General features: G+C 38.7%; 8 protein-coding genes and 1 long non-coding RNA gene across 19 annotated transcripts; 4 read left to right on the forward strand and 5 right to left on the reverse strand.

Annotated features, from left to right (window-relative positions):
* Positions 1–2,402: 2,402 nt before the first annotated feature.
* pdxkb (pyridoxal (pyridoxine, vitamin B6) kinase b) lies at positions 2,403–38,994 on the reverse strand. The gene is made up of 11 exons (XM_038276754.1): positions 38,541–38,994; positions 25,452–25,506; positions 17,884–17,988; positions 13,095–13,178; positions 12,500–12,534; positions 7,766–7,851; positions 4,178–4,223; positions 3,986–4,097; positions 3,571–3,707; positions 3,396–3,462; positions 2,403–2,744 (listed from the first exon to the last, which is right to left on the reverse strand). Exons 1-11 carry the CDS (start codon positions 38,619–38,621, stop codon positions 2,629–2,631), a joined length of 924 nt encoding a protein of 307 aa, XP_038132682.1. The 5' UTR covers positions 38,622–38,994; the 3' UTR covers positions 2,403–2,628.
* A 5,819-nt stretch (positions 38,995–44,813) lies between these two features.
* On the reverse strand, positions 44,814–106,367 carry itsn1 (intersectin 1 (SH3 domain protein)). Of its 4 annotated transcripts, XM_038276755.1 has the most exons (47): positions 106,195–106,367; positions 97,866–97,925; positions 96,889–96,981; positions 96,679–96,742; positions 94,651–94,811; positions 94,319–94,516; positions 94,097–94,175; positions 91,807–91,907; positions 91,671–91,734; positions 91,443–91,580; positions 91,228–91,322; positions 89,906–90,045; positions 89,626–89,748; positions 89,212–89,361; positions 88,678–88,818; positions 88,405–88,492; positions 87,369–87,508; positions 85,421–85,504; positions 79,244–79,353; positions 78,892–79,166; positions 75,172–75,344; positions 75,039–75,053; positions 73,113–73,351; positions 72,846–73,020; positions 72,687–72,773; positions 72,453–72,601; positions 72,191–72,270; positions 71,935–72,107; positions 71,802–71,847; positions 71,478–71,599; positions 69,838–69,961; positions 69,505–69,699; positions 57,552–57,673; positions 55,928–56,034; positions 55,740–55,841; positions 55,576–55,657; positions 55,337–55,435; positions 55,167–55,250; positions 53,085–53,168; positions 51,835–51,966; positions 51,516–51,596; positions 51,308–51,429; positions 50,590–50,672; positions 50,433–50,516; positions 50,257–50,321; positions 47,041–47,149; positions 46,802–46,950 (listed from the first exon to the last, which is right to left on the reverse strand). In XM_038276755.1, exons 2-47 carry the CDS (start codon positions 97,891–97,893, stop codon positions 46,802–46,804), a joined length of 5,355 nt encoding a protein of 1,784 aa, XP_038132683.1. In that variant the 5' UTR covers positions 97,894–97,925; positions 106,195–106,367. The 4 variants fall into 4 exon arrangements, with proteins under 4 accessions (XP_038132686.1, XP_038132685.1, XP_038132683.1 ...); XM_038276758.1 differs by lacking the exon at positions 75,039–75,053 and having other exon boundaries at positions 44,814–46,950; XM_038276756.1 differs by lacking the exon at positions 85,421–85,504.
* Positions 106,368–110,440: 4,073 nt separating this feature from the next.
* On the forward strand, positions 110,441–125,872 carry cryzl1 (crystallin, zeta (quinone reductase)-like 1). Of its 4 annotated transcripts, none has more exons than XM_038276760.1 (13): positions 110,441–110,602; positions 111,716–111,793; positions 114,472–114,544; positions 114,674–114,718; positions 116,785–116,853; positions 118,648–118,781; positions 118,861–118,972; positions 119,102–119,122; positions 121,486–121,581; positions 121,674–121,792; positions 121,871–121,976; positions 124,887–124,932; positions 125,013–125,872. In XM_038276760.1, the coding sequence occupies exons 1-13, from the start codon at positions 110,537–110,539 to the stop codon at positions 125,107–125,109; spliced, it is 1,062 nt and encodes a 353-aa protein (XP_038132688.1). In that variant the 5' UTR covers positions 110,441–110,536; the 3' UTR covers positions 125,110–125,872. The 4 variants fall into 4 exon arrangements, with proteins under 4 accessions (XP_038132688.1, XP_038132689.1, XP_038132690.1 ...); XM_038276761.1 differs by having other exon boundaries at positions 114,475–114,544; XM_038276762.1 differs by lacking the exon at positions 119,102–119,122.
* A 1,522-nt stretch (positions 125,873–127,394) lies between these two features.
* setd4 (SET domain containing 4) lies at positions 127,395–134,764 on the reverse strand. The gene is made up of 14 exons (XM_038276764.1): positions 134,576–134,764; positions 134,365–134,442; positions 134,184–134,279; positions 133,510–133,547; positions 133,259–133,347; positions 132,937–133,173; positions 131,304–131,363; positions 131,094–131,223; positions 130,851–131,025; positions 130,688–130,766; positions 128,723–128,803; positions 128,501–128,624; positions 128,240–128,426; positions 127,395–128,206 (listed from the first exon to the last, which is right to left on the reverse strand). The coding sequence occupies exons 2-13, from the start codon at positions 134,438–134,440 to the stop codon at positions 128,247–128,249; spliced, it is 1,365 nt and encodes a 454-aa protein (XP_038132692.1). The 5' UTR covers positions 134,441–134,442; positions 134,576–134,764; the 3' UTR covers positions 127,395–128,206; positions 128,240–128,246.
* A 1,329-nt stretch (positions 134,765–136,093) lies between these two features.
* Positions 136,094–146,314, forward strand: cbr1 (carbonyl reductase 1). Of its 2 annotated transcripts, XM_038276766.1 has the most exons (7): positions 136,094–136,211; positions 140,236–140,350; positions 141,313–141,482; positions 141,594–141,701; positions 143,387–143,595; positions 145,646–145,699; positions 145,807–146,314. In XM_038276766.1, exons 2-7 carry the CDS (start codon positions 140,238–140,240, stop codon positions 145,978–145,980), a joined length of 828 nt encoding a protein of 275 aa, XP_038132694.1. In that variant the 5' UTR covers positions 136,094–136,211; positions 140,236–140,237; the 3' UTR covers positions 145,981–146,314. The 2 variants fall into 2 exon arrangements, with proteins under 2 accessions (XP_038132694.1, XP_038132693.1); XM_038276765.1 differs by lacking the exon at positions 136,094–136,211 and having other exon boundaries at positions 140,217–140,350.
* A 2,532-nt stretch (positions 146,315–148,846) lies between these two features.
* Positions 148,847–151,695, forward strand: LOC119777766. Its single transcript, XM_038276771.1, has 2 exons — positions 148,847–148,907; positions 150,776–151,695. The coding sequence occupies exons 1-2, from the start codon at positions 148,859–148,861 to the stop codon at positions 151,693–151,695; spliced, it is 969 nt and encodes a 322-aa protein (XP_038132699.1). The 5' UTR covers positions 148,847–148,858.
* Positions 151,696–153,299: 1,604 nt separating this feature from the next.
* On the forward strand, positions 153,300–156,582 carry LOC119777767. The gene is made up of 5 exons (XR_005279962.1): positions 153,300–153,420; positions 153,518–153,638; positions 153,813–153,890; positions 153,968–154,115; positions 156,155–156,582. It is a non-coding gene; the product is annotated as an uncharacterized LOC119777767 (long non-coding RNA).
* A 122,257-nt stretch (positions 156,583–278,839) lies between these two features.
* Positions 278,840–904,023, reverse strand: LOC119777761 (pro-neuregulin-3, membrane-bound isoform). 2 transcript variants are annotated; one of them, XM_038276767.1, is made up of 10 exons: positions 901,636–904,023; positions 546,154–546,283; positions 425,600–425,673; positions 413,866–413,868; positions 364,219–364,242; positions 351,414–351,516; positions 341,109–341,235; positions 304,997–305,112; positions 295,195–295,380; positions 278,840–280,589 (listed from the first exon to the last, which is right to left on the reverse strand). In XM_038276767.1, exons 1-10 carry the CDS (start codon positions 902,357–902,359, stop codon positions 279,959–279,961), a joined length of 2,118 nt encoding a protein of 705 aa, XP_038132695.1. In that variant the 5' UTR covers positions 902,360–904,023; the 3' UTR covers positions 278,840–279,958. The 2 variants fall into 2 exon arrangements, with proteins under 2 accessions (XP_038132695.1, XP_038132697.1); XM_038276769.1 differs by lacking the exon at positions 413,866–413,868 and having other exon boundaries at positions 901,636–904,022.
* Positions 904,024–1,094,079: 190,056 nt separating this feature from the next.
* Positions 1,094,080–1,095,293, reverse strand: LOC119777768 (zinc finger BED domain-containing protein 4-like). Of its 3 annotated transcripts, XM_038276773.1 has the most exons (5): positions 1,095,134–1,095,292; positions 1,094,896–1,094,942; positions 1,094,673–1,094,812; positions 1,094,421–1,094,578; positions 1,094,220–1,094,343 (listed from the first exon to the last, which is right to left on the reverse strand). In XM_038276773.1, exons 1-4 carry the CDS (start codon positions 1,095,151–1,095,153, stop codon positions 1,094,468–1,094,470), a joined length of 318 nt encoding a protein of 105 aa, XP_038132701.1. In that variant the 5' UTR covers positions 1,095,154–1,095,292; the 3' UTR covers positions 1,094,220–1,094,343; positions 1,094,421–1,094,467. The 3 variants fall into 3 exon arrangements, 2 of the variants coding, with proteins under 2 accessions (XP_038132700.1, XP_038132701.1); XR_005279963.1 differs by lacking the exon at positions 1,094,220–1,094,343 and having other exon boundaries at positions 1,094,422–1,094,578; positions 1,094,896–1,095,016; positions 1,095,134–1,095,293; XM_038276772.1 differs by lacking the exons at positions 1,094,896–1,094,942; positions 1,095,134–1,095,292 and having other exon boundaries at positions 1,094,080–1,094,343; positions 1,094,673–1,094,889.
* Between the last annotated feature and the right edge of the window lie 58,140 nt (positions 1,095,294–1,153,433).

Below are 1,153,433 nucleotides of genomic sequence, written 5' to 3' on the forward strand. Positions count from 1 at the left end.
TTATTTTTGAGCGTCATGGGAGATCTCGCAATCGCTAGTTTGTTGCCTCTGCGCTTGCCGTAGCGCAAAGATGTCAGCCTCCATGGCTGCGAGACCCGCTCCTATGTAATTATAAATAACGAATTCTAAGGCAACGCAAATATTATGGTTAAAAGGCTGAGCTCATAGGTGATGATAAATAACATAGTTATGTATAATATATTAAATTTCTGACTTTATATCCCTGTAATTATTACACACTGTAGCTTTAAGAAGAATGCAATTTTTCAAAAAAATTTGAAAATATAAAATCTGTAAAAACTGAAAACATAAGATAAAAAAACATTATATTTAATAATATGAGGAAAAAAAATCTACAAGAAAATTATAATTTCAAATAAAATAACGATGTATATAATTTTCTGTTTAAAAAAATTACACGTCAAAAAACAGCTAAATTTGTTTTTTTATTTGGAAATTTTTCAGTTTCATTTCTGGTTTACTTTTTTTTCAGCGGTCAATTTATAAAAGGTGTTATTTTCTTGCAGCAATAATGGAGCAAAATTCACTCCATAATAAGAAATGATCGATCGTTTTGGTGATAAACTGCGGGTATCAGCGAAGGCAGCATGTCTGAACCAGATCCAGGGGATTTCTGCTCGTCTTTGTTGCAGCAGAGGAGAAAACAAACCTGAGGATCCAGCAAACTCTCAGGCACATCCCTGGGAAATAAGGCTGTGGCTCGGGTTAATGTGGGGGGGTCATGGCACGGTGGAGGCAGATCCAGTTTTCTCTATATGAATAAGCTCAGATTTACACTATATGACTATCGGACGGTTACTAAGACGATACAATGACTGACGGGTCCGTTTGTGCCACAACCAGCCCAGACGTCTCTGCTTGGTGATGTCGTTGTGCATCGGGTCTATAGTACAACAGTGTTAACACAATGGTCCAGCAGACGGGTCAGATATTATACAGATGGTCTAATACAATTATAGTACAACATCTATACATCAACTATACATTGTGAGTTTTTTTCTCTTCTTTATTTATGTTTTTTAAAGGGTCTGTGGGGGCGGGGTTAGACTTAGTCACCATTACGTCACTGTGGTAAGACTGGGGGGTTAAAATAAGAGGAGGACAGAGCCATGGATGGAGAGGGTTGATCATGGTGCTCCAGCACTGAACCTACATGGTGTTTGCTTCAGTCAAACATGGCCGCCCCCTGCTGGCTGTTTTTGGAAACACTATCGAGCCGTAATTAAAAGGACGGGTTCTGAAGCATCTGAAAGAACCTTACAAAAGGTAAACAGACCCGTTTTATTTTTTTTTTCATATTTTGTCTCCACAAATCTCTTTGTGTCGTAACAGATAGATGGATAAACAGAAAGCACAGAGATCCACTAAATTCTCCATTTGCTTCCCAGAATTCCTCTGAAGGAGGTTCTGTCTGTTTAGTACCATGTCCCAGTGGGCGATGGGTTCTTCTGCTGTTAAAAACTTTTTTATGACCTAACTTTAAATCCCTCATGTCTTCGTTGGCCTTCATGAAGCTCTAACAGTGTTTTCTTATCTTTACCCAGAACAGCTAAGGTTAAATAATAAATCAGATGTTGCGAAATCTTCAGTCATTCACTTTATGAGCCTCAATTATTTATCAAATAGAAGACCAGGAATATAAACTGTAAAAAGGATTTAAAAAAAGATATTAGAAAAATAAAGATAAACCTACGACCAAACGTTTCAGAAACAAAAAGAAATCATCTGCAGCAAAAAAAAAAATATCACAAAATGAATTGTCATCAGATTGCAAAATGTAAATAGGTAACTTTTTCTTACATTAAGGTTCTTTCTCAGGATTTGAACAGGATGAAATAAGAGGATTTATATTTAAAATAAGTAAAAATAGCTCCTATTATCTTATGTTAAGGAAAGAAAATACTATATTTTTATATATTTTATTTACCATCTCAAATTAATATCACATATTTTAAGAAATTTTAACACATTTCTCGATTAGTTTTGGCTGTGTTTAAGTTTATGTAACAGAATTTGGTTACACTTTACAACAACCATCAAAACCATCATTTATAAATGATTAAGAGTCCATTTATTTTTGATTAACAGATAATTTATTCATGTTTGATTGTTTTAGAAACTGCATCTAATCCATTTATAAAAGGTAAATAGATCATTTATTAAGGTATTAAGTCCACAGATGTTATGCCTAAACTAACATGGATAGAATCTCTTATAAATGGATTAGATCCAGTTTAAAAATGACTATCAAATAATCGCAGGTCTGTGTATTTGTGCCCGTGTCAGGGTCCCACTTTCTGTAACCCAGATCAAAGCTTCTGTCCATCCATGGCTCCGGATCCAGAACAGGATCTGGGTAAAACAACGGTTAGGGGGGGTGGGGGGGGGGGGGGGGTTGGTTTAAGTAGTTACGACACTGAAGGCTTAAAGTGGTAAAAGGTTTCAGGATAACAGGAGGAAGGTGTTACGATACTAAAGTGTTAGAGAGGTCTGGATGATGACATGTTGAAGCTAACTGTACTGAGATGCAGTTTTTAGAGGTTGATGGGTAAAGAGGGACGGGTGGGGGGGTGGGGGGGTTAGTGCGAGTCTTATGGGATGTTAATGTTAGGATATGACGGTGGCCTCCGTTACTATAGCAGGATCTTCTATGTCAGCTTTACTTTGAATCATCCTCAGTTCCAGCTGTGGTGGACTGGGCCTCCGACCGGGACCTGCCAACTCTGAGAGCAGAACAAAACACATTTAACTCTTTAACCGTAACCATGGAAACAACTGATCTAACGCCTACTGCACAAAACCACTAAACAAACTAATGCTTTTCTATGTCCACTCAGAAAAACAATACTGTTGGCAATGTATAGATGGCTGAGGGTGTAAACGCAGTGCAAACACATTCATTCACAGCAAATTGAAACGGTAGAACTCACAGAAACACATGAGGGGGACAAATGCTCCAATTAGCAAAAACAACTAAAAGTTAGGAGAAGCTGCAAACTAGCAATGCATAACAGAAGCGCTCCAGACCACTAGGGGGAGACAATCACCAGCTGATATGACCCTGCATTCGTTTTGCATGTGTTCTCTTGTGGCTGTGTGTTAGCGTCATTGATGTGTCTGCAGCATGTTTGCACCTTACTGCTCTCTATTTTCTCTCATTGCTGCATTTCTGCTTCGTAACATTTTTTATCTGCAGGTTTTTTGTTTCCTACTGTGGTGTTTATGTTAGGGAGTCTCTTTTTAGGTTTTGCATGACGTTTGCACTCTTCATCTAGAGCAGATTTAATATTGGAAAAGCTTACAGTTTAACTTTTATATTCCCCCACATGCAGTTCTTCAAATGCAGGATTCTAAGAGGGAAGAGCATTTCTCACCATGAGCATAAGATATGGTCCTCTGGATGACATGGTGCATCACTGAAAAGGTCTTTTCACAGGCCGTCTGTGGGAAACAGCAAAGGGAGAGGGAGTAGAAGTGTCATCCTGCTTTAGGCTTTGACAGGAAACGGTCTGGCTCATGGTGTGATGGGTTGTGAATGTGCTGGTTCACCTTTAGGTCGTTGGGGTAATGATGCGTCCACGCCAGCAGCATAGCTGCAAACAGATCTCCGGTTCCAACGAAGACAGCATCCACTTTGGGAACCTCTATTCGGACTCTCTGCGTCACCCGGGTTCCATCTGGACGAACTGAGTGACAAAGCAGAGACGGCGCCTCGCAAAAGTAATTACACCCCTAAAAAAACTCCAGTTTCCATATAACAAGCCTTCCAGCGACAGGTGCAGCACTAGAACTTCTTATGACAAAAAAGCAATATGTAACCAAGGAATAAACATATTTTTAAAATCTATTTTTAGATTGTTCTATATTTCTTGAAGGTTATGATATCCTAAAAGGATCCAGGTGTGGTTTATGTTAGATCTAAATATGTCTGTCAGAGTCCAACATTCCAGCATGTTCCACCCACCATGACGCTGGCTGCCCAGTGACACCAGGAAGCGGTCTCCCAGTCTGGGGGGAAGATCAGAGGACGTAATAACGACTGTGTCTGGGCCCATGGCGTGCAGAAGGTCCATCACCTTACAGACAGTCAGGTAGAAAGAGTTCAGCTATGAAGCAGAAAGAAAATAAAATCTCTGAACAAGGTTTTGTCCGTTACCTCCACTGCATCTTTCTGTGAACTGATGTTCTTCCCTGTTAATAATCTGAAACAAAAAAAAAGTACATTCTATTTATTATAAGAAAACACAGAAATATATACTTGGATATTTTTGTTTTACTGGTGGCAACAACAAATAAGTTTTATAGAACTGTTCTACATTTCCACCAGTAGGGGGCGTGAGAGGATGAAAAGCTCCTTTTATCTGGGAGCCTTCAGCTAAACCCATAAGCATTACAAAGGCACAGATCTTTCCTTATCAGTCATTAAACAGGTCATTCATTTCTTATATTTCAATTATCTTTTTTCCCCTTTTTCTAACAGCATTTACATTTTTTCATTTCATATTTACGATACCAGGCAACGGATTATTAGCAATTTAGCTGCAGCTTGATAAGTGGTCCCTGAGTCTAAATGGTTTTACTTTTCCATTTAGCTTTACTTCTACCCTTAATAATAATCTCTTAATAAACAACTAATTACTAAACTACTAATAAGCTGTTACCAAACTGTTAGTAGGCTGTTGCTACACTCTATCTAAGTCTGTACTAAATAAGGTGTTATTAAATCAAATGTTTTTACTATTGTAACCAAACTGTTAATAGATTGTTACCTAACTGGTTATAAGATGCTACTACATTGTTAAAAGGCTGTCAATAAAATATATACATTTTTGGTATATTACAAAAATGCTCATAAGTTCTTACTAAACTGCATTTAATGGCTTGTTACCACACTATAAGCTTTCACTAAACCTTTAATAAGCTGTTATTAAATATTTGTTTTTAGTCTTGTAACCAATCTGTTAATAAGCCTTTATCAAACCAGGTATAAATTGTTACAGGGTTTATACAGGAAGGAGGAACTCTAATTTAATGCTTTTTAATGCTCTTAGAAATAATTTTAATTCCATCATGAAGTACCCATTACTCTTAAATATATATATATATATATATATATATATATATATATATATATATATATATATATATATATATATATATATTAGGGTTGTCACGATACTAAACTTTTCAACTCGATACCGATACTAAGTAAAATATTGGATACTCAATGTCATTTTCGATACCACAAAGATAAAAACAAAGACTCCAAAATTCAACAGAAATGTTTTCATTGATAAATGAAATACAATAAATAGATAAATAAATACAATTAACTATATTTTGAGGTTGTATGTTGTGCACAATATTAAGCAAGCTTGATAAAAAAAACTTACAAAATTCAAATTAAGTGTTCCTTCCTTGGCTATGCTTTGTACACATAACAATGACACTAGCCAAACCGGTTAAGAAACAAAAATAATTCTCAGCAGCTGCACCTGTTACAGAAAAAAGTCTGAAATGGAAAAGTGCACAGAATTATTCAATCACACAGTGTTCAGAAAGTGCATTTTCCTCTAATCTGCACATAAGATGGTGGTGGCACTGTATCGATACTTTTGAAAATGAGTATTGTATCCGGATACAACTTTTCAGTATTGATACTTTTTTGAGTATCGATACTTTTGACAACCCTGATATATAAATATATAAACAGGGCCAAATCTTTCGTAATCTTTACCATTGACAGGCTACAGCCATGTCCCGAATTTCTCGTTTTCCAGCCACTTATGTTAAAATTAGCATTTTTCCATTCTCTAGCTTTTTCTGTGCCTCGAGCTTCTGTTTCGAACATATGGCTTTAGGATCAACCAGGAGCAGTTCAACGCAAACACGTGGAACCAGTTAAATATATATATTTGACAAATATATATATAAAGCATTTTAAATGCCATGATAATCACATTTAATGAATTTTAATGCCAATTAAGGCCTTAATTAAAAAAATAATAATAATTTAATGACTTTTAATGATTTTTAATGACCCGCAGAAACCCTGTGTTACTACACAGTTAATAGGCTGTTTATAAACAGTTTATAAGCCATTAATAAACTAGTAGTTAGCAAACTGTAAGTATTTTTGCTAGAACTGTTAATAAGCTGTTATTAAACTGTTGAAGACGCGTTGTTCAGATACTAAATGGAGAGGAAGTATAAAAAATGAGTCAAGATTTGAAAACGCAAAGTGAAAAAGAAGGAAAAAGGAATGACCTTCTTAAATGTTTGATGAGGAAAGGTATTTCATGAATTGTGGTTTTTAAACTTCCATATAGAAAAAGGGTGTGAAAAAATATTCTTAAATTTCAGTATTTAATAATAGATTTATGAATACAATTTCCAATTCTTTAAATAATTTTATTTAAAATTTTCAATCATAAAAATGCTTTTCAAATAGGATTTCTAAAAGCTAAACTTGAAATTCTTCTGGTCCCCTCAGACTTGCAGCCTTCTAAACCGGTTCCAACCAGCGATCATCAGGTCAGAGATTCCCTTCAAATCTAACTCTGAAAAGCTTGCTTAACAGAGTTCATGGTCAACTGAATGAGGGCAAAGTACCATGGAAGCCCACATCACCACCCCTTCACCACCCTGCATGAGAGAAGCTCTGAGGCGTTTGTGCTGATGGTCAGTGTTTAGCTTCTACCAACTCTTAATAATAATCAAAGCACTTTATTCTCATCTGTTCAACGAAACATCCCTATTGTTGCTGTGACATTTATTAAGTGGGTGTAGATGTGGTCTTTTCAAATCTTCTGACATTCTTGTTCAGTCTTTAACTGACCCTCCGAAGTTAAACATCAAACATCCTGATTATGCTGACAGCAATGAGCAACCTTCATAAACATGAACACTGAGACACATCTTGATATTTACTCCTAAATATTAACAACCAACATATGGTGAAAACATTTTACTGCTGGGTGACAGAAAGTGGCTACGATCAATTTGGAAACAGCTGTTTTCTACTTCCTCATGTTGTAAACTTGTGGTTTGTGCTGGACACAGCCTAGACTGCACCACAGTCAGAATCAGGTAAATAAAATAATTACTTTGTCTTATACAACATAAATACCTGCAGCATCAGAATATAGATAGATTTAAATGTGTTATAGTTTGCTTTTAAACAACAAAGCCCCATGTCAATGTGTAACTCTGTGATTAAAGATCAAAGATTTATTAGAGTTCAAGGGTTTGATGAGTATAAACTGGTGGAAAATAACTAACAATAACAGACTGTGGTCAGTTAAAAACATACAGAGTATGAACAATTAAAACCAACAGGAGGACATTTTTTATCCTGCTCCAGATAGTGATAAATGATGTTCTTTTGGTGTCATTACTTCTCTGTTTGTCTTTGTTGTGGTATATTTTATTTTAGTTGTATTTGGTGGAAAACTCTTCAAAGGAAAAAAAAGGTTAGATGTTCAAGGAATGAAATTTCACAGAGAAGTTCAGACCAATTCATGCACACAAAACTCAAAACAATTTAATTTAAGATATGGAAACTTTTATGATCACTGCTCCTATAAGGAATAGGAAAGGATTTGCAGATTGTGTTATGGTGAGAATTAAAAAAATATATAGTACAGAATGAAATAAAGTCGTGGGAGTAATTGGTGAAGCGCTGCTTCATTTTAGATGAAAAATAAAAAGGTATCTATGGGTAACAATATTGTTAAACACTCACTCTGCCTCAAACTGGTTGGGAGTAATAATGTCTGCAACAGGAACCACCTTGTTCTTGTAGACTGGATAAAGATTCTGAGGAACGTACTGTGGAAAGAGATTTACACATTCAGATCATTTCAGACATACTAAATGCTGAATAAAAGAACCTTCATCCATGAACCAGCGCAGGCTGTTCAGACCGCACGCAGCAGAAGCAGCATTAGCAGCAGTAGCAGCAGGTTTACATGCAAAGTCAATGGTTGAAGCACGTCAAGGTGCAGCAAAAGGTCCTGTGAGCTTCTGAGCATCTAACGCGCATGAAGAGCTTCAGAAGCAGCAGCTGCTGGAGATGGAAAATTTTAACTTTAGCTGCTGGACTCGTCACATCAACCAATCAGAGAATCTGATCTGGGAGCTGGCAGGGAGACAGACGCAGCACTGCTGATGCAGAGCACTATGATCACTCCTCTCAAACAGTTTATTAACGCATAAATTAACTTAAATTGTAGAAACCTGCTGGAAAAATATGTTTGCTTTTATTATTCTAGTGCCTGCAGTTTGGATTACGGATGTGATAAACGCTAAGATCTACTTCCAGCTGCTGCCAGCAGTAGCAGAAAACCCAGAAGAGGCGACTGTGCTTGGGGCTGCCGATGAACGGGATTCCCAGTGACAGTGCACTGCTGCTGAATGGGGGTCTGAGCGGCTCCCACAGAGAAATAATGTCTGAAGGCAGGATGATAATCTGGATGAACTGACTATACAGATGAAGTTTTCAGGTGGACTTTCTCACTTAAAAACATATTAAAACTATGATTTACCGCTTATAAACACAAATATAGCAAAGCCGCTCTCTGGCACTGAACACAGGAGCAGCAGAAGCATCAGACACATCTGAACACACTCTACTGGACGTCTGACCTTAATGTGAACAAGCATCAGAAATGAAGCAGCAGAAGCTTCTTTGCTGCATCCAGTGCTTGCTCTCTGAACGTAGCATTATTCATTAAAATAAGCCTAGCGACTCTCTCGATTACATCCGCCATTGTTAAAGGCACAGAAAGGATAGGGTAGCTCCGCCCAACGCGCATCAGACCCACTTTTTAACCCTGCAGCTAGAGCACTAAAGATGCTTCAGCCGCGCGTCAGAACTAAACAGGTACAAGCATCAGAAATGAAGCAGCAGGTGCGTTTCTGCTGCTTCTGCTGCGTGATGTCTGAACGTAGCATTAAAGTACTCTATATAAACATCACACATTGGAGCGACTGAAGGGAGCAACTCGCCGTATTTACAAAAAAGGCTGCAAACATAAAATGAGTCTAGCAAACAAACGGATGCAAAGGACAAACAATACTCCAAAGACAAATGTTTCAATCACAAAAAAAAAATGTGAGAGTAGAAAGATGTGAATGTGCTGCAAACACATGAAACAGATGCAACTAGTAGCAAGAACACCTGCAAGTTAAAAAAAAAAAGCTCTATGTAATATAAATGCTCCAGACCACTAGGGGGAGATGATCATCAACTATATGGTAACAGATAACTTGCTTCGAATACCTGAAATTGATAAAGACACTTAAGCTACAACAGAAGTGCATTAGTGTTTGCCGTGCTAAGGCTATCTAAATAGTAAATACTACCTACCACTGCAGTTAGCATACAGGTGCTGGTCATAAAATTAGAATATCATGAAAAAGTAGATTGATTTCAGTAATTCCATTTAAAAAGTGAAACTTGTATATTATATTCATACATTACATACAAACTCATATATTTCAGATGTTTATTTTGTTTAATTTTGATGATTACAAATGACAACAAATGAAAATCTCAAATTCATCATATCAGAAAATTAGAATATTACTGAAGACCAATAAAAACAAAGGATTTATAGAAATGTTGGCCAACTGAAAAGTATGAACATGAAAAGTATGAGCATGTACAGCACTCAGTATTTAGTTGGGCCTCCTTTGGCCTGTATTCAGTGGCGGCTGGTGAAAAATATTTTTGGTGGGGCTGATTATAGCCTAGTGTATGTCTCCAACTAACCCGGAATAAGAATTCAAATAAACAATTGGACAATACATACAATTTAACAGTAATGATTTAATTTACTATATAATAACAGTAACAGTGATAATTTGGGTCACTGTGACGGGGTTCTTTGGCCTCCAAGAATCCAGTCTCAGTCGGGTTACCGGTGTTGGTGATTTATTGAGCTCAAAAACTCAAAACAGGGTGCAAAAGAAACTAAACATATACAAGATACTCTGGGCCTCAGCCTCCCTCCAGTTACCAGCAATGTAACAAAGAAACAGAAAACAAAAATTGCTGCTTTTCTTCCCACAGCCCTCATTAAATAGTTTAAGCCCCTCACATCAGGCTCTCTTATTTCTGATTTCTTCTCATTAATCAGTTTTGTCCATATATTACCTCCACAAACAATTGATGTACAAAAACAAATAATTTTTACAACTTAATTCTTTTACACAATTCTTTTACACAATTCTTTTTTCATTGACTTATTCAATTACACCAAACTGGGTTTGAACCCAGCAAAGACGCAGCCAGACTGAAGATGACAAGTCCCCGCATAAACACGTACACACCCACACACCCCACATACCCACCCACACACACACACACACACACACACACATGGCTAACCCCACTGAAATATTAAGTGTGCACCCTCAATACGCCAGCAGGTAACCAGGAACAGCTTGTGTGTTTTAAGTTCATGGAGCTACTGATCTCAGCGCGAGTGTATTGGTCCTCACAAACACAGTATAACAGGAATGTGTGTGTGGCGCGCAAAGTTAGAGAGGTTGTTTTAAGCGACGAGGTGGATTCGTCACAGTCACAATAACCATGAAATGAAATGTTCATATCATACAACAGGGATGTTCTTCTGGCAAACGGGTAGATAAATAAGGATCTCACCGAATTTGGTGGAAGCTGCATCTCGCTCGTTACTTTCGCCATCTTCCCTCTAATTGTCTGCACCTGCGCTTGGGTTCAGAAGCCTGTAAAAGCGCAGTATTTTCAGCGCCCCAATACCATAAAGTTCCGAGACGCTGATTGGCCATTAAATTCACCTAGCAATAGTACATGATTGACAGATTCTCTGCAAATGTGGGGCTGTCTGATCAGCGCCCCCAGAACAGAGACGGTAGGAGTCTGTCTGTGGAAATCCACAAATTAATGACAGTAGATAGGGAAATGTAGTTTATATAATTTGTTTTGCTTATAGTTACACAGTCTAGAGAGTAAAACTAACATTTATGAGTTAATTTCTAAAAATATATTTTACGTTTTTCTCTTCTTATCAGGGAGGGCGGTGCCCCAGCGCCCCCTATGGGCCGGCCGCCACTGCCTGTATTACTGCAGCAATGCGGCGTGGCATGGAGTCGATCAGTCTGTGGCACTGCTCAGGTGTTATGATAGCCCAGGTTGCTCTAATAGTGGCTTTTAGCTCTTCTGAATTGTTGGGTCTGGTGTATTGCATCTTCTTCTTCACAATACCCCATAGATTTTCTATGGGGTTAAGGTCAGGAGAGTTTGCTGGCCAATTAAGAACAGGGATACCATGGTCCTTCAACCAGGTACTGGTAGCTTTGGCACTGTGTGCAGGTGCCAAGTCCTGTTGGAAAATGAAATCTGCATCTCCAAAAAGTTGGTCAGCTGCAGGAAGCATGAAGTGCTCTAAAACTTCCTGGTATGTGGCTGCGTTGACCCTGGACCTCAGAAAACACAATGGACCAACACCAGCAGATGACATGGCACCCCAAACCATCACTGACTGTGGAAACTTTACACTGGACTTCAAGCAACGTGGATGAAGTGCCTCTCTTCTTTTCCTCCAGACTCTGGGACCTTGATTTCCAAAGGAAATGCAAAATTTACTTTCATCAGAGAACATGACTTTGGACCACTCACCAGCAGTCCAGTCCTGTTTCTCTTTAGCCCAGGCAAGACGCTTCTGACGCTGTCTGTGGTTCAAGAGTGGCTTGACACAAGGAATGCGACAGCAGAAACCCATGTCTTTCATACGTCTGTGTGTGGTGGTTCTTGAAGCACTCACTCCAGCTGCAGTCCACTCTTTGTGAATCTCCCCCACATTTTTGAATGGGTTTTGTTTCACAATCCTCTCCAGGGTGCGGTTATCTCTCTTGCTTGTACACTTTTTTCGACCACATCTTTTCCTTCCCTTCGCCTCTCTATTAATGTGCTTGGACACTGAGCTCTGTGAACAGCCAGCCTCTTTAGCGATGACCTTTTGTGTCTTGCCCTCCTTGTGCAAGGTGTCGATGGTCGTCTTTTGGACAACTGTCAAGTCAGCAGTCTTCCCCATGATTGTGCAGCCTATAGAACTAGACTGAAAGACCATTTAAAGGCTTTTGCAGGTGGTTTGAGTTAATTAGCTGATTAGAGTGTGGCACCAGGGGCCATCAATTTTGAACCTTTTCACAATATTCAAATTTTCTGATATGATGAATTTGAGATTTTCATTTGTTGTCATTTGTAATCATCAAAATTAAACAAAATAAACATCTGAAATATATGAGTTTGTATGTAATGTATGAATATAATATACAAGTTTCACTTTTTAAATGGAATTACTGAAATCAATCTACTTTTTCATGATATTCTAATTTTATGACCAGCACCTGTACATCATAAAAGATGATAAAAATAAAAAAATCAGCAGTCACTGCATTCAAAAATGAAAAGAGCCGTTTATAATCTCACCATTGATCCATGGTCACCAAGGACTGGGTCACACACTGAAAAGACAAACTTAGATTAGAGCAAACCCTGCAGTGATGACAGCAATAACGGTGCAGGATCTGGAGGTCTGAACTCATCCAGAAATATGGAGACCAACAAGGGGGGGGCGCTTAAGGCTTGGCTTTGCCTCCATCTGATCAATAACCTTTACAGAAAAAGGAGGAACAACATTTGCTGGAAACTATTTGGGTTGATGAAAGGCTTCATGAGTGAGGAGGATAAAGTTTCATTAGAATTTTGTTTTCCTTTAAACATCTGCTGTTGGTTAGAGTTGGATTCAGGACCAACTAACATAAGATATAAAAAGTAACTTTAAAGGAGGCTGTGATTTATGCTGAGAGGAGGGTAGAACTGAGAGGTCAATGTTCTATGAGAGCATTAATGGGCTGTAATGTGGAGCTCTAATGGACCAAACTCATAATCATAGTGAATAACACATTAAATCTACTGGTTAATCACCGCTCAGGCAGCACATTAACTTGCTTTATACACAAAGTGAGAACGTGTTGTTAAGATAGAAAAATCTGCTTCTAACATGAATACAAATGTTCCTCACCATAAACCAGGTTAGGATTGGCTCTCTTCAGCTCCTGAATTATGTCCACCACCATCTCTAAGAAGGATGTGTCTCTGGTGTACCCTGAACGCATCACCACAACAGCAAGGTCAGTTTTATTAGGAAAGGCTGTTCAAAGTGTGTTAGAAACAAACAGTGTTAGAGAAAACCACTAAATGGATCCAGGAATAGTGATTAATATACTTTATGGGATACATCAGATACAGTAAGAAGGTTCAGGAATTGATTCCCGGCCCAGGGTCTTTCTGAATGTAGTTAGCATGTTGTCCCTGAGCATGTTTGGGTTCTCTCCTGGTACTCCAGCTTCCTCCCACAGTCCAAAAACAAGACTGTTAGGTTAATTGGCTTCTCTAAATCCTCCCTAGGTGTGAGTGTGTGAATGATTGGTTGTTTGTCCTGTCTGTCTCTTACCCCATTTCCACTACCCTTGAAAAACCGTGCCGAGACCGGTCCGAGCTCAGTAACTGAGATAACTTATCGTGTGTAAATGGAAAGCAAACTGAACTGAACCAAGCGAGACACAACCGGACCGCACTAACTGCAGACCAGTTCCAGAGGTGGGCTCGGCTCGGTTCTCTGATAACAAGAGCGCATGAGCAGAACGCGTCATCTCCATCTGGCTGCACATCCCGATTCACACTCCATTCCAGTAGTTGGCTAGCCTGACGTAGTCCGACTCAATTCTAGTCAGAATATGAGTCTGATGCTGCTCCATAGAGCTGTGATTATGGGGCGTGTTTCGAACGAACCAGGAAAAAAAATGCCTCTGCACTCAATTGGATAGACCTACAACCAATAAGAGCAACGGAGTGCGTGACGTATGTTAAGCGAGGCATAGTTGTTGTCAACAAAAATCAAAGCGTGTAGTTTCACCCCTAGAATAAGAAGATGAGCCTTGATCGCGTTTCTCTGTTCCTCTTTTAAAATTCATTTGCTGTCGATATCTTCTAGAACAGAACTAATAGCAGAATCTACTCACCTCAACTCTCCAGCGGCAGCTATTGTCGTTGTCACCCATGCGCCCTTTGGTCACATGGTTGATTACGTTACTGTTGATCATCTGTCCATCATCGTATAAAGCCCGCCCTGACAATTTGATTGGATCGCCTGACAGTGGGCGATAATACTCGCGCTACTATGGAGCAGAGCCAGACCGAACTTCCCGACCTCAAACCTTGTGGGCGGGACTAAGTTCGGAATGGCACCCAGGCTAGTAGATGGCGGTAATGCCCCTCCAGAAACAGAAGAAGAACAACTTCTTCTTCAACTTTAAACAACGATTGAAATCTTTTCCACGCAACATTTTAAATAATGCCATTTTAAACAATAACACAGAAGTACAGCAATAATAATCAAGCATAACTTTCTGAATGTGACGGGCGCCGCCATTTTGATTTGCTTGATTCCCTCCTTCTTTGTCTTCTTCTTCTTGTGTTTTATGGCGGTTGGCAAACAACTCTTGGTGCATTACCGCCACCAACTGCTTGATTTCCTCCTTCAATACTGGCAGTAATACCGCAGATCGTCACTAGGAGGCGAGGAACCGAGATAGCGTGATGTGTTTTCTGGAGAGAAAATATCGCTCCACAGGCCTGCGAGAGTCCTTCCTAGTCTGGAAAAATGGTTTACTGCTGTATAAGAGGACCCTTTGTAAAGCAAGAGCAGCATACTTCTCCTCATTAATAGAGGAGAATAAGAATAATCCTAGATTTCTTTTTAATACAGTTGCCAAACTCACCCAGAGCCATAGCTCTGTTGAACCGTCCATTCCACCTGCTCTTAGCAGCAATGACTTTATGGGATTCTTTATAAATAAGATTGATCTTATTAAAAATAAGATCATAAGCACTCCTCTATCCGCGATTGTACCTGAGGTAGTCATGGAATCTGAACTGGGTTTAGACTGCTTTGATCCAGTTGAACTCTCTGAATTAGCAAAATTATTGTCTTCATCTAAGCCTTCAACTTGTATGTTAGATCCAGTTCCAACCAGGTTATTTAAGGAGGTATTCCCTTTGATCTCCTCCTCCATTTTAGATGTGATTAATCTATCTCTGTTACAGGGATATGTACCTAAAGCTTTTAAGGTTGCTGTAATTAAACCTCTGCTTAAGAAACCGTCTCTTGACCCAGATGACTTGGTCAATTATAGACCTATATCCAATCTTCCTTTCTTATCCAAAATTCTTGAGAAAGTAGTTGCCAAACAAGTTTGCGATCACTTCCACCATAATGAACTTTTTGAAGAGTTTCAGTCTGGCTTTAGAGCTCATCATAGCACTGAAACAGCTCTGGTGAAAGTCACTAATGATATTCTCATGGCCTCAGATAATGGACTTGTATCTGTGCTCGTCCTGTTGGATCTTAGTGCTGCATTTGATACAGTTGACCATAATATTCTTTTAGAAAGACTTGAATATTTTGTTGGAATTAAAGGAACAGCACTAGACTGGTTTAAATCTTATCTATCTGATCGAATTCAGTTTGTTCATGTTAATGATAGATCTTCAACACGCTCAAAGGTTACCTGTGGAGTACCACAGGGATCAGTGCTAGGACCAATTCTCTTTACTTTATACATGCTCCCAATTGGTAGAATTATTAGACAGCATGGGATTAATTTCCACTGTTATGCTGATGATACCCAGCTATATCTGTCTATAAATCCAGATGAAGCTAACCCATTACATAGATTACAGGCATGTCTTGAAGACATAAAAACCTGGATGACTCTTAACTTTCTGCTTCTGAATGCAGACAAAACAGAAGTTATAGTCTTTGGACCAGAGTCTCTGAAAAAGAAACTGATTAGCCAGTCACTTCATTTGGATGGGATTAAACTGATTTCAGATAATAAAGTAAAAAATCTTGGTGTTATTTTTGATCAGGACCTGTCATTTAAATCCCACATCAAAGAGGTTTCTAGAATTTCCTTCTTTCATCTGAGGAACATTGCAAAAATTAGAAATATCCTGTCCAGGGGTGATGCTGAGAAACTAGTCCATGCATTTGTTACTTCAAGGCTGGACTATTGTAATTCTTTACTATCAGGAAGTCCACAAACTGTAGTTAAAAGCCTTCAGCTGATCCAAAATGCTGCAGCCAGAGTTCTAATGAAAATTAAAAAGAGAGATCATATCTCGCCTGTCCTGGCTTCTCTTCATTGGCTTCCTGTTAAATCAAGAATAGAATTTAAAATCCTCCTTCTCACATATAAAGCCTTAAATGGCCAAGCTCCATCTTATATCAGAGATCTGATTGTTCCTTATGTTCCTAACAGAGCACTTCGCTCTCAATCTGCAGGTTTACTAGTGGTTCCTAGAATTTCTAAAAGTAGAATGGGAGGCAGATCTTTTAGTTATCAGGCTCCTCTCCTGTGGAACCAACTACCAGTTTTAGTCCGTGAGGCAGACACCCTGTCTACTTTTAAGGCTAGGCTTAAAACTTTCCTTTTTGATAAAGCTTATAGTTAGAGTGGCTCAGGTTATCCTGAGCTATCTCTATAGTTATGCTGCTATAGGCTTAGACTTTTGGAGGACATAGGGACCCCCATTTCATCATTCTGCTTCATTCTCTCTCTGTTCTCCTATTCTGCAGAATCTGTTAGTTCAATCTCTAACCTTCTGCTCTCTCTGCTTTTCCTCAGAGTAGCTTTGCCTCGTCTGTTCCTGTTTGGCTGTGACGTCATCCTGGAAAGAAACATCAGCTGTGCTGCTTCTATCAACACCCTTGTTTATAGATGTTGGAGATCGGCCTGTTTTCCAGTGTGGTCCTGTTTCTCTGACCGTGACTGAGTGGATGTGCTTTCTTCGTCCTCTGGCATGGGAGCTGCCTTGGAGCTCGTCTGCCTGGCTGTGTGTTTCCTGGACGGGGCCGCCTTTTACAGCTGCTTTTTGTATCTCTGCTTCTGTCTCCTTGAACCCCAGTCGGCCTCGGCAGATGGCCGCTCACACTGAGCCTGGTTCTGCTGGAGGTTTCTTCCTGTTAAAAGGGAGTTTTTCCTCTCCACTGTCGCTACAAGCATGCTTAGTGTGGGGGATTGTATTTGAGTCAATGAGTCAATGCAATCAACTGGTTTTCCTTAGATAGAAAACTTTGTATCAATTTGATCTGGTTGAACTGTAAAGTGCCTTGAGATGACATGTGTTGTGAATTTGGCGCTATATAAATAAACTGAATTGAATTAAACGGTCGTCAGAACCGAGCTCAGCCTGGTTAACTGATCCGAGCTCGGACCGGTCTCGGCATGGATCGGTTTTTCAAGGGTAGTGGAAATGGGGTATCTGTGTTGCCCTGTGATGGACTGGCGACCTGTCCAGTGTGGACCCCGCCTCTCACCCACTGACTGCAAGGTGTGCGAGGTCGTGTAGTGCTAGTTCCCTTCAGGTTAAACAGCAGTTACTAAAATGAAACCTTTTCAGTTTGAAATGCAGCGAGTTAAAATCAAAGAAAATGTATAAAAAATATTTCATGCATAACGGATCATTAAAACTTTGAGGCAGAGACACAGTATGCTTTGTCTAGCTTTACACCAGTCAAAACAAAACAAAAATCAGCTGAGGTAATATTAGCCTTCCTGTGTCTACTCTGTAGGTTCTAGTCCAGTCAAAATGAGAAGTTAACATTACATACACTCAACGGAAATCCAATGGCAGTGTTTACTCAAAATATAGATTTATTTTTGCAATATCTTTGCATTTTAAGTAAATAAAAAAAATCTTCTTAGTCCCTGCCTATAATGAAGCCAAGAGAAAATAAAAACACCCACCTGTTAAAACATAGTCATACTGGTGAACGTTGTTCAGTTTGATTCCCTCATATAGAACATGAAGCTCATCTGCTGTCAACACCTGGCCTTTCCAGTGAGAATAACCTGGAGTAAAAAACAGAAGGGGAGGTTAAATTATCTTGTTAAGACTTCCTTAATCAGCAGCACACTGCAAAAACGATCTCAAAATGAGTAACAATGTCTTAAATTAAGGGTATTCACCCTTAATTTGAGCCGGTAAATAAGATGAGTTGCCAATAGAATTAGTATTTTTACTCTTAAAATAAGTTATCTAGATATTATGCACTTGAAATAAGAAAATGCAATTGTTTTTTCTTATTTTAAGTGTAAATTGTCTTGTTCCATTGGCAAAGTGTCTCACTTAAATAATTAATTCAAGAAAAAATAGACTTATTTTAAGGAGGAAATGACTTATTTAGAAATCAAATTTTTTGCAGTGCATGAGAGGGGCATGAAACACATACAAACTAAGAAACTACTCTGGTCTCCCAGCAACCAGCATAACCAGATTTTGAGTGATACCTCTTGAAAAAATAATTATTTTTTACTAGGAGCCCAGCAAAAAATGATCTTTTATGGACAGAGGACTGGAAAGCTCAATGGTGATTATCACTCCATCTATTTGTATTTAAAATGTAGGACTTTTTGGGACTAACATGAAAGTGTCACAGTGAAGCTGCTGCCTCTGTTGCTGTAAACACATTATTATTTTTAAGCATTTAACTTCGCCATGCTGTGCATTTTACATCGCTGGAGCATCATAGAGAATTTTCTCAATAACATTCCCATAAACCTTCTGTTTAGGGATGTAAACAACTTACTGACTTAAGATGAATTGGTAAATAATGGATTACTAGATTACAACTGATTCCATCAGATTATTTGACAACATCTGTTTAAAAGGAATTTGTTCCAGTGTTGCAGTGTTAAAGCCACACACTAAGGGTCATCCTTCTCATTCTTTAGCTGAGCCTCATTTGTATTTGCAAGGAAGCTAATGCCAGAGTGAAGGCATGCTGGAGCTGAAAAAGGAATTCACCCCAAGTCCGATCCAGATAATTTATACTGTTGGATGCAGGATGAACTTTATGCACTTCTGTTTGAAAATAATTTAGCTTCCCATCATTGGCTTCCTCTTAAATCCAGAATATAATTTAAAATCCTACTCCTCATATAAAGCCCTAAATAATTAAGCTCCATCTTATATCAGAGACATTATTGTCCCTTAAAAATGTCTTTTTGATAAAGCTTATAGTGAGAGTGGCTCAGGTTATCTTGAGCAAACTCTCTAGTTATGCTGCTATAGGCTTAGGTGGGTGGAGGACATAAGGACCACTTTCCATCATTCTGTTTCATTTTATTTCGGTTTGTCAATTGTGGAAAATAGTTAATTTAACCTCTAACTTTATGCTGTCTCTGTTTTTTCCTCATATTTGTCATAGTAGCTTCACCTTCTAATGGTGTTTGGGTGTGACACCACCCTTTAGGGAATTAACAGTCTTCTAATGCCATCAATACCATTGATTATAGATTAAAGAGTTGAGCCTGTTTTTCATTGCTTAGTCCTGTTTCTATTCTATATAGTTTTTCTCATATGGGCTCAGCTTTCACTGTTTCTGCTTAAACTGTTTCTTTTCCAGACAGAGCCAACTATGGAGCTAGTTTACCGTTACTTTGTCCAACATAGAAATTATTTATGGATCAGTGCCTCTTATGTTCTTTTTCTATGCCTGCTTCTTTCTCCTACCCCAGTCAGCCTAAGAAGGTTGCTCACATTGAGCCTGGTTCTGTTGGAAGTTTTTCCTGCTAAAAGGCCATTTTTCCTCTCCACTGGCGCTGCAGTCATGTTCGGTGTGAGGGAGTGCTATACAGTCAACGACAAAATGCAAGTGAATATCTACAGTGACCACATGGTCATCCAGAAGGAGCAAATCCTTAAAAGTCAATGAGTGGATGCAATTAAGTGGTTTCTGTTATATTGAAAACTTTTAATAATTAACTTGTGAATTAAACAGACAATAGCATGGGAATTATAAACACTTGACAATCTCCTTAAGTTGTCCCCTGAATAGCGCTAATTTAGCTGTGCTGCATGGTGGAGCAGCACCAACATCTCTCAACATCATCAGTGCTCAGAAGGCGAGGAAGCAATAAAAGCATTAAGAAAAATGTTGTAACATGATAGAAAAAGACATGTAATCATTAAATATAGTATATGAGGAAAGCTTTTATCTCCTAAATATTTCTGATTTAATAATATTTAAGAAAAAAGTTATTTGTTTATTCAATGATAAACTGTTAAAATATAACAATGTACAAAAAACATCCCTTCATCCTCTTGATAAAAGAGAAAACTTGGATTTTTAAAAAAATGGATAGTTATCAATTAATCGTTAGTTAATGATAAGATAAACTTAGGATCAATTCATTAATCAATGATTTTCATTCCTTATTCTGTGAAACTTTCCAAGAAGCCATGCATGCCAAGCATGTTCTTTACTGAAACGCCAGCTGTGCTGGTTTCTATCCACTTCCTACTCATGCCTCATGAAATAACTGGTTATCTCCTCACCCAAAGCTAAATCTGAAAAATAAATATGCTTGTTTTTCCATATTAAATTTATTTGGGAAAAAAAAACCACATAAAATATCTTTTAAAAAATCTTCCAAAATACATTTTTTTTTTACACTGTTGGTTATAATTAAAAAAAAATGAATAAAACAGATAAATATCTATTATTGGTTGAAGTCAGAGCAGTGGCCAGAGATACTGTAATAAAACCTGGAGTGCTGCAGTAACTCAGAGCCCAGGTGATGTGATGTGTGATCCCAGAATGATCCCAGAATGATCATGTTTAGGTCATGAACTCTAAACTCTAATATGACAAAAACTGGAATCTAACAGACATTCTTTTAAATAAGCTTCTTAATTATCTTGCAAAGGAATAATTATGAAAGCAGTAACATCTTTAAACAAGATCTCTGCAGCTATTTATATATTTTAAATCTTGTGACTTTGGATCGGATCTGAGCAGAAGTCTGAACAAACAAACAAACAAAAAAAAAACATGATGCATGTGGCAACGTCTGGACACAGAGGATGATGGAGCAGGAATTGACGACCAACTGACACCAATCACAGACACCAACACTGTGTAGCTTCTGGCTGAACACCAGGTAATGAGATCATAAAGAAATGGATTTATGTGTCCGGCTTCCAAACACTAACGCCTGTGCAGGACGTGGTTGCTGCATGCCGACGATGATGTCGCAGCTCCAGGTGAGTCACAGTCAAGTCACATGATGCTGTAGGAGAATCTGGTTGCTAAGCAACAGGCCAAGAGAAAGCCAAAGGGGCTAAAAAGGAGAGATGAGCATTCAGAGCAGTCGTGTGAGTGAGGGAGAGAGTAGAAAAATGATGGAAGCCTAACAGATAAGGGCTGCTTCTGTCGTCATCATATGCCGCTGTGGCAAACCCAGCGCCCGCTGTTTTGCTGCTGCGCCGCGTCACTCCCTATGTCCTCATCTGGTGTCATCCCTTCTCTTTCTCCAGTTCATTGTCGCCCCATTAATCATCTTCATCTAGGTTTTTTTTTTTTTACATTTTATCCTAGCTGTCCCTAAGATTTACCATCTGCTTCAAAAAATAGTGAACCGTAGCTTTGAATACACAAGATCTGTTTCTCTGTCATTTGCATGTTAAGGTTACTCAAATAAATTCTCATCAATATACTGGCCTCTTTTGCTCCTTTTTTACACTTCAGAAAAATGAGCCGATTCATATCAATAGGGGGTCATTCCCCCATAGTGACAGCTTAAAGAGCTCTTTAACTAGATTATGAAATAACAAAAAAATAAATAAAATTTAATACTGAGGTTTTCTTACATATTATTTGAATTTATAAGCAGGAATGTGTGGCATTTTCCCCGTGCTACCGCTTTATAAAGTAGGACAAATGTGTTTGGAGAAAAGTGGGAAAATATGTTAGTATTGGTTTTTACAGAAAGATCATCGTCGTCTTCACTGATCAATTGCAAATGAGAGTAAAATGTTCTATAGGCAGTCAGTGGCTGCACCACAAAGTTCAGTTATTGAATGAGTTGCTCATAAATAGGAGGATGGGAAAAAATCTATTTGGTGATATATTGAAATGTTTAGCCAATCAATATAAAAAGTTTTAAAAATTCCAGAAGCAATGGGGAGAAATGTATTACTTAAGCGTTGCTGGAGGCACCACCATGAGACAGGCCAGTACACCAGGAGCCCTGGAGGAGGGCAGCAACCCAGCAGCAGGACAGCTACCTCCACCTTGGTGCAAGGAGGAACAGGAGGAGCACTGCCAGAGCTCTGTAAAATGACGCCAACAGGCCAAAAATGTACATGTGTCTGCACAATCAGTTAGAAGTCGACTCCATGAGGATGGTATGAGGGCCAAATATACATGAAGGCAATAAAACTATGGACTAGCCCGCCAGACCCGAACCCCACTAAGACATCATGTCTGAATCTATGATGTTATTTGAGTGTACATTATATGTATATATTTATATATGTATGTATATATATATAGTATATATGCATATATATATATATTTATGTGCAGAGATGGGAAGTAACGAAGTACAAATACTTCGTTACTGTACTCAAGTAGATTTTTCTGATATTTTTACTTTACTTTACTACTTATTTTTATGGCGACTTTTTACTTCTACTTACATTTTTACACAAATATCTGTACTTTCTACTCCTTACATTTTAAAAAATTGGCTCGTTACTTTAGTTTTGAATCATTTCAATGGAGTTACCGTTATTATTTTTCACGTCATCAATACCAAATTCAATCTAATTGGATGGGAATCTACGTTGCATTTGACGCACCACTACAAGATGAATCGACAGATTCGGTGGTATTCACTGGCGGCAAATCATTGCAGCTTGGTGGCGGTGGCGTTAGCATAGTAGCATGGACAACGAGATGATTGAAAATGAACACAACGGAGATCGAGTCCTATTGGCAGACATCCATTTAAAATGTAGGCAACGGCATGAAAAAAGTGGTTTCTACTTTTACTTTTATACTTTAAGTAAATTTACAAGCCTGTTCTTTGTTACTTTTACTTGAGTAAAGAAGTTTAATCAGTACTTCCACTTTTACCAGAGTATTTTTTAACACAAGTATCTGTACTTTTACTCAAGTATGGAAAGTGAGTACTTTTGCCATCTCTGTTTATGTGTGTGCTTATCTATGAATGTTTTGGGTTACTTAACAATAACTTTTTAAATGTTAAACTCTAGGAGTTACATAGACTTGGCATAAAAATCTTGAAAATCAGAAGATTGTACAGCATTCTATGGTAGGATTTTTTTTTTCACTAGTTTATATCGATTATGTATTATATCGTATCGACCGAAATAAGAAATATATAGTGATGTAAGTGTTGGCCATTATCCAGCACTAGTTCTGGGTGCTTTATATTGCAGATTTTTTATTTATTTATTTAAACAATAATGAAAACAGCTGACAACTGAAAATGTTAACCTTAAACTCCATCATTTATCTCTTCATCTGTTGCCGCTTCATTCCCAGACCTCACCCACACAGCAGCACTTACCCTTCACTAAAACTACAATTATGCTAGCGTTCAGCCTGCACCATAAAAACAGGTTACCTCACTCACATCTTCCCTCATGAACACAGAATTTAAAGCAACAAACTGACAATAAGCAGAGAGATTTGTGCCTCAGATGAATTTGATGCTCATGTTTGCTGTATATTGGTGTTTATTTGTTTCTTCCAATAATGATATTTCCTGTTAGTCTTCTATGTCAACGCCAATAAAATGGCAACAATTCAGTACATGCAAACTTTTTTTTAAATCCTGGACAAGAGTATTTCAATATGGAAGGGTAAAACCTCTCCAACCTTAATAAGGAGGGAAAACAGCTGAACAAACAACTTTTTTTCTCAGCCTACAGCTGATTCATTCCTTTAGTTTAGATTTAGCTGGATCCAGCCATTAGAGACAGAGCAGATTACCCAGGAAAGGACTAAAGAAAGGAGAAAAAAAGAGAGTTATCATTCTGTGGTGCAAAATGGACACACTGTATTTAAATCTAAACAAAGCCGTTAAAAATCTAGCACAGAAAATTGTCACGACCAGAAACACGAATGAGATTTAAAATATTTGACGACAAATGCAAACAGATATGACTCCTGTGAGCAGAAACTGTGAAATTGACACTGCAGGGAACAAATAACCCTCCAGCACCATAAGGGTACATTGTACAGAAAAAATAAATGGTATTTGTTTCACCAAAATATTTTTTTTCTTTCTTATAAATTTGATCTGAAAGCATTTTGGTGTCATGTAAGCTCAAATAGTAAATGCTTTTGCAACTTCTTAAGGTGTTTTCTGATTTCCTAGCTTTATTGTCCTTATTATTTACAGAGTGAATACAAAGTGAAAGTTCATTTTGTAGTTCTCATGACATTTCTCTCTCTTGAAGTGCAGCAGTGATCAAATGTAAACATGATGCAAGAAAAAATCATGGTGCAAACATGGTTGACAGACCTACCTGAACGATGAGGTGATCTGTTTTTCCTTATAGTAGGTTTCTATATAAAGTAATATGAATCTCAGGTTGTGATGATAGATGCTGCTGTGGCATCTTTCTATTTCTTACTGCTCCATCCAATAAAATACTTTAAAGTTTCTGTTTGCAAAGCATAAGGAGGGATTTTCTACAAGGCAAAGTTCATCTGCATGAAGTATGGAATATCTTTTGCTCCACTATTGTGACAAAAAAAGAATAAGTTTTTGTAAATGTTAATTTGAAAAAAAAAAAATTCATCAAGAAATTAAACGAACTAATCAAAAACGTTTTAAAAGAAACTTATTTTCTCAGATTTTATTTTCTCAAAAAGTATACTTTAGAGTTTGTTTCATTTTTTAAATACTGTTTCATTTGTTCTTTTCCTTTTTACAGATAATATATTTTCTAAAGAAAATGTCAGATTGAGTGTTACAAAAGATGGAAAAATAAGAAAACAAAAAGAGATTTGCAAAAAAATTTAAAAATTTGATCAAATAAAATAAAAAAAAATAGCAACAAATTTGAAAATATAACATTTGAAAAATTAAACTGAATACAAATAACATCTCAAATAAATTGTGGGAAAAAAGATTTATCAAATAAATTAAAAAAGCAAACAATAATATGAACTTTTTGGGATAAAAATTTAATTATTTGAATATTAAAATGTAAGTAATCAGCAAAGTTACTTATGTTTAAAGTCTCTGTTGGATTTTAATAAGAGTGTTTCTTTCACATTTCCATTTTAGAAAACACGTTCTGTGGTTGCAACAATCATGAATCAAAGTTGACTCCATAGTAAAGAAGCAGCTGTGTTTTCTCCACTTCCTCAGTCTGAGGGTGGCCTCTGCTTCAGCAGCTGTTAATGCTCCAAGCCCTCATCACGACACCAGCAGCTCTGACTGACTCATACACACCCACGCCATCCATCTATACCACACGCTCCACATACCTGTGTGGTTGGAGAACTGCACGGAGTTGATGGAGTCCACCTCAAACCCTAAAACCTGCACAAGAGGAGAATCAGAAGGTTAATTTCACAACATCACCAACAGGAAACACCTCATGTAGAGACATTTATCATTTCATTTATCCCCCTTTCATTTCTGAACATATTCACTCATCTCAGCAGCTCCCAGTGGCTGCAGTGGTTGCATCACGTAGGTTTGGGTATTTATAGCTCCATACAGATAGCGCTAACAGGCTGACGAATGAACCGACTCTGGGTGGAAAACAGATATTACTGCAGAGCTAATTGGATGCAACTTAAACTGAAGGATAAAACAATGAAAATCAGACTTTAACCTTCATGGAGCTGCTGCTCTAAACGACCAAGCAGATAACAGGGGAAACAGGAGAAAGAAAGGGCCTGACGGCTCATCCACAGGCCGTCACTCTCTATCTGAAGACTTCATTTAATTGGACTGAAGAAGCAGGATGATGATTGGGCTCTTTGTTCTTTTCAATTCACCCTGACTTTCAGATAGAAGCCCCCCTCCCAGCTGGAACAAGAGACTCCCTATCAGTGTGACCTTGCAGGGACGGCTGTTTGCTCCTGAGAGCTTGGTGCCTACTTCCTCCTGCTCCATGTGACCTTCAGCCAAAGAAGCTGTGGGGTTTTTAACGTGATGCTGCTTTTGTTTTGCCATCGTTCTGGTGATAGTTTGATATCTAACAGCACACTGGGGGTGGCTGCGCCTCAGGGGGTAAAGAAAACTTTGAAATCAGAAGGTTGTAGGTTTGATTTCAGCTAACACTGATTTGCTCCTGGACAAGGCAATATAAGAGAAATAAAATCTTCAAAAAAGGTTCTTTCTTCATCCATTAGATAATGACTCCTATAAAGAGTCAAAGTGCATTCTTATCCTCTCTGGTCTTTGCATGGGGGAAGCCATCTTTGCAATTTGCAACTAAATTAATGAGTAATTGTGGCGTAGCGGCTGCAGAGGAGCTAGAGGTGAACATGCCATCATTCTGTCAGACCAGCATACCTACAATCAATAAGCAAAATGTCAGATTTGCATTTATCCGTTTAGTTTTGTACGAAAAATAGACTTAACTTTCTCAACGGGATTCTTTCCCTTTAGTCATGTACAAAAAAACAATTTAAAGTCAGATCGCTATATGCATCAAAAAACACAGAAAAGTAATTAAATTGTTTTTGTTGTACATGACTAAATGGATACATGCCCATTGAGGTAGTTTAAAGTTTATTTTTCATACATAACTAAAGGGATAAATGGGAATTGACTATGTGTATGCTCATCTGACAGAACACTAACAGCCATTTGCTTTCTCATAATTGGCTGACATGAGAATATTGGAGGTGCACAGGATCCCAAATAAAACTTAACTTAAAATAACTTCACTTTAAAAATGAGGTAATTTTAGCAATCAAAGTAGATTGTAGTTTATTTTATATCAATACATATTTAACTTTTTGTTGCTAGACTGAAATGGTTTCAGCGAGGTTAGAGATTGAGGGGGAGTGAAAACTTTGTCATCGGCAAAAGGGAAACATCTGCAGCCATGCCTTGAGACGACATGAAGCACCTGCACTCCATCTGTTGTGGATGTGTAGTTTGATTTGTTGCTAAATGTTTGGATTTTTGCTTTTAATTAAGACATGAGTAACATTTGCTCTCATTTTCTTATCAGGGATCGATCAGACTGATGTCAAAATAACCTGTAAACGCCTCATGATAAAAAAAATAATCTCTAGATTTAGACAGTGATGTCATTAATGACTTTGGTTTGTTTCAGATGTATTTATTCAATAAATCAGGAGCAAAACAGTGTCAATTTTAGGTTATTTATCTTGTTATATGAGGGTTTTCTGACAGCCGAGTGGCCGGTTTACGACTATTAACCTGAAAACATCTATCCTTGATAAACGACAAATTCTTTAGTGACCACTTCAGGCTGAGATTAATGAATGTGAATACAGGTGCTGGTCATAAAATTAGAATATCATGAAAAAGTAGATTGATTTCAGTAATTCCATTTAAAAAGTGAAACTTGTATATTATATTCATACATTACATACAAACTCATATATTTCAGATGTTTATTTTGTTTAATTTTGATGATTACAAATGACAACAAATGAAAATCTCAAATTCATCATATCAGAAAATTAGAATATTGTGAAAAGGTTCAAAATTGATGGCCCCTGGTGCCACACTCTAATCAGCTAATTAACTCAAACCACCTGCAAAAGCCTTTAAATGGTCTTTCAGTCTAGTTCTATAGGCTACACAATCATGGGGAAGACTGCTGACTTGACAGTTGTCCAAAAGACGACCATCGACACCTTGCACAAGGAGGGCAAGACACAAAAGGTCATCGCTAAAGAGGCTGGCTGTTCACAGAGCTCAGTGTCCAAGCACATTAATAGAGAGGCGAAGGGAAGGAAAAGATGTGGTCGAAAAAAGTGTACAAGCAAGAGAGATAACCGCACCCTGGAGAGGATTGTGAAACAAAACCCCTTCAAAAATGTGGGGGAGATTCACAAAGAGTGGACTGCAGCTGGAGTGAGTGCTTCAAGAACCACCACACACAGACGTATGAAAGACATGGGTTTCTGCTGTCGCATTCCTTGTGTCAAGCCACTCTTGAACCACAGACAGCGTCAGAAGCGTCGAAAGAGAAACAGGACTGGACTGCTGGTGAGTGGTCCAAAGTCATGTTCTCTGATGAAAGTAAATTTTGCATTTCCTTTGGAAATCAAGGTCCCAGAGTCTGGAGGAAAAGAAGAGAGGCACTTCATCCACGTTGCTTGAAGTCCAGTGTAAAGTTTCCACAGTCAGTGATGGTTTGGGGTGCCATGTCATCTGCTGGTGTTGGTCCATTGTGTTTTCTGAGGTCCAGGGTCAACGCAGCCACATACCAGGAAGTTTTAGAGCACTTCATGCTTCCTGCAGCTGACCAACTTTTTGGAGATGCAGATTTCATTTTCCAACAGGACTTGGCACCTGCACACAGTGCCAAAGCTACCAGTACCTGGTTGAAGGACCATGGTATCCCTGTTCTTAATTGGCCAGCAAACTCTCCTGACCTTAACCCCATAGAAAATCTATGGGGTATTGTGAAGAAGAAGATGCAATACACCAGACCCAACAATTCAGAAGAGCTAAAAGCCACTATTAGAGCAACCTGGGCTATCATAGCACCTGAGCAGTGCCACAGACTGATCGACTCCATGCCACGCCGCATTGCTGCAGTAATACAGGCCAAAGGAGGCCCAACTAAATACTGAGTGCTGTACATGCTCATACTTTTCATGTTCATACTTTTCAGTTGGCCAACATTTCTATAAATCCTTTGTTTTTATTGGTCTTCAGTAATATTCTAATTTTCTGATATGATGAATTTGAGATTTTCATTTGTTGTCATTTGTAATCATCAAAATTAAACAAAATAAACATCTGAAATATGAGTTTGTATGTAATGTATGAATATAATATACAAGTTTCACTTTTTAAATGGAATTACTGAAATCAATCTACTTTTTCATGATATTCTAATTTTATGACCAGCACCTGTACATTTTTCCTGAGCTGAACTCTGCGACATGAGCAGAATCAACAGGAGGCACAGCCTACTTCAGTCTCAACATGTGACTGATTCCTGATAATGCATCTCATGTGGAGGATCTCCTGCTGAGAGCTTATCATGTGATCAGGCAGTCGCTATAAATTCTGATTTATAGGAAACGCCTCTGAAATAAGCAGCATTACATCATAGAAATCCCAGTTTACATTCACAGTAATGTTTAAACATGTTTTATTTTTAGAGAAAAACAATCATCTTTGGAGGGGAAAACCCCTAGAAGGATCTACTGCTGTACTTCTACCCAGAAAAGGTCCCTTTGAAGAAGAATCATGGTCAGCAGGGTTGTTTAGGAAGCTTTACTCTTGCATTGCAATCCGTTGCTTTATAGTTCCTGCATTTCTCTGAGTCTGTGATGAAAATAAAAGAATCAGAAAAGAAACTAAATGACTGACGCTGAGAAACGTCTCCACTTTCATTTTATAGGGTTTGTCGTCAGCAGGAGTAATCCCATGGCAGCCAATCAGAGCGCGCTGCCGTCTCCAACATGACAGAGCAGAGAGAGGGATGCCCAGCATGCTCGCGGACATCTTCGTCATCATCATCATCTACTCCCTCATTGCTCCCTGCAGCTGAAGCCCAGACATTCACTGAGAGGCAACTTTGCATCCAGTTCCCCTGCAGAGTCAGACTGGATCTCATTTCTTAACTGAACACCAGGTGGAAGAGAAGCAGCAGCGAGGAATGTTAACCTGACACTTCAATATTATTTCAGCTGCGACTCAAAAAAGCCAGAAGATCAGTTTAACAATCTTTTTATAAATCAAAACGTGTGTCTATTCCACAGGTTGCAAAAACCTACTATCAGCCATTAAGGTTGATCTAATAGGACAGAACACTGAAGGAAACCGTATGGAGGCAAATTTGCCTCATTATTTTTGCAACCAGAGAGCACATTTTGTAAATGGAAATTTGAAAAAAACAAAACAAAAACAATCTAGAAGCTTTGAACAATGTATTAATAAAAACAGGCTTTTAGAGTAAATTTGCTGTTTTTAATTTATTCGCAGGTTTTATTTTTTTATTACGATTATTTACTTTTTGTGCAGTTTCTATATTTTTAAATTTCGTTTTTGGACATTTCTTGTTTCAGATTTTTTGCATTGCATTCCTTTCCAATTGTGTTTTCCAGATCACATTCACTTCTAGTGGCGGGCAAAGGCTCACATCTCTCTGTAAGGATATCTGCAACAACATTGTGCTGAAATAAACTTAAAAAAATAGAAATTTGTAAAAGATTACATAAACAAACATGGAAATAATTTGAAAATAAAATGTGTAATAAACTTGAAAAAAATAAAACATGAAAATATAAAATCAATAAAAAAATGACAATTTAAAAAAATAATGTAGATAATAAATGGAAATTGTGAATTCTGAAAAAAAACATCAAATTTATTCTCAAACCCTTTTTGGTAAAATATGTTTTTTCATTTCCGATTATTACTTGCTACAATAATGTAACCAAATTCACTCCATATTGCTCCACTATCAACTGTCTTTTCACAATAAGACACTTGATAGCCATCTCTATAGATCTGCTGCTATAGTCTTAGACTACTGGAGGACATAGGGACCCCTATTTCATCATTCTATCTCTATTCTCCCACTCTGCAGAATCTGTTAGTTCAATCTCTAACATTCTGCTCTCTCTCTGCTTTTTCTCACAGTAGCTTCACCTGGTCTGTTCCTGTTTGGCTGTGACTCCATCCTGGAGAGAAATATCAGCTGTGCTGCTGCCATCAACACCTTTGTTTGATGTTGGAGATCGGCCTGTTTTTCAGTGTAGTCCTGTTTCTCTGAATGTTACTAACTGGATGTGCCCTCTTTATATTCTGACATGGGAGCTGGCTCAGAGCTCGTGTGCCTGGCCTGTGGAGCTGGTTGACAGTTGCCTTTTGTATCTATGCTTCTTTTTCTATGTCTGCTTCTGTCTCCTTGAACCCCAGTGGGCCTCAGCAGATGGCCGCTCACACTGAGCCTGGTTCTGCTGGAGGTTTCTTCCTGTTAAAAGGGAGTTTTCCTCTCCACTGGGGCTCTATGCACAGCTCCACTACTTCCTGAATTTAAAGCAGCTCTTTTGTTTCCTGTCTTTCATGATTGGATGCACTGATTAATCCAGGTGTGTATGACCTAAGTAACTGGCTAGACACACCTGGATTAATCAGTTCGTCCAGTAATGAAAGACAGGAAACAAAGGAGCTGCTTTAAATTCAGGAAGTAGTGGAGCTGTGCATAGAGCCCATTATCAGCTGGTTTTTCTAAGATAGAAAACTTTAAACCAGTATGATCTGGTTGAATTGTCTCAGTAAAGTGCCTTGAGATAAGATGTGTTGTGAAATGCTGCTATATAAATAAACTGAACTGAATTGAATAATAATAATAATAATACTTGTAAAAGTAGCCTAGATTCCTGCTTTCTAAGTTGAAGTGTAAATGTGACTGGGAGCTGCTGGGTCCAGCGGCCATGGATTCTAAGCTCCACTGCTCTGCTTTACTGTAACAGTAAGTTGGTTCTAAAAAGGAGCAGTATTTAAACGTTACTGACTAAACTGAACGCTAGTAACAAGCATCACAGCGGAACGGCTATTAGAAGAACCAGAGAAGAAATCCTGGAGCGCCGAAGGCTAAAAATAAACACTTCTCACAACGAGCGGGATGATGGCGCTTCTACTGCAAGCCCCAACCAAGCTCAATGAAGCTGGACCACCGTCCTGGAGGTAATCACTACCAACACAGGCCTCTAACTGCCATGCTACTGTCAGCTGCGGCCATCAGAGAGGAGCAATGATGGCAGCCTTCACCGCCAGCAGGAGCCATCACCCTTTAATGTCCTCTTACTGAGTGTTGGATCAATGGCTTCATTTTAGAGGCTCTGTTTGGCTCCTTCTGGGGCTTGTTTTGCTTCCTTGTTAAACATTTTTTCCAGAAATGCCTTAAGGTTCAGATTGTATTGCTGTTTATTCAGGTAATGACCCAACACAAAAGTTACAAGACTTTGTAAGATTTTTAAGTAGAACAAACACTCGTGGCTTGTTTTATTGAGCTGCTGCCATCTAGTCTAGATCTTCAAGTTGGTTAACAAAAGCCTAATAATCTATATGAAAACATTTAAAATTCAACTGTTCAGATGTAGGAAAAATAAACGTAAGAATTGAGAGTTATTACAGATTAGATGTGAAACTATTCTACAGGATTAATCTCCGACATTTTCCCAAGATGCGTTTAGGGTGACAGATATGAATGTATGAATGGATGATGTTCTAATAGCCCCGGATAAAGCATCAGTCTGACACAAGGAAGTGCATCGTAGAGAAGAAGATGGGGGAAAAACATGCTAGTTTTGACGAAAGTCTCTTTGCAGTCGGATTCGGTCCCCAAGACTATGGAGTGAGTTTGGTTCCATTATTGTTGCAAGCAAACAACACGATTTGTAAATAACCTAAAAAAGGCAATCTAGAAGTTAAACTTTGAACAGAATAGAAAATCCCTTTATTTTATAAAATCCTAATGAAAAGCATTAAGAGAGTATCTATGCTGTTTTCTCACACTTTGTTTTTAAGGTGTCCATTTCCAATTTATTGTTTTCATTTCTTTCTTCTAATTTTTGTTTTGAATATTTTTTTTAATAGATTTTGTATATTAAGAATTTTTTTTAAATGTCTGTTTTTTATTTTGAGTTTTACAGAAGACATTTTTTCAAATTGTGTTTTCCAGATCAAATTCTCTTCACTTCTGGGGGCGGGCTTTGCTCTGGAGTGAGGAGAAACGAGGCATTTTTACTGGTTAGCTGTTAGGGATGTAACCATATTGACATTATCGCGCTATATATACTTAAAGGGAATTCCCTATTGTTTACAATTGCTCTGGTTGCTTCTTAACTTGAACATTGCACAAAAGAATGAACAGAATATTGATGTTCCTGACTACAACTTGCACTTTAGAAGCACTATGTGACCAGAGCTTTATGTTGTCATGATCCATAAATACAACAATAAATTGCCTGTTGACTGGCAAAAGTAGAAAAAATGTCTGTATTTTTTTGCTATTATCGTCACAAACACTATCGTGAGCTATTTAACAGTACCGTGAGCTTTTCCACAATATCGCAATAAATATTGTACCGTGAGGTCAATATCGAATTTGTATCGTACCGTGAGATTTTGATATCGTTACATCCCTATTAGCTGTAGGTTAGCAACAACATTGTATTGGTCACAGGTGGTATTGAGCTTAAAAACTACAAAAAAATATTAAATCTGTAAACAATTTCTTAAAAAACTTTTTTTCTTATAAAATTAATTTACAATACAATTTTTTTAATACAATTTGAAAGAAAAATACTCTCAAAACGTACATTTCATTAAAACTTTTTTTAAATTTCCATATAAAAAAAAAACAAACTCTTTGCTTGCAACAATAATGAAGCAAAGTTCACTTCATAACAGATATATAATACAGATGGGAAACAGCCATTAATTGTGCTTCTTCTCCTAACAGCTCTCCTCTATTCCACTCATTAACTGTATTAATAGCGCCTGATTGATCTGGTTATCAGTATAAGGACAGCTGTCCATAGCCTCCAACAGTCAGTCACCAAACCAGCCACAGCCATGACCAAAGAGGAGTGAAAGGAAGAAAACCACAGACCTGCAGCAGGCTGGGAAGGAGGAATCTACAACAGGAAGCAGGTGGGTGAACGAACATGGAAAACCTGATAAGATCCCTCAATGTGGGGCTCATTCAATGGGTCACTCTGTTGGTTAAAAGCATCATGAGAACAATGAGCATAGATCCCAGAACTACACCCCATGAATGAGCTGCAGAGAGCTGGACCAAAGGCTGCCATCAGGAACACACTCCATCAGACAGACGTGTTCCTCTGCTTAAACCAGAATATGTCCCGACCCGTCTAAAGTTTGCCACAGAGCAGATGGATGATCCAGAAGAGGATGGGAGATCATTATGAGGTCTGAAGAAACCAAAATAGAACTTTCTGGTTTTGTTTAGAGGAAGAAGAACGCTGAGCTGCTTCCCAGGAACACCGTCCCTACTGTGAAGCATGGCGGTGGAAGCATCATGCTTTGGGGCTGTTTTTCTCCAAGGGGGATGGGATAACTGACCCGTGTAAGGAGAAGAATGAGCGGTTCCATTTATGGTGAGATTTTAATCACAAACCTCCTTCTATCAGTGAGAGCATTGCTGATGGAACATGGCTGGGGCTTCCAGCAGGACAATGATCCCAAACACATCGATCAGGCGGCGGGGGAGACCGCCTGTTAAAGCATTTCAAGGTTCTGGGAAGTCAAACCAGTCTCCAGATGTAAACCTCATAGAAAATATGTAGAGTTGAAAGTCCAACAGCTCTGAACGGCACTGCTCCAAGGGAGATGATGGAGGAAAGGACCAAAATAACAGCTACAGTGAGGAAGAAGCTGGTGAAGACTGATGGAAAACGTGTCAACAGTTTAATATTCAGCTCTGGACTTTGACTAGGCCGTGCAGTGACCCTGAGGTCCTGTCAGCAAACAGATTTTCTTGTGTTTAGGTTCGATCAGTCAGCTTTCCTTTCCCTGCAGAAGAAAATATTTCCCACACCCTGAGGCTGCCACCTCTGTGTTTCCCAATGGTAACATTAGGATTAGAGCATATTAATTCAATTCAGTTTATTTCTATAGCGCCAAATTCACAACACATTTCATCTCAAGGCACTTTACAGTTCAAAAGATCATACAGTCATATTGATTTAAAGTTTTCTATCTAATGAAAACCAGTTGATTGCATCGACTCATTGATTCAAATGCAGTCCCTCACACTAAGCATGCTTGTAGTGACAGTGGAGAGGAAAAACTCCCTTTGAACAGGAAGAAACCTCCAGCAGAACCAGGCTCAGTGTGAGCGGCCATCTGCTGAGGCTGACTGGGGTTCAAGGAGACAGAAGCAGACATAGAAATAGCAACCCCATCCAGGAAACACAAAAACAGGCTGATCTCCAACATCTATTAAACTTCTCAAAGCTTTATTGTTGCTGCTGCTCTGCTCCTGCCATGCAGATGTGCTAAATACATAACCAATAGCCATCATGTCAATGGATTCTCCCATCATTCACTCATCACTAGGGATGGGGATCGAAACCCGGTTCCATCAAGGACCCGGTTCCACTTTTTTCAAAACCCGAAAATCAATAACGTTTGGGCTTATCGGTACCACTATCGAGTCTGGTCGTTTTTTTTTTTTTCTCCCGGAGGTCCTGTAACATAATTGTGTGTCCCTCGAGTCGCGTCACAGCATTTAAATCTAATCAATCCAATCACTGCAGCATGTCCACCAATGTTTTGGAATGAAATTGTAAGAAAAGATATTAAAAGTAAAACTAGTGAAGTCTGGCAGTTAACTTTGCTCGCGACTCGAGGATGGCTGAACGGAAAAGACTCCTCCTCCTCCGGCTGCTGCCGCCGCACCATCATCATCCACTCAGAGTACCACTGGTTAGCGCGCACAGACTTTGTAGCTTGTCCGGTCAGTTAAAAATAGTAATTGTGAAATCCGTCTTGTAATCGGAAGCATGTAAGCTAGTTAGCTTGAAAAGTAAATAAAGTTTCAGACGTGCTGCGTGATGATGTGTTCAGATTGGCTCAGTAAAACGACAATTAGGTTAACATGATGCGTTCAAGTGTAACGTAAAGAAAACGGGAAATTTAGTTTTTGGCGAGAAACATGAGTAATACAGTTGTATACTGCTCTAAATATTTTAGAATATATAATTAAACTACTGATGCCAACATTTATTAAAAATTACATTTAATTTAAAATACAATTATTTATTTGTTAAATATTTTCCTAATCACTAAAAACATGATGAAAAGTGACAGTAGACAATACATTAACCAACAATTGTGAAAATATATTCTAGTTAGTTTTATGTCATTTCGAAGTGGCCTATTACATTAGCCATGTTTATTGAAGGCTAGAAACGTTTTTGTTTTGCTCACTTGTTAAGCAATAAAAGCAATACCAGTTCTGTTAAAAAAAATTTGTTTTTTCGTCTTTCCACCAAATAACAGAAAAGTATCGATAGTGGTATCGATAAAGACTCGGATCGATAAGGAGTATCGATAAAGGTATCGATATCAATAAATATTAACGATCCCCATCCCTACTCATCACAAGTGTCCATTGTTCTTGAGGTGTAAGTGGACACAAGCAAACGACCCAGGATAACACCAGGAAAACACCAGAAAAAAAACCCCGGAGAACACCAGGAAAACACCAGGAGAACACGAGGAGAACACTAGGAGAACACGAGGAGAACACCAGGATACCACCAGAAGAACACGAGGAGAACACGAGGAGAACACCAGGATACCACCAGGAAAACACCAGGATAACACCAGGAAAACACCAGAAAAAAAAACCCGGAGAACACCAGGAAAACACCAGGAGAACACGAGGAGAACACTAGGAGAACACGAGGAGAACACCAGGATAACACCAGGAAAACACAAAGAGAACACCAGGAGAACACCAGGAGAAACACCAGGAGAACACCAGGAGAAACACCAGGAGAACACCAGGGAACACCAGGAAAACACCAGGAGAACACCAGGATAACACCAGGAAAACCCAAGGGAACACCAGGAGAACACCAGGATAACACCAGGAAAACCCAAGGGAACACCAGGAAAACACCAGGAAAACACCAGGAAAACCCAAGGGAACACCAGGAAAACACCAGGAAAACACCAGGAAAACCCAAGGGAACACCAGGAAAACACCAGGAGAACACCAGGAGAACACCAGGAAAACCCAAGGGAACACCAGGAAAACACCAGGAGAACACCAGGAGAACACCAGGAGAACACCAGAAAGAACACGAGAAAAAACACCAGGATACCACCAGGAAAACACCAGGAGAGAGTTTGATTTGCATCCAACTTAGAATGTGACTATGTGTCTTATAAAGACGTATCTCCGTGCTTAAAAACATAAAACTCTAACTACAGTTTGCTGAAGAGCGAGTTAACAGAATGACAAAGATTCCTGGAAGAAGTCGTCTTCCAAAAACTGAGTGAAAGTCCAGTTTCCTCTAATTACAGCCTGTTTCGTTGTTCTTTGGGTAACAATGGGAAAGTACAGCAGTTTCCCTTTCAGCAATCTAGCTATGCTGAAGAAAAATGACAATTTGTGGACTTTATTCAAGCAGTGTTTAAAAGCAGGTTTAAAAGAAAATTTTTGTTTTTAATGTCTTAGTACACTTTGATAACGACAACCAGCAACATGCCTGCAGGAGATGACTAAGACAACTTTTGTGTTTACAAAACTAAATTTCGTTTTGCACAGCTTTCATTACATTTTCATTGCTTAAAGTGCAGCAGTGATCAAATGTAAACAGTGTGGGAGAAAAAACATGGTGAAATATGATCTGGAAGTTCAGAGCATTCATATATATGGTGCAAATGTTTTGAGTCTGTGACATGATGATTTAGAGATTTCTCAACAATTCAGCTGTTCAGTTTTGCTAATAGATCAGTGATTTCTATAATCATTGGGGATGTAAAAAAAGAACATGGCTCCAAATTGATTGGATAATTAACGACAAACGCAAAAATGAGGTAATTTATCTGCATAAACAGGTGATCAGATATTTTTTTGCTAAGTTGATATCAAAGTAAATAATAGTGTTGGCTGGACACATATATTACTATATGGATCACACATTTGTGAACTGAATGGACATTTGAGCGTAACAGACTCCTTTAAAATCTGCAAACAAAGCTGCTGATTTACACCCATAATAATTATTATGTAGCAGCAAAATCAGAGACAGCCACTGATCCTTACTTATGTAATCCAGATTAAATGTATAGACTGCCTTTATTTAAGAATAAATGTTTTATTACATTGACATGATACCAAATGTTAAACAGTTGCACCATGATTGTTTTAATAATGCAATGATTGGGTTTTATCATTTCAATTGCAGACACTTGTTACAAACAGCATATGGTTTATAAAGATAATCCGCATTTTATAGTCCTTAATTCCAACCCTCCAGTTGGCTGAATGGGAAACGTTGTTTTTGCGGAGATCGTGCGGGAGACCGCCTAGAAGCATCATGATGACTCAATTATCACGCATCCTCAGTGACAGGTGTCCAGCCTCGAACCCGCAATCCCATTTCTTCCCACTTTCACTAATCTGAGTTTAATTAGCGGGTTAGATCAGAGAGAACAGCAGAAAGCTTTATATTCTGTTCATTAGAATAGCGTTTATATGACATATCAACAGTATGTTTAATAAAAAGTATTGAGACACTTCTGTGCTTGTTGATAGAAGCTAGCTGGGAGGCAGGGGCGGTTTTTGGTCTTAATTGGGACCCCAGACAGGGTCGTGTTGTGTCCGATAATGGAAGCATGCAGTTTGCATTTACCTGTAATGGAAAAGAGGCGCTCTTGTTGCCCACGTATCCCCGGACTACATGGCTCTGAATGGACAGAACACGGCATTCCATGGCGGCTCCCGCTCAGCCGAGGGCGAATCTAGATAATCCGTCACTTAAAGGCAAAGTCCGCACATAACAACGCGAGAAAACGAGGCTTTTTTTCCACACTATCCTGTTAGCTAGCTTCCTTCCTAACCTCTCACAGATGTGACGGAGGGCGCGTGCGGTGACCGTAGTGATGTGTGCGTGTGAATGAGGGAGAGCGCGCGTGCGAATGGACGCAGCTTAACGTTGCTGTTAGCGCTAATGTCGCTGTTTGCGGCTCATGGTGGGAATCCTTAAACAGAGCAAACAGTAAGCCGACATTAAGGGGGTCGCCTCTAGCAAGGACACACGTTAAAATGCACGCGCGCCGGCTTTACGTACAGGCTGTCTCTACGACCGCCTAAACACGATGACGTCAACGCCGTGCTAGATTTAAAACCATTGTACATTTCAATCATCACTTTAGTTGCATTATTATTGTCTGTTTTTATTAAACCAGTCGTTCAAAACAATAATTTCCATCGTTTAATGATTGAAATGTTTCCGGAACACGTGACATTTTTGCCATTTTCCCCCTGATGTGTTTTCTGTGTGACTCACCATTTCACTGGCAGAGTCGTGACTGAGGAAAGATTTGATTTTTGGTTATGTCTCTACTGCACAGTACCACAGAAAAATTTTTCTACTGATATTTAGGACCCATAATGACATGTTTTCTGAAGATGCACACAGACAAAAAAAAAAAAAAAAAAAAACTTTCTTTAGGAAGTCCTTAAAAGAGAGAAGAAAACCCCACATTTAGAATATTATTAACACATCAGGAGGGAAGGTGGAGAACAAATCACAACAGAAACATCACCAAAAATATGAACTATCTTTATGGGAATGTAAACATGGAAGTATTTTCATATTACTTCATGGTCTAGAGGCCTGTCTACAGCTTCGGACACTTTTCTGAACTCGAGTAACATCTAAAGTGGATAAATAATTGACCAATTCCCATCATCATCTCACCTCCCTTTACAGAGACAATTCAACCCAATTCATCCCTCCCACTAAGCATGCTTGTAGCGACAGTGGAGAGGAAAAACTCCCTTTTAACAGGAAGAAACCTCCAGCAGAACCAGGCTCAGAGTGAGCGGCCATCTGCTGAGGCCGACTGGGGTTCAAGGAGACAGAAGCAGACATAGAAAAAGCAACTGTAAAAGGAGGCCCCACCCAGGAAACACACAGCCAGGCAGATGAGCTCTGAGCCAGCTCCCATGTTAGAGGATGCTGTGGCCGACTGGGGTTCAATCCACCGCATAGTAGGCTACAGCTTGTAGATGCAGGAAGTTCTAGTTGTTGAAATTCTATTGTGTTTTATAATTATCTGATAATGTTCAAGTAGAAAAACTACTAACTATGCTAGTAACGGGTTGGACCCCCTTTTGCCTTCAGAACTGCCTCAATTATTCGTGGCATAGATTCAACAAGGTGCTGGAAGCATTCCTCAGGGAGTTTGGTCCATATTGACATGATGGCATCACACAGTTGCCGCAGATTTGTCGTCTGCACATCCATGATGCGAATCTCCCGTTCCACCACATCCCAAAGATGCTCTATTGGATTGAGATCTGGTGACTGTGGAGGCCATTTGAGTACAGTGAACTCATTGTCATGTTCTCGAAACCAGTCTGAGATGATTCCAGCTTTATGACATGGCGCATTATCCTGCTGAAAGTAGCCATCAGAAGTTGGGTACATTGTGGTCATAAAGGGATGGACATGGTCAGCAACAATACTCAGGTAGGCTGTGGCGTTGCAACGATGCTCAATTGGTACCAAGGGGCCCAAAGAGTGCCAAGAAAATATTCCCCACACCATGACACCACCACCACCAGCCTGAACCGTTGATACAAGGCAGGATGGATCCATGCTTTCATGTTGTAGACGCCAAATTCTGACCCTACCATCCGAATGTCGCAGCAGAAATCGAGACTCATCAGACCAGGCAACGTTTTTCCAATCTTCTATTGTCCAATTTCGATGAGCTTGTGCAAATTGTAGCCTCAGTTTCCTGTTCTTAGCTGAAAGGAGTGGCACCCGGTGTGGTCTTCTGCTGCTGTAGCCCATCTGCCTCAAAGTTCGACGTACTGTGCGTTCAGAGATGCTCTTCTGCCCACCTTGGTTGTAACGGGTGGTTTTTTGAGTCACTGTTGCCCTTCTATCAGCTCCAACCAGTCTGGCCATTCTCCTCTGACCTCTGGCATCAACAAGGCATTTCCGCCCACAGAACTGCCGCTCACTGGATGTTTTTTCTTTTTCGGACCATTCTCTGTAAACCCTAGAGATGGTTGTGCGTGAAAATCCCAGTAGATCAGCAGTTTCTGAAATACTCAGACCAGCCCTTCTGGCACCAACAATCATGCCACGTTCAAAGTCACTCAAATCACCTTTCTTCCCCATACTGATGCTCGGTTTGAACTGCAGGACATTGTCTTGACCATGTCTACATGCCTAAATGCACTGAGTTGCCGCCAATTGATTGGCTGCTTAGAAATTAAGTGTTAACGAGCAGTTGGACAGGTGTACCTAATAAAGTGGCCGGTGAGTGTATATCCCCGTGTAGACGTACTTACTTCAGGTTTCCGGTCATATAGTCCGACCACCACCATATATTTAAGGTCATTTCTTACCTGAATTCCTGGCCTTAAATCAATGGTTCCCAAAGATTTTGTTCTGGGCCCCCCTTTGGATTACAATTAAATTTCCACGCCCCCCCACCCCCCCCATAACCCCCCGACCCCCCCAAAAAAAAAAAAAAAATCAACTGGGCACACACATCGTTCAACCACATATAATAAACCTATACACATATTTTGTTTTCAAACTCCACTGAAGTTTATTTCACACTTCAGGTTGCAACAAAACAAACTACACCATCTTTACAGTGGAACACGTTTGTGTAACTGTATTTTATTCATAGTTCTATAATGTAGATTAGAAGAGGATTCTTTGTTGTCTGTGTTATTTTAAACTTATTTCTTTTTTTTTTTTTTTGTAACAATATTTAACTTTGCTATAATCTATACATTAAAAAAGCCTCTGTGCAAAATGGAGTGAAAACATTGAACAGCTCCCTGAGAGTTTTTTCTTTGTACTTTAATCCTCCCATCTTTTCAGTGGCTGTAGTGAGCCTGCTTGTTGCTGCAGATCTTCTCAAATCTGGGTTGCAGTGTCACAACTGTCCATTATGCTCAGTCAAGCAAGCGCTGTTTTTTTTTTTTTTTTTTTTCTTCATTCATCCATACTGCTTCCCGCGCCCCCCCTGCAATAGCATTGCGCCCCCCCTAGGGGGCGCGCCCCACACTTTGGGAACCACTGCCTTAAATGGAGCCTTCTGGCACAGAGAAATCCATTATTATTGCTTGCTTTAGGTACATTTTGAATACCCCTTTTTTAACTGCAATCTAAAGTAATTGTCTAACCTCATACTAATTAATCATAACTAAAGCTGTATGAGACTACTTAGAAAACAAAGAAAACTATAACAGTGTATTACAAAATGGAAGAAGCCAGAAGGCGACATAAGGAACGAGACATTTTTGCCTCGTTTTAAATCCACCATACACACCAATAAAGATACACCAACATATTTGCATATATAAAACATTCTCAAAGCATAATAGAAAGACAGCAAATTTGACCTTTTTTATAAATAAAATAATCTTCAAAAACGGTAAATTTGCTTAAAGATTTTGAATTATATACCATCAATCGATATGCTGTTTTACAACATGGCAACTCCCAGGCTCTGTAGACTATAGGGGGTCATAGGGACAGGGAAAGCAAGACAAGAGGTAATAAAGCTAAACACAAGCCTGTTCCGCTGACAGCTCCATCTGCTGCTCAATGAGGTATTAACCTGAAAATAGTCAAGCTTTTTCTATTCTAAGCTCTGGTGACTTCCTAATGGCGAACAATAAGACAGCCAGGAATACATATTTCCAACAAATGACAATAACAGATGGCAGCACTCAGGAGAACATATCCATTGTTATGTTTTATACAATAGTTGAATTGGTTCCCTATTTTAAAAGCTTATCCTTTTAACAAAGCAACAGAGCTAAAGATATTGGCGGTAAAAATCAGGTTGTAATCTCCATGCAGGATTGGATTAAAAGAATGTACTGATTAAAAGAATATGCTGTACATGCAAATTGAACAATTTTTCCATCACCTAATACTTTTATAAAGTGTGTATTCCTCTTGTTTTGGTTTAATATGTTTTTTGATTATCTGTTTTAAAGGAAAAGTCCAGTCAGCAAGGAATAATCAATGGATCATTATTGACACCTAAAACTAATACGTTTGCGGTGATTTAATGAATTTAGCGTCAATCATTAAAATAATTTTCGTTGCGATCACTGAGTCCAGGAGCGGCCATTTTTACCAAGATATAGTAACCCCTCCCTCCTGCCATCTTCCAGCAGTGACGTCACGGTGCGGTAAGCCTAGCGCCATTCTCCCCGTTTTACAAGCTAAATCAATGGGAACTACTAGACACATCTGCAATCAACAATTATTGAAGATTTCCAGAGGACTTCACCATTGAAATTCACCAGAGCTATAGTGAAACTGACAATGCCCACGTGCATGGTTGCTGGATGTTAAAATACATCGGGTAAAAGTGGAAAAATTTGTTATTTCACCTTTCTGGTTCCTGATCCTCCACGGACGGGTTGGTCGTTGGATCGCCAACTTGAAGAGGGAGGATTTGCCATCGAACTTCTGGCCAGAGAAAAAACACGTAATATGTAGCCGACATTTGGAAGAAGAATGTTTTCAAGATGACTTGGATAATAGCGCGTTGTGACAAACACCAGATACAGCACTGGGACTTCATCAACAGCCGATACCGCACCGTGACGTCACAAACCAGCAGGTGGCAGTAGCACTGGGACTTGATCAACAGCTGATACCGCACCGTGACATCACAAACCAGCAGGTGGCAGTAGTGTTCTTTGACAAACATGGATGCCTCCAGTAAACACATTCAAATGGAAATTACTCTGAATTAAAAACACTTACAGTATCATTTATTGAACACTATATAATAATTTCATATTTAAAGTACTTTAAGAAGTTTGTATTCTGGATGTTACCGGACTTTTCTTTTAACACTGCTCTCCGCAGCGGCCAGCAGGGGGCCAAACGTTTCTGACAGCTGTGTATTTGCTGCATTTGCTTTAAATTAAAACTTCCCACACAAAACAATGAGCTCCAGTCTTGGTCCAAATGAATTTTATTCTGAACATTGAAAGACAAGTACGTACATAATCTTCTACAGTGATAGTTAACAACAGGCTTGTTGTTAAAGCTCCTCATATATTAACTCTCAGGTAACAGCAGTAATATACACAACCTGGAAGGTAAAGACAGTGAGAGCGGGCTCAAACTGGACTGGGTTAGCTTCAGTACGGTGTGAAGGGAAAGTTAAGAAGGGAAATCATTTATGCTCATCTTTACCGATTTCAGTCCGACAAAAACGCCAACATTCGTTCATATCTTTCGCAAACATTTAAGCTGCTGTTTAGACAGTGGCTGGTCACTAAGCTGTTTTGATATTGGTTATTTAGAATATACCTGTGATCTTGGTATTAAATGAAAAACAACTAAAGCAATAAGCTAAATACCACATCTAAAACTACACTGTTGTTAGCTGTCCTGCTAGCTAACTTAGCTGCCATTTTGAATATTCAGAGCATTTAACTTAGATGAAGATCTATTCCTGATTATTTTGAATGTAGTAATCATGTCAATGATATGCTAAAAAGTGAAGTGGTTTAAGAGCTAATACTTTCCAAGAGATGTTAGCATGTTCTCTGTAAATGAACGAGGACTAATCAGCTTTCAGTCTTGGCTTTTTTTCAAATTTTCATTTGACAACCATGAAAGCTTTATTAGATGATTCGAGAAATAATAAATTGCATAATTTTCCATCTGTTCATCTTACATGAACTTCATGTAGCTTTTTAGCCAAAAAACTTTCTCACAAATTTTAACCTTTAGCTGAGGATTTTTATCCGTCTCTCTGCGGCTTTTTCTAGTCAACTTTGTGGTGGAGAGACACACTACTTGTTAAAAAGTTTAAACCAAAACATCTTAGCAGTGATACTTAAACCACTTCTGCTTTGATATCGATATCCTTCATCATTCGGTGAATTATAAATCCGAACATAGCTCACATGTGGCGTTCCTCAAGGCACTATTCTGTGTCACCTTTTTTTTCTCAATAGCTGCCTTTTGCCTGGTTAAAATTTTAGATATCTGTGCTTGCACACAAAAAATGCCACTCACAATATGTCTGTTTTTCTACATCCCAGATATTATTTCTTCAATGTCTTTGTTGTATATGCAGATATTCTTATTTCAATAATTAAACAATCTTTTTTTGTAAGATTTTAATATTCAAATCGGATTCAGTGGTTGATCAACCAGTTGGTGTGTTTTGTTTATTTTCCACTTTTATCTGTCATTTTTAGGGTCTTACTTTTGGCTTGTTTTGTTCTGCAAAGCTTGTTGCTGGACAAAATGTTTTAATCTGTATTAAATATATGCAAACAGAAAAACGAATAATGAACGGCTTTTAACTGTTTTTATAATTGTACATAGCTATAATGATGGTTTTTAATTCCAGCATTAAAAGCTAAATGAAAAATCTTATTTAGCTTTGACCTTGTTGATGAACATATACGTTATACGTCCTGCCTGTAAAGGCTGGATTAGATTAAAATTGTCCATATCAAAGACCAATACATGTCTTTGTTAGGTTAATATGTTCATCTAAAGCTTCAGCAAGTCTTAAATATTTCAAACATTGCCACTGATCAGATCTATTAAAAAAAACATCTATTAAACCAGTCAATCAATTTTTGACCGAATGTTTTAACTTTCAGGATCCCTTTTGGACTCTGACTATTCAAAATGGCCGCCAATGGACAAAATCAACTTTGACAAATTTATGCTAAAATTCCCGGAGCAGTGTCTGCTTGTTTGACGTATATTAGTAGGATTTCTGTGCTGAGCTTCTTCAGCATTAAACTGGAAATAAATGTTTAACCGAGCTTCTCTGAAAACCCAAACCCATCGGCCCTCAATTTACCCCCCTGCATAGTAATGACAGCTTAACTCAGCAGCAACACGTCAGAGTTGAGATGTGTGACAAAAAAAAAAAAGTTAAGACATTCTTGTTCACAGTACCTTGATTGAAATGAGCTTTCGTACCTGTTCACTGCATTGACTGTCACTTCATCTGCTGCAAATGGAGACACGTGGTGGATCATTTCCATTGAACACTTATCATATACTTGGTTAAAATCTGATTTGTTTTCAGCTTATTATCGTGATTTTCAATACACCTGTACATATTAAGCACTTTCTGAGAAGACTGTTCAGTTAAAGTTAAAAGAAAAATGTCCAGATCCCTTTAGGTTCTGCAGCTCAGATTAAAATAATAAAAAAAGAGTTAAGAGTCTGAGAAGCTGGTTGGACTAATAAAAAAAAAACCTTTCTAATCAGTCACACACAACCGTTATGTTTGGAGGGAGACAAGAAAGGAGGGATTGTCATCTGGATAAAGCAGAGGAGGCAGAAACAGCAGTCCCAGGTTCAACCGACTAGATGAGCAGACTGGGATTAACTGGACCAGAAACAGGCCTTGGATCGTCTGCTGGAATGACTTCATCTTAGCTAAAACAGATAAAACTGTTTCTTTAAAATCTTGAAGCAGGAAAAGGACTGATTAGATGTGAGTGGAGCTCAGGTCTGCGTTTGTTAGCAGTAAATAGAGAACATCTAATCCTCTCTGGCTGCTTTTTATTAAATCTATACTTTATATTCATCCTAAATATTTGCAGTGAATGTAATAGAACTTAAGGACCCTAACTGTTAAAAAAAACTTTATCTTTTTTTAATCTACCTCGTTAAACCTCATATACTCCCATTTATTGCTACCGTCTTCCAAATAATAAAAAAGGTGATAATGGTGATATTTAGTTATGTTAGCACATTAGCCTCCCTAAGCTTTAACTGCATAATGAGTAACCTCAGCCTGTTCCTGGGTTCTGGTCCAGTCCATTCCAGTCTGGCTGCAGTTCCCAGTTCATTTCCCCCAGGTCAGCGCTTAGTCCAGTCCCTTCTGGTCCAACCCTTGGTGCGTTTCATGGTTCTTCAAACAGCTGGAGGTCCAGTCTAACCACGATCTCTCCTGTGGGAACTTCGTGTAGCAGCAGCCTCTTGGTGATTGGTCCCTTGGATCCCTGGTCCTTTTTAATTTCAGCCAATCGGATCTCAGTCCTGCCTAGGAAGTCTGCAGAGACACGATGGCGGTAAGAAAAATGGAAAATCCCTGATAACACTAACAACGGATGATCTGAAAGGGTGTGAAAGGTTTACGGACCGTCAGGTGAGAACTGGTCTCGCTCAAACACAGTGATGCAGAGGACGTCCTGTTCAAGGTCCTTAATGAAAAACTGACAGTTGGAATTCCACTTGGGATTCAAGGTGTCCTGCCAACAAAAATAGAAACAACCATGAGGCTGACATTGAATTCACATTCTCTACAGCAAGGCCCGTAGCAACAAGGCAAGCAATTGCCTAGGGCCCCCGGCTGCCGGGCCCCCAGACAATGACTGACCTGGATATAAATGGCATCTAAAGACTAACAGTGTGAGCACCAATGTCCCCTGTCGGTGCACAGTAAAATCTATAGTGTGTAAAATAAAATCCAACATAAACTGTAAATCAAATAGAACATAACATATTTTTCTAATTTGAATGCATCATTTTACAACCTGAAACCAGCAATGAAAACATAAGATTTGTCCCAACTGAATTTCGTTACATAATATGAAGAAAGTGAGCAAATAAATATAGTAATGATAAAAAAGTGAAAAAGGAATGCATTCATTATTTTTATATTTTGTTTGGGCGCTTATAGCATCTCAGCCTGCTGGATGCTGGATGTTCCAGTAGATTTCAGTGAGTAAACAAAATTTAACATTTTATTGATTAATCAAAATTCTACTGTTCTGGTGTATTAGGGGGAGCGTTGGCCTAATAGTTAGAGCAGTGCGCTTCTGCTCTGAGAAGGTTGCAAGTACCAAGTTCGATCCCCTCTGCCTGCACTCTGGGTCTCTGAACTAAGACCCTTAAGGTTCTCAGTCATCCAGGTCATAGTCCTTCCTTAAAAATTCAAAAAATATCCACTGGACTTGGTTTCCAAGATTTGAAGACGTTTCGCCACCTATCCAGGAAGCTTTCTCAATTCAATTTGAATTTTTACGGTAAGACCCTTAACCCCACATGCTCATCGGGCGCTGCACAATGGCAGCCCCCTGCTCCCCAAGGGGATGAGTCAAATGCAAAGAGGGAATTTCCTTGCGCTGTATGTGACAGTGGAATGACAATAAAAAGCTGGAAGTAAAGTAGGATCTAGCTGCTGCTGAATGCCAGGTATATCTCTATCAAATCAATTCTACAATAAAGATTAATACATTTAATAGTTGGATTTGGATGAATACATTTAATAGAACGTCGGTCCTTTAAAAATATTCAGCAATAAATAAATAAATAATCCCACAGAAGGAATACTATGTTGCGGCCCAAATTATTTAGCAGTCTAGGCTTCCACTACAATGAAACTCACAGGTTTGCAACAGCCCTGCTGACTTAGATTTATTTTATCATTTTGTATACACAAGTGTAGACAAAAAGAAATTTTGTTTAGAACAGAAATTTATTTTCTTAAAGTGCAGCCTTGGTAAGGTAAGCAGCAGTTGTTGTTGAGCTGCTGCTACTACCTCCAGCTCCTGAAGCACTTGCTTCTCCTGGTTCAGGGGAGGAAGAGGACGATGATGACGATGCTGTGAGAGTGGTAGCCCCCTGGGTAGAAGGGGCTGACGTGGTTGAAGCAGCAGTGGCGCCATCGGCATAATGGATGTCATTTTTTTTCAACATAATATAAGGGTTAATGATTCCAGGCAGCACCAGAGCCTAGTGCTGGGCAGCACGGCTTTCTTCACATTTTTTACACAAGTTACGCACACGGCATTCAGTAAGCAAGTATGACTTGACCAGGCGTAAGTCTAGAAAAGCAAAACAAAAAAAAAGGCGTCCCATCAGGGAAAAGCGATCGAAAGTTTGGCTTCATTTTTAGGAAGGGAAAGATGGCAACAAAGCGCTTTGAAATTATTACATCCACGGGAGGAAATACATCCAACATGCAGAAACACCTGCACACACAACATGGCATAGGTTTTAATGAATGCCGTTTTTTTGATGCTTCCAGACCGAAGCTAAAGTTACGACCAGCATGGAGGCAAACTGGTGGTAAGTAGCTAGTTTATATCACTGGCTGTGCTTAATGTGGTTCCTAGTGAATCATATGACATTTTTGGAAATAAATCAGTTTCCTACCTCTCTTTGGGGTTATTAAACATGCTATGAAGTGGCTCTGCAGTTCAGGGGGCGAGAAAAAGGTGACGCTCGTTTATTTAAATCAAGGGGAGATAAGTTTATTGTACAGTAATGCTTTTTCATTAAACGGATTCCTTCTCCATTAGATTTAGATGACTGTGATGAGCAGGGTCAGCTGGTTGGCTCAGACGCTGCAGCTCCCGTTCACTGTCTTGTTTTCGCTGACACAGAAATAGAATGCTCCAGGCGAAGGTAGACGAATGTCACCGTGAACTCACCAAGTTCATTGTTTTACTGAATCGATAATAGAATCGATAAGAGAATCGGAATCGTGAAAATCTTATCAATTTCCAACCCTATAGATAAGTAAGAAACTGAAAAATTGATCCCCAGTAGATCAGCAGCACCTAGAGGTAATCAGCTAAACTCGGCGTCTGACACCTTTAAAATCCAAAGTGCCATTTTGTTCTGAGTCCAGCTGAGAGAAGTGTTTTAGAGTCGCTAAAATTATATAACCTTTGAATAAAGCATGGATTGTCTACTATATTCAAAAACAATCCACTGGACTTTGTTTCCAAGTTTGAAGATGTTTCGCTTCCCATCCAGGAAGCTTTGAAATGAAAAAGCTTCCTGGATGGGAAGCAAAACGTGGATAAGAATCTTCACCAGCATTTTCTACTACAGATTTTTATGTAATGTAAAAAAACAACAACACACAAATAAAAACATGTCATTTTGCTGTGAAACTTCTATCAAATATTGTCTAGAAAAAAACAACAACCAGAGCTTCAACGCCGGTCCTTTTTGTTCTGAGAGCCATTGCAGAGGTTCCACAGGTTGAGGACCCCCAGGCTGGACGGATGTCAAAGTAATCCGGATTGGTACTGGCTTAGAAAAAATACTGTATGGGTGGATCTCTAGGATGTAACATTAGTTCTGTTTCATTTCGGTGTATCAGATAAAATGGTTCAGTAATGTTGCGTCTCACTCTTAAAGGGAACCTTTAATATTTGTTTGTAAACACATGAAAAGGTCTGCAGGCTTTAAACAACATCTTTGTTTCATTTTCGACTAAATCATCCTCAGATGAGATTTTCCTTCTTCTTGTTCCATTTTCACTTTCACCTCCAACCAGAATGAGTTGTTTTTCTCTCACTTTTATCCATGAAAAGCATAAGTTTAGGAATTGTTATCCTACCTGGACTGTTTTTGTGATATGGCACTGAGAACCCATGGTGACTTCACAGTAAGGGTTGCTTTTCCCTTCAAACAGAAAAACCAATGATTAATGAGCTAAAAGCAGATAAAGAAGCTACTGTGATGCTTCTTTCTGTTAGAGAGAGGCTTCCTGGCTCTCTGAATGTATTTACGAACCATGGGTGCGGCAGGGTTTGAGCTCGATCCCCTCCACGATGTTGACCATGAGTCTGCCGATCCCCGTGGCCCTCTGAGAACGGACTGAGACCAGGAGCACCACGTCAGCCACATTTGTTTATTAAAACCAGGAAAGCAGCTGAATGAGCTCACAAACCTAAATATGCCTTCTCCCTCTTCTTCTTCTCCGTTTCTATGAAGAGCTCTGAAGCAGCCTTAATCTTCTGAACCCAGGCCGTCCTGGATGGAGGTGAAGACAGAGGAAAGCATGTAATTATTAACAGGGTTTGTTCCTCGTGGCTGCACATAGATCCAGTCTCTGTCACTGAGTTTAAGGTGTAAAGTTGGACTTATTTAAAGATCAAATGAGCTCCTGGGACATAACATCTGTGGACTATACTGGGGAAGATTCTCAGTCAGTCATTCAAAAAAAAAAAAAAAAAATAACAATCTACTGGACTTTGTTTCCAAGTTTGAAGATGTTCCGCTTCCCATCCCTTGATCCCTTCCTGCCATTATCGCAACCCCAACCCCTTTACAGGGGAACAGACCTCGCCTCCTCAGCCAGGCCAACAATTCCGTTTAACAAACCCCCCTTTCAGACACTTATATGGGGCATTGCAGGCTAACAAAAAGCCAAATGCCCCCCATTCCAAAGTGGTGGACCCTTTTGTCTGTTCCAATTTGCATGTTTTCCAAACAAAAACAAGGTTTTGTTGGGCTACTGTATAAAGCATGGAACTCAACACTATTTCTGACTATTTGAACAGAAAAATCTTTCTGGATGGGAAGAGAAACGTCTTCAAACTAGGAAACAAAGTCCAGTGGATTGTTTTTGAACTTTTTTTGAACATCTGTGGCTGGTTTTTTGGTACCTTTCATTGATGCTTTCGGCCCTGAGGGTGTAAACTCTGTCTATGTGAGAGATGTGGAACAAAGGCTCGTCTCCTGAAGGATCCGTTGGCAGCTTTACTAACACTTCGTTCAGAAAGATCGGCTGACGGAAACAAGAAGGACAATTACTTCCTGCTTAGTCGGGAAACAGGCTCAAATCTGGACTTTTCACCCAATTAATGATCTCACCGTTTTGTACATGCGATACAGCAGGTGGGTTTTGGAGGAGAAGACTTTGTCTGAACCTGAGGAGCCCAGAGGTTTGGTGACCTGTTGACAATCAGTTACAGTTAGTTTCAAACAGATCCAAAGATTTCCTGCAGACTAAATGTCTTCAGCCAGCAGTCAGCTTCAGAGAAAACAGATAAAGGGAAGCTCACTGGGCTCTTCAATGTTCTTTTTTTGTCTGTTGAAATGGCTCCATCTACATGTTGCTCTATATCAGTAGCTCCAACCTTTTGTAAAGATGTTGACTCATAAAATAAGGGAAGTGAAAGTAAGGACTGGCCTGAGTGAGCAGGAGGAAGTCATTGAACAGGAAGCCGTAGAGCTCCTTGCTGCTCTTCGCTTTGAACAGCTTGCCGCTGTGGAGGAACTTCCTGGGACCCAGACAGTTGGTGACCGAGTTAAACACCAATTGCTAAAAGACATGAAGAGATTCCTTTGAGCTCTTTTACAAAAAAATATATTTTTTTTTAGTTACTAGTTACTAGTGAGATCAAAGCACAGCAACAACAAAATACTTGAAGTTTTACATTGTATTGATCTGACCAATGATCCATTTAAAACTGCTTTAACTACTAAACTACTAATAGATCTTAATGCTGCTACTCTGGTTCACATCTGACTCAACAGACCGGGAATGGGCTTTAACCAACTATCATTTTGCTAGTTGATGAATCCGTCTAATAATACAAATAAACGCATGCATGAAGCTGGTGCTGAACTGGAGATCTCCTTCAGTGACAGACTGCTGCACCTTAAATGCACCAGGGAGTGTTATCACAGATCCTTCCTCCCAGCAGCTGGAAGATTTTATAACCACCACTGATCCCAACAACCTCAATCAGTTCTTCCATTCATGCTGATTCTGCACAGTTTCTACCTCAGTCAGTTAAATAACCTGCTGCTGTCATTCTGCACATCTCTGATGTTGCTGCTATTTTCACATTTTCATTACTGTAAAAATGTTCATAGCTGCATATTGGTTATTTATTCTCCAGGTGAACAGTTTTATATTGTTCAAACACTTTACAGTAAAGCATGTCATTTGTAGATTTTTCAACTCTTCACTATTATGTTATTCTTATACATTTTTCTAAGGTCCATATCCATGTGACCATTTTTTTCTAGAATCTTTTTGCTGCTGTAAACACCAGAATTTCCCCATTGTGGGACAATAAAGGGATTTTCTATTCTATTTGACTTTCTTATACTGTATCTTTTAATCACTTTTAAGTATAAGAATAAAGTTTTAGAAATAACCTTTTCACAGTCACCCCACTGGTGTTTCCGTGGAAATGGGGCAGGACCGTAATTCATTAACCGTGATTTGACGTTTGAGCTTATTTTGCTGAAATCTCTAGTTACAGCATTCAAAGCTAACTGATGTTTTGGAAGAAGGAGAATTGATAAGTTAGGTTAGTTTTGGCTACAAAATGATAACGTGATCAAACTATGTAGGAATAGTGATGTAGAAGTTTTGGCCATATGGTCCAGCCCTGTGTGAAAATGAGGAGGTGTCTGCTGATGCCGTACCTCTGAGAGCCCCTCACACTGAACATGAGCCTGGATCCACTCCAGCCGGTCAGAGTTCTCCTTCTCTCTGACGCCTTCGTTCACCTTTAAACATAAACCATCAACACCTCACACACATCCTTCTACAGCACACAATTAAATAAATACATATTTGCAGATATTTCAATCAAAATGAGGGTATAAGTGAATGATTGTAGAAGATAATTAAATAGATAAATGATTTTAAAAAAGTGATAGAAAATACGTCTACTTTGCTCAAAGATTCTGCACCAAGTTAAAGTGGATGAGTTTTATAAAACAAGCCAGTTTATTTTGTGAATTTAAAGATGGTGTAAAATATTTTGAAAGCTACATTTTCCTCATTATTTAGGAGATTGATGTGCGCCTCCAGCTCACATCACTGGATGATCCATGGCTACGCTCACGCTGCGGCTTTTGATGCTTTTTTTTGGTCTGATCATTTTTAATGGAATATGAAAAAAAGGAAAAAAAATTAAGTGTGATTGTCATTTGAAGTGTTCAATAAAGCTTAATTGAAAAAAACTAACACAAAGCACTGGATGCTGCTGTCTGTGTTATTAAACCTTTGTAATCCAATTAAACAGAGGGAGCTGAAAACGTTTCTATGGAAACTCATTATTGCTACTAGAAAGTAAAAAAATGAAACATGACAGGCTTTAATTATGAGATTTACAAAATTATAGTGATACAATTTAAAGTCCTAATTACAGGATTTAAAGTCTTACAGGAAAAGTGCGCTCATGTTTAAAATTCAAACTTCGGAAAGTACTTTAAATATGAAATTCTTCCATCCTTTTCAATAAATGATCAGTGTTTTTAATTCAGAGTAATTTCCATCTGAATGTGCTTTACTGGAGGCATCCATGTTTGTCAAAGAACACTACTGCCACCTACTGGTTTGTGACGTCACGGTGCGGTATCGGCTGTTGATCAAGTCCCAGTGCTGTATCTGGTGTTTGTCACAACGCGCTATTATCCAAGTCATCTTGAAAACATTCTTCTTCCAAATGTTGGCTACATATTACGGGTTTTTTCTCTGGCCAGAAGTTCGATGGCAAATCCTCCCTCTTCAAGTTGGCGATCCAACGACCAACCCGTCCGTGGAGGATCAGGAATCAGAAAGGTGGAATAACTCTTTTTTTCACTTTTCCCCGATGTATTGCAGCATCCAGCTGCCATGCACGTGGGCATTGTCAGTTTCACTATAGCTCTGGTGAATTTCAATGGTGAAGTCCTCTGGAAATCTTCAATAATTTTTGTTGATTGCAGATGTGCCTAGTAGTTCCCATTGATTTAGTTTGTAAAGCGGGGAGAATGGCGCTAGGCTTACCGCACCGTGACGTCACTGCTGGAAGATGGCAGGAGGGAGGGGCTACTATATTTGGGCAAAAATGGCCGCTCCCAGACTCAGTGATCGCAACGAAAATTAATATTAATTTTTTTTCCTGATTAACGCTAAATTCATTAAATCTCCGCAAATGTGTTAGTTTTAGGTATAAATAATGATCCATTGATTATTGCTTGCTGATCAGACATTTCCTTTAAGGCAGTGGTTCCCAAAGATTTTCTTCTGGGCCCCCCTTTGGATTACAATAACATTTCCATCTTTTAACCTTTAAGTAGTGGAAATAAACTTTATTAACAAAGAAGGAAGGTGAGAACAAACAGCATAAGTTCTAAAAGCCCAGCGGCTGTGCTGCAGGGAGCTGTCTGTGTAGCTGCAGGACTGGTAATGATGTAAAAGTGAGATAAAATGACCGTTCAGACTGCAGCCGCATTGAAAAGCATCAGATCTGATTTAGTTTCACATACAGAAGTGGCTCAAATCCGAGTGCTTGGTGGATGAAATGATCAGAACTCGAGAGTTTGATCAAGGTCTTTTGGTTTGGGTCACATTCGTCTTCTGTGTGAACGTAGCCAAAGAGACGCAGCTGGGAGGGCGCATAGCAGAAAAAGACTAGATATTAAAATAAACATTGACCTGCAGCCAAAACCTATTATCAGCTAAAACAGTCCTCCAGCTGCAGGCGCCTGCCTCAGTGTGTGTTTCTGAAGGTCCACCTGTGAGCAGAGCTCCTCTGCTTTCTCCAGCGCAGCTTTCAGATGGCTGTGGTCTGGGTGAGACTCTGGAGTGTTTTCTAGGATCTGTCATCAAAACATCAAATAAAAACATTCATCTCACAGGGATTAGAGGGCCAAATGAATCTTCCATGTTTCTGTAGGATACCAACATTTTTGATGATGAGAGGGTAGCGTGTGACTCTCTGCATCGGTTTGAGGAGGAAACTGGACAGAGGCATTCCTTTGCACCTGGGATCCATGGCTAACCTCTGATGGAAGCAGAAAACAATCCAACCTCACTTTTCTTTTTCTATTCTCCTCCACACTGGAGTTTTGAAGCTATTTAAATGTTTTCTCAGGAGGTAAATCTGGCTTTAATTTAACAGCATAAACAGATTTAGAGTTTAACCTTGAGGAAGTCTTTGATCTCAGGATTGTCATCTGTTTTCTGTTGGATCAGCGTGGCCCCGTTCAGCTGACACGAGCAGAACCTGACAACACAAACAAAGATGGCTGCCTCACTACCGTGCACCTTAAGGCCTTCCTGAGACCGAGTCAGATCGCCTTCCTGACCTGATGTACGGCTGCATGTGGGGCAGCTGGTTGGTCAGGATGTCGCCGATCATCTTCACAGGCATCCGATCTCCAGACATCTTCTTCCTCACCCTGAGAGCCCTGCCAGGAAACGGCACCGTGTCACTGTCTCTAACCTCAGAACGCCTCACATCAGTGTGTCTGAGGAACTGAACCTTTTTCCTTACTTGAGGAGTTTGATGTTGCACATGATGAGCTCTTTCCAGTTGACAAAGATCATGGCCACTTCCTTCTCCGTCAGCAGCTCGCAGTCCAGCAGCGGCTTGTGGAAGATCTACGGAAACAGGAGAGAAACAACTAACGGCTGCCGTTAGAGCACCAAGGATTTCTTCCTCCTCCCTGGTGTAGGAGGGAATTTTGTTCCATTATTGTTGACCAAAAAGGATGCATTTTGTAACAGGTTTATACAGGAAGGAACAACTCTAATTTAATGTTTTTTTAATGCTCTTTTAATGCTCTTAGAAATCATTTTAATGCCATCAATAAGTACCCATTACTCTCATATATATATATATATATATATATATATATATATATATATATATATATATATATATATATATAAACACTGCAGCCATGTCCTGAATTTCTCGTTTTTCAGCCAATTATGTTAAAATTAGCATTTTTCCATTTTCTAGCTTTTTCTGTGCCTCGAGTTTCTGTTCCGAACATATGACTTTAGGTTCAACCAGGAGCAGTTCCACGCAAACATGTGGATCCAGTTAAATCTGATATATTTGACCACATTTTTATATATATATATATATATATATATATATATATATATATATATATATATATATATATATATATATATATAAAGCATTTTAAAAGCCATGATAATCACGTTTAATGAATTTTAATGCCAATTAAGGCCTTAATTTAAAAAATAATTAATTACTTTTAATGATTTTTAATGACCCGCAGAAATCCTGTGTAAATGGAAATTAAAAATCATTTAACAGACATTTTCTACATTAAGACTTAACAGCATGGAGCTGTTGTGATTTCGCCTAAAAGGTGGCCTTACTAGTATTAACTCAGGGGATGGAGTGAATTTTGGTCCACTATTGTTGTGAGAGAAAAATCTCTCAGAGAAAGTAATCCAGGAATGAAACTTTGAGAAATATCTAAAATAAAAGAATATATATATTTTTTCAAATGTAGTTTTTTCCCATTGAGTTTATGAATTGTGTTCTTCCCCTCTGAGGGCGGGCTTTCCTCTGGAGTGAGCAGTGAAGAAGTATTTCTATTGGTCTGCTGGAGATTAACAGCATGTTTATTGGTCAAGAGTGAGCGACAGTAATGGGCTTTAAGTGAGGAAAACATTTAAAGAAAAGAATGCAATATCTTAAATCCAATCTGAAAAAAAGATATGGCGATATAAGATATAGAAAAAAAAAAATCTGAGGAAACAGCTATGTTACTTTGAAAACTTTTTTTTCCTGAATTAGTTATTCAAAGTTTTCTTTCTATATTGCATTTATTCAAATGTTAAGGAACTAAATTTGTCCATAATGTTGATCTCCTACATAAAACAGAACGACAGAATCTGCACTGGGGGTTAAACCAACCCTAGATCCTTAAAAAGAGAAAATATCTGAAAACATCCTAGAATTGCCCCCATATAAAGTGATTATCAGCCATTCTTGTTAACAACCAATTCTAGAAATTATATATTTAAAAACAATTGTTTAAAAGCAGTTAAAGAAGTGTCAACCTGTAGCTTTATTCTAAAACAGCAAGATAAAGGCGCTCTGAAGAAATGGCGTCATAAACCCTGGTGTTTACCTCTGTGACGAGCTGCAGATCGTTGACGTAGTTCTCCTCTGTGACGATCAGCTCGTGGACGTAGCCCTGCCTCTTTCTCTCCATCGGACTCAGCATGTCCAGCAGGTGGAGGTCGGCGCACCCTGAGGTTTAAACACCACAGAAAAACACAGCTGCTGTCACCCTAGCTTTACGCCGCTAACCCGGCAAAGGAAAAAAATAAGCCATGTTTAGGCATACATACCTCAGATCAATATAAGGACACCTTCTACATTAAAATGATGGCAAAGTTGGAACTAAGGTCATTTTAAAAAACAATTGAAATTACTATTAAAAGTTGGTTGAATAATAAATTAGTTTTATTTGCTATGTCAGTAATAATTCTCCATTGCTTAGTGAGAGGAAAAGATCATTTTCAGCATAAAAAAAAAAAAAAAACTTTTTAGGGAAACGTGATTTAACTTTTTTCTCATCTTAAAAAACACAAGGATCTGCTACAAATATCTGGAGGTTTCCATAGGTGGAAAACTAACAGCATAAAAAAAAAGTTGAACTTTGATGATTGGGATTGATGTGTCTGCATAATGGATGTGACGTTTCAGTGAAGTATGGAGGGAATTCCTGTCATTGTTGGAACGAATAAACTAAAAAATGCCATCAATGACACTTTTATAAACTTCTTTATCAAAGTAAGCTTGAAAGTAACCACATTTGTCTTTTCTCATTTATTTTCATTATTTTTTTTTTCAAACACACACTTTGTTTTCAAATATATCTGGAACATTATTATTGTTGGGTTTGAAATGAACATTAGATCTGTAAAATTCTATTTGAAAAGATGCTAAACATAAAGCTCAAAATATAAAAGATATATTTGAAGAAATTAAATTAAAACATTTAAAATATTCTAAAAAAGCCCACTGAAAAAATTCTGTTTGAAAAAATATGGAAAAATAAAAAATCTGCAAAAATTGAAGAGAACAGCAAATTTCTATTGAATCCTTTCCGATCTTGACATGTTGAAAAAATGCATTTCTGGACTGTATTTTTTTTTACTTTTATTTGGATTTACAATAACCTTTAGTTTTTATTTCCATTTAGTGGTCATGATCATTGGAAATGGGAATAAAAAACTCAGTGAAAGTTGCTTGGAATGACATCCGAATACTGAATAAATTGAAATTTGAGACTTCTACCTAATTGCATGAAAAAAACCCATCTAGATTGAAAAAAGTGACTTCAAAACTCTGGAGTCAGAGCTGCTCATTCTGGTTTATTTCCCTCTAGAAGCAGGTGAGTGTTTGTTTGTGTGTGTTTGTAATAAAGCGAGTAACAAGGCTGGTTGTCTGCAATCCATCTTAGAGTTTAATCACCAGACATGATGAGTTATTGGATTCAATAAACATCAATCTGTACACTTTGTTCACTCATTCAAGTCTTCTATGATTTCATTCTTTATTGATTTTCATAAAAACTGCTCATTTTCCAACACTCACCCGCTCACACATTCATTCATTCACCTGCAGCCACATTTCAGGTTACATTTGGCTTCGTTTCCATTCATTCATTCATCAGTTCAGCTATATATATATCCACATGGAGGATCATGCATAACCAATATTCATGAGATTACTTATAAATCACAAAGTTGTATTTATTTATTTTTTCAACTAAGCACACTAAACCAGAGCCAGGCTTTAACTCAGAGTTTAGCAAAGTGTTTGGTTAAAACCCGAACAGTATTTCACAATAAAAGTTTCTCCTGCCAATAATGAAGCGTTAATAAAAACAGCATTTCAGCTTTGACCTTTGGATCACTGATAAAGGAGATCAAGCAGCTGCGTAGGGGGCGTGGCTCTGGTCCAGTTGGATCGCTCTCCCTCTCTGATCTGCCACGATCATCAATACTGGTTAAAACTGAATTAGGATCTGTTGTTTAAAAAAAAAATAAAAGCTCCCAAAACAACAAGTTTCAGTTTGGTAAAATCCCAAAGACCATGAACTCAGCAACCAATCAGAGCTTCACTTCCAATACTGACACAGTAAGGAGCCATAGAGACTCAAGCAGGCTCACAATGCTTTATGTTATTGCTTCTAGTAGAAAAATTATTTCATAATCAGTTCATTCGTGTTTTTCAGGGTAAACATAAAAAAACAATACTGTCATCTGAATAAACACAATATGGCAGTCCGTCTAATACTAGCCTGCTGCTCTGCTAAGAAAGCCCCGTATGTCTGGACTGTAACTAATACCATGCTGTACGTAATCAGTTAGAAGCTGCTTCGGCCGATTGGCTAAAATGACACTAAAACGTGACGTTTTCAGGATGGAATGAGGAGGAAAGAGCCTCAGCTTTATGGAGAAGCACCCAGAGATCCGCTCCTGGATGGAACCGGCTGATTTCAGCCCCATCAGCAACACCACTGGTTCAGAAAACTATAAGCTCCTTTGCTTTGTTCAGTTAGTGAGTTTATCACACCTGAAAGCCAGCAGGTGGCACTGGCTGCACTCTTCGGTGTGGAAGTTTGCAATGAGGGAGGAAGACTGTAAACCCCAGCATCTGTGAGGTGTTTGACAGTGAAGTCAAAGGAATAAGAAAGATCCTGCTTAGAGGAAACCGTTTAATTATGAAAACAGGGCGGCTGTTTAAATATGGAGCAAACAGCAGTAGCTTCCAATTGCTCCTCTCTTTTACCCTTTTCTACTGCTGTGGTTTCATGACACTTGTTTTCAAGTCGAGTCACTTCTAGAAGTTTCATGAAGGTTCTAACCTTTCTGTACAACATCTGTAAGACCGAAATCTGCTGTTCGAAGCTAGTAATGCTAACTGTGCTAATCATCAGCCAAAGGTGCAAAAAGTGAATTAAAAACGCATCAAATTTTCTTTGCGATTATTGTTTTTACTCTTGATTTAAGAAGGTAAGTAAAATGATCTAAAGTGGGAATAGGCAATCGAGAAATGTAACTTCATTAATAAAGCTTTTTATGGCTAACTTTGATGTTTTCAAACAAATTTTTTTTTTATTTCAGGTTGTTTTATTTTTTTACACATTTTATGTCTTCAATGTATCATTCTCTAATCTTTTTTCTTATTTTTCAAATTCCTCTTTTTGGCTGAAGGTCCATTAAAATATGAATTCTAACATTTAAAAAAATTATTTCAATTTTCATATCGAAAAAATAAAATCTGATAAATATTATTTGATAAAACGAAATCTGAGAAAATGACAAATAACTGTAAAAACTTGTTTTCATTAAGAAGTTTTTCAAAGTTTCATTCCTGGTTTGCATTTTTTTTCCCCATTAAGAAAAACTTGTTTTTTTCTTTCAACAATAATGGAACAAAATTGACTCCATAAATTTACAGTCAGCATTGGCCGCCTGGAGCTTCATGAGGGAATCAAACAATAAACCTCTGACCGGTGCTTCTCTGCTGATTTTAATTATGGGGGGTCGTAAGAAATAAAAGCTGCATTTTTCATTTCTGTCTCTAATCGATGTGTTAGTAAAACAATACTGTCATTGTGAAATCCCAGCGGGGTGAAACGATTGTGCATAGCTCTCACTAGTTAGCATTCAGTGCAAAAGGAGCTCAGAGTTTAAAAAAGGTGCCTTAGTGATCATAAAAAGCACCCGTGTGTTAAGGAAAGTAAAAATGCATTTTTGTATTTCAGAAAACAGAGCAAGAACTTTTTCTACCAGGTTCAAACTCTGTGCTTAAAATGAGTCGGTTTAAACCGGACGGAGAGGAAAATTCATCTAGTTTATTCCTCCAACTAACATAAAACCAGAACATCAAGCTGGGTTTTTATGTGCAACCTTAATGGTTGGTCTGATCGGAAACCAGCTTGAGATGGAAATGACAAGCAATCGTCAGACGACTTCTTCATCCGCTGGAATGATTCAGCAGCCGTTGCACAATCATTACACCCCGACGTGTTTTAGTACCAGCTCCATCTATGTCATCACAGCGTCCTCATCTTGGTCAAACTCATTACAGTCGTAGCAACAGACAAATTAATAATGATGTAAACAAAACAGTCCAAACAGAATGAAAAGGTTCAACACTAAAACATGATGTGTGTTAAAATCTGTGTGCCAGCGGGTTTTTTCTCATTTGGTTTTTCTCCTCCGCCTCGCCTTTTTTCAGCCAGGACACAGAAAGCAGCGGCAGATTTAAAGAGATAGTTACGTTTAGTTTTTTTAATAAAGGTTCTGCATTTGAAGCCAATAGCTAGCTCAAGAGGAGCCGGAGTTTTTTTTTTTATCTCACAAACATCTCATTGGTTTATTAAAAACCTTCATACCTGTCCCACAGAAAACGAGTGTGGAGGATGTGCGCCCCCAATTCCCTTCCTGAAGAAACACTAACAGCAACTGTTTGATATAAAGGTAAAACAGAGGGCTCGGTAAAAACTATTTTATTGACTTTTATGCTGCCTAACCTTTTATTTCTCCAACTTCCATCAGAGGATAGTCCACACAGCAAGATTATAGGTGGTGCACCACCTCCAACCTCCACTTCCTCTTTAAATAATCATCAGTTTGTTTGCAAATAAATACTCCATGCAAACATAATGTTTAGATGTTCTTAGAGTTTGTATTGAACTATTTTAGTAGGGAACTGCTTCCTTTAGCATCCAGGACCAACTAATTCATGCTAGAATGAGTTGTGAGATGTTAGACTATGGGGTGTATTTTGTTTTATTATTGTTGCAAGATTAAAAAAAAAAACTTTTTTTAAATAAAAATTTGAAATTATTATTTTTTTTACATATTTTAAAAATTATGTAAGAATTTCCGTTTAGAACAGGCGATCTTTGCTTGCATCAATAATGGAACAAAACTCACTCCATAGCAGAGCTGCGTTCTTAAAATTTCCAACTATCCCTTTAACCTTCTGCTGATATCAGTGCTTGTCCATCTGAGCAGAGCTGGGGGAGAGAAAGAGGAGGGAGGAGAAGGGAATCTTTGGCATTGAGAAGAGGAGACAGTTTCTGGTCCTCCAGCAGATAGTGGGTCTTTCTGTGAAGCTGTGGGAGGGGAAGGGTTAGTGAGAGAGGGGAGCCAGCACTATTCACTGACAGGTGACTAAAGCAATGAAAGCAAGGTTGAAACAAAACAAAACAAACAAAACAAAAAGAGAGAGATTGGAATGAGTTGAATGACTAAATCTCCCATAAAGCCACAAAATGACCCACTATCCACTTCACCCTGCTGGCACAAGGCAGGGTGAGTGTGTGTGTGTGTGTGTCTGTGTGTGTCTGTGTGCACCCAGTCACTGTGATCCGGTAAAAGATATTTATTAATCCAATCTTAGAGGGAGGAGCTCAGTAGTAATCCTTGATTTCCTTCCTTTTCTCCCTTCATTCCTCATGGAAACATCTAGAGATAGATGAAACGGAAGGATGAAAAGCAAGAAAGGAAGAGGAGGAGTACTGATCTCCCTCCTGCTGAACCGGGCTGTTTGGAGCCACGGCCTAACATAAACGCAGTCGGGGGCCCGGTCCAGTCCGGCCCGGTCCAGTCAGAGCCGTGCATAGACAGAGTTCAGGGTGAGTTCGTTTAACATTACAGTCTGTCTGTCTGCCTGTCTTTGGCTTCTACAGGCGGAGAGGCGCCATGTCCGAGTCATGTGACCTCTTGCTGCTGTCCCATTGGTAGAGTGGCCTAGAGGGCGTGGCCTAGTGGGTCTCTTTGAGGGCTTTGAGGAGAGGGGGGTTCTGGGTAATGATATGATCCTAGAGAGAGGACGACAACAACAACATCAACAAAAACTAAACAAAACACAAAACAAAAAAAATAAAAACTACAAACAAGAAACAACAACAACGTCCAGGTGGGTGCTAGGTGGGTGGAGCATGCAGGTGGGTGCTAGGTGGATGGAGCATGCAGGTGGGTGCTAGGTGGGTGGAGCATGCAGGTGGGTGCTAGGTGGGTGGAGCATGCAGGTGGGTGCTAGGTGGGTGGAGCGTGCAGGTGGGTGCTAGGTGGGTGGAGCGTGCAGGTGGGTGCTAGGTGGGTGGAGCGTGCAGGTGGGTGCTAGGTGGGCGGAGCGTGCAGGTGGGTGCTAGGTGGGCGGAGCGTGCAGGTGGGTGCTAGGTGGGCGGAGCGTGCAGGTGGGTGCTAGGTGGGCGGAGCGTGCAGGTGGGTGCTAGGTGGGTGGAGCGTGCAGGTGGGTGCTAGGTGGATGGAGCGTGCAGGTGGGTGCTAGGTGGGTGGAGCGTGCAGGTGGGTGCTAGGTGGGTGGAGCGTGCAGGTGGGTGCTAGGTGGATGGAGCGTGCAGGTGGGTGCTAGGTGGGTGGCGCGTGCAGGTGGGTGCTAGGTGGGTGGAGCGTGCAGGTGGGTGCTAGGTGGGTGGCGCGTGCAGGTGGGTGCTAGGTGGGTGGAGCGTGCAGGTGGGTGCTAGGTGGGTGGAGCGTGCAGGTGGGTGCTAGGTGGGTGGAGCGTGCAGGTAGGTGCTAGGTGGGTGGAGCGTGCAGGTGGGTGCTAGGTGGGTGGAGCGTGCAGGTGGGTGCTAGGTGGGTGGAGCGTGCAGGTGGGTGCTAGGTGGGTGGAGCGTGCAGGTGGGTGCTAGGTGGGTGGAGCGTGCAGGTGGGTGCTAGGTGGGTGGAGCGTGCAGGTGGGTGCTAGGTGGGTGGAGCGTGCAGGTGGGTGCTAGGTGGGTGGAGCGTGCAGGTGGGTGCTAGGTGGGTGGAGCGTGCAGGTGGGTGCTAGGTGGGTGGAGCGTGCAGGTGGGTGCTAGGTGGGTGGAGCGTGCAGGTGGGTGCTAGGTGGGTGGAGCGTGCAGGTGGGTGCTAGGTGGGTGCTAGGTGGGTGGAGCGTGCAGGTGGGTGCTAGGTGGGTGGAGCGTGCAGGTGGGTGCTAGGTGGGTGGAGCGTGCAGGTGGGTGCTAGGTGGGTGGAGCGTGCAGGTGGGTGCTAGGTGGGTGGGGCGTGCAGTAAGACGGAGAGTGTGGAGGTGGGCTGACATGGGACCAAAACCAGAGGATCTAAAGCGGCAGTGACAGATCAGACAGGATCTCTGGATTTACTCTCATTATTTAAGTCTTACTGAGACTAGGGATGGGGATCATTAATATTTATTGATATCGATACCTTTATCGATACTCCTTATCGATCCGAGTCTTTATCGATACCACTATCGATACTTTTCTGTTATTTGGTGGAAAGACGATGCAACAAAATTTTTTTAACAGAACTGGTATTGCTTCTATTGCTGAACAAGTGAGCATAACAAAAACGTTTCTAGCCTTCAATAAACATGGCTAATGTAATAGGCCACTTCGAAATGACATAAAACTAACTAGAACATATTTTCACAATTGTTGGTTAATTTATTGTCTACTGTCACTTTTCATCATGTTTTTAGTGATTAGGAAAATATTTAACAAATAAATAATTGTATTTTAAATTAAATGTAATTTTTAATAAATGTTGGCATCAGTAGTTTCATTATATATTCTAAAATATTTAGAGCAGTATACAACTGTATTACTCATGTTTCTCGCTAAAAACTCAATTTCCCGTTTTCTTTACGTTACACTTGAACGCATCATGATAACCTAATTGTCGTTTTACTGAGCCAATCTGAACACATCATCACGCAGCACGTCTGAAACTTTATTTACTTTTCAAGCTAACTAGCTTGTATGCTGCCGATTACAAGACGGATTTCACAATTAATATTTTTAACTGACCGGTCAAGCTACAAAGTCTGTGTGCGCTCACCAGTGGTACTCTGAGTGGATGATGAAGATGGGCCCGACTGTGGTGCGGCGGCAGGAGGAGGAGGAGGAGTCTTTTCTGTTCAGCCATCCTCGAGTCGCGAGCAAAGTTAAGTGCCAGACTTCACTAGTTTTACTTTTAATATCTGTTTGCTTACAATTTCATTCCAAAACATTGGTGGACATGCTGCAGTGATTGGATTGATTAGATTTAAATGCTATGACGCGACTCGAGGGACACACAATTATGTTACAGGACCTCCGGGAGAAAAAAAAAAACGACCAGACTCGATAATGGTATCGATAAGCACAAACGTTATTGATTTTCGGGTTTTGAAAAAAGTGGAACCGGGTTTCGATCCCCATCCCTAACTGAGACTCGAGGAAAAAGAAGAACACCCTGACTAATGCCTGTTTGTACTGTAGGGGGCGCTCTATAGTGTGAATTAAATTCCCTTCTTAGAGCTGTGGTTGATTCTGTCAGACACCAGGTTCCACTGGAATGGTTCCAGAGCAGAGCGCCTCTGCACACCTGGATCATTTAATGTGCTGCAAAAATTATGTTTTAAAGTTTTCCTATTCTACTTTAAGGCTAAATTTCTCAGCGACTTCTGCCCGTGCTTCATCTGCTCCGCTGTTGTTTTTTTAAACGAGACCCATTGATCGTGTAAACACAGGGTGATTTCCTGCCTCCAAGGTGAGCGTGTCATCGTCTCTGGGGCCAAGCATGAAGAAAGCTCATCTGGCAGTTTGGTGCAGGATCCACAGGTGATGACAGGGATATTATTAATGAATTCATCTAAAGTTGACTGATCTTTTTGATCGTCTTCTTTAAACCTTTTTAAACGTCTTCTTTAAACCTCAGTTTTCTCTTGAATCAAGAGGATCTTTCCATTAAGTTAGGACGCTAAATATACTGTCTATTAGGGCTGGGCGATATAGAAAAAAAGCTTATCTTTAAAAAAAAATGCATATTGATCGATATCGATAATTATTGAAAAGATTTGAAAACATATTTTATGTGCAGCTCTGCCTGGATTTTTTATAATATTGCTAAATGATTTAATTTTAATAAAGAACACAAACACAGACTTCCAATTAAATATTTATTTAACCAACTTTTTTAACCATAACAGAATTGTTTTAAAGAAAAATAACTTAAGAGACCCGAGTTATGTTATTAAATACTGATGAAGAATAAACTAAAGTGACCAGAAAAGTGACCAAAATAAATATAACAAATACATAAATAGAATACCCTATTTGGGTGGGAATAGTCCACCACCAGCTTGTGGTAATTAAAAGATTGTAGGACTAGGCTACCATGTAAACTCCACTCAACAAGAACAAAAACCCAAATCAACTCACCCTTTAGCCTAGCATTTCTATGGGGTATTTTATCTCACCCCTATTCTTCTAGAGGTGCTGCTGGAACCTCGTTATGGTTCAGCTTAGTTTCCTGCTTTAACCTGAGTTATTACTTTGAAGTTGCTGGCCCCTCAGCATTTTTCTCTCAATTGTTAGAACTACGTGGGAAACTGCCCAGAGTGAAAAAAAAAAATATATATATATATATATATATATATATATATATATATATATATATTAGGGATGGGACGATTTATGAAAACCGTCAGAAACGTTCGGTTCGACTGTCTCGGTTCGGTTCGCGTGTGTTTCGTTCGGTTCATGCGCTGCTCCTTTTTCTCATAGGCGAAGCGTTTACACTCCAGAGCAGAAGGTGGCGGTACTGCGACCAAAGCCAACCACCAGTAGTAAACAAGAAGAAGAAGAAGCGTAGCAGCTTAGCCGGGTGTAGCGGAAAAAATCAGTTGTGGAGAATTGTGTCGGACTGGTGAGTGGGAAAGAACAGGAGTTGGAAGACGCGCCAGCAGCACTTTATAGGTCTGCTGTATGGGACCACTTTGCATTTAGAGTGACCTACGATGACGGCGGAAAGAAAGTTGTGGATAAAAGTGCAACAGTGTGCAAGCATTGTGCAACAGCTTTTGTTTATGCTAACAGCAACATGACCAACATGTCATGCTAATCCCGAAATCCCTCATACTCCGTTAGCAACCCCCGCTGCGCTCCAGACCGGGTGCTCAAAGCAAAGCCTACAGCCCCCACTGTGGCTTCGTCTGCTCCCCTCTGAGTTCCTTGGAGATGGTAGAGAGCATGCGCCAGATGATTAAATTCAAAGCAGCAAAACATACGGAAATGATCCAGGGTTTCCGCGGATCATTTAAAATAATTACAATCCATTATTTTTAGGGGGATTTTTTCATTAATTTCATAATTTTTTATGGAATTTCGGTGTAACAATCAACATATACCGAATCGAACCGAAAACCGTGACCAGAAACCGTGAATCGAACCGAACCGTGGATTTTGTGAACCGTTCCACCCCTAATATATATATATATATATTTTCCCGAAATTTCCGAAGATTCCTTGGAGGAGAGCTGCGCCGGGGCCTACACAGCTCGTAGTCCTGCGGGTGTGAGCGGCTGAGATGATAAAAAAAAAAAAAAGTTGGCTATGTTATCAGACTTCGTTTTCACTGGTTCCCGACACATTTTACAGATGACTGTGGTTTGTTTTTGGTCCGACTTGCCATGACCGAAATACTGCCAAACTGGCGAACTACAAAAACCCTTCTTTGAAACAATTTCCTCCGCCTCTCCTTGCTGCGACATCTTCATGTGCTCTGTGTTGTGGATTGAGAGGGCGGCGCTTTGTGACGGCGTGCCTGGGTCCATGATTGTGATTGGTTGGGAGGAAGCAGTGACTAGCATAAACCTACATGCTAGGCTACAATGAGAAGGAAGGAAAACTGCGTTTCTTTATCGAACTTTTATCGACCCTCTTTTTTTCTATTGCTCCACACGTCTATCGATCGATATATATCGTTATTGAATTATCGCCCAGCCCTACTTTCTATAACATGCTATACTAAAAAAAGTACAGAAACTAAGATAAACCTATTAGGTTACTGAATGAAAAAGTGTGAAACATATTCCAATAAACAGAGAAGTAAAACTGTCATTAACAGTGAGTGTCAGAACTTTTTAACACTTTGATCCAATGAGGTGGCTGGTAGCTGTGATAATCAGCAGCTTCCAGTGATGGGAGACACTTTGTGCTGCTAGTAGCGTCTTTAAGCAGGTGGTCAATATTAAAAAAAACAGAACCACACAAAGTTCCTCCTAACTCCTGGTCTCCATTAAAAGAGTGAAAACAATCTGGGCCGGACTCTGGATGCATTCATGGTTCTGCTCCAGGATGCCCTCATTCTGGTGTTAATTCTCTTGGAAATACCAGCGCAAAATAATTAACAGCAGCGCCCTCTAGTGGACGTTACCAATTAACCAGATGGAGCCAAATTAAATCTAATGAACCAAGAACGGACATTTAACATTAAATAAGCACACTTCACCAGGTGGAAGCGCTCTGACGGACTAGAGTCTCTGGGATCAGCTGCACCGTAGCTCCTCCATGTTCAGTGGAGCCCAGGAGTTATAGGAAAGGTGTTGAGTTAAAGAAGCTGAGGTTTCACCGGATGTTCAGGGTACCTTACTCTATTTGTTCATATATTTGCTTTGCGGGGACGGAGGGTAAATGTATTAGACTTTGTGTTTGTTTTATTACACATAAAATCAGAGATCGTAAGTGCTGCAAAATTGTTCCCACTAACCCAAAAATCTTCATTTAGACCTAACAATTGTGAAGCTAAGTTTATTTCAGGTTTATTATGCAGCAAAAGGTAATGAAATAAATAAATAGCCATCAGTCTGTCCTTGGATGAAATGCGATGATTCCTGTGTTCTGTCATGTCTCTGCCACGCTGTAGAAACTCTGATATTATTGGTGAATCATGCTGAAGGTAAACATGCAGGAAGAAAGGAGGAGCTTGTGCACTGATCAATGCCGCTGAACACACACCTGCATGCAGTTACACAGGATACAAACACACACAGAGACCACCCAGAGGGGGTGCATGATGGGGTGGGGTTGTCAAAGAGGCCCAAAGGAGCAGGAAGGTGAAAGGTGAAACCAGCTGGGGGGGGTCAAAGACTGACAGAGGGACAGCATCTCCACACCTGGCTCTGGGTGTGTGTGTGTGTCCGGCTGTTTCTGGTGTGTGTGTGTGTTACACTGATTAGGTTCCCACTGAAGGCATGTTAGTTTCGTCATGTCAAAAACGCTCCACGCTACGAACTGAGGCGTGTGTGCGCGTACTCACACTGCGTGCTCGGGTCGGTGTCAGTTGTCAGTTTGACGTAGTTGCTAGGAAACAGGCCCTCCCTGCCATTCAGCTCTCCTTTCCACCAATCACAGTCGTCCTTGTTGAGCACGTTGATGACCTGACCCTTCAGGAAGGCCAGCTCGTCATCGTTCTGGGCCACGTAGTCATACATGCCGATCACCTGGCACAAAACTTCACAGAGACAGAAGAGATGGAGCCGACGTTTTCAGTTTGGACCAAACCAGCGATGGAAGACAGATTAGGTTAAAAACGTGTTTATCTGTACATAGAAGGTTGGATTTTATTAGAAAGCAGCCAGTGGCTGCATACCTGTGCTGGCAGGGGCCAGTTTAGGAGGGTTGGGCTCTGTGGGAGTGGTCTTATTGGTGCTGGGACTCAGGAGCTTCACGTAATTGGCTGGAAACCAACCAATCTGCCGCTTCTTCCCCCGAGCCTTCAGCAATAGGAACAGAGAAGTCAGATCTATTTAACAAGCGGCTCATTTCAAAGAAAAAAAGGACTTTAACTGGAACTAAAAACTGAAGGGATGTGAGGGTCCCTCAATACATTCTGAAAAAGTTTGGTATGGGGGTACGGAGTTAATTTGGTTCCATTATTGTTGCAGAGAACACAAAAAACTAATTTAATCCAGAAATGAAACTTTGAAAAATGTTTTTATCACATTTTCTTTACAGTTTTCATTTTCTCATTTTATTTTTACTATTAATTTCTTCAGGTTGAGTTTTAAGAATTTCACTTTTTTCAAATAACAAATTACACACTTCTGGTGGCGAACATTCCTCTGTAGGGGGGGGCAGAGACATGTCTATTGGTCTGCTGGACGTTTGAATTAGGCTTAGAGTGAAGAGGATGGGATGTGCGAAAAGAAATTTGTAAAGAAAGTAATTTGTAAAACACAATCTGAAAAATAAACAATAAAAAATATGAAATGTGTAAATAAACTTAAAAAAAAACTAAAAGAAAACCAAAAGAAAGCAACAAAAAAAAAAAATGCATTCTATGCTCGCAACAATTTCATTTAAATTATATCTAATCAATGATCTGATTAGGCTTTTATAAAGTGAATACCATGAAAAACTAAATTTATGTTTAGGAAAATATTTTATTACAATTTTGCAAATATAAACCTTTTTTTTGTTTTGTTTTTTTTGTTTTTTACATAATATGAGGCCCTTTCGTCTCACCATTTTTACTTTAATTTTTTATGTTATCTTGAAGTCAAACCTGTTCAAAGCTCAAAGTTTCAAACCGCGGGCAGCAAACATGCTGTTATTATTTACATTGGAAGGAGCAGCCATCTTTTTTTTTTACAAGCGCAGTTCACAGCTTTTACTTTGATTCCCTCACAGACTAAATGCTTGGCATAAAAAAAGTTTTTAAAATAATTTTTGATATTTGTTTTTGTGAAACAAAAAGAATGAAGAAAATCTATTATTTAGATTTGGTATAATAAACCAGATGTTTTATCTTTAAGCCATATTTCCCTTTAGTGGTGATGGAAACGCAGCCTTTTTTTAACCCAAACATGCAGGATGTTTATTTATAGAAGTGGGAAACGCTTCGCCACTCAACCTTAGAAAAGCTGCAAAACAACAAACCAGATGGACTCCAATGCAGGATATTTGGTTCTGTTAGCAAAGAGCATGTTTTGTTAATGGGAATTTGATAAAACCAACTGTAAAGTGCCTTGAGATGACATGTGTTGTGAATTTGGCGCTATATAAATAAACTGAATTGAAAATTGAATTGAATAAAAGTGAAATGAAATAAAAAAGTTTTAACAGGAAAAAAAAGATTCTCAGATTTCAGTTACTTCAAATAATTTCTTTTCAAATTTATTCTTCTTCTTAATATTAAACAGATTAATATTTTTTAAATGTGATCTTTTCAAACGTTACCGCGCTGCCACATGTTAATGATTTCCAGGTGACGAGAATCAGCTGGCGTACCTGCAGCTCGCCCTCCCACCAGCCCCCGGGGTTCTTTTTCCTGATGAGGATGAGCTGCCCCGGCGCTAACGTCAGCTGCTCCGCGCCCGTCGCAGTGTAAGCAGCGATCACCTGAGCGATCTCTAAGAGAGGGAAGGAAAGGCAGCAGGGAGACGGCATTCATTTCACTGAAACACAAAAGCTGGACTGAAAGCTGAATTTAATGAAAGTCAATCTATTAGAGCTTTAAATCCAGTGGCTAAAGACATTAATTAATAACATGGGCACCAGTGATTTATCTTTATTAGTCTACATTTAAAAAGAAGAAAAGTAAATAAATTTCACCTGGTTTCTTCCCCAGACTTCCGGTCTTTCCTGCTGGTCCCAGTGCCTGATAAAAGGAAAATGAAGGTTATTAAGAGGATTTCCTACAGATGGCCTGCTCCTCCAGACTGAATCGTCTCAGACTAAGACTCACCTCAGTGACTGAATCGCGCGGTTTGACGTAGTTGGACGGAAAAACGCCGGTCTTTCCTCCGACCATACCAGTCCACCAATCCCCTTCTTTCCTGGTCACCACGACGATATCTCCCTGCTGGAAGCTGAGGTCCCCCTGTTCGCTGCTCTCATAGGTGTACATGGCTACATACTCTGAAAAAAAGAAAACACCATGAAAATAAACACCAGTGCCTCTTTAGACTGCTGGGATGCTGTGTGTTGTTTTATCCGCTTACCTTCTCCAGAATCGGAGGGTTTTGCTGGAGAGGATGAAGGTCGTTTCCCATTGGGTGGACTCTCTGATATTCCAGGTTCACTAGGAAACAACAAAGAGCTTCCAAAATTAGCAACACAATTTATTAACATGCAATAATAAACAAAACAAAAAACTTAACAAAAACATTGACAGGCTGAACCGCACTGGCGTTTGGGTAGAGGCGTGTAACGTGACCATGTACATCTCAGAGCGTCATCCAGACAGCCGGCTCTAGGACTTACTTGGTGTTTTTGCTGCGGACCGCAGCGACGGCAGGAATGGCCATGTTGGCTGAGATGAGCTTGACGTAACTTTTGGGGAACCAGCCTCTCTGTCCGTTCTGAAGTTCACCCAGCCACCACATGTCCTGCTGCTCCAACACGGTTATGACCTGCATTGACAACAACATGGCCGCCTTCAGAACCTTTATTGCCATCCACCTGTTACCAGCGGAGCAGCGAAGGCTGGCTGCTCACCTCGTTCTTATTGAAGTTCAGGTGGTTGTCCTTCTTTGCTCTCCAGGGATACAAAGCCTGGGCCTGAAGTCCTTCCACCTTCTCCCCCTGCAGGAGGAACACGGGATTACACCTCCAGCTATTTGGGCAATAAACGCTTTATCTGTTCTGAATTGCTACCTGTCCAAGGACGGGAGATGGGGAGGAGCCTGTCGTCATGGTGGCAGGCGTAAAGGCGGAGCGCTGCCGCAGCTGTGCTGATGGAATGCTGAGAGAGGGATTCTGACTGGCTGAGGACGTGGGCCAGGCGTCCCATCCCTCGCTGTCGGACTGGCTGGCGTTGCTGGACGGCCAACTGGAAAAAGTTCCCGGAGACGATTCGATGAGGCGGAGAGGTGGAAACAAGCGTGTTTGGGAGTCCAAAATATGGCGTCATGTGAGACTCACGTGGTGCTGAAGTCGGCCCAGTTACTGTTGGCTGAAGACGTGGAGGTTGGTCCGGAGGCGGAAGGAGGCGTGGCCACTGGATGCTGGGTTGCTGGGGGCGTGGCCGAGGACGGGGCACGCAGGCTGATCGGTGCTTCGCTTTCAGGTATCCGCTCTGCGTAATTAGCTGGAAACCAGCCGGTCCTTCCTCGGAGCTCACCTCCTAGCCAGCCAGGCTCCCCAGTTTGGGACTCATCCACCTATCAGAGCAGAGAGACAGAATAAAAAACTAAATCTACGGAAGAATCGAGGAAGCTCAACATACTCTGATCCCCGGAACAGGAGAGGAGGTGGAGGTCTGGCACTGGGAGCATCTATCACCGCTTAACGATCACCTGTAGGTACAAGACTCACCAGGCCGAGCTGTGGACGGCTAAGGGGCCCTTGGTTACTTTACTGAAAGGAACAACTAAGAAGGAAAACTTAAGAATAACACGGGGTTGGAACGGCTTCAGATGGGGTTCTGTTCTGCTGGTTGAAGCTCGTCATCATAATCCAGGTTTGGGCTGAACAAATTTGTCAAAAGAAAAAATCCAAGTTGGGATTTTATTTGGATTCTCTTTTGCACTAAACAGGCCTGAAACATCTTCCTGTCTGTGTGGAATCAACCCCCCTTTAGAGGTATTACTGCCCCCTATAGGACTGGAAGGAGTCAGGGTCTTAACTGTAATGTGACCAAAATGAAGTGACTGAGATTGAGAAATTGTCCTAATCCGGATTATCGCCAACATCTAATGGCCTGTGGTAAAAAAAGATGTAGAGCAATGTATCCATGACTTTAACTAATAACGCCACTTTTGCCCTAAAGGTTCACATGTGTCGTTTGTAAGCGGTTAAAGGATGGGTCTGGAAGGACTGAGACAGATAAATTACTCCTTCCTGTGCTTTACTGAAGCCTTTAGACGTTTATATAGGCTCTTTGTATTCATCTGATTCTGACTTTCCTGGCATAGATGGTTCTAGCTAGCTCTCCTCATACAGGAACACAATAGGGGAGACTCTATGAAGTGAATTCTGTTCCAGTATGGTTTTGTAAAAGGAAATATGACAAAAAAATAACAATTCCAGAAATGAAACTGAAAAGAAAAATTCTTTAATGAAAAAAGTAATGAGTGTAACTTATTTAAAAATTTCTAGTTAGTTTTATCTTATTTCTTCAAATTTCATTTACATTTTTAAGATTTTTTATTTTATTTTTATTTGTTTTTCTGAAATTTTACAAATTGCATTACTTTCTCCAATGAATATATTGTTGCTAATGTCCAGCCGGCCAATAGAAATGTGTCTTCTCTGCTCACTCCAGAGGAAAGCCCACCTCTAGAATTGAAAAAAAGAAGGTGGTAAAAAAAAGAAATCCAATATTTTTTAGGCTCGGTCAAAAGAAAAACAAAAAAACAAATTAAAATACAAAATCTTTGAAATAAATATAAAAAAAATAAACAAATAAAAAGAATTAAAAAAGAAAAGGAAAAAGAATTCGAGAAGAGTTAATTTACACTAAAAAGCGTTTGGTTTTTTTTAACAAAACATTAATTTCTGGATTATTATTTTTTTAAATGTCCATTTACAAAATGTTTTCTTTGCTAATTATTGGATCAAACTTCACTCTATAGGGCAGGCGGTGGTGATGGATGGTGTTTAAATGATCTACAGGAAGCAGGCAGCCACCATGAGTGAGGAACACATGACTCTATGTCCGTCCATCCACAGCGAAAACGCCACAGGAGGGGCAGCGTCGACATGCATCGGTGACGACTTTGTTAGAAACAAAGTCCAGACATTCATCCACTGAAGAATGGAAATAAACATCTAGAGGACATGAGGTGAACCAATGGCGGCAGGTGCTGATTTTTTGGGGCTTGTGATTGGTTGGGGCCAACAACTTACCCATTCCCCCTTCACCTTCAGTATGCACAGCGGAGGAGAGAGGAAAGAGTTAATACAAGCAGCCCGTCTTTTCACGAGGCGCTACGTTCAACAGCTGCTGAGTTTATGACTGTAGATGGGTCACTTTACGCACCATGATGACATCACCAGGCTGGATGCTGATCTCATCGTGACTACGGGCATCGAACGGATACAGAGCCCTGTAGTAGACCACCTTCACTGGCTGCTGCTGCTGTTGCTTCTGCTGTTCAAAGCCGCCGGCCGAAGCTTTCTGGTCAAACAGATTGGCAGCGGGAGCCTTTTCAGCTGCAGAGAGACGGGATTAGAACAAAGACAGACTGTTCAGGATTGAAACCTCTGAACAGATGATGGAACATGGCTGATGGAAGATGGATCGCTCTCTGATTTTTTTTTTTTTTCAAACTTAAAAGAGAAAAATCCATAAACCACTGCTTATTTTACGTTTTTGCCATTTTAAAAATCAAATTAGAAAAATCTAAATGGTCTAAATACCGTATCTAAATCTAAATACCGTATTTTCACGACCATAAGGCGCACCGTTCTAAAAGGCGCAGTCTCAGTTATGTGTCCCATTTCTGTATTTAACACACACATAAGGCGCACCGGACTATAGGGCGCGTTTTTTATATACAGGTACAAGTCCTCTACTACCTTTAAATACCTCTACTGCGTATTTAAAAATACAGCGGGGGCAAAACTGTGTATGACTGTGCTTTATTCATGTATTTATTACAAAGTATTAATCAAACCTGGGAGCTGGCCGTGAGACAGACACATCGCAGATGACACAGCGCTGTGATCACTCCTAAATTAACTTAAAATCCTGAAACCTGCCGACGGAATATGTTCGCTTTTATTACCGGTATCCTGGTGCCTGCAGTTTAAATTATTTAGATGAAAAACACCTGCCAGCCACCGCGTGAACCCGGAGGCTGCCCGGCCTAGAGGCTGCTGTTGAAGGGATTTCTACTGTCGGTGCACCGCTGGTATGTGGGGGTCTGAGCGCCTCTGACAGAAATAGATAATCTGGATGAACTGACTGCAATTATTAAGTTTTCAGGTGGACTTTCTCACTTAAAAACATATTAAAACTACTTTATTTCCACTGATCACAGCAAATATAGCTGCAAGATTTAGATTATTTAGTTCTAAAGTCCTTCCACTGGCTCCCTGTATCTCAGAGAATAGACTTTAAAATACTTCTGTCAGTCTATAAATCTCTGAATGGCTTAGCACCTAAATACATCACAGACTTGCTATCAGTGTATCAACCCTCCAGACCACTCAGGTCTTCTGGCTCCAGCCTGCTCTGCATACCTAGAACCAGAACTAAACATTGAGAAGCAGCATTTAGTTCCTATGCTCCACTTATCTGGAACAAACTTCCAGAAAACTGTAAAAGTGCGGAAAGTCTGAGTTCCTTTAAATCAAGACTAAAAACACATTTGTTTTGGATTGCCTTCGACTGTTCTAGATAAACAGCTCAACTGAAACATGTTTTCTTTAATCCAACTGTTTTTAATATTCTTTTTTTGTTTCTGCATTTTTTATTTTATTTTATTTGTTTTTTATTTTTTCCTACTTGTTTTGATTCTGTCTTATCTTCCTGTATTTTAATCATGTAAAGCACTTTGCATTGTCTTTGTACTGAATTGTGCTATACAAATAAATTTGCCTTGCCTTGCCTTGCCTAGATGAAAAAACACCTGCCAGCCACCGCGGTGAAGAGGAGGAGACCCGGCCAGAGGCTGCTGTTGAATTAAGTGTTCAGGTAGAAAAATAGAGTGGGAGCAAAACTGAGTATGATTGTGCTTTATTCATGTATTTATTACAAAGTATTAATCAAACCCATCCAAGTCATCATCCTCTGTTTCTGAATTAAACAGCTGCGCTAAATCAGACATGCCAGTTTCCCCTTCTTCGCTGTCAGAGTCACTTTCCGTGCAGCGCAGCTCCTCAGAAATAATGCCGGCTTTTGCGAAAGCTTGAACAACAGAGCCAGCAACACGTTAGTCCAAGCATCAACAATCCATCCGCAAACGGTGGCGTAACTTGCCCGGCGCGGCCTTCCACTTATCGTGAAACTGTGGTCTCTGTCTGTCATCCACCGCTCCCACGCCGCTCGCAGCCTTACTTTGAACGGCCGCTTCACACCGATGTCGAGCGGTTGAAGTTCCTTTGTCAGACCCCCCGGGATAACGGCGAGCACAGCGTTCATTTGATTCACCTTTTTTTCCCCACATCGGCTGTGAGATGGGCACGCAGCGATGGTGATGCGTGGAAAAAACCACCTGGTCTCCTCACATACACCTGCCTCAGCCACGCTTTCATCATCTCCTCATCCATCCAGCCTTTTTCATTTAATATCATATGTCATCAGAGCGATGTGTCTGTCTCGCTGTCAGCTCCCAGATCAGCTTCTCTGATTGGTTGATGCGGCGCGTCCAGCAGCAAAACTTCAATTTTTCCATCTCGAGCAGCAGCAGCGCGTTGGCGGTGCGTCAGATGCTTAAACGCTCCCGACGCGCTGCGCCTGCTGCTCAAAACGCGCTGCGGGACCTTTTGCTGCACCTATACGCGCGTCAACCATTGACTTTGCATGTAAACTCGCTGCTTCTGCTGCACCTGCTGGGTCCGGTTCACACCGATGTCGAGCGGTTGAACAGCGAGCACAGCGTTAATTTGTTTCCCCATGTTTTTCTCATCAGCTGTGAGATGGGCACGCATGGAGTTACATATTAACAGCGATGGTGATGAGTGGAAAAAAAACACCTGGTCTCCTTACATTCAGCCACTCTTTCATCATCTCCTCAATGAGGTGGTCTCAAAAGACACAGTTACAACACACATAAGGCGCACCGCACCAAAGGGCGCACCGCAAATTTTTAGGGGAAAAAAAGACGTTTAAGTGCCCCTTATAGTCGTGAAAATACGGTAAATTAGTGTACCATTTGGACCTTCTCTTGTCTGACATGTAATATTTTCAACACGCCAAATGTTTCATGTTTGTGTTATTTACAGGATATTTTGACCAACAGTTCATTACATGCATCTAACAAATTCACTAATACGAAACCAGCGCCATCTCTGATTTCTAGTTGTTGTTACCCCAGTAACCTGTTTGCATTTCCTAACTTGACTTTGGCATTTAGACTTTAAAGGAAAAATATACATGGGGCATTTTAAACATTAGAGCGGGTTAATTCTTCGCTACATGTGCTTGATGCCAAACCCTGGAATCAAGCTTCTTTCCCACTGAAAATAGCAGATTAACACCAGTTTTTCAAACATGTGTCGACCCGCTAACAATTAGCATTTGGCAACCAGGCTAGTGGCATCCTTCCCATTGGCAGCTGCATGGCCTCTGTCCCCCTGCCACTGTGTGTCTGGTGACGCCTTCATGCTGGGTTAGCGTTGATGATGTCACCAGTGCGACAGAAATCAGGAAAGTAAACAATGGAGAGCAACATGTGAGGAAGCCAGGGCGTAGTCAGTGTGCTTTGCTGTTTCACTTTTCTCTGTACAAATCCCTCTTACCAGTGATTCGCCATGTTTATCAAACGTAAACAGAGTTGTTTCAGCTTATTAGATCAGACGGGACTGGCATGTTGTGTTGACGTCTGTACGTTGTGCTGGTGCTGGAGCCCAGCCATTTGAACCCGGGTCGCTAACCAAGTCATTTGACCCGGGACGACGCGGGTAAGCGAGCTGTTCCACTGTCACTAAAAGTCGATTGTTCCCAGGTTTAACACAGTTTTTCCACAAGTGGGAAAGGGATATAATGTTTGTCTCCATGACAATGCAGAGAACACCTTAAGCCGCGGGGACCCACCTGTGGAAACCCAGGGGTCGGCTGGCTGGATGAACAGCGTGTTGAGTTTTTCCTGGACATCCTTCTGGCTTTGACTCTCAGCCTCTTTCTCTTCCAGCGCGGCTCCCTTCCTGCCCTCCTCGTCCTCCTCCATCCCTCTCCTTTTTCTGTCCTCCTCCTCCTGAGTCACCCTGTTGAGCCAGGCGTGGGATGCAGACACAGAGGCTGGGCTGGGAGCTTTAGGGGCGGAGCTTCCAGCATCACCCCGCCAGGCCACGCCTTCCCTTGAGGATAACCTGCATGATGACATAAGTTCAGGTAAAGTCTGACAAACCTTCCTAAGTCCCTCTAATTCCATATCCAACAGTCCTACCGGCTCTCCTCCAGCTCGGCTGACTTCCTCTGGGAGGACAGCGGCTGAGCGCCTCCTTCCAGATCCTTCTGCTTCTGTCTCTGCTGCCGGCTGTGAATCTCCCGCAGCTCCTGCAAAGCACCATGGTATACAGGAAAGGAACAGCGATGAGGGCCAAGTGGGGTCAGAGGGTAGGTTGCTATGGGTTACCATCAACAACGACGCAGAGAACAAGACCACCAGTAGCAGCGACACTTTTTGCATTAGTCAGACGACTGATACAAGCTCCGCCCCTTTTGATGGAGTTACTGGGGTCCCATTGGACGGTCCTCTTCTGCGGTAATGTTCAAATTCATCAACTGAGGACTGTAGAAACTAAGACCAACAGAATCTGTCCAAAATGATTCAGACTGTAAAAAAACAAAATTATTTCCTCCAAACATTGACTGAGGTGTTTCTATAATAAAGAAAGCAAAAATCTACTAATAAAACTAATAATTCATCCTCTGATTGTTTGTTCTAATTGATAAACCTGGTGTTTAAGTGGAACTGTCAGTTTGAAACATTTCAACAGAACTGGTTTGACAGCTGAGACACGGCGACGGTTAGTGTGAGTCACTTTCAAAAGCAAATCCTGTCCTCTTTTTATCCAACTGGCCGACTGTTACTGGTTGAAGTGGTGCAACGTCTCCACATGTGTCAGTCAGCATGTGAGCAAAACTGAAGAGTGTGCAGAAAAACCAGGAAGCATGTGGCTCAGTCATCAGAGGACGTGACAGTTTGCTTCTAACTAAAGGAAACCATCATTAAAATGTGAGGCTGAGATGAAGCCAACGGAGTCAGAATATTAACGACTGTTGTGGTTATTATTGCAATTATGACACATTTAATGCAAAGCTGACTTTTTATGAAGCCTTTGTAAAGACAACTTTTCATAAATATGTCCTAACAGGCCTTATTTGAACCCTTTAAACAGTTATTCAACTTAGCATCACAGTGTCATAGTGACTGTTTTTTAAGCATTGGATGGTCCAATGACATTTAAGGACAAACATTAGGGACATAATTGAAAAGGTTTGATTATAGCCAAAGATTGGACTAATCACATGACAACATAATGTTATGTTATTACACACATCTAAACTTTTTAAGGTTTATAAAAGAACATATTTATGATGGGTTATGATTTATTGGTCGATACTAAGATGTCCGTTACAAAACCAAAAATGGTTTTCACAGACAGCAATAAAAGAAACCCACAATCCAAACATCCCAGATCTAAGAGCATTTTCCAGATACGGTAACGGGGAGCTTTTTCCACCCACTAAAACTTTCATGTAAAACCTGTTTTAATACAGGATTATTTTGGTCCAAACCTGTCAGATTGTTCCAAAAAAAGTAAAAAAACAGTCCACAGGACTTTGTTTCTACGCTTTGAAGACGTTTCTCTTCCCATCCAGGAAGCTTTATCAATTCAAAATGTCAGGAAAATCGTTGAGTTTGAGGCTTTAGCCCAACAAAGCCTCGTTTTTGTCTGGAAAACATTTAAATTGTTTTCAAAACAATTTCATGTTTTATACAGATGGGCTACTGTATAAAGCTTGGAACTCAATGCTATGTCTGACATTTTGAATTGAAAACTCTTCCTGGATGGGAAGAGAAACAACTTCAAACTTGGAAACAAAGTCTAGTGGTTTGATTTTTAACTTTTTTTGGGTTGACTATGACCTGGATGACTGAGAATCTTCACCAACACTGTCCGATTATTAGATACATCTTTATTTGGCTTGTTGATGTTTATGTAAATTTGTTTTAAAAGGGGAAACGAACTATGAAGAAAAAATTCTGACAAAACAAAGAAAAAAAACAAGGCATTATTAAATTAAAAAGTCCCCCCCAAGCTGGTCCTTAAAACATTACAGTCCTGTTTAACTCATACCTTTTCCTACAGTTGTTTAATTACCTTGAATTATTGTTGCTCTCAGGCTTAAAGATGAACTAATAGATGCAAAGGGGCGGAGCTTGCACCAGCAACTTTTCAGTGTCAACAAATGGTTATAAGGAGTCAACAAATACAGGGGTGCAGCAGGGAGAAGAAGGAGATGGATGTGGACGTTTCTGTGTATCCATGACAACCATCTGTGCCATTAGAAACCACTCTGGAATTAAAAAATGATGCAGTGCATATGCTGTGTTTCAGCCAACGTGAGGACGCTTTAAAGGACAATTAAACCAAAAAGGGAGACAGACAAGTCCGGATCAGCTGGAGCAGGAAGTGGGAGAGAGATATGAGACAAACACACACAGACACTCGTTCACATTAAGTCGGCTTTTTGTTATTTTTATATGGAGTAACCACCCTGCTTCGTATCCAGCTGAAACATCAGTAGGTCTACAATGAGTTGAAGTAGCCTAGCAACAGACCTGATTCACTCAAGTGTGATGAAGCAGAGACGCGTACAACAGGTTCAGGACATCGGTCCTATATAAGCTCAGAAAGTTAGCCCTTCTTTAGCAAAAGATAAATTCAAATGTTTTTATTTAAGCATGCCGGTCGATCAAACTGGGAAAATCGTACAAGAATATCAGACAGAACTATTTCCCCTTTTGGGGATGGATCAGCCTTTTAGGAGCCACAATACTGCTGAATTCACACCAAGGGCTTTTCGACCTTCAAGAAGCTGTCCAACACCTCCTCTCTGATGCTCGTCCAGATCATTGGAGTCAGACGAGCATCGAGAGAATTTTAGTTAAGACGTCGAGCTAATTGTTCGCCGACCCTTCGGAGGCCCTTTGCCAGACTCTGTGAACGATGACAAATACAATGGAGAGACTGGCTTTGCTGTATTTGCTGTGATGTTCCTCAGGATTATGATCCTAGCTTGAAATATTTTGTAGCTGTTCTGTGGTAGAACGCTGCATAGGGGCAGGGGAGCGGTCTCTGGAAATCCAGCAATAGATCAAGCTGACCAATCAATGTGGGATTTCCTGCTGCTGTCCATAGCAGCTGGAAGCAGATATATCATTTTTAGTGGTAAAAACTGCACACAGAACAAATAAAGATCCAAACTAATTTTGCCAGGAATTTTTAGTTGAGTGATCCGAGGATGCTCACTTTTTCTTTTCATATAAAAAAAAAAACTTCCTGGCCCATAAATAAATATTCTTGTTTGCATTTGATAGTTTAATGCTGATAGCACTTCAGGAGCAGAGATCACAGCTTGGAGGAAGTCTCTGTCTCCTTGTCAGTTCCCAGATCAGCTGCTCTGATTGTTTGATGTTCAGTAATGGTTCACATTTTTCTACCCCGCGTCTGATGCTGTAGATGCGCACCAACAAAAACGTGCCTCAAAACGCGCTGCGCTCCACCAGACACCCGAAAAGCTCTGCAGGATGCACCTCTACCATAGTAGGGACATGTTCGGTCTGGTGCTGTACGGTTCCGACAACAGAGAGTTTGTGTGACAAAGGTCTGCAGCCTACTGGACCTTTGTCCTTCCACAACCTATTTCAAGTTCAAGGATAATTTCTACAGACAGAGGCATAGCTGTGCCATGGGATCCCCTGTGTCACCAATTTTAGCCAATCTTTACATGGAAGAAATGTAAAAGAGAGACCAAGAGAAACACCAGCAAGACATTGGTTTAGATATGTGGATGAAACATTGGTCAAAGCCCAACTAAAAGAAGTGGAAGCTTTCACAAGACACATCAACTCCATGGACCACAACATCCAGTTAGCCAGAGAGGATGCCAACAACAAGCTACCTTTTCTGGACTGTCCTCCTCTGGACAAGACTGCAGTACATTCACACCTTATGGACAAAGGACTTTCTTTGTTCACATTTTGGACAAAGAAGACAGGTGGTTTGAGAGGGGCGTGAAGGATGCAATTTATGTTAAGAAAAATGGACCTTAAACAGAGGGGGTGGATTTCAAGTTTTAAAAAATCTACAATGCAGCGATAGAGTCGATTCCTTCAATGCTCGTGGCCAAGCAGGGAACCACGGTATCTGGCCTGGTCACCAACAATGACCCTAACGACTGCCCTTTCCAGAGGGATAGGCCAGCATCAAGTATTTTAGGCTAACAAAGACCTCAATGGCTCCCCATTAGTTCGGGGATGGACCTGTTCTTCCAGTTTAATTAGCATCTTTTCTACGCCAAAACAAGGCTTTGTTGGGCTACTCTATAAAACTCAACGTTAATCCAGACATTTGAACTAAAAAAGCTTCCTAGATGGGAAGCAAAACGTCTTCAAACTTGGAAAGCAAAGCCTAGTGGTTTATTTTTTAAACTTTTATTTTTAACTTTTTTGGAATACTGGTCATAATTTAGTCATTTAAAGATTCTGTCAGTTTTTAATCCAATCTGTTAATAATATTAATCCATGAATTAATCATAATCTTATAATATAACATCTCTAATATTATAGACATTAAAGGTTTAACATTCTTTGAACCAAAGATGTTTGGAATTTAGCCCAAACTGCAACATTTTTTTATGAAAAAGCTCTGATTGTGACTCATAAAAGGCGGCGGCTCTGTGATTCACTCTGCTGATTAATACATTTGAACAAAAGCAGGTTTAGTGAGTGTTATGCAAACAAGCTGATGCTGCCATCATTTCACTTTTTTCATTCAGCTCAACAATGCCCACCAGAAAACCAACCTAAGACCTATTACCGGTAATATGAGGAAAATGCTTAAAAAAAGATTGTTTTACAAAAATGGAAGAATGCAATTAGAATATATAATTGAATTCATCATAATGTCTGTAATTAATTTATTGCCTTTTAATAAAACAATATCTTGACAAATTAAAAAACTTTTTAATTTAAAAATGTATTTTTTCTCCTAAATTACTGAATAAATAAACATATGACCAAAGCAACACAAAACATTGTTTCTATATTGTTTTTAATCCATCGTTCAGGTTCTTCAACCACCAGACTGATCAAAGTTTTCTTTAAGAAAGCCCTGATATTTTATTACTCCTACTACAGAAGTGTGAACATTACATGAGTATTAAGATGAACATCTGTTCTAGACCAAAGTTAAAGTTGTATTTCTAAAACTGATAGCAGAGCGATGACAGCGGAGCTAAACATAAAGCATTGCTTAAGGAGCTGAATGTTTATTATTCAACATTTAGTCCAATTAAAACACAGATACCACTGAGGATACCTTTCTCCTTAAGCCATAAGACTAATAATCCATCTTGCTCCTTCTGTCATGGAGTTATTTTATCAGTCGTAGACCAACTTTACTGGCTCTAAGTTTGTCATCTGGTCCTTTGTTGCTTGGTTGGAGGATTTGTGCCTCTGCTGGACATTGGAGAACGTTCCAGAATGTTTGACAAATTTATCTGTTAGGAGTCTGAAAGTAAAATTTGCAATACTAGAGAGTTTTTGAAGAACCAGAGAGTGGTTTCCATGAAGACGTCACTGTTTGTGGCTCATGGCGTGCAGGACGGTTCTATGGCAGTTTCAGGGAAATGTAAAACTCCAACAAGCTGACGGAGAGAAAATTACTAAATAAAACGGTTTGCTTTTTAAAGCTAATTACGCTGAACTGAAATTCAGCTCCAGCTAAGTTCTTGTCTTCGGTGCGCCCTTTCGTTCTACGTCAAAACAATGGTTCATGTGACCCAAATGGACAGAAAAGTTCAGATTAGACTTCTGGAAATCAAATCAGATGTCAAAAATTGTTTGATACTATTTGTCCACTTTTATTTTGATCAAATGAAAGATTTGGTAAATATACCCTGTATTATAAAAAAACAAAAAAAACAATCTGTTAGTATTTTTAAAGTTTCAATGGATTAATGGATTACCTCAAGTAAAACTATTCCTTTAATAAACCAGTGCATGCTTCCTCCTTAGAGGTGTGATTATTTCTCACACCGGGGGTAAAAACGTTTACATCAATAGAATCAGGATAAACTGGGTGTTTTTGTTTTGCTTCCACTCAGTGTTATAAACTTGGATTAAATTCAACCATCACAACAAATCAAGCGTTTCAGGATTCTGGTTCCTGGTTGTTAAAAGTCAAAAGCAGGTTAGTCTCCTGGTAAGAATCCAATTTAAAACACAAAAACTGACCTTAGAGTTAGCCCACTGCTAACAGTGGACCTCTCATTACAATAGTGTATCCCAACTGCAGTACCACCCCATTCCAGCAGTGGCAGTGTGCTCTACCTGTCTCCCTTTCTCTTGGCGGTGAAGCTGGCGTCGCAGGGCTTCTATCCTGGCACAGTGGTTGGCATAGAACTCACACAGACACTGGCATGGGAGCAAAAGGCCAGTGTGGGGAGGTAAATGAGAAGGAGTAGAAAATATAGAAGGAGCGGTTTAATATTTGGATTGAACAAACAACAACAGGGAGAAACGAATGGGAGGAATGAAGGCCGAGGAAGCAGAAACAATAAATAGACAAAAACAGCCAGGAGCAAAAATAAACAGAGCCCCAGTTTTAGAGCATACAGAGAAGACAGACGAGATCCAGGTAGTTCAGCTGGTGTGTGTGTGTGGTGGTGGTGGGGGGGGGGGGGGGGGGGGGGGGGGGGGGGGGGGCTGTCAATCACAGGAAGCAGTGTTTTTATTTACTGGCTGCTTTCTTCAAGCCCTTCTGTTGTGTCGCAGAGGCCAAATAAATATGGAGCTGAATTTATTGCATTAGTTGTTAGGAAATCAGTTTAAAATGGTCTCCATAGTTACTGATCTACAGCCTTATTGCAGCTGTCTGTGTCTGGCTGACTGATCTGCTCTATCTGACCTGGTCTAGTCTCTTGTTTGTAATGTTTGTTGTTTTCACATGTTGCCAGAATATAACCACCAACGTCTTGACGTCTTTATTTGTGTGACCAACCATCATACAACAGCAACTATGTGTGAAATGGAAGAGAAATGATTGAGGTTTAAAAAGTGGAGCTGCTCTCCCTGACCAGACTGATGGGTTCTTCAGAACAGGAGGTCCAAAAGATTTCCGCCAGTGGAAAAAAAACAATCCAACAGACTAACATCTCTCATTTTTAATTTCTATAACAATAACATACAGTAAGTGGTCAAAGGCTTACATAGAGAAAAACAATCTGAAACTATGTATGATTTCCTTTAGTTGTTTTTTTTTTTACGTAAATCCCAATTAAGTGAAGTTTGTGGCTAACGTGGGTGCAAATGTGAAAAGGTCAAAGCTGCAAACCGAGCAGGAAGCTGCAGTCTGAAACCAGCAAACACAACCTGGTCCCCAAAACACAACAACTAGCAACGACAGCAGTGCTACAACACCAATATAAACAGAAACGCACCAATAAAGTACAGCAGGACCGGGCTTTGAAATGAATGCAGTGGGAATGGGACATGTCAGCATTGGATTCATCTAGCACAGGCGTCCCCAAAGTCGGTCCTCGAGAGCCGCTGTCCTGCAGGTTTTAGAGGTTTCTCTGCTTTAGTACAGCTGATTCTGATGATTGCAGTTCAGCAAAAGCCTGTTAATCAACTATCAATGTAAATCAGCTGGGCTGAAGCAGGGAGACCTCTAAAACCTGCAGGACAGCGGCCCTCGAGGACCGACTTTGGGGATGCCTGATCTAGCATTACAGTCAAAGTGTTTGATTGGTTAGATATCTCGTCTCGGCTGCTCATAGACTTTATAGGAAGAAAATCCTAACTTATATAAAAACTCACTATTGAAAAGGCAACAATCCCAACTTTATTGTCTGGTTTAGGTCTTAAGGTTATTGTTTGGACATTTAACTGATAACTGATTTGGGAAACAGAATGAATAACTTGTCATGTTATGATATAAATATTTGCTTTAAGTGAACAATATCAGCCTAATGCTTTGATTTATTTATTTTTATAATGCTGAATGATTGAGATCATTTAATATCAGGTGAAATAATATCTAAGGGACTGAATCTGATGTTAAAGGTTCTGGATTTCTTAAAAAAAAAAAAAAACAGAAATAGACCTAAGTGAGAATTTGAACAAACACTATAAATGTACAAGTGAGTTTTTTTTTATTTAAATTTAAAGTTTCTTTAACAAATCAAGCTTGGAGTGATGTTTCAGACTTTTATTTGCATAGTTTCTTTCTTTCTTTCTTTCTTTCATGATGCCTGGTATGAATGCAGTGAATAATTACCTTCAGTTGTGTGTTGAAGGCGTCTATTTCCAACAGCTTGGCTCTGGTCTCTCTTTCCACTGTATCCAGCTGCTCTCTGAGCTGCTGCCTGCTGCTCTCCTTTTGCTCGATGGCCTTCTGCAGTGATGACAGACTATCACCTGAAACAGGCAGAAAGCAGCAGGCATCAGGTTAGTCTGATTAATTCAGGCCGCTGATAAAGCCCCTGCCTCACTGGGAGTTTTCCTACTGTAGCTGTGATATTTAGAGTTTGACTGGGGGGACGTGGGGCCACAGTGGTGTCGGATGCAGGAGTTTGCCCTGCAAACGGAGGGGTTGTCGGTTCAAGCCCAAGCTTTCATAGTGGTTGTGTCCTTGGGCAAGACACTTCAGCTACATTACCTACTGACGATAGTCAGAGGGCCCGGTGGCGCCAGTGTACGGCAGCCTTACTTCTGTCAGTGAGCCCCAGGGCAGCTGTGGCTACAATGTAGTTTGCCATCATCAGTGTGTGAGTGAATGACTTTGTTTTGGTCAAGTCTCCTAACTTGTAAATAGTCAATTTTAAAAGCTATGAGAAGAATTTATGTTATTCTAACAGATTTTTCCTGTCAAAAGTCTAACTGTCTTTTTCAAGCAGATTTTGAAGCATAAATTTAAAGTCTAAGGTGAACAGTTTCACATTGGTCTGATTTGAAACATGAAATGGATGGTGTATGGACAGAGGAATAGAGGTTCCTAGAGTTTCTAAAAGTAGAGCTGGGTAGTAGAATGGGAACATCTCCATAATAAGCTATCTCCTGCTATAGGCTTATGCTGCTGGAGGACATAGGGCCCACTTTTCATCACTGTGCTTCGGTCTATTTTCCCATTCTGCAGTATTTCTTATTTTGACCTCTAACTTTATGCGCTCTCTACTTTAAGCTATCACTGGAAGAGAAACCCAGGCCCCACTCCATCATCTATAATTGAAGGTTCCTTCCTTTTCCAGCTTGAATGGGAACCCTTATATGTTTATGTTGCCATGTAGAATGTCTACCATGCACACAGGACTCACGGTGCAAACTGTTCTGCTGAACCTGTTTTAACTGGTCATTCAGATTCTGTTTGTCAGGAATCAGCCTCCCCAGCCACTGTTGGGAGTCCTGCATGAAACAGAAAAGCAGCAGCGTCAATTTAGCAGCAGAAATAATTGAAACCTATTAAACATTTTTTTGCTTAAATGCAATAAAATGTAAAGAAAACAAAAACAGCGTCTCCAAAGGTGTGCAAGATGAAGGCTTGGATAAATGTGAGAGAGGGAACAATGTGTAGGTTTGGTGAAGCGAACCTGAAGCTGCTGTTGAAGCTGGGTGATTTCAGCGATGCGCGTTTCTCTCGTCTGATTGGTCTGCTCCATCTCTCTCCGCTGGGTTGAAAGACGAAACCGAACATCCTTCAATTTACCTTCCAACTGGTTCTTCTTGTCATTCTGCAGAGCAGTAAATAGATATTGCATAATAGTTTTTACATGCCACAGTAAAAAGCTCAGATTATTCCTCTGTTTCCATCAGTTGTAACTAGATAGTTGAAACAACAATATCCATTTTTACATCTCAAACTTGGCATTTATCTCTCCTTTCCATCTCACCTGCAGAGAAAAACTTTTCTGTTACTAAACCCCACCTATTTACCTTGGACAGATAACTCTGAGCCATGTCTCCAATTTTGTTTCCACCAAAATATTAAAAGAATGGGGGCAGAATGTAGAAAACACAAGTTTCCACCCGCTTAGATAAAAGAATGTCGGCACAGTTTTGTAAACAGAGCTTAGAAGGCTTTAATAAATGAGGCCTGGTGTTTGCAGATCTTTTTTTATTATTACCAGTGCCTCCAACTCAAACTCCAGTGTCTTCTTCCTGGCTTTGAGCAGCACTATGCTTTCCTGCTCTCGGTTCCTTTGAGTTAGAAGCTCTTGGCGGCGCTGCCGTTCCCACTCCAGCTGACGCTGGCGCTCCAGCTCCCTCTTAGCAGCCTGGGACACAGACACACACATGCTGAGTTCAAATGAATCTGCATCAAGATCTTCAAACTTACACAACAGAGATTATAATGGGATGTGTTTCATCATAAACAGGCAAATCTTTCCGTTTCTTTACTGTAAACACAGATTCCACATGGGAGGTAAAAAAAAGCCATTAGAAGCTTTTTAATGGGTGATTACAGCTCAGATAATAACAGATCTGGAACTCCAACTTGTCTGAAAGGCAGAAAACTGCTAATCCTTCTTTCTCTCTACCTCTCTCCTTTCTATCTCCTTGCGTCTTTCTTCTTCTCTTTGCCTCTCCAGCTCTCGCTGCCTCTCCAGCTGCTTCTCCAGCTCCTGCTGTCGTCTTCTTTCTTGTTCCAAACGCTCGCGCTCCTGGATCACAAAGATTCAAATATAACCATACAAATAAAAATAAAAAGTCCGTTATTCATGGTCCCTCTGTTGGTGGAAATTACCGACTGATAGAGAACAGCACCATAAACTATATGACTAAGGCAAATGGAAATAAGAGAGCAGCAGGACAGTCCACCTTCCTCTCCTGTTCCTCCCTCTCCAGCGCTGCCAGCCTCTCCTGTTCTTTCCTCTGTTGCTCCTGAAGAGCCTGACGTCTTTTCTCCAACTCCAGGTTTCCTCTCTCAAAGTTCTCCCTCTTCTTATCCTCAAATGTCACTGTTTGAGGGGGCAGTGAGAAAAATAGTAAGCTTTAATGAAAACATCTAGAGAATAAAAACTTATTAATAAGGAAAAAAAACAAGCAACAGAGATGCAGACCAGGTTTCTCTCTTCATTAAGGAGACAGCTTTCAGGTTTCTATGGAGGGAATTTTGTTTCATTGTTGCAAGCAGAGAACATATTTTGTAAAATTGGAAAATTTTAATAAAAAATTTAAATCCAGAGAGAAAACCTTTTTTTTTTTTTAAAGAATTTGGGAGGATTTTTTCCTCCTTACATTATATATATTTTTTTCAAATTCTAATTTAATCCTTTTTTTTTTTATCCCTTTATTTTCCAAATATTATTTTTAACATTTTTTATATTTTCAATTTTTTTTTTCAAGTTTCCGTTATTCAGAATGAGTTTTACACATTTCACTCTATCAAACTCTCTTCACTTCAAGTCCCACACAAACGCTCGCTCCTGACCAATAAAAATGTTGCTAACCTCCAGCTGACCAATAGAAATGCATCTTCGTTCCTCACTCCAGAGGAAAGCCCACCCCAAACATATAGAGAATTAGATCTGGAAATCATAATTTGAATAACTTAATGTGAACAAACAAAAGAGGTTGAAAAATATATGAGAAAACTTAAAAGGAAAAAATTATAATTTTAAAATATAAAATATAGAATATACAACAGGAATTCAAAAAAAAAAAAAAAAATAAATTAGAAGAAAAGTTTTCCAAAGTCTCATTTCTGGATTTTATCTTTTACAAATTTCAATTTATACAATCGTTTTTTTCTTTTTAATTTTCGTGTTTTTTGCTTGCTACAATAATGGAACATCCAAAGAGGAATCTGTATGTATTTATCACAACAGCTGCGCCTAATTATGTCAGCTTGTTTGTACTGGATATTAATCAAAATGAGTGAAAGAAAGGCTTTAGACAGTTTAATTAATAGAGTATAGTAAACAGTAATGTGTTAAATAGATTATGATGCAATATTTTTTAACTACAGACAGTGAAAAAGGTGCATCTCTACTCAGAGCCATGACTGTGAACTTCTGGCAGCTGTGAAAACATCACAGCATCTACAGCCACACAAATCAAAAGAACTGTTGAACACTTTTGTGCAGGAAGGACACCATGGAGCAGGAATTCATGGAGGCAGAACAAACTCATCAAGTCACCTGGTAGCTTTTTCTCCTGGTTGCTCTCGTTCTCCTCCTCTGCCTCCTCATGGACACTCTTCTGGTCTGACTGAACACTGTCACTCCGCACCCGCCTGTAACACAGATACAATCCCAGCATGCTCATCTATTTAGCCGCTTAACCAAAGAATCAACAACACTTTGAAAAAAGTTAGTGGTTTCATTCCACAGATACGAGGAAAGGGTGTGAGTACCTGAAGGTAGGTGGTAGGTATTCTGCTGATAACACTGGAGGCAGCGGTAACCCTGACATTGCCATATCGATAAGGTGCATAGCCAAGATGAACTCCTCAGCTGTTAGCTTTCCATCCTGGTCGATGTCTGATAGACTCCTTAAGGAAAACAGAACCAAAACAAAAAGAGTTTCGCATTTTTATTATTGTTTTGTAAACCAAGAAACGGTTGACTGTAACTGTACTGACCAGATCGTAGCCAGCTGAGTCTGAGGAAGACTGGACTGCATCAGAATAGTGCGAGCCTGGGGTCCTACGATGGTTCAGATAAACACGTTAGCATGAGACGGGGAACAAAAAGCTGATCTTAAATGTGTCAACCCACCGGTGAGGTATCCACTCATCATCTTGTCATGGGAGTTAAAAAGCTGTCTGTACTTTAATCTGGAGGACTGGGGAACCGCCCAGTCAGAGGGAGGCTGAGCACTGGGAGGAGATCAAAAGAACATTAGAGGTTTACCATCTCTATGCTGTGTTCTTTCTTTATCATTTCTAGCAGATACAGGTGCATCTCAGAACATCAGAATATCAATGAATATCCCTGTGTCGCTTTATTCTGGAGAGCCTTAGGATAAATGGAGCCCTGGGCTCTTAATGTTAAAGAATGTAAAGTAAGGAAGACCAATGACAACAGTGAGAATCCTCTTCACAAGATTTTTCAAAGTGTCTTCATTCAAAGGCTTTTCCAGATCCAGTGCAAGACAGACAGACCGCTACAGAAGATCCTTCCTGCATACAGCTATCAACACCCGGATAAAAAACTGACTTATTTCAACATTTTATTTCCCTCTTCTTAATAATGAAGTCTTTTTATAAGATGAATTGAACTTGTATTGCATTAAAGAAGCATTTTAAACCTTTTGAAACAAACACACTCATGCATAAACACCACAGGTGTTTAGATCCACAGTTATGCTAAACACTAACCCTCCATATTACTTTATAACAATGTGTTTTATTTCTAGCCATATATCTTGGCTAACTCCTGATGGGTAAGATTTTAGAGTTGGAGGCAGAAAACCATACTAAAAAAAGCGTAATGATTGTAACGGTAAATGTTTGAATGTACTGTAGAACCACAATATAATTCCTACTATTCCCTTATTAATTGTCCAAATTGGTACCATATGAGAGTCTGTCTGCCAAACACTTTTGAAGATATGACACATTAAATATTTCCCAACCTTGTATTTTCCTAAAATTTCTGAAATAGAAGCCTAACTTTACACTTATTCCATTAAAACTATCCATATTTATAATAATATTCACTGTATTGAGTCTCCAGCATGTGTTCTTATTGAAAAAACATCCTCTGCCTGTTGGCAGACGTACCATTCGTATGGTCAAGGCTCAAAGGGACACTCTAAATAGCGTTTAAAGTCACGCACATTACACGTTGTTCAACCAAAAACACCAATCTCAAATTTTGGTCAAGAAATTAGTATCAAGAACATATGATGAATGACTATGCCATAAGTTGGGTGAGCTGTATATAACAGTGGAATATGGAGGTGGCTACTGCAGTCTAACCATCTTTTATATGGGAAAAGGAGGAACTGTAACGTGACAAAACTATTTTTGCCCCTTTACCATCTACATCTATACAGAACCAGCCAGTTTTGAGGTTAGAATAGTAAATAAGAGGCCCCATCAAATAAAAAGAAAAAATGCTGAAATTATAAATTGCCAATGCCATAGACAAATCTTTAAAAATATGCAATGTGTGACATTTATGACACAAACCGATATAAACAGGTACTGTGCTTATAATAACCACCCCAAAGCTTCTCAAACACAAATCTTAGAAAATAAATGCAGAAATTGTGTAAAACATTAAAAACCATGTTATAATGGCAAACGTTCGATTAAACTGCTTGGAATTACCCAGAAATAGGAGAAAAGTACCAAGTTATCAAGTGCCTTGATAACTGGCTTTGGTCACGCACATTACACACTGAGTGGTGTGCTCCATATATGACTCTATGGTGCCAAGGCGTAAGGGCCGAGGTCGAATTGTTGTTTGGTTAGATGCTCAATACCATTACTACATTTTTACACATTTTTCGGGGTGAAAAAAGTTCATCAATAAGTAAGAGCCACTAACTGCAGCGATACCATAAACCTAAAGTGCTGTTATGCAGATGTTAAGTTCTGAATGCCTTTTGAAGGCCGAAGCTACCTCATGGGTACTGAGTCAAAGGAAGGGCAAGCAATACTGACCCATGAACTGGAGGGACAGCATTCTCTTAAGCTTCATACGTAATAAACATACTTTTATTGTTTCTTTTCATTTCTGATTTACCTTTAGATGTCGCCATTTTGAAATCCCTATAAATACTTAAATGCTCTATTTGATTAAAATGATAAAATCTCTATAAATGATTAAAAAAAAAAGAGCAACAGAATAAAATACATTTCAAACTTAGCCCACTGGTGAGTTGTTCTGTTTTCAAAAGATGTTGAGGGCCCCCCTGTGATCCCTGAGGGCCCCTTGGTGCCCGCAGATACCAAGCTGGTGACCCCTGAACTAAAGGCATGTCTATTCTTTAAACAACGATATTCGTAGAGTTTGAGATGCGCCTGTATAAGAGAGAATAACCAGACTGTGATTCTACCCTGCAGCGTCAAACGACGAGACCTTCTGCAGCTTGGTGCTGGAACGATTGAACGAAGCGGCCTTGTTCACAGACGGAGCTGAGAGAGGAAGCACAGAATAGAAAACGGCTGAAATTACACACACAAAAACATTTTCTGATCTTTTAAACACCATGGTGTTTAGTTTTTTTCTTTTAGGCCAAACTTTCAGAAACATCAGAAGAGCTTTGCTCTGTTTTTACCTGGGTGGGGAAAACCTGGGATGGGGGGCATCATGGCTGTGGGAGGTGCTCCGTTTGCCATGGGTGGCGGCAGGGGAGGCGCTGAGGTGGAGACGAGAGGCGGAGACACCCCAACAGGGAGTGGGGGCAGTGGCAGTGGAGGTACGACTGGGAGGGGGGCTGGGATGGCGGTGGGAATCGGTGCCATAGGAGGCATACCTGGAGGGAAACAATGAAAACACAAAGTAAAACAAATACTGGTCACCATAGCAACAGAGACAGACTATTAGTAACTCTGTTTTCACAGGAAAAACAAACCCAACAAAAGGAAAAGCTTCCTATGCGTGTCTCACCAAAGCTGGGCTGTGGGGGTAAAGCGAGCGGCGGCTGTTTCATGCTGGGAGGGAGCGCCGGCGGCAGAGGGTGGCCCTGCAGTTTGAGTTTGATGAGCTTCATGGCGATGGAGAACTCCTGCATATCCATACGGCCGTCGCTGTTCATATCGGCCAAGGCCCTGAAAACACACACATTTAATCAGTAAACCATCAGGTTACGGCGTCCTGGGTGGCTCAGACAGCAGACCGACATCTGGCGCTTTTCTTTGTGGATCTGACCAGTTTGCAGCCATTGATAAAAACATTCCTCCTGATTGTCTGCTATGCTGTCAGGGAGGCTAACGACACGTAGCAGGAATCAGAACTGTTATGGATATTTAACGTGAACATGGAAACCCATCCCTTACCTAGTAAATAACGGCTTTAATCCCACTGCAGCGGTCCTGGTACATTAGCAGGTAGGATATCAGTCTTAAATCCGTTCAGGTGTTATGAATTATCAGTTAATTACTGGGTGCAGTTCTACATGTGAAAGAGGCTTAAAATTCCCTCTAGAACTCGGACAATTGATCTGATGAAATGCATTAATTAATCGCCAATAATGTGGTAATAAATCGTCAGTCAGACCAACATAATTACTAACATCAGTAATTATGAAAGAAAACGACAAAGATGAAAGCATTTCTAATCTAAGATGCAAAAAAATCTCAATATATGGAAACACATGACACTTTTTTTTTTTACAATTCACTTTTCTATTTTTTTGCAATTTTTTTTTTTTTACAATTTATTTCAGGTCACAGTGAAATAAAAAAATTTAATCATTAGTTCTAAACGTCTATTTATTTATCTAGAAATGCTAAATCCCTGAAAGTTTCTCTTTTTGATGAATCAAAATAATATTGGATAGATGAACAGATTGGTAAAGGATAACTGCAGCCATAATTCTCTCCATAGGGCAGTAAAACATTCTGCTCTGTTCACCTGTGAATGAAGACCAGAGAAGAGGGGTGCACAGACTGATTGGCATCGATAACCTTCATTTTGGGAGATTGGTGATCGGCCAATATTTACACATCAAACCAATCGTTAACACAAATCCGCGACATAGGTCTAAATTCAATGCTCTAAACTTTGATTTATTTTCGACGGCAGTAATTTCAGAGATATGTATTGTATCATGGGTACTAAATAATAATGCCTTTCAATAAAATAAAATTGAAATATTTAAGTGGGTTCTTATAACAGCTGACAGTGTCCAATAAAAAATCAGTATCAATGAAAAAGGGCATGTCAGCCTTTTAAAGATCCCGAATTGTTGATGGCTGGGAGCCTGCCATCGGTGCACCCCTACCAGAGAAGCTAACAATGCTCCTCCTGTAGCCATGCTAGCTGAACAATAAGCGTAAAAACTGTTTGTTAATTAGTATATATTAGGGATGGAACTAATTAGGGATTAGTATATATTAGGGTTCGCGTGTGTTGCGTTCGGTTCATGCGCTGCTCCTTTTTCTCAGAGGCACTCCAGAGCAGAAGGTGGCGGTACTGCGACCAAAGCCAACCACCAGTAGTAAACAAGAAGAAGAAGAAGCGAAGCAGCGTAGCTGGGTGTAGCAGGAAAAAAATCAGTTGTTGTGGAGAATTGTGTGGGTATGGCGAGTGGGAAAGAACAGGAGTTGGAAGACGCGCCAGCAGCACTTTATAGGTCTGCTGTATGGGACCACTTTGCATTTAGAGTGACCTACGATGACGGCGGAAAGAAAGATGTGGATAAAAACAGTGTGCAAGCATTGTGCAATACGTTTTGTTTATTCTAACAGCTACATGACCAACATGTCATGCTAACAATCAACATATACCGAACCGAAAACCATGACCACGAAACCGTGAACCGAACCGTGGATTTTGTGAACCGTTCCACCCCTAGTATATATGTGACAGCGCTGTTAGCGCCACTAGTCCTTAATGGTAAAGTGATCACTTCTTTATTCACGCAGCTATGCGCATGAAGAAAGCCCAGCGCTTCCTTTGGGCCTCAGGACTCACCATATTTGGGCCAGGATAGGGGGGGGCAGGCCTGACTGGAGGAAGAAGTTCCTGGCCTGGTCACCTAACAGGCAAACACAAACAATGGGTGAAGCAGAAGCAAAACAGAAAAATGAAACAGTGACTGCTGTAAATGGACTGGGATGTGGAGTGGAGGCTCTGACTCAGCCGGGCTGATAAATGTCTTATCTGTTAGGATGAGCTGGTTACCTGTTATGTAACCCCCAGCAGTCGGGGAGAGGCTGTGAAACTGCTGGTCGTGTTTGGCTCTTTCATCCGCAGTGATGAGAAACACATCTTGTCCTAACAGACACACATGGTTAGTATCTGGAAGGGAAGGCTGATGTCAGACGGCGAGCAGAGGCTGGATGAGAGAGCTGACCGAGTCACAAGTTTCAGTTCTGGGTGAAAGTCATCAGGACAAACAGAGTCTGACTGGTGAGTGGAGAAGGTGGAGATGATGAGGGAGCGGGTTGGGCTCTGTTAATGTGTTGCTGGTTTTCCTCTATAATAAGCCTGCCTATTAGTCTTGATGTTCTAGGCCATGCTAATAGGTTTGTTGATTCAAATGAGATGCTGCATTAGTTTTCCAGAGGGATTGAGGACTGCAAACTTCCTGTTTAGATTTTCATTAAGGAGCAACAGATTTAAAGACTCATTTGGCTCCGATTTAGATCCAAACCAACCCTCTGCAGTGCTGACACAACATTAATCCAATATGGAGTTAGACTGATGCCAAAAGGAGAATGCCTAATACTATAATATATAAAATAATGCTATTGATCATTTTTATGTGTGTTTTAAATAAACTGCTTCTATTGTTACTTATTATGCCTCTAATTTAAACCTTAGGTGATATATTATCTAAACAATAATATTTAGGTTGCTGTGGGTTTGTGTTTACATCCAGAGAGTAGAAGCTTTAGGTTTTACCAGCTTCTTTACATGTAAACATTATTCTGACATGTTTCAGAGACAAACATGGCCGACATGTAACCAGCAGAGGACAGCCAGACACATCTTCTGTCAATCAGCTACAGTTTTATTTTTCGTCTGACAAATTAAACTTAGAGCCAACACTCTAATTTAAGAAAAGAAAAAAAAAATACACTGTATTTTTTTAGGCTATTTGGTTGATAAAAGGTTTCTTCTGAGAACCACCCACCCTTTTGTGTACACACACTGACCTGTGAATGCAGTGGGGAACTGTGCCATGGTTCACTCAGTCTTCTGCAAAAGCACAACGCCTACAACAAAAAGGAGACAGTTTTATTCAGAGATGATGATAAGCTGTGACCATCAGAATCAGGGATAGGCACGTTAACGCCATCATCAGCGCCTCAGATGAAGGTGACACCAAGACCAACACCTAATATTTAGAAAACAGTTGCATCCCCTCAGCGGTGCCCAGCAGCAATAAAGACACTGTAGCTCACATGCTGAGCCCTTTGGTGGCATTTTGTTAAAAGGTGATTCTATTGTGAATCCAATGAATATCTGGGCCTTAGCTGTGAGTGTTTGTTTGTGCACCTGCTGTTTACAGATGTCATCAGACTAGAACTACTCAGCTTCACATTCCCAAAGTTAGAGGGGCTTTAATTTGATGAATGTCCAAGCAGACTAATTTCTACTCCTGGTCTGATGCAAAGAAAGAGCTGTAGAAACTTTCCCCTCTGCTCAACACTTCTTATCATGAAGTCTTTCTTTTCTGTCTGTCTTCTCTTGGTTAGTTTTAGAGAAACACATCTGGAAGTGTAAGAGCACAGGTTTGCTAATCGGATCCAGACCGCCTCCTCGGCTCCTGCAGCTCATTATGGGAAAAAAACATTTCAACAGGCAGCAGCTTAAGGAGGGCTGTTACCAAGCTGTGGCTTTTATGACCTCTTCACTACAAAACAACACTTGGCAAATGAGAGCGTTATCAGTTTACCCCAAATAGCATCTAACTGAACCGTCCAAAAATAATGAGTTTAGTCCCTGTTAGAGAGGAAGGCAACAGTTTCTTCTACTTCTCAGGCTGAATAGTGAGGCGTCTGTGGGCTTACTATTATCATCTGAGTGTGCACAGGAACTGGGTCAGAGGAATAAAGAGTAACCCCACACAAACACATTGAGCCCCGCTCCTTCTCAGGGGAAACCAGCAGAGCAACAGAGCACTGCCTGACCCGCTGGGTCCAACCTCTGCTCAGACTTTTCAACCACTTTGTTTTGCATTCAAAGGTTAGTGCTCCGTTACATTTCATCATTCTGAAACCATCTGGTTTTTACAGTCATGTCCGCACAACAACAAGAATGGGGCTACTAGGCAGCAGAGATATGGTGATTACAGAGTGACTACACTGAAAAAATAGAACGTACAGATGAGGGTTATTATAACCAAACCAGAATTTAAAACTCTGTATCAGAAAAATATGGGAATGAAAACTTAACACGAAAAGTTCACATTTTTTAATATCAACATGAAACTTGTTTTATCAACAGAATCGCAGATCTTATAAGTTAAATAAGTGTTCAAATAAAAGTCAAATAATCCAATTAAATCACAATTTGACAACATTTTTAGGTTGTGTGGGGTATAATTATTTTAATCTAAGAATAACCTAGAAATCTGAAGACCCTGTCACACCTTGATGATTTAGACGAGCGTAATCCTAACGTACCAAAAATCTGGCAAAAACACTGGCTTATGTTGCATAAGTTATGGGTACGTTTTGTATAAGTTAGGAGTATGCTTGAGTACGTCGACATACGTCGGGAAATTTTGAGAAAGATAAAAATTTCCAGACATATGCCAGCGCATGCTTCTACATGGGCCATCAGTTCCAGGTCAGTTATTGACGTACGTTCAGTGTCAGTTCCTTATAAGTCGTGGCGTCTAGCTTATCCTAAACCTCTGAGCAACGCATATCAACGTATCTGACGTGTTCCAGACGAGCGTTGAACGTGTTTCTAACTTCCAGCTACTGTATAATGGCGTATTAGCAGCGTTTTGGTATAAAGGGGGTTCACAGGAGGAAACCGTCAGTTCTCCTCCAGACTTCATCCCCATCATAGGGTGAGCCAGAAGGCGAGGGTGATGGATCAACCTCTGGGTGCATTGCGGCTCCCCTCAGGCGCATCCTGAGGGGAGCATCTTTAACTGATGCTTCGTAATGACCATAAAATGATGCACTGGGCATCACGCTGCCACGCGTTATGCAGAAGTTAGGCTGTTGTCGGACAGAAGCTCTGGACTTGTTATGAATACTCTATGTATACGCCCAAAATAGAAAAAATACATAAATTCAGCGTAAGACAGCGTTTTAGGAGATTCTGCGACGTAGGGCCCTAAAATTGATAATTTTTATAAAATTAACAATAGCAAAAAGATATGATTTTAGGCCAAATTAGTACTGGATACAAGTACAGCATTGGAGGATCAATACTTCTGATAATCCTACTAAAGTTGAAACGTTTAGCTGAAGCTGGAGGAGCTGTGATGGTTGCTGTCCTGCCAAACCAGTGGGTTGCCTGGTAACGCTGCCATGCCACAAATGAAGGCGGAAGAAGAAAAGGAGAGGCAGGATGTAAACAACACAGCAGGAATAAAAGAGCCATTTGTATGGGCAGAAATAAGAGGAGTAAAATGTTTAATAAATTAATTCACACCAGGTTTCATCTGGACCCCCCACCAAAACATATCAGTGAGCTGCAGCAGAGCCTTATACAAAGGGATGCTAATCTAAAAAAAATGGAAGGTGAAAAATAAAGACCACTACATTAACGCTGATAGTGAAACAGAGCTGTGGTAGTATCATGCTGTGGGGTTCCTTTCTCTTTACTAGGTACTATGAAACCGGTTAGAATTTCTGGAAGTCTGAACGGAGCTAAAAACCTGACAGACGCACCAAAAACTGGAGCCAAGGATCAAGATAAACTTTGGTTCTCAAACACAAGATCCATGCTGAACTGTGTTATCATTGCATCATCTCATTGATTATGGTTTCCAACCATGTTTCCCTTGCCCTATGGACATAGTAGTTTAGTTGAGTTTCACTAGTTGTTAGTCATTTTTAACTAAAAGATATTTGACTTGGAGCTGAATGATATTTTTTAATAAACTCTTATATTTTGAACAGTTGTTGTTGTGAAGTTGTTACATGTAAGTGCAGAGTTATCCATTTGACCATGATTTGAGCTCGATTCCCTCTTTTTTTGTGTATAATATAACAATATATGACAGTCCGAATAATATTTGATTAAATAAGATATTTACCACCCCTACCTGAGAGGGCAATTAGCATGTTAAAGTTGCACAACATCGACTCACCCTGAGGGAAGCAGGGGTTAAGAATGATTCCCAAACGGCTGGTCTGTCCAACTGACTGACCAATGGTCTGAGTGGTTTCATTTTCTATCCAGTAAAACTTGTGCATAGCCGCCTTACTGCTGCAGGTGGATCAGAGCAGCGTCTCTGGGTCAGTCTGATGGTTAGCATTTGCATAAGGGGAGATATGAAAATGGTTCCAATCATGGAGAAAGAGTAAAAGAGAAAGAGCGGGCTTCAATAGCAAAGAGACAAAAAAAATGAAATAGGGAGGCATAGAATAGAAAAACTCCCACTATACAGGTGCTGGTCATAAAATTAGAATATCATGAAAAAGTAGATTGATTTCAGTAATTCCATTTAAAAAGTGAAACTTGTATATTATATTCATACATTACATACAAACTCATATATTTCAGATGTTTATTTTGTTTAATTTTGATGATTACAAATGACAACAAATGAAAATCTCAAATTCATCATATCAGAAAATTAGAATATTGTGAAAAGGTTCAAAATTGATGGCCCCTGGTGCCACACTCTAATCAGCTAATTAACTCAAACCACCTGCAAAAGCCTTTAAATGGTCTTTCAGTCTAGTTCTATAGGCTACACAATCATGGGGAAGACTGCTGACTTGACAGTTGTCCAAAAGACGACCATCGACACCTTGCACAAGGAGGGCAAGACACAAAAGGTCATCGCTAAAGAGGCTGGCTGTTCACAGAGCTCAGTGTCCAAGCACATTAATAGAGAGGCGAAGGGAAGGAAAAGATGTGGTCGAAAAAAGTGTACAAGCAAGAGAGATAACCGCACCCTGGAGAGGATTGTGAAACAAAACCCCTTCAAAAATGTGGGGGAGATTCACAAAGAGTGGACTGCAGCTGGAGTGAGTGCTTCAAGAACCACCACACACAGACGTATGAAAGACATGGGTTTCTGCTGTCGCATTCCTTGTGTCAAGCCACTCTTGAACCACAGACAGCGTCAGAAGCGTCTTGCCTGGGCTAAAGAGAAACAGGACTGGACTGCTGGTGAGTGGTCCAAAGTCATGTTCTCTGATGAAAGTAAATTTTGCATTTCCTTTGGAAATCAAGGTCCCAGAGTCTGGAGGAAAAGAAGAGAGGCACTTCATCCACGTTGCTTGAAGTCCAGTGTAAAGTTTCCACAGTCAGTGATGGTTTGGGGTGCCATGTCATCTGCTGGTGTTGGTCCATTGTGTTTTCTGAGGTCCAGGGTCAACGCAGCCACATACCAGGAAGTTTTAGAGCACTTCATGCTTCCTGCAGCTGACCAACTTTTTGGAGATGCAGATTTCATTTTCCAACAGGACTTGGCACCTGCACACAGTGCCAAAGCTACCAGTACCTGGTTGAAGGACCATGGTATCCCTGTTCTTAATTGGCCAGCAAACTCTCCTGACCTTAACCCCATAAAAAATCTATGGGGTATTGTGAAGAAGAAGATGCAATACACCAGACCCAACAATTCAGAAGAGCTAAAAGCCACTATTAGAGCAACCTGGGCTATCATAACACCTGAGCAGTGCCACAGACTGATCGACTCCATGCCACGCCGCATTGCTGCAGTAATACAGGCCAAAGGAGGCCCAACTAAATACTGAGTGCTGTACATGCTCATACTTTTCATGTTCATACTTTTCAGTTGGCCAACATTTCTATAAATCCTTTGTTTTTATTGGTCTTCAGTAATATTCTAATTTTCTGATATGATGAATTTGAGATTTTCATTTGTTGTCATTTGTAATCATCAAAATTAAACAAAATAAACATCTGAAATATATGAGTTTGTATGTAATGTATGAATATAATATACAAGTTTCACTTTTTAAATGGAATTACTGAAATCAATCTACTTTTTCATGATATTCTAATTTTATGACCAGCACCTGTATATTACAGATGTTTGATTAACATAAAAGGTAAGATTAGGTTAGACCTCAAAGCCAAAAACCCAGGATGTATCCGTTGATTGTATCTTAAAAGATGCTTTGTTCATGATGTTGGTAATAATAGCTCATTTCTTTCACGCATAATTAATCCGGCGCACTGCCTACCTCCAACACCTTCCCACTGAGGGTGGCCTGTTTCACACCAACACATTACGGTGACAACCTCCAAGACCCTGACTTCCAGCTGTTCAGGCCCGACACTGCAACACGCTTTATTAAAGCCCCACAGGAACTTGTTGATATACTCAGGGTGTGACCGTTTTAACTCAGACATGCGCTGACAGGGCCTTTCAGCTGCGTTCAGCTCTCCTTAGACCAGCAGGGAACGTTCCAGATCAGCGACTGTAGAAACAGAACTTAAAGGAAGTGTTCAAGCTCAGATAAAGAATATGAACACACAGAGCACCGGAAGTGGGCGGACAAAGTCATGAATCATGCCTCTGGTATGACGGTGGCCATGACAGTCAGGATTGCTTCATCCCTGGAACTTACAGCAGACATCAACTTCCCCAGTAATTCTACATTTATAAATATTTAAGTGGAACATTTTATGACATCTGTGCACATTTTGAATGTTTCTTTAAGCTGCACTCTAAGAATACTCACAAAGCCTTTTCCAAAGTATTCACACCCTTTGTCTTTTGGCCAATATCAGGGTGTGTTGTTAAACTAACGCTGATATGTACCTAAAGAGGCCAGGCCCACAGGAAAACATGGTGGCAGCCTCATGCTGTGGGAGGATAAACAGAGCTAAGTATATGGGCCTGTGGTGAAACTCTACCGCTTCACAGACCTCGAAACATACAGTCTTCCACTAAATTGATACTTGTGGTTTTTATATGCTTTGTTTGGAGGTTCCCACACAGTAAAGTCTAACTACTCAATAAAGCATATCGCATTCAGCATTGCGATATGGCTGTCTGCAATATGGAAATCATAAGGGATTGTTTGCATGTAATATTTGACTGAGTAATTTATTTTAAGTGTCAGACATTAACACTTTGCGGTAGATTTGCACAATTTTTACATAAAATAATAATTAAACAGCATTGATGGGGGGTTCATCCAGCCAACCAATTCTTCATAATGTAGACAAAGTGAAATAAACGCATAGAAAAAAAAGGGACTCATCAGATTCAATATTGTTCCTGCAACTTTTATAATGAGCAAGTTATATCTTCTACAGATCATGCGGCTATAATTTAAAGCTCTATGCAGACTGTTTGTCAGTCAGGAATGAGCAGTTTAGGTTTATACTGCCAACATGGTTTAATAGAAAGGACAGAATTGATTAGAGGCTTCCTCTTTTACGTAAGTGATATTAAAGACTCTCTGGTTTTTTATCAGAAAATAACAGAGTCCCAAATCAAAAACTTTAGGAAATTAATAAAACTGCAAAATATTATTCGTTCTGTCGATTATTAAAAACTATAGTTTTACCTCTGATCTAAATGAATCCTGCTCAGAAAAATATTGTGAACAAACTCTGGTTATGGATTTATATTTATGAAAAACAAATAATTGTTATGTTTTAATGTGTTACAAACAGACATTTTGGTATACAAAAAATTATATTTTCCATTTCTTATGGCTTTGAAGAAATCAGGGAAGTTAGTTTAAGTTTGATGAAAACGCATAAATGTTGTTTAGCTACAGGCTAATTTCTCACCATCTTTGCTGCTTCATAAAGCCCAGAAGGAAAAACGTTAGACAACCAGAAGGAGTCACATAAAGCAGGGCTAGCAAACTGTTTGGATGTGTGAGCTGTGTCAGTTCATCAGAGCCATCAGATTCACTGGGTCCCACATCATGAACACACCAACACCAAGATAACTAAGCACTACAACCTTGGGACAGAAACGCTTCCACAGAGAACTTCATCCTTCGTTACACATGATAAGATGCCAACAAGCCGCTGAGCAGAACAACAGGCGAAAAAAAGGATGATTGAGGAGGTTTTATATGACGCCTTGTTTTCTATTTGCTTTTGCAAAACGGCATTTAGAGCCAGAGACGCACCAATCCATCATTTCTCATCCAATCTGGAACTGATACATTTGCTGAGCATATCGGCTGATATCTGATACAACTGACTGAGTCAAATGCATACCTAACCATGTGAGTAAATTCACATTTTTAAAACATTAGCATCATTGCAGTCATTGAATTAAATGTATCAGATACCTTATCCTAAGTATCGGATCACTGCATCTCTATTAAGGATCAGCTTTAAAGCACCTGGCCTTCATAAACATTGTGTGAGAAACTCTACTTTAAATATAAATAATTAATTTCTACTAATATATGGATGGAAATGTAACCATTTCATAAGATTTTTTGTATAATTTCTTAAAAGATTATTTTTTCTTTCAGAGGTGAAATAGGTTCAAATCTGTTTAAAGCTTTATAGAAAGGAAAGCAACCAGAAGTTTATCAACATCTGGAATGTTTGTGATCACTTCACCACTTGCAGATCAGAGGGTTTAGGAACCAGAAGAGACCCGGATAAAAGTGATCAATTTAAACAGATAAATAAATAACTCAGGTCGCACTCTATGTCTGGGCCTTGGTTGATTTGGACCACGCCACCCCCAAACCTCCATAAAACTGTCAGCATCCACGTTACCATGGAAACCAGCTCTGGCTGACTCCCTCCCTCAGTGAGCCCCATTAAAGCATGAATGATGGAGCTCAGAAAGCAAGAGGTTCACACTGACAGGACTGATCCGTTCTCACTTCAGCTCAGAGAGAATCTCAGACAGTATTTTGTTTGTTAAGAAGGTTTTCTAAGCATTTTTTGTTACATTTGACCACTGAGACAAACACCAGGATTAATGTTTGACAAGAAAAAAAACCCTTTCTTAAAAAAAAAAAAAAACACTCCTACATTATCCCAGGTTAGCAATGAAAGAAGGAGGGTCAGAAAGAGCCTCAGTGGGCCAGAGGGGAACCAGCACTAACGGCTTCATTAAGGAGATGCACTGATTTACCATTAGCATATTGGCTAGTTCCAACACTCCGAGCAGTTAGCCTATTTTCTGTCCTGTCGCTGAAATAAAAATATCAGAATAAACCGAAAACGTCAAATATAAAAGGTTAACGTTCACACCAATTAAACGGTCCCTGTTGAAAAGCAGAAACTAACCAACGGACCGTTACCAGAGGAGTTAGCATGATGCTAACCTCAGCCCGCTCAGGGACATTCTTCCACATAAGACACTCTACTGCCTCTTCTTACCTCATAGTTTAGCTTCCATCCTTAAAGCTGTATAAAGTAGCTCTCCGTGTGTTTATGTGACCATAAATTGTTGTCCTTTCTCCCAAAATGTGACGGTTTATCACCGAAAGCCCTTCCGGTGATTCTCCTGTGGTTCAGAAATCCCGATCGAGTGAGGGACAGCTGGAAAATGGGGTAACGCTGCACCAGTCTCGCGAGATGTTATCGATACGTTTCAACGACATGTAAGATCTCGCGAGAACATCATATTCACCTCAATCACATAAACACAAGGGGATTAGGAGCGCCTTTCGTCGTTTCTTTACATTAAAAAGAAATATACTCTTTCTGCTATTATGGCTAGGATATTCTATGTATTCTATTCTTTTATGGCTAATGAAGCAAATAAATTTTGTACAATACGTGTGTAATTTTCTTTGAAATATGGGATAATGTTATCAGGTCATGTTTGAGAAATACAAAAAATAAGAATCTGTGAAATCTAGCAACTTCTAAATTAATAGAGATAAAAAACGGGGTGGAATATTGAATTTAATAGTCAGAGTTAAGATTTTTTTTAAAAGAGAGAAGGAAATAAACTAGAAATCATATCCAAGTCTTTAATAAGTGGACTTCACACAAGTTGATTTCTGTTTAGTCATTATTACATCTGGATGGAGCTGCTGTGTTTTGCCATATCATCACCCTTTCACCATCATACTGCGCTGATACAGAGCTGTTTTTGCTGATGTGTGTGGGGAGTATTTCCTCAAATCTGTATTCTCATCACTCAGCTCCAATTTGCTCCCAACTGTCCAAAGGACATTAATGCAACATTTTTTTTAAATTCATTTCCGTCCTTTGAAAGTGCATAAAACAACCCTTCCCAGTTTGGTTGGCAGCAACAAGATAATTGCTAATGGCTTTTGGTTTTGGGGATGATTCACATCAGCAAAATGTCAGAACTTCATCTTTTACAGGATTTACTGGCTGACAGTCAGTATATCAAGGTCTTTGATCAGCAGCTCATGTGATACTAGCAGTGAAAGAGGAGGCTCTTGCTCACCATTAAGGCTTATGTTGATTAATCTGACACTATAGTTTGTTGCCTGCCATTAGTTTTGTAGTGTGATCAAGACTGATGAACAAAAACAAATACCGTACATGTTATTGTTCTTTAGCGTTGAGGTTAGTTTTTGATTGATTAAGGGTTGTTGTATTTCTTTTCTTCAAATTGATCAGTTTGATAGAATCCATCTTTCTTTAGTGGTCCAACCTTTTTTACAGATTGAGGAAAGAATTAGTTTCTGTTGAGCTTTTTTAGACCTACAATTGTGTTAGCAAACATGTGGAGTGAATTCTGATCCATTGTTTTTGCCAGTAAGTTTTGCAAATGGAAATTTGAAGAAATTGCAATCCCAGAAAGGAAACTTCAAAAGCCTTCTTAGTGAAAAACAACTTTTGAGAATATCTTTGCACTTTTGTCAGACATCTTTTCAACTTCGATTGTTTCAATTTTAATTTTTCATTTTTCAAATGTTTCATTTCCAGATTGCGTTCTATAAATAGAAGAATTTTAAGATATCATTTTATAGACCATATTGTCTTCATTTAAAGACCAGGTCTACTCTTAATGCACACATTGAACAAAATGTTGTTGCTAACATCTGTTCAGACCATTTGAAATATGGCTTTGCACCTGGCTCCATAGAAAGCCCGCCTCAAGAAGGGAAGAGAATGTGAGCTGTAAAAAAAAAACAACAATGCAATTTACTAAATTTACACCCAATCTTAAAAACCCTAAGATATGAACAAACATAGAATAATTATGAAATTAAATATTTAAATGTTTTTTTTCCCCAAAAAATATAATAATTTGAAAAATAAAATCCGAGGGGGAAAAAACATTTCTGATTAAGAACTTTTTCAAAGTTTGATTGGTGGACTGCTTTTTTTTTTTTTTTTTTTTAAAGAAAACTTTCCATTTCCAAAACTTTTTCTCTTTTTGAATCAGAATCAGAATAAGAAATACTTTAATAATCCCAGAGGGAAATTATTTAATTACTTATTACTTTTTGCAACAATAATCAAATAAAAAGTCACTTACTAACACTGCTGAATTACTCTTGCTAAGAAAACCAAACTCAAAACTGCCTCTATGGCAGAGATGCTTTTAAACTCACTGTGGATTAAATAACAAATGCATTTAATGACCATTGCCTGGGTATCTATGGCTCAATCCCAATTTAGATAGAGGCAGACACCGCCTCCTTCTAAACCTTAGCTGATTTTTGCAAATGCACGATGATCTGCTGTTATATCACATATATTCATGATGTTGGCAAGTGGCAGCCTATTGGTTAGGGCATAGAGCTTGGAATCCTGAGGTTCTGAGTTTAAGCCCCGCTCCCACAGACTGTCTCTCTGGCTCTCTGAGCAAAACCCTTAACCCCACACTATTCCCCGGGCACCGCATGATGGCAGCCCACTGCTCCCCAAGGCGATGGGTTAAATGCAGAGAGTGAATTTCTACATAGTGAGATCAATACAGTTCAATTACTATTATTGTTAAGACAGATGTTTATTTTTCCGACAATAGTATGAAGAAACTCAGCATTGAAAAATGCTTTTTAAATTTTTTTTCGCAACTGCTGCAATAAAATAGATAGTTCTACAGTTTTAATGTTGTTAAAGTTGAACGAAAAGCTTATCAAGGTTCCTGGCAGCTGAGAAAGCTCAGAGGTGTTTTGAAGCTGCTTATGGAGAAATGTCTTGGGCCGTGAGTAGTGAGGAAACAGGAAGCGATTCTTGTGGGATGGAAGAGGGAAATAGTGACAATGAAGGTTGGAAGATAGCAACATCAAAAAATGAGAAAAAGCGGAAAAAACAGAGATCAGTTCAAGGGGAATCTAGTTCAGAACAATCCAGTGATGATCATTCCATACATTCCACAGCACAACAGAATGAATTCAAAGTCATATTCAAAGTCGTTAATCAGGCAGACTCTTTTACAAATTGGAATCCGGTTCACTTAACAAAAACCATCAATAAACTTGTCGGAGAAGTCAAAGGTGCCAGAATTCTGTACAGTGGAGACCTGCTAATTAACTGCAGAGACAGCGCCCAGCAAGGCAAAGCAATACGTATCAACAAAATTGACGGGATAAGAGTTCAGTGCAGCTTAATGGAGAACAAAAAGATCAGCAGGGGAGTCATTGGAGGAGTTCCTCTAAAAATTTCTGAAAAAGAGATTCTGGAAAACATAAGCGGTGCAAAAGTAAAAGAAGTAAAACGGTTAAAAACAACAAGAAACGGAGAAAGATCTGACAGTTTATCTGTGCTAATTAAATTCGAAGTAGAGCAATTACCAAGCAAAGTATTCATCGGTTACATAAGCTATAATGTCAAAATCTACAATCCTCCACCATTGAGATGTTTCAAATGCCAAAAATTCGGTCACATTGCAGCAGTTTGTAAAGGGAAACAGAGGTGTGGAAGGTGTGCAGGAGAACATGAGTACGGAAAATGTGGAAAAGAAGCTAAAATAAAATGCTGTAATTGTGGTGGAGAACATACTGCTGCCTATCGCGGCTGTGAAGCAAGCAAAAGGTCTGAGGAAATAAAAAAAATGAAATTTGAGCTCGGAATAACCTACGCTGAAGCTGCAAAAAGGATCCCATCTCAGTCAGAAAAACCCAAACCTACAGTTCAACACACGGCAAATTCCAAACCTCTAGAGAAATCTCTAAAAATTGATGAAGACTCACTTATTGTTAAAAAGACAAATTTTGTTCTTTTCATGGTAGAAGTGATTAATTGTACTGCACAGACAACAACAAAAACGGAAAAAATCAAAATAATAGTGAAGGCTGCAGAAAAATATCTGGACATTAAAGATTTGAACTGGGAGATGGTTGGAAGTATGATGGGAGGACCGATGGGACCATCAGAAACTGTCAGAGTTAAGATGACCTAGAGTAAATTAAAATTATATGGGCAAATGTGATTTAGTATTATGTTGGTTTAAGTTACACAGGTTTTTTTTTTTTTTTTTTTTTTTTGGGGGGGGGGGGTGAATCGTTTCCTGTTTTCTTGCTTTACTCCATATCAGTTGGTGGCGGTAATGCACAATTCACAAGTCTGCCAACCGCCATAAAATCCCATAAGAAGAAGAAGAAGAAGAAGAGAAAGCTCAGAATGTGTAAATTGTTTCTAAACACTCCATCCAGCAGAGGGCGGTAGAGTTCCTTCATTTCCCTCCGCGGCAGAGGAAGAGGTCAGCTGATGCAGGCTGTCATCCACAGCGCTGTGTTTGCAGATTGCTTGTTTTTCTAAAATAAAAGCTGCAGCTCGTCGTTGCAGCATGAAAGGTTTATATTGCAGAGCTGCAGAGAGCGACGCTGAGCCCCGCTTTGTTATTCGGGAAACGGTGAGTTTGGCTTTAAAGTGTTCATCATCAGGTTAGAGGATAAACTGCAACACATTGAATCACATAAATGTGCAGGTGACTGTCTAGATGTTTCTTCCATCTATTTTGAACCTTATCTTTTACTGGAAGGATAATCTTACTATTATTTTGTTTGTTTTTGTAGTCTTGTTTTTAGGATAGAGCTGTTTTTTGTATCTTAATCTAATAGTTTTTGAGTTAACTAAGAAGCTTCCTTCTTTATACCAAACTGGGTTTAATTAGTGTTGAGGATCCCAGCTATCCATCACTGCAGATTTCATTCTGTCTGCAACCATCTGCAGATGTATGGCATGACGTTTGTCCCATTATTGTTGCAAGAAAACAGCAGGTTTTGCAAATAGAAAAAAAAATGCAACCAAGAAAATAAAATATTTTGTGTGTAACTTTGCTGTTTGATTTTATTTATTTATTAAATTAAATTTTTCATTTTTATTTATTAAAGATTTTACACTTTATTTATTTTTGTTGTTGTTCAGTTTGAGTTTTACAACTGGGACTCTATTTAAAATTCAAACTTCTGGCATAATGAGGCAAAGACGTATTTCTATTGCTCTGATGGATGTTAGGAACTAGATTTCTGTTGGTTAGAAGGCAGCTTTTCTATTGGGTTTGAAGTCAAGCCAAGGTTATATGTCAAATGTTATTTGAACAAAATACAATTCACAGTACTCGGTCTGAAAAAAGAAATTTTAAAGACAGAAAACTGTCAATTAAAAACAGGGGGAAAAAAGTCAATGATGTTCCCAACCTTTTTTTTTTTTTTTAAGACCTTCTTCAAAGTTTTCAGCTATTTCTGAATGGCATTTATTTTCTTCATGTTCTTCACCTGCAGCAAAAGTGGATCAAAGTTAACCCCATATCAGTTGGAATCGGCTAAACCAAGTTTTCAAAGATGCATGGTCAAAAAGCTACATTTCAAAATGCTGTAAATTTCAATTCTCTGCATTTTTTCAGTGGATTTAATTGCTATGATATTAATCCAACCAGAATTGGAAAAGTTCCAAGTAAACCATTAAATTCCCCAAACAGATGTCCTCTTTCTGTAAAAGTCATGTTTCTCTGTTTTTCCTCCAGACTCTCCCAGACGTTTTGGGCGACCATGAGGTCAGAGTTAAAGTCAAAGCATGTGGACTCAGCCCTCTGGACTTCAAGGTAAAATAAAGAGGAGATGAACCTCAACTAAACTCTAATTTACTAAAGGAGTGACGATCGCCTGCTAACATCCATATTTTTTTTGCCAGCCGGTGTTTCTAGGTCTGCAAAGGCTAATAAGAAACAGAAGGCCCAATCCCAAACCGGCCTCTTAGCACTAACCCTCCACATTAAGTGCTGTCCCAAACCATGTAGTGGGTAGGGCCAGTGGAACGTTCAGCCCTTAAACAGGGAGTCTGCATCAGTTGGCGGCTCGCTGGAATTCGGCAGCAGGTGTAACAGCAGTCTGATGGCGGAGGAAACGCGTTCCTCCAAATGTGAATTCTGCTGGTTTGTTGCATCTTCGTCACGCTGACGGAAAATCAAAAGTCAGTGTAATTCCCCTCAGGCACGACGAGCACAAATGGATTTCTTGAACTGATTTAATGAACCCTCCAAATCTTCATTAGCACCGTGAAAACTGTACAGAACAATACAGTTGATACAATTAACTAATTAGCTACCATCAAACCACACAGTGTACATTGTAGCTGGCTTACAACAGAATGAAACAATGTAACGTTATATACAAATAATAAAATACCTCGTTGGCTGCATGCCACAATGAGGGAATTATCCGTGAATTAAAAGGTGATTGTCCTTGATGCTGTCCTTGGTTTTTACTCAACAAACTTCAGCTTATAATGTTTGTGAGTAATGTGGAAAACCTCCGTTGATTTCCATGAAAGACGGGCGTTGGTGTTTGTTTCCATGGTAACCCAAGACGGACGTTGGTGAAATAACGTCTTCTCAAAACTGCGCAAGAACAAGCTTGTAGATATAATCATGAGAATAATCATAAATAAATCAAACCATGTGTCACGCAGTAAAACAATATAAAGATACAATCATATTTACAATAATTAATATGAAATGTAAATAACTATATATACATATATCAATATCAATGAATTATATCAATAAACTGTCTGCATCATCATGGATACATTTACAGTCAGTTTATGAAAAAAGCAAACATAATCAATTCTTAAAGGGAAGGTCCTCTTTCAAATAGTTATATTTTTACCCTACACATTTGTTTTAAGAAAGGGGCAAATGATTAATGTTCTGTTAACCTGCGGCACAGAGCTACAGCCACGCACGTGGGGCATCACTGTGTTGCCATAGCAACGACTACTTTCTTTTTCCGTTGGAGGGAAGAAGCCATCTCATTCTGGCTTATACACCCCCACCTTCAATGAAGGCGCCTTCAAGAGCTGTGAGTGAGACTTCATTTGGAGTGACACTGATAGCGAAGGGTTAGGGACCGGATTGGGCAACCGGCTGGATCCACATACCTCTAACTGTAGCTCCCACCTCCTGCTCCTTCATCTTTTGCAGGTTGCACAGTTTGACTTATATCCAGGGTAAGAAAGGAGCTCCGGACGGCTGTGCAGAATCCGGACAACCTTCAGCCTTATGGGCGTCATATGCAACAAACATGCACATGAATGACGCTTAAACCCAAAACTTATGAAGGTGTTTATATCAGCATGTATCACAGAGTAGATGTGAAGAAATAGTTTGTTCTTCTTAAATTCTATGCAGTGGGCTGTATCTGTATCGTCTGTCATGCAAAGGATTGTGGGAAACCATAGAGCTCTTAGCAGCGGCTAGTAACGACAGAAGTTCACTTTGCAAAATGGATAGGGTTATCCTGCTTTCTGCTCATAGCTCCTTCATAGCTCGCCAGAAAACCAGCCCTTATTATGCCGAACTGTAAGCACACTCCCACTGTGCTTTGGTGTCCCACCACCCTCCTTGGGAACAACAGTATACCTGCTGTAGCATCCTTCGTTTCCAATATGGCAGCCATGTGCACCCCTTTTTATGCCGACCATAATGTGTTTATTTCCTGTCTGAGAACTTTCAGCTCTCCTTTTTCTCCGGTTCCAATGGCTGAGATGACTGGAAGCCTGATGCAGTTCTTGAGTGGCTGTGTCCTTCATCTTGCTTCAACACACCTGATTCCAACACGAGCTGTTCAGCAGAACTCTGCAGAGCTGGACTGCTACTAGGAGGATTAGCCCTTTGATTCAGGTCTGCGGCGCAAGAGTCAGATGGAACGATACAGGACCCCCTGCCCTGGTGGATTTCAGTCTGACTTTAGGGTTGAGCGCCCATAAGTACCAAGGAGGTAGATGAGGAACCAGGTGGCTGACCTGTCGCAGCCTTCATTTGTAAGACTGTGCTTGGTAGCCCCTATCTGGGAAAGGCAACTGCTTCTGGCACAACTCCGAAGGCCTGGTTTTCCTCCCGCCGCAGTCTGTCGCGGTGAGCTTGGCGCAGATATTTATGATTTATGCCCAATATTGAAGCGTGTTTTCCCACACCACAACACCAGAGGGCCAATCAGGAACTAGATAAGGGTCTAGATACGGCCGAGGCGGTGAGGAAGTTGGGGCAAGTTTGTGCGACAACGGAGGGACATGAAAGCCATTTGCATTCACTGCGAGACACGCAGACGACCTGGTTTCTGAGCATAAATCAGCCTTAACCTCATTCTACAGGCTTGTTAGAAGTTAAGAACCAGCAGCTATGTGTAATCACAAATAAAATCAACATTCTACTTCTTTTTTTTATATTTTAATATTATTATCCTTATTATGTGATCAGGTTACTTATCTGTCCTTTTCCAGATGATCCAGGAGGTTGGGATCCAGAGGGATCTACTTCCTGTGGGCAGAGAGGTTGCTGGAGTCGTCCTCAAAGGTATCAAACACTGTATTTACTGCGCTTTATGGTAGAAGCAAATAAATGATTGAAATCGTGAAGGAGTGAACACCTTTATTGGGGATTTTCCCCCCCATTAATCTAAATAAAAATGTCTCTTTTCTGCAGTTGGATCCAAAGTGACCTTCTTTCAGCCGGAGGACGAGGTTGTTGGTGAGAAATGCTTTTAAATCAACCTGGGATTATAAATCTGAGGGAAGATCATTGAATATTCAGTTAAATCCTTTGTCTTTTATGTAGATGTACTTTCCAGACTCCTAATTCAATTAGATTTCAGGTTTCTTCTTAATGAAAACTAGCAAATTATTGAATTAAATACTTTTTTGGTTGCCATAGCAACTAGATAATATTAAAATAATAATACTGATAATAGTAATAAATAAGTTGTTATGGTGCGTTCACACTGAAGGCGGTGACTGTGGCAAAGGCAGCGGATTCTCATAGAATTCCTACAGAAACCGCGCTGTGAAGCGGCGAAGGGTGAACTCAGCGCGGCGAGAGCGTTCACTGCTCTGCTCTCACCGTTTGACGCTAGATAGAGCTGAGGTGTCAAACAGCAGCGCCGCATGGAGAGAGAGAGAAAGAGGAGGGTTGATGGCTGAAGTTTAAAGGAACTGAACTGTTCTATGACGTCGTGTCACGGCAGCCAATCAGGGAAGGTTGTAGGCAAAGCTTTTTTCACTTAAAATGGAATACAGAGATGGTATTAACACATTTAGAAATAAGGAATGCTCTCAAGAAGTCTTTATGTGGATTTAAAAAAAGCCGTATTAATTTAGTCCTAGAAACAGTGCTTAGCCTTACTTACCTCTAGCACAGAGCCCGGTCTGTCGCTGCCCTCTGCCCAGCATCGATGCTTTCTGTGGGGGCTGATTAACAAAGAATCTCGCTGAATCTGACCGAATCAGAGCTGCGTCTGGATGAACCAAAGTGGACTTTTTTTTTGGGATTATCCAAAAAAAAAAGATGGTCTCCCCAAGGCGATTGAAAAGTTGTTCATAGAAAACAAGTTAGGATTAGTCTGTAATGTTAAGTTTCACTTGTGCTTTTATTGTGAAATGCGGACAGCGAGACCGTGACAGGAAATGACATGGGGTTTCCCCCTATGCAGGTCCAAAGCAAAGGGTCTGATGATTTACTAAATATTAAACAATGATTAAAGCCTTTATATAAGCTAAACATGCCTACTGTTCAATACCAGCACAGGAATGACATGTGATGTTATGCAATAACTTTATATCAGGAAATGAATGGAGCAGTAACATCCGCTGTGTCCTAATTAAAATAATTCTAACTTAAAAACCAAATCATCACAAACTACAGTTTTACCTGCCAAAATAAAGTAGCACTGAAAAGGTAGGCTAGAACAGTTTGATTGAATTTGGAGCTGAATGAGGGGGCAGTTGACTTCTGGGTGACCTAAAAAAAAAATTTAATATCTCTGAAACAACAACAGCAGCACATATTCTCCTTTTTCACTTTTTTATTTCATTTTTACAAATGACCATTTTAGTGCAGCACAAACCTGCACTAAAGAAGCAATAACCATTCAGTGTATCTGATGAGGTTTTTTCAGGGCAGTGGGGGGTGAGCTTCACGCAGCTGAGGCTCCTCCTATGTGACGATGCAGTCCAGAGTGGAAACACTGCATCTGAAATGCAGAGCAGTGAACTACCTGCAGGGCTGAAGGAAATCATCACCTTCATCGCATCTGGTCTTAATGCACCATTAAGGTTTTCATTACTTGACTTAAAACCTTCTGTCTTTTCCAAAGACTGAAAGATTGGACTTAATTAGGTTCACCTTTTTAGTGTTGAGTGTGACACCATGCTGCAACAGCTAAATCTTTATGGAATGAGATCAGCAAGGTGTTTGGCAGAATCCTTATCGACATCATGGCAAACTTACAAGTGAGTCTGCTTCACATCCAGGATGTGAACCTCTCCTCCAGGCTGCTCCTCTATAATCACTTCTCCATTTTCATGAAGGAAAGCTTTATTATTTTCTGCTGGGTTTGGGAGCCCCTGCTTGGTCCCCCTCCCCTTTGATGGCTGCCTCGTCATCAGGCCTAATCTCCATGAGAGAGAGTCTTAGTACACCCTGTAAAAACAGTCAGTACAAAAAAAAAAAAACAAGATTCGTTTGGTTTGTGGGTAGTGGGTTTTTTGTTTAGTTTTTTTTAAACTCTTGTCGTAACCTTTCCTCCTTTCCTTCTACAGGAGTTCTTCCTCTAGACTCGCCCTGTTCTGGACTCTGTGAACTTGTTGACGTAGACGAATACTTTTTAGGTAAATCACACATACACACATTTGACTATGGAGTTAATTTAGATCCATTATTTTTGAAAGCAAGGCACACTTTTGGTCATTTGAAATTAAAAAAACAAAAGAACTGAATTGTAAGTGGAAAGTTACAAAAATGAATGCAATCTAGAAATAAACTCAATTTAAAACGTTTTCTGAAAGGATAATTTTTTCTCAGATTTCATTTTTCTTTTTTTTTCTTCAAATATTTCATTTTTTTCTGAAATGTTTTTTTAATTTCACATTTTCTTCTCTTGTGGAAGGGTTTTCCTCAAAACTGAGGAGAAAAGATTATTTTCTTTTGGTCTGTATGAATATTATCAATATTTTTATTTGGCAGTTAGTTTTTTTTATTGGCTTAAAAAGAAAAGAATTTGGTCTTAACCACTCAACGCTAAAAACATTTGAAAATATGAAATCTGTAAAATAAATAAAGTTATAAAAAAATAGTTGGAATAAAAATCTGAACAAAATGAAAACAATTTTTTTTTGAGAAAACGGCAATATCACTTTTGATTAAGAAATGTTATATTAAAAAAAACAAACTAACAAAAAAACATTTATGGTTCTTTAAAATTTCCATAAAAAAAAAATTCTTTGCTTGCACCAATAATGGGACATAATTCACTCCATACAGCACAATCAGCCTTTAATTCCTCATTTCGGGCTAAAAGATAATGTTTTTTTTACAAAAATTTTTGAGCCTTCACTTCAATAAGATAATAGTTTTACTTTGAGTCGGACATATTGAGTGCATTAAGCTCCCTCTGACCTTTAAAGGGCAGCAGGACAAACGGATGCTATTAAACTTTTCCTTATCCGTCTATCATCTGCACTCTATGCTCGTTAAACTCAGAGTAAAGCTCTGCTGGCTGTTTGACAGAAGCCTGAAAGCACCTTGAGTGCAGAGTCTCTGGGCAGCACTATCTAACAGATGACAAATGGAATAATCCAAACACTTATAGGTAGAGAAGCTGTGAAAGGTGTCGATAAATATAACGCATATCAGCACACACTGGCATCCTCGCCATATGTTGACGTGTGCCAGCGTGTTTCAGGGTACTTCAGCGTGCTCCTAACTTATACAGAACGTACTCATAACTTATTCAACATATGCCAGCGTTTTTGCAGATTTTTCATACGTCAGGCAAACTCTGGTCTAAATCATCAAGGTGTGACACAAGCTTTATGCTTTAAACTCCCCGAGTTTTCTTGAAGGGACCCACTTAGACCCCTCTGCCCTAAAAAAAACAGGAAGAAAAATGGGAAAAAAAGGGAAAACAAATTTGAAATCTTTATATATATATATATATATATATATATATATATATATATATATATAGTTGTTTGAAAAAGGGAAAAAATAATCAAATAAACAATGAAAAATAACTGAAAACAAATCTGAGAAAAGGGCAAAGTTGCTCTCAAAACCAGTTTTTTTATTAAAATGATTTTCAAGTTTCACTTTACAAAATATGTTCTTTGCTTGGAACACTATTGGAACCGAATTCACTCCATACAATCTTTGAAGACCACCCACAGCATGCACACTGTTGCACATTGAATCTGGCTTTAATCAGACCAGGCCCCAAGTCTTCTTCATTGTTTGCCACAAACTATTAAGCAGGACGCAGTAAAAAGAACTGTTTTCTATCATGTTCAGTTAGAGAGAATCTGAGTAAAAATGGTTTGACTTTGATTGAAGCGGGACAAACCGGAAAATGTCTCTGGGGTGTGATTACTTGTGAAAAAGCGAATGTTTCTCTTTGTTTGCTGCAGTTCAGAAGCCTGAGAAGCTCAGCTGGGTCAGCGTGGCGGCAGCGCTGCGTGATGGAGTGTGTGCTTACACCGCTCTGCACACACACGCTCGCATGGCAGCCGGACACACGCTCCTGGTCTTGGACGGGGCCAGTGTATGTAGAAACACTATAGAGGCTCTGGTTGGTTATGGGCTGTAGGGATTTATTAACGATCCAGTTTCTTCCCCTGAAGCCCTTCGGCCTCATGTGCATCCAGTTGGCTTGTTATCATGGATTGAAGGTTCTCGCCACCTCCCACTCTCCACAGCAGCAAACGTTCCTGGAGCAGCTTCGGCCCAGCGTAGGTTTGTACTCCTCAGTGCCTTGAAGTCTTCTCCTCATGTGCTGATTTCTGTGCCGCCTGCTGGATTTCCTCCTTCATTTTCTCCTGTCTGTTTTTCTTCCTTCTCTCCTCTCCATCATGTTCTCCTCAGGCATTCAGGATCCTTTAGTAGGTGAGATCCTTTTCCTTTCAGACGTTATTATTAAATCCGAAAAGGTTAGAAACCAGTGAAACTGTTTTTAGTAACTGCAGAGTTTCTGCTACATGGGGTTGCGAGGGGTGCTGGTGCTGGGCGAGAGGCAGTTGCCAGTCCATCACAGGGCAACACAGACACACACACTCACACCTAAGGAGAATTAGAGAAGCCAATTAACCTAACAGTCATGTTTTTGGACTGTGGGAGGAAGCCGGAGTACCCGGAGAGAACCCATGCATGCTCAGGGAGAACATGCAAACTCCATGCAGAAAGACCCTGGGCCGGGAATCAAACCCAGAACCTTCTTGCTGCAAGGCAGCAGTGCTACCCACTGCGACCACTGAACAGCCTATATCTATTATTTTTCTATTTATTTATTTACAATTGATTTAAATTAATTTTTTTCATGTTTGGTAGAGAATTTTTTCATATCACACAATATGAAAAAGGAATTTAAATTAATTGATTTTATCTAAAAAAAACACCACTAGCTCCAGTCTGTGTAGCTGTGGTAGCTGCAGAGCTCTGCTCTGGATGCTGAAGGAAATCTGAAGACGATAATCCAGTGTTGCCAAGTTAGCGACGTTGTTGCTGTATGTATAGAAAAAAAAAAAAGAAAAAAAGAGAGAGACAAATGTAATTACTTTTTTTATTTGTTTTTGGTGAGTTTCTGTTTTTTTGGTGCATGACTCATTTCTGCCACATGCAAAGGAAATATACATTTTACTAGGGCTGGGTACCGAACATCAGTTCCGACCGAAATGCTTCGGTTCTACAGGGTATCGAAACATGCCTCGTCTTTCGGTGCCAAGTTTCGGTGATTGGCTGTAACACTTAACGTGATTGCGTCATCCAGGAAAAATACACAGGTGGTCCCGCCTACAGCAGGGTTCATGTGTATCTGTTGTGAACTGGTTGTGAGCGTCATGGAACCCCTTTAAAATGCCCCCCAGGTCAAAAGTGTGGCTTCATTTTATTAAGACTGATGCCAATAGTGCGCAATGCAATACATCGTTCACTGAAACAATTTAAGAGCAGAAAGTCGCTCCGTGTTTGACTGCAAGAAGAGCGGACCGTAGCCGGCGCGACCATCCTCCTCTCAGCAGCCCGTGGGCAGAGCAAAGCCAGAGCGGAGTGAATAATGCTACGTTCACATCGGACGCAGCAGGAGCAGCAAAATCACGTCTGCTGCTTCATTTTTTGCTGCTTGTACCAGCTTCTGACGCGCGGCTGAAGAAGCTTTGCTGCTCTGGCTGCGCGGTCGAAAAGTGGCTCTGATGTGCGTTGGGCGGAGCTACTCTATCCTTTATTTGCCTTGCAGCTATATTTGCTGTAATCAGTGGGAATAAAGTAGTTTTATTGTGTTTTTAAGTGGGAAAATCCACCTGAAAACTTAATCAGTTCATCCAGATTATCATCCTGCCTTCCAATATTTCTGTGGGAGCCGCTCAGACCCCCCCATACCAGCGGTGCGCTGTCAGTAGGATCCCATTCAACGGACTTGTTTGTCAGACATGGTAATTTTTCTAAAGAAAAACTGCTAAGTAAAAAGGTCCTCACAATGTAACAGTGAATATCAGACACTGACTTGTTTGCAACTGTTCTTCTTCACTGAAAAAAAATGTTTTATGTAAGAGGAAAAATGTAAATGGAAAAATCAGAGCTTAAAATAAAACTCAAGATTTGTACTTTTTTATGTTGTGTAATTTTCTTTTTCTTCGAATTGATATTATAAAACTGGTATCGAAAAAAGTATCGTTCAGGAACCGGTATCGAAGTAAAGGTATCGGTAGTGGTACCGGAACCGAAAATTTTTGAACGATACCCAGCCCTACATTTTACAGTTTGCTTTATTTTCAGATTTTGTTTTTGAAATGTTCCTTTTTTGAGTAATTTATTTTACTGGCAGCTAATTTTTTATATCTTTAATGGATGGGTATGTAAACTTTCAAGCAACACTATGTATGTCTATATTGCTTTAACAATAATGGAATAAAATTGCTGCCATAAACCCAGAGGTTTGAAGGAGCCACAATAAAACTCTGCATCAGTCTTTTGCTCCCCTCGGTTCCTCTTTTAGAAGCTTTAGACCTATTGTATTTGTCTGGTTAATATTTGGGTGTTTTTTTTGTCACAGTTTCCTATAAATCTTCCCTATAATATGACAATAATTTAGAAAAAACTGATGCAAAGGTTTGCAGGTCAACATTTATGTTGATGCCAAAATGTTTATGTGGAACCGAAAAATGGAGAGATGTTTAAATTCAAGTACTAAGTTGAATTGTAAAATCAGGCACAGTGGTTTACTTAATGCTGTGGTTGTCTTTCTGTTCTTGAAGCCAGAGTTATCCCGGTGCATAGCGGATCTGACCCGCTATCCGTGGTCCTGGAGGAGACGGGGGGTCTGGGAGTGGATATAGTCGTGGATTCTGAAGGTAAAACAAATGAAAAGCATTGCAGGAGAAGCATGAATGGGTTTAACATCTAAGGATTTAATAGCTAAGCTCCGCCCCTTTTGCCTTTCAAGTCCGTCTGCATGAAGATGAGGAAGAGGGTGAGGAGAGGAAACTTCTCCCTCACAAGCATGACATCATCAGTGTGCTGGGGGTGGGCGGCCACTGGGTCACATCCCATAAGAACCTGCAGGTGAGGCCGGTTCCTGTTTAGGCTCTGTTCAGGTTCTAAGGACCAGTTCCAGTGATGTTCTGTTGCTTCTGTCTGCAGCTGGACCCTCCAGACTGCAGGTTACTGCATCTGAAATCAGCCTCCGTGTCTTTCCTCAACCCAGAGGTCTGGACTGCTTCAGCAGCGCAGCAAGGGCGATACCTCCGTATCCTTCACCTAATCTGAGCTGCAGGAAGTTCACATCCATCCTCAGCTGGTCATCTTGTAATTTCTGTGCTTTAATGATTCGTTTAAACCGACTTTTTAACTCTGCAGAGGCATGGACGTCATTTTTTTGGGGGGCGGACATGTCCCCATGCACTTTTTCAAGCGTCCGTTTGGTCCCCTGCACATTTTACTGTCCAAAGAACAATTTCACGCTACAGTACACACACTTTCTACGAGCACTAGGACCGAGCGGAAAACCGCAGCTCAAACTAAAGCGCGCTACCCTCAGTTTACACCGCCCATTAGCTCCTGATTGGCCCGCCGTCTTCTCTTGTGTGATTGGCTCTCACCGCTGTCACTCCTGAGAAGCTCACTTTACTAACATCTGATGCTGATGTCTTTTAATGGATGTTAGTTATATTAAAAAGTTAGTTCTATTAAAAAAGACTTGCGTCCCCTCCACTTCTGAAATCAAAACTTGGTCCATGGGCAGAGGGATTACACAACGACTGGCTTTAGTTCTCATTAAAAGATAAACCACGTGGAGTCAGCTGCATTGATGAGCTGTTTTCTAAGCCATAACCAGTGTGCTTTGTTGGTCCACTCTATAAAGCTTGGAACGCAACGCTAATTCAGACATTTTGAATTGAGAAAGTTTCCTGGATGGGAAGCAAAACATCTTTAAACTTAAAAACAATGTCTAATGGTTTGTTTTTAACTTCTTAAACTTTTGTGAATTCATCCAGAAGGTTAGCTGCTTTGCACAAAGTAGGTGGAAAAAGCCAAATATAGATTTTACTTCCTGTGATTATCTATACGAAGACAAAATCGGTTTTTCAAACAGGAAAATGATCCAAAAAAGAAAAACTTTTGGGCTTTTTTGGATTTTTTTAATACAGCTAATTAGTCACTTTTTAAAAGGCTTCAAACTTGATCCCACTGATAGTTTGTCTGCTAGACAGGTTCATGAAAGGGAAAAAATAGTTTAATCAGTCAAACTATTCATTCAGAATCAAACCGGTAGCATCCTGCAAAAGAGATTAGTTAAAATTAGTGTGTTTACCCTTAATTTTAAGCTGGTGAATAAGATTGTCTGTCAATGAAAGGAGTATTTTTACCTTTAAAGCTACAGTGTGTAATAATTACAGGGATATAAAGTCAGAAATTTAATATATTATACATAACTATGTTATTTATCATCACCTATGAGCTCAGCCTTTTAACCTTAATATTTGCGTTGCCTTAGAATTCGTTATTTATAATTACATAGGAGCGGGTCTCGCAGCCATGGAGGCTGACATCTTTGCGCTACGGCAGCGCAGAGCCAACAAACTAGCGATTGCGAGATCTCCCATGACGCTCAAAAATAACTACGGCAAGTTGAGAGAGATGAACTGAGACGGTACTGAACAGTAGATGGCAGTATTATGCCTGAGAAGCGTTTAGTCTGCCTGAAACCAAAGAAGAAGAAGAAGCAGGTATACTGCGCCTCAGTAACAAGAAAGGTGAACAAGGCGGCAGGCGTGAGTGACTTTGCAAACTGTTTGGCACTGTGTGGCCAAACATCAGACGAATGGAGGATCATGCCTACTCTGTATCACAACGAAAAGCGGCGGACACCGAACCCCCGTCATCTAAGAAGCGGAAACACGACGAGAATAAACGCAAGCGTGACAAGAAACGGCAAAAAACACGGATCAACATTGGCACGGCATTTACACGATGGAAGTCACTGATGGAGGAAAAAGGTTTTCAAAGTGACGCTCAAGTTGCCAGTTTTCTCTTGGACAGGTAATTAATCCTACACACACAATTGTCTAATATCACTGCAGTTTTTGGAGTACAGGATGCTCAGACCTGTCTAAAACAATAACATGCTGCGGCGTGATGATGCTGTTCCTCTCCAGTATACTTATTCAGCAACGTCCCTGACGTTTCACAGGTAATGATTCAGTAATTTTCTGTAAAATAATTTTCTGGATATATACCTCGGTTACTTCTCTCCGGCTCCTTTGGAGATCTTCAAGCCTTTCCTCCTCTGCTCTCACCCCGCTGGCTCCCCTCTCTCGCCTGGCCCTAGCTGCACGGCCTCCCTGCCCTCGCCCTCGTCCTCTCCCTCTTCCTCGCGTTGTAACCCCCGTGCCACCAAAATGACTTAGACTCTGTAAACGGGGAATATATATTCTTCCAGCGAACACAATCTCGCTGTTAAACTAATGACTACAATTACTTCGTCTGTTTATATCACCATGCAAAGCAGCTCACCAAAACGTCACAACGATGTAGAAAAAATAACGGGTATATTTATTATCTTAAGTCTACATGAAATCTATACCCTACTCAGACTAATGAAATACTATCTGTAAAATTATCTATGTAAACAAACCTCATCACTTGAGAAGGTAGGTGATGCGGACATCATGGAAGAAATTTTGTCCCGTAACGCTCGCCGTACTGTTGGGGGGGAGAAGCGGTGGGGGGGAGATGTTCATGTTGCTGCGGTCTGCAGTCTGACCGCTAGATGTCGCTGAAAATTACACACTGTAGCTTTAAAATAAGATGATTAGATACTACTCACTTAGAATAAGAGACTAGTTGTTTTTTCTTGTTTTAAATGTGACTTCTAAATGTCTTATTTCATTAGCAAAGTGTCTCAAGAAAAAAAAATGCTCTCAATTTAAGAAAAAATGACTCACTTGGATTTTAATTCTTTGCAGTGGAGCCAAATTTCAGAGGAGGTTTGCAAATATTTAACTCTGTCAGTGGAAGAAAAACCAACTCATTGCACTGATGAAACTTTTCTCCCCTGAAGAAAAAGAAAGGCTGTTTCATCTTAAAAAGGCCCCAAATGAAGGACTTTGATCAACGTAATAGTTTCTGCAGTTTTACTCTTTAACATGTTGGTCAGATATCCTGAAGGACATTGTGGAGAAGATGTCGGCTGGAGTTCTCAGGTGACTTTCAACACGTTTTTTTTATTATTAACTAAAAAAAGTCAGAGCAGGAAACTCATAATCATTCTTATTCTCTGCAGACCTCAGACAGAAGAAGCTGTTCCTCTCTATGAAGCCACAGTCGCCATGGAGACCGTCCAGCGCCATCACAGGAAAAAGGCTGTTGTTCAGCTTTAATAGATCGTAGATCTGTAGGACCAGATGTTTTCTGGAAGTCAAATGGAGTTGATTAAAAGCATTCCCATTTTTTCTCCAAATGGAATTAATGGCAGTTCTAATGTTAAACGTTCCTCATTAAATGTTTATTTAAAAAGTTGAGCACAGAATCCAGGAAGGATTAATCAGAATATCGGTTAGAAAAATAAGGCTGTTTGTGTTTCCATTATTTCTCCTTAGGAGCTGCAGTCAATCCAAACTATTAATTCTCATTAAACGAGATACAAAGTGTGTTTTTAAGGACCAAAAATCCCATGTTTTACACTTTGTTTACATTTTGTAATGCTTAGGAAGAGCGTTTAGTTGAGAACAATAAAGCTTCAAAGTTCAAAGAAGGGTTTAGCTGCTGCTAACATTTCTACCCCTGAAACAGAGAATTAACTTCATCCTAGAACAAAGTGCTGAGAAAAGACCAGCTCACTAAAGGAAGCTGCAACGCTGCGGTGCTGTGCTCCAGTGAAGGATTTATGGAAGACCTGCTGCTTCCACCAACTTCAGCACAAAGTTTCCAACCTGAGTGTGCAATAAGAAAAGTAGGCATGTTTAAATTTCCCACATGCTTGTTCAATACGTGTCAGCTTTGCCTTAGACTCTTCGCTGCCAGCCGTGCTCGTGCATCTCGCTCTGCCCTGGTGGTGCGTTCAGCAGCTCTCTGCTCTCTCAACATCTCCTGTGTGCTTCTGATTTAATAAAATATGTGGCTGAATAGCAGAGTATAAACAAGCTTTTGTCTCTCAGGATTTATTGCTTTCAGTTTGAGAGTTTATACAAAACTTTAATTTCTACCAACAGAAGCCTTATAATATATCCAGAATGAAAATGTCTTTATTTTATTTGCTTTTGGTTTTTGTATAAAGATTTTCCTCTTATAGCTCCATCAGTTATAAATGTATGTAATATAAATGTTTCTTTATATTGTCTTAAATATTTTCTTTATTTCCTTTTATGATTTGAACATTTTAGTTTACATTTTAATTAAGTTCTGATTGTCACAGTATTGTAAGGCAGTTTTAGAGGTTCTCTGTGTAATTTGTCTTATCAAGCCTTTATCAGATGACTAAAAGGTTTAAGTGGATGTCATAAAGGCAACTGTTGAAACTATAAGTTACTGTTTTGTTAATAGTTACAATAACTGTTAATCTTTTCCATATATTTTTTTAAACTACAGTTCTGTAGTCATTGCATCATTCTGAATATGTTTAAGGTAATAATAACCAGCCCTGGTAAGCTTCATTACCATGTCAGTAAAGGCTTTTCTATCCACTGATGGGTTTAAATAAATAATAATCCATCTGAGGATGTCAGTGGGCGAGAGGCGGGGTAAACCCTGGACAGGTCGCCAGTCCATCGCAGGGCAACACAGAGACAAACAACCATTCACACACACTCCTAAGGAGGATTTAGAGAAGCCAATCAACCTAACAGTCATGTTTTTGGACTGTGGGAGGAAGCCGGAGTACCCAGAGAGAACCCATGCATGCTCGGGGAGAACATGCAAACTCCATGCAGAAAGACCCCGGGCCAGGAGTTGATCCTGGAACCTTGCTGCAAGGCAGCAGCGCTACCCACCACTACACTGAGCAGCCTAGTGTGAATAAATACTTGGGGAAAAAAATGGATGGAAAACTGCTGCAGCTATAAAATGTTAAAGATAAATTATAATTGTTCATTTTCATTGTTATTAGTCACCTCTTTTATTTTCTTGAATAATCAGAAAATATTAATTCAATTTAATTCTTAATTGTTTCAGAAAACAATAAGTCTTATTTATACATTTTAAAAGTCAGAGCTACATTGTTTTTATTCACATTTATCAATTTTTCAAAAACAATGCATCCATAGAAAATGGAGCTGGAAAAAATTTAAAATGTTACCAGAAAAATAAACGACACGTATAGAAATGAATGTTTAAAAAATGTTAGCTAACAGGTAGCATTAGTGCTCCTGGATACTGCATGGCAAACGGTACATTTGAAGGAAACAGAATTCTGAAATGGTTCACTGTCTTAGTGATGCTTGGGGTTCATTCTTAGTTTTTTGCCCATATGAAAAATCCCTGGCCTCACCCGGGCCCTTCTAAGTTAGGTTTAGAGCCGCCACTGGTCAAAATATAATCAAACACTGTTGTATTAAAATAAAAGCATGTTAATCAGGTTTCATACTAAAACTATTCCTGTAAACATGCATTAAAACAGGATCTACAGATCTGTTCATGTCTGCCAGGAGGTTTTAGCTCAAACTCTGTGAATGTGGATTAGTCCAGCTTTGGATTCTCACTTCAGTTTAGTTCTGGACTTTAGGCCCCCGTACAGCCCTGGCTGCACGCTCACAGCTGGTCACCCATCTTAAAGTCTCCTGCAGCCTCTAACAGATATTGCTCTAGTACTGCTCTGTATTTGGCTCCATTTTCTCTTTCAGTTCTGAACAGCTTCTCTACACTCACAGTATTATGCTGCCACCACCGTGTCTCAGTGCTCAGATTGATCATTTTTTATTCATGCATGGAGACCAGAAAGAAGGTTATGTTTGGTTAGAGCGCCCCCTGTTGTTTACTGCAAAGGGCAACTGGACAGAGGATCGCTGCAGCCCCTCCAGAGCCACCACAGCCAAGTTAGACTGCTTCTCTTTGCTCTAAGCTTCGGTTTAAGTTGATGGTGGCATTAAGATGGCTCAGAAGCTGAGTTTTCTCTGTGATGCGTTCCTTTTCCTCTGAAGTCGTCCTAGACCAGCTGGATTTCTGCTGAGTTTCACTTACAGACAAATGAACTATAGTCACTCCATAGGTTGGCTTAATAGCTAGCCTTTAGAAGTATTTGGTTGCACCAGATTTTTTTTATATCTCTGTTTGGGGCATCAGAGGGAAAAGAAGTTGAATATAATGAAAAACATTAAAAAAATTTATTTTGCAAACATTTATAAAAAAAATTCTAAAACTCATCTAATTTCATCTTCATGGACACTGTTGCTAGATAAAACCCTGCTAAAACACAGTGAGTCTGATAAAAAATGTTCAAAGGGTGTGAATACTTTTGCAAGGCACTTTGAGAAAGTCTGTGAACTGCAGCTGGAGCAGGAAGCTCCCGCTGCAGGAAGTCTTCTCAGCAGCTCTCTGCTCCCATCTTTGCTTCGCTGGAGGACGTCTCATCTTCTGGACGTACAGAGTCCTTCAATGCCGTCAAACATTTCTCCAGGATCCACCTCTCCTCCTGCCGTAACGCTCTCACCACCTCCAGCTGCTCCCTGATTGGCTGCCCGCACTGAGCGAGAAGCTGGGCGATCTGAGCGTACGCAGAAATACAAACGTCTCAGACCCATTTTTATAGGAAACACTATCATCTATGTTTCTGTGCACCTTTTGCAGAGCCATTTGTGATTCGTTCAGCAGCTTCTGGCACACAGTCCTGGCCATCTGGTTGCTCCTCGCCTCCATCTTTTCATCCACCTCCTGACCGAGCAGGGCTGCCCTCCAGAGGTGGCTGTAAAAAACAAAACAAAAACCCATTTCACTAAAACATAACGTGGCAAAGATGACAAACGGAGTTCGGAGAGGATTAAGACTGGAAGTATGTCTTACTATAAGGTTTGTGGCAGAGATAACAGCCTGAGAGCCGCCATCAGCCTCCAACTGGGACCTTCGCTGGACACCGTCAGATTACTGCAGGGACGAGAAAAAAATGTATCTCTAAGTTTCTCTAAAAATTCTTCCAGCTCTGGTTTTCATACCTTTCTTTCTGAGCCAACCCACCCCTTGAAATCACTCCTCTTCAAAGAATCACAAACCTACCAAGTGTGTCTCTGTTTCTTACCTGTTTATTTTACTGTGGACCAGAATCTAACATTTAAATCAATACATTAAAAGAAGAAGAATTTGGAAAATGGGTCTTAAATTTCTATTAACACCCCTGCAGTTACAGTCCTCTCCTCCAGGGGGCGCATCTTGCTTTATGGGAACCACTGTCTTTAAATGGAAGTTTTTCAGACACAAATGGGCGATTAGGGCAAAGTGAGGCTTGGATGGAGGAAAGGGAAACTGAGAAAGGGACAAAAAAAAAAAACAACTAAACTTTTCTTTCAATTTGCATCAGCTTATCCAGTGAGGTACTGACTGGTTGGGATGTTAAGTATCGAGGCGAGAGATGGAGAGAGACATCATCTGGCCGTGTTTTTCCTTGTGTCAGTATGAGCTAATGTGTGCATGATTTGGCTGATTCATTAGTACTTTCAGCAGCAATGCATTGAGGTCCAGTCAGGCACATGCATTGCTGTTCCTTTTACTTGGCAATGATTTTTAAAATACAATATATATATATTAGAACTTTATTGATCACACACTGGAGAAATTTACCTCTGCATTTAACCCCTCCCCTTGGGGAGCAGTGGGCTGCCACTGTGCGGCGCCCGGGGAGCAGCGTGGGGTTAAGGGTCTTGCTCAGGAACCCAGGCTGTGGGGATCCAACCGGGTACTTGCAACCATCTCAGAGCAGAAGCGCACCGCTCTAACCTACTAGGCCATCAGTCCCCCTTGGTTTGTTTAAATTGAAGTTCTCATAATATTTTGTTAACATTGTGTCATTTGATAATGTAAATAAAGGAAGAGAATCCAACCTTCAAAAAGGTTGTGACTCCCCTGGGATGAATTCATCGTCCTGCTGTGATCCAGCAGATCCTGATGCTGGAAGTGATTCTGGCAGAACTGCTGGACCCAGTAACGCTGTTCAGCTTTTCACATTACAACACAAACAGGACCAGCCAAAAAGATACGTTCCACTGTATTCTGTGACCCACAGGGTGTGACGTGTATTTCACCATCCTGTGACCTTAGGGTTAGTACAGGATTAAGTCTGGGATTTAAGACCTTATGTTTTTTACAAGATTTATTTCGGACATTAGAACAGAGCGCTGTGGTGGACATTCTCCTCAGGTGAAGGATGTGGAGTCAAACCTGAATTGGACCTGAATTTAATCCATCTATTTTTTATAAAAAATTTGAATTCAGATTAAGAGGGTGCACCCAATATATCTAGAGATGAGAATTAGCACTTGGCCAAGTATTGCTATTTATATTTTACTTTATTTTTTATTTTATTGCATGTATTTTATTTTCATGATTGTGTGTTTCATACAACTGTTTTGTACAATTTTATGATTCATATCACTAAAGCCAGTCGTTCTTTAAAACCATCCAACTGCCTCTGTTAGACAGACTGGTGAGTTTAGGGCTAAACTTAATTCAGTTCAAATATATTTTTCTTATCCTGAAGGAAAACTAAATAAAAAGTCTAAGATTTATTTGTTTCTCTCAGTTAGAGCAGGCCCCGCGAAGTGGAGAAGGACATATGTGACCGAGGGAAAGCAAAAAGCCGTGATCATCTGTCTTATAAACACACACTTGCACGTGTTTAATAGGCGTTCCCTCTCTGGAGCGGGTACAGGGTCGTGCATGTGCGTTTTTTTTTTTAAAGTGGAGAAAACATTTGTGAAACTCCTCCACAATACCTTTGATTAAGAAGAGAAAGGAGAAACATGGCAACAAACGTACTGAAGGAACTGATTCTCCCTGAGAAACTTCATCTTCTGATCCAAACTCTTATTGCCTCTTAAAACGTCACACAGAAGATCTGAGGAATTATGGGAAAAGATCAAAGATGAAAATCAATTAAAGACTTAAAAAAAAAAACATTCCATCAGAGGCTTTGAGTTACCAGTTTCCACGTAGACGACGCTGTGAGGATTGTTTGCCGCCACGAATCCGTACTCCAACAGCAGGCGCTGGTTGTCATGGGAACCGTAGTTAATGAAGGCCTGCTGGTAGCGCGGTGTCCCGCACACGCTCCGGATCTCATAGCGCTTGGTCAGCTGGTTAAAACCTGCTGTGACCTGGTGGGAGAGGTTGAAGCTGGGAGCTGAAGCGGCAGCTACAGCTCAGACTGAACACTCCGCCTTACCTGCAGGTCCGGACGATGGTTCAGCAGGTCCAGAAAAGGGGCCAAAGCGTGATCGTCTGGTCCTGACAGGAAGCTGCTGGCCGGGCGGGACATGAAGACGGAGCGCGTGTTCACGCTGCACCACGCCCACCTGAGGAGGGGGAGGAGGGGGGCGTTATGTAGGGGCTGCAGCAAAAGGGAGGTTTGCTGAAGGTCTGCTCGTTTCTCTACCTGAGCGCCTCGTATGTGAACACGTCTTCTGTGGGACGGCGGAGAACCGGACGCAGAGTCCTGGACCCATCAAACAAACAGCTTCAGCTGGACTGATGCAAAAACACTTTTACTGTCTTTGGTTTGATGTGATAAAGAAACGTAATATTGCTTTGATTTTCTTGCCATAGGTCTCTCTCTACCACATTAGTTTCCCCCCTAATGCTACTTTCAAACGCCCCCCTAAGCATGATGCTGCCCCCACCATGCCTCACTGTGTGGCACTTTCTGTCTGAATGCAGCTCAGCTTCTTTGTCCTCCTATAGGGGGCAGAGCTTTAAACCTCATCTGATTCGTTCTATAAAACAGAACAGGCCGTTCAATTCTGCCTTTAACCCAGAATCAGCATTCTCATCACAGTCATAATCCTCTTAGCTATAATCATCCTAATGCTGCTTATTAGCTCATTACATTTAGTAAATATCAGTTTTTACGCAGGACTGATCAGGTGTTTACCTCATAAGATGGAGGTTTTTTAATGCAACAATAAAGACATACGATTATGAGAATGAAGTCATAATAATATTAGAGCCAAAAACATTATGAGAAAAAAAAAATTGTTTTCAATAAGCTGAAAGCTTGGATAGATTAAACCCAAACTGCAGCCGTTTCACTGAGGGGAAAGATGACTTTTTCTGAGGAGTTTACATTGAAGTAGGATTCTTCTTAATCTCTGAATATTTTGACTTTATTCTCGTTATATCACAACTTTATTCTTGTAAAGTTAAAATTTAATCCATTTAATGGCAGGACTTAATTTTGTTAATATTATACATTTATTATAATAGACATAATAGTATGACTTTAAGTTGGTAATATTATTAGCTTAATCTCATAATTTTAGGACTTGAATGCTAATTCCAATAATTGTTCTTTAATCTCGTCATGTCCGACTTTATTCTGGTTTTATTACAACTCATCTCATTATGTTACAATTTTATTCTCATAGACTTAATAGTATTCCTTTTCATTGACTTTATTCTGGTAATATTTCAACTATGATCTCACAATTTTATAACTTTAATCTCCTAGGACTAAAATTAGGACTATTAATTTTGTGATTAATCTCGTAATTGTCCGCCTTTAAAGCTCAGAACTTTAATCTAATATTTTTTACTATTTAAATCTTTTAGGCCTAAATCAAACCTTTATTTGAATAAATTATTATTTAAATAATAATAGACCTAACATTATGACTTTAATCTCATTATATTATTATTTGATTTTCTTAATTACCAGAACAAACATACCTCTTAGCATACCCCTAATACTTCATAATGCTTGTGTGATTTCTTTTAAGATATAAAAATAACTGAAACATCTTTAAATGAACACAAATTTCTCTGAGTACATTAAATTATAATCCCTGATGTTTAGGAAAAAAAAAACAATTATTTGATTGGATCATATTCAGATGCTCCACCTCCTGCAGGACTCTCTCAGTACTTTGGTTCCTTCTTTAAGTCCTTAAAGCTGATCCTTTTCGCAGCAGTTGCCTGTTTATTTGTTTGTTGAATCAATCAGTTTAAGGTATGAATTATACTGTCAATAATAGAGGCATCTTCATCTACTCATTCAAATAGGCTCAGCCAACCTGAAGAAATCCTGATTGGAGGAGTGCAGGTCCCGCACTGCCTCCCTCTGCTCTAAGGCCCGCCTCTTCAGGGCGGCTGGTAGGACATCCAGGACGTCATCATAGAAATAAACGGGGCAGGTGTAAGAGTGGGGTAACACGTCGATGTAGGGGAACCAATCAGAGGCCTCCCCACGATGGCGCTCGCACACCAGGAAGACGCAGAGCGCCAAAAGTGGAGAAAGGTGGGGCTTGGAGCTGCAGACGAGACACAGATTCAACATGCTGATGAAATCCTTCCCTCATAAAAAAAAGGCCATTTCAGAGAAATCTGTTCCTTTACCTCTTGATAAACGGCCCCAGGTAGCTGCTCAGAACGGTGGATGTTGTGAGGAGGCAGGATTCTGGGAGAGAAACAAGCAGCTGGCCTGGCTGGTCAACATGGAGACAGAAACGTTTCTGAATTTGTGCACATTATTTCTTCTCTGTGCAGTTTTTACATTTAGATTAAAAAACACAAAAACCTCCAGGAAAGTAAAGAAGTTTGATTCACAATTATTCTAAACAGATTTTTATCAACTAGCCAAAAGTTACCTTGATAGTCTGAAGCGTCTGCAGTCCTCTGCCTGTGTCTGGAGAATAAGACAGATTACAACACAGTTTATTTTACCTTATTGTGTGAATCTAAATGCTCCCATTAACATGCTGCTTAGATATGAACTTCTCCACTGGGGAACAATAAAGACTATTTCTACTTTCTTCTATTCCATCACAAGCTAAATACAAATATGCTGAATGATGCATCCTGAAATGGTGCAGAAATAATCTCTACAGATAACCTCATTGATGATAAAGCAGCTGAGCTCTGTAGATTTTAGGACATCATAGGACATTTCAGGAAAATATCCTTAGACATCAGACCATGAAGAAAAAGTGAATGGGTTAAAAAAAAAGTGGTTTCTAGAGTCCCTGAGTATTTATAAAGTGCACTGATTTCATAGATAGAATGGGCCAAAGACTCCTGGAGATGACAGTTAATAGGGAGGCAGGTGGGTGATGGTTTCTCAGCCTCCTTCCTGATGGAATCAGGCTGAAGAGCCTGACTGAAGTTTTAGAATATAATAAAATGCATTTTTCTATGTGTGACATCTGGGATCATTCGGTCTGATGTCTTCAGTATTTCTCCTGAGATCTGAGGACATCCTGGAAACAGCTGACCTGACTTTTCCTAATGCCAACATGTCAAAGGCAGCAGAGCAGAGTGGTACCAGAGAACAGGGCCGGCTGCAGGAGTGTTTGGGAGAATCCTCTCCGGTGAAGAAACCTCATCAGCCTCACGTACTGAGGCTGGTGGCCTAGAGAGACTGAGAGGTCAGAACAAAACGAAGAGTGTTAGTATGTCTGTGATGGATCAGTGTTGCGGAGGAACGAAGGAACATCTTTTTCTACCTGAGCAGACGCCACCTTGACGTTTCTGGCTCCTCTTTCTGGCAGCCCTTCCAGCTCTGCGGCTGCGACCTGTCATGGCTTCAACCAGGTCAGGGACGACATAGCAATTACATTTTAACTTCAAGTTCATTATAAACACTTCAATAATCTCTGACATTCTGTCTGGCAGATAAGAGGCTTCATCTAAAAAAAAAATAAAGGTAAAACCCACCGAGTTTCTCTCCTGAGTTGCTACTTTTCCAACGTGTCAGTCAGGCTTGATCTTAGTTGGTTTGCCGTCTAATCTAATTGCTTTTTAAGCTTCTCTTTTACTTCATTTCTGACCTGTTTGCCTTCATCAAACTCTTCTGATTCTAACTAACCTGTGAAGCCTTCCACAACAGCTGGATTAATACTGAGATTACATTAGATGATCCCTGGAGACAACTGCTCGCCCTAGATCTAATATTTCCACTTTAGTTAAAATAGATGTTAGATTTGTTCCAAACGAAATTTCTTTTTGTTTTACACTTGTGTAAACAAAATGACAAATAAATCTAAGTCTAGAGCTAAGTAGAAAAGGTAAATGATCAGATTTGTTTTATTTGGAAAACTTTATTTAGAGCACATACATACTATATTTGGTGTGGGAAAGACCCATTTAAGAACCATTTATAGACTTGAAAGACTTGAAATAAAAAACATCACAGATTGCGGTGTTTACAGAGAAATTGTCATTTCTAAGGGAAATTGTTGAAAAATAAAACCGAACCTGTTGAGTTTACGTGAATAAACGCACTAACCGATCGAGAAACGGGGCTTATCCTTCTATCCATGCTTTGCTGGATTTGCTTTTGTTTTTCCGGGTGTGCGCAGTACACCTGCGCAGTGCAACTAGCCTCCAGACCGCAGTCCACCAGTCAGCTGGGTCTCTGGGCGCTGACGAGATTTGGTGGCGCCATCTTGGAGCGGTCGACACTACTTTGGCGCAACACCGTCAGATGCCGATTGAGCCATGATGATGATTTCATTCTCGCAGTTCTACGCATTTATTCTCGTATTGTTATGACATTATTCTTAAAATAAAAAAATATATCTAGTTTTTATAGTTATAAAAATATGAGAATAAAGTCGGAAAATTATGAGAATAAAGTCGCAATGAGAATAGTCATAAAGTTATGAGAATAAAGTCGTAAAATTAAATGAATAAAGTCATAAAATTATGAGAACAAAGTCGTAAAATTAGGAGAATAAAGTTGTAAAATTATGAGAGTAAAGTCGCAATGTGGAGCATCATGTGAAGTTATACTGATCTTATTTTTTCAAGCAGTCTTGCATACAGGTCTAGCGTTTTCTTGCAATTCTCGATCGGTCACTAAGTTTAAAATAAAAATTATAAATACTCTCTTCTCCGGGAATGTATTATGTACAATTTATATTTAATAGGGAGGAAAAATAATGATAAATGTGAAGAATGTGGAGAAAAGGAAAATGTAGAACAGGTACTGATGAACTGTAAAACTTATGAACATGAAAGGGAGAAATTAAGAAGAATGGAGTCTTAAAGGAATATTGGGAAATATAAATATAAAAGATATTTAAAGATTGGGGAAATCATTATTTATTTATCTACAGAATACAAAATAAAAAAATAGATTTTTATTAATGTACGGTAATGTTGCTACACACTCATGTACAGTAGGTGGCGGTATGCTTGCGATCCGCCACAATAGCAAAGACGAAGAAGAAGAGGAATGTATTTCCTGTTTATAACTTCCGGTTCCTCCCACCTTGTTGATGTTTTCTGCTGCGCGGTGAAAACTGCTCCTTATCTTCCAGCTTCAGTCCAGCTCTGAGACAACACACAAGTAAGGTGCTTTATTGGTGATAGAAATGTAAATATCTATTGATTGTTTTAAGCAAACGTGTTTCCTGCTGACGTGCAAATTCCCGAGGAAGTGAGTGAAAGCAGGAAGCAGCTTCTGCTCCTTCTGGAATCATTAACCTGGTTTTAACCCCCAAACTTCTAATATTATCTTTACTGAGTTTACAGAAAGTAGAGCAGACATTCATGCAGATCGAGTTTATGCCCAGCTGCCTGTAACGAGGTTTATTTAAAAAGATCATGTTTTATTTTTGACGCTTGTGTTTTAACAACAAACTAGAAACCTAATTACAATGGAGGTCTTATAAAGTGATAGAAATACCAATCAGTGCTTTACTTGTTGATCTGAATAATACTTACTAATAATAAAATAGTTTTATGAGTAGATTAGATCATTTTGACATTAAAAAGGAGCTTTAATGAAGTCAGATACAGAAAAAGCTTTATTGGCAAGTAATGTTTAATTCAATTCAGTTTATTTCTATAGCTCCAAATCACATCATGTCATCTCAAGGTTCTTTTCAGTTCACCAGATCATCCAGTTAGATTGATTCAAAGTTTACTATCTAAGGAAAACCGGCTGATTGCATCACTCAGTGATGCTTCAGCAATCCCTCACACTAAGCATGCTTGTAGCGACAGTGGAGAGGAAAAACTCCCTTTGAACAGGAAGAAACCTCCAGCAGAACCAGACAAAACACTAGAGAGGAATTTTATTTTATGAGATTTTAGTCTCAAACACAAACAAACACGCAGTTTACACCTTGTATGGAAGGCAAACAAAGCTTGAAACAGTTTTAAATAAAACGAATCTTTAAAGGTCAGAGTCTGTGTGGGGAGTTACCGCTGCTAACCTCACTCTAATAACATTTTTAGCTGATTTCTTGGGGCTGAATGTTAAACATTGATCTAGTTTCAACATTGGAAACAACAGTGGGAGGACTTTAAAAACACACCATTGTTCAGGATTTATGTTCAGCAATATACCATAATGTATAACCAGCAGTGGACAAGCAGCTCGCTTATCATAACTTGAGTTAAATTCAAAGTGCAGGTCCTGCTGTTGAAATATTACTTTAGCTAAAGTACTGGAGTATGAGCTTACACACATAGTTGCTACTCTGTAAATTAGTTAATGCATTTAAGTTGAGTGTAGCTGAGAGAAATTGGGAAAATGCTCTGCTACATTGGATGAATAGAAGTGATGATGTAATTTTCTTAAAGCTTAAAGAGGCTTTTCAATTTCAGGCATTGACAGAAACACAGAGAAGTTTGCAATAGTTATGAAAGGTAAGAAACTGTGCAAAAAGTCACAACATAGGGAGTTTCCCTTAACGTCTGAAAAGAGTAGATTAAGGGGATTAGAAGAGCGAGAGTAAATTCTTGGCCAGATTAGAACCTGTGCAACCAGTAGCATATTCATTAACCTAACTGGGCCTGTAGGGGGCACCTATAGGGCACCATTCGCTGGTGGAAGAAACATGGCAGCACATTCCTTCATGGGGGGAGGGGGGGGATTTGATCCGACCACCGTCTGCTTTGATGGACAAACTTATAAAATGCTGTCAGTTTGCACTCTTTAATATTAACATTTAAAAATCAATTTTGTTGTGTTCTTGTGCTTAAGAACAATATTTTCATAAGAATGTTTGTAGATAAATTTGCCTCTTAACTATTTGTATCTTATGTCTGTTTCTGCCCATTTCTGTTTCCTTGTCATAAATGTAAATAAACCAATTTGTACAAAGTTATGGATAAATCCATGAATCTAAAATAGATTAATCTTATTGTCTTACTAACCACTTAATAGATAAGTGTCAATTTCCCTAAAAAAAAACAAAATTTCCTCTTGTATCAAGAGGAAATTGTTCTTACATTCAGAACATTTGTGATAATATGCTGAATTAAAACATTACATCATTATAATTGTACTATTTAACCTGCCAGCTGTATTAAATATTGACTGAATAAACAAAAAATATATTTTTAGTAAGTAAGTAGTAGAACCTTTAAACTGGTGGTTTAATGGGCCTATTTAGGTGAGAACTTGAGGAGTTTATTCAGTGTTTATATTCACAAACAGAACCACATACAGTTCATTTTGGATCTAGAATAACTAAATCTAGGACAGGGCTTCTCACAGTGGGATGATTTTCACAATCATGATGTGATTCCTGATGTTTGTGGAAGGCCAAAATATATCATACATGTAGGTGAAACGCTTCTGTTTATCTTATACAAGTTTCCTATTCACTTTACAAAGTAAAATGTCCACTTATAGAACTAAAACAATTAAATGTAATTTTAAAATAATAGTTATTTAAAATAGAATCTAACTAGTTAACAGTTTGTGTCAATAGAGAAATGTAATGACCAGTACTTTAGATCACACTGCAGTTGAGGGGTGGTGGCCTGGTAGGGCGTAGATCTTGGAATCCTGAGGTTCTCAGTTAGAGTCCCACTCCCACAGACTGCCACTCTGGGTCTCTGAGCAAAGACCCTTAACCCCACACTGCTCCCCAAGGGGATGGGTTAAACGCTGAGGTAAATTTCTCTATAGTGAGATCAATAAAGTTCAATTATTATTATTATAAGGCAGGCCCTGTCCAGTAGGCAGCAGTGAAATAACATCCAAGCTCTAGGTTTAGGGTTGGATGGTCAGCGCTCTGATCATTCAGTGGAACCGAGCGGTTAGAGGGAATATTAGGATGTTTTATGATTTCAATCCAGATGTTTGTTCAGGTTCCTGTTGCTCATTGCTGGACTAGGGGTGTAAATCTCATCCATCATGGCGATTCGATACAGTATCGATTTCCTGACCCAACGATTCGATTATTTTCGATACTTAAGAATACACCACGATTCGATTCGATTAATCGATTAATCGGTTAATTTTTTTTTATTATTATTATTTTTTTTTTTTTACACCTTACAGGCTAAACAAAGTTTCAAGTTTGAAATAAATCAATGAAAGCTGTAATATCATTATGCATTTTCTTTAGAAACAACAGCAAATAACAGAAGTAGAAAAGTTGCATCAAAAAATACTGCAAAAATACTGCACAATATCAGTGTAATGAGTTCAATGCAATACCTCGGCTCCAGAGAAACTGTCCAACATATTTTTTTAGAATGTAATAAATATATTCAGGAAAGAGAGATGTTGTGTAGAGAGTTAGACAGGAATAAAAATAAACTAGATATAAGGGAATTGTTTCAAAGGTCATCTGGGGATGTAGTTTTTGGGGGTATTTTTAATTTTCTAAGAAGAACGGGTATTTTAGGGAGAATATAATAGTTTGTCTGGTCCATACTCCATTCTGGAAGGTGGCGGTAATGCACCTATAAGTTGTTTGCCAACCGCCATTAAAAAAAAGAAGAAGAAAAAGGCTCCAGAGTGTTGACGTCACTGCCCCTTGAGAGACGCTCCGCTGCACCTCTCCCAGATTGTAGCTGACCGCAAACAGTGCACCAGACAGGAGGCCGGCTTGTTTTGTTTTTATGACCGAAATTGCGGAAAACAACTCGTGAAGTTTGACCCGCTAGAAGAGCGAGGTGCGCGAGAACGCTGGGACCCTTTTTCCAGCTGAATCTCCGCTCTTTCTGCCCCATTGTCCCTCCGTCGTCGGACTAAACTCGCCCCCACTTCCTCATCGCCTCGGCCGTATCTAGACCCACAGCGTGTAGCCCAGACCACGCTTCAATACTGAGCATAATTTAAAAATATCTGTGTGAAGCTTGCTGCAACAAACTGCTGTAAGAGTATAACCAGGAAGCGCGGTAGGAGGGCAAAATAGGTTTAGCGCCACCGCAGCACGGGAGGGAGAATTACGCCCAGGAGCAAATGGATAAAAATAGACCGGAGGGGGAAAAAAAAACATTAATCGATTATCTTGCGGACGTGTCGATGCATCGGATCGTCGGCTTTTGGATCGATGCATCGATACAAAACGATTGTTATTTACACCCCTATGCTGGACTTCATGCTCTCATGTCTCGCCCTGCAGTCATGTCCACCAAGGTCGCCGTCGTCACCGGAAGCAACAAAGGCATCGGGTTCGCCATCGTCAGAGCGCTTTGCAAGCAGTTCCAGGGGGACGTTTACCTCACCTCCAGAGATGTGTAGGTAGTTCACCTGATTGATACCCGTCTCTGCTTTAAAATGCACAAGTTCACTTTTTTCTCCTTCACAAATTAATAGATATCAGGAAAAGTTAGTTTTATGATTTTATTAAATTCAAGAAATTGATCAGAAAGAGGACAAAATTTGGTAAGAACAAACTTTCTCACAAATAATAAAAACCAATGTTTTTCAAGACTGAAGACAAAGTTTTGAGACAAAATATTTTGTCATGAACAAATAAAAGATAGACATTTGGAAAATGATTTAAAAGAGGAAAAAAAAACTCTCCCAAAAATATAGTTTTAACCTCAAATGAAAATATTTTCTGTCGAAAATGTATTTCTTTCTCACAAACATTTTGTTCTCTCTTAGAACCTAATTCTTGGCGTCACTCGAGGGGTTTTCTCTCGACGTGACGTCACTCAGCTGTCCACTCTGTCAGCCAATAGGAACACAGGCCCCCCATGACACATTTTCACGCCCAGAGAAAAATCCTGAATTGAAACCAAAGACTTAGGTTTTGAGAGAGAAGAAAAAGATTTGATGAGAAATGTTTCACTCTGAGTGCAAAAAAACCCTATATATATATATATATATATATATATATATATATATATATATATATATATATATATATATATATATATATATATATTTTTTTTTTTTTTTTTTTCCCCTTAGAACTAATTTTCCGAATGTTAGTTTATCTTTTGTTTATTCTAGGACAAAATATTCAGTCTCAAACTTTTTCTTTAGTCTCAAATAAAATCAGTCTTTGCTCTCACTGTGAAAATTTGTTTCAATATATTTATTTTAATTATTTCCCCTATCAGACTGCTTTTTCTCTTAAATGTAATAAAAACCAAGATAACTCTGGATTAAGCTGCTAGCATAGATTGTCAATGACGTTCATTCTCCTGAACCAAATAACTGACATTGCCATGAATGAACCCTCTGGCAGTGGGCGGGGTCAGGCGGCCGTGGAGTCTCTGGCCTCTGAGGGACTGAAGCCGTTGTTTCACCAGCTGGACATCAACGACCTGAACAGCATCGTCACAGCTGCCGCTTTCTTCAAGGAGAAGTACGGAGGAGTGGACGTCCTCATCAACAATGCTGCCATAGCTTTCAAAGGTCACTGTGGAACACAGATCAAAGTTTTCTCATTCATGTATCTAGTGTGGAATGAAATGGAGCAGAAACAGGAAGTGAACTGTGGTTGTTTCATGTTGACTCTCTCCTCAGTGGCCGACACGACTCCTTTTGCAACCCAGGCTGAGGTCACAATGAAAACCAATTTCTTTGCCACCAGAGACATGTTGACTCACTTCATGCCTCTCATCAAAGCTGGAGGTACAAGATCCAAACTTATTCTAGTTTATTCTCTTAAAGCCACCTTTAAAGCGTTTATAACTCAGACTGCATGAAAATTACACTGATAAAATGTTTTCACTATAGACATGTTAGACATCATTGGAAAGCTTAGATTCTCCACTATTCAACCACCTAGTTCATTATATGGACACAGGGAGCACCAAAACCCAGTTAACACAGATATAGCAGCATGTCAAGATGTAAAAATGACAAAGCAGCCCCAACAAGCAAGCAGGTCTTTAGTACTGCTGTTCAAAAAAGACCTCTGATTTTTGAGATAAAAACAGCTTTGAGTTTTGTTTGAACTGATGAGGCTTGGGTGTTTTACTCACCCAATTTTTGTTTATATATTCAGAAGTGTTAGCTTCAAATAATGTATCACATGTTTAATTTGGGCTTTCAGTGCCTCAGTTATTTACTTTTCCATTTTGGTTTGCAAAACAGGTGAGAATTTCCCAAAATGTGGTGGATGTTAAGTTAATAGAAAAATGGGCTTGTGCACGTACGTCTTTTAAAAACTCCTCCACAATACCTTTAAGTAAATTGCAGAGAAAGACGACAGACTAACAAGAACTAAGAAATATATTAAGATGCTATAAAACATACAAACATAGCATATTGGGTTCCTCAAGGTCCGTTAAGCGGCCTCTTACAATAATGAAAGTAAATGTAAAGCTTAAATGTTTGGGTTTTAGGGTCCCTATCCTGCCGACATTTTTAATGATTTATTTATGCTTTGTAAATACCACCGCAAGTGAATATAAACATTTAATGTTCTTTACTTGCAATGCAATACATTTACTCTGGTTTACGCTGCTAACAATAACTTTTTCATCTTTATCAACCTATGGTGAATCAGAATAAAAAGTATTATACAAGGTTTTTCAAAAACAGACACCTGTCCTCCCAATAGTACACATTGTAGTACTTCTGTTGATCGTTATCTTTTTCTTTTTTTAAATTCAAATAGGACAAAGCAGCAGCTGTTTCTTTTTCCTTTCTTAGATCTACCAGCGTTTAAAAAAAACAACAAAACAAAAAAAAAATTATATATATATAAGTATACACCTATTTTTTGATTAAGACATTTTTTCAAGTTTTATATCTGGATTAAATTTTCCATTTGGGTATTGTGTTTTCTTTCTTTATATTTTCATTTACAATATATGTTTTTTAAGTTTCACTTACCGAACAGATTATTTTTATATATTATTATTATTATTTTATATTATTTTTTACATAGAAAAAAACAACAACAGATTTTTGTTTTTTATTTCTATTTACAAAATGTAGATCTAAATGTAAATTTTCCAAATTTACATTTAGAAAACAGGAAGTTTCTCTTCATATTATTGGAGAAAACCAGGTGGAACAACAATGGGATTAAAAAACATCACTTTCCTGTTTGGTCATTCTGTAGACGAGATAACAGTGAAGTGTTTCTATACGTCATGGAAATGTGCACCTTAGTTACCGATGCTGCAAACAGAAGCCAGTGTTCAGATAAAAGGACCTTTGGTTACATTTTTTTCAAGACTGTATTGATGAAAGCTGTAAAATGATGTTTCAGGTGCCTTAAAGTTTTAAATAGAAGAAAAAAACATGTTTATTGGCGGCAGACATGTTGGTTCCCCTCCTGAGACGCCGTCTTCTCTGTTTCTCAGGCCGAGTGGTGAACGTTTCCAGCTTTGTCGGCTCTCGTACTTTGAACAACTGCAGCCCAGAGCTCCAGCAGCGTTTCCGCAGCGAGGACCTCACAGAGGACGAGCTGGTGGGACTCATGCAGCGATTCGTGGAGAAAGCCAAAAAAGACGAGCACAAGCAGGACGGCTGGCCTGAGACTGCATATGGCGTGTCCAAAACCGGACTGACGGTAGGATTTCCTGTTCAGCTGAATTCATCCCTCCTCACAGACAACTTTTCTTTTAATCCGTGTGTCATTAATGTTTTTTAATTTAAAACCAACAATAAAAATGCATTAAAATTCCATTTTAATAAAATAATATAAAAACAGAAAATAACCCTGTAAAAAATATATTTTTATTGTTAATTCAGTTTGAAGTGAAAAGATTTCTGCTGGTGAAGATTCTCAGTCATCCAGTTCATAGAAATAAAAAAAAAGTAAAAAAACAATCCACTGGACTTTGTTTCCAAGTTTGAAGACGTTTTGCTTCCCATCCAGGAAGCTTTTTCAATTCAAAATGTCAGAAATGGCGTTGAGTCCATGCTTTATAGAGTGGACCAAAAACGGAGCTTTATTTCTGTTTAGAAAACATGTAAATTGAACTTGACGAACGGGTCCACCCCTTAGGAATGGGGTTCGTTTGGCTTCTTTGTTAGCCTGTAATACCTGAAACCTGTCTATGTCTCTGAAAGGGGGGTCGTTAAAGGGAATTGTTGGCCGGGCTGAAGAGGCGGAGTCTTCTGTTCCCTTGTAAACGGGTTTGCACTGCCATAATAAAGTGAAGGGATCAAGTCAATTGTTGCATTGTAGGTTTTTCAAAGCTGGAATCTGAGTCCACTCCCTCTGTTTAGGGTTGTTTTTTCTTTCTTAACATAGACGGCTTCCCCCACGCCCCTCTCTAACCACCTGTCTTCTTGGTCCAAAATGTGAGCATTCTGCTCCTCACTGAATGTCTTTTGTCCATAAGGTGTAGATGTACAGTCCAGAGGAGGCCATTCCAAAGGGACGGACTTACCCGTCAGGTTCAATTTACACGTGTCTAAGCCATAACAAGGCTTTGTTTGTGGTCAACTGTATAAAGTCTGGCAATTTGAACTGAAAAAGCGTCCTGGATGGGAAGCAAAACTTCTTCAAACTTGGAAACAAAGTCCAGCAGATTGTTTTTGAACTGAAAAGATTAGGGATGCACGATATAATGGGCCCCCTATCGGTATCGGCCTGTATCGGCCTTAAAACTGAATATCGGACATCGGCCACCCCACCGATATTTAACCCGATATTTGATCAGCTTCTGAGTTTCTAAAGTCTAAAAAAAATATAAAAATACTACTTTTTCTTCCTTCTCAAAAACTTCTTTTTTACAGATTTAAAAACTTCTAAAGACGAGGGAAAAAATATTGATCCATTAAAATATCCCAATATCTTCATATGCTGATATATTGCCATTTAAAAACACCATATCAATCTCTTTTACTAATGAAATATTGCTATATGTCATCGTTATGCTACGAAATCCCCCGAAAATTCACAAAATTTTGCCATATTTTTATATGTTGATATATTGACGCGGTATCGATCTATTTTACTAACAAAATCTCACAAGAATTTGCAAAATATCACGAGAGTTTGTAACAGAACGATGAAATTTCACGAGATTTTGAAAGTAAAATAGATCGATACCGCGTTTTTAAAAATCTATTTGGTATCAGCATATGAAAATATATTTGAGTATATTATTTGTGTCAGAAATGGATAACAAAACTGCTATTTTCAATGACTACTTATTTTTGTCCAGCTTTAACATCGGTATCGATATCGGTTATCGGCTACATGAGTTTTAAAATATCGGCATATCGGATATCGGCCAAAATCCCAATATCGTGCATCCCTAGAAAAGATTAACGTTACTCTTTGCCGTTTAAGCTACGGGACCTAGCATATGTCATTTACCCAGAATACATTGATAATGTGTTGATTATATTTTTCTAATGTAGAAAAAATAAACATGTTATGTTCTTTTTACTGTATTAACCCTGACAATGAGTACTTCTCTCAGACTATTGTCACTAATCCAGGATCCCTTCAGTGTAAAAGAAAAACGTTTCAATTCTTTTACTCCATTAAAGAATCCATATTGTTTTGTGATATCTAAAAACTAGAGATGTTTATGAAGTTATATCCGTTGATCTAAGCTAAGATGTTTAAAGCATTTGCTGTGGTCTCTGTGTTTTGTCTGCAGACGCTGTCCATGATCCTGGCTCGTCGTCTGTCTAAGGAGCGACCAAATGACGGGGTATCTCAACTCTTTGAGATCATTCTATAAAAGAGCGTTTGCATTCTCTGTGTGATTCAACTGAACTGGTAACATTTTTTATTGTTTCTTTTTTAAACTTCTCTAAGATTTTGCTGAACGCCTGCTGTCCTGGATGGGTGCGCACAGATATGGCAGGTCAGAAAGCCCCTAAGTCACCAGACGAGGGCGCCGTCACGCCGGTGTACCTGGCTTTGCTCCCTGCAGGAGCCACAGAACCACACGGGAGGTTCGTCTCTGAGAAGGAGGTGCAGCTGTGGTGAAACCAACATACATGGAGCTGATGTTTCATTGCGTAAAGACGGGTCATTCCTTCCAGCTCATTCCATAGTCATCATGTATTTTATCTGTACAGTAAGCAAAGGTCCTCCCTGTTGAATAATGCTGATCCAAACACTACCTCAGGTAGCAGTTTGTCTGTGCCTGTCACTTTAAATGTGTCCTTATTTGAACAAATGTTTAAAGTGCTGACAAAGCTTACCTGAGCTTCCCGTTATGTGTCTTACTGCTATTAAAAAGGGTGAATATGATCAAATTAGCTGCCCTGACATGAGAAGGAAAATGTTTTTCTACAATAAAAAGATTTACACTAAGTGACTAATGACAGTTTGTTTCTAACAAAGCTTTTCAAACAGCTCTATTGTTTAGAAATGCTAATAAAGAAAAAAACTTTATGTCTATTTATTGTGGTTGAGCTTTTTTGGTTGGGTTGGTCTAATCCAGAAAACAAGCAAAGAATAAGTTAAAGCTTCTTAATATTTTGGGAAATTTCTGTTAATTTGAGCAGGAAAATAAGATCAAATGGGGGGGAATGTTGGCCGAGTGGGTTGGAGCAGTACGCTTGTGCTCTGAAAAGGTCACAAGTACCCGGTTCAAATCCCACTGCCTCCGCTCCGGGTCCCTGAGCATAGCTCCTGATTGCTCCCCGGGGGCCACACAATGGCAGCTCACTGCTCCCCAAAGAGAGACCAAATTCAGAGATACATTTCTCCAATCTGGGATCAATACAGTTAAATTATTATTAATGGGAGAATTTTTACTCTTAAAATTGATAATCAGAAATTCTTCACTTGAAATAAGATAACGGGGTTCCATCTGATTTAAATCAGTGTTTCTTGTTCTTCCTCTGCCTCCCAGTAAAATCCTTCAATAAGTGTTTTTACTGTAATCATCCTGATATGAAAACTGGCCCAGAGCTCATCCTCTGAACTGTTTCCCAGACAGAACCACACATGGAGCGAGTTACCTGTCTGAAAGTATTTTTAGATCAGTGCTTCTATGTTCATTTTCTAAGCCTGCTTCTGTGTCCTTGAACCTCCAGTCGGCCTTCAGAAAAAGCTGCTCACATTGAGCTGTGGGGGATTGCTTCCTGTTTAGGGTTTTTCCATCTTCACCGTCACTTCATGTTTACTGTAGTATTTCTATAGAGTCAATGAGAGGAGCTGCAGTCACTGAACGACTTGATGCAACCAGCTGCTTTTCCTTTAAACCATGTGATTGAATTGTCCCTGGAAAGTGACTTGACATGTCATGTTGGATCTCAGCACTATATAAATAAAGTGTATTGAAGTTTTATCATGAAACAAAAAAATAACCCTTCAGTTCCAAACTTGTGGATTTCTACAGCTCTTAACCCAACAAATTTATGGAGTGAATTTTGTTTTGTTATTGCTGCAAGCAAAGACTGTTTTACCAATGGAGATTAAAAAAAATGTGCAATCATAAATGTAAGTTATAAAAAACTTGGAACATACTGTATGTTTTCTGCTTTTTTTGGGCCCCCCCTCAGTCATGGGCCATTGGAATCTTCCTAACCAATTCCCCCCCACCCCCACCCCCCAATCCCCATACGGTGCCTCTGCCTGCATTAAAGGAATAGTACACCCAAAACATGATTAGCCTTCATTTTCTACTCACCCCCATGCTGAACAACACTCTGGAGTACTTTTTTGATATCTCAAATGCATCTGGAGATCTGGGAGGCTTCTTGCTGTCTGCTGGCATTCAAATAATGGAGGTCTATGGCGCCCGAGGCAGAAAGGTCCATAAAAGTCCACAAAAAACGTGTCAATATTCCTCCATATTGCTCGTCCAATGTATTCCAAGTGTCCTGAGTGGGTAGCGTCCATAATTTACTCGAAACAAAGTCATTTAGAATGTTTTTAGAGCATAAACAGTAGTGTATAGGATTTCCTGAAAGCGCGCGCCGGCGCGTTCACGAGTCTACGGAAACCGCGGCAGACCAAACCAGACGAAAGTGCGCATTCAGCTCGGCAAAGAACTCATGCTCTTCCTCAACACTGAAGTCCTCAGACATTTTTCTTTCGTTGTTTCTTTCTTTGCACAGGTAAACAGCACATTTCTTCTACGCTTGCATTATTGGCAGAGCAGACGCTGAATGCGCACTTTCATCTGGTTTGGTCTGCCGGCTTCCGTAGCGTCGTGAACGCGCTGGCGCGCGCTTTCAGGAAATCCTATACACTACTGTTCTCCAGAGTGTTGTTCAGCATGGGGGTGAGTAGAAAATGAAGGCTAATCATGTTTTGGGTGTACTATTCCTTTAATAAACACAACTCTTATTTGAATCCTGGATTCTCAGAGGTCCTCCTTAAGTAAGATTAGACAACGAGTATCAATACTTTACTCAAGTACTACTGTTGAGTACTTCGTCCCCCACTGGACATATACAGTGGAGATTATTTGACTCCGGAGGTCTGAATAGGTCTGTACATGGATGTAAAACTGAATAACGATTGGGAAAAAAAACACCTCTCTCATTCGGATTGAACTTTCTTTCTAAATTCAGAATTATTGCACAATATTTAAAGTAGAAACACTTAGAAAGCGGACAGTAAGCTTTAGAACTCGCTCCTTTGCCTCATTAAATGCAGCTTTGACTGAACTCACCTTTAGGTGAGCATGAAACTATTTTATTGCACAAAAAACGTGCTTTGTTTTTCGCGAATTAACTGCAATTAGCAAGTTTTCCAGTGGTTCTCACGCACGCGCGCGTGCGCACGATCACCCGCTGCTATGGAAACGGAGCACCAGTAAAAGTGGCAGCCATCTTTAACGGATCATTTCTGACCTGGACCTGGAAGCTTGAACTGCTGCAGTTTGTGATTTGCTAAACTGTTAAAGATGAGCACGCCACCAGAGGACAACAACTTGTGGGGAGATCATCTGGAAGGTTTGTTTCACTCTTTTACTATGTAAATATAAAAAATATATATATTGAAAAATTATTATTTTAATGTTTTTTCATGAAGTTGTGACAGCTAGCTTAGCATCTAGCATCCATGACATCTCAGAGATTAAATGTGTTTTTTTAATGAATTTGTCAGAAATGTTAACAGCGATTTAATTATTTGAAGAAAAAAAAAACATTTGTGTTTCAGAAAAACATCTTTGTTGAATTTTATGTGAACTGTTTGAAAACTAGATGGAGCTAGGTCTATTATTTTTAAAAAATGCCATGGAAATAAGTTTGCTCTGTATGGAAATGTTGGTAAAAATACATTAAATAAATATAGAAGGACATTTAACATAAAATATAATCAAGCCAAACTGTTTATTTTCCTATTTAATAAAAGAAAAAGAGTATTTTGGAAGTTAACTGAATTTTAACTAAAAAAAAAAAAAAGAAAAAAGAGATGAAGAATCTCAAGTTGTTTAGTTTAGTAAATGTGTTTAGGAAATGATATGTTTCTAACCAGTGTTTTTTAAAAAAAAGTTTTTTTTAAGGCGTACTAAGTATTCGATTACTTTTTATTGGTTGGAAATGGGAGGAATGCAATGTAAAACACAGACAAAGTTTGGTTTGAGAGAATAAACTTTGATTAATTTAATGTGAAAATGGTTGAAAAAATAACAACAAAATATTTCAGGATAAAATTGATTTTTTTTTAAATATATTTGAACCTGAAAAGGAAGGTCTTTTTTAAACCATGCTGTGGTAAACAAATTGGTCTCCATGGATACCTGAGTAGAATGCATTAAATAACTTTAGGAGTTTTTTTTTTTTACTTTAAAGGATGGTCAAAGGTGTTAAAGTATGGTTGATTTGAAAAGTTTTTTATTTTTACTCTAGGATGCACTGAAGAGGGGGTCTGATAAGCTGAGAATCTGGTTCTGAGAAATTATAGATCTGAAATTTAAACCTTGATGTTATCAAGCCTTTATTTCTGTCAATTAGGATAATTGTCTGCTTATAGTAAAATAACTTCAAAGATTGATGATTATGTTACCAAATCAGCCAATGACACTTTTTTTTTCTTATAAAGAAATGTATCTTATAGATCGAAACTATTTCTAATTTGGTAGTATGTGTTTAATGAAAACAGTTTTTAATGACAGCTTAAAATGTCCTCTAATCTTAATTTATCTTAATGTCTTAGTTCCCAATGTGGGGGTGTGTGCCCCCTAGTGGGAGCACAGTTTAATTGCAGGGGATGTTGTAGAAATAAACTAAATAAATGGCCCATTTAGAGCTAATTATTATTTTTGAATTTATAAATTTCTGAAATTAAAATTTTAAGCTCTATTTAACAGTGAAATGAACATTTACTGGTAGATATAAAATAAACTTACAATTTCATGGTAGTCTTGTGATTTAAAGGATATTGTAGTTTTTTTGTTCTAAACTTAGTTGTCAGCAAGATAGCATGTGAGGACCAGCAAAATGTCCCCCTTTACAACAATCAGTCCTCAATGTGATGGTGAAGCCAGAAAAATGGTCCTCAGGCTGGTGCAGAGACAGGAGAACACAATCATATACACATTTGTCTTATAAATAAACGTTTGTCTCAATGTATTTTTGTATGTATAGGATCTTTTACAGTATTATTTTTTATCTTAACACTAACCAAACCACTAGCATTGTGTATGTTTTTTTGTTGAGTTGTTTTAGCTCACAGATTGATGTTCTTATAGATTAAATCTACTTAACCCTGACAAACTAACACAGGCACATCCAGCAACCTAAAATAAAGCATTTATTTCTTTTCAATGAATGTTCCTTAATTAATGTTCCTGGTCCAACGATTTTTTTCCTAACAGTTCCAGACGCCGCGCTTCCAGTTGATCCTGACCCGGAGCCCCAGCTCTTGATAGAGGATGAGGGTAATTTAAATCAGTCTAATATCATTGACAATGCGGATGATAATGAGGAGGTGGAAGTCAGAGAACTAGTGGTGAATATAGGGTATGGTGGGGAAAACAGTCACCACGTAGCCATAGAGTTTGTGCTGGAGCATGGCGAGGAGGTAGACCTCGTAGTCGTAGAGTTGGGGCTAAGTCGTAGAGACGTAGAAGCAATACTGGAGGAGCAGAATGAGGAGGAGGAGGTTGATGCTGATAATGTTAGGGCAAGTTTTGGTGAGTCTCCTGACACAAGCTCTGAGGAAGAAGATCATGATGAAGACGATGGCCACCTTTCACCGCATCTTCAGTTCACCCAGAGCATTCCCCCGGACTTCAGCCTTCCACGGAACAACGAGGAGCCAGAGGAGTCCCTGGAGCGCCCAGAAGACCGCGTCTCCAGGAAGAGGAGAAGAGAGGAAGACGCTGAAGATGAAGATCACGATGAAGACGATGGCCACCTTTCACCGCATCTTCAGTTCACCCAGAGCATTCCCCCGGACTTCAGCCTTCCACGGAACAACGAGGAGCCAGAGGATCCCTGGAGCGCCCAGAAGACCGCGTCTCCAGGAAGAGGAGAAGAGAGGAAGACGCTGAAGATGAAGAAGATCACGATGAAGACGATGGCCACCTTTCACCGCATCTGCAGTTCACCCAGAGGATTCCCCCCGACTTCAGCCTTCCACGGACCCACGAGGAGCCAGAGGAGTCCCTGGAGCGCCCAGAAGACCGCGTCTCCAGGAGGAGAAGAAGAGAGGAAGACGATGAAGAGGAGCGCCCTGGGAAGAGGCCTCGTCGTGAGAGGGATATTTAAGAAGAGGAGTTTCAAATGGATATAATTTATTGTTTGTTTTCATATCTGGCAGGTCTAGGGATGCCTTAGGTAGCTTCTTGCACCGTGGCTTTTCTTTACCCCGCTGCTAGATTTAGGTTTTTTTAAGATGTTAGGGTGTCTGGCAGGTCTAGGGATGCCTTAGGTAGCTTCTTGCACCGTGGCTTTTCTTTACTCCGCTGCTAGATTTAGGTTTTTTTAAGATGTTAGGGTGTCTGGCAGGTCTAGGGATGCCTTAGGTAGCTTCTTGCACCGTGGCTTTTCTTTACTCCGCTGCTAGATTTAGGTTTTTTTAAGATGTTAGGGTGTCTGGCAGGTCTAGGGATGCCTTAGGTAGCTTCTTGCACCGTGGCTTTTCTTTACTCCGCTGCTAGATTTAGGTTTTTTTAAGATGTTAGGGTGTCTGGCAGGTCTAGGGATGCCATAAGTAACGTCTTGCACTGTGGCTTTTCTTTTCCCCGCTGCTAGATTTAGGGTTTTTTAAGATGTTAGGGTGTCTGACAGGTCTAGGGATGCCTTAGGTAGCTTCTTGCACCGTGGCTTTTCTTTTCCCCGCTGCTAGATTTAGGTTTTTTTAAGATGTTAGGGAGTCTGGCAGGTCTAGGGATGCCTTAGGTAGCGTCTTGCACCGTGGCTTTTCTTTCCCCCGCTGCTAGATAGTTTAGATGTTAAGAATTTTCTTTAGCACAGACATCTGAGGACATGACAACATAGTTTGGTACATGATAGCTGGTTAAGGCAGAAATAATCTAGAATGTTCTACATCTAATATCATAGCTGGACAGTCTGCCAGTTAACAGAAGACAACACAAACAAAGGATTGATAGAAGAACAAGAAGAATGTTCAACAAGGTGAAACACAGAGTGGAGGCAAGTTAACAAAAAACAAATAAAAACACCAGAAGACAAAGAATTAATCCTGGTTGAAAACCACAAGGAGGCAAACCAATCCAAGGAAACAGCTGGACATCGCTGCTGAGGACAACGTGGAGTTGAGTTGAGGCAGAGAGAAAAGGCTGTAGTGGAGGTTGATAGAAGCTGTCTAGAGCAGAGGTTTCTCACTCCAGTCCTCTACAGCAGTGTTTCTGCAGTTTTCAGATGCATCTCTCCTCCAACACACCAGGATCAAACAAACAGCCTTTTACCAGACCTCTGCAGAGCTGAATGACTGATGAGGGAATTCAGCCCTTTGATTCAGGTCTGATGGAGAAGAGATGTGTCTAAAAACTGCAGCATAGCAGCTCTGGTGGAGTGAAGTTTGAAAGCCTGATCTAGAGCAGGACGATGCTGCAGGGGACAAACTGGATACAATGGACAGAGACACAGCTTGTGGTGATCATCAGTTGAACTGGTCTCTGGGATGTTGGTGAAAAGGTAGAGAGATGACGCTTGATAATTGATTTTAGAGCAGTTTGAGGCAGAGGACAGGACTCATGTAGTGGTTTTGGTTGTGAGAGGAGTCGACTGTTAGAAACAGCTTTCCGATGTGACTTGGTCTAGTTCTAGATGTTCCTCTGGTCAGTTAGTTTTCAGGCCTAGTTGGAGGGGAAAGAACCCTCTGCAGAAATATTCGCCATATCATCTAGGCCTGTTCTGACCGCAGTGGATCTCTTCTGTGTTTTTTGAATGTTGGACCGAGCCTCTCCAAGCTTTGGGCCATCAGAAGATGCTGATGAGATCTGCAGCGACCAAACCAGAGGAGGATCATCTGGGCTGCCGACCTTCACAAAGAGTGAGAGCATATTCAGTAAGGAGCAACAATAATCCATCATTTAATTATAAAGTTAACATTTCAGGTGGCCTCACTTAGTTTTTCATGTTAATTTCAGACACTGTGGACGTCCTAAAGCAGAACTCCTGTGAGGAACCGGGACCTCCAGGATGGTGAGGAGCTTCCCAGTCCCCACCTGAGGACGGCACAGAGAAAGACTGGAACAGAAAACACACGGAGTAAGACTTTATTAACACCACAAACCCACAACTCAAGCTTCCCAGGCCTGATCAAAAGCTAACAGTCATTGAAACACAGACAGACCAAGATTATGATGAAAACAACATCCTGCCCCAGATTTCAACTTGGTGTCAAGGAATTTCTGTAGATTAATTTGTCTTATTTTTTTACAGGGAAAGCAGGTTGAACAGCTAGCAGTGTTCTAGCAGTCGGATCACATCGGAACAGAGACCATCCACACATGTTTGGAGGTATGTTGCTTGTTGTTTGACTAGAGAGGAATCACATGCAGACAGACACTGAGGACACTTTGCTTTCACTGATAAAGGAGCTGAAGAAGAGGATGAAGCACACAGACCGCTAAGGAGGAGAGACATGGCTCCTATATTTCTCTTTAACATTCTGGAGTCCTGGAGTAAAACAACGTTGACGACCCCGCAGCTAAACCACCAGTCTGCTCCACCCAGTAGAAGAAGGTAACGTACCTTTATGCTTCCAGATGTTCATCAGTATTGGTGAAGATATTAAAAACAGATCCAGAACAAACAGATACAAATGCTACAACCATCCCATTAGGAGTTGTAACCTTTAATCTTTATCTTTCCATCATGAATGGATGTTCACCTCTATTTGTCTCTTTGTAACCAAACCTTTACCAGAACCAGAAGTTCTGACTTTTCCATTAGACCACAGATAAACAGTTAAGAAGCAGCTTCTGATCCAATATGGAAGAATTTCCCCCTGGTTGATCTCTGAAGGTTTTTTTTAGAACGTATTAAAGCAGAGAAACGACCGACTGAAGACTTGTAGCATTTCCAAGCATCCATTGTCTTCAGTTATCACGTCTGTTAAAGGGGAACGGCGTGTTTTTCAAGTGGCTCCTTGATTTTCTGGTTCTGGTTCTGAGAAATTATAGATCTGAAATTTAAACCTTGATGTTATCAACCCTTTATTTCTGTTAATTAGGATAATTTTCTGCTTATAGTGAATAAACTTCAAAGATTGATGATTATGTTACCAAATCAGCCAATGAAACCTTATTTTTTCCGATAAAGAAATATATCTAATAGATTGAAACTATTTCTAATTTGGTTGTCAGTAATATTTTTACTGACAGCTTAAAATGTCTTTTAATCTGAACTAAACCTAATGTCATAGTTCCCAAAGTGGGGGTGTGTGCCCCCTAGTGGGAGCACAGTTTAATTGCAGGGGACCTGGTAGAATTAACTAAATAAAAGGACCATTATTTTTTGTATTGATAACTTTCTTAAAATAAAATTCTAAGCCCTATTTAACAGTGAAATAAACATTAAGATTTAAAATAAACTTTCAATTTCATGGTAGTGATTTAAAGGATATTTTAGTTTTTTTGTTCTAAACTTAGTTGTCAGCAAGATAGCATGTGAGGAGCAGCAAAATGTCCCCCTTTACAACAATCAGTCCTCAATGTGATGGTGAAGTCAGAAAAATGGTCCTCAGGCTGGTGCAGAGACAGGAGAACACAATCATATACACATTTGTCTTATATATAAACATTTGTCTTAATGTATTTTTGTATGTATAGGATCTTTTACAATAGTATTTTTTAATCTTAACACTAACCAAACCACTAGCATTGCTTATGTTTTTTTGTTGAGTTGTTTTAGCTCACAGATTAATGTTCTTATTGATTAAAGGGGAACGCCGTTTTTTTTACATTGGGCCCTTGATTTTACATTAGTACATCATGTTCTACTCACCCATATGAGTTTTGTGTCATTTGGAGCCGTTCTGAAGATATTCAGTTAGGTTATATCCAAGTAACGTCTTCCTATGGGCAACGAGTTGAAGGCACAAACTAAACTATTCTTAACTTATCATTTATGGTACGCCAGCATTAATAACATGTGGGTGAATCACTGTCCCCCAGACATCCGCGGTTATATTTTTTATATTTATCTCTTTTAAAAACAAAGCGGAGTGTGTATGACATCATCCGCGCGCGCTGGCTACATTCATTCTTCTTGTTCGCTGAACTGCTGCTAGTTTTACTCACATGTCTGGAGATGTCAAGTGCTGCTACCACAGATGATCTTGCTCTGGAAATGGAACTGAACGATTCAGATTAGCTAGAATGAATATAAGGGCTAGAGCGTAGCCGCCTGTGGCCCGGACTGCCTGTCACAACTCCAGTCCGACGCGCGGATGACGTCATACACGTACCGCTTTGTTTTTAAAAGATATAAATATAAAAAATATAACCGCGGATGTCTGGGGGAAAGTGATTAGCCTACATGTTATGAATGCTGGCGTACCATAAAGAATAAATTATGAACAGTTTAGTTTGTGCCTTCAAGTCGTTGCCCATAGGAAGACTTACTTGGATATAACCTAATGGAATATCTTCAGAACGGCTCAAATGACACAAAACTCATATGCGTGAGTAGAGCATGATGTAATAAAGTCAAATCAAGAGCCCAATATAAAAAAAAAAACAGCGTTCCCCTTTTCACTAACTCCTGTTCTTCTTTTCCAGATGAGGTCATCTGTTCCTTGGACGTCAGTAGATGGGCTCTGACATGGAGGTTCCTTCCTGTTTGAAGCTAGTTTTCCTCTCTACTGTCACCACTTCATTGCTCAGGAGGGACTGCTGCAAAATGAACGACTGGATGTGATTGGCTGAGCTTCCTTGGATTGAAGACATTTCTCTAAACGCCATAATAAGCTGAATTTATCTTCCCCATGTTGTAAATAGGATTGGACTGGATGTTTGTTTTTCAATTTGATTCTGTTTGTGTTGAATTCTGTTACATGTTTCTGTATTAAAGCTGTCATGTTAATTGCCTTTAGATGACATTTGTTGGGACTTGTTTCTATTTTATAAGACTGTATTATAATAAATCCCCCTACTGGGTCTGTTTCTGTTGAAGTATGTTTCCTGTCGTTCTATCTTCTCCTGTTATTTCTCACTATAATAAACGTTTGATTCAAGTCATGTGAACAGGATCTTTTTGTCTTTTTTTTTGTAAATTGTCTTGAAATAAGTGGTTGTAAATTTGTAAATGTTTTAAAACTGAAGTCAACTTGAGAAAGTATTCTAATATTACTATAGTACAGCGCTTTGGCAGATTGGTGGTTATTATTGTGTCTCTGTTGGGGGGTCTGACCTGACAGCTCATGTTAACAGAACAATTGTTCTTGTCACCTTGCAGTGTCAAAACAAATTAGCTCTAAAAAAGGACAGTGAGACGTTCCTCCTGCAGTTCTTCTGATTTTATTGACCTTATAGACAATCTGGGAGTTAAGCAGCAGAGCAGACAGTAAACATCAACACTAAGCCATACAAAGAAAAAAACAAACAAATATGGGAGGATAATTAAAGATGAATGTTAAAATAAAACTAGAGGAAGATAGTAGGCATGTTTAGTGAACCCAAAGGCAAACAGCTTTGCTTAATTTAAACAAAACTTTGTCCAAAGCTGATTTTTATCTTCTTTAAAAACGCGTCAAACGTGTGCGCCTCAAATGTGAAACAATATGAATACACATTGTGGATTAACCGATCTATCTATCTAGAGATTAGCATGACATTCCCCAAATGTGAGAAACTCGGGGCAGATGTTATTGAAAGTTTATTCATTTTATTAAGGCATTAGTTGTTGCCATGTGGCCAGGTTGTTCAGATACATTCTCAAATCAGAGTTGTAGTTTCTTTGTGGTAATAGATTCAACATTAAACATTTTACAGTTTGAGGAGAATCAAGGCTCTCCTGTTTTCTTTTTGGTTTGTTTTTGAATAATAAATAATAATCAAGATAGCTCTTTATTTTTGTGCTGTTTTTATGCTGAAGTTCTTTACAAGTGGTGTAGAATTGGTAGCAGGTGGTTCTAAGCATCAATAGATCAGGTTGTTTCTGAAAGTTACAAAGTTCTTTAAAAAGACTGAAAATTACACAGAAAAATACTGAAATTACAACAATTTGCTTGTATTTTTTAATACTAATACTTATTGAATCTTCACTTGAATATTTTAAAAATTCAATACTTGACTAACTTTTACAAAATACAATGTTTAATGTTGGGCAAAGAGCTGTAACCACACTGGGTGCAAAGCAAAGGAAAAGGCAGCTTGTATGAGATAAAGGCAGTAAATATTTCATTTATTTATTTTCTTTCCTGCTCTTTTTTCCCCAAACCTTTATATAGGTTTAAAATCACAATTCTAAAAAAAAAAAAATCATAGCAGTCATCGGGTCTCTTGCACAGTGATTTATATAAATAGACTGTATATAAAATAGAGAAGAAATAGTGTAATAAAAAACACAAGTTGTTTAAAAAGAAAATTGGAAAATACATTTTATTTACTGATTGCCAAATTACTACATTTGGTAATCTACAGAAAAAGGAGCGAACAGCTTTGAAGTCTCTGGATTTGGTTCTTTAGAGGTGAGATGGGGACATATGCTGGTAAAAACTTAGATCCACATATAACCAGCAGATTAAAGCAGCTGGCATGGTGTTTAAAGTTAACAGTGTGTGATGCCTTGAAAAAGTATATGTATGCATAAAACATAGCAGGCCTGCTGTGACCATGTACTTCTAATACATATAAATATCTATTTGGCTGCCTTCACAGTAAGCCTGCTCTTCTCTGTTTGCATATATCTCTAAAGCAACATTTCCTGCAAACACAAAAATGCAAAAAAAAACAAAAAACAAAAAAAAAGAGAGCCAAGGGCAAAAAAAGAATGGATATTGTTTAAAACTACATTTTGACTCAAACACTGTTTGTAATTAAAAGTTTAAAGGTCATAGCTACAACTTTTCAACAAAAAACGTTTCTTTTTTCAATAATACGTCCAAAAAACATGTAGTGGTGTAGAATTAAAGTATGAATTTATTGAAAAAATATATGCTTAGAATATATATATAGCTTTTATAGATTTTGACGAGTTGAGAATATATAAATATTTACTTCAGCAGATGAAAAACATGCCTGTTAGGTTAAACGGTCGTAGAGGAGTGAGTGTGTTCATGGCTGTCTGCTCTGGGCGTTCCTGTGTTCTGATGCAGTGGGTGGCTCTAATCCACCTTTGCCCAAAGACTGCTGAAGATATAAGCACCAGCTCCCCTGATCCTGAGGAACCTGCGGTAAAGAAGATGGATTGAAAACCTTTAACCCAAAGTCACAACAGTTACCCACACAATACAACAAGATGATCCAGGGTTCCCCTCATCTGCACAGTTTGATATTCTGCAGACAGAAGGTTTGGGAGAAAAGTTGTAGCATGTTGGACTCTGACATCCCGACGCTGTGTCTACATAGAAAAAACATTATTAAATAATGTCCCTGAGGTTTTGTCATTAGAGCAGTCATGTTCAGTGCAGTTTCTACTGCTCCTCTGTCGGTAAAGCATAGAAAACTGCAAGCTGGGGTTGTGTTTGGCCTTCCTATAGAATGGAATCCCAAATATCCTGTCTAAGCAAACTCAGTTTTGGATTTATATGATCCTAACATTTCTTTTAATTTTTGCAAAGTTCCCTACAGTGGTTGAGCTTGATAAGGCCCTGATAAAATCTATACTTTGAAGGATTTAAAGGACAAAAATTACAGAAAGAAACTGGGAATTGTATGGAGGACAGGAGAGTTAGGAGCATCTGTTGGTTTAACTGCTTTTCTCTGAGCTCAGGGACCAGGAGGGTGACTGAAATGATAAATGGAGAAGTTAAAGTAAAAAAAATAAGATTAGAAAATGCAAGGTGAGAGAGAAAATGGAATAAAGAATTACATTTCTAAATGTATGATTAGGAAGGTATTCATGAATTATGGTTTTTAAATATCAATTCAGAAGTAGCATTTCAGAAAAATACAAAATTGTTCTATTTAATAATGAAGTATTAAATATAATTTGTCTTGAATATTTCGATTTAAAATGTGCGATTAGAAAACTCTTTTTAAATAAGATTGGATTTTCAAATAAAATTTTTAATTGCATGATTTAAAAGCATAATATTTTAAATGCATGCAATTTTAGCATAATATGGGAACATTAAAACATTTGAAAAGGCTTTTTTTTCTCCCCTTTTCACTGACTCTTCTGGTCCTCCATAGTTAATAAAATGTCATGGAAACGTAAAATAGAAAAATGGAAATGCAAATTAAAAGTACTAGGTGAAAAAAAATATATAAACTTTTAAAATGATTACTAAAGAAAGGAATTTATAAACAAATTCATGACTTGTTTTAATATCTTTTCAAAAATTGTTTAAATATATAGATATTTTTAAATCATTTGGAATAATTTGACTTTAGAATAAGCAATTATAAGGTGATTTTTTTATTGTATGATTAAAGTTGAATATTTGAAACAGTTATATTTCTTTTTCATTGAATCTTCTGGTCCTCCATAGAAATTAGACCAAAATGAACTTTAGGAACTCGATCCTGAGTTTGTGTTTTAATCCAAACAGAACAATATCAGAAGGAGAATAAACTTTAGAGGAAGCTTTCTAATGTTTTCTAAACTCCTGCAAATCATGATTCCCTGCGCTATCGTTTCCATTTGAGTCCCCACTCCAGCAGACTGGGAGTCAGAGTGTTGCTGATGTACATTATGTGTGAATGTGGGAGTTGTAGTCCTGTCAGACAAGACTAAAGCCCTGATTACCTTGTAGATAAAACTAATCCATTGCGTGGGAGCAGCACTAAGATGGCCACAGACAGAGGGGAAGGATGATCCTCTAATCTCTGCAGTCTGCCAGAGGAATTCCCATCGCAGCCTGGCTTTGATGCCTATAATGACCGCCACTCTCATTGTTTATAAGCGCTGAGCAGGCATTATAATTACTTTATTGATCCTAGGGTGGGGAATTCCCTCAGTGGTGAACACAGACGTAATACAAATAACCCAGTCATCAATAACAACTTTGATTCTGTGCAGCTAACAATTAGGATGGACAGGAGGGCGTTTGATAACCAAACACATCCATCTGACCAAGTTTAATGCATATTGAACAGAAAACATCACACTTTATGACATGAGCACTGATTTTAAAACAACTAAACCAGTTTATTAAGTCAGACAGGGAAACTAAGAAATGATTCTTACAATTTAAACTTCAAGGAAAAGTGCGGCCATATTTAGAATTCAAACTTCTGAAAGTTCTTTAAATATGAAATTTTTCCATACTGTTCAATAAATGATCAGTGTTTTTAATTCAGAGTAATATTCATTTGAATGTGCTTTACTGGAGGCATCCATGTTTGTCTAAGAACACTACTGCCACCTACTGGTTAGTGACATTGTCACGGTGCAGTATCGGCTGTTGATCAAGTCCCAGTGCTGTATCTGGTGTTTGTCACAACGCGCTATTATCCAAGTCATCTTGAAAACATTCTTCTTCCAAATGTTGGCTACATATTACGGGTTTTTTCTCTGGCCAGAAGTTCGATGGCAAATCCTCCCTCTTCAAGTTGGCGATCCAACGACCAACCCGTCGGTGGAGGATCAGGAATCAGAAAGGTGAAATAATTCTTTTTATTTTTCACTTTTACCCGATGTATTCCAGCATCCAGCTGCCATGCACGTGGGCATTGTCAGTTTCACTATAGCTCTGGTGAATTTCAATGGTGAAGTCCTCTGGAAATCTTCAATAATTGTTGTTGATTGCAGATGTGTCTAGTAGTTCCCATTGATTTAGCTTGTAAAGCGGGGAGAATGGCGCTAGGCTTACCGCACCGTGACGTCACTGCAGGAAGATGGCAGGAGGGAGGGGTTACTATATTTAGGCAAAAATGGCCGCTCACAGACTCGGTGATCGCAGCGAAAATTATTGTTTTTATTTTTTACTGATTAACGCTAAATTCATTAAATCACAGCAAACGTATTATTTTTAGGTATAAATAATGATCCATTGATTATTCCTATTCCTTGCTGACTGGACTTTTCCTTTAAACCTGATATCTGGTAAAGCCAACAACTGGAAATGATCCACCTGATGATAAATGTCACTCCTGTGTTTAACAGTACAAATGGCAGCTCCTCACTGTATGGGCTCTTTAATGACGATTAAGCAAAAACTGAATCTGGAAGACTCGTTATCAGCCTCACCTGGAACACCTGCTGAAGCATCTTCCCCAAAGGTCAACCAATCGACGATGGAGCTCACCCCCTCCAAAGCCAATCATCATCCAAGATGCTCTTGGTTAAGGCGGAACACCGTTTTCATTTTACATTGGTCCCTTGATTTTAAGTTATTACATCATGTTCTACTCTCCCATATCAGTTTTGTGTCATTTGGAGCTCTTCTGAAGATATTCTGTTAGGTTATATCCAGTAACGTCTTCCTATGGGCAACGACTTGAAGGCACAAACTGAACTATTCATAATTTATTCTTTATGGTACGTCAGCATTCATAACATGTAGGCCAATCACTGTCCCCCAGACATCAGCCGTTATATTTTTAATATTTATATTTTTTTTAAAACAAAGCGGCGCGTGTATGACGTCATTTGGACCTAATCTGTGACCTCTGCTCTAGTAGTTAATAATTAGACTAGACTGGGATTTAGATATATTTATTTTGTCATGTTGTATACACAAGTGTAAACAAAAAGAAATTTCGTTTACAGCTCTCTAGACCAGAGGTCTTCAATAGGGGGTCCGTGACCCCTAGGGGATCCGTGGAGGTACTGCATGGAGGTTGTGAAAGTTTTGGTTGAATTTTGACTTTCTTTTATATTCCCTCCTGCAATTTTTTCCACTAATTGAAATGTCTTTAAATCCACATTAACATGAATTCAACAGACTGTAGTAAACAGATAAATGGAGGCAGAAGATGTCTTTCAGTCATCAATGCTCACATTCAGCGACACACAGGAGCTCTTTCACGCTGGACACTGTTTCATTCACAACACCTGTCCCATCAACCAGGAATCAGAAATACTTTAATAATCCCAGGGAGGAATTACTTTAGTTACATTACTCCATCTGTAATAGAGTGACTATAGGACCAGTTTGATAGAACACAATTTCATACAATATATATAATTAGGGGGTCCCCGCTCCATCTCACCATCAGTTTGGGGTCCTTGGCCTGGAAAACGTTGAACACCCCTGATCTAGACAGTTACATTATTTTTAAAGTGCAACCTTGAAAGCAGTAAAATTACATAATATAAACATATGACTGTATATTTACAGTTCTAACATTTTATTTCTTTTTGTTAATAATAAAATATTATAAAATACAATAAAATAACCCATTTTACATAACATTCAGCAGTCTAATGGCAGTGGGGAAGAAACTGTTGTAGAATCTGCTGGACCTGCATCCAATTCTTCGAAGTCTAATTATGACTTTTAATATCATAATTTTAAGTACCATGCGCCATTTTTCACTTTCAGTTGGTGGAATTGGGCTTTCATATTTCATATTGCTTGCTCTAAAAGACCTAAGGATATGTTTAATTTTATTCTAAAAGCTAAGCTGAAGTTTAAAGAACTTATTTAGTTTTAATCTATTAGGTAACACTGGTTCAAGAAAGTCATTTTTGGAAGCTGTCACTTCTTCTGAACTAATCAGAAAGTCTCACATGGTGAGAATGAAAAACTCAGCTGGAGATGCTCTTCACAATGTTTCCCATCCAGGAAATAAGACCAGAGATGCATGCCACTGAATTTATGTTATATTAGGTTTTTACACATATAAAGGCAATTTTTTTTTTATAAGCACTGCTAAGACCTGGCTTGTATAGACCACAGCATAAAACTGACATTCAAAGATTCAAGGATATAAAACTGATTTTTGTCTAGATAAGAAAAAAAAGAAACGCACCCAACATAAAGCAACCTGTCTTCATCATCACTCACTTTAAAGAGTTTTGAAAAGTTATTAAACACAATACAGGTGCTGCTCATAAAATTAGAATATCATGAAAAAGTAGATTGATTTCAGTAATTCCATTTAAAAAGTGAAACTTGTATATTATATTCATACATTACATACAAACTCATATATTTCAGATGTTTATTTTGTTTAATTTTGATGATTACAAATGACAACAAATGAAAATCTCAAATTCATCATATCAGAAAATTAGAATATTACTGAAGACCAATAAAAACAAAGGATTTATAGAAATGTTGGCCAACTGAAAAGTATGAACATGAAAAGTATGAGCATGTACAGCACTCAGTATTTAGTTGGGCCTCCTTTGGCCTGTATTACTGCAGCAATGCGGCGTGGCATGGAGTCGATCAGTCTGTGGCACTGCTCAGGTGTTATGATAGCCCAGGTTGCTCTAATAGTGGCTTTTAGCTCTTCTGAATTGTTGGGTCTGGTGTATTGCATCTTCTTCTTCACAATACCCCATAGATTTTCTATGGGGTTAAGGTCAGGAGAGTTTGCTGGCCAATTAAGAACAGGGATACCATGGTCCTTCAACCAGGTACTGGTAGCTTTGGCACTGTGTGCAGGTGCCAAGTCCTGTTGGAAAATGAAATCTGCATCTCCAAAAAGTTGGTCAGCTGCAGGAAGCATGAAGTGCTCTAAAACTTCCTGGTATGTGGCTGCGTTGACCCTGGACCTCAGAAAACACAATGGACCAACACCAGCAGATGACATGGCACCCCAAACCATCACTGACTGTGGAAACTTTACACTGGACTTCAAGCAACGTGGATGAAGTGCCTCTCTTCTTTTCCTCCAGACTCTGGGACCTTGATTTCCAAAGGAAATGCAAAATTTACTTTCATCAGAGAACATGACTTTGGACCACTCACCAGCAGTCCAGTCCTGTTTCTCTTTAGCCCAGGCAAGACGCTTCTGACGCTGTCTGTGGTTCAAGAGTGGCTTGACACAAGGAATGCGACAGCAGAAACCCATGTCTTTCATACGTCTGTGTGTGGTGGTTCTTGAAGCACTCACTCCAGCTGCAGTCCACTCTTTGTGAATCTCCCCCACATTTTTGAAGGGGTTTTGTTTCACAATCCTCTCCAGGGTGCGGTTATCTCTCTTGCTTGTACACTTTTTTCGACCACATCTTTTCCTTCCCTTCGCCTCTCTATTAATGTGCTTGGACACTGAGCTCTGTGAACAGCCAGCCTCTTTAGCGATGACCTTTTGTGTCTTGCCCTCCTTGTGCAAGGTGTCGATGGTCGTCTTTTGGACAACTGTCAAGTCAGCAGTCTTCCCCATGATTGTGTAGCCTATAGAACTAGACTGAAAGACCATTTAAAGGCTTTTGCAGGTGGTTTGAGTTAATTAGCTGATTAGAGTGTGGCACCAGGGGCCATCAATTTTGAACCTTTTCACAATATTCTAATTTTCTGATATGATGAATTTGAGATTTTCATTTGTTGTCATTTGTAATCATCAAAATTAAACAAAATAAACATCTGAAATATATGAGTTTGTATGTAATGTATGAATATAATATACAAGTTTCACTTTTTAAATGGAATTACTGAAATCAATCTACTTTTTCATGATATTCTAATTTTATGACCAGCACCTGTATATCTACAGTTTGATTGCAGCTTGTGAGATTGTTTTATTTTTTATAAAGAAATAAAAGCCAAAATGTTTCTATTTCTAGACATGCAAAGGTGATTAGGGTCATTTACAGTCCGGAATGACTTATATAAGATGGATCTACACTTTCCAGAATTATTTTGGATAAAAAAAAAAAACATGTTTCAAGCTTTGCATCTTTATCATTTCAATTGTCTAGTTGGAGACAATTTTCCAACAATATTATACAAAAATTCATGTTAATGATATATAATAAAATAGAGAAGAGTTTTTTGAACAGGAAATAAACAAAAAGCACCTTTCTGGCTGGGATATCAATACCTACAGCACTGTTTTTATTCTATAGAAATATAGACACAGAGTTTCCATAGTCTAACCATGTGAAGTGTCTAAACGTTTGGGTGATTTTTGTAATCAGAGAAACTCTTATGTTCTCTTCTTGTTTCTTAACAACTTAAAGTCCTTTTTCTCACAATCGAATGCTATTTTCCACGTCTAACTTTTGGAAATGAGGGTTGAATCAGTCTAAGACTCGTCTTACATGACAACCATCCTTTCCAGGTGCCTTATCTTCAAAGCTTTGAAGATCACGGTCTTCCTTGCCTTCCTTTCTGAGGCTAAACTTGGTGCTCCAGCTCCTCTCTTTGTTCCCTCTTTCTTCCTCATCCCGTTTAAAAGAATCTGAAAGCTTCTGTCTTAACCTCTGATATCCTCTCAAGAAAGGCTTCCTGCCAATTCAGACTGAAAACAAGATTATGGTTTAACAGATTGCAGCTTCATACATCCTTTTGTACACTTCAAAATGAATCTAGTGTGTAAATATGAGATCACTGACAATGTAGAGATAAGTGTTGCAGCTGTTGTTGTGTTGTGGCTTTTGTATTAGGATGACCCTTCAGGGCACCATATGTCATTGACTCTACTACAATCCCTCACACCATGCATGCATACAGCAACAGTGGAGAGGAAAACTCCCCTTTAACAGGAAAAAAATTCAAGCAGAACCAGGCTCAGTGTGAGCAGCATTCTACTTTATTCAAGCTTCATGTATTAAAAGCATGGATTCATCACAGCTTTCTATGTTACAAAGGCTAACAGTAAACTAGCTCCATAGGCGGCTAGGCAAGGCAAATTTATTTGTATAGCACAATTCAGTACAAAGACAATGCAAAGTGCTTTACATGATTAAAATATAGGAAATTAAAACAGAATCAAAGCAAGTAGGGAAAAAAAAAGAAAATAAATAAATAGAATGATGCAGACTCCAACAATGACATCTTTACCAACTTCTGTCAACAGGGTTGACAGAAGTCTAGAGAAGAAAGAGTTAAGCTAATGAACTCTAAGTTGGTTTTCATTGCAAAAGGGGTGAAAAAGGACGTATAGTTAGTCACAGTAAAAGCTGAACCCATAGCTATCTCTAGGAGAGATAAAAAGCTAAACACTAAAAAATGGTGTCACAGCCAAACAGAACCAGACCAGATGAAGCCAAAAGGATGAGAAAAAGCAGATAGAAGTTCGGGGTTGAACCTAAAAAAAAAAATACTGCAGAATTGAGAATAGTGATAGAGAATGAAGCAGAATGATGAAAAGTGGACCCTATGCCCTCCAGCAGTCTACGCCTATAGCAACATTACTATAGAGACAGCACAGGATAACCTAACTATAGCTTATATATACTTTCCTGTTTGGCTTCCTGCTTCCTGTTTGGACCTGTTCACTTCCTGTTTGGATTAACTGAGTGTGCAGCTGTTCAGAGGATCTCCATCTGAAGTTAAGTTATTTTCTCTGTGATATCTCTGTATCTAAGTAACTCTAACTGACTACTTTAAAACATAGCACCTTCTGCTGCACTTTTCTACTGAGCACTTGTCAGTTTCACACGGTTTTATTTCTGATAGCAAGAAGTAGCTAGCCTAGGCTAGCGCTAGCTTAGCATTGCTATGGCTTCTCTCTCTCCCTCCCTTGACTCTTTTCCAACTCTTCCTTCTTCCTCTCCTCTCTCCAGCTCTCTGTGTCAGATGTTCAGTTATTTCTCTGCCTCCTTTAGTGATAATGGGATGTGTAATAAGTGTAGTATTTTTGTAGCTTTGGAGGCGAGGGTGTCAGAGTTAGAATCCAGGCTTCAGGCTGTTGAAGTAGGCCCCCCACGTAGCTGTCCTCCAAAAGTGCCTGAGCAGCCAGGCGATTGGGTAACTGTACGCAGAAAGCGTAGTCGTGGATCTCTGCCCACTGGTCACCACCAACCCGTTCACGTTTCTAACCGGTTTTCCCCACTCAGTGACACACCCACTGAGAAGCCCACTCTGGTGATTGGCAGCTCCATAGTCAGAAACGTGGCATTAGAGACACCAGGGACCATAGTCAAATGTTTGCCGGGGGCCAGAACGGGCGACATCAAATCCTACCTGAAACTACTGGCTAAGGATAAGGTTAAATACAGTAAGATTGTTATTCACGCTGGTGGTAATGACACCCGGTTACGCCGATCGGAGGTCACTAAAATTAGTGTTGCTTCGGTGTGTAAGTTTGCCAAAAAAATGTCGGACTCCGTAATTTTCTCTGGTCCCCTCCCTGATCTGACCAGTGATGACATGTTTAGCCGCATGTCGTCATTCAACCGCTGGTTGTCTAGGTGGTGCCCTGAAAACAACGTGGGCTACATTAATAATTGGCAATCCTTTTGGGGAAAGCCTGGTCTGATTCGGAGAGACGGCATCCATCCCACTTTGGATGGTGCAGCTCTTCTTTCTAGGAATCTGGCCACATTTATTAGTCCTCCAAAACCCTGACCACCCAGGGTGCAGACCAGGAAGCAGAGTTGTAGTTTAACACACATCTCTGCAGCTTCTCTACTGTTACCCACTCTTTACTCCATCCAGACAGTGTCTTGCCCACGACCAAAATCTAATAAATTAGCAAAGATTTTCCAAAGGAGTAAATCATGATAATCTAATTAAAATCAAAATAACTCCAATTGGGGGAAAAGTTAAAACAATTAAATGCGGTCTGTTTAACATAAGATCGCTTTCCTCTAAAAGTCTACTAGTTAATGACTTGATTTGTGATAATCACATTGACTTGTTTTGCCTTACAGAAACCTGGCTGCAGCAAGAGGATTATGTGAGCATAAATGAGGCAACTCCTTCAAGCTATTTAAATTTTCACATACCCAGAAGTTCTGGGCAAGGAGGAGGAGTAGCAACAATCTTCCAGTCTGACTTACTGATTACTCCCAAAACAATTAATACCTACAACTCTTTTGAACATTTAACCCTTAATTTCCCTCATCCAAATTTCAAGGCAAGAAAACCTCTTCTTTTTGTAACTTTGTATCGTCCACCAGGTCCTTACTCTGAATTTTTAGATGAGTTTTCAGAGTTCCTTTCTGATTTGGTATTAAATACTGACAGGGTCATCATAGTGGGAGATTTTAACATCCATACTGACATTGAAGGCGATAGCTTAAGAGCAGCCTTTAATGCTATCTTAGACACTATTGGCTTTGTTCAAAATGTGAATAGTCCCACGCATTCTCATCTTCATACTTTGGATCTTGTGCTGACATACGGCATAGAATGTGAAGAAATAACAGTATTTCCTCACAACCCTGTCCTCTCTGACCACTTTCTAATAACCTTCAGGATTACTTTAACAGAGTTCTCCTCCCCCAAAAGAAGGTTCAATTTTAGTAGATCTTTATCAGATAGTGCAGTTATACATTTTAAAGAATCTGCTTCACTTTCTCTCTCCTCTGTGTCGCTGAGCAGTGCTGCAGAGTGCAAAAGCTTAGCTTATTCCCCTTCACAGGTTGATGATTTTGTTGATGGGGTTGCTAGTTCTCTGCGTATTGCCTTAGACAACGCAGCTCCTTTGAAAATGAAAACCGTTAAAAATAGAAAGCTTGCTCCTTGGTTTAATGCAGAGCTGCGTACTTTGAAGCAAAATGCTAGGAAGCTGGAGAGAAAATATCGCTCCACAGGCCTGCGAGAGTCCTTCCTAGTCTGGAAAAATGGTTTACTGCTGTATAAGAGGACCCTTTGTAAAGCAAGAGCAGCATACTTCTCCTCATTAATAGAGGAGAATAAGAATAATCCTAGATTTCTTTTTAATACAGTTGCCAAACTCACCCAGAGCCATAGCTCTGTGGAACCGTCCATTCCACCTGCTCTTAGCAGCAATGATTTTATGGGATTCTTTATAAATAAGATTGATCTTATTAAAAATAAGATCATAAGCACTCCTCTATCCGCGATTGTACCTGAGGTAGTCATGGAATCTGAACCGGGTTTAGACTGCTTTGATCCAGTTGAACTCTCTGAATTAGCAAAATTATTGTCTTCATCTAAGCCTTCAACTTGTATGTTAGATCCAGTTCCAACCAGGTTATTTAAGGAGGTATTCCCTTTGATCTCCTCCTCCATTTTAGATGTGATTAATCTATCTCTGTTACAGGGATATGTACCTAAAGCTTTTAAGGTTGCTGTAATTAAACCTCTGCTTAAGAAACCATCTCTTGACCCAGATGACTTGGTCAATTATAGACCTATATCCAATCTTCCTTTCTTATCCAAAATTCTTGAGAAAGTAGTTGCCAAACAAGTTTGCGATCACTTCCACCATAATGAACTTTTTGAAGAGTTTCAGTCTGGCTTTAGATCTCATCATAGCACTGAAACAGCTCTGGTGAAAGTCACTAATGATATTCTCATGGCCTCAGATAATGGACTTGTATCTGTGCTCGTCCTGTTGGATCTTAGTGCTGCATTTGATACAGTTGACCATAATATTCTTTTAGAAAGACTTGAATATTTTGTTGGAATTAAAGGAACAGCACTAGACTGGTTTAAATCTTATCTATCTGATCGAATTCAGTTTGTTCATGTTAATGATAGATCTTCAACACGCTCAAAGGTTACCTGTGGAGTACCACAGGGATCAGTGCTAGGACCAATTCTCTTTACTTTATACATGCTCCCAATTGGTAGAATTATTAGACAGCATGGGATTAATTTCCACTGTTATGCTGATGATACCCAGCTATATCTGTCTATAAATCCAGATGAAGCTCACCCATTACATAGATTACAGGCATGTCTTGAAGACATAAAAACCTGGATGACTCTTAACTTTCTGCTTCTGAATGCAGACAAAACAGAAGTTATAGTCTTTGGACCAGAGTCTCTGAAAAAGAAACTGATTAGCCAGTCACTTCATTTGGATGGGATTAAACTGATTTCAGATAATAAAGTAAAAAATCTTGGTGTTATTTTTGATCAGGACCTGTCATTTAAATCCCATATCAAAGAGGTTTCTAGAATTTCCTTCTTTCATCTGAGGAACATTGCAAAAATTAGAAATATCCTGTCCAGGGGTGATGCTGAGAAACTAGTCCATGCATTTGTTACTTCAAGGCTGGACTATTGTAATTCTTTACTATCAGGAAGTCCACAAACTGTAGTTAAAAGCCTTCAGCTGATCCAAAATGCTGCAGCCAGAGTTCTAATGAAAATTAAAAAGAGAGATCATATCTCTCCTATCCTGGCTTCTCTTCATTGGCTTCCTGTTAAATCAAGAATAGAATTTAAAATCCTCCTTCTCACATATAAAGCCTTAAATGGCCAAGCTCCATCTGATATCAGAGATCTGATTGTTCCTTATGTTCCTAACAGAGCACTTCGCTCTCAATCTGCAGGTTTACTAATCGTTCCTAGAATTTCTAAAAGTAGAATGGGAGGCAGATCTTTTAGTTATCAGGCTCCTCTCCTGTGGAACCAACTACCAGTTTTAGTCCGTGAGGCAGACACCCTGTCTACTTTTAAGGCTAGGCTTAAAACATTCCTTTTTGATAAAGCTTATAGTTAGAGTGGCTCAGGTTATCCTGAGCTATCTCTATAGTTATGCTGCTATAGGCTTAGACTTTTGGAGGACATAGGGACCCCCATTTCATCATTCTGCTTCATTCTCTCTCTGTTCTCCTATTCTGCAGAATCTGTTAGTTCAATCTCTAACCTTCTGCTCTCTCTGCTTTTCCTCAGAGTAGCTTTGCCTCGTCTGTTCCTGTTTGGCTGTGACGTCATCCTGGAAAGAAACATCAGCTGTGCTGCTTCTATCAACACCCTTGTTTATAGATGTTGGAGATCGGCCTGTTTTCCAGTGTGGTCCTGTTTCTCTGACCGTGACTGAGTGGATGTGCTCTCTTCGTCCTCTGGCATGGGAGCTGCCTTGGAGCTCGTCTGCCTGGCTGTGTGTTTCCTGAACGGGGCCGCCTTTTACAGCTGCTTTTTGTATCTCTGCTTCTGTCTCCTTGAACCCCAGTCGGCCTCGGCAGATGGCCGCTCACACTGAGCCTGGTTCTGCTGGAGGTTTCTTCCTGTTAAAAGGGAGTTTTTCCTCTCCACTGTCGCTACAAGCATGCTTAGTGTGGGGGATTGTATTTGAGTCAATGAGTCAATGCAATCAACTGGTTTTCCTTAGATAGAAAACTTTGTATCAATTTGACTGTATGATCTGGTTGAACTGTAAAGTGCCTTGAGATGACATGTGTTGTGAATTTGGCGCTATATAAATAAACTGAATTGAATTGAATTGAAGTTAGTCACAGTCAGAGAAACAGGACCACACTACAAAACAGGCCAAGCTCCAACTCAAAGGTGTTAATGGCAGCAGCACAGCTGAATCCCTAACCGGCTCCTAAACACTAACCCTGTCTTTGCACGTTACCATGGAGGAATTTGGCAGTGGGTGTAACAGCAAACTAGTGGCGAAGGAATCACATGCATTCAAATGTGAGTTCTGCTGGTTTGCTTAATCTTCATCCAACTGAGAAAAAAATCACAAGTTAGGAAAAAGAAAAAGTCTAAGGGCGTAAATGGGCCTAAATGGAAGACCCTCTTTGAACTCGTTTGATTTGACCGAATACATTCATTTGAAAGAAAAAGCCTCAGGTGTGGCTGTAGATTCTCAGGTGTGTAGGGCCTTGTCGTCTGCTGAAAGCAGTTGCTGAAAGGGAAAGCTGGAGGGTAGAGGCTGTCCCGTTCACGTTTCTACAACCCACGTACAATCTAGGTGTCTTCTACAGCTGTGAGTGTGACTTGAGTTACACTTAATAGGGTAGTGGTGGCCTAGAGGTTAGGGCATAGCACATGGAATTTAGTTTGTGAGTTCAAGCCCCACCCCCACAGACTGCTCCCCAGGTGCTGCTCAGTGGCAGCCCACTGCTCCCCAAGGGGATGGGTTAAATGCAGAGAGTAAATTTCGTTGCTCTGTACTTGTGAAAGTGTAATGAAAAAGGTGGAAAACAATGGTTGAGGGTTAAGGGTTGGTTATCTTCAGGCAGCAGTGAGCTCGTCGCAGATATATTTGGTTAATGCCCAATATTGAAGCGTGGTCTGGGTTATGTTATTCCATGCCACAACTCAAGAGGACCAATCAGGAACTAGCTGTGGGTCTAAATTCGTCTGAGGCGGTGAGGAAGTGGGGGCAAAGTTGTTTTGACCACGGAGGGACATGAGCGCCAAAAAGAGCAGGGATCCAGGTGGAAAAAGGGTCCCAGCGTTCTCACGCACCTCACTCTTCTAGCTGCTCCATCTTCACCAGTGGTTTTACTCAATGGTGGTTATACAAACAACACAAGCCGGTATGGTACAATACAGGAAATACACATAGTGTAGAGCGGATCTAGATTTGACCAATCAGAGGCCTCCTGTCTGCGGCACTGTCTGCAGTCACCTTCAATTTTGGAGAGGGGGTCACATTTGTATTCACTGCGACACAAACGCAGGTGACGTGGTTTCTGAGTATAAATCAGTCTTTAGGGATTAGGGAGTGGTTTGGGATTTAGCTAACATTTCTCTCCAGGATGGAGTCACAGCCAAACAGGAACAGACCAGATGAAGCTACTATGATGAGAAAATGCAGAAAGAGCAGAACGTTAGAGATTGAACTAATAAACATAGCAAAATGGGAGAATAGAGACAGAATGAAGCAGAATGATGAACCTGAGCCACTCTAACTATAAGCTTTATCAAAAAAGAAAGTTTTAAGCCTAGCTTTAATGGTAGACTCACTTCCTCACTCATTAAAACTGGTAGTTGGTTCCACAGGAGAGAAGCCTGATAACTAAAAGATCTGCTTCCAGTTTTACATTTAGAAATCCTAGGAACCACTAGTGAATTGAAAGTGAAATGCTCTGTTAGTACCATAAAGAACAAATATATCTCTGTTATAAGATGGATTTTGGCCATTCAAGGCTTTACTATATGAGAAGGAGGTTTTTAACTCCATTATCTTATTTCAGGAGCTAATTTTAATGGGAAAATGCTTAAGGACAAATACATTTTAAAAATGTGAATTTTTTTTTTTTAAATCTGTTTGTGCAGTTCTGAGCAAGCTTGGTTATGGATTCAGGTTAATCAATCAAAGAGAATTCCAAAAGTGAACAGATTCACCCAAGCTTCAGTTAGGGCCAAAATGAAAATACAACGGATTTAAGTGTCAACGACTTCAAACATTAGTGAATTAACAAATTGACACCTAATCTTCTGAGTCAGCAGTGTTTTTGTTCACTAGAGTTTCCATCTGATTTCACTGAATCACATGAATCTACTACATTTCATTTATTCTGCCAAACACGTCTTTTGTTTTTTAGATTAATTCTACAGTGCAGAGGTATAAATACTTCTATTTTCATCAATATACTTCTGACTGGAGTGAAGATGAAGCTGTCAAAACCATCTAAGAAGGAGATGGTACAAAGCTGACTGCATTTTGGTAAAGACTTAGCAGCAGGATGCTGCAGACGCTCTTTAAGATGCTTTGTGGAGAGAGCAGCCTGTGATGTAGACAACTGCTGGGGTAGCAGCATCAGTGACCTAAAAAAACTGATAAAGAAAACTGGTTCAGCTCTGGGGACTGCTCTGAAACCTCTGAGGGTGCGTTTGCAAAGGATGCTTCATAAAGACAAGACAATGGTGAGTATCAAAACAGCAGAGTAGGAACAAATCAATAAGAATGCCTTCTAATATCCCTTCTGGATTATCAAACTATTACTGAAATCAACTGAACTGAACATGTAGTGCTACTGATTTTTTCCCTCTTCTTATCTAACATCAGTAGAAAAAACCTAAAGCACTGTCCCAGTTGGGAGGTTATGTTGCAGTCTGGCAGTCCCTACTGCTCACCACTAGATGGCAGTAAAGCAGTACATTAATCCCCTTTGCTCCTGAGTACACCTGCCCAGAATTTTAACACCCCTCTCTGCTACATCTGGTCTCTCCACAGGACCCTCCTCCTTACTCTATTGCCTCTTGCTGTTAACTTAAGTAGAATTTGACAAACAAAACGTCCTTATTCAGCTGATGGCTCTGACTACAAGAGTCAACCTCACCTTGGTGTTCTTAAGTGACCTTTTCCAGGAATTGAAAGTCTTCATAAGGTGCAAAAATGTTGAATTTCAGTCATTTTAGTTCAGCTGCCATCTTAGAACCAGGCTTTCCTGTTTGGTTTTTGAATTTAGCTCATACCAAGCTAAGGTGAAGGGTTTAAAATTAAATGTCAGATTAAATGTCATGCGTAAATGTCAGAGAAGAAGTCAAAGTCCTCAAATGTATGACAACGCTGTTAAAAAATAAATAAAATCTTGTATTTCGCCCTATGTCGTCGAGGACGCTTTCAAACAAATGTGCACACATTGTTGGTTTTCTCTTTCCCTTGCTCCCCTTGAAGGGACACAAACATGACATCAAAGTCAGAAGTCACTGAATAAATGCTGAAGTGAAATGATCTGTCAGCCCCTCGGGAGGCCGGCTTGTCCACTACAGAGACTTGTACTAACAGGACTCACTTCTTATTCAGCTCTTTGTAGCAGAAGGGACACCATGCTGACATCAGATAGAGCTCAGCTTCTTTTGAGTCACAAAATGAATGGGGGGGATTACAACATCAGAAGGAGACACACTTCAGCCTAAAACACACAGCAGGGAGGAGACAATTGTTTAAACACAACTAAAGATATGTAAAATAGCAGCTCTTAGTGGGCAAACCAGGGAACTGCCCAGATATGTGGATGAATAATGACTATCAATGCTGGAAATACGCTCAACCTGCATCAAACCATCATACCAGATATTACCAGACTTTATTTGTTTATTAAGAAGATTTTATTTTAAACAAAAGCTAAATCATTCAATCAGATGGCAGAAACAGCAAATATTTAGGTATCTAGATGCAGAGAAGACAACAAGGGCGGAGTTAACCTTTGGGCAACACTAGGGCCCAAGTTCCTGAGGGCCCCATAAAACTCCTCTGACTCACTTTTAATGTAGTAGTTTTTTTTTTTTTAACAAAAATCTTTGGCTAAAATATAAACCAAATTAATTTCAAGCCACAGAGCACAGAATACAACACTGAATATTGGTTGCTGCGATTAAACCTTTACTTAAGAAACCGTCTCTTGACCCAGATGACTTGATCAATTATAGACCTATATCCAATCTTCCTTTCTTATCTAAAATTCTTGAGAAAATAGTTGCCAAACAAGTGTGCGATCACTTAAACTCTTAAAATGACCCGGCCGGCGACCTGGTGGGTTTTAAGTGGGGGTATTTTTCAGAATGCATAAAATTCCAGCAGTAACATTTTTACCAGCAGGTGGAGCCATTGCTCGCAGCTCCAAGCTGACACCAAAACTTCCAAGCCCCACAGCTCTGGAAGTGTTATAGCTAGAGGTCAAAACGTTTCTGCATTTGTGGTTGACATGTTGTAGAACAAATATGATACAATAAGACCTGCATTTTCTCAAGAATGTCTTCATTACTGCTGTTCAAAAAAGACCTATCATTTCCGAGAATAAAAAACAACACTTTGAGTCATGTTTGAACTGATGCAGGTTGGTCTGTGTTCTAGTCACCCAATTTTGATTTATTATATAAGAAACTAGAGGGTGTTAGCTTTCAAATAATGTTTTACACATGTAATTTGGGCTTACGGTTTCTAAATTATTTGCTTTTCCATTTTTGTTATGCAAAATAGGCAAGGATTACGCAAAATGAGGTGGATGTTAAGAGGTTAAACCATAATGAACTTTTTGAAGAGTTTCAGTCTGGCTTTAGAGCTCATCATAGCACTGAAACAGCTCTGGTGAAAGTCACTAATGATATTCTCATGGCCTCAGATAATGGACTTGTATCTGTACTTTTCCTGTTACATCTCAGTGCTGCATTTGATACAGTTGATCATAATATTCTTTTAGAAAGACATGATTATTTTGTAGGAATTAAAAGAACAGCACTAGACTGGTTTAATCGTATCTATCTGATCTATATTTCAGCTTGCCCACGTAAATGATAAATCTTCGTTATGTTCCAGGGTTACCTGTAGAGTACCACAGGGATCAGTGCTAGGACCAATACTTTTTACTATATATATGCTCCCTGTTGGTAGAATTATTTGACAGCATGGGATTAATTAGGCGCGAGCAGCGAAGTGCTGCGAAGGCCTATTGTAATTAAAATGTTTATTATTATTCTCCCCAGTGTCAAACTGGGTCATTTGGAAGTGAAACAAAAGATAAGCCCAAGGCCATGTTATGACTGAGAATTCTGAAACTTGGTCCACGTGTGCAACCACTAAGGATCTAAAAAAAAAAAAGCCTATGGGAGCAATGGTCGAAACCCCACAGGAAGTCGGCCAGTTAAAAGGGAGTTTTTCCACCCCACTGTCGCTACAAGCATGCTTAGTGTGAGGGATTGCCTTCGAATCAATGAGTCGATGCAATCAAACTGGTTTTCGTTAGATAGAAAACTTTGAATCAGTTTGACTGGATAATCTGGTTGAATTGTAAAGTAAATGAGATGACATGTGTTCAGAATTTATGAATAAACTTATTGAATTGTTTGAAGGTGTTAGCTTCAAGCATTAGCTTAAGACATTAAGCTAACAAGCCAACACCCCACTTAGAGACGTCAGACGTGCCTCATTATTAACTGGGCTCTAAGGATTCTGGTGTTCTATATACAGTTCCACACTGAGGGGCACAGTGTAAAAAAACGCACACCCTAGCTGAGGAATTAAAACCTCATTCACTATTTACTAGTTTTGTGCCGATGCCGAAGCAGGAAAAAGACTAATACAAAGTGAATCCAGTAGAACTTTTTATTGCCTACCTGGAATGGGTGACAATGGTTGATTAAACTTTTGGCTCTCAAAATGGTATCGGTGCCCTATTTGTTGGTACTCGCCGTTACCGATACAACCATTTTATTGCTGGATCGGGGCCCCACACGATACTGGTATCAGTATCGGTACAATACTACAATAAATATTCAGTCATGACTGACAAAGCAGCCAGCAAACTACTAGCTACTCCTCTATCTAATAATACGATCAGCAGGAGCACCTTAGCCATGTCAAAGAACGTAGAGGATCAGCTGTAGCAACTTCCTTGGAAAACTTGCACACCTGAGTGTCATGTGTATGATGCTAAAATATGCAGGCTACAAAGCATTCAACATAATTAGTGCAAAGGTTGTTAAAAAAATATAATAATTTCATGTCACATTTCCATCATGGAAACGTGCAGCAAACAATCATGATCGTCATAGTTGGTGGGTTTGGAGTGAATTTTGTTCTGTTATTGGTGGAAGTAAAAGGCACATTTTGTAAAAAAAAAAAAAAAAAAAAATTTCAATCCAGGAACTAAAGTTGAAAAACATTTGAATTAAAAAAAAGGAAAGGAGAGGATCTTTGCTCCTTTATCAAATTAGTTTTTTTTCAAACACAATTTTTTTAATGTAATTATTTTATCTTTAATCTCTACAGTATATTTATTTATTTTTTTTTCATTTTTGTCAGATTTTATTTTTCATTTTTTCAAATTGCGCTTTATAGACCACAGTCTCTTCACTTCTGAGTGCAGGCTTTTCTCTGGTGAGAAGAAACATTTCTATTGTTCTGTGTGAACATTGCAACAGCATCTTAAATGGACAAAGCAAGTGTTTGCATTTGGCTCAAAATAATCTGTAAAGCTACATTTGAACAGAATGCTATTGGTAAAACTCAGACTGTACAACATAAAAATAGAAACTAAATCGAAATATTAAATATGTCAAAGAAATTTGATAAAAATAAAATATAAAAACTAAATCTTAGAAAAAAATGATAGAAAACAGCGAGTTGGTTAGTTTCAAATTTTAATTCACAAAATATGTTTTTCTTTTTCAAATTTCTATTCACGGAACCTGTTTTTTATATGCAATAATAATGGAGCATATTTCCCTGCATAGCTTCACATCACAGCTGCTCATGCCCCCCTACCAACACCAAGTAAGCAGGGACAGTAGGACTGCATCACTTCTCGCACGCCTCAATGAGTATAAACTTTAGAAAAATTACCAGAGATGTATCTGCTGCAGTGGTATCCAGCTAAACAACCTACAATGTACTTATTTTATAATTTGCTTGAAGCAAAACGCAAATAATTTAGGTATTTAGTGTGTTTTTTTAACTTATACATTAAGATTTGAACACACAGAGAAAACCTTTTTTTTTTATTTAGCTCTAGCAGTTTCAGAAGGATTATTCAGGGTTTCTAGCCTCTGAAGATCCCTCAGCAGCACAACATGAGGCTGACATCTCATACTGTCAGCTCTTATCCTCATAGCCACTACGTCCCATTGGAAAAACATCTTGTGCTGCATTATGGCTGAGCAGACATATCTGGGCTCTCACTGTGGGATCTCTCCGCCACGGCCTTTCTCTCGCTGTGATACGGGATGAACAACATGTAAACTGCAAAACAGTGAGGAAAATAACAAACCACGTAGATTACATGAAGAGAGAGAGAGAGAAAAGGCAAAGTTAGAACAGCAAACCCAGACAGAAAAGGAAGAAAGCTTTAAACCACAAACCCTGCCTGCTTTGGTCCAGTCTGTTAAATAAAACAGGTTGTTTTTATGAATATAAATAAGTTGATTTTGTTCTTTTAATACATCATCCTTATTTTTTCTTCGAGATTTGTCTCACACTAATATTTCTTTTCAGATTAGTTTCATACTAATCAGCATTGTATCCTAAGGCTCTCAGCACTGTGAACCTCTTTCGATGAGTCTGGAAAGTTGGAAGATCTGAGGGCTGGAGATGATGTCACACCTGAACAATCTATTTTCTCAAATTTTCAATTCAAACAGCAGAGAGAGATGCTAAGAAATAAATAATATACAGCACTGTGAGTACCACATGAGATAAATGCTGCAGAGAATCTGTTTTCTCCACTGCCATGCAGAAAAGGTTCAGAAGATTAATAAAAAAACTCAGACAGACAAAAACATTTTTCAAGCCTAAATAATATCTTCATACATCTTTGTTTTGCACATTATTTAGCGTATTACACAGGGGTGAAGTTAACAATAGGCAAAGCTAGGCTGTATCCTGGGCCAAAGGGTTCCTAAATTGGGGATCAGGAGCCTCCAAATAGCAAGACATTTATGTCTTATGAAACATTAATCTCTTATGAAAGACATAAATATAATTCAAACTGGAGAGACTCACAGAGCAAAGCTGCAATAATTACATTTATTTACACAAGTTAACCAGACAAATTGGTCAAAATGTTAATATATGGAAAAAGAGCTGATTGCATCGACTCATTGACTCTTCAGCAATCCCTCACACTAAGCATACTTGTAGTGACAGTGGAGAGAAAAAACTCCCTTTTAACAAGAAGAAACCTCCAGCAGAACCAGGCTCAGTGTGAGCGGCCATCTGCTGAGGCTGACTGGGGTTCAAGGAGATGAAAGCAGATTTGAAGATATTGACATAAATTAAATAAGCTCCCTGGTGGTCGGGCCCCAGCAGAGGACTTTGATGCTTTGAATCAACATTCGCTTGGACCTATACCCCATTTACACTACCCTTGAAAATCCGATCCATGCCGAGACCGGTCCGAGCTCGGATCAGTTAACCAGGCTGAGCTCGGTTCTGACGACCGTTTACACATCATGCTATCTCGGTTCCTCGCCTCCTAGTGACGATCTGCGGTATTACTGCCAGTATTGAAGGAGGAAATGAAGCAGTTGGTGGCGGTAATGCACCAAAAGTTTTTTGCCAACTGCCATAAAACACAAGAAGAAGACGAAGAAGGAGGGAATCAAGCAAATCAAAATGGCGGCATCCGTCACATTCAGAAAGTTATGCTTGATTATTATTGCTGTACTTCGGTGTTATTATTTAAAATGTTGCGTGGAGAAGATTTCGATCGTTGTTTATAGTTGAAGAAGTTGTTCTTCTTCTGTTTCTGGAGGGGCATTACCGCCAACTACTGGAATGGAGTGTGAATCGGGATGTGCAGCCAGACGGAGATGACGCGTTCTGCTCATGCGCTCTTGTTATTAGAGAACCGTGCCAGAGAACAACCGAGCCGAGCCCACCTCTGGAACTGGTCTGCAGTTAGCTCGGTCTGGTTGTGTCTAGCTCGGTTCAGTTCAGTTTGCTTTCCATTTACACACGATAAGTTATCTCAGTTACTGAGCTCGGACCGGTCTGGGCACGGTTTTTCAAGGGTAGTGTAAATGAGGTATTAGGAAAAGGATTAGATTAGTCTTCCCCTAGGGTCCAGACGCTGGTGGTGGAATAAACCAGAGGGTTAGTGGGACTGAGAATAGTCTAAGAATGAGGAAGGAGATGTGTGAAAGTTTCCTAAATGAACAGGACCTTAAAAGATGATTGGCTTTGGGTGGAGGTGTGGCCCATGGATAACTGGCTGAAGCTGGACAAGGGACAGCTGGTTCAGGTGAATCTGATAAGAGTCTTCCAGATTGAATTTTCGCTTAAGGTTCCTACGTCCCAACAAATAAATATGTTAATCTGTTAATCGATGATCTGAATAGAAATTATTGTAATAACTTATGGAAATCATCAATATTAAATAACTAAAACACACTTCTAATTATGAATCAAATGATTAAGTGTAATGAATGTATTGATTTAAATACATTTATTTAATGATGTCTATAATTACAGAAATGTCTAATACAGTTATAACATATTTATGCACATTAATTATGTTACTAAAATGAAATCAGTTCCAACTACACTGGATTAGTCCATATAAATGTTCCTGTGCAGAAAGGATCCATTAAGATCACACCAAAAAACATGACATGGGGCAAAGAGACAAGATGAGAAAAGGGAGAGAAGAAGAAGATAATAAGAAGCTATCCTTGTTGATATGTCACAAAAAGTCTACAAATGTAGGAATCCTAATATATTAAACCCCTTTTCAGTTTTATTATTGTGTTAATAAAACAGGAAGTACTTTATTTTATGTATTTGAGAGCCGGAAGTTGATTATTGATTTAAATAATTAGTCTATGTGAGAAGAAGGTGCTTTCTGGATATCACCAGAGATGAGGAGAATGATGAGTTTTTTGCATATCATAAAATGAAAACTGTCAGTTTCTCGACATGAATTTTAATTTCCAACATGAATTGCTACGCTCCCCTATAGTGACAGCTTCTCTGCACCTTTCCAGTTTACTCAGCATGTTTCCTTTCGCAATACAGAGGCTGAAAGATGACAGGAAGTTACAGAAGCAGATAAGGAGAGAAGTTTACCAGATATTGTTTGTTTTATTGTAAGTTTGTTTTATTTTCTTCATCCTGGCTGAAACTGATTTACATTTCAAATTGTGATGCCATCTGTAAGACCTGCTGTAGTGCATTATGGCTATTAGACAAACTTTATTGTCATTTTGCATCCACAGAGTGTTCAGGAAACACAATTTCAATGCATACAGCTTTTCAACGGTGAATGAGCTGTTTACAACAATGAAATGAACATTTCCATGTATAAAGTGCAGCAGTGATCAGAATGTAAACAGTGTAGGAGAAAAGGAAAGCCAGTTTAAAGTCATGGTGCAGAAGGCATTGATATGGATAGGTTCAGTTTAGTGCAAATTAAATAAATATGGTGCAAAATGCAGTAGAAGATTGAGTTTAATTAATTAAGGATTAAAGATACAGTTGCTATGTAAAGTATTCAGACCCCTTTGAATTCTATACTCTTTGCTTCATTTCAGCCATTTACAACATCAAAATACAGCTTGTTTTATTTCTCATGGACGTACAGCAACCCATCTTGAAAACAAAAAGCAAAAATATAACATGATTGTAAATATTCAGACCCTTCGCTGAGGCTTTTATATTTTACTCCCATGCTGTCCATTTCTTCTTATTCTATTTGGGATGTTCAGCTCCTTCCTAGAGTCCAGCTGTGTTTAATTAAACTAATTAGACTTGATTAGGAAGGACTCTCATCTGTCTATATAAGACCTTTCAGCTCACTGTGCATTTCAGAGCAAATGAGAATCATGGGGTTGAAGGAAGAAAGAGACAGGATTGTGGTGAAGCACAGATGCCAATAGCCAATGATGGAAAATAATTTCTGCAGGACTTAAGGTTCCTAAAAGCATAGTGTCTTGTATAATCCTTAAATGGAAGAAGTCTTCCTAAACCTTAATGTCCAGCCAAACTGAAATATCGAGGGAAAAGAAGAACCCAAAGATCACTGTGGCTAAGCTCCAGAGATGCGGATGGGAGAAAGTTTCACAAAGTTGACTATCAGTGAACCCCTCCATCATTCAGGTTTTTATTGCAGAGCGGCTTGACAGAAGCCTGTTCTCAGTGCAAATTCTATAAAACATGCAAAAAGTTTGCCAAAAAACCCACGAAGGAGTCCTGAACTATAAGAAATAAGAATATCTGGTCTGATGAGACTGAGATTGAACTTTTTAGGGGTTAATTTAAGAGGTATGTGTGCAAAAACACACAAAAGACACTGCTCATCACCTGCCCAATAAAATCCCAACAGGAAAACTTAGTGGTGGCAGCATCATGCTATGGGGGTGGTTTTCATCTGCAGCGACAGGATGGATTGTTAAAATTGAAGGAAAGATGAATGTTCAGAGATATCCTGGAAATAAAAGCTCTTCTAGGTTCCTCAGGACCTCAGATTGGGCCGAAGGTTCACCTTCCAATAAGAGGATGACCCTTAGCACACAGCCTAAATAACAAAGGAACAAGTCTGTGAGCGTTACTGACTGGCCCACCAAGAGCCCTGACCTAAACCCAAATGTTTTTTTTTTAAATATTAACCAAATATTAACCATCTAACCTGACCGAACCGGAGAGGATCTGCAAGATAACAGATGGTAGAGGCTCCCCAAATCCAGGTGGGAAAAACCTGTGTCATCTGAACTAGCTCAGACAGGTATTTCTATTCAATACTGAGCAAAGGGTCTGAATATTTAAATATTTCTTTTTGCTTTTTTGTAAATTTGCAGATATTTTAAACGTTTCTGTTTTCCACTGTAAGACGGAGTGCTGAGTGTAGGACCTACGGTCACCTGCGATCTGGGATATCTCATTTACCCACAATGCATTACAGCGTAAACAACATGGCGACATCGGTGTGTCAATATTTTATTCAAGCTTATTAAAAATACACAGCTTACAGTTTTTTTACTGTATTGTATTTACATCGAAAATGGATATTTTTCTATTGCTACAACTAATCATGGATCCCTTTAAATAAAGTGCAGATACTTTGCAGTGAAGTAACTAAATATTCATTTTTAGTTCCCACATTTCTAATAACTGCAAATAACTCAAACTTAGCAATAAGAATATTTACATTAAGAATATACTATTTATACAGCTGAACCATTGCCCCCTTTTCATTCCTTTTTTCCTGTAGAGTTGTTTGGTTTTCATTGTAAGTAATATAGTAGAACATGTGCCCTTCTACAAAACAAACAAGAATTCACTGTATGAGTTTTTGCCCTTTTCAGGACGATTTTTCAGTTGTGCGAGAATCTTTTTCGATCCCCATCATGCGTCCTGCGTTGTGTAGTATGCAGGGGGGTAACGAGGGGCGATCAGCCTCTCGTGACCCCCTCCCGATCAGGAATTATAAGGTCTTGAGAAAATCAAACAGGTTTGAAATCCAGTCAGCCCTTTTGAGGTGTTAATGAGCAAATAAATCCTGCTGTTGAAGCAGAGCTACGAGCCGATTTACCAGAACCTGGAGCACTGTGCATGTACAAACAAGGGAGTTCTTCTTCTTCCAGACTGACAAGTCTGACCAGCGCCATCTCTCGGCGCAGAGACCTCCCCCTTCTGCAGACATTCTGCTGCACCTCTCCCCAATTGCAGGTGACTGCAGGCAGGAGGCCTCTGATTGGTCAAATCTACATCCGCTTTACACTTTACACCTTACTGGCTTCTATTGTTTGTATGACCGCCATTGTGGAAAACCACTCATGAAGATGGACCAGCTCGAGTTGCTCGAGAACGCTGGGACCCTTTTTCCACCTGGATTCCCGCTCTTTTTGGCCCCCATGTCCCTTCGTTGTCACACAAACTTGTCCCCACTTCCTCACCGCCTCGGCCGTATCTAGACTAGAGACTGACACGGGAGTGGATTTTCACTCCTGTCCTGTCCCACTCCCACATAAAAAAATTGTGTCCCGATCCCGGGCCAGAGTAGAAATCTAAATCCTGTCCCGTCCCACTCCTGGTGAAAGTACTCCCGCTCCCATTCAGAATGACTCCCGCTCCTGCACCACTCCCATTCTTGTTTTTTTGAGCACGGGTGAAAAACTCAGAGCGGAAGCACTGTTGGTTTTTGGGTCGTGTCGTTTTTTTTGACTCGCATTATAGTGTAGGCTTCAAGGAAAAAACTACAAAATGGCGGCGCCAGAACTGGATTTTTTTCTTTCTATTTTATTTTATTTTTTGGCATCCATCCTAGTTTTTTTTAGTTACTATTGGTTTGCTCCCGCTCCCGTCTGCTCCCGTTAATGTTTAATCCTGTACCGTCCCAATCACGTGATCGTTACTAATAATGACTCCCATCCCACGGCAATCCCACGGGAATCCCATGACCCATGGGATTGCCGAAAAAATGTCACTCTCTAATCTAGACCCACAGCTGGTTTGTAATCGTCCCTCTTGCATTGTGGTGTGGAACAACATAGCACAGACAACACTTGCGTCATACCTGCGACAAGCTCACTGTGACACACTGCATCGGGAGGATAATCAGTCCTTTAAATCGCATCAGAGCATCGGGACATACAGTGTAATAACAAACATGGTGAGCTGTGAACTTTAAACCCTGCCCGGCTTAATATTTCAGCAGAATATTATATAAACTATGGGAGTTGCTGAATCTCAAAACCTTATGAACTTCCAAACTGTAGATGTCCTACTGTGAAAATCGAGATCACGAAACTTTCACAGGGACAGAATACTATAACTGACACACAAGTCCAATCACTCTTCTTACTATGGAGCTAACTAAAGCTGACTTTTATTGTAAAGTAGTCAGGCAGTGTCTCATTTGCAGAACAATGATGGGCAGTCTATCACACACACCTCATCTACTCATTTAGTCTGCTATTTCCACTCTGAATAGAGGGATCATTGAAAGGGAGAGATGAGTAAGTGTCTGTCATTCAGAAAGTTCAGATGTACTTTTATGCAGAGCTCTTATTAACCTGCAGCTCTGACATGCAAGTTACTGACTCACCTGAAATAGAAAGCCTTGGTGGAAAAAGTTCTGGCTTTTTTAAACACCATTTCTTACATTTTTTTTTCAAATCCTCCTTGAAGTTATCAGAAAACTTTCCAACAAGTTAAGTTTCTCATTTAAAATATGAAATATAAGCCTGCAATTTAAATGGCCAATTGTGGCGGATTCAGACATAACATTTCTTCATCGACAAAGCATATTTGTTTTTTTTTTCATTTGAAAGGGAATTTCAAATAGAGTTAATGCAAGATTCTTTTGGAATTAGGTCAGCCATTTTGAAGTCTTCAGATCTTTGTCTGATTCTGAATCCTCTTTGGTAAAACCCTCCATCTATCAGTCTGAGGAGAGATTGCCAGCTCTCATTACGATGTAAGTGGGTCAATGGCAGTCTAGAAGCATTAGTGAGAGATGCTACTGACTGCTGATGACCTCTGATGTGGAACTTACAGTACATCAAGCAAGAACGAAGCTAAACAATGCGCCCATGCCTGACAGGGTGTCTGGCTCTTTGAATTGGGGGGGGACATAGTTTGATGAACAGCAATGGTGAAGCAATGCAACCAAGGGTCAGGTAAGAGAAACAGAACTTAGCTCCGTTGACATCCTGTGATCAAAGTCACAGAAAATATGAAAGGAAAACGGTTCTACTTCCACGTCTGCTACGATGTTCTCTAGAGAAATTGCAGTCTTTTATGTGTAAAACCTTTGGGATGGGGCAAAAGGTAACTTCTACTTTTCATTTGCAAAAGAGACTTACAAAAGAAGCTGGCTCTGATTGACAGCAATTGTTGAAGCGGTAGGTTGGATAGCAATTCCTTTTTAATGGATGAAAGTGCAGGTAATTGATTATCTGTCAACAGACTGGCAAACCGTGGCTTCCTAATTAGATTCAAACCTGTGTTTTTATGCTGCGACATAAAAATGACTGGGTTTCCCCAAACTATTAATACACTCTATGAAGAAAAAGTTAAGTCAGGTTTACAGTATGGGCATGACTGCAAACCTGGTGAGTAAAAACTTGCTTCTTCTTGTTTTTAGGTTTGCCTGAGCTTCTTTTTGACTTCTTAGAAAAAGCGTAAAAGGCAATAAAGCAGAGATGGAAAAAGTTTTTTCTCTAAGTTCTAACATAGCGAATATTTTCCTCGCATGATTGATCAGCTGTTTCTGCCTCTACTGGTGTCCTGAATGCAGCATTAGAATGACTTCTTTATCTATGTATCCAGATGGCATGAGCCATCCCTAACACACTAATTCATATTTTATTTTCTTTAAACTGATTGTTTGCTCAAAACCAACATCACATTTGAATGGAAACATGGCTTAAATCTACCTAAACTGACACTTTGTATAAAGAGATCATTCTGGGCTTAAGACACCATGGTGAAACATGGCGGTAGCAAAATAATAATACAAGGGGGAATTATTTTTTTTTGGTTCTCATTTTCCCTGTGTTCCTGTTATCGTTTAAGTCCACAATGTTTGTCCTACAAGGCCACCGTTGCAGATCAAGTTCCAGAGCTATGCTGAAAGTTCTCAATTCTCAATTCACAACAACAGACACATGTTCTCACCATGCACCTTTTTGACAAAAACACAGGAAGTATGGAGTTAAGGAGAACAGGAGCAAGAAGAACAAATCTTTGTTTATTGGAACAGAAATGTACTCGTGTGAACAGGAGGCTCAGTGTGAGCGGCCATCTGCTGAGGCTGACTGGGGTTCAAGGGGACAGAAGCAGACATAGAAAAAGAAGCATAGATACAAAAAGCAACTGTCAATCAGCTCCACAGGCGGCCCCGTCCAGGAAACCCACAGCCAGGCAGACGAGCTCCGAGCCAGCTCCCATGCCAGAGGATGAAGAGAGCACATCCAGCTAGTCACGGTCAGAGAAACAGGACTACACTGGAAAACAGGCTGATCTCCAGCATCTATAAACAAAGGTGTTGATGGCAGCAGCATAGCTGATATTTCTCTCCAGGACGGAGTCACAGCCAAACAGGAACAGACCAGATGAAGCTACTATGAGAAAAAGCAGAGAGAGCAGAACGTTAGAGATTGAACTAACAGATTCTGCAGAGTGGGAGAATAGAGATACAATGAAGTAGAATTAAGATAAGGGGTCATGCATTTACCTTCAGTAGAATTGGTTGACTGGCAACAGTGTCTTCATAGGTTTGCCTAAAAAGTTCATAGGACAGGTATAGCTGATCCAGAAAACTGCTCCCCACATCCTCACTAGAACTAAGAAAGTAGAGCACATCAGTCTGGTTCTGAAGTCCTTACAGTGTCTCCCTGTAGCTCAGAGAACAGACTTTAAAATCCATTTAAAAACATTTTTTTTTGTCAGTGTATCAACCTCCCAGATTACTCAGGTCTTCTAGTACAAGCCTTCTCTGTACAACCACAGCTAGAAACAAAACATACAGATTAAAGTGTGTGGTCCAAATGTTGTATTTGCTTTGCTATCTGTCATTATTAGGTTTTAAACTTTACCTGTTTTTGTTCTCTTATATTGTGTTTAAATTTTAAGGTTTAATTCATGTAAAGCATATTAAGTTGTCTTTGCACTGAATTGTGCGATTCAAATAAACTTTCCTTGCCTTGAGAGTTGAAGGAAAACTAAGATATGACTGAATGCAAATTAGAATTAATTTATGCACAATACGTCATATGTCAATGTTACTTTTGGATTGTGTGTGTGAATTATGTTAACCATAAATATTACTTTCACAGTACAAACACCGATGAATGATATGTTTGTATGTATAAGCTTTACAGTAAAAGTATAAACTGTTATCTGTGCTATCTGGAGGCTAGCTTGTGACATTAGAAAAGGCGGTATAATCATGTTCAATCACTCTACTGTCTCTTAACACTTGGGAGAGCATATAAATCTTTTCCTATTTTCCGTTGATTAGTTCCTTTGCTGACATGCTTGTCAATTATCGATAAAACTTTTCCTAAACCATTGCTAATCTGCACATTTTCTGCTTTTTTCAGTAAATACGGTTCCATTAAGATGTTGTGTAGAATGTAAAACTCTTCTCAGTGGTTGGTATGGAACACTGATTGTTGATGAAGTTTAATGTGGTTCCCCTGGTCAGGAGGTTGTCAACCTCTGGTGTAGAGAATGGGATATTTTAGGGCTTCAATTATTTAAACAAAATCCAATTTGATAAATGTGACAGATATGTAAATAATGCAACGAAGCCTCCTTGCATTGCTCTTCTGGATTATTTAAAGAATCTTGTTCTTATACATGAGCATTAAATAAATAAATACGGTATATAAAGAACCACTCAGCCTGCTTCCTCTGTGTATATAGGGATCAGCTAGCATAGAACCACGGAGACCAGCAATGGAGTACTCAGTCTCACCATTATTAATCAGTATCAGAAGAGCAACTGTGGTCATGGATGCCTTGTTAACTCATGCTGCAGGGACACTAAGCATCGTGGTTTATCACTTCCTGAGTTTAAAAAGGAAAGCTTGAATTAAGCCTAGCTGAGTCCAGCAGACTCAGTAACCCTGCTTGGCTGCGTCGCCCCGTGGGACATCATGCAGTGAGGCTGGAAGCCTCTCTGACACACGCACAGCGCTGCTGTCACAAAGATGTATAGACCTCAAAGGGAAGGCATTCAGGGCGGAAAATACTTTTTGGAACAAGAATACTCTACCAAAGTAAGCCACACACTGCTGCTGAACAACATAAATAGATATTCTTTGTTTTGAAAAAATTGTTTTACAGTATTTTCCCCTCAGCATCACAAATATTAATAATGAAAACCTGTTTCAATTGTATGAAATTAGATAGAACACACAGAACCAATGCAATAGTCCTGACATGAAAACAATGTGTTAGACTGATAAAGGCCAGGGCATCCCTTTCAGATGTTTTCAGTTAAATTTTTTCTAATACAATGACATATGTTAGATAATTAAACAACTGTTTATATAATATAAAGCAAATCCAATAGCAAGGAAAAAATGCAGTTTTCAAATGATTACCTTTATTATGAAAAAAAATCCGGCTATTTATACCAACCTGGCCCTTTGTTGGGATCCAGAGGCTTGCCCACCAGAGGGCGGCGAGGATCCCTTCCTGATTGTTTTGTTTTTCTGTTTGGTTCTGGAGTGCTGTCTACCTTCCTCCACTAGAGGGTGTACTGGATCTCCTGAACCTGGAGCTGTTTTCACCAGGTGATTCTCATCTACTCATCAGGGGACCGTGGACAACACTCCGACGCCAGAGTGTTTTGTTAATCACGGAAGAAACCTGACTGAATCCTGGGACTCTGGAGGAGTCTCCATTGCTGAACTCTGCCTGCCACATCTCAGGAGCTTTGGAGGAGCTCATCATCTGAAGCCTGCCAACCTGCTCTAGACTGAACCCTGGAAACTCTGGAAGAGTCTCCCGTGCTGAAGTCTGCCTGCCGCATCTCAGGAGCTCTGGAGGAGCTCATCTTCCGAACCCTGCCTTCCTGCTTCTGGCAGCCAACCAGAAGATCAACGCTCTGAATCTGCCTGCCTGTTCTCTAGGTGAAAACTTAGAACTACCCAAGGACTGAGTCTCAGCTAGTTTGAAGCCTAGCCTTACTGCTGCCTAGCCATCTGCTAATCCCTCTGCCTCCGGACTCTTCTGGCTTCCTCACTCAGTCAGAACCATATCAGATTCTTGTGAGGCCAGCCCTGGACCTGTACAAGCGTCAGCACAATTCCTTGGATTGAGATTTCTCAAATAAACTGTTGAACTTTTAACCCTGTGTCCGTGGTGTTCTGCTTTTGGGTTTAGCTTCCTATAACCCATCATGACACCCTTGAGAAAAAGTAATTACCCCATAGGCCTTATAACTGCTTGTGTCACAATCATCATCCATAACTAGCAATGGTTATTTTAAATCCTTGCTGAAGGATTTTAGCTTACTCTGCAGAACTGGACTGCATAAAAGTCAGATCAAAGTATTCCAGTAGTTTTAAGTCTAGTAGGCCACTCAAAAACAATTGGTTGTTTAAATAAACATTGCCTTAGATAACAACCTAATGGGTGTATATTATTTTTCAGGATTTTTTTGTGGCTGTTTTTTCTCAGTCGTTATGCTCATCCCTGTGATTTCTCAAAGTATGGAGAGTCATCGAGCTTTAGGCTTTGTTTGAATTTTTTTTGTGCCCTACTGAAAAATGATATTGGAGTGATTTTGGAGGGCTTGCTAGTCCTGGGAGGGTATGCCATTGTTTCATGTTTCTGCGTTTTGATGAAAAGTGGATAGTAGGAAAGGAAAAGGTTATGAGAACCTGTTCATTCAACCTATATTTCTAGTTTATATGTATTGTGCAATTGATTATCTGTTCAATGGCTTGCTAATACAACTAGCAAATAGCCAATCATGTGGCAGCAACTGACTGCATGCTGGATATATTGAACATAACTTGCTAATGCTCAGCCCAAATATCTGAAAGTGAAGGTAATGGGATTTTGAACTTGCTATTATTGGTGTTGCCAATGATCTATTGGGATTCTCGTGTACAACGTGTGAAGAACAGCAGAAAAGACAGGGTGTTGCAATAGAAATATTTATTGAAGATTTGAATATAATTGTCTGAACTAGAGGTATAAGTAAACCAGGTTGGTATCAGAACAGGATATACAGGATCGGCAGGCAGTGCACAAAACCACTGGAATATCAACCTCATGGAGGCAGCAAGACAATCTGGCTGGGACTGACTGTGAGAGGCAGGTATTAACAGGCAGGATAACAGTTGGGGGAAATGTGGGTTATTAGGAGAGATAAAGTTGCATCTACTCAGTCCAATTAGCTGGGTGGAGCAAAGCAGATTGGCATTTAGCCAACCAGGCCTAAAAAAAACAAAACAGTGATAGGCTGTGTAACAAATGGACCATTTTACAGAGCTTCGATTGTCTCAAAACTTGTTTGCTAATCATGATATCTCACTCCTATGGCTTCCACATTCACCTCAATCCTAAAGAGCGGCTTTGAGTTCTGCTTGAATAGGATATAGAGATCATGGACATGCAGTCGACAAATTTAAGGCAAATGTGATACTAGTGGTTTGTGTTGAAGCCAAACCATGATGACAGTTTTGAAGGCAAAAAAGAATCCCACTTGGTAGCACTAAAAAGCTATCACTATATGTAGGGTACAGTTATATCAAATTCTCTTCTACATGTGTGGCATCAACTGCCTAAAAAAGTTTTACAGTCAGATGAGCATCATCTGCTTTGTTATTTTATTCTGCATGGTGTCTGCTTGTAAAACAACTTATGACCGTTTTTAAGTGATTACAGCAAATTGGCATGATAAACATCTTCTAACTACCTGTCTTTATGCTACATACCTCCATTTTTAAAGTGCTGACACTCAATTATAGCTTTCACACCAGGTGAAATACATTTCCTAAATAGATCCCTGCATGAAATGCTATCAGGGCTCCCAGTCCTGGCCACCAAGATCAATAATCTCTGATCCATACTTATACCAGCATCCTCACATAAGCCCTTCTCATTACCGTTGTTGGGATCACCATTGATTACAATAATTCCCACAGCCGCCAGCCCTAATCTTTTCCCTCACTTCTCTTTGTCACACCCTAATCCATACTACGATCTCAAATGCGATCCTAATTAACATTTAAGATTTACTGTGGTTGTTAGTATAAACCACAGCCATCTTAACCTTCCTTCTCCTCTTTTATTATATAGGTTATTTTCCAACCGCACAACTCTAGAACTGTGTCATTTCTTACATATTTATGAAAAATTGTATAGCTTTTGCTTTTATCCAAAGCATATTGAAGATCCCCCTCTTTTGATTTGCACAGAGATAAGCAGATAAGGAACAATTTGAAAGATTTAGTTTGGTTCAAGGACACATTAGAAGATTAAAGAGGTGGAGAAAAGGCTCTGTGTTTTTTGATTGGAACAAAACAACAGTTAACTGCTGAGATGCAGTGATCAACACCCCCTGATCTGAATTGGTATGCCTGTGGTGTTGATACAAGCCCTTTTATTTCCTAATAAACCATCAATTTGATTAAGTGGATTACACACAGTCAGTATGTTGTGCTGTTTGCCTCTGTGTTCTAGAAATGTTGTTTTTAGGGATGTCTATCTAGTGTTAAACTGGAGAGTTTTTTGCTCAGTGCTAGAGATTTTTGTAGGGTTTTCTTCAGCCTATGCATCATGTACAGCAGTCTCGACTTCCTTTCCTGCCCTGTGTTTCCTGTGTTGATAAAGCTTGTGATTTTTAAAAGAATGGGGGGTTTAATGTTGTTATTGTCGTGCTTTTTCAATTTAGTTGTTTGTTTCCTTGTTGATACAGTTGATCATAATCTTATTTTAGAAATACTTGATTGCTGTCGCAGACTTTTCCTGCTTAGGAGACTGAGGTCTTTTGGAGTGCAGGGGGCACTTCTAAAGACCTTGAATGAATCTGTTGTGGCATCAGCCATCTTCTATGGAGCTGTCTGTTGGAGCAGTGGCTTATCTGTAGGTGAGTGAAAGCGGCTGGATCAGCTGATCAGGAAGGCCAGCTCTGTGATTGGATGCCCTCTGGACTCAGTGCAGGAGGTGAGAAACAGAGGGATCCTAGCTAAATGAACATCTCTGTTGGATAATGTCTCCCACCCCATGCATGAAGCTGGTGCTGAACTGGAAAGCTCCTTCATTGACAGACTGCTGCACCCTAAATGCACCAGGGACCACTGGTGCACCACTGTTCCCAACAACCTCAATAAGTTGTTACATGTCGCTGTCATTTTGCACATCTCGGATGTTGCTGCTATTTTCATATATCCATTACGGTAAAAACATCCATAGCTGTATATGGATTCCTTATGTTGACAGCTTTATATTATTAAAACAATTTACAGTACGGTATTTTATTGTTTATCTTTTAACTCTTAACTATTATGTTATTCTCATACAGTTTTCTAAGGTCCATATTTGGGTGACCATTTTTTCTGGAATATTTTTGCTGCTGTAAACACCAGAATATTCCCACTATGGACAATAAAGGGATTTTCTATTCTATTCTATTCTATTCTATTCTATTATATTCTATTCTATTCTATTCTATTCTATTCTATTCTATTCTATTCTATTCTATTCTATTCTATTCTATATTTGAAAGTAAAAAATATTGGATGTATTTTTTTATCAAGGCCCTGTCATTTAAATCCCATATCAAAGAGGTTTCTAGAATTTCCTTTTTTTCATCTGAGGAATATTACAAAGATTAGAAGTCTCCTGTATAGCAGTGATGCTGAGAAACTAGTCCATGCATTTGTTACTTTAAGGCTGGACTATTGTAATTCTTTACTACCAGGAAGTCCACAAACTGTAGTTAAAAGCCTTCAGCTGATCCAAAATGCTGCAGCCAGAGTTCTGATGAAAATTAAAAAGAGAGATCATATGTAATAGGTCTCGCTACGGTGTCTTGTACCAAAACTAACCATCAGCTAAACTCTTTTCACGCGAGTCAGGATTAATTTGTTCTTTGTATTATTTTCACGTAGAATGGAGTGAAACTGCCAAAACACAAACAACTCAGGATTGGCTCAGAGCAGCTAACAGAAGTGTTTTACATACATTAGAAACACAACAATGTTACCTCAGCATGCTAACTTAGTAATTAGCTGCAAAGCTACGTAACGACCTAAGAAATCTTAACAGCCGGCTAATTAGCAATGACGTAGCAAATAATCAAATCGCCCACAGATATCTCAGGAACCATTCAAACATAAATTCAACTGAAAGTGTTTTTTCTTAGCACAAATACTCATTTTGAAGTATAAGCTTCTACTTACAGGCCTTGCTTACAGGATGGAATGTGGCGTTCATAATAGACACGTCTGTTCCTCTGCTTTACAACTATCAAACCAAACGTACTGACTCAATAACATACAAGTAAAGCATTGCCCTAAAAGTCCAACATCAATATGCCATGCAAAATAAAACACCAACAGTTTACAGGACATCATATCTCTCCTATCCTGGCTTCTCTTCATTGGCTTCCTGTTAAATCCAGAATAGAATTTAAAATCCTCCTTCTCACATATAAAGCCTTAAATGGCCAAGCTCCATCTGATATCAGAGATCTGATTGTTCCTTATGTTCCTAACAGAGCACTTCGCTCTCAATCTGCAGGTTTACTAGTGGTTCCTAGAATTTCTAAAAGTAGAATGGGAGGCAGATCTTTTAGTTATCAGGCTCCTCTCCTGTGGAACCAACTACCAGTTTTAGTCCGTGAGGCAGACACCCTGTCTACTTTTAAGGCTAGGCTTAAAACTTTCCTTTTTGATAAAGCTTATAGTTAGGGTGGCTCAGGTTATCCTGAGCTATCTCTATAGTTATGCTGCTATAGGCTTAGACTGCTGGAGGACATAAGGGACACTTTTTCATCATTCTGCTTCATTCTATCTCTATTCTCCCACTCTGCAGAATCTGTTAGTTCAATCTCTAACGTTCTGCTCTCTCTGTTTTTTCTCATAGTAGCTTCATCTGGTCTGTACCTGTTTGGCTGTGACTCCATCCTCTGCTGCTGCCATCAACACCTTCTTTTTTAGATGTTGGTACCCAGCCTGTTTTTCAGTGTAGTCCTGTTTCTCTGACTGTGACTAACTGGATGTGCTCTATTTCATCCTCTGACATGGAAACTGGCTCAACGCTCGTCTGCTTGGCTGTGTGTTTTCTGTATGGGGCCGCCTGTGGAGCTGGTTGACAGTTGCCTTTTGCATCTCTGCTTCTTTTTCTATGTCTGTTTTTTCTCCTTGACCCCCAGCTGGAAAAGTATATATGTATTGTGTGTTTTTTAGTATTAAATTTCCTGTTTTTGTACAGTGATGGTCTATGTTGCTCCTGCGGTTTGTGTTTTTTTTCAATTAGTCCCTGTTTATGATTCTCATGTCCATTTATTCCTTGTGATGACGGACTGACTGCTCCCTTTTTTATTTGTTCTTTTTTGATCATTTGCCTTAATCACACACCCCAATAACATTGTTAGTTGGTAAAATAGCTTGTATCGACCCTAATTGTTAGAATTGTTCAGTGGTGATTACAAAATATCATTTTTTTCCTACCTGATTGCAGTGAAACCTCTATTTAAGTGCGTAGTTTTAGGTTTTGCAGGTTTGCAGCCTTTCACCTAAGTATCAGAATTCAAATATCATATTATTTACCGTTTCCTATAAGTTTTTGTTTCAATACAAATAAATAACATAAACTTCATCACTGACTCTGTTTCATCTATGTGTGAACTGCAACATCTGGATAGTATTCTTTTGTTGACGCAGCGAAAGGTGAAAGAACAGGAGCTTGGTACTCCCACATTTCGCATCAAGATTGAGCCAGTTTCTCGACCAGGCCATTAGTAAAAACCTTAATGGAAGGGCTGCACAGAGGATATTTGGAAGATAAGGGCATTTTTCCTTTGATTCCTTTATAAACATTTAATATTTTAGAGCATCCTGTTTATGTCTTTACTAAGGGTCTGGAAAAGGGAAAAAGTAATAGGAAGCAGTTAACAGATAATGTTTTGGTTTATAAAGTATAAGCTGTTAAGGAAATATTGCAGAAATTATTTTGGCTGCCTTTTGTTCAAGAACCATAATTTCCCTGTGAGGATCTATGGGAGAGCTGAATAAACTAAAAGGAACAAAAACTGTTATTATCTAATGAGTATTTTACTTATATAAGTTGTCACAGAGAGGAATCACGATGTAGTTCAGTCCTCTGTAAGTGAAAGTCACGATCTTGCTAATCTTTTTCAGTAATTGGAGCACCCACCCACATGTCCACATAAACAGTTGGCCTTGTTAAAAGAGACAGAAAGAAAAAATCCGTGGACATTCTTCCCACGGTCTTCACACCACAGGTTCACAGACACTAGGAAGAATAGACAAAAAGAGAAAACTAATGAACTGAGATAGACTGTATGGAGCAACAAGTCCATTTGCAAGTTTATTGCATATCAAACAGACCGAGAACACAAATTCGCCTTCCCCTAAGATCCCGTAATGCCGTGTGAACATTCACTTACTCGACAGCGTGGGGAGGATTCATTTATGCTGTGGAAATGAGGTGCAGTGAAGTTCTAAACGACTATGGAAAGAGCTGCAGGACTTTTTTCCTTCTTCCAGTAGAGAATGGGGTAGATTTCTACATGGAAGGTCAGTTTTATTTCTCATTTTAATTGCTTTCACATTCTAGCTCACACACAAATGCTGACTCTACCCAGATTATTAAAAATAAATGAAAAGTGAGATTCTGTGCTATAGTGACTGAATGGAAAATTATCAAGATAGTCCAAATTCCAAGACAGGGGTTGGTCAAAACAGTCAAACACAATTGAAACCCAAGGATTTACATAGACTGATGTCATCAGGACGAAGCCGTATGCTCCTCTGTGTGCTGAGAGTCGCTTTTCTGCTAGCAGTGCCTTTCCCAGCCACATGGCAGAAAAGTGCTCTGACTGCAATAATATAAAATGAGGTCTTAAAAACAGTTTTATGTTCATGCAGACAGTATTGAAAGAATAATAAAAGAAATTCTTTACAGGCCTACTTTATTCAAGCCCATTTTCACCTTCTATGGATGAAACTATGGCAACATGTTGTTGGTTTTACTGTTGTCCAGCTTGATTTAGTCTGGCATTGATTTCAAATTTGTGCTGAAGAGGTTAGCTGTGTAGAAATAAGGTATTATTAGTCAATTTTATAATCGTATACCAATGATTACAGACAAAATACCCAAGTGAGATGCAAATCAATGACACATCCGGCGTTCTTAGCCCCCTGCTGTACACCCTGATGACACACGACTGCATCCACAGGTTCACCACCAATCACATCCTGCAGTTTGCAGACCACACCACGATGGTAGGCCTCATCAGAGACGGCAACGACCTTGGATGGATGGTGAGATTGCTTTGATAATTAAAGCAAATAAACATACAGGAAGACAAAGTGTGATAAAGGAGCAAAGTTGCTCTCAAAACCTTTTATTTATTTAAGGGGTTAGTTTACATTTTTTTCATATTTCTGTTTTTGTTACTTGCAACAATATAGGAAAATAACTGACTCCATATGATCTTTGCTATTCATTGAAACACATATAATGTGTTCAAAGTGTAAGAATACCTTTATGACACTGTATCGTATTAGTTGAATACCTTAAATTAACTTGGCCTCTTTCTAAGCAATGACTAGGCCATTTTGCACAGCACTGAATGTGAAATTGTTATAAGACTTAACCGCTAGTGTTAAAAAGCAAACTAAAGAATGATTTCATATATTTGCAGTGTCAGCTGACTCAGAGGGCCACCGTATGATTCCACAGCTATTGCTTGACTCCAGTTCTCATGGATCTCCAGGGAACACTTAGGCTGTCATATCTCATCTCATCACAGCCTGGTTGTCCCATATGTCTCTGAGGCAGGTGTCCTCCCCTCTGTCACCTTTGTCCCCCACAGCTTCCCTTCCTACCTGGAAACGAGAATATATTCCACACAGCGAGGCTTTATACTCAGCAGGGACGGTGGCTATAAATATATATATATGTACCACATATGAGACAAAAATGGTCTTTTTTGGTGATTTTAGCATTTTGTGTTACTTACATGTAATGTTTATGTGTTAAATCATTTTACAAAAGAAAAGAACAAAAAACAGTGTCACAAAACTAAACAATGACTAACTCTGTGACCAAATTGCTTCCTTTAAATAAATCTAATTCAAACACTTGGATGCCATCGTCAGATGCAGATATTTTATGCCTCCACAGCACCTTTCTTAATGCATGTTTTTTTTAATTTTTAAAATATTTTTCTTTTCCTTTGACTGATAAATTAAAAGGCTGGTAAAGCAGGAGCCGAATGGTTTTCTGTTCTGAAAGGAGATGGTTTATTGAGTTAAGTTTTTTACCTGCTGGGAAGCTGTCAATATGTCAAAGTCCAGAAGACTTCCTTTGAGTTGTTGCTCTATTCCATTCAACCTGTTAGTGAACAAAAGGTCATGTTTGTGTATTTTGACATGGTGAATGTCTACTGATTGCTTTTAGTGTAGTGGAAACTCAATCACATAAACATTTCCAGTCTATAGTCCTTATAGGTTTGGCCCACTGGATAAGTAATGATAATATTTTAAGCAATTTTCTACTTCCAAAATGTCCCCTCAGAGGATAGTCGCCATATTTCCTTTAATTTCCAAACTTGAAACCTTTTTAACATTCTGGGAGGCCAATCCTGGGACAGATGTTTGAGTTGGATGTCTGAGTGTGAACGTGACCTGGATATTGATCATAAGTGTGTGCCATTTAAGGTGAAAACGACACTGACTGAAGATTTAAAAGCCTTTGTGCTGCAAAGCTGATGATTATTACAACTTTCTGTTTTAATAAAAAAATCCCTTTTCAAATCATTTTATAGTCTTTACTGAATGCATTAGCAATGTTGCCTTATTGAATTTTACAGAGATGCTTAATCTTGTCAAATGATTTGATACATCCTTTTAAGTTTTTGGTTATAGTACAGTTTCTCCTAATAATCTTTAATTATCTGATAGACTGACATAAAGAATGCACATAAGTAAAGTAATTGTAGGTTATAAATCCATCTTCTCCTGCTTGGCCATCAGGGTCGTGGTGGGACTGGTGCCTATTTCAAGCAGTTTCTAAGGCGGGGTGCACCCTAGACCCTAGATCTAGCTGGTCCATCACAGGACAAAACAGAAACACACATCTAAGGACCATTCAGAAATAACAGTCATACTTTTTTGACTGTAGGAGGAAGCAGGAGTACCGTTAGAGAACCCACAGGGAGAACATGGAAACTCATCGCAGAAAAACCCTAAGCCATGAATCGAACCCGGGAGCTTCTTGCTGCAAGGCAAGAGTTCCTGACACTGACACTGCTCCACTGTTTTAAAATGTATACGCCTTGTGGATTATACCCTTGAAACAAATTTGTTAATATTTTTGTCAGCCCCTTTTTTTTTCTTACAACCTTAAAGGGATCCAGGATTAGATGAACATATTGGCCTATATATGTTGCATTAGCTCTGGTTCATTAGCTTTACTAATATGTTTAATTACAACAATTTCCTTTACGATCTGTTACTAAGATACAGTCAGGTGTGTCTATTAATGTAAAATAAGGTAACTGCTCAATAACAGAGGTTTTCAAAGTCACTCCTCAGAATCCACTGTCTGCTTGCTTAGGTATTTCCCTACATTAAGAAACAGGCCTTTGCAGCCTTTAATGGTGCTGGGCAGGAATACAATAATCAGCTGAAGCTGAAAGACATTTAAAACAGTAAAGGTGAGTCCTGTGTTTGAAAACCACTACTGTATAATAATAGTTGGCTCTGACTGAAATTCTTACATACTAGGTAGGAATGAATTTCATATTGTGAATGAATAGTTTGTTCTCTACAAAGTTGATTGTGCTGACAAAAAAATCTCACAAAAATCATCAACAGAAATCAAATCAGAATGCTTTCAATGGGGTCACCAGTCTCCACCCATGAGGAATTAGCCAATCCTGGTGTTCTCTGGCTAATGCCAAGCATCCTGCATGGTGTTGGTACACAGATGGGGGTGTTAGCCCCAATTTGTGGAAGTCGGGCCCTCATACTATCCTCATGGAGTCAGTTTCTGACCACTTGTGCAGACGCATGCACATTTGGGGCCTGCTGGAGGTCATTTTGCAGAGCTCCTGCAATGCTCCTCCTGTTTCTCCTTGCACAAAGGCAGAGGTAGCATGCTACTGCTGCATTGTTGCCTTCCTATAACCTCCTCGTAGCGCCTGGACACTATGCTGACAGACACAGCAAACCTCCTGGCCACAGCTTGCATTGATGTGCCATCATGAGCTGCACTATCTGTGCCACCTGTATGGGTTGTAGAGTCTGTCTCATGACACCATGAGTGTGACAGCACTCATCAAAACATCAGCCAGAAGGCATAGGTACTGAGAAATGGTCTGTAGACTTAGTTTTTGTTGCTAAGTAAGTATAGGGCCATGAAGAAGGCTATATAAGGCAATAAAACTGCTTCAGCAGAATCAGCTCAAGGCTTTTAACTACAGTTTTTGGACTTCCTGATAGCAAAGCATTTCAATAGTCCAGCCTTGAAGTAACAAATGCATGGACTAGTTTCTCAGCATCACCCCTGGACAGGATATTTCTAAAGTTTATATATTCCGCAGATGAAAGAAGGAAATTCTAGAAACCTCTTTGATATGGGATTTAAATGACAGGTCCTGATCAAAGATAACACCAAGATTTTTTACTTTATTATTTGAGATCAATTTAATCTCATCCAAATGAAGTGACTGGCTAATCAGCTTCTTTTTCAAAGAAGTAGTAAGAATTAAGTTTTAAATATATAGAAATGCTTACACATTTTTTCATAGTTAAAAAATACAAATGCTGACCAGTAATATTAAGAATATGGAGATCTGACATTGATTCACAGACATCTAGAATGTTTTTTCTAGATGTAGAGAATGTGATTTTGTTTGAAATGGTCACTTAGGCAAAGAAAAAGTGTTCAGATATCAGGAATACATATTCAGTAAAACTAGTACGTATCAAATTGGCTTGCCATAGCCTGTTGTGACCGCCATAATATTACAGGATTATTTCTTGAATGGTAGTGGATTAATGTATCTATTTAATTGAAATCTAATCTATTTAGGTGAAAATGAAGTCTAAAAACGTTCTAATATATAGAACCTGTGCATCGTCTCATGCATTACTCCTCATGTTAATTCAGTCTTCTTTTACACAGTAAATACTAACTGGCTGGTTGCAGCCGCGCTTTGGATGTTATCATCCCAATAAACAGTTATTAGTGGCTATTAGAGCCATAGAATGGTATCGATTGTGCCAGTAAGCTCACTAGGTTTTTATCACCAAGTGAATCCTAACCCTAAACAAATTCCTTTTCTCCCGTGAAATTATTTAATCTATTTATGTGTAATCCAAAAATAATTTCAGTAGTTTTTTGTGTACTGTAAATATAACTAAATAAAAATAAAATGATTTGTATCTCGCTCATAATGAACAAACCAAAAACAAGCAATCTCATGCCCTGTCAACTGAGTTGTAGAATCCTCTTCCTATAAAGATTTAATTCTCTTTGAAAAAGTGCTGATCATTTTTTAATAAGATCCTCATCAAACGGACATGCAGTGTTTGTTTTAAAACGCAATGTGTGTAAAGTACCTACTCAATTATGTAATTTTTTTGTGCACAATTCTACGACAAAAATCGGACTAAATCAGGAAATAGAACAGATCTGATTGGCTGTAAGGAGAGCGGAGACAGAGGAGAAGAAAACCTGCTACCAACCAGGTCAGCTCTGGGGAGAATGTTACTACGTTGACTAAAACAGAGGTTGAGGAAACTCTCTTTGTCAGACTTTCTCTGTTTTCAGGTTTAGAAAACAGTTTTCGGTAAACCTGCTTCATGAAACGGACCCCAGTTATCAAAATGGGATTGTAAGTACATTTATAGTACGGTATATGGTTTAATGGACAAGAGGCACAAAGGGCTTTACTTTTTAACATTTTAGAAAATCTTTCCTTCCACTTCAGATTTTCATAGTGCTTTTCAATGTTAACTTACACAAAATTCCAGTGTAAAAGACTAAGGTTTGTGGTTGTAAGATGACAAGAAATGGAAGAAATGACGGTAAATATTTTTGCATGGCATTTTATGCATCTCATTTCCTTAACAAAGGTAGAGTAGTTGTAAATCTGATTTTTTAAATTTAAGGCAGTCCTGGCAAGATTTCCAAATTCTTTTCTCAAGTTAGTACATATATTCCAATTTAAGCTTTATTAATACCAGGTTTGAGTGCCAAAACTCATTTCATATAAGCGCTCTGGGTTCCTGAATAACGAATTGCTCAACTCACATTTTTAAATATTGATTTTAAAAACAAAACCAACATTAAATGTTTAAAACACTTGGAGGAGATTCCTGGAAAAAGAATCAAAACTTAATTACTTCTAAGTAACATCTGCATCTTAGTTAAACTTTCATGCTAAGTGATCGTGCAATGGTGAAATCACTATGCACTCAAAGGGCTTTATCTAGATGCAGAGCTCTAGTTGGCATCTTTAAGTTTGCCAGCCATTGGGAATCGTTATCTAATGGGCAACAGTAGACTTGAAATTTGTTTCATAATGATCATAATGCATGAATTGCCTCTCAGCTTATAACTAAGTTGGGAGTGAAGTCACCGGTTGTGCATGACTAATTTCTTCAACCACTAAATCGCTGTACATTGGGTTTAATGTGTATGTGGCAACTATAGCTAGTTTGTTAACTCAGTTTGATTTGTGTTATCAGGCTTAATCCTCTCCTGTACTTATCCACGGATCTGTTTCTTCCCCATCTAGCTGTTTACTTTCTAAGTCAGTCTGAAATCCATAAACAGTACAGCGGGTTGTCCCTTGTAGCCTTGTGTTTGTGTCACATGCAGGACAACCTTATGCACATTGCTTTGGTACTCACTTGTAATGGGAAGTACCTGTGTAAAGAGTGGTTGAAACAAACCAAAACATAATGACTTCTCAAGGAAAAAGGCCATAACACTGTGGTGCTGTCTGCAAGAACTCAAATAATTAAAAGCTATTTTTGCAGTCACATCAGCCACAGTTCGGTGCAGGTATAGTTACAGAGGCTGTGTGGCTCAAAAAAATGTTTCCGCAAGCAAGAAGAGCAATAAAGTCAACTGCTAGACAGAAAAAAGTCCTGGTAATTTTCAACCCTGAACAATTTTAATAGAAACTCTCAACATTTGCACAACAACATAAAAACGACATCCTAAACACCAAATTTATACTATTTATATTCCAAGTGAGATAAATTGGAGTCTTGTGGAAAATCAGGGTGACTAATTGTTCAGTACCAGGTAACCAGGTAACTGTTATGAGGTTGTATCAACCACTTTCTTTAGTCCCTCGGTTTTGACTTAATCCCTGACCCTCAAAATCTGGGTATCTAACAGCAGACACCTTAGATTTTCCTCTGAGAGGATGGATTTAACTTGTCACAGGGACAGCTTTGGTTAATCCTGTCTTGGTTTGGGTTGGGGTCCCATGGTGCTTTGTTGCTGTCTGTTGGCTGGGGTGTCATTACATATGGCTGTTTCCTTGCTGTATGGTGGTGGTGAGGGGAGGCTGTGTCGAGAGCAGGCTCTGTCTAGAGGTCCTCTTTCTCACTTGTCACTGAAGCGGAGCTGTCTTGCTGAGGTGTGCCACCGTGGGAAGATAGTTGAGGCATTTATATTTGAGACACATGTCCTGTGTAATTCTGTTGCTCTCTGGAGGGAGCCCATGCTTGGGTTTGTAGTGGGTGGAAGCCTCACGGTTTCAGGTTTGGGATCTGTTGGGGGAGGAGTATTTCATCCTATGCTCTGTTTGGCTAGCTTGTTGGGATTCTGTTGGTCCTGTTTCTGGAAGGATGGGTTCTGGGTCATTGTAGATGGGGGTTTGGGGTATTGGCCAAGTTTACCAAGGCAAGGGCAGCACTCGACCCTCTTCTTGACTGGTTGCTTTCAATGGTTCGCTCTTCTCCACCCCAGAGAAAGTGACCTTCCTGATAAGGGGGCTAGGATATTGTTAGCTTAGAGGGTTGGTGCAGATGTGCAAGTGATGTTACAGCATCAATTCTTGTGTGTCATTACATTATTTGTAAGGAGGTAACATGTAATTGTGACTCTGTGCCTTTGTGCATGTGCCTGCTTCCTTGTCAGGTCACACACCCTCATATAGCTTAGATGTTTGGATCCAAGTTGATTGTTTGTTCCCGCTTTTCTGTTTATTCTGTTCTATCTCTCCCACAGGTTTAAAAGCAGACTCACAGGAGGTTATCTTGTATTCTCTTTTATCCCTCTCTTCATTTTTATCACCTCTCTCTTCTAACATTTTGCCTTACCACTCTCCCTTTTTTGCTGTTGTTTCTATTGCTGTGTCTATTGTGTCTGAAATAATCCCAAAATGTATTCCAATTAAGTTTTTTGCATATATACCTAAATTAATCAGACATCCTAGTGAAAGCAGTAATGCTGCTTTTGTTAAGGTCAATCTGCTTGGTAGATATCTTTCTTCTTTTGTAGTGACCTCAGAACCTTGGACCTAATATTCAAGCCGACAGGATCTAGACAATTTTCAAACACCTTAGACTTTATTGTCATTTTGTACACACAGGGTGTATACAAAACTAAATTTCGTTCAGTACAGCTCTCAAGACATTTCCATTTCTTAAAATGGAGCCATGATCAAATGTTAACATGGTGATCAGATGTAAATATAAGACTGAGGTATGATTTACAGTTTTCCAACATTCATTTATTTATACATTTTTTTTAGTTTCATTCAACATTCAGTTTAAACAAGCTTTATTAATACAAAATACAGCAAGTGGCTGGTTGTTAGCGGGGCGGATAACAGAATTCTTTGGTAAAGAGTTCAGTCTGACCCAGAGGAAGGGAAGAAATCAGAGAGGGAGATTGTCTCTTGTGGCTGTAGCGGCTTCCATAGTTCAGGACTATGACGAGCTGGTGCCAGCTGATGCCATGAAGGCAACAGAGTCCGTAAGGGAATATCCAGAGCCGAAGTTGAATCTGAACCAGGTTAATAGACCAGAAGATTAGAGAGGCAAAGAGGTCCCGAGGGAGAATCCAAGCTGAGGTCAATAATAGTGATGCACCGATACCGATACCAGTATCGGCAGGGCCCCGTCCAAAATGGTGTTATCGTATTGGCGAGTACCAACAAATAGGGCAGTGATACCATTTTGAGAGCCAAAACTTTATTCAACTATCCTCACCCAGGCAATAAAAAGTTCTACTGGATTCACTTTGTATTAGTCTTTTTGCTGCTTCAAAAAGGTAGGCAGCAGCTCGACAAAGCCATGATGGCAATTATTTTACATCCAAGTAGTATAAAGTTATTCATATATACACAAACACATCAATTTCAAACAGATGGTATCACATTGGTGCATTGGAGCAGTAATACAGTCCAAGTTAGGTAAACCAGGAGAATCCAGGAAATCAGTCCAAAAACCAAGCTGAATGAGCAGTGTAATGATTATATATTATATGCCAATCGAGGTTGGATGCCATAATTATGTTGTGAATAACTGTTATATTCAATTCCCAGCCAGCTGGGAATTTATATTTCTGATACTGTAAGATATTCATTGCCCTCCCCGGTAGGGGTGGTAAACAGTGTGCGAAATACCTGTTAATATTTGGGGGGGTCCCCATCTCCTGATTGTTGCGCAATACCAATCTAAATTTTCTCAATATGCAGTAGGCCTATAACATTTCAAAGTCAAAGTCAGCTTTAATGTCAATTCTTCTCATTCACCAGACATACAAGGACTCGAGAGGACGTTCGTTTCTCATTCACCAACAGTGAAACAGATAAAGTGCACAGGCACAACAGATAAGATCAGTTCCTAATACTAACATTTAAACATTCAATTTCACAATAAAATATAAAATGTACAATAATATAAAATATGCAATACTTATGCTAGTGCAAAAAGGCAGATGGTAATAGGAGCATGAAAAATTATTATTATTATTACCAATTATGTAAGATATAGCATTTGTAACAGCAACAGTGCAAGAGAACAGTAGATAAATATAGTATTAATAGTAGTGCAGGAGAGGGGGTCAGCTTCCTGACAGCTTGGTGGATGAAGCTTACTGTGAATCTGATGGAGCGGGCAAGAGCCTGAACAGACAGTCTATAAAAAAACACACACATGCACAAAGACTGTCTGTCTTTCTGTCTGTCTCTCTGTCTGTCTCTCTCCTTCATGCACGCACATGTCCTGCTTTAATCCAGTTTCTGACGAATGGAAATGGGTCGAATTTGTCCAGAGGAGGTCCGTTGAGGTCCACAAACAGCAGTGAAGACCTGCTGTCTTCGCGCAATCTGTTCCGCGTTGTCCGTGTTATTAACTGCGGAAAAGCACATGGCTAATTTGCATACGCGAACAGGATTGGCTGGCTCCACTTGGCAAAAAACAGAGCATATTTGTGAATAAAGGTTTTGAATTTTAATACTGGACATGTTGAGACATAGTGACCATTAGTGACAAAAAAAATATTTTACGTAAAATTTTTTTGACACAATTTAAGACCCTCTTTAAATTTTGCTTTTGAGGCCTTCAGGAGGTCTCATGGGTTAAACGGGGGGGTCGAGCCCCCCCCCCCCCAACCCCAAGCCCCCCCCCCCCGACCCCAAGCTCCCCCCCCCCCCCCTGTATTTCGCACTCTGGTGGAAAATATCTTACTTAATCAGATATTAATTTGGAGGCTAACACACATCCTACTAACAGTGTGTTTGAACAACAAATGAGTGATCCGAGCTCAAATCATGGTCAAACAGTTCATTCTGCACATACATGGAATAAATTCACCACTTCTGTTCAAAATATAAGAGTTTATTAACAAAAATCATTCAGCTCCAAGTCAAACATATTTCAGTTAAAAAAACTCTTAACTAAGACTAGTGAAATTCAACTAAACTAAAGTACTATGTACAAAGAGGAATGGGAAACATGGTTTAAGATGGATCTTATGGTTGAAAACCAAAGTTTATCTGCAAGAATTTGATATATGATAAAATTAGCTTTTCACTAATTTAGAGAAATTTAGAGAAAGAATGTTTTCAGACTAGTTGAGGTGAATAAAACATTATTTGGCCAAATGATGTTTTATTAAATTATTTGCTTGATTAGGAACCAATAACCTCTAGTTAATAGCTGGCAGTGAATAGACATGAGGATTCCATTAAATTACTCTTGGTCATACTTGGTAATCGAAATGTAATGTGCATATGAGGAACACATGAACACTAATGTTATATCAGTGTATAAACCCTTAGTGACACAACATATTCTTATAGCATACCATGCAGTCCATCCTGTTAACTTTGTATTTACTCATCAGTAAACATATGAAATGATCAACATCATCAAAAGACATATTGTTCTGTCCCTAATTGTGCCAGACCTGCAAACCTTCTTGTCCAGGTGCACTTGGCAGGCCTGAGCTTTCATCCAGCAGAGGCTGACAGCAAGGCAGGCTTTCTTATTCATGCAGCCACACCAGGGGTTCTCTTTGTCTCAGTGGCTCAAAGCAAGGCAGGCTTTCTCATCCAATCTGGCTCCATAAGTTCTGAAACTCAAGAGAAATATGTTGTAAAAGGTCTGTTTTTCAGCAGTTTGGTTCTGAAAGGTCACCATGATGACTTATCCTTGATAATTCTGGAGATCTGGGACTTTTTGGGCCTGGGTCTCCATTTTGGTGAAGACCCTGCCGAGGTGGACCCAGGCAGCTCCATGGGAAAGAGAGAAGGGAAAGAGAGAGTACATCGTGTGTGTTCTGTGATTTTCCCTGTACTCACACAGAGGGGGCTGGCAAGTCACACCTCTATGACTTACCATGTGACTGGCTTGTGACGGATTTCTGAGGCAGTTGGTGGAAAAAGGGGTGGGGGTGGGGGGTGGTGATTTGTCTTAAAGCTGTTTAATCACTAAACTTGTATTCTCTTCTCTGGCCATCATGTCAAGACGAAATATGGACACTGGTTCCCAATGTCCAAAAACCATGATCATGGAATATGGCACAACAGCAGACAAGGGCAAAGCAAAAACTTGAATATCCAAAGGCAGAAAACTCTGAATCAGAATCAGAATTACAGAACAGTTACTTGAAAAGCTAGAGTTACTCTCACCAAACAGCTTGAATAATATGGCGCAGATGGTAGGCAGACAAACAGCATAAATAGCAGAGGGAACCAGGTGGAAACGATAAGCATTAATAAGCCGCCGGGCCAGTTAGACAGGTGAACAAGAGTAAATGAAACTGCCAACCTTCAGCAGAATGACCAGGACATCTTTTTTCCACTAAGAAAACAATGCTGAGTAAAGAAAAGAAAAACAAAAAGAAAAAAAAATTATCAAGTAGCTATAATGACTATCTTCAGGTACTAAAATGCAATCCTACAGCAGAATGTCCCATTAGACTCTGAGGTTCACCTGGTTTCAGCACACTTCAGTCACAAAACCTCAACGAAACTGAGTGTCTCATTTCAAAAGCACAATGACTTAATTTCAGGAGTACATTTCAGCAATACTACAAGAGCCTTTTCACTCCCCCTCCTGATTCTTAACTACCGCTACAAAAAGTTCACAATCACTGAAATAAATAATCATGCTGCAAAATCTCTTTTGATATGCTGTAAAGAAGCACCATGGGGAATAGAAGAAATTACAGAGGTAAGTCACACTATACTGAATTACTTCCCTAATGCATCAAAGTTATCCTGTACTGAGGATCACAAAATGGGCCTATAGCCCCAACATGAGCTACATCAGTGCTGCCAGGATTTAAGCACACAGTAGTCTTTTGTCTACATTATTCTTAACTGTTTGCATATCAAATATCAAACTAATTACTTGTTGATCTGTTTGCAGTTATAGTGAGTATAAATTGAAACCTGGGCACAAACAGAAGCTGCAGATGGTATTGTTTTATTAGCATTAAGGTATGGCCAGTTTAACATAACCATCTGAATGAATGGTGTATGCTCAGTTGGCAGATTTGGCAAAAGTCTCACTGTGATTAACCAGAGCTTCTGTTTGATGGGGATGTTTTCCTAGCATAAAAAAAGACTCCTGTGGAAATGATTCACTGTTTTCAGTTTTCTGTGTTTGCATTTATATTCATATCACAGTGTTGGCCCTTTACAACTCTTTTTACTCTTTGTCTTTTGGCACACTTAAATGTTTTGGATCTGTATTTGATTAAGAAAACATAAATACAAGATACAGTTACTGTAGTGATTGTTTTTAAATTTAATGGTCAACTATTTTTACAGAGGAACATATTAGTTTGATTAGCCCTTTATTACCTAAGTTAAACTAGAATTTTAGTTTTGTACTGGTCATCTTTTATGGCAGATTTAAAACATTTGTGATCAAGGCAAAGGCAGGCATGCAACGTTCTGTAATAAGAGAGCAACACACATAAGCATGCATAAACATAATTTGTTATATCTTTAGTCCATCTCTGCCTATTCCATTTCCACATTTTCTCTCTCTTTTTCACTTTCTTTTTCTCTCCATTTTTTTCTCGTAATTTTCCATCTTCTGTTCCTTTTACACATCTTCCTGTTCCTCTTTTTTCTTCTCCACCCTTCTCTTATGTTCCTTTTTCTTATAGTCTGTGTATTTTCTCAATTTCTCCCTAAAATGTTATTTTGAGAGTCTTAGTGTCAGGAATCCAGTTTGTTTGGTCTGTTTTTGTGTTTCCTTTCCTCCTCCATCATGTGGTGCCCCGTCCTCATTGGGTCTCCCTGCACACCTGCAGCTCATTGCCTCATTATCTGTGGAGTGTTCTTAAGCTGCTGACTGCCACTACCTTGACGCCAGACTGTTTGCCAATACTGGGCACTCTAGCCATGCTTAGTTTAGCAGAGTCTAACCTGAGTTTTTATTTGCCAGTTTTGGATTCTCTAGCCAAGCTGAGTTTTTGTCAACCCGAGTCTTAACTTTGTTTTTCATCCTGCAAACTGGATTTGTTCGGTCCTTCTCTCTCTGGAAGGTTCCACTGAGCTTCTAACTGAGCTGGGGTTCCAAACAGGAAGTTTGGATCCACTTTCCCCAAGAGGTCGTTTGAGCTTCACACGAAGCAAAGGTTTCATTAGCACCGCAGCCCGTTCAAGTACCGCAGGAAATCAAAGTGGCAGTCAATTTCTACTTTCACTCCAAAAAGGAAGTCTGGATCAACTCTCCCCAAGCGGTCGTTTGGGCTTCACGCCGAGCAAAGGTTTCTTCAGCACCACAGCCCGTGCTAGTACAGCAGGAAATCTGAGTGGCAGTCAGTTTCCCCATTCACCAAGGAACATCCGCAGTCTGAGTAAGCCAGTCCGCCCATCACCAAACAAGACAATCTCTGGTGCAATCTTCAGTCTGGATTCCATAAAGGACACCTTTTCCTGGAGAAGTGAGTCTGCAACCTTTTCCTCCTATACAAAACCTAAAATTTAAATTTCCCACTGAGCCTGAACTAACCGCTGTGTCTTCCCCTCACCTTCCAGTTCCGGTTTAGCAGTGTTCAGAGCAACACTGGGCTCATTTCATTCTACTCTGAGCAGTACTTGAGTCATCACCATACTCTTAATAAACCTGTCAAACTTCTCCCTGGTCTATCTGTTTGGTCTTCTGCATCTTGGGGTCAGACCTTAGATAAAAATCATGACACTTAGAAAACATCTAGATCCATATCCGCTCAAAAATATCCAAAATTAGCCATAACAACAAACTTCATTCGAGAAATATTTACTCTTTATGTAAATACGGTGCAGTAAAAATACTGTAAGCAGTTTAGTTGTAATACATTTTAATAAAATTTTGTCACACGGATGTTGCCATGTTGTTCAAGCTGCAACACATTCTAGGAAGAGATATATTCTAGGTCCTGTAATGCATGGCGCAACACAGAAGCGCTACCTCCTCCAGACAAAACTCAGCAGTACATCTACAGTTTGTGGACAAAGGACATTCTTTTGAGGACCAGAATGTTCACATTTTGGACAAAGACAACCTTAAACAGAGGGGGTGGACTCGAGTTCCAGCTTTCAAAAACCTACAATGCAGCGATTGAGATGATTCCTTCCGTTATCATCGCAGCCCCACACCCTGTACAGGAGAGTGGACGACCTTGTCTATTCAGCCAGGCCAGAAATCCCCTTTAACAAAACAACCCTTCAGACACTTAGACAGGTATGGGGCATTGTAGTCCACCCATTCCAAATGGGTGGACCTATATGTCCCTATTTGCATGTTTTCTTAACAAAAACAAGGCATTAATGGACTACTGTATAAAACCTGGAACCCAACACTATTGCTGACATTTTGAATAAAAAAAAAAAAAGCTTCCTGAATGGGAAGTGAAACGTCTTCAAAATTGGAAACAAAATCCAGTGGATTGTTTTTAATTTTCTTTTTTTGGAATGACTATGACCTGGATGACTGAGAATCTTCACCAGCATCCTGTAGCACTGGCCAAACAGCAATGAGTAATTTCAAGTATTTTCAGTTTTAATAAGAGCCATTTTGAAATTGATGACAAAATTTAAATCAAAAGAGGTAATGAAGATGAGGATGACCTATTGGGGGAAGAAGGGAATGTTAGACATTGAAGCTATGTGTTTGTGTGTGTGCTGCTAGGGGATGCTAGCCTAGATGGAGAACTATGCTAAAGAGCTAACTGTTAGGATAATTATCATTTATGATGTGTGAGTTTATTACACCTTGGTATTTGATGCCTGTTGCGTGTCAGAACTGATGTTTTCCACAATAGTTTATCTGGTTAAGCCAGTTGCTCTGTCTGGATATACAGTTAAAATCTTCATTCTGTACGTGTGGAATGGAATGAGAGCGGTGTCCTTCAGCTAAGAATGAAGTGTAATATTTTGATAAGGCTGGAGCCATGATGTCTGCTCATCTGCTAATGTGTATGATGTAATGATGTTATGATGTGGCAGACTGGAGATATATAAAATGCCCTTTTAACTCTTTATCGGGGCCACTTCCTGAGAGGTGAGCCCAGAAGTGAACAGCTGCCTTCTGTAAACTCTAAGCAACGTCTCTGATCTGAGTAAGATTCCAATTTCTATCAAAATCTGTCGTCATATCTCATGGTTATTTAATACATATAAGTTATGAAATGTTATTTAAAGAGTCTGTCCAGAGTGATTTCTTTTCAGGTAAAAGAACCAGAGAGATAGAGGTGTAGACACAGAGCCTATCTTTAGCATCACGTTTCTGACTGAGACTGTTTACGGTTAACATTGGGATCAAAACTGTTTCTGGGTTAAATAAGAACAATGGGTTACAACAACTGAAGGCTCCTTCACTGTCAACAGCCCTGTAAACAGTCCTTCATATAGGATATAATATACAGTACACAGTATCATATACTCATTTCAAGGCTGGACTATTGTAATTCTTTACTATCAGGAAGTCCACAAACTGTAGTTAAAAGCCTTCAGCTGATCCAAAATGCTGCAGCCAGAGTTCTGATGAAAATGAAAAAGAGAGATCATATCTCTCCTATCCTGGCTTCTCTTCATTGGCTTCCTGTTAAATCCAGAATAGAATTTAAAATCCTCCTTCTCACATATAAAGCCTTAAATGGCCAAGCTCCATCTGATATCAGAGATCTGATTGTTCCTTATGTTCCTAACAGAGCACTTCGCTCTCAATCTGCAGGTTTACTAGTGGTTCCTAGAATTTCTAAAAATAGAATGGGAGGCAGATCTTTTAGTTATCAGGCTCCTCTCCTGTGGAACCAACTACCAGTTTTAGTCTGTGAGGCAGACACCCTGTCTACTTTTAAGGCTAGGCTTAAAACTTTCCTTTTTGATAAAGCTTATACTCAGTGTGGCTCAGGTTATCCTGAGCTATCTCTATAGTTATGCTGCTATAGGCTTAGACTGCTGGAGGACATAGGGACCCCCATTTCATCATCCTGCTTCATTCTATCTCTATTCTCCCACTCTGCAGAATCTGTTAGTTCAATCTCTAACGTTCTGCTCTCTCTGTGCTTTTCTCATAGTAGCTTCATCTGGTCTGTTCCTGTTTGGCTGTGACTCCATCCTGGAGAGAAATATCAGCTGTGCTGCTGCCATCAACACCTTTGTGTATAGATGTTGGAGCTTGGCCTGTTTTCCAGAGTAGTCCTGTTTCTCTGACCGTGACTGGCTGGATGTGCTCTCTTCGTCCTCTGACATGGAAATTGGCTCAGAGCTCATCTGCCTGGCTGTGTGTTTCCTGGACGGGGCCGCCTATCACAGTTTCTTTTTTAGTCTCTGCTTCTGTCTCCTTGAACCCCAGTCGGCCTCAGCAGATGGCCGCTCACACTGAGCCTGGTTCTGCTGGAGATTTCTTGCTGTTAAAAGGGAGTTTTCCTCTCCACTGTCGCTACAAGCATGCTTAGTGTGAGGGATTGCTGAAGAGTCAATGAGTCAATGCAATCAACTGGTTTTCCTTAGATAGAAAGCTTTGAATCAATTTGACTTGATGATCTGGTTGAACTGTAAAGTGCCTTGAGATGACATGTGTTGTGAATTGGCGCTATAGAAATAAACTAAATTTAATTGAATATAGTAAACAGTAGATTGCATACCAACCACATTTGATTATTTCAACACCATCTCATGTATAACAGCTTATGAAAACTTTGATGCACCGACTCAGTTTGGGATCGCTTACATTTACACCAAACATATGATAAAAAACAACTCTGATGTCAGCCTTCCTGTATTTACACTGTAGGTTCCAGTCCAGTAAGACTCACAGCATCATCAACCCAGCATGCATTGCACAGGTGAAAAAATGGCGACTTCCATAGGGGGAAAATGTAAGATATATAATTTTTTAAGTCATTATGAGTTTTTAAATATTACAAACTGCAATTTTTAAGTCAAAATGAAAAGCACAACATTTTCATGTAGTCTGATGCATTCAACTAGTAATGGATCCCTAATGGTTTCCTGATAATTCAACTAGAAAAAAGAACAAATAGCTCAATGAATGATTCCTCATTCTCTTTCCCATCTTTAATGGAATGAAGAAATAATTATCAATATAGGGGGGGGAAACTCCCCTAAATCAGAATGATACTACTCAGGGGCATTGCTAGGCACAAAGCTTTACTGGGGCACTGGCCCCCTAGTGCATATGCCCCTCCTTCCATACATAAATACAGACAAGCACACTGCCCAACCCTGATACATTCCTACCAAAATTACCAGTTGAGATATTAATGAGTATAAGAGCATATTTGTTTTAACAAACATGAACATTTTCAACATTGCAGCTATAAAAAATAAGACATCAACAACTTTGACAAATAAAAAGTTTCCTTATACACATTCTGAAGTAATCATTAATTCCTAGGTTACAGAGTTTTAGTTCGGGGGAAAGTTTAACTCATCCTGAGCTAAGTTTTCCTTTTATTTTTTGAGCATTAAAGTGTACCTCCTATTTATCATTTTTGCAAAGTGGTCAATCACTTCACTGTGACTCAGCTTAGAAAGTTCTTCCTTTTCAACTGATAAAATAGCAAGATGATGGAGCCTGTCTTGTCCCATTGTGCACCTCAGCCAAGTGTGGAGCCTTCTCAACACACTGAATGACCTTTTACAACTCCAGCTGTTAATTGTGATTGTGAGGGAGTTCTGGATGACCTGCGTTAGTGTTGGGAACATGATGTTATCAAGCAAGTTGAAAACACACTGCATATCCTTGATGATAAGGCTTTCTTTTTTAACCAGGAAAAGCTCAAACCATTTTGAATTAAATGAACGTTTTTTTTACTCCAAATTTGTGCTGGGGATAGTGGGACAACTTCACTTGTTTAGGACCATCATGTTTCCCCCTAAGTCACTAATGTCCCCTTCTTGTTTGTGGACGCTGGTTGTTGCTCCCTCATCACCTTCATGGTCCTGTCTCTCCTGTCCTTCACCTGTCTCTTGCCTGTCAGTCTCGCCTCCTCCTCCCTTTCCTACTCCAGCACCTTCATTCTCACTCTCTACAGCAAACATTAAAAAAACGTAAATTTATAATTATGTAAATATCTATCATATTGCTTATAACGTCCCTAATGTAACTGCTTAGCTTAAATCACTAATTCATCACGGGACCTTACATCCCTCTCTCTCATCTTGTTTTACTGCTTCCCTGTCTCTGCTTCATGTGAGGAATTTCCTGATATCCATCTACAAACCAATGCAGTAATTTTCAGTTAGTAGCCTATAAATCATGTGGTTTCACTGGGAAAATAATAAAATTGACAGGTAAGAAACGTTATAAGAACTAAAAATGCATCGCGGCCGCACAGTGTCCCATCCAACTCAGTTGAGAGCAGCGTGTTAATTTACCTGCAGTTCATGCAGTGACATGCGCTGACGTGGGGGCGCTATTACATCCTCAATTTGGAGTTACCAACACACTTGCTACGCATTTGAGTAGAAATATACGTCTCCTTCCGTTGGAATCATCTAAATTGATGCATTAAAAAAATGTAATACTGTTGCAAATATTCATGAGATTTATACTGGGGCACAGCTCATTTATACTGGGGCACGTGCCCCAGTAAATGGGGTCTGGCGACGCCTATGATACTACTTATTAATCTCAACAAGACACTCCTAAAAAAGATTCTGATTTTGAACAAAAAAAAAAAAAAAAAAAGGAGAAACATGAATGAGTTTTTATACCGCTGTACTAATGTAAAATAAAAATGCAAACACTCATATGTCAAGGGAAATCTTTGTACAACCTTTTATTTAGAACAACTGCAGTTTTTTCCCTTTGTTTGGTAATAGATTTTGGGGTGGCTGTGAAACAAACCCATTTGTCAATGTCACAGTTATGCCAGGAGTAAAGCACTCTGGACTGACTTATGAGCTTTGGGATCTGGTGGGAGGGACTCGGCCTGCAATTTCTCTGCTTAAAATCTTCCACCTCGAACGTTGGACAGTTAAGCTCAGGAGAGCCAAAGAATGTCACAGGTTTATGTCAAAGGAAAACAGAAATGACCAGCCTATAAACTGAAAAGGGCAACAAGCAACAACACTTCACCTGTGAGCTCTACTTAAAAAGTTTTTTTTCAATTTCATGGCAACTTTTCTATTAACTATATGAGAAAAAAGAAGAAAGCAAAAAGAACTCAACAAAAATTTAGAAAAGGAGGTAAAAAAGGCCTCTCAAAGCAGCTGAGAATTCAACCAGCAGATGCTGGAGATTAATGTCAATACATATAAATCAGTAAACTTAAAAAATGATGCATAACAACCACAAAAAGTGGTGAGTTGCAGCCAAGAGGTTTGGGCATTTTGCTTTGAATCCAGAGGTTCTGAGTTCGAGCCCCACTCCCACAGACTGCCACTCTTGGTCCCTGAGCAAGACCTTTAAAGCCCACACTGCTCCCTGGGCACCGCACACTGGCAGGGTTAAATACAGAGAGTTAATTTCAATGCTCTGTACTTGTGATAGTGTAATGAGAATAAAAAAAAGCTGAAAAAAAACCTAAAGAAGTCAAAACTACAGAAATAAGACAGTGACAACATTGTGGTGGAAAAAGTCAGAAGAAAAGTTGTGTGAGAGGCAGTAAGTTGGAGGAAACAGTACACACTGGCACCCTCTCAAGCGCTCTATGGTGTGGCTGGTCTATCAGTAATTAGCCACAGCGGTAAACGACTGCTACTCGGAGCAACTATGCTAGAAGCATTATTTAAATTATTAAACTCAGCAGTGCTTTTATGAAACATAGTGACTGAAAAATAGAAACAATGTGTTTTTTTAAAGTTGATTGTATATTTTATATTATTGTTAAACTGCAATGCAGTCATACATCTATCAAAAAGCTGCTCCAACTCTATAAGTGCTTCAGTATTTAGTTTTTTTCGACATAAACAGGATCCAAAATCTCCATAGTCAAATGCGACACGTGGAGATTGGGAAAGAAAGTTAAAGTAGACAAACATTGTTCATCTGGTAAAAGATAGAGGGGGAAAAAATAACTGTAGATTAATATAAAAATATTTATATTCAAATTTTTTCAGAGTGGGGGTGGACTGTGCCGGACACCCCCTTTAGTACTCCCAGTTTTAATTACACCTGAGAACAACACGCCACATTTGAGCAGGCGCAGGGAGGATTGGGGTCTTTCTCACCCCCCTGTTCTGCGGCTGCCGCCCGGAGTCTAGGACACTGGAGGAGGCGGGGGGCTGTCTGCGGAGGAGGCGGGACCGTCCCTGCGTTCCCTGTGACACACTCAGACAAACTTGTTTCAAGGTATAAATCAACCTTAAGAGGGAAAAAAATTTCTGGGTGGAAGGAGAACTCAAATGAAGCCAAAGGGGGATTAAACTAATGACTAGAAAATACAGAATGATAAAGGGGAAACTAAAGATAACTTAAGATAAATATGATCCATGGGAAACATAACCTAAAGAGATCTGTAAACAATGAATGGCAAAATAACTAAATTAGAGCAAAGACTAAAGAATAATAAAAAGGAGAAAACTGACAAACCACCAAAAAGGAATAGTTGAACTAAGATGTAATTTAAAAGTGATATAAATATTAACAGCAAACAGAGAATTACATAAATCAAAGCCTCACTTAAAACCCAAAGTAAAAACTTGAACCAAAAACCAAAAACAGCAGAGGCCTGTACCAATGTAGTGGGATTACTTTGAGCCCATCCAGTTGAACCAATCCATAACAATGGCAAATAGGATCAGCAGTACCTGGAACCTGGTTATCAGCTAACTAACTCAGCTAACTAACCAGCTTCCACTGAACGTGAACACACACATATAAAGGGCCGGGTTCACGATAGCAGACCAACAACCAGCATGAGCGCAGAAGAGAGAGCGCCGTATTTCTCCTGTGAGGAACAAAAACTGATATTACAAAAATACGAAGAAGAAAAAAATCTCAATAAATAAAAAAAAGATAAAAAACTTTGGTGGTACAAAATTGACGGCAAATGAAGTGCCAAAGGATTTCTAACTACATGAATGCATAAGTTACTCATCGTCATTTAACACAGCCATACATCCAAATCACTGTCCAGCATATTAATCATGTCTTGGCCCCCAGATGTAACCCCCCAGGAGGGAACAGGACTTGGGAACAGATAAAAATAAAACGCTAAATATAATTTAGTTACTTAGACTTTTGAATTCAATAAGGTATGAGCTACAATAAAGCTGGAAGCTGATGTCACAATTGAATCATATTAATCGAAGTGATCAGTCTCTGTGAAATCATCCTCATTTCTGAGCTGCCACACACACACACACACACACTGGCTGTTGTGTCACAATATCCTTGTGGGGACCTTCCATTGACTTCCATTCATTTTCCACTAATTTATATGGCCTAACCATGACCCTTGCCCTAACCCTAACCATTACCGACACATACCTATCCCTAAACCTAACCTAAACTCAATTCACACCTTAGTTCTAAACCTAACCCCCACCCCAAGAAGAGAAACTTTCCTTATGGGGACCAGTTGTTGGTCCCCACAAGTACCTATGAGTCCCCAAAATGTAGCATATTCCTAGGAAATTGCCAAATGAACAATTTGAAAACTATTCAATTCAATTCAATTTTTTTTTTTTTTTTTTGTTATTGTGTTTTTAAGTTCCGTTTGTTCAATGAAAGGGCATGGCATTTTCCCAAACAGCTGATTGGCTGCTCAGTGGAGCATTTTCTAGGTAGCCTGCTCTGGTGCAGGTTTACCTTAAGAGTATGTTACCATGGTTACTAGCCTTGCTAAGAATGAATCCAGCTTCATGGTAGTGGAAAGTCAGGGTTGAGGCTGCAGTAATCTGGTAATCCTGCTACAGGGTTGGATCATGACAATTCCTTCCTATTTCTGTATAAAGTGGCCACTAGTTTAGTTGAGTTTCACTAGTTTGGTCAAGATATTTTAAATAATATATGTTTAAATTACAGTTTAATAATTTTTGTGTATGAATTCTTAGATTTTGAACAGAACTTGTTGTGAATTCATTCAATATGTGTGTAGTTCACAAATCATGTGACTTTGAATCACACCTCCATATGTTGTCGTAAAAGACAGTTAGTTTGCCGTGTGTTCACAAAACAAAATATGACATTCTGAAAGTTATTCCATGCAGTGTTTACAAATATAATGATGCACTAGGTTAATAGCTTGGCATTGTGTGCACTAATTAAGTTTGCAAATTTGTATGCCTTTGTGTACTTTAATTTTTTTCTACTTATTCTTCATATTTTAATGATTCTTTGCCTTTTTCTATTTTTCTGTACACAGACCCCTTTAAAACATTTCAGGGTTTAAAAAAAAAAGAGAAAAAGGTTGAAGATGATAGATTTAGGTTTCATCCATTGAAAATCTTTAGGTTCTCTGGCTTCAATATAGGGTGACAAATACACTTTGAATATAGTGAAGTCTCTCCTTAAAAGAAGATCTTTGATCTCAGTGGAGGTACCTGTATAAATAAGGTTTAATAAAAACAGAATGAAGATTAGAAGATATGTAAAACCAAAAACAACGAAAGTGACATATAGAAGTTTATGAAGTGCAGAAGAGTAAAAAATTTTCTAATGTCAAATCAGATGACCTTAACAGGAGTAAAATCCAAATATGAGGCACGCCTTTAATGCTGAAGCAGGCATAACTCAAAGGTGGTTTATTTTTAGAGGGGGATTTCATCAAAGAATGAAAAGTGTTGTGTCATGTAGCAAAAACAAAAATTATGATAATGTAAAAAAAAAAAAAAAAAAAGCCCTACAGCTGTTAGCTCTGAGAAGTAATTAATCAGTTTCTTAAAAATAAAAAAAAGTAAAGGAAAAGGCACAACAGCAAAGCATGATTAAAAAGGAGCTGTGTAATTTCTGATTTCAGGCAACACGCGGCGTGCAGCTGTGGATTAGGCTACGTCAGCAGCGGCACCAACACCGCGGTTTCAGCGAGGTTTCTTACAGCTGGTTGGAGACGCAGCTGCTACAGGGAAACTGTAATTCTGCCAAACCATGACAGACCCAGACTCTTCTTTGTGTTAGAGTAGAATTCACACTGCTGTTTGCAGACAAAGTGTCTTTTTACTGTTGTTTTATATTTTACATTAAATCTAAACTACTTTCAACTAAGTTGCCTCTGGTTTAGTGTCTTGCCTAGAGACAATTTGGGGCTGCAACAAATGGACTTGGAAAAGCCCGGGGTTATGGTTAGATAAATTCCACACCTCTTGACCCTCCGCTCTTCTATTACGAATAAATAGTTCAGTAAGAAAGCTAATTTTTGATTTGATCTTCTCTTTGCCATCAGCAGACAATGACAGCCGTTGTTAACTGAACTTCATTGAAATGATAGTGGTGGTGTTATGCATCCAACAGATAACACAATTCCTGACAATAAGCTAATAAAAAATGAAACAAGTGATTCAAAATCAAGGAAAAGGATTCATGTTTTTAAAAAATCTGTCAGTATTTAATGTGTCTGTTCAGTTTTGTCTAATTTACAAACTGTTTCTTCTATTACCAAAAAGTCTGTAATATGGTTCTTTTTGTGGTTTACAAAGAGAATTAATGTTTCTTAAAGGGATCAAAGACTAGTTGAACAGGTTGGCTTTATAATGTTGCCATGCTCCTAATGTGATTTGTGTGGTTTTTGTATCTCTGCTTCTTTCTGTATTTCTGCGTCTGTCTCTTTAAATACCAGTCGGCCTCGTCAGAAGGCCGCTCACACTGAGCCTGGTTCTGCTGGAGGTTTCTTCCTTATAAAGTTTTCCTGTTAAGAGTTTTTCTCTCTACTGTCGTGACATGCATGCTTGATGTAAGGGATTACTGTTGAGTCAGTGTTGAGTAAACGCAAGATGAAAGAAAACTTTCTACTAATGTGACTGTATGATTTGAGATGACATGTGTTGTGAATTGGTGCAATTCCAACAAAGCTAAAAACTAAACCACTGGAAGTTTTATTTCCAAGTTTGAAGACATTTCACTTTCCAGCCAGAAAGCTTTCTCAATTTAAAATGTCGGGAGTAGCATGGAGCTCCAGGCTCAACAAAATCCTTGTCATGGCTTAGAAAAAAAGCAAATTTTTACCTTTTTTGGAATGACTATGCCCTGGATGACAGAGAATCTTCACCAGCAACTGGCGCAGTATAAATAAACTGAATTTAATTGAAATGGAAATGTATAAATTGATAATTATTTACAAAATTATACTTTGTTATGTTTTTCACCCATGGAGGTCTGCTAACAGTTTTATATAAGCTGTTTTACAAGAGATATCGGTGAGAACAAAACATATGGGATCAGTTTATTTTCTGCTGTTTACTAAATTACCAAGAGCTAACATGAATAGTAGAAGCTAACATGAAATCAAAATCTAGTTAGAAGATAACTAACAACTTGACAGTGGTGCATCCATTCTAATGTATCCTAGAAAAGACTTTTGCCATGGATTTAGTAGTCTGACCCACATGCAGGAATCACTCAGGAGACTCAAAAAAGGTTTAGGAAATATTTTTGAATATTGTTGTGAATTGCTGAAGCAATGGTTACAGACAGGCTTACTTGAGTGGTCAAGGTTTCTGCCAGGGGGGAGGGGGTCTGGGAAGTGGTCTGGGAGGATTAATAGGTGTAGATAAATCAGGAACATGAGAGGAAAAACCAGACAGTGCGAGTTAGTCAAAGAGGGAATAAGACCTGAAGCTGGGAGCAGGTTCCTCTTATACCCCTTAGCTGAAGGGAAAAAACGCCTGCAACTTTCAACAATCAGCCGCAGATCGGCCCAGCCCGTAACTCTACCAATGACATCCGGCTGGAGACAAAAGTGGTGATGCTGCAAAAACTACAAAAAGAGACTGAAAGTGTTTCCAAACACAATGGAATGAATCATGATCCTTGCCTTAAAAGGCCTCAGTTGAGGATGGGAGCTTCTTAGCATAGCTCTCCATCTGGGTAAGCGTCTCCAAGCAACAGCCACACAAACACCTTCACTAACTCTCCTCTCTTCCCCATTTGGTCCTCCACATCTTTATGATTTATATTGTGAGTTCTATGTAGCCATCAATTTCAACATGCCCCCGCTTCAAACTAGAAAATGTTAGGACTCCAGTCTTTGTGGTTTGTGTTTTTGTGTGTTTATCTTCCTTCCTCCACCAGGCGGCACCTGGTTCTGATTCTCCTCCTCACACACCTGCAAGGGGTTACCTCGTTAACGGAGTGCTCTTAAGCTGCTGACTGCCACTACCTCAACGCCAGAGTGTTTGCCAGTTTTGGGTACTCTTGCCAAGCTGAGTTTTGCTGAGTCAAACTGAGATTTTGTCAACCCTGAGTCTTAACACTGTTTTTTGTCTTTGCCTCTCGGCAGGAAGTCATCCTGCAAACTGGATTTTTTTGACCTTCTCACCCTGGAAGGATAAACTGAGCTTCAAACTGAGCTGAGGAAACAACCCGGAGGTCTGGATCCACTTTTCCCCGAGGAAACGTTTGAGCTTCTCACTGAGCAAGGGATTCATGTGCACAACAGTCCAAGTCCAGTTCAAGTACCGCAGGAAATCTGAGTGGCAGTCAGTCTTTCTCTGTTCATCTACAAGCAACCGCATTCTGGGTAACCCTGTCCACCCTCCACCATATGAGACAAACACCGGAACACATTCCTCACATACTGGAGTCTAAGAGTCAACCTAATCTCTGGAAACGTGAGTCTGCCAATCTTTTCTCCTCTTCAAGTTCGAGAATCAATTCTCCCACTGAACCTGAACTAACCGCAGTGTCTTCCCCTCACCTTTCAGTTCCGGCTGAGCTGTGTTCAGAGCAACACTGGAATCCAAAACTTCTCAATAAACCTGTTAAACTTTTTCCCTTGTCTCTCTGGACTGGTTTATCTGCATTTGGGTCCGAGCTTTTGATAAAATCATGACAGAAAAGTTTTTATCTTTGCTGTTTTGGCTGGATGGAGCTTTCGCCTAGAATTTGTCATTCAACCAGAATGCATTGCAGTTTAAACAACATGGTGACCTCTGCATGAAAATATTTTGTATACATTTATTAAAACTAAACAGCCTACAGTATTTTCAGTGTATTGTATCTACGGTACATTGAAAGTAAATATCTCTCTAATAAAGTCTATTGGTACAACTAATGATGGATCCGTTTAAAGTATTTTGCTGGATCCTTAATAATTTTTGTTTAGACTAAAATCATCTGGCTCAGGTTTGATTGGTATAAAGTTGATTGATTTTAAACTAGGGCAGATCAAAGTACTTACACTACTAAAGAGCCCTTTCATCTGGCACAGATAAGAAGCTTTTTCTTGCATATAGTTACTCTATCATTATTAAAAGATAATTGTGTGCCAGGTGCAGTATCCTTGCAGAGCTAATCATTTGTGTAAAAGTTCTTATTTACTCTGTAAACTTTGATTGCTTTTTCCTTTGGGTAATAAAATGGTGCCAAAGAAAAGATTTAGTGGCAGGGGTAAGCATCTGCGGTGCTTGTTTAACTCAATGTAGTCAGATGAGTATTCTTTAATGAGAGAAAAATGTACAGGTGTGGAATATCTAGCATGAAATAAATAAATCCATACTTATTTCTTTTACACAACCATCACCAGCAGAGTCTGGTTGGCAGCCAACGCTTCACAACATGCGGTAACCAGTTTAGGATATGAGGAAGTACACAACATAGAAGAATCTAATTGCTTACCATTGCTGTTGGGCAAAAAGTTGTATCTCTGTTTTTTGAAAATTAGTTTTTCTTATGTAACTCAACTCTTCCAAAAAAAAAAGTAGCGTTCTTGATGCTATAAGGTTTCCTTGCAACAGCAGTGGTAATTATTTTCCCCCTTTTACCTTGTAAAAGTATTCTACTCCTTGGACTTTTCAACCTTTGCCACACTTTGAACATAAAGATAAAAAGATAAAACTGTGATTTATGTTTAGAATCAACAATTGGGACACAATAATGAAGTGAAACGAAATGTATTGAATATTTTATGCTTTTTTAACACTAAAAAAAGAAGAAGAGGGGTACGTGCAAAATTTATTGACCTCTCTACTCTGTAAATGCTCTCCAGAAGTTCAGTGAGGATCTCTGAATGATCCAATGTTCACATAAATGACTGGTGATAGAAAGAATCCAGAATATAATAAAGTCTTTGTATGAATGCACCTGCTCTGTAAGCATCTCAGAGGTTTGTTTAAAGCAGAGCTCTTCAACAGGCGGTCCGCGACCCCTAGGGGGTCCTGGGTGACTGCATGAGGGTGGCGAAAATTTTGGTTGATTAGACTTTTTTTTAAATATTCCTTCCTACAATTATTTCCACCAATTGAAATGTCTTTAAATACACATTAACATGAATTCAACACACTGTATTAAACAGATAAATGGAGGCAGAAGATGTCTTTCAGTCATCAATGCTCACATTCAGCGACACACAGGAGCTCTTTCAAGCTGGGCACCGTTTCATTCACAACACCTGTCCCATCGACCAGGAATCAGAAATACCTTAATAATCCCAGGGAGAAATTACTTTTGTTACATTACTCCATATGTAATAGAGTCACTTTAGGACCAGTTTGATAAAAACACAATTTTATATAATTAGGGGATTCCTGCTCCATCTCACCATCAGTTTGGGGGTCCTTGGCCTGGAAAACATTGAAGACCCTGGTTTAAAGCAAAGAGAGCATTATGACATCCAGACAGCCCAGCTCCTCGTCAAACATGTCTTCCGTTTACACGGCATTCCCCAAGAGCTCCTCTCAGACCGGGGTCCTCAGTTCATTTCCCAGGTTTGGAAGGCATTCTGTTCTGCTCTCGGCTGTAAACCCTCTCTGACCTCTGGTTACCATCCTCAATCAAACGGACAAACAGAGAGGATGAACCAGCAGCTGGAATCAACTCTTCGTTGCCTCACCTCTAACAATCCCGTGGACTGGAGCCAATTTCTCACTTGGATCGAATACGCGCACAACTCCCTCAGATCTGCTTCCACTGGTCAATCTCCCTTCCAGGTTAGTCTCGGTTATCAACCTCCACTTTTCCCCGCAGACGAGAGAGAGATTTCGGTCCAGTCAGTAAACCAACACATCCGCCGCTGTCAGAAAATCTGGAGAGAAACCATCGCCACCCTCAGCCGATCTTCAGAGAACAACAAACGCTTCGCCGACTCCAGGAGACGTCCCGCCCCCGAGTACACAGAGGGCCAAGAGGTATGGCTATCCACTCGGGACATTCCCCTTAAGGGGATGTCCCGAAAACTTTCGCCCAGATTCATAGGCCCCTACAAGATCTCCCGAGTCATCAGCCCATCAGCCGTCCGTCTCCAACTGCCTCAGTCTCTCCGGATTCATCCAACCTTCCACGTGTCACAAGTCAAACCTGTCGTCTCGAGTTCTCTGTGCCCGCCTTCCGACTCCCCACCACCAGCCCTGGAGGTCGATGGTCATCCAGCCTTCACCGTTCGACGCATCGTGGACTCCCGTCGACGAGGTCGCGGCTGGCAGTACCTCGTCGACTGGGAGGGCTACGGACCGGAGGATCGCCAGTGGGTTCCGGGCTCGTAGATCCTCGATCCTGCCCTTATCGAGGAGTACGAGCGTTCCTGCCCTTCGACCTCTTCCGGACCGCCAAGGGGCGGTCGTTGAGGGGGGGGTACTGTTGGGAGCTGGAGAAGTTCCACCTTTCTCCAGCAGAGTCCGCCGTGGATCCTTCTGAGTGAGCCTCCTGCACAGCTGCAGCTCATCAAGATCATCAGAGGATCCACTATATAAGCTGTCTTCAGACCTTGCCTCAACGCCGCAGTGTTGATCCAGTTGGTCAGCGCCTAAGCCTAGATCCTAAGTGTAACTTTGTGACTTTGAATCCAGCCTGGATTCTAACCGTTGTCTCTGTCTTCCAGGAAACCAGTGTCTCCTCTGTGAAGCTCAGGAAGAGCTAACCTGCCGAGCCGACCCTCTGAGCCAAACCCTGAAGATTCATAGAGAACTTCCATGCAGCTCAGGACTAAGAGCTGGAAAACCCAAAGCCAAGGTCTGTTCATTATTAGACGTGAGACGCTGAAGCAGCAAGCGGACTCTGCTGATCAACTCCTCTCCAGATCCAACAGTGACTCTCCCAAAGCTAACCTCAAGAACCCTCAAGGTACAATCAGTTATCATCTAGAGATCAAGCTCCTGCTTGCAACGCTAACTGAACTGTCTCTCACGCAGACTCCGGTGAACCAGTGTCCAGGCCCGAACCAGAACCAGTACTTTCAGTGTGCTTGTATCAAAATAAACTTGTTGAACTTTTATTCCTGTGTCCGTCAGTGGTGTTCTGCATACTTGGGTCGCTATTAGTGAACCCATCATGACAGTAACAAAGTACAGGCTTATAAATTTACTTAAAGTATAAAAGTAAAAGTAGAAACCACTTTTTTCATGCCATTGCCTACATTTTAAATGGATGTCTGCCAATAGGACTAGATCTCCATTGTGTTCATTTTCAATCATCTCATCGTCCATGCTACTATGCTAACACCACCGCCACCAAGCTGCAATGATTTGCCGCGAATGAATACCGCCGAATCTGTCGATTCGTCTTGTAGTGGTGCGTCAAATGCAACGTAGATTCCTATCCAATTAGATTGAATTTGGTGTTGATGACGTGAAAAATAATAACGGTAACTCCATTGAAATGATTCAAAACTAAAGTAACGAGACAATTTTTTTTAAATGTAAGGAGTAGAAGTAAAAAGTCGCCATGTTTATTTTTATAAGTAGTAAAGTAAAGTAAAAATATCAGAAAACTCTACTTGAGTACAGTAACGAAGTATTTGTACTTCGTTACTTCCCATCTCTGAATATTATACCATGCTCTAATATTAAAAAGCCTTTAAAACAATTCCATATATTCAGCCGAAAAGAGTGGGCACAATAGGGAGTCTAGTTACTAATGTTTTTTAACCTTTTGGGATTCCAGATTTTATCTGCAACCTACAAATAGCTGAAGGAAATTTCAATAAATGTCTTATGTTTTTGTTCATTACCAATGAAGTAAAGATGTACTGGGCGTTCTTACTGTAGGTGGTGCAGTGGTTAGCGCACACAACCCATGTAAGGAGGCATTAGCCTTCGACCTGTGATCCCCTTTTCTGTCAGCCTACTGTCCATAAAATTAGCCACTAGTGCCGTTGTTCGGTCAGATGACATCAGATTTGTGATTATCCCTTTAGTTTTCTACGAAATATGAACTTTAAACTACCTCAACGGGCTTGTATCCCTTTAGTCATGTACAAAAAAAACTATTTAAGCTGAGATTGCCATACGCTTGGAAAAACATCAAAAAGTAAGTAATTAAATTGTTTTTTTTTGTACATGACTAAAGGAATACAACACACATAGACACACACACAGACACACACAAATAAAAATTGTATTTTCATGTAAGTAAAAAAAAAACCTGCATGTTTTTATCTCATGACTAACAATTTCATTTTAGTTTATGTACACAAAATCTCATTTGTTCACATTGTTGTTTAAATAAATGTTCATCTGCTGATGCAACCAAACTTTGTGGATTAATTCACTGTGGTTAGAATAATGCAACATTTTCTTATGCTGTAGTAATTTTGATGTTTCTGATTGTTTAATAACAATAACAGGACCAACCTCTGCCTATATCTTCATGGTGTTAGAGTGTTTTAAAGAGCTGTAATATAAAGTGAGAACTATATATTTTTAGCTTTAAAGCTGAGATTGGAATGATAAATAATAAATGTTGTGTGGTTCAGAGATTCTGTATTGAGACAATTTGGTTTCTGAAACTTTTCTAGTTTTATTCTTGCAATGTTGCCAGTGCAAATAATTTTTTATGCAATAGATCAAATAAGTATACCTATCCACATAAAAGTAAACCAATTAAACTTCATCACTTCCAAGTAAGTTTTGAAAACATCCTTCAGTTTGTCAGCTATTCTTCCCAAATGTTTGCAAGGCGAACATATCAAGTAGAGAATAACTAACAGTGCTCTCTTCAGCAACCCTTAGTGGCCCTCAATGGCTCCTCAAAAGGGATCTTGAAGTTTCCTGGACCTTATTACCTCATCCAAACCATTGTGGATATTACCTTGAGCTGCTCTTCTTGTAGAATTTCCCTGGAAATCTTCCAATGAAGGAAGTCTACTGTTCAGAAATCCAAAGGATCCACATCAAACTAATAACACAGTAAAACATAATACACAAAGCAAGGTTATTTCTTATATTTTTGCACCTTTTTTAAGGTACAACATGTGTTTGGAGGAGGGGTAATCAACAGACAAAGCAAACTTTGTCAAGTTTTATGGCAGCGGTGTCAGACTGGTTCCAGAAAGGGCCGTGTGGCTGCAGGTTTCCTTTCCAACCAAGCAATGGCACACCAGACTCCAGTCATCTCATCAAGTGAATCCAGTCTTGAGTTAGTCAACATGATGACTTAATGAGATGAATGGAGTGCTCTGGTGTGCTATTGCTTGGTTGGAAAGAAAACCTGCAGCCACACGGCCCTTTCTGGAACCAGTTTGACATCCCTGTTTTATGACATCTGATTTCTTTATATCTAACTTTAGGTATTTTCATCTCACCTACTTTTGTTAATGGCAGAGATGGGCTAACTATGTAAAGTGCTCCATAAATAGTATTTTGTATTATGATTATTTCTTTAATGTTTTTTTTTCCGGATGGATCATCAAAATAAGTGGTCCTCCTAATTGTCAATCATTCTGGTGAAATGTTCACATAAGGCCATCCTATGTGCTCGTCCCCATTTTCACGTAACCCTATGCTGAGAATGATCTGGCTGCCGAAAATGACCTCCCCTCTTGCACACTGATGAGAAAATGGATTGAAATATTAAGGAAAAGATAACTTTCTTAATGTTTTCATGTTTCTTATGCATGGATGCCCTAAAATTTAGAGTTTTGGACAGATACATTTGAATGAATACAATTTTTACTTGTATGAAGACACTTTTTAGTTGATGTGCTACATCACTGTGCAAAAAATGTATTTTCTACTCAATGGATGGCAATTCCCGCTTTCGCTAATAACACCATTCTATATAATTTCTGACAAAACATTAACAATATGTTTAAAAGTTCCCTCTTTCGTTCATATTTAAATCTGTTTTCTTATCAATGCGCAACAGTTTAGGGCGGGGCACACACCTGCCATAGGGGAGGTAATTCTCCGCAGGAAGGAATTTCTCTGCACTTATCAACCAAAATAAAAATTTTAGGGAGTCCATGCATAAGAAATATGAAAATATTAAGAATATTTTAAAAACTCCCTTTTCATTCATATTTCAAACTGTTTATCAGTGTGCCAGAGGGGAGGTCTCAACATAACACCGGTAACGAGTCTGACATAGTGGAAAAATTGCAAAATCGTCTTTTGGAAAGTAAGCTTGTATGTGTTAAAGATGCAAACAGCAACTTTTAAACAGAGCGTGCACCAGGAGAAATGGGGTTCCTGCATGCTCTTGCACGCTTTTAATAGGCGTTCCCTCTTGGCAGTGGGTACAGGTTTGTGGATGTTCATTTCTTTTTTAAAAGTGGAGAGGACGGGTCTGTTCAACAATTTGTGTAAGTCCTTTACTATACCTTTAATCATTGTTATCTCTGTCACGGGTTCGTTGCAAAAATACAAAAAAATGATAGCCCAGCCGGAAAAAATATTGTTTGTGCTTTTTTCTTTTATTGCTCCCCAGGTGGAAATAGTGAAACAGTGACGATATTTACAGTGAAGCGAGAAAACAAAAACAAGTATTTACAGCACAACTTACTTGGACAGCCAACTCTACCATCAGATCCAGTACTCCCCCTCAAATGAGCTCAGCTCCCCTTTAAATACCCCTTTAGCCCCTCCCCCGGGTAAACCAAAATACAAATTAAGGGGTTTTTAAGGATAAAAACAAAATAACCAAATAACAAAACTCAAAACTCAGTTTCCTGCATAGAAACTAAAAATTAACCAAAATGACTCCATACAATGTTCAAAATGTCAGGAACATAAACAATATAAAAATACAAAACAAAACACCCAAAATGGTTGAGTCCTTCGTCACGTGACTGGCAAAGCGCGCCACTCTGCGCTATTTCCAGCGTGACGCGGAAGTGCTCCGGTTTGGCCCCTTAACCAGGAACAGCGGGACTGAAGCAGAGATGAGAGGTGAGTGTTTGTGGAAATCGGCGCCGAGTGTGCACCCTCAGACGCGCGCGATGACCGGTTCAGACGGGGGGGGGATGTTCGTTGGGACTGTGCAGGACCGCGGGACAGAGGTGCGGGCCTGCACGCAGCTGTTTGCCGGGCAGCGCACTCACCTGGGAGAGCTTTCTCCCCGTGCGCGCGCTCCTGGCACCGCGCTCCCCTGGGCCAGAGGAAGCACGGATACTTAGAGTCTGGGATGGACGCTTAGTGGCGCTCCATCACATTATCCGCCTCCTCCCCGAGGTTGACGACGTGCGGCAACCTGGAGAGATATTCTGCCACAATATTAGTTTTCCCCGCCCGATGGCGGATTTGGCATCGGAAGGGTTGGAGTGCGAGATACCAGCGGGTGAGTCGACTGTTGTGATCCTTCATAGAGTTCATCCATATCAGGGCACGATGGTCGGTCTCCAGGTCGAACTCTCTCCCCAGAAGGTAATATCTCAGGCTCTTCAGAGCCCACTTGATGGCCAGGCCCTCCTTCTCTACAGTTGAGTACCTGGTCTCTCGGGGAAGCAGCTTGCGGCTTAGGTACAGCACAGGGCGTTCTTCTCCTGGGTCTCCCTGTGCCAGGACAGCCCCGAGACCCACTGCGGAGGCGTCGGTCTGGACCAAGAACCGCTGATTGAAGTCCGGACTCCGCAGCACCGGCGACGAGCAGAGACAGGTCTTGAGGGTCTGGAAGGCGGGTCTCACAGTCCTCACTCCAGACGACAGGGTTCCGCTGAGCCTTTCCCGTCAGTGCGGTCAAAGGAGCGGCGATGGTGGCACGAACCTCCGATACCAGCCGGCCAAACCCAAGAAGGACCTCACCTCCTTCTTCGTGCGAGGCCGTCGGCAGCTGCGGATCGCCTCCACCTTGTCGACCTGCGGACGGACCTCACCTCGACCCAGCCGATAGCCAAGGTATTGCGCCTCCTCCTTGGCCCACTGACACTTGGCAGGATTCAGCGTCAGTCCCGCCTGCTCGATCTTGCCAAGGACCCTCTCCAGATGCTGCAAGTGCTGCTCCCAAGTGTCGCTGAAGATTACTACATCGTCCAGGTAAGCAGCACTGCAGTCACCGCAACCCTGTAAAACACGGTCCATTAGCCTCTGAAAGGTTGCGGGGGCCCCATGGAGACCAAACGGCATCACCGTAAACTGGAAAAATCCTGCAGGGGTCTGGAACGCCGTGTAGGGACGACTGGACGGCTCCAGAGGCACCTGCCAGTAGCCCTTGCAGAGATCGAGGGTGGTGATGAACCGGGCCCGGCCGATCTTCTCCAGTAGGCGTCAAACTCCGACAGGGCGTTGAGCTTCCGGAAGTCAATGCAGATGCGGAGCGACCCATCCTTCTTCACCACGATGACCACTGGGCTGCACCACTCGGACGTTGACGGCTCGATCACCCCCAGACGCTGCATCTCCTCCACCTCCTTCAGTAGCTGCGCCACCAGATGCTGAGGGACCCGGTAGGACCGCTGGCGAATGGGCCCCTTGTCCTTCAGGCAGATGACGTGCTCGATCAAGACAGTCCTCCCCGGGTTGGCAGCAAACAGCTTGGAGACCCTCCGGAAGACCTCGTTGAGCTGGCTGGACTGGGTGATAGAGAGATGGTCGAGAGTGGGTGGAGGTGGCTGGTGGAGGTCAACAAGAGGCAGCTCCTCGTCACCCTCGCTGTCGACCTCAGCCACGAGAAGAGACAACACAGGAGCAGAGACTGGGACGGCCTCTCTCCACTCTTTCAGTAGGTTGACGTGGTAAGTCTGTTTGGCTTTCTTCTTGTCAGGGTGGTGTATTTCGTAAGTAACAGGGCCCATCTTCCTCAGGACAGCGTACGGACCCTGCCACTTGGCCAACAGCTTGCTGGTGGAGGATGGCAGCAAGAGCAGGACCCTCTGGCCAGGCTGGAGCTCTCGATGTCTGGCCTGTCTGTCGTACCAGGCCTTCTGTGTCTGCTGGGCCTCTCGCAGGTTGACCTCAGCCTCCTCCCGATACTTGGCCAGGCGCTCTCTCATCTCCAGCACGAACTGCACCACACTCCGATCACTAGTAGCCGTGGTGGGAGCCTCCCAGTCCTTCAGCAGCAAGTCCAATGGGCCCTGGACGTCCCAGCCATACAGCAGCTCGAACGGGGAGAATCCGGTGGATGCCTGCGGCACCTCTCGGTAGGCGAACAGCACAAAGGGCAGCCACTGGTCCCAGTCACGTCCAGTGTCGTCCACGAACTTCTGCAGCATCTTCTTCAGGGTCTGGTTAAACCGCTCGACCAAGCTGTCCGTCTGCGGGTGACACGGAGTGGTCTTGATCGCCGAGATCCCCAGCTGGCGGTGGAAGAGCTGCATGAGTCGGGAAGTGAAGTTGGTCCCCTGGTCCGTCACGATCTCATCCGGCACACCGACCCTGGAAAAAAGTTGCACAAGACAACGCAGCACAGCAGGGGCAGTGAGGGTGCGCAAGGGGAACGCCTCGGGGTACCGTGTTGCGTAGTCTGAGATCACCAGGATGTACTGGTAGCCCCCACTACTTCGCACGAGCGGGCCCACAATATCCATGGCTATGCGCCGGAATGGGGTGGAGATGACAGGTAGAGGTTGGAGGCAAGCACGGTCAGATTGGCGGACAAAGCAGGTTTTTTGACAGGTGGGACAGGTTTTGCAGTAAGTTTGAACATCAGAGTACATGGAGGGCCAATAGAAACGTTAAGCGATGCGCATGTATGTTTTGTTGCGACCCAGATGACCAGCCCAAGGCAAGGTGTGAGCCAAGTGCATGATCCTTTGGCGGCAAGACGAGGGAACAACGAGGCGCTTGACACCGTCTGACACTAAATACAGAACATTCTTGTCATCGATAACATAGCTCTCTCTGTTCCCCTTGGCACTGTCCAGCCCCCCAACCACTTTGGCAAACACTGGTTTCAGAGTCTCATCCTGTCTCTGCACAGCCCCAATGTCCCCAGGTACCTCCCACAAGTCTTTGTCCAGCCCCTGACAGACTGGCTCCCTTGACTTCAGGCCCCTCTCGAACCTCCGCTGGCTACGTGGTTTCCTTGGACCCTTTTCCCCCCCCTCAAACAGGTCACTGTCCAATTTGGAAAAAGGTTCAGGCTCCGGCTCGTCTGCTGCTTTGTACTGGGTGCCTCCCCTGCCCGGAACTGAGCCCGGGTTAACACAGGACCAGCCAAACCCTTGTCACAGTCACTCTCCTCAGCCCCCTCCTCCCGCAATAAATCCAGGAGTACAGGTAAGTCCCAGCCTAAGATAGCGGCTACCGGTAACTTCTCCACCACCCCCACAGTAAGTAAATATGGTTGGTCATCCACCATCACCGTCATGTCCGCCGTGGGGTAAGAATGTCTGTCCCCGTGTATACAACAAATGTCCTCCTGCTTACTGTAATCCAACAAGCCCGTTGGCACAATGTCCCTCCGCAAAAGAGTCATGAAGCTCCCTGAGTCCACCAGAGCAGTCACAGGTTCCCCATTAATGCACACCTCTTTGAACCACTGTTTTCTCCCTATCCCTTGCATGTCCTCAGCCCGTGGGGTGTAGCACGCCCCGGTAAGCTTAGCCTTTCTGATTGGGCACAGGGCAGCTTTGTGTCCTGACTGCTGGCAATAAAAACAGATGAGCTCCTTACCAGGACCACGTTGGCTGGGTGCAGGCCCGGGATCTCTAGGTGGGTGGAAGCTGGCTCTGGGTTGTGACGACGGCTGACGAACATCCTGGTAAGCAGCTGGGCCTCCCCTCCGTGCGTTGCGGTACTGCAGCGCAAGCTTGGCTGCGGCTAGCCCCTCTGTCGGCTCATGCTCCTTCACCCAGGTGCGAACGTCTGCCGGGAGGACGCGAAGAAGCTGCTCCAGGATAATCTGCTCCCCGATCTGCTCCTTGGAGTGTTGCTCCGGCCGGATCCAGCGCCGGTACAGCCCCTTCAGACGGTGGTAGGTCTCGGTCGAGCTCTCTCCGGGTGGCACAGACATGGACCTGAACTGCTGTCTGTAGGTCTCCGGTGAAACATCAAACTTGATCAGCAGTGCAGCTTTCAAGTCTGGGTAGGAGTGCGCCAACTCCTCATCCATGGCTGTGTAAGCTTCCAACGCCTTCCCGGTGAGTAAGGGCACCAGCCGACATGCCCACTCACCTTCTGGCCAACCCCAAGTTCTTGCGATGCGCTCAAAGCGTAGCAGGTAGTTTTCAATGTCCTCCCCTGAGACATATTGAGGGATCTTGGGGTCGCCGTAGAGCCGGCCCTCATGTCTGGAGGGTTCAGCTCTCTCCATGCTGATCCTTGGGGGCTCCTCGGAGAAACCGCGGCGCTGCCGAGGAGCTGGCGTGGGGAGGTCCACCCGGAGACTCGGTGTTGACTCCTCGGGTGGTGATGCAGGTCCGGACACAGGGACAGACCACTGTGGGGCTGGGAAGGTGGCCCGAAGCCCTCTCAGCTCCGCCAAAAACCCTTCGTCCCTCCGCTCCTGTCCTTTTAAAAATGTCCTCATGACCTCCACAAGCTCCTCACTTGTACTTGGTGCAGGCTGCGTGATTGAGGCAGCAACGCCACCTTCCTCATCTTCAGTTGCCCAGCCTCCATCGTCCACAGGTAAGTCCTGCTTCACTTTTTGTGAGCGCAGCCCTGTACGCTTCACTGTAGGGTGCTTCCGTCGACCGGCCATCCCACTTCTGACACCAAATGTCACGGGTTCGTTGCAAAAATACAAAAAAATGATGGCCCAGCCGGAAAAAATATTGTTTGTGCTTTTTTCTTTTATTGCTCCCCAGGTGGAAATAGTGAAACAGTGACGATATTTACAGTGAAGCGAGAAAACAAAAACAAGTATTTACAGGACAACTTACTTGGACAGCCAACTCTACCATCAGATCCAGTACTCCCCCTCAAATGAGCTCAGCTCCCCTTTAAATACCCCTTTAGCCCCTCCCCCGGGTAAACCAAAATACAAATTAAGGGGTTTTTAAGGATAAAAACAAAATAACCAAATAACAAAACTCAAAACTCAGTTTCCTGCATAGAAACAAAAAATTTACCAAAATGACTCCATACAATGTTCAAAATGTCAGGAACATAAACAATATAAAAATACAAAACAAAACACCCAAAATGGTTGAGTCCTTCGTCACGTGACTGGCAAAGCGCGCCACTCTGCGCTATTTCCAGCGTGACGCGAAAGTGCTCCGGTTTGGCCCCTTAACCAGGAACAGCGGGACTGAAGCAGAGATGAGAGGTGAGTGTTTGTGGAACTCGGCGCCGAGTGTGCATCCTCAGACGCGCGCGATGACCGGTTCAGACGGGGGGGGAATGTTCGTTGGGACTGTGCAGGACCGCGGGACAGAGGTGCGGGCCTGCACGCAGCTGTTTGCCGGGCAGCGCACTCACCTGGGAGAGCTTTCTCCCAGTGCGCGCGCTCCTGGCACCGCGCTCCCCTGGGCCAGAGGAAGCACGGATACTTAGAGTCTGGGATGGACGCTTAGTGGCGCTCCATCACAATCTCCAACTCCATGGTTTGAACCACATCTTTCTTTTTTGACAACACTCAGCTGTCTGTAGAACATATCTGCTTATTTCCATGTGCGGAACCAAAAACGTTTGCAATTGAGCAGCATTCTTTTCAGATCACCTTTTTATCACATGTACAAAAAAAAAAAAGATATCCACATTTAACTCCCAATAATATGAATCTTTAAAGATCAGGCCCAAATACCTAAATCAGTTCTTACACAATTTCAATTTGACTAAACTTTACTGTAACTGCAGCGAAATGTGGGCCTGGAGAAGTGCATGCAACACTCCTTGATTTTTAGCTTCCCTGCAGCTACACTACACAATAACATGTATATATATATATATATATATATATATATATATATATATATATATATATATATATATATATATATATATATATATATATATATATATATATATATATATATATATATATATATATATATATATATATATATCCCGATATATATATATATATATATATATATATATATATATATATATATATATATATATACATATATATATATATTTGTCATTGCACCAGTTGGTGTTAAATAACTTGTTGCCAGCCGAAAGATCATCGCCCATGCAGTAATTATCCAATAGGAGGCTTGTAAGCAGTGTATATATAAACAACCCTGGTACTGGCTTAGCACATAAAACTGAAATTACAAGGAGGTAGTAAAGTGTTATTGGTTATACATTCATTTATTATATATCAAATACAAGTATTCTTGACTAAAAAGGTTTTAAATCCACTGAAAGGGGTTAACAGCTTTATAATACAGTTGGAATGTTTGTTTTCTTTAGCTGCATATGTAAAAATCCATTGATTTATGTAATGTTGCTGTGAAATAATGATGGACAGTTTAAAGCTGTCGGTGTGATTCCCAGTACTTCACTGTCTTTGCTTACGTTGTCAAATGATTCCTCCTGGGCAGCGAGATTCATCCTCTCTGAAGCAGACTTCTGTTGTCTTCTGTCCGAAGCTATGACACAGCGTCTCTCTGGCATGTTTACGCCACAGGAGCTGTTGGCTTGCAAAGCTGCCACTGAGATTTCTGTCTTTTGTTTGCCTGTCCTTGGACTTCTTAATGATATGGCAGAAAAGTCAGAGTTGGAAAACATAAACCTCATGGCTATCCGTCACACTGTGCTACACGTCCTGTCAGCTATTCACTGTTTGCACAAATGGAGTCACTTTCATTTGTTTTAATGCTGAAAGTAACAAAACAGATTGTAGTATAAGAAACAAAAGACACACTTCACTGATCTGCTCTTATCAGAGAATACCTGCTCAGGTAATAATACGGTTGGTTAGCTCTCAGGTAAAAGCACCATAAAGCTTAATGGATCTAATATGTGCTTAACATATTCAAATAATTCTATTTCAATTCAGTTTATTTTTATAGCACCAATTCACAAACATGTCATCTAAAGGCACTTTTCAGTTTACCAGATCATCCAGTCAGATTGATTCAAAGTTTTCTATCTAAGGAAAACCAGCTGATTGAATTGACTCATTGACTCTTCAGCAATCCCTCACACTAAATAAGATTATAAAACCTCAAAAAAAGATATAAAACATTTCAAAAGTACACACACCCCATGGATCTTATGCACATTACAACTATGAAACTAAAAATAAAGTTACACAGCCAAAACATCGTAATTTTAGTTACCTAATTTGATCAGTTTTGATCAACCTCTAATTCTGGGTGGATTCAAATTGATCTTTCTCACTTAAATTATGTCAAAAATCTGTGATATTCTGAACCATCAATATACAGTATATAAAAAGGAAAGTGCAAACTATTGCATTGCAAAGAGTAACTACATGACGCTTTTGGTCAGACTTTGGTCAAACAGGATTCATAGCCCATTATATCTGAAGAATTTAAACTTTGTTTTTTTTAACAAATGAAACTATTAGCTAAATATGTCCTTTTTAAAGATATCTAACAAGTTTAAGAACCTCAAATGCCTTAAAATTTAAAAAGTTATCTTCTTACCTGGGGGATTTCTCTCCCAAACTAAGTTTTTTACAGATCAGTGCTTCTATGTCCCTTTTCTGCTTCTTTTCTCTTCAACCCCTGGTCGACCTTGGGAAAAGAGCCTTAGTCTGCTGGAAGTTTCTTCCTGATAAAAGGGAGACTTTCCTTTCCACTGTCGCTGCATATTTGCTCAGCATGAGGGATTGCTGTAGAATCAACGACACAATGCAAGCAAATGCTGTTGCTCGTGATTGCTCATCCAGGAGGAGCAAATCCTGCAATGATGGATGCAACTGATCTGACAGTATGATGGGACCGTCTATATCAAAGCAAACAGTGAGCGTTGGCCATTTTGCCAATGAGAAATACCCCCCCTATAGACATGCAGATGTAAACAAACCAAAATGTGATTCTATTACAAATACATTCCATGCCTTTCAGATTTTTATAGGTAATTTTTTAACAACGGGCAGCAGTTTTTAGCACTTTTGCCCAACAGCTTGAATGTCCTGGGTTATTTCTCGGCACTTCTTACCACAGTCTGGCTGTTAGGTTAATTGGTCTCTCAAAATTTCCCCTAGGTATTAGAGTGGACGTGTTGTCTGATGGACTGGTGACCTGTCCAGGGTGTAAGCAATCATGTACTCAATAATTGCTGAAGAGAGGCACCAGTCCTTCCATAACCCCGCAAGGACAAGCCAGTAAAGGCAAAAGATGGATGTTTTTACTAGATCCATCTTTTTCCATCCACTTAAAATCATGTTACTCAAAGTTGATCTAAATTCGCACTAAAACATTTAGAAAATTTCAGTTACAACATCAGAAAATATCATTAGTGACAATAATTTAGTAACACACTGCCTTACTTGACTTTGCCAAGTGGTATGTTGTGAAAACTTTAAATGTTACTTTAAGTTGGATCAGAAATGTACAGTAGTTGCACACATTTTTTTAATAATTTAAGACAGCATGAAAATCCACATATTGTAGTGCATATTTTTACATTTATGTAAATCTGATGAAGTAAAATATTTTTTTTCTTGTAAGCTTTTCAAATGATCATGCTTTATTTTGACTTTGTGATGCATTGTTTTATTAGCAGTGTGCTTTTTACTGCAAACAAATACAATCACCTGTAGGAAGACATGTTTCTTATTAGATGTGAAAGTGAAACAAAAACAAAGAAACTGTTAGTAATGAATATAGCCTCCAGTAAAAGTTTTAATTCTTTTTTGTTCTCTGTAGAAGTAATGTATGTAACTTGGTCAAACATTAAAGCTACAGTGTGTAATTTTCAGCGACATCTAGCGGTCAGACTGCAGACCGCAGCAACATGAACATCTCCCCCCCACCGCTTCTCCCCCCCAACAGTACGGCGAGCGTTACGGGACAAAATTTCTTCCACGACGTCGGAATCACCTACCTTCTCAAGTGATGAGGTTTGTTTACATAGATAATTTTACAGATAGTATTTCATTAGTCTGAGTAGGGTATAGATTTCATGTAGACTTAAGATAATAAATATACCCGTTATTTTTTCTACATCGTTGTGACGTTTTGGTGAGCTGCTTTGCATGGTGATATAAACAGACGAAGTAATTGTAGTCATTAGTTTAACAGCGAGATTGTGTTCGCTGGAAGAATATATATTCCCCGTTTACAGAGTCTAAGTCATTTTGGTGGCACGGGGGTTACAACGCGAGGAAGAGGGAGAGGACGAGGGCGAGGGCAGGGAGGCCGTGCAGCTAGGGCCAGGCGAGAGAGGGGAGCCAGCGGGGTGAGAGCAGAGGAGGAAAGGCTTGAAGATCTCCAAAGGAGCCGGAGAGAAGTAACCGAGGTATATATCCAGAAAATTATTTTACAGAAAATTACTGAATCATTACCTGTGAAACGTCAGGGACGTTGCTGAATAAGTATACTGGAGAGGAACAGCATCATCACGCCGCAGCATGTTATTGTTTTAGACAGGTCTGAGCATCCTGTACTCCAAAAACTGCAGTGATATTAGACAATTGTGTGTGTAGGATTAATTACCTGTCCAAGAGAAAACTGGCAACTTGAGCGTCACTTTGAAAACCTTTTTCCTCCATCAGTGACTTCCATCGTGTAAATGCCGTGCCAATGTTGATCCGTGTTTTTTGCCGTTTCTTGTCACGCTTGCGTTTATTCTCGTCGTGTTTCCGCTTCTTAGATGACGGGGGTTCGGTGTCCGCCGCTTTTCGTTGTGATACAGAGTAGGCATGATCCTCCATTCGTCTGATGTTTGGCCACACAGTGCCAAACAGTTTGCAAAGTCACTCACGCCTGCCGCCTTGTTCACCTTTCTTGTTACTGAGGCGCAGTATACCTGCTTCTTCTTCTTTGGTTTCAGGCAGACTAAACGCTTCTCAGGCATAATACTGCCATCTACTGTTCAGTACCGTCTCAGTTCATCTCTCTCAACTTGCCGTAGTTATTTTTGAGCGTCATGGGAGATCTCGCAATCGCTAGTTTGTTGCCTCTGCGCTTGCCGTAGTGCAAAGATGTCAGCCTCCATGGCTGCGAGACCCGCTCCTATGTAATTATAAATAACGAATTCTAAGGCAACGCAAATATTATGGTTAAAAGGCTGAGCTCATAGGTGATGATAAATAACATAGTTATGTATAATATATTAAATTTCTGACTTTATATCCCTGTAATTATTACACACTGTAGCTTTAAGGTTTCTGTCAAGAAAGTCATGTTTTGCCTTTTGGTGCTGATCTTTGTAAGGCAACGGTGCAATATTGATTTTACTTTTCTGTTCACCATCAGGTACATGATTCTTGCAATGAATTTTAAGGATTTCCAAGCTTTTGCTTGGAAAAGTTCTGCGGCCATAAAGTATTTTCAGACCATTATCTGCTTGGTTAGTTGTCTTCATATTCTGCCTGTGGCAGTTAAAAAAATAAATACCCATCAGCCTTTTTTAATAAAACATTACAACTTCTGGCTTTTTAAACGCTTATTTCCAATCTTCCCAAAGCACCTCTTCACGCAACAGGGAAAAAAAGAGTCAAGACAAATTTGCAGCAGAGGTGATCAGAGAACATAAGAGAGTTAAATGAGCTCAGGGAAATCTAGAAAGAGGAAAGATCAGAGTGGAAGAGAAAACATGAAAAACGGAGATCGATGAGCTGTAAGGATAAAGGAAATGCCAGCAGACTGCGAGGATATGTAGAATCAAGAGAGGTCATGATGCCGATTCTTTAGGACCCTTACCAAAGTCACTGCCAAGTACTTGGATAACAGAGAAGATTATGTTGATTTTTGTTTAATTATATTATAAATAAATTATAAGTTTGAGCTATTCTTTCAGTGCTTAATCCTGTTTCTTCTCTAGACATAGCTATGGGATCAGCTTTTACTGTGAGTTAGCAGCGGCAAGAACAGCTCCTCTTGACAATTACACAAAATATGCCACTTAAAATTATACAAACTAGACATCAAACCCGCATGTATGATCGTCAATGCCTGCTGGAGCTACGGTCACAAAATGTTTTAAATACTGACATTTTTGATTGTTTAAAAAGCTGCAGAGTGCTACAGACGGATCTCAACAAAACAACAGCGGAGCGTAACTGTTGTAGGAAGAGATGCACGAGACGGAGAAAGCGAGGCTGCAGAGAGGTCCTAACTGTGAAGCTAAAGAGAAATCCTCACAGACCTCCGCTTCCATCAATCCTGCTCTCCGACGTCCGCTCGCTGGAAAACAAAATGGATAGTCTCAGACTGGAACTCTCATCAAAGAAGGAGATTAGTAACTGCTGCACCATCATTCTGACGGAGTCATGGCTGCATCCAGCAATATCCGACAATGCTATTAACCTGGAGTGGCTAACGCTATATGCGCCAATAGGAACAAAGAACTAAGCGGTAAGACTCGGGTTGGGGGGCTCTGTGTTAACATCAACAGCAGCTGGTGTAAAAATGCTAGATCAGCCGCCAGCTTCTGCTCTCTAGACATCACGTTTCTGACTGTTAACTGCAGGCCGTTCTATCTGCCCAGAGAATTCAGTGAGGTTAGCATCACTGCTGTTTATGTGCCCCCCAGCGCTAATACTAAAGAAGCCATGAAGACTCTATACCAGGCTATCACTGAGCTCCAATCTGCACACAGAGGGTGTTTTCATCATTGCTGGGGATTTTAACCAGGCTAAGTTGAAGACCGTTCTCCCTCATTTTTACCAACATGTGGACTTTGCAACTCGGGGTGAAAACATTTCAGACCTGGTTTACTCTAACATCAAAGATGCATTCAGAGCAGCCCCCCCCCGCCCCCACCTCGGGTCATCAGATCACCTCTCGGTCATGCTCCTTTATCCCTGCATATAAGCCCCAGCTGATCAGGGCTAAACCAACAGTTAAAGAGGTCAGAGTGTGGTCTGAGGGCGCCATGGAGACACTCCAAGACTGTTTTGAATGCTCTGACTGGAACATCTTCAAGGCTGGAACAACATATGATAACTTAGTAAATATTGATGAGTATGCCATCACTGTGTCAGCCTACATCAACAAATGCATTGAGGATGTCAGCATCAAATCACCCGGGCCAACTAACAACCCTGGATAAATGGAGAGGTTCAGAAATCGCCAAGAGCATCGAACACAGCTTTAAAGTCTGGTGATAAAGAGGCACTGAAACCGTGCCATCAGATCGGCGAAGCAGAACCACAGCCAAATCCAGGATCTTTTCCACAACAACAGCAACACCAGGAGGATGTGGACTACAACACCCCCCCCCCCCCCCCCCCGGTAGATGGATCAAACACTGACTTCCTAAATTAACTTAACTTTGGAAGGTTTGAGGTACTAAACAGCCTCCAGCAGTGAAAGCTGTTCCACACCAGGGAGAGGAGGCACTAAACCTGGACGTAGCTGGAGTGAGGAAAACTCTGAGGAGAGTCAACCCAAGGAAGGCCCCAGGACCTGATAACATCCCTGGGCAGGTGTATAAGGAGTGTGCAGATCAGCTGGCTGGTGTCCTCACAGACATCTTTAATACCTTCCTGGATCAATCCATAGTGCCAGCATGCTTCAAGTCTGCCTCAATTATTCCGGTCCCAAAGAAGCCTCAGGTCACCTCACTCAATGATTACCAGCCTGTTGCTCTGACTCTAATCATGATGAAGTGCTTCCAAAGGCTGGTTAAAAAACACATCGTCTCCAGTCTGCCGCCAACATTCGACCCGTTCCAGTTCGCCTACCGACGAAACCGCTCCACTGAGGACGCCATCTCTGCTGCTCTCCACCTGAGCCTGGCACAGGAAATGGCTTAATGCAAAACCAATAACTAAACAGAAATTAAAAAATGCAACCAAACCCAACCATAGGATAGGATACAAACCGAACCAAGTCAAACAGGTTCTGAGGAGGTAAGAGAGAGAAGCCTCCTGTCTGCTGCTTGTATGACAGCTTTTAAAGCAGACGAGCACCAATTAGGGCAAAACAGAACACCTGCAGAAGGCCTGCATCCAGAACCCTGCAAGGAAAAGTGGAGAAACCCACTCCAGCCGTAACACATTTTGTATACACAGTGTATACAAAACAAAATTTCGATGCATACATTTTACATACATTTTCAACAATGAAATGAACATTACCATTTATAAAGTGCAGCAGTATGTAAACAGTGTAGGAGAAAAGGAAAGCACGTCATGGTGCAAAATCTAGTGATGTGGAAAGGTTCAGAGCAGTGCAAAATAAGTAAACATGGTGCAAACTGTGGTAGAACATTGAGTTGTGTTCTATTTAAAGGTATTATGAAAAAAAACAGCACACGGTAGTGCACATATGATGTTTGCCATGTTGTTTATGCCACAAGGCTTTCTGGGTAAATGACATATGCAGGGTCTGTCCAACCAAAACAGCAATGAATAACATGAAACTTTTTAAAGTCTGAACCGGTTCACTTTAAAATGAATGAGAATGCAGAAATCACTAGAGCTGATGAAGATGTGGAGGACCAAACAGAAGAAGAGTTAGCTGAAGGAGCCAGTGTTTGTGCATCTGCTGCTAGGAGAAGCTAACCCAGATGGATGGTTATAAAATGTCTAATTTGAAAATGTTTTTGCTCCTCTGCACTAAGCCTGACAGCTGCCATAAACGGATCAGGCTGTTGTTTTAGTGTGTCTGCAAACTGTAACCACCTTGCTATTAAAGAAACACTTTCAATGCCCATTGTAATGAAAAAGGAATTAATCTGAATAGATAAGTTATTCATGGAAAAGAGAAATAATTCATGTTGTTAAAAAGAAAATGTTATGTTCCATATTTTTAGAAGTTATAGAGTTCTGTGGCTCTACATTACACTATTGACCTTCAAGAACTTCCAGCTATTTTCCCACTTCTTCTGGAGCTGCTAATTAGCATGAAAGTTGGAGCGTGATAAACTCTTCTCAACATTCTGAACTTTAAATTGTTAACTACAGGGATTATATTAACCTTTCAAAAACAAAACGGATTGTGTGATATAAGAGCAAAAACAGCAAGCGGATTTATTTGATACAAAACTTCTTCTGTATCTGTCAGAAACCCCTCAGGACAGCTGACTGTAATTTTCTTACCAGTATCACATGAGAGCACCAGCTGCCTGAAGGAGTCTGGCTGCTGATGAGATTCTCCAACAATCGGGCTCAGCCATCCAAAAATATTATTATTGATTCTGATTTTGAGCTACGGGCTGGTGAAGGCAGCGACTTGTTTTGTTGAATGGGAAGCAACACGGCGGGAGCTATCGTTCAGCACTAATGACACCATTTTATGAGGAAGCCTTCTCTCCCTTCCTGAATAAGTGCTATAAATGTATTTATATATTTGTTTCGCAGGCAAATTCCAGAATAGGAAGGAGATTACCTGTCGAGATTATTCCTGATGATGAATGCTTGTTTGGGCACTGCAAGATAATGCAAACTTGATTTAATGACTAAAATGAAGTGCTTCATGCAATTTCCAAGTCTAAATAGCTTTTTTAGGAGATGAAAAAAGTGAAATATCTGTATTTTCAACCATTTGAAAGAAATTAACTGCCCCACAAAATATGACTAAATAGAGTTTTCCTTCATATGCGCCCGTCAGTGCTGCCTATTACATGGAAGAGTTCAATAAAAGAAAAACAAATGTATCACAGGAGAACGATAGAGAGAACGTGACAGTAGAAAATTAAGGCTTTTATGTGAGCATAAAGGATCATTTTTCTCTTACGCCCTTTCATATTTAGATTGTTTTACGTTTCTCATTTCTTATCTCAAGCTTAGCAAATCACCAGCAATTTATTGGGACCACTAACAAATCCTATAAAAAAAAAGATAACTCTAGAACAGAACTTCAACAATTTAGACTTCAGTTCTTGGAAAAACTTAAATTAGGCTGCTTTAAAGCAATAAACCTTTGAATGCTAATCCATGTTTTCAGAATCTACTGATGTTTGTTAGTTTTAGTTTTTTTATGTTTTTACCTACCTGTTTCTCTTCTTATTTTTGTTTCTTTGTTTATTTTTCGGTTATCTAGAGGATTCTTAATTAGATTATATTCTTTGGTTTATTACTTATTACTTTCTTTCTTATTTCTTTCATTCCTATATTTAATAGTGTAGATTTTTCCTTGCTTTGATACTTTATGTTCCATTTGTGTTCTTTTAGTGTTTCGTCCGCCATCTTTCTATGTTCTCTTTGCCCAATTTGCTTCTGTTATCTTCTGATTAATTTTCCTTTTTTTTTGCCATGCTCCATTTGTCGATTGGTATATATACTTTTTAAATTGTTTACTTCTCATTGCTCCCCACATAATCCTCCCTTTACCCTCTCTTTTGTTATCCAGTTTCTCTGTAGTCCCTGCTCTTATGTCATCCTTGTATTTTTCTTTGTCTTCCTTTTTTATCTATAAATCTTTCTTGTCTTGCTCCCACCAACACTCTCTACGTTTTGGTCCTGCTCCAACAAATCTCACATCTTGACTCCCGTTTTCACATCACCTTTTGGTTCCTAAACAAATAGGCATGAGGGTCTTTGCAAAAAGATTCTTTATATCATATGCAGACCGCCCCATCAGCGACTCAACTTTTGACCTCCTCAAAATACCTAAAACCATTTTATGGGCTTCCAGAGGGTTACCCATCAACTGAAACATTCTTATTCTATTTTCTGTGTCCCTGCTTGTAGCTCAGGAGATGACTGTATTACTTTCCTCTTGTTTTCTGCACCTCCCATCCTTTCACATTTTAAGAGATGCTCTGATTATGCCCTGTCTGCCCATGGACTCACATGATTGGTCAATGTTTCAAGCTGGTTGCTTTACCAATCTAAGGACGTCTAACCTCTGGTCATTTTCCTTGACACAACACTGTTTCTTTGGGTCACAAATAAATCATTTGTGGGACCAATGGAAATTAATAAACAAAACTATAACTGCTCCTTCACAAAAGTTTTTTTTTTTTTATAAGTTTAAGTACTAATCAAAAATTAAAAATAATATTTAATGCTCAGTAATGAGAAAAAAAAAACATTTTAATAGGATATTTTCTCAGGTGTAGATTAAAAAGAAATTATAGCATAGTTTGGTAGCCATTACCTGTGAGCTCAGAAAGAAACATGGACACCTGTTTGCAGTTTTTTTTTTTTCTCAATGACTTTTATATGGAAACTATACAAATATATATAAAGTTGATAGTGTTTATGTAGATTTTTTTTTGGGTTAACATTCATTTTACAAAAGCAAATACACATTGTAGTGTTGATCCTTGTGTGAAAGGTTATAAAACAAAAAGAAACATACGATTCAGCTTGTCAGGAGTGGTATCTGGCTTTCACCTCTTAAAAAAGAGAAAAAAACCCTTACAAGACCTGTGGAAGGGAAATTTCCTCTGCAGTTCATCATTCAATTGATGCTCTGACATATTGTAAGCAGCAGCACCCTGATATCAGAGAGAAGATCTACACACACAAAGCGGCTGCTCTTTTCCTTATATTGGGAGGTATAGCTGGTCCTGCACAATTAAAAATTATTTTGGATCCCTTACATCCTGCCTGTCACGTCACACAATTAATATGATCAAATCTTTTTTAGTAAAAAAACAGCAAAATCTGTACCTTGATGACATTGAAGTAATGCTTGCAACTCAAAGAGACATCGGTAACGTGTTATTGACAGTAGTTGGCATATGACATATGGTTGATTATTGCCTTTACATCTACTAACGTGATCATGGGAAATGAATAGTGACTTCCAGATCATTTATGTACAAAATATTTTGAAGTTTAATCAAAATGTTTAGTTACTTTTTATTACAGATTTGTTTATACATTAGTTCCCACATCTGTTCCCTAAGATCACCTTTGGCACATCACAGCCTCACAATGCAATTTCATTTAAGTTCAGTTTATTTTCTTAAAGCTACAGTGTGTAATTTTCAGCGACATCTAACGTCCAGACTGCAGTCCGCAGCAACATGAACATCTCCCCCCCACCGCTTCTCCCCCCCAACAGTACGGCGAGCGTTACGGGACAAAATGTCTTCCACGACGTCCGCATCACCTACCTTCTCAAGTGATGAGGTTTGTTTACATAGAGAATTTTACAGATAGTATTTCATTAGTCTGTGTAGGGTATAGATTTCAGTACTGTCTCAGTTCATCTCTCTCAACTTGCCGTAGTTACTTTCGAGCGTAATGGGCGATCTCGCAATCGCTAGTTTGTTGGCTCTGCACTGCCGTAGCGCAAAGATGTCTACCTCCATGGCTGCGAGACCCGCTCCTATGTAATTATAAATAACGAATTCTAAGGCAACGCAAATATTAAGGTTAAGAGGCTGAGCTCGTAGATGATGATAAATAACATAGTTATGTATAATATATTACATTTCTGACTGTATATCCCTGTTATTATTACACACTGCAGCTTTAAGTAATCTCAAGGCACTTTACAGAGACAATTAAATCTGATCATTCACTTAAATTAGTTCAAAATGTCTCATGAAACTAGCATCCAGTCAGTGGCCTGCAGGATTTGCACCTCCTGGATTATATATATATATATATATATATATATATATATATATATATATATATATATATGTGTGTGTATATTTTTTTTTTGCATTTAATGACTAAAATAAACATTGTAGATTTCAATATATTAATGTCAGATCTCAAATTTGCTTATATTACTGGTCAGCATTTGCATTCTTTGAAATATGAAATTATGTATTTCAAATATCATAAATAAATGTTCATTCAAGCTGATAAATGTCAGAATGGCCACTCAAAATGTGTTAACATTTCTAGATATATAAAACTTACTTCTTACTGGTATATTGTATTCAGCTTCTGCTAAAAAATAAAATTTAGATTTTTTTTTATTACAGTTCAATATAGAGGTGTGGTTTTGAAAGAATTTTATTTTAGTGATCTACAAATAGAATAACAGAGAGGAGAGGGATTTTGATAGTTGTAAAATTGGCGCGCTATAGCTCTTCTTTGTAGCTGTAGCGCTTTTTCTTTGTCTTATAAACACATTTTCCCTTCTTTTATCTTTACTTTTTCATTTCTTCATTAAAATTTCTAGTTCCAGTGGGGTGAAATAGGCACTTCCTGTTTCCTGTTGTCATGGTGACTCTTTGAATTGGTGCTCCGCTGATAATGGCTTTTGATAATTGTTGCACAGGTGCTAAACTCGGAATAGTTCCACTATGAGATGATTGAACTAATTCATAGCAGCTGCTGTGAAACTGAAAACTCAAAGTTAGGGTAGATCAATTTAGAGTTGAGGGTTTGAATCTGAGTTTGCTAAACCGGCTTTGTGAAACGGACCCCAGGATGGTGTCAAAGCCACAAGAACAGACTAGATGAGGCTGCTATGATGAGAAAAAGTAGATAGAACATAAAGTTAGTTGGTGAGTTGGTTCCAGAGGACAGGAGCTCGATAACTAAAAGATCTGCCTCCTATTCTAATTTTAGAAGATCTAGGAACCACTAGTGAACCTGCAGATGGAGAACGAGTGCTCTCTTAGGAACATAAGAAATGACCAGATCTCTGATGTAAGATGGAGCTTCTCTTTAACAGGAATTTAACAGGAAGCCTCTAACCGACAAGAAAGAATTATTTGTTTAAAGTTGTGTGTAAAAATCTTTACCTCTCATAGCAAAACATTAAGAAGGGTTTTAGGATTATTTTTATGATTTGTGTATGTGCTTATACATGACTGCTACTTTTTAAGGCTAATATTTTCCCAAGAAATGTATCTTATTAGGACAAGATTGGGGAATGAAATGAAATGGGAGCATACAGACAGGGGGGATTATTGTTAACAGAGAGTTCTTTCACTGTGCATTTGAATTGTCCTTGATCGAAGAACACTGCAGTATCTTGATATGGCTGAAGCCAGTGATGTCTCCTCATTTACAAACATGTGTATGATGAAATGATGTGGCACAGTGAGACCCTGGAGATGATTAAAATGCTTTTTTAAAAGTTATTCTAGGCTGACTTTCACAAGAAGTAAGATTGCGATTTCTGTCAAATCTGTTGTCATGTATCATAGTCAGTTAATACATATACATTATAAACTGTTATTTAAATACATTGTCCTGAGTGATCACTTCTCAGGAAAGACTCAGGGAGGGAGAGCTTTCCTTTACAAGGGTAAAAGAAAAAATATTTTATACAGGGGCTGTGTGTCAGACAGCAAAGTAAAGATGTGGGATCAAATTGTTTGATCTTTGAACTACCTTGTCAACCTCCACCCTGCATTTTGATGAGCAAATGATTCACCCATTTGGCTCACCCAGCAGTTAAAGTTTAAAGAAATTATTAGAATTTTACATTTATGTAAAAACAAACTGGAGCAGTATGTTATGGTCTGGTCAGTCTATAGACTAATTGGCTTCAGTGAGACATTACAAACTAGAAAAGCACTTGGAGAGCACATACCACCACCAAGTACCTCATTTCCCCTGACATACTGAGTCTTCCACCCTAAGTTAAGTAGTTAAGTTTAGTAGGTAAGTTAATACCTGTATTCACAGAATCTTTCAAAATAACTCCTGGATCCAGATGGTTCTTTGGACCTTTCGTAAAATGTAATTCAATTAAATTCAGTTTATTTCTATAGCGCCAATTCACAACACATCATCTCAAGGCACTTTGCAGTTCACCAGATCATACAGTCAAATTGAATCAAAGTTTTCTATCTAAGGAAAACCAGTAGATTGCATCGACTCATTGACTCTTCAGAAATCCCTCACACTAAGCATGCTTGTAGCGACAGTGGAGAGGAAAAACTCCCTTTTAACAGGGAGAAACCTCCAGCAGAACCAGGCTCAGTGTGAGCGGCCATCTGCTGAGGCTGACTGGGGTTCAAGGAGACAGAAGAAGAGATACAAAAAGAAGCAGAGATACAAAAGACAACTGTCAACCAGCTCCACAGGCGGCCCGTCCATGAAACACGCAGACAAGCTCAGAGCCAGCTCCCATGTCAGAGGATGAAGAGAGCACATCCAGCCAGTCAGTCAGAGAAACAGGAGAACACTGAAAAACAAGGCCAATCTCCAACATTTATAAACAAAGCCTTGAAGTAACAAATGCATGGACTAGTTTCTCAGCATCACCCCTGGACAGGATATTTCTAACTTTTGCAATGTTCCGCAGATAAATGAAGGGAATTCTAGAAACCTCTTTGATATGGGATTTGAATGACAGGTCCTGATCAAAGATAACCAAAATTTTTAATTTATTATCTGAGATAAATTAAATCCCATCCAAATGAAGTGGCTGACTAATCAGCTTCTTTTTCAAAGACTCTGGTCCAAAGACTATAACTTCTGTTTTGTCTGCATTCAGAAGCAGAAAGTTAAGAGTCATCCAGGTTTGTATGTCTTCAAGACATGCCTGTAATCTATGTAATGGGTTAGCTTCATCTGGATTTATAGACAGATATAGCTGAGAATCATCAGCATAACAGTGAAAATTAATCCTATGCTGTCTAATAATTCTACCGATTGGGGGCATATATATTATGCTCCCAATTCTCCCAATAATAGCATATATTGGGAGAATTGGTCCTAGCACAGATCCCTGTGGTGATTAAAATCAATTAATAACTTTTTAAGTTATCCTGTACACAGACAGACACACACACACAGGAAGACAAACTCCCCTAAAACATAACTTCCTTGGCGGAGGTAATGATTGTATAATGATGATAGGTGAACGGTAGCTTTGCATGGGAGGCTTACATGAAATCAGATTTTATATACTGTTGTGTTTTAACTATTGAACTGAAAAGGTAAGTGATATTATTTTTAGAGGTCTGCTTTCTCTGCCATCATTTGAAGGAATGTGTTGTTCTGGAAGAAAACTGATGGTGCAGTGCCCTCTGGATGTTTTTCCATCTAAGGCCTAAAAACAGCTCACTGAAACAGATGGTCAAAAGATATCATGAATCATTAACCATTGTCGTCTGGCTCCTCACCTTTTAAGAAATGTTTCTAAAAAGTCTCTAAGAGATTTCAACTCAGCAGTCACATACATAGCCTTGAAATTCTTCATTTATGTCAATCCTATTCCCCTGAGTAAGGTTCATCAATAATAAACCCCCACTAACTCTGGGAAATTTTAGTCAGCTTCTTGGTTTCACATAGGCTGAGTCCCTTTCCACCAGTTTGCTGCTACAGCTCCAATACATCTTGTGTCTGGGCTCCATTTTTCATGGCAGAACCATGAAAGCGGACTTAATATCCTGAAGAGTGAGTTGTTACTTTAGTCCAGAGTCTCAAATGGTTCAGATCACACCTTGCTGCCAGGCAAGTCCCTGATGTTTCAAGGACTTCATCATTTTCTGTAGTGGCACTGTTGGCCTCTCAGTGAATTCTTTCAGAGCAAAAGCTTTTCTTTTTCTTTACAAAAACAGTCTCCTTTACAAATAAAACAGTTGTACTAATCATGCTTTACAATTATGATGTATTTCACCCCTGTATAAAAGCCTTCAGCTGATCCAAAATGCTGCAGTCAGAGTTCTAATGAAAATGAAAAAGAGAGATCATATCTCTCCTATCCTGGCTTCTCTTCATTGTCTTCCTGTTAAATCCAGAATAGAATTTAAAATCCTCCTTCTCACTTATAAAGCCGTAAATGGCCAAGCTCCATCTGATATCAGAGATCTGATTGTTCCTTATGTTCCTAACAGAGCACTTCGCTCTCAATCTGCAGGTTTACTAGTGGTTCCTAGAATTTCTAAAAGTAGAATGGGAGGCAGATCTTTTAGTTATCAGGCTCCTCTCCTGTGGAACCAACTACCAGTTTTAGTCCGTGAGGCAGACACCCTGTCTACTTTTAAGGCTAGGCTTAAAACATTCCTTTTTGATAACGCTTATAGTTAGAGTGGCTCAGGTTATCCTGAGCTATCTCTATAGTTATGCTGCTATAGGCTTAGACTTTTGGAGGACATAGGGACCCCCATTTCATCATTCTGCTTCATTCTGTCTCTGTTCTCCTATTCTGCAGAATCTGTTAGTTCAATCTCTAACATTCTGCTCTCTCTACTTTTCCTCAGAGTAGCTTTGCCTCGTCTGTTCCTGTTTGGCTGTGACGTCATCCTGGAAAAAAACATCAGCTGTGCTGCTTCCATCAACACCCTTGTTTATAGATGTTGGAGATCGGCCTGTTTTCCAGTGTGGTCCTGTTTCTCTGACCGTGACTGAGTGGATGTGCTCTCTTCGTCCTCTGGAATGGGAGCTGGCTCGGAGCTCGTCTGCCTGGCTGTGTGTTTCCTGGATGGGGCCGCCTTTTACAGCTGCTTTTTGTATCTCTGCTTCTGTCTCCTTGAACCCCAGTCGGCCTCGGCAGATGGCCGCTCACACTGAGCCTGGTTCTACTGGAGGTTTCTTCCTGTTAAAAGGGAGTTTTTCCTCTCCACTGTCGCTACAAGCATGCTTAGTGTGAGGGATTGTATTTGAGTCAATGAGTCAATGCAATCAACTGGTTTTCCTTAGACAGAAAACTTTGTATCAATTTGACTGTATGATCTGGTTGAACTGTAAAGTGCCTTGAGATGACGTGTGTTGTGAATTTGGCGCTATATAAATAAACTGAATTGAATTGAATTGAAATTTTGAGAACAATGAATCAATAACTATATAAATATATATATATATGTTTACTAACATATATATTTATATATGTTAGTGTAAATACCAATCTTCTTTCAAAAGTATATATATTTATATATATATGAATGAAGTACATATAATGAAAATAATCAAAGCAGCTACTTATGAGTTGTTTTCCCTTTTATTAACTTATCATGAATCATACTTGTCTTGTTGGTTTAAATAAATGGGTGAAATGTGTCCAGATTGTTAGTGTAAATGCCAATCTTCTTTCAAAACTGTCGAACTTGCTGAAGTTCTTCCCCTCTTCTCGTGTAACAACAGTATTTTATTGAAAATGCATCTCAGAGAACAATAAGCAAAAAAAAGTACATAGGAAAAAAAAATCCCATTATGGTTGCAAGCAAAAAACATGTTTTCTAAATGGAAATCTGACAAAAAAATGCAATACAGAGATGAAACTCTCATTAAAAAAAGGTTAAGAGTAACCCCATTTTCTAAATGTCTCGTTTCCAGATTGAGTTTCACAAATAGCATTCTATTCAAATTTTGTTTTACAGATAACATTCTCTTCACTTCTGGGGCGGGCTTTCTTTTTACCTGCATCTTCTTGTTAACTCTTCAGCAATCCCTCATACAGACCAGGTATAGTTCCAGATCAGTGAAGTAAGACTTAAATGCTACTTCTCCATGTTTGGTTCTAGTTCTGGGTGAATAGATTTAAAACTAGAGTACCTAAGTGGTCTGGGAGGGGGATACACTGACAACAAATCTGTTGTGTATTGAGATAATGTAATTACCGGAAGACTTTAAGGCGAGAACCTATGGAAGTAAATCTGTGTCGCTGGGATTTGAATTAAAAATGGCACTGAAATTTAAATGTTGTATGTTTGAACTTACTGTTTCAGTGTTAAAATATATTTAGAACACATTTTTGACCTAAAGAAATTGTCATTATTTCTACACAGTTGAAATTTAATTTGTTATTTTCTCTAAAAGCTAAAAATTCACATTACTATTTCAAAGTGATTACATTTTCAATACTTATTTTTCATTGTTAAAAAAATCTGCATTTAAAAAAAAATTAAACCTTTCAAAATTCAAACTTAATATTTTTGAAATTTCAACTGTGTAGAAATAATGACAATGATTTTTTTTTAGGTCAAAAATGTGTTCTGAATATATTTTAACACGGAAACAGTAAGTACAAACATACAACATTTAAATTTCAGTGCCATTTTTAATTCAAATCCCAGCGACACAGATTTACTTCCATAAGAACCAGGCTCATGTGTTCTACTTTCTTATTGCTATGAGAACATGAGCAGCAGCGATTTGGTCGGCTGCAGCTGTCTGATGGACTTTTTAGGTAAACCTATAAAGACTATGTTGCAGTAATCAAACCATTATGAAGGTAAAATAAAGTAAAAGTGGTTTAAGTGTCTTAAATTAGTCCTTGAATCCTGGAAATGTTCTTCAGGTAATAATAGTGAAGACAGTGTTGCTATGCTTTTTTTTAAATAACTGACCAGTAGATTCATATTTTGGTTAGGTTAGATACAGTGCAACTCAAAGTATTTTTGTCTTTTATCAGCTATATTTTTTGCTTTGTTTTTAATAATAACAATAGTAATAATTTAATAACTGAACATTATTGATTGCACATTGGAGAAATTTAGCCCTGCATTTAACCCATGCACTGGAAAAACGATCTAGAAATAAGTACAAATTTCTTAAATTAAGTGTACTTACCCTTGATTTGAGTAGGTAAATGAGATTGTTTGCCAATGGAATCTGTATTTTTACACTTAAAATAAGATAATTAGATAATATTCACTTGAAATAAGACAATGCAATTGTGTTTTCTTATTTTAAATCTAAATTGTCTTGTTCCATTGGCAAAATGTCTCTTTTATCTCCTCAATTCAAGAACAAATGCACTTATTTTAAGAAAAAAGGACTTATCAAGATTTTGATTTTTTTCTGTGTGGGCCCTTTGGATAGCAGTGAGCTGCCATTGTGTGGTGCCCAGGGAGCAGTGTGGGGATAAGGGTCTTGCTCAGGTACCCAGAGTGGAGGCTGTGGGGTTCGAACTGGCTACTTGCAACCTTCTCAGAGGACAACCCACTAGGCCAACACTGCCCAATCTCATAGTAAATCAGTCCAAAAAACTGAGATACTTTTTAATAAAAAACCTGCTTTGGCACAATCTGTTTTTTTTTTTTTTTTTTTTTTTTATTGTTGTTGACGAGAAGGTTTGTATTCAACACCTACAAAGTAGGAAACATTTGATACAGAGTCAGAAAACTGAAAACCTCTTTATAATAATTTACTAATTTCCTATTACCTTCAGCTGTTTGTTCTCTAATTTGATTTTTTCCTGAGCCGATAAAAAGAAAATAATTCAATATAAAATCTTTTTGCATTCAATGGTGAGAAAGTCTTCTTTCAGCTTTTAAAAACCTCACATAAGCCAGAGATTAGCTGGAAAAAGGAAAGTTAAGCCAATACTTTTCTCACACCTGCAGCTCATACATCAGATTCACAGTCGGGCTATTTTGCTGCTGGAAGCATAAGATGAGACCATTATTTTGAAGAAGAGACCTTATATGATGCCAGACAAATAAAGGAAAACAAACAATGCTGTAAAAATGACTATTTTGCTGATATCACGGTGGGAATGTGCTCCTGGTCGTCTTTTCCGTGTTAGGATCGAAATTGTTTGTGAGTGATAGAAGAAAATAAGTATTTTAAATCAAAGAAACAGACTAAAGAAAAACAGACCAAAGAAAGCTATAAAAAGTGCCTCAGTTGTGTTTACTTTGCAAAGGTTGACTATACACACATTTAACACTAGTGAATGATGAGACACATGAACCTATACCTTCATTTTCTCTTGGTATTGCAGGGTGCATAGTCATGTCATTTCACTTTTTCTTCTGGTTTACACACCAGTTACTCAATCTGGTTGCATACAAAGATTTTATGACAAATTACAGCATCCTGTGTCATGATCTTGGCACTGATGGCTGTTTTTTTCCTTTGCTCGTTGCTATCCTGTCTAATTGGTTCTGCAGCTGATTAACAGTGATCATTTCCACCTGGTTCTTCTGCTATTTATGTTGTGTGCTTGCCTTCCATCAGCGCCAGGTTATTCAAGCGTTTTGGTGAGACTAACTCTAGCTTTCTGAAGTCTGTTCTGTTTTCCTGATTGTGACCAGTTTCTGCCCAGTGGATCCTAAGTTTTGCCTTGCCCCTGTCTGCTCTGTTTGTCTGATCTGTTCTGGACTGATTCCTGGATTCTATCGGCTTCTGAACCTGGACCGGTCTTCTGACTCTTTGACTTTGGATTTCCTATCTCTGCAGAGATCCATAAATTGTGGGGAACATCAAAGTGGCTGAACAATCCTGGACTTTGCGGCTCTTACGATGATTTTTCTTTGGAACTAATCTGAGTTTTTTGCCCAGTTCTTCCTAGTAGGGAAGCCTTCAGGAGACTTTTGACACTCAGGCAAGGAGACTGGTCCGTGATGTAGTATATTACCCCTTTAAAGCCCAATACAAGAATAAAACAAAACAGAAAATACTTTTTTTTTGGTTTGAAGTCTTTATTTGGCCTTTTAACAAAATATGTAAAAAGAAAAAAGCAGAAATACATTTTTGATATTAATAATTTATTACTATGTGATAAGTCAAGATTATTTTTTGTGTAGTCTTCTACTGGCTGTTATCAGGTATATCTGATTGTGTACAATAGGATTTTGAGCAAAGTTTTTACCATTAAGTTATGCAACTTAATGTCAGACCCAAAAAATTTCAGAAACCGTATGTATCAAATATGATACATTTGGCATTACAGGGTTACTGACTTCCATCTGTTGTCTGCGGACTGTTCCTGGAATGAGGATGCTCTCATGGATGTATTTTTTTGTGGCCTTTGTGATGAGCTTTTGACCTGCGACTACCTCCGGACTCTCTACCAGCTGGAGGACCTTGCCAACCAGATTGACCTTCGCCTCACTGAGCGTCGCACGGAAAGGAGAGCACTGACGATGGCTTTTCCTCAACCTGCTCTTCACCCCGCCCCCTTTGCACCTACGTCGGTCCCTGGTCCGGCTCGGATGCCGGAGCAGCTGGGATGCATATTCCTCTCCAAGGAGGAGAGGGCTTGTCGCATCAAGTCTAATCTCTGTCTCTACTGTGGCAGTGATGGATATTTTCTCAGGTCTTTTCCTGCAAGGGGTAAATCTAGGCTGGGACGCACCAGATCCTCTGCCTCCCCACCTCTCCTGTTACCAAAGACTAATGTGGTTACTTCCAGACCCTAGATCCTCCAGTAACCTCGGCCCCAGAACCCCTGCAGCCTGATTATTTTTCTCCCCCTTCTTCTGAGTCTGGTCTTGGGGATTTTTTTTATGGGGATAGGGGAGACCTTTTTCCCTTCCGTTCACCTTCACCCATCCGATTCAGAGAGGGGTCAGCCATTTCCTGAGGTCTAGGAGGGCAAGCAGGAGGCTCTAGTGTTTGGTCATCTGGGAGGGTTATGGATTCCTGGCTGGTTGATCCAGGATAAGGACCTCCATGGGAATTATCCTGATCAGCCCGTCGGGCGTCTGGAATCCGCCCTTGAACCCTTCTGTCATGATCTTGGCACTGATGATTCGTTTTTTTCTTTCTTTGCTCTTTGCTCCCCTGTGTAATTGGTTCTGCGGCAGATTAACGGCGATCATTTCCACTTGGTTCCTCTGCTATTTATGTTGTGTGCTTGCCTTCCATCAGCGCCAGGTTATTCAAGCATTATGGTGAGACTAACTCTAGCTTTCTAAAGTCTGTTCTGTTTTTCTGATTGTGACCTGTTTCTGCCCTGGGTATCTTTGAGTTTTGCCTTGCCCCTGTCTGCTCTGTTTGTCTGATCTGTTCTGGACTCATTCTTGGATTCTACAGGCTTCAGAACCTGGACCTGTTTTCTGACTCCGGCTCTGTATTTCCTATCTCTGCATAGATCCACCCTACACAGAGCTTTTCAGCAGCTGAAAGCTCCATGAAGCTGAAGTGCTGCATGTAATCCAATGAGACGGGCCGGTGGGACAAACCATTATATTTGTCTTTCCATTAGGGTTGTGAAACAGCTACAGACATGAACGTTACTCCAATCGGAGACAAGGGATAGCTGTCACATAGACTGAAATAATTTTTTAGATACCATTTACGGTTTGCCTTCAGCAATCCTTTGTTTGGAGGGGAAGTTTTGCTTTTGAGAGTTCTGCTCTACCATGGAGCTGCATGTTATTTAATGAGACCAGCAGGTTTGACATACCTTTTTATTTCTCCTTCCCATTAAGGTTGTGAATGAGCTACAGGCATGAAAGTTACCCCAATCGGAGACAAAGGATAGCTGTCGCTTAGACTGAAAGAATTTTTTAGATACCATTTACGGTTTGCCTTCAGCATTTGTTTTTTCTGAGCTGTTTTTCCTATTCAAAAAAGCCTGAGAGCAAAGGAACGATAATGCTGCGCTTTTCTATCTGTTACTGACAGGCTCGTTAAGCGTTGTCAAGGTAATCGAGCTTCAAAGGGATTTTACCTCTGCCACTTTATACATCATATTTTAATCTAATGGAGGGAGATGACACTGATTCAACATTTGGAAATGGTTACTATATGACTACTGGCCATGACCCTACCCTTCACACGCAACCCTGATAGACTTTCAAAATAAGACTCCGGGGACCCTACAAAATAAAAGCCCCTACATTAAACTCATATTTTTTCCCCAGCATATGGCTCAGCATTATGACCCAAACTCAACCACTTTTTTAAAAATAAGACTTTAAGGGGCTTTTCAAAAACACACCCCACAGCAAATTTCAAAATAAAAGCCTCCCATTGTCACTTCATCTAGGGCCCTCATAACAGGGGAAAAGAGTGGTTTAACAATTGGAAAGTCATTAAGTATCATTGCTGGGTCTGACCCTTTTCTCAACACATAACCCTGCTAGACTTTCAAAATAAGACTCCAGTGGCCCTACAAAATAAAAGCCTCTATATTATACTCGTGTAATAATTGATGCAAATGGCTCAGCATTATGACCCAAACTCCACAAGCTTGTTTCTATTAGACTCTAGGGACCTTTTAAAAAACACAACCAAGAGCAAATTTCACAATAAAAGTCTCCCATTTATACTCTAATACAGCATCTATTCACCCAATAACATGGGAAACCAGTTATTTCACATATTGAAATGGATTATATATCACTGCTGGGCATGACCCTTTCCTTGACACACATCCATGGTAGACTTTCAAAATAAGACTATAGGGACTCTACAAAATAAAAGCCCTCCTTATGCACACTTATTCATTGTGCCATATGGTCCATATCTATAACCCGAACTCAACCAATTTATTTAAATTACACTACCAAAGCCTGTTGACAGCACGCCTTAATGCACGCCTTAATGAAGCTCTAACATTTCCACTGTACTAACTTTGAAAGCAGATGCTTTACTTCGGTCAACTTCCAGGTAAACAGATACTTTTGGACTTTTTCTTCTGGTTAATAAACTTTAACTACCGTATTTTCACGACTATAAGGCGCATATAAACATCTTTTTTTTCTCCCTCAAAATGTGTGGCGCGCCCTATAGTGCGGTGCGCCCTATGTGTGTTGTTACTGCGGACTTTTGAGACCACTATGCACCATGCAGAACTCCTCATCTCCTCAATGAGGAGATGATGAAAGAGTGGCTGAGGGAGGTGAATGTAAGGAGACCAGGTGGTTTTTTTCCACTCATCACCATCTCTGTTAATCTGTGACTCCATGCGTGCCCATCTCACAGCTGATGTGAAAAACATGGTGAAACAAATGAACGCTGTGCTTATTGCGGGAGATCTGACAAAGGACCTTCAACCGATCGACATCGGTGTAAACTCGCAGAAGCAGCGAGTTTACATGCAAAGTCAATGGTTGACGCGCGTATAGGCACAGCAAAAGGTCCCACAGCGCGTTTTGAGCAGCAGGCGCAGCGCGTCGGGAGCATTTAAACATCTGACGCCTTTAACGCGGTGCTGCTGCCCGAGATGGAAAAATTGAAGTTTTGCTGCTGGACAGCAAATATAGCTGCAAGGCAGAGAAAGGATAGTGTAGCTCCGCCCAACGCGCGTCAGACACACTTTTGCACCGCGCAGGCAGAGCAGCAAAGCTGTTTTAGCCGCGCGTCAGAACTAACTGGTACAATCTAAGGATGATGACTTTGATGACTTTGATGAATACTTTGTAATAAATACATGGATAAAGCACAATCATACTCAGTTTTGCTCCCGCTCTATTTTTCTACCTGAAAACTTAATTCAACAGCAGCCTCTGGGCCGGGTCGCCTCCGGGTTCACCGCGGCGGCTGGCAGGTGTTTTTCATCTAAATAATCTAAAGGATTATAAAAGGATAAAAGGATAATAAAAGCGAACATATTCTCTCGTCAATAAACTGTTTTAGAGGAGCGATCACAGCCCTGTGTCATCAGCGATGTGACACACGGCCAGCTCCCAGGTTTGAATAACACTTTGTAATAAATACACCTTGCAGCTATATTTGCTGTGATCAGTGGGAATAAAGTAGTTTTAATATGTTTTTAAGTGAGAAATTCCACCTGAAAACTTAATCATTGCAGTCAGTTCATCCAGATTATCATCCTGCGCTCAGACCCCCACATACCAGCGGTGCGCTGACAGTAGGAATCCCTTCAACAGCAGCCTCTGGCCGGCCGCGGGGAGGCAGGCGCCAGGATAATAAAAGCGAACATATACTGTCGGCAGATTTCTGCATTTTAAGTTAATTTATGCGTCAATAACCTGTTTCAGAGGAGTGATCACAGTGCTCTGTCATCAGATCGATGTGTCTGTCTCACGGCCAGCTCCCAGGTTTGATTAATACTTTCTAATAAATACATGAATAAAGCACAATCATAGTCAGTTTTGCTCCCGCTCTATTTTTAAATACGCAGCAGAGGTATTTAAACGTAGTAGAGGACATGTACCGGTATGTAAAACCCGCGCCCTATAGTCCGGGGCGCCTTATGTGTGTGTTAAATAAGGTAATGGCAGGCGCGCTGGAAGCTGTTTCAAGCGAGGGGGGCTGATGGCTCGGTTGGAAAACACATGACGTCATTATGTTGAGGGCTGTGGCTGACGTTTTTAACATAATGTTGTAGGCCTACATTTGTCGCCAAAAACTGCCATTTAAAATGCATCGGAACAAAGCATGAACATTTTAAACTTTATTTCTTCTCTTTTAATCATTCAAAACAAACAACAGCTCCCAATCAACAGGATCAGGAATACTTGAATAAAACAGGGCCTAAATATATCCTAAACTGAGCATTGAATGTCTTGAAAGTCCATTCGACTATGGATATGGGGAATGATTTCATATCTGAAACAAAAAACACACACAAAAAAAAAAATAACTAATTTCATATTTTATCACTAAATAGCTTAATACAGACATAAAATTTAGTGATATGCAGCCTTATTCTAGCGTAGACTTCTTCAGCCACAGGACTAAGATGAATAGGCACATAAATAACGCTAAATGCGGCAGTATAGGGGAATTAAAACAATTTCTTACCTCGAAATAGTCAGAAATACGTTTCTGCTGCCTTTTGCCAGCCATGTCTAAACGAATGTGAGGTGGCGGAAGCTTCCGGGGGAGTAGCCTAGTTTTTTATGAAATATTAAAATAATGAATCATTAGTTTATATCTTATACACAGCCCATCATTTTAATCCCATATCAAACACAGTCTTTTAAAAAATAAATACATAAATAATTTCATGTTTTTAAGTACAATATTATGTTACTCCACAGCCCCCCACCATGGGGGGCTGATGCTGTGGCGAGGGAGGCTGCAGCCCCCGCAGCACCCCCCTTCCCGTGCCACTGGGTAATGGCACACATAACTGAGACTGCGCCTTTTAGTACGGTGCGCCCTATGTTCGTGAAAATACGGTAAATGTCTTGCTTTTAAGATGAGTGTGTTTCAGCCATTATTCTGCCAAATGATTCTACCCTTCAAAATCTTCAGATGATTCTACTGTTTTCTGCTGTTTGAAGTTTCTGATTAGTTCCTATCACATTATTATATGTTCTTCAGCTAATTTCTGCTTCTTTTCCTTGCAGTTTCTTTAGCTATTTTTTCTTTTTTCATTCAGCATAAAAAAGCATTCCCACTTTGCTATTTGTCCGAAACAGCTTTTTTCTAGTTTTGTTTATGTTCTGTTTGACCTCCTTTTGCATTCATTTCTGCATCAATAAGGTGTGGCACAGTGGTCAGTAGCGTGGGCTTTACTAATGAAGTGTGTTGAAAAGCCACATTAGATTAAATGGGGCCTTAACTTTTATTCTAATACTTTAAAAACAAAACTTTTCCTAGGTAACTTATTAGAATTCAAATCCTCTTCTACCTCCCTGTGTTTCTTTGAAGTAAAAGCCCCCTGTGTCTGGCCTTAGACCCATAACTTAGCTGGTGGACAGAAAGCCTATTATCCTATTATTCTCTTTTTTTATATGAATCCAACAGGTCAAATTATCAGACAGCAGAGGATTAATGTCAGCTATTATGCTAAGCTATATTTGTCCATAAATTCTGGGGAAACTCACCCATTACATAGACTATAGATGTAAAACTCATGTGACTTCTGCTTCTGAATTTAAACAACACAGACGTTGTTGCCGTTGTACCAGAGTATTTGAAAGATGTTTTTTCAGACATTCGCTTCATCTAGGTGGCATTAAACTATCTTTCAATAATGATAATATAAAACACCTTGATGTCATCTTTTCTAATCAGGACATTTACCGACAGTAAGTCATTTATTTAACTGTTTTTTTTTTGCCTTATTTCACCTAGGCTCATCCAAAGGTGAAACTGCAAAACTAGTTCAAGCAATTTTTACTTCAAGGCTGGATAATTGTTGTCCTTTATTAACAGGAAATTCACAAAATGCAGTTAAAAGCTTTCAGATTATCCAGCCAGAGTTCTGATGAATTTAAAGAGAGATTACACTTCTCCTGTTTTAGCTTTTCTTTATTGTCTTTTAGTTTAAACCAGAATAAAATGCAGACGCCCCTTCTGTTTTTATGGCTAGGCTTAAAACTCTCCTTTTTGATAAAGCTTATAGTTAGAGTGGCTCAGGTTATCCTTGTCTATCTCTGTAATTGTGCTGATGTAGGCTTAGACTGCTGGAAGACATAGGTAACACTTTTCATCATTCTGTTTTATTTTACATCTATTCTCCATTTCTGCAGTATTTGTTAGTTCAATCTCTAATGTTATGCTCCATCTGCTTCTTCTAATCATAGTAGCTTCATCATCTGTTCCTATCCGGCTTTGACACATACTGGAGAAATATATAGGCTGTGCTGGCTGCCATCAACAGCTTCCATTATAGATGATAGAGTCAGGCCTATTTTTTTAAATTCGGTCCTGTTTCTTTACTATGCATAGCTATGGGCTCAGCTTTTACTGTGATTAACTGTATGTGTTCTCTTTCCTTTCTTTTGACCTGAAAACCTGCTTAGAGCTTTCCTGCTTAACTGTTCCTTTCCTACTGTAGACAGAGTAACCTTGTGTATGAAGCTAATTTAGTGTTATTTGAATTGGTATCTTTATTTCGAACATGCAAGAGAGAAAAAGAAAAAACAAAAAAACAATAAAACCCTGTTTAAAAACATTAGAGATGGAAACAACAAAGAAGGTACCTTTCTTTCCTGAGTTAATATACCTCTATTACATGTGCCTTACCTTTTTTAATGGTAATTTCTAATGTTCATTTTCTATATCTACTTCCGTCTCTTTGAACCCAGAGTCTCAACAGATTGCCACTCTCACTGAGCCAGATTCCGCTGAACAAGAGTCAATTTTGTTATTATTAAAAAGGGATTTTTTTCCTCTCTTACTGCAGGCATTCTCAGTCTGAGGGATTGCTGTATAGTCAACGACACAATGCAAGAGAATATTTACGGTCTCTACATGCCCATCCAGGAGGGGCGAATACTGCAAAGTCAATGACTGAATACAATCAGCTGGTTTTACATTAAGCTGGAAAATTTTAACCAATCTGACTGGATGATCTGATTGAATAGTGTCTGTAAAAGACTTTGAGGTGACATTAATTGTTAATTGATGCTATATAAATAAACTGAATTTATACGGTCCTTTAAACCGTATAAAACTGTATAAAAATATTAATCAGTCATCTACATCGTGCCTCAACAGGCAACTTAACGGAAACCAGGTTTCTCAGATCTTGTCTCTGGCGCTGCACACCCTTGGTGTGGCATTAAATCTAAATTTAAATTGCTAAGTATGATGATAAAAAGTCAATTAGTATTCTGTTACTAGGATATATTGACTATATGTCCTCCTGCAATGTTAAAATTTGAAGTTGTGGATTATGCCAGCACTGGACATGAATGTATTTCTAATGACTTTGCATTCAATTATTCTTGAAGTTAGTTTTCTGCAACCTTGTTGACCATCGGTAACAAATTCTGGGTTTTACATAGAGAATTCATATGTTGTTTAGACAGCACACGGAATAAGTGTAATATTATGATTTGGGCTTTAAGCTTACCAAAATATAATAGGTGCTAATATGAAATTTTAAAAGCTTATCTTAACTGTTTCAAATTTACCTTAGGTAACTTTGGGTCTCAATGTCTATTCAGACCAAATTATTCATATTTTATACATACAATAATAATGGAAGTTTCTTTTGCTTTTGACAGAACCCAGTTATAAACACCTTGGCAGTGTTGATAGAGGTTGAGGCTGTATACAGATGATCCTTTGCTCTAAAGAGAGCCAAATAACTGAGTCCAGAAAAAGTGAATTTCTGTAATGGTTTTCCAGGTATATACACACCAACAACAAGCTGGAAGAGTCATATATTCCATCTCAGCTGAAAATGTATTTAGAGCTTCATGCAGGAACCAGAGCCAGGGGGTGTGGGGGGGAGACATCGGACATCTGGTGGTGATAGCTCAGCCTGCTGTTGCTTCATCCTGGACAGGGACTGACAGAGAAAATGCATGTGTGATCCAAAAAATGTTTGCAGCTGTGCCTAGAACATTATGAAGAACATGGCAATTAGCCTCAGACTGTTTTTTTCTTCTGACAGTATGATACATGAGCACAAAGAACAGCTTCCCTGTAAATGCAACTATAATCATTAATTATATTCAAAAATAGAAATGCAGCATCACATCTTGACATCAAACTGAACGTTTCATTTCTGTCGTTGTTCTGTCTAGTTTTCTGACCCACATAAGCTGAGGACTCTAAGGAGAAGGCGGAATTAAAGTGAAAAGAGGTTTATCGAACAAAGCAGTATATTGATGAAGATGCAGCTTGGACACATGGTGCAGGAAGGACCAGGAAACTCTGTGAGAAGAGACAGCATGAGGAGGTTGTTTGCAGAGATGGGAAGTAGCGAAGTACAAATACTTCGTTACTGTACTCAAGTAGATTTTTCTGATATTTTTACTTTACTTTACTACTTATTTTTATGGTGACTTTTTACTTCTACTCCTTACATTTTAACACAAATATCTGTACTTTCTACTCCTTACATTTAAAAAAATTGGCTCGTTACTTTAGCTTTGAATAATTTCAATGGAGCTACCGTTATTATTAATACCAAAATTCAATCTAATTGGATGGGAATCTACGTTGCATTTGACGCACCACTACAAGATGAATCCACAGATTCGGCGGTATTCATTCGCGGCAAATCATTGCAGCTTGGTGGCGGTGGCGTTAGCATAGTAGCATGGATGACGAGATGATTGAAAATGAACAAAACGGAGATCTAGTCCTATTGGCAGACATCCATTTAAAATGTTGGCAACGGCATGAAAAAAGTGGTTTCTACTTTTACTTTTATACTTTAAGTAAATTTACAAGCCTGTTCTTTGTTACTTTTACTTGAGTAAAGAAGTTTAATCAGTACTTCCACTTTTACCAGAGTATTTTTTAACACAAGTATCTGTACTTTTACTCAAGTACGGAAAGTGAGTACTTTTGCCATCTCTGGTTGTTTGAGAAGGACTGGGACATGGAAATGAATGAACTAGTCTTACTGAAGGTGGAGGATGAGGTTTCTGGGATGGTTTGGCCGGTGGCCTTTGCAGATGATCAGCAGGGAAGAAGAAGGAGCAGCATTTACCAGTTGTAGGAAGTTTGACAAAGTTTAGCCTGAGGGTTTACATGTCAGTCTGGCATAGGAGTCCAGGAGACCAAAGCGAGGGAGAGCCGTTGAACTGCTCCTATTATACAAGGAGATGATGAGGTGATGAGATCCACCTGGCTGGGAGCAACAGGTGGAAGTAAACCGAACTGGACCGCAACAACCAACCAGCGAAAACTGGAACAAGATCCGGACAGTTTCTGACTATAGTAGGCCAAGTAATACTGTCAAAAACCACTTGCTAAATGCCAGAATAGTGAGGAATGATTTTCAACTTCTTCTTTATAAGTGCAGGATATACAGTTATAGATTATGCATTTTGCAATGTTTGAAAGAAAGAGTTGTGAGTTTTCATAGCTGTCAGCTAAATGCTGTTTTTTCTTCAGCTTTTTAAAAAAGCCAATTCCCCTGTGATTGCTTGGCATACACACCAGCAGCCCAAATATCTGCAAGTCTAAGAGGTTACCACTTACAGGTGGATGAATTTATTTTGGAAGGGGTATCAATAATTATCAACAAACCAAGGGAAGATTTACTTTAATGCATTTTCATTGTTGAGATGAATTTTAGTGATTATTTTTTAGAGATATCTTCCAAGTCTGATTTTAAATACAAATGTAATAATTTACTACATTATTTTAATTGAAAACCCTCAGTAAGGATCATGTTTGGTTAAAGATAATATCAACAGGAATGTCTTTGTGCCAATGACGGTATTGTGTTATTCATGACTGAAGGTTGAATAAGGAACTGCCTGATGAAAATCAGTGAAATTATGTTGACATAGAGGAATTCCAGCTCGGGCATACATGAACACAGACAACACATGAGCAGTTACATGTTATGTAAGCAAATATGCACTCTGGCAGAGATCTCCCACCCAGAGGCCTTGCATTGTCCCTAAGGATTAGCCTTCCTGTCACACTTACGAAGCGTTCTTTTCAAAATGAAACCACCCTGAATTACAATCACGCTGTGCTTTTCTTTGCATCCCTTTCTCTGCCCTTGACTCTGTGACTGGCCCAATCTACGTGAGGTTTTGTGAGGAGACCAGTAGGCGTGTGTGAGTAATGGTAAAGAAAGAAATGTTTGAACACCAGATTAAACATAAGCACATAAATAATCGTTGGGACTCGCTGACAATCGTTTGGCATGCAGTTCAGCTGAGGGCTGATGGGCTTGGACGCTCTACCGATGAAGTGTTTTTTCAAAGAATTAAGCTTTAGCTCTTATCTCTTTGGCCTGATGCTCTGAACTCCATTGCTGCCATTGGTGATTTTCATACAAACACATTGGCAGACCGTGTACTGATAGTTGTCACTTTTTTTTTCCTCCTGTGAATGATGGGAGCCGAAGCAGCAAAGCTTCAGTGGAGGCCGTAAAGCTGTGCATGGATTCAGGAAAATAAAGTAAAACAGCCAGAGGATAAAACTGTGGAAAAGCTTAGCTGAATGTCTCCTACAAATGCAGCACAGACAGGTGGAAAATTTATGGAAAACCCAACATAAAAGGTACTGGAAGTGAGGCTGTCAGAACAATTTAGCCTGCCTCGGCTTTAACTTTTAGAGAGTGTTGAGCTGAACTGGAAAGATGGAAAAGCACGCTCACTTCAGATATATGCTTACTTGGCATATTGATAATGTTGAAGAATGCTCCATAGTACCTATTTACATAATATCCAGGAGTTAAATGGGTTTAAATCGAGTTTCCTGCAAGCACACAAGATAACCGGTGGTCATTAGGGCACTGTCATTCAGTGTTACTGTTTAGGTAAGAACTTGTACATACATTGAAAACAAAAAAAAAACAGTTAAATTCATAAAAGTTCTGCATAAAGTGTCAGTCTAAACTGTGGCAGCAATAGAAAGCACACGAAAATAACCTCTGTCTGATGTACGATGGTTTTATTTGATTTAAAGTGAGTCCTGGAAATCAACAAGCGGTTCTCTGAGTGGGCTTTAGGAAGGGAGGAGGGGAAGATTCTGTTTGTGGAAAATCTATAGTAGTTGTTTCTTAGTCTTTTTGGTTAAATAATGATGAATCCCTGAGGAGTTGAATCTGTGTTCTGCTGCGTTTGAGATTAACAGAGCGCAACATGGTATTAGTGTCCTTTTTCAAAGAGATTTTTCCAGGTAGATCCTATTCTGGGAGTTGGAATGCAGGAAGGCAGACAGGCAGCTGAGCAGTTTGCAGGAAGTGGAGCGAGAACTAGTGAGGGACTAGGGAATATCTTTGCTGCAAAGGAGGTAAGATCTCCACAAGGTGATGAAACTAGAAGGTTTGAAGGCCAACATTGGGGCTTGGGAAGTAAAATGCAAAGACAAACCGATGGAGTAACAGCATACAGGTGTATAATCAAACCTGAAGAGGGAACTGATTACAGAAATGTTTATTTTGTTCACTAACTGATGTAAGCAAAGAATCTGTGTTGTAACTGGAAATGTGAAAAAAAGAAAAGTTTTCTGTTTCGTTAATGGATATTTGTAAAAATAAATGCATTGTAGACAAGAAAATTTGAAAAACTTCTTTATTAAAGGTTTTTAGAGTATCTCTGTTGTTGTTAATGATTTTTAAATGACTTTTTGTCTAGATTTTTTTTTTCAACATTTTTATTTTCAGATTTTAATGTTCTCAAAATGTTTATTTCAAATTTCTGTTTTTCAGATTGAGTTTTAGACATTGCATTATTTTCAAATGGTGTTTAACACACCAGGTTTTCTTCACTTCTCCTTTGGATGATCTAAGACCCAATTTTATCTGTCTACATGGACATTTGCAAAATTGGACGGATCAAAAGCGAGCGTTTGAAATAGGCTTGAAGTTTGTATTGGGCTTCTGTTTGGCTTTAAGAGAATGTGACTTTATCACATCAGTGATTAGATCAGATCCAATTGGTGTTTGTCTCTGTGTGGTTCTTGCCGGCTAGATCTCTGTCTGACTTGCTACCGTCTGCGTCTGATGTTCGGAGCTCGTGAGCAACTGAAACTTTCAGAAGGAGACCAGCTTTCAGAGCCTGCAGTGTGTAGTGCAGGGGTGGGAAAACACCCTCCTATCACCAGTGAATGGACAGATGGTTGGATCTAAGTGTTGTTTGTAAAAGCACCCCTATATGCCCTCTGCATATAGGGGTGACTTGTCTCAGGTTTTCTAAAAACATCATTGAAAATCTTTTTGCAGTGACATAATGAACCACATTACATATCTCAAGGTAACAGTGGGCTCTTTTAACCTGTAAATAAACCCAAATCTTAATTGCATTTGCTAAGAAAAGCTATTATTCATTATTCACCAAAGGGATAGAAACAAAAACAGTTATAATGAAGCCATCGAAGCGAAAAAAACAAACACACATAAAGTGCAGAGTGTGCTGTTTTATAATCATAAACATAACAACTGCACACATGGACACAGGCACACACCTCATTACACTTTACATAACATAATAACACGAAGAAAGGAAGATATGCTCTCCAAATCTGTGACTAATATAAAGACAGAACAATTTTTTTTTCCTAATCAAATTCACGTCTTTATTTCTTCACCACTGCTCTTTCTCATCATGTTTAACCAGCAGGCTCCAACTTAGCAAGTGAGAAATCTTCGACCACTTGCACATAGGAGAGAAGGCCAGAGACGTCTGCTCTAAATTAGCTTTTCCCTCTCCTCTCTTTTATAATTACAGATACTCACAGGCATATTGTGCTGAAGTACCTACATGATCAAAGCAATTGTTTTTCTTCTCGAGATGTTGTAATAACTTTTTGTTACGGAATGTCAATAATAAATACCTGCTTCTCAATGGAGCATGACTCACTCTCATATTTTCACTCTGGGAGTCTTCAGCCTCTCTTATTTTTCTTAATAGCGTTCCATAAATGAAAATCTAAGCCGAGGATAAAGAGTGGAGGCAGGCAGAGGTTAAAAAGTTCTCAGACTTTTATCCAATCTTTTCCAAAGCTCAAAGAAATGTACAGTGAGCAAATAACCTACAAATATTAAGTCACCATTTGTACAGTCGGAAACATTTATGACTGTACATAACTAATGATTAAGGCCTTCAATAAAGAGAGGAAAAGGTGAAAACCTTTACATTTTTTTTAAAATACGCATTTGAAAGAAATGCAGATAAATTGTTTGAAAGTCTAGACTGTGTTGCTGTAAGAAAAAAAATCAAATGCCTCTTCGATTATCTTCAGAGTGTTTGGTTTAAATGCAAGGTCTATTCGAGACGATTCAAGAGAGTCCAAAGATGACTCTTTGACTTTTCAGGGTGGCTCTTATTAACTTTGGCTAAAGAAAACACAGAACAATCGATGATTTTAAACATAGATATCATAAACACTCCAGGTATTTTTCCCATCGCAGAACTGTTCTGAATTTCTGGATAGCATCTTTAAAAAGTATCTACAGGTGATTCCCATTTTGACCAATACCAACTTTTTTCAAAGCAGTTGTTTCAAGGTCACAATACTTCTCTAATACTCCAGCCATAATATTGACTTAGATTAACCTGAATGTGTTAAAATAAAAATTCACAATGCAAACCCTAGGAGGAAAATTAATATTATTCTGTAATAATATTTTATTGAATGATTTACTGAAATCATAAACCAATAACTACATATATAATTGATTCTTAATCTTCTGTGACTGTTCCTGAAGGAATATTTAAAGGTACAATGTGTAATAATTACAGGGATTTACTGACATAAATGCAATATTGTGGAGTAAACATTTTTGAGGTATGTCTGTTCTTAGCCTCACAGGTTCCAATCGAAGGTCATGAGAGATAAGAATGAGTCAAAAAGCCTCCCTCATGGCATGAAGAGGAGGACTGCTGTTTAAGATGAGATCAATCTGGCCAGTGAAAGATATATTAACCTAACAGGGGATGGCCTTGATGAACCCAAGTTGTTTTGCTGCAATGTTCAAGTCTGAGGAAGTTCTTTATGCAGGGCGTGGGTTGGTTCCCATGGAGGGAGTGTGTTTGTTGGAACATTGTAAGGTATAAATGTATGTGCTGTGGATGCCTCAGTCAAAGCCCTAGCTCTCCATATGAGGACATTAAATAGATTTCAACCTTATTTCTTACAAGACATGCCTCTGTCTCAGCTTCCTAACTTCACAAATATATTATCTACATGTATTTTATTTATTGTTACCTATAAACTGAAGGTTTCAATCTTTATCTTTGCCTTGCATTGAAAAATTCCTATTTATAATAGCAAAGGAGTGGGTTTGCATTTATGGAGGCAGACATCTTTTGCACTACAGCAGCGCAGAGCTGAATAAATAGTGACTATGAGGATCACCATTACGCTGTAATGGGACAGTGGCAAGTTAAGCCTATATGCAATCCTACACAGACTCATAAGATACTATTTATACAATTACCTATGTAGACTTGACTTACACCGGCAACCCCCAGACTCGCTGTTAGCTCAGGAAGAGAGCTGAGGAGCAAAGCAGTAGCTCGAAGGATCCTCAACTGCTATCGTGCATGTTTTGATGCTTCTCACTGGAGGTACTTTCTACTACCTCAGCCTGTCCAATTCCTGCATATGGTGCTAGTGAGCTACCATTTGACCCAGGCATGTTTAAAAAGAGAGAAAACTAAAACATCCAAGATATCTGATCTTAAGGATGAACTTTGAGCAAAACAGCAAAGCTAAGCTGAGACAAAAGGAACAAGTAACAACTAGCTCTCTAGCCGTTGACTTTGAGATGTAGTTGATTGAAAGTTAGAAGTATACCTCCTTTACCAAGGTAAGGTAAAGACACTCAAAAATCTACTTAAGTACATTAATAAAGTAAATGTACTCTGTTAACAGCATCGCAACACTACATCTTCCTCCACCAATGTTTAAAGTTAATATCAGCATAGACATTCGTCCCTATTTTCCAAAAGGACTACCATACCTTATGGCAAAACACCTTGATGTTATTCAATTTATGCATTAGGGATAATTTTCATTTGTTAGAGAACATTAAATATGTTTTTTCTTCTATTTTGCTTATATACTGTAGATCAACTATTATTTTAGAACTTCTGCTGACAAACGAACCGTTTCCCCCTTTTTGTGTAAACTGAACAGTAAAATCTAATATAAATGTGATAATAACAAGAAAATATCAAATTCTTCACTCAATCTGTTTGTTTAGGTGTATTGAAACAATGAACTGCATTGGTTGCAACAATTTGGTGGATCTGTAAGCCAAAAGTAGGTGTCAAGTTGTGCCTCAAAGGTATCTCAATTTCTGTGTACTATTTGTAACTGGGGGATAATGTCCGTTCTCTTCTTATTCAATTCCTCTTCTCCAAGGAGCAGTCATACATACATTCCCAGCATTGCGTCATTTCAAATTGTCTTTGAGATGCACAAAATAAATCAACCCTGCTCTTCCATCACTCATCATGGTAACAGTTAGCATGACATGGAACAGTCTTACTTAAATAAAGAAGTCTGTATCACTTTGAACAATTGTCACCAATAGTTCAAACAATAGTAGGAGACCTACAGCAGCATGTCGACTTATTACATGTGCAATTTTCTGTTTTAATTAGTCGCTTCATATTTGGGATCTAAAAACCCTTAATCTACCAAGCTGGTAAAGACATACCCCTCAAGCCTAACTAATAGTAATGCAACATAAGATGGTCCTTACATGTTTATTATCAGATCATCTTATAAGAATACATAAAAGTTTTGGATAGATACATTTTGTGAACAACTTTCTAAGGTACTGAAGAAGTGAAGAATCTAGATTTTTACCCTACTTATTTTTTATTGACTTAATTTTACTGCATCGGTGGAACAATATTGGCTGATTTGATGAAAGACTTTGAGGAAAAATAAGGGAAAGAACAGCATGAATCAGCATTGTTTACAACAATGGACAAAAGAAAGAAGAAAAGATATGACACTCATCTCCTAAGTAGAATTTACTTTGTTAAAATTAATGAAAACCTTCAATCACAGCTAATGAGCTGAACCCACGAAGAACCACGTTAGTTGTTTTCACCCTGATTAAACCTCTGCACCCTCAAGAGACAGCCAGTCTGACTAGTCAGTCAAGAATTAATGAGGCATGGTAAACTTTGCCTTGCAATTCCAGCAGGGAGCAGAATGTAGAAATCAGCGGCACCTTTTTGGTACTAAAGGATCTGTGGCCTTAATTGGTTGTAGAGAAGTCCAGGTTTAACCAGTTGTAGCACTTTGACTCTGCAGTGTAAGCCTTCATTACACACTTTACCTTAGAGACGTGACTCTTCCACTGTACAGCCTACATATACGTCTCAGCAATTTTTCCAGAGTCCCTTTAATTGTCTAAATGCTTGATATAGGTGCGTTGTACCAAAGGACATGACTAAAAGTTGCGGGATACCAGCCCACAGGCGCTGGAATTGCCCACTTCTGTCCCAGAGCATAAAAAAGCACTAGTGTAAGGTATTCTAGTTTTGGGCAGGTTTGTCCAAGTTCACCAAAGTTTTGCTAACCTTACAATTAAAATTGTGCTTGTTCCTCCTGGTTCTCTGTTTCTTGTTAGGGGGATGTCTTAAAGCCCAGGATCGGAGAAAATACAGTATCCCTATTCAGTAATACTCCATGACCTTGTTATTCCTGTATAGATCTAAACTAAGAAGCTTTAATTTGATTTAGCTAGCTATGCAAAGGTTCTTAACAGACTGTTTGAACTCCATCTGTTTTTGGACAGATGTTAGGGGTAGTCAGTCTTTGAAAAATAGTTATCAGAAAACAAACACACCTATACCCACAGTTTTTTCCCAATGTTGTTTCATAATATTATATCAGATGGGTTCCTATTAAGGCAAAAAGGCTGAATTCTGGTAGGCTTGTTCCTTTACAATGTCTTAAACCATCCTGTAAATCTCAAGTCTCCATGTACTAAAGAGAGGACAAATTTGGTTCAGGATCAGAGTACATCTACCTTGGCAAGTGTTCCACAGCTCCTACCAACCTGGTTCTCTGGTTCATCCAGATTACTGAAGGTCTAAATATTCCACTACCTTGTCAGCAGCAGAAACTACAGACCCTCACTTTATAACCTCAAATTTTGGGATGCCAATGTCTTTTGGTTTCCCATAAGGTTGTTGGCACCACCAATACTACTTTTGCCCATTGGTACCACTTTATGCATGCAGTCTCCCTTATGAGGCATTAAGTGGTGCTAACATGCATGAAATGAGGGGCATGCAGTGACACTGAGGGGCAAATCAAGGCCTGCAAGACCCCAAAACTGCAACCTAGCACTTTGTGTCCTTTAGCACCAATTTATTGTCATATTTTCCCTTAGGAGGTGTAGAAGTATTTGTTGGCTAGAGTACAAACAATATTTAACTAACACCTGCTGTTGTGTAAAGTGTTAGACATGTTCTAGGTAGCAAAAGGTACAAGTAATGGGATTCTAACATCTATAGATGACTGGTGAGGTGAAAAGTGAAGGCTGTGAAAAAAAAACTTACGTATGTGATTGTAGCCCAGTCCTATCTCCTAAAAACAGCAAACAATCTCCCACAGGTTGGTTTCAAACAGACCATAATTAGGCAGCTGAAAGGACACGACCGGAACTTTTCTGAAAGAGAGACTTGAGGGAAAAGGATGCTTCTGAAATCAAGTATGTTTGATCCTGTTGCTGCAGAGCAAAGTCCGTTTTGACATACTTGTCACTGTTGGGGGTGGCTAAATGAGATGATCGCAACCTGCACACGCTGAGCCTGGCTACATCCTTGGAGGCATACAGAGTCCCAGTGCTTCAGCTGATAGGCTTGATTGACAAGGCATGGAAAACAAAAAGGTCAACCTTTGAAGTACTTACCAGAGGTGGTATCTTCCTGAGTAGCTGAGAGAATAGAGATCAGTTTGTGTGGCTGGACTTCCACTTCTTTGTAGAAATTACCGATTTTTTTAGATCAATTCTGTTGGAGACCTTCATTATTTTCTTCTATTTTTAATTGTAATTTGGATTTCTCTGGGATTAAAACTTAAAATATAAACATACCTCTTTGAAGGGCGACTTTGAAAGTAGAGTGAAAACTAGAGTGAAAACCTGTTGAAGTGTCGGCATGCGTTGCTCACAAAGTAGAAGATGTCTTCAGTAACTGTGAAGTGGCAGATTCCGCTGTTCTTTGAAGACATAAGGTGTTTGGTGGAGACCAGTGGGAACTAACGGCATCATGAAGAACACCATGTTTAAAGGGCCAATATCATGGAAAAAACAACATTACTTTCTGACCTTATATCTAACTAATAATGCCAATGTTCCATCAATATAATTCCCAAAGCAATAGTTTGCTCTATTAATACCTTTCTGATTAATCTTTGTGAATTCTCCCTCCATGGGAAAGGAGTCACGATCAACATTTAGGTAGAGCAGCGTTTACCCAAAGGGTCGAGAAGGCACCAACATTGAACCAACTATCCATGCATCTATCATGGTCTTTTGATTGTTCTATAATCTGGTTTGAAGATTCTGCAGTTTTCAAACTAGAGCAGAGTAAAGACACCCAGAAAAAATGGATAGATTTGCCCTTTATCAGTTCCTGTGATTTGAAAGCTGTAATCAGAAGCGTACTTCAGTTTGGTGCTCAACAGCTCTTAGGCTTTCCACCACAGCATCATCCATGTTAACATTATAAAGAGTCATTTTCTTCCAGATCTTTAAAAAAATTCATTGACAGTGATGAAAAATGACATTTTCTGATATAGATCCACCAAGTTAGTAGTTTATTAGCTGAACGAGCAGGCAGTAAGGTATCCGAAGGAAGACTAGATGCTGTTTAGGAACAACTAATGGGGGTGCTGGTCCATCCTGCTGATGCTAACAGGCAAACTGGATAACTTAGTTGAAGAGTGTCATTATGAAATAAAGAAGTGATGGATAAAAACATGATTGTGAAAAATAAACTTAAAAGTTAAAAAAAAAACTGCTGGAATGAAATAAAAACCCTTCAAAATGGTTTTAGATTAAAAAGTTTTAATTAGCTACACCAGGCCCTTTTTAGTCAATTAAAGATTATTTTGTATGTCTGCATGTTACCCTGTCATTGGATGGAAACCATTGAGGATGTTTCTCATCATGGATGGATGTTTTTTCTTGATGCTACTTGTTCTGATGCAGAAGATTTTTGATCATATCACCTTTTCAAACCAGTTGCTGTACTAGTTTGGACTGAATTTTGTTTCATTATTGTTAAAAACAAAGAAAATATTTTTTAAATAGATGTTTGAAAGAGATGCAAGCAAGAAATACAACTTAAAAAAGTTGTCATCAGAAAACGGTTTTGAGAGTAACTGCCATTTTCTTAGATTAAAATTTTCCTTTTATTTTCTCATTTTATTATTTTATACTGTATTTTTTCAATTTTTTTAAGATTGAGTTTTATGATTTGCGTTTTTTTTTTTTTTTTTCAGATTGTTAGGACTCCTGTCTGTGTGGTTTGTGTTTTGTGTGTTTGTCTTCCTTCCTCCACAAGGCGGCTCCTGGTCCGCCTACTCACACACCTGCGGAGGGTTACCTCATTAACGGAGTGTTCTTAAGCTGCTGACTGCCACTACCTCGATGCCAGAGTGTTTGCCAGTTTTGGGTACTCTAGCCAAGCTGAGTTTTGCTGAGTCAAACTGAGTTTTTGTCACCTGAGTCTTAACCTCGCTGTTTTTGTCTTTGCCTCTCGGCAGAAAGTCATCCTGCAACTGGATGTTTCGTACCTTCTCTCCCCTGGAAGGATCTTCTGACCATCTTTTTCTCCACAACAACCCGTTCCAGTACCGCAGGAAATCTAGTCAGCTTCTCTGTTGACCTACAAACAAACGCATTCTGGGTAAACCCTGTCCGCCCTCCATCAAATGAGATAAACACTGGAACACCCCCACACCGACTGGAGTCAAAGAGTCAACCACTTTTCTGGAAACGTGAGTCTGCAATCTATTTCTCCTTTTCAAGTTCGACAATCAAATTTCCCACTGAGCCTGAACTAACCGCAGTGTCTTCCCCTCACTTTCCAGATCTGGTTGAGCAGTGTTCAGAGCTACACTGGATTCATCACAATCTTCTCAATACACCTGTTAAACGTTCCCCTGGTCTCTCTGTATTGGTTTTCCGCATGTGGGTCCAAGCTCTTGATAAAATCATGACACAGATTTCTTTTATTCAAGAGCAATTATTTACATAAAAGAGAGATTATTTAGACCTGTCCAAATATGCACGTAGACGTTTAATAACACAAAAAGTAAAATAGGTTCTAAGAAGCAGGGCTTGTTTTCGCTAAGGGTGTTTCTGGCCTTTCTGAAAAAGTTAACTCATTTGTGAATATTTGATGAATGATAAATGGGCTAAATGGTCTAATATGTGCAAAAGTGACTTTTCACGTGAAGCAGGAGGACTACAGATTGAGCTGTTTGTACTACAAGTCAGGGTAATGGTGATGTCACATCCGGCCACTGGAACATTCCCTTTCCGTGTAGCCGTCTTTTATTCATTTGTTTTTGGCTATGTAACTGTGTTTTGCCGCTTGCTGTTTTGTCTTTGCACTTGTACAAGTGTTTCCGAACGGTCAATTTTTTTTAGATGTTAATTTGTTTCCCTATAATGTATTTTTTTTTCTCTAAAATGAAACTTTCTCTCACCTAAAATCTAACTTATTTAAAATGTGAATTTGTTTTCTAAAATGTAAATTTGTTTGTAAAAATGTAAACTTTTTTTTCAAAAATACATTTGTTTCATAAAATATAATTTTGTTTCTTCAAATGTTATTTTGTTTTTTATTTGTTAATGTGTTTTTAATTGTAAATGTGGTTTTGCACTTCTCAGCCACCATAAACATGCCATCAAACACCAGGTCATGTTGACCTATGAGGGAGTTTCAGGGTAAAGGAAAAGTTTCTGTCAGGATGTTGGGAAATGTTTATGAAAGGTGCGTTGGCCAAAGACACACACACACACCTACACACCAACTTGTCTCTTTTTAGGGCATTTCCATTGAGTTGGATTAATTTCTACAGCCTAACCGGAACCCTTAGCCTAACCCTAACAGGTTCATATCCTCTCCACTGTCGCTACATGCATGCTCAGTGTGAGGGATTGCAGATGAGTCAATGCAACCAGGTGGCTTTCCTTAGATAGAAAACTTTTGACCAGTCTGGTTGTATGATCTGCTTGTATTGAGTGCCTTGGTGTTGCATGTGTTGTGGATTGACACTGTATGAATAAACTGAACTGTATAAAACTTTTTAATTGCAGCTTTTCTCTGTGTGACTCACACCAGGTTGAATTTTACTCCATAGATTAGACGACACATCTCAATCAATAAGCCCGGAAATATTTTGAAAAATCTTTACCAGAATTGCCACCATGTTTTTTTTCTTTACTTTTTGACACCAAAAACATTTGGCTGTGACTTCATACAGAAATTGAAATGCTTCCAATTCATACATTAGGATACAACATAGAGACATTTATTTCTTGTTTCAATACCAAAACAACAGGGTTCTCCCTCCACCATCAACCCCAGAGAAGCAGCATTGTTCATTAGTAACTAAAAATGGACAACAAACTAAAAAAATATCAGATTAAATCCTGTGATCTGTCCGTCTTTAACCTGCAGTACTTTCTTCTCAAACACCCAGCCAACAAAGTAAAGATGCACAAGTAAGTGGGTGGGTGTGTGTGCCTCTGTGTGAAAATATCCTTTGTAACAAAAAAATTGACAGAAGAAGCATAAGTTTTCTGTCCACTGGAAAACAACAGGCTGCAGAAGTTTCACTCCTCTTCTCCCAGCATGTTTCCCATCACAGACGCACGCTTTGTTTTTGTGCCACAAATCCTCCAGAAAATCAGAGAAAAAAAAAGCTGATAACCACAGAGGGTGGTGGTGTAATTCTTGGCTGGGTCGCAGTTTTCAAAAGGCAAAGGGGGTGAAGTGGAAAAGGGGAGTCCTCCTCCTCTGACAGTGACGTTTGTACTCTGAACGGACCTTCTGGATCCACACGCTAATGAAGCTGTTTGTACCAAATGTGTTAATCCATACAAAACAGGAGGGGGAAACAAAGAATAAACCAAAATAGTAACATCATTCCTGTGTTCTTCAACTTTGTACTTGGTCACTTTTTAAATTCCATATATTTATTTTCATATATTTATATATATATATTTATATATTCTTTTTACAGTTAAAAACATCATGGATTTGACAGACTATTTGGTTTCTTTTTGTCTAAGTAGAAGTGTTTATTTTATTTTGTAGATGAATGCATGAAGATTTTTTTTTTCTTTTCCATACGGTCTGTCTGTGGAAAAAAGGTGACCACTCAGTGTTTGTACACTAGTATCCATACAGTATGCATATCATTAGGATTTCCCATGATGTATTCTTTTTTTCTATTTGACATTTTTCATTCAAATATCACAGATACTGAACACCAGAGTCTGCCAACAGCGTCACACCAGAAAGTGGACATCCTGGACTGATTGGTCTCATTGGTTGTTTTGGGCCGAGTCTCTGTGTGATAGGCTCAGGGTGAGTAGCTGGGTCTGTGTAGGTCCACTGCCGCCGAGTCCCCCAATGTTTCCTCCGTTAGGGGTCAGGAAGCAAACAGTTTCTCTGGCTTCTACCGTCACGCCTGTTGATCCGCCTCCGACGATCCCAGCCTCTTCCTGCTTCCTGTGGGCGAGCGCCAACGCTCTGAGCTGCTCCTGCGCCTCCTCCAGGAGCAGCGCCACAGTGTTCTGCTGCTGCCCAACGCCGGGGGAGCAGGAGGAAGAGAACGGCCTGCCTTGCGGCATCTTCTCCCTCCCGTCTTCCTTGCAGGTTGTTGACATCTCTGTGGTTTCCGGGCTGGTTTGCATACAGGACACCTCGTTGTCGTGGTGACTCTGGACGGAGGGAATGATAGGGATGGAGCAGGAGCGAAATGGGGGAGGAGGGGAGAGGCTGTGGGGATGGCCGGGCCTCCTCAAGCTGCGATTGCTTTGCGGAGCACAACCCACGTCTTGGCGATCCTCCCAAGGCAGTGCTGATGGCGTCTCCTTGGAAACAGGAGTTTGCATATGTACAAAGGCATCTTGTTTGGTGTCACAGCCCTGCTTCTCCTCCTGGGTGTGGAAACTGAATCAAACGAGATGGAGGGAGAGGAGAAAAAGAGGGAGAAAAGGTTATTCATCTGGTAAAAACTTCTACCCTTCATTGGAGGAAAAGAAATCTTTGTCTTTGTCTGTTTTCAACTCAAATGCCTTTTCAAACTCCCACGTGGAAACTGGCAGAATACAGCTTTCCGCCCTCTGCCATCTCGCAGCTGAAACCAAGGATGGGGGGAGAGAGATGAGGCTGACATCTTTCTTTCATCCCTTTATATCCAAATCCACACACACATATAAACACACACATTCATGTCTTGCTATATGTAACGAGGACTATTTGTTGACTTCCACTAATTTTAACCCTGAAAACAACCTTTAACCTAAACATCATCTTGCTAAAATGGAAGAAAAGACTTCAGCTTTTTATTATTGTCAAATATCTGCTACAGGAAATCTGCTTCAATCTTAGGTTTCATGAAGAGGAAGCATGGATTTTCTTCTATAGGATAATGATATAAAAAAAAACAATGTCATTCTGTTCTGACATTTTAATTCAAATATTGTTTAATAACTGGTAAAGCTCCATTAGTGGAAATTGTTCTTCAGGCATTTCTATTTATACACTGCAGAAAATGAAGTATAGGTAAGTAAAGAGTGTATTAATGAGTGTATTTTCCCCTGATTAACTAAGTAAGTAAGAAAATTTACCAACGGAAAGTTTGAAACTGGGAAAAAAAACAACAAATCCATTCTTTATTTCCAAATGCATTATACATTGATGAAAATAAGTATTTGAACACCCTGCTATTTTGCAAGTTTTCCCACTTAGAAATCATGGAGGGGTCTGAAACTGTCATCGTAGGTGCATTTCGACTGTGAAAAATGTAATCTGAAAATTTTTTTCCAGACATCACAAGATATGCTTTTTTTAAACTTTTTTTCGTATGATACAGCTGCAAATACGTATTTGAACACCTGTCTATCAGCTAGAATTCTGACCCTCAAATTCTCCCCCAATCTAATCGAAATGTCTGAAAAAAAATCCTCATTTGATTGACAGACCATTTACCTGCTCAACTTAAGAGCAAACATTGTTTTGCTACTTTATAGACCAGTTTTACAAGAAGACTCAATGTGGTGTACAGGAGAAACAAAGAATAATAAGTACATTGCAGTGGCATAGAGGCATTGCAAATAATTAGTAGAAGAATAAAAATGAACCATAAAAAGGATGATTATATTCAATTCAATTCAGTTTATTTATATAGCGCCAAATTCACAACACATGTCATCTCAAGGCACTTTACAGTTCAACCAGATCATCCAGTCAAATTGATACAAAGTTTACTATCTAAGGAAAACCAGTTGATTGCATTGACTCATTGACTCAAATACAATCCCCCACACTAAGCATGCTTGTAGCGACAGTGGAGAGGAAAAACTCCCTTTTAACAGGAAGAAACCTCCAGCAGAACCAGGCTCAGTGTGAGCGGCCATCTGCCGAGGCCGACTGGGGTTCAAGGAGACAGAAGCAGAGATACAAAAAGCAGCTGTAAAAGGCGGCCCCGTCGAGGAAACACACAGCCAGGCAGACGAGCTCCAAGGCAGCTCCCATGCCAGAGGACGAAGAGAGCACATCCACCCAGTCACGGTCAGAGAAACAGGACCACACTGGAAAACAGGCCGATCTCCAACATCTATTAACAAGGGTGTTGATAGAAGCAGCACAGCTGATGTTTTTTTCCAGGATGACGTCACAGCCAAACAGGAACAGACGAGGCAAAGCTACTCTGAGGAAAAGCAGAGAGAGCAGAAGGTTAGAGATTGAACTAACAGATTCTGCAGAATAGGAGAACAGAGAGAGAATGAAGCAGAATGATGAAATGGGGGTCCCTATGTCCTCCAAAAGTCTAAGCCTATAGCAGCATAACTATAGAGATAGCTCAGGATAACCTGAGCCACCCTAACTATAAGCTTTATGAAAAATGAAAGTTTTAAGCCTAGCCTTAAAAGTAGACAGGGTGTCTGCCTCACGGACTAAAACTGGTAGTTGGTTCCACAGGAGAGGAGCCTGATAACTAAAAGATCTGCCTCCCATTCTACTTTTAGAAATTCTAGGAACCACTAGTAAACCTGCAGATTGAGAGCGAAGTGCTCTGTTAGGAACATAAGGAACAATCAGATCTCTGATATAAGATGGAGCTTGGCCATTTAAGGCTTTATATGTGAGAAGGAGGATTTTAAATTCTATTCTTGATTTAACAGGAAGCCAATGAAGAGAAGCCAGGATAGGAGAGATATGATCTCTCTTTTTAATTTTCATTAGAACTCTGGCTGCAGCATTTTGGATCAGCTGAAGGCTTTTAACTACAGTTTGTGGACTTCCTGATAGTAAAGAATTACAATAGTCCAGCCTTGAAGTAACAAATGCATGGACTAGTTTCTCAGCATCACCCCTGGACAGGATATTTCTAATTTTTGCAATGTTCCTCAGATGAAAGAAGGAAATTCTAGAAACCTCTTTGATATGGGATTTAAATGACAGGTCCTGATCAAAAATAACACCAAGATTTTTTACTTTATTATCTGAAATCAGTTTAATCCCATCCAAATGAAGTGACTGGCTAATCAGTTTCTTTTTCAGAGACTCTGGTCCAAAGACTATAACTTCTGTTTTGTCTGCATTCAGGAGCAGAAAGTTAAGAGTCATCCAGGTTTTTATGTCTTCAAGACATGCTTGTAATCTATGTAATGGGTTAGCTTCATCTGGATTTATAGACAGATATAGCTGGGTATCATCAGCATAACAGTGGAAATTAATCCCATGCTGTCTAATAATTCTACCAATTGGGAGCATGTATAAAGTAAAGAGAATTGGTCCTAGCACTGATCCCTGTGGTACTCCACAGGTAACCTTTGAGCGTGTTGAAGATCTATCATTAACATGAACAAACTGAATTCGATCAGATAGATAAGATTTAAACCAGTCTAGTGCTGTTCCTTTAATTCCAACAAAATATTCAAGTCTTTCTAAAAGAATATTATGGTCAACTGTATCAAATGCAGCACTAAGATCCAACAGGACGAGCACAGATACAAGTCCATTATCTGAGGCCATGAGAATATCATTAGTGACTTTCACCAGAGCTGTTTCAGTGCTATGATGAGCTCTAAAGCCAGACTGAAACTCTTCAAAAAGTTCATTATGGTGGAAGTGATCGCAAACTTGTTTGGCAACTACTTTCTCAAGAATTTTGGATAAGAAAGGAAGATTGGATATAGGTCTATAATTGACCAAGTCGTCTGGGTCAAGAGACGGTTTCTTAAGCAGAGGTTTAATTACAGCAACCTTAAAAGCTTTAGGTACATATCCCTGTAACAGAGATAGATTAATCACATCTAAAATGGAGGAGGAGATCAAAGGGAATACCTCCTTAAATAACCTGGTTGGAACTGGATCTAACATACAAGTTGAAGGCTTAGATGAAGACAATAATTTTGCTAATTCAGAGAGTTCAACTGGATCAAAGCAGTCTAAACCCGGTTCAGATTCCATGACTACCTCAGGTACAATCGCGGATAGAGGAGTGCTTATGATCTTATTTTTAATAAGATCAATCTTATTTATAAAGAATCCCATAAAATCATTGCTGCTAAGAGCAGGTGGAATGGACGGTTCAACAGAGCTATGGCTCTGGGTGAGTTTGGCAACTGTATTAAAAAGAAATCTAGGATTATTCTTATTCTCCTCTATTAATGAGGAGAAGTATGCTGCTCTTGCTTTACAAAGGGTCCTCTTATACATTATATAAAAGCAGAGATAAGATGATTGGTATAAAAATTGACTGAAACCTTAACTAGTTAATATCATTTGGTCTTTTGTCATTTGTAGTCACTGATAAGCACCATTATATTGCAGTGCAGAGAGTGGTGGGATGAAATGCCTTAAGTGGTGAAGCTGCAAGCTAAAGAGAACGTAACACCATTGAAGTACTTCCTTATCCCCACAGAACCTGCTTTGTTACCTTGAGATAATTAAACAAGTTGCTTGAGATTAGCAAGACAAGAGAAATAAATGCAAAGTGTGTTACACAGATCCCGAGGAGTTTGACCCCTTCATCCAGCTCAGACTCCATCCTTTTATCAGTTGCAGTGTGAGCTCAACTCACTCTCCAAAGCTTTGTTTCTTCCCCCAATCCCTGCTGCCGCAAGGACCCGCAGGCAAACCTCTCATCTCTGCTCTGTATCTGGTTTTGATCTGGCTCCACGGACTCCTGGCTTAATCTGTTTCTAAGACCTACCGCTTCCCGCAGTGTTATCAGTGTTTAAATCCAGTGTTGATCTGCAGGAAAGCATCATTATCTCTTACTAATCATTCATAATATTCCCTCAAAGAATGAGGGCTACTCTGTCATGTCATGTAATCAGCTAAACCGGTCCTCCCCCACTTAAATTCTCCTTTTCACCCCCAGGTATTAGAATAGCAGTAGGTTAAGAAGGGGCTTTTTAAAAAGTTTTTGGAAAAAATACTCCCTTGTTTTCATCTCTGCCAAGTATATTCTTTTATTTTTCTCCAAATCAGATGGATGAAAACACTTCAAAAAAAGAATACGAGAGATCTGGGAAGCCCACAGAGAGGATCCTGCAAAAGTGGAGGATGTGAGGAGGCTAAATAACAAGATAACATTCACAGACAAATCTCTCTTTTGATGTGGTGAAACATAATCAGATTGTAAAAATCTATGAACAGCGGTTCAAATAGAGACTCCGGGGCAAAGCTGGAGCAGCTGGAGGGAGAAAAAAAAGCGTGAAGATTGTGTGCAAATGAGGAAAGATAAGTGACCAGGCTTTTATCTTAAATGGGAGCTCATTACAGAAGTGCCTTTTTTATTCATCACCAGACCCAATGATTATTTCTTGATGCAATGATGGTGAGTTTGCATGAAATAAACAAAGCAAACTCCCTCTGCAACCACAGAGGTATTTTAGAGGTCAGATGAGAACAAACAGCTGAGCCTTGATGATGAAGGAATGCAGCACTCAGGAAAAAGGAAGATTTTTAATCAAAATTAAATTAAGATTGTATGCTTTAAAGCTTTCTTTTGTTCAATCCATCATCCAAACCTGGAAAGGGTGTCGGACAACTGTAAACCTATGGAGTGAAATTTGTTCCATTATTTTATTGTTTGGCACTTTTTTGTGAGACTCGGAACCAAAAAATGGATCTCAAACAACAGCTACTTGCAATGTTGTTTGAGAGCATTATTTTGTGCAGCTAAAACACAGTTTTATCATTTCGTAGGTATGATTATTCTTGTTTTTTGTTCAATTAAAAAGGTAACTTTCACAGTCTTGGTTTGTTAGTTCCTGTCTTCCAGGTTTCCCATTTGTTGTCCTCTGCTGCCCTCTTGTGTCCTCTTTCCCTTGCTCTGTTTTCTGCTCTGTCCTCACCTGTTTCTAATCCTCTCGTTAGCCCTCTCTTTGTCTCTGTCCCCTTTAAAAGCCCTCCCTCTTCAGTTCCTGTTTGCTGGATCCTCGTCTAACGTCTGTCTGCTTTCCTCGTCTCTCCCTTGCTCCTAGAGTTTTGGTTTACCCCTGATGTCTCCTTGGTTCTGGTGCGTTTGTTATTTTCTGTTGGATTTTGATTCCTGCCTCAGTTCCTGTGAACCTTAATAAACCCACTTAAATTCACCTCTGCCTACTGGCCTCTGCATTTGGGTCCTCCAAACCAACACCGTTTCACGACAGTAACATTCAAGTGATGTTCAATTTTATAGCAACTGCATCACAATGTCAGGCTTTTTAAAGATGGGGTTGTTGGCCTGAAAAATTAATGCAACCCTTTTTTTTTTGCCTTTACTTAATCATATTTAGTTACTTTAACAGAATTGTTTCATCTTAGCAGGGTAGGGCATAAAACAATTGTGTTAAAGAAACTAAATATGATTGAGTAAATGCAAAAAACGGTTGCAGATTTTTTTTTCAGTGAAACCCCTAAAACTCTGGTCCTATCTCAACACCACTGAAGCTAGAAATTCAACAGCTTTATTTTTTTAATCATTGTTTAAATTAAATTGTCAAGGTCAAGAAATAAAACATTCAAACATGGCTTCCATCACAGCAGATATGATCATAATAAAGTTACCTAGTGTTACCTATTTAGTACAGAATCCATAACGCTGTCTAGAAGCGCCCATGAATGAAAACTGAGAACAGTGAGACTGAAGTTCACACAATCAAGCAGGACGATAATCAAGCATCATTAGGGTCTAGAAGGGTCCCAGTAAAGTCCAAACCTCAGTCAAATAGATCATCTGTCAGAAGTCTTTCCATCTAATTTAACTTAGCTTAAATAAAATTACAAAGAAAGATCTCTGGAAAAGCTTAACTAATAAAAAAAAAAACAACCTAAGACTTAAATCTGTGGTTGAAATGAAAGATGATTCTTGGTCTAAGGGAAGAAGCTGGACAATAAATCTACTCATTCTGTAGATTTACTTTTGCAACACAAAGAAATCATAAAATCGTTTTCTGCCCGCATAACATTCATGCACTAGTTTATGTTTCACTGTTACTTAGAGTCCTGGGAAGTTGCCATGTGAGGACATGGAATAATGTTTCAGACAATAATCCTGAATGAATAAATGAAGCATTTAGAGCATTCAGAGGTGCAAACTTCTCCATCAACCGTTTTGCATTAGATTTATCTTACAACCAGTGGCGGCTGACCAATAGAGGACGCTAGGGTGCTACCCCATCCACCCAATTAAGATTAAGGCATTCAAAAAAATTATAATTTTCAATTTATATGTGAAATATTTCAAAATATATTGATAGATATTTTTCGGATGTTCAAATTAAATTTTAACATTAAGGACGAGTAAAGCTTCATTTCATTTTTCGTCAGATTGGTGAACCAATCCGACTGGTGGCCCATTGACTCTTGTTAAAAGCTGTACATGCACAGTAGCTCCTGTGCAATGCAAACATATCGGACGGCCCAGGATGCAGCTAAGCAGCGACCTGAGGTGACAGGAAGTGTATTTGCTCACCACCTCCCGCCACAGCGCAGACGTTTTGCAGGTGATTGACAGGTCAAGTCACAGGATTTGGAGACACATTAGAGAGAGAGAGAGAGAAATGGTGCAAAAACGTCCTTTTCCAGGACCTGGTTTAGCAAGAAGGCTAAGCCTAGCCTGCATGGAGGTTAACACTTTAGTCTGCTGCCTTGACTGCCTGCCTCCTTTTCCAAACATCAGGATCTGACCCAGCTGGATAAAGACAGCTAGGACTGATTTAAAGCACTTTTTAGAAAAGGCAATAGTAAAATTAGTAGAAATATTACTAAGTAATATTAATAGAAAAGGCACTATTGTTGGGAGCTGGAGAAGAGCCTGAGCTGAGCCTTCGACACACCAGAGGCGCATCTCATCATCAGAGGATCCACAGTATATAACCTGCCTTCAGACCTTGCCTCGACGCCGCAGTGTTAAATCCAGTTTGGTTAGCACCTGAGCCTAGCATCTTCTGAGAACCTTCTTGTTGCTCTTGAATCCAGATAGGATTCTAATCCTTTTTGTCTCTGCTTTCAGGAATCCTGTTTTTCCCTTGTGAGCTCTGCATGAGCTTAACCTGCCGAGCCTGCCCTCTGAGCCAAACCTGAAGACTCTTCTCTGGATTCCCATGCAGCTCTGGACAAAGAGCTGGAAACCCAAAGCCAAGGTCTGCCCTCACGCTAGAAGTAAGACGCTGAAGCGGTTATCGGACTCTGCTGAACTAAACAGTCTCTGGACCCAACAGTTCCTCTCTCAAAGCCTAAACCGGACTTCTCAAGGTATAAACCTGAAACTCTCAAACTCAAACTCAACTGCTTCCAAGCTAACTGAACTGTCATCCTCACAGACTCCAGTGAACCAGCCCCCAGGCCTGAACCAGTTCCTGTGTTTATTCCATGTGCTTGTGATCAATAAACTTGATAAACTTTTCATCCGTTTCCATGGTGTTCTGCATATTGGACTTTTCTGAAACCCATCATGACAACTATAGTGTACTCTTTGTAGGTGTTTGTTCATTTGCATAGTTGCTCTTAAATAAACGCATTCTCAGAAAATAAATAGTTTTTATATAAAGAAAAATATAAAGCTGACCAATAGTTTATCCATTATTAAACTGGTACATTGTTTTAAGGTTTATGAGGCCATATTGGACCATGCAAAACACAGATTTACCTTAAAAAAGGGCAAGATTTATGTACAAAAAGTAAACCTGGACATGAAAATATGTTTTATTTTTATAAAGTGTTTTTCACAATGTTTTGTTGTTGGCATACATATAAATATACCAAATATAAATATAAGTTTGATTGGTTATTGGTATACGTCTATTTTGAATTTATAGCTCCCCCTGGAGAAAACTCCGCCAGCCGCCGCTGATTACAGCAGTCGTAACAACAGGGAACTTTTCATCTCCCTGTCAGCCATTTTGCTGAGACGACAACAAGCTTCCAAATCAGGCATATAAAGGACCCGCCATCATTTTTTTTCATTTCTAAATACACCTTCTAACTGTCATAATGTATCCGCACACTCATCTTTTAGATCCTTTTACTTTTCAGCCGCTGCTTGCTTTCTTCTTTCAACAATCTCATATTTTTAGAGTCGCTCCCCTGCTATTTCTGTATCTATTTCTCATAGTTTCCATGCAGTCCTGGTCAGATGCCTCCTGGCAACCCAGGCCTCGCTGCTACAGTAAAGGGAAGCTGCCGTCTGTCTGTCCATCTGCTCTGAAAAGTCTGGTCTCTTAGATAGTAAATGTGTCTGGATGGCCCAGGGATCCAGAATGTGTGGGTCAGTTACTGAGTAAGCTTGGTTGTGTGGATCTGTTTGGACAAACACTGCATGAATTTGGGAAAACGTCTGAGCATTAGTGTGTTTTGTCTAGGAGAGCAAGTAAAAGCTCCACTGAGTGAAAATCTGAATAAAAGTGGCCTAAATTTGGATTGCCCCTATGATGTTCTGTATAAAACAGAACCATAATGTAAACATTGTCTGATACATCAGATGCAGATCTACTTCAGGCAGATTCCTTATTTCTGTATGTTTAAAAGTGGGAGGTGCCTAAGCTGCATCTGCTATTTAAGCTGGGCAGTAACTAGTTTAAGTAACATATAGAAGACAATGTGTTTTTGGGAGCAGTTTCACTGTACTTCTTACTTTTACTTGAATAATCATCTTGTAAATAATCTCCTCTGACAGGAGACTATTTCCTGTGTTATTCCAGGATGTTAGGAAGGTCAGGGTGACCATCTGGATCAATCTAGCTGATTAGCTTTGACATGTCTGGCCATAATTGTGTAATTCAGAACAGAGGACATATATAGGTGCTGTTTTTGTGCACCACGATACCTAAAAAGCTTCTATTGTCTTTCTCTTAGAGAACATTTGCCTTGTTTTTGGGCGGTGTCCATCCAAAGAGAAACAGAGCTGCTTTCATCAGGAGGGAGGACAGGCAGCCTGCCAAACTGAGTGAGGATGGGTCCGTCTTTTCTCTGCAGGTGGGCTCGGCTCAAATGGTTCTGAGACCAAGAGGTTGCTTCATTTATCTCCCGCTGAGAGAAATAAGCCTCATCACTGCTGTCAGTAGTTGCTGGATAAAAAAAGAGAAAAGTGATGGATTTCTCCAGGCTGATGGCTTTGATTTTGTAAACAAACCTTCCTTTTACAGATGTTTTTTCATTATCATCTTTTAATCCTACTCTGAATATTAATCCTAACCACCAAAGTCTGAATATGCAGTTTTTATCCTGTTTAAAACAAAAACATTTGTTGTTGCAGCTTTGAGTTACAGCATCTAACATTTGACTCTTTCCGACCGCACTGTTCAGCATCGTGATCATCAGACTATATGTCAGGGTGTGAATCCAGTTTCTGTGCTGGACGGCGTTTGAAGGATGAGGTTTGTGTTGCCCTGTGAGAAGTATTAACAGAAAGCCCCAAATCAATCATTTTCAATCAAACTATCCCACATAAATTAGGAGAAACAGTGGAAAGCTTTTTCTTAAATGTAAGAAATTATGAAAGTATTTCTGATTGTGATTCCTGGTTGATGGGACAGGTGTTGTGAATGAAACGGTTCCCAGATTGAAAGAGCTCCTCTGTGTCGCTGAATGTGAGCATTGATGACTGAAAGACATCTTCTGCCTCCAATTATCTGTTTACTACAGTGTGTTGAATTCATGTTAATGTGGATTTAAAGACATTCCAATTAGTCAAAAAAGTTGCAGGAGGGGATATAAAAAAAAGTCTTATCAACCAAAACTTTCGTGACCCCCATGTGGTAACTTTGTGGACCCCCGAGGGGTCGCGGCACCCTGTTGAAGACCTCCAAAGTAGAGCATTAATTCATAAACAAATTTTCTGCCCAACAGCAATGATGAACTACATGGCAGTGTTCTATACCCAGCTGTTGTAGCATCTAGGATAGAGCTGTCAGTCTGGGAAAGAATGTTTTTTATTTGAAATTGTAAAGGTTAACCTTTTCTTTAAACATAACACTGACTAAAACTTACTAAAACTGGCTAAAACGATCACATATCGTAATGACTAAAACGGAACTTAAACTGATAATAGTTTTTGTCCTGAGCAATAAGACTGAGCTAGCCTGACGTAGTCCTACTCAATTCTAGTCAGAATATGAGTCTGATGCTGCTCCATAGAGCTGTGATTATGGGCGTGTTTTGAACGAACCAGGAAAAAAAATGCCTCTGCACTCAATTGGATAGATCTACAACCAATAAGAGCAACGGAGTGCGTGACGTATGTTAAGCGACGCATAGTTGTTGTCAACAAAAATCAAAGCGTGCAGTTGCACGCCTAGAATAAGAAGATGAGCCTTGATCGCGTTTCTCTGTTCCTCTTTTAAAATTAATTTGCTGTCGATATCTTCTAGAACAGACCTAATAGCAGAATCTACTCACCTCAACTCTCCAGCGGCAGCCATTGTTGTTGTCACCCAAGCGCGCTTTGGTCACATGGTTGATTACGTTACTGTTGATCATCTGTCCATCATCGTATAAAGCCCGCCCTGACAATTTGATTGGATCGCCAGATATTGTGAGAGCATACTCGCGCTACTATTGAGCAATGCCAGACAGAACTTCCCGACCTCAAACGTTGTGGGCGGGACTAAGTTCGGAATGGCACCCAGGCTAAGACTGAGCTAAGATGGCTGTCAAAAACAACACTACTGGTATGGTGGAGTAGAAACGAGAATGGAGTCCAGTTCAGGATTATTTACACGGTTTAATGGGAACAAGGATGCAGAATGAAATGTATGCCCTTCTGTTTGTAAATATAAACACTGGATAAATTTCTGAAGTTATCACTTAAATAGGCCAATTTAACCAGCTGTTTAAAGGCGCTACTACCAGCTCAAATCTGAAATAATTAGAAACAGAGCTGCTGTTTATTGGAACAGCTACCAGCCGCACCATTGAACCAAACAGGTAAATATTCTGACAGTCTAGTCAGAATGTTAATGATAGTTTACCTCTCTGTTAATTGGAAATCACCAATGTTTCACATATTTTACCCTTTTTTTAACCTTATACGTTCCTGTTTTGTTATATCTAATGCAGAAGTTTAATACATGTAAGGAAACATTTTTTGTTTACTCAGTCAGTAATAGCTGGCACCATAAAAAAGATAAAGCTTTATTATTCATCATATATAAAAAATTATCTTAATGCAGAAGAAAATTAAGTTTTTCTTTTTTCTTTTTAAATGTCCGCATATCACTGGATCGTTAGTCTGTTAATAAGATCGGTCAACTTTGAATTTAATAATTACCTGATAACTGGAATACCCACGTCCCTAAGCTTATTGGCACCAATGCTTATAAAACTACCAATGTACGCTCTTGTTCTGCTATTTTTTTGGTTGTCATACATCAACTTAAACTGCTACCTTTGTGACTGAAGGATTCGTTTGTTGGCATTGTGATCAGATATAGTATAGTAAATATTTCTATATTATGGACCCATTTATAAAAAAAATTAGATTATAAGGAGATGCCCACTTTCTGGACATTCTCCTTTTAGCCAAAGGGAAACAAAGACTCCAGATCGCCACATAAAGGCTCTGTTCGAAATCCTGGGCTGCATCATCCAAGGACGCGGTCTACCTAGACTGGATCCTTAGAAGTCCTTGAAAATAAGGAGCCCGGAAGTGTTTTGGCTCTGAATTCAAACAGGTCTACCCTTCGGTGGGTTTTACGGCGGTAAAACCCGCCGAAGGGTAGACCTGTTTGAATTCAGAGCCAAAACACTCTGCTGCTCTGTTGCTTAGCAACCGCGAAAGTTGACACAAAAAGCAGGAAAAGAATGAAAACCAAAGTTTTCAAAACTGTTTGTTTATTTATTTCTTTTTTATTGTAAAGTGAACAAAGACTACATTAACGAGAATCCATAGTGGAATAAAGTTTCCAACCACCGGGAGCAGGAACAAATAAAATCAAATGTAATGATAGAAACCTTAGTCAGTTAAATAACCTGCTGCTGTCATTCTGCACATCTCTGATGTTGCTGCTATTTTCAAATATCCATTACTGTAAAAATGTCCATAGCTGCATATTGGTTATTTATTCTCCAGTTTTATATTGTTAAAACACTTTTTTATTTTTTATATTTTGACTCTTCACTATTATGTTATTCTTGTACATTTTTCTAAGGTCATTTGTGTGACCATTTTCAATAATCTTCCTGCTGCTGTAAATTTGCCCATTGTGGGACAATAAAGGGATTTTCTATTCTATAAAAGGAGTAGAAAGATATAAGTAAATCTAAACAATGTATGTATAAAAATCTATCTGCAAAATCTCTAATATTCAACAACAAAAAAACGTAGTTAAGCATATTGTGCAAAACAGCAATAAAAAGATAAAAATCCTATCAGATTTATAGGTCCCCCCCCTGCAGATCTATTAGAATCTGTCCTTAAATTACAGCCAAACCCATTTACACAGTAACAGATAAAAACCTATAGATAAATCAAACATTACCGCCACATATCTGACTCAGTAACCATTAAAAGAACTATTTTCATTCCTTTCAGACGGAACTATTCACTGACTTGCATTATATTAAACTGAACTTCCAAGTTTCACCACTGTTCGGCGCCAAGTAACATTTACTCTGATCACAGCTTGCTTGGTCTAGCAATGAATCCTGGGTAAATCAAGAATACCGAGGATACATCGGACCCGTCCTTCAAATCGGGCAAAAAGAAGGACGCATTTTAAGGCCGCATAACGAGGACTCTTGGAATCCGACCAGACCTCGGCGCCGCGCTATGACATAATCGGCCTTCGAATCTGGCCTTCTAAGGACGCGTCCTAGGTTTTCGAACTGAGCAAAAGTCCCTTTGTTTCCAACCAGATTTGAGTAGACTGGAAAATAATAACAAAAGGATGCAGAGCAGCAGGAGTATTAAAATGCTGATTCTCTTTTTTAAGAAAAAAACAAAAAAACAAAAAAACAAAGATCTTCAAAGGGGTTGGCTTTGAAAATAATGCTGCTTGAAATGAGATCTGAACCTTTGTGTGAGGCAAGTCTGTATTTTTCATTTAATGGTTTTCATTAGAATGAGTCAGTGCTGGGAGGAAACAGCAGAGAAAAACAGCAGAGACTTAAAGACTGAGAGACGGAGGTGTGAAGAAAACCTAAAAATGCTGCTGGTTTGAAAGCTGCTCTTATTCCCAAATCAGCCCACATACAGATTTATTGAAATAGCCCTGTGCTCATTTTTATTTGACTCACGTTTTTTAACAAAAGGGAAAAATAATTGATTTCAAGATATTTTTCTAAACTATGAGCCCAATAAAAGAAAGAGAGAAAGTATATTTGAAAGGTGTTCATATCTAGGCTTTATATAAAGTGACATTTGTTCCATTATTGTTGGAAGCAAAAAAAAAAACTGTAAGCTGTTTAGTTTTTTGTAAAGGGAAATTTGAAAAAAAAAAAAGAAAAAATCCAGAAACGTAGAAAAAAGTTTTACTCAAAAGGCTTAAAATGTTTAAAGAGAAACATTGCTGTTTCCTCATTTTTATTCCTTCAGATTAGTCAGTTTTTCATACTAAACAAAAATAAATATATATATTTCAAGCTTCTCTTTCTCAAATTGAGTTTCTTGGATCTTATTCTTTTTATTTTCTTGGGACATCCTTTTCCTTGGAGTATGGAGTGATATCGCCTTTCTATTGGTGTGCAGGGATAATAGGAACATTTATTTCAGTTGTAAATTTTAAGAGTGAGCGTTTAGAAGTAAAGGGGATATAATCTGTAACAATTTGTAAAACTCAACCTGAAAAAAAGAGAAAAAAAAAACAGAATAAATCTGTCAGAAAAAAAATATGAAAAACATTTTTTTTCTGTAGGAAAAATGTAACAAAAATTAAGTAATAAAATCTCAGAAAACAACAAATTTGTTTCTCAAATAATCTTTAATTAAAATTTATCTCTGGAGTGAGTTTTCTTCATAATTTACTATATGCCTCCAAAAATAATGGAACAAAATTGACTCCATAGCTTCATAGCATGTTCTATCTAAACACAGCAAATGCATACTTTTATTTCTCACCCAGTTTGTGCTTCTGCTTCTTTTTCCAAAGGACCTACTTCCTGAAGGTGTTCGTAGGCGGGGCCTGAAAATTTGGATCCTCCAATTGGGTTTAGCCTCCCTCTAGCTGTAGGTGAGGTTCTGCGAGGAGCTGTCCAAAGTGCTGGCCGTGTTCTCTGGTCAGGGCTGTTAGACAACGAGCAGTTTCTGTAAGCAAAATCACACCAAATTCAAAAGCTTACATCGTGCATCTTGGGGTTCTTCTTTTATCATGCTGACCATGTTTTTTCTGTCAGAGTAAAACAGAATGAGTGTGACTTTTTGAAGATTAGCTTTAACATGTAAACAAAAAATAAATAAGGTTCATTTTATTTCACACAATGTCTAAGAGAGCAACCATCCTCATTACCAGGGAAATGAAACCTGGAATAACGAATGATGATGACAACACGTTCCTCTGAAACAGCTGTGAAATCTTTTTTTTTAGTAGTGCAGAAATCCAACTTGGCTAGATGAGTCTCTTCTACGTACATTACTGATCCTAACAATTAGATGTCTGCCAAAATAAAGCGGTTTTTGATATTACTAAAATGTGAAAATACAGATAAATCAAGCATCTTTTCTTAAGTGAGACTGAATGGTTTGAAAATAGTTAATTTCATTTTTTAATCTGTTAAGTATATATCTGAATCTGATGTCTGTCAAACTGATTATATTGTTTCCTATATTTATACAGTGGTATACTGAAAACTTGATGGTAAGCAGTTTTTGGTCTTTGTTTGATCCAGCTGTGCACATGGATTGGGATCAAGGATGTGGGATTCCCATTGTTCCTCTGAATCAGAACTAGTTACTTTACTTTTGAAGTGATGCTACCATTTTAATTCTCTTTCTTCTATGTCAACCAATGTGTTCAACATTTTTAACCAATTTTTAACTCTGTAAAGAACAGACTTTAGTCTACAGATGCTTTGCTGATGTTACTAGCTGCAATAAGGAAGAAAACTACTGTCAAGAGGCAGTAGGTCCCTGAAAAGTAGCCAATCACAGACAGTTTTGTTTCTCAGGTTGGTTGCAAAGAAAGCTGAAAGTTAAAAATGTGCTTGGAGAGCAGTTCTTTTTAAAGAAAGCCTTGTATTTATAATTGTTTATGCGTGTGCAGTTTCTGCAGATACTGACTTCAAAGAAAATGGACGTTATGCCCATATAAGTGAAGCATGTTACTGTTGATCAGCACTATTTCCATGGTTTCTATGACAACAACTTATCATCTATTTACTTTCTATTTTGTGGTTTGTTGTATAATCATTTTGAAAGATGTAAGGTAATGGATTGTTTTGATGAGTATTTTACAGTGAATTGATCTTGTTTTTTTGTAATTAAATATAATTTTAACTTTACCAAGTTAATTTAGTTTCTTTAATTAGCTCCTCTTAGTAAATATTCAGGAAAAAAACAAGTTTGTTCCTCAGAATATTAGTCTGCTTTATTTAGAAAAAAAGGTGAGTGTAGAAATGATCAGATTTAGAGCCAGTTGCTGTGCAACAAAGAAAGAATCCATGAATAGTTTTTCTTTTTCTGCTTCACACCTGTATGCAGGTTATATTTGTGAAGAAGTCAGAGTAAAGCTGGGATATTGCATTAACTGATGATAGGAGGGAGAAGAGGTGCAAGCTCCAGGTGCTTCTGGAGGTTTTGGATCATTTTCTGGGCGTCCTGATGGAGTCAGTCTTCTTCTATTTTTATTGCAGGAAAATAATACGTTTTGTAAATGGAAATTTGTCAAAATGCAATCCAGAAATGAAATGTTTATAATCAATAAAAGATGTTCAGAGTTCCTCTGCTTTTTTATTATGTTTTCTTTTTTATTATTCAAATGTGTTTTTCATACTTTTGTTCTTCAAACTTTTTCTGTCTAATTTCTCCTTTGTGTTCCACTAATTGCATTCCATTTAAACTGCTGTTACAGAACACATTCTTTTCACTTCAAGCTCAATGAAGATGTTATTGCTAATTTCCTTTCAGACCAATAAAAAAACATCTTCCCTCGTCGCGCCAGAGGAATTAGAAAAGATTCTGATGTGGAAAACTTACCTTGAAAAAAAGCATAAAAAATTATAATAAAATTAAATCTCAATTTATAAAATAAGTTAAAAAAACTAACAATATCTGAAAAAGGGATCTGATAAAGAAGGAAAGTCAAAGGCTTTTTTCAAAGACATTTAAAGTCTTCTAAAATGCGTTTATACAGCAATAAGTGCACTTCTTTACAGAAAGGCTGTAACTTATTGTGGTCATATAAACCTCTTACAAATCCATTCAGCCTAGAAAGATGTTATGGACTTAGAGATGGTGTGGTTTCTCACAACAATAATACAAAAAAAACTCCCTACATGCCAATATTATATTTTGAGCTTAGGTAAAATTTTTCAATGCCTCATTCATGTTTCAATCCGCTGTTGTTAAAGCTAGATTTGTCTCAAAAAATTATCTTTTTATTCACAACAACAGAAAGCTTACAGATGCCTGTCTGAAGCTTTCTGCTGTAAGAAACGAAACAACCCTGGCTGAGTTTTCTCTCCCATTTCGTCCTATAAGTGAAATACTTTCGTTAAAGAAATGGAATCTTGGGCATTTTTCTTCAGCTGTTTTGGGCCAAGTATAGACTGCCAAAGCTCACTGCAATAATAAAAACATAATACATCAATTTGTCTGGAAATGCGTGTATTTTCCCTTCTTTTGATCAGGTAACCAATACAGTTTGGAGAGAGAATAAGAAGATTTATATTCAAAACAGGAAGGAAAATATCCACATTTTTTATTTCAAGTGTATAATATCTAAATATCTGATTTTATGGTCAAAAGTACTGATTTAATTGGCAGATCATCTTATTTAAGTTAAGGTGAAACATGCCTATTTCAGGACATTTTTTACAGTGTGAGTGCTAACAATAGATCATGACTGTCCATCACAAAATGTGACTAATAGTTCTTTGAGTAAAATAAACTCTAAAACAATTAATGTGAGCAATAACATTGCTTCTTACAGAGTCGTTTTAGGAGAATAAATTGGAATAAAATCTTTTTTAACAGCCTAGCGATTCTGCAGTGAGGAAGAAAGAACGATGGGATTTTGAATGTGAGTCACATTGAATAATTAAAACTTTCATTGGAGGTTTGTTTGTCCAATAAAAAGTATCAATTCAGTTAATTTCTATAGCGCCAATTCACATCATGTCATCTCAAGGCACTTTACAGTTCATCAGATCATCCAGTCAGATTGATTCAAAGTTTTCTATCTAAGGAAAACCAGCTGATTGCATCGACTCATTGACTCTTCAGGTATCCCTCACACTAAGCATGCTTGTGGCGACAGTGGAGAGGAAAAACTCCCTTTGAACAGGAAGATGTTGAATCAGTCTGTGTAACTAATCTATATAATAGGTTTACATTAATTAAAAGAGTTTCTGATATAAATTAAGTCTTATAGTTGGAGTTATTGAATGGATTTGGAATGTTAAACCTTTTGTTATTAAGTATGCAAGTGGTTGTTAGCTTAAAGGTGCCTAATCATGTACTATGCTAACTCCAAGAACACCAAAAACCATATATTGACATTAAATAAAACCATAAACGCTATGCACTACTGTAGTCCTGATAGTGTTTACTTACTCCTATCTGAGCTTGTAAATTTAAGGGAGAGTAGTTTATATGCTTGTTGTTGGGATCCTCAGGCTTGCCCACCAGAGGGCGCCGAGGATCCTCTTCTGCTCTCTTTGTCTTTTTCTTAGGGCTGGAGTCACTGTTAGGTTCTGGAGATTACCCTCTGTCTCCAGCAGAGTGTGCCGTGGGTCCTCCTGAGCTGAGCCTCCCACACACCTGTGGCTGATCTACTCATCAGGAGGACCACAGTATTTAAGCTGCCCTCAGACCTTAATTCCACGCCGCAGTGTTGATCTTAGTTGGTTAGCTTCCTGAACCTTCTGCTATAGACTGAGTCTTGGTTGTTCCTAGGTCGAGACCAGATTCTAATCTCTCCTTATCTGTGCCTCACAGGAATCCTGTCTCTTCGTGAAGCTCTGGATGAGCTTAACCTCCTGTCTCCTCGAGAAGCTCTGGGTGAGCTTAACCTCCTGTCTCCTCGTGAAGCTCTGGATGAGCTTAGCCTCCTGTTTCCTCGAGAAGCTCTGGGTGAGCTTAACCTCCTGTCTCTTCGTGAAGCTCTGGATGAGCTTAACCTCCTGTCTCCTCGAGAAGCTCTGGGTGAGCTTAACCTCCTGTCTGCTCGTGAAGCTCTGGATGAGCTTAACCTCCTGTCTCCTCGTGAAGCTCTGGATGAGCTTAACCTCCTGTCTCCTCGTGAAGCTCAGGAAGAGCACCCTCACTGGAACCCAGTCTCTGGTCTGCAGCTCTGGTGGAGCTGCATCTCAGGAAACCAGTCTCAAGCCTGAAGCTCTTGAAAAGCCTAACCAGCTAATCTGCCCTGGTGAGCCAACCCGAAGATTTCTACGTGGACGGAACCTGACGACTTCTCTGTGGAGTTTCCCTAGAGGTTCCCATGTGGATTTCCCCTGTTGTTCCCTACGGTGAGCTGGAAGCTCAGCCTGAAAGATTCCTTGTGTTTTCCCCTGTTGTTTTCTGCAGTAAACTGGAAGCTAAAACCCAGGACTGCCAGGCTAAGCCAAAGCTAGATGCTTAGCCTAACCTGAACTCTGCTACCAGCCATCTCCCGTTTCCCCGCACAGACCCCAGTGAACCAGTCCACTGCCTGAACTGTTTCCACTTAATTATCTATGTGCTTGTGCCTTTAATAAACTCTTTGGACTTTTACCCGAGTCTCCGTGTGTGTTCTGCATCTTGGGCTTACTCTCTTAGAAACCCATCATGACAGAACACTGCGGCCAAACACAAAGCCCAGCAGATCACCTCCGTCGTAGAACTGAGAAACTCTGACTCCTGATCACACACAGTCCCTCCGTGAGTTAAAATCCCAGTTTGACTTTAAGAAAACACACGTTTCAAGATCCCACAGGTTTTGTGGGAATCACAAGATGGCGCCAGTTCAACTTCCGGTTCCGGTTTCGTCACTTCCGGAATTCCGTCCGTCACTCCCCTGTCAAGATGATAACCCTCCTTTCTGGTCAGAACTCATTCCATCGTTTTCGTCACCCGGTCCTCCTCTACCTGAGAGATTTTCTGGCAACCCAAGTAAGCTCAAGGGATTTCTATTTCAGTGTCGGTTATTTTTTAGTTTTCACGCTTCTAATTTTCGTTTTGATAAAGATAGGATAGCTTTTGTCATTTCTTTTCTGTCTGGTGAAGCCCTCGAATGGGCGGAGACCAAATTTCCGCTTAATATTCGAGAAAGCTGTACATTTGAGAATTTCACCCAGGAGTTTGAAAGAACTTTTAGTCAGGTCACATGGTTCTCCGTTTCTCGCTACCTTCTAAATGTTAAACGAGGTAATAGGTCCGTTGCCGAGTTTTCCTCTGATTTCCTAGAAAAAGCAGCCGTTTCCGGGTGGAGTCTGCGCTCCAAACCACTTATCTCCTAGCTCTAAACGAACCAGTCAGAAATGAGCTATCATTTTACGATGAGCCAGCTAACCTTGAAGACCTCATAGAGCTGGCCATCGGATTAGACATCGAACTGCAAACTAGACCCAGAGCCTTCCACCCTCAGTCTCAGGATTCCAGTTCCCATCTACTCCAGGTCAGTCTCAGCTCTAATTTATTCGTTTGCCAGTTAGCTCCGTCCGTTAAAGGACTCAAAATTACCCCATCAATTTCACATCATACAGTTAGAGTTCCCCGTCAGCCTGATCAGACACCTGCACCCGTCACCGTTAAAACTAAACCAGTTCCCTCACCTGTCAATCGAGCTCCCCACATCCATGAGGCTGATCTTTGGAATTTTTTTTATGGTGATAGAGATGATATCTTCCCTTTCGAGCCACCACTTTCTGTTACACGCCAGCCAGATCCAGATCCTGAACCCGTTATTGACCCCTTGCCTGATTTTTTTTAGCTTCTGATCCTGTAATCCACTCTGGAATTATTATTTCTCAACCGGTTAATTTAGCGTTTGATTCAATCAATAAACTAGTTAGCCTAGCTCCAAAGACCTCTCGGCGTAAGAAAAGGCGTCGCCCCGAGCCTGCTCTGTGCCGTCCAGAGACCCCTGAGCCTGCCCTGTGCCGTCCAGAGACCCCTGAGCATACACTTAAGAGGGCTTCAGAGAGTGGAGTTGGTGAAAGAATGCCTCCAGGAGCCCCTCAGCAAAGGCCACAAACCACCAAGAGTCCTCCACAGACGCCTCAAGCCACCTCAAAGACTGAACTTGAGCCTCCATGGGTGGCCTCTCCAGTTCCTGAGGTGGAGCCACAGTCGGTGGCCTCACCAGTTCCAGAGGTGGAACCACAGCCGGTGGTGTCCCCTGTTCCTGATCGGGAGCCGCAATCGGCGGGCTCCTCTGTTCCTGCGGTTCTGGAGCAGGGGAGCCCGCCGATTGCGGCTCTGGAGCAGGGGAGCCCGCCGATTGCGGCTCTGGAGCAGGGGAGCCCGCCGATTGCGGCTCTGGAGCAGGGGAGCCCGCCGATTGCGGCTCTGGAGCAGGGGAGCCCGCCGATTGCGGCTCTGGAGCAGGGGAGCCCGCCGATTGCGGCTCCCGATCAGGAACAGGGGAGCCCGCCGATTGTGACTCCCGATCAGGAACAGGGGAGCCTGCCGACTGCGGCTCCCCTGCTCCAGAGCCGCAATCGGCGGGCTCCCCTGCTCCAGAACCGCAATCGGCGGGCTCCCCTGCTCCTGCTCCAGAGCCGCAATCGGCGGGCTCCCCTGCTCCTGCTCCAGAGCCGCAATCGGCGGGCTCCCCTGCTCCTGCTCCAGAGCCGCAATCGGCGGGCTCTCCAGTTCCTGACCCGGAGCCGCAATCGGCGGGCTCCTCGGTTCCAGACCCGCAGTTGGCGGTCTCTTCAGAGCCTCCTCCAGAGCCGCAGTCGGCGGTCTCTTCAGAGCCTCCTCCAGAGCCGCAGTCGGCGGTCTCCTCAGAGCCTCCTCCTGAGCCGCAGTCGGCGGTCGCTATAGAGCCTGAGCTGCCGAGGAGGGGACGGGGTACCCCGTGGGGGTACCTGCTGAAGTTTGGGCTTCTTCCTCCTGAGAAGGTTCTTCGCCTTCGGCCCCGCGGCAGACCTCCAGAGCGTCAGCTTCGCCTTCGGCCTCGCGGCAGACCTCCTGAGCGTCAGCTTCACCACCGGCCCCGTGGCGGACCCCCAGAGCGTCAGCTTCGCCTCCGGTCCCGCGGCAGACCCCCGGAGCATCATCTTCACCGCCGACCCCGTGGCAGACCCCCAGAGTGTCAGCGTCGCCTTCGACCCCGCTGCCGGCCACCTAAGACTCTGCTCCGTTGCCGGATCGTAGGCCGGCCTCCTGAACCTCAACCGTGCCTCCGGCCCGGCGGTGGTCCCCCTAAGACGCTGCTTCGCCTTCATCTCAACGGTCGACCTCCTGAGCAGCAACTACGCCTCCGCCGTCGGCCCCACGGTAGGCCACCTGAGATTGTGTCCCACTGCCGGTACTTCGGCCGGCCACCTGAGACTGTGTCCCGCTGCCGGTCCCTCGGCCGGCCACCTGAGACTGTGTCCTGCTGCCGGTCCCTCGGCCGGCCACCTGAGACTGTGTCCTGCTGCCGGTCCCTCGGCCGGCCACCTGAGACTCAGTCCCACTGCCGGTCCCTCGGCCGGCCACCAGAGACTTTGCCCAAGAAATTTTTTGGGTTTTCTTTTGTTTTCGTCCACCATAAGTGGATCGTTTTTTGTTCTGGACTCTGGTTTTGTTTTCTGCCCCCCTGGCCTGTTTCCCCCTTCGCCCACCCTGGGTGGGTTGTTTTTTGTTTGTTGGACCTTTTTTTCTGTTGGTTCTGGCCCTCCTCGCCCTAGTGCCCCCTCCGCCCGCCCTGGGTGGGTTGTTTTTTGTTTGTTTTTTGGACGTTTTTTTTCAGGGGGCGTCTGGAATCCGCCCTTGAGGGGGGGGCTCTGTTGGGATCCTCAGGCTTGCCCACCAGAGGGCGCCGAGGATCCTCTTCTGCTCTCTTTTTCTTTTTCTTAGGGCTGGAGTCACTGTTAGGTTCTGGAGATCACCCTCTGTCTCCAGCAGAGTGCGCCGTGGGTCCTCCTGAGCTGAGCCTCCCACACACCTGTGGCTGATCTACTCATCAGGAGGACCACAGTATTTAAGCTGCCTTCAGACCTAGATTCCACGCCGCAGTGTTGATCTTAGTTGGTTAGCTTCCTGAACCTTCTGCTATAGACTGAGTCTTGGTTGTTCCTAGGTCGAGACCAGATTCTAATCTCTCCTTATCTGTGCCTCACAGGAATCCTGTCTCCTCGTGAAGCTCTGGATGAGCTTAACCTCCTGTCTCCTCGTGAAGCTCTGGATGAGCTTAACCTCCTGTCTCCTCGTGAAGCTCAGGAGGAGCACCCTCACTGGAACCCAGTCTCAAGCCTGAAGCTCTTGAAAAGCCTAACCAGCTAATCTGCCTTGGTGAGCCAACCCGAAGATTTCTACGTGGACGGAACCTGACGACTTCTCTGTGGAGTTTCCCTAGAGGTTCCCATGTGGATTTCCCCTGTTGTTTTCTACGGTGAGCTGGAAGCTCAGCCTGAAAGATCCCTCGTGTTTTCCCCTGTTGTTTTCTGCAGTAAGCTGGAAGCTAAAACCCAGGACTGCCAGGCTAAGCCAAAGCTAGATGCTTAGCCTAACCTGAACTCTGCTACCAGCCATCTCCCGTTTCCCCACACAGACCCCAGTGAACCAGTCCACTGCCTGAACTGTTTCCACTGAATTATCTATGTGCCTTTAATAAACTCTTTGGACTTTTACCCGAGTCTCCGTGTGTGTTCTGCATCTTGGGCTTACTCTTAGAAACCCATCATGACACTTGTATTTTGAACAAAAATGCTTGTAGGAGTATTTATCACTTTTGTGCACTTTTGAAAGCTTCTAAATTCATATTGCATAAAAGAATCAACTGCATGGGATGATAACTACTCATAAGTGCTCTACAAAACCCTACATACATCCACCGTATGCTTTTAGTGTTGAAACTTAAAGTATATTGCATAAGCATAAATGCGTTAATATGAAAATGTGCAGCACGCTTTCTCATCCTATAAGGTGCATATTTCTTTAACTGCTAATGTACAGGAAAAGCCCTGATTACTTTAAAGAGCGACTCATGATGTTTCCTTTTGATAAAAAGCAGCCATGTTCACTTTTCCGAGCATCACAAAGTGTCAAACAGAGACGTAGGCTTTCTTAAAGGAAGGATGCCAACAAGCTGGTTTGATGCGTGAAGCGGACCTGCAGGAGCTTGTCCCCCTCCGTGTCAGCTCTATAAATGGTGCTGTTCTTGTGTTCCCCATCAGAAAGCTTGCTTTGGTAGTAAAAGTAATATCTCTGTGTTTCTGGGTGTAAAGCCATGCTGAATCCTCTCCAAGCCTGAGAAAAGGTTATCAAGCTCTCACATGTCTGCACTTGCTCTGATTTAATCTCTGTTCCATTCCTACAGTGTTCATGACTGTAAAAGATATGCCTGTTAAAGTATTTATACTTTAATTATAATTAGTACCATCCTTCTGAAAATCAGTAATTAGCCTTGGCGGCACTGTAGTGTGGATAATTCAATCTCCCTCTTCGCGGAGTCCATGCTCATTACGACAAAGAAGTTCTTCCTTCTAGGTAGAATCTACATTCCCCTCCTGGAGCGAAGAGAAGAGATTGCTGCGGTTCTGATTCTAGTTTATCTGCTGTTCAATGTTTGTACCTGGTATGTTTAGCTGTGCATCTGAAGCTGCTGGGAGGCAGGCCAGCCATGTTGCAGGGTGCGAAGCTGGACTCACAAATGCTTCCTTGGCTAGACGCTGGGGGATGCTTGCAGTACTGTACAGTAAGAGAGAGAGAGAGACAAAAAAAGCATGTTTAGCTTAAAATATTGCCAGCCATCCTCCTAATTGACAATAGGCATGCAGTTCTATTAGTTTGGTATTTTGGAAACTTTTCCCATTTTTTTCTCTCAAATTCAGAGCTCTTGTTTGCAGAGATATCTCTCTTTCAGTGAGTCTAAATGCATTAATTAGATATAAGAACTCTACATCTTATTCTGGCCCTTTCATAGTCCCAACTTTGTAAAAATGTGTTGACAAGAGAAGATCTGTCTGAAAGCTGAGAAAATGAAAAAGCACAAGCACTCGGATGTGTTACATTTCTCTGAGAAAAAATTATGTTTCGATAGAAGACAATGGCTGCCTCATCTGCAGCAACTTGCCAAGAAAAAGAAAGCTATATTGTAGAACGAGATGATAAAATAGACTGTTGGTTAAAAAAATACATTATTTCTCAGTTTTTTCCTTTTGTCTAACAAATGAAATAACACAAAAGTGTGAATTATTAAGTTACACGTATATATGGAGGGAAATTTGTTCCCTTTTTATTGTTGCAGTCAAAAAGTATGTTTTGTCTGTGGAAATCTGAATAAAAAATTAGGAATTGAAACTTTCTTGATTTTTTTTCTTGAATAGAGCAATCAGAAAAAAAATGTTAAAGAAACAATCACACTTTTTTCCATATTCAATCTGTGTTCAAAGTTATTTTTTCACTTGCGGCTCGAGGCTTCTTTTTGACAGCAGACTGACCAAAAAACCTACTTAAACCCGGGAACAGTCGTTTTTTGGAGACCCTTGTCAAACAACCCAGGTTAAAATCGCCTCCAAAGGGCTTGGCAATCGGCATACAGTGGGAACATCAGCTTTTATGTGACAACAATAAGTGCAAAGTACAGACGTCAACCCAGTCCTGTCTGATCTAACAAGTCAAAACAACTCTGCTTACATTCAATAAACATGGCACAGCACTGGCTAGATTGGGAGGGACAAAAGAAGAAAACAATAAAACCCACTGACTACGCCCTGGTTTCCTTCCATGTTGCTCTACGTTGTTTACTTTCCTGATGTTTGTCATACGCAGAGGTATGGGGACAGAGACAACACAGCTTACCGGCAGGGAATTAGACCCAGCTTTCTTTTGCCAATGGGAAGGGAGTCAAATGCCAATTGTAAGTAGGTCAAACTGCACTTGAAATATCAGAGTTCACCTATTCAGTGGGAAAGAAGCTTTACTTAGCACATATATGGTTTTGATTAGTGGCCTTCCCATTTTGTGTGAAGGAATTTAATTCTTCCAGTACAGTGAAACCCTTGTTTAGTATTAGATGTATAGTTTTGGTTTAATTGCATTGATCCTAATCAGAGAACTGTTTCTTAGGGTTGTTTGCTGTTATCTCCCCATATCTGTCTCTCATCAACAGAGATGGCAAAAGTTCTCACTTTCCGTACTTGAGTAAAAGTACAGATACTTGTGTTAAAAAATACTCTGGTAAAAGTGGAAGTACTGATTAAACTTCTTTACTCGAGTAAAAGCAAGTACAGGCTTGTAAATTTACTTAAAGTATAAAAGTAAAAGTAGAAACCACTTTTTTCATGCCGTTGCCTACATTTTAAATGGATGTCTACCAATAGGACTAGATCTCCGTTGTGTTTATTTTCAATCATCTCGTCGTCCATGCTACTATGCTAAAGCCACCGCCACCAAGCTGCAATGATTTGCCGCGAATGAATACCGCCGAATCTGTGGATTCATCTTGTAGTGTTGCGACAAATGCAACGTAGATTCCCATCCAATTAGATTGAATTTGGTATTGATGACGTGAAAAATAATAACGGTAACTCCATTGAAATGATTCAAAACTAAAGTAACGAGCCAATTTTTAAAATGTAAGGAGTAGAAAGTACAGATATTTGTGTAAAAATGTAAGGAGTAGAAGTAAAAAGTCGCCATAAAAATAAGTAGTAAAGTAAAGTAAAAATATCAGAAAAATCTACTTGAGTACAGTAACGAAGTATTTGTACTTCGTTACTTCCCATCTCTGCTCATCAATGTTTTGCTGTGTCCTGCAAGGGTTAGAAAGGATTTGAAAACATTCTGTTTTGGGTACACTCTCTGACTCTGTGGTGGAGCGTGCCTCAAACACTGTTTTCCTTTAAATACATTTACAAAGACAATATCGATCTTCTCTTACTTTATTGAAACTATTTTAGGCCTTAAAAATTAACATTTCCATTACACTGTAAACTTTGCAATTCAATAAAAACACTGATTGCCTGAATAGTACAAAAATGTTCCTCCAACCATGAATGTCATAAATGCTAGTTGTAATGCAATGTGAGATTCCTTTATTTTGGTTCATATTTTTTAAAGCCCATAATTTGTTAAATTGGGTGAACATAAAATTGGAAATGTGCTTAAATAGGCATGCAATTTAAAAACAAAATGTAGTAATCTCTACTCCCAGTGTGACAAGATGCAGTCAGTTCACTATTAAATTAAAGCAATACACCAGATATATCATATTTGAAAGTATTTCATATGGACTTAATAGCAGCCTTGATTAAAAGTACTGATCACCAGTTTTCTGCAGTTTTATGCTGTAGATGGGAAGATCAGTTAGCCTTTCATTGTGTCACTAAAGAAAGAACCTGTCTGTTTAAAATCATATTCTTTCTTTTATATTGTAAAATATTAAGAAATGGATAAAGAAAGCAAGAATTAGAAAACATGCAAGTAGAAAACCCAGGAAGTAACCTGTAAAAAGACTGTAATAAGACATTATAAAACAGGGCGTTGCTATGGATTGATAGCAATTGTTTATGTCTTTATTTATGACCTGATGAACATGACAGCTGAAGATCTTTCACAGTCCTTTAGCTTTTTTTCCTATAATACTGCTGTATGGATTTTCCTTTACTGCTTTGGATCCCTTTTTAATCTTTTCCATCCACATAAATCCTTACTTTACCACATTCATCTAACTGGGATGCTTATATCCCTCTTGGAATAACCTTGGAGTGGCACAATGCAATCTACTTTCTTATTACTTTCTTTCTATGCCCTTCTGGAACATTTACCATCAAAGCAACGCTCTGTAACGTTTAGCCACTAGGGGCACTAGATCTTTAATTTCCAATGTTTAGAGCCTCTGAAAGCAACAGTTTTCTCTGGTGTTAAAGCAGACTGCTTCGGACCCTCAGATGAGGCAGTCTGGGAGTTGACTTTAAAGACAAGGACAAATCCACCAATATAAATGAAATCTTACATCGGAGAATTAGATTAATGTCATATCTGTTTTTTCAGCTTGTAACTTTTAGCTTAATTAGCTCTTGTGTTTAAATGGAGCTTGGTCTGCCATGAAGAGCCTCTGAGTCACATGAGCCATTCAGCGATGGATTGCACCCACTCAAGTTACATAGGTGAATTTTTAGGAATCTGCTGACCTGGAAAATCGTCTAAAGGGATCTATAAGTATTTGAAACAATAGACTTTATCTAACAATAAATCTTTTTATGTGAATACAATACAATAAAAACATTGTAAGCTATTTAGTTTAATAAATTCATGCTGACTATGCCATCTTGTTAAATCTGCAATGTATACCAGGCAAATGACGTATGCTAGGTCCTGTAGCAAGAGCTCTGACCAACTATACCTGAGATTGATGAGAGAATTGAAATCACAGGAGGTAATGAACATGAGGATGACCAAACAGAGGAAGAAGGGAGAGTTGGAATCTCTCAGATAGAGACCTATGCTACAAAGAGCTCTAGTTTGTAACTAAGGCTCTTCACACTAAACACCTTTCAAACGCAGTATTATAAAAAAACACCTCTGGTAATTTTAATCTTCTTGTGTTTACTCTGAATGTTTCAGTCAAGTAAAACCTAACCAATTATCAACCCAGCATGCATTGCACAGGTGAAAATAAGGAAAACTCTGTGGGGGAACAATACGAAAAATAATATGTAATTTTTTAAGTAATGATGAGTTTTTACACATTGCAAATGGCAATTTGCCAGAAGGAAAATTACAACATATCTAGGCCAACATGTTCAGCTAGATGTGGAACTCAAATTATGGTTGAATTTATTCATTGAGATTTTCTGTCTTTTCTATTTTTTCCTCCAACGTTACCTCTCTAACTTCTTATCTCTTCTTTAACTAAATAGGCTTTGGCTGACATAATGCCTTTTGAAGAAACTGCAGGACACAGCCTTATTATTATCACACATTCCGCCGCTGTGACCATCAGTTGTTTGAATAAAATTAGTTCTTAAATCCATGATTTTTGGTCTTATAAAAATAACAAAATGTATTGTTTGTAATTGAATTGTCTTTTCCAGAACCAACACCAAGTAAAGACTGATCATCAACATGTGTTGCTTTATTAAATCCAGGAAAGGTTTTACAAATAACGCCTGTTTTAAACAAACATGTTTTGAATAATTCAACATAGATTGGTTAATTTCATTATAGATTAATTTCATTTATTGTGGTTTTACTGATTCCCTAAGTCTAAGAGGGTTCTATTTCTAAAAACAAACAAACAACAAAAAAGTATATTTTTGGGATTTTCATGGATAGAATAAAGATTTTATAAACTAAAATCCTTGTAAAGAATCTATGATAAATAAGGACTTTTCTTAAATTCAGGTTTGATCAATCTAAGTGTTTTGTATTAAAACTAACTAACATTTGACATGTTAAATGTGTACAAAGTGGCATGCTATTTGACTATTGTGCACAAAGTACTTAAACAAGTAGGTCATCATCAATGACAAAAGTGTTTCTCTTGCATGGAGCAGGTAAGTAAAATAATCTGCCAATTTATGTTTAAAATGAGAAAAAACTTCTTATCTTAATAATTTTATCTTAAAGGCAGGTATACTAATTTCATTGGAAGACCATCTAATTTAAATGCTCAAACTGAGGGTAGATATGCTTATTTTAAGAAGGTTATTTCCTTTTTAGATCTGTTTTTGCATTGAAAGGCGACATAATATCCGTTTGCCTAGGGGTTAGAGCGGCGGGCTTGTGCCCTGAGAAGGTTGCAAGTACCCAGTTCAATTCCCACAGCCTCCACTCTGGGTTTCTGAGCAAGACCCTTAACTCCCCACTGCAACCCGGGCGCCACACAATGGCAGCCCACTGCTCCCCAAGGGGATGGGTTAAATGCAGAGAGTGAATTTTCAATTTTTATCAATTTTTATTGATTATTGTATAATTTTTGTAGAGCAGGAAGACACTTTAATTTTATGTAAAAAAAAAAAAAAAAAAAGAAAAAAAGATGGATCTTAAAGCACTGATTGATTCAGAGTCATGGATAAAAATAACAGCCAGAGACCACCTGGATCTTTCTAACATCTCTGTTAGGGAGCTTCCTCTCTCCCTGTGACTCGCTCCTCCACTTCTCCTCTCAGCCAGTTAGGATTTTTAGTAAATAAATTAAATCCTAAGTTATCACATGTTACTTTTTAAATTTGCTATAGAGTCAGGTTGTAACGAATTGGGGGCTCGTCCGGGATTTTAGACTGCCTTTATCTATTATTTGTTTATTTAGATGTTTTTTTTTTTCAATTGTGAACAGTTTGGAAATAAAAAAAGAATAAGAAGGTCTTGTGTAGATAAAGCCATGGGCTCCAAATATGAAATTGGATCTTGTGAAACCTGAGGGAAAAAAATACATTTAGTTCCTTATTTATACATTTAGATGCAGATACAAAGAATTATAAATAACTCTATCAATATCCATGCTTTCACTATCCAAGTACATAGGGCTGGGTAGCTTACAAAATGGTTACTATTTTTTAATAACTGACAAAACAGAAAAGTTCTTTCTAAAGATCTCATAATCATTATCTGCCAAAAATGTCTGAAGAAGAAAACGAGCAAATTAACTGTAAAGAGACCTGGGAAAAATCTATAATTACCTTTTAACTGCTGGGTAGTCCTTGTCACCCATGTTCCACCTTAATAGAAACCGACCCGAAGTGACCGGCAGTACATCACAAGGTGTCTATTCTGATAAAGCTTAACCAATAAGATTCAATGGCTTAACCATCAAGCCTGTACCCAAGAAATAATACCAGACATCCCTGTCAAAGGTTGTTTGGGATATTAAGAGAGACAGAGCTTAAGTGGATAAGTTTCGAGAGGGAAACTAACCCCTCAAACTTTTTATAACTTGGAACAAAAAACTTTCCAGACAGTCATGATCTTCCTGCAGGATTAACCGGCATTGAAATGAGTCAGGTTAGGGCTATTAGTGTGTAGAAGAAAAAGAGAAACTACTTCGGTTTAGGGGATTTGTGCTTATGTTATACAGGTATTTCATCAACCTTTAAAGTATAAACAGGACCATGTAAGCCCAGGCATGGACCAATGTGCACTAAGGGGCATGGCTGAAAACATACAGGTGCCAGAATCAGTTCTGCTCCCTACCAAAAGGAAAATAAATTAACACATTCGTATTTTCCAATTAAATAACTAAAGATGATCTACCTCGAGCAGGAAGTTATTCAATTCCTGAAGAAGAGTTTCTATTTTTATTAGCAGCATGGTACAGAACATCAGAGAAACTGAGATTTTGACCTTACACACCCACAAACCTCAATGCATTTCTATTTTAAATACCGTATTTTCACGACCATAAGGCGCACCGTACTAAAAGGCGCACTCTCAGTTATGTGTCCCATTTCTGTATTTAACACACACATAAGGCGCACCGGACTATAGGGCGCGTTTTTTATATACAGGTACATGTCCTCTACTACGTTTAAATACCTCTACTGTGTATTTAAAAATAGAGCGGGGGCAAAACTGAGTATGACTGTGCTTTATTCATGTATTTATTACAAATTAATCAAACCTGGGAGCTGGCCGTGAGACAGACACATCGCAGATGACACAGCGCTGTGATCACTCCTAAATTAACTTAAAATCCTGAAACCTGCCGACGGAATATGTTCAGTTTTATTACCGGTATCCTGGTGCCTGCAGTTTAAATTATTTAGATGAAAAACACCTGCCAGCAGCCGCGGTGAGGCTGCTGTTGAAGGGATTTCTACTGTCGGTGCACCGCTGGTATGTGGGGGTCTGAGCGCCTCCGACAGAAATAGATAATCTGGATGAACTGACTGCAATTATTACGTTTTCAGGTGGACTTTCTCACTTAAAAATATATTAAAACTACTTTATTCCCACTGATCACAGCAAATATAGCTGCAAGATTTAGATTATTTAGATGAAAAAACACCTGCCAGCCGCCGCGGTGAAGAGGAGGAGACCCGGCCCAGAGGCTGCCGTTGAATTAAGTTTTCAGGTAGAAAAATAGAGCGGGAGCAAAACTGAGTATGTTTGTGCTTTATTCATGTATTTATTACAAAGTATTAATCAAACCCATCAAAGTCATCATCCTCTGTTTCTGAATTAAACAGCTGCGCTAAATCAGACATGCCAGTTTCCCCTTCTTCGCTGTCAGAGTCACTTTCCGTGCAGCGCAGCTCCTCAGAAATAATGCCGGCTTTTGCGAAAGCTTGAACAACAGAGCCAGCAGACACATTAGTCCAAGCATCAACAATCCATCCGCAAACGGTGGCGTAACTTGCCCGGCGCTGCCTTCCACTTATCCTGAAACTGTGGTCTCCGTCTGTCATCCATCGCTCCCACGCCGCTCGCAGCCTTACTTTGAACGGCCGCTTCACACCGATGTCGAGCGGTGGAAGTTCCTTTGTCAGACCCCCCGGGATAACGGCGAGCACAGCGTTCATTTGATTCACCTTTTTTTCCCCACATCGGCTGTGAGATGGGCACGCAGCGATGGTGATGCGTGGAAAAAACCACCTGTTCTCCTCACATACACCTGCCTCTGCCACGCTTTCATCATCTCCTCATCCATCCAGCCTTTTTCATTTAATATCATATGTCACCAGAGCGCTGTGTCTGTCTCGCTGTCAGCTCCCAGATCAGCTTCTCTGATTGGTTGATGCGGCGCGTCCAGCAGCAAAACTTCAATTTTTCCATCTCGAGCAGCAGCAGCGCGTTGGCGGTGCGTCAGATGCTTAAACGCTTCCCGACGCGCTGCACCTGCTGCTGCGGGACCTTTTGCTGCGCCTATACGCGCGTCAACCATTGACTTTGCATGTAAACTCGCTGCTTCTGCTGCACCTGCTGGGTCCGGTTCACACCGATGTCGAGCGCTTGAACAGCGAGCACAGCGTTAATTTGTTTCCCCATGTTTTTCACATCAGCTGTGAGATGGGCACGCATGGAGTCACAGATTAACAGCGATGGTGATGAGTGGAAAAAAAAACACCTGGTCTCCTTACATTCAGCCACTCTTTCATCATCTCCTCAATGAGGTGGTCTCAAAAGTCGCAGTTACAACACACATAGGGCGCACCGCACCATAGGGCGCACCGCACATTTTGAGGGGAAAAAAAGACGTTTAAGTGCGCCTTATAGTCGTGAAAATACGGTAAAAGGAAATATAGCCGAAACATGCAGCATTTTTAAGCTATATTTCCTGTTGAACCAGGAATCTCCATCTAAGGCTTTAGGATTTTTAACATCAAACCTGAAACCATCGGAAATATAGCCACTTTCAGTTTCGCCTGACATTTCGTCCAAAATTTCCCTTGGTGAGAGACAGAAATTTGCACAGTGTGAAAAATTCTTCACCACTTCATCAAATCTGTTGGACCTGGACTTTACGTAGAGGGTTGCAATGCTTTATTTACCCTAAAAGCCAGACAAAGAAACTGGCATTACCATCTCAGGGTCCACCAGATCATGGCTGCTTTCCACGGGGCTTCTCTCTGGGAAACAACATTATCCCACTTGGGGATAGATCACCTGGAAAACTGAAGTATACTGACACTGCATCCCTGAGCTAAGACGGGAGCAGCTAAAAGTCAGAGCTAGAACCCAAGCAGAAAGAGAACCAGAACCTGGCAGAGGCAACTGGCCATGTCCCCGGGCTGGTAATAAGGAACCAGTGGGAGATCAGAGCAGACCAGCGAAATGGGGGAGAGGGGCAGATGACCAGGTATAGCTGTGGAAACACACAGCGGGAGATCAGAGCAGTTAGTCGGGCAGAGAACATCAGAGCAGGGAGAGATGGTGGAAGCTGGGTGAGGTCTGTGGAGTTAAGGAAGGATGATGACTACTAATGATTCAACAGTTCTTCTTGTATTAAATTAAGAAAACGTTTTAAGGTTTTAAAGTCACCTACATAATGCTGTGGACCTTTCCCTACTTTATCCTTGTCAACATATTTTTCTTTATATTCCATTTTGTTTGAAAATAAACAGATTAAATGTAAAAAACTTCTTTAGTCTTGAGGTCCAGGGTGATCATGTTGCATACTGGTTTTGACATGCCAATCTTTTTGACATGCTTATCCATGCATCAATCATCATTCATATCAATCATCAATGCAACTACTCTTATTGCAAAAAAATTACGTTTAGTCTGGTACATAGTTTAAATGATTTTTTTCAGCAATGCTTCCATTTTGAGAACCTCTTTCAGGGCTTGATGTTAACCTTTGCACGATCGCCCGGGGCAACTAGTTTCTATTGTCGGGAGCAGGGGCGTCTCTAGGTTTAAGAGACAAGGGTGGCTCAGCCCCTAGAAGATAATGCGCGCGCATAGCGCGCGCCAAATTTTTTCAGCTCACCTGCTAAGGCGTTGTCTAAGACAAGGGTGTAACTTTGTGTTGAAAGTTGGTGGGGACGGCTCATAAGGAAAGGGAGCTACCTGCGCGACGCCTTTTTTTTTTTTGTTGGAAAGGATAAAGCCAAAAAAATGCGAATAACATTTATCAATTTAATGCTTACAGTTGAAAACATAACTGTTACAATATTCACTTATATATTTTGTGCAAAAAATATCACATAAATCTAAACAGACAGTACAAATCAAAGAAATCAAATAAATCTATCAATTTTGTAGAACATTTATTGACAGTCAATTTTGGGTCACTTTTTAAGAATAATTTACTTTTAAACCAGGACTCGGACAAGATCTTATGGGACCTTAAGCAGAATATGATTAAGCAACTCCACAACTACACCAGCAGGGTATCCAGGGGGGGATTTACCATTAGGCAATACTAGGCAGTTGCCTAGGACCCCAAGTTCTGGAGGCCCCATAAAACTCTGTTTCCATGTATGGTTAATACAACTAATCCTTATTTGTGCACATTAATTATGTTTTTGATAAAAATCCTTTGGCTAAAATGCCATCAGAACGCTGATAGAGAGGAAAAAGGGACAAGAAGAGAGGGACAAAACCTAGAACAAATAATGGATGTCTATTCTATTAACATTTCTCTATCTGTAGAATGGGTCTGTTTTATGGGTTTACTTCTCAGGGGGCCCCCTGCCTGTCTTTGCCTAGGGCCCCAAATTTCCTAAATCCGCCCCTGAGGGTATCAATACTGATTTGATAGAATCTGGGAGAGCGGACTATGTTCAACCATCCATTTTCTTTAACCTTATCCCTCAGTGGGATCAGGAGGTGCTGGTGCATATCTCTAGCCACGTTCTGGGTGAGAGGTGGGATCACCCTGGACAGGTCACCAGTCTGTCGCAGTATGTTCAACCAGCTTAAAAGTAATCGGTAATCAGATTTATTATTTGCACTTTTACTAAGTGAACTTTCTAACTCCCTTAAATCTGAAATTCCAATGCCAAAATTGTTTAAATCTTTTATCTTTGGACCCCCTGCAGAGTGACGTCACACCTGCAAGATCCTATCCTTACCTTCCTGCTGGATTGCAAAAAGCAGCTTGCTCATGAGTTGTCAACTTAACACGCTAAATCTTAAATGTACGTGTACATATAAAAGAAAAAGGGGCGCAGTGCTTGCTACTGAATGGCAACACTATCAAAGTCAGGAAAAAGTTTTAAGTGAAGCCGGGATTAAAACAGTAGCTACAAGAAGCTTCAAATAAAAGGTGTTCTTTATGTTCAACCTAAACACCAACTCCGATAGACCATCAGTAGAGCAGGTGTTTAAATTAATCAATCACTGCTGCGAAAGCTTATAGCAGTGAAAGCTAATATACCACAGCCATCACTTAATAAACGCAAAATAAACAACCCTCTAAAAACGGAAAACTGTAATGGACTGAAAGTCCTGTTTTTTATGTGGGAAATTATTTGCGTGTGTTTTAGTATAATTCTGATATATTGGCGCTGTTGTCTGTTTCTATGGCAACGATACAGAATGTAGTGTAGCTTAGAGTCCTGCATGGGTCGAGTTTTACCAACCCGCACCCGCCCGAACCCATTAGGATGACTACCGAACCCGACCCGTCACCCGCGGATATCTTCAATTCAAATGTTATGGGGAGAGGTTGGAGGGGGGTGATGGGGAGAAAGCGAGAGGCAACAGATTCTTTTTTCTGAGTTTTTTGTCGGGGTTTGTGGACGGTGAGCAGCGGGGAGAACTTTTTTTTATTTTGGGGTTTTAATCAGATATACACAGCACCGAAAGAAAAATACGTGTACAAAATATTGGTGGGGACATGTCCACACCAGTCCTTAAGGAAGTTACGCCTATGATTGTTCAGATTAACTTGTCTTCTTTATGGCTTTTATTCGGTGCTTTACTGCATTTGTTTTGGGAAAATATGAGGAAAAAATAAATACAGAAAAAAAATATTTTTTTTTTAAAATCGCAAAATAATTATAGGGTGGCTAATGCCAAAGAAAGGGTGACTGAAGCCACCCTTAAATAGGTCTAACGACGCTTATGGTTGGGAGGTTACAAATTTCATTGCATTTGCCCGCCGGGGAAGTGCAATGATCGCAAAAAAAAAAACTTATTTATCACTCAAAATTACTTTAAAATCACAGACATTCGCTGAAAACGACCCGCAAATGTTGCCGGCGCCATTTTTGTTGTTTTGTACACATTCTCGCGTGATTTGAAAAAGCCTCGTGATTTTCCACTAGATGTTGTGATTCAGCTCTTGGGGAGGGAATTCTGCAGAGCAGCAGCTGGATGATGAATTTAATCTATACTATAATACACGCTAGATTAAAAATGATCAGTCAGGGATTAGGAAAATAATAATAATAATTGTATTCGCACAGTGTAAATATTTCTATCATATGGCAGTCTTCTGTACAGTGGTCATACATTAAAAAATGTTCATTAGATTTTTTTCTCTTAGACATTGGAGGGGTGCATTTAAATGTTATAGAGCTAAACATGTTAAATTGGTGAGTAGTAGTAGTGTAAGTTTTTAACCTGTCAAGTTTATTTTTAGATTTTTAACATTACAATTTAGATTTTTCCAAGCACACAACAGTTTAAAGAAAAGTTTAGTTTGAAAAGAAAATGCAGGAAGGATTGAAAAGCATGTTAACATGGTAATGTAGGCTTGAGTTCATTATCTGACGCATGCAGATACACACCACGAACCTGGAATCTTAAAAAATACTAAATTACAAAAAACATTTAAAAAACAAACATGTTTCATTGATATATATACAAAAATGAATATTAGAAACTATATTTATCAAACATTATACTGGGCAAGTAAAAATTGTTTCTGGGCAAATGAAATGTGAAAGTCACTTGCCCGAAGGGCAATCCTTAACGTCAACCCCTGTCTTTTATATGAGACGTTCCAGAGAGCAATAAGGCATTTTCTTTGGCTCATCTAAGTTTCTCTCTCTGCTGTTCTGAAACCATGTAAACCCCCAAGCCGCTAATTAATACAGACACTTTTCGTAGGAATTGCTCATCCTCCTTCCTACAGAACATAACAGAACTTCTACGTTTTTAACAATTCGAAAATACATTTGAGAACCAAATATTGTGTTCATGCACAACAGAGTGTGTTCATGCTTCAATGAGTTGGAAGTGAGCAGATTATTTTCTAATAAGTGATAGAGCTAAAATCTTTTTAGGTTGATTATCCTTCTTGTTTTTTCATGGTAAAACATAACATGCTTCATACAAATAATGAGCACTCTCTACCAGCCCAAAAGATTGCCAATTTCTGACATCTAATGTGGCTCAGGATCCACCCTATTTCAGTTTCCAAACAGCTTTAGGCTTCAGAAAAGATTTGCCTGGGGGAAAAACTGAAAACTGTCTTCACAAATCATCCTGCTCCACTGACAGCTTTTAAAGGGCATCGATATAAATGCAGGAAAAGAACCGATTCAGCTCCAAAAACACATCAGACACATTCAGAAGAGAGTAATCACCACTTTGACTGTGACTTCATGCCTGCTCTGGACATTGGTGGCAAAAAAATGCATGAAATAGCTTACATTGATGGAAATGTGTGCATGTCTGAAAGTGGTGTAATGTGAGTATTAATCTCAGAAAGAGGGACTGACACACACCACTGCACTGATTTTTTTTTTACTTTCAGACCATCTGGTCTGAAAGTAAAAAATAATAATTATAATAATTTGCAGATGCAGATTTCCAAATAAATTGAGGTGTAGAGTAAATAACATAGAGCACGTACAGTAGTTTGAATTTTTCTATTCTTATTTTATATGATAAATGTACACAGCCTACATTTGTAAAAATGTTACTGCTGCAGGCAGTATTGTATGGCCGACCAGCTCTAACATATTTAAAAATAAATACAGAAATAAATACATGCTCAATAAATAAGTAAGCATACAATTAACTGCCCCCAAAAATACAATAAACAAAAAAATGTAGGTAGAAATTAATTTATACAGAGACATAAATGTATGAATTTCTTTTAATTAGCTTCTTTATTTATTTACCTTGGTAGGAATTACCTTAATTATTTATTGTCCATTATAATCTTCACCTTTTTTTTATTAATTACTTATTTTTTAAAGTATTTATTTATGTACATGTTATAATATTTTTGTCTATTTTATCTTTCTTTGTATTTTTTTTACCCTATTTATTTCTTCAATGCTATTTATCATTTCCTGTCGTTTTTACATTTCTGTCTGCATTTCTGCTTATTTTTTATATTTATTTATTGAGCACTTATTTATTTCTGTATTTATTTTAAAATATGGTAGAGCTGGTCCATCAATTAGATTATAGATTGAATTCGATTTCAGTAGAATATGTTTAAAAGGACTTTTCTAAAATGTGTTTTCCTGTTGCCAAAATGAGATTCTATAGTAGAATTACACAGGTGTCTGTCAGGGAAAGAGCACTAACTAAAATCCAAAATCTTACATGTGTATCGTAGAGCAGGGGATAAAGTTATAAATGATGCTTTAATATCTATCACGCTCCATATGTTAATTATTTACCATATTGAAAATAGATCAAATTTCAGCATCCCAGTGAGGCTAAACATGACATTGGAATGACTGCAAAGGGTGAAACAATCTGCTGGGTCCTGAATAGAAATGTGTCCTGCAGATATCACACATTGAAGAAGTATTTACTAGATTAATTTAGTTAATATTGACAGGTTGATATGATTTGAGTGAGAGGTTAAGATATGAGTTGATAATAGAGTTGTTTCAAAGAAAATCTCAAACCTAAAAACAAAAGTGCATAAAAATATATTCATTTCAGGGTCTACACTTCTACCAACATGTTGTTGCATCTTTTTCACCTCATGATTTTTTACAATGATAGTTTTTCAGTCGAATTGTTCAGGATACATATCTGGTTAAAGAAACCATCTGTAATTAAAGAACAGTATTCCTTGTATGCTTGAATAGACGACGCCCTGCGATGGACCGGTGACCAGCCCAGGGTGGACCCCGCCTCTCGCCCGCAGACACCTGGAGAGGCACCAGAACCCCTCGTGACTCCACTTGAGATAAGCATGACATGTCATATTCCATGTTCCCATTAGGAGCATTATTCTGAATGGTTTAACATGATCGGATATTTTAAACAGCGTCTATTTTTTATTTATTTATTTTTAGAACAAACAATCCCGAGCTTTACCAGATTTAACAGAGTCCTGCTAAAAACACATGAAGAATTCCAGACTTAGCAGTAAAATCTGACTGGAAGAAAACACGTGAGTGCTCAGTGCTGCTCTTTTATTCATTTCTTAATCAAATACCTTCCAACAAAAAGCCCTGCAGTGCTCATCAGAGGAACTCCTTCCTAACTCCCTTAAATTACTGTGACATTCAGCTGCTTCTTCCCTGATTCAGGCCATCTGGAAATCTGTTTATCTACCACAGGGTGGTATCAAAAATCAGAATCCAAATGACCCGGTTAGCAATGTAAAAGGCAACCAGTACCTTATACAAAAGCGCACTGTAAAAAAGTAGACAAATTCAGCTGTCTGTTGCAGATAGGTTAAAATTCAACTTCCTGGTTCAGAACGACTAATTCCCAGTTCAGGACTACAACTCCCATATCAGGGAACATCAGATTCCAGGTCTTTTGTGACACATTCCGCCCGTCTGATGTGGCATCCTGCATCCTACCCCGTGGCTCCTTTAAATCCACAGAGAGAAAAAATCTTTCTCTCTCTTCCCCCTGGACTTAAGTTCTGGACACCTGGAGAGGCCCAACAATCTGGTCATTGCATGCAGTGCAATTCCTGGACCCTTAATCCATTTTTGCAAGCGAGAGGGACTGTTTATCATCCGAAAGCTATATAGCTAAAGCTAGTTTATTGAACATAATAATAATGTGAGCAATTATTAGAATCTGAATTGCTTTATTAATCCCTTTCAAAAAAGTCTTTTATCTTGCAGTGCAACCTCAAGGGGTTTGTACAATAGAGCAAAATAAAATATAATATAATAAGATAGAATAAAATAAGGATCCCTGTATGTACAATCAACAGTTTTACGTACTGTTGCTCAGTACCGAAATTAGTATTATTGCAAATTACAGTGTTATAGTACATAGTGTATGTTAAATAAATTATTTGTTTAAATAAAGAAAGTGCCTCTATATTTTAATTGTGGTCATATTTGGATTATTCAGCAGTGACAGCCCATTTGGTTAAAAACGGGAATAGAAAGAAACAAAAATTTTCCTTGTGCTAAATAATTAATAACTATGCTTAATTTATAAACCAAATTATTGACATTTACCGATAGTGAAGACATCTTAGATTTGAACAGCAGGGTCGGGACTTTCAGCCACAAAGATAAGCTGTTAGTAACACCTGGTAATTGAGCAAATTGTCAGTTATAATCATTTAAGTTAAGAAATTACTTGGGTTTACGCCTGATTTGAATGACATATTATCTCACTACAACCCCAGTTCTAGTTAATAATATATTCCTGCACTCTATGTACTCTCTAAACAATTTGTTGGTGCTCCTTGTTCAGAGATTTAAGCAAATCTCTTTCTGCAAAAGAATAGAAAAATCCAGTTGACTCATCGTGAGAATGCTCCACACAAACAAATGTAATTTATTTGCATACAAGTTCCTTCCAGACTTAGGCAAAGAATAAATACATATAAAAAAGCAAGCTCGCTGCACAAAGGATAAGATGTGCTGTTTTTCTCCAAAATACACAGTGTTGTGGGTAAATGTACAATTACAGGAACAAAAGAAGAGATTTTAGTTAAAATATTTTTGTTGTATGCATAATCTCTGAGGCTGCTTATCTATTCCAATGACTTACTTCAGTCATTTATGTTTACTTTTTTTGCTGCAAATTAAATAGATATAATCAATTTAATTGTGGCACATACAGTAGAAACAAAATTAAGTAGTATGTATGCAAATTACTGGGGATAGCCCTGACCCCCATATGGAAAAAATATGATACCAATGCAAGATCTGTTGAGAGTAAAAAATGCATTAGCCAGCATTAGTGAAATGGGCCACAATCTTTAATTTGAATTAAAACTGAATCAGATTCAAATAGTTTAACCATTCAATGCTTAAGTTTAGAAGTATGCATTTTGTAAAGGGGTAATCACTACACTGTCTGTAGAATTATTCTTGGCCCCTGTTATGGCCACTATACTAAAGATAATAATAATGAAGACAATAATGCTAAACTAGTGTCGGATGATGATTTGCGGTGGCCCAGAAGATTTAACTGATTTACAATTTTAACAGTTAAGAAAATGATAAAAAATTGATTAAAAACATTTTTTAATAGCTTTATTTTATCTGGTGACATGTCCAGGATGAATCCTGCCTTTTGCCCATAGAATGCTGGAGATAGGCACCAGCCCCATGATGACCCTGACAGATGAAGCGGGAGAAGATGGGTGGATGGATGGCTTACTTTATCAATAAAATAAAATTATGTGTTGCACTTGTAGCTCCCACCGTACAGTATTAATATGAGATCAAAAGTTTCAGCGGCTAAGTCAAGTTTTCACATTTTAGCTCCAACCTTCTCAACCTGTGTAGTTGTGCGTTCTCGTGAAACGTCATCAGCCTCTGCCATAGTACAGTTCCAATTCACAAGAACAAGAAGACAGAGAACACACAAAATCCCTATTTACCTAGTATGCATCAGAGCAGACCTGTCCATTCTTGAGATTGACAGCTATCCCATCATGCACTGCTGCAGCAGCAGCTTCCAATGGAGCGCTCACAGAACTCAGAGTATTATGTTAAAAGTTCTCTTTTCTGTTGCCGTTGTTCAATAAAAGTAAATTTTAAGATCATTTAAGATCACGTCAACATTATACTTTTAAGCCTCACTATATGGCCCATTTATAGATTTAATGCGTAGTTAAAAAATCATTTTCCAAAGTTGAGAGGTCCGTGGCAGCCAGCGGATCTCCAAGGGTAACGGCAGCCGGGTCTAATTCTAGCCCATCTGTAGCAGCCGTCTCTCTGCATAGCCGTGTGTGAAAATTTTTATTTGATTTGTGTTTATCTGACTGTGTTCATTATTATTTCCCCAATGAATGAAAAAAGTCATAATTTATTATAATCCAGAGACTATTAATAACAGGAGGTGAAATTCAGCTCCAGACTAGCTTTGAATGCGGTGATGTCATCAGTACGCTTCTGTTCCAGTTGACCCAGATTTATGCTTCCAGACTTTCCTCTGTTCTTCCAACGTACTTTGCGAGGACAAAAGTCCGTACTTGTGTTCTTGTGAATTGAGAAACGGCCTCTGGCCTCACCCTGGCATGTGTGGTAAAGTTAATTTAGAACCACCAATGAATACAAACACTACAATGCTAGAAAAAAAAATCTATCCTTTTATTTATTTGTTTTTTTTTTTTTTTAGCTTGTCTTCCTTTATATGTGATAGTTTATAATCCCTACTTTAAAATATGACAATGATAACCTGAGTAAATGCAGATAGCAGTTTTATGAAGGATTACAGATAACAGAAACATTAATAAATAAATAAAATATTATAGAAAGATTTGAAATAAAGAAATGAATACATATAATTTGTATGTGATATCTGTCAAGTGATTTTATGACATATTTGTATGAAGCACATTTTCTCCATGTCCAGTTGTGAATAAACATGACATATTTTTTAAATACAAAACACATGTTGATGTCTCGATATTAAGCCGTTAACAAACAAGAAACTAAAATCCATTTATAATCAGATGCTGCAGACCAAAAAGATGTTGATTTTTCAGCACACACTAAGCACAAATAATTGTTATGGTAGTCATTGTGTGTGTTTGAGAAAAGTGTGTGCCCTTGACAGACCCTTCAGCTTGAGGGTAATGTAAGAAGGCACTCTGACGTTCGTCCACACAAACAAAAGATTTTACAGATTACTTTCAAGGCCTGTTTAGCTCTGCTCCACGCTATCTCTCATACATCAGACACTCTGCAACTGAAACTCAGGAGCAAAGCCTCGGGCGAGATTGTCCCATTGCTTTAAATTCTGATTATGCAGCATTGGAATTGACAGGGTCTGTGCATTCCTGCTGCATTCAGGCATTTTTATTTCAGCGACCTGTTGCTTCATGGAGGGATTTTAAACTTTCTTATATGGAACGGTGTTATTTTTATGATCTCGACCTGCCACACTTTGTTATATGTCGGAGTTCAAGAGTTTGAGGCCTTTCAAAATAAATTAAATATGATTTTCAGAAATCCATTCTCTTCTATATTTAAAATATTATAAAAAATATATACCTCAATGTAGGCTTGCTTCTTTATGTTCCACATAGCAAATGCTGTTAAATTCCAATGACGTTGTATGCTAATGCTTATATCCAGTGTCTGAAATACCTGTCAAAATTTGGGGGGGTCCCCATCTCCCGATTGTTGCGCAATACCGATCAAAATTTTCTCAATATGCAGTAGGCCTATAACATTTCAAAGTCAAAGTCAGCTTTAATGTCAATTCTTCAGATTCACCAGACATACAAGGACTGGAGAGGACGTTCGTTTCTCATTCACCAACAGTGAAACAGATAAAGTGCACAGGCACAACAGATAAGATCCGTTCCTAATACTAAAATTTAAACATTCAATTTCACAATAAAATATAAAATGTACAATAATATAAAATATGCAATACTTATGCTAGTGCAAAAAGGCAGATGGTAATGGCAGCAGAAAAATTATTATTATTATTACCAATTATGTAAGATATAGCATTTGTAACTGTAACAGTGCAAAATAATAGTAAATAAATATAGTATTAATAGTAGTGCAGGAGACAGTTTGTCTGGAGTGATTTTTTTTTTTGAGGGGGGGGGGGTCAGCTTCCTGACAGCTTGGTGGATGAAGCTTTCTGTGAATCTGGTGGAGCGGGCAAGAGCCTGAATAGACAGTCAGTCTATGAAAACACACACATGCACAAAGACTGTCTCTCTGTCTGTCTCTCTCCTTCATGCACGCACATGTCCTGCTTTAATCCAGTTTCTGACGAATGGAAATGGGTCGAATTTGTCCAGAGGAGGTCCGTTGAGGTCCACAAACAGCAGTGAAGACCTGATGTCTTCACGCAATCTGTTCCGCGTTGCCCGTGTTATTAACTGGGGAAAAGCACATGGCTAATTTGCATAGGCGAACAGGATCGGCTGGCTCCACTTCGCAAAAAACAACATATTTGTGAATAAAGGTTTTGAATTTTAATTACTGGACATGTTGAGCTTAAAAACATTTTAGTGACCATTAGCGACAAAAAAAATATTTTTGTCCTGCCCTCACTCTTATCTTAGCAGGTAGATAACCATCATTTCCAATAACCACACTGTAAGCCTTTTCTTTGGATTTATTGGCTGGAATGGATGGATGAATGAATGAATGGTAAAAACTGCAACAAAGAAATAATGTGCATAAGTCTTTGTGTAAACAGAACGCTTCCAAATAATCAGACACAATCCTCCTAAATAATAAACTCAACATATTCCCTTAATATGTACAGAAACACATAATGACACAAACAACATGTTAACATTAGCCGCTAGCTAGCGGTATCGCTAACGGCTAGTTAGCGCGTATGCTAGTGTCTTTAAACTTCTCTTCTCGGTGACCTTTCTTGCAATAAACCTCCAAACACAACATGAAACATAGTACTATATGTACATAAACAAAATACACATCAACTTTACATGCAGTACTGGCCATAAACGCAGCACTGAGAGAACAGATTTAGCTATGCAGTGTTTACTCGTTAAACAGGAAGACACCAACTGCTCAACTTCCAGTGCTTTCAAAATAAGACTATATCAAATATTATACATAAGAAAGCTTATAGTATATAACTTAGAAACAATACGCAAATATGAGCAATGGCTTCCTAAGGAGCCAGAGCATTTTATTTACCGGTACATTTTTTTGACACAATTTAAGACCCCCCTTAGATTTAGCTTTTGAGGCTTTCAGGGGGTCTCATGGGTTAATCGGGGGGGTCGAGCCCCCCCGGACCCCCCCGTATTTCGCACTCTGATTATATCACTACTTGTTTGGTTCTGTGATCCAACTAGCTTTGTTTAAAAAAGTAAATAGCGTAACTAAACTGATTTAATAAAGGTTTAAAAAAAACAGTTTGTGATCTTTGATACCTAAGATCTATTTTAAAATCAGTTAAGTTCCATGCCATAAGCCATGATATTATTTTTATTTTATATTATTATTTAAATTTTTTTCCAAACTCTAAAGGCTGCAGGCCCTTTCCACAACACTCCAAAATAAACACATCACAGGGACATGTGATGCCCAAATGAGGCTCCACTAACTCCCAGCTTAATTCAATAGAATAGATTAGAATAGAACTTTATTGATCTCACAATGGAGAAATTCACTCTTATAAACAAACAAAAGGTGTACAAAGGAGGAAAAGGTGTATAAAGTATATATAGTGCATCCTGATATATACAGTGGATGGTAAAAAATAAAGGAGAGATTTAAGGTATTTATAATGTATAGTATCTTATGTACAATAAGTGGTGGCAGGAAAAGCGCGGTTCTTGGTTTCTTAAATAGATAAATAGCCTAAGTTATTACAGTGTTATTGTACCCGGCTATTTTGCAGGGCATTTAAAGTCTGATGGCAGCATGGATGATTGGCCTGTGCTAGCGCTGCTTTTTACACATGTGGTGTATGTATGTTATTAAAGGAGCTGTTCAGATCCTCTACAGCCTGGTGCAGAGGGTGAAATATGTTATCCATGATGGATGTAAGCTTGGACAACACCTCTTCAGTTGACGTAGAAGTTCCAAAAGAGGCGACATTGGAGCGAACAGAGACAACATGGCTAAATGGTCTCCATTCTTCAACCTTTGTTTAAGTTTAACTGATAAAAATCTATTTTCGAAAAAAGATTGCTGCAAAACAGACTGTGTGCAACTTCCTCTCTAAGTTACAGGAACAACTTGGAGCCAGAGGTCCAGACTTTGTTAAACAAAGGACACATGGTGCCTCCCGCCTTGGCCTTCTGAACACAAACCCACAGAGAACACTAACCTTTCCTAAACTTAGTAGAGATGTCTGCTTTCCCAAAAAAGAGAACAACAGAGGTAATTGGTCTGGCAAATTTAGGCAAATCCTTTCAAGCTAAACAATTTAGTTTTATTATGATTTCTGATCATTTCATCATCAAACTGGCATCTCTAAAATGTCCTTAGGTGCGGACGTGTGTGAGCATGGTTGCACGTTTAGTGTCTCTGTGTTGCCCTGCAACAGACTGGCGACCAGTCCATGGTGTACCCCACCTCTCGCCCATAGGCACCAGGAGATAGGCACCAGCTCCACTATGACCTTGATGGAATAAATGGGAGAAGACGGATGGATGTTTTATTTACCTCTTGAGTATGCATTCTAAATTGTTTTGAGCACATTCTAATTTCTCTAAATTATTTCAAATTAGTCTTCATTCTAAACCCTACAAAATAAACCTGGCTTCTTATGCATAAAATTTATGCCCAAGTCTGCAATTTTTTTAGTAATAAAGGTTAATAAAGGTTTTCAACCATATTCATTTGTTATCCTATTTTACATTATAGGTAATTGAGTTATTTGAATTTCACTTGCTTAGCACACAGTTTTTAGCTGAAATATATTTGACTTGGAGTTGCAAAAGTTTTGCAAAAAAAAAATCCGATATTTTAAATAGAACTTGTTGAGAATGTATTCAGTATGTTAACTGACAGAGTTAAATGACAATAATTTGAGCTGGAATCACTCGTTCAATTGTTGTCCTGCACTGTACGATTTTTTGCCCTATTCGCGCCAATTCTCCTGTGGTGCAAGAATTTTTTAATCAGACTGACTTTCGGCCTGATCATGCATCCTGTAGTGTACAGGGGGTAACAAGGGGCGATCAGCCTCTCATGACCACCTCCCAATCAGGAATCGTAAGGTCAGGAGAAAATCAATCATGTTTGAAATTCAGTCGGCCATCGGAAGGTGGTCGCGGGCAAATCGCTCAGTGGACAAACAAGGATTCTTCTTCGTCTTCCCCTCAGACCAAAACTCAGAAGCATGCGAGTGAAATGGAGTTCTATCTGTAAAATTGACAGACCGTAGTAGCCACGTTTGCTCAGCCATGTCTTTGTCTAATTACGTCTACAACTTTTCTTTTTAGGGCTTTCGGTAAAAATTGCTAAGGTAGCGCATTTCACGCTAGTGAGCTTCATAATCCTCTTCTACTCGTTTGGCTTCCGGATGGATGAGTGTGAGTAGCGCCATCTCACTGCAGAGCTGAGTCCCACTTGGTTTTTAGATTTACAGTGGGAGCAGGTAGATCGCATCAGAGCGTCGGGTCGCACAGTGTAAGAACATCCATCGTGAGCTGTCAACTTTTAAACCCTGTGGTTTCGTTGTGCAGTGTCAGCTGTATCTGCGTGCAACTATTGAAAAAAAATCGTACAGTGTATGCCCGGATTAAAACACAACCAACTGGGCATGAGCTCTAGGAAAACATAACACTTAAAGGCTGCGTCTCAATTCGCAGGCTGCGTACTTCCGAGGACGCAGCCTACCTAGCCTCCGGAGGACCCAGACTCGGTAGGCTGCTCCGGAGGATCCTCAGCCGTTGGTAAATGGGACGGTCTAGCCTTTGGAGCACTTCCTGGTTGCGACACGACGTCATCACGTTTACCCCAAACACAGCGCGAAACTAAATCCGACAGCTCGAGAAATACGGAAAGAAACAACAAAAAAATAGATATGGAAATTTTTATTTTTTTTTATTTACTTGTTATTGGAGGAGGAGAGTCGGCTTTGACGGCTTCGGCGGCAGCAAAACCTGCGACGGATTTTTCTCAGGCTGGCAGAGCGCAGTGGTGAGGTAAGATCTACCTGCTATTATTCTAACCCACAGGGGCCTGCTAATGATCAGAATATACCAGCTATTAAATAAACGCTTGTCAGCAGATTGATGAATAGGTTTAAATATCAAGTTTTATATTTATTTGTAAGTTTGCGATTGATTTATTTGTAACTTTAGTAATTTGAATTGAATAGTTAAATGTGTACAAACCCTGTAAATAACTGACTTAAATCACTACTTTCACCATTACTAATGTTGTGTTGAGAAGCCAAACTGTTGAGAAATAAATAATTTTTGTCTAAATTGTTATCCCCTTACTGCCTGATTTTATTTGCAATTATATATATATATATATAAACATAATACAGGAAAAAAAAAATCTAAATATAAAAACGAAAAAACTAAGTTAAATAGTGGATCTAGATGAAGTAAAATTTAATTTCTAATAAATCATGTAATAAAGATAAGGAAAAAAAGATAGATGACTGAATAAAAATAAATATTTTTGTCTTTTTTTTTCTACAGGTCATAACAGCCCCAGAGGATGAAGAGCAGGACTACATGCCAGAGGATGAGGAGGGGGAGAAGGTGTAGGAGGCAGTCAGTGGTGCTCACTGGAGGGACCAGCTGTCTGCTGAGGTGTCTGCCCTGGAGGAGGGTCTACCTGACCACCGTTACATTTAGATGGCAAGTAGAATCACTTTTTAGCTGTTCTCATTTCAGGGTTATAAAAACAGTTTTAGTAAAGTCATTATTTTCTGCGTCTTTTTGAACATTTTTAGTAACATGGCAGCCATTGATTGGATCAGCAGTGGAGAGAGGCACCCCCATCCCCCCGATGATGTCCCACTCGCAGTCAGAAGACTCCAAGCTCATCTGTGTGGCATCCCATCCAGTCCAGCAGCACCACCAGGGACTCCTGCTCAGTGACAATTGTATATATATGTTCTTTAGTAATATTTACTGTATATCTTCTGTAAATAGTTGTAGTAGTTAATTTTAAAATCTAATGTCAATAGTTAAAAATGTTTAATAGTTTATTGTAAATACTTGCTTCTCTAAAAATAAACTGTCACTGAGAAGTTGTTCTAAGTTTGCTTAAATTACAAAGAAGTGATGAAACAGATAATGTAAAAAGGTTAAAAGACTTTAAGAACACACCGACAGCAATAACTTTTATAAACAATTTAATAATTTCATTTAATAACAGCAACACAGAACTTCAACTTGTTAAAAAAAAAACACCAAAAAAATATGTCCACATCTGTCCACCATCCTCTCCAATAAATAAAATAATCTGTCCATCCTTTCCCGCCTCCCTCTGCCATCTGATATCCTATGGAGAGATATTTGTGCCATCGGTTTGAGCGCGCAGGAACCAATCCGAGCGCGCAGTGAGACAACACGCGCGCGCGCAAAACCGGTCTGGCGCGCGCTCAACTCTGAAAAACCCTCTCAACACACTGTTTCACTCAGTGAACCATACTTGAACCTGAAATATCCTCCTTATTTTTCTTTTAAAACAGCAAATTTAAATCCATGTCAATAGCAGGTAAAAGAGATGGATGAGGCAATGATCTAATAACTGTTTTACTGAAGTTTATTTGAGATAATTCAAGATATTTTATAGTACTATCTTAGGAATGTTGACAAAATAACTGTAAGAGTAGTTTGATTTTCCTGATTGTGTTTTTATTTATTTATTTATTTTTTTTTCATCTAACCGGATGTAGTATTTGGAACGAATGCTTACATATTAATGAACTGTAAAACATATGAACCTGAAAGGGAAAAATTGAGAAGAGTAGTTGAAATGACAGGCCAAGAATGGAGTCTTAAAGGATTATTGGGAAATAAAGGAAATATAAAGGATGTTTATAGATTAAGGAAAGCATTATTTAGTTATCATCAGAATGCAAAATTAAAAAATAGAATTTAATAGATGTAAAACATCAGCTGTGCTGCTTCTATCAACACCCTTCTATCAACACCCTTGTTTATAGATGTTGGAGATCGGCCTGTTTTCCAGTGTGGTCCTGTTTCTCTGACCGTGACTGAGTGGATGTGCTTTCTTCGTCCTCTGGCATGGGAGCTGCCTTGGAGCTCGTCTGCCTGGCTGTGTGTTTCCTGGACGGGGCCGCCTTTTACAGCTGCTTTTTGTATCTCTGCTTCTGTCTCCTTGAACCCCAGTCGGCCTCGGCAGATGGCCGCTCACACTGAGCCTGGTTCTGCTGGAGGTTTCTTCCTGTTAAAAGGGAGTTTTTCCTCTCCACTGTCGCTACAAGCATGCTTAGTGTGGGGGATTGTATTTGAGTCAATGAGTCAATGCAATCAACTGGTTTTCCTTAGATAGAAAACTTTGTATCAATTTGATCTGGTTGAACTGTAAAGTGCCTTGAGATGACATGTGTTGTGAATTTGGCGCTATATAAATAAACTGAATTGAATTGAATTGAATTAAAACAATGTTGCTACACACTCATGAACAATAGGTGGCGGTATGCACCTTGAAGTTGCTTGCGAACCGCCATGATAGAAAAGAAGAAGAAGGAAGGAATGCTTTCATTGGATGAAAAGAAGCTGAGTGTGATTGGCTGATGGTATGGTTCATTTACATACATTGCTGAAGTTGCGAGCGCAGAGAGTCGAGCGAGCGGAGAAACAGCCGAGCGCACAGCTGGTGTTGAGCGCGGAGAGAGAGCAGGAGAGCAAGCGCGAGCAGAGACGGATTCGAGCACGCGCAGAGATGAAACTGAGCGCGAGAACAGTGTGTTGAGAGGGTTTTTCAGAGTTGAGCGCGCGCCAGACCGGTTTTGCGCGCGCGCGTGTTGTCTCACTGCGCGCTCGGATTGGTTCCTGCGCGCTCAAACCGATGGCACAAATATCTCTCCATAATATCCTCCCTGATTAAATCCACCAACTCGTCACTCCTTCTTCTCTTCCTCCTTTCCCTCCTCTCTCATCCTCATTCTCTTCCTCATCTTCACCCTGATGCTGCTCAGCCTCTGCAGCACCTGGCCCTGGTGTGTCCTCAGGGATAGAGGCAATTAGGACAGGTGGGGCATTAGGGGGCCTCTGTCCTAATACCTCATCCATGAGGACAAACCAGGGCCAGGTGGCAGCAGTAGGGTTCCCACTGAACCGCTGCCCTGGATCTTTGCATTCCTAAAGTAGAGGAAAACTATTTGTATCAACATTTGCTATTTTCTGTAGTGTTTCTTTAAAGCTAGAAAAAAAGGAATGTTTCATGATTTGGATGGATTGATGAAATTCTACAGAAAAAGACTTTGGAATGGTAACCTGGAGATTACTTTTTCAAGCTTACTCAAAGTGGAAATTAACATGAATATAATAAATGAAAGATGTAATTTCCCTACACACACACATACATATATTTATATATGTGTGTGTGTGTGTGTTTCATTACATTATCCAAACCTGAACATACTTTGTATTTTTTATTTTTTTTTAAGTTGTCCCACACAAGGATCACTTCTATCACAAATATGAGATTTACAAAAAGTGGCATCTGAGCATCATTTGATGTGATCAAAAGATTATATTTGTACGTTGGTGTTTGAACAGGACTTCTTTTAACTTGTGTGACTTTTACATAGAAATGCAACATGTAGATGGAATTCTGCCTCAACTCTTCCCTCCATCCGACTGCAGCAGTATTTTTGGCCCCGATGATGAAGTGGTCATTTTATCCACTCCTCTGTCTGCTCCCTGGAACAAAATGACATGTAAAGCATATTTCTGTTACGTCAACAGGCAAAATAACTGTTCTGTATAATTATGCCTGTATTGTTCTTCAAGCGAATTATACTTTAAACCTTATTATACTGTACTGTAAATAAACTATACGTTATTGAGTATTAAAACAAAACGTTTGCAGTATTAACAGCCCAGTACAGCTGGACTAATGTTATTTCTTCAGCTGCATTAACCTTTAACAGCTCTAATCCTTTGTAATAAACTGATTGGGAATAAAATGATCTGATTGGTGAGGGATACGGCTATCAGTACAGTAAGATGTAGGTTAAAATAAAAAATAGTGACATTTGTATGAAGGCTTTTAATTGTTGATGAGCATCACGTATCAACAGGTTAGCTCTTAGCTTTAGCTTTAGCTGCTCCTACACATTCCGGTGGCTCTGTTACCGTCATGTATTTTAATAGATGTTCATTAGAAAAAAAAAAAAAAAAAACTACTTACATTTAAAGGTGTTCTCCGCACTACTGTCGGCGCTGCTGCTGCTTTCGGTTGTCCGTAACTTGAAGAAAATCCGACTTTCTTCTTCTTCTTCAACTACAAAAAACAAAACAAAAAAGAAGCGCGCAAAGCACCTCGGGAAATCTAGTGGGAGGCGAGGCCACTAAGAACGGTAGCGATGCATCCTCAGAATTCGGGGAAAAGGAGGACGCATTTTAAGGCTGCATTTTAAGCGTCCTCAGAATTTTTGCCAAATGGGACGGCCTCCACGCAGCGTTGTGACGTCACCGACCTCAAAATGCGTACTACCAAGTACGCAGCCTGCGAATTGAGACGCAGCCAAAAAGCTTATTGATCAAAACATATAAAGTCAGAACATCATTTAATCTCACAGCACAAGAGAGAACTGAACCCACTTTAAGGAAAATATTCAGTATAAAATCCTTATCTGAGAGGAGCCCCAACGTAAAGTCAAATAACACAAAAGTGATTACAACAAATCTAAACCTCTTTAAGAAAGAAATCTTATCATTATGTATCAAATGTAATATAGATCTTTTTGTGACATTTAAATCCGGACTGTTTTTACCAAGTCACCCAATCGGGCATAAGAGGTATAAGAGGAAGCCGAGCTCCTGACTGCTCATTTGTTGGTTGTGTTGCAGTGATGTAAACCTCCTGTTCCACTACATTCCAGAAATGCTGTATTGAACAGAAATTCTATGACTGTTGAGACAAATTTTGTACAATGAACTTAATGTCAAGTTCATGAAATCAGTTTGAGATCATTTTAGGTGTTCAAAATGGATAATCATCCTGATCGAAGTAGCCTTAAATAACACAAATACATCCATCGATCTTACTTAACATCAGTGGAACAGGGTAGTAATATAGAAGTAACAAGCATCAATTGGAGAAGCAGTTGCCTTTGTTTCATCTTGACTCAGTTTGGCCATTTATTTAAATTCTGAAATAATTCTGTTGACTTGCTCTCCTATTCTTAGTTAATATCCTTAACCTTTCGTGGGGTCTCCAGTGAAGGAAAGTATCTTCCTTTCCTGCTCTGTCCGTTCGGACAACCCTTAGCCTTATGGATATCATTACGCGACAGAAATCCAGGCATGAATGTTGCTAGTCAAACTGGGACTAAATCCTTCTGGAAAAGAATCATAAAAAAAACAAAATTTACACAGATGTATAAAAACAACCAAAGCTCCCAGTTATAAAATCCAAAATATATGAAGATTTGTACACTGGCATGTGTCACATAGCGTACATGTTAAAAAATACTTTTGACAGTACTTTTGCTCAATTCCGTAAGGTAGGCTGTGCCTGCCAATTTTGTGACGCGAAAGACTGTAGACAATTGTATAGCTTCTAGTGGTGGATGGGGACATCAGAAGGTCTCTAAGCTAGATAAACAGGCTAAAGGAAGACCCCTGCTTCTTCTTCTTCCTAGCTCTTTCCTTACTGTTAGCACTATCTGGACAACACTTACTATTGCTGCTTTGGCTTGGTGACCTTGCAGATTTTATGTCTCTGTGGAAGGAGCCTTTTTTTTCTCTGGTCCTTTCTTCTACCTACTTTACTTTTGTTGCAGTTACAACTTCAGGATGTTTCATCTTTGCACTCAAGATTTTCTGCTCTGAGACCCAATTTAGCTTTGTTTGTATGTAGCCTGAGGCAGTGGCAGGAGAAAGGCCGCAGATCGATCAGAGGGTTGTCTTCCAGGCTAAAAGACTGCACACTGAGCTTTTCCATGTTAGCTGTGCCAGAAAGACAGGCCTTTGGAAATGGTATCTGCTCAGGTCAATAATGACTTCCCAAGGACGTAACAGTCTGATATCAGACAAGATAAGGCCGTTCTTAGCAGTGGTTCATGGTGGCTCACTCAGAGTTCATTCTATCTAGGGTGACAGAGCAGACTTTAATAATATGTTAATCATCATTTAAGAATACCCTTTAATTAGTTAGATTTGATTAAATAATCATGAAATTACTGTGATTACTATTGATTTAACATCTTAGTGAGTAGATGCAATATGCTCATTCAGTGTATAATTGAAGCGCTAATTTGGGGATTCTGATGATGCATATATTTTCATAACATATTCCCCAAGTTCCTTTCACAATTTAGATTGTGATAAAGAGAATTTATCCTTTAGACAGATTTGTAGATTGATTTGAGACTGAAAAATGATACATTTGAATGAATACTGGAATACTCCTTTTGCATACTGATGCTACTCATGAATCCATAAGCTGTAGTAGTGAGATTTTTTCCATTGTCTCCACTCAGGAATCTGGCTTTTCCCTTTTTGTCCATCATTTACATAGACATACACATTAAGATTGAAGCTAACATAAATGCAAATGTTTCTATTTTTTAGGCAAACAGGGGTGTGTTTTCACTGTTTTTAAATAAAAATTCTACTATTAAATGTTAAATGATATAAAGGATGTGAACTAATATGTACTGTATAACTAACAGAGGGACTACATTCTGTTATTTTTCTACTGTTCTCTGTTCGAAACAGTCACAATAATAATTGAACTTCATTGAGCTCACATTGGAGAAATTAAATTCTGTATTTGACCCATCACCTTGGGGGCAGTGGGCTGCCACTGTCAGGCCCCTTGGGAGCAGTCAGGGGCTAGGGGTCTTACTCAAGGACCCAGAGTGCAGGCTGTGGGGAACTAACTGGGTACTTGCAACCTTCTCAGAGCACAACGCACTGCTCTAACAACTAGGCCAATATTCCGACAACACTCCCACTAATTGCCGTTCCTTATATTGACCTCAAAGGGATCTACAGATAATGTTAACAAAAGACTTTATTTTAGAATTGTTTAATACAGTAAAAACACTGTAACTGTTTTTACTGTAAGCTGGTCAACCACAAGGGGAAGTTTGTCTTTGCCTGTTCAGGTTGTTAACTGAAAAAGAAGCAGATTCAGCTTCTAGAGACAATTGGTCACTGTTAAAAGATAATCAGACGTGGGTGTAGTTTTATTAAACCTAATAATATCTACCACAGTACTATTCTATTTAATAAACGTCATGAACACTACAAACTACAAATTTAAACACAGGATACATGAAAGAACCAGAAAATAAATCAATAAGTCCTTGAGGAAAAGTCTTTGAAAATAGTCAGTTATTTCGTCTGCCTTCAGTAATGCGCTGACTAATGTCCCCTAGATCAGCAGCAAAGGTCAAAAACTGCATATAAATGTGCAGTGGTAGTCTATGATAACATTCAAATCAATAAAGCTTTGCTTCATTTGCTTTAAACAATTACCAATAAAACACAATACATTTGATGTGACAGCTTGGACATGGATATGGAACCAAGAGGTGATGAGTTAGCGTCTGTTGACAAGCTAACTGTAACAGTGGGGATGAGCTAAGGGGTCGGAGGAATTGGGCACTATACTGTAGCTAGTCTCTTGTAAGCTTGTAGCAGGACAATAGCCAACAGCCTGGGAATCATAATATGTTGGGTCACACCCAGACTTAGTCATCAACAACTCCTTAGGGTAACAAACTAGCTAGCCTTCACGATATAGCCAACCACAGTTGCATGCATGGTGCACAATGTTACCGACCATGTCGCAGAGAATCACTTTAACATGAAACTCGTGAAAAAACACAAGGAGAAACGGAAAAGGAAGAAAAGAAAAGCACACAGCAAGACACAACTTAGCAGTGAAACTCAACTCAACTCAACTTTATTGTCAAATGTGCTACATGTAACATACAACACAGATGAAATTTCCATCCCCTCAACCCCACGGTGCATAATAAAATATAAAAATATATATACAGGTGCTGGTCATAAAATTAGAATATCATGAAAAAGTTGATTGATTTCAGTAATTCCATTTAAAAAGTGAAACTTGTATATTATATTCATACATTACATACAAACTCATATATTTCAGATGTTTATTTTGTTTAATTTTGATGATTACAAATGACAACAAATGAAAATCTCAAATTCATCATATCAGAAAATTAGAATATTGTGAAAAGGTTCAAACTTGATGGCCCCTGGTGCCACACTCTAATCAGCTAATTAACTCAAACCACCTGCAAAAGCCTTTAAATGGTCTTTCAGTCTAGTTCTATAGGCTACACAATCATGGGGAAGACTGCTGACTTGACAGTTGTCCAAAAGACGACCATCGACACCTTGCACAAGGAGGGCAAGACACAAAAGGTCATCGCTAAAGAGGCTGGCTGTTCACAGAGCTCAGTGTCCAAGCACATTAATAGAGAGGCGAAGGGAAGGAAAAGATGTGGTCGAAAAAAGTGTACAAGCAAGAGAGATAACCGCACCCTGGAGAGGATTGTGAAACAAAACCCCTTCAAAAATGTGGGGGAGATTCACAAAGAGTGGACTGCAGCTGGAGTGAGTGCTTCAAGAACCACCACACACAGACGTATGAAAGACATGGGTTTCTGCTGTCGCATTCCTTGTGTCAAGCCACTCTTGAACCACAGACAGCGTCAGAAGCGTCTTGCCTGGGCTAAAGAGAAACAGGACTGGACTGCTGGTGAGTGGTCCAAAGTCATGTTCTCTGATGAAAGTAAATTTTGCATTTCCTTTGGAAATCAAGGTCCCAGAGTCTGGAGGAAAAGAAGAGAGGCACTTCATCCACGTTGCTTGAAGTCCAGTGTAAAGTTTCCACAGTCAGTGATGGTTTGGGGTGCCATGTCATCTGCTGGTGTTGGTCCATTGTGTTTTCTGAGGTCCAGGGTCAACGCAGCCACATACCAGGAAGTTTTAGAGCACTTCATGCTTCCTGCAGCTGACCAACTTTTTGGAGATGCAGATTTCATTTTCCAACAGGACTTGGCACCTGCACACAGTGCCAAAGCTACCAGTACCTGGTTGAAGGACCATGGTATCCCTGTTCTTAATTGGCCAGCAAACTCTCCTGACCTTAACCCCATAGAAAATCTATGGGGTATTGTGAAGAAGAAGATGCAATACACCAGACCCAACAATTCAGAAGAGCTAAAAGCCACTATTAGAGCAACCTGGGCTATCATAACACCTGAGCAGTGCCACAGACTGATCGACTCCATGCCACGCTGCATTGCTGCAGTAATACAGGCCAAAGGAGGCCCAACTAAATACTGAGTGCTGTACATGCTCATACTTTTCATGTTCATACTTTTCAGTTGGCCAACATTTCTATAAATCCTTTGTTTTTATTGGTCTTCAGTAATATTCTAATTTTCTGATATGATGAATTTGAGATTTTCATTTGTTGTCATTTGTAATCATCAAAATTAAACAAAATAAACATCTGAAATATATGAGTTTGTATGTAATGTATGAATATAATATACAAGTTTCACTTTTTAAATGGAATTACTGAAATCAATCTACTTTTTCATGATATTCTAATTTTATGACCAGCACCTGTATATTAAATGAGCCATAGCACGAAAATAAAAACCTAAGATATAAAATAAATATTAAAATATTAAATATGTAAACAGTAGTGTGAATGGTGCAAATAGTGCATAGAGTAGCAGTCCTGGGGAGAGTAGTGGAAAATAGTAGAGGATGGGGATATTGGGGGGTCAGGGGGGGGCGAAGGGGGGCAGGGCAGGGAGGGAATTGAGCATCCTCACTGCCTGATGGAAGAAGCTGTCTCTGAGCCTACTGGTTCTGGCCCGGAGACTCTTCAGCCTCCTCCCGGACGGCAGCAAGGTGAAGACATTGTGGGCGGGGTGGGTGGGGTCACCTGCGATCCTGGTGGCTCTGCCGGTGAGGCGGGAGTGATAAATGTCCAATAGAGAGGGGAGGGGGACACCGAGGATCTTCCCAGCTGCTTTCATGGTGCGCTGCAGTGTCTTGCGGTAGGCTGCAGTGCAGGCTCCGTACCACACGGTGATGCTGCTGGTCAGGATGCTCTCGATGGTGCCCTTGTAGAAGGAGTGCAGGATGGGGGACGGGGCTCTTGCTCTCCTCAGTTTCCGCAGGAAGTAGAGTCTCTGTTGGGCTTTCTTTCCCAGGGACGCGGTGTTGGTGTCCCAGGACAGGTCTTGAGAGATGTGGACACCCAGGAACTTGGTGCTGCTCACCTGCTCCACTTCAGCACCGTTGATGATCAGGGGAGCGTGCTGGGCAGGCCTTCTCCTGAAGTCCACCACAATCTCCTTTGTCTTCTCTACGTTCAGATGGAGATGGTTTTCCTGGCACCACGTGGCCAGGCGGCTCACCTCACTCCTGTAGTTTGTCTCATTGTTGTTGTTGATGAGACCCACCACAGTTGTTTCGTCTGCGAATTTGATGAAGATGTTGGAGCTGAGTGTTGGAGTGCAGTCGTGGGTCAGCAGAGTGAAGAGGAGGGGGCTCAGCACACATCCTTGGGGGGCCCCCGTGTTCAGTGTGATGGTGCTGGAGGTGTTGCTGCCGACCCGGACAGCCTGTGGTCTCCCCGTCAGGAAGTCCAGCAGCCAGTTGCAGAGGGAGGTGTTGAGTCCCAGCTGGACCAGTTTGCCGATGAGCTGCTGGGGGACGATGGTATTGAATGCTGAGCTGAAATCGATAAACAGCATTCTGACATGTGAGTCCCTGGTCTCCAGGTGGGTGAGGGCTGAGTGGAGGGCGGTGGAGATGGCGTCATCGGTCGAGCGGTTGGACCGATATGCAAACTGGTAGGGGTCCAGATTGGGGGGGAGGGCAGACTTGATGTGTTGCATGACTAGCCGCTCGAAGCACTTCATGATGATGGGGGTGAGTGCGACAGGGCGATAGTCGTTGTGGCAGGTGGGGGGCGACTTTTTCGGTACCGGGATGATGGTGGTGGCTTTGAGGCACGTCGGGACGACAGCTTGTCTCAGCGAGATGTTAAAGATGTCAGTGAAGACATCCGTGAGCTCTGCAGCACAGTCTCTGAGGACGCGACCAGGAATCCCGTCGGGACCCGGGGCTTTCCTGGCATTGATCCTCCTGAGGGTTCTCCTCACGCAGTCCGAAGAAAGTGACAGCACCTGGTCGCCGGGGTGCGGAGGGATCCTTCGTGCTGGGGTGCTGTTGTCTACCTCAAAGCGAGCGAAGAAGTCGTTCAGCTGGTTCAGCAGGGAGGGGGAGTTGTCACAGGTCTGCGGTGGGGGCTTGTAGTCCGTGATGGTCTTGATGCCCCGCCACAGGTTTCTGGAGTCTCTGCTGTCCCTGAAGTGGTCGGCGATCCTCCTGGAGTGCTGCCTCTTGGCCTCTCTGATCCCCCGTGACAGGTTGGCCCTGGCTGTCCTCAGGCCTGCCTCGTCCCCAGCCCTGAAGGCAGCGTTCCGGGCCTTCAGGAGCCTGTGAACGTCCCCTGTCAACCAGGGTTTCTGGTTAGCCCGGATGGAGATGATTCTGGAGACCGTCACGTCGTCCATGCACTTCCACATATACGCTGTGACGGTCTCTGTGTACTCCTGGAGGTCTACAATGTCATTGTAGAAAGCGGTGGCTCCAACATTAAAACACAAAAATCTCATATTTGTTATGTCTCTCAATCCGAAAACAATGACATCAGCAAAAAAGCCTTAAGGGGCTTTGACTGGAGTCGATGGAAGAGAACATTTACTTTCTGCGATAGGGTGTAAACACCACTGTCCCAGGATATGACATCAGAGTACAGTAGAGTACCTTACAGTAAGACGTAGTTCAATACCACATCAATAATATAGCAAACAATACAGTGTAGATTACAAGCTGATCACATTTGTTTGTTTCAGCAAATATCTCATGTATGAGCTGTGTGAGTGTGACAATGAGAAAAAAAAAATAAAAATTGATATATATATATATATATATATATATATATATATATATATATATATATATATATATATATATATATATATATATATATATATAGAGAGAGAGAGAGAGAGAGAGAAAAAAATAATAATATAGCCTTCCTTTATTTACTCTGTAATGGCAACCTCCATGGCTAAGAAAATAGCAAAGGATAAATAATTTTTGGAGTAATTGTAATCTTACGTATCAGCAAATGTTAAAAGTTACTAGATAAATAACATATTTTAAACTTGTCATGAATCCCTGTAATGCTGAAGGGGATCATAGAAAGCATCTCCAGGAAAAGAAGACAATCACGGAAAAAAAAAGTCACCTCATGCATCTGCAGGCTGGGGTTTGGGACCCTCATCTTGGCTTCTAGAGGGTTGGAGGAATTAGTTGTGTAGTTTTTCAAACTGCGACTTTCCCTCAGGTGCACTTGGAGCTTCTCTCTGCGCCTCCTAAAAGAGAAAAAGAACAAAAAACAAGTATAGAAAAATTGTGCCTTCCAAAAAATTAAGGGTTTCATCAAATAATAAACCTAACAGCAAATGTCGCAGTTGTTTTTTGTTTTTAGTTAATATTTCAGTCTCGCCACCCGCGACCGCACTTTGGGAAAACCTGGATTAGACCAAGAAAAATAATGATACAACACAGGCACAAAGACACAGGTAGCACAGCGCTCAAACATTTCAACTCCAGCTTAAGCCTGGTTTATGCTCAGAAACCAGGTCATCTGCGTTCAGTTAACGCAATGCAGGCGTGAGATAAGGTGCAGCAGAGAATGCGGAAGATAGCATTGCAGGGAGGAGAGAAAGGACCTGGGACACTATCCCAGGAATCGTGCAGGACGCTAGTTTGTAGCTCTGTGTGATGGTCTGTTGGTTTGCACCCGAAGCCAATAAGCAGCGCTACGGCCAGCCTCTTTTGGAAACTGTCATTGGTGAACTGTGTGTCATCCGGCGTTGGATGAGGGGTTGTAGACGGCGAACAAGCTTGTCAAAGCGACACACGGACACCCACAATCCTAGCTAGTTCCTGATTGTCCCTTTTGCGTTGTGGCTTTGAATAACATAGCGCAGACCATGCTTCAAAATTGGGCATAAATCAAAACTATCTGCGTCATACCCGCAACAAGCTCACTGAGACACACTGCTGTGGAAGGATACACAGCACTTAACTTTGAATCTTTGAAGATCGGGCCCTTAATTTTTAAATTTTACAGGTAAAAGGTTGCTTGCAATGTCTGTTATAAAGACAAATCTGAGGCTCACATTTGTTGTGTTTTAAAATGAATGTGACTTAAAGGATTACACTTTTCCTTACATTTGAATCCCCTTAGACTCTAAACAAAGGAGTCAGATGAGAATTGTGTTTCCAACTGGAAATATATTCTTGTTAGAGTGGCACAGGAAGAAAATGTGCTTCCCAAGAAACCCTCTGTGGAGAGCAGACTGCTCTTCAATATTTTCTCCCCCAGCAACAATTAAAAGAAAAGGAGAATGAGTGTTTGAGTTTTTATGATGCAACTTGACTTTGGTTAATAATTAATGCGGAGATGTAATGAATCAGGTCTGTGTCTCAGAATTTATTCAAATAAATTGGTTCAGTCAGAATCCCCTTTGACGTTACAGATGAATACACTAAAAGACTAAAGCAACTGACTGACAAACTGATTTTTTGACCCAAACCTTTCGCAGAAGCAGAGCTGACCTCTCAATAAAAGGTCATGAGGTAATCATGTAAGTAAAGGTGGAATAATTAGACCTCATTTATAGGGGGTGCAATCTGATTTATTCTATTCATCTGAAAAAAAAAAGGTTTGTCGTTTTTGTTGCTCTGACCATTGCACTTTAAAAGCTCTTAATTATTGTGACACGACATGTTCGTTCTTGTGCAATTACACTGTCCTGGAGGAAAAAGCACAAAACCCGTATATCATGACTTCATTATGTTGTGCCAGAGGTATGCTCTCATTATCAGATTCAGCCGATAAAGCCTTTACTGCTGCTGTCTGGGAGATTCTCTGCCGGATGACAGCGGTGTAATGAAGTGTTTGCAAACAGCCTCATGGTAAGCTCCTGTGCTCACCACCTCTGTGGCACTTTAATTATATTATGTCAGATGAAGGCTGAAACATATGGTATCTACTAATGTACTTTTGGAAAAGTTTTCACTAAAACAGACATGCAGCCTTTCTAAAGCTTTGTCTAACTTAATTGAGTGTTTCAACATGTAAACAAAACTTTCTGACAGATTTTTCATTTAGATCCTATTGGATTTTAACTTTATTGCCATTGCATATCACAAGTACAAGGCAACTAAATGCAGGCCACATCCATCAAGGAGTGCTGCAAGTGGTACGGGGAAAAAATAATACATAGATAATTAAAAAGCGGTGCATTTATTTAGTCTTCCCCATACAAAAAATACCATAAATCTTTACACGTGCTTCCCATTCTCCACATAAAAATCCTATGAATATGACATTATCATCTTGCCCATGTGATTAATGGCTAAACTCAATGGGTTTCAATGTTATTTCGATGTTTAACCTTTAAATCCCATGAATGTTGCATATTCCTTTATTCCAGACAAAAATCACATTAATATCATGTTCCTCATCTTCAACATGATATCCCCATCCTCCACATTAAAATCCCATGAAGATCACATTACTCTCGTCTTTTACATTAGATTCCCACTTTATACATGAAAATCCAATGATTTTCACATGTGATTCCCTTCTTTCACATGACCCCATTCTTCAAAATAAAAATCCCATTAATTTCACGAGTGATTCCAATCATGTGTGCTTTGAGCATGAAACAATGATTTGCTTGTGCACATGTCGATTTCGCATGTGTAATTCAGCCATCTGAACCACTTCCTTAAAGAGTGCTCAGGGGAAAAAGGTAGAGTAAATGGCAATGAACAGTGGGGAATATTTTAAATACAGTTTAATTTTGATGTTAGATAATATAATAATACAATATAATATATTTAATATAATATGAATATGCGAAAAGTTTCATCTGAAATGAAAGAAATTAGTTAATTTTATTGGTTAGCGAGTCAGATATATGATGGTTAATATTTGTTTTATTGAAAGGTTTTATCTGTTCTTTTAGCACGTCTTCCAATATTTCTGCACTATTGGGACTACAAATCTGATATCTGCAAGGACAGTACTGCTGCTGAAGCTCTTGTAATAGCACACAGAACTCGGCATCCCTCTTTGCCTGCTTTCTGAGTCAACCGTCATTAGCAACTAGGCGACGAGTGATATGAGGGTGGAGAAGACTGGACCTCTTTGCATCTGTAGCCAAACTCTACATTTTCACAGCCATCAAAGCTCCAGAACGCTTATCATTGTGGACCTGGTTTAAAGTTTAGGGTGGCTTAACCTGTAACACAACTCAAATCTTTGATATCTTTGTGTGGTAAATTTTCTATAAATCTTGTATCACCTAGAGCAGGGGTCTTCAAATTTTAAAATCCAAGGAGGCATCTGGCCTGAGAACAGCTAAATAAAAGTTGTTTAGGGCCCTAAAACACAACATGACCTGTTGATAAAACACCACTAATGATTCTGTTAAGTATCTAATCGCTATAGGACTTATTTTGCCATTTTAAGCTACAAACAATTTTAGTTTTTTAATGGAAGTTATGTTAGTATTTGTGGAGGATGATGTAAAAAATGACCTAAAACCCTTATTTCTTGTACTCTGAATGTCATTGTACTGTATTGTGAAAAATAAACTCATATATTCTTTGAAAAACCTGCTATATAAGAGAATTTGTAATGTACAATATCAAAACTATCAGTTAGGTTTTTATGATATTTAGCCACCATTAGGAGCCATTGTAGAAAGTTTGAAGAGTCAATAGTGGTTCAAGAGCAGCAGGTTGCTTCACGAAGCAGGTTTAGCAACAACTCTACGTTTTCTGTACCTGAAAACAGGGAAACTCTGACTTTTCCGTTTCACAAAGAGATTTTCCTCAACCTCTGTTTCAGTCTCCCCAAAGCTAATCTGGTCAGCTGCGGGTTTTCTTCAGTAAACTCAGAGTTTCCTCTGTCTCTGCTCTCCTTACAGCTAATCACACTGTTTTATTTCCTGATTTAGTCAGATTCTTGTTGTAGTTTTGTGCATAAAAAAAAATATATATACATATACATATATACATAATTCACTAGATCCGTTAAAAATAAACACTGCGTGTCCATTTGACGAGGATCTTATTAAATAATGATCGGCACTTTTTCACAGAGAATTAAACATTTTAGGGAGAGGATTCTACAACTCAGTTGACAGGATAGGAGATTACTTGTTTTGGGGTTTTTTAATATGACGAGTTACGGATAATTTTATTTTATTGATTTATATTTACAGTACATGAAGAACTATTATTTTCAGATTACACAATAATAGATTCATTAATTCCATGGGGGAAAATTACAGATTAGGATTCCCTCTGTGGTAACAACCTGATGAGCCTACTGGCACAATCTGAAGCCATTCTATGGACCTGATAGCCACTAATAAAGACCATTTATTGGGATAATAACATCTGAAGCGCAGCTGCAAAAAGCCACTTAGTATTTACTGTGTAAAAGAAGATTGAATTAACATGAGGAGGAACGCATGAGACGATACATAGGTTCTATATATTAGAACAACGTTTTTAGACTTCATTTTCACCTAAATAGATTAATTTTCACTTAAATAGATACATTGATCTACTAACATCTAAGAAATAATCGGGTATTACTATCGCGGTCACAGCAGGCTATGGCAAGCCATTATATATACTAGTTTTACTGAATATTCCTGATATCTGAACACTTTTTCTTTCTCTAAATGACCATTTCAAACAAAATGACATTCTCTACATCTAGAATAAACATTATAGATGTGTGAAAAATTAATTTCAGATCTCTATATTACTGGACAGGATTTCTATTACTTTAACTATGAAAAAATGTATTTCAAATATAAATACATATTCAGTCAAGCTAATAAATTTTTAAAATACGTAAACATTTCTAGATATTAAGAACTTAATTCTTACTAGTATATTTCTCTGTTTTTTACTTTCTAAAGATTTGTTTCTGCCACAAAAATGTAATTTAGAAAATATATTATTACTGTTGGGTCTAGGAGTATGATTTTTATTAGGGAGAATATTATTTTAGTGATCTACAAACGGAACAACAGAGAGGAGAGTTTAATAAATGTCAAAACAGCAAGTCATAGACCACTTCATATAAATATATGCATTAACTGGAGCAGCACTGTCTTCCTCTCCTTTGAAGCTGTAGCTTTGTTCTTCTGTCTTTTAAACACATTCTCATTTTTATTTTTATTTTAATGAACTGGAACTGGAAATAAATTTTCTTAGGACTGCCTTTAATCAAAATCTTTCTTCCATAATGGGAGTTTGTTGACATTATTTGTCTGGTGGAGAGGTATTCCCGCCTGGGCTGTGGATATCCTCTAATGCAGGGGCTCACAAAGTGAGGTTGGGACCCTCTTTCAATGAGAAACATTTAAATATATTTAAATTTATTATTTAAGTTATTATTTACAAAATAATAAATAGAAATATTAACTTAATGTTGTACTTATGAATAAACATAAAATTAAGTAATTATGAGTATTTCTAGGGGTCCTTAATCGATTGCAGGGGTGACAGGCTGTAATGATTGGGATCCCCTGCTCTAATGAACCAATAAGGAGGAGAGAAAATAACATCCACATCTTAAAACAATGCTTAAGGCTTGAATAAGGGCATCTGAAAGAGACATAGCTATTTAAAATCAGAAATTTTTTTTTAATCTGATGTGCTACAAAAAAAATAAAAACAGAATATTTTTTTTTTATACCTCTTGTTAAGTGGTGGTAATTTTATCTCTTATCCAGCTATTTAATCTTTGAACCGTGTAGTACAGCGATGGCTTATCAAAAAGAGCTAATAAAGAAAAGAGATGCTGAGATACAGAACAGGTCCTCAGGCAGACAAGAATTGGGACTGTTACGTAGCGCATAACTGCTGACAAAAAATCTCATATGAAAAAAGCGGCTGCAGAGAAGCTACTAAACTGTGCCTCAAACTGGAATCACAAAAAAAAGGACTGTGAAACGACTCAATTTGTCTCTTGTTTCTTCACATATTCCTGTAATTTGTTGATTGGCTTTCTGGAGTTTTGAGCAGGTTTTATGATCTGAAACTTCTCTTTAGTCCCTGAATGTCTTTTCACCCCCCCTATAAGCCACAATTATGGCCTATCTGCTTTTGGTTTAAATGGCATAACAAGCTGCAGAAGAATGATGCCCTGGCAGAGCATTATCTAGATGTAACTGTCAAAAAAATTTGGCTTCTGGGTTTACACTCCATGCTGTTAGACATTTCATTTCAGGGGAGTGGCAGCCTAGGGGTTAGGGCATAGAGATTTAAATCCTGAGGTTCTGAGTTTGAGCCCCGTTCCCACAGACTGCCACTATGGGTCTCGGAGCAAGATCCTTTACCCGACACTGCTCCCCCGGTGCCCACGATGGCAACCCTCTGCTCCCTAAGGGGATGGGTTAAATAGAGGGGTAAATTTATCCTAATGTTAGCTTAATTATTATTATTTTAGTTGAACATTGGCTCATGGTGAGCTGTTTGCTGATATCAGTTCTTGTAGCTTCCTTAAAAAACGGAAACTGGGAGCAGGTGGAAAGTCGGAACACATCCCTCCTCTAAGTGTGTACAATGCTCACATCACAAAAGGTATAAGTAAATAGGAAACCTGCTGTTCTGGCACATGCACAATCTTTGTTTCCCTGGTTCACTACAGAAGCACTTATAGGAAGTTAGTTTAGTTATTTTAAAAGCTGAAGCATGCCAGAGAGAGGGGCTTGGACTTTGGACTGTGTGCTTGTTATGTTAATCTCTAAAATCTGCAGCACCAATTCTTTGACTTTTTGTCTTACTTGTTAAATTAAAGTGTTAAAATCTCTATTCTCATGTGATTCTTATATTGTTTTAATGTGAATCGGCCACGTCAAAGTTTAAGTGAATGAAGGATGTAAAAACTATTATATATACAAAAGTATATGTAATAGCATACAACACATATACCTCTGCAGACAGACGGACAGATAGACAGAAATTGGATATACTGTGCATTAAATCTATTTAGAGTTCTAAACTTCAATGTAATCAGCTGAGACTTAAATGGGTGATAGGCTTTCCATTTTACTCTTAACTGTTATTTATTGTTTCAACTGGGTAGAACATAAAAGAAATATTCAAACTGTAGTTATAAAAAGGTTTTAGGAACCCACATAAAGATTGACAAGAAAGATCAACCACTGAAGCACGGATGGTAACTCTGCAGTTAGACGGTAGTTACCCTGCAAATTATAGGCAAATTGAAGAGCAAGCTGTCTTTTATTCATCAGTATTTGAGTTGAACTCTTTTCTTCTCTGTGTTGGTAAGAAATGTTGACTCGTTGTGTGACTTTGTGTGTGTCATTTAGGTCGTTAGGTTCGCATTAACGCTCCTTCCTCTCCTCCAGATCTCCATGCATCTTCTCGACTGAACCGGCAACTTCCCTGACTCAATTATGGCTTCATTGAGAGCGCCTGTCCATCATGTCTTGATCCGATTATCTTGTCAGGCTGCTCATTCACTCACATCATTATATCACAGTGGAAAAACCTATGGAATTGCAGTTGCTTTTATTGGCCCGCTCCACAGACTTTAGACTACCAGTATACTCATGTTATGCAACATGTACATACCGTAAATTCTCTAATATAGGCCCGGGCCTTTATTTCACTCAAGTGCATCGCGGTCCAGGCCTTTATTGGAAAGAGGCCAGAATTAGAGACAGGCCTCTATTGCTATTTGAGCAAAACAGACTACCAGTGGAATGAATAAAAATGAGATTTTGTGTCTATTGAACCTATAAAACACTAGGTTCACTACTACTTGATAAAAATAATAACATCACTACTGGAAACTTACTTGATAAATAAAGCAGCGACGCTACGGTCAAGCTACTGGAAAATGTAGTTAAACTAATAGCTTCGCTACATGTAGCGCCGCTACTGCCCATCACTGTATACCAGTTATTAAATAAACGCTTGTCAGCAGATTGATGAATATGTTTAAATATCAAATTTTATATTTATTTGTAGGTTTGTAATTTATTTGTTTGTAACTTTAGTCATTTGAATTGAATAGTTAAATGTGTACAAACCCTGTAAATAACTGACTTAAATCACTACTTTCACTATCACTAATGTTGTGTTGAGAAGCCAAACTGTTGAGAAATAAATCATTTTTTGTCTAAATTGTTACCCACTTACTGCCTGATTTTATTTGCAATTATATATATAAAAAAACATAATACAGGTAAAAAATCTAAATATAAAAAGGAAAAAATAAGTTAAATAGTGGATCTAAATCAAGTACAATTTATATTCTAATAAATCATGTAATAAAGATAATGAAAAAAAGATAGATGACTGAATAAAAGTAAATGTTTTTGTCTATTTTTTTCTACAGGTCATAACGGCATTAGCTGTCCTGCACAACATCTTCCTGGGAGCCGGTAACATCACGGCGCCAGAGGATGAGGAGGGGGAGAACGTGTTGAAAGCAGTCAGTGGTGCTCCATGGAGGGACCAGCTGTCTGCCCTGGAGGAGGGTCTACCCGACCACTTTTACATTTAGATGGCAAGTAGAATCACATTTCAGCTGTTCTTATTTCAGGGTTATGAAAACAGTTTTAGTAAAGTCATTATTTTCTCCGTCTTTTTAAACTTTTTTAGTAACATGGCAGCCGTCGATTGGGTCAGCCCTGCAAACCCTGATGGACGTTGTGGTGAACAGTGGAGAGAACCCCGAGCCCCCAGATGATGTCCCACTCGCAGTCAGAAGACTCCAAGCTCATCTGTGTGCTGCTCAGCCTCTGCAGCATCTAGCTCTGGTGTGTCCTCAGGGATGGAGGCAATTAGGACAGGTGGGGCAAAAGACGGCCTCTGTCCTAATACCTCATCCATGAGGACAAACCAGGGCCAGGTGACAGCAGTGGGCTTCCCTGTCCCTGGATCTTTGCATTTCTAAAGTAGAGGAAAACAATTTAAATGCTATTTTCTGTAGTGTTTCTTTAAAGCTAGAAAAAAGGAATGTTTGATGATTTGGATGGATTGATGAAATTCTACAGAAAAAGACTTTGGAATGGTAACCTGGAGATTACTTTTTCAAGCTTACTCAAAGTGTAAATTAACATGAAAATAATAAATGAAAGATGTTATTTCCCTAAACACACATACATATACATACATACATACACTCCGAAGTAGGCAGCCTCACTAGCATTATACGGCATCCAAGATTCCCACGGTCCCTGAACTAATCATTGTCATATCCTCGCCAGACTTCCTAGTTCCTGCTCACCCGTTCTTTTGAGTTCCAGATTACCCCCCTTCTACCTTTTTCTCATTAAACCAGTTAAACCTTTGCCTTGCTCTCTGAGTGGTTCTCTGCATCTTTGGGTCAGACCTTTAAACACATCATGATACTATTGCAACAGTTTTATATTGCAAGTTTGACCCTCCTAAAAGTTAAAAAACAGCAGTCGATTTTCTTTATGTTTTTCATTTTTGTGATTTTGGTGGGGCCAGTTAACATGTTCAAGTATTTATTTTGTCCCAACAGAAATTCCTACTGGAGCACCTCAATTGTGCTTTTAGTTGGAAAAGCTTAGCTTGAAAAGTCAAGTTTACCAAGCTTGAGTAAGCAAACCTAGCATGTTTATGCTTTGTTTTCATATGACTTGTTGATGATTTGTCACACAAACACAATTAAATGCCATTCCAGTTAATCGTGTGGACAAAACTTGGTGAACTACCTAGTTTTAAATGTTGTAAAAGCTGTCTCTGCAGCTCTCCAGCCTCCGCTAACGGTAGCAAGCAGGCTTAAAGTGAAATGCAACATTTCCACAAATATAAGGTAGTTTTTGTCAATTCTGCTGGCTAGAAACAGAGTAATCTGGAGCTGGAGTGCTACTGTATTTAATCAGCAATGAGGTCCATCCCTTTAAGCACATTCCAAGTCGGATGCAAATCATGGACCAAGCCCGCGTTTTTCTGGTTTGTTGGAGTTTTGTTTTTTTTAATGCTTTTGCTATGCGATAAGTCTTTTGAATCAAAGGGTTATTACATATGCCATGTACAACGAAAAAATCTGAACTTAAAATTGACTTGATACCACAGCTCATAGCAAAGCATCCCTATTTGGAATCGCAGTCATCCTCTATATTATTTATTTAATATTTTAAAACAAGGAATCAAGAAAAATATGTACAGTATCAAAGGATCTGAGGCAAGACAGAAAAACATCTGATGTCATTGTGCCTGGAGATTTTTTTTCTAGGTTTTGTCTGCAACTTTCAAGCATTCCAAGATCTTACCAATAAACTTGGTCTGCCTGGGAGTTTTTACAAGTAACAAGGAGAGAAATAGTGTTGTTTGTGTGGGGCCCCAAGGACGAACAAAGGCCCACTCTCAATCCGTCCATTTCACAGAATTTACGTTAGAAACGAGCTGCAGCATGCGTGTGTCTGTGTGTTTATTAGCGTACTTGTTGCGGCAGTAGAGGGCCATGCACAGCGTTCCCAGAAGACTGATTGCCATGGTGATGGATGTGATTGACAGCACCTGTCTCTTGTACACAGCTTTGCTCTCTGTGGAGAAACCAAACAGAAAAAGACACCATATTAATGTTTGAACAGCACACGCCTGGGAAATAAAGCCGTAGATGTTATACATATTTGCCCGCATGCGTGTTTCAGACACAAAGGAAGAATAAGAAAAAGAAAAGAAATATTTTTCTTTCATTTGCCATTCACAGGAGAGGTGTTTAAGCTAAACTAACATAATTCTGCAGTCTTGCCATTCATAGGATTAAACACAGTTTTGAGAATTCTTCTTATCCGCTTTTAATTTCTAATGTGTTTCTCTGCACCACCCAAACAGCTACTTAAATCATCAAACAAGCAGTTATTGAACAAACAGCTCTCTTGGGCTTGTTTTTTTCTCCTTCTCTCCTTTTTCAAGCTGCCTTGATTCTTTTCAAGAGTAACTGCTAATTCTGTGATAAACAAACAAAGTATGGCTGACATGAAATACACTCAACCCTCATTTGTGCGAAAAAATAAAAACACACGGGGCACTCGGATTTGCGGTGCGGCCCTCACGGCTCGTTTTATCAGCTCTGCCACATCGAGTAATGGTCCGATAGACATCAGACATTGCTTCTGAAATGGATGCCTCATGTAATGGAGCCTGAACACTTGGAAACAAGAAGAGTTATGGTGCTGAGGGACACCATTAGTGGAGAAAAATGAAAGCTGTCTTGTTTGTTCCGAACAAGTAAATCACGGCTGCCCTCGGAAACATTAACAGGCGATCAGTCAGGGTTTATTTTGCAAAGCTCACGCCTTGGAAAGCCATAAAGAAGAAGGGCGTAAGGGTTTTACATTGAGACAAATATTCTAAGGATTTTATTTAGTACAAAGGAAAAAATTTAGTAATTACCACTGTGAGCTGCTGTAAAAGGATTCCCACATAGGAGGAATGAATATGGGAATGAATGGAATTTGAATTCAGTGTTCTTCAGGATAACAATGGAAAAATATGAAATTACAATTTAATATTTTCATTCGTATACGTGAATTTCTGGAATTCACCTTTTACTTAATTCTTCCTCATGTCCTTCCTTCCCTAGACTGTCTCTTCCTTCCTTCCTTCCTTCCTTCCTTCCTTCCTTCCTTCCTTCCTTCCTTCCTTCCTTCCTTCCTTCCTTCCTTCCTTCCTTCCTTCCTTCCTTCCTTCCTTCCTTCCTTCCTTCCTTCCTTCCTTCCTTCCTTCCTTCCTTCCTTCCTTCCTCTGCTGCATTATCTGCCATTGTTCTACATTGAACTCTGGGCGGTAACGTGCAGGAATCCAAACAAAACCAAAGTCTTCAGCATTATAACCCAACTGCAGCCAAAATGCATCTTCCTTCATAGAATCCAGCCGCCTATATTTGGTGAGGATGGGAATTCATCAGTTCCTGACCCCATCAAGATATGCAAGCATCTCCTAGGATAGTTAGGAAAAAAAATCCACCACAGATAACCACACAGAAAGCCAGGGTTTAGATGCCTTATCTTTTCTAAAAACAACAGATGCTGCCGGATCTCTAAGAGTAATAACCTACAACATCTTCTTTTTTTATTCCTGAATGTAATAATTAGGAGGAGATGAGAACAGTCTCAGTGAGACCGACTGTTGGGAGTGCAGGAAGGCACTCAGTGTGACAGGAAGAAAGAGGGGTGGTTTTGGGAAATGTTGAAAAGAAAGATGAGAGGTGATAAAACAAGGAGGTGCAATGGGGGGCAAAGGATTTTATTGATGATGTCAGCCATTCCTCTCCTGATATAGATATGAGACATTATCTAACACCATTTTCCACTCTACTTAAAAAACAGTAATAACTGGGCTTATGTAAACCTGGCAAAGGAAGGTTATTAGCCCTTATTAGCGAATTAAACTGCAAACACTTTCAGGTGTTCAAATTTCACTCTATTCTAAGCTTTAAAATTCCCTATTTTCAATGCAAAAGTGTCTAAATGTGTTTATTTTCATCAGCCTTGTGATTCCTTTATGATTGCAAGCAAAGAGCATGTTTTTTAGATACAAATAAAATAGTAAAAATACATTTTATAAATTGAAATGTAGAAAATAGTTATCTAGAAATAATGTATGGAGTGAACTTTGTTCCATTTTTGTTGCAAACAATGAACACATTTTTTAAAATGAAAAAAAAAAAAAACCCAACAGTTTGTCAATGGCAATTCAGATTTTGTCTTTTTAAATCTTTTTCAAAATATTTTTAATTTTCTTTTAAAGATTACATATTTTCTGTTCTTTTTAAAAAAAATCCCATTCCTAGAAATTAAGGGACATTGTACCTCGGTGTCGTGAGGCCTTGTTTTACATCTTAGTATTTCACATCAATAGACTCTGTTGGTGGAGCAAAGAGAGCTGAACTAAGTAGTTTTGCGCATATGATTAAATGCAATCACATTGAAATGTGTTAGTGAGACAGATAATCAACAAGTCATGTCAAAGCTGAGCAATAATGCTAATTTAGCCTCAAGCTTTAAACATGGTAAATCTTCTTGAAATCATGACATATACACTGAAAATCATCATTTGAAATCTCCATTGGAAAGACAATTCCCTTTGAGAAAAAGCAGCTATGGAAAACTAGAACTTCATCCGGATGCTCAGTTAATGCCTGAGTTCAATCATTTTTTTTTATGTTCTGGAGTAAAAGCATTATGTCTTTTTGAAGCAATTTGGAGTTAAGGCACTGATAAAACATTTAGAGGAAAATTGGTGGACAACTTAAGTATACCTTTCCAATTTTAACAAGAAATGGCAAAAACAATTTTGCCGTTGTTGGAAGAAAAGAGAAAATGACTTTGACACAGTTCACAAGAAGATGATTACAAAAAAGAGATTCGGAAGAGGCGGAAATAGACTGAAGACAATCTTTCTTTTCATTATTCTAACTCTGAATATTATTAGGAAAGGCCTCAAATATTTAAAGAACTTCATCAAAAGAACACCGAAATGGTCTGACTAAAATTAGTTGGTAAAAGTTCCCTTAATCCAAGACAATGTGACTTAGATCTTAGCCATACTGCGAACTCAGTGTGAGGTTAATGATAAGGAGGTCAGGCGGTGCTTAAAGCCTCCTTGTTGTTTGCACACACCTACTGCACACTCTCTTGATGTGAATAAATCATTCGGCCCAAGAGAGGGAAAGCCTGTTCTTGTTCCATCTGTGCAGCCTTAGGGTCACATCTTCTATTTATTCCCACTTCAAACCCCCAGATTTGCCCTGCTGGTCAGTTCTTCACAGCAACTTTACAGACAACTGTGATTAATATTTCAATCTCAAGGCGACTGTAACTGTAACTGTGTTTCTATCTGGTCTTCTTGTATATTGATGTAGGGCAAGTTCAGTTCATGGACACGTGTGTCATAATAATCCAGAGTTATTAATCATGTATTTCAAAAGTTCAAATTTATCAAGTTTTTATATTTAGTTCATCCTTAAAGGCTGCCAGTCATGTATTATGACTAAGTTATGTTGCCTTGTTGGCTTATTAAACATTATCTCTGTATTTTACTCAGCTCCTTAGGAAAACGTAAATGTACAGTAAAGCACATGATCACCATATGTAAACAAATAAAGTATGATTGGAAAAAAGATAATCCATAGATCAAGCATGTGAAAGCAGAAAAAACATCTGATACTAAGAGGAATAAGACACCAGTAAAGTTGATAAACATCCATCCATCTTTTACCACCTTCATCCGTCAGGGTCACAAAGGCATGGAGCTTTTCCCCAGCAGTCTATTGGCCAAAGGCAGGGTACACCCTGGACAGGTTTATTCTTTCTTTATTTCACACAAACTCATGACTACAGATGGCACAGTGTAGATATAAATGTCAAAAATGACAGATCATAAATGTACTATAACAATAGTGTGCCAGTGAGGGGTAGAATTTTTAAATCCTAAATACAAAAAAATAAAAAAGATAAGAGACACAAATTCCCAATCCAAAATGTATGTCAGTCAACCATAATCAGGGAAAATATACACATATTCATTCACACAAAAACTCATCTAGGTGTTGTTATTGTTAGTTATAACGGTCGTGTGCCTCTGATGCTTTTACACTCTTATTTTCCAGAGAAGACAAGATAATTTTCTCATTATCTAAACGAGATTATTGGTTTGTGTTAAAACCAATTACTAGTGTTGTGCCAATGCCATTTTTTGGCCCTGATACTGATACCCAATACCTGGCTGTGGAGTATCGGCCGATACCATACCAATACCATCTGTTTTAAATTGATGTTTGTGTGTATATATGAAGAACTGCATACTACCTAGATGTACAATAATTGCCATCATGGCTTTGTCAAGTTGCTGCCTACCTTTGTGAAGCAGGAAAAAATCTAATACAAAGTGAATCCAGTAGAACTTTTTATTGCCTACCTGGAATGGGTGACAATAGTTGAATACACTTTTGGCTCTCAAAATGGTATCGGTACCCTATTTGTTGGTACTCACCGATACCGATACCACCATTTTAGTGCTGGATCGTGGCCCTGCCCGATACTGGTATTGGTGCAACACTATTGATTACATCCTTTAATACCACAACAGTGGGAGAAGATTTAGAGGTATAAGTCATGGCAGCCTTTCTATAACATAAAATAAATCTACATTTTATGTGTAATTTAGAAAATAATCCTGAATTTAAGTTTTAGGTAACGAGACGACTGTAACAGGTATAAGATGCAATAACCCCCAAATAAGTCCAGTTAAAGACTTTAATTTAAAAAACAGTCAGATCTGTTTTCTACTGTATTTCATCCAATCCAATCATCCACCATGACCTGACAATGAGTAAAAAAAGAAAAAGGAAACTAAAAAACTGATCATTAGGGCCACGGCTGCATAACTATGGGCCCCGCAGGCATGGATGGACTGGGAATCCAGGGCTGTTGGCCAGCCTCATTCATTACTGATACAGGTCAATAATCTCGATATCTCAAGAAATCAATACTGTTTTCTCATGATAACGACGTAATTATCTTGTTATATTGAGAAAACAATGGTTTGACCATGATAACAAGATAGTTATGTCATTATCTCGAGAAGGCAAAGAAGGCAAAGGAAAAAAATAATGGAGTATGATGGCTCTTGGCATCCATAGTTAGTCTATGTTTGTATCTCAATAAACTTAAATTTGGATATACAGAATCTATGTAATCTAAGTTTTCACTCCATGCAATCTGACCTGCTAGCATTACTAGCCATGACTAGGAAGAAAAGTAGCCAATCACAGGCAGTGTTACTATCTCTGGATGGTTCCACCTTCAATGTGACAAAAGTTAACATTAGCACATATAAACAGTTCCACACGAGTAAAAATTATTCTACATGCATATAAAAAGTAAGAGAGAGCAGAGAAGGAGCATGAACCTGCTGCTTGTTATATGTTGATGGCTTCATATTGAATCTGCAGATATAAATGTTCACAATGTGAGTTTTCAATCAAACTGCTCATATGAGTATGCTACTTATAATGTGTGCACTTTCAGCAGAGTTCTGACTTCATACTAAATAAGGAAGATTAAACATTGCTAGTTCAATGACGGCTCATTTTACTGCCCCAGCTTATATTAGCAAGTTCACTTCTGCTTCTAGATTTAGCTTGAGTCTTAAAATGTAATCTTCAGCTCGCTGCTGTAAGCCCTGTTTTGTTTTCTTTAGTTAAAATTAAATTACGAAGACAGTAATCCTGCCAATCGCACATAAAATGTGTGTTTTTTTGTGTGCCTGCCTTTCTGGATGGGATTCTTTTCACCAAAAATAGAAGTGGGATAAGTTGTTTTGTTTTTTTATGAGTTGTTATCAGTCTTTGATTTCAAAGGAAAATCTGCACCTATAAACACACTGTTGGCAGCACACACGGGTAATCACACAGGTGACAAAGTGTGGTGACAGTGTGAGCTGGCATTTTGACAGAACCTCTGAGGCATGCTGAAGTGACAGTGCTTCAGTCTGCCTGGTGGAGTTCATGACATAAAAATAGAGACACTGGACAACACCTCTGGCAGCACTTCAATTTAAATCACTGGTGGCTCCATCTTCTTAGAGAACCTGGGATCAAAGCCTTCAGTCTTCAAGAGATCTGAATGCAAATTTCTGCCTTCAAGGTCGACTCAGTTTTGCTCTTTAGATGTATATCAATATCTTCTCCGCATATAAAAATCCCATAAACTGACTTTTCAAATTCAATCAGGAGAGATTTTGAAAAAAAGGTTAAATACAACAACCTTTGAAATTTGGGATCTATTACAGCATTTCCTTTATATTTGGAGCATTCAGATAAATCTTATGTGCTAGCTTGATGTAATGTTAGCTGTTGTTGCAGCTTTATCAGATTAAAAGAAAATTATTGTGATTTTTTCAGCTTGGTAGTTTGTTGCCTGGAGGAGCATCCAGAATACATCAGTTTACTTTTTGTACAAAGTGGTGAATGTGTCTCTGCAATACCACGCCAGTTTATCATTGATCCAAGGTTATCGCTGGTGTTAACTTGCTTCTGAGGGATGGACGAGGCCCTTTCTTTTTAATTTGACCCAGTCAAATGTTAGCCTCGTGAGCCCATCCTGATCTCGCAAGCTTTCAAGGTTTCACTCGCTAATCAGTCTGGAGACTCACCGTTAAAGAAAATTTGGAGCCGTTCACCAAACAAACATCCAATCAGCGTTGGCTTTGAGGCGGGTTGAGGTGTGACGCAACGAGAAGCACGACAGTTCAGTCTAAAGAACATGGCGGCTTCAGCCGATGAAACTAGCGTTAGCGTGGCTATCGAGCAAGTTTTATCGGAATTACAGAGTATTTCTTCACTGAAAGAAGAGCACTGCTCTGGAGGCTTTTCTCAGAGGAAAAGATGTTTTTGCTCTTCTCCCGACTGGTTTCGGCAAGAGTAGCCTGGCTGTTAGTACGTCATATGCTTCGTTGATCTGATTGGTTTATTTGGCCCATCTATCACCAACATAGGCCAATCGGCTAACCAGTATTTTCACCAACAGAAGGTTGCTGCGCATATCCATCTGGCGGAGTCAGGTTAGTCAAATGTAGGAATTTTCCTCAATTTGTGGGAGAGCAGGATAGATGTGCTAGAACTGTCCCAAATCGAGACATCTGAGCGAGACAATCTGAAAGATCTAGTGTTAACTTTTCTTTCAACCTTCCTTTTAGATCCAGTCACATAGTAAAACTGGTCAATCAAAGCTTGATGGTTCTATTTTTTATATCTAGCTGCACCTTTAATTTCCAAACTTTTCTGAAAACATTCCTTACAGTAGCCGCTATTCAAAATGGCCCTTCCTAGTCAAAAGCCAGCTGAATGGCAGCCTAATCCCCTTAAACCCCTTCTCTTTTGATCTTAATGTCCACAAATAATGACAGAAACAATATTTTAGTACAAAGATTGATGTTTAAAAAGGAATTGTAGGGGACCAGGCAAGGACCAGCCAAGGGCCCATCAAGGAAAGTGGGGAGATTTTGAATGGCTACTATTGTAATTAAATGTTTAAATCAATCAGTTTAACCTGCTAACCTAATACGCTATAAAATGAATACTGTTAATCGCATGAATGAACATCAATGTATCTTTTTTATCACATTTCTTTCTCAAATTTGCTCAATTGTAACCTGAAGCTCTGGATTTTTTAAAGATCCACAAAGAATGAATAAAAACTCATTGATTCAGGCGAAGTTAGTTTGGGATCTAATGTAGCTCTGTACTGATAATCTGTTGGAACCCGCTGGATGGAACCAGAACTTCTGTTCTAAAAATACGATATATTTCTGGAATCTGCCTCATAAATACAACTGTCAACCCCTTTAATCAATCTGCTGTATTTTAGGATATTAGTTTTTTTTTTTTACTCTAAATTTCTTTTGCAATGTTTTTTTTTATTTTTTATTTTTTTGACGCCTGCTTAGTTTTTAGTTACTGATTTTGAACACTGTCTTCCTGTGTGTAAAGATTTGGAGGAATTTCTATTCGCCATGTCACCATGTCACCCCCCCCCCACCCCCAAAAATAAAACATATAAGAGAATTTATTTAAATCTTTCCAAACATTAAACTTGAAAAAATGCAAAGACTGATAAAAGTTTTCTACAGCAGGAGATTTAATTGCCCTCTCTTATCATTATGCAAACATAAATGAGTTATTCTGCTGCAGTTGGAGCTCTGGCTAATTTGGAAAGAACAAGGCATTGCCCAAAGGGATTAGAAACTTACTCACCAGTTTGCTTTTCTCTCTTTCTCCTTTCTTTATTGTTTTATCCTGTTTGACATTGAGCAGCGCAGGACATTTTATATTCTAGGCACATTTCCAGTTTACTGAATTTGAGAGAAATAAAAAGAAAATCTGCTTACATTCATATCTAAAGGTTAATAAAATACATATTTTGGGAGCGTTGGACCTCAGAGGTGCAGTAAGGTGTTAACAGTCTGGTATGAGACAGTGAACCCAACACTGGATGGTCAACAGGTCGTATAACAAGCCAGAGGTCTCATTAAAGGTAAACTTAGACTGATCAGTAGGTGTTGGTGTATTTTGTAATGCTTGGTTCACAATGAGTGCAATGAGCTATGAGCAGCCAGTTAACGTCTAAAGTACATCAACCCTTCAGAGATTCCATCTCAATGTTTTTAAATTTCACAATGACGTTACATCTGCATTTCGACGTCTCTGTAGAGGAAAGAGCAGCACAGAGAGCCACTGCAACAGCAGAGATTAGATGGATAATGTTTAAAAGAAATGCTTTTGCACTCAGAATTATATACTTAGTAGAAATATACTACGTACCATAAAAAACTGGACCTCAATGAAATATGAGAATATTTATCAAAAGTCATGTCAAAACTTCTTCCCGCCTCTGATTGGTGACTGTGAGTGTTTTTATATGAAAGCAACGTCTCTGTTGGATCTTGTCTATCATTGAGTGTTTGGGTCCAGAACAGGATCTTCTATCTATCAGTTTTTTTGTGCTGGTAAAGATTCTCAGTCATCCAGGTCAAAGCCATTCCAAAAAAGTAAAAAAAAAAACAATCCACTGGATTTGAAAATGTCAGAAATAACATTGAGTTCCAGGCTTTACAGAGTAGCCCAAAAAAACCTTGTTTTAGCTTTTTTTTTTGCATGTTTTTTAAGCAAAAACAAGGCTTTGTTGGTCCACTCTATAAAGCCTGGAACTCAACACTATTTCTGACATTTTGATTTGAAAAAGCTTCCTGGATGGGAAGAGAAACGTCTTTAACTTGGAAACAAAATCCAGTGTATTGTTTTTTTTTTTACTTTTCTGGAAGTATTATTTATATTCATATTTAGCAAGTTTTACATTTCTGACGGTTTTCTTACATTTTTACAACTGCAGACAACTTATCTATCCTCAATCCTTTTACCAGCGGTCCCAAATATTTCAGCCTCTGAATTTATAAATAAAATTAGTGTTAGAGTTTAAATTATAATTTCAAATGCAATTTTATGCATAAAAAAAAAAAAAAATAATGATTGAACTGAGCATTTAATAACTTATCGATATATTCCATATTCAAATCATGTATTAGATAAATCTGTATAAAGCCAAATACAGATTAAAATGATGAAATGTATATCTAAATTAATTCATTTAAAAAAATTATGCAGATGTTTTAAAGAAGCTGATTTCCTAACATTGTTTTCTCCTGAATTACATTAATGATGGTCCACAATGGGATGTTCTACCAACGCTCTGTTGAATTCTCCTCTCATCTGTAATAAATGTATAGTTCCAGTGTGAACATGTTCTCCACCATCCCCCGTGAGCTAAAGAAATCCAGCCAACTCTCAGTGCAAAAGGAGCTGCCTTCAACGTTTTAGTAGAACCCTCAGAAAATTTAGAAATCATCAGTCAGGTTGTGGCCCCAGATTTTCCAGCAGAGATCACTGAACTCTGATAGGAAGGAAATATTGATGGCCCGCATGGCTGCCTGATGAGAAACGGTGAATTTTCCTCCCTCTCGTCTCGCCCTGACCCATTAAAGATTTATAAAGAGGAAAGGCAGGATTTGAGAAGTCTTAAATATATTCCAAATTTTATTAAATGCCGGGTGGGTGAAGTCCCCTGTAGATGAGCCTTAACCTTCATAGTATGTTTCCTTTCTAATTTTAGCCTCAGAAGGCAGAGGTTGAAGGAGGGAGATTGCCTGCTTATGAATCATAAATAGAAATATGGATTCACACATTGGGGTACTTTTAAAAAAATATCTCTATTAGGTCATGTACATTTTGCTATTACGATTATATGATGGAAGTCTCACAGTTATATTGCAAATCAAAGAATAAAAATGAGGCACTTGTTAATAAGATAAAGGTAAAATCCTTTTTTGATTGGAGGATATATTTAAACGTTAACATCAAAGAAGATGATTGATAAAGCTCTGTCCAGCATTTTCATTGAATTTAATTTCAATGTCTAATCAGTTATTGACAGTTTTAAGGCAAATCAAGTGTACTAATATAACAACTCTGTGCGAACACAATTCAGAATGCATTACATGGAGAAAAAAAAAAAAAAAAAAACTCATGATCTTGGCACTGAGACTGATTTAGTGGTTTACTCCATTCACCTGCCTAGCTCGGCCCAGTTTCTCATTACTGTTCATCTCATCCTCCTGCTTCTGCCACTATTTAAGCAGCTTGCTTCTAGTCATTAGTGCTAGAATATTCAAGCCTTCAGCGAGAGTTCTTTAGAGTACCTGTTTGTTGTTCTGATTGCCTGATCTTGACTAGTCGTGCCCTTGGACCCTTGAGCCTGCTGTTCCTGTTTCGATTTTTTTTTTGCCTGACCTGTCTTCAGACTCCTGCAAGTGATTCTGACTGTGGACTGAACCTGAATCTGCCTACTGACTTCGACTTGGCTTTCCCATCTGTGCCTCTTCGGATCTCTGATCTTCTGATCTGGACTCCTGTTAGCTCTTCGTCACCAGCTTGGGCTTGTTCTTCTGGAGACTCCTGCCTTCCTTCATCTGCTTGGGTCTGCTCGTCAGCCAGTTCAGCAGTCTCCAGGCTCTGGCTCCTGGAACCCTCTCAGTAGCTGTTGGGAGCCATCCAGCTGGATTCATCTCCTTATTCTGGGCACCGACTGATCTCTAAAACTAGGTTAGTGACTCACATGCATGTAATCATTTTCCCTCTACAGATTCTGCCCTTTGATGCCCAACCTGCTGAATTACAGATCTGACATACTTTATAAATGCTTTCGTGAAATACACTAATCTGTCTGCTTGAACCCTGGGTCTGAAGGTGCGGGGCCTTGACAAAAAACAAAGCCTGATTGCTGCTTTCAAAATTCCATCAGGATTGTGCCAGAACCTTTGTTATAGAGATAAGAAGTTGAAATGTATCCAGATATCAGCATATGTTAGTGTATAGATACATTGTAGAACAAAATTGTGCTAAAAAGGTTTTTTATTCAATATAAACTTCTAAAGAGCGCCAGATCTAAATTAGATGTGTTTTCTTTTTTCATGAGAGACAGTTCTCTAACATTTAGATGTTACAGTCGAGTGTAGGAGGTGATGGTCTTCCCATGCACCACCTTAACACAATGCCAGGAAGGACGTTGGCAGGCCCTGAACGCCGGCGATGTGGGAGCCCGCACATTGCAAAGGCATTAAACCTCACAGTGAATATAAATAGGAGGACGAACCTGCAAGATAGCTCCAACGGTAAAGACCATCCGTCACTGCCAAGTTTGGAAAGTCTCAGCAGGCTTTGGTTCTTTTGAGAACAATTGCAAATGTCGAGAGCAGAAAAAAGGAGGTGAAAGGGAAACAAAAAAACTGAAGCCTGCTCTTTCAGATACTCTCAAAAATTCTGAGGTTATGACGTTCTTTTTTTATTATCGGAGCTTCTATAAACAGTCCCAGCGATTCCAGCTAAGAGAGTTACAAGCTGCAGCTAAACAATAAGCTTCCACGCCGTTAACTAGTGCACCTCAGCTGCAATAACTGACACAAGCAGAGCCAGGAACACGAGAGAGAAAGGCTTGGCAACGGCACTGTGAATCTGCTGGCCTCCACCCCATCACAGCCCACGGGCATGTGCCTGGTAGAAACGCATCAACATTCCCTCTGCAAGGACAGGAGGGAAAAGAAAACAGATCTCCACCCAACATTTGTAAGAAACTCTGGGTTTTAAAAACACACTTTTGAACTTTTTCCATCAATGTCCACGCAAGAACTGATTAGGAATTAATTTGCCCACGGTGGCGACGTCACCAACAGAGAAAGAAGAAGAATAAAAAAAAACGCCACCATGCTGCAACGGCTCTGTTCTCTGCGTTTCCAAGGAGACAGGAGCACATTGGTATTCTGAGGGGGACACTTCATAAGCAATTGTGAGTGAAAGAAATGTGAGGGAGAAAGGAGATGGAAAACGGTAATACATAAATGCCTTTGTGTAAAGAGTACAGTCAGATACAGGCCACTGACAAGTTTTACACATAGATAAGGGCAAAGCGTGCAAAATGTGTTCATGCAGCAACATAAAAAACACATTCATAGCTTTACTGCTTCAATGTACAACCAGATAATAATGCCATTAGAGTATTGTGAGCACAGCCTTTTAGTGGGTGTCTAAAAAAGTGATCTGCATGTAAGTAACGTTGATTCAAAATGAAAAAAAACCTACAATGTTTGCAGACATGAGTCATGCATTTATCAAGACAAGTAAAGCCTCTTACCCATAAACTCGATGCCCAATTGGTCTGTTGTTCCAGGAAGCAGGAAGGAGAAAAAGAGACAGAAAAGAGACGTTACTGAAGGAGTCAGTGAAGGTACCAACATGCACAGCTAATCAACCTGTAAACTTCTGCATTCGTTACACTGAAGAAGATAAATGTTAGAAATGTTACAAGAAATGAGGCATGCAAACGCATTCTGTTACTTTCATTTTATTTTCCATCTTCATGTTAACCTCTCTGTGTTTGTATCAGGGTATGGAAAATAGAACTAAACAAGCAAGAAAACTCCTCATCTCTTGACAGTTTATACACTTGCAGTTTATTTATGTTGTTTGGCTAATCTCTGACCAACTGATATTGATTGATCATTCTTTCACCCTTCTTTAGGAGTCAAGGCTCTGTGTTTGCCTCTCAGGCGCCATTTACACTGCAGGAAAATGTGGCTGAAAATCAGATTTTGGAGGGTCAAGTGATCAGATGAGGCAGTTAGAAACAAGTGGGGACTTGAGCCTCATTCATATGTGGCTCTGATCAGACTCCTAACTTATCGTTTGGGATGTGACTCCAGTGGGTCAACCACTGTAGAATGATGTGACTCTGACTTTCCATCAGCACAAACTGGGAGCAGTTAGCAAAACAGAAGCTGGGATGGTAACACAACAAAAACCAATCTAAAAATCAGCAACATTTTCCTGAAAATTGTGCACTTGATTTAGCATAAATTAGATATTAAATCAGTAATTTCATTAGTTATTTTAAATAGTTTTTCACCAGACTACATTGATATTCATTTTCTTTGTTACATAAAAGGTGAAAGAAATAAATGCAAACTAAATCATAGATACACGGCCTCATTAAAATTATGCTAAATGTCCGTTTACATGTTCTACCTCAGCCACACACTTTTGCAGTCATCAAAAAGTTTGTTCCATAATTAAAGCTGGATATGTAAACACAAATATGAGTTTCTACTAATTGGTTAGTTTTACAATGTGAATGTTACAGCAAATCACCATAACATAAATTTTGAAAGGTGCTGTCCAGAAGCTTATTCAAGCCCCATATATCCATTCCAAAAAGCAATACGATAAATGTCTGGGATGCCGAAGGGCGACCCTCGATGGACGCTGTCCTGCAGGTGATTGTATTTCAGCATAGCTTGTCAATCAGCCAAACCAGAAATAAGCTGTGCTGAAGAGGGGAAACTTGTAAAACCTGCAGGACAGTAATGCTCGAGGTGCACACTTTGGACACCACTGGTTCAGGTGGAGTTTAGCAGGGAGTCTTCTTCATGCCACCCATCTAGCAGAATGTTCCAGTGAAATTATAAAGCACCTTCAGCATTATTGTCTTATTTTACAGTTGACACATTGCTATTTGGTATGAAAACCTTTCTGTAATGTTATTCTTGTCATTGTGCCACAAGCAAGTAAGTCTCAAGTCTTTATCTCAAGTCCCGAGTCAAGCTTTAAGAAAACACAGTCAGGTCAGTCAAGTCTTAAGTCAAGATAGGTGTCTCTCAAGTCAAGTCCCAAGTCTGAAACTTCAAATTTGAAGTCCTTTTAAGTCCTTTTTTTTAGACAAATCTGAATTATACACCTAATGTAAATAAACGACCATGTGCTCTTCGTATTTACTTACTTACTTACTAGTGTAACTGAACATGGCCCTTATATTTTCTGTCCTCAGGGAGCAACAACTGCTGCTGCGAGCCCCTCCCTCCATTTGGTTCAGGTAAAATATGATTAAATACATGAGAGTATTTTATAGAATTCATCTTTAGAGTGTTTTTATTCCCTTGCAGTCTTGGTATTGTTCTTCTCTCCTATGGGCTGGATGAAAACGGCGATTTTCCTTGTTGAAGAGTTGGCAATATGTGTTGCTATCCGCTGTACCAACGCAAGCTTAAACATCAACAGGAACTGAAGACTTGATTTAAACCCTGATATTTTTATGTCTTTCTTTTTATACCTATGCAATAGCTAAAATGTTTTTCAACCCATTGTCCTATAGAAATCTGGCATTTATGTGGCTGAATGAATTTGTATGTTTCAGAGTAGAGTCAGCTTAAATAAAATAATTAATTGAACTTTTTTGATCTCACATTTGAGAAATTTGCCTCTGCATTTAACCCACCCCCTTGGGGGGTTAGTGGGCTGCCATTGCAGGGCTTACATTAGTAATATGGGGTTAAGGGTCTTGCTCAGAGACCCAGAGTGGCAGTCTGTGGGAGTGGGTTTCAAACTCACAACCTCAGGATTCCAAGCTCCATGCCCTAACCACTAGGCTGCCACCCCCAGGAGCTAATGGATGCTGTTTCATTTCACACAGTACTCATCTGAAGTATGGTGACTGTTTTGGTAGCTTAGTATAAAGGAGGGTTTCATATACCTTCCATTTTTAAAGAAAATTATTTGTATGTTTTGCTTCTAACCATTTCAGGGAAACAAGAGGTTGTTAGTAATTGTGTCGAAAGTTGCTTACATATTTGGTATTAAAACCCTAATTACATTTTTGCTGTAATTTTCTAGGTGTGCAAGGTGAAATAGCTTGTAGGCTTCTAAGCTTTAGCAGAAACAAATACGCAGAAACTGATTACTCTCTTGTGTAGTGCAATTTTAATAATGAAAAGGAAGAAAAGAACAACCTTTTACTGCTTTTACACAAGATTGCGTGTCATGCGTTTATGCTTGCAAGCTATTTGTGACCTTGTGTAGTTAATGTGCAGAGTTTCTTTCCATTGGTTCATCCTTGAACATGTTTGCCTGGCTTCATTTAAAGAAGTTCTTGAAAAGGTAAGGCAGGAAAACATTTTGGAGGAATCCGCTGTGGCATGCATGGTGTAGCTTAATATACAGTTCCCCTCACTGACTCTGCAGAATATAATCCAAGGGAAGTGCAGGTGTCTGACATTAACCACACAGATGTCTTTATTTCCTGAGTAGTACTGCCTTACACGCTATGGTGGGTGATCTGTTCTTTCAAATGCTCAATCCTATCTGACCCAGATCTTATCAGGTAATGTCAGCACATGTATAAGTGCATCATTTTTCAGGCCAGGATGACCTAGATAGTGCCTTCCGGCTGAAAGATCCCAGAGATATCATCCATATTCAGCATACTATGAATTGACTCAGAAAGTAAAACAGGGAACTGAGGCTAAAATTTTAATTTCCCATAATGTACTATTGTAGCTCTAGCACAGAGTTTACTTTCATTAGCTTCTTCTCTTTGCTAGAAAAAATTTCGTGAAAAAGCTTGCTGTTAGAACATGACAGCACAATCCAGCCGCCACCATATTTCATGATGTTTTCTTTTAGTTTATGTCCATATGAGGTGTTTTATATGGAATACAAAAAAAGTTATATCATGATCTCTAAGCAGGCTCTCCTGTGCAACATGGGACGACTTTCTTTCACACTAATAGTACTACTACTATTCAGTAAAAATGGCAACTAAATATATAACGCAGAAATTTGCAAATAGTTGGATTATTTTGTTATTAATTCTTTAACTAATTGACTTTCTTTCAGAAAAGAATGGCATCCTAATAGAGGATTCCAGTAAAAAACAAGGAATAAAGCTTACGTTTTTAGCTGCTCTGACCTCAGCAGCCTCTGGAGAGCAGAAAGAAATAACAGCATGATCTGTTCTTTGAAACTCTGCACTTTTTAGTCCTTTTGGGTGGATCCAAAACAGCTGCTGTCGGGTTTTGTAAACCCAATTTCCCATGGAGCTCAATGAGTAGAGCCTAGCACTAAAGCTGCCAAGGTTAGGGATTTCATTTTCTGTACAGTTTCATGGGTAAAGTATATATCAGCACCAGTACTGTCACAGTTATGAAGGTTTAGTTCCCATTGGGGCCAGCTGTACTCATGATGTATACACTCTTGCTAGGGTAAACCTCCTTAGATGGAAGGATCCACAAAGTGTCAAATCTTTAATATGGTTTATGGAAACTGAATTATTGTACAGGCAAGAGGTGCCCCAGGGAAATAGCATATCTGTCTCACACAATGGAAAGACCAGCAGAGAGCATGCTTCTAATAATAATGAAAAAAACAAACAAATAGTTCCAATTGAAAATATTGGGGTTCTTCTTTATTTACTTTATTTATGTTATTCAACTGTATTAAATTAATACAATAATATAGAAAATCCACAAATTCATTATTTGTTCCTTTGAGTAAAATGTTGTAAAAGTTTCAGAAGTAAATCAAAACTCTCCTTTTTCATTATTTTCATAAACTTCTATCAAACCATTGACTTAAAAAAGCATCAATTGAATTGAATTGTTATGAAAGTATTCCTAACTGCTTTGAGAACGAGCAAAACTTTCAGAAATGTAAGTTTTTCTAATTTTTAATGAGACATAAAATTGTGCCACAAAAGAAACAAAAACTGTCAAAATTATTGGCTTTCATAGGTGTTTGTAGAACTATTTTATCTATAAAAATATTTTGCAAAATATGAAAAAATCTTTGCAATCGTGCCTAAATAAATACAGCATATAAAGCATTTCAGAAGCAAAAAACCTTAGTAGCTTTAGTATGTGTCATATTAGAAGAGCGTAGCCCCCCCTGGGAGGTCATTATTCTCCAGCGGTTGTGCCAGGTGTGGATGGCAGCAAGTCGGTATTATTTCACCAAATTTTCACACCCTGTGGAACCACATGTAATGAAGGGAAGAGGTCGGCTTTCAGATGGTCTCTATAGAACAACATTGTTTCTCTAAGGCATGGGTCTTCAACGTTTTCCAGGACAAGGACCCCAAACTGATGGCAAGATGGAGCGGGGACCCCTAATTATATATATATTGAATACAATTGTCTTCTATCAAACTGGTCCCATAGTCACTCTATTACAGATGGAGTCATGTAACGAAAGTAATTTCTCCCTGGGATTATTAAAGTATTTCTGATTCTGATTCCTGGTTGATGGGACAGGTGTTGTGAATGAAACGGTTCCCAGCTTTAAAGAGCTCCTGTGTGTCGCTGAATGTGTGCATTGATGACTGAAAGACATCTTCTGCCTCCATTTATCTGTTTAATACAGTGTGTTTAATTCATGTTTATGTGTATTTAAAGACTTTTCAATTAGTGGAAAAATTGCAGGAGGGGATATTAAAAAAAGAGTGTTATCAACCAAAACTTTCGCGACCCCCATGCAGTACCTCCGTGGACCCCCTAGGGGTCACGGACCCCTGTTGAAGACCTACGCTCTAAGGTGTATAAACTCATTTAATTAGAAAGCACAAGCAAATAGTGATGTGAAAACCTCTTAGGTAACCTTAGACGTTGGTTGTTTATTTTTTATTGGCCTCCAGGATGAGTTGTTAATGTCCTCTTAGAGGAATAAGGCTAAGCCAGCAGCTCTTGGGAATGTTCACCACTGTTTCATATTTAAATATTTCTGGACAAAAGGCTCCCACTGTGGTCCTAAATCTACAAAAAAGCAGTTTGTACCACTTCCCAGACTTTTGGGAGATTTCCTTTCTCTTCCTTACATTATTCCTTTTATATCGGGACTGACGTGCTGTTTTTCCAGATATTTAACTTTGCTAGACAGGCTCTTTATTCCAATAGCCTGGCAGTATTCAGGCCTGGATGTTGGGGATGAGAACTGGCAAGAATCTGGTCTTGCAATACCTATCAGGATCAATGTTTTACAATGTGGTTTATTTTGGTACATCATGATGCAACAAAAAAGACAACATATTACGGTTTTCATAAAATTATAGCTCAGAGAAACTTCATGATGGGTTTGGTTGGTTACTACCAACCAGCAGCTGAAGCTTTAAGAATTAATGTGTATCAAAGTCAGTCAATGATATGGATATGTGGCGATGCAATTTTTTACATTTGATTTGATTAGATCGATTTGGATCAACACCAACATGGTCAAATTGAATATCGCAAAATTGGTAATTTGAATCAACACAAATATCCAATATCACGATATCTAATAATTATAGTTCTGTCTTCCACTCCTATTGGGTATGGTCAATCATAATGAACTCCTCTTTCTAAGACAATGGGCAGAATTACATTAAAGTCTGATAAATCACACGTTTAATGTGTGATTGCCTGTTCATTAGCATATAGAATAGGTTTGAAGTTTAGGCTGCAATCTAATCACTCCACGGCCAAACCATTTAAGGAGTCATGCGATGAGAACATTCCTATCCCCTGAACATGCCAGGAAGGTAGGAGGTAGGAGTTTCCCTGACACTGGAGCCTCAGCTGTCAGTTGGATGTTGGAGAGACTTTAAATGAACAAGCAGAAGCTGGCAGCAGGAAGGCCATCAGCGATGCTGTATATGCAAACTTTAAAAAGATGTTTGGCAAATTGGTTGGGGAGTGTCGGCCTGGTGGTTAGAGCAGTGCGCTTGTGCTCTGAGAAGGTTGCAAGTACTCAGTTTGATCCCCACAGCCTGCACTCTGGGTTCCTGAGCAAGACCCTTAATTCCACACGGCCCCCTGAGCGCCGCACAATGGCAGCCCACTGGTCACCAAGGGGATGGGTTAAATGAAGAGGTAAACTTTTCCATACGGAGATCAATACAATTTTATTATTATTATTATGAAATTGAAACGATCCAAAGTGAAAGGATACTTTTATAAAATTTGGTTTGTAAATCTTCAAGCATTAAGCAACAAGATAGTCCAGCATGATCTGAAACGGATGAAAATAAATCTGTAAATGATGTGACTTGAAAACAATCTTTTCATTGAAGTTTCACTTTGTTCAATAAAACCGTTTGGGTTTTAGATTTAAAAAAATATAAACACAAAGATAGACGAAGTCTGTAAGGAGACCAATATTTATTCACAGACGTGAATCTATTCAGTCAATTAGCAAATATAGTAGTTTAAAAATTGACTTATGTGGCTGATTATTACAATTGTTTTAGTCCAATAAATAAATAAATAATATGAATTAATATGTTTGTTCTGGTTAATCAAGTGAAGCAGAGGCCAGGGCTGAACTACTCCCACACAGGAGAGAGCACTGTATGTCTGAAAAGAAACGATAGAGGTTACCGTTTTCTTCATCTGAGAAGTTAATAGTTATTAATCGTCTCTGACTGAATTCAGAATAAAAGCTTTAATACTGGCTGACTGTGAGAAATAGTTCAACACATAATGAGCAAATCTCATCTGAGAGATCAGGATGTCTTTGTGTCGCCAACTTATAGGTATAGTAGTGGGTTTTCACAAAATTTTTTTAAAAACAGCCCTCTCCACAAAAAAAAAAATGCACGTGCACAACCCTGTACCCGGTGCAGAGAGTTAACGCTTATTAAATGTGTGCGGCCCATTTCTCCTCGTGCACGCTCTGTTTAAAAGTTGCTGTTTGCATCACTCATAAAAGCTTACTTTTACCAGAATGATTGACAATTAAGAGGGCCACTTATTTAGGCGATCCACCCGGAAAAAAAGCATCCTGCCCTAAACCTTTCAGGTATAAATAACCTTTTGGAGGGAATTTTGTTTCATTATTGCCGCAATCCAAAAACATGAAAATAATATTAATAATAATACATCTCATGAGGAGAAACAGGAAAAACAAATTGAATGATTAAAATATGAAAAAAATGGAAATAAACAAAAAAAAAATGTATGTAGAAAAAATAAAATCTAAGAAAACAGGTAATTAACTTATAAATGTCACATGATAAAGCAATTTTAAGTCTTAAGTACAAAACCTATTCAAGTTTTAAGCAAAAAAACAACAACTTTCATTTACTTGCGAGAATAATAGAACAAAATTCACTTTATAAATGCGATTGTATGGAGTACAAAGTATAGAGAATGTAATCTTTAAGAAGCAATTACAAAAGAATGCTGTTTGAAATATCCAACCTGTAAAATAGAGATAATAAAATAAATGAATGTCTAAATATAAGACCTGTAAAACATGGAAAAAATAAAAACTATATAAAGTTCTGAATGAAAAAATCTAAACAATGAAAATAAATAAAACAAAACTGCAAAGTTACTCTCAAAACCTTTGTATGATTAAGAAGGTTATAAAAGTGTATTTACTGTGTAGCATTTTAAAAAAATAAAATGTGTTTATAAGAATAATGAAACCAAAATTATCTCCAGAGTTCTGGATCACTGCATACATTTTAAACACTACAATATCAATACTTTTCAGGCCACTGAATTTAACAGCAGCTTTTCAGCTGACACTAGCTGTGAAATTAAGAATTTTATGAAAAAAGAAACTATTTCTCATCAAAATGTTCTCTTATTTTTAACTGTGTCTTTGTTCTGCTAGAAAAAGACAATCTACTCATTTTTACAAGTGATGCTAATACATGTTGAGGGTAATGAAGCTTTAATGTTGTTTGTATTGGTGGGTAAGTGACATTCACATGATTTGTGTTGTCTTCCTCTGGTGTACGTTGTTTCTTTTGCTTTAATTGATGTTGCACCGTGTAATTTAATGGATTGCACCAGAGATCTGCACAGAGACAACATCCTGTTTCAGCAATTCTGTAGACAATGAAGCTTCTTGCTCTTGTTTTTATAAGTTTATTTCAGGATGTTTCAGAAAAACAGAGTATATAAAGTTCCACCTCAGTTTAATATGCGAAAGCAGAGCTTGTTTGTGCAGACTGATTCCCTGCTACCTTTGTTGTTACAGATGATGCTTGTTCTTCAACGGCTCCAGGTGGAGCGCAACACACAAACACTCCCAATCCGCACCTGCTTTATTTCCCCGTTAAGAAAATAAAATGATTATTGTGCAGATGGGCATGGAGGAGTGTTTGCATTTTTTTTTCACATGAAGAGAGCAGAGACTATCTTTTTTTTTTTTTTACATGATTTTATCAATTAGCGCTTGAGCCTCTTTAGACGATGACACAAAGTAAAGGAGCAATTTAATAGAAGGCGGCTACCCACTTTTTTAAAACCTTTTTTGCAACCATTTTAAGCAAATAAAAACTTCACAAATTACTCAATATTTAGGGCTTAAGCAATGAAACCTAAATTTATGGTTTAGTTTTGCTGTCCTACACAGTGTCTCATGTCTGCCCTTCATAGCAGGAAGGCAGTAGGCAAGTCGCAGCACGCAGCTGACTGACAGATCGATGGCTGTGTGATGCGAGCACCAACGCGAGTTCAAACATCCCCAAACTCCTTGCAGAGGAGCACCAGCCTCAACACTAAATCTGAATGTCATCTTTCACCAACCCATTTCATTATTTCATCATCTATTCTTGGCCTTGTTTTGCACTATCATTTGTTTTGTGTTGCTGTGGCAACAAAATTTCCTGCAAAATAAAAACATGTCTTACATTTAAGGTGCCATTTCTGCATTCATTAATCAAAGTGGTCATGACAACGAGAACGCAGAGAAAACTGTTTCTGTCGCTCCTTTTAATAGTTAAACTCAGATCAGAAACAAGTAACTAATAGAATAGCTCACTGTACAGCCCTTCATACAGAACGTTATTTTACCTGCCACACAAACACTGTTCCCCTTAAAACAAACTGAAAGGCAGCTATATGCAGTTCAGCAGCCTTTCAAGTTTTACTTTTATTATTGTGGATGAAAATGCACAGTTTGTATTTTTCATAATTTTGTGAAAGTTTTATTCAAATTTCAGTCGACAGAAACTCAAAATAGTTTTGCACTCTTTTGAATTGCATCTTTAATGGGCATTCTTCATCTTTACTGTTAAAAAAGTAAATGGCAATTGTTATTCTAACACACAATTGTATTGTAATCTGACTCAGAAATATAAATTTGACATCTAACAAATAAATACATGTTTGCCCGACTCAAATTCTTAGAAGTTGGTTTAACAAGGAGTTTTAAATCGCCTATACAAGATTTTTTGAGTTCCCTCAACTGTAAACTCATGGGCATGCGCACTGCTCATGTTCATGGACACGCCTACTATGGTACGGGGTTTCCTATCCCTTTCTTCAAGAGCACTGAGTTGATAGAACTCAAAATGTATGTGTAAAACTCAAAAACCTAAGTTAGTAGAACTCAAAATTTCTATGTAACACTCCAAAAACCTAAGTTGGCAGAACTAAAAATCTTTGTAAACTCAACCACAGTGAATTTAAGTAAGTAAATGCAAAACAATTAAAGGTAATGTGGGGGATTTTATATGATTTGTGAAAAATTCATAAGAAAATAAAAAAAATGCACGCATGACCCATTTCTCTGTGTAAAAGTTGTTCTCATAGCTCATACAGGCTTACTGTTTCAGAACGTCGCCCTAACCCCTAAATCCCTCAATCACTACATAGAGGGGGGACTATATAGTGAACTCAGAGAAATTACCGTTCCAACTGATGATCACTTCCCCATTGGTACACTGCCTGGTGCCTGCGCCATCTTTGTTATTAGTCGCAGCTGTCGGGTAGCTGCAGCCTATAGTAAATCGCATAATGCTTTGAGAGGAGAACTCTCCTCGCAAAGAATTCTGGGATATATCTGCCTCTTTGGATGCCTTTCTAATCTTCTCATACACTTCGTAGACACTTTTACGGCCATTTTCAAAGATTGCGGTGAGAAAGCTGAACTTCAATGACTGTCTGGAACCACCACAGATATACGCCTGAAAGTGTGCATGGGCAGAAAAAGATACGTAACGGAACTAGCACGTAGGATGACCTTATGTAAACAAACCAGAATGATTGAAAGTTAGGAGGACCACTTATTTAGATGATCCACCTGGATATAAAAAATCCTCCTCTATACCTTAAAATATATGTATCACGTCTTAAAAAGCAGAATATATATGTGAGAAAATATTCACTATGCTTTCAATCATGTTTAAAACACACCATTTTTTTATTAGTTGATTTGTTTTCTCAGCAAATCCAAAAAAATATAAAAACAATAAAAAAACAAAAACAACTTTACTTGGAGCTTTAAGCTGATAAGCACCAAAACTTAACATTAAATCAGGTGTTATAAAAACAACAACAAATCATAGCTTACTCACCAAAGGCTAGATATAAAACAAAAAGATAAAAGCTTGGAGGTTTATATGACAATAACATATGGAGGGCAATACAAAAATTTAATTAAAATTAAATTGCAATCTGAAGTTAAGATACTGTAGTGTATAGAAAGGTTGACATGGCGATTGCGTTTGTGTTGTCAAAATTTGCAGACACCAATTGACATAGATACTCTGGTATCAACCTGTTTTCTTCCCTGTGCAATGAAGGGAATGTTTACTTTGTGAATCACACTAACCATTTCAATAATAATAATAATAATAAAAAGAATCTGCTTATCTTCACAAAAACCAACAACCAGAAAACAGCTCCAATGTCATCAGGCCACATTTAACAGACTTGTTTAGACTAACTGTGCACAGCTAGGTTTATACTTTAAATAAAGTAACCCAGTCTGTCTGTTGCTTGGCAAGGTCAAGCATCACATTACAGAAGTTCCCTAAAGCCTTGAAGTTGAATAAGCCTGAGATGTCTTCTTAGATCTAACTATTCATGAGAGCCGAGGGAAATGTGTTGAACTATTGCAGCAAGAAAACACACTTGAAATGTGAAAAGAAAAAAAACAACATAAAAGTAACTTTTTCCAAAGTTTGAACAGTAAATCAGTAAAAGAGAAAGTTTTATTCAACTATAGTCATTGGTCCAATCTGTTGGGTTTGGAGAACATAATCTGTGGTGTGGATAAAAAAAGAAACTTCTGAATCATATGTCAAAATGTTGCGGGGAGCGCCAGTCATCACAGCATCGATTCACTCAAGGCTGCGACGCATTCAGGCACACAGCAACATTGGAGGCAACAAGAGGCACTCTGCTCACCTCCATGGTTTCATTACCTCTGCCATGAAGGTCATGTTTTTAGTAGAGTTTGTGAAAAGAGTTTAAGGAACGTTTTTTTTTTTTTTTTTTTCAAAAGTGCACCTCAGGCCAAAGAACAATTGATTACATTTTGTGATAATCTAAATCATAATTCGGGTGAAGGATTTGTTTAAATTAAGGGTGGCAGCAGTGTCTAATGACAGCTTCAGGATCAGAGTCCAAAATGTCCAGAGGTATTTTACGCCACCTTATTTCAACCAGAAAGTAGAATGAATGAAGAAGGTGAAAGCAGAACAAACACCAGAGGCTGCATACACACACTGTGCCTTATTTATAAACTTATGAAAGGCACCTCATGCCAAAGAAAAATGCTTTAAATTTTATAATGATCCAGATGATGAGTTTAAGCTATAGGTTTAAGTAACAATGTGGGGCAAAATGTGTTGCCTGGCAGCGGTCTCTTCACTTTCTGAGTGCTTTTCTAGTTTTTAACTGTATCAACAATAGATGAGCTTTAATGAGTAGTGGCGTTTGGAGAGTTTATGGGATTTATCTTTAATCTTTTTCTGTTGCTGGTGAAGATTCTCTGTCATCCAGGTCATAGACATACCAAAAAACTAAAAAAAAAACAATCCACTGGACTTTGGAAGTTTGAAGACTTCCAATCCAGGAACCTTTTTTCAATTAAAAATGTCAGAATTAGGGTTCAAAGCTTTATATATTAGCCCAAAAACGTGTTTTGGCGTAGAAAACATGCAAATTGAACCAGAAGAATGGGATCCGCCTCTTAGGAAAAGCTGAGTGAAGCTGACACCCCACCCACGTCAAAAAAACTCTGCAAATAGACTGAATGGTTAGTGCAACGTTAGTGCAGATTTGTGCAGAAAAAAATATTGTTTGTGCTACTTTTGTTTAAGAGATATTAAAGATTATTTTTTAGGTCATCCAGAGGTCACCATCCCCCCATTAAACTCCAATTTGAACCAAAGTGGTCTCATTTTTTAGTGCTTCGTTTGTGCTGATTTGTGCCGTTAAAACCAACATTTGTGCTGCTTTACTTTTTAAGATATAATATTTTTAATTATTGTCCGGTGACGTCACCATCCCCCCATCAAGCTCCGATTTGATCCAAAGTGGTCTCATTTTTTAGTGCTTCGTTTGTGCTGATTTGTGCAGTTAAAACCGACATTTGTGCTGCTTTACTTTTTAAGATATAATAGATTAAAATTTAGTCAATGTTGTTCACAGTTACAATATTAGAATAATAATAATGGAATATAAGTAATAGGTAAAATATTTGTAGAAGTTTGTATAAGTATATAACTGTTGCAGAATGTGAGGATTTGATCATGTGCAGGCTCAGGCTGGTGTGTCCCCCTCTCCATTTGTGAGACAACAATATTGCATTTCTGTGGAGAAAGGTTAATATATTGGTGGCTTTGTTGACAGTGCTATCTAAAGCAAAGTTCTTTAAATGAGGGACAATAAATCACGCTGCAATCAATCTTTATTAGGGAATACAAAACAATATAAAACACATTTTACAATAACAGCTAAAACAACTTGCAATATAAAACAAATATATGAAATTAACTGCTTTCTTGAGAAAAGTGGTTAGACCAAACGGTGCATCTGGCCACATCTTCTTCCACCAAGGCGTTCTGACAGCGGACAACAACTGCTGTTGTTGAACAACTACTTTCCTTTCCAGCATGGGGCAACCAAGCCACTGTATAAAATAAGTATTCTTATAACAGTGGAAAGTACAAAAAAACAAAACCATAATAATAAAATAACAATAAAAACACTTTTCCCTAGAGATCTTTGCCAATTAGCATGAATATATAAATAATCTAATAAGAAGGGGACAAACAGGCTCGGTAATCTTCATAATAATGACACTGATTTATCAGTAGAAACATTTTAAAAAGACTTCCCTTCTTTCCAGTGTTGGCAGTGAGATATAATTTACTTTTGTCCCAGACTAAATTACTGACAAGAATTTACAGGATAAAAAGCGGTCTGAAACAAAAACAGCAGCAGCTGAAATTAGTTGTAGATGTGTAATAAATGTAGTCGGTTGTGATCATCACCTGCAAGTATAGAGAATATAGTTTGAATCGGACATGCAAGCAGCACAAATGACCGTTTTAACGGCACAAATCAGCACAAACGGAGCACTAAAAAAGGAGACCACTTTGAATCAAATCGGAGCTTGATGGGGGGATGGTGACGTCATCAGCCAAAAATTAAAATGATTATATCTTAAAAACTAAAATAGCACAAATGACCGTTTTAACTGCACAAATCAGCACAAACGAAGCACTAAAAAAGGAGACCACTTTGGTTCAAATTGGAGTTTAATGGGGGGATGGTGACCTCTGGATGACCTAAAAAATAATCTTTAATATCTCTTAAACAAAAGTAGCACAAACAATATTTTTTTCTGCACAAATCTGCACTAACGTTGCACTAACCATTCAGTCTATTTGCAGAGTTTTTTTGACGTGGGTGGGGTGTCAGCTTCACTCAGCTCTTAGGAAAGGGGAGTCTTTTGGTTTTTTTTTTGTTAGCCTGCAATACCCGATACTTAGCTATGCATCTGAAAGGGGGGTCGTTAGGGGAAATTGTTGGCCCACCCCCTGCATGAGGGCGGGGGGGGGTGAAATGATGGCTGGAAGGAATCAACTGTATCTCTGCACTGTAGGTTTTTGAAAGCTGAAACCTGAGTCCACCCCCTCTGTTTAAGGTTGGTTTTTCTTTCTTAACATAAATGGCTTCTTTCACACCCCTCTCAAACCACCTGTCCTTTTCTGTTTCCCCTTGAAATTATTTCAGGAGTTCCCAAATCAACAAACCTATGGAAGGAATTTTCTATGTTTTGAAACATGTTTTAAAAATAGAAATCTAATAAAAAAAAGGCAACAAAAAAAAAAAATTCTTAACTGAAAAAAAGAGAAGCTTTCCTGTTCACTCCAATGTCTTTTTTTCAAATTGTGCATTCTTTTTACATGTTTTTTTATTTTTTTCCAAATTCTATTCTTTAAATTTATGTTTTCAGGTTATCTTTTAAAATTGAATTTCTTTCAAATAGCTTTTTTCATTTCACAGTCTCTGCAAATTATGGAGGACGGGTTTTCCTCTGGACTGAGGAGCAAAGATGCTTTTCTAATGGTCTAAGTGTTGGAAACGACATTTTTAATGATCAATAGTGAGTGTTTGTCATTCAGGTCATAAAGAGGACAAGGAGGTCTGTTAAAAGCACAAAAAATACAATTAATAAAACTCAATCAGCAAAAAATACATTATTTTTTTTAAAGGAAACAAATATTTCAAACTAAATTTTATTTGCAAATTGAATTATTTTTTTCAGATTTTCATTTACAGAATTTGTTGTTTTTTTTGCAACAATAATAGAACAAAATTCACCCCATCCAGATCAGCCTTCTTGTAATTTTCTACTGGCAAAAGTAAGTTTCTTATTAAAAATAAATAAAGATATATGGCTGTCAGATCTACTGAAGCTCATAATTGTTCTAAAGAAATTTTTCCATTTTCTTTTTTCTTTGAAAAATGGATTCGAAAGTTATTCCGTTTGTATAGATTGATCTTTCTTGAACCTTTTCACTTTTTCTGTTTTTTACAACTAGACATAAATTATTTATTGGCACTGCAGTGAGTTTTTATTCAACAGTGATGTGAAAGTTAAGAGGGTGGATAGGAAATGTGAAGATGTTTTGTCTCATCACTTCTCCAACACACAGTAGCAGATCACACAGACATTTGAAATCAGCCGGTGAAGCTGAACCTTTTTGAAATTCACATTGGGAATGTCTCAAATCTACCAAGATATTGTTTGCTGATGGAAACCATGAGAACAGGAGAGCCTTGATCAGACAGAGAGTTCTAGATCAGCACTGTGAAACAAAACCCATTAGACAATTAGCCCATTAGTCTTAAAGGACCTAATAGGATCCAGATAGCTGTATACAGCAAACATGTCAAAGAAGCCACTGAAATGTTCATATAATCCCTGAACCTTGACATCAACATTAATCTCTCAGTTCAGACTTTTCTTAATTTGTTCCAATTTGTCTAGTTTCAAATTAAAATTCCTTAATAATAAACCAGATTCATTACTGTTCTCTAAGAGCTCTCCTCCCAAAGCATTCTGGGAAATATCTACTCATCTAGTGACCATGGATGATCACTACTTTTCAAGGCATTGTGGGAAACTTTGATTCAACTACTGTTTTATTTTCATCCACAAGATGTTTTGACAATCATTTAAAATGGCGTAATCACTATATAGTGCCCTATAGTGATTAGGGCGGACATTCGGACACAGACACGTTTTTTCATTCATTAATCCTTACACATTTGAGTTTCAACTGTTAATCAGATCATGTAATTTTTGTAAAATGCTTCATAAAAGAAAAAGGCTAAAAATATGGAAATTGCATTATCGGTCACTTGTAATTTAACACACATGTTTTGTTGCCAGCTTTAATGCAGACCAATAGAAAAGCATTATTGCTCATTACTCCAGAAGTGAATAGAATGTGATTTGTGAAATCTGAGAAGAATGAAATTCGTAAAAAATCACCTGAAAAACATAAATTAAGAAAATATAATTTAGAATTTGCAGAAATGCTGCAGCTTTAGACTTTGAGGACAGCCAGTGGGAGCTGGATGGGGATGTTGAAGTTTGGCTTTCTGTTAGACATAGAGGATAAATAGGGTAAAATCTTTGGCTTGGGGCCACAATTTCGTCTGCACTCTTAAATGGTTAAAATTCAGCCGTGGTCCAGAGCTGAGGTCATTTGATCATCTGTATTGTGTGTTTCTGTATCGATTAAATGTAATTGGTATATATTCCGTTAATAAATAAAGAAGTTCCTTTTTTCATTTCTGCATTACTCTAAGAACTATCCCTCACAAATAAAGAACCAGGTTTTAAAAGATCTTTTTTGATGAAGACATTTTTCTGAATTTTATTCATGAAAAAATGTTTTTGGGTTGTAATATTAATAGACCACTATACTCTATACAGGTGCTGGTCATAAAATTAGAATATCATGAAAAAGTAGATTGATTTCAGTAATTCCATTTAAAAAGTGAAACTTGTATATTATATTCATACATTACATACAAACTCATATATTTCAGATGTTTATTTTGTTTAATTTTGATGATTACAAATGACAACAAATGAAAATCTCAAATTCATCATATCAGAAAATTAGAATATTACTGAAGACCAATAAAAACAAAGGATTTATAGAAATGTTGGCCAACTGAAAAGTATGAACATGAAAAGTATGAGCATGTACAGCACTCAGTATTTAGTTGGGCCTCCTTTGGCCTGTATTACTGCAGCAATGCGGCGTGGCATGGAGTCGATCAGTCTGTGGCACTGCTCAGGTGTTATGATAGCCCAGGTTGCTCTAATAGTGGCTTTTAGCTCTTCTGAATTGTTGGGTCTGGTGTATTGCATCTTCTTCTTCACAATACCCCATAGATTTTCTATGGGGTTAAGGTCAGGAGAGTTTGCTGGCCAATTAAGAACAGGGATACCATGGTCCTTCAACCAGGTACTGGTAGCTTTGGCACTGTGTGCAGGTGCCAAGTCCTGTTGGAAAATGAAATCTGCATCTCCAAAAAGTTGGTCAGCTGCAGGAAGCATGAAGTGCTCTAAAACTTCCTGGTATGTGGCTGCGTTGACCCTGGACCTCAGAAAACACAATGGACCAACACCAGCAGATGACATGGCACCCCAAACCATCACTGACTGTGGAAACTTTACACTGGACTTCAAGCAACGTGGATGAAGTGCCTCTCTTCTTTTCCTCCAGACTCTGGGACCTTGATTTCCAAAGGAAATGCAAAATTTACTTTCATCAGAGAACATGACTTTGGACCACTCACCAGCAGTCCAGTCCTGTTTCTCTTTAGCCCAGGGAAGACGCTTCTGACGCTGTCTGTGGTTCAAGAGTGGCTTGACACAAGGAATGCGACAGCAGAAACCCATGTCTTTCATACGTCTGTGTGTGGTGGTTCTTGAAGCACTCACTCCAGCTGCAGTCCACTCTTTGTGAATCTCCCCCACATTTTTGAATGGGTTTTGTTTCACAATCCTCTCCAGGGTGCGGTTATCTCTCTTGCTTGTACACTTTTTTCGACCACATCTTTTCCTTCCCTTCGCCTCTCTATTAATGTGCTTGGACACTGAGCTCTGTGAACAGCCAGCCTCTTTAGCGATGACCTTTTGTGTCTTGCCCTCCTTGTGCAAGGTGTCGATGGTCGTCTTTTGGACAACTGTCAAGTCAGCAGTCTTCCCCATGATTGTGTAGCTTATAGAACTAGACTGAAAGACCATTTAAAGGCTTTTGCAGGTGGTTTGAGTTAATTAGCTGATTAGAGTGTGGCACCAGGGGCCATCAATTTTGAACCTTTTCACAATATTCTAATTTTCTGATATGATGAATTTGAGATTTTCATTTGTTGTCATTTGTAATCATCAAAATTAAACAAAATAAACATCTGAAATATATGAGTTTGTATGTAATGTATGAATATAATATACAAGTTTCACTTTTTAAATGGAATTACTGAAATCAATCTACTTTTTCATGATATTCTAATTTTATGACCAGCACCTGTACATATTCAACTGAAAAACCTTTTAAAAACAAGTCTTCAACTTCTCCTTGATAGTGACAGCGAGGCTGTAAAGGTAAATGTAAATGTGCAGACTTCCAGCTGTGTTGCAAAGAACACACCACCCCAAAAAATCCTGTGGCAGATTATCAATGTTTTTCTACAATTTAGAATAAGAAAGTCTGTTATTGGAACGTGTGGACATGTTTTTGGGATTTCAATACCTTTGCAAACTACCACAAATATTATAACACAACAGGACTTTAAAATACTTTCAGACATCATAATAAAAAAAATAATAAATTGGTTCATTTAATGCAAAAAATGCAAAACAGATAATAAAACAGCCTGTTTTAATAATTAATAGTCCAAGGTCAAAAAGTGAACTGCGGTTGCCTTTAGAGACCATGTTGAATGAGAGAAACTGTGTGGATGATGAAGTGCTGGCAAGCTTTGCAAGGATGAATGAGTAAGAGAGGGGGAGGCAGCAGGAACAAGTAACAATTTCCCATGAGGAGGAGGAGGCAGGAGCAAGGCAGGACATGTCAAAAGACACTTTGGGTAAGTTCTGGTAAGAGATATGGAGAGATTTTAGTGCTGAGGGGCATCGAGGAGTGACAGGGAAAGAGAAGAAGAGGAGAGAGAGGAGAGCAGGACAGACTGTATAGTTTACTCTTTAAGCCGGGCCTACACTGTACGATTTTTTGCCCTTTTTTAGGCAGGTTCTCCAGTAGTGCAAGAATTGAATAGATTGAGCCTACTTTCAGCCTGATCGTGCATCGTGTAGCATACAGGGGGTACCGAGGGGAGATCAGCCTCTCAAGACCACTTCCCTATCAGGAATCGCAAGGTTGGGAGAAAATCCAACATGTTTGAAATTTAGTCGGCTGTCGTAAGGTGGGCATCGGCAAATCGCTCAGTGCACAAACAAGGATTGTTCTTCCTCTCAGACGAAAACACAGACGCATGGTGGGGGTGCGAGTGAAATGGAGTTCTTTCTATAAAATTGACAGACCATAGTAGCCACGTTTGCTCACCCATGTCTTCCAAATACGTCATCGCCTTTTCCTTTTGGGGCTTTCAGCACAAAATTGCACAAATTGGCTATTGAGCTTCAGGAGGCATCGACACGTCTTTTTCCTCTTCTACTCGTTTGGCTTCCGATAGAGAAGTAGCGCCATCTCACTGCGGAGCTGAGTCCGACGTGGTTTTTAGACGAACAGTGTGAGCAGGTAGATCACATTAGAGCGTTGGGCCGCACAGTCTGAAAACTTATATCATGAGCTGTGAACTCACACTTTACAACAAAACCCTATAGTTTTGTCGTACAGTGTCAGCTGTACCCGCGTGCAATGATTGAAGAAATGGTATAGTGTACGCCTGGCTTTAATAAACTAGATTATCCTTTTTAAAAACTGTAAAAAAAATAGATAAACTGAAGAAAATCAACACTATATTACACTGATTGGAACCTTTCAGACATCATGGCACAGCTTAAAGCTACAGTGTGTAATTTTCAGTGACATCTAGCGGTCAGACTGCAGCAACATGAACATCTCCCCCCCAACAGTACGGCGAGCGTTACAGGACAAAATGTCTTCCACGATGTCCGCATCACCTACCTTCTCAAGTGATGAGGTTTGTTTACATAGATCATTTTACAGATAGTATTTCATTAGTCTGTGTAGGGTATAGATTTCATGTAGACTTAAGATAATAAATATACCCGTTATTTTTTCTACATCGTTGTGACGTTTTGGCGATCTCGCGATCGCTAGTTTGTTGGCTCTGCGCTGCCGTAGCGCAAAGATGTCTGCCTCCATGGCTGCGAGACCCGCTCCTATGTAATTATAAATAACGAATTCTAAGGCAACGCAAATATTAAGGTTAAGAGGCTGAGCTCGTAGATGATGATAAATAACATAGTTATGGATAATATATTACATTTCTGACTGTATATCCCTGTAATTATTACACACTGTAGCTTTAAGGTTGACCAAACTATCTGGTTAACTTACCAAGGTTCTTAACCTGTGAACTAGCCTCACCAAAATCACTTAAAATGCCTTTAAAAAGCAAACATCCAACCAGCTGCTGCTCTTTAACCCATGGGAGGGTTTAGCCTGCCATACACTCTAAAAATGTTGTGATAATAGCCTTAATGTAGCAGGATGAGGCTGCATATTTGGAGGCACCACATACATCATGCAGAAGAACTTCTACAGTCATGGAGTTCCTCAAGGCGCCATTTTCAGACCACTTTAGTACAAAGCTTATGTGATCCTCTTTAGCTCAGACGAATAGATAGTACATTTCCCATTTTATTCCACGATTACTGACTGACCCTGTAAATGTTTTTCATTTATGTAATGGGACATTCAGTTATTTATTTTTGCATTTTACAGTTTCATATTTCAAATAAATAGATAAAAGTTACATCTACTTTAATCTTTTTTGTTTATTTCATGGGACATTCATGTTTAAGCGTTTCATCGTATATTTTGGTCCTCCATACTCCTCTAGAAATCTGTCACAATGATTGCGAAGACAAATCCCTCCACTTGGTCTCTCACAATCCTTAGGGGTCCTAACCCCCCTTTGGGAACCCCTGACCTGAAGTATTGACTCTGACACAAAGTATTTACTGAATAAAATTTGAAGCCTTTTCTTCTTGATGAAAACGGGAATGGAGGAAGAGGAAGCCAACAGCATTCATGATGTTAAAAGCATTACAGTGAATGACTTTATAGCTGCAGCCCAGAGTCGACGTATCTATGCTGTAGCTTTTTCATGTGTAGAGAGCCACACTTCATGGATAATCTACTACTGTTGCACAATAATAAACCACATTTCCTTCTTTTTTCCCCTTTTCAAATAGACCCACAGATCTCTCACATTATTTCACTCATAATAGGAGAGTTGCTGAATTGTTAATGCACCCAGAAGCACATGAACACACAGCAGAGAGCCTTCCTGTGCTGTCGTCTTAGTCTGATTTGAAGGGCGACTCATTAGTGCTGAAAACAAATGTTTGTGTCTTAACTGTATGTTTTTTGTTTGTTTTTGTCAAAGTCAGGCAGCATTTTCTATGTGAGGGGTTTCAAAGTGGAGGCGAGGACCCCCTGTAGGGTCACGAGAAACCAGGATCAGATCACTGTGACGGTGGAGGACCAAAATATATCACGAAATCCATAAATATCATTTTTTTTTTTATAAAATAAACAAAAAAGAGATTAGTATATGTTACAACAAAACAAGCTAAAATGCACAGTTAAATAACGGAATGTTTTTAATCACAATAAGGAATATGTGAACTTAAATAATGTACTTATTTGTTATGAACAGTTTGTACTGAAACTGAAATCTCGATTGCAATGTAAATTATAGTTGACAATAAAGTTGATTGATTAGTTAATTCCTGTATGTATTAATTTATTTGTGAATTTTTAATATATTTATTCAAAACAGTATACTGTTAAAAAAACACATTTAAAATAATGAATGTCAAATTAGATACATAAAAAAAATTATTATTTGTGTAATGACTAAAAGTCCTTTAAAAAATAAATGTGTTTAAAAATGAAAATAAGTGCTGGACTTTATATGTAAAAATAAATATAAACTGAAGTCTGTTTGCTTACTAGTTTAAATGATATAAAGTAGAAACAGATGATTAGAGATCTTTGGATGTTTAGAAGTACTTTCAGTTCTCCAGAAAAAGGGTTTCTTATAGTTTGGAATAAAAATGCCACATGACCCAGAAACTGATCCCCATCATTTCTATTCTCTGTGCTTTAATGAGGAGAAAAAAAATATCTAGGAAAGAAAAAAATAAGCCAAGGATTATGTCTTCATATACCCAGAGATTCATCTTTATTAGGATAAACAGAGCAGGAGGTAAATGTTTAGAATAATGAGCTTGTTTGTACAGTATATGATATATAAAAAAACACAGCAAATCCTACATAATAAAATATATCAGTTATTGTTTACAATAAATAGATTCCTCCAAGGCCAGTATACTGACTGCCAATGACTGTTCTCTTCTGCAGCCATAATCATTTTCTGCACCTTAAATCAAATCAGCTCTTTTCTTTTTAGAAATGTCTTTTAATCAGTTTAACTCAATGTCTAACTTTCTCCAACCAAACCTTTTTAATGACTTAAAGGTAAGTAAGACAAATGATCTTGGGCTCAATATTGCTAAAGAACTTCAAATAACACAACTTTTTGTATACATGGTGATATTTAAATTATAGTATTTTATTTGAGTGGCTAGCCTTATCTTATTTCATATTCCTGTGTGGGCGAGATCATTTAATCTGACCGTAGCTGACGTTAGATTTAAATGTCCTAGAGCTTCTTCTGTGACATAATTTATTCAGCAATTGGAGAGAAAAAAAGAAAGTTGAGGGAGAATAATTACATCACAGATATAAAACATAAAATCATTCAAAGACTGAGCTTTAAACTCTAACAACTATAAAAGTGTCTCATTTTTCTTCTCCCAGAGCAATAAGTTACTGCAGATCTGCTCTTTGAGTTTGTTGCCAAGCACCTTTAAATCTGTCTGAGGAATTTTCTCTGTGTGCAAAATTACACAATGCGGCTCTGATTGACAAACTGAATTACTTAACCCCCCCAATTATATCAAAGAAAAATGTAAACATTTATGTCCTAAATGCAATTCTCCACTATTCACACCTTTCCAGAGTTTAAGCTCCATCGTTTTTTGCCTCACTGCTGGTTTCTGTTGTTACCATTTATCGTTGTGGTTTCCTGGTTTTTGTTTTATTGAAATTTAATCCCAGATTACTCTATGACCCTCCCAAGTTTCCGCCGCCAAGTGCTTCTCTTTTTGCTTCAAAACTTATGAAAAAATCTTTTACTGCCCGTAAAGGAAGTTATACTTTTTATAGCTAGTAAATAATGTTGGACACATGTTGCAAAATAAGTATGTTGTTCATAACCTGGAGAGCAAAAGTGTTAAAAACACCAAGGAGTTCCAAAAGCAATTCTCACTATCAGCTAGGAAGAAGGATAAGGAACAAACTTATATTGTATTCCTTATTTCCTTAAAGCCTTCAGCTTGGTATACATTAATATGACTAACAAAATCATTTAAATTACTGCGATTACTGTGATCAAAATGATTCTGTTTTCTGAAAGAAAACCAACTGATGGAGTTTTAAATATCAGGCATTAAAAGCCATTTGGACAAGGTAATTTCAATAATTTCTTTCTAGTTTTGATCATGACCACCACCTCCTTCACAGAGGTCTGCTTTCTACCTGCATTCACAGCACTTTCGCTCAGTCGATTGAAATTATGTGGCAGCAAGAGTAGCTGCACTTTAATCCTACTTGCCTACCTTAACAGTATAGAAACATTATTTTATCCAGGCAAAACAGGAAAAATTGCTGGTGTTCATAACCATCAAACTTTCAGCTTGGCAGTCCCAGACTGAAGATCAGAAATCGCAAGTAGCCCTGTAGCTAACTAAGACAAAAAGTTGATTAATTTGGCCAAGAATTAACAAGGAACTGTTGGGATCTGGAGGTCTGTCCACTTTCTCCACCAGAGGGCGCACTGGATCTCCTGGAGCCGGAGCTGATTGCCACCACCTGTTGCCCATTTGCTCATCAGGAGACCAGTATATAAGGAGGCAGAGGACATCACTCCAGTGCCAGAGTGTTTGCCAGTTATGGTTAGCAAGCCTGAGCCAACCTGCCTGTCTGAATCTCTGACTCCATGAAAACCTGAACCTGATCTGTTTGTCTTCTCTGCTTCCCAGGTTGAACCTTTCTGAAACCAGAAACCCTGAAGATTTTCTCTGTTGGAAATCTGCCTGTCTGATCTCTGAAGAACCCTGGAGAATCAAACCTGTCAAAGACCTGCCTGCCGCTCTCTGCAGAATCTAAAAGGGAAACTCTAACCTGTGATCTGCAAGCACTTAAACCAAGCTCTGCCTCCGCCAAGCCCTCAGCCTGCCGACAGCCTCTGGACCCTCCTGGTTCCCCCTCTCTGCCGCTCTGCTCAAACTCCAGAACAGGTACTGCCCTGCACTCTCACATCCTGCAAAGTACCTGGACATCTGCTAACCCCTCTGTCCCCCTCTGCAGTGAACCAGTCGTGACCAGTCCTGGATCTGATAACCCTGGATCTGTTTATTGATTGTGATTTACTTAAATAAACCTTTGAACTTTTTCCCTGTCTGAGTGTTCTGCATGGGGGTTAGGAACCTGAAACCAAACATGACAGGAACTCCATGACTTCTGAACCTGCTGATCCAAAGTGATTTGCTATCAGATTTAAAAACATGGAGGGAGAATCTTAAATGTAGTGACCTCACAGAGCTGGCTATTGTCTTCAGGGGAGCTAACCCTGCTAGTTAGAAGTCTAGCACCCCTAGTGGCTAAAAATTACATGGCAGTACTTTATAAAAATACAATTAAAGGTGCATAATTACAGTAAGAATAAAATATAATAAGCAGTGAAGAAAACAGATATTTTTTTGACAAGTTAAAAGATGTCTCTGGATATTTCAAGCTACAAGAGAGCGATAATTTTAGCCAATAACAGGAAGGCTAAAATGTCTTATACCAAAGTTCCTCTGTGTTCACTTTTGGAAGATTTTACCTCGGACTGCCATAAAATGAGCGTAAATTGGAAATTTTTTCTACCTAGATTTGATGTCATGCTTAAGATAAAGATCTACCTTCTACACAAAAGTAATCCTTACTGTGCTCATCGCTGCTAAAAGTTCAGAATGTCAACTTCCAATTTTATCTCCTCAAAGTAAAAAAATAAAAACTAATCAGATTAGATTGCTATTGAGAGATTGGCAGCTCATACTGTAACTGTCTAAGAATCAGATAGGTAATGGAAATAAATGACATGCTCTTATTCTTATGTCTGATATTGGAAAGCTGCTCCATTTCATTTGAATACCCATGTTATGTATGGATTTCCTGTCTTTTCGCTCCATGTCTTACTTTCCTTGTCTGTTACAATGGATTGACAGTTGCTAAAAAGGCCTCAACAATCTGTTTCTATTAGGGTGACACAGCAGAGGTCGATCGTCCAGAGATACATCCCACACATACAGCGAAAAAAGCATACTGCTCTCATTTTATCTAAAGATAAATGAAACACAAATATGGCTTTGATCATTGTGGCCTAAACAAGCAGATGTTACTGCTCGCAAAATTAGCATTTGATACTGAGTTAAAGTACTGAATTACAGGGTCTGACCTGGAGGTGACGCTTCTCTTTAGATCTTAACCACAAATCATGACAGAAAGAATATTTTAGTCCAAAGATTGATGTTTAAAAATGAATTGTAGAGGACCAGCCAACGGCCCATCAAGGAAGGTGGGGAAATTTTAAATGGCTACTGCTGTATGTACTTTTATTTTTTGATAGAATGACATTAAAAGTGTAATGCTTTTTAAATCACATTTAAATCATTTAGTTGTGCTGAATATCAATTATAACTGCAATGCTTTGTTCTGAATTCTTTTTTTTAAGTTGCTAATTAAGCCACAATAGCAGAGTTTAAACTCTCTCTGCTCCTCTCTCTTTAAATCCTAATCCTAAAGCAGCTCACTGACAGACCTAAAGTTGTAACTTTATGATCTTGCTGCTTTTATTAATTTTAGTTGCTTCATCTGGCCTGGCTCTGTTTAGCTGTGACACCCTGCTGGAAGGAGGAAGTGTTTAGTCCTATTCTCTGCTAGACATAGTTATGAGTTCAGCTTTTCCTGTGACTAACTGTCATTCCTTATTTTGATATTAAAAACTTCCTCAGACTTCATCTGCTTCATTGTTTCTTTCAGAGCCACATTAGGTCTAATTTACTGTTACCTTTTCTACCACAGAAAGTATTTATGCTTCTATGTCCATTTTCTACGCCTGCTTCTGTCCCGTCAGCAGATGGCTCCTAAACTGAGCCTGGTTCCGCTGGAGGTTTCATCCGGAATAAAGGGGAGTTTTTCCGCTGCACTGTTGCTACACAATGACATGACACGACGTAAGCGAACACAACGCAAGCGAATGTCTACTGTCGCCACAAGCTCATCCGGGAGGAATGAGTCCCGCAAGCAATGACTCAAAACAATCAGCTTGCTTTACATAAAAATTTAAACTTTTAACTTATCTGTGATTCATATCAGGGATACGATTATCTGTCTTACTGCTATGGACTATTGTGGTTGCTGTTTTACACTTTATCCATATTTTATGATACTGCTTCTCTCATCTTTAACGTTTTTTTTTATTTTTATTTCTTCAAATTTCTGTCATTCTGCATGGGCATTAGTAACATTTTAATTGGTCACCCTGAGTTTGAATTCAGCACCTCCATCCTCCGAAGGCCAGATTTGTTGGCCAATCTCGCCATAGAAGGGCGCCGTCACCTGTTCGGATGGGAAGACTCCTCATTATGCGGCCGACAAATCCATCCTTCTTTTTCCCCGTTTTGAAGGACGGGTCCGGTGTATCCTCCGTAGCCCTGGGAATCCCGTGACTCTATGCGAGTCCAAGCAAACAGGCTGCTCCATACTCAGAGGAAAAAGATAAATTGTGACCAACAGTGATGAATATTGTAAGTACAGTTTAATATAATGTAAGTATGCGAATAATTTAGTCTTGAATTGTTTAAAATAGTTTATTTGAATGATTAGTGAGTCAGATATATTGCAGGTCATTTTAGTTTTTTTGAAAAGTTTTATCTGTCCCTGTGCAAATTAGTTTGGCTGACATCAAAGAAAGTGGGGAAATTTTGAATGGCTACTACTGTTAGCACAGATTTAGATATATCTGCAGTGTGGGGACTATAAATATGATATTCACAAAACGGTACTGCTGCTGAAGCACCTCAAAAATATAATTAGCACCCAGAACAATAATAAGAAGTCCGGCATCCATTCTTTGCCTACATGTGTCAACTGTCATGGTTGCTAGGCGACAGAGCTTACGCTGAGTGAGGGGCGGTTACAGCTGGGGAAGGCTGGACCTGTTCCATTCTATAGCCGATTCACAGCCTCAGCATAACTTTGTAATTTGTATTTGGCCTGAAATGAAGAGATGACCTGGAAAATTTTATGTTAAAATGCAATTCCTAGAACTCAATCTGAAAAAGAATTTTTTGAAAACATAAAATGTAAAACAAAAAAAAAGGAAAATATTTCTTGAAAAAATACAAACTTATAAAGGAAAAATTCCTCTATAAACCGTTTTATAAGGAATTTTTCCAAAGTTTCACTTCTGGATAACATATATATATACAGTATATATTTATTTTCATTTACACAACATGTTCTTTACTTGCAACAATAATGGAACAAAATTCACTCCATAAAACAAGATCCCTCAAGGACCTCTTGTAGATGCTTATGTTTTGCTTCAGTTATTGTCTGGTGAAGTGATTACAAAAAAAGAAAAAAATTGTTGGAATGGGTGAAACATATCTAATCGATCTTTCACCTCCAGCACCTGCAGCCTGCAGGAATAAAGGCTTTTGTGAAGCTATTGAAAGACATAATGGGGAGTTCTGAATACAGATAAATAGGCAGTGGTTGCATTGTGGTAAACTAGTTTGATTACAACAGGCGGGGGGGCATACTGGGACACAGGTGGTCAATGAAACCCACCTGCAGCTAATTAAACTTCGCCTTTATGAGATAGTTGAAAAAGAGCTATTTGTAGCAAACTGTCAACACCCTACTGTGCTTCTGAAGCCTTAGAGGCACCATATCAATGACACTGTCAACTTTGATAGCCTCATTTAGAGTAGAAAGCTTGTGTGCTTTTATTAAATTTGTCTTCACAATATTTGCAAACACTAGTTTTGGAAATTAAATATGATATTACTGTACCTCATACACAAACAGAAGCAAAAAAAATATACCAGCAAAGCAAAGCTGATTTCAGAGTTTTTTTGAGCATTTACCAGACATTTGAGCTATACTCTATATGCCGAGTTGTTTGCTGGATTTTGTTAGTTTGCTACATTTTACAGCAACCATTCTAAAAGTGGCCCCAGTGCAAATGATGATACTCACAAAAGGATCATACCAAGGAGCAGCCTATATATTTTCTGTTATGTAAAAAGCAGCAACAATATTTGATGATATATTTTTTAACTTGGTTAATATGTCATAATCTAATGAAAAGCCTCAGAAAGATTGCTAATAGATGCCAGAAAACACTTACTGGCATCTATTAAAACTGGCATCTACTAAAATACATTTTTAAGTTTATAAAACTATTCCATTAGCCAGGGACAAATGCTCCTATCATAGAATGTAATGTGTATTGGAACATTAGGAATTTGTTTTTGTGAAGGAGGATTCTACTCTAAGCCCACACTGGACAGCTGAGATCCTCACCCTAACTCTAAGGAAGTGGCTTGTCAGGAGGCACATTTCCGAGAAGAAGCACAACATTTTCAAAAACCCTGGAAAACGACAGTTGGGTCTTTGATTTGCAACTGACCTGGAATGTGCTTTGGAGGATGGAGCTCCTCGTTGCTTAAAACAGATTGCTCTAGTTTGAGCTGCCAGAATTGAAGAGGAAACCTGGATTGGTGTCGGAACACTTTTAGAAAAACCAAGAGAAAGTCCAGAAAGCCAGACTTAAGCCTGTTTTCTGACTGCCATGACCCTGTACTTAAATTGATTGATTACATTATACAAATGCATTGAAGGACAAAGATTTATCACTTGTTGGCTGATGGAAAATTAAGGCTTAGGAAACAACTTTGCAAGCCAAGGAGTTCATGATATTTTATTATTTGGCATATTGAAGGGATTTTTGATATTCCCAGCAGACATAAAACATGAAAAGTTAAAATAATAAAGGAAAACAAGTGTATGTTTATAGACTGTATGTGTAAATCTGGTTTTACTCACGATTAAGCACAAATTACTCATGGTATTGAGTATATCTGTTTACATGGCTTTGCGTTATTAAACAGGTCAAATACTGTGGAGGGATTTTTATACGATTAACATCAACAATATAAAAAAAAAACATTGAATTTTTATTAGGAATGTCATAGTAGAAGTGTAGGAAATTGAAATCAGATACATCAGGGTGTTGGGGATTTCTGTTATTGCAGAAACCTTTCATGACCACCACCTGCTATTACCCACAGGCCAGGCTCAGTTAATCATGAACAAGACTTAAACAGTCCCACAAAGACATCCTGGTGCTCAGAGTAACAGTTTTCCCACAGGGGCTTTTATTGTACTGCAGCTTGCATTTCTACCATCTTTACTATTGAGAACCTTGTGCCTGTGATGAAGTTAAGGACTGGAAAATTTGAACATCCATTATTTTCTATGTTGTTATGATCCATTTTGGAATATGGAGTATGTACTTCTATCTATAGCAGCATTTTACTGTTTCTAAAAGAGTTGCCAGACCTGTCTTTAAAGACAATTACATTTTGACCATTCTAACCAGTTTATCTACGGGAACTACATTTTATTCCTGCAGCAATAACAACATTTTTTTGCAACTAAGGTAGAGATGGTACAGCCACTTGCAGGTTTATACCTCTGATCAGCAAGTCAAAAAAAACTTAGATTTTTCTTTCCCAATTCATTAAATGGACCACTTGTGTCAAACAGCCTTCCACTTCAATACCCTTTCTACCCCTTCTATTGCTTGCCCGGTCACCAGTCCACCTCAGGGCAACAGAGAGACATACAACCATGTACATCAAAATTCCCACACTTTCCTTGATGGGCCCTCGGCTATTCCCCTACAATTATTTTTTAAACATCAATCTTTGTGCTAAAATATTCTTTCTGTCGTGATTTGTGGACATTGAAATCTAAAGAGAAGCGCCATCTCCTTGTCAGACCCTGTAAGTAAAAGTGAAAGGGTGGAGTTAGAGTGAAAAAAACATCCATGCCCAGGAGAAGGTGGGAGTTGCTCCAGTGGCTGGAGGTTGGAGGGGATTTTGCTGGGAGATGTAGGGAAGTAGGCTGCCATCCAGCTGGCGTTTGAGTGGGAAGGGCCATTTTGAATGGCTGCTACTGCAATAGACATGTTTTTAGACTGTGGGAAAAAGCTGGGATACCCAGAGAGCACCTAAACATCCATGTGGATAACAAGAGAACTCCTATGTAGAAAAAACCCAGGCTGGTAAATCAAACCCAGGAAATTCTTTCTGCAGGGCAATGGTGATACAAACAGTGCCACCATGTCGTCTATTCTTAAATGAATCTAATTAAAACCTGATCATTTTTAGGGATGTTTTGTAATTCATCAATTTTTAAAACTAGTACCTCAGACACAGGCAACATTTTTTAGTTTATTTGTTATGGTTAGAAGAAAATGTAAAGGTCCCATATTATACAAAATTCACCTGATTGACATATTGTAACAGTAATGTGGGTCCTGAGGCCTTTGTATGAGGAAGTCATAGGGGAAAATAAGCTGTCCAGTCCAGGGTGGTCTGGAGCAGGCCATTAATCAAGCTATGGCCTTCATCTTATGTCTAATTCTGTGCTCCTCTTTATGAACTCTGACTGGTTCGGAGTTGTGGGGGCGAGGCCTAACAGAGGACAGGGGTGTGGAAAGCCAAAACATCTCGCCCAGAGGAGGGCTAAATAAGGAGGTTTTTGGTAAAGGCTGTATGCCTAATATGAAAGGAATTTTCCTGCACAAATGGCAGACAAATGCCCTGGGCACTCATTATTAATATTCCTTATTTTCAAATGTAGAATAATATGGGACCTTTTAGCCTTTTTGCTGGCTAATAGCTAATCTCTTCAAGAGCTAAATCCTGGCCTTATATCAAACATCCATCTCTGGCCTAGGTAATGGACTGAGTTTAATGTGGGACCATGGGGACAGGCTGCACTCCAACAGAGAGAAGGCAGAAGGAGCAGTACATTGGGCAGACCTGAGCTTTTGGTCTGAGAGAAACCTGACACACACAGAACCTACTTAGACGTAGCAGAGAGCAGTCAAGGCACCATACAGATTCATTTTTGTAAAATTATTTTTTAAAATAAATAGTATTTAGTTATTGTACTATTTTAAAATACAGATTTTTGTTTTCAGACAAAATTTGAATGTGTATGAAATTTGTTAGGTACAAATAGCGCAACTATTTTTTAGAGCTGTCCATGGTTCTGAATACTGCAGGTATAACTACATAATACACTCACCGGCCACTTTATTAGGTACACCATGCTAGTAACGGGTTGGACCCCCTTTTGCCTTCAGAACTGCCTCAATTCTTCGTGGCATAGATTCAACAAGGTGCTGGAAGCATTCCTCAGGGAGTTTGGTCCACATTGACATGATGGCATCACACAGTTGTCGCAGATTTGTCGGCTGCACATCCATGATGCGAATCTCCCGTTCCACCACATCCCAAAGATGCTCTATTGGATTGAGATCTGGTGACTGTGGAGGCCATTTGAGTACAGTGAACTCATTGTCATGTTCAAGAAACCAGTCTGAGATGATTCCAGCTTTATGCCATGGCGCATTATCCTGCTGAAAGTAGCCATCAGAAGTTGGGTACATTGTGGTCATAAAGGGATGGACATGGTCAGCAACAATACTCAGGTAGGCTGTGGCGTTGCAACGATGCTCAATTGGTACCAAGGGGCCCAAAGAGTGCCAAGAAAATATTCCCCACACCATGACACCACCAGCCTGAACCGTTGATACAAGGCAGGATGGATCCATGCTTTCATGTTGTAGACGCCAAATTCTGACCCTACCATCCGAATGTCGCAGCAGAAATCGAGACTCATCAGACCAGGCAACGTTTTTCCAATCTTCTATTGTCCAATTTCGATGAGCTTGTGCAAATTGTAGCCTCAGTTTCCTGTTCTTAGCTGAAAGGAGTGGCACCCGGTGTGGTCTTCTGCTGCTGTAGCCCATCTGCCTCAAAGTTCGACGTACTGTGAGTTCAGAGATGCTCTTCTGCCCACCTTGGTTGTAACGGGTGGTTATTTGAGTCACTGTTGCCCTTCTATCAGCTCAAACCAGTCTGGCCATTCTCCTCTGACCTCTGGCATCAACAAGGCATTTCCGCCCACAGAACTGCCGCTCACTGGATGTTTTTTCTTTTTCGGACCATTCTCTGTAAACCCTAGAGATGGTTGTGCGTGAAAATCCCAGTAGATCAGCAGTTTCTGAAATACTCAGACCAGCCCTTCTGGCACCAACAATCATGCCACGTTCAAAGTCACTCAAATCACCTTTCTTCCCCATACTGATGCTCGGTTTGAACTGCAGGATATTGTCTGGACCATGTCTACATGCCTAAATGCACTGAGTTGCCGCCATGTGATTGGCTGATTAGAAATTAAGTGTTAACGAGCAGTTGGACAGGTGTACCTAATAAAGTGGCCGTGAGTGTAAACTTACGAATTACCTCGTGTAACAATCTTCTTCGCCACCTTCCTCTCCTTTGCATCTCTAGCACTGTTGCTCTGTCTTTTAAACACATTCTCCCTTCTTATATTATTTCTGCATTAAAATCTCTAGTTCCAGTGGGGTGAAACAGACACTTCCTGTTTGGCTCCACTGATAATGGCTTTTCATACTTGTTACGCACGTGCTAAACTCTTAGTTGTTCTACTTGGAGTTGATTGAACTAATTCATAGCAGCCGTTGTTAAAGTGAAAACTCAGAGTTCTCGACATTAGTCTAGATCTGTAATAAACGGGACATATGGACCCAGTATTCAGACGAGTCAGACAATGGGAAGTTTCAATATGTTTAATGACAAATAAAACAAACGGACCGCAGCGCCTGCAGGAGGGGGGTGGGGCACAGCCTAATCACTGACACTCTGGAGGAAGAACCACACGTAAGTTACCACGATCATCTGACAGGAGATGATTATCCAAGTCAGTCACTGACCTGCAGAGATGGCAAAAGTACTCACTTTCCATACTTGAGTAAAAGTACAGATACTTGTGTTAAAAAATACTCTGGTAAAAGTTGAAGTACTGATTAAACTTCTTTACTCAAGTAAAAGTAACAAAGTACAGGCTTGTAAATTTACTTAAAGTATAAAGTAAAAGTAGAAACCACTTTTTTCATGCCGCTGCCGAGTGTATTTCACAGCATTCTTATTTAAAAGGTTGCAGTACTTAAACAGATATTCAACACAATTAAATAGAAACAAGCTCCACATTTGACGTGTGAAGAGAAGGTTTTTTGTCTGATGATAATATTAAATAAACATATTAATCAGAGAACTAATAAACAGCTTGAACATAAAGCACACTCTCTACAGGTTAGGGCAAACAGAAGTTAAATAATTTTTTTCATCCTTATTCAACCATCCCATCAATCCGTCAGTCCAATATTTAGACCATCCTCCATTAGAATAACTTGTCACAAAACAAGCCCCATTACGACAATTTTAATGTTGTGAGTTTAAATGGCTTTTCTGCTGAGCAGTAATCCGCTTTCCATGGTTCTGAATGTAGCAGGTAGCTTGAAATAACATTCTACAGAATAAATGAAACAAAATCTCAGAGAAAACGATGAAATACCTCAACATTGATGGTGTGATAAGAATGTTTGCTTGTCTGATAATAATATTAATAATAATAATAATAATAATAATAATAATAATATTATTAATAATAATAATAATTATAATAATAATAATAATAATAATAATAATAATAATAATAATAATAATAATAATAATGTACTATTTTTATGCATGTCCTTAGAGCCTTATGGATCTCGACGTCTGGTTTAGTTTGTGGCCATGCATTGTGCTGGATTTAGTGACACTTTTCTTCCTGGTTCTAAACTGTCTAATTTTACTGAAGTAAAAAATCATTATAAAGCAATACATGCTAAAACGCAGTGTAATCTCTATGGTTCTAGTGCAGTGGAAAGCCTTTTGACACTTATACAGTGCTTAGCTGAAGAGATTGGCTAAAATAATAATAGTTCAAAAAAGCTAAGCAAAATGTCTAATTGCTCCGACGTTTATAAAGAAAATGTGAAATATATTATCACTCCGACAAAGGACTGTCAATGATGAAGTGGTGCTTTGTCAAATTGAATTATGTAATTAAGGCGGTCACAGGAGGTTTACTTTCCAGTCGTTACCTCCATCAAAGTAACAAAAGTTTCATAGAAACTGCTCCAAACAAAAGTAGGTTAGATGTGTGTGGAAAGGAAGACACAAGCGCAGAGCAGGAGCATGCACTCATGCCTTTGACATATTGGGTTCTCATGGTATTGAAACTACACACATTTAGAATGTCCATGGAGTTTACATTCTGTGTTTTTAATTAAACTGCTCACATGTTTATTTGTTGCATTTGTGGCAACAGTGGCGTCAGAAGAAGGCGTTTGCCTTGCAACCAGAGGGTTGATGGTTCAGGCAGGCTTTGGCTTTCAGTTTTGTTGTGTCCTTGGGCAAAAAACTTCACCTGAATTGCTTACTGATGGTGGTCAGAGGCCCGGTGTTGCCAGTCTACTGCAGCCTCACCTCTGTCAGAGAGCCCCAGGGCAGCTGGGGGAATAGTGTAGCTTGCCACCATCAATGTGCGAGTGTGTGTGTGTGTGAATGGAGGAATGACTGAATGTAGTGTAAAGTGCTTTGGTCTAGTCTCCATATAAGTGCACTTACCATTAGTGCACTTTTTGCAGAATTCAGGCTTTATATCCTTAAGGTAAAATCAAACATAGACTGGAAACTAGAGTGTGGTGAGTCACTGAGATCATCTTCAGTTCTCATCACTGAAGCTGTATGCTTTATAACATCTTCAGTAGCTTCAGCTGGTGAAAAGAAGAAAATGTATTATTATTCTGAACGTGTTGGGGAGCAATAATTCCTGTCACAAAGGATCAGGTGTCTTCCATTCTTTGTCTCTATTAAAATCTACTCTTTTTCTAATTGTAAACTTTGGCAAACAGCTTTGATCATCTAGCATTATATAAATATAGTTCAAGCAAAGGACTCCCTTTAAAGGGCTTTTGTTTTCTCATAGCACCACATGTACAGTATACCAAGAGCGGAGATGTGTTATTGGTCTCTTATCGCTTTGGTTACGGTGTGCTGCCTCCAGATTATCGCGGGCCTCATGTGGCCCCGTTTAAAAACAACTGCTGCTAAGATACACATCAAGAGATTGAACAAACATAAAGTGCTGAGATCCACTGGCCGGTTAAATCAGATTTATAGGCTAATTTCAAAGAATTTACACCTTATGTAGATCAATACTACACATTTTCTCCTCAATAGGGTCACACAAAGATTCTATACTTCAAAACCAATTTATTCCCTTAATTATTGTGTTGTGAATTTTAGGGAGAGAATAAACCAATAATTGAAATAGAATAAATCACTCAACGTAAGAGCATTTAATGTTTAGAGAGACTAAATGTATAAGGACCCTTCTATTTAAATTCAATCTTGGTAGTGAGATGTTAATGTTGGCTGCTTAATTAAGTACAACACAAATCCTTAAAATAAAATACTAATGATGATTTGGTTAGTTTTATGTTGGTAGGGGAATAAGAGGCTGTAAATACAAAACATCTGAACCATGGACTCTTTTCATCTGATTTTAGGGGAGTGGCAGCCTAGTGGTTAGGGAATAGAGCTTGGAATCCAGAGGTTCTGAGTTCAAGCCCCACTCCCAAAGACTGCCACTCTGGTTCTCTGAACAAGACCCTTAACCCTACACTGCTCCCTGGGCGCCCCACAATGGCAGCCCACTAATCCCCAAGGAAATGGGTTAAAGGCAGAGAGCTCATTTCATTGCTCTGTACTTCTGACAGTGTAATGACATAAAAAAATTAATTAATTAATTAATTAATCAAAATACAATCAATGGTTTCTGCTTTGATGTTTCTGATAAAACCTTCCACCATATATATATATATATATATACATACAGTGAACCCTCGCAATAACGCGGTTCACTTTTCACGGTCTCGCTGCTTCACGAATTTGCATCATGCATTTTTAAACTTTATTGTCAAACATATTAATGGTGGCATGTCGGTTTATAAGGATCTTTTGGCCCAGAAGAAAAAAGAGCGACAAGAACTACCGATAACTATGTTCTTCTCTCCAAAAAGAACACCTGCACCGCAGGCTTTATAAGAAAAAAACGCCACAGAGCAATCAGGATGCAGCGGCTCCGTCAAACAGCAGTGAAATACTGTACTGTACACGTCAGTCACTATTTGTCCTACTGTACTTTGTATTTTTTTTCATAATAATTTTTTATTTTCTCCCGTTCCAATCCGTCACGGTGGGGCGGTGCTGATCCCCGCAATATTAACCCTTCATTTTGTATTGCTGATTAAAATTATTACTTATTTATTTAGAACTATATTATTTTACAGTACAGTACAGTAGTTATTTGTAAAAAAAAAAAAAACAGACAACAACAATATTTATAGCCTACCGTACTTTTATTTGTTAAACAAATGCTTGGGCCTGTAAAAAGTTTTTGTTCCTTGATTTCAATGTTGTATGGAGTATTTGATTGCATAATAACTGTAAAAAAATAAAGGTTTCTACGTCACGGATTTCACCTATCGCGGGTTCTTTTTGGAACGTAACCCCCGCGATAAACGAGGTTTCACTGTATACATAATCAAACTTGAACTGTTAGAGAAGTAGTTTTTAAAAGAAGTTTCACAAAAGATGAGGTGTTTCTGAAAACATAATCATAACTTTCTACTATTGTAATTCCTAACCAAAGGTGCAAAATTGGATTTTGGAATGAAGAGCTTTTTTATTTGTCAGATATAAGGTTTTCAATTAAAATGCAAAGAATTGCAGATAACTAATTACAAACCCTGTCATGAATTCGATTTATGATTTTAATCTAATCCCACCACAGTTCTCTCACCTTGCCTTTAAACTGAATTCTTGGAATATCAGAGTTTTCACGAATGCTGTTAATGAGAATCCATCTTGAACCACTCCTGCTCCAACAATTCGAGGTCGACCCAATGTGGGTTGACCAGTTACACTGCAGTATTAACAGCAAGAGTGGAAAACGTGTATGTTGTTGGAGTTTCTCATGGCTTCTGCTGCCATTTGTTACCATAATTAGCCAAAACCAAAGTTTCATAGGTGGCATTTGATCTAACTTGGCTCAGTCAGGAAGGTTCTGCTGGATGTTGCTCCTTTTCCCTGGAAAGATTTGATCAGAGCAATCCTAGCATAATAATGTTTAGAGCTAAACCTCAGTGCTACACATTGTCGGTCTGCATTGCCAGGTTAGTTTTCTCCCAACTTTAAGCATTGTAAAACCTCATAAAGTTCAGAGAAGTTCAGTTTGTAAGTGGAAGTTCACCCTAATAAAACACACAGCCTGCATACAGACTGGTTTATATGCCTCGACAATCTAAATCAGAACAAAAAGTTCTTTGGAACGGAGAAACAGCTTCTCTCATCTCTCAGAGGGTGTGAATGTCTCCTGGGACTCTTCTCTCCAATTCCCTGCACAGGGTGGCAATGTCAGAATGCAGAGGTAGCCATGCAAGATGCAAAACTCTAGACCTCAGGCCATCCGTAAACACACAGCTGAATAAGCACAGCAGGAACCCTACCAGAATTATTTTTCCCTCAAAATGTGCGGTGCGCCCTTTGGTGCGGTGCGCCCTATGTGTGTTGTAACTGTGTCTTTTGAGACCACCTCATTGAGGAGATGATGAAAGAGTGGCTGAATGTAAGGAGACCAGGTGTTTTTTTTCCACTCATCACCATCGCTGTTAATATGTAACTCCATGCGTGCCCATCTCACAGCTGATGTGAAAAACATGGGGAAACAAATTAACGCTGTGCTCGCTGTTCAACCGCTGGACATCGGTGTGAACCGGACCCAGCAGGTGCAGCAGAAGCAGCGAGTTTACATGCAAAGTCAATGGTTGACGCGCGTATAGGCGCAGCAAAAGGTCCCGCAGCGCGTTTTGAGCAGCAGGCGCAGCGCGTCGGGAGCGTTTAAGCATCTGACGCACCGCCAACGCGCTGCTGCTGCTCGAGATGGAAAAATTGAAGTTTTGCTGCTGGACGCGCCGCATCAACCAATCAGAGAAGCAGATCTGGGAGCTGACAGCGAGACAGACACAGCACTCTGATGACATATGATATTAACGCAAATGAAAAAGGCTGGATGGATGAGGAGATGATGAAAGCGTGGCTGAGGCAGGTGTATGTGAGGAGAACAGGTGGTTTTTTCCACGCATCACCATCGCTGCGTGCCCATCTCACAGCCGATGTGGGGAAAAAAAGGTGAATCAAATGAACGCTGTGCTCGCCGTTATCCCGGGGGTCTGACAAAGGAACTTCAACCGCTCGACATCGGTGTGAAGCGGCCGTTCAAAGTAAGGCTGCGAGCGGCGTGGGAGCGATGGATGACAGACGGAGACCACAGTTTCACGATAAGTGGAAGGCAGCGCCGGGCAAGTTACGCCACCGTTTGCGGATGGATTGTTGATGCTTGGACTAATGTGTCTGCTGGCTCTGTTGTTCAAGCTTTCGCAAAAGCCGGCATTATTTCTGAGGAGCTGCGCTGCACGGAAAGTGACTCTGACAGCGAAGAAGGGGAAACTGGCATGTCTGATTTAGCGCAGCTGTTTAATTCAGAAACAGAGGATGATGACTTGGATGGGTTTGATTAATACTTTGTAATAAATACGTGAATAAAGCACAATCATACTCAGTTTTGCTCTCACTCTATTTTTCTACCTGAACACTTAATTCAACAGCAGCCTCTGGGCGGGTCTCCTCCTCTTCACCGCGGTGGCTGGCAGGTGTTTTTTCATCTAAATAATCTAAATCTTGCAGCTATATTTGCTGTGATCAGTGGGAATAAAGTAGTTTTAATATGTTTTTAAGTGAGAAAGGCCACCTGAAAACTTCATAATTGCAGTCAGTTCATCCAGATTATCTATTTCTGTCGGAGGCGCTCAGACCCCCACATACCAGCGGTGCACCGACAGTAGAAATCCCTTCAACAGCAGCCTCACCGCGGTGGCTGGCAGGTGTTTTTCATCTAAATAATTTAAACTGCAGGCACCAGGATACCGGTAATAAAAGCGAACATATTCCGTCGGCAGGTTTCAGGATTTTAAGTCAATTTAGGAGTGATCACAGCGCTGTGTCATCTGCGATGTGTCTGTCTCACGGCCAGCTCCCAGGTTTGATTAATACTTTGTAATAAATACATGAATAAAGCACAGTCATACTCAGTTTTGCCCCCGCTGTATTTTTAAATACGCAGTAGAGCTATTTAAAGGTAGTAGAGGACATGTACCTGTATATAAAAAACGCGCCCTATAGTCCGGTGCGCCTTATGTGTGTGTTAAATACAGAAATGGCACACATAACTGAGACTGCGCCTTTTAGTACGGTGCGCCTTATGGTCGTGAAAATACTGTACTTTAAGCAAAGATGACAAACATGTTGATGTAGCATGTTGTTACTACAAGTTAATATCAAAGTGATTGAATTGTATTTTAAAGGTAGACAGTGCTCATGGAGGGTAATGTGTTTCAAAGAGGAGAGCCTCAAACTGGATAGTTGCAGCTTTTATATAGCATGATTGTGACATTTTTACCTTGGATATTAATATATATACAATCATACAATGCAAAAAATAGAAAAATCGAACATAGTATTGTTTTATTTACTGTGGACACCTTACCCCTCCACCTCCACCAGAATCTTTAATCTCTTGGATTGACTTTATAAGCAAGAAGCTCTTGTAACCATTGGACATCAGCCTGAGAATGGGGTATGCACAAGATGTTTCATATTTATCAAACCATGCACATGCACAATTTCAAAATCAACATTTCTTGATAAATCACACCTTTGCACAAAGCTTCAAGTTCCTCTAATTAACCAAATACAACCATAAATGTACCCTGCAAAGCATTGCATGAATGCAATTATTTATTGAAATAAGCCAGCTGATCCGTGTTATTTATCAGCTACCAACGGATACTGCAGTGGTGAGAGAAAAAAGTATAATTAAAAGACTGAGAAATTGATGAGATAAGTGAGGTTGAAAGTTGGAAGTACACTAGCCAAGCTGTAGTTTTGAGGTTTCATTTTATTTTTGAACACTGTAGTGCTTTTGGTCAATTCTAAATGTTAGTAAACCTCAAACCTGAACATTTAAGAAAAAAGATGTGAGATTTAGACTTCTTAAAAGAATATCTGTGTATGTGTGCAGAATATTATGCAACTAATTGGAAATAAAAAGTGCCATCTCACATCTTTATAAATAATAATACAAAAAGAAATAAAAATTTACAAAAGCACATTTCTACTATTTCAAAAAACCCTCAAAAACAAACAGTGATGATTAAAGCCACTCTTCTTTTCATTAACAGCCTTGAAATAATTGATTCTGCCATTTTCATGATCTGTGTTTGATCAAGTTTTTGTGTTGCAGCAACCAGTTTAGTCCTGTGGCCATTGATCGGGGAATGACCATTGTACTGCTGGCTGAGATTTTCACAAAAAACAGAAAGGCACAAAATAGAATCAAATAAAATGAGGTTAATTTATCTTTAAGGCAAGCAGGAACAACAAAAACATTAGATGTCAGAGCAATGTAGAAAATATCATCAATCAATTGGAATGCTTTTGCTTGTTTTCTCCTGACAACTTCTATATATGTGCCATCACAAACCTAAACATTTTCTGTCTGGAAAACTGAATTGGGAGTTTACCTCAAACCATGGGATTTGTGCAGATGAGATTTAGCTTTTTTTTTAGCAACAAAAAGGTCCCATTTTGGATTTTTTTTCGGGGTGAGTGGTCAGTTTGGTAGGGAGCAATTTAGTCTCTATGTTTTATAGCCGTGCCCTAAGAATAATTTACCTTCAAGTAACGAAAGCAACACTTAAATAGTAAAGCACTTAAGGTCTGTTATACCAAAAGCCATGATATTATTTTTTGGACATTGGGGAACAATGCCCACGCTACTTTTGTTGGAACATTGATTGCTGAAGATGCAGTTTTATTGCTGCCCCATCCCTCTCCTAAACGCTCCCAGAAACCATCATCCAGCAATATGTGATGCTGCCCCCCCCCACTGTGACGGGGATAAAAAGCTCTGCTCACAGATTTCCCATCCTCTTTACTTATGAATTTGCACAGAGAGTAGACCCACATCAGGAAGGACTTATACAACATGGCTAAATGGATTTCATTTCTCAACCACTGCTCAAGTTAATTAGTCCTGAAGCCCCTATCAGAACCAGATTGCTACATAACAGAGTACAGCAATCTCTCTAAGTCTCCAGGAATAACTACAAAGTCCCAGACTATGATTCAGAACAAGGAGACTACAACAGACCAACAGGCCATTGAATACAGACCCCTCCAGCATGAGCTTTCTGAACTTTGAAGATGCCTCAGTTTCCCAAAACCAAAGTCAAAAGACATTAAAGGTCAGGCAAAGAGGGAAAGAGTTTTGAGCTAAACAATTTGTATTTTTGTTTTTTTCATTACTTCCAGTATTTATTGTTGTGTAAGCAAGCCAACTAGAAGCTTATGGTAACTGAATGGGCCAACACAACTGAGCTGTTGTTTATAAAGGTGAAATAGACTTTATTTTAAGTAGGGTTTTAAACACCAGTATAACATTATAATTTGTGCTTCTTATTACATTTCATCTCTAAATATGACCAAAGCTTCCTCTGAAATTGAATCCTGTCATCTCTGCTAGCTACTACCATTGTTTCATCAGACGCAGCTTAAGAAGCTTACATTAACTATTACCTCAGGAACAATCACAGAAAGATAATATTCAACTGTCTAAAACAGGAGTGCTCATTACGTCGATCGCGATCTACTGGTTGATCGCGAAGGCAGTACTGGCCGATCGCAGTGTTATAAAAATAATTGTCAGCCTATCAAACATCCCAATACTTGATTGACATACAGAGCAAAGATTTAGATGACAGCTAAATGCAGAAACGACGGCGCTAGCAAAGCAAAACGTACAAGCTAGTTAGAAAATTGCCTCAGATTTTAAGCCCTTGGTAAAACATATGCTGACCAAAATGAGTGAGAAAGCTGGACTGAGTAAAAAGGCAAAAACATATCACTTTATGGGAGGTGGACTTTTTTTTCCCAATGTCATTTTCAAAGAGCGTTTGCCTCATCTGCCATTTTCGGACTGTTGATGGAAAATACGACATCGACTTTCCGCCGAAAAAGCCAGCTGAGAAAGAGAAAGGTGGAGGAATTAAAATCCCAGTTGTCCAGACAGCAGCCGTTTTTCACTCAACAAACTTCAAAAGCAAAAGCCGCCACCGAAGCATCGTTCCAGGTGAGTCACGCCATCGTTAAAAACATGGATGAACATTTGGAAATGTGCTTAAGGCTGGCTGTCAGCAGTTACTGTCATGACTATGCGTCCCTGGCTGATTCAATTCAGTGAAAGTCATCAAAGTAACTCAGGTAATTAGTAAAAACTGTAAATTATAATTTATTATGTGTGTTCTACAATATTGGCTTATTCAGTTATGCAAGAAACATCAATCTACATTGTACATACAAAGAATCCTTAATAAATTTGAAAATAGTATTATGTTTTGCATTTTTGTAGTGGGTAGGTAGATCATTTTGACTTGTTTTTTCATTAGTAGCTCACATGTTGGAAAAGTGTGAGCGCCCCTGGTCTAAAAGCGTATTCATTTTTGATTCAAGCTAATAATATAATTTAATAAAATGATATTTGAACAGATAAAGCTTTATTTACCTCTTGGAGTTGCATTTTGAATTGGTTTGAACACATTTCAATTGCTCTAAATGAGTTAAAAACTAATATAACCTAATTTTAAACCTTTCCAGATAGCTTTATATGTTTACATAGTAGCTTAGTTTATTTTCGGTTTAGTTACTGCAGTCAAAGGTTTTAGCTGATTTGATTGATTTAATTGATGTTTGATTTGGAGTTACATTTTATTTTGTTAATACATTTCTTATATTTTAAAAGGAAGTTATTCGGAATGAATTTCATATGTGTTAAGAGTTCTCTGTAAGTCGGGTAAAGCCCAGTGTTTCATACACTTTTACCTGCTATATAATGAAGGAAAAAAAGAACAGAGATACTGTATCGTACACACAAGTAATCTCCTGGCTCACATCCATGACTCAAGTTCACATCACCCCCATGAGTCACATCTCCACTGTAAAACTCTGTGACATGCCTTAGATTGTACAAATGTCTGTGTCCACTGTCTATATGTGCTGAATATCTAGCTTGATACACTAGTTTGAAGTCATTGCTTTTTTATCGACCGCTTTTCTCTCCCTCCAAACACCCACACGTTCTTTTAGGCCTTGCTTCCTCGTGACATTATATGAATAAATGTCTCCTGCTGTATTGATTGGCTAATTTTCTGCAGGTCAGGAACCACTGCAGAGCATCGCCTCCGACACTCAGGGGTGCATCAGCCTTCGCCCGTGGACATTTCATTTCATACAGGATATCCTCACTCGTCAAGCTTTTTTATTGTGTTATAAAAAAAAAACAAAAATGTGCAAGCACGATGGCAATTGTAAGGCAAAGCACTGAGAACTCAATAGAGCTTATGTTGCACTTTCCTTAACTCAGCTGTTATGAAAGCATGAAGCTTTAAACAATATCACATTTAATGCTTCTTTATTTTCTAGATTCAAGCATTCCGCCCAATCTAACACACAGCCTTTTGTTCAGAACTGAGCTTGCACGATTACTTTAATGTTGCTGCTGCCATGCACAGAGACCTGCAAAGCATGTAATGAAATCTCAAACATAGTTTGAACTAAATTTGCCTGTAGATTTAAGCCTCCAACTCCTTCTCCTGGTCTCCAGGGAGTGAAATGGTGTATGAACTTCAAAAGGGAACAGGCTGATCCTGACTCTCTCTTTCTCTCTGCATCATAAAACCAGACTGTCTTGCCTCTGAGACTTTTGATTCCAAGGGGCTGAATATATTTTTCCAATGGGGGTGAGACAATGATTGCAGCAGGGTCCTGTGAGATGATGAAAACAGTAAAGGCAAGATCTTAAGGAAAGGTGAAGGAGAGAGGAAAGCACTAATCAAAGAGAATATGAGGCAGAGGTCTTATCTTTGTCTGCTGTTGAATACTTTTTATCCAATATAAGTTCTTCAGTGAGCTGTAAAAATAAGAAGCAATACAGTTTTAACAACACAAAGCTGCTGACAATGACAGGAGATTGAACTCATTTTCTTTGCACTATAAAAAAAAAGCTTTGACATAGTGCATATGAGGATGACATCACAAGCTTGTGTCGCTTTTTGATGGATTCAAGGAAAACCGACTAAACCTATGATCTCTCATTCAACCTCTCAGATGACTACAGTGACAAGTTATGTTCAGCCTCGCCAGGTTTTTTCTGAGCTAAACGCAGATCAGTGTGTCGGATGTCGCCTTTTCTGCGGCAATGATCTGTCAGATTTTATGCAAGAGTTTAGAAACATTAACTGCAGACCTTATTAGGGCTTGCTTCTACATAAAAAAGGCTAAGCTTTCAAAGTTTTATGAACAAAACAGCAATAAAATACTCAGTGTCTACAAAAAGCATTACAAGCAATACACTTGCTCCAGTGCTGAGAAGTTTAAAGCCTTTTCAATGTGTTAAATCTTTCTTTGCTGCTGTGGAAGCCAGGACCCTTCTCATTTTTACTATTTTTATCTCAGTAAGTGATTCATGTTTAAATAAAGAGAAAGATGAAAGGAAAATTGTTAAGTCCTAAATGATATCCAGAAGGGGTGGGAATTTGGAAGAATTCGGCAACACCATTAGTATCACGATATGATTTATCATGATATATCCTGATACATTAACAAAGATAATATATAGCAATTTTTATAATATTTTATCTCTGAAAAACCTCTAGAGATGTCATTGCTCTAATGCAGCTGGTCCAGAACAGCTGACTAAAAGGCTCCTAATGAGTGCACTGCCTTTTAGTGGCTCGTATCTCATGAAATATTGTGATATTAGTAATTTGAATCAATGAAAATATCTGATAAAATATCTCAATATTTGACAAAACCTTTTTTTTTTTTTCATCCATCCAATTTCCTTCCTTTTCCTTTCCTTTCCTGCTGGTGCCTATCTCCAGCTGTCTACGGGTAAGAGGCAGGGTACAAGCTGGACAGGTCGCCAGTCCATCACAGGACAACGCAGAGACAAATAGGACAAACAACCATTCATACACACACTCACACACTCACACCTAAGGACAATTTAGAGATGCCATTTAACCTAACAGTCATGTTTTTGGACTGTGGAAGGAAACCAGAGTACCCAGAGAGAACCCACGCATGCTAAGGGAGAACATGCAGCCTTCATGCAGAAAGACCCCGGGCCAGGAATGGAAGAACCTTCTTGCTGCGAGACAGCGCTGCACCACTGAGTAGTGAGTTTTTTTCATACTGTATACCCCTCATATCTGGGGCTATATTTAATGGCGCGGCCCTCATTCCTGGCATTTATGCAGGGCAAAGCATAACATTTCTGCTAGCCAAGTGTATGTCTTTCTATCATTCCCGTGGTGGAGATGGACAATATTCAGAAGGGTGGGGAGGCAGAGAACAATATGCATTGAGGGGTAGACAAAAACAAAAGAGACAGTTCTGGGTCATTTTACACTTATCTCACTGTAATAACCAAAAAAAAAAAACACAATGTCTAAGCTTTGGGTTCTGTGGGGATCATCTTATCTATTCGTTGAACCACATGGCAATCTTTGTAATCTGCTCACCTAACACCAATAATTATTGTCTTTCCAATCATGTGTATTAGTCGTGTTTGTGTATCTAGTTAGCTTCGGTTTTAGTCATTTGTTGTTACTTCATTCAGTTCATTCTGTTCACCATATACTTTGAAAATGGCAGAGAGTCACAAAAAGGTTTTACAAATATATGAGAAATAGAGGAAGGAGGTCAGAAGACAGAACTAACAGTGGAGATTTTTTAATGTCATGGCAGAATACGAAGACCAGATGGCTCAAACTTCTGGGGACAATTCTCGTTTTGGATCACCTGTCCGTGGCTAAAGCTGCTGTCCTCGGTAATGTCTCTGATTTAACCATGTTTATCAATAACAGCGTAGACTGTTATTACATTAGAAAGAGCTGGTTGCGCCACTATTAACATAAAGATAAGGAACAGAGCACACCACTTTAAAGCAGAAGAAAGAGAAGCAGCAGAAGTTCGTTGTCACAACCGGACACAACTGATGGTAGCTGCCCTGTGTTATGGGAACTATTTCTAATTCATTTTATTTGGGCTGATATTTGTGCTAAATGATTTTTTTGTACCCAGGTTAAAAAAAGGTCTTCAATATGTTGCGGTTTACTGTGTGTGAAAATGAAAACTGAAACATAAACCAAGATAATCAACAAAAAGTAAGACAAGACCACAGGTTGCAGCTAGCATGAGTCAAAGACACTCAGACAAAATGCAACAGAATGATTGAAAACTCCTTGTAAGGCGCTAATCTTGTATGGTGATTGTCCAAGTGTTTGTCTAAAGATGCTTAAGAACTGATTAGTTTGTATTTTCAGGTTGTGAGTTATTAGGTGTGCATTTCTACCTCTCAGTTTGAGGCAGTAACAAGAAAATTAAACCAGACAAGATCTGCATAGCAATGATGGAGGAAGAGATAACCTGTTTAATGTTAATTTATTACGTTGTTTTTGCTTGAAGGCCCAAATATTTTCGTAATTAGCATTTTTAGTATTTCATATATAATAAAAACAACAATAATAATCGTTCCATTTTCTGTCACGCTTCATCCTAGCTGGGGTTGTGAGGGGTGCTGGTGTCTATCTCCAGCTCTCAATGGGTGAGAGGCGGGGTTACACCCTGGACAGGTCTGCAGTCCCTCGCAGGACAACACAGAGACAAACAGGACAAACAACCATTTACGCACACACTCATACCTAGGGAGAATTTAGAGAAGCCAATTAATCTAACAGACATGTGTTTGGACTGTGGGAGGAAGCAGGAGTACCCGGAGAGAACCCACGCATGCTCAGGGAGAACGTGAAGAAACATGAAAAGAATGGAAGAGATAATGATAATAGTATGTATGATGAGATTATACCAGATAACCCCAGTATCCCATCTAGAAATCAACTTTTAATAAGTTTGTGAAACATAAATCTTATTTTTACTTTTTAAATCTAAGTGTTCTGACTAATCTGAACTCAGTAACCAGGCAGACACACCTGGATTAATCGGCTTGTCCAGTAATCAAAGACAGGAAACAAAGGAGCTGGATCAAGTTCAGGAAGTAGTGGAGCTATGCATAGACCCCATTAGTAGGAGAAATGAATCTGCTTCAGATGCAAAACCCCCAGATGTGGTCAGTTGTTAAAAAAACGCCCAACGATGATAGCCCACTGCTCCCCAAGGGAGTGGTTTAAATGCAGAGGTACATTTCTCAAATGTGAGATCAAATATTATTATTATTATTATTTTCCTCATGTCACACTCCCCTCAGGGTGTGGCAGAACTCTTTAGGCGTCTCAAAATTGGGGAGCCCTGGCAACCAATCAGGACCATCCTGTAATGATTGTGGCACATTTTGAATAACTTTTTTTTTTTCTCTTTTTGCTCTACTCTGCTCATTGCTCATTAGCGCTCATCACATCCAGCAGTTCCTGGTGCTATTTAAGCGTCTGGCACCAGCCTTTGGTGCCAAATTATTCAAGCTTCCCAGCGAGACTAACTCTAGTGTTCCCTTTTTTTAGTTCTGCCGGTTCCTGATCTGTTATTGGCCTACGGACATTTTCGTTTCTTGACCGCCCCTGTTTGCTATGTTTGCCTTTTCTGCTCTCTCTGGACTGTTCCCTGGATTCCACCTGGTGCTGACCCATGACCTGTGTTCTGACAACATCTTCTGACTGCTGAAGGACGCTGTTTCTCTTCTGTCCTGGATCTTTTGTGCCAGCTCAGTAAAAAGCAACGGAGTTCCGCTTCTCTGGACGACACTCCTTCTTCTGGGCACAGACTGAACTTTGCCAGGTTGGAGGCTTTCATGCTCATTATTATCCATCGTTTGAGTTTTGAAGTCACTGACCTGAGCCTCTATTCCTGCAGAATGTCCAGTGAGTCCGCCGCAGCAGACGAGCAGCCGCACCTTATGTTAATAAATGTTCTTTTGAAAATATCTCTGTCTGTCTCGTCTGAATTCTGAGTCCTATGTTCTAACCTTGCCTCTTCTTGCCCCAGTTTCTTTTCGTGGTAGGCAGAAATTGATCTACTCAGCAGGAGTCATGCTTGTATTGGACTACTAGAGATAACATTACATATTATTATGACCTTAAAAACTGAGATGTGAGGAACAAACACCACTTATAAACTCAAATAACAAAATGTAAATTGGGAGAGCCAATCTACAGGCACAATTACTAACTTGTCTAGGTGTTGTTTAAAAATATTGATAATTCTATACAGTTTTGAAACCTTATCTTTATTTACTGAAAAGGGCTTTAAAAATCCATTATCTTCCGCTCTTGCAATTTCTCTTTTTGCTTGACACAACATTTTTACTCTGCTCATGTTTTATTCACAATTTCTTCGATTTTGATCTTTTTTCTCCCGTCTTGGTTTAGCGAGGGCATCCTCAATGCCACCCCCCCACCCCTTAGAGAACCTGAGACAGTGTGATAACCCGTCTCAGGAGACGTGGCTACTTTCATCTCCTGGCTTCCTCCCGTCAGAGACTACTGTGTGCCAGAAGGACTTGGCAGTGTTGTTTTGTCCCACCGCGGAACCTTTTTTTTTAAGTGCCACCATCCAGAACTGAGTCTGTTTGCAGGCCGCCTGTTCTCATATTAGGAGATGACTTGGACAGAGTATTGGAGGCTGAGCGGTACAGATGAGAGTTGACGGTTGGACAAAATGTGTTTTAACAAAAGGATGTCACGTAGGAGGTTAGCAGGAGACAGATGAGGGGCATGAGGGCACTCTGAGGGGGGAAAAGTCTAGGGATAGGGATGTCGACACTGATGCAAGCTCGAGCAGGAAACACACCAAGGAAATTAGGATCTTATTAACTGCAAGCAAAGTCAGGGGAGAGTGATGCTGTAACAAGACTATGTGGAAAGAGGAGAAGACATCATCTGCCACTCTTTGCCACCTTTGCACTTACCAACTTTTTGAAGCAGGTGGTGGTTGGACAAAATAGGAAAGAAAAAGAAGCACTTATTAATGGAGAACAAAAGGCAGGACGTTTTACAGAAGGCTGATAGAAGCCACCTGGAAATACGGCCGTCATACTACTTCTACAAAAAGATTTCTGGTTTAAGTTTAATTAGGTTTAGCTGGAGCGGATGAACAATTAGGAGTACCTAATTTTTCAACAGAAGAAAGATTATATGGTTCCTCAAATTCCAAAAAAATCCCATAATTTCCGATGTTATTGCCATCTTCCACATGTGGTTTACATTTTTCATATATGATCGAGCATGTTGTTATTGTATTCCATGTGCGATTCAACATCTGAACACATGTGAAACGTGTCATGCATTTTTCTTACATGAGCACCACATATTAATAGTTGTTTTTTTCCCATGTGAATATCCTTAGATGGTGCTGTGTGATACTGTTTTAGCATTATTCACTTTCTGTCTCTCTATGTTATGTATTTTTTTTCTTATGATGTTGTTTGAGTATACATTTTTAAACATGTCCATAATGGAATAATTTTACAAAATATGCACAGACAGCAATCAGCAATGTCAATCAGTTAACCAGTTGGATTTATACCCTTGCAGAGAAATATTTTAATTTCACATTTGAAAATCAAGATCAGATCAGATGTGTTACACGTGTAATTCCCATATATTTTCAACCAGATGTGAACATCAGATGTGAAACATTTCAAGTTAAAAGGCCGTGTGATTGACATGTTCCCCTTTAAACGGTCGTGGGTTGGAGTCTCAGCAGAGACTCCCAGACCTCCCTTTCCCCAGTCATCCCTTCTAGCTCTGCTAGAGAAGACAGAGGCATTCAAGGGCGAACTGAGAAATATACTATAGTTCCTCCAGTATTTCTTGGGCCATCCCAAGGAAGGCATCCAGAGGGCATTAGAAAAAGATGTCAGCAAATCCGCTTTGCTGCCCCTATCAACACCTTGGTTTATAGATGTTGGAGATCGGCCTGTTTTCCAGTGTAGTCCTGTTTCTCTGACTGTGACTAACTGGATGTGCTCTGTTCATCCTCTGACATGGGAGCTGGCTCGGAGCTCGTCTGCCTGGCTGTGTGTTTCCTGGACGGGGCCGCCTTTTACAGTTGCCTTTTGTATCTATGCTTCTTTTTCTATGTCTGCTTCTGTCTCCTTGAACCCCAGTCGGCCTCGGCAGATGGCCGCTCACACTGAGCCTGGTTCTGCTGGAGGTTTCTTCCTGTTAAAAGGGAGTTTTTCCTCTCCACTGTCGCTACAAGCATGCTTAGTGTGAGGGATTGCTGAAGAGTCAATGAGTCGATGCAATCAACTGGTTTTCCTCAGATAGAAAACTGAATCAATTTGACTGGATGATCTGGTGAGCTGGAAAGTGCCTTGAGATAGCATGTGTTGTGAATTGGCGCTATATAAATAAACTGAACTGAAATGATTTGAATGTCCAAGCCAGCTCAGCTGACTCCTCTGGATATGGAGTAGAAATGTCTCTACTCTTAGCCTCGCCTGGATGACAGAGCTCCTCAACCTTTCTCTAAAGGAGTGTCCAGACATCCTGAGGAGAAATCTCCTTTCAGCCGCTTGTATCCAGACTTTTGTTCATGATCAAGACTTCATAACCATTAATGAGGGTAGGAACTTAGACTGACTGGTAAATCGGGAGCTTTTGCTCAGATCTCTCTACACCATAACAGACAGATACAACCTCTGCATTACAGCAACAGCCACAATCTCTCTCTATCTCTCTATCTACTGATCCATTCTCCCATCACTTGTGAACAGGACTCCAAGATACAGAACTTGAACTCCTCAATTTGAGACAGGAGCACTCCTCCAACCTAAAGGGGACAAACTAACTTTTTTTCTGGTACAGAACCATGGCTTCAAACTTGGAGGATGAGATTCTCACCCCGGCCGCATCACACTAGGCGACCTGCCCCAGAGCATGCCGTAGGTCTTGGCAGGAGGAAGCCATGTACAAAGAAGGGATGGGATGCGCTGGGCCCTGGTGTTCTGTCAGATCAGCATACCCCATCAGAGCATCATACCTATAGTTGTTGCGCAAGACATCAGATTTGCGTTTATCCATTTAGTTTTGTACAAAAAATATACTTTAAACTACGTAGATGGGCTTGATTCCCTTTAGTCATGTACAAGAAAACTATTTAAGGTCAGATCACCATATCTTTCAAAAAATAAGTAATTAAATCATTTTTTTGTACATGACTAAAGGGATACATGTCTGTTGAAGTAGTTTAAAGTCTATTTTTCATACAAAACTAAAGCGATAAATGGGGATAAACTAAAGGGATAAACGGGTATCGATTATGGATATGCTGGTCTGACAGGGTATGCTCAACTGACAGAACAGCGGATCAAACCCCCTCCAGCCCCTGGCTGCATGCTGTCTGTTGGATTCTTGTTTTGTAGCACTTTGAGATTTGAAATCAAATGTAAAGTGCATGATAAATAAAATTCATTATTATTATTATTATTATTCAGTAAATGTAGATTTGCAAATAAATAGAAATTGAGTCTGCACAGGAAAGAGCTTCAAGCAGCTTCTGCAGGAACTGAAGGAAAAGCCCTACCCAACTTCAAGCTTTCCTTCTCCAAATCCCCTCCTGCAGCTGTCTTTTATTAACAGAACATCACACATGGTTACAAAACAGTATTTGTTCTGACAGAACAATTGATCAGTTCATAAAGACAAGATGCTCCATCAGAATGACAAGGCAGGATGGTCTCCTGACTGAATCACAAGACACAGTGCAGCATCCCCCTTGCACAAATGATTCATAAGCACACATTAATTTTATAATCATCATTGAATAAACCTGACACTGTCCATAAAGGTGCTGAACTGGAGCGATGACTTAGTATGCCCCACCACAGGAGAACACTAGGGACCCCGTTCAATAACTTCACCAGGTCCATGTAGACCCATGTAGACCTGTGGGGCAAACTCCTATGAACCGTTGACCCTGGCTTAGCCCTTACCAGGGAGGTTTAGGAGTGTGATTCCCCTTTAGTTGGACCACACCCTCTGTTGTTTTCCCAATTACTGGACATGTACTTTAACCCTTTATAGGGCAAGTTACCATTTTTGATCACTTGCATACCCCTTACAAATGATGTGTAAGGGGTATGCAAATGTCCCAAAATCCCTCAGTAAGATCTAGAAGAACAAGAGCCCTATCCAGCCACTCAGCAAAGATCCTGCTACATGGCTGACCAATTAGATGAGCCCTTGAATGATATATTGCCTACTGTAAATTAAGTTGGGGGGAAAAAAAGAAAAAAGGTAAAAAGCTAACTGAAAAGTTAAAAAGTTAATAAGCCTAGTTAAAAAATATATTTAGGTTTATAAACTAATAAATGTAAGTGCCAGTATAAGTATTAATGCGTCTTTGGTTATGTTGTACCAAAAATTGTGTTTAATTCACTCTCAGAGTGTTTTCCATGAATTTCTTATAGAAGCACTTCTGTTATTTTTCTTAATATTGTCGGGCAATTTTCCATCTAAATATCCATATTTTTTGAATGTTACAAAGGTAAAAAGGTCTTGTCCTGGATTGTAATAACACTATTGGCTTTTGATTTTCAAGGTTTTTCACCAAGTGCCCCATAAAGGGTTAAATTTGAAGCACAAGGATGACAGATGTAAATTAGCAACTATGCTATAATCTGGCTCATTTACAATCTGTACAGAAGTATAAGATTGTTCATTAATGCGCTCTGTCCTGATTAAATAAATAAAAGTGTGTCACATCCATGTCAATCACCTGTAATACACATTTTCACATGTGATTCCAACATGTAGCCAAAACTGTGATTCACGTTTACATGAAATGTTCCAAACTCACACGTATGGATTTGCTTTCCATATGATTCACATCTTTACCACATGTCTATTTCAGATGTGATATATGTTTTATATTAGATTTTTTCATTTGAAATTTCCTCTTTCAGTGAAAAAGTACACGTCTGTATCCAGCTCCCATGAGTAAATCTATAGCATTAGTCACATCTGCAAGTGTTGTGAGGTTTCACCTGCTTTGCACATATAGAAACTGAAAATAGCTCATATTTTTCTATGCAAAATATCAGTCCTGCCAGTAAGAGAGCATCTGTGAACAGTTTCCAACCTAAAATCTCAATGTTATTTATGTCTAGGCAGCTTGGGCCTTTCTAACAAATTAAAATGCATCCCAGCTCTGACTGCATGTAAAAGGTGAACACGTTTTCTCGGGTTCAGGGTCATGCATTCAGGAAGTTTGTTTTTTAGTCTGAAAACAAAAAAAAAAAACAAAAAAAAAAACAACAGACACCAATAAATATTGTATCAATGTTTATATACTTAAAACAAAATATTTTTTTCAGAGAAGTTGAAGCATTTATAGGGGGTCTCTAATGAAGCTTAAAAAAGGATAAAAAGAATCTGCTATGTTAATTTATTTATTATTAAGGAAAATATATTCTTGTTTTTTTTTTCTTTTCACATTTCAACAAAAAAGCAATCCAGAAAAGGTTATTGAGAGTAACTTTGCTGTTTTCTCAGATTTTGTTTTTTCAAATGTTTTTCTATACATTTTTTTTTTTTTAGAGGATTTTGATTTACAAAATGCTCTGCAACAAAAATGGAACTAAATGCCCTCCACATTAAGTGTTTATCTGATTAAAACCGGCCACAATATAAACATATTTCACAGTTTTCACATTCCTATTGGTAAACTACGGAAGCGTATAGGCTTACGTAAATACGCTTCCGTAGTAAACAAAGTAAAAATTCCGTATATATTTCTCTTCCCCTCAAGTTTTGAAAGCAATCTAATTAAATATGTTGCATTAAACCTCAGAAAGAAACAGGAAAGTTTCTGATTTAAGTTTTTAGGGCTGAAATTTATTGAAACTATATTTTTGCAAGGCATACCATACTGCTTTATATAAAAAAATGTAAATATAACCAGACTTGGATTAGATTGACAGAAGTAAGTAAGGAATGGAGTAATGTTGCTAGAATGTAATGAGGAGACTGATGATGCAACCACTGCAGAGCAGCATCTCCTCCCCTCATTCTGTTTTCTTGTCTTTAGATACCGACCAATAACTCTGTGGTTTAAACAATTTATATGGAAATCAACCCGTAAAACTCCTCAGGCTTTGTAGGTTAGGCAAGAAAATCCAATTTTAGTTTATGAGAAAGATCATGGTCAGTCCTTTCTTTCCAAGATTTATACATTTATTTCTGAAGTTTTAGGTTTTAGAGTTTTAATCAGTTACATTATTCTATGAATCTCCTAAACTGGAAGAAGCAACCATCATTTAGGCACCATACCTCTGACATTGCACCTGGAATTTGCCAAAATCCTTACAGATTTTTCTAAAGTTATAGATTCTCACTGAACATACTGACATTAAAAATAAGTCTAAAAATTCCTAAAACAATGATTTCCCGTTAATTTAAGCAGCTAAATTGCCCTTAAATTAGGATAAGATAGATAATATGCATTCTGAATTAGATAATGGAGTTGTTTTTTTTTAATTAAAATATAAATCATTTTGTTTCATTGGCAACTAACCATCATTACCAGTTCAGTTAAAAGAAAATACGCTTATTTCAAGAAGAAAAGAACTTTTTCATTTCTGCTCTGCATATTAGTATGATAGAGTTTACTTGGCCATCTGTTCAGGATACCCCCATCGGCATCCCTCTTTTAAGGTTTTACATGCATATCTAGCCAGGAGGAGACCCTGAGGATCAGGACTTGCTCAAGGGAGTTCTCATTCTTTTTGCCCTGGGAATGGGATCCCCGGAGTCTGCTGGCAGGATTAACAAACTAGCAGCGTCACAGCATCTATGATAGGTTTGATAAGAATTTGTCTTTAACCTGTTAAATGTTAGAAAGAAATTTTAAAATGATTTTCATATTTTACCATCCACCAAAAATATTTCTTAAGGTGCTTTCAGACTAAACATGATATCCCAAAAAAAAGGGCAGCTTAGGACTTCTGCGTGGTGAAAGATGGGACTCTAGCTAGGTGAAAATTAGCTATTTGACATAGTATGAGAAAGAAAAACCAGAAAAAAAAAAAAGCTTCTGAGAATAAAACTTCAGGGAACTTTTTTTTTTTTGAGTTTTTTTTTTTTACGGCACTAGTGGCTCGTCTTTTTGGACAGTAGGCTGACAAGAAAGGGGGCATGAGAGAGGGGGAGAGACATGTGGCAAAAGACCACAGGTCAGATTGATGAGTCTTGTGTGCCAACCAGTGCGCCACCGAAGACCGCTCAAATAAAAGTTAGTTTCAAAACCTTCTCAGTTTCATTTCTGGATTGCATTATTTTCAGAGCTTGTATTTTCTTTTGTAACAATAATGGAAATAATGCAAAAACACCATAATACTTTAGCATGGCCTTCTAAACAGTGTAGATAGAAACACCTTTGTCTTTGATAAATTCAAGAAATAGCCTCAAGGTAGCGCCTCTTTATCAGTAACATACCTCAGCTCAGTGGGTTGTTGTAACAAAAGTGATGGGTGTCACTTGAGTGAACAGCGCTGTTGCTCTGAGGAGCAATTACCTTATTACTTTGCATGGAATTAAAAACCCCATTGCAGAGACGTCTTTAATGATCTGGAAAGTAAAGGATATTAGCAAATACTCAGCAATAACACTGCCCAAGCACTTGCCATGTCTAATTTATGCTACCCAGTTCGGGCACATTCTCCTTTCCAATCAAGTGTTAAATGGGAAATTGAATTTTTAATATTAGCACACAGAGGGGGCTTTTGACATTGGACAAATACATAGAGAGACACACTGTCCTTTAATGCTAAATGCTGCTATTATGGCATTGTTAGCAGGACATGCACAGGGATGATGCTACGTGAGGCTGCAGTAAAAGATTTAATGACCTGCATGACCTGAGAAATTCATGTAACACATGGAGAGGATAAGATGGGGGGACATTTGGGAAACTGTTCTTCTCTATGCTGTGTGACATTGAGAGAACTGCTCATTTAGGAGATAAAACATGAGGAGAGTGACCTTCTCTCGACTAGTGGAGAATAGTTTCAAAAGTGTAGAATAAAGCCAATGAAAAGATAAAACCTTAGAGGGAAGCCGTGACAGAGGTAAAGTATTAGTTGCTGGAGACCTAAAGATATTTGCGACCTAAGAACCAGGCCGGAATTGAACAGGGACAGTTTGAAAGGATTCTGCACAAAAGAAAAACTTTGCAGAGTGCGATTCATTCAGTGTTGATTTTCACGTTATCGATCCTCATCTATACATGTTTTCTAATCACGGGCAGCAAGGTGAAAAAGATTACTGCAACAAACAATCATTAAAAGAGAGTGAAATGTGGAAAAACAGGCACATTTTTATAACTTATGAATATATGAGATAGAGTCCTGCACTGGGTCGGGTACCCGCGGGTCCCCGACGGGTCACCCGCTAAAATGCTCTTTTGCGGGTGAAAAATACATAAATAAAAATAGACGGGTTGGGGGTCGGGCGGATATTTTTTTAGTGCGGGCGGGTAGTTGGTGATTTTTCTTTTATGCGTGTGTGTTGTTATGGACATCAGAAATGTTATATTAATCAGGCACTGGGGTCACCCTTGTTGTAGCTTAAAGCCCTGCCGGCAGTGTGGGCTTCCCTCCAAAAAGGCGGGGTCAGGTGACGGGTCAGGTTCAGTAGTCATCCTAACGGGTTCGGACGTGTGCGGGTTGGTAAAACTCGACCCATGCAGGACTCTAATATGAGATACTGCCCAAACAAACAGAGTTTAATTCTCAACTACAGTGTCTTAAAAATATTTTTATCATTCATAACTTATGAATGTATGAGATAGAGTCCTGCAAAAACTTAAAACCCATCGGAAAACCCGGTGGACCTTAAAGGAATAGTACACCCAAAACATGATTAGCCTTCATTTTCTACTCACCCCCATGCTGAACAACACTCTGGAGTACTTTTTTGATATCTGCCCAAGACAGAAAGGTCCATAAAAGTCCACAAAAAACGTTTCAATATTCCTCCATACTGCTCGTCCAATGTATTCCAAGTGTCCTGAGTGGGTAGCATCCAGAATTTACTCGAAACGAAGTCATTTAGAATGATTTTAGAGCATAAACAGTAGTGTATAGGATTTCCTAAAAGCGCGTTCACGACGCTACGGAAACCGCGGCAGACCAAACCAGATGAAAGTGCGCATTCAGCTCGGCAAAGAACTCCTGCTCTTCCTCAACACTGAAGTCCTCAGACATTTTTCTTTATTTGTTTCTTTCTTTGCACAGGTAAACAGCACATTTCTTCTTCTACGCTTGCATTATTGGCAGAGCAGACGCTGAATGCGCACTTTCGTCTGGTTTGGTCTGCCGGCTTCCGTAGCGTCGTGAACGCGCAGGCGCGCGCTTTCAGGAAATCCTATACACTACTGTTTATGCTCTAAAATCATTCTAAATGACTTCGTTTTGAGTAAATTCTGGACGCTACCCACTCAGGACACTTGGAATACATTGGATGAGCAGTATGGAGGAATATTGACACGTTTTTTGTGGACTTTTATGGACCTTTCTGTCTCGGTCACCATAGACCTCCATTATGTGAATGTCAGCAGACAGCAAGAAGCCTCCCAGATCTCCAGATGCATTTGAGATATCAAAAAAGTACTCCAGGGTGTTGTTCAGCATGGGGGTGAGTAGAAAATGAAGGCTAATCATGTTTTGGGTGTACTATTCCTTTAAGTGGGGGGTAGTAACTCAGAATGCATAAAATTCCACCGGTAAAATTTTTACCAGCAGGTGGAGCCATTGCTTGCAGCTCCAAGCTGACACCAAAAGTTTCAAACCCCACAGCTCTGGAACTGTTATAGCAAGAGGTCTGACATTTTCTGCATTTGTGGTTGACATGATGTAGAACAAATATAATACAATAAAACCTGCATTTTCTCAAGAATGTCTTTATTAATGCTGTTCTAAAAAGACCTATCAATTCCGAGAATGAAAAACAACAACTTTGAGTCATGTTTGAACTGATGCAGGTTGGTCTGTGTTCTACCCACCCAATGTTAATTTATATATTAGGAAACTAGAGGGTGTTAGCTTTTAAATAATGTATTGCACATGTAATTTGGGCTTACACTTCCTCAGTTATTTGCTTTTCCATTTGGGTATGCAAAATAGGCGAGGATTACCCAAAATTAGGTTGATCTTAAGAGGTTAAGTAGCTTTTGTCATATTTCAAACGCAAACTTTCATTACATTTTTTGGTATTTTTTTGTGTTAAACCAAAAAAATCGTTAACCAGATCAATTTGAGGTCAAGAACAAAGACTTATAACTAGCAAAGTGTCATAATCGTTACTTTTTTCTAAAACACCAGTTTAAAATGGCAGCGCAACGCCTAAGAGCCTTTTATTTAGTTGCTCTACACCAGCTGCAGCAGAGCAATAACAGATCGCTTGAGGATTTCCAGGATTTTACAACTATAGAAATCACTAAAGATCGTCTTTGTTCAAGTATCCTCTGGAAAAAGGCACAAAATGTATGAAGGAGCTGGAAACAGTGGCGCCACGGCCACCCTGTGCAATGCCCTGGCCACCCCACTGGCCACCCCACTTGCCAGTGTAAATTGTTGTTTAGCATCCCATTATGCACAGCCAGTGACGTAAAAATCACACAATAAACCAAGATCTGAGTAGGTGTTTACTAAAGTCTTTATGATTTCTACAGGCAGGTTTACCACAATAGTAGATTCAAACCCTGAAATGATGGCCTTTAGTTTCAGTGGCCACCTATGACACATTTCTGGATGATTTAGGTTTATACAGAGCCTAGAACTGCATCAGTTATCTGTGCTGCCATCTTGGTCATAAAAGCCCCCCAAACAAATGGGGTCATAAACCTTTTACATCTTTCGACAGAATTAACCTGAATGTAGTTGTTGGAGATTATTATTATTTCTTCTAGAGAACTTTGAAATGAAAACAGTCAAAGATGTCTTTGCGAACTTACAATCTCATCCCAAGGTGTGGGGATTTAAAAAGTCCTGTGAAATGCATCAGAAATGGTGTCAGAACTTAAAACCCACAGGATAACCCAGCCAACATATAGATGTGCAGGATTTCTTAATCCTGGTCCTCAGAAACCTCTTCGAACCCGCTGTATATTAATTATTTATTCTCCAGGTGCACAGTATTTATACTCTAAGACACTTTACAGTACAATTTTTTTTACTCTTCACTATTGTGTCAATTTTATACACTTTTTCTAAGGTCCACATTTGTGTGACTACTTTTGCTACAATCCCTTTTGCTGCTATAACACCAAAATGTCCCCATTGTGGGACAAGAAAGGGATTTTCTGTTTTATTCTATTCTTTTACATTTTATACATTTCTGTGCTGCAGCACCCCTGGTTTAAATGATTGCCTAAACTCTGCAGCAGCCATTAAGATCCTATGAATCAGCTACTCATTTAGTTTAGGAGTATAAAGACAGAGAAACACCAATTATCTGCAGGACAGCAGCTCCTAAAAAACAGGGTTAACAAACCTCTGCTGTGGTCAGAAGAAACTAAAACAGAACTGTTCAAAAATGTATATATGTGGGAAACTAACACCACACATTACCATCAAGTAATTAGCACTAATGTTTCACCCTATAAAGGATTAGAAACGCCTCATGTTTAAACACATTAGACATGACATCCTAACATGTACTAAAACTGAACTGGCACTAAGCTCCACCAGTGGATAGCAGAATTTCTGAACAGAGAAGGTTTTAAAAGGATCTCTGGGCGCCTTGCCCGGAAGCGTAGCTGGTGACACACAGAGCAGGTGTACGTTGATTGAAAATGACAGTGGGTGATTTTTGGAAACATGTCTAATGCTGCTGCTACACATCTCCCTTAGCATACAGCTGGAGCTACAATGGAACATTATAGATTGGAGAATATTCAATGTGTTAAACTGGTCCAATCAAAGTCAAAAACTTGGCAGGACGTGAAAAGTGGTGCTCACTGTTGCACTAATGAAATCTGGATGAATTTAGCAAAAAAATTCAGTCTCTAAATGTGCAAAACAGCTAAAGACACACACCAAAATGTTATCTCCAAATCATTCACTCCAAAGAAATACATTTTAACACTTTTATTTCTTAAAAATACACTTTTTAAAGTATAACGATCCTTACATTTCAGTAGTATGCACTATTATCAGATGAAATCCCAGTTAGAAACATCAGGTTTGTATTTGCAATGCGACACAATTATACATAACATAAAACATGTTTAAAAGGCTTTAAAATGTGGAATTATGCTTTAATGCCGTGCTTTTTGCTTAGACAGTAGTGAGAGAAATTTCTTCCTGACTCGTTTGCTGCTGAGATGAGTCATTATTCTTTAAAAAAAAACATCATATGCATTTGCGTAAATGCAAGCCGATTAAACAGTGAAAAGCAACGAACACAACGGTTCTCTATTTATACCATCATACCATTTATCTGACTAAGTGCTGCCATAACAGCTGTCAAGCTGCTTTCACATGGAAGAAGTGAGAAGTCCGTGTTTTCAGGGTTTCCAAATACACTAGTGCGACATTTTTTGGTTTTCTGGTTGCCTTTTTTTCCTGCTTTCTGTTATTTAGATGTTTAAATGTTTTTTTTTTTTTCTTTTATACAGACTTGAAAGAAGAGTCTTACTTGGGTCTGACAGTATGGAATCTGTCTTGGGGAGGAACTGGTCACACCGGATCCCTTGGTAGCCTTCTCGACACCTGGTAGAAAAAAACAAAAAAAAAAACAAAAATTATTTTTCCTTTTGTTCAGATGTGAGGAATTGTACAACCTGGACAAAAAATACCCTGGTGTGTTTTCAAACAAAATTTCTGAAATCATAGGCTTGAAAGGAGACAGCTAATTATACATGAATGCACTAACTATAAAGCAGGCTTTTAAGGAAGCAACATGAATGGTGGTGAGCACATATTTCTTAGAAGCTGGCATTTTCCAAACGGAGTCACACAACTGGCGCTGCTACAAAAAAACACAACAACCTATAATCAGAAAACGGCTGTTGTAGGTCAGTGGATCCTAATTCCAAACATATTCAGCTCTGTTTTATTGGAGAGAAAGTCAGTTCAGGTTAATAACACATGTTTAATCGCAGGAAGGTCTTTATTGCAGCAAATCCAATGAAGCTCCTGACTGAAGCTGTTCTGTGTCACAATGTAAAATTATTCAACCATGATCTGTGGGTGGCGGATCCATAGATCTTGGCAGATAATGGCAGTTGGTTGAATTGTGTTTTTGATGTGATTGTTCATGGTCATCCATTAGAGTTTGTATTGTTGCAGCAACCTTTTTACCACAGTCCTCTTCAGAGGCGCAGCTACAGTCCCAGAACGTAACTAGCTTGTTGACCTTTGTTAACCTCTTTCCATTTTTCTACAGACATCGAAGGGTCTAATTTTCTTAAAGAGAAAGAGACAAAGAGTCATGCTTATTTCAGTGCTTTTATCCCTGAGCAACCCCACACTGTTCCCTGGGTGCCGCACAATGGCAGCCCACTGCTCCCCAAGGCGATGGGTTAATTTCCCTATTGTGAGATCAGGAAAGTTCAATTTCTATCCTTTTTTTCCTCCAGAAATGTGGCTGCATCTGCATGCTCTACAAACTGAGCTTTACTTGTTGAACTACTGGCTGCAAGTAATAAGCCCTGTAAGCTCAGCCAGGCGGGTTTCTATCTTTTCTCTGTTGGTAACATTTAGTTTGTCCTGAAATCACCAAAAATATCTAATTGGTTTACTTTACATTCAACACTTTGTAAAGTCGTTCACCAGAACTTTGTATTACAGTAAGTCTTTGTCCGTCATTGACACACTTTATATCTTCAAACAATGGAGTACCTTTTGTTCAATTATTGTTGCAGACAAACAACACACTTTGTATATAGAAATGTGAAAAAACCCACAAAAAATAAAAAAAAACAATCCAATTAAACAAATGAACTTTGAAAAACTTCTGAATTTAAAAAAAGGTTTTGCAAGAAACTTTGCTGTTTTCTCAGATTTCCTGTTTTCAAGTTTTTTTTTTTAGATTTTATATATTAATCTTTTTCAATTGTCTCTTTTTCAGACTTTTAAAAATCCCTCATTTTCAACTTTATTTTTACAGATTGCATTCTCTTCACTTTAAGCCCGACACAAACACTCGCTCTTGACAAGCACTTTGACAAATACAAACGTTGCTCCAGAGGAAAGCTTCCCAAATTAGTGAGGAGAATTTAAAAAAGAATGCAATCTGTAACTCAGAGTCTGAAAAAGAGTAATTTGAAAACCAGCATAATTTGAAAAAATAAAATCTGAGAAATCAGAAGATTTACTCTCAGAACCTTTTTATCAATCAAAATGCTTTCAAAGTTTAATTTGTGGATTGTATTTTTTTAAATGTCCATGTACAAAACCCTTTGCTTGCAATGATAAAATCATAACATTAACTGCAAGCAAATCCAACCAAGTCATTCCGTTACTGGAAATACAGAAGGAGCCATTCAAAATTTTCCCACTTTCCTTGATGGGCTGGTCCTCTACTATTCCTTTTTAAACATCAATCTTTGTGCTAAAATATTCTTTCTGTCATGATTTGTTGACATTAATCACTTAAGAGAAGTGTTTTTTTACTGGTCAGACCCTGTAATTCAGTGAAAGGGTGGAGGCAGAGTAAAAAAAAAAGCACGTCTAGGAAAAGGTCAGTGGATGGAAGATGGAGAAGATTTTGCTGGGAGCTGCAGGAGTGGGCTGCCATGCGACTGCCGTTTGACTGGGAAGGGCCATTTTGAATGGCTGCTACTGTATGTGGTGTAAAGAGTAAAAAGAAATGGTAAGAAAACAGTTCCTGAGGTGCTCCTTTTGGCCACTTGAAAAATAAAATACGATACTTCAGTGTCAAAATCTGTGATCCCAGAGCTTTATAGTGATACCGATTCCACATTCTAGAGATGCATGTTAATCTCTAATTGTATGTTAATAAAAAAGCATGATTTCTAAGGGTTTTGAATGGTTCTCAGAGTGAATCTGTGCGGAACATAACGAGAAAAACAATAAATAACATTAAACAACTAATTAGTTCTAAAGTGTACTCAGTCTGCCGTTCAGAAAAATGTCCCTGGAAATGCGAGTTTTTAATAAATGTCAGTTTAATCAATATCTCCTGATCAACACAGAGGCGTGTGTGTTAGAGAGCAATGAAACACAGCCCAGATTTAAACGCTGTGCAGCATGAAGCCTTCGTTTGTTTGCATACCGCTCCTTGCCTCTGGCTGTTTGAACCTTTGCTTTACCCTTTCCCTGGTGAGGAAGCTGCAAGTCTAACATGTGGAAATTGACTTAATATGCAGTCTGCTCTGCTTCACTGAGTCTCAAATCTTAGTTCTGTCTAAACTGTTTCCTTACTTCACCTGTTTATTCCCTTTAGCTTGTTTCACATATAATGTCTGCATTAGGTCTTACGGCTCTGCAACTATTTTAGTCTTTTTTTTTTTTTTTCAAATATCCAAAAGAATGTTCATATCTGACCTAACAAATTTACAGATTTATAACATATTTATTTACACATAACACTTTATAATCATTAAATTATTCTTATTATTCTTATTTTTTTCTCAGATAATGATAACCATTTTGTGACCTTTCCATAACCGGTGATTCTTTATCAAATGAGGGAACATGAACACAGGCATTTGCTTTATGGAGTTTTTCAGAAGCCATTGCCACTTGTGCAACAGAGACATAGAATATTTGCAGATAAAAGAGCTGACATTAAACCAGACTCAAAACTGCAGCAATAGATGCTCGTCTCATGGCACTTTGCAAAGCTGCGTACTGCCCATCAATCACAGAACTGTTTCAAATATAGACCTAAAACCCTGTGAAAGGTATAACTCAGTAAAACTGCAAAGGGCATTTAGAATGAAATGCACCATCAATTATAACATTCAATCATCCACAATAAATACTTTATCATTTTAGCTTAGCAGGGGGGAAAGCAGGTGAGGGATGAACACCAAGAGGTAATGAGGTAATTACCTCTGAAGATACAGAACAGAAAGAAAAGGTGAAGAGTCTGGGAGAGGATAATCAAACACAGGGCAGACTTAAATAAGTGCAATCTATAGACATAATACTGCTTTATTTTAAAAATAAATAAATAAATGAATAAATTAAAGACTTAATTAAAGGTTTTTCGGGGCCCAGCTATAGGGGGCATATCATTATTTGTCAAACTTAGTTTACTGGTGTATTAGTTTGTTCGTTTTATGTTGTCTTGTCAGTAATTAAGGCTTGTGATGAGTTTTAGTTTAGATTTGGATTCAGTTTTGGATTTAGAGGGTTGGGCGTTTGTCTATCTGCAAATGAGTGTGTCTGCTCGCTGCTGGACTCATAGAACTCTATACCTGCCTTCACGCTTTGATGATTCCTTAAACCCTGGATCCGTCTGTTCACATTCAGATTGGAACCCCTGGTCGGGCTACAGTACGGTCTCCTGTCTGCTTATTGGGGTTGCTGCATCGGGGAGACTTTATACGGCTCTGAGCTGCATCTCGTTTGCCAATCCATCGGCTGAGTCTTGCCTTCCTCGGAGAGGATGGACTGAACTGTTAAACCAGGTCAGCAGAGATGGGAAGTAACGAAGTACAAATACTTCGTTACTGTACTCAAGTAGATTTTTCTGATATTTATACTTTACTTTACTACTTATTTTTATGGCGACTTTTTACTTCTACTCCTTACATTTTTAAACAAATATCTGTACTTTCTACTCCTTACATTTTAAAAAATTTGGCTCGTTACTTTAGTTTTGAATCATTTCAATGGAGTTACTGTTATTATTTTTCACGTCATCAATACCAAATTCAATCTAATTGGATGGGAATCTACGTTGCATTTGACGCACCACTACAAGATGAATCGACAGATTCGGCGGTATTCATTCACGGCTAATCATTGCAGCTTGGTGGCGGTGGCGTTAGCATAGTAGCATGGACGACGAGATGATTGAAAATGAACACAACGGAGATCTAGTCCTATTGGCAGACATCCATTTAAAATGTAGGCAACGGCATGAAAAAAGTGGTTTCTACTTTTACTTTTATACTTTAAGTAAATTTACAAGCCTGTACTTTGTTACTTTTACTTGAGTAAAGAAATTTAATCAGTACTTCAACTTTTACCAGAGTATTTTTTAACACAAGTATCTGTACTTTTACTCAAGTATGGAAAGTGAGTACTTTTGCCATCTCTGCAGGTCAGTGACTGACTTGGATAATCATCTCCTGTCAGATGATCGTGGTAACTTACGTGTGGTTCTTCCTCCAGAGTGTCAGTGATTAGGCTGTGCCCCACCCCCCTCCTGCAGGCGCTGCGGTCCATTTGTTTTATTTGTCATTAAACATATTGAAACTTCCCATTGTCTGACTCGTCTGAATACCATGTCCGTGTGTCCCGTTTATTACAGATCTAGACTAATGTCGAGAACTCTGAGTTTTCACTTTAACAACGGCTGCTATGAATTAGTTCAATAAACTCCAAGTAGAACCACTAAGAGTTTAGCACGTGCGTAACAAGTATGAAAAGCCATTATCAGTGGAGCCAAACAGGAAGTGTCTGTTTCACCCCACTGGAACTAGAGATTTTAATGCAGAAATAATATAAGAAGGGAGAATGTGTTTAAAAGACAGAGCAACAGTGCTACAGAAGCAAAGGAGAGGAAGGTGGCGAAGAAGATTGTTACACGAGGTAATTCGTAAGATTACACTCACCGGCCACTTTATTAGGTACACCTGTCCAACTGCTCGTTAACACTTAATTTCTAAGCAGCCAATCACATGGCGGCAACTCAGTGCATTTAGGCATGTAGACATGGTCCAGACAATATCCTGCAGTTCAAACCGAGCATCAGTATGGGGAAGAAAGGTGATTTGAGTGACTTTGAACGTGGCATGATTGTTGGTGTCAGAAGGGCTGGTCTGAGTATTTCAGAAACTGCTGATCTACTGGGATTTTCACGCACAACCATCTCTAGGGTTTACAGAGAATGGTCCGAAAAAGAAAAAACATCCAGTGAGGGGCAGTTCTGTGGGCGGAAATGCCTTGTTGATGCCAGAGGTCAGAGGAGAATGGCCAGACTGGTTCAAGCTGATAGAAGGGCAACAGTGACTCAAATAACCACCCGTTACAACCAAGGTGGGCAGAAGAGCATCTCTGAACGCACAGTACGTGGAACTTTGAGGCAGATGGGCTACAGCAGCAGAAGACCACACCGGGTGCCACTCCTTTCAGCTAAGAACAGGAAACTGAGGCTACAATTTGCACAAGCTCATCGAAATTGGACAATAGAAGATTGGAAAAACGTTGCCTGGTCTGATGAGTCTCGATTTCTGCTGCGACATTCGGATGGTAGGGTCAGAATTTGGCGTCTACAACATGAAAGCATGGATCCATCCTGCCTTGTATCAACGGTTCAGGCTGGTGGTGGTGGTGTCATGGTGTGGGGAATATTTTCTTGGCACTCTTTGGGCCCCTTGGTACCAATTGAGCATCGTTGCAACACCATAGCCTACCTGAGTATTGTTGCTGACCATGTCCATCCCTTTATGACCACAATGTACCCAACTTCTGATGGCTACTTTCAGCAGGATAATGCGCCATGTCATAAAGCTGGAATCATCTCAGACTGGTTTCTTGAACATGACAATGAGTTCACTGTACTCAAATGGCCTCCACAGTCACCAGATCTCAATCCAATAGAGCATCTTTGGGATGTGGTGGAACAGGAGATTCGCATCATGGATGTGCAGCCGACAAATCTGAATCCCTGCCCTGCTCTTTTGTAGAGGGTTAAACTTTAAAACCTTACAGCCTGGATAAGAACCTTTCCAGTCCAAGTAGACTGAAATCTTCTATTTTCCAGGGTGTTGATTCAAAGCAATTAGGTAACAGAGTGGTAGTTTACACTACTTCCCTAAAGACACAACCTAACATTAAATTCACAAGAGAATGAGTCAGATTTCAAGGAGAATGCTTAACACCCGCTAAGGTGTCCCGAGGGTCTGAACTGAATGCATTCCTCACTGCATAAAATGCTTTTCTTTGTCACATCCATCAGACCACATCACCTGGCTGACGGATAGTAATGACATCAGCCATGCTGCTGTAAAGGCCTAGAAAAAACCTGTTATCTGTCAAGATGTCTGATTCAAACCACGTTTGTTAATCTCAGCTCTTAGAGGCTGAATGTGTCGCATAATAGACTTGTGCAGGAAAAAACAGACAAAGTTTTCTTTTGTGTTGCTTTGTGGACAGATTTAGAACAATATTAATAACTTAAAGGGTTAGGGTTATGATCTTAACCCACCTCTATAGTGCTTTTTAAATGCGTCAGAGAACATTGCTGAGTAATGCTGTACAGCGTTCAGGTGAACTACAACTTTTATTAGTTATACTTCCCATTAAGAACTCTAAAGGATCTGTGAACTGTACAAAATTTGTTATAATTATGAAATGGCGACATGGCAATGGATTGAATGGATTAAACTCAGAACTACATGCCTAAATGTTTGTCTCACAGCCTGGCTTAACCATTTTAAATGATAACTATGATCTCCCTTTGTCCAATTGATCTGTTTGCACAAAAGCCCTCACACAAAAGGACCTCAGCAATGACTGTATAGCAACAGTGCTACCAACTGCTCCACATCCTCTCCAAGAAAAATAGGATGACTGCAATACCTCATCTGAAACAACAGAACAATTTTGAAACGTTAAAATGGGCCCAATTAGGTTCTCTTGCCATAAGCCATAATATAAATTTTCAACATTGGTGGACCAAACTCTTAAGACTCTAAAGGGCACAGACACTCCCAAAGGAACACATCACAGGAACATGTGATCCGTGTGCATGTTAGAGTCTTCTACACTCATTCTCTTTGCCCGTGGAGCTCCAGAGACGCAGACATTAACGTGGAACTCCTGAATGGTTGTCCAGAAAGTCTGTAGCCATAGACAGCAGGGCTAAATAGAATTCATTTTTTTGGCCCCTGCCCAAGTTAAGTGTTTTGCTAACTATTTCCAGAACCAGACTACTGCAAGACACACAGTACCATTCTCTCTGAGTCTACGGGAGTAACCTGATGTGCAAAAGACTGATGAATGACAAGAACACACTTTCCAGCACAGAGCACAACGGAAACACACCCTGGGTCAGAACTTTCCTGTACATTGAAAAAAAAGCAGCTTTCTAAATGGAGATTAAAGGAGATTACAGGTCTGGCAAGATTATGAAAGCATTCCAAGCTACACAATGTGGTTTTTTGATGACTATGTGATGATTAGTAGTGTGTAAAGCAAGCCAAGAAGCTAATAGTGTCTGCATGCAGCTAACCTGTTTTGAGCAGCTGTTTATAAAGTTAACAAAAACATTATAACAATAATGGTTTATAAGTTATTGTGATGTTAAAGTTTGATATATATATATGTATATATATATATATATATATATATATATATATATATATATATATATATATATATATATATATATATATATATATATATATATATATATAAAATATTGATGATATATTATTGCTAAAATGTAACCAAATAGTCCTTTAATGAAAGTCCCCTAATGATTGCTGACTATTAGCTCCATTGTCATAAAAAGAGACACAAGCTAAAGGGTATTTACTGGAAATATAACATTAGGAACAATCACAGAAAGTTAATAATTGATTATCTTAACAGTTAATAGTTTCTGATTGGGAAAAGCATTTAACAAAATATTGTTTTACTTAATTTATTTATCACCTGGATTTGTATTGTAAAATGGTTTGAAAACATCCCAATTGCTCTAAAGGTATGTAAAACTATTTTAATCTAATTACAGGCTCTTTAATATAAACTTTGGTCCAAACATAATATCCAAGTCAAATGTCATATCTTTGCATCATTTTATTGATGATAATTTTCAACCATTTACATTTCTTTACCTGTATGTATATAGTAAGTAATCGGTTTAGTTAAGTTTTACTATTTTAATAAAAAGTTTTAACGCGCAGTTTGATCATATAAAGTTGTTTAATTTAATTTATATTTTCAATGTAAGGAGTTGTGAATGTTTTTAATATGTTTGACAATGATTTGAGTTAGAATTACACTTTAATATGTTGTCCTAACACTCAGCCAGTTGGGGGATTTATCACTGTAAAACGTTTGACAGTTATTTGTTTAAATAATATAAAGTCACAACGGCATTTAATTGCATAACATTGGAAAAATACTTGACACCGATGGGCGAAGGTTCACCTTCCTGCAAGAGCTTCACCCTTAATATACAGCTAGAGCTAGAATGGCCATTTCAATAAAAAAGAAAGACTAATCAAAAGCCAGGTTTAAATCTAACTGGGAGTCTGTTTTAGAGTAGAAAAGCCATGTGCATAGCTACTGGCAATCCAAATAGAATTCATTTCTGGAAAAAATATGTATTATATTTTAGGTCTGTATTTGTGCAAATACCTGCATCTATGATTGGCAAAGTACTGCAGACAGAGTAGAAGATGCAGCTCACCATTACTATATGCATTATAAATAAATCAGGCAACCATAGAAAACAAAAACGTCCTTATTTTGTATTCACAGGTCTGATAAAGCTCAGGCTGGGAAGACATTTTATCCAACAAACTTGTTTATTTTCCAATTTTCTTTCCACATACATCACACATACATTATTCTTAATAGAGTTGAATGGAGGGGTTCAGACTTTGAAACCTGATAATAGGTGAGAGACTGTTGGAGGCTATGAAAGAGTTGCACAGTCTCTAATTAGCACCAGAGTCGTTAATTAAAAGATGAACAGAATTAGAACGCCCAGGGAGAAACGTGTTTTAGCATAGGTTAAATGTGGATCTCCCTCTAACATACTGAGAGGAGTCTATATTTAGGCATGCTGCACACAGACATACACCCATTTACCAAATGAATGCATCCGTTCACAACATTGAATTCATCAAATGGATTTTATTTAGGACGTTTTTTTTACTGTTTCCAAGAAAACATTTAAATAAATACACTTGATTTTTTCCAATATACAGATTTAAAGGATTTTAGTGACTGATTAAAGTCACAGAGAAAGCTGTTTCTAATAAGTCTGAATCTTTTTTCTTCACATAGGACATGAACCGGGTAGGATTTAAAGTTACTGTAGGGGATAGGATAGGCCCACAGTATCAGGGATCATGTATCACAAAATATATGATTTACATTTATGATAGTAGGATGAAACATTTTAACCTGAGCCACTAAAACTATAAGCTTTATCAAAAAAGGTAATTTTGCGCCTGGTCTAGTTTTTAAATTTCCCTTCAACTGTTGCAAAACCATATATTGTCTAAACAGGTGACCTACAGACTCTATGGGAGCATCACATTTCAGCTTTCTTGATGCTCTTCTACATCACGACAAAACAAAAACCCAAAATAGCATTACCTTTTGGAGGAACATGTCAAGAGAAGAATGAAGTAACTTTATGATAATGTTGATGTAATAGTTTTCAATGTTGGGATCTGGAGGTCTGTCCACCTTTCTCCAGCAGAGGGCGCCCTAGGTCTCCTGGAGCCGAAGCTGACTACCACACCTGCGGCTCGTTTGCTCATCAGGAGACCAGCATTTAAGCAGTGGCAGAGCAACACTCCAGTGCCAGAGTGTTAAGCCAGTTACGGTTAGCAAGCCTGAGCCAACCAACCTGTCTGATTCTCTGACTCCCCTGAAACCTGAACCAGAACCTACCCTGTTTTTTTGTCCTCTCTGCTTCCTAGGAAGAACCTGACTGAACCCTGGAACTCTGGAAGAGTTTCTCAGCTGAAATCAGCTTGTCTGATCTCAGAAGAACCCTAGAAAGTCTAACTATCAGAACCTGCCTGCCCGCTCTTAAGAAGAAAACTGGAAAGAAACTCAGATCAGAACTCTGCAAGGTCTGAAGTCAAGCCCTGCCTCTGCCAAGCCCTCTGCCTACCTTCTGCCTCTGGACCCTCCTGGTTCCCTCCCTCTGCCGCTCAGTCCAAATCACTGAACAGAGAACCAAGTTGTGACCAGTCCTGGACCTGTTTCCCAACATCAGTACTTTATTCGCATTGTGTTTCAAATAAACTGTTGAACCTTTTCCTCTGAGTCCGTGTGTTCTGCATGTGGGTTAGAAACCTTGATCCCAACATGACATTCAAACCCTTAAATAATTCCAACTTTGCTGCTGGCCTTTAATTTCTACCGCAAATGCTAATTAAAACAATAAAAAAATAGAATAGAGAAGAATAGAATAGATTTTAACAGTTAAATCTAACAAGTTAGATAAAATGGAACATAATCAGCTCAAAGGCTCTGACAGATTGACATTACTTAGACTTAGATTTATTTTGTCATTTTGTATGCACAAGTATAAACAAAAAGAAATTTCGTTAAGAACAGCTCTATAGATTATTTCATTTTTTAAAGTGCAGCTTTGATAAGATAAGCAAAAGCGATAAAAAAAAGATGATGACAAACAGTAATGTAAACATATGACTCTATAGTTACAGTTCTAACATTAATTTTTTTTTTTTTTTATAACCCATTTTACATAACATTACATAACATACATAACAGCAGTCTAATGGCAGTGGGGAAGAAACTGTTCTGGAATCTGCTGGACCTGAATCAGATGCGTCAAAGCCTCTTCCCAGAGGGCAGCAGGGAGAACAGTCCATGGTGGGGGGGTGAGAGGTCATTGATGATGTTACGGACTTGGGACACGCAGCGCTGGGATGAAATGTCTTTAATGGAGGGAAGAAGAAGAAGAGGAGCCCCAATGATCATCTCTGCTATTCTTACTTACCACTCTGCTCACCTTCGTCCAGTTTGAGGCGCTGACATAGAGTAACATGCCAGTAGTCTAAACTCCAAAATCCTCGGGATTCTCCAGCTATTAAACCAGCTGGATTCACTTTGTGTCATGCTTCTTAAGTAACTTAGTGAAACAAAAGAACGTGTATGACACAAAGGTTCTTAACTGTTAACAGATGTTTCCTATTTAGGTGTACCAATTGTTACGCGAGCGATTATGCACTCTGACAAAGGAAGTGATCCGGCTCCCTACCCGCTCCCAGTTTCTGTTGTTCCATATTATATGATTCCATCGAAAAAGATACCCTTTGTTCATAACATTACAACTACTTAGTTCTTACTATTTAAACATAAATAATAACCATACTCCCACAGATTGCCACTCTGGGTCCCTGAGCAAAGGCCCTTAACCCCACACTGCTCCCCGGGCTCCGCTCTGTAGTTGTGTCAGTGTAATGAGAATGAAAGGAAGAATAATATATATATATATATATATATATATATATATTGCTTATTGCTTCTTAAGGTGAGACAACAAAAGTTAAGTGATGTAATTTTTTTTATATGTGGATTGTCATAGCAGACCAGAGGCATGCTCTATTACAGGGTTACAAAATGTTTTTGTTATATAACTTCTGCCAATACAGAAAGAAAGAATAATGTCCAATGAAGACGGATTTCTGAAATGTCCTCCTCTGTAACCTGATTTTTACAGGACTCTGCCCATTGTGGTATAATATACAAGACATTCTTCACAGCAGCTGATTCCACTTAGACAGTAAAACTGTGATACAAATAAAACAATGAGGCCAGGAGCAGTGCCATACATCAAACCTAACTGTGGGGCTTCCTATAACTGCCTCTCTCACTTTGGTGAGGTGGCCATTTGGGCTGTTCTAATACAGCACAGCTCCGCAGCAGTTAGGCTCTCAACAGTCTATTAAAGGAATATCTGCTACAGATCAGACTCTGACAGGTTAGTTCAATGTTCTTCTTACTGGGCCATTTTAAAAGCAGACACTTCACTTTCGAACAAGTGACCAAACAAAAAGGAATTATTTCATAAAAGAAATTCTCTGGTGACTAGAGTCAATCTGCGATGGTTGTGATGAGTCAGTCTTCTCAGTAGAAATTCATTACAATATTTTGACCTAATTAAAGTGCATGATATTGTTTAATATTTCAAATTCCCCAAAAGTTTTAAAGTTTGATCTCAAGGGATTTTTCTTAATGAAAGTAGAAACCAGTTTAACACTGTAACATCAAAGCTCAAAAAGAGATTTTAGCTGTACAAAGATAACTAAATAGATACATTCACTCCTCCATATTTATTGTTTCAACTACAGGCCTGTCTATAGAAAGGACACTCTTCTTTTGATAAGCCTAAATTTGATAATGACTTTAATATCAATTGGAGAGTGCAGGCCTCTGCCAAGCAGCAAATTTTGGCCCCAAATTGTGACTTACGCCTATATTTAAAACTCTCAGAAGATCTGGATTATGACTAAATTTAAACGAACTGTTCCTTGGCATGAGGCACACTTCTGGTGCAAAAAATGTCCTTAGAATTCAGATGTTTTCAATTGATCCAGCGAACAATCCAACAGCATTCCCTTTTCTTGTGTTTTTGTCTTCGGTAATATACCTCTGTTCCTTTTGAGTCCCATGATGAGGCTGTCATTAGTCACTGCTGCCACCATCTGGTTTAGTGGAGAACTGCTTGTTCCACCAAATATCCCTACCATATTTCACAATGTTAGATAATATTTTAAAAGATTCCTGTATTCGGATTATGATCTGGAAAATCACCAAAATTAAATGTATTGTTCCTTGGCATGAGGGAAACCTCTGGTTAATAAGGTAATCAAAATCTTTCTATAACTTTCTAAGCTATTATAAAACTCAGACAGAGACAATTACAAACCTCCTTGTTGGAGGTAATAAGCATGTGAATACTAGCTAAAGTGGCAAAGTACATTTTATTACTTTTTGAACATAACATAACATAGTTTGATTTTATGAAAAAAAAAAAATTCCATCGTGCTGGCACACAATGTCATTCGTTATTTCTGTGTTTTACTCCTTATTTTTGCTCAGTTGGTAAATAAATGGAACTTTGTGTATCTTTACAATAACAAATTAGGTAGATTACAGTGCATGCACACAGGGGTACACTCGAAGGTACTGAGGCAAAAAAGTTAGCTTCTGCCAGCAAAGTTGTGAAAATAATGAAGAAAAGTCCAAGATCCAGTTTGAAAAAAAAAAAAAAAAAGAAAAAAGGTGGCAGTTTACCACCACATCGAGCATATTTTATTTGGTGATGATGTCACCAGATCCCATCACAAAAACAGGATACACTTTGCCTAGTATATATAATTATTCTTCATATAAAGGGCTTAAAGTAAAATTAGCTCAGATTTACATTTCTAGAGAAAGACTGAGGCTAACCTCTGATTTTCATGTTGGTCAAAAAGTAATCAATATCTGTAATGATTTTCAATTCACACATTACAAAATGAATTCCTTGTTTTTACATTAAAAGTATTTTTTTATTATTTTATTTTTTTTATCAATAAGCATTTAGAATCTTATGACAGGATATATTAACAGGTTCCAGAAAATATTTCTTTACTTAATGACTTTTATTTTTTGTTCACTTCTGGAATGATTTATAGTCTAAATTAATTTTACATATAGCAGAAAAAAAATATTTTCAATGAAAAATATGTGAAGGACAAAAGCAGATATAAGAATTCTGTGTGAAGATTCAAAAAGCAGCCAAAGCAATGGCATCGTTTGATGTAACCTATGCAATTCAATATGTCTTCTGGGCTTTAATAGCGACTTTCTGCTTGGTTTGTTTAATCAGACCTGCAGAAAGCCAAATACAATTGGCAGTCCACACTTCAGAGGGAGCCTGAGATGATTACTTTTTAACTTTAATGACATTACGTATCACCAACCCATATGTGTTTCCGTTTATTCTTTCCTTTTTAGATGGAACATAAAACAGAAATGGAAATCTAGATTTGCAGGGTATCAGGGGACTTTTCCTCTCTCATTTGCCACACGTCGTGATTGAAATGCATCTGGGCTGCTATGTCTCTGCCTGGAAGGTTATAAGAATCAGGCATGGTGTGATGCGATATGGTTTGTCCCTGTATATGCGGTGCTGTGTAAAAGATTTAAACCACCACTTATTTTTTTATACTATTATTTCGAGACCACACAATTTCTTGTAATCTTTTAAAGTGGTCTAAATCAATAGTTCTCCAAGTGGCCTGATGGTCTTTTAAAGATTTTTTGAAACCGGCCCCATTAAAGGCAACCAATTTTGTTTTACGTATAAACCCTTTCTTTCATCAAATGTGGTGCTGCAATAATTTTGTTAAAATATAAGTTTGACCATATGATACTATTTCCAAATTAAAAACGGATTAAATCATGTATAACTAAAGACAAGCTTCTGTTGAGAGTTAACCAGACAAAGTTTTCAGGTGGGGGGCTGGAACGTCCAGGGGAAAAAAGCTAAGCACAGTGAAAAAGTCCAAGTCTCAGCCAAAGGACCTTATCCCTGGTTGGCCACGGTGTCAACAGGTAAGAGACAGAAAATAACATCATTAGAACTTCAAATAAATCAAAAACTTTCAATTATTTTGACAAGGAAATCCATATTTAATACAGAACTTTCAGTAAAATATGTTAACTTTAAAAGTGGTTGCCCAATCAAGCTGAACACATGGATGAATCATGAATGTCACAGAAATAACTTCAATCTGACAAAAGTAACAATAAAAGAAAATTCTATGAGAATGAGCAAATAAAAGACAGGCTTTTTTCAACCATGCTTTAAAAGAATTTTTGAAAAAATAAATACATTAATTAGGCCTGGACAGAAATGTTGGGAATCCTAGAAAAATGAATTTGAAAATAATTTGACCAACAGAATATGTTAAATCAAGGTATGTCGACTAATTAGTATTAATTAGTATCACAGGAGGTGTCTACAGTACAGGCTACAGATTCACAGTCACTGTGCCTTTTGGTGACATTTTAATACCACACTCAATGTGGACCAGATAAAGCGAAGGAAATAGTTTCCTAAGGAGATAAGAAAGAAAATAATAGACAACATGTTAATGGTAAAGGCTATAAGAAGATCTCCAAGCAGCTTGATGTTTTTGTGACTATAGTTACACATATTATTCAGAAATGTAAGATCCATGGGACATGGACCTCCCTGGACGTTGGCCAGAAGAAAAACTGGTGAAAAGTCTATAAGACAGATAATATGAATGGTAACAAACAGTCCAGAAAAACTTCAGTGGACTTAATGGGAGACGACCAATGATGACACCATTGTTGAAACCAAATCATAAAAAAGCCACAATGGAATTTGCTAAAGTATATATTGACAGGACAATGGCTTTGTGAGAATATCCTAGGAAAAAATGAGACAAAACTTGAACTTCAGTTCTATGTTCACGGGTAGAAAAATGAAGCATATCAAGAAAATAACCCTGTTCCTACTGTGAAACACAGAGGAGGCTCTGTTATGATATGGGGCCTCTTTGCTTCATCTTACAAAGGGCGTCTTGAATCTCGCCTCGGTTTCAGGTAATTGGACCCAAAACATACAGCTAATAACAGCCAAGAATTGCTAAGAGGAAAACGTTTTGCTATTTTGAAGAGGCCTTCAATGAGCCCTACCCTAAATCCTATTGAACACTTTCGGAAGGAGCTGAAACATGCCGTCATGAAAAGACATCCTTCAAACCTGAGACAACTAGAGCAGTTTGCTGATGAGGATTGGACCAAAATACCAGCTGAGAGGAGCAGTAGTCTCATTGAAAGTAGAAGTGTTTCAATGAAACTTGGTTTGTGCATTATAAAGTGCAGTATAAAGTAACAAAAGAAACAAAAGGTGATACACCGACTTCAGGTTGTTTTTGACTTTTTGAAGAAAAAGCATGAATGCATTTAAGATGAGATGGAAACAATTTTTTTGAATTAGTATTGACATCTTTACCTTACATGACTGACCTGCTTCTGCTGCCAGTGGTGTACTTAATGTAGCATTAGAATTGATTCTTACTCAAAGTCTCCAAATGGCATGAACCATGGCTATTACTAGCAGATGTGCTAAAGTAGGTAAAACTTCCCTAATTACGACATATTTATTAAAAACTCAGTCCATCACTGACCTGAGGTCTGCAGTATCCTGCTCACTTTACTTCCTAGTTACTACAGCCCAGGATAACATAAACTTAGGATGACATCGTGCTTTGCATTTCATCGTTAGTTTGCTCCAATTGATGGAAACAGGTCGAGTTTGCTCAATTTCTTTCATTAAACCAATAATTTTGTATATGTGTATAGTTAGCAGTAGATGGAAAAAGGCAAGTGCATCTGAGTGGCCATTGTTAGGCTTTGTTAATAACAAAATACCAACTGAATTAGAAATAACATAACAGCTTTATTTCTAAGGCATGTCAAATGCCTAAGGAATACTTTCAGCAGCTGTAGATTTTGTTGTCACTCCATCAAAACACATCTTTCATGCCTGATACTCATCTTGATAGGAACAAGAAATACCTTTATTTCAGAGATAATGTCCTAACAAAACTCATATCTCTTTTTCATGCAGCTTTTTATCTTCCCATTTCTTTGACTTCTCCCTCTCCTTATAAATATTAACACCTGATTACTTGGACCACTTATCTTTGTGCAAAGCAATTCCCTCTAGGTCACTTTGATAAGGTATCAGATGGTTTGCTTTGCCTTCCAACTGATTCAAGCAAGATCTTCACATTATATCCAGGTGTTAGATAATGTTTCATGGTTCTTAATCTTCCAAGATACTTCTTATCTCTAGCTGTCACAAAAAGAGATGTCTTTCAGGAGTCTACAATATATGCAGTGTATTTCCTTTGAAAAATCAAAATCAAACCTATGAGATGTAAATGTTTCTCTAATGTTTTATGATGGAAGAGTTTTTTTTTTTTTTTACTTTGCAAAGAGCACAAATACAGCACCTTGGGAATTAAATACATCAAAAATCAGATGGAAAAGAAGATGCCAGTTGAGTGAAAGTTGTTTGTTTTCCTTAGAGAGCAGGAAATATATCTAACTTAAAATGCGCTGGAATACAGGCAGCTTTCCCCCATTTGTGAAATGACACAAAAACAGCAACAATAGTAACTTGATATTTAGTACACAAAAGGGAAGGGATGTTAAAATAGTTGCTTTACAAAGTAACAGTTAGCTATGGCACCCTGAATTTACGTGATCACATGTTCTGACATTTGTCATTAACTATGTTGCGACACATTCTTGCTGATGTCACCAGAAGTACGCCGCTCAACCCTCCACTAGCTTCCCATATTAGTGTCCTATTTCACCGGCAGTATGTGCCGCTCAAAGGTTGGGCAAAGCACACCAAACTGATGCTACGCTATGTAGCAACCAATACGTCTGTGCTCGCTGGCCCAAGTCAGACTGCCTTTTTCCTGCAATTCAGAAGGAGCCAAATGCAGTGTTTTTATTCTTCCTGCTATTCAGAAGGAGCTGAATGCAGAGTTTTTATCCTTCCTGCGTTTCAAACCGAGTGAACGTATTGTATCCAGAATCCTGCTGCAGCAGAGCCACAGCAGAGCTAATCCCGCTCTACTAACAGCCGAACAACAGGGGGCCCGATCGTTGTTCACTGAAAGAAGCCGTGAGAAGTCCTCAGACTTTGACTGCCTGAGGGACGGAGAGATGGAGCAGCACCGTGGAGGTGCTGCTACAGGCCATGGCTATGTGCTAACCACCGTAACTAAAAGGGAAACATCCCGAATGATATTGCAAGTTATAAAATTAACCCCCTTGCAAATCACCTCTTATTGTTGCATCTCTTTGAGTTGCTGTAAGACCGAAGACGGGCCTGAAGAAACCGGACCGAGCCAAAGGCCTTCCCTCCACTGAACCAAAACAGAAACTGCATTTCCCCACTTTCTTTCTGTCTTATGCTTAATAAGTGCTCTGCTTGGGTGAACTACAGGTACATAGAATAGTCGTGTTGGTGTTTCATATTCAACTGCTGATGGTTAAAGGTTTCACTGAATGCTAATGCTCACTACAGACTGAACGAGTCACGTGTTGCTGAAGCTAGCTGCTACATCGTGAGCTAACCCTCTCGTTGTTTCAGTTGGACCCGACCAGAACCAAACCCCTGGGGCCAGCTTAGCTAACGGGTCTTTAAGCTTCATCATAGTTTAATGCATTCCTGAGTAATTATTCATTTTTCACCATAAACTGAATGAAACTTCTCTGTTTTGACTGCAGTTAACATCTGTGTTAGGGTTTATTTACATTTTAGCTGTTGCTATTCTAAAGGACACTTTAAAATGCATTAAGCCTTAAACTTGAAACATCACAGACTTTGAAAGGACTCTTATATCCCTCTTCCTCTTTCATTTCTTTAGTTTACTTAATTTCAGTATTGTTTAGTGTTTTGCTGCAGAGTGCAAAAGCATAGCTTATTCCCCTTCACAAGTTGACGATTTTGTTGATGGGGTTTCTAGTTCTCTGCGTACTGCCTTAGACAACGCAGCTCCCTTGAAAATGTAAACCGTTACAAATAGAAAGCTTGCTCCTTGGTTTAACGCAGAGCTGCGTACTTTGAAGCAAAATGCTAGGAAACTGGAGAGAAAATATCGCTCCACAAGCCTGCGGGAGTCCTTCCTAGTCTGGAAAAATGGTTTACTGCTGTATAAGAGGACCCTTTGTAAAGCAAGAGCAGCATACTTCTCCTCATTAATAGAGGAGAATAAGAATAATCCTAGATTTCTTTTTAATACAGTTGCCAAACTCACCCAGAGCCATAGCTCTGTTGAACCGTCCATTCCACCTACTCTTAGCAGCAATGATTTTATGGGATTCTTTATAAATAAGATTGATCTTATTAAAAATAAGATCATAAGCACTCCTCTATCCGCGATTGTACCTGAGGTAGTCATGGAATCTGAACCGAGTTTAGACTGCTTTGATCCAGTTGAACTTTCTGAATTAGCAAAATTATTGTCTTCATCTAAGCCTTCAACTTGTATGTTAGATCCAGTTCCAACCAGGTTATTTAAGGAGGTATTCCCTTTGATATCCTCCTCCATTTTAGATGTGATTAATCTATCTCTGTTACAGGGATATGTACCTAAAGCTTTTAAGGTTGCTGTAATTAAACATCTGCTTAAGAAACCGTCTCTTGACCCAGATGACTTGGTTAATTATAGACCTATATCCAATCTTCCTTTCTTATCCAAAATTCTTGAGAAAGTAGTTGCAAACAAGTTTGCGATCACTTACACCATAATGAACTTTTTGAAGAGTTTCAGTCTGGCTTTAGAGCTCATCATAGCACTGAAACAGCTCTGGTGAAAGTCACTAATGATATTCTCATGGCCTCAGATAATGGACTTGTATCTGTGCTCGTCCTGTTGGATCTTAGTGCTGCATTTGATACAGTTGACCATAATATTCTTTTAGAAAGACTTGAATATTTTGTTGGAATTAAAGGAACAGCACTAGACTGGTTTAAATCTTATCTATCTGATCAAATTCAGTTTGTTCATGTTAATGATAGATCTTCCTCATGCTCAAAGGTTACCTGTGGAGTACCACAGGGATCAGTGCTAGGACCAATTCTCTTTACTTTATACATGCTCCCAATTGGTAGAGTTATTAGACAGCATGGGATTAATTTCCACTGTTATGCTGATGATACCCAGCTATATCTGTCTATAAATCCAGATGAAGCTAACCCATTACATAGATTACAGGCATGTCTTGAAGACATAAAAACCTGGATGACTCTTAACTTTCTCGTTCTGGATGCAGACAAAACAGAAGTTATAGTCTTTGGACCAGAGTCTCTGAAAAAGAGGCCGATTAGTCAGTCACTTCATTTGGATGGGATTAAACTGATTTCAGATAATAAAGTAAAAAATCTTGGTGTTATTTTTGATCAGGACCTGTCATTTAAATCCCATATCAAAGAGGTTTCTAGAATTTCCTTCTTTCATCTGAGGAATATTGCAAAAATTAGAAATCTCCTGTCCAGGGGTGATGCTGAGAAACTAGTCCATGCATTTGTTACTTCAAGGCTGGACTATTGTAATTCTTTACTATCAGGAAGTCCACAAACTGTAGTTAAAAGCCTTCAGCTGATCCAAAATGCTGCAGCCAGAGTTCTGATGAAAATTAAAAAGAGAGATCATATCTCTCCTATCCTGGCTTCTCTTCATTGGCTTCCTGTTAAATCCAGAATAGAATTTAAAATCCTCCTTCTCACGTATAAAGCCTTAAATGGCCAAGCTCCATCTGATATCAGAGATCTGATTGTTCCTTATGTTCCTAACAGAGCACTTCGCTCTCAATCTGCAGGTTTACTAGTGGTTCCTAGAATTTCTAGAAGTAGAATGGGAGGCAGATCTTTTAGTTATCAGGCTCCTCTCCTGTGGAACCAACTACCAGTTTTAGTCTGTGAGGCAGACACCCTGTCTACTTTTAAGGCTAGGCTTAAAACTTTCCTTTTTGATAAAGCTTCTAGTTAGAGTGGCTCAGGTTATCCTGAGCTATCTCTATAGTTATGCTGCTATAGGCTTAGACTGCTGGAGGGCATAGGGACCCCCATTTCATTATTCTGCTTCATTCTCTCTCTGTTCTCCTATTCTGCAGAATCTGTTAGTTCAATCTCTAACGTTCTGCTCTCTCTGCTTTTCCTCAGAGTAGCCTTGTCTCGTCTGTTCCTGTTTGGCTGTGACGTCATCCTGGAAAGAAACATCAGCTGTGCTGCTTCTATCAACACCCTTGTTTATAGATGTTGGAGATCGGCCTGTTTTCCAGTGTGGTCCTGTTTCTCTGACCGTGACTGAGTGGATGTGCTCTCTTCGTCCTCTGGCATGGGAGCTGCCTTGGAGCTCGTCTGCCTGGCTGTGTGTTTCCTGGACGGGGCCGCCTTTTACAGCTGCTTTTTGTGTCTCTGCTTCTGTCTCCTTGAACCCCAGTCGGCCTCAGCAGATGGCCGCTCACACTGAGCCTGGTTCTGCTGGAGGTTTCTTCCTGTTAAAAGGGAGTTTTTCCTCTCCACTGTCGCTACAAGCATGCTTAGTGTGAGGGATTGTATTTTGACTGTATGATCTGGTTGAACTGTAAAGTGCCTTGAGATGACATGTGTTGTGAATTTGTAGCTATATAAATAAACTGAATTGAATTGCTTAGTTATTAGATATAATACTGTGAGATTTCAGCTAATAAAGGTACCATTGTATTTTTAACAGGTGGTTTTATTTGTTCATTTTACACAGTGAAGGATTTATCACTCAGGTTGGAATTTACTCTTCTTTCAGTAGCATCCGAATGAACAGACACATTTATTTGGTTGGTGATTAATAACATTGCTAAGAGCCATAATCTAAATTACTAAATTGGTGAAAGACAAATGGATTTTTAACAGCCAGATTCAGGAGCCTAAGCCATTTATGACAGGGGCTAAAACCCTGGTCGGTAAGCAAGGTACAGTTATAATAATTGAACTGATAATAAATAACTAGCTTTACCCTTGATTTGTTTGACCTATTAATTAACTAACTTCCAGTTCTAGTTATTTAATATATAATTATAATCTTCTGGTAAAAAGTGGCACCACAACTATTAACAATACTACAAAAGTTAGACAGGTAAGTCATACCTCAGCAGTTTGTTATATATTTGATACTAGAGCATGATATTTTAGTCCTAGCTAAGCCATTCTGCCATGGAATTGTTTGTAGCGTGTTGAAAAATATGCTAGTGAAGATTCTCAGTCATCCAGGTCATAGTCATTCCAAAAAAAGTAAAAAAAAACAATCCACTGGACTTTGTTTCCAAATTTAAAAATGTTTTGCTTCTCATCCAGGAAGCCTCTTCAATTCAAAATGCTAGAAATTGCGTTGAGTTAGGGGTTTTATACAGTAGCCCAACAAAGCCTTGTTTTAGCTTAGAAAACATACAACTTGAAACGAATGATTGGGTCCTCCCCAAATCCAAAGGGGTGGAACTGTCCATCCGTTTCAATTTGCATGTCCAGTGGGATTGTTTTTTAACTTTTTTTGGAGTGTTGAAAAATCTTCCATAGGATTAGGATCGCAAAAGAGATGCCATATATACCACATACATGTCACAATGCTATGAGTTAAACTTATAATTCACTTTAATACCCTGCTGTTATGTTACTTTTTTTTAGACTTTTGTAGTAATAGTTTGACTTTTTAGGTCATGTCACAGCAGTAGGGATGTAGTTTGTCTTTCTTTGTTCCTCTGTGCTTCTGTTGTGGTGGTTTTAAGGTACTGTCTTTTCCCTCTGAAAGTTTCCCCCTGTTCCAATCATAATAGGTGACCCTAAGGACACCAAGGGGTTCCCCCCTGCCATTAAGCTCTCAATTGAACCAAAGTTGTTTACTTTTTAGTGCTATTTCACTGCAGATTTGTGCAGATTTTTGAATTATAACTGTTTATAATCTGGCTGATGAAGTCACCATTGGACCAGATTTTACTGCTGCGCTCCCTTTGGAATATGAAATTATTGTATAACATAATATAGCATTCCTGTTCTGGCACTGAATATAACAGTGATCATGTTTACCTTATTTAGTTGGTATAATGATTATTTAACAATATTTAATAGTTCATCAGCCTCCCACACCCTTCAATTTAGATCCACCATTAGTTCTGGAAACCCCACAGCATTTCCCGTCAAAACCTAGCTATCAGCAATTCACAATACTGTAAAAGCATAGGGGAAAGGTAACATTATAGGCTGCTGCTAAATTGCTCTCTATGCTAAAAAAATGGAATCAGCTTGGGAAGATCATCAATTTATAGAAAAGCCCGATAAGCACTTAAAAAGTAGTCTACTTTGGTTCACCCAGAGCTGCAGGTGGATGATGGGAGAAGGGCCTGGCCAGTGTCTGTGCTGGAGGTAATGGGGAAATACAAATCCTTCTAGGGATAAATGAAAAAAAAATCTTTTAGCCACATAAAACATCTTTAGAGCATTCCTGATTTCATCCTTTGTAAAGATTATTTTCTGTATATTCCATGATAATTCTTTGTCTTCGTGGCACTCCTATAACCTACACCACAACCAGTCCCTAATTGGTTATGTCAGAGAAAAATTCATATTTTTCAACTTTAGTGATCACCGCTCCAATGTCCTTGTTTGGTACCACTGTTTGGCTACACCTCACTTTTGTCAAGCAGCACACATTGAGAGCACAGCAGTAACCGATCCTATTGCATGGAATCCACCACTGGCCGCTCCTGGCTTTGAATTTATAAAAAAATCTCAATGACCTCCTAATTTGCTGGTCCACAATGGTCTGTTTTCAGATTCCAAAATAGAAAGACTATTTAACTTTGTTACAGTGCAGTGTCGCAACTTTAGGGGGGCTAATATAGTGTTGCGCCAATGCCATTTTTTGGCCCCGATAACGACACCTGATACCTGGTTGTGCAGTATTGGCCGATACTGATACCATACTGTTACCATCTGTTTGAAATTGATGTTTGTGTACAGTATATATGAAGAACTGCAGACTACTTGGATGTAAAATAATTGCCATCATGTTTTTTTTAAAGCTGCTGCCTTCCTTTGTGAAGCAGGAAAAATACTATTACAAAGTGAATCCAGTAGAACTTTTTATTGCCTACCTGGAGTGGGTGACAATAGTTGATAAACTTTTGGCTCTCAAAATGGTATCGGTGCCCTATTTGTTGGTATTTGCCGGTACCGATATCCCCATTTTAGTGCAGTATCAGGGCCCCGCCCGATATTGGTATCAGTATCAGTGCAATGCTAGGCTAAACCAGGAATATACAACTCAGTCACCCCCTGGTGGCTATTGTTAAAGTGTTGTTTTAAATGCATTTAAAATGTGTTTCCCAGCACATAAGATACCTTGGCAATGTGTGAATACTTTTTTTTTTAAAGGAATTTACATCTTTATTATAATAGACCACAATTTCAAATTAAGTTTATGGGGATTTATGTCCCTTTGACTGGCACAAAGTAGTGTTAAAGAAAAAATTGCTTTCAAATGTTTTTTTTTATTATAGTATCCACCACTTCTATACCATTGCATCTACTTAAAACATTCAAACCTATGTGGAGATCCATCCTAGAAAATATGAGATCTGAATGAGCAGAAGAGCAGTATCTTTCTCATTTATAATTCATGCGCTGATTTCTATCTAGTAAAAACAATGCATTTCTAAACAAACTCTGTGTTTCTCTGAAAATATTATCCCTCAGGTTTCCACAGAAACTGTGAGCAAGAGAAACCAAATTACAAGATCATTATTTCTGACCCAAAGCCGTTAGGTTTAAGACAAAGAGGATTTAAAACTTCAGTAAGTAAAAGAAAAAAATTATTCCATGGTTTAAAAACTCCCATGCTGAAAACCAATTATTTCTTAGTTATGTGAGCAATTTAGAGTGAACGAAAACAAACAGGCAAGACACAGCCATAAAATAACAATAATGTTATTTAAGGTAATGATTGCGATCAGCCAAAAGTAAGGGTTAGCAAGCTCTAAATTACTAATGGATTGAGGGAAAAAATATTTGGAACAGTTTGTTCCTATGCAAAAGACAGGCAAGCAAACAACATGTTATTTACTCACATTAAGATAGAATTTGAATGAAATCAAAACAAACCTGAGGAGTTACCAGTTATCAAAGCCGTTTGATATGAACAACTTTCTGACAGGGAAATAGATACCCAAATTTTAATAAAAACAATTGTCTTACTAAAGGTTCTTCCTCTTTCTTATCTGTCACATTTGAAAGGTAATTACTTCCAATAATGTCTTTTGTTCAGCTGCAGAAAGGAAAAAAGATAATTTGCTATATCTCTTTGTGTAGTTAAACACTTTGATGTTGTAAGGATTAAAGTTTTGTTGAAAAGTAATGCCAGAGTCATAACATCTATTCATAGCAAATGGGACCAAAAGTTACCGTAGCAACTAGAAATCCAGCTCAGAAAAAGAGGGAGGTTTTTGCAGATTACTGTGGCTTTAAAAAAAATCCCTAATCAGTGTGATCAAATTTAGTGCAGAATTCACTAGTCTATTTTAAAGAGTTTTCACGCTTGTATTATTGTTGGGTTCCAGTTTGTGGGGTCAAGTGGAATGTATGAACCAGGAGTTGGAGGCCACTCTCAGATGTTTGACCACGACCAACCCATCCGACTGGACCATTTACCTACCCTGGGTAGAGTATGCACACAGCTCTCACATTTCACACATTCAACCCCCCAACTCTGGCAACTACTTCAAGTAAGAACAGAGCTTCGGTCTTTTGCATTTACCAACTCAGATCTCACCATTTCTCTCTGTCCTTTTGTGCAGTGGCACCTGGATTCCCAGCTGCAGGTCCCTGTGTTAACCTGATTCCTGTTTTTTGCTTGACTTAAAATAAACATTCTAATTTTTACAATCTCTTTGTCAGTGTTTCTGCATGTGGGCAAAAAATATTTGACCCATCATGACAATTATTTAAAGAGACCCAAATGTCATTATTTGTGTTTCACAATGTAAAAAAAAAAAAAAAATCAAACATAGTTATTTCTTTTTATAATTAGAACATCAAGTCAGAGTATGGTACAGATATACAGTTAATTAAGGAGCTAAAATATTTTGACCTTTAAACCAAAATTATACCCATTCAACACTCTTAGTAGTTAACGGTTAGCCAGACAGAATTTGAACTGGACTTTAAAACAGATTGTCTCTTTTCTTCAGTGCCCCAAAATATTACCATAAATGAATAAAAAAAAATTGTCAGTGCTTCTTCAATGCTTTAATAAGCCATCTACTCTGACGCAGTCTTGATTTGTTGACTCAGGAATACAACCAGACATTACAAGTATTTTGTAAGAACTATACCTCCTGTGTTAAATGTTGATACAAAAGGCTGTGGAGCTTTAATCACCTATCACCAGTAATATATGTGCATCATGATTATGGTCTCTGGGAACTTATAGAACATTTTATCAAGACCACAAAGCAGACATAGATCTGAGGCAACTGGCCATTTTGGCTCAGCTGTTTCAACACCTATTCAGGAGTCTTTGTCAGTTCAGATGGATCAGATTAGATTAATCTGTGGTAGGAGCTCTGATGTCCAGCCTCCTAGTCACATTAAAAGTCAAATGCAAATCAGAAACGCCATATCGTTTTTCTCGATTGTTGGAGTCTTTTGTTTTGTATGGGTTTGTGTTTGGCCTTTGGTAACACAGGAAAATGATGGATTGGTCTCTGATTTTCAACTGACTTGGAATGTGCTAAAGAGCACGGACCTCCATGGTGCTTAAAAACATAGGCAGCAGGCAGTTCCAATGACATGCTGTCTCATAAGGCTTGAGACATATATATGTATATATACATATATATAAATATATATAACGGCCTTAGTCCGATTTAAGCCTTTCGTGGCCATGACTTGGAGGCCTTGAATAGGTATCTTTGTATCATGCACATATAGTTTATTCATTTGTAGTTTTAAAGCACTTCTACTCATCACTATATTAAGAGATTACCATTAATTTGAAACTGTATGTAATCTGATTTTACTTTGTGAATGACACTGAAGGAAAAAAACAACCCTTTTTTTCAACAGGAACATCCAGTTGCGACAAAATATGTAAGATAAAGAAAGTTTAACATCACTGAATAAAATTTGTGAGATAATACAATAATACATAATCTATTTCACTGTGATAGTTTATTCCTAATACTATGATTAGAAAACATTATACTTAATCCTAACCCTATTCTTATATTTAAGGACTAATATCAGAGCCTCAAACCTAAACCATTAGCCTTAGCATGCTCTACATCAGCAGTTCAACCTAGCTCATTCAGACTATCTAAGCCTTTTCTTAAACAGAAGGCCAAATGCAAGCCAGTTTTCTATTTGACTTTACAATGCCTTTTCAAACACATTAGAATTTGAATCTTCTCATCCTTTCCACTCTGCTTACTACTCTTCCCTCAGATTCCACCTTAAGGGAGAGGAGGAGAGAGTTTACATGCCTGATCCAGTGCAAGACCGATCAGGCGGTTCAGCCTGACTGTTTCCTCCAATTCACTTTTCTCTTTCTGCTAAAGTATTTTTCTCTTTTCACTTTTCCTAACTCCCTTCTTTTCCTCCTTCTAAAATCATAAACCTGGTTCAGCTGGTGCGCTGGCCTTTGCATTGCCTTTGATTCTCTGAAACTGCCTTATATATTTGACGGGGTCACCAAGCCTGAAATGAATTCACACCTTAGTCCTAAACCTAACCCCAGCTCAAAGAAGAGAACTTTAGGACAAGGTTTTTGGTGCCCATAAAAAAATAGGTCCCCATTACTGTACATGAATGTGTAAACAGATTAAAGTACCCACACATCTTAGCTCTAAACCTTACCATTAGCAAAATTCCTTCTGAGGACCAGAAAATTTCCACATTTTACAACAACCTTGGGTTTAGCTCAAGGTTTGGTATGAATCTGTAACAGTAAAGTTTAGGGTAAGGGTCACAGTTAGCCTGCAGAATTTAATTTAAGTCAATGGAAAAGCCAAAGATAGTGAAAAAGAGTTTGTGTATGAAAATCTATTTATTGAATAAAGAAAAATTGTGGTAATTCATGTGTTTTATTAGTAATTTTCAACTGAAGCAAACTAAGCAAGGACTTGAAAACCCCAAAATACAGACTGTGATTTGTGTGTACCATTGCTTTGCCCAGTATACTGATGGACACCTCACTGAAACAATCTGATCCAAAGAAAGGCTAAAGTGAACTCAGAGACTTGGAAAACCATTTATCCAGGGACTGCAGAAGAGAAATAAGGTGAAATGGAAAGACGAAGCTCTAAGCTATTGATTCACATGATCCTTTACAATGCAGAGTCATTGTTATGTAGCCAATGTAATATGTAGTGACTCTTTGTAAAAAGGTTCGATATTAAAGGTGGTAAGACAATTATATAGAGCGCAACAAGATGGAATTCAATTCACTAAAAAATATAATCTATTTGTGCTTATTAAAATCAAAACACACATGGATAATGTCAAACAAATAACTTAGTTCCTTCTCATCAATTCACATAAAGATAAAAAAAGAAGATCTGCAGCATCAGGTTTGAAGAGATGATAACTTTTTTTTCTCATTCCTCAGTTTTTAGCCTCTCTGTGAACTTTTATATGAAACAGGATCCCTTTCAAGGATATGGTTCCATTTGATAAAAGTGTAAAGTTTATTCTAAGACTGAAAAAAAACAGGTATTAAATAAAACCAGTGGATAAGTTTGGCTGAAGGGATTAATCCTGGAAAATGAAGCCCTAATGGCTGTAATGTGCTGCATACATTAGTGTTTGGGTTTCATTTGAAGCTTATAGATTACCACTTGATCCAGATTCTCAAGTAAAGCAGCATGTATGAAGGGGGGTTGCAGTGTTGCAAGAAAATAACGACAAAAATGTCACTGATTCACATACACTGAACCTCTTACTTTCTTCTTATACAGTAGGAGTAATTAAAACCCACAGGAACCTCTGTAGAATAAAAGCTTGATTTCTCTACCAAAAAAGTCTTGACAACCAGCAGGACAACAAATCAATGTATAAATCACTAAAGTCGCTCAATTAGAAATCACCATAAATGCATAGGGATGAACTTCTACTCACTATAGGTTAGCTACATTCAATGATCCCTTCATCTTATGATAAAAAGCATCACAATCCCTGCCTTTCTTTTGAAGTGGATTGGTGAAACATTCCTGCAGCCAATTTCTTAAAGTGAATGGGGGTTATTTTACTAAAAAAAGAAATTTATATATTTGAAAAAGGAACAGATACAGACTTTAGAAGCATAACAATACCTTCAGCTGGAGATGAGACGATAGGGAATCTGATGAACAAAAACAAGCTGAAATCAGATTGAAGTGAACAGTTGTGTGATTAATGGGAAAAAAGTGAGAAAAATGCTTGACTTTCTTGTGACTGTATTTGACTAGACTTGACTGTCGTATTAAATATGAATGAGCATTACCCTCAGCAGTTAAATATTATTTAGCTATGCCATACGTCTCCTCGTGACATGGACTAAACCAGACATCCAGTGTCAGACACCTTCACTTTGTTTCCTTAAAAGAAAGTTTGGAAGCTGCTAAAAATGCAAAGAGGCAATAGGCATCAACCCAAAAAGCCCAGGCATTTAGAAGACTTGTGTCTCAAATAGATTCTCATCACAAAGGTGCAAACTCATCATCACCATCTGAGTGGGAATTTACCGTCAATAGCAAAAAAGCACTGGGGATGACTTCAGGATAGCTTTAGGGTTTCTTCGAGTTTGACAACTCTTTAAAGACTTTGAAACTTCAGAAGCATGTTGTAAGAATTGTGACCTGGCGAAATTTAACAATCACTACCAGAAAAAACATCAGAGGGACATGTGACACCCCAACTGGTGTGCTTGGTATAGCGCCTGTGCTCTACACCACGCATTGGGGAGAACAGACAACATGGCAAAGGATCTACACTCTTCAGCCCATTTAAGTTAAGCTACTTTACCGGACCGAACCGGAATGCTTCAAAGCCGACTGACTATGACATTATATCCAAGTCAGGAGTAACTCAGATCTCCCAGACTTGTTGGATCAGGTGATTAACAAAGGTTACCTAGTTTGCTGTTGTGTTCGAAGTACAACATGTGTGTTTGATCAATAAAATAAGTCAAAAAAATTGTATTTGAATGAAAATTAGTTTTTTCCCTAATTAACTGCTGCAGCAAGAAGGTTCCGTGTTTCCTGGCAGGGAATCTTTCCAAATAAAGTTAGCATGTTCTCCCTGGCATGCGTGGGTTCTCCCTGGGTACTCCAGCTTTTTCCCACAGTCTTAAAACACAACCGTTAGGTTAAGTGGCCTCTCTGAATTGTCCTTAAGTGTGTGTGTGTGCATGGTTGTTTGTGTGTTTCTGTGTTGCCACAGACCGATGTCCTGTCCAGGGTGTATCCCACCTATTGCCCATAGATTGCCGGAGATGGGCACCGGCTCCACTGTGTCCCTGACAGAATAAGCAGGAGAAGATGGATGGATAGAATTTTAAGGAACTTGTGTTCTATTCTGGCCTAAACACAACATTGAATGTTTCAAACTAAATCCATTTAAGTTATTTGAATTTGTGACAATAAGCAAAAACAGATGGATGGAAAAAAAATTAAGTCTTGCATGGGACTAGTTTAGCTTTAGAGGATCACAAAACCTCTAGTATTATTATGACCAAAGAAACAAAACAAAACAGAAAAAATAGTCACACCATCCAGAACTAAACGTTACTTTACTAAAGAAATCTGTCGTCACCAGCACAGCACACAGGGGAAGCTTTGTTATCAGGTCAAGTGGGAGGAAATAGGAAATAATTACTGTTTCACAGGAGAAACAGTTTAGGCAAAACATCCGTGGAGCTCCGGGCCTGAAAAGTGTTGCGCTTTGTGCAACCCAAAAAGACCTGAGAAAGACACCCGGTACAGAGATTCAACAAGAGAATACAAATGAGAGCAAATGCACTTCCTCTACCATCAAAGGCTCTTTTGTTCATCCTTCCCCATGAGCCAGCGACGACTAAGTGGAGTATTTACAGAAACTTCAGGAATAGAGACTCAGGGTGTGACAGAAATCAAAACATCTAACAGTACTGGACAATTATATATTTTTTCTAGTAAGACTCTGTAGTTATCTCTCAGGAAATCTACTACTGTACAAAAAAGAACAACAAGCTATTGATTGGAACAGACAAACCAATACTCAATTCAGCAGTTGTTTATTATTTCCTTTTATAAACTATTGTGTGTATACAATAATAGTCTAAAATTCTGGCAGTGATATCAAACTCCTGGCTGATGTAGACCAAACGTTTTAAAGGCTTGAGATTGTTGGGCTTCTGTTTATCGTCCTGCTCTTTGACAAATGATCACTTCTGAAATGGGATTCTTATAAAGTGAGAATTTTGCCAAAAGGGCAAAAACATATGAGGTGTGTCGAATAAGTAATGCCCCTGACCCACTCCCTGTTCTTTAATTTAGCTGATATTTTGCATGTGCAAGCATTTATACATCTTTAGATTAGGTGGGAAATTACATCTCTGAACTAATTATGGTATCTGATTTATAGGTGTTTGAACTAAGTCAAGTCTGAAATGGAGCCTGTTGAACGTCGAGCAGTGATCGGTTTTTTTTGGTCGTTTTTGAAAGGACGCACACCTTGGAGTGGCCTTGTAAAGTGTTTTGGGTCCCAATAAAATACTTTCATTTCATCAAATTCTCCTAAAGAGCCAAAAGGAAAGATTTAACTGGACTCAGCCCATCTAAAACATTGTAGCTAATAACATAGTTTTTTCTTTAAATAAGAAGTAAATAGATGTAGGCTTGCTATTTAAGTTAAATTAAACTGTTTTGCATTACTATTTTCTTCCAATTTACCATTCCAGTATTGAAGAATTAACCCCATCTACCCTTCTACCAACTAGTATAGCCACTGAGATTATACAGAGCCTGGATTTTCCCCTCCGCCCTGGGTCAGACATCACTTTGATATAAACAGCAACTCTCACCTGAGGAATATGCCTCAAGCTGCAGGTACAGCTTAAAGATTGCATGCTGCCATTTAGACATATCACCACTTCGACATTGAAATGAAAAGCAGAGTGTTAATCCAGGGACAGACACATTATGATAGCAGGTTTAGTTGAGCACTATAAGTGTCATAAGGCACTGCGCTAGAACTGTATCGCCTTAGACTGATTTTGTAGTTAAGTAACATTATGCTGTATATAGAATTAGGAAGAAAATTGAAAAATGTGTCAGTGCAATTAATAGTTCAACACAGCACGCGGTCCGTTTGTTAAGTACGGCCACATATCCATCAGCAGCCTGTGCTGTTGTCTTGATCATGAGCATGTGCAGTCTGCTATGTCTCAGGTATACACAGTCCTGTATGATGTGCAAAGCTCTTCATTCACTGATGTAAAAGTATCACTTGAACTCTTGGTGATCACACACACTTTGTATTATACATCTAAAATAATATAAATCGTTATAATTATTATCAGTCAAACAAACATTCTCTTCACACTCTAAATGTTGATCTTTTTCCCGTTCCTCTCTCCAATTTTGTTTGATTATGTTTGTGAAATGTTATGATATGCCGCCTGCTGCATTCAGCACCATGGACAGCCGCACAATATTATAAGCACTATTTAGCAGACTTACTCACTTTATAATAGTCGTGGCAGAGGCATATCTTTGTGAGGGGTTGTGGTAGCTGGGGGTTGTCTGAATGTTGGACTTTTGAATTGATGGAATGTCAGAATATGACCTAAAACCCCAGTTTTTAACTTCTGATGCTCTGCTCTTACCTGACGAAAGAGCGCTCTATGTGAGAGCTGTTTTTTAGTGCTCTGGTGGTGCTCTATTGTGCAACCCATATATATTTGTATATATGTATATTTTATGTATGTTTTCTATATACACGATCTAGGACCAATCTGATGGCTGCTCTGGTTCTAATTTGCTGTAGACTGACATAAAAACCAGGTGGGTTGATGTAAATAAATAAACAATCCTGCTGTAGAACCTCAACTGCTAAACAAAATGTTTGACAAAACATAACTTTGATTATTTGATAAAACCTAATTAATTGCCCAGTCCTAATTCAAATATGTTATTATCTGCTAAATGCATGACTCAAAATGCACAATAACATTTTGTGTTCAAACAAGTCACTCAATCAAAAGTATGTAAATGGCATAAATTCTGACTACAGCATGTATGGAATGCCAATGGCGTTTTATATTAAATACATCTAAAATTGGCGAATTTGCGATATTTCCTTTCGGAAAACTGCAAATTGTCAATGATATTGGTGATGGAAGCATGAAATAAAAAAAAAAAAGTTGTTTTACTACAAAAGAAATGGTTTAGCATAAATCCTTAATTATTATAATTAGTTTATTAGTATTTATTGTTATTATTTAATGCATAGTTTAACTACTCTATTGCCATTATGATTTAATTTTATCTCTGACTTTATACATTCAAATCGTTTCTGCTTTCCTCATTCTGTTTTGCATTTGTATGGTGATCTGCATCTGACTTCTTTGGGTTCTTATAAAGGGAGCCACAAAAGTTATTAAAAAAATGTACATTTTGAGTCATGCATTTAGCAGATAATAACATATTTGAATTAGGACTGGGCAATTAATTAGGTTTTATCAAATAATCAAAGTTATGTTTTGGAAAAATGTATTTTTGGAATATCTAGATTGTTTTCACCAATCCGTTCCTTGGACTTCCAGAGCTCAGAGTTAGTTCATATTTTTTAACATTAGTTCACAATATTTTATTCTTGGATGTAGAAGAATACCTCACTTTTTAATGCCACTGGCTTGTAACATTTAGTGTGTTATATTTTCATTGTTTCATTTAAAACATGGTTATGTTTCACAGCTTGAATTTCGTGGCAATTCATATTAAGGTCTCCTCCCAGATCAGATGTTTGAAATCAAACAAAATTTTAAAGGCAATTTATGTAATTTTCATTCTTAATTATGAAACTTCAATGAGGAAAAGAAATCAATTAATTGAATTTGGTGGTTAAAAGCCCAGCAGACAGTGTCAGCTGGTCTGCTACTAAGACAACAGTTTCAAGTACATCTAACCCTCTCAAATAGCAATAAGTCTGCTAATTAGATAGATAATTCAAGCCAATTCATACGCTGTCTTTTACTGCCTCACCAGTGTGGCATTTGTTCCTTTTGTCTGAGATAGAAAATAATAGTGCACATCTCGATGCAGTGAATGGTTTCAGAATGTGAAAGAGTAGACAGCGAAAAGAGAAGGTTTAGAAAAAAAGAATATGACCTCCCTGCAATGTTCCACTATATTCTATGCATGCAAAGTATGAAAGTGAGAAAGGAGCAAATGGATAGCAGCTGTAGTATTAATTAGTCAGGTGAAATTAGTGGACTACATCATTATATCGGCAATTAGAGCAGAATCTATTTCCATGGCATGCCGCCGGCCCTGGAGAAAGGAGGACGCGGGGTTAGAAAACTGGCTAAGGAGGTGAAAGATTTGAAAAAAGCTGCTGGGAGAGAGATTTGGAGAGAGAAGGAATGTTATGAGGTTGAGAGTCATGAAAAGGATTTATTGCTAATCCCACCAGTGATAGTCAGCTTCCATGATCCCCACCACCCTGCAAGTCAATCACTGTGTGAACAATGAGATATGCTGATAGAATGCAGCACATTTCCTGAATCTGTCTTCCCTTTCAATGCGTTGATGTCATCGTACCCTGGGTGATGGATGACTTAAACTGTTGTTGAAATGAGCAGATGCCTTTGGATGCAACAGCACATTGTAGAGTGCCGTGGTTCATTTTCCCCTCTGGTGTGCACATAAAAGACCGATTGAAGATTTGGAAAAATCCCCTGATTTCTTACTCCTGCTACTCGGACAAACAAATTGCATCAAGAATGCCAAAAGTAGGTCAACTTTCACTCCCAGCTAGCTGAATCTCTCATTAACGGCTTACTGTTTTTACATGTACTCTAAGATGAAAGCCTTTGATTTTGCTGATGTCTCATTTTGATTATTGAACTTTTGCTCTAACTTAGACAGAGATGTCCTTTAAAGAAAATGGTGATCGTGGACCAAAATGAGAGACAGTGCTTTACAGACTATAGACTGTACAAGAGTCTGGTTTCGGAACCATGCTGCATGGGCATGAACACATCCTGGACTCTGAAATGGGCCCAATGGACACTGTTTATCACCTTGGAGTGGTCTATCTGCTGTGTGAATTATAAGAGCAGTTTAATTTAAAAACTTGCACATGTAAAATGCTCTCCATGTGACAAACACAACTCGATCACTGCCATCAGCTGTAAGGTGTTCTATAGCTTTATTTGGGTTTGTAGATTCATATTTATAGACGTTGTAATATTTTGTTGTAAATGTATGATTTGGACGTATAGTTTTGCCAACTTATTTTATCAGGACTTGTATTTGTAACTCCTAAAGTTGTATTCTCACAGATGAAATAAATGTTGTCAAATTTTACATATAAGTTGAAAAGAAGGAACAATTATAAATCCTAAATCTTTATTCCTATCTATTGACTTATGCATGCACCTATGCAAAAGTATATTAACCAATACCCTAAGAGACAGACTTTCTTCTTCATGCTTTTCTTGTGTGCACACTACAAGAACAATGCTGCCCCCAAAACAATTAGTTGTGGAAACATGATTTGGGTAGAGCTTGGACAAGTTACAAGGTGATTGTAACTAAGCTTAAAAGTCTGTGCAGTTTTTTGCACATTATGGCTACCCTGATTTCAAAGAATTGTTGACATGTGGTTTCTACGACAAAATCCCAGAGAATGAATAAAATATATTGCCTTACACTGCACTCTATGGATTAGCTGAAAAGGTATTAAAAACTGACATATTTCTTATTGTGATGTGGTCCCTGAGGTTCATGAAGGACCATAAAATATCATCTGATAGATCAATGTGAATGTCCATGAAATAATCAAATGTGCCACAAAATGATGTAACATTTATGTATTGTTTATTTATTTATTTATGTAATACATGATTTAGATATTAATTAATAATTAAATAATGAAATTGTAAAATGGAGAATTAAATAAAAAGTAATAATTTAAGGGGGGGCTTCCATTTTGTTGCATCATTGTTTCTGGGGTCACTGGCTGAAATGTATGTAAGTTCCTGGTCTATAGTATGTCGGACGTCTGCTTTCCTTTTTGAATGATGGCAACAATCCGCTCTCTTGGCCCTGGTTCACTGAGGCAGAAAAGATCTGGGATTAGAACAATGACCAATCGGTGGTTCCTAATTCCTAATTTTGCAATATCAGCACCGTTTGATTGCATAATATGGATACTTAAAGCAGACTGCTTGCAGACAACAGCTGCCGTTTCAATATTCAACCAGCTGGACAACATGGAATGAGCCTTTTGTCTGAACTTTAAATGCATTTAGTCTCTCAGAAAGGTGTTGCTGAGCTTTAAAGCACCTCTGCTACCTGCGGGATGCCAGGTTTGCTAGAAAGAAGCTGTGGTGTGATGTGTGATGGTCATGCACTACAGCAAGCAGCACAGAGAGCTGATGAAAGCAGCCTGGCATGACTTTGGTTCTGTCACACCAAGGTCCTCACTCTAACTCAACTATAATGAGACTGTCAGAACAATGTGAGCCATCAGCGATCGACTGCAGCCCCCCATCAACCCACTTTCAAAATCAAGGATGAGTAGCTGTGTGTGTACAGTATTTGTGTGCATCTTATATGATTGTTTTGGGTTTTCAGAGCCGAGCCTCCATTAAACCCAGTAATCTTTACCAATCTTTTCTTCCGTCCTTTCAAAATTCTGTCAGATGTATCAAAATTTGATTTTAGGTCCCTCTATTTCCATCAATGATATATTTTGCTGCAATTAAAAGTTGTGAGATCAGATGATAAACCAACTGTGAACTCTGTGACTTAAAGTCTCATGTGGTTGTATATTTTTTTATTCACACTGCAAAAGCAATATTCAAAAATAACATGGAGTGTAAGAACAATAAAGAGCAGATCTTTGATAAAGCGATAACATATCAGAACATCAAGCTTATCTTTGTTTTCCAAAGGTAGGCTTTCTCAAAGAAGTTTACACTGGTGTTTCCTTGACCATGTGTCATTACTAGTGTTGCGCCGATGCCATTTTTTGGCCCCGATACCGATACCCGATACCTGGCTGTGCAGTATCGGCCGATACCGGTACCATAATAATGTAAAATAATTGCCATCATGGCTTTGTCAAGCTGCTGCCTACCTTTGTGAAGCAGAAAAAAATCTAATACAAAGTGAATCCAGTAGAACTTTTTATTGCCTACCAGGAGTGGGTGACAATTGTTGAAGAAACTTATGGCTCTCAAAATGGTATCGGTGCCCTATTTGTTGGTACTCGCCGATACCGATACCACCATTTTAGGGCAGTATCGGGGCCCCGTCCGATACTGGTATCAATATCGGTGCAACACTAGTCATTACCAGTCTTCCCCAAAGCCATTGTCTTTTGTTTTTGTGTGTATATTTTTTTAAATGTAAGTAATGATTCCTACATGATTCAAGATTTTGTAATAAAAAAAAATTACAAATTTTAACATGAAATAGTGTGTTTTTGTTAATATAGCTTTTAGTTGGCTTATGCCTTGGGCTCGCCATGCTTTTATTTAAGGAGATTTAGGACATATCTGTCTGTCAGATGGACTTCTTAAAAAAAGCTTCACAGCGCTTTGAAGTAGTCTATTACAGTTGTTCTGCAGAAACTCAAGTTTATACAAAATATTTGTTGCTGTTGAATACTGCAACATCACCATATCCATTGGTAATGAGCTCATTGCTATATAATCACAGTATTAATGCACTAGATGTAGTAATGGTCAAATGGGCTTCTGACTACTAAGTATGTACATTGAATTCATCACAGTATTGGATTGGATTAGGTTTAAGAAAATGGCTTATATAGATGATGAAAAACAGTTTTATTCAGCATTGTGTTACTTTTAAACAATGTAAAGCTTTGGTAATATATTGAATATTCTTAAAACATGTTAAATGACAATAAAAGAATATCAGAATATTGTCACTGTATCCCCTGAGTTAAGGAGGACCAAAAAAATCTGTCCTGCCTACCAACAGCATTGAACCTCAGTATAAATGACATTTGAATACAAATAAAGCTCTACAATGCCAAGTGTTTTCACTCCGTATCCCCATGTCCTCTAAATATTGCATTCATTTCCTCAAGTGTGTGAAGATTCACATCAGAACATTTTCTCTACCTCACTTTGCTCGTGTTCCCTGCAGCAACTATAACTTGTCTCTAAACACTACGTGTCTGACGTATATTGTTCAGTAAAATGACAACTGGGCCTCATGGAAGTGACTAAAATACTCTTCAGTTTCACTGTTCTGTCACGATTTTGGGAACTACTGGGGACACATGCTGTCAGTGTTTGTATTAATGGGACACTAGCTTATTTTAGTGACAGCCATGAATACTTAGGGTTTGTAAGCAAAGGGGAGCGCTACATCTGTCGCTTATTATTTGCCAGATGCGATCACACACAAGCGTAACTGTACACCATATAGCAGAGCACATCTCTGCCCCCACCTAAAAGCTAACGGTCAGTATATGTCGGATGATCAGTGAAATAGCTGCCTGATATGAAGGTCTACCAAACAAACCATTTCAACGGTATGTTGGTTTTCAGATTTTGTCCTTGCAGACCAGAGTAATGTGCCTCAAAGCAAAAATGGTCCCTATCCTTTGTTATTCAGCTGCTGCTGTTAGTTTAATAAACATTCACAGCTATTTACAACCCTTTGAAAAAGCAAGTCATAGCTAAGGGCAGAACGCCCAGCACTCATAGGTTGTAAATGTGTTATTGTGGCATGCATGAGGAGATAATCTAATATAATCGGCTGGTTGGTGGAAGCATGCCAGAGTGGCATGGTGGCTGGATAAAATCATCTGGCAGACCAAATTAGCTTTTCTGTCACATATCATCCAGGCAGGTGGAATCGAAAAAAGGCCGTTGCCTTTATTAGGGCGTGCAACCACACACACCGCGCGCTGAAGCGACTTGGTACTCCCTTTCTGGTGAAGTGAGGGAGCATCCTTGATTCTTGGCAGGTAGATGGATCGGTGTGTGTTATGTGTGTGTGTGTGGGGGGGGGGTTTGCATGTGTGGTGGACAGAGAGAGATGGATGACAGAGAGATCAGTGTGAAAAAAAAAGATAAAACAAGACCAACAGTCATCCGTCTAGCTGTTTTTGGAGTGACTGTCACAGAGAAAGGAACTCAATGCTGGAGCTAATAAACTGGTCTTTTTTTTCTTTTCTTTCCAGAGTCTTATTGTCATTACATTGTCACCAGTACAGAGCAACAAAATGAACTCTCTTCATCTGACCAGGGACCCAGAGTGGCAGTCCATGGGAGTGGGGCTTGAACTCAGAACCTCAGGATTCCTAACCACTAGGCTGCCACTCCCCAAAGCAGTAGCGTGAAGGGTCTTGCCTAAAGACGCACACAGGTGACTAACCAGGGTGTTCTGCATCATCACCAGCCTCTCCCTATCCTGTGGCACCTACTTGGGAAATTCTTGTCATTCTTAGCCTATCTTCGGTCATTATTTCTGTTCATCCTCACATTCAGAGAACATTTTCTCTCTAAACTAGGGAGGTAAACAATAATCAATTTACAATTAATTGTGAATTAATGCTTTGCTACAATAAAATGTGCTTCATCTGATTAATTGATAATGTACTCTTAGATGGAATGTTTTTTTAGTGTTGTAATGTTAAGTGTTGAACATGCTTCCCCAGTATAACTCCCAATCGAGCAAATATTGGTTGATTGGACATTGAAAGGACAACTTTATTTACCTCCAACTACATTTGGTTGAAAAGTGAAAGCTGTAAATTTCAGATCATTACAAAAGACATTGAAAACTGGGTTTGCAACGTCTTTTTAACATTTATTATTGGACTATTGTAAAGCGGGACAAAATCAGACTGACCAAACACAGCCAAATTTTCAACAACTATTTCTGGACTAAATCAAGACTATGGCGGGGCGTTTGTTTGGAAAGATAAACTTTTTATATCATCACATAAATGGTGGCCACTGAAACATCTGTTGTCAAATATTATGTATGAACTTCTTTGCTGCACTTTGCAAGCAACAAGCACTTTATTAAGTATATTTGTAAAATTCCTCCGAGATTAAACAAAACAACCTTTTCAAAAGTGCTGGTAATATCATGAACTCTCACCCACCTCATTGTTGTATTACACTAATAAGAAAGAAATATAGCATATTAGCATCCACTGTATTGAAATAAAGCCACAAACACTCTGCCTCTTTTAATCAAAAGTTTACATCTTTGTTAATTGGAAATCAGAAGTGTTTTACATGATTTTTCTTAACTTAGTATTTTGTAAGAAAATAGCCCCTCATGTTATAAAGGATCCCCTAGAACATTGAGACTTATCAAATAATTTTTATAGATCGATAAGATAGATCGATAGATCGATAGATCGATTTATTAAAATAACTTGGATCCCTACTCTTAACTTCCTTATGTTTGAGTTAACCCTGGCTTGGTCTACCTGTAATTGGGCTTCTTATCAATACCTCTGCCATGGCAAGGTGTTTTCAACTTATCAAAGACCTGCTGGTTAAGTTAGTATTTAAAAGTAATCTGATTTACCCAATTCTATACACGTAGAGGTTAGGGTTGACAGCTTGAAATTTCCAAAATATTCAGAAAAATTCATGTTCTCCCTGCTCTTTACCTCCTTCACCATCAGTCCTCTCTTTAATAAGGGAACCTAAAGCCTCTAAAACATCTTAAAATGCTAATGATTAGCATTCAATGCAGTTCGCAAAGCAGTTCGCTTTGCGGGGGTAAGAGGAATGTTGACTGCAATCAGAAGCTTCATTACAGATTTTCACACCAATCTGTCTCTGCTGCCAGCTTCTTGAAGATTGGGGCAGCATGACAGATGCAGATAAGGACCAATCCAAACAAGCCTCACAGCCTCCCAAACAGAATTGCATTTTTTTCTCCACCATTTTCATTTGTTTAGCTCTCAGCCTATTCCTTTGGCCTTTGTTTCAACTGGGATGTCAACAAGGTAATCATTTTGATTTTGTGATATATGGAAGAGTCAAACTAGGACTGACTTATTCTAGAAGTTTTGTAAATTGTCAAAAATAAAACAAGACATAAATATAGAAAATGGAATAACTTTTGATGTGACAACCAAAGATGTTATTTAACTTTTATCTTGTTCTTATAAAACTATCCATTCATGCTTCCATATACTATTTATTTTTCTTCTACCTTTTTTCCATCAGTGTCAATGGGGGCTGGTGTCAGGATATGGATTATTGGTGGGGTTTCCCATGGGCAGGTCGAAGTACGTCACAGGGCAACACAAAGGCTTACTCTTAATACCTCAAATTGTAGCTCCGACCTCTTTTTCCTAGATAGCACCACATCACCTTTTGCAAGGTCAACAGTAAGAACTCTTTTCAGAGCAGGAAAGGAAGTCTGGAGTGCTGTGATGAATCCCACCAGCCTCAATAAAGATGCACCTTAATGATACTGGTCAAATTGGCACTACAGCAAACCAGAAATGTAAAAGTAACATAAATGTAACGAATGGCTGAAGATCATCATGATAAAAGCCAAAAATGAGAAGGTATGTTCATTAGCATCTATTACACAGAGTACATAATGTAATAATTGAACTTAATGGATCTCACATTGGAGAAATTTATCTCAGCATTTAACCCATCTGTTGGGGAGCAGTGGGCTGCCATTTGGGGCACCCGAGGAGCAGTGTGGGATTAAGGGTCTTGCTCAGGGACCCAGAGTGCAGGCTTTGGGGATTGAACTGGGTACTTGCAAACTTCTCAGAGCAGAAGCGCACTGCTCTAACTAGGCCAACAGTCCACTTGTGATTGAATTGAATTCAATTCAATTTCAATTTAGTTTATTTCTATAGCGCCAATTCACAACACAAGTCATCTCAAGGCACTTTACAGTTCAACCAGATCATACAGTCAAATTGATTCAAGCTTGTATTTTTGTTAGACTCCATAAGGATGGGTGTGTCTATGCATTCTATCATGTAAAGGATTGTGGAGAAACCATACAGGTGCTGGTCATAAAATTAGAATATCATGAAAAAGTAGATTGATTTCAGTAATTCCATTTAAAAAGTGAAACTTGTATATTATATTCATACATTACATACAAACTCATATATTTCAGATGTTTATTTTGTTTAATTTTGATGATTACAAATGACAACAAATGAAAATCTCAAATTCATCATATCAGAAAATTAGAATATTATGAAAAGGTTCAAAATTGATGGCCCCTGGTGCCACACTCTAATCAGCTAATTAACTCAAACCACCTGCAAAAGCCTTTAAATGGTCTTTCAGTCTAGTTCTATAGGCTACACAATCATGGGGAAGACTGCTGACTTGACAGTTGTCCAAAAGACGACCATCGACACCTTGCACAAGGAGGGCAAGACACAAAAGGTCATCGCTAAAGAGGCTGGCTGTTCACAGAGCTCAGTGTCCAAGCACATTAATAGAGAGGCGAAGGGAAGGAAAAGATGTGGTCGAAAAAAGTGTACAAGCAAGAGAGATAACCGCACCCTGGAGAGGATTGTGAAACAAAACCCCTTCAAAAATGTGGGGGAGATTCACAAAGAGTGGACTGCAGCTGGAGTGAGTGCTTCAAGAACCACCACACACAGACGTATGAAAGACATGGGTTTCTGCTGTCGCATTCCTTGTGTCAAGCCACTCTTGAACCACAGACAGCGTCAGAAGCGTCTAAAGAGAAACAGGACTGGACTGCTGGTGAGTGGTCCAAAGTCATGTTCTCTGATGAAAGTAAATTTTGCATTTCCTTTGGAAATCAAGGTCCCAGAGTCTGGAGGAAAAGAAGAGAGGCACTTCATCCACGTTGCTTGAAGTCCAGTGTAAAGTTTCCACAGTCAGTGATGGTTTGGGGTGCCATGTCATCTGCTGGTGTTGGTCCATTGTGTTTTCTGAGGTCCAGGGTCAACGCAGCCACATACCAAGAAGTTTTAGAGCACTTCATGCTTCCTGCAGCTGACCAACTTTTTGGAGATGCAGATTTCATTTTCCAACAGGACTTGGCACCTGCACACAGTGCCAAAGCTACCAGTACCTGGTTGAAGGACCATGGTATCCCTGTTCTTAATTGGCCAGCAAACTCTCCTGACCTTAACCCCATAGAAAATCTATGGGGTATTGTGAAGAAGAAGATGCAATACACCAGACCCAACAATTCAGAAGAGCTAAAAGCCACTATTAGAGCAACCTGGGCTATCATAACACCTGAGCAGTGCCACAGACTGATCGACTCCATGCCACGCCGCATTGCTGCAGTAATACAGGCCAAAGGAGGCCCAACTAAATACTGAGTGCTGTACATGCTCATACTTTTCATGTTCATACTTTTCAGTTGGCCAACATTTCTATAAATCCTTTGTTTTTATTGGTCTTCAGTAATATTCTAATTTTCTGATATGATGAATTTGAGATTTTCATTTGTTGTCATTTGTAATCATCAAAATTAAACAAAATAAACATCTGAAATATATGAGTTTGTATGTAATGTATGAATATAATATACAAGTTTCACTTTTTAAATGGAATTACTGAAATCAATCTACTTTTTCATGATATTCTAATTTTATGACCAGCACCTGTATATCTCCTAGCAGTCGAGAGGCACAACAGGAAAACCCTATGCTAACTATGTTCATAATCTGTTCATTCAAGTTTTGCAAAAACTGAGGAATCAGATAAGATTGGATAAATGTCGAGCTATTTCAAGAAAATTTACATAATGCCCATAATTATAATATCATGCATCCTTAGCAGTTGTTGTTGGGATCTGGAGGTCTGTCCACTTTTCTCCACCAGAGGGCGTTCTAGGTCTCCTGGAGCTGGAGCTGACTGCCGGCAGACCAAACCAGCGCATTCAGCTCGGCAAAGAACTCATGCTCTTCCTCAACACTGAAGTCCTCAGACATTTTTCTTTCGTTGTTTCTTTCTTTGCACAGGTAAACAGCACATTTCTTCTTCTACGCTTGCATTATTGGCAGAGCAGACGCTGAATGCGCACTTTCATCTGGCTTGGTCTGCCGGCTTCCGTAGCGTCGTGAGCGCGCATGTGCGCGCTTTCAGGAAATCCTATACACTACTGTTTATGCTCTAAAAACATTCTAAATGACTTCGTTTCGAGTAAATTCTGGATGCTACCCACTCAGGACACTTGGAATACATTGGACGAGCAGTATGGAGGAATATTGACACGTTTTTTGTGGACTTTTATGGACCTTTCTGTCTCGGTCACCATAGACCTCCATTATTTGAATGTCAGCAGACAGCAAGAAGCCTCCCAGATCTCCAGATGCATTTGAGATATCAAAAAAGTACTCCAGAGTGTTGTTCAGCATGGGGGTGAGTAGAAAATGAAGGCTAATCATGTTTTGGGTGTACTATTCCTTTAACAAACTCAGAGTTTGCGACTCGTCTGCAGTTTTATAACAAAGGCAACAGTTTTTTGTACGAAAACATCCAGAGAAGTTAACTTTTGAAAATACCAAACTTTTACCCTTTAGACTGCATTCCCCTTAATGTTTAAGATGCTAAAAAACATAGACCTTGCCCTGTTCCTCTAAATATGAATGACTGTAGGTATGAATGGCTGCATATTATGAGTGCAAATGACATTTCATTATCTCATTCCTACTCAACTTTTGATGGCCCAAAGGAATCAATACCATATAAGTCCATTAAAGGTCCTATTGTCGCTGTAGCCTGAAGACCCTAACTCTGGAAATTCTCCTGATCTTATTATGGGCTCACAGTGCAACAAGACATATTGTGTGCTTGAGCTGTTGTTATTGCTGAGCTGAGGTTATTTCTGTTTCAGTAAGCTCTTCCCGATTTGCTCACAGAGGATAGCTCACTTATGGCCTCTTTTTAAGACTGCACTCCGAGCCCAGAGATACGTCCGCCATGGAGCTGAACCAGAGTCTTTAGCTTAATGAGAAACACTGATCAACAAAGTTTCACTGGAAAACATGAGAATGCACAGCAAAGCAATGGAATTCAGCAGGACTTCAAAAATAGGATAGGTAGAGAATTCAAACAATTTAATAGATTAACATTTTTTAAACCGTCAGATTTTTGTCGTGTTTTCTCTTTCTTCATCTGCAGCTGCATTTTTCTGTTTTGATTTCTCCATCCACCTCCTTTGAAATAACCTCCATGGTTAATGATCTGCCGTGACCTCAGTGACCTTTAATTGAATAATAAATGAGCAGATCTTATCCCAGACTCATTCCCAGCAGACTGAAGAGAAACACACACCACAAAAAAGCACAGTCGTCTGCACAACACAAATAGCAAGGTAATCTTTAGAAATCATTACAGTGATGTAAAGTGCCTTGAGATGACGTGTTGTGAATTGGCGTTATATAAATAAAGTGAATTGAATTGATTTGAAGTCAGAATTTTCTCAATATATTAAAAGTGCAGTCAGTTAAGATTTAGAATGATTAACAAGTTGTTTAAATTTTACTAATTTCAATTGTAAATTGTTCCAAAAAAAACTGTTAGATTACATTATCTACTTTTGGACCAAAAAAGCAATTCTGTATGTTGCCGCCTTACATCACCTGCTTTAAAATAGCCAGCACCTTTTGCCAACCTTGCACTTTGTGTCAAGTCCAAAACACAACTGGGCGAGTTCCACTGCACCGCCATACAGGCTCTGTAGAGGAGCAGATATACTGGCTGCATACAGGGTCCCTCTAGCGCCAGATGGGCGAACTTGAGTATTTATGGGAGCGGATTGTGCTGTATAAACAAGCCAGACCGTAAAGCTGCACTCGCTGATCTCTCAAGCTCACAGAAGAGCACAGTTTTACTTTATTTGTTTTCTTTACTCCTGTGATCCTACTATGAGTAAGGAGACTTTTTATTGAAATGTTTTTTTGATTGTCTCAGTCCAAATCTCCTTGCTTTCTGTATATGTGCAAAAGTGTGGTATTTGTGTTTCTGGGCAAACCTGACTGGTTTACATTTCAATTCAGAGATTTTACTCCTCCCCTATCAAATGACAGATGTGATTTAATAGGCCACCATGCCTCTCTTCCTTTCTTACTAATGGTGTCCCTATCAAATGGCTGCATAGGAAAAAACAAGACAGACCAGAAGCCTACCACGGTCGAACCTATACAGGCACAGTTGCAGAAAATGGCGAGCTGTCTGTCCATTTAACTTGTACTTTCTGTTTTCCCATCAGCTCAGACAAAAAATAAGAGCTGGAACCAACCTGAGAAAGTAAACTGCCTGTGTTTGGCTACCTTTTAGGTAATCCTGCTTTTCTTCCGGGTTGTAGCTAATAATGTTAATTAACTATCTTCCTACTAATAGTTGTTCTCTGTAACCTGTCATCTCTGTCATCAACTGACAATTTCATGGCCCAGAGAAGGAGCATGCTTATGATGTACTGAGGGCCTTATAGTACTTAAACATGTGAAATGCATATGAAGAGCAGTTTATATCTGTGTGCTTTTCGTATTCAAACTGCTCGTATGAGTATTTATTACACTGTACCGCAGTTTTGTCAGACGTCTAACCTCAAACATCTATAACAGGAATGATTTAATTTCCCTTTCAGGTTAATAAAGTATTTGGAGTTAAAATGAACCCTTAACCGATCCACAGAGCATCATTTTAAAGAGTCTTAATGACCTCTTAAGGCAATTTAATTGATTAAATACACGCATAGCAGACTTTTATAAAACTATTCATGTCCTAATTTATTACTCAAAGTTTTTTTTGGTGTTGCAACTACAGGAAGGCAACAAGGTCTTATGTACAACAAAACTTCTGTTGTCCTTTGAAAGACTCAGGATCCTGTGTTTAAGAGAACTAAGACCTTCAATCCACAGTAAATCCTTTCTAAAGCCCAGTACCAATGCCTTGCATTACTTCCTGGTGAACAAGGAGCAACATGAAAATTAGCTTGAAGAGAGATACGTAGGAAGGCTTCTGCAGGGGGAATCACATTAGTTAAGCAGCTTTAAATTTAAATGTTTATCACACAATCTCTAAATTGCTGGAGTATCGATCGGTCATCATGATCTTTGTTGACTGGCGTGACAAGAATTACCTGTGTCCTAACAGCAGTAAGACCAAGGAGATGGTATCGACTTCAGGAGCAGACCTCCACCTCCCTCCCCCGTGAACATCCAGGGGCAGGACATAGAAACTGTGGAGAGTTTCAAATACCTGGAAGTTCACAAGCTGGACTGGACTCATAACACCAACGCTCCTGTACAAGAGAGCCAGAGCCACCTCCACCTCCTAAGGAGGCTGAGGAACTTTGGAGCGAACAGGCAATTGCTTTACGCTGTTGTCTGCTGGGCCCCTGGCAGCGCAGAGCGGGACAGAAAGAGACTGAACAAAAGGCTGTTTCTGTCCTAGGCTGCTCTCTGGACTCAGTGGAGGAAGTAGCTTCTTTACAAGCTTCCATCCATGATGGACAACACCTTCCACCCTCTGCACCAGACTGTAGAGGAGCTGAGAAGCTCCTTTAGTCGAATACTTAGACACCCCGTTTGCTACCGCAGGTCATTCATCCCTTATGCCACCAGACTCTACAATGCCACACTACAACCGCAATATCTGGTGTAATGTATTGTGTGTAATTATTATTTAATACCCAGTGCAGTAACATATTTCTTTATATATTTGATACTCAGTGCAATAGCTTTTTAGATAAATACCCATGTAAATACCCAGTACAATAATCCTGCTGAATTAAGACACTTCAGCTGTCATATATAAATATATGTGGATGCACTGTATATACTGTATATACCCCCATGCATCTTTTCTTCCTTTGGCAGCTTCTTCTTTTTGACTAATTAAGATGTAGTAATGAGTAGATTTCTCCAATGTGAAATCAATAAAGTCAATCAATCAATCAATCAATCAAGTCAATCAATCAATCAATCAAGTCATTCCATCAATCAATCAATCAATTTGGCAAGGATGCAGACATAATAAATTCAAGTATTCCAAAGTTTGTCTGGGTTAGAAAAAGACACAAACTGCCCAAAGTGAAATAGCTTTTTAGTCATCCAGTTCTGTGAGGGTTTATTTTTGTCAAAAAAAAAAAAAAATGCAACACCTTCTTATGCGGTTCTTCTGCATTTACTTTTTCACACTTTTAAATGCTTGATATCAACATACAGACCGAGGTAATTCGCTCCTATATCGCGAATCATCGCTAACTAAACACTAATTCTGAAATTTTGAATTGAAAAAGAATCAGACTTGGAAACAAAGTCCAGTGGATATTTTTTAATGTCTTCGGAAGTGAATCCACCTTTTATTACTAAACTGTTTCAATTCAAGTTGAGGATCTTCCTGTCTGAATGAAAAGCTGAAAGTCGCATTTCAGTGCGACCTTAAGCTTTGACTTTAAGCAGGTCAACCCCAAAACCATTGATTTTTTGGTAAAACTTTCTGTTGTGTTTTTGATCCTGCAGCATAGAGCTGGGCGATATGGCGATATATATCGTGAGGACGAGAGAAACATGTCTATCGTGACCTTTCTCCTCTATTTTTTCTATCGTGATAAACTTCTTTATTATTATTATTACTGCTAATATACATTTTAATATAATCTGTTAATATAACATTTTGCGTTTTTGCTATGCAAACTCTAAGTGTATATAACGAAAAAAAAAAGAGAATAAAAAGATAATGTGTAGAGAACGTGGTTTTGCGACACTACACCGCTTTACGTCACGCGGCTTTGCACCATACGTTTGCGACATTACTGATGGAGAGAGCCCGTGAAATTTCTTTCTGGCTTGAAAAAAAATTAATGATGGACACCCAAGAAGATTTTACCGTTAAAGCGGAGCTGCCTGGCTTATATGCTAGTTGTCGGGCTGAAGTGGAGAGAGAGGTACGCAGTGGTGCGACGCATTATGCGTTGACTACGGACATGTGGATGAGTAGAGCAACACAGCCTTATATGAGTCTCACCATCCTTATCACGGACTGGACCCTCCGCGCTCGGTGTCTACAGACCGTGTACTTTCCTGAGGACCACACCGGAGTGATGCTCGCCCAAGGTATGAGCCTGACATTGCTATGCACTTTTGTACGTTCGCTAGTTTTACTATTATTGGTTTTACTAATATGCTTACACCAATGAACTGTGTGCTTTTACAGCATACGCATCCATTACTGGACCTCACTGATATTATAATTTATTCTGAAGGGGGGAAAAGTGAAGGCTACTGCACCTGTGAGTGTTGTGTTTACACACAAAGGTGCTGTAGCATTCACTTTTTCCCCTTTAGAGTAAATCATACTGTGTGTATTAGTGTGTACTGTTTGTTATAGTTTGTTGTATAGTACTGTTGTGTTCCATGTTTTTAAACTGTGCAGCACGTTTCTCTTGTGACTGCTGAAAAATAAAGAGAACAACTGAAACACCCATAATTGTGGTACAGGTCGTATGATGGATCACATTTTTAACTACACTGACACTCCTATCCAGTAGAACATGTGGGCATTTTAATTAATGTATTACCAGTGCAGACACATTTCTTCTTAAATAGGCGAGGCGCCTCCTAGTGGAAAACAAGGTAAGTGAAAGACAAGAGAAAAAACTGGCCTTGGAATTTTATAAAATGTCAATAACAAATGAATATTAAATGATTAATTACTGCAGCGCAATAGCCAAGATTCTATACTGTTCACTGTCATGGCCGCAAATTGCATAACTGGTGTTCTTGGTTTGGGGTTGGGATTCTCATATTAGGAAACAAGATGATGGGTAAAAAATAGGCGATGAAAGATTTTTTTCAACCCTGTCCATCTGACGGACTATGAAAACATAAAATGCAACATCAGTTGTGGTATATCGTGATATATATCGTTATCGTGATATAAAATAATCCATATCGTGATATAGTATTTTTTCCATATCGCCCAGCCCTACTGCAGCATAACCCAAGTCAACTCAAAAGGAAGATCAAAATGAAAAGCTATGAATCTCTATAGGCCTACTAATTTTTCTGGTTAGACAGAAAATTATGGGGGAGTTTTGTTTGTTGTTGCGAGCAAAGAAGATGTTTAGTACGTAAAAAAAAAACGGCAACTTTGATGAAATTTCTTTTTAAAGTCATTTTTTATATTTTTTCTCATAAAATGTTTTCATTCAAATTTCTGTTTATCAAATTTAGGTTTACACATCGCATTCTTTCAATTTACATTTCACAAACAGCATTCTCTTCACTTCAAGCCCAATACAAAGGCGCACATACATAGATGTTGTCATTGACATTCATGCAGACAAATAGAAATGCTTTGTTGTGATGATAACTTGATCTGTAAAAATTAAATTTATAAATAATACAATCAGTAAAAATAAATGCAAAAAAAAGATTTTTCAAGAAATACATTCAAATACAGCCATTCAAAATTTCCCCACTTTCCTTGATGGGCCCTTGCCTTGTCCCCCACAAATCCATTTTAAACATCTAAAATATTCTTTCTGTCATGATTTGGGGACACTGAGATCTGAAGAGAAGCGTGATCTCCTAGTTAGACCCTGTAATTCAGTGAAAGGGTGGAGTCAGAGTAAAAAAAAATATGCACACCGAGGAGAAGCACCGTGGCTGGAAGTTTGAGGGGATTTTGCTGCCATTCAGCCAGCTTTTGACTTGAAAAGGCCATTTTGAATGGCTGCTACTGTTCAATTTAGAAGAATTAAATTTAAATATAAAATATGCAAAAAATTGTCTTGCTAGTGTTTTAGTGATTTTTTTGTTTCTACAGTGTGATAGTCATAACAGCTTGGTGTGGCTAGTGAAATCATATGTTTCTAATCCTTGATTTTACAAGAGAATAAATAACTTTTAACACCAAACAAATAGACTCATTATTTAAAATTACTTTTAATTAAAGTTATTTTTCTCTAATTCTTATATCTGTTAGAATCTTTATAAATGATATCTTCCTATAACCTAAACAAGAAGGAGCACAGCATTAGCTTGGGAAGGAGAATACGGCAGCAGATGTTGGTGCCCTTTCTAGGAGCCTCACAGTCTACTGCAGACAGCTGTGGTGGACCTCATAGTAACACCATAAAGACTACTAAAAAAATGTTTTTTTCATCTGAAAGCCAGATATATTCCTTACCAAGAAAAGTACTTGAAATTCTCTGCATGAAAAAAAAAAAAACAGAGTCAGAGATAAAATGCAGCCGTGAAGAAGTCCAGCAACTGATTACTCTACTACTCCCACATCACCCCACCTCCAAAACTGAATACATTTAGATTACATCTAGTTAAGTGGAAACATAATTTCCTCTAGGAGTAGGAAATATAAAAAGATATATCAGAAAGCACTATTGACCCAGCACAGAAAAATACTCAACCCTGTCATTAATTTCATCAGCAGCATTTTATCTGTGAGAGGCAGTGAAAACTAAATTAATACACCCGAAAGGACACAGAGTAAGCACAAAAAAAAAAATGTGGAAAAAGACAAGGCAGTAAACAGGCTTAATCGAAACTTTACATCTACTTTGTACAATGCAGAGCCTTACAGAAGTATTCGCAGTGAGGGTCGGGACCCTTTTGAGGGATTACAAAACACTTATTAGGGAGGTGCATGGTGATTTTCAATTCAGTTTATTTCTATAGCGCAAATTCACAACACAAGTCATCTCAAGGCACTTTACAGTTTACCAGATCATCGAGTCAGATTGATTAAAAGTTTTCTATTTAAGGAAAAACCAGCTGATTGCATGGACTCATTGACTCTTCAGCAATCCCTCACACAAAGCATGCTTGTAGCCACAGTGGAGAGAAAAAAAACTCCCTTTGAACAGGAAGAAACCTCCAGCAGAACCAGGCTCAGTGTGAGCGGCCATCTGCTGAGGCCGACTGGGGTTCAAGGAGACAGAAGCAGACGTAGAAAAAGCAACTGTATGAATGTATGAATCCTCAAAATAAATCGATACGATACATATCACAATACGTGTCTACGATGCGATTTATCTCAATATATACACATATATCTATCCAAAGGAGAGCCCGCCCCCAGAAGTGAAGAGAATGTAATCTGTGAAATTATAAAAAAGACTCCAATTTGTATAACAATATGCAAGAAAAAAACTCCAGAGAAATTTAAAAAAAATATATTTAAAAAAGAAAAAACAAAAACAAATTGCTCACCGCGTGAGCAATTTGCGCCATCAATCCCGGCGCATGCGCGCTTCATTTGCAGTCTGGACGCTGAGGGTAAACATCCTGCGGCTCTGACTGCAGCTCTGAGAGGGACTCCTGCGGGAGAACGGGGTTGGGATGGGGGGAGCGCCCCACGGCAGCAGCTGCCGCTGGAGGACAAGAGTAGGAACGGTAAATGATTTAACGTAAGAGTCTCAAAAAGCCGCCAGCGACACCGTAAAAAGTCGCCAGATTTGTCGCTAGTCGCTTTTTTGAAAAATAGTCGCTGGAGGGGTCTTAAAAGTCGCTAAATATAGCGACAAAGTCGCTGAGTTGGCAACACTGATTACATGCTAGGAAAAGTCCACACACAGCATAACTGTAGTCTGTACGGTCCTGAGTGGGTGAGTTTACATGCAACATGATTTCTTTATTTTCTATCAAGACTAGAAAGATGCAATTAATCTGACTGTGCAGGGAGCAAAATTCTCCCAGAGTGAAAAATCCAACTTAGAACAAAGGGCCGAAAAAACCTACAGTATGATGGTGTGCAGGATTTTTAAATGTGCAATGGGTGGCAAAAATAAGAGTAGTAAACCTCACAGTGGGATTCAGGTAGTTGTGGGAAGAAGCTTTTTTTTATCAAAGCTGGTCAGAGCCGATATTACAGCCCTATAAACATGTTTCCACTCCCTGATCAACTTAATGGGCAGACTGGGTCTCTAGGCGATCTGCCATCCTCATGCACCTCTACACATGCATGGTCACACATGCATGCACAGATAGACACATAGTGTGTACACATATAACTGAATTAAACAACTGGGAGCCAGCGATATTGCAGCCGTTCAGCCAAATAGATGAGGCGTGGGGGGATTTGATAAAATGAGGAGAGAGAAAGAAGAGCCATCGTAAAAGGGAAAAAAGGAAAGCCAGTTTTTGAGTAGGTGTGTGAGGTTTTGAGGGAGGGGATGATGAGCCGCCAAGCGCTGGGATGATTTGGCAAGGATATAAAAGAGTGGGACTAGCACGTCAACATCTACGCTGAATCCTCATACAAAAAAGTAAACACACACAGGCTTGCACGTTTTATGTACAGTTCACACAGCGAGACAAGCTCATGTGCTTAACACATCAGTCTGTAACTGCCAAGCTTCAGGGGTGATCATTGCACTTCAAGTGCTAACTGGCCAGCATGCTTAACGTGTGCGAGTTTCAATGTGTCTGAACTTGTGATGAAAAAGTTTCACTTGAAATATGATAAGCTAATTTGCAGATTTTCACTGCCATACATTACAGCAAAGGCACATTATTTTTCAAGCAGTCTGGAAATTAAAGATTATAAATCTTTTGTGACATATTCCCAAGTTATGTAATGATTTAATCAGTTTCTAAACCCACATAATTATGCCAAAGGGCAATTGGAGCAATGCAGCCTTACATCCATCTCTTCAAATATCTATGCTTGGACAAGCCCCTGCCTATCTGATTCTGAAGCAACAGGGATACTCTGTTACTACCGTATCTGTGCCGGGAGGCACGTTCTGTAGCATCAGCTAATTTTCACATGCACAAATATATCCAGGTCTATGACATCAGAATTGTGCCCAAGGGGCATACACATTATTAATACAGATACAAGCTGTTTTGTTTACACACATGTAAACTACTCTCCATGTGAATTTTGAATGCTCTAAGATTAAACACCATGAGACCATCAATATATCACATTGCTTTGTGCTTCTTCTCTGCGCTTGTAGACTCTTTGTCGCATGGTAACTATAAACTCAACTTTTTTCATTTTGAGGTTGGAACCAACCAGAAAAGGTAAACTGCCTGTGATTGGCTATTTTTCAGGAAATCCATCCTCATGATACAGTAATGATTTCTTCCTAGCTTTGACTAATGATATTAGCAAAGCATCTTCAAGCGAATCTCTTTTACCTTTTATTATATTATACATATTATATTATTTATTGATGACTTCTTATCCAACAGCCATCTGTGTCATCAACTAGTAACTTTATAAATACAATGCTGGACATATAAGAAAACATGCTTCACAGTAAATGAAACTGATCAGAAGTGCAGCTGCAGCTAATATTTAGCATTAGTATATAACCATGAACACGACAACTAAACTCTTGTAGTATGTTTGTATGAGTCTGCTTGTGTATAATGGATTATTAAAAGGCTTTTCTGAAAGATACTATGCTTAACAGAGACTTTCCCTACAGAGCCCATGATCTATAAAGAAGCAACACCCGCCCCAGGTATCCAAAGGCCCCCCAGATCACTGTGACACAAGCAGGGCAGATGTAAGGATGACCACAGCCACCAGAGAAGGGCATACTAGAGTACCCTGAGCCGACCCCTGAGGGCAAAATGACTGGGCAAGGACTGGGCCCCCAATGGGGCCCAGTCCTTGAGGGGCTGGACCGTGGCAGCAAGCCCATGAACAGGTCACGCCCCAGATAAGAACCCAGGGGTCTGAGGACCGGAGTTGCACCACCTACTAAAGGGGACCCCACGGGCTAGGAGGCTCATGCTCATTAGTGCCCCAGCAGATGCAGGCACCCCTCATCGGCTGGAGCATAAGAAGGCCCTGCTCATACTTTGGGCCTAGAATGTTCCAGTAGGTGGGTTAAGGAAAACACTCAACATGACAAGTAGAAAAAAACAAATTCAAAGTCATCCAGTCAGATTTCCAAAATCCCACCCTTATACCAATAAGGACATATATAACCACTCATGGGGGAGGCGCACACAGGGCAGGCACTAAGCATATTCTTGCACGCCTCATACATATACCATTCTCCCTTGTCTAGGGGGCCAATCCCACAAGAAGGCCCTCGAGACCCAGGAGGAGAAAAGCCCGACCTGACCCCCCACCGATAACAGGTGTTCGAGTCCACTACATCGATACAGTCCTCTCTTAACCATGTCTGCCAGGCAGTCCACCCCCCTAAGCCAAGCAGATGCTTCAGAATGAGCGAATCCTGCAAATCAATGACTAAATGTAATCAGCTGTTTTTTCTAAGGAAATTTTTAACCAATCTCACTGGATGAGCTGGTTGAATTGTCTCAAAAGTGCTTTGAGACGACATGAGTTGTGAGTTGATGCCATAAAAATAAAGTGAAAAAGGATTAAATGTCTTTGTTCAACTAAAATGTAAAGCTAACGTTAACATAGCTAACACGAAGTTCAAAATCTATAAATCATTTTAAAGCATTTTGCTAATAATGTCAGAAAACTTGTGTTAATTTATGTTATTTAATGAGGACAATTTAACCAACTTTCACCCCTTTAGAGAACAGCACTGAGAAATGCTGCAAACTTGCTGCTCAAATCTTGCTACATGTTCAAACTTTGCATGTAAACCAGTTGCTGAAAAAACATTTGGAATCTGTTTAAAATGTGCTTTGTAAACATAATTAGTTAAGTCTTGGGTAAAACTTTTATTTGTAATCAATCATTTAATCATTTTTTTAAATAAAATCGTTATTTTAAGTACCAATTTTGATTCTCTTTAATACTTTTCTCTTTTTTTTTTCATTTTACAGTACCTTAGATTGTCTTGCATCTGAAACCTACTGTATAAACTTGCCTTTCATACCTTTGATTTAAATTTCTGTTATAATGAAATAAAATCTTCATCATGGGAGATATAAAGGTTTTCTGATTATTTAAGCCAGTCAGATTTCTAAATTAGTCATACAGCTTATTCATAAAACCAAATGAAAAAAGACAAAGAAAAAGTGTATCTTTCTTTTAAACAAAGGAGCTTTTCTTCTTCAATTTGCTTGTCAAAGATTTCCAAATCACAATGCTAGCTGTTTGTTTCCTCACCTTGCGCCTGACGCAAAAAGCAGAGGCCTGTCATGCTGTGCATTCATGTTGAAATGGATCCAACAAATCATCGTCAAGGTTACAGTACGTTCAATGGCAGCAAGTGGCAAAGCTCCAAAGCAATTTCTCCATTCACTCCCCCTCAGTGTTTTCAGCTATTAAGGCTTTTCTTTTCCTCGTCCGTTTTACCATCAGTTGGTTTGCCTTGAAACTTATGCTTTGCTCGATTATCCCTGTTTCTTTCTTCCTACACTGTAGATGGACTTGATGTTTTGGTGCTTTTGCTGGTTTATTCTTAAACTACATTAATTTGGTTTCTTTAGTTTAGACCTTGCTGCTGAGATATACTGTAGTAGGCCTAAAAAACTGCCAGCTTCATGATTTTTTTATTTTCTATATTTCATAGGTACGGGGAAAAAGTAAATGAATTTCCTTTCATTTTAAGGTTGTACTATGGGTGTAAAAAGTCTTATCTCAAGAAAGAGAAAAAAAAAAACACTACAAATGATTCAATGATGTGATTCATTAGGCTGAACCTTGGTCAAACACTATAGTAGAGTTCATTTAAACAGTAGATTTTTCTGTCACATTCCTGGTCTCTAACCATGATCTACACATTTCTCTCAAGAGAGTTGGGTTGGATCTCTAAGAAGTTCGTTCAAGAAGCTTAATATTAGCATAGTTTGAAGTTTAAGATCATTTTTCGAGTTTTAAAGACAGTGTTACATACCCAGTTTTATCACCCAAGTCAATCCGTCACTAAAATAAATAAAAACTAGAGAACATTGTCACAACAATCCACTCCAACCTTTCACCTTCACCTCCATAGGGCTTGGATGTGGGGACATTTGCAAAATGAGAAATAGAGGAGTAATTGATTGTAGTGTTGAAGTTATTCACGTTCAGTCCAAGGACCTAAGGGAGATTCTGCTCGGTCAGACTGGCTGGATGATTCTGTCATGAAGAATCACATGGAGAACCGATGAATTTGTATGTTTTATTTATTAAAAGCAAACAAGAATCTGAAAGAGGGGACTTTAGGAAGTCATTTGCAACTTTCTGGTTGGTATGAGGGATTACCATCAGGAGTAATAATCCGACGAAGAGAGAATATCCTTCGCCTCCTTATATACATGCAAGTCAGCTTGATTGAGAAATGTTCCCAGGTGTGCAGCAATACAGGGTCGGCCCAGCCACCAGCAAAGATCATTCCCTACAACAGGAAGCTCACTAAAACCAGAAAGACACCAAGAACCCAGAGATCCTAACGCTATCATTGGATAAAGGAGACACTGATATTAAGAGAGGGAATAAAATTAAGTGTTAGGGGTTTTTAATAATAAAAATATGTCTTTAAAATCACATATTAGTAGTTTAAAAACAAATAGCTCAAATAATTACTGTTATATAATTTAAAAAATTAATTAAATACAGATATCTGTCTATAGTTAATTGACTTTTGCATAGAAATGTGGGGAGATACATATGAAACATACATAAAACCAATTTTATCTTTTTTTTAAAGGGAGACAACGATTGTTAGTGGAAGTAGATGTAGAGATCAATCAAATTCATAATTTCCTTAATTACAGTTATTGAAACTGATGGACTCACAATACAACACAATATGTATACCAAGTTATATCTAAATCTTTGCATAAATGTATGTTTTTATGAAAACTGTCCAAAATTGTGTTGAAGTATTGCTTCTATTATTTCTGTCTGTTTCAATATTCTATTGGGAAATCTCTATATTGTGTCATTGCTTCAACATGTCTCTCCTAAAGATAACATGAATAAAAATAAGTAGTAATATGAACTTCTGTTTTTGGAGTTGATATGTCAGTAAACATTGAAAACACGTTCACTCTAGCTTGATTTTTGTTTTTTAAAGTTACTACAGTATTTTGCTTTATTGTTTCATCATTGGAATAAAAGAAATCCACAGAATATGTTTAATTTAAAGACTGGGGTTGCAGTTCTCCACAAAGCGCTTAAATTTTTTAGTCTTTTTTTGTATCTTTATTGACCATCTCTGTTGGTTCTTAATTAAATGCTGCTAGACAGGTTATGAGAAAGCTATATGGTGATATTTCATGCAAATGCAAAGAGTGCCTCAGTGGGTGCTATGGGGAATTTTTCTCTTATGCAATCTGCCTTTGGGCAACAAATACAAAGCAGGGTTTGACTTGCACATGAAAAAGTCAGTAATGAAGCAAATATGTCCCCGTTTAAAGCTCCCAGTGTGACGCTTTTAAGTTATGCTTCAAGACATATTTGAATCTTCTTCTTCATTGATGGCAGATGTTCTTGCTCTGTTGTTGTTGTTTTTTGGCATTAAGTCTCAGAGATTAGATTTAGTACAACTACTGCCTTTGAGATGAAAATCCTAGTCTGATTAATAAAGAAAATGTGCCTAAATAAATATCAAAAAACAAATTTTATTATTACAGTAGCTCAAGTTTCTCAACTGTTCCGGTAACATCTTAAAGGTATAGTGGAGGATGTTATTTTTCCGGGTCCATCATCAAAATAACTGATCCTCCTAATTGTCAGTTATTCTGGTGATATGTTTAGGTAAGGCCGTCCGACGTGCTCGTCCCCATTTCTACTTACCGATGGTGAGTCTGACATAGTGGAAAACTGCAGATCTTCTTTTTGAAAGTAAGCTTGTATGAGCAAACAGCAACTTTTAAACAGAGTGCGCACGAGGAGAACGGGCTCATGCACGCTCTTGCATGTGTTAAATAGGCATTCCCTCTCGGGAGTGGGTAGAGGGTTGTGTATGTGCATTTTCTTTAAAGTGGAGATCACACCTCATTTAAAAAAAACACAGAAATCCTGCAATTTACCTCTAATGTGTCCAACAGTTCACAGCTACATGAAGAAATGAATGCCTCCATTCTCAGGCTAGATTACTGCAATTATGGTTTTAAAGGGCGACAGTGGCGTTGGATGTAGGAGTTTGCCCTGAAATCAAAGGGTTGACGGTCAAGCCCCGGCTCAGTGTCGTTGTGTCCTTGGGCAAGACACTTCACCTGCATTGTCTAGTGATGGTGGTCAGAGGGCCTGGTGGCGCCAGTGTACGGCAGCCCCACTTCTGTCAGTGAGCCCCAGGGCACCTGGTGCTCACTGATGGTGGCTACAATGTATCTTGCCACCATCAGTGAATGAATCTAGTGTAAAGCGCTTTGGTCAAGTCTCCTGACTTGAATAAAGGCGTTATATGAGTACAGGCCATTTACCATTTAAATCAGTTATTCCTTGCAATGCTGGTGTTGTTCTCTTTTTGAGTAATATCACAAATACAGAAACAGTACAGAAAAAGCAGAGGCGTAACCAGGAAATTTTAATAGGTGTGGCAGTTCAATAACCAATGTACACTGAGGGCTGGCCGAAAGTGGATGGGTGTCAGAACCTTAGGGTAAATCTACACTGTTCCAACTGGAACGAGCACAACATCCATATTTTCTAAATAAAGACAAACTATACTTTCCTACAACCTTTGCTAACATATAGACACATATAATTAAACACCATGCTGTCTAAAGTGGACAACATTTCTGGTGTAAAAATGTCTACATTGTCATTACTTACCTACTTTTATCAAAAATTGCTTGGTATAAAATTGATATTTAGATGTAATAATATCTACATTAAATTGATTTTTATGTTATTAAAGTAGTTATTTATCTATGATTTCACTAAAGACACGTAAATGACTTGCAGCGCCACATAATTTTCTCTTTACCCCATATGACATACAATGTTGTTCTGAAAAGAGCATGAATTCTGTATATATCAACTTTAATGTTAGAATTTTGATGTGAATAATTAAGCACAGCGTTTTAGTTGTCAAGTAAGTGCTAATATATGAAAAATTGAAATGTTTAATATGTTTGAACATTCCCCTTGAGTGTATTACTGCTGCCACCGTCTGTATTAGAGGAGGAAAAAATGGTAAGGGTGTCCACCGGGGTGGCCAATGATTGGCTAAGGGTCGCCATGGCCACCTCTGCCTCCCATCTAGCTCTGCCTCTGAGAAACATTACAGAAAACATTCATAACATCTGCAAAAAAACAAAACCTCTATACTTGCAAAACTTTACATCACATTTTTGTAGAGAATAGATGCTAACTATCTCGATTTTCATCCCTGGGGGACGCCAGATGACAACTGTTATCACCTATTTTAGTACATATTGTTGCCTGCTACTTAAACAGCCCTCTATCCACAACAGATCCACCAAACCATAATACTCCACTTATTTTATTAATATATTGTGATAAATCATATTAAATGCTTTTTTAGATCTACAAATATACCAATTGCAAACTTATTTTTTATCTATGGTGCTGCCGACTGTCAAAGCTGTGCATTTCTGTGATCTAAATCTGTACCGACATTCAAAAAGTCACATTATTTATGTATATGTATATTATAAAATACATTTAAATATAAAGTGTCTTAAACCTTATCCTATTCTCTCCATTGCACTTCAGCTAAATATAATGTATCTGCTTCATTCGATGGTCTTAATATGTATAAATGCCATAAAAATGAGTCATACATGAATATGAGACTAACTCGACCTCTTATGATGACACATATCTGCCATAAAAAGCAATGCAGCTGCGGATATTTGTGCCCTTAGAGACAAACAATCCCAGTCAAGACGACAAAAAGGCATCCCAAGTACATGGAACATGATACTGGCATGCAAATCATGAAAAATCCACTGTGTAGTAGGTGCGTGCATGATTCATGTGCATGCAAAATCTCTAAGCAGAAAGGAATTAAATCAAACAACTGATGGGTTTGCAACACAACTGTCAGTTGGTTCTTTGCAATTCAAATGCAGAAAGGAATGCTGGTAAGTTTCTGCTGTGGTGTATTAAATGAGCTCTAAATCTTCTGGTTGGCATAAACAGACGACAGGGAAGACCAAACAAACACTGGAAAAATATAAATAATGTTTTTAATACCCTGCTTTCCATCTGTGATTTGAAAAAATATGTGATTTTGAGACTAAAATCGTATTCAGTCGAACATAAAACAAGTAAAAGCTCACGGCAGCTGTGCATTAAAAGCTTAGTGCTACGAAAGTGAGGCTTGAATGAACTCTCCTTCATAGTTAAAAACAGGCATTTATTTTTCTCATCATTTTGCATCTATTATTACGCATTTTTTCTTTTTTGCCCTGACAGTATCTATGAATTAATGACCCAGATGGAGGTTGGATGATAATTAAGAATACAACTCTATAAGACCACTACAATTAGTGTAACTACTAGCCATAACTACTGTAGGAAAAAAAGGGTACAGCTTCAAGACAGTACTGACAGTAAATCATTTGCTCTATTTGGGGGCTGTTCCATCTCCAGATCAACACATACAGATGTTACATATTAAGGGTTTATATGTGTTAAAATAATTAAGTGACAATGGTGTTGTCTTCCTTTAGATTAATAGTGGCTGTTTTGTTATATTGATGAGAAGATCAGTTCTATTTAGTGAACTGAATCACTAAACACAGTAAATTAAAATGATGTACTTTAAATATTTTCACCAAATATTAATAAAACATATAAAGCTGATGCTGTAAATGGGATGTTCATATTAACAAACAATGGCAAATGTAGGTAAATTCTAATGTGAAGAACACAATAAAATGGAAAGTAGATATCCTACATGTTGTATCTTGATGTCTGGCATTGACTGTGAATGTTTTCTGATGGAGAGAGGAATAACGACCCATAGATCTTTAGCAAAAAGATTAATTGATGCTTTTGTCTATTAATGAGGCAGGGGCAATGAACAAGGCTTGAAATATCAGAGTGCTGTAGCATGAAAGTGGATTAGTCCTGTTTAAGACATCAGGACGCCATTATTTTTTGTCCAGTTTAACATTAAATCAAATGTGGGCTTAACAGTGTATGTCTGTGTCATTGGTGTTGCTTTATGTATAATTCTTTGGCCAGCTTTGTGCTTAGTTTTTGTCTAAAGGAGTAATTAGCTGGAAATCTGACTTTTTAAAAATTAAAAATGTCTTTTTTTTTCATTGTGTGTTTTTTGGTTTTTGTTCAAATCAGTAAACCACACAAAAAATCCCACTCTCCTCAAAACATGATTTTGGTCCTCCTTCTTTAGTTATGTATATCATTTGTGAAGAATGCTATCATTAGCCTGCTTTGTGATCATAACTCATGTCTCTATTTCAGTAAAAAGTAAAATCCGCTGCTGGCAGTTGATATCTTTTTACCTGATGTATAATGCTATGTTGAGGCTGCACGCTACAGAAGCAACAGAAGGTGCAAAGATGCTTCAGCCGCGTGTCAGAACTAAACTTGTAGAAGCATCAAAAATGAAGCAGCAGGCGCGCTTCTGCTGCTTCTGCTGCGTAATGTCTGAACGTAGCATTAGACACGGGTAAAGAATATTTCAGCCAATAACCCAAAAAATGACAGAGCGACGACCCCTTAAACAATACATATTTAAATATGCATACTTGTTGAATTTATTTATATTATCATCACTTCCCTTTCTAACTATTTTTAGATATATATTTGAAAATGACAAATAACTGCAGTTGGCTTTAATCATGACACTAATCCTTTTACAATTTAGCATATATTTCATTTATTTTGCTGCTCCATATACCTCAGGGATTCTATCGTAATGATCGTGAAAACCATCTCCTGACCCCCCCGGGCAGTTATGATGCCTATTTTGGGAACCCTGGTGCAAGACAGCAGGAAACAATAGTAAACAAACCATGAAAAATGCTAATGTTGCTAACTCTACATCCTCATGAACCCAAGACACTCTTATGCGAAACCATTGCGAGCAAATTCAATTCAATTCAGTTTATTTATATAGCGCCAAATTCACAACACATGTCATCTCAAGGCACTTTACAGTTAAATAAAATAAATAAATAAAAAAGATACACAATCAGGTATGCAGCAAACAGAAAATCTATAATAATTTGCTTGAAAATACCTAATATATCGCAAATTATGCACATTATTTATCTAATTTGCTGAGTTTTTACTTTTTTATTTGTTAGAATGTTCAATGACTACTGTAGTTCTGACAATTATTTCATGGTTTAGGCCAGCGGTCCCCAACCACCGGTACCGGTCCGTCGGTCATTTGGTACCGGGCCGCACAGAAAAAAATAAATATATAATTTATCGATGATCAGAGTCTTAGTGATGTTTTATTTTGAAAAATATTTTAAAAAATGGGGTATTCTCTGCCAGTTACATCAGTCGGTGCATCTGTGCCTCTTGACACAGATTAATTCAGGTCAAGATGCATCCTATCTATAACCCTAACCCGCATCCTATTTCCTGCGTTTACAGCGACCAAAACAAAGCTACGGAGCAGACTGGACATCAGGGGCACACTTCGTGTCATTGTATCCGGTTACGCCTAGATTGGACCGACTTGTTTCTGAGAAACAAGCTCAGGGCTCCCACTAATTCAACATAATGGTCAGTTTTATTTGCTTTTTTATTTGATTTTATGCCAGTCGGATCATTTTATTTGATCATATTTACCTCCCACACTTTAAAGGCCGGTCCGTGAAAATATTGTCTGACATATAACCGGTCCGTGGCGCAAAAAAGGTTGGGGACCGCTGTTTTACGCTTTAAAAGTAACTGCAACATTTAATTTCACTTTGGGATGATTAAATTCTTTTGAATTGAAGTTTATTATGGCCTTAAAGATTTGTGAGGACTTCATCCACTGTTACACATGAAACTGTTGGCAGTGGAGCCACAGACTGCAGATGCCCTTAGGCTTATTGGTTTGATATGCATGTTTAAAGGACTTCCCTGATACTTTAAAAATTTTCAAAAACACATTTGTAGCACATAAGAAGTTTGTACCTAGTTTGTATTTATGATACTTTTATTCACACTGTTACCTCATGCCTGCACCCATCTCAAAGTATCCACACTTAAGCCTCACTGACTTCTGTTTTAAGCAATCAGAAGATGATTGCCTAACAGCCTATAAATGAGTGAATGAATGGATAGGAATTTTTTTCAGATAATTCCAGACAGACAATTTGACAAAAAGCAATAAATAAATCAACTAACTAAAAACAAAAATGACAAGTTAACATCAAACAAACCAAATGTCAATTTAAAACTAACTACATTTACCTGAACATAAATAGAAACAAAACCCTCCACCAAATAATCCTGTTGGTATATACAGCCAGAGAAGTGACATCCATTAATAGATATGCACACATCATACCGACTCTGTCAGACTGAGAACCAAAACAACGGTATAGCGCCTTTAATCACCAGCAAGACATGCTTTAGGAGCCTTTTGTTTGTCAGAATAAGCTGCATCAGGTTCCAGCATGGACAATTGTCATGCAAAGGTCTCTCCTAGCCTTGAGGTCAAAGAGAGCAGAGTGGTGTTTCCTGCTGCCCTGAAGTTGGCCAATGTTTCAAAGTTTCAGAGAAAGGATAGGAGACATGAACACTGAGGTCACGCATCCACCATTTCACTTTCTGACTTCTGTCTCTAACCTCTATCTGACTTGTTTCTTATCCCATTTTTTTCCCTCCTTTCAGACATTTTTAGCTGAATAATAATTCAAAGCAGGGAGCAACCTCTGATCAGACGAGAGAAAGAATGATCCTTTTCCCTTAAGAGACAATGAATATTTAAGAGGGGGAAACAGTTAGCATTGAATTAGCTTTTCCTTTTTTCCCAGCTTCTAACTACTGTCGGTATTAGAAAAAGAAACATTTTCTGCACAGACATTTATAATGATATCTGTTTCTTTCACTTCACATGTTACTTTATCAATGGAGTTTCTATTTAGCTATTTACAGCATAAAGATCTAAACCTTTTCCCATATATATTCGAATGATGTCTGATGAAAGTTGTTAATTATCTTCTGATTTGATTTTAGTTTCAGGTTAGCTTCTGCTAATGTTGTTAGTCGAAGTTATACATCACCGGCCAATCGTGTTTTTACTTTAACACATATCATGTATAACGGCTCATGAAATCTTTGACGCAGTGTGGCACCATTAGCCCAGCATGCATGAACAGGTAAAAAAAAAAACATTAACCACCATGACTGACAAATCATTTTTAAAGTAATTATGAGCTTTTATGTATGACAGACCATAACTTTTGACCTAACAGGAAAATTAGAAGATATACATTTAGGTCAACAAGTGAAACCAGTCATGGATCCCTTTAACTGAAAATTTTAACAGCAGTAAAATGTAATGATAAGACCATAGAACAATTTGCTTTGAATCCTTTTAGAATTGTTGACCAATATAGACCTAATTCTGTTGTGTCAGGACAAATAATAACTCAAATTACACAAATTAACGCCAAAACTTCCACTTTTACAACCAGTTTGTGAAAATAATACAAAAAAACAGCATTAAACGTGCTTTAAGCAAACAGGTTTTGAAAACAATCTCTCGCTCTGTTCTATGTTGACAGCTTTCAAGGTAAAATCTATCAGTAAAGTGCTTACATAGTTTCCTTTCAAAGGAGGCTTTTCGTAAGCTAAATGAACAGGCAAGGCCAAAATGAAATAAGTCTTCTTTTTGCAACTGGAAAATATAGTTCCAATTCTCAGAAATGAACAAATATGCCTACTAGAGACATTCTGTACAACTTATTATTTACTCCTTTAAAAGTTTTCAGATACTTCCTCTTCTACAGGTTTTCTTTGAGTCGTATGTATGTTTAAAAGGACTACTGCTAAAGATCATACATGTCTTAATTCCAAAAAAGAAAATTAAAAACAATCCACTAGACATTATTTCCAAGTTTGAATTTTTTTTTATCTTTTAATTATTATTAAAGTATTTCTGATTATGATTCTGATTGAACACGTTTTGCTTCCCATCCAGGAAGCTTTTTCAATTCAAAATGTCAGGAATAGCACTGTGTTTGAGGATTTATACAGAAGGGTGGATCCCTTCATCTGTTTCGATTTGCATTTTTTCTAAACAAAAACAAGGCTTTGTTGGGCTACTGTATAAAACCTGGAACTCAACGTTATTTCTGACATTTTGAATTAAGAAAAATCTTCCTGGATGGGAAGAGAAACGTCTTCAAACTTGGAAACAAAGTATGGTGGATTGTTTTTAATTTTCTGTTTTAGAATGACTATGACCTGGATGACCAGCATACACGTCTTAATAAGTTTATGCTCCCCCATCATTACTGCGGTGACAGGTAATGGAGACTGGGGAAAATGTTTTTTGTCCAACCAGAAACACGCTTTCTTGATGATAACAAAAAAAAACATGTTTTTTAGGTGTTTATGTGATTTATTTCTGTGATACTGTGCTGACTGTTTGAATTAATTACAACCTAATTCATTTGAATCACTGTTGTCTTTAAAAAAAAAAAAGTCTGGGATGGGTGATCAACCTCACACACTGGATAGCACAGCGTCTGTTAGCGTTAAAGTAGTCTTTTTTGAAGAGAGGAACATATTTATCCATTCTTTAGGTCTTCAATACAATTTGAAATGATTGCCCTAGATCTATGTAGAGAGCGATAAACAACTGTCCTATGAGGTGGAGAAGGAGACTGGTTGTTATAGTTTCTATTTTAATATGAGGTCCCAAACCATGCTATGCTAAGTCAGTCCAGTTTCACTGTTAATGGAAGCCTGAGGAGAAATAAAGCAAAGTATACTTATATAAATGCCAAAACAAAAACACAAATACAGTTCGTTCATGTCTGGTAATCAACCTGGTTTTATTGCCAGACTTTACAAGGCTGGTTGGCCCAATTTTATTTCAATGAGAATCTTATTTTTAAAGCAAGTCCCTCAATATATTCTTCAAAAACCATCTTTAACTACTAATAGAACATAGAGACTGGGCAGATTGACAAAAATCTGTATTAAACAAAACCAGGAGGCAGAACGCAGCTGGTCCTGTTTAACCTCCATTCTTTCATTTCCACACTTTGTGAGTCAGAGTTTAGACAGGGTCACAGTCACCTTCTGTCAGTCATTCTTGGTATGTCCACTTCTTTTCTCTGTATAAAATGGACCAACCGCAGCACTGACTTTTTGCTAGCAGTCAGGTTTACAGGCACACGATACGAGGCACATTCAATAAGTAATGCCAGTCAGGCACTTCTAGATGATTTGATCTAGCTGAAATTTTGCATGTGCAACTATTTATATCTCTATAGATCAAGTGATAAATTACAGCTCTGAACTAACTGTGGATTCTGATTTATAGGTGTTAGAACTGAGTTAAGACTGAAATGGAGCCTGTTGAGTGTCACGCACTGATCCAGTTTTTGTATGGCCTCATATAGCCCTATAAGGCCGCATGATGGGGCTGTTGTGCGTCCTGTCAAATACAAACAAACTCTTCTTCAAGAACCAGATTACTGCTCCAGACTCAACAGTATGAGTATCATTTATAAAACAGAAAACCTGCTATAGCTCTCCCTTTGTACAGATTGAATCATTGTTTAGTTTAATTAAGAGTTATGCCTATTGACACAAAATAAAAGTTTTATTGGTGCAATTTAAAGGAACACTGAATTTTTTTTAATGAATTTCGTGGAAAATCAATTCCCTTGTACCCACATTTAGATGCTATTCAGATAAACGGATGGTGTTAGACAGATCATCTTGAAGAAGTTGGGAGAAAGAAAAAAACTGTCTTGAGTGTCTGTTACTTCTTAGCTCTTTTCTCTTGTCGTAGGTTTGAGACATATGACATCTGTACTGAAAAAAAAAAACATGCATTATGCCTGTAATGAGTGTAAATACCTCTACAAAACGCTGCATAATCATCCAATGTCCCTGAATAACCCACGGCCCATGGAGGCACCTCACTTGCCATTTAGTTTCCCTCCAAGCTGGTGAGCTCTGATGCCAGAGCTGTTCAGAGGTCAAATGTTTCTAAAATACATTTCCCAGACATCCTCTCCAGTCAGACTCTCATCAGTTAACTGCTATGAATATTCAGAGTTATTTTGCATCTTTTTTACATACATGCATCTCAACTCCTCCCAGAGCAACTTCACAAATGTCTCTAAACTATTATCAATCTTCTCCAAATGTTCTCAAAGCTGCTCGCTGGAAACATCAGGGATTTCCCCTTCTTTGCTGCAACAGCACCCTTCAACCGAGAACGCAAGTCAATCCAAGTTAAACCAGCTCGTGATTGTTGCATTGCTTGTCCTTTATGTTAAAAATGTGAGAGGTTCTGCTTTGAGCTCTAAGAATGCAATTTAAAAAGGTAGAATATGGTTCAGTAGAGACGAGGTTGACTAATCACCTTCCCAGGAGGAGCTACAGTGCCTGATCCATGACACCATTCACTGTAACAAAAGGACAACTTTACTGAGATCTGAAGTTCACTGAAGCATCAGTGTGACATAAAAGAAAACATTAGTTCATTCAGGGAACTTTACACAAACAATACTGTCAGACTGGTTAGGAAAACCAGTTGATTGCATCCTGTAATTCACTTGCAACTCATGCTCCACCTGAAGGAGCTTGCAGTGGGGATTTTCACTTGCATTTTGTCGTTGACCCTTCAGCAGTCCCTCACACTGGGCATGCATGCGGCAAAGAAACCTCTAGCAGAACTAGGATCAGTGTGAGTGGCTATCCGCTGAGGCCTACTGGGGCTCAATGAGACAAACAGAAAGAAGAAGATATACACAAGGTAACTGTTAACTAGCTCCACAGGCGGCCCTGCCCAGGAAAGACAGAGCCAGGCAGACAAGCTCTCTGCCATTTCTTCTAGTCACAGTCAAAGAAAAAAGAACTACACTGGAAAAAGGCCAATCTCCACCATCTATAAACATGGATGTTGATGGCAGCAGCACAGCTGATATTTCAATCCAGGATGGAGCCACAGCCAAACAGCAACCGACCAGATGAAGCTACTATAATGAGGAAAAAGTGAACATAAAGTTATGAGTGGAACTTGACAATTACTACAAAATGGTAGAATATAGATAGTTTGAAGCAGAATGAGGAAAAGTGGTGCCTATGTGATCCAGCAGCCTAAAATATATCAGCACTAATACAGAAAATAGCTCAGGATACAGTAACTACTTATTTAGTTTAAGTCATAAGAAAGGTAGAGCCAAGGAGAAACGTCTTTCTGTACTAAAATTCTCCACCATCATAACTCACTGCCGTTAATGAATGAACCAGGAAGACATGTTTTGATGAAAGCAAGTTTTGGAAGATGTTTCTACTACGTTCTGTGATGGACTGGCGAGTTTTCCAGGGTGGACCCCGCCCTCGCCCATTGACAGCTGGAGATAGGCACCAGCACCCCTCGCCAACCCACTTGGGATTAAGCGTGTTAGAAGATGGATGGATGGATGGATGGATGGATGGATGGATGGATGGATGGACGGACGGATGGACGGACGGATGGACGGACGGATGGACGGACGGATGGACGGACGGATGGATGGACGGATGGATGGATGGACGGACGGATGGACGGATGGGTTTCTATTTTGTTGTCAAGAATTTGGGCAATTGTTTCAGAAAACTAAAGGTACGTCCTTTGAAAACGTAAAAACATTGAGGAAAATCTAAACATAAGAAGCATAAAATACATAATATCTGTATATCTGTATATATAGTTGTTATTTCATAGTTCTTTCTGATGTGTGTGTGTTGATAGTACCTTTTGAGCCGAAATAGAACCCTAGCACCTGGAGGAATGAGCTCACATAAACAGATCTGGTGCCATCTACTGGCAGTCCTATTAAACTACCAGAAAACCATGTGACCATTGATGGAGCTACTAAATACATCCTGACCAAAACCTTGCAAGAAAATGGCATCTCGGGGGATACAGGATGTTGTTACGGTAAATATACACAGAAAGGCTATATTTACCAACAAACTGAGCAAAAACAAGGTTTCATGAAAGAAATAAAAAATACTACACGGGCATGGTGCTTCAAGTATTCATAAAAATTTTATATGCAACCAAAGTTCTTTACTGGTGTATACTTTAAAAAAGGAAAATAACATGACTCTGTACCTTTAATCAACGTAAAGTAGCCTATCACTATTGATGAAAGTGTAATGAGAATTTATATGACACCCAGTGCACATACTGTTAAAAGTGAATTTATACATACATCTACTCTTAAACCCATGTTAAGGATCAGATTTAGCCCCAGTTTTAATAGGAGATATGACCTTGATATAGGACCCGTCAAACACAGCTGTGCTTTGGCTCCTCAAGTTGATCTGAGATTGGCCTGAACTGATCTGCCATGAAAGTCAATAGTAATAGGATGAAAGATCGTCCGGGACTATGATGTGGAATTAGCTGAAGGATTTTGATGGTAATTATATCTCATTAATTGGCTTTATTAGTCTCAGGTGGAGCCTCAGCCCCCCCCCCCACCAGTGCTTCTCATTCTTCCTTGATGCTTTCCCCAGGGAGAGTGTATGTCCATGAACCCCGGCTCTGCTTTCATCTGAGCCAATGTCAGGTCTATCAGCTGAGGTTTGATTTATTGATCTCTCATGAGCAATGCGAAGTTCTCTGTTACAGCCTCAAAGTGATGGGTTCAGTTAAGTTGGCTGGCTGGGGAGATTGGGCCGATCAGAGAGGTCACCGGTTATGTTAGTGTCATACTGGGCATCTATTAAAGCCTGCTTTTACTGCTGATGCTATTCTTTGAAGTTGTTTAATATAAGGTGCAGCGAAGAGCCTTGAGTTCTCTTTTATTCTTCTGTATTTTGCTTAGAGGAAAAAAGACGGTATTGCGGTTTATTAAACTCATGGCAGTTATGAAAGCTTTCTAGACCTTTTGACATTTTTATGAATATTGACTGTATTCAGTTTTTTTTTTTATCCCGGTGCTTTTAGCAGGTTATTTCTGTCTTTGCTACGCAACTCATCTTTCAGCATGAAAGACAACTCAATAAAAATTTTTAATATCTGATAAATTAATTTCTCTCTTTGGACACCTTGATGATGGCAACCTCTTACAAAGACAACATTTGTATAATAACAACCATATCAGAACACTGGCATTTTAGACTCTAAACAAAATGACAGAGTAGAAGAGCTTCATTGGGTCTCCATTATCCTTTTTTTTAAAACATATTCTACAGCCTGGTAAGAAATGCTATGTACAATGGCTAGACTTACATGTATTGAGAAAAATTCATTATTGTTGCAAGCAAAGAGCACACAAAAAACGCTTAAAGTAACTTGTTTTTTCCCAGATTGATCTTATTCTTTTTCAAATATCTTTTCCATGTTTAATTTTTCTTTTCTTTTAAAAAAAAATAATTTTTTAACATATTTTATACTTCATCAGCTGAACTTTGACCCACCTCCGCCCCATTTCCTCCCCCCCTTTTTGAGTCCTCCCAGACCCTCTCATCCTCCGGGGGGAACACTACTCTAATCCTCTTCCTAAGGTATTCATCCAAGCTCATGTCAACTTACAGCATCATATCTTCTGCCGGGGTCTGAGCGCCAAATAACTTATTTTATTCACGTCAATAAAATCTTTCTAATCACTTCTTGTTTGAATCTCTCCAGGTTGAAAAAGGTCTGCAACAGCTTCATTTCTGAGGTGGAACTTTTTATATTCAAGATAAACGAACAATGTAGGGATGAAAGGCCTCCTAAAGGACAGACTCTTTAAGTTCCTCCAAAGGGTCTCCTAGCTCTAATTGTTATTACATTATGGGGACTCTTAGCATGTGACGAAACAAGTTATCTCTTCTTCTGTGGAGATGAACATCTGAATGGCTTAACTTAAATTTAAACATTATTATCATAAAGCTATTGACCTGGCATTTGGTCTTCAGCATTGATCCTGAGGTTTAAACGCTTATGCCATGGAAGCTTTTGACACAGCCAGAAACAGAAATACCAAATATATAAGAATGAACAATTGGGGCATTATTCTCCTCAGACTGTATATCGTTCTACGCCTTTCAAATGAAGGGCAGACACACAGTAGTTTGACAGGATCATAAAGATAAAAAATGTGGTTTCAGACTTGAGCACCACATTTAATCTCTATTAGAATCCTAAATTGATCTTAGAGGAATGATTTATTTTAAATAAAAGTGCTTATATTTGAAACTTATCGATGTTGAGTCATTAGTTCTTTATAAGTAAAGAACTAATTTTTAAAAGTTGTCTCATCATCACTCGTTGTGAAATATTTAAATGCATTGGTGGATACATGAAAAAGCAAATCAAATCACTTTTACCGCCATGTCATGCAAGACATCAGAGAAAAAAGTCAGTTCACTCAGGGAAATTTCATTTTTTGCACTATTCCTTAACTCTGGCTTCCAAGCAGGTTGCAAAGATGGCTTGAAAAAAAAAAACAAGAAAAGTTCCAGGGTTTCAGCACCCAGTCCCTGGAACAAATTACAGTCGGAACTTCACATTCAAGCACCTGCGACACAAAAGGGATTTAAAATCCTTGTTTAATCGTTGGAATTAATTATGTGTGTGTGTTAATGTTTAAGGTGAGAGTCTTAACATTTTGAATTAGTTTTACTATATATTATGTGTTTTATTTGTTGTACTATGCTGCTGTCCTCTTGGCCAGGTCTCTCTTGCAAAAGAGATTTCAGATTTTTATGGGACTAAACTGGTCAAATAAAGGCTAAATTAAAGAAAAAACATAGTTTATTTCAATTTCTACATCTGGGTTGTGATGAACAGATTTATGGTTTGCTCTATTATTATCCATTTTTAATTTTATCCTCTTTAAAAACAAAAAACAAAACAAAAACATAAATGCTGCCTGTAAATTGTATACGGTAAAACCAACATGTAACAGTATGGGACCAATACAAAATACTTAGGTTACATCCTCGGATTTTAGCAAAATTACAATTGTTTCACCTGCTTTTTTTATTGTCTGTCTGTCTGTCTGTCTGTCTGTCTGTCTGTCTGTCTGTCTGTCTGTCTGTCTGTCTGTCTGTCTGTCTGTCTGTCTGTCTGTCTGTCTGTCTGTCTGTCTGTCTGTCTGTCTGTCTGTCTGTCTGTCTGTCTATCTATCTATCTATCTATCTATCTATCTATCTATCTATCTATCTATCTATCTATCTATCTATCTATCTATCTATCTATCTATCTATCTATCTATCTATCCTGTCTGTCCGTCCGTGTATCTACATACAGCTATAAATATACTGTTATTAGTCATAAAATTCAAGGTAGTTCGCCAATTTATTTTTTAACAGAAAGTTAGACAAAGTTAAAAACAAAATCTACACCTTGTGGACCACCAATGTCATGAGTTTGAGTTCTGGTCCTTAAGCATAAACCTGAACAACTTGTTTTAATCATTGTCAGAAATCCTAATCATTACACATCATTATAGTATAGTATTCTAAAAATTATCATATTGTGCATATATGTTATTTTATTTTACTTTAAAAAAAAATTTTATTCCACTAATTAATTATTGGATCAGAAAGTAAGACAACAGTAAATGAAAGAAACAAAATGTTATCCCCACTAACATATATATTTTACTGAGTATTTGTCAGATAACATACCTACCTTTATGGTCCTCCTCTCTGACTCTGCACTGAGAATTAAATAATTAATAATTAGTAATTAATACTGAATATTTTTAGGTCATATTTTCAGTTGTTTGACACTTTCTTGTTAAGTACCTAATTCCACATGTGTTAATTCATAGTTTTGATGCTTTAAGTGTGAATCTACAATTTTCATAATCATGAAAATAAAGAAAACTTTTTGAATAAGAAGGTGTGTCCAAACTTTTGTACACACACACACATATATAAACATATAAACAGATATTGCGGTTCAATACACCCTATGCTGACTGAAAGTGAAAATAATGACATTTCAATGCCAGAAAATAAGTATGCGCTTAACAAGTGAAACAGGAGAGGATTTGCGGTAGAATATCAAATAAAAACAATTTGTTCAAGAGGGGTGGATAAAACTAATATAGTGATTTTGGGGGTTGGTTGAGTGAGAAATATACTGAGACACAGAGAGCAAGTGACACATGAAATACTGCACTGATAAGATGCAGATGATGTCTTGTTCCCACAGTGCCAATAAAAGGAGATTTGAATTTAAAAGCAGGATGAAGGGAAACAGATTGATTCAGCCTAATGTAATTACTTTTTTCTAATCCAAGGAAATACGGTACAGAATACATTGACACAATGGGAAAAATGATAAAGCCAACACATAAACACTCACACACACTCAGGACTCTGCCAAACATGAAGATGGCGACACAAAAAGAGGGTGTATTATCGCAGACAAAGATAGAGTGTTTCATGAGCAGGTTGATAAAGTGCATATTAAATTAGCTTGAGCTCTATCGATCGCTTTGCTGCACCAGAAATGGATGCCTTGCACATCAGATTCAATTAAACTCATATAATCAGCTTCAGTTCCCTACAAAGCAAGTAGGATGAGTAGAAAGGCTAAAAAAAGGAGAAAAAGTGAGGAAGCCAGGAAATAATTTACAGAGACTGCATGGAATGTTGCCACTTTTAGAGTGTCAAAGAAATAAATCTTCATTGTGAGAATGACGAACTCTTTTCAGTGTGCTTTAAGGGAAATTACAGTATAGTAACGGCACTTGTTCTTGTCTGTGGTGTAATATGTGTTCCCTCTTCTCAGCCTGCAGTGCTTTTCTTTTATTCCCTCTTGCTCCTTAGAGTTCCCTGCTGTGATCTCCACTCAGCTTCTCCCCTTCCTCTCAATCTTTCTTCTTCTTAAGCCTATTTCCTCACATTACTTATTCAGAAGTCATATTTATTGAAGGGGTTCTCTCCGAGAAGGGATCAAAGTCTTATTTACACATTTAGATAGTCAGTGGTCTGAGCTGCGATTAAGTGGCCTATAAAGCCTATACCAATACTCAAATAAATCTGCCTCTAGTGACATTTGGCTTTTTAAATGTACACCTCTGTCAAACAACAGCAAGAAAACCTATTAGCAGTATTACCTATATATATATATATTGTTTTATATTTGTTTTATATTTTGTTTTCCAATGACCGTCCATTTTCTTGAAGAAAAGCCCCTCCTTTGCATTATACATGAACCAGCATGTTTCCCTCTGATCTATTCAAGACAACATTAAATATTAGGATTGTGCAACAAAGTTGTCTTTTGACTGAATCATTAGGAGTAAAGGCACTTTGAAATTCAATTCAGTTCAGTTCAGTTTATTTATATATAGCACCAATTCACAACACATGTCATCTCAAGGCCTTTTTACAGAGATGATTCAACCAGATAATTCACTCAAATTGGTTCAAAGTTTTTTATCTATGGAAAAGCAGTTGTTTGCATCGACTCATTGACTCAAAGGCAATCCCTCACACTAAGCCTGCGTGTAGCGACAGTGGAGTGGAAAAACTCGCTTTGAACAGTGTGAGCGGCCATGTGCTGAGCTCCACAGGCGGCCCCGTCCAGGAAACACACAGCCAGACAGATGAGCTCCGAGCCAGCTCCCATGTCAGAGAGCACATCCAACCAGTCACAGTCAGAGAAACAGGACTACACTGGAAAACAGGCTGATCTCCAACATCTAGAAACAAAGGTGTTGATGGCAGCAGCACAGCTGATATTTCTCTGCAGGATGGAGTCACAGCCAAACAGGAACAGACCAGATGAAGCAACAATACAATGCACTAGTATCGGGGGCTACATAAATACATTGAATTAATTCCACCGTCAGACTCAAAAAAATGTGAAATTTATTTTAAAAAGTCTAATATTCTTTCTCATATTTTAAAAACTAAAGAGTTTAATTTAAACAGTAATATATCAGGGAGTTGTAGCTTCATCAGCCCTTGACTTCCACGTATTGCACATGTAATGCCCTTATGCACATGAACAGAAGTATCGGACCTAAATTACTAATGGTTTCAACACATGGATCTAGCTGTGTTTTAAGGGTTCTGTCAAACACTACATTTCTGTAAAAACAAAGCATTTTGGATGTGTTCAGATGTGGCTAAACATAAGCCACCTTTTCTAGTCTTATAATTGATGACTAACAGGAAGTGAAACCTTTGAGAGTTCTTAAACTGCTTAAGTTTTCTCATTTGATTACAAAAATCATGATCGGACCATGTATCGTATTGCCAGTTAACTCACATAAACGACAGATTATGGCCGATAACTAAACAAAAGTTACTTAACTTATCTTTCTACGAACAGATATAAGCCCCATTTGCACAATCCTTATAAAACCGCGTCGAGAACGGTTGGTGCATGGTAACCAAGATAACTGTTGAGTGTAAATACAACGGAACGTGCCAGACACAACCAAATGGTGCTAAATCTGACTTTAGTTCAACAGTAGGGCTCAGCACAGTTCATCTATGTCTCTGTTCTCTAATAACTAAGAGAGCATGAGCACACAATGCCATCTCCTATTTACAGTCAGATGACACATTTTGCAGGTTTTCCAGCGTTTCTTCACCTGTTCACAAATGAACTTCCTCTCAGCCTATTAACAATAAATTAAATCAAGAGAGTGTGATGCGACCTGGGGAGATACGGAAACCGAGGCTCTCGTTGAAATTTGGGCGGCGAACAATATCCAGGCATATAAGTTCCTGAATGTTATGGGTGCTGCCATTTTTGTTTGCATAATTCCATTGTTGAGAGCTTTAGTGTCAACAAGGGGGGTGAGTTTGCTTGAGGACCCAAAGGCAGAGATGAGTTAGGCAGAGAGGAGTTTTTGTAGATTTAATGAAAAGCAGAGGCAAACATCCAGAACACAAAAATACTGAGAACCCAAAAACCAAACATCAAGGAAAAGCAACTAACAATCAACAAGGAACCAGCACTGAGTAACTGCACAGGTGGTGTATATAAGGGGAACAGAACATAGGCTGGACTAATGAGCTGAATATTGAGCAGGTGTGAGTGGAACTAAGTAGAAGGAAACCAATGGGAAAGGAAACAAACACAAGGGGGCGGCAGAGAGTAACTAAAGCCTGCTTGAATGTAATTGAAAATAAACCAAATATCAACAAAACAGAATAAATGATAACTGGAAACTTAAAACTCAGAGTCCTAAAAGGGGAGAATAATCACATTTAGTGTGTAAATTGTCATTAGAACAAAGTTTGGCACGATTAACTAATCCAAGCTTGGTCCAAACTCGGCACGGACTGGTTTCAGAGGGGTAGTGTAAATGGGGCATTAATCTAAAGGACTAACAAACCAAAAGTAGACTATGAGTAGAATATTGAAAATCCTTCTCTGGTGGGAATTAACTGACACATTGAGGAGAGCATAACTTAGTGTAGACAAAACCAAAACAAAGCTTTAAAAGCTACTGTACAATTTGGTTAAAGGGTGAAATGTGTTTGTATTCATTTGCTTTATGTACCAGCCACCACAAAGGAGAGAAGCAGACCTAACAGTCCCTGACTATCTGTACTAGTTTTTCGAAAGATATTAATTTCTTTAAGTAGATTTAAAGGATTTACTTCTTGAGCAAAGCATAATTAAGAGGTAGGTTTAGAATAATCATTACTTATTGGATACATGATAACATTCCATCACAAAAAAAACAACTACATGAGGTTACCGGTTTATAAATGCCAGGTAAAAACCTTGAATAAATTAGGATTGTAGTTTATTGTAGTTCAACAATATTCCCCAATTCTCACCAATCAATTAATACAAATCCTTGATAAGGCTGTAGGTAGATAACAATTTTACAATTAAAACATAAAACTGGAACCAGTACTATTAGTTGAGCTTGTGTAGAACCCAGAGATATAATACGTTCTAACTCCACAGCCTTCATTCGTTAAAGCAGCTTAAGAGACTCCAGTCAGTAAAACAGTTTTTAATGAGTTTATGGGAATCTGCCTTACAAGGCAGCTCAGGTTTACATGAAATATATTATCTACCATCTTAATCCTCACTTTTCCTCTCATATTGTGTCTGTGTTTGATAAAAATATGTAATTTTCAAATACATTTTTTGATCTTTAAAACGGTGCAATCATTTCTTCTCGGTTTTTAGCTTCTGTGCTGGTTACTATATCGATCAGGAATTTCCTTATATACACAGACATTTTACCATTACCAAGCAAATCAAAATCTGCCATTTATCTAATAGCAGCAATAGCAATAATGGAACCAAAAATTACCACTTTAAGTTTAATGCCTGTTTTCTTTAATTTATTTAAAGGATAGTGAAACTGGATTTAACGGGCGGTTTAATCTGTGCTGATAGAGCTTTTTTGACTTTTTTGACAAATACAAAACCCCTGTTTTCAAGAGTTTTGGTCTATTAAGTAAAGGAACTCACTTTTAACCAATAACACCAGAACATTTAAATGCATCTTGTAGAGAGGAAAACATGTGCAGAACAAAACATACTAATAAGACTTTTTTTACTCCTCCTCAACAATCATTACGTGCAGACTCCCATTTAACTTATGTTGCAGTACTTACAGGATATTCCCCTGAAAAATGTCCTCCGTTTGTTTATCTATTGATCCTTGATCTTGTTCTGTGACATAATGTGACTGATTTGTGTTAATATGTTTTATCTCTTTGTCACTTTTATCATCATTTTGGATCCATTAAGCGTGCCAAAGAAACATATTACCAAAAACAAACTGCGTCTGCTGAGGCGCACACATCTGTCTGGTGCATTTGCATGCAGTTTGTGTGCAGCCTTGAGAAGAAATTGTAATTCTGTCACTCAGTAATGAGTGTTAATGAACAAAATGGCCGGGTAATGCTGCCAAGACGCATTTGTTGAAGTCTGAGTTCTAAATAATGGGAGGACAAGTAGTAGCTAATGCTTATATCATGTCCATGCTCTTTTTTTCTCTCTCCTTGCCCTCCAATCCTTTCTCTTGGCTCTGCAACGGAATTCAATTACTCTCATACTCCCATATAATCACTTTTCATCCCCAAGGCCTGACAGTTTCCCTGGTCTGATGGAAAAAAGCCTAATTACTCTCTGACCTTGACTCTCGTTCTCTTGCCCGCGCTCCTAATTTACAGGCAGTTTCTCCCTCTCACCTCTATTCTACGACACCTGTCCAGACGTGTGAACCCCTGGACATGCTGACAGCACTGCTGCCACTGCACAACATGTAAGCGGACTTTTACGGCACAGACAAGGAAAGTACCTCTTTGAAACATCCCTGTATTCAATTTATCTTAAAAGCCTCAAATCTCTTCTAATTTCATACCACATATAAACATGACTATTCGTATTTTAGGTCTTCCATGGTCAGTGATTCTTGCAGAGACCCACCTCTTAACCTCATTGTGGTTTATCTTTCCTCTGCCTCATAGTCATAAGATCAATACAAAAACTATTCCAACTCATTTACATTGCTCCGATTAACAACACACATCCTCTAGATGCACACCCAAAGAAAGAAACTGCTAAGATGAGAAAAAGCAGAGAGAAAAATGTGCATAGAGTAGGGATGCACGATATTGGGATTTTGGCCGATATCCGATATTTTAAAACTCATGTAGCCGATAACCGATATCTATACTGAAGCTGGACAAAAATAAGTAGTCATTAAAAATAGCAGTTTTCTTATCCATTTCTGACACTTTGAAAAATAATATACTCCAATATATTTTCATATGCTGATATCAAATTGATTTTTTTAAATGCGGTATCGATCTATTTTACTTTCAAAATCTCGTGAAATTTCATCATTCTGATACAAACTCTAGTGAAATTTACAAAGTCCTTGTGAGATTTTGTTAGTAAAATAGATCGATACCGCGTCAAGATATCAACAAATAAAAATATGGCAAAATTTCGTGAATTTTCGGGGGATTTCGTAGCATAAAGATGACATATAGCAATATTTCATTAGTAAAAGGGATTGATATGGTGTTTTTAAATGGCAATATATCAGCATATGAAGATATTGGGATATTTTAATGTATCAATATTTTTTCCCTCGTCTTTAGAAGTTTTTAAGTCTGTAAAAAAGAAGTTTTTGAGGAAGAAGAAGAAGTAGTATTTTTTATTTTTTTTTAGACTTTAGAAACTCAGAAGCTGATCAAATATCGGGTTAAATATCGGTGGGGTGGCCGATGTCCGATTTTCAGTTATAAGGCTGATACAGGCCGATATCGATAGGGGGCCGATTATATCGTGCATCCCTAGCATAGAGTATTAAAGCAGCAGACGCTTTTTTAAATCTCATTTTTCGCACAGAACCTGCTTATGTCAAGCATTATTGAGCCTTAACTTAAAAAAATTTAAACAATAGTAAAACTACCATCTGTATGCTTTTTGGCGCCCTCATGTTTTTGCAAGTACAAAACATTTCAGACAATAATAATTTTATGCCAAATTTTTAAAGTCTACAGTAGGATGAGAGAACATTTTAGAGATGGGATATCAAGTTGCTGGCAGGGAGGGTTCAATTACCAGACAATATTAGATTATTTTGCCAAATCAAAAATAAAGTAATTCAACAAACTAATGATGCAGGATAACTTTGTAAAATCTATATAATCGGGCATTGGGGCTTTTATGTTGACTGCATCAGAGTTTTTAGGGGACATAAATCCCCTGGCAAATTGCCCCCTAGATGTCAACATTTTAGGTTTTCTTAATAATAATTTACATTTCTTATTTATTTATTTGGATTTTAAAATCTAATTTATCTTCCAGAAAACTGTGACATGCTGTTTTTTTAATCATTTTGAATATTTATTTAATGCTTTAGTTAAACTATAAGAAATAGAAACATGGCTTTATAATAAAATAATTGTAATTACTAAGTTAACAACAGTTAATTTATCATTTCACATATTGCGCTAGATGTGTTTTAGAAGGTCTTATTTTTGTCACTCCTGGCTCAAGAATTTTATTTAATCTTAAAAAACAACCTTTTATACACAAATTTAAAATCTTTTTTCTCAATTTCAAATGTCAGAGACTACGAATTTTAAAGAATATAACAAAACTAAAGGAAATGGTGAAGTAAAAAAGTGTTCAAATTCTAAAAGAGCTAAAATGTGCTTTTATTTTCAGAATTCAAAATTATTTTCAGAATAGCCACCAGAGTGCGAGTGTGTACGTGAATGAGCACTAAGGTCAAGTCCTCTGACTTGAAAAAAGCACTATATAAGTCTAGGCCATTTATCATTTTTAAGCAACATTACAAATCAGAGATTCTCCTGTAGTTCTCCTTGGTTTTTGAAGTCTTTTGTTGTGTATGGGTTTTGTGTTTGGCCATTTGAATCATACATGTGGAAAAGATAAATATATATTTTTTGAGCAGAAAGATTTTAGCTTTCTGACAGATGTAAAATGTATTTTCTGATCTTTTCCCTAATTGTATGCCTCCTACCCTTCTGTGTTAAGACATGTTTTGATTTCCCTTCGAACATTTTATTTACTCTGCACTTATTTTTAAGTTTCTTTTTTTTTTCTTACTTGTCTTGTGTTCTGGTGCTATAAGTGGCCGTAGCTGAGGCTGATGGCTTAGTTCAATATTGTCACTTCAGTGCTCTGATTACATTTGATGAAAAATACTGCCAGTGTGTGCTCCGCTTCCAGCAGATGGAGAGGCCCCACAAATATCTGACTGTATCACAATCTCTGGAGAGATTGAATAAAGGCAAAAATAGTCTTCTGACTCAATCAGAGGAGAGTTACTCCCTGATGGGCCTGCATCAATATTGCCACAGCCTCTGATGCTGCTTCAGGCATTTTGCATCAACCCGTGTAAACCTAATACGCACCGTGTTTATATAATTTTGCAAACAGATTTACAAAGCATGATAATAATTTTTTGGTGGTTTTACAGCAAAGGTACACTGCTATCATAACCAGGCTTAAAACATTGACTTTGATGCTGGGAGGGTGGGGTTGGGAGTTCTGCAAAATGCTGCTATCGTAACATTATAGAATGTATCCACACATGACTGTAAGAATGCACAGCATTCTCCTTTAGCACATGACCTGCTCGTCTCCCTGAGCGAGGAGCCGGTTGAAGTTGTTAATATTTAATTAGCTCTGTAGGAATGGCCGCCTGACCTGATGTCGGCCTTTGAGTTCTCCCACGCACAGACATAACTTTGCACTGCCTGTCTTCTGTTATGCACTAATAGAACCTGAACAACTGAACCTTTTCCTGAATCCATGTCATACCCACAAAAAAATCCCAAGTTGGGCCCATTAAATTATCAGTGGGTTTGCATGTATTTCAGACTTTTCTATTATTAAAAACAGAACTTTTGAACTGAGATTGTTCAGAATAACCATTCATTTAAGCAAAGAGTAGCTGTTTATAATAGATATGTAGATTTATTGACAAAATGTATTTTTACCAATTGTAGACAGTTTGTATTTCAGCTGAACCTATGCTTGTAAGGGAGATTTCCGTTAACTCATGAAAAACTGTTTTGCTGTGTCTTCTTGAATGAAGCAAAACTGGGTGGTGGTGAAGAGTTGCAGCGCAATGCTCCTCTGGGGGCGACAGAAGCTCATGTAACAACAGACTAAACGCAAATAGGCAACATCTGTTCGTAACAGATAAGACCCTTTGTGGTCACCTGTTTTTTGTTTGTTTCACTGAGGATCCACTTATATCCTGTTAGACGACGGGTGTCAAACTGGTTCCAGAAAGGACGGGTGGCTGCTGGTTTTCTTTCCACTCAAGTAGTAGCACACCAGACTCCATTCATCTCATCAAGGTAAGTCAAGTCTTAACCTGATGACTTGACGGGACAACTGGAGTCTGGTGTGCTACTGCTTGGGTGGAAAGAAAACCAGCAGCCACCCGTCCTTTCTGGAACCAGTTTGACACTCCTGTGTTAGACTGTAAGCCCAGTTAGTTTAACAACTGTGGCCCGTTTCACGAAGCAGGTTTACCGAAAACTACGTTTTCTAACCTTGAAAACTGGGAAACTCTGACATTTCCATGTACAAAAGAGAGTTTCCTCAACCTCTGTTTTGGTTGCCATAGTAACATTCACCCCATAGCTAACCTGGTCAGCAGCAGGTTTTCTTCAGTAAACTCAGTGTCCTCTGTCTCCGCTCTCCTTACAAGCAATAATGCTGTTTCATTTCCTTATTAGGTCCGATAAAAAAAAAAAAAAAAAGACTCAGTTGACAGGACATGCCATTACATGACATTACACATAAATAGACTCATTAATTCCACGGGGGAAAAGGAAATACTTTAGGCTTAGGATTCACACTCAATGATAACCTAATGAGTCTACTGGCACAATCTGTAGCCATTCTATGGGACTGATAGCCAAAAATATCAACCATTTATTGGGATGATAACATCCGAAACACCCACTTAGTATTTACTGTGTAAAAAAAGACTGAATCAACATGAGGAGGATCCCTTGATGATGCACAGGTTCTATATATTTAGACTTCATTTTCACCTGCTGCCAGAAGATTTCACCTAAATAGATACATTGATCTATTACCATTCAGGAAATAATACCTTAATACTATCGCAGCAACAACAGGCAACCTGATTGTTTTACTGAATATGTATTCCTGATTTCTGAAAAAAAAAAAAAATATTATTTGTCTAAATGACCATTTCTAACAAAATTACATTCTCCACATGAAAACTATCACAATAAAAGTTACCTTTTTAGTACGTACAGTCAAAATCCGGCTTTCTGCAAAAGGTCTTGTAGTTTTTTTGTCAAACTTTTGTCAATTGGCAAACGGAATAATGATGCCAAAAGATTTAAGCAGAGATGATTTTTTCCTTTAGATTGAAACACCAGACAAATATTATCAAGCTTGGATAAGTCACTAAAATTAACCAGAGGAGGTGAAAACCAAACTCTTTTCTTGGTGTTATACATCGTAACCACATGGAACTATTGTCATAAATGTGACTCAAACTGCATTACAACTAAAGTCATGTTTGTACTGTATGTAATTTATACCAGTTGATGCCATCTTTCACACAAATAAACAATTGTATTGGAAGAATGCTGCTGCCACGTAATTGTCAGGGTATAAGGTGCATTATTTTATTTTTATTTTATTTTTATTTTCTAATTTCATCTTCTTTATTTCTTTTTGTTTTCCTGGATCCATTGTATATATGTAGACATACTGTATATACCCCATGTATCTTTTCCTCCTTTTGGCACCTTCTTTTAACTATTGAGCTGATGGGACACGTGAAATACTCCAATGCAAGATGTATAAAGTCGGACATGAAAATAATAAGAAAATGTAAAGAAAAACTGTTGGAGGCTACAAAAGACTTGAGAGTTTTACCGTTTTGGTAGGATATACTAAGTACAAGCAAAGGAATGGTTTCATGTGATAAAATCACAAAGTTTAAATTCCGATTTAAATCTGACTGAAAAAGTTGGGAAAATAATATTTATTCATATCCTTTAACTATTCTGAGCCTAAGCTAATTTGTAAGGAATAATTATTGTATACTGCACCAGAAATATAGCCCGTGGTTATTAGATCATTTCCATATAGCTCATTACACCACGCATGTCAAATGTTCTTTCAATTTCACACCAAAAAGCAGCGCACATTTTTAATTGCATGGCCACCATCTTTTGTTTTTTTATGCTAAGTAATTAGAAAACTACATTGTAGAGCCAGCACAAATAACTACCTGTGTGTCTCCAGGGAGGAACTTAAAAACCATGACAATATAAACAGATGCTATTAGATTACACTTTTCCGAGGCAATTTTTAAAAAAAGCCAGAGCTTTCCAAGATAATTAGGCCATTTATTAAATTTAACTGGACCACAGGTGCCAGCAGCGGTGGGGCTGATATACCTTTTTGCAATCTAAAGCACTGTTCATCTGCAAGTTGGACAAAATAAAAAAAGTTATTCTCTCCTTGGTGTTTCTGCTGTTTTGATATTATTTAATCAACAATGACAGATTTTAACATCTGTGTATAACTAGTGAAGATATTGCCACTGGAAGCATTAAGACAAAACCGGACTCCTCTAAGACTGAATCTTCGACAATGATAATGAGACAAGGAAAAAGATGGCATCTATGGATGAGATTTACAGGGAAAACTCTTGCTGACTAAAAAGAGCACAAATGCTGTCTCACATTTACTTGAAACATCTGGATAATCCCTAAACCCTTTCACAAAATATTCTGTCAAAACTGGGCATACTGAGAAGATCCAGGGTCAGACACTGGATCGTTTGCTGTAAGTGAGCGAACCCTGAGTTGTGCTCCTAAAGGTGAGTGTCTGTTGGTCATTCTCTAACATAAAAGTTAAGACTTGACAAAATATAATATTTTTTAAATGCTCTGGGAGTATAGATAAAAGGACCATTATCTGCTCTTGGTAAAGCAAATAAAAAGACTCCTCAATGTCCTTGTCCTAACTGGATGTTGTATTCCCATCATTTATGGTCTTACATGATGACAGCCAGAACAACCTGCTGCCCTTTTATAATAATTTCACAGAGGCAAAGGGGGTCGATAATATTACAGGTTTTAGTAAACATAACTTTATATTATCGCACCAGGAGCCATTAGCAGCGCTGGCAGCCCTAGTGAGCTCTCTAGTTGACACGAGCTGAGTTATCACACAAATCAAAGTTAATTCCACTTACTTCTGCTCAGTGCTGCTCCATCTACACTGCTCATCGATCTAGTCTTTGTATCTGCATAAGCCAGCATGTGTTACACTAATAGAGGAAGTATAAAGTTACTTTGTGACTTTAATAAAACCTTCACTTTGTACTTAAGTCTGCAGTCGCCTTTGAATCAGCCAGCTTAGCTGCCAGTTGACATATAAAGTAATATCTAAGATTGCTGTGGACAGATTTAATACCTCCCACACCAAGATCTATTATAAATTCTCTCTTCAACCAATATTAGATGAAATACTACTCATTAGAAATTTTTTAAATAGGATATAGCATGTCTGTGAGTCTGTCTCTGTGTGTCAGCTCTCAATTCTTAACACCAGTACCCCTTAGGTTTAGGCCTGGATCTAATGCATGGATATGTTTACTATGGCACTGTAGATCTGCTTGGATGTTTAGGGTCAGAGTTCTGCTGGAATTGTATTAAACTAAAGTAGTTAAGTTTTCCTATGAGTATATTTTATGATTAAAGATGTGAATCTCTGACACTCAATCAGCTTTACCATCAGCACTTTGACTGGATCCGAATACCTACAATTGTAGCTCCTGCCTCCTGTTTCTAGCTCTTACCCTTGTTAGGATAATTATCATTGATGATGGGTGAGTTTATAACACCTTGATACTGTCTGCCTGTTGCGTGTCAGAACTGATGTTTTCCACAATAGTTTATCTGGTTAAACGCATGGCCCAACACAGAAGAGCGCCCTCCTCTGGACAAGACTCCGCAGTACACCTACACCTTGTGGACATTCTTTTGAGGACCAAGATGTTCACATTCTGGATAAAGAAAATAGGTGGTTTGAGAGGGGCGTGAAGGAAGCCATATATGTTAAGAGAGAAAAACCAACTTTAAACACAGGTGGTGGACTCCGATTCCAGCTTCCAAAAACTTACAATTCAGTTATAGAGATGATCCCTTCCAGATATCACTACACCCTCCACCCCATCACAGAGGAACAAAGCACCTACCCGCTCCAGCCGGTGAACAATACCTCCTTAACGACCGACCCTTAACAATCATAGACAAGTTTCAGGTATTACAGGCTAACAATAGAACCAAACGACCCATTCATCGGTTACCATTTGCATGTTTCCAAACGATACAAGGCTTTGTCTCACTGCGGATCCAGACATTTGAATTGAGAAAGCTTCCTGGAGAGGTGGCGAAACGTCTTCAAATCTTGGAAACCAAGTCCAGTGGATTTTCTTTTTTTTTTTTACTTTTATGGAATTATCTGGTTAAGACGGTTCCTCTGTCCGGATACAGTTATAATCTCCATTCATGAAAGCGGTGTTCTGCAGCTAAGAACAAAGTGTAATATTGTGTCTACTCATGTCTGCTCATCTGCTAACGTGTATGATGTAATGATGTGATGATGTGGTAGACTGGAGATGTATAAAATGCCTTTTTAACTGTTAATCGGGGCAACAGCTGCAGCTGCCTTCTGTAAACTCTAAGCAACTTCTTTGATCTGATTAAGATTACAATTTATATCAAAATCTGTTGTCAAGTCTCCTGGTTATTTAATACATATAAGTTATGAAGTGTTATTTAAAGAGTTTTTAAAGAGTTATTTGAAGAGTGATCTCTTTTCAGAAAAAAGAACTGTATATATAGTGTAGGAAAAGAGCTCTGGACTGCTGTTCTGACAGTAGAGATACACCAATCTGATACCTGGATCAGATATCGGCTCCGCCATTGACTAATTAGCTGGATTGGATATTGATAATTTGATATCAGATATCCGAATTGCAATCCAGTCTACTATACAGAGGACTGCTATTTCATTTTTTTGCTGCTTATTTATTAAACAAAGTATATTTTTATCAGTTTTAATTTGTTACCTTTTTAAACTGTTTTTATTTCAAGGCTTAAGCCTTCACTCACATGCCAACATATACACCATATTGTACACTCTATTAAAGAATCAGTGATAAAATAAATTATGAGATTTTTCATAATGTTTAGATAAAAAGTAATTGATAATTTTCTTTCCAAGTCACAACTATACCATATATTTCTTTGGAGTATCACATTAATTCCATTATGATTTTATTATTAAAGGATAACATAATCAAGGTTAACAACTTGTATTGTATGAGGCCTTGTAAACAGCCATACCTTTTTCTATTAGTCAACCAATACAAACATTTTTGATAAAATAAATCTAACTTGCATGCATTATACAACCAACATTTTAAATCCAATATGACCTTAATCAAAGTGTTAAGGGTATTGTTAAGGAAGAAATTACTCTAAAATAGTTAACTTTGGAAAAAGGTTGGCTTTTTTTCTTCCTTTCCCAGGTGCGCTCGGCGAGCTGCGTGTGGCCACAAGGAAAACCAGCATTGCGTGTTGACGTCACAGAATTACAGAGTTTAATCCAATATAAGACAATGCATAAACTTAGAAATAAGACAATGCACAAACTTACACCAGAAACTGCAGAACAACGGAGACATACACTCAATTACCTGACATAAATGGAGAGAAGGAAAGAAAGCAAAGACGTACAACGACATCTTTGGAGAGTTGCAAGAGCAAATCTGATTTGTTACTTTGTGTAGAAAGTTTTATCCTCTTGTATTTAATTTATTCAAATAAGGCTGGCTTTTGCTCCTCCAACCAGGAGCTATCTCTGACACTCAGAAAAACTTAGAGCTTCCCCTAATTTATGGCAAACATCTGGGAATTCTAAAGTCTTCTGGCTAAAGAAAACATGAGATAAGACCTCACAGAATAGCTGTTGGAATGCGGGGCCTCTTCCTGCCATAAATTCTCCGGAACAAACTTAAATTCAGTAATCTGGTTCAAGGAAAGGTTATCTTCACAAACTTGTTCAAAATTAAGAAATATGTTCACAATGATATTGTTCAACATACCTTTTACACATGCCATAAGATTAACTGTATTAAAAACTAAAAATAATCATTTTTCTTTAACAGTATATTAATGATGAATAAGACAATTATTAACACAATGTGTGTTTTATATTACATACAAATAATATTAACAAAGTTCCCTTTAAACAAACAGTGTTAGCACTTTGGTAACAGATTTAAGTGTCTCCCTTATACCATGTCACAACAAACATGAAACCTGCAAAAAATGTGCCAGTTTAATGTGCTTTTCATTGATGAAAGGCTCTATAACAGCAATGAGCCTGCTGGTTGTTGGTTTCACCTCAACATGGATGACATGGATTTTACAGAATAAATAATAAATACATTTTTTTTATTTATTTTTTTACTTTGGAAAACTGACAAAGCCATTGGTGTCAATTTCACTGGGTTCACCAGGTTCTCCTGCGACATTATGGAGAATGCAGGCACCTCCTCCAGGAGCTGTGGCTGGATGACGGTCGCTTTCACCGGTGCTCCTCCCTCTCTATAACCCAGCTGGATGTGAGATGACAATCTGGAGCTTTTTCAGAGCTTTCTCTTCCCCCTTCCGACTCACCAACTCATACCTTTCTGGGATATCTCTTATATCCATATTAATTCTTTGAAGGTATACACTTTCAATCCCAGTTAATTTTAAAGCAAACATGTGCCATCATATAGCATTCTTTGCCAGCTGCAACTGGCTGTGGAGAAGGAAATTTAAAGTTATAACCAAGAATAAGAAGAAATGTGTGCCGGGGGGATGTGTTCAAAAATAAAATATCATTTTTTCATTTTAAAGTTTCCAGTCAAACCTTAAATTCTCACCTTCTGTATGCTCTGTCTAAAGGAGTGTGACACGCGATGCCAGGTGAAAGTGCCAGGCTTCTGTCTCAAGAGAAATAATGAGGTGCACAAGAAGAACAGAAGAGCAGTAACATGTTTAGTGTACGGATGTGCAAAAATGTTGGAAGGCTTCTCTAGAATTCCAAGAACAAGAAATCTCATCAACAATCTAAAAAATTGTTAGAATCTTTTTCATTTTGCCTTTTCCTGATGGATGGTGACAAAAGTTACATACAGCAATAAAAGAAACTGAATCAGTTCAATTCTTAACCTCTGCGAGGAAATGCAATGAATTATGTCTGATCAGATAAAGATTAGATAAGCCAGACGTGTAAAGTATAAGGCATCTGTTAAAGTGTAAAGATCTGTTAAATTTCAAATTAGAACAAGGTGTTCTCTGGATATCAGCGTGGAATGCAGCCTTTCATGTAATGAAGTTACTACTAAGTTGGCCTTTGCTCTCTCCCAGTCTCCGCCGTCAAGCAAAAAAAATTAGTGCATCCACCTAAAATTCTGTTAAAAATGCTTTATAAACCATGCATACCTCTGTAATATGTGGATGGTAGCTTTTCATTTGTTTATTAAAGGTTCTCAACTCACTGTGCTTTCTGTTTGCCCTCAGATCCATCCCAAAAATCACATCCTGACAGGAAGAAGCATTGATTTCATTGTCCTGAAAGCACTTTTTAACTAATTTACTATGTTCAGTTCATACCAGTACACACATTAGCCGTTTCTCAATTCATAAGAACGTGAGTACGGACCCGTGTTCTCGCCAAGTACATTTTTGACAACAACACAGGAAAGTCTGGACTCGGGGAGAACGGGAGCACGCAGCATAAATCTGGGTCAATTGCAGTAGAAGCGTACTGATGACATCATCAAACGCTTGGCTCATCTGGAGCTGCATTTCACCTCTTGTTTATTTCACCTCTTGTTGTTTACAGTCTCTAGATAATAATAAATTATTACTTTTTTCATTAATTTGGGGAATAATAATTAACAAAGTCAGATAAACACAAATGGAAGATATATTTTGCTAAATAAGATTTTAAAAACTCACCGTCAGAGCCAGCAGTACCTAACACACGGCTATGCGGGCTGCTGCAAACGGGCTATTGCTAGCCCAGGCTGCGGTTGGCCTCGGAGGTCGGCTGGTTGACCTCTCAACTTCAGAATTTCTTTTTATTAATTACGCATTAAATCAGTAAATGGGCCATATAGCGACACTTAATGTTTTCGCCTCAAATGATCTTAAAACATCCTTTTATTGAACAACAGACACAAAAAGAGAACTTATAACTTCATACTCTGAGCTCTGTGAGCGCTCCATTGAAAGCTGCTGCTGCCGCAGTGCATGCTGGGACAGCTGTCAATCTCAAGAACGGAGAAGTCTGCTCTGATGCATACTAGGGCTGAGGTTGATGACGTTTCAGGAGTACACAAGGACATGAGAACGCACAAGTACACATATCAAGAAACGGCCATTGTGGTATTCGTCTTGACCTAAAACAGGAATACCATTCGGATTTAGTGTCATACACTGAAGTAAAAATGGTTTTGTGTTTTTTTTTAATCAAGAGCTTACTGTTTAGATCAAAATCTTATGGGAACATTTTCCAGTGAGCCAATACTATAACTAAGAACATCAAACCTAATCGCATAATGAACCGAGAGCTTTTACCAAAAGCCTAACACTAACCTCATCTTCAGGCCCAGAAACTTACTGTACTGAAAGAACATGACATTCTGGGGTGGAAATACGATACGTTTATGAGCCAATATGGAAATCAATGTCGGTGAATGAAGCTTGTGTACCCTGCAGAAAAATAGCTTTAGACACACAGGCTTGCCTCAAGCACAGCTTTTTTTCCCAGGGCATCCCTGATGTAGTCTCCTTTACTTATTATTTGTGGCAGCACAGTGTTAGAATAAGGTTTTTATTCTCCAGGCAGGATAATATTATTTGACAAGTGTTTGGAAAGTCTGCTCATTTTGGCAGAGAAAGAATTCTTTTAAATTATATTGTAGAAAATACTCAGTAAAACATCTGACAAACATCATGTTCACTTTCATGAAACTAGAGTTGGTGCATCCCCTGTAAAATCAGTTTTGCAAAATAAAATAAAAACCTGCTGTGGATTTGGATAATTTTTAAGCAGATTGACAGATGCTTTTCATGGATATTATATCTAAAATGTAGATGGACATATCTAACATCCCATAGATGGAGCATTCCAGTTGTAACCTTGTTTGAGTCAGAGTAGGACTATGATCCACAAGTCAGGCTGGATGGAAATCAGTGACAAAGATTGTCTGCAAACCATGAAGTGGTAGGAATTTATCTATGTTTGATTGATTTCCTTGCATGGTTGCCTCTTGTAAATATTGTAACATGCAGACAGATCTAATTTAACACACAACATTCTGCGAAGCGAATAAACAGAAAGGAATACCTAATTTTGTAAGATCAGGATTACACTTAGACATATTTCATTTTTTCATTTGTACGCACAAGTGTATACAAAAAGACATTTTGTTAAGTACAGCTCTCTCGACTATTTCATTTTTTAAAGTGCAGCCTTGATAAAGGTAAGCAGCAATGAATAGAATGCTGGGCTCTATGTGGGGAATGTCCACCTGGTACCTCAGAACAAGCAAACCACTTTATCATTGATTTAGGAAATAAATATTCAGATTTATAATCTAACTTCCTAGTCAGAAATAACATTTCTGAGCATAACTCAGTTTCCTTATAAGGTACTCATACAGTCCCTGAGCTGAGCACACTTCACTAGCCTGCATGACACAAGGCTGAAAGCACAGCTATTCACTTGAGCTAAGGTGTTCAAAACAGAGAAAAGCCTCTCCAGGATTACTGATGTCTTCCCCTTATCTCTAAAGGAGTACCCAGCCACTGTGTGGAGGAAACTCATTTAGCTACTTGAATCCAGGATCTTCTTATTTCGGGCAATTACATGACCAAAGGTTAGGGTAGGATATAACTAAGACATTTATCTACATACAATACATCTCCTGGTATACTTTGTAAGCTCATATAATCTAACTTTCATTTCTTTTGTTTATAAAAACAAAATATGAGTGCGAGCGTATGCACAAGCCCATTTCACCTCATCTACAATGCTGTTCTCATAGCTAATTCAAGCTTACTGTGTCCAAACATCCGCTCTAACCCCTAAATCCCTCAATCACTATATAGAGCGGGGAATTTATAGTGAACTCAGTCAGCTTACCATTCGGACAGATGATCACCTCCCTGTTGGCCCGACGCATGGTGCCTGAGCCATGAAGGTGAGCTTCAATGATTGTCTGAAACCATAGCTAAAAGTGCGCAAGCACAGAAAAAGATAGCTAATGTGACGAGCATGTAGGACGGCCTTACGTAAACATATCACCAAAATGATTGACAATTAGGAGGACCACTTATTTAGATGATCTTCTACAGTAACAGCAATTCAAAATGGCCCTTCCCAGTCAAAAGCCAGACAAATGGCAGCAAAATCCCCTCCAACATCCAGCCACAGCCCTTCTCATGGGTGTGCATAGTTTCTTACTCTGACTCCACCCTTTCACTGAATTAGAGTGTCTGATCAGGAGATAATGCTTCTCTTTAGATCTTAATGTCCATAAATCATGACAGGAAGAAAATGTAGTTGTTTAAAAAGGAATTGTAGAGGACCAACCAAGGAACAGCCAAGACCAGCCAAGGGCTAATCAATTTTGAATTGCTACTACTGTATACCTTTAAATTTTCCTTTAATCTTTCTCTGTAAAGTGTGTTATGCCATATGCCATGATCATACTTTTTTGAAATTGGTAACCAGTGTCCATATTTCATCTTGACATGATGATGTGGAATCTCTGCAACAACCCCCCTTTCAGGCAAGGCCTCCACAGGCAAGTCGTATGGCAAGTCACAGAGGTGTGACCAACCACCACCACCCCTCTGTGTGAGGACAGACAAAACCACAGAGCACACAGGATTCTTTCTCTTTTGCCTCTTTTGCTCCTGATCTCTTTGGCTCCTCTCCCTTGCCCAGGGAGCTGGGGTCCGCCTTGGCTGGAGATGTGGGCCCCAGGGGAATCAGATCTCCAGATCCATCAAGGATAAGTCAGAACCTTTCAGAACCAAACTGCTGCAAAACAGACCTTTTGCAACACATTTCTCTTGAGTTTCAAAACTTATAGAGCCAGGCTGGAGAGAAGGACTGCCTGATGAATGACTGAGACAAAGAACCCTGGTGTGCCCAGACTGCAGAGCTGCAAATGGATGAAACTCAAGCTTTCCAACATGGACATGGAAAAAAGGTTTGCAGGTCTGGCATGATTTTGGACAGAACAAACAATATGTCTTTTCATATCACGTGTTTAATGCTGAGTAAAGACAACGCTAATTGACACTAAAGAATGGACTGCATGCTACGCTATGCCACAGGAATATGTGTCAGCTGATGCTGAAGCTTTGACCAGCTTTATTTCACTAAGGGTTTAAACACTGATAGAACATTAGTGTTCATGTGTTCCTCAGATGCTCATTACATTTCGATTACCAAGTATGACCAAGAGTCATTTAGTGGAATCCTGATGTCTATTCGCTGCTAGCTATTTCAAAGAGCGTAACGAATCATTTAACTAAAGGTTTTTGGTTCTTGATTAAGCAAATCATTTAATAAAACATTATTTGGCCAAATAATGTTTTATTCACCTCATGGATTTGCATTGTGAATTGGTCTGAAAACATTCCAATTTCTCTAAATTATTGAAAAGCTAATTTGATCATATCCCAAATTCTTCCAGATAAACTTTAGTTTCAAACACAGAATCCATCTTTAACTATAATATGGTCTCCAACCGTTTCCCCCTTCCTCTTTGTACATAGTAGTTAGTTTAGTTTAGTTGAGTTTTACTAGTCTTAGTTGAGAGTGTTAAACTGAAATATGTTTGACTTGGAGCTGAATGATTTTTGTTAATAAAATCTTATATTTTGAACAGAAGTTGTGGTGAATTTATTCCATGTATGTGCAGAAATAACTGTTTGACCATGATTAGTGCTCGAATCACTCTTTCATCTATTGTTCTAATACATAGTTAGTATGACTGTTTGTCATAAACACTATAAAACAGCTGAAATAATATCTGATTAAATAAGATATTTTACCACCCCTACCGGAGAGGGCAATAAACATGTTAAAGTATTAGAAATATACATTCCCAGCTGGTTGGGAATAGAATTGAACATAAAATCACACCAAGTGCCTTGAGATGACATGCATTGTGAATTGTTGCAATGGAAATGCACTGAATTTGAAAATATAGTGTAGTTGTGCTACTGGCTATACATAGCAACAGCTGTTACACCCTCTGCAACATACTGTGTCTGGGTGACATATATGCAAAAGGAATTACTTACTTTTAAAGCTTCATTCTGTCTGTATGTTTAGGACATTCTGAAGTCTTCAGGAAATGACAGCATACACAAATGGAGACTCTTGGTTGTAAAGAATTAGGTGTATACAAAAATGTTAAAGCAAAGTGGGTGTCAGGCTACTAAGAGAAGTAAGTAAGTAAAAGTCAATACTCTGCAAGAGCAGATAGATTCTTTAACTCACGGAGTAAAAAAAGCGAAGCTTTTTTCAGGCCAAGACCTTTCACACTTTACAGGAACACAGGTGCAACACCTCCACAAGTCCTCCTAATAGAACTGTTTGTGTATAATAGTTGTCAAACACCCTTTCATGTGTAAAGAATGAGCTGCAAAGACTTTCCAAACTAGGACTAGAAAAGCTAAATTATGTCCTTTTGTTATTGCAGCACTGGGAGAAACAAACACAACCCTGGGTTTTTTAGTATCTGTAGGCCTTAAGGGTATTGTTGGTCCATTTCTAATGGGGGTGAAAGATGAGCTGATGCAAGCGAAAGGCAAGCGAGGCTCAGTTCTTTTGTTGTTTGTTTGAAATAATCTCATTTTGATTTTGTGCTCTTTAAAATTCTATTATTGAATGTTGGTTTGGATCTTTCATGTTTAATAGAAGAACGTGGCTTTATCAGATTATGAATCTGTTTGTTTTTCTTAGTTGTTAGTGGGATGCTATGAGGTACCAAAAGGGGCCTCGTGTATGATATGAAGTCATCAGAGAATACTTTCCTCTCCATTTTTTTTTTATAAATTCCCTAAAATATTCAACAAAGATTTCTAGCATTCAAACAACAACAACCCAAATATTTAAAAGTTACAAGATAGGCTTTATATGTAACCAAAAAAAGAGAAGTCCAAGATCACGTGAAAAAAGGCTGAAGAAGTTTAATTCCAAGACGGATAGAACTTGAGTTGTGTTGCAAAAGGTGTGACGGAGGAGTACACTAAAGCTAGAGCTAAGGCTCAGGAAATATTCTGATATCGCTGTGAAGATGACAGACGTTAGTACATTTCCTTGAATGTGCTACTGGTGTTAGCAATTCTTTTAAGCCCTAACCTCAGAGCTGTTGCTTTTCTATGAGGTATTACAGCTACAACCTACAGCTATCAACACCTACAATACCTGTTTAAAAAAAACGTATGAGTTACTACAACATATAATTTCTCTGCGGGATTAATAAAGTATTTTTGAAATTAATTGAATTAGAGCATGGTGTGCTCTATCCAAACTTGTTGAGTAGCTGCTTCAACGGCCACTGTCATTCGTTCTGGTAATTCAGCCGTACTGCTAGCAGATAGCATCGTGTTTGTTTATGTAAGCTCATTGTACCCAGTGCTGGGCTTCTATTTAGTCTTAAAAAGGATCAAAACAATCAAGATGGACGCTTTGAGTGTATAGCCTTATCTTATTCATCTTCGATCTATTTGGTAAAGGCTTATAACATGACTATGTACCTTTAGAGGTCATAGCTACGACGCTTTTGATCATAATTATTATGGATTATAAATAATAACTCTGCTGAATGTCTACATCGGTGCAAAATGAAAGTTTTTATTTCACTGAAAAATAATGTATATTTCTTTACATTTGGACTTTTCCATAATATATACTTTGTTAGTTTTGGTTACAATGGCAAAACATAAGGATGCAGCACCAATAAAAAGAGCAGGTGGGTTAGTGATATTGCACTTATGCATTTCTAGATCCTAGTATCTCTCTGATTGAGCCGAGCAATTGCTTCTTCTCTGTGTTACATTTCTCAAATTCAAGGCAAAAAATAAAACAAATTTGTAAATTTTTTTACCATTGGTGCCAACTTAAGGAAACAAAGGGGCTCAGAAGTCACACAGAGGTTAATGCTTTCATTCTGTATAGGTAAGATAAAGCAGAGCTGGATGCAGGTTCTCCCACTGCATCTCCAACCTTAAATGCACATGGACCCCAAAAAGCAGGAATTATTAGAGTAAAACTGCGTAGAAAGCCATGGCTATAAGTAGTAATGTACTGTAGATGCAAAGTAACAGCAAACGTCTTTCATATATATATATTTATCACCAGGACATAATACAATAAGGCACAGCAGCCAAAGCTGCACCACTGAAAAAGACCGACATTTGAAATGTGAAAAATGTCTAAAAGAAAATAGGATTTAAACAGATTTTCAACTCAAAGACTTGAGAAAATAAACTTCTTCTGCTTGTGTGTATTAAATGTTTTGGGAATTTTGTTCCACCTCTCTACAACCGCATTTTTGCTTCTGCAAATGTAGCTCTTAGACTTATTAATCGTAAAAAGGTAAAAGTCTAATCCTGTGATAGACTTTTAAGGTAGAAGTTACCAAATATTTCAGCCTGTGACTCATAAATAACACTGCAACAGACTGGCAACCCTTTAAATGACATTTTCACTAAATTACATCACCTTATATTTATTTTTAAAAAACGTCTAAAGTCAACCAATCATACTCTGTATTTTAACTTAATAAATAAATGCTACATTCTTTATTTTATGGGAAATTCTCTTTTAAGTATTTCATGCTATATTTTGGCCCTTCTTATACCTCAGGGAAATGCAAAACTACTTCATGTATTGCAATCCCCCAGGAGTTTCCCCACTCCCACTTTAACAACCCTTGTTATGAGACACAAGTGGGTACCTAAATCAAAACCTCTGAAACAGTAAAACAGATGACCACATCAGTCCGTCCGTCCCATTCAGGGTATTTCACTACTTTCCCTCTGATGTAAAGCACTTACAGATAAACATGTTGCTAAACAAAAATTATCCATATTATTCAACTTAATAACAAAGCCCAACCTTTGGGAGGTTTTTCAGCAGACTTTTTTGAGGATGTTTCTGAGTAAAGTCTATAATCTGTTTTAGTTTAGGATTGGGATTTAGTGCATTTTATGACGAAAATATGACATAGATCCAATGTGGTAGTTTGGACCTCTGTTAACGTTGGGTTTTATGTGCATAACTGAATAAGCTTTTCTCTAGAAGAAATTTTTGCAGTTTTGTACTGTGCCTAGCATAATTTCATAAATTTCATGACATGCTGAGCTGGACATGGAAGCTTGTCAGCACACACCAGGATCCAACAACATCACAGGATTTATCCTCTGGTACCTCCTTTTCCTAATGATCTCTGGGGGTATTTTCACTTTCCTGCTCCCATCCCAGAGGTACAGCACACACTCACATCCCTCCTTTCTACCAGTATTCATTCTTCTTCTTTTTCCAGTAACAAGCTGACAGGTCAACAAAAGCTAAGTCGTCAGCATAGCATGACATCTCTTGACAGGTTGGTGCATTCAGCCCACACTCTAGCCAACACGAGCAGAGCAAAAAACCTGATTTCTCCCAGAAGGAAAGCATTTGGGTTCTGTGACCCTGATGTATGCTGTTTTTTGGCTTTACTCAAGCAGTCCAAAAAAAAAAAAGTGTACTACATGGTTTACAAACCCCTACACAAAGACTTATTCTCACACAATAAGGTCTGATAAATTTGCTTTCTAATAAGTTGTTTATATGAAGAAATAACTACAGCTCTACAAAAACAGATTAAAATCATTTTGTTTTAGGTCATAAAAAATTTCCCTGCTCAAAGTATGTAAACATGAATCATAATTTTCAATATCCACAGAAATACAAAATGAAAATAGAAATAAATACACGGACGTAGCTATGTTCTTTCCACTGTAATGCATTCTGGCTAATTGACGTATGCTAGGTCCTGTAGCGTTAGCTCTGACCAAATAAAGCAGAGATACGCTGTTTCAGTTTGAACTGGAATTCATTGAAATTGATAAGAATTTATAAATCACAAGAGATAATAAAGATAAGATCAGATGTGTTACAACAATGTATTACAATGACTAAATTAACTTCATCATTAACCCTGTAATAATATGGTAATAACATAGCAAGTTACACTATATTACTAAGTAACAACAAAAACGTTTTGGGTAATTACCACAAAATTAAGGTATACACTCACCGGCCACTTTATTAGGTGGCATGCTAGTAACGGGTTGGACCCCCTTTTGCCTTCAGAACTGCCTCAATTCTTCGTGGCATAGATTCAACAAGGTGCTGGAAGCATTCCTCAGGGAGTTTGGTCCATATTGACATGATGGCATCACACAGTTGCCGCAGATTTGTCGGCTGCACATCCATGATGCAAATCTCCCGTTCCACCACATCCCAAAGATGCTCTATTGGATTGAGATCTGGTGACTGTGGAGGCCATTTGAGTACAGTGAACTCATTGTCATGTTCAAGAAACCAGTCTGAGATGATTCCAGCTTTATGACTTGGTGCATTATCCTGCTGAAAGTAGCCATCAGAAGTTGGGTACATTGTGGTCATAAAGGGATGGACATGATCAGCAACAATACTCAGGTAGGCTGTGGCGTTGCAACGATGCTCAATTGGTACCAAGGGGCCCAAAGAGTGCCAAGAAAATATTCCCCACACCATGACACCACCACCACCAGCCTGAACCGTTGATACAAGGCAGGATGGATCCATGCTTTCATGTTGTAGACGCCAAATTCTGACCCTACCATCCGAATGTCGCAGCAGAAATCGAGACTCATCAGACCAGACAACGTTTTTCCAATCTTCTATTGTCCAGTTTCGATGAGCTTGCACAAATTGTAGCCTCAGTTTCCTGTTCTTAGCTGAAAGGAGTGGCACCCGGTGTGGTCTTCTGCTGCTGTAGCCCATCTGCCTCAAAGTTCGACGTACTATGCGTTCAGAGATGCTCTTCTGCCCACCTTGGTTGTAACGGGTGGTTATTTGAGTCACTGTTGCCCTTCTATCAGCTCCAACCAGTCTGGCCATTCTCCTCTGACCTCTGGCATGAACAAGGCATTTCCGCCCACAGAACTGCCGCTCACTGGATGTTTTTTCTTTTTCGGACCATTCTCTGTAAACCCTAGAGATGGTTGTGCGTGAAAATCCCAGTAGATCAGCAGTTTCTGAAATACTCAGACCAGCCCTTCTGGCACCAACAATCATGCCACGTTCAAAGTCACTCAAATCACCTTTCTTCCCCATACTGATGCTCGGTTTAAACTGCAGGAGATTGTCTTGAACATGTCTACATGCCTAAATGCACTGAGTTGCCGCCAATTGATTGGCTGCTTAGAAATTAAGTGTTAACAAGCAGTTGGACAGATGTACCTAATAAAGTGGCCGGTGAGTGTATAATTTCAAAGTAATTACTTGCATGTATTTATTGCAATTGCATATTACTAAGTAACAATGGAGAATTTTGGTGGGTAATCACCATCAGATTACCACATAAGTTTCTATTATTGTCCACCACCTACCAACAGGTTACAAAGCAAATTGTAAATTATGATCAGGTAAGTGCAGTGGTTCAAATAGGACATAAGACAGACAAGGTAAAGTCATCAGACTTAGATTTCAAACTGTTATTACCAGGTAAGTCATTAATTTCACCAACAGCAATTAATGAATGTGTTAATTATCTAGTAAAATGCAGCCAATTACTTGCCATTTAACAGAAAACCAAACAAAGAAGAAAGCAAGCCAATCTTCTGAACTAAACTCTTATTTATATGTAACTTGTGTGTAAACTAGTGCATTTTAGCAGATGAAATAATAGTAAACTACTGGTTAGATAAAATGGAATTGTACTGTAAAATCAATCAAGACTTTCTTTGGTATTAAAGTATTGTTGATGTCAAAGTTATATTGGTTAGAATGTTGTTGGGGTTTTTTGAACTCTTGAAAGACTAACAAACTAATTGGTTCAATATTACCAAGTAAAAGAAATATAATTAATTGGTGTTCAGAATCTGTACTGTAAAAAAAAAGCCACCCATGTTTCTGAGATAATATGCAATTATTACCATGTAACCTATTTGGTTTGTGCTGTTTTACTTGCTCTCATCATAGAAGAGTTACTCCAGTGAACTATTATCAAGTAAAAAACATCAAGTTACAGGGTTAATTACAAACTACTGACTATGCCTTTTCGTAAATGTAATACTCTTGTAGAATTTAAGGAATTTGAATTTAAAGGTATAGTGGAAGATGTTTCATTTTGGGTTGGTTCTCCTAATTGTCAATCATTCTGGTAATATGTTTACGTAAGGCCATCCTCGTCCTCATTTTCACTTGCCAGTGGTGAGTCTGACATTGTAGAACAATTGGAAATCTTTTGGAAAAAGATTTGCATGCAAGTTAGTAGCAGTTTGTAGTATTGTTGCCTTGCAGCAAGATGTTTCTGGGTTTGATCCAAGTTGATTTAAGGATCCTGAAGCAGATTTTGTCCCTGAAGCAGATTAATGTCCCTGGGGCCTCCCTAATCAGTTTCTGTCGAGTTTTTCAAGTTAATTAATCTGTTTTAAGTTTTTAATTCACTATACTTGCTTGTTTATTGCTTGATTTCCTAGATAAAGTTCACAACCAAAAGCAAGGGAGGTTTCAACACCTTTTTTTACATCATAAGAAAATTAGGGCGTTATAACAGAGGTGTACTCACCTCCATGTTGAAGTTCCTAAAATCAACATGTAAATAAACTGTGGGCATTATAGCTTAGCTGTAACCTGCAACTCAAGAGGTTTCCTGACAGCCTGAAAGCCTTAATGTTCATTTTCATTCAGTCAGTTTGACTTTAACCTTGACCGGATTCAGCTCACTCTTAAAACGTGAGATCAGAAAATCCCCTTGCAGACAAAGTGAGGTACAAAAGGGACCTGCTGTTCTCTTCTGAATCCCTGTCCCTGTTACAGATTTGCCAAGCTTTCCGGGTTTGGGTCTCTTGTGAAGGAGCGTGTTTGCTAAATGTGTGATCGCGTATTTGTTAAGCAGAGGGCTGCTTCTTGTTAGTCAGAGAGGGGAGACAGGCATGTTTGGACTCAGGGTGGCGCCTGTGAAAACACATAGCAGCAGGCTGGTGCAGCTCCCAGGTAGCACTGGGGCGGCAAACCTGCTTAGTATTGCAGCCGCAGCTTGTCTTCAGTTATTCTGCCTTCTCCCTCTCCCTCTATGTCACTTCCTATCCTTGTCCTTCCCTCTGTGTTTGTGTTTTTCTCCTTTGCTCAGCAATTCTATATGTAAATGTATATTTCACCCTGCATATATATATTTGATTTTTTTTCTTCTTCTGCAAAAAATTCAACTGACTTAGTAAGACTCCTAAAGTTAAGGCATAGTAAATTCAAGTGCCTTTGAGGACATGCAGAAAGATTAAATGAAAATATACTCCACAGTTATTCTTTGCACATTTTTTTCCCCCATATTTCATCTGAGTTTCCATCCTGCAGAAGGGAGCCGCAAAACCCCAGAAGTTTGGAGAGAAGATGATGGTTCATTTGCATATATTTGCATTCTATTAACACATCAAACCTGCTGACTTGAAAGGGATGCCTTAATTAGGAACATCACCAAATTATTGTACGTCTTCGTCCTCACCCCTTTCCCCAGTCTTTTCCTCTCACTCTTCTTGGCTGCAGCATTGTGTTACTGTGCAGATAAAAACATCTTGTGCATATCTGCATTATTAAACTGAATGATACCAAATTCGTACTGAAGCTCCTCCATTTCTTAGCTTGGTTTAGTTTTTCTCTACGACTCTTCTCCTTTAATCACTCGATTTACCTCAGCCTAACAGAGTTATCCCTTGTGTGTGTGTGTGCAAACTCACACGATAACAGAAAAAAAAAAAAAAAAAAAAAACGCTTCTGGCAAAATGTACCGTGTCACATCAGCCTGCTAAAGAAGAGCTGACTGGAATATTAATGTGCTCACATTTAGCTGACCACTGATTTATATCATTGATTTATGTAATAAATTACACTGCAGCTGTCGTTTACATTAAAGCTACAGTGTGTAATAATTACAGGGATATAAATTCAGAAATTTAATATATTATACATAACTATGTTATTTACCATCACCTATGAGCTCAGCCTTTTAACCATAATATTTACGTTGCCTTAGAATTCGTTATTTATAATTACATAGGAGCGGGTCTCGCAGCCATGGAGGCTGACATCTTTGCGCTACGGCAGCGCAGAGCCAACAAACTAGCGATTGCGAGATCGCCTATTACGCTCGAAAATAACTACGGCAAGTTGAGAGAGATGAACTGAGACGGTACTGAACAGTAGATGGCAGTATTATGCCTGAGAAGCGTTTAGTCTGCCTGAAACCAAAGAAGAAGAAGAAGCAGGTATACTGCGCCTCGGTAACAAGAAAGGTAAACAAGGCGGCAGGCGTGAGTGACTTTGCAAACTGTTTGGCACTGTGTGGCCAAACATCAGACGAATGGAGGATCATGCCTACTCTGTATCACAACGAAAAGCGGCGGACACCGAACCCCCGTCATCTAAGAAGCGGAAACACGACGAGAATAAACGCAAGAGTGACAAGAAACGACAAAAAACACGGATCAACATTGGCACGGCGTTTACACGATGGAAGTCACTGATGGAGGAAAAAGGTTTTCAAAGTGACGCTCAAGTTGCCAGTTTTCTCTTGGACAGGTAATTAATCCTACACACACAATTGTCTAATATCACTGCAGTTTTTGGAGTACAGGATGCTCAGACCTGTCTAAAACAATAACATGCTGCGTGATGATGCTGTTCCTCTCCAGTATACTTATTCAGCAACGTCCCTGACGTTTCACAGGTAATGATTCAGTAATTTTCTGTAAAATAATTTTCTGGATATATACCTCGGTTACTTCTCTCCGGCTCCTTTGGAGATCTTCAAGCCTTTCCTCCTCTGCTCTCACCCCGCTGGCTCCCCTCTCTCGCCTGGCCCCAGCTGCACGCTCACCCCGGCCTCTCTGCCCTCTTCCTTTCCCTCTTCCTTGCCTTGTAACCCCCGTGCCACAAACAAGACTTGGACTCTGTAAACGGGGAATATATATTCTTCCAGCGAACACAATCTCGCTGTTAAACTAATGACTACAATTACTTCGTCTGTTTATATCACCATGCAAAGCAGCTCACCAAAACGTCACAACGACGTAGAAAAAATAACGGGTATATTTATTATCTTAAGTCTACATGAAATCTATACCCTACACAGACTAATGAAATACTATCTGTAAAATTATCTATGTAAACAAACCTCATCACTTGAGAAGGTAGGTGATGCGGACGTCGTGGAAGACATTTTGTCCCGTAACGCTCGCCGTACTGTTGGGGGGGAGAAGCGGTGGGGGGGAGACGTTCATGTTGCTGCAGTCTGCAGTCTGACCGCTAGATGTCGTTGAAAATTACACACTGTAGCTTTAAGAGCTTCGCAGGAGACAAAATATATCTTCAATGGCTTTGATTACAAAGGGTTTTATTGTTTAGTGGTCTTTTTGGGGTCAACAAAATCCTGCCCAAGAAGTAAATAAAAAAAAAAATAATAATGATAATAAATAAACCCTAGATTTTATTTAAACAGATAATTGCCTTAAATTGTGGGTTAATGGTTTAGTAGATTAAACCTTATTCCATTCGATAAACTGATAACTTCCACTTCCAATAATAATTTCTTTCAGAGTTATGTTATCTCTGCCCACTAGAGGGTGCTTCTGTTATATCTTTACCCTATAATGCCAAATGTATCATATTTGATACATACGGTTTCTGAAATGTTTTGCGTCTGACACCTTTTGCATAATTTAATGGTTAAAAATTTGCTCAAAATCCTATTGTACACAATCAGATATACCTGATAAGAGCCAGTAGAAGACTACACAAAAAATAATTTTGACTTATCGCATAGAAATAAATTATTAATATCAAAAATGTATTTTTGTTTTTTCTTTTTACATATTTTGTTAAAAGGCCAAATAAGGACTTCAAACCAAAAAAAAAAGTAATTTTCTGTTTTGTTTTATTCTTGGATCGGGCTTTAAAGGGTTAAGTGGAGGTTTACTGATATTTTTGCTAGAGAAGTGACGCCAGATCGGAGGCATGTTAAAGCATGAATAGATCCAGATTCTGGTCCAGGACTGTTTAATGCTGACAAGGATCCAGAATATGTTTTATGCCAATCTGTGTATAAACATAAACATTCAATAAACTCCTTAGATAATCATCTATCTAGCACCCATTTATATTTAGAATAACTTCTTGATACAAGAGACAACTATGCTCCTAGTTGTATGGGTTTTTTATTTCAAAATGTCTGCTTATCTGTTAATCATTAGTTGATCAATAAGATCTATCAACTTAGAATAATTCATTAATTGATAACTTGCATCCCTAGTTCTCTCTGTGGATTGAAATGTAAACATGTAAAATATTCAAGCACTAACAAGGACTGTAAGACTTACAAAAAAATGTCAGCACTGAACCGAATTGTCCAAAATGTCTGTTTGATTAATGACTGTAACCATTCCTCGTTCTGGATTTGAAATTTGTTATTAGTTTTCTGTCTGCTGTTAGCTTTCAATTAGCCGAATCTCATAATCTTATTTAGGTGATGTGATATAAAGGACTTGGTTTAGAAATCTCAGTGATAGACAGCAGAATTGAAAGTCTCAAAGCAGCTTTGTAAAAAGTATTTTTCAGTATATTACATTTCACACAGTGACATATTTATAAAGTTATGTTTGTCATCAAGAAATGAGACACACCAGCATGCACATATTGTCACTGTATGTTTGGATAGGACTATTAATTAGTTGCCCCATGCTGTTTGCCAAACTGTGTAAGCTAATGCAATTGCACAATTAAGCGTGTTCAATTTTGCTAATTAAAACTAACAGAGGCATGATTAGAAATCATGGGGTTCTAGGAGTTGTAGAGGTTACAAAAGAAAAAAAAAGATAAGAGGATACCCTTAAAAAAATTACTAAAAACAGACACAGAGCTAAATATCAAAATAAAATTAGTTTTAAGTTTATCATTTTGATCCAAATGGAGTCCTTTCTTGAATTACTCTGGAACCAAACTATATGTCTCTGCAGGGTATCAACCCTCAAAGCACATCTTCATGTAAAGTTCTTGTAATAATAAAATTATACTACATTCACAAAACAAAATTATGATAATTTCTCTACAGATCAAGTCCTGATTAAGGGCTAAGGTACAAAATGATAAAGGCGAGACACGTCATTAAAAAAGCCAGGCATTAAAAGACTTTCAAGCCTTCATCGTTTGCTAATTAAATCTGCCCAGAGCAACAAAACCATGATTGACCACCAATGCTAACACATCGTCTTCCAGTCTCCTTCTAAAAAAAAACCTTTGCTTGTTCCCGTATTCTAATTTTGTCATGTGTGTCATCTGCTCCCACCGCTTCTGTTTGGCCTTCCTGGGAACGTTAAACGCTCCGCTCTGCATCTTGGAGGAGTCGCTTGCTATAAAGATGCGTCTTCTAGCCTCGATATGTGTCCCCTTATCTATTAAATTTTCTCCCTCTTTGAAAACATGCTACGCCATCAGCCTTGTTTATTACTGTCAGAAAGACAACTGTCCAACTCCCACTGGTGTGCCATTATTATAACACAGATGGTAATGGAGGTTTAGCTACTTTGGCAAAGCAACAGAAAGCTGATGGAGGACACACTGAGGAGAAAAGGAGGGGAAAAGCAAGACCGAATATAGAGAATAATTGACTAAATGAGAAACTGTTAGACAAGCAACTTGCTTAATGGATTTCTTGAAGATTTCTCTATTGTAGAATCTAAAAACTTGTTTTGTTCAGTTTCTGATGATACTGTAGCGTTCTGATATCTTTATTGAAGGGCCTTCCTTCTGTCAAGGTAAATCCCTCCTGTCAACAACAGTACCTCACAGAGCAAAGTGACCTCTCTTTATACTTACAGGCTTTCGCTGTATTTACTAGCAGGATAGAATAATCTCTGGTATTATTGGATGTGAGTGTTATGTGTGAATGTGTGTCTGCGTTGTTATTTTCTTTATTTATTATTATTATTATTTTATTCAATTTTTTTTTTTTTTTTTTTTCCTGTGGTACGAGTGGGGGCACTAGGGAGGGAAGGCATGATTGAGATGGTGTGTTTTTTTTTTTTTTTTTTTTTTTTTCTTTCCCAGGTTGGGGTCTCAACCGCACCCTCTCCCAAATACATCTCAAGTCTCCGCTAAGTGCGGAGCCCATTCCCCCCGTCCTGCTCTCCCTCCGCTGGCTGGCGTCGGGGCTCACCGGTGCACTGGTGGAGCTGGGGGTGGATGCCCGGGGGACTGCTGGCTCATTCCTGGCGGCCTCTCCACTGGCCCCGGCCGGCCGGGGCTTTGCTGGGGCTCCTGTCTGGGGGTGGGGTGCCCTTGGGGCCTCGGATCCCTGGGGCCTGGGACTGGATCCGCTTCGGGGTGGGGCTGGGTGTTGTTCGGGGATTTTCGGGGTCGGTGCCGGTGCCTTCGCTACGATGCCGGTTCCTGGGCGGTGTTTCTTTCCTATGCCGGTTCTGTGGTATCGGTTCGGGGAGGGGGGGAGCTGCGCGGCATGGTGGGGTGCGGGTCTTGGGTCCTGTTTTGGGCTCCGGTTTTTCCGCTCGCACTTCTCCTCTTGCCTATTTATTTTAATTGTAATTATTAATTAATTTATTTATTTACCTATTTATTTTTTATTTATTTTTTTATTTTTTTTTTTTTTTTTTCTCTTCCTCGGTGGGGGGGAGCGGTTGCGGGCGGGTCGGTGTCTGGTGTCCGCTGTCGCATTGTGGGGGCCCCTTTTTTTTTTTTTCTCTTTTTTTCTTTGGGGGGTTTGGCATGTCTGTTTTCTCGGGGGGCAGGCGGGCCTGCTGGGTGGGGGTCCTGCTGGCGGCGCGCCGCTGGTGTGTGGGGGTCCGGGCGGCTCCGGCGGGGGTAGTGTTGGGGGGCCGGTCTGGGCGGGCTGGCTGCGCTGGCTGGGTATTCGGGTGGGTTTTCCCTCCTGGAGGCATGGCGGGGCTGCTCTGTTCCCACTGATCGCGGCGGGTGGGGCTGCGGGGCGGGTGTGGGCCTGGGGTGGCTATGACCGGCGCGTGGTGGGGGGCCGGGGCGGCGGAGCTGCTCTGGCCGCGTGTCGGGGCCTGGTGCGGGCTGCGGGGGGGGGTGGCGGACGTGGCTGGGCTGCTTTGGCATCGTCCGGTGGGGGGGGCGGCGCGGTTCGCTCCGCTCTGGCTTTGTGCTGCCCCTCGGGCTGCTGGGGGGGGTGGTTGCGCCGGCTGCGGTCTGCTCCTCTTGCGGTTTTGCGCCGGGCGGCTTTTCTGCTCTCGGGCTGATTCTGTGCGCGGTGTGTTTCGTTGTGCGCTGTTGGCATCGGTCTTGGTGGGGTGGGGCTGCGCTTTTGGCCGGGGGGGCGTTTTGGGGGGGGTCCCGCGGCGCTCGTGGCCGGTTCGCGGCGGATGCGCATGGGCCCCGGCCGGGGGCGGGGCCGTCTTAGTGTTTTCCTGGGTGGTGCGGTCGCGGTGGGTGTTGCGGCCGGTCGCTGGGGCTTGGTGCGGGGGGGCGGGGCGTGTTTCGGTGCTCTGTGGGGCTGGGGCGTTTCGGTCGGCGCCGTGGGGGGGCTGGTGTTCGGCGCCCGGCCCTACTTCGGGGTGGCCGGCTGCCGGCGGGGCCCGCGGACTCGTCCCCGCGGCTCCCCGGGGCGCCGGCATGGCGGTGGCTGGGGGGCTTCCTCGTGGCTGTCTCTCCTCCTGCCTTGGTGGGGTCTGATTTCCGGGGCTGGCCCCGCCTTGGTGCCTTCGCTTCTGGGGTCCCCTTGGGCGCCTGGGGCTTTGGGTCTCCCGGCGCTGGACTCAGTGCTCTGGGGGGTGTGCCTCTCCGGCTCTCCACAACCACTATTGAGCATTTTTTTCTATGGTTAAAACTTTACATGCACAAGTTCACCCTCACAAACAACTACAGGTGCTTGGCTTCAGGTACTTAGAGATTCACTTCCAAACAGAAACCCCACATTCATATCTTCAGGTAACACAGAGTACATGTCAGACTTAATAATATTACTTTAGTGATAGTTTCAAGGTGTTTGCTTTATTGTATATCTCGTACCATGTCTTTTGGTTGTGCTTTCTTTTTTTTTTTTTTTCATCTCATTACAGGTGTTGAAGCAGACTGAAAATGTTTTGTCATTGTCTCCTTCCTATCTCCTCTTTCTTTCATCTTTTGTCCTGTTTTTTTCTTTTTCTTTTTCCTTCTTCTTCTTCTGTTTTTCTGCTCTACTTACATTGCAGTGTCCATATGAACTGTAAAACTCCCTGCATAATTATAATAAAGCAATTTATATACATGAAACAAGTGGAGCGGTATGGCAATTGCGATACCGCTACACTTGTGAAAGTAAAATCTGTTGGGCTCCTTTTGGCATCAAGACAATTATTCTTATTGCCACCTTGCCAGACAGGACACTGTAAAAAAAAAAAAAAAAAAAAAAAAAAAAAAAAAAAAAAAAAAAAAAAAAAAAAAAAGAATAATCTCTTTGGGGATGACACTGCATTTTTGGGCAAGTGGCTGCAGTATGTTTCAATGCCCTGAGTGGCATCTACAGGACACTACGGAAGAACTACTTTGATCAATCCCAAACAGTATCATTAAAGTTTAATGGGATTGATGTGTGGTCTGGAGCCAGTGAGCCATGAATCCAAAATATTTAGTTAAAGTCAGATGCACCTAAAAATGAACAAATTCGGCTAAGAACGTGTTCAATGGACAGGGGAAGTGAATAAAGAGAGCTTTCTTCAAATGGAAACATTAAATTCAGGATTTGTTAGCATGTCGTTGTTTAACAGAGCAGAGGAGCCAATTACACATATAAACAATTAATTTTTCAAATGCATTAATAAAGAATTTGCAATGTTATTTGCTTGATAGAGCATAAAGTATTAATATGTTAGAAAACCTGCCTATTTCTAATTATTATTAAAGAAAGGTCAAGTGACATAACTCTGAATTGGGGCAATGCAACAGAACCGCATGACCAGTTTTATACAAACTGATTACATTATAAGGTTTTGTAAACATAGGAGTTATTTCCGGTGAAAGTAATTACAGTACAAAATTAAAAGATTGTACTTAGACCATCTTGGAATTTACCTTGAAACAGTACAAAAGAAAAGACATCTCTAAACCATGGGAGCATGTAGAAGCTTTAAAACTGTAGGAAAAACTCAAGATTTCCTCCAGGAAAAACCTTCAGCTGGGAAGAGGTCAGCTAGATGACCAGCATTTCAGTTTGAGAGAAACACAGCAGCCTCCAAGCTGTGCTTGGCTCTTTGGTAAGTTTGAAACCTATTCCTTTCGAGCTGAGAGTTTCAGGAAATGGCTGTTACCTTATCAGCGGGGACTTTGCAAGTATTTGTTACCAAACCCCCACAGGTTACCTTCATTCGCCAGTTAATGCTGTCACACAATCTCTTGGGGAAAAGGCATTGGATGGAGGGCAGTGAGGCTTGAGCTGAGCTAATGAGACCGAGAATCTACCTGTCAGGTCATTCAAGTTAATAGAAGAACGTATGTATCTGCCCAGAGATCATTAAGATCCCATTGATAAGGACAGAATCAATAAACAATATAATGGACGCCGACATATATCTGAATACAGAGCCAGATCGAGATGTATGAGCTAAACTGTTTTTAAGAGCCTCAAAACCAGAAGTGGCCAACCATGCGGGGAGTATAACCAGCCCTTTAGTCTACTACAGTTAGATTGACTGGGATCATTAGCTCCAAGCTACCTCACTAGAAGCCCTAAGGTAGCATCCATTTAATAAGTTTTCAAACCTGTTCTAGCTGGCATGCCCCTGAACCGCCTGGTACCAGCTGAATTAACCCATTCTTTCAAGTGTCACCTTGCGTCCATTAATAATTTTTCAATGTGAAACTGGGTAAAACTTCAATGTTTTGATTGCATTTAAAATCACTGCATCAGTTATTTACATTTAGCTGCTTTTAAGTGACACTTTGAATGCATGAAGGCTTCAAAATTGAGCGATCCTCAGAGACTCTTGAATGTACTCTCAAAAGCTCTTTTTCCCTTTTTGTTTGCATGTATTTACTTGTGCAAATTTTCAAGAGTGTTTAGTGTTGCAGGGTTATTAGCTACAATAATACTGTGTGATTTCTAGTTAATAAAGGTACCATATTGTATTTTAAACCATGGTCTTCTGTGGTTGTTTTATGCAGTGAACAATTTATCACTCAGGTCAGATCCATCGTCCTTTGAGTAATAACTGAATGAATAGAGACAAATTCTATGTTAGGTTTATTGTTATTGTCAGGGTTAGGGCACAGAATGAGGTAGAAGATAACTGAAAATCAATGGAAGTCAATGGGAGTCAACAGATGGTCATTACTACATACAGCAATATGATAATATGTGTGTGTAGTTTTACTTGAATTTCTAGTTTACTGTTTTAACTTTGTTGGACCATAGGTAAACAATTAAATATGGATGTTGAAAAACAATATCCATTGGTGGTGCGTGATGGTTGAAAAGGCCCTAAATTTAATTCTGTTTAAACACAGTTAAGGTCCCTGGCCCTTTATCTGAATATGGAGGCCAAACAGTTAAGGATAATTATGGATTGGTAATCACAAAGCACTCGGTTTCTCTCAGAGTTTGAATTAGACAAAAAGGGGGAGAAGAAATGAACAAGTATGTATAGGATGTGGGGGATATTTAAATTGTAGTTACTTAAGGCAGTAATTACATTAAAAAAAAATCTCTTTGGGAAAAATGTGCCAAGCAGAAAAAAAGTAATTAATTTCAGCATCACATTCTTTTATCTCTGAATAACTTGGCCTTTTGCCATCTTGTGAAAAACAGTATTATCTTAGCACGCTGACTAATTTCCTGGTTAGCTGAGCACTAATGATTGAATGCCTGACTGTGCTGCTCCAAGCAGTATGTGCAGGACTGTAAAGCTTGAGCCCTCCACATGATTATCACACACCTCCTTCCTGCAGCCCTGCCAGCTTTACTAACACAGCCGTCGCACACCGACAGCGCTAAACAGCGCTCAGGGGGATGATCTGCACTCACTTTACAACCGACCGGGACCCACCGCTTGATGCTTGAGTTACTGCACTTTGGGAAAAAAATCATTGCGTAAAGGATTGAGACTCATCTCTCAAATAAAAATGATTAATTCTGTGACAAACAAGGACACAAACCAACACAATTTATCCCCATTAAAAGGCCTGTGCTGAGCAGCTCTTTACAGCCTGATTTGTTTCAATTTGTTTCAAACACAAAATAAATGAGATTATGTATTGATCCACTGCCTGCAGTGAAATTTATAATTTATGTATTTGATAAAGACAAATCACACTCAAAGAACATAACGGAGAAACCACAAATATTAGCCTTGTGTTAATTTTTAATAACATAGTAACAGTTTTAGCTGGAAGTTCATAATCATTTACTTACTAAAAAGACAGATATCTATTACAATCCTTAGACACAGTTGAACAAAATTGTTGGTACATCTTGTTTTAAGACAGAAAAACTCACACTGGTCATAGAAATAACTTTGATCTGACAAAAGTAACAATAAAGATAAATTCCATAGAAATGAACAAATGTAAGTCAGGCATTCTTCAACAGAATGGTTTTTAAAGTCATAGAAAAGTTATATATAAATGTCAAATCATTATGGGCTTAAACATGTATATAAATTTATTCTTTATCAGACAATATTGTCCCACAATTTAGAAAATTTTAATAAAAAAAAAATCTGTGGGTTTTTTCGTTATCTTATGCAGGCCAGTTACTTATATGTCAGCTTGACATCTAAATTCCGCAAATTATATCAATGGTCATCTGTCAGTCAAATTTTTTCGGTCATAGCATCTTGATTTATATGTCGCAGCTAATATACAGATGAAATAAGAAATAAGAATAATTTCCTTTCCCATTGAGTTCCGTCCCAGTGTTGATGGGGATTGAGGTCTATGTCTTCTGCAGGGCTAACAGAACTGGCAGCGTTGCAAGGTGAGGGCTTAAACACTTATGGCAGTAAGCGTTCTACACCAAACCAAGCTTCTGCTGCCCTGGCGTCTTCTTCCACAACATCTTCGTCCCCGCTTTCCTCCTCTAAATAAAAAATGTACGATGGATAAGACTCATCCACAACCTCCGACACTAAACTCTCCTCCTCTTGCATGTTTCCTCTGTTCATAGCGTTCCTTCACACTGTCGTTTCTAAGTCACCAATTTAGTGCTACTTGGTCCCAATGGAATTTCCCATTGGGAACCTGCTAGCTCAAGTTGCTAACTGGTTAGCAAGATGCTTACGAGACACCGGCCACAAGCAAACTTGCTTGCAAACATTCTGCCACAGCAATCCTCTTGATAAATGACCAATCTCAATCTCATTTCAGAAATGTAAGACCCTTGGGAGAGCAACCAACCTCCATAAAGGTTTGCAGGAGGAAAATTTATGAGAAATCAAAGAGAAAGATAATATAAATGGTAATAAAAAAGAAAAACTTTTTAAAGATCAAACCATAAAAAAGGAGACTGGAATTTGCCAAACTACATGTTGACAGGCAACAAGGCTTCTGAGAAATTGTTTTAAGGACAGATTAGACTAAATGAAACCTTTTGCCAGGGAACATCAGCTCTATTTTCACAGATGGGAAAATGGCACATCAAGTAAAGAACACTGTCCCTACTGTTAAACATGGAGGAGGCTTTTTATGTTCTGTGGTTGCTTTGCTCTATCTGGCACAGGTTGTCTTAAATTTTAGCAGGTCAAATGAAATCTCTGGACTTTGAAGGGATTCTAGAGAGAAGTCTGATGCCCAGTGTCAGAAAGCTTGGTCTCAGTTGCAGGTCACTAGTCTTAAAACAAGATATTGGCCAAAAATTTACAGCCAAAAACACCCAAGAATGGCTTAGAGGAAAACACTGGCCGTCTATTAGCCCTGACCTAAATTCCAATGCAGTCTCATTCCCAATATGTCAAATGCTGATGCTTGGACATTCAAATTGTTTTAATAAACAATTAATAGTGGTTATTTAATTAGCACCAATATGCAACATGTCTTATCAAGGCACTTTACAGGGAGAAGTCAACCAGATGATACGGTCAGATTGTTTCAAAGTCATCTACTGGACTAAACACTGTTGTGTTTTTATTGAAATGAATACAAATTAAACACATTCAAATGCTTCTTTGTAAGTGCATCCTTAATAAGCCCCGATTTGAATCTGATCTTTAGTCCATTCACCCCCTCTCTGTTTATTTCAGTCTCTCTCTCTCTTTATTATATTGTTTGCACATAGACTGTAGAGACTAAGAATAGCATTGCTATCACTAGCATCAGTATTAATAAGCACATTTACTCATGCATCCATCAACTTAGAAGCTTCATCTAAATGCCTCAGCAGCTTTAGCTCCCGGTTCAGTGAACACCAACATTCATAATGTATTCATTGCGGTACTCCAGTGTTATGCCACTTGGATTAAATGTTTTTTTGTTGCTTTTTTTGACACTGGATCTTGGATTTTTTTTCCCTTGTTTTCACACCTTTGCTGGGAGGTTCTAGCTTCCATAGTTGCAGAAGTTTCTTTGTTTACCTGCTGCAACTCATGTCGCTGTTTTTATTGTTATTATACAAAGAAAGGATAATTTTACTAATAAACTGAGGAAAAACTGAGTGTAAAACACAAAAACAAGAAATAAAACAATAGCAGGATGTGACAAATTTTCTGAAAAACTTTGTAAGCTACCGATGTATAAAAAGAAATAAAAAATTAAATGAAGTCAAGTAACAGATTCTATGCACCTCTAAGTGCCAATAGAAAGCAGTATGGATGCATTCTCTACAATTATTTCTAAAAGGATTAACTACCCACAAAAAACAGTGATGCTGTAGGACTGAAAACAGCAAACTGAAATTGCTGACAGGAAAATATACTCCAGTTACCAAGATTTTTGAGGTCAAATGTGTAAAAAGCTGTTCAGCAAATCAAGAGCACCCGTCGAATCAATAATGTCAAAGAGACAGAACGTCAGGGATTTAATCATTTTAAAGGGAGAGATTGAATCTTAGACTCACCATGTCTGCAATTCAAAATACAGCCAGCCTGCTGAAAGGACCTGACTGATGAGGACCTGGAATTTTAACGCATCCACCCTCTTTTAGGCCCTTAGCAGGCATCTTTCAGGTCTCAAACATGTACAAACCATAAATCTATCTTTATTGCCATAAAATACAAGCTATGACTCACATCCCCCCTAAAATGCGATATTTGTGCTTTGTATTTTCACAAGAATGCTCACTGCCACAGGTTTCAGCTAAAATCAGCCCAGTGTAAATGTTTCACTGGTTTCTAACTCGGCACACATTAACATTCACAGAGTGTGTGATCAAGGCCACTGCAGTGTACAACTCAAACCTCCGCTTTTTAACAGCATGGATTGTCCTAAGATTACGATGTCATGGCAACAGATGTGAGCAGGCGAGAGGGGCAACAATCCTGTGAAATCTCCCGTCTCTCTGTCCACAAACAGAACACCCTAGTTTTTCTGTATATCTTAACCATTTCTGACATCATTCTTTCTTCTTTCTTTAAACAAAAAGATGATCTAAGTTAATATCTGTTTTTCTAATAGAACATACTCATACTTAAATTGTAATGTAAAAATAACATTTCATTTTTTTCTGCATTCACCCTTAAGCTCAAATAAAATAGATCTGATGTTAAAAAAAAGAAGAGAAAATACAGTGAATAGGATGCTTAAAAATCCCTACCACACGTTTTACATGCATCTATCTGCAGAACCCATAAGCTACAAATTCATCATTTGGTTACCGTATGCCCATGAGCGTAGACCATGTGCCAGCCATGATTTATGACTACATGGTCTCTGAGAGCTTAAAGTTGTCTGACTAGCGATTTAAAAATAAAGCAGGAACTTTATTTTGCCTTTTTTTTGGTGAAACATAATGTTTTCATTTTGCTGTATAAGAAATCACATTATCAGATTAATCTCATAATATCAGACATTGTATCAGACTAAACCAGAATACCAGATGAAATGCAGAGAAAACTTAAAATGTCTTCCAGTTCAGGACTTTCCTAACATTGTTGTTAATATTATTTTTATAAATACGTAACTTACATGATGCTCTGAACCAGATTATATCATATTTCTTATTTATTTGTTTATTTATTTATTCATTTATGTATTTATGTAGCATATAGTTTACAAGTGAAATGTGATCTGTAATTTTATAGTGCCTTTTATGGATCATGAAGTTGTAACTTTGAATTTGCATATGCAATTTTAAATGTTTAATTTGTTTTCCTGGATCAATAGCCTGACCAGGGACTGCATCCCTGCATGACTGCATTCTGCTGGAAGCTCTGCAATGCTGCATCAGTGGCCTATTAGCAACAATGTCTTAGAAGTCCCTGAAATGAAATAAGCTAAATCATACCTGTGGTTCATTGACAGTTTACCAAAATAAATATTGAAATACAAAGCGTAATCCTCCTGACACCTTAGGTTTTTACATCAGTATTCCTCCAAAGCATTAAATTCTCCTGAAGTGATCAATTAAAGCAAGTCCACAAGTTTCAGAGTGGGCAATAGCGTCATGCAGATTGTTTGGGGGTATTGCTCCAGTTTTATGTAGGCAGTGGTGGCCTAGTGGGTACGGCATAGAGGAATCCTAGAATCCTGATGTTCTGAGTTCGAGCCCCACTCCCACAGACTGCCACTCTGGCTCCTTAACCCACACTGCTTTCCGGGGGCCGTACAATGGCAGCCCACTGCTCCTCAAGGGGATGGGTAAAAATGCAGAGAGTTAATTTCGTAGCTCTGTACTTGTAACAGTGGAACGACAATATAAGCTGGAAAAAAAGAAGAAAAAGTTTTGCGACGATAGAGATGAAAACAAGAGCATAACGGAGGAATTCTTGGTTCTCAATTTGTAAGTATCACAATGGAGCAACACAACTTTCTGCCATTAGCCTACTTGGGTCTGTAGTTCTACTAAGATGTTCAAGTCTCTGTACTACCCAAAGACAACTATGTTGTGTTTATATCAACCTCCTACTTGGATTCTACTCATCTTCTAAAATGTATCCAAAATAAAAAAAACCTCTGTCCCTGCTTTCAATATCCTGGGACAAGGATATTATATACCCTTAACCCCAAGAAGACCTTTCAATGACGTAATGAATGTAACAACTGTGTTTGAGGTATAGCCTTAAAATGCTTCCACAAGAATGACACTATTTGGAGTTTTCTAAACTCACAAGGACACAAGTACAGACTCATGTGCTAAATAGGTTCTTGAGACGAACACAGGAAAGTGTGGACACTGGGAGAGCGGGAGCATGCAGCATAAATATGGGTCGATTGGAACAGAAGCGTACTTGTGACGTCACTACACTCTCGGCTATTCTAGAGCTGTATTTCACCTCCTGTTATTAATAGTCTCTAGATAATAATAAAACTTCTTTCATTTAGGGGGGGAGTAATAATTAACACATTCAGATAAACACAAATAAAATTAATAATACAAAAAACTCGCCATCAGAGCCAGAGTTCCTTCACAGACGGCTATGCAGAGAGTGGGCTATGTGTGGGCTTGTGACGCGGTCCTCATAACATTGGAATTTTTTTTTTTTACTTGACTAAATCAGTAAATGGATATATATATATATATATATATATATATATATATATATATATATATATATATATATATATATATATATATATATATATATATATATATATATATATATATATATATATATATAAAAATAGTTCCTGATGGAATGATCCTCTTAATAAGAAAGAAACCTCAGTTTGAATAAGATGGCTGCTTGTCAATTAATTTTAGATTAATCAATGAATTCCCATCCCTAATACCAACTTCTTCATTTTAATAAGGTTTTGACTTATTGTCTAAAAAGTATTTTCATTTTCTGGCATTTATCAAAAATAAATATTTGATGGACTTCACCTTCGCCTAAAACAACACAGGTGTAGCGATCATTAGCCTCAGGCAGATACACGAAGGTTTCGTTTTTCTACATAGCGAATAAAAAGAAGCCGTTTCATCTTCATGTGAATGGGTTCTCCAGTTTTCCATAATTCCGATATACCACTGGTGCATCTTCATGTTAAGCTTCCAGTTTTCTCTCACTTGTTCTCAACACAAAACTTCACAAAAACAACGCCATATGAGCAGCCAGAGCCATGAGTAAGGAAAGAAATCTCATAAAAACGGGTCACATGGAAGTCCTGAGGTTAGATTTTGGAAGATGTTGTTCTGGGACTTAATTAGTAAAAGGTCCTAAATTTGAAGGGGTTGAGTGCCCATGAGCTCTCGTCTTAAATCTAGGGCAGCAAGACACACATACACACACACACACAAAGAAGTACATTGAGCGTAGTACTAACAGCAATGAATAAATAAACTAACACAGATGGAATATAGGGGAAAAAATAACAACAAAAACACTGATCTTGATTTAAAGGTCTATAAGCTCTGTAGAAGGTTTAACTGATGATGACTATCCTCTGCCTTTTTTGTTGAAAGGTTGACATTTTTTATAACAGCGTTTAGCTTTGGACATTCATTTTACAGTGAATAAAAACTCAGTGGTTTTCTAAACCAATTGTGCTTGAATTAAAGCCACGTCCACACGAAGTCAAACCCTGTCCTAAACGCACAAATTTTTCACCAAACCAGCCTCTCATCCACACGAAGCCGGCGTTTCGGGGGTCTGTAAACGATCTTTTTTTATTCAGCCTTCAGAGTGGGAAGATTTTGAAACGCCGTTTTCGCGTTTCCATCTTTAAGCCCTAACCTCATTTTTTTTTTACACGCATGCGTCATAGCGTCGCCTCTAAACACGCATGCGCGACACAGTATCACAACAACAATGGCACCGTACTGTGTTGAATGGTTGCTGCTCATGCTACTCACCCTGCTGTCGGGCTTACAACAGAATCTTCTTCTTCTGGAATATCTCCAGGAAGAACAGAGCAATATCGACCACATAGTTCAGCACCTGAATTTGACTGAACCACGAAGATGGACCCGCAGGGCAACCATGTATAAATATTACTGCGCATGCCCGACATTTCATTGCCTGTTTTCGCCTATTTTTGCTTTGGCACCACAGCGCCACTTACAGGCCTGGCATACATTTTGCAGCGTTTTCATGCATTCGTGTGGACGATCACATTTATTATACGTCTCCGTTTTTACGACAAACGTTCTGGAAAATATTGGCGTTTCGTGTTCGTTTTGACTTCGTGTGGACGGGGCCTAAGTAAAATATGTACCCTACATTATTAAAGAATGACCAAGTATCTGGGGTGTATCGGTAAATTAATCAAATATGTGAAACAAGCCATTTGTCTTAATTGTTATAAACACTTTCATTTTGCCCCAGTAGATGATCCAAAAAGAAATAAATAAAGGCTCCAAAAATACTCAAGGCTCAACATATTTCCTTTTATGGCAGAATTTGCACACAAGTGAATAAACAACTATACAACAGTGGGGAAAAAAATATCCAAACCAATATGTAAAAATATTACTTTTTAGGTTTTTTACAGGTAAAAGGTTAAGATTAAACACTATCCTACCATCAATTGAACATCTTTTTAGTGTTTTCATTTAAATTAAACAGCCAGAGAGAGGAACTAAGCATGTTTGTGTTAGCATTAAACAACTTCAGTTTAAAAAATGGCAAAGTAGGTTTTATAAAGTATAATTAGCTTTGGACTGTTACAGTACATTCATATGAGTCTAACCTATTATTCTGATCCAGCCACACTCATTAATGTACTAAAAACTTCTCTAGCTGTTAGCTAGAGAGTTAATATTTTTAATTGAAGGGGAGATGCCTGTATACATGAATTTACTGAACTTAATTTTTTCATTTTTTGTTGTGGTTGGTGTTTTTTTCTCGTTTCTTGCAGGTGTGGAAGCAGACTTCAAGCAGTTGTTCTGTATTATTGATGTTGTTTTATTTTTCTCCTTTATTCTGTCTTTCTCTCGCCTTAATTCTTATCCCCTCTACTCCCCCCCCCTCTCTGCCTGTGTCCACTGCATATAATTTCCATCCCAAAAAGCCACTTGTTATAAACCTTCATACATAATTACCAAGTGGAATCATATGGCAACATTCATGATGGTCAACTTGTGAAAGCAAATCTTTTTTGCCATTATGCAGCACTGGGGTATCAATTCTCAGTGTTATGTTGGCAAATGGGACATGTAAAAAAAAAAAATAAAAGTAAAAACTTCTATACAATGTCCATAATTCTGTCATATTGCCATGATTTTTTTCTATTGGATAAGAGTTATTGTTGCTTTTCAGTTTAAAATCAATTAGACAGTGCCACTCAGTTCAAACTCTGTGTAAATGTTGTGATTCTGTGAGCGTGTGGTATTTTTGTCCGGGCCCAGAGTTAAAACACAGTCTTCTAGCTAACCTTGACATTAGCAAATGTATGACTCACTCTGACCACACAGGGAATTAACAGTTAGGGCAGGTAATGAGACAGGAAAATGGATAATTGTCGGTTGGCTAATTCGCCACAACAGCATCCAGCCACCCGAAAATTGTGGCAAAGACAAACATGTGGAATAACCGTCCGAACCCCAATGTAGCAGAGGTTTTAAATTGCGCAATCACTTACTTGCAGTGCTTGTGGGGGCCACTGAGTGTCTCGATGACAAAGCATTCACCACCATTGAGGCAGTAGGCCAAATCCTTCTCATGGCAGGGTTTGAAATGCTCTGAGTGAAGGGGAGGCACCGTTGGGGATGCTGCAACAACAAACAGAGTGAATGGCATCAGTTACAATCAGCCCCAAAGCAGTGAAAGATAGATAGTTAGAATAAATATAAAAACCATCAAAAAAATTCAAGAAAAACTCTTTTTTTTTTTCTACACTCCCCTTGAGAGTACATAAAAGTAATCCTCATAAAACACCAAACACTTCTGATAAGAGCTACTAACATGGGATTGTTTGTTTAGATCCTTTAACATCACCATCAAAAGACGGATGGAGGACGATTAATAGTCTGTCCTGCTGTGATTAATACCCTGTGCACTGCAAAAAATAGAAATCTCAATAAGTTATTTTTTCTTAAAATAAGTGCGTTTTTCCTTGATTTGAGGAGGTAAGTAAGACACTTTGCCAATGGAACAAGACAATTTCCTTTTAAAATAAGAAAAAACTATTTTATCGTCTTATTTCAAGTAAATATTATCTAACTATCTTATTTTAAGAGTGAAAATACTCATTCCATTGGCAGATCATCTTATTAACCTGCTCAAATTAGGGCTAAATATACTTAATTTAAGCCATTTTTTACTTATTTCTGGATTGTTTTTGCAGTGTGGTCACAGTAGCATTTTTGACTTGCCTTTTTGCTGTGATTTATCACAACATGCATGGGTGATAGCACAGGATTCTGAAAGCAACAGCACATTAATGAACGGTCTGATCATTGAAATGAATAAATAATGGACTAGTTGTATAGGAGAGAAGCAGCAGAGCACCAGAAATGTCTGTTCATTTACCACCATTTAAGGCATTTTAATGCTAGTTGAGGATATTATAAGTTTGGAAAAACAGGAAAAGAAGCTCAAGCAACTATGAATCTGCAAATCTGGATATTCAGTTGGTCAAGCGAATAACATGAGCTGCAATCTGATCTACACCACAGATGATGTTGTAATTAATCCTAGGCCAGACTGCTGAGTGTTTCCTTTGTGCTTCCGGATGAAAAACGAGTCTGCTAAGGGTTCTCATTAGCCAAATCCCAGCCTTGTTTTTTTTTTTTTTTTGCTTTCTCTTTCAAAATAGCTTGACGGGCAGTTATGATCCAGAATGTTACGCTTCAGTGATTAAAATCAGGATGCAGTTACTTCCACCAGTGTAGTGATTACAGCATGAGGTCGTTCTTTAATGGTGTGTGGAAGATACATCAGGAGGAGCTGCAGCGCTTGCAATCAGGAGACGAATAGAATTATAAGCGGTGTTCGGTGGCGGGTGGGGAATGATTCGAGGGAGAGAGTTATTTCAGGATAGGATTCAGTTCCCTTAATAAGCACTGTGAGGAATGCTTATGGTCTGTTAGTGGCTCGTGAGGCACAGGGTGCTTGCTGGGAATGTTCCACAACAGTTTTGTAATTGGCTAGAGATGAAATGGATCTAAGGTAAAAGTCTTGCAGGGGAGAGAGACTAGCAAACTGAATACTGACTAGTTTCATTAGGTGGAAGTATTAACAATTTACCGATTAACGGGTTCTATTAACCCTCTATCTCCATTTGGTTATCCAAATAACCATCTGACTAACAGGCTTTAAGCCTCTTAAGCCATCTTTAATCAAGCATCAGTTCTGTGAGAAATTACAACTGCATCATTTATTTTAGCCCATTTTAATATCAGGCAACATCATCAGAAATAATTCTAAATGTAGTTTTCACGAAAAACCAAAACCAGTTTATCGTCAATCTACACCAATCACCCTGTACCAACTGGAAAATGAACAAGAACAACATCGGTAATTTGCAAAAAAAAATCTTTACATAGTTTTGCATAAAACACATTCAATCTGCTGAACAGTTATCTTAAATTGCATAGTAGACTTCTAAATGCCTGCAGAGGCACAGAGCTTTGCTTTTTACACACAAAATGCAAAGATTCCGTCTTAAGATGAGAATTCATTCTGTATTTACCACCTTTAATTTTAGTTTATAGATGTGAACAACCAATTACAGCATTTTCTTGTAAGTTTGTAATTATTAGATCAATGGCAAAAATGTCAAATTAGTTAGTATATTCTATTTGAGGGTATCATTGCTGCCACCTGCTGACTCAGAGGGGTGTGGAGTTAGGAAGCGGAGACTCTGCAAGCGAATGTTCAAATTTATTTAACGTCTTCGGACAAAGTAATAGAGCTCTGACTGAGGCATTCCAGTACATACACATCCCCCCAGGGCAACAAACCCACCCCCTGGAAAGGAAACTTTCTCACACTTGAACATTTGATTATTCTCAAGAAAAAACACTTAAATTCATCAAAGGACATAAATTTTAGCCAGAGAAAAACTCAGAACAGGTCTACCGTTCACAGCATGACGGAGGCTGAGTGAACTCATTCTTGTTTCTCATGACCTTCCCTTCACCCTTGTCTAGAGTAGAAAGGCATCTGCTTTCTGCCCCCGTGCCTTAAACATTACAACATAGAGGCTGGTACAACATTTCTCAGGACTCACTCCTACTCAGGCAGGCAAAAACAAAACATTTTATCTCTCAAATAGGCCAAGAAAAAATATGCTTCCACAGGGGAACTACTAGATCCATGGCTAATAATAATACAACTTATTACCCTGATAGTTTACTTTATCTAAATGTCTCAGTTGCAATCAGGGATCATGCAACATTCTTCATGTCCTTCACTTCTTTATACATCTTCTCCCGCTTAGTCCTTGTCAGAGTCGGTGTCTATCTCTGGCAGGCTACGGGTGAGAGGTGGGGTACATACTGGACAGGTCGCCAGTCTGTTGCATGGCAACACAGAGACACACAACCAAGGACACACACCCTCACTTAAGGAACATTTAGATAAACCAATTAGCCTAATAGTTAATTTTTTTGGACTGTGGGAGGAAGCCATAGTATCAATGCATGCATGGAGGACATGCAATCTCCATGCAGAAACACTCCAGGACAGGAATCAAACACAAGAACTTTCTTGCTGCCAGGCAACATCTCTACCCACTGTTCTACCCTTGCAGTTTTTGGTAGTGTCCAGCAGTATTTAGCCTGTGCTAATCTTCACTAACAGACACAGCCCCTGGTGTGGTTTTCTCCTACTTTAGCCCTCTTCCTCAGTGTTGAATCTGCTGCGCTCTAAGATATGTCATGCTGCATCCAACACCCTGAATTTATTGAGTGGTTGTTTAAGCAAACATTTAACCTGCCTCTAATCCGGACTCTGACATTAGCTGCGGCTCTTGCTGGATATATTTTGAGAATCATTCTGTTTGAACTTTAGGGAACAGCAGTTTATATGTCTTTTTTCCCCCTATTCTGATGCTCACTCTGAACATCTGGAAGTCATGTCGCTCTGAGTCAGTGCCACGTGGCTGGCTGAGCTGCTGTCAGTGTTAACAAGCAATTCAACAAGTGCGCCTCATAAAGCAACAAGTGGGTGTATTTCTCAAGGGGATCTCATTAGAGACATACTTAGTCATTATGGGTTTTCCTTGATTGTCATGCTTTTTTGGGCTCATCATTTCAGCTAAGATCACTGCTTGTTTTCGAAACTTTCATGACTCATATTCACAAAATAATTTTTACACATCTGACTAACTTTATGCACCTGTGAGTTAATCTTTTTTTTTTAAACCATTGAAAAAACTTTTTATAATACTAAATCTATTGGCCTTTCAAGAAAGTAATATCTCAGTTAAGGTTCTGCTCATGCTTAAATGCGACAGGTAGTTGTAAGAGAATGCTGTTCCCGATTGCTGCAAAAAAAAAAAAAAACAGAAATTAATTTGAGCAATGCATATCTGGTTAGAAAATCCTCTACAAAGACTGATTGTAAAAATTTATGTATTTCAGATAATTATTCATTAATTTAAACACATTTTTTACATGTATAAATCAAACAAAATCATAATTATTAATTTATCATTGATTGGACGCAATCTGTGTTTTTTATAAATATGCCAAAATATATCAGGGCTTGACATTAACTTTTTTTGCTCACAAGCCAATGTTAGTAATTTTTTAAAAGTTACTAGCCACCTAGCTTTTTCAATAGCCACACTTTTGTTGTTGTGACAGCATTTGAAAATGATTAAAGCTGAGTATGATATCCTAAAATTTACTTGAACAGGATATACAACTTATTAAAATGTAAATAACCCTCGTACACACTCATATCAAGACTACATCAAATGTTTACAACTAAGGTCATTATAACATATTCAGCTCCAATCTGGTTCCATTTAAAAGTCCTTTTATAGGAAAATATGCAGAATAGAGAATTAGAAGATTAATTTAAAAGTTAAACTGGAATAAAGGTAATAAGAAACAGTTTCAATATTTATTTACATTAATAAATACTAAGAGTGCAAAAATGAAATATCTGCCTTAGATTCCCCCCTATGATGTTCTCCCCTTGGATCATACACCAAACATTCTCGCCCTGCTTTTTTCCACTTTTCGTTAAACAGCCTTTTCATTTCTGTTTTTCTCCCCTTTATTTTTTTATCGTCAGGTTTTTTTGTTTCTGCTCTCGAAGGTTTTTCGGCTCCTTGAATGTGTCGTGACATCACCTCCCCCACTACATCACCCTTGTGTTCCCCGCTGGACCGTCCGTCTAAAGTAAACCTGACAGAGATGGTCCAATGAGTGGAAAGCAGCTCTAATGCGAAAAAAATAAATAAATCATAAACTCAGGTTTCATTGCAATGAGGGCTCAAACAACTATTCACCAAGATTTTCTAATTTTTTTTTTTTTCCTCAGCAGAAATACTGCCTCTTGCTGTTCCTGCATCATTAGTGCCTCTCAGCCTCTCGCAAATACCTATATTACTATTTTAAGGGGTTAGTAAATATTTGGAGCTTCCACCTACATCTGGTGATGCTTCTAAGCTTTCTATACTCTCTGTAGCGCCTATATAAGAACCGTCTCTGATTGGGTGCTGCTATGTCTCCCCCTCTGCACAGATGAATGCCGTCTAATTAGCGAGCAAACATCAGGGTGAAGACCTGACACGTTAAGCTTAGCTCCAGGATAAACAGGATCTTCATCTCACCTCGGTTCTTCTTTAAGCTGACACATAATTTGAGCATTGTCAGTGGGCAAATAAATATTATTTTACTTTTAGTCATTAATTTGTCTGTTTTCTTCTTTCAGTCTGTGTTAAATGGCACCTTTATGCTGTATTTCCCTGAGTGCAAAACTAATACTTGTATGACCTTACTGAAACATATGTGGGCACGATACTGTAGAGTTAAGAAATATATATATATATATATATATATATATATATATATATATATATATATATATATATATATATATAGCACAATACCATAAAAAACAACTCTGGTAATGTTAGCCTTCCTTTGTTTTCTCTATACACTCCAGTCCAGTAAGACCTAACTGGGTCGTCAACCCAGCATGCATTGCAAAGGTAAAAAAAGTGGGAAAAAAATACATAAAAGGATAAATCTTTTTAAACTTTTTCTTTTTTACATATCACATACAGGAAATTTTCTACATATTCAGTTCAGCATGTCTTACCTACTCATGCCTTTAACATATTAACCCAAGTTAGCGTAAGCACTGAGATTAACAAAGCAATATCTGTAAACAAAATGCAACTCTGGGAGCAAACATACTCTAACCACATCATTTAGTTTTATCATGAGTGCAATTTCTGGATGTCTGACTCCTGGAAGGCATTTGGAGTCACTTTCCACTGAAAAGCTATTCTAACAAACCTTTCAGAGCAACGCAGCATCTCGTCCTTGTTCTGCCGCACCGACGGAATATTTTTTAAAACAAAGGTTTTTCATGCTTCAGCTGGCCGTTTTGTTAGTCATCGCGAAAGCTGACACAAGAGCCATTTGTCATCTTCTCTCCCTCCTCTCTCGCTTTTTGACAGAGTTGTAGGTTGTTTAGCTTAACACTTGTCACTTGTCATCTCAGATGTTGTACACACTAAAAGACTTGTGTCATTTTAAGGGAAAGCAGCAGTCAGCTGAAAAGAAAAAAAAAAAAAAGATAATTTCAGTGGGTTGAAAATGTCACCACAAGTTTGACAACACTGCTCACGGAAAGCAGACGTCAATCACTGCAGGAGAAAACAGTCCAATTTTCTCCACTGTGTCAGGGTGGGGAGACAACAGAGGGATCAATAAACCATCGGCCTCTGGATGATTCTCCACTTCAGCCTCTCCTCTCTGTCTCCTCCCCCTCTGTGCAGCCAGCAAACCAAGAAGTAATTGAGCTCATTTTGTTCCCTGCATCATGGCATTTCTTGATTGTTTTAGAGAAAATAGCTGTAGAAATATTTGTAGAGGATATGTTATTGAAAAAAATAATCAATTTATAAACCTAGAGATATGGAATAAACTTTTTTTTTTTCTCTCTGGGGGAGCTTTTTATGGTAAACTAATCAAACAGCCAATGTCTTGTAACTGATAGACGCATAAAATGTAGTTTTTCAGACCAAACTGCACTTTTGAATCATATCGGCATAGCCTTTGAAATTCCTAATTAATTAGCAATGCCTATAACCTGACTCCGCCAGATGGATATGCTTCCGTTGAAGTAATTTTGGGAAGGGGCGAAAATACTGGTTAGCTGATTGGCCTATGTTGGTGAAAGACGGGTCAAATAAACCAATCAGATCAGATGACGTACTAACAGCCAGGCTACTCTTGCTGAAACCAGTCGGGAGAAGAGCAAAAACATCTTTTTCTCTGATAAAGCCTCCAGAGCAGTGTTTTGCTCTTCTTTCAGTGAAGAAATACTCTGTAATTCCGATAAAATCTGCTCGATAGCCACGCTAACGCTAGTTTTGGCTGAAGCCACCATGTTCTTTAGACTGAACTGTCGCGCTTCTCGTTGCGTCACACCTCAACCCGCCTCAAAGCCAACGCTGATTGGACGTTCATTTGGTGTACGGCTTTAAATTTTCTTCAGCGGAGAGTCTCCAGACTGATTAACGAGTGAATCCTTGAAAGCTCGCGAGATCAGCATGGTCTCACGAGGCTACAATGCCTATGCTACATAAGACAAATGCGATGTCAACAATATTAATAACGGTATAATAAGATTTTTTTTTTATCCAGCTGCTGGTTTCCACATTTTTAAAACTGTAATCTCAGTCCCAAAACTGCATCAGCTTACATTAGAGATGAAATGTTGATAAAATAAGGAAAAAGTCCATTCCCTGTGGAATTCGTTTACAAACATGGTGAATCACAGGAGGCAAAGTTGATGTACTTGCAGTTGACCTCAAATCACACTGATTATGGATACACTAGAAGCACTGAGAGGATATCTGGCGGATAGAGAGGGGAAAGACAGCAAACGTACACAGGTCAGGACCTACATCTGGAGCTCAGTCCGAATAAAATTGTAGTCCCTAACTTCCGTTTGTAGCTCCAATTCTTCACCTTTTGTAGACTCAATAGTAAAAACACTATGTATAGTGAAGAAGCTTCTACTTTAAGATAAAAAAACCCACTGCTTAATGGGTTTAATCTATATATTATGCAGATACCATATATAATAATTTAAGAAAGGCTATATTTATTAATATAATGGTCGATTTGTTAGCAAGGTCTTGATGTAAACCTCAATTCATGATGTATTAGGAAAACATGGATGTTGTATCCATTCATCTCCGATTGGTACATTGTGATTAGTTTAGATTGATCCTAATGTGGTTTTATTGCCCATTAGTTTTCAGGCCGCCCCTCAGTGCAGATTGGTCCCTGCCTGACCATTCTTAGAAAAACTATTTAGTCCCCGCCACTGCAGAGATTACCATAATGACTAAAGTTATTCATTATTATAACTCTCCATGTTTGAAAATGTGTCTAAAAATCTAAACTTTCATGTCCAAAATCTGTTTGCAGGGTTACAAGGTTCAAATGCTGCATAGAATAATAGCAAAATAGCAATATTATTGAACTCAGGGCTTCAACCGACTGTATTACTAAAGTCTGACATTTAATAGAGATGATTTTTATTTGACATATTTGCTGGTAAGTAGGTGTTTAAAAATGACATGTTTGCAATATTTCTTCACAGCAAATTTTGATTGTATTCCAGATATGTTATTTAGAAAAACAACTCTAGCAGGAGGGACTGCCATAACCCAGTTTCATTCACACATGTAGACGGTTGCCGGAGTTGAATAATTGCACTAAAAAAACAATATGAGACTTGTGGGAATTTTTTGTGTCACTGCATTATAGTGCCACATTGCACTATGTATATAAAAAAGGAATTTCCTAACCTGCCCCACCCAGGAGTCCTCTCTTGAATTTCTAATAAATAGTTTAAAATACCTACAAAGTAAGTACATTTGCTTCATGAGTAGGTAAGTAAAAGTAGACTACATGAATTAGAAAAGGCAACTAAGCTTATTTTTTCTGTAACTTTTGCTGCCATAGCAGTCTTTTTCTGAATTAATTACCCTAACTAGGTCAGTCCGGAAATGCAATAGTAAATGGAATGATATGAGCTACAGCACAGCTAAACGCAAGCTAATGCTACACAATGCTATCACTACCCACTGCTTGCTTATAATAGTACCGTATTTTCACGACCATAAGGCGCAGTCTCAGTTATGTGTGCCATTACTGCATTTATCACTCACATAAGGCTCCCCGGATTATAGTGCGGGGGTTTTATATACAGGTACATATCCTCCACTACGTTTACTGTAAATACCTCTACTGCATATTTATAAAAATAGAGCGGGAACAAAACAGAGTATGATTATGCTTTATTCATGTATTTATTACAAAGTATTATTTAAACCTGGGAGCTGGCAGTGAGACAGACACATCGCTGATGACACAGAGCGCTGTGATCACTCCTTTGAAACAGTTTTTTGAAGCATAAATTTACTTAAAATGCAGAAATCTGCCGGCAGAATATGTTTGCTTTTATTATCCTGGTGCCTGCAGTTTAGATTATTTAGATGAAAAACACCTACCAGCTGCCACGGTGAAGGTGCGACACGGCCAGAGGCTGCCGCTGGTATGTGGGGCTCTGAGCGGCTCCGACAGAACAAATACTAGAAGGCAGGATCGTAATCTGGATGAACTGACAATGATTACATTTTCAGGTGGACTTTCTCACTTAAAAACATATTAAAACTACTTTATTCCCACTGATCACAGCAAATATAGCTGCAAGGCAAAGAAAGGATAGAGAAGCTCCGCCCAACGCGCGTCAGACACACTTTTGCACCGTGCAGCCAGAGCAGCAAAGCTGCTTCAGCCGCGCGTCAGAACTAAACTGGTACAAGCAGCAAAAATGAAGCAGCAGACGTGTGAACGTAGCCTTACTTTGAACGGCCGGTTCACACCGATGTCGAGCGGTTGAAGTTCCTTTATCAGACCTCCCGCAATAACAGCGAGCACAGCGTTCATTTGTTTCACCATGTTTTTCACATCAGCTGTGAGATGGGAAGGCATGGAGTCACAGATTAACAGCAATGGTGATGAGTGGAAAAAACCACCTGGTCTCCTTACATTCACCTCCCTCAGCCACTCTTTCATCATCTCCTCAATGAGGAGATGAGCAGTTCTGCATAAAGCACATACCTGTTCTTTTATACACAATCCACGCCCACACTTCCCCCTTTAACGTTCTCATGGTGGTTTCTACAACGTCCGCAGTAACAAGACACATAGGGCGCTCAGCACATTTTGAGGGAAAAAAAGACATTTATATGCACCTTATAGTCGTGAAAATACGGTAGTAATTCAAAATTTCCCCCACTTTCCATGATGGGCCCTTGTCTGGTCCCCAAGATTCTTTTTTAAACATCGTTCTTTGTACCAAAATACTTTTTCTGTCATGAATTTTGGACATTAAGATCTAAAGTGAAGCCCTATCTCCTGGTCAGACTCTATAATTCAGTAAAAGGGTGGAGACAGGGTAAAAATCTGCACGCCCAGGAGAAGGAGGGGGGTCACTCCAGTGGCTGGCAGTTGGCTGGTGTTTGACTGGGAAGGGCCATTTTGAATGGCTGATACTGTATAGACAATATCTGTAGCGTTACATTGTTTTCATGGTTGAAGATCTGTTTAAAGATTATCTGTGACTAGTGAGACCACCCCATAACCAATCAGTGACTCACAGTCTTCTAATGCTGTGTTTGCAGTGTGATTAAAATGTCTGGAACCACAAGAAAGCAGGGCTTTAAAAATAGCCATGGATCTACAGTATGTAACGGTTACTAAATGAGAAGTCACAAAAGTTACGCAGGGAATCCCTCTAGGTTATTACTGGTGGATAAGGGGATTATTGGGACCAACTGAAATCCATCAGTACTACTAAGTACCTGTTTATGAAAAATCAAAAAGTATCATGTGTTGTTACTGAATCATTCCATGCAAAATAGTGTCTAATATCAGAAGCAACTGCTACAGAAAGCAAAGCAAACATAATAGAAAGTGCTGAATAGAAAGTTTCAAGCTTTCAGGTTTGTTTAAGTGTGCCACATTCTAGCATCTACTAGTTTTTTTTGGGGGGGGGGTTTCTGATAAAAGTATCCATTGGATTTGAACAGATTATGGTTTTTGACGAAGAAGCGTAACAAAATACTACTGTTTTGTTTCATTTTAACAAAGAGGTCCAAAAAGCAGGAAGGTTTTCAATGGGAATGTTCACATGGACTGTAGAGGTGAGGTTTGATTGCGCCGTTATATTTGATTTCTTGTTGTGAAGGATGGCACAGTGCTTCCTTTATGAACAAGGAAATAATTTGAAACCCTAAAGGCCTCCTTCCTACTCCTGTTTATTGTATTATACAAGCTTTTCTCATTGCTGCAAGTTAGATACTTCTGGGTCACTTCACTCAGTTTGGAGACTTGATAATCAAAAACGACTTTTCAAAACACACCCCAGGCATTTCCGGCAAACAATCCCTCAATAAATAATAGGGCAAGAAACACAGATTTCTTCCCTGTTGGTCTCTCTCTTTTTCATCTCATTCAGACCCATCTTTTCTCCCCACTACATCCTCTTTTATGCCCATCTGTCCATCTGAGGAGAACCAGCGGGGTCGCAAGCAATTTTCCTTTTTGAAAACAAGTTTCACTTTTACCTAAAAACATCTTATTTTACAACCACCTTCAATATTTAAACTTACAGGAAACGTATTCATGTTATGCACCACTTCTAAAAAAAAGAATAAAACAGATTTTCCTAGATTAAAAAAAGAATGAAGCTCTCTCATATTCACGTTACATTGAGATTGAACATAAACCAGATTATTTTGCCCATATGTGCCCTATACCTTAGCTTGTCATGATGGTCTAAAAAACATAGAATCGATTTTTTTAAATGCTAAAACTTGTGTCTGAATGCCATTAATACTCAACAAAGGTTCTTAATCCTCATCTTGTTATGCAGAAGCAAGAAGGAAAAACAACAAGCATAGAGGATGATACTGCAGAGAGCATTCTTTCTTTTCATTCTTCTTGAAAACATTGCATGGTTAAAGTACTGGTTCCAGTTTGAAAAGGAATGCAAGATGGAGCTCCAGCACCACATTCCATGCTTATTTCCATAAACACAGAGCAAGCTCACTACTTGTGACATCATGCCATCCTGTACGGCAGGGGTAGCCGATTAAAAATCAGCGAGGTCCGAATAAAGAAAATAAACAAGAAGTAAAGGCCTGGAGACATTGTTAATTATAATCTGTTGCTTTAAACAGAATTTAACACTGAAAAAAAATGAGGTTTTTATGCATCCATGTTATCCATTAAATTTTTTTATAAAACAAAAAAGAAAAAAAGAAAAAAAATCCATTTTAAAATCTAAAGTGTTTCTTTAAGTAGAGAACAACGTTCAGTTTGGCATATAAACAATTTCCTGATTCACATATTTTATAAAACACCTAAACTGATCGTTTTTTTTGTTGTTGTTGTTTTTTTCTTTCTTTTTTCTGTCTTAATGTTGGCAGTGGGCTTTAGGCTGCCCTGCAAGGCTTTAAACCTGGGTTTGAATGGAGACTAAGACATTCACCAGCACATATCAAAGTGCTCATTCTGAGCCTGGATCCATATTAATTGTTGATTCTGTTCATGGTGGAGAATCCTGCTTCACAGCAGCAGGTTGAGCCAAACATCCTCTAAATGTGCAGGGTCATCTTTGAGCAAAATGTCACTTTTCTTTCCCCAGTTCACCGCAGTTCTTCCAGCAGTCCACACTTTCTCTGCTCTCTTTTTCTCATCATCTTCTCCTTCTTTCCCATCGCCCGGCTTGCCTCAGGTTTGCCTGCTGTGTCTAAAAGTAGCAGCAGCAGCAACCCAGACTGACAGCTCATTGGATCATTTGGATCATGTGCAGCCTGGTCCTGGACGCTCCGGAGGGCTTTACCGTATTAACAGGAGAAACAGCGCAAGTGAACTGAAGACACTGTCATCAGACAACATGCAGTAATTTATAAATGCTTTAAATCAGGTTGGGTCTGGACTAGCCAGCAGGTGGGTCCAGATCTGGGCCGCGGTCCGCTAATCTGTGACCTCCGCTCTAGTGCATATTAGGGACACTTAAAAATAAATAATAATTGAGCTTTCTTGATCTCAAACTGTATCTCTACATTTAATCCATCCCCTTGCAAAGCAGTGGGCTGCCATTGTGTGGCACTCGGAGAGCAGTGTGGGATTAAGGGTCCTGCTCAGGAATCCAGAGTGGAGGCTGTGGGGATCAAACCAGGTACTTGCAACCTTCTCAGAGCACAGTGCACTGCTCTAACCACTAGGCCAACCTTTGTATGATTGCAGTTCACACAGGAGAGCACATACAAGGCTTATGCTGGAAATGTGAATGACCACAGAAAAAAAAAAATGGAATTGAGGCCTGCAGTAGCCTTAGACTCCCTTTGAACACAGTAAGACACATTCCTTCTAATAACCAGAGTCACACAGATTTCTAGTAATTTTGAGTTTTACAGTCAGTGTGTTTGCATTTTGAAATTAGTTATAAAGACCTAATTTTAAAAGATATTGTTTGTAAAAATAGACTGTATTTGAGAAAGATGGAGTGCTCTAAAAATGAAAGATGCTTCAATGTCCCTTTAAACAGTCGTTCATTATCTTCAGATTTGATATTGATTTCAGGTTAGCTTCCGCCAATGGGGTTAGCTCTAGTTATTATTAGTAAACAGAAGATCAATAGCTGCACACAATTGTTTCCTTTAACAGATATCTATTGTATAACAGCTTGAAAAAAACCTTTGAGGCAGGTTTTTTTTGTTGTTGTTGTACATTTCTGTCGAGTAGTACCTAAATGTGTCATCAACCTAGGATGCAACAAGCAGGTGAACAAAAATAGGCACCTCCATGGGCGAGGATACACAATTTCTAAAATAATTATATGTTTCTTTATATCATAAATTGCGATTTTCAGGTTAACTTTAAAACATATTTATGCAAACATTTTCAGCAAATCATAGATTCCTTTAATGCTTGTTTTTATGGATAAAAAGATAAAATAATTGAAATAAAGCAGAAGTAATTGAGACAAACTGACAAACTGACTATTTACATATTCATTAGATGTTTAACAGAGCAAAAGCATACTCTAAGCATTAGTCCTATTGATACAGGTTGGATGATTTCAAAGTAATCAACATATTTGCAAGGCCAACAGGTGCATGCTTTGTGTAGATAAATGAGACCTTCATTTCATGCTGGGTAAAACACAAAAACAATAAGAAAACTTTTTCATTTATTAAACTGCATTATGTAACTTTAACACTCAGTTTCTAGAAACACAGAGATTAAATGGATGTAATGGCACAATGTGAACTCAAAAATTTTTTAATGTTAATTCTATAGTGGACAGTGAAATACATCATGCTGCTCAAAAGCCTGGATTCTGTGTAGATTCATGCAAAAATATTTAGGTAGTTAAGATATTTGCTCCAATACTTACTAAATTAATACCATTAGCATCTGGTCAGAACCTCATGTACGTACAGTATACATTTATTCACTGGTGTTATCACAAAGATCTGGTTAGTAAGTTTGAGTCATTCTAAGGCTTTTTCTTTATCAACAGAAAATTATTCATACCCTGGCAGATACTGATAAAAAAATGCATTCAATCAGAAAAAGAAATGTCACTGATAGGAGTTTACAAAGCAACCTGGCAAAGGATTAAGCTACATAAACTGAAAATAAAGTGGATCCCTGGCCTGGTCTCTCAAAGTAGTGATTGTAGTCAGAATAAACGTGTCTAAAATTGAACTCTAATTAAGATTCTATAGTATGAAAAGATAGAAACTAGAAATAGAATGAGAAATAGAAACTAGTTCCCCCATCTAAAATAATTCAGCGCATACGTAATAAACCACAGTTTTTTTAGGTATGTTGCAAAGGCCCACTAATTGTTTTTAGGTTATGCTGCAAACAAATGCATTTTATCCTAAACTGCACATGTATATTTGATACTTCTGGGAAAGACATCCTACAGCTTTTTAAAATGGAACTAACACATGCTTGTCTGTTATTTGCAAAAATGTCATGATTAAATTAGGGATTTTTTTCATATTTAAATGTTCCAATGTATTTAGAATTTAATACAATCAAAGAGGCATTTACATGCAATCATTTATTTCGTTCATTACATGGCAGATAACTGCATGGAACTATGGAATAAAGAAATCCTTGAGTCTAATGAAGTACGTATGTGGTGACAGTGGAAATGAACAACTATAAATAGAGTTTACATCCATTCACGCTTTTTTTTGGACTGTGGGAGGAAGCCGGAGTACCTGGAGAGAAACCACGCATGCTCATGGGGAAAATGCAAACTCCATGCAAAAAGACCGCGGGTCGGGAGTGGAACCCAGAACCTTCTTGCTGCAAGGCAGCAGCGCTACCCACTGCCCCACTGTGCAGTCCAGAGACTTTACAGTCAAAGTAAAAAGAAACAAGAAAATAAAAGGAGTGACAAAACTGAAAATTGATTTTAATGAATGGACAACAATGTTAATCCTTTAGAGCTTAAAAATAAAAATAAAAACATTAAAAATATTCCACACCTTACATTAGTCTAAAAAATCTACAACTGGTACAGCTTACTTGTTCAATAAAATTGTAACACTTCTATAAATCAAAATCTAAGAATTTCAAAGTGAAACTTTATTTCATTATCTAATCTACCTCAACACTGTAGAGCCTAAACCATAAAATATGAGTGAATAAATTCTAATCTATTTAAACCAGAGTTGTTTAACATTTTGAGAAATGGAAACTCCATCTTAAGCTAGAAATATGATTTATATCATTTGTGGACCATTAAATATTTTTGTGCAATCTGTTATTGATTATCTGTTTACTACATGTGTCCATTTGGAAGTTTTCAAATTTCGGTATCAAATATGATACTGTTAGACATTTGATTTTAGTAGAGCATCAGCTTGTTATAGAGAATACCATAAGGTTACGGTGAACTGTTCTGCTGACATGAGTTCAATTTTCTTTATTTTAATGTATGGAAAATGGGTGATTGTGGAGAGTTGGAACACTTTCTTTCTTTGAGTGGAGACAATGTTCATGTAATAACAGGTACACCTAAATAGGAAACACCTGTAGTTAACAGATATAATTTTAGTAACACACAGTTTTTATTTCACTGATTCACTAGGAAGCACTCACAGGAAATACATTTAGTAAGCCTAAAAGGTGGAGCACCCCAAAGGTAGGAGCTCTCTAAATTTTGACTGCATGCATGTTCTATGAATTAGTTAGACCCTCAGAGCTGATTGTGCAACATCTTCTCTAAGTTTTTATATTGAAGCGTTAAAATCTATTTATATTCTCACATGATTCTTCTTGAACCCACTGCAGGAATTAAAGGACCAGGGCAAAGGGAATTAAGGGTGTAAAAACTATTACAATACACTCAGTGTTACAGGTTAGTGATTATACTTTTAAGAAAATCACTGAAAACCACAGATAAATGCAGACAAATAGTGAGTACACATAAATAAATATCAATCTACCTTCTTAACAAATCTGAGCTGTATCAATAGCTGTCAACACTCTAATTTTTGGTAAGTTAAAATGTAAAATTGTTTGAAAACATAAAGTATCCACCATCATTATAGCAAACCTCCTTAACAGTGTAAGTGTTTATCTAAGAGCAAGGAGAATAAAAGAGCAGAAAATAAAAAGATAAAATAAAGAAGTAAGCATCTGCGTTAACTGTAAACAGCAGCGGAATGAGTTAGTTTTTTTAATTATTTTTTATAACCATCTGTGGATTGTTTAAAATAATAACAGTTGCTATGGAAGAGATCATTAGAATCAAAGTATCTTGATGAAATACTTTTCAAGCAGGGGAAGCTCTTTGTCTATTTCTATTTCAGTCATACTTTAATGTATTGTTAATGAAATAAAATGCAGCTATATGTGGGCTGCTTTAAAGGTGCTTTATTTGAATTTTTTAAGCCTCATTATTATTATAGGACAGATATAGTTCACATTTTCAAATAAGATTTTTCTAAATTTTGAAATGATTGTGCAAGATTCTATGACTGTTTTAATCTGTATTCCTGGCCTTCTCACACTCATGGATATATTACTTTTGGTAGCTTTCAAAGAAAAACAATGACGTTCATCCTATTTCTTAAATTTGATTTCTTGTTCCCATGGCGTCAGCGTGGCTGCGACAGTGTGAGGATATGATTACCGCGCAGCACGATCTCATAAAGATAACGGCACACCTCTCATCTCCCCTGTTCACCCCCCACTCCTATATAGCAGCTGTCTAATAAATATCAATCAAGTCGTCCGCACTTATACCAGAGACTCTACTGAGATAAGAGCAGCGGTCTCATGGTGTGATGTGCGCCTCTCTTAAAGTGCATGGAGAACCTCCACTGGAAATGTTCTTTCTCATTGAAATGAAAGTGTCTTGCTCAGTGAGCAAACACAATGTGATTGAGTCATTTGAAAGTGACAGCGTGTTAAAGATTTTTTTATTAAGACATTTTTATTAAAGTTGTAGGGCCAGAAGTTACCAGTAATAGTTGTAATGTATGACTGGTGGGGCACTGGTCCTCTCAAGTATACTTTAATCTTTCCTTGGGGATCCCAGTACAGTAGAAGGAAGGCTTAAAAGACAACCTGTATGGAGTACTTTGGTATATTATTGTTGCTAGGAAATAATGCTTTATAAACAGAAACCGGGGAAAAAAAGCATTATGTAAAATAACTTTTTGAAGAAAAATGAACTAAACCAGGATATGCAACTTTAAAAACATTTAAAAATTTATAAAATTAAAAAAAGTTTAGAAAAAATGTAATCTAAAAAAATTAATCTGAAAAAGAAAACATTTTGAAAAATAAATATAAACAAATTGAAAAAGAGCTGGGAAAACAGGAAAGTCACTACATTTTTTAAATTTTTTATTAAGAAGTTTTACATAGTTTAATTTCTGGGTTGCAGTATCTGAAACAAAATTCACTCCATACCCTCGAGATATACTAGCAGGCGCTCACTCTGCAACCTTCAACCACCCAAAGGAATTGAAAGGTGTATTGTGATTCGGTACGTTTTGATGTTGCAGACCAAATGTAATATTAAGCCAGTGCATACATAGCTGCGTTTTCATCCCAATGTATATTTTGGTCAAACTCTTAAACTCTCCAAAAAAAAAAAAAGAAAAAGACTCAATTGGAGTGAATTAACCAGGGCGATGCACGGCGAATGTCATCATACATTTAGGTTAGGCTTGGCTGTAAAAAACACGACGTAAAGGAGCAGTTTTTTCATGAATAATTGGGACAATCATACTGTCATGGTTCCCCTTTTGAGACTTTTTGAGATCCCTTTTATTTTCCATTATATTCAAGCAGTCTTTAGTTAATCTCTGCTGCCCCCTTGTGTTTGTTTCCTTTCCCCTTGGCTTCCTTCTAGTTAGTTCCATTTATACCTGCTCCATATTCAGCCCATTGGTCCATTCTTTGTTCTGTTCCCCTTATATACACCACCTCTGCAGTCACTCAGTGCTGTATCCTTGTTGTTTCCTCGCCTATGGCCTGCTTTTGTAAAATTTTCCCTGATGTAATCTTATTTCTGGTTCTCATTATTTTAGATTTTTTTTTATTTCTGCCTCACTTGCCTATTCAATCTGCAACAGTCACCTCTGCCTCCTGATCTCTGCATTTCGGTCCTAAAAAACCTCCATCCAACCGTGACACATACAAACTGTACTGACATTATCATGTCACCAAGTAATAAAAATGTTCAAGCTCTCAGACAGGAGAGACAAAAGGTTCAGTTGTTCCGAGATGGAAAGAGGGGGCATTCCCAGCCCTCCCAATCAACTTATGGCCAAGAACATTTTCTTCAACATAAAAAACTAAAACGAAAAACTGAATGAACATTGTACATAAGCTTGATATTTTCGGTATATAAAATCATTTCATTTTATTATTTTCTTAAAATTAGCTATTCCTCCTCCGTTTTACACAAACTGATATTCAAATGTACAAAAAAATTAAAGTTCTGTCTCATGTTTTGCTGTAACTCGGTTTCTTTTAGGACTTTCCAATAAAAGAAAATTGAAAACAATCCACTGGACTTTGTTTCAAGGTTTAGAGACATTTCTCTTCCAATCCAGGAAGCTTTTTCAATTCAAAATATCAGAAATAGTGTTGAGTTTGAGGTTTTATACAGTAGCCCAACAAAGCCTTGTTCTTGATTTGAAAACATGCAAATTGGAACTGACGAAGGGGTCCACCCCTTTGCAATGGGGGACATTTGGCTTCTTTTGTTAGACTGCAAAGCCTCATACCTGTCTAACTGCTTGAAAGATCTGTCGTTTTTTAGGACTTTGGCTGGCAAACCAACCTTTGTTTTCTTATTCTTTTTAGAAAGTAAAAACTAATATGACCTCAAATAAAACAAATAAAATAAAAATTGAATTCCCCATTTATCATGTGTCTGTGTTGTCTGGAAAGATGATGAGGCAACCATTCCTGACTGATATTGCTTTCAGAAGTTGGAACAATGACTTTTACTGGTTGTGACAGTTGGTAAAATAATTCATCTTAACATTTGAATATGTCTGCATCAGAAAACTCTTCAGTAGCATAGAAACATCAGAATGAAACGCCAGCAGTCACTGCACTGCAGATTTATCATCCAGTCAGAAAGAAAATGGCAGCAGGTCAAAAAAGCTCTGCAGGTAACATCAGAGAAATAATGGGAATCTAGATCTAACTCTTTCTATTTTTTTAAGAAAGGAGAAAAAAAGGAGCCTACACATAAACGCTTTATTGTCACTGGTTTATTGCACACCTGCATGGAGTAGATAGGCCGGCCGCTGCTGCTAATCTATCTGTGTCTCAGTCAGTCCGGTTCGGCCAATAAAGTCCTCACACTTAGTTTCTGCTCTTGGTTCAGATCGTATTCACAGGACACCCCGAGGCTTGGCAAAATAAATAGCGCTAAGCATCGGGCCTCATCCCATCCCCTGGCCATCTGGCTCTGTAGTGGAGAAATTCATTACTCTCCAGGTGATAGCTTCGCCACTTTCTCCCTGGATTGCCTTTGTATCCCTGCAGGCTCCGTTCTGACACTGGAGATTATGATCACAAACTGGCAGCAAAATGTGGATGCTAGAACAGAACTGTTGCAGCAGTTACCTCCTGTTCTGCGGTTATCAACACAGTTACTGCACAGCTAGCAATAAAATCTATACTCAGGCGGTTTTTCTCTATGCGTCTTATACTTCAGAACTGAAAATAAATCCTTCAGGTCTTAGTGTCTTTCATGCAGGATGATAGAGAATTTAATTTGAGTGAAAATCAGTTTTAGTTTAAAACATGACCTGGATTCTATGTGAAATTTATGTAAACACAGGTGTGAAAAAAATGCTAGGACCACCTTTAAGATAAAAAGAGAAGAACTAAGAAAGCAAGGGATATTTTAAGATGCGGACTGCCAGAAATGAATCCTGCTTTATCATTTGAAACTCATCAAAGTAGAACTTTCTAAAGGTCTTCCCTGATCATTGCAAGCTAATCAAAATTATTTACTTTACACTTCATTTTAGAAAGTTGCCTCGTACTATTCCATGAAATTTTAATTATTTTTACTTAAAACGTGCAGTATCTTCTTTGAAATATTTATGTTTTGTATTTCAACAAAATATGGAGTCAAGGTTCAGCCAAAATTCCACACAGGTAATAAATACTCCCATCAGCAGCTTTACTTCACACAGATGCTTATAAGCTACTCATGTTTAACATGTTACAGGCACAAGTGGAGAACCATGGAGCCCCAAATTATCACACGAGTACTTGCTCCTTCTCTGCTAGCGTGGTTTGATTTCCACTTGCTCGCCTGCCTCCCTCCTATTCACTTGTGGACCTATTTTGGCTCATTCCTGTCAACTTTTGTCAATATGACAGTGTTTCTACAGGAGAAAGCAACCTGCCCTTGATTGGCTACTTTTCAGGAAATCCTGCATCTTGAATTGCAATGTGTTGCCAAGGTAACCAGCGTAAACTGTCTTCCTGTTTCTAGCTAACATTTGAGGTAGCAGAATCTGAACTTTTCTGTATGTGTCTATAACCCTCTTTAAAGGACGTCCTACAATCAATCAGAATCAAGAATTCATCCAGACTGTGACTCTGTTTACAAACTTCCAACTCTTGAAGAAAAGCATTTAGGTTAAAGTTGCTTTGCATGTAGGAAGAAGAGTACAACCTGAAGAGGCAGGATTTCCTGAAAAGTAGCCAATCACAGACTAGTTACTTTGTGCAGTTAGCCTTCAATGTGATAAAATTTGACAACAGCGGACAGAAACAGGTAGATATGGGAATAAGAGGATCTACAGGTCCATCAAAAGCCGACCACTAGCGCAGAAATTGAGCATGCACTCGTGGTTGTGATATATTTGGGGCCTGATGGTATTAAATCTGCAATCACAGAATATTCAACATGTGCGTTGATATTTGTCTACTAGCATATTGTTTTATTATATCATGGAAACAACTGTTTACTTCAAAAATCCCAAACAAAGCAAAGGGAAATGAAGACATGAAATGATAAAAACATGAACATATTCCTGAGCAGGTAACCGGTCTATAGGTGCATGTATGATGATAAAGTAAGTCCTTAGATCTGACATGAGTTTATGCTCATGCTGGCCTGGTCCAAGAATACTGTAGATGAAAAATAAGGCAATGTACTGCTTAAGTTGGCACAGTTTGGTTTAGAATACTGACTTTTCAGACAAGGCCAAATAACGTAATGAAACTGAAGGATCTGTATCTGTGCTTGATTTAGTTCACCTGTTTCTACCGTGAAAATGGACTCAATGTTCCAAAAGTTTGGAATGCATTTTGTCTGATCTGAATATCCTTTCTGTAAATCATTTTACATTTTCTTATATACATCTTATCTTATACATCTAAAAAAAAGGGAACTTCTGTAATTTCTTCAAATCAGTTACTGATGGTTAACATAGATACTTGAAATAGATATGTCAGAAATGTTAAGTAAAAGCGGTCTTTTTCTTTTTTTTGCTTGCCTGTAATTAGACGTCTTTTCATGTAAGTGTTTTTTATTTTTTTTTTTAGTGTGTGAGACTACATTTAGGTCAAGAGATTTTCCTAATTTGCTCCTGCAGAAAAATTGAGAATCCAGCAGTTTTGTCATATAAAAAATAATATATATATATATATATATATATATATATATATATATATATATATATATATATATATAAAAACCTTTAGATTTGGAAATCATGTTGGAAAACATTATTGGAGTTTAGTTTGTAAGGAACTAAGTCTAAAACAATATGGAGGTGATTTTGTTCCATTATTCTTATAAGCAAAGAACATGTTATGTTAATGGAAGATTTTAAAAAGTTTAATCCACCAATAGATTTTAAAATACTTTTGTTTTTGAAATAATTTTAAGACTAACTTTGCTGTTTTCTCAGACTTTATTTTTTTCAGAATATTTATTTTTAAGATGTTATTTTATTTTTTTTCAAATTTCCCTTTTTCAGATCAAGTTTTAAGAAGTGGATTCTTTTAGTAAACTTGATAAGATTAAATTTACCCTACGAGGTTCCACAACTAAATTTTTAAAGATTTGGCAATCATTTTTTGATTTTATTCAGACATTGCCGTCCCGTATGGTGCCCAACTAAGTTTTGCTTTTGCCTGACCTTTCTATTTACATTATCATATTATTTATCAAATTATTTATTCTGTTATTAATGCCCATTGATGAACTTTTTTCTTAAATCCTCCCACCCCCCCCCCCTTTTTTTTTATTTTTTAATTTTTTCTCTCACTATTAATCTTATTCCTCTGGATTTTATTTGGGAAGGCTTATCCATGTGTACTGTACGACTTATGTTCGGTTCTGTTATAGAAAAAAGTCTACATATCTTGTTGATATATAATTTTGCACATTTTGTATTTTGACGTTAAAACCTAATAAAAAGAATAAAAAAAAAAAAGAAAAAAAGAAGTGGATTCTTTCAGAATTTCTTGTTACAGATCACATTCTCTTCGCTACAAGCCCAATGCAAACGTTCACTCTCTACTCGCACACAAACACACACACACTAACATATATATATATATATATATATATATATATATATATATATATATATATATATATATATATATATATATATATATATATATATATATAGCAATTAGAAATACATATCTGCCCCTAACTCTAGAGAAATGCTTGCCCCCCAGAAGTGAAATCAATTTAACATATCTGTAAAATGAGAACGAAGAATGAAGTTTATTATACTCAATCTCAAAATTGAATTTCTGGATTATTATTTTTTTTTTCTAATTTCGATTTACACAAAGATAGAGTTAACATTACTTAAAGCTACAGTGTGTAATTTTCAGCGACATCTAACGTCCAGACTGCAGACCGCAGCAACATGAACATCTCCCCCCCACCCGCTTCTCCCCCCCAACAGTACGGCGAGCATTACAGGACAAAAAGTCTTCCACGACGTCTGCATCACCTACCTTCTCAAGTGATGAGGTTTGTTTAGTACCGTCTCAGTTCATCTCTCTCAACTTGCCGTAGTTACTTTCGAGCGTAATGGGCGATCTCGCGCAAAGATGTCTGCCTCCATGGCTGCGAGACCCGCTCCTATGTAATTATAAATAACGAATTCTAAGGCAACGCAAATATTAAGGTTAAGAGGCTGAGCTCGTAGATGATGATAAATAACATAGTTATGTATAATATATTACATTTCTGACTGTATATCCCTGTAATTATTACACACTGTAGCTTTAAAAAAATAATGTGATCAAATCTACTATATATAAAACATTGCAAGTGGAAACTCAATAACTGAGGGATTGTAATTGCAGGCAGTAGCCAGAGCACCCAACAGTTGGCCAAAAAGGCAAGTCAAAGGCAACAGACAGAAGACTTGGAGTTTGATAAAGTCTTTGCATGAGGCTTGGTGGTCAATTAATGCAAATGAATTTGACAAAACATGAGTGGATGCCTTCATGTGGCCTCTTTCAAGATTGGGCCACTGTGACATCTGTGCCCCTCAAACGTTGTACATTTGCATGATGTGACCACCAGGCTTACATTAACATAATGCATCCCCATCAAACTGTGTTAAGTGCTGCTAATGCTGTCTAATGCATTTACAAGGCATCATTTCTGCCTGGTGACCTTCACTCTCTCTATGTACTTGTAACAAACACATGCCTCGCTTTTTGATACCACTACTAATGCCCAACAAAGCACATCAGCTTTAAATAAAAAACAACAACAAAAAAATCACTTGCCGCTTTGGGGGGACCTAACTGGTTTGGCAGTAGATGTGCATTAAAGCACAGATTCTCCTCTTATACAAAAGCAGTTCCCTCACCATCAAGGTTTGGTAACCTCTTATAAAAATGACTCCATCCTTCTGAGAGGATGGAGTCATTTAGAAAAAGCTTTTTTTGACCTTCTGCACGGTTCTGTAACAGTTTTCTAATTTGCCTTGTTCACATAACTTTCACAACACAGTTACTTAAAATTCACCTCTTGTAGCAACTTCAAGGATATAATTATCCCAGATGATTATTACTCTCTCATGTGATCAGCTTATAGCAGGATCATTCAACATCAGCAGGGCTCTCTCTGTGGAAATATTTCACTCTGCATTCTTTGATAAACATCTAAAACTGTGATCTGTGATTATGGCAAATCCTGGGTCGAATCATGGCAGCAAGGAAACAATCACTAATATAGACTGATAGAGGCTGGGGTCTACTATCCCAGACAAGACTCCTTTGCAGGATGTGTGGAGATGCTTTTGAGGCAATCTAGCACATACAGTGGTGTGAAAAATTGTTTGCCCCCTTCCTCATTACCTGTTTTTTTTGCATGTTTGTCACACTTAAGTGTTTCGGAACATCAAACCAATTTAAACAATAGTCAAGAACAACACAAGTAAACACGAAATGCAATTTGTAAATGAAGGTGTTTATTATTAAAGGAGAAAAAAAATCCAAACCATCATGGCCCTGTGTGAAAAACTGATTGCCCCCCTCGTTAAAATATACTATAACTGTGGTTTCTAACAGCTGAGTTAAATTTCTCTTGCCACACCCAGCCTGATTATTGCCAAACCTGTTTTCAATCAAGGCATCACTTAAATAGGAGCTGCCTGACACAGTAAAGTGCACGAAAAGATCCTTAAAAGCTACCCATCATGCCAAAGATCCAAAGAAACAATTGGAACAATTGAGAAAGAAAGTAATTAAGATCTATCAGTCTGGAAAGGGTTATGAAGCTATTTCCAAAGCTCTGGGAATCCAGCGAACCCCAGTTAGAGCCATTATCCACAAATGGTGAAGACATGGAACAGTGGTGCACCTTTCCAGGAGTGGCCGGCCGCCCAAAATTACCCAGAGAGCACAGCGACGACTCATCCAAGAGGTCACAAAAGTCCCACAACAAAGTCCAAAGAACTGCAGGCCTCACTTGCCTCAGTTAAGGTCAGTGTTCATGCCTCCACCATCAGAGAAAGACTGGGCATAAATGGCCGGCATGGCAGAGTTCCAAGAAGAAAACCACTGCTGAGCAAAAACAACATTAAAGCTTGTCTCAATTTTTCCAAAATACATCTTGATGATCCCTTTTGGGAAAACATTCTGTGGACTGATGAGACAAAAGTGGAACTCTTTGGAAGGCGTGTGTCCCATTACATCTGGTGTAAAAGGAACACTGCATTTCAGAAAAAGAACATTATACCAACAGTAAAATATGGAGGTGGTAGTATGATGGTCTGGGGCTGTTTTGCTGCGTCAGGACCTGGAAGACTTGCTGTGATAAGTGGAACTATGAATCCTCCTGTCTACCAAAAGATCCTGAAGGAGAATGTCCGACCATCTGTTTTTAAACTCAAGCTGAAACGAACTTGGGTTGTGAAGCAGGACAATGATCCTAAACACATCAGCAAGTCCACCACTGAATGGCTGAAGAAAAACAAAATGAAGACTTTGGAGTGGCCTAGCCAAAGTCCTGACCTGAATCCTATTGAGATGTTGTGGTATGACCTTAAAAAGGCCGTTCATGCTCAAAAACCCTCTAATGTAACTGAATTAGAAAAATTCTGCAAAGATTAGTGGGCCAAAATTCCTCCAGAATGCTGTAAAAGACTCATTGCAAGTTATCGCAAACGCTTGGTTGCAGTTGTTGCTGCTGAGGGTGGCCCAACCAGTTATTAGGTTTAGGGGGCAATCACTTTTTCACACAGGGCCATGATGGTTTGGATGTTTTTTCTCCTTTAATAATAAACGCCTTCATTTACAAATTGCATTTTGTGTTTACTTGTGTTGTCCTTGACAAATTAGTTTGATGTTCCGAAACACTTAAGTGTGACAAACATGCGAAAAAACAGGAAATGAGAAAGGGGGCAAACACTTTTTCACACCACTGTAACAGCAGCATGTAAGATGCTAGCAGGTAGGGCATCCATGCAACACTGAGTGGCCATTATAGCATACAGGAACATCTATGCTGCCTATGGGCTGGAAGTCCTCAGGTCAAAATAGGACACAAACAGATCAATTGGTAATGTCTAACAGCTGGATATAGTAGTGATGGACAAGTAGTGGACGAAGGAAGCAGTTTAGGAGCCTTTGAAATCTGTTTTATTATTTGCTAAATTCCCCTTTTTCCAATTTTATTTCTTATGGACTTGCCCATTTATTTCATCCAAGACATGTTTATTTTATTCTAACAAATGATGAATAACTGTCAGTATATTTTTCAGTTTTATGGGATATTAAACCCAAAAAAGAACCTTTAACTGCCTCTTTTTAGTACTCTATGAAACACTGCGGTACTTTCTCTATTTTCTCCCTTTAATCAAAGTCAGTGTCAGCCTTTATAAGAACATGTAAAATAAGCATTGCTGATTGAAATTCAGTTTACATTCTCAAACAGCAGCCTTATACGTTTAAACTCTGTTGACAATATGAATCGGTTATGACTCCTTTAAGACTCCCAGTGTGGATTTGTAGAAATTCCAATTACTGATATCTGGATTATGCCTGCATTTATGAAGCTCACTTATGTGCTGTGGGAATAAATAATTATAGTCCATGAAAGTCAATCTGTGCATAAAATATGCAGAGCAAGAGAGAGGTCTATTTTACCATTTTAAAGGCACATCTCGCACCACATTAACACTCTTCTACTGTTCGTACATCTTCAACAACTTTTTTCAAAATTAATAATGTCGTGTTCACAGAACACAGGTCTTTGGCTCCACTGCAGGACTATCTGAATAAACTAACCATGCATACCAGGAAAGATCTGTTTTGTCAGACCTGCACCTGTTTCCATAGGATCTAATATGAGCTTCTTAATTAAGACAGGAGGCAGATTTTACTTTTCAGACAGGCTCATTTGACCTCCCTCTGAGCCAGTGCTGGTTGAAGGCCTCTAATCACATTCAATGATGCTAAGTAAGCCAATCCACTCTTTTATGAGACCTGTGATGGTAAACATCTCTTTGAAGATCAGTGAAGCACATCTAGCTTCTTTCTTAAAGGGACAGTGTGTAACAATTTTGACTTAGTATTAGCAAATATTAAGGATTGCTTTAATAAATGTATGTCCTGCAAAAGTCTGATAACATCACATAAAAAATGAAAACATTCTCGTAGCTTAAAATTGGCAGTTTATAAATACATAGGGGGCAGTGCACCCAATGGGACACACCATGTTCTATACCCATTTTTGACTTAGAGGACAAACTCACCTGATGTGTTTTACCTTTATCTAAAGACATGTCTGCGGTGGTGGAGGGGTAGCAAAAATGACTGTAAATCATACTACCTTACACATTCTGTTGCAAAGGAGGACCATCTGTACTTTCTGTACAGTTAGAGGCAAGAAAACCAAACAAAAAAATAAAATATGTAATAACCTTGAAAAAACTATTTATGAAAGAAAAGTTTATTTTATTTATTTTTTGCTAGAAAGTTCAGCAACCTATCTGTGCTTCCGCTAGAGACCGTTGTTTTGTTAAGGGCTGGTTATATTCCCCGCAGCAGTGTGTCGCAGTGAGCTTGTCGCAGATATTTTTGATCTATGCCCAATATTGAAGCGAGGTCTGCGCTATGTTATTCCACGTGGCCAGTGATAGGACTAACGGCGTTGATCAATTGATAATTATTTAAGGATATAAATAAAGTTTTTTTCAGTACCGTAATTACATTATTTTTTGGCGACCCGGAAGTTATCTGTTCGCACAGGCGCAAATGAGCTGATGGTACGGATCGTGCTACCGGTACGGATCGGGTAGCGACAGGGATCACGGTGGAAAGGGTCCCAGCGTTCTTGTGCACCTCGCTCTTCTAGCTGGTCCATCTTCAGCAGTTGTTTTCCACAATGGCGGTCAGACAAACGAAACAAGCCATTAAGGTACCAAACAGGAAATACGCATAGTGTAGAGCGGATGTAGATTTGACCAATCAGAGGCCTCCTGCTGTCTGCGGTCACCTACAACTTTTGAGAGATGCAGCAAAGTGTCTGTGGAGGGGGCGGGGCACATTTGCGTTCACTGCAACACAAACGCAGACAAAGTCGTCACAGTTTCTGAGTAAAAATCAGCCTTTAGCCTAAAGGCTCCGATGCAACAGACATCAGCTGCTGATGTTCTTCACAGAAGTCATACTTGCTAATGAGCGAAAACTTCTTTCATCCTTGCATTCAGGGCAATGTTTTCTGCTTTCTGATATGACAAGAGTGACAAAGGTTGATATCTCCCCTTTACTCAGAAATACCAGAATGTCACTCTGTAGTAGTTCTGACACACTTTACCTGGAAGCAACAGGGTTACTTTTTTGTTGTTATGTTACTGCACCACTAAATGTAGGCAGATCTAATACACTGCAGCTTTATTGTATTTTGTCATTTGTGATGTTTTTACTCTTTGGTTATTGCAAATTTATAGAGGTTTGAAATACTTGCTTTTCAATTTTTGCACCTTATTGACACACAACAAATGAGATCTTCAATTAACATCATTTTGGTTTCTTGAGATAGGTGATCATCAACGAAACTGAAAATGGGAGAAACAGGAGATTTGGTTTTCCATTGTTTCATAACTGTAGGAAGTACTTTTTTCCATTTATCCTTGGAAGTCGGAATCTCCAAGTTTTAACCAGAACTTCCTGAACATAAACTGTAGACTCATAGAGTAAAAGCATAAACAGGAGAAAACTTTCTACCTGTTTGCCAGGGATAAAACCGCTGTAAAGTTTTTGGACTCTAATGTATATAGACTCTATTCCTTCTTTTCCTGAAGTAATAATTTATTGATTTGTGAAAATACATTCAAAGATCAAACTTTAATACTTCAGCAAAACACTGCTTTGTTAAATTCTTTATTGTATAGATTGTAAATTATTTGTATCCATGAATTAAACAGTAAAAAGTTAAACAACATCTGGAAAACTGACAATTAATTATGAACCAGAAGTCCTTTTTTCTTTGTGTTAAAGGATGAGAAAGCTTGCTCTATATTCAAACAGCACAAAATCGCTGATTGGAATAAAAGACACCATGAACAGCAATATATTGCTTCCTTATGGGAGCTGACACAAGCTCATTTTATGTGCATTCATGGCCCGTTTTAGCATGAAAGAAATATAAATGCATTGATTACATGGAAGGAAACTGCCTGGCAGTACAATCTAAGTACATTTGTCAGTTTCAGCTGATTAGTGTTTTGTTTTTTTAAACTTCTAATCAAGTTTAAGCAGCTCTACTGTGACTATCAGGCATAACTGTAAAAACCCAGAAGTTTGTAAAAACAACACTGAGCCGTTTTGAAACAAAAGCGTTGCTTCTTATGCAGAAACATTTAATCCTTTTTAACTAATACTGAGACTTCAACAGGATTAAGTCAATCCGTTGTTTTTTTAGGCTGATCTGAGGCTGTGGTCACAAAGAAGAGGAGGTTCTTAAGAAGGTTTATTGGGCATCAGTGTCAAGAGCAGAAGGTTGAAATCCCCTGATCATTTTCCGTCAGTTTGCATCTGCCAGCGACAACAGAACGCTGAGATGTTTCAGGCCTATTTATCTCACACCAAGCGGCACATCTGTATGGATATTAAGTTTATTGGCAGGCGTTTGCGAATAAACAAACAATATTTATAACATCTGTTAGCCGTGACAGTTGTTTGCTCCCAGGCTGGCCTCAGCAGTATGCAATACGAGCGGAAAAACCAACAAGACAGCGAGCTAATCAGTTTCTTTATTTCCGTGGAGTCTTGTGTGCAGACTAAATTGGCTCGATGAGAGGCTGAGGGTTACGGTGAGAAACCATTAACCTGTTGTTTCCTTCAGCAATCTGACGCCTCAATGCTATATCTTTGAAAACTACAATAACTAAATAAATAAGGTGTCATTGTCCCTCTTTCAATTGGCTTTTCTCTGTGAACTAAACCATGACTCTTTCTTCATGGCCATCTGTCATCCACAAGATATTCCTTTTCTCCGTCATAACACCAAAAGAGAATTGTACATTTAAAAAGAAGTGGTGCCCAGAGCAGTCCAGTTAAACATGCTCACAATCAATACCAACAACCTCGCAGCTGAAAAAAATACAATCGGTGCAAGGCCCAAAGCACCAGCTCTCTGGACGAAGGCCTATTATATCAGCCTTGGCACACTGGCTGCAGTGGAGCTCAGCTGACAGTGATGAAGCACACTTTGACAAAAGATGTTCAGAAACATAATCAGAATTCATAGATTTGTCACCCGAAAAGGAGAAGCTTATTAAGTCACTTCATGGAATAACTGTTGGTTTGGATTTTCTTCACACTGACTCAATCAATTTCACACACACAAAAAAAAAAAAACGTCTATTTCAAACCCTCTAAAACGGTTAATTTACTTATAGTCGGTGCAGCTGTTTAACCTGGTGTTTATGCTGCCAAGATATTTAATAACAAAAACATATATTTGACCTCCTTTAACCTTTTTGATGTAAATGTGTTTTTGTTTTTTTTTGTAAGTAGTGGATCTGTAATTAAATAATTGCCTTTTAAACTAAAACTATGTATCAAAAACATAAATCATTTATTCCATAAAAAACAAAAAACAAAAAACTTTTTGCTCCTAAATTACCTGAATAAGATCAGATGTGGTCAGTCTGTCTAAAAGAGCCATTTTTAGAAACCCCTGATATTTAATACAACTTTTTTTTTAAGAACTTCTTTAGAAATGGAGCCTAGGCGGAATCTCAACTGAAGAAACTGATTGTTTTTTCATACATCAACCTGTGACACAGCCAATCAGCTTTGAACCACACCTCCACAAAAGCCAATCGGCATCCAAAGCTCATCTTAAAAGGCCTCCGATACGCACCTGTCGGCTCCTGTGCACAGGCGGCGGATGCGCTGTGACTTCAACAGATGCCAGCTCCTCCTCCACCATTGTAGCAAAAGCTTCATCAGAGTGTATTTCCTCCCGGACTCTTACTGCGTTCCCTGTCTCATCTTAACTGGTCCGGCAGAAGACCACCATGTTGAGCCTGGTTCTGCCAGAGGTTTCTTCCCAATGGGGAGTTTTTCCTCTCCACTGTCGCTTCATGCTTGCTCATCATGGACAGGTTCTCTCAAATTGTGTTGTCCAAGCTGGACTTCCATCTTCCAGGTCCCTGAGTGAAGCTCTAGTATCAGCTCTTGCAGTCCACTGGATCTCCCCATAAAGCTCAGCAGACCGTCTCACTAACCAGCAGTCTACAGACTGACCAACTTCATCTATCTTCACTCCACCACCAGTTTCAGGCCTGGAGGGAAAAAGCCTCATTCTTTGCTCCTGTTCGTGCATATCTATCAAAATTCAGCGCTATGTTTCCTGCCGAGGTCTGAGCCCCAAAGAGAAAGTAATTGTATCAATAAATTTCTCCTAATTGTCTTTTCTCTTTGTGTGAGTTTTTCAGATTGAAGTATAAATAGCACATAGACAATATTTCTTACACAATTCCTTCCATTAAATACAATAAAAATTTTGAGCAACAGACCGTAAAATATTATCTTAAAGAGTTAAAGCTTTGATTCTAGACATGCAGCATTTAGTGCAATTAGAATTAGGGCTGCAATTATCTATCAGTTAAATCATGTATATTCAAGTTTTGAAGTATCCATCCATCCATTTTCTAGCCCATTGACTGCTGGTGCCTATCTCCAGCAGTCAATGGGCAAGAGGCAGGGTACACCCTGGACAGGTCACCATTCCATTGCAGAAGTTTTGAAGTAATCATTAACTGATTTTGTTATCCAAGAGAAAAGCTACTTAATGCATTGGTAAGTTGAACATTAAATATTCAGTAATATTTTCTCTGAACCAAAACAACAAATCGATTATGTTAGATTATCAAATTTAACTTAAAGTTAGTTAACAGAGGCACAGACAATGGATAAGGCTGTTTATCTATTAAATGCAGGAAGGATTAATTTTAGTCACACAGTTTCATTGTATCAAATATCAGGGGGAACATTTTCTGACAGTGGAAACAGTATGCTGCTGTGTGTGACTGCCTGTCAGCTCTTTAAAGCAGGTGGGGGCTCAGCAGCACTCACTACCTGCTGAAGACTCTGATCGACTGGTTTTCAACTCACCAAAGTCTCACCCAAAAAAAAAGAAGTCACTAAATTTGTTTCTAGTTGTTCTGTTTTTTTTTCTTGTTTTTACTTTTTTTGTTTTGTTTTAGTTATTATAGGGGTCCGAAAAGTTGCTAAGCTGGTGTCAGTGCTATTGTAGACTCTTATGGTTTGGACAACGAGCCCGCATGTACAAAAAAAATTGAAAAAGAGAAAAAGAGAAGCTACTCTCACACTCAAAAACCTACAAAACAGCAATAGGGTTGATTCCTTCCTGCTATCATAAATCAAGACATCTGGCCTGGTCAGCAATGACCATAACAACTTCCCTTTCCAGAGGCATAGGCCAGTATCGGGCATTGCAGGTTAACAAAGACCTCAACAAATCGCCATTACTAAGGGGCGGACCTGTTCTTCTGGTTCGATTTGCATATTTGCAGAGCCATAACAAGGCTTTGTTAGGCTACTCTCTAAAGCTTGGAACTTAAAGCTAATTCAGACATTTTAAATTTAAAAACGTCCTGGATGGGAAGCGAAACGTCTTCAAACTTGGAAAACAAAGTCCAGTGGATTGTGTTTTAACGTTTCTGGAATGACTATAACCTGGATGACCTCACAGACAATATAAAGAACTATTATGCCAGTGAATAAGTAGATAGCTTACAGATGATAAGCAGGGCCCTCAAAAAGCATATTCGATTTGAACTGAACAACTGAAATGATTTAAAAAAATTTTCTGAAGCAAAATTCCACTAGTACCACATTAACATTGGAGCTTTTAATCTGCAATGCCTGGGCTTTGTTGAAATCAAAAATATCATACAAAATAGAAGTCTGTGGGTGGTTAGACCTCTGACATTTATAAAATGTCTCCCCTGATTTGTTATTTAATATAGAGCTTAATCATATAGATAAAAACCAAATAACTTTAAATGCAGTTTTTAGAACAAATTATGTCATATTATAATCAGATATCTGATTCATTCTAACACAGATTGCATTCTTTCAATCTGCTATGGATTGTCCTGTAGAAAACCAATAACTATTTATTGCAAATAACATTAAAACAACAGATTCATGGACAATAAACCAACCGTCAGCTTCAGTCTGCCTGAGGATTTTTCCATTCTCTAAATAGACTAGTAACTTTCTCCACCCACTGAGTGAGGGGCAGATGAATTACCTTAATACAGTCAATAAAATTCAATAAAGCAATAACCCAGCTCAACAGTCTGCAACTGTGGTTGAGGAACAGGCAGATGTGGCGCTAAGCATGCAGCACAGGAAGAGGGTCATACCGTGACAGGATGCTTTGTTTTATATGGCATTTTCAACCAGTCTGTAATGAGGTGTGTGAGTCTAAAGGCCTGCAGTCAGGAGCATTCACAAATGAAACTGCTGTGCAAACACACTAGCTTGGGTCTGTCATTGAAAGGATGGTAGTCTCATTTATTATTATAAACACATATCTCATAGCTTTTTTTCCCCTTGCATGCAAATTGCTGTTAAGTTCCCAATGATGTGATACCCCTAAACAAGTAATTGAAAAACAAAGTCCATGAAGTTATTATAATTAACCCTCAGTTCCTTTGTTAAGGACTCAGAGGTTTGCTCGAGAAAATTAGTGAACAATCTCATCACTAAGGAGCACATGGCCAGGCCATAAATAAAAGTGTAAAGAAACCAAGGTAGCTGACTAAAAACAATCATCCAAGCTTTGAAGAACTGTTTCAAAGAGAGAGGATTGCACAACTTCGGACCAATCGAGACATGGCTGTCTAGTTTAACAGGTCAGGCCAGCAGAGCATTCAATTAAAAAAGCAGTTAAAAGCTGCAGAGACCCACAGCTTAGATAGATAATCTGTCTACATGACAACATTTAATTGCACGCAAATCTGAATTTTGTGGATAAGGGAAAAACAGAGATAATTTATAAAAAGAATGCAAAAAGAAAACAGTACAAAAAAATGATTAAAGCAAATGTATGTGTTAGAATGACCAAATCAAAGCTTTGACCTAAATCTCTCTCCGAGATTAAGATATTTTGAAAATGAACGTCATTGTTGCTGTAGCAGTAATAAGCATTTTTACATGACGAATAGTTGGGTAAAATGTTTTACATGAAAAATCGAATATCAAAACACAAAATGAGGCATTAGTGGCCAATAACTTAAAGAGCTTAAGTACGACCACTCAGATCAAGTTAGATCCTCATGATATTGCTAGAATAGGTTCCTCATTTTTTCTTTGATTTACTTACAAGGAGTGAATTTTCATCCATTATTGTTTTAAGCAGATAATGTTTTGTTAATAGATGTGAAACAAATACAAATAAATGAAACAGATTTTTTTTTGTTATCAAAAAATGCTTTGAATGTGACTTTGCTATTTTCTGAGAATTTTCCCCCCCACTTTTTTCAATAAATTGCTTTTTTTTCTATATTATGGAATTTATATGGTAATACTCAATGTCAAAAAGAGAATTAAAAAAATTAATTTGAGAACATGATATCTGTGTAACATTTAAAAAAAAGAAAACAAAATAAAAAAATAAAAATCAGAAAAAATAGGCAGTGCAGTGTGGAATAGTTTGCAGCACTGGTGGCTTTCAACAGGAAGGTCCTAGGTTTGATTCCCAGCCCACGGCAGCATGGGTTCTCTGCTGCCTGTGTCCTCACTAAGACTAAGAAAGTAGAGCACATCACCCCGGTTCTAAAGTCCTTCCACTGGCTCCCTGTATCTCAGAGAATAGACTTTAAAATACTTCTGTTAGTCTATAAATCTCTGAATGGCTTAGCACCTAAATACATCACAGACTTGCTATCAGTGTATCAACCCTCCAGACCACTCAGGTCTTCTGGCTCCAGCCTGCTCTGCATACCTAGAACAAGAACTAAACATTGAGAAGCAGCATTTAGTTCCTAGGCTCCACTTCGCTGGAACAAACTTCCAGAAAACTGTAAAAGTGCGGAAAGCCTGAGTTCCTTTAAACCAAGACTAAAAACACATTTATTTAGGATTGCCTTCCACTGTTCTAGATAAACAGCTCAACTGAAACATATTTTCTTTAATCCAACTGTTTTTAATATTCTTTTTTGTTTCTGCATTTTTTATTTTATTTTATTTTTTTATTTTTTTCCTACTTGCTTTGATTCTGTTTTATCTTCCTGTATTTTAATTATGTAAAGCACTTTGCATTGTCTTTGTACTGAATTGTGCTATACTAGAGGTCTTTAACAGGGGGCCGCGACCCCTAGGGGGTCCACAGAGGTACTGCATGAGGGTCGCGAAAGATTTAGTTGATTAAGATTTTCTTTTATATTCCCCTGCAATTGTTTCCACTAATTGCAATGTCTTTAAAACACACTGTAGTAGATAAATGTAGGCAGAAGATGTCTTTCATTCAACAATGCACATCATTCAGCGACACCCAGGAGCTCTTTCAAGCTGGACACCGTTTCATTCACAACACCTGTCCCAGCAACCAGGAATCATAATCAGGAATACTTTAATAATCCCAATATAACATAATTTCATACGATATATATAATTAGGGGGTCCCCGCTCCATCTCGCCATCAGTTCGGGGGTCCTTGGCCTAGAAAACGTTGAAGACCTCTGTGCTATACAAATAAATTTGCCTTGCCTTGCCTTGCCTTCTCTCGGGGTACTTTGGCTTCCTCCCACAATACAAAAACATGTTAGCTTAATTTGTGTTTCTACATTTTCCCGTGTTGCCGTGCGGTGAAGTGGTGACCTGTTCAGGGTGTGCTCTGCCTTTTCAGCCATAAACTACTGGAAATGGGCACCAGTCCTAAAGTGACTCGGACAGATTAGGTTGGAGAAGAAAGATGGAGTCTGAGATAACAACTGAATCTTAAAACCCTTTTTAGAACAAGAAAGTGTTTTTCATTCAGTTTTTCTTTTTTTTTTCTTTTTCTTTTCTTTTTTTTTCATCTACAAAATGTGTTTTTTTTTACTTTTATTTCCATTTACCAAACATAATCTTTGCTTGCAACGATAATGGAACTAAATTCCTTCCATATTCAAGCAGGTTTGGACAAAGTTACTTCAGTCTTCCTCTTCTAGCTTTGCCAGCAGCTGTAATGAATTGCAGATAAATCACCAGAGGAAGTGCATGATATATGCCTACGCTCTTATTGATCCCCTAAACTGCACATATTTATTTTTTATCCACCTTACTTTTATCTTCTTAAAATATTTAATGTGTTTCCTATATTTTTATTTGTGAAAAGTGAATCTGTGTGTGAAAGGTGTAATACTACTGCACAAAAATTGCCCATACTGGGGCAAATAAAAGCTACAGAACTGAACTGAACTGAAACACCAGAGGAAGTCGTGAACTATCTGCGCCTAACTTTGTTGACTCACAAACACAGTTCTTACGACTGTTCTCACTCCCACTCCACTAACACTAGAACACATTCTGAGAGTTCCAGAGAAATGTTTCCCTGTAACAATGAGCCATTGTTAATTGTATATTGGCCATAGTAGCAGCTAAACACAGGATCTGGTTTTCTACATTGGTTTATATTTGTTTGGGTTTTGGTCTTTGGTTGGCCACATCTTGTTTTTATTTTTGTAAAAAGGTAAATTGATTTCACTTTAAAATATATATATATTTTTGTTTATTTATAAAAGGGACATTAAATATTTAAAATATTTTGAAATACTCACCTCTGCTGTTTCACTCTCCAAGCAGGTGTGTACAGGACTGTACCATTAGATAATTGAAGAGGGAGGAGGTTGATCTGATGTATGGTATTTTCTTTATTGAGTTTGAGTATTTGTTTGGATTGAATTAATATATTTGTTTCTGTATTTATTGGTAAAAGTATTTCTTAAGTAGTTGTTTGTTTAAACCAAAATTTCCTTGTCTTCTTATTGTGAAGCTGAACAGTCTTTTTAAAAATGGTTTCTTCCAATTTAGTTCCTCCTCTATTTAAGAAACATGTCTGCCATTGTTCTTGGTTGGTGTGGTTTGGTTGATGTCCTGCACAAGAAGAAATTAAAATTTTGTCTGCTGAAAACTCTACAAAGCATGTTCTTCTTTCAACCAGTTTGGATCCCACCGGCTGGTGGAGAGATTCAATCAGACTCTAAAAAACATGCTGCGAAAGTTTGTCTCCCATACAGGCTCTGACTGGGACCAGTGGCTGCCATATCTTTTGTTCGCATACCGGGAGGTTCCACAAGCATCCACAGGATTCTCTCCTTTCGAACTACTCTATGGTCGCCAAGTCAGAGGACCACTGGATCTTTTGAAAGATCACTGGGAGACTCCGACATCTCAACAGGACAACGTGGTTGCCTATGTTCTTCAGATGAGAGACAGGTTGGAGCGGATGACGACACTAGCACAGGAGCATATGAAGACCGCACAAGCTAACCAGAAGTTCTGGTATGACAAAAAGGCCAGACAGAGAACTTTTCAGGTTGGACAGCAGGTCTTGCTTCTTCTACCCACCAGTGACAACAAGCTGCTGGCCAAATGGCATGGCCCCTATGAGATCACAAGATGTGTGAGTAAGGTCACGTATGAACTCCACACACCAGATAAACAGAAGAAACATCAGTGTTTTCATGTGAATCTTTTGAAGGAGTTTCACTGTCCTTCATCCAAGCAGGTCCAACTGTTGAAACAGGACTCACCTCAGCAACATCTCTTCATTTGTGAAGCGGAAGAGGACAGAGAACAGGAGTTCCCAAGAAAAGACCAGAAATCCATGACAGTGGATCTGTCACATCTTCAGCCTGGTAAGCAGAGAGAGATCCAGGCATTGCTTGACCCAGACCTTTTCACAGAACGGCCAGGTTTTACTACTCTGGTTGAGCATAAAGTTCATCTCAAAGCTGATGCTATACCACGCCGAAGGTCCTATCGGATCCCTGAACGTCTGCTGCCGAAACTCAAAGAGGAAGTCGAGCTGATGTTGCAGCTGGACGTAATAGAACAATCTACAAGTGAGTGGTGCAGTCCTATTGTTTTGGTTCCAAAAGAAGATGGTTCTCTAAGATTCTGTATTGACTTCAGATATCTTAACTCAATGTCAAAGTGTCAGTCATACCCAATGCCAAGAATAGATGAGTTGTTGGAGAAGGTTGGCAATTCAAAGTTCATCAGCACTATTGACTTGAGCAAAGGATATTGGCAACTCTCCTTGGCACAAGAAACTAAAGAACTGACAGCTTTTACCACACCATTTGGTTTGTACCAGTTCAAGGTGATGCCGTTTGGTCTACAGGGGGCACCAGCAACATTTCAGAGACTCATGGACCAGATTCTTCGAGATGTACCACAATTTGCTGCTGCCTATTTGGATGATGTGGTCATCTTTAGCCAGACATGGGAGGACCATGTTACTCACCTTCAGCAGGTTCTTCGGCTGCTAAAAAAAGCTGGGCTTACAATCAATCCTGGCAAATGCTCCTTAGCAAAAAGTGAAGTGGAGTATCTGGGCCATATTGTTGGTCAAGGTGTTATAAAGCCTCGAGTTCGAAAGGTGGATGCCATCCACTCCTATCCTGTTCCAAGCACCAAAAAGAGGGTTCGAGCATTCCTAGGACTGGTAGGTTGGTTCAGCAAATTTATTCCACATTTTGCTGACAGAGCAGCGGTGTTAACTAATCTCACAAAGGTTTCAGCACCAACGAAAATGAAATGGACCGAGGACTGTGACAGAGCCTTTAAAGACCTGAAGATGGCCATAACAAGTGAGTCTGTTCTTCACACCCCTGATTTCAATAATTCATTCATTCTTCAAACTGATGCTTCAGCAGTTGGCCTGGGAGCTGTGCTTTTGCAGGACGTGGATGGACAAAGAAAGCCAGTACTGTTCCTGAGCCGGAAACTTTTGGATCGAGAGACACGTTACTCGACTGTGGAAAAGGAGTGCTTGGCCATGAAGTGGGCAATTAGTTCCCTGAAGTACTACCTCTTAGGACGTCACTTCTACCTGGAAACTGACCATCGGGCTCTGCAGTGGCTCAAGAGGATGAAAGAATCGAACACTCGTCTCACAGGGTGGTATTTGTCACTTCAGCCTTATGACTTCACTATTCACTATAGGTCAGGAAAGGCAAACCTGGTGGCAGACTGTCTTTCCCGGGTACATGAAAATTGAAGTACTGTATTCTTGGGAGAAGGGGGGAGGAGATGTAACAATGAGCCATTGTTAATTGTATATTGGCCATAGTAGCAGCTAAACACAGGATCTGGTTTTCTACATTGGTTTATATTTGTTTGGGTTTTGGTCTTTGGTTGGCCACATCTTGTTTTTATTTTTGTAAAAAGGTAAATTGATTTCACTTTAAAATATATATATTTTTTTGTTTATTTATAAAAGGGACATTAAATATTTAAAATATTTTGAAATACTCACCTCTGCTGTTTCACTCTCCAAGCAGGTGTGTACAGGACTGTACCATTAGATAATTGAAGAGGGAGGGGGTTGATCTGATGTATGGTATTTTCTTTATTGAGTTTGAGTATTTGTTTGGATTGAATTAATATATTTGTTTCTGTATTTATTGGTAAAAGAATTCCTAAGTAGTTGTTTGTTTAAACCAAAATTTCCTTGTCTTCTTATTGTGAAGCTGAACAGTCTTTTTAAAAATGGTTTCTTCCAATTTAGTTCCTCCTCTATTTAAGAAACATGTCTGCCATTGTTCTTGGTTGGTGTGGTTTGGTTGATGTCCTGCACAAGAAGAAATTAAAATTTTGTCTGCTGAAAACTCTACAAAGCATGTTCTTCTTTCAACCAGTTTGGGTCCCACCTCCAAGACTGCTTGGCCTCCTGACAAGCATGTGACATTCCCAAAAGGAAGCGTTTTGAACATCTCGGCTTCTGGTATCAAATGTTATTATTCCTCCAATATTTCCACCCCACCCCCTCCTCAGCCCTGTCAGTCTCTTTTATATTTACATTTGTTTAAAATCTTCCATATTTGACGCATAAGCGCACACACATAAAAAACAGGCCTTAACTTCTTCTCCACAGGTGGAGCAGATCCATCACAGTGACGGAGGCAAGGCGCTGCGCCGACAGCATAACAGTCAGGTGAGGCTCTGTCTTTGAAAACAACCTTGTCAGTCAGTCAGGCAAACATTAAGAAATATGTTCTGCAATCTTGAATCCAAAGCATGAGCTCATCCACCGCTTCATCTGTTTCACCAACAGCATTGATATCTGATTACATCATCAAGCAAACACTATAAAGGTTTATAATCACACCAGAAGAAAACTCTTCTCTCTGTTAATCCAGCATGATAATTCATTTTGTTTCTACTCCAGCCAAATTAGATTTTTGAAAATGAGATTACCTGTAAATAATTCACCTGCCCCCGGCTCTGAAAAGGTTAATAAGCCAATTTTACATGCATGCTCAGAGACCTAAAGCACATGAGCACAGTTCAAACGCAGAGACCTTCCTCCTCCTGACCCAAGGCGAAGGATGTCCGAAAGATTTGTCATTCCCACCGGTGGCGTGAGGGATATCTGTTCGGGACGATGGATTAGATTCATGCCACATTAGTTTTAGCCATGGAACGTTTCAGGCTCTCCACTGGGCCTCAGGGCAATCTGTGTCGTCAGCTAAGGTGACTGATGCAGCATCAGTCATTCTCCCATCCTCATATAAAGACTAAAAGGCCCACAATTAAAATTATGAAAGCTTCTTGACTATGAGATGAAATAATCTTTCCTGCATAGTGAGAGTCCAAAAGGTGAAGGAGAGCATAAGCTTGACGTTAAAAAAGGGGAGAAGAAAACCAATAAACCAATAAATGAGATATTTTTTTAAAAACTGTGTTGATTTAAAGCACAAGGCTGTATTTCCAGGATAAAAGGTACAAGAGATTTCAAAGTAGATGGTTTCAAAAGTCTGAAACTGGAAGAAAATGAGAGTTTCACAAAATAAAAATAAAAAAACAAAACTGTTTAAAATAATAAAGGTTTAACAGGGAAATCTGAAAAAATGCAACAACCTTGATCTGCAAGAGTGCAGCAACTTAAGCAACTGTTTTCAGAGTCTTTGTTTGAAAAAAAATGTATAACTTCAATCTAAATGCAGGTATTGTGCATTTATTTTTCAGCTATGTTAATTTCATATCTCTAGATGTCACTAAAGACTTCCACATAAGAAACTTGGCAAGTCTGGATTATGGGGTGTTACCTATCCCCCTGCTGGAAATCCTTACCCTTTTAGCTGCCCCTCCTATTTTTATGTTCTGAAAATACTTGTAATCACTGGTCGCTTCTTTCAAATATTATATTACAACTTCTTTCTCTGATATTATAAATGTAGACATAAAGCTTTTAAAACATAAAAAATCCCCTGCGGTCAGCTTTAAACACAAACCAACCCATGCTAAATTGTCCAGATTAACCGCCGGCCTGGTTCATTCCAAATCTTTGATTTTTTTTCTGGTGAAGTTATTGGTTTGGTTTTATGATTGGCTATTAATGCTATTAATGCCAACATAACGTCACCACAGTAAATCTTCACAGGTTTTGGAAGATTGTTAGAAAAGGCTTACTTTTACAGGCCTACTCCTCGATCAAAGTAGATGGAGAACATGAGTTGAAAAACATATACAACTTGAGAAATAGCAACAATGTAAGCTAATCTTCATGTAAAATAATAACATTATAAGTTAAATACATGCATCAGCTTTTATTACAGCTGACATGTGGAAGAGTGTGAGGAGAGAAAAGCCAAGAAACAAGGAGTATAAGGAGTGTGCAGATCAGCTGGCTGGTGTCCTTAAAGACAGTTTCAACACCTCACTGGACCAATCCATAGTGCCAGCATGCTTCAAGTCTGCCACCATTATTCCAGTCCTAAAGAAGCCTCTGGTCACCTCATTCACTGACTTCCATCATGATGAAGTGCTTGGAAAGGCTCATTAAAGATCACATCGTTTCCAGTCTCCCCCCAACATTCGACCCACTCAAGTTCGCCTACCGACGGAACCGCTCCACTGAGAACGCCATCTCTGCTGCTCTCCACCTGAGCCTGGCACACCTGGAGGAGAAGAACACCCACGTGCGGCTGCTGTTCCTGGACTTCAGTTCAGGTTTCAACACCATCATCCCACAGCATCTGATGGGCAAACTGGACCAGCTGGGATTCAATACACCCCTCTGCAATTGGCTGCTAGACTTCCTCACCAACAGACCTCAGTCAGTCCGGGTCGGAAAGAACACCTCTGATGTCATCACTCTAAGCACAGGCTCCCCTCAGGGCTGCGTCCTGAGCCCCCTGCTGTTCACCCTGATGACACATAACTGCTTCCCCAGGTTCACCACCAATCACATGGTGAAGTTTGCAGACGACACCACAGTGGTGGGCCTCATCAGAGACGACAACGACCTGGACTACAGAGAGGAGGTGGAGCAGCTGGTGGGCTGGTGCAAAGATAACAGCCTGATCCTGAACCTGGAGAAGACCAAGGAGATCATGGTGGACTTCAGGAAGAACCGTCCTAACCACGCTCCACAGCTCATCAACAGCTCAGCTGTAGAGGTGGTCAGTAGCACCACATTCATCACAGACACCCTCACCTGGAATGTAAACACCACCTCACTGATCAAAAGGGCCCAGAAGCGCTTTACTTCTTGCAGAGGATGCGGAGAGCCCACCTGCCCCCCCCCATCCTCCCCACCTTCTACAGAAGCACCATAGAGAGCGTTCTGACCAGCTGTCTCTCTCTGTGGTGTGGAGGCTGCAGCGCCTCAGACTGGAAGAAGGTGAGAACAGTAGAGAAGATCATCAGGGCTCCTCTTCACTCCATAAAAGACATTTCATCCCAGCGCTGCGTTTCCCGAGCCCGTAACATCATAAATGATCCCTCACCCCCCCACCATGGACTGTTCTCCCTGCTGCCGTCTGGGAAGAGGCTTCGCAGCGTTCAATTTCCCCAATCAGACTGTTGTACTGTTGAAAAAACTCTAAATAAAGTCACAAATCGAGACTCTACATCACACTGATGAGATCATACCTAATTGATCTCAACTCAAATGTCTTCTACTGTATTTTTTTTTACCACATATATTTATTTATTTTTGCACTGCTCTGGACTTTTCCAATGAATGCATTTTTGCACCATGTCTCCCCAACATTTAATCACTGCTGCACTTTATGAATGGAACTGCTAAGCCGCTGCTCATTAACTGTCAGAGAGCTGTATGAACGAAATTTAGTTTTGTGTATACTCTGTGTGTACAAAATGACAATGAGGTTTGTCTAAGTCTAAGTCTCATAGAGTTAATTGAAGAATGAATGCTTGACATTGTGTGAAATATTTTTTTACTAATAGTTTATTACTTTGAATGTATGATCTGGTTGAACTGTAAAGTGCATTGAAATGACATGTCTTGTGAATTGGCGCTATAGAAATAAACTGAAATGAATTGAATTTATTGGTGTACAAACTCTAGCATGGTAGTTTTTTTTGTTTTTTTTTCCCCTCATTGCCTGTTTTTTTTTTTTTTTTTTTTTTACAGTGTGTTGCCAATGAATGATGAATAACATTACGTCCTGATGTAAAAAAATACAGACATTTCAAATATTGTTATGTATGGTTTAAGATAAGACTGCATACCTTTGTGGAGTCATCCACAAAGAAATCCACTAAGCAGATGCTAATCTGAACATCGCCAAAGCGGATCAGTAATTTGAATATTATGTATTTGCTGACAGCAAGCAGAGGCTCATTTCTTAAGGCCACTATTTGTTGGGGTGGAAAATCACTGTTCAAAAATCCTGTAAGGCAAGCAAAACAAACATGAAGACATCAGTTCATTGCCTTTCCGTCGAGGCTGCTTTTATATGTCATTCAGACTGAGGGGAAATGAAGGTTTTAATGCTTCGTAGCATCTCTGAATGCCTAATATATTTCACATCCTATAACTTCAAATCAAGCAATTACATGTTCCCTACCTTTATTTATGCCTCCCTGCATCATCTGCCATCATTCCAAACAAATAAGCTACTGAGGTAATGTGAAAATCATCAGATCTGACCCAGAATGGATGGATCAGTACGGATGGATTATTTTACATGGGATATTATTTAGGATTAAAGAGAGAAAGAGGTCGTTCTTCTGTCCCAGAATCCAAAATCATTGTAAAAAGATATGATACCAAAAATCCCTTCAGTGTTAGCCCTATAGCCAGAATTATTAGCATTCCAGAATACAAACTAATTTGTTTTTCTAAGTTAATTGCTTACAGGTCTTTTTACAGTAGTTAATAAATCCTGCATGCTTATCTTTTTGCTGTCCTTTTTTATTTGTACCGTCTACTGTAATAGTTGAGTTCCAATCAATCCAACTGACCTTTTAACCTTTCCGTCCGCGCTTCTTTGGTCTTTGGTTTAGAGTCTGACTGTTTGAGGCTATGGACCAGTGTCTTTATATAGATAACCAGTTCAAATAGGAAGCATTAATCCAGGTAACAAGTGGAGGAAAGGAGAGCTTCTAGAATGAAAAGGTAAAGGTCTGTGAGGGCCAGAAATCTGGCTTCTTTGTTGTCGATTGCCCACCATATGTTACAAATTAATTTTTATTTTTATTTATTTATATATATTAGGGCTGCAACAAATGATGATCTTGAAAATCCATCAATCTGTCAATTTTCTTTTTTAATAATCAATTATTTTGATTATCTGTGTAGCCAAAAGTTTGTGAAATAAGTCTTTTCACAAAATTAAACCAGTTGAGACTAAAACTTTTCCCCTCGAGGAGGCTGAATAGAGCATATTGACAGGCAAACAAGTTTTGTTTAAATGCGAAATGCTAATATACAGTATATTTTTTACAATTTTCGCATAATTAGTTGGTTTCTCTGTTGGCTGAAGGCACAATTTAGAGTCTCTACACTCCAGGTAATGAATCGATTAATCAAATACTAAATTAGTTGATTATTTCAATTATCATTTAATCACTATTAATCTGATCAGTGTGTATGCATGTTTCACTAAAGTGGGGAACATGAATGATCTTCAGCCACTGCATGGGGGCAGTTGCTCTGTGGTTGGCACTCTGTTGTTGCAAAATTACCACACATATGAACCTTTCTCATTCACTGAGGTAATAATGCTAATGCTCACATGCCGTGGCCATACATGATTCCAGCATTGGTCCATCATATTACATAACACCACTGACAGAGCTTCAATAAGAGGTTATCAGATTGAAGGTTAACTATTCCCTCTACTTAAAGTATTTTAATGTATGGCAATCACATTCACTATTTTATTTTAAACATTTTAGAAAAAAGTCATATCATGTACTGTAGATATATCATACATTTGATAGACTATTTATTTTACCTTAAGCCTGTGTAACGCTGGTATTGATAAAGCAATGTAAATATGTTTTTTTTGTTATTTAAGAGGAATTGTTTAAGAAAAACCTTGATAAACAGACAGGACTGTTTAAAGCATACGGTCCTATACGATGTCATTGATTTCCCTATTAAACCAGCGTGCATGCAGGGCTTCCTCATTTGAAGGCTGCTTACCCAACATGTAAATAACTTTAAAACAGTTTGACACACAAAAAAACACTCGTCGTTCATTCTAATCTTTATTTTAAAAACTGTTTAAAAGGTTGCAACATTCAGATGAATGCCTGCGTTGTAATTAGTTTAACAGCTCATTTGTTGTTATGTTTTCTCCAGTTCTATTTATCAAAATTAAAGATTACCAGCCAGCTAAGCAGAGAACAGAGCAGTGTTTTTTTTTCCAAAAACACTGTGATTGATTTCCCTTCTCAATTCTGTTCTTTCTGTGACAGAAATTAATTTGCCTCCAAAATAAAAATGAAAAAGAAGAGAATGTGTGCCAGCAATGCAGACTGTAACAAAATGTAGCATAAAGACTAAGAGGAAGTCATGATGCATGGTCAAAACATGAAGGGAGAGAAGGGTCGCGTGACACACCTCGACAGCTTGGTATGGCTCTGATAATGACATGTGCAGGCGTGTGGAAGAAAAGAAAGAGAAAGGGGGAAAAAATGAGGTATGGGATTGAATCTTGTTGTGCTTTTCTCAGAAGTCAAAGGCCTCCCGGCAGGCAGGAATAAGAAGTCAATGGTCACAGGCAGCATGAGGAAATTGATCTGAAATTAATTGTCTGTCTGAAGGTTTGCCAAATATCTGGTGTGACTCCAGAAGGCTGTGCGTGCAAGGGTGTTACTTATCTCAATCAATGATCAGGACCCTGAACAATGTTGCTCTATGCTGCTGTTCACTTTTCCAGGCAGCCGTCTGGGTAACTCTGTCAGTCACTGAAACTCAATTTCACATAGAAGCTCTAATAAAGAGAGGGCTGATTCATGTATCACACTTTTGGTAATAATTGGTGCAGGAGGAGGATGTTTATTAAGGAGAAGCACCATGAATCAAAGAGAGTTGAGAGAGGCAGGATTTTTAACTTGCAAGAGTCCACTCTGATTTCCGTCTCAGCAGATAACGGCGTTCTTTTCTTTCAAGTGGCAGAAGGCAAATAGCTTTCTATTGGTTTTGATGAGAGGAAGACAAACATAACCCGACCAACTGGATATGAACAGGAAATGAAACATTTATTGGAAAGTCCTGTTATTCTTTCTGGAGGTTATTTAACCATTGCAGGTTCTTACATTTCCTCCACAAGTTCCAAAAAGAAATTACTCAATACTATTTTTTTTTTCAAGAAACACTGAAACATATATAAAAATATAGATATATATCATTCAGATTTACATTATATTTGGTACTGATGTTTTCAAATTGAGGCTGGGGCATCTTTATTATTTGTCCCCACTGTCCGGCAGCGACAGCCATAAAGGGATATATATATATAAAAAAACTACTGTTTTCTCACCCATCGTGGGGTGGTATGTGTCATCCTCAAGCTCGGGTCCTCTACCAGAGGCCTGGGAGTTTGAGGGTTCTGCGCAGTATCTTAGCTGTTCCTAGGACTGCGCTCTTCTGGACAGAGACCTCTGATGTTTTACCTGGAATCTGCTGTAGCCACTCTCCCAGTTTGGGGGTCACAGCCCCCAGTGCTCCAATTACCACTGGCACCACTGCTGCTCTTACTTTCCACATCTTTTCTAGCTCCTCTTTCAGCCCTTGGTATTTCTCAAGCTTCTCGTGTTCTTTCTTCTTGATGTTGCTGTCGCTTGAGATTGCCACATCTATCACTACTGCCTTCTTCTGCTGTTTGTCGATCAACACGATGTCTGGTTGGTTAGCCATCACCTGTTTGTCAGTCTGGATCTTGAAGTCCCACAGGATCTTAGCTCGGTCATTCTCAACTACCTTAGGAGGTGTCTTCCATTTTGACCTTGGGACTTCCAGCCCATACTCATGGCAGATGTTCCTGTACACTATGACAGCTACCTGGTTGTGGCGTTCCATGTATGCACTTCCTGCCTGCATTTTACACCCTGCTGTCATGTGCTGTATTGTTTCAGAGGCATCTTTGCACAGTCTGCATCGGGGGTCCTGCCTGGTGTGGTAGACCCCAGCCTCTATTGATCTTCTACTGAGTGTTTGTTCTTGTGCTGCCATGATGAGTGCCTCTGTGCTGTCCTTCAGTCCAGCCTTTTCCAGCCACTGGTAGGATTTTTTGATATCAGCCACTTCTTCTATTCGTCTGTGGTATACGCCGTGCAGCGGCTTGTCCCTCCATGATGGTTCTCCTTCCTCTTTCTTGTCCTCATTTTCGGCTTTCTCCTGCCTGAGGTATTCACCAAGCCATTTGTCTTTGGGGGCCATCTTTCTGATGTACTCCTGGATCTTAGTTGTTTCATCCTGGACAGTGGTCTTGACACTCACTAGCCCTCGGCCTCCCTCGCTACGCTTGGTGTACAGTCTCAGAGTGCTGGATTTGGGGTGGAACCCTCCATGCATTGTGAGGAGCTTTCTCGTCTTGATGTCAGTAGCCTCTATCTCCTCCTTTGGCCAGTTTATTATACCAGCGGGGTATAATAAACTGGCCAAATATATATATATATATATATATATATATATATATATATATATATATATATATACTGTTTAAAAACAGTGTAACAGTTAAACAACACATTATAACTTCAATTAAATCAAACTTCTTTGAAGTCACTATGTCCACTTAGGAATCATCCCTGATTGACGATCAACTTCACAGGTTGTTGTGTAAATGGAATAGACAAAAGGTGGAAATTATTGGCAAATACCAAGACACACTCAATAAAGGAGGGGTTCTGCAGGTTGGGACCACAGACCACTTCTCAATACATTTGCTTTCTGGCTGTTGTTTTGGTCACTTTTGAATGTTGGTGGTGCTTTCACACTCATGGTAGCCTGGGACAGACTCTACAACCCCCACAAGTGGCTCAGGTAGTCCAACTCATCCAGGATGGCACATCGATGTGAGCTGTGGCAAGAAGATTGGCTGTGTCTGTCAGCGTAGTGTCCAGAGGCTGGAGGTGCAACCAGAAGGCCCTTAAAAGGTAATTTTTAACTTAAAATTCTGTTTATATTCACCATAATATGTGTCAGGTCTAGTGGAGGTTTGAAGAGGAACCAAAAGCAGAGACTGAGGCTGAAGTGGTTTCTTGCAGATTTGATTAAAAAAGTTGGTAACTGAAGCTAAATCGAAAAAATACCAGAATACCAGAAAAGGTCAGGGAAAACTCACATAAAAGGCAAAGAAATGACAAAGAGAAACCAGAAAACAGTGACTGAACAGGAGGTGTATATATGAGAGACAGACAAAAAGACCAGGCTAATCAGCAGATTGGGAGCAGGTGTGGAGAGAGGAATCTAGAAGGGAGCTGGGGGAAAGGAGACTGACTGACACAAGAGGGCAATCGAGGGCAAACAAAAAATACCTTAGAACTCAAATACAATGGAGAATAACACAATATGCAAAAAAAACAAACAAATGAAAACGGAAAGAGAAAACTTTAACAGAACTAAAACCATGGCAATATGCAATCGTACAGTTTATATAATTTTTATTTATTTCAGGGAAAAAGTTATTAACAATACGTTGTTAGAGTCCAAACCTGCCATGTGCTTTGAAAGTAATTTAAAAGTAAAATATTCCTATGTGAACCACAAGCAGCATTTATCTTCACTCTGCTGCAGATGAAAATGAATAAGTATATCTGGGAATAGGGTCTGACCACATGCAGCAAACAATAGACTGGTAAAAATCAAACAGCTGAGGCTTTAGGCGTCCACAGCCACCTCAGTTTACTGATAAAAAAAGATCTTTAAACCTCAGAAAACCAGGATATACCAAGGAATATATAAATGATTCATGCGAACTGTTCTCTCACATCAGAGCGGTAAGCCACAAAGCATGTTGAGGTTTCTGTTTATTTACACAATCCTGCCAAGGTTTCAGTGGTTGGCTTTCCTGGTTGCTTTCCATGCTCTTATTCTGAAACTTCCCCAAACTGTGGTTTAATTGAAATAAAGAAAGCACATTAATATTAATGATTGCTTCAAATATTTAAAAGGCATGGAAAAGACACAACCTGTCTTGTTAAAGTGACACTGATCCCATCTGTTCAAACTGTTTAGTTATAGTTATGACTTAGAAAAAAAAAACATTATTCAAAATCAAATCTAAAGTATCTAACACCTTTCAGAGAAATGTAGAAAGACCACCTTAAAATGCTTCCAGTCTGTGTGCAGTCATTCAAGTTCTATTGCCAAGTATCAATGGTGATGAAATTACCAGAAAAAAAATATGTATATACAAGAGCCAGTTAATTTTTTTTTTAACTAAATCTCTTTTTTTCTCAACCTAAACTGTAATTGTAGTTTGATTTTAAATATTCTCTGCTCTAACCCACCGTTGATGTTTCACTGCAGAAGTGAAGACCAGAAGAACAACCTGTACCATCAGCTCTTCTGCACATGTGCAACTAGAAATTCCTCCAGGTCACCAATAAATGATTCATTTATGGTATTAAAAGTATGTATTTATATCTTCAATCATAAAATCATAATACAATGCAACATATAAAATAATAATGATAATTTTGCTGATAGAATGAAAGTGTTTCTAACAGTACATTGCTTTTCTCACCTCACCCGACATGTTCAGCCAGCCAAATATGATTGCAGTGTTTTTTCTATATTTTAATTGTGTTTTTGTTTAGATTACACACAAAATACTACAAAGGTACAATGAAATATAAACAACAAACCAAAGATGACTGGCTTAAATGTGGTAGTATATAAACATAAAGACGCTTTTAGACTTTTTTCTTGCAATATCTAGCTACCTTAACTGAACTGTGTCTGCACCGTTATCAAACACCCATTTCTCTGATCAGTGAGGTGTAAAGACAGAGTGCGATAATTTTGGTACAAAGGTGAGACAAAATGGTTCTTTTAGTAGCCTATCCGCACGGGGCAGCAAATATTCTGTGTAGCTAATGTCTAAGTATGTTTGGATTTTTTTTTTTTTACAATATCATATAACAGAGGTTTTCAACGTTTTCCAGGTGGCGAAATGGAGCAGGGACCCCCCAGTTACATACATACTGTATATATTGTATGAAATAGTGTTCTATCAAACTGGTCCTATAGTCACTCTATTACAGATGGAGTCATGTAACTAAAGTAATCCCTCCCTGGGATTATTAAAGTATTTCTGATTCCTGGTTGATGGGACAGGTGTTGTGAATGAAACGGTGCCCATTTTGAAAGAGCTCCTGTGTGTCACTGAATGTGTGCATTGATGACTGAAAGACATCTTCTGCCTCCATTTATCTGTTTAATACAGCGTGTTCAATTCATGTTAATGTGGATTTAAAGACATTTCAATTAGTGGAAAAAATTGCAGGAGGGAATATAAAATAAAAGTCTAATCAACCAAAACTTTAGAAAACCCCATGCAGTACCTGTGTTAACCCCCTAGGGGCCGCAGACCCACTGTTGTTGACCTCCATCATAAAACATACATATTTAAATACGTCACATGGAGGCCTTGCAATTGTTAAATATGGCAGCATCATCCTGAGGATCTCCTTTGCATTTTATGAAAATATTAATTTATTGCACAAGTAAATAAAATAATGAAAGGATATTTACCTCCATGCTTTAAGTCCAATGGCAGCTGAATGCCTTTAGGTGTATTTCATAATTTTCTAACCTCGTTTTCTTAGTTATGCTCCACTGTTTCAATGTTTGGACCTACTCAGCAGGGAACCGCATTAGGTCTAATCAAAGGCAGACTTTCAGAATGCTTCACTTGGTTATTAGCTCCTTGTTTATATAGAGCTTGTTGTAATTACAGCAAACAAGCTGTGTGGGAAGTTAGTAAATGAAGTTTGAGATTTAATGCCTTTTAATCATCAAAGGTTTGATTGATTTGTGGCTCTTTCTAAATTTGCACTGCCTCTGGAAGAAAGCTTTAATCATTCCTTAAATGGATTCCTTCACACATGGGACTCCTGGGATGTCGGGGTTCTCTCCAGAGTATTGAAAGCATGTAACTTACGTAAAGATTGAGATTCAAACTTGACCTTTGGAGTGAGTGTATTTGGACGGGGTTGTATGGTGCTGTGTGAACCAGGTGATGGACTGACAACCCGACAAGAGCACATTAGCTGTCAACAAGCAAGCAGTCAAGTTAGAGTCCTCTTTGGTTATAAATACCAGAAACATAAGCAATGGTTATGTATTATTTTCATTTTCATCCACAAAGATCATCCAGAAATCTAGTAGAGGTGAAGCTCTTTTTCTATAATTGTCAACACAAACACCTCCATAACTGAGCTGTGACTTTAGGCTGAATACCATTTCCTTGTGAGGTCCACACACCTGCCCCTTGGCATTCAAGAAGTTAAAGGTTCTGTAGATTATTGGGATGCTCCTGTAAAAGTACAATTAAGCCTTGCCACCAATCTGAGGGATTAGGAGAAAGGAATAAAAGATCAAACTATTACTAGGGAACCATATGTTGAGCTTCATTTTACAAGCTTATAGCAGGTGGGGGTGATTATTTACAGTAGCAGCCATTGAAAATGGCCCTTCCCAGTCAAAATGGCAGCCCACTTCCCTCCAACTCCCAGCAAAATCCCTCAAACTTCCAGCAACTCGAGTGACCCCCTCCTGCATATTGTTTTACTCTGACTCCACCCTTTCACTGAATTACAGGGTCTGACAGGAAATGACGCTTCTCTTTAGATCTTAATGTCCACAAATCATGACAGAAAGAATATTTTAGTACAAATATTGATGTTTAAAAGGAATTGTAGGCAACCAAGGAAAGTGGGGAAATTTTGAAAGGCTACTACTGTATTAGTAAGGTCACTTTCACATGATTTAGCTGCAGCTCTGTGTTATAATGTACGTTGGCATTAAGTCTTAGAATCTCTTTATTTTCTCTTTGATTCCTTCCTATACATCTCTGCTTTTGAACAGGAATTCATGATTCATTCTGGATTAAGGTAGGAAAAGTTTTGTTTTTTCTATGTTTGAAAAAACATTGGGTTTAGTGTCCGTGATTGGATTCAAGATATTAGTTACCCTGGGACATAATCCAGGGTCTCAAAATTCTGTTTTTTTTTTGTCTGTAATTAACCTTAAAGCTTTGAACATATCTTAAAGATCAAGCTAAGTTATGCTTTTTATTAAACTCCTTTATTTTAAAATGCCGTTCAGAATGCTTGTTATATTATACGTGTCCCGGGCCGTAACCTCCCCCCTTTCAGGCTCCCATTTTTACGTCCGTTTTACTGAATATGAACAGAAAGTAGCCAGGAAGGTAGTCTATAGACTGGTCTATATATAGAAGCTTGTGGTAATTATCTTTTTGTTGTTATCTAATTCAAATTCAGCTGACTCTGTTTAGCTAGCCACAGTGAAAGTGAATCTATACCTTACATCCATTAATATCCAATAGTATTTTTTTCTTAGCAGAAGCATAGTTTTTCTTCTTCTTCTGAGAAGACAATTTGATTATGTTTATAATATTTAAAAAAAACCTTCTATTGTCTTATTTCAATGGCAGAAAGACTCCTTCCATTGGCAGCTCATCCTTTTTCCTGCTCCACATATAAGAAATCTTTATTTATAGATACGTTTTTTGCATTGTTTAGTAAAAACCTGATGCTGTGCTGTATTCACACTTTGCTTACACATTCAGATCTATTTTGTTAAGTTTACTTTCTTCATCTTGTAAGAAGAGTATTTACTGGAGGGTAAGCATGCTTGATGTCTATGCCTTTTAAAGATGGCAGCTACCCCTTCCTACTCATGCTTATAGTAGAGTTCCACATAACAAAAAGCAAAAACTCCTTTCAGTGCCAGCTGTATCTCGTCATGCAGGTGGTTTTAGTCCGACTGAGGCCTCTTTCTGTTGCCGTACCACATCCATCGGAGGTGAGAAGAATTTCTTTTTCTCGGGCGCTGGCTGGATGGATGGCTAGATAAATGGATTTGTGAATTGCCTTCGTTGCATATGTGTCCGTGTCTCTGAGTGAACTGAAACACTTTCCCCGCTGCTGCTGCTGCTGCTGCTCTCTCACACATGAAGGCTGTCAGGCTGGAATTATTTGTTCAAAATGTTGTTTTGTTTGTTTTTTCTACATTAACGCTGACTTTCAGATGGAAGAGCTTTAAATCAAATTCCTTTTGAACACTTTTCTTTGACTGTCATCAAAATACATTTTATAAAGAGGCTTTTATGTTTTAAAAGCGCTGACATTAGGTTTACTGTATAAAATTCTTGGATGATAACTTTTCACCCTAGACTGCTTTTCTGGCTTTTATATTTTAAGTTTCATGCATGCATCAATATACAAGCAACTCCTTGCTAAAACCGACGCACTGAATGTCAGGGGAAATTTTTCTTTTGCTGAAAATTGGTTAATCTTCTTCATTTTTAAATATTTTCCCATGTAACTGACTATACTTCTTCTTAAAAAGTAAAAAAAGTAAAATGCAGTTATTTCAAAAATCTTAAATTCAATGCAAATTAATTCATTTGTTTTAATTCAAACAAAACCATTACCCACGTAGAAATACATAATATAACAGTGCTAAATAAGAATAAAGGTTTTTCCATTTTTTTTAGCAGTTTATTTAACAAATTCAACTTTATTGATCTCACCATGGAGAAATTCCCTATCTGCATTTAACCCATCCCCTTGGGGAACAGTGGGCTGCCATTGTGCGGCACCTATCGGGCAGTGTGGGGTTAAGGGTCTTACACAGAGAAACATTAATTACAAATTAATCAGAGAGTATATTCTGAGGCATATATATATATATATATATATATATATATATATATATATATATATATATATATATATATATATATATATATATATATATATATATATATATATATATATATATATATATATATATATATATATTAACACCATATGATATTTATCTGCATTATAATTACAAATCTTTCATCCCTTAAGAATATGATGCATCTTTTCTCCAGATTTTCTCTGTTAAACGGTGCCTTGAAATGGAAAACCACTTAAACTTGGTCAGTACACAACCTAGATCGCAGTTACGCCTATTTCTTTACTAATTTGGATTTGCATTAGCAAAAATCAAGTATTGCTTTATAACACATGTTCTGCTCTTTCAATTAATCCAGGAAAACAGTAGATATTAAAATGAATAATGACTGACATATGTGTTGATTAATAAAAAAATAAAATCCACAGAAATTCTTTAGCTTCAGAATTATTTTTTAAGATTTCATTATTTTTCAGCCCATTTTTAAAATACGTAATGATGAATCCTCTTTCACCCTTTATTTGAAACCTTTACTAGATAGAAGCCTTTATTGACAATATGGTAATGAAACTTACAAGGGGAAATCATCTCTCAGCTATACTCAGACTGAATCAACACCTATACTGTAGAACTGCTAAAAATGTTATCAGTTTGTTGTTTTTTTTTAACACCTCATACGGGCATAGTCGTACAATAACCTCCAAAACGTTCTTATAATGCAATAAAAATCCAGAAGTAATTAAAGAATAAGTAAACTAAAATGCTAAAATATTCAAAAATACAAGGAAACATTTGTATCCTAACTGAATAGATAGAAACGGAGGAACAACGAGAAAGAAATATCCTAAGTATTTTGATTTAGCCTTTTCATCTTATTTCAAAAATAAACAGCAGGATTTTATTTGTTTTTCAGCTTAATAAAAATGAAATAATACCTACAACTCTTTTGAACATTTAACCCTTAATTTCCCTGATCCAAATTTCAAGGCAAGAAAACCTCTTCTTTTTGTAACTTTGTATCGTCCACCAGGTCCTTACTCTGAATTTTTAGATGAGTTTTCAGAGTTCCTTTCTGATTTGGTATTAAATACTGACAGGGTCATCATAGTGGGAGATTTTAACATCCATGCTGACATTGAAGGTGTTAGCTTAAGAGCAACCTTTAATGCTATCTTAGACACTATTGGCTTTGTTCAAAATGTGAATAGTCCCACACATTCTCATCTTCATACTTTGGATCTTGTGCTGACATACGGCATAGAATGTGAAGAAACAACAGTATTTCCTCACAACCCTTTCCTCTCTGACCACTTTCTAATAACCTTCAGGATTACTTTAACAGAGTTCTCCTCCCCCAAAAGAAGGTTCAATTTTAGTAGATCTTTATCAGATAGTGCAGTTATACATTTTAAAGAATCTGCTTCACTTTCTCTCTCCTCTGTGTCGCTGAGCAGTGCTGCAGAGTGCAAAAGCATAGCTTATTCCCCTTCACAGGTTGATGATTTTGTTGATGGGGTTGCTAGTTCTCTGATTGCCTTAGACAACGCAGCTCCTTTGAAAATGAAAACCGTTAAAAATAGAAAGCTTGCTCCTTGGTTTAATGCAGAGCTGCGTACTTTGAAGCAAAATGTTAGGAAACTGGAGAGAAAATATCGCTCCACAGGCCTGCGAGAGTCCTTCCTAGTCTGGAAAAATGGTTTACTGCTGTATAAGAGGACCCTTTGTAAAGCAAGAGCAGCATACTTCTCCTCATTAATAGAGGAGAATAAGAATAATCCTAGATTTCTTTTTAATACAGTTGCCAAACTCACCCAGAGCCATAGCTCTGTTGAACCGTCCATTCCACCTGTTCTTAGCAGCAATGATTTTATGGGATTCTTTATAAATAAGATTGATCTTATTAAAAATAAGATCATAAGCACTCCTCTATCCGCGATTGTACCTGAGGTAGTCATGGAATCTGAACCGAGTTTAGACTGCTTTGATCCAGTTGAACTTTCTGAATTAGCAAAATTATTGTCTTCATCTAAGCCTTCAACTTGTATGTTAGATCCAGTTCCAACCAGGTTATTTAAGGAGGTATTCCCTTTGATCTCCTCCTCCATTTTAGATGTGATTAATCTATCTCTGTTACAGGGATATGTACCTAAAGCTTTTAAGGTTGCTGTAATTAAACCTCTGCTTAAGAAACCGTCTCTTGACCCAGATGACTTGGTCAATTATAGACCTATATCCAATCTTCCTTTCTTATCCAAAATTCTTGAGAAAGTAGTTGCCAAACAAGTTTGCGATCACTTACACCATAATGAACTTTTTGAAGAGTTTCAGTCTGGCTTTAGAGCTCATCATAGCACTGAAACAGCTCTGGTGAAAGTCACTAATGATATTCTCATGGCCTCAGATAATGGACTTGTATCTGTGCTCGTCCTGTTGGATCTTAGTGCTGCATTTGATACAGTTGACCATAATATTCTTTTAGAAAGACTTGAATATTTTGTTGGAATTAAAGGAATAGCACTAGACTGGTTTAAATCTTATCTATCTGATCGAATTCAGTTTGTTCATGTTAATGATAGATCTTCAACACGCTCAAAGGTTACCTGTGGAGTACCACAGGGATCAGTGCTAGGACCAATTCTCTTTACTTTATACATGCTCCCAATTGGTAGAGTTATTAGACAGCATGGGATTAATTTCCACTGTTATGCTGATGATACCCAGCTATATCTGTCTATAAATCCAGATGAAGCTAACCCATTACATAGATTACAGGCATGTCTTGAAGACATAAAAACCTGGATGACTCTTAACTTTCTCGTTCTGAATGCAGACAAAACAGAAGTTATAGTCTTTGGACCAGAGTCTCTGAAAAAGAAACTGATTAGCCAGTCACTTCATTTGGATGGGATTAAACTGATTTCAGATAATAAAGTAAAAAATCTTGGTGTTATTTTTGATCAGGACCTGTCATTTAAATCCCATATCAAAGAGGTTTCTAGAATTTCCTTCTTTCATCTGAGGAACATTGCAAAAATTAGAAATCTCCTGTCCAGGGGTGATGCTGAGAAACTAGTCCATGCATTTGTTACTTCAAGGCTGGACTATTGTAATTCTTTACTATCAGGAAGTCCACAAACTGTAGTTAAAAGCCTTCAGCTGATCCAAAATGCTGCAGCCAGAGTTCTAATGAAAATGAAAAAGAGAGATCATATCTCTCCTATCCTGGCTTCTCTTCATTGGCTTCCTGTTAAATCCAGAATAGAATTTAAAATCCTCCTTCTCACGTATAAAGCCTTAAATGGCCAAGCTCCATCTGATATCAGAGATCTGATTGTTCCTTATGTTCCTAACAGAGCACTTCGCTCTCAATCTGCAGGTTTACTAGTGGTTCCTAGAATTTCTAAAAGTAGAATGGGAGGCAGGTCTTTTAGTTATCAGGCTCCTCTCCTGTGGAACCAACTACCAGTTTTAGTCCGTGAGGCAGACACCCTGCCTACTTTTAAGGCTAGACTTAAAACTTTCCTTTTTGATAAAGCTTATAGTTAGAGTGGCTCAGGTTATCCTGAGCTATCTCTATAGTTATGCTGCTATAGGCTTAGACTTTTGGAGGACATAGGGACCCCCATTTCATCATTCTGCTTCATTCTCTCTCTGTTCTCCTAACTGCAGAATATGTTAGTTCAATCTCTAACCTTCTGTTCTCTCTGCTTTTCCTCAGAGTAGCTTTGCCTCGTCTGTCCCTGTTTGGCTGTGACGTCATCCTGGAAAGAAACATCAGCTGTGCTGCTTCTATCAACACCCTTGTTTATAGATGTTGGAGATCTGCCTGTTTTCCAGAGTGGTCCTGTTTCTCTGACCGTGACTGGCTGGATGTGCTCTCTTCGTCCTCTGGCATGGGAGCTGCCTTGGAGCTTGTCTGCCTGGCTGTGTGTTTCCTGGACGGGGCCGCCTTTTACAGCTGCTTTTTGTATCTCTGCTTCTGTCTCCTTGAACCCCAGTCGGCCTCGGCAGATGGCCGCTCACACTGAGCCTGGTTCTGCTGGAGGTTTCTTCCTGTTAAAAGGGAGTTTTTCCTCTCCACTGTCGCTACAAGCATGCTTAGTGTGAGGGATTGTATTTGAGTCGATGCAATCAACTGGTTTTCCTTAGATAGAAAACTTTGAATCAATTTGACTGTATGATCTGGTTGAACTGTAAAGTGCCTTGAGATGACATGTGTTGTGAATTTGGCGCTATATAAATAAACTGAATTGAATTGAATTGAATTCCTTTGGTAGAAATGAAAGACGGCTTTGTAATTCTTCTTTAAACATTTTAAGGTTATTAACAGTATAACATTAAAACAATATAAATCAAAATTAAAGCTGTAGGTGGAAGCGTAAACTCCTGCCTATCAGCTTTCCTTCATGTTTTAAATTTGATCACGAATGGTTTAAATATCACACTACATTTTAATACTATAAATATCTATGAAATTTCTCAAAAAGTCCCGCATTTCTTTTAATCATTTAAATAAATAAATAGGCTCATATATATACAGTACTTAACTGAAATTAATGATTTATTCATTTCAAATATATATTATACTTATATGCATTTCAGGGTTTTTGTGCACTTAGATATTCACTTATGAAAACACTTTGAAGAACAAATTTCCTGACAGAAGCATAACAGCCAGCATAATTAGTTCCTTCCTCTGTCTCGTACCGCTGTCGCTGCTGGCAACACTCTTATCTTTGCAGTAATTATGTAAAATGGCAGGTTGTAAAGTAGCCTTCTCTTAATGGCTAATAACTAGGACAATGGCGATGATTACAATTACCACTCTGCACTTCATTTTTAATTTAGCAGAGTAAAAACATAAAACTAACCTCCAAACAAGTTAGGAACATTCAGAAATGTTATCTTCAACATGTATTACATGGTTGTGATAAACTGTGGCGGTCTGAAATAACGCTCACAGCGAATCAATAACCTCACTTATAAAACATTCAGAAGTGATAGCGAACAACATTTCAGCTGGTCGGATCATCCCTCCATCTAAACAGAACTCCCCCCAAAGCAAACTAATTGATAGACACTTGGAAAGGATCTGAGAGTGAAGTATCTTTAGGTTTATACTGACAGGTCAATTAAAGAGTTTTTGCTGCCAGTATATGGAAGAAGTGTCTTGGAGTCGGTTAGAAGGTGAAAAAAAAAAATCCATGATTATACTACGGTAATCCTGCCGGCCGTTACCAACCGAACCGATCCAAGTCCATCTACCAGAACCTCCTCCTGGATTCTCTGTCTCAGCAAAACAACCATCATATCCGCATCCACTCACCTCTCCATGACGGTCAGATCCCCCACCTACTGTAGGACCGGTTTATTCATCCTCCTCATACTGTCAGTCCTTACAGAACTCAATCTTCATCAAACTATTGCATTGTTCAATTATTCATTTTATTTTACTTTCATTCCATCTTCTCCTGAGCGTCCTTCACTTATGCAGCTCAGAAAACTAGACACAATGATGAAACTGCACTCTGAAAGCAATACTTTCTCCAGCCGCCCAGACAGTCTACTCACTTTCTTTAAACCAACATTTTCTTTTTTCAACTCTTTCAAAAGATTTTTTTTTTTATGGCAGTATGAAAAGTTTTCTTTCCAGGATATTTCCCACCCGAGCTGTGGACTTTTCCAGCTCCTCTTGAGGATCTTCTCACCTTGCTCAGCCTTTGGGCTACAGTGGCCATATCTTATTAGATTTTTTTATTTTATTCCAGAGGATTGGTTAATCAGAGCTCACTTGTTTTAAGATGGATAGGTAGTTTTCTGATCTACCCCTGACTCATTATCTGGTCATCATGTTTTTTTCACAAGATTATATACCACATGTGTTAAAGTTTCTGTTTAGTTAGGGTGACCAAACGTCCGTATTTCCCGGGACATATCCGTATTTCACGTCCTGTCCCGGGCGTCCCGGGTTTTTTTTAGAAAGTGAGGAAATGTCCTGATTTCACTGCGGACGACGCTCCATGTGACATAATGCCTGAGCCGCGTCAGTGCGGGCAGCCCTGTTCTTAATCAGAGGCTCTGTTTGAAAAAACCTGGGCTGCATCCTCCAAGGACGCGGTCTACCTAGACTGGATCCTTCGAAGTCCTTGAAAATAAGGAGGCTGGAAGAGTTTTGTCTGTAAATTCGAACAGGTCCACCCTTCGGCGGGTTTTACCGCCGTATGCTCTGTTCCTTAGCAACCGTGAAAGTTGACACACAAAGCAGGAAAAGAATGAATACCGAGGTTTTCAAAACTGTTTGTTTATTGATTTATTTTTAAATAAGTTAAAGCGAACAAAGACTACACTCACAAGAATCCAGAGTGGAATAAAGGTTCCAACCACCGGGAGCAGGAACAAATAAAATCAAATGTAATGATAGAAACCTTAGTCAGTTAAATAACCTGCTGCTGTCATTTTGCACATCTCTGATGTTGCTGCTATTTTCAAATATCCAATACTGTAAAAATGTCCATAGCTGCATATTGGATATTAATTCTCCAGTTTTATATTGTTAAAACACTTAACAGTATTTTATTGTTTATTTTTTAACTCTTCCCTATTATGTTATTCTTATTCATTTGTGTGACCATTTTCAATAATCTTTCTGCTGCTGTAAATTTGCCCATTGTGGGACAATAAAGGGATTTTCTATACTATAAAAGGGTTAGAAATACATAAGTAAATCTAAACAATGTATTTATAAAAAATATATCTGCAAAATCTCTAATATTCAACAACAAAAAATACTTAGTTAAGCATATTGTGCAAAACAACAATAAAAAAATTAAACTCCTATCAGATTTATAGTCCCCACTCTGCAGATCTATTAGAATCTGTCCTTAAATTCCAGCCAAACTCATTTACACAGTAACAGATAAAAACCTTTAGATAAATCAAACATTACCGCCACATATCTGACTCTATAACCATTAAAACAACTATTTTCATTCATTTCAGACGGAAATATTCAAAGAGTTGTATTATAATAAACTGAACTTCCAATTTTCACCACTGTTTTGAGCCAAGTAACATTTCCTCTGATCACGGAGCAAATCCCGATGATGAGACATTTGTTCTTTCAAGCCACCCCCCCCACCCCACCCCCCGCTCCAAGGTGTCCTGGTTTTCCCAAATGAAAATATGGTCACCCTAGTTTAGTGTGTAGGAAAAAAGGGCAAATAGTTCTCTGCGTATTGCCTTAGACAACGCAGCTCCTTTGAAAATGAAAACTGTTAAAAATAGAAAGCTTGCTCCTTGGTTTAATGCAGAGCTGCGTACTTTGAAGCAAAATGCTAGGAAACTGGAGAGAAAATATCGCTCCACAGGCCTGCGAGAGTCCTTCCTAGTCTGGAAAAATGGTTTACTGCTGTATAAGAGGACCCTTTGTAAAGCAAGAGCAGCATACTTCTCCTCATTAATAGAGGAGAATAAGAATAATCCTAGATTTCTTTTTAATACAGTTGCCAAACTCACCCAGAGCCATAGCTCTGTTGAACCGTCCATTCCACCTGCTCTTAGCAGCAATGATTTTATGGGATTCTTTATAAATAAGATTGATCTTATTAAAAATAAGATCATAAGCACTCCTCTATCCGCGATTGTACCTGAGGTAGTCATGGAATCTGAACCGGGTTTAGACTGCTTTGATCCAGTTGAACTCTCTGAATTAGCAAAATTATTGTCTTCATCTAAGCCTTCAACTTGTATGTTAGATCCAGTTCCAACCAGGTTATTTAAGGAGGTATTCCCTTTGATCTCCTCCTCCATTTTAGATGTGATTAATCTATCTCTGTTACAGGGATATGTACCTAAAGCTTTTAAGATTGCTGTAATTAAACCTCTGCTTAAGAAACCGTCTCTTGACCCAGATGACTTGGTCAATTATAGACCTATATCCAATCTTCCTTTCTTATCCAAAATTCTTGAGAAAGTAGTTGCCAAACAAGTTTGCGATCACTTCCACCATAATGAACTTTTTGAAGAGTTTCAGTCTGGCTTTAGAGCTCATCATAGCACTGAAACAGCTCTGGTGAAAGTCACTAATGATATTCTCATGGCCTCAGATAATGGACTTGTATCTGTGCTCGTCCTGTTGGATCTTAGTGCTGCATTTGATACAGTTGACCATAATATTCTTTTAGAAAGACTTGAATATTTTGTTGGAATTAAAGGAACAGCTCTAGACTGGTTTAAATCTTATCTATCTGATCGAATTCAGTTTGTTCATGTTAATGATAGATCTTCAACACGCTCAAAGGTTACCTGTGGAGTACCACAGGGATCAGTGCTAGGACCAATTCTCTTTACTTTATACATGCTCCCAATTGGTAGAATTATTAGACAGCATGGGATTAATTTCCACTGTTATGCTGATGATACCCAGCTATATCTGTCTATAAATCCAGATGAAGCTAACCCATTACATAGATTACAGGCATGTCTTGAAGACATAAAAACCTGGATGACTCTTAACTTTCTGCTTCTGAATGCAGACAAAACAGAAGTTATAGTCTTTGGACCAGAGTCTCTGAAAAAGAAACTGATTAGCCAGTCACTTCATTTGGATGGGATTAAACTGATTTCAGATAATAAAGTAAAAAATCTTGGTGTTATTTTTGATCAGGACCTGTCATTTAAATCCCATATCAAAGAGGTTTCTAGAATTTCCTTCTTTCATCTGAGGAACATTGCAAAAATTTGAAATATCCTGTCCAGGGGTGATGCTGAGAAACTAGTCCATGCATTTGTTACTTCAAGGCTGGACTATTGTAATTCTTTACTATCAGGAAGTCCACAAACTGTAGTTAAAAGCCTTCAGCTGATCCAAAATGCTGCAGCCAGAGTTCTAATGAAAATGAAAAAGAGAGATCATATCTCTCCTATCCTGGCTTCTCTTCATTGGCTTCCTGATAAATCAAGAATAGAATTTAAAATCCTCCTTCTCACATATAAAGCCTTAAATGGCCAAGCTCCATCTTATATCAGAGATCTGATTGTTCCTTATGTTCCTAACAGAGCACTTCGCTCTCAATCTGCAGGTTTACTAGTGGTTCCTAGAATTTCTAAAAGTAGAATGGGAGGCAGGTCTTTTAGTTATCAGGCTCCTCTCCTTTGGAACCAACTACCAGTTTTAGTCCGTGAGGCAGACACCCTGTCTACTTTTAAGGCTAGGCTTAAAACTTTCATTTTTGATAAAGCTTATAGTTAGGGTGGCTCAGGTTATCCTGAGCTATCTCTATAGTTATGCTGCTATAGGCTTAGACTTTTGGAGGACATAGGGACCCCCATTTCATCATTCTGCTTCATTCTTTCTCTGTTCTCCTATTCTGCAGAATCTGTTAGTTCAATCTCTAACCTTCTGCTCTCTCTGCTTTTCCTCAGAGTAGCTTTGCCTCGTCTGTTCCTGTTTGGCTGTGACGTCATCCTTGAAAAAAACATCAGCTGTGCTGCTTCTATCAACACCCTTGTTAATAGATGTTGGAGATCGGCCTGTTTTCCAGTGTGGTCCTGTTTCTCTGACCGTGACTGAGTGGATGTGCTCTCTTCGTCCTCTGGCATGGGAGCTGCCTTGGAGCTCGTCTGCCTGGCTGTGTGTTTCCTGGACGGGGCCGCCTTTTACAGCTGCTTTTTGTATCTCTGCTTCTGTCTCCTTGAACCCCAGTCGGCCTCGGCAGATGGCCGCTCACACTGAGCCTGGTTCTGCTGGAGGTTTCTTCCTGTTAAAAGGGAGTTTTTCCTCTCCACTGTCGCTACAAGCATGCTTAGTGTGGGGGATTGTATTTGAGTCAATGAGTCAATGCAATCAACTGGTTTTCCTTAGATAGAAAACTTTGTATCAATTTGACTGTATGATCTGGTTGAACTGTAAAGTGCCTTGAGATGACATGTGTTGTGAATTTGGCGCTATATAAATAAACTGAATTGAATTGAATTGAAATAAGGTTCAAGGGAACATTTGTAGTGAACTATATATTTAAGCAGAGTTTTAGAGACAAGCTTTACTGTTGATGAATAAAAAAATATAAAACTTGATCATTCTGTTTTAGAATAAAGTTTAACTTTCAGAAAAACCCGACCTCCTTTATCAGTACCTCTATCATTTCAGCTTTGTCAAGCTCATAAGCAAAGTAAATAAATGAAAACCTTGAATGCCTGCTTTAGAGTCCGGGCTCAGGGATATCTGTTTTTCTAACAACTTCTCATTATTCCACTCTGGCCCTCCTCCAGGATTTTTTTTTTTTTTGTTCCCACCATCTCTTTCTCCACACTTTAAAGCGAAATAAACAGCTTGATCTCATTAAAAACACAGATTCCATTAACTCTGATCATATTGGTTCACTCTGCACTGTTTACCTTCTACTTGCTTCTCTATGCCATAAACAGGCATGAGTATTTTCTTGCTCACCTCACTATATTTTATTCCCTTTTGTTCAGATATTAATACCAGTCTGACTAGAGAGGCCTGTGGAGGAGAATCCGACAGCAGCAGAATACAGATGAGTAAAGCAGGGATTATAGGTCAGAAAACAGACGGTGCCTACCAATGCTTTTTATTCCGTTCTTCATGCTGCTTCCCACCAGCGGGGGAGCGTGCCTCCTCTGGTCAGCTTTTACCTATTTTCAGAACTGGAAGACGTTTAGCCTTTGAACCCAGCTGCTAAAACTCTCCTTGTCTGACGATGGCTCCACACAACTGTTTCCTGCGTTACACTTTGAGTTTCAGATCAATTATTTAAGCACATGCGTCTGCAGCCATCAGGGAACATTTCTTATCACACAGATGTGGGCAAGGAAAAAGAAAAAAAATATATCAAAAGAAAAATAACAAAGCTGGAAGAGAAGGAAAGGATCTGATTGTTTTTGTTTTTCCATTTCACATTGACTAAATGAAAAGCATCCAGAAAGGGAGGCCCTGAATTCTGATGTCATTTTAGACAGATGGAGACCAGCATTAGTTTATAAATCATTCTGTGTACAAGAGATTGCTTAAGTGATATCCCTGAGCAAGACTTCTCTATGTGGGGGTCGAGACGTAAATGTATTTAATATAAAATTTTATTATAAAATGTCCTATTAAATTGTTAATAATACATTTAATATTAAAAAGAAAAATGTACCTCAACATAAGTATATTTACTTTGCTTTATATGTTAAATTAACTGTATTTCCAGGAGGTTGTTGCTAGTGTGCAACTGAAAAGTTCCTCTGATCTAATTTCAACAAGAAGATGCAGTAAAACATTTAGCATGTTGCACTAACATTACGCTCATGGAGCAGAAGCTCACACTGTTTACAGTTTCATGGCCCTGAAGGAGGTGTTTGGGAAGGGCACGGGGGGTGGGGGTGGGGGGGTCGAGGTGTAATGTTATTCTGACACTGTGACTCCAGTCAGTCAAGGGCCAGATTAGATGAAAGGCATCTGCTCAGCTCTCACCATCACTCCGTTCAAGGGGGGGAAGGCTTTAAAAAGTCTGAACCTCGACAAGGACAACTTCAGGCTTAATGCCGCCTACCAATAATTAAACAATTTCAATCATTAAAACTCAAGGTATTCTAACCCCTTGTTCTAACCCCTTAAACATTAAAATGGTACAAAATAAAAAATAATAAATGAAATGTACTTTAACTGCAGTTATGTCCACAGGTTGTAAGCATTTTTGTCCATTTGCTTTAAAAACAGACTCAATCTAAGCCAGATTGGATGATTAATGTCTACGAGTGATATTTCTGACATTCCATACATAAATAGCCTTTAATCTAAATCATTCTATATTAGATAAGGATCTATATCTTGTCATCCTTAGAGGTGAACCTCCTTCTTCTTCTCAAGTCTTTTATAGCCTCTTCCAGATTCTCCTTCAGCTTCGCCCTTAATTTAACTTGAGCTACTTTTCCATCAACTGCAATGAGCTTGACATGATGCTGCCATCACCTTGTTTCAGGATGAGTATCTGGGTCATGGTTCTGGATTTATGGTTCTGATTGTATGTACTTATGATGCCTGCATGATCCACGCTTTTTTGACATGCTTTCTGGTTATTCTCACACCAAAACATACATTAGATCAATAAACGGCAGCTGTAGTGAACACTCATGCTCTTTCCTACATGCACGTTCACATCATCTCACAAGTACACTCCCACTGGTGATTAATGTTGATGTAACCTAAAGTAAAAGCTAAAATAATGTAAAAGCAAAATCCCAGATTCAACACAAGAGACTGGACTGAATAGCATAGCGTAGCTGAATGAGACAGGAACTGTCCGTTGTGCTGAAAGTCTGTCTAGGTAAACAATTTCATAGTTTATCAGCAGCTCTGCTATTTGGTTCATCAATCATAATCTGATATTAATCATACTGATAATTATCACGACAGGCTTTTGATGGAACAAGTGTAGTTGCAGGTTGGATCAAATTTTTAAATCAACACACAGCAGGAAGGAAATAATCATCTTATTACCTCAGAAGTGTTCATTTTGTCTTTTTACAAATGGTTTTGTATTCTTTTTAAAAAAACATAATTTTTTATACTGTATATCATTCTCTGCCACCTCAGGAGGTGGCTCCCATTTTGACCTGAGCGACTCCAGTTTTATTCTACACAGATGTTTCTGTACTCTATAACAGTCACTTGGTTGTGATGGTCTATGTATTCCTTTCCTGCCAGTATTGTACACTCTGCTGTGAGATAGTTGATTGTTCCTAAGTCCTCTGCATAGCCGGAACCGGGGATCTTGCCCGGTATGGTAGATCTGGGTTATTGGGTTATTGCTCTGGTTCTCTAGGCCTGCTCCTGTGCTGCCATGGTCAGTGCTGTCCTTCAACTAGGCCCTCTCTAGCTTTTGGTAGTATTGTGCCATTAACCATAATAATACTTAAACCATAAATAATAATAATTTGGACATTAGGGAGCATTTGCCCATCTTTATCTTATGCATTTTCACTGGGGCAGAGAATACAGCTTGCTTCACAGTGCTGTTCTGGAACTCTGCTCTGCAACCTTGCACCCCCCAGAATGTGATTACAATACCACAGCACACAGATCTCTTTTCACTTTCCATGAAGCTGCCGGAGGGTTCACATTTGAAGAGGAAGCCATTATAGAAAACCCAGTCCTAAGATCCTCATCTCCACACTGACCAAGGCTAAGCCATGATGGTTGACATTTCAGAACAACATTGCTGCAAAATAGACCATTTGCAAAAAATGTTTATTGTTTTAGAAAGTGGGAACCTCAAAGAAAGACCTCATACAAAGGAAAACCCTTGCTTAAATCATGCCAGAACACTCAAACTTTCCAGAACAGACATGGGCAGATGTATAAGGTATTACACTGTGAAAATATGTCTTCCAATGATTTTTGATAATTTGATGTTTTTACTGTTGCATAAGCCAAAGCTAACAGGATGAAAGGCATGGTACGCTATGCTAACATGTTTGATCTATATTATGTATAAACCTAAAGCAAGCTTTACTTTACTAAGGCTGTAAACACTGATATAACGTTAAAGTTCATGTGTTTTCTCATATGCTCATTACATTAAGATTAACAAATTATGACAAAAGGACATTTATTTACCCAATGTTTGCCTCTAGCTCAATAAAAGAAGGCTATGAATCAATTAACTAAAGGTTATTCATTTCTTCATATTCTTAATTCAACCTTAATGTAATCATCCCTAAAATAAACTGGTGTTGATCATCTCCATAAATGAAAATGAAACAGAAACTTGTTAATGATCTAAAAACACAAACCAAAAACCTAAGTTAAATTTCCACAAAGCACCATTTCATTTAGTGACAAAGGGCAGAAAATGCTGCGTGCTTCGCTTTACAAGCGCCTCTGTTCTTTATGACCCACGTATTTCCTGACTTGTTTCTTCTTTGTAATTAAGGACCATGTTTTATAGATGTCACGCTGCTTTGTAATTAGAACCTCTGCATTATAGATGTCTTCAGAAGTACACGGGAAAGAAATGTGTGACGCAAGCCTTGCACTTTTGTTTTTTGTGTCTAAATGGAGTGTGCCCGCAGAGCGGCGCAGACCTCGGCCCGCTCCTCTCCGTCCTGGAGCTATGCATTATTGAGTGTTGTCCTCAGCAGGGGGTGCAACACACATCCTTACAACACCATCTGAGAGGATGGAGTGAGGCCTTGCCAACCAGCGGTGCGTCTCATTTGATGTACTGCCTCAGCCTTATAAATTAGTCTGACATCAGTTGAGCAGCGAGGAAAGGGAGAGGAGAACCACATTTTGTCAAAAATGGACACATTCATGAACACACTCATAGACAGTAGGTATAAAGAGTCCACACACACCTCTTAAAATGCCAGAATGTGAGATCCACTTGAATCATTTAAATTTTTTTTTACTATTTTTACTTTATAAAAAGAAACAAAATTAAAAGATAAAAAACTGTGATTTTGAATGTGATTGGTCGATTATCAAGGGTGTTGGATTGTTGTGGCGGAAGGTTTGCAAGTAAGCTTGGTTATGGCCGGTTTGCCTGAAGCGTCTTGCTAACCAGTTAGCAACTTAGTGCTAGTAGGTTTCCAATGGAAAATTACATTGGGACCAAGTAGCACTAAATTGGTGACTTAGAAACGACGCTGTCAAGGAACGCTATGGACAGAGGAAACATGCAAGAGGAGGAGAGTTTAGTGTCGGAGGTCGTGGATGAGTCTCCTCCTTCATCCATTTTTTATTTAGAGGAGGAAAGCGGGGACGAAGATGTTGTGGAAGAGGACGCCAGGGCGGCAGAAGCTTGGTTTGGTGTAGAAGGCTTCCAGCCGTACATGTTTGAGCCCTTGCCTCGCAACGCTGCCAGTTCTGTTAGCTCTACGCCTGCTGAAGACACAGACGTCCATCCCCGTGAACACTGGGACGCAACTCAATGGGAAAGGAAAGGATTCTGATTTCTGATTTCAACCGTTGCGTATATTAGCTGCAACATATGAATCAAGATGCTATGACCGAAAAAATGTGATTGACAGATGACCGTTGATATATGATTGGCCGAATTTAGGTGTTCAGGCTGACGTAGAACTAACTGGCCTGCAGAAGATAACGAAAAACAAAACACTGATTTTAAGACAGAATTTTTTTTATATATAAAAATTTTCTACCTTTTGGGACAATATCATCTGATAAAGAATACATTTATATACATGTTTAAGCCAGAATGATTTCACATTGAAATATGATTTCCCTACGACTGTAAATGACAGCAGCTCGTCTTCTCTCACAAACCACAACTGATCTCTGGGTCAACACTATAACTGTCCATAATTCTATCCCACATGAACCAAAACTCTATTTTAATCTAAAGATCAGTAGCTGCAGATCATGGTGCTGCAGCAGCCCTCTTCTTCTGACGATGAATGGAGGTCATGATTGTGACATATTGGGAGCCTCATATTGAATCTGTTCACATAAAACACTCAAAACGTGCCATAAAAAAATGTAGCACAATCCTGCCAGAAGGTTTTTGGGGATCTAAATCAGTCCAGGAGGTTTCATTTTTGGAGGACAGCTTACAGACAAACCTTTTTGCTCAGGACATTAGGAGAATAGAGGAGATTGTTGTTGTGTATACTAGTCAATTAATAAAGGACAGAAATTCCACAAGCCGGTGACCCCTAAATATACTTATAATTATTATGCTCTGTATTTATATACAAATATAGAATGAAGTATAAAGATAAATTCTATATATTACGATTAATATATCATTTTAAAACTTTTTTTAATTCTTTAATATTACATTTAATCATTTAAACCAGTGGTCCCCAAACTACGGCCCGCGGGCCGGATCAGGCCCGCCTCCACACTTGGTCCGGTCCCCTGAACAATACCAGAGAGTATTTTTATTTTATTTTTTTTTTGTATTTGATATTAAAGTTGAACATTTGCAACAAAATGTTCCTTAATTATAAAGTTTTTTCATTATTACCGTAACTATTAGTAACTATTTCATTTCACACATATAATGCGACAATGTTCCACCCTTTTGGGGTCTATTAAACCCTCCCCTCTCAAAGAGATACGGAAGAGGATTAGGGCCATTCAAAAAAAATAAAAATAATAGTCTATTCAATTCTGACTTTATTCTCAGAATTCTGAGGAAAATGTCAGAATTCTGACTTTAATTAAGAAAAAAAAAAGTCAGAATTGAATAGTCTTTTTTTTCTATTGAATGGCCCTAATCCTCTTCCGTAAAGAGAGAACAGAATAATGGCGAAAAGAACAGGTAAGAGAAAAATTGATTTGGAATGCAGGGCATTTAACCTGAACTGGAAAAACGATAATTTTTTTAGTTCAATGTAAAGAAAACACTGTCTGTCTCATCTGTCAAGAGGCGGTGGCGGTATTCAAAGAATATAACCTGCGGAGACACTATGACTTCCGTCATAAAGACATAAATCCCGTCATAAATTTAGGCACTCTTGCAATCGTCACAATTTTTCTGTTACAAACTGACCCCGGCCCCCCATCAGAGAAGGGAAAAGTTATGTGGCCCTCACAGGAAAAAGTTTGAGGACCCCTGATTTAAACGTTCATTTTATAAATAGATAGTACATTTAATATTTACTATCAAATATTAAATATAAAATTTAATCATATATTATTATTTATTTCATGGGACTTTCAAATGTTTTCATTTTATATGTTTTTCTCTGTACTGATATTTGGTGGCATTGCCTGTAAAGGGATGGACATGTCAGCAATACTCCTCAGCTAGGCTTGGCAGTTAGAGAGATGCGCTTTTACTACTAATGAATGCAGAGAGTTGCAAGAACACCACCCCGAGAAATAAAAAATAAAAAATGGACAATATAAAATCTGTGAAAAAAAAAAAAAAAGTTTTATTTCTAGACTGCATTATTTTCAAATATACATTTACAAAATATATTATTTAATGTAATAATAATAATGGAACAAAATCCACTCCATACTATCTCACCCAGATTTATACAATTAAGTTCTCTGCGTTTTGGATGTCATAATTTCTAATTATCAAACCAAAATAGATAAAGATGGATTAAATGCACCTGGTGGTTGGATAAAAGAGAAATCAGAAAAAAAAACCATCATGGCTAAAGATCATCAGTTAGGAAAGATGAGACATGGGCCAAACGGCCCTCATTACCAGCAGCTGCTCCCTGATGTTCAGTATGGAGTAGCTCTTTTGCTTCACTCATACTGATCAATATGGCTCCCTCCTGAACGCCACAATTACACCTGAGCTTTAAAAAAAAAAAAAAAAAAAAAAGCTTAAGTAGCTTTTTCTACAGTAAGAAAAAAAAATCAATGACTGAAGTGGGGGGCAGGAGGAGTGTCCGGTTTGCCGTGGATTCTGGTTTCATTTATCGACGGCTCGGATGGATCGGCTTTCTTTTTACTCTTTGTTTTGCGTAGATCTAAGTGTTGAACTGAACGACGGGGCCTTCCTGGTCAATGAAGCTGCTTTGTATCAACTTTTTCTGTTGCACCACTGGCTTAATTTCAAGTGGCTGAGCATTGATTTGTATTTACCATGTTAATGGGATGCTGAGCTCTTTAGGGTCAAACAGCCTATCTGTACCAGTGGAATAGACTTTTACCCATGCCACCAATGGGTAGACATGGGTAAAAGACTTTAAAAAAGCTTTTAGGCTTCATTAAAAAAAAAAAAATACAAATAATGACAATGCCTTCAGCATTGATAGGAAATTGGACAACCTTTAAAAAAAGAACAACCAGGAAGTGAACTTTCCTCTGCAAATGCCAATAAATCTGATGAGCAAACACACGCCAACCACAGGGCCTGGATGTATTTTAGTACAAAAGGCTGAAAACAGATGTACTGGCATCTTTCCAGAAGTCTTACCAAACAGATGGAAAAGAAAGTAAGCAAGGATGACACAGCGAAGAGGCAGAGAGAAGCCAGGCTGTGAGTCTATTTCACATCCCGCTGCTGTCAGAAGAAAAGCCTAATGGAACATCCTCACACTTTGGATAGGGAGGGTCTGAGCAGACCTGACAGCATGGGAGAGCTGCACCTTGTTGAAAAACTCAAACACACTCCTGCCTGCCCCCTGTAGTTACATGTTTTATTGCATACATGTTTAAAAATGGAGACCCAGCTGGACTGTAAGTGTTAGATAACAGTTAACAACCCTCTGATGAAAAATGTCAGCCCTGGACACTAAACAGTTGGTCCTGAGCTTCAGATTCCCATTTTGTTTTCTCCTCTTTCTGTGAGTCACCAGCTCTTAATGTTTTTTTTTTTTTTTTTCCTGCTGACACGCTGAATCCGTGCAATGGCCGGTGAAGGGTTGGTCTGGGTTAATAGAGCTGAGCTACAACCAGATGGCATGAAGAAATGAGATGTAAACCCATCACAGAAGGTTTGGAGTTCAGCTCTGCAACAACAGAAAACAACAGAAAACACTCAAGCTTCCAGCCTTAGAGAAAAATACCATCAATTTTATATGTGAAAATCACACATGTTAAATTATCATGTAAACACATGTGAATCACATGCCCCAAGTGTGAATCACATGTGATTCTCCCAGCTTTGAATACCTACGAATGTAAAGATTATTCATCCTCTCTGATCCCACAGCATGATGCTGCCACCATCAGGAACAAATGCAGTGTCAGATTTTCTTGGACAATGTTAGGATAAAGGCTTAGGTTAAAGTAAGAAATGGTTTAGTTTTTTATGGAGGCATCAGAGTAAAGAAGGGATGACTTTTTTAAATGCTTGTGGTTGCAATCTGTATATTTCACTCACTCTATTATGCTTGAAGTTCTGTAGCTCTACAAGCAGGTAGGTATATCTAATTATTTCAGCATTATTCATCATTATTATCTTCAGCAATGATGATGCAGTGATAACCTTTGTAAAAAGTGGGAGGGATGTCCAGACATTTGTCTACACTTTACTTCATTGCCTCCGCTGGGGCTTCCAGCTTGGTGCCGTCACAAAATCCTCTAATAAAGAATCATTCACACGCATCCGATCCTTACACTAGCGGTATAAGGTCAAAAAATACAGCTCCATCATCGGCTCCCCCTGTTTAGAGGCTGCTTTACCCGTACACACATGTTTCTGGAAGCCCCTTTTCACCATGACCCTCTTTGCTGACAGTCTGTCGCTGCTTTTCACATTCACACCCAAAGTGCACTTCAGCTCCGTCGTAAGCGGCTTAGTTTTGACATTTTTTTTTTAATCTACTGAAGGAACTGAAAGCGAAATGGCACATTAAAATGAAACATCACTGAAAGCTGAAACCAGCCTCCATTCAGCACTGCAAAACAGAAACAATGGCACCAAGTACCTGCGTTTCTGCTGGGAGCAGAACTAGACAAATAGTGGCAAAGCTACAAATCTATGTTGCTTTTTTTTAATGATGATGCATTTGGCCATGTAAAAGAAATTGAATAAAGTTTTTAATTTGCATGACTCTATCTGTTAACAAACAGCACAGGAACTTACTTCATTAACTCTGTGTACTAATAAGAAACACACCTGTGCTTGTTAGCTCGCTAGAGGCATACTTGTTGACATACATGCCCTGTGGGCTGAACACAGCGCTGAATGCTAATATGCCAAAACACATTTATATTCATCCACTAATGCTACCTCTGACCATTCTTTTCCAAGCAGCTCCCAGTTTCACATCCTTCTGTTCTGTTTTATTCCAAATCTTGAGCTTCCATACAAATCTGCTGGATAGCACAACAACAGCTGAGGCATAATCCATACTTTTATTTCTGAATCAAATAATTTGTTATGGATTAAGTGTAAGATATTTGACTACATTTGATATTGCCTGTAAAGTCTTACCATCTTGGTTTAAACACACTCACTAAGTTCTGCTGTTTTTCATTTATATCTGAAAGAGTAAAAAGTTTACATTAAAAAAAGATCTAGATTACTTTAGGTAAAGAAATAAATAAAATTGAACTCATTTTCAAACTAAATTCTTGTATTTGCACTTTTACAAATACACAAGAAACATCCTATCCCTCTTCAGGCTCAACTGTTGATAAAGGCCCAGAAACGGGCCAATCACGTTGCAGTATCAGGGATTAAGGAGGGACATATAGATGTGATGGAAGCAAGAGCTGCTGAGCCCTCAGTTGAACCAATATACAAATGACAGTGCAGGAGGAAGTATATGTAGCTGATGTTATTGAATCTGTTATTTTAGATTCCACATTTCATCGAGCAGCAGTTGTTTTTGTCCCTAATGGAGTCTGCTGTTATTTTAGTTGTTGCTGTGATTTGATAAAAACTAACTTTGGTTAGCGGGCTCTACTTTTTGTTTCACCCAATTAGTCTGGAAGGTTCTGTGGAATGTCGTTCAGACAAATCACATGGCTTGCCAGATTAGATTAGATATATTTTAATTGTTATTAGTATAGATAGATAGATAGATAGATGGATGGATGGATGGATGGATGGATGGATGGATGGATGGATGGATGGATGGATGGATGGATGGATGGATGGATGGATGGATAGATAGATAGATAGATAGATAGATAGATAGATAGATAGATAGATAGATAGATAGATAGATAGATAGATAGATAGATAGATAGATAGATAGATAGATAGATAGATAGATAGATAGATAGATAGATAGATAGATAGATAGATAGATAGATAGATAGATAGATAGATAGATAGATAGATAGATAGATAGATAGATAGATAGATACAGTAGATAGATAGATGTGGAGTTCATGACAAAAAAAAACAAAAAAAAAAAACAATGAAACAAGCAGAATTCAGAAAAATAAATGAAAAAAATGGATTTTTTTTGGAGGAAACAAAGGGATTTCTTAGTGCCCTAAAAATGTTTGAACCCCACAGTATAAAAAATGTTTTGTCTCTACAACTTTTGGACGTCTTGAATACTCTTGTACAGATACTTAAATGTTTGCAGGTGCTGTGTGGGAATAGAGAGCAACCTATTTTTATATTTTACACTTGTTATGGGCTCCCAGTAGGACGCAGAGGAAACAGATGTTCATTCTCATTAAAAATGTCTCAGCCCTCTTGGGTAGAACAGATTTAGTCACAACTCCCTCACTCGGAACAGCAGCTTATCATTACAGCCTGACTTGTTAAAGTAAAGTTGTCTTTCTTCCCATGAAACTGACATTTAATTCTGCAAAGTTTAACTCTAAATATTCACAATGTCCTTGGATCAATGTGTTTTTTCTACTGCGCTCATTGGTCTTCATGATGTTATTTGTTTACCATTGTCTCTAAGACCATCTCAGAAAAGCCAGATTTATTCCCTGATTAAATGGCTCACCTATAGGCACTATTTCCTTATTATGTGTTGCCTAAAAGTACACTTTAGGTATCAATTAAAAGGGTGCTGAACAGAAATGCAGGCCACATTGACCAACTTTTATTTTGAGAAGAAAGTAGACGGATAACATTATGCATATTTGAGGATACTTGGACTTAATGCATCTCATATTTTTGCAAGACATTTTTACTTTTATTTTTTTTGTATTAACAGAAATAAGGTAAAACATGAGACATTATTGACTCAAATTAGCAGTCCTTTACGCTGCACAAAAAGTATGGTGGAGGTCCTGATTTTAACACTGCTTCAGACACTTTGTGTTTTTGAATATAAAATCCATGGTTCATTCCTACCAGGAAGCCGTGTTTTGTATTCTGATTGGCTGACAAGTTTTAGTTTTTCGATACATCCTCCCTACTCTAAGTGGCATATTTTTGTAGGTTGCTTTTGCTAGAAAACCTTTTGTCTGTATGGTATAATTTCAACTAACAGTGTTGGAAAAACTCTTGTGTCTCTTTTCATACAGTGAATGTAAATATCTGGATTCTACTTTATTTTGCCAAGAATCCAGTGTGATAAACTCAGCTTTTTCTCCCCCAGCAGCTGTTTTAAGCCACTTTTCTGATACACAAAGCAAGCGTCTTTGTTCTGAACAATATGTTGGGCCACAAAGATAAAAAGAGGTTTGTGAACACTTTAATTCACTTAGCTTAAGCCCATTTATCCCACATCATTTTAATTTACCAGACTGAGCTGCAATTAATGCTGACATTTGTAACAACTCTGGATTAGTTGGGCAAGCCTTTTCATTTCAGATTGTATGTGCACACAGAGATAAGGACAAATGTATCTCTTCTTTTTTTCTCTCTCTGGTGAATAGAGTTTAGTAGATTCATAACCATCTGCTTACAACTGGTTTTATGAGGTCAGACTCGCTGGCAGCTAGAGTGACTTGCTGGGCCTGTAAAAGCAAAAAGCAGAGATGCCTCAGAGTGCATTTCACATGCTGGAACAATAAAAAATCAAAATGTGACATGTCACACGTCGCTTTGCTGCAGAGTTATCCACTCGGAGATCTAAGTACCAACAGAGAAGAAGTGTTTGTAAAAGAGCGAGATGAAAACAAAACAATCTACTTCTAAACTTTAAGCGCTGCAGCGGCGTCCACAAACTCATTGTCTCTTTTGTTGAAATGGATGAGTCACAACAGCTGATGGACTACTGAAGCCTACGATCGACAGCTGCTTCCCAAACTAACCAAGGCTTTACTGTAAACTAAATCTGAACGACTGTTTAGTAAGGGAAAAAAACAGAATAACATTTATAACTGGGTAAGAACCTTGCTGTTAATAGAGTCATTAGATAAAAAAAAGATGGCTACCACGAAGCATTTGTAGGATGAGGTATTGTATGGGGAAACAGGAAGTACAGGACGTTAGAGACTAACAGTATTGTTTAATATGAACAAAAAATGAAAAACTGTTTACAAAGTACCTCATCATAAAACTTACAGGTTCAAACTTTGTAGTTAGTTGCCTTTTTTAAACTCCTCATGATTCCAGTTAGGTTTTGGCAGACAATTTTTTTGTTTGTTTGCAGCAAGAGGCTACATATCTTCTATAAGTCTGTTGTGGAGAATTTAATCTCTTCCTCCATCATCTGCTGCGGTGACAGAATTAGAGCTAATGACTTAGGAGAATTTCAACAAGCTAATTAAGAAGGCTGGCTCTGATCTAGGAACTCCTCCAGAACCTCTGGAGATTATTCCACAAAGAAGAATTCTTCACAAAGTGAATAAAATTATGGGCAACAGTGATCATCCTCTTCAGAAGATTTTTAAAGAAGAACAGAGTGTCTTCAGTCAGAGGCTTCTCCAGATCTGGTGCAAGACAGACCTCTACAGAAGAGCCTTCCAGCCTATAGCTATCAACACCTACAGTACTTGGTGCGGCCCGTTGAGCAGTGTGGGGTTGCAGGTCTTTGCTCAGAGATACAGTCGCAGTTTGTGGGATTGGGAATCAAACTCAGAACCTCAGGTATGCAAGCTCTATGCCCTAACCACTAGGCCACCACTCCACAGTTTTGGGAATGCAGTAAATATTAAGAGCATCGAGTGGCAGAACAGAATTTGAGGTAAACACAAAAGTTTCCTTTAGTGTTTTTCTATTGCTGATAAAACCTCATGGGAATAAGAGAAGCTCTGAGATTGAATATTCTTTTTTTCATCTTTGCTAGCATAGGCAGTAAAATCACCTCAGCTTCCTGTTAGTGTGGGGTTGCACCATTTAACAACAACATGCAAAGAAATAGCTAAACCTTATTAATTAACATGGTTTATTTCCTTTTTATACTTAATTTCTATTAAAATTGAATGTTTGGTCAGGATCTTAAATGCTAACTAACTATCCTGCTAACCTGTCCTAATGATAAATAACTTTCCTTTCGGAAAGCAAGTGTAGCTCCCGTGCAGAAGGGCAGATTTCCTGATCCTCCATCCTGTTAACTAGAGCTGGTTCATATAGCTTAAAAATCAAACCTATGATTTCCTAGCAAACTCCGTTATATTTTTTTCAACAAATGAGATAGATTGTTTCTAAAAACTAGCTTTTAATTCAATCATTCGCTCTGGGAAATGACCTCAATAATCATTTTTCATAACAATAAGTATAACAAGCTAGTGGTATCACCCAGTGAGCTACAGGGGTGGGAATTGATACAATTTTCACGATTCCCTTATCGATTCTGTGAGTTAATTTGATTCCTTATCGATTCTCTTATCAATTCTCATCACAGTCATCTAAATCTGATGGAGAAGGCATCCGTTTAATGAAAATGCATTACAAGCGGATAACACCGATGTGAGCCCTGAAACCAACACTGAGGAAACCTTCTCCACCACAGATAAAACGGTTGGTCTGGGTAATGGTGTGTTCAATCTCTGCTCCCAGTGTTATAATGTGAACTGAGTCACAATCTACCAAAACCAGAAAATATGTGACACAATAGAAGAAGAATGAAATGTGCCTTGAATTGAATTGAAAACAAAAAATGAAGAAATGGCGCAAAAAAACTAAGGGCCGGATCTATCAAAGGTTTGCGTGTATAAAAACGTGAGCTATTTCACTGCGCACGCTAAAAAATGTACAAACTGATCTATCAACAGCGTGCTAAAAGGATTTGGTCTTTAAAACGTGCTAAACGGTATCTGACTCTATATTTAACACGTTTCAAAAGAAGGTGCAAATGGTCTGTATGCGTAATTGGTCACACATGGCAGCGGTTATTGTCGCAAGAAGGAGACATCGAAATGAAGCAAGGAGACGCAGAGAACGCATTTTTTCACTCCGTGTGAATATTTTTGGAATGAACGAGTAAACGATCATCAAAACATTTCGTTTATCCAGCATTGCCATTTTGGAGCTGTTGGGGGAACTCCGAATGGATTTGGAGCCAGCCACAAGGAGGACCCACGCAATACCAGATATCACAAAACTCCTTGCAACATTGCACTTTTTTGCATCTGGGTCATTCCAGCGTACGGTTGCAGCGAGAGCTGGGATCTCCCAATCTCGTTTATCAGAAGTGCTGTCCGACGTTCTAAATGCCATGTCGCCATGACGCCCTACCGGAGAACCCCGACCTCTGCGCCTGTGGAGCAACATGCCAATGCTGCGGGGATGCGTACGCGCAGTCATCTTATCCACAGTCACTTCTTGTGAGCCATTTGGTATGTGCATTTTTCTACAGGCCAATACAAAACACCTGTTTTTTTTTTTTTTTTACTGCAGTGAAGTAGAAATTCCTTAGGGAATAAAGGTTGCCAAAGTTTTTTTCTTTATATATATATATATATATATATATATATATATATATATATATATATATATATATATATATATATATATATATATATATATATATATATAATCTTTTTCTTTTTTTTTGGAGGGGGTGGGGGTGTCACTGTAAGATTTAAATTTCTTAATGCACTAGTTTGTACAAACTACAAACTACTTTGCCGCAAACCACAAAACGCGCAAAACCATCATTTAAATAGGGCGTCTCCAACAGTTTTGCACCTGCCACCAGTTACGCAATCACTCTTGTTAAATCACCCGCAAACCATGGTTCAGCCCCTTGCGCAAAATTCCAGCTTGCGCAAATTACTGCACGCAAAATTGGATCTTGATAAATCCGGCCCCAACAGTTTGTAAATGACTCATGGGGCCACAGGGGAAGCTTAACTAGCAATAGAAACCAAAGCTTTTCCACAGTTGTGGGTTCTGATCAATTGTGGTTTTAACCAATAGAGAAGATGGTTTCTCTACTTGATCAGTACAATACTGCAGCATTACTGCCCTACCGGAACAATCTACCGGAACAATGTAGTCCAACCCCTCTGGTTAGAGTCGGATCAATGCAAGCTGGGATAACAGAAAAATGAGCTGTCTATATCAATAGCTGGCTACTGTTAGAAATGTTTTCTTTTCTAAAGAGGCATGTTTCTAGCCTATACGTAAATAACCCTTTCTTATTAAGAAGTTTTTATTTTGTTTTTATTGTACTTTTTTTAAATTTTAATGTACAATCAGGATTAGGTATACATGAGCCTTCAAGCCTCACCACAAGTCAGGTAAAAAAGAGACGAAAACAGCTCAGAAAATCTAACCATGCAGCCACCAATTCATTCCCAAAAACAAACTACTCTGGAAGTGTGTGCTTTCCTGGATTTATGTGTGGCTAAGTGTGTCTTGAGCATTGGTCTCAGGACGCAAATTCATCTCTTAAAACTATTGTTGCTGCTTAAAAAAAGACTCTTTGCCTACAATGACAATGTATCAGGAGTAGAAGGCTAGCATTTAGAAAAAGCACTCCCCAGTCAGAGAGCAGTCACTAAGCCCTGGTTACAGTTACAATCAGTCTAATCCTGCAGGCAATTTGTCTGCTCATGCAAGCACTTTTGAGAAATACAGCAATGATTAATTTCAGCTCTCAGCCAGGACTCAGTTTTAGTGCCATTAAGGATGAGTCATTGTGCTTTGATGATATTCTTTGAGAGCACAATGCTGGATCTAGCTAATATGTACTCAAACAGCCAAAGTAGCTAAAACATATTAAATGTATTCTGCTCTTCTCTAGTTTTTTTTCTATACATTTGACCGTTTTAACCACTTTTTCTTTGGAAGTGATTTTCTAACATGTTGTATTTTACTCATCTGCTGTTAAAATAACTGACATTAAAAAAAAACAGAAGGATAAATATGGACATGATGAAACTACTTGAGAGTAAACACTTTTCTGCTTCAAACAAGTTTATCAATATTCCAGACCTCATGCACTGCTGACTGTTTTGACCAAACAATTATTGGCATAAAGCTGCCATTAGATGTGAACCAGAAAACGGAGTCTCATCTCCATAAAATTCATTCATTCTGGATGCAGTCACAGTTCCTCCATCAGTTCTCCCTGAGTGCACAGCTAAATTTGCTCCTGCAGGTTCACACCATGGTCTGCACATCAGCACCGCTTTCTAAACAACCGTCTCCTCCCAGATGGTCCTCTCACACAAATCCTCTCTCAGTTCTTTCCTTTTTTCTTTTTACAGAAAGCTATTATAACCATGATTTTTTTTCAAATCTTGTCTCACTCCATCTACTTTGAATTTGAGGTATTTTTTCACAACAGATGTGGATTAAAAAGGATATGTTTGTGAAGATTTATTAATGCAGTTAGAAAAGAAATAAAACTTCACATGTGCTGTTATTACAGTATGTTTTTTAAACATGTAAAGTAGATCTTTGAATTATTTTTAACTCGCTGCTGCTTGTAAAATATAATGAAGAAAAAAAGGGTTGTTCATTTCTTCTTTATGATTTCGTTTGAACGATTTTCTTGTTTTTCCAAATAATCAGACAGGAAATGAGAGAATAAGAACAGGAAAGACATGCAGCAAAGATTTCAGGGTCAAGAATTGAATCCCAAATAGCTGCATCAAAGCCTAACAGCCTCCATATAGGGGGGTGCTCTAACACTATGCCCCCCTTTAATAAGGGCAGCTTTTTTTGGCCTTTTTCAGACGTCGCATGATTGCATCCTGGCTGACTAAGCAAAGAGCTTGTTTTACCAGGAAATGTTTAAACCTGGGATTTAAAACCATTTTGAATGATTAGATCTGAGTTCCAAGCAAGCTAACAGATACAACTTTAAAAAAAGAATTTGCATAATCATTGCTAAAGCTTCTAAAAGCTATGATATATATATATATATATATATATATATATATATATATATATATATATATATATATATATATATATATATATATATATATATATATATATATATATATATATATATATATATATATATATATATATATATATATATATATATATATATATATATATATATATATATATTTTTTTTTTTAAGGGTAATTCATTTTCAATCCGTGATATATGGCTAAGTTAGGAATGTATCCCTAAAAGTTGGTGTCTTGACCATCTGATTAGAAATCACGCATTTTAGTTTGTCAAGACAATAATTAACTGCTTTATGTTTTTGCGTGTTATTATTAAGTATTACATAATTATTATATATATTTTGTAGAGCACCAATTGAAGGTTCACCATCGTTCTGGGTGTTGATGAGGTGTTGTAAGAGGAACTTTTACATTGGATTTTCTTTTTCTGTTTCTTCTTTGCAAAACAGGGACATATGAGCATCTGAATTAGAACCTAAATAGGGTCTAGTACTTACATGCATGATACAGGTGTGTGAATAATTACACTATTTAAACTAGAATGCTGCCTAGCTGTAACCTACAAGTAGCATACCCGCAATGCTGTAGCGCTTATTGTGTGTTTTCCCATGAATTTTTATTCCATTAACGGGCCGATATCATGTAAAATCATCCATCTCTTTGCTTTTACCTAAGTTATATCACTATTCTTTCCCCCAAAACCATGCCCAAAGTGGCTTCATGCATTTCTGAGTAATGGTCAGATTCATTCGGCTCTCTGACCATCAGCCCCTCCCTGTGTTGGAAAACACAATTGCCAATCACCATCCTTCATACGACGGGAAGCATATACCTTTACCACTACATGGCCACTTTCTTTGGTCAGTGAGCAATGATGAGAAGCAGAAAGAGATCATATCCCTTCAAATTAGCTTGTTTAGCATCTCTTCTGCAGAATGGCACCAAATGTTTTGCTATCATTGTGCAAATGTTGTGAAAATGCGAGACATCTGAAACTTTGTTCAACTTAATCGGCAGAAATGGCATAATACGGCACATATATATCACATATATAAACTGACTGGTGTACATATATACAGTATATATATATATATATATAGATATATATATATATAAAACTTGGATTGTTGCTTGACAGCACATAGGCACTAATTCCATTGCATAACTTTTAATCTAGCAAACCCAGACAAATAATCAATTTTCACAGGAAAACTGTTTTTGGTTATTAGAAAAGTTATTAAAAGTTCTAACCCCCAAAAGATACAACTCTGGAAGCTTTAACAGCAATAATTAGGCTTTTAAATTGGCTTCTATTAACAAAATGAATGAATTTAAATTAGAAATACAAATGTCACGCTGTCCGACTTCTTCTCCTCTTTTTTGCAAAACAAAAACATTTCTGTAGAGAATTTCCTGAAAAGTCGCTCAGCTAATGAGTATTAAGTACTTTTAACAGTTTCATGCATTAATTTAATTAATGCCAGTAGGAAAGACTGCAAGGGAGACAGAAACTGATAGGTTTTTGGAGTTCATGCACGATTCTGAATGTTTTTCCACAAGTTGCCCAGCTTATGGACAACATCATTAATCAAAGGAATCAGCCAGCCTGGTTACATATATCATTTTTCACCAGAGAATAATAAGAGTGTTGTTGTGGATTATTTAAATGGCACTGAGGTTTTAATCAGAGGGCTTTCTTTCGTGGCTGGAGTAAAGGATTCATTCACATTAGATGATCATCATGCATCTATGAGTGGTTTCAGGAGGCTGTTGAGGGCATGATTAATCACAGCTGTGATGCTTAAGCTTGTTATGCTCTATCTTGATGTCTTATTTGCTGTTTCCACGCGTGAAACATAAAATTTTTTAGTGTATGAACTGTTATCTAGATCTGGTAAATGTTTTATAGTTTATTTATTTCAGTTTACATCTGCCAACCACAGTTGTAAAACTGCAGTTTACAACTGCCTTGCAAAAGTATTCACACCTTTTTGACGTTTCTACATTTTGTCTCTTATTTCTAGAGACTAACCAATTTAGCAAGTTTCTTTCATTTGTTCAGCCCAATTATCCGCATTGGATTGGAAATAGTGTATTGCTCCATATAACGACACTTTAATTTGTCATAAAAAATGTTTATATGTACACAGAGTGGGTTAGTGACTAATACATTTTTAATTATGGGAAATAACTTGAATATGCTGCAATGGACTGACGACCTGTCCAGGGTGGACCCACCCCTCGTGACCCCACTTGGGATTAAGCGTGTTAGAAGATGGATGGATGGATGGAACTTGAATATGTAGCTTTTATTTCTTACTGTTTTGGCTTTATTGCAAACGGACGGCCAAGGTAGTTAGAAATAATTGTTAAAAAATGTAAAAAAAAAAAAAAAAAAGGTTATTCCCACAACAACTGTTTTATACGACGGAGTATTAGGGCCACACATGAAGAGAAAAAATATTTTTGCCATGTCAAGATTATGTCATGACATAATCGACATGTCGACTTTAAAGTCGACATGTCGACATTAAACTCAACATTTCGAGAATAAAGTTGAAATGTCATGTTGACTTTAATCTCGACGTGTTGACTTTAAACTCGCCCTGTCGACTTTAAACTCACCATTTCGAGAATAAAGTTTATATATCGTGGCGACTTTAATCTCGACATTCCAAAGTTTGGAGAAAAGAGCAACCGCGCTCCACAGCTGCAGTCTGTGTTTGGAGAAAAGAGCACAGGCGCCGCGCACGCCTGTACTCCACCCCTTCAGGATCAAGCAACTTTATCAATTGTCTTATTGTATTTTGCGATACAACATAACCTCTCTGTATTGCACGCAGATGTAACCATCGATATCCTTGCGTCTGCCCATTTCCAGCAATTTCAGTATGCAAGAATGCGGCCATTTCTTCCAAGTTTGTATTTTTCCTTCTGAACAGATGATGTTTTCGGCACAACCTTTTCAGCTTCCTTACACTAATAATCACACTGTGGTTCTGGGCTAGAAGACTGAGGATTTCCTTATTGCTAAACCCGATTCTAAAGTACAATTTGACCAAATCATCTACACAAGGCATGTCTGATTCTGGATTCTGTGCATGTATCCTGTGCAGCGGTTGGCTCTCTTGAACTAATTTCAACTTTATTGTCGACACGTCAAGATTAAACTCAACATGACATTTCAACTTTATTCTCGAAATGTTGAGTTTAATGTCGACGTGTCGACTTTAAAGTCGGCATGTCGAGTTTAATCTCGTCATGGCAAAAATATTTTTTCTCTTCATGTGTGGCCCTAATACTGCGTCGTAGTTTTAGCTATGAAATAAATTAAATACTGATTTTTTTTAATGTCTAATGAGCAGTTTAGGGCAATATTAAAATCTGTTTTGGCAGAGTGCACACAAATGCATATTCCAATAACTTCTTATTAATATTGTTACTGATATATAGATTAAGATTAATTTATGCTAAATTATTCCATCCCAATAATTTCCTTTCATCAGACTTTCTTTTGCTTTATCGCATTAAAATCCATGAAAGTTAACTGAAGTTTGTGGCTGTAGCATGACAAGATGAGGAAATATTGTTAATAAAGCTGCAAATATTTAGTGTTTGAGTTTTATTGTTAAAACGTGCTGCTGTCTCACAGAATCAATAAGCAATTTCCTTGCTTGATGAGGAAAAGTATTAAATAAACCCACTCCAACGAAGCACTTTACTTTGTCATTCATGTTGTCGTTTTTGGTTCTGAATCAATCAAAAACAGGGAAACAAGCTCAATCCATTACTCCAACAGGAGACTCTAATTAAGATGGATGCGTTGGTCACTGTGAGCAGCTTAATGGCTGCTGTTATTCATGAATACTGCAATCATATTACAAGGAGAGTATCAGAGAGATACATCAGCCTTCTTTTACTCATCAGTTGCTTGATTTATTGCACTACTGTAACAAATAAAACAATTGGTTCCTATCTGATGTAATGCACAACATCCACAGCTTTCTGATCTGAGCTGGCTTTTCAGGAAAAGCAAGGCTGCTCATTGATGCACTTCTGCACCGACCTTCCAAACAAACACGGCTCCAAACAGGAAGATCTTCAGGCACCCTAATGGAAAAGTATCAATACAAACCCAGCAGGAGGGAACCGTTTTATGAAACAATCGATCCTACAGCGTTTTTACAGCAACGAAGATGAAGCACATCTCCAAGCACTTTAGAATAGATATTAATATTTTCTCACTATTGTGACTAAAACGGGAAAAAGAATTGTTGAAATCATACAGAGGACGGCTAAAGTTTTTTTTTTTTTGTATGAAGCCATATGAAATCTGTCTTTCTGAAAATTATCTCAACAGTAGTGGCATAGCAGGGGCGTATGCGCACTGAGAAAAGGCTGAAAGCATTTAGACGCCAGGATCAATATACACTGTACCAACAGGAGAATGGGATTAGCTTATGAATCCATGAGAGAAAACATTTTTGAGCAAAATATTGTGGATTTCTTCGCAGTGCTTTGACATCTTGTGTCTTGTTCAGCTAATTAGTTTTTAAAGGCAGAACTTGAGTAAAAAAAGTGTCATTTGAAATGACACTTTGCTCCCACAAAAGCAAGATGAAATATACACTATAAAGATATCATTTTTTGTTTGTTTTTTCTTGCTCCTGAAAGATTCTATTAACCCTTTTAGCTAAATTACAACAAATGGGTCCAAGGCGTATTCTCAGTCTGGATGACTTTGCCAAGCTTTGCCTGCTACCATCTCATGACACGGTTTGCTTTCCATCTACTTCCCACCAGCCTTCCTCCGCTCTCCAAGCCTCCCCAGCAGCCAACCGCATCCAACACTCTCCTCATTGTGGTCCTATCTGCTTTCCAACCACACTGCAACCCAGCTCCGCCCCCTTTGCCACCCCAGCTTATTTATATGGATTTATAATTTTTGAAGCAATTATGTGTTTTTATGTATCACAAATGACCTTTTTTATGACCAACATGTTCAACTTCACAGAGTTTCTGTGTGTGTGATAGATCCATTTAGGCTATGGTGCGTTTTTTTATTTTTTTCCCTGCAAATTAAATATAAATTGAAGGTGATGGGGCCAGTTCAGAACCGGCATCCTTTGACACTATCCAAAATCACTAACCTTAGCCTGTTAAAAGGGAAAATGAGCGAATGAGGCGTTTCACTTCTAGCCTCCTTCCAGAGCTCAGAATATTTTTGTTGACAGATTTTATATTTTTAATCCGTAAGGCACAATATTAAAACAATGCAAATAAAAGCAAAAAAAAGAAAAATAATAAATCTTTAAAACAATAAAACAATTAGATATTACAACTACATTTGAAAAAAAAATAATCAGAAAGAAAACTGAGAAAACCGAAAAAATACTCTCAAGATCTTTTTTTTATTAAAACATTTTTCCTTTTCCGACATTAAAGGGCAATTATTTTTAAAACCTATTATATCAACAGAACTCTTATTTTTTTTCTAGAATGGAATTAGTTTAGGGGAGCTGAGGATTAAAGTGTGCCACAATTTCAGCATTTTAAACAAAGGGCAAAAGGGCCAAAGATACTAAAATTTTAAAGCTGAAAGCAAAGAAGTGTGACTGATTTTTTCACAGCCTTATCCCTTTTTCTTCCATCTGAGGGTGACAGCTCTTCAGCTCTGGGACACATGCGTGCATCTGGACGTTTTTTTACAACTGCAGCTGGCAATCCCAACAGATATGTTAGGGTCTCCCTCATGAACGGAGCTTTCAGAGCCACTCAGCATCATTTCACTGTTCAAGTGCAAACTACATCCAAGGACCGGCCTATTATGAATGCCTGCATATGTAACATGTGTGTTCTATTAAATATGTATCATGCAGACCTGAGAGGACATCTGCAAACATTATAGCTGATGTGCAAACAAGGACTCTCATATCTGCTAACCCTGCTACAGAGGGATATTTGACTTACAATGAGACAGGAAGAATTTACAAATGTTTTGATTTTGAAAGAGGTTTTTAGAGGAGAATGTTGGCTTAAAAGAGTGGTGTGTAACTTAGCATCAAAAATGGAAGGGCTTCCATAGCTTAGAATTAGTTGTTTTCAAATACAGATTAGGTAATGTAGTTAATGAAATACACCATATTTGATTATGGTAGTCAAAAGTAGACAAACCGTTAGCCCTGAGCATATTCACTGTGTATGAATTAGTGTTGTTTGTGGAGGACAAAACAAACAAAGATTACAGCAGATCATTCTAGTTAGTGCTTTTTTTGTTGTTGAAATCATCAACCGGGAAAGGAAATAGCCATGAGAAACCAGTTTACATCAGCATAGCTATTAGCTATTAGCAATAGCTTGGTTCCAAATAGATGGAGGTCAGACTTTATACTTGTGCAACACTTATTATTTTGCTATTTTTCTGAACATTAGGCCACTGATACGGATTCTTTTGATATTTAAGTTTTATATATCATGAAACATCTGATATTTTTCATTGTTTTCTTTTCATCATTTCATTAGAAGTTAGTAGAATATTTCAAAAGCATAAAGGTAAGAAGATATGAATATTATAGGTGGGTACAATTGGAAATAAAAACTATAGAGATTATGTTTTCTTAAACAAAGTGTTAAGAATTATAATTTCAGAGCGAATAAAAACAGAAAGATTAAAAAATAAAAATACGAAACTCTCCACGCTAGTTTATTTTTCGACAAAGTTTTAACAAAAGCGTGAAAAAGTTGTCCAATAATACACTTTATAAAAAAAACAAAAATCCCTAGAAGTTTTAAGCCGTATTTCAACATGTATCATCAATACAACTGCCCTTGATGTTGTTTTGTTCGTGTTTTATATACGATTGCATGTTACTGGTGCCTTTTCACTGTTCTCCTTGTAGAAGCATTCTTTTAAAGTACAGAAATTTGAATCTGTGGTTAATCTTGTAGCCTAGTAATTCTACCCCTGCTGTAGAGCTCTCCATGGTGCTGAATGCCACAGATAGTTTGACAATATTCCAATACATTTTAAAATTTAGCATTAGTTCAACATTAAAACATTTATATTAATTATAAAAGGAACTTTTTTTTCCCCTAAAGTTTAAGAATTTAAATGAATTAAATTAATTGACCGGATGAAATGTGTTTAGTCTGTTGTAGTAAAATGTTGATGTTCTTGCTTTGTAGTTTAGGATTACCAGTATTCATCCCCTGCTGGTTACCAGGTCTGCTGTTCTCCACCTATTGACCTGTTTTTTAGTGTGTAGACAATGAAAGGCTCTAATCAGAGCCTGTGTCTGCAGTGAGGAGGAGCTATACCCTTTTCCCTACAGCATTTTGAACAGAGGCGGGCACAGGTTTTATCAAACAAAAAAGTATAAAGTATAGTCATCTAAGGGGATTTGTATGTAATGTGAAAATGCACTTAGTTGTGGACAACTGTAAAGTTTCCTCCAGGAGCTAACAGATGATTTATGGAAATGAAAATTTAAATAACATGGAGGCGGACCAGCACACAACAGGTAAGCACACATGCAATATCCTCATGCAAAGGGAGTTAAACCACTTTAAATAATGTGTCTGAGAGCAGAAACAGCAGAACACACACAAGTGTTTTGAAGATTACTGGAGCTGCAAAATCACTATGATGTTTCTATGACCATACCTGTCAGAATGCTGGTAGATCGAAAGCAATCCAGACATTATCAGGTAATTCTAATGCTACAATGGGACCGAAAACTATAAAAAAATCACATCTGACATATTTTGGCTTCTAAAAATGTCCTCCCCAAAAATAATAGTTATATTAACTGGGAGCACCTAAAAATACATAAAGTTTATAGTATATTTATAGATATGTGTAAAATGAGGTTATTATACTTATTTTTTATTTTTCAATTAAACAAAATATTTAACTTAACAGTTTGTATGTGATTTTGCTTAATAAACTAGGTTATTTGATTATTGAATTGTGATTTTTTAATTCAATGGTTTCCTTAATATTTGAAACACAGATTAGACAAATTATATTTAATACATATATATATATATATATATATATATATATATATATATATATATATATATATATATATATATATATATATATATATATATATATATATATATATATATATATATATATATATATATATATATATATATATATATATATATATATATATACTTCTTTTTATTGCATAATACATCTATCTTTATCATGTATATTTTGACCCTTCATATTGCTCCTTTTTCAGAGGAGCAAAATAACCTTTGTAAGATTTCTTAGTTTTATTACTAGCTGCCCTGCATTTTTCATGCACTGCAAATAAAATCTTGCAATAATGGCGAAAAGTCCCTTTAAAATCATTGTTATCTCTGCTTACATAAGCGATGCCATCTCCCTTAGAAGAAGTAAAAGAACCTTCCTGAATAAAACTAGTTGAGTGTCACTTTAATATTCAGTCCATTCTGCACTGTCAAGAGGCAATAATTTATTCATAGTCGATTCTAATTTCATTTTGGGGTAAAACTGTCCTCCACAGAAAAAGATAGGGGGCGAAAGATGAAAGGAGGAAGAGGTGGTGCTGGCAGGGGACTTTGATCAGGGTTGAAGAGTGAAGATTAATCTTGTTGTCAGGGATGGGTGGCAATGTGAGGCACGCTGCGTTTCCATCTATCTCTGCTCCAGCTGCACTGTTTGGCCCTGATCCCCTGCCCGCAGAGGGAGGGATGGTGTGCAACGGAAATAGAAAGTTAGCAGGTAGATCTCCCAGCCGAGAGCCCTACCTGCAAAATTTCATTGGGAAAAGATGCTGGTGTTAAGAACGGAAATGAAAGATGCAGTCAGATAGCTGAAATTCCTGAGCTGGATGTCTAAGTTCTTCATTTTCAGATAATGTGTCTCTAAAGACAATCCCTCTCATGGTTTGTGGAAGACAGCAAAAGTGAAGAGGGAAGCTGTACCAGATAAAGACTTAAAAAAAGAGAAAGAATAGAATAACTTACAAAGGTAAGATGTAAGGTAGGAGGAACAGGTCATGGAGCACAAGCAGAAAAACAGGCATGGAGAGGGTAATGGAAGAATCCGTGAGAGAAAGCCAGAGAGAAGATTTGAGAACATGAAAGAAAGATAACAAAGAAACCAGAGAGGCAAATAATAATAATGAAGGAAAAAAACAACTAACTAACTAATAATCATCTAATAATCAATAATAACTGCTAATCATCCATGATAAGTGACAGGAAGCAACCTTCAGTGTGGAAGTGTTACAGACGGAAAAAGCATAGAGATGATGACAATAGAATCAGATGAGGAAGACTTTCAGTGTCAAGTTGGGTGGAAGTTTGACAGGACCCAAATGCAGACCCTGAAGCTGAAGGTGGTTACTTGCAGATTTCATAACAAAAAAGGATAACAGAAGCAAAAATGCAAAAACAGAAATCCACAAAAACTGAGAACCAGGAATCCTCACATCAAGAGTGCAAAGAAATGATGACAAACCAGCAACAGTGACTGCGCAGGAGGTGCTTATATGAGAGAAACAAAGACCAGGCTAGTCAGCAGATTGGGAGCAGGTGTGGACAGAGGAGTCTAGAAGGGAGCTAGGAAAAGGATACTGACACAAGAGGGCAAACAAGAAATAGCTAAGAACTCAAACACAATTAAAAATAACTAGATTAACACAAACGGAATAAAACCAATGAAAACTCAAAGATAAAACTTAAACCATTACATTCAGGACATTTAATGAAGGGTGAACATATTACAGAGAGGACTTTATTTATTTTTTCCTTTGGAGCATTTCACCCATCTGTCGTCTAAAAGGGCACATTAAATTTAGAATTAGCAGCCATTTGAATGTCTCCAAATATGAACTATAAGGGTTCACATTTTCACACATTGCATTTGGAGACGGCTGCTTTGATTCAGCTACCTAAAGAGACCATGCTTAAAAAGGAGAGTGACTGTGGCTTGAGATTTTAAATATTTTGGGTTTTAAACAGAACTTGGTTTGGTCATTTGGTCCCAGAACTTTGCAAAAAACTAAAACTAAAGTTTTGGTGTCTTTATGTTTTTTTTGTCACTACTGGGTTCAATTAATGCTATAAAACATTATACTTCATAACAGGAGGAAAATAAATCTTGGTCTGCATTAGAAATGAATACAGAAAGATGAAACTCTCTGATGGGATTATTCAATGATCTGAATGAAGGCTAAAAAAGCATTGGGAATTTCTTTTGTCATAAAATGTTCCTTTTACCCCTATTAGAGGTTAGATCTGTTCCCTACATGAATTGAAAAAAAAAACCTTGTGTGACTGATATTTGCCTTATTTAGCTGCTGTTGCTTTGCTTTCTATTTTTCCTTCCTTCTTATTAATTTAACCCGCATTCTGTCTTCTTAATTTATAAGAAAATCTTTCTTTGTTCCTTAAGTCTTTCCCTTATATTGTAGTTCTTCTTTTACTTTTGAAGAATCACCTCCTTTCTAAGAAGTTTGGCTTATTGATTTAGACTTGTTAAGGGTGTTGAGGCAGCCACTACAGCTCTTTGATATTTTTTTGCCTTTTTTTATTTTTATTTTTTTCATTTTGTAAGGCAGCCTTTTCTAAGTACTGCCACATGGATCATCTTCAGCAATAACAAAGGAATAACCCAATCCCCCAGGAAGAACCTAGAGCCAACAGTACAGTGTCTGCTTGTTTACTTTAGACATGAGCAACTGAAGTGAACTCTGTCCTTGGTTTCGTGTCAGTCTGCTGTTTGCTTTTTTCTTTTGATAACTTAAAAAGAAAAACACTTCTGTGTTGCTGACTGTGTTCTGAAAATGTAAGTTCAAATAAAATGATGAAGAGAAGATTAAAAAGGATTAAATGATTTGCTGCAGGTCAGGTTGGAATATAAGAGTCCTGTTTGTTAGATGACTACTCTATTTACAATCTGTTTATGTTTGGTACCAAATACAACTCAAAGGATTTGTCTTCTGAAGTCTTTCAGCAGGGAGCTGAGATTCAAGACAATTTTTTTCTCATCACTTTCAAAATCTCTGAATAACCTGTAGGGACTTGAAAGAATGTGCTCACTATTGTTATTATGCATTTATTAATCATGAAGGGTAGGAGAAAATAGTGTCTTTTATTATACATTAGCTTAGCATGACATCTTTGTAGGTGGACAAGAGTGTGAAAGACTTTAGTGAAAGAAAGGTGGCATTAGGACTTTTATTGCCAATAACAAACAGGAAGATACCAGGTTATATTCAGTATTCCAGAGGATGAGCAAGAAAAACGACAATGAAAAGGAGAACAAAGGAATTTGCTTTTGTCAAGTGTTGGAAAATATTAATAGCTATAAGATTTTTTTTCATATACCGTATAAGGATCAGATGTTATGGTTCTCCCCCTTTGGTATTCAGAGTTTTTGGTTTTCAGTTATCAGTTATTCTGTTTTTTTCAATCTTGGGTGTATTTTCCATTTTATGTATGTTTAAGCAGTCTTTGGTTGCTCTCTTTTGCCCCATTGTTCCTGCCTCATTTCCCTTAGCTCCCTTCTGGTCTCTTCCATTCACATCTGCTCCATATCTACTGTTTAGCTTGGACTTGGTTCAGGTTACCATTAAACACCTCATGTTCAGTCACTGTTTGCAGGTTCCTTGTCGTTTGTTCCTCATCTCTGGCTCCCGCGTGAGTTTTTCCATGACATGTGCTGATATTTGGTTCTTGTCAAAGTCAGCATGATGAAACTGATTTGTTCTTTGTAAACATATTTTGTATACATTAATAGTTGATATACATAATACTAAGTATAGTGTTGCTGCTTCTGTCTCCTTGAACCTCAGTCGGCCTCAGCAGATGGCCGCTCACACTGAGCCTGGTTCTGCTGGAGGTTTCTTCCTGTTAAAAGGGAGTTTTTCCTCTCCACTGTCGCTACAAGCATGCTTAGTGTGAGGGATTGCTGAAGAGTCAATGAGTCAATGCAATCAACTGGTTTTCCTTAGATAGAAAACTCTGTATCAATCTAACTGGATGATCTGGTTGAACTGTAAAGTGCCTTGAGATGACATGTGTTGTGAATTTGGCGCTATATAAATAAACTGAATTGAAATTGAATTGAGTGTTGTTCTGACATTATGAGAGGATTTGGATAAAGTGTTCTAGTGTTTTAGCCTGACACTGAAATATCAGCTGGCCTGCTACCTTCCTTCGATTATAGACGATACAGTTGGGCCTTTTTTCAGTTCTAAGTCCTGTTTCTCTCCTAGACATAACTATGGGCTCAGATTTCAATGTGACTAAATGAATGTTCTCTCTTCCATACCTTTTGACATGAACTGACTCAGAGCTTCTCTGGTAAACTAATTTCTTCTCTGACGGGCCACCTATGGAGAGAGTTAACTTTTAAATCTTGGCTTCTTTCTGTTTGTTTACTTGTGTCTCCTTGAACCCCAGTGGGCCTCAGCACACTGAGCCTGGTTCTGCTGGAGGTGTCTTCCTGTTAAAAGGGAAGATTCCTCTCCACTATCATCAAAGCATGCTTGGTGAGAAGGACTGCTCTAATGTCAACGATAGAATGCAAGTGAATATCTACATTCTCATCCAGGAAAGGTGAATCCTGCAAGTCAATGAGTCGATGCAATCAGCTTGTTTTCCTTAATAGACATTTAGAACCATCTGACTGTATGATCTGATTGAATGGTCTCAGCAAAGTGCCTTGAGATGACATTGTTATGCATTAGCACTATAGCGATAAAATGAATTGAACTGTTATTAAAAACAGAAGTTATAAGATAATCAGCACAGGGTTTGGCTGCCAAAGGTCTTATTTCCAGTATTTACAATATTTAAAAAATGCTTTTTTTAAATCATTATTCTGCTGTTATTGTTTTTATTTCCATTTTATCCTGAAATAGGAAAGCAAAAACAAATAACTTTTTCCCTTACAGAAACCATAGTAATTTGAAGTATCTGTTTCATTTTATTCTTAAATTTAATGTATGACACCTGAGTGACTTAAAGGAGGATCTGCAGACTTTTCACATAAAAAGAACCCTTCAACATTAGTAAATAGTAACAATGTCACCAGGTTAAGGTTTTACATTCCTGAAATTACCATTACACTAATCTATACATGAACCATGATCACAGGGGATGGACATCTTGCAAAAAAGTGGACACATACTTTTGGAAATTGAGCACATGCAGACCCTCTGGTATGTAATGGAAACACACACATGCACAGTCACAGGTACTAGAAGTCATTTTAGGTTAAATATGCAGAGAGAAGTTACTGACTGGAACACAAGAGCCCTTAAGGGAGTTTAACTTCTTTTTTAGTGAGAACCCCCCCCCCCCCCCCCCCCCCCCCCCCAAAAAAAAAAAAAAAATGGAGTTTGCATGTAGAATATAGGTTCTCATAGTGACATTATATAAAAGAGGGTTTGGATTAAGTGTTCAACTGTTTTATCTTGACATACGTTACTACAAAACACTTAGAGGCTTTTTAAAGCGTGGTGTGTATTGGTTTCCCTCCCGGCAGGCAGTGGTGTCATGCTTAAATCTAATACTGTCGTTTCAATGGGGCTGCAGTGTTGACAGAAACACAGCATAAAAACACAGAATTACCATAGCAGGGTGCAATTTCCTCTTCAGTGAACCTCAACCATCGCTAGCTGTGGTGCAACAACCTGAAACCTTTGATGTGTTGCTTCAAGTTCACATAGAGGGCTAGCAGACTTATGTAATGCCTTACAGTGGTCTCCAGCACTGAGCTGTTATTTACAGGAAAATGTCTGAAGTAAAGTGAAGTTTTTCGCTTTTTGATAATTTGAAAAATTACAAATGCAAACTTTTTTGGAACATGATTGGTGAGATTAGTATCCGTCAGAAAACGGTCCTTTTACTTAATTTCCAGCTGTTGGTGACTGGTTTTGTTTACAAAGAGACCTGCGTTTCTGCCCATGGTGTTTGTTTAAGATTCTTCCCTAGTTTACAGACTTTTGACTTAACTAAGGATTTTAACCAATGCAATTCTATCACACACATATTATTAACATGTATTAACAAAATATGCCATCATTATGTTAACATGTGTACTATGAGACAAATGTGACTTCGTGCTGAAAAAGATATTTAAGAATTAATTACAATCTATGTGATAAGATAAATTTATTTCCCTAAAATATTCTGTTCCCCTTGTTGCACAGAATGTGCTGTTGGTGGAAATAGGTTGTGTACCAGCCATGCACAAGCATATTCTCCTCATCTGCTGTTCCTTACTCTTAATATCAAAATATGTAAACCTAAGAAATCAGGGGAACAGAACATTTGAGAGGTAATAACCCCCATAAAACATCAGAGCCTACCCAGCATAGATTCAAGTCCAGTTCAGATTCAAAGGCCAACAACACAGTTTCCAGATCACAATAAAAATCACTCAGGAGAGTAAGATGAATCAAAGACTTTAAGGATACCTATTAGCTATTGCTCAGATAGCTTTGGAATGAAGTGATTGACTTGTGTTTAATTAAAGTGGCACATTATTTCTAAATTTAAACATTATAGACTGCCTCCAAATTAAAGATAGTAATACAGTATGGATGAAAGGTTAGGCTGCTATAAGCTTAGATTGCTGGAGGACATAGGGACCCCTTTCTCATCATTCCTGGAGAGAAACATCAGCTGTGCTGCTGCCATCAACACCTTTATTATAGATGTTGGAGATTTGCCTGTTTTTCAGTGTAGTCCTGTTTCTCTGACTGTGACTAACTGGATGTGCTCTCTTCATCCTCTGACATGGGAGCTGGCTCACAGCTCGTCTGCCTGGCTGTGTGTTTCCTGGACGGAACCTTGACTTTTGCCTTTTGTATCTCTGCTTCTGTCTCCTTGAACCCCAGTGGGCCTCAGCAGATGGCCGCTCACACTGAGCCTGTTTCTGCTGGAGGTTTCTCCCTGTTAAAAGGGAGTTTTCCTCTCCACTGTCACTACAAGTATGCTTAGAGTGAAGGATTACTTTCAAGTCGATGCAATCAACTGGTTTTCCTTAGATAAACGACTTTGAATCAAACTGAACTGGTGAACTGTAAAGTGCCTTGAGATGACATGTGTTGTGAAATGGCACTATAGAAATAAACTGAATTGAATTGAGTTGAATTGAAATTGCAAACTTCAATAATATGGAGAAATATATAATTTATGTATTTTACACAGTTTCTCCTGGAAACCAGAATCTGCTGTTTAGTTGTTTACCAGCTAAACAGCCAAGCTGTTACACATACATCTATTTCCTTCTGTATGTCTCCTGTCACTTTAAATCTTCTCTTTATGATATTTTTTCATTTATATATGGAAATAACACCAGCATTCTTCTATTCCAGTTCCATGAAGCAAAGCCTCTTTCAGCTGATGTTGCACCAAAAACAAAACTAGTCTGGATAACATCCAAGAAGAGCATTGAGCTTGCAGGGCTTTAAAAGAGGCAGTGATTTGATTTCTAACAGCAGTGGCAGAGATATATGTGAATGAGAGTGGCATTATAGTAAATTTGGTCATTAAAACACAGCATATGTGAGTTAAGGATATAAGAAAGTAGCAAAGAGATGTAAATTAGCTTGGCTGAGACCAGATTGCACATGTTTAATATGCTAATAGACTATTGATGTTATGTCATCAGTGCTGGCTTATAAAAAAGATAAATTAACTCGAGCTGGTTTATGTTGGGGCTGTAAGTTTAGTGAAGAATTTTAAGTTGTGAAATATGAGAGTGAATTTATTTAGCTTTCATCTGTTAAAGCTGGGCTTTGATTTAGTTCCTGTGGAGATCAAATCTGTGCTACATCCAATTCTAACGTTTGATAAGGCTTTGATCAAACCCAGTCCATTAAAACTCTGCATGCAAGCAGTTATTGTTCTGCTGAAAGGTCAGCTTTAAGTCAACATCCAGTCTGAGCAGCATCCTAACCCCTGCCTTCACGGTGATGTGGAACCACCAACCTCATGTCAAGATGAGGTGCTGGATTCTGTTGGTTTATAACTACCAGTCAATACTTTAGAAAACTAAGGTTTATCGATCTTATCAATAATCTAATAATTAATTGATAAGTGGACATTTAAAAAAAATAACGAGATCTTTCGTTAACAACTTTTAAACGGGCAGATTGAAAAAAAGAAGCCCACAATCATATTTTAACAACTCATTCTGACAGCTGTATTTAATACTGAGTGAATAAACAAAAAGTATTTTTTAACACATTATTGCATGATTTGTATAATTGCACTGTTTAATGTTGCTGCACGTTGCAGTGACTCTGATATTCCTTTTTATGAGAACTCTAGGTTTTCTTTTGTTTGTTTTTTTTGGATCAGTTCATTTTTATCTGTATTTTGCTTCTGGTGTTGGAAAACAGTCAGAAGTCAGAAGCTTCTTCAGATGCAGTGCAAGACAGACCACTACAGAAGATCCTTCCTGACAGCTATCAACACCTACAAGAACTCAATGAAAAACATAAAATAAAATAAAAAAAACCCTATGATTTGCTGTAACATTTAATTTCCCTTTGGGATTAATACCTATTTTTGAATTTAATTGGAATTAGTCTAGCGTATTCAGAAGATATAACACAAAAGGATCTTATTAGATTCCTGAATAAAAAAAGATTAGTTTAAATTGTAAAACATTTATGATTTGTACAGAGATGTAAAACTATCATTAAGAGACAGGGTATGTTGCTCTGAAATACTGTTGGATTATTTAGCACTTGTTTCAGTTAAGTGAATAGTAGCTGTGATGTAAAAAAGCTCTCTGTTTTAGTGTAATCCATTTAGTGCTGCTTTCAGCACCTTTAAGCAGGTGGTCAAAAACAAACAAAATGGCATAAAGTTCATTCTGCATACTTGTCACCATTAAACAATGTAAATAATCCTGGGCCGAATTCACTACGATCCTCCTGGCATTACTTATTTTGCAAATACCAGTGAGTCTTAGCCTAAGAATGAACAGAAATGGATTGCAGTGACATTACATTACAGAAAATAAATCTGTCTAAGCGGCCATTTTCAATTATTTTTGATTAAATACATTTTAATTTAATAAACAATTAATTGACATTCATGAGTGGATTATTTGTTTGCAACCCTAATAGATACCCTGGGAGCTATTTAAAGAGGAAAACCAATTCAGGGACTACCTCACTTAGAAAATACCAAGATTGTGCAAAGCAGTAATCCAAACATAGTGGGATGTTTTTAAACAATCTAAATTATTAAATATGCTTTGAGTTATTTAACATCTTTTCTTTGCTATATAACTCTATGTACTTCAGCACCATAGTTTTGACATTTTGTTGTTTGATTATCCTCTGAATTTTCTGTGCATGCTACACAAACAATTCAGAGTGTAATCAACAATAGAAAAGCTCTTAAATTAGAGAGGTGTGCCTCATCATTTGACTGGTAGTGTGCATTAATGGAGATTACAAATGTAGATTTAGATTATAAAGCATCTTCCCTAGAGCAACAACGCATTTCTTTTCAACAATGAATATAAAATGTTGTTCCAAAACAATCCATTCCAGTTTAATTCCATTAACACCTGCTTGTGTCTAATTGTGCTCATCCCTATTCTGCAAAAAGTCAAGCTACACTTTACATCGGTTCAACTTCTAGTCTAATGCTCACCGTCCCACATGTCAGTGTCTCTGAAAAAAATCTAAATCTAGATAAGTAATTTTTTCTTAAAATAAGTGCATTTGTTCTTGAATTGAGGAGGTAAAAGAGACATTTTGCCAACGGAACAAGATAATTTACACTTAAAATAAGAAAACACAATTGCGTTGTCTTATTTCAAGTGCATATTATCTAAGGCTACGTTCACACTGCAGCCTGAAGTGACCCAATTCCGATTTTTTTGCCCATATGTGACCTGTATCTGATCTTTTTATGACAGTCTGAACGACACAGATCGGATTTTTTCAAATGCGACCCAGGCCACTTGGATATGTGGTCCTGAATCCGATACGTATCTGATCTTTTCAAATGCGACCTGTGTCTGTACGGCCAGGTCGCTCGCATTTATCCGACCTACACGTAATTGATACTTGACAAATGTTACTAAACGTTACTAATCTGCGTCCTACTAAGCGGAGGCGGGAAAAACTAACAACCATTGCGGAAGATAACACAGAGAGCAGTCAATGGAGAGAAAGTGAGGTTGCTGACTTAATTCATATTTGGAAAGATAGCTCGATTCAGACCAAACTCGAAGGGTCTTACCGGAACCGGGTTCGTAATGTGCCTGCTCCTGTTGGAGAAGAACTTAAAGAACGCAATATACGCTGCAGTATTACGAGTCATGTTTACTTCCGCAAACACTGAGGACGCTTGCTACATGTGACGTCATCGCGTCCTCGAGTGCGCATGCGGGACACTTCGGTTGAACGCTTTCAGTTCACACAGTAGATCACATACAAGTCGCATATACTTGGAAGTGTGAACGGACACGCAAAAAAATCCGATTTCACAAAAAAATCGGAATTGAGCATTAAGGCCTGCAGTGTGAACGTAGCCTAAGTATGTTATTTTAAGAGTAAAATTACTCATTCCATTGGCAAACTATCTCATTTACCTGCTCAAATTAAGGGTGAATACACTTAATTTAAGAAAGTTTTACTTATTTCTAGATCGTTTTGCAGTGTTCATCATGCTGAACCAGGAGTTATGGTGCATGCTGTTTACACCACATCTGTCTCTTTAAACATTTCATCTTTAGCCTTTAAATCACAGATTGGTTTCATAAACCTTGTTTTGATGTGTCTCTCTTGCTTAAAAGATTAACTTTTCTCTGTCACCTTTTCTTTGTTCTCAGATGTCATTTGATTTTTTTAAACAATCAGCAGAAGTCATTATGCTAACAAAACCCAGACTAATAATAGTTTGATCTGCTCCCCCTTCTCTGTCTAACATCCGCAGGCTGTTGGTTAATGATTGTAATTGAACGTTGTAGTTAAACGTCTGGTTTGTTAGGTAAATAAGAATGATTTAAAAAAAATGTTCTCCTCCTCATTTCCCCGCTCGCCTTATTTGTCACACTCTGCTGCACCTCGTTTCAATTGACCAATGCTTGATGCATTAATCCCAACAAGCTAATGAGTCCTGTGAACTACATCATCCAATATGTTTGGGTTTCATACACATCACATGAGCTATAGGGATTAGCCAGCTTAACCCACTAAGAGATTAGCTTTATACAATGGGAAAAGTAGTTTATCATGGAGGAAATAAACAACAGAGTCACAGTGTGGTCGTCTGGTGAGTGAACACACTGTTGGATACATGTTTAATAAGGATTTAGCAGCATAAAATGGGAACTGAAATGGCCAGAATGACACTTTTAGTAATGGAAGTTAATATTCTCTGATTGGATAAATGTAATTTATGTCGAAGGTTATGTTGAAACAGATACCTTTGTATCTTTAGTTCCAATTCAAAGAAACATTTGACATTTATTCTTTTAAGAACAATTGAAAAAAATGTGCTCCCTTTCCAGACATTTACTTCTGCCCACATCTAAAATATTAAAATTCTCCTAATATATCACTTACCTGAACACAGAGGTGGGTAGAGTACCCAAAGACTTTACTTAAGTAAAAGTAGCACAACTTAATCTTTTTTTTTTTTAACACAAGTGAAAATAAGAAGTCTTTCAAAAACTCAAATAAGAGTAATAAATTAATCTGTATAAAGGTTACCCATGATCACAACAACAGAATTGTTACTAATTGGAATTATAAAACTAGCAAAGCAATATTTAAAGCATGTAGAATAGGTTAAATTTATGGAACCCAAGAGCAGTCGTGTCCCTCAGATTTTGATTTTCTCGAGAAAACGAGTTAATTTTCTCATTATCTAAAAATAACAAAAGTCGTTTTCTCGTCATAACGAGATGACAGGTGTGTGTTAAAACTGATTTTATCCTTCAAAACCACAACAGCTACGTGTAATTCTGTAAATAATCCTGTGTTTAACTTTTAGGTAACGAGACGACGTTGTTGGTTTGATGATTTGCTTCCAGTTCTGATTCATAACAATTAGACGTTTGCCTCCTTTGCTTTAGCGCTGGGTGTTTTATGGTGTTACACCTGTAACAGCTATTAGATTTAAGATTTTAATAAAAAAACAGTCACATTGGTTTCTACTGTATTCCATGCAATCCAATCATCCACCACGACCTGACAATAAATGAAAAGAAATAGGAAACTAAAATAATGATTATTTTCGCACAAGCTGCACTGTGACTGCGTAACTACAGGCCCCGCAGGCATGGATGGACTGGGAAACCAGGGCTGTTAGCCAACCTCATTCATTACTCATACAGGTTAATCATCTCGTTATCTTCAGAAATCAATACCTGTTTTCTCATGATAACGTGATAGTTATGTCCTTATCTCAAGAAGGCAAAGGAAAAGAAAAAAGTTGAGTATGACCGCTCTCAGCTTCTGTATAAATAATAATTTACTCATTATTTTTTTTAATTTAACCTCCACATGCGAAGGACACTCTGTAGATGGAAAATAACAGTTATCCAATAAATCTTGAGTACAAAAAATTAGAAAGAGTGTCTCTCAGTAGTGAATATTTCTTTTAAAAAGCTTGTTTTCCCTGAATAAATGTTATCACAATGGACGGAATAGCCAGAAATGTTTCTTGAGTAGGAGCAGTGATATTTTATCATATTTTAACTCACGTAACATATTTCTACATATAAAGTATAAGTATATAAAAAGTACAATGCTGTAAAACTACTCCTAAAAGTATTTTTTTTAAAGTTACTCAAGTAAATGTGAGTAAAGGTAACTAGTTAATGCCCACCTCTGCCTGAACAACAGAAATACTGCAAACATTGCTGTTCCAACTCCCTATGGAGACATGTACCAAGCTGCCTTTAAACTTTATACCCCACAGCAACAGAGCTACAGCATGTTTTTTTTCTGTTTGACCTCACTAAGTCACTGAGGTTAGTTCTCTTACTGATTAAAAATCAGGAGCTCTACAGTCATTAAGTGTGGGGAGGACACAAAACAAGAGCTTTAGTAATGTGCCTGTGCAAATTCTTAGTCATCCTGTTTATAGTAACCACCAAGTATGCTTAGGCAAAAGATAACTGGACTCTCGCTCAGTTTTAGTGTTTTTTTCTGGAAATGTTTCAACTCTTATTGAGGAGTTTTATGTCAGTTCTCTCGGCTCACACTAGCGCAACCTGTACTTGGAGTACTGATGTTTTAAGCAATATAGAGGTCCATCCTCCTAAACACATTCCAAGTCAGATGCAAATTGAAGACCCACCCTTTGTTTTCCTTGGTATCTGGAGTCTGTTGTATGGGTTTTGAGTTTAGCCTTTTGAATAATGATGACTTTGCTTGTGTAACTTCTTTGGAATGATCTCCAGGACACAGTTATAAATGCTTGAAAGCCAAAACCTATAAAGCAATAAAAACAGGACTACAATAGATGTGCAGTGAAATGTCAACATTTTGATCAGGAAGACAACTATGGATACATGAACCTAGCATAAACCAGATTAATACCATATAGAATTCACTTCAAACTACATGTATAAATCTTGAAAGCCTCATGTAGAAATAGTTCACAAAAGGTACATTCGGTAAAATTCTTTGAGCTGATTGGGTACCTGCCTCCCATGATTATACCAAATCTGATTGGGGGTAAAACCCAAACATCTTCTAGTTCACAAAGGTTTTATTATTTATTATTGACTAACTTTTACGTGATTTGACTACAAGTATCAATACTTTAACTCTGGAACTACTGTTGAGTACTTCGTTTACTACTGCTTTTGAAAGGAGAAAAACTTAAAAAAGATGTTTCTGTTATACAAGGCAGGTTGTTTAGGGGCAGTATCACATGCAATGGTTGGCTAATTTTTTTTATAAACTTTTGACTTACTGCTCTTAAAAAAAAATTAAAAAGACTAAGCATATACTAAGAATGGTTGTTGTTGAATTTTACCCGGCTAACACCTGTTACCCCTGTGTTCTTTACATTCCTTCATTAAACAGTTCAGGTACGATTTGGAGACTTTCATTCTCTCTCGATTCCTCATGCTGAGACTGAGGATTAGCATAATTATTAGGAGCCATGTTGTGCAGCAACATTTAAACCGCATGCTGTCACCTTGAAACTACTTAAACGTGTACTAAGATGTGTAAATGAGTGATAATAACTCTAGTGATTGAATCAGAGAATGTCAAACTAAATTAATGAATGAAACAGGAAGGATTTTAGTTTTTGGAACAAATTTGTCCTGTTTGTAATACTAGAAGATTAGAAGCTATTTACTAAAATGCTGGACATGTGTCATCCTTTTTTTGTTCTAATAAAAAGCAAAGGCATTAAATCTATCGATCAAGTTGAATGAAATAAGTAGATTGGTATAGTTAATTCATAAATCTGATTAGGCAGCAACCCTGACTATTAAATCAAATGTGCCCTTGAATAAATAGCTCTGATCTGTGGATAATTTACAGGATTTGTTTATGAAATTACATGAGATAAAGATTGTCAAGTCAATGGGAAGTTTTATTTTTTTAAATTACATCCAACCTAAGTGTAAGTGTTTGACTCCTCTCTTCAGCTCTGGTGTTGTCTTCTCTGTAGCTAGCGGTGCTTTCAGGTGCTGAACAGATCAAAACTATCACTCAGGTCTCAATATATTAAGTTTTTTTTATCCTAACTCATTTCTTTTTAAATACAAGGGTTTTCACCTGTATCTGGATTAAGATTAGGCATCTTAATTCTCCTCAATGACTCTGTGTAGATAACTTTTATCAGTTTATGCTTCAGTCAGATTGGAGATGATTCATATGAACGCCTCAATTAGCTTTAACTGATCTCACCTCGCTCAGTGAGGTTATCCTAACTCCATGGTTTAAGATGATGCTTTAGATATTATCAAAAAAGGAGGCAGCCAAAACAATGAAGAAAATTAGAGTTTGGTTAAAGGTTCTTATTGGACAAAATGAACCATTCTATTTTCATTCATAATATCCATCTATGAATCTTCTAAGTTAAAATAAAAAAAATCAATTTTCAGATAAATAGCTGTTCTTAGTTGTTTTTTAATATAAGGCAGGGTATGTTGTACTTGCAGTAAAGGCTGTGTTGGGCCAATAAACCATAACTTCATTTTGGACATTGAGAACCAATGTTCATGCTGATGTTAAACTTGAGAAAGACTTATTGGCTCTGCATTACCAATTTACACCTTCTGCAATCACCCCACCCTCAAAAGACACTGATACAGGGACATGTGGTCCTGCTCCCACACTGTGCTTGAGGACAAGGCAGCTGCTACATGCTGTTCTCACTCTCTTCTTCTGTGAGACTCTCATGCGGATCATAACGGTAGAGACAGAATAATGGAAGGCTACCGGCCACGGACAAGAATCTGTAGACTGATCAAAGGCTAAGTGGACCTCATGGTTTATTTCTGAACCAGATTACTGCCAAATTACTGCAACATTTATCTAAGTTTACAGGAAACTCGGAAGTGCCTGACATGCTAAGCTCCTGAATACTGGAGACAGCATTTTCCAAAATGGAGATCAGCAGATTTTGCGTGTCTGTCAACATTAAGGGAAGAGTTTTCAGCTAAATAATTGTGTTTTTTTTAATGATTTTTGATAATTCCTTGTGTTTTGTGTTGTGTAAGACAAGCTAAGAAGACGGACCACATGGCACACCATGCTAACACGTTTTGAGCTATTGTTTATAAAGCTACTGTTAAAGAAGCTTTATTTCACTAATAGTTTAAAAAGTTAACCAATTATGTTAAGGGTTGGGAATTTATAAGATTTTCACGATTCTGATTCCCTTATCGATTCTGTGAAACGATTTGATTCCTTATCGATTCTCTTATCGATTCTATGAGACGCTGAACTCAGTAAGTGCACGGTGACATTCGTCTACCTTCGCCTGGGACATTCTATTTCTGCCTGCCTCTGCGAAAACAGAAGTCAGTGAACGGGAGCTGCCAGCCTCTGATCCCGCCGGGCTACCCGTCTCATCACAGTCATCTAAATCTAATGGATAATGCATCCATTTAATGAAAAAGCATTGCTGTACAATTTCGGGAAATAAACTCATCTCCCCCTGATTTAAATAAACGAGCGTCACCTTTCTCTCGCTCCCTGAAATTCATGGCATGTTAATAACCCCAAAAAGAGAAATAAGAAATAGTTTTTTTTCCAAAAATGGTATAAGATTTACTACGAACCACATTAAGCACAGCCAGTGATATAAAACTAGCTACTTCCCGCCAGAGTTTCCATCCATGCTGGTTGTAACTTTAGCTTCTGTCCGGAAGCATCAAAAACAAGGCATTTGTTATAATGTATGCCATGTTGGGTGCGCAGGTGTTTCTGCATGTTGGATGTATTTCCTCACGCGGATGTAATTGCCACTTTGCAATGATTGCAAAGCGCCTTGTTGCCATCTTTCTTTTCCTTTAAATGAAGCCAGACTTTCAATCGCTTTACCCCTATGGGACGCCAATATTTTTGTTTTGCTTTTCTAGACTTATGCCTGGTCACGTCATACTTGCTTACTGAATGCTGTGTGCCTAATTTGCGTAGAAAACGTGACGTAAGTCATGCTGCCCAGGGCTAGGCGCTGGTACTGCCTGAAACCGTTAGGAGAATCATTAAGCGAGCTGCCAAATGGTGCCATGGAATTGGAACACACGGAACCGGTTCTAAACAAGAACCGGTTTTCGATTCCCATCCCATATTATTTTTCCTTATTTGCTGATGACATTTCATTATCAAAACATGACCAAAGAGATCATTACCTCATGTCTGCTAGCTACTAGCTCAATGACAGAATAAAATATCAAGTAACTCAAGATTATTGGTTTCTAGTTAAGCAAATTATTGAAAAAGAAATCTATAATTTTTCATAATAATGTTTTATCCAACTCTTGGATTTGCATTGTGAGTTGAATGCATTGCAATTGCTCTAAATTATTTGAAAGTTATTTTAACAATATTCCAAATTCTTCAAGACAAACTTTGGTTCTCAGACATAAACCCATGCCAGACTGTGAAATCATTGCAACTTTATAGAAAAACATATCGATTTCAGCCATATGTTTTTCTTCTTTGTGTACATAGTATCCTAATTTAGTTGAGTTTCACTAGTTTAGTCAAGAGTTTCTACCTAAAATATGCTTGGCATGTTGATGAATGATGTTTGTTAACAAACTCTTATATTTTGAATGGAAGTTGTTGTGAATTTATTCCAGATATTTGCAGATGTATCTACAGATATTTGTAGCCCTAACACTTTCAATTGTAGTCCTAATACATAGCAGGCTGGGTATGTGTTCACAGAACAATATATGAAACTCAGAATATTTTTTGATGATAGAATATATTTGCCATCCCTGCTGGAGAGGGCATTACATATATAATATTTGCATAACAGCTGGATTTATGCCAGACCTGTTTTGTTCAAAGCCCCTCAGAAAACATATGAAACGGACAGTGCTTGGTATCAAAGTAATTATAACCTAACAATTATGTAAATATTTAAACAATTGCCATCCTACCCTGAGTAGGTAGCAGACATGACAGCAGAGAAACAGGTCCGCACACGATCAGGAGCTAATCAACAGACACACTAAAAGCAGTTTACTTGCATTGGTTTTAACTTAAAGTGCTCAAATGATTAATTATTGTATGTGTGCATTTATGCAGAATTTAGCTTCAGTTCTTCCAGAATAGAAACACCATTTGGAGCATTTGCTTGTACAGATCCTAGCTAAAAAACTCAGGGTTAGTCCAAACAATTCTGCAACTGAGAAAATTTTCATGGAGTAAGTTGAATAATTTTACTCTAGATAATGGCTTATTAGCCATATAGAAACATAAAGAAATTGTTAGAATTTACCCCATGACTTACCCTGGATTACTACTAACCCTGCTTCTTGAGGTGTGTGCACAAGCTATACATTTTGGAGAAGGAAAATAAAAGCTCAGTCAGTCAACAGTTTTTGTTTGCTGTGTTGTAAGTTGAGGTGCCCAGATACACCAGCTTCTGTTCTGAGGTGAAGAATAAACAACAACTCTACGAAAACAATCATTGCCTGCTATATTTCAGAGACCATTTTGTCTTCAGTACCACAGACCGACATTTGATCTCTCCATCAGAGGACAACAGGTTGCAGGGAGAATACAGTGAAAAAAAAAAAGAAAAAACAGCAAGCGAGTTGAGTCCATTTCATGACTCTGTAAATATGCTCTGTTCAAACAAACTTACCTGATGGGCAGCCAGGAGAAATAGTGTTTGGAGAGAACAACGTCATCCAGCCAAGGCCCAGTGGAGCAGAAACAGGAAGAAGGGAGAGAAAAAGAAGAAAGGGGAGTCAGGCAAAGCTAAAACCTTTTTGAATTAAATAATTGAAGGGCTTTACTTTTTATGTTCAACCTCAACAAAGATGGCTCTTAAAATGCCATTTGGGCAAGAATATTGAATTGAAAGAAACACCCCTCAGTATGAATCATTAATAGGGTGTGTGATTGTCTCGGCTGCAGCAGAGGATGAGCAGGATCTAGCTACCCTCCCTCGTCCCAAAGAACCAGCAGAGGCGGGTTAGGATTCAGAGGCCTTGTTCCCCCCAAAACATGGGAAAATTTGTCCATAATACTGCTTTGCTATTAACCTGGAAAAAATGGATCCTCACAGAGGATCAGTTGCATGCAAAGTCATCATGTAGCCTTGTTCCCAGAGAGCTGTAAATATATCCATGATTCCATAGTGAGAAAAAGGGAGATTAAATGAGATAGCTGCTCAAAAGTTGTTTCTATGTGTGTTTATTGTTTAATTAGCTCCTCTAACAAGGCTTCGTACCACACAAACCTTACTTCTTGAATTTCTGTGCTAGAACTTTTTTAACTGTCTTTATGAGAAAAAAAAACAAAAAAAAAAAAAAAGATACTCCCAACAGTAGAGAGCAATTTGGAGTATTTCCGAGCATAAAGCCAGCTTTGTTCCACCTGAAACAGATGTGCATTACTTATAAAATCATAGTCTTGTTGTTTCCCTATACAGCAAAGACCAAAAACCATTTGGTCATGATAAAAAACAATTATATACATTATACAAGCATTTAGATGTGTGTACATTTTTACTAAGCAAACAGCTCAGGCAGAAAAGCCTTGTGGACAAGTGACAGCTCCTACAGGCGAGGGTTCACAAATATAAACATTGTGTCACATGTTGTGATTCATCCCATAAATATCATTATAAGTACAGATAATAAAAAAAAAAAAAAACTTTAGGGAAGTCTTGAATGACACAGAGAGGCTTTGAGTTAGAAATACACTGGGGGAAAAAAATCAAAATCTAGATAATTATTTTTTTTCTTAAAATAAGTGCATTTGTTCTTGGATTAAGTAGGTAAAAGAGACATTTTGTCAATGGAACAAGACAATTTACATTTAAGTGCATTTTGTCTAAATATCTTATTTTAAGAGTAAAAATACTCATTCCATTGGCAAATCATCTCATTAACCCACCCAAATTAAGGGTAAATACACTTAATTTAAGACATTTTTACTTATTTCTAGATCTTTTTTCCAGTGTAGATTTGTGCTGCACATGTCACTCTGCAGCCGAGCAGAATATCAGGTACAAGTGGACAAGCTGTATGGAGTATAAAAGTGGAAGGCATGTGCATCAAGCATGACTGAGCCTTTACCACTTCAAACAAGTTTTCGCAGTAATGACAAAAATTCAACAACCTCTGAAATGTATTTAGAACATACAGCTGGAAATAAGACCTTTGGAGAGTTTCTATCATGAATTATAAACTTTAGCTAATAAGCTTAGGCAATATTTATAAAAGAATTATCAAAAAGGGTTTACAGGATCATTTCATTGTAAGATTTTTCTAATAAAAACACACTATAAGTATTATATAAGATTATATTTAAGACGACATGCAAGATAAAAAAAACTCTAGCTTCAGTCGTTTTCCCGTTTAGATTATAAATTAAGTAAACTTTAATCATTGCTCTCATTATTTAAATGTGGTTTTAGTTCCATTAAGCCGATATCAAGTTTTTGACCAAGCAATAATTCATATTGCTCAGCAAAAGCAGGTTGATTTAGCTAAATTTCTGTTATGAGAAGTAATCTTCACTTTAAACAGCCTGCTCTATTTAAACTTGTGATAAATGTCTGACATCAAAATGGCTTGACTCCAAACATGTAGGGTAAAAAAAGCAACGATCAAAAGAAGTGATGCTGAGAATGGGGTCATGGTGAAAATATTTTAAAACAGCACAGTAAATCTACTTTAGTTTGTTGACCGCTTTTATTTTATTATCCAGTGATTTTGGGCGACAGCAGGAGCACACCCTGAAAGGTGAGCAGTAAGTCAGGACACAACAGAAGCACACAACTATGTCTTCACCTATTGCCAAGGAAGGGCATTTAGGAGCCTTGGAATAATGAACTTAAATGTTGTGTTTGGACTTAAGGAAGAAGTTGCAGACAACCTGTTCGAGACCAATGTAGCAAGACCCCAGGACAGTATTCTAACCTGAGGCCTATTCTCTGAAACCAAGACAGGGAATTATGTCAGAATATTTGTGAATCCTTGATTTTATTTTATTTTTTTCACAAAAGCATAATCGACACATCACAAAAAATAAATTATGAAAGTCTGCGATTCTACCCTCATCTATGGTCATGGGCTTTGGGTCATGACCGAAAGAACGAGATTCCGGATTAAAACGGCTGAAATGAGTTTTCACCGTAGTGTGTCTGGGCTCTCCCTTAGGGTGAAGACCTCAGTCATCCGGGAAGGACTCAGAGTAAAGCTGCTGCTCCTCCACATTGAGAGGAGCCAATTGAGGTGGCTTGGGTATCTGACTCACATCCCACTGGGAGGAGACCCAGGGGGAGACCCAGGACAAGCTGGAGGGACTATGTTTCTCAGCAGGCCTGGGAGTGCCTTGAGATTCCCCCCAAGGAGCTGGCCCAAGTGGCTGGGGAGAGGGATGTCTGGGCCTCCCTACTGAAGCTGCTACCCCGGCGACCCGACCCCGTATGGATGGATTGATGGATGGATGGATGGATGATGGATGATGGATGGATGGATGGATGGATGGATGGATGGATGGATGGATGGATGGATGGATGGATGGATGGATGGATGGATGGATTCCTTTAAACCTTTGGTCAGAGCAAAAAAACATTAACCCAAGTACTCAAGATGCCCTCAACAAAATTTCTTCAGTCAGAGACAACCTTCGCATCTCCTCTAATTTTTTTTAAAAAGATAAAGTTCTATAACTTTATTTGTAAAGACTATGACCTGGACGACTGAGAATCTTTACCAGATTATATTTCTTAACTGCAAAAATTATCTAGAAATAGGTCGGCTGTTCATAAATTAAGTGTATTTACCCATAATTTGAGTAGGTAAATAAGATGATTTGCGACTGGGAGTATTTGTTAGGAATCCAGTTTGTGTGGGTTGTGTTTCTGTGTTTTCTCCGTCCACCAACAGGTGGCGCCTGGTTCTCGTTGGCCCTTTCACACACCTGTGGTTGGTTGCCTCATTACCTGAGGACTCTTAAGCTGCTGACTGCCACTACATCGATGCCAGAGTGTTTGCCAGTTTTGGGTACTCTAGCCAAGCTGAGTTTTGCTGAGTCAAACTAAGTTTTTGTCAACCTGAGTCTTAACCTTGTGTTTTTGTCTTTGCCTCTCTGCAGGTAGTCATCCTGCAAACTGGATGTTTTGGACCTTCTCTCCCTGGAAGGATCGTCTGAGCTTCAACTGAGCTAGGGATTCAAACTGGAGGTTTGGATCTACTTTTCCCCAAGGGATTGTTTGAGCTTCAAACTGAGCAGGGGATTCATCTCCCCAAGAAACCATTCAAGTACCATAGGAAATCTAAGTGGCAGTCAGCTCCTCCGTTCCTTAAGGAAACACCTCAACCTGGGTAAACCCTGTCCGTCCTCCAAAGAGCAAGTCAATTATTGGAACAACCCACACCGACTGGATTCAGAGATTGACACCTTTTCTGGAAACGTGAGTCCTGTTGCCTTAATTCCCTTGTGCAAATCAAAGATTAAATTTCCCACTGAGCCTGAACTAACCACAGGAACTTCCCCTTCACTTTTTAGTCCCGGTTCGCCAGTGTTCAGAGCAGCACTGGACCCATTTCTAGCAGTTCTCAATAAACCTGTTAAACCTTCCCCTGGTCTCTCTGTTTGGTTTTCTGCATGTGGGTCAAATCTTTCCATAAAATCATGACAGTATTTTTATTCTTAAAATAACATAATTAGATCATATAAACCTGAAATAAGACGATAAAATTGTTATTTCTTATTTTAGATGCAAATTGTCTTATTCCATTGGCAAAGTGTCTCACTTACCTCCTAAATTCAAGAAAAAATGCACTCACTTTAAGAAAAAATGACTTATTCAGATCTGTTTTTTCCAGTGTAAGTAAGCACCTTTTTTATTTCATTCCAAGGTCCCTGATCTCTGAATGAAAACTTTTTATAGAGACTTAAAGCTAAATATAGTGAGAAAAGTCTGTGCCTCGCTTTCACAGAAAATATAATATAGTAAACCCAGAAGCACAAAGCGTGGAAAAGGAATTGGAGCAGACGGTGTGTACATCCTTCAAGTTATCTGAGAGTGCGTCTAAATCTGTGTGCAAAGAAAACTGCTTTGGACTGGAGTTTTAGAAATGTACTCCTACTTATTTTTGCAAAACAAGCAAGTTTTGGTATATTTATGATTAACTCCACTTAGAAGTTAAAATGACAGATGGTACCTTGAAATAGTATTATTTTTAGGATGCCAGTATTTTGTTTGTTACAGTTTGATCTCTCTTGCTAAACCTAAATCACTTTCTCTTTACCACCCTGACCCACTCCAGCAGGTCACTCGTATTTTCAAAAATAGGAAGAGTCCGGATAGTTATCTACTTTCTCCTGACTTTGAGCCTGTCAGACGTAGCATTATTCAATCAAGAAACTGCCCAACTAGTGAGACCTTTTTCCCTGTGAGTCAGGAAATAAAGTCAGCCAGCCGATTGATCAGTTATGATGTATCTGCCAGTCAGCAGGGGAATCGACTTGTCATCATTTCGATCGGTCTTGTTTATCTTTTCAGGTGAGATATGTAGACTTCAAGCTGTGTCCTTAATGCTTTTTACAAGACAGAAGACTGATGGAGGGAAATCAATGATAGGTAGAAAAACTAAGTTTAGCTGCAATATAATCTGGCAACACAAGCACTGATAACAATAAACATCAAAATATTGCTATTCAAAGTAAGATCTTCTATCCACTAAACACATTTACATTATGAGCCTTTGATAAAAAGACTAGTGTTTCGTACTTGACATCGTGTATCTTTCTGAGACAGAGCAGAGAAGGACGAAGCATTCACTTTGTCTTTTTTGAATTGACAGTGAAGTCGAGGCGTGTTTGGACCAAACATGTTCTCTGAGCCTGGAGGAAACAATTTACATGTCATCCCTTTGCAGAGGGCAGCTCAGGAGAGCTGCGAGTATAAACAGGGTGACAGACACGATGTTAGTGAGGTGAAAGAAATGCTTTGGCGATTACAGAGTGCCAAGAGTGCCGCCGCACCAGGGAGCTTTATAAAAACATGCTTTGTCTTGTAATTAATGAAAACAACACTTCTTCAAAGTCCCATTTGCTTGAAGCTCTAAAATTGCCCATCGTTGTCCTAGTGCAGTCCTTGAAGGCTTCAACTTTTTGATGCAACCCTTCTCCAACATACCTGAACCAAAGTCATTCAGCTCTACAGAGGCCTAGTAACAAACCACTCTTCTGATTCCGATGGGTTGGTGAAAGGCTGCATCTAAAATATGCAGAACTTTTGCTCTAAGACACTTTAGATGGACAAAGCCGATTTAGACAAATCAAACCAAAGCCAGATATTTCTGGACTGAATATAATTTAATTTGTGGCTTTAATGGATGTATACACTGAAATATTTTGAGTGGTAAATGTATTTTATAAGGCATTACTTCTGAGATGTGGTATTTTCCTGTGGTTCAGCTGCTCCATCTGGTCAGTGTTACTGTTCCCCTCTACTTCTTCCCTCCTCATCCTCATCCATCTTGTCATCATGCAGTAATGGCCCATAAAACTTTAATTTCATTATTCCAGCAATATGGCCGTTAGTGAGCCAATGGTTGGCGGGGAGGGATGGAGTATCGTATTAGATGAACAGACAAATCAAATAGGCCAACGAGAGCTGCACGTCGAACCGTTCCAACAAGAGTAGTTCTCATCAAAACAAAACAATCACCCCATTCAGAGGTAAAAACAGCTCATAGGTCACATTTATCCCTCTATTAAGGCCAAAACATTTAGAACAAGAAAACAAAGATCAGAGGAGGATTATTGAAAGAGTAAACTGATAGCGGTAGCATCAAATACATATGTATTTTTATAAAGTTTGACTTAAAACCAATCTTTTTGCGTTGCACAGTCAGTCAGGACAGATTACATGTATTCAGATTTTTATTGCTTTGATCTCAACCTAAACTTCAAAGCATGGAGTTTATTCTTATGTCAGACAGAAAGCTGGTTTCCTTCTAAGAATAAAAGGGAACCAAAAGAAGCTTTCTTACATGTAGGTCAAACAGAGCAAATGCTAATAAGAGCTAAATTCTCAAACACAGGGAAGCCCATCCTGACTTCAGTGCAAATATTCACACATATTTTTAAAGAATCCATTTAGAAACAAAATTACTTTCGTCATGGTGTCTCCTAGCCTCTTTTAAAAGGAGTTTTGGCATAAATCTGAAAAGATTAGTTGCTCTCATCGCTGCTTCTGACTGGATTTAAATCACAATACAAAAAACAGCAATATCATTATATAGTTCTTTTTTTTTTTTGTTGGATAGGTAAAAGCATCAACTTTCAGAGACTTGTCTTGTGCAAATGTCAGTGTCACCATTAGATGCCTTAGATGAATCAAGAAAATGTAGAAAAATATTAAAACTAAAAATTTAATTGATTGACCACACCAAAATTGCCAAAAAAACATCTCACAAAACATAAGTTAAATCTGCAGCTGTTCTGTAACCCTTGGGAGGGTCTAGCCTGCCATATAAAACAATTGTAAGGGTGGACAGTAGCCTCACAATGACAGTATGAGGCTACAAACGTAGCAACAACATGTATTATGTGCACATTATTACAAGAGAAGAAGAGACAAACATAAAAACTTTTCAGCTTCTCATCACAAAGTGATCCTCCTCCACTAAACTATATATTTTATATGGTGTTGCTTTATATCACACATTCTACTACAGTTGAAACACAATAAGTATTTGCAATGTAATTTGTTCTTTAACATATATAATATGTTGAATGCATAACAAACACCCATAGTTGAGTTATATATTAATTAAGAACATATCTATAAACTGCTTATTAGCCAGCTACAGTAGTAGTCTTTCAGAATGTCCACACTTTCCTTGATGGGTCTTTGGCTGGTCCTTGGATAGTCCTTGGATGGTCCCCCACAATAATTTTTTAAACATCAATCTTTGTGCTAAAATATTCTTTCTGTCATTATTTGTGGAGAAGGTCATTGGCTGGAAGTTGGAGGGGATTTTGCTGGGAGTTGCAGGGAAGTGGGCTGCCATTTTGCTGGGGTTTGACTGGGAAGGACCATTTTGAATAGCTGCTACTGTATAAGTGGAGCCTTATTGCTAAGAAGTACCACTGAAATTTTAAGGTTGAGTTAAACCAGACAAGTATTTTCTCGTGACAACTGCCAAACCCAGACTCATCCATCAGATTTCCAGATGGAGAAGCACGATTTCTCACAGAGAACTCGTCTCTACTGCTCTGATGTCCAGTGGTGGAGTGCTTTACACCACTGCATCCCAAACTTTGCATTACACTTGGTGATGTATGGCCTAGATGCAGCTGCTCCACCATGGAACCATTCTATGAAGCTCTCTTTTCTTGAGCTCATCTGAAGGCCATATAAAATTTAGAGGCGTCTACTGACTGACTCTGCAAAATGTTAGCGACCTCTTCATTCTATGCTCTTCAGCATCCACTGACCAGGCTCCATTACTTTACCTTACCTATAACCTAGTGGCTGAGTCACTGTCATTCCCAAACACTTCAATTTCCTTATGATACAGCTGACAGTGGAAAACTTAGAAACAAGGAAATTTGATGACTGGATTTTGTTAGGTTTCTGTTATGATTTTCTTTTTAGTATTCAGTCTTCTTGGTTTTCCATTTGTTGTCCTCTGCTGCCCTCTTGTGTCCTCTTTCCCTTGCTCTGTTTTCTGCTCTGCCCTCACCTGTTTTCAATTCCCTCGTTAGCCCTCTCTTTGTCTCTGTCCCCTTTAAAAGCCTCTTCAGTTCCTGTTTGCTGGATCCTCGTCAAAACGTCTGTCTGTTTACCTCGTCTTTCCCTGGCTCCTAGAGTTTGGTTTCCCCTGATGTCTCCTTGGTTCTGGTTAGTGTATTTTTTGTTGGATCTTTGATTCCTGCCTCCGTACCTGTAAACCTCAATAAACCCACCAAAATTCACCTCTGCCAACTTGCTTCTGCTTTTGGGTCCTCAATCCAACACCAAATCCTGACAGATTTGTCGCATAGGAGGCAGTTACTGATAGCAAACCACACATTTAACAAATGTTTATAACAACAGTCTACATGCCTAGGTGCTTGAGTTTCCACACTCTTGGCCATGGAAGTGATTGAAATACCTGATTCTAATATTTTAGATGGGTGAGCAAATAATTTCAGCAGTATAGTGTATATTGCTCATATATTACTTCAGAAAAAGTTAAGCTGCAGTAGCACATAGAACCTGAGGGTAAATCAAATGCTTCAATAGAGTACTGGGAAGTAAAACAAAAGCTAAGTAGATCACACTGGATTAAAATGAAACAAGCCGAGTCAGGCAGTCAGTTCAGGTCTATCTCAGGTCATTCTGATGATCATTTTATGTTCTACGGCTGTTCTCTTCAGAACAAAGCAGCTTTACTAATGATGGCAGCTCCCTGCTCAGTAAAAAAAAAAAAAGTCTTTCACTGATGCTGCTTGTGCATATTTCTCTCTGTCAACTGAGCCTTGCTACTAACAAATTCTAAAGCTGGGCACTACACTGCTCAGTTCCAGCTGCCCTTTCCCTCGTTCCTCTGCCCATATATCACAACAATGCAGCCAGGCCCAAGCGACAAGCCAGAGCCCCGCATTTGAAAACACATTACTTTTTAAGACCCCTTGAGAAATTGTGAGAGGGGGAAGAGTAATAGAGCTTTCCCACTCCCTCTTGTAAAGCACCCACTGTGACCATATGAGGCTGTGTGTTAGAGTGCATCTAAATGTATTAAAGTGGTAGCTTGCATTTAAAGGTAGAAAAACCTTTGGATCCATGATGCTGGTAGAAGTCATGGACATTGTTCACTGACTCACTAACATTGTTTAGCTGTTGACATACTAACTATAATGCTGTGTGATGTCATTTCTGTCATTGAGGTCTTAAGTTTTTCCTATTACTTTTCTCCAAAGATGTAAATAAACCAGACATTTACGTGATTTAATTTAAAATATGGGTGTATTGACAGATACCGATCCAATATTACTGTTAAATGAATTAATTGTACTATAGAAATGAATAGAATAGAATTCAGCTTTATTGTCATTGCACTGTCACAAAACAAAGCTACAAAATGAACTCTCTGCATTTAACCCATCCCTTTGAGGAGCAGTGGGCTGCCATCGTGCGGCGCTCGGGTAGCAGTGTGGGGGTTAAGGGTCTTGCTCAGGGACCCCAGAGTGGCCGTCTAGGGGCCACTAGTCCAACCCCCCATCCCCCTTTGTTCTGTCCTCTCCTTGTTGATCAGCCCTTGCTCATGCTCCCTGCTTAGTTTCTGTTTTTACTCCTCCACATCTTCTTGTAAAGACACTTGCATCCAATGTCCCCCACACTTCCTCAATATCTAAGTTCACTCTTTGCTGAAGTTCTACAATAGCTTATTCTGTTCTTTGGCCATTTCCTGTAGATTTCTGTAACTCTGTCCATTTCTCTGCCAGCTCTTTCCCTATTCGCTTTGTGCCACACCATATCAGTTCTAACCCCAAATCTATTATACAATGAAGCTAATCCAATGTTTGAAATAAAATGAATTACCCAAATAGGTTTCTTAATAAAACTACAAATCATAAATCCTTTACAACAAGTAATTAGGATTGGAGAAAATGGATTTGGATGTTTATTGTAGAAAAAACAAAACAAGAAAAAATGAATTTTTGTTGTTCTTTTGTTGATCTACGTAATTGGAAGGACTCAAATGCTTTAAATAGAATGGCTAAAAAAGAAAACAGTTTATCTGTAACATATTTAACACATTTCCTCAAGGTAGCAACTGAAAATCAACAATAGCTATGAATTCAGAAAAATATGTCAAAACAATCTCCAACTACAATATTTACTGTCAAAGAAAACAGACAAAAAAATATACCTAAAAATTGTTGAGCGATTGTCAAAATACTAGTGGAAAACAATCTGGAGTTGAGGTTTGGAAAACGAGTTAGAGAATTGGGTTAGAGGAACAAATGAAATACAATTCTTTATAGCGGCTGAAATGTAGCAGTAAATTGTAGCAATCATGTCCCGATGGCGAACAGGACAGAGAGAATGGTAACAACAAACAAGAAATTAACAATCCAGAGCAAAACCGGAACCAGAAAAGGAAAACAAATTCAATAAAACCTTTTCGTTGAATAAATCTGGGTTTCTCTTGAAGTTGTGTTTGCACTACTAGAGATTAGTTCAAACACAACTAATTTGTAAAAATACATTTATAAATTTCCTAATATGGCATAAACAATAAAAGACAAACGATATAACAACTGTAAGCAGGTATTAGACACTACAGGTAGGTGCGCAGTCACTTTATACCTGTCAAAAAGAACCCTGAAAAAAACTTGACTATAAAATAAGGTTATATAAGCTTCCAACTTTTAAAAAAGGTGCCCTTACACTTAAAAAAAAAACGCACATGCACAAGTCTGTTCTCTCTCCCGAGATGGAAAATGTCGTGCAAGAGCATGCACAAGGCCAATTCTCCTCGTTAACGCTCTGTTTAACAGTTGCTGTCCTCATAGCTCATATAAGCTTACTGTGCACGAACATCCTTCCTAACCCCAAAATCCCTCAATCACTTTATAGAGTGGGGACTATATAGTGGACTTTATAGCGAACTCAGTTAACGTACCGTTTGGACAGATGATTACGGCTTTTTGCTCCACTGCACGGTGCCGGCACCATCTTTGTTATTAGTCGCCGCTGTCGGGTAGCGACAGCCTATGGCAACAGCAGGCTGCTGTGACAGCCAATCCCTCAATGCTTTGCGATGAGAGCTCTCCTCAAAAATTGGTCTATTTTAAAGCCTTTCTTTTCTTCATATACTATTGAGAAAATGGATGATAGAGAAAAATTATATCGACAAAGCAGAAATTTTCTTAAGAAGTTTCAAGTGGCTGTAACAAAAACATTATAATTTAGCCCCAGAAGAAGTATTTTATCATCTAACCTCCAGAGCAGCCAATGTCTTCTCTCCCCTGCTCTGCTGCTCAGTCTGCCTGGTAGGCTTCACTGATATTCCACTGTACTCCCATAGTTAGCCTCTAGAGGCTAGCTCCAACCAGCCTTTGCCTCTCCTAGCTCTGTCTCCCTGGTGGGCTTGTCCGATGTACTGCTCTCCTACTCCCAGCCAGCCGTAGCCTCTGCCCAACTTCAGCATTCTGTCTTCCCTGTAGACTTATCTGATCTACCCCTGAGCTCCTTCGATCCTCCGCAGGTATCCTCTATGTCTAGCCCTGGTCAGCGGTAGCCTCCTTCTGCTGGTGCTGTTTCCCATTTGTCTTCTTTAACCTACTGCTGTGCTTCCTGTGTCTTTTCCTGACCTACCACCGACAAGTCCTTGGATCTCCTGCTGTGGTTTCTTAACTCCAGATAGGGACAGGCCTGGCACCCATTTCAAGGTTCTGATACTCTCTTTACTGTTGTCCTTGCAATGATTTCCTGCTGCTTCTGTCTGAGCTCCAAAACGCCTCTCACCTACCTTCTTTTGTCCTGGTGATTCGTTCCACAGTGCTGGACAGCAGCAACCCGAACTTAGTCACAGATAGGTGAAAGTACCAGTGAAAGCAACTATTATCCAGTTGTACCTGCTGGGGTAGATGGTGGTATTCCCAATAATGGTTCTGTCCCTGGGAATCTAGGAACCCAGGGTTGGCAACAGCTTTGCCCAGATTTCAAAAGGAGAATAGTCCTGCCAGTCGTATCATAAATCCCTGCCCACCATTTTGAGGTAAAACCAAAAACTAGTAGACTCCGCTAGATTTCTGCACCATGCACATTGCTTTAACTGGCCTTGTGACTTTCAAGGCAATAGCAGATTAGATTGGGTTTGTAAGAACCAGCCAGCCTATCTATTAATAATCTAGTCTGTATTAATAATGAATTTTACACAAGCATCCATCAATTTAGCAGCCACATCTGAGCATTTCGGCAGTTTCAGCTCCTGCTTCAGTAAAATCCAACATTTATACTGTCTTATTAGTTTTGTAACCAAAAGGGATAATTTATTAACATTGTTTCTTGGACTTTTGTTGATTAATGTATTGCCATACTTCTCTCAATGGTGCTACCAGGTTAAGCTACAAATTAATTGTAGAAGCACCTTAAAACATTTCCTCTTTTTTGTTGGTGTTGTTGTTATTTAGATTTAATTAGCAATCTTAACCAGGGCAGCCATAATTTCTTCTTGCTTCATTAGTAGATTAAGGTAATTTTACTGTTTTGTCCATAGTAAATGCTGTAAATAGCCTCAACTTTTACAAACTTTAGTTTTGAATTGATGCCAAAACCAGATTTCTAACCTGTCAGTACAATATATTGAATAATTTAACTCATGTATTGAGATGATTATCAATACTCTCTAAGTTTTACTCTCTGAAGGAACTTCCTGTGAGGCGCTGCTGCAGCTAGAGCAGCTTTTCTTCACCACCAGATCAAGAACCTGAAAATGGATTCTTACAGGGTATTCCCTAGCTCCTTGTCTTTTACACTTCTGTTTTCTCTCTTCCTTTTCTTTCCTTCTACAAGAGACAGAAGATAAAACTCATCACGGTGGCTAGAGGCCATGCAAAGGGTATAAAGAGACATACTAGAGAAAAGAAGGGAAAATGTCTGGAGGGATGACTTGATGAATGGAAAGGCAGGACTGACTAACCATCCACATCTTTTCAGGCAGAAGTTCTGCTGCTTTGTTTCACGCTAAGAAAAATGGAGCTCATCTGACTGGCTTCACACTGGTAACATCAATACCATCCCAGTCTTTTGCTAACAACAATTCTTATTTATTTATTTTCATTTAATTTTTTCAGATTTAAATATTTTATTAAGCTCTCTAAAAAAATCTATTCATATTATCCATAAATCTGCAAGGAACAGATCTAGGAGGGATTTAGGAGGGAACCTAGATATTCTTCAATGTCCCCAACAGCTTAACTTTCAACTAAGCAGTTAACCAGGAGTTTAAAGAAATGCTTACTTCCTGCCTTAATTTTAGACCTAAGTAGAGAAGATTATTAATGTTTATGCATTTATAGATCTATCCAGTCTCTCCTGAAAAATAATGCTTAAAAGACAGCATTTTATAAGCAAATCAATCTGTCTGTCCATCTGTCCTTCCCTCCGTCTGTCCGTTTATACAGTAGCAGCCATTCAAAATGGCCCTTACCTTTCAAATGCCAGCCAAATAGCAGCCCACTCCCCGGCAACTCCCAGCAAAATCCCCTCCATGAACCCAACATTTTTCTTCTCCCGCTCCCCCCTCTCTTTAATTCTCTCTCTATCCATGAATCATGACAGAAATAATATTTTAGTACAAAGACTGATGTTTAAAAAGGAATTGTAGAGGATCAGCCAAGGATCCATCAATCAAAGTGGGGAAATTTTTAATGGCTACTACTGTAAATATAGTATATCTGCCTGTGTGTGCCGAATATTACACAGGATAGTAAGGAGAGCTGCAAGAGTCCCTGGACTTTTTCCAGGCTCCGTCGCATAGCTCCCTCAAGACAAACATAAGTTGAGTTTTTCAACTGCTGTCATTATAGAGAAAATATATATAAACAAAAAAAAAAAGCCGACTGCAACAAACTTTTCTAATCTACAACTAAATTATGTAAAATGCACGTCTTTTTCTAACAGCAGGAAAGCTTTAACTTTCAGCAGTCTGGGATGTTCATTTAAGGGATTTAAACAATAAGTTGTTTTATTTTTTTTTTCTACTTTTTTCAGTTTTTTTAATTTTCATATTGAGTATTAGAAATAGATTTTTTTCAAATTGCATTTTACAGATCTTATTCTCTTTACTTGAGCCAGATACAAACACTCCCTCTTGACTAAGGCTTAGCTCCTCACTCCAGGGGACAGTTTGCACCCAGAGATGAAGAGAATCTGAACTGGAAAACAAAATTTGAAAAGAATGCATTTCATAGAAATCTATTTTTGTTTAAAAAGAAAAAAATATGACAAAAAAATATACTAATAATAATAATAAAAAAAAACTGAAATTAGATAAACCAGCAAAGTTATTCTCAAAACATCTCAGCTTTATCTGTGGATTGCATTAATTTCCATTTTTTTCGTTTACAAAATACCTTCTTTGCTTGCAACAATATGGAGAGAAATTCACTCCATACTACTCTAACTTTATTAATTAAAAAGAGTGTCTGTAACAGGGAGAGATGTGCTTGAAACTTTTAGTCAAACATCTCAGGCAGAACCTCTTCGGTTTATGATCATTAAGCTTTGACTAGTTGGTACAGAACAAAAGGTTTGCTGATGGGGAACAGAAGTCCAGTGGAAATGTCAGCGGCCCCCGCAGCGTCACGCATATGGCATAACCACGATTGTGCACATGCGCAGATACTTGCACTTGAGTGCCATAGCCATGATGGGGACCTAAAAGGTTAATTAGCCTCCATGGGGGAAAACTGAAAGGATGTGAGCTCAGCCTCTCTGCATCATCAGTCTCATGCTGTCTGCAGGCTCCCTCCTGCGTTTTGATCCCAGGCAGAAGAAAAAGACCACTTGAAAGATAAATCAAGAAGAGGAGTAATACTTAGGGTTGAGCTCATTACAGACAGACACACGACATTGATGGAGGCTGGAAGTTTATTATTAAGGTCTGCAAAAAAAAATAAAAAAACATACCATTCTTAAAGCATGTGGGATTCTCAGAAACCAATTACAGTCTCTGTTTAGATAATTTAGCAAATTAGCAAATAATGGATTCCTATTAAAGATTGACTGGTTTTTGGTTTTTTACTAGCAAGGCAAGGTTTTTTAAGGCTGGTGCCGATTCTGATCATCTTACATCTGTCTATGTGCTGCTGATATTTTTTATCAGTTCTTAAAGCCAATATTGACTTTTCTTTTCTAAATGAAAATAACACTATATGTCACACAATTCTCAATTTAGATAAAAATTTAGAAACAAACTAAACAAATGGAAGGAGAAATAAGCTTCTGGCTACCGATTTACCACCAAAACAATCACTTTAAACCATCTAAAGTGAAAAACTCCTACTGAAGTGACTGTTGTCTGTCCATCTAGCCAAAAAGGATTTTGGTGGTACTTGTTTTAGGCCAAGTAAGGCTCCAAGCCTGTAACTGGGTTTATGTTTTTCTGTGATTATAATCTCTAACAACATGATATAAATACATCTCTAAAGTGGGTGTTGAAATGATTGCCTTATTAAATGTCACCCTCATGCTATTGTGGCACATATGTAGTGAAATTATAATTTTCTTCAGACACTGAAACTGTTCTGTTATTTGTTAAGAGTTGTGATGTTTTATCAAATCAAAGAGCAATGTCCCCCGTTCAGCAGCCTGAAAATACTCCATCCAACAGTAAATTGAAGTATTAGTAGAAATGGTACCTTGGCTAAATGATTTAAAAGTGTGCAGAATCCCACCCTCATGATATGTGGGTCCTGGAACAGATTTGCACAGTTGGCTGAGATGTACTTCAAATGAAGCACTCAGTAGATTTGATTGAAGTAGAGAAAAGGCCACCAACTGTCCTAGTGAGCCATTTGAAGGAAGTGTGAGTCAACATTTTTAAACTTTTACTGGAATTAAATAATTTCTCCTTTTTATTAATGTTCTATGAACTGCAATCCATATTTAAAATGAAGTTAGAAACATATTACCGAACAGGCCAAAATAAGTGCCATTACATTTTTATGTTGTACAATGATGACCCACCCCTTCCAGGAAGCACTTATCATAACCGTGCTGCGCCTGTGAAATAAACACGATCCCTTTGTCTCAACAAGAAGTCTCAACACGTCTGTTTGTCTTCTTGGATGTCTGTACTGATGCTGAATTTCCCTTCAGGGAAAAATAAAGTATAATTGAATTGGACTGAATTGAATAAAGTCTGTATGGAATTAGTGAAATATACACTCACCGGCCACTTTATTAGGTACCCCATGCTAGTAACGGGTTGGACCCCCTTTTGCCTTCAGAACTGCCTCAATTCTTCGTGGCATAGATTCAGAAAGGTGCTGGAAGCATTCTTCAGGGAGTTTGGTCCATATTGACATGATGGCATCACACAGTTGCCGCAGATTTGTCGGCTGCACATCCATGATGCGAATCTCCCGTTCCACCACATCCCAAAGATGCTCTATTGGATTGAGATCTGGTGACTGTGGAGGCCATTTGAGTACAGTGAACTCATTGTCATGTTCAAGAAACCAGTCTGAGATGATTCCAGCTTTATGACATGGCGCATTATCCTGCTGAAAGTAGCCATCAGAAGTTGGGTACATTGTGGTCATAAAGGGATGGACATGGTCAGCAACAATACTCAGGTAGGCTGTGGCGTTGCAACGATGCTCAATTGGTACCAAGGGGCCCAAAGAGTGCCAAGAAAATATTCCCCACACCATGACACCACCACCACCAGCCTGAACAGTTGATACAAGGCAGGATGGATCCATGCTTTCATGTTGTAGACGCCAAATTCTGACCCTACCATCCGAATGTCGCAGCAGAAATCGAGACTCATCAGACCAGGCAACGTTTTTCCAATCTTCTATTGTCCAATTTCGATGAGCTTGTGCAAATTGTAGCCTCAGTTTCCTGTTCTTAGCTGAAAGGAGTGGCACCCGGTGTGGTCTTCTGCTGCTGTAGCCCATCTGCCTCAAAGTTCGACGTACTGTGCGTTCAGAGATGCTCTTCTGCCCACCTTGGTTGTAACAGGTGGTTATTTGAGTCACTGTTGCCCTTCTATCAGCTCGAACCAGTCTGGCCATTCTCCTCTGACCTCTGGCATCAACAAGGCATTTCCGCCCACAGAACTGCCGCTCACTGGATGTTTTTTCTTTTTCGGACCATTCTCTGTAAACCCTAGAGATGGTTGTGCGTGAAAATCCCAGTAGATCAGCAGTTTCTGAAATACTCAGACCAGCCCTTCTGGCACCAACAATCATGCCACGTTCAAAGTCACTCAAATCACCTTTCTTCCCCATACTGATGCTCGGTTTGAACTGCAGGAGATTGTCTTGACCATGTCTACATGCCTAAATGCACTGAGTTGCCGCCATGTGATTGGCTGCTTAGAAATTAAGTGTTAACGAGCAGTTAAAGTGGCCGGTGAGTGTATATTATCCAAATCAAATATAAAGGAAAATGCATAGTTAATTGTAAATATTGTTAATTGACATGCTTTCTGGATCGATGCATATTAGGTTAAAAGCACCTTTCCAACAGTTGTTTGTTTTCACTTTTTTCACTTTTTTGGTATTCCATAATTGATAACATAAAATTTCATAATAAACTAAGTCATAATGACTAGATATAAGTTTGTTTTTTCATCAGTGAAGGAAAGGGTTTTTGGTATATAGTTGACTTTACAAGGCTTAGGAAAGCCTTGTTGTTGAACCTTTGAATGGCCACTCTGGGCATTGCTGCTAACCATGACCATCCCTTTGTGACCACAATGTACCAGCTTCTAATGAATACTTCAAGCTAGTGTGTAGCGTGTGACAAAGCTCAGTTCATTACAAACCGGTTATTTGAACATTATAAAAGAATATACTACTTCTTCTGTATGTTTCTCAATGGGGTTCCATTAGGGATGTGAGGCTGACAAATCTCTGTTATTGTCCCCTACTCTATGTAACACAGTAGATTCTGTGAACTGATTGAGAGGACCACATGTCTTTGTCTTTCATCTGGGAAGTTTCCTTATACAATTCCTCTATAAGAGTATAATACTGACACATACCTATAAACATTCACTGTATACAATGGTTTCAGTCACAATACTTAGAGTTGGTTCTACGTTCATACAACAAGCTTAGAGTAGAGAGGGTATAGTCATGATTACATTTTCTCGTCCCTTTGGTAAAACTTTAAAGTTGAGTTTTGGGTAAACACAACTATCAGACTTTCTTTTTCCTCAGGAACATGTAGTGTATATCTTTCAACTTGTGGAGCTTCCATTTCAATGCATCCCCCCCGAGGGTTAGCACAACCAGGTTGGATTCCTTTCAAACTTATTTAGCATATTTCTCAAGACTCATTGCTTGATTTCTTACAAATAAATGCATTTTTAATAAACATTTTTTCTGTTTTATAATATTTTATCAATTTTTTAATAGAATTTTTCGATTTTTTTCATATGTTTCTTTTAAATTTTTTGCAGTCTACATTTTTAACTTATATTTTTTTATCATTTTTCAGATTAAAAATTGCATTTTTTTATTGTGTTTTGCAGATTACATTTTATTCTATTTTAAGGCGCATTTCTATCGGTCTGCTTGGACACTACCGACATTGTATTGGTCAAGAGCATTTGTAATGTGCTTAAAATTAAGAGAATGTTATTAGTGAATTGTAATTAGAAAAAAAGTATTTTCTAAAATTGTATCCACAAAAAATAAAACAAAATAAATAAAGTTTAAAATGCAATTGATAGAATAAACTATGATAGAAATTAGCAACAAGTAAATCAACAAAGTTACTCTCAAAACTGTTTTTGAATTGAGTGTTTCTCAAAGTTTCATTACTGGGTTGCATTTTTTTTTTATTACCATTTACAAAACAGTTTTTCTTTTTCTTTCAAAATTCCATGAAGAGGTTGTATTCACTCCTTGCAATATTAAACAATAAAATTAACTCAATACTTAAGTGGCCAAAGATACAATTAGTTAGAAATTCCCTTTTTATTTTTAACAGGTCCCTTTGAACCATTAGACATAGAAGACTGAGGGCTAATGAAAGAATACACAGGTAGACTTTTGCAACAGTTTCTGGCCCTTTCTTTGATTTTCACAGAAGACAGAGTGTCTGAATTCAGCCACCAAGCCATTAATCTCTGACTGGGTCTGGGAGATGCAGGAGTCTTCAGCTGAGCCCTGCAGGGAGTTATCAGCTCGTTTAAGCCTTCCACAGGGACCCACCGCTGGGCCCATACCGCTTCATGAGAAACACACCAGCCACTGACCACCTGGGGCAATAACTGTGGCTTGTTGATGTGATGAGATACACAACCGGTGGAACAAGCAGTTTGTGAATACGTTTCAGCACTGATCTCCTGTATTAACATCAAGGTAGTCAAACATAAATAGGCACATTAAATAAGAAGAATAAAAAGTAAACTTTGTCAACTTTAAAAACCAGTGACATGACGTGACTCTACAGCTTTATGGCATTGCCACGGGCAATAGATGAAATGTTTGACACTCATGGAAAAATGCTCAGATAAGGCCAATATTTCACAATATAAATGAAAATGTGAAAGGGAAAGCAAAGATTTAACATTGAACTGAACAAATTAGACTAAGGTGACCAGATCTTATCAAAACAAATGTTGGATAACTCGGATGCTTATGCAGGTCAGACATTGCTTTTTAGCTTTACATTTGTTTTTTCATTGTGTCTTGCATTGCACTATTGCTTCACATTTTTGCTTCCCTTGTATCAAACTAAAAAATAGCTTTGACAATTAACATAAAGCTCTCTGATAATCACCTTTAACTGGTCTCACCAAGTCATAAACTACTCCATTGTCTTTATTGTGGTTTCAGTAATTTCTTTTTAAATATATTTACCATGACATTTTTTATTAAAATCCTTTAAGTGTTGTGTTTTAAGAGCAGATCAAGCAGCCCTTTTTTTTCTAATTTGGTCCAATCAAATGCAGGATATTGTTTTGATTTGTGGCAAAGAATGAATGAAGTGAACATTGGGGCTCAGTTCTGGACAAATCAGGACATCTGGTCAACTTCTACTGTACCAACCTTTAAACGGGGAAACAGCAGCAATATAGTGTGGTTATGCTTTACACCAGGGAGTCAAAGTCAAATACATCGAGGACCAAAAAACCTAATTTGCTACAAGCTAAGGACCGGACTGGTTAAATGTTTATTAAAACATATTGAAATGAACATAGCCAATTCAAGCGAGACCTAACACATAGTTTTGGGTTTTTTTTTTAAACACCAAACATTAACATTAACATTAAGACAAATACATAAATGAAAGTGCATCCATTATAAACCGAAAATGCATGACTGTGCTGCTCTATGATCCTACCAATCACTGCTTTCAGATAACAGGGGAAAACATGATTGTGTTTTTCTTTTATTTAAAATTTTTTTGTTGTGCTTTGCATGTTTGGATTGTTTTGGTTCTTGAGTTCCCCCTTTAATAATCCAAGCTAACTGGGCTGAATCCGGTTGTCTAAGGAGGCGGAGAGCAGTAAATGCGCTGCACAAATGCTCTCTGCTGAAGTGCAGGTGTCAGCAGAGGCTGATTGAAGCCAAAATAAAAGGAGCCTGGATGGAAAGAGAGGGGAGCTGATCCTGCAGGTGATAAACACGGACACACTGCCGAATTAGGGGCAGGTTGGATCCACATGCTAGGCACAGAATACCAGGGGGTGAACAGACAGCACAGTCAGGGCAGAGGTCCTCGCCTGTAGATAGCGCTCTGTCTCGATCAGAGTATCGGTAGGAAATACGTCTTCCCACAGAGTCTTGGTACGGGGATGCTGGCGTTTTCCTGTATCTTTCTTTTAGCTAGATCGGTCTGAAAAGCAGTCACAATTATGTTTTCCCCTGGGAATGTAGTGTTGGTGCGTGCAAAACAACCGCACCAACACTACATTTCCCACAATGCAACGGTAGCCCTCAAAGTCACATCAGTGCACACAAGCGGCCGTGGCCTGTGGGCCGGTTCTAATGGTAATTAAATATCATCCAGGGGCCCGTGGATACACAACTCGAGGGCCAGATCTGGCCTGCCAGCCTTGACTTTGACATATGTGCTTTACACCAAGACGAAACGGGACATTGGTAAGGATTTTTTGATGGGAGAAAGATGGCTGACACTAGGTATATAAAACACATTAACAGGACACAAATAAATACACTTAAGAGTGGGGGAGGTTCAGCCTGAGGGAGGAGGAAAACAAATGATCACAATTTGCTACAATGGAATGCAGTTAGTTATTTTAGAATGGTTCCATAAAAAATCCAGACCTAAATCCAATTATGAATTCATGGAGAAATTGTTATATGTATATATATGTATATGTTGATGCGTCAAGAAGGTAGAGCTACATCCCAAACAAGAGGACATGTAGTGAAAGTATTGCTTGTTTTACAGGGTATTTGATATTGGAATGACATGAAACATTTCTGAGATTGTGTTCTTTGCTTATAAAATCTCTATTAAGTACATTAAGGGCTAAAAATGTTTGATCAATTTGTCATTTTTACTGTATTACTTACTTTTTCTATGTATTGATTTTTTTTTTTACCTAGTTTTGCATTTGATGTACTTAAACTAATATCAGAAAACAACTTAAGCACAGAGCATGTGTCATATTTTCTAAAAAGCATATGGCTAAGGTCTTAAACCTAAAAGATGAGGATTTATTTGTTTTCCTCTTAGTAAGACTAGAATAAATGTGGCTGTCTCCAGCAGTGAAAAAGACCTCTGCTGATATTTCAGTGCATATAAACTTTACACATAAGCATTTTTACGGCATCTCAAGGAGATGCAGTGAGGTATAACAAGTGCACACCTGAGCAAAAAGTGATATCACATTATATCTAGGTTTGCATTGGCTGGGCTCTATGTGCCAAGTTCAACCCAGAGCCAAGTGAGAGAATCCAACATTCTGTTTTATTAACACTTTTATTCACAATAGTATAAAAGAGACATGGTTACTTTATTTGTGCTTAATGGAGGCCCATAATAAGGTGATAAAAAGATAAATTTAGATCGTTCAAGGCGAACTGAAGGAACTGCAGGGTGAAGAACAACTGCCATGAGGGTGGGAGCATAACAAGAAGAGCCTTATAAGAAATTACTGGACTGAGGAGTATGGATATGAAGACACATTATTGGTCGAGTTAGAAGACCAAAGTGAATACAAATAAAAACCTAACTAGAACATAACTTGACAGATGTGTATCAAGGAGAGAATGTATCTTAGAACATAAATAATGGGACTGAACACTTGCACCGACAACAAAGAAAGCAAATAGTAAGACATCAATGTAGAACCAAACCCTTATATTAAAGTTTTATTGAAAGGAGTTTTCTAGTCTTACTGCCACCTGTGGACAAATGCTGAACTGCAGCACTATTCTGCTGGCTCTCATAGCTCGCACTTACGTTTTTTATTTTGTTTTACTTTTTGAGCTTAATGGATTCAGCATTGGTGTCTGAGCTGGTTTCTGGTCACATCTGAACATCAGCAGAATCCATCTTACATATAATATTTGCTAGATTGGAGCCATTTGACATGGATGAGCTGTACGTCACATCTGCTGAACTACTGAGGTGTCAGTCTGATCATCAAACGATGTATTAGTTACAAATGGTCAAACAAAAAGGCTATTTGAAAGATAATTTAAGACTTAAGGTCTCTTTAAGATACTGAAGATGACTTTGGGTTTTATAGAAAATCATGGATCAGAATCATATTTTTGAAAAGCAAATTTGACTCCGATTGAAGAGAACTATGCAGACGACACACAGCTTTATGTCACAATGTCACAAGGTGACTATAAACCCATCAAGGCATTGGTTAGATGTACAGAACAGATTATTAGTGAATGTTCCATAATTTTCTATAACTAAATAAAAACATAACTGTAGTAATAATATCAGGACTCAAGCAGGAGAAATCCAGACTTGGCACCCAGCGTCAGCTAGTACAGCTAGAAGCTTTGTACATTTAGTATAAATGCACAAAGCGGAGATCAAGGAGATGTCGCTTATTAAAAAAACTTTCACATTATGGTATTCGAAATAAGTCACTACTCTGGTTCACTAGTTACCTTTCAGACCGGTATCAAACTGTCAACTAAAATGGGACAGAATCTCCTCTCCTTCCTCCTCAGTGCGGTTTACCCCAAGGTTCCATCTTGGGTCCCCTGTTATTTTTAATATATGTTAATGACCTCCCTTATATTTCAGATAAACTTTCTAAAATCTTATTTGCAGACGATACAAGTGTGATTTACTCCCATAAAAACCCTGAAATTTTAATAAAGGTAGTTAATGAAGAAATTAAAAAGTTATCCTCTTGGTTCAAGTCCAACAAATTGTCACTTAACATCTAAAAAACAAGTTATATATTTTACGGTTATAAGTTTGATACATTAAAATTTCCAAAGAAATTCAAATTGATAATATTTCTATTAATATTGTTAGATCTGCTTGTTTCCTCAGTGTTATTCTAGACGATTTTTTATCCTGGAAACCTCACATTAGTGCCATAAGTACAAAAATAGCTAAAAGTGGTCGGTATACTAGGAAAAAACCGGCACCTGATTAACAAAAAGTTGCAATTATGTTATATTATTCAATGTTATATCCATATATTAATTACTATAATGTTGCTTGGGCTAGCACCCACCCAACTAAACTTGAAACTGTTTTTAGACTTCAGAAGCGACTAACTGTAAACTAATATTTTGTGTAAATCTTAGACACCCCTCCCAACCACTGTTTGCTCAGGCAAGTATTCTTAGTGTTTATGAAGTTAATCAACTTAAAATAGCTTTATTCATTTATAGCTCTATAAAGAAGTTACTTCCCCAGCACTTTTGTAATATTTTTACTTATAATAATGAATTTCACCAGTATCCAACTCGTAGTAGTTGTCTTATCAGGCCTCCTTACTCTCGTACAACTCAAACACAGTTTAGTGTATTATACAGAAGATCAAGGATATGGAACAGTCTTCCCACATCATTGACAGATCTTTCTAAAGAACAATTTAAACGGAGAGTAAAATTGCTGCTACTAAGGTGTTTCCATATGGATTTGTGGTCTAAATGATATTTTAATTTGTTTTATACAAATAAATGTTGTTGTTTTTTATACTGTAGATGTCTGAAATGGTGATATATATTTGTTTTAGAGAGAGACTGCCACTCATTAAGCCCCTTGAGGGTTTTTTTGGGAGTTGTCCATCACATTTTCTTTTTTTAGTGAAACATTATTCTGTTTTTATGTTTTTGTTTTGAAAATAAAATAAATAAAATAGAATTACTGCAACAGAGATTTCATAAGTTTGCCTTAAAGGTCTATTAGAGTTGCAGCCAATCACTCATAATTTTTGAATAATCACCTTCTTATTGTTTGGGTAATCATCCGTACTGGTACTGGTCTCCTTGTTCCTATGTTATCCCGCACCAAGCAAGCAAACTTAGCCAGATAGAAATAATTCAAACTCACAATGTATTTCTCTATTGTGAGACAGAAAATAATAATCTGGTTATTGCAAAAACATAAACAGTTCTTTAAATGTCCAGAGTGAGATGTTGTCAAAGCAAATCAGAGATGCTCATCTTATTCCCTGTCCCTCTAATGCGCTGCTTTACTTTGCGCTTGCTTTGTGTTCACTCTCATATGTGTTTTGTGGAGAGAAGCAGCAAATATATCAGAGCTGTTGAACCTGCCGCTTGAGCCAGCTAAAATGAGACTGTGATACTACTGGGCTACTAGGTGATATTTATGTGAAGAATTGGGGCGAAGAAGCTTGTTTGTTCTAGCATATTGGATGTTTCAACAAACAGCCGTAATAATTCTCTGTAAGGGTCTAAAGGGCTGAATAACATTTTTATAAAGTATGGATTCAATCCTCCTCTTTTTTATCTTTTGTTCTCCTTTTCCTACCACTGTTGGCTGGCTTTGCGCCATAGTTCCCTTCTGTGTTTCATGTTGTCTTCTTTTATCTGGGTCTTGATGCTCCTGGAGACTCAGCCATTCCGCTTTGAACATAACAGTTTTAGCACTGTGGGTTTTTCTTTTTTTTTTCCCACTGACTAACGGCAGCTCCCACTCTTATCACCTCTGCTCTCCTCCTTGTCTTGCTGTGTGAATGATAAGCTGGAGTTTATTTCGGTGTTTATCGCCCCTTTGTGTCGTCGTCTGCTTTCCATCTTACAGGATCAGGTTTCGTTGCCAGAGGGTTAAAACAGCTTTTGGCACACAGCATATACCGTTTGATGTCTTTGTACTGACCGGGATTATTAATGATGACTTTTTCGTTTCAGCAGTTTAACTAAACACTTAATAATTTATTACAGTACATGAATATACTTCAAGAAGAAATGGCTTTTCAAATTGCAATTTGCATTTTGTTTAAACAGCATTTAAATTGTCTTCAATTTTTGCTCTCTCTGAAGTGAAGAGCAAAGAAGCATTTTTATTGGTCTAGATGGACGTTAGAAACTACATGAACAAAGACAAGAGCATTGGGCCTGAATTGATCTTGAAAAGCGCTCTGATAAGAATACATTTAATAAAACTCAATCTTAATTTCATTCCTGTCCTCTAGAAGGCGCTACAGAAGCCTACGGACTACAACCACCAGGCACCCGAACAGCTTCTTTCCCACAGCTCCTGAATGCGTCCAGACACAAACTAGAAGGACTGTACTTACTAATATATATATATATATATATATATATATATATATATATATATATATATATATTAGTGCTGTCAATCGATTAAATTTTTTTAATCGCGATTAATCGCATCAATGCCTGAGTTAACTCGGGATTAATCGCATTTTAATCGCACATTTTTTTCCTGATTGAAAATCATTTAAATACTCTCGATGACATACAAAAAAATACATACAGGCTAGGTTTGTGCCAATGTTCTTTTTTTTAAATGAAAACAGGTCACAGACACTGATTTATGCCATAGAAACATATGGCAAGAAGATGGGGAGGCATGTAGCAAAAAATAACAAATATGTAGCCAAAAAAAAGGCCCTGAAAACAGGCTGATGTAAAAGACAGTCTTTACAGTTAATACAGTCTTTTGAACAAAGACAAGCATTTTACCCTACTGCTATAAAATTTAGTAGAGTTAACATTAGATGTTAATTAACCAAGGTAATAATGAACGATTTTCAATCAATACATCAAAATCAATAGACCGACATCACTAGATGGAGGTAGTCTATTCTCTAGAAAGTTACTTTTCAGCCTCTTAACAAAAATGAGAACACACACACAAGCACCCACCCACCCACCCACACCCACACACACACAAACACACACACGATACCGACCTGTGGCGTACACAGACGGCAAGAGTGCCGTAGCAGATTCCATTTCACCTCAGTAATCTGTTTTCTCAGCTTATTTCAGGTTGCTACTAGTTACCAGACACTCAACTTGTTTGTTGGTGGTGGGGCTTATAGAAAAGGCACTAGCGTCACCCAGTGTATGAGCGTCTTTTTTCCTTGAGGAGCTCCGCTCTGGAAGCCTATGAGAAATACATAGACTAGGGGAAAATAGCCCCGCCTTCCCGCAGGCTGCAGCGGGATGTACTTGGAAAATTAAACCATAAAACCACATAGCGTTAATCTCACGTTAAAAAAATTATCGCTGTTAAAATGGCCTCGCGTTAACGCGATAATAACGCGATAATTTTGACAGCACTAATATATATATATATACACTATATTGCCAAAAGTATTTGCTCACCTGCCTTGACTCACATATGAGCTTAAGTGACATCCCGTTCCTAATCCATAGGGTTCAATATGACGTCGGTCCACCCTTTGCAGCTAGAACAGCTTCAACTCTTCTGGGACGGCTGTCCACAAGGTTTAGGAGTGTGTTTATGGGAATTTTTGACCATTCTTCCAGAAGCGCATTTGTGAGGTTGCACACTGATGTTGGACGAGAAGGCCTGGCTCTCAGTCTCCGCTCTAATTCATCCCAAAGGTGTTCTATCGGGTTGAGGTCAGGACTCTGTGCAGGCCAGTCAAGTTCATCCACACCAGACTCTGTCATCCATGTCTTTATGGACCTTGCTTTGTGCACTGGTGCACAGTCATGTTGGAAGAGGAAGGGGCCAGCTCCAAACTGTTCCCACAAAGTTGGGAGCATGGAATTGTCCAAAATGTCTTGGTATGCTGAAGCATTCAGAGTTCCTTTCACTGGAACTAAGGGGCCAAGCCCAGCTCCTGAAAAACAACCCCACACCATAATCCCCCCTCCACCAAACTTTACACTTGGCACAATGCAGTCAGACAAGTACCGTTCTCCTGGCAACCGCCAAACCCAGACCCGTCCATCAGATTGCCAGATGGAGAAGCGCGATTCGTCACTCCAGAGAACGCGTCTCCACTGCTCTAGAGTCCAGTGGCGGCGTGCTTTACACCACCGCATCCGACGCTTTGCATTGCACTTGGTGATGTATGGCTTGGATGCAGCTGCTCGACCATGGAAACCCATTCCATGAAGCTCTCTGCGCACTGTTCTTGAGCTAATCTGAAGGCCACATGAAGTTTGGAGGTCTGTAGTGATTGACTCTGCAGAAAGTTGGCGACCTCTTCGCACTATGCGCGTCAGCATCCGCTGACCCCGCTCCGTCAGTTTACGTGGCCTACCACTTCGTGGCTGAGTTGCTGTCGTTCCCAAACACTTCCATTTTCTTATAATACAGCTGACAGTTGACTGTGGAATATTTAGGAGCGAGGAAATTTCACGACTGGATTTGTTGCACAGGTGGCATCCTATCACAGTTCCACGCTGGAATTCACTGAGCTCCTGAGAGCGACCCATTCTTTCACAAATGTTTGTAAAAACAGTCTGCATGCCTAGGTGCTTGAATTTATACACCTGTGGCCATGGAAGTGATTGGAACACCTGATTCCAATAATTTGGATGGGTGAGCAAATACTTTTGGCAATATAGTGTATATATATATATATATATATATATATATATATATATATATATATATATATATATATATATATATATATATATATATACATATATATATATATATATATACATATATATAAATATGTATATATATAAAATCCATGTCCTAACTTTGCTGTATAATCTGTATATAGTTTTTCTATTCATTTATTTCTTACTCTGTGTTTACATATGCCATTTATAGTCAATACATACATATTAGGGATGGAACAGTTTATGAAAACCATCCGAACTGTTCGGTTCGACTGTCTCGGTTCGGTTCGCGTGTGTTGCGTTCGGTTCATGCGCTGCTCCTTTTTCTCATAAGCGAAGCATTCACACTCCAGAGCAGAAGGTGGCGGTACTGCGAAGCAGCGTAGCCGGGTGTAGCAGAAAAAAATCTGTTGTTGTGGAGAATTGTGTGGGTATGGCGAGTGGGAAAGAACAGGAGATGGAAGACGCGGCAGCAGCACTTTATAGGTCTGCTGTATGGGACCACTTTGCATTTACAGTGACCTACGATGACGGCGGAAAGAAAGTTGAGGATAAAAGTGCAACAGTGTGCAAGCATTGTGCAACACGTTTTGTTTATGCTAACAGCAACATGACCAACATGTCAGGCTAACAATCAACATATACCGAACCGAAAACCGTGACCACGAAACCGTGAACCAAACCGAACCGTGGATTTTGTGAACCGTTCCACCCATAATACATATACGTACATAGTCCCTGTACATGTAAATAAATATTTGTATCCTGTATAGCACTTCTGGATAGAATTCTATTCTATAAAGGACAAATTTTGAAAAAAAAAAAAAAAGAATAAAAAAAAAAATGTATTGAATCTGAAACTAAATCTAAGTTAATCTCAGAACCTTTTTCATTTAAATGTTTCTCAAAGTTTCATTTCTGATTGTAATTTATGTTTTTCTATCATGTTCCATTCTTGCCACAACAATGGAACAAAATTCACTCCATACTTTCACCGCCCAGCCGAAACATGTAGCGCTTCCTTTACCAGCATGGCGATATAATGCTAACCATCGCCTCACACGGATCACAGAAACAGAGGAGACATGGCGTCAAGATTTTGGACATTTTTGACAATTATAATAACTTTTTCCCCTGGACCACAGCAGTTATTATCACAGTCCATCCTGTGTTGATGCTTTTAACTGCATGTTTTTTTTCTTCTTTTTTTTCCCTCTGTACTGATTTAATGGTATGTTTTCTCCTGACAAGTAAACTGATCTTAGGAGACAATTTCTGCCTTCGTCATTTGGAAGTTTGTGATATTTCAAATGTGAAACTTGTGTCATGTGAGAAAACAGTTTATAATTATTTTTCCACAAGGCCTCCTGGAGGAAAAAAAAAAAAAACTGACAGAGGAGGAAGAGGAAATGATAATTAGATAAACAGAAATATGTGATAGAATCAACACTGCTTATTTTACTCCCAGCCAGCATCATGCACACACTCACCCACACACTGCTTTGGGCTTGTGCCCATTGCACAAATGTTGATAAAACTAATGCATCATAGATGCGCCCAACATCTATTCTGGTTTTAGTCTATTTTATTGCACTCCCCAAAAGCATTCATCCTGCTACCGTATAAAGCTCATGGAGCCTTATTAGTTTTATTTTTTTATTTTACCCTACTTACAGTGCCATTTTACATAAACCTTTCTCCTTTTTCTTGAGAAAGATGCAAATCTAATCAATCTCAAGGACACATCAGAAATATGACTTCTGCTGTTTAAATGGTTAAAAATGGATTATATTTCAATCTAAACTGGGGTGTCTTATTTCTTCCTCCTTGTCCTTGTGAGGGAAGACTGAAGCCTGACTGTCCTTGTAATATAATCCATCTCTTCCCTCTGAAATTGCCTAACAAAGAAAACACACACTGAGAAGGAAAGATGGAAAACCAGCAAAATCTAACAGGATCTGATCTGAACTGTGAACTGTGAACGCTGGGACTAATGCTTTAGCTGACTTTTGTCAGTAGCTGCTTTTCTTTTTGCCTGTGATCAATTTTTTACTGTAATAACTGAAGTTTGAATGTTCTTTTATCATCCATTATTGTTTTGTGATGCACTGGGAAAAAAAGTCATTTTTTCTTAAAATAAGTGCATTTGTTCTTGAATTGGGGAGGAAAAAGAGACATTTGCGAATGGAACAAGACAATTTACATTTAAAATAAGAAAATACAATTGCATTGTCTTATTTCAGGTGCATTTTATCTAATTATCTTATTTTAAGAGTAAAAATACTCATTCCATTGGCAAATTATGTCATTTACCTACTCAAATTAAGATTAAATACACTTAATTTAAGAAATCTTTACTTATATCTAGATCGTTTTTCCAGTGATAATAAAGAATAAGAAAATAGGACGAGTGCACATTGTGTCTATGGAGTAAATTTTGTTCCATTATTGTTGGGAGTAAAGAATACTATTTGTAAAGGGAAAAAACAATAACAAAAATTCAGAAATAAAACTTTATAAAGTCTGTGTCTATGTTTCCTCAGGTTTTTATTACCGTATTTTCACGACTATAAGGCGCACTTAAACGTCTTTTTTTTCCCTCAAAATGTGCGGTGCGCCCTTTGGTGCGGTGCGCCCTATGTGTGTTGTAACTGCGACTTTTGAGACCACCTCATTGAGGAGATGATGAAAGAGTGGCTGAATGTAAGGAGACCAGGTGTTTTTTTCCCACTCATCACCATTAATCTGTAACTCCATGCGTGCCCATCTCACAGCTGATGTGAAAAACATGGGGAAACAAATTAACGCTGTGCTCGCTGTTCAACCCCTCGACATCGGTGTGAACCGGACCCAGCAGGTGCAGCAGAAGCAGCGAGTTTACATGCAAAGTCAATGGTTGACGCGCATATAGGTGCAGCAAAAGGTCCTGCAGCGCGTTTTGGTGCAGCATGTCAGGAGCGTTTAAGCATCTGATGCACCGCCAACGCGCTGCTGCTGCTCAGATGGAAAAATTGAAGTTTTGCTGCTGGACGCGCCGCATCAACCAATCAGAGAAGCTGATCTGGGAGCTGGCAGCGAGACAGACAGCGCTCTGATGATATTAACGCAAATGAAAAGGCTGGGTGGATGCGTGGCTGAGACAGGTGTATGTGAGAAGACTAGGTGTTTTTTTCCTCGCATCACCATCGCTGCGTGCCCATCTCACAGCCGATGTGAAAAAAAGATGAATCAAATGAACGCTGTGCTCGCCGTTATCCCGGGGGTCTGACAAAGGAACTTCAACCGCCCAACATCGGTGTGAAGCGGCCGTTCACAGTAAGGCTGCGAGCGGCGTGGGAGCGATGGATGGCAGACTGAGACCACAGTTTCACGATAAATGGAAGGCAGCGCTGGGCAAGTTACGCCACAGTTAGCGGATGGATTGTAGATGGAATGTGTCTGCTGGCTCTGTTGTTCAAGCTTTCGCAAAAGCCGGCATTATTTCTGAGGAGCTGCGCTGCACGGAAAGTGACTGACATGCTGAGGATAACAGAGGATGATGACTTTGATGGGTTTGATTAATACTTTGTAATAAATACATGAATAAAGCACAATCATACTCAGTTTTGCTCCCGCTCTATTTTTCTACCTGAAAACTTAATTCAACAGCAGCCTCTGAGCGCGTCTCCTCCTCTTCAGCGCGGTGGCTGGCAGGTGTTTTTCATCTAAATAATCTAAATCTTGCAGCTATATTTGCTGTGATCAGTGGGAATAAAGTAGTTTTAATATGTTTTTAAGTGAGAAAGTCCACCTGAAAACTTCATAATTGCAGTCAGTTCATCCAGATTATCTATTTCTGTCGGAGGCGCTCAGACCCCCACATACCAGCGGTGCACCGACAGGAGAAATCCTTTCGTTCACCGCGGCTGCTGGCAGGTGTTTTTCATCTAAACAATTTTAGCTGCAGGCACCAGGATACCGGTAATAAAAGCGAACATATTCCATCGGCAGGTTTCAGGATTTTAAGTTAATTTAGGAGTGATCACAGCGCTGTGTCATCTGCGATGTGTCTGTCTCACGGCCAGCTCCCAGGTTTGATTAATACTTTGTAATAAATACATGAAAAAAGCACAGTCATACACAGTTTTGCCCCCGCTGTATTTTTAAATACGCAGTAGAGGTATTTAAAGGTAGTAGAGGACTTGTACCTGTATATAAAAAACGCGCCCTATAGTCCGGTGCGCCTTATGTGTGTGTTAAATACAGAAATGGGACACATAACTGAGAGTGCGCCTTTTAGTCCGGTGCGCCTTATGGTCGTGAAAATACGGTATATTCCTTAATACATTCTGGTTTTATTTATTCATTCTTTTTCCCAATTGAAATAAAACAATGGAAAGTAAATCTTGGAGAACTGCAAATTTATTCTTGAAATAGTTTTTTACTGTGTTTTTTTTCTGATTTATTTTTTCAGAATTTCTGTTTACTGAACATTTTCTTTGCTCACAATAAGAATTAAACAAAGTTTCCTCCATAGTCTCTCTGTAGACTTACTGAGTTTGAGGAGAAATCATAAACCAATGAGGCTGATGAATCCTGATATTTGTCTTTTGCTGCCACCGACGCTGCTGCTGAGCTTTGTTAATAAATCGTGATTAATATACAGAGAGAGCTGGAACAACATCCTTAGTTTCAGCCTACTTGTTATGCCACACTCATACAGTATGAGCGACATCAGGGAAAACAAGATTATGCTCTGCAGGCAGATCATATAAACTCCTATTCAAAATTTATTTAATTTGCTGTGCCACTTTATAGATAAGCCATGAATCAGTTGTTGGCTGTAAACTCTGCTAGATACATGCAGGGGACAAGTAATTGTGATATTGAGTGCTTTTGACAGAGGTCTGCTGCCTGTATCGACGGCACACATTTATAGACTCCATGAGGTCAGTTCTGTATATCATGTTTCTATGATTCAGACCCTTGTATTTAAATTTGATCTAATTTGGTTTAGCATAAAACTCTGTTCTCCCCACCATCCAAAAAAACAAGGCAAATTAAAGAAGAAAGAATACATTTTAAATTAAAGTGGGCATGTGAAGCTACTTGGTTAGAAAGCCTTTCAGATAAATAATGGGTGAAATTAACTAAACATTTGTTTTGAAATCAGTGCATTTTAAGTTCATCCTGACATTGTTTCAGATTATGGCTCTTTTACTCTAAGAAATAACATCAAGATAAATCTGTTCAAGACTTTTCTAATTTAAATATTGCATGACGTGACATTTACCGAGTATGACTCAGCAAGAAAATAAAGAATCTGTCAGTGAGAAAGAAAAGATGTAAAGACCCTTTTATTTAAGCTGTTTAACCTAAAATTGATATGTTTCTTGATTCAATTTTAGCATTCAGTCTTGTTTAGTAAGAAGAATCCTAAATAGTGCATCAGTGTGCTGTAGTCTGCACACTGATGCTGGACCTATTTAATTAATAATCTAATAGATCCCTTATGGTGGAAGGAATAATGTCAGGATCTCCTGGAAGAAGAGACAGGGTGGTGAGGGATCGGATATTTTCGGGCTGTCTTAGCAGACTGGGATGGTGGTTCCCCTGCACAGGGGTGGACTGGGACAAAAAATGGGCCCTGGCATTTTGGACTAGACTGGCCCACCACATTTTTTTTTGGTGTACTGAATGTGTATTAAACTGTGCAATACCTTGAGGCCAGGTCAATGGAAATGAGTGAGTGGACACTTAAAATACTTCCAAGATCTTAATTTATTTATTTATTATTATTATTATTATTATTATTTTTACAGTGTCCTGTCTGGCAATGTGGCAATAAAAATAACAAGAGCCCAACAGATTTTACTTTCACAAGTGTAGCAGTATGGCAATTGCCATACTGCTACACTTGTTTCATGCATATAAATTGCTTTATTATAATTATGCAGGGAGTTTTACAGTTTATATGGACACTGCAATGTAAATAGAGCAGAAAAACAGAAGAATTTATTAACAGAATTTATTAACATTTATTTATTAATTCATTAACAGTGTAACCACAGCATAGCAACAGTTCTTAGATAAGAGAGAGAGAGAGAGAGAGAGAGAGAGAGAGAGAGAGAGAGAGAGAGAGAGAGAGAGAAGTCACAGTCAATCACACATATTATCATGTTATATCATCATAGGAAGTTATTGTAAGTTGCTCATCAGATCTATTCAGTCTTCCAGATACTGTAGGGTAACATTGGACTACTGAGCACTCATTGTGTATAAAATTATGCCAATGACAAAATGATGAACCAGTAGAAATCCTGTCAGAGAGGATGCACTCAGTGTAGGCTACAAAAAAAATCATCATTAGCCACTAGTGCTAGCTTGAAGTTTATGGGTAGCAGCACCTGTGTTTTACTAAACTAACTTTACCATGGAACATTAACCAACATATTTTTATGGGGGTTATGTTATTTTATCATATTAATCAAGGGGTTGAAGAGGCTCATAAAGAGTTAATGAGCGTCCTTTTGAAGTAAAGCTGCATTTAGAAATATTTAAGGGTATTTCCCTATTTTTAAAATGTTTACATTATACTTTTTTTTTTTTTTTACAAATTTTATGATTTTAAACTTAAATTTTTCTAAACTCAAAACTTTAATTTCATTTACAGATCTCCAATAGAGTGTTATTTCTAATGTCCATACAGAACAATAGAAATGTGCCTTGGCTCCTCTCTCCTGTGGAAAGCCCCCTGGAAAAAAGGGAAGCTTAAAAAAAAAAAAAAAAAGTAAAAAACTGAAAAAGGACTATTTAGAACAAGTGAAAAGTGAAGAATTACAGTAAAAAATAACTTTGAGTGAGAGGTTATCAAAAGTTTCATTTTTAGATTGCATTCGTTTTAATATTTCAATTTACAAATTGTGGTTTTTGCTTGCAGAAATATTGGAACAAAGTCCTTAATCCACAGCCTGTTTCATGGTCATCCCAAAATGTCTTGTTAAATAAGATTCCTAACTCTGACAAGGACTTTCCAAAACATTATTTTTCTTATTCTTTTGAAATTTAGGATGAGCAGTTCAATTCACAAGTGACACCCAGCAAAGAAATCGACACTAGGAGGTTTTGGGACTAAACGCACTGGTATTTACACCTGATCATAATTTCATTTGACTCCAATCCCATCAAAAGAAAAGTAACCATGCAACAAGATGCTACTTTCATCCTATTCAACTTTAACAAATGCTGCATCTCTATCGCATGGATAGAGATGCAGGCTCTGTGTATGGACCCTGATGCTCTATCTCTCTGGTTCTTTTCCCTGAAAAGAGATCACTCAGGACAAAGTCTTTAAAAAACACTTGATAACTTTTATGTATTAAATAACCAGGAGACATGACAACAGATTTTGATAGGAATTGTAATCTTACTCAGATCAGAGAAGTTGCTTAGGGTTACAGATGGCAGCTGCTCACCTCTGGGCTCACCTCTCAGGAAGTGGCCCCGATTAACAGTTAAAAAGGCATTTTACATATTTCCAGTCTGCCAACTCATCTTATTTTACATCATACACATTAGCAGATGATTAGACATCTATGGCTCCAGCCTTATCAAAACAGGACACTGCTGTCATTCCATTTCCAAATCTTTGCCACGTACAAAATGAAGATTATAACTGTATATCCAGACAGAGGAATTGTCCTAATTACATTAATACGTCAGTTGTGACGCGCAACAGGCAGCCCATACCAGGGTGTGATAAACTCACACATCATCAATGATAATTATCCAAACAATCCCCCATGAAAAGGTGACGTTTTAATTGTCACCTTTAAATAAAACCCATTAATGCGAATTTTGAGTTAACATTTAAAAAGTTGAAAAGGAAATAATATCATTTGGAATACCTGGCCCAAACTTAATGTTTGGTTTTAACCTGTCATACTCCCAGTCCTGGGTGCAGGCTGGGGTTTTGTTTTTCCTTTTTTCTCTCTCTGAAGGGCTGGACGGGCAGGTGCTCCTCATCAGCTGATTTCCACCCTTTTTAAGGAGCTGGAACCAGGAGGAGGGCGTCAGTTCGTTAATGCTTCAGCGTTGGTACAACTGATCCTGAACCAAGCCTAGAACCTAAGCTTTGCCAGAATCTAACCCTGTCCTCTCTGCTCCCTTCTCCTAGAACCCAGGATCCCAAGCCCTGAAACCACTCAGTCAGCCTCTAGGAACCTGTGAGGCTTCTGGTCTCAGAACCTTAAGACGCCCTCCTGCCTGAGCGCACCTGCCAGTCCACCCTCAGACACCACCATCCGATCTCGCCAACCGGACCTGCACCAATAGGCTGGACCACTGGACACCATCCTCCCAAACAGACGCCAAGCTGTCCTCTCTGTGAGTCTCATACACCCCTCACTCTTCCACCAGCACCGAACGGTTGCTCACCTGTCACCTAACCTCTTCCAGCCGTATCCTGGCTACCCTGCCTGCCGGACTCCTCTCTGTACTACCACAACCTTCAATAAAACCTTTAACAGATCATTGCCTCCGTGATTGTTCCTATTCAGAGTCTGAAAACCTAAACATGACATAACCGGGAAAATTAAAACTTTCCACAATTTATTTTGGTATTAAGAAGCTTATGCAGAAATTCAAACTGGAAGATTCTTATTATAGACGTTCAAACTCCAGCTAATAAACGTTGAAACTGCACCAACTCCAAAGCCATCCATCTTTCTAGACCCCCGTCGTTTAGCTCCTAGCTCCCCCCACAGCATGCCAGCCAAACATTCACTCCCCCCACCCCATCTCTTCCCTCACTCTCAGGCTATTCTCAGTCCCACTCATCCTCCAGTTCATTCTACCACCACTATCTGGGCCCCAGGAGAAGACTACCCTAATCGTCTCCCTAAATTATCCATAAAAGCAAATTTTCAATTCAATTTAGTTTATTTATATAGTGCTAATTCACAGTACATGTCTTTTTACGGTACTATACAATTCAATGTCAACTCACAGCATCAAAGTCCTCTGCCAGGGTCAAAGCGCCAAATAATTTATTGCAAACATGTCAATAAAATCTTTCTAATTACATATTATCTCTTTTTAAGCTATTGAAATGAGACACACTTTACCAATACAATTTTAGTAAATTAATAAATTTAGTAAATGAATTATATATATGTCTGCTGCAGTTTCCTCTGTTTTCTCTATCAGTGTGCTTCTATATTCTACACCAGGGGTCACCAATGTAATGTCTACGGCCACCAAGGGCCCCTCAAGGACTGCATGCGGTGCCCTTAGCATCTTCTGAAAACAGAACAAGGGGTTAAGTTTAAAATGTTATTTTATTCTGTAGCTCTTCTTTTTTATATCATTTACAGATAATTTCAAAATGACAATATGTAAAATAAAATTAAAAATTAAAGAAAAAAATATAGTAAACAATAAAAATATGTTTACTATACATGAAGTCTAGGTGAACGCTACCCCTCCAGTTGATAGGTCAGTATTTGTAGCCCTTCCTATGACTCAGTGGCCATGAGGTAGCCCTCTAAATGACCTGCATTTCTAGAAATAGAAGTTTTCTGTATACAGTACTCTATTGGCTGTTCAGATATAGGAGCACAAGCCCACAAGTTGGTCATAATGAGCACAAATCTTTTATGCTATCAATCTTGTATAGCATTTATCTTTGTCATGGCACAGTGTCTATAATAGAGGAATGTGTTTGCTTTATTTGATGAACAGAAGTTGAAACACAGCTAAGTTGATTCCGCCCTCTGATGGGACGTCTCAAAGACCCTGAAGAGCCTACAAAGCTATAAATTTTAAATCTTCTGCAGCTGCACAGGAGAAAACCCAGTTAAATGCCAACAGAAAATGAGGCCAGTGTGTTTATAATGTAGAATCCTGAGAGGGGCTTTTTATTTGATACGTTGGCTGGATGTGCACAACTCAGCCTCGCGGCCTCAGTCTTGTTCTTTTTTTATATCTGGGTAGTGTTGGAAACAAAAGGGTAGACGCTAACCCGTCAGGCAGCCTGGATTTCAGCATGCTGATTACCATCCCACACATGGCAATGCATGGACATGCCCACACGGGTGGGCCGTGGAGCCACACAGAAAAGTGTTTTTTTCTTTATTTCTTTTGTGTGACTACAATGATCAAATGGAGGGGGTGATGTAAAGCAAAAGGAAAGAAGGGAGGACAGCAGCTGGAGCATCGCACTAACCTCCTGATTTCAGACTTCTCTCTATGTCCTACACCTGTCTCCTTATTTTAAGTCATAATTTCACCCTCCATTGGATTGTTGTTGCTATTTATTTTTTTGATTTGTGCAAACACCTACAATATTGCCATGAGAAAATATAACTGCACCCTACTGAAACTGGTGGCATTCTAACATTACAAGGTGAAATATAACAAAACTAAACACTAGAAGCTATGACCATTGCTTGCATTATTAGCTCCTGTTCCCTCAGTGGGATGATTTATTTAGGATCGTGCTAAAGGACAATGTCCAAAATTTCTTTAAAAAAAATAAAAATAAAATAAAATATATATATATATATATATATATATATATATATATATATATATATATATATATATATATATATATATATATATATATACATATACCTTCTGATATTTTCTAAAATTCGCTAGATCATTAATTCCCAAACTTGGGGTCCTGAGATTCTCTACAGAAATTGAACCAATCAATAAAACAAGAGAATGATCAAGATTATTAATGTGTTTGAAGATATTAAAACATCTCTTAGACATAGACAAAACTGTGTAAACTAGATGTTCATGTTTTACTACTATTAGATAGGTGAGAAATAATCCTGATTTAATAGATTAGTAGAGATTCATTGATTATTGAAAAAATCCTCAACTAATCTGGTAATTGAATCAAATTTTTACCTAAATCAGGGCTTCGCAAACGTTTCAGCTAAGGGCCCCAATAATATTAGTACTGCAGGCTGGCGACCTCCCAAAAATTTGTTTCCTTCATTAAAATTTATAGGCAGACTACGGACTTTGTGACCCAAATAGTTTACACATGTGAGTTATTTTAAATGATTCGGGCTAATATACAGAGCTTGACACTATCAATGCTACAAGTGGGGTTCCCCTCTAAAAATTAGTGTTGCACCGAAACCGATACTAGTCTCGGGCGGGGCCCAGATCCAGCACTAAAATGGTGGTATCAGTATTGGGAAGTACCAACAAATAGGGCACCGATAACATTTTGAGAGCCAAAATTTATTCAACTATTGTCACCCATTCCAGGTAGGTAATAAAAAGTTCTACTGGATTCACTTTGTATTAGTCTTTTTCCTGCTTCACAAAGGTAGGCAGCAACTTGACAAAACCATGATGGCAATTATTTTACATCCAAGTAGAATGCAGTTCTTCATATATACACACACATTAATTTCAAACAGATGGCATCGGTATTGGCCAATACTGCACAGCCAGGTATCAGTATCTGGGCCAAAAAATGGCATCAGCGCAACACTACTAGAAGTACCGACTAACTTTGGAGTTGACTGACCGTCATTGGTCAGGTTATGTGACCTGGAAGAACTTATAAAGTCATGGAGCTTAGGCTTTAGCTATTGTATTTTTCTGCCTGCTTTACTACGGGTCATGGCTGAGGCCAAGAAAAGGAGGGTAAAAAAAAAAGTAAAAGGGATTGTGCGTGATGAAAAACAAGAGTCAATATTGGGAAGGAATTTGTTCGCTGGCGTAGGCTGAAAGTGGTCAGATGTAGAAGTGATTCTTTTTCTCAACTTCATTATTAGACTGTTAACACTTTGCTTCTAGTATACAGTCATATATCTTCACTATTATTTTTTTATGTTTAGCTGAAGCAAAATACAGGCAGAGAACGCTAGCAGGCTACATACAAAAGCTAACAACCCCACAGCCTGCGTAAATCACACGCATTTGGCGCAAACTACTAATTCCTACATTTCATAAAACAAAACCACTAGATCCTGGTAGTTATATTCTTTTACTATCATGATACTGCTTCATTATTATTATTTTTGTCCATGTCATTGGCAGAGCGGGTGTTTTTACATGTGTAGAGCTAGCAGGCGTGCACATAGTCTGTCTTCTAGGGCTGCTGTCCTGCAGGTTTTAGAGGTTTCCCTGCTTCAGCACAGTTGATTCTAATAATTGCAGTTCAGCAAAAGCCTGTTAATGAGCAAGGAATGAAAGTCAGCTGTGAGAGAGCAGGAAAACCTCTAAAGACACCTGAGGCTGACTGTTTACTTTTGCGACACCGCTGCGGCAATAGCGCCACAGTTACCAAAAGTTGCAGGTTGTGCCTTTAACTAAATAAACACATATATCAAATTTAACATCTTAAATATTTTCCATTTAATTAATGAGACATAAAATTATGTAATTGTACATTTTATTTTTTCATTATATGTAATATTTGAATCATGTATTCAAATGAATAAATAATTTTGTTTTCAAAAACATTTATTTATAAAAAATTTTAAATCAAACTTTGATTGTTTAACTGACCTTTGAATATTTATTTTTGCATTTTATAATTTCATGGTATATCATATTTGAAACACATGTCGGATAAATAAATAAATGTGACATCTACCTATTTCATGGTACATCTATGTATGTCTTAGGACATTAACTTCATTTAAGATGTGTTTTGCAAAGCCACACACCTCAGGGATGACTTCCCAATGATTGTGAAAACATCAGCCCCACTTGGTGTCATCATGCCCTGGGGAACCCCAAGCCCTTTTTTTGGGAACTGAGTAATTACTGTACAGCAGCAAGTGACACAAAAGTCAAAATATAGAAATTGACCCTTTATTCTATTCTAGGCTCTAAGTTTGTATGACCCAAACTCAAGAATATTGACACCTCCTAGAGGCGGGGCTTGAATGAAAAGGTCTCCAAAGTTGTTCTGGTTTAAAATGATATGCCTACAAATTCAAAATAAAATGCAAGTAAATTTAATAGATTATAGAATTTGCCTCTTAACTGACCCATAAATGAAATCCACCCTTTCTAAATATTAGGATGGGTGGGGATTTCGGAGATTCAAACTGTCTTCCAGATGCTTGGGTAATCTTTACAATATGGAAAAAGGATGTTTGTACCTCCTATTCCAATAAACAAGGACTGTACCAAAGAAGGAGCTTCAAAGATTTTTGAGTTACAAAATGTGAATCATCTGCTTTGATGTGATTTAAATGTACCTACCCAATTTATTCGTCCTCTATTTGAAACATCCATTTTTGGCATCTTTATGTAATCTGTTTAAATAGTGTCCATCCTGTAGTTAATTTGCAGCTCTGATTTGAACTAATATATCTCCCATTATCCTACGTGCTGTTTTGCTCTGTATTGGAAAACAAACACAGTTGTGTTTTTTGTATTGTCTGGAATCCATTAAGTGCATGCCATACTGGTATATCACTTCTTTAATGCATGTGCTTTGATGCCAGCAGCTGCGAGTGCTGCCTGCAGATGATGTTTTTAGATTTCCTTGGGCTTTAGGGAGTTACTTTTGCATCAAACATTCCAGCAACATGCTCTGAGGTCAGGATTAGCCCAGCAAGAACTCCGAAGATGTGCTGGCAAACTTATGTAAACATCACTCACAGATGACCTTCTTTGCAGGGTATTATCCGGTTTAAATTTCTCTAATCTTTGGAAATCCAAGCTACACTCAGAGACACCAGCAGCTCCTTTTCTTTTTCCTGTTGGCAAAATAAAACTCTTTGATTTTGACCCCACATACTTCAATAGAAAGCAGATCACTAGGTGGGCAATCTGTGCGAAATTGAGTTTAATGAGCTTATCTCAAATCCCTGCACTATTTTCATTTAGGAAGTAGTTTGCCTAAAATCAGTCATTTTCTGATCTTTTTCTTACAGTTACAGTTGCCCAATTTAATTAAGTCTATCTTGGCATGTTGTTACAACTGAAACCAGACACTATTTTTTTTGTAGTTTTTTTTTTTTTAAGTTTAAGACATTAAATCACACCAAAATCTTAATGGAATAGATTTTTTGCCATTATTGTTAAAAGCAAAGAACAGGGATAACGCTTTCTTTCAATATACATCAATAACTATGTAATAAAAGCGTAATAACATAGTCAGTCACACTATATTACTTGGTAAAAGAAAAACATTATGTGGTAACTACCCAAAATCAAGGTACAGTATATAATTTGAAAGTAATGACCTGTAATCATTACAATCGTATGTTACTATATAACAATGGAGACTTTTGGTGGGTAATTACCATTATGTTACCACATAATAGTTTCTATTATTGGCCACCACTTACCAACGGCTTACAAAATAAATTTTAACTTATGATCAGCTAACTAAAGCATTATGAAACTGAAATCAAGTTACATATAAATATGAGTTTAGTTAAGAATATTGGCTTGCTGTCTTCTAGGTTTGGTTTTATTGATGTACTGTAAAAGAAAGCCTTACCAGAACATGTTTTAAAGAATTAAGAAATTTTGAAAAAAAATTTTTTTTTTAAATAAATGAATAGTAGTGAATAAACAGGGCTGCTCAGTGGAGCAGTGGGTAGCACTGCTGCCTTGCAGCAAGATGTTTTTAGGATCGATTCCTGGCCCGTGGTCTCTGGTCATGGAGTTTGCATGTTCTCCCTGAGCATGCATGGGTTCTCTCTGGGTACTCGGGCTTCCTGCAGCAGTCCAAAAATATGACTTGATTGGTGTTATTGGTTGCTTCTCTCTGTGTTGCCCTGCAATGGGGGGTGGACCCCGCCTCTCACCCAATGACAGTTGGAGATAGACACTACTGTAGCCCCCCTTGCCACCCTAGCAGGGATAAACTTGATGGAAAATAGATGGAAGTTTTGTAAATTTTGTAAATGGAAATAAAAAAAAATGTTATCCATTAATGAAACTCTCAACATTTCTCACTAAAAAAAAAGAATTGGAGACTAAGTTTGCTTTTTTTTTATGTTATCAATTTATTTATTTATTTATTTATTCATATTTAATGTTTTGTGATCAAGTTGATTTGCATTCTTTTCAAATTCCCTTTTACAGATAACTTCCCTTCTGGTGGTGTGCTTCATTAAACAGTGAGGATCAGAGGATCAGTTTTTTTTTTTTTTTTTTTTCGATAATCATACAGTTTTATATAAAACACAACCAAATTAAACTTGAAAAAAAAATCATGTGTAACTTTGTCAGAATTCTGACTTCATAGATAAAAACACAGAAAAAAGTCACTACATTTGTCTCCAATCAGTTTTTCGAGAAAAAGTTGTTAAAGGCCTCAAATATGGTCACTAAGTCGCCAAGTTAACAACCATTGACTTACCCAGCAGTTACCCTCAAACACTAGCCAGCTTTGCAAAAAGACAGACAGGAGCCGACTGTGTTGTTTTTTTGAAGAATAAAAAAATGTATTTAAACATTTCATGATCTTTAGATTCATTTAAAGGAGAAGTCCGCTCATATTCAGAATTCAAACTTCTGAAAGTACTTTAAATCTGAAATGATTCCATCCTGTTCAATAAATGATCAGTGTTTTTAATTAAGAGTAATTTCAATTTGAATGTACTTTACTGGAGGTATCCATGTTTGAATAATTACACTACTGCCACCTACTGGTTTGTGACGTCACGGTGCGCTATCGGCTGTTGATCATAGCTGGAAGATGGCATTATATTTGGGCAAAAATGGCCGCTCCCAGTCATCGCAACAAAAATTTGTGTTTTTATTTTTTTACTGATTAATGCCAAATTCATTAAAACACCGCAAACTTAGTAGTTTTAGGTATAAATAATGACCATTGATTATTCCTTGCTGACCGGACTTTACTTTTTAAAAGTCTGATTATAATTACAATATTACACAAATATACATCGTGCTATATCTTATGCTTTACATTGAATGTATAGTGGATTTTATTTTATTACATCAACAATTGCATGTAGCTGAAACTCTGAGCTCACTCTCAATTTTTATCTAAACATAAAGCTATGTTCTACAATGAGCCAAATTTCATGGCAGAAGGAAAATATATATATATATATTTTTCCCATAGCAGTGTTCATAAAAGTCTAATTTTAAAATAAATGTATGTAGTTTTTATCGTTAGCTTCTTTAGTTGTGTCTGATTACTTTTCATCCATTTATCAAGACATCCCGTGATAGAGGGAAAAAACCAAATAGTCATACTTCTCTCAAACTCTGGTCTAAATTTAGCTCCCACTGCAATGCAGGTGACAACCCAGAGCCAGCAGCTTTTTCTCATTCACTCACACACACACACGCCGCCACACCCCCATCCACAAAGAGTGTAGCCACCAGCAGAGAGAAAAGAAAGCATCTGTTGCAAAATGAAAAGGCACTTTAATCTGCCAGTCACCCCACAACCTGCCGGCCATTTCACCTCCTTCTTCTCGCCACTACTCTGAGAAAGGTCAAAGGTTCCAGGGGACATCAGATCAGCCACTCTGCTCCATTTCCTCCAGATCTGAACTTTTCTTACCAGATCTACTCTTGTGTGACAAAATAATGTTTTTATGTGATCCATTTAAAGTAGAATAAAATGAAATTCATCCAATCTCCTTCTCCTTGTCTCTTTGCCTCTGTCACTATTCCAGATAAGTCACTGAAAGACGTACAACTCTCAGTGTGCCTATAAAAAAGTAGGGAGGTAAGAGGTTGTGATTAATGCACGCTTCTTCTTCATATATATCCCTGACTATTTCCTGAGGTCTATTAGAAAAGACATGACTTATTCAAGTGGAGCTTTTTGATTGAAGTTCACTCCGCCTGAGCAGCTGGCTTTCCATCTTTCTCTCTCTAGTGTCTCTTATTGTGGCTCTGATCTCTGTCCTGCCCATTTCCTTGAGTCTGTTCTTTAACCCCCACCGGCTCTTCTTTCATTCTGCAGTGTCTGGATTGATTGGATGTGACAGATTATATCCATTCAGCTCCACTTAGCCCAGACTGGTTGTATGACAGTGAGGGCTTTGACCCTCTGTGAACTAGTGGTGAGAGGTGGTTTGGGTGAAGCTGCCATCTACTATGAATCTGAGGTGAAATGTTGTGATGGTTTCAGTTCAGAAGCTACTGTCTGGCTCTCTGAGAGCTCCCTCACTTTCCATTCACAGTAGAGCTGAACTTATTGGATTTAGTCCAGTTGCTCAACTGTCCTAAGATAAACTGTTATATATATATATATATATATATATATATATATATATATATATATATATATATATATCCTGTAATCAATTAGGTGCATTTCAGGGATTTGGTGATGCCTAGCACAATACATGAGTTAACAAGATTTGACACAATATATAAACAAACATTATATGTCAGAAATGTTATTTCTTATTTATGTTATTTCTGAAAAACACTCACACAGAAAGAAAAGACAATTAGAAGGATTTTATTGAAACAATTACTTTAGTCTTTGGTGCTCAGACCTCAGCAGGAAACATTAGCGCTGATTTTCTGATTTTGATTCTTTGATATGCATGAACAGGAGTTAAGAATAGAGATGTTTCCCCCCCAGGCTGGTGGTGGAGTGGAGATGGGTGAAGTTGGTCAGTCCATAGACTGCTGGTTGGCGTGACGGTCTGCTTGAGCTTTATGGAAAGATCCAGTGGATTGGGTGAGCTGATACCAGTGCTTAAAGCTGAAGTCTGTAAGTTTTTAAAAATCACTTTTTTGTCATATTGGCTAAAACTGTCCCTATGCCCAGACAGCAGTACATGTGATATGTAACCTGTGAAAAAAACTGCTTCAATTGGTCCCGCATACTGCCTGTATTTCAATCTGGAAAGAATAATTCGGGACGAGTCAAAACAACCAATCACAGCCAGAGGAGCGTCTGATGGAGTGTCAATCACAGTTCCCCCTCTCTCACCGCTTAACCTGCCGCAGCGCCCGGCTGCCGCAGTCAGGAGGACGCGCGTGGAAGTCATGGCGGAGCGACAGCCACCAGCGAAAGAGAAACTGCCCTTACTGCCCCTGCCGACAACTGCTTACACGGCAAACTTCGGTATAACCAGCATCTTATATCTAGCTGCTTGGAGGTGAGTGTTATCGCTCTTACCGGTTCACACTCCATGCCGCGTACGCTGCTTGGACGCTTCTGGTCGCATGCGGTAGCCGCGCAGGTGCTGTGAGAGGGGTGGAGCTTGGAGGTGGGGCATGAGTGAAGCAGAGAGGGTGGGGGAGTGGCGTGAAACCTGTTTTTCTTCAAATTTTCAGTCGAAGTCTGCTCTCTTCTCAATGTTACAGACTGCAGCTTTAAGTCAGGGACCTGGAAGATGGAAGTGCAGCTTGGAAAACACAGGTTGAGAGAACCTGTCCATGATGAGCAAGCATGAAGCCACAGTGGAGAAGAAAAACTCGCCATTAGGAAGAAACCTCTGGCTCAACATTGCAGTATTCTTCCAGACCGGTTGAGATGAGACAGAGAACGCAATAAGAGTCCAGGAGGAATGACACTCTGATGAAGCTTTAGCTAAGAAGGTGGAGGAGGGGCTGGAGGTGGCTACAAAAGGGTGATCTGAATCGAGTCCAACATAGCACAACCACTGCCTGCACTTTGGGTAGCACACTGAGATGTAGATTTGGAGACATTTTAAGATGAACCCTGGATGCTGATTGGCTTTCATGGAGGTTTGGTTTCTTTAGTCAAACTTCTGCTTATAGGCAACATAATAATAAAGCTCTGGAAAACTTCACATGATGTTGTTGATGCTTGCCTGCAGGTGGTGCTGAGCAGATAAATATTCTTATAGATCATGTGATGCAACTGTACAAACTACAGGAACAGAAGTTTAAAATCGGTGAGATATATATACAATGAATATGGACCAATCAATCAATGATATGGACAAAAGGGAAATATTGGTATTCATTAAAGTTTATATTTTTTTAGAATAAAGATTAAAGGAGACAATATCATATAAATGTACATCCATGTTTCAGGAATAGACATTTAGGACTTTTAACTTATTTTAAAATAAAATTATCAGTTTTAATTAATTACAAAACAGAACTTGACTAAAATGATAAAATCATAATTAAAACAGAACCATAGAGGTAAAATAGTGAGATTTGTGCAAGTGGGCAGGCAGTTGCAGTATCTTGGTCAGTGTATGTTATCTTAATACATTACAGGGGCCCTAAGAGATCAGGACCTATTCTACAGAGCCACTGGCCCCTCCTGTCTAGGACCCCCCCCACATGGAAAACATGCATACTTAACTTAACCTACATCATGATCTAAGACATTCTTTCTGACTGGTAACAGTAATTCCCACCTACATATGATCCAAATAATGTATGTTGCTTTTTATTCTATGTATAGTTGAACTTGTGAAATAATGTAAGTCAGTTAACCCCAAACATCCCCCCCCAACACCCCCCCCCCACACACACACACACACAAAAACCCCAAAAGAAATAAACATTATCACAAATAAATCACTATCCTTTGCTTTTGTATTGATTGTGTTTTTTGGAAATTTGCTGATCTGAAATATAATCAATGTTGCAGGAAAACAAAAGGTCAGTACATTTTCCAGATGGAAAAAAAAATGGCCTGGACATTTTTTTCTACTGTTTCTTTCAATGCAAAAACTTGAAGATGGTGGGTTTATCAAACATCTAACAGACCTCATGTCATTGAATTTCTTTAACAAACACATTATAATTTTTATACAGCGGCCATTTTTTATTTCATATCTTGGGATTGTCTCAATTGTTTTTTATAGTGAAAGTTTTCATCATATTAGGGGATATAACCCAAGGAGGCAGCAGATCTAAGCTCAATCCCTCCATTGTGCCAGAAGGAATTACTATACTTTACATTACAAAAACCTGTCCCTTTCTGCCGGCGCTTTTCAGAAAATCTCTGTTCAGTTATAATTCACTGCCAGTACAGCATGTTAACGACAGCGATTCTCTTCCTTCTCTGCATAAACCTGGAGTTAATTCATGTTTTTTTCCTGTGGACTTTTAATGGATTAAGATAAGATATACTTAAAATGTGTGCAGCAGGGAGCCTTTTTTTGTCAAGAGAGTCTGTGTAGAGCTACGATATGTTAAACTTGGATTACACTATGAAACCCCCACGGTGGGTGAAAGCTCTTACAATCTTGAAGAGATCATTTGCAAGAGAACGTACTGCAGTTTTTTGCTGTCAGTGGGTCACTTTCAGGCCAGATTTGTGCGCTGTGAAGCACAATGCCTTCAAATATGTTCAGACGACATGAACCAGTTCATATTTTGTCAGAATCCACAGTTAGGCTGTTCTGAATACACTTTGAATTAACTAATTTTATTATAGCTCTATAGATCTGTTCCTGCTGAACTAAAGCGTATAATTTTTTAGAAACAGAAGATAGTTTTCCTACAGTAGAATAGAGATTTTAAGGCATGCACTGCAAAAAGAAACATGAGTATTTCTTGAAATAAGTATATTTCCTTTGTTTTGAGCAGGTAAGCCCAATACTAATGCTCACTCTTCATCCACAATAAAATGTTGATAATGTCCATGCAAGTAAAATAAAATGTCTTTGCTTCTAATGGCAAAGAAAAGCCCGCCCGCCCAAGAGAAGAAGAAAATATGATCTATAAAGTGGGATTTAAAAAGAATGCAATCTGAAAAAGAGAAATTTTAATGTTTAAAGCTGAAAATGTAAATGAAAATCAAAGAAATGTAAAGAATTGTTTTTCAGATTTCCATTTTCAAAACAAGTTTTGTTTTTGCAAAAATAATGAAACAAAGTTAACTCTAGCCATATAATAAAAAAAAAAAATAACTGTACCCAAGTCTCCCTTCATCTAACTTGCTAGAGAAAAAGTTGGCCCTATCTTTCCCATGCTGCCACCACTGTTGGTAGCCCTGAGGGACGTTAGACAGTGTGGGCAGCACAGAGAAGCAGATGGCTCTCCATCCTATTACACAGCTCCTTACACAATCTTTATATTGCACACTCTTACTTGCACATCAGAGACGTCAGCTCCTATTTTCAGCAAACGTCATTTTAAACCATGTCTCTGTATTTGGGTGCTCATGTTAGTGGTGCTTTCACTTCTGTTTGTTCAAAAGAGATTGACAACTCAAATGCAACTGGAAACAAAAAGAAAAGACTACAGTTCTGCTGAGCTTTTGCATAAAAAGGAGGAGACGGGACAGCTAGCTATGCAGAAAGGTCTTCTTGTTAATCTTGATTGAGCAGCATGTTCTGGGCATTCAGTTTGGCTCCGTAGGATGAGGGCTGCCCGTCAGTTTAAGGGGAGACAATAGGTTTACACAGCTGTACCCACACGATAGCCCTCTTCAGTCAGTGATCCTGGAGGCCACTGCGCTTAGATACCCTCTCTATGCATTTATTATTCCCAGGCAATTCAACCACAAAAAAGTGCTTTAAATTCTGAAAACATACTACAATTAAGAAGGAAAATGATTCTGAAACAACAGCTTCAACTTGGAATAATGTGCAGCATTTAAAACAGTAGGGGAAAAGCCCTATGATTAAAATAATAACTGCTCAAATTATCATTTATTTTTAACACAATAGTCAGAATTCATACTTTTAACCGTCTTCTGTCAGCGGGATATCATTTATTCCTCTATCATTAAATTTCAGAGTTCCAGTTTACAGAGAGAAGGACCTATAATTGTCCAGACTCCTCTTCTTTTAAACTAGCTTCTCTCAAAGGTTTTGCTCTGAGGACAGAGATGGTCAAGAGCTATTTCTGTGTTGATTTACTGGTTAATTTAGGGTCATTAACCTGCTGACCAGAATTGATCCATTTCTACCTTACTGGTGGAGCTGAGCAGATTTTTCTATCAAATCTCCTCGTCACTTCAAAGGGTTCCTGATGTTATACTCTTTAACACGTATGAGGTTAAAGCTGTTCCAAAGTGATTTATTGAAAACACGTGGATGTAAAACACTGTCCAAGCACATTTTGAAGATTTGATGTTTTTATATTCAAATCCATGAAGCCCCAGTGTGTAACAAACATGGGTGTATGTTCCTTCTCTTGCAGCTTATGCACCTGTAGATTCTCTTCTACTCACATTGAGGGAGGAAGCAACCGGAGAAAGTAGACTGACTGTGATTGCCTACTTTTAAGGAAAGCCTACCCTTAGAGACGGAACTGTTTCTTTCTAGTTGAAGCTGTTAACATTATGCATCTTCTGGCTAATTCAATTCAATTCACTTTATTTATATAGTGCCAATTCACAACACGTCTTCTCAAGGTACTTTTTAGTTCATCAGATCATCCAGTCAGATTGATTAAAAGTTTTCTATCCAAGGAAAACCAGTTTATTGCATCGACTCATTGACTTGGAGGCAATCCCTCACACTAAGCATGCTTCTAGCGACAGTGGAGAGGAAAAAAAACATTTTAACAGTAAGAAACCTCCAGCAGAACCAGGCTCAGTGTGAGCGGCCATCTGCTGAGGCCCACTGGGGTTCAAGGAGACAGAAGCAGACATAGAAAAAGAAGCATAGATACAAAAGGCAAACTGTCAAACAGCTCCACAGGCGGCCCCGTCCAGGAAACACACAGCCAGGCAGACGAGCTCCGAGCCAGCTCCCATGTCAGAGGATGAAGTGAAGTTGTATCTGAAGTGCAAATTGTGCCACGTCTGATTCCTCCTTTTTTTTATTGCATAATAAACTCTGGGGATTTTATGTAGCTACTTGTTATTTTGTTACTTCTTTTTGTTGCCTGTACATTGTGGATAGATTTTCTTTTTGTAAGAGTTTGATAAAAACACACACACAGAGCACATTCAAGTGATTTTCACATGACAAACATCTAAATATGTGGAACACATCTGAGAAATATGAGATCACAAGTTCCACATGTGACCAAAGGTTGAACGGAACATGGAATGGAGAATATATTTGGTCATATTTGGAAACATTTAAATAAGCTATATAGCTTCAACCATTTAACACACTTGAAAGCTTTATGCTGTATAAACTGCCTATAAAATTAAATTACATTTTTTATATGTGCCTTTTAAATGCTAGGCTGGTCTGTTCCATATAGATCCCACTGATTCTATGGGAGATAACAGCTGCTGGCGATGGAGGAGCCTACAAAGACACGCACAGGAAAATCCCCTTTTTTTTTTTTTTTTAGAACATAACAGAAATCACCTAAGGAACAAAAAAGAAAATACTTTTTATGGAGAAAACAATAACATTATCTTTTCAGCATTAGTTCTTTTCAAACAACAGTCCATCGTCTCTTGAACCATTGCCTCCTCATATATTAGCTTTACTGTTTAAAATGAAACTCTTTATGTTGTATGCTAGACATACAGCCTGAGCCTGAAGGGTGAGTCAGATGCAATTGTAACCCCCTGCAGGAGTAACATACATGAAAAATGACAGGTATGAACATCTAAAGATAAAAATGCAACGTATAAAGCCTGCATGAAAATATACGGAGGGTGTAAATGGGAATATTGTCATCAGAAACTGCATCATAGCTCCAATATTTTTTTTTATTTTCATAAAGCCTGACGATCCTGGCAGACATGTTTCCAGACAGAGATGATGATGTTTTGCAGATCCAGTTTTGTTGTATTTTAAAGGGTTTTTCTGCTTGCCTGGAGTTCTCAGTAGGATACAGGCTTTTATTCATTTAAGGAAATCATCAACCAGTAATTTAGTAAACACCCTCTCTCTCTGATATCTCAATAACATCTAAATATGGAGCATCTTTGTTTGTAAATGGAAATTTGAAGAAAAAAAAATTAATAAAAGAATTGAATCCAGAAAAAAAAAACTAAAAAAGAAATTTGACCAAATTAAGGTTTTCAGTGTAACATTTTTTGCTGGAGTGAGAAGCAATAACACATTTGTTTTGATTAATTTGTGTGCATGTTTTGTTTTGGGCTTGAAGAAATCTGTGAATCTCAATTCATATATATATATATATATATATATATATATATATATATATATATATATATATATATATATATATATATATATATATATATATATATATATATATATATATATATATATATATATATATATATATATATATATATATATATATATATATATATATATATTTATATATATTTTTTTTAGTTTCTCTAATACAGATTGAATTTTATGAATACAATTTTCTCAAATTGAGATTCACAGATTTCTTCAAGCTAAAAACAAATATTATATATATATATATATATATATATATATATATATATATATATATAATTATATCTGAAAAAATAAACCTCTGAAATGGTCTTTTCTTTTAAATTTCTATTTACAAAATGTGTTCTCTTTTTGTCCAATCAAAATCAAAACAATCTATTTTGAAGAAATTAGTAAAATCTCCTTAACTTGTACTATCTTTGCCTAATATTTTTGCAACAGAACTGCTAAACTTTATATAGTATTCACTCTTTTTTTTTATCTTTCATCAGTGTGCTTCAATCCATGGATTCTCAAATAAAAACTTTCAGATTTTCTACCAATCTGAAGTATTTTCAATCTAAAATAGCTACAGCTCTTATAGATTTTAAACTGCACTCATATTGTTTCAATAAGCCAGTCAAAGATTTTCCATCCATGTCTTTGAGGTAACACTGAGACTCTGAAATCAACACCTTGTAGAACAGTAGTGGTAAATGGGCTTAAGTGGAAAAGAAAGCTCCCTTTCCTTTCTACAGCAGGCCTCCATTGACTGTCTGCCTACAGTATGCTGTGGGTTAAACCCTGTGGACAACCTTATCGTAATCGACCGTTACTATGTCTTAACTCCTTCTTAAGGGGTTTGAGCTCACCCAAGCATCAGGGTAGATTAGGCTGTAGTAATACAAGATTCCTAAGGTTTCACCTGAATCACATCTGGCCTCTGCAATGCTGAAGGAGATAACATACAACTCTGCCATCACATCATTGGAAGTGTTTAACACAAGACATCAATTATGAAACAAACCTTCTGTTTGCTAAAGGTAAATGAACATAAAGTACATAATAAAAGTATTAACCCTTTATTAGGGCAAGTTAATCACATGCATCCCTCTTACAAATGGAATAACCGCCCCGTCCCTCATTGAGGTCTAGAAGCACAATATCTATATCCGGCCATTCAGCAAAGATGCTTCTATATATGCATTTGACCAATTAGATGAGCCCTTGAATGATATATTACCTACTGTAAATTAAGTTGGGAAAAAAAAGTTAACAAGTCAAGAAAAATAAGGTAAACAGCTAATTGAAAAGTTAAAAAGTTAAAAAGTATCGTTAACAATTATATTTAGTTTTGTAAACTAAAAAATGTCAGTGCCAGTATCAGCATTAATGCCTCTAAGGTTATGTTGGACCAAAAAAATGTGAGTGTTTGTGATCAAGTTCTTACAGAAGCACTTTTGTTACTTTTCTTAATATATTTGGGTAAGTTTGCATTTCTTGTTATTACATTGATATTCATGTTTGCCATAAAAATATCCATATTTTATGAATGTTCCAAAGTTAATAAGGTCTTGTCCCGGAATCCAATAACGTCATATGTTTATATTACTATTTTTTTTATGTATTTATTACTGTTTTCAAGGCTGCACCTTTTTACTGTTTTAAACTAAATTTCTTTTTGTTTACAGTCATGTATACAAAATCAAAAAATAAATCTGTTTAAGTCTAAGTATTTACCTGAGTGCCCTATAAAGGGTTAAGTTAAAATATTTTCCTGAGATTATGCATAAAATGCTACAAAATAGCACCTATTTAAAGGAAAGGGAGAAACTATTTATCTGAAGAAGCCTGAGAACAATGAAACAAAAAAATAAATATAGAGCCAAAGCCACAGAAGTGTTTATTTATTTTAGAATGGCAAAGTCAGGGGTTCCATAAATTGTAGTGCTGAAACAATAAAATGGAGTAATTAAGATTAATCAGTTGTTGAAATGATTGTCAGCTAATTTAGTAACTGATTAATCATTAACTGGAGTATAGAGACTCTAAAAGATGCCTCCCACTTAATGCGCAACCCATTTAGAGCCGTAATTATAACAAAATTGTACTTATATGTACTTAAAGACTTTATAGTGCACTCAGTTAACTTACTGTTTGTTTCATGCTTTGCTCTCTCAAAGCATTCTGGGATACATCTGCACATCTAGTGACCATCGATATACTCTACAACACGATGTAAACCCTCTACAGTACTCTATAGGAGTTATGGCATACCTTTGGCACACAGTCTTTTTTTTCACTGATTTACTAGGGAAGTACTCAGAGGACGTTATTACAGATAGTTTAAAAGCTGAAGCATCCCAAAAAGGGGGGCTTTGGGACTATTTTGTATTAATGTAGATCCACTGCAGGAATTAAAAGGATAAGGAGAAAAATTAATCAAAGGTGAAAAACAATTACACACACCCAACCTTATTTGATGTCATTGGTGAAGAAAATTACAAAACCAAATATCGCTTTGATCACATTCCATGTTTGTGTCAGTGTCACTGCCAGTGTCATTACCACGGTCAATCCTTCTTTCAATCACAGCCACGACCACACACAGCCATTCCATTGTCTGCTGAGAACTGCCTTCTTAAGGCGCGTTTTCTCATTTTTGTCTTCATGTAAATTCTTATAAATAAGCAACAACTTTCATTCTTTTCTTTCAGGAGAGTTTTTGCAATTATATGAAAAAGCAGCAGCATCATTAATTAACAACATAAGGGAGCAGGAGAGCATAAATAACTGCAGCGAGTGCACAAAACAGACCAAAAAGTGTTGGATTTGCTAAATGGATATTTGAGTGGGGCAAGGTTTCCATGGTTACTGTTTGTCACCTCAGCAGGACGCCATACTTGTTCTCAGCAGTTTGTAGTTTGCTTCTCAGTTTCTGAGCAGGCACCTTGGTTCTTTAACACCTCCAACGCTTAAGGAAGACAGATTCACTTGCAAAAACAAAAATGTCTAAGAAGGGAAGTAAGGAGATACATAAAAAACACCACAGCTTGTAAAACTGGAAGCAACAAAGTATGCTTCATTCTTTTTTTTAATGGACATAATTATTAATCTTTTTTCTAGTGTAGGAACACAAATGAAGATTTCCCAGGGTGCTTAAATCTTTTAACCACAGGGCCCACCTCACCAAAAACAATTTATAATCGCAAAGGCTTTAGATAATCCAAAGGATTAGGCTACTTTAAATACAAAAGAGACAAGAAAATTAAATAGAACACAAAAACACAACAAATGGTCAGCACCTCTCACACGCAGTCCTAGTAACCCTTCTTCCCCGTTTCTTTTATGTTTATTTTTTTTTAAGTCAGCCTCCTCAAGTCTTCTTGCTTTCCCTGTCGTAGGAGTTCAGGAACAATGGTTGATGAATGAAAAGAGCAGCAGAGCCACGTCAATTCCATAATTTAGGATTTATACGGGCACTTCTCCCCGACTATACTAGTGAAAAAAATTATTAGCTAAAGGGATGTTGCTCAATCAAGCACAGATGCTCAATACTTTTATTGAGAGCAGGATTGAATTCTGAAGGGATGACGACTGTTGAAGATGACTGCATGGGGAGCGTTTTTAACCATTTAGGCTATAAGTTGCAGTAGCAAAAAAAGATGCATTGAAGTTTTCCATAAGTTTGACCATGAGTAGAATTTAAAATTTTCAAACTATAAAATATAGACTTAGACTTTTTTATTTGTCATTTTGTATGCACAGAGTGCATACAGAACGAAATTGCGTTGCATACAGCTTATAAACATTGCATTGATATTTCAAATGAGATGGAATACCTTTCCGGATAGTTACACACGAGTTATACAAAAAGTGCAGCAGTGGTCAAAGTGTAAACAGTGCAGTGGATAAAAAGAGTGCAAATTGCAATGGTTCAGTGCAAATAGGCATTTGTGCAAAAATGCTGCATTTCCTTCGGTTGAGAATAGAAATTAGATGAACTGAAAAAGCTAAAAGTTAAACGTTCAGCAGCATTTGATGCCCGATAATGTGCAATAGGTGCATGATATGATGAAGTTTGCTCATATGGGAGATTTCATTTTGTTTTTTTAATGTATTTTCCCCCAATTCTTTTTATTATTTTTTTTTACATTTTTTACAGATCTTATATGTTAAATTTTATTTTTTTGAAATTCCTCTTTTTCAAATTGAGATTATAATTTTATTCTTCTTAAATTACATTCTCTTCACTTCAAGCACAATACAAATGTTAACTTCTCTGCAGGGCAACAACAAAACTTCTTTGCCTCCCACTCCAGAGGAACGCCCACCCAAAGAAGCTACTGTATGAGAATATGTGATGGAAAAAAAACATTAAAATGATTTGAAAAATGTCGAAGAAATGTTTTTTGAAAAACTATTTTTCTGAGGAAACAGAGCTACTCGTGAAGTTAGAATGTAGAATGTTTTTTTTTTATTTAGAAGGATTTTAAAGTTTAATTTCTAGATTGCATTTTTTTCCCCCACATACCAAACTTATTTCTTGCTTGCAACAATCATGGAACAAAATTAAAGATGATCTGACTGTCAAAGATTCTATCTCTTTCATTAAACTGGAGGGAAATAGTTTATAGGATAAGCCCACTCCTACCAAACCCACACCCACATGCTACTGCAGATTAAACAGGAACTTCAGGAGAATAAAATTACAAAAACAGCAACTGAGAATTTTAATAGGAGATACATTACTGCCAGACAGCAGGAGCAGGCAAACCACTTTTGATTAAAGTGCCTGTTTTATTAATTTTTTAAACGTGTCCGCACAAGCAGACCCTCTGCACTAGTTGTTCCCTATACAGATTGACCAATATTTTTTTTTCTTTTTCAAGCCGATGCCAACTATTTTGGCATCAGTCTTGCTAATCCCAGATATGTGCAACTGATTTTTGGAGGCGAATTCTTTATGCTGATACTGTTTTCTCTTCCTACCTAAATGAAACAATATTACGCCTGTCTTGAATTAAATGATAAGTAGAAATATAATACCAAGTATACTATTAATGGATAGCAAATGCCCAGAGAGGCCATATGTGCACACCATGCAATCTCAAGGCAAGGCTGCAGAATGCATTAATGAATCTGCGAACTCATGCATGTATCAGCTGATAAGAAAGCTTCAACCAATTGGGACTTTGACACTGAAGAGATGTAGGACAGCTTTGGAGTAATTATATAATGAGACTAATGTATAAAACAAGGATTTCACATGGCAGGATTTTTCCACAATATTTTTTTAACTTAGCAGTGGTCATGTTCACCATTGCTTTTTGTTGTGATTACATGCATTACATTCAAACTCTGTGTATTTTTCCCTTAAGTAATCTCTTTCTACATAATACCAAAAAAAAGAAAGGACAGCTAATTCAATTGGCCTCTTACTTTCGTGTTTCTTTTTATCTCTTCCTCTTTTTTGTTTCAAAAAGCTGTGCAGCTCACCCTTGCTGGAATCCTATGAAATACTTAATCTCTTTTAGACAAAAACCTACAAAGAGATGCCAGTGTTTTGCATTAAATGCTACATACCCACGCAGTGCAGATTAAGTTAAGCTTTTGAATTCTGGAGAGGCAAAAATGAAAAACAGAAATCAGGCCATAAGTAACCTTGTTTTGGATAAGTTCCATTGTTTAAATACGGTAGAATGTCTCATAACACAACAGAACAAACACAAATCTCACATTTAAATGGATGGGTGGAATCTTTTAATTAAAATGTCATATTTTCTCCATGTTTGCATACAGAGAATGAACCTTATCAAGGACGGCCAATATTTAGAGTTTAAAAGAATCCACCAATAGTTCAAAATGTTGGTCTAAATATGTTATAAAAACATGAATTCCCTGGATAAATTGTACATCCTTCGTTATATTTTTTACCAGTGGTTGGCAGTTTTTCACCTGTGCATGTATGCTGGGTTGATGACCCTGTTAGGTCCTACCGGACTGGAACTTACAGAGTAAACATAGGACAGCTATGGGCAGACATTATCAGCGTGTTCTCTATCATATTGCTTTTGTGTAAATTTAGACAATGTCAAAAACAAACAAATGTGATCAGCTTTTGATTAACTGTTTAGTATTTTAGCTAGAGCTATTACCATCAGCAGAAACTGACATGAAATCTAAATCAAACTGAAAGATAACAAATGATTGTTCAAAGGTACGGTAAAGAATGTTTTTGTCAATCTAACACCAGTGGCACAGGAAGGGGGGTGCTGCGGGGGCTGCAGCCTCCCTCGTCACAGCATCAGCCCCCCATGGTGGGGGGCTGTGGAGTAACATAATATTGTACTTAAAAACATGAAAGTATTTATGTATTTATTTTTTTAGAGACTGTGTTTGATATGGGATTAAAATGATGGGCTGTGTATAAGATATAAACTAATGATTCAGTATTTTAATATTTCATAAAAAACTAGGCTACTCCCCCGGAAGCTTCCGCCACCTCACATTCATGGCTTGGCTAGCAATAGGCAGCAGAAACGTATTTCTGACTATTTCGAGGTAAGAAATGGTTTTAATTCCCCTATACTGCCGCATTTAGCGTTATTTATGTGCCTATTCGCCGTAGTCCTGTGGCTGAAGAAGTCTACGCTAGAATAAGGCTGCATATCACTAAATATTATGTCTGTATTAAGCTATTTAGTGATAAAATATGAAATTAGTTAATTTTTTTTTTGTGTGTGTTTTTTGTTTCAGTTATGAAATCATTCCCCATATCCATAGTCGAATGGACTTTCAAGACATTCAATACTCTGTTTAAGCGATATTTAGGCCATGTTTTATTCAAGTATTCCTGATCCTGTTGATTAGGAGATGTTGATGGTTTTGAATGATTAAAAGAGAAGAAATAAAGTTTAAAATGTTCATGCTTTGTTCCGATGCATTTTAAATGGCAGTTTTTGGCAACAAATGTAGGCCTACAACATTATGTTAAAAACGTCAGCCACAGCCCTCAACATAATGACGTCATGTGTTTTCCAACCGAGCCATCAGCCCCCCTCGCTTGAAACAGCTTCCAGCGCGCCTGTCTAACACATTGCTCTGATATTTGGGAGAAAATGTTTTGATCCCAAATAAGGACCTCTTTGTAGCATACAGTAGTAGCCATTCAAAACTTCCCCACTTTCCTTGGTTGGTCTTTGGCTGGTCCCCTACAATTCCATTTTTAGACATCAATCTTTGTTCTAAAATTATTTTTTCTGTCATGATTTGTGGACATAAAGCTTTAAAGAGAAGCGCCATCTACTGGTCAGACCCTGTAACTCAGAGAAAGAGTGGAGTCAGAGTAAAAAATATGCAAGAGGAGGTCACTCCAGTTGCTGGAAGTTGGAGGGGATTTCGCTGGGAAGTGGGCTGCCGTTCGGGACTGGGAAGGGCCATTTTGAATGGCTGCTACTGTAGCTATAAATATGGGTTAGCGTCTCCTAGCAGCAGACCACCACCGCCAGTGCCTTTGCTAAGAATGCATTGCAGCGCAAATGATGGCTACATCTGTGTGACAATATTTGTGTGTTTGAATTTATTAAAATTAAACAGCTTTTAGTAATTTTATTGTAGTGTCTTTACACGTAATATAAATAGTTCCTAAATAAAGTCAATTGAATCAATTAATCCTGCATCAATTTAACTTACATTCTGCTCTTAATGAGTCTGATTCATTTCTTTTACTGTATTTCTTTACCTCAATGACAAACCCCTCTACCAAATGTCGCCATATTTTAAAACAAGTCTTGAATCCTTTTTCATCAACGTGAAGCCTTGACTTTATATTGCTTCTCCTGAAGCACCACCAAACACATACATTGTGGTTTAATCTTAACTAAAGCACCAGCTTGTCCATTTGCGATAACAAGGTTTTAAATGATCTCATTTCAGTATTGACTGAGAAACTGTTCAAGTGTTGAAATCTTCTAAAATATAATAATGAAATGGCTTTTGCAGCTTGTGTAGCAGAGATTTTCTGCACGGTGATCACAGCGGCGTTCTGCCAACACTTCATTAAAAACATATCGTGGCTGGTGTTTCCATGTAATTCCCTGTCTATTCTCCAACCCAGTCCTATATAAGCAGAGAAAGTTAAAATCTCCCGGAGGAGCCCGAGCCCCTGAGACAGAGGACGTCGGCACTCTGGAGACACAATCCATTTTTATCAGCCCGCCCAGACTCAGGGTCCATGAAAAAAGAATAAATAGGGCCGTTAAAACCTTATGGCTTTACTCTTAAACTACAACAAACAGAGCTGTAAAAAGAGAACTATAAAGAAATGGTAAAACTACTTGAAAGGTTTGTGGCTACTTTATTTTTTTTTTTACCATGACAGCTTCTCAGGGCTGAAGGGCGTTCAAGCTAATTGATAAAACACCATCTTGTTTTCTGCCTGTCAAACAGCCACTTCATATCACTTACGAGTCTTTGTGTTTGGGCACTCGAGCCTCTGCTTTGCCTTTAGCCTCAATTTCTCATGTCAAGTTCCCCCCTCTTCACTCGGTGCTAAATCTGTCTGGGCACATGTGGGTATATGAGCAGCTAAAATCCTATTGTGAATTGCACAAGATCAATAATACAATTTCTCCACTGACCTCTTTTGCTGATAGCCTCTCCTGTGAGCTTTCAGCTCTTCCTCGTCTTGCCCTCATCAACTACAAGGCACCAATAGCTGTAAAAAGTGTACTGTGACTATATGCGATGGGCAGATATTTGACAGTGTGCAGGAGCGTGCATTGCTCACATAGTGAACTATGCTGAATAGGAAGATAGTCAAATTTTGTGACCTAGCCAAATAGTGATTCATCTTTATAAAATGGAAACTCCAAAACTTGATTTCAGAGAGACAGAGAGATAGATAGAGATCCATACATGTTAGCAGTGGAACTTTTAAATGTAAATTTCAGTGTAACATTTAAACTGTTCTTTCCATTGCATACATGGATGAAATAAAGCAAGTTTAGATCATCAAATCTTTATTTTAAGAGCAGGTTTTAATTGTCTTTTTTCTCTTCACCAACCCTTTTTCTTTTTCTTTTATTCTTTAACAACCAACAAACAAGGTTTTGAAAGGATAATGGATATAGGTCGTTTGGAATAAGGTAGAGTTTAAAAGTTGTTGTTTTGCTGCTGTTTTTACATGTCTGCCTATCAAGATCAACTTACAAAGGTCTGATCCAGCAAAAATGCTTGAAAAAGAAATATTTTTTTCCATCATAGATTCAGTTTAAAGTATCATTGTCATGTTACGATATATATTTTTTAGCAAATCTTGCCCAAGCAGATGGGTTAAAAGGATAAAAAATGTCTTTTTTTTCTGGGAGACAGACTAAAAATGCACAGATAATATACAGACAATAGAGATGCACTGATCAGATACCTGGGTCGATTAACAGGTTCTGATATTGAAAATTAGCTGAATCCGCTATCAGATGAATGAGTGGGGGAAATGTCTCAGTGGAGAGCTGTAGTTTTGTCTCCTAGTATCAATGTTGCCTTCAGTGGGTTAAAAAACTTATTCTGACATGCCATCAATCTGACACCCCGATATTCAAAATATCACACCCTTTATAAAATGTCCCTACTATAACAGTCTTTTCACTACGACATTTGCCATTCCAACACGAGTGCGCTGGTGTGCTAAATAGTACTCATAAAACCACTATTGTGCAGCTGTTCATGGTGCTGAATGCAGCAGGTAGCTTAGCATAACATTCTGTGAATAGAATGTTAGTTTTCCTAATAATAATAATAATAATAATAAGCCATGATATACATTTTGGCAATTGGAGACCAATGTTAACTACTGTAGGCCCCTCCTGGGGCCATGCACTTTCCCAGTTTACCACTCAAACTACCTATTAGTCTGTTCCTGTTGACCACACCCAGTTAATGTTGGCTCTTATTTTCATACCACTCCCTTGTCATAACATTTAATTAAACTATGATTAAATTCCAGGACCTACATAAGAGGCTTTTGCATTGTTTGAGGAGGAGACAACGAGGAAAAATGGAACAAATAAAAATGACACTGTTAAATTTCTGACTGAATATTCAAAGTCCTGTCTGGGTATCACCAACCCTTTAGAGCAGAAATGTCTTCCAAAAAAAAAAGACCCTGCTTCTCTGTATAACAACAACAACCTTCTTACAGCAAGGATTAAGGGAAGTCTAAAAGTGAGATTTAATTAAGAGGAGGAAATAAAAAATTGGAGTCAAAATCAGAAACTTTGAGAGTGCATAAAAGGAGAAACTTGTGATCAAGCTACAGTAAAACCATGTAAGAGAGGATTTGAGGAGCATGAGATCAGAAAGTATTAGTCCCATTACTGCCTCCAGTCACTGACTGCAGGAGTCCAGCCTGGATGAGCAAGTAGTCACAGTAGATATTTGCTTGCATTGTGTTTTTGACTCTACAGCAACCTCCACACCAGTGATGCATGCAGTGACAGTAGTGAGGAAAAACTCCCTTTTAACAGGAAAAAATTATTCAGCAGCACCAACTCAGTTTGAGCATTCTTCTGCTAAAGCTGATTTGATTTAAATTCAGTTTGTTCCTATAGCGCCAACCCTCAACAAATGTCATCTCAAGGCCCTTTACTAGTCAATCAGATCATACAGTGAAATTGATTCAAAGTTTTCTATCTAAGGAAAACCAGTTGATTGCATTGATTCATTGACTCTTCAGCAATCCCTCACAGTAAGCATGCTTGTAGCGACAGTGGAGAGGAAAAATCCCTTTAAACAGGAAGAAACCTCCAGCAGAACCAGGCTCAGTGTGAGCGACCATCTGCTGAGCAGCTTTCTCCAAGAGTTTATGGTTGAAAGAAGGGGTTACACTAAGGAAATATAGAGACAAACAACCAAGTACATAAACAGGCAAACATCAGTTTTGGTACTTTTTCATACATTTTTTTTTTTTTTTTTTTTTGGACAATTGCAGCACAACACTGGCCTGATTTTCTACATAAGCAAAGTGTTTTACCATGGATTTTGTGTTCTGTACATAGAAAATGTAATAGATGAGAGCTATGTATCTTAAAAATGTACTACCTACTTGTACTATATGTGCAATTTTTTTCCTCAAGCCTCTTACTGTCTCCTGCTGCAGCTTCAGACTGAATCGATGCTTTTTGCATTAGCATTAGGTCACACCAGAATAGCAAAGCAATGCATATTTTCACTGCCGCCTCTTACAGCTGTATGGATTTAATTGGATCAATACAACATTATGCAAGATTTTAAGCCAGACCGTCGGCCATCTGGCAACAAAAATATGTTGTATATAATACAGTAATTTGCAAAACTATCTATACCACTGCTGAACTTTTTCACACTTGTTCAAACGCCCTCAGAAATCACCTAATTAGGGAAAGAAATATCTTCTTTTGTGTTATCTAATATGTAGTGTAAATCCAGCTGTTCTGTTTTTAGCCTCAGAGGTTTGTTAGAGAACATTAATGAGCAAACAGCATCAGGAAGCCCAAAGGAAAGTTAGGTTTTTAAAACAACAGCCAAAGTGTTGATCATCTCAAAGAGAACTATTGAACCCAATATAATATTATGTGCTGTTGTTGTCATTTATATTAATTATTTTTTGGTTGACTGTATATATTTAAAAAAAATGGTGTTTGATTGTTTGCTCCATGGCACTGTATCCCACACACCTATAGATAATTTGGCTTTCTGAAGTGTAAGGAATTAATTTTATGTTTGCCTCCCTTTTGTTCTTTCTTCTCCGCCAGCTCCACCATCAGGATAGTTGCCTGTGTAGCAGTAGCTGTACGCTTTTGTTAGCCTTTTTTTTTTCTCTCGGTTTGCATTCTCATAAAAAACAATGACCCTAAAGATGCTTTGCAAACGTTTCTAACTGCAAGTAGGAAGAAAACTGTTCCATCTCAAAAAGGTGGGATTTCCTGAAAAGTAGCCAATCAGTGGCAGTTTACTTTCCAAGGATTTTTCCAACCTCAAAGTGGCAAAAGTAGACACATGAGTAGGAGAGAGTCTACTGGCGCATTAATTGCAGCAGAAGGAGCATGCAGTCATAGTTGTGATATATTGGGAGCCTCATGTTATTCAATCTGCATGCATAAAATGTTCAAAATGGTTTTGGAGAGTAGTTTACTTGGTGTATTTTAAACTGCTTGTATTTATCATGCATCAGCACTTATGGCAGAATTCTGACTATATACCAGAAACATTAGCAAGTTGTAAGAAAGTAATAGTTTGTCTCCTTTGATGAAGGAAGACAGACATTAAGCCAAAGATGATATGGGAACTGTTGTACACATACATCCAATATAGCCTGTTTCTCTTTCTCAAGTGGAAGGTAGTGTTGCACATTATGAACACCGTCTGCCCTGAACACCCTCTTAGAAGCTCTTTGATAAGAAACATTACAGGAAAGCTACCCTTTAGCTGCACATTTTGAATCCTCTTGAACAAAGAATAAAGTAAATCATGTTTTTTTGTTTCCTGCAAAAGTGTGAATTCTGCTGGAAATGCCATTTGAGAAGACAATGTTTCATGTCCTAAGTGCCAATAACTCTGCTGAAGTTGCACATTTTAGGAACGTGGCCCAGAGCAATGCTCATTCCTCTGAAGCATGGATTTTTTCTCTTTCTTTTTTCCTTTTTTTAATAAACAAAGCAATTGTAAAATACCCAAAATGCAGCTGTGGGATGGGAGCTCTTTGTGCTTGCAGGTTGGTGCGCTCGTAAACAGAGAGATGAGTGCTTCAACCAACCGGATCTCATTAACCTCTCCACTATGCAAAGAAAACAAAAGTAACAAAAAGAGATGGATATACACATACAAATATAGTAATCCCTCATTCACTCCCATAATTCCTTTCTCCCTCGAGCTGGCTCCCTTTCCCCCTCTGTGCCTGGAGGGCTCATAAATAAAGCAAAGTAAGATTGCAGTGCCTGCAGCGATAAGGGAAGCTGGCTGGGAAAGAACAGGACCTGTGTTGCCACACAGAGAGGGCAGAAATACGGGGAGTGTGGGCAGAGGGGACCAGGTACTTCTGAATCAGGCTAAGCATTCAATTTAACTATATTTATGTTGAGGATTTGATCTATGGAGAAAATCTAAAACAATGTCAGCATGGACATAATAGCTGAATCGGAAACTCCAGTTTATGTTTGTTTAAATTTGCATGTGCATAAAACAAGCTTCACCAGTTTTGAAGACCTGCTGATACTGTAATATAACTAAATTAACAGCGTGTGGGATTAGCAAAAATGCTTATTTATTTTGTACAGATGTTGGATTACCACTCAGAGGCACTGGTACCCCTAATGATTATTTGGTGTTGGCTGGTTACCAACATCATATAAAGCTTAAAAGTGCAAAGTCTAGTTATATGGTTTTACAAAAAACACCAAAAAGCATTGGATTATGACAAAATAAGTTTATATACACTCCTAAATAGTTTTTGGATGTAAGATTTTGAGGTTAAACAGAATTACGGCAATGGGTAAGATGAACAGACCTTAATGTGGCTCCATTTACTGCCAGTATCACAGAAATATTTGAAACCCAGATGAGGCCTGATAATTCTGAAATGCCTTGCAATACAGTCAGAGCTTGGCCTGGTTGAAGACCAACTGAAATTAATTTAATAAACCAATCTACAGAAACTCTTAAGTTCTAGTGAATCCTCCACAGATACTTTTTTAAAAAATTTAATTGAACTTTATTGATCTCACATTGGAGAAATTTACCTCTGCATTTAACCCATCCCCATGGGGAGCAGTGGGCTGCCATCTTGCGGCGCCTGGAGCATGGTGGGGTTAAGTTTCTTAAAATAAGTGCACTTGTTCTTGAATTGAGAAGGTAAAAGGAGGGAGGTTTTGCAAATGGAACAAGACAATTTACATTTAAAATAAGAAAATGCATTCGCATTGTCTTGCTTTAAGTGCATTTTATCTAAATATATTATTTTAAGAGTAAAAATACTCATTCCATTGGCAAATCATCTCATTTACCTACTCAAAATAAGGGTAAATACACTTAATTTAAGAAATTTCTACTTTCTGGATCGTTTTTCCAGTGTGGGAGTGGGGCTAGAACTCAGACCCTTAGGTTTCAAGCTCTATGCCCTAACCACTATGCTGCCATACCCTTGTATTGGGCTGGAAATCAAAACCAGATCCTTTTTGCTGCAAGGCAAAGAAGTTCCTGTTCCCAAAACCGCAAAGAAGGACACAGCTTCAAGGTCAAGAACCAATCAATCAATCAATCAATCAATCAATCAATCAATCAATCAATCAATCAATCAATCAATCTTTTTATAAAGTATTCCACACTTTGCTGGTAGGTGCTATTGGCTTAGCAGAAAGCTATTTTACATTTATCAACGTTTCAGACCCCTTAGGTTTTTTTTTTTCACAAAAGTGATCAAATTTATTCCTGTAATGTTGGAGACTTTGAGGATACGTGAAATAACAAATAACATAACAAAGCTTATTTACTCCCTGCACACATGTAGGGAGTCTCTCTCTAAATTTACACTTTATACAATAACAAATTAGGTAAAAAAAAAAGATGACTCAAAATAACAAAATCTACACCAGAGGGTTGAGGTAATCTTTCAGAAAATCTTTGCATGTTACCAGACCAAGCCACTGGTGTATGAATAAAAAATAAATAAATAAATAAATAAGGTATGTGACTATGCACCTCTAAATACCAAAATCCTGTTATACCAGATAGATTTGCATTAAAGTGTTATTTTAATAATGTTATTTCGTTGACTTTTGGGATGAAATTATAATAAACATTTAGTGTCCAGCCAGAGGCCTTAAAGCAGTACTAAAGAACTTTCATCCTAGGTCGATTACAGCCCCACCCAGTGGACAAAAGCTGTATTGTTTTGCCTAAAGGAAGACAACATTTCCCATGAGGACCAGGGAGGTAAAGACCATAGCGGCAAAATCCTCTTCTCCTGGTCGCCTCCAGTTGAATTAAACTACATTTCTGTTGCCAATGGCTGCATGAAAAATTAATAGCGATGAGGTAATGAATGTAACTGTGATGAAACAATCATATGATGATGTTGAAACATATATTAAACTAAAGTTTAGTGGTTTGATGGGAAAGCTTTTCATCATTAACTGAAAAAAAAAGCTGATCTTTAATATTCATTCAACTTAAATGGCAAAGGTAAATCATATTCTCAATATTAATGCTTCATTTAAAGGATTTTCTTATTTTTTAGAAATCCCTGTCTCAATGCAAAAGTAAAAAATTTTGGATGTATACTAATCATTTTCAATCCATCTGCCAGGTTTCTGGATAATGACTGATTAAAGTATTGCACCTGTATGTTGAAAAAAAGCCCAAACAGTCCAATGAGTTGAAATTGAAAAAAAGAGACAGAGTTAAATGATATTAATTATAGAGCAAAATGCTAGGACCTGATGCTTCAAGACATTCGACTCATCAGATCAGTTAATTCTGCAGGAACCCCTTTCTCTCATCAGGAAACGGGCCAACAATGGCTCTGCCTGTGTTACCTATAGGCACTACTGTGAAACTATATGTTTTATTCTTAAGCTATAGGCAAAAATAATCCTCTTAACATATTTTAGGAAAGTAAACACAATTTAAAACTGGAGGAACTTAGTACAAAACCATCTAAAATCCAAAAGGCGCCAGGACCACTGCAGAAAATATCTTCCCTGGCAGAGAAGAGATGGAAAAATGATAAGAAGCTCAGATTAGGATAGGAGGAATATTTTTGCTCTGGTAGCAGCCACTCCGTATGAAACAATCTCATGCTCACCAGAAAGCTCATCTCTATTTTGTCTCATTTCCCTTTCATAAGGATAAACCATCAAATAAACAGAGTATTCATAGACTAGCAACAATGTTCCTGTGTCAGCAAGACAAATACCTTCCAGTGATGCAATCTCATTGAATTTTCATGCATGTTTTCCACCTCTCTGGTTTATGGGCTGAGATATGATACAGGTTTCCGTAGTGTGCTTCCTTGAAGCCTCTGCTGAGTTCAGACATTTGGTGATTTATGCATAAGCTAATTCCTTATAGTGTTTTTCTCTCACAAAACAATCCACCAAAGTAGTGGATGTTCCGTAAAACAGCGATTTCATGCATGTCATTGTTTGTATACAAAATTATATATTTATTATCATATTTTTATAATAATAAAAATGTTTTAGAAAGATTTGAATATGTTGTAGGAATTAAAGGAACATCACTAGACTAGTTTATCTTGTTTATCTGACAAATATCAGTTTGTTCACAGATAAATCTTCCACAAACTTCAGGGTTACCTGTGCAGTACTACAGGGTTCAGTGCCAAAATCTTGGTGTTGTTTTTGATCAGGACCTGTCATTTAAATCCCATATCAAAGAGGTTTCTAGAATTTCCTTCTTTCATCTGAGGAATATTGCAAAAATGATAAATCTCCTGTCCAGGGTTGATGCTGAGAAACTAGTCCATGCATTTGTTACTTCAAGGCTGGACTATTGTAATTCTTTACTATCAGGAAGTCCACAAACTGTAGTTAAAAGCCTTCAGCTGATCCAAAATGCTGCAGTCAGAGTTCTAATGAAAATTAAAAAGAGAGATCATATCTCTCCTATCCTGGCTTCTCTTCATTGGCTTCCTGTTAAATCCAGAATAGAATTTAAAATCCTCCTTCTCACATATAAAGCCTTAAATGGCCAAGCTCCATCTGATATCAGAGATCTGATTGTTCCTTATGTTCCTAACAGAGCACTTCGCTCTCAATCTGCAGGTTTACTAGTGGTTCCTAGAATTTCTAAAAGTAGAATGGGAGGCAGATCTTTTAGTTATCAGGCTCCTCTCCTGTGGAACCAACTACCAGTTTTAGTCCGTGAGGCAGACACCCTGTCTACTTTTAAGGCTAGGCTTAAAACTTTCCTTTTTGATAAAGCTTATATTTAATAAGAGAGTGATGTGCTCTTAGTCTCTGGGTAAGCAGAGACTTACCCAGAGACTAAGAGTGACAAATTCATTAAACTCTAATTCCCTGCCCGGTGTCTTTCTGAAAGGAGTTTGCATGTTCTCCCTGAGCATGCGTGGGTTCTCTCTGGGTACTTCCTCCCACAATCCAAATACATGCCTGTTAGCCTAACTGGCTTCTCTAATTTCTCCTTACAGTAGGTGTGGCCAAATGGATGTTTGTCCTGTTTGTCTCTGTGTTGCCCTGTGATTGACTGGAGACCTGTCCAGGGTGGACCCCACCTCTCACCTGTAGACAGCTGGAGATAGGAACCAGCACCCGCTCTCACTACTGCACTTGGAGTAAGCATGAAGGAAAATGGATGGATACATTAACAAAAACTTCATGAATCAATCTTATATCATCAAATTCAAATTAAAGATGAGGTACAAGGTGCATGAGGCTGTGTATGAATTTAAATATATATAGTTGGTGTCCTTACATAACAAGTTAGAAGGAAATTAGGGCTTGCTACTCCAAACTTTTAGTCAAATAGGATTTAAAAAGACATTACGTTAAATTCAATATCTATGTCCTAATTGGGGGGGAAATCAGAGGAAGCCTTGTTCATGGGTGCCTCATTTAATATGGTGAAACCATAGAGTTGTTCTTCTCCCTCTGACTGCAAATATAGTTTGCTGTTCACTCATATTTGTTGTCGGTGCTTTGGAGGAGCTCACAGCAGCCCTCACTGAAGACGGTAAACTCAAAGCAATCAGCGCTTTCACGTATCCCCAAAGTCTCTATCATTACAGGAATACATTTTTTAATCACGTTTGTGAAAAAAACACCTCAGGGGTCTGAAACGTCGATAAATGTAGCTGTTAATTTTGCAACAGTGATCACATTCTCTTCACTTCAGGACCCACACAACACTTGCTTTTCACCAATAAAAATGTTCTTAAATAAAAATATCCATAAAAAAATATGTCAAAAATAAAATCTGAGAAAACAGCAAGTTTACCCAAAAAACATTTATTTATTTATTTATTTTTTTTAAAGAAAAACAGTTTTTATTTCAGGATTGCATTTGTTTTTTCCTTTCACAAAAATTGTTCTCAGCTTGCAATAAAAATGGAGCAAAACTCACTGCTTATAAGCTTGTATTGCAGTAAAGTGCTTTGTCATTGATTAGCCTTTTACCTGCATATTCTACCGATTTACTTGGTAAAACCTAGTAAGTGATGTTATATTTAGATCAAATTTAAATGGACAACAGGAAAACTAAGCATTCCTTCCTCCCATCTTGTCTGCTTCAAATTCTACTAAAGATTTTGCAAAAGATTCCCTGCTCAAGTACCCAAGTACCATGAACAGTTGGGGGTACTTACTGACAGCATAATGGGTGGAACTATGAGAGCATCAGAAGAAGAATTATGTTTATATTCTAAAGGTTTGTCCTGCATCAGTCTAAAAGGACTTCATCCAAAAGCTTTTTGCATAAAAATAAGCCAGATACAACCTGGAGTATGCAACTGCATGTAAGCAATAATTATATAATAGTCAGACATTAAACAATCTGGTGTCGGCTAACAATAAAAGGCAAGAACAAATATATTAAGTTCAGTCCAAATAATACAAATGTTAATACTGGATGTAGTTACTTTTGTTGCGTGTCAATTAACTGTATTTACCTATCAATGGTGGACACAACAGCGGAGGAAATGCTTGAAATGAAGAAACCCAAAGAAGAAATGGAATATATAGAAAATGTCATGAAGAGTTAGGTCAAATCAGCTCCTCAGCGACCAAGTGTGCAGAGATTAGCCCCCCTGCTGCTAACCACTTATGTCTAAGGCAGGATAACCATAACTCATCTATTTGTCCCCAAAAAGCACAGGTCACTTTCAAGCTTGTCAGTAACATATCTGTGCACCCCTCTTTCTTTCTTTTTCCCAGTCTCCCTCTTTCTCTCTCTCTCTGCCTTGCATAACCTTCAGCAGAAGGTCCTCTGGGTCAGGATCTCTAGAAATTTGTCCTCATAGCTATTTTGAAACCATAACAGCCCAGCTGGCTCGGCCACTGATTCATTTCCCAGTCAAACTCCCTCATTATGTGACACAAATCAATTATAGATGAAAGAGGCAAAAAAAAAAAAACTCTGCAAGATGCATAGACTTCATGTGTCAACCCCCCCGCCCCCATTAGACTGCATGAAAAAGCAAAGAGAAGAGATGAGAAGTAAGGGAGGAAATCCAGCAGATATGGCTGGTAAGTGGCACAGAGTTTTGCGCACATAATGCATTAAAGGATTTTTGTGCTCCAAGCTTATCTCAGTCTTCCTGTCCTTAATGGAAGACTGCAATTCAACTGCAGCAACACTTAGACTAATATGCTCTCTAAATTCAAACCATGTCATTAGCTAACAAATGCTAATTCTGTAACTTGGTCCTACAACTGAAAAAAACAGGGTTGTGTTCTGTAAACAAATATATAGAAACCGATTTGTGCTTACTGATAAAGTCTTTGTAATGATGCTAGTTGATCTGAGTTTATTGCCTTTATTTCATGGACATACAGAAGGTAACAAATTAATGAGGAGTGATGTCCGAAAATATTCTCCATCTCAAAACATATGATTTAAAAGAAATTTCTACCTCCAATGTGAGATGGCCATACTGGTTTTGTGTTTGACAATGAAAAAATTTAGATAAAAACAATATTTTATGGAAAGTATTTAGTTGTACTATTTTTGCAAGCAAGAACATAATTTAGTAAATGGAAATTTGATAAGAAAAGTGAAAACAAGCCAATCCTGAAATGAAACTTCCTACTCAAAAGTCCTGAAGGTAGCTTTGCAATTTTCACAAATTTTACTTTTCAAAATATTATTTTTGTTTTTATTTTTAATTGTTTTAAATGTTTCTGTATTTTATTATTTCTTCAAATCTTTTTTTCTTTATCAATTCTTCAAATTCATTTTATTTTTCATATTAATTAGTTTTCAGATCACATTCACTCTTCATTTCTTCATTTCTGGGGGTATATTTCCTCTGGAGTGAGGAACAAAGACACTATTCTATGGGTGTGGATGGATGTTAGCGACAGCATTTAGCATTTGTATTGGGCTGGAAGTGAAGAGAATGTGATCTGTGAAGCCAGATTTTTAGAGCAAAATATTAACAGAACATAATCTGAAAAAGAGATATTTTAGAAAATAAAGTTTGAAAATATAAAACCTCTAAAACAATTGAAAAAATAAAATTTAAAAATTTAAGAAAAAAATGTAAAACAAAATCATTACAAAAAAGCATATCTAAGAAAACTACGGAGCCCCTCTGATGACATGGTCAAAAAAATTTTTTTATTGTGGCCACGAAGTAGTATTTTGTGCGCACGAAATACTACTTCGTGGCCACGCAATAAGTATAATGAGCGCACGAAATACTTATTAATAATATTAATATCATTCCTGGACAACTGGGTAAGCAAATCGAGCACGCCTTCTCTAAGGTCAAAGGCGCGCTTGATTTGCTTACCCAGTTGTCCAGGAATGATATTAAAATTGTTAATAAGTATTTCATGCGCACGTTAAACTTATTGCGTGGCCACTGAGTAGTATTTCGTGCGCACGAAATACTACTTCGTGGCCACAATTAAAAATTTTTTTTGACCATGTCATCAGAGGGGCTCCGTAGGAAACAGCAAAGTTAAACTCAAAACCTTTTTCTGATTAAGAAGTTTTTCAATTTTTCGTTCCTGGATTGCATTTTTTCTCATTTCCATTTGCGAGACTGGTTCTTTGCTTGCACTGATAAAGGAAAGAACTGTTCTACTTAAAGTTCTTAATGGAGCATCTTTAATTTATCTCTGTAATCCAACAGTTCTTTAATCTCTCTTAAAAAACTACTTTGTACTATTTTTCAGATGTCATGTTTTCATTTTGTAGAGCACTTTAAAATGTCAGAAATTGTGATACTTCCTAGTATATCAGGCATTTTTGTATGAAACAATCCCTGCAATGGGACTAGAAAACAATTTTTGCAAAGACTCTTGGTTTTAATAGACAGAACAGACAAAAAAACACAAAACAGACAAAGAATGTGGCTTTATCCCCTTACCTTCTATGGGGGAAGCTTTGAATTGGTCATCAACAGACAGACCACATATTTGGATGCGCTTGCTGAGGTTAAGTAAGGGTAACAACATTTAGTTTATGTTCCTTTATGATGTAATGCATCATTTTCAATTTAGGTAAAGGAGGAAACTTTAACTGATTCATTTAGTTTCACTCAAGTTAAACGGAGCTGCTTATATTTATAGTGTCATATCTGAACAATGTTTTTATGTGTTCGTTTTTAAGACATGAAAAATGTTGTTAAAATAACTAAAGATATTTAAATAAATACACCTGATGCCATATTTTTTTCTGAGTAAATAAAAAACAGTTTTGAGTTATTCCTCACTTGTCATTCCATAGTTTGTTCAGCAGAGTGCTGAACCATTTAAGCATTTTAGTTTTTTTGTGAAACCACAGCAGACCATGAAAGAAAGATAAAAAAATAAAAGAATAAAGTGTTTCTATGACTAGAGCTGAACAGACTTTATTATATTTGTACAAAATAAATGGGAACCACATAAAAATCAGGCCAATATTGTCATGAAAAAAGTACATGGCGTGGAAAGATCAATTGTATGACTGTGAAGCCAGTTGTTTCAAATAAAGAAAGAGCTTGTGAATATAAAAACATGTTCAGACTTCATACTGTTAATTTAAAACTTGTCTGTGCAAAGCCGAACCAAAATAACATCACAATTAGCAGCCTTAATCGCTGTTAGCACCAATGCTAGGTGTTTTTTCTGCCTCTATTCTTGCAGAAAGACTAGTGGCAGAGCTGAAATGAAGCAGTTAAACATCACTTCCTGGTTTTACATAATCCTCTTGTATCATTTTTAAAGTTTATTTTTGATAACCTTATCCAAGGTACTCCCCTGTCCTTAAAGGCCTCCCATGTCCTTCTGAACCCATTCAGTCCAAGGTTCCTTATATCTTCACCATCTGGATTTCATATATAAAGCTTTTTCTGTTCTTCTCTCCCTGTTTCTGCTTCACACTTGCATTTTTTTATACACCCTTGTCTGTTCGCTGTCTCCACCCTTCCTTTTCGTATTCACACATCTGTCTGTCTCCATCTCCTCCATGCCCTTCAGTCGTTGCATTCGCTCTGTTCTAGTAACCAAGGTTATACTTGCAAAAAAAAAAAAAGAAAAAAAGAAAGCTTTCCTTGACAGTAAATGCCTAACCTTTGGCACAGGCTTTCATATCTGCTGATCTCTGGCTCTACATTGTACTGACATTTTTTGGGGGCTGAATACCATGTTTGCATTTCTCGACCCTATGCAAAGAGGATTCGGTCAAATGTCTACGCATCTACAAAAAGATTGTTTTTTTTTTCTTTTTCTCTCCTCCTATCATATAATAAAAGATTTTATTAGTGTTTTTTGGGTAGAGTGGTTGAAGGACAAAGCAAGGTCCATCCCTCTGAGGCGGTGGCTAACGGCCATTTAGACAGCTTTGAGTTTTAAACACAGGCCTTGGCATATCACCGCATCCCTGCACGCTAGAGTAGCAACACCATCCATGCATTATTACACTGCCTGAACACAGAGCTATGCACAGATTTATGCTCAGCCTCAGGGGCAGAATGAGGCTATGGGCAGAGACCTTGTGAAAAAATCTACTGGACTTTTAAAAGGGTGCATGGACAGTCAGAGCAAAGAAAAGATGGTTAATCAGAGCAAAGATTTGATCACTTACCTGTTTTGTAGAGCGCAGGAGGTACATCAGGCAAGAGAGACAGAAAGAGAAAGAGAAAGAAAATTTAATTAGCATTAACACATTAAAATAAAATCCAGTGCAAAAGTATTTACATCCTCAAATTTGTCTTTTCACAAACACAAAACCTAAATGCATTTAGATTTTAACTAATACATTGATACAGAAGTTTCATTGAGTCATAAATAACTGACAAGTTCAAGTAAACAAAACTCATTACCATGCAGTCAATACAAACACTGCTTAGGGCTGAACAAATGTAGAACTTAAAACATGTTTGTATGAGCAGATATCTTCAAATAAAGGTGCAAAGAGATTTGCTTTCACTGTAATTTAGCCAACAGCGTGTCCGAACCATTTTGTTGGCTGTTTGCCTTCATCGATATGAGGATGATATCCTAATGAGCAAACTGAGAAGATTCATGGGTGAAGGATATGCAAACATAAACATTTACTACGTGTGGCTGCAGTTTTCATGTCTTTTTTTGTACTTCTGTCAGGTAAATATTTTATATTTAAATATTTCACATACATTTACAGTAGCTTTATTTATTTTCATCATTTCATTTTTACTGTTGTTTATAGTATTTAAAGATATCCTACCAATGTAAAGTGCTCACTAGATATTATCTAGTATTGAAATATTTTCTTCAAAATAATTTTTATAATTAACTGGAACCACATGGCTTAGAACCTCATCTTCCTTTTCCAGCCGCTGTCAAACTTCCAGTAGAACAATTATAATTGGCAGAACCTAAACGCTTTACACATATTAATCTTTGCACAATAATCTTAGCTGACCACCCACAAATTGCCTTCTTGTAGCACATTCAAAAAAAGTTGCACTTGCAATTTAACTCCACTTGTTCTGAATCTTTGGAGATCTGGCCCTCTATATGTTCATGTGATCGAATATCAAAAGCAATACATAAATCTTAATAAATATCAAAAGGAAGAATTGCAAACTGATATTCAGCGATGATTCTCATCCAATCTGACTAAACTAGATCTGTTTAGCAGAGAATAGGCAAACATTTCTCTCCACAGGCAAAACTTTCAACTGAAAGCAGAGGGGTGCCTTTTCAGGTCAGGTGACTCCAAAGTGTTTTACCCCTACTTTTCTTTAAACTTTAAATTTACCCATTCACATACTTATTCACAAATATTGGAAAGCAAATAAAATATTGCTTCTTGCTTTATGCAACTGACTATCAAAATTACATTTTCAAGCTAAACCTGCAGTTAAAATTGGATGTAAATAACAAATCAGAAGTCCTATAGAAACGTGATTGGTTTCAACATGATCCTCTCACTAAGTTTGAAAATTAGCTTTTTTTGTTAGAAAAAACCCCCAAAAGAATGGAAATGTTAGAACAACTTAATGTCAACTGGTTCCACTAAACATATATAATAAACTTCAATGATGAAATCCTATAACATTAATACAACTCAATAAAATGAATCAACCTGAACTCAACTGGCATAATAAACTATTATTCGCATCTTTTGAATGTAATTTCACAGAATTAGGTACTATAAACACACTTAAATCTACAATGCTGGATTAAGTGATATTTGCTTGTTTTTCTTTTATTTATTATGTTAAAAGTAAATATATTATACTTTTTTGCATTTAATCAATGTTATAAAAACCTGTTAACATAAAGACAACAATTTCAATACTTAGAGTAAATGTATGACAAAAAAATGTAATCTTGTTTTTTTGTCAGTCAATCACAGGAAAAAAAACAATAAATAAAAATAATACATTGAGATTGTAACTCGACACAATGTGAGAAAAATGCCAGGATTGTGGAAATATTTGTACAACTGTATCCCGTTGGTAACTCAGGCATCTGAGCAAATCACATCTGCAAAGACATGAACTTCCTTTGGTCTTTCATAATCTTTAAAACTTAAAGAAGCAGAGATCCTGGTAACTTCGGCCTTATTAAACAACCGCTTCCAGGAACCAGCAAACGTTATCTAGTTTCTTTACACAAACACATACATATCACAGCAATTCCACCTACACCCAAGAACCTGCACACAGCATAGAGCTGTCGGTTAGCTGGGAGAGAAAAGCTTGTTTTTAAAATATCTATAAATGTAATATGTAAATGGTGGAGCTCACCAACAAACAGAGGATTGGTGAATAGTTGATTTTGTTTGGGTAATTGAGCCTGTGTGCGTGCAGCAAGGGTAAGGAAAACATCCAAGATTAGGTTGTTGGTGGGATTATACAAGGATTGTGGATTTTCCTGTGTGTGACTGTCTGTTCATGTGTGCGTGTAAAGGAATATCTCAAGAATACATTTACTAAACTTTTATCTTTGCAGATTTAGTCATTCTTGTAGGAGTACATCTACTGCAGCGCCATGGTAAACAGAGAGGCAATCCTAGTTACACACACTCAGATATAGCAAGAAAATATGGGGGAAAAAAGAGCGGAAAAGAATCAGACAGTGAGAAACTTTAGAAAGTGTGTATTTGCATAATCTCTTTCTGCAGAGTCTATGGGAAGAATAATAAGCTAGAGAAAGCTGTCATCTGCCAACGCAGAGTTCAGGCAAAGCGGTTTGTGTAAATGCAGCCCCCAAAGCAGCACAGTGCACGTCAGTCCTTCTTTAATCTGCTGCATCACCCCAAATGTCCCGCATTTGATTTATTCATTGTAGAAAATTAAGGCAAGCAGCACACTGTCAATGTTTCCCTGCCCCGGTGACGCAGATCATTTACCTTCACTCTTTTTGCTTTTCTAACTCACTTGCTCTTGAATTGAATCAATAGGAAAAGCACTGCTGGAGCTAATTGACAGTAGGCCCTTGTTTTTTCTTTTTTTCCACTGCCCCCAATTTTTTAGTATGGAAAATTAGAACATAGATGCTTGATAAAAATGCTTATCAGGGGACATTAAAGATTAAATTTCCAGAAAAATGACATTGTAAATTAATTCGGACCACAGCAGCCACAAGACCCTTAACAGACCTGAAATAAGTCAAAGATGTTTCATTGGCTACAGATCAAATTGATGGAATAGTACATTTCTTATGAAATTGAAGTGAAAAATGTTCAAACTTCAATGTTATGGCAGGTTTGAAAGGACTTTCTAAAAATATACAATAATGGCCGTGTATCATTTTAAAGGCTTAATTTACACTCCTAAAAAAAAAAAAAAAAAAAGAGAACACTCAAATAATGAATGAAATGTCCTCATTGAATTTTTTGTTCTGCACAATTTTAAATGTGCCGACAACAAAATCACAACAATATATTTTCAGTGCAACTTGTAAATGTATTCCATGTTTGGGCAGAGTTAACTCATTGATCATGATCTGAGCTTGAAGCGCATTTTTTTTTTTTGTCCTCACCCATAGCCAGTCGGTTGTGGGTTCACAGAAATAAACATGACATTCCAAAACGTATTTCCTTGAATAACATATAGTGTCTTTTTGTTTTGTTTTTTGTCTGATTTTATATTGACATATTTTGCATCTTCATACAAGAAAAAAAGGCCCAAACTGTCTTATTTATTTGTTGTGCAACAGAGGAAGGAGGGATGAGGGGCTTTATGTAAATGAGGGGTTACGTTCTACAATTGTTATCTTTACCCCTTCCAACACAGGCACCTTGCTTGGACTTCTTTCTATTACAAATCAGAATAGAAAGCTTTGCTTTAGACATACTTAAGAGAGAGACAGCACCTTTAGAGTCCACATAATAATGTATGGAGTTTGCTGTGCTCCATGTGCTTCATATACTGATACAATTAACATCAAATTGACTGTATATATATGTATATATATTCTGACTCACAGGTTAGATTTCTTCCCTTTTTTCGCCAAAATATTTATTTTTCCTACATTAAATGCATGGGTTTAACTAATTAACTTGGCTAAACTGACTGTGTAAATTGGTCAAATATTGAGAACATGGTGCAAACAACAAAGCTTGTCGTAGAGCTATTTTACTGCTTATAATAAGTGACAAAGTGTCTGATTGAGCAGCTGTTCTTTGCTTTGCTTACAAACCACATTACAGCCAAGTTATTGGTTTGTCGCCTTGCTTGTTAGTCGTCCTAATCCTGTATTTATGGGTGTATTTTATCATTTTCAAAAACCTGCTGTCAGTACAAATATACCAATATTCTCATGAGCATAAGTCTGGACTGACATGAAGGGAGGAGTGAAAAAAATTCTGTGGCATTTGATGCAGAGTGCAGCTGCTCATCTGGACTCCCATCAGCCAGTTACAAAGTCAAAGACAGAGAAAACAGGAAATACTGGACAGAACATGACGGACAATTAAGGCGTGCATGCTGTGTCACTAATTTTTCTCTAAGAGGAGGGGGGGTTATTAATTGAGATTGACTGTCAGACAGGTAAAATCTGTGAAGTCCTTGAGCTCTTCCAACATTTTGACAGAAAGCATGTGATAAGCCCTGGCCTTGTTTCCACAGTCAAACTCTCTTGCGGCTTTAAAATCTGGATGTCTTTTTTTTTTTCTCTCACCCTCCGGGCTATGGAGTTGAGAGGATGCTGCAATCCTTTGAAATGCACCAAAGAAAGCAAAGGAAATCATATCATAGGCTTGTTGGTGTGCAGGGTGGGTATCATCATTTACATTTAGGAAGCCTGCTCAGTGTGCTTGTTTGCAGAGGTTCACATACAGTAACCAGAAAAGCCCAGTGTGCCTGAACTCTCTCTGGAACATTGACCTTTATTAGTGCAAATATATGGAGCTCAAAATGTGCTGCTAATGTACATGCAGACCAGTAGAGATGCATCTTCATTCCTTACTCCAGCACTGGAAAAACGATCTAGAAATAAGTAAACATTTCTTAAAGTAAAGTGTATTTAACCTTATTTTCAGTAGGTAAATGAAATAATTTGCCAATGGAATTAATATTTTTACTCTTAAAATGAAATTATTAGATAATATTCACTTAAAATAAGACAATGCAATTGTGTTTTGCTAATTTAAATGTAAATTGTCTTTTTCCATTGGGAAAATGTCTCTTTTACCTTCTCAATACAAGAACAAATGCATTTATTTTAGGGGAAAAAATTAGTTATCTAGATTTTCATTTTTTCCAGTGAGAGGAATGTTGTGTAAAACCTAAAAGTGTCAGATTTTTTACCTTCCCCATATTCACCTGTAGCAATGCTTTGTTGCTTTTGTAGAAAACTAAAATCTGTGCATGCCAGAATCCTTTTATTTTGCAGAGCGTTGTAGTCATAGAGAAACATGATGTGAAAAAACATCAATAATGGAACAAAATGGTGATATGCTCCCGATTGGCTAATTTAGGCCTAAGAGTCATTTCTTATGCGGCAACTAGACAGACGGTTAGCATCAAACATTCCGTGGAGGTTATTTAAACAGTTCACCTGTCTCACATGAAGGTTACTGAAGTGTGAGAAAGCCTCTTAAAACCTTATTGTTTCTGTCTCTCCCCCCGAGGTCAGTTTTCCTCTTCTATCAAGAGAAGACCAACAGAATTGGTAGAACAGAAGAATGCAGATGTCAGCAGCTTTTATTCCTTAAACAGTAAACAAACACATTCAAGCACGCCGACCTGAGCACGCAGACATCTAAATCCCAAACTGCACCAAGGTCAGTGCACACAGGAGAGTAAGTAATGTTCCCATTTTATCCCTTTTTTTTTACTAAGGTCTGTGTGTCTAGATTCCTTAAAGGACGGTTGTAATAGCAGTGTGCTTGCGCTCTCATAAGGTTGCAAGTACCCAGTACGATCCCCACAGCCTCAAATCTGGGTTCCTGAGCAAGACCCTTAGCCCACACTGCTCCCTGGGCGCCGCACAAAGGCAGCCCACTGCTCTCCAAGGGGATGGTTTAGTAAATAAACAATAAAGTGATTTACATAAAATCAAGAGTTGAAATACAATGCATGCAATGCTTGTTGCTAACCGAAAAGAGCAATGCAGTTCATGATGCACCACAGCACATCTCTTGGGTGTTTTTGTTTTGTTTTTTTGGCTTCTGCTTTAGTCAGAGTCATAACTCTGGTGTCTCAGTCGCATCTCTAACTCTGAGATAGCATAACAACAAGATCTGCACTTCAATACAAACAGCAGAGGGCAATGATTCATGCCACAGTAAATGTCACTGTGTGATAAATCTCCTTTTATAGCAGCTTCACAAAGAACACAAAATGTCCATGTTTAACCACCAGGAAAAATCTTTACTGATTCACCCGGCAGTGAAATGGTCCACAGATCTAATGCTGGCATTTCATAATGGAGTTTAGAGGTTTAAAGGAATGTAAATTCTCTCTGTCCTTCGTCTAAAAAGTGCTGAAACCAAAAACAAGGGGATCAATGTGAAAGTTTTTAGCACGTCACTTAATCAAAGCAAAAAGTTAGTTTTCAAAAAATGTAACAAACTCTTGCAACTTAAATTTGTGGCACAGCTGCAAAAAAAGAGGGACGTACATTAAACAAAACTACATGGAAAACAGCAAAGGTTATACAGAACACAACTCAATACAACTCTGTTTATTTATATAGCATCAATTAATAACATGTCATCTCAAGGTACTTTACTGTGACATTTCAACCAGATCATAAAGTCAAATTAAACTGTTTCTGAATTCTTCTTTAAAGGGGCAATATATAGCAAAAAATCTGGTATTGCTTCATATATACTATAATCTATTCCATGTTGAGTCATTACAGTATATTGGTAGCCAAAAGAGGACAGACTTGTAATTCTTATGCAATTTGCCATTATATAATGATATGATTTTTTCTACCTGCTGTTTTCTGTTAAAATTGAACACCCCCTATGCCCCTTTTTCCTGCAAAAGGAAGAAAACTAACCAAGAAACTGGAAAGTAGTAATAACTGTAAAATATGCCAAATCTGCGTAGCTTTTACCAGGCGGAGACCATTTTGGGGTAAAAACCAACCAGAGAAGGTAAACTGCCTGTGATTGACTACTTCAGGAAATCCCGCCTCTTCAGACAGTACTGTGCTGTTTTCTGTCTAGTTGTGTCTGGTAACGTTGGAAAGCATCTTCAGGAAAAAAGCTGTTCCCTTAAAGAGAATTCTGACCTTACATCCAGCAGCCATCTCTGTCTACAACTGGCCATTTAATAAACATAAAAGGACAACGGCTTAACAATGGATGCAACCTAAATAGAGCCATAAATGTCTGTTATCAGCTATAACATAAACAATCAATTAAAGCCTCACTTTCCTCAATATAAACAGTGAAGCTAATATCAGCTTAGCTCATATGGGAGAGTGCGGTAACGTGAGAAACAAGAAAATATTCTGATCATTTTCATAGCAAGGGAACATTCTGAATTTATCGGGAAAGTGTAGATTCTACTGATTTATTGTTTTAGCTTAGCTAGAGAGGAGCAAATGTAAAAGATTAGCTCACATTAGAGGCCTGCACAGGACTGGGATTTCCCAGTCCCACGCCCGCCCGCTCCCGCAGGGTTCAGTCCAGCTCCCGCACGCTCCCGCAAAGAATTATGATTTTCAGTCCCGCCCCTGCCCGCACCTGTTATAGTTTGTCCCGCTCCTGCCCGCAATTCCCGCATGATTCCAACGTTCGCCTACTGCTTAAGGCAATTTGTGTCATTAGTTTGAGAATTTATAGACTCTGTGCTTAGCTGAGCGCATTACTGGCCGATTCTTTACCGCATAATGCAAGACACGCGTTAGGTGGCACGAGCTGCAATATCCAGCACATTGTGATGTATATATATATATATATATATATATATATATATATATATATATATATATATATATATATATATATATATATATATATATATATATATATATATGATAGACATAGAATGATAATTTCTGACTTTATTTAACATTGTATTTTATGTTTTAAAACACGTTTTTAGTTCGCGGGACTGCCGCTTATCACCGCTCCCACCCGCACTCGCACTGTGTGCTCTTCCTCCTGCCCGCACCCGCAATGAGCTTTCAATATTTGTCCCGCGCCGCACTGCTTTGCGTTGGGTCCCGTGAGTCCCGCTTGACTCCCGTAGGAGTGCAGGGCTCTAGCTCACATTACCTCTCTCCTAGTAAGTTCCAAATTAAACAAGAATCTTGTCAGAACACATTCAGTCAAGTCATTTAATGATGGCCTCATTTAATCAATTTCTAAATGTTGAAAAGTGTTAGTACGGCGACTTACTTTGCATGACTTAGACTTCTTAGTCAGTCCTTGACTGGTCCCCTTCCTTTTTAAACATCAATTTTTGTACTAAAATATTCTTTCTGTCATGATTTGTGGACATTAAGATCTAAATAGAAGCACCATCTCCTGGTTAGACCCTGTAATTCAGTGAAAGGGTGGAGTGAGAGTAAAAGAAAATGCACTTCCAGGAGAAGGAGAGGGTCAATCCAGTGGCTGAGGTTGAAGGGGATTTTGCTGGGAGCTGCAGGGAAGTTGGCTTCCATTCAGTTTGACTGGAAAGGGCCATTTTGAATGTTTACTACTGTAAGAGCTTGAACCTGACAATGAAAGAGCTTCAGATATTTCTAGTCGGCCTACATGTAGCAGTAAAGAAGCTCACATTTTAACAGCTAAGAAGCAACATAAATCCAGGGAGATGTTTATCTTCTTAATCAGTACACTGGAGCAAAACAACCCAGTAGCAGCATGATGTTGCTGGAGCCAGTCTAAAATGCTGAGTGAAAGCAAACCGTGCCAACTGTAATGAACTTTCTCACGTTTTTACCACATCCACAGACTGATCCCTGGACCAAATAAGCAGTAGAAAGGGCTCATCAGAGACCATGTCCTAAAGTGCATGGGAGCATACTGATGCAAATGATGAGACGATTCAAAGTGTTCTCTGAACACACTTTTTCTCCAAGATCATAAACACCCCGAACCAGTCTCTCTCTCTCTTTCTCTCTCTCTCTCATAGTTATACCCCCCCCCCCCCCCCACCCCCCCACCCCACACACACACACACACATTAGAGGGTTGTTCTATTTGGCTGTTCATCCTGGTTGTGAGAAGCTTTGATAACACATCAAACGGATAACAACCTAGGGAGACAACACCCAAGCATGACTTTGCGTGCACAGCCCTACACACACGTGCTCCAGAGCAGAAGAGGACGCACGCAGGGCGCAGCTGAGTGTGAGGATCTATGTGGAGTACAGGTTGTTCCGGAGAATGAGAGAGAAGAAGGGAAAAAGATGAGAGCTGTGGAGAGATGGGAGAACAGATGGATGGAGAACATCTGAGGGGGGGGGGGGCGAGACAGAAGGAAAAATGGAGGAACTGACAAAAGTGAAGAACAAGTTTACTGCTGCACTGCATGATGCTTGTCGTTTCAGGCTTGATGTTCTGTGTTTTTCTGGTTTCCCATTAGAGGGTTCCCTAGTTTGAGCTGGTTTAGATTTAAAAATGAAAAAAGTATGCAGTATCTTAAAGACTGTTTAAGAAATGAAACATTTGTCTTTATCAACTGGAAGAAGTTATAGAACATCTCTGTTGTATTCCCTTTAGTAGGGCAGAATTCATTCATATTTTAGGAACCCTGAGCTACATATGATGTCTACTGCTCTATGATCAGGTACTGCTAATACAGGTATTGAACAAAATCCAAAATACCAAGTCTTAGGGAGTCCATACATATGCAACGTTTCCTCCTTCCAAAAAAAAAGGAAAGAAAATGTCAATGTAAAAAGATGCATCCCAGAAATTGGAATTGCATTGATTTGCTTTGATTTCATTTTCTAAAAATATTCCTCTTCATTTTTTTTTCATATTCTTTTTTATTTTTCAAAAGAGCTTTTAGATGCCCCTCTTCAATACAACTCAACTATTCGCTAGTCAAGGCAGTTAAGCCATTTTGTTCAAGCGTGTAGAACAGGATACAATGACCCTGTAGGATCTGAGTTTCAGAGAACTAAACTAAGTGAACAGAAAAAAGGAATACCTCAAAATTCTGCAACTTTATATTAAACATTACAAATAAGATAAAATTACAAATAAATTCAATTATTTCTTCTGCTTTTGCTTAGAGGAGCAGTCAAATAGTTAACTTGAATGACTTTATGACCAAACACCTGCAACCCTTGAAAGGACATTAATCCAATTTTTATGTAGATGAATGAATGTTTTTTAGCCTGTATGCATTTTGACATAATGTTGATTAAAAGAAGTCAGAAAATATTTCTTTGTTTAAATTAGTTTGAGTGTAAGACTCAACAGTAAAAAGAAGGGATCTTTCAAATTACCTTTCAAAAGAGCATTATCAAAATATGAGCCTATGAAAAGATGAGTGTGGACGTTAAATCCTGACCAGAATCCAATCAAAACATTCAGAAAGAAAATGTTAAACCATTCAAACAGGAAGAAAAAAAACCTTGTTTCACTAATTTAAAAAAAAAGGAGAACAAGGAGGGTAAAAATATTCAGCCAGCAACTGATTGTTTACGCGTTAGAATAGTATAGACTGTAAAAAGTATGAACCAAATTGTACATGTTATATTATTTCCCCGTTTCTCCAGCACCATATTTACTGTGCCGTCTCTGTTTTTTCAAGGAATGGCTTCATAAAATCTGAAAGTCACATGACAACTGATTAAAAATAACAATGGCAGGCTACATATAGGCTGTAGCTTTGCTCTCTGGAAGTAAAGCAGCATTTATCTCCCATCTGAGGCCTTTGGCAGGGAGCTCAGGCTGCAGCTGTCGAGTTCTCCTACACAGATTCGAGCAGAGGAACTCTTTGCAACTTTAGCGTTCCCACAATCAAAGGGTTTTAAGTATATGTGATGTGTATTTGCAAACCCTTTCCTGAAAGCAAAAAGACAAATACATACTGTACAAGCTAAAGCACATTAGGGGATAGAGAACCATGCAGATATTCATGCAAACAGGCATAAAAGCATCCACATGATACGAACATAGATGCACAAAGGCTACAGAAGCAGTCTCCTTAAATAAAAGCATCTAAAGCTTTAATGAGCTGCATTATGTAGGCGGCTGTTTTGATATTCCGTTTCTCGTTTGTACCAATAACCACGTCCTCACACTCTCCATCCCTCCCCCTCTCCTTCCAAATCCCTGCCGTCTACCTTCCCATTCCTCTCCTCTCCCTCCTCCTTCGTCTTCAAGCAGCACCACAGCTTTAATTGCTTTCTTAGTCGCCTTATTCCTTTGAGAAAAGATAGAGGACATAAAGGAGAGTGATAGAGGGAAAGCGAGAAAGAATGGTATGTTTAAACATTTAACGACTGAAACTCACTTTGTCTCCTCTTCGTCCTTTCTTCCTCACCGATTCAGTTTAAATGTTTGATGGGTTCAAAGCTTCTCTCTCAGATTTCTAAAATGAAAGTATATCCCTATGACCTAACTTTCTCTATATAAGACTCAAACTCACTCCAGTAGATATTTTTTGAATTTTTACGGACTAACTTTATCAGGTTTCTTCAATTCCAGTCCCGGTGTCTGGTTACCCGAACATTTGAGACGTCTGACGGAAGTCCTGACTGATGTATCATGTTACCGGAAAACCTTTAGCCTATTGGAAATCATTACGCAGCAGATAATGTCAGTCAAATTGGGAGTAAAGCCTTCCAAAGCCTTCTGCTGGCTCCCTCCTGTACTGAGTGTCCGCACTGAGGGGTTCGCAGCTAAGTCTCAAACATCTGGAATGAGGATCAGCTTCTTGAAATTTGAGGGCATGGTTCTTAACCAGAAAAAAAATGGCCAAACTCCATGCAGATAGAGCCCAGGCTGGGAATCGAATCTGGAACCTTCTCGCTGCAAGGCAGCAGTTCTACCCACTGCACAACTAAGCAGCCCCCAGTAGGTTCATATTATTTGAAATTACTGATGCATTTGAACTCTTTTTCAGTGTGAAATGGTGATACAAATTAGTTCAATTCATTCTTTGGCCTATATAAATATCTCAACTTTGTATATAATGTTGTTGTTTGTTTTTTTTAAAGCAGAGTGAACAGTATGTGTACTGCCTGGGATGTTAATATTTTAAAACATATTTCAATTTTTATTTAAACTAGACAAGATATTGATCTTCAGCTTTAAGGTATGATGATGATACCGACTTTGCTTTGATCCTTGTTGAAGTCAAAGCAGTCTAACAAGCTAATGTCTATGGGCTGTAACAGAACCACTGTGGGTTTCTTTTCTTTTTATATTTTCTTTTTTGTTATTTTAATTTGAACTGTTTTTTTTTTAGCCATATAACTTTGAAGTTGCATTTTTTTCCAAGTCTCTCTCTCTAATAATAAAATAAACATCCATATCCTCAATATCTGACACCAAGTCAATTTAAACCTCAGCCTCATTAAGAACATTTTAAGATCAACTGAAAGGGTTTGCCTTGATAAAGGAAGTTAAAGTCCTAAAATGATACAAAGCAAAGATGACAGAAAAATTCACACACAGACAGAGCTGTTCTCCTATTGTCCATCTAATCTATAGGAAAGGCTGATCTGTTGAGTTCGGAGTAAAGTGATTTTGCTTGTATTGTCAAAAAAACAAAAAAACAAAGTTCCCACTCATAGTTGGTTTTAATCCAGAACTTTGATCTAAATAAACACCTTTATTACAGATAAAGCAGGCAGGATTCTGTGCCAGGACACAAAGTCGTTCAGCTCTAGCAGCAAAGACAAGCAGTTATATTAAAGCAGATGCCTGCTGATTGCAACAAAAACTGATGGAGTCATTTACTAAGGCCCATATAATCAAGTTATAATTAAGGGAGTGTATAGGCTACACATATCTAATCCTGTATGATTTTCTTAATGTGTTTGTTGCTTAACTATTCAAACATGCATGAAAACACCATGAAAGATCACAAATCAACATAACGCTCTAGCCTGAAGTGGATTTATATAAACTTTTAACCCTTTTCTCTCCTCTAATGAAACAAATGTACCTTTACTTCAATTTCTCCAAACATAAAAATCTACCTGAAGGATTTTTATGGGAAAGTGACAAAACTATTTGTTTTCTCATGAATCTGATAAATGTTCTGTCCTTTCTAATCTTGCCTTTCTGCTTATAATTTTATCCAAAAATCCATAAGGAAGCCCCCCTACCCCTGAAGCAAACTGCAGTAGGAGGATTTATGCGCTTATAAAATCAGTTACACAGCTCCAGGACATTAGCTAATTAGCCAGTGAGTACCTGGTCTGCTCTCTGATTGGCCTTCCTGCCCAAATGCTTGTTTCTCTGCTTAATGAGTACAGGGATGATTATTTTAGCTAACCTTCAATTGTTACTGAAGGGGAGAGAATGGATTAAACTGACAGCATTAAGAAATGATTAATTATGTTTTGTTTAAGTTTTTTTTATCCTGCTGAACTACATTCTCCTTTAGATCTGAATATGTTTAATGACTAAATTAAACAATGTCTCAAACAAATCGTGTGTGAACATTAATTACCTTTTTTTTTAATTGATTTTATGGTTTTGTCCTTTTTTTATACCTGTAGTAAAGGATAGGTCTGTGAATTAGCAATTAGCTATACAAGGTTATTATAACAATGCTTCTTGTTCTGTACCGATCAGACATCAAATGAATCAACAAATGAAAGAAAAGCTAATAGTCTTATTTTTTCTTAAAATTTCCACCATATTTATGCATGACTTATATAAATTCTATAACAAAAAAATAAAAGTGTTCTAAATACTTCATGGCTTTTTCACTACAGTCGATTTTATTAAAAAGCAGTAGTTAAGTTTCATGCAGAAACTTTTGTTTATACCCAAAAGAAGTGAAGAAAACAAACAGTGCTGTCCTAAATCACTAGCAGACAGTCCCTGCTGTGATTTGCTGAGTCAGCGTTGTCCCCCAGTGCGGATGTGTGTGAGAGTGTCTGTAAGAAGCAGTGTGTATTTGTAGTTCTATGTTGGTGTTTCAGCTGGTTAGTGGCCCTTCATGCATCAGGGTGTGTCTATGAATATGAAATTAGCTAAGCAAGAACACTTCCCTAACTTTCTGTGTTGGGGTGTACATGTGGGTGTGAGTGAGGGAGAGAAAGAGAGCAGACATGCTGATAAATTAAACATTTTCACTGATCGGGCAAATGCATTCACCCAAAAAAATCTAAAGCAGCAATTAAGTAGGAGTTAAAATTTGGAAAATATCCATGATGATCACAGAAGACTAAGAAACCTGCAAGTGTTGTTTTAAACAGAAGAAGATGATTACTTTGGTTGATATTCAGGCCTGCTTGTGTCTCTGTCACCACTAGTGATGCAAGCAATCATTTTTGCGGAAACTAAATCTCAATAATTAGTTTATTAAAATGATTCTATCGAAAGATTTGTTCACAGAATCCCTTCGTTCTTGCCATTGCAGTTTTGGTTTTCAATTTTAAACTGAGCTTCTTTAGTCAGATAATGTGCTATTTATGGAGCTTTAACTGCATTTTCTGCTCCTTTACATATATAATGGGCAATACGCAAGGCTTTAGGGACATCCATTGTGCTAATCACGGACCTTTAACAGCCTTTTATGTTCCCAAAAGCCAAAAAAAACAAAATAGATATCAGGCAAACTTTACAGACTCTCACAGTTCCTTCTTTTAAACTTCTGATAACTGGAAAATAGAAGGTGAAATATGACTTCAGTGTGATTTTACAATTAAAAAAAAATGTTACTTATGAAAACGTTTGATTTGCAGATTATGGATCATATACATCAGCGATATGTTAGAAGGGGAAACAGCATTAATCTCAGTGTGATTCAGGTACTGCATGACTGAGGGCATGAGTGATTCAGGCCACAGCACAGCCTGCCAGCATTAGCAAATCACCCACTCATTCATACCATGGATCAGTGAAGGAATCACTCCTCACTCTCACTGCCTGATCCGTACAGCTTGTGACCGAAGCATCGCTATCACAGCTCAATACGAATCAACACTGATTTGCACTCAGAGATATCAATGGACCAAACAGTGATGTCTTTGGACTGTTGAAGGAAGCCGGAGTACCTGGAGAGAACACACTGGGAGAAGCATGAAAACTCCATGTTTGGTAGAAAGACCTTCTTGCTGCAAGGCAGCAGTGCTACAAGTTGTGCCACCATGCAGACATTTTCTTAATGTTTTTAGAATATTTTATTGATGCAAATTAAAAAAGACAAAATAGAAGAAAGAATAGAGATTTCTGCAACATTAACCTGAATTTGCACATCACTTTGAAGAGTCTTATATTTTACTTTTGTTACCTTTTCCTATGTATTGAATTTTCTGTTTTATCCAATTGCCATTAACCTCTCAGTTCAGCTCCCCTCACAGCTCCCATGAAGGCGCGTAAAAAGCTCAGCAATTAATCCCTCTTGGATTCCTGCCCACAGTGGCTTGATGTTCCTGAAGTTTCCCTCTATGTCTCAGTTCTCTTTAAGTGTTGGACTGTTTTGATCTTTCATAAAATTGTCTAGACACCGTGAAACTTCTTCTTTCCTGCTTGCACAGCAAACACAACCAAATTGGTTTAATAACTGATTCTATTTTTTTTTTTAAAGCTGTGTTAGTTCCCTAGCTTGAAATGTGATATACTAAAAGAAAAGTATATAAAAGACAAAGGTTTCTTTCAATGCATGACATCTATTACCAAAGAAGTTGTTTGGCACAGAAGCAATTGGTAAGAACTGTAATAAGGAACAATGGCCTCATTAATGATCTCTACTCTTGGGAAAACATAAAATCATATATATGTATTTTATTTTTTTTTGTCATGTTTCCAAATAAATGGTTAAGACTGCAAAATAATATGGTAATCACAATATATTTAGCAGCTGTACGTCAGGTTAGACACTGGTTGAAATATTGGCTTCAATACAGTGATATACTAAAACTATGGGATAATTGTATAGAAATATCCTATATTACTTTAGAATCTTATGCTCAGTGATGCCTAGTAATAAAATAAACAAAAGGACATCAGAGACGAGGTATTAAACATAAAAATTAACCTAACATCCTATTATAATTTGCACCGTCACACATTCTGCATATGTATTTGCGCCATACATATTTAATGCTCTGAAATTCCATATCAATGTTTTTTGCGCCATGTTTTTTTTTCTCCCACACTGTTTACATTTGATCCCTGCTGTCTAAGTCAAAAACACAGATGTATATCTTACAACGCAAAATGTCTAATAAAACTTCGATAAACCCAAATGTCTCGCAAGAGCCATCATGTTATTTGGGCCCCATTATAATAATTAGCAGCACTCAAAATTCTTGCTTAAGCAGCCACAGGTGTGTTTCCACATGACTCTATCACCATGCAGTGATGGATCGGCACCATCTGTCCTGAAGGATCTGACAAGCAATCTGTATCTAGAATATTCCATCCAAAAGCTTTCCTTTTTTCTTCTGGAAGTTCTGGGCGGGTTTCTTGGTTGTTTTAAGGGAATCTTTTAAGATACTATTTTTAAGAATAATTGTATTTATTATTATAATTTTTATGGTACATCCAATTTAAATCAATTACAGTACTTTTTTACCAAGATAAGACAACTTAGATTCAGATGGGTCAGAAAATAAATCCTATTTTAATGGTTTTCTTTGTTCATTTGCCCACCTTTAGAAAATAATCTTAATTTAAGAAATATGGTCCAATGAAATTACTTTGTTGCATGGACAGATAATTTCACTTCTTTTGGGTAAGTCTTGGCTCATTATTAATGTTAGTAATTAAAATAGTGAAAAATGACACTATAGCTCTTTTATGAGATTTGGGACTATTGAGGTTTTGCATTTTAAGAAATACGTGTGATGCTTATCAACAAAAAAAAAAACCTCTCTTTACCCTTTTGCTAATGTTATTTCTAGACATTAAACAGCATGATATTCTACTGGTTTAATTAACTTATAAAAAATGCCATAGTGTCAGCATAGCACTGAATCTAAACCAAGTCTTTAAAAATTGTCTTAGTCTTTAGTATTTTTAACTTGTTTTTCAGCTGCTTTTTGTGGCGTGTGATAATGGAAACATGATTGAATACTTAAGAATAACAACCAATTATATCTATTTAAAAAAAAATAAAGGTTATTCAAGTTTTCTTTAAAAAAAATGCACTTGAATTGAGAAAGTAATTAATTATCTGAGAATGGAAAAATAATTTTCCACACTAAATAAAAAGAATGCATTTACTTTATTTAAAGTGTTGTAAGTATATATAGGCTGTCATCTTATTTTAAGACCCAAAATACTCATGCAATTGAAGATAATTTTACTAACCTGCTCAAATGAAGGGCAAATATACTTATTTCTGGAAGGTTTTTGTCAGGATTATGTTGTGTGTTTTGCTGATCCAAATGCAGAGCAGCATTATGAGGATACTGGTTGTTTATTGACAACAAAGGAGCTTACAGCAGGTCTGATGGCGTGGAAGGAGGCAGGCAAAGACTGAAGAATTTCTTTTGTTTCAGCTTTTTTATTGTCATTCCACTGTCACAAGTACAGAGCAACGAAATGAACTCTCTGCATTTAACCCAGCAGCTGCCATTGTGCGGAGCCCAGGGAGCAGTGAGGAGTTGTGCTCAGGGACCCAGAGTGTCAGTGTGAGGGGTTGGGGCTTGAACTCAGAACATGCAAACATTACTTAGGTACATTTATTGCATTAGCTACATTACTTACATACCCCCCTAAATAAAATGCAGAGGGAAACCCCTCCTTCACACGGACCCATCATCCAATGCCTCCTCTGCTCCGTTACAAATAGAAATCTTTCTAGTCAGTGTGGTACTTCCTACTGACAGTTGAGCTGCAGCATGATGCTCCCTTCTGTGGTCCATCAGATATACAGTCTTCATGTGACACATGAAGGCCCAAACCAGAGGAGCCACACAGGAAGTCAGACACGTGGAGAGTAAAGTGGATGCATTTTTTATAATAAGAGGCGGTACAAAGAAGACTAATGCATGTATCAAGTGAGGAATGCTGCATAGCAACGTTTATCAGACGACAAAGTGGACACGTTTTGTAACGAGTGTGATGCTGGCTTAACACTGAGAAACAATGCAGAGGACTCAGTGACAAATGCTCAGAGTGAAACCTAAAATAGAGCTGAAACAGGTGCAGACGATGGGAGATAAAGGATCTAGATGAGGGCAGAATAGTAGAGGATCTAATTTGAAGATGAATAACTAAGTATAAGAAACATAAGGAACACAAAGCAATCAAAATTAAATAAGAAACTGAATTAGACATCTAAAAATGGAACACAATGTAAACAGAGAACTGTCTCAGAAATCAACAAAATAAGAACCCAACTAATATGAACTATAATAAAACATGAAGAAACATACCATAATATGAAGAATTCAGAAAGTGGTCACGAAAGAATAAGAATAGATAAAAATAGAATAGAAAATCCCTTTAGTGTCCCACAAAGGGGGGATTCTTGTAGCAGAAACTCATTCAAATTTCAAAGAGAAAATAAAACGAATGGGAGAACACAGATTACAGATGTAAAAGGGTGTATAAAAGGATAAAAAGAACCTGAATATTTTAAAAATTAATAATCAAAACTTAAACTGGGTTCATGAGAGTTTTCTGTTTCTTTATGAAATTTTGCAGTATGGGGAAATATTTTATGTGCGTTATTGAGCGGTGATGCAGAAAAAGGATGACAAATGGTCAAGAAGAAAATACTGTTATCAAAAGACAATAAGCATTTAAATTACTTGAAATAATATCTGTCACAACTTTAAAGTAAAGTTTGGTCAGGTTACCCTGCAATAAAGCAAATAACCAAAAAACACAGAGTAATACAGGCTCAATACCTGAATACCTATTTACAATCGAGCCCATTTCAATACAGATCTGTGCACCAATCCAATAGAATGAAAGCTGACGGAAGAAAAAGTTAACCTCTTTTTTAAACAGCTTAAGAGACAACACATCCTGCATATATAGATCTGTAGCCTAAAGGTTTGGTATGTTCCTTACGGATGTTTAGGGATCCATACATTGGCTTTTTTTTATCTCTCTTACTGTAAACCTCTTGCTTAGAGATGTGCTCCTATCCAGACCTACAGATCGCCTCAGTGACCTGAATCCCTTGAACAGTTAAGCACAAGAAAACAAAAACTATCTAAATTGTTGTATCCAAAACCTTTGTTCTCTGCCCAGACACATCCTCTCACTCTGAACATTATCAAACAGGCAAACAGTTGAGCTCAGCAGGTCCGATGACCAGAGAGGTGAAGGCGGGAGCTCTCGTTCTATAGTGGCTGGGGTGAGTCTCTGCTCGCACTGTGTCACTTGTGAGGCAAGGACAAACAGCTGTGGTATTAAAGCCTTTTTCTCCAGGGCAGCAAAAGTATATAATAAAACTACACAATCAGTGACAACCCTTCTCCTCTCATTGATTGTTAGGCTCAGATTCTATTTTGCTGAAGATTGGAAAGCAAATTCCAGGTAGCAGAGGTAGAGTTGTTGGACACACAAGCAGCAGACTGTATTTTACTTGGAATCAAGCACTTTTCATTCCCAATGTACACTCACCGGCCACTTTATTAGGTACACCTGTCCAACTGCTCGTTAACACTTAATTTCTAAGCAGCCAATCACATGGCGGCAACTCAGTGCATTTAGGCATGTAGACATGGTCAAGACAATCTCCTGCAGTTCAAACCGAGCATCAGTATGGGGAAGAAAGGTGATTTGAGTGACTTTGAACGTGGCATGATTGTTGGTGCCAGAAGGGCTGGTCTGAGTATTTCAGAAACTGCTGATCTACTGGGATTTTCACGCACAACCATCTCTAGGGTTTACAGAGAATGGTCCGAAAAAGAAAAAACATCCAGTGAGCGGCAGTTCTGTGGGCGGAAATGCCTTGTTGATGCCAGAGGTCAGAGGAGAATGGCCAGACTGGTTCGAGCTGATAGAAGGGCAACAGTGACTCAAATAACCACCCGTTACAACCAAGGTGGGCAGAAGAGCATCTCTGAATGCACAGTACGTGGAACTTTGAGGCAGATGGGCTACAGCAGCAGAAGACCACACCGGGTGCCACTCCTTTCAGCTAAGAACAGGAAACTGAGGCTACAATTTGCACAAGCTCATGGAAATTGGACAATAGAAGATTGGAAAAACGTTGCCTGGTCTGATGAGTCTGCGACATTCGGATGGTAGGGTCAGAATTTGGCGTCTACAACATGAAAGCATGGATCCATCCTGCCTTGTATCAACGGTTCAGGCTGGTGGTGGTGGTGTCATGGTGTGGGGAATATTTTCTTGGCACTCTTTGGGCCCCTTGGTACCAATTGAGCATCGTTGCAACGCCACAGCCTACCTGAGTATTGTTGCTGACCATGTCCATCCCTTTATGACCACGATATATTTACTAGTTCCTGTCTGCGTGAAACCTCATGGCAACACCTTATTCTGAGATTGGAAATTGAAACAAGCATTACCACATTATTATAGGTTACTTACAGATTGTTTTAGGTTTAGTACAATACCCCAAACATTTAGTAAATAACTTGACGTTATTTCGATATATGAAAAACATTGCATCGAAAAATCAGTCTGAGAATAAATAAATGACCTTTTGTTAGATCAAGAGTTAACTGAGATTAACTGGAACTGTCTGTTCAATTTTACTATCAACACACCGAATTAAAGACTGCCAGATGCATAGAATGAAGAAATGAATTAAATAAAACCAGACTGACCTCACAAAGCAGGCAAAAAAAGAGTACAGAAACAGATTATATCATTCAAGAAATATAGTTAAAAGCTAAATCATTGACATTTGTGTTTTTGTGAAGGAGATGAAAATATTTCTATAGGTTTAGGACTCCTAAATTCTACAGTAAGAGTTTATGTACAAATGGTCTGGAAGTGGCCAAGTTAACAAAATTATTTGGAACATTAACTAGTCTCTTCAAAACATCCTGAGGGATAATGGGTGCGTTTTTTACCTCGACTTAATTTACTTGTGTTGTCCAGCAGGGGGTGATCCAGAGCACAACAACCAGAGAACTCCTACGCCAGAAAAAAGGGTCTTCAAATGGTTTAAATGAAGTCTAGCAAATAATCTGACTTAGAGGTTTTGGCACGAAGTTAAACATCCCTTTAATTGGACAGAATCAACATGATTCTTATATGCTGGATAAAATAATTATTTGAATGCTGTTTAATTGTAAAATATAAATTATACTGACAAAGGGAATTTTTTAGCATTTAGAATACCTTATTGAACTGCCCGTAGCTTTATTTATGCTACTTAAGGACTAAAGTCCACTTAAGCTAAAGTAACAATAATTACGTAATTTCTCTCTTCTGTAAATCAGATAGTTTATGGAATAAGCTATACGAGGGGTGGAGGGAGCTGCAATGAGTCACTTCCTATCATTCTGTGTCGTACATGTAAATTACCATGTGGAATGTTTTCATAGCTGTAAGAAAGGAGGAAACGAGGCAGGGAAAGAGGTGCACCTACACCTGTCAGGTGACTCTGGAACAGATGGTGTGATCTAAATACAGCACAAAACGTGCCAAAGACAGTGGGCTGACGCTGTTAGTGTGTTTTGTGTGCTCGCAGGCTTTGGTTTGCCTGTGCAAGGCTGCGGTTAGAGATGACCTCAGAGGTGGAGCTGTGCCAGCAGCCCAGCGGCAGACAGCTGGCTCTAGGTTTGTGTCCTGAGGTTCAAGAAGCCGTGGGCCTCTGCATATGTTCACCCGACTATTAGTTGTATACCTTGTTCTGCAGAACGCACTCTGAACCAATGAGGGGAGGGCTGCAAATGGAGAAGCTCCTGAACTTTTGCATTTGCATTTTAATAAAGTGCTTTCTGCTCAGAGGCTTAAAAAAGCAATAGAACCTTTGGAAATTGCCATTTTAAATTAGACCAAGCAGTGGCTGCCTTGATTGGGATGCCATGGCAGTGGTGACTGGACAGATATAGTTAAAACCCCATATTTTTATACACAATACAAAAAAGACAATTTTCTTCTACATATTACATCAAACTTTTCCCAAATTCTTTTAGCACCATAATGATGAAAGATGTTGTAATATTTTATTCAATTTCCGTAAGGCTTATATACACTTTGAGCACTTTAGGAAAGGCCAAAAGATAAAGGCATGTTTTCCTAACCTTTTGATGTGTCAGTTGACAACATCTTAATATTACCCAGAGCACATCTGTCTTTTTTTAAATATAAAATACATGTCATTATAAAATCTGTCAAACCAGGAAGAAGAAAAAAAAGGGATATTTTTCAAAATATCAGAAAGAAAACTAGATGTTCACATGTTGAGTTCATCTGTGAGTGCAAATTGTAGATGTCTGAAGGTTGTGTTTTCATTTCCTCAGACAATTCTACAAAAGTAAAGGATACTCTGGGAACCCTGAGCTACCAAGAAAACTCTACAAAAAAATAGAGAACTTGTTAAGGATCTGGCTAGATAGGCTAAGAGATTTTTATAATCAGTCAATAAAACCACTGATTGAGTCATAAGACAAATGTGTGAGAAAAAGAGCAAATGCAAGTCCATGACTAAACACTCCGAGACCACCAAACAATTCAAGACCGGAATCACCAATCACCAAGGCTGAAAATGGAGGATGAAACATAAATATCTATGAACAATCTCTGTCATTCAGTTCATGGTCAAGCTGGAAAAGTTCAGTTTAGGCAACTGGATGTGAAGTTTTCTAGAAGGCCTTTCATCCAACAGTGTTGGACACTTGTTTGAGGACAACAACATCCGTATGTAGGCCAAGGAAGACAGATGTTTTGAAAGAGGGGTTAAGGAAGCCATCTTTGTTAACCTGAAAAAAAAAAAAAAAACATTCCTCAACACAGGAGGTGGTCTTGGTCATGACCTGTCAGCTACTTACAAAGCACTTTTAGGAAATATACCCAAAAAATTAACCTCTCACCTGACTCACAGTGAAGTGATCTGTGCCTGAAACCACTCTAATGAGGGGGTTGATCACCTGTCAGAACCCCGCCCATAATGACCATTAACACCAGGTGACCTCCATGGCCCATCCAGTAGAAGGGATCAGAGCCATCTTTTGTTTTTCCCCTTATTCCTAAATACATGAATTAAAAAAAAGTAGAAAAAAAGATTGAAATAAAAATGTCTATCGCTAAGAAAAAATTAAAAACATCAATTGTTCAATGAAAACTTCTTGGTATTAAAGTAAAAAGTAGCTGTCATTCAATTGTCCTAAAGTAAATCTATAAATAAAATTCATAAATGGAGCTTTTTACTTTTATAAATAAAGTTAGACCTTGCTGCTTGCTTTGGCTTGTTTGCCAGTTGTACATTTCTGGTAAAATATTTTCACTCTCATCTAGCAAGTTGTTGACTTAGTTCAGATCATGTTCTGTTTTTTCCTCCCTTTTTCTTTATAGTCTTTAATCTACAAAACCAAATTTAACAGTTTTTTGGAATTTGTTTACTTTTTTTTTCCTCTATTGAATTTTAATGTGGTGGCTCAATTTAAGCTAGATACTGGTGGACCGGACTGAAACATTCTTTTATCAAACACTATATTACATTATTCTGGCGCTACATTGAAGTGCAGCAATAGTTTAATTAAGAACAATGTGTTTTTTTCTGCGATAACAGCATGCAGCTATGCTTAAATCAGTTCTATTCTCTTTCTTCTAAATTATATTCAGTCTGTTGCTTCTTTATTTTTTCTTTTTTTATGATGTGAATTTGAAGTGGAAAAGAAAAACAATTCTATTTTAAAAAGGTACATATCCACGTTATATGACAATAATAAAAAGGACCAGAACCCTGCTGATTATGATAAAATGTGGGTGGCTATTCATTCCAAGCACCCTTCCTGATTGGGTTTTGATCTTCCTTTTTGAGCCTAAATAGAACCCCAGCACCGGGCACGATGAGCAGGCGTATATAGATGTGGGACCATCTGCTGGCCGTAAGTCTGAAATACCACAAGGCCAGGTGGTATCTATTGATGCACCTACTAAATAAATCCCGACTGTGCCAACCATGCTATAATTCTCACTCCGTCCTATAAAACAGACAGCTATGACGATACAGCTAAAAAGCATTGCTAACAGCAGTAGCACTAGCAGCCAGGACATGTGCTCACATGGCTATCAAATTTGCAGCTACAAGAGAATACTACCTTAGCGTTAGTTTATTTAGGTTCAGCATACTCCAACAGTCATATATTTTCCCAGGACAACTCTACTTTTTCCCTCTTGGAGGCAAACATCTTTTAAAACTTGATCATGGACCTTTTTTCTTCTTTTGCTTAGATTTCCATACTTCCTAGACTCCATTGCTTTGGCTTGTTGACCAACTGTATGCATGTTCACTGATGTAATCCCAGTCACATGATGTTAGTACAGTAAATATACATGGAAATGCTATATTTGCTAACAAACAGAGTAAAAACAAAGAAAAACATGATGTCAGAGTTTATTATTATAAAAATGTTGAATGCAACCACATTAAGTTACTGGCATATAGATAAAAACAAAAATCAAAATAACATGACCATGTACTTAAAAATAAAATTAAATAGGGCAAGTAAGCCAGACTGAGCCCAACACAGAGGCATCACATTTAGAGGCAGAGAGTAAGGGCAGGAAAAAATGGTCATGAGACAACATGAACTAATAGGCCGCTCAGCGATGAACAAAACAATTACTGCAAAATCAACATTAATGGCAAGACTACAATTTAAAAATACAGAGCAAAAAAAAAAAACCCGTTTTTTTTATTTCTTTCAGACAGACGACTCAGAGCAAGCATCATGTTAGTAAGTTATTTTGCTGCAACAGGGACTGGTGTACTTTATGAAATCGATGGCACCATGAGGAAAAACGATACATTGTAAGGAAATATTACAGCAATATCTCAATGTGTCAGTTTAGGATTATTCTTATGTAATCTAAGACAGAGGCAAAAAAAGGTTAAGAATTTTTATAAGGTTGTTTTAACCACATGTGAGGGTAATCTGCTGAGAGAGTAGAGAAAAAACACGGAGGAAACTGGAAACTGAATTGTATCACTGACAACCAGAAGACAAAAAGCCTGGCAGAAATTAAGTTAAGTTGGTTGTGGCGCCGTCAGTGGGAGTCATCCTTCTAAGACCTATCACTAACAAAGTCAAAACCTGATCTTCACATGCATCACCTGTGACAGTTCAGCTCTTGTTTAAAAGCTGCGCTTCTTTCAGCCACTGTCAGTAGAAAAGATAAGTTGTAATCACAGCCTGACAAACACATAATCCCTGCATGGCTAAAATACAGAGCTCCCTCTTTGCAGTGAAGCTGTGATTGCCATTGCAGTGATGTCACCCATTTATAAGCAGGATTTCTTTGACACTGCCTGTAAACTAATGCCTCTGAGCACCTGTCTCACTGCTGCATGATGACTTTAACTACAGCTTTAAAGAGGACAAAAATATTTGGACTAAAATGCTAATAAGATGGCAGTCATTGTGTGCTGCCGCCTTGTGCGGATACACACCTGCCAAAGTTCAATAATGCGCCGGGGCTGTTACAGTCGTCAATGTTTTAAATCCTTCACAAATCTGCAACGGCTGCTGGCGTAGAGATGCCGACATTCTGACAGCCGTAGGTGCAGCGAAACTTGTGATCAGAGGCTTACCGAAACACAAGACAGTTTTATTCTGCAGTATGAGAAGGAGTTCCTGAAGCATACGTGAGGAGACATGCCTTTAAAGTAAGAGGTTCATTCGACAAAGGACTGATTGAATCCTGGGAGCTGAGTATAAAGTATCACCTCTCTCTAATCTGGAGCTGCTACATCATATTCGTCTAAAAGGTTCTTAAAATACAGCAGAGAAAGCAAAAAAAAGTTTAAACTTATTGAATGCTGACTTCTCAAATATGAGAGACATTTGTGGTTTTTCACATTTTGTCACATTGCAAACAGACAACACAAAATTGGTCTGTTTGCAATCTTGCATAATGTTATTCCATTATGTGTTTACTAGTTGATGTGTTGGTAGGTAGCTTTAAATAAGTGAAAATCACATGTGTTATTCCTCAAGAGTCCACCTTAGGGTCCCTTTTATTATTATTATTATTATTATTATTATTATTATTATTATTATTGTTGTTATTATTATTGATATTATTCTTGTTATTATTTTTATTGTTAGTAGTAGCAGTAGTAGTAGTATTAGCAGTATTATTATAAGAAGTATTATTATATAATTATCCTTTATGATTAATGAATTTTTTCTTTATGTTATTTTATTCATTATCTACATGCTATCAATATTTCAGATTATCATTAACAACAATTCAAGTTACCATAACCATGCAGACAAAGCATATCTGTACATTATGATGTCAATAGATGGTTATTGTTGGGATCCTCAGGCTTGCCCTCCAGAGGGCGCCGAGGATCCTCTTCTGCTCTGTGTTTTTCCCTTAGGGTTGGAGTTACTGTGGGATCTGGAGACTACCCTCTGTCTCCAGCAGAGTGCGCCGTGGGTCTTCTGGAGCTGGAACCTTCCTGCACACCTGTTGCTAATCCTCTCATCAGAAGACCTCTCCTTTATAAGCTCCTGCCTGACCTTGATTCCACGCCGCAGTGTTGATCTTAGTTGGTTAGCTTCCTGAGCCTTCTGTTATAGATTGAGTCTTGGTTGTCTCTATGTTGAGATCAGATTCTAATCTCTCCTTTATCTGTGCCTCACAGGAATCCTGTCTCTTCGTGAAGCTCTGGATGAGCTTAACCTCCTGTCTCCTCGAGAAGCTCTGGGTGAGCTTAACCTCCTGTCTCCTCGTGAAGCTCTGGATGAGCTTAGCCTCCTGTTTCCTCGAGAAGCTCTGGGTGAGCTTAACCTCCTGTCTCTTCGTGAAGCTCTGGATGAGCTTAACCTCCTGTCTCCTCGAGAAGCTCTGGGTGAGCTTAACCTCCTGTCTCCTCGAGAAGCTCTGGGTGAGCTTAACCTCCTGTCTCTTCGTGAAGCTCTGGATGAGCTTAACCTCCTGTCTCCTCGAGAAGCTCTGGGTGAGCTTAACCTCCTGTCTCCTCGAGAAGCTCTGGGTGAGCTTAACCTCCTGTCTCCTCGTGAAGCTCTGGATGAGCTTAACCTCCTGTCTCCTCGAGAAGCTCTGGGTGAGCTTAACCTCCTGTCTCCTCGTGAAGCTCTGGATGAGCTTAGCCTCCTGTTTCCTCGTGAAGCTCTGGATGAGCTTAACCTCCTGTCTCCTCGTGAAGCTCTGGATGAGCTTAACCACCTGTCTCCTCGTGAAGCTCAGGAAGAGCAACCTCACTGGAACCCTGTCTGTGGTCTGCAGCTCTGGGAGAGTTGCATCACAGGAAACCAGTCTCAAGCCTGAAGCTCTTGGAAAGTCTAACCTGCTAATCTGCCCTGGTGAGCCAACCCGAAGATTCCTACGTGGATGAAACCTGACGACTTCTTTGTGGAGTTTCCCTAGAGGTTCCCATGTGGATTTCCCCCTGTTGTTCCCTGCAGTGAGCTGGAAGCTCAACCAGAAGAATCCTTTGTGTTAATTCCCTGTTGTTCTCTGCAGTGAGCTGGAAGCTCAGATCTAGGCAGCCATGCTAAGCATTAAGCTAGATGCTTAGCTTTCATTAACTCTGCTAACATTCAGTCTTCAGTCACAGTACTGTCTCCAGTGAACCTGCTCCCCTGCCTGAACCAGTTCCCGTTTCATATCCATGTTTGTTCCACAATAAACTCTTTTGGACTTTAACCCAGTTTCCCCTGTATGTGTTCTGCATCTTGGGCTTAACTATAGTAACCCATCATGACAGTTATCAAACATATAGAGGAAATAAACGCATTGATGTGCTAACATTTTCTTCAGCTGGATTAAAAACAAAACAGAAGAAATTTTTTTGACGAGATATAAATTGAACAAAAACTTTTCAGCTAGACACTACCAATCTGGGTGTAGTGAAGGACTCAGACCCAAACCTTCAGAGGTTCATAGAGATAGTAACACAGTTGGTTTTCTATCACCTGAAGAACAGAATTAAAGGATTGATGTTTGAGCAGGACCTTGAAAAACTGAATGATGCATTGATCTTCATTGGTTTATGTCATCTGTGTCTTCACAGTAGAGATTAACCGATACAGGTTTGTTAAGGCTGATCCAAATAACAACTATTTTCAACAGTCTAACCGATCCCTGATATCTGCTGCTGAATCATGAAGCCAATGCTTTTATTTCCTTTACACGACACTGGTAAAAAAAAGAAGTGAAAACAGGCTGGAGGGGAACTTCTGTATCTTTATTGATGATACAAAGTTCTTGCTTTGCATGCTCACTTCTATTGTTTATGTTTCCAACTATCTCCAGTTCTCACTGTACACTTTGAAAATGGCTGACAATTGCAGAAAGCAGTCTTAATAGTTAATGAGAAGAAGACAAAGACCAGAGAAAAACAAAATATATACCAACTTTCCCACAATGGAGGTAGAGCAGGTAGGAAGGTCTTACATATGTGCAGTTATTAAAAAAAAGACTTTGGCATTTCTTACCTTACATTGTCCACCATACTATTGTCATATTTGTTCTGCATAATAATAATATATAGAAATACTAAAACATACAATAAATAGGTTTAGTTGATAATTACATAGAAAATTCCTACATGATTTCAGAGATGCATAACTATCGCTTTTCTAATATGAAACACAATAACAAGTTCTGAAAGGAGCATGAATTCTGGTTTGATCCATTGTTAATTTGAGTAAATATAAAAATATGTTGTCATTTAGCTATAATATTCCTATGGAGTGCTGTCACTCTCTGGTTTAGAGGGAAACTGTTTGTGAATTACGTCCACATGGGGATCAGCTGGTACAGGTGGCCACAAAGATGGCCAATGATTGTGATGAATACGGTCCAATGTCATTTAATTCTGACTTCACACACTGACGTTTATGAAATACATATCAAAGTATTAAATACTTTTCAGATTTTTATTTGTTAGAAATATCTCCCCTTTCCCTTTACAACCTTTGCAGCTATGAGTTTGTGCATTCAAAAGCCCCGAGAAAATGATGTGAAGATTGTGGTTATCCGAATTCCAAAGCAGAAAAAATTAGATTTTCTTAGCTTACTTATTTAATTAAAAAATATATCTACACCAGAAAGTTTCTTATAATGCATTCCATGAGAAAGTAAACACACAAGAAAAAAAGGATTGAATAAGAAGCAGAGCTCATTTTTGAACAAATCACTTATCCTTGTTTATACATGGACTCAAAAACAAGCAAAACTTCGATTCAGTCGATTAGCCTGGAATTGAGTTCATTACCCTCTTAATTAGATTTGTTGAGGAACTCAAGAAAATGAGGAAGATTGGAAAATTAACTAAAGCTTGGATAAAGTTTGGTTAAAGTAGAAGGAATGTTGAAAGTTTTAAATATAAAACCTTTATTTATTCCGATTAAAATCCTCATTGTGAACAGAAACCGCTTTCTCTGTGTTGGGCTGTGCAGGATGGCAGCACCATTTACAATTATCAACACTATTCATACATAGAAACTGGTAATAATATCATTTTCTAATCACGAAATGAAAATATATGTCAGTAAATAACTATAACTGGAGTCAATAAAACTTCATTGAAGTCTCTTTAGGTTTCAAAGGTTAGCTCTACTTCTCTTACCACAGCAGGGGATGGAAGAAAAGACCACACTCAGACTCAGCATTTTGCTGCAAACGCCAAAGGACCAGCAAGATGCTTCCAATACTGTATTATGGATGTATTACTGTATTGTCTGAATAATGGGCTGTTGGACTGCTGGTATGTCAGGATAAGGCTCTAAATCCAAAACATGGGTAATATATCAAAATTCAAAAAGTTGTTTCAGGACATTCCTTGTAAACACCTCATTCTATCCAATATGGAGGGAAACTCACTTGATTATTAAGTAGATACACTCAAAGCCAAACACCACTTTATCAAAGATCCACACTTCAACATATCACCAAGTATCATAATGTTGGAGTTCAATCTTTCTTCATTTATAAAGCCAGTTCTTTATTAACACTAATCAAGTAAGCAATTCAATCTGAATATAAATTTGTTTTTTGAATAAGGCAAAAATTTACCACAGACTGAGCAAATCAATGCACACAATTTGGATTCTTTTTTTATTATTGGCTGCTTCTTACATTCATGTTTGTGGAGAAGGTCTTTGCAATCGGGAGAATAAAACCTTGATTGCTGCTTTTCTTTCTCTCAAACTCAAAAATGTGCCTCACACCGTCATGCATGTGAACCCACACCCAAAAATGAAAACATCAACAAGGCAAACACACACACAAGCCATGGACATCTGTTTCTGTTCTTTTTTTAGTAATCTGGATTGTTCAATCACTTCCTTACAGAATAACTTTACATGAATCCCAATTAACCAAAGAGGGCAATAAAAGTAAAACACTACTGTATGATTATACAGCCACTGTCTGACAGCAGGAAGGGTTCATACCTTTAATTATAAAATAAAAAACTCTGTGGATGTTGCTTTCACCACTTTCACTTTCACCACTTTTCTTGCTTTATGAGCTCAGATTTCTGTCAGGAAAAAGAAAAAAGAAAAGATGACAGATGTTTACCAAGTCAGCGTGACAAGCAAACAGCACCGGTTTCTTTTAAGTCTAAAAGAACGTCTTGTCTCCATCTATGCTCCTGCCTTTCTCATCTCTCCTTATCATGCCTTCCTAAGGGGGTCTGCCAGCTCCTGCAGGAAAGAGCAGGAGGAACACTGAAGAGTCGATGGGCTTCAGAAAAATCAACTCAGAAATGAGCTTCTTATCTGGTTGTTCTGTTTCCTTGTTTTTTTTTTCTATTTCCTCCTGTGCATTAATTTAGGGAATAATTTGACCTTCCCCCACGAATTACATATTCAGCATTTAAAGTTGTCCTCTTATATATTATTATATATTATTATATATTATTATATTATTATAATCAGTGCAAACTTAATCCCAGTCTCCAGTTGCAGGAAACTAACTTTATTAGTTATCCCCAGAGAGATTATTTCTGCCAAACTTCTGAGACAGAAAGTACAAAAGCTTCAAGTATTTGCTTTCAGTCTTATGTTTGTCAGATCTAGTAAATTTACAAAGGCGTTGACAGAGTTTCAGGTGACCCTGACCAGACCATAAATTGGCTCCCTCTTATTTTTCTCTGTTTTTCCTTTGCTGCCTGATTATATAATGTGTGATATGGAACCCAAAGCGACTCAAACAGCTTATCAGACTGGTATCAGGTTGCTGCAGATCGTAGCTAATCTCAGAACACCTGGGGAAATTTTGGAAGCATTTGGAAGCATCAATATTCTAACCTTCAGATTTTGGATTTATTTAGGTGTTTATTTTGCTGCAATATGTTTTAGAATTTTTTTTCCCCCTTGAGTTTGCAAGCAAAGTGTGAAGCAAAGCATATTTTGTAAATGGAAATTTGAAAATAAATGTAAACCAGACATGAAACTTTGAAAGTAAAGTTTAAAGATGAACTGTTTTCTAATTTTTTTATATATTGTTTTTACAGATTTTATATTTTCAATAATCTTTTTGCATATTCAATATTTTCTATCTTTGTTTCTAATTTCTGTTCTTTTTTGCATTGAGATTTATAAACTGCACTATTTTCAAACAACTACAGGACATGTCTAAAACTGCAATTAGGACAATTAAAAAGACTGACTATCACTAATCCGATGAGCTTTAGCGAAAATTTAGTCTAGAAGACTTTTATAAGCCTCACCTTGGCCACCTGCTGATCTGCAATATCTGCAGCCAATCTGTCCAGACCGCATCCCCTCTAAAACCAATCCTCTTTTAAGATCCCTGCCATAAAGTTCCTCGTCTAGCTTCTTCCTGCAACACCAGTTGAACTATCACCCACCCTCCCCCCTTCTCCTCCCTTACTCTCAGGGTATTCTCATTCCCACTCATCGTCCGGCTCACTGCATCACCACTGTCAGGGCCCCAGGAGGAAGACCATTTCGTCCAAGCATGTTAATTCACAGCATAGAGGTCTTCTGCCATGGTCCAAGTGCCAAAGAACTTATTTCATTCCTATCAATAACATCTTTGTAATTGCAACTTTGTTTTGTTAGTATCTCCAGGTTGAATTCCTCTTCGCCTAAATTAATAATAATAATAATAATACATTTTATTTAAAAAGGCGCCTTTCTGGACACTCAAGGTCACCGTACAAAAAGCATAAAAAACACAATGTCAGAAACAAAATAAAAAAACATTGAAAAAAATACAGAGGCCCATGAGCATAAGACTATTTAGTAAAAAGAAGGCTCAAATTGTTTGTCTTAATAAGATATGAGATGGAAGAGGGGCGGTGAACAATGGTTATTCATTGGTGTATACATACTTTTGCAATAGTTTTGGTCATGTGGGCTATGGGTAATAATGTATAAATGGAGATGTGTGGGCACGATGGAAGGCGTATATGTAGAAATGTTGATATATACATAAATTAATTGGAATCATCTGGATTTATAAGTTAAGTAAGAAAAATGAAGAGTGTTGAAGTTAAGGACTAAATGAAAGGGGTACGATTTAATAATTAAAATAATTGGTCTTCATATCCCCTATTAGTCACAAGAATTAAAGTAGGCATACATCCACCCGTCCATTTTCTGAAATCAAAAGCTAGCCTCACATCTCTCTCTCTATATTCATAAAAAAAAAAAAACTGAAAAATGAGGTGTGAGGAAGAGAGTATTTCAGGAAGTTGCAGACAGGAGAGATGAAAGTACACCATGGATTTTTGCAACAATTTGTCTTTATTTCCTTTCAGTGTCAGCAAAATAGTCCACACAGAAAGAAATATGCACTCTGTTCTGTTATCATCTTCCCTAAAAGCCAGAACAGAAGCTCTTAGTGTGCCTTGCTTACTGTACTTTCTTTATTTCTTCACCTTTTCCTCTCCATCCCTGTGGAGGTAAACCAGGTGACCTTTTTCTAACTCTGACTTGGAGAAATGAGACTGTCTTTGACATCTGTAGCATAGACACATTCAGACTGCAGTTATCCAGCACTCTGTGTGATGAAAAACTGGGTTACTGAATTATAAGAGTAGAACCAAAGAATCATACAGGAGAGGCAGAAACTTGTGTAGCATTGAACCTTTAGAATGAAAGAAACACTGCATTAATATAATAAGTGCTTTTGCATAGATAATACACAAAGAACACTGCAGTCTTTAGTATTTAACGGTTGGTTTTCCTGGTTCTTTCTTTTATGTGACCATTGCATGTTTTACTTTATCAATCAAAGTTGATTATCAGACAAATATAACCTTTGGTAAGTACAAAATGACATCTTAAAGTGGGATTTAGGGAAGTAAACAACAACATTATCATTCATTTTCAGCCGGAAATGTTTTTAAAGGCAATTTCCGTCTGAAGAGACACAACTTGAATAAATCATGAATAATGTAGGTCCACAATTATCAGGTCTACAATCAACTCTATCAGTCTAAAGATAAGCACTGTCACATTGTTTACTATGGCTGATTTATCAGTGATTTGATTATTATTTTCTGTGTTTAGCTTTGCATAAAGTTTTCTCAAAATTAACAGTAGGAAAAAAAACCTTGAGTACTCTTTTAAAAAGCTAGAAACATCACCAATTGTTATTATCACCATCATTTAACTAAAACAAATTTGGACCGCAAAAAGAATGCTTGATCCACCACAGTTTTAATAGAACATTGTACCAAGCGGAGACGTCAATTTAGCACACATTAACTCAATAGACCAACTCTGCAATAAATATGTTTTCCACCTCATAAAAGAGAATATTATCAAATAAAAGTGCTACTTTCTATTGCAGGAATCGTTCAAGGTATGAAAGAGCTTTTGGTTGGAAGGTATGACCATTTAGTCCCTGTAGAAACCAGCACTAAGGAGCAGAGCATCAACATATTGGTGTTGTTTAACCAAAAGTATTTGTGAAAACAAACCAACAAACAAACTAAAAGTTTCACTAACTTGTTTTTAAAACTTTAATGCATCCACCTTCAAGGGATAAAAAAAGGGAATTGGGAAAGCAGCTGTTTGGAAAGCTAAGATCTATCTATCTATCTAGCTATCTATTTAGCTAGCTAGCTAGTTAGCAAAGATAGATCGATTGATCTATCTCCATGCATCCATGCATCCACAACCTTTAATTTTGAATTTGTGAGACCTCATTTGTAAGCTTTACAGTACATCAGAAACTATGTAATAATATGGTAATAACATAGTAAGTTACACCATATTTATAGGTACCAAAAAAACGAAAAACTTAAAAAGGTAATCAGCCTAAAATTAAGGTATATAATCTCAAAGTAATTACCTGCATGTAATTATTGCAATTGCATCTTACTACTTAACGATGGAGCATTTTGGTGGGTAATTACCATCAGGTAACCGCAGAACAGTTTCTATTATTGCCCACCACCTACCAACAGATTAAGAAGTAAATTGTAACTTATGATCAGGTAAGTTTTGTGGTTCAAATTTTAGGCAGACAAGGTAAAGTCACACTTCTTAGATTTCAAACTGTTATAATCAGGTAACTCATATTTATTTCACCGACAGCAATAAATTAATGTGTTAATTATCTAGTAAAATGCAGTTAATTACTTGGCATATAACAGAAAACCAAACCTAGAAGACAGCAAACCATTCTTCTGATAACTTGAGTTCAGTTTTATAATGCTTTACTTACAGATTTTTCTAGATTACTAGTGTAAATTAGCACATTTTACCAGATGAAATAAGGTAAACTTAAACTTAACATCCTAATGACCTTCAAAATCCAAAATGACAAAATATTAACTAATTTTGTGAAGAAGCGCCAGAATTGGTGACCTTTGTCACCCAGGAAGAACAATCAGATCTTATTGCATCCCTTCATCCGCCCAAATATTAAGCGTGAGGCAGCAGACATTATAATTCAAAGAGTCATGTTTGAAAAATATCCTGTTTTTATTTGCTCTCTGTATGAAACCTTTTCAAGCTGATTATTTTTTAGTTAAATAAAAAAAATACACAACTTCATTTAAGATTTATAAAAATAAAAATAAACTTTCCATAGTTAATAAAAATGAAGACAATCTTTATGCTCTGAACTTAAGAAAATGAAAATCTTCTTGTGGAAAACCATTTTGTTGTGGAAATTTTATTAAAAAAATACAGTATAGGAGCCTATAGGACAGCTCCACAGCTTCTTCTTGCTGACCTCTGACAAAAAGGATGGTCTGGCTTTATTCTTTACAAACTTCAAGGTTGATAATAAACAGTCTTGCTCATAAACTGACATTTGAGACTGGAGCTGTTTTGAAATATTAGAAGTTTGCTTTAGATCCAATTCATTTGGACTAGTAGCTGTTGCTTAGCTTTAGCCTTGGGGGAAATAACCTGGATTTGCACTATACAGAGAGATTTATCCTGTTGCCGGTGATTTATTAACTCCTTATAACCTTTCACTTCATAAAATAAAGAAACATCCCATGAGCATTCATCCCAGGACATGTAACCTAAGAGGAGGAGAGTAAAAGTTTAAAAGTGAAACTAATACCTTTTGCCTGTTTGAAAGACCTTGTGTCACAAAATGATCTCCAGAGATTCTGTATGATAAAAAAGACGAGAAAACACTGTTGATGACACTCTAATAAAAAAAAAGAAAGAAACAATAAAAAACAAAACAACAACATACAGTTGTAGCCATTCAAAATTTCTCACTTTCCTTGATGAGACCTTGGCTGGTCCTTGGTTGATCCTTGGCTGGTCCTTGGTTGGTCCTTGGCAGATCCTTGGCTGGTCCTTGGTTGGTCCTTGGCAGATCCTTGGCTGGTCCTTGGTTGGTCCTTGGCTGGTCCTTGGTTGGTCCTTGGCAGATCCTTGGTTGGTCCTTGGTTGGTCCTTAGCTGGCCCTTGGTTGGTCCTTGGCTGGTCCTTGTCTGGTCCTTGGTTGGTCCTTGGTTGGTCCTGGGTTGGTCCTTGGTTAGTCCTTGGCAGATCCTTGGCTGGCCCTTGGTTGGTCCTTGGCTGGTCCTTGGCTGGTCTTTGGCTGGTCCTTAGCTGGCCCTTGGTTGGTCCTGGGTTGGTCCTTGGCAGATCCTTGGCTGGCCCTTGGCTGGTCCTTAGCTGGTCCTTGGCTGGTCCTTGGCTGGTCCTTTGTTGGTCCTTGGCAGATCCTTGGTTCGTCCTTGGTTGGTACTTGGCTGGTCCTTGGTTGGTCCTTGGCAGATCCTTGGCTGGTCCTTGGTTGGTCCTTGGCTGGTCCTTGGTTGGTCCTTGGCAGATCCTTGGTTGGTCCTTGGCTGGTCCTTGGCTGGTCCTTGGCTGGTCCTTTGCTAGTCCTTGGCTGGTCCTTGGTTGGTCCTTGGCTGGTCCTTGGTTGGTCCTTGGCTGGTCCTTGGCTGGCCCTTGGCTGGTCCTTGGTGAGTCCTTGGTGGGTCCTTGGTTGGTTCTTGGCTGGTCCTTGGCAGGTCTTCGTTTGGTCCTTGGCTGGTCCTTGGTAAGTCCTTGGCTGGTCCTTAGCTGGTCCTTGGCTGGTCCTTTGTTGTTCCTTGGCTGGTCCTTGGTTGGTCCTTTGCTGGTCCTTGGCAAGTCCTTGGCTGGTCCTTAGCTGGTCCTTGGCTGGTCCTTTGTTGTTCCTTGGCTGGTCCTTGGTTGGTCCTTTGCTGGTCCTTGGTTGGTCCTTGGCTGGTCCTTGGTTTGTCCTTGGCTGGTCCTTGGTTTGTCCTTGGCTGGTCCTTAGCTGGTCCTTGGCTGGTCCTTTGTTGTTCCTTGGCTGGTCCTTGGTTGGTCCTTTGCTGGTCCTTGGTTGGTCCTTGGCTGGTCCTTGGTTTGTCCTTGGCTGGTCCTTAGCTGGTCCTTGGCTGGTCCTTGGTTGGTCCTTGGCTGGTCCTTGGCTGGTCCTTGGTTGGTCCTTTGCTGGTCCTTGGCTGGTCCTTGGTTGGTCCTTGGCTGGTCCTTAGTTTGTCCTTGGCTGGTCCTTGGCTGGCCCTTGGCTGGTCCTTGGTAAGTCCTTGGTGGGTCCTTGGTTGGTCCTTGGCTGGCCCTTGGCTGGTTCCCTACAATTCCCTTTTAAACATCCATTTTTGTACTAATAATCTTTCTGTCACAATTTGTGGGCATTAAGATCTAAAGTGAAGCATTATCTCCTGGTTAGACCCTGTAATTCGGTGAAAGGATGGAGTCAGAGTAAAAAAAATGCATGCCTAGGAGAAGGAGGGGGTTCAGTCCAGTGGCTGGAAGTTTGTGGGGATTTTGCAGGGGGTCGACTGGGAAGGGCCATCCTGAATGGCTGCTGCTGTATTTCTTATGCTGTTCACCTTCATCCACTCTTGTTGTTGGAGATGTAGGGTTAATATCTTGATCTTCATCTCCTATCTGCTGACACACAGGGTTTCTATGGCGTCTCATCAACTATGGATGACACGCTTTGGAACATCTACTTCACACAGTAATAAACTTTGAAGAATGCATGAGGGGCTTTTCCTCCATGTGTGATGTAGATGGAATGTGGCAAACCTCATGTGTGATTTACTAAAGTATGCGACATCTTAGTGAAATCACTAACTGCTGTTCAAAGCTTGAAATTCAGATGAGAGGTTTCCTGTGTTTTGTTAATACAGAAATCTTAATAACAAAGGCATCACTTTTATTCTAATCAGACAGTTGCCTTTATTGTATCATATGTAGCCTTGATTTTTGTTTGACTTGTATTCTGTTTGGTTACCCAGCTTAGTTTCATTTTTTTTTTTATAAGGCATTTTCAGTCAGATTTGAGGTACATGTATCAAAAAGCACCTAATTAGGCCACCTGTCAATTATATCTAAAAAAACATCTCTTGAAATATTTTTTTGGCACCAAACTCTCTTAAAACTGGTTTATGGACAGGAGGTTGAGCTGCTGTTGTTTTTTTGTTTGTTTTGTGTTTTAGAGCAGGTATGAGCATAAATGTGTATTCGTCAATGTGTGTAATTCAGTGTGAGCATATTTCTATGGAGACATGCTGTCACCTCCGGGAGCCCAGGTGGCCAGGGTCACACGAGTGCCGTATGCAGGCGAGCTGATGTAGAGGTTCCATCTGGTCTCCTTATACACCGAGTATCTAAAAGTGACCTTGCGTGTTTCCCGGCCTGGTGACTAAAAGAGGAGGAGTGTAGCCTATGGAAACAGATTTTATTTTAATACTCATTCTTTTCATTTTTGCTGCAGCTTTGTCCTGTGCAGAGTCACAAAGGAAGGAACCTGGAATCCATCCTAGTTCTAATTTAATATAAAAATAGAGCTTTTGAAAAAGAATCTCAGATATATATTACAATTTTCAAACTTCTTCCTTCTATAATAAACATCCTTTATTCCTTCGCCCAAAGAGGAAATGCAGTAAACCTTTTCCCGTTAAAATTCACCTAATTCATGGAGTTCAGTCTCAGTTCAGCTTTTCTGTCAACGAATAGCTGAACTGAAAAAAGAACAAATATAACCAAGGGTATAATACTTAAATTTCAGTTCAATTTAGTTATTCTTTTCTAATCTTATTCAGTTACTTCAATGTTTTTAAGGTGAGTTTTTGCTTTTAGTTCTAGTACTAGTTTAAGGTTCTATTTATTTAAGTAATATTGATATCCTAGTAATATTTTTATTTTTGTTTAATTAATTCTAACATTTTTTTGGTTATCCTTATAATAGCTGTAGCTTTTTTATTATTTATAGTAATTTTATTTTATCTATTATTTATCTATTATATCTATTTATCTATTTTAACTATTTTTATCTTTTATCTTTTATATTAGTATTTTTTTTATATAAAACTAATATATCAGTTTTGTTTAAAAAAATGTTATTTAGAGCTGTGACAGTAAATGATTTCTGTGAAACGTAAGACGTTTAATACCTATTTCAAAGTGTATCAATACATGCACACAAAATCGAATGATATATATGTAAATATATTCATTCCCTTTTAATTAGTTTTATATGTGCACAATAGAATTTTAGCTCTAATTTAACTTGTTCCTATAAATTACTATTATTTCGGTTTTCGATTAGTTTTAGTTCTCTGTCACGTCTCCAACGATTACTACCATCAATTGGCAGACAGACTGGGCATAAACATTTTAAATTAGACATTAGCTTTAAATCATTATGACAAGCTTTAAAATTCTGTTCAATCAATCATCAAAAAAAACAAAAAACACAAATGTAGGGCATAACTCCGAACCTTCAAAGAAATAATTCAGAAAATTGTAAAAGAGGCCATCTAGAGCAGCAGGGTTCCTGTGCTCAGCTGGAGAATCTCTTGGAAGGACATGGGTTTCCATAATGCTGCCTTAGGTGTTTTCACCATCCTCTCTCTGTTGATAGCAGGAAGCTTTTCATTATTACAGAAGGTTTCATTGGGTCTGATTAAGAATTGGATTAAGAATCTCTGGTAATACTTGGAAATGTCTGTTTTTAAAAGCTCACAATCAAATTTGATTCCCATTTCAAATTCTCCATATGAGCTTTGATCCAACACACCTGAATTCAGTTGATCACTCATTAATTCATAACCTTTTAGTGTGATAGCGCCATAGTACCCAGAGATAAACACATGCGCATAAATGAAGAACCAATCCAGCAAACTCAATAGATGTAGAGAATTTTGGAGCTGGAGTGAGATGATCTTAGAACATCTCTGGCTTGGTTTTGTATGTTGCATGTGAGGCAAGAACAGACCAAAAATGCCATAACATGGTGATGTTATCAGGCAGTTTCACAGGATTCCTCGGTCCCATCTGCCTTTCTGTGAGATTCAGAATTCAAGCAAGCTTGTTAGGAAAGTTTAGCGAAAAGCATAAGTTTGAAGATGGATGATTGCTTCTGTACACAGTGGCAGGAAAACTTTAGTGTGAACGCAGAGGCATGTTTTTCCTCTCCTGTTAATCCTACTGTCTTTATTTTTATTAAAAAAGAAGAGCATGACATTTTCCTTCAGGTATTTAATCATGTAAGAGAATGAAAGTTTAGCAAAGGTTCAATCAGGATGAATATTTTCATACGTACTCTTTAAATTTAGACTTGAGGATTATCCCACGCTCACACTTTTCCTTCTCATTACCCCAACAGTGAGACTTCCTGCTTTTTTAGTCTACACCCATTTCAGCTTGTCAGATGTGTTGACATGTTCCGCGTACCAATTATTGTTGTGATGCTCACTCTGTCTGTGAATACAGAAAGATTTTCTCGGCTTTTTTGTTGTTGTGACGACACCCCTGTTTCTTAGATTGGTTTTTATTTGTTGATTTTAGAAACACTTCTCCATTTTTGTGACTATTGACTTTATGCCTGAAGAGGGTAAAGATACACATGCACTGTTGCTACTGTTGAGTTGGTAGTTTTTTTTTTTTTTTTTTTTCCCCAAAAATTATCTTTAATTTCTTTCTTTGCTTTCCTACAAGCAACAAAACTTTTTCTTGCTGGCTCATATTTGAAAGGGTAAAGCTAATTTTATTCTTGTTTTCCTTGTTCTGCTTTTATTAGCATCTGTAATCTGTAGACAAGGCAGGACGTGTCTCTTCAGTGATGTCTTTTCTGTTTTACCAAATCAAATGACCAAACAGAAAACCCAGACAAAACAAAATATTCCAACAACTTTTAATTTGCCTCTGACTTGGAATATGCTTATATGGATGGATCAGCACTCCAACTAACAGGTTTCTCTTGTACAAAGCGACAGACTCCTGGATAGGTGTTGAAACATTTAAAAGAGAAACTGAGTTACATCCAATTGCATCCAATTTAAGCCTGTTTATTGTCTTTCCACTTGATATTAAATAGAGAAAGTTGCTCCTGGTGGTAAAGTTACCACACATTTTACTCAGATAAAAGTATCCATACTCTTACAAGATTATTACTTAAGTAAAAGAAAAAAGAATAGTTAAGTAAAACTACCTCTAAACATACTTTTTTTTCTAAATGTTAATAAAGTAAATCTAATTGAATATATTTAACCAATCAGAGCCCCTATCCTTGTTTGCTTAAAGGAATAGTACACCCAAAACATGATTAGCCTTCATTTTCTACTCACCCCCATGCTGAACAACACTCTGGAGTACTTTTTTGATATCTCAAATGCATCTGGAGATCTGGGAGGCTTCTTGCTGTCTGCTGACATTCAAATAATGGAGGTCTATGGCGCCCGAGGCAGAAAGGTCCATAAAATTCCACAAAAAACGTGTCAATATTCCTCCATACTGCTCGTCCAATGTATTCCAAGTGTCCTGAGTGGGTAGCATCCAGAATTTACTCGAAACGAAGTCATTTAGAATGTTTTCAGAGCATAAACAGTAGTGTATAGGATTTCCTGAAAGCGCGCACATGCGCGTTCACGACGCACTTTCATCTGGTTTGGTCTGCCGCGGTTTCCGTAGACTCGTGAACTCGCAGGCGCGCGCTTTTAGGAAATTCTATACACTACTGTTTATGCTCTAAAAACATTCTAAATGACTTCGTTTCGAGTAAATTCTGGATGCTACCCACTCAGGACACTTGGAATACATTGGACGAGCAGTATGGAGGAATATTGACACGTTTTTTGTGGACTTTTATGGACCTTTCTGCCTCGGGCGCCATAGACCTCCATTATTTGAATGTCAGCAGACAGCAAGAAGCCTCCCAGATCTCCAGATGCATTTGAGATATCAAAAAAGTACTCCAGAGTGTTGTTCAGCATGGGGGTGAGTAGAAAATGAAGGCTAATCATGTTTTGGGTGTACTATTCCTTTAATAAAACTATAGAGGTTCCCTTTTTGAATTGTATGAACATTTATTTTAACAGCTGATTTATGTCCCCCTGTTTTAATATATGTCTCCCTTCATTTCCCACCTCTGTGTATTTTTTCCTCTGCTTGTTGTGTGTGCATTGAAACTAATTATTGTTTACAAACACTTTGTCCACAGCATGAGGATAATGACCTGCTTTAGGTCATTGTTTGCTAAATATGTGCTATCTTTCATTTTACGTATGTCACATATAATCATGCCTTGCACTGTCAGACTGAGGACCATTTTACAAACACAGCGGTTTCGCTCTTAAACAGTATCTGACTAATGGTATGCTACGGTAGATAATAAAGGACCACAAAAGCAGCTCTGCTGTTTTTGCTATTTTCTTCTCTGGGAAACCACTGACCTTATTTGGTATTTTAAACACTTACAGTTATGCTGTTTACGTAAGTTGAATGTAGGCAATTCCACTGATACTCTCATGCTCATGTTGCACACTGTGGTTCAAGCAGAAGCGCATAAACACTAAATAACTCAAGGCATTTCATTGGCTTACTCCTTTTTAGGGTAAATGATACAATCACCTTACAAGATGATGACAGGTTCATAAGTAAATGGAAGATTTTAGCAAGTGTAAAACACGCTTAAATCTGAAGCAACCAGAGTTTGGTTCTGGTTAGTTGGAGTTCTTTGCTGTGTTTGGGCTTTGTGTTTGACCATTTGAATCATGATAGGTGTTCTTGTTTAACTTCTTGTGAATGATTGGAAGGACTGAATCGTACAGGGATGCTCCAAGTTTGTACATTTTAAAAAAGACAAAAAAAAAACCCATACACAACAAAGAACTCCAGCTACCTAGTGTGGGGGTCAAAAAATGTTCAGAAAACTGTGAAAAAAGTCTGGATGCCTCTATTTTCTATGTTTTGTTGTTACCAACTCTGCCATATTTAGAAATAAATACATAAATAAATAAATGCTCAATAAATATATATATATAAGCATACAATTAATTGCCAACAAAAATACAATAAACAAATAAATGTAAGTAGAAATTTAATTACACAGTGAGACATAAATGTATATAACTCTTTTAATTAGCTTCTTTATTTATTTGCCTTTGTAATATTTACCTTATTTATTTTTTGTCCTTTATATATATATTTTTTTACATTTCTGTATACATTTCTGCCTCATGAAATGAGGAGGGGGTGTGTCCTAGAGAGCCAACTTCTGCCCATTGGTTGGCGCTCCATCTTCTTAACTCACAGAGTATTAAGGTAAATGTTCTTTTTTCTGTTGCTGTTGTTCAATAAAAGTACGTTTTAAGATCATTTGAGGCGAGAATATTATACTTTTAAGCATCACCATATGGCCCATTCACAGATTTAATGCGTAATTTAAAAGAAAATGTTCCGAAGTTGAGAGGACTGCAGCAACCAGCAGAGCTCCGAAGCTGACGGCAGACAGGTCGAACCGCAGCCCGTCTGCAGCGGCCCTCTCTCGGCATAGCCGTGTGTGAAGCGTGTTGGTTAGCATTTTACTACTTTGGTCGAATCTACAGGAGGAGAGTCTGATGTCGAGTCTGAAGTCATTAGAACGCGAGTAGGGACTTTGCCAAATACAACAAAAAATCGCCATCATAGCCAGCGATCCTTCACACACGGCTATTTTCTTGTCTTGTTCTTCTAAATCATAAAGACATATTGTTTCCATCCAATTTTGAGAGCAGGGTTTATTATTTTTCTCCTTCTTAAGTCAGAATACCTTCTTTAAATGTTGCATCTTATTGTCATACCTTCAGGTTTTGTGTTAAATAAAACATATTTACACTTATTATCACTTTCTTCCCTTTCAGTTTTAATGAATTTAGCAATCTAGTCACTACATGAAAATAAAATATCTATTCCTATTTTGTATGGCTGGCAAATTAGTTATGCTTGTTGGAATTTTCACTTATTAAATTTAACAGCTTAGAAATGTAGATTATTATAATCTTAGCCCTTGATTTCCCTCATGTGACCTCTTTGTCCGTTATACCTCCTTTTGAAGGAACACGTGTTCACAGTGTGTGTTGTTTTTGAATATGTTTTGTCTCTTCCTGTAATTCCATGTGTGCTACAGGTCCAATATGCCCAATTACTGCCACAGCTCCTCTTCTGGTTGGCCTGTCTCTGGGTGCTCGCGTACAGCGAGACACCCCTGGGGCAGCACCGCTGGTAATTACACCTCAGGAGGCAGAGAAACACAACCACACACAATGACAGCCACGAACACACATAGAGTGACCTCCAGCTTCAATGACAGGTTGTCTAATTTAATCTGAAGAAGAGATCATTAAGCCGGAAAAGTTGTGCTGACATCAAATATGTGTCCTAATGTGTGCAGACCAGTGCACGCCTTTATTTGTGCAAAAAGCCAAAGGCAAAATAAGCTGCATCAGAGACTAAACACTCTAAAAATGGGTGAATATGAAATACAACCTCCAGGTTTGAATGAAAGCCTTTTGTCTTTACTTTAATAGTGATGGTAAATAAATGACTTCATGTTTTAATCCAAGGGTATTACATAAAAGGGAATAATGGAAATTGCCTTGGTTTTTCCAGCCCAAGCCTTCATGGGACAAAAATTTGATTCAGGGTCAATTTATTTCTAGCAAAAATGTCTATCACTGTAATCAAAAGTCCGATACTTTGATCACTCATAAACCTACTCTAAACTCAATGCAGTTTTTGCAGTGATCTTTACAGTCTCCTACTAGTATTTGCCATTAAGTGTTACTAAAAGTAATAAAGTAAACTAAATAAAGTTTAATTCCAATCACTATTTGGTTCCATCTGCAACAACAACACAACAATCTGTAGTACAAGAACAACAACAACAAAGAGAGAAGATACACCTAATAAATAAATAAAAAAATCATTAAATTGTACTAATACATAATTACATACATAATTAGAAAAAATATGAATATTACCTTTTTCTCTAAAGATAAGTTTGTCTCTAGTCAGGGTCTTTTTGTCAAAAATACAGTTAAATTGTTGTTTATGAAATCATTTAAGTTTTGCTTAACGAATACACAAACGATCCAGATTAATCCAAAGGTTTGAGGTGAGCACTGTTGTCTTAAAGGAAGAAGGTTGTGGGTTCGATTCCCAGGCCAGGGTCTTTCTGCATGGAGTTTGCATGTTTCCCATGTGAATGATCCAGTTCTGCCTCATTTTACAGACATAATGGGTAGAAATTGGGCCCTAATGCACTTCAGTACACAAATGAATCTTAACTCAAGATTTTAGGTTATTTCTATAAACAGGCAGGTGCAGATAGATTCAATAACCCATAGTTAGCACAGTTAGAAACTCCTGCTAACAGTGCTGGCTAGTTGGTTTACTTCAACATGCTGGAGTCCATTATCGTTTTTTTTTTTTTTCTTATCTGTCCAAAAAATATCTCATCCAGGTCTTTTGTTGTTCTTTCAAATAAATGTTTTAGCAGAGTGTCAAAACCAGCAATTCCTATTAGTTTTTTAGTTTTTTTTTATTATTCTTTTATACAGTTTATAACCTGCAAATTGAGGTAATTAGATTCGGAAACGTATTTCTTGAGATTCTGCCATTTTTGACATGTGCATTTTACTGGGAAAGAAGGCAGCTGGGTCATAAAGTTTCAAATTAATTTAGACTATTAACTATTTCCAAAAATAATGCCTCTCTAAGGTCATTGTTTGAGCTGCAAATCACTGGAAAACACGATATTCCAATTCTATTACTGAATTATTTGGCAACTCTCACTACCTTTCTTTATATCAGGAATGTGCCCACAGCTCTGCCTGGTCATACACACAGTGTTTATTGAGATCAAGAGGCATAAAGCGATGGTGTTAACACGGCACTGTGTTAACACACCTAGATGGGCCAGAGAAATAAACAGCCAGAACTGCTGCATTCATAGAGAAGCTGTCAGTGATGAGGATCACATGGAGCCGATCAGCAGCACCTGGCTGCCACCATCCCTCTTTCATCCAATGGAAACAGCAAGACTGTCAGTGGTTTTCCACACAAAGCTCTCTAGTTTTGACATGTTGTTGCTTAATAAATAATTGTTTGCCATCTGTTTGATTCTTGTAGCCCTAGATTTATATTTTTTAATCAAGTTAACAGGATTGTTCTTCTTTAAATGACCTCAAGAGAAATTTGTCAATATATATATATATATATATATATATATATATATATATATATATATATATATATATATATATATATATATATATATATATATATATATATATATATATATATATATATATATAAAGATGTTAGATTAAATCTGGGTTAGATTATAAATCAAATGATCAAGCTTTAAACCAAACATACTTTTCACTCAATTATATTTTAAACAACTGCAGAGTCTCCAACTAAAACATGGGCAGCATGAACCTGAGAAGCAACCAGGAGGTCTAAAGTGCCCCTCGATCCCACGGTCACTTTGGAGGAGCTCCATAGATCAACCACTCTAGATAGCTGAATGAAGAGGAATAGCTTTGAATATATTTACTCTCTATCCAGGCTTAAAAAAATATTTTTTATAGACAAGAACAGACAAAATGTTTGGTCTTCAGACACGCAAATGTGGTAGAGATTTAGCCCCAGACTGTAACTGCAGCCAAATCAAAACTCTGAAAGCATTTTTTAACTTCACGGCCATGCGCTAATTGTATTTAATGTCATATTTCTGGTTATAAGGCGACTATAGTTCAAGGGAAAGAGATCAGGATTACTAAAGAGGTTCCATGGTTATGAAATTTTCTGCATTTCAAAGATGCAAACATATTGCATATTAACACAAATGGTGTGTACACTCATAAAGCTGTATTCTACACACCAAAATGCCTTAAATATCTGCAGCACAGAGCCTTGAGCCACATCTAAAATGTCACATACAGACAGGCTATTCACAGTTTTGTTGGCTGTACTTTTTCAGTCTCTCTGTTCTGCCCATTTGAACACCTTCCAAAGCCAAGCCAAGGATTTTTGGGCGAACAAAGAGGCCTGATTTGTTGCATGTACCGCTTTAACAGTTTTTCCCTGTCGTCCAGATCTGAAATTTTTCTTTCTTTTCTTTCTTTTTTTTCTGTTTGTGGTGATGTTTTTGCTCTGAGGTAGTGAACGAGGCTAAAGTTAGTGAATCCACACAGAAGACATTAAGCTTTCACTGCCAGTGAACAGTGTTTTCAGCCATGGATGGTTTGAGGCAGGAACAAGAGTGTAAACCACCATCCTTGCTTTTTCCTGGCAGAGAAACTCGTTTTTTTTCCACATGAACTTAAGATCTGCCCAAGTGGTTTTGACAGGAAGCAGGACATAAAAAACGGTACACAACAGCTCTTTCCTTTTGAGTAAGTCTTGCATTTAATATTAGGAGGAAAAGGGGCTAAATCCTCTAGCTCTAAATGCCAGAGAAGGCTAGCTTACTTCTACAATTATCAACGGGTTCATTTCTTTAATTTGATTTAAAAAACAATGGAAACCCTTTATTGTTGTTATTATAAAAATCATATATAATCAATTCCATTAGTTTGGTTCCTTAGGACTTCACCCTAAAGATAATTTGTCAGAAGCTGTTAGAATCGGGGCACTCTGTCTTTTCCTCCCTGATGGCAATAACTAATCTGTCAAAGTGGGTGGGCCTCCCTATAAAACTGCCAAGAGAATGCAGTGAGAATTAAAGGAAAAGTAAAACTTTTCTTCTAAGTTTTTTTCTTTTTTTATGGTATTTAGTATCTTTATAATTCCCCCACAAGTCAGTCAGTCAGAGACACTGAGTAGTTAAAGGAGCTGTAGGAGATCTTGGAAAAACGGTTCCAGCAACCTATATTTTTGAACATACACAACCATGCCTCTCCCTTCAGACCACCCCTCGAAACCACGTCTTCAAAGCACATGACCGTGCATGCTGTCTGCAGCGTGTCCCTGATCTGGGAGCTTGCAGGAAGACAGTCAGCACTGATGATGCAGAGCGCTATGATCACCCCTCCAATGCAGTTTATGAAGGCCTAAATTAACTTTAAATGTCCAAATCTGCCGGTAAAACAAGTTGGCTTTTATTATCCTGCTGCCTGCAGTTTGGATTACGTATATGAAAGACGCCTTCTAGCCGCCATGGCAAACTGCGAGGAGGTTACCGGGCCATAGGCTGCTGTGGAATTGGATTCCTAGTGACAGTGCAGCGTCGGTGTATGGGGGTCTAAACAGCTCTGACAGAAATAATATTTGAAGGCAGGATGGTAATCTGGATGAACTGACTGCACAGACCATGTTTTCAGGAGGACTTTCTGACTTTAAAATAGATACAAACTATTTTTTTCCCACTGATCACAGCAAACCTAGCTGCCATTGTTCCAGGCAAAGAAAGAATAGGATAGCTCCTCCCAACACGCATCAGACCCACTTTCCAGCGAGCAGCTAGAGCAGCAAAGATGCTTCAGCCGTGCGAAAGAACTAAACTTGTAAAAGCATAAAAAATGAAGCAGCGCGCATGTTTTTGCTGTTCTTGCTAGCCACGTAGCATGACAGTGGCTAGCTTCCAGCCATTGCGTCCTGCACGAGCATCGGGGGGTCTATTGGTTCATGTGTCAGGGTACATGCAGAAGGGGGAAGGGACAAGCAGACCACCGTTATTGAGGTGTCATGGAACCAGTTGTGTACCACGGACCATCTTCTGTGATTGGTTGGGGTTATTCATTGATTTCCCACTGTAGGGGGAACCATTTATTTTAGTTGCACTTCCAGACCTTCTATTTCACTGCTTGCTAAGCGGCTGTGGGGAGATCTTTAAGCCATATGGTAAAAAACACGTCAGAAAAGATCTCTTACCAGTAGGAGCTACTTTTAACCCCACTGGTCCATAACTGCAAAGTTCTGTAGACCTCCAATGCAATTTAAAAATTAGTCATAAGTTTTGATGTCTGTTCCTGTTTGGCTGTGACTCCATCCTGGAGAGAAATATCAGCTGTGCTGCTGCCATCAACACCTTTGTTTATAGATGTTGGAGATCGGCCTGTTTTCCAGTGTAGTCCTGTTTCTCTGACTGTGACTAACTGGATGTGCTCTCTTCATCCTCTGACATAGGAGCTGGCTCGGAGCTCGTCTGCCAGGCTGTGTGTTTCCATCACAGGGCTCATGTATTCCATATTACATTTAATTTTTAATCACATCACGATCTGAATATCCTTACATTGTGCTCTGTATTAAACACCTTTTTAATAACTGTGTATGTTTTAGTATTATAAAATGTTATGCTTTTACGGTCGGTACATCTTATAATAATAATAATCATGAAAATGTTCCAAAACTGAATGTTTTTAAAAATGGCTGACACAAACCTTCAATTTTAAGCTGTTATTCAATTTCATTTAACCCTTTACCACATAATCAGATGAATTTCAGAACATGCGCCACATATGAGTTTAACATGTGTAAAACATGCAAATTCCATGTAAAATCACATGTATAATTGTGGTTTTAACACATCTTCATCTTAAAAGCATATGAGATTCACCTGTAATTCAAATTCACAGCACATCTGAGGCACCAATGTATCACATGTGAAAAACCTGGGAATCATGAAAACATCTAAACCATGTGATACACATGTTTCTATGTCTCATTCCCATACAAACCACATTCAATTCACATTTAAGTTACGTGTGTGTCACACGTGTGCTTTTAATATGGAATAAATAGATATATTGTCTCATATATTTATGCACACACGCACATAATAATACCTAATAAATGTAGAAAGTCACCTCAGCACCGTGTCCCATCAGTTGTCAGGCTAACCTTGTGACAGCATCAACACTCCAGGAGACCTATCTAATGCCAGGAATAGTCATGCAGACACAGACAAGCCAGCAGCAGAGTCAGTGACAAATCCCTGCATCACCCAATTAAACACAAGACTAAGTGTGCCAGCAACAAGAGGCAGACAAAGCAAGTAATCATGCCAGGATAAAGATGGCACATGAAACCAAAAATAAAATGGAAATGTCAGGAGCTTCCAATGCTCCCATACCAAGAAAGCACCAAAGTTGTTGGTGTAAGTTAGACCTCAGCTTCTTTTTTTAAATCTGGTTCTGAGCCAATAGATGACGTAGTAGGTAAGATCCACTTTAGGCAACATTATCCTGTTTTCCCACCTACATTATTCAATTTAGCCTAAGGTTGCCTCTGTATAATATCACCGCACAGATATTTCAGACTAAATCAAGTGAAAGATCCACATATATGACTGAGGAATATTAAAAATTCCCCAAAAGTAAATATGTCTCTCTGTTATTTGTCTCTCTTCCCTTTTTTCTTAGGAGAGCTTTCAACTTCTCAATATTTATACCTTTCATTCAAAGCAACACTGTTTAACTTTTGATCCAGGTATCAAGTCAAACAAATCAAAGAATAAGTTTAGTAAAAACAACCTAAATAATTTCTTTTTCTTAATATCAGACATTAGTTTATTTAAACATTTTTATTTCACTAATAGTACCTCCTTTTATTTGTGTTAATCGAAGTTAGAACTTATAAATCAATGGATTGCTTAAATATTTAATAGCTGCAACCCTAACTAACATCAAATAGTTTTAAATGTGTTAATGTGTGGGAAATAGCAGAATCGCAAATAAGTTCAACAGTGTGTGTATGAAATAGGCCAACTTCCAAACTACTGGTCAATTTAGATGATGTTTGTTTTATATATTTATTTAAGTTTGCCTATTGCAAATTAAATGAACAACTATAACCTTGAGGGGCTTTGAGAGACTTGCCTCTACTCCTGGTCGATTTCTAGGGATTTTTTTATAAAGGGGTTTGCATTTTGCTCCAATAAGACTAAAAACCTTTTTTTTATTTTAGACTCTACTGTATATGATTCCAAAGGTGTTATCCTAGTTTTCTCTGGATATGTGGAAAAGATTTCCTTTCAGTTATTTTTTTCTTAAGTTATCATAATGTTTAAACAGAAAACTGTAGTAAACTGTAGTATTTATAATTAAGATATATTTAGGGGAACAAAAAAAAACAAAAAAAAAAACAATCAAGTGTTATGGGCAATACTTCTTTCTTGTAATCTTAAAATAAGGTTATTCAGCTCTTATATCCAACTTAAAAACTCACTTTTATCCATATTTTTATTTGGAGTGATTTATTTTCTGGGCAAAGCAACAGAAAAAGACACTAAAAACAGATTTGCCTTTGGGGCTTCGCCTTTGATGACAAAACTAGATCTATATACGGCGCAGCTTGTGTAATAACACAGGTAAATCCTTTTACATCTCTGCATCTGCGCTACACTATGTTCAAACATTTATGTCAAAGGTAAAAATAGACAGCGAACAGCTTCAGAGTTTGTGTCCTAGTTCTAAAAATGATGGATATTCTGTTTTATGCTCTTTTGCAGAGTTGCACCTAAGTGCGTAGCAAATTCACTCCGGCCCGACCAAAGAACAACCAAATAGCATCCATGAAGTACCACTGCATCATGATGCAAGGCTTTTATTTTTTATCTATTTTTTTATGGTAGCTTTATTTCAGAGGCTGATCACATTCATCCTCCCTGCTGATTTCCCACCTTTTGTTTGGTAGATTTACCAACATTAAGATTAGTATCAGCTGTCTCATTCTGCTCCCTCTAGACTGTCATCATTATTCAGCCGTCAAAGTCAGACATTCTCTTGGTTATGGGCCCAAATGTCCCCAGGGGGTTGGATTTTATCAAAGCATATGCAATAAATCTTCAAGTTTAGAACTTGTTGGTTTTTTGATTTCTTTCTTACAAAAGATTCATGCATATTCTGATTCACAGGACTGTTAATCTTTTGATCTGTTTTGCATATTTGGGAGGAAAAAAAGAGATTGCACTTTGAATATTCCGCTGAGTTATGGTAGATTAGAAGTACCCCAAAATAAAGATGCAAAGCTAAAGGAAAGCTGGCCAGAGTTAAAAAACATAAACTCACATGTGATGAAAGTGATGTTAAAATCAGACGTGTATCCTGGAGAGATCAGTTAACTGGTCTTTTGGCCTAGATGGACAACCACAAACACTGACTTAAGTTGCAAATGCTTATGAACACACGCATATGCACAGGCTCAACCAGACCGACCCTCAGCGGCAGCCCCAGGGTCCAGCTTCACAAAATGCCATCACAAATTGAGATTGCTAACAGTTTACGCCACAGTGACATTTTCCAGCTGGCTGCTTACAAAGGTCAGGCTGAGCTCCTAAAGACAAAAACGGAGGGAGATGCTCAAGTTGCTTTGGTTACCACTGAAATTTGGCAGCCTCGTCACTAAGCTACCAGCACGTTATTAACTTGGTGTCCTCAGGAATCTGTGTTCAAGGATTAAAGTGAGACCACTGGCAGCATTGCACCAGTTGAGTGCCAAAGGAAATAGGTGTAGCGTTAGCCTTTCCAAACAAATATTAGCTTCTCTGTTAACCTTCGCTTGTAACAATGGGATTATGGAATGTGTGAAAGGGGAGCTTGAGACCAACATTGTATGCATCCAATTCAATCGCCTGCTCTTTCATTAATTCATGCTCACTTGATCAGCAAACTTTTCATTAGCAATAATTGCCACCAGCTATTTTCTAATCCTGGCCTTTTTGGGGGCGTTTTATTTAAAAAGTAGTAGCATCATGATGAATCACATCCACATGATAGATAGAAATGACATAGATAATGATGAAACGGCTGAATGTTGACAGCAAACTCCACTGTACATTATATTTATGAAAAAGTGCATTTTGTTTTAAAAAAAAAATAAATAAAAGAGCATATATCTTGGAAAAATAAATACATAAAAAATAGATAAAAAAAATCTTGGAGTAATATAATGAATAAACAATAATTAAAAAGATTGTTTTTTTTTAACATGTTTTGTGGTATTTCATGAGTTCATTTTATTTATTTAATGAAATATTTAGTAATAATTTATTTTTAAAGTATTATTTCATTTATGTACCTATGAATAAAAATGCTGCTTTGTAGAATTCCATTTCTGATAACATCACAGATGAGAAAGAGCCTGAAAGTTATAGAAATGATTTGTCAAATTATATTTCTAACAGCTCAACTGCTTAGTTCTGACCTGAAATCCTTCCACAACGAAAACTTTTGTTCTAAAATCTCTGTAAATGTAATAAAAATTGACCAAATACTATTGGAGAAATAAAGCTGGCAGAATATTCTGCAACTGCATTAATGGTTTTATCAGAGACAAAGACAAAGGCGTCATCAGCGTATATCTGAATGCTAATATCAGGATCCACTTTTGGAGGAAAAGTATGGGGCCTAAACTGGTTTACACTGAAATAAAAAACTTAGATGTTTTACAAAATAGAAGGTAAGATGAAATATTTACCCAATATGATCACTGTGGCTTTTTAGATAGAAAGAAAATGTGTCAACACTTAGTAGTGTTTTACTCAAATCAGCTTAAAGGTCAGAGTTTAACACCCTGGAGTCAACTGAAGTTTTCACGTTATCATAGATTCTTCCTCTCAGCAGCTGTTACACTTTATAGACAATCAAGGAACTAAAGTAAACTGACAGCTTTTTTTTTTCATTTTTTGAAATAAATTAACCCTTTTAATTCACAGTTAAACATACACATTGTTTTACACATTCAAATCACCCTACTCAGTTGCACGTCTCATTAAATCTGAGAATGGCATTTTTTTCCCTTTGTTTTACGTCATGGATAATTTCCTGCCCACATACTGATGTTCCCTAATTAAAATGGGTTCTCTTTATGTACTGGATGCAAAAGTGCAACAGAGAACATGTAGTGTGTTTACAAATCTGCATACTGCTTAAACATGACATGTGCAGACGCGAGCACCTGCACCCGCCTACGCTCACACTGCCCTCCTGATAATAAGCCAACACACAGAGGGTTGATGGTGTGTAGCATTTGAAGGGCATCACCAGTGTCTCTGTCTCTCAGGCATCAAGAAGATGGCAAGGTAGCTGGAATGTCATTTATCTTGCTGACAGGGACAAGCTTCAGTGACAGCGACAGTGAGCCGAGCAGCACAACAGCAAGGCATTCTCCCTCTAATGCTATCCCCGCCAGCACAACACAACAGCTATCTATTACAGCAAGCATATTGTTGCATGCTATATCGCACTAAACTGTCAAATCATTTCATATTTTCATATAAATTCTAGAGCCTATACTGTCTTTACTTATTGTGACTCTATGCTCTTATTTTAGCTGATATGTTACATCAAAGACATTATAGTCACAAACGTGAGCTAGTCTAAGCTATGCATTGCAGGGGAAAAAAATTGCCATCACTTTGGTGATTTTCAGTAGGCATATATTCGTTAATATAAAGTAAAATGTTACCTCTTGGTTTTCTATATTTTAATGTTGCCATTTTGACTATTGACATCAAGTTATTCCTTTATAAAAACATTAAAAGAAAAAGAAACAAACAATAATGTGGAGTTAAACAAACATTACATACAATTTACTAAGAATTTGATATTTTAATAAAGAAATAATAAAATTTTACATTATCATGAAATACAAAAATTAGCTTTTTTTCAAGGTTATCAAACAGCACAGAAGTCCACATGCAAAGTTATAAAATTAGTGCTAAACAGATGTTATATTATTTTAAAATGCATTATAAATAGATCTGAATGTGAAGGAATAAAAAAATGTATGGTTAATGTCAGTTACTGCGATTTTATATCTGCTGTTTTGCAATAAAATAATCGACCTGCTTCTCCATGAGGAGAGAGTGTGTAAGATGATGCCGTTTTTTTGTTTTGTTTTATAATTACATAACCATCCAGGGATTACATTTCAAACATCCACACATATAAGAGGTCCTAATTGCTTAGAAAACTACAATGAAAACAGCCAAACAAAAACAAATGTGACATGTTCCTATGTCACCTTTATGAATGAGTGCCTACAAAGTGAGCAAATTAGTCTAGATAATTGGTATCTGGTTGACCTTGCTCCCTCCCTTGTAGCTGGCATCTTTTTTCACCAGGAAACAGTTTTTTTTAGTCTGGGCACCATTGGGTATGTTTGATTTGTCTGTTTTGGGGTGGTAGGGTGAAGGTTTGATTCACAGGGTTAGAGAAGCGGCTTGGATCCAACAGCCAGCTGCTGTCTGGTTTGTGACCATCCCCACTTCAGTTTATTTTGCTCAGACTCCCACTTTCTTTTGCTGCATCAAAACGTAGGTGACATGAAATCGTTTTGTGTAAACCTAATTTGGTTCTAGACTTCTTAGGTTGTAAGATGATTAGACACCCGAACCGTAACATATTGGGGGCTTGTCTGGGATGCCAGACAAACAAAAAACATAACATATCGTCCTGCTGTTGGAGCCACTGGAAGCATTTAGCATGATGAAGTGAGTGAATGTTCACCAGTGTAAAGTAACTGCATAGTAATGCTTACGATTTTCTAATGGTATAACAAGCTATTGCTGCGGCATTTGAGGGATTTTGCAATGTATTCTTGCCTGGAATTCTATTACAAATCCTATAGGATCAGATGCATACAAGTTTTATTTTCAGCCTATCTAAGCAACCCAGCTGAACCAAAATTGTTATTTACATTATCGAAAACAATATAGTTAGATTCATATTCCTTAATAAGGAATTAGAGAAGATTACAAATGATAACTGTGAGGGATTCACCCCCCTTACTAATTGGTGTTGCAAAAAGGAATTTCCCGTCTTTTAGAAAAATTTTGTTATTGGGGGAAGGTTTAAGTCTTTGTCTTTATTGATGTAACTTATATATATATATATATTTTTTTTTTTTCGGTTCTCACCACTCTCTTTTTCTTTGAGATTACCTTGCCAGGTGTTGCCATAGAAGCGCCCATGAGCAGTGCTGACAAGGACCTGGTGTTTTCAGCCTCATAAGGGAAATCAACACTGACTGAGAGGGAGGGGAGATGTTTTGGGTTTTTTTGGGGATTTCGAGTATTGTTTAGCTTCAATTTGTTTAAGTTAATTGTAAATGTTTGTTATTTATTTTTTTTTTTCCTCTAGGAGTTTAATTTAGTTCACTTTTTCCCAAACAGAAAATGTAAATGTTAAAGTTTCCACCCTTTAGAGATGGTACAGGCTGATTCTTCAGGAGGCTGGGTAGTTTAAATTTAGGTGTGTTTTCTTTTTTTTTTGCTGTGATTGAAGAGAGTGGAATCCTTGCCTCTCTGCTTTGAAATGTAAGAAGTCTTTTTTTGCATATATATATTAAAAGAAAAACAGGGCTGTACAATTTTTGGATCCAGTCTGATGTTTTTTTCTCTTTTGGTGTGTTTTCTGGGCCTCACTGGCCATTTTCAGTCCACAAGGTTTCTGTATCTGTAGTGCAAACCTTACATTAACGATATCTTCAAAACTTTACAAATCAATCCAACGATGTTAGCAACAATGATGAGGAAAAACCTCTTTACCAGATGTTAATATATAGACTTCTATCTGCCAACACTCTATGCTGTAAAGAGTGCTGTTCTAAAATAAGTTTACCCGAGGTTGGTGAATAGCGGAATTATTTTAACATCCTTTTCTAAATGAGGGATTCAGGAAAAAAAAAAAACACTGAAGTGATATATGGCCTTATAAATATCTACATATAAAATTAGCTAAAAAATTTTCCTTTTGAATCAATAAAAATAAATATATATTGAAAAACTGTAGAGTAAAACAGTAATTTCAGGATTGCTTATTGTTTAGGATTGGACATCCTGCTGGACACCAATAAACCTTTCATTCTGACTTCTTGAGGACATAACGGTTTGTTTGTAAGGGAGGGTGGGGTGGGTAAATATGGTCCACAGCACATCTTGGACTTATCTGGGATGAAAATCTTGCTCTCTGTGGATTTTGTTTGCTGAACGTTTTTAAGGTAGTCTGTGCAAAAGACTAGAGGAAGAAGACAGGACTTGGAGTTTGGCGTAAAATCAATGCAGCCCTCCCACCTATCCATCTGGCATCTACATCTGTAGCCACATTCTCCAACTGCCCAGCTAATCCTTACGTAACAGCAAATAACAAGGGAAAGAAAGGGGGTGGGGGTTATACAATTTTAGGTTAACAACACCAAACTTTGCACTTAAATTTGTAAAATGTGCAGTTTGATTGATGTCATCCCAGTGCTGAAAGAAGTTTCAGTGCTGTTATATAAACATCAAAATGAACAGAGTTACTCCTTTGGCTACTTTAAGGTAAAATAAAAAAAAAATGTAGTGATAAATACAATTTAAAGAAAAGCCTAGAGCTAACTGATCAATCTGTTAGAACTCAGGGATTCCCAAAGTGGGGGTTGCAAGTTGGTTAGCAAGGAGTCAGCTAAATGACCCATTAAATAAATAAATGTACTATGGGTTAAATAGATGTTACATACATTTTTTTTTTTTATCTAAAAACAATTTAAATATTCAATATACCACGACATTCTAATATGCACGATCAAATAATGAAATGAACCAGTAAATACTTAAAATAGGTTCGAAATTACAAATAAAATAATTAAATGCTATCTGCACAATTATTTTTTTACATTTCCGAATAATGATAAGACAAATTCCTTAATAAATAATACAGTATTTTATTATGTAAATGCATTTTAAAAATGTGTCATTATTTATTTAATTAAATGTTTAAAACCATTTAATCTTTCAATTAATTAAATAAATTTTTTTAATGTATTTTTTATTAATCTAAAACATTTCTGAATATTTAAATATACTTTGAAATAATGAATTTAAAATAATGAAAATCTTATTAAATGTTTAAAATTATATAAAAATCATGAAAAAACATAAGAACAAATGTCAGATCTAATAACTCCTAAAACATATCACTACAGGAAAAAAAAGAAAAAAAAAAACATTTAGGAACTTTAGTGATTTTTTATTTAAGTTTTATGCTAAATGTTTATTCAATTTAGAATTGCTCTTTTCTTAGTGCTGACGAGTAAACTATCAGAGTAAGAAACACACAATCATTTGGTAACCACCTTCATTTGTATTAGTGGCTGAGACAGAAAAGGCACATCTACTAAAGTACAGAATCAGAGCAAAGAGGAAGGAGAAAAACAAAAACATTCTTGTGTAGCATTAAAAAAGCCTTTTCAGTGGACTTCTCTTAGCGGAGACGGTTTGTCATAAAAACAGCAGGGTATGAGAGCTCCACAAGGTGAAGGAGTTTTGGAGATATCGGGCAAAATAATCTGTTAAATAAAAAGAGAAAAGAAAAACATTTCATAAAGCAGTGAACAGATGTAACCAACCGCAAAAATGGATGAGGTCATTGCACAAGCCATCTGGGATTACACAACAGGGGATTTTCCATCCCTGGTTAAGAGCTTGTTTCTGATGTGGTTCATCTCATCTTTGACCTAAAAAGATCCCACAGAGTTCCACCGCTGAGGATTAGATAAAATAAAATAAAAAATGTTGTATGTGACAGCTGAAAATGTTCCATGTGAGCCTCAAACAAGTTGAAAAAGTTTGTTCCAAACTAGGTGAGAATCTAGTTCATTAAGACCTAACATAGATTATAAATGATGTGCATCAATTATGAAAAAATGTTTAATAGGAAAAATCTGAGTAGTTTTTTTTTTTTTTTTTTATGACAAAACCTATTTAGGATAAAGTTATATTGGCTCTTGACCTTATTAATCACATTGGAAAATATAGCAAACAATTTGTGTCTCAAAAAGTCTTGCTCTCACTCTTTGAACCGTTGACTTGAGCAAACAAAGAGCTAATCATTTAACAGCTGATACAATATGAGATAAACTTAGCAAAATATGTACTTATGCAGACGATAGTTTGCTAATTATTACCAGCCCTGATACATTTCTGCTCAAATAACTCTAATTAGTAAATTTGGTTCATGCTCAGTTAAAAATATACTTTCATTTATCTACTACCTTAAAAAGGATATTAAAAAGACTCTTTCTGAGTGGAATAATAATCAAGTAGATTAGAGTGAGGTATTAGTGGGTATAATCACATTTCAACAGCATATGATATGTAACGTTTTTTGATCGCTAACCATAGATATGTGCAAAGAAATAAACATTAAGACGGATATCTTCAATAAACTTGTTTCACTATCAAACTTTATCTGTAGAAATACTAAATAAGATATATGGAGCCTAGGCAGAAGTTCAACTGAAGAAACTAATTGCTCTCCTATATCTGACACAGCCAATCGGCAGATCAGAGGCCTTTTAAGATGAACTTCAGATGTTCATCTTAAAAGGCCTCCGATCCGCAACTTGTATGCTACTTAGTGCGCCGGCTGGGTATGCGCTGTGTGACTTAATTGAGATGACACCGTTTCAAACCACCTCCAGCCCCTCCTCCACCATCGTAGCTAAAGCTTCATCATAGCATCATTCCTCCCGGACTCTTACTGCGTTCCCTGTCTCATCTTAACCGGTCCGGCAGAAGACCACCATGTTGAGCCTGGTTCTGCCAGAGGTTTCTTCCCAATGGGGAGTTTTTCCTCTCCACTGTCACTCCATGCTTGCTCATCATGGACAGGTTCTCTTATCCTGTGTTATCCAAACTGGACTTCCATCTTCTAGGTCCCTGAGTGAAGCTCTATGTTTCCTGCCGAGGTCTGAGCGCCAAAGACAAAGTAATTGTATCAATAAATTTCTCATAATTGTCTTTTTCTTGTTTTTCAGATTTATATATATATATATATATATATATATATATATATATATATATATATATATATATATATATATATATATATATATATATATATATATATATATATATATATATATGTATTTACATATATATAAGAAAATACAAAGAAATCTCTATCATCTTAACAAACTAACAGAAGTAAAGATCTGCTGACTCTTTAGAGGTCTATAATTTTGTTCTGGTGTGATTCTAATTATGAAGGAAAATGGAAAGAGTTGGAGAAAAGCCAAACTAGTGAGCAAATGCAATGCGTGTTAAGAGAGAAGATGCTTTAATCCAAATCATCTGACCAAATTAAGTGCATGGATTTGAGGTCAGCTGCATCTGATGCAGACCATGTCGCAGCTAAACTACACAATTGATTTACAGACAAAAAAGGTATTATCCAATACTGTGCCTTATTCTCACATAAAGGTCTGCAATGTTTCACAATTTACATTTTACAACAGTGCATATTTTAATAAAAATAAACCTTTTTCAGATAACTTCTATAATTTTAGTAAAAACAATAAAAGAGTAGAAAAGAAGTAAATCGCTATAATTAGCATTTTAGTTGAGGCCCTCAAAGGTAATATTAGCTGATTATGTATTTATACAATATGTTTATCCTTGAATCCAAATTAATCTTTCTGCAATGTATATAAAATTAGAGGGAAAGAAAAATGCAAAGAGCATTAACTGAAGAGACTGATTAAACTTCTCTACAAACATCCAAGTTAAAAACCTTAGGAATTTTTAAGTTTGTTCATTTCCCGTGGAAGTAAAACAGTATAAAGTTTAAAGTCCTGAAAATGGGAAATATTGGAAAAAATGTGTTGGAAGAATATCATCATGTTATTTCCAGAAAAACTAGCAACATGCTCACTGCTATACTGAATAGAGGTTGTGAATGAAATAAAGAAATATTCAGTTTAAAGCATTGTACATGTTAGCCTAGATATGTTTTCATTAACAATTAACATAAAATTTTAAATTTGCAATTATTTTCAAAAATAGGTATAATATATAGTTATTATATACTTATATTTTTTCCACCCCTCGAGGTCCTTTCTACATCCATATTTCATGGACATGGGCGGTTCTAGACAGGGGCCAATGGGGGCAATCATGTCCTATTTATTTAAAAACAATAAGGTGATAGCTTCAGTGCTATTGAGAGAGGATCCCAGCTTTCATCTGCCAAATGTTTTTTTTTTTAAACAAATAAAAAAAAACTCAATTTATCAGTTTTTCTTGAGTTCTAATTCAGATTTTATAGAAAACGGCAATTTTGACATAAATTAAGTAAAAAATATGTAATATTCCTAAATTATGAATGTATATTGACCTAATAAGTCATAGAATTTTTATTAAACCTTATTGAATTGAAATTTCACTTCAGGCAGCTCTCATAATATATTTGAATCTCTTGCCCTGTTCTTTCATTTCATACTTTTCTGTGGCCCCATGAAAACATGCTGGCCCCCTCCTGGCCCCCTGGTACATTTGGTCTAGAACCGCCACTGTTCATGCAGGTATCACGGCCTAGCATATATAATTTACCCAGAATGCATTGCAGCATAAACAATGTGGCAAGTTTATTAAAACTAAACATACTGGAAAAACGATCCAGAAATAAGTAAAAATGTCTTAAATCAAGTGTATTTCCCCTTAATTTGAGTAGGTAAATGAGATAGTTCGCCAATGGAATGAGTATTTTTACTCTGATAAATAAGATAATTAGATAATATGCACTTGAAATTAAACAATGCTGTTGTGTTTTCTTATTCTAAGTGTAAATTGTCTGGTTCCATTGGCAAGATATCTCTTTTACTACCTTAATCCAAGAGCAAATGCACTTATTTTAAGAAAAAAATAACTTATCTAGATTTTGATTTTTTCCAGTGCAGCTTACTGTCTTTTTAATGTACTGTATTAAAACTAATTTGTTCTAAAAAAAAAAAAACTCCGCAATTAATTGTAGATCCTAAAACATTATATTTCAAAAAAGTTTTGTAATAACTTCCACTATGGCTGCAAAGGCAGGGATCATTTTTGTTATAAATACTTTTTGCAGTTTATAGAAAATTATTGCAAAGAAATGCTCACAGGAAGAAACCCCAACTAACAATGAATGTAAATATATTTTTAAAAGAATCTATTGAATGGAACAGCTGACTTTCCCACTGAAATATATAATCAGCAGAAGTGAAAAATAGTGGGAGCAAAATGGAAGTCATGTATAAGACGATGATTTGTGCATGCCCAGAGGATGTAATATGAAATTTTAAGATTGCTTCAAGGACTATTCTGAATTCTCATCCTTTCAGACAGAAAAGTGGCTTTTTGCTCTCAGGCTGACAGAGTCTGGATGTGAAGATGGTGTTTATTACCTACTCAGCTCATGTCTACTGTCTGTTTTTGTTTTCTTCATTTTATGTTTTTTTCAAGCTTGTATTTTCCTTATATGAAATAATAAATAAGTCGATAAAGTTTAAAAAATAAAAGGTATTTGAGCTAAATGGTGTGCATTGTTACTGGGAAGGTTCTGTTGGAGTATTTCTAACCGGTAGTTATGTTGCCCATCCTCATTTCTCCCCTACAGCACACACCACTTGCTTCGCCATTCTTTTCTGTATTATTAACTTTACAGAAGAATCACTTTTTCGGCTTCTGTGACCCCAAAGCTGGAGTCTTATGAGTGAAGTAATTTCAACCCACCTAAAGCTTAACCAACAATGAACTCTGGCCAGTCAAAATAAATGACAGTTTCAGTCTTTGCTTGAAAATAAAACACATTTTCCTTTAGTCAGGCAGATAAAGCTGTTTATGGTTGCCAGCTTGGTTTTGAATTGAAGCCCCTAGCAACTGCCATGTTTTTGGATTAAACAGAACAGAAGTATGGAAAAATTCATGCTCTCTGGTTACTTCTTCAACAAATGCGTGAAATTAAAAACAAGATTGTAACAAATGCGCTTCAGCTTCTGCATTATATATTGTTTTCCATTTATTAAATCAGGATACTAAAACTCAGAAATCAATCTGTTTTTCTTCATTCGTATGCTGCATAACACCTCAAGCAGCATACAGAATAAATCTTGATACAACTCAAGGTCTTTGGAGAACTGCCGTTGTCATAGTCAGACACTTTACTTTGTTCAGGATCAATACGGCTGTAAAAAGCTGAAAGTTTTTGTTTTTTTTTTTACATTTCTAAACAGTAGATCCAATTTAATGGTCCAACAATTACCAACTAGTTGATTAGACTTTTACCAAATACCGTACTCTTCACTCTTACTGGAGTTATTTCTTGGATGACAACTTGCCAAATTTATTTGAGTAAAAAGATGTAAAAGTGGTGCTATTCTTACTTGATTAAAACTTTTGTGTACTCTACCATCCTCCTGCTGCTCTTACTCTAAGACTTTAAGGACAAAATCTACATGCTGCTAGTAAAGAGTGAAGGATTTTACTAGCCCTCCTGGGCTATCCCAGCCGAAGAGGGATGGGGTCAGCGTATTTCCATTTGGACTATGTTTAATAAAAATGCCTAATTTGCCTAATTTGTAATTAATTGTTAAAGTGATTATAAAGGTGGGAAGTGGCGGCCTAGTGGTCAGGACATAGAGCTTGGAATCCTTAGGCTCTCAGTTTGAGCCCCACTCCCACAGACTGTCTGAGCAAAGGTCTTTAACCCCACACTGCTCCCCGAGCGCCGCACAATGGCAGCCCACTGCTCCCCAATGGGATGATTTAAATACAGAGAGGGAATTTCCTTGCTCTGTACCTGTGACAGTAGAATGACAATAAAAGCTGGGGAAAAAAATATTTAAAGGTGAAGCTTTAAGGCCCCGTCCACACGAAGTCAAACCCTGGCCTAAACGCACAAATTTTTCACCAAACCAGCCTCTCATCCACACGAAGCCGGCGTTTCGGGGGTCTGTAAACGATCTTTTTTTTATTCAGCCTTCAGAGTGGGAAGATTTTGAAACGCCGTTTTCGCGTTTCCATCTTTAAGCTCTAACCGCATTTTTTTTCTTACACGCATGCGTGTTTAGAGGCGACGCTATGACGCATGCGTGTAAAAAAAAAAAATGCGGCTAGAGCACAGACACAGTATCACAACAACAATGGCGCCGTACTGTGTTGAATGGTTGCTGCTCATGCTACTCACCCTGCTGTCGGGCTTACAACAGAATCTTCTTCTTCTGGAATATCTCCAGGAAGAACAGAGCAATATCGACCACATAGTTCAGCACCTGAATTTGACTGAACCACGAAAATGGACCCGCACGGCAACCATGTATAAATATTAGTGCGCATGCCCAACATTTCGTCGCCTATTTTTGCTTTGGCACCACAGCGCCACTTACAGGCCTGGCATACATTTTGCAGCGTTTTCATGCATTCGTGTGGACGATCACATTTATTTTACGTCTCCGTCTTTACGACAAACGTTCTGGAAAATATTAGCGTTTCGTGTTCGTTTTGACTTCGTGTGGACGGGGCCTAAATGCCTACCGGCTCAAATCAAGGGAAAATACATCTATCAAAAGAAGATTTGTCTTATATTTTATGCTATCAGTACATGAGCCATAACTAGTTCTACTGGTGCTCTGGCCCCTGTTGACACCTGTCTAGACTTATAAATGACGAAGTTAGTTCTATTAATAAAGTAAAGCATTTGGAAATAATGGATTACAACCAGCAGTATCAGCTATAGATGTTCTCTAACCACAGCCACCAAAGAAAAGCCACTTATCTTGGTTTTTGTGGTCCCTTATGTATATGCCATGAACCATGGGGAAAATCCTAATCAGCCTCTCAAGTTCAACCACATACTTATGCATGCATAAGCTTAAGTGATAGCTGGAGTGTAACAAAAGTCCATTTAGTGCAATCTTATGGTCCATAATGAGCTTCTTAGTTGGCTGTTTCTACTTTTTACTGGTTAGGAGAGAACACAGCCAACTGTCCAGCAGAGTCTGTTTACCTCTCAGCTCAATTACGCCACAAACCACTCGAATCGGCAGCCATGAGATGCATACATATCTGTATAAATTTACTCCCTTTAATGAGAGAAACACAGAGCAGAAGGAGCTGGGGAGCACACAAAATGAAAGCCATAGCACACACTTGTGCGTCCGTCTGGTTGGGCCTGCTGTCTGTGATGGACCTCGGGAGACCGCAGGCTGAAATCTGCATTGCAAATATGTCACATATTTCACACAGTTTCTCCCAAGACACAGTTTAATTTGTACACAGTGTGTGTTTGAGTGGCTCTGAGAAGGAGGTGGTGCATATCTGCTGAGAGGGCAACAACTATCAGATGTAACCTTTATCCCTGCAGCCGCCATCCTGCACACAGAGCAGAGTGTGCTGTATGCGAGTTTCTCATCCACTGCAATACACAGATGTAAGGATAAATATTGCACTAACCTGGATTAGCTTATTGGACAACCTAAATAATTAAAAAGATGATGATGATGATGCGAAATATAAACACCTGGAAAGGATCACCAACAGCTTCTTATGTTTATCAACAAGATTTGAGCTGAGGTGGGAATAATTGCGCTGGTGCTATCTGGCTGAGTGTCTCACAGGTGGTGTGTCTGTTTGGTTCTCATCATCATTTCTAAAAGAAACCACCTAGTTCAAGTGCTCTCAACCACTGTGACCAAAAAGGTTTCTCTATCACACAATGTCCTTTGTCTCTTGATTTTAGGTAGTTTTATCTATCGAAAAAGCTGCACAACTAGACAATATTTTAAAGTATTTCTAAACCAATCTGTATAGAAAAGAAAAAAAAAAAACAAGTTATGTAGGACCTGTCTAAAAAGGTGTATTTTATAAAGCCATGAAGGCTTGAAGTGTCGACTGCTGGGCCGCTGACTGGACCGGACCTCAGCAGAGAGCCATGAGCCGCCCGTCCTCACCCAGAGGAGGTGTCCACCCAGTGTCCAGGCTACCGTCACCGGGTCGGGTTCGGTTGCTCCGACCCCTGCTGGCTCCCTGCCCCCATCCGCCGGGGTTCTCGGACCCGGCGGATGGTTCTGCTGCACTGCACTACAAAAACGATCTAGGAATAAATAAAAGTTTCTTAAATTAAATGTATTAACCCTTAATTTGAGAAGGTAAATTAGATGATTTGCCAATGGAATGAGTATTTTTACTCTGAAAATAAGATATTTAGATAATATGCACTTGAAATAAGAAAATGCAACTGTGTTTTCTTCTTTTAAATGTAAATTGTCTCGTTCCATTGGCAAGATGTCTATTTTACCTCAAATGCACTCATTTTAAGAAAAAATTACTTATCTAGATTTTGATTTTTTTCCAGTGATGTATTCGACCAAAATCCTGGACGATTTTCAAAATCCCCTCCAGACATTTTTTTAGGTATGAAAAGTAGGACATTTCCAGGAAAAAGAGGACGTCTGCTCACCCTACCATATCAACAGTTTGATGTTTCAGTGAGTGAGTGCTTGTTGCTATGATACGTCTTTGCTCAGCAGCTTTGCTCGTTGTAAACCAACCAATCAGAGCACAGCTCATCTAAATATTCATGATCATACCATAAAAGGAAGAAAACCTGTCGTTTCATTCTAGGGTTTTTAACCAGGCTGCATTAGAGCTCATAGAACAGCAAATATGCCATTTCCTGCCCAACCAATTTTACACACCCTATTCACAGATCTTAAGGACCAAATACCCTATAGAATCATTCTATCACCCCTTTAAAGACAAAACAAAAAACAAAATAGAAATTTTAGAGCAGATAAGAAAAGAAAATCATGTGCAGCTCAGTCTTGAAAGGGTTTCTAAGGCTTCTGGTGAACCACAGTGAGGGTCACTATTCATGAACATAAAAAAAAAACATTGAACATTGGCAAACTAGAGCAAAATAAGGTAATGTGAATGTCTAAATGTGCTTTACAGAACAATAATGAGTAATGTTGTGTTTGACAGCTACAATGCTTGTATTCACAGGGCTGAGTAACTCTGTGTTATTTGGTTTTGGCTGTTGGTCAAATAAAGAAGGGGCTTTACTCAAGGCCTTCATGATTAAATTCTTCTTATTATCATCAGGAAGCTTTCTTTCCAGTGTTTGTTTGGTTTACTTTACTGTTTGAAAAAGGATCAAAAGTTGACTTCTTTAAATATTTTTATTTTTTTTTTCAATTTATGGTTTATAAATTGAGAGCACTGCCATCAGAATGTCCTTCCAACAGATGCTTGCATGTGGTAGGAGTTCCAGTTAGAAGATGAATATTGTGATTCCTACCAGGACTGTGCCACAAATGGCATGTTTCTCTGCACATTTAGGGAGAGAAAAGAGGAACAGAGAGGAAAGGGTTGGGAGGGGAGCTGCAGACATGCCAGATGCATTTTATTTTCAAGTCAGTGCAGCGAAAACACAAGCCAGGAAAAAAATTAGGATGTCCACGGGGATCAATGTGGTAAATAGTACAGAATTTATAGAAAGAAATATTGTTGTCATAAATGTGGAAATTCAAATAGATTTCTGTTTGTTTTCTTTGCACAGATGAACCAGTTTCTAACATAGAGCCTGTTGGTGTTTATACATGAAATCATTTAGATTTCATTATCTAATAATCCTGGGATGATTTAATCAGTTTTACATTTAGATCTAAGACAGAATGACAGAACTGAAAAGTAAAAAATATTAACAGGGGAAAAATGCATCTCATTCTCTTACTTTATACCTCCATCCACTAGTTGGCAGCGCACTGCCCAAGGGCCTATTATTCAGCTGCAGAACATATACAAGGTTTTATGAGGTTTTCCACAGCTGTATTTTCATAAAAATCATAACTTTTTATTTGTCAATGTATTTTATTGTGACAAAAGAAATGTGATACATATCACATCACCAGATTATTGCCAATTCACACCCCTTGTTTCAATCCTGGCCAGAGCTTTCTGCATTGTATCTGAATATTTAGTCTATTTATCTGTGAGTGTTAAATAAATATCATCTCCAGAGCAGAAACGGGATCAAAAGAAGAGTTTTAGTCATGTGTGTAAATTTCATCTTTGAGCCGGACCCTTCCTTAAAGAAATAGAAATTTGAAATAGTCCACATTTTATCAACAATTCCACTCATTACTGCTTTTTTAGAGCATGTGCTGATCAATATTCCATTACGTAAAATATACTCATAAGTATACTCATTCATTTTATTTTTTTGCATTTCTTACAGTTTTAAATACTTTTAATTTTTAGAACCTAAATCCCATTCATACCAGTACATCCGTGGTAAATTAGCATGCTGTTCGTCACTGTGTTTTAGCAGAGATATTCCAAGTTATGATGCAAACAGCTACAGTGCAGATGTTCTGCAGCTCAGTTTGTTTGAGTTATAAAATGTCCAGAATCGCTGTTTAACCATCTTGAGCAGAATAACACATTTCTACATTTTGTTTTTTAATGCTCTTAATTAAAAACTGAGTACATTCTGCCATTTTTTCCTCATGCATTCAGTCTAGGATGACTAGATGTACCAATTTGTTCAGGACAGTGCCTCATTTTTATTAATTTAATTTTGTATTAATTCATTTCATTTATTTATTTAATAATTACATTTATTAATTTGATTTATTGTGTGTTTATTATGATGCATACTTGAGAGAAATGAATAACAATGAATGGTTTAGCACAATTTAAAGATGAACAGCTCTTTTTTTGGCATTTTAGGAAAGGAATTGCACTTTTTTAAAGTCTTTTTTAAAGGTCACAAAACTATTGGCAGTCTGGCTAAGACAAAATGCTTTAGTGTCAAACTCTACTTTGTAGGAGTTGCTTCTGAGGTGTTAAAATATATAACCTTAATATTTACAATGATTATCCTTCATCTGGATTTGGTTTTTGATGTAGTCAGTTGCTATTATTTTCTTTACAATTGTTGTTATTGGATGCTGGGCTTTTCTTTTGCTCCAACTATGCATCTAACCAACTTTTCTTCCCCCTCAATTCATAATTTAATTATGTACCATGCTTAATGTTGCATTAATTAATTTTTTCCCCAGTGATATCCCGATGAAACACAGAGGATAATGTTAGGGTCAGGTTAAAAAGAAAATGATTCTGGTCAACATAAGGATTGTTATTTATATTTAAACAATTCTGAGCTGAAGCTGGCAGCTCCCTCCAAAAAAGTCCTCTGTTTCCGCTGACTGTAATGGTTTTATCTGTTTGCCACGAGTCAGGCTCCATGCTGCATATCTGAGAGTAATAGCCTACGGTAACGTTTCTTTTCAAATGTGAGTTTGTGTATCTGTACAGCTATGCAAATATGGATAGTAAGATATGTTGGAAGGGAGGGTAAACTCTCTGACCCAGCATAAATGAACTGAAATGTAATTATCAGAAACTCCATGTCCTTATTTGCTGCTTATTAACATTTTCTGCCATTTCATCAAGTTGCTGCAGCTTATTTAACAGGCATGTCTAGATCAGATGTTGTATGTCAGAGATCGGCATTCTCCCAAACACATCCCCATGGATTTATTATTATATCATTTTCAGTTCATTCTTACAGTTGCATTTTAACCAGTTAGAATTAAATTTATAATGGAGATATGTAGGTTGGAGATAGGCACCAGCACCCCTCGCGACCCCAATTGGGACAAGCGTGTAAGATGATGGATGGATGGATGGATGGATGGATGGATGGATGGATGGATGGATGGATGGATGGATGGATGGATGGATGGATGGATGGATGGATGGATGGATGGATGGATGGATGGATGGATGGATGGATGGATATGTAGGTTGTGTTGTCAACAATAAATCCAGAAGCAATTAACCAAGGATGCCAGGGTGGGTCTTTTTTGTTTTCTTTGTTTTTGAAGAACAAAAAAAAAAGGAAAGAAATAAAATAAAAAAATAAAAAACAGGGCTCAAGCTGATCCTTTAGTGTATTAAGTTAGCAACAAAGCTCTTATCTAACAGATAAAAACTGGGATCCTAAAAACAGCTGGAGCCTAAAGCTGAGTGTCATTTTTAAATAATTCTTAAATTAAATTTTAAAGCTGAAATATTCAAATGTTCCAAGGAACAACTCATGTATGGTCTCTTCTGTCAGTGCATGTCATCATGACAAATGGATTTAATATTACACTGCAAAAACTGATCTAACTGATCTACTCTGGTCGCAAAATTCTTTAAAAAAGTCAATTTGCATTTAAAATGAGCAGTTTGGAAAGATATAATCCGGCAAAGCAATTAGTACTTTACTGTAACCTTTAAAATAGGATAATTAGATGCATAATGGAGTTATTTTTTTCTTATTTTAAACATATATCAACTCATAAACTGTATAACCTACCTGCTGAAATCAAGGAAAAGTACATTTAATGTAATAAAAGTTGCATTTTATGTTAAGTTCTGTAGTGTTTGCTTACAGTACAGGCCATTACAGTTCTACAGGACATTGGCCCTTGTTGGCCCCTGTCTAAAACCAATTATCTGATGATGCTATCCTATATAATCCACTTTACAGTAAATAATGAAACATGTATTTTTTATATTTAGCCTTTCTGCCATCTTGTTTTACTGTACCTGTATTGGACCTGGACTGAAAAATTTCCAGGAAAGCCTCTCTTGCCCCAGTAGCGGCACGTGTCAGCAGAGTCCTGCAAGGGTCGGATTTTTCAAAACTGTATCCGCCTGCACCCGTAGAGTTCAGAACCGAGACCCGACCCATTACCAGAAGTGATCCCCATTTTACGGGTCCATGCTGGGACCGCACGGACCTGTAAATAATAAAGAGTGACCTCACCTGTGATCACAAAGCGTACACACAGTTCAGTTACAGTTCACCAGATCATACAGTCAGATTGATTAAAACTTTTGGTATTTCTCTCCAGGATGGAGTCACAGCCAAACAGGAACAGACCAGATGAAGCTACTATGAGAAAAAGCAGAGAGAGCAGAACGTTAGAGATTGAACTAACAGATTCTGCAGAGTGGGAGAATAGAGATAAAATGAAGCAGAACGATGAAAAAGGGGTCCCTATGTCCTCCAGCAGTCTAAGCGTATAGTAGCATAACTATAGAGATAGCTCAGGATAACCTGAGCCACTCTAACTATAAGCTTTATCAAAAAGGAAAGTTTTAAGCCTAGCCTTAAAGGTAGACAGGGTGTCTGCCTCACGGAGTAAATGTCGTGGTTTAACCTGAGATATTTCCTGGTTATCCCACAATACATTATTCGTGGGAATAAAATAACTCCACACAACTTATTTTCTGAGTGAATGACTCAGCAATGGCGGCCATACTTAAAGGTATAGTGGAAGATTTTTGCGATTATTTGAATAGACCCGCCCTCTCCCCTTTAAAAAAAAATGCACAGGCACAACCTTATTATCAGGGTTCTGTGTGCTGTGCTCTGCTGATTCTCTTCCACAGGTGGCTGTTGTTAACATGTGGGCGTGGCCCCGCTCATTGGGGCTGCTCTGCTGGAGCTTAAGAGGAGTTTTCAGTCAGCTGAAGGACGCCAGACTGTTAGACCTTTGTGTTTGGCCTAGGCGTCTGTCCTGTCGACAAATCTTTGTTAACCTGATGTTTTGGATTCCTGGTTCTAATCTGTCTCCTGCCTCCCTCAGTTCGTTGTGCTCTGGATTGCTCACCCATATGTCTCTATGCTCTGAAGTCTGGTCTCTGAATCCCTGCAGCTCAGATTGTGCTCTGGCGTTCCCCTCAAGCCGCCTCGGTACTACCGAGCCGGACAAGAGATCCCTTCCCTGGATTCACGCTGGTTCCTTCAGCTGCTCCTCGAACCTCCCTCTGCTGCGAATCTGCTCGGGCCCCCGCCTAAATCCCTCCTGTCGCTTAGCCACCTCCTCCCATCGGAAGGCTGTGAGTTATAGAACGCATTCCTCCACTCATCCTCCCCGGATAGGTTACCCATACCTGGCGGTAAGTGAAGCAGTAACAATGCAGATTCCCTCAACTTTCCTAGTTTTAACAAGTTTCCTCTTTCCTCCCGCAGAGCCCCAAACAGTGACGTTCCAAACCTCTCCTGCAGCTCCTGTTCTGAACCACACAGTTGTGTGTGGACTAACATCTAAACATCTTAAATTGCTCTTTGTTCTCCGTCTGTGTCTGCACGTGGGCCAAACACCTTAAAACCATGACACTTGTACCCGCTCCCGAGAGGAAACGTCTATTGACCGCCTGCAAGGGCGTGCATGAGCCCTTTTTCTCCTTGTGTCCGCTCTCTTTAAAAGTTGCTGTTTGCAGAACTCTTACAAGCTTACTTTCCAAAAGAAGATTTGCAATTTTTCCACTATGTCAGACTCACCACCGGTAAGTGTAAATGGGGAGAAGCACGTAGGACGGCCTAACGTAAACATATCACCAGAATGATTGACAATTAGGAGGAGCACTTATTTAGATGATCCACATGGAAAAAGAACATCCTCCACTATAAATTTACGTGTTTTTTTACCTGGAGAAAAAAAAAGGAGTAGCCTTAAAAGGCATACATTTAGGCAGCTTTGTTGTTAATACACATTACTTGGAGTATTGAAAGAGTAGATTTTTGGATTTCAGAATCAGTTTAAGAAACTAAGGTTATTTTACTTTGGAGAACACAGATGTTATGGACCTGTTACTAACAAAAAAGGATTAAGAAAAAGAACTACCTTTTCAAGTCTGCTAGAAGTTTCCATCAACCTCTTAGTTCAAATGTATTTCTGTGAAATACAAGGGGAAATGCTCAAGTAATGATACCGTTTTCCACCTACACCCTGCCAATCATCTGGCTGAGAAAAAATGGCACTTTTTTATGACAGGAGCAACAACAACGCCTTGTTGGATCATGTCCAGTGTAAAAACAAGTAACTTCTATATTTCAAATATACCTTTTGTCAGGTTTGTATATATATGTTCTGTGAATATTGACATTGCCGTATAAAGATATACACATAAACAACATCTTTCACTTTAATACAATTTCTGAATAAGCGCTAGGGACCAGCGTTTCTAAAATGAACGTGGTGTATAACCCTTTTTGACGGCTTTGTAATTAAAGTCGTCCAAGCACACACTCTATAGCCGGTGACAATTTCAGCAGAACTCATGGTGCGGGCCCCTAAATTAAATGAATTAAAAGAGAATCAGTTCAGACTGGAAATCTCTCAAGTGAATCCTCGATGAACACCAGAGGTTTTGTTCAAGGGAGGACATGAATAGAATATCAATAACGTAGAAGTGAATATCTTAGTGTGCAATAATAGTACCATTCATACCAGGCACACACAAGCTATGCAGAAGCTTTGCTAGTTAAAATTGTGGTTTAATCAGTCATGCCTGCTGCTCTGATGTTTGGAAGTGTAGGCATGTATGGGTTGCAAGGAATAAGGAGGATTAATGAATAGCTTGAAATGTCACAGAAATGGATGCTAATGGCAGAAAAAAAATATATATATGTATATATATATTCAATTCCATTTAATTCAGTTTATTTATATAGTGCCAATTCACAACACAAGTCATCTCAAGGCACTTTACAGTTCAACCAGATCATCCAGTCAAACTGATTCAAAGTTTTCTATCTAAGGGAAACCAGTTGATTGCATCGACTCAATGACTCTCTTCAGCAATCCCTCACACTAAGCATGCTTGTAGCGACAGTGGAGAGGAAAAACTCCCTTTGAACAGGAAGAAACCTCAATCAGAACCAGGCTCAGTGTGAGCGGCCATCTGCCGAGGCCGACTGGGGTTCAAGGAGACAGAAGCAGAGATACAAAAAACAGCTGTAAAAGGCGGCCCCGTCCAGGAAACACACAGCCAGGCAGACAAGCTCCGAGCCAGCTCCCATGTCAGAGGATGAGGAGAGCACATCCAGCCAGTTATATATATATATATATATATATAAGTAATATGTTCTAAAGTTATGCTGAGAACTTGAGGCTGTTCTTTAAATATACTAATTAAACTTTCTCACATGTTTGACATCAACACTCACACACTTTGAAGCATTTTTGGAAATAAAGTGACCATTAAAAAGTTAGACAGAACTTCTTTTACAAATTAGAAGCTGAAAAATAGGGATAACGTTTGCATTCTTCCCCCTTATTCGGGCATCCTTGAATAATAGAGACAAGGTGGTCCACATAACACAGGTTGGACAACTTAGCAATCAGAAGTCACCTGGTAACTGAAGGAGCTATGCAGCTCTACAGCTTAAGATCTGGCATTAAACAGTCCTGTACTCCGCAAATCAGCCTTTTAAAAGGATATTGCTGAGAGAAAGCTACAGAGTTGTCCTCATGGTTCCCAGTAAGTAATAAAAAGCAAAAGACATGCTTATAAGGAAAGGTGCATTTGTCAGATGATACATTAATCCCACTGTGTTTGGCACCTCTCTACAGCATAGGTCCTATAGTGAAAGCATCATAATGTCAATTCAGGTTATCTATATAGTGGCAATTCACCATACAGTCAAATTTGTTCCAAGTTTTCTATCTAAAGAAAACCAGCTGAGTAAATCCATCCATTTATTTCCAGCCCAAAAATATGTGATATTTTGTGTTGTTTTAACACATAACAGTCACAACAAAATAGATTACTTTGGTTTTCACTGGACATCTTGCAAGTTTAAGCAGAATGATTACCTCTAAAGAAGATAATATTTTGCTCTTGTGATTTGATTTGTGATCAGATATTTATTAGAGGAAATGTTAAGTCTTATTCTCACTTAAATATTTTCTCTTAACTGAATAATAGATCACTCTGAGTATAATCAAGTAGGCGACTAATTTAAAAGCCAAGTTTGCAATAAACCAAATCATAAAGTTTGTCTCTACTGAGGTTTTCTTGTGAGCTTCAAAACAAAAAAAAATGCTTTGAACTGTCAGAGTTTTACATAAGTAACACATCTGATTAATTCAACCACTAAGTGGCCTCGAAGGACGACGACAGACAAGAACCTAATAGACACCGCGGGGCGAGCGTTTGAACATCCTCATCTCCAGTTCACCTCAGTTCTCCAGTCATTCTCACTGCAGTATTATCTACTTAATTGGACAGGAAAATTGTGCTGAAAAATTACCTGCCGGGGCCGCATCTGGCAGCCTGCTACGGGCTGCCCATCACTGCTTCCCCAGTGGTGGAGTTTCTCCATCACAGTACCCTGCACAGGATTAAAATTCTCGGATACCAGGCACCTGCTGCGAAGTGTCCAACCAAGCATAGAGAGCCAATGGCTGCTTTGTCATTTGTGCTTCCCTTCATAGATGCAGTAAATTTGATGTGACATCTAATAAAATCCCAGCTTGGAACCACATTTCATGATATTGCAATTTTCTTCTGACATAATAAATCTCTTATCTGAATATTGTGTTTTCATAACCACAGCCTTATTTAAACCCACACCAAAACACAAGGCGCTGATTTGCATCTGGATTTCCAGACACAGCAGCAGAAGCAGCGAGAAAGACCTAGAATCCTGACTGAGGATGATTAAAAGTTCATCTAAGGAAACCATCTTTAGTCCCAATTAGGTCAATCCAGTGTTACAAGTCATGAATCATCATGATTCAAAAATATTCCACCTCCTAATAAAGATGCACGGGTCATTTATTTATATATTTTACCTATAAATACCAGTGTTTGTTTCAAGAGAGAGTTTATTTGAGAAATATTTATATTTAATGTAAATATGATGGAGTAAAAACACTGTAAACGGTTTAGTTTTTACATATTTTTAAGTACAATATTATCACACGTTATCATGTTATTATATTTGCAATGCATTCTGGATGAATGACATATGCTAGATCATGTAGCGCTAGCTCCGTCCAGCCAAAATAGGAATGAGTAAAATTAAACCTTTTCAGTTTGGATCAACTGATGAGAATGTAGAAATCAGAAGGGATAATGATCATGAGGAGGACAGAACGGAGGAAGAGGAAGCTATATGTTCATTCCTGTCTTGGTTTTATGTGTTTGTTTTTTAGGGTAAAGGATGTTTGGGTTCCTGAAATGTCAACCAGATTCAATACAAACAAATGTAAAGGTCTAATATATATATATTTTATCTAGTTTAGATGCTGTCTATGCAATCAGGATTACATAGAAGTTCAGTTGGACTCATTTTGCCAAATTAGTTGGTATCTAATTACCATTTTGCCCCAGATTTTAAATCCATATTGTGATAAATTGCTCTCAAAGCAGTTTGCACAATAAGGTCAAAGCCATGCGGAGTTAATATGAACTCCAGCATTATTGAACTCCTCTGCTGGTCTCTTTTCTTAGTTTGAGTCTGTTCATCTTTTCTGTGTTCTCCTTCCTTTGCACTTTAGGGAAAACATCATTCCTGTCTCTGCTGCCACCTTCTTCTTCTCTCTTTTTCTGTGGAGTCTTCCATCCTCGCCACCATTGCATCCTGCCCCCCCAACACCCCTCTACCCCTGTTACAAGTGATTCTCTCATTATCTCCCTCTGTTTCCAGCAGCGTTCTCTGCTCTGCTTCCATGTCCTCCTTCTTCTCACTGTGGGATGGGTGCAGAGAGGAGATATAGTGTACGTGGGAAGCACATCTGGGTTACTCGTGAAACAGTGACAGAGGAGTGTATATGGAGGCGAGTGGGAGCCGGGTGTTCACACTCGTATCCGTGTCAATACGTGCGGGGGCGTGCTTATGTGGAGCAGTGATATGGGGCAACAACAGTCGTTTGAGCTTCAGCTGAGCCTCCATTTCTACATTGTCTTAAAGCAGCTTGGCAACGCATATGTCTGTTTTTCCGTCTCTCACTATCTCCTCTGCTCCGCTTGTTCTCGCCCTCTGTGTTGGCTTCTCTTAGTAGCTTATTGTTGCATGACCATCTCTCGCCTCCGCAGTCCATAGAAAGCAGAGGAGGATCCAACATCCCGGGGAGGTGAAGATGCTTGGAAATTTCTCAGGAGAATATGCCAGCTAGGCCCTATCAAAGGCTGATATTTATATTGTATCTTTTTGTTTTGTGTTTTTATTCAGAATAGTTCAGGTAATCCCTGTTTTCCTCTTCGTTAAACATATACAGATTTTAAGGGAAAGTGCTTCATACTTTTTCCTTTTCACTTTGACAAACAAAATGATTTGAGACTAAACTGATTCAGTAATGATAGAAAATTCCCAGCATAAGCAAAACCTTTTCTTTGCCTTGTGTTTACAAAATTCTCAGCTAAAGATAGCGAGGGCTGGTGGATATGAAATCAGAATTCATCTCTTGAATAGAACAGCGATAAGCCTAGCGTGAATAGTTAGCATGGTGCCAGTGGTCACTTATTAATGTGCACAAGGGTGTTGCCCTATCAACACTAAAAAATTAAAGAAGCAAAAACCTTTGATTTTTGGATTTTTTCATCTATGTTTCCTTAATAGAAGTTGCTCTTTAGTTCCGCCATCCTAGTCAATATTTGATTTAAGTGAAGTTTTTCATTCTGTATGCCTTAATGCATGTCCCCTAAGACACTTGATGTTAACATCTGGGCACAGAGAGCTCAGATGATAAGAAAGCCCATAAAACAGTGCTATTTTCTTTTTGTGTCATTCTTTGACAAATCAAATGAGTCCATGATATCTATATCCAAGTAATGCCGCTGCATCTAAGACATTAAGGGCCGGATCTATCAAAGGTTTGCGTGTATTAAAACGTGAGCTATTTCACTGCGCACGCTAAAAAATGTACAAACTGATCTATCAACAGCGTGCTAAAAGCATTTGGTCTTTAAAACGTGCTAAATAGCGCCTCTGATCCATTTAGTACTTTTTCTGCAATGAATATGCAATATGGGGCGTTTACACGCAAAAGTGCGTCTTGTGGGAGGAGAACATGTAAATATATTAATTTAGCACTCGCAAAGTGATTTATCAACCCTGAAAGCAATTTTGCTAACGGTATCTGACTCTATATTTAACACGTTTCAAAAGAAGGTGCAACTGGTCTGTATGCGTAATTGCGCACACATGGCAGCGGTTATTGTCGCAAGAAGGAGACATCGAAATAAAGCAAGGAGACGCAGAGAACGCATTTTTTCACTCCGTGTGAATATTTTTGCAATGAACGAGGAAACGATCATCAAAACATATCGTTTATCCAGCATTGCCATTTTGGAGCTGTTGGGGGAACTCCGAATGGATTTGGAGCCAGCCATAAGGAGGACCCACGCAATACCAGATATCACAAAACTCCTTGCAACATTGCACTTTTTTGCATCTGGGTCATTCCAGCGTACGGTTGCAGCGTGAGCTGGGATCTCCCAATCTCGTTTTTTCAGAAGTGCTGTCCGACGGGGTCGGGGTTCTCCCCCTGCGCCTGTGGAGCAACGTGCCAAATGCTGCGGGGATCTCATCCACAGTCACAGGCCAATACAAAACACCTGTTTTTGTTTTTTTTGTTTTTACTGCAGCACATACCACCTTAGGGAATAAAGGTTGCCAATTTATAAATATATATATATATATATATATATATATATATATATATATTTACTTATTTTTTTTTTTTGTTGGGGGTCACTGTAAGATTTAAATTTCTTAATGCACTAGTTTGTACAGACTACAAACTACTTTGCCGCAAACCACAAAACGCGCAAAACCATCATTTAAATAGGGCGTCTCCAACAGCTTTGCACCTGCCACCAGTTACGCAATCACTCTTGTTAAATCACCCGCAAACCATGGTTCAGCCCCTCGCGCAAAATTCCAGTTTGCGAGCGCAAATTACTGCACGCAAAATTGGATCTTGATAAATCCGGCCCTAAGACATAGAAACAATTAGCAGTACTCTGGGGGGGGCACCTCTTCGGCTCTCCACAACCACTATTGAGCATTTTCTCTATGGATAAACTTTACATGCACAAGTGCACTCTCACAAACAACTACAGGTGCTAGGCTTCAGGTACTTAGAGATTCACTTCAATACAGAAAGCCCACATTCATATCTTCAGGTAACACAGAGTACATGTCAGACTTAATAATATTACTTCAGCGATAGTTTCAAGGTGTTGCTTTATTGTATGTTTCGTATCGTGTCTTTCGGTTGTGCTGTTCTTTTGCATCTCGTTACAGGTGATGAAGCAGACTAAAAATGTTTTGTCATTGTCTCCTTTCTATCTCTTCTTTCCTTCATCTTTTCTCTTTTTTTTCTTTTTCTTCTGTTTTTCCTCTTCTGTTCTTTTTACATTGCAGTGTACATATGAACTTTAAAACTCCCTGCATAATTATAATAAAGCAATTTATATGCATGAAACAAGTGGAGCAGTATGGCAATTGCCATACTGCTCCACTTGTGAAAGTAAAATCTTTTGGGCTATTTTTGGCATCAAGACAATTATTCTTATTGCCAGGCAGGACACTGTAAAAAAAAAAAAGAAAGAAACAATTAGGAGGAGTGACAGAGTAACAAAACAAGTTTGCAGGAGAAAATGCCAAAATAGATGTATTTACAAATAAATTGTGATTTTAAAACGTTTTGCTGAAAGAAAAATAAGCAGATTAAGGAATCAAGATCAAATAAACAAGACTTTTTGCATTAGTGGTGTTTATGTTTGTGCTGCACTCCTTCGATCAAGGGGTTCTTTGCCCCAAGAACTCTCCAAACACAAACCTTCCCTGTATGGTGCATTCACTGACATTTCAAGGTTTAGGTATTTAAATCCTGTATTGGGAACTCAAATATAAAATGACACATTATTTCAATCTTGGAGAAGACGTTCACTGTTTCACCACTTTGCTTTGAATTTCATCATAGTTTGAAAGTGAAATCTTACTTTTTCTGTTTACTTTAAAAAATGATATAGATTGGCAGAACTTTTGAGCATTTTGCAGAGCTGAATCTATAATATGGGCTCAAACTGGCTGCCTTCGGTCACATATGTATTTTTATTGTTAATTAGGTTGCAGGGGACGGTTGTAAGTATTTGGTATCAGTGAAGTAAAAACACCTTAAAACCAAAATGGAAGAAAAAAACTTCAATGGTGCATTTGATGCTAACCTGGATTTAAAAACAGCAACTTATTTGTAGACAGGAAAAGATGGCCTTTTATCTTTTTTTTATTGCATTTCTTTTACCATTTTATCAAAGGGTAAAAGACAAGAAAACTATATTACTTATATTGTGTATCCACCAACATGGAGATTAATGGAATAGAGGATTTTCTAAAATGCTTGAGTCTTATTAAAAACGTAATATACGTAATGGTTATATAACTACGCAGGTTAAGGGGTTAAGAGCCTTATCCTTAAATATTCAGTACAAGGTGCTAATTTCAACTTGCAATTTTTTGTAGGTGCAATAAGTGGGTGTGTTGTTAATGATCTACATAGATTGCTAAGGTTAAGACGTGCAAACCAATTTGGTTCCACCAAATAAAATAAGTATATTGCATGTTCTAAAGGAAGTTTAAGTGTTTGTAAAAGAAGGATAAGGTTCTAAGCCATATAATTGGGAGTTTATATTGAAAAAAAAAATACAGAAATACAGAAAATAACGTAAATATGAAAAAAATTTAATATCATAAAACATAGGTAAGTTCTCTACACTTTGCTCCAACTATATAAAGAGTATGTGCTATACCAACACATTAATTCCTGCCAACCTGCCTTGACATTTTTTATTTATTAATATCTTTTACTTTTCTCTCTGACAGTCAAAATATGTTTCAATGTAAACATAATCTCTCTTCAGTCTCTGTCATTGTACCAATGCCTCCTTTAGAGCAACAATGAACTTGAATTTTGAGAAGTAATGAAAAGAAGTAAAAACTGCTGCCACAATTAAAATTCAGACTTTCAAATTTGGATGTGGTAAATGTTTATATATCCATGTATTCCAACAACTGGTGAAGTTTCATCAATAAAATTATATTTTAGGAATCAAGCAGGGGAGCAGTTGTAAAAACATCCCTTGCTCTGAAATTGCAAATTAAATGTAATTCTATTATCTATATAGTATAGTTCTGTATTGCAAAATTTTTACATGAATCTTATCAAACCTATTTATAAAGCTCAATCTTTGGTTTCACAATTGAAAGCTTTGCTAGAGAAATATTAACCTTCAGTCATCGACAATGCATGCTATACACACTCGTCTAAGCGTGAATGGCTTTTAGCCTTTATGTGTGCATCCTCAGCCAAATACCTATTAGGCCATGTAGTTAGAAGTGGCCCTTTACTATGAGGGTCAGTTGCACAAATTCACATGGATTATGTAGAGGCTTTGATTTTGTTGTGAAGGTGAGATTCCACGACACAGATAGACGACTAGTTTATGGGTGATTGAGCAAAGGGTGGTGGCTGGTTGCCTGCAAACTAGCTGTAAGTGTGGGCTTTAGAATAGACCAGTATGCAGTCTGCCAGGACACAGTAATGCAGTGGTCTAAACTATTTGTAGGAGTAAAACATGAGGTGAATAAACTGATAAAAAAAGCTAAGATTTACTCAAAACAGAGCTATGGATCTGATCCAGGATGCACGCCCTTAAGGAGAACAGCTTGGCTTGTGCTGCGGTTGCACTGCAGAATGTCTAACTAAGCTTGCATATTTTTGCCTGTAGGTGGAACTACCATTTATCAAACAATGAAAAGACAATAGACCAACACAAGAAAGACTAAAGCTTCTCTAAAGCAACTCCTGCACTGAGTCACTGGTTTAATGTGCAAGTGGATAACAGCACATTGCATTTTTGATTCTATTTATAAAGAAGGAGGTTAGAGTATGACTAGGTGGCATGTGTGCAAATGAGTATTATGGACAGATAATTCCAGAAAATTTGCAGTGCCTTGTAAAAGCAGATATAATGCCTGATAGTTTATATTGTCCCAACCACAAACCTTCACTGTGGTTTTGTATGGTTCAGAATAGGAAAAGGTGGTTCAGAACAGAGAGAGAGAAAGAAAAAAAAAGAAAGAAAGAAAGACAAGGGAAATGAAGAAAATAAAGAAAAGGTAAGAAAAGAAGCGGTGATAATAAGGTGTACGCAAGTTATTTATATGCTTTAGACAAACAGGAAGCGATAGATGGAGATGGATGCAACTCTTTGCATCCCTGTGAGAAGGCACCACTATGGTATGATGGATGTCTATAATTTAGCATCAATATGTAGGATTTTAAATGTAAACAGCAGCAATAGCTAACTTATTATTATGCATTTTTTTATGTAAGAAAAACAAACAGACAAAATCAAAATGGCAACAAGTGCTGACATCACATATTTAGTAAAGGGAGAGGGAAGGAGGGGAGGGCGGGAGACTGGGCCACATGCTCAGGTGTCAGAAATGTAGAACAACTGAGACAGGAGGAAAGCAGAGGACCTGACATGGTAGGACTAATAAACACAGAGACGCACAAGACAACAAGGAAAAGGAAAACCTGCGGGGAGATCTAACAGTAATATGAACTGTTATAAACACACAATATAATCTTTCTTGTTTTTAATCACACTGGTCTCCCTTGTAAATTAAATATTGGATTTCAACGAGATAACGTGTGTAGAAAGAATACACGAAGGAAGGAAACAAATAAAAGGATAACCTCTTACAAAGAAAAGTGAAAATATTGAGACATTAATAAACAGGGAAATGCACAAAAATTACTTATGAAAACCAACTATTTTTAATTGTTTTTTTGTTTTTTTTTGTTCACTTTAATAAACATAGCCAAACTGAGGGTCGGAGTTTTCAAAAGGATTATTGCGAAATAATCAATCAGCAACAAAAGAATGATTTCAGGCTTCTTTTTTTTTACACATCTGACATGTTTTCATCTGTAGCTGATATAGATGAAGGCTGAAAGCCTGAATAAGGCATTACAAAGAGTGCCTATTTTGAGTAGACCTAACAGACATAAAAGCACATTTTCTTACCATATTTTCACAAATGTAGCAGGATGCATACAATGAAAGTGTTTCCTCTAAACTTTGACCTCTAGTATAGCTGATCATGCACAGGTGGCCTGCTTCCTTTTACTTGCAGGCAGACTAATGGTCCTGGAGGAACAGCACGTGGTTTCATCCATCACAGTCATGCTGAATTGCCATCTTTGCATGCAGATCCTTCATTCAGCCTCCCTGATGGCCTTTGGAGGGCATGTTCCTCAGCCTTCCATGGATAAAAAGATCCGAAGAGTCCACATCACTGGACCACACTTGTCAATGTTTATCTGCTGTGATTGAATGTACTGTATATCTTGCATTGGGTGGTCATTTATCGGCCTGGATTAGAGTTGTTTATTATCATTTGTATTGTCATTCAAGCCTTAATATTATCCATCCATCTATCAGGGCCGTCAGCTCCTATCTCCCCACACTAAGCCAAATACACATTTGTAATAAAACCCACTGTTAAAAAGAGATACACTCTGATAACTATTCAGCATACACTGGGTTCAAATACAACTCAGGCTGACACTGAAAGACTGAGAGGATGAAGTGGAAGTGAGGAAAAAGGTCATCAAAATGTACGGCAGATAAGAGACGAGCGAGGAGCTCATTGAAAGGCAAAAGGTTGATGAGAATCCTGGGGTGGATAGGAGGTGCGGAAGAGGAGAAAAGAGGTAAGGGCTAAAAGAACAGGGCCATGGAAAACTATAGACACAGACAGAACTGAAGTTGTCAAAAACAACACTAATTGGACAGGAGTCTGATACAAAGCAGACACAGAATCTGCAACCTTCATTTCGTGTTCAGAGTAAGAGGAGAGAGGTGTCAGAATGGAAAGTGCAAGTTAAGCAGACATCAGTACGGAAAGGAAGTGTCAGGATAAAAAGTCTTCCTCCTTCTCTGCTTGAGTATTTTGAAGAAAAAAAATACAATCAAAGTTATATCTCATACATATTTCACAGAATTTTTGTGCAAAGATGCATCAAACTGATAGATTGGATTTTTCTTTTGTTCATGTAGGATGCTAACCTGACTCCGCCAGATGGATTTGCTCCGCATATCCATCTGGAAACCTTCCGTTTAAGTAATTTTGGGAAGGGGCGAAAATACTGGTTAGCTGATTGGCCTATGTTGGTGATAGACGGGCCAAATAAACCAATCAACGAAGCATATGACGTACTAACAGCCAGGCTACTCTTGCCGAAACCAGTCGGGAGAAGAGCAAAAACATCTTTTCCTCTGAGAAAAGCCTCCAGAGCAGTGTTTTGCTCTTCTTTCAGTGAAGAAATACTCTGTAATTCCGATAAAACTTGCTCCATAGCCAGGCTAACGCTAGTTTCATCGGCTGAAGCCGCCATTTTCTTTAGACTGAACTCGTTGCGTCACACCTCAACCCGCCTCAAAGCCAACGCTGATTGGACGTTCGTTTGGTGAACGGCTCCAAATTTTCTTTAACGGAGAGTCTCCAGACTGATTAGCGAGTGAAACCTTGAAAGCTCGCGAGATCAGGATGGTCTCACGAGGCTAGTAGGATGCGGTTTACATTTAATGGAAATCAGCCAATATCCAGATTAAAGGTAATATGCCATGATTTAAGGAAGTCTAACGACCAGATACAAAGAGATCTTATTGTCTAGATATGCTTATTGTTTCTGATATGCGTGTAGAAACTAGATCTATGGCTCATGGAAACATCAGAAACTTTAACTTTTTAGGAAACGTTTAAAAGAGTTGAACAGCTAGTGTATTTCTGTCCATTATAATAAACAGTAATCTGGGAAAACTCACTGGTGGTGGAATAAAAGGTTGGCATAAGAATCACATGTCGTTCTTTCACCCTGAGTCACTCTCGTCAAATTGGACTTAGGAAAAAATGTATTATACATATAGTTTCTTCTTTCATGCCAGTATGCCAGTGTTTTATGATCCAAATATTGGTAAAAGGAGGCTGGCCTGTATATATGTACTGTAATCTATATAAGAACAGACTATTTACCATGAAAGACAAATACTACAAAAAAGCAGAAGAAACATGCCATCCAAACTAAATACATGCTAAAATGTTGTTCTGTTTTCCTGAAATCCTTTCAATGCCTATTAAGGAGTCTTTGTTAAGTCTGTCAGCTTGCATTGGCTCATCCCAAACACAGAACAATGAAATGCTTCAGAGCCTTCATCTGAGAAACAAAACAACAACTACAGAAATGGATGTCGCAGCACAGGAGAACTGGCAAATGAAGGCAGGATTCTGTTGTACACCTACACCTAAAGGACACAGATGGTTTGAAAGAGCGGCGAGGGAAGCCATCCTTGTTAGAAGAGAAAAGCCATCCCTGAGCAGGGGGGGTGATTTTGATTTCAGCTTCTAAGTGTCATGGTTCTCCCCATTTGGGACTCTGAGTTTTTAGTTTTCTGTTATCAGTTGTTCTGTTTTTGTTCTTTGGTTTATTTTCCATTATATTCAAGCGGTCTTTAGTTACTCTCTGCTGCCCCCTTTCCCCTTGTCTTCCTTCTAGTTACTGTAGTTCCACTCACACCTCCTCCATATTCAGCTCATTAGTCCATCCGTTGTTCTGTTCCCCTTAAGTACTCCACCTCTGCAGTTACTCAGTGCTGGATCCTTGTTGTTGTTTCCTCGTCTCTGGCTCCCCACATGAGTTTTTCCCTGAAGTCCTCAAGCAACCTCACCAGCCACTGTTGACACTAAGCTTCCACACATTGGTGCTGGAACACTCATCGTGATTCAAATGGCCACAAACCACACACACAAAAACGACTTCAACCACCCAGGAAACCACAGGTGGGTCATTGATTTGCATCTGACTTGTAGTGTGCATGGACCTCACAGTGCCTAAAAAAATCAAGGGTCCAACTAAAGATTGCTCTAGTTCAAGCTGACAGAGGGACTAAGACTCCTGGATGGGTGTTTAAATGTTCTGGGAAAACCTGACTGAAAGTCTGGTTGCCTTCGATTTTAACCCTGTTTGTAGTTGCCAATGAGTTTTCTGGTTTTCCTTAGACAACTTTGAACCAATCTGACTGGATGATCTGGTTGAACTGTAAAGTGCCTTGAGACGACGTGTTGTGAATTGGCGCTATAGAAATAAACTGATTTGAATTGAATTGCCATGACCTGTGTGACTGAGAATTTACACAGGCATACCAATAGACCCATAATGTTGATTACTGATGCTATTTTTTGTGATGTTTTTACATGATTTAGGGATTCTTTAAATGTTAGGTGAAAACATTTAGGGATTTAGGAATTTTCTTTAACATAGACAAGTTTTTTTTTGTTTGTTTTTTTAACAATTGTGCATAGACTGTAAAATTCTGTGCTGTAGGGACATATATTTGTAAAGTTTGATACTTATATGGATGTCAAAGGACATTCATAATCAAAAATGATCACCGTGAATAAAAAAGAAAACCAAGTCAAACATCAATCCCAAATGGCAGGAATGTGCCACTCAGGAACGCTGAGTGTTGAAGTTTTAAATGGAGGTGAGAGGAAAGAGATAGGCAAGTATCTATGAATTTCAGGTACATAAGGACATGGAGGTGTTGTTGAGTCATCTCTCACAATTTACCTGCTTTAGCTCTTCCTCACCCTCTATGCCTCTCCCTCCTTACCTTTGTGGGGTCTTAAAGCCTGAGTGATCCTCTCTTAATTACTGCAATGGGATGCAGAGCTGGGATGCCTTACGTATCGGTGTGATTCACTCTGGACTAATTTCCCACCCGATAGTATTGCATGACAAGCATTCAACCCTGGCACAAACTTAACTGAAGCATGCCGTGGTGAGTCTGTGTGTGTGTATGTGTTGCCTCACATGAGTAAAAGAAGTGGTTCACAGATAATAAATCTCTAACTGGTCTCTGGATGAAAGTCTTTTGCCTACTTCTGGAACAAAACCATCATGACATGGCTGAGGTAAATCCAGTAGCACCATATGGTGGAATTCCCAAAGTGTGGAGCGAATGTATTGGGGGTGCATGGATCTTGAGATCTGATCCCATTTATTATTGTCCTTTAATGCCATATGATAAGAGTCGGCTGCTCTGGAAAGAATGAAATATTTAAGTGCGATTGTAATCTTGATTGACTGACTGCACAGATTATGTTTTGAGGTACGCTTTCTTGTTTAAAAACATGTTAAAACCAAATTTTCCAACTTCTCAAAACAATTAAAATGAAGCCACCCAATGGAGCACTTCAAAATGCACAGGTGTCCATGTTGAGGAAGTGGACAACTTCTGAATGCAAAAAACGTGTTTGGTGTTAACACATCACAAATCCTGTCATTAAGTGGAAACTACAGATCTTCATAGTCTTTATGCTAGAATGTGTTTTCTTCTAGTTTTCAGCTTCACAGATGTTATGATGAAAGTGTTGATATAGATGTTGATAAGATTCAAAAGGCTTCATGCTCATGCATTTGTTTTGAGGTGTTCACTGATAAACACTAAGTCTGAACACTACAGATATATAGCACCCTGATTAACCATAGGTTCTAACTCCGACACACGTGGAAAGGATACCAGCTACTCTTGAAGTTTTACTTTGGTTGTCTGTTATTATTTTTGCTTTAATGCTCTCTTTTTTTGTTCCTCTGATCTTATACAGGTTTGGAAGCAGACTTCTATATATTAGAGGTCACCGATCTGTTGTCTAATGACAGTGTCTAACTTCCCTTGCGCAGCTTCTCCTGTTAATACGGTAAAGCCCTCAGGAGCGTCCGGCTCCAGGCTGCACGTGATCCAAATTATCCAATGAGCTGCTGTCAGTCTGGGTTGCTGCTGCTGCTACTTTTAGGCACAGCAGACAAACCTGTGGCAAGCTGAAAATATGGAATTCAGGGAATTGTTTATATACCAAACTGAATGATTGTTGTTCTTTACCTAAAAAAAAACCACTTAAAATTTTAAAATGGAAAAGTTCTATTTTTTTTTTTTTTTTATTTAATGTATAACATGGATGCATAAAAAAAACTCCTTTTATTTCAGTGTTAAATTCTGTGTAAAGTAACAGATTATAATAAAAAATGTCTCCGGACCTTTACTGGTTGTTGATTTTCTTTATTCGGACCCCGCTGGTTTTTGATTGGTTAGCCCTGCTATATATCTTCCATTTTGTCTATTTTTGCTGTTTTGTTTTTGTTTTCTGTCTTTTCATGCACTGTTTCCTGTATGTTTTTCTCCACTTACCGGTAGTTTGTATCACCTCTTTCTTTCTCTCCTTCATTGTCTGTTGTATATGATTTTACTCCCCAAATAATGTTCAATAAAGTTTAATATACAAGTATCAAGCAGATCACTATGGCAACAGTCATACTGGTCTGCTTGTGAAAGCAAAACTGTTGAGCTATCAGCTATTGGATATACACTATATTGCCAAAAGTATTTGCTCACCCATCCAAATTATTGGAATCAGGTGTTCCAATCACTTCCATGGCCACAGGTGTATAAATTCAAGCACCTAGGCATGCAGACTGTTTTTACAAACATTTGTGAAAGAATGGGTCGCTCTCAGGAGCTCAGTGAATTCCAGCGTGGAACTGTGATAGGATGCCACCTGTGCAACAAATCCAGTCGTGAAATTTCCTCGCTCCTAAATATTCCACAGTCAACTGTCAGCTGTATTATAAGAAAATGGAAGTGTTTGGGAACGACAGCAACTCAGCCACGAAGTGGTATGCCACGTAAACTGACGGAGCGGGGTCAGCGGATGCTGACGCGCATAGTGCGAAGAGGTCGCCAACTTTCTGCAGAGTCAATCACTACAGACCTCCAAACTTCATGTGGCCTTCAGATTAGCTCAAGAACAGTGCGCAGAGAGCTTCATGGAATGGGTTTCCATGGTCGAGCAGCTGCATCCAAGCCATACATCACCAAGTGCAATGCAAAGCGTCGGATGCGGTGGTGTAAAGCACGCCGCCACTGGACTCTAGAGCAGTGGAGACGCGTTCTCTGGAGTGACGAATCGCGCTTCTCCATCTGGCAATCTGATGGACGGGTCTGGGTTTGGCGGTTGCCAGGAGAACGGTACTTGTCTGACTGCATTGTGCCAAGTGTAAAGTTTGGTGGAGGGGGGATTATGGTGTGGGGTTGTTTTTCAGGAGCTGGGCTTGGCCCCTTAGTTCCAGTGAAAGGAACTCTGAATGCTTCAGCATACCAAGACATTTTGGACAATTCCATGCTCCCAACTTTGTGGGAACAGTTTGGAGCTGGCCCCTTCCTCTTCCAACATGACTGTGCACCAGTGCACAAAGCAAGGTCCATAAAGACATGGATGACAGAGTCTGGTGTGGATGAACTTGACTGGCCTGCACAGAGTCCTGACCTCAACCCGATAGAACACCTTTGGGATGAATTAGAGCGGAGACTGAGAGCCAGGCCTTCTCGTCCAACATCAGTGTGCGACCTCACAAATGCGCTTCTGGAAGAATGGTCAAAAATTCCCATAAACACACTCCTAAACCTTGTGGACAGCCTTCCCAGAAGAGTTGAAGCTGTTCTAGCTGCAAAGGGTGGACCGACGTCATATTGAACCCTATGGATTAGGAACGGGATGTCACTTAAGCTCATATGTGAGTCAAGGCAGGTGAGCAAATACTTTTGGCAATATAGTGTATGTATGTATATATATATATATATATATATATATATATATATATATATATATATATATATATATATATATATATATATATATACTGTTTAATTTGGGACATGGAGGCAGGGGATTAAAAGGAGAAAACTGCACTAATTGTGTCTCTTTTTCAACAGTAAGATAATGTAATTATTGATATTTTGAAACGAGATCTGATCCTAAACATACATCTGATGTTTTCAGAATGGAGAGAGACAGCAAGGATTATGATTGCAAAATAAACGTATTTTTCTTTTTCACTGTAGTCTGAACTATCGCTGGTCCATTACCACCGATTTCCATAAAATGGTACTGGAACAAATGGAGTTTTCAGCCAACACCATTAGAAGTAACATCATTGTAATGGCCATCTTTCAGAATGACACAGTAGTGTTTCAGAGTGAATTTTTTTTGCCACTATTATTGCAAGCAAATAACACATTTTGCAAATGCAAATTTGTGATAAAAAGAAAAGCAATCCAGAAATGAAAGTTTGAAAAACATTTTAATCAACAAAGTTTAACAAACATTTTTTTTTCTTTTCACATTTTTACTATTTTTTTTTTCAAATTTACTAATAGAAATTTGTCTTGGCTTTTCCCTCCAGAGGACCCTTCCCCAAAAGTGTAGGGAAGCATAAAACATCAAAGTTACAATCATCACCATTTTTGATTAAGAAGGTTTTTAAAGTTTTGTTTATTATTGGATATTTTAAAAATTTCCATTTACAAAATGCATTCTTTGCTTACAACAATAATGGATCAGAATTTACTCCATAGTGGTCCTAAAGTAATGCATCGTCATTCACAAAAATACAATGTACGCAACTTCCAATGGTGCTGCCTGAAAACTTCATATGTTTCAATACCATTTTATAGAATTTAGTTTATATTGCTTACAACAATAACTCAACAAAATTCCTCTGTATACCGCTAGCATCTCATGCTAACTTTTAAATTGCTTGCAAACCTTTAACTTTTTCTTTTGCAAACATATGTTCTGCAAAGCCCTCCTCACATTCCTTCAAATTTTGCTGGCCTTGTGTTTTAGATCCTCAAGTGAAACACCAACATAAACACATCTAATGACGGGTGAAGCAAGCTCGGTGAGGTGGAGCACAGATGCTATGCACAATTCAGGCAACAGTTACCTTTGATATATACCGCAGACCATTAAAGCATACGATTTTTCTTAAAGCTTACAGCTGCACAGTCACCACATTAATGCTCTAATGTGGACGACGTTAAAAAGCTGGTTAAAACCACATTAGTCTTCAACTAAAAGTGAGTGTTGCGGTCAAGCAAATTACATTAGATAGAGGAGAAAGGAAAAAGAGAGAGAGCTCAATAGACATGTTTTTCCTGTGTAAAAAGCCTATAAAGCAGAAAATAAAAGTGTGCAGAGACATCAGGGCCCCTCCCAAAGGAGAAATGAGCCAGGAACTCATAATGTGCCACAGTCAAAGCACTCCAAAGAGTCTAATACGCAGTCTACAGTTTGCATTTAACACATTTCTCGTGCTCATATTTCGATTCCTCTCATATTTCACCTTAAATGGTTGGCTTTTCTCTCCATATGAAAAAAACAAAGAGGCTCTGCAAGGATAAAAACCTTACAGCCCATCTGTTTGGAGATAATTATTAAATTATGGAGCCATTCAGCGTATTTAAAGTTTCATGGCAGCCATTAGCATCCAAGCACACAGAGGTAGACTTTGAAACGGCTGCACAAAACTGGAAAACAAGCACGGATGGAAGGCTGAAAGACATGCACTAAAGATAAAGAGACAGATGACCTAGATAAATAACAAACGCATTCTTTATCGGCATCATCAGGATCCTACTTCGAGTCAACATGTTTTTTTGTCAACTTTATCATATATAAAGCTTGTTTTTGCCTTATTCAATCCCTCTGTTTCAGCTTTGGAGTGCACAATAGAGAACTATGCGCGGTATTTCAGGATAGAATACTTGATTGGAAGCATATGAAACAAACCCTTTATTCTCTGCACCAAAACATAAACATGGAATAAACATGACATTTTTTACAAGAAAGTATAGTGAATTCTATGACATAATGTTACTTAAGTTACAGAAATTACAGATTTTATGCTTATCCGAAGAGTTAGAAAGATTTGGAGAAATATGTTGATTAAAAAAACAACAAAGCAAATCCAGATTAAATTGTTGTGGCATCCTTTTAGATTGAAAGATACAAAAAAAATACAATTTCAGTCCTAATTCTTTGGCACAATTATGCCTATCCCTATGATGGTATTTTCTACAATCTTCTATTTTCATAGTGAAACACTAAATCTTTCCTGATAACTTCTTTTAACCTCTAAGGCGTAGGTCTTCAACAGGGGGTCCGTGACCCCTAGGGGGTCCACGGAGGTACTGCATGGGAAAAGTTTTGGTTGATAACACTCTTTTTTTAATATTCCCCCCTGCAATTTTTCCTCCAATCGAAATGTCTTTAAATACACATAAACATGAATTCAACAGACTGTAGTAAGCAGATAAATGGAGGCAGAAGATGTCTTTCAGTCATCAATGCACACATTCAGCGACACACAGGAGCTCTTTCAAGCTGGGCAACCATTTCATTCACAACACCTGTCCCATCGACCAGGAATCAGAAATACTTTAATAATCCCAGGAAGGAATTACTCTCGTTACATGACTCCATCTGTAATAGAGTGACTATAGGACCAGTTTGATAGAACACTATTTCATTCAATATATATAATTAGGGGGGCCCCGCTCCATCTCGGCATCAGTTTGGGGGTCCTTGTCCTGGAAAGCGTTGAAGACCCCTGCTCTAAGGTATAGTGCAGAATTTCTTACAAATTTTTAAATAGACCCATCCTCTCCTCTTTAAAAAAAAATGCACATGCACAACCCTGTACCTGCTCCCGAGATGTAACCCCTATTAAACACATGTGAGAGCGTGCATCAGCCCATTTCTCCTTGTGTGCGCTCTCTTTAAATGTTGCTGTTTGCAGAACTCATACAAGCTTAGTTTACAAAAGAAGGTTTGCAATTTTTCCACTATGTCAGCCTCACAACCGGTAAGTAAAAATTGAGACAAGCATGTCTGACGGCCTTACATAAACATTTCACCAGAAGGAGGTAGGATTAGTAGGACCACATATCCTCCACAGTTCCTTTAAGCAATCCAAATTGTGTGATCTTGTGGTCTGTGTTCACGAATACACACTAAATCTGAATACTACAGATATATAGCCCCCTGATTAATATTGTGTAGTCACCATAGGTTCTGACTCAGACACACGTGGAAAGGATACCAGCTACTCTTGAAGTTTTACTTTGGTTGTCTGTTATTATTTTTGCTGTAATGCTCTCTGTTTTCTGTTCCTCTCATCTTATACAGGTATGGAAGCAGCTTTCTAGGAGTTACTGTATATGCTGTACTACAATATATTATATATCAGAGGTCTCAGATTAGTTGTCTGATGACAGTGTCTAACTTCACTTGCACAGCTTCTCCTGTTAATACGGTAAAGCCCTTCGGAAATCGAAAATCGAAGATCTAAATTAGCCAATGAGCTGCTGTCAGTCTGGGTTGCTGCTGCTGCTACTTTTAGACACAGCAGGCAAACATGAGGCAAGCCGGGCGATGGGAAAGAAGGAGAAGACTATGAGAAAAAGAGAGCAGAGAAAGTGTGGACTGCTGGAAGAACTGTGGTGAACTGGTGAAAGAAAAGTGAAATGGCGTGCTCAAAGATGACCCTGCACATTTAGAGGATGTTTGGCTCAACCTGCTGCTGTGAAGCAGGATTCTCCACCATGAACAGAATCAAAAATAAATCTGGATCCAGGCTCAAAATGAGCTCCTTGATATGTGCTGGAGAATGGCTTAGTCTCCATTCAAACCCAGGTTTAAAGCCTTGCAGGGCAGCCTAAAGCCCACTGCTCTCATTAAGCCTACTGTAGGGTGACCAGATTTGGGTCTCTGAAAAGCAGTACAGTTTCTTTTTTTTGGAGGAGAGGGGGGGACCAGGCATTCAAACCAAGCCATCAGCTCCGGGGCTCGTCCAGGTTCAGAGCTGACCCGGTGACGGTAAACTTCTGAGTCCAGTAAGTCCATTTATATCCTAACTACTGCATCCATCATTTCTTAAGAAGAAGAAAAAAAAAAACTTTAGAACTTTGTTTAAACTTAAGCGGCCCAACAGAGGTACTGCCTAATGGCCAGCTGTGATTCTGCTTCCTATAACACCAGCACCATGTGACAGAAGTGGAACGATGATAAATTAAACAATGCCGGTTTTCACAAGGCAGCCAGCTGCTGTATAATTTTGTTTTTAACCAACTGTGACATAGAGTGAGGCACTGGGGAAAAACATGCTCTGATTATTTTCTCCTGAAGAGTTGCTGAAAGATAGTAAAAACAAGCTGTACAGAGAGGTAATTTAGCATGTAACACAGAGATTAACAGCAGGTCTCTTTGGCTGTCTCTGTTACGGTTTGCATCTGGAAACACAATGTTTTCAGTTCGATGTCCAAGAATGGAATTAAAGCTTTTCATCATGAATGTAGCAAATCAAACGGCTATGATCCTTTATCTGTGTGTGTAATGCTTCCCCTTTACCCCTTCAAATCTGCAAACCCTGACCTCTCCATAGATTATGTTCTACCTAATCCATACTCTATCCCCGAGATTGTTGGCAGTATTTTGATCTACACAGAATATTCTCGCAGTGGTTAGCCCTGTATGAACACATTGGGAGCAGCTTTAATCCCACAACTCCCACAGGAAGAGATCGGATATTTGACAGAAATAATTTAAGGGAAATAAAATGTAACGTCTCACCTCAGTACCACTGCAGTGGTACGTTGTTTCCAAGTACTTAATAAATCAAAACCAAATATATGGGCTGAATTTTATTCCACTATTGCTGCAAGAAAAGAATGCGTCTTTAATTTTTTTTTCATGTTTCATCTTTTCAAATTTCCCATGTTCAAACTTTTCAATTTTGTTTACAGATTTTATGTTCTCTCAGTCTCAATCTTTCAGATAACATTACAGTAGCACGCAATATAGCAAGTTTTACTGTTTATAAAATGATTAGCTTCATAACATATAATTACTTAATTCTGTCTTAATTCATTATTTTCATATTTACATATATGCACTTTTAAAAAGACATTTAAATATTTAAATATCATTTCAACTTGGAAAGACTTGCATACAAGAAAAGTGGCACTTAGAGAGATTTATTGATGGATATAATAGTTCTTTGGTGCTCAGACCCCGGCGAAACACATGGAAGCTGTGAATCTAAATGAGCTTTGATTCTTTCAATTAGATTTGCATTTAAAATTCATAACTATAATAAATAAATATTTAAGTTTTTAAGTATTTAATGATCCATTTAACAATTTAGTTGTATATTTAAGATCTGAATTATGTACTAGATCAATAAATAAACTACAAAAACACTGGGGAAGTGCAGAAATTGTCCAAGCAGCACATTTTTATAAATTATTCCTTAGCCTGAGGTGCAGCTCTGGTAAAAATTTCCTTCAAGTATGTTCTTAACTTTTTAAGTAATCCGGCTAAAAATCCAACAAGCAAACCAACTAATATGCTGCTGTATGGGTGCCGTGACAGAGGCATGGCATGTTTCTGCAGCCTCTGGTGTCTGTTCTGTTGTCTCCTTTATCAGTTGCTCTGCACTCTGCTTTCTACTTTGGTCAGCAGACTGGGGCAGTTTCTCAATATGCGTCCTTTTGCATATTTGTGCGTTCTCATGAGCTCATGTGCTTGTGAGCCCCAGCCCTGTACCAATGTATGGAAGATTGAGAACAGACTTCTGACACATATTTGTTCTGAGTGCTGCTGTTTTCTCAGAGTCCTTACTTTCTATGTTCTTGTCAAGAACATACTTGCGCTCTTGTGAAATTAGAAATGGCCTTGGAGTGATGTACAGTTCCCTTTTCTTGTGTTTTAGGATTTTTTTTTCTTCAGTATACTTCTGGACGTTTTGAGTGTGATGCTGAAGCTGTCAATAGTCAGTGCTGCCCCCCTCTGGCGGGTCTTAACCCCACTTTGAAAATCCTTGCCTAAAGAGACCTGGATGAATAATCAAACGCATTAATCAAATAAAGAATAAATTCTATCCCAAATAAATTCTAAGCAATAAATATAAGAAAAAGCCACAAACTTCTTAACTTCCTGTCCTGGTCAGGGTCTTGCAGAAGTTTGGACATGACAGGTTGGATGGAGGTTTGAAGAGGAGGACCCAAATGCAGAGACGGAAACTGACAGTGGTTTCTTGCAACTTTAATTATCCAAACAAAAATGTAACAGAAGCAAAAATCCAAAAACATAAATACACAAAAAAACAGGAATACCAACAAGAAGGGCAAGAAATGACAATGTACCAACAAACAGTGACTGAACAGGAGGTGTATATATGGGAGACAGAAACAAAGACCAGGCTAATCAGCAGATTTGGAGCAGGTATGGACAGAGACACCTAGAAGGGAGCTAGGGGAAATGAGACTGACACAAAAAGGTAACAGAGGACGAACAAGAAATACCTAAGAACTCAAATACAATCAGAAATATCTAGAATAACACCAAATGGAAATAAAACCAATGAAAACTCAAAGTTAAAACAGAACCAAAACCATGACAGGACAAGTCATCTGTCCTTCACTACATTTAGTTCTAGATAGATCAATTAAAATAAGCAGCTTTTTGGACCACAGTGGAACTTTATATGCTTCAGATAAGAACTGCCTCAATGAGTTCATACAGCAAGATAATGACCTGAAACAGACAGAGCAGAGACAGGAAGTAGCTCCCTGAGTTTCACTCAACAAATCTACCAGCTGCCCTATAGGATGATTTTGTATAAGAAAATATTAAACAGCTAGATCCATAACAAATTATTAAATTATGTATTTCAATGGTTAAAATAAAAAATATAAGGAAAGTATGTTCATCTAAAGAGTTAAGAAAGAAAGACAGACAGACAGACAGAAATAGAAAGAAAATCACAGTGTCTGAAAGCAGAAAAAATGCATAAAAAGGTAAATGATAGCCCTGTGGAGGTCTGCCAAAAGCCTCATCGAGTATATATTCATAAACAGTAGTCCACAACAGGATGTGGGGAGGAAACTAAGCACTAAGCATCCTCTCATGGAATACCATTCGAACAACTAAACTCAATGATGGTCAGCATTACTGTGTGGGGAGATTTTTCTGCAGCATGGATCGGGGCAGACACAAAAAAAGATACATATAAATATATATATATATATATATATATATATATATATATATATATATATATATATATATATATAGTACCATTTTCTTGAGAACTTCAACCTAACAAAGTTACCAAATAAAAGGTACCCAAAGGGCAAAAATTTTGAGTGCAAATTTAACACATACCAAAAGCATTTTTGGGGGGGATTTTATGGCAATTAATGATTTATCTTTTCTTTAATAAATTCTACTTTGAACACCAAATCAATTACGCCCTCCCACGCCTATTTGTGCACAGTTTCAGTTACTTTCAAGTGTTTTACAAATGGATATTTTACAAATGTAGTTTTAAGGCACACCAGTTTAATCTTACTAAGGTCTGGGTCTCTCTGGGTGTCTGAGCAACCCCCCTAACCCCACACTGCTCTCTGGGTGCTGCACAATGGCAACCCACTGCTCCCCAAGAGGATGGTTTAAATGCAGAGGCAGATTTCTTCACTGTGAGATCAATAAATTTCTTTTTTTTTTTTTTTTTTTTTTTTTTTTTTTTTTTTTTTACAGTGTCCTGTCTGGCAAGGTGGCAATAAGAATAATTGTCTTGATGCCAAAAGGAGCCCAACAGATTTTACTTTCACAAGTGTAGCGGTATGGCAATTGCCATACTGCTCCACTTGTTTCATGTATATAAATTGCTTTATTATAATTATGCAGGGAGTTTTACAGTTCATATGGACACTGCAATGTAAGTAGAGCAGAAAAACAGAAGAAGAAGAAGGAAAAAGAAAAAGAAAAAAACAGGACAAAAGATGAAAGAAAAGAGGAGATAGGAAGGAGACAATGACAAAACATTTTCAGTCTGCTTCAACACCTGTAATGAGATGGAAAAAAAAAAAAAAAAAAAAAAATAACAGCACAACCAAAAAACATGGTACGAGATATACAATAAAGCAAACACCTTGAAACTATCGCTAACGTAATATTATTAAGTCTGACATGTACTCTGTGTTACCTGAAGATATGAATGTGGGGTTTCTGTTTGGAAGTGAATCTCTAAGTACCTGAAGCCTAGCACCTGTAGTTGTTTGTGAGGGTGAACTTGTGCATGTAAAGTTTTAACCATAGAAAAAATGCTCAATAGTGGTTGTAGAGAGCCGGAGAGGCACACCCCCCAGAGCACTGAGTCCAGCGCCGGGAGACCCAAAGCCCCAGGCGCCCAAGGGGACCCCAGAAGCGAAGGCACCAAGGCGGGGCCAGCCCCGGAAACCAGACCCCACCAAGGCAGGAGGAGAGACAGCCACGAAGAAGCCCCCCAGCCACTGCCATGCCGGCGCCCGGGGAGCCGCGGGGACGAGTCCGCGGGCCCCGCCGGCAGCCGGCCACCCCGAAGTAGGGCCGGGCACCGAACACCAGCCCCCCCACGGCGCCGACCGAAACGCCCCAGCCCCACAGAGCACCGAAACACGCCCCGCCCCCCAGCACCAAGCCCCGGCGACCGGCCGCAACACCCACCGCGACTGCACCACCCAGGAAAACACTCAGGCGGCCCCGCCCCCGGCCGGGGCCCATGCGCATCCGCCGCGAACCGGCCGCGAGCGCCGCGGGACCCCCCCAAAACGCCCCCCCGGCCCAAAGCGCAGCCCCACCCCACCAAGACCGATGCCAACAGCGCGCAACGAAACACACCGCGCCCAGAATCAGCACGAGAGCAGAAAAGCCGCCCGGCGCAAAACCGCAAGAAGAGCAGTCCGCAGCCGGCGCAACCACCCCCCCCCAGCAGCCCGAGGGGCAGCACAAAGCCAGAGCGGAGCGAACCGCGCCGCCCCCCCACCGGACGAAGCCAAAGCAGCCCAGCCACGTCCGCCGCCCCCCCCGCCGCCCGCACCAGGCCCTGACACGCGGCCAGAGCAGCTCCGCCGCCCCGGCCCCCCACCACGCGCCGGCCATAGCCACTCCAGGCCCCCACCCGCCCCGCAGCCCCACCCGCCGCGATCAGCGGGAACAGAGCAGCCCCGCCATGCCTCAAGGAGGGAAAACCCACCCGAATACCTAGCCAGCGCAGCCAGCCCACCCAGACCGGCCCCCCAACACTACCCCCGCCGGAGCCGCCCGGACCCCCACACACCAGCAGCGCGCCGCCAGCAGGACCCCCACCCAGCAGGCCCGCCCGCCCCCCGAGAAAACAGACATGCCAAACCCCCCAAAGGAAGAAGAAAAAAAAAAAGAAAAAAAAACAATGCCCCCACAATGCGACCGCGGACCCCAGACACCGACCCGCCCGCAACCGCTCCCCCCCACTCAGGAAGAGAAAAAAAAACATAAATAAATAGGTAAATTAATTAATTAATTAATAATTACAATTAAAATAAATAGGCAAGAGGAGAAGTGCGAGCGGAAAAACCGGAGCCCAAAACAGGACCCAAGACCCGCACCCCACCATGCCGTGCAGCTCCCCCCCCCCCCCCCCCCCCCCCGAACCGGTACCACAGAACCGGCATAGGAAAGAAACACCGCCCAGGAACCGGCATCGTAGCGAAGGCACCGGCACCGACCCCGAAAATCCCCGAACAACACCCAGCCCCACCCCGAAGCGGATCCAGTCCCAGGCCCCAGGGATCCGAGGCCCCAAGGGCACCCGATCCCCAGACAGGAGCCCCAGCAAAGCCCCGGCCGGCCGGGGCCAGCGGAGAGGCCGCCAGGAATGAGCCAGCAGTCCCCCGGGCATCCACCCCCAGCTCCACCAGTGCACTGGTGAGCCCCGACGCCAGCCAGCGGAGGGAGAGCAGGACGGGGGGAATGGGCTCCGCACTTAGCGGAGACTTGAGATGTATTTGGGAGAGGGTGCGGTTGAGACCCCAACCTGGGAGAAAAAAAAAAAAAAAAAAAAACACACCATCTCAATCATGCCTTCCCTCCCTAGTGCCCCCACTCGTACCACAGGAAAAAAAAAAAAAAAAAAATTTGAATAAAATAATAATAATAATAAATAAAGAAAATAACAACGCGGACACACATTCACACATAACACTCACATCCAATAATACCAGGACCAAAAACCCGGTGACACCGGTGGTCGGTCCCGGGCTATCGGATGACCCCATAAGTGAACCTAAAATCCGGATGTGAGGGGAGGGGAGCGGCGACACCGCCACACCAACCCATCTCTTTCCTGCTTCAAGCCCGGCCCCCCACCCCGCACACGGACCGGACCACCCCCAGCAAGAGCCCCCCCCGGGACCGGGGCCCACCCATCCCGCGCCGGCCACCCAACCAGAACCGCCCCCCCCCCGAACAGAAAGAAAAAAAAAAAAAAAAAAAAAAAAAAAAAACCTTCAACCAGGCACTTCATGCCCCTCCATCCAACCTTCTTTGGGGAGAGCAGAGGTGACAGCCGCGCCACCAGCAGGCCACCTAGGCCCCGCAGCCAGCCCCAGCCAAAACCACGGACCAGGCGGCCCGCTCAGCCGGAGAACAGGGGTGTGAGAAGACCCCGATCCTCCCTGCGCCCGCTCGGATGTGGTGTTGTTGCGTGTTGCTCTCAGATGCAATTAAAACTGGGAGTACCAAGAGGGGGTGTCCGGCACACTCCCCCCCCCCTCCAGGAGATAGACGGTGCCAGCACACCCCCCCCTTCGACAACCCTCAACCCTCAATGTCTAGATGCGAGAGGGGATGGAGGAGGCCGACCGTGGTGAGGCCCATAAAATAAGCCCCCCCCCCTGTGGCCCTGACCCCCACCCCCCGAAAATGCCCTACATAGATGTGTGTTGTGAAAATGATGTAGATGGAAGTGTCTAAAATGCAAAATAAAATTGGTGTGGGGGACGTCATCAGAAGGTGTGGCCCTCCAGTAACGACCCCCTCCCCAAAAACCTACATGTGTGGCAGAGTGATGGAGCAGGCAGAGGGAGGATTTCGGGGATGGGGAGCAAAGGACTGGGGTGCTTGCTGCACTCCCAGGGAGCCAGCTCCCCCGCTGACTCCAATAGGCACCCCGTTCCCCGAGAGCCCCCCCAGAGAAGGGGGCCCCACCAGTTTCACCACCATAGCCCGGGGGCACGGGACCGGCAGCAGGACCCACCAGCCAGCCGGGCACGGAGCCGACACCACCACCACCCCCCCGTCCTGTCCATCCAAAAATAAAAATAAAAAAATAATTAAAAAAAAAATAAATAAATAAGTAGATAAATAAAAAAAAATAAATAAATAAATAAATTAATAAATTAATAAAAAAATATAAAAGGAAGATAAGAAAAAAAAAAAAATAATAATAAATAAATAAATGAATAAGGGGGGGGACAACCCCAGCCGGCCAGCCAACGCGCAACACGCAGAGCCCCCACCCCGGACAAAGCCCCACCAGGGGGCAGCACGGACCAGGACCAAGACAGGGAGCCAGACCCGAAGCCCTTCAAAGATCTCCTTCCCTCTATCACCACCCCCCACCCCCCCTCCGGAGATGTAATCCCTCCCCTACAATAACAATCAAGCTACTCACCACACAAGCGACAGAAGACATCCAGGCCGAGATCATACCTACTCCCCCTCCCTCCCCTTCCCCCACTTACAGAGTGCAAACCCGTGAGGGGGGAAGCACTTGCCATAGGTGTTAATGTCCATGCCCCCCCCCCAGCCCAGCAGGCCCCGAGGCACCCCGGCACACCAGAGGCCGTGGCAGCAGGGACAGACAGCCGGGCGTACACCGGCCCAGAACCCAAGCAGCACTCCCCACAGAACCCAAACCCCCGAACCCCCACCGGGGACCCCGCCCAAGGGCAATGCGCCCCAGGGATCCCAGACCCCAGGACCCACCCCAGACCCACCCCGCAGTAGGGCCGGGCAATGCCCAAAAAACCCCCGGCGCCAGCGCCCCCACCCCGACCCCGGCCCCCGAACGACTCCCCCCCAACACCGGTCCCACAGCACCAATCCGAAGAAGAAAGCCACACAACACAGCAAAGTGCAAATCCCGAGCCCCACTCCAAGCCCCGATCCCCCCGCCCACACACCCCCTCCCACACAAAAAAAAAAAAATAATAAAAAATAAAAAATTATAATATTCTCCCCCTCACTGGAGAAGAACGGCCGCAAACAAGCCAGTGCCCAACACCCACCGCCACACCACGAGGACCCCTCCACCCAGATGCTCCTCCCCAGAAAAGTCAACATGCCTGCCCTCCCAGGAGACAGGCAAGCCCGCCGAACAGGAATCCCCCCGGCAGCGCACCGCCGGGATGCGGGGGCCCGAGCAGCCCCAACAGAAACAACACCGGAAGGCCGACACGGACGCACCGACGGCACCAACCTAGCCCCCAGGCGGACTCCCCCACCCAAAAACACAACGAAACCACCCCGCCCCCACCGACCACAGCAGACACAGCCGCAAGGCAAAGCAAAGGACAGAGCAGCCCCACCCGGCGCACGCCAGAGAGCCAGAGCAGCAAGGCCGCCCCAGCCGCCAGAAGCCGGCACAAGCAGCAAAAAGAAAGCAGCAGACGCGACCCCACCACTCCCGCCGCGCCCGGCGCCAAAGCAGCACGACCCACCCCGCTCCGGCCGCGCACCGCCCACAGGCCGCCAAGAGGAGGACGGCCACGCCAAACACCGAGCAACCCTCCACTCCCAAACCGCGCACGATGCACCGCACCACGCGCCACCGGCACCCGCCCCAACAGAGCGAAGCCACACCCCGACCCGGGGGCGCTCCAAAGGGACCCCCGACGCCCGCAACCAGCCCACAACAGACACACACGAACCCCGGCCACAGGCGCGACCACCCACGCCCCCCCCGGACGACGCAACCACGGCAAGCGCCACGGCCAACCACCGAAACCCGGCACCGGAAGACGGGGCACACCCCGACGCCCCGCAGAGCAGAAGCACCCCGGCCAGCACCACAAAAGAACCGATGCCCGGCGCCCAGCCCCACCCAGCAGCAGCACAGCCACCAGGCCAGTAGCCCACGTCCACCACCACGGAACCCCCCAAGAGCACCGCACGCGGCCGCCGCAGGACCCCCCCGCGGCGCCCCAGACCCCGCCCCGACGGGGGCAACAGTCCCCCGGGCCAGACCCGCCAGGAAATTTATTGAGATCAATAAATTTCAATTATCATCAATATTTATTATGTTGAGAATCAAAGTGTCTGTAAGTGTCGTCTCTCCCCAAGTAGGTAGCCTGACTAATAAACCAGCTAATATCAGCTTAGAATCCTTACGCTATATTTTTTAGTGGTACGAATTGGCAGGAATTTGCCTATATGACATGTATTAAATGGATGTTTACCTATCAATATGTTTTTACATTCAAGATCCATTCAGCTGTAATTTGATTCAATAGCAGTATTGTTAAATGAAAAATGCCAATATTGGTATTTTCAATGGATACAAATACCCTCTAATGAAATAATGCTATATTGATATGCTGACTCAAAATAAATACCATCTGATGAAATATATAAAACAATTAACTGTTTCTTACAGCCCTATAATTATAATGCTGAAATTAGTAACATATTCCATGTATGGGGAAACAGCTACCATGTCAATAAAATGAAGTTGTTTGAAAACAGGATACGTAATATAATCTTCAACATCAGGAAAGATTCTCTGTCTTGACGATTCTGACAAACTCAGAAGAACAGGACATAATCCTGTTTGATAATGATATCTAAGAATACAGCTGCAGAGACAGTGTCATGGGACAGCTAAAAATAAACGATCTTATGACACACGGCTATGTTTATATTATTAAACCATTCTTTTTTTTATTTTTCTTGTGTGTGTGTGTGTGTGTGTGGGGGGGGGGGTATTTTGTCGAAGGAATCCCTTAATGCATTTCTCGTATTGTAAAAAAACAGAAAAAAAAGTCCTTATAGGGTCACAAATCTTACTACCAATATGGTAAGTTCTCACAAAGAAGCTTCAAAACATTCTTAAAGATGAGAATTGCCACTGCTGTGGATAATTACTGTAGTGTAGTTCTTAACTAAAGGACAGAAGGGCGATGGATAAGGGATGGGAAATGGGAAAAGAGCCAATGAATGGGAGGGAAAAAAGTGCTGCATAATGGCCCGTCAGCAAATGCTAAAGGATGGCTATTAGTGAAACACCACTTTGCAACTTCATCAATAATTCAGCAACATGTCAAGGGCTCGGCACCAATCTCCTTCTCCCCCACAAGTCCTGTTTAATCCTTTCTAACTCTCCTTGACTCTATCTGGGTTTCCTGTAGGCTGCAAACCCATCAAATAAAACCTAAAAATCTTTCAAGCTCAGAAGTTAGACACATATTTAACTTTATTTTACCTGCTATTTGACCTCAGACAAACAAATAAAAAAAATCCACAGTCATACCACATTATAATGCATAATTTCACCCCAGGAACTAATTTTTTTGACTGGCTCTTGATCAGTGCTGTGTATGTATAAGACAATAGACTGTCTGCCTTCACAACATGAACTAAACCAAATCTTTCAAACCCCTCAATCCCCTTTAAACTGCAGCTTTGCTGTGCACAAGACCCTCATAATCTATATGTCTAACCTGTTTAGGGTTTCTTACTTTCAAACTGTAAGACTTATTGATTTACAAGTGGAGAAGGGAAATTACCTGAAACTGGAACAAATTAAACAGTCATTTGATCCGTGACTGAGCAAGACTCGCTGCTGCGACCAAGGAGCAAACCCGAATATACTCGATGCCCTAGATTTGGGGCGCTGTCGTCCCATCTCGTTCACTCAGAACAGCAGATAAACACATTCCCCTGGATACTGTGTCATTACCAACAGCTTGACTCATTAGAATTGGGGATAAAAATATCAATCCTCTCTAATTGGTCACACATATGCCAAGAACAATGTGGCAGGTATTGTCACATAGGCAAGGGACCATTCGTCAGGTCCAATTACTGAAAAGACTAGAATCATCCTGAGTGCTTGCAAAAGAGGAAACAAGATTTATGTTACTAAGGAGATTAAATGTTGCCATGAAACATGGTGTTTTCTATGAAAAGGTCATTGAGGGAGTGTCACACTTTCTTATGGAGAAAAAAAATTATTTAATCTGGTGAGACGTTTTCAAACCAAACTGGCCTTTTTAAGATCAAGGTACAGCATTTCACTAAGGTTTAAATCTAAATGTTAAATCAGCTCAGTCAGCAATCTTTATGTTGTGTGAAATCCAATCTCTTCTAAAGGGAAAATAATATACTCCTATTCAAAACACAGGCATATAAACTACTCTCTCTGCACATTTTCAGCTTTTTATGTGTGCAGATTCAATACTATGAAGCCCCCAGTATATAACTAGCATCAGTGCATGGTCTATCACTGCACTCGTAGCTTATTTCTTCTGTGCCCAGAGCCTCGCTACTATTCCTATTCCTCTGCACACATATCAGCTTTTGTCACTTTAAGGATGGAACCAACCAGAGAACATAACCTGCCTGGGATTGGCTACTTTTCAGGAAATCTCACCTCTTCACTTTGAGCTATTTCACAGACAGGTGTGTTTTCTTTGGAGTGAGGACTCGGGACACTTTTCAATTGATCTACACAGACGTTAGCTACAAAATTTTTAATGGTCAGAATAAGCATTTTTACTGGGCTTGAAGTGAAGAGAATGTGATGTGAAAAACTCCAAAAAAGCGAAGATTTAAAAATTAAAATGTAAAAGTAAAGAATCAGTAATTTCAAAAAACTTAAAAACCAATCCACGGGACTTTCCAAGTTGGAAGACATTTCACTTCCCATCCAGGAAGCTTTTTTAAATTCAAAATGTCAGAAATAGTGTTGAGTTCGAAGCTATATAGAGTAGCCAACGCTATTCCTTACATTTTTGAACTGAAAAAGCTTCCTGGATGGGAAGCGAAACATCTTCAAACTTGGAAACGTAGTTCAGTGGATTGTTTTTACATTTTTTGGAAAGAGTACGACCTGCATGACCTAGAATCATCACCAAAAATCTAAAGTTTGAAAAAACAAATATGAAACAAAGTGAATTAAATTCGGAGAAAAAAATGAATCCTACTTTTAAAATCAGAATCAGAATCAGAAATACTTTAATAATCCCAGAGGGAAATTACTTTTGTTACATGCTCTAGTTACAGTTTTACATGATATATACACACATCCAACTATACAATATAATAAGATAAAAAAATAAGAATAAAAAGAGATAAAATATATATACACATATAGCTCTTCTGTACATACTATATCTGTATGTATATCTATGTATATGTAAAAACTAAATCCAAATAAAGTGAAAAGTCCAATTGAAGCGAATAAATCCAAGTAAAGTGATACGTGGCGTGCAAAAATAGTGCATAAATGTCAATTACGTACGGGGGGGGGGGGGGGGGGGGGGGGGCTGAATCACTTGAGGGAGGCGTTATAGAGGTTGATAACCACAGGTAGGAATGATTTCCTGTGGCGCTCTGTGGAGCATCTGGGTAGGAGGAGTCTTCTGCTGAAGGAGCTCATCTGCTGGACCAGTGTGTCGTGGAGAGGATGTGAGTCATTGTCTAAGATGGACTGAAACCTGGACAGCATCCTCCTCTTTGCCACGGTGGTCAGGGTGTCCAGCTGCTCCCCCACAACATCACCGGCCCTCCTGATCAGTTTGTTCAGTCTGTTGTTGTCAGCGACCCTCAGCCCACTGCCCCAGCATGTGACAGCAAAGAAGAGCGTGCTAGCAACAACAGACTCATAAAACATCCTCAGCATCGTCCCACAGATGTTAAAGGACTTCAGCCTCCTCTGGAAGAAGAGTCGGCTTTGGCCCTTTTTGTAGACCGCCTCGGTGTTTCAAGTCCAGTCCAACTTATTGTTAAAGTAACCTTTTTTGATTGACAAGTTTTTTAAAGTTTCATTACTTGGTTGTATTTTTATAATTTCCATTTATAAAATCAGTTCTTTGCTTTTAACAATTACTGAACAAAATGTTCTCCACATACTAGGCAGTTACAAGAATACAAATAAGAGCATAAAATCAAAATATTAAATAGTAAAAATTGAATAATAAAATATTCAATTATTAAATAATTAAAAAGCAAAAGTTGCTAACAAAATTAAATTCCACTGTGAAGCTGCATTTCCCTCCTTGGTTGAGCTTTGCCAGGTGTCAATGGAATATCAAGACGAAAATCCAATACAGGCGTCACTTTAACATCAAAGGTCTATCCTCTTAAGGGTCTGGGAGAGCTCTGCAGACCTACCAACCATCTGCCTGCTGGATTTAAAGATGTTTTGAAATGCTATTGACTTTTAGCCCCCCTGAGATGTGGCAAAGAAGAAACTTTTGGATTACCACAAATGAAGTATCGATTCTCTGGGGATCATCAGTAATCTGCCCGGTGCAATTACCTTGTTGTTTAACACCGGCAGCCTGAGGTTAAAGAAATAATTCAAAAAAGACATATTTAGTGATGGATTTTGGTTGTGTGTGCATTTGTTGGGGGGTATTGGGGAGACAGAGAGCCTAGAAAAAAGGGCATACTTGCAGTATTTAATACGTAACAAGAAGTAAGGAGAGAGTGACTTAGATGGAGTTTGATTTAGTGGTGAGAAAAGTGCACTGAAAGGTATTTCGACCTTATGAAACCGTCAGGTGAAGAAAGCAGTTGGAGAGAAGCAGGAGACGAGCTGAGAGAGCTGTTTAATCATCCGTTGAAATAAGAGGGCCTCTATTCCTCAACAGCTCTGCTTCGGACCGAAGTCACTAAGCATCTCCACAATGGCTTTATGCAGTCAGTCAGCAGCTTTGGGCAGAGTCGCTCTGACCATTAAGGAGTTTTATCTTGCTCCTCATCTTCCTCTTTTTCTGGCCTGAGTCTCACTGGAAGTTCTCCGGTGTTATTGACTGCTCAGGAAATAGGAATAAGGCGAAGGTCTGAGTCCTCCTGCCTTATTATACATGATTTTTAATAACTTTGTTATTTTCAACATGAGAACTTGCCTTTTTTGGATTACATTAAAGACAATCTAAAAACAATGATGCTTTTATAAAAACCTAAAAATAGAACCTTTGGAAAGGATATGCTGCAAAGTCCACCTTGGGACACGAGTCCTATGGTCCAGGAACTTTAACAAAAAACAACTGATGCAGATGTTAATGATTAAGAGGAAAACCTCACCTGAACTGTTTCAGAATGAACGCTTCACAGAGATAAAGAATTTAACATTAAACCAAAGGCAAACCAAAAAGCAATGTGGAAGCCTTTTCTATATTTTATCATTTAATGTTTCTAAATATTCTTCCAAACCATTGACAGAACAAATTGCAGATATTTAATGTTTTGCTGAAGATCCACTCATGGCAATGATCCAATATGTCAAAAGGAGAGTCAAAGAAACAAGAATATTCTGCAAGCGAGAGTGCTTCCGTAGGTGTTTGGACTCAAACACAACCGATAAATGTCTACGTTTAGAACAGGATGTTTTCATCACTTTCTAACTGAAAAGAAAAAATGGAACCAAAGCACTTAGAGGAACTGTAAGTTGAGAAGGTCGGCACACAAAGAATAGCGATGTCTGAAAAGAGGCAGAACGAGGGAAATGTCATGTCGTTCGCAGCAGTAAAGGCGAGAGGAAGCGGAGGTGGTAGACCGGTGGCAGCCTTTATGGATACGGGGTGTAGCATTTTTTTTATTTTTCATTTTCTCTCCTCATCAAAAACCCAACTAGGAGATGAAATCTTTCAGACTTTCTTACCTTGTTAGCACATTGAAATGTCACACCTTTTCGACAGTCATGCAAGTTTCGCTCTGCATGTCATTAAGTACTTCTAACCAGGCTCTGCAAGGATGGTGTAGCGCTTTAACACATTGCACTTTTTCATCATGTTGCAAGCGATTTGTTGAAGCCTTTTCTTGATTTAAGAATACAGAGTCAAGTAAAGAATAGAAAAATACATGTTTTCACATTCATACAAAGGAGATCTTCTTTTCCAGAAGAGAGGTGTGGTACATTTCACTTAATAAAACGTTCTCCTAATGCAACAGATCTGCTACCTTTCTAACAAAAAAGCCATTCTTTCCTCAATTTAGGTAAAAAAAATTACTCGGAGACACACATTTTATGAGTTTCTGGATTAAAGACAAAATTTGTATATACAACTTCACAAAAAAATGTGTCTTAATTTATTGAAGAACCCATGTTTATTTTTATTTTAGATAAAAAATCAAAACATTTTTTGCAAAAAAAAAAAGAAAGATTAGATTTTTGTTTGAGGGTTGTGAATCATTTTTTGATCATGGTGTAAAGGATATTATAACCTAACGAAAATAGTGGTGCACAGCCTGGATTTCCTTCATTTTGAAAGGTGTCTGAAAATCAGCCAGATTCAGTTCAAGAGTGAATTTTACCGGCATTAAAAACACATTTCTATAATATTAATTTTATATAAAAGAAGATACATTGAAGCTGTATTGTTATCTTATAACAATTCCAACTGGAAAGAGTCACACAGAAGATAAGCAATAAATATAGAGGCCTGATTGGAAGATGCATGGGGAACATTGATGTTACGATTGAGCGGATGAATTAGGAAAGGTATGCACCATTTTACACCTAATCTTGGAGTTTTCTTTTTGTTTCACAACTGAGTTGCGAGTTTCACACTCTGCCGCTTCTATTGCTACAGTTGATGACCAACTGTATGCAAGCAGAGTGATGTAATCCCGGTCACATGATGTTTTTATGGTAAATATACACAGAAAAGCTATATTTACTAACAAACTGAGCAAAAACAAAGCCTAAAAGGCAAAAAGAAAAAATGCCACGGTATCAAGATGCCATAGTTCATAATACAAACCTTGTATGTGACCAGTTTTAGTTACTGCTTTATAAATTAAAAGTAATGTCAAATAATTAAGATGTCTTAATGTAACTAGTTTTATCCTGCTGGTTATGGTTGTTTTCTGGCCAGACAAAAAAATAAATAAATTTTTTTGATCGATGAATGCATCACATGAGATACTAGCAGGTCATGCTGCCAACTCTTTGGTATTTTCACAGTAAGTTTTAGTAAGAATTTTAGGGATCACTCCATATGTGATGCATAAAGGTATTTTATTTAGAAAGAAAAGCTCTTATGCTGCGTTCACACCGGGGGCAGCTGGCGCGACAGAAGCAGCGAGTTTACATGCAAAGTCAATGGTTGACGCGCGTCAAGGCGCAGCAAAAGGTCCTGCGGTGCGTTTCGAGCAGCAAGCGCAGCGCGTCTGAGCAGCTGAAGCAGCGCGTCGGGCGCGTTTTGGCATCTGACGCGCGTGACGCGCCGCAAACGCGTTGCTGCTCGAGATGGAAAAATTGAATTTTTGCTGCTCGACGCGCCACGTCAACCAATCAGAGAAGCTGATCTGGGAGCTGGCTGGGAGAGAGACACAGCGCTGATGACACAGACCGCTCTGATTACTCCTGTTAAACAGTTTATTAACGCATAATTAACTTAAAATATATACATCTGCCGGCAGAATATGTTCGCTTTTATTATTGTGGTGCCTGCAGATCGGATTATTTAGATGAAAAACACCTACCAGCCGCCGCGGTAAACCGCGAGGAGGCGACCCGCCAGAGGCTGCTGATGAATGGATTCCTTCTGTCGGCGCACCGCCGGTATGTGGGGGTCTGAGCGGCTCCGACAGAAATAATATTGGGAGGCAGGATCGTAATCTGGATGAACTGACTGCACTGATTAAGTTTTCAGGTGTATTTTCTCACTTAAAAACATATTAAAACTACTTTATTCCCACTGATCACAGCAAATATAGCTGCAAGGCAGAGAAAGGATAGTGAAGCTCCGCCCAACGCAAGTCAGAGCCACTTTTGGACCGCGCAGCCAGAGCAGCAAAGCTGCTTCAGCCGCGCGTCAGAACTAACTGGTACAAGCAGCAAAAATGAAGCGGCAGACGCGATTTTGCTGCTTTTGCTGCCCCCGGTGTGAACGCAGCATAACAGCAGCTAGCTGTTGAAATGTTTCAACATTAAGCCAACTCATTTTGGGACATAAATATAAAACATTGAAGTGCAAATGCTGCTATTTTCACTGTTATGGTTACAGAAAAGTACCGTTGTATTAAACGCCCATGTTCATCAGTATGGCAGATCAGGCTAAGAGAGAGCAAGACTTCCAGCGGATAACAAGAAGGCTGAATAGTTGAGAGTACCTGCTTCATTTTAACCTTTAATATTAGTCTAGATTTTAAAATGATTTCAGACATTAGAAAAAGTAACAGTATTCATTGTGTCCTATAAAAATCCATTAGTGAAACTGTTTCAAATAAACTGGTCTTTTATACAAACAGTGTTATTTTATCTATCTTCTATCTTCTCGTGATATATTTACTGGAGATATGCAAGACTAAAAGAAAAAGGGTGAGGACAGTACTGGCAGGCACTTTTCTAATATTAAAGTCTGACGTCTAAAGGATAAAAGTCTTAATATTAGAGATTTAAGAACAGGCTATGGAACCTTCACTGAAGTAAACATTGGATTGCAACATTTTTCTGATTGCATAACTGTGACTGCCTTTTGTCCACTTTATTCTTCAGCTAGGATCTGTTTGCCAGCCTTCCTCAAATCATTTGTATGTAGAACATTGGAACACAGTAAAACCACTATAACCTACAATCCATCTTATAATTCTGTTTCCATTCAACAAAATTTCTTACATAACCCTGCATATCTCAGACCGAGAGAAGGATTATTTTTGCAGGGATTTTTGAAAGTGTCTGCACATCTTGCTTCTTCCAAGCTGTGTTCCACCTCGAGGCCAGTCAGCCAGTCTTCCAATCCCTTTGAAGGTTTGCTTTAGCCTGCCGAGAGCAGGAGATGAGAACAAGGGCTGACATGTTGGTAAAATCTCATTCAACCTGCTTTTTAACATCAAATAGGTTTTTAGAAGCTAATGTACTGTCAACACATGCTACACCATGAGAACAAACGACATACATGTTTGAACTCATGCTTAACTACATAGTCACATACGTAGAAGAGTCAAAACGTTTTTAGTGGGTTTTCGCCCTGAGCTGAGGCTTAACTTCCTCAAGTCTTTTTAATAGATGATTTCTTTAAAGATGATTATTCTCACAACTGAAGCCAAAATTAGTGGTTTGTTGATCCAGATTAAATGTGCAGCATTATTCTGAAAGTGGTTGGAATATGGAGTATTCTGGTTGTATAACATTTCTAAAGAGCTTATTCTGCTTTCAGAAACCTTGTTACGCTCTCTTCCTGCCTGTTCACGGATTGTGACAAACACTGACTATTGACAGCACTTCTTGCCTCTCGGCGCTGTCTCACACCCTCAGAAGGAGCTTTGATTCATTTGGTTGCATACGGAGTTCTTTAAATGTCTTTCTCCAAAATCTCTGTGGGTTTTAGTGCTTCTAGTGAGGCCTTGCCAAAGATGAGTATGTATTAGTCACGCACATGTTGCCTCTATTAATGAGCAACAGAGTGGAACAAAAACTTCCAAGTGAAAGAAAAGTGATTTTAGCACACGTGTAAAAATTCAAAGGTTTGAATATTTCTTTTAATGGATTTTAAGTCATCTCGGATTTGGTTTAATTTGACATGTATGTGAATCATTATGTTCTTGTTAAGTGCTGTGCTGCATAGGCGGATCTACTGGGGTGGCATAGGGTGGCAAATGCCACCCTAAATGACAGCCTTGCCACCCCTGCTGCCACCCCAGTTGGTGGTAGGGGTGGCGAGGCTTATAAATTATGGATCATTTGAGAATTACGACCGCTAATTTCCAATGTCGGACTGCAGTGAATGCAGCACCAGATGACGCGAGACCGACTGAGACTGATTAGTTTGAAAACCGACTGGGGCAAAGCGAGGGAGCCAGGGGTGATGGGGAGAGGAGACACGGGATGAAACAGGGAAAAACTGATTAACTATCTATAGAGAAATGAAATCATAATGAAAGCACAATGTTGCTAGCATAGCTGCAATGCTGATTTTGAGATGATAAAAATCAGGTTGCAGATTGTTATTCCTCTATCCATGATGTTAGTTAGGCCTGACGTTTCAGGCTCATAAAGAAATATTTGCGGTCAACTATGACAGAAAAGAGACTATCAAGTTTGGTTTTACTCAAATCAAAACGCACAAAGGCATTGGATCTAAATAAATTTGTGAAGCGTTTTGCTGAGCAACGTGGAAATCACCGCATTCAGCTGTTATAGTCATGTCAACTTTATGTTCTGCTCTCTGGTGAGCCTTTACAGAGATGTTACATTTTGTTTTGGCACCTGAGAAAATCTGATATTTCCTTTAATAAAACCAAAAGTGTTAAAAGTTAAAAATGTGATACTGGTGTAAATCCTGCTTAATATGAAGCAGTGTTGTTGTTTCTTTTTTGTATATATAGTATGAAATTATCCAGAAATTACCCGTATGAACCTACTCACAAGCAAAATGTATTTTTATGTTGCTTCTTTTCAGATTTGTGGAGATTTTGATGTAACATACAGAACCCGCCTTTTTGTTGATTTGTTGATACAGCAGTATGGAGGACCAACTCTGCCATAACTAAAAATAAATAAACAGTCATAAAGGTATATAACTGTTTTTATTTCTTTGCCTTTTTAATATTTACCTTATTTATTTTTTTGTCATTTATTATCTTCAACTTCATTTTTTAATTACTTATATTTTTAAGTATTTATTTATGTGCATGTTATAATATTTTTGTCTGTTTTATTCTTCCTTTGTATTTTTTTACCCTAGTTATTTCTTCGCCGCTATTTCTTTCTGCCTGCCCTTTTAACATTTCTGCCCGCCATTATAATATAATTTCAAATTACATTTATTTGTTGATTGTATTTTTGGTGGCAATTAATTGTATGCTTATTTATTTATTGAGCATTTATTTATTTCTGTATTTATTTTTAAATATGGCAGAGTTGGTCCTCCATATGCAGCTCTATCTACAGCATATTTACATGCATGAAATGTCCCTTTAATGTTGCCGTAACTGCTGTATGTCAAGTTACTGAGGAACAAATGGGGTAAATGTGTGTTCAGAGTAAACATTACATAGATGTCCAGTACCTTGTTTGGTGCCTTGACCCATTTATTTCTACTGTGTAGTTCTGCTGACTTTAGTCCAGCTCAGTCCATAGATCTCTGATGGGGAACTTTTTCTTTCTATAGTTTCTTCTTGTGCAAATGCTGCAAAGCTGCCTCTCTGACAGTCAGTCTCACACATCTGAGACTCAGCACCTGTCCCTTACCTTAATACCTTTCCTGTCATAATGCCCCTCTAGAAGTAGTGTTATCATTCTTCTACCTCCTATTAAGTGAGATCACAATGTACGATGTATTTCTAATATGAACTGTTTCACATGAAACACTTACTCTACATACTATTCTCACCAAACTGTGATAGCTGTGATTAAATTCAGCGTAAACAAATGCCATATGTTGCCACCCCTCAAAAATTCCTGCCCCCCTCTTGCCACCCCATAAATATTTTTCTAGATCCGCCCCTGCTGTGCTGGGTAGTATCCGGTTACATTTATTCAGTTACAGTTACTTCAGCAACAAAAAAAAAACTAACTTTTACAAGTGATATTACTGGTGCATAAGTTTTGCCTTCACAATAGCAGCCATTAAAAATGTCCCTTCTAAGTCAAACACTAGCCCAATGGCAGCAGACTCCCCTGCAACTCCCAGCAACTTCCCCTAAAACTTCAATCCTCTAGAGTGACCCTCTCCTTCTCCTGAACATGCATATTCTTTCACTCTAACTCCACCCTTGCACTGAATTACAGGTTGATGGCGCTTCACTTTAGAACTTAATGTCCACAAAAATCATTAAAGAAAGAATATTTTAGTACAAAGATTGATTTTTTCCAAATGGAGATCAACAGAAGTTAAAGCTCTGAAAAAGTAAAGAATAGCATTTCGAGCTAAACAAATGTATTACTTTTGAGCAAAGCAAGCTAATAGCGTCCACATGGTGGCCAAGTCAAAGCTAACAATTTGTCAGCTGCTGTTTATGAATTTAACAAAAACCTTATTCCAAAAAGGGTTTATATTTAGATGTTTATTAAGTTTGACTGCTTAAATATGACCAAAGAGTCCTTTGGTTATATTTAAAGGAAACTTTCTTTTTAAAGAGTCCTTTAAAAAGAGCCCCCTGGTGTATGCTAACAACTAGCTCCTTGTATTAATAAGCAAACATAGCTACATTAGTTTAACAGGCTTTGACCTTAACTATCCCCACAGGGGAATTTACAGAAGATTAAGAACAGTTATTGAAATGATGATTTAGTCAAATCCTAAAATATTTATTTTTTTACAAATGTCTTTTTTAATATTTTTGATTTTAACACTTGAATTTAAATTTGAAATTATTTAAAAACATTCAAATTCCTCTAAATTAGTAAAATGTTTATTGACCTCATTTCAAACTCTTCAAGATAAAATAGTTTCTCAAACATTAAATCCATCCCGATATGTGATATTGAATAATTTTGTTGATAATGATTTCAACCATTTTCATTTCCTTTCCTTCTAATTTTACATATAGTAGTAGCAAATATGTTTCATTAGCTACAAGATGTTTAATGAAATATTTTTGGACTATTTTTGGAGTTGAATGATTTACTTCATGAGTTCCAATATTCTGAAGTGAAGTTGCAAATTCATTTTATATTGGTGATGCACCGAGTTAACTGTGTGTAAATGATTTGAGCTCATTTCACACTTTCATTTGCTTTTCTAACATGTCCAGCCAGACTGTGCAAATACTTAAATTCCTATTTCAACTAAAAACCCAAAAAAAAAATTTAAAGCATACCTAAGTTTTTATACATATTTTTTTGTTTGTATTATTTTGATAATGTTAGAGTCATAGCTGAGAATCAGTCAAAGCCTATGGATGAAAAAAAACAACAACATTTTGCATTCACAGTTAAGTGCCAAAAAGAGGAAAATATCCTAATTACATATTCCTTATTTATTACTTGGGAATGTTTACAACACCAATATTAAAAAAAATATATAAAGATAAGGTTATCAGTGATAATGATGGCAGAAAAAGATGTCAACAATTCAGCATAAATGACCTAAAAATACAAGCAGTCACCCAGGTGATCCAGATTCTCTGGCATCTTTCTCAATCCGAGATGAATGCTGACACATCCTGCTGCACTCAGGATTACCTTTTGATGTTAACATGCTTAGCTGGGATGGCTGCTTTGGCTAATTTAGTTAAGAAAACCACAATTGAGGTTTAGAAGTGAGCTTGCTCTCTGACGTGAACTGTCACATCACTGAAAAATTCACAGAGTGAGTTGACTTTAGTTGCAGGAAAATATCAGACATATACTTTTCAAATTATCCAACAAGAAGTTGAGACTTCTGAAAGTTTATATGAAGGACACTATAAATTCAATTCAGTTTCTAGCTATTATATTTCTGTTATAAAGAAAAGTACTTGATAAATACTTAAATAAGAGGTCTGCATGTAAAAAAAATAAATAAATGTTTCAGTCAGCTCTCAACGAAAAGTTATACAAGATCTTAAAAAGTGAGGAAAGAAAAAGATAAAGATAAAAATATAAGTTCAACAATAGCTACTTTGAGATGTTTTTAATTCCATGTTTAAAATATAGATAAAAGAAAATATTTTGATGGATGATAATTACAGCCTCCTCACTAACAGTTTCTACCGTCTTTAGAAGCAACACGATGTGAAGTGCATATTAGTGACTTATACCATGATATTTAAATGCTGCATCACAACCAGAGCATACATTAATATTCCCACAAGATGCAAGGAAAACCTACTTACTCTTTGTTGATTTATTTGTGAAATACAGTTCGATCTTTGTCAACATCCATTAATTAATTTTCCCAAATTTTCCTGTTTACACACTGTGAACCAAAGGTCTCAAACTAAAATCCTTGAGGGTTGGTGTCCTGCAAAAATGTGTCCCTTGCCCTAAAAATGAATCCAATGGCTAATCTGCCTAACTAACATGTAATCGAGCCACGCAGAGGTATTGAAATTAGCTTATTTTGGAGTCTGGTGTTTTGAAGCCAAAAAAACATTAAAAAGTTGCAGGACACCGGCCTTTTAAGGCTGGAGTTTCAGATCAGTGCTGTAGACTGAGCTGCAAATGGTTCTTTAGGGGACATTGGCCCCTGCCTCCTCATCCCCTGAAAACTCCATCACTGCTTTTTGGGGACAACACTAAAACCCTAATGTAAAGTAATTGAATCTAACAAATTGAAAGTTGGTATGATTTTATCAGATGAAATGGACAGGAAATATTTATTAAATGTTTCTGACATCCTGTCTAATCTGTGTTGGAAAAAATTTAGGTCACTCTTTGTCTGAAACATGGTTTTACTTTCTAGTAGCAAGATGTACCTAATAAAGTGGCCGGTGAATAAAGATCCTCTTATCATTGTGTTGATAACAAACTTCAACTAGCATGACTGATATGCAAGTGCAGTATGTGATGCGCTTGTCAGAATGGAGAACCTTTAAATGCTCATTTGGAAGAGAGGACAAGTCCACTTCTTTAACTCATGACACAGGCCTTTACCACTTCTCTGTTTGACAGATGAACCCTGACTTGGCATGCTTCACTGCTGCTCACTCGTCCAATTTACTATCAATCTCAGCAGCAGACAATAGTTGAGATAGTCACAGTAAGCACCAGATAAACGGTTCCTCTGTCGATCAGCCTACCTACCTCCAAATGTACTCAAAACAAATATGTTCACATCAAAATTGCAAAGTTAAAACATCTTTTTATGAGGATCTAATGGAGGACAATGAGTGAGAGGAGCAGGTTGCATACTTAAGGCTATTCATGGGTTGTATGCATGATTGGAGTGATGCTGACATGGAAATGACATCTGTTCTCTGAAGTGTGATGGCCTTGCTGTGCACTAACAGTATAAAAAAGAGACCTCACTGAAGAGATGTTTATCAAATACAACAAACTTAAAAGATTTTTTTTTTAGATTTGGACACTGATGTCCCGATTTAAGAGTGTACATTTCCCTGAATCTGGTCGGTCCGTCGTAGTCTTGATTTTGTCCATAAATTGTTGTTGAAAATTGGGTTGTATCTTGTCAGTGTGATTTTGTCCCATTTTAATCCAATTACAGATGGTGAAAGTGTTGTCAGTGTAGTCCATATTTCTCTTCATCCTCTGACATAGGAGCTGGCTCGGAGCTCGTCTGCCTGGCTGTGTGTTTCCTGGACGGGGCCGCCTGTGGAGCTGGTTGACAGTTGCCTTTTGTATCTATGCTTCTTTTTCTATGTCTGCTTCTGTCTCCTTGAACCCCAGTCGGCCTCAGCAGATGGCCGCTCACACTGAGCCTGGTTCTGCTGGAGGTTTCTTCCTGTTAAAAGGGAGTTTTCCTCTCCACTGTCACTACAAGCATGCTTAGTGTGAGGGATTGCTGAAGAGTCAATGAGTTGATGCAATCAACTGGTTTTCCTTAGAAAACTGATCTGGTGAACTGTAGAGTGCCTTGAGATGACATGTGTTGTGAATTGGCGCTATAGAAATAAACAGAATTAAATTTAAAAGACTCTCTACAGCCACTTTTCAACATTTTTTCGACAATCTGAAAATGATGGCCTTTCACCTTTCATTTTTCAGCTGATGTTGTTTGGTTGTAAATCATGTCGTCTTCTCAAAGCCTTTTCCACCATTTTCTTATCAGCGGGATCAACTGTTTAGTTGGTGCTAAAAGTATTAGCTGTGACTTTAATGTGAAAAACTCACATGAAGAGAAAAGACAATTAGGAGGAAACTGATCGAATTCAGTTTGTTCATGTTAATGATAGATCTTCAACACGCTCAAAGGTTACCTGTGGAGTACCACAGGGATCAGTGCTAGGACCAATTCTCTTTACTTTATACATGCTCCCAATTGGTAGAATTATTAGACAGCATGGGATTAATTTCCACTGTTATGCTGATGATACCCAGCTATATCTGTCTATAAATCCAGATGAAGCTAACCCATTACATAGATTACAGGCATGTCTTGAAGACATAAAAACCTGGATGACTCTTAATTTTCTGCTTCTGAATGCAGACAAAACAGAAGTTATAGTCTTTGGACCAAAGTCTCTGAAAAAGAAGCTGATTAGTCAGTCACTTCATTTGGATGGGATTAAACTGATTTCAGATAATAAAGTAAAAAATCTTGGTGTTATTTTTGATCAGGACCTGTCATTTAAATCCCATATCAAAGAGGTTTCTAGAATTTCCTTCTTTCATCTGAGGAACATTGCAAAAATTAGAAATATCCTGTCCAGGGGTGATGCTGAGAAACTAGTCCATGCATTTGTTACTTCAAGGCTGGACTATTGTAATTCTTTACTATCAGGAAGTCCACAAACTGTAGTTAAAAGCCTTCAGCTGATCCAAAATGCTGCAGCCAGAGTTCTGATGAAAATTAAAAAGAGAGATCATATCTCTCCTATCCTGGCTTCTCTTCATTGGCTTCCTGTTAAATCAAGAATAGAATTTAAAATCCTCCTTCTCACATATAAAGCCTTAAATGGCCAAGCTCCATCTGATATCAGAGATCTGATTGTTCCTTATGTTCCTAACAGAGCACTTCGCTCTCAATCTGCAGGTTTACTAGTGGTTCCTAGAATTTCTAAAAGTAGAATGGGAGGCAGATCTTTTAGTTCTCAGGCTCCTCTCCTGTGGAACCAACTACCAGTTTTAGTCCGTGAGGCAGACACCCTGTCTACTTTTAAGGCTAGGCTTAAAACTTTCCTTTTTGATAAAGCTTATAGTTAGAGTGGCTCAGGTTATCCTGAGCTATCTCTATAGTTATGCTGCTATAGGCTTAGACTTTTGGAGGACATAGGGACCCCCATTTCATCATTCTGCTTCATTCTCTCTCTGTTCTCCTATTCTGCAGAATCTGTTAGTTCAATCTCTAACCTTCTGCTCTCTCTGCTTTTCCTCAGAGTAGCTTTGCCTCGTCTGTTCCTGTTTGGCTGTGACGTCATCCTGGAAAAAAAAACATCAGCTGTGCTGCTTCTATCAACACCCTTGTTAATAGATGTTGGAGATCGGCCTGTTTTCCAGTGTGGTCCTGTTTCTCTGACCGTGACTGAGTGGATGTGCTCTCTTCGTCCTCTGGCATGGGAGCTGCCTTGGAGCTCGTCGGCCTGGCTGTGTGTTTCCTGGATGGGGCCGCCTTTTACAGCTGCTTTTTGTATCTCTGCTTCTGTCTCCTTGAACCCCAGTCGGCCTCGGCAGATGGCCGCTCACACTGAGCCTGGTTCTGCTGGAGGTTTCTTCCTGTTAAAAGGGAGTTTTTCCTCTCCACTGTCGCTACAAGCATGCTTAGTGTGGGGGATTGTATTTGAGTCAATGAGTCAATGCAATCAACTGGTTTTCCTTAGATAGAAAACTTTGTATCAATTTGACTGTATGATCTGGTTGAACTGTAAAGTGCCTTGAGATGACATGTGTTGTGAATTTGGCGCTATAGAAATAAACTGAATTGAATTGAATTAGGAGAAATTTATTGATACAATTACTTTGTCTTTGGTGCTGAGACCTCGGCAGGAAACATAGAGCTTAATTTTGATAGATATGCACGAACAGGAGCAAAGAATAGGACTGTTCCCCCTCCAGGCCTGAAACTGGTGGTGGAGTGGAGATAGATGGAGTTGGTCAGTCTGTAGACTGCTGGTTAGCGAGACGGTCTGCTGAGCTTTATGGGGAGATCCAGTGGACTGCATGAGCTGATACTAGAGCTTCACTCAGGGACCTGGAAGATGGAAGTCCATCTTGGACAACACAGGTTGAGAGAACCTGTCCATGATGAGCAAGCATGAAGCGCCGGTGGAAAGGAAAAACTCCCCATTTGGGAAGAAACAACTGTCAGAACCAGACTCAACAATGGCGGTCTTCTGCCAGACTGGTTGAGATGAGACAGAGAATGCAGTAAGCATCAATGAGGAATGACACTGATGAAGCTTTAGCTACTATGGTGGAGGAGGGGCTGGAGGTGGGTTGAAACGCAGTCTGAATGAAGTCACAGCGCATCCGCTGCCCACACACAGGAGCAGACAGGTGCGTATCGGAGGCCTTTTAAGATGAACTTTGGATGCCGATTGTTTTTGTGGAGGTGGGGTTCAAAGCTGATTGGCTGTGTCACAGGTGGATGAAGGAAAAAACAATGAGTTTCTTCAGTTGAACTTCCGCCTAGACTCCATTTAAGGCTTATGTGTTCCACATTTAGCACATTTTGTATTAGGTAAGTTAATTATGATTCACCTGAAGAAACACAATCAGTCTTTACTTCTACAGTATATTTATAACTGCTAATAATATTGATGATGTTCTTAAAATTTGGATTTTTGCTTTCATTGAAGCATTTCCCTCAATGCCTTCTTCCAACAGACAACCAAGTATCACTGAGGGCTTTTAAATCCCTTACAGTAGCCCTTAATTTTTCAATTAAAATTAAACATATACAGTACAAAATTTCCCCAGCTGCTTTCTCAAACAAAACAGGCAGCACTGGCTAATGAACACATGAAAACAACTGTTAAAAGATTGAATGAGGCTCATGTTTTGAAATCTGAAGCACAAAAGTGGGTCTGAGAATCCTTCCTTTCTCTCACTAATTGACACCCTGTAGACCTGCTCTGTTTGATCAAAAGAAAGCTTCCTGTTGAACAGGAAGTGGGGGAAAAAAGAGAGATACTCCATGAGGGAATTACATGCATTGAGAAAATGTCAGAAGAAAATGTTAATTCATGGTGAATTACAGAAGATCTGCTACATATTTGACTCCAGATGCCGGGCAGGGTTTTTAATATCACATTATCCAAAGCAGCCTCTTCTGGAAGCAGCTGACTGAGTACTTATTGGTAAATTGCCTGTTCTGCATGGTTGTTACAGTGTCACTCATCTCTTGCTTCATCTTTGGGTAAAACACTTAAAAAATGGATTCCTTCCTCTGATTTTGTTCACATCTTTTGATATTTGAATCCAACCCAAAAAACTCTACATCATTAGAGGTTAAGGTGACATACAAACACCAAGTATAAACTTATTGATCATAATAATGAGGATAAATCTTGGCGAGCAGATTGTTTTAAGTGTTTAAGAGGGAATGGTGGTAAGAAGTAATGCATAAAGACTTCAGAATATTATTCAATAAGAAAAACAAAAGAAAACTCAATTTTCTCTGCCTTCTGGAAATATGTTATTTTGTGTTTTTTGATCTCATTATAAGATCCAATGGAATTACAACTTCCCTTTTTTAATAAAGCTTATAGCTAGAGTGGCTCAGATTATTTTCATAACCTACAATTCTGTTGTTATAGGCCTAGCCCGCTGGAGGACATATAAACCCTTTGTTATAATTCTCCTTCATTCTACTTTTATTCTACAATTCTTCCGTATTTTGTAGTTCGACCCCTAACTCTATGTTCCCTCTGCTTTTTATCATAATAGCTTTATCTGGTCTGTTCTTTTTTGTCAGTGTCACCAGCTTGGACAGAGATGTTGGCTGGACTGCAACCATCAGCACCCCTGACAGTAAATGATAGTATTGAGCATGTTTTTCAGTGTTTAATCCTGTTTTGCTCATAGACATAGCTTTAGAGGAATATGTAGTCATGTGACCGCTGTCTGTTTATGCCACCATGCGGGGTGTCATAAAACACACGAAGAATTTACTAAAGAGATGTAATACAATATAAGTGGGAAATCTGCCAACATTGTCTGGTATGTTGAACATGTACATGGGGACCTACAACAGCGCTGCATAGCAGCATGTTTTCCTGTTAGAGTGCAGGATCCCTGTAATATGCCTGCTAGCTTGTTTTTAGCCCATATAGGGCCCATCCGTCGCAAATCTCCAACACCATGACTTGGACAATTGGCAATCTTACTTTTCAGGAAAAAGCACTGTAGGATTATAAAAGTTTATGCCAACAGATATTTTGTTTGATGACATGTACAGTGAGTCAGTGCTATATAGATAAACAGTCTATTCTCATTATCAGTTCGTAGGAAATTGTACGAAAAGTTATGCACAGTAATTTCGTATGTTTTTGACGTTTTTTTCGTCGTAGTTCGTCATTTTTTTTACGTCTTGCATTGAGACAAGTTATCCTTGCGCATGCGCATCTTACGCACCATTCAATAACATAGAATTTAACATACAATTAACCCTAAACCTAAGATACAAAACAGTAAGCAACCTACTTAGAGACATCAAGAAGTAATTATTGCTCTGTTTTTCCCAGTTTTACGTCCGTCCGCGGATCTGCTTTTTTCGTCTGTCTGCCTACGCATGCGCACTGATCTGTTTTTTCGAGGAAAAACATCCAAAACGTACGAAATACTGTGCATAACTTTTCGTACGATTTCATACAAACTGATAATGAGAATACACTATATTGCCAAAAGTATTTGCTCACCCATCCAAATTATTGGAATCAGGTGTTCCAATCACTTCCATGGCCACAGGTGTATAAATTCAAGCACCTAGGCATGCAGACTGTTTTTACAAACATTTGTGAAAGAATGGGTCGCTCTCAGGAGCTCAGTGAATTCCAGCGTGGAACTGTGATAGGATGCCACCTGTGCAACAAATCCAGTCGTGAAATTTCCTCGCTCCTAAATATTCCACAGTCAACTGTCAGCTGTATTATAAGAAAATGGAAGTGTTTGGGAACGACAGCAACTCAGCCACGAAGTGGTAGGCCACGTAAACTGACGGAGCGGGGTCAGCGGATGCTGACGCGCATAGTGCGAAGAGGTCGCCAACTTTCTGCAGAGTCAATCACTACAGACCTCCAAACTTCATGTGGCCTTCAGATTAGCTCAAGAACAGTGCGCAGAGAGCTTCATGGAATGGGTTTCCATGGTCGAGCAGCTGCATCCAAGCCATACATCACCAAGTGCAATGCAAAGCGTCGGATGCGGTGGTGTAAAGCACGCCGCCACTGGACTCTAGAGCAGTGGAGACGCGTTCTCTGGAGTGACGAATCGCGCTTCTCCATCTGGCAATCTGATGGACGGGTCTGGGTTTGGCGGTTGCCAGGAGAACGGTACTTGTCTGACTGCATTGTGCCAAGTGTAAAGTTTGTTGGAGGGGGGATTATGGTGTGGGGTTGTTTTTCAGGAGCTGGGCTTGGCCCCTTAGTTCCAGTGAAAGGAACTCTGAATGCTTCAGCATCCCAAGACATTTTGGACAATTCCATGCTCCCAACTTTGTGGGAACAGTTTGGAGCTGGCCCCTTCCTCTTCCAACATGACTGTGCACCAGTGCACAAAGCAAGGTCCATAAAGACATGGATGACAGAGTCTGGTGTGGATGAACTTGACTGGCCTGCACAGAGTCCTGACCTCAACCCGATAGAACACCTTTGGGATGAATTAGAGCGGAGACTGAGAGCCAGGCCTTCTCGTCCAACATCAGTGTGCGACCTCACAAATGCGCTTCTGGAAGAATGGTCAAAAATTCCCATAAACACACTCCTAAACCTTGTGGACAGCCTTCCCAGAAGAGTTGAAGCTGTTCTAGCTGCAAAGGGTGGACCGACGTCATATTGAACCCTATGGATTAGGAACGGGATGTCACTTAAGCTCATATGTGAGTCAAGGCAGGTGAGCAAATACTTTTGGCAATATAGTGTATGTTGAGATAAACTGATTCCAACTGAATTCATTAAACTAATGTAAACATTAGAGATGTAGTTAAGAGACTAACATTTACTAGAGATAAAATGAAAACAAATAGAACTTTTGATTTTTTTTAAATTAGGAAAAAAATATCATTAGATATCAAACACAGGCCAAAACAGCAGTGTTTTAGATGAGGATAATGTTATGCTCACTGTTTTCATCCTGCTGAATCTCTCAGTCAGGAGTACAGATGTGTAGATCACTGCAGACCAACATGGCATCTCATCTCTTAACCCCACTGGAGGCACATTAAGCATCTCATACATAGGGAGACTTTCTACTCCTTCTTTTGGCGTGTTAATTTTAATGGTGAGATATCGCACTAGGGTCAGAGTAGAAGTTTATGATAGGCAGGGTTCTGCTGATGGTGTGAAATGACTCGTGAAAAACAACATAGACAACAAGCTACATGACTTGGTTTGTCATTCAAAGGCAATTTCATGACACCAGGCTAAAGTGGGGAACGCACAGCATGACCATGTTGGAAAACAAGAGCTTTCAAAATTACAAGTTGATGACAACTGTGCAATTGGCTACATGGTTATTAAAGTGATTAATCTGACAGAGCACTTACAAAACACGGTTAAAAAAAGGCAAACTCTTTGTATTCTGAACTGAAAGAGCTGTGACTGGAGGGCAGGAGGAGTGTATCGTGTGGGATATTTTATTGTTGCATCAGAGCTTTGTGCAATGTCATTTTGATGTCTGTATATGTCCAAGCTGCTGCCCTCTGAACCTTGCAATCTCTAAATCTTTATCTGTAGCTTTGCTGCGTCTGTTCAGTTACAGCTTTTCTTTGTCAGATAAAAAAAGAGGGAAAAAGCACAACACAGGTCTGGAGTCTACTGATTTAGTTTAGACATTAAACAAGTTTCTGAAGGCATTGTATTCTTTCAAATATTGCTTAAATACTTCTACTTTTGAAAAGCCTTCAAAAATTACCTTTATGCATAGATATACTTGAATATTTTAGCATTAGGTATTAATGTGTTAGAAAATATTAGTAGTTTTCTGGCGCTGAAGTTTGAGCCACTGACAAAATGATATAGTAACAGCAAGCCCTAATAAAAAAACTAGTAACAGGTTTAGGGCAAAACCAAAAACAATAATTGGATAAAAAAAAAAAAAAACTAAAACTAAACATAAACTAGAGCTAATATACCAAATAAATTTTAATGACAAAAAAACAACTATGACAATTTTTCACAGAAAAGTTAATCAAAGTCTGATTTTTTCTGAACAAATGTTGCAGGATTTTTTATATTTTTTCTTTAAATGAACATATTCAGCATGCATATCCTGCATTACTGTGCCTTTGCAAAAGACTTTTGACAAAAAACGAAATATATAAAAAAATTGCAATTAATCCTCTTTCCAACAAAATTACCATCTTGCTTTGCTGGCGACATTTGACATAAATGTACATTAATATTGTTTTACTATTCCTTAAAACATTTTAAAAGCATTACACGTTTTTGAAGTGGTAAGAATAGTTGGTTATCAGTGTTTCTCATTGCTTGTTTTAGATGCATTGTTTAACAGCCAGAGTTTTAAAGCTACATTGTGTAATTTTCAGCGACATCTAACGTCCAGACTGCAGACTGCAGCAACATGAACCCCGTCGCTTCTCCCCCCCAACAGTACGGCGAGCGTTACGGGACAAAATGTCTTCCACGACGTCCGCATCACCTACCTTCTCAAGTGATGAGGTTTGTTTACATAGATAATTTTACAGATAGTATTTCATTAGTCTGTGTAGGGTATAGATTTCAGTACCGTCTCAGTTCATCTCTCTCAACTTGCCGTAGTTACTTTCGAGCGTAATGGGCGATCTCGCAATCGCTAGTTTGTTGGCTTTGCGCTGCCGTAGCGCAAAGATGTCTGCCTCCATGGCTGCGAGACCCGCTCCTATGTAATTATAAATAACGAATTCTAAGGTAACGCAAATATTAAGGTTAAGAGGCTGAGCTCGTAGGTGATGATAAATAACATAGTTATGTATAATATATTACATTTCTGACTGTATATCCCTGTAATTATTACACACTGTAGCTTTAAGACCAGTGCCAGACTTAATAACATTATAACATAAAAGACAATTAGTGCAGCTGATGTCTCAGTTACAAAGAGATGGTAAATGACATTATGCTGATGAAGGTTCTCAGTCATCCAGGTCATAGTCATTCCGTAAAAATTCAAAAAAATATCCACTGGACTTGGTTTCCAAGATTTGAAGACGTTTCGCCACCTCTCCAGGAAGCTTTCTCAATTCAAATGTCTGGATGCACAGTGAGTTTGATATAGACAAGGCCTTGTATTGCTTGGAAACATGCAAATGGTAACCGATGAATGCTTCCTGCAGAGGTGGCGAAACGTCTTCATGCATTCATGTTTCATGCATTAAAATGTTGAGTGGCTTGAAGAAAAAAGAAAACAAAATATATACCTTATTGCACAGTGTCAGCAAAGGGTGTTACCAACAACAGAACCAATATTTGATGCTGTCATGCTAACTGGTCTTAAATCTCACCCTAAGGAACTCCTGCAGTGGGATAAAATCCATTTTTAAAACCCACTTTAGTCTTTAAAGTTATTTTAAAAGTAGTGTTAATAAAGGTTAGGACATTTTGTCATTTGCTGGTGAAATCTTTGCAAAATTCTGTTTCGAAACTTTTTTTTTTCACTGAATGATCAAATCAAACAAATAAAACATAATTACTTTTGCATCTTGTAAAAAGCCAAAAAAGAAAAACCTCCAATTGCTGAAACGGACGGGTAATGATGATCATTAAAGGAAAACTGGACCAGAAAATGTTGCCTTTTTGCAAACTGTTGGTCATTTCTTTTCAAGATTATGACAAAAAAAAAAAATAAATATCTGTGAAACATTACATGATGTGGTCAACGTTTTTATTTAAAATTTCTTCTAAGATAGAAAAAAAAAAAGCTACTACCACATTGCTATCGGATGTACGCGGGTAAAATGAAGAATGCTTAAACAAATGTTTTAGGGTAAACACTTAAATCATCCCTATTTCTGACAGTTATCAACTTTCAATTTTAAAACAACTCAAAAAAAAGCCCCAAAAAGGTTTTGAAAAGTTTCCTTTTTATTCTCCCAAAATGTTATGTGAGATGTTGCTAAATTTATGAAATATTTTTTTCTCAAGATGTTGCAGGTTTTATCTGACCTACTTTTAGTTTAGTTTTGGAGCGCAGTGTTCTGGAGAACCATTTCACATTGCACTACCACCAGTTAGCCCCCAGTTTTGATCGTAGAGAACAAATGTATTGTTCCGCTTTATCTGCTTCGCTGGGGGGATCTGTGATGTGTTCCTGTGTGTGTGCTCCCCTTATGTAGCACAAAGCCCGATGTGTGAGGGGGGAGGGGAGAGGGACAGATGAACGCCACTGGGACTTCTGTTCATTTTCATTGGGTCTGCATCTGGATGGAAGCAAGTGGCCGGTCCACTAAGCCTCTTAGCAACGATTCTGTGACGCTCAGCAAGAGCTCCCGTCCCAGATGTTATACATATATCAGCATCTGCATCTGTTCCAACATACAAGCATGGTAGTTGCTAGAAGCAACAATGGTGAGAAAAAAATAGTGACTGCAAATGCACACTGATCTATGCACGTTGCAATAATCTGGTAACAGATGCTGTGATCATGTTAGATGGACCAGATCGGTACTCAATGTGGCAGTAGCCGTTGGTTGCTGCAGTTGACAATTAGTGATTGAAGAAAGATCGGAAGATAATTATGCATTAAATGTTTAAAAATGGTAATAGCATCCATGCAGAACTGTTACATCTATATAACAAACTCTGTATGGAAATACACATAAGGACACAGAAAACCACTTTATATACACTGTGGCTGATGATCTGTGAGGCTCTGGGCCTGTTTTTCCTCAAGATATCCTGTTGACCATGTTAGCGGCCATGACTGAACTTTTAAAGTTACGATTTTAACTCTAGCTTGTTGGATATACTGGTGAAGATTCTCAGTCATCCAGGTCACAGTCACTTTTTTGGAATGTAGTTTGTGGGATATTTTGTTTTTTAAAGGCACACTATGCAACATTTTTCAGTTAATTAATGTGTTCCATAACGTTATGGATGATTAAATGAGTCATTTCAGGTTGAACAAAGGTATTCTCGGCCGCCCTGGTGGTCTGTGGGGGAAATACCGCACTTGCAACTGCAGGAGCACCGACCCGCACCCACAGGCTCAGAAGTCTCGTGAGAGTCAGTCTTGCTTTACGGCGAGAACTGCTACACCCCCCAGTTAAAAGCATTCTCGTTGCTAGCACAGTGGCAATCTTTGTGCAGTTATGCTACGTTCACGCAGCAAAAGCAGCAAAATCGCGTCTGCTGCTTCATTTTTGCTGCTTGTACCAGTTAGTTCTGACGCGCGGCTGAAGCAGCTTTGCTGCTCTGGCTGCGCGGTGCAAAAGTGTGTCTGAGGCGCGTTGGGCGGAGCTTCACTATCCTTTCTCTGCCTTGCAGCTATATTTGCTGTGATCAGTGGGAATAAAGTAGTTTTAATATGTGTTTAAGTGAGAAAATACACCTGAAAATGTAATCAGTGCAGTCAGTTCATTCAGATTATTATCCTGCCTTCAATATTTTTTCTGTCGGAGCCGCTCAGACCCCCACATACCAGGGATGCGCCGACAGTATGGATCCCTTCATCAGCAGCGGTTCACCGCGGCAGCTGGTAGGTGTTTTTCATCTAAATAATCCAAACTGCATATTCTGCCGGCAGATTTCTGCATTTTAAGTTAATTTAGGCGTCAATAAACTGTTTAAGAGGAGTGATCATCAGCGCTGTGTCTCTCTCCCTGCGTTAAACGCGCCTGATGCGCTGCTTCAGCTGCTCAGACGCGCTGCGCCTGGTGCTCAAAACACGCCGCGGGACCTTTTGCTGCGCCTTGACGCGCGTCAACCATTGACTTTGCATGTTAACTCGCTGCTTCTGTCGCGCCAGCTACGTCCAGTGTGAACGCAGCGTTAGTCATTCGCTGCTAAGCTCAAAACAACCGCGCCTGGCTTGACGGAGAAACCAGGAGAACAGCTGAGCATATTTACGACAGTGCACTTTTACTTTCGCCCTCTGGGGGGAGCCTCGCTGGAAAATCAACACCGGTTGCATAGTGTACCTTTAAGCAATATGAATTACGGGAAAAAAAAGTGATTGAAAAATAAAATTCTTCCTGCAAGTTCTTTATCCAGCATGGAAACAGAGAGGTCTATTGCCTCATAGCGCAATTCAGTTTTGCTTGTTAGTGCCACATAATTGTAGACCATAACCAAATGTATCGTGGCTGAAGGGGTGCAAATTTACGCTACAAATAAATAAATGGGCTAAAAATACAAACAGTACTGCAAAAGACAAAAAAAAACTAGACCAGCAAACAAATACATCGGGGCTCACATGAACACATAATATACAGAGGAAGAAAGAAAAACTGCAAATAAGCTCCTGATAACGATGATCATCAACTCATTTGTAACCACAACATAGACAATATATTGATACGAATGAATGTCTATGGTTTAGACCATAACGTAAAATCATAAACTGAATGTTCTTAGCAATTGTGCTTGCTTGTATTTTGGCTCCTGTTGCTGAAGTGGGCTTCTACCCTGATCTAGAAATGATCTTTGAAATGCCAGAAGCCAAAATGTGGTTGATTTATAGCCTGGGTGCCATTCCAAACTTAGTCCCGCCCACAACGTTTGAGGTCAGGAAGTTCGGTCTGGCATTGCTCAATAGTAGCGCGAGTATGCTGGCACAATATTTGGCGATCCAATCAAATTGTCAGGGCGGGCTTTATACGATGATGGAGAGATGATCAACAGTAACGTAATCAACCACGTGACCAAAGCCCGCTTGGGTGACAACAACAATGGCTGCCGCTGGAGAGTTGAGGTGAGTAGATTCTGCTATTAGGTCTGTTCTAGAAGATATCGACAGCAAATTCATTTTAAAAGAGGAACAGAGAAACGCGATCAAGGCTCATCTTCTTACTCTAGGCGTGCAACTGCACGCTTTGATTTTTGTTGACAACAACTATGCGTAGCTTAACATACGTCACGCACTCCGTTGCTCTTATTGGTTGTAGGTCTATCCAATTGAGTGCAGAGGCATTTTTTTTCCTGGTTCGTTTGAAACACGCCCCATAATCACAGCTCTATGGAGCAGTATCAGACTCATATTCTGACTAGAATTGAGTAGGACTACGTCAGGCTAGTTGATTTATGGGGATCTGATCATTTGGTCATCTACCTTCTACCAGGACCATCACAGTTGGGAAAGATACAGAGAAGACGGCGGAAGCATGGTCTTAACAAAAGATTGTAAGAAGAAATATCATGTTTGTATGATACTTTATTTTGTTACAAAAGTTAGTATGGCAGAACTGCAAATGATTTTCGCACTTTTGAGTTAAATAGAAAAATTAATTCCAGACAAATTTCCATTAAATAAATGTGCTGAACAAGGTTATATTTTCTTACATTTGTCAACATGAGATTGTCTTATAGCCATTAAGGTTGAATATATGAGTAATTTTTCCCATCATTACCAGCTGTACAAACAATTTTATCCACCTCTTTATGTCCGAAGTGAGTTTGTCATATTTGATAATATATTCCAATCTACTCCAACAAAACTTTATTTACTAATTTAGCTTTTTTAAGTAAATGTAACATAATTAAAAGGTTTAATTGTCCTACTATATATTTTTTGTTCCGTTTACCTTTTTACAATATAGATTAGTCTTACTGATGTTACAGAACAAACAAGAACATTTACAGAATTTGTATGAATTTATAACATCATAAATCACATACAGCAAGGATGGTTTGGACCTGTAAAACTCAGCTGCACTGAATAACCCTAACCCACTCTCTAAAGGATCCTTGTGTATTTTTAAATCTACAATTTCACAAGCATCACAAAGTCATGTTATTAATCAGGGTGGAAACTTATAAAGATCCCAGTGGTTTGATTCAGACAAAACGATTTGGGAAAAACTGACCACAGAATATATATTCAGTACTGTTTAAAATGGTCCAAACAGCACAGAAAAAGTGTTATTTATTTATTTATTGTCAAGGATTCCAAAAAGCAGTTTAATAAATCTTTAAGTTGAAAATAATCCTATCCTCACAATATTCCTACAGACAACTGTTTAATCCATTTAAATTAGTTGCTAAGCCTGGTTTTAGCAAAATTGTTTCTGTTTTCCTTTGTTGTTTTTTTCTAGGAAACAGGACACTGCTGGGATTAAAGGTACTTCGGTCTAGTCAGTGCTCCTTTACAGAGATGGATTTTCATTCTTGTGACTAAATTATTGCAGACAATAAGGTACAGAATTCCCCTCTGAAAGTGGACAGATGATAATAGACACACAGCCTTTTTGACATATTTTAAGTACATAGCAGCAGGAATGTCCTGAACAGATTTTTGACCTCGTGACAGACTTTGTTAGAAACATAATATAATTCTGTCGGATAACAGAGCAAAGCGAAGCATAAGTGGTGCATTTTTAAAATAAGAGAACAATACATCAGCTTTTTTGTATCAGCCATGGCTGATTTCTGAATGGTTTCACTAAATGATTAGTGCATTTAGCAGCCATGCCTTGAGATCACATGAAGTGCATCCATTGCAGCTCCTTCGATTTGCTATCCACTGTTCATGTTCTGTTTGATTTGTTAATTATTGTTGAATAAAAATGCTTTTCAGATGTTCTTTTATTAATGCTGCAGTCTACATGTCCAAAGACATTTATTTAGGCAACAAAAAACATCAGCGCACAAACACACAAGGCTCCACAACCCCGCACACGTGCAAACACAGACACAGCATGACCATCTGTGTCGGGGAAACGTTGCTGCGTTTGTTTGAGGTTGTTCAGTTGCCAATTTACTTCTCTTTGTCAGCTTTGTGCAGCCCAAACAGCCACTCTTCAGCTGAGCCCTGTCCTCGTCTGCTTGTCCTTTCTAACAAACCATTCACTCATTTATTTATTCTTTTCCTCCTGCTGGTTGTAACTGCTAGCAGCAAACACTTTCTGTTCCTTCTAACCTTACAGGGACAGATAACAAGGAAGAAACCACACAGTGAAGGAAACAAGGGAAATTTGTTTTCACTACCCTTGATCTCAGGGATCAGGCTCTTATGTTCCAAGGTTAGTGTTACCCACTCTGCTTTTTTATCCAGTAGCGTTTCAACATATTCCTTTTATCATTTAGAAAAAACCCAAATTGAAACCATATTAGTTGATGAAAGATAGATCCTCATTTTGGAAGCAGTTTCTTCTCTTCTATCAGAAGCTGAAGCATTTTTGTAGATTGATTAAATGATATTGCTTAATGCCTGCCATTGTAATTCCAGATGTGGAATTGTTATGGGAAATAAACAATGAATTCTCGTTTTCCGTGATGATCAGCCCTCCTGTTGTAAAGTCAATAATATGAGTCTGCATTAGCCCTGCTTTCTTTAATCAAACCTTCAAACAATTAGTTGCTGTAAAGGGATTTCTTCAATGGTCTGACTAAAGCTTGTTTCTTTACGAGTACAAAACCCCTGAACTGCTACTCTCAGCGATTTTTATAGCAGACTAGACCCTAGTTTAATAGGCTGGTTTAATATCTGCTTTTTCAGGTGTGTCAAAATAGTTTATTGTGAGGCCAGTTAAACCGGTTAAGGTTAATAATTATCATTAAATAACAGCATAACAGAAAAACCTTGAACAAAAAAATTGTGAGACATCTCTGATACCATGTTTTCATGTCCACCATGTTCTTTTCAACACAAAGTAATTACAAATTTCCCAAAGTGCACAGTGAACGGAGGGGTGTGGAAACCAAAATGACATCATTTCACTGCACAGACCTCCCAGACGTGTCAAGCTTGAGTTAAGCTTAAAGCCTTGTTGATGTCACTCAACAAAATTAGTTGTCTGCTGCTTTCCCACTCCCACGTGCAAACACGTCACAGATGTTTGGAATTTTAGGAGAAACTCTGTTTGATTTTAATTGAGTTTGAAAGTTGCTGTGTCAAGACCACAGCAAGAAATCTCTCCTTATTATGTGTTTTTCTTTACAAATTAATAATCTACAGTAGTTTACTAGGGTGTCATGTCATGTTTAGACTTTGAGAGCTAATATTAATCGATTTTTCTTACTTTTTAAAAGAACCCTCCAAACAAAAGAAGACCTTACCAATTCTCTAATGGTTTTACTTAAGTTAGACCAGAGGTTCCCTAATATTCCAGCCCCTGATACCCAAAATTATCAATGCACTGCAGGCAATCCCCTAAAAATACAAATAATTACTTGAAACTGTATATTTTGTGACACTCAAACTTAAGTGGTTACAGCAGATCCCTGGAAATACATAAGACATCTCGCTCCAGAAAAGTGCAGTTCTAGGAACAGCAAAGGTACTCTCCCAGGCCTCTGGTAAGGACCCCAGCTTGGAGGAAAAAAGGGGGGAGACCGCCCGCCCATGGTCATGACAGTCATGACAGCAAGAGCCCCACAGGAATCTAGTTTCAGCTTGACCGCATCCCTTACTACTAGTGTCCACTACCAGGTGTTAGGTTTCTATTTCTGTTATGTTTTTTTTTTTTTTGCTCCTTGATTTCTAGTCTTTAGTTTTCTTTTCACCATGTTTCTTTATCCTAGTTATTTGATTATTATTTTGTTGTTGTTTTCTTGTTAGTTCCTGTCTTCCAGGTTTTCCATTTGTTGTCCTCTGCTGCCCTCTTGTGTCCTCTTTCTCTTGCTCTGTTTTCTGTTCAGCTCTCACCTGTTTTCAATTCCCTCATTAGCCCTCTCCCTGTCTCTGTCCCCTTTAAAAGCCCTCCCTCTTCAGTTCCTGTTTGCTGGATCCTTGTCTAACCTCTGGTAAATCGTCTGTCTGCCTTCCTCGTCTCTTCCTGGTTGCTAGATTTTGGTTTTCCCCTGATGTCTCCTAGGTTCTGGTTCGTGAGTTATTTTTTGTTGGATTTTTTGATTCCTGCCTCAGTGCCTGTGAATCCTTATTAAACCACTTAAATTCACCTCTGCCAACTCGTCTCTGCATTTGGATCCTCCATACCAACACCGCTTTCTGACACCAGGTTTGGAAACTGATAAGTGAATGAATAGATGTTATATCCATTTATTTCATTGCTCATTCACATTTATGTGTTTCTATATATTTTGAAATTACATATATTTCAGGGATCACATCAATATCACATATGCATAACCATCTCCCAACCCTTGTCAGCGGGTCCTGACACCTCTTTGGGAGCCCCTTAGTTAAAGGATCAGCTGGGTATGATTGGAATGCGTTACACAAATAAGACATACAGTAAATGTGGATTTAAACATTGGAAATAAGTGACTCAGCATACTTGTATACATTGGCTATTAGTTTTCCTTATTTATGTCTCACCATGCTGATCCTTGATGCAATGTCTAGCTTTGCATATCCAGGGATCACATTCTGCAAATCAGGACTTTTTTCACATCAGCAGCTGCCCTGCTTTACCCTGACTCTGTGTTAAAGTCTGTGTTCACTTGTTCTCTCTCCTACTGCACAAAAAAGAAAGAAAGAAATAAGGCCGGTATCATGTTTCAAGCCATTACCAGCAAAGCCAAGTCCAGGAAAGGCGATAACCAGTGAGCAGTTTGGGAATGGAAGAGAGAAGGACTGAGGAGCTGTGATCCATCACCCCTTTAGCTGTCCTCTCATCTTTTCATTGCCTGTTGACAGAGAAACTCACCAGTGAAGATGGGATAGAGGGAGCGACTACCACACCTATGCAGGGGTCAGGACAGTCTGATTAAACCTCTCGAGTGGGAAAGAGACACAGGATGAATGAGGGGTAGTAAATGAGCTGGACTAGAGGATTTAATGTCATTATAGCCTTTTGCAACCACTTTATCTCCTCAAGCAATAGGCAAGATAAAAATGATGAAGACCTCATAAGATTAAATGAAGTGAAGAAAGTAAGTTCGAAAAGATAAACAAAACCTCCTAGTCAGTGTGACCATGTTTTTAAAGGTAAATGAATACGGACTACAGTTACATCTGCAGTCTGATTTGGAGAATTTATTGAAATATAAACATAAACACAACAACATTTTTTTAAATAAAATAAACTATTGATAGTCATTTTGAGCCTAAATGCAACCACTGCACAGGGCACAAAGAGCAAGCATAAAACAACGCCACCTATTTGAAGTACAGCTTAAACTAGATGGTAGCCATCAAAGCAGCTACAAAAAAAGGTATTTAACCAGACCTTAGAGCTTTTTGCTGACTGCTTCTTTTGTTGTTGTTGTTGTTTTTTATATATATTTTAAAGTTTTATTTGACTAATCTGAAGCAGTCGAATGAGGGACATTGTTTCAATTTTTAGGGCACAGAAACAGCAGGGAAAAACAAAATAAAAAAACTGCACAAATCATGATCTGCTGACCCTGCATTGTAGGAGCCTCTCTTTATGTACTGCAGTCAGTGTGACACAGAAAAAAATCGCATTGGAGATTAAAATGTTGTACACAATAGCTGTGACCCGGGCTAGATTAACGGAGTGTTGGCCTAGTGGTTACAGCAGTGCACTTCTGCTATGAGAAGGTTGCAAGTACCCTCCTAGGTCCCCACAACCTCCAGTCTGTGTCCTTAAGCAAGAAACTTAACCCCTGTTTGCTCCCCAGGTGCTGCACAGTGGCAGCCCACTGCTCCTGAAGGGGATGAGTTAAATGTGAAGAGTTAATTTCTTCAATGTGAGATCAATAAAGTGCTATCATTATTATTATATCAAAATCTTTATTACAATGATTGCTATGGAGTTATCTCAAGCTAACATTCAGCACCATGGACAGCAACACAACAGGGGCATTATGAGTACTGCTCAGCAGAACCTTCGGACTCATGTCTAAATGACTACATTTTAAACTGTCATAGTCAGGGCATGCTAATGTGAAGGGTTATCATAGTGGCTCATTGTTTGAATATCGGTATGTTGGAATGAGGTTTGGAGCCAGTTAAATTTTTAAGCAAATTTCGCTAAAATGTTTTACTACTATTATTTGGTTAAAGCTGCAGTCTGTAAGTTTTTAAAAATCACTTTTTTGTCATATTGGCTAAAACTGTCCCTATGCCCAGACAGCAGTACATGTGATATGTAACCTGTGAAAAAAACTGCTTCAATTGGTCCCGCCTACTGCCTGAATTGCAATCTTGAAAGAATATTTCGGGACGAGACAAAACAACCAATCACAGCCAGAGGAGCGTCTGATGGAGTATCAATCACAGCTCACACACGCTGAATCCCGCCCCCTCCCTCTCACTGCTGAACCTGCCGCTGCCGCCCGGCTGCCGCAGTCAGGAGGACCCGCGTGGAAGTCATGGCGGAGCGACAGCCACCAGCGAAAGAGAAACTGCCCTTACTGCCCCTGCCGACAACTGCTTACACGGCAAAGACTTCAAAAAAGAAGATGTCAATGGAAGAGCTGCCGCGTACGCTGCTTGGACGCTTCTGGTCGCATGCGGTAGCCGCACAGATGCTGTGAGAGGGGTGGAGCTTGGAGGTGGGGCATAAGTGAAGCAGAGAGGGTGGGGGAGTGGCGTGAAACCTGTTTTTCTTCAAATTTTCAGTCGAAGTCTGCTCTCTTCTCAATGTTACAGACTGCAGCTTTAATAACAGCATCAGTAAGAACCTCAAACAAATTGATTTCTCACACCAATTGGAATAAGCCTTACAGAAATGTCTTCGGGTGGACGACTTGTTTAGAGTCTTGTGTTTTATTTTTTGGAAAAAGGCCCCAATACCCGGGCTAATGACTGAGAAATTTGGGATTTACGGGCTCAGACCACAGATCAGGCAGAGAAACAGATATGACTCTGCAGAACTACTATAATATAGTGCATTGCATGTGTGTAAGAATTAATGATGTATAGTTTAAAGTGTGCTATTGCATACACCACTAAAAAAGGCAGTATTTGCTGCAGTGTCACTATATTCTTTAATAATTATATTATAATAATATAATCATTTGCCCAGGTTATTCCAAGCATCTGGCATGCTAAGGTGAGTGAATTTTTATCAGTGCAGATGGCATACCGACATAATCTAAAATTAAGAGTCCTAAATAGCATTGAGGCCATGCAGTGACATTAGCACTGAAATGCAAAAACTTTGGCTCTGTCAAATTGTGTATGTTTGGTACACATAAAGTTGTAACACTGCAGATACTTTTAAAATATCTCAAAGATGCTGTGGCAGCCTGACTTGCCTGTAATTAAATTGTGCATGCTACATTGCCTAGGAGGGGGATGGTGAAGCGTTCATTAAAGCTGCATATCATTCTTCACCATTGGAATGCATGGCAGATACACTATGAGCAAAAAAACAGATATACTGTATACTAATCCAGTCTTTTTGTTCTATTTATCAACAAAGTAAAGGAGTCATACATTCTGATTTAATCAAAAAAAGAGGAGGAGAAAAAGGGTTCCTGAAATTAGGAATGCAAAATACATTATCTATACAGATATGGTGAAGTTGTAAAAATAGGGAAATATATATATATATATATATATAAAACACAAAAACTCTCTTTAAATTGAGAAATGTTAAACTAATTTACCCAACAACTGAGAATGACAGTGGTTAAGCGCAGAACACAACAGTTATTAGGTAGACAGAAAATGACCTCCACAAGATCAGCTGCACAATATTCACTCTTAGATTTGATCACAAGAAGTTACAATAATGAACTACTTGTTTAATCTTAACTCATCTGGCACGTTAGAAATTTACACAGCAGGCTACAGTGTAGTATATATCATTTTATCCTTCATCTCGACAGAACTTCCATAGATTTGTGGAAGCAGTTTGTGAGTTATTCTGCTGCTGTCATTCATATTTAACTTCAAAATCATGAACAGAAAAGACAAACATTGATCCTCAGGTGATGAGCTTTTATTTCATAACTGCCATATTAAAGAGCCCACAATGGATGGATTTCTACATCTTTCTGTGGCTGTCACAAGATCATACTATTCTGCCTTAGGGTTAAAAAAAAATGTAGCTTTCACAGCAGGGTGTGCGGTGAACCCAAAGGCAGAGTATTAAAGCACAAACCATGTTGGAGATCCTATTCAGGAGTGTATAGGCTGTCTGGTATGCTTCTTTACAATCCTTTAGCACACATAGCGAATAAACCAAAAACTTTCAACCTAAATATAACAAAGATTTTATTAAAACATGATTTTAGTGAATTGGTAAGATGAGATATTAAAGGGTGCCATGGTTAGTTCTAACCATCTACATTTGTTTTAAAAATATTTGTTTTCCATTTAAATACAATACAGTAAAAATACTGTAAGCTGTTTCATTTAACAAGTAAAATATTCTCACACAGCACCCTGTTTACACTGCAATGCATCCTGGGTAAATCACAGTGGCAGACATTCAAAATAGCCCTTCCCAGTCAAATGCCACCCAGTGGCCCATTTCCATGCAACTCCCAGCAAAATCCTCTCCAACTTCCAGCCCCTGGAGTGACCCCTTCCTTCTTCCTTCTCCTGGGTGTTACTCTGACTCCACCCTTTCACTGAATTACAGAGTCTGACCAGGAGATGGTGCTTCTCTTTAGATCTTCAACGTTTTCCATGCTAAGGACCTCCAAACTGATGGCAAGATGAAGTGTGGGACACCCAAATTATATGTTGTATTGTTAAAGATAGACCCTATCCTAACAGTATGAAATTGTGTTCTATCAAACTGGTCCAGTAGTGACTCTATTACATATGGAGTAATGTAACGAAAGAAATTTCTCCCTGGGATTATTAAAGTATTTCTGATTCTGATTCCTGGTTGATGGGACAGGTGTTGTGAATGAAACGGTGCCCAGCTTGAAAGAGCTCCTGTGTGTCGCTAAATGTGTGCATTGATGACTGAAAGACATCTTCTGCCTCCATTGTGTTGACTTCATGTTAATGTGGATTTATAGAAATTTCAATTACTGGAAAAAAATTGCAGGGGGGGACATAAAAAAAAAAAAAAAAAAAAGTCTAATCAAACAAAACTTTTGCGACCCCCATGCAGTACCTCCGTGGACCCCCTAGGGGTTGCGGAGCCCCTGTTGAAGACCTCTGCTTTAGATCCTTATTTCCACAAATCCTGACAGAAAGAATTTTAGATTGATGTTAAAATAGGAATCTAAGGGGACCAGTCAAGGGCCCATCACCTGCTCTATGTGTGCTACATAGGCGCTGCAGTGCTAAGTCCATCAAACCTTAAACTACACAAGATTAAAGAAGCTTAAGTCAGAGGAAAAAACAAGGAGGAATAGTCTTAGGCAGTTGACCACAGAATCAGAAGCAAAGATTAGAAGCCAACTTTACCTCCATGATCAACAGTTCTTTCTACCACAGCGTCATCATGAACAGTAATTATCATCCTGATCGTTGCAATCATAGCAATTTGACATTCATGGCATTCATGTAGTTGAAAAATACTCTAAATGTGATGGAGAAAGCAAAAAGGGTGACCTTTTTAAAAGTTACATATTGGGATAAAAACTGCAATAAATAAAAATGCCTAAACAATAATTTCTATTTTTGAGATAAAATATCAAATTTTATAATTGTTTTCATTATTATATAATATATAATAATGCACTTTAATCATATTTAACTTGCATTCAGTTATTTAATAATTTCATTGACACATTCAATATGTGTGCATTATTTATTCAAGTATGTTTCACAAAGAATTATTGGTTTATTTGATTTAGAACACACTGGTATTCCTTACTGCTAATGGTGTTAGCTCCAGCTGAAAATGTAAACAGCAGCTGATCGGATTTTATTGTTCCAACAGATAAGTCATGTAAAACGGCACAATCAAACCTGGAGGCAGAGATGCACTGTGGCTTTGTCTAACATTCAAAAGCAATACTTAAAAAAAAAACACCTCTGATAATGTTATTCTTTCTATGTTTACCCTGTACCGTAGGTTCCAGTCCAGTGAGACTTTAATTATCACACACAAATATTCACAGGCTGAGAGGTAAATTACGACGTATTTGGGCCAACATGTTCAAGTAGTTATGGATCTCTTTGAAATATGAAAAAACAGGCATAAAGGTGTCAAAACAACATTCTCTCACCATCTTAACCTTCCTTAGATTTTATAAACTTCCTACAACTTCTCATTGTGTATATCTCCATATTTCCTCTTTCCCACATTCTCCCAGAGGAAGGTGGGGGGGATCCACAGCTGGGACAGACTCATATTCTAAGCCCTACATCTGCACAGCTGTTGCTCAGAATCCCACATGTGAAGTCCAAACAGGACGCATAGCAGAGACCTGGAGAAGGGATCCAAAATATTGAAGAAAATAATTGAATTGGAGAACAATGATAACATTAACAATTATACCCATAAAAAAAAATTAATTTGTTAGTTGCTTTATTAGTTGGTATGTTAGTAGCCAGAGGGAAGTTTGAGCTCTAATAATAATAAGAGGATGTTTTGAAGAGCAAGATGGCGTATGAGCATATTTCTAACTGAAGAGAAGAGAATGCAGTATCACCAATTAAATAGCGACTTAATTCTGGATAAGATCATGGCAGAAATATACTGATTGGTTTGATATCAAAGATTGAACTTAAAAAGACATTATTTAAATTAGACCTCATATATCTATTACCATCTCTACATTAATTATATGCAACGCATTAAAAATAAAATGAAAAACAGTCAATCAGCCCCATAGATGAAAAAAAAATTCCATAAAACGAATGGAAAATGGAAATGGAAAAACTATTTCGAGGGGGTCTATGCCCATGAAAATTAATTAGTTACTCAATCATCAAAGTGGAGTTTCTGAATATTAAATATATCTTTAACTATTAATAAAATTTGTAAAATATAAATATAAAACACAACTTGTTTTACATTCAGGATTGATCTGCTCCTGTGACATGTTCATTTAATTGACTTTTTTTTTTTTTCTTAAAATAATAATAATACAAAAAAAAATACAACTGTACCTACTGGACAAATTTTAATAGAAATGCAGACAAAATATGTCATTCCCGAAAAAGAAACCGGACCTTATTTTGACAGAGGATTGGATTTAAAAGGTTCATTTAGGCTTTTAACTCGCAGCTGTCAACATACATCAACATAAAGGGATGTTAATATCTATCTGATTCCAGGAAAGCAAAGGAATGTGGTTCTGAATGCAACCCGTTGATGGAAGAGCTGATGTCAGTCAGCTAATGCAAGTGCAAATTCATTATTCTGCTTCACTGACTGCTGTACGTATTTCCTATTTCTGCTCATCCTCACTACGTTAACATGCTATTGTGTTTTTTGTTTTGCAAAAACTGGTTCTGGTTAAGTGAATATAATTGACTTTGTTTGCAATAAATCCAACATCATGACTTAAGTTGTACATTTTCGGTTATGGCTTCTATGGACATAATATTACAAAATCAGTATCATAATGAGTGGCTGTGGAAATTACTCAGACAACCACTCATTTCATGTAAATGCTCCTCCTCGTTGTTTTAATAGCTGCATTGCCATATTCAATTTGCTTGTTTATGTCAGAAGAGAAGACAATTAAAGCCATTACTCCAAACTGCTCCAATCAGGCTTATGGGATTCTGTTTCTGCTATCCGTGCCAATAAGCCTGCCATTTTAGACCGCACAAACACAAGTGAAAAAAATCTCCAGAAAAAAATAATAAAAAAAATCTGTCATAACAAGAAAAAAGATTTTACTTTGCATTTGAAATTTTAATGAGATTTGGAATATGCACAGGTTCATTAAAGGGTTTGTATGACAGTTTTAGGTATGAATCATGGCTCCATTGTAAAATATTAAGAATAAGTCATTTTACTATGAATTTTGTCAGTACTTTAGACAGAATTGTTCAATGGTGAAACCAAGGTTTTTTGAAACATTTTTTTTTGACACATTGTGCTTAAACAGCGTCCATCCATGTCCAACTTCAAGACTATAAGGGAAACCCTGCTTTTAATAAAATGAAGAACAAATCAGCACATTTTTGAAACCTCTAAAAGCACCATTTCCTTGTTGCCTCAGAGTTAATACTGAACCTACTCCATGCATTTGTTACTTCAAGGCTGGACCATATTAAATCCTTTTTTATTAGCTCTCCTTTATTGACTTTCTGTTAAATCAAGAAAAAAATGTAACATTCTCTTCCTCATGTTTAAAGCCTCACATAACCAAACCCCATTTATAAGAGATATGGTCGTTCCTTATGTCCCTAAAGCCGGGCATACACTGTGTGATTTTTTTTGCCCTTTTTGGAGCGACTTTCCAGTCATGCGAGAATTTTTCGATCGGCGCAACTTTCAGCCTTATTGTGCGTCATGTATCGTGTAGCATAGAGGCGATAACGAGAGGCGATCAGTCTCTCAAGGCCACCTCCCCATCAGGAATCATGAGGTCGGGAGAAAATCAAACATGTTCAAATCACAGAGCCTAGTTAAATTGTTCAAATAAATACAAATTAATCCAAATATAAACACAACTTTACAGTTTTCTGAGGTACCATTCTTTTAATGTGCAAATACTCCAGAAATCTGAATTAAACAACAGCAAAAATATCTAAACCGCACTACAAAATTAGTATTTAATCCGGACAGAGCTGCTGGGTATCAATGCTTTTTGCAAAAAGTGTCCATGACCAATTCCTACTGTCTAATAGCCAAAAAGTCTTTTTGATCTTGTTTTGAGATTCATATATTCAATAAGAGCAGATTCTATTAAAATATTAACTGTATTTTAAAAAGATTAAACTCATAATCTGTGCTGATAATCTGTCTGTGCAGGCAGACTGTAGCATTTGGTACGACTTTATTTTATCTTTGCATTAAGACAAAGATAAAAAAAACAACATTCAATTAATTCTGAAAAAGCCCAATATACTAAATATTAATTAAATTGGTGAAACGATAGATCAGTCTAGACCATACAGAGCAGTTAGTAAAAAACACTCTCAGCATAAAGATCTACACTCACGTTGTAGGAAAAAAAATATGATATGTAATATTTATGTTGTGGTGTCAGCGTAGAATTTAAAAGCAGCTGAGGGGAAGTTTACGCTGTGTACTTTCAACCAGATGATACACAGAGGAACATCGTGACATTCCACCAAGACAAGCTGTCAACCGTCCAAGGGAGATTGAAGTGGAATGGCACCGAGACAAAACTGAGGATTCATGTGAGTCATTTACGGTTCAATTAAGCTTCCTTCACTTAAACATAGAGTTAGAGACACATGAGTTCATGCAAGCAGAAAATGATTGTCATTAAACTCTTAAAAGTTAAATAAAATGCTTGGGAGTAATGACACAGTTCCCTAAAGTTCAGCTCCACTGATAAAAAGTGTATTTCTCTTTTTATGCAGCACAAATGGTGGAGATTAAGGGACGACATTCAGAGTGCTTTTAAAGGCAAACAGGAATTCCTAAGTCCTTGACTATATTTGTAATAGTTTGAAGTCAGAATTCTGCAAAAAGCGGTTTTATATAAAACACACCCACATAAACTAGTCTCCACACCAGAGGCGTAGCCAGAAATTTTTAAGAAGGGTGGCCAGGCAGTAACCAATGTACACTGAGGGGTGGCCAAAAGCGGATAGGTGCCAGAACCTCAGTGTCAATTTACACTTTTCCAAAAGGATAATGAACAATCACAACATCCATATTTTCTATATTAAGACAAACAATACTTCCCTACAGCCTTTGCTAAAAAAAAAAAAAAAAAAGTGGACGCATTTAAACATCCATGCTGTCTAAATTTAAGGTTTAGTGGACAACATTTTTTCCAGTTTTGAGTTCTGGCACGAACATCTTATTCACTGTCATTACTAACCTACTTTTATTAATAATTACTCAGCATAAAATGTATATTTACATGTACTAATATCTACATTATTACTTATTATTACATTAGTTATGTAGCTCTGATTTCAGTGAAGTTTCCTAGAGAAAATTTCCTCTCTACCCCATATAACACAAAATCTAGTTCTGAAAAGAGCATGAATTCTGTATTTATCTTTAATGTTAGTATATTGGTGTGCATAATTAACCACAGGGTTTTTGTTGTCAGTTAATTGTTTATATATATATAAAATTTAAATGATAAATAAGTTAGAACTTTCCACTTGAGAGCTGTCACTGTCTGTATTATAGGGAAAAATGATAGGGGTGGCCAATGATTGGGTAAGGGTGGCCATGGCCCACCTGGCCCCCCATCTAGCTCCGCCCCTGCTCCACACACGTTCTTAACATTTTTTTTTTTTTTTACATGGAGATTCAGTGACATGAAGCCCCAATATGTCACAACCTTGAGCTCATGCTCCTTCTCTGCGCTCTCTTGCTTTTTATTTACCAGTAGATTTTCTTTTACCCATATGTTGATCTCTTTCTGTGAGTTTTGTCACTTTTTGGTCACCTTTAAGGTGAAACTAACCAGAGAAAGTAAACAGCCTGTGATTGGCTACTTCCCAGTAAATCCCACCTCTTGGTACAATGTTGACGTCTTCCTATTTGCAGTTAGTAACATTAACAAGCGTTTAAAATTTAAACGATTGCTGCCATTATTCATTATACACGTGCACTTTTAGGCCCCGTCCACACGAAGTCAAAACGAACACAAAACGCTAAAATTTTCCGGGAACGTTTGTCGTAAAGATGGAGACGTAAAATAAATGTGATCGTCCACACAACTGCATGAAAAAAAAGCTGCAAAATGTATGCCAGGCCTGTAAGTGGCGCTGTGGTGCCAAAGCAAAAATAGACGACGAAATGTTGGGCATGCGCACTAATATTTATACATGGTTGCCCTGCGGGTCCATTTTCGTGGTTCAGTCAAATTCAGGTGCTGAACTATGTCGTCGATATTGCTCTGTTCTTCCTGGAGATATTCCAGAAGAAGAAGATTCTGTTGTAAGCCCGACAGCAGGGTGAGTAACATGAGCAGCAACCATTCAACACAGTACGGCGCCATTGTTGTTGTGATACTGTGTCGCGCATGCGTGTTTAGAGGCGACGCTATGACGCATGCGTGTAAAAAAAAAAATGCGGTCAGAGCTTAAAGATGGAAACGCGAAATCTTCCCACTCTGAAGGCTGAATAAAAAAAAAGATCGTTTACAGACCCCCGAAACGCCGGCTTCGTATGGATGAGAGGCTGGTTTGGTGAAAAATTTGTGCGTTTAGGCCAGGGTTTGACTTCGTGTGGACGGGGCCTTAAACAGAACTCTTAACTTTGTCTTTCACACAGCAGATACCATTGTATTCAAATGTAAAATATATATATTATAACTTAATGAAAGCAATAAAGCCCTTTTAAAGCGTTTTCTTTTATTACATACCAATAACTGTATTCGTTTCTCCAAACTACTTAACTTTTTATTTTGAACAAAAGGCTCTCAGTTGCCATCATATGGAGCACTAAATAAAGAGATGCACATTCTCTCAGTCAGAACTGTAAAATAATACACGTTATCATCTGTTAATTTTGGAAATTCTACTTGTATCAGTGTATGAAATGACTTTCAGCTCCCACTTGGTTCTGCTTTTGAAATCATCTCATAGCAGATTTTAAACTGTCTCAGGAAATTAACATATCAGGTCAATCTCTATATCAGCTGACATAACATAATAAAAAAAAATGTCAAGTTTGGAGATTTTCAAGTAAAATCGTTTTAGTTTACCAAAGTGTTTTTTTTTTCCCCATCTTGCTGCATGAAAATCAGTGACGAACATATAGTGATTTCCAAGAAGAACAAACCATTGGGCTTCTGTTGCCTCGGTTCAGATTGGGCAAAGTCAAAACTACGCCACAGCTGGATTGTTTGAAGAACCTTTATTCTGTTCATGCCAGGCGGTTTTCAAAAGCTGTGATACATCACAGCTTTGCTAATTTTACTGATTTCAACTGCAAGAAAACCATTTCAGGTGTTTGACAAAAGCTAACTTCTGACTGATTTGCTGTTTGACAATACAACAGCAGTACATGACTGTGAAATCATTATCCGATGAGAGAAATCGAGTTGTTTTCTTTTTTTTCTAATGGGGGGGGGATTGTAAGCTGGTTTTAAACAACTAATCTCTTCATTAAGCTTTCCAGCATCCTCTTCAGCTCGGCCAACGGTTCAAACCATGATTAGGGCGAGTGACTGTTGCTGAGATAATTATGGTCGGATGTAATTGCGGCCGGGCCTGATGCTTCGCATGCGCTTCATTATCTGAAGTGAGAAGCTAACTTCATGTCCCTGCCTCCCCACTGACAGCCCCTGCCTGTCCATCTTCCTCTGTGTTCCTCTCAGGGACTAAGCCGCCATTGTCACTCCCCAAATGTCTCCGTCTTGGAAGAAAGAGGTTTTTGCGTGCACATGTGGGTGTTTACGGGTACAGCTGCTTGGCTGAAGTCGGTGCGTGGTGTTAGTAAAAGAGAGAGAGAACAAAGAGGAGAGGGGAAGGGCTGGCACTAGACATCAGTCACTTCTGACAAGTGGCGGATGGAGTGCTGACAGCTCGTGACTCTGATGTGTTCATCTCCTAAGGAATGAAATACTGCTTAGAAGGCTTCAAGCTGGATGTGAAGCCAGTTGTTTTTAGGGAAACAGGAAAAAAAGGAAATATTTTCTTTTAAAGTGCTGGAAAGTGAAGGAATGTCACTTCCTGCAGTTTTCCTTTGATCCTTTGCTCAAGTGATACAGAAGACATGGTGTGGAAGAAAAATGAAAAAAATAAATACTTCTCATCAAACTGAGCAGTGGCAGCATCATGATAAGGGAATGTTACAGGATTTTTTTTTTTTAAGATGAGACAGATATCTGGTTAAAATTTATTGTTGGCAGATTTATAAGTGTGAAAATCTGGTGGCCTGCAGCTGTACAATAATCTCCAATTAAGATCCAACTGCATTTAGTTGTTTCATTTATAATCCTCCCTCTTATGTAAAAAGCCTAAATAACAAAGCTCAATTGTATATCAGAGATCTAATCGTTCTTTAAGTTCCTAACAGAGCACTTCGCTCTCAATCTGCAGGTTTACTAGTGGTTCCTAGAATTTCTAAAAGTAGAATGGGAGGCAGATCTTTTAGTTATCAGGCTCCTCTCCTGTGGAACCAACTACCAGTTTTAGTCCGTGAGGCAGACACCCTGTCTACTTTAAGGCTATAGCATTCCTTTTAGAAGATGTTTGGTGTTAGAGTAGCTCAGGTTATCCTGACATATCTCTATTGTTATGCTGCTATAGGCTTAGACTGCTGGAGGACATAGGGACAATTTTACATCATTCTGTTTCATTTAACTTAAATTATCCATTTCTAGATGCAATATTTATTCAACTCAAAACTTTATGCTTTCTCTGCTTTTCTCATCATAGTAGCTTCATCTGGTCTGATCCTGTTTAGCCGGGACGCCATCCTCAAGGGAAATATCAACTAGGCATCAACACAATGGGCCATCAACACTCATTACTGATTTGATCAACTAAAATGGCTTTTATTAGCAGTTATCAATCCCATAGAATGGCTCCAGACTGTGTCTCCTCTACCATCTAGGTTTTTTATGGCTTAAAATATGCAGCTTATTTTTGATAACTGTCACTTTGTCTGCTAAAACCATTTCATTTACCTACTTTATAGTTTTTAACTACTTTATTTACAACATACCTATTTTCTTTTTTTAACTGCTTCATAAAACTTTACTGAATTATTTCTACATTTTTCAGTCATATGGATTTAAGATGGTGTTTAAAAACATCTTGAAAAGTTGAAACGATATGAAATGTTTCTGTTTTTGCTTTGTTTAATATGATCGACATGCAGATAAATCTTTTTTATAGTTGTTGTTTTTACAACAGATGGAGAACTACTAAAATCTTCTTCAGATTATACATGAACAAATTAATCAATTAAAAAAAAGAAATACCTTAAGGTTAGGAATCACTTGGTGATAACAACCTACTGAGCCTACTAGGAGGTAAGAAGGCACAATAGGAAGCGATTCCATGGGACTGATAACACTAATAACGGCCATTTAGCGGGCTGATAACATCCGAAACGCCTGCCGACACTTTTAATTTCAGATGAAAGAGTTTTGCTTGCTTGCTTGGATTTTTTCCTACATATAAAGCCAGATTTAAACCATTCCAGTGACTGCTTTTAAAATAGGCATATTCCTGTTTTCTTATACCTAATAACATTTTGGGACATACAGTATCTTAATTTTGATTAAGAGTATTTAGAAATACCGTAAAAAGTGCTGCTCTCCCATTTACATAACTGAACTGTGAGTGTTTTTGTAAAGAAGGGAAAGAAAAACAGCCTCTTATTGATTTGCTCTTTCCTATGATGTTTTCAAAATAACTTGCAGAATTTGGTAATTTCTAACTGACAGAGGGGAGTGGAACACAGAAGCTTTTTTATTATTTTGAAAACTATCTTTTTCCTCTTTCTCTTCTCAGTTGCACTCTGCTTTGTGTTGGTTTAGTAATTTGTTGCAACGTGACAAAACATTTGCAAGGCATTCGATTAAAGAAAGAAAAAAAACAAAAAACAAGTCTTAATAAGTGCCAAGGCAAGGACAAAATACAACCTCCAAAAAAAATTTTTTGGTCTATTTAGAAAAATCTGTCCTTGTAGCCAAATGTTATGAGTGTAAAAAAAAGATCCCTTTGGTAAAACACAGTCTACATCTATTCAGTCTTCCCTCCATTTCATGTGTTTTTTTCTCTTTTTTTATTATATTACCCACATTCAAGGCCTTGTATGCCCTGACACCTGCTTATATAACACATTTCCCATTTTCTGTTCCTGTAGCTGCTACTTTCAATCTTCTCCACTGTTCGCTCTTCATCCAGGTAATATAAGCTACCAAGGCCTGATGTAGGAGAACAATGTAAAAATTGGGATCCAGGGAATAATGGAAACTTAATACATTTCTAATGAATCCTTTACATGTTCAGGGATATCTTGCTTCATGATTTTTAATAATGTTGTGAATGTCTGATAAGTTTGAATCGCCCAGGGAGAAGATAATAATAATAACTGAACTTTATTGATCTCACATAACCCATCCCCTTGGGAGCAGTGGGCTTTCATTGTGCGGCGCCCGGGGAGCAGTTGGGGGTTAAGGGTCTTGCTCAGAGATGCTATGGGACTCGAACTTAGAACCTCAGGATTTTATGATCCATGCCCCGGCCTAAGATGCAGAGACATGCATCAAATGTTGTTTTTCAGAAAGCTTTAAAAGTTACATTTTGATTTTGGTCTGCTTCTATATTTCGTCTTTCTTCAATCTTTCTTTTTTCTATATATCTAAAGCAGCAAAGAGAGTCATTATTATGGGATTTTAATATTTTCTATGGTACAAATTATCAAAGAAGATACTAATAATTTGAATGGACTTTTATGAGTATTGGTGAGGAATTGCAACATTCATTTATCTCTCTTACAAAAATACTCCATGAGTTTCGCATTATTCACATTTTCCACATGACAATACCTTTGTTTTCACATTTGATTCTTATTTTTCACATGAGTTTACAGTTTCACACTGCCATGGACTTAACACGTGATATATGTTTTCACATTTGATTCTCATTTGAAGCACAATTAATTAATATTGCCCAGATTCACATGTCTTTTCATGTAAAATCCATGTAAAAGCATGTGAATCACATAACATTCACATTTGAGGAACAAGTTTTCACAAGTAATTCCCGCGAGAATCACATATGAAAACATGTTGATCACGTTTCTTTTTTACAAAAAGCAAATGTGATTTACATTAAAGGCAAATTTTATCAAATGGGAAACTCATGGGAATGCACATGTGAATGTGAAAAGGTGTGTTTTTAGCATAACATGTTGCAAATTAACACATAAACATGTGCTTTTACGTGTGATTCACATGTGGTGCACACCACATGTTAGTTTCACATGTGGCACATGGGTTTCACCAACCTATTCTCATTATGAGTGCGTATGAAATTGTGCAAAAAGTTATGCACCGTAATTTCGTACGTTTTGGAGGTTTTTTTCGTCGTATGCGCATGCGCTTTTGACGCACCATTCACGAATATAGAATATAAATTACAATTAGCCCTAACCCTAAGGTATAAAACAGCAAGCAACGTAGTTAGAGACATGAATGAGTGCTGATTGAACTGTTTTTCCCAATTTTACGTCCGTCCGCGGATCTGCTTTTTTTGTCTGTCTGCCAGCGCATGCGCACTGATCTGTTTTTTGATGAAAAACGTCCAAAACGTACGAAATGGTGTGCATAAGTTTTGGTACGATTTCATACGTACTGATAATGAGAATATGTTGGTTTCACATGTGAAATTCATGGGGTTTTTCTCTTAAGGGTTTTTTTTATCTCCCTTAGCTTAGGTTGACACACTAACTTTGTGTATGCAAAGATTTAAGTATTTTCTATACAAGTCAAGTTAAAATCTATGGGCAACAACCACTTTATTACCAGGCAGAAATATTCAGGCATTCTGCAAACAAACAGTTTTATGAAAATATAATATCCAAAAGTAGAGTGCAGTTCTCTGTAGAAATTTTTTACACCAGATTTCCTAGCTTGATTAACCATTGCGAAAAACACAAACCCTACCATCTTTTAAGTAACCAAAACTGAACCTCCAAGCCAAATAGACGTCTTTATCAATATGAACACTCAATTATGATAAAAAAAATAAATAATTCATTTTAGCTTTTAAATTAGAATGAAAAACAAGGATGCTTCTATAGAGCAGCAGTGTCTTCCAGTTTGGCAGATGGATGATTGTCTGGTTCCTGACTGTTCGACTGAAAGGGATTTTCTTCTAACGTAAAAGTCCATGGGATTACAGAAAAGCTGCTTCAAATTGTATTGGTCATTTTTGGGTCACTCTTCAGGGCTTCACTTTATTTAGTTTTATAAGCCATGTCTGGCCTTTCTAGTCGAACTCTATGAAAGTTGTGATGGTTCATTTTAAGCCTAAATGCCAATAATTTTGAGTAGGAAGGGGCTGGTTTCTGGATTCAACACAAAGGTTTGAAGATTTTTTTTTGCTTTAAAAAACACTATTCCTTGATGAACAGATAGCACAACTAATTAATCTGCTGAAAATAATCTATTTCAAGCAACATTTATAGCTTTATCAGCCTCTACAAAGAGCAACATGGCAAAACCAGTTGAAATGTTACACAAAATTTGATGTTAAATGTTTTTGCTTTGTAAATGGTTATGTATTTTAGGGTTGTTATGATTCAAAATTGATGTTGGAAAATACATTACAAGCCAGAGAAAACTAATTTCAGAATAATACAGCTGGTAATATCATTCTTATCATTATACTATTGTTAAAGGCTCTGTATTGGTGCGAGACATCTTTCTGCGTTTGAGTGAAATCAGTTGATCAAGTCTTTTCTAATATTTAACATTACAATACATGTAGTAAAAGTAGTGCATGATCCTTGCTAATATTGAATCGAATCAATATTAGCATCTGTTAATACAATATATGTATCATATAGGAAAGGAAAATGTAAATACCTGCTTTTATTCTTAAGTCCAGTATCATCTATGAGCTCATGCTTAGTTATGACTTTAGTTTTAAATAGGCGATCACAACAGTAATATTTGCGATGAAAAATAATGTGTTGCAATGCATGTAATTTAAAAGAATGTCATAGAATAGAATTAAATAGAATAGAATTGTCATGATCTTGGCACTGATGAATGACTTAATTACTCATTTCATTCACCTGTCTAATCCTGCCCGGTTTCTCATTATTGCTGTTCTGATCCACCTTTTCCAGTCTCTATTTAAACTGCTTGCTCCCAGTCATTGGTGCCAGATTATTCTTGAGCCTCTGGTTTGAGAGTTTTCAAGCATAACTGATTATGTCCTGATTGCCTGGTCCTGACACATTTTACCTTTGGGTCTCTGAGCCTACCCCTGTTCTGATCTGTTTGCCTGACCTGTCTTCAGACTACTGCTGGATTCTACTTGTGGACTGTACCTGGATCTGCCTCCTGACTTCACCCTCTGGATTATCCTGTCTTCCTTGGTGTGCTTGGATCTGATCTCCTGTCAGTTCTGCAGTCTTTAAAGCTTCGGATTCTGGAACTCTCTGTGTGGCAACCGCTGTGACTTGTTAGCCTACCAGATGGTATCAATCTCATTCTCTGGGCACAGACTGAACTATAAAACCAGGTTAGTCTCTCACGAGTTCATAATCATCCTCTGTTAGCTTATCGTGGTCACTAACCTGTGTTTCTCTCCTGCAGAGATTCCTGCTTTAGACATCCTAGCCTCCATTTGTCTTTAACTAAACGCTTTTGAAGTTATCCCACTGTCTGTCTGCCTTGTGTCTCTCTGTTATGAGCCGTGACAAGAATAGAAGAGAAATGAATAGGATAGAACAGAATCAAATAGATTTTGATGTACTTTACCACACTGGGAAAATTTCAATGCGACAGCAGCAGAAACAAGGAAATACAACACTCGCATGCCCGGCTAAATAATCTTAACAATTAGACTGAAAAGCATATGATGAAAAAATATATCAAAATGGAAAAAAACAATAAGTGTTTCTTACAAAAGCTTACAATGAAATTCATGTGTTGACATGTGATTCCCATCTTCAACATGTGTTTCCCATTTCCCATGTAAAAATCTAGAGATTTTAACAAGTGATGTATATTTGTTTAATGTGATCTCCATTTTAGGCACATGTTCCAAATACTAAATACTAATGTATCCATGTATGCATGAGCATGTTACACATGCATTTTTCACATGCGAAATACATGGGATTTCTCTGTAAAGGTTAAATAAATGACATGAATAAGAAGCCACTAAACTAGATCTAATACCCTTTCTTTTGATAGAGATAACTTGTAGTTTTTTGCTCTTCTTCTCATGTAGCATCTTAGCATCGCTAACTGGCTAAGACGTGGAACACACATTAACCTCTCACAGCCTGTAAACAGACTTTCCACTGATTCAGCTAACGGCTCAGTCGCTAACAAGCAAACAATATTGTATCAGACTGCTCTCCCCACTTTGCAAAACGCTGACACTACTCACCCTCCTGAGCCCATTTCTATAAAAGGCGTCAGAACCCATCCATCTATCACTCCCCACCAAATCAACTCCGGCTGGGAGTAATGTAAATGTAAATGAACTGAGTGGGCAGAAGGAGATGGAGGGAGAGCAAAGGGAGGGCTTAGAGTTGTTAGATAGATGAGAGTCTGGTTTCCTTTTGCCTCAATCTTTTCAGCTTGGAAACGTTTTTCTGCAGTTTATTCTCTTTCTGTCTTTAACACTTGTCTTTAATGACATTATCCCACTTTTACTTCTTTATTCTTCTATTCCAAGGTTCTGCTGAGGCCTTCTACCTCAGTGGAGGGTGGGAACTTTAGTTTGAAACATATTACTAATAACCAGAAGCAGTTAATCTCAATATGATGAGATTTTGGTTTTAAAATGCATAAAGAAAATGGAGAAATATAAAAAAAAAATTCAAATCCAGGCAATGTCATCCAAAATATTAATGTTTGCACTGGATCATTTATAAACCATGAATATTCCTGAATCTAAACCAAATTCTAAAGCATAATCCCATCTGTAAGCTGGGAAAAAAAAAGAAAAAAAAAAGAAGAAAAGGAATTTTATTTGCACCAAACTGGTTGTAGATTTGAGACTCTTTTTGAATCAAATGGCTTTTAAAACACTTTTATTTCTTGTTGGCAATCTCGATGGCAATCAAAGAGGCAAATAGACCAGAGGTCCATGGAGAAATTACCTGGTTTCAGAAACTCAAAAAAACCCTCCAACAGAGAGCTAGAGCTCATCAGATGGACAGCAGAAAGTGAGGCTGTAGGAAAAATCAACTTGTAAATCATTTCTGGTTTTATCCTGGGTTTACGGTGAAATTTGGTTGAGTAACACCAACTGTATCATAAAAGTTAGACCACCTCAGTTCCTAAAACGAATAATTAGTGACCAATAATAGAAACACTTCTTCTCCTTTATGGTAATAACAGATCAATAAAAGATTTAACAATTTTTGACATACAGTAGCAGTAAGTCTGAGCTTGTTCCTTTCAAATACTACATTAAATAGTTAAAAGCTGCTATCAATTTTGAATGAAACTTCTAAATAAATAGAATGATTATGTCTTTATTGGTAATGTATGAATTTTACTGTTAAGATAAACTTCTTCATTTAATCACGATAGGGAAAAAAAGGTGCCCTTTATAGCCCATAATGAGTGACCAAAAATATCCAATTGGTTAATTCTGTTATAAAGGAAACATCTTTTTAAGTGTTTGATAAGTAAAGGAGTTTACGATCAGATTATTAAACTACTGTTTTAAAATCTCTATTTAGAAATGGGATAAAAAAAATAATATTTTTCAGTTACAGTATTTGATAGAGGAATTAATAAATATAATTTAAATTTCCTCTTTGATAGTTTCAGTTAAATTGTGCGATCACAAAATGCTCTCCAAGTTGGACTTCAAAGTCTATGACAAATTGTCTTATTTCTATTTTTATTCAAATCTTCTGATCCTCCGGATAATCATAATTGAACATGATGCACTTCAAATCAGTTAATGGAGTAATTGTTGTTTTATATTTTAAAATTATATAACTTTATTCTGTTTTCAAATTATCTTTTTTACCGGAGGAAAATACATTTTATTTAGATTTGAAATTTTGCAGTGTATGTTGTTAGTAGAGAGGCCCTAAAGGTCTACCAGGACTTTTTCTGGAGGGGTATTGGCCCCTGTTGGCAACAGGGAACAGTACCCCTCCAGAAAAAGTCCTGGTAGACCATGGTCAGAATGACCTATGCTTTCTTCTTGAGGCTATTTTTCAAAAAACAATACCGAGCTTACAGGACTGAGGCTATGCTTTCATTGTGTAGCCCTGGTGCTGTTAAGCATTTACCCCACGAATGGTCCTCTTTTAGTCCTGTAACACAGGCCGATGCCTTAGCTCTGGTAACCAGATTGAAGTGTTCTTTCTGCACATCTGATGTTCTGCCCTGTAAGCTTTTTGTAGAAACATTTGATGGCCCCGGGGTTATCAATCTGATCAATCTTTCACTTTCCACTGGTGTTTTTCCCAGTTCTCTTAAACACGGATCACTTCTCAAAAAACCTAATCTGGACCCTACCGATTTAAAAAAACTTCAGGCCCATTTCAACACTTCCATTTTTTATCTAAAGTTGTGGAGACAGTGGTAGTTTGTACCCTTCCAGAAAAAATACAGTTTTTTTTTTACACTTTTTAGTCTGGTTTCCGCAAGCATCACTCCACGGAACCCGCCCTGCTTAAAGTGACCAGTGATATTATGATTTCTGCAAACTCTGGAAAATACACTGTTCATGTGTTATTAGATCTCTCATCAGTATTTGACACGGTCAACCACGACATTTTGTTGACAAGAATATGTGACCTGGTGGGAATGTCGGAACCGGTCTTATCAGACGACAGTGGCGTTGGATGTAGGAGTTTGCCCTGAAATCGAAGGGTTGACGGTTCAACCCCCGACTCCGACTTTCAGTGTCGTTGTGTCCTTGGGCAAGACATTTCACCTGCATTGTCTGATGATGGTGGTCAGAGGGCCCGGTGGCGCCAGTGTACGGCAGCCCCGCTTCTGTCAGTGAGCCCCAGGGCAGCTGTGGCTACAATGTAGCTTGCCACCATCAGCGTGTGAGTGAATGGGTGAATAAATGTAGTGTAAAGCGCTTTGGTCAAGTCCCCTAACTTGAATAAAGGCGCTATATAAGTACATGCCATTTACCATTTATCATGGTTCTCTTACTTATCCTGTAGGGGCTTTAGTGTCTCTGCAAACCAGATCCTGTCTGACTCTGTCAAATTGTTGTGTGGGCTTCCTCAGGGCTCTGTTTTGGGCCCAATTTTGTTTTTACTGTATGGCCTTCCATTAGGAAAAATCATTCAGAGATTTGATTATGTTTTCTTATCATCTGTTTGCTGATGATATCCAGCTTTACTGCTCTCCTCAGAGATCCAGAAGTTAAGCTCTCTGTTGAATTGTCTTGCACATGTTAAACAATGACTTGGTTTAAATTCCCTGCAACTAAACTCAGATAAACCAGAGATTCTGGTGATTGCCACTGATGATGCTATTCCAGGTCTCCACCAATGTCTAGGTGACTTGAGTCTGTCTGCTAAACCAAGCCATAGAAACCTAAGAGTTATTTTTGACAAAACATTGTCCTTAAATCACCATTCCAAACTGCTGACTAGGAACTGTCTCTAAACTTAGAACAATTGTGTCCATAGATAATCTTGAAATGATTATCCACACCTTTGTCTCTTTCCGTTTAGACTACTGTAACAGTCTATTCTCATGTTTAAACAAAAAGGAGTCTTCTCGTCTTCAGCGGGTTCAGGTCACTGACTTGTACAAACAGAAGGGCTCATAATACGCCGATTCTAAAAGCTCTTCTTTGCTCCCAGTCTCTCTTTTCGTTTCTAGTTTAAAATCCTGGTGCTGACCTTCACAGCCTTCCACAGTCAGGCCTCTAGGAGGCTGATGTCTCAGGACCAGAACCTATTCATGGTCCCTCGTACTCGTTACAGGACCTTGCCCTTCTTCCGCTTTTCTTGCATTTACTTGATTCTGTTGATGTTTTTAAGAGTGAAATGAAAACCTATTTGTTTAAGAAAGCATTTTAATTCCAGGGTTGTTTTATGACCATGTCCTTTGTGACTGTAAAGGTATTTCACTTGTATTATAATTTTGTAAAGCACTTTGTGATCTCTATGTCTGTGAAAGGTGTTATATAAATTAACTTTACTTACTTACTAGGTGAGGTTTTAGAGTTATCTTCCTTATTTATAAAGCTCCCAGGTCTCACACTTTTTTAAAGAACTCAAGTTATTAGTCACCTATTTGTGGTGACAACCTGATAAGCTTTCCGTCACTTAAGGAATCATCCTGGAAGCTAAACCCATAACTTAACAAAAACAGCCTCCAACACCTTAAGACTATTATTGAGGTCTCGACTTGGATTTACTTTGCATTATACCATGAGGTTCAGTGCCAGAGTGTCAAAAATAAACAAGCGTGGTACGCACTTTTTCTCTGAGCTTAACATATCAAGATCTCCCCAACTGTAACGCTTCCTCTGCTGACACTAAAGTCACTGCATCGACTGTCTCCTCTCACCTGCTTTGTTCTATTTCCTCCAGTGTCGTCACTTTCAAGGCCTCCACCACAAAAGCTAGTGCCACGCAGTCTCCTAGAGAGAGAAGCTGGCAACAACCTTTGAAGCTAAAAATAACCGCAGCAAAATGCAGCAAGCGTTGGGATAATCAGAGCCCACGCCCATATGCAGGCCCGTTGACTGGAGTGGGCCGCCTGCTAAACTGCTGAGTGGCAAAAGACCTGGATACAATCACAATGAGATCGATATCCTGTGGGAGGGTGGAGGAGGGGAAAGGTGGCTCATATCAGCCACATGAAAAATGTGTCACCACATGCTGTCTCTCCTACATGCATGGAATCCCAATCGCTAACTAACAGAGAGGGAGGATCTCTTGCAGGTGCTGTGCTAAAATTGATGGGTGATGATTATTAAGAAATCCAAACTGGTCTGTTTGAAAAAAAAAAAAAATCCTACTCTCTGCTTGTACAATGACTAAATGACTAATCTTGGTATAAACTTGAAGGTTCTGGTATATGGACCAGCAGAGACCAGGAACCCTGTAGGTCCTGGAAGCTGTTTAACATTAACACAGAGCATGTGAGCGGAGCCGAAGAAATATGGTGGAGCGCAGAGAGCTTTTCAATTCAAAAGCCGGAGAGAAGTAACGTTCTGCTCCAGTTCGCTCTGTTACGCTCACGTCAATTAAAGATTTTGGATTATAAAGTTTGTAAAATAACATTTATTTGATTTAAGTGTGAGTGTAATTGTGAGTCTAGTAAAACAAATATATAATTAAATAGAACATGATGGAGAAAGGTTTTATGTTCACATTATTTAACAGGCGGTTAAATAAGACAATCCACATGTATCGGTGACATCATTAAATTAAACGCCCTGTGTTTCAGGGCCCTGGCATAATTAGATGAAGGAAAAATAGCAAAAATCCCTTCTCCTGAAAATTGGAGCAGGTGTGGAGCGATTTCACCGGAGCGGTAGGACATTAAGGTGAGCGCGGAGCGAATTTAGAGCAGGGCGTCCTGGAGCAACTTTGAGGGGTGGAGCAAATGAGCGAACATCCTTCTGAGCGGGAATTGCACGGCGCCCCGCTCTATTCACATGCTCTGATTAATACATAATGTTGAATAGATTTCTTATGATCATATGCACTGGCAAAGAAACCGTCAATTTTTGCTCCCTATGATCGTATTTTGTTTTTCTTTTTGACTTTCACAAATTTTTTTCAAGAATAAAAAATTCAAATTTTCTAATTTAAGCTTTTGCACTTTTATCTTCAGTTGTAATGAGATAGGATCATAGTTTTAGGAGTGCAAAGATTGCTGTGTTTCATCATTAAACATTTAAAACAGAGCTTTAAAAAGCTTGATATGGTGATTTTGATGTTGACTATACCAATATTTTTATAACAGTTTTTGTAAGATCACGCCTTGAATGATTTGATCTCAGCTGCCAAGCATCTACCCATAGGCGGATTTACTGGGGTGGCATAGGGCTGTAGGGGTGGCGAGGCTTATAAATTATGAATAATTTGAGAATTTCAACCACTAATTTCCAGTGTCGGACTGCAGTGAATGCAGCACGAGATGATGCGAGAGCGACTGAGACTGATTGTTTTGAAAACCGAATGGGGCAAAGCGAGGGAGCCAGGGGTCATGGGGAGAGGAGACACAGGATGAAACAGGTAAACACTGATTAACTATCTATTGAGAAATGAAAACATAATAAAAGCTCAATGTTGCTAGCATAGCTGCAATGCTGATTTTGAGATGATAAAAATCAGGTTGCAGATCGTTATTTCTCTAACTATGATGTTAGTTAGGCCTGACGTCTCAGCCTCATAAAGACATATTTGCGGTCAACTATGACAGAAAAGAGACGATCAAGTTTGGTTGAACTCAAATCAAAACGCACAAATGCATTGGGTCTAAATACATTTGTGAAGCGTTTTGCTGAGCAACATGGAAATCGCCGCATTCAGCTGTTATAGTCATGTTAACTTTATGTTATGCTCTCTGGTGAGCCTTTACAGAGCTGTTACATTTTGTTTTGGCACCTGAGAAAATATGATATTTCCTTTAATAAAACCAAAAGAGTTAAAAGTTAAAAATGTGATACTGGTGTAAATCCTGCTTAATATGAAGCAGTGTTGTTGTTTCTTTTTTTTGTATATACAGAATTAAACTATCCAGAAATGACCTGTATGAACCTACTCACAAAATGTTTTGTATTTTTTCAGACTGGAAGCAAAATGTATTTTTATATTGCTTTTTTCAGATTTGTAGAGATTTTGATGTCCAGGTCAATCCATAGATCTCTGATGGGTAACTTTTTCTTTCTATAGTTTCTTCTTGTGCAAATGCTGCAAAGCTGCCTCTCTGACAGTCAATCTCACACATCTGCCACTCAGCACCTGTGTCTTACCTTAATACCTTTCCTGTCATAATGCCCCTCTAGAAGTAGTGTTATCATTCTTCTATCTCCTATTAAGTGAGATCACATTGTACGATGTATTATTAATATGAACTGTTTCACATTAAACACTTACTGTACATACTATTCTCACCAAACTGTGATGACTGGGATTAAATTCAGTGTAAATGCCCCCCTCTCGCTACCCCATAAATATTTTTCTAGATCCACTCCTGCATCTACCATTTGGTCCTGGAACCGAGTCTGAAAAAGGCCCACAAGCACACTCATGATGATCCAAAAACCCAAGCAAAAAACCCATTCAACTAAAGGATTCCATCTATCCTGGAGAATGATGGGTGGGTCTTTGAAATGCATCTAACTTGTATTGTGCTTAGGAAGATGGACCTCTATGTTGCTGAAACCATCAGCGCTCCAACTACAGGTTGCTTCAGCGTATGTAGCCGACAGAACTGACAGAGTGCTGGAACTCAGAAGTCTGCTTGCCTCCATTTTAAGACAGTTATGTGGTTGATGTGACCCGGATGATCAGGAATGTTTTTAAAGGCCCCTAGAGGTAGTGGAAGGGAACATGACCTTCAGCAGATAAAAGCAAGGATAAATACAGGAGAGAAAAATATTTTTTTAGCGTCTAACTTCTCTTACAGAACATGCTGTGAGGCTTTGGCAACCCTCAGAAATAAGGTCAACCTTCTCATGGGGAATACACACAGAGACTGTTGCTTGCATAAGATGGTGGTTAACTACTTAATAATATTTCCTTAATATGAGTAATACCCTGTTTCACAGTAAAGGTTATCTCACACTAATGAAACTAACAGAAATAAAAAAGTAAAATAAATTAGGATTGGTGCATCTCTTTGAAATATTCTTCTAACAACAGAATCTCAGTTGTTTCTCTTTATCTGGCCAAAGGGCATTAGCAAAATCATTAGAAAAATGACTATAGCTTCAATGATTGGGTGATCAGATTCCTGATGGGAACAGCCTTTAAGCTCATAATGGAAATACACCAGCACATGTCAACAACTGTTACACTCGCTATGGAAAAACCTCTTAGTACACTTTGAAGTAAATAGGTTTTTTATTACCGGAGTACCTCCTTCCTTTCATATCGTGCCATTATTAAAGACTGTTTAATAATAGAAATGATGGTTGTAATTTGCCAACGCACATTTAGTTTTTTTTAGTATTAAAATATTGTATTAAACCTTTTAATAATGTGGAAATGAATGTCCATGCAGACTTCTTTATGATAAAAGATTGGTATAATAACAAATCTGAATACTAACCCTTTCTGCAACATTTCCAAGAAACCCCCTTTTATAGCTTTGATTTGTCTATAAATGAGCAAAATCTGCTTATCCTGGTTAAAAAGCTGGCTATCACTTTCTACTTCCACTCTTGATAGTTTTTCTGTGGCTCCAGCAGCAGCAGAGGTAACATGAATCAGATGAGCTGACCTTGAGAGACAGCGGGAGAGAGAGGGGGGAAATCAGAGAAGACAGACTGGATGATATAGCTCAGCCTTTGCTTGAACATCCACCCTGAACTGCCTCTGAATGTAATCATTTGGCTCAGTGCTATCTCCATCCACACTGACGCTTCTCCTCTTAGCTAACAACCATGTTTATATCGCGGATGTCAGCAGCATAATGAGCAGAATTGGTCCTTTTTTTTAGCTGTCATTACATGATCTCTGAAGCTTAAAACAAGTGGAAATTAAACTGCATTATTTCCCACTTATGATTTATAGTTAAAAGATGAAAGTTTGCTTTTTTATTGTTTGTTGTCCAGGTAAAGGCTTAAAGTGAAGGGTGACACAATCCTGAACTATATAATAAAAGCATTAATTCTTGAATGTTTGCACGATGTTTGACTAGACAGAGTTGTGTTTTCCTAAGCTGTTAGTTCTGGCTGCAGAGATGGGAAGTAACGAAGTACAAATACTTCGTTACTGTACTCAAGTAGATTTTTCTCATATTTTTACTTTACTTTACTACTTATTTTTATGGCGACTTTTTACTTCTACTTACATTTTTACACAAATATCTGTACTTTCTACTCCTTACATTTTTAAAAATTGGCTCGTCACTTTAGTTTTGAATCATTTCAATGGAGTTACCGTTATTATTTTTCACATCATCAATACCAAATTCAATCTAATTGGATGGGAATCTACATTGCATTTGACGCACCACTACAAGATGAATCGACATATTCGGCGGTATTCATTGGCGGCAAATCATTGCAGCTTGGTGGCGGTGGCGTTAGCATAGTAGCATGGACGACGAAATGATTGAAAATGAACACAACGGAGATCTAGTCCTATTGGCAGACATCCATTTAAAATGTAGGCAACGGCATGAAAAAAGTGGTTTCTACTTTTACTTTTATACTTTAAGTAAATTTACAAGCCTGTACTTTGTTACTTTTACTTGAGTAAAGAAGTTTAATCAGTACTTCCACTTTTACCAGAGTATTTTTTAACACAAGTATCTGTACTTTTACTCAAGTACAGAAAGTGAGTACTTTTGCCATCTCTGCCTGGCAGGTTAATCCTCCCAAGACCTGCAAGTAAAATAAAACAGAGAGAGAAAACTAGCTTTATCCTTAGTTAGTTTTGTGTCACTCATTCATTCATATGCTTCCATTTGCCTTATTCCATTTTTGTCGACACCTGAATTACTCCTCTGTAAGACAATAAAGAATATTTCTAGTTTTAGTTTTAGCTGTTCTCCGTCTTTAAAATGTACTACCCTTCAAGGACCTGCAGCTCAGTAAAGCCCCACCAGGCAGCCACGCATTCTTCGCATTCTGATTGGAATGTTTTATGTAGATTGAAGTTATCTTAACATGGTAACAAAGGGAAACTTCTGACTGAAACCCCAGCGATGTTTCCATTTTAATATGCAATCAATACCTTTATACCCACAGACTGAGTTACCCAAGCATTCGCAGCTTACAGGCAATAAACCCTTCAGACAATCCACAATAGCATTCCTGTTTCTGCTACGGTTTGCAAAGGTTACGTTCACTCTGCCAGAACAAAGAGGCTTTAGGTTGTCAAGAGAATAAGTAATATTAATAAATTCAAGTGATAAGCAGGTTACATCAGGCAGCTGCTTTAAACCAAGTAAAATTTATATTACTAAACCAAATATTTTTCATAATCCAAACAGGTATTATGTTATTCTTTATCAATCTTGAGATAGAACACATAAATTGACCCTATTACCTTAGGTGAACATGCTCCAGCAACCAATACTTTAAACACCTGTAAAACTTGGGGGCTCTAACAAATCCTAAATATAAATATCTTAACAGAAGTTGGAACAAATTTGATAATTAATCAGTCAAATATCTCGTCTTGAGTTGCGTGGGCGGCAGCAAATGTTGCAAAACAATTTCTTATTCATTGTGCAAGAAAAAGAAACAATAGAAAACAGAAAAAATATTTAAAACCAACTCATAAAACATCGCTAGAAAATCTATTAAATGAAACAAATAATATCAGAGATGTAGAATAACAGACATTTACAAATACAAATGTTAATTTGGAAACTATTTATCATAGCAAATTTATATATTTTTTTGCAAAACTATCAAACTTCTGCAGAATCAGTTGGTAAAGATTAAAACGATCACTGACAGTTAGCAGCTGTATGCCAGCTGAAAATGGTTCAGGTATTATCTCAAACCTGAGCTTAACTCTGATCTGTGAAAAGTCTTCCCATCAGCAAAGTTTCAGGAGGATGGTCTCCTTGCAGAAATCTAAAATGGAAACCTTCTTTCTCTCTGCAAACATCAGTTCTGCTAACATAAATCTTTAAGATGGATAAGGATCACATACTTGTAGCAAATAAGTGCTTCACTAGAGGTTGGCAAAGGTTTTACAGAGTTAATTGGAATTGTCCAGTTCTTACCTGACCATTTCTTTTGACATGGACATAATTTCATGTCATGAATCATTACATTTAATATTTCTGTGAAGTAAAATGACTTTGATCCTCAAAGTTTTTGTCCTGAGAGAGGAAGTGGACAGGCTTCCTGCTCTCCTACACACTCTTTGCTGTATTTATTGAACAACTACTTAAATTTTTTTAAAGTAAATATATAAATTTAAAAGCTTACTGAACTAAACGTTATCCTATATGCTGACAATATACACCTTTTTCTTTAAAACGAAAAAAAAAAAATCCTCAGAATTTTCATTTTTAAAACGCTTTTCAGTCATATTTAGGTAAAATAGCATTAACAGTTTTGACTGGATGACATACTGATACTATCAAATAATATCCCTTGACTTACATTTAATCGTAGCAAAATCAATTGCACGGGTAGCTTTAAAATACAGAAGTATTGTAACTCTTCTTTAAACTTTGTTTGGAGACTTAATTATGTACCTATTCTAGGTAATATTTTATACAAAACTTCCATATAAAGCAGTGCACATCCAGCTCAGATATGTTCAAACTTTCCCTTTTTTGATTCTCTAAGGTCCCATCTGGATAACTAAAGATTAACAAACTGCATTATAACCTGCTGGCTTTGATGGTACTCCTAATATTCTAAAATTCATCCACAGACTGTGTTAAATGGTTAGCAGCTGTAGGCCAGCAGACAGATTCAATAAGAAGGAGGTCTAGCGGGCTATAATGAAAAAGGAAAATTAGGTTTAGACGATGCTCTTTGGTACAAACTGTTAATTAACAACTCTGAAAAATATATTCTTAGTTTTTTCTTGTTTACATTTTAAACAAACATGAAATAATTCTAGATTCTCTATAATAAAACCTAATTCTAAATTATAATATTCCTCTTTAGGTATTACTTTCCCTGCTTGCAGCAAGAGTGAAAACGAAAAGCTTTTTGGAATGAGCATGCAGCAGATGATAGTAAGCATCTGACAGCTTCCTTTGGTAGCCCCACATTACTAATGCCATCCCAGAGCTCTCAGTAATACAGAGGAAGCTTCGTATCATCTAGGTAGCTTTTACTTGAATGCATTTTTTAGTTCTTCTCTGAAGTCGGGAGCAGCATACATCGGTTTGTACTTTATCGTGTGAACGTGGCTGCAGTGCAGAGGAACAGGAAGGAGCTGATGAAGGCAAGCCGAAGTGAATGGAAAAATGTCTTGTGATATTTTGAGCAAAATGTAAAAAATAAGCAGGCAAACATATCTAATGAAGGAACTTAAAGAATCTTTATTTTCTTAAGATATAAACTGTTTGCAGAATTTCAGATCTAGATAATTTGTAAAAGGGCCACCTTCAATTATTTAAAGTTTCCACTACATATTGAACATGTTTCTTTTTCACCTGATTAAAGTTTCATAACTCTTCGCCCTGGAAGCTATTTCATCAGAGTGAATCAAAGTGCTGCTAAACCACAGCATCAACGCCAGATTAAAAGTCCAACTTGAATTAGATGACAGCTTTTTGATGTTTTAGTTTGCGGTCCAACACCAGCCAGGAATCAGCCAAAGTCAAATGTATATTTCAAAAACGCTTTTAGGATCAAACAAACTGCATGCTAGTTTGGTACTGAAACAAAATAGAGCACAAAAGTGGGAGTGTGTGGATTATATGGATGACTTGTGCAGAATATATTCTAATCCTAGCAAACTGAGGGTGCATATGTATGCACGGTGTTAATGCTGCTTAATCCTGACCTGTCCATGGTGCTGAACAGGTCGGGCTAATGAAGTGTCCAGCATGTTGGACAGATCATTGCTCTAACACAGGCCTAGCATAGAGTTGGGTGGTTCACCATCATATTGGGTAATTATATAGCTATAAATCAAGTGGTATCTTTTTTTAGTATGGTTTCAAATAAACACAATTTTTCCAGATGGCTCTTTGATGTTTTATCGTATTTATCAGGGGTCATTTCTAATAATAAACATATATGCTTCCATTTAATGCATTGCAAGCCTCATTCTAATTTAATTCTGCAGGGTATGTTTGTAAAATAAAATTCGGTAATGAATAAGAATTTGAAATAGTTACTTTTGAGCTACTGGATGAACCACCGGTTCAGGATGAGAATATGTTGCAGTGCAACAATTTTTAAATTGTTCATTTTGAATTATTTCTTTAGCCATTCTCTTTTTAAAGAAGCCATTTAGACCGCAAACTTTTCTTTCACTGCAAGGAAGCAATCAGGCTTCAAGAATGGTGCTGATTTCACCTTATTTATACAGGAGGTCAGAGCTGAGTCACAATCATTGAATACATAAAGACACACACATGTCCAGCAGTGGGTAGCTGAGTAACAAGGCATTAGTCAGCACATTGGGTCACTCATGAATAAACTGGTAAGACCCACTGGGAACTTGGAGCTAGGCTGGCTTCCCAGAGCTTTCATTTTATTGTAAAAATGTGAACTCTAAAATCAGGATGAAAACATAAAGTTGGTCTGAAAACCAAGTATATCTTTCCAAGAGGTTCATTCTACATACATGTGTTTTAGGATGACAGGAGATAATTTCTATGTTTCAAAGCTCTGTTGAAAGTATTACTAATTTTAAAATTGACCAGAAAATTTTCAAGAACCTGTTCAAGATGTGAACTTGCCAATATTCAACATTTTATGTGTGCAGATTCAATATAATGAGGGCCCAATATATCACAAGCATGACTGCGAGCTCCTGCTCTGTGCTGGAGGCTTGATTTAGATGTGCTTTTAGATTCTGCTCCTTCTGGCGTAAGGATTTCTAGCTGCTACCATATAGAAAACAGTAGCGTCTCAAGAGGCGGGATTTATTAAAAAACAAAAACAGATCGACATGTGAGTAGTAGAGAATCCACGGGTGCAGAAATAAGAAGCTAGGAGCAGAGAGGAGCATGAACTGATGCGTGTCACATATAGGGGGCCTCAATTTGTTGAATCTGCATGCATAGGATGTTCAAAATGTGCATGGGAAGTAGTTTACCTTCAAGTGCTTTGAATAAAACTGCTGGTACAAGTATTCCTTACATGTGTGCCTTTTAGGCACAACTCTGACATTATATTATAAGGTTTTCTGGTCTTACACTTGGTAAGAGGGACTGCTGCAAAGTCACAACTACAATGCAAGTGACTTTCCATTGTTGCAAAAGTTCATCTAGGCGGAGTTAATTCTGCCAAGTCAGTGACTCAATCCTATCTTTTGAGTTTCCTTAGATAACATAACGTTTAGCCAATCTTAACAGAAAGTTAAAGCCGTGCAGCCAGTCTTTTCTCCTGTGCTGTCACAAAATGAAATCATAGTTCAAGTTATGGTCTAGTTCAATCTCCATAGTAATAGGTATTTTCTTGAGTACATATTTTTTAATTATAACATATTCACTTTTTAAGCCATGTGGGTTTAAGGTTTAATGAGTAACCTCTGATGTTTTCTGCATTTTTATTTTGAATACTTTAGGACAGCATTTCAAAGAAATTGTCAAACATAATTTTACTCGGTGCAGTTGTCATGTTATTAATATAGGCATAAACTATTTCTCCAGCCCTCTTAAACAAGTACCCTTAAGGGATAACGAAACACAGCAAAGAGAAAGCCCTGCTTTAAACATGTCATCCAGGCATCATTTCATGAAAAACATCCCGCTTCAGACCATGCATCAAAACAATCCTCCAGGAGTCAGGCTGCTGCTTGTAAACCCATGTAGAGTGTGACTGATAGGTGATCTGATGCAATTTTCTTCCTAATTCTCATTCTGCTCTTGTCTTCAGAGACAGGGATGTTATTAATCTGGGTTTAAGACTCAGGACAATCTTCCTTTGACCTAATCCCACTGAGTGGCTCAGTGTGAAGCTTTTTTTTCACCATCCTTTTATATAGAATGCATTTCAAATATTACACTGTATTACAATTTTGATTAAATCAAGAAACCTAAATAGAAACCATTGAAGATTCAGATCTTGTGTTTTTGTTCTTTATTTATATCTAAGTTCTGATCATGTTTTTTGCTGTTTCTAGTCTTTAATCACAGTTGTATGTAAAGCTGATATATACTGGTTTTATTTGTGCATTTTTTTGAGAATCTTTCTTCAACTCATATTCTTACAGCCAGCTGATAGGTTGTTTTTATCGCCATGACCTCCTCTGACATTTAGTCCTGTATTCTGATTGTAATTTTGACCTTGATCAAATCTCTGCTTTATTCTGCATCTTATCACTCAGGGAGCACTTCAGATATATATATAGAATTTTTTTTCACGTTATTCATTCTTCCAAAGTGGCATTTGCCTGACATCTGACAGCTTAACTATCATATCTTTCTATACTGTAGTTTTTTTTAGATCTTGACTTGTTGACTGACAAGCTAGAATGTCACCACATATTACACCAAGCAGCAATGCACTAGGGTGCTATGCATCTTTAATGTTTTTGAAAAATTGGAAATATGTATGAGATGTGAGTGGCGTTGAATCATGATAGTCAAAAGATGATATGGAGCCTCCAAAATAAGCTCTGTAGACATCCAGTTGGGAGCAGCTAAAGTGCACTTTGCTAAGAGGCTGGGTATCTCCAGGCCTGGAACTCGGCAAAATATTTATCCAAATCATTTAGAAATAAAGCTAGTGTGCTGTTATACATATATATTAGATTCAAAGTTTAATAAAGAGTTGCATCTTGATGTTTTAGGAGCCCAAACAACACAGTGGAGGTAAAAATAACAATGTCACTCTTAATTCTGTAAGCTGAAATGACAGGGACACTACGGATAAAAGCACACAGATGGAAGACTAATAGTTTCCCACCACCATTTCTGAAGGCAGTCCAACTCCGTAATATCATAAGACATTTACACATAATGGAGAGCTAATGTGAAAATGATGGCCTTTTCAAATCAAAGCTGCATGTGGGTGGTGGAATCGACGGGGTGGGAGGGCGAGGGGTGTTAAGGTTTATCGAACAAAAAGGGGAAACTCTGTAGCAGCAGAACTTTCTAGGAGGGCTGGAGAAAGGAATGACATTTTCGGTAAGATATCTATCAACAAGGTTTAATGGGCTTTCCTGAGCACTTGCCTGAGAAATGGCATTCTTTTTTAATGGTTAATTAATAAATGAATAGATAATGATGAATGGCTTCCATTTAGTCCTCCTGTTAATGAAATGATTTGCTGTTCGTATTGTCGGAGGGAAAATTCCCTGGTCTCTGCAGTAATCTTGGCTTTATTTCATAATCATACATAACAAGGAAACCATGCATAGCTTCATCTAAACTAACCAAAGACTAAGTGAGTGGACAACTGCATTTGATCAATTAGCCTTTTAACATGTCAGATTTGACAATAAGCTCCACAATGCTCTTATTAATGACCAACTGATACTTGTAAATACTATGCTTGAGTGTAAATACACTGAGAAAAAAAGTGTCCATCTAACCAAGCCTAACAATCATATAGCTAGCTAAAAATACTTTTTAACTTGATTGTTACACTAGCAAGAGCAGATTCTGCTAGATTATTAATCTCCTTTTAAAAAGATTCCACTCACAATATGCGCAATAATCTGCCTGTGCATTAAGATAACTCGACTTGGTAAGAATTCTTGTTTAGAGAATATCCTGATTTCCACTGCACTTAAGTATATTTTGGAGTACTTTATACTTTTCAAGAGTATAATTTTTTTTGAGAACTTTCACTTTTACTTCACTTACGAATTTAATTGCATGCTTTTACTCTGATACATTTTCAATGTTTGGTTTAGTTACTAAGTAAAAAAAGAAGAAAAAAACGAGCAAGAGAAACCAAAGTGTCTTGACCCCGCCTACTGACTACAAAGTCGGGTTCTGCCAGGGCTTGTTCAACAACACCAATAGGATAGGCCTGTTTCGCAAAGCCAGTCTAAATTTATCCTACAATTGGTTGTTTATATTATTTAATGTGAATTTAACCGTCAAATTTACCAAAATGTTAAAAAAAATGTAATTCCAATTGCACTGCTTTTTACTTTTACTTTTCACTACATTACTTGAGTACATCTATTTTTACAGTAATTCTTATACTTAAGTACAAGCCATTTCAGATACTTTAAGACTTTTACTCAAGTTACATTTCAGTCAGTGACTTGTACTTTTACCAAAGTCCTATTTTGGAGAGGTATTTATACTTTTACTTGACTCTGAGATTTCAGTATTTTATACAACACTGCTGATTTAAAGAAGTCTTACCAAATACCATTATCATTCTGCACTGGCTGATAATTGCATTGTTTGTGTTAGAATCTTCTTGAAAAAGAATAATAATCCAACGGATTAATCTGTCAGTGTCGAAACAAGATCAAAAAGATTTTTGGCTGGATCTAAGAATGTAAGACTTAGTTATATGGATAATCTTTGCAGTTTAGATACAAAAACAAATGAAAAACAAAGTCACTTGATCAACCAAACATTCCTCAAAGGTAATCCACGAGTGCATAAAGGACTCTTAGAGAAGGCCACAAACCCCCAAAGAACTAATACTAATCTAATATAAGAACAAATTATATTCATTGCAGTTTGAATATAATGTGCACATACTATACTATATGACAAGTTTAAGTGTTACACTTTAACTTAATTTGAAAGTATAATATGCTAACTACATTTTATCCACACTTAAAGTTAGAAGAAAACTGTGGACCAAACTCAAACATGTTGAGTGTTCCAAATAATTGAATGAATTTTTCAACAGGAATTAAAATATTAATTAAATTAACTATAATATTCTATTTCTGACTTATGACAGCATAAGTTTCCGATCTTTAGCTTAAGTACACTTGGGTAGTGAACCAAAAAGCCCAAACTTAAAAAGTCCAAGTAAAGTAAAATTGTAGAGTTCTAGTCAGTGTCCAGATGTAGGTGTAATTTAGATACTAAACTGACTCAGTTTATCTTACAGTTGGATTTGATTGGATTTGGGCTTTGCCAAGCAATTATCGACTGACCATAGAAGACCGGACCAAAGTTCCTCAATGGCAATCTGCAAGATTGATTGCTTGCTATTATAAGGATTTGAAAAACCATGCAGTTTTATAAATTAAAATTTTATGATCTGGAATATCATATAAATTCCAGCATAACAAAAAAATGGCAGAAATTTGAAGTAAAACTATTTTTGATAGTATATATTTAGGCATGGGAAACAAACAATTGAAACAAGCAATCTCACTAGGTACATCAGTTGAAAACTTTTATGTAAATTAAGAAAACAAATTGCAAGAGGGGCCATGACTGCAATGCAAAACTGCAGGACAGCATGTCCCTTGAATGCATCTAGATCTATCTGCTCTCCAATTTCTTTTAGGTAGAAGACATGATACAAAGGCTGGAAAAATTCAAATCCATTTAACACTCAGTTGTTTAGCAGCTCAAGCCATACAAACAATAAAACAAACAAAACACCCAAAGTGACACCATTCTGAGAGCAAAAGTATCCATCATAGAAGACACTCAGTGTACATGTATGTCGGCGAGAGTCATTGATTGCAGCAAAAAAAGAATCCCACCGTAGCGTTAATCAATTAATCAATCAATAGCATGGGCGCTCACATAACTTTAGTCAAGGGCATAGGTAGTGAAAACAGAAAGTGATGAATCAGCATCAATCAACAAATTGATCAGCCTGCTGTTTCCCTCAAGTAACATGGGATATGAATAATGGCTACCTCAATTCAGGAGAAGGGTGAAAAAATACAACATTTAAGTAACACAACTATGTAAGTTGGAAGTTACAGGTAAACACCACCACTCAGTGTACATGCAGTATCAATGCAACCTCCTCCTCAGGAAGCAAACATTTTTAATCACTCAGCCTGGTGCAAGCAATAGTTTTGATAGGTAGACACATATGTAGGAACCTTTACAGCATGTACAGCAAGAGAACAATGATTATTAGACCAGCCTTGTGTATCAAATTCTTGCTCTAAAGATATTTTACAGAAAGAATTGGGGTCTATAGGTCTAATAATTTTTCCATAACTAATTTCTCATTGCAATGCAACCAAGAAAGACTGATACTAAAAATACAATTCCAAACAAACTAAATATCCAAACTACCAATTAAGTTCTGATGTATCTATGTAACAAAATACCCATCTTTGTCCAATGCCATCATAACCAGGCTAACATAAAGTATAGCTTATTCCTAAGAGTTTTGAACTACTTTCATTGTTGATTAAAACTTCTGAATTGGGCCAACATTTGATCAATTTAACTTCAAATATTCATCGCTGTTTAGCAACATAGCCTTATAGCATTTAAAGCACAATTTTCCAAAATAAGCACAATAAGACTCTTCTTCTTAAGGTCAATTCAAACTCTAAAGTCTACAGCCAAGCAGCCACAGTAGAAGCAAGATGTTTTAGGACCGCAAAGTATAGAACAGACTCACGTGTTTTGCGGTGGCTATGTGCCCGTGTGGTCAGTGTGGTAGAGACCTCCTCGGTGGTAGTATGTTCCGTAGTCCACATTTGCGTAGAGTCATGAAGAACCGTTGGATTCCCTGGAGGTGAGCTAGTTGTCGCTGCTCCAACTACAAAGGTCGTCCGTGGCGCTGTGGTGGTTGTAGTAAAGCTTGAAGGTATACGTCCGTTACGATTTCCAGGGATCCGAGGTGTCACCTGACTGCCAGAGGCTCCACCTCCTTTAGGGTGTATAGTTGTGGTTGTAGCAATAATCCGAGTTCTACCTTTTGCCACAGTTACAGTTCTAGGTGTGGGGTTTCCACCATCGACTGTAGAAATAGTTGTAGTCGTGGTAGTATCAGGGCCTTTGGGAATCCCACTGGGCTTGGAGAGAAAGATAGGATCTTGGCCTATTCGATTAGCATCCACCAGATCAGTTGGCACATAATCTCGCACCGTACCCACAACAATCCATTTCAAGAGCATTAGGCTCAGTCCAAGGCCAATAAACCCAATAAGTAAGGGGACCACACACAGCCATGTTTGCTGGCGAGGCCATACTGCACACCGAAAAGGACCCTGTTCCTGAGCCTGCACCTCTCCGCGGCCCCCAGTACCCCCTGAACCCTCAGGTTCCTCCAGGATCACTGCCCCGGATACAGCTGCTCCAGAGCCCTCGCTCATCTTGTCCTGTCGTCCTTTATGGTTCATTGAGGGTTAACCCTGCAATAGAAACTGATAGCACATCGCAAAATGGTTCTCGATAATGTTGGACTTTAAAGAATGACTGAAGAAAGACAGAAGTTTTTCCCCCACAGACTGTCAGTTAGAGCTATCCAAAAATGTATCCCAAGGATAGAGAGAATTGCAGGATTGAAGAAGATACATGCAGACATACAACTGCAAATGCAGAATTGGCCACACTCACACTCAGAGACACCCAGTCAGATATACGAGAGGTTGCATGTAAGCCATATCATCAAATTGATGTATGTTTAGTTCCAGCCAACTCGTGATTTCCAATGTCAAACTTCTAAAAGGATCCCTGTTAGGTAAGTAAGAGGTAAGGTTGGAAAAAAAGGGAATCCTTTAGCAGTAGAGAAAGAGGCATAAAAGATATGAGTGGGGTGGTGCGTCTTCACATCTGTTAGAAATGATTGGAAGTCGGTGCCGTAGAAATCCACAGATATGAATCGATTTGAAGATGTAGCATTTGTTACAAATCCACAATTGGACTGCGATCAGGGAAACTTGTAGGGTGGGTCCAGTCTCTTTTTGTAGTTTAGAGATCTAGGAGGATGTTGTCCAATGCGGTGCAATGAACATCTTCAGTCAACCTTTTCTGTTTTAAATTCCGATTCAGTTGTAGCTGAAAAGGGAGACTATTTTTCTTTCATGTATCAGCGCAAGCTAAACCCACTCTGCCAATAAAATCCACACCTAAAAATGCAGGGTTTTTTTTCCCAGAAGTGCAAAACAACAAACAAAAATATATATATATATATATATATGTAAGAAATACAAGCACAAGGGTGAGACTTGGGGGACAAAACAAACCCCCATAAAACAACAAGGGGTGTTGTCACGCAGTATCACTGGGCGGATAAATCTGCAACTGCAACGAGTGATCCTTCTTGGTCTCTGGCCGGCTGTGGATCAGATTTCCCCCAAGCTGTCCGCTCAGCTCTCTTGCCGTCTCAGTGTGCTGTTCGTTAATTCTGCAGTGTGCTCTCAGAAAGCCTCCTCTCATGTATTTGCGCGGAACATTCCGCCACAGAGGGGATACAATTTTAAGAGGAGGCTGATGACGGGCTGAGAGTTGAGAGAAAATTATTTGAAGCAAAGATCAGACAGCACAAGACAAAAGTCAAACCAATATCAGGAAAAGACTGTGAAGAAAAAATATATATATTCCACAAAGTGGCGCTTTTTTTCTCCTCCCTTAGTTCCTTAAAAGCCTGCGCTCTCCTCAGTCAGCCTGGGATGTGTTGTCTGATAGCTGGGATCCTCTGCCAGTCCTTCAGTCCTGGATGCTTTTTTTTTGGAGATGATTAAAAATGTGCAACCCTCTCCAGAATGAGGACTTGCAACCACAGCGGCGAGCCGTTCCCCAAACAACCCTCCCCCTTCTGAGTTCACAGCATCCAACGATTCAGCTGTCTTTACCTGTAGCAATTTCGCTGCAGACGCACATACAGCTGCCTCCCTGAGCTGCTGCCACTAAGAGACAGGGAAAGAATGAGAAGGGGAGGAGGAAAAAAAATCCACCAGAGCGGAGTGCACCATGGTAGAGCAAGAGAAAAGGAGAGAAGGGGATAGAGCGAGGGAGGAGGACAGAAAGAGGCTGCACCTGCTAGATGCACCAGCTCTGGGAAGAGTGCCCACCTCCGTTAGCAGGGAGGGGAAAGAATAAAGATGCAGCATGCATACAGAAAAGTAGAAAAAGGGGAGTAGAGGTGTGTCTACAGATAAAGATAATGAAGGAAGGGAGGGGGAAGAGGGACAGAGAGCTCTGCATCCGCACATAAGCCAGCTACAGTGAAGAAGTCCCAGACGAAGCCAAGCAGAGGCACTAAGCGGGAGCCGTCAGTTGCTCAGTTCCACCCACAGAAGGGCTTAATGGTGCCGGTGGAGTAATCATTTTTGCTAACATAAATAATGTTCAATAAGCATTTTTTTTCTTAGGTGATAAAACAACATTTGTACTGGTATAATGATTTTAAATCGATACCAAATAACCATTTCTCATTAATGATTTTTTTCTTCAGTTTCTTTTGGAAAACCAATTATACAAACATTTGAATTACAAAAAGGGAAAACTTGTGAAGTAGCTTTTGTTGAAAATTTGTCCTCAACTAATGTCTTATGGGACTTAAGTCATATACTAGTGAGTTTACTAAAATATTTTCAGAGCAGAAGATGGCTGCCAGTGTTTGAAAGCTACAGCAGTAACCGTTCCACATTTCCCCCTTCCTTTGATGGGCCCTTGGCTGGTCTTTGGCTGGTCCCCTACAATTCCTTTTTAAGCATCATTCTTTGTAATAAAATATTCTTTCTGTCATGGTTTCTGGACATTGAGATCTAAAGAGAAGCATCATCTCCTGGTTAGACCCTGTAATTCAGGGAAAGTATGGAGTCAGAGTAAAAAATATGCAGCTAGCTGCTGGAAGTTGGAGGGGATTCTGCTGCGAGTCACCCAGTGCGTGGGTTCTCTCCGGGTACTCCGGCTTCTTCCCACAGTCCAAAATCATGACTGTTAGGTCAATTTGCTTCTCTAAATTCTCCTTAGGTGTGAGTCTGTGAGTGAATTGTTGTTTGTCTCTTTGTTTCCCTGCGATGGACTGTCTACCTGTGCAGACTGGCCCTCGCCTCTTTACCAGCATTCCTCGTGATCCCAGCTGGGATAAGCGTGAAGGAAAATAGGGGAGTGGTGGCCTGGTGGTTAGGGAATAGAGCTCAGAATCCTGAGGTTATGTTTAAAACCACCCCCACTGACTGCCAGTCTGGCTGCCTGAGCAAAAGACCCTTAACCCCACTGCTCCCGGGCGCAGCAAATGGCAGCCCACTGCTTCCCAAGGGGGTGGGTTAAATGCAGAGTCCATTTCATTGCTCTGTACTTGTGACAGTGGAATGACAATAAAATGCTGGGGGGGAAAAAGAATTGAATATGGTCAACCCAATTCACACTGTTCTGGATAGCCTAGCCGTATGTTGTAGTTTTCTTAGTCTCATAGACTCCACATCCACTCTCTTCTTGCATCCCAGAGAAAATGTTACTGGTCAGTTTTAGAGCAATTTGGTTCAGTCTACTTAACTTGAGCAGGAGTTAAAGAATTAAGTCGATGTAGCCTTGCATGCTTCCCCGCAAAGTTGCTGCCTTTGGAGTTCCACAGGAAAAGAGAAAACCCAGGGATTTGCATGTTCAGCAGGGGTGAATCCCATGTCCCTGTGAGTGTTGACACTTTTGGAGTGTTTGGAAGAGACTTTAGAGTTTGCAAAGAAAACCACCATTGGCATACTATAAGTCCAGCTCTGTCACAAATTAATATCATGGCTTTTAGTATAAAATAGGCAGCATCCACACAGGAAGAGTGGACTTCACAGTGAAAGTGTCTTCCACATTGGAAATGAACAAAATTGCGTAATAAATGAATTATGCATAGGTATAATTGTAATATGGTTTTTTAACATATATGACAACAGTTGACATTAGAAAGCTTAAAAAAAGCATATAATCTTTAAGAGGTAAGAGCAGGTGCACTATGACCTCATTTAACAGACATAGAAAGGTCTGGAGCGGTTGTGGTAAATATATTTCCTGCAACATGGTTCAGCCCAATTGATTTGGTGGTGAGTCAGTGTGCCTCTGGGAAGGCATATCCACAGAGGGAGGCAAAGACTTCTACAGGATAAGGAATGGCATCTTGACTGCTGTTAGGTGTGGGGATAAAAGCTCACAATGGCTCTTAGGTTGTGGGATCATGAAAATATTTTGTATTAGATTTCTCTTTCTTTAAAATAAATGTATTTAAAATAAGGCTTAAGATTTTTGTTTGATCTCTTTTTCTTCTGTATTGAATATTTGACATGTTTTCTTATTTTTCTCATCAATCTTTAATCAAGAAAGATACATTTGACTTTAAAACCCTCAGTTACCCTTTCTTTAATTTACTTCACATAGTGAAGGAAAGCTCAGCGTTGTATTGTTGATTAATATAATTAAAATAATCAGCAGTTTTCTCTGTCTTACTCTTGTGCACACTTGCCTTTGTGCATTTCCCTGTAAGGACAAAACAGCATTGAAAATCAAACCCAAAGGCATAAAAGTCGCGCTAAAAGACATCTGCTTAAAGAAAACAATCTTTCAGTTGCTCCTTTGAGAAAAAAATCAAGTGACGATCTGAGTTTTTTCCATCTCTCTTATCTTCTGACAAATAAATACAAATCAACAAATGCTTGTCAAAGCAGCCATTATGTCACTGGGATTGTTTAATCCAGTTATTAATAATAATACTAAGAAAGACACTGTGGGATATCACTGTAAGCCTGATCATCAACGAGGTGGAAGAGCACATGTTGAACAACAAATAGACATATTAACTAGAAATGTTAGCTAGTTTCTATAAAATGCAAATTACAGTAAAACGTTTAAGAATATAATTTGCTGCTACACACACACACCAATGCACACCTAAACAATAATAAACATAAACTCAATTCACACTTTACTCATAAATGTGTCCCCTGACCCATAAACAACAGTTCCCCACATGGGGTCCAGGCATTGGGTCCCACATTAAGCAGCCTGTCCCCACACAACATATTCTCATTATCAGTTCGTATGAAATCGTACGAAAAGTTATGCACAGTATTTCGTACGTTTTTGACGTTTTTCCTCGAAGAAACAGACGAAAAAAAGCCAGAGAGACGAAAAAAGCAGATTCGCGGACAGACGTAAAACTGGGACGGACAGTGCAATAATTACTTCTTCATGTATCTCACTAGGTTGCTTGCTGTTTTGTATCTTAGGGTTAGGGTTAATTGTATGTTAAATTCTATGTTATTGAATGGTGCGTAAGATATAAGGATATCTTGTCTCGAGGCAAGACGTAAAAATACGACAAAATATGACGAAAAAAACGTCAAAAACGTACGAAATACTGTGCATAACTTTTCGTACGATTTCATACAAACTGATAATGAGAATACACTGCCACACAACATGCCATTTACCCTGAAAATGGGCCCACAATGATTTAAAAAAAAACAAGTGCACTGAAATGCTACATCCCACTTTGTAAATGTTTATTTTTGTTTTCGTCCACATAGTTTGGTTGAAGGCTAGACTGAAACACACGAAAGGGGATCCTATCGCAAGGAAATGAAGTTGAAAGTAAACATTGACCGCATTTACTTATTTTACATGTCAGGGATTCTTTTTCTATTTAATTTTTTCCATTTTATTGTAATAACAAAACATGTCAGTGACAGGTTTTTGATTGTAGAAGTTGTATCACAGTTTCTGTAGAGTGAAGACTAATAGTTTATTTTTTTTTTGGTCACCAGATGGAAAATGGATGACGGTTTATATATGTACATAACAAAGCTGGGGTTTTTCTGGCTTTACATATATGTGTTATTAAGGTCTTTTTTGAGAGGGAATCAGCCGCCTTTCTGACATAGAAGCAGCAGTTGTCTATAGGTTTTACTGAGCGGGGGGTTCTGTGTTTTTTTGTCATGGGAGCATAGAGCAGAAGCAAAACAAGAAAAATGGGGAAAGAGTTCATCGTTTATCATATCAAGAGTGCCTATTGTATGAAGGAAAGTAATTTAATTGTAAATAAAAAAATTATTTAAACCACTGACACCCTTCCTTAGACGGAATGATCTTAACTCCTTAAATGTTCCATAGTAGGGAAAAAAAAAAATCCCTTAGCTAAACAAACAAATAAATCCGTGACGTGATTTCTCCAGTTAATCCACTGTTGTCCCAGCGTATGATGGGATTGGTTTTAACCGACAGTGACCCTGTACAGGATAAGATTAGGATAAACATTAATGGATGATGGTTGTTTACAATTCATATATAAAAAAAGGCTCATTTTGTAGAGGTCATAAAAAGACAATGCTGTATCACAAACTGAAGAAGTAGTTAAAAAAGAAACAAAATAAATCAATGAGTTTTATTCTTTGGGCTTAGAACTGACAATAATTATATAAAGATGGTCAGTTTGGGGCAAACTGCCAGACGTTCATTAATAAAACACAGGTATCCTGTGTTAAAATGCCAGGGTTATGCCTGCTTGTCAATAACACTGTAGGGCAAGTCGCTAATCCTGAAGGATATATGTTCAGCCTGTGTAAGAGTTGTTTTCTTTTTTGTCAATTCTGCCTTCAAGTTATAACCTGTCCTGAGTTATAAATGTTATTTATATATATTTATAAACACATAAAATGTGAATGACTCTTTTATCCTCCCATGAAATTAGTTTTCTTTTATGATGGCTAAGGACAAATAAGAGAACCGCAGACGTTAATCAATAACAGAGCACTATCAATGTGATCACATTGATCAATCTAATAAGTCGCCTTCAAAATACTATATGTCACAATATGCTTCTTATATGTGACATATCTTATATGTAAGTTGTAAGGAAATAAAGGTGGGATTAAGGGAAACATATTTTTAAAATGCTTTCAAGCTAAAGGAGAAAGGTTATGAACCTTATTTTTGGAATGACTCTAAAACCGGAACGACTGATTTAGAAATTCTGAACTTTCACTTTTCAGGAGCTGGAAGGATTTCCTCTGTCTGAAAATGTATTGGAAAAAAAATTTAATTAAATTTAATTTCTTACATGCAGAAGATAAATGTTTTGCTGACCAAATTTAGAAAAAAATCTAGATTAGTTAGTCCTAGTGGATAATCCTAGCGGCCAATCTGAGATGGTGACATGATGCTTCTGAACCTACAGTATATTAAATAAATACATTTTTTTTGTCATTATTTTAAAGGGCTTTTTAATTAGCAAAAATTGTGCTTCAATAAATAAATTGTGTGAAAGTCTTATAGGGTTATAAGTCTTATAAGATCACATGGAGAAAAGAAGTGAATATTTTATTAACATGAATGAAAGAAGGTATCTGGCGCTCGGACCCCGGCAGAAGACATGATGCTGTAAGTCAACATGAGCTTGGATGACTATCTTAGGTAGAGGATTAGAGTAGTGTTCCTCCTGGGGCCTGCGCACTGGTGGTCAGAGATGGCAAAAGTACTCACTTTCCATACTTGAGTAAAAGTACAGATACTTGTGTTAAAAAATACTCTGGTAAAAGTGGAAGTACTGATTAAACTTCTTTACTCAAGTAAAAGTAACAAAGTACAGGCTTGTAAATTTACTTAAAGTATAAAAGTAAAAGTAGAAACCACTTTTTTCATGCCGTTTGCCTACATTTTAAATGGATGTCTGCCAATAGGACTAGATCTCCGTTGTGTTCATTTTCAATCATCTCGTCGTCCATGCTACTATGCTAACGCCACCGCTACCAAGCTGCAATGATTTGCCGCCAATGAATACCTCCGAATCTGTCGATTCATCTTGTAGTGGTGCGTCAAATGCAACGTAGATTCCCATCCAATTAGATTGAATTTGGTATTGATGAAGTGAAAAATAATAACGGTAACTCCATTGAAATGATTCAAAACTAAAGTAACGAGCCAATTTTTTAAAATGTAAGGAGTAGAAAGTACAGATATTTGTGTAAAAATATAAGGAGTTGAAGTAAAAAGTCGCCATAAAAATAAGTAGTAAAGTAAAAATATCAGAAAAATCTACTTGAGTACAGTAACGAAGTATTTGTACTTTGTTACTTCCCACACTTCATGAAAAGTGAGATTTTCGTCCCCGTAAACCCCCGTAAACTCCCGCAGATCTCCCTGATTTTCGTCAGTTTCCGACAATTTGCAAGCCGTGCTTGTCCGCGTTTGTCGTGCCACAAATTGTCGGAAACAGACTCTGACGTATGTGGAGAGCGATCAGCTGTACTAATGGCCCTAATTAGCATATGAATGCAGCAAACCCGCGCGGCTGGCCAGGTCTGGCTTGAATAACCTACTCAGTATTGGCTGAAACCACTATTCTCAAACAAGTGAAATCGCTCGTGATGGGCAGCAAAACCACACGTGGCCACGCCAGGCTTTAATTTTCTTACTGAGTATTGGACGGAACCACTTCTTTTTAAAAAAGTAAAGTCGCTCGTGATTGGTTGGCATATATATATATATTTACATATAAATTTACATATATATTTATGAATATATATTTATTCATTCATATATTTATTCATTCATATATTTATTCATTCATATGCTGTGTATTTATCTTATCCTACACTACTACACAATTATTAGGCTACCATCAAGGACATGAATGAATTTATACAGGAAATGAACATTTGCCAGGAAGCTGTTTATGCAAAGAAAGAGCTTTATTAAAACACACAACTATATACAACGCGTATCCAAACACATGCGTATCTAAAAATTACAACTCCGTGAACGGTCTGTTTGCCTCCTCGGGGTTGGAGGTAACTGGCAGCATTCCCTCCGAGGCAGGTCCGATGTGCAGACGCCTACTGTGCGTGGCCCTGTACTTCGGCATCGCTTCTAACCGGGACTGCAGCTTAACACAGAGTTCAGTGAGATCCGGCCTACGAAATGGCGGCGACCGTACAATCCATCCAGAGACACCGCCGAGGAAGGCGGACTTCCAGAGTTCCACTTCCTCATCTGCTAGCACACTCTGCCTCGCTTTCAGCAGCTGAAAAAAAAACAATGAATCAGCGCACTGCGTATGGACACAACACATCTATTAATGCACCTGAAAAATAGTCACCAAATAAAGTCTTACCTTCTTTCTTCTGGCCCGACTCCGAGCAGATAGCCTCCGCACGCAGCGTGTTGGCTGGCTGCGTATATCTGAAGCTCCTGCGTACCGTCTGAAAATACGTCTTACAGGCAGCTGGAAAACAATTAAATGAGAGTGGTATAAATAAAAAATCAAACGCAAGTCACAGTAACAAGGAAGGAGAAAACATTAAATCAAGTCACTTATACACAATGTCGTCTTTATCAACATCGTGCAAATCTGGACTTGCTGATATGGCTCCGGGTAATTGGGGGTCTGTGAAAACAAAATGTAAAAGCTATGATCGGTATCTATCCGTATCCATTGCCTTTTACCGCAGAATGAAAGCATATTCTTTAAATCTTACCATTGCTCCGGTTCATATCGCCTGCAATTAGTCTCCGAGTTGTGAAGACGGCGTACTGCTTCCTGTGAATCACAAAAAATACACTTTAATAAAGCTTGTTCTTGCAAGGCTACTATTAGCCGTAGCTTTAGGCTAGGCTGTTATTAGCCGTAGCTTTAGGCTAGGCTGCTATTAGCCGTAGCTTTAGGCTAGGCTGCTATTAGCCGTAGCTTAGGCTACGCTGCTTTTAACCTAGCAGGCAGTAATCGAACATATATTTACCGCTAGCATCTCTTCTTTGAGTTCGTCTTGTTCGATGCAGAGTCGCCATCGCGTCCAAGAGGAGTTTTACCCCGAAATCCCACATACTCCGCTCCAGACCGCCTGCACAAAGCAAAGCATACATCCTCCACTGTGGATCCAGCCGCGCCGCTCTGAGTTTCTTGGAGATCGTAAAGAGCATGCGCGAGATGAACCAGGGTTTCCGCGGATCAATAAAAATAATAAAAAAATCGTTCTTTTTTTTTTTTTAATCAAGGCCTTAATTGGCACTAAAATTATTTAAATATGTTTATCGAAGTATTTATAATTCTTTAATAAAAAATGCTTATAAAAACAATTTCGTCAGATATATTATATCGCTCCAGGCGGAGAAAAAGCTAGAGGATATATATATACGTATATATGTGTGTGTGTGTGTTTACATACATATAGGAGTCATGGAACTCCTGAGCACTTAATTTAATATGACATATTAAAAAAATCCCACCATCATCCAGCATATGTTCAGTTTCTGCCCAAATATATATATATATATTTGTAGATTTTTGTAACGGGGATAAGGATAATTCAAAACTGCTTTTTTTGAATGAAATTGTTCTCTACTCCCAAACTCAGCATCTCTTTTCATTCCTGTAATAAGAAGTTTCTTTTGAATGGATTTGATTAAACTTTAAGTCCCTCGGTATAAAATAAATATTTTGATGGAGATGAGAAATCTGCTTCCTGGTTGGTGAATAACCAATAGTTTGGAATCCAATCATTTAAATAAACGGTGTTAGTTTTCTTTTTTTATATATATATATATATATAAGAATTGTGCTATAATTTCTAGTCACCGATCTGTTGCTGCTATATTTTAATTTGACGAACCGGAATTTGTCGATGTTCTTTTTCCTGTTTGGTGCGATTACAATTGCGGATCTTGACCTGGCCGGACCTTATGACCACAGTATACCAATCTTCTGATGGCTACTTCCAACAGGATAATGCGCCATGTTATAAAGTGAATAATCTCAGACTCATTTCTTGAAACTTTTCCACTTAAGTAATTGTGAATTGAGCATATTGACAGACAACATTTTATTTTTTATCTTAAATGCAATTTTTTTTTTTTATAATTACTGCTCTAAATGTATTGCTCTGTCAGCTAAAAATCTGTTTTGGTCTCTATACTTTAATTAAATAAATCAATTCAAGCTAAAATGTAAGAGGCTATACTAAGCCTGATCTCTTTGTATCAGAGATTTTCTTATTTTTTAGAAAAATGTCACTTGGAGTAAAACCCCCCCTGCAACCCTGGTTTGCATTTGTATAGCTCACAGCATGTTCATTTACATGTTAAAGCCTCCCCTAGAATTCCATGGGGGGGAGGCATGGGGGGAACAATGCCTAAGAAAGTCCACGTCAATTTCTGACAATTTACGGGAGTTTTCGGCGAAGCCTGCAAATTGCCGTAAACTGCCGCTAACCTGAAGTTCCATGACAATCTACAGTGCCGTATATTGACGAAAATCCCACTTTTCATGCAGTGCCATCTCTGCTGGTGGTTGTGTATGATGGAGGATGAGAGGATCTGAGAATAGTCTAAGATTGAGGGAGGAAATGGGACAGAGATGGGTCAAAGTTCAGATGATGATCTAAATGGGAAAATCTAAATTGTAAAAGTAATGCAAGAAAAAATGTTAATTGCACTACTGTACGGCCAACTCTTTTTAAGAGTACCTTTTTAAAGGTTTTACTACAATTCTGGATTATAACTTCCTTACACCAAATTTTCTTATCTTTCTAACTAATGGCAGAAAGATAATTGCCAAAAATGTAAGAAATAGAAGTAAAAAGTTGTCATAAAAATAATTACTATAGTAAAGTCCTACATGCTGGTCCCGTTAGCTATCTTTTTCTGCGCATGCACACTTTGAGGCGTATATCTGTGGTGGTTTCACGCAGTCATTGAAGTTCACCTTTCTCACCGTGGTTCTTTGAAAATGGCCAAACGTTGTAAGAGAAAAAGTATCTATGAAGTGTATGAGAAGAAAAGACAGGCCTCAGAAGAGGAATATACACTATATTGCCAAAAGTATTTGCTCACCTGCCTTGACTCACATATGAGCTTAAGTGACATCCCGTTCCTAATCCATAGGGTTCAATATGACGTCGGTCCACCCTTTGCAGCTAGAACAGCTTCAACTCTTCTGGGAAGGCTGTCCACAAGGTTTAGGAGTGTGTTTATGGGAATTTTTGACCATTCTTCCAGAAGCGCATTTGTGAGGTCGCACACTGATGTTGGACGAGAAGGCCTGGCTCTCAGTCTCCGCTCTAATTCATCCCAAAGGTGTTCTATCGGGTTGAGGTCAGGACTCTGTGCAGGCCAGTCAAGTTCATCCACACCAGACTCTGTCATCCATGTCTTTATGGACCTTGCTTTGTGCACTGGTGCACAGTCATGTTGGAAGAGGAAGGGGCCAGCTCCAAACTGTTCCCACAAAGTTGGGAGCATGGAATTGTCCAAAATGTCTTGGTATGCTGAAGCATTCAGAGTTCCTTTCACTGGAACTAAGGGGCCAAGCCCAGCTCCTGAAAAACAACCCCACACCATAATCCCCCCTCCACCAAACTTTACACTTGGCACAATGCAGTCAGACAAGTACCGTTCTCCTGGCAACCGCCAAACCCAGACCCGTCCATCAGATTGCCAGATGGAGAAGCGCGATTCGTCACTCCAGAGAACGCGTCTCCACTGCTCTAGAGTCCAGTGGCGGCGTGCTTTACACCACCGCATCCGACGCTTTGCATTGCACTTGGTGATGTATGGCTTGGATGCAGCTGCTCGACCATGGAAACCCATTCCATGAAGCTCTCTGCGCACTGTTCTTGAGCTAATCTGAAGGCCACATGAAGTTTGGAGGTCTGTAGTGATTGACTCTGCAGAAAGTTGGCGACCTCTTCGCACTATGCGCGTCAGCATCCGCTGACCCCGCTCCGTCAGTTTACGTGGCCTACCTCTTCGTGGCTGAGTTGCTGTCGTTCCCAAACACTTCCATTTTCTTATAATACAGCTGACAGTTGACTGTGGAATATTTAGGAGCGAGGAAATTTCACGACTGGATTTGTTGCACAGGTGGCATCCTATCACAGTTCCACGCTGGAATTCACTGAGCTCCTGAGAGCGACCCATTCTTTCACAAATGTTTGTAAAAACAGTCTGCATGCCTAGGTGCTTGAATTTATACACCTGTGGCCATGGAAGTGATTGGAACACCTGATTCCAATAATTTGGATGGGTGAGCAAATACTTTTGGCAATATAGTGTATGTCCCCGAAGGCTTTGCTCGGAGAGCTCTCCTTGCAAAGCATTATGGGATTTGCTGTCACGGCGGCCCGTTGTCTCCATAGGCTGTCACTACAAAACAAAGCGACTAAAAACAAAGATGGCGCAGGCACCGCACAGTGGAGGAGGAGTTATGTGACCAACAGGGAGTAAAAAGCAGTGATATATCTGTCTGAACGGTCAGTTAACTGTGTTAGCTATAAAGTCCACTATATATTCCCCGCTCATATAGCGATTGTGGGATTTAGGGTTACTCGAGACCTCTCAGGAGCGGGTACAGGGTGGTGCATGTGCATTTATTTTTTAAAGTGGAGAGGGCGAGTCACAATACCTTTAAGTAAGGTAACAAAGTATTTGGACTTTGTAACTTGAAACCTCTGTTCTGGAGAGGGCTAGTCCGGCGTTGATTGGCTGAAGCTTGTTTGAGGCACATCAGCAAGTTTTCCAAGTGAGGCTGATAAAGAATCATCCTAATTCAATTTCATTAAAACATAAACAGTCCTAACTTTTTTAATTGGGCATTTTTTGTTTGTAGGAGGTTTTTGTTTTATTTTGTCCTGTTATGTTTGCATACATGTGGTAGGACACTTATCCTGTACAAAATGCTTATCCCAAGGCTGTATCCTGATTGCATTATTGACATAATCAAATCTAGACTCAATTTAACATAAAGGCAGACAGGTCATATTGATATTATATTAACCTGTGTTAGAATAACCTTCAGCCACCTGGAGCATTTGTATGTTGCAGTAAAGCCCTGTTTTTGAGTAAAAAAAAAAAAATATATATATATATATACTATATTCAGAAATATATCTATGCTTAACAGATTTACGTGGGTGTGAATTTATCTTGGTATGTAATTTCTCATGGAAATCATTGCTGGAATCATTGTAAATATCCATCCTAACCGAATAAAGAATACTAACAGAACTGTACTGAAAAATTCTTTGAACTAAAATGCAGTAATTCACTTTATTACATAAATATGATTTGAAAATTTGGGGCTTATTTTTTTCATAGAGAAGAAATCAATATATATCCACAAAATAAATAAGCGATTATGGTGGGGCTGTGTAAACAATATGAGTAATATCTTAACTCTAAAACAAACATACGAAAAAGACTTTCATCAACATATCTGCTATAGCCTGCTCATGTTTTAATAGAATGCTCCTAGTTTTGCAGGCCCATAAACTAATCAACTAGTCTACTAAATACTACATCTTGTATCCAATTAACAAATTATATATTGTATACAATATTGACTCCTCATGATGTATTTAACAAGTGATCAATATTAATAGATGTCATTGTGATTTAGAGTCTGTCACATTGATTGGAGGTTTTTGAGGACCCAAATGCAGTGATCAGGAAGCAGAGTTGAGTCTTCCAGATTTAATGAGAACACCAGTGTTGGGCACGTTACTTTGAAAAAGTAATTAGTTATAGTTACTAGTTACTTCTCCCAAAAAGTAACTGAGTTACTAAGCCAGCTGAATAGAGCGGACGACAAAGACAAGAACCTGCAGAGAGTTTTGCATTTATTGCAACTCAACGTAAATGACATCAGGGTTGAACGCTGTCTGATGGGCCTCTAAACCCCGTCAGATAGCGTTCCCCCTGCTTAACATGGGGTTTAGGTATCTGATGGGGTGTAAATATCATCAGGCTGCATTACCTCTACTCATGGGTGTGAAGTTTTTTAACAGGGTGTTCAGATCTGGTGAGTGTATGAAATTAATAACAAATTAATAAATGTCTAATTCTGAAATTCTGTGTGTGTGGGTTGTTATAGATACTGCAACATCTATCTATCTATCTATCTATCTATCTATCTATCTATCTATCTATATAGATGTATACTCAGTGTGTGACATAAAATATGGAAGGCAGAGCATCCATCCATCCATCCATCCATCCATCCATCCATCCATCCATCCATCCATCCATCCATCCATCCATCCATCCATCCATCCATCCATCCATCTCGATTTCTCCCTTTCTCCATATAGGCTAACATTATATCGTTCACGCTCTCCGTAGTTCCCCTGTGTCGCATCCTCACTATCCTTGGTTTTCCCAGGAGTCATTGCGAGACCAAGGAAGCCGGCTGTTCCGTTCTGAGGAAATGGTACCAAACAGTGGTGAATATTGGAAGTTTAGTTTAATAAAACATAAAGTTTGAATGGTTCCATGAATAGTAATTTAAGGACAGATTCTAACATGTCTGCAGTGTGGGGACTATAAATCTGATAAGATTTTTATTTTTTTATTGCTGTTAGCACAATTTGCTTAACTAAGTATTTTTTGTTGTTGAATATAAAAGATTTTGCAGATATATTTTTCATACATACATTGTTTAGATTTACTTACTGTATATCTTTTTGACCCCTCTTATAGAATAGAGTAGAAAATCTCCTAATTGTCTCACAAGGGGCAAATTTACAGCAGCAGAAAGATTATTGAAAATGGTCACACAAATGTGGACCAGCTCTGCAGCTTTACAGTAATGGATATTTGAAAATAGCAGCAACATCAGAGATGTGCAAAATGACAGCAGCATGTCATTTAACTGACTAAGGTTTATATCATTAAATTGGCTTTTATTCGTTCATGTTGCCATTGGTTGTCACCTTTATTCCACTCTAGATTCTCATGAGTGTAGTCTTTGTTCACTTTACAAGAAAAAAAAGGAGCTTTGTGTGTCAACTGTCACGGTATCTAAGCGACAGTGCATAGGCGGCAAAAGCCGCAGAAGGGTAGACCTGTTTGAATTCACAGCCAAAACTCTTCCGGTCTCCTTATTTTCGAAGACCTCAAAGGATCCAATCCAAGTAGAAGGAAGACGAAGCCCATGAATTCGAACAGAGACAATATCTCTGTCCTCTGTCACTCTCAAAATTCAGAACTCTCAGAATTTTGAGAGCTAGCTGCTTATCTAGTGACCGTTGATGTACACTACCTTTCAGGGTGCATTGTGGGATTCCCAACTTTTTTCATCCACTAGACATTAAGGTACTCATATAAAATGGCGTAAACCCTATAGCCTACAGTGCTATATATACAGTAGGAAGCAGTATCTACATAGCCTTAGCATTATTATTCTATAAATCTAAAACCTCCAGCCACCAGTTGGCAGTGCACCATCTAAAAACCTATAATTCTGCTGCTTTGCACCAGCCATAGCAGTGCAACAAGATCTTGGGTGCTTCTCAATTCACAAGAACAGGAGTACGGACTTGTGTCCTCGCTAAGTATGTTCTTGAGAAGAACCCAGGAATGTCAGGACTCGGGACCTCCTGCTATTAATACTCTCTAGATAATTATAAATTATTACTTTTTTATTTATTGGGGTAATAATAATTTACACAGTCAGATAAACACAAATCAAATGAACATCTTGCCATATAAAACCAAAAACTCACCCTGATCAGGGCGAGCGGTCCATCTGTAACAGCTGTAATTGTGTACTGTCCCTTAAAGATAGTGTGGTATTGTAGAGAGCGAGAGAGCAAATGCAGAGATACAGCTACATAGACGGACATATTATTTTATCGTATTTTTCTTTGTAATGTTAGGGCCATATAGTGAAGCTTAAAGTATAATGTTCTCGCCTCAGATGATTTTAAAACTGACTTTTATTGAACAACGGCAACAGAAATAAGAACTTTTAACTTAATACTCTGAGCTCTGTGAGCGCTCCATTGGAAGCTGCTGCTGCAGCAGTGCATGCTGGGACAGCTGTCAATCTCAAGAATGCACAAGTCTGCACTGATGCATGCTGGGTAATGAGGGAGGGTTGTGAACAACATCTGGGGACTTTGTCCATTCTCGGTCTTCATGTTTTTGTGAATTGGAACAGTACTAGGGCTGAGGATGATGACGTTCCATGACCAACTGAGAACATAAGAACGCACAAGTACACATATTAAGAAACAGCCCTTGTGTGATTTGATTAAAAACACTGAGATATATTGTCTTTGTGAATGAATTGTAATGTTTCCAGATAAATTGTACAGTTATGCATTCATTGGGATACTTATCATATCAGCAGAGTCTTGCTAATTCACATCCCTTGTTTAAAAACCTCTAATTTAGACGAATGAAATGCTTACACTAAGCAGAAACTCTTTAAAATGGTTTGAGGCTTACTAAGCCTTCCTTCTAGTTGTGGTAACATGAAAAACAGCATTTTCAGGCTATTTTTTTGTACCCCTCATGAAATCACTGAAAGCAACTTGACTATCCAAATTCAAAATAAGGAATCAGATTTTTGGATTTAGTTTAAACACTTTGCAGAATTCTTTAAAGCTGTCTTTGATTCCTGAATTGTTAATTTTATCTGTGAGGCAAAAACAAGGATCAGTCAGAGCTGAGAATCTACTCTCTTTTAGTCCAATTTTGAATATTGTCTAGTGTTGTCATTACTTCAATGAACTATGACCAATACAATGGTCTTCATATCCTATTATTCACATGAATTTTCCTAAGAATAACCTGATCCCTGAGGGATGGTAGATTAGTGCAGGAAGGACATCCACAGGGAGGGAGATTAACAGAAAGGCCAACAAGCACAAATAAAGAAAAAAGGAAATGTGAGAACTAAAAGGGAATAAAATAAAGAGAAACTGGCATTACAATTCTTGTGGCTTGTAAAACCAGACACCATCTGGTCACAGCCATCATGCAGTGTAATCCCATCACATATGATAATTGTAGCATCACATAGTTATATCAGTTTATTTTACACACTTACCCTCTAACTATCAATTCACATCAGATCATTAACTGGGATTGAAAAATAATACCTTGCTTATGATTTTTCATTCATAAATGAAAACAGGTTCATTTTACCCTTTAAGGCCCTATCCACCTATTCAAACCAGTTACATTTATGCAATAGGCAACAAGCTAAACACCCCAAGTAGAAATATTCTAGGTTTAGAAGCAGCCAGTTTGCACACACATGCTTAGTGTACTTACAGTTTCTGAATTCTGAATCTATCTGTTTTAAAATATAGTGCTATTCAGAGGCAGGAATTTGGAACAGGTTGTGACCAGGGTTGGGGGGATCTGCAGCGATGTTTTCAGACCATTTCCTGACTCTGAAGTATAAATTGTGGGTAGGTCATCCCTTCTGTTAGGTTAAAAAATGTAGGTTCGTAAAAGAGGGACTGAGTCCACACAGAAAGGGATTATCAACAGCTTCTGCAGAACGAGAAAGAGCTACACCCAACTCACTACACTGCAAAAAAATCTAAATCAAGATAAGTAATTTTTTGTTAAAATGAGTGCATTTGAGGTAAAAGAGACATTTTGCCAATGGAACAAGACAATTTACACTTAAAATAAGAAAACACAATTGCATTGTCTTATTTCAAGTGCATATTGTCTAATTATCTTATTTTAAGAGTAAAATTACTCATTCACTTGGCAAACTATCTCATTTACTTACTCAAATTAAGGGTGAATACACTTACTTTAAGAATTGTTTACTAATTTCTAGATTGTTTTTGCAGTGTAACTCTCTCTCTCTCTGACCCCCCTCAGTGCCTTTTATTAACAAAACATAACACATGGTTACAAAACAGAGTATTCTTCTGACAGGACAATTGATCAGGTCATAAGATAGGATGCTCCTCTGACTGAATCATAAGACAGAGTGAAGCATCTAATTTCTCCAATGTTTTATATGTACATACATTAATTTTATAATCGTCATTGAATAAACCTAACACCTTCTGCTGTACTCCATGTCCTTGTCCCTGACCCGAACCAAGCAATGATAGATTCAATTCAATTCAGTTTATTTCTATAGCGCCAAATTCACAACACATGTCATCTCAAGGCACTTTACAGTTCAACCAGATCATACAGTCAAATCGATACAAAGTTTTCTATCTAAGGAAAACCAGTTGATTGCATTGACTCATTGACTCAAATACAATCCCTCACACTAAGCATGCTTGTAGCGACAGTGGAGAGGAAAAACTCCCTTTTAACAGGAAGAAACCTCCAGCAGAACCAGGCTCAGTGTGAGCGGCCATCTGCTGAGGCCGACTGGGGTTCAAGGAGACAGAAGCAGAGACACAAAAAGCAGCTGTAAAAGGCGGCCCCGTCCAGGAAACACACAGCCAGGCAAACAAGGACCGAGCCAGTTCCCATGTCAGAGGATGAAGAGAGCACATCCACTCAGTCACGGTCAGAGAAACAGGACCACACTGGAAAACAGGCCGATCTCCAGCATCTATAAACAAGGGTGTTGATAGAAGCAGCACAGCTGATGTTTCTTTCCAGGATGGCGTCACAGCCAAACAGGAATAGACGAGGCAAAGCTACTCTGAGGAAAAGAAGAGAGAGCAGAAGGTTAGAGATTGAACTAACAGATTCTGCGGAATAGGAGAATAGAGAGAGAATGAAGTAGAATGATGAAAAAGGGGTCCCTATGTCCTCCAGCAGTCTAAGCCTATAGCAGCATAACTATAGAGATAGCTCAGGATAACCTGAGCCACTCTAACTAGAAGCTTTATCAAAAAGGAAAGTTTTAAGCCTAGCCTTAAAAGTAGACAGGGTGTCTGCCTCACGGACTAAAACTGGTAGATGAGTAGAGGACAGATTGGAAGATGGCAGCAGCTTCCTAGGCAGGTTGAGCCACTCGAGAAGTTCTTCCTCAGTTTGGCCTTTCTCTATTAGGTGTAAGTGTCAGGCTCTTTGGGATATGGGCGATCCCAGAAACATGGAGGTTTCTATAGCAGACCAATTTCGGTGGGGAAACATGCTGTTATATTGGGCAACTTTGAAAGTAGTGGATACTGCTCCTTTATTATTGTTGTAAAAAAAATAAAAATAAAACTCAGGAGAAAGAAATAATATGTTGGAAACCATGTTAATTTAAGTTTTTGGGTGATTTGTTTTTCTTTATTTCATTTATTCATAGCACTTTGTTACAGATTGTATAGTTACAATGTTGATAGACAAGAAAATCCTCTACGCTGTCCATTTAATTCTGAAAATAGATATCTTGTTGGGCATTATTTCTTACATAAACTCTTTTATTTGCATCTGAGTATTTTGCAGTATAATAAGGCAAGTAAAGAGGGGCTCCAGGAAGGAGCTGAAAAACACCTGCTATTCAATGAAGCCCATTGATTTATTGAACATCAGAGCACACTGGGACAAGCCTGTTGATTGACAGGTACCTCCAAACAAACTTTCAAATTTGTTATTGAACACTGTAGGCTCATGTCTCTGATTGTTTATCTGTAGAGGTCAGGAAGGTGCTACAGTTAAACGTTCTACAACAATCTGGTTCACAGTATTGCAGTATGATGTACTGGCAGCCCTACAGACTAGGGGAGGGCCCCTTCAAAAAGTTTGCCCACAAAAGTTTGGCCCGACTGACGATTGGATTAATGGTTTATTCCATTCACCTTTCCTAGCTCCGCCCAGTTTGTTATTACTGTTCATATTATCCTGCCTCTATTTAAGCTGCTTGCTCCTAGTCATCAGCACCAAAATATTTAAGCCTTTGGTGATAGTTCTCTAGCATACCCTGTTTTTTTTTTCTGATTGCCTGATCCTGACTAGTTCGTCCGTTTGGACCTCTGAGCTTGCTTGATCGTCTAATCTATTTGCCTGACGTGTCTTTGGATTCCTGCTGGATTCAGCCTGCTTACGTGCCTGGATCTGTTTTCTGACCTCGACTTGGATTTCGCATCGGTATCTCTTCGGATCTCTGATCTTCTGACCTGGACTCCTGTTTACCTCGTAGACACCAGCTTTGGCTATTAGCCTTCGTCTGCTTGCTTCTGCTCGGCAGCCAGCTCAGCAGCCTTCTTGGCTTCAGCTCCTGAAACTCTCTGGGCGGTGTTCGCCACATGCTGTTGGAAATCTTCTGGCTGGATTTCACTCCTTCTTCTGGGCTCAGACTAAACTTTAAAACCAGACTAGTAACTCACACACTCATAATTATTCTCCATCAGATTTAGGTTGTCACTAACCTGAGTTTTTCTGGGTCCTCAGTTCTGGTTCCTGACACAATCTGAAAAACAGAAGTTTAAAGATTTTATTAAAAAAAAAAACAACAAAAATAAAAAATCTGAATCTTAATTTGAAATTTGTTATAAAAAACAATGCTCTAAGTGTGCTATATTCATGTATCCAGATTTTTGAAATTATGTATGCAGATTTTTGAAATTATGTGTACATTTCTTTAAATCTTCTATCTTTTACCCAACATTGTCTTAGATCATCGTAGATTGAAACTTGGCTACTACAGAAGAACTTTCCAATTGGTTTAAACCAATTTGGTACATGTCTGCAAAAAAAACCCCTCTTTCGGATATAACGGTCAAGATTTTCAAATGTGTTTGTTTCTTAATTAGTCGTTCTTTTTGTTGGGATCTGGAGGTCTGTCCACCTTTCTCCAGCAGAGGGCGCCCTAGGTCTCCTGGAGCCGAAGCTGACTACCACACCTGCGGCTCGTTTGCTCCTCAGGAGACCAGCATTTTAGCAGTGGCAGAGCAACACTCCAGTGCCAGAGTGTTAAGCCAGTTACGGTTAGCAAGCCTGAGCCAACCAACCTGTCTGATTCTCTGACTCCCCTAAAACCTGAACCTGAACCTAACCAGTTTTTGTTCTCTCTGCTTCCTAGGAAGAACCTGTCTGAACTCTGGAACTCTGGAAGAGTTTTCCCAGCCGAAACCAGCCTGACTGATCTCAGAAGAACCCTGGAAGATCAATCTGTCAGAACCTGCCTGCCCGCTCTCAAGAAGAGAACTGGAAAGAAACTCAAATCAGAACTCTGCTAAGTCTGAAGTCAAGCCCTGCCACTGCCTAGCCCTCTGCCTACCTTCTGTCTCTGGACCCTCCTGGTTCCCTCCCTCAGCCGCTCAGCCAAAACCACTGAACAGAGAACCCTGTTTGTGACCAGTCCTGGATTTGTTTCCCAAGCATCAATCCTAATTTACTCTGTGTTTTCAATAAACATTTCCTCTGAGTCAGTGTGTGTTCTGCATGTGGGTTAGAAACCTTGATCCCAACATGATACTTTTGGTCTTTTTTATTTGACAGAATTTCATCAGGGACACTTTATAAACATGTTCCAGTCTTACTAGTTTTGCTGTGAGGCCTATTCTGTATGTGCTGGTTTAGCAGTCAGAGTCCATTGTTGAAGTGTGGACATTTGCATGAGTCGAATACAAGAGACATTATGATACCACTCATCTGCACACGAGTACCTCATTCAGATATTTTGTATTATAAGCAGGATGTAGACTCAGAGACCGGCATGCCAATGCACTCTTAAAGCCACAAAGCAAAACAAAGGGAGGCAAGCAGCACACTGATGCAATCTTTGTGAGGGGATTTGGGCTTATATCAACCTGCTGCATTTTCTATTAAAGTGCTTGCCGCAGCTTTGGAGGTCAGGCCAGCTTTGCTCTCCTAGAAAAGTTCATGGAATGAAAAGTTCCTTCTAACAGAATTTATGTTGGCCTTTTTTCCAAAACAGCAGGACTTTAAATAATAAACCTTTGCTTATGAGTGATAAATAAGAGGTGAAATGAGTTGTTCAACAGTCTGAAGAATCAGTCATCTAGTAATTGCAGGCACATTTACATATTTCATGGATATATTCACACTAGAGTCACTTTCAAAAACATGTTCTATCATTGAACAAGAAATGAAATCCTTGGAACGTTAAGCCTTTGCTTACTAATATGGTAGGAAGAAAGGAAGAGACCAGAACCTTCCTGAAACTGTGCAGCGATAAAAGAGGCTAATCTTTATATATTTATGGAAATAAGAAAGTCCAATTACAATATAAAATTACAGCATATTTGTAGTTATTGACAACCCTTCAACATTGACACATTTTGTCAAATTACAATAGATCAATACCATCTTTGTATGTTAAAGGGAAAGTTGGTAAGGGCCCAACAGAGGGTAGACTTGTTTTTCCTGCTCTCAATAGCTAACTTTACTATATCAGATGCATATGGTTAGAACTTCAACAAATCATTTAATAATATTTGTCATATTTATACATTGAAGATGCAATTTGTTCCATAAATGTTCAATAAATGTTACATTTACTGAAGCCAACTAAATGTCCTAGAAGGATCTAAGCAAGATCTTCTCTGCTTTGCCCAGAGACAGACCTCTGTCATCTGCATTAACTTCAACATTTCCTCAGATGCTTTGAAAAATATGAGTGAGTGGGAAGAAGCAAATCCTTGGCTGAACAACATCAGTAGGGAATTTACAAATTAAATAAATAAATACTTTAGTCTGTCTGCACTGCAGTGCACAGTTAGCAGCAGGACGGAAACAAATCATACCATGACCATCTTCTGAGACCTATATGGTATGCAATATAATGATTATTGTGGTTCTATTGGTTGATTATGTGAATTTAATGATAATTTAATATCTGTGTATCAGCCAATAGAAAAAGACATGTAAACTAGATTATGCTAACTAAAAGCAAAAAACAGGAAAACAAATATTAATACAATTAGTATTTTTTATATATATATTTACTATAAAAAAAAAAAACACAAGTATGTGCACCATTCACATAAACTGACCACCTTTAGGTACAGGTGTCATGTGGTACATTTTACAGCAGACACATATCTGTGCAATAATTCCATCATGTGCATGGGACACTTTATTATCAGAATCAAGTTTATTGCCAAGTAGGTTTGCACTTAGAACGAATTTCACTTAGTGTTGATGTTGCAGACAAATTAGATATAGATATACAGAATACAGAATCTATCACTATATACAATATAAAACATACAATATATGGTATACAGCTATATAGCAGGGAGAGAGGCAGTGTCAGTGTCACAGGGGTCTCTTGGCCTTGTTGATAAGGCTGGTAGCTGATGGGAAGAAACTGTTCTTGTGACATGAAGTTCAGCTCCCACTTTAGGTACTGTGAGATGATAGTTCCCAGGAAGAGGAAAGACTCCACAGGGTCAATAGTGGAGTCACAGAGGGTGGTGGGATAACTGGAGCTGAGTTCTTCCTGAAGTCCTCAACCATCTCCTCTGTTTTTCGAGCTTTGAGCTTTAAAGGCACACTATGCAACATTTTTCATTTAATTAATGTGTTCCATAACGTTTTGGATGATTAAATGAGTCATTTCAGGTTGAAAAAAGGTATTCTCCGCCGCTCTGGTGGTCCGTAGGGGAAATACCGCACTTGCAATTGCAGGAGCCCTCGGCCCGCACCCACAGGCTCAGAAGTCTCGCGAGAGTCGGTCTTGCTTTACGGCGAGAACTGCTACACGCCCCCAGTGAAAGGCATGCTCGTTGCTAGCACAGTGGCGATATTTGTGCAGTTATCATGGCGGAACCAGCGTGAAAACAGCGAAAGCCCATGTCGGAGCAGGCAAGAAAGAGGAAAAGGGCTCTGGACAGAGAGAGGAGTCGTACACGGGTGAACATCCGGCAAGCTTTTTCCAAATGGCGAGAGCTAAAATAAAAAGAAGGCTGCAAGGCTGACGCGGACCTCGCGTTTCTGCTGATGTGATCGTAAGTAACATTGGAATGGTTTCTCTCTCTCTGTGTGTGCATGTTCATACTTTCACTGTGTTAGTCATTCGTTGCGTTCGCCTCTCTGCTAAGCTCAAAACAACAGCGCCTGGCTTGACGGAGAAACCAGGAGAACAGCTGTACATACACTATATTGCCAAAAGTATTTGCTCACCTGCCTTGACTCACATATGAGCTTAAGTGACATCCCGTTCCTAATCCATAGGGTTCAATATGACGTCGGTCCACCCTTTGCAGCTAGAACAGCTTCAACTCTTCTGGGAAGGCTGTCCACAAGGTTTAGGAGTGTGTTTATGGGAATTTTTGACCATTCTTCCAGAAGCGCATTTGTGAGGTCGCACACTGATGTTGGACGAGAAGGCCTGGCTCTCAGTCTCCGCTCTAATTCATCCCAAAGGTGTTCTATCGGGTTGAGGTCAGGACTCTGTGCAGGCCAGTCAAGTTCATCCACACCAGACTCTGTCATCCATGTCTTTATGGACCTTGCTTTGTGCACTGGTGCACAGTCATGTTGGAAGAGGAAGGGGCCAGCTCCAAACTGTTCCCACAAAGTTGGGAGCATGGAATTGTCCAAAATGTCTTGGTATGCTGAAGCATTCAGAGTTCCTTTCACTGGAACTAAGGGGCCAAGCCCAGCTCCTGAAAAACAACCCCACACCATAATCCCCCCTCCACCAAACTTTACACTTGGCACAATGCAGTCAGACAAGTACCGTTCTCCTGGCAACCGCCAAACCCAGACCCGTCCATCAGATTGCCAGATGGAGAAGCGCGATTCGTCACTCCAGAGAACGCGTCTCCACTGCTCTAGAGTCCAGTGGCGGCGTGCTTTACACCACCGCATCCGACGCTTTGCATTGCACTTGGTGATGTATTGCTTGGATGCAGCTGCTCGACCATGGAAACCCATTCCATGAAGCTCTCTGCGCACTGTTCTTGAGCTAATCTGAAGGCCACATGAAGTTTGGAGGTCTGTAGTGATTGACTCTGCAGAAAGTTGGCGACCTCTTCGCACTATGCGCGTCAGCATCCGCTGACCCCGCTCCGTCAGTTTACGTGGCCTACCACTTCGTGGCTGAGTTGCTGTCGTTCCCAAACACTTCCATTTTCTTATAATACAGCTGACAGTTGACTGTGGAATATTTAGGAGCGAGGAAATTTCACGACTGGATTTGTTGCACAGGTGGCATCCTATCACAGTTCCACGCTGGAATTCACTGAGCTCCTGAGAGCGACCCATTCTTTCACAAATGTTTGTAAAAACAGTCTGCATGCCTAGGTGCTTGAATTTATACACCTGTGGCCATGGAAGTGATTGGAACACCTGATTCCAATAATTTGGATGGGTGAGCAAATACTTTTGGCAATATAGTGTATTTACGACAGTGCACTTTTACTTTCGCCCTCTGGGGGGAGCCTCGCTGGAAAATCCACACCGGTTGCATAGTATACCTTTAAATACAGATATACAGTATACCCTATAGACTTTTCATTTGCTCCCTACACTGTACTGTCCCATTCATTCCATCATTGCTTGCAGGCTTGCATTCGAGTCAATGAGTCAGTGCAATCAACTGGTTTTCCTTAGATAGAAAACTTTGAATCAATTTGACTGGATGATCTGGTTGAACTGTAAAGTGCCTTGAGATGACATGTGTTGTGAATTGGCGCTATATAAATAAACTGAATTGAATTGCCTATTTGTGTTGGATTGTCACATGAAACTCCAATAACATATCAAAATTTGCTCTAGGCTCTGTGCAACAGAAAAAAATTATGATAGAAACAGATCCATCATCTTTAAAATACTTGGTCTGTTAAAACATTTAAGATCAGATTCAACCAAAACAAAACCTCACCAGACCAACCCAACTCAGCTTATATGTATATACTGGGTTTTGTTAGGCCTATTATAGTTGGACATTTGCACCAGGTAATTAGCTCTATACTCTTAAGGCAGTGATATTAAAATCCATTTTTAGAATGAGAAAAAACCTGATGTAAGATCCAATTATCTAAAGAGCCATTGTATTGTTCTAAATAAGACTTTAAATTAATTTAAGGATTTTTATAAACCTGTTTCCTCAGAGAATCTAAAGCAATCTCATTATAGCGGGCCCCATGGTTCAAACTGAATTGTTATGTTGCACTTCACACTAACTAATGTGATCAAAGGATTTTGTGTATTTGCAATAGATTGTTTATAGACAGACATTCTCTTTTCTCTCAGCTTTCAAGCTAATTAGCTTTGTAAAGCTATGTTGTGATACAACATTGCTGAAATATTCACAGTCAAAGTCAGACCACTGAATGACTGAAGCTTACAGCTGGCCAAATTACCAATGCAGTTCCCCTGACTACAGTGCTGCGTTCCTTCTAGACCACTCAACAGGCTAAGACCGCGCAGCTGCGCAAACCAAAACCCAGACGTCACGCCTGAAAGATGAATCGTCTGAAAAAAGCTGTGATGCAACCAGGGCTACACTCTACTGTCATACAGCTTTAAAACCAATGTGCTGAGCCTGCTCAGCCTTTTCCATTGGGCTCATGCCTGACAGGAGAGACAAAATTCCACATGGGATCCTTCTAAAAGTAAGCTAGCCAAAGCTTCTTCCTATTTCTTGCCGTCAGAGCTACTGATCGCAGTGTAGCGTTGTGTGCCTACTCATTTCACCACGAGTAAGAAAGTATAAGCCTCCGCCATGTTAAGCAGCTAATCTGCGCCACCGAACAGAATTCCCCTTTTGAGGAACCGGCCTTGCTGCGGGTTGGAGTTGAATCAATGAGAGGACACCTTCCGGAGGAAGCCATAAGTTAACTGCATCAATTAACGCCCATCAAATTCCCATGTTCCTTGCATCAGACTGATTTAAATCTCCCTGAGAGCCGACCCGATTCTTAAAACAGCTCTAGACAATTTTATTTTTTAAAGTGCAGCCTTTTTTATAAATAAAATAACCCATTTTACAAAACATTCAGCAGTCTAATGGCAGTGGGGAAGAAACTGTTATGGAACCTGCTGGACCTGCATCGGATGCTTCAAAATGTCTTCCCAGAGGGCAGCAGGGAGAACAGTCCGTGGTGGGGGGGTGAGGGGTCATTGATGATGTTACGGGCTCGGGACACGCAGCGCTGTGATGAAATAAATGTCTTTAATGCAGGGAAGAGAATCCCAGATTATCTTCTCTGCTGGTTTTACTACCCTTCTCACCTTCTTCCAGTCTGAGGCGCTGCAGCCTCCACACCACACAGTGAGACAGCTGCTCAGAACGCTCTCTATGGTGCTTCTGTAGAAGGTGGGGAGGATGGGTGGTGGCAGGTGGGCTCCTTGGTGCCCTTTTGTCTAGTGAGATTGTGTTTACTTTCCAGGTGAGGGTGTCTGTGATGTTCACCCCCAGGAGTTTGGTGCTGTTGACCACCTCTACAGCTGAGCTGTTGATGAGCAGTGGAGCGTGGTTAGGCCGGTTCTTCCTGAATTCTCCACATTCAGGATCAGGCTGTTATCTTTGCACCACCAGCTGCTCCACCTCCTCTCTGTAGTCCAGGTCGTTGTCATCTCTGATGAGGCCCACCACCGTGGTGTCGTCAGCAAACGTCACGATGTGATTGGAGGTGAACCTGGGGACGCAGTCATGTGTCATCAGGGTGAACAGCAGGGGGCTCAGGACGCAGCCCTGAGGGGAGCCTGTGCTTAGGGTGATGACATCAGAGGTGTTCTGTCCAAACTGGACTGACTGAGGTCTGTTGGTGAGGAAGTCTAGCAGCCAATTTCAAAGGGTTGTACTGAAGCCCAGCTGTTCCAGTTTGCCCATCAGATGCTGTGGGATGATGGTGTTGAAAGCTGAACTGAAGTCCAGGAACAGCATCCATACGTGGGTGTTCTTCTCCTCCAGGTGTGCCAGGCTCAGGTGGAGAGCAGCAGAGATGGCGTCCTCAGTGGAGCGGTTTTGTCGGTAGGCAAACTGGAACGGGTCGAATGTTGGCAGAACTGGAGACGATGTGTTCTTTAACCAGCCTTTGGAAGCATTTCATCATGATTGGAGTGCGACAGGCCAGTAATCATTCAGTATACTGGCACTATGGATTGCTCCAGAGAGGTGTTAAAGATGTCTGTGAGGACACCAGCCAGCTGATCTACACACTCCGTATACACCCGCCCAGGTATGTAATCAGGTCCTGGGGCCTTCCTTGGTTTGACTGTCCTCAGGGTTTTCCTCACTTCAGCTACGTCCAGGTTTAGTGCCTCAAACCTTCCAAAGAATTTGTTCAGTTCATTTAGGAAGTCAGGGTTTGTTGCATCTACTGGAAGCCACCCCTCCCCTTTCCTTCTCATCCAGGACATTCAGAAGCGATTCAAAGTAAAACCTTTCCATTGTTCCATCTGATGTTCAAATAGGGTGCTTATCTTGGACGAGTAGTTAAATTAGATCTTTGCAAGTTTTTGGGACTCTTTAAGCTCATAGTTCATTTGAAGGGGTTCTAAACCTCGCCCTGGTTTCATGGTGTAAATGAATGTGATGTGACTGGCTGTGAGTTGAGTTTAAGTGTTTCTTTCATATTGATTAATTGGTTTCCTTTTCCTGAGGTTGGTGTATTAGAGCAACTCAGAGCTTTGTAAGCCTTTTTAAAATCTTGTGCAATCACATGCTAGTGGCGGCCATTTTCTGAGTCTTACAACCCATTCTCTTGAGATTTTAAATCCACCCTCCTCTTTCCATGTCTATATATATATATATATATATATATATATATATATATATATATATATATATATATATATATATATAATTTGTCAGTTATCATGAAAAAACTCTGCTGTTCTTGTGCAATGCAATGCAGTCTGAGACTGCTGCAATCTTTCAGGTGTTGGGTCTAAGACGTAAAAATTCTGTCAAAGACGTGTATTCATAATAAATATTGGTTCAAGCACTTTAGTTTAAAACACACACACATAAACTACTAAAAGTTCTATTAGTGCAGGAGTTGGACTTATCAAAGACAGGAGGTCAATGACATCTTGTAGAAGTTACATATTTTGGTGATCATACAGAAATAAAAAAAATAGAATAAACTGTAGTGCTCACACTCATATCTAGAGGATAAAGTATTTTCTTTTGACTTCAGATGAATAGGACTAGAAACCAAACACCTGCCGCATTTGCAAATTCAAGGCCATAGCACTGGTTCTGCTAAACTTGTATGTGTTTATTCAAATAATTTTCTTTTAGTGAAATGTAATAAAAGTGTTAGGGTTATATGTGAAAAAACAAAACCAAAAACAATTATTTTTTCATGATTTGCACTAAATCACATATTGTACATGCTCAACTTCTTTTTCACTGGCATTTATAATTTTTTATTTTTGTGGGTGTACAGTTATTTTGAAGATTTTGTAAATTGCAAATGATCTCAAATCTAACTAACCAAGCTGTTATTCAGAAATGTCTACGTTTTTTAAAAATATTTACGTTTTTTTTTTAAACTATTAAAATACTTTTAACAGGTTTCCTAAACTCTTAACACACCAAAACACCTAAAACACACAATTGGCGAAGCGGTTACTTTCATGTTTAAATTCACGCATTGTAAACTAAACTCCAAATCTAATTTTCAAAATACAGTAATAAACTAGCACGACAAACTATGTCTAACAAAACACAGCAAACATGCAAACATATAATAACTCAAAACACTAACACAAGTTCTCTTCCAACAGGAGCATTTAGTCAATCATGACACAATGATCGTAAAACACTATCATCAGCTGAAATTACAGAAACTGTATTATTCTAGATACACTATATTGCCAAAAGTATTTGCTCACCCATCCAAATTATTGGAATCAGGTGTTCCAATCACTTCCATGGCCACAGGTGTATAAATTCAAGCACCTAGGCATGCAGACTGTTTTTACAAACATTTGTGAAAGAATGGGTCGCTCTCAGGAGCTCAGTGAATTCCAGCGTGGAACTGTGATAGGATGCCACCTGTGCAACAAATCCAGTCGTGAAATTTCCTCGCTCCTAAATATTCCACAGTCAACTGTCAGCTGTATTATAAGAAAATGGAAGTGTTTGGGAACGACAGCAACTCAGCCACGAAGTGGTAGGCCACGTAAACTGACGGAGCGGGGTCAGCGGATGCTGACGCGCATAGTGCGAAGAGGTCGCCAACTTTCTGCAGAGTCAATCACTACAGACCTCCAAACTTCATGTGGCCTTCAGATTAGCTCAAGAACAGTGCGCAGAGAGCTTCATGGAATGGGTTTCCATGGTCGAGCAGCTGCATCCAAGCCATACATCACCAAGTGCAATGCAAAGCGTCGGATGCGGTGGTGTAAAGCACGCCGCCACTGGACTCTAGAGCAGTGGAGACGCGTTCTCTGGAGTGACGAATCGCGCTTCTCCATCTGGCAATCTGATGGACGGGTCTGGGTTTGGCGGTTGCCAGGAGAACGGTACTTGTCTGACTGCATTGTGCCAAGTGTAAAGTTTGTTGGAGGGGGGATTATGGTGTGGGGTTGTTTTTCAGGAGCTGGGCTTGGCCCCTTAGTTCCAGTGAAAGGAACTCTGAATGCTTCAGCATCCCAAGACATTTTGGACAATTCCATGCTCCCAACTTTGTGGGAACAGTTTGGAGCTGGCCCCTTCCTCTTCCAACATGACTGTGCACCAGTGCACAAAGCAAGGTCCATAAAGACATGGATGACAGAGTCTGGTGTGGATGAACTTGACTGGCCTGCACAGAGTCCTGACCTCAACCCGATAGAACACCTTTGGGATGAATTAGAGCGGAGACTGAGAGCCAGGCCTTCTCGTCCAACATCAGTGTGCGACCTCACAAATGCGCTTCTGGAAGAATGGTCAAAAATTCCCATAAACACACTCCTAAACCTTGTGGACAGCCTTCCCAGAAGAGTTGAAGCTGTTCTAGCTGCAAAGGGTGGACCGACGTCATATTGAACCCTATGGATTAGGAACGGGATGTCACTTAAGCTCATATGTGAGTCAAGGCAGGTGAGCAAATACTTTTGGCAATATAGTGTATGTCAGGTGAGCCCTTCTACTAGACAGTAACTGTCTATTGTAGAAGGGCTCACCTGTGTTTTCACATGCATTTTCTTTTGCTGCAGAAAGTTGCTTTATAGAATGCACAGTTTATGAAACAAAAGACAGAGACAGAATTGCTGCAGTAAAGACTTTATTTGCAAAAGGACATTACTGCAAGATATACAATATAACACTGGTATACCATATTAATTAAAATATATATATTCTTATATACTCAGTCTTTTGCATTTGGCCACATGTTCTCATCCACATGACATCCAACTCCATGGCTCTCTGAAAGTAATTAGACACAGTGTATGTAATTGCTTTGCTGTACTGAATATCTACTGTACAGTATGTCCTAATGTACTGTAGGTTAATTGAATAGTTTACTGCAAAACACACCATGTATAGTACAGTAATGACTGTATTGTATAACCTTACCTGGACGTATTGAGTTCTTTGATGCGTTCAATGTTTCTTTCGAAAGGAACTTTGTATCGTTGTTTCATTTGGGTAGAGTCCGACAAATGGATGTCATGCTGATTGCTGCAATGTTCCCAAAGACAAGGTTGTCCTCTACAACTCTGGACTGTTGGGATCTGGAGTTGTTCCACCTTACCCCAACAGAGTGTGCCGTGGGTTCTCTGGGCTGGAGCTCACCAACATACCTGGAGCTCGTCAGCCCATTAGAGGACCCTCTACTTAAGCAGATGCCAGACCTTTCTTCGACGCCGCAGTGTTAGCTAAGTTTGGTTAGCGAACCTGAGCCTCCTTATCTTTGATTTTTGTCCCCTAGAGAAAACTTAATTCTAACCAGCCTTTGTCTTGTCCCTCCTAGGAAAACCTGTCTCTCGTGTGAAGCTCTGGGAGAGCTTAACCTGAATCTGCCTACCTGCCCTAGAGAGCCAAACCTGAAGATCTCCCTTTGGAATCCACCTGCTGCTCTCGGAAGGAGAGCTAACCCCTCAATCCAAGGCCTGATCCAACAGTCAGAAGTTAGACGCTGCACCTGCTGAGCACTCTGTCAAGCCAACAGTCTCTTGACCCAACCGGTTCCCCCCCTCTGAGAAGAAAGCCTGAAACTCCCCAAGGTATAGTCTGCAACAATCTGAAAACTAAACAACGCTTCCTATCCACCTGGTTAACCAAACTGTCATCTCTGCAGACGCCTGAGAATCCAGCCTGGACCTGTTTCCTGAACGTCTTTCTTGTTCAAACATTTAATAAACTCTGTTAAACTTTTCATCTGTCTCCTGGTAGTGTTCTGCATGTGGGTTTGATTCAGAACCAATCATGACAGAACACTGCGGCCAAACACAAAGCCCAGCAGATCACCTCCAGAAGCGACTTGAGGAGCAGGACGCTCAAATCCATGGACACGCCCACACCATCCGTGAGTTACACAAACTACTGGAATATCAGAACCAAGTCCTGCAGAATTATGCCGGCTACATGGGAGGTGCTAACGCTAGGCCGGCAGCCCGATCTGTTCCGGAACCACTTCCGCCTCTAAGGTCACCATCAGTGACGTCATTTCCTGAGTTCCGTTGAGTCTCCCTGAAAGATTTTCAGGTAACCAAAAGGAGTTTAAGGGTTTTTTGTTCCAGTGTCGTTTGCTTTTTGAACACTCCCCTGGCAGTTTTCCTAACGATAGGAAAAAGATTTCCTTTATTCTGTCCCAACTAACTGGTCGAGCCCTGGAATGGGCGGAGGCAAGATTTTCCTCTGAGTCCAGTTTTCGTTGTACAATTTCCAAATTTTTATCTGAATTTTCTCAAGTCTTTAACCATGATTCAGATAAGACAATTGACTCTCGAGCCTTACTAAATCTCAAACAGGGAAATTCTACTGTTGCTGAGTTCTCCATTGACTTCCGGGTTAAGGCTGCAGCTTCAGGTTGGAACGAGTGCGCACTTAAGAGTGCTTACTTTAAAGCTCTTAACGATAACATTAAGGATGAACTCGCCACATTAGACAAACCAGCTAGTTTGGAGGATTTAATACGTCTGACCATCAGGTTAGATAACAGACTTCGTGCCAGAAGTAATTTTAGATTGAGAAATCTGAGTTCTGCTGTTTCTACTCCTGCATTAAGAAATGCTTCTGTTTCCCCAGAACCCATAACCAAGCCTAGAGCTAATAACCAGTCTCTTCCAACGCCTGTCCAGGTCTCTCACTATACTCCATTTGATGGAACTGAGACCGAACCCATGCAGATTGGACACACCAGATTGTCCCCTGAGGAGAGGCAACGGAGATTTCAGGCTAAACTGAGTCTATACTGTGGTGAGACTGGCCATTTCATTGCCTTTTGCCCGGCAAAATCAAAAGCCGGGGCCCGTCAGAGGATGTGAGGAGTCTGACGGGCCATCTGAGATCCGAGAAAACTCCTCACTTGTTGTTGCCTGCTACTCTGTTCTTTTCTAACCAGAATCTCACCTTATCTGCCTTCATAGATTCTGGTTGTGAGAAAAACCTAATTGACTCTGAACTGGTTCAGCAGTTAGGGATTGAGACTGTCCCTTTAATTAAACCACTCAGAGTTTCAGCTATCGATGGAAAGAAACTTCATCAAGTAACTCATCAGACTCAACCGTTAGAACTGCTTATCTCTGGAAACCATCGTGAGATGATAACGTTTTTTGTTTTCCCTTCAGCCTGTTCTCCCCTGGTACTTGGTTTCGAGTGGCTGGAGCGTCATAACCCCCATATCAACTGGGCTGAACGCCACATTGAATCCTGGTCCACCTTCTGTCACGAGTCTTGTCTTCGTTCTGCGGCTCCTTCTGTTCAGTCCCCTAGAGGTAGGGGGGAGATGGACTCTCCTGACCTTACTTTTGTTCCTCCCGAGTATCATGATTTGGCACCAGTCTTCAGTAAGGTCAGTGCTACGTCTCTTCCACCTCACAGACCATACGATTGTGCCATAGATTTATTTCCTGGAGCCCCTCTCCCCAGCAGCAGATTGTATAACATTTCCAAACCTGAATGTGAAACTATGGACAAATACATCAATGAATCTCTAGCTGCTGGAATCATTCGCCCATCCTCATCCCCACTTGGTGCTGTTTTATTCTTTGTGGGCAAAAAGGATGGTTCTCTGCGCCCCTGTATCGACTACAGGGGACTGAATCAGATTACTGTTAAAAATAAATACCCCCTGCCACTACTAGCATCAGCGTTCGAACCTGTACAGGGGGCTACAATTTTCAGCAAGCTTGACCTGAGAAACACCTACCACCTCCTGAGAATAAGAAAAGGGGATGAATGGAAAACAGCTTTTAAAACCCCCTTAGGACAGTTTGAATACTTGGTCATGCCTTTTGGTCTCACAAATGCTCCTGCCTGTTTCCAAGCTTTGGTCAATGATGTACTCAGAGATTTTTTGAATGTCTTTGTTTTTGTCTACATCGACGATATTTTGATTTACTCCAAGAACCTCTAAGATCACAGAAAGCACGTTCGTCTAGTTCTTCAGAGACTTCTGGAAAATAAACTTTTTGTGAAGCCGAGAAATGTGAATTTCATCAACAGTCTGTCACTTTTCTAGGGTTTGTGCTCGAGGGCGGGCAGGTGAAGCCTTCAGAAGAAAAGATAAAGGCAGTTCTGGATTGGCCTACACCTGAGAACCGCAAGCAACTCCAAAGATTTCTTGGCTTCGCTAACTTTTACAGGAGGTTCATAAGAAATTACAGCCAGACAGCTCTACCTCTCACTGCTCTTACCTCTGTAAAGAAAACATTTCAATGGACACCTGAGGCTGAGGCAGCTTTCAATAAGTTAAAGATACTTTTTTCCAGTGCTCCCATCTTGATCCAACCAGATCCTACGAAACAGTTCATCCTAGAGGTGGATGCCTCTGATTCCGGTGTAGGAGCTGTACTATCTCAGCAATCTGACTCTGATAAAAAGACTCACCCGTGTGCATTCTTTTCTCGCAGATTATCCTCAGCCGAGCAAAACTATGATCTTGGTGATCGTGAACTTTTGGCCATTAAGCTTGCCTTGGAGGAATGGAGACACTGGCTCGAGGGGGAACATCCGGTTCTGGTTTGGACTGACCACAAGAACCTCGCCTATATCCAATCAGCTAAAAGATTCAACCCTCGGCATTCAAGGTGGTCTCTGTTTTTCTCTCGGTTCAATTTAATTATCTCCTACAGACCTGGTTCCAAGAACGTCAAGCCCGATTCTCTCTCTCGTCTGTATTCCTCTGATCAACCCGAGACACCTGTACCAGTTCTTCCAGCCTCTTGCACTGTTGGGCCGTTTCCTGGGAGATCACTGATTTAATCAACGCAGCCCCGGTCTCTGAACCTGACCCAGGTAACGGTCCTCCAAATAAGATGTATGTTCCATCTTCCGTCAGGTCCCGACTTATCCAGTGGATGCATACAGCAAGATTCTCGGCTCATGCTAGTGTTAGCAGAACCATCGCCCTCATACAACGACGATTCTGGTGGCCGTCTTTGCACAAAGACGTTAAAGAATACGTTCTGGCCTGTCCCATCTGCGCCAGGAACAAGACGTCACACCAACAACCTTCCGGTCTACTGCAACCTCTACCTGTTCCAACCCGTCCATGGTCTCACATCGCGGTAGATTTTGTCACCGGTCTCCCCATTTCTAGAGGTATGACTACAATCCTAACCATCGTCGATCGTTTTTCCAAGGCCTGTCATCTCATTCCCCTCAGAAAGCTCCCCACTGCATTCCAGACGGCTCAACTCCTAGTGAAACACGTTTTTCGTCTCCATGGAATCCCTCAGGAAATCCTCTCCGATCGTGGTCCCCAGTTCATCTCGCAGGTCTGGAAAGCTTTCTGTTCCGCACTCAACTGTAAATCTTCTCTTACTTCAGGTTATCACCCTCAGTCTAACGGGCAGACGGAGAGGATGAACCAGCAGCTTGAGTCCTCCCTTCGCTGCCTTACATCCAATAACCCAACTGACTGGAGTCAGTACCTGTCCTGGATTGAATACGCACATAACTCCCAGAGATCTGCTTCCAATGGTTTGTCTCCCTATCAGGTGTCCTTGGGTTATCAGCCTCCACTTTTCCCCGCAGATGAGAGAGAGATCACAGTAAAATCAGTCCATCAACACATCCGCCGCAGCCAACGGATCTGGAGAGACACGGTCACCGCTCTCACCCGTGCTTCCGCCTCTACCAAGAGGTATGCGGATTCTAAGAGGCGCCCCGCTCCTGAGTACTCTCCAGGCCAGGAGGTCTGGTTGTCGACCCGAGACATCCCCCTCAAGGGGATGTCGAAGAAACTCTCACCCAGGTTCATCGGTCCTTTCAAAATTGACCAAATCATCAACCCCTCTGCTGTCCGTCTACACTTACCATTCTCCCTACGCATCCACCCCACTTTCCACGTCTCGCAGATCAAACCAGTCATCACTAGCTCCTGGTGCCCGCCGTCCGACTCCCCTCCGCCCGCCCTGGACATTGATGGTCATCCGGCTTACACGGTTTGCCGGATCGTGGACTCCCGTCGGCGAGGTTGCGGTTGGCAGTACCTCGTCGACTGGGAGGGCTACGGTCCGGAGGACCGCATCTGGGTCCCAGGCTCTTATATCCTCGATCCTTCCTTGATTGAGGAGTATGAGAGTTCCCTCCCGTCCACTTCCTCTGGACCGCCAAGAGGCGGTCGTTGAGGGGGGGGGGGGTACTGTTGGGATCTGGAGTTGTTCCACCTTTCCCCAGCAGAGTGCGCCGTGGGTTCTCTCGGCTGGAGCTCACCAGCACACCTGGAGCTCGTCAGCCCATTAGAGGACCCTCTACTTAAGCAGATGCCAGACCTTTCTTCGACGCTGCAGTGTTAGCTAAGTTTGGTTAGCGAACCTGAGCCTCCTTGTCTTTGATTTTTGTCCCCTAGAGAAAACTGTATTCTAACCAGCCTTTGTCTTGTCCCTCCTAGGAAAACCTGTCTCTCGTGTGAAGCTCTGGGATAGCTTAACCAGAATCTGCCTGCCTGCCCTAGAGAGCCAAACCTGAAGATCTCACTTTGGAATCCACCTGCTGCTCTCGGAAGTAGAGCTAACCCCTCAATCTAAGGTCTGATCCAACAGTCAGAAGTTAGACGCTGCACCTGCTGAGCACTCTGTCAAGCCAACAGTCTCTGCACCCAACCGGTTCCCCCCCCTCTGAGAAGAAAGCCTGAAACTCTCCAAGGTATAGTCTGCAACAATCTGAAAACTAAACAACGCTTCCTATCCACCTGGTTAACCAAACTGTCATCTCTGCAGACGCCTGAGAATCCAGCCCGGACCTGTTTCCTGAACGCAGTCTAATTTTGTGCAAACATTTAATAAACTCTGTTAAACTTTTCATCTGTCTCCTGGTAGTGTTCTGCATGTGGGTTTGATTCAGAACCAATCATGACATGGACTGAATGTCCTTCAGTTTTATTTCAGTTTTATTGGTGCTGCTCCAAATTGACATTTTCCAGCCAAGACCAGCCCAGAGAGTCCTCTCTTATAATATATGATCATGTGATTGAAAGAACCTTAACACTTGAGTGTGCTTCCTAGATGGGAATCAGCTGGGATTTCAACAATTGCATAACTTCTATAAGCTGTTTATCATTAGCAATGGAATAAAATACAATGAATATATCTCTGTTTCAATTCAATATGAAGACTTGTTCACCTTGACTTTAGCCTGTAAGGTTAGGTTTAGAATGTGGTGTCATCTCTTCTGACATACAGTGTTTTAGATATTGTTATTTTGAAATCTCTATAAATGCTTAAATTCTCTTTATGATGAAATTGTCCATATTTTTTTATTTCTTTTTAATAGAGCAACAAAGTAAAATACCTTTTTAAACCTGTCCTGTACTCCCATCTTAACTTTACTGTTAATATAAATAAATAATAAAGACTGTAAGGGCTAAGTAGATTTTTTTCTTATCTTTCTTGTCAATCAAGCCTACCAAGCTTTTCTTTTACATAAATGATTCTGTCCCATCTTTCATACTGAACCAATCCACCATAAAGATTTGAACTCTTATTGGAGCTAATCTAGATTTTCCTGACCTTTTAATATAGCGTGGTTAGTCAAACATTAACTTAAAAGTTCACCTGTCCAATAATATCTAGTGATTCCCAAACAATTTTCCAGAACTTTAAGGACAAATGACATATTAAGACAGAATCTTCCCTAGGACAGATTTGCTTCTTTTACACCTGTTCTGATGTAGAACTGTGCATGAAATGGTTTTAGCAGGAGTCATCAGTTCTCTATCTGATAGAATGCCTGACCCAGATAGATTGATAATGTGGACATCAGCAGGGTCACCATGGTCCTGTCCTCTGTGCTTTGATAAGGTCGACACATCCTGCTTTAATTGCCACCCAGTGCTCTCTGACAGCCCTGTCAGGTCCTGATCACTATCAAACATGTTCAATAGTCTTAGCAGCAGTGTAGCACGGGGAACATCGAAGGAACTCTGTGAAGTCTGTCAAGTCAAAAAGTAACACCAGGATGTGTCACTTAACCCAAGAGAAAGCATATTGACCTTGTTCTCAATAAAGAAACAGGGAATTAATTTCTGTGCTTGTTGCTGGTATACTTTGTCACATATTTCAGCATATATGTTATACATACAGTTCACAAAACTGTATTTATATTAAATCCTTATAGAAGCAATTTGCATAGCATAAAAATTTACTGTCTGGCTTTAAACATCTACAGAAGTTACAGGCCAAACAGCCCAACACCTTTTTCAACAACATTTTCTCATTTTACAGAGTGTAACAATTACTTATTCTTTTCAGGTTTACTGTTTATCAGATACAATGTTTTGTGCCATTCAATTCAATTATATTCAGTTTATTTCTATAGCTCAAATTCTCAATACATGTCATCTTAAGGCTCTTTATAGAGACAATTCAACCAGATCATACAGTCAAATTGATTAAAAGTAATCTATCTAAGGAAAAAAAAGTTATTTCATCAAAGGCAATTCCTCACACCAAACATGCTTACAGTGACAGTGGAGGGGAAAAACTCCCTTTTAACGGCAAGAAACTCTAGCAGAACCAGAATGGATCCCTGAATGGATGAGTACCATTGAGGTGCTCATCCATTCAGGGATATTTTTGGACTAACAGAGGGACTCTAAGCTCTATTCTTTGAGCTACAGGGAGCCCTTGTAAGGACTTCAGAACTGGGCCAAGGTGGTCTGCTTTCTTAGTTCTAGTGAGAACACGAGCAGCAGTGGCTTGGATCAGCTGCAGCTTTCTTTTTAGGATCAACTATGATGACACTATTGCAGTTAATCCTTTGATACTGGAAATTTTCTTCAGGTGATCACAATTAACAAATATTGCCTCAGGAACAATCATAGAAGGTTAAGAATAAATTTTCAAAATTTATTTCCAATTTAGGGCAAATAATTTAATAAAATATTATTATGACCAACATTGTTTTATTTACATCCTTGATTTGCATTGTTATTTAATTTCACATCATTTTGATCGCTTGAAACTGGTTTAAAAGCAAATTTTGTAATGGTTTCTGCACTGCTTCTGGCCTGATCACTTAGTCCATACACCTGCTCTGCTCCACCCGTCTGCAATCATCATTGACCGGAGTCACCTGTTTCCAGCACTTTAAAAACCCCATCAGATCAGTCCTCTGTGCCAGATTATCTCGAGCCAACCCGCTACGAATAGTCAAGCATCTAAAAGAGAACCTGACCGCCTATCTGTTTCTGACCCGATCTGCCTCCCAACTCCGAGCCTGCCTGACCCTTGTTTGTTTCTGCCTGCCTGATTACCCTCTCTGCTCTGCCTCCGCTTCCCCGGATCTCTGAGTCGTTCTGATCGGCCTGCCTGCTCCCCTCTCTCTGGATCTCTGACTCGGAAAAGCTCAGCTAAACTGCCTGCCTCTCCATCCTGGATCTAACTGGTAAACCTCCCTCAATCTGCCCGCCTGTCTACCTGCAGCCTGTTTGCCCACACAGATTCAGCCCTGCTTTCAGATGAACCCTTTCAATAAACCAATCAAAACGTCACTAACCTGTCTTGGTTTATTTGGATCCAGCCTCTGTCTCATTACAAATTTGACCATATTCTATACTCTTCAGGAAAATCTCTGGTTCTCAAAGATAAAATCTTTGCGAAATCTTTGTGTTGGCCTATTGGGTTAGAGCAGTGCGCTTGTGTTCTGAGTGGGCTGCAAGTATTTGGGTCAATCCCCACAGCCTCCACTCTGGGTCCCCGATCAAGACCCTTAACCCCACACAGCACAATGGCAGCCCACTGCTCCCCAATGGGATTGGTTAAATGCAGAGGTAATGTTCTCAATAAATTAAAATTATTAATAATAATTACAATTTTCAATTGAATATTTATTTTCTCTGTGTACATTGTAGCTTAGTTTAGTCGTGTTTTCTAGCTTAGTCAAGATTTTTTTTACTGAAATCTGTTTGACTGGGGATTGAAGGATTTTAATTTATATATTCTTACATTTTAATGGATGTTGTGAATTTATTTCATAAGTGTGCAGAGTTTGACCTTGATTTGAGCTCGAATCACATTTTCTTTTACGGCCTGCTGGGCTTGTGTTTACAGAACAATATAGGGCAGTCCAATTTGTTTTGGATTGAATAACCCAAGTCATAACAGCATTTAGGGCATAAAACCAGTCATCCTCATTTTGTCAGTGATTCTGCATATGGGTCAGAAAATTGTAGCAGATCATGTCATCCATATTGTTGCAATATATGGCATTGAAACTAAAACCGGAAAGATCTACATCTGCCAATAACTATTAATAGCATCTCCTACTAAATGCATGATATCTGCTCTTTTGATCACTGTTGATTTAACAGAGCGTTATTGCCTCTGGAATGTTGATAATAGTGGTGGTTCTGAGCGCTAACACAAAAATTGCAGGCTGCCGTACCAACTGCTGGCATATAAAATGTTAAGCTGCTCTAAAAGCGAAGGTAACTCTGTAATTGCAATTACAATAATAAAAATGAAAGAAAGTGAGAAAGTAAGTGTCTTATTTTAAAAAGATATTATCTCACTCTTATTCACAAATGCATTTGGTTATGTCTTTGTGGTTGGTGACAGCATAGGGCAGTTTATGTTCAGCTCATGTGAGGAAGTGGATGTTACAGAGGAGTATATAAAAAAAGTTAGTATTTTTTGGCTAAATATTTAAATCTCTTTAATGTGTGAAAATCATACGAATGAACCTTTCTGCAATTCCAAATAAATCAAGGGCAACATGCATACAGGAACTTGGCTCATATTTGATTATGCAAGCAATCAGGCCCAGAATGAATCCATTGGCCTGATTTTATTTGTTTGTTTTCGCCCCCATCTTGACTTGCTGTATTCTGCTCTTAAACTGGCTGCTGTTTATGCATAGATTCTCCGTTATCTCATTAAACCCCTGTGAAAGCTCAAGCAGCCAGAAGCCTCCATTATTCTTTTTATCTCTGATTAGGGATTCTATTATAAAAGTAAATGAGGTCTGTGGGTTCTGTTTTTTTTTTTTCGTTCTTTTGAAGAGTTTGCTATGAACACATTTTTCAGGCTTTAAAATGAACAGCAGAAACTAAGGGCTAATTACAGTTTAATCAGTCATAGGTTTTCATTTAAGGGGTGGGCTTCTGTGTTATTTAACGATAAGACAATCAAAGAGCAGGCCAGGATGACTCATGGATAATAAGATGCTGTCAAAACAGGATTTATTGACAACTTTTACACAACTTTACAACAACTTTACAAAAAAAGGGAGAAAATTTGGTCTCTGACATTTTCTGTTGTTCAGTTGAATGAAGGAAATTTTATTAATTTATTATTGGAAGCAAATTCAAAGCATTTATCAAAGCATTTGAAAAAGAAGTACAAATAACAAATGAAACTTAAAAAAATGTAACCCTAACCCAAAAAAGAGGGTTTGAAAATACGTTTTTTTCATATTTTATATTTTAAGCTTATTTTATTTTTTACTTCTTTAACCACCTTCTTAAAAACCAGTTTTCTGTTTTATTACATAGTCTTATTACATTCTTCCTAATTTGTGTTTTGCTTTGTACTGTGGTGCACAGCAGAGATGGGAAGTAACGAAGTACAAATACTTCGTTACTCTACTCAAGTAGATTTTTCTGATATTTTTACTTTACTTTACGACTTATTTTTATGGCGACTTTTTACTTCTACTCCTTACATTTTTACACAAATATCTGTACTTTCTACTCCTTACATTTAAAAAAATGGGCTCGTTACTTTAGTTTTGAATCATTTCAATGGAGTTACCGTTATTATTTTTCACGTCATCAATACCAAATTCAATCTAATTGGATGGGAATCTACGTTGCATTTGACGCACCACTACAAGATGAATCGACAGATTCGGCGGTATTCATTCGCGGCAAATCATTGCAGCTTGGTGGCTGTGGCGTTAGCATAGTAGCATGGACGACGAGATGATTGAAAATGAACACAACGGAGATCTAGTCCTGTTGGCAGACATCCATTTAAAATGTAGGCAACGACATGAAAAAAGTGGTTTCTACTTTTACTTTTATACTTTAAGTACATTTACAAGCCTGTACTTTGTTACTTTTACTTGAGTAAAGAAGTTTAATCAGTACTTCCACTTTTACCAGAGTATTTTTTAACACAAGTATCTGTACTTTTACTCAAGTATGGAAAGAGAGTACTTTTGCCATCTCCGGTTGTTTCTCACTACAGCGGGAAACCCACATTCAGATGTGAGTAAAATCCGATCTGTAAGACGGAATTTAGAAAGAATGCACTTCAGACATTTAAAATGATAAAATGTGATAATATGCATTTTGCAGAAATATGATAAATTATAATATCAGAAAATATATGAAAATAATAAAACCTAAAGAACAGCAAAATAAAGCAAAGTTACTCCCAAACCCCTTTTGATTAAGACGTATCATGTCTGGATTGGGGCTGTTCAGTGGTGCAGTGCAGCACTACAGACCTGTCCAGGGTGGACCCTTCCTTTCGCCCACTGACAGCTGGAGATAGGCATCAGCACCCCTCTCTGAGAGATAATGGATGGATTTCTAGATTTCATTCTTTTGTTTAAATTTACATTTACAAGAAATGTTCTTTGCCTTCAACAATAATGGAAGAAAATTCACTCTATATAATTTGTATCATATTTTTAAGGCCGGGTACACCTATTGGTGACCATGCTTGGTGGACAACTTGCTTATATGTTACATGTGTTCCTTACATTTCTGTCAAGAAAAACTATGATTCCACAAAGTTCCCTCAAGCAGGATATTCTAGGTGCAAATTAAATTATAAAAAAATTGCAATTTGGCTACATAACAGAAAATAATAAGAAATGTACTTAATAACAGAAGCTCTCCGTCAGGCCACTATATTTGTACTTTTTCTCATTTCTCATGTGACATAGCTGCCGCTGCCGTTTCGAGCTGGTTGCCATGGCTCCTTCTAATCTCCTGGTTTTACTAATGAGGGAGAGAAACAGTTGGCGTTTGTTCATTGACATGGGTAGCCCGCCTACTTCATTTTCCTCAAGGATGAACCAAAGGGACTTTTTTTTAAACTTGTGATATGAGGAGATTCTTTTGACTGAATCAAGGATAAGTTGAGTTACTAAAATAGACGATGAGGAACTTGCACAGCCATGTCCTACATTACTCCACTTTTTTCCCCTTCATTACACATTTGTGCTGTCAAGTAGGAGGACAGCATAATTATATCAGTGTAAAATCATAATACATTAATGCATATATGCATGCCTGTGTTATGTCATGTATAGCTGCTTTGAGTTTTTAAGCGCTGCCATTTGTGTCACTTCATATGTGGTATATAAGGATTAAATACTGCCCTCTATTTTACTTCCAACATGAAATGTGTTGGGACTGAATGCAATGAATTTATTTGGTTTAATTTTTTGAGTGTTCTCAAATAAAAAACCTAAGAGGCTTCACAACTACGGCAATAGCAAGTACAATTCTGAAGAATCCCATTTTCTGCTGAACAGAAGGATTATTTTTATACTGCCTTCACACCAAACACAGTTTGAGCATCAGAGGCAGATTGACATGCCGAGTTTAAAGTGGATGTGCAATGGGACATTGGCTGGGTGAAGTTTGAAGCTGTTTTAGCAATGACAGGCATCAAAAGTGTCCAAAGCTTTAGATACTAGAGCTAGACAATCTGAGATGCTTCCACACTAGCACTGTTGCTCTTAAGCTAAGAGTCACCATTGACTAAAAGCTGCCTAAGGTTGCTAGATGGTATCATCACCATCATCATTAAGTATCAAATTTGGTAATGCTTTGATCCAGCTGTAGGAGAAAAGAATATTAACATTGAAAGGGATGAGAGTAATGGCGTTGAAAGTAACAGTGTTACTCGTTTTTTTAGTAACGAGTAATCAATATTATTACTCTTACTGTAAATATAACGCAGTTACCATTGCTGACACCCCGTTACTGCACGTTACTCAAGTCTCACAATGAACTTCATAATAGGACTGGTGTGCGCCTTGTCATGTGAGATGGGGGGATGAGATTGGCTGTTACGGGTGTTAACAGCACACACAGAGAGATGGAGAGTGAGGAGGACTCCAGCAGCAAAACAGCGTTTTTCAGATGTAAATACCGGTGTTACGTCGAGCTGCGTTTTCCCATCAGATACGGTTTCCTCTGCATCTCTGCACAGCGCAGGTGGCACGATTCACCGCGCAAGCGACAGGAAACGCGCATCTGCTAAAGGCGCGTAACAGCCGCCCTGTGCTCGCGCCACAAGGGAACTACTGAGAGCGTGAACGATCAAATGTTAGCCTAAAGGGAAAAATAGGGATGGATGGATGGACGGACGGACAGACAGACAGACGGACAGACAGACGGACAGACAGACAGACAGACAGACAGACAGACAGACAGACAGATAGATAGACAGACAGACAGACAGACAGACAGACAGACAGACAGACAGACAGATAGATAGATAGATAGATAGATAGATAAATGTTGCATTATCTATAAAAACCCAAACACACATGATTTCAGAATTAGACATCCCCAGTTATCAATTTCATACACTCACCAGATCTGAATGCCCTGTTAAAAAACGTCACACCCATGTGTAGAGGTAATGCAGTCTGATGATATTTACACCACATCAGATACCTTTCACCCCATGTTAAGCAGGGGGAACACTATCTACTTTTTCAAAGTAACGTGCCCTACACTGAACATTGATAAGACAGAAAGTATTTAAAACCCTAAATACTGTATCTTTTAAACTAAAATTGAATGAAACTTTAAAATTAGCGGGGGTGGGGGGGTGGGGGGGGGGGCTCAAAAGAAGCATTTTCAATAGGGAGAGGAGTGTAATCCGTGCTTTGGAGGAGCTTGCAGAAGCTCCTATTGCTTGCAGAAGACAGTGATTCTGTGCTTTCCCCCAAGTCTCTAACAATACAGAGATAAGTCATCTCTTTCCTACCAAGGACATGGTTTGCTGCTGAATCTGACCACCTGTTCTTGGAGGAGGTGAGGGTCTCAATCCCTCCTCGCTCAATCACTGCTCAAGACCATGAACTCAGTGTTTTTTACGTTTTCACAAAAGTCTCCAACAACACAGAAAGTCGCTAGAGTTGTCACTACTCGATTTAGTGAAAAACGTACATTCTCTAGAGGGATCTGAAAATGTAATATAGCCAAAGAGTAGCTTACTTGGCAACAATAGTGACAGGGTACGCAACCGATAAAAGAAGCTGATCTGGGAGCTGGCAGGGAGACAGTCACTGCATCCAAGCAGTGATCTCTGTAGAGCTGTCAGCATAAAGCTTAATACTATTTTTTTGCATTTAGGACAGAATTAATGTGATTGTAAAACGTAAAAAAAGAAGAAATCTCACTGTACAACAGCTAGTTTAAATTTTAACGGTGTAAACAGCCCTTTCAGGATGTGATAAAGGGCACCCTTAAAAACTTTTGGACTGTAGAATAGTGAGCCTTATCTAGACTGACTAATGCACCATGGAAGGTAATGTGTTGCCCAGGTTACGTGCTTGGAGAGTTGGACTTCACACTGCACTGCTTGTCAAAATGATTGTGAATTTAGTAAAAGAAAGCAACTGGATTTGGACTCAGAGTTGCATTTATTGCTTTGAATGAACTATGGTATGTTTCCAACTCCATTTTCAAATGCGATTAAGTGCTGGGAACATGTGATCAGCAGGCGAACTGAGGTCTTGCATTTGACATTCCATTATTATATTCCATACCTTTAACCCTTTACACGAGTAAATGTAAGAGCTGGCAGATTTTTCATTATGTTATACATATATTTCATCCATGCATCCACCTGAAGCATCAGAGAAAGCAACATGTATTGAAAATGGCCTTGGTTATCTAACTACCTCATTAACTGAGGATGTGTCAAGATTATAGCTACAGACATATAAATGTAGCTTGTTTTAAAGCTAAAATCTGCATTTTATGTGTATGTCTTTGATCATAATTTGTTTGCACCACAACTAAATCTTTTTTTAAGATTTTACCTTTATTTATAGGGGTTGTCAAAATAAGATCCAAAACCTCCTTTAAAATAGCAACCTGTTTTAATAGCAACAAACTAAATTACACACGGCAACAAAATAAATTACACACGGCAACAAAATAAATTACACACATGGCAACAAAATAAGCAATTTAGTGTTTTGACTTAGCTAATAAATAAGCTAATAAAATGGGCTAAAAACAAGAACATATCTCATAAGAGGATTCCTCTTTTTGTCAGAGATTTGTCCCAAAGGAATAAAGGTTCTAGTAGATTTTTTTATGAATGATAACACCAATCTTATCTTTGATTCCAACTATGCATTGAAACACATACGTTTTATTTACAATTTACCTGCTTTATACTTTTTATCTACTTTATATGTATCTATGTCTTTAAAAGATATGTTTTAAAGCTTTATTTCGAATGAATTTCGCATGCATCAGTTTTATGAATTTGGTGTTAAAAAAGAAGTTGACAGGCAATTGCGACTTATTTGTATACAATAGATGAAGGACTACTAAGCATATGTTTAGTCAAGTGTATGTTATGCACTTAAAACAGCACTTAAAACAGCGCATTTTATACTTTATTTATAATGTATAAAAACAGGCAATGACCACAGAAAATATCTGATTCCTGAAAAAATCAGAGTAGATCATTAAGACCTGCAGTGGGAATGTAGCCTAAGAGTGTCAGCTACATCTTTCCAAGAAGGATAAAATCACCGCTTCATACAAGATTTTGGCTCAGAGGGAGCATGGTCATGAGAAAGTCAAGGGTCAGGCTCACATCTTAGGCTTACATCTACATTTTTGAAAGAGGAATTGAGAAAGGGTTCTTTGGTCTGAGAAGACCAAATTCAGCTAAACATACTTTGTTTTTATAATCAGGTCTGCAGAGTATGTTGGAACTCAATCTCCACAGCCAAGAGCAGCAGATGAAACATTATCTGTTTTGCCACAACGGGCCAGCGACGAATTGCAGGAAAGCAATTCCTACAAGCAAATTAACATAGAGGGTGGAAGGCTCCTACATCCATGAGTCTACTTGTTTAAGATTTCAGTTCAACATAGTGGACATGGATGTATGAAGGGACTCAAAGTAATGCTTTTACTTTTGAAAGCCCAAAAAAGCTGTTGGCGTTTCAGGGTCCACCAGATTCTCAGATGGAACCAGTATTGAAAATCCCACCACCTGCTCCAGAAGCTACTGTACGTCTAGATCACAGTTGCTTTCAGTGTTACTTCCTCCTATACTTGACCCAGTTTGGGTCCTGCTGCCCTGCTTTGGGGGAAAGGTTGAGCCGGGCTTATACTGTGTGATTTTTTGACCTTTTCGGGCCGACTTTCCAGTAATGCGAGAATTTTCAGATGGACCCGACTTTCTGCCTAATTGTGCGTAGTGTACAGGGGGTAATGAGGAGGCGATCAGCCTCTCATGGCCACCTCCGGATCAGGCATCGTGAGGTCGGGAGAAAATCAAACAGGTTTGATTTTCAGTCGACAGTCATGGGCAAATCGCTCAGTGGGCATGCACAAACAAGGATTCCTCTCTGAATTAAAGACAGAAGCATGGCGGGGGTGTGAGTAAAATTGTCATGGTTGGTTTAGAAATCAAACCCACATGCAGAACACCACTTGGAGACTGATAAAAAGTTCAACAGAGTTTATTAGAGGTTTGCACAGAGATAACATGAACTGGATTCTGGAAACTGGTCCGGGCAGGATTCTCAGGCGTCTGCAGAGACGGATAGTTTGATTAGCCAGGTTAACAGATTAGTTGTTGAGTTTTCAGATGTTTCTGAAAATACCTTGAAGAGGTCCAGGCTTTCTTTTCTGAGAGAGGGAACCGGTTGGGTCCAGAGACTGTTGGTTCAGCAGAGTGCTCAGCAGCAGCAGCAGCGTCTAGCTTCTGACTTTCTTGTGACAGACCTTGGTTTGAGGGATTAGCTCTTTCCTTAAGAGCAGCAGGTGGATTCCAGAGTGAGATCTTCAGGTTTGGCTCTCTAGGGCAGGCAGGCAGGTAACAGGTTAAGCTCATCAAGAGCTTCAGACGAGTGACAGGTTTCCTATGAGCGAGAAGACAGAGGCAGGTTAGAATTGGGTTTCTCTTAGAGATAGAGATTCTAGTAGTTCAGAGCCTCAGGTTCGCTAACCAAACTTGGTCAACACTGCGGCGTTGAAGGAAGGTCTGGCTGCTGATTATATAGGCAGGTCTCCTGATGGGCTGATGAAAGTCAGCTGTGCTGGAGGGCTCCAGCCCAGGAGATCCACAGCGCACTCTGCTGGAGAAGGTGGAGAATCTCCAGATCCCAACAAAAATTGAGTTCTTTCTGTAAAATTGACAGACCGTAGTAGCCAAGTTTGCTCAGCCATGTCTTTGTTCAAATATGTCACAGCCTTTTGCTTCTTGGCTTTCAGCACAAAATTGCACAAATTGCCAAGGCAGTGCGGTTTACTCTAGTGAGCTTCATATTCCTCTTCTACTCATTTGGCCATCTCACTTCGGAGCTGAGTCCGACGTGGTTGTTAGACGTACACTGTGAGGAGGTAGATCGCATCAGAGTGTCGGGCTGCACATACATAGTGAGCTGAGAACTCAAACTGAGCTGTAGTTGCGTGCAACGATTAAAAAAATTGCAGTGTATTTCCTGCTTTAGCAAAGAGAGAACAAATGCTCAAATCTTTATTGAACTTAAAAGTTAACAAGTTGCTATGTAAAAGCTCATTTGTGCTTTCTATACTCACACTAGACTTCCATTTTCTCCTTTGATTTAAACTTGTTTTCTTTCAGTTACTGGTCCATAGAGCATTGAGCTCATAAATATTTAAAAAGGTATGAGTTTTGAGAGTTATATTGTGAAAAAATACACCATCAACTGTCAAGGCTCAGAACAAAGTATTCCAGGCAGAATATTTCTCAAAAAGTGTTTATTTAAAAACGACTGAATGGCAGTGGGCAGCTAGAGCTTCCAAGGCAGGAATCTCAGCAGAACGAAACACAGGTTAGTGACCACGTTATTCTGGCGGAGGATCACAAATGTGTGAGTCACTATTTTGGTCTCAAACTTCAGTCTGTTTCAAGAGGAAGAGGTGGATTCTAGCCAAATGGCTGCAAACACGACACGACGAGCACTGTCCAGAGAGTTAGAGATGCTGAAGCCTTGAAGACTGCAGAGCTGGCAGGAGATCAGATTCAAGCAGACAAAGGAAGACAGGAAAATCCAGAGGGTGAAGCCAAAGCTGGTGTCGAGGACGTGCTCACGATTCACAACGAGGGGATCTTTCCGGACTATTACTGCGTTCCCTGTCTCATCTCAACCGGCAGAAGACCGCCATGTTGAGCCTGGTTCTGCCAGAGGTTTCTTCTAAATGGGGAGTTGTTCCTCTCAACTGTCGCTTCATGCCTGTTCATCGTGGACAGGTTCACGCAACCTGTGTTAACTAAACTGGACTTCCATCTTCCAGGTCGCTTGGTGAAGCACTAGTATCAGCTTGCACAGTCCACTGGATCTCCTTATTCAGCTCAAGCAGACCGTCTCTCCAACCAGCAGTCTACAGACTGACCAACTTTATCTATCTCCACTCCACCACCATTTTGAGGCCTGGAGGGAAAATCCTGGTTCTTTACTCCTGTTCATGCATATCAAACAACATTCACCACTAATGTTTCCCGCTCAGGTCTGAGCACCAAAGACCAAAGTAATTGTAACAATAAAATTATTTTCATTGTCTTTTTCTTTCTGCGTGAGTTTTTCGGATTGAAATAACATATAATTCAGTCTGGCAAACTTGAAAGCAAAACTGTAAGGATGAAGTTAAAGTCATAAACTTAAAAACTCTTGTGGGGAGAAGGGCCATGGTTTTATGTATCATCAAAAGCAGTTTTCTACTTAAAGCTACAGTGTGTAATTTTCAGCGACATCTAACGTCCAGACTGCAGACCGCAGCAACATGAACATCTCCCCCCCACCGCTTCTCCCCCCCAACAGTACGGCGAGCGTTACGGGACAAAATGTCTTCCACGACGTCCGCATCCCCTACCTTCTCAAGTGATGAGGTTTGTTTACATAGATAATTTTACAGATAGTATTTCGTTAGTCTGTTTAGGGCATACATTTCATGTAGACTTAACATAATAAATATATGCGTAATGGGCGATCTCGCAATCGCTAGTTTGTTGGCTCTGCGCTGCCGTAGCGCAAAGATGTCTGCCTCCATGGCTGCGAGACCCGCTCCTATGTAATTATAAATAACGAATTCTAAGGCAACGCAAATATTAAGGTTAAGAGGCTGAGCTCGTAGATGATGATAAATAACATAGTTATGTATAATATATTACATTTCTGACTGTATATCCCTGTAATTATTACACACTGTAGCTTTAATGGAAAATTTCAACACACCGCCAACATTTTCAACTAGTTGTGGATCCTTCAGTATTTTCTTATGTTTATTTTATATTTTTCTTATGTAAACAAAACCAAATAAAATCGCTTAAACTCTAAACATTAGTGTTCTTCAGAAACTGAACTTAATTGAACTTTAAATTCTGAACAGCTACTTTATTCAACAATATCACGCTCCATTACCCTAATTTAAAAGGAAGCAGCTTGCCTGAGGCTTTGTAGTTTAAATTTAACTGGTTGATCTATTTTTTATCATCTTTGATTGCAATGCACATTATGCTGCAAATACAGAAAGCTTAACCTGACTGTTGTAGAGTTATAGAACGTATCTATATTTCTTAGATGTGACATAGCTCCTAATTTAGAACTGTGTTGACAATCAATGGTTTACTTTATACTGATTTAATGGTCTTGCCATTGTACGGCCTCTCCTGAAGTGCTTCAGCAGTTTTTGGTATCAAAACATCGTGTTTTGAATTTTGGGCTGTAAATCAGTTCAAAGGGATTTAACTCCAAAACCCATTAAACTTTACTACAACATCTTTTTCTTCACATTTGTGAGCACAGAAAAAACAGACACTTACTGCTTGTAGCATCAATCTTCTGTGTCTTCATGTGTTTCCATCTTTCTCACCAGTTTTGGATTTGTTGTTAATGGCACCAGCCCAAAAAAAATATTACAGCACACCTTTTCCCCTTTCAGAAGACACAGAAAAATAACCTAGGCAGCAACAGAGTTATTGTCCTGTCCATTGTTCATGATGTTACATAACCAGCTGACTTTTCTTAAAGTAGAAGAAAAGTCTTGTCTGTGACAACAATGAGCTCATTTACACAACTTTATTAACAGTGAGATGACAAAAAGAAATTAATTGAAACTGTTCAAGTGACTTTAGAGAAGACGAAAGGAAGATAAATGCAAAGGCTGTCAGCAGGATATGTAACATGATGCAAATAATAGGGTTGTGATTTTATGTTACTTAATCACTTTCATCCTGCTATGATGTTCTGTGAACACACATCCAGTTGGGTGTTTGTCAGTGATGGGACTAAAGGCGTTAAAAGTAATGCGTTACTAACGCCGTAACCTTTTTCAGTAACGAGTAATCTAACTAATTACTTTGACTGTAACTATAACGCAGTTACCATTGCAGACACCCCGTTACAGCGCGTTACTCAGGTCGCACAATGAACCTTTTTTTCATGATAGGACTCGTGCACGCCTTGTCATGAGAGAGGGGAGGATGAGAATGGCTGATGTATAGTGAGATTCATCTGTCAGTTGGGTAGGTGGGTGTTTCTGCTGGCGGGTGTTAACGTACAGCACACACAGAGAGATGGAGAGTGAGGATGACTCCAGCAGCAAAACAGCGCTTTCCAGGTGGAAATACCGGTGTTACGTCGAGCTGCGTTTCCCCATCACATACTCCGCATCACATACTCCGCACAGCGCAGGCGGCACGATTCACCGCGCAAGCGACAGGAAACGCTCATGATCGCTAAAGGCGCCTAACAGCCACCCTGTGCTTGGGCCACAGGGGAACTATGGAGAGCGTGAACGATCAAATGATAGCCTATATGGAGAAAGGGAGAAATCTGTGTGGATGGATGGATCGATGGATGGATGGATGGATGGATGGATGGATGGATGGATGGATGGATGGATGGATGGATGGATGGATGGATGGATGGATGGATGGATGTTGCAGTATCTATAACAACCCAAACACACAGCATTTCAGAATTAGACATCCCCAGTTATTACTTTCATACACTCACCAGATCTTAACACCCTGTTAAAAAACTTCACACCCATGAGTAGAGGTAATGCAGCCTGATGATATTTACACCACATCACATACCGTTCTCCCCATGTTAAGCAGGGGGAACGCAGTCTGACTTGGTTTATAGGCCCGTCAGATAGCGTTCCCTCCTGATGTCATTTACGTTGAGTTGCAATAAATGCTAAACTGTCTGCAGGTTCTTGTCTTTGTTGTTCGCTCTATTCAGCTGGCTTTGGAAACACACGGCGAGAAGGTGGGGGCTGGGTGGTGAGGGTTACTGGGGCGAGAAATGCAAAGTAACGCAATAGTTACAATTACTAGTAACTAGTTACTTTTATTGTGGACCAACTCAGTTACTACTAACTAGTAACTATAACTAATTAGTGCCCAACACTGGTGTTTTTTAGCAACAGAGTTGCCAGTGATACATAAAAAAGTACTTGCTTGCAATAACCAGTATTAACTGGTAATATTACTCGTTATTGTAATTGAAAAAAAAATCATAAAAAAGAACCTGTTGTTTTTATTATGCATGTTCTGATTTTCTCAGGGCCTCAGTTTCAGACAAATTGATATAATGAATGACTGTCGCAGCTAACCTGGCAACCCTTAGCTAAATGAACAAAACAATAGCAACCATTTGTGTGACAGCAGCTAAAGTTTGAGAGAACGCAAAAACCAACTGATCACAAGAGAAAGGGTGTTTGTAGTAATTATGAAAGCTATTTTAATCAAAAAAGAAAAGTATATGTATGATCTGTCCTGACAGCTGACCTTAATTATTCATGTCATCCACCTGCTTTTTCTGCTTTGTATTCGGCTCAGTCTACCTATCAGGGTCAGATCATTGTTTGTTCCCTGTTTGATGTCTTTAGGTTTTGTTTCATTAGTTTGGTTTATTATAAGGTTCAGGTCTCTGTTCCAGCAAGGAGATCATTCTCGAGCTGATAACTCCTGGATCCCCGAACTGTTCCTGCCTGATCTGTTCTCCCCTGACGTGGATCGGTTTCCTGCATGTTCATGCAGCATCAGGGACACTCTGGGCAGCTCAGAGCCGCATCTCGTTGGCAGTGGATCAGCTGATCCAACCTATTGTTGAGAGGATGGACTGAACTGTTAAACCAGGTAAGTGACTCACTTGGATAATGATCTCCTGTCAGATTATCATGGTCACTTACCTGTGTTTCTCCCTCCAGTCTGTCAGTGATTAGCCCCGCCCCCTCCTACAGCCGCTGCGGTTCGCAATTCCACAGCTCCGCTCTTCTGTTCTGTTCTGTTTTTGTTTAAATAAACGTTTTGAACTTTCCTACTGACTGTCTCACCTTGAATAATGGGTCCATCCGTCTCGTTTTATGATGGTATATTAATGAGAACATGATACTGTGTATTTAGTGCAAAAAAATTTGTTGAAATTATATGTTTTTTAAAAGGTCGTAATACTGTCCCTGCATAGGAGAGGAAGAATGAAGGCAGTTGGAATAGAAAGAAGATTGTCTTTATAATTTTAGGTGTAGAATGATCAGAAGAGAAAAAAAATCAATTCTACAGCTTTTACTGAAAGGATCTAGGAGACATCTACCTCCCCGCCCACCCCCCCCAAAAAAATAATAATAAAAAAGTTGCTCAACATATAAAGTAAGGCTCATATCTGTGATGAATTACATTATAACCGTCACACTGTCAACTACAGCAGGTGGTATGTAAATCCAAACACATCATACTCAGCATACAGAACAGGTACCAAGGTCCTATAAAGAACAGGTCTGAAGGCTTTCAGACCATCTTGCTCTCATTGAATGGAATGAATGGCCTGCAAAGAAACACCAAAATTAGACATTTTATAGGTTGATTTATAACATTGGAAGAAAGTTAAATTACTGTTCTGAAGGGAACTCATCTTCAAAAGATTCCTGCTTAGTGTTATTTCACATTGATATGCTATTGTCTGTATCTTTTTTTTTCTTTTTCTGATTTTCGTCAAATATTTCTTTAACATTTAAGTCCAAAACTCATGAGTTTTTTATAAAAAAAGAAATCAAATAATTTCTGCATCCTTCAGCCTCCTGACCTTGTTTTGAGGGAATTTGATCTCATTTCCACAGGTAACAAATAACTTCCTGTGTTTTGTCTACATAAGCAAATACTTAAGAATAAAAAAAAATTCCCTATTGAAGAGCTCACAAAAACGCTTAACAAAGTCAGACAAACTGCCTGATTAATAATACAATGCAGGCTCATTTTAACCACTAATGAATGTCCAATGCATGATGTGTGCATGCATGTGTGTATTTGAATACCCATACAAACATTACTTACAATGACTTATCGATATTTTGAAAACAGTGAATAAACAATAACAGTGTCTCAGTTTTGAATGTAAATATTCTTAGGGAATAAAAAAAATAATACATATAATATGTAAGTAATAGCTTATAATTTATGAGTCACCTTTGAATAATATTTTCCAAATAAATTAACTTAATCTATTTATGATTAATTAATGTTAAGTAAGGTGTAAATATTCTAAGGTGACCAGATTTCTGAGACTGAATTTGAGAAAAGGAAAAAAAAAAGGAAATAAATGTCATCAAGGTGAAATGAAGAACCAGGGTAAGTAAATGTATTAAATTATGTTTAAGCAATAAAACCAAAGTGTAATAGCAGTATAAAAGCATTGTAGTAGTAGTACTGGGGAGAGCATCATTAATGCATTCAGCCTTGAATGCATTGACAATCTTCTTCCCTCTCCCCCCCCCTCTCTTAAGTTCTTATTTTCCTCTTATTTTCCTTTGCTTTCTTCCTCCTCTTTTTTATCATCTACTTTTCTTCTCTTGCTTTAACTCTTCCACCTGTCTTTCTGTTTTTCTTGTCTCCCCTCTCCTGTCTGTCACTATTCTAAAACAGAGATAATCATAACCCTCTCAGAAAATATTATAACATAGGACTACAAACCACACTCAAAATATCCACCTAACAACAATGGCGTAAATATCGGTAAGCAGAGACAGCAGTTGCTTACGGGCTCATGAACTCTTAGGGACCCCATCACTGACACCTGGAAGGCCCCCTATGCAATTGTAGACTACGACATCTCTTTGCAGATGTAATGGTGCAAAATATTCCACTTAAACCCACCTGATATTGAAGTGACTCAGAGGACCGTATTTTTGCCACATCGGGGCGCATTTATATCTCAACACACTTTCAACATGATGGTGAGCCGTTTAAACACGACACCAATAGTAAAGCAACAGTGGTACTTTTAATTACTATGTTAATAACTGTGTATAGTTCATTCGAAGTTTGGTTGAAAAAAATACACTCATATAATATGTTTCAAACCGCAATAAAGATCTTAAAAGAACAATGTATTTTTTTTTCTTACACTATGGCTTGGAATCATGGGTAACCCAAAGACATAACAGTTACGTGTAATGTGTTACACGTAACCGAAGAGGAAACATGGATCCCCCTTCCAATGGGCTCACCACCTGTAGGAGGGTCCAAAGGGGTCCGGTGCAATGTGTGATGGCTGACCCTCGGCTGAAGAAGCTGACTCTTGGGACATGGAATGTCACCTCTCGGTAGGGAAAGGAGCCTGAGTTAGTGCACGGGGTTAAAAGGTTCCGACTAGACTTGGACTTACCTCGAGGCATGGCTCTGGCTCTGGAACCTCGAGAGGGGCTCAAGTCTCCTTTAGAGGAACTGGACATTCTTCCACACTGGAGTTGCCCCTGGTGAGAGGCGCTGAGCAGGAGTGGGCATACTTGTTGCCCCTCATCTTGGTGCCTGTATGCTGGGGTTGACCCCGTCAAACCAGAGAGTTGCCTCCCTCCACATACGTGTGGGGGGACAGGTTCTGACTGTTGTTTGTGCTTATGCACCAAACAGCAGTTCAGATTAACCACCCTTTTTGCAGTCCTCCACTCCTCAGCTATGGTATTGGGCTTTGGATTATGACCAAAAGAACGAGATCCTGGATACAAGTGGCTGAAATGAGTTTTCTTCATAGTGTGTCTGGGCTCTCCCTTACAGATAGGGTGAGGAGCTCAGTCATCCGGGGAGGACTCAGAGTAGGGCCGCTGCACCTCCACATCGAGAGGAGCCAGTTGAGGTGGCTCGGGCATTTGATTAGGATGCCTCCTGGACATCTCCCTGGTGACGTGTTCCAGGCCCGTCTCACCGGGAGGAGAACCAGGGGGAGACCCAGGACACACTAAAGGGACTATGTCTCTCGGCTGGCCTGGGGAGGCCTTGGGATTCCCCCGGAGGAGCTGGCCCAAGTGGCTGGGGAGAGGGATGTCTGGGCCTCCCTACTGAGGCTGCTGCCCCCACGACCCGACCCCGGACAAGCGGAAGAAGGTAGATGGATGGATGGATGGATGGATGGACAGACGGACGGACGGGCGGACTACAGACTAGTGTTTTTAAAGTGCCAGGGTCACAGAAACTGGATGTAACACCCTCACCCATACCTGATCCACATACACCATGATTTCACAGGACAGGTGTTGATAAGATCTCATGTTGCTCTAAAATCTTTTGTTTGATAAAGGTTTTTTTAAAACAACTGCCACTGTTAGAGTTAACAGGCCCATTTTGTTCCCTTAAACGGATACTTAATAGTTTATAAGCAACACAGTTTCTTCATTTATCAAATGAATAAAAATCAGGGGCATTTCCTGTAAATGTAAATGTCTGGTCACCCCAGTTACCGCAAAGTGCTTCCAGTTATTCTATGTATTTTTTAATAAATGTAAATTAGCAGCTAGGTCGGCAGGGAAAGAAAGTCATAGGTATGTTATGTATATTCTATGTCATTAATGGTCCAAAATAATTTAATTCAGTGCATATACAATACAGTAAGAGGACGAGTTCCCCTGGTTATTTTTATCTATCTACAGCTATAATTAATTTTATGCTATGAGCCGCTTACAACCCTTAATTCTCTAAAAGAGGAGAACCAAGGAGTAGTGCGGGCAACTAGATGAAGCATGTAGATATTTACGAGAGAGAGAGAAGAAAGGCCATTGGAACGGTTTGAACCACAAGCACTAAAAAAAGTAACACATCCGCATAAAGGTTACCAATGGAAATGTATGAATGGTGTAAAAATCTGTAAGGTGGTATTGGTTTAAAGGGGCAGCAACTGGAGAGAAAATAGTAATAGGCCAATCACAGAACCTTGAGATACCCCATGCCTTGCAAACAATATTTGAAAGATTGTGTCAGAAGGCTCAGAAGATAGGACTCAGAATTCAGGCAAGACAGACAGTGATATATTAAAAAGAGGATTTATTAACATAAGGTGCGGCTGCTGGTTTGCTGCGGCGGGCTCACTGGAAATTCTGCAGGAATAGAGGCTCAGGTCGGTGACTTCAAAACTCAAACGGTGGATAATAATGAGCATGAAAGCCTCCAACCTGGCAAAGTTCTTCATTCTGTTCCCAGAATAAAGCGTGTTGTCCAGAGAAGCACAACTCCTTTGCTTTTTACTGAGCCGCCACCAGAGAGATCCAGGACAGAAGAGAAGCAGCGTCCTTCAGCAGTCAGAAGATGTTGTCAGAACACAGGTCCAAGATCAGCACCAGGCAGAATCCAGGAAACAGTCCAGAAAGAGGAAAACCGGCAAACAGAGCAAACAGGGGCAGGTAAAAAAGAAAATATCCGTAGGCAGAAAACAGATCAGGAAAGGCAGAACTAAACAAAGGGGAACACTAGAGTTAATCTCGATAAGAAAATTAAATAATTTGGCACCAAAGGCTGGGGTCTAGAGGCTTAAATAGCAGCAGGAATAGGTGGATGTGATAAGAGCTAATGAGCAATGAGCAGAGCAGAGTAGAGCAAAAAGGCAAAAACACCCAGCCTAAAGGTGCCACAATCATTACAGATTGGCTTGATGACTTACATTCTGTGCTCTCCCTGAAAGACAGAAAAAAAACATAATCTAAAGAGGGAAATTATGCTTATTGAATATAACAAATGGCTGCTTCGATTTCCTTAAAAACAAACTAACAAACAAACAAACAGAGAAATAATTAGTAATTAACAAAGAGGTCCATAGTAAAATATACTTAACAGCAGACAATGAAAAAAAAAAAAAAAAAAATACACAATCCTCCTCAGCCAGCAGCTGTAGAGGACTAAAGCATTAAAACATGTTCCTTTAAAAGAAATATTCAAGTTCTTCACCAAAACACTTTCTAACAGTGTCGTGCACATGGAGGAGTTGCTCCACCCTGTTAGCCCATTTGTTGAAAAAGTGAAGAGATGTGCTAGAGTGCCCTCTACTGTGGTGGATTTTCTTGCCGCCCCTGCCCTTCGAAAAATCTGTACACACCGCCTGTTTCAAATATTTAAAAATGTAAAAAAAGAATACCAAGAATAAGCATACAATTATTAGATCCTATGCAATTTGTTGGCTTCGTTGGTACTGTTTAAATGCAGCATATAAAAATATTCCTTTGTTAGATTAAGGCCTCACCACCCTCTTAGGCTGCGAATTACATTTTCCATTTCCCATCTCTTTTTTATTTTATCTTGGCTTTGAAGATAATTCTTTCAAAAATGGAATAAAACATTTTCAAGTTAACAGTGATACCGAAAAAAGGAATGAATGAACAAAGGCCATTATGTCACTATTCTAACCTTTAATGGAACTGAACAACACTCAGTTGAGCTTTCTTACTCGAGGAGAAAATGACAACCTGAGACATCAAGTGATGTGTTCCAGAAAGAAAGAAAGGAATTCTAAAACAATAATTATTCATTGTTAAAGAAAACTGTCATATCATTGGCAGCTGTGTTGCGTTAACCACAAGAGACTGCAGAGTAATGCCATGGATGTATTTTAAGACATAAAGTATAGATGCTGTAAGACAGAAATAGGAAAACACATAAATGTGAAAAAGGAAATATGATATTTGTATATATATATTTATAGTATATATACACTGCCTGGCCAAAAAAGAAGTCGCCACCTTGATTCAACTAAACAAATAGGTAGGAGCCTCCTATTGGATAATTACTGCATGGGCGATTATCTTACAGCTGGCAACAAGTTATTTAACCCCAACTGGTGCAATGACTTGCTTCTCATTTCCTAAACCACCATGTGGAAAGACACATCCCGTGGTCGTGGAAAAGAAGTTAGTCTGTTTGAGAAGGGTCAAATCATTGGCATGCATCAAGCAGAGAAAACAGCTAAAGATATTGCAGAAACTACTAAAATTGGGTTAAGAACTGTCCAACGCATTATTAAAAACTGGAAGGATAGTGGGAACCCATCTTCTTCAAGGAAGAAATGTAGCTGGAAAATAATCCTGAATGATGGTGATCGGCGATCACTTAAACGTGCGGTGAGATCAAATGGAAGAAAAACAACAGTAGAACTCAGGGCTATGTTTAATACTGAAAGTAAGAGCATTTCCACACGCACAATGCGAAGGGAACTCAAGGGATTGGGACTGAACAGCTGTGTAGCCGCAAGAAAACCACTAATCAGTGAGGCTAGCCGGGAAAAAAAGCTTCAGTTTGCTAGGGAGCATAAAGATTGGACTGTGGAGCAATGGAAGAAGGTCATGTGGTCTGATGAGTCCAGATTTACCCTGTTCCAGAGTGATGAGCCAATCAGGGTAAGAAGAGAGGCAGGTGAAGTGAAGCACCCACCATGCCTAGTTCCTACTGTACAAGCCTGTGGGGGCGGAGTTATGATCTGGGGTTGCTGCAGTTGGTCAGGTCTAGGTTCAGCAACAGTATGTGCTCAAAGAATGAGGTCAACTGACTACCTGAATATACTGAATGACCAGGTTATTCCATCAATGGACATTTTCTTCCCTTATGGCACAGGCATATTCCAAGATTACAATGCCAGAATTCATCGGGCTCAAATTATGAAAGACTGGTTCAGGGAGCATGACTCATCATTTTTACACATGGATTGGCCACCACAGAGTCCAGACCTCAACCCCATTGAGAATCTTTGGGATGTGCTAGAGAGGGCTTTGCTTAGTGGTCAGACTTTATCATCATCAATGCAAGATCTTGGTGAAAAATTACTGCAACACTGGATGGAAATAAATCTTTTGACATTGCAGAAGCTTATCCAAACAATGCCACAGCGAATGCGTGCCGTAATCAAAACTAACGGCGGTCCAACAAAGTATTAGAGTGAGTGACCTTTTTTTTGGTGGCGACATTTTTTCGGCCAGTGTATATATATATATATAGATATATATATCTATATATATATATATAGATATATATATATATATATATAGATATATATATATATATATATATATACTTTTTTTCGGCCAGACAGTGTATATATATATATATATATATATATATATATATATGTATATATATATCTATATATATACATATATTTATATATGTATACACTCACCTGCCACTTTATTAGGTACACCTGTCCAACTGCTCGTTAACACTTAATTTCTAAGCAGCCAATCACATGGCGGCAACTCAGTGCATTTAGGCATGTAGACATGGTCAAGACAATCTCCTGCAGTTCAAACCGAGCATCAGTATGGGGAAGAAAGGTGATTTGAGTGACTTTGAACGTGGCATGATTGTTGGTGCCAGAAGGGCTGGTCTGAGTATTTCAGAAACTGCTGATCTACTGGGATTTTCACGCACAACCATCTCTAGGGTTTACAGAGAATGGTCCGAAAAAGAAAAAACATCCAGTGAGCGGCAGTTCTGTGGGCGGAAATGCCTTGTTGATGCCAGAGGTCAGAGGAGAATGGCCAGACTGTTTGGAGCTGATAGAAGGGCAACAGTGACTCAAATAACCACCCGTTACAACCAAGGTGGGCAGAAGAGCATTCTGAACGCACAGTACGTCGAACTTTGAGGCAGATGGGCTACAGCAGCAGAAGACCACACCGGGTGCCACTCCTTTCAGCTAAGAACAGGAAAGTGAGGCTACAATTTGCACAAGCTCATCGAAAAAACGTATTTGGTGCGTACAGGGCTTCACTCTGTTCTTTTCATTCTTACTCCGTGCTCCCCTTTCAGGACCCAGTCACAGGTAGTTCTCAAGCTTGCTGGTTTCAGCTTCATCACACTTCAAATCATTGTAGAATTCCTCCAAAGACCAGTACAGGTAATCCTGTTTTGGCCCCTCTGGATATTCTCCTGATAATTCCTGCTCACGGTCACTCCCCTTTCTCTAACCTGTCAATTTAACCTCAAAGATAATCCACTCCACTCTTCCTGGAAGGAAGTAAACAAAAACAAAAGTAGAGAACCATTACTTACCACCATCTGGGAGGAACCGTAAGAAATTACACTATGAACTATGACACTAGGAAAAAGTAATATGAGAAAAAAAAATCATCTGGGAAGTGGAGAAACATCAGTAAACTTTCTGATGCTGAAAAATGAGGAAATTGCATAAGCTTCTGAAAGGCTCACTTATTGTGTGGTGAAAAGACTTCTGCAGGCACCATACACAGGAGTTCAAACAGTTTCAGCAACACATCATTGACACATTTAAAAAAGGTTTTAATTTGACATTGAATTTGTTGCATATTTTCCAAGCTATTTGTTGATGTGTTTACTTTGAAATAGTAAAGTTGAAGATAGCGCATAAAATGCATTGTGAATTTGGCCTTTATATTGTAATAAATGTTTTTCTGCAGGCATTTATTAGATGCTTCAATAAAAATGTGTAAGACCACCATCAAGCACCTTGCTTAGCTTGTCTGGGATTCTGCAGCTTTTCTGTCAGTAAGCTCACAAACCAACTTTATAGAGTCAGCACAATAAAAATTTGCCAGCGGTCCTCTTAGCTTCAATGCAATTTAAAATTATTTAAAGGCACACATGAAATGTCATTAAAGAAACACTTTCTCTGGCTTACTTGCACAACAACAATATCAACAAAAACTGACTGGGTCCAGCTGTGATTGGCAGATGATCCAGAGACGACAAAATTTCTTCCACCCTCAAACTGAGCTGTCAGTCAAACTGGTAAAGGGGAACATGGCAATAAGGCTGCTGAAAATAGACCGTCCCACTGACTGTCAGGGGACATGAAACAGACAAAAAAAAGCACATTATATATATATATATATTAGATTGCAGTAGTAAAGGTGCTATATATATATACATATATATATATATATATATATACGAGTACGAGTACGAGTACGAGTACGAGTATATATATATATATATATATATATATATATATATATATATATATATATATATATATATATATATATATATATATATATATATATATATATATATATATATATAAGCAGAGTGAGATGTTGGTAATAACTTCCTTATGTTTTTTGAAACTTAAATTATTAAGGACTAAAGCACCTAAAACTTATGGGTGATTTTACAACATTTAAAAGCCTGAGATTTTCCTGAAACTCAACATAAAAAAACACCTAAATAATTGATTTTTCATCGTTTGTAAGCAAATCCAAATGAAATTAGAAACTTAATTTAAAATGACCCATCTTCAATAAGGTAAATAAATACTTATCATTAGAGGGGGAATGTCCCCTTCGACAGCTTAATACTCACTAGTTGTTCAACTCCACACCATGGATCCTCCTCAACAGGTGCCAGCGTTACCGCTGAGTTTTCAGCTGTTCGCAGGTTACTGCTGCTGCTGCTGCTCGCCGCTGCCGCAGTGAAGAAGCCGAACCCCAAAATCCCAGATACTCCATCAGCGCTTTGCTCCGCCCCGCTGCGCTCCAGACCGCCTGCGCAAAGCATCCATCCTCCGCTGTGGCTCCAGAGCTCCGCTCTGAGTTTCTTGGAGATCGTAGAGGGCATGCGCGAGATGAACCAGGGTTTCCGTGGATCATTAAAAATAATTTCAATTCATAATTTTTTTTTAAATCAAGGCCTTAATTGGCACTAAAATTTATTAAATATGTTTATCGTGGCAGTTATGATTCTTTAATAAAAATGTTTATAAAAACAATTTCATCAGATATATTATATCGCTATTAATTTGCGTGAAACTGATCATAAAGCCGTATGTTCGGAAAGGAAGCTCCAGGCGGAGAAAAATCTAGAGAATATATATATATACGTGTGTGTGTGTTTACATACATACAGGAGTCATGGAACTGTGCTTCCAGCTCCTTCATATTTCATGTACACTAATAACTTGTGTACATGGCTCTTGTTGATGCCATTAAAATAATTTCTAATAGCATTAAAATAGCATTAAATTAGAGTCACTCATTCCTGTATAAACCCTGTGAGCGCTTAATTTAATATGACATATTAATAAAATCCCACCATCAGCTTTCAGCATATGTTCAGTTTCTGCCCAAATATATATATATATATATATAAATATATATATATATATATATATATATATATATATATATATATATATATATATATATATATATATATATATATATATATATATATATATATATATATATATATATATATTTCGGTAACTTTGAAAGCAGCTTCCTACTTTCATTCTTCTTTCTCCTCTTTCAGCACCGCTAGGGTAACTTCTTTTCATCTTTCTTCTCTTTCCTATCCTTTCCTTTATTTTCTCTTCTCGGCTCTGCTGGTCTTGTCTCTTCGCGCCGTTTGTTTTTCAAAATAGTTTGCTGCCGTGTGATTGGACCTTTCAGCAAATGGACTGAACCAATGTAGTGGACACTGTAGGGGGGGCCCCGAGACACACTTCATATTATAAGCATTTTAATGGCATTTTAGCGAAAGGATTTTTATAAAAACCACAATTAATGTGCACAAATAAGTAATAGCTGTATTAACCATACATGTAAAAGGAGTTTTAGGGGCCCCCCAGGAACTTGGGGCCCTATTAAATGCCTACTTTTGCCTAATGGTAAATCTGCCCCTGTTGATTGTTCCCCCGAAATCCATAAAAATTAATGAAATTAATGAAAAAATCCCAAAAAATTATGAATTGTAATTATTTTTAATGATCCGCTGAAACCATGGATCATTTCCACATGTTTTGCTGCTTTGAATTTAATCATCTGGCGCATGCTCTCTACCATCTCCAAGGAACTCAGAGGGGAGCGGACAGGAGCCACAGTGGAGGCTGTAGGCTTTGCTTTGAGCAGGCGGTCTGGAGCGCAGCGGGGCGGAGCGCTGACGGAATATGAGGGATTTCAGGGTTAGCATGACATGTTGGTCATGTTGCTGTTAGCATAAACAAAACGTGTTGCACAATGCTTGCACACTGTTGCACTTTTATCCACAACTTTCTTTCCGCCGTCATCGTAGGTCACTCTAAATGCAAAGTGGTCCCATACAGCAGACCTATAAAGTGCTGCTGGCGCGTCTTCCAACTCCAGTTCTTTCCCACTCGCCATACCCACACAATTCTCCACAACAACTGACTTTTTTCTGCTACACCCGGCTACGCTGCTTCGCTTCTTCTTCTTCTTGTTTACTACTGGTGGTTGGCTTTGGTCGCAGTACCGCCACCTTATGCTCTGTAGTGTAAACGCTTCGCCTATGAGAAAAAGGAGTAGCGCATGAACCGAACGAAACACACGCGAACCGAACGGTTCGGACGGTTTTCATAAACTGTTCCATCCCTAATATATATATATATATATATATATATATATATATATATATATATATATATATATACATATGTATATATTTGGCTCACCCCCAGTGGACAAAAGCTGTATTGTTTTCCTTAAAGGAAGAGAACATTTCCCATGAGGACCAGCATGGTGAAGAGTTTGAAGAAGTTTGGTAAAAAGCTGATCTTCTACTGACCTGCAGTTGGAATGAACTACATATCTGTTTCCAGTGGCTGTAAGAAAGATGAACAGTGATGATGTAATGAATCTAATTGTGGTAAAACAATGATAGATGACGAAGTGGAAAATAAGAAAAGTTTAACTTTGGTTTAACTTTGGTTTTATACCGTATTACTGGACCACTCCCCACCATTCCCCTCACCTGACTGGTCAATGACTGATGTCTGACAAGTTTAAAACCATCCAACAAATAAAATAATGTAGGGTTTGACAATTTCACAGTAAACACGTGCAGAACACAGTAGAAAATTGCTGCATTGCCTGAATATCAATCCTGTACAATTTGTAAAAATATCCAGTTTCTCAGGGGACTTCTTTCTTTCTAACAAATGAGGAAAAGTGGAAGTGAGATATGCCATAAAGCATTCTGCACATTTGTGATTGTTCTGTGTTGCAGAGTTACTGCCACCCTCCTCAAAGTTGCTTAGTGCCTGTAAAAGTGATAGAGACCCCCTCGGGCAATAACACAGGTGTCATCAAACTAAGTTGTCATTTAACCACAAAAGTTATGAAAATATTTTATAAAGGTCGAGGAGTTACTTAGAGTTGGTTTATAACATAAATGCACTACTGAGGCTACGTTTTTCTATAAGACAGGTACTTAGACAAAGAATCAATGTTTGTTGAGGTGAAATGGACAAGAGCACATGAAACTGCTGATTCTTTGGATGTTTTTTGTTCAGTATAAGATAATAAAAGATATAAATTCTTTCTAAATACTAGTCGTAAAGGCTCTAGGGCCCGAGCTTAGAAACTCATAGCTGTTCTCCATATGTAATAGTGAATCAAGAACCAAGCAAAGTAACGATACTGTTGAAGAAATCTCCCATTTCTTTGATTTTTATTGTAAACAGATGAGGTAGTTAATTTGTAGTGTTGATTTGTTAGGATAAAATACTTGGATCGGCTGGAAGACATTGACTGAATTAGCCAATGACATTGTGTCTAACTTTACAAAATAGAAAGTAGAGGAAATAGTGATTAACTGTGAAATGTCAATGTAGGAATTCTTTATTAAGTGGATGTTGCTGTCGTTTTTGTAGTATTTATTGTATTTCTCATGTGCTGAAAAGTCATATGCTGAAATGTATTGCGTGTTGTATTGACCGAAAAAAGAGCAACTCAAACATTTTTAAAGACCAATGCACAGACACAGCATAAAAGTATATGCCATCATTCATGCACAATTAGCAAAGGAAAATACTATAACACAACAGACATGTACTTTTTATTCAGTCTTGATTTAAAAATTTGAAATTATATGTAAGATGTTATGACAATATAACAATAATAACAATAACAATAATGTCATCAATACATATATATTACATGTACATCATTAATTTAGCACTTGTGGGACTTCAGTGTAATTTTGCTAAATTAACCCACTCGTTTTGTTGTGCTGGATTTGTATAATATGTCATATTGATTTATAGACTTCTTTGATTTCATAATGACTATGCAACGTGATATTTGCCTATTTTTTTAATAAGTTAAAGCTATCTACTTATGCTATGAAACAGCCAGTGTGTGTCAAAGTTATGAATTTATCTTTATTTTAAAAGTCTTAAGTCCCCCGGAAAATGAGAACATCATTGTTGTTCGATGCTGTAACGCACTTATTGTTTACATTGATAACGGTCTATCTAGGGAGTACCAATATGGCGGCCGGTGGCTTCACCTAAACCCGTACTACCAACGGGCAATCAGCAATCCAGTGAATAAATAGAGATCAGTGGTCACCCCCAGTCCAGGTTTTGTGTATGATTAAATATTTATAAAATCAGGTTTGATTGTCATTTTCTAAGCTTAGTGACTCAGAAACTAAGGTAAACAAAAACACATTTTCTTTGCTACATTTCTCATGGTTTGCACCTGAGCACTCCTGCTGTACAGGCAATCCTCACACTTGGTCCTTGACATCACCTTCACACCGCATGACTATTCAAGCTGGTTAAGTAGAGGTTGAGATGCTTTTACAAGCTGATGTTATGGCCCTCCACTACAAGTTATTGTTAATGTAATGTGTTTGTGAATTATTACTTCATTCTTCCTCCCTATTTTTTTTGAATGGTTCTGTTGTCCTGATGTTTCCTTTCCTTTGCCCCCCCTCCCCTGCTTGCTCTTCCTCTTGCTTGCTCTGATGAGCTGCTGTTTTGTTTACTCCAGGAAGATGTGATTGCGGTTAAGGACGGCCTTTGTGAAAATATCTTTGGGAGCAGAATTTAAATGGAGGATATGCTGCTCGCACAGATTTGTAATACATTAACTGGCCTTCATTGCTGTGTTCTCTCTATATTTTATTTGAATATCAAACAATGAATAAGTAATAATATACATTTTTTTGTTTGTTTAATCTTTTCCCCTTTTATTCATTTTTTCCTCTTCTGTTCTACTTACATTGCAGTGTCCATATAATCTGTAAAACTCCCTGCATAATTATAATAAAGCAAATTATGTGCATGGAACAAGCAGAACACTATGGCGATAGCCCTACTGCTCCACTTGTGAAAGTAAAATCTGTTGGGCTCTTTTTGGCATCAAGACAATTATTCTTATTGCCACATTGTCAGACAGGACACTGTTAAAAAAAAAAAATAATAAAAAAAAATAATAATATAAATTTTTTAAACATACTACTAAAATGCAGCCAATTATGAAGGTTCTTTTGAAATGTATGGTAGCTTGTTACTTCAACATTAGAATTTTAATTGTGCTTTGACTGTAGAAACATCGGCCACCCTGTCTGGAAGTATCCCGATCACAATAGTGATGGAAACATCAGTTGAACAGGGGAATTTACTGGTGTGCTTCCGATTGCCCAGTTTCATTACACCAGTGATTTTAAGCCAAGGTCACAAACTGAAGGCCTGACACTCGTTTAGGATTTTCTGCTTAGCAGGAGATTTCCAAGGATTACTACGGCAGAAACCGATAATTGATGTAACTAATAGAGCTCCTTCAGTTGTGACAGATCTTCTAAGTTTAAAGTTCAATTAGAAAAGCTATAGTTTATAATTTGATAGTAACTACAAAATTAAATACATCACGAGTGAAAAAATGTCCAGCACGCTGAATTCCTCAGTCGGTCACGTTCCCCACTGAGGGATGCTGTGACGTCAGTTTAGTCAGCAAGTAGTCATTTTACATAGCAAGTCAATATTTATTCACCTTTGTGATGGAGTTTTCAGATCAGTCAGGCTTCAGATCAGTCAGGCTGATCTGAAGTTTTGCCTAAAGAACGACATGATTGTTCTCTATCACTCTGTCTGACAAAGATAAGTCTTTAATCTATTGTCTTTCTTTCAACATACTTTATTCTAGAATATCATTCAGAATTAAAGTGCTTTCATATTGGTATGACTTAAATAAAGCAGAGTAATTGCAGATTATCACTCACTCATAGATAAGTTGAAATGTGAATAAAACTCCTCCTGCTGTGTTTTATTGAACTGGCTTTGAGCTCAGAAATAGTCTTTCTGATTAGCTCTGGTTGGAGAATAACCTTTTAAGTGTGCCAGACATTTATTGATATGAAGTACAAACCAAAACCCTACTGTGTCTCTGCCCTTTCTGATGTGCTCTTTTCTCTTGCTGTATGAAGAGTTAACACGGGAGGAAATAAAAGTTGTATATGTCAAAAAACATCAATAAAACTAATTAAACATAAGGCTTTCACAAAGTATTTCACAGAAGAGTGTACACCCCTCACATATTTATAAATATTGTAATATATCTTTACTTATTTGATGGAAAACACTGAAGATATCTGACTTTGATAATCTTCAACGTAGACTTGTCAGTGCAAAGCTAAATTTGCTGTTCATTAAAAAGCCATCGATGTCGATTGGCAACAAAAGTTTATAAGGCAAGGAAAAGGAAAGTGTCATGAAACAGGGACAGAGGGACCCAGTATTCAAGGCGAGACAGTCAGTAGGAAAGTTCAAACGTTTATTAAATAAAACAAAACAAAAGCGGAGCTGTGGCTCGCGGACACTGCAGGCGGGGGGGGGGGGGCGGGGCACCGGCCAATCAGACACTCTGGTTTAACAGTCCAGACCAAGAATGTACCCAAGTGCTGCAGTCCCAGAGGTCATGCTGGAAGCTGATCCTGGTGAGGGATCCAGAACAGACAGGAACAGACAGAACAGGCAGGATCCAGATCAGACAGGAACAGAAACAGGTGGCAGGATCCAGATGTCCAGGCATCCACAGGCTTCCAGGAGGGTTCAGAGTCTGACTGGGACCAGAAGCATGACCAGGTGGTCATGCACAGGAACAGACAGGATCAGGTGCAGACAGGCAGGCTCAGTGGAAGAGGGTTGCCGAGACAGGACGAAGAACGGGAACTTGATGCAGGACTTTAAACTGGTCTCCTCCCTGGAGCCAGGCTTACTGGATAAAAGCTGAACCTCCCCACATATTGAGCCAAAAACCCAGAGGACTCCGCGGGGGAGGAACAGTGGACGATCAGGAGACGAGACAAACACTAACACCCTCTTTCCACTGGCTGCTAGGATCCAGGACATGAACCATGAACTAAAACTCAACAGACAGACTAACAGAAAGACAAGAAATGATCTGGCCCTGAATGCTCAGGCTGAACTGAATATAAGCCAGAGGAAACAGGTGAGAGGAATAAATTATAAGTGAGGTAGGGAGGGAAAAATTACAGGTGAGAGGAATGACTAATTAAGGGAGAGCAAACAGGCCAGATCATGACAGAAAGATAATTTAAATAGCACTATTCAGTGCCAAGATAATTCAAACTGCTCAAATTAAATTAAAAAAAGAAAAAGAAAAGTAACCTGTAGTTGCTTAGAGGTAACACAAATTATTCAAGTAAAACTAATAATTGGACATTGGATGATTATGGGTTTAACTTTCATTAAACCACAACAATTGTGTTCCCATTTATACCTTCAGTGTTGTGTATATATATATATATATATATATATATATATATATATATATATATATATATATATATATATATATATATATATATATATATATATATATATATTAGTGCTGTCAAAATTATCGCGTTATTAACGCGTTAACGCGAGGCCATTTTAATGGCGATAATTTTTTTAACGTGAGATTAACGCTATGTGGTTTTATGGTACAATTTTCCAAGTACATCCCGCTGCAGCCTGCGGGAAGGCGGGGCTATTTTCCCCCAGTCTATGCATTTCTCATAGGCTTCGAGAGCGGAGCTCCTCAAGGGAAAAAGACGCTCATACACTGGGTGACGCTAGTGCCTTTTCTTTAAGCCCCACCACCAACAAACAAGTTAAGTGTCTGGTGCCTAGTAGCAACCTGAAATACGCTGAGAAAACAGATTACTGAGGTGAAATGGAATCTGCTACGGCACTCTTGCCGTCTGTGTACGCCACAGGTCGGTATCGTGGGTGGGTGTGTGTGTGTGTGGGTGTGTGTGTGTTGTGTGTGTGTTCTCATTTTTGTTAAGAGGCTGAAAAGTAACTTTCTAGAGCATAGACTACCTCCATCTAGTGATGTCGGTCTATTGATTTTGATGTATTGATTGAAAATCGTTCATTATTACCTTGGTTAATTAACATCTAATGTTAACTGTGCTACATTTTATAGCAGTAGGGTAAAATGCTTGTCTTTGTTCAAAAGACTGTATTAACTGTAAAGACTGTCTTTTACATCAGCCTGTTTTCAGGGCCTTTTTTTGGCTACATATTTGTTATTTTTTGCTACATGCCTCCCCATCTTCTTGCCATATGTTTCTATGGCATAAATCAGTATCTGTGACCTGTTTTCATTTAAAAAAAAGAACATTGGCACAAACCTAGCCTGTACTGTATGTATTTTTTGTATGTCATCGAGAGTATTTAAATGATTTTCAATCAGGAAAAAAATGTGCGATTAAAATGCGATTAATCGCGAGTTAACTTAGGCATTGATGCGATTAAAAAAATTTAATAGATTGACAGCACTAATATATATATATATATATATATATATATATATATATATATATATATATATATATATATATATATATATATATATATATATAACATTAAACATTTATAAAAATGTAAGTAGTACTTGATCTATTAATCTATAAATTAGATACTTGAATGTATCCAAACACAAAAATGTGAACTGGTATGAACACACAATAATGTTTAAAAATGACATATGTCTATAATAATTAACATATTTACCCTGTAAAAATAAATCAATAGATAACTCCCCCACCTTAGAGATCTCTTCTTGCTTTTTTATACAATAAAAAATACTCTATAACATACAAGGGCTTTAATATTTTTTTTATATATATATATTTTTTTTGTCTTTTTTTAACAGGGGAATTTAAATTTCACTAATGCAGTGTTTTGATTTTAACTGCAGTTTATTCTATCACACTCCCTTTATATTTATGTCAAGGTTTGACATTTGTTCTCACTGCAGCATAATTATATCACTATTACCAATAGTGCGGGTGGAACAATTACCTGATCAACAGCAGATGGCAGACATAAGGATCCATTCCCCAGGAATCAGTTGACAGTTTCATTGCTTCATGTTTATGCCTGTACTTTGTGATATTAAGAGAATGGGTGTTGTTTTTAACACCCACCTTGAAGTGATCTAATCTACAAGCTGTTAGTGGAGGCATTCCATTAACTGGTGAAAAGAAATGACTTCCCTGGGGGTGATCCTTCCAAAGTCAGTTCAATGTTACAAGGTCTGATTATAAAAAAAGGAAATTTACTGACATAAAAAAATATATAATCAAATGCTTTGAGTAATAAAAAACAAATTTCACAAAGAAACTGTTTTACATTATTTTTGTATTGCACTTGCATAAAACTTGAATCTTAACTCAAGAGAATCTGTCCCTTCTTTGCAATGCATCCCCATAACTGCAGAAAATATGAAATGAGTTGTGTTGCAGTATTATTGTTGTTGCGAGCAAAACTACAATGTTAATGGAAATTTTAAAATAATTCAATCCAGAAATAAAGCCTCAAATTAAAGAACTTGTTTTCTCAGATTTGTTTATTTTTTATTTTTTTCTATTTCCATTTTCTTCTTTTTTTTCTAATTATAATATTTTCTTATTTGTTTAGCTTTTTCAAATTGAGTTTTATGTATTACACTGTTCGAATTGTATTTCACAGATCAAACTTTCCTTAGTTTTAGGGGAAGATCTTTCTCTGGAGTGGAGCAAAGATGCATTTCTTTTTTTTAATCGCTTTTTCTGAAACAAGTTCCACAGTTGATTTACATCCTTACTAAACATATCTGAAGTGGTCTTAACAGGATTAGCCAAGTCAAGTTCTCTACAGTACACCAGCTGAGCTATGGATATCCAAAATATCCTTGATAACCTTAAAATTTTTCCGCTCAAATACAGCTAAGGGAGGGAGACTGACACAAGAGGGCAACAGAGGGTAAACAATAAATACATAACAACTCAAATATGTTGAGATTTTATGTTCAATGCTCATCCTGGATGGATGCCACATTAATGTGGATTTATATTCTCTTCAATTCCCAGGCAGCTGGGAATTTATATTTCTGATGCTTTAAGGCGCAGGGGGTCCACGGAGGTACTGCATAGGGGTCGCGAAAGTTTTGGTTAATAAGACTTTTTTATATTCCCCCTTGCAATTTTTTCCACTAATTAAAATGTCTTTAAATCCACATTAACATGAATTCAACACACTGTAGTAAACAGATAAATGGAGGTAGAAGATGTCTTTCAGTCATCAAAGAAAACATTCAGCAACACACAGGAGCTTTTTCAAGCTGGGCACCATTTCATTCACAACACCTGTACCATCAACCAGGACCAGAAACAAAAAAAACTATAATATAGGATAGAAAATGAAAAAGAGAGATCATATCTCTCCTATCCTGGCTTCTCTTCATTTACTTCCTGTTAAATCCAGAATAGAATTTAAAATCCTCCTTCTCACATATAAAGCCTTAAATGGCCAAGCTCCATCTGATATCAGAGATCTGATTGTTCCTTATGTTCCTAACAGAGCACTTCGCTCTCAATCTGCAGGTTTACTAGTGGTTCCTAGAATTTCTAAAAGTAGAATGGGAGGCAGATCTTTTAGTTATCAGGCTCCTCTCCTGTGGAACCAACTACCAGTTTTAGTCTGTGAGGCAGACACCCTGTCTACTTTTAAGGCTAGGCTTAAAACTTTCCTTTTTGATAAAGCTTCTAGTTAGAGTGGCTCAGGTTATCCTGAGCTATCTCTATAGTTATGCTGCTATAGGCTTAGACTGCTGGAGGACATAGGGACCCCTTTTTCATCTTTCTGCTTCATTCTATCTCTATTCTCCCACTCTGCAGAATCTGTTAGTTCAATCTCTAACGTTCTGCTCTCTCTGCTTTTTCTCATAGTAGCTTCATCTGGTCTGTTCCTGTTTGTCTGTAACTCCATCCTGGAGAGAAATATCAGCTGTGCTGCTGCTTCCAACACCTTTGTCTATAGATGCTGGAGATTGGCCTGTTTTTCCAGTGTAGTCCTGTTTCTCTGGCTGTGACTAACTGGATGTGCTGTCCTCATCCTCTTACATGGGAGCTGGCTCGGAGGTCGTCTACCTGGCTGTGTGTTTCCTGGACGGGGCCGCCTTTTACAGCTGCTTTTTGTATCTCTGCTTCTGTCTCCTTGAACCCCAGTCGGCCTCAGCAGATGGCCGCTCACACTGAGCCTGGTTCTGCTGGAGGTTTCTTCCTGTTAAAAGGGAGTTTTTGTTGGGATCTGGAGGCTTGTCTACTTTCTCCACCAGAGGGAGCACGAGATCTCTTCTGAGGGCATGAGCTGACTGCGACACCTGTTTCCCATCTGCTCATCAGGAGCCCTACTTAAGGAGGAGGAGGCTGCCAGTGTGTTTGCCAGTATTGGTACAGCAAAACCTGAGCCAGCTTCTCTTATCTGTAACCTTGATTTTTGTGAACAAATCTGATCCTGTGTTCTTCTGCCTCACAGATCCTGACTTATCTGGAAATCTGTCATCCTGGAGAAAATAATCACTGTCTGGAATCTGCCTGCCTGCCCTCCGTCTCAGTCTCTGCCTCTGCAGAGTTCTTTTAGCTGCTTGTTAACCACTTTTATCCTCTTCTCTGGTCATCATGTCAAGAAGAAATATGGACACTGATTCCCAATGTCCAAAACATTGGGAATCATTGGGAAACATTGTTGTGCCATATGCCATGGTTATGGCATATGGCACAACAAATACAACCAGAAAACAACACAAAAGAGAAATGAAACTAATAAACACACAAAAAAACCCACAGAAAAATATGAATCAAAATGTACTTAAAACTCAAAAAGAAAACTTGAACCAAAAAGTGCAGAATCATGACAATGAGTTTAAGGTTATCAGTTGGACAGGATGGTTCAACTCTTTTATTTGTTTTACTACCTGCTTTTATCATGCTTTTATCTTCATGTGTTTTTAATCTGCTGTTATCTTTCTTATATGTTATTGTTGAATTCATGTAAAGTACTGAATTGTGCTATACAAGTAAACTTCCCTGCCAAACTTGCCTCATAGAAAACCCACGCTTTGGCCAGGAATGATGTTTGGAACTGTATTGTTTATATCTCTTAAAACCCTTTTGGTCTATGTATATTCCTTCTGTTTCTTTAACACCTCATCACATAATCATGGTGAGAAACAGAGAAACAATTTCTATTTACAAAAAGCTTCTTTTAATTCTTTAACTCAAAATGCTCATAAACTTTACTATGATAAACTTTGCTTATGTCCCCCGGAGAGTAACGCATTGCCAAAGCTTGGTAAACTCTCTCTTTCTGGACAGAGATGAGCAGTGGCAACTCCAGCTTTTCACTAAGAAAGATCTCTATAACCATCCTTTGCTCACTTTTCGAACTTTCTTCTTAGATAACGAGTCAAACTATTTCTGTAGCTCATCAATCCAGATGTTGGTGGATTTAATCTCATTAATAATATCTTTGAGAGTCTCAGAGTTTTCCTGATGAAGGTCTTGCAACGTCTTCAATATCCTTTCAGATTTGTCATATATATCATGGACCAGTATTTTTTTTTTTGTCTCTGTGAGTTTGATTGTGCAACCTATGTTGGCTGTTTCAATTCTTCATCCCGGGGGCTAGCTCTGCAGCTAACATCTTTCTTTGGTGGTGCCCTTTGCTTTGGATCATAAATGTGATATTCTTATCTTATGCCCTATTTATAATATTAAACACCAGTTATTAATAGTAATTTATTGGTCTGTTATTTCCATTTTACCAAAAAAAAAGGTTTAGAAGAAAATCTGGTCTAGAGCTCGCCCTCTAAGCTGGAGCCATGTTGTTTTGTCAAAAGTCCAAAGACACATCTCATCTGCAAGGAGAAAACATGATTTGATCCAGGGTCCAGGATAAGGAGAGTGTGGCCTAATGGTTAGAGCAGTGCGCTTGTGCCCTGAGAAGGTTGCAAGTACCCAGTTCGATCCCCACAGCCTCCACTCTGGGTCCCTGAGCAAGACTCTTTAGCCAACACTTCTCCCTGGGCACCACAGATTGTCAGCCTACTGCTCCCCAATGGGATGGGTTAAATGCAGAGGTAAATTTCTCCGATATGAGATCAATAAAGTTTCAATTATTATTAATAATTTACACTCTGTAGTGGTGACAAGGATGTAGAATAATGTTGTTTTGTTTGTATTTATAAACAATTCATAAACTGCTCAATATTTAGCCTAAATAACAGAGAGGTATTTTCCTGCTACCAGCCACCTTACTGAGACAAACTGGCCAATGGTATGACAGCATGTCAGAGCAACAGCTTTTTTAATGTTTTACATTGCTGTATGTTGAAAGATAGAACTATTAAACATATGTTACTCAAAGCTTTTGATTGAGTAACCTACAGTTGGCTTCTGTTTTGTTAAATCTATCAGGAATCCAGTTTGTGTGGGCTGTTTTTGTGTTTCCTTTCCTCCTCCACCAGGTGGTGCCCCGTCCTCATTGGGTCTCCCTGCACACCTGCAGCTCGTTGCCTCATTACCTGTGGAGTGCTCTTAAGCTGCTGACTGCCACTACCTCGAGGCCAGAGTGTTTGCCAATACTGGGTACTCTAGCCATGCTTAGTTTAGCAGAGTCTAACCTGAGTGTTTGTTTGCCTTTTTTGGGTACTCTAGCCAAGCTGAGTTTTGCTGAGTCAAACTGAGTTTTTGTCAACCTAAGTCTTAACTTTGTTTTTGTCTTTGCCTCAGGAAGTCATCCTGCAAACTGGATTTTTTTTTGGGACCTTCTCTCTCTGGAAGGATCAACTGAGCTTCTAAGTGAGCTGGGGTTCCAAACAGGAGGTTTGGATCCACTTTCCCCAAGAGGTCGTTTGAGCTTCACCATCAAGCAATGGTTTCATCTGCACCGCAGACTGTTCAAGAACCGCAGGAAATCTGAGTGGCAGTCAGCTTCTCCGTTCACCAAGGAACAACCGCAGTCTGAGTAAACCCTGTCCGCCCAACACCAAACAAGACAATCTCTGGAACATTCCACACAGATTGGATTCCATAAAGGACACCTTTTTCTGAGGAATTCCGGTTGAGCAGTGTTCCGAGCAGCACTGGACTCATTTCATTCAACTAATAAACCTGTTAAACTTTTCCCTGGTCTCTATGTTTGGTCTTCTGCATTTAGATAAAATCATGACAAAATCTTCTAAATATATAAGGACTCTGGAGGAAACTGGGAGAGAAGTCCCCAGAGTTGAAGGGGCAGATATGTGTTATTATGACTTAGTCAACCAGTGATTAAAAAATACAAAGAAATACACTGAGTGCTAATCCTCTCGAGTCATTTGATAATACTTCTTACATCTTTGAATGAAACCAGAGGTTCATCCTTCCAAGCCTTTAAGATTTTTTCATCTTCTGGTGAGAATTTCTTGTTCTTTTATTGCTTCTAAGTTAACATGGTTTCCTTTGTCCTGTTTTAATCTTTGTGATATCCAGATGGTGCAAATGGCAAATGTGGGATTTTAAAAAGGTCCCCCAGTGTCACTAGATTAAAAACACCACAGTCTCCTCTTGAAAGGAAAGCATTTCAGTTGGGGTTGCTGCTTGGTCTCCTTGTCAGACAGTCAAAATACACTTAAGATATCCCATATAATTTTTCCTCAATCTGTCTTTTTGCAAAGAATGTGTTTTTCTATTTCCCAACCCAAACAGGTTTGTTGAACTGCAACACAACCATAAACATTGAAGCTTGTTTGGATAAAGGGCACATGAAGATTATACTACAAGTCTAAGCCTAACTCTCCCTTAGACATCTTTAAAAGATGGGATTGCAAGAAGCAAGATGTCTTCAGGGTGGAGGCAACTAAAAAGGATGCTGATCTGTGCAGTAAATTGTATTGAAGTAAGTAAACACAAGCACAGCTGAGTTGGCAAGGGGTCATTTGTAGAGGAAAATAAAGAGAAAGAAACTGTTGGATATCCAAGCTAGAATCATTGTAAGTCAAAGCCTCACACTGGCATTACAGATCCTTTAAGAATCAAAACGCATACAGTAAAAATACTGTGCAAAATGCTCTAAATTTTAAAGAGATAACAGAGATTTTATTCAATTTGGGTTTAGTGAAGTTATTATCAATGGTCTCGTCCTGATCCATCTCAGTAATCCATAGACATATAAGTACATTTTGTTTTTGTTGATTGTGTTGCTAATTCACTTTTAAACTGACATGTTTACATAAAAATATATGTTTGTGTTCATTTTCTGAAGAGATTTTAAATTTTGTTTTATTTTATTTACAAATATTTGTTTTTTAGATTGAGTTTTAAAAATTGGATTCTATTCAAATAGCATTTTACAGATCAGATTTTTTTTTTTTACTTCAAGCCCAATGCAAACATTATGTTCCTGCAAAAAAATAAAAGTGTTTCTTTGCTCCTCACACCAAGAGAGAGCCCACCCTCAGAAGCTTCACCTTTTGGTGATGAGAATATGATCTGAAAAGGGCTGTTTGAGCGAAAATAAATATAATAAATATAAATATAAAATAAATAAAAAGTTTTACTCTGGATTGAACTTTTTTTTTAACTGCTGTTTTAAAAACTCTTTTTTATTATTATGTTTTACAAACCATATTCTTTTACAACAATAATTGAACAAAATTCCCTCCATACATTTTCATTGGTATGCTTACCTCAGACAGACTTCCTCCTGTAATTGAATTTATCAGCTTAGGAACTGTTGTGGGATGCTTTGATCTGGCAGAAGGTTAGGTCCTTCAGTTTACAGAAATAAGAGCGTGATCATCTCTGCTATCATCTGCTGCAGAAACATCAGAATAAGTGACTTAAAGAAGGTTGACAAGCTAATAAATGTTTTCTCTTTAGAGAACTCCTCTAAAACCTCTGGAGATGGTTTAACAAAGATAAGTTCTTCATAAATTGAATAACGTTCTAGACAAACCTGAGTATTCTAAGTTAGAGGCTTCTCCAGACTAATGCAATTAAGACCTCCACAGATAATCCTATAGCTACTAACATTTACAACAATTTGTAGAATAAAATTGTGTGTGAGAGCATTTGTTTACCTTCAGGGATTGTTTGTGGTCCCTCTCCCTCTCCTGTTGATCCCTGATTGTTCCCACCTGCTCTTCGCAGGTGTTGTTCTCAACCCTGCCCCTTTAGCAAAAACATAATTAATGTGCTCAAATAAGGAATAGCTATATTAACTATACATAAAACAGAGTTTTATGGGCCCCCCAGGAACTTGGGGCCCTAGGCACCTGCCTAGTATTGCCTAATGGTAAATCCGCCCCTGCCCTGAACACTACCTTTGCCTAGACCTTACCTTTTTATCAGTTGTTTTTCTGTATGTTGCTGAATATTTTGAAAAATTCTTTGCCTGAGCAATCTTCCATGCATGACTCCGGACTAGAAACAGTCCTCAAATTTTTGGATGTCAGTACCTCTGCTCTCTGTTTTACACATCTATATAGAAGCCTGGTTTCATTTGCCATTCCATCTCTTTCTAAACAATGTCTCTCTTATTTCTTCAAGGAATTATCTTAAGATATAAGAAACAATCTGCCTCATTAGCTGATTGGGCCTGATTAACTATCTGCCAAGGAACAATAGGAATGTATTATCCTCTGTATAGTCGTGCAAATAATAAATCCTTTGAAAAATACAAAAATAACAACTACTCTATGGGTCTTAAACCAAAAGTGGACTGATAGCCTTCTATAGTAATACGTTTTTTTTCTTGACCAGGAAAGCAGAAACAAACTCAAGAACAAACTTTAGGAGACATGTTAGCATTTAAAGTTATTGTGGAGGATTTTTGCAATTTTTTTAAAAGACCCGCACTCTCCACTTAAAAAACATTGCACATGCACAACCCTGTACATGCTCCCGAGAGGGAACACCTATTAAACACATACAAAGGCGTGCACAAACCCATTTCTTCTGTATGCTCTGTTTAAAAGTTTATTCTCATACACTTCGTAGACACTCTTTCTCTTACGAACATTTCCAAAGAATCGTGGTGAGAAAGGTGAGCTTCAATGACTGTCTGAGACAGTAAATCACCACAGATGAAAGTCTGCATGCGCAGAAAAGGATAGCTAACTGCACAAGCACGTAGGACAGCCTTACGTAAACATATTAACATATAATACATTTTCAGTATGTTTTTTAAAAGCAAATTTTAGGTAAAATGGTGGCCCCCGTCAAAGTTGCATTTAACATGCCATGATAATAAGAGAGAATTTACCTTTCTACAAAGTCACTGCCATGGAACTTATTTCATTATATTTTTTCAAATATTAAAGCCTAACAGTATCTTCATATGGAAACAAAACAATAAAAGGAAGAAAGCCTTTCAGCAAGCAGTGAAATATTTTTTTAACAAGAATGCTTTTAAGCTATTTCAATTCATAAAGAGAACAATGACAAGACATATCTACTTCAAAGAGAAGTGTGAATGTTTGCTCCCCCATTATTCTTTTTAATCCAATTCACAGTCTCACAGATAGTGGGTGGATGAAGCAAAGGTTCCTAAAGTAAAAAGAAAGTAATTTCCATCTCAAAGACAAACCTTTTATTCATGCATTGTAATTTATTTCCCCCTTTTTTCTCTCTTTTAATTTTTTTTTTTTACTACTTTTCCTTTTCAGTAAGTCCTTGTTTGGCACCCTTGCACCCAGATGATGTCAAAACTATTATGTAAAACATTGTTTTTCTTTTAACCTCTTGATATAAGACAGATAATTTATTAGGCTAATGTAATGAAGCCAAAGCTGTAGATTAGCAGAGGGATAGGATGGTGCACAGTTTTCTCTGTTAGATTCTTTAATCAAACAACACTAAGGTGTTTCTATTAACTTAATCCTTCGGTATTTTATTAAGATTGTATGTGACAGACCAACACAAAGTATTGCGTAGGAGTAAAATATTCCACTTAAAAAATAAAATATAATTGTATTTGTAGCGTCACTGATGGTAACACATTTACAGTGACACAAACATGGCAAGCAGAGCAATCCTAGCCATAGCCCTGAGCCATAGCAGTTTGAGTCATTGGCTCAGAGATTCAGGCTTGCTCTTCCCTCCTCCTACATACATACCTTTGACCCACTGATACTAAATGTATGCCAAATCATTGTTTAAGACAACAAGAAACAATTTCTTTTTTCTAATATCAATACATTTTTTTTTTACATTTTATTTTATAAATTCCCTCATTTTCAAACAGCGTTTAGAGCAAGAATACAGTATGTCAAATCATTATACAAGACTGGACAGATGATGCATACTTGTTTTTAAATGCATAATGTAAATGCATTTACATTTTTTTTTTGTGAAATTTTAGAATGAGTGATATACCTTTTTTTCCTCCCACACTGTTTACATTTGATCACTGCTGCGCTTTAAGAAATAGAAATGTCAGAGCTGTGCAAAACAAATTTTCGCTTTGTATACATTCTGAGTATACAAAATGACAATGAAAGTTGTCTAAGTCATAATCATTCCTTTAATTTTCCATTACAAGAAAATCACATCATTCATTGTTTGTCCTAGAGCAGATATGGAGTGAATTATGTTCCTTATTGTTGAAAGCAAACAACCAATTTTGAAAATAGAAAATTTAAATTTCTCTTTTTCAGTTTCAGTTTAACAAATTGCATTGTTTAAATTGCCCAATGCAAGGGTATTACCAGCATCCATGCAGACAAATAATAATATGCTGTAATTCCAGTGTTTGTCTGATCTGGTGCAGGGCGGAACAGGGTTTACCCAGAATGCGATTGTTAATAGGTGAACGGAGAAAACTGACTGCCACTCAGATTTCCTGCGGTACTTGAACAGGTCATAGTGGAGATGAATCCCTTTCTCAGTGAGAAGCTCAAATGATCTCTTGGGGAAAGTGGATCCAAACCTCCTGTTTGAACCCCAGATCAGTTTGTAGCTCAGTTGATCCTTCCAGGGAGAGAAGGTCCGAAAAATCCAGTTAGCAGGATTACTTCCTGCTGAGAGGCAAAAAAACAAACAATGTTAAAACTCAGGTTGACGAAAACTTTAACTCAGCAAAACTAAGCTTGGCATGAGTACCCAAAACTGGCAAACACTCTGACGTCGAGGAAGTTGCAGTCAGCAGCTTAAGAACACTCTGTTAACGAAGTAACCATCAGCAGGTGTGTGAGGAGGAGGACCAGAACCAGGCGCCTCCTGGTGGAGGAAAGGAGACAAACACAAAAAACACAAACAGACAGGCAGGAGTCCTGACAATGAAGGCTGGGGTCCGTTTCACAAAGCAGGTTTAATGAACTCAGATTCAAATCCGCAACACCAAACAAAAGCCTTGTTATGGCTTAGAAAACATGTAATTTGAACTGACCGAACAGGTCCAATAACAAGACTTTTGTTATGTAAGCCCGGAACTCAACGCTACCAGACAATTTTAATTGAGAAAGCTTCCTGGATGGGAAGCAAAGCGTGTTCAAACTTGGAAAACAAAGTCCAGTGGGTTTTTTTTCTTTACTTTTGACCTGGATGACTGAGAATCTCCAACTCTGCTTTTCTCATAGAAGCTTTGCCTCGTCTGTTCCTGTTTGGCTGTGACTCCATCCTGGAGAGAAATATTAGCTGTGCTGCTTCCATCAACACCCTTGTTTATAGATGCTGGAGATCGGCCTGTTTTCCAGTGTAGTCCTGTTTCTCTGACTGGGACTAACTGGATATGCTCTCTTCATCCTCTGACATGGAAGCTGGCTCAGAGCTCTTCTGCCTGGCTGTGTGTTTCCTGGACGGGGACGCATTTACAGCTGCTTTTTGTGTCTCTGCTTCTCTCTCCTTGAACCCCAGTGGGCCTCAGCAGATGGCCGCTCACATTGAACCTGATTCTGCTGGAGGTTTCTTCCTGTTCAAAGGGAGTTTTTCCTCTCTACTGTCGCTACAAGCATGCTTAGTCTGAGGGATTGCATTTGGAACAATGAGTCAATGCAATCAACTGGTTTTCCTTAGATAGAAAACTTTGAATCAATTTGACTGTATGATCTGGTGAACTGTAAAGTGCCTTGAGATGTGTTGTGAATTGGCGCTATAGAAATAAACTGAATGGAATTTAAATCTATCGTCTTGTAAATCTCTTTGATTTGGACTCTGTTATTGTTCCAGACAACCAGTGAACCTCAGTCATCTTCAGTCTTCATTGAAAAGGTCTTACGTGTGTGCAGCAATTCTCAGTCTTCATCCCCTGTCAGACCACTCTACAGCATGACATCTCTTGCAAAAACTAACTCTCTCGGATCTCACTCGCATTCTCCTAGACCTCTGGGGCACACTCAGCAAAGCTTGCTGAGTCATACCCCTGCAGGTCCATGGTATCTCCCCTTCATCTGTCATCTAAGCAAATCAATCAGTTGTCATCAAGCAACTCCTTCCTGATCAGACTGCTTTCTCCCCTCAAATCAACCAGAAAGTTCATCCGACTTCCTGCATTTCTCAGATTCTTGTTGTTGTTGTAAATAAAATATACAAATTCTCTGTTATTCTGCATGTGGGTCAAAATAACTATAAACCAACATGACACACAATGACAATGCTGACTTCTTCATAACCTGTTTTTTTCTTTTTACCTTTTCTTGTCCCTTAGGTTATGTGGCACCATAAGTAAGACAGATGAAAAGTAGAAGGAACAATAGAAAAAAAGTCCGTCTGAGAACAATGTCTGTTCTCCTAAGGGGGGAGAAAGCTATTCAGCACAACAAACATTCAGGCAGATTGGTTTGTTCAGGAGACTCAATAAACTGATCTGAAAGCCGTACAGAGGCTCACAGGCACGTAGTCACTCCTAGAAAATCACACACTGTCGCCCAAATACACACCTGATCATGTACAAGCAGCACACGTTCACCAAGCCAACATACAGGCTTTCCTCTGCCGTCTCATCCTCACTTTGCAGATTCCCAGGGACACTGAGGACCTAAACAAAACAGAACACTTAGCATACTGCTTGAAAAATACAATATGGAATTTGTTCAATGCAACATGTACACTTGGAGTATAAATGCTCATTTAAATCTGTTAAAAAAAAGGTTAATTTTACCGAGCCTCTAAATGATCGCCGTTTAAAAAAAAATATATTTCTGAAATTGTTGAAAATTACAACTTATACAGCATTAAATGAAATATCAACAATATTTTTCAATGGGAGGAGCCACAAGGACACTATGGAGGGACTATGTCTGTCAGGTAGCCTGAAAGCACCGTGGGCTTCATCCAGCAGAGCTGGAGGAGGTGTCTGGGAGTCACTTTGCTGAGACTGCTAGCTCTGCAACCCGGCTCCAGATGAAGTGGGACATGGCGAGTACGAAATAAAACTTAATGTAGTCTAGATAGGCCGATAGTGGTTTGATAATTGTTTTTTTTAAGAAGTTGTTAAAGTGTTTATTTCCACTCACAGCATCATCAGTCACTACCAATATTTAGATTTAGCAGCAGGTTTGTTATGATGCTGCTTAAGACAGCATCTTTTAAAAGTGGCACGATTTAAAAATGGTTTCCACAGCGTAACATTTTGAGAACATCTTGCTCTCTCTTGTAGTGCTTGGCACTTAAATAGCATTATTTAAGGCAGGTATACATTGTATGATATTTTCAGTCTTTGTACTAAGCTACTAGCCTGACTCCGCCAGCTGTATTTGCTCCGCATATCCATCTGGAAACCTTCCGTTGAAGAAATTTTGGGAAGGGGCGAAAATACTGGTTAGCTGATTGGCCTATGTTGGTGATAGACGGGCCAAATAAACCAATCAGATCAACGAAGCATATGACATACTAACAGAGCGACGACGAAGAGGAGGCAATTGATAGATCAAACTCTTGCCGAAACTAGTCGGGAGAAGAGCAAAAACATCTTTTCCTCTGAGAAAAGCCTCCAGAGCAGTGTTTTGCTCTTCTTTCAGTGAAGAAATACTCTGTAATTCCGATAAAACTTGCTCGATAGCCACGCTAACGCTAGTTTCATCGGCTGAAGCCGCCATGTTCTTTAGACTGAACTGTCGCGCTTCTCGTTGCGTCACACCTCAACCCGCCTCAAAGCCAACGCTAATTGGACGTTCATTTGGTGAACGGCTCCAGATTTTCTTTAACGGAGAGTCTCCAGACTGATCTGCGAGTGAAATCTTGAAAGCTCGCGAGATCAGGATGGTCTCACGAGGCTACTAAGCTACAGCTCAAACTGTACGATCAAACAGCAGAATTTAAAACTTCACAGCTCATGATGTTCTTACACCGTACGGCCCGACACTGATGGGATCTAACTGCTAACTGCTCACACTGTACGGACTCAGCACAGAGAGATGGTGCTGGTCAGACTCATCAGTCTAGAAAGAAAACTCTCTTGCTCTGCTTCAACAGCAGGATTTGGCCATGAACACATCAAGAGGGCTGGCTGACTGTTTGATTTTCCCCCGACCTTACGATTCCTGATCAGGAGGTGGTCCCTGTATACCCCCTGTATACTACATGACTCAGGACGCACAGTGAAGACGAAAATCGTCCCGAATTCTCGGATTATTGTTAATGGCCAAAATGGGCAGAAACTCGTGTAGGGTAGTCCCTGCTTCAGTGATGGCTCCTTCAGCCATTTTACAGACCATGTTCTCCACATTTGAGAGGTTAGGCTTTCCTCTGGATTTAGGAGCGAGGAAGGATTTCTATCGGTCTGCATGGAAGTTATTTGCAATATTTTTATTGGTCAAATGTGCTTGTCAAGAGCAAGCATTACTTTTCAGCTTGAAGTAACTGTGACACAATTTAAAGATAATGCAATGTAAAATAGGTCCAAAATATGCACATTTGATAACATAAAATCTTAAACGTATAAAATACAAAGTTTGAAAAAAAAAATTTGGTGAAAAAACTTGATAAAAGTATTTTTTGGGAAAAAAAAGATTTAAAAAAAATGGAATCTTAGAAAACAGCAGAGTTACTCTTAAATCTTTTCTATTGATTAAGAGATATAGACGTTGAGTTTGAAAATAAATTCACACCTATTAGTAGCAGGCAGGGAAAGAAGACAATATTTTAAATTTTTTTCTGGCTTTGTGCATGGAGAATGCTATTAGTCACATGGATGTGTCAAAAGAAATGAAAAAAACCCTGTTTTAAATGGACTTTTGTCATGTGCTCATAAGGATGAATTAGAAGTGCATTTTTGCAATGAATTGATTAGAGAAGAACAATAGGTGAATGATGATGTAAATTTCTATTTTGAATTAATATACAGCTATAATTTAGAGAGTAATATATATTTTGGTAATAATACAAGCTTGCATTGAATGACACAGATTTTATGTCTGTCTTGATTTTCTTTTATTTTCAATTAATCCGTTGTTTTTTAGAACAAATCTTGTTTGTGTACTGAAAATAAAAGCTGTGTTATTCCCCGAGCATATGAGCAGTGCCAGTGGCTGTGTGCTCGTTGCTGTGTGAAGTTGTTTTTCTGTGGTTACAGCATGTTAGTTAAATTGGTAAGTCCCAGGAAGAGGACTGCAGAGTGTCAGTCAGCTGTCAGTGTCGGGCGGAACACAAGCAGAATGCAGAATAGTTCAGCAGAGCAGCACTCCGAAGAATACAGACGAGTCGGACAAATGGGGGACGGTAGAGAGAAATGATGGAGGAAGGTGGCAATGAATCCATATTACAGGAACAGAATGTCCTACTAGGCAAATATATTATTTTTACATGATCATGATTGTCAGTAAACATATAATAATGTTAATGTCTTTTGTCTGAGTAATTCTTAACCTCCTGCTAAGAATCTTAAGTTGGTCATCTCTGGTATGTGGGTGTAATGACGCTTATCTGGATGCCAAAGATATGATTCATTTCAGTTGTTTACATGAAAGGAAAAAATATGAATACAATATCATAAATTACTTATTTATGGTTAATGCAGAGCAATTCATTTTAATTAAATTTGAAATAAATGTACCATTCAGTTAAGAATAAACTCGGTTGCAATTTTATAAATCCTTAGAATGACTAAAAACAAAAGGCATCAGTCCAACCTGTCAGGCTGCTGATTTACACTCATTTTCTAACTCGGAAGTTATTAATTAAATGCATTTTATAAAGTCAGAATTCTGCCAAAATAAATACACATTGGAGCAGTGTTATTTAAAAGATGCACATGTAAGCTATTCACCAAGCACAAATTTGAATGTTTTATGCAAGTAGATTTAATGCCATGAGGTCCTCAATATATCACAGGCCTAAGTGCATGCTCCTTCTATGCGCTCCTGGCTTCTTTTTTATGCACCTTTAGATTCTCTCCTGCTATTACGTGACCCTGTTTCTGCATGCATACTTTGTAGATGGAACAAACCTGAGAAAGCAAACTACCTGTGATTGGCCACTTTTCAGGAAATGCCACCTCTTAAGACTGAACCGTTTTCTTCCTATCAGTGGCTAGTAACATCAATGAAGTATCTTTACTAACTGATGCATTACGCCTTACCAGACAGAAGAAACAAAAGTTCCAATCAAATTGTGCATTTTATTGTCACTATGCTTTAACTGAATGACTGCGTAAAACTAATCAAAATTTGAATTTTAGAAACAATTTTGGAGCCTAAAGTTCTGGTATCTGAGGTACTGTATCTGTTTTATTATCACTCTCCACATCACTAGTATTTGAATACATTTGTTTATTAGTGAGAAATTACAAGTGTGGTCATTTCTGTGGTGAATGTGTACTCTTGATAAAATGCTTGTGTGAATGCATAGGGTAGAGAGCCCTGCTGTTTTGTCTGGACACAGCGAGCATACATCACTTATCCAGAATGGCAAAGAGTAAACAACATGGCAATATCCATGTGACAAAATATCTGTACTGTATTGTTTTTATATCAAAAATAAATATTTCTCAAATTAAATATTGCTAAAACTAACCGATCTATTCAACGGATGGAATTAGGTCATATGTTTACATTTAACTTTTTTATTATTGCATCATTTTCAAATAGCAAATCCTTGGTTAATATATATGTTTACCAAATACTCTTTTTGCATTGAATTCATCAAAAATACTAAATGACCTCACTCTGACCTCTGAACATTCCATTGATGTAAACATTTTCATTTTTAGTAGACTCTGACAGCTAAAGCAGCTAAAATGGATGGTGCGTGTCAGATGAACTGAATCAAACACCAAATGCACAGACTACATAAAAAAATTAAGTATTCAGAAAAGATTTGAGAGAAGTTTGTAAACCCACTAAAAAGGTTGAACATTTGATATAAAAAACAAATAATAAATTAAAGCGGGAGATCGACAGGCGGATTGGTGCAGCGTCTGCCGTGAAGCGGGCGCTGTACCGGTCCGTCCTGGTGAAGAGAGAGCTGAGTCAAAATGCAAAGCTCTGATTTACCGGTCAATCTACATTTCTACCCTAATCTATGGTCATGAACTCTGGGTCATGACCGAAAGAACGAGATCGCGGATACAAGCGGCCGAAATGGGTTTCCTCCGTAGGGTGGCTGGGCTCTCCCTTAGAAATAGGGTGAGAAGCTCGGAGGGACTCGGAGTAGAGCCGCTGCTCCTCCATATCGAGAGGAGCCAGTTGAGGTGGCTCGGACATCTTCTTCGGATGCCCCCTGGACGCCTCCCTCGGGAGGTGTTCCGGGCACGTCCCACCGGGAGGAGGCCCCGGGGAAGACCCAAGACACGCTGGAGAGACTATGGCCTGGGAACGCCTTGGGGTTACTCCTGAGGGGCTAGAAGGAGTGGCTGGGGAGAGGGAAGTCTGGGCCTCCCTTCTTAGGCTGCTGCCCCTGCGACCCGACCCCGGATAAGCGGAGGAAGATGGATGGATGGATAATAAATTAGCTTTCTTGATCTCAAACTACAAAAAAAATGTACCTCTGCATATAAACCATCCCCTTGGGGAGCAGGGGGCTGCCTTTGTGTGACTTCCGGAGACCAGTAAAGGTTTTAGGGTCTTGCTCAGAGATCCAGAGTGGAGGCTGTGGGCATCAAACTGGGCACTTGCAACCTTCTCAGCGCACTGCTCTAACCACTAGGCACATTCTCCCCACTTAAACCAGAAGTCCATAAGACAAAAGTATTATGAGAAATTATGTAGAAACATTTTATTATCCTGCTCTGTGTTTTTAATGACCGTGCATGAGACACCTTCTGACAAAGACAACCCTTTTTATATATTTCCAACTGTAGTTTTGGTAAATGGTGTTCCAAAAATAAATTAGGCAGACAAACAGGCTGGCACTAACACATGATGTTATTCAAGCCAGTAATTAGGCTTACTTCCAAATCTTTTAAGGTCAACAAGTCCAAGGATTTAGTGCTGTAATTAGCCTCTGATTGAAAAAGGCACTTTTCTCCACTGAGATCTTTCTCATAAAGATGCTTGTCAGGATGTGCTGAATGCTTCAGACAGTCTTTTAACTCGAATTATAGATGGCTTCCAGACACAGGCAGATACCATATTAGAAATATATTTTCAAGATTTGATGGGTTCTCGATTTGCAGTCTCATGCTTTCTTTTTCTGCCTTTTAAATACAAATAGTGGATTTGTAACAAAAAATATTTGAAAACCTGGGATTCAGCTAAACACAAAGCTTGCATTTCTAATGTTTGTTAAAATGTTTATGAATTTATGTTCATCATTTAATACAACAATATAAACGCTTATGTTTTGGAAACTGCCCTCAAGTCAACTTATTCTTCGATAAATTTGCATTCATTTGTTTTATTTCATCCTGCGTATTTAGCTATATTTCAACCTGAAAAACTCAAAAAAAGAGAGGGAATAGTTTAATTGAAACAATATCTAAAGTCTTTGGCATTCAGACCGCGGTGGGTTACATTTATAAAGAAATTTAATTTGATTATTTGCATGAGATGCTGAATTAAAACAGGGATGAGGCCCCCTAGGCCTGAAACTGGTGGTGGTACGAAGAATGATGCCAGTTAGAAAAAGGCGCATGTTTGTAAAAACCTCCATTATGAGCAAGCATAGAGCAACAGTGGAGTGAAAAAAACTCCCCTTGAGAAGAAATCTCTGGCAACATGATGGTTTTCTGCAAGACTAGCTGGGGATGCCATTTGATGGCAGTGTGAGCCCAAAGAATTACTTCAATATGGGCAAGCAGCAGCATGGAGAAGGAGCCAGATGAGCTTGCGAGGATGGTGTAGAAGGGGATGGAGGAGGGTTGAATCAAGAGTAATCAGAATCAGAGTCTGACATGTGATCCAACTCAGATGCTTGTTGGGTAGTATGTTTAGCTGTTGATAGAAGTCTGTTAAATTTGCACATCTCTGATGATGCTATTTTTATATCCATCAAATATCCATCACATTAAAAATGTCCATAGCTGTATATTGGTTATTTATTCTGCAGGTGCACAGTTTGACATTGTTAAAGCACTTTACAGTACAGTATTTTATTGTTTATCTTTTAACTCTTCACCATTATTTTCTTCTTAGACATTTTTATAAGATCCACCTTTAAGTGACCGTCGTATTCTATTCTGTTCTGTTCTATTTAAGCAGGAATCTGGATGCAGATTGGATTACGAGAAGGTGAGGTTGAATGCTAATTGTCTGGTTCATGGACAGATGAGCCACTGATTGCAAGAGGGTAAGTGATGCGGTTCATTCAGTTGAACACCTGCCTAGGTTCATCATATTTGTCACAGATGATGTTCATTGCAACACTGATACAAAATTTATGCAACCAAAACCACCAAATACCACAATCTTACAACACCCTATGCAGGGAAACCAGCAGGATGAGCTTTGCTCAGATAAATTTGGCTTTAAAGCATCAACATTTAATTTCCAGATTATCAGTTTATTATCAAGACTTGATGTTCCTCAAAATCCTCTTCTCCTCCTAATCTATTTACCTACAGCTATGTAACACATATTTAGCAAGACAAGGTAGAATATGTTTACATTTTCATAAAAAGTTTAATAAAAGTATGTTTTCTTCCTGTAAATATTCAGGCCAGTGTTCCTACCTACTGTGGATAAAATGAAATAAAATATAACTTGAAGGGTTGACAGATAAAAAGCAAAGCGAAACAGGCTTTAGCAAGAATCTGGCCTTTTTCAGTCAGTCAGTCATGGCGTCAAGTGCCAACAAATGCCTGTAAAGCTATAACCTTTGACTGCTCCCCCATCCACCATGACAAATCCTCATGGATGGGTTTGGCCTCTGGTCCTTAGAGTTGGCATGGGACAAAGTGCCAAATGCTTCACTGTGTCTGTGTGTATGCATGTCTATCTCTCTTTTTTATGCAGCCTAAGAGGAGAATGGCCATGTTTGTCTGTCATCATGTCCCAGCTAGTTTAGCTAACTGGCATCATTTCTGCCTAGGGACCTTCTCCTCCACACCAAACACAGTGCAATATGTTTAAACGGAGACCCTACCAGGATGTTAGAGCACTCTGTTTGATCGAAGTAGTATTTTTAACTTTGGTGCTGTGGTCAAGATTCCTCCCTTAACTCAGAGTTCATGTTTAATAATCGTCGCCAGGACGTTATTTGTTAATTCCAATGGATTGATTTAATACATAAAGAAATTAACAAACTTTATTTAACCCTGTAATGCCAAATGTATCATATTTGATACATATGGTTTCTGAAATGTTTTGCATCTGACACCTTTTGCATAATTTAATGTTAAAAACTTTGCTCAAAATCCTATTGTACACAATCAGATATACCTGATAACAGAGGGCAGAAGACTACACAAAAAATAATCTTGACTTATCGCATAGTAATAAATCAAAAATGTATTTCTGTTTTTTCTTTTTATATATTTTGTTAAAAGGCCAAATAAGGACTTCAAACCAAAAAAAAGTTATTTTCTGTTTTGTTTTATTCTTGGATCTGTTGGGAGCTGGAGAAATTCCACCTTTCTCCAGCAGAGTCCGCCGTGGATCCTCTGAGGGAGCCTCCTGCACAGCTGCTGCTCGTCAAGATCATCAGAGGATCCACTACTTAAGCTGTCTTCAGACCTTGCCTCAACGCCGCAGTGTTGTTCCAGTTGGTCAGCGCTTAAGCCTAGATCCTCAGTGAAACTCTTTGACTTTGAATCCAGCCTGGATTCTAATTATTGTCTCTGTCTTCCAGGAAACCTGTGTCTCCTCTGTGAAAGCTCTGGAAGAGCTAACCTGCCGAGCCAACCCTCAGACCCAAACCTGAAGAATCTCAGAGAACCTCCGAGCAGCTCTGGACTAGAGCTGGAAAACCCAAGCCAAGGTCTGTTCATTATAGACGTGAGACGCTGAAGCAGCTAACGGACTCTGCTGATGAACTCTTCTCCAGATTCAACAGTGACTCTCCCAAAGCTAACCTCAAGAACCCTCAAGGTACAATCAGTGATCCTCTGGAAATCAAACCTCTGTTGGCAATGCTAACTGAACTGTCTCTCACGCAGACTCCGGTGAACCAGTATCCAGGCCCCGAACCAGAACCTGTACATTCTGTGTGCTTGTGCATAATAAACTTGTAAAACTTTCATCCCTGTGTCCGTTAGTGGTGTTCTGCATTCTTGGGTCGCTTTTAGTGAACCCATCATGACAGGATCGGGCCTTAAAGGGTTAACTTTTTAAAACAGTACGTACTAAAATCCCAAAACTAAATTTTTGTATTATAAGTTTCTTGGGGGGGGATTGACGTCTTTGTAACAGTTGCACAATATAACTTTATCAAATTAGTTGGATAATCATTTTTGTCAATTATCAGCTTTATGTGATTTTTCGAAATGTGAGTTTCCTGATTTGTAATTGTGAGAGAGGGTTTGTGGTTTTGGGAGGAGAGTACAGCAGGGAGAAACTGCAGCTTCCTTTATCAATGTTCAAAGTTAAGCTGCCTGGTCATTGGTCCCCAATGTCCAAAATTAATATCCGGACTTGTTTCATTACAAAAACATCTTAAAGCTGTAAAAGACCTGAGACTTGGAAAGCGATTCACCTTCCATCGAGACAGCAACTGTAAACATACAGCCACATTTATTTTTTTGCTTTAGTCTGGTCTTCTTTTTATCTCTCTTTGCAGGAGTAGAACAAGACTCATGGGATTTTATCTTCTATCTTCCTTATCTTTCTCTTTGTCCTCTATTCTTATCTCATTCACCTTTTTGTTTGTTCTCTTCCCTTTTGTCTCTGTTACAGTGTGGACTGGATTTGAAATAATCACCAAAGAACGTCTAGTAAAGCTTTTAACATAAGTTTTTACATCAACTCTATATTGCCAAAAGTATGAGCTCAACTGCCTTAACTCAAATATGAGCCTATGTGACATCCCATTCTTATTCCAAAGGGATTAAAATTGACTTTGGTCCACCCTCTGCAGCTAGAACAGCTTAAACTCCTCTGGGAAGGCTGTCTGGGAGTTTGTTAATGGGAAATTAAGACCATTTTTCAGCAGCGTATTTGTGTTGGATAAGAAAGTCTGGCTAGGCCATTCCAATCCTAAAGCTTTTATTTCAGGTTCAGGTCAGGACTCTGTGCAGGCCAATGAAGATACCAGAAGATACCAGACTCTCCATGTTTTAATGGACCTTGCTTTGTACTGTGGTGCACAGCAGAGATGGGAAGTAACGAAGTACAAATACTTCGTTACTGTACTCAAGTAGATTTTTCAGATATTTTTACTTTACTTTACTACTTATTTTTACGTATGCCGACTTTTTACTTCTACTCCTTACATTTTTACACAAATATCTGTACTTTCTACTCCTTACATTTTAAAAAATTGGCTCGTTACTTTAGTTTTGAATCATTTCAATGGAGTTACTGTTATTATTTTTCACGTCATCAATACCAAATTCAATCTAATTGGATGGGAATCTACGTTGCATTTGACGCACCACTACAAGATGAATCGACAGATTCGGCGGTATTCATTCGCGGCAAATCATTGCAGCTTGGTGGCGGTGGCGTTAGCATAGTAGCATGGACGACGAGATGATTGAAAATGAACACAACGGAGATCTAGTCCTATTGGCAGACATCCATTTAAAATGTAGGCAACGGCATGAAAAAAGTGGTTTCTACTTTTACTTTTATACTTTAAATAAAAAATTACAAGCCTGTACTTTGTTACTTTTACTTGAGTAAAGAAGTTTAATCAGTACTTCCACTTTTACCAGAGTATTTTTTAACACAAGTATCTGTACTTTTACTCAAGTACGGAAAGTGAGTACTTTTTCCATCTCTGGTGCACAGTCAAGGAAGAAGAAGGGGCCAGCTCGAAGCTTTTTCCACATACGTAGTTGGGAACATGTAATTGTCGAACATGTCTTGGGATGCTAAAGCATTCAGAGTTTCTTTCCCTGGATCTATGGGGCATATCCCAGGTCTTGAAAACACAACTCAAACCATAATTTCCTTCCAACCAAATTTTACACTTGGCACGAAGCAGTCAGACAACTACTATTCTGCTGGCAACCACCAAGCCCATAATCATCCACCAGATTTCCAGATAGAGAAACACTCCAGAGAAGTTGAACTGACAACCCTTCAGTTGCAGGGGAAACTCCTGCATCTGACGCCACCGTCACCCACACAGAATCGTTATTCAGACTCAGGGCTTTAGGGCTGTTGAACAGCTATGTTTGAGTTTCATAAAAGCTTTCCTTTCAATCTGTGAGCTCTGTCAGCTTTCTTCTTGGCAAAGTAAAAAAATCTATCTAGATATGTAAAGCTGATAGAGGCATACCGTAGACCAGGAGACTGAGGTTTCTAAGAATTTGAAAACATTATAACATGGAGCAAAAAGCTAAAAATACATCCTGTGTTTGAAAAATAATTTCAGCACCTTGTCTTGTGTCTTTGGAATCTGTCTATCCTTATGCATTACAACAAAAAAACTAACAAACAAACAAAAAAAAACGTATATATCCTGTATATGATTGTAGCTCATTCTTTGCAGGCACCTCTTTTAAAATGGTAGAGTGGATTATCTGGTATGAGAGGCTTTAAAAGGACAGGTAGACTGTCACCTTCCTGTACTGTGGGAGGATTTGTTGATAACCTTTACCCTGACTACTTCAGAACGCACTCGTATCACTGTTGAAGAAATTGGAACTTGGTTTATCTGTGCAGAAGGTGCACTCACTTCTCATAGATTTCATTTTCTTCATAATAATGGGAGAGGCAGGAACAGATTCAAAGCATGTCCCTGACCCAAAGGAACAGGTTTCATTGCTGATGTGTGTGAGAGAGAAAACATTTTGAAATGATCCTGCGGCATTCTTACGTTACTCTAATGCAGTGCCCAAGGACTTTCATCACTCAATATATAACAGAGATCACTGTAGGTTCAAACATTGTGTTCCCAAACCTCTTGTTAGTTTAGCTGTTCAAAAGATTACACTGCTGTAATAGGAATAACTGTATAAGGAGTGCGTGAATCCTGACAAGAGGCCAGAATGAAAGGTTTGAGCAGGGAATATGAGATTCTAGATAAATGTCAGTTATAGCATGTCTCAACTCAATTTATACGGTATCTGTATGGTCAATACACCTATATTATATGGAGTGATTTGTTTTTCATTATTGCCGCAAAGAAAGACAAGTTTTGTAATTTGAATAACAAAAAAAAAATGTAAATTGAAATGTAAAGAAAATGGGAAGAAGTAATAAGTGAAAAGGTTTTATTTTAATATAAAGTTTTCAAGTTTAACTTTACTGTTTTCCTATATATGTTTTTTGTGCTTTTTTTTAATAATATTTTTTAAGTGTTGCTTAATTTATTATCTTTTCAAAATTTAACATTTCAACATTTTTCAAACTTAGGTTGTTTTGTTTTTTATAACAATTTTTTATAACAGGTTTTATATTATAGATATTTTTTTAGATCTTTTTTTCAGAAGGATTTTTATGAAAACCCTTATTTACCTTCTCAAGCAAGCGTAATGATCTTGGCGCTGATAACTGGCTTAAGTGTTCATTCCATTCATCTGTCTAGCTACGCCCAGTTTCTCATCACTGTTCATCTGTGTCACTTTCTCCAGTCTCCTGCCTGCTCCCAGTCATCGGTGCCTGATTATTCAAGTCTTTGGGGAGAGTTCTCTACCATAGCTGTTCTGGTTGCCTGATCCTGACCCATTCTGCCTTGGACTTTTGAGCCTGTTCCTGTTCTGATCTGTTTGCCTGACTTGTCTTCGGACTCCTGCTGGATTCTGCCTGTTGCCTGAACCTGGATCTGCTTCCTGACATCTACCTGTATTTCCCATTGGTACCTCTTCAGATCTCTGATCTTCTGGCTCAGACTTCTGTGAACCTCTTTGACACCAGCTTTTGCTTTGCCTTCAGGATAGTCCCGACTTCCTTCGTCTGCTTGGATCTGTTGGTCATCCAGTTCTGTAATCTTCAAGACTTCAGTGTTTGGACAATCTGGGCAGCATTCGCTGTGTGGTGTTGGCAGCTGTTAGCCTGGAGGTCCTTCGTTTATGAAAACACTTATGAGAATTCAGTCTGTTGTTTGCCCTGAATTCTGGGTCCTCTGTTCTAAGCCTTGACAGCAAAAGTGTAAATTTAGTCATTTTACTTTTAATTTCACATTCAGATTGTTTCAATAAAAAATAAAAATCACATGACTGTTGTAATTCCAGCCCTCTTGGGTCTTTAGTTTGATCACACTTTTCACTGTCATACTTAAAGTTACATTGTGTAATAATTACAGTCATTTACTGGCATAAATTATAATTATTATGATATTATTGTCTATATAAATGTAGTGAATGTCTCAATCTTTATGTTTGTCTTGCCCTAGAAATTTTACTTATTATGAAATAAAAGTCATTTCCCATTTGTTCCCATCTCTTGACCCAGATGACTTGGTTAATTATAGACCTATATCCAATCTTCCTTTCTTATCTAAAATTCTTGAGAAAGTAGTTGCCAAATAAGTGTGTGACCACTTACACCATAATTAACTTTTTGAAGAGTTTCCATCAGGTTTTAGAGCTCATCATAGCACTGAAACAGCACTGGTGAAAGTCAATAATGATATTCTCATGGACTTGTATCTGCACTTGTCCTGTTAGATTTCAGGGCTACATTTGACACAGTTTATTATCAAATTATTTTACAAAGACATAAAAAAAGGAACAGGAATAGACTGCTTTAAATCATATTTACTTGATCAATTTCATTTTGTTCACATTAATGACAAATCTTCCTCATGCTCCAGAGTTACCTGTGGAGTACCACAGGGATCAGTGCTAGGACCAATTCTCTTTACTGTATGTATGCTCCCAATTGGTAGAATTATTATACAGCATGTGGCATTAATTTCCACTGTTATCCTGATGATACTCAGCTCTAGCTGTGTATAATCCAGATCCAGGGTGATGCTGACAAACTAGTGCATGTATTTATTATTGCAAGGCTGGACTCCCTGATTGTAATTCTTTACAATCAAGGAGTCCAATAACTACAGCTAAAAGCCTTCACCTGATCAAAAAGAGTTATTATGAAAATGAAAAAGAGAGATCATATCTCTCCTATCCTGGCTTCTCTTCATTGGCTTCCTGTTAAATCAAGAATAGAATTTAAAATCCTCCTTCTCACATATAAAGCCTTAAATGGCCAAGCTCCATCTGATTTCAGAGATCTGATTGTTCCTTATGTTCCTAACAGAGCACTTCGCTCTCAATCTGCAGGTTTACTAGTGGTTCCTAGAATTTCTAAAAGTAGAATGGGAGGCAGATCTTTTAGTTATCAGGCTCCTCTCCTGTGGAACCAACTACCAGTTTTAGTCCGTGAGGCAGACACCCTGTCTACTTTTAAGGCTAGGCTTAAAACTTTCCTTTTTGATAAAGCTTCTAGTTAGAGTGGCTCAGGTTATCCTGAGATATCTCTATAGTTATACTGAAAAAAAAAAAAAAAAAAACGCAAGCACCTGAAACAGTGGAACAAATTGTCATTGTCCAATTTCATATGCCTTTCAGTGGGGAAAGAGGAGTCACATCTCGCTCGCTCAGCCTGTCAAAGCAGCAACAGGTTTTGCTGAGAGTGTCCCAAACAAACATGGGCAAAATAAGACAGCAGAGCGTCCAAAGCGCTGCAGCTCCAAAAAAAACCTACACCACAAAACCCATTAGAAAACCTGCTGATTAAGGTAAAGTAAATTAAACTCTAATCAGGTAGCTTACCCAGGAGTGGAAATGCAGTCTAACCAGGGGGAAAGGGACCAGAACATGAGGACTAGATGGAAGCCGCACGCTGCAACAACCTCCAGCTGCTGCCGCTAACACCAGCAGAGCAATGCTGCAGAAAGACACGGCAGGTATGGCTCCAAAGCCCAACCACAACCCCAGCCACAGATGGCACAAATGGCACTTACAATTTCAGATGAACAGATCAAAACACCAGCCACTTAGGCAGCCAACATGTAGGGGAAACAGACACATGCACTTTGCAGAGGCCTGCTCATCTATAAAGTCATCGGTCCCACCCACCAATCAATGGCTTGCTTCTTGCTATACCTGGTGCACAGAGTGGGGAGGGTGCAACAGCATCCCACCACATTTGTTAATACCAACCCAGAGATGCCACTTTCATACATTACACACAACTGACTTTTTGGAATCTTAGAGTAGAGTAATTATCAGTTTTAAAATCAAGGTTTATCCCCTTTTGTTTCACATATCGGTTGACAGAACTTAAGTATATAAAAATAAAACATCAATGCCTTTTGTATTATAGGACATTCATCTATCTATGCAGCTCTTCCATGCTTCTAGAGAATCGGGCCCAGAGTAAATGAGGGCTTTAGAACAAAAAACTAATCCTGGAGTAACTCTTTAAAAGTTGGACAAGAAAGACACAATTTCCCAGATTAACATAGAAGGTTTGGTTGATAGAATGATGTAGAAGGAACCAATCCAAAACCTCAAACTTGTCCATCCTGTTGCTCTAATTGAGACACAATTGCTTTTTGGTCCAGTGTGCCAAATGCGTTAGTGAGTAGTCTTGTAGATGCAGTTTTGAATTTCCATTTACTTGTGTTCTTTGAGAAAACAAAAAAACTCGCTCCACTGAAGTGTGCCGCTTTTCCCCCAAGATCTTTAGAGTTTGTCTCCAACTCACTCACTTCACCTCTCTAAAGTACCTCCTCCTTTTAGTGAGATTCATTCAATCAGATAAGGATATTTTTGACAGGATACCATTTTTCATGTTTCACAGACACTGTTATAGTTATCTTTTCTTTGTTATTATTTGCCTTTAAAAGGAGATAATCTATCAGATTAGCCTACCTCCCTTATGTATTTACTCAGATTTGGTGCAGCAGTGAGCAGGTAGAAGTGAGATGGCTGAATGGAAATGACTTCACTGAGTCCTGCTGCTATCTCGGGTCCTTTGGGCCGTGCTAGCATGCCCTGCGGCAGCAGAGTTAATAGGATAGCAGCAGGACTGCTGATCAAGCACACAGTTGATACACACTCGTTCACATCCACACAAAGGTACACACAAAAGCACCAGGGGTGCCCCTAGATTCATCTAGACATTCACAGAGACATAGCTTTAAACCAAAATAAAAAAATAAAAAATACTGCCAACACACATGGAGGAGGACATCAAAACCTCCCTCCGGAGTTTTCATAGCAGGTCTGTGCAAAAAAACGTATGCTGCAGTAGCTTAACTACATACCCAACACAATGCACTAAGGCTCTCACTCATTTTCACTGACTGATACAAGCAATGAAGCATCCAAAAACAACACCTAGAGAGTGAGGAAACTTAAAAAACACACTTAGACAGCTATGTCTCAATTTTGTTATCTAGCAGGCACTGGTCAACTAAAGTATCCTGTCAGGGACAGAGAAGCTCATTTTAACTTCATGATGACTATTTTGGTGTTTTTGAATTGTAAAGAAAAAAAAAAGAAAAAATAAGGGAATTTTGAAGCTTAATAATTTTTTTTATCGGGTTTATAACACTGTATTTGCAAGAGAAGTAATGCCAGGGGTATGCTATAGCAGAAACATGAATCAATCCAAAGTCTGGTCCAGGATTATATACAGTCTTTAATGGCAACAAGCATTGCAGAATAAACTTTATGTGAATCTTTTTTTTAACTATTAACACTGGATAAACTCCTTAAGTTAATACTTAAATAGGCCAATTTATCAACCTATTTAAAGACATTGATAGAAGCACAAAGTCTCTCCCAGCACTGAAGGATGGATTACACTAAAAAGAGCTCACAGTTAGTATCCACCTAGAGGGGAGAATAAGCTGACAGTATGTCAGCGTGACATACCCTGCCTTTTATTGATCGTTCTACATCTCTGTTCATTGGATATCCTAAGTGTTTATTATGTGTTATAAATGTTTTTTCTCTTTAGTAACGTCATAGTTTTGTTACATCATCTGCATATATAGCCCCATTTACCACAACCAATCCATGCCGAGTTCGGACCGAGCTTGGATCAGTTAACCGTGCCAAGCTTGGTTCCTTAAGACCTTTTACACACCACGCTAGCATGGTTCCTTGCTTCCTAGTGGTGATCTACGGTACTACTGCTCTCTAGAGTGAAACAAGCAAATCAACATGGCAGCACCCGTAACTTTCAGGAAGTGTTAAGAGAGTCAGGTGAAGAGTCATGTTTGGTGAATTTACTTGACAGAGTTGGCTTTTGGGAAGTGGATACAACAAAAGATGGTCTAATAAGGACTTATAGAGGCAGAAAACAACGTCAGACACTGAGGTTCATCACACTGCTAAGCAGAATAATCACTGGCAATTGTGGGGCATGGTAGGGAAGCTAGTATTTTTATGAATGTTTGAAATTTCATGATACGGTTGGAGGCTGACTGTAAGGAGATGAGGTGGTCTGGTCATGTGCTCTTTGTTAACTGAGAACCGAGCCAGAACTGAACACAAAGAGCCCTACTGATGAACCAGTACCACTTTAGCATGGTTCGGTCCTGTTGAGTTTTGCCTGCGATTTACACTCATCAGTTATTTCGGTTACCGTGCTCAGACCGATCTAGGCACAGTTTCAAAAGAGAAGGGTAGTGGAAATGGGTCTAATGTGTAGTTTATTAATTAATATGTATTCTCTTTATTCAGTCCATATTTAATACAGCTTGCTGTTAATTTTTTTACTTTTTCATTTACTTAGATAGATAGATCGCGACGCAAGACTATCTCAGTACTGGTTTTGACGTAAAATAAGTTTTATATACATATATATATATAGATATCTATATATATATATTTTTTTAAAAAGTCCATAAAGTGTCATGATCTGGCCTGTTTGCTCTCCCTTAATTAGTCATTCCTTTCACCTGTCGTTTTTCCCTCCCTGCCTCATTATAATTCCTCTCCTGTCTCCTCTAGTTTATATTCAGTTCAACCTGAGCATTCAGCACCAGATCATTGCTTGATGTCCTGGATCCTAGCAGCCAGTGGAAAGAGGGTTTTAGTGTTTGTCTCGTCTCCTGATCGTCCACTGTTCCTCCCCCGTGGAGTTTTTGGCACTATATGTGGGGAGGTTCAGTTTTTATCCAGTAAGCCTGGCTCCAGGAAGGAGACCAGTTTAAAGTCCTGCTTCAAGTTCCGGTTCCTAAGTCCTGTCTCAGCTACCCTCTTCCACTGTGCCTGCCTGTCTGCACCTGATCCTGTCTGCTCCTGTGCATGACCACCTGGTCATGCTTCTGGTCCCAGTAAGACTCTGAACCCTCCTGGAAGCCTGTGGATGCCTGGAAGTCTGGATCCTGCCTCCTGTTTCTTTTCCTGCCTGATCTGGATCCTGCCTGTTCTGTCTGTTCCTGTCTGTTCTGGATCCCTCACCAGGATCAGCTTCCAGCATAACCTCTGGGACTGCAGCACTGGGGACACTCATGGTCTGGACTGTTAAACCAGGTAAGTGACCAACACAGTTAATCTTCTATCAGTTGATCGTGGTCACTTACCTGTGTTTCTCCCCAAGAGTGTCTGAGATTGGGCGGTGCCCCTCCCCCCGCCTGCAGTGTCCGCAAGCCACAGCTACGCTTTTGTTTTGTTTTATTTAATAAACGTTTGAACTTTCCTACTGACTGTCTCTCCTTGAATACTGGGTCCATCTGTCCTCGTTTCCATGACAGAATGATCTGGCCCAAAAGGGACCCATCGGGGGACAGTCAGTAGGATAAGGTTGATTTTTCTTTTCTGATTAGTTTTTCGTCCCAGTTCTGGCATGCGGGAGATTCTGTTTCTTAGTCTGTGTTTTGGGTCTGTGTCTCCCCATGTCAGAAGCCCACGTTCAGTTTGGGTTTTTTTTTTTTTTCTGTATGATCTGTGTCTGGACCTGACCCCCCCCCCCTACCCGCCCTGCTTGGTTTACTTTTTTTTCGTGGTTCTTTTTTGGGCGTCTGGAATCCGCCCTTGAGGGGGGGGCTCTGTCATGATCTGGTCTGTTTGCTCTCCCTTAGTTAGGAATTCCTTTCACCTGTCGTTTTTCCCTCCCTGCCTCATTATAATTTATTCCTCTCACCTGTTTCCTCTGGTTTATATTCAGTTCAGCCTGAGCATTCAGGGCCAGATCATTGCTTGTCTTTCTGTTCAGTTTTATTTGGTTCATGTCCTGGATCCTAGCTGCCAGTGGAAAGAGGGTTTTAGTGTTTGTCTCGTCTCCTGATCGTCCACTGTTCCTCCCCCCCGCGGAGTCCTCTGGGTTTTTGGCTCAATATGTGGGGAGGTTCAGTTTTTATCCAGTAAGCCTGGCTCCAGGGAGGAGACCAGTTTAAAGTCCTGCTTCAAGTTCTGGTTCCACGTCCTGTCTCGGCTACCCTCTTCCACTGAGCCTGCCTGTCTGCACCTGATCCTGTCTGCTCCTGTGCGTGACCACCTGGTCATGCTTCTGGTCCCAGTCAGACTCTGAACCCTCCTGGGAGCCTGTGGATGCCTGGAAGTCTGGATCCTGCCACCTGTTTCTGTCTGTTCCTGTCTGTTCTGGATCCCTCACCAGGATCGGCTTCCAGCATCACCTCTGGGTCTGCAGCACTGGGGACACTCGTGGTCTGGACTGTTAAACCAGGTAAGTGACCAACACAGTTAATCTTCTATCAGTTGATCGTGGTCACTTACCTGTGTTTCTTCCCCAGAGTGTCTGAGATTGGGCGGTGCCCCGCCCCCCGCCTGCAGTGTCCGCGAGCCACAGCTCCGCTTTTGTTTTGTTTTATTTAATAAACGTTTAAACTTTCCTACTGACTGTCTCTCCTTGAATACTGGGTCCATCTGTCCTTGTTTTCATGACATAAAGTACCTATTTTGCCAACCTTAGCTACTCTTTTGTGAAACTGGAGTGCCCCTTTTTTAGAGACTCCCTATCAGCGTGACACATTTTTTTTGCAGATCAAATAAGACTTCAAAATTCTTACTCTCACGTATAAAGCCATTTAAGGTGTTTTGTGTTTAGTTTAAAAGGAAAATCTAAATGTTCTCTTCCTTATACATGCTTTTACAATTGTCAAGCATTAATTTTTTCCCTGATATTTGCCTATTAGAGAAATTAAGGTGTTTCACTCATAGTTTTATCTATATTAAGACAGAATGACAGTTTTTATCTGTTAGATCAGTGGCCTATAAGATGCCATACGTAGCTTTTAGATCATCCAATACTTTACACAATAAACTAGTGCCAAGCATTTTGTTGTTTTATTTTTTTGTTTGTTTCTTTTTTTTTACTGCAAAAGCTGGGGCAAGTTTTCACTAGGCATGGTAAAATGCTTCAATAAAAATAACTTCAATATTTAAAACTCACCTGCGATGGACTGGCGATCTGTCCAGAGTGGATCCCACCCCTCGCCCGTAGACAGCTGGAGATAGGCACCAGCACCCCTCGCAACCCCAATTGGGATTAAACCTGTCAGAAAATGGATGGATGGATTTAAAACTCAAATTAGATTAAATTACTCCCCTAAACAAAGGACCTGTAAGTTGCAGCAGCAGACTGCCAAACTTTCTCACTTCTCCCATGCTTGTGTACAACACTCGTCATTTCAGCCTGATGGGGGATAGGACAAACTCCTTTAATATTAAAACTCCATTATACACCAGAGATCTGATCATACTTGTTTTATTCCTAACAGAGGAGCTATATCACCTTTATCAGTTTTAGTAAGTAGGGCAGACACCTTTTTCTACTTTTAAGACAATGATTAAAGCTCTCTTTTTTTTATATAGTTTATAGTTTGGCTGGGTTAGGTTATCCTGAGCAATAACTGTTGTCATGCTTCTATAACCTTAAGCTGCTGGAGCACACAATGGCCACAATGCTTCAGTCCATGAAATCTCTGAATAGTGTTTTCATTTTTTCATTTTATTTAAATGTTCAACTTTATGTTCTCTCTTACTTTTTTTTCCTTCATTGTACAACTGGACTTGCTATTTGTTTAGCTCTGACACTGTCCTGGAGGGGGACATCAGCCTGCCAACGTTGCTCACCACATGGTGCTAGTCTGGTGAACTTAAGCCATAGCCCCAGTACACTTACCTTTCAAACTAAAACTCACAACATAAATATAGTACTTTCCTGATTCAGAACACTAGGACCCAATATTCAGGCAAAACAGGTGGGATTACTCAAAAAACATTTATAAAAAATAGCAGGTCTGTGAGAACGGCTGCTAGGATGTCTCAAGCAGGAAACTCTGGAGAGGAGAAACACAGGTTAGAGATCTAACAGAGGAAGATTACTTGATTCACTAAGCTGGTTTACAAGTTCAGTTCATTGCCAGAGAATGAGGTAGTATCAAACCAGTGGGCTACCAACAAGATGCGGCGGGCACCACTCGGAGTGTCCCAGCCAGGTCAGACAAACAGATCAGATCAGAACAGGAAGGCTCAGAGGTCCAGGAATACGAAACCAGGTCAGGCAAACAGATCAGAACAGGAAGGCAGTCTCAGAGATCCAGGAGTCCAAAGATAGTTCAGGAAAAACTGTTAGGATGAGAACAGGCAGGCTCAGTGGTTGGGAGGCAGAACAGGTCAGGTTTAGAAAATCTGAAACACCAAGGAACTCTAAAAAAACTCTCAACACTGCCTAGAGTGAACAAGAATAATGTGGCTCTGATGACTGGATGTGAGCAGCTTAAATATAGAAAGCAACAGGTGGATCAGATGAGAGGTAACAAGAAACCGGGCAGAATTGGAGAGGTGAATTCAATTAACGATTAAGCCAGTCAACAGTACCAAGATCATGACAAGTACTTTTAAAGGTATTAAGATTGTGACACGTCTGGCTTTTCATACCTGCTCCAGTTGCAATTCAGCACATTTATAAACTTCTGCTTGTGTGACAGGTTTTGATTCGAGCACAAAATATTGTGCTCAAAATCTTACATAAACAGTAGGGGCTTTACAGCAGGACTGTCTATTTATTCACCTCTACAGCAATACCTTCCTGATGCTATTGGTGCAGTTGTAGACATACATGTTAGTCCCATCTTTCAAATTAAAAACAGCATACCCTCTTAACAATACATATTGGACTGGTCTTAGTTAGTATTAAATTTAGCAAAAAACGGATCCCTGATATAAACTTCTGAGTTTTTTGTGCCATCAGAGAGCTAAGAAACACTGTTGATAGTCAACATAGAGAGCTGCCATTTGCAGCTGGAATTAATCCGAAGTAAAGCTGTACCAGTTGAGAGTTTTGTTTCTTTCTAAGTAATGATTTTGCTCTATGCATTTATCAAACTTAAAAAAACATCCCTCTTCTTTCTTAATGAGGTATCTTGAAAGGTTTACTGAGTTTAATTGCAACCTACCATAGTTAAACCAGACTTTAAGAAATAAACTAAGCAAACAAAAGAAAAATTACGGCAGACACTCTAACTATTGAACCTGACCTCTATTCCACCACTATTCATTCTGTTAGATATAGAGTTTCCTTTTAGAAAGAGGGTCTTGTGTTTAAATATGTGTCAGAGGTGCTAACAGGAATTGCAATTTCTCACTATGGATACAAAGGTCCTCTCTGTGTACTTCCCCCACAACTCGGGAAAAAAAAAGAAAAAAGCTTTTTATGCTGTCTTGTACAAATTGCATGTTGGAGTTAAGCAACATCCCAACCTGATGATTTAAACTTATTTTCACAGAAGAAAAAGTAAGGCTTTTTATCACCCCCCCTTAAGGACAATATAAAGTAATTTTTAATGAAAAAAGCAATAAAATTATCATTATCCAATCTGCACCATAACAACAGTTTACATAATTGTCCTGGAGGAGAATTGCTCTGACTTAGTGCAAACATTCACACTTTAACTTGTTCTGACATTTAGAGCAAAACTACTCATGAAAAACGGATCAATTGAACTAAAAATATCTAAACCAAGGCATAAGAAATATAACATTTGTAACATTTCTCAGGCATTTTTTATCTTAAACGGCTTTTTCGGCTGCACCTGCAGTATCTGTATACACACTGACAAACAACTCTACTTTCATCAGATGGACATGGCTGTGATTAGCAAGAGAAAGTGTTTAAAAGCATCCATCAGAGAAGGGTTAAAAGAACTATTATGTGGTCTCTTTTCACTCACTGTTATCACTTACTTTAGCATTTCACACATTCTTTTCTATTTCATTTGCTTCAGTACTGCTCCAATTCCGGAAGTCCCATTACAAGAGATAAAGCAATCAAGAAATGGACTTATAGTGTCTTTACATAACTTGGAACCTCTCTAAAGCAAATCTTTGTTTCTTCTTCTTTTTCTGTACAGATTTTCTGCCCAAACAGACAGTTTAGCAACAAAAAGCTTATTATTTATGCCAATGTGACTGTGAACAGATGCCTTTATATCATCAGCTAGATTTATCAAAGCTTAGTGTGTCATGATGGGTTAACGGAGGCAAGCCCAAGATGCAGAACACACACGGAGGAGGCAGGGGAAAAGTTCAAAATGTTTAATAAAGTCCAAAATCACAAAGTTTAACACTGGGACTGAAATGGGTCTGGGGCTGGTTCACTGGAGTCTGTGCAGGGAGCGGGGGATGGCTGGATAACAGAGAACAACAGGGGATAGTCCACATGGGAACCTCTAGGGAAACTCCTCAAATAAGTCTTCAAGTTCAAACCACGTAGGGGTCCTCGGGTTGGCTCAACAGGGCGGGTTAGCAGGTTGGGCTTTCCAAGAGCTTCTGACTTGAGACTGGTTTCCTGTGACACAGCTCTCCCAGAGCTGCAGACCAGAGACAGGGTTCCAGTGAGGGTGCTCTCCCAGAGCTTCACAAGGAGACAGGAGGTTAAGCTCATCCAGAGCTTTCACGAAGAAACAGGAGGTTAAGCTCATCCAGAGCTTCACGAGGAGACAGGATTCCTGAGAGGCACAGAAAAGGAGAGATTAGAATCTGGTCTCAACCTAGGAACAACCAAGACTCAGTCTATAGCAGAAGGTTCAGGAAGCTAACCAACTAAGATCAACACTGCAGCGTGGAATCAAGGTCAGGCAGGAGCTTATAAAGGAGAGGTCTTCTAATGAGAGGATTAGGAACAGGTGTGCAGGAAAGTTCCAGCTCCAGAAGACCCACAGCGCATCCTGCTGGAGACAGAGGGTAATCTCCAGATCCCCACAGTAACTCCAAACCTAAGGGAAAAACAAAGAGAGCAAAAGAGGATCCTCGGCGCCCTCTGGTGGGCAAGCCTGAGGATCCCAACATAGTGTTTGCTATTGGTTTATTGTCACGAACGCTGGACTGAACACTACAAGAAGTACTGCATAGAGAATGAAAACATGTCTACTAGGGTATGATTTGTTAGCACTACCTGGCATTGAGTCAGATATGGCATTCGCTTTCATTCTCTCTTAGGATACTTAACAGCAGGAAGCAGGAAGATAAGAGACATTAAGCTCAGGTTTATCTTGTTTTATATATATAATATATATATATATATATATATATATATATATATATATATATATATATATATATATATATATATATATATATATATATATATATATATATATATATATATATATATATATACATATATATATATATACATATATATATAACAGCAAAAGGAAGCCTTTCTGTGGAAGAAAAGTTTTGACCAATGCAATTATGAAAGATAAATACATTTTAAAAGATTTTACATTCAAAATACAGCGTTCTGAACAACATGCAATGGTATTAATGTAGCACTATAGGCCAAGGAGTGCCTGCTGCATGAATACAGTCTTACTGTCTTACAGAGCTGAAATTGGGCTTAATCATTTATTCTTGTCTTGCAAGATAGGTTTTATGAGGACAGAGTAATAGCAACATAAATATTGAGCTAATCTACCAATGTTGCAATCCAAGAAAACATCTTGCAAATGGAAATTAAACTTTAAGAATAAGATTTGCTTGTCTTCTCAGATTTAAGGTTTTTCAATTCTGAAAAAAAAGTCCATTCTGTAAAATATTTTTTTTTTTTCTTCTTTAGATTGAGTTTAACAAATTGTGTTTTTTGAAAGTTACAGTTACAGAATGCTGCACCCTAAATGCACCAGGGAGTGTTATCACAGATCCTTCCTCCCAGCAGTTGGAAGACTCTAGAACACATGTGTCAAACTCAAGGCCCGCGGGCCAGATGTGGCCCGCCACGTCATTTTATGTGGCCCGCTAGAACTCCCACAGCCGTCATTTTGATGGTTCTGAGATTTTAAAGGGAAAGAACTATATTTAAAATTTAATTTATGTTGCTCATGTTAACTCAAATTTCCTGATTCTAAATTTCCTTCATTTTCACTTTTTTTTTTTTATACAATTAAAACGTAAAAAAATAAATATGGTTAATTCTACCTCGATCCCCCACAACCGCCATTTTGACGGCTCTATTAGTTGCATTGTAAATTCTTCCTGCGGTTGATTGACGATTGGTACCATTGCCTAGCAACCAACATTCTACCTAGAACTTTTTGGCTAATATGGAAAAAGTGGCGTTCAGAAGAAACCTAACAGCGAAACAGGTTTTAGAAATGCTTCAAAATATCGATGATAGTGATTCGGGCGGAGAGGGAGAGACCGATGAGGAGGACTAGGTAGGAAGCGGCTGTGTGACATGTGTGTGTTAGAGCAACAAGCAAGCATATGTTTTCTATGCAACTGTAATTGTCACTTGAATAAGTTATAATAAATAATGAGTTATTTAACATTAAGGAGTCGTTACATTTATTTTACATTACATTCAATTACATTTAGTTACATTTATAAGTTACATCTGGCCCTTTAAGGACAGCAATTACGCTGATGTGGCCCTCAATGAAAATGAGTTTGACACCCCTGCTCTAGAACCACCACTGATCCCAACAACCTCAATCAGTTGTTCCATTCTTGCTGATTTTTGTACAGTTTCTACCTTAGTCAGTTAAATTACATGCTGCTGTCATTTTGCACATCTCTGATGTTGCTGCTATTTTCAAATATCCATTATTGTAAAAATGTCAGTAGCTGTATTTTGGTTATTTAATCTCCAGATGCACAGTTGTATATTTTTAAAACACTTAACAGTAGAGTATTTTATTGTTTATTTTTTAACTCTTCACTATTATGTCATTCTTATGTATTTTTTTCTAAGGTTCATATTTGTGTGACAATTTTTCCCATTGTGAGAAAATAAAGGGATTTTCTATTCTATTCCATTCTATTTTATTATTATCTATTTTAATTTATTCTATAATTACTAAGCAATTTAAGGGTAAAATAATACAGAAATTTGTAAAGAAGAAGTTTCCAAAAATAATTCTTAAATGTATACTCTCAGTGTATTATTTAATTTTCATGTCTGCTTTTTTACTGGTTTAATATTTGTGCTGTGCACCACAAGAACTCAATAATTGAGACCATTTGACAGCTGAGTTGCTCATAGAAAAGCCAGGCTTAACAGCCAGCTCATGGGTTAAGTCGGCTCTCAGTCTCTGTCTCTGAACACATACACAGTAATGATATCTATTAAGAAAGTCCTTTCGGAGATGAGCGTATTATTGCCCACACCCAGCTCAGTGGCAATCATATTAACATAGTTGTGTGGGCTTGGCACCATTGAGGCGATCCTGCACTGAGTAGATAAGGATTGTACAGAAGGCACAAAGTAAAGGTCTGCTCAGTCCTCCCACCAGACATATTTTCACCTTCTCCTATTCCTGCTGACACTGAGACATCCAACAGGCATGAGGAAAGATTGGGCAATGGAAATATCTCCACAATTACAAACAATAAATAAAATCCACACAGGGGTACTTGTGCATGAACAAACACATTATTTAGACGTCTGTCTTTGCACAAACACACATTCTCCCAAACACCATTACTCGCTATAATGACTGGCAATCGATTGGAGGAAAGGCGCTGCAAGAATCTTGCTCTTAGAAGGGCTTATTACTGAGTTTGATGGCCTGTAAGGAACCTGTAGTTTTACAGCTGTGGCATCATATCTTTACCAGCTGAGGCCCCAGCCAACATTGATTGCATGGCTGGTATCAGCACTTTTAAACCAGGGAATTATTTACAATTTTCCTGGAGGGCAGTGTCCACATGCAGCCATTTAGAATATAATGAAGTCATTGTTGATGGATATATTTCGGTTTGAACATAGAAACCTTTGGACTTAAATTGAAACCCAGTTTCTCTAATATGGGTAAAATGTCACTAGTTTGAGATTGGAAAGGTTTTTTTTAACTAAATTCTTAAAGAAGTTATTTCAAATTGTCTTTTTGATTTTAAAAAAGTGGCGTCTTTTTATTTAGTAAATTAATTAACTTCATGGTGAAATCATGGTTAAACTCCAAGGTGGAAGATTAACGCATGATTTATTCAAATTATATTCAATCATTTGTGTTTGGATTATTTAAAACTTTTATTTGTTAATCAGTAAATCTTGACTAAAAGTAAATTTAAAACTCTGATCATTTTATTAAACCTTATGAGAGGAATATTAAGAGGTTGAATAATTGCTGTAGTTCATAAAATAAACAAATATCGAAAAAAGTCAGAACACAGGAAAATATGTTTCATTAATCCTCATTATTGTGGATTAAAACATTTACATTACAGCATGCTCATAAATCTGGTTGTGTGTAACAGATACCATCTACATAAACATGAATAAAAATTTCCTTCAGGTTTTTATGTTTTTTTTAGAAGAATAAAAAAAAATCTTTGAAAGTCATACATGAAACTAAAGTCATGTTCAATTCTTAATATCTGTGATTAAAAATGTAACTTAAAACCAGACATCTTATTTATATTTTTAATATCTATATTATATTTTTTACCTTAAAGCTACAGTGTGTAATTTTCAGCGACATCTAACGTCCAGACTGCAGCAACATGAACATCTCCCCCCCACCGCTTCTCCCCCCCAACAGTACGGCAAGCGTTACGGGACAAAATGTCTTCCACGACGTCCGCATCACCTACCTTCTCAAGAGATGAGGTTTGTTTACATAGATAATTTTACAGAGAGTATTTCATTAGTCTGTGTAGGGTTTAGATTTCAGTACCGTCTCAGTTCATCTCTCTCTACTTGCCGTAGTTACTTTCGAGCGTAATGGGCGATCTCGCAATCGCTAGTTTGTTGGCTTTGCGCTGCCGTAGCGCAAAGATGTCTGCCTCCATGGCTGCGAGACCCGCTCCTATGTAATTATAAATAACGAATTCTAAGGCAATGCAAATATTAAGGTTAAGAGGCTGAGCTCGTAGATGATGATAAATGACATAGTTATGTATAATATATTACATTTCTGTATATCCCTGTAATTATTACACACTGTAGCTTTAAATTTATTCAAATGGCATGAGACTATTCATACAAAAAGTCATAATATTTTGTTTTCTAAGCTTTGTGTCTTCCTGCAATATGTATATAAAAGGATAAAGATACAGTGAAGGGATGGCTGATGAGGGATAGACTGTCCTAGTTTACAGCTGATCTTTTTTTTTTTTTTTTTTTCGCTTACAGTGTACCAGATGGGCTCTGGGCCCTGGCCTTGCTGATGACATCACAATACGGTAACACATCTCAAGAAAAAAATTTTTATTTTGCCTGTTTGTTAATAAGAATAAAATCTTAACTTGAGTCTCAATTTATCATTAACTATATATTTTTATTTTCCTTCGGTGACCTAAAGTAGCCAAAAGTAGAGAACAATCATTGTGGTTTGCACACAGACTGAGCTCTGCCATTTAATGATTAGAATGATTGTCACCTTGTTAGCTGGCAAAATAAGTTTCATTGTTTATTTTATAAGGATCTGAGGAAATGGGAGGAAAAAAATGGCACATATTACAAAAAGTGAACTTAATTTCTGCTTAGAGAATTGGATGGTTCTTTTTGATAATAACGTAAAAGTGTTTTAGGTTAATTTGGGTAACTGACCAAATTAACCTACTTAGCACAGCTAGCCACAGTGCCACCCAGGTCTGCCCGTTATTCCATATTCTTGCAGTCACCAAACACATATCTTTTCAGTTCTGTTATCTATGTGGTAAAACTTAATCAGTCATTTGGCACACTAACAGCACAGGTGCTCCTCACTCAGCACACGGAGGTCGCATTTTGTTAGTATACTTTTACAGACAAACCACAATAGTTTACATCATTGTGGCAACATTCAGCTAGTTGCACATTGTAACATCACCTGCAGGCGCAGTGCACAAACAGCTCTACTACCTTCAATGTTTTTGAAGGATTCAAGATCTGAACTGGGACAGACCCAAAGTGATGAAATAATTTGGTTATTTGCCTTTCAGGACAGTTTACTTTGCTGTTTTTTTTTCTCCTCTTGGAGGGTTTATATGTAAAGAATTCAGCTTGTGTTCATATATTTGAACCAATGTTAATTCAAAGCTGCCCAAAATGTATTTTAAAACCTGATTTAAAAAAATAAAAACAACTTCTAATTAAACACCTATATTTAGAATAACTGTCCCTCTGAAGTATGAATGTAAGCATCCAAACCTTAATACACACTGTTTTATTTAGAAATAAACAAATAAATTAAGCTTATATCTTTAATCATGATATTCAAAAATAATGTTTTTAGTGTATTTAAGTCTTTTACATGTAGCAGCCTGAAGCATTTTTTTTTTTAACTACAGTCATCTATCTAGGATGCCAGTCATAGCCAGAGGGCAAAAAAAAAAAAACAACAACCATGGAGGCACGTTCACACCCACAGGAGATAGAACCTAATGTGCATTTAGGCCTGCAGAAGTGAAGCCAGAGAACCCATGGATGAGCAGGGAGAAAATTTAAGCTTCGTGCAGAAGATTGCGGTTAGGATTCAAACTCAGGACCCTTTTTCTGGACGATGAGAATGTTTCCACCACTAACTGCCTGATTAAGATTGTTTGGCTTTGTTCAAGCCTTTGACAGGCAGATCCTGCTGTGATCCAACAGAAGCAAAGATAGATCAACTTCTCTCTTCTCTAAGTTAAGTTAATTTGTTTGTTACTTTCTGATTAGTGACTATTTTAAACATGTAAATTGTATTCATTTCCCTGTTTCTCATAGAAGATGGCTTTCTCTAAGCTTTAACTGTCTGTCCCACAGCACTGAAGAAAACATTTTGAGGGTTAGGGTTAGGGACTAGGGCCCTAGAACAATACCATGACTACGACATTTTCTATCTACTCTGGTTGCTTACGAAAAGGAAAAGCATTGATTCAATTTTGTTGAAGTTTGTTCTTTTAATTTTTTGACTACTCTTATTGAAAAATTTAATGGCGTAGAAACACTGTTTTTAGCCACTGTTTCAGTTTTTCCCCCCAGTGTCTATGATATCAGTGAAATCGATCTAAAAGGCTTAAATTGATTGAAAATGATTATATAAGGATTCAAATCCTTTGCTTTGTAAGACAAACAATCAGCTACAAGCCACATTTAATCCCAAACAAGCAGAAAAGCATAAAATGGCTTGATGGAACCGCTGGAATTATGGGTTAATAGGGACTCAACACACTCACAGAAATGAATCATGGTAGACTTTATATTTAAGCATATACATCTATTAGATTTTATTTAAATTAAATATTTTTAAAATTGATGTATTGAAATTAATTATAATCTGTATAATTCTGTCAATTTTAAATGATATTAAATGTAATTACTTAATACATATTAACATGGTTTAAATAATCAAAGCTGTGAAACGAATTAGATTCTTTTATTTAAAATGTATGTGATCGGTTTGCATACACGCTACCTGTAAGCTAAAACAGGAAATGACATCAGGTAATGACATCCTCATTTTCGGCTGGAGGCTATCTTCTCTGATCAGATTTAACGGTGAGTAATCCAAGTCATCCTTTGTCTTATTACATCAATCTGTGTATTATTTGTGCAGTTCTTATCGTATTACATTAATAGCGATTCACTGATGATCAAATCTGCGTAGTTCGTGATGATTGTAAGCAGTTTTATCTTGAGGCCTACTACCTTGTGCACTGGCACCCACTAGCTAACGTAAGCTAGCAATTCGTTAGCTAGCTTACGTTAGCTAGCAGTTAGCTAGTGGGGAAACAAAAGACAGTTTGGAGATGGAAAGGGTGGCTCTACTGACAGAGGTATAATGTGCAATACATTAAATCTTATCTTACTTACCCATGATTACACCATGTTCATGTGGCATGGCCAGTATGTACATAAGAGCTTTTCACCTGTCATGTTTTTTGCACTATACTTTTATCTAGCTCAGGTCAAGCAGCTCAACAGTTCATTTTGCACAGCACTAGACACTTAAGCTGTTTTGTGGTTACTTTGCACAGTTAATTTTTCTTTTACACTCGGTTTGTAAAATAATCTTACTCCCTAATCATATTATTAATATTTCTGTTTCCAATTGTAATTTGCACCATTGGTGAGAGTTTCTCATCATATCTCGTTATACAAGTATCTTTACTGACGTTTCATTCCATTTCAGGTAAAAAAGAAGAAAAGGGATGAGAAGCTCATCAAGGCCAAGATGCAGCGTACATTCTCCCTCAGGAGGTTCTCCAGGAGCCAAAGATTCCTGAGTTTTTCAATAAATGGCCAGCACTCTTTGACGTCACTGAGGCAAGTGTGAATCTGAAGTTTACTAACTTACGTTATATATTCTTCTGGGCCGTTCAGATACAGTGTCTTTTTAGCATATTACTGTCAAGGTCATGCATGTCGATGATTCTGTGCAAAGCGCTTTTTTTTTCTCATGCACGTTCGACCTGCTTCTTCCGCCAGTACACGGTCTCAGGCTGTGTATCACATCCTGTTTCGCTCAAGGACATTTTGACACGTGGACAGTCAAGGCTGGGATTTGAACCACTGACCTTTGTTCTATGATTGACCCCTCTACCAACTAAGCAACAGCCACCCCTGTCTAAGTCTGTGTCCTGTCTCTGTTGTCTTTTACAGATCAAGTTGGAGTTTATGTGGCTGACAACTGTACCACTGACCTCAAAATCTTTGGGGGAACTTGACCGCCTGACCAACGACTTGATCGGGGTTTTCAACACTAAAGGGGGGAGTTGCAGGGAAAAAAAATCGGAGCCATGATGGCAAAGATGGAGAATGTAAGTAATTTTTTAGTCTAACCCAGGGGTGTTAACTTCATACGCCGTGGGCCAAAATTTTTTATTTGTACAAGTCAAGGGCCAGACTGGTTGTTTATTGAGAACTTATTGAAATTACATTTTTGCACATATTGAACCTAAGACTAACATAGCTTGTAAATGATTGTGTATAAAACAACATTAATCATTAAATAAAAAAAAATCTGTTGCATTCATTTCTAATGGCATGGAATCGTGTAATGTTTGTTTCAGAATCAAGACATCAACGTGAGGCGTGATTGCATTTTGAGATGTCTCAGGATCTACCTCTGTGAAGACCTGGACACATTGGTCAAAGAATACGTGGTATGTATGTCATCTTTCTTTGTGCCAGATGTTATTAATTTCCCTCTAGATGTGCCTGATAGCATGCAGTGTTCATGAAAATGTGATGGGCATTAGGTCGCATTGACCTTGACCAATAGTTCGTCATTGAGTCCAATGGCTTGTTTGTTTTGAGTTTTTTCAAATTAACATGCACTTGGCCTCAATGATGATCTGCTTAGAATTTGGTGGTCAAAGGTGAGGGTGACACACCTCATTGTTCTCTGTTCCCTCCATCTTTCAGGACATGGAATGCAGTGAGTCAAAGGCAGATGTGGCAGGGACAACTATGGCAATCTACACTGTTCAAGCTGAGGGTGATGATCATGATGGTCCTGGTGGACTCTTGGCAGATGTCGGCGTGGTCCTGGAAGGGGTTGAAGTTCTCCACAACCTCCAAAGTATCAACCATGCATGTGTAATGCTTTATGGGTTGATCTATGCTCTTAATCTGAGCTATCCAAGAAGCTTGAAGAATATATTCGAAGCTTACCAGAAGATCCTGATGGACCTGGAATAGTCTAAACTTTCCCCCAAAGTACGAACACTGAAACTCAAATTGCTCAGGTGACAATTTTTTGGGGGTTGGGCGGTGATGGGAGGAGGAAGTACAGGAAGAGACCGCCCATACATGCCGATAACAAAGTGTTTATAGTGTTCCTGTACATTCGCAGCCTTGAAGATTCACACATCGAACACACAGAAAGCTAGAAACAGAAGGTGCTCAGTTAACTATGTTCTGCTTTAAAAAAGTGTTTAATGTTGTTGAGCCTGTAGAGTTTGTTCTAGATCCAAAAAATTGCAGGTCCTTTCAATATATCCCATTACTGCGATATGTACTTGATTTGGCTGAAGTGTTGAATAGAGTTATTAATACCCACAGAACACAGAGCAGTCGCACTGACCAAGAAATGGTGTGTACTTAAAGGAAAACCTGTTCCTGTCAAGTGATGAGTTTTGATGTGTGAATCGTATGTGTGATAATGTATTGAATGTTCTTGAGCCTGTAGTTTGTTTTAGATAAAAAGAGCAGGTCCTTTACTGCCATTGTTGGAGCAGATAATTTACCTTTGTTCTAATGATATTAGAAAACATTTTTCATGTTCCAAGTATGACTTGGTTGAAGAGCTACACTACCTGCTGAGTACAATGTCTGTGTGAAGAGAAGCTTTAATGTTAATAAATGAGGTGGTCTGATTGTATGCATCATTGAGATGTTGTATAATTTCAAACAAATACACAATCATGGTGAATAAAAAATGCATTGAATATAAATCGTAACCCTAACCCTATAGAAAAAGATTATTGGATATTAATAATAAATACATAAATCGAATGCATTTTGATTGAATATAAGCTTAATTGTTATGTAATTTAAACACATACACGTTATTCATCTTGAATAGGTAACCTAATTACTATGTAATTCGAACAAATATACTTAATGTATTTTAAATATATAATCAGAACAATATGCATTTAAATTCAATAAATTATATTAAAGCTGAATACATAAACCTAGGGAATATGCATTTAAAAAGAATAGGCTTTATTACACTGATGCATATGGATCATGTAAAGTTTATTAGGCCTGTTTATGTTAAAAATATTTAAAAAATCAAATGGAACTTTGTTATTAATTATTTTACATAATTCTTAAAAGTTAGGGTTAAATATTTCTGTGAGTGCAGCCTCATTTCTACTCTTAAACCACCCTTCTACAATAATCCAGCAATGGCCTGAATCATAACTGGATGGTTTTATAAGTTGTTTAAAACCTCAAGATGTTCTTTCTGTGCTCATTAACACTTAATTTCTAAGCAGCCAATCACATGGCGGCAACTCAGTGCATTTAGGCATGTAGACATGGTCAAGACAATCTCCTGCAGTTTAAACCGAGCATCAGTATGGGGAAGAAAGCTGATTTGAGTGACTTTGAACGTGGCATGATTGTTGGTGCCAGAAGGGCTGGTCTGAGTATTTCAGAAACTGCTGATCTACTGGGATTTTCACGCACAACCATCTCTAGGGTTTACAGAGAATGGTCCGAAAAAGAAAAAACATCCAGTGAGCAGCAGCTCTGTGGGCGGAAATGCCTTGTTGATGCCAGAGGTCAGAGGAGAATGGCCAGACTGGTTCGAGCTGATAGAAGGGCAACAGTGACTCAAATAACCACCTGTTACAACCAAGGTGGGCAGAAGAGCATCTCTGAACGCACAGTACGTCGAACTTTGAGGCAGATGGGCTACAGCAGCAGAAGACCACACCGGGTGCCACTCCTTTCAGCTAAGAACAGGAAACTGAGGCTACAATTTGCACAAGCTCATCGAAATTGGACAATAGAAGATTGGAAAAAACGTTTCTTGGTCTGATGAGTCTCGATTTCTGCTGCGACATTCGGATGGTAGGGTCAGAATTTGGCGTCTACAACATGAAAGCATGGATCCATCCTGCCTTGTATCAAAGGTTCAGGCTGGTGGTGGTGGTGTCATGGTGTGGGGAATATTTTCTTGGCACTCTTTGGGCCCCTTGGTACCAATTGAGCATCGTTGCAATGCCACAGCCTACCTGAGTATTGTTGCTGACCATGTCCATCCCTTTATGACCACAATGTACCCAACTTCTGATGGCTACTTTCAGCAGGATAATGCGCCATGTCTTAAAGCTGGAATCATCTCAGACTGGTTTCTTGAACATGACAATGAGTTCACTGTACTCAAATGGCCTCCATAGTCACCAGCTTTCAATCCAATAGAGCATCTTTGGGATGTGGTGCAACGGGAGATTCGCATCATGGATGTGCAGCCGACAAATCTGCGGCAACTGTGTGATGCCATCATGTCAATATGGACCAAACTCCCTGAGGAATGCTTCCAGCACCTTGTTGAATCTATGCCACGAAGAATTGAGGCAGTTCTGAAGGCAAAAGGGGGTCCAACCCGTTACTAGCATGGTGTACCTAATAAAGTGGCCGGTGAGTGTAATATTTTTGTCTGTTTTGTTCTTCCTTTGTATTTTTGTACCCTCTTTATTTCTTCACTGCTATTTATTTCTGCCTGTCGTTTTTACATTTCTGTATTGATATATGCCTCATTATGTAAATGAGGAGGGGTGTGTCTAGAGTCAACTTCCGCTCATTGGTTGGCGGCCCATCTTCTTAGTTAACAGAGCTCATACATATACATTTATGTCTCGCTGTATAATTTGATTTCTACTTACATTTATTTGTTTATGTATTTTTGGGGGTAATTAATTGTATCCTTATCTATTTATTGAGCATGTATTTATTTATGTATTTATCTTTAAATATGGCAGAGTTGGCCCTCTATAGAGAAGGGTCTTATTCAGTCCGTGATTAACTCTGACAATGGGAGGTTTAGGATTACCTGAGGAAAAAAATAATGGTGCTAAAAATGGTTCACAGAACACAGAGCAGGGAAATTTGTGGCTGAGCTATAATTGAGTAAAAATAAGTTAAATTATTCCCCCCTCCAAGTTCTGCAAGTTGGGTCTTGTTAATTTAAAGGTACATATTCAAATAATTTTAAATGTTATAAATGTATTTACCAGAAAGTAACTCTGGTTGAATCTAATGTTTTTATGACAAATCACAGAGTCCTGTGAATGTAGTGCAGTATTTGTGGTTTTTGTCTTTTAAGCTTTGTTTTTGTTCAGTTTCTTAGGAATTATAGCCTCTCTACAGTAGCAGCCATTCAGAATGTCCCTTCACAGTCAAAAGCCAGCTGAATGGCAGCCAAATGGCAGCTAAATCCAATCCAACTTCCAGCCACCTTGTCCTGGGCATGCATTTTTTTAATTCTGACTCCACCCTTTCACTGTATTACAGGGTCTGACCAGAAGATGACGCTTCTCTTTAGATCTTAATGTCCACAAATCATGAAAGAACGAATATTTTACATGTTTAAAAGGAATTGTAGAGGACCAACGAAGGACCAGCCAAGGGCCCATTAAGGAAAGTGGGGAAATTTGGAATGGCTACTACTGTATGAATATTAATCATAACGACATCATGTGACCGTCGTTATTTAAAGCCTACAGTTCGTCAACAAATGGGCTGCTCAGTGGCGCAGTGGGTAGCACTGCTGCCAGCAAGAAGGTTCTGGGTTCGATTCCCAGCCCGCTTGGATTCCCTCTGCATGGATTTCGCATGTTCTCCTTGAGCATGCGTGGGTTATTTGGCTTCTCTAAATTCTCCTTAGGTGTGAGTCTGTGCATGAATGGTTGTTTTTCCTGTGTGTCTCTGTGTTGCCCTGCAATGGACTGGAGTGGACCTGTCCAGGGTGGACCCCGCTTCTCACCCATTGACTGCTGGAGATAGACACCAGCACCCCTCGCGACCCCAGTCGGAATAAGTGTGTCAGATAATGGATGGATGGATGGAAGTTCGTCAACAAGCCAAAGCAATGGAGGCGAGTGAGTGTGGAACTCACAGCATAGTTGCAAATAAAACAACATCAAATGTAAAAAGCTACTGCAAGGTTGACAGACATGTTAGTACTCGTTCTATTGGTTTAAGCCCTATCTATGAGCTACTGTATCAGTTTTGGCATCATGCATGCCATCATTCAATCAGTTTGAGGTTTAGCATTTAACTAGACTATCACTTGATGAAGTACCAGTCCTCACTCTGATGATGTATTTAAACTGATGAAGCTTAAGCAAAAATGTAATCTGGAGGACGCTTATAGCCTCACCTGGACCACCTGTGGACGTGCCATGTTAAAGATCCGCCTAATCAATGTCTGGATCGCACCCCTTCCGAGGCCAATCATCTTTGAAGATCACCTTCATTTAGCTCTTGCCTCCTGAATTTTTAAACACCTGTGCCAAATTTTCTCCCTCACTCTCACTCAGTTCTCAGTCCTAATCATCCTCTTGCTTATTCCAACACCAATATCTGACCATGTCAATGTCAATTAACAGCACTAAAGTCTTACGCCAAGGTCCATACACAAACTAATTTCATTTACGTTCATAAAACCTTTCTAATTTCATATTTTCTCCCTGTGAGTCTCCCCAGGTTGAAACCCATCTTCAAACTAGTCAAGGTTACAAGGACATTTGTGCTCTGAGGTGCTTCACAGGAACAATAAGGACAATCCCAGCTGATGTATGTGCATTTTCATGACACACAAAGTTGTTTGCCATAGCCTGATAAACCAGACTAATATGAGATTAAATTTGTAATTTACTCTGGCCCCGATGAAAGAGACATCGGAAGATTGATGATTAGAACAACCCGTTGTCTTTCAAACCATGTCTCTGCCTACTGGCCAACACTGTGACCAATCAGTGCAACTGCCTGTGCTACAGAAAGCTGCTGGGGGAGTGTTAACAAACAGCCTGATGGTAAAATGGTGAATATGTCCTTAAAAATTAATGAGCGTAGAGCCTCTTCCTGCTCACGTTTCAACCAAAACCTCAAGTCCAATCCTTCCAAAGCTGATTCCAAAGCTGAGTCAAACGAGAACTGTTCAATAGTTGTTGCCATCTTCCTTGTTATGCTTTCTCCAGCATCACAAAGCTTTGTCATCCCGCCCTCAAAACCCTGCCCGCTTTGCATTCTAGGGCATTGATCAAGGCTAGACAACTTGCAGGCAAGATTATTTTGGCAGCTGGCGGGTGGGGCTAGTTTACTAGGCAAATTTAACCACGGACTTAGAAGAGGTTGTGATCCTGGAGAACTTTGTGGCATAAGACAGCCAGTAAGCAAACATTCATTCATCGACTTGTGGCTTTGGCATCCTTCAACTGCAACTACTAAAATGTATATGAGGGGAAAACCGGAAGTTCCTGACCTTGTTCAGCAGTTCCAAGGCAAATACTGTGATGCAATGGGAAAAAAATGTTACAGAAAATTGAAAAACCTGAAAACACTGAAAAATATTTAAAAAACTGAATCAAAATATATTAAAACAATACATAGAGAGTATAGAGTATTTGGACATTCACAGACTTCAGGTAGACAGAAATACCAAAGTTTGAACAGTTGATTTTCATATTTCCCAATTAATCAAATAATAAAAATTCACTCTAACACATTAGTCATTCTGAAGCCATTTCTTAGTAGGTATGCTCTACTCTTTAAAGGTATATAGGACTATCTTTTTTCTCCAGGTGGATCATCTAAATAAGTGGTCCTCCTAATTGTCAATCATTCTGATGATATGTTTATGTAAGGCTGTCCTACGTGCTCGTCCCCAGCTAGCTGTATTTGTTCCGGTCATGCGCACTTTCAGGTGTAGATTTGTGGTGAGCTATATTTTCATCCTGTCAAGCTTGCCTTTCTCACTCTCAGTTCTTTGAAAATGGCAGAGGGTCATAAGAGAAAAAGTGTCTACGAGGTGCATTGGTAGAAGAAAAGGTTCCACTCAACAGGTAAAGTTTGGCTATTTGGAGAAATCCATTTCACATCACTGCTAGTTAATGTTATCTACCTCTATATTGTAACTTTCCAGAGAAGATAAGATAATATTTATTTATTTTGTTCAAATTTTCACTGCAGCGTACACACATAGATACTAGCATGTCTTGATTTTAATGAAGTTCTCACAGGTAATGGAAGTAGGAATCCAAAAATCCAACATAAAACTGCAAAACAAACCAGAACCATAGACACATCAGGGAAAACAAGCACAAGGAGCCAGGGAAAGACAAAGAACTAGCACTGAGGAACTGCACAGGGAGAGTATATATGGGAGACTGAACAAAGCCAGGACAAATGAGCAGATTGAGAGCAGGTGTGAACAGAGGATTCTAGAACAGAGGTAGGGAAAAGGAGAACAACACAAGAGAGCAACAAAGAAAAGCTGAATACTGAGAAGAAAAATGAACAGAACCAAACCGTGACAGTTCAACCCTTTTGAAGTCCTGCCGTGACAGGTCAGCGAATAGACAGCCATTGCCACTGGTTCTACAGTTGCCTCAGCCTCTCTGCTCTCGGCTAGTGCTGGCTTTTCTTCCCCACCCTGACCTTATCTTCCTGGGACTCTAACCCTCCATTTAAGCATTCCCGCGGAGGGTCCACCACATTAAGGGCCATCTCAAACCACATAATGGGTAGGGTGAGCGGACTGTTCAGCCCTTAAATAGCAAGTCTGTATCAGTGCGGACTGCTGGAATCCTGCAGCCAATGTAACGACAAACTAATAGTGGAGTAAACACTGCCACCTAAATGTAAGATCCGCTGGGTTGCTTTAATTTCTTCACACCTAGAGAAAATCAAAGGTTAGATAAAAGAAAAAAATGTAATTGATTCCAAAAGGTAAGGTCCTCTTTTATAGTTTTGTTTGACAATATAAATTAATTTTAAAGAAAGGGACAAATGTTTGATTCCATATCAACTTGCGCCACAGACCTACAGCAATGCACATTGGGCGGCACTGTGTTGCCATAGCGATGAATGGTTTATTTTTCTTTTTGGAGGGAAGAGGGTGTCCCTTTCTCATTAATACCTCCCACCTTCAACCAAGGTGCCCTCCACAGCTCCAAGCTTGACTTAATTGACAGTGACACTCAATAGTTTAGAAGTAGTGCTCAGGGGGCAGTTTGGGATTGGGATTTGGAAACAGACCGACTATGATATTTTGCCTTCATGGAACACAGGTTAAGTCCAATGCCAGCCAAAATCAATCCAATGCAAGCTGAAGTATCCAAGTCCAAAGTACAAACAGAGTCAAAATCAAACAAACAGTAAAAACACTGGAAGACAAATATAGAATTGAGTTTAAAAAATGTGCATAAAATATTAGGAGTTTCTTAAAAATGTTCAACGATTCTAACTTTAAAACTAAACTAATATTTGATGAAAAACTAAATAATGTAAATATTTGTGCTGCTCTGCTCATTTGTTTATTTATACATAATTTAGGTGTAATAATGGTTTTGAATTGTAAAGTAGTTTATCTTGTCGATACTGCTATACTACTCTTTTCCCTATCCATGATTGTTTTTTTGTTTTTTATGTTCCTGTATCTGTATTTTGTATTTTCATCTCTTTTTATTTATTTTTTTGTATTATTTGTAAAGTGACCTTGAGTGTTGTTAAGGAAGAAAATATTCTAAATAGTTAACTTTGGAAAAAGGTTGGGTGTTTCTCTTCCTCTCCCAGGTGCGCTCAGCGAGCTGCGTGTGGCCCCCAAGGAAAACCAGCAAGATATGCGAACGTCACAGAATCACAGAATTTAATCCAACAAAAAACAACTTATGAATTAACAACAAAACTGCAGAACAACAGAGACATACATTCCATTACCTGACATAGGAGGAAAGAAAGCAAAGAGTACAGAGACATCTTTGGAGAGTTGCAAGGGCAAATCTGATCTGTAACTTCTATTTAGAAAGCTTTATCCTCTTGTATCTAATCCATTCAAAAAGGGCTGGCCCTCGGTCCTCCAACCAAAAGCCATCTCTGACACTGCCTAAAACTTTACCTAATTTACTGCAAACATCTGGGGTCATTTGCTTCTTTGTTTTAACAAGAAAAGGCGGAAAGCTTGTCCTGGCATCTAGAATTCTTAAAGTCATAAAACACAAGATAAGCTTCCACAGACAGCTTGTGGAATGCGGGGGCCTTTTTCCTGATTCAGTTTTCACACCATCCCTGGTTGTTTATTCTGGAAGACTTTTGACCTTCTGTAAACCAAGCAGAAATCTCTCCTGCAGGCTTAACTGTTATTCACCCCCCAGGAGATACTCATTCTATTGCCTGGTGCTCTAAATACTTACCCATTAGTAGTTTTAAATCATCAACACAGCCTTGTTCAAAATTAAGAAATATGTTCAAGTGAGAGTGTTTACACATGCCATAAGATTAACTGTATTAAAGTCTAAAAAATAATCATTTTTCTTTAACAGTCCCCGTTTTGAGGTCTGAGACATACAGACCTCACAAATAAATTGATTAAGCCTTCTAATAGAGGAACCAAAAAACTATTTAGTATACTAAAAAACTAAAACATTAGCCCAATTTTATAACAGTCCCCTTTTTAAACAGCACCTCCTAGTTCCACTGCCAGGTCATGTGTCTGAAGCTGAACTCCATAATCTAAACTTATCAAATGTATCTTGCGCTGTCCAACAATTTAATACTCACCTGATGAACCACAAAATTTTAACCAGTAAAAACTAAACTAAAAATACATTTCACTTATCAAACATGAAAAATCATAAAACTCAGTTATGTCAATAGAAGAAAACACACAATAGAAATATCAGCCCAAGTATAAAATTAGAAAACCAGAGTAAGATATCTCGAAATTACTAAAAAAATGCTCAGCAGACTTAAAAGACAATACTCGCAACAAAAATTACAATTTGTCATTACAAAACAATACCAACATAAAAAAATACATCATAAACACATAAAAATTACAAAAGACCTTTTTTTTCTTCTTTTTTTCACAATTCAACAATAAGAAGTTAGAGTTCGTCTCTATGCTCCTTCGATAGTCTTTCAAAAATGAATACGAATTCTTCGTCAGGAAACGATCCAAAAATACGCGCAAAAAGAAAACGAATGTTCTTAAAGAGTTCGCAAAAAACGAAAACACGCAATAAAGAGAAGATAAGTTAATGATGATCTTGTAGCCTGATCCTTCACGTGTTCCTCCTCGGTTGTAAACCTCAGGTTTTCACCTGAGTGTCCGTTGCTCACTGAAAATTGGAGTATTATGCCAATATAACAGTGAGTTTAAGGAGAGGTTGCAATCTCCTTTTCTCAATGGAAGGACACCGGAACAGGATTATTGTGCCTATCCGGGCCTTTTAAGCCTTGTAATTCAGGAAAATGAAGTGGTTTCGGCAGACTTCTGCCCGGAAATGCAGATCCTCCTCCGCGCAGTGATGTGCCTCAGACACTCCTCGACCGCAGGTTGAGACTGTAGATTCTCCTGTATGCCCTGCAGCGTGCGTTGTGGCTCCTCAGCTGATTCCAATGGAACCACGTGTCTCCTTTTCCCTTGTAGACGGACAGCATGAGATGTACTCTCCACGACTCGGTATGGTCTGGCGAAGCGAGGTTCAGACCACTTTCTTTTGATGACCTTCATGCGCACCCAGTCGATTTCCCGAACTGATCCCGAGCCTGGACGTTCCTGTGTCGTCTGGTATTTTGTAAATTCCGCTGCCAGGACCTGTAACTCATTGAAGAAATCTTTATGAGATAAATGTGCAAGCTTACCTTTCCATCCTGGAATGCGGGTAGCAGGTCCTGGAAACATCCGTCCTGTCTGGAGCTCATATGGGGAGAACCCTGTTGATTGGTTAATGATTGATCCGACACTTTATGACAGCTTCACTGTCTTCCTTTTGTATTATAAATCTGCTACTTTGGAGCTGTATTTTATCAATCCTTTGACCCTCTTTTTATATAAGGCTTACATGAGAAATAAATGTTTCCTATCATGTTAACCCCAAAACTTAACTGTATTTTAGAAGCAGTTCCATAATCGTTAATTTGTAAATCTCCAATTTAGACCAATTTAATTTCAATCATCATATTTTCTATTTTTTTTTAAACCTTAAAGAATGATCAGCCTGCTTTACATGAGTCACTAAATATCAAAAATGACCTACTTTATTCCAATCATATTTTAAATCCCAAAAATTTCAACCATTTTTACCTTTGATCCATTTATTCATTTGAAAAACAATTTATAACATATTTAATTGAATAATGTATTACCCTTTTTATATTGTTTATCAATTATCAATGCCTTTTCAGTTTTGGAGAGAGATTCAATACAGCTAAATTTATTAAATGATGTAAATCTTTAGTTTAGACCTTCCTGGATGTCTTAGTTAAACAACTTATTTTAAATCATATGAATAGAGATGCAACAATCCAACAATCAGCTTCCTTAGTTTAAGAAACACTATTTTATGTAAATTATTTGATAGACAATATTTTGTTTAGTATATTCAATTTGTAAATTTTACTTATTTCATATCCAAATAGTTAGCTCATCTTTAATGCTGCTAATACACCGTAAAACATTTAATGTATTTTGATTTAACTTCAATAACCTCTTTTTCCGAAAAGTAAAGAGAGATCCACACTAAAAATTTGCTTATCAGATCAATTCCATTCATGTCCCCCTGTTTCTATAACAGAACAAATGTTCTGTCATAGAATACAATAAAAATCCTATACAACTCATTGAGATGAAATCCGCTATCACCACTAACTTTAGCCTCATGTAACACAGTTGGATGCAATTCAAACATGGTGTCCCAGTTACTGTTACAATCTGCACACCTCAATCAAAGAATTCTAATGTTTGATTAAATTTATGAAATCAACACAGAACTTGGTGTCATTTGCTCAGTAAGCTCTATAGACACCCATCAATCCACTTTAACACCTTAATTTTAAATTCCATTTAAATTTAAAATTTATTTTTACTGAATGGTAGCCTCTGTACTATGTAAATAAAATTTAGATCATCTTCCTTAGTAGATGAAGCGTAACACACAATGCAATTCAGCTATAGTTAAAAAAAATGTAATTGCAATAATTAGTCCCTGCCCATTCTTTTCAGGCAGGAAGGGAAAAAGACACATTAGCATTTTGTGAGACCAACAGAGTGAATCATGGAGGAGGAATGCAGTGTCGTAACAGTTGGTGCAAACCAACCCCCAAACTGCATTGTAAAACCTCTGACCCCAGGGGATGGGGTGTTCTTAACACTTAGAATTACACTGCAGGGCTTCAGGAAGTGAAGAAAACAGAGCGCATCAGTGCTATAACTAAAGTAAGAAGAGAAGAATGGCATCACACACACTACAAAAAAAAAAAAAAAAACTTATTCACCACTACCAAGTATTGTTGGCACCCATTTCGTCTCCAACCTGCAGACTGAAGGGAACCCCAGGAGTGGGCTTTGGCGCCCAGGTCACATGATCAGAGGTGAGAATCCAGGATCAAACATGAGAACACACAACAGGACCACCGCTGAGCGACTTGGCATGCCCCAATTCTTTATCTGCTGAATCAGAAGGTGTCCAGAGTAGCAGTCATTCCTGCAGTGCAGAAACATCTGGATACAGTCCCGCTTTGATGAACTTTGGTCAGCCTTTCGCGGTCGACAGAGCAGGACATAGAAACCAGCAGACCAGTCATCTACTGAAACCCCCGTCTGGGTTTGTCTATGATCTTTCTGGTCCCGACTCACTGCTGATTCCCAGCCATAGAAGACTCCCACAGATAACGCCTGAGTCCCTTTTGTTTTCAGCCAGGCATGAAAAGCAACACTCAAAAGAGACATCTGTTGCCAGGTCCTATGAGCAGCACTTTGCCCTCACGTGCAGCATCATCATGTACAGCAGGAGAACAGTTCGCCTTCACTGACCTTCGTAATCGCTTAACAGCGTTTGGCTTTCATACAGCAGTCCAGCAGAAGATGGGCACAGTTCAGCATCATCATGTCTTTGTTCAGCAACAACAGCGGCCTGATGCGGTAATCAAGAAGATCCCTTCAAATACATCTTCCCATGATCTCTGAGCTTAAAAGACCCTTCCCCCAAGATTGCCATCAAGTCAGAAGGAAGGAGAACTGCCAGAGAAAAAAATAATACAAAGTAATTAAAAAGCAAAACTTATATTTGCCACATTTTGTTACTTTCACTATTATAAATAAAATTTATCTTGTGATGCATCCTCCCGTGTGGCTCTAGATTTGTTGTTGTTATAGCACAAACGGCCAACTGCCCCAAATTCTGAACTGCAAAAAGAATAAACATAGAAAGTTGTTAAAATAGTCCACGATCAGATGTGCCAGAATTAAGAAAATAATGACACTTACTGTTCAAAATCAATAAACGTCAATACCTCGATGACATTCACTGTGCTTGTGCCAAATATCAACTACAAATTCTAAAATCACAACCCTCACAAAGTCATTAAAGAATTAGAATAAACTCTAGAATGTCCTAGTACTGATACCAATAAAAGTTGTGATTGAATTGCACTTTGTCAAATAGTTATGAATTTCATATTGTTCTACTAAATACCAAACATCCTTATCATTGTCCCACGCTTCAAGACAAAGTCCTATTTTAAAATTTCAGAAATTATTTACATTTTATTTGAATTCCATAGCAGTTTTAACCAAAATTTTCCTCAAAAAACAATTTACACCCAACTGTATATACTCAAAGTCAGCAGTGATGCAGAAATCTATCAACAATTTTAAATGTAAATAAAAATGGCATAGATGTTATTTGAAACCGTTCAATTTTAGATGATCAAATCTAATTCAGTAGAAGCTTCTATATCACATACATCATATTTTAGCAAAGCAGGAAGGCCATATGACTCTACATTAAAGAAATTCATAATTCACTATTGTTGAATGAAAAAATCAAAATTATTGATTAACTAATTTACCATTAACCATATCCAAAAATTTACCAGGAATTAGAGTCTACTTCTCCTTCTCCCCCTGTTGATATAATAAAATTATCATTTTGAAAACAATTTGGAATCTATGTCACTGTTATATAATAATTTGCTGAAAAACCAAAATATTATAAGATGTTCCACCATTTCTCCAAATCTTCCATCTAGTATTCAAACTAGACTGAGATTATGTAAATTTCAAAGTTCCATCTGTAATGTCTTATCTTTATAACATCCCCCTGTGTTTTCTTATTTCCAAAAGAAAAACAATTTAGAGGTGGAAAAACAAAAATGGAAGAACTTTCCCCCTTTATGCTAAAATTTCAACATGTCCAATAAGTTACCCATAAAAAATATAAACCAAGTTTATTTAGTCAGAATTTAGGTTAGTGTGTTAGTGTTGTTAGTCAAAGTGGATAACACAATTTCCTAATAACTACATTTATCTGCTTTAAGCCAAGGCTGAATTCTCGTTTCATATTAAGTTCACTGCACAAGCAGATGATTCAGCTTTAACCAGATTGTGACACCAAAATATGTAATCGTCTTTACCTTAAAATTGTCCGTAAAGCAGTAATAAAAACATATTTATGAAACAAAACCTTTACTGTCCCTAAATAGTTTAAAATAAGAAAAATATCACACAGCTACACACTAAACTGAGGTCATATTTACACAGACCATCCTAAAACCCATCAGAGGCCATCTGCCTCCACATTCACTCTCATTCACACTCAAACAGACTCATCAACACCCCATTGTAAGAAAGATGCAGGATGTTACCCCAGATTTCAAACCAAAATTCGTCCTGTGAAAGTCTTAAATACAATCATTATAACACCATGGTTGAAAAAAAATAAAAAGACATTATTATCCAACAGGTCTAATATTGTTCAGTTTTGAGTGAACCCTTTTTTTAAAAACTCCATATTATACACACAACCGTATTTCATGATAGCCCACTGTTATTAAATGGCTACCTAGACCCCTTGTAGGAAAACCCAAAAACCGTTCACGTGGTCATGTAATATGCGAAATGGGCTGCACACGAAGATCGTCCTACAAGAAACAAAGTCATTCATTAGTGTTTCAACATGTCCAACATTAACAGTGTAGAAAACACTGTTAAGCAGAAAAACATCCATATGTTCTCATTTTTGTTCTCCTGTTCCAATCAGTGAGGGTGTTCCCTCCTGTGTCAGGAAACCTAGAAATTTAAGTGATTGTCAATGTTACAGTATTATAAAAAACAATTGGATCATTCCAGTGCTCCAGCCTGGAACTGATGCAACACATTTCACCCACTGAGAAAGTAAAAACATCTGTAAATCTGTTATTTTGTACTTTTCTTCTCAACACAAAACACAATTCTAAGAGTAATTCACATCAAAATCCAAGAATCCTGAAAAAGTCAGCTGGACATCAGTGCTAACAGAACTGAAGCACTCCCAAAATGCAAATAAGGGGGGTCAATCAGTCCCCCTGCTGTGAAACACAACTTGTAACCCAAATGGAGACACCTCTGTCCCACAGAAGCACATTTTAACAGAAAGTTAGTAATACAACATCCAGCAAAAATATTTAACAATATTTCAGAACACAATCTTGAAACACAAATCACTTCCGCACAATCTCAGCACAATTCAGACACAGACAGACGAATAGACAGCAGCGCGTGGTGGAACATAGGCTACAGTATAACGGGGGGAGACAGACACACAGCAATAGATCAACCCGCAGCCAAGCACGCACACAAACACAAAGAAACATACAAAACACAGAAACTTAGACAACGTCGTAGTTCAGTCAAGAAAAGACAGAAAAGAAAAGAAAATGTCAGGTGCCGGCGAAAAGAATGTATGACGCATCTTTTAATTTTCCAATTTCAATTTTAAAAATCCCTTTTATTCTCATTTCAACTTCTCAGTCCAACACTTCAGAGCTGGGTCAAGCTCGAGGCGAAAATAAGCCTCAATTTAGTTTATTCGATCAATCAATCCGCCCAGTGACAAAAGGTTTTTTTTTTTTTTTTCTTCTTTTTCAGCTGGGGAGAGCGATTGAACCCGTACTAAATCAAATAATCTATTTTAGTCCTTTATACTATAAGCAACCCGATTAAGGGTGCCAAAGAAAGGTGATCCAACCTGCTATTAGTCCTTTATTTTCCACGAGTGATACAACTCGGTCCAATTAACCTGCTATTAGTCCTTTTCCATGAGTGATACAACTCGATCCAATTAACCCAAATAATTATAAGTCCACTGGAGATGAGTCGAAATCTCCGGCTGATACAAGCCAAAACTAACCAATACACAAATTTCCAAAATACTTTTTTTAGAGGCCCAGGCATTGCTCCTCAGGGTAAAAAGAATATACATTTTTTAAAACCCAGCTTAAGTCAGAGTTAACGTAAAGGCTCTGTTTGAACTAGCCACAGTTCCCTGTAATGTGTATTTATTCAAATCCTTAAACAACTGACTCTTTTAGAAGGGATTCTATCTACCTCTGCAGCATCTGAATTCTGAGGCCGCACACAGCAAATCAGCCCCGGTCCGACCACACGGCGCTTCAGACAACTAAAAAATAATCAAATACTGTCTTACCACACCGAAGCGTCGGGCCGAGACGGATCAATCAGGACCAAACAGCCGCCCGCCGAGATTCCAGAACCGGCACGAGCCCCCAATTGCTAAGGAAGAAAATATTCTAAATAGTTAACTTTGGAAAAAGGTTGGGTGTTTCTCTTCCTCTCCCAGGTGCGCTCAGCGAGCTGCGTGTGGCCCCCAAGGAAAACCAGCAAGATATGCGAACGTCACAGAATCACAGAATTTAATCCAACAAAAAACAACTTATGAATTAACAACAAAACTGCAGAACAACAGAGACATACATTCCATTACCTGACATAGGAGGAAAGAAAGCAAAGAGTACAGAGACATCTTTGGAGAGTTGCAAGGGCAAATCTGATCTGTAACTTCTATTTAGAAAGCTTTATCCTCTTGTATCTAATCCATTCAAAAAGGGCTGGCCCTCGGTCCTCCAACCAAAAGCCATCTCTGACACTGCCTAAAACTTTACCTAATTTACTGCAAACATCTGGGGTCATTTGCTTCTTTGTTTTAACAAGAAAAGGCGGAAAGCTTGTCCTGGCATCTAGAATTCTTAAAGTCATAAAACACAAGATAAGCTTCCACAGACAGCTTGTGGAATGCGGGGGCCTTTTTCCTGATTCAGTTTTCACACCATCCCTGGTTGTTTATTCTGGAAGACTTTTGACCTTCTGTAAACCAAGCAGAAATCTCTCCTGCAGGCTTAACTGTTATTCACCCCCCAGGAGATACTCATTCTATTGCCTGGTGCTCTAAATACTTACCCATTAGTAGTTTTAAATCATCAACACAGCCTTATTCAAAATTAAGAAATATGTTCAAGTGAGAGTGTTTACACATGCCATAAGATTAACTGTATTAAAGTCTAAAAAATAATAATTTTTCTTTAACAGTGTCAAGAAAGGTACTGTTAAATAAAATGTATTATTATTATTATTCATCCATCCATCCATCCATCTTCCTCCGCTTATCCGGGGTCGGGTCGCGGGGGCAGCAGCTTAAGAAGGGAGGCCCAGACTTCCCTCTCCCCAGCCACTTCTTCCAGCTCTTCAGGAGGAACCCCAAGGCGTTCCCAGGCCAGCCGAGAAACATAGTCTCTCCAGCGTGTCCTGGGTCTTCCCCGGGGCCTCCCCCCGGTGGGACGTGCCCGGAACACCTCACCAGGGAGGCGTCCAGGAGGCATCCTAAACAGATGCCCAAGCCACCTCAACTGGCTCCTCTCGACGTGGAGGAGCAGCGGCTCCGAGTCCCTCCCGGATGACCGAGCTTCTCACCCTATCTCTAAGGGAGAGCCCAGCCACCCTACGGAGGAAACCCATTTCGGCCGCTTGTATCCGCGATCTCGTTCTTTCGGTCATGACCCAGAGTTCATGACCATAGATGAGGGTAGGAACGTAGATCGACCGGTAAATCGAGAGCTTCGCTTTTTGACTCAGCTCTCTCTTCACCACGACGGACCGGTACAGTGCCCGCTTCACGGCAGACGCTGCACCAATCCGCCTGTCGATCTCCCGCTCCCTTCTTCCCTCATTCGTGAACAAGATCCCAAGATACTTAAACTCCTCCACTTGGGGCAGGACACCCCCCCTGACCCGGAGAAGGCACTCTACCCTTTTCTGGCTCAAGACCATGGCCTCAGATTTGGAGGCACTGATCCCCATCCCGGCCGCTTCACACTCGGCTGCGAACCGATCCAGCGAGAGCTGCAGATCACGACTTGATGAAGCCAACAGGACCACATCATCTGCAAAAAGCAGAGACGCAATCCTAAGGCCACCAAAACGGATCCCCTCAACACCTTGGCTGCGCCTAGAAATTCTGTCCATGACGGTAATGAACAGAATCGGTGACAAAGGGCAGCCCTGGCGGAGTCCAACTCTCACTGGAAACGAGCCCGACTTACTGCCGGCAATGCGGACCAGACTCTGACACCGGTCATACAGGGACCTGACAGCCCGTATCAAAGGGCCCGGCACCCCGTACTCCCGGAGAACCCCCCACAGGGCCCCCCGAGGGACACGGTCGAACGCCTTCTCCAAGTCCACAAAGCACATGTAGACTGGTTGGGCGAACTCCCATGCACCCTCCAGGACCCTGCTGAGGTTGTAGAGCTGGTCCAGCGTTCCACGACCAGGACGGAAACCACACTGCTCTTCCTGAATCCGAGGTTCGACTATCCGACGGACCCTCCTCTCCAGCACCCCCGAATAGACCTTGCCGGGGAGGCTTAAGAGTGTGACTCCCCTGTAATTGGAGCACACCCTCCGGTCCCCCTTTTTGAATAGTATAATATATATGATTTTAAATTAAAAGCCATTTATTGCCTTTAAATAATTAGTACAGAGCTTCCAACACCAATATATTCCTTTTGTGAGGGTTAACCTTTGATTATGTTTGTCTGATCCTTAGCAAAGATTGGGCACAGGAATATGAAATAAATAGCTTGTAATATTTAATAAAAATATGTATAAGGGCTCAAATGGTGTATACCACACCTTAGTATTTAGTTGATAAGGAAGAAAAATCTATGGCATATATTTTATTTTTCGCCTTTTATTGCCAGAATTGGATGAGTTTATTTTTCAATGGTTGGTTTTCTTGTAACTAATGCTGGTTCTTTAGAACATTGTCAATGATAAGTAAAAATATCTTTGGTTCAGTTCAGTAGCTTTTATTTGTCCCAGTATAGGCAATTTTGTGCAGTAGTAGTATACCTTTCACACACATGTTCACATTTCACAAATCACAGATAAAAAATAAAAGAAGCACAAGAGACACATAAATATTTAAAAGATAAGAGTAAGGTGGATAAAAGAGACAGAAATGTAAAAAAAAAATAAAATAAATAATAAAAAGTAAATAAATATGTGCAAATGAGAGCATAGACCTGCATGCATGCAACACATGGCTATCTGCTTTTCCTGGTAGAGTTTAGCAGCTGAAGAGCAGAGGGAATAAAGGAGTGTTTGTATCTGTTGGTCCGAACTGGTGGGTATTTAAAACGGGAACCAGAGGGTAGGAACTGAAATTCGTTATGTAGGGGATGGGTATAATTATCCAAAATGGACTCAGCCTTCCTGATTACCTGATCTTCATATATTTCAGTCATGTTTTTCTGTTGAACCGTGATCTTACTACACACCTTAATAATCTTAGATATGGCATTTTTGTTCTTTACATTAAGAAGAGCGTACCAGCAGATGGCAGAGAAGGTAAGTATAGACTCTATAAAAGATCTGTAGAACATGGTCATTAGAGTTTTGTCAACCTGAAACCTGGCTAACTTTCTCAGGAAGTATAAGCGCTGCTGCCCTTTCTTACATACAGTAGCATGTCTGTGTTGCTGTTGAAAGTTAATTTGTCATCTATGATAGACCCAAGATATTTATACTGATGATTAATTGCAATGTCTTGCCCGTTTATAATGGTTGTAGAGGGGTTGCAGGTCTTGTGCCTAAAATCGATACACATGTCCTTTGTTTTAGTGACATTCAGTTCCAGCATTGCTTCCTGACACCAGTTTGTGAAATAGTCCATGATGGGGCCATGTGCTGTTTCACTGTCCTCCAGCAAGCTCACAATGACAGTATCATCCGCAAACTTGACAATGTGGCGATTGTCAATTTTAGAACGACAGTCATCAGTGTAGAGGATGTAAAGAAGTGGAGATAAAACGCAACCTTGAGGAGAACCTGTAGATGTAAAAGAAAGTCCAGAATGATGGTCGTTTACTCTCACTCGCTGGGATCGGTTGGTGAGGAAGTCCAGTATCCAGCCGGAGATGCTAGAGTCCAGTTGGAAGCGTTGTAAAAGCTTTTGCACCAGTAGGTGGGGCTGGATGGTGTTAAACGCTGAAGAGAAGTCCACAAACATTGTCCTGACATGGGTTTTGGGGCCCTCAAGATGTTTGAGAATGAGATTCAACAGGGTTATGGTTGCATCCTGGACCCCTATATTTGTTCTGTATGCAAATTGCAGGGGGTCAAGTAGGTGATTAGTTCTTAAAATAATGTTCTTTTTGACCAGTTTTTCAAAAGACTTCATTACAAGAGAAGTGAGGGCTATGGGCCTGAAGTCATTCAGGGTCCTAGTGTGATTATTTTTCGCTATGGGAACTATTGTGGATTGTTTCCACAGATCAGGGACTGTCTGAAGAGCCATAGAAAGATTAAAAATGTGTTTAAAAATTGGGCCAAGCTGCTCTGCACAGCAGGACAGAAGACGACCAGATATATTGTCTGGTCCAGGGCTAGTTTTAACTTTGCAATATTTGAAGGCCTTCACCACATCTGGTAGGGAATAACAAATTGCTGGCTTGGTGGTGGTTAGTTCATGTTTGAAGTCTGAGATTTCCTTTTTAAAATCATATTTTCTATCGAACCGTGTGTAGAAAGTGTCTAACTCCTCAGCTAAAATGGAGTCAGTTCGGTAATCATCCAAGGCCAATTTCTTAGAATTTTTATCATTTAAGCCAACCATTGTTTTCATTGAGTCCCATGCTGAGCCTAGGCTGTTGGTGCTCAGTTTCAGCTCCATTTTGCGCTTATATTCCAACTTAGCCCTTCTTATGTCATGCTTATAGTGTTTTCGGATGTTGTGTAATTCAGTGGAGTTATTTTGCTTAAATGCTTTCTTTTTCTGTTTCAGCAAGGTTTGCTGGTGTTTACTGTGTTTACTATATATATTAGGGGTGGAACGATTCACAAAATCCACGGTTCGGTTCGATTCACTGTTTCGCGGTCATGGTTTTTGGTTCCGTTCGATATATGTTGATTGTTACACCGAAATCCCATAAAAATTTATGAAATTAATGAAAAAATCCCCCAAAAAATAATGGATTGTAATTATTTTTAATGATCCGCGGAAACCCTGGATCATTTCCGCATGTTTTGCTGCTTTGAATTTAAACATCTCGTGCATGCTCTCTACCATCTCCAAGGGACCCTAATTTATATATATATATTTGGGTCACTTCAGACTGCTGTGTGACTGTAGCCATTCTCTCAACATCATATCTTGGGCTGTCTCCTGAATCACTGTATTCTCATTATGAGTTCGTATGAAATCGTACGAAAAGTTATGCACCGTAATTTCGTACGTTTTGGACATTTTTTTCGTCGTATGCGCATGCGCATCTGAAGTACCATTCACGAATATAGAATATAAATTACAATTAGCCCTAACCCTAAGATATAAAACAGCAAGCAACGTAGTTAGAGACATGAATAAGTGATGATTGCACTGTTTTTCCCAGTTAAGTCCGTCCGCGGAAAAACGTCCAAGACGTACAAAATAGTGTGCATAACTTTTCGTACGATTTCATACGAACTGATAATGAGAATATGTTGCCTGAATCTTGATGATTGCAAAAACAAATTGAGACTTGTGACATCGCCCACCTGTAAGGAAACCATGAAGGACCACCACAAAGAGGACTGGCCAACAGTCAGAGGCAGAGGCCTTAGTGAACTTCATTCATCTTCCATGAATAATTAAAGGTTCATTGTGCATGTTCTAGAGATTATAAAGAAGTCTGCACCTCTGGCAGCAAGTTTTAAGGATGCCATTGTTGTGTACATGCATGGTAGAAGCACGCATGTATTTTGCCACTGCAATTGCATGGGTCTTCTTGTTTAGGTGTATTGTCACCTGGGATAAGGAAATTATAAATATTGAACTTATCTTGAATGGTGTATCTTAGCTTTTTGGCAAACAGTGGACCAATTTTTTTGTCCTTTTTAATTTCTAGGGCCAATCTGAGCTCCCTTCCTTGGTTAAAAACTGCTCCAATATTAACTCTCGTCGTATTCTATCATTGATCAGACTACAATTTGGCCATTTTTGTTGAAGCAAACAAAGTAAAATTGTCTTACTCTTATTTAAAGTCTGTGATGGGTATGAGATGCACTTAGTCTCCTGTGTTCTCTCGCTTATGCATGGTTGATGGTGAAGACTCGACAAAGTAGTGAATGGTGTGAACCAAATCACTCTTTGAAGACTATAGTGGCAGTTTCGGCAAATGAAGGAAACAAATATTATGTATTGGGCAATTGTAAGGCCATGTATGGGTAAGGGGAAAAAACCTTAAAAACGTGCTCAAGGTACCTTTAACATCCATCTCTTACACCCACCCACATATTAAACACCAAACTTTTTTACTGACAAAGGATTAAAAGGGGTTTTAGTTGGTGCCAACAAAGGACATAATTGATATTCTCCTTTATAACCGAAGTGACCTATCAGCAGAGCCAAAACTGAAAAGACCTGGAGTTGAGGTAGAGGAACAAAAACCTTTTCAAAGTGCTAGCTCTGGTATCATTAAACAGGCATTTTTCATCTTTCACCAACTTTACATTGACAAGACATTTTTCAGCCCGGACTGTAGAGGGGAGAAATGCTACTTTGATGGGCTTATAATGGGACCATGCATTGTTCTACGGGCCCATTGCACTAGAGCTATTCACATTCTGAACAATGTGGGGATGTAATGATGGATTATTGCTGAAGAATTCATACTACAGGATTGACTTGCTTAATTACTAGTGTAGCAATATGTTTGGTCATCATCTTTTTTTCCCCCATAATTATGAAGTTAGGTTTACTTTTTTATACATTTTATCAAAAGGGTCATGTTTAGGTGACTGATACAACCATGCAAGCTAAATATGAACTTTTTTAAAACATCTGCATGTTCATAATTAAAGCCATTGAATTAAAGGCATTGAAGACACAGTGGAGGGAGCGGAATTAAAAGGTACTGCTACTTTAACTGAATGCTGAAATAATGCCAGCAGAAGTTGGCACAAGAAAACATGTAGTGCAGTAAAATGACCCATTACATTTCCTCACCATTACAATCAGCAGATATGGTTAGGACACTTAAATCTGCCCTCGTAGTTTTTGCACCGCAATATTATTTTATTATTTTCTCAAAACTTAATGAACTTGATAAAGAAGGAGTCTACAATCTTCTGGCAATATTTCTCTTTAAATAAGCATTACATAAGGATCCCATTTATATTATTTTCAAAGTATATATCTCAGAGAACTCCTGCTGAGTAATTTGTTAACTTTATGCTGTGGGTTAATGCGTGTTTGAGTTTCAACTTAGTAATAGCTGAGTGTTTATATAGCACCTTTCAAATGTTGAAAACCACAAAGTGATTTATAATAAAAACCAGCCAACAAAGCTATGCTAAGCATTGCTCCCATTGCCACACTGAGAGCGGACAGCAGGTCACATGACAGCGGGAGAAAGGAAACTTCTCTGTTGCTCTCATTTTGAATGCTGCTGTCGAGAAAAGAAATGCACAGATTTTAATAACAAACCAAAATGTTAAACAATTTAAATAACAATGCTGCCAAAGATTTAGCACTAAATGTTTAATAGAAGCTACACCAAATATGCATCACAGACAGAAACTTAACTACTAGAGGTGTGATGCCATCAAAGACTATTTCCATTAATCCCTTTAAAATGTCCACATCACGATCTAAAGCTTTTGCCTCAGACCAGTTTTTCAATTCTAGCCCCTGATATTTGGAACTTTGAGCTAAAGAACATACAAGTGGAATCAATGCTACGAAAACACAAATATTGGACAGCAAGGATGTCTATGGGGGACAATGCAGAACACATGATGCTTTTTAAATATCTATTGTGAATCTGGCTTTTATATTCTTGCTTTAAACACTGGCATCACCCATGTATAAACCATTATACAGCATTTACTGTACCTGTGTTTTCTTTCCTTTTTTGTTATTTTATTTTTATGTTATTGCAGTTGTTCACCACATTGCTCCTTTCAGAACATTGTAACATAAAACATCAGAATACCAACCAATAAACAATACAAAACAAAAAATTAAAACAATTGGACGCCACATGACAAAAGAGAGAGTTAACAGGTAATGTTTCAGACGAAATATGAGCAAAAATGCTTAAGAAAGCTGTCACATTCTGTCAAAGTTCTCTCAAATTTATCAGATGCAAGTTTACTAATATAAGTCAATATATCTATAAGACGTACATCATGCATCAAACCAGTTCTGCTTTTTTGAAGACTCTACCTCCTAATTATTGTCTTTTAATTCTATTTTTCTTGCCATTATTTAAAACATTTTCATATTTACTTTCTTTTTATTTTCTGTAGCATCTAATTCAAAGTAGAGTGTTTTCAATGTTAAAGGAAGATCCATTTGAAGGATTTTTGTCCATACATTGTTTCAGAATCCTCCAGTAATTCTCAATAACAGAAGGTTGTAATAAAATATGAACATGGTTTGCAAATATTTCCGCATATCTGATTTCCATCATTTTGGTAATGAAATCTTTACATTTTCTGTTTAAGACTATTGTTCAGGGATTGGTCATGATGTGGGGCACTGCTTTGTATTCTGATTGACAGCCAGTGCAGCTCTGTGATAGTTAATACATCTCTGGTGTCTTAGCGTTCAGGAAAACCGGCTGTAGTGACTGGAACAACATTTCTTTTGAGTGAACTGATTCACGACAATCCCTAGATTAAAATGATTCATTTAAATCACTCAGCTTATACAACTACAGTTTTGGTTTTATATGTAAAATTAGCTAACCGTACTCCGCCAGATGGATTTGCTCCGCATATCCATCTGGAAACCTTCCGTTGAAGTAATTGTAGGAAGGGGCGAAAATACTAGTTAGCTGATTGGCCTATGTTGGTGATAGACGGGCCAAATAAACCAATCAGATCAACGAAGCATATGACGTACTAACAGAGCGACGACAAAAACACAACCACAAGCCAGGCTACTCTTGCCGAAACCAGTCGGGAGAAGAGCAAAAACATCTTTTCCTCTGAGAAAAGCCTCCAGAGCAGTGTTTTGCTCTTCTTTCAGTGAAGAAATACTCTGTAATTCCGATAAAACTTGCTCGATAGCCACGCTAACGCTAGTTTCATCGGCTGAAGCCGCCATGTTCTTTAGACTGAACTGTCGTGCTTCTCGTTGCGTCACACCTCAACCCGCCTCAAAGCCAAAGCTGATTGGACGTTCGTTTGGTGAACGGCTCCAAATTTTCTTTAACGGAGAGTCTCCAGACTGATTAGCGAGTGAAACCTTGAAAGCTTGCGAGATCAGGATGGTCTCACGAGGCTATTAATTAGCTGCTTTGGTCCCATGATGTGTTGTTTACAATTTTATTTTTATGGACCGACATAAGGAAATTATTATTTAATGCCTTATTAGAATGCATTAAAAAAGAAGAATTGATGCCAACTATGAAGCAAGGAGTGATTGTTCTCATCCTTAAATCAGGAAAAGATAAAAGGATTTTAGACAACTTAAGACCCACTACTCTGCTGAATACTGATTATAAACTATTCTCTAGTTGTATTGCAGCCAGACTTTAAGAAGGTATTTCCGATATAATTGGTGAATCCCAATCAGGTTTTTTAAAAGGAAGATCTATTCATAATAACATTAGGCTGGTATTGGATTTAGTTGACTATAGCGATTTAATTAGTGATGATGGGTTTATTTTGTTTTTATGTTTCTACAAATCATTCGATTCTGTTGAACATCCATTTATCCTTAAAACTCTAACTCATTTTGGATTTGGGAAAAAATTTAGGAACCTAATTAAAATGCTTTATCATGACATAAACAGCTCTGTAATGTTAAGTCATGGTAAATGTAACCGGTGCAACATTAGTAGAGGTATTCGTCAGGGCTGTGGAAGTTCACCATTATTATTCATAATGGTGGCAGAGATGCTGTCAATCTTAATTAAAAACAGTTGTATATCTGGAATTGAGTTATTGGATGACAAGAAAATAATAATTAGTCAACTGGCCGACAATACAACCCTTTTTCTGAAAAATGAAGAACAAATTCCTTTAGCTCTTCAAAGTATAAAATTATTTTCTAAGGCGTCTGGTCTTCAATTAAATCTAAACAAATGTGAACTTTTTCCCTTGAAAGTCCATCCATCACAATCTTTATTTAACATTAATATTAAAAAGGAGGTGAAATACTTGGGAATTGCCATTACAAGAAACAGGACATCTTCTGATAACATTAAGATTTGGAACAATATTGAAAAATGTAAACTGATTCTTAATCAATGTTTACAGAGAGACGTCTCTCTTTTTGGTAGGATTTTATTAACGAGAATGGAGAGTCTTTCTCCATTTATTTACCCTGCTTACACACTTCCAATATCAAACAAAATGATAAAAGCTATTAATAAACTAAATTTTAATTTTATTTGGAAGAATAGCAATCATTACATAAATAAATGACATTATTAAAACTTGTGAAGATGGTGGGGGAAATGCCATAGATTTTGAGATTATGAATGCAGTATTAAAACCTAAATGGTTGAAATATATAGTTTCTGATAATCTCTCAGTTTGGTCATATATACCCAATTTAGTGTTCAAAAAAATAGCTGGAATCCAATTTCTTTTACAATGTGATTTTGAGATAAATAAATTACCACTTAAATTATCCGATTTTTATAAGCAGGCTCCCCTCTTCTGGAAAATAATCTTTAATTATAACTTTACACCACATAACACCCCTGTCTGGAACAATAGATACGTTCTGAGTAATAAAAAATCCATATTTATGAACGAATGGTATAAAACAGGAACATGGGCTGTTTCTCATTTCATGGACAATAGAGGTAACCTGTTACTTCATCAGGAGTTTTGTAAAAAGTATCAAATTCAGTGTAATGTGGGTAAATACAATCAGATCTTAAAAACATTCCCTTTACCTCATCAGGTTACACAAGATATAACATTTTCTGATATTTCTCCAAAGCTCAAACACTTTTTTATAGACGATGTAAAATTTCTCAGCGCTCGATTTAACAATAAATTTTGAGGTGTTATTTGACATATTGTTCATCTTCCAATCATATAAAGAGAGAATATATTCTCAAAGATTTCTGTGTAGAAGCAAAAAAGATGATCAGAACTAAATTTCTATCATACCTCCAAAAATGAAGGAAATTCAATTTAAAATAATTAACAGAGTTTATCCTACTAACAAATTTCTAAGCAAAAAATTCAATTTTGACACTGAAAGCTGTTGTTTCTGTGAGGTTGAAAGTGAAAGTCTAGAACACCTTTTCTTTGATTGTACTGTAGTCCAAAGCTTTTGGCTTGATTTTCTGATGTGAATCCAATCTAAAGGAATTCAGTGACATGATTTTACCCTAAGAGTAGCTTTATTTGGTATAATTTGAAAAAATGAAACATAATTTTGGTGTTTATATTTTGATTTTATTAGTTACATTTTATTTACACAAATGCCCTTACTTTAAATGTAAACCAGTTATATCCCATTGGAAAAATGAGACAAAATCTTATGTAAAATCTTTAGAATTTGTAGGAACAAAAAGTGATGGTGATTTTCTTTCTTTTGTGAGTAAATTTAATCTGCTGGTTTAACGCCCTGTTCTTGAATCAATGTATAATATAACGTTGTCCCTTTTATTATTATTATTATTATTTTATTTTTACTATTATTATTGTTCCCTCTCTGTTTATATTTGGTCTTCCTCTGTATTAATGCTATGCTATATATGCTATGCAATGAATGCAGTTCTGTACTGGTACCTGCTGTAATGTACATTGGTTAAAAAAAATAAAAAAAAATAAAAAGACCTTGGGTCTATCTCAGTTGGAGCTAAGCAAGCTTCATTGTCGGGTATGCTCATTCCCCTCGACCTTTGAAGAGCACTAAGCACCACAACCTCGTCTGACACGATTTTGTCTGATCCGATGCAAAATTGGCCTAGAAGGTTTTCTTATGTTTACTGTTTATTTTCGGTTGTCTTCTTTTTGCTGTTATGTTCCCTGTTTTCTGTTCTTCTCATCTCATACAGATATTTATAATAAGCAAATATTTATCAGTTACTGTATATCTTCTCTGTTGATTATTGTTGCTGTTTTGTTTTATTTTCTCTTTCTTCATGCACTCTTTCCTGTCCCTATCTCTTTCTCTCTCCTCTTCATCCCCTCTTTCTTTCTCAGAAACAGCCACAGCTCTCATGAGTGCTGCTTGGGGAATCACTCCTCCAATGCAGTTCTCTTTGTTTAGTAGGTTGGCTTAATGAGGATAACTTCAGCCGTTAACTCTGAGGTACACAAGGCTAACTTTAAAAATTAGCTCAGAGTAAGGGATTGCATAGTGTGTCACAGAACGCAAATCATCCTTACCCACTTTTGCTGATTTCAGCTATACTGCAAATGTTACTAATCAATTAATGATAATGATTTGATTCAGTTTGTTCCCGGAAATATTTTCATCAGTTAAATGACAACTTCATGACTTTTTTCCAGACTTCTTTTAAATTTGACCAAATCAAAATGCAGAACATTAGAAATGCAGCACAGTCCAGCAAAGATAGGAACATTTGTTTTGCCTTGATTATCCAGGTCGTTTTGAAAATTACCCCCCCCCCCCACTTGAATTTTTTCAGTTTGACTCAGCTACCCCAAAATGAAATGTAGTGCTCAAAATTACCTTTGGACAGACTTGCAAAAAAAGTTAATCTGTGCATCAACAATGTGTACATTTCTTACACTATTCCACTAACCAGCTCTTTATGTTCCATCCAACATTCATGTTAAAATTGTGGTTTTAATAAAGAAAAGTGCCGAAGAGCTTTTTCAGTCCTAAAATATATGTTTCATCCATGAGCTGCTTTTTAATAAAAAAAAGATTGCAACTATGTTAATGGTTCACCATCCTTGTAAAATATTCTCTTCCCTTGTGAAGATTAGTTTGTGTAATTTTGTGAGTGCGCTGCAGCTCCTTGGAGGAATAAGTTCCCTGATTGCTGGGAGAAATTTTTTAATTTTCATCACCTGATTATTCCCTATTCATGACTTAAAAAAGAATAATCATACCTTTAACAGGCTAATTAAAAGCGAGTAAAACTTGTCTTTAGGATGAGCTGACAAGACTTTAGTACATGCTTCTTCAAATGTGACCACTACATGTATTGTCACACGCATTACATCTGTAAAATCTCCTAATTTTGAATCATGAACAATAGCAAAGGGCAGTCTATACGCACTACTATAGTAAATTATGCATATCCTGAATCAGCAAATGACTTGACTAAAGTAGAGTGATTATTTCAACACCGAGTAATCTTCTCAAGTATATTAATCCAGCAAAATAAATAGACCCCTGCTGACTTCATTTAATGGCACGAAGCAGACTTCTGGCTTGGGAAATCATATTCGTTTCCATCACTGGAGTAATTAACACAGTGCATAGCAGTGAGGCATCTGCTTTGGCACGTTCTGCAGAGAACTTTCTGTTGTTGTGACAACCCACACTCGGTGCACCTACGGCAGCTTGCTAGTGCTTCTTCTCTCAGCACTTCTGCGTCAGTCAGCTGTTCAGTTGCATCCTTTAGGTGCAGACATCAGGAAAAATGATAGGGGGTGCAGAATAACAAGCCCCCAATAACCACCACTGTCTTTTTAACTCATAAACATACTCCCCTTTTTTGTGAATTTGTCGATGCAGAGGAACCATAACCATTGAGTGCTAAAAACACAGACCCAATCTGTGTACATTCACCCCTTTTGTTACAGAAATCAAGTCTTTCTTCTGTGTGTTGACAAAATAATTGCCTTACACGCATACACACACACATACACACATACTCAAGCACACTTAAGCATCTGCACCAGCATCCTCCACAATCCTTTCAGCCCTCTTCCCTTTTTTTGCCTGCCAAGAGCTATTCACCAAGTCGTTTCCTAGTGGAGGCTTTAAGGGCAGACATAGCTACAGTTGCAGCCCACTCACCTGTCTGTGTCTCACATTAATATGTTTGAATTTTTCAAGGTGAAATGAGTCAGCTTGCTGACACATTGACAAACACACTAGCGCTCTGAAAGGCATCCATGACAACAAAATACCTACAATTATGAGATTTCATTAGGAGGGTCTAAGAGATTTCTTTCACATAAGAAATAAAAATTTGAAGAAAAAAATGACAGTTTGTAAAACAGTGTTTCATTAGGAAGAGCAGGTAGCAAACTACAAATATCATATGTTAGTTTAATCAGGGATGGATGATTGGATGGATGGATGGATGGATGGATGGATGGATGGATGGATGGATGGATGGATGGATGGATGGATGGATGGATGGATGGATGGATGGATGGATGTGTTGAGGAAAGGAGGGAGGGAAGTCTGACTCAGTCAAATCATAGATGATTAGATGTTGCAAACCCTGTTTTCACGATCTGAAAATTACAGCTTTTCCCCTTTCACTTTTCAACCAAATGTAGATGTTTTTTGGATGTAAATCATGTCTTGTTTTCAATGTCTTTTCAACCAACTTTTGCTGGGTGGGGAGGTACAATTGTGACCAATTCTATTGGACTGAATTTCAGGCTGACATCACTGGTCAGCCTGAAATGTATCATTGTAGAATTAAAAGAAATCTCTATTTATGAATCTGACAGTTCTTTGGTGCTCGGACCCCGGCAGATAATATGGAAGCTGAAAACTGTGGTGAGCGTGGACGGCTATTGAAAGATTAGGATTAGAGACATTTTTCCCAGGACCCATACACTGGTGACCAGGGAGAAGCCTGAGGTCGGGGTGGAGGAGAAGTAAGCCAGCATAAGCTTTAGGGCATGATGGAAGAGATGGGTGGAGGCATGTGAAAGTTCAGCTGAAGTGCCAAGATCATGACAGCTACGCCTCTAATGAATAGATACACCAACTATAAAACCTATATCCCCAATAAACTAATTAAATAAACTGCTGAAGTGAATTTCCAATATAAGACATACTTAAAAAAATGCACCTTAGTTATGATTTATCTGCACAACAAAAGAAGACTTGGTTAAGCTTTGGTTTAGTTGGCTAAGGAAATGTAAAAGCTGGTGAAAATGAAAGAAAAAAATAGTTTTAGCTCCAATGGAATTAAAAAAAAAAGTGTGAAATGTTTCAGGCAGTTGTGAACAGTGTTGTGGCGTTTAGCTCACACATCTATCTTCAGCCTGAAACTGTGACTGTGTAAACCACAGAAAGTGCCCCGACAGCTGATTTAGAGGCTGGGCTGCGTTAAATGAACCGTGCCACTAATGGGCCTCCCTGCCACAGCTTTAATGGACATACCCACAGGGCAATGGGCAGAGAGCATTTCCAACAAGCTCTGGGTGGGAGGTGGATGATCCGAGGCAGCCATGCTGGGAATGAAAGAATGGAGAGAAAAAAAGGAGGGAAAAGGTGAGTGAGATTACAGGATCTGCAGAGCACACATATCCTATGGTTTTTATGGCTGCCAGCCTTTAAGCAAAACATGCCAACTCCAGAAGTACGTCAATCTGTTCCGAAAAAATATACCCCGCCCACTCTCCTTTTCCCAGTCACTGGTGACCTCTAAGAAAAATCATTTTCAGAACCCAGGAGTATTTTCCTTTGACAGAAACCATTAATCCTCACAGAGAATTTAGCTTTACCAGTAGGTTGTTTCACATGTAAAATAAAAAAAAAGGAAATAATAAAGGGCGATTCAAGAATCACCAATGAAAAGTCACTTAATTTATGCTGGAGGCAGAAATAAAAAAAAATTTAAAAAAAGTTTGCTAGTCAGGGCAGATGCTAATTCTGCCTCCAGCAGAAATGAAGTGACTTTTCATTGGTGATTCTTGAATCGCCCTTTATTATTTCCTTTTTTTATTTTCCTGATTGTTGTTTTTCATTTTCTTATTTTAATAGCTTTTAAATTAAAAACCCATTTTTTTGTCGGTAAGGTTTATCACAGGCACACTCAGTAGTTAGACAAGCGCACCCTTTCTGAGGCTGTCGTTCTATTGGCTGGAAAGGTTGCTAGGCAACGATCCGACTGCAATCTGAGAGAGAGCAAAAAAAATACGCAAGCAGAGCCTACGGGTTTGCGAGCGTATCTGAGACTCGAGCAGAGCGCGGTTTGTGCGCGAAGAGATGGAGGCAAGCGAGAGGAAAAAATATCTATGCAAGAAGCATTAAATCTGAGAGAAGAAAAAAATATTTGAGAGAGAAGAGAAAATATTTGGGAGAGAGCGCATGTTTTGAGTGTGAGCATTATAAGTTTTGAGAGCAAAAAGATGAAATAATTTTCTCAAATTGAAATTATATGCTCTTGCATTATGGCAGGATAATTCTCCCATAATAGACATGCAGAATGCAGAAACTCCATGTCGGTCATATTAATTAAACCAAAAACAAAAAATATATATATCTTGTCAACTGACTTGTAGAATCCTCTGAGGATGATCATTCTTTAAAGGATCCTACAGAAGAGGATTAGTGCCACTGGAAAAAAAAAAAGTTGACTGATTTTTACATTTTATTTCAGTTTAATATGGGAAAAAAGTCAGAATTATGACTTTAATCTTAGAATTCTCAAATAAGCCAGTCACTTCATTTGGATGGGATTAAACTGATTTCCGATAATAAAGTAAAACATCTTGGTGTCATTTAAATCCTATATCAAAGAGGTTTAGAGTTTCCTTCTTTCATCAGCGGAATATTGCAAAAATGATAAATCTCCTGTCCAGGGGTGATGCTGAGAAACTAGTCCATGCATTTGTTACTTCAAGGCTGGATTATTGTAGTTCTTTACTATCAGGAAGTCCACAAACTGTAGTTAAAAGCCTTCATCTGATCCAAAATGCTGCAGCCAGAGTTCTAATGAAAATGAAAAAGAGAGATCATATCTCTCCTATCCTGGCTTCTCTTCATTGGCTTCCTGTTAAATCAAGAATAGAATTTAAAATCCTCCTTCTCACATATAAAGCCTTAAATGGCCAAGCTCCATCTTATATCAGAGATCTGATTGTTCCTTATGTTCCTAACAGAGCACTTCGCTCTCAATCTGCAGGTTTACTAGTGGTTCCTAGAATTTCTAAAAGTAGAATGGGAGGCAGATCTTTTAGTTATCAGGCTCCTCTCCTGTGGAACCAGCTACCAGTTTTAGTCCGTGAGGCAGACACCCTGTCTACTTTTAAGGTTAGGCTTAAAACTTTCCTTTTTGATAAAGCTTATAGTTAGGGTGGCTCAGGTTATCCTGAGCTATCTCTATAGTTATGCTGCTATAGGTTTAGACTGCCGGAGGACATAGGGTCCTCTATTTCATCATTCTCTTTTCTCCCACTCTACAGAATCTGTTAGTTCAATCTCTAACGTTCTGCTCTCTCTGCTTTTTCTCATAGTAGCTTCATCTGGTCTGTTCTGTTGGGCTGTGACTCCATCCTAGAGAGAAATATCAGATGTCCTGCTGCCATCAACACCTTTATTTATAGATGTTGGAGATGCCCAAGAGATCTGTTTTTCCAGTGTAGTCCCGTTTCTCTGACTGTGACTAACTGGATGTGCTCTCTTCATCCTCTGGCATGGGAGCTGCCTTGGATCTTGTCTGCCTGGCTGTGTGTTTCCTGGACGGGGCCGCCTTTTACAGCTGCTTTTTGTATCTCTGCTTCTGTCTCCTTGAACCCCAGTCGGCCTCAGCAGATGGCCGCTCACACTGAGCCTGGTTCTGCTGGAGGTTTCTTCCTGTTGAAAAGGAGTTTGTCCTCTCACTGTCGCTACAAGCATGCTTAGTATGAGGGATTGCTGAAGAGTCAATGAGTCAATGCAATCAACCTGTTTTCCTTAGATAGAAAACTTTAAATCAATTTGACTGGATGAACTGATGAACTGTAAAGTGCCTTGAGATGACGTGTGTCGTTAATTGGTGCTATAGAAATACTCTGAACTGAATTCTGACTTTAATCTCAGAATTTTGACTTTTTTTCTCAGAATTTTGACTTTTTTTCTCAGAATTCTGACTTTAATCTCAGAATTTGGATCTTAATGTAGATGGGCACCATGAAGGAAGAGATGTGGGGGCACTCAGCTTCACTGATAAAGATGAGTTGTTTGGGAGGGCCAGTCACACATTGGTGGAAATTGATGGAATTAGGCTTTTTACTTGCCCGAGGGGTCCCCAGTGATGCTATTTTATTAATGAAAGAGCAGAAGTTGATTAACAGACATGGCTACGGCTTGATGCTAATATGTTTTTGCTAGCTGTCAGAATTCAGTCAGAAATCTGAGATTAAAGTCAGAATTCCAAGATTAGAGTGAGATTTCTAAGAAAAAAAGTCAGAATACTGAAAATAAAGTAATACTTCGGAGATTAAAGTAAGAATTCTGACTTTTGTCCCATATTAAACTGAAATAATATTTAAAAATCAGTAAACTTTTTTTTTTTCCAGTGGCCCTAATCCTCTTCTGTAGGATCTACGTCAAACAAACATAAAATGTTTGTTTTTAGAACCTAACGTGTCTATGTGTCTGACCTAGTGAATTATTTTTTAATGCACAAATATACAGCAAAAATCTCCTGACTAAATAAGATATAAAGCAATATGATTGGCTCTGAGGAGAGGGGATAGGACGGAGGACACTAAGTTCACTCGATAAAACCTGTATAGCTCTGGAGAGAATGTTACTATGGTAACATAAACAGAGGTTGTGTAAACTCTATTTTTTCCCCTTATTTAAAGTGTAGAAAATGTCAGAGTTTTTAGAAAAGCTGCCTATTGAAACGGATACCTGGATTGGAACATACAGCGTAAACACTTGTAGGTTGAAATTACCAGAGTTGTTTTTTATTGTAATGTATGTGACTGGTGTAAAATTAGACAATGCCAAACTGAGTCGCTGCCTCCAGGGAAAAATTTGAGATAAACTTTTTACTAGCTTTTACTATATTAGCTAGAGCTAACAAGGTTTTCACAGGTTAAGGTGAAAATTGAAATGAAATCAATGGTCTCGATTCCCTCCAGAATTTGAGTTTAAAATTACCTGTCTAAGTGAACAGGATGGAAAAAATAACCAGAAAATGTTATTTTTATCTTTTGGAAGAGAATTTACCGTGCTATGATTCCAAGGAACTACTCTTTCTCTGGACCTAAAGTGATTCCCATAAAACTTGTTAGGAGTCATCTTCCACAGTACCACGATTCAGTGTTTGGTGAACATCCATCACTGTGTAGTTTGAATCATCCGCAAAGCAGAACTACAACGAAGAGTTACATCTGTTGAGAGGATATGACCGTTCCCCCAGCCAGGATTTGTACAGTTCTAGGGTTAGGAAAAGGACAACTAACAATTTATTGCAACTTAGTCACTGACAGTTTAGGCTCTAAAGAACACCATTGCAAACAAGCTGCCAAAAGCCTCAGGCTGTCTCCATGATGAGCACAACAATCACCTCACAGCCTAAATAGTCAGAGACTTAACTGGGAAAGAAATAAACATACTACGATACCCCCCCAAAAAATGAAAGGTTGAGACTGTACTTACCCAAACTTGTTCATACTGCTTCTTATACTGATGTTATTCCCTCTAAATGCTTTAAAAGAAGTAATGTTGATACAGTATGACCAATGGAAACTGAAATCAATTGTGCCCAAAAAATTACCCAATTAATTTGATTCTGATTATGTGACAGAAATAGTTTCTGCCTGGAAGAATATTATGAACATATTCAGGTTAAGCAAGCACTGACTCTTTTTTATCAAATAGGTCATTTTGTTGGTAGAGTATTCTGAGCTACCTGGGATAGTTTCGTGGGAAACAAAATAGCAAAATTAGGAGTAAATAATTCCTATGTTAATTAATCCCACTTTAAAAATCTGTGATTCCTTAGCCTAAAAAGAAAAATAGGTATATCCTCTTCTAATTTCCCATGATTGTAAAGGAAGTTTTTATAAGAAGAGTGAGGTCTGTTTTTTAATCTATTTCTGCTAGCTCTGGCCCCAAAAAAACAGTCGTAAGTTCTATCCCGCCAACCCAGTGGAAGTATAACAGCTCTTTTTCCCTTCTGATGGTGAGATCAACAGCTTTATGGCAGCCCAATTTTAGGACAAGCCTCACCGCACTACTCATAGATGAGCATCAGAGATGGGAAGTAACGAAGTACAAATACTTTGTTACTGTACTCAAGTAGATTTTTCTGATATTTTTACTTTACTTTACTACTTACTTTTATGGCGACTTCTTACTTCTACTCCTTTCATTTTTATACAAATACCTGTACTTTCTACTCCTTACATTTTTAAAAATTGGCTCGTTACTTTAGTTTTGAATCATTTCAATGGAGTTACCGTTATTATTTTTCACGTCATCAATACCAAATTCAATTTAATTGGATGAGAATCTACGTTGCATTTGACGCACCCCTACAAGATGAATCGACAGATTCGGCGGTATTCATTGGCGGAAAATCATTGCAGCTTGGTGGCGGTGGCGTTAGCATAGTAGCATGGACGACGAGATGATTGAAAATGAACACAACGGAGATCTAGTCCTATTGGCAGACATCCATTGAAAATGTAGGCAACGGCATGAAAAAAGTGGTTTCTACTTTAACTTTTTATACTTTAAGTAAATTTACAAGCCTGTGGAACCAACTACCAGTTTTAGTCCGTGAGGCAGACACCCTGTCTACTTTTAAGGCTAGGCTTAAAACTTTCATTTTTGATAAAGCTTATAGTTAGAGTGGCTCAGGTTATCCTGAGCTATCTCTATAGTTATGCTGCTATAGGCTTAGACTGCTGGAGGACATAGGGACCCCCATTTCATCATTCTGCTTCATTCTCTCTCTGTTCTCCTATTCTGCAGAATCTGTTAGTTCAATCTCTAACCTTCTGCTCTCTCTGCTTTTCCTCAGAGTAGCTTTGCCTCGTCTGTTCCTGTTTGGCTGTGACGTCATCCTGGAAAAAAACATCAGCTGTGCTGCTTCTATCAACACCCTTGTTAATAGATGTTGGAGATCGGCCTGTTTTCCAGTGTGGTCCTGTTTCTCTGACCGTGACTGAGTGGATGTGCTCACTTCGTCCTCTGGCATGGGAGCTGCCTTGGAGCTCGTCTGCCTGGCTGTGTGTTTCCTGGACGGGGCCGCCTTTTACAGCTGCTTTTTGTATCTCTGCTTCTGCCTCCTTGAACCCCAGTCGGCCGCAGCAGATGGCCGCTCACACTGAGCCTGGTTCTGCTGGAGGTTTCTTCCTGTTAAAAGGGAGTTTTTCCTCTCCACTGTCGCTACAAGCATGCTTAGTGTGGGGGATTGTATTTGAGTCAATGAGTCAATGCAATCAACTGGTTTTCCTTAGATAGAAAACTTTGTATCAATTTGACTGTATGATCTGGTTGAACTGTAAAGTGCCTTGAGATGACATGTGTTGTGAATTTGGCGCTATATAAATAAACTGAATTGAATTGAATTGTACTTTGTTACTTTTACTTGAGTAAAGAAGCTTATTCAGTACTTCCACTTTTACCAGAGTATTTTTTAACACAAGTATCTGTACTTTTACTCAAGTACGGAAAGTGAGTACTTTTGCCATCTCTGATGAGCATAGAACAGTTTTGAATTTTGGCGGATTTGATATGGTGGAGGTAGAAATAAGGGCAATAAAAACCCTTTTCCAAAATAAAAAGTGAATAAGATCAAGACAGGGGTCACGCAGCAGTGAATTTTAGGCCTCAAAGCAAAAGAAAAAACCTTATGTATTGTTTCTGAAAATAAAAATCCAAATATTTGGACTCAAGAAGCATTGATCCTAATATCACACTATTGATATCTCAGCAAACTAGTCTAACCTAAACCCCTCCAAGTCTCAGTGGATTATGGTCCAGAGGACAGGTGAGTGAATGAAGGGTTGCTAATAAAGCAAACTGAACTTCATTAACATCACAGTAGGGACACATAATCCATGCTAAATCACATTGAACAAAATCATTCAAACTAAGAGACCCTGTATAAAATGAATATTGCCTAGAGCAGGGCTTCCCAAAGATTTTAGCCTGTCAGCCAAAAAAACCCTTAACTCTATATTTAGATAGAACAATTATTAAGTATTTATTTTCAAAATGTCATATCTATTTTTCAAACACATTTTAAAATCTGATTTAAATACCAAACACTTTAAATAACTTATTTGAAAAAAGTAATTTAATTTAGCAATTCAATAACATTCCATTATATTGTGTGCACTGTAGCACAGTTTGTAGCACTGTTGCCTTGCAACAAGAAGGACCTGGGTTTGATTGTTTCTAAATGGAGTTTGCATGTTCTTTCCTGTCTGTCTAACCTCTGCTCTAAGTTTTTTGTGGTCAGTTTTCCAATTAATTCTCATAAATGAATGACGCAATTTTAATTATCCTCACTGGGGCAGAGCTTTTACAGGGGGGTGGGACACCGGCCCAGCCCTACAGGGGGTCTAGATGGGAGAGAGGATTTTAAGTATCCAGCCCTTTTTAGCATCACAAGATAGCAGGCCCTCTTCTGACTGCATTCAGAGGAACATGGTATATTTCCTAAGGCAAAGCATTGACCCTGATCACCTCTTTTGCACTAAAAGCTCAATCTTTGTATTACCCAGCTAATTGGAATCCTGTCTAATTCAACATGGTCCTTTTCCATTACTCTGAAAGGCCCTGGGACAATCATGCATATCGGCAGTGAATACGTTCATGTTTTTAGTGAACGGTGACCAGTTTTGGCTTTGACAATACAAAACACTGGGTTAAAGATGGCCGGATGGGTGGACTTAAGATAGACCATTGGTCATTGGTCTTTAAAACCCCGCGCTCTCCAAAAACCTGACTAAGCAGAGCAAAGAATTGGATGGCTCGAGACTAAAGCCTCTTGAAAGGAAACACAAATTAGTAGCATAATTCTGTATGGAAAAGCAAAGTGTTATTTGCAAATCCCGGGGCTTCTCAAATGCCTCTTTTCCATTGACCTGCAAGGGAAAAGAGGCTTATGTATGTTTTAAGTCTGTGGTCCCCAACCTTTTTATCACTGCGGCCCGGTCAATGCTCACCTATTTTTCCACCAACCTGAGGGGGGATTGTAGCAGACGAGCTGAGCCAAGGACGTTACGTTGCGAGTATTCATAGAACGAAGATGAAAATGAGGAAGAATTTATCGGACTAGCATTACACGAGTTGGACGGTAAGATATCAGAGGCTACATACCGTGCAAACTTCCAAGAAAGAGAAAACTTGCACTTTTTAATTACATCGGAAGCAATAAGATTGATGAGTGAGATGAATTATTTTAGGGATTTTTTTGTTATATTTACCGCGCATGAAAAAGTACTGAAATTATTTTTAGATTACAGGTAAAGAGATTCATTGATTCCGCGGGGGATACAAAATTACTTTAGGGTTAGGATTAGGATTCACTCGATGACAACAACCTAATGAGCCTACTGGCACAACCTGTAGCCATTCTATGGGACTGATAGCAGCTTGTAGCAACCGTTTATTGGGATGATAACATCCAAATCATGGCTGCCAAAATACACTTTACTGTGTAAAACGGGCATCCCCAAACTCGGTCCTCGAGGGCCGCTGTCCTGCAGGTTTTAGAGGTTTCCTTGCTCCAGCACAGCTGATTTTAATTGAAAGCTAATTAACAGGCTTTTGCTCTACTGCAATCATTATAATCAACTGTTTTAAAGCAGGGAAACCTCTAAAACCTGCAGGACAGCGGCCCTCGAGGACCGAGTTTGGGGATGCCTGGTGTAAAAGAAGACTGAATCAACATGAGGACGAACGCATGAGACAATCCACGGGTTTCTTGATTTTATTCTTAATCCTCACCTGATGCCAAAAGATTTCACCTAGATAAATACATTAATCTATGGTAACCTCTATGGCAAGCCATTTTGATATTTACTAGTTTTATTGAATATGTATTCCTGATATCTGAAAGAGAAAAAAAAAATTCTTTGTCTAAACAACCATTTCAAACAAAATGACATTCTCCACATCTAGAACAAAGATTCTGGATGTCTATAGTTTTATTTCAGATCCCCATATTCCTAATATTACTGGTCAGCATTTGTATTGTTTTAGCTATGAAAAAGTATATTTCAGATATCATAAATAAATTTTCATTCAAGCTGATAAATGTCCAAACGGCCACTTTAAAGGTGTAAACATTTCTAGATATGTATAAAACCAAATTTTTACTAGTAGAATTTTGATTTTTGAATGTCCTAAAATTCAATTTCTGCTACAAAAATCTAATTTAGAAAATATATTATTAGTTATATCCAGAAGTGTGATTTTGATCAAGAATAATCTTATTTTAGTGATCTACAAATGGAACAGAGAAGAGTGCTTTTAATAAATGTAAAAACGGCCTGCCATAACCTACTTCATGTAAATGTATGCATTGATCTTCTCCTTCGCCATCTTCTTCTCCTTTGTAGCTGTAGCACTGTTTCTCTGTTATTTAAACACATTCTACTTTTTTATTTTATTGTTTTGCATTTCTTCATTAAAATATTCAGTTCCAGTGCGGTGAAATAAGCACTTTCTGTTGCCCGTTGTCATGGTGACTCATCAAATCGGTTCAACATTGTCAATGGCTTTTCCTACTTGTTGCGTACATCGCCTAACTCAGAGTGGACCTATTAAAATTGATTGAACTAATTGATAGCAGCCATTGTGTAACCGAACAGTCAAAGTTCCCAACTTTAGGCTAGATTAATTTAGAGTTGCAGATTTGAATCTGAATTTGCTAAACATGCTTCATGAAACGAACCCCAGAACAAAGAGGAACACATAGGTTAAGGAGGGAATGTATAATATCCGGCAGACAGTACCAGTAGAGGAGTATAAATGCCAAACAGAACAAAGAAGGGAGTAATCACCTGATTGAGAAAGGTGTGGACAGAAGGAACTAGAAGGGAGCTAGGGGGATGGAGACTGGCAAAAGGGGGCAACAGAGTATAAACAAGAAATAGATAAGAACTCAAACGCAACTACAAAAACAACTAGAATGACACAAAATGTAAATGACACCAATTATTTAGAAAACACAGAATGACATAAATCAATGACACCTTTCAAGCCTCCAAAAAGTTTGAGTACAGAAACACACATGTGTCTACTAACATTTCTACTTGAGTTACCCCAATCACTTCGTTGAATCTTAGTTACCTTAGGAAACAATCATGATGCATGATGAATTTCCTTAGCCATGCATACAATTTTCTTAGCATTAACTGAACCATCTGCCATGAAGTTGGCACTGATGGCTGGACTTGGCTCTTTTCTCACATCTCCTTAGCTCCGCCCACCACTCATTGTCGCTCATCAGGTCCACCAGTTCCTGCTTCTATTTAAGCTGCCCGTTCCCAGCCAATTGGTGCCTGATTATTTGAGCTGTGTGTGAGAGTAACTCTAGCTATACAGTGGGTTAATAATTTCCTGATCCTGAAAAGTTTTTGCAGGTTAGAAACGCACATGCTCGTAATCGTTGCCTGTCCGAGTTTCATGAAAATAAACGCTTGCTTGTGAATTAACCCCTAGCCTGTCTGCTTGTATTCTGGGTCCTATGTTCTGAGCCTTCTGAAACTATCTCCTTCAAGTTTTTAATGATTTAAATCAACAGTTTCAGTCCAGTCTTCCAAGCATTTTTCCTTGGAGTTAACCATAGTTGTCAAAAAGAAAATGAGTCCAACTATCATTACCTGGTAAGAACCAGTTTGGTCCTGACATTTTACTTTTAACTGACGAGAGTGATATCCAGTGGCGGCCGGCCCATAGGGGGCGCTGGGGCACCGCCCTCCCTGATAGGAAGAGAGAAACGTAAAATATATTTTTAGAAATTAACTCATAAATGTCAGTTTTACGGTGTACGTGTTTATGCTACGGGGACGTCATCTTCAGTCTGGCTGCGTCTTTGCTGGGTTCAAACCCAGTTTGGTGTAATTGAATAAGTCAATGAATCTGTGTAAAAGAATTAAAGCTACAGTGTGTAATAATTACAGGGATATAAAGTCAGAAATGTAATATATTATACATAACTATGTTATTTATCATCACCTATGAGCTCAGCCTTTTAACCATAATATTTGCGTTGCCTTAGAATTCTTTATTTATAATTACATAGGAGCGGGTCTTGCAGCCATGGAGGCAAACATCTTTGCGCTACGGCAGCGCAGAGGCAACAAACTAGCGATTGCGAGATCTCCCATTACGCTCGAAAATAACTACGGCAAGTTGAGAGAGATTAACTGAGACGGTACTGAACAATAGATGGCAGTACTATGCCTGAGAAGCGTTTAGTCTGCCTGAAACCAAAGAAGAAGAAGAAGCAGGTATACTGCGCCTCAGTAACAAGAAAGGTGAACAAGGCGGCAGGCGTGAGTGACTTTGCAAACTGTTTGGCACTGTGTGGCCAAACATCAGACGAATGGAGGATCATGCCTACTCTGTATCACAACGAAAAGCGGCGGACACCGAACCCCCGTCATCTAAGAAGCGGAAACACGACGAGAATAAACACAAGCGTGACAAGAAATGACAAAAAACACGGATCAACATTGGCACGGCATTTCCACGATGGAAGTCACTGATGGAGGAAAAAGGTTTTCAAAGTGACGCTCAAGTTGCCAGTTTTCTCTTGGACAGGTAATTAATCCTACACACACAATTGTCTAATATCACTGCAGTTTTTGGAGTACAGGATGCTCAGACCTGTCTAAAACAATAACATGCTGCGTGATGATGCTGTTACTCTCCAGTATACTTATTCAGCAACGTCCCTGACGTTTCACAGGTAATGATTCAGTAATTTTCTGTAAAATAATTTTCTGGATATATACCTCGGTTACTTCTCTCCGGCTCCTTTGGAGATCTTCAAGCCTTTCTTCCTCTGCTCTCACCCCGCTGGCACCTCTCCCTCGCCTGGCCCTAGCTGCACGCCCACCCCGGCCTCTCTGCCCTCTTCCTCTCCCTCTTCCTCGCCTTGTAACCCCCGTGCCACAAACATGACTTGGACTCTGTAAACGGGGAATATATATTCTTCCGGCGAACACAATCTCGCTGTTAAACTAATGACTACAATTACTTCGTCTGTTTATATCACCATGCAAAGCAGCTCACCAAAACGTCACAACGATGTAGAAAAAATAACGGGTATATTTATTATCTAAAGTCTACATGAAATCTATACCCTATACAGACTAATGAAATACTATCTGTAAAATTATCTATGTAAACAAACCTCATCACTTGAGAAGGTAGGTGATTCCGACGTCGTGGAAGACATTTTGTCCCGTAACGCTCGCCGTACTGTTGGGGGGGAGAAGCGGTGGGGGGGAGACATTCATGTTGCTGCAGTCTGCAGTCTGACCGCTAGATGTCGCTGAAAATTACACACTGTAGCTTTAAGTTGTAAAAATTATTTGTTTTTGTACATCAATTGTTTGTGGAGGTAATATATGGATAAAACTGATTAATGAGAAGAAATCAGAAATAAGAGAGCCTGAGGGTAGGGGCTTAAACTTTTTAATGAGGGCTGTGGGAAGAAAAGCGGCAATTTTTGTTTTCTGTTTCTTTGTTACGTTGCTGGTAACTGGAGGGAGGCTGAGGCCCAGAGTATCTTGTACATGTTTAGTTTCTTTTGCACCCTGTTTTGAGTTTTTGAGCACAATAAATCACCAACACCGGTAACCCGACTGAGACTGGATTCTTGGAGGCCAAAGAACCCCGTCACAGTGACCCAAATCATCACTGTTACTGTTATTATATAGTAAATTAAATCCTTACTGTTAAATTGTATGTATTGTCCAATTGTTTATTTGAATTCTTATTCCGGATTAGTTGGAGACATACACTAGGCTATATCAGCCCCACCAAAAATATTTTTCACCAGCCGCCACTGGTGATATCAGATTCCCTGTCCTTGTAAAACTCCACCCCAAAAGCTTTATGATAAGATAACTGAAATGACAAGAGCAGTTCATCTTTAAAAGAGCCCATCACAGTGCAAGAGATTTTTTGTGAAAAACTTACAATTTCATTAAGCTAGTATAATATCTGATTATAGTTTTCCATGATGTAGAACTGATTCAAATTGCCAAGAGAAAAACTAAGGCAGTCAGATTAAAAAACGGTATGTAACTAAAAAATTTATCATGAATTTTCTATGCAAAGATGTTCTGAAATTAACACACTATGAGTGCAGCCAGTGATATTAATATGTTAATCTTCATTTTAAATCTAATCTTATTGCTGTGACTGTTTAGTTCTCTAATTCCAAACGGAAATTAAATGTCATTTTAAGATATTGTAGAGGTTTCTTCAAAGAGTTGTTTAAGAGGCTGTTTCCATTAGTAGTCAGGATATCATGTAATGCTTAGTTTTGCAGCAGAGCTAAAGAAGACTGACTGACTGAAGACACAATTGTTGTATCACAAGGATAGGCGAAGATGACACTATAGGACACTGTAGAGTGAATTTTGTTCCATTATTATTGCAAGAAATTAATACATTTGGTAAATAGAAAAGTGAAGAAAATGGTTTGGAAGGTAAGTTTGCTGTGCTCATATTTTATTTTGTTCTGAAGGATGTTGCTGGCAGTAAACAGAACTGGGCGGAGCTATGCAATCAGCTAATTTTTCACAGTTTAAAGAAGAATGCTGCCAAGGCTTTCTTCACAACTTTTTCTTTAACCTCAGTTCAGCAAATTAAGTTTCAAAGATCAGATTTTCTTCACCTAAAGACCAATACAATGTTATTCCTGACATCGACGAAGACCTATGGAATGGTACTAGAGCAATTATGAAAAGAATGCAATTAGAAAACAAAACAGGGAGTGTTGGCCTAGTGGTTAGAGCAGTGTGCTGTGCATTGAAGGTTTAAAGTAACCAGTTTGAACCCAACAGCCTGCACTCTGGGTCCTTGCGCAAGATCCTTAACCCAAAACTGCTCCCTGGTCACCGCACAATAGCAGCCCACTGCTCCCCAAGGGGAGGGGTTAAATGCAGAGATAAATTTCTTCAGTGTGAGATCAATAAAGTTTGTCAAAAATGTTAAAAAAACAAAACAAAAAAACCCTCTTAGAACAATATAGTAAAAGGTAGTCATTAGAGTTGGGTAAATTAAATGTTACAGCATAGTAAACAAAGTATTTACCTCCTAGCTTAGACAAAGTATCAGTAACCATATCATATCACCTTGTACTTGAGTATTGTTTCATCCTGAAATGAGTAAACAGATCAAGATCATGGCAATTTATTTCATTTTGTCTTCCTTAACCACTCATAATTTGGGGGTGGGGGGATATAATAACCTATTGGGTTATTCCAGGACAGTAAGAAAATGTACAAAATTGAGTCTGTAATTGCTTGAAGAAGCAACATTTATTGAAATGAGATCATATTTTTTATTTGATTATATTTTTCATCCCTGTCCTCTTTAAAAGAGTGCATTAGTTCTCTGTCTGGATGAACAATTGATTTCTGTTGTTGCATATTTGTAAAAAAAAAAATAGTAATCTTGTCAAAAAACATTTGTTTACACACAAAGTATTTGAGACTACCTATATTATAAGCAATTAGGTGATGTCAGTTACCTAGTGGTTTGTTTAAATCAAGATCAGACATACCATGAATTGTACACGTGAAAATCACATGTGTACCACGTGTGGTAGTCATGCTAATGGTATTCATGCTACCTCTGGCGAGCACATGGAGGGCTGTGCCCTCCAGAGAAATGCCATCCCACACCATTTCCGATCCACTGCCAAACCAGTCATGCTGAGGAATGTTGCAGGCAGCAGATCACTCACCTCTCCAGACATCGTCATGTCTGAAAAATTTGTTCAGTGTGAATCTGCAATCTAATTAATCTGTGAAGAGCACAGGACATCAGTGGCAAATTTGCCAATCCTGGTGTTCTCTGGCAAATGCCAAGCGTCCTTTACATCGTTGGGCTGTAAGCAGAGCCCCCATGTGTGATCGTCGGGCCCTCACAACGGACTTGTTTCTTACTGTTTGTGCAGATACATGTACATTTATTGCCTGTTGGAGAACACTTTTTTCAAGGCTCTGGCAGTGCTCCTCCTGTTCCTCCTTGCACAAAGGCAGAGGTCCTGTTGCTGAGTTGTTGACCTCCTACAGCCTCTTCAACATCTTCCGGTGTACTGGACTGTCTCCTGGTAGCGCCTCCAGCCTCTGGACAGTGCGCTGACAGACACAACAAACCTATTTGCCAAAGCTCGCCTTGATGTGCCATCCTGGATGAGCTGCACTACCTGAGCCACTTGGGATGTAGAGTCTCTCTTATGCTACCACAGGGGTGAAAGCATCACCAGCATTCAAGAGTGACCAAAACATCAGCCAGAAAGTAGACATGGGCGATACTGGGAATTTTCAATCGAAGAGAAATGGGCTTGTGCACGCTCTCGAAAGCGTTTAATAAGCGTTCCCTCTCGGGAGCAGGTACAGGCTTATGCCTGGGCATTTTTTTTCAAGTGGAGAGGGCGGAGTTTTTCAAAATTTCCTGAAAATCCTCCGTTCTACCTTTAATATGAAGTGCTGCTGAAGGTGATCACTCTTATCTGCCTGGATATTCTCTGGAGGTCCGAAACGCCTCTGTCAGAGGGTCTCTTGGGGCAATGAGCGAGTCTTGTCTCCTCTCTCCATTTCTGTAGCTCAACGTTTTTCTTGCTGATGGTTTTTCATGTGCTTTTAAAACTGCATTTAACCGGCTTTTTATAAACCATACAGCTGACTGTTGTTTTCATTTATGGTACTTTCTGCTCCAATGGTCTCTCTCTCTATCTCTCTCCCGTGTCTGAGTAGTGCGGTTGTTTGTGTGTGGAGTGGAGAGAGAGCTGAATGGGCGGGGCCTGTGATAAGAGGGGAGGGGGAGAAGCAATATGTCATAAATATACACAGGGAGACTAGTGAATCTGCAGCAGTTAGTGCATGCAGGAGAGAAAAAAATAACAATTTATACCAGTGCTGGTATAAATACCAGCACTGGTATAAATAGTATCGATTCTAGGATCGATCCGCCCAACTCTACCAGAAACATAGGTATTGAGAAGTGGTAACCACTCCCTTAATGAATGTGTCTTGCTAACTGTCAATAATTTTCAACTGTTGTACATTCCATTTGAACAACATCATGTAAAATGGATTGTCAAATGGTGTTGCTTCCTAAGTGGACAGTTTGATTTAATTGAAGTTAAAAATGTTAAAATGTGAAAAATACTGGATGACATGTTCCTCCTGTGGTCAAAAGCTAAATGGAAAATTGAATAAATGAACAAAACGCTTGATTATATGTGGGATATTTAACCCACATGTGGAAGAGGAGAATCACAAGTTAACAGAGGAAATTCAAGAATTTTCATGGAAGCAATGAATAACAAGCTTAACTCACATGCTTGGAAAAATGAGGAGATGAAAAATACAATCAGCAAGCAGAACCATTTGCATTTCCATATGACAGCCTGCATTATGCTGCCTCCTGGAACCTATATTTATATAAAAAAGTGATTTATTGAGGGTGTGTGTAACAAGAATACCAAAGGCACGTCAAGTAAGAGAAAGAATTGCTTGTACAAAAATCAGAAGAAAAGAAAACAGCTCTTTTTATTTGCTTTTAAATTTATTTTCATATCCTAGGGAGATCAGAATATTTTCACAAAATCCTATTTTTGTTTTAATAACAAAGTACGGCTCTTAGCTGTGTCCTTCCAAGAAGCAACAATAATCCGGTCATCCCCTTCATTTCAGATAAATCTGATCAGTTTTCAAATTAGGACATAAAAAGTGAATGCTGACTTAGTCCTTAAAAATGTTCAGAAATTAAAATAAGGGGTGCAACGATTCATTTTAACAACGATTTGATTCATATCACAATTCAGGCTTTCTGAATCTATTCAGGGACAATTTATGTTCATAAAAAACGATTTGATCAGTAGCTTGAAATTCATTCAGCAAATCTTTAGCCAAAATGTAACCAGGTCTGGCTTGAAATAAATACATGTGTATAAGAAAAATCCTAGATTGTTGTTGTTTCTTTTTAGGGAACTTGGTTACAAATTAAATATTGGCATTAAATAACATGTAGCTAAATAAATAATGACAAATACATCCACATTTTATTCAGCTAACACTGCAGATTTAATCAATTTAGGTTAACCCTGGTTTTATTATTTTCAATAATTAAGTATTTCCAAGTGCAATATATATTTTATCAGGATGTTTATCTGCTGTGTGCAATGTTTATTCTTTTGCTAGAAAATATTACAATTTCAACATGAAAATAGTTAAAGGTTGAATCAAAAGTAGATTTACATCCTGCTTCCACTGCTATTTCTCAACATAAAATCATTACAAACAGAACATTATTGTAAAAAGATAAAAGCATGGGATCAGATCAATGAGCAGATGTTGAACCAGCTGTTATTGTAATTGTAATGAAGCAACAGCAGAGCACTAGTAACTAAATACTAGTAAAAGACTACAGATCTTTTTTCTTCAAAAATATCAGCTAGTCCACATGTTCTGGTCTCAGTTCTTCACACATAAATGGGTCATGTTGTTTTTCTCCCCAGCAAATTTTTCGTAGTCTCAAATGAGAATGCTACCAAGGCTTTCTTCACATTTTTTTTTTTATCTCTGTTCAGCAAATTAAGTTTAAGGAATTGCATTCTTTTACAGTTATGTTTCAAAGATCACATTCTCTTCACCTAAAGACCAATACAATTCCTCACATCCAGAAGACCTATGGAATGGCACTAGAGAAATCATGAAAAGAATGCAATTAGAAAACAAAACAGGGAGTGTGGGCCTAGTGGTTAGAGCAGTGCGCTGTGCACTGAAGGTTGCAAGTACCCAGTTCAATCCCCTGGGTCCTTGCGCAAGATCCTTAACCCCAAACTGCTCCCTGGTCACCGCACAACTGCAGCCCACTGTGCCCCAAGGGGATGGGTTAAATGCAGAGATAAATTTCTTCAGTGTGAGAGTAGTATAGTTCAATTACAGGTGCTGGTCATAAAATTAGAATATCATGAAAAAGTAGATTGATTTCAGTAATTCCATTTAAAAAGTGAAACTTGTATATTATATTCATACATTACATACAAACTCATATATTTCAGATGTTTATTTTGTTTAATTTTGATGATTACAAATGACAACAAATGAAAATCTCAAATTCATCATATCAGAAAATTAGAATATTACTGAAGACCAATAAAAACAAAGGATTTATAGAAATGTTGGCCAACTGAAAAGTATGAACATGAAAAGTATGAGCATGTACAGCACTCAGTATTTAGTTGGGCCTCCTTTGGCCTGTATTACTGCAGCAATGCGGCGTGGCATGGAGTCGATCAGTCTGTGGCACTGCTCAGGTGTTATGATAGCCCAGGTTGCTCTAATAGTGGCTTTTAGCTCTTCTGAATTGTTGGGTCTGGTGTATTGCATCTTCTTCTTCACAATACCCCATAGATTTTCTATGGGGTTAAGGTCAGGAGAGTTTGCTGGCCAATTAAGGACAGGGATACCATGGTCCTTCAACCAGGTACTGGTAGCTTTGGCACTGTGTGCAGGTGCCAAGTCCTGTTGGAAAATGAAATCTGCATCTCCAAAAAGTTGGTCAGCTGCAGGAAGCATGAAGTGCTCTAAAACTTCCTGGTATGTGGCTGCGTTGACCCTGGACCTCAGAAAACACAATGGACCAACACCAGCAGATGACATGGCACCCCAAACCATCACTGACTGTGGAAACTTTACACTGGACTTCAAGCAACGTGGATGAAGTGCCTCTCTTCTTTTCCTCCAGACTCTGGGACCTTGATTTCCAAAGGAAATGCAAAATTTACTTTCATCAGAGAACATGACTTTGGACCACTCACCAGCAGTCCAGTCCTGTTTCTCTTTAGACGCTTCTGACGCTGTCTGTGGTTCAAGAGTGGCTTGACACAAGGAATGCGACAGCAGAAACCCATGTCTTTCATACGTCTGTGTGTGGTGGTTCTTGAAGCACTCACTCCAGCTGCAGTCCACTCTTTGTGAATCTCCCCCACATTTTTGAATGGGTTTTGTTTCACAATCCTCTCCAGGGTGCGGTTATCTCTCTTGCTTGTACACTTTTTTCGACCACATCTTTTCCTTCCCTTCGCCTCTCTATTAATGTGCTTGGACACTGAGCTCTGTGAACAGCCAGCCTCTTTAGCGATGACCTTTTGTGTCTTGCCCTCCTTGTGCAAGGTGTCGATGGTCGTCTTTTGGACAACTGTCAAGTCAGCAGTCTTCCCCATGATTGTGTAGCCTATAGAACTAGACTGAAAGACCATTTAAAGGCTTTTGCAGGTGGTTTGAGTTAATTAGCTGATTAGAGTGTGGCACCAGGGGCCATCAATTTTGAACCTTTTCACAATATTCTAATTTTCTGATATGATGAATTTGAGATTTTCATTTGTTGTCATTTGTAATCATCAAAATTAAACAAAATAAATATCTGAAATATATGAGTTTGTATGTAATGTATGAATATAATATACAAGTTTCACTTTTTAAATGGAATTACTGAAATCAATCTACTTTTTCATGATATTCTAATTTTATGACCAGCACCTGTATTATTAGTAATTAATAGGGGTGTAAATAATAATAGTTTTGTATCGATGCATCGACACGTCCGCAAGAGAATCGATTCATGTTTTTTTTTTTCCTCTGGTCTATTTTTATCCATTTGCTCCTGGGCGTAATTCTCCCTCCCGTGCTGCGGTGGCGCTAAACCTATTTTGCCCTCCTACCGCGCTTCCTGGTTATACTCTTACAGCAGTGTGTTGCAGTAAGCTTCACACAGACATTTTTAATTTATGCTCAATATTGAAGCGTGGTCTGAGCTACACACTGTGGGTCTAGATACGGTCGAGGCGGTGAGGAAGTGGGGGCGAGTTTAGTCCGACGACGGAGGGACATGAAGGCCAAAGAGATCCAGGTGGAAAAAGGGTCCCAGCGTTCTCACGCACCTCGCTCTTCTAGCGGGTCAAACTTCACGAGTTGTTTTCCGCAATTTCGGTCATAAAAACAAAACAAGCCGGCCTCCTGTCTGCGGCACTGTCTGCGGTCAGCTACAACTTGGGAGAGGAGCAGCGGAGCGTCTGTGGAGGGGGCGGGGACGTCGACACTCTGGAGCCGAGGTATTTCATTGCACTCATTGCACTGATTTTCTGCAGTATTTTTTGATGCAACTTTTCTACTTCTGTTATTTGCTGTTTTTTCTAAAAAAAAAAATGCATAACAATATTACAGCTTTCATTGATTTATTTCAAACTTGAAACTTTGTTTAGCCTGTAAGGTGTAAAAAAAAAAATAAAAAAACTAAAATCAACCAATTAATCGATTAATCGAATCGAATCGAATCGAATCGTGGTGTATTCTTGAGTATCGACAATAATCGAATCGTTGGGTCAGGAAATCGATACTGAATCGAATCGCCATGATGGATGTGATTTACACCCCTAGTAATTAACAATTTCCAAAAATGTAAAAAAAATGAATAAATAAATAAAAAACAACCCTTAGAACAATATAGTAAAGGGTAGTCATTACAGTTGGGTAAATTAACTGTTGCAGAATAGTGAACAAAGTATTTAGCTTAGACAAAATATCAGTGGCCACATCATATTATGCCTTGGTGCTTAAGTATTGTTTCGTCCTCCTTCTAGCGGTTTCTGCTACCAATTCCTCTTATTTTAGGATTCTGATGATCAATCCATTAGTGATTTAAAAATGTGTTAAAGTCAAATGAAGGTGTAGAACATTTAAGTCTCCACTTCATTCCTTTCCCTCTAAAAGAGGACAAGGATAATTCAAGTATCTGCTTACTATGACATGTAGCTTATTTATAGAATGTTATAAAAAGTAAAGATGTTATTTATTTGCATGTTTAAAGTATTTAAAGGTAGACTGACTTGCTAGAAAGTATCAAACCTCTATACAATAGTTGTTAAAGATAAATAAATTCCATTCCAAGTGTTGTTTTTTAAATATCTCCAAGATAAATCACTGGTAACTTTCTTTGTTTTGTCTTTCCTTTGTCTCTGCAAAATCCATATCAGACTGTACAAAGTTGGTATAAACCTCGTAATTTCTCCCTTCCTGTACTTTTTTCCAGTGGAAATAATAAAATTTTTTCACTTTGTCAATGTAGCTATCTGATTTGTATTGACGGGGCTTTTCAGTTTAAAGTAGCAGTGCCAGGCCAGCTATTCTAAAATCAATACCTGGCAGTGGGATAATCACCATGCTGCACGCTGCCGCCAAAATAAAGGAGAGACTGCCACTTTTTCACACAACAGTCTTCTGTTTGGTAATTTTAACACATTGCATGGCTCTAACACACGTAGCAGAAGTAATATTGTTCATTTCATGTATTTCTGTTTTTTTTTTTCTAATGGAGGGTTGACATGTTCAGATCTGTTGCACATTAACATGCCTGCCTTGTGTCTGCTTTACGTTTTATTGAATGCAGTTCATTTATATGTTACTAACTAAAAACAGATTTCACATAAAGAAATAATGTTTTGTTTCAAGAAAATAATGTCTTGGGATTTGACTATTAGAGGAGCTTGATTGAAACAATAAAACTAAAATAAAATTATTAATCTTTGCAAGAAACAATATTGTTTGAGGTAGAATTTGAGTTTTTCACAGATGAGATTGAACCACTTTTGTCAAATCAGTTTTGGCAAAGCAAATATGTATCTCACAAGAAAAACAAAAACTGCCGGCATCCTGAGGATATCCATTAAGGTGTGCTCTCACTGAATATGAAAGCAGCAAAAAAAAACAAAAAAAAAACAACACTTGTGGATGCTGCTACCAACCCAATATATTGCCAGCAATTTGCTTGGCAGGCAACAACCATTTGAATGGCGGAAGACAAGCTCCACCGCTTCATTTGAATCTGTGCTTGCTAGTTCTACTTTAACTACGGGGTCCTGGATTTACAAAATAATTTATGCTACCCTGTTTACTTTGAAAAGTCAATGTCCCTGGCATCGATGCCCATGGGTACACCATATTCTCTGTAGATGGAACCAGTTCAAAGAGTACCATTACTACCTTCAGGAGCAGCATCTGGATGACGGTTGCTTTCAGTGGTAATTCTGTCAGACCAGGACCCAAAAATATTTCCATCTTGGGGAAGGATCAGTAGGACAACAGAGGTATGCAAATGGGCGTTTTGGAGCTCAGAAAGGAACAGTCTAAGATTATGGAAATAACTCGAGCCAAGACCTTCTCCTGTGGAACCAACTACCAGTTTTAGCCCGTGAGTCAGAAACTCTGTCTACTTTTAAGGCTAGGCTTAAAACTATTACTGTTAGTGGGGCTCAGGTTATCCTGAGCTATCTCTATAGTTAGGCTGCTATAGGTTTAGACTGCTGTAGGACATAGGGAGTGCTTTTCATCACTTCATTCTATCTCTATTCTCCCACTCTGCAGAATTTGTTTAAGTTTAATAAGTTTAATCTCTAACATTATGCTCTTCCTACTTTTTATCCTTCTAGTAGTTGTATCTGGTCTGTTCCTGTTTGGCTGTGACTCCATCCTGGAGAAACACCAGCTGGGCTGCTACCATCGTCATCTTTGTTTATAGATATTGGAGCTTGGCCTGTTTTTCAGTGTAGTCCTGTTTCTCTGCCTGCTACTTTTCTCTGATTCTTTACCAGTCATCCCGGCCACATCAATTACCTTATTGGTTGTAAATACCAAAACAACACCAGAGTCCAATATTTCAACTCGTTTGATTGTCACAGGTCCATCATGGGTCAGCATAAATTTTTCTTCGCTTTATTTGCAGCAACAAGATATGTCTGTCTTGTCGCTAGAGTCATATTCTTTTTCTGGCTTCACCTCACAGTGCTCCTGGGCTGCCGTCTAAATTGGTATAACATGTAAATAGATTGCTCTGATTGGGAAAACACATCGTTAAAATGCGATGCCCCTTGACATTTTTGAATAGCTTGCAATGTTGATGATACTATCTGGTATGATAAAGTAAATAAAATTTGCCTCTTTGCAGCATAAACCTGGTCAACTTCTCATCTTGACTCCATGCTAGTTTGCTACCTTGAGCTTCTGTTTATTACAGCAAAACATCACTTAAAGCTACAGTGTGTAATAATTACATGAATATAAAGTCAGAAATGTAATATATTATACATAACTGTGTTATTTATCATCACCTATGAGCTCAGCCTTTTAACCTTAATATTTGCGTTGCCTTAGAATTCGTTATTTATAATTACATAGGAGCGGGTCTTGCAGCTATGGAGGCAGACATCTTTGCGCTACGGCAGCGCAGAGGCAACAAACTAGCGATTGCGAGATCGCCCATTACGCTCGAAAATAACTACGGCAAGTTGAGAGAGATTAACTGAGACGGTACTGAAAAGTAGATGGCAGTATTATGCCTGAGAAGCGTTTAGTCTGCCTGAAACCAAAGAAGAAGAAGAAGCAGGTATACTGCGCCTCAGTAACAAGAAAGGTGAACAAGGCGGCAGGCGTGAGTGACTTTGCAAACTGTTTGGCACTGTGTGGCCAAACATCAGACGAATGGAGGATCATGCCTACTCTGTATCACAACGAAAAGCGGCGGACACCGAACCCCCGTCATCTAAGAAGCGGAAACACGACGAGAATAAACGCAAGCGTGACAAGAAACGGCAAAAAACACGGATCAACATTGGCACGGCGTTTACACGATGGAAGTCACTGATGGAGGAAAAAGGTTTTCAAAGTGACGCTCAAGTTACCAGTTTTCTGTTGGACAGGTAATTAATCCTACACACACAATTGTCTTTTTATACACGTAATACCCCACACCCACATCCCGTTTCAACCAAACTATTGTCAAGATGTCAGGTAGCATTACCTAGATAAGGCCACAGCTTCATAAAATTACCACAGCTGATAGTGGCGTGTGTGAGTGTGAGAGAGACAGATATATGAAGCTGCATATTACTGAGCTACGGATATATACCTCGGTTACTTCTCTCCGGCTCCTTTGGAGATCTTCAAGCCTTTCCTCCTCTGCTCTAGTCACCCCGCTGGCACCTCTCCCTCGCCTGGCCCTAGCTGCACGCCCTCGCCCTCTTCCTCTCCCTCTTCCTCGCCTTGTAACCCCCGTGCCACAAACATGACTTGGACTCAGTAAACGGGGAATATATATTCTTCCAGCGAACACAATCTCGCTGTTAAACTAATGACTAGAATTACTTCGTCTGTTTATATCACCATGCAAAGCAGCTCACCAAAACGTCACAACGATAACGGGTATATTTATTATCTTAAGTCTACATGAAATCTATACCCTACACAGACTAATGAAATACTATCTGTAAAATTATCTATGTAAACAAACCTCATCACTTGAGAAGGTAGGTGATGCGGACGTCGTGGAAGACATTTTGTCCTGTAACGCTCGCCGTACTGTTGGGGGGAGAAGCGGTGGGGGGGAGATGTTCATGTTGCTGCGGTCTGCAGTCTGACCGCTAGATGTCGCTGAAAATTACACACTGTAGCTTTAAACTTATGATGACATTACACTTTGCATTGCCTGGTTAATTTGCTCTGATTGAGGGGGAAGTGTCTATTTTTTTTTATATTCTTTTCAACATTTTAGAAGTCTACAAATTTAAATGACATTTTGATGAAAGCAGAGCTATTAAACGGTCTACTGCCAACTGTGGCTCCATGATTAACTGTGGCATAACCGTGGTGACTTATGACCAAATTTACCTTCAGGGCAAGAGTGGGGCCAATGTTTTTTCATGGGGCAAGAATAAAAGAATTAAATAAAAAAGACAAATAAGTATCACAGAGGTGTCAAGTAACAAAGTACAAATACTTTGTTACCTTACTTAAATAGAAATTTTGGCTATCTCTACTTTACTGAAGTAATTATTTTTCAGTATTTTTTTTTCTTGTGCTGCTTAAATTTTTTCCTGCATTGCTTTTACTTTTAATTTTTATCAATTAGCTTAATACATCACATTTTTATTTCAGTTTTATGCTTGTGTAGTTAATTGAAGTGGTATTTTAAATATTACAAAACAATATTTAAAACAAACTAAAATAACAAAAGTTTGCTATTCTCATCATAAATATATTACCTTAACTTAGACAACCTTTATTGTCATTTTGTATACATAGTGCAGCAGTGATCAAATGTTAACATTGTGGGAGAAAAAAAACATGGTGCAAAAAAGCACATTGATATGGTTAGTTTGATGCAGAGTCTGTGACATGATTCAGAGTTTTCTCAACAGTTCGGCTGTCTGATGGCGGTGGGGAAGAAGCTGTTGTGGAATCTGTTGGTCCTGCATTGAGGGCAGCAGGGAGAACAGTCCATGGTGGGGGCGTGAGGGGTCATTGATGATGTTTCGGGCTCATGACACGCAGCGCTGGGATGAAATGTCTTTAATGGAGGGAAGAGGAGCCCCCATGATCCTCTCTGCTGTTCTCACCTTCTTCCAGTCTGAGGCGCTGCAGCCTCCACACCACACAGTGAGACAGCTGCTCAGAACGCTCTCTATGGTGCTTCTGTAGAAGGTGGGGAGAATGGGTGGGGGCAGGTGGGCTCTCCTCATCCCACGCAGGAAGTACAGGAATAACTGTTGTCACCAACAATGATATTAGCAGTATTGGTTACTAATATCAATATAATTATTGTTATTAAAATGTTGCTTTCATTTAATTAGAAAAATTGCTTTCATATCACACATTTATCTTGTTTACAATTTTTTTTAATCCATTATTATTTTATTACATTTTGTTATTCATGCCAAAGAGAAGTAGCAGCATTGGAATGAGCAGTGGATGTCAAGGTCGAAGATCCTTACCCTTATCCTTGCCTTACCTCCCTATCAAAAGGTAAAATGGTCTCATGTTTTTAGTAAATGTATGTTTGTATGGTGATTTATGTGAAAAAAAGGAGAGACATAAGTGTTTATGACAGTAATTTTTCATTTAGAAAAAATCCCCATGGAAGTTAAGGGATAGACCCACATTTTTTAGATGGTCTGTGACCTAAGGCAGGGATTTTCAAATTTTTGTAATCTGTTATAAAAAAATAAAAAAAAAGAAATGATAAGAATCACTAATTATTCACGCTTGCAGCTACGTAATGGTGGTTTTAACACATAAATGACTCTCTGTTAATACAGCCTGCACTCCAGCCACCTTCTTACCTTGTAGCCCCACAGTCATTGACTTCAGAATATGATTATTGTGTTATACAGCTACAGCCTTATGCTCTATCCTAGGTCGCCTCCCTATTTGTCAAGGGAAAATGTTTATGCTTTTCTGCTAAATAATATTAATAAATCTGCCATCTTAACAAGCAGTAATACTCTCAGAACTCTGTAAGGACTCATGGCCATCAGTACAGGAGTATGTATTTGCAGTGGTAGCTGGTGGAGTTTTCTCGAGGGGGGCTATAAAGTCAAAAGAGAAGTATACCAAAAACCAATCAGTCGTATAATAAGCTATCACATCATAGTTATATGAATGCCAACAACAAAAAAACATTAAAAAAAACACTGCATAAAAACAGAACATAATTTTATGCAAAGGTTTACTTTTTCTTTATAAATCTTGCCCTTCTGAGGCCTTGTGAAGGTAAATCTGTTGGGATCTGGAGGTCTGTCCACTTTTCTCCACCAGAGGGCGTTTTAGGTCTCCTGGAGCTGGAGCTGACTGCGCCACCTGCGGCTCGTTTGCTCATCAGGAGACCAGTACTTAAGGAGGCGGAGAGCTACACCCCGGCGCCAGAGTGTTTGCCAGTTATGGTTAGCAAGCCTGAGCCAACCTGCCTGTCTGAATCTCTGACTCCCAGAAAGCCTGAACCTGAACCTAATCTGTTTTGTCCTCTCTGCTTCCCAGGTTGAACCTGCCTGAAACCTGAAAACCTTGAAGAGTTTCTCAGTTGGAAATCTGTCAGTCTGATCTCTGAAGAACCCTGGAGAATCAAACCAGTCAAAGACCTGCCTGCCCGCTCTCTGAAGAATCTGAAAGGGAAACTCTAACCTGTTGTCTGCAAACTCTCAAACCAAGCTCTGCCTCCGCCAAGCCCTCAGCCTGCCGACAGCCTCTGGACCCTCCTGGTTCCCCCTCTTTGCTCTGCTCAAACTCCAGAACAGGTACAGACCTGCACTCACTCATCCTGCAAATTACCTGGACTTCAGCTAACCACTCTGTCCCCCTCTGCAGTGAACCCAGTCGAGACCAGTCCTGGATCTGATAACCCCTTGGATCAGTTCTTTATTCAACTGTGTTGTTCAATAAACCTTTGAACTTTTTCTCCTGTTTCCGTGTGTTCTGCATGTGGGTTAGGAACCTAAAACCAAACATGACAAAATCTGTGTTTTGCATGGTCCAATATGGTGTCACAAACTTAAAAAAAAAAGTTTCATAAGGTAGAAGCTAATTGTCAGCTTTATATTTTTTTAATATATAAAAACTATGAGTAACTTTGGCTTAATGGATGGAGTATTGCAATTTAAGAGTTGTAGATTTAATTCCAGCTTCCTCTGGTGATATGCTGGTGTGACCCTGAGTAAAACACTAACGTCAAGTTGGCTTGAGGAACTGATTAATGTCCCACTCTTTCAGTTTGTTAGTCTTTTAGTCACAACTGGAAAAGTTCTTTAAATTCAGCACTTTTATTTATTAGGGCAGAAAAAAGTATCTAAACCCTTTTTTATTAACAAGGATATATATAAAACCTGATGTTTCTCTAAAAAGACATTATTCACTGTACATCTAAACCTATGCAAGATGTATGTACATTTTTTAAATATATTGAGTTCATTAGAATAAGGATGCAAAACCTAAACTCTTATTCAGCTCTTCCTTTAGCCTAGCTCTCCTTACTAAAACAACTAGTGATCCACATTTATAAAACATCCTACAGTTCTACTGACAAACAACATCCGAGCCACAGATTAACTCAAGGCGATCTGCTGAATGCCTTGTCCAGCGTTTTACTAGATGAACGAGGAACAGTTTGTGGCACTTGGCCAAGGTGAGAGCAGGCCTGGGATTTATTGAGGAATACGAATAACCTCAAGGTGAACTAGCTGGTAATGACGCTATCTCTACTCCCAGAGACCCTCTCACTCATATTCACACTTCCAATAAAATGGAAATGTGCCCAGAATCAAGGATCTGGCCAGCTGCTGCCACATTTTCAATACGACTGCAGCTGAATCTTTTATAGAGATGTCCACTGTTAACACTGAGCGGCCTTTAATGCTGTTGAATCACTCTTTGAGTCTTTCAGTTGTCAGTCAGGGGAGCCTTTAAATCTTACAGTAGAGAAATGAATGTTGGTTATTTTGCTGAGTTATTGAAAAGACAGAAACCCATCAAATAGACTAAGGACTGGTTTGTAGTGATAATGGTGGATTTAAAAGGCTTCTTGTAAATTACAGGACACAAGCTTTTAACTATATGGTTTTGTTTTGTTCACGTGTTAGAATATGTGAGGGGGACCTCTATAGTTATTGAAAATAAAGATTTTTTACAAGTTAACAGATGATAATTATGCTATAAGTTTGACTGAATGCTAATGCTAAATATTTTATGAATTGTCGATAACCAACTTTGGCCAGGGGTTTTGATAAACCTGTCAAATAACCCAACATTCATAGCTTCAGTTTCAGTTTTTTAAACAGTTAGTCATGATATACTTAAAGGCATGAAAGAGTATTCTGTGGTGGAAGATACATCCAAGAGTGGTTGGTGTAATTTTGAACTGTGAGCATGCATCGGTGCCCCCTCCTTTGCGAAAGTTGTCTACACTGGAATTGCCACCATGGCTATTATGCCGAGAAATGCCTGCCTGCCAAGAATTTCCCCCCCTCTCGAAAACTGATGAGAAAACGGATTGAAATATGAACGAAAAGCAAAATTTAAAACATATTTTTAATGTTTTCATATTTCTCAAGACAGTTTTCATCGACAGATAAATGCAAATACCTGCCTTCCATAACACCGGTGCTCCGTTTACAGCAGTACACTTCTACCCATATATACATGTTATACATCTTTAGAATGCATAGATTCTCCACAAGTCCACCACTAAGTTCATTTGGACACCATGAGCACCAGAGCATAATTAATAAAGATCAAGCAGCATGTTCAATTAGAATTTCTAAAATAAAGCTCCAACCTCCTACCTTTGAAGTGATACTGAGGCCGTATTATAAATCTTAGATAGTTTATATTGCATTTTTCCATAAGGGGCTACAGACAACAGTTAATCCAGCATATTCATAATAAAAACATTAATTGATGAGAAAATCGCCACATAAAATCTGTTTTACCATCAGAAAAGTTTGATCCTTAGAGCTAACACAAACCATCTTGCTAATTACACTAGCTTTAAAAAAAAGTATTTCTTTTCTGGTTGGCTTTGTCAGGATTCTTTTTGGCTATTGATGCTCCAGTTTACACAAAAGAGTGAACAAAAAGCTCAAAAATATTTCCATTTGCATGTTTCCAAGCAATACAAGGCCTTGTCTATATAAAGACTCAAACTCACTGCGGATCCAGACATTTGAATTGAGAAAGCTTCCTGGAGAGGTGGAGAAACGTCTTTAAGTCTTGGAAACCAAGTCCAGTGGATTTTTTTTATTTTTACTTTTACGGAATGACTATGACCTGGATGACTGGGAATCTTCATCAGAATAGCTCAAAAATATCCACAGCAGCAAACAAGCGTAGGAGTACTTCCTCATGCCTCAGCATAATCGCGGAAAAAAAGCATATGAGTTACGCTTGGAGACTACGTAAATAACATCATGACAGAACGTACGCGAAATGGAAGCACCTATGCAAAATGTTTGATTGACAAACAAATAGCCAAACCACTTTCAACAGTAAGAAAAGTGGAATGGCTAATGTTTTGAAGGCATCACAAAGGCCAGAGTCTATTGATTTTAATTTTTTTTTGGGTGGTGTTAAGGAAGAAAATATTCTAAATAGTTAACTTTGGAAAAAGGTTGGGTGTTTCTCTTCCTCTCCCAGGTGCGCTCAGCGAGCTGCGTGTGGCCCCCAAGGAAAACCAGCAAGATATGCGAACGTCACAGAATCACAGAATTTAATCCAACAAAAACAGCTTATGAATTAACAACAAAACTACAGAACAACAGAAACATACATTCAGTTACCTGAGGTAAAGAAAAATAGAAAAAAAGAGAGGCAAAGACGCGTCTTTGGAGAGAGCTGGTGCAAAAGCAAAAAAGTGGCAGCTATCTGAATTTTTGCCCCTGTGCACAAAATTTTATAATGTAGATAAGTCCTTCCCTTTAGTATAAGGTCCTCCGCTTGACCAATTGGAAGCTACTTTGGACACTCAGAAAAACTAATTTACGGCCGGGCCCCCACTAGATTCTAAGGTCATCTGGCTGTCATGAGATAAAGTTTAACAGAATCGATGTGGAATGTTGAGGGCCCCTTTCCTGCCATAAATCTCAAGAACAAACTTAAATTCAGTATTTTGGTTCAGGGAAAGGTTATCTTCACAGCTCAATCTTGCTCTTTTGCACCATTCCACCCCAAAAGATTGAATCCTGCCTTAAACCACATAGAATCAACAGAACATGAGATACAATTCCCTTTTCTCACATATAAAACATAATATTCAATCTAACATATTCAATTACCCCATTAAACCTATATCCTGAACAATTTTCTAATAGTAAACAAAACATTTTCATTCAAACAATTTCAATTTGATTCTGATATTCACACAGATAGTACAACTTTCAATTAAAAAACATGATATTAATACTTAGAAAAATGTCTTAAAAACTAAATGTTAGTGTTTTAACATTCTACATTTTATTCAGTATCACAGCATCTCAGATGTTTATTCTGGAAGACTTTTGATCTTCTGTAAACCAAGGAGACCTCTCCCCTGAGGCTCAACTGTTATTCACCCCCCAGGAGATACTCATTTTAAGGCCTCCTGTGCTTTGAATACTTACCCATTAGTAGTTTTAAATCATTAACACAGCCTTGTTCAAAATTCAGAAATATGGTCAAAATGAAAGTGTTCAACATACCTTTTACACACACCATAAGATTAACTGTTTTAAAAACTAAAATAATCATTTTTCTTTAACAGTGGGAACCATAATTACAAGAATACCATCCATCAAATAATGAATGAATCTGGACACTTAATATCTTTTTCCTCTTTAATACATTTAATAAATATGTTAATTGTTAAAAAGTTCTCGTAAGATTAATGTGAAAGTGTATATACCACGGAAAAAAATTACAAGTTATGAGCAATACTGCAATGTGTCTGGCAGTAATAAAATCTGATAGAAGACATTAACTTTATGTCAAATGAGTATGTCAAATGAACAAATAGTTCGAATTAACCCAAAGTCTCTTATCCTGAAGTTGCTATAATATATATAATTTGCGTGCGTGGCAGTGGCAGCCTTGCGGCAGTTCTGGTGACAGTTCCGGTGGCTCATTGACTCGTTCAATGACAGTCTCAGACTGTCATTGAAGCTGGCCTTTTTCCTATGATTTAAACCGAGTTGGTGTCAGTGCTTCCTGAAATCACTTGCTGCAGAGCAGAGGAGAGCTAATTCAGCTCTGGTAACCTAAATGTAGCCAAATAATGTTTTATTAAATGGTTTGCTTATTAAGAACCAATAACCTTTAGTTAAATGATTCTTTGCCCTCTTTGAAATAGCTAGCAGCGAATAGACATCAGGATTCTACTAAATGACTCTTGGTTATACTTGGTAACAGAAATGTAATGAGCATCTGAGGAACACATGAACACTAATGTTATATCAGTGTTTAAACCCTTAGTGAAATAAAGCTTGTCCAAGCTTCAACTACAGTTCAACACAAGTTTCTGTATAGCATAGCATGTATGTCACCCATCTTGCCCCAAAGTTGCAGAAGATTGGGTGAGAAGCTGACTATGGAGACACAGCGGACCTTTCTAAGGGGAGAAATATTTTCAAACAATAGCCACTAAAGCTAAAGTACAAGTACAAATAAAACTACAACTACAAGATGGTTTTCCTGGCTGGCTCTGATGGTGTCTAAAAAGGAACAGCTTTGTAGCCCCCTGAACTGCCAGATGTAATTAAATTGAATTCTGTTAAATTATATAGCCCCAATTTACAACATGTCATCTTAAGGCACTTTACAAAGACAATCCAACCAGATCATGCAGTCAGATTGGTCCAGAGTTTTCTATCTAAGTAAAACCAACTGATTGCATCAACTCATTGACTCGAAAGCAAACCCTCACACCAAGCATGGATGTAGCGACAGTTGAGAGGATTTCTTTTCTGTTATCTTTAGGTTATGCTTTCCATGGCTTCATAGTTATCTTATGCTATCTCCAGTCTCTTAGCTTCCACTTGGTCATACTTTATTTTTTAGTCATTTTTGTTATTCCCCTTTAGCTTCATTTAAGCTCCTTTCTAGTTACAGTTAAGTCCTTTTTCCCTAGTTACTCTTTGTTGCCCCTTAGTGCCACTTTCTATTCCCCTTAGCTCCTTTCTAGCTGCTTCTGTTCACACCTGCTCCCAATTAACCAATCACTCCATTCATTATTCTGTCTCCTATATATACTCCTCCTCTGAACTTACATAGTGCTTGATTCTCTTCATTCTTTATTACTGTGTTCAAATTCAGCACTTGCCTTCTCCAAAGGCCAGAGTCATCAGCCGATTACACCATAGTGCAGCGCCGCAGCCTATTCGGATTGGAAGAGTCCCCGTTATGTGGCTAACAGCCTTCTTTTTGTCTGTTTTGAAGGACAAGTCAGTTGTATCCTCCGAAGGTTTGGCTATCTCATGATATATTGTGAGTCCAAGCAAGTCGGCTGCTCTGTACACAGAGGTAAAAGGGAAATGGCAATGAACAGTGGTGAATATTGTATCTACATTTTATTATAATACAAGTATGTCAATAGTTCCATCTGAAATTGATGAAAATAGTTGTTTGAAATGGTTATAGAGTGAGATACATGGTGGGTATTTTTGGTTTATTGAAAGGTTTCAATCTGTCCCTGTCTGACATTTAAGCAAACATTGCAATATCTCCCCAATGTGTGAACTACAAATCTGACAAGACAGTACTGCTGCATAAGATCCTCAAAAATGTAATTAGCACAAAGAACAGTAGTGAGAAGTTTGGCTGCAGAAGGCTGGATCTGTTTAAATCCGGCGTAGTTTGGGGGGAGGAGATGGCGGTGTTAGAGCAGTGTGCTTGTTCTCTGAGAAGGTTGCAAGTACCTAGTTGAATCCCAAACAGCCTGCACTCTGGGTCCCTGATTAGCACCCCAAACTGATCCCCGGACGCCGCAACCCACTGCTCCCAAAGGGGATGGGTTAAATGCAGAGGTGCATTTCTCCAGTGTGAGATCAATACAGTTCAATTATGCATTTTTCTCTCGAGTGCCTCCTAGTTTCGGTTCTGAGTTCCTTGCCTGTAATTTCTGGAATTATGCTTCTGTTACATCTACATCTTCATTAAATCTGCAAGCAGTTTTGCCAGTTAAATTAGAGGTTTTCCAGCCCAAACATCTGTTTAAAACCAACACATCACAGAACAAACCGCTCAATTAATATATTGTTATATTTACTGTGTGAACATGAACACACTTCATTACAACATCAACACCACATGTTAAAACACTACAATCCGACAAAATCTGCCTAGAGTTGTTCTCCATTAACAACTCTGACCCAGCCACCACAGCCATGTCAGATCCAGTGAGGGTCATGTGAAACATCACATAATGGCACTAACATGTTTGCAGATGGATTCATTACCACATAGACTACTTCTATTTTTACATCCACAAGTATGCAAATAAGCCTATTTTTACTTAACTGAAATAATTACATTTATTATGGTTGATTTTGAATTCTTACCTTTAATGCTTATTTGATTGTTGGCTGGAAAATTGAACATCATAAAACTGAACTTTTGCTCTGTTGAACTATAATACAATCCATTGTCATTTAAGATCAGTACATGGTTGAATTAAATCTTCCAAATAACTGTTGGGGAGGATGGAATGTTGCTGATGTCCATACATTCAGTGTCAGTCCAGTTTGCACATCCATCAAACTTGACAGGAGTGGTAGGCAAACTTGACAAGAACAGCAGGCCGACTTCTGGACTCAATTTTAAGCCGAGCAACTTGTGAAAAAACATTTGCATATGCATTTGATATAGGAAGAGTGAGGAGTTCACTTTGCACCAAGCACTGCCGAAAGCAGTGGTTTCCTCCAGCATCTTTAAAAGACTCCTCTTCCAACCAAAACGCATCGCTAGTCAGCGCTAGGTTTATAAATAACATTTAATTTATTTCAAATCTGTGGTTTTATTCAATTATTATGTAATAATAGGGGAAAAGTAGGGGAAATAGTAGGGTAAAATTTAGAAATATGTTGGGGGGGAGGGTCAACATCCTCTTGCTATTAGCACAGATTTTGGGTTTACTATTAGTACACTATTTTAGATTATCTGTATAGGTGATTGACTACTGCTACAGGAAAAGAAGCATCTTGAGAAATTGAATTAAATTAGAACGTCGGAAGTAAATTAGCAAAGAACTGTATTAAATGTATGCTTATTATACTCAGATTGTGAGAGAAAACAACATTTCCAGTCATATCAATGAACTCCATCAAAAGATGGAGAGTTTTTTGTGGGGTTTTTTTGGTATTGCTGCCAATCTTTTGTTTATATGTCTTTTCATTTTTAAACATTGTTGACACTTTGTGGAGCTCTTAGAATGGTGATAAGGGGCAAACAATTACAGTTTCTGTATGTTCCCCTAAGGCACACACATTAAAGCCATCCATGTAGTTTCTATCTACAAACTTGAAGCTCAGGTGAAGATTGATGACTTACAAGATTGCTATGCGGGTATATTTGGATTTGTTGATTGTTTGCACTGTGATAAGGGTGGACATTTAACTGAAAGCAGTGGATTTTTTTTTGTCTATGCAGCAATGCTGCAGCAGGGCAAAGTGACAATGAAGGAGAGAAAAAAACAACAACAAGATTGAGTGGGACATTGTGTCTGCCATGGTCAGAAGAAGGGGGCCTGGAATGGGTGTATGTGTGCATGTGTGCCCACAGGGCATACCAATGTCTGACTCACCCTCAACCTATTCCTTACTTTATTAGTATTCTAAACCAGACACTTCTGTCCCAAACCTGAGCAGAGGTATGCATGCTGTCTGAATCTCAGTTCATGAAGAGGAATTAGGGGGACACAGATTGATTCTCAGCTATATTTGGCAGATTTTAATTAAGTGTTGGGGATCGTTGATGTGGCAACTTACATTTATTGTATTCCTTTTAGATTCCCAGCTTTATTTCTTTAATTTCTCCTCATCTTACCTGAAATAACTTTTTATTTTTGATTCTACTTGACAAGGGAAATTTAACTATTTAATATTTAACTGAACTACAAAAGTAATTCAACAATTTCGTATTTAACGTCTAAATCATAGATTTAGAAATCCAATTTGAAAAGTGTGTCATAAATGCACATTTTAAGAAAAGTATTAAAGAGGAATTGTAAATTGTTATTATCAATCCACTGTCAAATGCTGCCATTTCAAAAATAAATTTTAAAATACAATTTTTAAATGAAACCTAAAAAAACTAAATGTGTTAATCTGATTATGAATACATTTCCTTATTCAAACAGCTACAAAGGACTTTTTCCAATTCCATTTTTTCCCCACCGCATTTTCATATTCTTTCTTAATTTCATTTTGTTTGTTTTTACTCTTAAAAGTTTCCCTTGTCCATTTCACTTATCCTTGACATTTGTTAAAATGCTGTTAGTAAAACTGTAAATAAGCTGTTACCTTAAATGTATAACTAACTATTAATAAGCTGTTTCCAAAACTGTTAATATATGGTTATTAAACCGGTTATAAGTTGTAGCTAAATTGTTGGATGAAGCTATACTTAGCTGTTTAATTTCTGTAGCCAGAATGTTAATATGTTGTTAAATGGTCATGGAATTGCTATATGAAGAGGAAAAATCTAATTTCAGTAACATTACTTTTCCAGTAAACTAGCATTGTTTGAAGTAGTATCTAAAAGACAGTGATGCATTACTCATTAATATGCTAGGAACCAAAAGCAGACATGAGTTTTGCTGATTTAATAAAACATCCAAGGCAAAGAGACAAAGATCCAATCTACTGGGAACCAAAAAATCCAGTAAACATCAGGGTTAACACACATTGGTGCAAAGAAACGACAAAGCAACAAAACAACCTGTTCAACACAAAGAACCAGCAGATAGGAATTGTAGAGTTGGTGTATATATGGGGAACGGAAGAAAGGATGGGCTAATGAGCTGATATGGAGCAGGTGTGAATACGACTAACCAGAAGGGAGCCAAGGGGAAAGGAAACAGGCAAAAGGGGGCAACAGAGAGTAATGCAGGAAATACAATACTGACAAAAGCAACAATAAAGCCACAGATTAACAAAGAAACTAAAAATAAACTTAAACAGTGGGCAGAACCTGATACAAACATGTCCTCACTAGTGTGTGTGTTTGTTTTTTTCCCTAACCTTATCGCACACCTGAAAAATCGTCATTGTGACGAAGCAATATGGAAAGGCTGCGAAGTAGCCTTGGTGGCAGCCAGCGATGCTAAGGCTAAGAAAACGACAGGGAGAAAAGATGTCTCCGTTCAGAAGACATTTGAAAGCTGTACGAACAAACCTTTCAAGAGACAGTGAGACAGCTGCTCCTGGATCTCTGGTGCCAGCTCAGTAACACAGTTCTGCTTCTCTGGGCTACACTCCTTCTAGGCAAAGACTGAACTTTGTCGGGTTGGTATATCCAAAAGAAATATTGTTTTTCATACTCTTTATTTTTGGATGAAGGGCCAGATGAAAAGGTACATAGATCTTTGAATATTTATCTCCCAATATTCCAATTTCTATGTATTTGAAAAAGATGTAGATGTTTCCTTGTATTGCCATTAAAACATTTTCTATGTTTCCTTTGAATATTTCAACATTTTAGTAGCATATTCATTCAATTTAGGTCTGGATTGCCTTTTTTTTTATATCAAATCACTGTTCATTTAAAATAATTTGTCTCAGGTGTCTAATTTGACACCTGAGCAGCAGTAACTCAGCGGGCAGAAATAAAGCCTAAATTGCCAAAGTAGAAAGAAGAGAGTTTTTCTTATTATCTTTTTTGGAGCAATGAAGATATTGATCTGTGTGTAATGCATAATTCATAATAGATCAGGAAGTGTTTGCTTTGGGATGGAAACCTTGAATGTCTAAAAACATTCCTTTATTGGATATTTTGTTAGCTTGTCTCTCTGCTGTATTAACTGACATGATGTGTTGAATTAGATCTACACTTTTCAAAACTTTTGTGAGATACTTTTTTACAAAGTAGGGCATTAATTGATTCGAAATTGTAAAGGTTAACAGTTTTATGAATTGCTACATAAACTACTGACTAAAGCTAGACTAAAACCTTTTTAAGTTTTAGTCGACTAGAACTGGACTGAAGCGATCACAGTGATTACTAAAATGTGACTAAAACAAATAGTTTTCATCCTGAAGACAAAAACTAAGACTAAATCTAAGATGGCTGTCGAAACAACACTGCTTGTATGTGATCTACAGTGTGACGTCACAAGCGAGTGAGCTCTGTGTTTATAGATGGTAGTGCTGGAGCACATCTTGCAATCTTTTAATTTCTTTCCCAACCTCAGCCAGTGCATTAACAATACAATCTTTTCAAGAAGATTCAAAATAAAGACTGCTCTCCACATTATCATCCACCATAATTATTATTTTCTTCCCACTTCTGCATAGTAAGAAACAGAATAGTGACTTTTGTTGTGAATTAATGTCATATAGGTTGGATGAATAGACACAGATTGCATTTGAAAAGATCAGAAATATATCAGATTCGGGACCTGGGTTGCATTGGGAAAAAAATCGGATCTTTGTTGTTCAAACTGTTGTGAAAAGCTATCACACATCACCTTAACACTGACTGTCCTTAATTGAGGCACATTCTTTACTTTCTCAGGGCTGTAAGGATTTTATTTGCATTGTTTCTGTTTTTTCATGCAAAAGTATCATACAGTTGTGCAAGGGATTTTCTCTGGAATAATGCAAGCTCTGTTTATTTCTATTGCAAAGTATAATTTATTTTTGTTAAATTGATTGAAAAGCATTTTTTCTAGCTTAATGCCTATTTTATACCGGATTGAAGGCAGTCAATTTGTAAAAAAAAAAAAAAAAAACAGTTCTAAAACATCTAATTTTTATTTTGTTATAAACAAGAAACATGATCATATCTACATAATGTTAAGTCAAACCAAACATATCAAAATTGTACAGTTTAATTTTTAATGTTTTCAGATCTGTAGAAGTTAAATTTTATTATCTAATTTATTAGTTAAAGACAACCAAGTTATATTTAAAATTCCAATAACAGTTTTTTTTCTGAATCTACATCATAAAAACTAACTGCATCGTTACTTTGGCTTCTATTTACCTTCACTGGGCAGTAACTGAGTAACTAACTCAGTTATGTATTTAAAAAAGTACCTAGTAACTTCAAATTGATTTTTAAGTGACTTGCAGACACTGTATTAGTGAGAACGATAGAAGACTGCTCATGCTCAGCCTGGTTCTCTTGGAGGTTTCTTACAGTTAAAAGGGTGTTTTCCTCTCCACTGTCACTACAGTACATGCATGATAGGTGTGAGTGGATTCCTGTGGAGTCAATGACTCTTTGCAATCAGCTAATTTCCTTTAGATACAAAACTTTAAGCCAATCTGAAAAAAAAAAAATCACAGACTCTCTGGGTTATCCATTAGCTCTCCCAGATGCGCTGTTTCCATTTCGGTTACTGGTCCATATTAACAGCTCTAAATCATAGCACTATTTATCTTTATTCATGTTCTTTAACATCAGTGATTTGCTGCCAGGATTTCTTATCTAAAGTTGCTTTACCTCTCTAAACCATGTTAACTTCACTTGCTGATTTACCACTTGTGCTTTTAGTCAAATCCTTCCAAATTCCTCCTAAATTATCCCTTTTCTGCTTCTTAAATTTAGTAAAACTGTGGAAAATCAATAATACCACAATCCAGAATTGAAATATACATGAAAAAATGCCCAAACAGGCAGAAGATAAAAAACATCCTTTTCAGTCACCTGAAAATCATTAAGGTAGCAAGAAAGATGACACTGCAGTGCAGGCATCTGCCCAAACACTTGCCATTTTGAACCTGAGAGGAAAAGTGTTTTGATTATTTTTTTTTCTTTTCACTTTGGAGGCAATTTTTCTACACTCAGTCATATTTTAAAATAAAAGTAAGGCTTTATCTTTTTATTTCAAGAGGGCCTTTTATTGGTGTTTATTTTTCCGTGGATTTCTGCATTGGCTTGATTAGGAGAGTGGTGTACCTTGAAAGAAAAGGAACATAGTGAAAAACAATGAGGGCAGAGTCTTACTCACTCACAGTATGTGCGTGTACAGAATAAAAATAATTAGAAGTCTTATAACATTTCAGTTCCTTCAGCATATACGGATTCTTTTCGAAAAACTGTTAACATAGACCAAGCATCCATTCTAATAGTGCTTACAGCCTAACCACAATTGTAGGACCCTTTAGCAACAAATCTAAACATAAGCAAAGTTTCTGGATGTTTTTGTCAGCAACTGCTGACAGTCGTGCAGAAATATTAGAAAAAAAATTTAGGCAAGTACTCAGTAGAGCCTGTCTCACTCAGACAAGCATGGCTGCCGTACACTGGCGCCTTGACCACCAGAGGTAGGCAATGCAAGTGAAGTGTCTTGCCCAAGCACACAACACTGAAAGCAGGAGCGGGGACTTGAACCAACAGCCCACTGTTTGCATGGCAAACTCCTGCAACACTGTTTCCTCTACAGAAACTAAGTTCTGGTGAATGCTTCCCAGAGCTTCATAGCAGAACATCAATGAAAAGAAAGTTCTATTTCTTATCAAACTCAAACAGGACAGGTGTTTTCATCCACTATAATATTTATTTATTAATTAATTTGTTTATTATTATTATTATTATTATTTATTTATTTTTTATTTTTTTTTTATCATTTTGAAGATTCCTATTAGAGCCTGATAGTAAATAATACATGACTAAAAGCAAGTAATTTCTTTGAAAATAAAACATAAATGCTTTTTTTTAGGTAGTTTTGGAGTTTTTTTTTTGAAAAAGTATAAATCTGCTTAAAAAGAGTGGAAACAAGATTTTGTATAATAAGATCTGAAGTAGCAAATATTTACTTTGCATGACTGATCAGAATCTTCTTTCTTGGTGTCCGTGGATGGCATTAACCGTTGCTAATACTAGCTGACATGATAAAGTAAGTAGGGCTGCAACTAACGATTATTTTAAAAATCGATGAATCGGACGATTATTTTTTCGATTAATCGATGAATCGGACAAAAAATATTTTTTATATTAACCTCTTTATTCCAAAATAAACATTTTAGACAGAACAAACAAGCACACAAGTACAGGTTGCTCATTAACTGTACTGGTGCAATATGAAAAATAAATGTTTGTGTTAAAACTACGCAAACTTACATGAGAAATGTAGCTGTACATCCACAAAATATAGGCTACTTTGTTTCATAAAGCGCAAAAAAATACATTTTTGTTTTTAAAAGCCCCTAAGGGGTTCAAACAATAGGCCCCCAACTCAACAAATGAGTTTTTTTAGACTAGAAGAGTTCTGCCTTTTAAGACAGGAAAGTATAGCAGTTAAAGTTGCTATTTGAGAAAATACTGAACCATAGAGATAAAAATAGCCCTGTGATTCAAATTATAAATTGTATTTGGAATAAAAATGAGAGAACTAGGGGTGCTAAAAAACACATCCTCCAAAGACAGATATTTACATGGGAATGTGGCAGATAATTAATTGACATATTACTGATCTTGCTGGATTTTATTCTGCTTTCTTCCATAAATTGCAGGATCTTCTTTACTTTATCTTTGCCAGAAGATTTAAACTTTAAAAGCCTTGCCCTCATAATTTGCAAGTTAATTTATTTATAAAGAAAATATAAACGCTGCTTAAGCTAATTCAAATGAAATTAAAAGTAAAATAAGTAGCCAACCTTATCACTGTCTGTAACCTACTAACACGGTAAGGAAAGCATCAGATGAGCTACCTGAGAAACTAACGTTACGTTTCCCCACTTTAAAACCAAACACACATGGTGGTTCCGTGCCATGTTAATTTCTTTTGAAAAAAGTTGCATGTTATCACTTTTTTCGCTTTACAAAGCGCAGGCTATTTTAATTATTGTGATCAATTTGCGCCGTCAATCCCGGTGCATGCGCGCTTCGTTTGCAGTCTGGACGCTGAGGCTCTGACTGCAGCGCTGAGAGGGACTCCTGTGGGAAAACGCGGTTGGGGTGGGGGAGGCGCCCCACGGCAGAGTAGGAATGATACATGCTTTCACTAAGAGTCTCCAAAAGCCGCCAGTGACACCGAAAAAAGTCGCCAGATTTGTCGCTAGTCGCCTTTTTGAAAAATAGTCGCTGGAGGGGTCTGAAAAGTCGCTGAGTTGGCAACACTGCACCTGCGGCGCTGACTCGCTCTGCCATGTTTTTTTTCTTCTTCTTTCAGTCAAGAGGCAGTGATGACGGCGCGGCGGATGACGCAATAATCGCGCGACACAACTAATCGATGATGAAATTCGTTGCCAACGCTTTTAAAAGTCGATTTTTATCGATTTTATCGATTCGTTGTTGCAGCCCTAAAAGTAAGTAAAACTTGCCAAATTGGAACACAGTCATTAAGACCTCTGTTGTTCATTGGTCATTTTTTATGCAGCAAATTTATGCTGATTTGTTAACTTTGGCTACATTCACACTGCAGGCCTTGATGCTAAATTCCACTCTTTTTGTCAAGCTACATTTATTTTTGCGTTGCTGTTAACATCTCCAAATATATGTCACTTGTATGTGATCTCCGGTATGAACTGCATTCATACAACCTAGTGTCCTGCATGCGCAGTAGAGGACGCAGTGACGTCACAAGCAAGCGTGCTCTGTGTTTACGGAAGTAAAGACGGATGGTAGTGTCGTAGAACAACTAGTGATCTTTCCCAAACATAAAAACTCAATCTTTGCAAGATGGTTAAACATAAATACTAGTCTCCGCATTAGCAGCCACCATTGTTGTTGTTTTTCTTGCCAGTTCTGCTTAGCAAGAAGCAGAAGAGTGACCTTTGACCTTCTGACCACCTTTCGACTAACCTTCAGAAGCCGCTATGTACACGAATGACTGCACCTTGATGGACCTGTCTCTGAAACTCCTAAAGTGCATCACCTCATCCTTTTGTAAAACAGTGTCAACTGTGGATTCAATTTCAGTTCTCTGTTACCACCCTTCTCAATAACCTGACATGGCCTTTTCCCTCTGACCTTAAAGACCCATATAACTCTTGTAGCAACTCGAGATTTACATCAATCCACCAGAGCTACTAATCATCTTCTGCACTGTTTCCTATGCTTTTCCTTCACTGTGTGGTTCGGCTCATCCACCTAACAGGTGAACTTAAACCTAAAATGTACAATTAGCTTTCCAGAAAGAAGAAAAGAATGGTTGCCCTACCTGACACCCAGGACTTGAGCAGATCTAAAGCTAAAAATGGGCAGCTAAAATACGTAGAGACACATTCATGACAAAACTTGTTTAGACTTTTTCCCAAGGTCAGCCCTACAGAATGCTGCTTACACAGATACAACCAAGAGAGGGACAGTTCTACCCCCCTAGGTTGTCTGTATAATGGGTCAGCTACTCACTCCACTGTTAAAAAAAAAAAAAAAAAATATATATTATATATATATATATATATATATAGTTCCACCTCTACATACCTGTATTTTTCTTTTCTTTTACACAATAAATGTGTTGTACATTTAGTACATACTGTGCCTTTATCTCACTATCTTTGTATCCTTTAAAGTCTATATTTTTATACTCAAAGTGTGCTCTCAGATTTTAATACCTATTTTTATTCTTTGTTTATGCACAATATTTTTGCAAATAAAGCTGATTCTGATAATATTCTGATAGTGGGTGTTGAAAATGCTAAATTGCACTCATTGTGGAAGCAGATCCCCAGAAACAACTTTATCAGTCTCACTTTTTACCTTTAATGTTCTGATTTAACTATAGCTTTGCCATTTTTTTGACTAAAGTTCAGAATTGCTGTCTGAGAATTTTTATTTCAGATAAGTCAAAAATATCATTAAATATCATTAAATGTACATTAAAAAATAGTAACCTTCTTTAACTTTAATCTTCATTTCAAAGACCGTGAACATATTACTTTGGTGTTCTCTTTTAAGATATTACTTTGGTCAAACTTTATTTATTGACAGTGTGGTCAACACCATCACTATGGACTTTACAGTTAATTATTTAATTAGTTTTATCCTTCTGTGGTTAAAGAATTTTAATTTTAGATTAAGTGAAATTAACAGTGAAATACATCAATCTTCAATTGAAATAACATCAAATTTAAATTGAAAGAAAGGACATGGACATGAAATTGTCACAGTCTTGGTTTTGTTATGTTTATTTAGAGTATTCAGTCTTACTTTGCTTCTGTTTTAATGTCTAATTATTATTTTGTTGTTTTCTTGTTAGTTCCTGTCCTCCAGGTTTTCCATTTGTTGTCCTCTGCTGCCCTCTTGTGTCCTCTATCCCTCGCTCTGTTCTCTGCTCTGTCCTCCCTTGCTGTTTTCTCTGTGCTGCCAGCACCTGTTGCCAATTTCCTCGTCAGCTCTCTCCTTGTCTCTGTCCCCTTTAAAAAAACTCCCTCTTCAGTTCTTGTTTGCTGGATCCTCGTCTTACTTCTCATCAAACCTCTGGTCAGTTCTTTGTCGTTCCTTCCTTGTCTCTTCCTGGTTCTTAGTTTTTGCTTTTTCCCTGATGACTCTTAGATTCTGGTTCTTAGGATATTTTTGTTGGATTTTTTGACTCCTGTCTTGTGAGGTATTTTGTTGGATTTTTGACTCCTGCCTCAGAGCCTGTTTACTAGTGATGGGTTGATGAGGCGTCATGAAACGTTTCGACACATTACCAAACTGTATTGATACTGTGTTGATACTGTGTCACTGAATACTGACACCTGCTGGACATTAAAAATCCCTACAGGCAACCTAGTTGACAGAGTTAACTGACACTGATTTGATGACCTATTATATACACTAATATGATGCAATTCATTGTATGATGCATTGTATTATTATTAAAACATATTTGATATTTTAGACACAGTCAATGAATAATGAGAACCTGCATGATAATGTAATAATCTCTAAGTAAACATGTAGTAAATGAAGATGCTTGTTCACTGGTATTTTTTTTACAATTTTTTATTAAAAAAAATAAGTTGTTGCAACGTTTTGAAATTCAGTCTGTTACGCTTTTTTTATATTAATTCTCCAGCTGTGGAAAACACCCGCTCACACGGCACAGATGAAGCTGGAGTGCACAAAAATTTTAAGGCCAGGCGGAAGAAGTTTGGATAAACCGTCCTTTGGTTTTTCCAATATAAAAGAGGATCCTGGGACCTCGCAATATTGCCCTCTGCCATGTATCTCTGCACCTCAAGGATGGCATCAGCTGTGGCACTTTTGGTCTGCCTCCCCACTTCGAGATCAAAATGTTCCCAAAGGTCATCTTAAAAAAAAATAAAATAAAATAGTATTTTAGTACATGATTTACAAACAACAAAGAAATGATGCTCAATATCATGCCTGAAGTGGGGGCAGACAGCTGTTGTGAAGATGTTCCCGGCCGGGGCTCATTTGAGCTTCCAACTATTGAGGCACATTCTGTCCGCAGCCTGCTGTACTTCCATTTTCGCTCGTTCCCGTTCCTCCTCGTACTTTTTGGCCAACAGTTGTTTGATGGTCTGAAAACCACACCAAGTCAAACCAGAAGAAAATCAATATATTTAAAATAAATTTGATGAATAAACTACCACTTTAGATAATTTCCACACAAACCTTTCTGGTTGGCAAAACATATGAGGGCTCCAGGAGCTGAAGCAGCTCCCTGAAGCCTTCATTCTCCACAACAGCGAGGGGCTGGCAGTCCTTTACAATGAAATTAAGCACAGCCTCATCAAGCATCTGCTTCCTGGAAGCTTGATGGTTAAAAATGAGAAAGTGTAAATTATTCAGAATTATCAATAAAACAAAGTCAGTAAGTTGTAAAATACCTGTATACCTGAGTTCATCATGGGTGTATCATGGATTTCACTCTCATGCTTGGCCCTATAATGCCTCAGCATTCAGGAGGTGCTGTTATTTAAATATGCAAGCTCTGTTGAGCAATTGCGACATTTAACCTGCAGAAAATAACACGAACAGTAAACTAAAGGTCACTTTGAAATGAATTTCTACTCAGAAAATCAAGTGGAAACTCTGAGAGGAACAGGATGAAACAAGGAAATTAAAACAAATACCTTATTTTCCGAAATGACATCAAAGTGGTCCCACACGGCAGAAACCGTTCTTTTTGCTTGAGGAAGCTCCATAATTTTTGATGAATTTTATATTCGCAAAACACGCAAGATTGTTTTGGCAGATGCGCATCCTTATAAAGGTTTGTCAATCAGTTCGAAACATCGGTCACGTGACCGATGCAGGAACTGTTTCGGTCACGTGACTTTTCCGTAGCGATACACACGTCGACACAGGTTTCGCTCTATGAGACCGACACATGCGCCGACGCATCGGTGTTGCCCGACCCATCACTACTGTTTACCTATTAAATCACTTTATTCATCTCAACCTACTCATCTCTGCATTTGGGTCCTCTAACCAACACCACCAAATCGTGACAGAAATTTTGTGTCTCAGTTGGTTTTTGGAGCTGAACAAAGGTTCAGTTCAGCTCCAAGGCTTCTGGTTCTGCGGTTCATTTAATAAAGTTAAAAACGATAGCCCTGTTTTTTTGTTTTATGCTCTTTTTCACCTGTGCCCCCATTTTAAAACAAAAGAAAAACAACACTGACCCCACCCTGGCGCACCTAATGAATGTAGTCTGGAAGTGAGCCAAACTAAAATACACAGCATTTACCTTGAAAATGAGAGCAATAGTAGAGGAAAAATGTCTTTTTTGATAAAAGCAGTATATAGGATTGTTTTTTTCTCCTAGAATTAGTATATATCTCATTTTCTTTAGATCTGTGCTCTTCTGAACCCCAAAGAAGATAAATATCAAAACATGAAAAGCATAAAGTCTTTAGTTTTCCTTACTTTTGCATATCAAACTGTGTCTGCTCAAACAATAAACAATAATGTTCAAAGTGAGGTGCAGCACATCCTTGTGATAAGCTTCTGTAAACGCAGACTTACAGATTTTGCAGCTGCACGGTTTTGACTCAAAGGAGTTCTCTGGACCTCTGAATTTCACTGACGTTTGTGTGTGCGAGTGTCTGATCGTTTGTAATTGTTGCTTTCAAAGAGAAGTGGACTTGAACCAATGGTTTATTTATTGGTGTTTGTGGAGAAACAAAGCGGATTTACTTCTAAATGGTGCCACTTAGACACTAAAATCAAAGGGATTATAGGATAAAAGGAACTGAATGCCTTTGTGACAAATTAAGCAACCAGCGTGAAATAGTGTTTACAAACAGACTCGTGTGCAGGGAAGTTTCCTTTCAAAGGATAGATAGCTCTCACAAATATCTACTTTACTAAAACACTGACTCACTGAATCAATTTTAATTCATTCAAATATGCTGGTAACTCTTTACATGTATGACATCATTCCAAACAAAATAGAACTAAAAAAGGTTGATATGTTATTAAGTACTACATAGGGTTGGGAATTGAAAAGATTTTCACGATTCCGATTCCCTTTTCGATTCTATTAAACGATTCGATTCTTTATCGATTCTTTTTTCGATTCCAATTTGGGGGAAAAAGGAGAACAAACAGTTTGATTATCAGAATCAACTTTGTTTACTTAACTATTGCACAATCTTACAAACTCAACAAGATCAAGATGTCCACAGGAAATGTGAAACTGGAGTAACATCTGTGTTTAAATGAAAAATGAATACAAGAACAAACTTAATAACCAACAATGTCTAATAACAAATGATGGGATAATAACCTATTTTAAATAACAAAAAATACTAATTATAAAAAATTAGTAGGGAAAATTAACAGTTCTTTTGCAGAAAGATGAGCATATCTGCTTTTTCTGGAAGGATACGGGATCTTTCAGCGCTTATGGTGTCTCCAGCCGTGGAGAACACCCTCTCAGATGGGGTGCAGGAAGCCTGCACACAGAGGTAGTTTTCAGCCAGTCCAGATAGCAAGGGCAGCGTATCTTGCTTGTTCCACCACCACAGTGTGGCGCTATCCCTGCAGGGGATGGAGGGCAAGCTTTTATAGAGCTGGATTTCCTGATCTACCCTCTGGGCTAAGGAAAGACGGGGCTTTGATTCAAAAAGTGACCGCAGCTCGCTGTCTTCCTCCTCGAATAGTTATTTCCAAATTGCGTAACTTGCGTAACCTGCGTAACTTACGTAACGTACGTAAAAAACGTGACGTAAGTCATGCTCCCCAGAGCCGACGCTCTAGGCTCTGGTGCTGCGGGAATCGAAAAAAGAATCGTTCAGCGAGCTGCCAAACGATGCCATGGAATCGGAAAATACGGAACCGGTTCTGAACAGGAACCGGTTTTCGATTCCCATCCCTAGTACTACATCATTATAAAGCTGTATCGAGTTCATTTAGTTCCATTATTTGTGTAAGCAATTGATACGTTTTGTATATAGACATTAAATAAAGATAAAAAAAAATTTGTGAACTACTCTAAAATCCAAAAAGTTTTTGCTATGTCAGCTTTCGTTGTGGTTTGAGGACCCAAATGCAGAGGAAGAGAGGCAGAGGTGAGTTCTTGCAGTTTTAGTATGTGAACACAGGAGGAACCAGCACTGAGGAACTGCAGGGAGAGTGAACAGAGGAGTCTAGAAGGGAGCTAAGGAAAAGGAAACCAACACAAGAGGGCAACAAAGAGTAGCTTAAGAACTCAAATACATCCAAAAAACACAACAAAATAGCAATTAAACCAATAAAATTACCAAACAAAGAAAAACATGAATCAACATGAAGCTGAAAACACAACAGAACCGAGACCATAAAATGCTAACGTCCATGCAAACCAATAGAGATGTGTCTTTGCTCATTACTTCAGAGGGAAACCACAGTATGTGTTCATGTTTATGATTCAGTGTAAGTAGAATATTTAATTTGCCTCTAAAGTCACACCAAAACGTTTTACTTAATCTGCATTCCCAGATAAGGTGGGTTAATGTTTCAGCTTCAAGGGGAAAAAAGAACCAGTGGATTAAGATTTGGGATATATAGAATTGTTGTCTCTTAACATCTATTTAATGTTTAAGATGAAAAATTTAATAGAGTTATGTGCAAATTCTGGTATATAAAGAAATAAAATAAAAATACAAATAAATTACATAATTACAAAAAGGGAGTAAAAAACCTTTTCTACATTATTTTTTCAACATAAACTTAAGGCTAACAATAGGAACTGTATACATATCAGAAAAAGATAAAGAAATGAAGGTAGAACAATAAGAATTTACTCAAGTAAGAGTAAAGATTTCCTCAATGTTCCTTAAAGGGGTCAAATAATGCAAAACTGAGTTTTCATTGTCATAGATGAATAACGATAGGTCAGTGGGTGAAATGGACGTACAGAGAAGTTCAAACCCCATCAACACCCTCTTTTTCTGCAAATCGGATAATTCTAAACTTCCACCATAAAACGGGCGAATTCAGACGAAGCCCCGAGTTGACGTAAACTCTGGGATGTTGCTTTATTTGGTTCTGGCCTGTACTTTAGTCACGTCCCGAAACTGACATCCACTGGTTCACTGGTCCAAGAACATGAATAGAGGTAGATGGAAGACAGCAGTTTAGCAACAGTTGGGTTTACTTCTACTAGAATTACAAAGCAGGCAGTTTCTCTATTGAAAATGAGCCAGAACCACAGGCGTAAATGCAGAGTTCCAGGCTGGACGGAGATAGGGAAACATTTTCAGTTTCCCAAGGATCTAAAGACTTGACAGGCATGGATTATTTTTGTCCTTGGGTGCGGAGCGACCGAACCCGACCCGGTGACAGTATGCTTCCCCCCACCTGCCTTACTGTGCAGCACGGGGTCGCCCGTGGGCAACGGGGGTCACCAATGTCCAGGCTACCGTCACCGGGTCGGGTTCGGTCGCTCCGTCCCCTGCTGGCTCCCTGTTTCGAGTACGTGCTGCACTGTAGTCGACCAAAATCCCAGATGATTTTGAAATTCCCCCTGAAAATATTTTTAGGTATGTAGGACATGTCCGGGAAAAAGAGGACGTCTGGTCACCCTACCATATCAACAATTTGATGTTTTAGTGAGTTAGTGCTTGTTGCTATGATGCGTTTTTGCTCAGCAGCTTTGCTCGCTGTAAACCAACCAATCAGAGCACAGCTCATCTAAATATTCATGAACATACCATAAAAGGAAGAAAACCTGTTGTGTCATTCTGATACTCTTAACCAGGCTGCATTAGGGCTCATAGAACAGCCAATATGCCATTTTCAGCCCGACCAATGTTACACACCCGATTCATAGACCTTAAGGACCAAATACCCTATAGAATCATTCTATCACCCCCTTAAGTAAAAGTAGAAAAGAACAGTAAGGTACAGCTATAACAAAAAGGTAATTTTGTTCCTTATTTATTCAGGTAAATTTAAAGGAGAAGTTCACTTTTTAACACTTTAAGCCCATTTTCTGTAGTGTCCAGGATGAAATCGAATGATCGACACCAAAATTTTGACAATTGGTCCTGTCTCTGCTTTTTGGCTCATTTAGAATCCACCCCTGGCTGCTTTAGAATGGCTTCCATAGAGCATGTCCGATAATGTCCTTAAAACAACCTTAAACTTTCTTTTTTTAAAATATGCTACTCACCGTGTCGTCAGCGCTGTTCAATGACGTTCCAAAAAAAGTTTCGTAAAGAAAAACCGTTCCTGTAGTGTTTTATTTAGCATTTTGTTAATCCCATTGAGTTCTGTTGGAATAGTCAATATTCCCCTGCCACCGGAAACGGAAATGGGGCCTGTTTACACAGTTGTAGTCTTTTCGCTTCACTCTGTGTACTCCGACGTCGAGAATCAAGAATCCACCTTTCGTATTCCATTTTCAGAGTTTTTTAAAGTGTTTAACAGAGACGTTAGCACCTCGACGTCGGAGTACACAGAGTGAAGCGAAAAGACTACAACTGTGTAAACAGGCCCCATTTCCGTTTCCGGTGGCAGGGGAATATTGACTATTCCAACAGAACTCAATGGGATTTACAAAATGCTAAATAAAACACTACAGGAACGTTTTTTCTTTACGAAACTTTTTTTGGAACGTCATTGAACAGCGCTGACGACCCGGTGAGTAGCATATTTTAAAAAAAGAACGTTAAAGGTTGTTTTAAGGACATTATCGGACATGCTCTATGGAAGCCATTCTGGAGCAGCCAGGGGGGGATTCTAAATGAGCCAAAAAGCAGAGACAGGACCAATTGTCAAAAGTTTGGTGTCGATCATTCGATTTCATCCTGGACACTACAGAAAATGGGCTTAAAGTGTTAAAAAGTGAACTTCTCCTTTAACAGAGTAAATGTAACTATTTGGGCTGTGCAGTGGGTAGCACTGCTGCCTTCCAGCAAGAAGGTTCTGGGTTCAAATCCCTGCCCGTGGTCTTTCTGCATCGAGTTTGCATGTTCTCCCTGGGCATTCCTGAGTTCTTTCTGGGTACTCCGGCTTCCTCCCACAGTCCAAAAGCAAGACTGTTAGGTCAATTGGCTTCCCCAAATTCTTTTTAGGTGTTATTGTGTGTGTGAATGGTTGTTTGTTTTTGTGATGGACTGGAGACCTGTCCTGGGTGGACCCCGCCTCTCACATGTGGACAGCTGCAGATAGGCACCAGCAACCCCCGCCACCCCACTTGGGATAAGCATGACCGAAAATGGATGGATGGATGTAATTAGTTATTAATATCCCGGTTTATATACCATTGAAAATGGCCTATATAAAATTATTTTTCAAAATAAATTATTCTTTGAGCTAAAGGAATCAAACACTTAAAAGTGCTTAGAAATTATTCCATGTTTCGGTGTTTTGTTTTTAACATTTTACCTTTTATATAAGCTCCAAGATACAATCTTAGGTAATTACAACCACATGTTTTGTCTGTATAAATGAGTTAGCATCGACTCATGAAGTCTTTTCGTGTTTTTTATTTTATTTTTTTATTTTATACTTAGACGAGAGAGAGTATCTTTCTGTTTCTGTTAATTCTCCCCATTGGGTAAAACTCAACTTAAATCTCATTGTTTGGATTACGTTTCAAATGTGTGTAAAACCACTACATGACTGAGCAAGCAAGCTTGGAGCCATTTACTTGATGTAATGAAATCCAAAGATACAAGTGTATATGGATGTGTTTTCTCTAAATCCCTTTCTCTCCTTATCCCTGGGCATTGGTTTGCATCCAGTCCAAGGCTTCCTGTGACTTGCTCTACATCTTGTTTTTTTTTTGCTGTTTTCCCTGGTTACCAAGTGTGCACAGTGTGAGATGAATGTGCTTGTTTCCCTCGGCAATGTGTTTTCCAGACAAAGGAAGCGAGAGTCAAGCAGAAGCAGCTTGTTCACACAGATTTAAAGAGAGAGGGAAAAAAACATGCATTCGGAGAAACTCACTTGTACTGGAATATATTTATATTTATATATATACTATAATGAGAATGTTATTGAAAATGTGTAGAAAAGTGCTGTGAAAATCACATGTTTATAACTGGATTGAATGAGCTCTAAAAGAGAAAACAGGTGGCAGCCCTCCACAATATTCCCCTGTCAGTTGTACAAAGAAAAAAATAGATTTAACTTTTTTTTACAACCAAGGCAAACACATCTAAAGCTTTTTAATTTGTTTGCTTACCCTACATGACAACAATGAGCCAATCCATTTTCATTGTTTGTGACATCTGAATCTGAAAATGCTGTCATAATGCTTCTTTCTGTGACGCAGACGGTATTTTGGATGAAGCCAAAATAAATGGTGTCCACTTTGTAAAATAATAAGTCATGTCACATTTATATTGTACACTGTACGTACTGATACCAGCTGTGCAAGAGTGTTGATCTTCTATAACATCAGATAGGAATAATTTGTTTGCTTGATTGCACCTTCTGTAAATGGAAATAAAAAAAATACATTTTGTAAACTTAAATAAAAAAAAATACAAAATTAGACACAGCTTAAGAATAAATGTATGTCATGTGGCAGTTCCATACTTCCATATTTTTCTGTACCTAACAGTGGCAGTAATCTCGCCAAACTAATAAAAACATGCAATCCCACATATATTTTTATATCTCTCACTGGTTCAACACAATCTAATCCAGTGGCTTAATTACCTCCTCAGTTGAAGTCAAGTAGTCTAGAGCAGTGGTTCCAAACCTTTTTAGACTTGTGAAACCCCCTTGGCCATGTTATCACACCATGAGTACAAACATGTTGATAATTTTCCAAAAATAGAAATTAGTGTTGTGGACTATAAAACCCATCTCATTTTTGGTAATCCTCGCCTATTTTGCACATCCAAATGGAAAAGCAAATAACTTAGGAACTGTAAGCCCAAATTACATGTGCAATTTATTATTTAAAAGCTAATATTCACTAGTTTCTGAATATGTAAATTAAAATTGGGTGAGTAGAAGACAGACCAAGCTGCATCAGTTCAAATATGACTCAAAGTTGTTTTTTTAATTCTCAGAAATGATAGGTCTGATTGGAACAGCAGTAATAAAGACATTATTGAGAAAAGGCAGGTCTCATTGTATTAACTTTGTTCTACATCATGTCAACCAGAAATGCAGAAAATTTCAGACCTCTAGCTACAACAGCTAGAGGTCTGGGTTTTGAACTTTTGGTGTCAGCTTGGAGCGGCGTGCAATGGCTCCACCCACTGGTGTCTGTGTTTCTCTCTAACACAAGCCAGTAATGCGGTACCCCTTTAAATAAACTACACACATTTGGGCTCATTCAAAAACGTATTTAATTTGCTACAAAGCCCGACATCCCACGTGGTCTTAACCAATAACACAGTTCATGGGATGCGTCCTCAGAAGGCCGGATTCGAAGGACGATTACATCATAGCACGGCGCCAAGCTCTGGTTGGATTCCAAGGGTCCTCGTTATGCGGCCTTAAAATGCGAGGATACGGGTCAGATGTATCCTCGCTGTCCTTGGATATCCCAGGATTCATTGCGAGACCAAGCAAGCCGGTTGCTCCGTGATCAGAGGAAATGGTACTTGGTGCCGAACAGTGGTGAATGTTGGAAGTACAGTTTAATATGATTTAAGTATGTGAATAGGCTCGTCTGAAATTAATGAATAAACACTGCATGAAAAGTGAGATTTTCGTCCCCGTAAACCCCCGTAAACTCCCGCAGATCTGCCTGATTTTCGTCAGTTTCCGACAATTTGCAACCCGTGCTTGTCCGCGTTTGTCGTGCCACAAATTGTCGGAAACGGACTCTGACGTATGTGGAGAGCGATCAGCTGTACTAATGGCCCTAATTAGCATATGAATGCAGTAAACCCGCGCGGCTGGCCAGGTCTGGCTTGAATAACCTTCTCAGTATTAGCTGAAACCACTATTCTCAAACAAATGAAATCGCTCGTGATTGGCAGCAAAACCACATGTGGCCACGCCAGGCTTTAATTTTCTTACTGAGTATTGGACGGAACCGCTTCTTTTTAAACAAGTAAAGTCGCTCGTGATTGGTTGGCATATATATATATTTACATATAAATTTACATATATATATATATATATATATATATATATATATATATATATATATATATATATATATATATATATATATATTTATTCATTCATATGCTGTGTATTTATGTTATCCTACACTACTACACAATTATTATGCTACCATCAAGGACATGAATGAATTTATACAGGAAATGAACATTTGCCATGAAGCTGTTTATGCAAAGAAAGAGCTTTATTAAAACACACAACTATATACAACGCGTATCCAAACACATGCGTTTCTAAAAATTACAACTCCGTGAACGGTCCGTTTGCTTACTCGGTGTTGGAGGTAACTGGCAGCATTCCTTCCGAGGCAGGTCCGATGTGCAGACGCCTACTGTGCGTGGCCCTGTACTTCGGCATCGCTTCTAACCGGGACTGCAGCTTAACACAGAGTTCAGAGAGATCCGGCCTACGAAATGGCGGCGACCGTACAATCCATCCAGAGACACCGCGACGACGGCGGACTTCCACTTCCTCATCTGCTAGCACACTCTGCCTCGCTTTCAGCAGCTGAAAAAAACAAGCAATCAATCAGCGCACTGCGTATGGACACAACACATCTATCAATGCACCTGAAAAATAGTCACCAAATAAAGTCTTACCCTCTTTCTTCTGGCCCGACTCCGAGCAGATAGCCTCCGCACGCAGCGTGTTGGCTGGCAGCGTATATCTGAAGCTCCTGCGTACCGTCTGAAAATGTCTTACAGGCAGCTGGAAAACAATTAAATGAGAGTGGTATAAATAAAAAATCAAACGCAAGTCACAGTAACAAGGAAGGAGAAAATATTAAAACAAGTCACTTACACACAATGTCGTCTTTATCAACATCGTGCAAATCTGGACTTGCTGTATGGCTCCGAGCAAATAGGAGGTCTGTGAAAACAAAATGTAGAGCTATGATCGGTATCTATCCGTATCCATTGCCTTTTACCGCAGAATGAAAGCATATTCTTTAAATCTTACCCTTGCTCCGGTTCATAGCGCCTGCAATTAGTCTCCGAGTTGTGAAGACGGCGTACTGCTTCCTGTGAATCACAAAAAATACACTTTAATAAAGCTTGTTCTTGCAAGGCTACTGTTAGCGGTAGCTTAGGCTAGGCTACTATTAGCCGTAGCTTAGGCTAGGCTGCTTTTAGCCTAGCAGGCAGTAATCGAACATATATTTACCGCTAGCATCTCTTCTTTGAGTTCGTCTTGTTCGATGCAGAGTCGCCATCGCGTCCAAGAGGAGTTTTACCCCGAAATCCAGACGCTCCAGACCGCCTGCACAAAGCAAAGCATACATCCTCCACTGTGGCTGCACGCCCTCCGCTCTGAGTTTCTTGGAGATCGTAGAGCGCATGCGCGAGATGAACCAGGGTTTCCGCAGATCAATAAAAATAATTAAAAAATCATTCTTTTTTTTTTTTTTTTATCAAGGCCTTAATTGGCACTAACATTATTTAAATATATTTATCGAAGTATTTATAATTCTTTAATAAAAAATGCTTATAAAAACAATTTCGTCAGATATATTATATTGCTCCAGGCGGAGAAAAAGCTAGAGGATATATATATACGTATATATGTGTGTGTGTGTGTGTGTGTATGTGTGTGTCTTTATATACATACAGGAGTCATGGAACTGTGCTTGCAGCTCCTTCATTTTCATGTACACTAATAACTTGTGTACATGGTTCTTGATGATGGCATTAAAATCATTTCTAATAGCATTAAATTAGAGTCACTCATTCCTGTATGAACCCTGTGAGCGCTTAATTTAATATGACATATTAAAAAAATCCCACCATCATCCAGCATATGTTCAGTTTCTGCCCAAATATATATTTATATTTTTGTAGATTTTTGTAACGGGGATAAGGATAATTCAAAACTGCTTTTTTTGAATGAACTTGTTCTCTTCTCCCAAACATCTCTTTTCATTCCTGTAATAAGAAGTTTCTTTTGAATGGATTTGATTAAAGTTTAAGTCCCTCGGTATAAAATAAATATTTTGATGGAGATGAGAAATCTGCTTCCTCATTGGTGAATAAACAATAGTTTGGATCCAATCATTTAAATAAACGGTGTTAGTTTTTATATATATATATATATATATATATATATATATATATATATATATATATATATATATAAGAATTGTGCTATAATTTCTAGTCACCGATCTGTTGCTGCTATATTTTAATTTGACGAACCGGAATTTGTCGCTGTTCTTTTTCCTGTTTGGTGCGATGGCAATTGCGGATCTTGACCTGGCCGGACCTTATGACCACAGTGTACCAATCTTCTGATGGCTACTTCCAACAGGATAATGCGCCATGTTATAAAGTGAATCATCTCAGACTCATTTCTTGAAACTTTTCCACTTAAAGCTACAGTGTGTAATTTTCAGCGACATCTAGCGGTCAGACTGCAGACCGCAGCAACATGAACATCTCCCCCCCACCGCTTCTCCCCCCCAACAGTACGGCGAGCGTTACGGGACAAAATTTCTTCCACGACGTCCACATCACCTACCTTCTCAAGTGATGAGGTTTGTTTACATAGATAATTTTACAGATAGTATTTCATTAGTCTGAGTAGGGTATAGATTTCATGTAGACTTAAGATAATAAATATACCCGTTATTTTTTCTACATCGTTGTGACGTTTTGGTGAGCTGCTTTGCATGGTGATATAAACAGACGAAGTAATTCTAGTCATTAGTTTAACAGCGAGATTGTGTTCGCTGGAAGAATATATATTCCCCGTTTACAGAGTCTAAGTCATTTTGGTGGCACGGGGGTTACAACGCGAGGAAGAGGGAGAGGACGAGGGCGAGGGCAGGGAGGCCGTGCAGCTAGGGCCAGGCGAGAGAGGGGTGCCAGCGGGGTGAGAGCAGAGGAGGAAAGGCTTGAAGATCTCCAAAGGAGCCGGAGAGAAGTAACCGAGGTATATATCCAGAAAATTATTTTACAGAAAATTACTGAATCATTACCTGTGAAACGTCAGGGACGTTGCTGAATAAGTATACTGGAGAGGAACAGCATCATCACGCAGCATGTTATTGTTTTAGACAGGTCTGAGCATCCTGTACTCCAAAAACTGCAGTGATATTAGACAATTGTGTGTGTAGGATTAATTACCTGTCCAAGAGAAAACTGGCAACTTGAGCGTCACTTTGAAAACCTTTTTCCTCCATCAGTGACTTCCATCGTGTAAATGCCGTGCCAATGTTGATCCGTGTTTTTTGCCGTTTCTTGTCACGCTTGCGTTTATTCTCGTCGTGTTTCCGCTTCTTAGATGACGGGGGTTCGGTGTCCGCCGCTTTTCGTTGTGATACAGAGTAGGCATGATCCTCCATTCGTCTGATGTTTGGCCACACAGTGCCAAACAGTTTGCAAAGTCACTCACGCCTGCCGCCTTGTTCACCTTTCTTGTTACTGAGGCGCAGTATACCTGCTTCTTCTTCTTCTTCTTTGGTTTCAGGCAGACTAAACGCTTCTCAGGCATAATACTGCCATCTACTGTTCAGTACCGTCTCAGTTCATCTCTCTCAACTTGCCGTAGTTATTTTTGAGCGTCATGGGAGATCTCGCAATCGCTAGTTTGTTGCCTCTGCGCTTGCCGTAGCGCAAAGATGTCAGCCTCCATGGCTGCGAGACCCGCTCCTATGTAATTATAAATAACGAATTCTAAGGCAACGCAAATATTATGGTTAAAAGGCTGAGCTCATAGGTGATGATAAATAACATAGTTATGTATAATATATTAAATTTCTGACTTTATATCCCTGTAATTATTACACACTGTAGCTTTAAGTTATTGTGAATTGAGCATATTGACAGACAACATTTTATTTTTTATCCTAAATGCAATTTTTTTTTTTTTTTATAATTACTGCTCTAAATGTATTGCTCTGTCAGCTAAAGATCTGTTTTGGTCTCTATACTTTAATTAAATAAATCAATTCAAGCTAAAATGTAAGAGGCTACACTGAGCCTGATCTCTTTGTATCAGAGATTTTCTTACCTTTTAGAAAAATGTCACTTGGAGTAAAACCCCCCCTGCAATCCTGATTTGCATTTGTATAGCTCACAGCATGTTCATTTACATGTTAAAGCCTCCCCTAGAATTCCATGGGAGAGAGGCATGGGGGGAACACTGCCTAAGAGAGTCCACATCAATTTCTGACAATTTACGGGAGTTTTCGGCGAAGCCTGCAAATTGCCGTAAACTGCTGCTAACCTGAAGTTCCAAGACAATCTACAGTGCCGCATATTGACGAAAATCCCACTTTTCATGCAGTGATAGTTGTTTTAATTGTTATTGAGTCAGATATGTCGTGGAAATTTTTAATTTATCTAAAGGATTTTATCTGTTTCTGTGTAAATAGGTTTGACTGTAATATTTTTTACTGCTGTTTTGCACAGTTTGCTTAACTAAGAAATTTTTTGTTGTTGAATATTTGAGATTTTGCAGATATATTTTTAAACATTAATTGTTCAGATTTACTTCTATCTTTCTACCCCTTTTATATAATAGAATAGAATAAAAAAAAATCTCTTTATTGTCCCACAATGGGCAAATTTACAGCAGTAGAAAGATTATTGAAAATGGTCACACAAATGTGGACCTTAGAAAAGTGTATAAGAAAAACATAATAGGATTAAAATATAAACAATAAAATACTGTAAAGTGTTTTAACAATATCAAACTGTGCACCTGGAGAATAAATAACCAATATGCAATTATGGACATTTTTACAATAATGGATATTTAAAAATAGCAGCAACATCAGAGATGTGCAAAGTGACAGCAGCAGGTTATTTACATTTGCTTTTATTTGTTCCTGCTTCCAGTGGTTTTTCACCCTAATTCCACTCTGAATTCTCATGAGTGTAGTCTTTGTCCACTTTAAAATAAATAAATAAAAAACAAACAGGGTTGAAAACTTCAGTATTCATTCTTTTCCTGCTTTGTGTGTCAACATTCATGGTTGCTAAGCAGCATAGCCAATGGTGGTAAAACCCGCCAAAGCATAGACCTGTTTGAGGGGACTCTTCCGGTCTCCTTATTTTGAAGGACTTCAAAGAATCCATTACAGGTAGACCGCGTTCTTGGAGAACGCAGCCCATGAATTCGAAAAGAGAATATATCTGGTTCAAATCGGGTCTCTCTATCCATGCTGGGTCAGATCCTGATTTTTTAAAAAGGAGGCAGGGAAAGCAGAATAAAGCTAAATACAGTTAGCCAAGCCTTCTTGCTAAACCAGGTCCTGGAAAAGGAAATTTTTTTGCACCATTTCTCTCTCTCTCTCTCTCTCTCTCTCTCTCTGTCTCTCTCTCCAATGCGTCTACAACTCTGGGGACTTGACCTGTCAATCTACCGCTAAACGTCTGCGCTGTGGCGGGAGGTGGTAAGCAAATACACTTCCTGTCAGCTTGGGTCGCAAAAGAGCTGCGGCGGAGCTGTGAGAGATGAGCTGTCAAAATGGAAAATTAATTAAACAAAAAAATCAGTGCCCCAGGCATAGCCAGGCACTGCAGATCCACAACGGGGCACAGGCCCCTGTGAAAAGGGTCTACCGACACTGATGTGTGTGAGTGAGAGAGAGAGAGTTCACATTTGTATAGACAGCAATGTGTTTTTTGCTTTATGTCATTTCAGGCAAAAAAATAACAAGATTTGCAGAGGTGCTGGACAGCGACAGTGCTCTCCTGGCAGCTGTGACTCTGCCCAGGTTCAAGTTAGGTTGGCTACAGACCCCAGAAAGAAAGGACAGGGCCAAAGCAGAGCTGCTGGTGGTGTGTTGTGCAAGTGTAAGAAGTGAAGACCAACATAAAGGTACTAGCACCACCACACCCACATGTACCAGTTCAACTGTAGAGGATTCAATTCAATTCAGTTTATTTATACAGCGCCAAATTCACAACACATGTCATCTCAAGGCACTTTACAGTTCAACCAGATCATACAGTCAGATTGATACAAAGTTTTCTATCTAAGGAAAACCAGTTGATTGCATTGACTCATTGACTCAAATACAATCTCTCACACTAAGCATGCTTGTAGCGACAGTGGAGAGGAAAAACTCCCTTTTAACAGGAAGAAACCTCCAGCAGAACCAGGCTCAGTGTGAGCGGCCATCTGCTGAGGCCGACTGGGGTTCAAGGAGACAGAAGCAGAGATACAAAAAGCAGCTGTAAAAGGCGGCCCCGTCCAGGAAACACACAGCCAGGCAGACGAGCTCCGAGCCAGCTCCCATGTCAGAGGATGAGGAGAGCACATCCACCCAGTCACAGGACCACAGTGGGAAACAGGCCGATCTCAAACATCTATAAACAAGGGTGTTGATGGAAGCAGCACAGCTGATGTTTCTTTCCAGGATGACGTCACAGCCAAACAGGAACAGACGAAAGTTTTAAGCCTAGCCTTAAAAGTAGACAGGGTGTCTGCCTCACGGACTAAAACTGGTAGTTGGTTCCACAGGAGAGGAGCCTGATAACTAAAAGATCTGCCTCCCATTCTATTTTTAGAAATTCTAGGAACCACTAGTAAACCTGCAGATTGAGAGCGAAGTGCTCTGTTAGGAACATAAGGAACAATCAGATCTCTGATATAAGATGGAGCTTGGCCATTTAAGGCTTTATATGTGAGAAGGAGGATTTTAAATTCTATTCTGGATTTAGCAGGAAGCCAATGAAGAGAAGCCAGGATAGGAGAGATATGATCTCTCTTTTTAATTTTCATCAGAACTCTGGCTGCAGCATTTTGGATCAGCTGAAGGCTTTTAACTACAGTTTGTGGACTTCCTGATAGTAAAGAATTACAATAGTCCAGCCTTGAAGTAACAAATGCATGGACTAGTTTCTCAGCATCACCCCTGGACAGGATATTTCTAATTTTTGCAATGTTCCTCAGATGAAAGAATGAAATTCTAGAAACCTCTTTGATCTGGGATTTAAATGACAGGTCCTGATCAAAAATAACACCAAGATTTTTTACTTTATTATCTGAAATCAGTTTAATCCCATCCAAATGAAGTGACTGACTAATCAGTTTCTTTTTCAGAGACTCTGGTCCAAAGACTATAACTTCTGTTTTGTCTGCATTCAGAAGGAGAAAGTTAAGAGTCATCCAGGTTTGTATGTCTTCAGACATGCCTGTAATCTATGTAATGGGTTAGCTTCATCTGGATTTATAGACAGATATAGCTGGGTATCATCAGCATAACAGTGGAAATTAATCCCATGCTGTCTAATAATTCTACCAATTGGGAGCATGTATAAAGTAAAGAAAATTGGTCCTAGCACCGATCCCTGTGGTACTCCACAGGTAACCTTTGAGCATGTGGAAGATCTATCATTAACATGAACAAACTGAATTTGATCAGATAGATAAGATTTAAACCAGTCTAGTGCTGTTCCTTTAATTCCAACAAAATATTCAAGTCTTTCTAAAAGAATATTATGGTCAACTGTATCAAATGCAGCACTAAGATCCAACAGGATGAGCACAGATACAAGTCCATTATCTGAGGCCATGAGAATATCATTAGTGACTTTCACCACAGCTGTTTCAGTGCTATGATGAGCTCTAAAGCCAGACTGAATCTCTTCAAAAAGTTCATTATGATGTAAGTGATCGCACACTTGTTTGGCAACTACTTTCTCAAGAATTTTGGATAAGAAAGGAAGATTGGATATAGGTCTATAATTAACCAAGTCATCTGGGTCAAGAGACGGTTTCTTAAGCAGAGGTTTAATTACAGCAACCTTAAAAGCTTTAGGTACATATCCCTGTAACAGAGATAGATTAATCACATCTAAAATGGAGGAGGAGATCAAAGGGAATACCTCCTTAAATAACCTGGTTGGAACTGGATCTAACATACAAGTTGAAGGCTTAGATGAAGACAATAATTTTGCTAATTCAGAAAGTTCAACTAGATCAAAGCAGTCTAAACCCGGTTCAGATTCCATGACTACCTCAGGTACAATCGCGGATAGAGGAGTGCTTATGATCTTATTTTTAATAAGATCAATCTTATTTATAAAGAATCCCATAAAATCATTGCTGCTAAGAGCAGGTGGAATGGACGGTTCAACAGAGCTATGGCTCTGGGTGAGTTTGGCAACTGTATTAAAAAGAAATCTAGGATTATTCTTATTCTCCTCTATTAATGAGGAGAAGTATGCTGCTCTTGCTTTACAAAGGGTCCTCTTATACAGCAGTAAACCATTTTTCCAGACTAAGAAGGACTCCCGCAGGCCTGTGGAGCGATATTTTCTCTCCAGTTTCCTAGCATTTAGCTTCAAAGTACGCAGCTCTGCATTAAACCAAGGAGCAAGCTTTCTATTTTTAACGGTTTTCATTTTCAAAGGAGCTGCGTTGTCTAAGGCAATACGCAGAGAACTAGCAACCCCATCAACAAAATCATCAACCTGTGAAGGGGAATAAGCTATGCTTTTGCACTCTGCAGCACTGCTCAGCGACACAGAGGAGAGAGAAAGTGAAGCAGATTCTTATAACTCTTATAAATTTATAACTGCACTATCTGATAAAGATCTACTAAACTGTAACCTTCTTTTGGGGGAGGAGAACTCTGTTAAAGTAATCCTGAAGGTTATTAGAAAGTGGTCAGAGAGGACAGGGTTGTGAGGAAATACTGTTATTTCTTCACATTCTATGCCGTATGTCAGCACAAGATCCAAAGTATGAAGATGAGAATGTGTGGGACTATTCACATTTTGAACAAAGCCAATAGTGTCTAAGATAGCATTAAAGGCTGCTCTTAAGCTATCGCCTTCAATGTCAGCATGGATGTTAAAATCTCCCACTATGATGACCCTGTCAGTATTTATTACCAAATCAGAAAGGAACTCTGAAAACTCATCTAAAAATTCAGAGTAAGGACCTGGTGGACGATACAAAGTTACAAAAAGAAGAGGTTTTCTTGCCTTGAAATTTGGATCTGGGAAATTAAGGGTTAAATATTCAAAAGAGTTGTAGGTATTAACTGTTTTGGGAGTAATCAGTAAGTTAGACTGGAAGATTGTTGCTACTCCTCCTCCTCGCCCAGAACTTCTGGGTATGTGAAAATTTAAATAGCTTGAAGGAGTTGCCTCATTTATCCTCACATAATCCTCTTGCTGCAGCCAGGTTTCTGTAAGGCAACACAAGTCAATGTGATTATCACAAATCAAGTCATTAACTACTGTAGCAGACTTTTAGAGGAAAGAGATCTTATGTTAAACAGACCTCATTTAATTGTTTTAACTTTTTCCCCAATTGGAGTTATTCTGATTTTAATTAGATTATCATAATTTACTCCTTTGGGAATCTTTGCTAATTTATTAGATTTTGGTCATGGGCAAGACACTTTCTGGATGGAGTAAAGAATGGGTAGCAGTAGAGAAGCTGCAGAGATGTGTGTTAAACTACAACTCTGCTTCCTGGTCTGCACCCTGGGTGGTCAGGGTTTTGGAGGACTAATAAATGTGGCCAGATGCCTAGAAAGAAGAGCTGCACCATCCAAAGTGGGATGGATGCCGTCTCTCCGAATCAGACCAGGCTTTCCCCAAAAGGATTGCCAATTATTAATGTAGCCCACGTTGTTTTCAGGACACCACCTAGACAACCAGCGGTTGAATGACGACATGCGGCTAAACATGTCATCACTGGTCAGATCAGGGAGGGGACCAGAGAAAATTACGGAGTCCAACATTTTTTTGGCAAACTTACACACCGAAGCAACACTAATTTTAGTGACCTCCGATCGGCGTAACCGGGTGTCATTACGACCAGCGTGAATAACACTCTTACTGTATTTAACCTTATCCTTAGCCAGCAGTTTCAGGTAGGATTTGATGTCGCCCGTTCTGGACCCCGGCAAACATTTGACTATGGTCCCTGGTGTCTCTAATGCCACGTTTCTGACTATGGAGCTGCCAATCACCAGAGTGGGCTTCTCAGTGGGTGAGTCACTGAGTGGGGAAAACCGGTTAGAAACGTGAACGGGTTGGTGGTGACCAGTGAGCAGAGATCCACGACTACGCTTTCTGCGTACAGTTACCCAATCGCCTGGCTGCTCAGGCACTTTTGGGGGACAGCTACGTGGGGGGCCTACTTTAACTCCTGGATGTTCAACAGCCTGAAGCCTGGATACTAACTCTGACACCCTCGCCTCCAAAGCTACAAAAATACTGTACTTATTAATTCAATTCAATTCAATTCAGTTTATTTATATAGCGCCAAATTCACAACACATGTCATCTCAAGGCACTTTACAGTTCAACCAGATCATACAGTCATATCATATTACACATCCCATTATCACTAAAGGAGGCAGAGGAATAACTGAACATCTGACACAGAGAGCAGGAGAGAGGAGAGGAAGAAGGAAGAGTTGGAAAAGAGTCAAGGGGGGGGGAGAGAGAGAAGCCATAGCAATGCTAAGCTAGCGCTAGCTTAGGCTAGCTACTCCTTGCTATCAGAAATAAAACCGTGTGATACTGACAAGTGCTCAGTAGAAAAGTGCAGCAGAAGGTGCTATGTTTTAAAGTAGTCAATTAGAGTTACTTAGATACAGAGATATCACAGAGAAAATAACTTAACTTCAGATGGAGTTCCTCTGGCCAGCTGCAACAGCTGCACACTCCTGACACTTCTGCAGAAACTCACTTCATGGATTTCCCTTTATAAGGAGAATATTCCTGAAATATAATGCTGCCACTCCATCCAGTGCTCTGATAGAGAGACTGTTTAGCCTGGGGAAGCTGGTCTTCACACCAAAAAGGAACAGACTCTCGGACCTCAAGTTTGAGAAGCTGATCTCTTGTGATAAAACCACTGGTTTAAGGGCTAAAATGTTGACATGACTGGGCTAGGTGGATGGATGGAGAGAGGATTGCATATGTCTAGAGTTGGATTTAACAAACCCATGAACAATTCCAATTCAATTTGCAATCCTGTAAGCAGGAGTATGCATTTAATAGGAAGGGAGGGCTAGTGAGGCTGTGAGTGCCAATTGGCTGTGAGTGCCAATGAATTCATTGGCTGTGAGTGCCAATGAATAACTGGAGTGTAAGTTTAAATTTAACTTGCAACTTGTACTTCAATGTAACAAACAATAATAAAAATAGAACAAAGACGAAAATAGTACCCAGTGTTCTTATTTGAGCTCAAATAAATTTTCCAGCCGACTTTGCTAGTCAGGTAAGAAGTAGGAGTCAAAGGTGGTGTTGGTTGTGTGCTATCGTGCAATCGTAGTTGTAGAATGAGGGCAACTTGCTCTCCAGTAAGCTGGAAATGGCTCTGGTTCAATGGAATGGCTCGTCACCTTCCTTGCCAGGAAAGAATCCAGGTCCAGCATCCATCAATAAAAAACCTAGCCAACCCTTCTTCTAAAGTCCAGTACGCCAGAAGATCTCTGTCCACTTCATCCACACCCATAAGATCTACAAACATTTATTTAAAACCTTTAGTATGGCCATTCGCCTTGGGTTAGCTTTGTTAACTGCTTTGATAGCATTACTACTGTGTCATGATGTTACAAAGTTCAGACCCAAATGCAGAAAACCGAACAGAGACCAGGGAAAAGGTTTAACGGGTTTTATTGAAGAGGTTAAACAGAGGGAGAAGTGTTGCTCTGAACACTGCTCAACCAGAACTGTAAAGTGAGGGGAAGAAACAGCGGTTAGTTCAGGCTCAGTGGGGAGTTTGACTTGTGAACTTGAGGATTTGGTTGCAGACTCACATTTCCAGAGAAGTTGTTGAATCCTTGACTCCTGTCTTTGTGCCATGGTTCCAGTGTTTGTCTGATTCGGCGGAGGGCAGAACAGCGTTTACCCAGAATGCGGTTGAAAGTTGATGAACGGAGAAACTGACTGCCACTCAGTTTTCCTGCGGTACTTGAATGGGTCGTAGTGGAGAATAATCCCTTCTTCGGTGAGAAGCTCAAACGATCTCTTGGGGAAAGTGGATCCAAACCTCCTGTTTGAACCCCGGCTCAGTTTGAAGCTCAGTTGATCCTTCCAGGGAGTGAAGGTCCAAGAAATCTAGTTTGCAGGATGACTTCCTGCCGAGAGGCAAAGACAAAAACAAAGTTAAACTCAGGTTGACAAAAAGCTCAGCTTGACTCAGCAAAAAAACTCAGCTTGGCTAAAGTACCCTAAACTGGCAAACACTCTGGCATCGAAGTAGTGGCAGTCAGCAGCTTAAGAACAGTCTGTTAACGAGGAAACCATCCGCAATTGTGTGAGGAGGCGGACCAGAACCAGGCGCCTCCTGGTGGATGAAGGGAGAAAAACACAGAAAACACAAAGACATATATATATATATATATATATATATATATATATATATATATATATATATATATATATATATATATATATATATGTCTTTGTGTTTTCATATATAGAGATATACTGTATCAGTGTTGCACAGGGAAAAATATGATTTATGGATTTCTTTCAGTTAAATGTTAGTTTTATGCTTTGCATGTTTGGAGAGGAAGATATGAATTGTTTTCTCTGTATTTTCTTTTTGAGCTCTGCATGTTTTGATGTTTGTTTATATGATTGTTTTCCTTTATTTTAGACTTTTGAATTTTTCCTGCATGTTGGGTTGTTTTGGTTTGTTTTTCCCTTCTGACAATCCATGCGCACTGGACTGAAGTAGTTGTCTGAGGAGGCAGAATGCATTAATTGCGCTGCGTAATGCTGCGCTCAGGTTTAAGCAAGGGCTGATTAAAAGCCGACATAAAAGGAGTCGGAATGAAAGGAGGAGAAGAACTAAATCTGCAGGTGACAGAGACGGACGCGCTGCCGGAGGAGAGGCAGGCGGGATTCGCGTGCCAGGCATATCACCGGGAGTTGCACAGACCCAGTAAAGAGTATCAGGGCAGAGGGGGAACCTCTGCCCGCGCCTGTAAGTAGCGCTTACTCTCGCTTTCAGCATAAACGGGAACATATCTTCCGACGGGGTTTTGGCGCGTGGATGCTGGCGTTCTCCCTGCTTCCCTTTTAGCTGGATCCGTCTGGAAAGGGGTGTGGCACGCCAGAGAGTGGAACAGTCCTGGAGTGCTGCAGAGTCAGCTGTGGATCAGTCAGAGGGCACGCTGCAGACAGATCGCCCGCACCAGAAGCAACATAACAAGCGGAGCCCAACTTCCAGCCTCTGATTTTTAAGTAAAACTCTTTTAGGTTTTATCAGAAAAAGAAAAGGACTGTTTTATCATGCCACTTTTGCTGTGGCTTTTTGTATAAATAAAACACTTGAACTTAAGTGCTTCACGGTTTGGGTTTTTGAGTTGCTTGCTCCCCGTTGTACAATGACTGAGTGTGGGGCCATACTGGCCACATCAGCCCCTTAGCATGTTGAGCCACCGCCAAGATTCCAAGGTCGTTAATATTCACAAAGATATCGGATCCATTTCCCAAGGTCCACGCAGTATGAATATTATGAAGATTCTCTATTTTCTTAGATTAACGATTGATTTTGCTCTGAGTGGCAGGTGGCATACGCTTCTCTACAAATACCCTGTTTGACAGTGAAGACCCAGAGAAAGGCGGGCTCACAATGAGGTGTTGACTTTAAATTTTCTTAGGCCAATCCCACCTCAAGTGATTAACTGCTTATTCACAAATCACATTTACTTTTTATAATTATTTTTATTTCATAATTCGGTGCCAAACCCCACTGGATTACAAAAGCAAATGACTTTAAAAAGCTCCATGTGCTGATAAAGAAGGCTGTGTTGTAGGAACTCGTCTAGAACCTCTGGAGATTATTTCACAGAGAAGAATTCTTCATAGACTGAGGAAAATTATGGACAACAATGAGCGTCCTCTTCATCGGATTGTTAAAGAACAACAGACTGTCTTCAGTAAAAGACTTCCCTAGAGCTGGAGCAAGACAGCGCTACAGAAGATCTATTAACGCCTACAACTGGTTACAAAAGCACTATGAATTACTGCAATATTAAAATTGACAAAATAACTATTAACAACAAAATAGGAAGAAAAAACTTTCCAGAAGATTCTGGGTAGCTGCTTCAAAGCAAAATACCCATATGCTGCAAATACCAATAATCATTGTCTTGTCAATTTAAACAAAATCAGCATTAACTCATTGCTCTTTGAAATGTTAGAGAAAACTACTCATGTGAGCGAGGATTCTGTTGCAGACTGAGACCATCTGCAAGTGGCATTGTTATGAAGCAGACAAACAGTAGCAAAGGCACTATTAGGCAAAGAAGTGTCAGCACAGGATGCACTATTTCATTCAGTTGGGGGAATCAAGCAGCTGGGTCTGTTTTTGGTTAAATATAGGTTCTTCAAAGTGTGTTTCAGATTGATGAAATTTGCATACAATTGATTTTAGAAGCCAGATTCATAAAGATTTTTAATTCCAAAAATGTTTCCTAGAAAGTTAATATCAGGGACTCAAAGTGACTGAATCTGCTTATTAATTACTTCCTCTTTGGCACATATGGTTCCATTGCTTACACAGAAAGAGCAATGAGTGATTGATTACAGTTCGAATCAGCAGATGAGCAGCAGCTGCTTTCCTGGTTTTAGGAGGAGGCAGACATATGTTAAAAGAGCAGGGGAAATTACGCCCAGACGCATTCTCAATTCATCTCTCTTAACCTGTTTGGTGATTTCTTTTCCCTCTCCTTACAGTCCAAATGTTGTTGCACCTCACCAACCGCTTTCTTGACCCTAATTAGAAGCAAGATGATTCTCTTATTTCTTAATTCATGTCACTGTTGCTTTATTCCTGTTTATCATGAACCTTTGTTTCTCTAGTATGCTATTTTGTTCTCCTTTCTTTTCCTTGCCATCTTGGCCAGATTGTAAAGCTGTAGGAATCTTTGCTATGGTGCAGTGAAATCCTCTTTCCTGCTAACACTTGAACAATTTGATTATTGGAATGAGCAGCTGGCAGAAGATTGATTTAACAAGTCATTTAGTTAAATACTCTAGCCCATTTATCATGCTAAAAAGAAGTAACCTAATACAAAATTGAAAGCAACCAAAAAGTTTCTGATTAAGATTGAAATATTCATTTAGCTCCTTGATTCATGTTGTAGGAGGGTTAAATAGACAGGCAATGCAAAATATATCAGAGATATAAAAAAGGTTCTGATTCATTCATTTTTTGATGTTTTTTTAATTATTTGTATGTTTGTTCTCTCTTATGTTTACTTTAGCCATTCAGTTATTTGGTTTTCATTTTCATTTCCTTTTCCTTTTCACTTCCTGTTGTACCTCAGTTTAAACAGTTCTCCATCAGTCAGGGCCTTTGGTAATTATTATTATTATTTGAATTGAGCCTATATCTTTACTGGATCCTCTGTGTTGTTCCCCGATATAAGAGTGCATTTGAGTTTTGTTTTTGTTTGTGTGCCCACCAGACTGCATGCAAGTTACCACCTGTAGTTTTTCTTTTGTTAAATTAATCACAAGAATTGTCATCATGCAACACCCCTCTAGTTTTCTCCACTTTGATTCACATCCCACACCCACATCTTGATAGCAATATTTCAACATATTCTCATTATCAGTTCGTATGAAATCGTACGAAAAGTTATGCACAGTATTTCGTACGTTTGTGACATTTTTCCTCGAAAAAACAGATCAGTGCGCAGGCAGACAGACGAAAAAAGCAGATCCGCGGACGGACGTAAAACTGGGAAAAACAGTGCAATAATTACTTCTTCATGTCTCTAACTACGTTGCTTGCTGTTTTGTATCTTACGTTTAGGGTTAGGGTCAGGGTTACTTGTATGTTAAATTCTATGTTATTGAATGGTGCGTAAGATGCGCATGCGCAAGGATATCTTGTGTCGAGGCAAGATGTAAAAATATGACGAAATACGACGAAAAAAACGTCTAAAACGTACGAAATTACGGTGCATAACTTTTCGTACGATTTCATACGAACTCATAATGAGAATACACTGAATATTTTCATTGAGCAGTTAACATTTTTCTCCAAGACTTTAACCTGCAATTGCTGCTGGAAGAAGTCAACCGTACTATGATGAAAGGGTACATGCTAGCATTTTTACAATAATGCTGGAAGTACACTCAGAAAGTCAATCCCAACAAGAATTTTATCTATAATCTTTTTTATAATTCCCATCCACCAATGTCAGGATCAGGATCAACCCTCAGGGAACCACATAAACTGAAGGTATGAGATTTGGTTTAAGTATTTAAGTCAACTGACCTTTGGTTAAGGTTTCCTGCAACTTCCCATTTAATTTTAATTCTATGTTTCACTGAAATTTATGTGGACAAGTATAAATGATCAAGAAGTAACAAAAAGTGTTCAAACATCTCCACAAACAGGGTTCATTTATGTAGAAAAAAACTTGGAATTAGAGTAACCAATTATTAATTAATTATGAATTGCCTTAAACGGTTCGGCCATTAGCTGTAACGATTGAAAAATCTTTATTTTAGCTGAAACTACTATACAATAAAAATATACCAAGCTGTTTTGTTTTAAACGTTTGAATAGAATTGTTGGGATCTGGAGATCTACAACCTGTCTCCAGCAGAGTGCGCTGTGGGTCTCCTGGGCTGGAGCCCTCAGCACACCTGAGGATCATCAGCCCATCAGGAGACCTTCTACATAAGCAGCAGTCAGACCTTCCTTCAACGCCGCAGTGTTGACCAAGTTTGGTTAGCGAACCTGAGCTTCTGTTAATTTTAGAGAATCTTAGTAGACTCTTGAGAGAAACTGGATTCTAACCTAACTCTGTCTTCTTTGCTCACAGAAAACCCAACTGAAGTCTGAAACTCTGGATGAGCTTTGCCTGGAAACCTGCCTGCTGGCCCAAGGAAGCCAAACCTGAAGATATCAGTCTGGATCCCTCCACCAGCTCTTAAAGAAGAGCTAGGAAACCAAGCCAAGGTCTGAAACTCACAAACCAGAAGCTAGACGCTGCTGCTGCTGAGCTCCCTGCTGAATCTACAGTCTCTGGACCCAACCGGTTCACCCTCTCAAAGGGATCTGCCAGAACCTCACACTGCATGAACAGTGAGATTTTCGTCCCCGTAAACCCCCGTAAACTCCCGCAGATCTGCCTGATTTTCGTCAGTTTCCGAAAATTTGCAACCCGTGCTTGTCCGCGTTTGTCATGCCACAAATTGTCGGAAACGTACCATGACGTATGTGGAGAGCGATCAGCTGTACTAATGGCCCTAATTAGCATATGAATGCAGCAAACCCGCGCGGCTGTCCAGGTCTGGCTTGAATAACCTTCTCAGTATTGGCTGAAACCACTATTCTCAAACAAATGAAATCGCTCGTGATTGGCAGCAAAACCACACGTGGCCACGCCAGGCTTTAATTTTCTTACTGAGTATTGGACGGAACCACTTCTTTTTAAACAAGTAAAGTCGCTCGTGATTGGTTGGCATATATATATATTTACATATATATATTTATTCATATATATATATATTTATTCATTCATATATATATTCATATATTTATTCATTCATATGCTGTGTATTTATGTTATCCTACACCACTACACAATTATTATGCTACCATCAAGGACATGAATGAATTTATACAGGAAACGAAGATTTGCCAGGAAGCTGTTTATGCAAAGAAAGAGCTTTATTAAAACACACACACAACTATATACAACGCGTATCCAAACACATGCGTTTCTAAAAATTAAAAGTCCGTGAACGGTCCGTTTGCTTCCTCGGGGTTGGAGGTAACAGGCAGCATTCCCTCCGAGGCAGGTCCGATGTGCAGACGCCTACTGTGCGCGGCCCTGTACTTCGGCATCGCTTCTAACCGGGACTGCAGCTTAACACAGAGTTCAGTGAGATCCGGCCTACGAAATGGCGGCGACCGTACAATCCATCCAGAGACACCGCCGACGACGGCATCTTCTTCGTCGGACATGAGGTCGACGGTGGCGGACTTCCAGAGTTCCACTTCCTCATTTGCCAGCACACTCTGCCTCGCTTTCAGCAGCTGAAAAAAAAAAAACAATGAATCAGTGCACTGCATATGGACACAACACATCTATCAATGCACCTGAAAAACAGTCACCAAATAAAGTCTTACCCTCTTTCTTCTGGCCCGACTCCGAGCAGATAGCCTGGCAGCCTCCGCACGCAGCGTGTTGGCTAGCAGCGTGTATCTGAAGCTCCTGCGTACCGTCTCATAATACGTCTTACAGGCAGCTGGAAAACAATTAAATGAGAGTGGTATGAATAAAAAAAAAAAATCAAACGCAAGTCACAGTAACAAGGAAGGAGAAAACATTAAAACAAGTCACTTACACACAATGTCGTCTTTATCAACATCGTGCAAATCTGGACTTGCCGAGACGGCAAATAGGAGGTCACCGCCTCATTGTGAGGCGACTGTAGTCTGTGAAAAAAAAAAGTACAGCTATGGTCGGTATTTATCCGTATCCATGTCCTTTTACCGCAGAATGAAAGCATATTCTTTAAACCTTACCCCTGCTCCGGTTCATAGCGCCTGCAATTAGTCTCCGAGTTGTGAAGACGGCATACTGCTTCCTGTGAATCACAAAAAATACACTTTAATAAAGCTTTAAGCTAGGCTGCTTTTAGCTTACCTAGCTAGGCTAGGTTGTCTTTAGCTTGCCTAGCTGAGCTAGGCTGCTTTTAGCATAGCTACCAGTAATCGAACAAATATTTACCGCTAGCGTGGCGTTGTGCACCCGTCTTCTCTTCCTCGAGTTCGTATATCCCGCAAAGTTGCTCGACTGCAGAGCCGCCATCTTGTCCTCTATGGACTGCAACCTGGAGTGCATCGAATTCTCCAGCTGAGTGAGGCGTTCTTTCATGTCGGCAGTATGTTGGGCAAGCTGACGAGACAGTCCGCTGATAGCAATCAGCAGTTTCTTCTCGTCAGTCTGCGGGCTGGCCGAAAGTTGTGGACTAAGAGCAGTTGGAGGCGAGTTGAACGCGAGACGTTGTGCAGCCATTGTTCACGTAACAACAAAATACAAACACGGTAACTGGAGATGAAGTTCTTCTGAGTATAGTAACACAAACATGTCTGCTTAATATGCTGGTCTCGCGAGAAGTCGTAGTGCACAAAAGCTCACACGTGATTGGACGATGGGGCCGAAGGCTCATCAGGCTCCTCCAATCACATACGATGTCATTGTTATACGGAAGGACTCGCGAGAAGAGCTCGCGTCGCTCCATTCTGGAAGGTGGCGGTAATGCACCTATAAATTGTTTGCAATTGCAATTGTTTGTCTCCATAAGATTGAATTTGAGCAGGTGGACATTAGAGATAATAAATGCAACAACAAGTTTTTGAATCAATATTCTATAAATAATATGTACCCAGGAAGCACAAAAAGCACAGCTCTCTTACAAAATTTTAAGAAATCTATGATAGTCAAAATTAGGACAAATTATTTGAAATTCCCAATTCCTCCTAAATATAAAGAATTACAGTTTAAAATAATAAATAACATATATCCTTCAAATGAGTTTTTAAGAGAGAGATTTAAGTTTAATGTTGAGAATTGTGGCTTTTGTACAACTCAATTGGAAACAACTAAACATATTTTTTATGAATGTAAAGAAGTATTAAACTTATGGGATCAACTTCGAACCTTTCTGTCTTCTAAAACAATAAATTTAGATTTTATTTCCTGGCAAAACATTCAATTCGGTTTATCCATTAAAGAAAAAAAATTTGGAATTTTTAATCAATATTCTAATAATTGTAACAAAGTATTATATCCATAAATGTCGCTATGCAAAATGCTCCCTCTCAATCTCTGCTCTCAAAAATGAACTTTCCCTTTTCAAATGATGTCTGAGAAAGATGCAGAATTTAAATGCAATTAAATTGTTTGAGTTAATTGAAGAATTTCAGTTGGTAGTCCCCACTGATTAATTTACTTTAACTACTATTATTATTTTATTTATTTTTATTTATTTTATTTTATTTTATACTTTGTTCCAGCCTGTGCATTTAATTTTATTTTTCAAAAGCAGGAGTTGTGATATTTCTTTTTGTATTGAAATATTTGTTATTGACTTGTTATTTGAGATTGTTATTGTTTTCTTATATATTCAATAACAAAAAAAAACAAAAAAAAGTGGAAATCTAAAAAAAAAAATTAACCATTACAGCCAACTGATTCTGAGTAAAACTAATTTTTGAAGTAAATTATTTTGTGTATTTTTTTTTACATAACATTTGCATACACAGTAATCTAGCGTACTTTAATTAAATAAATCAATTCAAGCTAAAATGTAAGAGTCTATAATTAGGCTACACTGAGCCTGATCTATTTCTACCATCTATTTGGGGGATATTTATTGCCACACTTTGGGCCACTTAAAACCAATTTAGCATGCTGACCTATGTCCTTATGACCACAGTGTACCAATCTTCTGATGGCTACTTCCAACAGGATAATGCGCCATGTTATAAAGTGAATCATCTCAGAATCATTTCTTGAAACTTTTCCACTTAAGTAATTGTGAATTGAGCATATTGACAGACGACATTTTATTTTTTATCTTAAATGCAAATTTAAAAAAAAATAATTACTGCTCTAAATGTATTGCTCTGTCAGCTAAAGATCTGTTTTGGTCTCTATACTTTAATTAAATAAATCAATTCAAGCTAAAATGTAAGAGGCTATACCTGATCTCTTTGTATCAGAGATTTTCTTACCCAGAAAGATGTCACTTGGGGTAAAACCCCCCCTGCAACACTGGTTTGCATTTGTATAGCTCACAGCATGTTCATTTACATGTTAAAGCCTCCCCTAGAATTCCATGGGGGGGAGGCATGGGGGGAACACTGCCTAAGAAATTCCACGTCAATTTCTGACAATTTACGGGAGTTTTCGGCGAAGCCTGCAAATTGCCGTAAACTGCCGCTAACCTGAAGTTCCACGACAATCTACAGTGCCGCATATTGACGAAAATCCCACTTTTCATGCAGTGTCATCAAGGTACATTCTGAATAAAAACACTCGACAAACCATCGAAGCTGCCTGGCTAATCAAACTATCCATCTCTGCAGATATCAGTGATTCCAGTCCCGGACCCGTACCAGAACCTGTTTATATTTCTCTCTGTGTGTTTCCTCAATAAACTCTGTTAAACTTTTACTCATTTTCGTGTGGTGTTCTGCGTGTGGGTTAAGTCTCTTAAGCCCATCATGACAAGAATATTGTCACACTGGTGTCCCCATGTTGTTTACACTACAATGCATGTTGGGTAAATGTTATGTTAGGTCCTGTAGTGCTACTACAAAAACAGAGCAAATTGAATAGAAAATAAAACTGAAATTGAATAGGATTTTAAAAGTTGCAAGGGTTGGTACTTTTTGTGACTGCTGCTATGAGATGCTAAAGCATATAGAGAGCTGGTAACATCGCTTGGCCCGGTTGTTGCCCTGAAAGATTCTGATCAACCCTGGATCTTTTTTTCACTCAAAAAATCAGAAATTAACCAAGCCACCCTGTCATAATAAATTATGATTTATAAAATTTCCCCGGTGCACTGAATGCAACACAGGCATGACTCCATGACAAATCAAAAAGCGGGCGCTCATACATGTTGGCTATCAGCACTGAGAGTATTTGGAGTTGTCACAGAACAAAGATCACATATAAAAATAAAAAAGGTAATAATTGTTGTGTGGTTGCTAGCGGTTGGCAGAAAGAGACACCATGGAACAGGTAAACAAAGAAGGAATTTAAATCTTGCATGTTTTTAAAATTATGTGAATATCAGGCAGCTCATGCACGATGTCAACTTGAAGCCCCATCCCTGCTCTTTTATGTTATACAAATTTGTAGTAACCCAGCCCAAGGTGGCTTCTCGTCAGGTGCAGCATGAGAACCTCCATCCTCTCACTCTACTCCATTTCAGTGCAACTTTTACTGGGCCAACTCTAGGGGGGTTTATGGAGAACAGAAATGCTTAATTTGTAGAAGAAGAAAATAGATGTTTCCCACATTTTGACAGCGCTGGGAGAAAGTGTGGTTTCATAATGTGTACCTGTAAGGGTTGGGTGGCATGCAGAAACAGGAGGACACCAACTTCAGCACAAAGTTTCCAATCCGATGGCAAGAAACTGGTGGTGTGGTTTAAACCTCACAAATGCTTTTCAGTAGTTCTGTGGCGTGCATAAAGCTTTGAGAAACTCTGCTCTGCTGTCCATCTTTGCTCTTAGCTCTGTTTCTGCACTTGCGCTCCACCCAGCAGCTCATTGGTCTCTCCTCATCCTCTGTGCCCTCAAATGTCCCTGCACTGCTACCTAATAAACTATATATGTCACAGAAACAGTCCCTGCAACATATTTTGTCTAACTAAAGGATTATATTGTTTTCTCCTCATGATAGCTGGTTTAAAACTACTGGTGGGCATAGATATTTTTTTCTAGTCTAGATTAATCTCACTGTAATCTTGTACTTAATCTAGATTAATCTATACTAAAATAGCTCATTTTAATTTTGTCAAAAGCATTCATAATTAAAAGTAAGTCTTTGAACAGGTTTGTATCATATAAAACTCTAGCATTAGAAATGAAATAGGCTTAAAAAATACCACAGAAGCTACATTTTTTTAAAAAGCGTCCCACTTTACCCACATTCACCCAATCAATAATCAGTGATAATTTGATTGACTTTATCGATCTCACGGTGGAGAATATTACTCATTATACTCAGCTCAAATAGTCAAAGGAGAAGAAGAAAAAGGTGCATGGGATATATAGAGTATATACAGTTCGTCCACATATGACTGCTTTTATTTTTTTGGACGATTATTGCACAGGGTGTTTCATGGGTATTTATATAGATGGATATTTATATGTATAGTGTGTCAAATAGAGAAACAGTTTAATGCACTGGGTGTTAAATAGTAATTACTCATTATGCATTGCAGCAGATATTGCAGTTGTAGTGTGGCATTGTAGAGCCTGGTTGCAGCAGGAATCAGCCACTGCCTCCACTGAGTCCAGAGTGCAGCCTAGGGCAGTTCAGTCCCTCTCTGTCCCGCTCTGTGCTGCCAGAGGCCCAGCAGACGACAGCGATGAGGAGGCCTGATGCCACCACAGAGTCATAGAAGGTTTGAAGCAGGGGCTTAGAAGAAGCAAACAATGTTGTAATCATTTGTGTTGTAGTTGTTAAATGAAATTTTAAATTACATTATATAGCCTACCTCAAGTGAAGGAATGAACTTCTCCCCTGGCATTGGTGAGGTCTTTAGAAACACCAAGGTCTTCCGCATTGGATAAGGGATGCTTTCTGTTTAGGAAAGTACTTCAGATGGGAAGATTTCCTGCAGTAAAATAATTCTGCATTGTTCAAGGTGCAGACAGCTTTAGTCTTGTCAAGGTTTCCATTGGGAAGGTTCTTAAAAATAATTTCACAGTAGGCCTACACAGGTTGGAAGACTGATTTGTTCTCACCCCCAGATTTACATCTGCACTATATATATATCCACACAAAAATATCAAGCTGAAAGTCATCATAGCCTACTTGGTATAGATCTAGCTCCCACACCAACTTTGAGAATAGGTTAACAGCAATATTTTCTTTTTCGTTATAAATGCACATTAACACATAACAGCTCATCACAATTTAAAACTTGTATTTCTACCAAATATAACTTTATATTATATTCAAAATGAATTTTTCACCATCTTACTGTTTATTTGTATATAAAGACCCAGATGAAAAATGACACATCGTTCTTCTTGGAATACTTTTGCCTTGCAGTTCTTTTTTGTTCTACCCATCGAAATAGGATTTTGGTTTTTGGTATTTTCCTAAAAATTATCAAAGATTTCTTTTTTAATTAAGTTCAGACTTGTGGGGCATTATAAGGGGATCTTTTCTTTATCTTTCTTTAAAGAAAAACCTCTGTGGGTGTTGTCGCATCAGCCTCAGTATAGCTAAAAGGAAAAAAAAATCACATTATTCAGCCTTGAATATTTAATTTCTTACTTTTATCAAATAAACAAAACAAAACTAGGCTAGAAATCAAACATAAAAAATGTGATTTAACTATTTTATAAAGATATATTTTTTAAAATGCAGAGTGTAAGAAGTTAAACCAAATACTTTTCTTGTATAATACCAGCAAGGAGGTTAAATGGCTTCCAACCGTGCACTTTGTTTTATTTCAGACTGACAATAATTTTTTCCAAAGGTTTTTGCAGTTTGTTGATCTGATATTTTTGGGTTAATTCAAAAGATGTATCTAGATGTTTATGTATAGTGGACTGTACATATTGCAGCTTCAAACAAGCAGTGTTGGGCTAGCTTAGGGTGACCAGACGTCCCCGATTTCCGGGGACTGTCCCCGTTTTGGACCCCCTGTCCCCGGCTAAAGCTGTCCCCGGAAATGTCCCCGGTTTTACCGAGGCGAAAAATGTTGCGTGAAGACTGTTATTACGGTAGAGCTGTTGCGCGCAAAAATAGGTATTACGGTAGCTGGTTGCGCTGCTGATAACATAAAGATAAGTAACAGAGCGCACCACTAGAAGCGCGGTAATGATCCTTTTGGATGTCAGCTGCCATTAAAACACAAAGAATAAGAAGACCGCATCACTTTTAAAACAGAAGAAGAAGAAGAAGAAGTGGAAGTTCGTTTTTTACAACCTGTGGCAACTGATGGGGAGCTACGCTGAGTGATGGTAAGTGTGTTAATCAATTAATTTTATTCTGATCGGGCTGATCTGGTGATAAATGTTTGGTTTGTGTCCAGGTTAAAACAATAATAAAAAGTAAGACAAGACCACGAGTTGAGCATGAGTAAAAGACGCTGGGTTAAAATGTAGCAAAATGATTGAAAACTCCTTGTAAGGCGCTAATCTGGTACGCTGGTTCTCCAGGGATCAACAAGGGTTTGTATAAAGATGTTTTAGAATGGATAGGTAACCTTTAGTTTATATTTTAGATAGTTATTATAAGTAGAGTTATTTCAATTTGTTTTGATGATTTATGGTTGTCATTTATGAGCATAGACTTCCAGTTTTTGGTGTGCTTTTTTACTGCTCAGTTTGGATATATATGAAATTTCCTTGTGAAAAAATAGGAGTCAGTAACAGGAGAACTGAATAAGACAAGATCTACATGATCTGAGAATGATGGAGGAAGAGATAACCACCTGTTTAATGTTCATTTATTATGTGGTTTTTGCTTGTAGCTCCTAATATTGTGGTAATTAGCATTTTTAGTATTTAGATGAGATATTAATAATAATAAGTTTTCATGTTGCACATCCTAATTTTTTTGGAGGTGATTTTGATTATATAATGTCTCTGTTTTAGAATAATGTAAGATTGATACTGGAGGAGTGAGGAAGAAGATAGAAAGACAGAAAGGAGATTGAATGAGAGAGGAGGAAACTAGGAACTCTGATAGAAAAAACGGTTGACAAGAAGGGAGAAAAATTTACCTTGAGGGGTAAAGCAGAGAGCAGGCTGAAGTCAGAAGAGGGCTAGAAACAAAAGCGAAGGTGGAGAGGGAAGAAAACAGACAAGACTTAATGACCAGATGGCTCTTTCAAAGAAGAGGAAGTGTCATTTTACGGAGAAATTACAATCAGAATTTCCATTTATACGTCCTTGTCGGCCAGACCAGGATGACACGATGGTACACTGCACCTTTTGTAAATCCTCATTTTCCATCGGGAGTTGTGGGAGATTTGCTGTGGTGGAGCATCAGCAAACAAAAAAAATTTTTCATGTGCTAGAACCAAAGGTGATGCCATAGTGAGGAACATTTTTGCACCATGGGCAGCCACTCTACTAACACAGGATCTAGAACAGGTTGATTTTGTGTCCCTGTCTATAGATTCATCCAATCATGGACATATAAAGCTGCTGCCAATAATAGTCAGGTATTGCAAAATATGTGATGGCAGCACATCTGTCGAAACAAAACTGCTTGATTTTGTCGAGCTCAAAGCAGAAACAGCAGAAGAGCTCGCTGCACAGATCCTGGTGGTGATAGAAAAATACACCCTTGGGGAAAAAATAGTGGCAATCTCCGCTGACAACACAAACACCAACTTTGGAGGGCTGAATAGGGCAGGAAGGGTCAATGTTCACACCAAAGTGAAAGATTCTCTACAACGGGAGGTGATTGGCTTGGGTTGTCCTGCCCACATCATTCATAATGCAACAAGAACAGCTATGGATACAATTCCTATTGATGTGGAGTACCTTCTCACAAAAATCTTTGGATATTTTCATATTTTTACTGTTCGAGTAGAAAGACTGAAAAGTTTTTGTGAGTTTGTTGGCCAAGAGTATCAAAATATCCTAGGACACAGCAATGTCCGCTGGCTGTCCAAGCTCCCTGCTCTGGAAAGAGTGTTAAAAATGTATGCACCCCTAAGATGTTTTTTCCTCTCTGAAGAAAAGTGCCCTGTTGTCCTGCAGAGGATGTTTGAAGATCCACTAACTGAAATGTGCTTGGCCTTTGCCCATGGAAACCTGCCCATATTCAACGATGCCATCAAAATGCTTGAAGCCCTGGACCGCTGTGCTGTGGAATCAGCAGCAATTTTGAGAAACCTGGAAACATAACTGACAGCAAGACATTATGACCATTTTATCCCTCATCTGGTGCAAAGACTGCTCAGGGAGCTTGAGGAAAATGGAGCAATGACAAGACAAAGCTTCCTGAAAACATCAAAGTCGTTCTTCAGTACAGCTCTGAAGTATTTGCAAGCATGGGGAAAGCATGGAGATAGTTTAAACAACGTCCACTGTCTCCTGTTAAAGAAGACGCCCCTCCGTCAAGAGATCCAGAAAGCAACAGCCTCACTTCAAGAAAAATGCCCAAATGTTAATATCAGAGAGGATGATTTATTTGATGAGGTTTCTGCACTGCACGAGTTCTTTAAAGGTGGATCGCTTGATGAATGGAGAAAATCTGAGACACCACTGAGTCAGAGATGGAGCAAAGTGTTCAACCACTTTAAAGAAAATGACATCCCATACACTAACCTGGCTAGATTAGTGTCTGTTATCATGTGCTTACCTGGAAGTAATGCACCAGTAGAGAGGGTGTTCTCAGTCATGAATGATATATGGACTGATAGCAGAAATAGGTTCACTGTTCCAACTATCAAGGCCATGCTTACAGTGAAGACAAACATCAACCTCCCTTGCCAGGAGTTCATGGAGATGCTTGTCAAAGAAAAAGCCATCCTGAAGAAAATACATTCGTCTGAAAAATATGCAGAATAACTGAGGAAACATTCAGGGAGAGATTGGGAAACTGACAGTGACTGGAAGAGCAGGAGTAGAGAGGAAACATAAGAGGAAGCCTTAATGCACAATACAGAAGCTGTGAAAAGAAGAAAATTATATATGTATATGTTATTGCTGTTTATAAATATGGACTATTCTTGGATTATATACATTGTGTTGATGCTGTTCAATGGTTAAACTTGTTTAAGACATTTAAAAAGGTTATTTTGCTTTTTACTTGCTATGTCTTCTCTTATATTATTTTACCCAAATTACCAGGGCCACTGCCTCAGACCCTGTTCAGTTAATATTTCTGTTTCAAACATTTAAAATGTATAATATGTATTAATAAAGTTCAAGTGATAAAGCGTTGACATGATTTGAGTGATAAACTAACATATTGAGTGATTTAGTGTGCAAAGTATGCTGTGGAACACAGAGTGGCTGTATACTCAGGTTAGTAGGAAAAATGAACCTGCTACTTTCAGACACACAGGCCCCTGATGTGGCTAGGTGACAGTAAGAAACATATATGAACCTTTACCTGCAGGTTTGACTACTACTTGTTTTTTTATATTAATGAAGAAAAAAAAAATTCTTATAGGTATGTACAGTAGATGTAAACAGAATAAGTATTTGTTGCACTTTTTTGAAGAGGTGGGGAAACTCTGTCTCAACAGACAGCCACAGGCATAGAATAAATGTTTGTATTTACTTTTCTAAATTTCTTTTCCTCATGTCACTCTCCCCTTAGGAGGCGGCAGAGCTCTTTGGGCCCGACAAAATTGGAAAGCCCTGCTAATGACCCTTGACCCCTCCGCTCCCACCCCCACCACTTTGCCCCAACCCAGAGACACAGTTCTAGTTTTCTACTAATAACACTATTCATGTTATTAATCTTAGGATATACTAAACGTTTGGAAAGGCACATTCCTGGCTTTTACACTTGATTTTTGTTGTTTAAATATTAATAAGTATGTAAAAATATATGAAACCATTACTGTCCCCGTTTCCTAATTTCATCTCGATAAGATGTATTGATTTTTATCCACGAGCAAGAAATGTCCCCAGATTTGATTTCAGAAATCTGGTCACCTTAGGCAAGCTACTTGTCCAGTGTAGTGAGCTAAGCTATCAGTTACTCAACAATAAATTAAGCTTCACTACACCAAAGCTACCACCTAAAGAATTATAGCAAGCTAAGTTACACTAATGTGTTAAAAGTAGCTTAACTACATCAGAAGCTACTTAACGTTGTACCAACCTAATATCAATTCAAAATGAGTCTGATACACTGGTTAAAACATTTATTAAAGGTCAGCCAATGACATATCACAGTGTAAACATTGCTTTATGATCAGCATATTAAAATAAAAACTGAGGTAATTACTAGTAGACAAACTAGTAAACAATCTGCTGTTATTAGAACCAAATGAAAGGTACTGTGTAGTGTTCTACACACCGAGACATAGCTATGAGTTTGCATTCAATGGACATCTCTAGGGAAAACAAAACCCTACAAAAGGCATCTTATTTCTTTAGGGTCTCCCTTAGAGTACCGAATTCTCCAATTGAGTGAGCCGCTCATTCATGTCGGCAGTATGTTGAGTAAACTTACGAGACAGTCCACTGATAGAAATCAGCAGTTTCTTCTCGTCAGTCTGCGGACTGGCTGAAAGTTGTCCAAGAGGAGTTGAAGGCGAGTTGAACGAGAGACGTCGTCCAGCCATTGAACACGTACCAGCAAAATCCAAACAAAGGAACTGGAGATAAAGTTCTTCTGACAAACATGTCTGCTTGCCCATAAGCTCACACGTGATTGGACGAGCAGTCGAAGGCTCGTCAGGCTCCTCCAATCACATATGAGGTCATTGTTATACGGAAGGACTCGCGAGAACAGCTCGCGTCTATCATGTTTTTTTTTTTTGTTGTTTTTTTGCTTTATTGGCAATTCCGTGTAACAATACAGAGTAATTCAAATATCAAACACAGATACACAGACATTATAACTTTAAAAAAAATGAGACATAGAATGTAAAAAATAAATAAAAATAAAACAAGGGAAACAAACATATAAATAAATAAACAAATAAATAAAATAAACATAAAATAATAATAGCTAGGGGTTTACATTGAGTTAATGGTCATTTACAAAAGTGGAGAATTTTATACCATTTTTCTTCTTCATAAATTTAAGTGACTGAAAATACAAACAAAGTGCTTTAAGAAAAACGTTGAAGTTTGGCTTGGTCCTCATGTATTTGTTTTTGTGAATGTAAAATTTCCCCATCATGAGTAACACATTAAAGGCTAGGTCCTGCAGCTTATCTGTCATTTCTATTCCAAACAAAACATTCTCTTTGTCCAGATGAGAAGGAGAATCAAATTTAGATGAACACCAGAAGCAGAAATCTTCCAAAAAAACTTTCACGTACATACAATCGTAAAAGAGGTGACCAACAGTCTCAATTTCACATTCACAGAAGGTGCAATCATTTTCTTCAAAAACGAAAACGGAGCCTCAGAAATTCCTTGGAAGGATAAATGTCAGTGATTATTTTGAAATGGACTTCTTTAACCTTTGGAGCAACAGGAAACTAGATATTTATTCCGCAGTTTTCCCACTTTCTCTTTTGGAAAATGCTTGGAGATTAGGTTTCGGTGGGATGTATCGGGATGAAATTCCTTGACAAACAAACTACATTTGACATTGTTGGTCAGCTTTTTATCAATAACAGACTGACCCTTGAGTAACAGAGAGGGAAGTTTTACCTGGACATGGTTTAGGAGTAGGTTGTATGACATTACGATGAGAGGCTGAGGAAGGGCTTTGATTAATATATTATATTGTTTTCTGTTATTTATTTTGAATTTAGAGCAAAGAGTTTCAAAAGGTAAAAAATTCCCTTTGTCATCAAGAATGTGCATTATCGACCATATACCACTTTCTAGCCAGCTCTTGTAAAATAAAGACTTGTTCCTGAATAGGACATATCGGTAGTTCCATAGTGGGGTGTTATGAGGACTAAAATTATGCTTAAATATTTGTTTCCAATAAAGTAAGACGCGTTGATGAGAAGAAGAAAGTTTAACAGGAAGTTTCTTAGGATCAAAGTCACATTTAAGGAGGAAGTTAATTCCTCCTAATTCTATAAATAATTTGGAGGGGATATGAAACCAAAAACTATTTTCATTTTTCAGAAAAGATTTGTGCCAATTCATTTTAATCATTCCGTCTAAACATTCAAAGTCTATTGCTTTAAGACCTCCATCATTATACTCTTTAACCATTGCTCCTTTCCTAATGTAGTGTGTCTTGTTTTTTCCAGATAAAGTTGAAGTTAATTTGATTTATAGCTTTAATTGCATGTTTAGGAAGGGATATGGAATAAGCTGGATAGATAAATCTTGAGCGACATTCCATTTTTGTAAGTAAAGTTTGACCGAAAATTGATATGTCACGTTGAGACCACAAATTTAAGTTAAGTTTACATTTATCTAAAATATTCCAACAGTTTAGTTTTTTCCAGTGATTTATTGTCTTTGGTGATGTGAACACCAAGATATTTCACGGCAGATTTAACAGGAATGTTATGAATGGCAGTCTGGGAAGAGTCGTGTATCGTCGCGTCTATCATGTAAAGTTGGGGTAAAACTCCCCCTGCAACCCTGATTTCATTTGTATAGCTCACAGCATTTTCAATTACATGTTAAAGCCTCCCCTAGATTTCCATGGGGGGAGGCATGGGGGGAACACTGCCTAAGAAAGCCCACGTCAATTTCTGACAATTTATGGGAGTTTTCGGTGTTGCCTGCAAATTACCGTGAACAGCCGTTAACCTGGACTTCCACGACAATCTACAGTGCCGCATAGTGACGAAAATCACACTTTTCATGCAGTGCCAGTAACAACAGGAATATGGAGATCTGAAATTCTTTTTAAGACATCCATAATGTTTATTCCAGATGTGGAAAATGAAATTTAGTTTGAAACGGTCATTTTGAAAAGGAATTTTTAAGGTATGTGAAATACATTTTCAAATGTCCTGGCATAATCTGCTGTGACCATGATAACATCACAGGGAAATTGCTGTTATTAGTGTTTATCAATCCCATTGGATGGCTTCATTCTATGGCCTTCATTATTCCTCCTACCTACCAGTAGGCTCAGTAGGTCGGTTCACTGTTTGAATCCTAATCCAAAGGTAGTTAATTTTTTCCCATGTCATTTATTCATCTGTTTAGGTGTTATATGTGTTATATTATAACTAAAGGTAAACCCCTTCCTACATAGTTATTTTTTCTAAATTCTCTTTTAATTATATCCATAATTTCTTAGATTTTTACTTAGATCAATTATCCTTTAATTTAATGGAGATCTTTTCTTTGAGATGTAAGGAATGGCTTAAAGAGGTGTGTGTTCCACTGATATCAACCTGATCTCAGAAAACATCCTGTTAAATATTTCATGATTAAAAAAAGTAAATACTGCGCAGTGCGTTACTGATTCTGTGCTCTTGTTGGGATCTGGAGGTCTGTCCACTTTCTCCACCAGAGGGCGTACTAGATCTCCTGGAGCCGGAGCTGATTGCACCACCTGTCGCTCGTCTGCTCATCAGGAGATCAGTATTTAAGGAGGCAGAGGACTTATCTCCAGTGCCAGAGTGTTTGCCAGTTACGGTTAGCAAGCCTGAGCCAACCAGCCTGTCTGAATCTCTGACTCCCTGAAAACCTAAACCTGAACCTGATCTGATTTCTCCTTTCTGCTTCCCAGGTTTAACCTGCCTGAAACCAGAAACCCTGAAGAGTTTCTCTGTTGGAAATCTGCCTGTCTGATCTCTGAAGAACCCTGGAGAATCATTCCTGTCAAAGACCTGCCTGCCTGCTCTCAGAAGAATCTGGAAGGGAAACTCTAATCTGTGATCTGCAAACACTCAAACCAAGCTCTGCCTCCGCCAAGCCCTCAGCCTGCCGACAGCCTCTGGACCCTCAAGGTTCCCCCCCTCAGCCGCTAAACTCTAACTCCAGAACAGGTACTGCCCTGCTCATTCACGTCCTGCAAATTACCTGGACATCCTCTAACTCCACTGTCCCCCTCTGCAGTGAACCCACTCGTGACCAGTCCTGGATCAGATTAACCCCTGGATCTGTTTATTCTTTGTTCAGAAATATTGCAATAAACCTTTGAACTTTTCTCCTGCTTCAGTGTGTTCTGCATGTGGGTTAGGAACCTTAGGCCAAACATGACAGCTCTTTTCTCTTCAAGAATGCATCACAGAATAGATACCTTACAGACAGCTGCAGATTGTAGTTAAATTGTTTAACTAAGATTGCTTGTCTTTTCTTTTATTAATGTAACCCATAATGGTACAAAATTATTCTACTTTTACCACTGTAAATAATTATAAAAGGGTAACAACCATGTGCATACTGTTAAGTATGCCTTACAAATATTAGAAATCTCTGCAATCGTGATACAGTAACTAGAACAATCTCATGTCTATATAGATAAAAAACCTTTTCAGTTAATTTTAGATATCCGATGTCTGTGGTTTAAATCCCTGTTAAAGTAAAACAGTTTCATACAGAAATTTAAGAGTTTTTTTCTTTTTTCATACCAGATCCTTAATTACTAAAATGTTAATATAAATTTTAATAACATCTAAATACCGATTACAAAGTAAAATAAAGGTTTCAACAAACGATTCCAAACATCTGTATAAATCTCCCTTTGAATCGGCCCGACTGAGCTAACAGCAGATCAACCAGTTCTCACAGGGCACTTACCATATAATATTTTATTCAAAATAAAACTATCTGGCAGCTGTTCAATGTCAGTAGTGGGCGGCTGCCAATTATCACAGCAAGAAGGATTCAATGGGCAGAAGCTAAATACTTTTACAGCACATTAAATTATAACCTTTAGGACCTACAAAGACATTTGCCTAAAAGAAATAAAGGAACAGTTCAATTCAACTCGCCATAAACTAAAACTGAATTACTTTATCTATTTGCTTCTTTTTCTCTACAGGGTTTTAATTTTCTGTTTCTGCACCAGTGGAGAGATAACACTCAGTGCACTTATATGTTAATAGGGGAAGTGAACTGGAGAATTAGGTGAATGGCTGCAGGGAGCTAAACTGCAAATGAGGGGTCAAATGTGTCCTGTGGACTGGGAATTGAGACTGATCACTCCACAGCATCAGTTCCCATGTCTAATACCAAAGAACTGATGATTCTTTATGTTTACAGGAACATTTCCACTGTAAGCTGTATGTATGTTGTCTAGCAGAAGCTTTCACACCCCATTAAACGTATTCACCTTTTGGAAAATTGCAAGCACAATCCTCAATTATCTCTATTGGGTTTGTGCTGTAGACCGTCAAACTAGCTGTGAGCAATTGTAGATTTTAATTCAAATATGTTTTACTGCTCTTCTCAGTTTATTTTGGTTCATTTTTTTTTAAACCTGGACTTTGACTGAGCCTGTTATGGTTCTCTCCTTTTGGGACTTTCAGTGTTTAGTTTTCAGTTATCAGTAATTCTGTTTTGTTGATCTGTGGTTTATTTTCCATTTAGTATTATATTCAAATAGTCTATATTTACTCTTTTATTAGCCCCTTTGTTTCCGTCTCCTTTCCCCTGGCTTCCTTCTAGTCTCTTCCATCCGCACCTGCTCCATATCGGCTGATAACCCCGGTCTTTGTTCTGTCTCCCATATATACTCTCCCTTTGCAGTTCTTCAGTGCTGGTGCCTTGTTGTTAGTTGCTCACTTGTCTCTGGCTCCCCACGTGAGTTTTCCTGATGTTTTCTGGTTTTTGACTCTGAGTATTTTTGTGTTTTTGGATGTTTTTTCACTCAGTTCTCCTTCATTAAACCTATAATAACTCATGTCTGCTTCACTCATCTCTGCATTTAGGTCCTCAAAGAACCTCACCCCCCGGGTTGACAGAGCCATTTTAACAACTGAGTATAACAAGGGCTAAACTATTCCAATGCAGCGTTGAATGTCTGTTAAATGAATTCAAATTAAATTTAACCTTATTGATTTGACAATGGAGAAATTGATTCTCTGCATTTAACCCATCCCCTTTGAGGAGCTGTGGGCTGCCACTGTGTGGCGCATGGGGAGCAACCGGGGGTTAAGGGTCTGGCTCAGGGACCCAGATTGGCAGTCTGTGGGAATGGAACCTCGGGATTCCAAGCCCTATGCCCTAACCACTAGGCCGCCACTCCCCCAGTATGTATAGTGTTTTTATCCTGTTGGATATCCTTCACGTTAACTTCTGTTATACATTTTTTGAGCCTCTAAAAGTATTTCTTTTTACGATTTAGCTGCATGTTTTGCCAGACCTGGCTGCAGAAACCAGTTAAAGAAGTAGGCATTCTACTAATGAATTTGGGAGGTATAGCTGTTCAAATAGTCAAATGGACAGATGGGACAAAGTCTAACAAAATAGTTCTTAGTTGTGAACCAGAAATTGCTCATATCCAGCTTAAAGCAAATAAAATCATGCCTTTGTGATTTATAGCCAAATACAGGCATGCTGTATGGTAACAGATAGAAATTGGGAGGGATTTATCATGTTATCAGTGCTTTGTTCTGTGCCATTAGACACAGATAGTAACCAATTTACCATAAGTAATAAAATATATATATATATATTGGCTTTTCTGAAGTTTGAGAGTTATACCTAAAACGAATACGTTTGCGGTGATAATCAGTAAAAATTAATCAGTAAAAAAATTAAAACACAAATTTTCGTCGCAACCATTTTTGGCCAAATATAGTAACCCCTCCCTCCTGCCATCTTCCAGCAGTGACGTCACGGTGCGGTAAGCCTAGCGCCATTCTCCCCGCTTTACAAGCTAAATCAATGGGAACTACTAGACACATCTGCAATCAACAACAATTATTGAAGATTTCCAGAGGACTTCACCATTGAAATTCACCAGAGCTATAGTGAAACTGACAATGCCCACGTGCATGGCAGCTGGATGTTGGAATACATCGGGTAAAAGTGAAAAAAAAGAGTTATTCCACCTTTCTGATTCCTGATTCTCCACGGACGGGTTGGTCGTTGGATCGCCAACTTGAAGAGGGAGGATTTGCCATCGAACTTCTGGCCAGAGAAAAAAACCCGTAATATGTAGCCAACATTTGGAAGAAGAATGTTTTCAAGATGACTTGGATAATAGCGCGTTGTGACAAACACCAGATACAGCACTGGGACTTGATCAACAGCCGATTTAAAGCACATTCAAATGAAAATTACTCTTGATTAATAAACACTTATAATTTATTAAACAGTATGTAATAATTTTATATTTAAAGTACTTTCAGAAGTTTGAAGTCTGAATGTGACTGGACATATCCTTTAACAGAGATGCTGCTGTCAGGAACTTCAGTTGTGCAGGATGAAGTTGCATAGCTGTATACTAAAGTCAGTGTTGTATAAAGTACTGAAATCTAGGAGTAAAGTAAAAGTATAAGTACCTCTCCAAAATATGACATTGGTAAAAGTGAACTGAAATGTTACTTGAGTAAAAGTCTTAAAGTATCTTAAATGGCTTGTACTTAAGTATAAGAATGATTGTAAAATAAATGTACTCAAGTAATGTAGTGAAAAGTATAAGTAAAAAGTAAATGCAGTTTGAATTAAATTTTTTTACATTTTGGTAAACGTTGTCGGTTAAATTCACTTAAAATAATATACGCAACCAAGTGTAGGATAAATTTAGACTGGCTTTGCGAAAAAGACGTATCTTATTGGTGTTGATGAATAAGCCCAGGCAAGACCCGACTTTGCAGTCAGTAGGTGGGGTCAAAACACTTGCGTTTGATTCAGTTTTCTATCTAAGGAAAAGCAGTTGATTGCATCGACTCATTGACTCTTCAGCAATCCCTCACACTAAGCATGATTGTAGCGACAGTGGAGAGGAAAAACTCCTTTTTAACAGGAAGAAACCTCCAGCAGAACCAGGCTCAGTGTGAGCGGCCATCTGCTGAGGCCGACTGGGGTTCAAGGAGACAGAAGCAGACATAGAAAAAGAAGCATAGATACAAAAAGGTACTGTAAAATGCGGCCCTGTCCAGGAAACACACAGCCAGGCAGACAAGCTCCGAGCCAGCTTCCATGTCAGAGGATGAAGAGAGCACATCCAGCCAGTCACAGTCAGAGGAACAGGAATACACTGAAAAACTGGCCGATCTCGAACATCTATAAACAAAGGTTTTGATGGCATCAGGAAACTACTTTTATCTGGAGCCATCTCCTACATCTTGCTTTGTTATATAAATCTCTTTCTTTAATGTCTTGGTATTTGTTTGCCATTAAATGCTTATCCATTTGGACTGGTCAATGGCTGTGTATTCAAAGCTCAGCCTTTTTATTAATAGTAGCCATACTAGAGGCATTGTTTCTGACTAAAAGGGATGGGGAATATCGAGGGAAGAGTACCGGTATATCTTATTTAAATCTACTGTAATAGATTTGCCATTGGGGAGCAGGTAGCGTGGAAAGCATGTAGGAGCACTCAACCTTAATAATGTGCAACAGAGACAAGCTATACACCAGTAACCTCCTATTGCTGTGCTACATACTGCACATTTTAACAAATTGTTTTTTTTTCCTTTAGTATTTGGCATTGATACAAATTTGCAGCTGAAGCTGTCGTGCTAATGAGGTGTGCTCTCCCCCAACACTCTATATCTTGATGTTGCTTCCAGCTCATGTGGTTTAACGACTGGGAAAACATTTTGTTAATCTGTCAGGTTTTATACATGTGTGTTTTTTTTCATAGCAGTACCGTGCAACACTGTTTACTGTTCTAACTGCAGGTTTTACATTTGACCACTTTCTTGGAAATGAAATCTGAGCATCTCACAATGACCAGAGGCAAAGTCAAAATGAGTAAACAAGAATTGTTGGAAACCACCACAATGGATAAAAAATAAGATAAAAAAATATACTTTTAATAGAATTATCAAGTCCAGAGGCAGCTCACATAATGCTGACCACCCTCTGAGACACAATACCCTCTATTCTTGCTACTGTTGCAGTAATGTAAGCATTTATGTGGGACAAGTGATGCCCCCCAAATCCCACCACTTAGGGCCAGACTTTGACTTTTTAGCATGGCCTTATTTTTTGTAAGGCAAAAAATACAAGTGCTGTAGTAGGTACTGTCTAAAAGTACACTCATTTTGACCAGAATAACAAAATACAAGCACAAAGTCCTCAGACAACCTTCTTTTCTGAACAAATATAGAGAAAGATAGAGATTTGATTTAATCTGCCTTTTTAGAATTTAGAAGAAAAATTATTGGAAGGAAATGACATGAAGGAAAATGAATTTTAGATCTCTCATGAATGATTGCTGTCCATTATTGCATGCAGCATTGCTTAAGATCTGCCACATTCAAGGATCTTTTTTCCATACTCCTCTCAGAGACCCGTCAGAGGCAGAATTTCTTGTGCACTTTGGATTATTGACCTTTTCCCTAACACCACAGATTGACACTCTTTATGATTGTTTGGTAGAGCAAAATTCCCATCAGTAATGATCAGTTGGTCATCTCCTGAGGAAGCAAAATAGCCATGCTATCATGCTTCCAGGATACCAGCAATCACCCGGTCTCAATGAGAACCAGGTTTGGTAGGACCCAACTACAAGACACATACTTCTTCTGTGGGCTTAGAGAGTCACCATAATGGTTGATGGAGTATTCAAAATCCTGCTTGATCTACCATGTTGCTTAGCAACACTGTTGCCAGCTTGCCGTGGATCTACTATGGCTTACATTGAATGAAAATGCTCTTGGCACTACCTGTGGTTGTGCCGCTGTAGTTACAGCACAAATGTGGAAGAGAGAAGTGCTGCATGCACAACCCTTAGGATATTTTTCTTAATTTCTGTGTCTGTGCTCTCATCTGTTATGTCATTACTGCCCAATTGAAATAATAATTGTCACATGCGGGACTTTGTTATAAAAAAATTCAACTTAAAAGCAAAAGTACCTAGCGAAAAATATGGTTTGCTTTTGGTCTTGACCATAGAAGTAGACTATGGGCCTTTTTTGGTCTGTATACACCCTGAGACAGAGCTGGGCAACTCCAGTCCTCGAGGGCTAGAGTTCTTTAAGATGTGTCTTTGGTCCAGAACACCTAAATCAAATGGCTAAATTATAAAATATATATTATATTCTCAATCCACTGTAAATATGTGGATGCACTGTATATACCCCATGAGCTTTTTCCTTCTTTTGGCACCTTCTTCTGAATGTTAAGCCGATGTCACAAGTAAATTTCTCCACTCTCAATAAAGTCTATGTTATCATATCTTATCTCTTATTTTAAGATCTTCTTGGCATATGTCTTAACAAGTCTTTGTATTCTTATTGGTTTTTATGTTTTACACAAGCTACTTCCTTATGAATGTTACCTTTTGCTTTTTTAAATTATTATTAAGAGAAGTGAGACTGGAAGTTCTTAATGTTCTGGTAACTTTTATTACCTTCCAGATGAGTTTTTGAGGCATTTCTCGAGTCATTTTTTTTGGCAGGTATAGTAACTCTGGTGTTGTTTTACCACTAGAGCCAAACTCGTCCTTCACTGTCCTCACACTGGGTAATAGCTCAGACCAACAAGGGTTCTAAGATCTCTAAAACCTAACTAGTATTACGCTGTTTGGAGTTCCTATTAAATCTGTTTGAGTTGGATAAATAAAACTCTGGGATAAGCAGGCTGTCTTCATAACTGCCTACTTCCTGAGGTCATGCTCTTTTAAAGTACATAAGTGAAATAATCAAGTCGTATGTGATCATTGGGGTTGTGGAGTTAGGAAGCTGGGGCATTACTTGCAAGAAATAAGGTTCAAATTTATTTAATGTTCTCAGACAGAGAACATTAAATAACGGCTGCAAGCTCAGTACATACATTTATACCTTACTAAATCACACACTCCACTCAGGGGAACCAACCAATCCCCTGCATGAAGAGCTTTGTCACACTTGAACATTGAAGCAAAACAACTTTGAGTTCATCAAGGCCATCACTTGTTAGTGATGGCCTTCGCAAAACAACAGTCCTCCTCTTCATGCCATGAAGGGGGCTGTATAACTCATCTCTCATGACCTTTGTTTGGAACCTGTGAGGCTAAGAACAGACATACCTCAACATTTTTTACTCCATAGGGTCTAATCCAACATGTTCAAATAATGCTGGTTCTTATTCGCATACAATGGAGCTTGCTCAGAGAATAGATTTTAAAATCCTGCTATTAGTCTAGAAAACACTGACTGGATCAGCACCTCAATACATAACAGATCTGTTGTCAGTGTATCAACCTCACAGACAAACCAGGTCTTCTAGTTCAAGCCTACTCTGTACACCCAGAACTAGGACCAAACATGGAGAAGCAGTATTATGCTCCTGTTTTGCACATATATGGGAAAAAAAACCTTCCAGAAAACTATAAAAGTGCTGAAAGCTGGAGTTCTTTTGAGTCAAACTTAAAGAGGCATTACAGAGATTATTTAATGATACTGCCACCTGTGACCAAAACACAGAGCTGCAGCACTCTTCTGCTTATTTCCCGAGTTTGCGCTTATACTTAACTAGTTTTTTTTTCTTTTTTTTTCCACCTTTAAAAAAAAAACATGGTCAATTAAAAAGGGGTATTTTAAAGAGATTTTTTAGTTAAAAAAGTTGTATTTGTTTGTGGTACAATTGTTTTGGTTTACTCCCTGGTTTAACATGTTTTTACCTCTACATGTATTTATTCTTCTCTTCTTTTTCCTTTTATTTTAATGTTTGATTCATGTAAAACACTTTAAATTGTCCTTGAACTGAAATGTGCTATACAAATACATTTGCCATTTGACCATAGTCCCTTGGATCTTAAATTATGACATTATTTTCGGTCTTTAATAGCGGTAACATAATTTTGTTCAAATCACCTTTTATAGAGATGGTATCACAATGTGCTGACCGAATAATTGAGGTAATGCAACTATTTTAAACTTCCATAAAATATACTAAAGCACAGTGTCATTAACAAAATCGAAACCAAAACTTGCACGTTATTAAACTATAGCACTTTTACATCATTGAAAATGTTGCTAAATATTCTGGAAGACTTAACACTAGTTGTACTCTGAGCAGACACAGATAGTCTCTTGTGTAGAAGATTTAAGAAAAACAAAACACTAAATCCTTTAAACCAATTCAGACTAGCAAATACATCTTGGAAGGACTAATATGTAAAGCATTTTGAGATCCGATAGTATACCTTATTTTCTCTGAGAGGCTTTTCCACCTTAAATGATTTATTCCATAGCTCTTAGGGTGCAGCATGTGAAATTCGTTAATTCACACATTTAAAAAGGGGGATGATTATATTTTTTCATTGGATGAGTTTGGTTTGGATAATATGTTTTTTCTCCTAAAATCAGTATTCAAATACAGTTGTAATAGATCCTGTTTCCTTTTTACTTTTATTAGACTGTCTTTGATAGCCTAAAACATTAAGGTGTGACAAGAAAAAGAAGAAATATATGTACTATATTTGTTTAAGGTTCTATATAGCAGAGATTTGAAAAGTAGGAAAAGAGAGTAATTGCTTAAGTCTTCAGTCTTCGTCATCTGAAATTGTGGGTTGCGTTTGTAGCCTGGCAACAACTGAGCTAACACATTCGTGATCAGAAGCTGAAGGCGTGGTACGCTCGATTGCCAACAACACAGATGAACTCTCTCAGTAGATAAAGATGAATAAAATCTGGCAAATAATAACTGAATAATAACCGAATCAATGCAGATCTGGTTCTTTTTATTTGCACCCATTTAAAAAAGGGTGCAGTATTTCATTGTGTATATTTAGTGTTTATTTTTCAGTCTATTATAAAGACCTAGGTAATGGCACCAGAGGTGGAAATATATTCTGCAGATATGTCTTAAGAAATATAAGATGCTGCATTTATAATATTTTAGTTTTGTCCTTGTCGGTGCTCCAATCAAGACATCTTATGTTTGCCATTAGGATTAAAAAAATAGATGCTTTAAACTTTTTTCTCCAAGTTCCACATCTGCAAAGTCTCCTCCTTAACTCTGGCCTTGGAAAGATTAATCATCTGTTCCTTCATGTAAAAATCTGTCCTGTTGCCATGGCTACTCAATATAGCAGATATTACTGTGCCAGAGATGCTTACAAAAATCACCAAAGCAAATAAATAAAAGGGAATACGTTTCTTGCAAGAAATACACTAGAAACACACAAGATATAAACCATGGTAATCTGTTGTAATTGTAGCTCATAACCTTGACTCTAGACACCATTCCATGAGCAACATCTGTAATTCACTATAAGCATGTCTTTAAAAATCATGACATCTGTGTTCACTCAGCCTTTTATTTCATGTTATGTATAAATGGACATTATGATATGGTAAAGAATGGGGGAAGGGTCAATGCAAGTCTAAGGTACAATTATACCTCCTTGTCATGGCCTTTAAAGAGCTACTTCCAAAGGCTAGTCACTGACACAGTTACACTTAAGCGAAAAAAATATACACTGCATCATTATCATAGACTTTTCACCAACTTATAAATGCTTTTAAAATGGTACCGTAACCAGTGTTCTGCATTATACGTGTTCACTGAACAGCATTCACTTAATACATTCAGATTTTTAGTGAACGGTGGACTGATCGGACCAGCTATGAAGTAATAAACGTGAACAAGAACAAAGTTCACTCTGAGAATAATGAGCAACACACATAGCTTAGGTTGCTCAGTGGAGCAATGGATAGCATTGCTGCCTTTCAGCAAGAAGGTTCTGGGTTTGATTCCCAGCCTGGGGTCTTTCTACAAGGAGTTTGCATATTCTCCCTGAGCATGTGTTCATTGAATAAGGTCAGGTTTTACTGCACTTAACGGCAAATAGCCTGACAGACCAGCATGTCTACTGCTAGCACTAGTCTGCTCAATTCAGAATCAGCTAGCTGGCTTCTGATGCCAGTGTTATATATTTATAAATTGAAAAAGGAAGACTCAGATGGAAAAGAAACCATATTTTTTGCGTTAATTTAGCTCAGAGTCTGCGCTTTGTGTTCCACACTGACGCTCCGCTCTCGGCAGGATGGCTCTTCCTGCCCTCGCTTCTTAATAAACTATATGTGGCTGATCTTCCTCTGCCAGGCTGTGAACTAGACCTGCTATTTTCACAACTTTTTTGAGACACTTTTTATAAGGTAGGGCATTAATTCCCAAAACATTTTATTTTAATTCTAGAAATCGGTTTTCTGCCCTACAGCAAAGATTAAATGCACGGCAGCATTGTATCTTCAGCAATTGTAGTATCTAGGCAAGAGCTGTCAGTCTGGTAAAGAATCTGGTTGTTCAAAATTGTAAAGGTTATCTGTTTCAAGAAGTGCAACATAAAACTAACTAAAACTAGACTAAAACCTTTTTGAGTTTTAGTCGACTAAAACTGACTAAACCTATGAAATATTATAATGACTAATACAGTATGTGACTAAAAGTGATGATAGGTTTCATCCTGAAGACGAAAGCTAAGACTAAATCTAAGATGGCTGTCAAAAACTACGCTGACTACGTCCACTTAAACTTTAAAGCAACATGTCGAGTTCATTGGAGCTATCTTGGGGAAAATCTGCTTCTGAATGGGCAACATAAGAAATAAGTTTCAATAAAGATCTTTTCAGCAGACCCTGAGTGTCCCTGTATGTTTCTTAAGTTCTGTTTAATTTGGCTAGATAAAGGCTTCACTGCACATCCAGTAAACCTTGACTGCATCCAGTATTTCCCATTTCTTTCTATATATTATGATCACACATTTAGAGGGTGAAATATGAGGTTGTATTGCATAGAATTGTGGCTTAATGTACCAAATGAACTTGAACTACTTCATTTATAAGTTTATGAACTTAGTTCATTTTTGAAAAAGTGAACCATGAATGTGAGCTAGTTCATTTTCAGCTGTGTGAACTGAACTTTGATCTAGGTGTTTTTGACACTGAGCTTGCCAATTCAGAGTCATTGGCCAAAACATTGACCAAAACCAAACTGCAGATAGAATAATCTCCTGTGCTAATACAGGTGCTGGTCATAAAATTAGAATATCATGAAAAAGTAGATTGATTTCAGTAATTCCATTTAAAAAGTGAAACTTGTATATTATATTCATACATTACATACAAACTCATATATTTCAGATGTTTATTTTGTTTAATTTTGATGATTACAAATGACAACAAATGAAAATCTCAAATTCATCATATCAGAAAATTAGAATATTGTGAAAAGGTTCAAAATTGATGGCCCCTGGTGCCACACTCTAATCAGCTAATTAACTCAAACCACCTGCAAAAGCCTTTAAATGGTCTTTCAGTCTAGTTCTATAGGCTACACAATCATGGGGAAGACTGCTGACTTGACAGTTGTCCAAAAGACGACCATCGACACCTTGCACAAGGAGGGCAAGACACAAAAGGTCATCGCTAAAGAGGCTGGCTGTTCACAGAGCTCAGTGTCCAAGCACATTAATAGAGAGGCGAAGGGAAGGAAAAGATGTGGTCGAAAAAAGTGTACAAGCAAGAGAGATAACCGCACCCTGGAGAGGATTGTGAAACAAAACCCATTCAAAAATGTGGGGGAGATTCACAAAGAGTGGACTGCAGCTGGAGTGAGTGCTTCAAGAACCACCACACACAGACGTATGAAAGACATGGGTTTCTGCTGTCGCATTCCTTGTGTCAAGCCACTCTTGAACCACAGACAGCGTCAGAAGCGTCTTGCCTGGGCTAAAGAGAAACAGGACCAAAGTCATGTTCTCTGATGAAAGTAAATTTTGCATTTCCTTTGGAAATCAAGGTCCCAGAGTCTGGAGGAAAAGAAGAGTTGCACTTCATCCACGTTGCTTGAAGTCCAGTGTAAAGTTTCCACAGTCAGTGATGGTTTGGGGTGCCATGTCATCTGCTGGTGTTGGTCCATTGTGTTTTCTGAGGTCCAGGGTCAACGCAGCCACATACCAGGAAGTTTTAGAGCACTTCATGCTTCCTGCAGGTGACCAACTTTTTGGAGATGCAGATTTCATTTTCCAACAGGACTTGGCACCTGCACACAGTGCCAAAGCTACCAGTACCTGGTTGAAGGACCATGGTATCCCTGTTCTTAATTGGCCAGCAAACTCTCCTGACCTTAACCCCATAGAAAATCTATGGGGTATTGTGAAGAAGAAGATGCAATACACCAGACCCAACAATTCAGAAGAGCTAAAAGCCACTATTAGAGCAACCTGGGCTATCATAACACCTGAGCAGTGCCACAGACTGATCGACTCCATGCCACGCCGCATTGCTGCAGTAATACAGGCCAAAGGAGGCCCAACTAAATACTGAGTGCTGTACATGCTCATACTTTTCATGTTCATACTTTTCAGTTGGCCAACATTTCTATAAATCCTTTGTTTTTATTGGTCTTCAGTAATATTCTAATTTTCTGATATGATGAATTTGAGATTTTCATTTGTTGTCATTTGTAATCATCAAAATTAAACAAAATAAACATCTGAAATATATGAGTTTGTATGTAATGTATGAATATAATATACAAGTTTCACTTTTTAAATGGAATTACTGAAATCAATCTACTTTTTCATGATATTCTAATTTTATGACCAGCACCTGTATGTTCTTGTACAAATATATTGGCCTGAATATGCTTTCAGGATTTTAAGTAAAATAGTAATTTAACTTTATTGATCTCACATTGGAGAAATTTACCTTTGCATTTAGCCCAACCCCATGGAGAGCAGTGGGCTACCATTGCAGGGCACCTGGCGAGTAATCATGGGTTAGGGGTCTGACTCAGGAACCCAGAGCGCAGGCTGTGGGGATCGAACTTGGTACTTTGTGCACTGCTCTAACCTCTAGGCCAACACTCCCTTGAGAAACTGTGTAGTTATATTCAGAGACCCCAGAATGACAGTCTGTGGGAGTGGGTTTCAATTCACAACTCAGGATTCTAAGCCCTATGACCTAACCACTAGGCAGCCACTCCCCGTGAATATGTAAATATGTAAAATCTTCCCAGCTTCTGTAGCTTATTTCTCCCCTCTTTCTCCTTTTGGGCCTCCTCCTCATCACCTCTCACTGTTTATGCATTCTCACTAATTTCATCACCCTTTGGTTCAAACTGAAAATGTAACTAATTGTTGTTCTGGCTGAACATCCCTTGCACTAGAAGACCTATCATACTTCATCTACCCAAAATATAATGCAGTATTAACAAAAAGGCTATCATTGTGACAATATTTATTTAAACTTTTTAAAACTATACAGCTCACAGTAATTTTACTGCATTGTATTTCCATGAAAAATAAAATATATTAGAAAAGGCATATCTAATATTGTATCCCTTTAAGCATGGGTCACATTGTCTATTTACTCTAATATGTTTAAATCCTTTAATAGAAATTTAACATTCGTATTCTCAACTTTTACAATAATTTTCTCCCACTCCAAGCATGACACAGTTTACACAGTTTTTGCTTGTAGGCGGATGTATGTATCACTATATTTGGATCTCATGTTTTTTCTAACTTGTTAGCACCTCAGACATTACATCAAAACATCACCACAAATGGATACCATAGTAACTTAACTTTAGAAAGAAAATAATTTGGTTCACTCAAAAAAGTCAAACAGTTCTTCTTGTAACTTTATATACCCTTCCATTAAAGACAGAAAAAAAATAGCCCTGGGACATTCTGCATGGAAGTTTCCCTGTGCATGTGTGGGTTCTCTCCAGGTACTCTGGCTTCCCCACCACAGCCCAAAAACATGACTGGTAGGTTAACTGGCTACTTTACTTTGTGTGTGAGTGTGTGTGCATGGTTGTGTATCTTTGCATATCCCTGTTCTGCACCAACTCTTCCTCTCTTTTTCCTCAAAAGCTCCTTTCCTCTACCAGAAGCCTCGGAGCTTGAGGGTTCTGCGCAGTACCTTTGCTGTTCCTAGAACTGCAGTCTTCAGGACAGAGATATCTGATGTATTTCCAGGGATCTGCTGTAACCACTCCTCCAGTTTGGGGGTCACTGCCCTGAGGGCCCCAATGACCACAGGTACCACTGATGCCTCGACCTTCCAGGTTTTTCTCCAGCTCTTCTCTGAGCCCCTGGTATTTCTCTAGTTTCTCATGTTCTTTTTTCCTGATGTTGCAGTAACTTGATATTGCTATCTCAACCACAACGGCTTTCCTCTGCTTTTTGTCCACCAGCACAACAATGTCTGGTTGATTTGCCATTACCATTCGGTCCATCTTTATCTGGAAGTCCCACAGGAACTTGGCTTGATCATTCTCTACCACCTTTGGAGGTGTTTCCCACTTTGACCTTTGAGTTTCGAGCCCATACTCTGCACAGATGTTCCTGTATTCTATTCCAGCCACTTGGTTATGGCGCTCCATGTAAGCTTTTCCTGCCAGCATCTTACACCCTGCAGTTATGTGCTGTTTTGTCTCAGGGGCCTCTTTGCACAGTCTGCACCTGGGGTCTTGTCTGGTGTGGTAGATCTGGGCCTCTATTGCTCTGGTGCTGAGGGCCTGCTCCTGTGCAGCCATGATGAGTGCCTCTGAACTGTCCTTCAGTCTGGCTTTGTCTCGTAATTGGTAGGATCTGTAGCCTGTACCTCCTCCTTTGGCCAGCTTATTCCCACAGGGTATCTCATTACAGGTAGAGTGTAGCTATTTATCATATATATATATATATATATATATATATATATATATATATATATATATATATATATATATATATATATATATATATATATATATATATATATGTTGATAATTAACACTATAAGCCTGATGTAGCCTCGAAACTAAGAGTATGTTGAGCTTTCAGGTGTTTTTAATTATTTCTTTAAACAAGAATTCAAAATCAATATTTTATTTTACTCAATTATCATTTAGTGATTTTTATTTTATTTTAACTTTTTCTAATTTTTAATTATTAAAATTTAAAGGAGCCCAGAACTTAGGACCCAATAGTCAAGGCGAGAAAGACTGTGATTGCTTTAAAGGGCGTTTATTGAAAACACTGAACAGCCTTCAGCTGATCCAAAATGCTGCAGCCAGAGTTCTGATGAAAATGAAAAAGAGAGATCATATCTCTCCTAACCTGGCTTCTCTTCATTGGCATCCTGTTCCTGGACGGGGCCGCCTTTTACAGCTGCTTTCTGTGTCTCTGCTTCTGTCTCCTTGAACCCCAGTCGGCCTCAGCAGATGGCCGCTCACACTGAGCCTGGTTCTGCTGGAGGTTTCTTCCTGTTAAAAGGGAGTTTTTCCTCTCCATAGTCGCTACAAGCATGCTTAGTGTGAGGGATTGTATTTGAGTCAATGAGTCAATGCAATCAACTGGTTTTCCTTAGGTAGAAAACTTTGAATCAATTTGACTGGATGATCTGGTTGAACTGTAAAGTGCCTTGAGATGACATGTGTTGTGAATTTGGCGCTATATAAATAAACTGAATTGAATTGAACAGGAGCGGGCTGGATCTGCAGCGGCTGGGGGGAGAAGCTGGGCACGACCCGTCACTTTTAACTCTGGCTTGAGACAAAAACACAGGTAAGTTACCACGATAATTTGAAGGAAGGTGATTATCCATGTGGGTCACTTACCCGGCCACGGGTGCTGGGGGTGCTCCAGCACCCCCTAATGGTGAGAGGGTGATTTTAAAAAATATGTATTAAAAATAATTAGCACAATTTATTAATTTTTTATGGACATTTTGGGAAATGGTTTTGCCTTTTTTATTTTACTTTATATTTTAATGTATTACTCATTCTACAGAAATGGCTACCCCTAGTTTAGCATTTATAACACCCCTCTAGACGGAGTCTGCATTGGTCAATATTTATCTAAATTGATCAGAGAAAAAAAACGGTAGAGTACTGCTGAGAGCCATGAACAGCCAAGACTTACTGACTGAGACATAGATAGAAACCCCTGCTATGTGTTTTTTTAATCCTACAAATTATGACAAAAAAAAAAAACGAATGTTGATTGTGATTGAAAAAAACAAACAAACAACAAACACCATGTAGCTGTAACAAGAAGATCTGAGAACCCCCGGATTCAGGGAGACATGGTGTGCATTTAAAAATTTTATTTGAAAGGTAAAATATGTAGGAATGCCAGAAGCAAGGTTTAGGCCTAAGCTTGGGTTTTAACAAGCCAAAACCAGTTTGGAAAACAATCAAAGGGAGTCAGTGGTAAGCTGATCCGTCCATCAATTACCAAATCTCAACTCTCATGGATATCTACAAGGAACAGTTTGATGTTTTGAATGAATAGATGGCACTATATTCAGACTTCAAAGCAAAGTTCCCTTCTAGCGCTATATTTAATCTGGTGGAGCATTAGAGCACCATTTTCACAAGTAAATTGCTGTTTACTTGTGGGTTTAATACCTTAAATAAATAATAAATTATCCACAAGGCAGCACTTTTAAACCTTTTAGAAGAACTTTGTCCGATACCAAGTTATAAATCTTTATTAATTTTTTATTTATTTTAAAATGTATCTTTTTATATAACTGTGATTAAGTTTACAGGTTTCTGTTTTTCTTCCTTCCGGGATACAAAGAATGACAATACTAAAATACTTATACTATAATACCATATGAAAGTAATCAAGTAGGTGCTTCACATGATGGAAGACGACATATTTTAGGTGAAAGCATTTGATATCATAGCCTTTGTATCACATCCCTATCTAATTGCCTTCAGTCTTCCAAGATTGTAAATAGGAAGTAGAGAATCCAAGTGAAAGGGCTATGAGAAGCATATTATTAGCATATAGAACAACATTTTAATAACATATTGCTAAACCCCGATGTCGTGGAGAAAAAATTGGAATCTAAAAAATAAACTTTAAAAAGAGCTTTTTAGTGTGGCTGTGGCTAGGGCTATTGCTTGTGGCATTTAGGTACTGGATTTCGTCCCCTTATTGCAAGTAGATAGAATCTTCTCCCTGTAGATATGTCAATGGTCTCCATGTTCCATTTAATGAAGCAGGTTTACTACTATGTTTTTTAAACCTGAAATATCAGAAACTCTGAATTATCCGTTTCACGAAAAGAGTTTACTCAACCTATGTTTCCATAGTAACGTTCTCCCTCAGAGTTAACCTGATTTGTTCAGTAAACTCTGAATGTACTCAGTGTGTCTTTGTCGTAGTCTTGTGCATAACAAAAACAAACATTCACACACTGTTAGACATATTAGCTTTTAAAAAGAAATATTGCATGTCTGTTTGACAAGGATCTTATTAAGAATGATTGGCATTTTTACGCAGGTTATTGTTGTGACACAAACATTGGTGAAATTATAAGTCTGATCACTGAAAGATTTGTGGTGCTCATCCCTTTAAAATGGACATACGCAGACATGACTGGATGCGCACATTCCTTCCAGAAAGATCCAACTGGCTCAGACCACCTGGATGAGCAGACCAAAGCCCCAGACGCCACGCCTAAAAGACGAACCAGCTGGAGAAAAAGCTGTTATGCAGAC

The sequence above is a fragment of the Cyprinodon tularosa genome, unplaced genomic scaffold, assembly GCF_016077235.1.
Source record: "Cyprinodon tularosa strain WSP-4 unplaced genomic scaffold, ASM1607723v1 ctg127, whole genome shotgun sequence".
Lineage (NCBI taxonomy): Eukaryota > Metazoa > Chordata > Actinopteri > Cyprinodontiformes > Cyprinodontidae > Cyprinodon > Cyprinodon tularosa.

Coding starts and splice junctions, on each gene's coding strand:
- cryzl1 (XM_038276760.1), top strand. CDS start 110,537: ATGAAAGGTTTATATTGCAGAGCTGCAGAGAGCGACGCTGAGCCCCGC. Junction 116,854..118,647: donor CGTAGACGAATACTTTTTAG/GTAAATCACACA, acceptor TGTTTGCTGCAG/TTCAGAAGCCTGAGAAGCTC. Junction 121,582..121,673: donor TATAGTCGTGGATTCTGAAG/GTAAAACAAATG, acceptor TTGCCTTTCAAG/TCCGTCTGCATGAAGATGAG.
- setd4 (XM_038276764.1), bottom strand. CDS start 134,440: ATGACAGGTCGCAGCCGCAGAGCTGGAAGGGCTGCCAGAAAGAGGAGC. Junction 131,224..131,303: donor TTCACATACGAGGCGCTCAG/GTAGAGAAACGA, acceptor CCCCCTCCTCAG/GTGGGCGTGGTGCAGCGTGA. Junction 128,804..130,687: donor AGGGAGAATCAGTTCCTTCA/GTACGTTTGTTG, acceptor TCGTCCCTGCAG/TAATCTGACGGTGTCCAGCG.
- LOC119777766 (XM_038276771.1), top strand. CDS start 148,859: ATGAGCACGCCACCAGAGGACAACAACTTGTGGGGAGATCATCTGGAA. Junction 148,908..150,775: donor GTGGGGAGATCATCTGGAAG/GTTTGTTTCACT, acceptor TTTTCCTAACAG/TTCCAGACGCCGCGCTTCCA.
- itsn1 (XM_038276755.1), bottom strand. CDS start 97,893: ATGGCACAGTTCCCCACTGCATTCACAG. Junction 75,345..78,891: donor CGACCCCTGGGTTTCCACAG/GTGGGTCCCCGC, acceptor GTCTCTCTGCAG/CTGAAAAGGCTCCCGCTGCC. Junction 51,430..51,515: donor TGTATCGCATGTACAAAACG/GTGAGATCATTA, acceptor TGTTTCCGTCAG/CCGATCTTTCTGAACGAAGT.
- LOC119777761 (XM_038276767.1), bottom strand. CDS start 902,359: ATGAACCATAAAGGACGACAGGACAAGATGAGCGAGGGCTCTGGAGCA. Junction 351,517..364,218: donor ATTGGGCATCGAGTTTATGG/GTAAGAGGCTTT, acceptor GTTTCTCCACAG/AGAGCAAAGCTGTGTACAAG. Junction 305,113..341,108: donor CCAGCCTGCAGATGCATGAG/GTGACTTTTTTT, acceptor CTTACTGTACAG/TACTGCAAGCATCCCCCAGC.
- pdxkb (XM_038276754.1), bottom strand. CDS start 38,621: ATGGAATGCCGTGTTCTGTCCATTCAGAGCCATGTAGTCCGGGGATAC. Junction 13,179..17,883: donor GTATGACTATGTTTTAACAG/GTGGGTGTTTTT, acceptor TGATGCGTTCAG/GGTACACCAGAGACACATCC. Junction 3,463..3,570: donor ATTACCCCAACGACCTAAAG/GTGAACCAGCAC, acceptor TGTTTCCCACAG/ACGGCCTGTGAAAAGACCTT.
- cbr1 (XM_038276765.1), top strand. CDS start 140,220: ATGTCTCGCCCTGCAGTCATGTCCACCAAGGTCGCCGTCGTCACCGGA. Junction 143,596..145,645: donor TGTCCAAAACCGGACTGACG/GTAGGATTTCCT, acceptor TTTTGTCTGCAG/ACGCTGTCCATGATCCTGGC. Junction 145,700..145,806: donor AGGAGCGACCAAATGACGGG/GTATCTCAACTC, acceptor AACTTCTCTAAG/ATTTTGCTGAACGCCTGCTG.
- LOC119777768 (XM_038276772.1), bottom strand. CDS start 1,094,734: ATGAAGGCTTCAGGGAGCTGCTTCAGCTCCTGGAGCCCTCATATGTTT. Junction 1,094,579..1,094,672: donor ATGTTTTGCCAACCAGAAAG/GTTTGTGTGGAA, acceptor TGTGGTTTTCAG/ACCATCAAACAACTGTTGGC. Junction 1,094,344..1,094,420: donor GCTGTCTGCCCCCACTTCAG/GCATGATATTGA, acceptor TTTTTTTTTAAG/ATGACCTTTGGGAACATTTT.